Source organism: Tauraco erythrolophus, chromosome 12 (genome assembly GCF_009769465.1).
Source record: "Tauraco erythrolophus isolate bTauEry1 chromosome 12, bTauEry1.pri, whole genome shotgun sequence".
Lineage (NCBI taxonomy): Eukaryota > Metazoa > Chordata > Aves > Musophagiformes > Musophagidae > Tauraco > Tauraco erythrolophus.
Window position 1 is genome coordinate 9,194,669 of NC_141476.1, and position 1,106,718 is coordinate 10,301,386.

Below are 1,106,718 nucleotides of genomic sequence, written 5' to 3' on the forward strand. Positions count from 1 at the left end.
CTCTCCCCCTGCCCCAACTTAGGAATCACTAGAGCAGAGCCCTCAGGGCTCGGGTACCTACCACTGCTGCTCGCTGACTTTTCTGTAAAAGGCTGTGGCTTTGTGTCCATCCAGGTTTACTCCATGCAGCACAGAGTGCCAAATCAGTGGATTACGCTGCAGCCAAAGGGCCCCTAATTAGGAGTCATTGTGTTTTCATAGGCTTTCCTTTGACTTTCTCTCCACATTCTAGGTTGTGCCTGCCAAAAATTAAAGTTGGAAATTAAAAGTGCAGTCCTTACTAGGCAAAACTGTTTATCCCAATAGGGATTTAACCCATGCAAGGATTTAAGGACCTGATTACTTGTTCTCTGCCCTCGAGGGCACCACCCTTTGGGCTGTGGGAAGTGTGGAGAAGGAGCTTGTATAAGGATTTACCTATAACAAAGCAAAACAATGTATAGGCCTTGAAGAAAATTCTCATCCAACTTCCTCTTCATTAAATCATTTCCCAAAACAGGTGGGGTTTGTAGGTTGGTTTCAACTCTCATAAAAACAAATATAAAATTTTAAGAGCTAAATTTCCCTGAATATTTTGTTCCTATGAAAAGCAGATCCCCACCTGCCTTGACCTTTTGGATTCTGCAGTGACATCTGTGCTCAGTTATTTACTGGGCTGCTGCAGAAAAACCTGCAAAATATTCCCCTTTCAGCAATTGATTCTTGACTTTACTGATCTAATGCAGCAGGTAGGTAGGCAGGTTCTCCTCCAGTACTGAGACTTACCTCTTCAAATGATGGCTCCCTGGCATTGTAAGAGGCAATCTTAAAGTGAATTTCAACAGATCTCATTACATGAGAAAAGTTATTAAACACTACTGCAATCTCACAGAAGAAGAATAAAAGCAATGGATTTTTTTCAAAGAGCAGTTTGCATCAGAATTTTTTTCACTGATTCAAAATCCTTTGCAAAAGCTGTTAATTACACCATTTTATATTTAAAATACATTTTTACATTAGTTTAGGGTTTCCTATCCTGGAAAATGACAAATCTGAAACTGCCCCCATATCTTGGAATTGGAGGAATTCTACATTTTTCATCCTCAGAGCAAACATGCAAGTGAGATATAAAATACATAAGCAGAATATTGTCTCCTGAGGAGCACAGATGACTTCAGATCCCTACAAGCTGCTAAGGAAGATTTTAGAACGGCAGTGCTCCCATCAAAAAAAACAGAAGTCTTCAGGCTGGGTATTCACAGTAGTCCCCTCAGGTCTGAACTTCTGAAAACAAATCTGTAAAACCCCAATGTCGGCACGGATGGCTTGGTTCAGCATGCTGTGGTACAACGTGTACAATGACCCACTTTTCCTGGAGTGGCAAATCAATCATTGCATCGTCACACATCAGTTTAGGAGCTGGAGTGACGGAAGTGGCTTTGTTTCACATGAGCAATTTGGGTGCACAGAGAAACGGAAAGATGTATGATGGAGATCCAGAGAGGAAAATTAAACACAGTTAAATGAGAATCCATTTCCTGCAGTATCTCTTTGCCTGCGGCACACTGTCTATCAACAATACACAGGTACAAATTGGCCTGGAGATGTATCTTTAACTATCCAAACAGAGAAAACTGCATTAGCAGCATGCTGCTCTGCCAGGCTGGTGCCATGTGACTGGGGAGCGTGTACATTAGGTAGGACGGCTGATCCTTTCCCAATGACTGAAGTACCGTAGTGTGATTAAAATAACTGCTACTGGATGAAGAGATTGCAAAGGGACATTATAATACAGTGCAGTTTAACTAGATTGATGGGTGTTCTGCAAATCTTGCAATTTTTACCGTTAAACATGGTGGGCGCTGTCAAGGTGAAAGGAATAGGATCAGCATCTCTGGTCTGCATGGAACAGTGAATAAAATACGACTTTTATCTTTTTTTTTCCCTCCTGTTTGAACAGGTAATATTTGTATGCTGCCTTAGTTAACATATGGGCATCACTCCTGGGAAAGAAATGAAAGTCTGTTAATTTATTTGATCAGACATGAGAAATAATAGAAAACTGAAATGAAGACTCACATTTGTCATGTGTTTGAATTAGTGGAAAGCTGAAGAAAGCAGAAAAATATTGCAAGGAGTTCAAAGATGAGAGGGTTTATTGAATTCAAAAAATATTAATAGCATTAATCATTTCCAAACCAGGCTTCTTAACATCTATAATGACTATATAAAGGATTGGGGAAATAAAAGAAAAAAGTCAGATATAGAAAGTTATACATTTTTGTGTTTAGAAAGGGATGAGTTTTCCCTGATTTACATCCAGCCAGCCTCACTGGAGTGGTTAACCTGTGGGGAATATACCAGGTGAGGATCTAGTCCTGAAAGGATAAATCAATGCGAATTGCCTGAGAAGCAGCTACAGTTCAGATTCTAGGCAATGTGAGGTATAAACTTCCAGGTTAATTCAGCAGCCTTAGTTCATGTCTAGCTTTGCATAGAAAGGAAAGAAAAGGATGCTGAACTTGGAGTTTTATAAATTATATTATTGCAGAGTTACTTTCTCGTAGCCTCAGGACAGATGCATTCTTCTCAGAGTATGCTGTGAGGCTTTGAAAGTCTTAACAAGGCATCTGAGAACCTGCTGAGAAACAGAGGTGGAGGGCAAGCAAAGTAGCTGTGAGAAAAAAATAAAAAGAGGGCTTTATTTCAATATAATGTCAGCAATGAACTGTGGTGTTTGATTTATGAAGACATAAAAATAGATTAACCCAGAGAGGCAGGTAAAGCAATATGTATGAAAAAAGTTGATGGGTGGTGCAAACTCTAGGTAAAGACATACGCTGTAGGTCAGAGATTACTGCAAGTATTATCAGGTCACACATCTGTAGCACTACCAGCAAATGAGGGTGTCTAAGCGCTGAATTGAGTGATAGTCCAAGATGTCTTGGCTGGGCAGTGTCCTACAGGGTTTTGCACAAGATTCTTTTGGAAGACCAATGCATTTATTTTCTTGTGGTCTATAAAAGGAACCTCCACCTTAGGGCACCCTTAGGCTAAATCATTCAGAACAGACACTTGGTCACATGCTGTAATACCTACTTGAAAGCTTCATCTTAATCTTGAAGTCATACAGCTCTTTTGTCTCCTGAAATGGCCTCAAAATGACTGTGTTCTGTAAAAGTGAGTGTTGTAACGTGTGGGGTTGAGGGTCAGAATGATCAGCAATGAGTTTCTCTCTTTCAAAAGCAACTGTAGTTCAGAGTCCTGTGGTATGACCTTGCTAGGGCTGCAAGCGTGTGTTTAATTCACAAATCCTCTCTCCTTAAAAGAAAAGAGGAAAAAAAAATCTATTATCAGTGTAGCAGTGAGCAGAGCAAGCATGTTAATGACTGGAGCTGAGGGATGAGCATGGAAGACCCAGCTTACTGTCCTGCTTGTCTGTTACCATGTAAGTAGCTCACCAGGAATATACAGTCTTTGCAGAATTTAAGGTGGAAACTAATGAGACAACAGACTTATGAAGTTCCATTGTTAGTGAAAAAATTGTTTTTAGTTTTCAATAATGTTTGAGTTCAATCTAAGTCTTGGGAACATCAGTTGCAGCTGAGTCATGTGTGTGCAGGAATTTGGATGTGGTCTAGTCTTGTGAAGCCTACTGTGCACTCAAAAATGTGTCTTGAGAGCTCTGGAGCTCCAGAAGACAGGCATTGGAACCATCCACATGAAGTAAGTATTTCCCACGATGGATGGTTTTTACTGTTTGCTTAAAGAGCAGGGTGGCAGCTTAAAATCTATGGGCAGGGCATGGTGAGTTTTGTGACGAGATCATTAGGAAGGCCCTAAACTGCTCTCAGGAACATTTCATAAGAAGCTGAAAGCTTGGGGTGACTGAGTCCGGAAGATGTCGTCACCCTCTCGTGATCAAAGCACTTTCCAAAAGTGTTTGGCTGGGTCCTTGTTTCCTAAAATGGTCCAAATATGTTTACGCACTCAAGATAAAAATATCTTAGTAAATAATAATGGATGGATGAACTGTGCACTCTGTGAGGCCTCTAGTTTTCCTTGCTTGACCATTGACATCATGTAATATTGATGAGAGCCCAAGGAATATCCGTGAGAGTACCTGGAGGTCCCTCATGGAAAAGTTGACTCAAGGACAGGCAGGGTTTGCAGGCAGCAGGAGCTCAGGCTGAATATAAGCTGCTGTAAGGAACAGCACGGGTGCAGTGTGCTGGACCTACGTATTTTATAGACACGGTTAATGTGAGCAATCTTATTGTCTCTAACCACCTCAGCTTCCAGACCCTTTGTCTTCCAGAAGACTGCAGAAAGCAGTATCACAATGGGATATCTGCTTCTTCAAAGGCCTCATGCATTACAATCAAAACATCAGACTCCATCTTTTTCCCAAGTAAATCAGTGAAGATGAATAAATTTATTGAAGGTGGAATTTCTGCTTTTCTTTTCCCTCTCTTCCATTTCACTGCTTCTTTCTGTCAAAGGAGTTAGTGCAACATGTTCCTGCCTTCCTGCGTGGATGTCAAAAAGATGTGTCAGAACCTACTTGTGAAGGGTAAAGTCACAGACGTGCAATGATCCCAAGGGGGAGAGACAATAATGGCTCTGTAACAGGACACGACCTTCTAATATAAACCCATTGCAAATGGTGTCCAAAGCCATGCCTCTGAAATTGCTCCACAATTAAGACCAATCAAGTGAACTGCAAAAAATACTTCCCTAGCCAATCCCAGGAGAGCACTTTAAAGCAAAAAAAAAAAAAAAATAATCTCTGCAATAAACAGTAGAACCAGTCTCCAAATCTGTTTAAGGAAAGAAGAGAAAGTTAGAGACGAACATTTGCCAAACCCATGTTCTTTCGGAGATACACTCTTTTGAGCGTAGGTATAAGGTAATGTGCAAACCTGTATGTTTTGGCTGCCTTTTTTCGTTGGTAATATCTTAGCATGTACAGATGTGAATAATTACATTCCAGAAATGAATGCAGCCCCTGGTGGGTGTGGGGGGGGGAAGGCCTTGACAGAACAAGGGAAGAAATAACATTTATGTATTGCAGGGACAAGTAACTCTTACTGTATTTTGGGGCCCATGTGTTGCAATAGAGAATTGCAGATTGCAGCACAGTTCTGTCTTTGCAATTCCTCTCTGGTTTCATGGATCTGTGTTTGTTGGTTTTTTTTTCTTATAACATTATCAGTTACTCAAATATGGGCGTCTGTGAAGCACTCTGAATTTGAGTGTGGACAGGCAGTACATTAGCTAATATGAATCCATTAAAAAGGGATTCCGTAGCTAGTGCCCCAATTAAATGAAGAAGCGTCAATATTAATAAACCTTCCAAAGAAAGGGATAAAATCAGATGCCCGCAGTGACCCCACAGACATGAGTGCTGGTCAGATCAATACGTACCCATAAGCACTGGTGGAAATAGCTAAACAACAAAAACATATCTAGGCCACCGAGATTTGGCAGTACAGCACACCCATAAAACATCATTTGTTTCTCCAGTTTCGCATTCCATTCCCTTACTCTCCAGCCAAAGATCAGTGTCAGGAGCATGAGCTACCTGTCTGCAAACAGTTTCTTGCTGGAGTTCATCCTGTCTCCTCTTGATGCCTTATCTAAAAAGGGTTTCTTGGAAGTGTAAAGATGCTGTCCAAAATTTTGAATTAGTGCTAATCCAAGCCCCCGCCAGCTTACATCACTAATGCAAATGATTGATGAATGAAGTGATTTTCATTCAGCTTTTCAATTGTCATCAAATATAGATCCTCTGTAGCTGGGCACAACTCCACTGATGTAAATGACTGGGCATTCACTTTCTTGGAAGTATACCTACTTGGATCCAAGTCAAAGTTTTGCCAATGCAAGGAGGGATGTGACCACATACCATAAAAATGCAGTTGTTACTTTCTACAGTGTTTTGCTACTTTGGAAGTGTTGCATGACTGTGCCCTTATCTTTTCTACCCAGATTTCAAGTTCATGATGCATATCTTTGTGCCATCAAGGTCTGGTGGTTACAATGCACTGTGCTCACAGCTACTGTATAGGAGGCTTTAAAACATTTTAGAATTCCAGCATCTGTTTTATGTTGATTTCAGGAGGAGAATGAGAGAAGAGAATGCCAAGTTCCGGAGAACAATAAACACTTTGGGCCAAATTCTCCCTTCGTCTATGCTGGTGTAAATCTTACGTCTCTTCATCCATCTGACAGGTAGATTTGAGCCAGTATAATATAGGGCAGAGTCAAGCCCTTTAATTTGGAAGAACACAATTGCTTCCTCTGGCCCATGCCCAGGAAAATATATTTAAAATATACAATAGATTGTAGAAGAAATTTTAATTAACAATTTTTTATGAAGGTGTTGGGTAAAAGCATTCTATTCCGGACTGAAAATGAGGCTTTCAGAAATGAGCCAAAAAGGGGAATGTTTATCATAAATGCCCTGAAGAAGAGTACAATTAAAATGTGTTTAGAACCCTGAACTGTTCTGTTAATCAACATGAACTTACAATTCCAGGTTTTAAAATAACTAATGATGTCCAAATAGATTTTAGTATCTGTTAAAGATACCATCTTAAGACACATTGGTGGGGAAAAAGGAAACTAAGAATAAAGTTTTAAGGCTAATTCATGGTAAAAACATATGAGACCTCATAATTCTTCCCAAAGCTTCACAGTTAGCGAAATATTACACTTTTTTTTTTCTTTACTACAGGAGAAACACAACAGAACAACATTATTTTCTTGTAGTCAACATTAATTGCGAAGTGATGGCCGCCTCTGAACATGCCACGTTTAATTACGTTACGTGCCGAGGTGCCAGCCTGCCCAGCTCTGCAGCCCCGCGAGCTGAGCCGCTCGGTGGCATCGGCCGAAGCAGCCGTACCACACGGGGGAGTCTCTCTGCGTACAGAAAAGTTCATGTTTCATAAATCACTCCCTTTGAAACCTGGTTTCTCTGTTCTGCAGCTTCGTCAGTTTTTCTGAGAGATAACATAAGATCTGCGACACTTGGCAGGGCGAAAAACAAAGCCCAAACTACGATGTTTCTATAAATGAATTGCTTATAAGTAAGGTGAACAGGATTTTGCTGGCGGGGAAATCCCTGTCAAGCACAAATCTTTTTGTCAAACACTGTTTAAGGCACCAACTTGCCTCATATTTCCATATAGAACACCAAGAAACATTCGAGACATCTCAGCCGTCAGTTAATAAACTTCTACAGATTTTATGGAATCATTTAGGAGAGCAGAGGGTGTGGTAGGTTCATTGCATGGCATGGCCACACGTTAGCTCAGCACAGCGAAAATGGAACAACGATGCCGGAGCAGGATTCGGCCGTGTCAGTATCACCTTTTTCATTGCAATGGACAGCAGAGCCTTCTACCACACAGTTACAGAAAAAGTGGGCATGGTCCACGGTGTGGGCAGTCTCTGGGTACACCTGTCCTGGGATTTAATGAGCCTGGTATCTTGACAAAACACACCTTCCGTGAAGTACAGGCCATGGCAGTGGACATACAGCCCAAAAATCATGTAACATATCTTGAGGGATGAACTATCCTCCTTCCCTAAGTCTGTCTCAAGCCAGAGGATACATCTCTGATGAGGCTTCTGAACAATGCACATAGGGACGTGCTGACAAAGATCTCTGGAGGTGGCACAGGTTTTCTGGCACTGCGTCAGACCATCCCAACAAGCTTTCTCTTGGATTTTTGTATATCATTCTTATGACCTCACCATGCCACACAGGAGTCTTACTTTGCCAGCTCATTGTTACCTGCTACTAATACAGACTGCTGCTAGCACAATATACTGTTATCCAGCAAAACAACACGTACTGACAAACACTGTTTAGTGGGTATTGGCTACCACTCCGAGAAAGCCAGGGTCAGTGCTGAACAATACCAAAAGAGGTCTCACTAGCTGCTTCTCCCTCCTCCATTGAATGAGCTGTTAATAGACAAGCTGTTATAGAGAAAGAGAACTAAATAGTTTACAAGCTTACATGCGAGGGCCTGTGAATTGCATTAGCTGAGCCAGCTGAGTGAGAGCCAAGGCAATCTCCCCACGATTGTAGAAAATGTGGCATTGAGGCGTGTGGAGGCAAAGGAAGAATGACAGTGACCAGGTTTGCAATATGCAAAGCAGGAATAATTACTGCTTTCTGTGGCATGGAATTTTTAGCTGAACTACGATATGGAATAAGCATCTCCTTTAAATGCACAAGTGTGCGTGTGCGTTTCTCTTTTAAAACTTTCTCTCTTTTATGCAAATATTAATTTACAGCCTTAATATAAACTCTTTGAAGTTGGATTTTAATTTTTCCCCATTGGACCTTTCCCTCTCCTACCCCTCTTTCTCCACTGCACAGGCTACTCTCAGTATGAGCCATGACCATGGTTCTTTTCTATCACTCGCTATTTTCTTTGGGCCTAGCAGTTATGAATAGGAATGTGAACCACTTCCAATTCAATTACCTGGACAATTATTTGAGATCAGTGGAACTGGAATGTGCAGCCGAAAAGTTTTCGGGATTCTCCAGTTACCAGCCAAGAGACTGACACAGGAGTTCTTAAAATTTCTTTCAGTTCTTTAACTTTACCAGAGAGATAAAAGTTTTGAAAAGTGGCAGAATGAGAAAAATTAATAACAGAGAAACAGCAAAATTGAAAAGTAAAGAATGGAACCCTCAGATCATTCATTTGAAGACACTCAGTGGCAGAAAAGAATGAAGGAAAGGACAGTTAAAAAACATCCACCACTGAACAATGATCATTCAGAATTTCTAGCTTTGAGGAAAGCTCAGAAACTTTTAAGGGGTCAGATTTTCACACAAAAGAATTGCTTTGGATCAAATACAATTTTTACAAGTTTCATGTTAAAGATTTCAACCTGCTTACAAGTTTCCATCTTTATATCATCTTCCCAATTTTATACAGTCTTTGGTTAGAAACAAGCCAGGTGGTGTCTCTTAACCCTTTGTTGCAATGACAGCAGTCTGAAATACTGCAGTAAGAGCTGGGGTAGCTGGTTTAGCACAGCCCTTACAATCAACCTGAGGAGATCAGGCAATTGCTGAGAGGATATTCAGTAACGTATAGCGGTGGCTTTTGCCCTGACCTCCACTAACGGGTAGCTATCTTTGATAGCTCATTTACAGTCCTGTTAAACCATCGGCCTGACCGGAAACACATTTTTGGCTTTTTAAAAACAGATTTCTTGGTACACTATCATATAAATCGTTCACAGACTGGACCAACCTATGTCAGTGATCCAGATAACACCTCTTCTAGTCAGACTTGAGCTTTGCCCATTAAACTTTGTCTCAGACTCTGAGTATCTTTACCACAGAGAAATTTTTCAGTCATCCTTACAGTACTAGCCATATATTTCTTACGTCTGAAAGGAGAGCACTAGTCTATACTCAGAAATCCAACATCCTTCTACATGGGAGGAGAATTTCTGCTGTTATTTTAAGGCCAATGGCAAAACCCATGTTGACTTCAAAACGGACAGAGAGACTTGCTGACTTGTTATATGCCCTCTGTCTTCCAGCCCTGCAGTTAGCACTGTATGTGAACCAGCTTTTGGAATTATATTCACCTGAGATCAGACCAAGGGGAGATTATGCATTTTCAGGCCCTTGATGACAAAGCTTTTGCAAATGCAAAGCTCACTCTTTGAGGATATGGCTTACAGTTAATTAACTAGAACTTCTCTTCATCTTTTTGGAACTCCTGCTTTGGCATACTTCAGTACATCACTCCTTCTGTATTTTGGGGAGCTAAATCCTGAAGTCAAGTCCCATCTCAGTACTCATTGAGCAAAATTCCCTTTAAAGTTTTCAGATAAACCATCATGTCAAGGGCAATTTATTTCACTGCAAGCCTCAGGATTTATCTAATCAAATCTGGGAATTGTCTGCTTTTGTTTTGGTGGGTTGATTTTCCAGAGATGTTCAGTTTGCCCTTCTGTTAGATCCTTTCATTCAAGTTAGTAGTGTCGTCAGGTTGGCTGATCTTTATTTCTGCTTTTAATATTCTCTATTGATTTTATTGTAGTGCACTTACATGCTGTTCAACAGTCCCCTATTACTGTAAATAAAATAAGATAAATAACTTGGCTTTCTTTCCACATTTAAAATGTTAGGCAGCAGCCATCTCCACCCTTAACTGAGCATTTGACAGTGTTACTGTCAGTATCTGTGAGGGCAGCTCCTGAAGACCTGCATGCCCCTCGCATGTCACTAGTAACCATGCTAGTTGGATAAAGCTAGCTTGGAGTCTGCTGATATCACCGGCTGGCTTTATCTAGCAAGCAGAGGTACCAGTAGCATCTGTGCATCTGTTGGATGTGCAGATGGGGCAGCTGCCCTCTTAGACACTGGCAGTAATAGCAGCGTTAATACGTGCATCTGTGACCAAACAAGATACTGCTTATCTGCAGTATATGTGAAAGTCACTGAGGCTCCCGTTTTCAGATCAGGTAGGTGTTATTCCTATCTATCACTTACAGACTTTGGCTTAACTGGTCACTTAAAAGGAACAAGGATAAGATACAAAACACAGCTTCATCTTTCTTCCCCCTGGTGACTGTTCTTTGCAGGCATTCCTCTGCCCTGGCCTGTTTCCCTTTCCTCAGGGAAACCACCAGCACAGTCAGAGTACAGAAGGAGCATTCCCCTTGGCTAGCTAGAGTCCATAGAGCATTCCCAGCACCCACACGCCCTTCAGACTCCTTGGTGTTGGTGCTGTTATCAGCACAGCTGGAGGTCAAAGCAACTGCTGAAGGGCTGGGGCAGCTTCTCCAGCGGAGCCCGCAGCCTGCGCTGAGCTTCGCACCTTACGGTTTGCCGAGGCAGTGCTTGCAGTATGTGGCTGAGTGGGCTGCAGCACAGACCTGCCCCGAGACTCCTGTCCTGAAATGGGCCTGCCCTGTGAGCAGACACATTACCATAGCTTATTCTAGCTAGTCTGAGTATTGATAGCATGGCAGCTGACTTCGACAGCTTGAATGAATGCCAGGATCTGCTGGAGGCTCTGCAGTCTGCTTAAGCCAGCACGGGGCCATCTTCATTGTTATTTCACCCTGACCGAGACAGATTGGTCTGAGTGCTGCCTCCATGAGCTCCCAAGACTGACTGCACCAGGTCTGAGTAGCTCAGTATTGATGGACTCTGCCAAGGTTAGAGACTTAGCTTTTCTGCAGGTGATGGTTACTCGCCTTAAAGCCCTTTCTTTTACATGTGTTTTTTTTCCTGTTGTGTCTGTAAGCTAACACTGAAGATCAAACCTGGGCGGTGGGTTAGATCGACGATGCCAACAGACAGCTTTATCTGATCTCCAGAAATATACACCCTTTTGCAGATGTGTCTTCCTGCTGTCCTTTGCATGGCTGAAGCCAAGATAGCCTATAAAACAGACCTTCACATGGGGTGCGTTCACATCCAGACATGCTGAAACAGTGCCAACATCTTCTCCAACGTCCAGGATTTTAAAGGGTTCAGTGTGGAGTTACTGGCTTTGACTCACTTTTACTTAAATACATACCTGAGATCTAAAAAGACTGTGTTCTTTTAAATTTGTTCTTGCAAAAATAAATCTATTTCAGTTAGGTAATGCAAACTGTTTTGAAACTGTGGAATATCCTTGTAAATATATTGTGAAAACAAGTAAATAAAATAGTCAAAATAATGAGTAAAAATTGCATGACTTTAAGAAAGCACATAAAAAGTAATCAAGCAGAGTAAAACCAAATAAGATTAATTTAAGTTAGAGACTCACATATATGGTGTATTGTACTTTTTGAACTGAACAGAAACGCATGCTGTGAAAAGGTGTTCTGAACTCCATTAAAGAGTAATCTTTGTACACAACAGTAGTGCTGTGCAAATAAATGTTGTGAGGGAAAATAAATAAGTTTTGAGAAATGAATGACTTCAGCAGTAGTTTGCCAATTAATCAGAACAAAGAAGGAAGTCTAGCAGACAACACAAAGAGATAAATAAGGAAGAGTTCAAGTTGCCATAACAGCCTTTGCTGTTCTCTCACTCTACTTTTTGCTAATTCGTCCACTTGAAAGCTTTGTGGGATTTTCTTCGGAGGGGGAAGGGAGCCAAGAGGATACAGTAGCAACTTTGCTCACTCTTGAAATGCTATGTCTGGGTCTTACCTCAAAAAAGGTTAGTCGTAACTTGATCCCTACCACAATTTGTTCTAACAGAGTGATGGAGTGTGAACTAAAATGGAGAAAGAATTAGAGAAGGTTTAGCCAGGTTGCATACATTCTAGACAGCAAGATCTGTTCCCCTACAGCAGTTGAGGAATTAACCAGTATAATTTCATAATTATTAGTTATCATCTCTCAGAACCTGTGGAGAATAGGTCAAGTCCCAGAAAACTGGAAGAGGGCAAATATAGTACCTGCTTTCAAGAAAATTGAAAGAGGAACCCTCAAGAAACCATAGATTTCTCAGCCTAACTTTAAACAAGGTATAACAGGAAAGAATAAATTAGAGATTATAACATTTATGAATTACACCATTTTGGAATGAACTAGTGCTCTTGATAAACCAGGGAAATGATCCTAGTTCAACAAAATCACATTCACTCTAGTGAAATAAGAAGAACTACATATAGGCAGGAAAACCCAAGTCTCCACATACCATAAAGGCAGCAGAAGCCTGGAAGATCTGAAGGTGATAACATCCATAGTAAATGAGAAGTGAGATGTTCTTGTTCAAAAGCAAATCTTGTAAAATGTACTAACAGTAGCACTGCTTGTAACTTGCCAAACGTCGTTACTGTGCTGTGCTCAGAACTATTGGAGATTTACCAGTTTACACTGCATCTGGCTTAAGTACCATATTTTAAAATAAAAGGTTTGGTCCCACTGGACAGGAACAGGAATACATAGAAACCTATAAACACACAAGCTATGACAAAAGTTTGGAGACGCCAAGTTTGTTTCATTTACACAACAGAGGGGAGTATGATAACAGACTTCCAGTGTGTAAGAGGATACTAAAAGAAGGTAGCAATCCACTACTCACTGAAGTTAGGGCAGGAAAAATCGCTTTAATTTCCAGAAAAGGAGATTTAGGTTATCTTTCTAATTGCAGACCTAGGTAAGCACTGGAACAGGCTGGTAGAGTGTCTGTAGAATCTCCAATACTCGGGGTTTTAAAGAACAGATGAGACGAAACAGCTGTCAACCTTGTTGCGGATACTTGATCCGCATACCTCAGCAGAGGTGGACTTGCACCAAACATCCTTTAAGCTTCCTTCTAGCCTCACCTTCCTCAGCTCCTGAAATGCTGTAGTTGCATAGTTTTGTAGTTGCATATACGCCCTAATTTTAATTAAAAACAAACATAAAACCAAACAACAACAACAACAAAAAGAAACTTGAAAATATGGATCCCAGCATTTCAAAGATCAGAATTAAGTAAAACAAGTCAGTATCTTTTTGCTGACTCTGATAATTCCGTACTCAGCTCTGTTAAAAAGGTATAGGACTTAGACAAAGAAGTAGTAAAGATGCTGAAGGTGAGGAAGGCAGAACTGGGGAACAGCAATACCTATTCTGCTACCCACCCTCTAAGAGCCTTCCGTGTATCTTTATCTCTCGGGAAAGCTGGGAAGCTCTTATTCTGTCTTTTCTTGTCTCTGCTTTTGCATAGAGTCCAGGGAGAGCCCAGGAGGGGACCCTATGAGATGCATGAGCAAGGACTTGGGAGCTGAAAGGAGCACACAAAGGAATCTCTCTGAACATCATGGCCAGCATTTCCATGTTCTTCTCCACCACCACCCAGTCTACGGTTTGAGACAGAGGATGAGCAGAAAGGAGCTCAGAGGGTATTTAAAGGTAGTAACAGATGAAAGCAAGAGGATGTCTTATGCAGGTTCCTCCCCTGCTCTCAGAGAACCCATTCCCCATGCAGTGGTGTCCTAACACAGCGAAATTTGCAGGGACAAAAGTGGCAGATTCAGCAAACATTGGGGGGTAGTTTAATATTGCTTCAGCTGTCCTCAGGCACTATTTTTTCTGTATGTTCAGTTATGCTGTGGATTTATTGATAAATAAATCAAGTCTCTGTTTTCCATTTGCACACTGAGGGAAGCCACAGTCGAGTTGCAGAATTTCAGGAATACGTTCATCTAAGCATGCAAAATTCTCTTTGGTCTTTGAATCTTCTAGCTCTTACCATATTTATGGAGTAACAGCTTTTCAACACTTAGTTTATAATCCATAGTTCTCTGCCCTTTTGCAAATAACTTCTATTTTTCCCGGAAAGGCAGTCTGTCTCAGCTCACACAGCCTATGTGTTTGTGTCTGTCTGCATTATTTATATCTCCACGAAAAACATTCCACTTTCCCATGTTCTTATAATGGTGTCTATCATGCAATATTTGGACAGCTACTTGTTGTTGCTGATGAGAGTCTGTCCACTGCTCCCACCTTTATGGTACACGCATACGGTTTTGAATTGTTGTCTCTCCAGCAGAGTCCCAGCAGCATTACCTCATCTTCATGCAACACCAGCAGATCTCCATTTTGCAAGTGAGTTCTCAGAGGTATCTGGAAATGTTTGGAGTTTGATCTCAGCTTTTCTGAATGATGCTTTTTCATTTTGAAAACTCATGGTGTTGATGTTTACTTCTAAGCCACCACAGTTTTATAAGTCCCATCCAGCAAGACATCAAAGATAGAGCCAACACCATATTTTTCTTGCTCAGTTACACTGGGAGAGGTGTAGATTCTCTTTAGACAAGCTCTCAGCAGTGATTCTTACACATTAACTCTCTGTTTAAAAAGATCTGCATTCCACAGCTAAGGGATAAAGAGAACAATATTGCCCTCCTTTTCCTCCCTGATGTATCTTGACCTTAACTAAGAAAGATCCTTCCCAATCCTATCCATGCAGAGGCTCAGAGAAGGGCACTGTGACACCAGGCCAGCAATTGCTACCTATTTCGTGGCCACTGTCAGCCCTGTGACAATGACTTAGAGCTGATGGCCAAGTGTGCACTTAAGAACCACAAGCTGTCTTAGTGATTAGATTGGTAGGAGGCAATAGCTCCAGATCCTCCTAGAACCTGTTATGTTGTCATGCCCCACAGAGAGACTGTAACCGTATTTAGATTTCTAGCACAGCACCTTCTGGTGAGCTACTTACACATTGAAGTAATGCCCAATCCCTGTAGTAGGATACACCTGGGAAAAAGCCTGTTCTCAGGAGTTACAAGGGAAAGGCTCTTGGGTTTTCAATATAAATGCTTTAGCAAGCTATACAACTCCAGAGGAGGTGTTTGCTCCCCACTTCAATCTGTTGATACTTTTGTCTGAACTAACCAACTCTACTTTTCACTGTCATTTGTAATTACAGTCTATAAATATTTTATATTACTTTAAAATCAAGTTTTAAAATATTTAAATTAATTGAGGCTGGTGAATTAGATAGCCAGGAATTCGAAACTGAGCTTGTCTGATTCTCTGTGCTGCATTTTTCAGCTTTTAACTGTAGCCCTAACTCTCCCATTTTCTGCAGGACAAACTGATGGGAGATAATTCTGCTTGTAACATATGAATGGTTTGATTCATTTTGCAATGTTTTGTGTTTTCTTACGATTATTTCAGCTAAGTGAAACTGGACTAACTGGGTGCCCTCTGAGTATCCAGGCTGCCAAAGTATGAATTTGGATGGGTGGGCACCACAGAGGATCTGCCTGAGCCTTGTAAAATTTCGGAGTTACAACTGCGATTCATCTGTAAAATGAACTTCTTCTTGTGATATACCCTGTAGTCGTGCTGTGTGCTCTGCCCCATGCAGCACTCCCTGTATTCCTTAAACTTTGCTCCAGCAGCAAAAGGAAATACACACAAAGGAAACTTCCAGAGCTGAATGTGATTACTTACTAGTATGATGTTTCATTTTACCACGGGTTTGGGTAGTGTCCATGGAAGATTCTGGATGGACTGAAATGAGTCTGCAGGCTGTTCACCAGAACAACAGTTGAAATCTCTGAGAATTTTAGAAAGTGTAAGTAAATCTGTTGAAAGTGTAATTACTACAGAAGACAACTTAGAGGCCCTGGGTGTAAAAGGTGAACGAAACTAATATGCTTATCAGAGCTGGTTTTAGGAAGTTTTCTTTTCTTAAGATGCTCAAATAAGCTATTGTCTTTAATAACTAGCCACTAGCCTGTATTTCAAACCAGGTACTGTCAGTCTTATTCAAAAAAGCTGTCCTTTTGTCTACCAGCTTGTGCAGTGAGTGAATCTTTCAGAAGAGGAAGAGAAGAAAACAGTCATGGAGGAAGGTACATTCCTGCAAGCTCCATTGCCATTTATGGAGTTACTCACCCTTATTCTTTTTAATCATAAAGTACAAGGTAATAAGAAACATTTCTGGTATGAAACTCAAAGATACTGAATAGTAAAGCACAACTGATACTTTTCAATTCTCCTAGTAGAGCTTCAGCAGGTGTGAGGCCAGTGTCTCGTCTCACACACTTGGAACTCCTAGAAAAAGAGGAAGTTTTGGGCAAACATATTTAGGATATTTTCCTTAAATCCAGATCTGGCACTAGACTATTACCTTGTGTATTATCCATAGGCTGAAGCAAACTATGGTTTCCCCTAGCATCCCACTTCAACCCTAGAAATAGGGTTATTTCACACACAGTGACTAGATGGGAGCCGGGAACAGTATGATTGATTTTTGCTGTGACAAAAGCCACCTGGTTCTCCTGGAGAGCGGACAGGGAGGAGGAACCAGACTCCCTCTTAGCTGAGCTCTTCATCTGTTTCTGCTCTACTAAAGATTATTTAAGGCCGTTTTTTCCCCATTTTGACTGTGCGAGTCATGTTTCACATTCAAAGGAAATTTGTCCCAGGACTGTAATCATGGCATAAATAGACCTACGCAGGGCCTCCCTGAATCTGCATTCACTGAAAAATCCCATACCCAGCACATCTATGAGGAACCATTCAACCAGCTGACTAAGTGCATAAAGCATTTGAAAACACTAGCCTTATCTCCTCAAGAGTCGACAGCAAAATGTATGGCCACGTTGAAGCTTCTGGCAGCTCTAGAAATAGTGCCTGCTGAGCAAATAAGGTCAGAGTGGGTGGGTGAAAATAGATTGTTCTCAAAATTTGGCACATAAAACTTTAAAAGCGCTTTATGAACAGAAATCATTCTCTCAGGTCTTGATCCTGCAAAAACTCATGTGGGTAGAGTTCTCAAGATTATAAATTTAAGGATCTGTTTATGTTTTTGCAGGGTGGGGTTTTAGGCTAAATAAAAGAATGTGAAACATTAGCCATAGGAGGTTTCACCTTCAAAGGAAGATATCCCTGCCTTTCTGTTTATCAGTTTTCCTGTCAGCGAAATACTTGACTAACTCCTTTTTTTCATTTGCCCACCCTTTCAAAACTTAAGAAGCTGTTCCTCTAAGGCACTTGTTTTGATTTTTCCACTTAGGTATTCTAGGAACTTGCTTAAATCATTTGATGTTTGTGTTAATAACATAAAATCTTAGTGATCTGAAATCTTTATATAATTAAGCAAAATAATACAGCTCCCTACATGGAACTAGTAGTTCAGGGAAATTCTCAGTGGAAATAAGGATGACTCATTCCTCAAGCAGCACCGACAATTAAGTATACATAAACTATCAGTTCCCAATTGGAAAAAATGGGGACATTTATATAATAAAGGGCTTTCTTAATCTGCATAGAAAGATGATAAGGTATTTATACCAGCTGAGACTGCATTCAGGAATATGTTTACAAGTACTCAAGTTTATTCTCAAGAGCAGAATCCAATGAATGAGATCATACTGGTGGTAATTTTAAGCCTCACATATTTGTAAAATCATTATGCTGTCAGTCCTTTCTGATGCCAAAGTCTGCATGCTGTGCATTTAAGATTTTAGGATGAAGGACTGAAAGAAATTTCTACATTTAGGTATTTAGAACCAAACAAGAGTTGTGATTTGGACAAAATCCAAAGAAAGAAAACATTCTAAAGAAAAAGAAGCCTTAGGTGCTATAAAATCATTATCTTCTTGGTAGAGGTATATCATTTTGAAACTCTATATGCCATTCAGCTTCTTCCTTTGGCGTCAGCAAGCCCCTTTACTTCATTTGTCATGCCTTGAATCTGAGGTCTAACCATAATCATGTCATTGCATGCCTCGTGCTTGGTGTCGGACATTGTAAGCAGCCACACAAACCCTGGGATCCATTTGAATTACCCCTGCCGTTTGGGTTGTTGCCTATCCTGCTGACAGAGAAATCTCTGTGTGGAGAAACTCAACAATTCCTAACTTAAAGCGCCGCCAGAGGTCCATTCCAAATTGTGCATTGGCAAATGTCTCTGCTCCAGACCAAAGCTAATCAGCCAGTCACCATGCTGAAGGCTACGTGGTGTTCACAGGCAGGTGTGAGTGATATCAGCTAGCAGAACTGCTTGGTGCCCCAGAGCCTTGTTTCTCCCCCAACACAATTTGGAATCCCACATTATTTATCTCTTGTTATACCCTGTTTCCCACTGAAATCTCAAATTCTTCTCAACAGGTGGAGACTAAGGCTGAGAGGAGAGACAGCCAGGGTCAGAGAGAAGGCTGTGAGGGCTGGAACAGTCCCTTGGCTCCTGCCTACCAGAGCTCCCCTCTGCACAGTGGGGCAGCACCATTGCCCCACTGCAGGGCAGTGTGAGGGGATAAACTGCATCGTTGAGACTTTTAGATACGACAGGGATGGCACTGCACGATGCCCAGAGCCAGGCACCTTTTTGTAACCTCTCCACTGCAAGCGCTTGCATCTAAGAACCGCTCAGCTGGTAGCAACAACAGCTTTACTGAACCTATGATTTTACGAACACCAGCACATCATCTGTTCTTTCATCCTCTGCCTTTTTAGAGGCAGCTTGTCAGGAAGCCCAGTGTCTATTGAACACGCAGCTCGACAGGTATGGCTCTCCCGACAGCTGACTCATTACGCGTGTGTCTCTTTGCTTACACAACACACCCAGTTCCACTGCTTCTTTCCTAAGGAGCGAGATGGTTTTTTAAACCGAAGCAAGATTTGATCCACTGTGTTTATAGCACATATTGGATGAACCCTAATTTACAGGAAGTCTTTACAAGTGGAAAACCTTGCTAAAACACATATTATTGAATGGATATCTCACTGTGCTTGGATCAATGTGGCTCAGGCCTAATCTTAGGACAATTCGGCAATTGTATCCCATTTGTTAGGCTACTAGCAATGTTGCAGGACACATTTTGTATCTACTGATTAACTGTGTTCAGTTTGTGCATAAAATGAAAAACAAATCAATGAAAATACTTAGAAAAAATAAAATAGAGAAAAAGAGATGGACAAATCAAAAAGCAAAAAGAAGAAATAGCCTTGTAGATTCTGTAGTGAGATAGCAGGTTTCTCTGAATTAGTATCTTTTTCTTGATATCCTGGAATGATTCTTAGATCATCACATTGAAAATTCAGTTTTTAAACATTTAGTGCTTTAACTATTAAAATAGCAGCAGCTCTGGACATGTGGTAGCTTTATGTAGGACCACTGCAAAAGGTCTACTGGAAAGCCATCGGCCATCGGCCAGGACTGTGATGCTTGATAACACGGTCAAGCAACGCTTCAGACTGTTCTCCTGGGATCATGCAATTGCGGTGATGGGCACAGGGATGGAGGTCTCTAATTTCTACAGCTTTCATACACAGTAGTAGGCAGTGAGAGGAAAGAGGCGATCCTAATGCTTCTGGTAAGGGAAAAAAAACTTCACTCCCATCTCATGCTTTATTAGATATTGGGAACCACACAGAGGCAATCTGAGTGTAATCCACAGAAAAACAGGCAATGTTGGTACCGGCTGCTCAGTCAACCACTTGTTATGACTATGGACTTGAGAATTCAACTCTCCCTGTTTAAGTATTTTGGAAGTGATATTCACTGTTGGATTCATCTCCAAATGGGAAAAAAAATGTAGGCATAGTAACCTAGATTTTGATCTTGCAAAGCATTCCCAAGGTCTGTCACTTGGTTCTTGCTAAGTGGCTTCATGCAGCTGGGGATACATCTTGGCATGTGTACTTGATGCTTTTGAAAGGTGCTTAGCTGACAGCCTCAGAGGGTGATTCCTGGGCATATTCTGCCTCCAGATATGTGCAAGCTACTCCCCTCGGTACCAGTGAGAAGTGCCTTTGCTTATGAGAGGGGTAGGCATCTTACGTTTTACTCCTGTCTCTCCTCTGTTACTTTGACATACAGGCAATCCTGAACCTTCTCCTTTTTCACTATAATTTTTAAATCTTACATGATTTTTATATGATTGATCAAAGTGTGCCTACTGGAAGTCAGTGCTGGAACTGCAGCTGTATGAATGCAGCTTGCTTCATCATTTTATTCTTTTTCTTTAGACAAGCTTTAACAACCCTTGATGATTTCTATAATTCTCTCCCAGTTCTCCCCACTCTCTAACAAGTGCATTATTCTGTATTTGTCTATGTTTTCACACCTTCATCTGATGCAGAATTATCTCACATTGGATTTGTGTTCTGGTGTCTGGTTTTGTACTTGCCTATCTTCCACTGCTTTCCAAATGTGTCTGGCTTGCTAAGTTCCTGTTTGGGGACTATTGCTTCCCCTCTCAAAGATCTGAATTTGCTTTTGTTTCTTTGATCTTTGGTCATCTATTTTTGTCCATAGCTCAAGCTTTCCAGTTCCCTCTGTTTCATTCTGGTATCCAGTGGTGCCCATAGCACCATCCAGATTGAGCTTGGGCAAAAAAAAGCAGTCACCTAGAGTGACAGACAGTACTTGGTGTCAAAATTGCCAGGGCTTGGCTGTGGGCCATCACTCTATTTTGCTTACCCCAGAGCCGTACTGACAGGTCCTTCTGATGCCACAGGAGAGGACAGGGCAGGCAGGAAGCAGGGCGAGGAAGCAGCACCATCCTTCCTACTCCTCTCGGGAAAGCAGAAAATGCTACCTTACTATCCACAAATCTCTCCCTGCTCCTCAGTCCCAGGTATTTTCTTCAGAAGAGCAAAAATCAAATTTGTCTGCACTTCTGAGAAATCAGGAGCTTTTTTCTGATGCCGTCAGACTGAAGAATTGTCTGCTCCACACTTTTCTTAATATTCCCCCCCCTCCCCACCCCCTTCCATTCCCATTGCTTAGGGTTTTTCATGATTTGAATCATCTGCTCTCTGACAGTAATCAGATTAAAATATTAGGTTTCTACTTTTGAGATTTCCTTTCCTGACACTCATAGAAAAGAATTGCAAGATGAGGTGGTTCCTCAAAAACTGCTATCATAAAGTTCTATATTTACCCAAACTAAGTTGAAATTCACATTGTCTGTACTCTAAGCATCACTTCCACAGATTATTTCACCATTACCCTTAAAAGACAATGCCAATAAGCTCTTCTTATGCTGTACTGATTTTCTAATTTCTTTTCTGTTTTAATTTAAGGTAAAAGCTAACCACAGCCTTCCCATTGTTCAATCTATTGCTTCTCTGCCAGGAAATCATCTTTTGCAAGTGTTGTACTTGTAACCTATCAGCACACAAATCAAAAGGAACTTTTGGTTTCCAGAGTTGTGCCCAATGGTCAATAGCTGCAGTTTGTGCCAGGTACTTTTTCCTGGGATGTTACTATGAGTATGCAAGCAAATCCGGCTTTTCTGACTAGTGGAAAAAATCAGATAACCCCAAGTGGAAATCATACTAAATCTGCAAAGATGCTAATGTGCTAAGAAGCTGGTCAGGCCTTAGATGAGATGAAAAAAGGCCTCTAAGAAATAAAGATACAGGTGAAGAAGATGAATAAAATCCTATGGATAAAATGGAAATGAAAGATCTTTCTCTTGTTTCCAGTGAAGTGCTGCTAGAGGGTCTCCTAAGAGATTTCTGTTAGTCCATATATTTTAGGATCCTGGAGTTTGACTAGTTTCGGCACATAAATAGTGAAATAACATAAACTGATGTCACAGCATATCCTTTTGCCTTGGTATTGAAAACTTGAAGTCTTTAATTTTGAGCAAGGTACTACATCTCATTATTTGCAGTTTGGTTTAGTTTAGTTCACTTCTCATCACAGAGCTAACGGATCCATTCAGACTTGCAAGCCTGAGTCGAGCTGGATGGGTAAGGGCTGGCAGTCACCTCTGGCAGAGATCTGTGCCGCAGGTACAACACAGCAGCTTTCCTGTAGTTTGATACTGAATATTGTAAAAGTCCATTCTTTGATAACAGATTAGTCCATCTTACACTTGGTGTAATATTGTACAAACTCTGATTAATAATTACTTCTTTACCAGCAAATGTAGCTACATATACACAAAACTGTTTATACATTAAACAATGCTGACACGAACATGATTATGTAAATGTATGTGTCTTTCCTTTAGTGCATAAAGAGTAATTTTTGCTGTGTTTAACTGCAACAGCCACATTTTACTAATGTGTTATAAATTCCTTTAGTACAGGACTTCTCAATTATAATTAATTGTTCTTATCCTCAAACAAGCCCATTAGGCTCCAGAGCGCTGTCTCGTTACCAGTGTACATCTGCGCACGGACTGAAGCTGGGGAACGACTCAGCTGCACTCAGGTGACAGCTGCACTCAGCCTCGCCTTGTCCTCCATGGTGGTGCTTATAACCAAAAGGCCAGCGATCAAACGGGAAAAGGGCAACAGAATGTTTCCTCCAGGGTTGCATCCAAACCACATAGAATCATAGAATGCGATTCCCCCACATCAATGGGGGGGTCTTCCTCTTCAGTCTCCCAGGCAGCTGTCCTGTAGATCTTGATTCATGTATGACCACCGCATGTTGATGAGTTGTGCTAAGAGACAGACGGGCTGCAGCCCTTCTTCCTGCCCTACTGAGGAGTGTCCTGGGGCAAAAGGGAGAGGGTTTTTGCCCTTCCTTGTGGACAAATGAGTTGTTGGGTGCAGACTGGGAAATACTATTGCTCAGGCACCCTAATGCTTGTGAAGTCTACAGGTTTCTAACTGCTCTGCAGTGTGTCTAATTATTCCCAGCACAGGCCCATATAAGCTGCCTTCACCTATGCTATGTCATGGAGGTGCAGAAGATTTGGTCCCGTTTCCCTGTGCAATAGGTAGTAAGTGCTGAAGTGATGTTAAAGTTGTGGCCTTTTCACCCTGTCCAGGCAGTTTTCTGCCACTGAGCATGAAAGCTATGATCACCTGCTGTCCTGCTACGTACAACCTGCACTTCTATTTTTAATAAACTATGTAATAAAATAATAAATATGTAAAATATTATTACATAAATAAAATATGTCATAAAATATTTGTAATAAAACAATATATGGTGTCCCCACCATATTCATCCATCAGCTGTTGACATAGGTTGACATGAGTTCCTTCTCGTTTGTCATAGCTACTCTCTGGGTTTAGCAAAATCTTAGCTTTTAATCCCAAAAATGATAATTTTCAGAAAGTAATTGTTTCATAAGCAAGAAATACTCCTGAATTTTTGGAATTAAGTTTAAGTGATTTAATGTAATTCTCACCTTTCAACTACCACTTTCAACTATGCCTTTTATTCTTTTGAGTTGCTCCTTATCATGTTCCAGTTCAGAAAACATTAAAAGTAACCTTTTCCTAATGTTACAAGATACCAGGAGAGTTGTCTGCTTGAGTAATGGAAGTGTTTAATTTGAAGGGGGGGGAGTTATCAGCTGACTAGTACAAAGGAAAGGAATTATGTCCAGAGGCAAGGTCCTCGGACTGAGACTCGGTGAGTGTCTTCCCATCCCCACTGTGTGAATTTCTTTCTACTCTGTTTTCTCTTTTAAGCTTTATATATCTCATCTACTTAGGCTTTACATTCTTTAGGGTAGGGGCTCTACCATGCACCAGTGCAGTTCCTAAAACTATGGGGCCTTGAATTTTAATTCGAATGTCTGGATACTATTATAATTGAAAAAAAAAAAAAGAAATAATAATAATGACTGGTAGAAACTAGTTCTCCTGGATTTTGCTTCTAGCTCTAGTCAGTGGCTTAGTCTAGGAAATGTGCAAGCCACATAGCCTCTCTGATCCAGACTCACTCCTAAAGGCACTCTATTCACCATCTTAGACTTTACCACTGTCTGAAGTTGGTTCTTTATATGTTTACGCACCAGTAAAGTGTGTGCTGAAATTCTCATCTACCTCCTAGGGGTGTTATTAGGTTTAATACATTAATATTTATAAGTAATTTTATATGCTTGGATGAAAGTAGCTATAGATATACAGTAAAGCTCTGCATTAATGGCAAGGTTTAACATTAATAAAGTACTATGGAGAGGGAAAGCGGGGCTTGCATATAAGATACAGCCTCTGTGGGAGCAGCATGAGCCAAAGGGACATGCTAGTCCAAGGATCTTATGCTGAGCAGAGCATGTATTCCTGGAGTTGAATGAGACAGAAACATGCTGTTGAGCAAGGCTGACCATGCTGGAAAATGTGCTTGCCACTTAGAGCTAGAGGTACCGCACGTAACTGTCCTTCCAAATTGCAGAGCTGCAACCATACAGCTACCATGCTTCTGCAGCAAGAATTCTAAAGAGATTTAATTGCTCCAGTTTTAGAATTGGGTAATTATAGCTGGTCAAAGTGTTTTGGCACTGAAGAAATAATTAACCATATAGTGCACTGACAACCCTACAGTTGGTCTTTGCAAAGCTGATTTCCTCCTTCTCTATTAATATGCATTTGCAACAAAATCTATGCCACTGACCTTGTGTCTTAATGACCATTTGGGTCTAGGAAAAGATGCAAGTCAGAACCTCAGAGGTTAAATGCATCTAACTGCACAGCCGAAAAAAAACCATTCGGTCTGGGAACTAATTTCATTTCGCTTTGAAAAAGAAAAATCTTCATTACATGAGATGATTTTTAAATGCCAAGATTATCTATTTAGAAAACTTATTAAAAAGATTTTGTATCCACTTCATAAAAACTTCAGGTGAAAACTATATAATACAGACACTAAATATATTATACCAATTTATTTAAATTTCAGATTTCAAAAATTCTCCTTGAGAGCACTATGTAACTACAAGCACCTGTGAAGAATTTCATAGCATAAACCAAGATTCCAGTTCCTTGAAGACTGAAAGATGCGACAATAACGTCAAGTAGATGTGGAGCTATGATGATTTTGAGTAACACGTGCTTTGAGAGAACAGAAGGAAAGAGAGAAACAGAAGAAGGCAGAGTTAATGAAGCTGTCCGGCTGTTTGGGACAAATCCTGCAGACACATTTATAAGACGCTTTGTGGTTATACTGTGGTGGACCCATAGTTCAATTCAATTAGATTAAATACCCGGGATCATCAAAGCCTTTGTGCGGCAAGTAAGAAGCACTTGTTGGCTTTGTGCCTAGAGGAAGCATTTGGAAAGCACAGAAAGATAAAGTTGGGCACTTTTCTGCCAGTGAGATTCATCCACTCAACAGTGTTGCCTGTGTTTTATAAAAGAAAGAGACTGCTCTTTAGAATGTAACATATTAGAAAAGTCAGAATTTGAACCAATCATCTTAGGGGTTCATGTCATTCAAAGTATTATATTTTCATTTGTTTCATTGCAATTCATGTGAGTCTGCCTGCATAGGAAGAAATCCTCCACAAAAAAAGTTTTACAGCAGTTATATAGGTCTCCTGCATCACTTAGAATCCCTTCAACAACAGAACTGGGCCAGTCCCAACCTTTTTGTTGCATTTTGGGTCTCTAGAAGCTTGTAATGAAAAAGGACAATTGCTCTTATTTCAGCAAGTAATCCAAAACCACACTGAAACCCTCAGCCAGGGAAACACTAGGCCCTGCATCCAGAACTAACACTTTTGTTAGAGGGTAACCTGAGCCTGCTGAAAACAGTAGGCTGCTCTCCTGTAGCAGATCTCCCAGTTAAAGATGGCATTCACACGCTGTTATTGCCATTGACAGAGCTATAATATTAAAGAAAGTTTGTTTTGTACATGTAGTTGTTCATAGACTCAAAGCATTCTGAACTTCGACAATGAAATAAAAGCTACAGAGTAAAAATATTGTTGAAATGGCGATGTAATGCAAATATATTTACAGAGAATTTGCACAAGTTACATTCCAGTGTTGCACATTGCATTTCTGGTTGCAAAAAAATATTCACTTGGAAAAAGAGAACAGGAAATATCACTATATTCAGTGCATTCTTCTACTGAGGAAAAATAACCTATTTAATCAAAGTGAATTGACTGATTTGAAGGTATCTGGAAGCTATTTCTGGACAATTGTAAGGCAAAGGATAAAATACATAGTTTATAGGAAATATGGCAAATGACATCTTCTCTGATGATTGTCTATAAGTGTTTGATATGAAACATCTGTCTCTTAATGGAATTGTTCTCCAAAAATAATGATTACAAGGTGCTTCAGCAAATATTTAAGTCTAATTTAGCTTTATTACTAGTGTTCTAGGTTAATGAAAAGCATTCCCTATGCAGCTGCACACTGCCTGCTGTGTTTTTCTTACTATATATCTCACGGCATAAGCCATGAGAATATTAAAAAAAGACATGCTACAGGGGCATAATGCACTTACAAGCTGGTAGAACAGTGTTAGCATAGAACAATCCGGCTACCTGCTCCAGCACTCCTCTCTGGTGTCTGTGACATTAGCAGCAGAAGACAAGCACAACTATTTGTGAAGGATTATTTATGTTCTTCATTTAAGAAAGGGAAAAAAATAATAGTGAAACATCCCAGTTAAGGTGCTGAAGCACTGGAGAGACATTTATCACCATAACTCCTTCCCAATGGAGTTTTTTTTTCTTGAAATACTGCGTACTGCATTATGTCTCTGCACTTCTCAAAGCACACCACCAAAGGTATCTGTAATGCAAAGGAACAACCATTGATATGGTAATAAAATGTAAATGTCATAGTGGGTTACCTGAGATTATGTATTTTACAACACAATTACATTCCCATTAAATTAATACAGGAATCTTGCATTAGCAAGTCACATGTGGTAGCAAATACCTACTAAATGGTTGTCTGTTGCAGTGCAGAAAAATGCAAATTTTGACTGATGTTGAAATGCACTACTTTGTTTCACTAGACCAATGATAAAATTCTAGCTGATCTAATTCTCAGTGGTTTGTGGGTTTCTCTTCCCCTTACCTAATTTCTGGGTTTATAATCTGGGTACCTATTACACTGACCTGTATTTCAATATGTGATTGAAAAAAAACCCAACCCACAATCAAATCTAATCACTGGCAGAACGTGTAAGTTTTCATGACCAAAGGGGAAATGTTCCAAGGATTTATGTTTCCAATACTGTGCCCTCTTTATCTTCAGCAAACACCTCTAAATTCCAGACTTAAGTGGTTTCCTGACTTACGATTTTGTGTTGAAAATTTAAAAGTGGAACAACTTACTCTCCGGTTTACGGTCTGGAGTCTACCTCTTGGCATGCTACAAGGTTCCCCACATTAATGATTTGTTACTTCCAGTTGATAATATGGAGCTATGGGCACTTGGCAGTGAACATACCAACTGCACTGGATTACTTGACACAAAGGGCTGGAATCCCTTTTTACTTTTTTCTTGCTGCAGCAACGGAAATCTCTACTTCCAGCTTCCTGACTTGCCAGGAGAGATGGATAAAATCCTATATTCTGATGAGAACTCCAGGAGGAATTAGCATTCTAAAGATTTCCACCCAGAAGCTGTATCCTTTTCCCAGAACTGGGAGACATTCTCACTGATTGACCTTCAGAGCTTTCATAAGACATGCTGGATGTTTTCACCTTTCTCCAGTGACTGAAGAGAGACTACTGAAAGTCATGGAGGCCACTGCAAAATAAAAACAATGTGATGGAAAGTTGGGGCTGTTCCCTTGGCTGTGGTAGCTCAGAATGACTTTCAAAAAGTCAATACTGCTACACTTAATTACTCTGAGTAAAAAATAGTGGTCCATATTTTCATCAGCCTTCCCAAGCAACAGAATCTTTGTCGCCTACAACACAGCCTTCATGGTGGCATGCAACAGAATTAACTATGGCTGTGGAAACGGCACAGAGAGATTGATCACTGAAGTAAAAAGCCTCGTTACTTACGAAGCCAGACGTGCATAAAGTATGCACAAATCATAGGCTGAGTCAGAAGAGCCTTTCCTATAGCTATTGTCAAAGGCAATGAAACAAAGTGTTTGTGTAGATTCAGTTCTCATCACAGATATTAATGCATCCAAGATTTTTTGGATGCCTTTCGACAGCCACAAACCTTAGCTCAGTCCTTAATCTCATGATGTGGCCTCAAACTTAGAAAAAAAAGTTGGTCATGTAGCATTTGCAGCTGGCTGCAACATAATTGGTAGCAGAACATTCATTTCTGCTTGATTTATTGATTGTGCTCACTTAAATCTTCTGTACCACGATGGATTGCAGCTCAGTAAAAAGGGCCAAACCAAAATGGTGTTTGGATGAAGTATAAAGCTTTAGACCCTGACCTGAGCACAATCCTAAGACTCAATGACTTCATCATCCAGCCATTGCTAAATTAAAGATGAAGAGTGTAGGAAGCTATGCAGAGCACATGCAAATGTGTTTTATATAGAATATGCCAACTTTGGCTATTTTTTGGTATTGTTTGCACACCCAGGGAAAGTAAGATGAATTTATACAGATTCTGTATGGGTGTAAGAATTGCACACTCATCTAATAAAGGAAACTATATACATTAAAATTCAGTTTTCTTGTAATTTAACCAAATTAATCTCTGTGAAGTAGACAGTATTTTCAAATATGGATATAAAAATGATTTTTTCTTCCACATACAAAAAATAATCAATCCTCATCACAAGTCCATCTTAAGAGATCCATTATATGAGTCAAATAGTAGCAAAATGCATAAATTACATTGAAAACTCTGTGGTGATGTTCTTCTATGACAAAGACCGAAGGTATGTAAAGCCAAAGCTGAATATGTTTATCAAACAGAGAAAAGTTTTAATGTCTGCTCTGGAGCTGAAAGGAATTGGAAAAAATCTCCTGTATGCTGAGAAAGAGGTGAAACAGAAAGAAAATTTGAAACCTGCCTTATACAATAAGTAACATTATCTGTGATCTACTTTTAAGAGCATCTTCAGAAAGAACCAAGTCAAAACAAGGATTATCAATACAAAAGAATCATCAGCAAGGACAGAATTTTATGGGCCTCCTTCCATGCTTAGACAAAGAGAAATAAACTTGTAAGTAGGAGGCTGAGAGAAGATTATGACACAAAATGGAATAATTATGCTTTTATTTCCACATGTAATCAAATGGAGAAACAATCAAGTCAAACTCAAGACATCTTTGCTCCTTTTTCCCTTTGTCACTCTGATGAGGAAATTACAAATTTACAAGTGACGAAAAAATAATAATTCACAAGTTATTCCTTCATTCAGTGTCAGAACTGCTAAACTGTGTTTATTTATGTAGGTATTGTGAACATCTGGAGCAAGGATTGTGAGCAGGGTCTGGATTTGTGAAGAAAACAGAGGGCTCCCGCTTAAAGAAATGAGAACACATAAAGAATGATTGCCAAAAGGATAAAATACATGTACAAACGGTCATTCATGGAAAGCAACATCCAGTGATGACAACAGTATTGTAGTTACTGTGGCAGCAAACATTGCAGCTCTCACCTTTCTTCACAAACTGCTTTTAACCCAATCTCAGTTTCAAGTGCCATCACCCATAAAGCCCTGAACAAATGTTTCAAGGTGACACTGGAATGCTTTGGATATCTTTTCCACCTCTTTTTTGATACGTTTGTGTTAAATCATTCTTAGCTCTTGCTAACAAAGAGCTTGTATTTTTTCTGTTTCTGTATGAAAGCCTAGCTCTCCCTTTTATACAAGCACATACACTTTTACTTATTGTATTTGACCTAAACCCTTCTACTTTTATTCAACACTTTATTTGTATATAAGCATTTACTATATCAAGATATTATAAGTTAATAGAAGAAGCATTTACATTATAATGAGGATGCAGCTATTTCAACCTGATTGACCTTGTTACAGCTTGTCTTTCAATTTCTTAATTAAAAAGATGCAATTCCATTTCTATAAAGCACCTAAATTCTGAGCCAAAAATAACTTAAACCTCTTCTGGAATTTATTTATAAAGAAATCTCGTAGCATACTCCAATGTGAAAGGTCATTGATTTACTGCCTCTGACTAATTATAACTAATTTGGAAAACAGAATGTTTCTTACCCTTATTAATATTTTCTATTACTATAGGGATAGAGATAGAGGTCTGTGATTCAGACAAAACAAGAAAGATCATAAATGGAGAGCATCATTCCTTTTCTCTTTTGAGAATCTCCTGAAGCCCTCAGAGAGGCAAGGTATTTAAGAATATGCTTAGATGCCTCCTGTCAGTAAAGTACATCAGCACGTTCTTCTGTTTGCTTGGAGACTTAGGAATCTTTTTACTGTGCTTGGTTGAACGGAAGGATCTTTCTAAATTCAGAGATAGAGCACAATTTGTACTGTAGGAAGACAGGGAAATACAAACACAAATTTCAGCTTCCTTATAAAAAGGAATCTTAGCATCATTTGTCAACTCCATTTTGCAGGGATGAAAATGGACCAATTATACATATTTGCAAAATGCTTCTTTGAGAGTGGTGATTTGCAGTGAGGATTGCTCATTTATGTTTCCTTTTCAGAGTCTGACAACTATGAAGAGTCCACCTTTGTCTGATGGATTGTCCTCCAGTCACTCCATTCATATGAGAAACTCCATGTATTAAGAAGATGGTAAGTTTTGAAAAGCAGCTGCCAGGCTTCCTATCAAAATGGTAATGAGATCCGCATTTCAAGGAGCAAAGGATATGCTACAACTGGTTTATCTAATCCAGCCAAGCACAGCCGCATTCAGTAGGAGATGCCAAAAAGGTGTTAGAGATGTTGAGACCAGTTTAACTTTTAAGGTTCCATTTCTTTCTACACAATTTTCTTTCTAAACAATCAGCAGTTTACAAAAACCAATGCAAGACATAACTTCAAGCATTGTACTTGCAGTTTGAAAACACACTCAAGGCTGTAAGTGTTTATGTATGTCAATAACATCATCACCAACGCAAGCTGTGTAAGGTTACCTGGCATAGGACATTACAGATGTGAGTGAAAGCCCTTAGAAATCAACGGCAGTAAGAATGTCCGCTGACATCACTCAGCTTGCTGAACACCGAAACGAAGGTGCGTCACTCTGGAAGGTGTTTTTGTCTGTTTTCTCCTGGAAAACTGCATTGTGGTGTTTTTAATTTTTCCCCAAGAGTCAATTAAAAATGAACTCAGGAGAAAGGACTTTTTTCTGGAACCTCTACATACAGTGAAAAGTATCTTCTTGATCTTAGATCAATTATGATTATTCATTTCATTAGTTGACACTGCTCCACATGGCAGTACTTAAGAAAATATCAGTCACTGTTTAAAATTCAGCAAATAGTTAACAGACAAGATGGATGACAGAAGATGGAGAGGAAGACCATGTGGCAGGAAGTGCCACAGTTCTGTAGAGCCTGTTGTTTGCGATAGGAGTTTCCATGGCACAGCCCATTCCATAGGCTCTAAGCAACAGTGATTTTCCGTGGAGCAGAATGTCATAATCTTCATTCATGTCATAACCTTCTTTCAGCCACCTTTGTGGTGGTGCTGCAGGAAGCAAAGATGAGAGCTTTCGAACATCACGCGTTTGTTTCCAGCAAAGGGACATCTTGTCAGCCACGATCACCGAACGACACTGAATGACGTCTAATTCATCCTTGCCACTAGATGACAGCACAGCAACACACATCTATAAAGTAACCAGTATTTTGCTACGGGTTAAGAATTCCTGGAGAAACAGGTTTGAGGAATTTTAGGACTAGCCCCATGGCAAGAAGAGATGAACATGAAATTTCTATGTCTTTGGACTTTCTAAAGTCTTTGAACTTCATCATCCAACATGAGTGTTGAGAAGGAACTTGCATGACTTCTGTGCTGCTGAGCAGGACAAAAAGCCTGACATCCAACCGAACGCTCTGCAGCTGGATGCTCTCCTTATGTTGGCATGGATAAAGCAGAAAGTATGAGAATATGGTGCTAGCAACTCTCAACACCAAAACACAAATGTGACTACTAAATCTAAATGCCTAAGGAAAGTATTTGGTACAAGAAGAGATTATGTAGATACTTTTGAGATTAGATGACCTATGATGTTTTAATTTATTGAGTCTTTTCTCAATGCTGATCCAGTGACTCCAGTGATGCAGTAGACTTGTAGTCTCCATATTGAAAGACTAGAGGACTCTGGTACTGATGGATGCTTTTGGCTGGAAAACACCAATAATTCTGCCACTATTTCATGGACACTTCTTGGCACACTCAGCACTTTTGGTAAAATACTTAGCTTTCGTCAGCTGTTCTGAAGAGAAATAAAGATGATTAAGGGAAAAAATCCATGGGTTCAATTTCATGAATGTTACTTCTGGAGAATTTACCCAAACCAAGGTCTATCTTTCTTCTATTTTTCCCTACTCCAAGTTACAATATTCTTCCAAAGTAAGCAGCTATAGTTTCCAACAAGAGAAAGGAGAGAGCTACCACACAAACAGGTCCCTTCTCCAAACTGCTATAATCTAGTCCACCCGCTATGTACTCAGTGCAGGGAGGTGGACTACAGGATCTATCGAGGTCCTTTCCAATACCATTTTCCTTTGTTAAATCATTGTAGTCCTTGAGCTTGAATTTATATATTTAGCTATGTCAATCCTTCACTCCCAAAGGAGCAAACTTTAGGGATAAGTCAATATTCCCATGTCACAAGATAGGGCTCCACACTGTAACGAGAAGGGTCTTTCATGGCAGAACAATCTAGAATTAACTGTTCCTTCAAATGGAGTCTTGAAGTTGTCTCCCACATATGTGCAAGCACCCTCCCTTCAAGATATTCTGGGATCACTCCCAGTCTCTTTCCTCCTCTCCACCTTTTCCCAGAAATTTCTAAACCTAAGACATTTTTTCACCTGTCAGAAAATATGGTGCATTCCTGTGAAAACCTTTGGTTTTGACAAATCACTGGTTTTCCAAGCAGCACTGTTTGTTTCCAAATCTTTCCCAATCAACTGCTGGAGAGAAGGTTTATGGTTCCCTGTGTGGCAAAAAAACCCAATGCAACCCAAACCAAACCAAACAACAAAAAAAAACCTATGCATTTCATCTGAATGTAAGAATTTAAAACTTCAATAAAAATATAGATTTTTCCTCCTGATCTGTCCTTTCTTAAAGGCATACATGCGTAATACTCCATGAAAATAGTATTTTCTCCTGCTTACCCCCACTTCCAGTCAATGTCCCTGATAATCAGTGCTACTGCGTATGTGTACGTATTGACCCCATACAGGTTGTGACAAAACAGGACTGTAATATATTAGCTTTTTGTGATCAATCCTTTAACATGTTTACAATTTTCTTCATAATTCTGCTTTCTTCCAAAGGGCAAGGAGAAATTACAGCCCACTGAGAAAAGAAGGAGAGAATAGCTGTGTGTGGGCAGAGAATAAGTATATTCCAGGATTTTGTGGCTTTTTCTTTCGTCTATTTCTTTCTATTTGATAATACAGCTGGTGGATACCATACAGGGAGTACTTTATCATTCGCAAAAAATGTGCAGGAGAGAAGAAAAAACAAGCACGCCATTAATTGCTTATAAATACATGCTCTCAACCTCAGCAATCAGCCTTCAGGATTGCTAACCTCTAAGTTCTGTTCAATTCCTTCGTTTGAATAAAATTATCAACTTGTATCTTTTCTAGCATGATTAAACACATTGCTTGCAGCAGATTATGATTGAATAGGAAAGATTTGCATTTTTTTAAATACATAGTCTGTGTTTCTCTCTCTGTAGGTGTGTCTATGCATATACATGCACCCATCTAAACTTACACACATGTACATACACACATGCACGCGTGTGTATGTGTACATGCATGTGTGTGGTACATGCCTGCATGTAAGCTGGGGAAGTAGGGAGCAGGAAAAGACCGAGGGAAAGAAAAACCAAAGCTAAGTTAGATGGAGTCATCTAGATGTTCAGGCCAGATTTTTCAAGCTTCTGCACCCAGTTGCATCCACTGTGACATTCAGAAGAATTCAGTACTGGATTTCTCAGGAAAGTTTAACACCCGAGATGCTGAGCCTTTCTCACTCTTCCAACCACACAGCTTAAGGAGCTCAGCTGGAGGTTGTTATTTCTTACCTAGAAGACCTGTGTTTTAAAAGCAAGTAGGAAGAAAAAAGAAACTCAGCCTGCTGAAAGCTTTTTCTTTAGACAGTCATGCCTCGCATACAAATGGTTGCACCTGCAAACACTATAGGCACATTTGCGCAGGCCTGTTGAAAAGCTGGCCATAAAAGTAATTTTCCCCAAAGCCATGGCTATAAAAAAAATTTCCTTACCAAAATGTTACGTGCTTTTAAATCTGTTTTTATTTTCCTTACTTATTATTTACTGTCATTCCCTCTCCTGCCTACAGAGCACCAAGTAACCAGTACAGCTGTGCTTGCAGAGAGACATAAACATTCTCTCACGTTATGATCTGACACTGTAATGTGTTCTGATATTGCAATAATAAATGAGAAAATTAAGTGCCTATAATGCAACATATCAGTATACGATAGGAAAAAACACACGAGTGATGGCAGAAAGGGAAGTATCTCATGTCTGCTACATGGTAATTGGGGCTGAGGTGAGCACTTTTGCTGATCATATGCCTGTCTGTGGCAACTGAGTCTGAACTTCATTTTTCCGTCACTTGGATGGTTTAACACTGATACAACAGCGCTGTGGAATTATGGCCAACTGGCACTGGTAAAAGAGAGGGGAAAATTAAGCCTCCTCTGACTATATATCATCCGGTTGATCTTCTTTTCCTCAGAGACTCTAGCTTTTCTCCGGCTGTCACCAATTAAGTAGGAGGCTTCTTGTCCTTCTAGAGCAGGATGCTTAATATGAGGTTGCTGTTCATTTTGAAGCTACAGCTGTCAATCAGCTTCAAGAGCTACACTGTCAGTTATGGTCCCATAGGGCCAAAATGCAGCAAAATTCCATGTTATCATTTTCACTTGCAGCCTTCTATGATGAGAATCAGGAGTTTATCATGTTAATAAGATTATGGTAAGAAGAATATTATCAAGGCACGACAAATTCTAATGTCATGGGACCCATACTGTTAGACAGTACAGCTTTTCTCTTCGTTCATGGATTTGCATTACATCACTGCTGAGAGGCTCTCTCGTACATCTCAGTAGAGAAGGTGGCAATTAAATAGGCAGGACAGGACAGACAAAAGATAGGAAAAAGCAGAATCATCATTCCAGACAGATGGATCTTCTGGATCTCCATGAGATTAAATGATCTGCTCAAGGCTGCACAAATAGTCTGGGGCAGTGCCAATATTCTGTATTTCATACAGTCTTTTGTAAATCTCTGCGCTACACAGTCAACAAGTTTTCAAGTTGCCTTTTGACCTATCTGTCATACTGTGATCTTACACTTTGCAATAAGGCCATGACTACAATAGCAAACACAATTTAAAATAGCGTGCACAGCCATTTTAACTCTTCTGGCCTAATTCTTCATAGGACAAGTTCCTCTTTGATTTCTACCCGACATAGGAAAAATATTTTAAATGTTCTCTACAATGGGACTAGTTCTCAGAATTTCTTTAGTCTCAGTAAGGTTCGGTCTTTAAACAAGGAGCAGATGAATTTCCACAGCTTTCTTTTATACACACTCTACACTACAGTTTCCCCCTATTTTTTTACTAACCCAGAACTACTGCAGCTTTAACTGAAGAATGAACATTTTTAAAGTGAATTCGTCAGCTGAGGTGCATACCTTTATGTAAGTGTATTGGGTTTGCGTGACAAGGTTTTGGTAGCAGGGGGCCTCAGAGGTGGCGTCTGAGAGATGCTGCTGGAAGCTTCCCCTATGTCCGATAGAGCCAATGCCAGCCGGCTTCAAGACAGATCTGCTGCTGCAGTGACTTAGGAAGCCATTGAGCCGGCTGAAATCAATCGACTGCCTGCAAGGACAGAGGGGACATGGGGTAGCTTTGTAGAAAACATTGTAATGCAGTTCTGTTCTCCACAGCTGTTTTAAGTAGCATTTAACTAAAAAGTTTCATTTCTAGTTTTTTTTCAAGTAAATGTTGGCTTTTCTGAATTTAAAATCCTTCTGTCTGCTCCCAGGTGAAGGTCTAGGCACATTGAACACAGTGCTGTGGTTGACTCATTGTCCTGTCAACAGTCAAAATATAAAAAGTGTTAAACCAACCTAATTTAAAGCAAAAAGCTATTAAACATTTTCTAACTTCTTGGGAAAACAGAAAGCACTGGAATTCCTCTAGTGATAGTGTATCCTTAAATCATTCTTTTGGTCTTTAAACCTTTTATCAAAACCAAGAGATTGTATTTAGAAAAATACCTTCAGTAAGTACTATGCTCCAGTAAGACTCACGCTCTCCCAGTAGAAGTTGATTTTTGCCAGATGTTTTTAAGAAACATGTTTGGCTCAGTTGAATTTTGTCTTAGCACATAGTTCCATCTCCAGGTAAGTCTTAGGAGCAAATTGCTAAAATATTGTTTATTCTTCAGTTAACTTAACTGCTTCAGGTGCTTTTTGGCAACTGGAAAATAGAACTGTTTTATGGTTAAAAGATTTTGTTTTTTTTTTTTTTTTCAAGACATTCCCAGGAGAACTGCATCATTCAGCTGTTAGTTTCTGTTAGGTAAGCAGCACATTTTGGACCTTAGTGTAGAAGTCTCTCATTGCTGTCACTGCATATAGCATAATGCAAGCAATTTATACTTCCAATTTATGTTAATAGTGATTTATTAAAAATTCATCAGAACAACTGAATCTGGCAGAATCCCTCAGAATCACTAAATAATTAATAACTCTTGCACAAAGGTGACCTAGGCTCAGCGTGAAATACCTATTTTTTGGCTTGCCACTGGAGTTTCTTATTCCCTACTAGAGTAAATAACTAGTCTCCCCATGCCAGCGGCAGGGAAGAACTAGGTATCTTTCAAAGCTACATTGCTGAATAAGATGTTGCATAATGTAACTGATAGTAAACGCCAAGGATAGAAAAAGTTATTTCCTAATCTCCACTCTCTTCTGACATTTTCCCCCTCAGAACTTTACAGATGTGAATAGCTGGCACTTGATGCTCCAGATCCCTTTTCACAAAATACAGCCAGAAGAAATGGTGGAGTTGCCACTACTTTTTATCTAGGTGATCAAGGGTTAGAGTGTGAAGGATATCAAAAATGCAGTCTCAAATCTCTTTCTAGCTTCAGCAGATTTTAAGACACATCTTCATCCTTCCAGAAAAATCTGTTTTCCAGCAGTCTGGTTGATTTTGAGAATTGCTCTCTGTTTTGACTGTTATCATTTCCATTTGACATGACCTATCTGAAATAATACACTTCATTCAAAAATCTAAACAGTCATTGGAGAAAGAACCTAAGACTCCTCACTTCTGAAGTGAGGAGACAGATTTTAGTTGCACTCACTATTTTTGTCTCTTTATATGCACAAATATATTGAATTTTCAACTGATATTCAGTTTTTCCATGCAATGTGCTACAAGTTCAAGAGATGAATATTCTCTCTTAGAGTAATCAATAATTGGGTTTTGAGGACAATGGGATGGAATTTGCAGGGTCAAGTCCTCCTCAGAAAAAGAGAAAACTCAATATGGATCTGTCATGCCTTCAATCTTCTGTGCATTCAAACATTTCAGCAAATTTGAGAGAGATTCTGAACTGTTCAGCACTGTTAAAAGGCATTTCTGATCATGATCAACTACTACTTGGCTGTTTATGATTGTGATCAACTACTGCTGGACAAGTTTTACATTTATAGACTTCAGGTGGCAACTAAAGAGCAAATCTGAGGATGAAATGTGATATGAGTGTCTAAAGTCACAGTTTGGTATCTAAGTTCTCTGTAAGCACTTCAGAAGATATTGCTCTTACTGAATTGTTAATAGGTGAATAATTAGGGCTGTAAAAAGGTGTAATTCGGTGCTTTTCATACTCTCATCTATGAGTAACTTCAATAATTTCAATTGTACCAGTTGACAAAAGAGGGGCACCTTCATTTCAGTCCTATAGGACGGGAATTATAAATTATTTACCTTTTAAATATTTTACATTATGATTAGAATCATGATTAAAAAGATACAAAAATTTTAATGAACAATGAAGGTCTAGAGCCTGGTACAACTAACTATACAAAATAATACTTTCTTTTATAGCTGTGCAAGTGAAATAATTTGTGCAACTGAGATTCTGAGGTATTGATCAGCAAATCTAGTCCTCCAATGTTTTCCCTTTTTTGTTCCATAAAACATAAGTACCCATAGTCCTTCACAGTAATTTTAAAAAGGAACATTGAAATGTATTCCTCCTTCCAAGAGGTTTGAATTACTAATTCTGTTGGTTTGCCAGTACAATAACGGTGAACTAACTCAGTAAGTGCTGAATTTGAGCCTGTCATAACAACCAGTTTTTTTTGACTGTTGGACAAATCAGTCTTAACAGTGTATGTTCATTTCCACAGTCTCTGAAAGTGTGCAATACGTATTCTCTTACTCTCACCAACTTCATGACAATCACCTAACCCATGAAATTTGTCAGCATGCGACATGATTACACAAAAGAATCTGCTGGGCTGAGAGATGTTCTAAAGAGACAAAAAGAAGCCAACAGTGATCTTTTAACATTTAAAATAGAAGACTGCCCTATTAGAACCTATCAGGAAGAATCTGTTTGCTTAGCAGAGGAAAAGAACTTGTGTTTGTTCCTCAGATAACCTGCTTTTCACATGCCTCTGTGACATTTCCATTCACCAGCCTTACTCCTATTTAGAAATCACAATGAAAAAGATGATATAAACTATGGGACTTATATCCTAACAGTGTGCTGATCCTACAATGAAAATTACTTTGAGTTACTTTAATGCTCCTTAAGAACTCCTTTCATCAGTGGAGTGACAAATGGAGCTATGTCGTACAAAGAAGACCAAAAACTAATCTGGATCCCGAAAAGAGAGGGAGATCTCCTGTGGAAATTAGTAAGTGGCTCTCCTGAGTAAGTTTTTTCCCCCTTCAATCCTTCTTTTAGACTGTGATCTTTAGCTATGTGCTTCTCAGAGGTTTCTGGTTCTCTCTAGCTGAGTACAAAGGTAACTATAATACTTTTGTGTCACTTTGAATTCTATTGTACTAGAGTGTCCTTGAAATCTCCCAGAGAAAACAAGCCTGACTCCTCATAATTGCTTTGTATCAAAGACTCTCCTAAGCTGGAACCACCCTGACTTCCTGCACTGCACCATTCCAGGACTGATAGCATCCCATACATAATAAGGTAATAAAAGCTGACTGCAATACTACAGATGGAACTAGATTTCATACACTATGTCTTTTCATTAGTATTCTCTGTCTCTGCATTTTCCTCTTTCTATTGATGCATTTCAGCAAGTGTTGGGGTTTTTTTCCGATTCACTGGGATGATGACTTCAAGTACTTATTGACAATAGCCCTTACATATTCCTTTTTCTGGTCAGTGCTCTGCACAACTTTTCTATTTAATAAGTACTTCCTAACTCCTTACACAAGCCCAAATTACCTGTATTGTTGGAGACCCTGAATGTCAGTTGCTCCTAATTCAAATACCGTTTATATCCCTTGGTAAAAGCCACTGAATGCCCCTGTGGTTACCCAGCTAGGTAGCCTTCCATTATATGCCCACTAACTCGTAAGAATTGCACATCCTGATACCCCTGGTTGATGAGCAAGGAGATAAAGAGGAAATCATCTTCTTTTGTCAGACAATGTCTAAGTCTCAGTGTTATTATTACCGAGCCTGCACTCTTTCTCCCTTGCTGTGAGAGGCAATTTTTTCTTTAAAGAAACTAACATCTAAACAGACGTGATAAAAGATGGAGAAAGGAAGAATATATTACTCATTTTATAGATAAGTAACAAAGGTACAGGGGAAGTAAGATACACTCCCATGGTCACACAGGAGGTCTTTGGCACAGGCATGTTCCAAACAAAGCCTTCACTCTTTGGTGAGGAGTCTATGAACTGTGAGTTGCAAGGATGTTAAAGCTCTTTTGTTAAATCACATTTTCTCTTTCAAGCAACTTACAGCAGGGCTTTTTATAGGAATCTTCTATGACGTTCTAACTAATCATCTTCAGATGTATCATTGCAGATTCAGTAGCTGTATTTTCACAGAACTGACATTCTGTTTGGTTTTTTTTTTTGTTGTTGTTGTTTTGTGTATGATGAAATCGTATCTGAATTCCTCCAGGTGTTTTGTTTTGTTTCTATTAAACTTCACTGTCCCCCTTTTGCTGGCCAATGTCCTTGGTTACATTAACACTGTCTTTACTGTGTGTGCAGCAGGTATCTGAGCCAAGTAACTGGCTTGTGCACATAGTTCGCAGAGTGATGGCTTCTGGTGCAGACTGGCTGTATTGGCACCAAATCCGAGACAAAGTGAGAGTGTGAAGCTGCCTGAGCTACCATTGGAGCTCCGTATCGTGTGGAAGCAATAAAACTTCTCTGAGACTGCACTGTGTCTACACAGTGTAACACTGCCCTTTAATCTATATTAGGGTCTCTCTGTCCAGCAAATGAATTGGTTTTGTTCAGAATGGGGTTAGGCAAGAAACTGGTATGTATATGGTGAGGACAACTGGGAGATCTTGGCTTAGAGACAAACAAGTGAATCAACACAGCAGCGTAGCTAGCACTAATTTAATCTTTCCACTCATCAGGGGAATTACTTTTGGTTGATTCTAGCACGGCCTTTTCCCTGAGATATTCACAGATGTCTTGTCAGTAGAAAGGATTAGTATCAGACAAGCATGGAAATCCATCTGATGGCACCATTTCTCTTGTATTCTCATCTCGATTTGTCCCAACTTTAGAGCATGGCTTGAAAACTACCATTGGGCAGGATAAATAAATTCCCAAACATCTTAAATAATTTGCGTAGTTAGACACCATCTAAGTCTCCAGAGGTTTCTCTGTTCCAGAAGCCTTGGCCACCAGGATGGGTCAGGGGCCCAGATGGATGGTAACATGGACCTGATTGAGAATACAGTTTTATTTGGGAATGGTGAGAATCAGGGATAAGTGGCAACATGTGATATGAAAGACACAAAAATACTTACAACTGTGCTCTTCTCAGGGAACAGTTTTTATCTCGAAGGCATAGTTAAAAATAGGACTAAATCTGCATGTGTGTTTATAACCCCAAGCGAGGGTCAGGGCCTTTCTGTACTATGGAAGCAAAGAAAAGCAGCTACAAAGAACCTACATAAGAGACAGAAATTACCTTTCTGTTCCAGGATTAAGTGTATTCATCGCATCATAGCTAGAATTTTTGTGGCTTGGTTTCCTTTGTTTGGTTGCTTTGCATTAATATTAAAGGATGATTTGGGGGGGAGGAAGAATGTCTCCTGAGAAACAGAAATGCAAAGGAAGAAACCCTTTTGTTTGCAAGTGCATCAGACCTTATAAAAGTATATAATCCATGGATCATTGGCACGATCAACCGTAATGGCTCCAGAAGAGCCATTGTGTTAATGTAGCCGATGAGCATGAGTACTGCCTCTGCATACTAAAAATCCTCATGAAAATTTTAACAACATGCAGATAGTGGATAAGTGCAGCATGTAGTTGTTCTTAAAATTGAGAACACAGTACTGTAAGTTTCATCAAAATGCAGAAGAAAAACTAAAATATATCTACCAGCAAAATGTAACTTTAGTAACATCTGATGTTTTTTCTCAGATAAAGTAACAGATTTTTGACAAAGGAAATGAAGTAGGTCTCATTTATCTGGACTTCATAAAGGTTTTTGATATAATACCATTTGGGAAATTACTAGTTAAGCAAGAGAAGTTGGGGAATAGTACAAGAAATCTAAAGTAGGCAAGAAAATATCTAAAGAAGAGATAACAATTTAAAGGGAATGCATTGCAATGAGAAGAGCATGCTAATGGAGTTCTTCAAAGACTGATTTAATATTTTCATTAATGAACATGACACAGAAAGGAAAAATGTGGTAATGAAATTTCCTGAAAACAGAAAATTGGGAGATATTGTCAATACAGAAGAGGACCAGAATATCATGTGAGGCAACTTATATGATTTGATGATCTCAGAAATACAAATAGAATGGCATTTCATATTGCACACTGCAAAGTCATATGTTCAAAGATAAAACTGAGAATTTTTGCTTTTAGCTGGTTCAATTCCATAAAAGGAGATCTGTGTGTCTTAATCAGCTACAAGATAACTCTAATGACCAATGCAAAACAGTAGTGAGAAATGAAAACATCATCTTGGGATGTATGAGGAAGGTGTGAGAAAGTCTTGCATTTCGACAGTGGTGTAAGACTGGATCTTGACTATGGTAGAGAATCACAGGCTGAAAGAACAGGATTACTAATGTGATTAGAGAAAATGTAAATAATTTGACTCGTTTAGCCAGCAAGAAAAGAGGCTGAGAAAGGTTCTGATTAATGTCTGCAAATACTGCAGAGGGGTAAACACCAGACACAGAGGGCAGCTATTAAAAGTATTGCCAGTAACAGCTAGTTTCATACTGGCCGTGCGTGCTTTTTAGTTTGGAATTAGAAGGATGATTCTGGCATTGACGGAGTGACATACTGGAACAACTTCCAACAGGAATAAGTGTCAACCATCAAGTGGTTTCTAATACAGGATGTGAACAGTTTGTGAATGGGATGAACGGGAGGTAGTGGTGGCAAGTCCACAAGGTAGGAAACACCTTTGCATGCCGGAGTGTTTGTTGTTACACAACAACACAGTTTGAAAAGAACCTGACTAACCAACCTCTAAGTGAAAAGTGTGATCCTGACACACGAGTGTGCAATTCAAACAGGTACCAACTCAGACTTTGGTGTTATCTTGTACTGCTTTCCATGAGTCCCATTTACACTGGCACTGAACTTGTGCATTCAAGAACTTCTGTACCTTAAAACAAATGTGCAATTCTAAGTAATTTTAGTTGTAGCCCTCTCGATTGTTTCCTTTTATAATCTGTGCTCTTTAACTTTTCAGTTGTTACAAATTTGTACCTAAATATTCTGTTTTATTGTGTAAACAGTCTGTTTATTTCCAAATACTCTGGGATGAGGTTTTAAAACCCATTAGCTTTCAATTTATCCAGCAACAATTAAGACTGAATGAACTTAAACAAAAAGAGATGGACAGAGACACAGAATTTAGAGTCTCAAAGGAGTTTTCTGATGTTGCTGTGCATTAACTTGTGCATTATTAGTTACATATTTACCGCGGTATTTTCCATGGTTGGGAATAGTGGAAACTTGCTTGAAATTTTCCATTTTCACCTTTTTCTGCTTCTTAAGACTTATCCATCTTCAATCCTTTGGTACCTAACCTTTTTTCCATGAGGTCTCAAAGATGTCTGTCAGATCCTTCTCAGTCAATTCCTTAAGATCCTTTGGTTGAATATGATTTGGACCTTCTGAATCATAAATATTTAAAATATCTAAATATTCTTTTACCTGCTTTTTATTAATTCTGCTGCTAGATATTCCCAAAGCCTCATTAATATTTATCTCAGTGAGCTCCATGCTTCCCTCTTCTTTTTTATTAAACTCTGGGAAAAAATGTAGATATCGAGCAATTCTTTTTCTCTCTGGCCAGTATCAGTTGACCTTTCTTTTGATTTAGGCTGATCTTTGTTTTCTTTTATCCACAGTGTATTTATTTTCTTCATCTCTTCTCCCAGGTTACACCTTTAACTTGAATTCTATGCTGCCCTCTTCCTTTCCTATTATTTTTATTGTTCTGTATTACAGATGTACCTGCTTGTATTTTTAGCTCTTGTCTATTGTGTGTTCCTTTCCTCCTGTCATTTTGTAAATGGACTGCGTTGCCATATTTACAACTAAGGGATGTTTCTATGTAGAACGTATATTAACATGACCACCTCATAAAAATATTAAAGTACGTACTTTACATATTTTCATATGTACAGCTATATAAGAACAATGTCTGTTTAGTTTTGCTAATTTAAAATACTGGAATTTGAAATAGAAATTAAGGAAGGTTGCTAGATGCAGGTGTTTGAATACGAACAGTGTATGATGAAATGCTGGCATCATTGTAGCCCAGGGGAATTTTGCCATCAGCTTCAGCTGGGTTAAGAGTTTATTCTGATTCTGCACTTACACATAGATTTAACTTTAAACCTAGAACTAGACCCATGGACTTAAAGTTAAGTTGCAACGCAGTAACATTATTGCTGAACAGAGCTGGCTGAACAGAGGCAATATATTCCAGGTAAGAAACGTTTTTACACAGAGAATGAATTAATGTAAAATTAAGGTGTTCCTATTTTAGAGTTAGTGAACAACCTGAGTGAATCCTTCATGTGCACCTGCTCAAAAAGCAATATAAAAATAATTATGGACAATGTCTTCTTTTAGAATATCTGATATATACACATTCTCATTTGTATAAATGCTCTTTTGCACTGTTCCATCCACAAGCCTCTTCAAAGAACAAAGCAGAACAATTAAAACATTGTTTTATTAATTATCATTAAGTAATAAAAAAATCCTTAAATTGTGACATTAAGGAACTCTAATTCCAAACCAGAAAGACTTGAGTTTTTACTGTTGATCTTCCTTGATACATGTTGTTATTTTTGGAATTTTGGGGTAATATCAAACAAAAAACTCCTAAAAAATACTACTGATACGCTGTGACTACTATTACAGTATAGGTGTGTATTTATAGTGGGTTTTTCAAACAATGATTACTTCAGAGAAACAAAACTCACGTCGTGTAGATAGTTGGAGTGAGGCATTCTGCAGAAGGTCTTGCAATTGATGCTGACATGTGTTTGCTAGTGTGGCTGAAAGCTAAGGCGGGACTGTGTCACATCAGCTGTCTGCAGACTTGTCAGTTAAGGCTGGTTCAAGACTATGGCATCTTTTTCTCATCTGACTTTAATTGATTGGTAGGGAGTAGTTCTCTGAACCGCATTCTGAGTTTTTAAGGAGGTTGTTTTCTTCTGTTATATAATTAGAAGTCTCTCTCTAGATATGACAAAAAAGGACATCCTCTTTCAAGTTCTTTGTGATGTTTCTTAATGCCAACTCAAGAGATAGTGAAATTTTGAATTTCTTAAAAATTAAGGTTAACATGGAAATAACAGACACTATATTAACTGCACTGAAGCCAAAGTTTGTTGTAAATATCATGGGTCCGGCTGCAGATTTTTTATTGTAAAAGCTACCTTCTTAACTATTTCATTCAGAATCAATAATGATAAATAAAACAAGACCTTCAGACACTACATAAAAGGATCATATGTAGACTACATTTCAAAGACTCAGTCTACTTTCACAAGTTATTAATATGGACTCCAGTTACTGCACTTTCGTAATTCAGTTTCCATCTGGTTTTACCTTATGTTCTAGAAAATGCATGTTTGGATAGAGATCTTGAGTATCTGTCTTATTGGCTAAGCTGCTAGGAGCTGTGGTGCCAAAAGAATGAATGTGAAAACCGACATGCTATGAAGGCTGATAAATAGAGATGCAATAGCATGAAAATTATGGCTATGAATAAAAGATTTATCCTCAAAACCATGATTTTTTATATAGTTTATATCATCATAGTATACAATTTTCCACTGTCACTTCCTCCTCGCTTGTGAGATTCTTCAAGGAAGAGTAACTGACACTTTCAAGTCAGGAACACCAGCAATTGTTCCATAGCTGAAACAGACAGTTGTGTAAGAAACAGCCATAACAATGAGCTGGAGCTGCTCATCCGGGATCCTTTTGTTTATATTGATCTCTTGCCAGTGTTTGCATAGAATAAAATATCGTAGCCAGTTTGTAGCATGGAAATAAATATAAATGTCTGAGCATGGACTGTCTGTTTCCTTTCCCAAATGTTGGTGTGCCAGCAGGACACTTTCCAATTTGCTTGTCTTCTTTCTTAAGTACATAAAAGCCCTTTTCTACCAAGAATAATTAAAGTAATGATCAGATTATTGGGGCCCAACCAAATATAAGATGAAGGTTCCTAAATATTTACTAAAGGTTTGTTGCAAAATGCCAGCGATATTTAAGTAAATCAACAAGTATGGCCACCACCATTAACAAATGAACTGAATCATCGCTGCTTCTCCACTGTTGTGCAGCTCTGTCTCCACCAGTGTCTCCAGTTTGGCAACTCATCACTGTGACCTGCCAGGTGTAACACTCAAGTAAATGCAATGAAGGCCCAGAGTTTGCTGCTTTCTGCAAGACGTTTATATGGCACAGTCACCAAACATCATCCAGCATGTGAATGTGTCAGCTAAAGGTCACGTATTTCTCCTGCTATTGTATCATAAAAGGCTTGCTTTTCAGCTTTCGCTCAGTGGTTTTATTCTAGTGCAACTCCACAGAGTGACCAGTAACCTATGCTGGGTAGAAGGAGGTGAAATTCAAGCCCACCAGGTGCCTGAGTTCTTGCCAGCTACCTCTGTTCCTGTAAGAGGAGGGAGTGGAAACAGAACGATGCCTGTAATTACTGGGTGTTGCTCTGTCCCTATCACAGGTTCTTTGTTAGAGTATAACATTTAAAACCCCTGATCAAACACTGTACTCTACTTCTGGACTGTTTTTTCCTCACTGCACATCCCTCCACATCTCTGGAAAGCGGGATGGATCATTGTTATGCAAAGATGGGAGAACCTGATGCAGGTGAATTCTTACAAATAATCTCTTGCAGACCCATGTTGCATCTTACTAACATTAAATACCAAGCAGGTACAATTTATGTCGTGCAGCAAAAAAGCACCATGCACCATGTTTGTTGTATGTTTGTTTGTTGGCAAGTGGAATGTTTCACATTGAAACAGTTCTCTGGTATTTAATGCTATTCATGTTTGATTGCAGAAACAGAGTATTAACTTCAAAGTTAAAACCCCATTGCATTTGAGTTGTTATGTCCAGCTCACTACAAGAGGTACTGCATGGAACATGCTTCCCGCTGTGCAAGATTATGAAAATCTCCTTTCTGCATGGAACTGTTCAGGCTTTCCCAAGTCATGGGTGACCACATTGGCTATTGCAGAGAAAGGTAATTTTCTGAAGTGAGTTGTGATACACACTTTAAAAGTCCAAAACAAATCTAAAAAACCTAAACCTGAATTTAACCTGAAATATCAGGTTAAATTTATCACTCGGACTCTAATGATATCTTTTTCACTGGCTTGTTTTTCTGCAAATGAAGTACAAATAGTTGAACTTACTCTAAATCTTAAAGTTTTTCATCAGATTCTGTTTGACTTGGTAAAGGTGTCCTGTATTGCTTAAGTTGATGTCATTTTGCAGGGCTCAATTATGATCTTTCTATATATTTCATATTTTCTACAACCTTTGAATGTTCGCCCCAATTAATCTGACAACGATAGCTGCTCTGAGGTTAGTAACACACAATACGCAGCACTGTACAGCTTATGGTGCTGCTTTGGTAAACATGTCTGAGATAAGCATATTATTTGGAAAGGAGACAGTACTGGAACATAACTTGTATTTGTTCATTTAAAACTTCTTGAGGTAGATAGCTTGCCGATAACTAGTTTCCTTGTTGATTGATTTAAATCTGAGCCCTAATTAATGCCATTGTTTCCTGGGCATGACACCAGTCAAATGCCTTACTAAAACCAAACAAAACCAATTTTGATTGGTTCCAACTATTTAATGTTATTTATAAAACAACTGTCACAGCTACTGCCTAGGGATTCACACTGTAAAAACAAAAATCCAGAACAGCTAGTATTTTCTAACCTATCATTCTAATCTTGCTTTTGTGTACTTACACATGGGGAGGTGGTACACAGATAGCAGCTATATAAGAAATTTAAGTAAAGAATCCTGTCGTAAAAATCAGCAGTGATCATTCCAACTTCATTTTAAAACAGTCTAATTTTAAAATAGATATTTATGTATCTTAGTATTCTTAAGGTATAATCCTTCACAGCATTCAAGTGGAATGTCTGCAGGTTTAGTAATAGGGAAAGTAGTTGCACAGGGATAGGCCCTATATTTTACGTTAAATATATTAAAATTCAAATGACATCTTATGGAAAAGAGAATGAAACCAAGAGCCATTTATTAAACATCACATAAAAATTTTAGAGCAACCAGGACTAGATTCTGCTTCCCATAGAGACAGATCATAGTAAAGGGTAGAAGTGAGAAAGTAGATACTAGGAAAAAACAGGGGAATTTCTTTTTCAGCACAATAAGTTGGTTGTGATTTCTCCTTGGTGTCCAAGGATAGAGCTGCACTCATTTGAACACTGTAGCTTTGAGATGGACTAGTCTTTTACTGACTTTCTACATATCCTGTTATCCATATCCTATTCCCATGCTACCCAGTGGAATATGTTATGGTGTTACCAGATAAAACTGTATGCTGCTTCTCTTTCAAGCAGAGAGTAGCTACCTGTGCATTTTAGAGACTGAGGAATGAGTAAGGACTATGGAATCCTTCCCCATCTTACAGGAATCATAACATATATCAGCTGGGACAAGCCGTTTTGGCTACTCACTGCCTGAGTGGAATGTCAGTCTAGGTTAAAATTCTGCCTATAGCTTTTAGCCATTCTCCTCTGCTATATATAATATTCTCCTCTACCAAAATAAAAGAAACATTTTTTCTGCCACTTATTTAGGCAAGCATACTACACCGCATTTAAATGTTCCCGTGTGGCCTAATGTTTGCGAGACTGGAATTTATCTGAACGTTTTTGTTGCCATTCTGTTGGCAATCAGTCTAGGCTTGCTGTCTTGCCAACTAAGCGACCTTAATAGTACTATCTGTTTCTTGAGTAGCACCATTTTTCTCTGTAATGCTCTACTTGCTTCTCATGTTAATTTTGCTTTGCTTAGAAGCTTCTTGTGATAGCTTTGCCGTTTGTATTTTGCTTTGTACTCTAATCGTTTTGCGCAAAAAGTATGAAAGCAAAACAACATAAAGACCTGTGGATTTCTCCACTGACTCATTATGTTCTAGAAGACGAGTGACTTCATAATGGACCCAGTTGGGAGGCTTATAAGGGTCTGAATCTAAACCTCAAATATCTTGATCATCTTCTTGAATTTAGCAACACATCTTTTGATTAATATATGCAGCTGATGTTTTTATAAGGTTAGTCTCAGTTGGTTCAGCTCACTTGTGGACAATCGCTGGGGAGTACACAGAAGACCCAGCCACATAGAACTGACGAAGGCGAAGCAGAGTGGCAGTCTGGTTAATGACTGTAAATCATCAATAAAACCACACACCTTAAGACTGTCTCTTTCTCTTTCGCATCAGTGTCCTAGTTTTAGCTGGGACAGAGGTTTTTTTTTAACAGCTAGAAGAGCTCCGTGTTTTGGTTTTACTCAGAGGCTCACTCTGAGAAGAACGCTGATAACAAGCTCCCAAGGACTTTTCAGTGTGCCGGAGTGCAGAAGCACGGCGGGATAAGGGGGGAGCATAGTTGGGACAAGGGGGACATGATTCCCCTTGTGATTTGTGTGGAACTTAAGACTGAGGGCCAAACTGGCCAATTAGTATTCCATATCATGCAGCGTCATGCCCAGTAAAAAAGCGAGGGGCAGCCGGAGAGAAGGGCTTTTGCGCTTTGGCTCTTTTGCACTTTTGCTCTTTTGCACTTGCTGCGCTGTTGCTCTGCTGTTTTTCTTTTCTTCTCTCTCTCTCTCTCTCTCTCTCTCTGCCCCTCTCTATTTCGGGGCCTCGCGTTCGTCCGGGATTGCGGCTTCGGGACGAGACGGGCTTCGCATATGAGGGGGTGGTGAGCACCTACACTGTATTATAATCATCTGTATTAAATCATTCTTATCTCAACCCACGGGTTTCCCGTTTATCCCTTCATTCTCTCCCTCATTCCTGGGGGTGGGGGAGGGGGAGTAACCGGCTGTGTGTGGGGGAAGTTTTCAACTTAACCCACGACAATCAGAAATTTTAAATTTTATCTAAGTTCTGTAAATCCATACGAGCCATATTCCTCACACAGAGCTTGTACGTAAAAGAACGAAGATTGTAACAATGCTTACCTATGCTGCCTTAAGTGCTGTTAGTATCCTGCAACTTTTCCGCCTTCTGTTTCTTCCTTCCTAACAAAGCACAATATTTTATAAGTAATATACTTGGTAAATTTCTGAAAACATTTTCTAAATTCTTTCGACATGCCATGTCATGCCATGTGCCAAAACAAAAGTAATACTCCCTTAATTTTGCAAGAAGTACTTCGGTTTTGACAGCATCAGAATATGAATATTCTTTGCACTAATATTCCCATCCATTGTTTACCGACTTTTGAAGCTAACATATGTGCTGCCCAACCTTTTTGTCTGTATTTAATTATTGTAATATGCGTTCTAGTTGCTGTGGTTCCTCACAAAACTGCCTAGCAGATTTTGAAGGTTAAATGAGTTTTCTGTAGTACATGAGAGCTTCCTCGCTTTCTTTTTTTGTGACGAAGATCCAGTTCTTTTTATAATAAAAGCATCTTGCTTAAGGTTGTTGTTGCTCCTTTAGTTAAACAGGCACCATATACCATTTTTTTTTCAAGCATTGCAGAAAGAATTAAAATAAAACCTGAAACAAACAGAAAATCTTTATCTTTGTTTTCAAAAAGAGGTAATGAACTGTGACCAGAAGAGTAAGGTCTTTACGTGCAAACCTGTTTCTTTTTCTGCCTTTTGCACTGATATTCTATGCATCATCCTCTAGCAGCCTCTGAAGGTACTAATCACACAATATCTTGGGAGTAGGCCCTCTGTCCACTCAGGAAAACAGCACTCTGAGAAACCATCATGCCTGCAGTAGATATATCTCATATACCTGTGATTTAGCTCACTCAGGGTGTCCTTTCCCAGGAGTTCATGATTGCAACAGAGGCCGAGTTATACAGTTAGTGAGGTCAGGTCATTTAATAATACAAACAATTGCTAGGCTTTCCATTAAGCTACTGCATCAGTACCAGCCTTTTTTTCCCCCATTTTTATATCATTCTCAGAATTATGAACCAGTATCTTTCTGAGATCTGCTTTCTGCTCAAAACTGAAGGCTGATATGTGTCAGCTCTTCTTTTCGCATATCACATATTTTTACAGTATCAAATTCATGCAGTTCCAATCTTTTGAGGAAGGAATACATGACATAAACTGTGGGAAAACTAATCAAATCTTTTATGGCTGTAGGCCAGAGTTCTAAATAGAGAACTCTCATATTTTACAGAACAGGTCAGTTTTCCTGCTTGGTTACTTGCTTTACATGTAAGTTCCATAATAAACATATCGAGGGGGTAAAGAGAAGAGGCATAAAGCTTATGCAGCCAGCTTCTTCCTTCACTTATGTCCTTGGGGGTGATTTTAACCACATCATCAATTTGTGTTTTCAGGCTAGAGACATTGTGCAAAGTGATGAAACCTGGGGTTAGAAAGGTCCTAAATGTTCTCAAGGCTGTACAAAATGAATTTTTAGGAAGAAAATTCTATCTTCCTGAATCACATACGAGCTGCTTTACTTAGTGCAGAAGTTGGGGAGGGTGCAAATACTTCTCGTTTCTCAGATTTGACCTGGCTAAGGAATTCAGGCAAGAATTTGAGATTATTAAGCACAGAATGGAAGAAGTTGAAGAAAGTTGAAGAAAACCCGAGTCTGGATACAGCCCTTACAACAATTACAACACTGTGTGTCCCTTGTGTAAACTGAGTCTCTTCAGTTACCAGAAATATTACATAAAAAAATACATTAAGGAACTTCATTGCTCCTTAGTTTCAAACCACAAAATCAACATATGTGAAAGAGAAGTTTCCCAGTATGAAGAGAAAAAGATTGGTCTTTGCTCATTAAAAGTGCATTGTTAACCACCTGAAGAATTACCTAATTTATTTAGCCTGTACTGATTAACTCCGTTCTTGATGGAGATAGCTGCTACTGCATGTGATGACAAACAAGCCTCCCTGCTATGTTGTAAAGTTTTCTGACCCGATTGCTGGTTTCCTACTAGACTCAAGGGCCCCAGAGAGCAAGAAAAACAGGTGAAAGAAAGACCCCTAATGAGTTAGAAAAATACTAACAGCCCCCAAATTTTTTCCTTCATCTTTACCAGTTAGGGATTGTAATTTAGGGCTTACTTTGTGGTTTGTTTCTTTTTTACTGTTCCTAAAATTTGAATTCAAGTTATCAAGCTGCGTTGATTTGGAAATTGCTGTTTACATTTTGTTTACTGTATTGAATGCTATGACACATGTCTATGACCCTACATCAATTAACCAGTTTCTTTTTCGAGATATGAGTGTTGTTTCAATTATCCTTTTCAAATTTTATTTGTGGCATGCCGTAATTATACCTTGCACATGTATTTTGTAAAGTTTCCCACTGAACTGAGAAACTGTGCATTGTGTGCACACAAATCAGTTTGTGTGTTCGCTGTATTAAGCATGCTGTGAAAGCTTGTCCCTTGTGCTCAGAACATAAATTGGACATAGCTAATTGCATCTACTGCTGGTGATCATGTTTGGTGACTGCAGATTTCTGGAGGGAAATGTGCCTACGCCTCTCCTCATGCCTAGATGACTGCGAGTCCTCCTTCAGAGGCACTTTATTCTTGGCAGGGTGAGACTTCATTGCCAGAGCTTCTTACGAGAAACAAAAACATTTTGTACTCTACTTGTTGATAAACCTGGAAATGTTTTTCTGTGTTGGATGTAGAGTACTTGTCATTACTTTCTGTGCAAAACCCACTTCCCAAAATCTTAAGTGATGAAACTCTATTCTTAAAGGAAAAATAACATTATTCTCTTACGCTGTTTGTAGACTCCTTCAGTCAAAAGAGAGGTACAACACGTAACATAAAGAGAGGCTGCAGTTCTGTGGTCAGCAGCTGCAGCTGCAGAGGTAGTAGAGAGGAAAGTTCATAAAAGGATATGGTGCTTCTATTGAAAATACAGGATAATTTGTGGATGCCTTGTGGGTGCAGTCACGGGAAATGCACGGGGTGTAAACTCAGCAGACATCTGGTGATGACAAGCTACCAGAGAGGAATTAATGACTGGCTGCACAGAAGGGGCTGTTTTGGTTAGATGCAGTATCATTGTTACGCTGCCAAACACATGAATACTGTTCCCGGTTTTGAGGAAAAGAGAAATGACTAATAGTGAGTTAGAAGAAACAGCCAATTGGTCTTAAAGAAGTAGTTGTTGAGTTGACCAGTGGATAATACATTGTGGCTTGAAGAAAATATCAGTGAGAGCAAACCTGCATCACAGTAATGAAGTCACCATGAAAGTGAATCTGTATTAATGCCTAAGACCCAGCCTCCTTAAAAAAGTGGTAACCTAGCACAGCATATTCTCTGGATTCCATCTAAATAAAACCAACAAAAGACAGCTCTAGGACTGAATACTGAAAAAAGAAAATAATTAAAACTGTTTACAAAAGTCTTGTGCTGCTTTGTTGCTTTTCTGATGGCTACAAACTAAGGTCTCTTCACACAGATGTTTGAGAATTGTGAACAATGTCATTTCTTATATAAAGAAGAATTAGACACACACTTTAAATCTCAGCACCCAGCAGAAACAGACCATAAGAAGAACCATCTTGTTATATGAAGGATGACAAAACCGCAAGATTTTGATTTACTAACACCATTGTTACTTCTTCAGAACGACTGTGTTCCTGCTTCTTGGAAACACAACAAATATTAAGGCAAAAGGCAGAAGAAAGTTTGCTTGAAAATACATGCTATGTAACATCACAGCTCCAGGACTTGTAATTTGAGATAAAAGTAGTTTTATAGTGGAAACCGCAGAATTCACTGAAAAATAAACTACAATTCCCATGCATCACAGAGCCAGACAGACTCTCACGTATCACTTTGCAGGTGAAACAGCTTTTATAAGGACTTGACCTACTGAAACTGTGAGATTGGAAAAGACAAGATATTGAGGGTTTAGCTCCTGGTAAGGATTAGAGGGAGAAAAAAATTCTGTTTCTGCATAAGCATAAAGCAGCTCAGTATAAATGAACAAAGTGAACTGTCCCATCAAACAAGCAAGCAGTAGTGAGCTAAAAGAATGCTTTCCTGGGATCTCTACTTGGCTTTTCTTCAAGAGGAGATTTCATGCTCCGTTGAATGTTAGAAGCAGATTAGCTGGAAACATACTTCACTTTGGTTATGTATTGCATTTGTTTTTCTCTGTTAATAACAGAATATTATATCTGGTTTTTGGTAAGCAAAAGCTTCTACTGTAGCAGTAACCGACCTCTTCATGCGCTTTTTACATATTCTAGCAGTTGCAAGTATTTATGTAACACATAATCTCTGGTTACAGACAGAGACTGCAGTGTTGGAAATGGAGAATTATGACTGGAGCTATTCAAAGAGATTAGGATTTGCAGTTTGTTTTCAACTCTGTTGAATAACATTCAGAGGTTTTTTTCTTTTGTTGGTTTTAAAACTTTCTGACATATTTAAGCAGATTTTCTGATGTGCTGCTTTACTGAAGTCTCAAGTCTTTTCAGCATATACTTCTTCACAAAATCACCAACGTCTGCCTGGGACAACAAAACAGTAAAAGTTTTACCTTTTTCTGTTTGCAGACCTCAAAAGAGGGAATGTTTTTAATTACTGTTTTAAAATACTGAGTAGAAAACACAGAAAAGCACAAGTGAGCATATTTTCATCAGGGTGTGATGAGCACATCATCTCACACAGTACTCCTTGATTTGAACGGAGTTCCATCCGAAAACGGCAGTGGAACTCTCTATATAGACGTGAAGTCCCATGGCCTTTGCTTGTACTAGTGATATCATCTCCTTAACAATTAATGGCAGTAAAGCATGTCACGAAGGGAAAAGTAGGATCCTTATAGAATGGGATGAACAGAAAGGTCAAATAACTTAAAGGCAGCAAGGCGCTGCGGATTAGACTGTTGAAGTGAAGAGAGTCTTCACTATCTTCATGTTCCTTAATGACAAATTGAGTCAATTTGGGGAAACCGAGTTGCTGCTATTTGCCTGCTGTACTATTATATATTAACTGAGTTCAGTGAAATCAATAAGACATGAAGAAAACTACCAAACCAGTGCAAGGCAATAAAATCAATGCACAACTGCAATGTTATTAAAAACACTAGGACTTCATGCTAGGACTTCAGGAAAGTACAAAGCAATCTTTCGAGAGTCAAAACTTCCTAAGCAGAAATCAGCATTTGCAACGACCTGGTAATCTGGGGGAAAGGTCTGTCTGCCACCCAGGATGTAACTGCAGAATTTAACTGTTAAGAAACATACAAAAGCGAACCTGTGATGGCAAAATACTTCCCTTGTGCTAGATAAGGGAATTGTACACATTGTATTTGTTTTGTAAACAAAATGAGTGCTTTGTATGTTTCTCAGGATCAAGTGGACATCGGAAGAGCAGCCACTACTGGACAATCAATTGCATAATTCTAGAAGACAGGTGTATGCACCATAGAAGGGACATATCTGGGGTAGCTTTGCAGACAACCGACACAAGGGAGCTATGACTGTGCACTGTCACAAAGGGCTGGCAAAATGTCTAACAGCAGGTGAAATTAATGCTGTCACTGCAGGATGGAGTGATTTTTGGGATTAAGGCAGGGGACTTTGCTGTATGGAAGCACAGATACAGAGGCATTATCCACAGCAGTGGCATCAAAAGGCAATCTTGGCTCTCTGCTGGCATTAAGTAATAATGACACTCGATATCACATTCATTGCTCTGGTGACAACAATGTCTTCAATAGGAGCACACAGGATAAGCTATGATACTTGCAGTTTTGGTCATTATTCGTGGCAGTATTCATTAACACAGCAATAAGAAGAGCGCCTTGCACTAATTCTCAGCGGTACTGGCTCCAGCAAATACATCAAACTTGTCTTCCATTTGTTATACTCATTTCCTTTAGAACATAAAATAAAGTTCAAGGTTTGGGCTTGAGCCCAGCATATCTGATTGCCTGAAGCACTGGAATAACAGTAATGTTCAGCAACTTCATTCCTCTACTGCGGATACGCATAAAAGTATCTATGTAAGAGAGCTTAGACATAGACTGAAAATGAACCTTCCTACAAACTAAATGACCACTAGAAATTTGACTTTCTGCTAGAAGACCTTGCTTTCACTAAAACAGCTCAGTCCAACTGAACTAAAGCAAGCTACTAACCATGCTTTTTCCCTTGAGGAAAAGGATGGAGGAATAAACATGTAATGGCAGAAGCTTGCTTGGATGCACTGCTCTGGAAGGTGCCTGCTGCTGCAGAGGGCCTTGTACGATTCTGATACCGAAGTGAGGAGCACCAGGGAATTCGACCGGGGTATTACCACTGCCTGCACTACACAGAAACGAGAAATTAAAGCCACGTGAGAGGGAAGTAAAATTGATGGTAGTGTTGCAACTCTGTCTCCAGTGTGAGCCAAAAGTAGGTTCAGGCAACAGCACAAGGACAGGACACACGCCATTAACATTACTTTCCCTACTTGCAGTGCTGAGTCGAGAGGGGCATCCACATAACCTGCGGGACTTTTCCCTACCAACGCCCTTCGGGCACAGCCGGCCTCGGGCACAGCTCTCACCGCCCTCAGCAGAGCCCCGGGTGCGCTCCTCGACCCATCAGCGGGAGCCCTTGCGAGCGCCGCGACCCGGGGCCGGCCGCCGCAGGAAGCAGCCGCTCTCCTCACGCTGAGCGAACGGCCCTTCTCCGGCCGGGCGCCAGCAGCGCCCCGCCGCGCCCCGCTACGCCCGCACGGAGACAGCGACACCCCGGCCGCCATCGCTTCAGCAGCCAACCCTCCTCGCGCCCGCCCCTCGGCTGCTACAGGCCGAGCCGGCGCGCTGCGGCACACCCCTGTTCGCCGACCCAACGCATGCGTGTTAGGAGAGGGAGTGTAAGTCTCCATTTTGTTTTCCTTTTCTCCTCCCTCTCCCTGCTTGTGTGAGCGTTCCGGCCCGGAGTCGGGTGGGAAGCACCGTCCCGTCCCCCGTTCCCTCAGCTCAGCTCAGGGCCGGCCGCCGCGGTGGCGGGTGCCGCGCGCTCTCTGAGGGCGCTGCCCGCCGCGCCGCTCTCCGTCCCTCAGCGCCCGCTGCGCCGGGGCTGGCGCCGACTCACTGGCCCTTTCTTGCCCCCTTCCTCCCGGCTGGATGTTGGAAAACCCGTATGGAGCGTTTGGCAGTTTTGAGTGTTCTGTTTGCTGGGACTGCCCGGCCGCCTCCCCCCGCGCGGGGCCGCGTTTGGCGGCGCGCGTGTGATGGCGTGTCCCCGTCTCGTCCGCGCACCCGTGGCTGCGGCTGCCCGGTGATCAGCGGGACGGGCGGGAACCCGCTTTTCTGGGCAGAAATGCAGCGGGTTGAAGCAAATTGATTATTGTTCATGCCCCTCCGAAAACGAAGCAGTAACTGCAGCAACGTACCCGTGTTAAAATCACAGAGACTCTGGCCGGTCACTTGAATTTAAATTGCTGGAGAAGGTGGTGACGCTCCGAATCGTTTTAGGGGCTTTACACACTGCCCGAGCGATCGATCTGGTGCTCTTGTACCAGTTCATAAAGGATTTTAACCGAACCTGCATAGACTGGGTGACAACACAAAACATGTAGCAAAAGTAGTTGTGTTTTTTAAGGATGTCATGTGTCCGAGGAACAGATGAATTTTGCAGATTCTTAATGAGTCACTTCGGAAATGAGTAAAAGCAAGATGGAGAACTAAAAAAAAAAAAAAAAAATAGTCATCTTGTTCCTGGTTGTAGGCTAGAACTGAAAAAAAGGAGAGCTCAGGATGTTCAGGTGAAAGTTGCTTTTGAGACAAAAAGCCGTTTAGGCTTAAATTACTTTTGCAGGGTTTAATGTAATTAAAAATCTTAAATTATAACATTCTTAAAAAGAGGAAAATACAAAATTCAGTTCAAAGAATAATTGCACACAGTATGTCATCTGTAAGCAGTTTTCTGACTAATTAATTTTCAGATGTTAGATGTTGGTGATTCAAATAAGACATTCCAAAGCATTTGCTAAGATCTTGGCTACTTAATTTTAAATTGAATCACTGAAATGTCTAATGGAAAAATGGCATTAAATACTTTGCATTTTTCCTCAGGGCAAGATGCCTCATCTCCAATAAATAGTAAGCCCCTTGATTTTATAACCTGCTTTCATGTTTCCCCATAAATGCATTTTTAGATATTCTGAGTAGTTTTAAATCTCTGAATGACAGAATCTTTAAAAGTTACATTCTGTGGGCTGGAAAGAAATTCTGCACACACAGGCTGCTCTTTTCCTGTGAGTGTTGGGCATAGAATGCTGGTAAAAGCTGGATATAGTTCACTTGTCAATTCTGCTATTTACTATGAAACCTTTAGTTGTGTTTCTTTCAGCTTGTTTATTTTTTCCCTTGTAAGATATTTGGGCAGAAACGTTGCTAGTTTTGTTGAATGTGAGCTGTTATGTTTCCAAGTGTAGCACTTCTGAGGCAAGTTCTAATTAAATTTCTTCAAAACATGCTGTTTATTTAATTGGTATTATAGTCTCGAGAAAACTTAGAAAAATTAAGGTGGCAGTATGTGAAAACTGTGGAGCTTACCTGTTTTCTTTTACTTGTTTATTAAACAGGGTTTTTTAGTTGAGTCCATTTTTCAGATGTTTCTGTTAGCTTTTTATGACTTTGTTTCATCTATGTTATGGTTTATGTCTCAGAGTGCAATGAGAAGAGCGTGTTACACTAAGGCTGAGGTAATAGTCAAATATTTTAGTTTGACAGCCTTTGAGTTGTATGTTTGTTGTTTCCATTGACTTTACTAGTGACCAAGTTAATATTTTTACATGTTGGGAAAACTGGACGATATAGAGATGATATTGGAAACAATGGCTTGGGTCAACTCGTATAACTTAATGTTGAGCAGAGGATTATCCGCTTGTCGTGCATATTACAACTGTGTGCGTACTTTATAGGATTTGCCTTTTTATGGTTACAATGTGTAATCCCCATGCCTTTTGTCAGCTGTCACAAATCCTTTTGTGAATTTCCAGTAAATAGAATAATTCAGTTTTATACGTGTCAAAGTCATTCTTTCTTCTCCAGTGTCTGCAGCTTCATTTATGCCAATTACATTTGTTTATATAATTTTATGGATTCATAATTTTGTCTATTTCTGCTAAAGTTAAAGATATTGCCACTTTTTAACCTTGTCACCTGATTTGTGTGTAGAATGTCATTAATGTGTATTTTATAAACAGCTTCAGACGAGTTGTAATGTTTACTACAAAGGCCTAAATTTTGATCTGCTGGGTCTGTAAGAAAACTGTTGTTGACTTCTATAGCTCAAATTTTAATACTAGAATAATGCTGAAATGCAAGTTGATTATGCTGCTTTGTAGGCAATGTTTTGTTTTGTGCATTAAGATTAATTGTTTTTAAGTGGAACTTGGGTTTACCAGTATTATCCGTATTTTCTTCATTTTTTAATAATAGCTTAAATGTCTTGTTTGCATCACTATAGATTCTTGCACTTATATTTAAATTATTCTTACAGGGCTACATGTTTTTGTTGCTTTTTTATTTCCATAAGCTCTAGGGGAAGATGGACACTTTAAAGGAGGCCTTTATGTTCATTCTTCATGTCTTTCTCTACTACACTAGTAATTTATCAAATAAAATTCTCAGATACGTTTGGCACAACGTGATCCTTGTGCATCCTTGTAGTTTATAACTCATGTTTTCTGAGTGCAAGATTAAATGTGTATCTAATTAAGTGTTGGGTTTTTTTTAAAGAAAAAAACAAACCAACAAACACCAAGGCTTAGCCAAATCTGGATTTGATTTATTTGATGGTCAAATGCCTCCTAGGTTCCTTTGGGTGGTTGGGTCTACATGAGGGAAATACAGTTGTCCCTGAAGCTGCAGAGTAATTCTGAATATCCATCATAAATACTCCTTGTCACAATTTAAAGCCTTTCACTTGGGAGCGTGTCTAAGTTTTTCTAGTGAAGTAGTTACCTTTTTACAAAATAGCATGCACACTAAGGATAAAATGGGGTTGTACGAGAAGCAGGTTTCATTAGAAAACTTTACTATTAAAAATGCAACTTGCATTAATTGAACTTGATTCTCACGCTTTTATTTGGTTGTATCTGTCAGATGGATCTAGTCCTGTTTATGACTAACCCATCACACTTGTGTTGGTGCAGTCTTATTGGTGAGTATGCAATTACAATTTGCTTGTTCTCTCAAAAGCCAGTAAGTGACTCAGCTGCTGAAGGAGCTTCTGCAGAAGTTCTTAATTAAGACTAATTCCCCCCCTCCCCCTTAAATTTCAAGACAGTTGATATGTTAATTGTATTCCTACAAGGAACAGTTTGGAGAGTTGTTAAAAGAGCACTCATCTACAACTGCTTAGATTGTGAGAAGGAATCCTGAACTATAAATGGGTCCTAACAGGAGGTACAACAGAATGTAATCCTTCAGGGAGGTGTATCAGAGCAGGAGGGCTGAGGTTGCCTTCAGAGAGGAGAGCTGCACAGGTAGGTTCCTGCAGATGGTTCTGGTAACAGGGTGGAAGACAAGACTGATGCTGAGTGCATTGGACTTTGTTGTTTTGAAAAATACCACTCCACCCCCAAAAGTTGAAATCATTAACATAAGAAATCCTGTAGCTAGACAGCACAATGTATTGAAGGTCTATTTTCCATTTTACTTGCTTCCTCTGTCTTCAGGTGAAGAACCGGGGAAAATGTTGCATACTCCATGACGTTTTTATGTATATTCGGTTTTACTTATGTTGATCTTTTGCTGTTATTGTGATATTCTGCTAGAAGTGGATATAATTGTGCTGAATTTCAAGGACTGAGACAGTAATCAGATGATTCGTTAGCTACGTTTTAATAGAATTATTATCTCTACTCAGCTAGAGAATTTGCTTTGTTCAGCAAATGGAACATTAAGGAATCATCCTTGATTTTTGTCTGGTTCAACTTTAGCTTTAGGTGTTATTGAAGAGAGGAGCTTGATCAGCATAGCAATTATTCAAATACAGGAAAGCTAGCGTTCTGGAGGCACATCTTGCAGTGATCAGATTATTATAATTGTGGACAGTGTGTTACTGACATTTCTAAGGAAATGCTTTGTTGACCAGACTCCTTTTTACTGCAGTAATTAGAAATTTCTTCTTCCTCTTGTCTTATTTCTTATCTGTAGAGTGGTGTCATGGACCAAGTAGGGTTCAAAAAAGTTTTCATAATGAATAGGCAAAGCAGCTAACATTGTTTTTGAACTTATTTTTTCTTTGTTGACATTTTATCCTTGTTAAAGTCAGCTGCTGATACTGGACCTTTCCACTCCTGCTTGCTTTTTCCACATCTTACAAGATCACTTCAGTTTGCTTCTACCAGTAGTACTCTTTAGGTTACGGGCTTTCGGCTTCCTTGGAGCAGAAGACAGGCAAGACAGTGTTCCCATGTTCATTTCAAGAGAAATGTTCTACTTGCAAATATTCGTAACGCAGACCGAGGAGTACAGAATGTGTATTCAAAAATACTTAAAAAGTAAATTAGAGCTGTGACTCCTGTAAAAAAAGGAAGAAGAGCTTGGGCGTACAAGTAGCTGTATAAATATTGGCGTACACTTGTTAGCCCTGGTGCCGCTGTTTTGGCAGGAATCCCGAGATTGTAGTTTATTCTTGCTTCGTATGTACACAGCACAGAAATGGTGCTTGTGTTAGAGAGATTCAGAATGTGGATTTGTCTTCATATAGTGAAAGCTTTTGAACAGTGCTGCATTTGGTAGTATTGTCTTCTCCAAAAGAGCCACAGATTCCTTGGGTCTGAGAAAAACTGCACTGAAAAAAAAGACCACAAAACAAATGTGTAGGAATCACTTAAAATAATTTAACAGCATGGAACTGTAATAGAGAGAACTTTGAACGGTCAGGTGTATTTTAATGGCAACAGTGAGTAGATGGGCAAAATGTAGACTTTGGGCGGATCATGCCTAGTAAGGTGATGATTTCATGAATTCAAGTTAGGTTATTGATTGCTAATATCTGGTTTTCCTATGTTAAAACCAGGTATACTGTATTTCCTTTGAGGATAAAGGACTATATTCCTTTGTGCCCTGAGAAACTAGAATATCTGTGGATAGTAGAGAGGTTTGGGTAATGCCAAATCTGGTTCTTCAAAACCAAACCTTAATTCTCAAACATGTAAAGTTACAGTAGAAATTTTCAAAATGATATAGTGCTTCTAAAGGCCTGCTCTTTTTGGAAGTGGTGTGGTTATTCTAGTAGTAAACTTGAAAAATGATAAATAGGTTTTAGTAAAAGAGCCATTTTTAACCTGGTGGGCAACACTAAAGAAAAAGTTCTAATTGTGAGATGTAAATAAACCTTTTGATTTTAATCGGAATGTGTGCTTTTCCTCTCACCAGTTTTTGCTTCAATGCTGAATATTCCCAGTACAGCTCATCACATTTGCAATGTAAGGCAACTAACTGAGCAACTACATGTATCAGCTTCACAGTTCTAGATAAGCCAAAGCACAGATTTTCTGTATTGGCACTGCAGTGCTATGTGTTATTTGTCAAAATAATGCTGTGGTTTAGTGCATGAATAGTTACAAACATTTATATTAATTCTTCTGAACATATTTTTTTTTTTAGCATTTGCATTGATTTAGCAAGGTCTTAAGCTGCTGAAAATCTGATGTGTACAGTAGGTAATGACCTCAGAAGGTATTTTGTTGTTTAGAAGTCATCCCATACTGACTTACTGGAATAGTTTACACGTCATCAGCTTTCAAAATTGTTTCTGAAATGTCAAAGAATAAGGCTTTAAATGGGCATTGTGCTGACATTTGGCACTAAGTATGCATGTTATTTGTCCTGTTCAATGATGTTATGCAAATACTGAAAATGAAGGTCTAAACTGTTCTGCTGTATTCGTGTATAAGTTTTAACTGAGAACTGAGAGATGATGAAGGCATGTCAGAAAGCACTAGGTAACATACAAAGCTCAAAGCCTGTTGTACGCTGGGTGATCAAGGAGGCAACTACTGGCCACTCCTACAAAAAACAGTTTTCAAAATGTTTATGTAACTTTTCTTTTAGGTGTCAGCTCTTCAATTTAACTGACAGAAACTTGCCTAACTGGCAGGAAGGGCTTTTCTCTCTAGATCTGAATTGTGCAGCTTTAGCTGGATGCTGAGGGAATAGAATTTCTGAGGAATCTTTCCTGAGCCTGAGACTCTTTGGGCTGTTGGCTATTTCAAAAATATTTAAAGATACTTTTATTTTGGTAAAATGTTATCTTTTTTTTTTCTTTATCTAGTTTTGTCATCTTTGTGTTGTTGCATGGAAACTGAGACAGACTAACATTGTGCAAATCTGATTAAAATTATCTGTGCTGTTTCAAAGGTCAGGTGCACTCAGTGAGTTTGCTTTCAAATTATTTTGTTTATTCTGTGTACGTATGCATCCTGAGCTCTATAAAGGTCAGGAGAAGAGATTCATTTTGGAATTTAAACAAGTTAAGTTTTTTACGTCTAGTAACCCTTGTTAGCTTCATTCGAACTAATGAAAATTGTTTTCCTTTGTTGTTGCATTTTGCTGTTTTATTTCTCTAGTGAAGCTCATTTGTAACTATAAGGTCCATTTGAAAAGAAAAAAGTATTACTAATGCATTTTATTTTTTCATATTTTATGTGATCTTAAAAATTAAGTACTATTTGCACAAATTAAACAGGAGTCTTACTTGTTTTTTGATTTCTTGGCTTGTTTAATTCATGTGGCAGACTAACTTTTTCCTAGGTAGAATAATGTATTTAAAGGATACACAGTATTTGACTGTCTCTTGCCACAAATGGTTTAATAAAATAGGGGTGGTGGTGCAATCCCTTAAAATTTTTAACAGTCCTGCTAATTAATGTTCAGGTTGAATAACATAACCACAAAAGGATTCAGGTGTGTGTCAGTGAAGCATGACTAATTGCAGTCTTCAGTCACAGAACCAATGACAATTAGTAAGGAAGTGGGCTTCTGTTAAACACAAAAGAAACTGCATCTGTAAGGTGCCTGATTTTTGTCCTAAAAAGGCTTTTATATAAGTGCCCTTACACTTCAGTTCTTTCTGTAGAGTGGTAGAAATATTTTTGTTGACTTTTTAAATGATAACTGGTAGCAATGAAGAGATTTTCAATTCAGTAATAATGATTTTTTACTTAAACATGAGTACATTTTTCAAAGTTTACATTCACTTGGAAAGTCTTGAGCTATTTAACCAAATCAGATTTTTCTATCAAAAGTATTGTTTCTTTTCTGATCTTAGGAGATGAAATTTGAATGGGGCAGAACCTGCTGATTGAATGAACATAATACCAAACCTTAACAAAACTATATTTTAGTGCACATTTTGTGGAGAGGATGGACATATTTTGCAGTTACACGAAAGGCTAGAAAATTGTTCTGAGTCTCTTTTTGTGGGTAAAAGAATATAAATCTCATCTAGGGAGTTGCGACTCAGTAGTAATAGATGTCTTTCTAAGTAGAGCGCTAATCTTCCTTGCCAAAGATTGATGTAGTGTATTTCATCTGCAGTTGCTTCAGTTTATGTAGACATAACCAAGCTTGTATATTAGTAGCAACAGATTGGTCACGCAAATTTGTTTTTAGTTTAGAAAATGGCCAGGCTGGTTGCCTCTGATTTCATGTGGCAGACAGTGGACCACTGGGTACGTGTACTTTTAAAGACACAGAAGGATGGCGAGGCCAGGACTGGTAGTGCATTTGCTTGTGGGAGTTCTGCCAAGATGCTGCTACTGCTTTGGGACTCTTGTTTTTGTTGCCTGCTTCTTACTAATTAATATAATTTGTAAGTGTCCCTCCACTGATTCATGATTGTTAGTAGCAGGCTCTGTCTTTTCTCTTTAACTGTCTTCACTGAGAGAGATTTCTGTGTCAGCTTTTCCTCAGTTTTGCTGTTTGAATCCTAGTCCATTAAGTAGCTCTAGTGTTTTACACCTGTTGTGAGATGTATCGATGTATCCTTCCCAGTGCTGCAGCTGAAGCAGTAGCTGTTAGGCCTTGACAACATGATTTAACAAAACTAAAGAAGTTTTAAAATATTTCGGAACTTTAGGATGTTTGAATTACACCTTAGAATCTAAGGGTTTTATGACATAAACCATAAAAACTATTGTACATATTTGATTTACTTGTAACAATGTCTATTAAATAGAGTTTTATCTTGGTTTTCACTTTCCCAGGTATGAGGAAAAAAATTGCCTTCTAGTATTGACATTAACACTTTTCATGTCACGTTAATTCTGATGTGACTTCTTTTTAAAAGACTCGATTAGCTGGGATAAAATCTCAATGAGGCGTATGCTATAATGGCACATCTCCAAATGGTGAGTTGGAGTATCAGAACTCAAGACGAGTATCAGTATCTAAATGTAGATTTATGATAGTGCAGGAGAAAACGGGAATAGAAAAAAGAGAAAAGGTAGAGTGAGAAAATATTGTTCTTTGGAGGAAGATTAATAACACTTACCTTCTATGAGAGTGATGTATAAAGCCTGATGTTGCTCGTAATCAGAATTAGAAATGACATTGTCCACAGCATCTGGCTTATACAAATTCTTTGGATACTACTTAAGGCTTCTAAAATTACTTCCTTATTTTGTTCCAGAATTGTACTGTAATGTAGAATCAAATTTATATTAATACGCATAGCTTTACAGATAATCAAACATTGGTACCAGTGAAGATCTTTTAAACTTCGATATACAACTGTCTTGAAATGCTTGGGCTTGTTGGTGGATTCCAGGGCTATTAGGTACTGAGGGGTCCTGTAAGATACACTGGGAGTCCCTGAAAGAGGGTAGAGTTAGATTAGATGTTAGAAATTCTTCATTCTGAGGGTGGTGAGGCACTGGAACAGGTTGTGGATGCCCTGTTGCTGGAAGTGTTCAAGGCCAGGTTGGATGAGGCTTTGAGCAACCTGATGAAGTGGAAGGTGTCCCTGCCCATGGCAGGGGAATTGGAACTAGACACTGTTTCAGGTCCCTTCCAACCCAAACTATTTTATGATTCTGAGACTAAAGCGATGGCTTTTTCTGTGTGTGAATATTTGGTGTATGAAACCTATACCATAGGGAATGTTCTGGTCTCTGTATGCTCTAGCAGGCACTGTATAATTATGTACTTACCTGCTTTTGCACATTTATTGTATTGTTATTAGGAAGCTTATAATGGATAACTCTCTTTTGTGTTATTTCCTAGATAGAATGCTCTAATGGATGGTTTCAAATTGGTGTAGCTTTATCTCAAAATAACTTTTTTTTTAAAAAATAATATATTATATTTGATCTTTAAGTTGGAAACATCAGTGAAAGCCCAGAGTGTAAGAACTGTAACAGACACAGTAGTCAACTGGTCTAGTAATACCAGTGAGGATAAATCCAGATGCTAGTGAAGCAAATGTCAATGTGTGGCATTGACTTGGTAAGCATCGAGGTTTATGCCAAGTCATTTCTTTAGCCAAAATGATATTTCAGCAAAAGACCTTTGCAGTTGCTTAAGAAGTAAGAGTTACAAGAGCTGACTTCGTAGACGCTTGCTTCTGAAGTAGCAATATTTCTTTGAAAGTTATTGCATATTTTAATTATCTTTGCATACACATTAGATGTAGTAGGAAAGGACTTCTTGCTTAAGTTACTTCTAGTGTAAGTCGGCATTTTGAATGGGGAAAGAGCAAAACTCTTAACAGTGTAGAAGATTTAATGAGCAGTGGATGTTGAACCTGAAACTGTTTGTTGGCATGTTCTGACAGATGATCTCAGCCTGTGAGCTTACGTGGGTACCCCTGGGCGCTTCGAACTTGCGCAGTGCATGTGCTGCAGGTGTGTTGTGCAGCAGATGCTGGGACACTCTTACTTTTGACTTCTGGAGATGTACTGCAGTGCGTCGTGGTTTAACCCCAGCTGGCAGCTCAACACCACATACCATTCACTCACTCTTCCCCTGGTGGGATGGGGGAGAGAATCAGAAGAGTAAAAGTGAGAAGACTCGAGGGTTGAGATAAAGACAGTTTAATGGGTTAAATAAAAGCTGCATGCACAAGCAAAGCAAAACAAGGAATTCTTTCCCTCCTTGCCATTGGCAGGCAGGTGTTCAGCCATCTCCAGGAAAGCAGAGCTTCATCACATGTGACAGTTACCTGGGAAGACAAAATGCCATAGCTGAAATGTCCCCCGCTTCCTCCTTCTTCCTCCAGGTTTATATGCTGAGCATGACATCATATGGTGTAGAATATCCCTTTGGTGTACCAGGGTCAGCTGTCCCAGCTGTGTCCCTTCCCAGCTTCTTGTGCACCCCAGCCTGCTCACTGGTGGGGTGGTGTGAGAAGCAGAAAAGGCCTTGACTCAGTGTAAGCACTGCTCAGTAATAACGAAAATGTTCCTGTGTTATCAACGCTGTTTTCAGCACAAATCCAAAACACAGCCCCATACCAGCTACTGGGAAGAAAATTAACTCTACCCCAGCCAAAACCAGCACACTGTGGAAGCTAAATATGAAAACAGCTTAAATGCAAAGAATACAAGTGACTAGCTGGTTGTGCTTTTTGGTTGTGTGTGCACCTCTGATGTGAAATGTCAGTGGCTGCTATTGTCTTCTGGCAACAGGACTGCTGCTTTTGTGCTTGTAAATCTTGAAGCTGAAAAGTTGTGGCTGTATTCTTTCATTTTTGATTCAGAGGTATTCCATCATAACCATAAATGATGTATGTAAAACATGGAAGTAAATGATGCTGAGTATGAGCATTATTCATTCTGTCCATATGTATTATGTGTTTATGCCGTTATCCATTTAGGGTTCCGTGCTGATAATTGACTGAATTAGTTACGCATTTGTTGAGTTCCACTTTGTTTTGGAGTATGTAGACTATATCTTCAGGAAGTTTGAAGAAAAAGCTGGAGAATACGGAGAATAAAGTATTGTCAGTGTTAATGAAAAACATAAATCAGAAAAAATCTGATAACATTGTTTAAATAGCTTCTCATAAACGCATAAGATTCTCATTAGTCCAACATCAGAAGACTAATGAATATTAATGAATGAGATCAAAGACACTTAGAAATCAAAGTAAGTAAACAACAATTATTTTAAAGAATTATATAAGTTTTTAACTGCACAAAATTATGAATCTTCTTAACTGAACAGCTCCTTGAATAGTTTTGGTTGAAAATATTTTTTCTGAAAATTTTTATGTTGAACTAGAAAGGCAATTATGTAATGTAAACAAAACAAAAATATATACATTGAAACCTGAAATATATTAAATGTTTTGAATATGGTATATTGAAGTACCTATAAATTCAACTGTGGAATCTAATAGGCTGGGAATTTGAGCTTGGCGTAGACTGCCAACACAAATTGGTGAAATATTGATAAGGAAATTTTGAATGTCTCAGACTTCTGCTGTTTCCTTCTACGTTTCTAGTGCTTTTGTACAAAAGTAACGTGCTGAACCATATACATATTGTAATTCTGTTACAGAAAACAGTTTTGTATGTCATTTAACAAAGATTCTGATGATTGAATGTCCGAGTCAGATCAGAACTATCTTCATCTCAATCTCTGCTTTTCCAAATGTCACCTGGATCCCCCATGTAGCACAATCTGTGTACTACAGGCATTTAAACTTCGAACTGTGCATGCTAGTAGTATTGCCTGGGGTATTTCATCATCACAACAGAATGCAAGTGAATCTTCTAAGATTTAGAGAAATAATTGGAATAGATTATTCAATATTACTTTTCAGTTCTTTTAAAATGTCTGCTATCATTCAGTTAGTAATTTTTCTATTCCTCTAAAAAAATAAAAAAAAATAATTTATGAGATGGTGATTTAAACAAAATAATAGGTCTAGGCATGAGTTAAGTGTATCTTTTATTTTTATTTCTGCAATTTAAAAAAACAATCTGTATAATCTTTCTTCTTTAAAATTCTGTGAGGTTTTTAGTGCATTTAGTCCACAAATGTCGTAATGGAAATATTACTCCAAAGACACAGATCCCCTGGTGCGACACAAGAGAGTGTTCCGGTCATAAAGTCCTAAATCCCTATGGGCAATAGTGGCATTATTTGAGAGTTTGTGATTCCTACAGACTGTAATGGCAGAAGGTTCTTCAAATACTATCAAAGTAACCGTTTCATTTTGAACCTAGGTATAAAGCTAATGGGATCTAACAGCTTTTAGTGTCACTGAATCAAATTGCTCAAGTAGAAAGGAGGTTTGACATTCTGTTTTCAAGTGACCGTATGTTTGACCCAGTTTTGTGATCGCGGTGTCATCGCAATTGGATCTTGCTGCTGTGGACTCTTGGAGGCTGACAAGCGGAACAAGTTGCTTTAGCTCACATAGCTCATCTGTCACCCTGAACAGCTTGCAGATTTCTATTGTCGGAATGAAATGTGGAGAAAGTGCTTCTCCCTGCTCTCCGCCTCTCGGCATAGTCAGCAACCTGCTCACGCCCCTGGTAACAGTAGGAAATGAAATTCTAGAAAAATAGAGAATAAAAAAGATGTTTCCAGAGGTGCAAATGTAAGACACATTTAATAATAAAAAAGATTGTGGGCAAACAAACCAACCAACCAACCCCAAAACCAAAAAACCCAACAAACTAGATGGAGGGCTTTGGATTGCGTGGAAAGTTAATTGTGATTATCTTTTCTGAAAAGAGAGATGAAGAACTTTTAGTTGTGTGTTTAAGATGCAATGCTGAGAACAGTTTTATCGTTCAGTAGAGCAGTGACAGTCATCTCTGTTTTCGTTGTGAGCACTTTCTTCACATTTAAAATGTTGGAACTTTATGGAGATTTTGTTCCATTTCCCAAAATAGCGCAGCTAGGAATTTTGTACAGGAGGCCAAATCTTGCCATAATCTCAATGGATGTATTGCCAGTCTGTGCTGAGAGCAGTGTTAGGGCACTGAGTTGGTGCAGGTCGCTCTTGGAAGTTCACGTACGGTTGGCCTGATTCGTGCAATGGCTGATCTTTACTTGTCATTTGGAAGTATTAGCACAAGCAGCACAAAACATAATGCTTAGTAAATGCTGAGTAGAGGTTTTTCCCATGTCAAATAGAGGAAGATTTTTTCCTAGCCCTTTATATCTCTAGTTTTTAAAATGCTTATAAAAGAGTAAAATTTCAAAGTACAGAAACTGTCAAATTCTCTCATTCAACTTAGAAAGACCGAATAATCAGCAGTAACGCTCCATTTAGTGTGATTGAATTAGCCATTGTAGGAACCACAGAAAGTTCATAACACTTCAGTTTGTGTTCACTCAAATTTGGTTATTAAGCTTTGATGGAAATTCCTTTAACCAAATATTTCGATTTACAATAGTGCAATGTTTAACTCTTATCTGAGTAAAATTTGAAAAATAAATGTTTCATTGATCCTGCTTTTATCTGTTGTAGCTACTTAATATATTTCTAAAAATGTTTGTTCGTCCCAAATTAGAAAATTTTTAGTCTTTTCTTTAAGGAGTTGACTGATATTTTTGACTGTCCTTTTTTTCTTATATGAACACCAAAGGTAAATTATATATAACTTGTATATTTTAAAATTACTTTACAGCTCTCAAATATAATAATAGTAGTAACAACTGATGGAGTTAAATCTATAGGGGAAGTGATTATTGGTTGAATTTTAAAAAGCATTGAATTGAAGGGTAATAGTTAAGACTTGAAATACTTCAGATTTTTTTTTATCATTACAGATCTTACAGTAATGAGATGACTCACACATAGTCACAATATTTTTTATATAATAAGACTTTCTGCTCTGGTCTAGTCTTCTCCTGAATTAAGGCATCATTCTTCCTAATGCATACAAAAATATGTAGTTCCTCAGTAGCTCTAATTTTGGTAACTGCAACAAGAATGCACATTAGATAGTAAGCCGGCAAGATTGTGACTTCTTAAAGAAAAGGCATGTATCCTTAGAGTTTTTATAATTTTTTTTTTAAAAGCTGCTATGAATTACCTATTCAAATCCACTTCAATTTGCATCCAATTAGATGTGCACTTGACTGATATTTAAAAAGAATTTAACTGCAAAACTGAATACAAGTGTAATTTTAATACAGAAAAGTAATCTGGCTGTATTGGCAGGGATTTTTTTCTTTCATTGTTCAAAGAGAGTTTTCTTTTGAATCTGTCATCTCTGAAAACTTGCTATATGAAATACTGTGGCTACAGGATGTAATGTTTGCAGTCGCTGGATGTAATTTGTATTTAGTTATAATACCTGTGGAATTGTCTTATGACTTTTTCATTTAAAAGATTATGCTGATTACATGTTTTATCTATTGCTGCCATAAACACATAGCACCTTAAACATGTCTGTCTTGTGCATGTCTTAATGTCTGTGTGTGGATAAAACTTAGGCTTTCTCTGTCGTGTCAGTAACAGGCTACTTTGGAGGATTTACAGGGGTATTTAGAAACTAGACAAATGTTAAAACTGATGATCATTTGAGGATGATGGTGAGGCATCAGTGGAGAATATGCTGTTAAAAGGTAGGCAGATCAAATCTTTGCTTTAGCTGGTAACAACCACAAACTGGCTTCTGTTTTCAATAATAAGCATGATTGTGGCAGCTCGCAAGCCAAGTGATCTATACGTGGCACATGTCAGAAATAACCTGGTATTTAAGAATGTGATGGATTACACTGGAGGAGAAGCCTGTTAATAATGTTTTAATCAAAGTGATACTGTACAAAATTATTCAAAGGAAAACACCAGCTGATACTTTCATTGAAGAAACGATGTGCTGAACCACCATGAACTAATCAAAAAGAGGACTATGGAATGCATGGCATATATATGAATTAGGATGATATTTACATCTTTGGGCTTTACAGCTTCAGTGGAATAGAAAGGGTCATCCTGTGGTGACAGATGGATACGTGGTGAATTGCACAAGATCTGAAAAAATGAGGATTTATCATATCTAAAGGGAGTGTCAAAGCGTGTGTCGGCCTGTAACCCTTTCAGTGGTAAAATGATTACAATGTGCCTTTGGGAGATACCATCACTGACTGTTGCAAAGCTCAACAACAGCTGATGACAATTCAGCTGGTGAGTTCTGTGGATGGTTTAGAACTGTGAAAAAAAAAAAAAAAAAAAAGAAGAAAAAGATATTCCTTTTACCCAAGACCTGTGTGGAAAAAGTTTGAACTAAGTCTCATAAAAATGAAATGGGACATAGTGTTCTAGGTTTGAAAAGATAAAGATGTCCAGCTGAATCCCGTTCAGCTGGTCGTTATGGACAGCACCTGCACTCAGTGTCAGAGTTGAGAGTGTAACAGAGAACCAAAGTGACTTCTGGTGATCTTGAAGACTGAGAGTGTAATGAACGTCCCAGAGTGGAGTTTGTTAGTAAAACCATTAGTTGTTAGCCTCCTTTTTAAAGAAAAGATGATGATTCATTCAGAAAGCCCACTGGTTTGCTCTCAAGAAAGAAAACCTGTGACTTCTGACCAGAATGAATCAGTGACAATGTCACAGATGTAAAAAGAATATTCAAAATAGGCTCTGAAGTAAAATGGAAGAGAACAGGAGCATTTTAAAAAGTCAGCAGAAAGAAGGTTGCTTCTTCTTTAGTGAACTGTACAACATATAAAGACTAAAATGCATTTTCCTTGGGGTTTTGTTTTTGGTTTTGTGGTTTGGTTTTTTTTTTTTTGGTAAAAGCCTGTGAAACCTGAATCAGTCTGTGACTCGAACCCTTTTTGTTGGAGTGGATATCTCGCTCCTTATGTAGCCAGATCTTGCCAGTCTAATTAATTTGAAAAATCATTATCATTTAAGTGCAATTGTGAAGTTAAAAGAGAGAAGAGGGCAGAAACTTCTTTTTTCTTAGTGGAGCAATAATGAAATGAAGACAAGAAAACTCTCCCTCACCTAATTCTTTTATTCTTTCAGGAAAACTGAAGGAAAGACTCATAAGAATTTGGTTTGGGATAAATTTGTGTTTCTTATTGTTCTAAAACAAGATTAAAATAGTACATAATGTTACTAGGGTGATGTATAGGTTCATAGTAGTAAAGATCAGAAGAGATCATTGAAGTGTTTAGTTTGATTGCTGGTGTCAGTAAACTTCACTCACTGCCCTTGATGAAGGCACATAACTTGTGTTAGGCTAGAGTGTGTCTGCTGAGAAGCTTGTCTTTTGAAGAAACAGAGTAGGATGAGCATCTGCTTGCTTTGGTAATTAGTTCTACTCGTTTGTTAGTCATCTTCCAGATTAAACTTCGGTTTGTACAAATTGATCTTTTGGCTGTGTTGAGTTGTGTTGCTGACAAACACGCAGGGCAGTTCCCCTGTAACTTCAGAGGCAATCAGTACTGGCCAAAATCACTTTAGCCTTGGCTCCCCTCTCTGTGTACGTGAGTTCTGGATGACTTTAGTGTTAACTTCTGAACTAGGTGCCATTAAAGCAGTAGAGAGAAGCAACACCTTATTAGTACAGACATTTTTCATACGGTAGTAGCTGACTAAAGTACACACAGTTCTCTTACAGATAGGCAGGTCTTTACCTCCATATATGTATTTATTATCCCTTTTTATTATCACAGATTTAAGGGCATAGATTAAAGATAAAGCTGACAGGGTAAGTTCTTTAGCCACCTGGCTTCTCTGGCATACAGAAATGCTGAGTGATAGTTAGGTGGAAAATGTAAAGAAAGCTGATGTGCTGAGGGTTGCCAAATCTTAGAGAATGAATGCTGACTTATTCTGTGTTCACGATGGTTAAGTCTAGTGTAGTTATGTTTGCAAAGATTAATGCTAGTGTATTTAAAAATAAATGCACTGGTACTGCTTCTGGTCCCCAGCTGAATAATGTCAAGTTGGGGGGGGGGGGGGGGGAATTAAAAGTGGCTTTTTTTGTAGTGATTCTGAATTTGCATGAGGCTTGCTTATATAGTAGTATGCATCAATGTTTTTCATAGAAAGCAGGAAATTAAGATATGTAATACTGCATAGATGTGGATTTTTCACTGTGTAGTAAGTGAATAAATACCTAAAATTTAGGTATAAGATCATAGTAGTTGTCTGTGTATGAAGTATCCCAGTAACTTTAGTCTTTCCTTTTGAAGATAGTTCAGCATTCTCTACTTACTCATAAATGTCTAACTTAATTGTTCTTTGATTAATAGTTACAGTAGAAATAAATTTTTGCTAAAAGAGATTGGGTAATACTTCAGGTACCCTAACAGAGACCCATTTTCAAGAAGTTTTTTTTGTCAGATTCAAATATCCCATAATATCATGTTTGTGTTCTACGTTTTCTTTACATTTTGATATTTTCTCTTTTCAGTTTCAGAGAAGTTGAACTGTGGTAATTAAAACAGCCTACATAAAAGCAAGATTTAGAAATTCAAGATAGTCACATTATGCAGTGAAATTTAAATCGATGTGAATTTGTGGTGTCATAAATTGTAAATCACTATGATCAAATGTTTAAACACTTGTTACACAACAGATTTGTATAATATAGAAGAAACAAATGTATGCTATGCGGTGGTATCAGTTTGATTTTTTTTTCTGACCATGTTTGCATTTTATGACCTGTTTATATGCACAGTTAAGCTGTTTATAGGTAGATGAATAAAAAATAAAGATGCAAACAAATATTTGTGGTGAATAAAAGTATTTTCAAAGGAAAACTTTTAAAAGAAGCAAGAAAGTGTACTTATATATGTGGCAGCAGCAGTTTGTAGGTTTACAGCTGTTTGTACATGCTTAATCTTCTGTTTAACTATGGTTCTCATGGTACCTGTGCTGTTGCATGCCATAGGTGACCTGTGACCCATATATCCTTATTATATTTATCTTTAATTTAGATAATTTTGGCTTCTGTTTCTTAGGACCCTATCCCCTTTAGTTCTTTCTCTTGTTCTTTATTTGGGTACAGAGTGAAAATGTATGTTAGATTCCTTTCTGTCTCTGCATCCTTTAGGTGGCACATCTGCATAGCTGCTGTCAGATGCTATTACCTGCGTTAGTTGTCAGACTTGCTTTTCCTTCAAGAGATACTGGCAAGAGGAAAAATCTCCTGGAAGTAGGAGGTGATTAATTCTGCCCTAGTATGAGTAGATTTCATAGATGTTGTAGTCCATGCAGACAGAAGCTCTTCACACCTTCATAGTGAACTGGTAAATATGAGCTAGCTCCATCCTGAAGCTGCTGTCTCACCCCTTTAGCACTGAGCTGAGCTCAAGCTTCTATGATTTGCCCCTTAGCATAAGCTACTGATCTGGGTTTGATGTCAAACTAAGAGAATCCTGCAGCTTTTCGTTGGACTGAAAAGGCAGTGTAGCTACGCCTTTAGTATGTTAGCAGGATCTCAAGCAAACAGACTGCTTGAGCAGAAAACAGCAATGAAGAGTCTTGGTTGTAGAACCTTGTAGCTGGTGATAATGGAATGGTGTGTGTTGACCTCTGTGTCTCAGTGAGAGCCTGGTTGCTTTGCTTTGAGCCCTGAGCAGGTGAACTGGATCAATTTGTCTTTTTGTGAGAATTCTTGCGTGGTGTGAATTCTTGATTCTCTGAGCATGCTTGTGTTTGAACTGTGATTAGTCTGGCTCTGGATACAGAAGGAGAAGGAGAACAATACTATGTCAAAATGATGTTGGGTGTTTGAGGTAGTATTTAGGATTATTTGTTTCCAGATACTGACTTCCCAGTACTTGTACCAGGGAAAAGGACAAGAGACAACACTAGTCAGGGCTACAGGGCCCAAAATTGTATTCAAATATACTCAGAATGTATGAAAGGTGGGACTTGCTGTCATGTCACTGAGAATGAATTCTGTGTACTGCTAGTTTTAAAATAGTCTCAGATTTTCCAATAGTTAAAGGAAATAACCGGGAAAGGACAAAAAAGGATGGAGGAAGAGTGATTAAACTAGAAAAAAGAATAATAAAATCTTAATCTTAATCACTGGCACATCACTACCTGGAATAATGGTAATTCTTATTAGGTGGAAAGAAGGAATTGTGCAAGAAAAACAGTCAGTTTGTGAAGCAGCAGGCCATGTATTCATGTTGTTTTACTGCTTGCACTGCAGTAGATCTAAATTTGATCAGGTATCTTTGTTATTGAGAGGCAGTAAAAGTTTCCCCACTAATTGTTCCTAATGCATTTATTTTAATTTGTTGTGGACTTGAGAGTTGGAAATACTAATAGTTGCTCAAATTCCGCAAATGAATGGGAGCAATCCTACCTTGAAATAAAATAGTGGTGTCCAGTTCCTAGAGGAAGTGTGTTCTCTGAATGCATTTGTATTTTGGCAGATTAATTTAGAATTGGCTTTCCTAGTGATACCAGTGAAGATGTGTGTTCCAAACTACCCCTGTGATGTATCTGAAGTTTCTAAGGCTGTTTTCTATAGTTGTTTGCTTGTGAGATGGTTGATTTTAATATTTTTTTTGACAGTTGTTTATGGAAGGCCTCACTGGGTTTTATGTGTGTATATATACACACACACTCTTTGAAAATATAATTGCATTGAACAGCACAGATTTGATTTTTTAAAATAAATTATCCAAATTTGGAAGTAGCTGACTTGGGAAATCTGACTCTGTCCTGTTGAAAGCAGCAGGTAGAATTGGAATGTACGGTTAATATGTCCTTTTTAAGGAGAGAATATATATACATATAGAGTAATAGAATGCCAATTTATTAGTGACACACCAGAAGAACTGAAGGGTGATTGCTTGGATTAAGGTGACGTTGTGTGCGAGTGTGATCGAATTTAGGTTCCCTCTTACCAAACACAATCGGTAAGCCCTTAGAATCTCCACATAAATACTTGTGCTTTGAGGTCAGTCCAGACCTCACGGATTGCTTTTGCTTTCCCTGATAAAAGCAGATGCAAGCGTGCCAAATTGCTTTGCTCCAGCTTAACCCTAGCACTGTTCGAATTCATAATTGCTACAAAAGGAAAGCTTATAAACGCATGCGACAGTGAAGTGGAAAAATGTCATGCCTACCTAATCTATTTCCTGGGAAGGGGAGAAAAAGCTTTTTATTCTTTTACTGAGACTTGAGGAATAAAATATGAGGACTGGGTGTTATGCTTATAATAAAGAATTGTCTTTCATATTTAGAGTGGATACAAACGCAAGGTTTTCTGTTGTCTTTCTGATATATTGTCTCTGAAATGAGACAGTAAAGGAACGTTTTTACTGTATTGAATTAGAATAGTACACTATATCTAAATTATTTTTCATTTTTTGTACTTGTTTATATAATAGCTATTAAACAGCTGTTTTTCTGAAGCTCTTGGTTTAAGGATAAAGTGTTCAAGTGGCAGCACGCTGTTTAGTACATGAAACAGCAATGCTGCATAACGGCTTTATACAGTACCTAGTCTACAGCAGCATTAGAGGTGGCATCAATGGGAGCTTTGCTTTGAGTTGAGAACGAGTACATAGTATTGAATAACTTGGACAGGAAGAAAGTGCTCCTAAAGTAGAGCGCTTGAGGGAGAAGTAGGTTTTCACACTGTAAACAGGCTCCTTTGAAGGCTAGGAGAAAGGAAAAAAAAAAAAAAACGGGGGTAAAAAAAAAGGCAATTCATGCCATGTTTTCATCAAGTTTTTGTCATGGGTTTATGGCTCAAAACAAACTACATTTGCAACAGCCACTTGGTCAGAGCTCCACAGTACAGTAAGTTAAATCTTTACATCACTCTAAGAACACTTGTCCATTTGCAGTGGGTGATTTTTTCGGACATCAGCAAGATGAATTGTTGAGAAAGGAAGTGAAAGTGAAGTGGTAGTGAGTAAAGTTCAATGCATGTGTTGATACAGCATCTTTTTATATGCATAAGTTGAATAGCTGAATGGAGTATTTTTTCCCATTATTTCTGTAATGATTTCTTTTATCATGTTGTCTTAAATACTTAGATAAAGCCAGGGTGATATTGCAGTCACATGGTAACTTTTAATTCCTTGCTCACAGATGAGGACTCATGAGTTCTGAGTTGCTTCCTCAGTTTTAGGTAGTATGGAAAAATATTATTTATGCATCAGTCAAGCTGTGCCATACTTTTGTCAATGACTATAGTAATGTTATGCACGTTCTTCCTTTACTGAAGAGGAGGAGTTTTACCAAGAATGAAACATAGCTGTATGTAGTGTTTTCACAAATATTTCCTTTATATTTTGCCTATACTGTAGGGACTTTAAGTATGCAGCGTGAATCCAAAAAACCAGGTGTTTCCACAAGAGCCAGTGGTTTTGGTCCCCTTATATGGAGGAACTATTTCTTATTTCTGAATGTTGGTACAGAAACAACGCTTGGAAGAATTTTCTGGTTTCTCAACTAGTCATCTTTGCCAGTGTATTTACTGTATCAGCTTAGCTGGCATTGTCCTTCAAACTTCTAAGGATTAATGCATTTTACACTTTGAAATTTGGGATTACACCTTTCAGGCTGTATGCCACATTGATTTCTAACTTAAAGGATTTCAGCATACTAGTTGCCAAATTTATATGAAAAGGATGGATGAAGAATGAGATGATAGCAGTGGCAATCTGTTGTCCAGGTGACTGCATCACATGGTCTTAAAATTATGTAGACCATGATAGGAGTAAAATACAATGGCTGTGTACAACCTGAAGTGTGAATTTATAGTGAGATTCAGGTTGTGTAACACTTACTTTGATCTAGGAGATTCAGATGATACTGAAAAGGCAACTGTCTCAGGATTAGTTTTCCATTGTTATGCCAATATTTCTTGGCTAAAATGGAAATATTTATTGAAATCACTTACTAATGTGTTTTTTTTCCCTAAGTGAAACAAAGCAGTTAACCTTCTAAGCTCTAATTGTGGGAAATGTGTTAAGTTCACTTTCCTGAGGGTGGTTTAGTGGTGTTGTACATGCCTATCTGTAATCAAGTTAGTTAATCTGCGAACAGAATTTAAGTAATATTATGTTTGTCAAGTTTTAAGTGAGGAAAACAAATATCTTATGTCTTGTCAATGAGTCTTACTTTGTCTCATCATAAATGTAATAGAAAATGATTTAGTTGTAAAGTTGAAATTCTGCATCTAACAGGTGTTGAGTCCTTCTCTTTTGGAAGGTGCTGCTTAAACGTGAATGCCTCTCATTGTAGTTCCAAGCTTGAAATAGGGCAGGTAATTCTGAAGTTAAAATAGTTTTCCTAATGTTATAAATTCTTAAAAAACAAAACCAAAAGCATTTTAGTAGACAGTCTGTCAGCCCAATGAGGTATCGACAGGATTTTATAGGATGCAGATGGCAGAGGAAAATTTCACTGCTAGCATGTGTTTTTCATTTTCTTTCTGATGACAATCTGGTTATTAGGTTGCTAATTTTCTCACAAAACATAGCATGTGGCTACCTAATTAGATTGCTTTAAGCCCATTGGTAATGCTGATACATTTCTCATAATCCTTTTGCCCTGGGTCGCTTTTGTTAAAGGTTAACTTCTCAGTCTTGGAAGCAAGCTTATTCACTGGGCTAGATGTGGAAAAATGCATTATGCTTGATGTTATGCTTGATGTTCTTGGTAAAAGTATAATGTGCAACAGAATTCTCCCTCTACTCTGTCTCTTGAAGCCATAGCTTCTGGGCAGAAATGGCAAAAATGTTCACACTGCAGTTAAAGGGATTCCACTTAATCATAGTTGGGAAGAGATTAAACTTTAATCATTCAATTAAAGCTTGTGACCTAACTTTTTTAACATTAGAAGATAATAACAAAAAAACCTTGGTTTGAGTGCAAAATAGTATGCTCTTTGCACTAGCGTATTGAATAGTTTGTAAAGGAATGTTTTGTATTTAAAAAGGTTGTTGAAGAAATCACATAGTTTATTTTTTTATATGCCTTAAAATTGTCCATTGATGAAACCTGCACTGTGGAGACTGTGCAGTGGAAATTGCTATACACGTTGTACTGTTGAAAAGATAACTAACACATTGTGTGTGATAGCAGCAAGACTGAAGGATGTTATTATTTCTTAATAAATTTTATAAATAATTTTATAAATAAATTTATAAATAATTTCTTTATAAATCGCTTATTTAAAGGTCCTCAAACTTGCTTGCAGAGAATCGAAGTCACCAGGAAGGTTTAGCAAAGAGCTTTGAACACTTAGCAGAACTTGACACATTAAAGCCCCTCCAGGTTTCATGTACCCTCAGGGTAAAGACAAAGATAATGGTTGAAACAGTTTAGCTGTCTCTTGAGCAGGAGCAGACCCAAAGCTGGACTCAAAAGCCTAGGTATGGCAGGGCCATCATTTGTCATTAAGTATGGGAAAATAAACCTCTTTTTAGAGGGTCTTATTTCCTTCAACTGTGCTTTAAAAAATAATTAAGAAAAACAAAACCCAAACAAACCAACCAAAACAAACAAACAAATCCCACCCCACCCCTGGCTGTATAACCTCTGGCATGTATTTATTGTTTTATTACAAATATTCTGAAGGAAAAGCCACTGAAATACATCACCACTCTGGTAAGGAAATTTTGTTAGGAATAGGAACCAGGATCGTACATTTCACTGCATATGTTAGGCACCCTTTAAATTAACTCGGTTAGAAAGACTGTGCAAAGGTTAATGCAAATCAATTTTCAAAAAAGACATTCTTTGTCAAGCACTTCTGGAATTTCAGTTTTGAACTCTCAGTAGAAATTAAATAAAGATTCTGATTTTGTTTTTCATGCTGTGTACTGTCAACATAAGAAACTGGCTTAATTCAGTGAGTACCTATTTATTTCTAGAAGTTGCAATTTTCACTGTTGCAATGTAGCTTAGGCATTATTTCTGCTTCTCCAAACTAGATGTGTATAATGCCATTTTTGTATGATGATAAAGTTTAATATCTAAAGAATCATACTATTGCAAATACAGCACTGTATGTTACAGTATTTCAGATTTAGGAATGGAAATTAATAACAATTTAAATCAAAGTTGCAGTATTTTGTTATCAATAAATAGTTCAGTCACTAATCAATAGTTCTGCAGTAGTCCAACTCTCTAATAAATTGCTTTTCATCAAACAAATTTCATCTTTAAATCCACACCGCATTTTTGTGTCTCAAACTATTGCCCTCCCTCTTAATTCTCAAATAAAAAGAGTTTCTTGGAATATCTGCTGATCTTCTCAATGGAATGAGATGAGCAAAGAAGGCAGAAACTAAACTATTTGTTCCAGCTGCTCTCTTGCAAAACCCTGTCCGGTAGCTGTTCCTCCCTGCCCTGAGGATCTATCTCAGTCAGCTGAGCTGAGTGGTTTCAGTGGGGCTTGAGTGTTCAGAAGTGGCTTTATTGCAGAGAAACTGAAACTTATGTTCAGTGCTACAAGGTGAGGATGGCTTTTTACCATGTCCTCGTTATGAAATGTCGTAGTCTTTTTTTTTTGCCTCTCAAATGTTGTTACTAATGGTGAGAACTAAGAAGCTTTGGTAGCTGATTGATTACACAGAATCACAGAATGGTTTGGGTTGGAAGGGACCTCAAAGATCATCTAGTTCTGACACCTTCGACTAGACCAGGCTGCTCAGAGCCTCATCCAACCTGGCCTTGAACACTTCCAGGGATGGGGCATCTACAACTCCTCTGGGCAACCTATTCCAGTGCCTCACCACCCTCAATGTAAAAAATTTCTTCCTTAGATTTCATCTGAATCTCCCCTCTTTCACTTTAAAACCATTGCCCCTTGTTTTATCAGTATACACCCTTGTAAAAAGTCCCTCTCCAGCTTTCCTGTAGGCCCCCTTTAAGTACTGGAAGGCTGCTACAAGATAACCCCGAGCCTTCTCTTCTCCAGGCTGAACAGCCCCAACTCTCTCAGCCTGTCTTCATAGGAGAGGTGCTCCAGCCTTCCAGCCCTCGGATCATCTTTGTGGACCTCCTCTGGACTCGCTCCAGCAGCTCCATGTCCTTCTTGTGTTGGAGACTCCAGAGCTCAATTTTGGCTCTAGACCGGGTTCTAACTCTCTAGACCGGATCATGGTTCTAGATCGCTTGTCGGTTCTAGAGCGTGTTCTAGATCGCTTGTCGGTTCTAGAGCGTGTTCTAGATCGCTTGTCGGTTCTAGAGCGTGTTCTAGGTTGCTTGTTGGTTCTATATTGGGGTTTGGGTTTATCCCTGATTGTTATGCAACTAGTTTGGGATTCAATTTGCTTACTGGTTCCTGATTGTTTTGTACTCAATTTCATGTTCAGGAAGATGGTCTTGAACTTCTAGCTTACATGTTGGGCCAAGACAGTTGTTTTGTTTTGGATTGCAGTCTACCTTGTTGGTTCTAGAGCAGGTTCTAGACTGTGTTCTACCTCACTTGTTGGTTCTAGAGCAGGTTCCAGGGCAGCAGTTCATTCTAGAGGAGAGGGTAGGTTTTTCTTTTGTGTTGTTTTTTCTTTTTCACAATGTCAGTGTTCTGTACTCTGCATGAGGGAGCATAAATTCTTACCATAATTCACATGTACGATTTAAAATACAGGTAAACCTGTTAACTTGCAGGTAGGTAAACATGCTTATTTTGATTATCATAAAAATGAGGTGTTGAGTAAAATAGTGGTAATCTGAACCTATTAATATGTTTTATGCTCTTTAAGTCACTATTTTAGAAACATTTATTTTAGTATTTTCTCTATGCAATGCTGTAGTAATGTAAATGTCTGCTGCTGCCGTTTAAATAGTTTTACAAACTAGACTTCTTCCAGGAAAACCTTTGCTGACTTCCAAGCCTGGACAAGACTGAAAAGTCATGAGAAGGACTTGCCCTTTTCTTACATGTTTAAAGACTAATGACAAGAATAAAAGTTCAGTGGTGAATACGCTATTCTAAATTGATTGGAGAGTATTATAATGCATTTTTTTTGCCTTTCCTAACTTAGAAACTTTCAATTTTTTCATTTTCTCCTATCTGGCAAAAGCTCATTTAATTAAGCAAACCAGATTACATTTTGGAAGTGTATGGAAGTTTGGTGCTATTTAATATGAGTATTGCTCTCTGGATATATTGCAACTTCCTCTGATAGGAGTGATAGATGCTTAAATGGAAGAGGTTCTGCCTGTAGTAGGAGGCACTGGCAACCAATTCACTTGACCAGATTCTTAGTTCTGTCTGATGTTGTCACTTTCAGTGTTACAGAACAAATAACTTTGCAAAAGTTGAGAAGTGTGCCCCATCTGCCTTTACTGAAAGCTGTTTCTTCTGGTCCGTCATGTCTTGATATCTTGTTTGAACAGTGTTCTTGAATAATCTTATGTTCAAGCCAAACTTTCAAAGCAACTTTCCATTGTGGAGAGATCTTGTATGCAGTGATTGGCTGTGGATGGTATCAAAGGGTCTATCTACTGCTACTACATGTTAGATTAAGTTACAGGTGTGCAGGTATGGTGTTGGCAAGAGTGTAGTGGCATAAATCTCTGTGTTCAGTCACCAGATAACGAAACTAACAAACTTGATTTGTCCCATGTAAGTGAATTAAAGAAACAGATTTATTAATGGAGATCTTGCTGAAGAATTTCACTCATTTGGTTCTGTAGAAGTTCTGTCTTTCCTTAAAACTGTGAAGATTTAATTGAGTGTTGTTCAGAAGAGAGTATGTTGTTTAGATTTAAAAATAATGAATCCTTAGCCCCAGCGTTTTTTTGGAGGGAGAGGTTTACTCTAAACACTTGGTAGTACGCTCAGTTATATTGAAAGAGAAAGTGATTATCTGTAGCTTCTTTAAATTAATTAAATACTTCTTGGTTTTGTTACTATTCAGAAAATTTGCCAACAGTGTTGTCTGGTGAATCTGTTTATTGTACTCTTTCAGTATGTTTTAAATAAGCTGTATTGTAAATGATACAAGGACAAATCTTTTGTTAGAGGTCATGTCTCAGCTGCACTACTGACTCTTCCAGATGAAGTATCTCTGGCTGTTTTTTCTCATTATCAGTCTAATATAGTATTTCCCTCTTCTCACAAATACGTTTTGTACCTTAAAGTCATTTCAAAAAGGGAGGGAAGGAAAAAGATACTTTTGACCCTATGGGTCTAGGAGAGAAAGTGTTGGGAGAGGAAGTCCTCTCTTCAGAGGAGGACATCTGGAGTAGAAGTATTAGGAATTTCAAAGCGAACTTTTGGAACAAATGCATGTATAGGTAGCCCTCTTTGCTTGGGGAGCAGTCAGTGTGAGCGAAGACTGAAAAAAGGATAATGTGCTGTAGAAACTCTGTCCACTGGAGTGTTCGTACTGCAGAATACCATGTTATGGACTCAAGTTCTCGGAACAAGCTGCCATGCAGGTGTGAGGTGTTTATGTCTGTTAGAACTGAGTTCTAATACAAGCTTTTCCTAGGTTTTGTAGAATAAATAGGGTGTACTTTGGATGCGGAAATGAGATGCTGGTTAGCTTGATAGGGCAACAATTTCGAGCACCCTTGAAGAATTTTTTCATTACAATGATAATGTTATTTAGTGTTTTAGTAGGCACAGGTAGAAGGAGCAGAGGCAGATAAAGTTTTGATCCTCAGCATTGAGATGAACTAGAGTTAATAATGTATTACTGTACATCAAAACTTTTTTGAGAATGTTTTCAGAAGATATTTTGACAAGTTCAGGGAGGAGTTGGTGGTATCATTAAATAAGTTGGCAACTTCTGTAACCAGCTTTTTGGTATTATAGCTCAAGGGTAAGTCAATAAACTTTGATTCCCAGCATTAATGTAATTATTTTTTTTTTCTGGCTCCTTTTGCAGAAGGCTGCAGTAATATAATATCAGATGGCCAAAAGCAATTCAGAAAGTCAGTGTCCCATAGGATGACGTGCAAATGTAGGAAGACTGGGGGTGGAATAAATCATTTTCTCTGATCTTGTTAGGGCTGAAATTATTATAGAGAAACAAATGTAATTTGCTGAATATTTTAGGAGGAAGAGAAGTATGAAGCTCCTTTGATCACCAAAGGTACTCTTTTAAAAGTGTTTTTCTCTTCCTCTCACCTACAGTATTTTCCTTACACAGTATACAAAGGTGTTCTCATTGCCACTGTTTTGGTAGTTGTAGTGTACTACTTTAGGGCAGCTGCTACTCTTAGTTTTTGGTTAATTTGGGTTAATCAGACATTAGTCTGCATTTCCCCTGGCCTTGGCCTAGTGAGAAATTACTTTAAGTGTTTCAGTAAGAAAACTTATATTGTCTTTCTGATTATTTAAATATTCTCATATTAATATATTCCATTTCATGCTCCCATGAGAGAATACAGGACAGGAGAGATGAGTGAATCATAATAATATAAATGCCCTGTTGAATAGTACAGGCCAAGGAACTTGCAAATTGACCTTAAAACACAAAAGCTTGGTCAACTTCTTTTGAAAACACTCATTTCTCTGAACAAAAGAAAAGTAGAAGATGATGTACTGAATCTTTAAAGTGAAACCTTTCGATAGCTAAATGAAATGCTCTATCTGCAGAACTCTAGTGACACAAAAAAAAACCCCAAGCCTCAAAACAAAGAAAGGGTTTGTGTGCTGCCTCTAAACAGAGAATAACAGGTGATTTTTTTAGCATACATAAAGAGATTCTTGCCAGGTCTAAGCAGAAGATGCTGGAAGGTATTTCTCTTTCTGTACCTCCACCGTATGTTCTGATGTTGTGCCAGTCCCTCCTGGAGCGTGCAGCCTGTCCTGGGACGGGGCTTTCTTTAAGTAGCTGCTCTGGAGGTGGTGCTGGAGGAGGTTCCTTGCAGGGCAGTAGCAGTGACTGTTCCAGACCCAGCCAAAATTACCTGTCTGCTGTAAACAATCTTTGGCTGCTGCTATTCCTTCACCTGGGAGCTACACCACCTGTGGGAAGCTTTTCCTTTCACCAGGCAGGCAGGCTGTGACCCAGAAGTCTCTACTCTGCTCCCCAGCTCAACTTCTGCCAGCACAAGCTGTACATTATGGAAGCGCAGCAGAGGCTCTATTCCAGAAGCATTTTGTCTGAAGTGAGGTGTGCAGTCTCTAGAACATCCTGTTGGGACTGATTATTTTCACAGCTTCCTACCAAAGATTGCAGCTTAAAATCATCATCTGCATGGTTATTTAAGGTTGACCAACTACCTTCTGTTCAAAGTGTCATGTGCAGCAGTGAAGATGACCAGGTGTGATTTAGTAGCTGTGGTCATGTAGATGTGCTTTCAGTCACTTGAGCAGCTAGCAATTAGCAGCCATCACAGAATGTTAACTTCAGTGTTAATGCAAGTCTGCATTAGTCAAACACTAACAACTAGGCAAATAAAATTCCATGTAATTCTCTAACTTTCATAGTCTGGGATTGGATGTGCAGTGTTTTCTAGTTAAAGCCTGATGTTGGTTAGAGTTGTCAGTTATTGTTAGGGAGGAATAATGTTCCAAACAGTTAAATTCAAGGGTAAATTTTTTGGATATATTTAACTGACTGAAGCCGAAATTCCAGTTTTGAGAGAGGCTTGACTTTCAGTAAGGTTAACACTTTTTTACCTCATGAACTCAATTAACAATAAGAGAGACTGGATTTACTGCTTGGTAGTTACTCTGTGGTCATTCCCCAAGTGAACATTTGTAGATCACACTGACATAAGATGCTTTTGTTTGCACTATCTCCCATCCTACATGCTAAGAGCCATCCAGAGAATTAGAAGATTGTATCATGATCATTCACACCTTTGTTCATCAGGGTAACTTCTCCATGAAGAAAAACTTGGAGGCTCCTCAGTACACAGGAAGCAGTTCCACGAAGCAATTACAGGCTTGGATGATGCAGATAAACATGTCTTATAAATCCCACTGTCTGCATTATTAGATGTTTTGAGAGTTTGGTGACCTGCAGTAATTAGATTGTGTGATCTTTCAAAACAAGGAAAAGGCTTGGAGGTCGCTGAAGTGCTTTAGGAAAGGATACTTTGTGGTGTTTATCTTGTACAACTGATATTTTCTGGCATTAAATAGGGAAGATCTTTTACTACATATAAAACTGAACTTGAACAAGGTCGTGTAAATGTTCCTTCCTCGTGTTTTGTTCTTGTTCTTATCTCTCTTTTGGTAGAAAGTAGTAATCAAAATAGCGGAGCTCTGTCTGGTTAGAGCTGTGAGTAGAACTAAGCTTTAAAATGCTGACAGGCCTTGCATAAACCATGATCCGATTCTTCTTGCCTTCTGGCAGCAAGGCACGATCATGATCCTTGATTATTGAGGCAGGTTCTTGTGTAGTGTAACTAAAGCTTGAAAAATCTGTCATTTTTCTCAAATTTCGTGTCTAAGGATTTGATAGCGCCAAGCTGATTCCATCATTGTCTACTGCAGAGGCTTCAATGCCCTCACAAGTGTATTGAGCCAACATGACAGGAAAATACGTAATTTTTCATGACTAAAGAAGATGTGAAAGCTAAAACTACAGAGGCTGAGTGGAGGCAAAGGTAAAGAAATATAATTTACCTCACTTGTTTGTTTTACTTATTAAATAGTTATTATCCTGCTGAAGTTCTGCAGGTAATAAAACTTTGTGTTGAACTGTTTTTTTTCCTTTGTTTGTTTGGGTTTTGTTTGTTTTAAATGTTGCTGTGGTTTCTTTTTGTTGTCACCTTCTTAGAATGTTTGTGGTTTTTGTGTTTGTGGTGTGTGTGTTTGGTTTTTTTTCCCCTCTGAAGACGTAACATCACCTTTTCCAACCATGTATTTTACACTTTGAAGTGATCTATATCCTTTGGAAATATATTTTATTGGAGCATTAACAATACAGTTGAGTCATTGAAAAATGTGGGCATCATGGGCACATGGGGCTTGCCAGGTTCAGTTTTCTGTTAGTAGAGAGTAATAGGATTTTTTTTTTTAGTGGTCTTGAGTAGAGAGAACTGCCGATAGTGTTTACCTTGGCAAAACCAAGGTATTGCAAATAGAATAAGCCTAAAAGGTGGTATGTAGAGTAATATTCTGAATAAAAGTAATCATGAATGTGCTATTAGCAGATGCCACAGTTGCATGTGAAACAGATTGCTGTACTGAACTGTCCTGCACACTGTACTTCTGCAACAGCCCATGCTAGTTGATATGTAGGTAATTAATGGATTTAATGACTTTGTGCATGCTTTCTTGAAAAGCTACAAGGGAAGTCTGTAGTTGTAATTAATGGTTGCATCGTGGAGGATTATTTTGCATAGTGATGTGTGTTTTATTCCTAGGTATGTATATACAGATCATTAAATTCCTATTCATGGTGTAAATATTTGTGTAAGTTCAAAATCCTGAATGACCAAGCACATTTTGTAGTTTCAAGTAATCTTCCACAGGCAGTTGGCTGTATGACTAATAGAATTACGTACGCGTAAAATTGCTTTTACTGTAGAAGCCAAAACGCAGAATAATAGCTTGTCAAACTGTCATTTGCAAGTGAGATCATAGATTTCGTAGTCCAAATTAGGTTGTGTTCTTTTTCTTTTTGTCAGGTCACATTCTAATAACCATATTGTGCATTAAACCCTGTGATTATCTGAACACTTGACAGATGGTAGGCTGTTAATTTATATGTAAGAGACAGTGATTGCCTGTGCAGTAATGGTATTCAACAAAATATGAAATGTCAAAATCCACTTTTTTGTTATGTTTTTACTTGACTTATTTCAGCAAGGTAATTCTAGCAGTGTAATTTTTTTTCATAGCTAAACATATGCTTCATTTACTAGTCTTAACAGGTTTTGGAGTTTTAAATTTTACTTTTTATATTGAGAGCTGTTTACATGTTGGTCTAGAGCAAAAGAATATTGCAGAGTACAGTGAAAATGAAAAAGTTGTTAAATTTATTAGTCTGAAGTTTTTAATATGTATATTACTTAATTTTAAGGAAAAATGAGATGAGTTTTAGGATCAATTAAGAATTGGTATGATACTGATCAATTGGTTTTATGAGAAGACAACTGTCCTAACTTTGTACCAGAGTTCTGTTAAATTGTTATCAAAATGAGTAGTTAGTTCCTCTTAGTATCTTTAATTATCATCTTAACTCACATGTAAGATGTTGCAGAAAACAATCAGTTTGAGCCCAAAGGATTTTGCTTTTTGTTGGATTTGACAGACAATTGGAGTTCTAATGTAAAGCAATACAAAAAATTTTTTTTTCTTTCCTTTGCTTCAGAATTCATATATCCTCCATCATCCTCTGTTGCCACTCTTACCTCTTTTAAACTAGTGTGTGAGTTGCTTTGGAGCCTGTACACTGACCTTCAAATGAAAGGGCACATTTATTTACTTTATCTTATGCTTAAGAAATCAGTGATTTGTATCTAAAACTTTCTGAAAACTTGATTCATTCCGCCAAGAAAAATTTCTTTAATACTAGTAATGGAACTAGAGGGAGTCTTGCTGCCTTTTCTCCAGGGCGGGGGATCCTATTGTAACTTTCATTACAAAATTGTCTCTGAACAGGTGGTTGTTCAGAGTTAGTTTAGAGAAGTGCATGACAAAATGCCAGACATGCTTTCTTTAGAGAAACAGCAAATTCTAATATTGATAAAACTTTAAATATGTAAAGTACATGATTCCTGAAATAACTTTCTGAAGCGGAAATACAAACCCCAAAGAAACTAGCCAACATTACAGTTTCCCCTAACAATGCTATTTTCAGAAAATTCTTTCTACCTTTACCTCTTGTCGAGGAATTCCTTACTCCCTGCAGATTATTGAGCTCTCTCTGCTTGTGTGCAAGTTCAGAGGATTTGCTTATTTGTTACTGATTTATTATCTGCTGAACTTTCAACTAAATTTTAACACCTTTGAGTTGAAAAACTTTACTTTTTAGGAGACAAAGCCTCCAAAATACTTGGCTTTTGAACAAACAGGTGAAGTTTTGTAATTTTCTTATACTGGAGAAAAATCAAGGAAAAGAAAAATAGACGGCCAAGGATTTTATTCGCTTGAAACACTCTTCTAACTCAAGAGAGTTGAAGTAGAAACTCCCAACAGTCTTAATGATGTATTTTTGCATTTCAGTTGTCTTTGGCTGGCAGATGATTATTATGCATTTATAAGTGATCACTTGTATTTAGGTATTCAGCAACTCTTGATTTATGGAGGAATAAGATCCTTATTAATGTTTCTTAATCGCCAACAAAATTAGTTTTCTGTAAACTGTGTTTCAGTTGGCCGAGAAAGGAGTCATCAAGGCCTAAAGAATGATGGTTGCTTCACTTGTGTTTCTGTGCATCGCAGTATTGTGTTGCCATTTTCAGCCTGTGTTAGAAGTCTTTAAGGCTGTGAATTGGTACTTCAGGAATGGAAGCAGCCAAGACAATTTTTGTCAATTATATGAGTTGCAGGAATTTTCTGTTGGCTTCTAAGCTTGGAAAAAGTTTGTCATCAGCGTAGTTATATATGCATTATGTAAACACTATAAAAATATTAGCTCAGAAGCATGGTGTTCTTCAAGAAGAGGAATATGTACAAGAACGTCGTAAACAAAATAGGTTGCAGTTCTCTTACAAGATTGATGCTTTTATCTAAATGTTCTCACCTCTCAGATGTTGTGAAGCTGTGTTCAGTTGTGGATGCTTGTGTTACTTTGAAGGGACTGCACAACAGTGTAGTATATGATGATCTGTGGGTTATGCTATAATGATGTTTCATGTAACTTTTTCCAAATACATTGAAAAGCATTTTTCTATTTTGATAATGTTCCAAGTGTTTACTGCCAAAGAGAGAAATTTAAATCTAAGTAACAGCTTTGTTGCAACCATTCAGTTTTTCTGCAGTTTTGCCTGCCATGTCCTATAATGGTTCTGTGTACTTGAAATAGAAAACAGAATTGTGAAGAGGAGTTTTCACAGTACTAAATAGTAGACCAAAAACCTACTGGGCCTGTCTATCAAGCTAAGCTGCTTCGTAGTATTTCTTTTTAGAAAATATACTCCTTGACTTTGGAGTAAAGTAGTAACTGCTACTTTGGTAATTTATTTATTAATTTTCTATTGTGGTCTTAAGGATTGGGCTTGAAGCTGTTGGCATACAGTCAAACAGTTTGCATATCTGCCGTTTCTGCAGTTTGGGCATCAGCGAGTTGTTAGAAGAATTTGCTAATGGTTTTGTGGCCTCAGTTACTTGTTGTCAGGCCTTTTGTCATAGTGATTGAAGCACAAGCACAAAGATGGTTGCTGGAAGACATCAAAATGTTTGAAAGCGTTCCCTGAATTAGGATACTTGCATTCCATAGCTGGTTAAAATATGCTAAAGAAAACTTTCTGAAAAGCATTAGGAAAAAGAGGGCACACTGTAGGATAAAGGATAACTATTTTAAACACATTAGCCAGAGCCTCAAAGATGTGTTGTTACCAATGTTTATTTTAACGATCGTTGACAATGTTAATATTCCTGTTTGTGCTGTGTCCAGTTTGGAGTTTTTTGGTACCTGTTTTCTGCAAGATTGAATACATTCAGGAGCTTTATTTAAAGCATACCACAGTAGTTGTTATATGGTATTGTAATATTATTGCTTTTGATTTGATTAATAAATTTGTTTATATGCAAGTGACAGATTATTGCCATGAGCAATATTATTGTTGCTTGCCTTTGCTTTTGATAGATGGAATTATTATCAGATGATTAAAAGTTTTAACAGAGGCCAAAATGAGAAGTTCCCTTGGAGTCTCTTTTTGAGAAAATCTTGAACAAAACTTTTTTTCATTTAAATAATGAATCATTCTAAATGCATTCTTCTTTATATGAAACTGTCTTCTATTAAATTAGCTTTGATAAGAATGTCAAATGAAGTATTAAAAATGCACTGAATTGTGCATGTGCAATATTTGTGTTAGCCGCTGTTTAGGAGGAAGAAAAAATATTAGACATAGTGGATTATAAACGTTTTTCCAAACCTTAAGTATATTAGAGATTGTGAAGACTCAGTGAAACACTGATGTTGTTGAAATATAACCTGTTATGCAGCCGCAGCTCGTAGTTACATGATAAAAGAGATAAAAATTATTGTTCTTACTGGGAATTTAAAAGGAAAACAAGTGCAGGCATTAATGACTTTAGAAGCAGAAGAGCATGTTTTAATTAAAGAGAGCAAGCAGTCTGAAAAGAATGATGTACAGGTGTCCTGGGGGTGTGTGCAGAACTTGGAAATACTTTTCAATTTTATATTTTGCAGAATTTTTTGTGACATAAAACCCACTTCTCTTTGAGATAGCTGAGTGCTCAAAGTCCAAACACGCTGCCAAGAATTTGCGAACCATGATAGCTGGAAGAAAGACTGCTGGTCCTTACAGCACTTGCTGCATCTTCCCAAAATTGCCATTCTCCCCCAATACCGTTGATAACCTCTTGTGATGGCTGCCAGTTACCTTATCCGTTGAGGTTTTTTCTCTAACCTCGTAGTTCTTGGGATAAACTACTTCCTGTTGCACTCTTTTCTTGAAGGCAGAGAAGAATCAGGGGGCTACGTAATATGTAAAAGGAATACACAGTGAAATGTTTTAATATTTGTACTGGAGCCACACTAGAAATGAGCTTTACAGCTTTGCAGTCAGAACTGGATTCTGAATTAAGAGGAATTGTGGTGCACTGGCAGACCCTGAGGGCCTCTTCAAAGTTAACTGCAACGTGTGTGGTTGCAGCTGACGAGTATCTCATGAGTTCTATCAATGCAGAGTGAGAATTCTGCGTGTCGTTGAAGGAAAAGATGTGATACGAAGCCTTTTTGTGATTTTCCTTGTAATTTTTATATGGTGTTGCATATATGTTCAGTGTCACTGAAAAAGTCACTCAAATACTACCTCGAACTGACATTTTACTTGACAGTGTGAGGCGTGTGTTCAAATAGGAATTATGTTCCAAAGTGCTGTTTGAAATACTGAGCGTGTTTGTATTTCTGTAGTATATCCATCTAAGGATCTCACAGCATTTCATAAGCATTAATGAATTAAGCCTCACTGCAAGGTGGGTATTATCTCAATTTCGCAGATTGCAGGGAGGTTAATTAACTTGCCCAGAGTCACTCAGTGATCTGTGATGGAATTGGTTTCTATTTAAAAACGCCTGGATTTGCGGTCTCATGCTTTAACCATTAGGCTGTGCTTCCAAAATAATTTTTGTGGATGAAAATAATGTTTGGCTTATTGTCAAGTTATAATAAGCTTTGACTGTGCACAAAATAGAGGTGAAGTGACCAAAAAAGTTTTCACTTTATCTAGATACTTTGCAAGTTTTGATACACAACTGAATGGCATTGCATTTGATAAATAGAAAACAGAATTAATGCAAAGTGCGTGTCTGTGCAAGTTTGTGCTAGTTTACGTCAAAGAATAAATTGAAACTAGTGTTCTGTTTGGTCTCAGTTTTTAGTAGAAGCATTCTAATTTCACTTTAATGTAGTTTAACACAGATAAAACGTAAATTGAAAAGTGAAGGGAAAAGATATTTGTCAAATAATTTAAAAAGTCATTTGGTCACGCGTCCTGTTGATTCTAATTATTTAAGTTATATAACCACCACTTCTAATTAAAAAAAAATAAAAAATTGCTTCTTGTTAAATGTTTTTGCTCTCATTAATGAAAGATACAACTTAGTGGAAGAAACTTATTAGGAAAAATTTATTTCTGGGAGAATCCATCTCTAATTTTGCTGACTTGGTAGAAAAGAAAGTAATTTAGGAGAGAGGGCTTTTTTTTTTTGATTTATAACTCTGTTTTCTCTGCTCTTATACCCATATATGCAGATCTAGTAGCAAAAGTGATAATACTTGCGTCTTAAAAAACCTGCAAGTTCTTCAGACTCCTGCTCTTAGTTCTTTATGTACCTTTTGACAGGTCATTTAAACTGATTTTAATGTAGCTTCTGGATTTGCAAAATTGGCATAATACTTGTAAAACGCTTTGAAAGTTTTAAATCTATTGTGATCAAGAAATATTTTTATTATAAAAGTGTTAGAAGTTTTTAAAAATAGAATAACCTTTATTTCAGACTTTAGATTTAATCTAATAAATTCCAGTTAAATCCAGTTCTGTTTCATGAAAAAGGCTGGAATTCATCACTCCTCTCAATTAGCAGCACCTGACTTTATACACTGAAATGCTTGATTTGAAAACTTATTTCTTTGCAGTTTAATTTTTTTTTATTTTGTCCAAGTGATGAGAAAGCTTCTGAAATTATTCTGAAGCTAGTGGTCTACCTAGTGCTGACTGTAACAGATTAAAATCTTTCTCTTCACTTGTATGTAATTTGCATAATGACACTGTGGCCTGGAAGTGCAATATAATATAAATAATGCAACACGCTAACCAGGAAAAACAGTTTGATTTAATAAATGTTCCTCCGACACATAATTGCATATAATTACTCGTAGGCTTAGAATAGGCATGGCTGTAACGTGGCTGGTGTTACAGTTGAGATTTTTTTCAGTAATGTATTTCATAGGTTACTTTTTAAGGTTTCCTTCAAGTTCCCTTCTCTGTGTTGTGCAGAAAATGACTTCAATCAGAAGTGGATTGACTAGGAAATGTTTAGTCTTGCTGCCACTCAGGCTTCTGAGACAGTAGACTGGATGTTCACTTACACAGACGTAAAATTAAAAGCAAGTAAAAATTTCCCATGTTTGTCAGACTCTCTCTTTTGCACACAACGTGATGGCTGCTTGAGGCATAGAACCCCAAGGAGAAGTGGCTGTGCATATATACAGACTAACTTCCTGGTCAAACGGTGCAGAAATTTCAAGAGTCTGTTAAACACACACGAGTGCCAGCCAAAGGTATGCACCAAGATTTGTCTAATTATATTCATTCTGTACTAAATATAAAAAAACAGGAGTTGCACATTTCACTAGACTATTTAACCTTGTAGTATTGGTAGTCTTGGTCCTATACTGCGTTCTTGAAAACATAATTTTAGGTCACTTTTTGTATGTGTGGCTACTTTGGCAAAGGGACTTGCTGATTTCAGTTGGACTTGGGAAGTTGCATACAGCGGATGCTCTTCACTGTTGAAGAAACAGTGTCCTGTCAGGTGGAAAATAGTTCTCAGTATTTCCATATCCCTCTGGCATGCTGAGAACAATACTAGCTGGAAGTAGCACCCAGCTTTTCTGAAGAGTGAAAGTTCAGTCTCTTCAGTTGATTTATTTCTCAATAGAATTAGATTTTATGTGGTATTCTCAGAAGAATTAGATTCAACTGTCCAGGGAATATATATCAAGGTAATGCTGTGCTTCTATGGTTAGGAAATATTTATTAGTTGTGTATTATCTAATAGTAGGGACAGGATTGTCATAGTCAATTTGTTCTCTTAATATTGTCTTCAAATCTTTTCAAAGTTGAGGTGTTATTGTCTATGCCACAAAAATATGACTTCATATCCTGAATCATTTAGATGCTGTTCAGAATTTACTTTTCTTCAGGTTTGTGTAGAATGTGTGTGTGTGTCTCAAGGTTGTAAAGGAAGATTTTGAAGTTTTGTTTGATGGTGTTTCTTGGTTTTCGGTGAGCCTGGTTTTGTTTGATGGATAGGATTATCCTGGTATTCTTCCCTGAGTGTTTCGGAGCAGACTCAAGTATGGATCACAGGCGGCTTGGGCGTGACTGGGGACCTATTTGTCAAGCTGGAAACTGGGATGGCTAAGGGGAATTACAACAATGTAATTTCTTGGTAGTGTTGGCCACAAGTTCTGGCATGCCTGTGCTAGCCAAGCAATGCTGGAGCACTGTGAAACTTTTTTCATGTGACACCTGAATGGCTTTTGCAGAATCTGTCATTACACAACCATTATCTACCTTAATACCATCGTGCAAAATTAATGATGCTTGCATAGATTAGATTTTTTTTATATTATTTACTTCTTTCTTTGTGTTTACTGGTTAAATACCAGCAGTCCCGGTTTCCTGCGATTTATGGAGTTTCCTTCTTCCCCCGTGTTTGGCACAGCCCTTGAGGTTTTCAAAGGTATTTGAAACTTTCCATTTTTTTTCTTCATGCTGATGCCTTTTGATTGATAAATAAGATTTACTAAAAGCATTAATGTAGTTCATCTGAGCACTTGGGCTTGGGAAAACCAATACCTAGTACCAAGGGAGAGGGCATCAAAAGAGACTACGGATTAATGCTGACTCAGATTTTATCTCCAGTTAACCTTGTTTTTTAACACATGCCTGCAGAGTGTCAATAGCGTAAGAATTCTTCCCTTCAAAATTCTTACACATAATAAAGGGATTTGTTTTATTAATACTCAAATTTGGTGTGGTTCTGTCTAGTGACTTGGAAATGATTTTGTGACAGGAATTATAAAACAAAAAATTCTACTAAAAAGAGGTTTTGACAATTGAAAATTTTAGAGGAAAACTGACTTCCTTTTTTCTTTATAAAAGTAACTAGGGAAAATAGCCTAGTTCATACTATAACTTAAGGGCAAAAGCTTCTGAAGATAAGACTGTTCAAATGGCTGTTGAAGACAGTAATTTACGTACAGCAAAAATGTTTAGAAGCCTTTTTTTCACTGACTTGCTTTAAGCATAATGTGTTACAGAAATCTGTAATATAGGAGGCAGAACATGTTACTACTTGGCTTAAACATGGAAAAAAATAAAGTTGTAGCAACAAGTTTGGGGTTTTTTGTCCTTTTTTCTTCCCCATGTTCCTTGCTTTCTACTTTTTTGTTGTACGTTCCATCAGGTACTCCAATGAAGTGCTCTGAGATCTAAAGGTGAAAAAGCATGGATGTAGAACGAAATAATGAAAATCATGGCTGAGAAACATCTGACTCATATTTATGTTTATAGTTAGAATATAATAATCAAATTTATTAGTGATAGAAAACTTGAAAAATGAACAAAAAAGCTGCTATTCCTGTGGTTTGACAGCACATCTAACTTAATGTAGGAGTTTTGTGTTAATAAGAACGTGTTTCATGCCTAAAAGTGATGTTCAACACAAACGAAAACTGCTTCTGACTTACAACAACTGTGTGCTTCGAATTGCCTGGGCTTATACCAGCTGTTAGTGCCCCTGCGAACAGCCTTCGCAGGGCACTGCCTCACCTGTGTCAGTCTGAGTGTGCATAAATCCTTGCAAGACTGGAGCTGCAGAATTTCATTAAATGCAAAATGGTAAACTTTTATAGTTCTACACTTAATGTTTTTGTAAACCAGTCTATAATTTCATTATGGCAGAGGAAATTGTCTGAGTTTTATGATAAGCTGTCTAAACAATGGCATTTTGCAAGTCTTTTTGAAGAGAGGAGATAAAATAAATTGGACTTTTGCTAGCTCTGAAGTAAATCTGTTTTACTGTTTGTTTTTTTTTTTTTTAAGAGCTAGGTGTATCCCTGCACACCCTGTAATTTGAGAATGTTTGTTTAATGAGGATCTTGCCTTGCTTGCTACTTCTCTCTCCCTGTACTTCTGGCTCAAAAGAGAACGGAGTTAGAATAGGGAAAAACTTGTTTACTTAAAGGGTCTTGGTAAAAAACAGTAACTGTGTTTATCCTGTCATTGTTCTTACTTTGTCCTATGGCTGTTTTGGTACTTTTATCTGTCATGTCATGTCTTTTGATCAAGGCTCCAACATTTTCTCCTCTTTCTAGGCACATAACTTAGCCCAGTGAATTACTAATTGTCCTTGGCTCCCTTCCTACTCAGAAGGGAGGAAAAGCTGGTGCAGTGTGTGATGTAGAGCATCTCCAGAGGAGCTAAGCTGGTGTCTGCTGCCTTCAGATGGCACATAAGCGCCTATAAAAGGTGGCTATGCATGGCTGTCAGCAACCTACAGAGCTTTGCACCTTAAAGTCTCAAATTTGATTCTTGTTAGAAAGCAAGGAACATGAGATTTTTAAGATCAGGTTCAAACTCCTAGGGGTTTTTATAATGTTGATACTTGCTCTGTAAAATATTTTTGTCTAGTTAGAGAAGCTGCTTATAAACTTTGTTTGAGTTCACTGTACCTGGATTTGAGACATGTTTCAACTTAATGTATGTATTCCCATAGTAGGCATGGTATCAAGTTTTGCATACCTGAGAGGTCAGAAACTTATGGCTTGGACTTGAGTTCTGGCAGTTGAGAGAGGATTTGGTGTTTTGGTACTAAGTTATGATGCATATGAGGAGGTAAAGCTCATAGTGGTTTTCAGTGCAGTAGAATATGAAAAAAAAAATATAAAAAAAATCACTCCCCAGTGATGGTTGGACTTGTTCTGTTTTGATTTGTTTTTTTTCCCCCTCCTTGAATGATCCTGGAAACAGCCCAGCTCTTTTCTCTAGCAGGACTTTGTTTTTGGAAGTCATAACAGGGGCATGTGAACCGAAGCAATGTCAGTTATGTGCCTGAACAGCCGTGTTACTGGCGATGCGCAGAGACAGTGGTGTGTAGCTGCACGGCGTGCCTGGCTGTGCTGGAGCATGGGAGCCTTCCAAGAGACTCACTTCAAACTGGCGATGGGTTCTGTGGGTACCTGCAGATAGCAAAATGTCCCTGCTGGTGGGCTGCTTCTTGTGTCTCTGGGGTGGGGTCTTTTTTTGTCTCCCCCCAGCTCTTTTCAGTGATTGTTGAAGTTGTTGGTTTGAAGAGATGAAACTTCTCCAAACTTTAAATCAAGTAATTGATGTTGATGTTAATAGCCCTTCTTTTGATGGACAGGAAATACTTTCATCTGTCATAAATAAATTAAAAAATGTAAGTCTCAAAATGCAATTTTAAATTTTATAACTACTCTGTTCAAGGAATGGATTACTGATGATAGACTATACTAAGTATTTGTTTTTAGAAAATTAATTTTTTTGTTAAATTCTATTGGAAGTAAATTTTACTTGAATTTGCAATACATACGATTTTCTAAGACACATGTAAATGAACTCATTAGTACACAGTCATATTGAAATCTTACTTTGGCCCTGGGGTAGTTTGTCTTTTCAAAGCACAACGTGCCATTACTGATTCTTAAAAATATTTTTCTGTTTCTTTAAATGTGATATTATTTCTATTTCGTCTTTCCATCTTATACGTTTCTTCCTTCCAACATAAGGAAGATGTTTTCTTTTTCCTCCTTTATATTTTTAAATAGATGTTCAAACAGACTTCCAAGTTTATCTTGCAGTTAGGCCAGTGGAGAGAGAAGAGAAATCTATGGTGGCAGACAAACGGCTACAGGTGGAAAGTGTGCTCCCCGGAGGCTGGTAGTACAGAATTCATGGACTGATCCCAGGGGAACTGCTTAGGTGTCTAAGGATAAGCAAGCACATAAGGACTTGCAGGCTTGGCAGCTAAGTGGCAAATAGAAGATTTTATTTGATGCTGCATTCCATTTGATAAATTTGCTCAAAATAAATCTGATCTTCCTACCTTCATTTTAGATTTCGTTGTTGCCAAAATAAATCTGAGTGGGTTTGGAAATCTGCACTTGCTATATAATATGTAAAGTTCACGGCCTATGCTTGTGCTAATCCTTTTATAGATACGATTTTACAGAAATATACAGAAATAGCAGCATTTGCTTTTACTGCTAGTCTACTATAGTAGTGTGTGTGGGTTTTTTTGGTTTTTTTTTTTTTTTTTTAAGGAAAGGTTGGGGTGGAAAAGTATCTGAGTAGCTTAAGAAGCAAAACTGGATATAACTAGTATGTGTAAACTAAGCGTTTCCTAGGAACTTTTGATTCCTGCTGCTGCAACTGTATGGTATTGGATTTGCTTGTACAGTATTTGTTAATGTTCTAGAGCAGATCTGCAGTAACGAAATGAAAGTCTTTTAACAAAAGTGGGTTTTAATGTTTTAAGGTTTGAATATAAATGAGACTGCTTCTCTTACAGTTTTTTTCTGCTTTTTATTCAGTTTACCTGGATTGCTCCTCTTCAGAAGTATGTGTGAGATAATGTAATGTACGTAATCAGAGCTCACAAAAGGGTTGCTGTGTTCTACCTGGAATGTTAATGTGGAGAGATTTGAACCAAGCTTGACGCTGATTTGCATCTAACTTTTTTTGTTGACCTACCTCAAGCTAGTTTTGCTATTTTGTGCTTTCTTCTTTAGCACTTAACTACAGGGAAAAAAAACTATTAAAAAGCAACAAAAAAGAAACCCCCAAACAAAACCACAGTTGCGATTAGCTTTATCAAGTCATTCTAATCCAACATCAGAAGAGAGAAATATGCAAGTATGAAACAAATTCACGATTTGGCGTCACTGTAAATGATCTAAATTTGTAAACATGGAGGCTTTCTATCTGTTATTTACTCTATCATTATACAAACAAATGTATGTAGAATTACAATTTACACTTATGATAGGTATTTTGGCCACAGAGAACTTATATAGAGTCAGGACTATATATTTTTCTGAGACTTTACTTCACTAAATGCATTCTGTCTTCTAAAATGAATCCATTTTGCCATTGAATACACATACTGGAATAAGTTGGAAGTCTTGGACTTAATTCATCAACAAAACCTCTGTGGTGTACCAGTGATATCAGATGCAAGATTCTTACTGAACAGAAAAAGCAAAAATTAAATGCATTATATAGCTTATAGTTGTAAGAAATTATATTGACAGGTGTTAAAAATGTTCTTTGGAGTGTGCAACTTGTTTAATATGTTATGTTCATGTGTCTGACCTGTGGATAGCAGGTGTTTCTCATTTGTTACAAATATCCTGTGTCAAATCAAGAAAAAAGCAGCTGTTTTGTTTTAGTTCATGTTTACTCAATCGATTTAACCACTTTAACCCTACTTAAAGAAATGGTGAACACGTTGCCACAATGATGTTCATAATCTAAGAATTTCTGCCTTGTGTCCTTAAAACTTCTACTTAAGTCTCCCTTATTTGAATTGATCATTAAAGGTACACTATTAACTCGTAGCACAGCAAGTATGACACTAAGAGAGGGCCATACTGGATACGTAGTGTCTTCTTCAGGATATATAGGTTCAGATTTATTAAAGAAAAGGAAGAACCTTTGTGCCAAATGTACTGTATAATTTTAGGAAGTGAATAGAATCTGAAATGGCTTGAAATGCTCCATCTTTTTGAAAAAAAGGAATTAAGCTTTCTTCACAGGACAGAGTATTTTGATTTGCGGTATTGCAAATGGAATGTGATCCCATGTTCAAAATGTTTTAAGAACGGGATGAATAGAAAGGACTAGTTCATGGAACTAGTTCTGTCATCCTGACCTTACTACTAGTATTTTCTGTGAAATACAGTTACCTTTTTAAAGACAACTTAATTAAAAGTATCCACCCGAGAGTCCTGAGAGAGCTGGCGGATGTCATTGCCAAACCCCTGTCCATTATCTTTGGGCAGTCTTGGCTCACTGGGGAAGTTCCGCTGGACTGGAGGCTGGCGGATGTTACCCCCATTTACAAAAAAGGGCGGAAGGAGGATCCAGGGAACTACAGGCCTGTCAGTTTGACCTCGGTGACGGGCAAAGTCATGGAACAGGTTATCTTGAGTGCTATTAATGAGCACATACAGGTTAACCGGGTGATCAGGCCCAGTCAACATGGGTTTATGAAAGGCAGGTCTTGCCAATCAAACCTGATCACCTTCTATGACAGGGTGACCCGCCTGGTTGACGAGGGAAGGGCTGTGGATGTAGTTTTCCTAGACCTCAGTAAAGCCTTTGATACAGTTTCTCATAGTGTTCTGGTTGAGATACTGATAACTGCTGGCCTGGATAGGCACACCCTCCTTTGGGTTAAAAACTGGCTGGATGGCCGGGCCCAAAGAGTGGTGGTAAATGGGGCTAAATCCGGCTGGAGGCCGGTCACCAGTGGGGTTCCCCAGGGCTCAGTGCTGGGTCCAGTTCTGTTTAACATCTTTATCAATGACCTGGATGAGGGAATTGAATGTACCCTCAGTAAATTTGCGGACGACACCAAGCTGGGAGGCTGTGTCGATCTGCTCGAGGGTAGGGAGGCCCTTCAGAGGGATTTGAACAGACTGGATCATTGGGCTGAGGCCAATGGCATGAGCGTTAATAAGGCCAAGTGCAGAGTCCTTCACTTGGGGTATAAAAACCCCAAGCATCGCTATAGGCTCGGGGAAGAGTGGCTGGAGAGCTGCCTGGTGGAGAAGGACCTGGGGGTGTTGGTTGACTACCGGCTTGATATGAGCCAGCAGTGTGCCCAGGTGGCCAAAAAGGCCAATGGGATACTGGCGTGTATCAAGAATAGTGTGACCAGCAGAAACAGGGAAGTGATCCTGCCCCTGTACTCGGCACTGGTGAGGCCGCACCTGGAATATTGTGTCCAGTTTTGGGCCCCTCGCTTTAAGAGAGATATTGAGCTCCTGGAGCGAGTCCAAAGAAGGGCGACTAAACTGGTCAAGGGGCTGGAAAATAAAACTTATGAAGAGAGGCTGAGGGAGTTGGGGCTGTTTAGCCTGGAGAAGAGGAGGCTGAGGGGAGACCTGATTATGGCCTATAAATAGTTGAGAAAAGATGGTGGGGAGGTAGGGGAAGGGCTCTTTACATTAGTGACGGGTGATAGAACAAGAGGAAATGGGCATAAGCTTAGTCAGGGGAGATTCAGGTTGGATGTTAGGAAGTATTTCTTCTCTGAAAGGGTTGTCAGCCACTGGAATAAGCTGCCCAGGGAGGTGGTTGAGTCCCCATCCCTGGATGTGTTTAAGAATAGGGTGGATGATCTACTTGAGGATATGGTTTAATGGGGATTAGGGATGGTTGGACTCGATGATCTCTAAGGTCTTTTCCAACCTAGAAATCTATGAATCTATGAAAAAACCACTGGAACCAAAACTGAGAAACTGAACGCTGAATTCAGTTCCTGGTTGTGGTTTATGTTGCTTTGAACCTTGACATGGAGGTTGAATTCAGCTGTTTCAGTGTCTTTAATATGTGGTAATAGATGCTTTACGTTATTAATTTACTGAAGTATAAATTAAATGTGTAGTACGGAATGATTTTAGAAAAAAAATCTATAGCTAGAGTGAAGTGCTGGAAACGGAAGTGCTTTTTAAGATGAAATATTCACATAAATGTTTGAAACTTTCCTTTTGGCTTAATCCTTTATATTTTCTTACTTGCAATAGAAATAAAGATGATAATATTGTGTGTTTAAAAACTCACTTATACTGTATAGTTTACCTAGGAGTAAGTATTATCTGCCAAATATAATCAAGTGGCATCAGCTTTATAACTGAAACTAGAAATGATTTGAAACACTTTTCAAGATACCCATGGGGATATAGCAGGTTTTTTTTAAAAGTGTGTTCTTATTAGATTTCTGCATGCAGCTTAGAAACTTTAATAAAAAGGTAGATGAATTCTGAATTCTAGCAAGTGTTCTGTGCAGTTGGCTATATGGAGACAGCGTTGTGAGATGGATTCCATTCTGGGTTATAGCATTTTGCTGCCTTGCTTAGTGTGGAGGCCCCATAGCCATTTTATCACTTATCTGCCTTTTATCTTCAAGAAACCACTTGCTGCTTTTCAGAACCGAGGCTTCTCATACATAAGAATGTGGCATTTGTTATTTGATTAATACAACATTCATAGAATTTTCATAGAATTTCTAGGTTGGAAAAGTCCTTAGAGATCATCCAGTCCAACCGTCCCTAATCCCCCATTAAACCATATCCCTAAGCAGTTCATTCAATATTCTATCTTGCCTGTTTTTCCCAGAGTAATGGAAACTCATCATTTTTAATTTGATTTATTTCAGGAGTAAGCAAAACAACTGTGAAACTCAGATGTTACTTTCTCTCCCCTTTTTCTGCTCAGCATTCCTTCTAAGGCCTGACTCTATTTAGTCATATGGATGATATGTATTCATCTACAAGCTTGTCTTTGTTACTGTTTTAGTATACCAGGAGATTAGACCTAAATGGCATGATTGAGAATTTGTCTTGAAAAAGACCTAGAATGTTACTTAAAAGGAATAATACCTCCAGCATACAGTAGTGCATTTCTCTTAATACTGTTATTTTGAATTTTTTGTTGAACTATAATTTGTGAAATACTATAGGAATCTTTCACTAAGAGCTGTGGAACACAAAAATCTTGATTTTAGATGGGACCTTTTACATGAATGAATGAGATTATATAAATAGATGTTTATGAGACTGGACTCAGTTGACCAATCTAGGAGGTCCTCTGTGTTCCTGGGTTGTTTAAGTTGGTCCCCCTTGCCCTTTATTGTGTTAATGTATCTTTGGCATAGTTTCCTAAATCTCACACCTTATCATGCTGTGTTTCTGTCTGTCAGTCCTCTCTTCAAACTCATGGATCAATGTCAAACAAAAGTGGAAGAGGACCTCAGATAATTGAGGTCCTGTGAATTTCTGAGGTCACACACTAACCAGACATCATCTACTTAAGATCATAACCAGGTTTTTATCCCAACAACAGTGCAACCAACAGATGTCTGTGGCTGTTGGCAGTGATGACTCCGACCCATCCTTATCTGCCCTCTCAGGCAGCTTCACAGCAGTAAGCCTTGCAGCCCTTTGCGTTTGGGCAGGATAACCAGTTTGACAGAACAACCTTTTTAGTTCCATTTCATGCTTGTCGCTCTGGGTCTTGATTGCTTCTAGGTGTTTGAGTGCTTCTAGCTCTCTTCAAGGGGATTTGCCTGTAATCATGCAAAATTGGACAAAAAGAGTTGAGTGTTAATATATTGAGATAGCATATTGATAAATCAATGATGCCGTAGCAACCATTGTTTTTCAAGTGTTCTGTACTAAAAAAAGAAATAATTAAACCTCCAAGTAGCCCTTGGATGACTTAAAAGCATTGGTGGAAGAAAAGTAAGTTGAATGAATTAATGAGTTATTAAAAGTTACCTGAAAACTGTTCTCTGTAGAGTGCTCACTCAATATGACACCTCATTGTAGGACTCTGCTCGCCTTGGAACAAGGTGGGATGTTGTTTCTTCCCTTTCAGGTCATGCTCGCTGCCTTAAGAACATGTCTTTGTGTGATTAAGTATAAAAGGAGTAGGGTGTTATCTCGTGGGGCTTCCAAGAATATGTTTATTAACAGACTAGGGGAGGAGGAAACACTAGATTGAGTTAACCTTCACAATGTTTTTGGTTTAGAATTCTTCTGTGGATTTTAAAATGCTTTCCTGATTAACAGACATTTTACTTACCACTTAACGGAAGATAGATGTTGTACTTTGCATCGAGGAACAGTATTCTTTTAATGTAATGGGAATCAGTTTATAATAAAGCTTTTTTTTTCCCCTTGGGAAAGTTCTTAGCCTTCAATAAACTTGTACTTACATGCTGACTATTTCATAGTATGATTTAGGTTAAGCTCTTTTAAAATGAGGGTTGAAAGTAAGGATTTTATTTCTTAATACCAAAGCATCCAAGTCTGTCTTGTAGGAGAAAACTTCTCTCCAACTGAAATCCTGATGCAAGTAGCCTTGGTAAAGCCAGTCCAGTGAACTCAACAATTTCACAGCAGTCGAAAGTGTACCTAGGAGAGAAAAGATACATAGAAAGAGATATTCTAGAAGATGGTGGTAGACGAGGAGCAAGTGTTTCAGATGCTGAGGTTCAGGGTAGTTGGAATTCAAGGTGCTATAGATGATGTTTGTAGTATGTATAGGGTTATTTAATTCAGATCTACTGTGCTTTTGGATTTTGCGTTAATAGTTGTTCAACTTTCTGATGGTGTGTTTAAAAATATGATCATAACCCTCCTTTAATGTTAATGAGAATTGTGTGTTCAATTCTCATCACATCACTGATTTACTGCTAAGTTTTTTGCATTTTTGAAGTCTTTCAACTTTATGTCGGTAGCCTCTAAGAAAGGAGACCGACTAGTGTCTCTAGAAATCAAGCATTCAGGCTTAAATTAATTTCATATAGAATCATAGAATGGTTAGGGTTAGAAGGGACCTTGAAGATCATCTAGTTCCAACCCCCTTGCCATGGGCAGAGAAATCTTCCACTACATCAGGTTGCCCAAAGCCTCATCCAACCTGGCCTTGAACACTTCCAGGGATGGGGCATCCACAACTTCTCTGGGCAACCTGTTCCACTGCCTCACCACCCTCAATGTAAAAAATTTCTTCCTTATATCTAATGTACAAAGAACTGTTTCTATAGGCCCCTGGTCAAGTCATCTCAAAGTCAACAATGTCTTTACGTAGACTTCTACTGGCCTTAGATCAATTTCCTATAGAACCTGTTTATCTCAAAACATGAAGTGTTCTGTTGTTGGGGTTTTTTTCCCCCTCAGAAGTGGAGGAGCACCTTTGGGTATGTAGTTTATTGAAGAAGTGACAATAGATTAAAACATTTACCAGGGTATTTGGGAATGTAGAATTTCTAAAGCTGTATCACATCTAGAACAACTATGTTGCTCAGTGCTAAATTATTTGCATTTTAGATTCTCTTACATGACCATTATACTCTGTCCTAGAGTTACCCCCGTTTATTGATTTGGGACACACGCCAGTCTCTAATTGTTTCTTTCAAATGGCGTTTGTTCCGAGTGCTGACTCTGTTCTAGTAATTCTTACCCTTCAGACCGTACTGTCCTCTGCCATGTTCTGCCAATCTCCCTGAGCAGTTTGAGAGCCTGTGCACTTGATCAGTCCTAGACTTCGTCCTACCAAATTCCATCTTTCATACTTAAAGCACTACTTTTCTCTTGCTAGGAGGTGTATATTTTTTACATGTAGCTATATTGTGGACGTGACTTACGTGTTTTAAAACTTCTAATGTCTATGCCAGATGGAAGCATTCTGTGTGTCACTTTGCATATGAATCCTCTTGCGTACTGTTTTTTTTCTGCAGCCTGGCAATCTCTCACTCTTTTGGACAGATTTATGCAGCCCTTTTCCCTGGAGGAACTTTGTTATATTTTATGCTGGTTACTTATTTTCTCATCGCCCTACCCCTACCCTCAAACTAAACAAACTGCTTTTTCCTCCTCAGTCTCAGTTTTCTTTCATTGCAGCTCAGACTTTTCTGGTTTGATTCTTCTTTCATTCCATTATTTGCAAATAGTTACTTTAGATGTGTATTAACTAGGGAGGAGATAGTCTTATTTCATACAGATATATTTGCTATGTATGCACATATATATGCATAGAGTTTGCTAGAACAACACTTTTGGATAACTGCAATACTTACTTGTTATGCACACAGTTTGGGTGTGGGATTTTCTCCCCCATACTCAAAGCTGGCACTGTGTCTTGGTCAAATAGTTTTGGATTTTATGATTGGGTGTTTAGTGGATCAGGAACCAGATTTTTCAACCATTGCCTTGACAATAGGCACATAACTCTACAGTAGAAAGTTTGGACATGTTGATGCTAGACACTGTTGAAGTTGTACTTTCTGTTTACTACCACAGGTAAGACGTGAAACTAACTTACATTCCAAGTTTAAGTTGGTAACCTTTGTACTCTGTGTGAGAGGAGAATAAGTGAAAGTTCCTCAGGGAGGCTTGAACTGTACCACTGAAAGTTAAAAAAAAGTTTCTTTCATAGAATGGCGTGCCCTTTAGCACTACTGGTAATTGAAGATTTTTGATTTTGGGTTCCGTGGTGGTGGTCCTGCACATAACAGGACAAAATACATACCAGCAACAAGAACTCAACTTGCCTGGGTGCAAAAAGGGGGGGAAGAGTTTTGAAGTATTTGGTTGTCTTAAATGTCTTGCCAAAGAGCTGGCCAGAACTGGATTTCAGTCTGAGTTAATAACAGAACCGATAATAAGAGCTCTCAGCAAGGAGCAATAGTAATAACCCTGATTCCTTGGCATGGCAAGAATTCCGGGAAGTACTGTGTTTCCCTGAGACATAGTGACTCCTGCAGTCATATGGAAATGTGTTTGGTGCCTTCAGAAGACTGACAGGTTCAGATTAAATGATCTTGTGTGATGCATAAAAAGCTGGAGACGGAAGCAGCCAGTTGTGCGAACTGGAACAGTACGACTTTCCGCCGTGTGCCTAGCCAGCAGCCTACTTTATTTTTTAAGGCGAAATACTTATGTGCCCTGCTTGTTGACAACTACGGAATCACTGATTTATTTTTCAATGTAAGAGCTATTAAAATTAGATAAGAGAGGTAAGGTTTTTAATAATGGGTAAAGAAATGTAAAACATCAAGGCTTTTAGCAACAACAAGTAGAGGTCTTATTTATGATGATGCACAACAGCTTTATTTATGTTCATCTTACATTGGCTGTTTCTCAGGAAAGCTGTAGTTTAAGATGTGGCTGCTGTCTAGATTATGTGTGGAAAAATTAGAAATACTGCTGGATAATGCTAAAGCCTTTTGGTTGAAAACCTGTTAGAGGCTTTTAAAAACACGGAAAACTATCTCATGGGACCAGGTGATAAAATTACTGTAGTCACTTCAGGAATTGTATATTGGCAGAATTATTAGCAAACGTGCATTCAGTTAATCTTGTTTGAAGTTCTAAACCACTGTAGATGTCACCAAAAAAATGAAGGTTAGAAATGTTTTCTTTGTGGGGATGAAGAGCACGAAATTCTGCTGATGTACTGAGTGTGCAGATTCTCTCCCTTACCCCTTACCTGCTGTATGCAGTGGGCAGTTAAACCAGTTGCAGTGGCTGGGCTGCTTTGCCGCCTGATTTATTGCACATTTCATTTAATCACTCAAGGTGACTTTTTTGTGTTTCGCTACAGAGACACAAACTTTGCTGGCTCTGATTACCCAGACCCATGTTGGAACTTCACATGGGAAAAAGGACATGACAGTTGTACCCACATGCTGTTCTATGTTTTGAGTATTTATTTACCCAACTTGGCACTATTTTAATTTCATCATCAGAGTCTCTCACTTCTAGAGCTTGACTAAAAACTTTTCTCAACCGTGTCCTTACCCACTATGTGCAAACTACCTCAAATAACAGCTGCTTCAGCACAGTGCAAAAGCCTTTTGGACTGTTGGCTGGTGAGCACACGGGATGGTGAGTTGGTGTTGCACTACTGGTGTTTCTTTGGGTCTCTGGTCTACAGAGGAGTTACTTTGTGATGCACTCATAGCTTTCAATACATGATGTGAAACGTGTTCTTCCAGGAGGAGTAGAGAAATGATGACTGCAAGAGGCAGTTTCTTCGAGTGCGTTCTGTGGGTAAGTTTAGGAACGATCTGGCCCTCTGGATAGTTCCCGCAGTGCTGCATGTTAGTCCTTTCAGCAGAGGAGTGCAGACTGTAAGGCTGTATCTGTGCCTTTTGCTTTTTTTGGAGTTGGGGGGTGGTGGTGTTAGTAGCTGTTTTTTTTGCCAGTCAGGTAGCTTTTGGAAGACCTGGGAACTGTCCCCTTCAGAAGCTTTCCTGTGGAATGGAAATTAAATAATTGTTTGGACAAAGAGATAAGGCTTCCTTCTTTTTCTCTTTTGCCCATCTCATGCCTAAGGGTGTAAAGAGAGAGGAAAAAAAAAAAAGACAGACTGTCAAGCTTTTCACCTGGACAGATCATCTCCCGTCTAGCTCTAGGTTTTCTTTGTCCTTCCCAGAACTCAGAGGTCTTAAATTAGACTTACTGGAAAGTCTAAATCAGTAAAACTCTGCGTTACTTTTCCTCAGTACTAAATTTCAGAAGTAAATTAGGTAGTTACTGGGAAATACTGAATTATACTCTGCCTCTTTTTTTGTTTCTAAATAAGATGTCATAGAATAGCAGTGATTTTGTTCTGTGTTCAACTCTAATTTAGTGTTAGAATTAAATCTAACTGACATATTTCAATTTTCCAATAGAAGTTTGACTCTAATTTGATGTTTAGACACAGGTTGAATCTTGTGTCTTTGCATATTAATACGTATTCTAGGAAGGTATCTGATTTTCACAGAAATAAATTTTAATGACTTCTGTTTCTACAGCATTAGAAAACATCTGGTGGTACCAAAACTCATAGACCAAATGAACTTGCTGGAGAGAACACTGTCCTTTTCTGCTCAGTGACCGCAGATGTTTATTTTACCCTTCAATAAAAGCAAATTTGTGTGTGTGTGGTAACATTAAGACTCCTTCATTATTAGATCTTAGTATTACATAAAATTTGGGGAGCTTCTTTGTTTACACAATGATTTGGTAATGTGGATTTTTTTAGTTTGTTGTGAATGGACATCTCCGGATGAAAAAATGCAGTTAAAAGCTGCTTTCTTCTGACTTGTGGAGAACTCTGGTTTTATAGCTGTTATACTTAAGCATGTTCTGCAAAAAAATACCCAAGAAGTATAAGACTTAACTACATAAAAGTTTTTTGGAAAACACTGTCAATAAAATTTTGGAAAGTTGCTGTGCATGTTTACGCTATGGGTTATGAAGGGTTATGTGCACAGTGAAATGGTGTCAGTATTTGCAGCAAAGTAACCCATGTGGTCTTCAGTCAGCTCCTCATCTTCCTCCTGCTGGTTTCCTTTCCCTTCTCTAAATTGTCTAATTTCTCTCTTTCTCCCCTCAGAAGTTTCCGAGCAGCTGATAGAACTGTTCAGTTTTGTGTTCACGTATCATGTTGTGAAGCATGGGCAGCTTAGTTCATGTTATATATTTTCAAGTGAAGACTTTTAGAGCTTCTGAAACCTTTCACTCGGGTTGAATTACATTTATCTGAAAACAAGTCTGTGGACACAAGGCAAAAAGCAGGCATGAGAGCTGAATCTTTTTCAAAACAAGTCAGTTTTCCTATCTGGTTTAATTGAGAAAGAAGCATGTCAGACAAGCTGCTATCTCTGCTTCACTATTCCTTCGATTCTGAGATTTTGGTAGGCTATAGTAATGTCTTAAATAACGTGGCAGCTAACACCTCTTGGTATGTCCCTGCAGGGCTCCTGTTTCCAGATCCAATTAGTGCTGCGTACCAACGGATGTTTCTGTTCTCTTACAAACTCGTTTTTTGGCTGTTGGAGCAACAAGGACCAGATCTCAGACTTGTCCTCTTAGGAATGTTGCTGTTTGGCTTCCAGACGGACTGAGCTGGGTTAGGAGTCGTGGTGGTGTGAAGCTGGTGCACTGTCCGCTGGCTCGGTGGTTACCTAACCAGGTGGCCTGCAAGTATTGTGCTAGGAGAAAATAGTGCTGTGAGTCAGCCAGCTCTTTGGTTCTAGGCTCCTTCTAGTAAAACACGTGTGCTTCCTTCTCCAGCTGCCAGTGGAAGAGCTTCAGTAAGGAAATCCTTGCTTGCTATTCCAGACCTAGCTATCTATTCATAGATTCATAGATTTCTAGGTTGGAAAAGACCTTAGAGATCATCGAGTCCAACCATCCCTAATCCCCATTAAACCATATCCTCAAGTAGATCATCCACCCTATTCTTTAAGTCAGTCTTTTTTTTTTTCCCCTTACTTTCTTGGGATTAAACTCCTAATTGCTTTTTGGCCTTTGAAAGGTGTGGTTGTTGTTTTGATTTGGTTTGGGTTGGTTTGTTGGTTTTGTTTTTCTTTTTTGTTTCTCCTCTGACACCTCCACAAAGCGGAGGGGGTGGGGTGGGGTGTTAAATCAGTGAAATGCCCCAGGCTTTGCAAAACCACTTCTACTATTTAAAGTTTGATAATTTTTTAAGAGTAACTTCTAGCATAGGCCTTTATGAATGATCCAGTGACTTGTGAAGCAGTTTCTGCTGTTTCAGTCATGTGAATGTACTAAGGAGCTTAAATGCTTATACCATTTAGCCAGAGAAAGATGGTTTAGTAAATTAATATGAAAATAATCAAGTAAACATCAGCAACTTATGTGAGCTACTTTCAGAGCCTGGCTGGTAACTTTTTGTGCTATACTTCTGCAGAACAGAAGCAAAGCAGCTGCTGTCTTCAGAGAAGTTAACATGCTCAGGACTGTGTAGGCAATTGGTCTATTTTTGGAAAAAGCTTCAGTGCTTTTTACAAAGATATTTGGAGAAATAGAGGAAAAATGGTAATTTTCAGAAGATAATCCAAGTGGTAATTTTCGTAATTTCTGTATTTTAAAATTTATAATGAGAAGAAAGTATTCCATAGTACTTTTTTCTTTGCAAAAATGAAGATCTAAACTTTTATTATGGATACAACTTATGTTAAAAGCATTTCATTCAAGGAGGTCTTCATGGTTTTTATTGAGCACTTAGACTGACATACCTTGCCTATTGTTACTGCTAAATTAAATTTCATTTTGACAGCTGACCACTAAGTCACTCTTCCAGGGACTATTTTGTTCTTAGAGTGAATGTGACATGAGGAAAAATGGTTTATCTGTGAATATTACTGCTTGTAGATTTTTTTTTTTGTTCTTACAAATATACTTTAACAGGTTTCCAGATTCTCAGAAGAGTACTTTTTTCATTCTCTTGACATTTTTTTCAATATGAAAGTTGTGAAGTGTTGAAAGCATAGATTTTCCTTGATTAATGTAGCTTTTGAGATTCTCAGCTTCTTGTCGGCACGTCCCTAAAGATTCTTTTTTTTCTTCCCTCCCCTCCCCAAGATACAGAGGAGTAAACAGGTATATACTTCCCAGGCAAAAGAGATGCTTGAAAACAGCAAGGGAGACCAGTCTTATCCTTAGATTTAAAAATAAAGTTGTTTCTGTCCATCCGTCCTGTCTCCCCCATTTCCCTTCACTCACACTTTTTAAGGGACTGTTTCCTTGCTAATAGGAAAATGTGTTGTTTAAAATAAGGGTGATACATTGTCATAGGAGAAGTTTCTTGAAGCATGAAGAAAAGCTGAGATGTATTGATGCTAAAAAAGCTGAGTAAAAATAGTATATTTACTTCCTGTGGGGTGTTCTAATTTTACAGCTACAAGGCATACCAGATCTTTGAAGATGTTGTGACCTAGCAAACATTGTGACAGAAACTCGATTTAGCGTAGCAAGTTGAGTCTCTGTTTACATGCTCTTGATTCTGAATGGTGGTCTATAGACCCTTGCCTTTGGAATGGCTTTGAAAGATGAACCAAACTCTGCCGTTTCAAAACTGTGCTGTTTTGCTTTAAATCAGGAAACAAAACCCCGTGTCTACTCTTTTTGCATTCAGAATAACAACGATATCATACAGTAAAATAACGAAGACAGTGTGCGTGGTGTTTTTCTAACTCTAGTTCGTGAAAGACGCTTCAAGTTACAGCTTTCACTTTATGCCTTGACCGTAGGATTTTCTAGTGTTAAGTGAATACATTTGTATAAAAACACTTGCAAGTAGAATGTGCTGTGTTCGATCTGGTTGTTTAAAAATATGTAATAGTATTTACTCTGTGTGCAGTAGGTACAAAAACTTCCATGTTAAGTGATTTGTGTGTAATGCTGATGAGGAAATGCGAGCACTCAAAAAAGTATTTCTTCAGCCCTTCTTGTAAACTGCTAATAAAAATAATTCTTAGCTATTGTTGCAGGATAACTTCAGCTTGTTAGATGTCACTGCTATATCACGTATATCACTGCTATGCTGAAACCATCTGATGTGGTTTCTGTTGCACTGATAGTGATATGTTTAGTAAACGTGACTAAGAATTTAATTGTATAGGGCACTGAATTTAATTAGCCAATAAATTTGTCCTGATAGTGTCTTCCTTAAGTATAAGGATGCTATTTATATCTCTGATCTATGTCCTGAGTTTTCTCCCAAATTCCTTGTCCCTAAAAGGTAAATTGTTCTAACATCCTTTTGATGTGGAATTAATCTTGCTTCAAGGTGTCTTCGGTAGTTAGAGGTTAGCAGCAGAGTTTGAGCCTGGGCCTGGGTTTGGACCTTCCTTGTGGGGGCTGTTGCTGTGTACAGACTGCAGAGAGCATCAGACACGGTCAGTACCAACACGGATGTAATGTCTGTTTTGAGTCCATTTTCCAAGCAGTCTCATCTTTGCATGAAGAAAAAGTTTCAGAGTAAAGTTTTTGAATAAACTTGCCGTATTTGGATTAGGATCTCAGTTACTGAGAACCTGAGCTAGTTGCTGGGGGTGTCTGCTTGACTCCTTCAGACTGATGTAACCAGGTTGGAGGAAGATGGCATTTTTCTTCGGTGTTGTCCTGTTCACAAATGGACAGATGACGTGTGGCTGAGAAGCAGGTTGCCTCACAGAGAATCCTTCTCGGAAGATACTTCTCTGGCATTCACGGCTTCTTGGGCAAGAGAGGCACAACGCTAGGGCAGGGGGGATTTCTGGCTGACTGGTGGTGTGTGCAAAGCTCATTTCTGGTATATGGGGAGTGGTACGATGGCAGGGCTTTAGGCTGACTTTGCCCTTCTTCCTTATGGATTGCTGTGGTCTGCAACCACGTGGGCAGTGAGCCTGTCAGAGCGGGACCCTGTGCTGCCATCCCAGCAGGGCTCTTGTGGGTACCAACGCGGTCTTGCACAGCTCAGCAGCAGTGCAGGTTGCGGTCTTATTGTAGGGCTGAACTGAAAGGTGAAGTTTATAGAAGGAAGCTTTGGAATGCAATTATCACTGTTTTGATCTTTTGGATGATTTGGCTTTCTGCTTTTAAACCTTTTGTCAGTCAAGTAAATTCATGGTTGGTTTTGATTTGCCTCGTTACTGTCTGTGTGGACCAAAGGATGACCATTACTCTTGCTGTTAGAATCAGCAGTGCCACTGCAGAGGAAAGAGGCACAGCTATTGAGTAGACATTAAAGAAGTGTTTCCTGTTTGATGTTCAACTTGTCATGCCTTTTTTCTCATTGGGTCAAAATCTTTCTTTTATTCTTTTGAATATTTTGGGAATTAGGCTGCATAGAAATGACACTTGCTGCTGAGCGTGGAGGTACGTAACTGCAGCTGTCCCCAGAGTAGAACTCACCAATGACATGAATAAATGAGGCAGCTTTTCATATCTTTGAGAAGCTTAGAAAGCAGCTTTCGCTCTGTGACAATTGATGCTTAATTGGTTGATATTTAAAGAACCTTAAGACAACATTTATTTGTAGGTTTTTTTTCCCCCAGTTTTTCATACTTCTTACCTGCAAGCTTCCTAGCATTAATACACTGATGTTTTGAAATATAAATAGGTATATTTATATTGGTGGTGTCCCTGCCCACAGCAGGAGGGATGGAACTAGATGATCTTTAAGGTCCCTTTCAACTCAAACCATTCTGTGATATAAAAAATTGGTCTTCTTAATGAAGACCATTATTTATATATATATACCTACATAAGTGTGTGTGTGTGTATATATATTAAAAAAAAAAAAAGAGAACTAGGTTTGATTAAAAAATCTATATCATTTCAGATTTTAGTGGTGGGCAGTTTGGGGCTCGAGTCTAACTGAATTCTAGAATTCAGAGGCTATTATTTGTCATAGTTGCCAGTCTTTTAAAATAGAATTTTTTTTTTCTCCTTCAGAATATGTATGTCCATTTTTTTTATAGCTAGGATGATGTCATTGTGCTAGAGGATGCCTATTTTCAATGCCTTACTGGAGACTGAGATTTTTGTTGTTGTTGTTTACGGGTATCCTCAGGTGATTCCCTTTCCTCTCTACAGAGCCTTATGAGGCAAGACCCTCATTGGGCAAGGGTCAGTTTGCGTGGTCTGTGTGCACAAATCTGTAGTGAATTCACTTCAAAGTGTACAATAAAAGTTCCCCAACACTTTCCTCTGTTGGTGAGGTTCCATAATAGACAACTGTTTCTAAGTGTAAAAGGGGAAAAAGAATTGTACTCGGAGCTTCTGTACACTGGAAGATGAATATGAAAAGCAGTAGACTTCCGAGTAGGTGAAGTACGTTTTCCACTTGTATCTTAAGTTATTGCAACTATTGACAATCGATAAGTTTTTTACTGAACAATTCTAGGAAATCGGAAGGTGTTTTAAGAGCTGGTATGTAAAATATCAGCTCTGAAATAATGAAATCTGAATAACTATGGGTTTCACAAGCTGCATTTCTTAAGCTTTGTGGAAGATTGTTATGGCTGATGGATAGATTCTCTCTCAGCAGAGAATGTGATAAACCCTCCTCTCTTGGTCCCATTCCAGTGTTGGATAATAAGAACATAACTAATTCATCATTTCTCTACAGATTTCCAGTAATCTGTTAGTAATGCTTGTATTCAAGTAAGTATAACTAAAGCTGACAGATGTAAAAACTGTTGCATTCACATCCCAAAGATGCAATGAGGTGTAATAAAAATGGCTAGAAACTGTAAATATAGCCTTCTGCAAAACCTAATGGCAGTGTCTAACTCGGTGATGAAAACACGTTGTTATGAATGTCAATGCACAGAGAATTGTTTAGACAGACTGCAATAACGATTGCTAAAGAAATATCCAAAACAAGAAAACATAGAACAACAATCTTCCGTTGGTTTGGTTATAATTAAATATGTTATCACTTGTGTATTTTTATTTCATACAGCGAATCGCATTCGGTGTGACAGATGATTCTTTAAAAGGAAGTGATGGTAAAAAGGTTTGCTTTTGCTTTTAATATCTTAAAGACTTAATATGGATACTGGCATATATTTTGTCTCCAAAACCCAATATTATGGAAATTTGAAATGGAGGAAACTTAGTGGAATTGTTGTTGTTAGGTAGTGGAATTGTTGTTGTTAGGTAGTGGAATTGTTGTTGTTAGGTAGTGGAATTGTTGTTGTTAGGTAGTGGAATTGTTGTTGTTAGGTAGTGGAATTGTTGTTGTTAGGTAGTGGAATTGTTGTTGTTAGGTAGTGGAATTGTTGTTGTTAGGTAGTGGAATTGTTGTTGTTAGGTAGTGGAATTGTTGTTGTTAGGTAGTGGAATTGTTGTTGTTAGGTAGTGGAATTGTTGTTGTTAGGTAGTGGAATTGTTGTTGTTAGGTAGTGGAATTGTTGTTGTTAGGTAGTGGAATTGTTGTTGTTAGGTAGTGGAATTGTTGTTGTTAGGTAGTGGAATTGTTGTTGTTAGGTAGTGGAATTGTTGGATAACTATATGAATTAGTTAAACTATTCTCTTTTTTTGTGGGTGGAGTTTGAGGCTCCAGTTAACTTTATTAGTAATTAAAAGATCTACTTCTGAATAGAGTTGGTTTGGACAGTAATCATCCTTAGTGGAAACACTCTATTAAAGGGATTGTCTGATTGTGTCCTTTTTGCTTCTGCAAATCAAGCAGACCAAAGGAGGCTGCTTTCTGTTGATCACCAATTTAAAAGAAGTTTGTATTTTTGAACATTGGTTGTTTCTTCAGGTTTGTTTCTATGTTCCATTTAAGATATGTTAAAGTAATATTTATCTGATAAATTACAATACTTTGTGATATAATTAAATTTTTAGGAAGTAATGGGATGTACGTGAGTTAGTAAAACCCTTTGAGTTCCCTTGAATTTGAAAACAAATTGCAAATCTTTGATCTCATTCATCTAAATTATAACTTTACCCGCAAGCCTCAGTTAGAAGTGAGGAGGGGGGAGTCCCGCAAGCTGCGCTGCTCAAGGCTCACCCTACAGCAGGAGGCGTTGAGGCCGTCTCGTTTGCGTGTGCTCTGTCTAATCAGGGACTCTTCCCTGAGCCTGGAAGAGAAGGCCTTGCGGAACCACCTGCTGCAGTGGGCATTTAGAGACAAGACCTCAGGCTGCGTCCTGGGTGTGTTCAGTAATGTCGGTGGTTTTGGGGTAACCTTTAGTCCTCCATTATCTGCTGCTTTGGCAAGAGGCACTTGCCCTATTATTGGTGTCAGTGTCTCTCCTTGCTTAGTCAGTGACATTCTCACTCAAAGCAGAACTCCAGGATCAAACTGACTGCTCAGAATGAAACAAGTTTTTTTTTCGGAATATAGTTATACAAGAAATAAGCAGTATTTACTTACCCGTTTGTAAAACCTTGACAAGTTCTAGGAAGTCTTTCCTGTCTTAGCTCCACATGATATCCCTTGTACTTTCTGAATGTTAGATTATCATTAAAGTAAATGAAAATACTACATGATTAATTTGTTTGTTCTGCTGTAGAAAATGAAATACTTAAATAATAAGCAAAAAATACTGTAGAATACCAATTTTTACATTGAATGTCTTTGTTATTTTTTTAAAAAGTTGCTTTTAACACTTTCATTCAATTAGAGGTTTATGGTGGGTGGGATAGGAGGGAAACTAAAAAACTGAGCCAATAGAATTTCATTTTCTCTTAAGAGGTTAAATTAGTCTAACTGTTAATCATTTTTTTGGTGACACAGTGTTGATCAGAGTGGAGTTGATTTAAGCTTTCACTGCATTGCATCTGTGGAGAAACAGAGATGGCTGAAGAGAATATAAAGTATCTACTGTTTTATCAGTTCTTTCTCTTTTCAGTGGAAGTGCTAGTTAGGTCCCTTGGCTGCTTGAACACAGACGCGGAAAGCAAGAAGAGAGAACACAAGAAAAAGAATTTGTATATAGGATTTGATCTAGTGAAATATGGGAAAAACTCCCCTTCCCCACCCCTGCAGAACCAAAACCAAAATAATGAAAGCTAAATAACAATAAAATCTTAAAAATTCAGGTCTTAATTGAGTTTTTACATTGGTTATGTTGTGTGCTGCCACGTAACTAGGATGACTTTTTAAAACATTAAACTTTTATAACTGAGTCATGCACAGTACTTTGTTCTGTCATTTTGAATTTCTGTTTGTCACTTCAGTTCAGTGAGCCCTTTCTAGTGTTATCAAACATGACTCAGTATTGGGAAATACTTTGAGAATATTAAATTCGAGGTGGCTGGTTTTATTTTCAAGTTTCACTTATTGATAGGAAGCATCCCTCTTATATACAGAACTGTTGTTTTGTATTTACTTCTCTTATGTTAAATATAATTAATTAAACACTTCAAGTCCAGGCCATCTGAATGTTGCTGGTGAAGTCATCTTCTGTTCTCTCCCTCTTCTCCCTCCTTCCTTTCTCCACCTTGCTTTATCTGGATTTTTGTTCCGATCAGTTTTGCATTGCAACAAGGTCAAGCTTCTTATTCTTGCTTTTAAGACTGAACTGTACATGTTCATAGTTAGTCTCTGTTTACATTTATGACCCCTAGTTTTTCTCATGTCCTCCAAAGCCTACTTTTCCTGCAGAGGCTGGGAAAGTGTTCTAAAGTTAAGTCAAATACAAGTGTGAGAAGACTGGTCAGAAATAAATGTTTTAAAAAATACAAGTTCTGAATATTCAGGGTTTTCGTTTCTGTGTTTGTTGGTTTGGTTTGTTGTTGTTTTTTTGGTTTTGGGTTTTTTTTTTTTTTTTGTGTCTGTCTTTGTTCCAGAAGTATTTGTCTCTAAACCTATTATATGGACAAATTCAGCTAAACTACAGAATGCTACAGCATACTTTTCTATATTCCATTTTTTAATCATTCCAGAGAACAGCCCCATAGATCTTTAAATCTGTTTCTGGATTGCTAAAATGGTCCACAAGTATGTAGTATTTTTAAATTCTATGCTTGCATGGAAATTCAAATGTGAGAGAAATACTCACTTTCAGTTGTGTGTTGACCACAGGATTATATGCAGATGTTGTGCACTCAGATCTGGTTGTGATGATCTCTGACCCTTGTAACATCTGGCCTTCGCTTTTGTGAAGTTGTGCCTTTAGGTGTGGAGTGCTGCACAGTGCTGAGCACAGCAACCAGGTGTCTGAAAAGCAGAGATTATTAGGAACATGAAACCTCCATCAGCACTTCTCTGCTTCCTCTTTGAATAGTTTAATGACCGTGTCCTGTTTTTTAGGTTTTATGCATGAGTATGATCCTTAATATCTGAAGACTTTGTATTCAAAATTGTGAACTTTATTGACACCTTTTTCTGCTGGCTGTCAACTAGTAGCAGAAGGTTCATCATAAATACCAAGCAAAGAACCTTTCTCGTGCTCGTATTTTGTATTTGTATTAAACAAACCCCAAACAATCACAACAGCCTCTGTCTCCTGGTGATAAGGTCAGAAATTATTGCTGTCACAAAAAGGAAGAGCTTGAATACTGTTGCAGGGAGCTTGTATCATGAGAGAACAGTTTATGCTTTTAAAGGGGCAGTGAAGGAGACTTGCTACATTTTTCAGGGCATAAGAAAAGATTTTTAAAGATAGACATGGTGGAAGAGTAGTCAGCCAGGTGAAGGGAAGCTGTAAAAAATGAGAGAGAGATTACTGGAAACAAGAGATGTTAAGGAATGTGGAGGAAGTTCTAGAACTAAAGGTATCTATTGGAAGCTACAGCAGAAATGCATTTGATGTAGAAGACATGGTAAAACATGGAGTGCAGGGATGATTGCATACTGCTTCCAATAAGTATCTTGCACTTGGATTCATCATTCGACCTATAATCATCGAAAAATCAAAACTTTCTTTAAGGAAAAAAATTCAGAAATGGCCTTTTCCATAGTTAATTGCATGTCTGATCAGTGTGTTGCCAAATATAAGCTGAGTTTAGTATTCCCGCTGTGATTTCTTGTTCCATAATGGAAAGAGCAGGAATGGCTTTCATAAAAACTGTTTGTCATCTTTTAAAGCATGTGTTGTTTTTCTTACTGACAAACGTGGCCGTTGGCATTCACAACTCGTGCTTTTCATAAACGCGGTTCACTGTCAGAGTTAAATATTCCCATGTTTGCAAGAAGCAGGATTGTGTCGGGCAAACTGACTTGAAGGATTGCTTGAGTGCAGGATACTATAGACTTTCTGTGATGCAGGCAAAGTGTTTCCTAGACAAAAACAGCATAAGATGATTTTTTTACTTTTAATGGAAGTATTTCATTTTGGAAGCCCAAATTATATTTGATACGTTAACATTGTTTTGGGCTTTCTTCTACACGAACTTCCTCCTGACATAGTGATTAGAGTGTTAGTTCAAAGACAATTCATGATGAAGCCTGCTCAGCGGAACGGATGGGAAGCTGAAATGCAGCTCCTCGGCTCCAGTTCAGAAAAAAAGTTTGTTTGCTTTTAAGCTGCAGTTACTGGGTTTGCAAGAATTGTAAATACCTACAAAAGATGTAGGTATTTACAGATTATATCAGATTCATTATAAATAGATTATTATAAGTTTCTGAAAAAATATTGGATTAATACATGATATTGTCATAGATGATTTTGGAGGAATATATTATGTCTGGACTTTGTTCTGTAACGATCTCCAAGAAGTAGCAGCTATTGCTGTGGCTGTTGGTATCTGCTGCTGGCAGGTTAAGGCTCCGTTCTGTGTGGCTTCAAATCAAGGGTTGTTTATTTGTCATGCTTAAGAATCTGGATTTTTGAGGGTCTGCAAGCAAATTCTATCCTTAAAGTGAATATTGACAAAATAAGGTTTCCCATAGAATGTTAGATATCTGTCATTGTAAACTTGAGATGTGCATATTGAAAACGACGTTTTACATTTTTGGAGTCATGCAGAAAGGGCAGTGGGAAACTGGGAGTTCCTTACTGCATATTGTATTTGTAGAGGGTTTTGTTCTCTTCTGTGATCATGGGTGAGGGAAGCAGGAGATATCCATAGGGATGTTTCAGAGAGTTTATATTTAATTAAAAATGGATACGCTTCGTACTTGATTCAGTGTGTTTTTCTGAATCCTGTTAAATATTCTACATGAGATATAAAACATTACCTTGCAAATAAGCGTTCCGTAGTCCAGGGGGAGATGGTTGTCGCTGAGGAGCTGGCTGCATAAAATAGGGGGCTCTTAAGTCTTTTTGAGGTGGAACTTCAATTTTGCAGAGAACGTTGTTTTTGTCTAAGGATTAATCATAATTACAATAAAAATAATAATAAAAAAATGTTCTGTGCCTATGTTTTACCAGAGGAGAAGAATTAAACACTTTGTGTGTTAACTGTGACAGGACAGATGATGCTCAGGAGTTTGTATTTGATACCCCTGAGAATTATGGAAGAGAAGGCAGAGTCAGATCTATTCTAAGGAGGATTGCAAAACAAAGAAAAAGCATATGAGTGGTCAAACCCAGTTGGAGACTGGGAAAGACACAGCACAAGGAAGAGGAAAGAATGGAGGAAACACAAAGCAAGAGGCTGGGCAAGAGGAAATTAGAGGTGTGGAGTGGTGGAGGTGAACAGGACTGCTGCAGGGCAGGGGAAGTGCGCCTTGGTGTTAATGGTGAGCAGTTGTGTGACTGGTAGCAGAGCTTCCTCTTGGGCGTTTTATAAACTGCAGGGACACTCCATTTAGGAACAGCAGTGATGCAATTCTGTGGTCAAAATGGCTTCACAAGTTTTTAATCAAAGAGCTTTCCTGCTAATCGTAGTCTAGCAGTAACGTGTATCGCTTTCTGCAATGTGAAATAACTTAGCAACTAAGATACATTTTTTTATTATTCATTGTCTTGTTATGAAGTACGCAAAGCATACTCCGACTAAATGCTATGAGAGGGCATATAATTGGATTGATTTAGATGATCATCTGTAATATTAATTAAATTTTATATTGGAATACTGGTTTGGTTTTCACTGTAGGATTGCAATTTATCCATTTTATCTAATGGATAAATTTTTGGTGGTGGTCGATGTTGACCTGCAAGCCCTTGGCTAAAATTTGTGCTTGTTTGTTGCTTTGTGTTTTAGGGATCTTGCTGCCTCTAGTCCAGTTCTCGTTTCGTTGATCATAGTAGTGTCCTAGTTTTCATGAACTTGTACTGAATGAAACTGTGTGCCTGATGATAGCGCTACTTTAATTGAATCTGGAACTTCTGTTAAAAGGTGTGATTTTTGGTGTGTGTGGAACATGATTAATCATCTCAGTCGTTTGAGAATTTATTTACATTTGGTTAAGAGGATTTAATTCTAAGTGTAAACTTGCTTAAAAGATGGACTTGCAATGGGGATGAAACACAGTTTTCTGAAGAAAGCTTTGTAGAAGGCTTTAAATTTTTTGAAAGCTTTATATGAACAAGGGCTTTAGTTTTCCCCAGTTTCTAAAATCACAGACATTACAGCTTTAGGAAAACCAAAACCAAACTAAAATCTGCTGCTGTATTTTCATTTCTTTTAAAAGTATTTCTTTTGCTATGCAGAAATTGTTAAAGTGTCTCAAATTGAGGACATAATCGGAAGTATTAGCATGATTTGTGTTAGGACTGAAGTCTTTCTTTTGTCTTTGGAACAAACAAGGTAGGTGAAGGCAGGTCACATCTGTGTAACCTCACATACTCAGAACAGAGAGGTCTTTCTCACTGTGCGAGTTCCTCTGCGAGGGAATCTGCAGCAGTTGATAAAGCTGGGTGAGCACCGTGACCGGACTGGCCGGGAAGAGAGAAAAAATGAACATTAGGCTGCCAAGGGAGGGCTGAAGAAAAGCAGGCAAGAGATACTTACTTGTGGCCTGGAGGCAAGTAATGTGTCTGTCTCTAGCCACACTGTGCCAGTCTTTATGTAATGATACATAAAAGCTTAAGAGGGAAAAATGGGAGGCAAACTCTGGGATGGAGTTTCAGCAGCAGAGAGCTGTTTTGTAAGAAGGCATGCTGTTTTCCAAATACATGTTGTTGTGGCATGTATTGCAATAAAATGGAAAAGTCACATTCTCAGCTGCTAAAAACTAATTTAATTTCCATTATGCCTGTTATTCTCTCAAATTCATGGGGACACTTGGGTGTCATGCTCCTCTACCCTTATAATAAGTGAAGAACGGCAAATCATTAAATCTGTATTATCGCAATAATGTTATTGCGTTGCCTAATACATTTGTGAATCGAATTTCCTAATATTCTGTGTTTTCTTCTGGGCAGGTGATATAATTTGAGAAGAAAATAATACCCAAACTTTGTGAAAAAAATTTTCCTTTACTGAAGCAAAAATGTAATGAAGAGGTGTGGTATTGGTGTTCCGTAAAAGGCTTTTCCTCTCACGTGTTGTGTGCAGTTTGCACTTGTATTTATAAAAAAACCCCAACGTTATTGCACTTGGTGTTTATAATAATTGCTGGTTAGTCTTACATTGTTAAATCATACCTAGACATTTTATAGCTCTAAATGTGCAAAAAGCTGAGAATTCCAGAGAAAAACAAACAAAGAATTTCAGAGAAAACTAGAATTCCAGAGAACTGGAGTCTATGCTATTTCATTTACTTTTGAAGTCCTGTTTCTCCTGTGAAATAGTGAAGTTCCACAAAGGTTTTCTTTTTATAGGTTACATTTATACATAGCGGTACACAGATGAGTTACCATTGAAATATGTCATAGTTTCCTAATCTTTGGGAGAAGGAATGGAGAGGGAAGGGAGAGGAAGAGTTTTCAACCCTTTAAGAATCTTTCAGCTTAGAAATTGTTGTTTGAATTGGCTTAAAGCAGATGAGCGTGATTGTAACAGTTGCTCTGGAATGTAAAAAGTATTTGAATTTTTGCAAAGGTCTTTATTTTAAGTACTCTTCTACTCATGTTCTATTGACATAAACACAGACTGCTCAATGTTAAAAAGCTTTTAGGGGAAGAAAATGTCTGCAATGGCTTTAGCTCATGAATTAAATGTTCTTTAGCTGCCACTATTCGTTTTAGCCTTTGATTACTTTGTATATTGTGATTGTTATAAGGTACTGCATAATAATTTAATGTCACCTGCAAGAATTCATTTATAGAGGAGTTGTTTTGTGCTTATTTCATCACAGGGGAAGCTTGTTGTGAATAAGATAAAAATAAAAAAGCATTAACAAATACTCTAAAGTTTTCATATCTCTGGTAGTTAAGTAGGAATAAAATGGGTTACAAATCCATGTAAAAACACGGTTCGTTTTTTTTTTTCTTTCCATTCTCTTCCCTCAAAAAAAACCCCAAACCAATCCAAACTGCACCTGTACTGTTGCGTTAAGGTATTTTAAGTATCCACATTTATACGTTTTGGTGTTAGAATAGGAAGCATTGGATTTCAGTTTAGCAGAAAATAGCACTGACTGTCCTCTCTTGGCCTTCTCATAGATGTGATTCTTAACATTCGATGTGAAAGGAAATAATCTGAAAAATGAACAGTTACAAACAGCAGTAGGAATGAATATATTTGAAATTTCTGTAATGAAGTTGTTTAACTTACCATGTAACTTAAGTATAGTTGTCCAATTTCTTTTATTATACTTAAAAAAAATTAAAAAATCTTTGTGACTTCTCAAAATCTCCAATGCCTTATAAAAATCTCATTACAACACTTTTAAAATTGCATTCTTAAATCCCCAACTTTTATTGACACCAGTAAGACTTTAATGGCTATAGACTGCTGAAAGTGTATTTAAATTAAATATTAAATATTCTGTTTTAGAAGGACATTTATGGAGTGAAAAGAATACTCTGACTCCTTCCCTTCCTATTATTAATAATTTTGTCATGTGTCTTCTCTGTGCCTCTTCAGTAACCATGGCTCACCTTAATACCAGTGTTTGACATTAGAAGCCTCTCCAGAGAGGAAGAAAATCATTCAGAAATGAGCTGGATAAAGGTTATTAAACCAACACTTAAAATTCTAGTCCTGCACATTTTCCTTTACCCCTAATTAAATGCCAAGAACAGCAGTGTAGAATTTTGAGTATATACATATGCTGAATATACATTTATCAGAGGAAAAGTACCTAGAGGGAGATGAAACTTCACTCCCAGTAGTCACATCTTCTTCCTTATGTATTTGGAATGTTTTTTTTTGAAATGGGGAAAGAAATCTTGGGGATTGAGTGTTCTAAAACTACATGGTGAAGTATATACGTACTATGATTATTTTATTACCCTTTCTTGTATGAGTTGGGTTTCTAGCTTAAGTTGTCTTACTGACTTCAGTGGTACTCTTTGTCTAAGTAGAAGTAAACTGCGTGAGTAAAGTTTGTAACGTGGATCCATACTGTGTGTATACATCACTGCTCACAAACTTTTCCTTTGTCATGTCCCAGAAAGCTCCAGGACTAACTTGAACATCAATATGAACGACACATGGAACAGCATATGAATTTTCTAAATGACTGAGACCTTTGAATTGTGGGGGAAAAAACCAACTTTGCACCCCAACATTCAGTTTTACCTTAGTTTTTTCTGTTTCTAAAGCTTCTACAAACTGTGTAACCTAGGAAAAAAATTAATTTTTAGTCAACAGAATGTAACATGCTTAGTTACATTCCCTTTAAAGGTAGGAGCTACCGGCATCTGCAAAGCAGTGATGATTTGCAGTGTTACCATTCTGACCTGCAGTGTGTGACCCTGATGAGATCAGGTCTTTTCCCTTAGCAGGGCGATGGTGTCACATCCCCTGCTGGTATGCTGTGGTTGCCAGGCTCTACTGCTGGTTTGCAGGCTATTACATATGTTGGCTATTAAAGTCTAATTCCTTCAATAGAAATTTGAGACGAACTTCTTTTCCTAATTTATAGAGCTATCTAGGTCTTTTTCTAACCAGTTCTTTCCACCTTTTGCATGTCAAATTCATATTTCATGAAAGTGTAAAAGGGCTCAGGATATCTTGTGTTGGCTTTTTCAGTGAACTTTGTGTCATGCTTTATTAAATGATTTTACTCTCATGAGTGGTAAACAGGTAATTCAACTTAGCTGATTGCAGGTGCTATTTTTGATATTTAGTGCTTACTGGAAAATTTCCAAATAGTTATAGCATCTCTAAAAGCTTTAGAATCTTCAAAGTGCTATAAAACTGTTCTGGTACTTGTGCAGGATAACCACTGCTTTTCTCACCTTTCTTGAGAGAAAACTGGGCTGCCCTGTCACGACCAAGGACTGGTCAGTTGAGTGGGGATCGCTGTATGCTTCTGCTCTTGCAGTCCATTTCTGTCACTAGTACTGCGGTGAAGGGGGGAAAAAGAAATTCCTTACTGAATTCTAGTAAGTGGTGATGGTTCTAGAGGAAGTAGAACCGTGTTTGCCAATGAGTGATTTGTTCTGTGTCAACCACTTAAAATCTCGGAATGTATGTTTTTTTTTTAAAAATAGAAGTTTTCTGTAAAATCCCTAGTGGGATGCTTTCTTCTAATGACACTTTTTACATTAAAAACCAGCACAGCAATGCAGCAAGGCCATATAATCACAAAATAGGGAGTTACCTGGTTCCATGGAGGGGTTATCCCTATAGCAAGGGCTGTGGCTACTAAGGATTATTTATAGTCATGTTCCTGTTACGCTTTTTCTCTGTGATCTTTGTCATTTCACTCGAGTTTCTTGACTTCATTCCTCTACTGCTGTCCCTTCTTCACCTCTCCATGCCCTGAAGTTTGCTTGGTTGTCTCCTATGATTCCCATATCATTCTTGTCCACGTTTTTTTCTTTTCTTTTTGTCTGTGAGTCATTGTTGGTCTCTGACCATCAAGCCATTCTGACAGTCTGTTGTTAGTTCTTTGTTGCTCTTCAAGGAAAAAGAAGTCAGGAAGAAGGGTTCTGCTTTGAATGGTGGAAATTATCTGTGAGAAAGTGATGTGCTGTTTTGGAAAGGGATAAACCAGATAGAAATAAAAGAGCTGTTGCACTGAATCTACAGCTAAAGAACCATTACTACCATGAAGATATTATTGCTTCCAGTCTGAAAAGACGTGGAAGAAGAGAGCAAACTGACCAAAAAAAGATATTCCTGAATATCTCCACAGTGAATTTGTATGGGATTGAAGGGTTTAGTTGGCACTGCATGGAAAGAAGATGATTCACATTATATGCTGAGTTCTTCATCACTGTGTCTTTAGCAAATTATTTTAATCCATGAAGTCAGAGGAAGCTGGAAGGAAATTGTTAGTTTTTACACTTTTGTGACAGGTCAGAAGTTTCATGTTTGGTTTCACGTAGCTGAATCCTGTTCTGTGATGAACAAGTTTTTGATCCAGAACAAGTGATGTATGCATTTTAGGAGTAGAGTAAGATAATACTGTCCTAACAAGGTTTATAGTGCTACCAATGTGCTCATCTCCCATCAAGTAGAAGTGCTACAATAGTGCAGTCCTCTTCTCATAAATTAAGTGCAGATATTACCACTGCTTTTTTTTGAAAAGAGAGTATGACAGGAGAATGCACTGTGGATTGGGGAGTAAGGATAAGATACAGCAAGTAAAGGAGGAAATGGTTTCTCTGCTTGTACGTCCTCTGAACGACTCCCAATAATGAGTTTATTAATGATAAAATTCCTGTGTGTGTTTGAGAGCAATGACTGTCACAGATACTTAAAAGGCAAACTTTGGTTCCATTTTAAGTAAAGTTGTCTTTCTGTAAAGGTCCCTTGAGGTTCTGTTCTGCAGCCTTATCCTAGCGCTCTCGTGCCTGAAAACTGCATCATTTTTTTGGTTCTCTTATCTGCCCTAATATTACTTCCCATATCTAATTTCCTGTTGAAATGCTAATGCTGTCTCTGATGCCAGTTTCTATCCTGCACTTGCTTAAAGCTATTCCTTTAGCCTAACCAATTACCCAGTGCAGAAGTTATCAGAAGAAAAGGATGTTAGAATTATTAGGAGTAAATCTATTTACAAGGCTACAGAAATCTGTTTCCCTCAGTGCACTACAGATTGAACAGACAGCTTTGATCTCAGCTCCAAGCAACCCTCTGCAGTCACCTCCTCACCTGAAAACCTGATCAATTAACCACTCTCAGGAGGCTGCTTCCTGCACTTACTCTCCTGATGTGCTGGGATTTTGCCACACTTCATCAGTATGTGCTTTTGTTTCTTTGAAATGTAGAGCTGAACGTGGTTCCATAAGCAGTAAGTCTCCTCGGATCTATGACATCCCCAAGAAATCACCTGTGTGTTAGGGGTACAGGTTCTTCAAACTCCTGAGGCACAAGCGTGAGTTGTGAGCGGCGACTGGCATTGCTCTACACAAACAGATGCATAATTGCTCCTTCTCTGATCCTGTTTGTCAGCTCAGCTCTTATGTCCGCTAGTTTTAGTGAAAAATTATTATAGAAAATTTAATTTACTAGTAAGCACCTCTTAGGGCTTCTGTCATGCTGCCCTGTACGCTCAGGAGTGACTCCCTTTAGATGCGTTTGTAGCTGCCGAATTACCTGTACTGAAACTTGGCTGTGTCTCTGATACCTGACAGATCTTCACATCAGGTGGGCTTCAGGTGTGCTAACATGACTGCATGTCTGCAGCAGTGGTGTTATTTTATAGCGTTCACTAAACATCTCATCTGCCTTTTGCAGTCTCCTGACTGAGCTTCCTGCTTTGTTCCATGTTTACTGAGAATCCGACAGCAGGTTTATTCCCTGGTTAGGCTTATGGTACTAAAGATAATAATATGGCCCTCAAAAGGCAGATTTTAGCCAAAATGAGAATTCCCTAAAGTGACAAAACTTATTAGAAGATTGTTTTCAAGAAACACAAAAAGTAATGCTAGAAAAAAAAGTTGAGAATTATGAAAATCTGGAAATTCTGGGGGTTTGTTTGTTTTTTTTCCATAGGCATGATTTAGAAAATAACATTTATTTTAGCTTATTTCTCAGTTCTTGAAATTCAGATAGTATTTAACAATAACAAATTGAAACACCAACAATAAAATTACAATGTAATTTGATAAATCAGAACAAGAGAGAGATCTTGTAAAATTCTGCTATATATACACACATTTTTCTTTGCACATACACATACCCGGTGCTACTTCTGTCTCCTTCATGGTTCAGTTTTCAATTAAATACCTATTCAACAGGTAGATAAACTAGGCAGAAACAAATATCAGGGGTCATGTCTTCACTTTTTGGTTTCCCAGTTTAACATCTATGAATAAAAAAATTAAAATTTTGGTTTTTTAGCCAAGTATACAGATTTTTGGTTTTAAAGTTTAAACAGTTTTCTGTTTCTTCATTTTAAGAATACATATCCATGTTTGTTTTTTTATAAGCATATTGTAATCCTAATTTGTAAATCAAATAATCCTCTTTCTTTTGAAACACCCTACCCAAGGGTAGTTGTCATGTTCTGCCCCCTGTGTCGTTATTGTTGTTCAATGCAGCAGGAATGGTGCAGTGTTACTGCTGCTCTTTGTCTCTTAAAATTCTTGTCATTTGCTTAAAAATCAGCTTTCACAGTGCACAAGAAATGAGGGCATCTGTCCTAATAAAACGTCTTAATACTATTTTTGGATATCCTTCGTTTGAATATGTTTCTTTTCATATTGTTCTACTTTTGGTCAAATGATGAGAAAACAGCTATACTGCAGTGTCATCGCTGTTGGTGCCTTAGTTAACTGAGTATAAACACTCTCAAGATGCAAAATTCAGAAATAGCTTTTCATTAAAAATGTATTTCATTTAGCCAATGAAAATTTGAGAAAGGCTTTGATTCTGCAACTAATATTCCTATTAATGCACTAGTATCTGTGTTGTGTTCTGAATTTCTTTCTGATTTTGCCTTCGAAACGAGTAGCATGTCTCCTTATATTTCTCTGCTTCCTACTGAATGTTTGCTGGCTTCCCAGGTGTTTAATTGCAAACTAAGCCTATCTGGCATGCAATAAAGTAGATTTTTTTTTTTAATATATTTTATTTTATTAAATCTTACACTTTGATAATGTAGAAAACCTCTGAACTACTGTCACAATAAGACATCTATAAAGGAATCTTTTAATAACATGAGTGAGAGGTGAAATAATGAAGTGTGAGGTCATGGAACAGTTCTCAAAACCACTTTTAATTTCAGTAAATATATACAAGGAGGAGGACAAGGGCTGGCATTTAATGCAGAATAAATATGAGAGAATTTGTTAATAAATCTCTTAGAAAACATGGATGGTCAGGTGACTTATATGCTGAAAAATAAGGGAAAAAACCCATAGTGTTTCTCTTCTAAGCTTAACTAAGTGATTTTTAAGAAGTAAGATAAGAAGTCAAAGGGGAAAATGCTGAAATGAGCCTCAGGGAGGATGGAGGGGGGATAATGATACACCCCCCCCCCCACACACACACACCCCCATGCTGATTGATGTATGTGGTAGCTGTTAGTGGGGAGGGTGGGAACCGTGCCACTGAGGGCTTAATGAATAGTTGAAATTACTTCATAGCAAATAGTGGGGGGGTTCCCCATCCCCCTGCCTTTTGAGGCTCTATTCCACGTAGTTTTGTGCAACTCACTCGACCAGCAGCCCTTTCTTCAGCAGAGTTTTATAACCCGAAGGATTTTACTGGTATTGCACAGGGTTATGCAGTAAAAGTCAGCCTGTGTCCAAGGGTGTGTGTGGAGTTGCTGTGGAGTTACTTGTATTCAGTGGTAATGGTACCAGAATTTCTCCTGTGTTTCTTAAGTGCTCTTCATGTTACTGGTCATGTGAGTAATGCTACTAATTAGTGTGCAGTCTTGCACAAGTAGGCTGCCTAGCCTGGCAATAGTTTAGATTTCTCTGAGATGAAAGGTAGTAACAATACTTCTTCCCCGAAAATCTTACATGCACGTTTCTGCAGGATTCCCTGCCACTACAGCTGAATAGGCAGTGCGTGTTTTGGCTTGGTGGCAAAACCAAAGTGAATAAAGACAAAAAGTTGATTTATATCAAATGATTTTTTTTCCCCCTCCTCTGTTCTCCAAAGTCCTCTTCCCTCTGTGTTCCTAGACAGCAAAATGGAGGAAAGTGCCAAGTGTGGAATTTGATTAAAACTCACAAAAGTTGTTCTGAGTTTGGGAGTTAATCTTTTGTGACATTTTTACTTATATAGACCATTTGAGTACTTCTAAATCATTTAGATACTGTACATTTGCCTTTCAATATTGTCTTTTAAATTATCTGTGTAGTGCAACCCGAGTTCCTCACCGTTACTGATAGGGCTTTGTCTCTGGTTCACACATGCGCAGGAGCACGCACATGTGTGTGCACGCACATTTGTATTTTTATGCTTGGGAATGTTTGCACGTCTCTGACTCTTTCACACCTTTTTTGGAGGGTAATGTTGAGAACATGCAGTTATCAATATGTAGATGACAGTTTTTGTTAATTCAAGAATCCAGAATACTCCTGCTTTGTCAGAATGTGTTGACCTGTAGTGAAATTGATAGAGTAGATTTAATTAGGTGAGTTGGAAGGATTAATTGGGACAAAGAAACATTCCGATGCATGATTGATGCTAATGCAGGTGTTACCAGTGCAGCTTTTGCCCAGATGATTCCTGTCTTGACAAACCTGGTGGACGCTTTTTTGTTTGTGTGTTGAGGATAAGAACTGACAATCTGTAGGGTCACTGAACATCTGCAGCTGGCCAGGGGACTGCAGCCATTCGTTCCCTAATGCTGGTTTCATAAGCTTCTCTAACTATATGAAACACATATAGAAAAACTAGGAAAAGTCAGTGACAAATACTTATTTAGAAAAATACTTATTTAGAAATCTTGTAACTGTAGAGAATAACTACTTATGACTATGGTCAGGGCAAAAAAAAAATCCCTCCAGAAATAGAAACCTAAATTGTGGCTGTTGGTGTAACTGATTGTTACTGCAATAAAAGGAGTGGAGGGACTGCTTTTATTAGATGGGCAGTCCAGTAACTGAGAAAAGATGAACTTTCCTTAATTTTTTTCCGAGTACCATTTATGGAATATATTCAAATAAGATTATTCAATTATTCAATCAATTAAGATTGCGTTACTACTGCAATTTATTGAATTCTTTTAGTTTATAGTATTGCTTTATATTTTTCACATTCTTTATTGAGAAATATTCTGTAAAAATACAAATTAAAAATTACCATGTTTAATTCTGAGTAAAATTGTAGTAAATTAAAGACAAAAACATGGGAAATGTTAACTCTAGGAATATGTACAATCTATAAAATCACATAAATTGCATTTTATGCTCAATCTCTCCTCACTAATAGAGGATCTAAGTACCTAAGACAGGTTTGTAATCAGAGGTTATATTTTTGGGAGGCATATCCAGGGAAGCTTTGTAGCCTCCTGCCACGCAGCATTTTGAGGCAGAGAGCTCGGTGCTGAGAGGTGCTGGACAAACAAGTCTTACTGAAACCTGTGGGAATAGGAGCGATTTATCGTGTAGTGGTTCAGATCTTGAGATGAAGATATCTGAAAACTTCTTGGATCAAGATTTTTGAACAGCAGATCAGACAAAAACACAGTGCAAACACTTGGTTTTGAGTGCGTTGTAGCGTTAGGATTCAATAAGAACAATATAATTAGAACAAATATCAGATTATAGCTTTTTTTTTTAAAAAAAAGAATGTTAAAGCTTCATGTTTATATTGTATGGCTTGCGAAGAAGTACTGAATGTGGTGTTCCATGTTTTACAGATTAATTGTGCAAAAAACATCTCTTAAGAAGTCAAGCTCCAAGGAAAGAGTAGGTGGAAATGTAAAATTTTTGATGTTCGTTATTTACTTCCTTGTTTCTGAGCACTTAGTCTGGTTGGTGTCAGTTTCAGGTTTTACTCTGGAAGAAAGGAGATGAAAAGTAGCTTTTGTAAGAATGGAAATATTTTACAAAATTTCATTATTCAATATTCAAGAAAAATACCAAATACTGCATCCTGCTGTACAGTTGTGAGTACAATGCAAATCCCACAATGTTGTGTTTTCCGAAGTTCTAGAAAAGATAGTGCTAAAAATAGGCCAAACTGTTTTTTCCTTCATGTTTGTCTTTATCACTCAAATAAGTCACTCTGAAATATCTGTTGGTGTGCTGCCTCATGAGAGTTTAATGATGACTTTGATTCAGCATAAGCTGTCAGTAGGTCAGAGATGCCTTGTATCTTGGATGGAGTTATGAAATTTCCTGACTTTATTACCCTATTAAAATTCGTTTTAAATGTCAAAGTTGCTAATTTGTGCAAGGAAACTTAATTTAGGATCATCTTCAAAGTAACACACAATTTTCTCCTTGAGTATCAATTGAAGCATCAGATAAAAATAGGTAAGACCTTTGCAGCATATTATATTCAATTATTTGTGTGTGTTAACTTTAGACAGTTTGCAGAGATGGGTATCAGAAATAATAATTTTGTAGTTTTTGTGACTTTTATCTGATAAGCAATTTGGAGGAAAAGTCTATCTAATTTTAACAAAAACTACAGATTATTTTAAGAAAAAGTGCCAATATTCTCAGCAAAGCCCACCTGCCATTTGTTCCTTGGAAAATTCTGTGCTTTATTATCCTCTGAATGACTCGGTGTTTGCTTTGACCCAGCTTGTACTCCGTTCCATAACGTTAATTTAATTTTTCTGTCTTGTAAAGTTCTAGCCTGTCTGCAATAATCTTGGCCTCTGTGCTGGTGTCATGTGTGTTCATCTCCTCACTGTACTGGGGGTTTTCCTAGTCAGGTATCTCCAGCTTCAACTACTGAACAAGCGTTTTCCAGCAGTTAAAGTATTACAGGGCAAATAGATGGCAAGGCTAGATGGTAGTCCGAGTCTAAAATTGTCCAGATGAGCAGGGAGATTATCAGATAATAATCAAAGAAAATGTTTTTCAGAGCCATTTCAGTGTAGTTTTTTTTTTGAAGCTGGACTCACAACTGTCCTGTCTATCAGCTGTGTGTAAAACCTGAAGCTGAAACTTTGATAAATAGATTTTTCTTGTTAATAAAGAAACGTGTCATTAATGGTATCAGATAACATAGGTATTGGTTTGTTGCTCTCCAATTAATTCCTTGTATGAGAGTATGAGATTAACGCTGGAGGAGAAAAGACACAATAGTTTAGTGATAAGGATTGAGGGAAAGTAATCAGGAAGTAGTTTACTGGTTTGCGAAGCTTAAATGTTGCCTCCCTTACAAAAAATAATAGTTGTGGTGTTTATATCCAGTATCACTAGATACTCGTTGAGTTTTGAGGACAGCTAACATAAAGCTGAAGACGGTGTCTGTGAGACAAATCGCCTGTATCGTGTATCTCTCCAATACGCAGGTATCACTTGAGATCACACACTTTTTACTTCTGCAGGACATTCCAGCAGCAAAGGAAAAAAAAAAATGTAAGAGGTTTTTAAGTCACAATGAATTGTGTTTGAAACAAACCTCCTTGATACCTGCACCATAACTGAGTACGGAACGTTCAGCAGAGTCCCCTCATCACTGCAACTTTCTGTCAGTGCATGTTTACGTGTTCACGTGCTCACAGTCCGTGTTAGAGGTAGCACTCAGAGATGCAGGCCAGCATCTCTGAAACTGATCGTTGCTGCACTTGTGGGTCCTGAGTAGCTGTGCATAAGCTCATGGTTTATACTAGATGGTAGAAGTCTAGATTGTGTGCCAAAATCCTTGTTAAAACAGGCTTCAGTTGCTTATATAAAAAAGAGAATGTTGCTGGTAATACAAACTTAGATTTAATCATCAGATTTTCATGATGTGAACTTTGAATGCTTTGATTACATCATACGTTTATTTAGATTTGAAGTCACTGACTCAGCTCCTGAAATGTTAGCCTTCTCAGCTGAACGTGTTCCTCTGAGCAGCTGTTCAAAAAATACTAGTTTTGCTTGTTTCTTGTGACCTCACAGGAAGGAGACTCTTGTTTTTGTTCTGCAATGTGAACAAGAATGCAAATTATCTGAAATTCAGATATTGATGTAAGAGGAGTTAATATTGGGAAACTGAATGTCTTTCATGTGCTCCAAACACAGGTTTTAAGACAGTTAATTTCAGACTGGCATATCTCAGCAAATGTGTGGAATTTATAATAGGTTTCATCTTCACTATGAGCCGTAATATATAGTTATATAAAAATTGTGGAAATGTCAAGAAGAAGGGAGAAAGTCTCAATGCAAATCAATAACAGTTTAGCTGTGCTGCCAGATCAGTTGCATTCTGTGGTTTGTAATTTTTCAATAACCAGACAATAATGTTTTATATATGCATTGTCATTTGTTTTTGTATTGGTTCATCTTACTAGTTCCTTCTTGTTATTAGCGTTACTATTATTAGTTTGACAGTACCACCTAGCGAGTGTGGCTGTTGTTGTAAGCTGCAGCGTGAGTTTCTGCTCGCACGTAAGAGATACCTTGCCAGCAAGACCAAAACCTGGACAAAATACTATCACCCTTTTCCAGAAGGTATGCTTAATGTGAGCACTTACCTTAGCTTCTGGGCAGAACTGTGCAATTCGTGCTGGAAACTCTGCTGCCACAACTGTGTTGTCTTAGTACTTGTGGTAGTAAACGTGAAGCCATTAGGATTGTGTATGTGTAAGCTGCAAAAACATCTCACTTCCAGTTGTAGGGATACTCTGCTGCAGTGCACCTCACAGGGGTAACAGGCTCTGTCATCAGCCTTGTGTTGTTAAGAGGTAGGGACAAAAGAATTTTCCAAGCTGCGTTTTTTTCATCCTCCATTCAAAACAGCCCAGGTACTTGGACAGCTAGAGCCTTGTTTTAGCAGAAGGCTCGTATGTTCAGGATGTCCTGTGTTAAGCTCCAGAAAACAGTTGAGTGGAGAGACCAATAGTTACTGCAGAAGCCTGACTCCCTGTGGTTGGAGTAGCCCATACTTCCATCTTCTCATGCTTCATTCTGATGTTTCTTTGCCACCAAATTTGTATGGGAATCTAGTTGTTGCTCTGTTTATTCAGACCCAGAGGCCTCTGGTAGCAGGTGTAGAGTTTTCTGCCATAGGATCTCACTTATTTTTGGAATTGCACACCAGCATGCTTGAACACAGATCTAAAGATGGGAAAAGGAGTTGTACAGGTTGAAACATATCTGGATTGGAGATCCTTGTGGAGTTGCTGCTCTCTGTTACCTTTGTGTACTCTGCTGTGGGAAAACTCATAGCTAGCAACAGGGAAGTAAGCTGAGAATAGACAACATGTGGAGGATGATGAGTGCTCTATCTTCGTAAATCCATATCCTGAGTGTTTTATTCTTCTGCTTCTGATCCTAACCAACAGGAACAGAAACTGCTGGTATTGCCTTTTTCATTGCTCAGGGATGACCATGTTCTGGCAGTCTTCTCAAGGCAAACACCTTTTCTTCCTTGAGCCCACCCATGAGCAGCCTAGTGTTTGGCAGGTTCATTGCAGCTCAGTCTGCTCTGCTTCTGCTCTTATTGAAGTGGTGGTTGCCCCTGAGTGGCATAAAACTCGTTAAGATGTTTTTGAAGGCTGGATATGAAATATTGGCCTTTCTTATACCCATTCAGCAGGTTAAAGCTTGAGCTATTGACCCTCATTTAGGTCACAGATAAGCGTTTGTTAATGTATCTGAGCTCCTGTCGAAGGACAGTTTTTTGTTAATTTAAGAGCTCCTCTATTAATCAGAAAGAAAATTATGACTGGCTTTTTATTCATCAGCATCAAAAGTGTCGAATAGTTCTGAATGAGTAGAATGTGTGTATAGTTTGTATGCTTCGTTGTATATTGTTCAGTGTACTTAGTGCTAAGGATGACTTTTAGGTGTCTGTCTTTCTTTTTGAGTTGGATAACTATTTGCAGCTCTTGTTGCTTAATAGTTGTATTTGTGAGGTTGAGTATTGTGATAACCTCTTTCTGTCTGTCCCCAGCTCTGTTTGTCTTCACCTCTCTTCCTTCGTCTCTCAAGCACATGCAGGTTTTTGTCTCAGCCATGTTTTAAAGTAATTCACCAGTTTTCAAGTTGTTGCATTAAAAGCTATCATGATAAAGGTAGAATACGAAGAATGAACCTAAACTGGTCAAGGAAGCGTATTCATACTGCTCACTGTGTATTCACGCAGGTACAGACAGACTGTAGAGAATGTTCTGGTCCTCCTGACCACTGTTGAGATCCCCCACGTTTTATTGATGCAAATAATTGTATCTTGATATTGAAGGACGTGTCACATGCTAGCTCAAATGATAGGTTCTTTTGGTTTGTTCTATTTGTGTATTTTTAATATTGTTTAATAATAGGTACTGTTAAGTGAGCACATATACTCTTAGGGGTGACACAAATTAATTCCACTCTCATCGTGAAATCTCTCCATGGATTTAACACAAATTGCTGCAGCTGTGAGTCATTCCATACTCTCAAGAGAAGTATGAGATTAAATTCTGTCACTACTGTACTATTTTTAATTAATTTAACCTCCAAACTAATCATTTCCCAGTGCCAGTTTCTCTCTCTTTGGTCAGTAGATTAATTAGTTAATGTCAAATTAATTAGTTAATGCAGTTGATGTTTAAAAGCTTTATAAAAGTGATAAGAATGACTAGTGCAGATTCTATAAGCATCATGGAAGTAGGGGTTCATGTTATTAACAGAAAAAGAGAAGTTGCATTTTCACATTAGTCACTTGAGTAGTGCTGTTGGTTTGAATATGGAACATGCTGAGATACAACAGCTAAAACCACAGCACCAAAAGCTAGATCCTGAAGTGATATTTTTCTAATAATTTGGAGAATAACAAAGGAAATCAGGAATAACTCTGACAGAGCTGAGAAGAGGGGGACTGTGCTGCATGCTAAGGAAGGAGCATTCTATTTCTTTTGGAACAGGAATCAAAGTATCTCAAAAATAACCGTAAATCTTTGAGATTTTTGAAGTCCTTAACATTAACGTATTGCTGAGTTTAGTCTGTGTGTTCTTGTTAAATGACGCCTTTATGTGATGAATAATGGAGAAATGAGTGCAATAAACTGACAATTGTTGCACTTTCACTATTTTAATGAAGAATGCTCATGCATTTGGGTTTCCTGGCAGATTAGCCTTAGAAAGAAGGCTTAAATGGGGAGCTGGGCAGTGAGCCTTGAAAAGCACCGTTACCTGAGTTGGCAGTGTCTTCTCATCACCCTCAAGTCCTGACCTGCCAGCTTTGCCAACACTGAGAAGTTGGAGCTGATTGCAACGTGTGACACTGAGAAAGGCAGAGGGAAGTTATGGGGTACAGCCAGTTAGCACAGACCATATATAGTAGTATCTGTATTGTGAGGCAAGGTATTTGCAACTTGGTACTGGAAGAACATGGGGGATTAAGACAAAGTTGTGTCTACCCAGGAGTTTGAGGAAATCGCCAACCACAGATAAGACAGAATGAAGCACCTCGGGTTTTGGCAAGTTGAGTAGACTTTAAACAAATGGCTGCTTGTTTCCTCTCAAACAGGTGTATCTGGAGTCTTTCATATGTCAGTAAGGTTGGTTCTACCTACTGTAATGGTTGGAACCTAGAGTTTATAATACAGGCATGTTAGATTGAAAGATCCCTCCAAAGAAGCCAAGACTGAGTGCTGAAAAAAGGATAGAAGGAGCAAAAAGGAATGACTCAAAACTACGTTCTGAATGGAAAGAAACACTTAAAAGTGCTGTTTTGCTTTTGCACTGTCCAACTTATACCCAAATGATTCTTCTGCATACTTACAAAACTGTCAAATACACATGTAGACCTTGTGCCCGTACCTTTGCTTGAAACCAGTGCTGGAGTGTGATTTCTTGTAATTTCTGAGAAGATGTCAGACTTTAAATACCTGTCACAAGTAAAATTCGTCTATATGTCTAAGTGCTTAAATTAAGACTGCTAGGGATAATGGGATAGGTGTTCACTCTGGTAAATCTGCAGTACTCCAAGGCCCCTTGAGATTAATTTTGTGCAAAATGATTATCGCCACCGTCAGCGGTGCTCTGAACTGCCTGAGTGTTCTGCTTTAGCAAAACCCCGGCAATGAAACACAAAGCAGATGGATTGTAATCAAGGAAATAACATGTCTGGAAACGTTCAGAACATGTTAGTTCTGGGTTACGTGTTAGGTTATCCCACTTCTGTCGGTTTTCTTGTTAAGAGCTCTGTTTGCCATTCCCCACAGTCCCTTCTAGGGGAAAAATAAATAAATTTGAGAGTAGAGGGAAAGACAGAAAGGCAGAAAATATACTGCAGCAGTATATGTTAGTTACTTTTTACATATAGATCACCTCAAATTGAGAAGGATAATCTGTGCTAGGTGTTGCAGGACTTTGAGATTATCTCTGCAAATATGAATATACTTGTGACAATCCATTTGTGTATGAACCAGTTGCTTCTACGTTGCACTTGGAAGCTGGAAGCTGTGAGATCCTCTGTTCCTCTGATCATCTTAACAGTCTTTCTCTTAACTAACTCACTTTTCTTCAATTTTTCTGTCCAGTACAGAATGGAAAAATCCTGATACCATGTCTCCAGTGGGCCTAGTGTAATACTTAGTGTTGAGTTGGGGATTTTACTGCATTCTAAAGTTCAAAAATACTTTTCGTGAGTGTACCACAGTAGCTTGATGTTGTCCTATAATAAATCCTGGTCTGTCTTCTCTTCTGCTGTTTGCAGTTGATAAGCTCTGAAGTTATTTTGTTATGGGCTCCGAAACACACAACTTTAGATGTTTTACCAACATTTTTAGCCTGTTTGCTTTTTCCAGACCTCAGAATTGTCTTCTCCATTGACAGTGTTGACCAACTCTAATGTTAGGAAACTTCATCAGCACATACGCAATACTAATAAATAGTTTCAAAAATGTTATTAATTTCTCTTCAGCATGGTAAATCTCTTTTCAACAGTACTTGTTTACTTTGCTTGAGCCGTCTACTTACCTATACTGGAGTTTCTGCTGCCCCTTCTGTGTAAAGCTGTTAGCACTTAATCGCATGGGTAAAAATAAGTCAGTATATAAGTGATTATAAGAGGCTGGGATAGAAGGACTCTGTTCTACAGGAACATAAATAATAGAGTAAAGCAATATTTTTTTTCTTCCCTTGTCGTCTTACACCATCTAGTTTGATTCTTTAGCATCACAGAATATTTTGAGGAAGTTTTGCTAAAAAACTTTGAATATTAAGTCTGGGTTCATATGTTATGTGCTTGTGTACCCACTACGTTACATGAGTGTCTCTGTCTATAAAAATGGCAACCGAATGGGATTCATGAAACATTTGCCTACAATATTTTACACTAAATGAGGTAACGTAATATTTGGAAAAATTGCATGTTGCTATCCCAAAATTCATTTTAAATCTAATGAATTAGTTGATTTTATCTGTTTGACAATCGAATAAGGAACACTTTGCCCTCTATTTGGTGAATATTGTCAGGTACCATTTTAAGAACTTCAACACTTGGATTTTATTAAAGATTGTGATTTAAATTGGATTTACTGTCTTTAAGCGTGTTTTTAATAGTGTAGATACTGATTCAACAAGGAGGATGCAATGCATATTTTGCAATTTTAATGAACTGTTTCCAATGGTATTTTGTTAGTAGTTTCAAAAGTGGCATTCTTTTGTGTTCTTTCATGATTTTTTTCTAAGTCAGTATAAATGGGAAAACCAGCTGAAGTTATCCTGAAGATACTCAGATAGGAAACAGCAAAAACCATTTAAATGGTTAATACATAGCAAGTGGAATTGTTTAGAACGAGTGGCTGAATCCTTGCCAGTTAAATGGGTGTCAGAGCAGATAAAGGTTAACATGATTGGAAAAGAGGTAATTTCTTCAAAACACAGTGGCTCATATAAAACAATTACTTATACAGATAAAGTCAGTAACGGTTTTAGAAAACTGTCTCCTGTTATGCTGCATTTAATTGAACAGATTTAATGTTTGTCATTATTTAGAGATAGAGGAAGTTCAGAAATTGTAGAGCTTGGTGATTTAGTGTGATGTTGATGTTTTGCAGTGAAGACAATAAGATTCATTTTAGTGGAACCTTTAACACTTTTTTCATATTTTAAAAGAACACAAAATTGGTTAAAAAGAAAAAGGTTGTTCACCACACTTGCAGCACAGGCAACAGAAAAGTGAAAAGTGAGACGCGAGTTTTCTCTCAAACCATTTTTTTTTTCCAGTCTTTCAGAGTTTGAATGAAGTAAGTTCTAAACTCAATTGTTTGAGTAATGTTTATTTGAGTATTGAATATTTCTGGGTACTTCTAATTTTGTTTCTGTGCTAAAAGAAGTTCATTGAATTTCTTACTTACTTTGTGTGTGAAGTGACATGTATGTGTTTAGTAATGAGTGTTAAACTGATTTATCTAAAGAAGCCAAGGAGGCAGAAAGGATGAATCTTTTGTGCTCAGCATTTTTAATTGTTTTGCTCTCTTTAAAAGTCTTACAACCAGTTTGTCGAATTAATTCACTGTTTTGAATGATCTTTCTCATCTCTGGGCCTCAGCATTAACCCCTGCCTGCTGTACCTGAAACAGAAAAGAAAGGACATTTTATTAGTATTGCAGCATTGCCATTTTACTTGTATTAAAACTCTTACTTATTCTCTATGCTTGCAGCTGCTGGCTGAGCACTGCAGACAACATTATTAGATTACAATTATTGCTCTGTATCCTGGCATGATGACATGCTGTGTCAGAGGTTTTGATTACTGAGAACATTTTCTCTTCAGACACTGGCACCAATGCAACTCTGTTGAGATAATTGGCAAAGCAGTGGAGTTTATTGTAAGTATAAGTAATAGTTGTGTTGCTAGTAATCTCTGATTGCTTAAAGAATAACTTCTGAGGTAAAGAAGTGAAGTTCTGGGTCTCCTTTGATATAAATGATATGAAATTTTATTTTTCCAATTTCTAACTGCGTATACGAAGCAATCATAGCAATTTTAAGAGTTGCTGTGATCTTTTTCTATGTTGCTTATTAATGAGTGAAATAGCAAATTAATAGTTAAATATCATATTTAATGCTTTTATATTAGCATGCTGTATGGTAAAGAGGCTTTAGGGCATTGAAAAATCTTTTCTTTCTGAGCTCTGACACTGAGGAGCTGTGTAACTTCAGGCAGAAGGTTCACTCTTTATGCTAAATCTCGTCTCTCACATCAGAGCCGGGCATTGTAGACCTTGTGTAGCTAACAGGAAATGAATTGGAGTATCTGTAAGCATAGTCAGGAACAAACCAGATTCAGTGGCAGACTGAAGATTATAAACAATGAGCTTCACATTATACTTGGATCTTAGTCCAACTCCTGCTCAAGATAGAGCTGACTTTGACTTTAAATCAGATTCCTTAGAGCCTTGTCCATTGGATGCTAAAAATCTCCAGGACTTGGAGATTCCACAGCCTGACTGGGCAACCTGTTGCTTGGAAAGGACCTTCTATATGTCATCTTGTCCAAACATCTGCTTAAAGCATGATTACTGCTAACAATAGATCAAGTCAACCGTGGGTTTGTTTAATTTTTAAGGATGTGGATCTACTGCCATGCTTAATGCCCAGCTGAATTGCCCAAGACAGAATTTGTGGCCATTGCCTGTATTCTCAAAACCTTCAGTGATGGAATTCCCAAGCTGCTTGGGTAGTCTTTCAACATCTAAAAAATATGTTCTAGTTCTTGAATATCCTAATTTTTAGAAAAGACTTGGTGCTCTGGTTACCCGGGACATAGAGAAGGCTGAGGTACTCAATGAATTTTTTGCCTCAGTCTTCACTGGTAAAGCCTCTTGTCTTACCACCCAAGCTGTGGAAAGAACTAGCAGGGACTGTGAGGATGAACCACCGCCCACTGTACTTGAAGACCAGGTTCGAGAACATCTGAGGAACTTGAAGGTGCACAAGTCCATGGGACCTGATGAGATCCATCCGCGGGTCCTGAAGGAACTGGCGGATGAAGTTGCCAAGCCACTGGCTATTGTATTCGAGAAGTCGTGGCGGTCTGGCGAGGTCCCCGATGACTGGAAGAGAGGGAACATAACCCCCATTTTTAAAAAGGGGAACAAGGAGGACCCGGGCAACTACAGACCGGTCAGCCTCACCTCTGTGCCTGGCAAGGTCATGGAGCAGATTCTCCTGGGAACCATGCTAAGGCACATGGAGAGCAAGGAGGTGGTGGGTGACAGCCAACATGGCTTCACCAAAGGCAGATCGTGCCTGACCAACTTGGTGGCCTTTTACGATGGGGTGACAGCATCGGTGGACAAGGGTCGACCAACGGATGTCATCTACTTGGACATGTGCAAAGCTTTTGACACTGTCCCGCACGACATTCTTCTCTCTAAACTAGAGAGTCATGGGTTTGATGGATGGACCACTCGGTGGATAAGGAATTGGCTCAATGGCCGCACTCAGAGAGTAGTGGTCAACGGCTCAATGTCCAAGTGGAGACCGGTCACGAGTGGCGTCCCTCAGGGGTCCGTGTTGGGCCCGGCCCTCTTCAACATCTTTGTCGGTGACGTGGACAGTGGCATGGAGTGCACCCTCAGCAAGTTCGCCGATGACACCAAGCTGTGTGGTGCCGTCGACACGCTGGAAGGGAGGGATGCCATCCAGAGGGACCTCGACAGGCTGGAGAGGTGGGCCCGTACCAACCTCATGAAGTTTAACCAGGCCAAATGCAAGGTCCTACATCTGGGTCGTGGCAATCCCAGGCATAAATACAGACTGGGTGGTGAATGGATCGACAGCAGCCCTGAGGAGAAGGACTTGGGAGTACTGGTGGACGAGAAGCTCAATATGAGCCGGCAATGTGCTCTTGCGGCCCAGAAGGCCAACCGCGTCCTGGGCTGCATCAAGAGGAGCGTGGCCAGCAGGTCGAGGGAGGTGATTCTCCCCCTCTACTCTGCCCTCGTGAGACCTCACTTGGAGTACTGCGTCCAGTTCTGGAGTCCCCAACATAAGAAGGACATGGACCAGTTGGAGAGGGTCCAGAGGAGGGCCACGAAGATGATAAGAGGGCTGGAGCACCTTTCCTATGAGGACAGGCTGAAAGAGTTGGGGCTGTTCAGCCTGGAGAAGAGGAGGCTCCGGGGTGACCTTATAGCGGTCTTCCAGTACCTCAAGGGGGCCTACAGGAAAGATGGGGAGAGGCTGTTCAGGAGGGCCAGTTATGATAGGACAAGGGGTAACGGTTTTAAAATAGAGGGAGGTAGGTTCAGGTTGGATATTAGGAAAAAATTTTTTACCATGAGAGTGGTAGAACACTGGAACAGGTTGCCCAGAGAGGTGGTGGATGCTCCATCCCTGGAGACGTTCAAGGCCAGGTTGGACAAGGCCCTGAGCAACCTGATCTAGTTGGAGATGTCCCTGTTCCTTGCAGGGGGGTTGGACTAGATGACCTTTGAAGGTCCCTTCCAGCCCTAACCATTCTATGATTCTATGATTCTAGCTCCAGGAGAGGACAAGCTGGTGTAGAAGCTCATAATATTGTATTCTGTCTCAGCAGCTGGGAAAGTCTTATCTCAATGCTTCATTTCTGTGAGTGTTCTGCATGTTTTAGGAGACTTAATTGGAGATTTATGCTGCATTGGGTGTATATGAGGCTAATTCTACTCTGGTTTGTGTTTAATGCTTTATGGCATGTTGTTGGTGTCTGAGGTCACTTTCTGTAGTTCAAAGGCTTAAACACCTGATTTGATGCTTGTTAGTGTTGCTTCATATTCAGTTCTGTCAGCTAATAGAGATGTTCTTCCATTTATCTCAGTCTGTTTATTCTAAGTATTTACTAGTAGTAAACTGACTTTATTTCTGAACACAAAATTTTTGTACTCTATGAAAGTATTTTTATAGAATGATTTTTTTTTTAAGGTACCTTGTAAGTGCCAGTGCCCAGTGGAGAGGGCTGTATGCTTGCACTGTGCTCGCATGCATCTATTCTTTGAGACTTGCATTGGTTTTTTGTTTAGAATTTCTCCTCCTTCCCCCCCTCCATGCATTCCTGCCTACTCTTTAAGAAATAATGGAATTTCTCCAGTGATGACTCAGGTATAGTTTGAATTTTGTCGGTGTTTCCTGTATTTCATGCTTAATCTTTTCAAATGCTATTATCCATGTGATGTATTATAAGCTTCTGGGGAGAACAGAACATTATCATTTCTACATGAATAACTTGTAAGAAAATGACTAAGTGGACTTGTTTATAGACCTGGAGCGTTGAGTTTCAACTCTACAAAGAGTATGAGAACAATAGGCCCTGGTTAACATTCTGGGAATGTCGGCAGCTTTGATGTGTGTGTTTGCAGATGTCTGCAGAACACAGATCATCAGTGTTTGGGAGAGGTGTGCAAATTAAAGATCTACTTAACCAGTCATAATTACAGCATTGTACGGACAGAGGGGCACTGAGAAGTAATGAAATGGCCTTTAATCTCTTTCGCTGTCAATTATAATCTGCTGTGGTTAAGAGAAAATATTTTGGTGGCTTTAGTATACAGTTCATGCGACTGCTAGGTGGGGTTTTCTTACCTTATAGGCTTTAATCTGAGATAATAACCATATATTGCTTAGGAATTTCTTCAAAGAGGAAAAGCAGCTAAAAGTGTGCCTCATTTCTTGATTAAAAGTTCATCTGTCACTGGCATTTGGCTGGTACTCTGACTTCCTTTCTTTGGTATTGAAAGACAGTGGAGTTTTTTTGTTTTATGATGTTTTAGTTGCCTGCATTTTATTGAGTTACTACAACATCTTATTCAGCATTTTAACAATTAATGTGTCTGTCTTTTGCTTTAGAGAAAGTATCTCCATTTGGTGGTTGTGCCAGTTTTACCCAATTATTGTTTTTCAGGGGTTTTAGGAGCAGTAACTTTACTGCATTTCGTAACATTGCTTTTCTTTTATTTCTAATTTTTATATGCCCCCCATCTGAATTTCAATTAATTACACTGAATGGAAATACCAGTGTTTCTAGTAGTTAAGCCCTTTATTATATCAACAGAAAGCACAAAATGTCAGATGAAATGCTCAGAAGAAAGAAGAGCATACTGAATTGTTCTAGAAGGGAAAATAATGACCTTACAGAATTGGACAAAATCATGCTCGACACCATGAGACCTATGGGTAAACTTTTAAGTTGCTTCACCTTCCATTACAGAATGAAAGTGTTGGTGTTCAGAAACACTGTAAATTTCTCAGCCTTTTGCGAGGGAGTACCAAAAGGTAACATTAAGCAAGAACGTGTAAATTTTTCTCCGAATAAGAAAAGCAACCCCGGTATACCTTCAGGTGTAATAAAACAGGTACTTGATGTGTTGTATGAACTATGCAGTGCAATCAGAGATAATTTTCTTATACCAGAGGATTAAATTTACATGTTATTGCTAAATAGTGCTTCTCTGTGCTTTTTGTTTCCTAAGGAAAAGCAAAATTTATAAGTTACTGCTGAATGCCACCTAAAGTGCCAGTTTCTTCATAGTGAATTGCGAAATTTTCAAGTGGCTGTTTAACAGTGGCCACGGCACTGTTCTTTCCTGAAGGGGTAATAAAGCATGTACGGATCGGGAAAGGCTTTTATTGCCTTTGACAGCCCTACACTGCTGACTGTCATGTGGAGCATGTGTCACAAATGCACCGTGGGCAAGAGCCACGGTAGAAGCTGTGGACATGGGTGGCGCTGCTGGTGTTATTCTCAGGGGCTGTAGATAACTCTGGCTGCTGACGCATGTGCAGAAATGTTGTGCTGAGGAGGATACATATTCCACTTCTTGTACCAGTTGTTTCTCATGCTTTGAGTTGGGATCTAGACTTGTGAGACTGTTCTCAGGCCCTCTGAACTATGGTCATAGTTCAGGAGTGGGAGCCATAATTTCCACTGACTGAGTACAAGTGAAGCTAGGCCGAAAAGAAGCAAGTTCTGTCCAGAAGGATGCAAGAGTTAATTGCACACCACTGTGTTAACACATTTCAGTATTTTCAGTCTGCTGGGTGTTCTATTTACTATTACTATTTTTCTCTCTGATTATGAGAGTAAGTAATTCTTATGCTAACTGTTCTGTAAACACTGTGACAACAGTTTTGTCTTGAATGATATTTTCAGCAGTCACCTGCTTTTATAATAATTGTGGTAATATAGATTGCACCAAAATATGCTAAAGGAACTTCAGTATTTATGAAGAAGATAAAGTGCTTGAGGTCTTAATAGCTCCAGTTTAATTGCATTGATAGTAAATGAGGAATATTCTGAAAAGAATTCTGAATCAGAAACTTGGCAAGATTTGGAATCGCTGGTGGGTGTTTCCTTCTCTCACATGAAGAATGACTTTGCTTTTCCATCTAGTGTGCTTCGTTTCTACATAGGCCAAATACACTGAAAATTGGGGTATGGTGAGTAAAGTCTTGTTTTTAGGTTTGCGATTTAGGCCATGAGTTAAATATAAGCAATCTTTAAAACCTCATTTAGCTTTAGTAGCTTTCACAGTGATGTTAACGGAACTATTGTTAGCACCTTTGCTGTGGTATTTATAGTGCTGACACGAAGGAAGCCTGAGCTAGATCAAATATAGATTATTTTTTTCTTTTCAAAATGGCTGTTCTCTTGTTTCTATCATACTTTGATCACTATAGTCAAATAGTTCTAAGCATATTCTTTTCATCGACTGGCTTATTTTCCTTTCAGATATGGTTAGTTCAGATGCACCAGTGCTTTTCAGGAAGAGATGGATTGATAGTAACGCTTCTGTGTCTCTCTTGTGACCATGGCAAAGCACCTCAGACCTTCCCAATCTTGCGCTGTGTAATAAAAGCTTTAACCTCCTTTGCTGCTGCCGTGGTGCGGGTGCAGCTAACTGACCCCCTCCACATTATGTCATTACTCTTTGTTCCTTTGCTGATTTTCCTTTCTCCTTGTGTCTAACTCGAACTTTTCAGTTCTTCATATTAATTTCCATGTTGCTGTATTTACAACTGTGTTAGTCCTTACTGTTCTGCATCCTAAACATTTTGGGCTTTCTACTGTAGTTCAAGTTCTCTCCTTGTGTTTCTGAATGATTGTCTCTCTAGATATTCCTTTCTAACTGTTTCTTTTATGTTATTGCTTTACTTTTGTCAGTTTTCTTTGCTATCCAGATTTCTTTGCCTATTGAACTCTGGAGGACTCCAGACCTGGAGTACTGCATCCTGCTCTGGAGTCAGCACCGGAAGGACATTGACTTGTTGGAGTGAGTGCGGAGGGAGGGCCACAAAGATAATCTGAGAGCTGGAGCACCTCTCCTATGAAGACAGGCTGAGAGAGTTGGGGCTGTTCAGCCTGGAGAAGAAAAGGCACTGAGGAGACCTTGGAAAAGCCTTCCAGTACCTAAAAGGGCCTACAAGAAAGCTGGAGAGGGACTTGTTGCAAGGATGTGTAGCGATAGGACAAGGGTCAATGGCTTTAAACTGAAAGAGGGGAGATTTCACTTAGATCTAAGGAAGAAATTCTTCACTCGGAGGGTGGTGAGGCACTGGAACAGGTTGCCCAGAGAAGCTGTGGATGCCCCATCCCTGGAGGTGTTCAAGGCCAGGTTGGATGAGGCTTTGAGCAACGTGATCTAGTGGAAGGTGTCCCTGCCCATGGCAGGGGGGTTGGAAACTAGATGATCTTTGAGGTCCTTTCCAACCCAAACGATTCTGTGAACTCTTACTACAGTAACCATTTTAGTATAACTGTGACTGCCATAGTTATGATACATTGGCTCTCCAGAGGCTGTGGTGTTGTCAAGCAGAATCTGCTGTTATTTCTTGGAATCATAGGATAGTGGAAGTCTCTAGACCAACTGCCTGCTCAAAGCTAAAATTAAATCAGGTTGCTCGGGACTTTTTCTGGTCCAACTTGGAAAATCTCTAAAGATGGGAATTTCTACAGCTCCTCTGCTCTACCTGTTGCAGTACTTGATTGTTCTCTTTGTAAATAATTTTTTCTTCCATGATAGGGATTTTTCATGCTACAGGTTGTTGTGCTTATTGCCTTCTGTCCCTCTTGCTTCTTCAGATGGAATTCAGCGGGTTGCTTCTTGTCAATATTGTAACTACATAAAGGAACGTGTAATGAAGGACACCTGTTAATTTGCACAGATGAATCTGTTCCCATAAGTTTCACGATCTGAGCCAAATAGCAGGAAAGTGACTGAGTGCAACGTAGTTTGCTCATTGAATTATTATTTTTGCCTACTTTCACTGAAATGAGAATATTAGCAGATCTAATACTAATAGATTGCAGATACTAACAGGTTGCAGGGAGTTTTCTTTTGGCGTTCGCAGCGTTGGCTAACAACCATGGAAATGAGAAAGAAATTTGCAAAACCAGAAGTCTTTGCTATGAATTAATTCTCATTTCATTGCCTAACTTGAAAAATCTGCTAAAATTAATTTCCAGTGATATCTAGCAGGAGAGGGAGCACTGTTGCACAGCAGGTGCTTGCAAATAATTTAAAACAAATGTGCATCTGATTTCTTTTCTACTAAAGTAAACATGTTCTGGCTATAAACAGCTCAGTGGTGCAGCACGTACCTGCCCAATGTTGTCAGAAGAAACGTAACCTTTTTTTTCTTTATTTCTTTAGTCAACTTTGTGATCTTTTCTTCTAGCTGTATCCATTCAGTATCAAATACACTGTGAGTAAAGAACTTACCTTTTTTTGTGTGAGGAGAAAAAAAAAAAAAAAAGAAAAAAAATCACTTTATTCCCTACAGCTAGCAGTATCATTAAATATGCCAGCAATGGGCTATAATGAAAGTTACTTCCAATTAAAACCCCTCTCATAACTTGGTCTCCTTCAGCTTCTTACCTCAACTAGAGATTTCATTTCTGTATTACATGTTGATCCAGCAACTAAAAAGCTCGGCAGAGCTTTTTTTCTTGAAAAAGATTGGAGAAAAAAAGGCAGTTCAGGAAAACATCCCAAATACTGTGTGTCATCTTCAAATACAGAATGTAAACTATCTTTGTGCTGTTCAGAAAGCATGTGGTAGGCTTCAGCAGGTGAGGGAAAGGGAGACCTTCGAGTTGCTTAACTGGAAAGAATATCTTATGTTGCTGCAGTGGTTTGCACGGAATTGTAATGGGAAAGTTTAGATGATTTGGGGCTGTGGACCGATGACCTTTTCTAGAGCTGTCTGTACTGGTGGGAGAAGATGCTTACCTCTTTGCTGCTGCTGGTGATCACCATGTTTTCAGTCTTAATGGTTAGAGTTGCTGATGTCAGCACTTGGAATAAACATTGTGGTCAACGTGATGTCTTGGTAAGATTTTTAAGTGAACCTGGCTCAGGAAAAGAAGTATAAGGTGTACTCTTGTTCATGTTTCTTCTTAAACTTGCACTTGTACTTGAAATGCTACCATTTAACTTTTGAGCAAGTTCTCAGGATCTGACATTCAGGCTAGATTTGTTGTTCCGTTTATTTCAATGGGCTCTTACTCAAACCACTGTGGGTATCAACTTTTGCTGTGGTTGTACCTGTTGTTCGTGCGCTGCCCTCCCTCCCCTGCCTTCCTGCTATGATAGCAAGATCAGTTTGGAATATTTTGAGTGGCTTGTTTAAGGCATAAGCAGTCCTGATTAATGTGAGAGTATGATTTCTGTGATTCTTAGCACCTTTCTTGATCTGAAGAGTCTGGTAGTAATTAATATGGAATAGATGTTCTAATTGGTGATAAGGGTTTATTGGCCTCTAACTAGAAGTTTATGATATGAGGACAGATTAATTGTCAGCCATGCACACGCTCCGTCTGACAGCCTGGATACGTTTGTCGTTGTTGTGTGCTCATTCTCCATTCATTGAAGCCTATTGACACTCTGCCTTGCTGGAAGGTGTCACTCTAGCAGGGAAGCGTGATGGAAAACAACAAACAGCAAAGAAAACGCAGGTTTCCCTTAAGGCAATAACTTTTGCTTTTATGTAGCAGCCATTTTCTGACAGGACACAGAATATAGGACTAAGCTTTCAAGTTCGTTGTATTTTTTCTTCGTGTGACTTCCCATGTTCTACGCAAGGCATCCAGAGATGTTTATGTTTTTTTTCTACTTCATTGAAGCGCTTCCTTGGAGGAATAGTTCCTTTCCTTTGTGACTCTTTCTTTTTAGCTTGTTTTGTGTAGAATTACAAAAATGGGGGTTGTGGGTCAATACTACTACTTTTTTCAACAGGAACAAAACATGGTGTTTTCAAGACTCCTGTGTGTAAGCAGGCTTGAAGGCAGGAACAGAGAACGTAAGTAAATACAGCGCTTACAGCCATGTGCTTTATAGACAGTAAGTATTTATCAAGCAAGACAAAAGCCTTGACAAACTTTAACATACAAATACAAATAAACTCCTGAAATGCGATTGCTCACAAATGTGTACTGATCTGAAACATTCTTCAAAACTGTGGAAATTACTTATTCTTGACCTTTGTAGTGCTCTCTTAGAACATCTTCATCAGAATCTCTCTGAAAGAGATTTTCTTCGCTTTGACATAAAATTAACATGGGAAACAAGAATGTCACTAGCAGGAGCGATAGACCTATGGTGTTTTGAAGATAAATAAGAAGGTGTTGTTACTTAGACTAGTTTTATTTATATTATGTAAAGATTGACTTCCATATGTATTTGTTTTTAAAAATAGGCTCCCCTCAAGTGGCTGTCAGTAATGATTTGATGAGTTTTATCATTCAAAGGATGAAGGTGATGGTGTTTGAAAACAAGAATGGCAAAATGGACTTTCAAGAGAACTAAAGACATTAAAAATATTAGTAATAAACTTCAGATTTTGTATCAACAAACTATTCTAAACAAGGTTTTCTTCAGGCTTTTCTGAGATAGGTAACTTTGAATACTATTGAAAAATATTTTAGTCTGTACAACGTTTGTCTTTTGTCTTGTTCTACAATAGAATGAGCAGAAGTGATGAAAAGCTTTTTTTTTTCTTTAGACAGTCTCATGGTCTTCCAGAAGGAACATGGAGAATGCTTTTAGGCTAATGTTTCTGTGAAACTCTCGCTTTCGGTGTTTCAGATGTTACAGGTATCATTCCCGTGCATGAGAGATGGATCTAGGGCACTGCTGCTTTTCCTTGCAAACCAAGATTCCCCAAGACCAAAGAGGGGCATGAGGCACTGGTGTGTGATGGTTTTAGAACTGGTTTTCAATTCTAAATTTGCAGCATCAGCTTGAACAAGGTCACCATATAGAGATTTGAAAAACAGAGCAATATTTAAAGAAATTCAAACTGTTTCTGCTATCTGAAACAATGTGAAGAGTGTGCAGGAGAAAAGCTTTGGAAAGCTCAGAGATCAGTGGTATTCTAAAGGCCTGAGAGAGATGCGTCTTTGAATTTTAATGCAGTGGTTTTATGTATCACGTAAGATTGTTGGCTTGGAGGTTTGTTTTTTAATAATGGATGGAAATAACTTCTAGACTCAGCCTATGGCTGCAGATATGTTAAAATCCTGTTTGGTAAATCGATTTCAGTGCTTCAGGTGAAGGCGTGTAAGTGATTCCAAGTTAAGCGTTTTTGGCTGATTTCCATTGCCAGGCCCTGGGCTAAGAACTTTTATCATCCTTTAAAACAAAACAAACATATGAGTCCTTTTCCAAATAAACTGAACGGTAAGTCAATGTAGACGTAATTTGTTTTGCAAATAATTTATTTATCCTTGAATAAGAGAAGTGCTAATTGTTGGTGAAGAGACTGCCTGGGCGAGATGGCCATGTAGGGGATTCTTTTGTTTGTGGATTCAAATCCATAACACTGTTAGAAAAAGATAAAAAGTGGCAAGTGTACCAGGGAAATAATGGAATGTAGACATAATGGCAGATGTAATGAAAATTTACCGAGCAATAAAACAGATATTGACAACACAGATTTCTTTCAGAAAGACAAATGATACGTGACATAATGGAAACCCAAAGTGGGAGTGTTTTGTGTTACAAACAAACAACTCCCTTGAGAAGCGTGAAGCACCTTGTTAAATGGGGGCGTTACTTCCACTGTACTGAAATGCACATTTTTACTGCTTTTCTTTTGTGCCTCTTATAAAAGCGTATTTCCATTAAGAAAATGCTTTGTTTGCTGCTTCTGAATGCAGCTACACAACTGAAAGTTCTCACATTGGCATAATTATTCCTTGTCAGGAATTACTACCATGTAACACTGATATTGGAAAAAAATTCTTTATCTAGTATGTGGCTTTTATTGCTAGGATAAATTTAATAACTCATCACAAATTAATGTATTTCAACTTAGAAAACTCTTAAATTGTTTACCATTCTGTTGGTGGGTCTGGATAAAGGAAAGTTTGCTGTGGTAGCACCTTTAGGAGAGAAACTAAGAACTGTCCTGTTGCTGCTGCAGTTTATTCTGGCCGTCACTTGTAGAGTGTGCTGTTTGTGACAAGACAATTTTCCTCTTAAAAATTGTTGATGTAGTTGGGCCAGTGCAGACCTTGTCTTACATATATACAGATTACATGAATTGTGTGAACATTAACTTTGAATTCTGGCCAAAACTGAGGTTTAAATCAATTTATCCATGTTCTTTCTTAGGCTAGACTTGTAAGCCTAGTAACACTTGTATCATGTCTGTGTAACAAATAAAGAAAAACATTTAATGTGAAAGAGGGTAGCTGAGAGAAAAGAATTTGGCCAGAAAGGTTAATAAATATTTAGGAATACTCAGCATTAGTCTAATTTAATTATGAGAAGGCATCTAAAGCTTTCTCCTTCCATATACAACCTGTTGGCTTCAGAGAGCTAGACCAGGTAGAAGACTTAAAATAGCTACTACTTCTTACCTACCTTGTCTCCTGGTTCACTAGTTTTCGTACGTGAACCGTAGGATCTGCATTTCCCCTTTGTTCAATGTATCTTTAGCGTAGGATTAAGGGATTAAGGTGGTTCTTCAGCAGCGTTGCTGTTATTTATGATAATAGTAAGACTTCTATATTAAAAAAAAAAAAGGAAATTTGAACTGTTTGCAGTATCTTGTGTAGAATCCAGTTACTATAGAACAGCTTTTACTTTAGCCTGCAGCACTTCATTAACATTTTCTATGAAAAAAAATGAAGTGAACTAGTTTAATCCAGTTCCTCCTGCCTCCTCTTCCCCAGGATGGGCATCTTGTCCCATCTCATCTTTGCTTATCATATGATCTCTGCTTTTACTCATGTTTGGGATGACAAATGTGATGGATGTGCAAGGAGTTCAGAGTTATTGCCAGGCTTTAAGCTTTTTTTTTTGCTAAATATCATTATTTCAAACACTTATTTCTTTGTAAATTAATTTTTAAACTACAAATAACAGCAATAAAAAGGTTCATTAAATAGTTTGAAAATGCGTAATACCAGATCACGCTGACTTGCTACCCACAGGATGTCATTTTCATCTAAAACTTGCTAGGAGTCTTGAGTAAATTACAAATTTTTCTTCTGTAGTTTAATTAATATGAGCCATGTTTGGTGTGTCTCACCATAGCTTTGCCAGCAACTCGATTTCTTTTTGTTTTTAAATGACTCCTTTTATGCACTATTGGTGAAGGCGCTCAGTCCTTTGTAGCATGGCTGCCTGTTCTCGTTTTCATCCTCGTGCTCACAGGCAAGAGACTTCTCAAATGTTTCGGTAGTTTGTCGTGTGTTTGTAATGTAGGAAAGTTCTTGTTCCTCAGCTGGGGAGACAGGCCATACCACAAAGGGAGAAGTGTGTTACAAGTGAGACCCAGAGTGAGGACCTGATGAATAAACTGGCCAGTTCTGTGCTGCCCATGTGCAGAGATGGAGAGATGGATCTGCTCCCTGCTACGGCACTGGAATTGCTGGGGCTTGTGTGCTGTGGAAATAACCAGATGGAGACAGTGTAGCTTGGGAGGGTGACTGCCACTCTTACAGCCTCTCGTGAGGAAGAGTGGTGGCTTTAGCTGATGTGGTGGGAAAGGGTGTGAGGAGTTGCAACCCCTTCCAAGTGTTGAAAAACAAGCCAGGAACCTCCGGTCTGTGCAGAGGATGGATGTAGTAGTCAGTGGGGAACTATGATACTTCTGGGTTGAGGGGGGAAAAACATATTTGTGAAGGATCCTGAAAGCTAAATCCTGTTTTCAGTGGCTGTTAATGTACATCATTTATACCTATAAAAACTGTCAAGATCAGACCCGTTGCCTTGACCCTTAAGATAGATTTGGAAAATCTCCTCTTTTTTAGTGTTGTTTCTTTTAGTTTGGGTGTGGACAATTTGTCTCTGTAGGAGATATTTATTAAAAGGAAAATTGGTTCTCAAGCTTATCTTGTACATGGGGTAAATGGACCTGCTCTTCTCTCTGACTACATGTTTTCATATGGCAAAAACACAAGTAGACATGAACTTCTGCTCCAGGTGCTCAAAGTGCCAATCCAATGGTATCTTGCCACTGGACATTTCTGAATCTGTTTCCAAAACAGGTAACACAAATAGGTGGTGCTGATGTGGTTCAAGGAGCTGAGTAGAATAGCTTTTCTGTGTGCAAGCAGTGTCTTACTCAGTAGGTGATAACACTGCTTTTTGTTCACTGGCCCTTTTTGCTGCATGTGAACTCCCACCATTGTTGCTACAATGATTAAAAAACAAAAAGCAGCCTTCACATGAGTCCTTAACACATTGTGCTTGCAATGGATAGTAATTTTTTAAAAATGCATGATATAATCTCTGTAATACGAGACAATTTCTCAGTGTTGTTACTTGATCATTTAATGTACTTTTACAAATACAAGAAGCTTTTTACAATTTATACAACATTGATTCTCAGCAATGACCAGCTTAAACACGCATGCAGAAGTTGGATTCAGTTTAAATTCATGCTTCTGTTTTGTCCGTGACCTACACAACAAACACCAGCAAATCTTTTTCAGATAATCTATGCAACTGAGGGATCGAGTGCACCCTCAGCAAGTTTGCAGATGACACCAAGTTGTGTGGTGTTGTGGACACGCTGGAGGGAAGGAATGCCATCCAGAGGGACCTTGACAGGCTGGAGAGGTGGGCCTGTGAGAACCTCATGAAGTTCAACAAGGCCAAGTGCAAGGTCCTGCACGTGGGTCGGGGCAATCCCAAGCACAAGTACAGGCTGGGCAGAGAATGGATCGAGAGCAGCCCTGAGGAAAAGGACTTGGGAGTGCTGGTGGATGAGAAGCTCAACATGAGCTGGCAATGTGCGCTGGCAGCCCAGAAAGCCAACCGTATCCTGGGCTGCATCAAAAGGAGCGTGGCCAGCAGGTCGAGGGAGGGGATACTGCCCCTCTACTCTGCTCTCGTGAGACCCCACCTGGAATACTGTGTTCAGCTCTGGAGTCCCCAGCACAAGAAGGACATGGAGCTGCTGGAGCGGGTCCAGAGGAGGTCACGAAGATGATCCGAGGGCTGGAGCACCTCTGCTATGAAGACAGGCTGAGAGAGTTGGGGCTGTTCAGCCTGGAGAAGAGAAGGCTCCGGGGTGATCTTACAGCAGCTTTCCAGTACCTAAAGGGGGCCTACAGGAAAGCTGGAGAGGGACTTTTTACAAGGGCGTGTAGTGACAGGACAAGGGGTAATGGATTTAAACTGAAAGAGGGGAGATTTATGTTGGATCTAAGGAAGAAATTTTTGACTCAGAGAGTGGTGAGGTACTGGAACAGGTTGCCCAGAGAAGTTGTAGATGCCCCATCCCTGGAAGTGTTCAAGGCCAGGTTGGAGGAGGCTTTGGGCAACCTGGTGTAGTGGAGGGTGTCCCTGCCCGTGGCAGGGGGGTTGGAACTAGATGATCTTTGAGGTCCCTTCCAACTCTAACCATTCTATGATTACTTTCTTTTATTACTTTCTTTTCCTTCTAGAAAACTTATTTTAGATTACTGTAGTGAAATATTTAAATTCAGCTTTTGATGCATTGGAATAAAACTGTTGCCACTTTAGTAGTTGAAAAATTATTTGAATGTTTGAGTTTTTGCTTGTCTTTGATATTGCAAATAATAACACAGATAGGTATTTCTTAGATTGTTTATTTTTACATTGGTATTTGTGGAGGGAGGAGGTTATTTTAGGCTTTTTCATGTCCAAAGCCCTGTAAGTTCTCAGCTGTACATTCAAGCCTTATGTTTAAAAACCTACATAAATTTGTATTTTGTATGTTATAGCATTCTGAAAAATAGTATTGCTTATTTGGACTGCAATCATGTTCTGAGTTTGCAAGCTGCTGGAATGTCCTCAGGTGCTAGTGGACTGGGGACATCCCTGGGTTTTCCTTTTTTCCTTGTTTCCTGCGCTTGACATCTGAACGCTCCACAAACATCAATAAACTGGCCCTCATTAGAGCCACAGAAAGATCAAGTGATGTGTGAAAAACTAGTCTTGAAGTCTGTGACGGTGCAAAGTACTGAACTCAGGTAACACGAATCTCAGTCTGGTGTCTAGATAATAGAATTATGCTTGTTGAATGAGGTCTGGAAAGGAATTTCATGTGAAGTGTAAACAAAACGAAATAAAATTTCTGTTTTTTAATAATTCAGTTATTTCTAAGCAATTTCAAACCTCATAGTTATCTATAGCGTTGTTTGAACTTTGTTCTGTGAAAGGGGCAGTTTTGGAAGTAAACCTCTCCAGGGATGCTCCCAAAGAAAAGAATGAAGTTTTTTGTGGGTTTTTTTTTTTTCCCTTCCTGTTTTTGTAAAAACTGTGGTGTGTGGTTTTTTTGTTTGTTTTGTTTTTTATTAAATAAAGGAATTACTAAAAGAAAAAAAAAAAAACACAAAGGAAAAAAAAAAGAAAAAAGCACATTTTGGAGCAGTCACTGGGGAGACTATCATTTATACTTAAGATAATTGTGGAAAGTGGTAGTAGAGAGCTTCAAAAGGTTGGGTCCTACTGCCTGTTTTCTCAGACTTCCTGCTGACTGCTGGTGACAGCTGCTTCATTGAGATTATTGGTTGTAGCTTTTATTGTAAGAGTTTTAAAGCTATTTGTAAATAATGTATGAACAAACCGAATGGTAGAATATCTGTATCTGTGCTTTGTTAACAAACAGGCTTACAGGAATATACTGACTTTTTCTAACTTAAAATACTTAAACCCAATCCTTAATGAAAATCTATGCAACAAATTTCTCTCATACTTTTGTCTCCAAATTACAACTCCGTGCTCCTATGGGTGAGTTTTCAATGCAAAACTTTGCACGAAAACAGTGGGAAATAAGTGATGTGGCAAGAATCTCCAATTTCCCTGGGTAATTTTTTTAATAGGTTTCTTTGTCAAGTGAATTTCATCTCACTGCAACTTGTACTCAAACTAGAAATTTCTGGACTTTTTAGTTAGATAGTGGAGACAAGAAAAAAACATGGCCTGAAAAAAAATCATGGTATACTTGGCTCTGGCAGCAATGCTGTCTTTGTATGGGGACTATTAAGTTAGTTTTTTGTTTGGCTTATATATATCTTTGCTTCCTTTGTATATGTGTCTTCGTGATCTTATTTGTGCAATTCTACACCTTCAGTTCATGCATGTTCTTTGTGGTTCTGAATGACCATTGACTGGTGTAAGACTTCGATCTTTCCTATCATTGATCAACCATTGTAAATCCTTTTTTGCAGATGTAAATTCCTCTGTATAATAACGTTGTTTGCTTCATTTACAAATCTGTTGAATTCATAAAACGCGAACTCTTTGTCAGCTGTTAACCATGTTGGCTCACTGTAGGGTGCATTCCTGTTAGTAGGCTGGGAAGAGTCTGTTAGGATTAGATTTAGGGCTGTTTTCTAAATGGTAAGTAACTCTTTGCAGCTTATTTATATCTTTAATTCCATGTGTCTGTTAAATGCACAGGATGCAATTAGCTGTGATTTTTTTTTTTTTCCTTTGGTTACATTCCGAAACACACATAACTCCCCTTTCTCCTTTCCAGCCCTGTCCTCCTAGCCCCCTCAAAAAACAAAACCACCCCAAACAAATTCTAAACTCCTAAGAAGATAAAAGGGCTTTAGACTTGGGACAAAACTTAGAAAAACTTATTCTCGATATCTCCTTTACTGAAGCTATGTGCAATCACCTGTATTGTATCATCTCCTATTTGCCTACTGCTGCGCAGTTTCACTGATGTGGAAATGTCTGATGGAAAAGAAATTCAAGATTGTTGTCTTTTTACTGCATTGAAAAATACTTAGACTTTCAGAAAGCTTTCAGAAAATTCTTTGCAGTCCGTTTAGAGAAGGTGGCTGAGCTATCAATAGATAAGTCAGGTCTTTGCTTGTCTGAGGTATCCTTGAAAGTAAAAAATGTGAAAGGCTGAATTTCCTACTTGAATTTAACAGTTGCAGTTGTTCAAGAGTGAACACTGAAAAAACTACTGCATATTTTTATCCAGATTTTCTCTGCTGAAATGATAAGGAGGGCTGCTGAGGGCATTTATTTTTGATAATATAAAATGATAATTTTACTTTTAAGGTAACACACTGTTTTAGGGACCACTTTCTGATCTGAGCTTTCCTTAGTTATTCTACCACAAAAATAATAGTATTTTCAGCTTTTGAAACTTAAGGACAGGTTAGATCTTGCCTTTCTGCTTTTATGATTAGTAATCAGGTCCCATATTCCCTGTGGCCCTGGAGCGAGGGGAACATCTTGAACTCTGGGCTTTCAAGTTGTGTGGATCCAGTGGTTAACCTCACAGTGGAGAAGGATATGTGTGTTCATGTAGACCTGTATCTTAGATATTGTGCTTCCTTCCCTCTAGAAGGTCCGTTAACCAAACTTGGGAGCCTAGTGTTCTGCAAAAGGGAAGCTTGAGGTTTTTGTGCAGCATTCTTGCATACATGATTTCTTATTTCTAAATATGAAAGGGATAAATGCACAGCTGAGTGCCAGGTGACGCTTCCAAATGAATTCATATGTATCCTCGATAGATTGTATGTCCATGTCTTAAACTCTGGATTAACCCTGTGCTCTGTTGGGAAACCATAAAAGATTAAACCTTTGGCCCAGACTTTGGTTTTAGCGTAGCATGGCAAAGGCTGGTTTATCTTGGTGCTGTTTTCTTACTTCAAGCAGTTCTCCACATGCTTTCTGGATAAAAGATGAGTGTGATTTGAGTAGAGGTTGTGGAGTGGAAATTATTTGGTTTTTGAATTTCTGGTTTTATGTGAAAAAAAATTTGTTTAGCTTGAGATATGGTCTCTCCAAAATGAGGGCCAAGCAGCACAGGAGTGTATGGTATGAATTATGTATTTCCATAAAGTTTTTGTCTTAGGGTAGACAAGGGCTAAACGTACTTCAAGTTGCTCAAAGAGCTTTTGCCTTTGGACCACTTGATTATCTTAACTGGGAAAGTACCACTCTGTGATGACTGGTCTGAGATTTGTAAAACTCTGCAGAAGATCCTAGAAGAGATACATAAGAACAAAGAATGGGAATGAAGTATATAGACCCCAGATTTTGCTGGGGCAGGTGTCTGTTTAGATATTGTTAATCAGTGTAGATTTAACCCCATTAATCAAGGTACAAAATACTGCTTAGAGGAAATAACCTGAACTCTTTAATCTTCTGGAAAAAAATCCTTTCCTAAAAGTGATGATTTTAAAAACCTCACAAAACATTATCTAGTTTTCAAATGGTCTGCAGACTTTATCTTCAGTGAAGATGAAGCAGAAGTTTCAAGAGGGGTTGCAGAACTTTCTTGTGTCGTGTTATCTGCTGCCATAAATTCTAGATTCCTCTACAGAGATGTAATGAAATCAACCCAAGTTGAAGCTGGCTAAAATGCTTAGTGATGACTTTCATCTGCTCCCTTCTTTCTCCAATCTCTTCCCTGGCTTTATTTTTACTTTTAAATGTACATGGCTTACCTAAGTTCAGTAAGCTTTTTCCTCTTCTAAATTACATTTTTTATTCTTGTATTCCTCTAGTTTGCTTCAGTAGCTTTTTGGCTGCTAGTTTGCTTTTCCCTGGTCCAGTGTTATTTCCCATTCCTTATTTTACATGATCTGAATTTTATTAGATTATTGTGCCCTCATTAGACCCTAGGCTCTTCTCATGAGGAATTTCTCATCGGCTGTAATGGTGTTTACTGGGCTGATGGTTTTTTAAAGGCTCTAGATTTCAGTAACTTCCAGAGACTTCTTTGAGGCAGAGGTGCTACAAACTATTTTGCCTTTCCCTCCCTCTCTCCCAAAGCTAATAGTGAAGTGGCTGAAATGTGAAAGTGGGACTGTAAGGAACAAAAATATCCCTGAGGATTTTGCAGAATTCCAGGAAAAAAAAAAAAAAAAAGTAGGATCTTTATAGTGGAAAACTATTAAAGATTTGGAGTATTCCCTAATCGGAATCTCTTTGTGCGAATGGGATGACTTGACGGATGGAACGTAGCAGATGCATATTTCACGTGCCATCTGTTTCCCAAGTCCAATCCTGACAATGGCATGCTCGACCTGCTTTGCATCTGTGATGTTAAAGGAACCAGCCAACACTGGCACTGCAGTGTGCATACGTGTTCCGTGAGGGTAGGAGAAGGAAGGACCAGGAATACAATAGAAGCTGGTACTGCTCTGCCTTTTTGCTCTACGAGGTGTCCTTCAACTCTAGCGTTACTTCCATTAATGTGGAGAAATCCGGTCGTCTCTTTTTGTGCTCTGCTTTTGGACCTTTTAGTCGTGTGTGTTCTCATATTTTTGCTGGTTTTCATTCTTTGGTTTTGCATCCTCCCTCACTTTCCTTCCTGCTGTTTTTTCCTAGCTGTAAAATATTTAATGATCCTTAAAGTTCAGGACAACTTTGACATAGTTAATGCAGAATGCTAACGAAGTTCAGAGGAGTTTGGGAATGATAAAGAAAAGACTGTGGGTGAACACTTGTCTGTTACAGTTGATGGTATTCCCACTGAGAAAATAATTTAAAAGATAGGCTATTAATTCTTTTTAGATATTAGAAGTAATCAGGAGTTTTGGAACATTTCTGGTGTTGGAAGTATGGCGGAGGAGGGGTGTTCTGCACCAGCTGCTTCTTCCCTTTGTCTCTAAATGTAACGACAGCTTTCAACCTGTGTTTGTAGTCAATGGGAGAAGATAGAAATATGCCCTTCACTTAGAAGCCCTCAAAGTACTGTTATCATTCAGTGTTTTTGATGATAATTTCAGTGTCTATTCCCTCATGTGTGTGCTTTTTAAAGTATGAGTGAGAGTAACATGGACTTTGAGAAATAATGCTGATTGTTTAAAGAATCACTCATGATAAAATATCTCTTTCTGGGAATTTGTGTTCCAGTAGATTAGCATTATTGATCATTCTCTCCTCACGTACTCTACAGATGATTTTAGAAAACTGAAGCTATTATGTTTCTTGTCTGATGTAATTATCAGTACAAGGAATAATCTAATTAGAAGACAACAAGGATGCATTCTAATTGTTCTAATACGTTATGTTAATGCTTTATGCTTACAGTCAGGTTTAGTAAGAAATCATTTGACAAAGTGACAGCTTGTCTTATAGTGCTTGCAAACATAGCTTCAGTTTTCTCTGACTGAAGTTTCCTGGTAGTAGACTTGAAACAAGTAATGGGACAAAGTGCACTTGGATAGTCTGCAGATGTTTAATCTCTGCGTAGCTGTTTCTCATCCTTTCCATGGATTAGAACCATTCTAGTCTGCTCTGCAGGTCTATGGAGTTGAATCTCTGCAATAACCATGTGCATGCCTCTGATGCCTATGGAAAACTGTCAGTGCCCCCCCCACTGCCCGATGCTTGGGATGGCATTACTGAACATGAGTCTACATGAACCATGTGAGGATCACAAAGTGCCTATGGACCTGCCAGGCTGTAGGCAATTAACCCAAGAATGAGTTATTTGCTTAAAATTAATAAGATCATGCTTCTGACAACATAAGAATGACCAATATACATTAAAACCACGTGAAACAGAGCAATTGATAGTGGGGATGAGGCTGGGGAAAGATGATGTCAAACGGATTTTAAGTGTATTCTACTCAACTCCTCATATTAGAAATGTCTCTCCCCTGCATACCACCCTTTCGTCTGTCTGACAATGTTTTCAATTTATTTCTTTCTGCTGACAAAATATTTCTGGCCTCTTACATCTAATGTGTGATCTCTCTTTATCCAGAGATAAAGTGTTCAGTTCTCATTAAACTGGTCTCTGCATTCACCCTTAATTAGATGAAGTACTGAAGGTGGCACTACTTTTTTGTACTATTATTATGTCTCCAGGTCAGAGATGAGTACCTGCATGATCTATGATTAGTAGCATTAATGGGCTATTTTACTTTTAATTGTTGGCAACAAAGAGTTACAAGAACTTAGACTATTAATAAAGTGCTTTATGATATAATTTTTTAAAACCTTTTCCCTAGACTTGTTCTATTATTGTTTTTTAAAAAGCAACACACGGTACAGGTAGAATTATTTCAGCCATGCCTGAGCTACTTATACTTCGTAAAAACATAATAAATAGTTTAGAGTTAGGTGCTGCCAGCCTGAGGTCTGGATTGCCTTTACTGGCTTTGTATGACATTGAGGGAGACAGAGAAGGGATTGGTAAGGGTGATCAGGAGAGAGAACATGAGGAGACTATAAGACTGCTTAACTTCCCTCTAAACACTCTGTGTTCAAACTTTAGACTTTACAGTTAGAAGCCTTGCCCTGACTAATCAACGAAACCAATTTAAACAGACTTTTACAAGTTAGAATGATGGTAAGGTGGTGAAAGTTTAAATGGCAGTGAGTCAAAGTAGAAATTGTAGTTATCCAGTTAGTTCCATACATCAGCTATGAGATGTTGTTACATATAGGAGGGATGTAAAAGGGATGCAATTTAAATATTTAAGTAAAACTAGTATTGGTAAAAGACACATCTGTCCTGCTGATGGCTGGACTGCCCTGGGTTACTGTCTGTCTCTGTAGGCTGTGTGGCACCCTGCTATTCAGTAGTCTAACTTTATGAAGAAACACCTTGCCCTTCATTTGCTTGATCTAAAATTCAAATGCTCATTGCAACGTGCAACTGCATTAGAAGTACTTAGACAAATTAAATGATTCAGTATGATAGCTTTGAAGAATCTAATTTCCATATGGGGAATAATTTTTATCGTCTGGCAAAAAGACAAAACGTGAATTTTACGTTGGCTGCTTTTTTTGATAACATTTATGTTGCGTGGGGTTTGCTTTATGGTAGTAATAATATTATTATTAATCCAAACTCAGAGCATGGACCTGTTGTTTAGGTCATAAATGCTTAACTAATGTTACAGGCTTCTAACACGCATACAGATATTGGTCTGTCTGTTCTGAACTTCTTTGCGTGCAGGTTACTGTGAGCTCTGCTTGTATTGGTGCAGCTGTGAACCATGATTTTTATTTGTGATTTCTACCCAACTGCCTCTGCAGTGCCATTATGGTTTGTAACATAATTAGGCATGTATGGCATTTAGAAACATATACATGGTGGATATGATACCTGGAAGATACACGTGGTGTATTCAGTTTGTCAGTAATTTTTTTGTCATTGTTTTCTGTTGGTGTGAATATTACAAAAAAAAAAATTATCTCTTGAAAAGTTTTAGTCTATTTCCAGTAATGAAGCAACCCTTTTATAATCTTTACTAATATTTGTTCTGAAATACTGAAAATTCACAAACTTAAGAAGAAAATGCTGTCTAGGCTGCGTATTCACCTGTCAATAACTGGTGCTGACTAATCCAATTGGGTGAAGTTGCTTCTGGGATTGAAGGAAATTCTGCACGTGGCTCCCAGCCCGTCACCGCCTCGGGCTCCTTGGGTGGATGAACGTAGGTTGCAACAGTTCTGCAGGAAAGCTGCAGAGAGCTGCTGCTAGAAGAACTGCCCCCTTTGTTCGTAGTGTCTACGTAACCGTGAGAACCTCGGGTGTCGTGCTTTTATCGCGCTCCTCTTGGACAAATCCGGGCTGCTTGGAACTTAACAGCAGCTTTGCCACTGATTCTACATCTGCAATTCATTGCTGTGTGGTTTAGCTGATGGATTAAGATTGCAGAACACTAGGTTTTCTGCTTTTATTTTTGATTATTTCAATTATAAGGAGAATAAGGAGAAACAGTTTAACTCTGCATAAGGCAGCTACCAATCCGAAGCTTTTTGTGGGCATGCGGGGAGGTGATCGGTGCTATCACATGCTGCCAACAACCTATTGTAAATCCTTTATAGGCTCTTAGAAAGCTAGTGCATAATTAACCTTTGCTTGAAATTATTCTCTTAACCAGAGAACAAAACTCTCCAGATATGCATGAAAAATATAATGGACATTTCTAGGTGCTTCTTTCCTGAACATTTTATGGCTAATTCCCAAATAAAATTGAAACCCGTCAGGGCAGCAGCAGCCTGCTCTGGGAAGGAACTGGTTGATCGGTGTATTTGAGACCTTCAGGTTTCTGTGCAACCTTAGGTTTTACATACAGGTGAAAAGTGTGTTTGCTACTTTATATTATGTGGCAAAAGACATTCTGAACTCTCTGGTGTAGCCAAGGCACGCTCTTAGCTAAAGAATGGTGTAATAAGGAAAAAAAAAAATCATGAAAGTCAAAGTCCATTAGGTAGTTCAAGAAATGGCATTAGAGTGGTGGATGTGGGACCACATGCTGGCAGAAGCTGTGTGTCTGTGAGGTTATTGACTCAAGCTGTTAACTGGACGCTGCAGTTGTAGCCTTTGGGCAGATATTTGTTGAAACAGATAAAGGCTTTGTTGGGCTTAGCCGGGTTCCTTTTAGTTGATTCTAACCTCAGTTTCTCTTCCAGTGAATCAGATCATCAGCACTTTCAGATGTTTTTAGTATGTGGCTCTGAACTTACTGGAAACTATCCTAAGGACAGGAGAAAGTGACTTCTGGAAGTTTTTGCCTTATTTGACCAGGATTCTGAGCATTAGTCTTGTTTAAAATTCACATTTCTCTCTGCTAGCTGAGGTATAGCAGGTACTTCTTTATCTCACTGAGGCAGAGTCAGCAGGACTCCTGGCAGCTGTAGGTTCAAAGTTCAGCCTACAAAGTTATGGGTGGGCAGCTGTTTGCTGCATTGACTGCATGTGCTCACGGATGTATGGTGTGGGGTTGTTTTGGTGGTTTGGTGGTGGTGTTGTGTGGTTTGGGGTTTTTTTTGTGCTGGTACATTTTGGTTTTTTTGCTTGTTTATTTTTTCTAAGAAAGATGTATGAAGATGTTCAGAGAATAGCTAGATGTAGTGGTTTTAGGCTGATCCAGCAACTAAAACTCACACAGTCTCTCCTTCTCCAGTAAAGTAGAGAGGAGAGAAAAAAAAAAAAGGGACTGAGGGTTGAGACAAGAACAGAGGGAGCACCCACCAACCATGGTCCTGGGCAAAACAGGCAGAGCTTTTCTCAAAGCAAAACAGTTTATTAATGATTACTTAGAAGGACAAAGGGAAACAAAAACCGATTACTTGAGAGGACAGAAAGAAACAAAACCAGATCTTAAAACCGACACCTTCCCCTCCCCCTTCCTTTTCCTCCCGGCTCTACCTCCTCCCCCCAGCAGCACAGGGGGCAGGGACTGGGGGAGTGCAGGTCAGTTCATTCCGTGCTGTTACTGCAGCTTCTTTCTTAAAGGAGAAGGAGTCCTTACACCCTTTGCCCCTGCTCCAATGGATCCCCTACCCACGAGGAAAAATCCACAAACTTCTCCAGCGTGAGTCCAGCCCACTGGAAACAATCCTTCCCCACAGATTGCTCCGGCGTGGGCTTTACCACAGTCTCGGGTACTTAGGGAGCTGTAGCCACTCGCTCCGGCGTGGGTCGTCACACAGACTCCAGATGCCTCTCTGCCTCGTCGTGCACCCCAACACGACCATCCTCAGGCTCAGGCATCTTCTCCCCACGGGCTGCGAGTGGGTCTCTGCTCCACCGAGGCCGTCCTGGTTGCAGAGGGGCCGCCTGCCATCTCACCATCAGCCGCAGGGGAAACTCAGCTCCGGCACACCTCCTCCCGCTCCATCCTCACTGACCTGCTGTCGATGCGGCTGTTTCTCTCAGATCTCAGTCCTCTCCAGGTGAACTCAGCCCAGTGGGCACCCCGGGAGTGGGGTGCCCCCGAGTTCCCCAGCTGGTTCCGCCGCTGCCATTCTCTGTGGGTGGCGCCGGCCCGATGCAGGCAGCTGCCCGGCTGGGAGCCAGGGAGCGGGGGCAGTGCCCTCCTCCCTTCTCTGCTCGATCCTGGGCGAAGCACACCTTCCAGTCCCTTTGTCCTGACTTAAATAGGGCAATTCGCAGAGGCGCCCTATTGGCTCAATCCCGAGGGGGATGGCAGTCTGATCTGGTGGCCAGAACCAAACCTAACCCGGTTCCAAAACCGGGGAGGTCGCAGGGAGCAAAACCCCTCTCCTGCCACCAGAACCACCCCCCCCTCCACATCAAACCATGACACTAGAGGAAATATTTTAAAGAGGGTGAAAGGAATTCCAGGCCTTTCACATGGGAAGAAGGCATGCCTCCAAAATTGGGGGAATGTAAGAAAATGAGGCATGGATAATGTCTCGAGGTGTTGAATCTTTCATGTTTTTTATTTTTCTTTGGTTTACTATGTTCCCTGGCTATTGGGCTTGCAGCAAATCTGGTTATGTCTTAGTTAGTTATCTATCTACTTTTTGGAGAAAATGTTCTTCTCCAAGTACAGTTTCCTTGTAAATGCTGCAGTTTCATATCCTTCCTATTAGGAAAACAACGATCTGGGAAGTGTAAGCTAAGTCCTGCCTTACTATAACCAAGATTAAAGCTGATCGTTTTCCCAGGCCAAGCTCTACTTCGTTCTTACAAATGAACACAAAAAAGCTCACTGAATTTATAGTAGTGTTGGCTTTTCTTTCCAGAAACTTCTGAAATGCAAGAATTGTAGATGAAAATGTAAAATAGCTGTGCCATGATCAAGGCAAGACTCAGACCAGTTCACTGTCCTTCTAATTTGTGGTGATGTTTTTTGCAAATTTGCTATATTCTTGTTTAGTATTTATGCACTCTTCAGTACAAGCTGAGTACCTTAAACAATGCACTGCTGAATATTGCAACAGCTCCCAAATTTGTCCTCAACAATTTTCAAGAGATCTTTATTTTCCCATGAAAGATTTTTTTAAATAATGGGTGAAAAAAGGTAATACTGGGAAAACTGTTAAGGCAGAAAAGATTTTTTTGGCTTTGTCCTGCAGACCTCTCTAAGTCTTAGGTGTAAAGGTTCTGGACACAGACTGTCTTCCGAAACTTAAGTCCTGTCCTTTGATATCCTTTTGATACTCCCATTCCCTGAACACTCAGTTCCAAAAGTTTCTGTATTATCTTCAAGAATCAGAATTTTAAGATCGTTTCAGAGTGACCATAGTCTTTGTGTTAGAAAAAGACCTATCTTGAAGCACGACAATACACTATTATGAGGTTCTTTCAAACGGTTTTGAAATTTCTGTATCTCCCAGGTTTCCTAAATTTTACCCAGATGTCTGATAAACACAACATTTCAAGCAATGTACTAGACTTGGCAGACACTAAATTCAGCAGAATGTAAATTACATTCAATGTGTTTATATGTCCTCTTGGCATTTTTCTCCTTCCATAGACTCAGCACGCTTTGTTACCCCAGTGAGTCTCATTTACTGGTAGGCTGGAATTCAGCTGCTTGAGATTCTGTTTAAAAAATCTCAAGCAGCTTGCTAGAAACTTTTGATATTATAAAAATTACTTGCTGCTTTATTTCTTTATTATTTCTCACTTGATTGTGTATTGTACTTGGTTTTTAATGTCATTAAAATGTGGCAGTAGCTGTTAAATAAAGCATCCATCCTAAAGCCTGCTCTAGCAGAAGCTACTCTTAAATTACTTTTATTAGCAGCTGCCACTTTAAGGCTCGGGCATAAGGATTTAAAAAAATTAAGAATTTCAGTTTTCAAACAACTGTTCTGTGTTTTCAACTTGTTCTAAACTCATCTCAGTCCCACACAGTGGTAGATCTTTACAAGTGTTTGAATTTCTCAAATGTATTTTCATTTTTCACGTGCTGGATACCATGGGTTTAACACGCCATGTGCTCGGTGAGTTACTGTAGCATTGAATAATTAAGTGGCAAACCAGGACCCGCTCTGAGATCTGCCTTAGGGGAAAAAGTGCCCTGATCCTGAGAGCTTGAGGCCTCTTAAGTGCGAGGCTGGAAGCAGTAAGTATGAACAAGTAGGTGAGAGTATGGAAGCACGGCAGTCATGTGTTGGCTGCTCAGCATGCCGGGCAGTCTTCTGAAATGTCCGAACCCTTATTTGCTGCTAAGCTTTTTGTAGGTATAGCATATAGGCAAAGTGAACTGGGAAGAAACTGAGGATGATTTTTTTTCTTATTTTTAGAGGTATTAAGCAGCTCTCATCCCTGAATTGCACTGTATTGCTTGGATACTTTGCAGCTAATTCTCTCCTTTAATGACTTGTGGACATCACCTGAACAGAAATGAAGGTTAAATTCTGTCTGACTAGCTTAACTAATACAGACCCATTAGCTGTCACAGGTGTCTATGATTAGCCTTTGGTTTAGCAATTACAGAAAAATGTTAAATGCTCCCATTTGACTCTACAGAGTAAAAGCAATTTCAAGTGGTGTCTGCTTGCTAGTGCTTCATTAGAAAAATCTGGTTCTGCATATCTTCATAAAGAAAGCAAGCTCTGTGACTAACAGAACGCGTAAAGCATACAGTGAAACTGCCTCTGTAAGTCGTCTTTGGATTTCAATTTCCACAGAGCAAGCTACAATTGTCAGCCTTTTCTCAGGAATGAGACACTGACAGATCTCTGTGGCTAAATGTAAACCTTCTAGGTCACACGTTTGCTGTGCGTGTAGGTGATGGACTGAGTAAATGTCCTAGATGGGTTTGATAAGTTATGTTTGGTCTCTTCTCACAGTTAGGAATGTCTGACTGGCGTGGGGAGAAGGTTATGTTGTAGGTACTTGGCAGTATTCCGGTTGAGATTCCTTGTGCAAGGAGTACTATTAAATTAGTGATAAGTTCAAAAGACTGGAATTCATTAGGAAATACTTCATAAATCAGTAAAAAAAATAGATTTGTCTATGGCAGGTCGCATGACAGGGTTTCAAGTTAGCTTTTTAGCTTGAAAAATCCTGTCTCATATTTCTGTACATGGTTCTAAGTGTTATGGAGCTCTATTCGTTCTTGCTGCGACTTAATAAAATCGGATGCACCACTGCCAGTATTAATGAAAATCCTTCCACACTGAAATTCAGATATCCCAGGTATGGAATATATCTTACTATAAATCACTGGCGAGTATATAAATCTTAATGTTATGAATGTGTCCAAGGATGAAAATATAGATGTTAATTTTTAAAATCTACAATACTTTGAACAAACAAATCCTTCTCATTACTGTAGGGTTATTTTTAAATGATGGAATATGATTAGTCCCGTTATGTGGTCATGCTTATGTAACAGCTTATAAATACATATGAAGCCTTTCCTAGAGAAGATACAGTCTTTATTCCAGTGGTCTTAGTAACTTGCTGATATGACAAATTCAGGAAAAATACCCATACACCTGAATAAATGAATGTCTGCTTCTGTCTTCAATATTTCAAATGCCAAATCCATCTAAAATCTCCCTTATATATAAAAGTTGTACTTTCTGCATTAATTTTTCTGTACTTTTTCTTCAAGCTCTCTTCATCCTCAAAGAGACATGGTAATTAGAGATAATTAATAATTTATTGCTTTAAATTATAGTGAAAAAAACCACCAAAATAATAAAGTTTCTAGCTACTCTTTGTTTAAAAGACTGTCCTGGGTTCTCCCTGTAAACCCAAGCATGTACCTTTGGGTTTTAAATCCTGTGTTTTTCATTACAAAGAATCAAAATGGTGGGCCTTGAAGCCACAGAATAAAAAATTTGTGAAACTGGGAACCAATGGAGTTCTAATATAATGAGTTGAAATCCTGCCTGTAACCTTTCACATTTATTTTTAAGTATCTTTCACGCGTCTGTCTGCTTTAGTCTTAAATAACAATTCTGAGACCTACGCTGAGGAACGCATGTGCGTGATGTCAAGGAAGGACCAATAACTGAAATACTAGTATAGTTCCAAAACGTACCTGATATATGTTCCAGTATAAAGCTGCTTAATTGGTAGATGGCAAGGCTTTTTGTTAATGTTTGTCCCTGTCAGTCTCCTCAAAGGGTTGGCTTGAAAAGCAGTGTTTGTACACACTATATGTACCTATATGTACGTATATATCATATCTAAGTTGGCCTCTAAAGTTGCCTTTATGCTGTCAAATTGCTTAGCTGGAAAAATATGGGGATGCTTTTTTGCAGGATAAAGAATGGAAGGTTTTAATGGGATTAATATGGAAGACAAAATATTTTGGTGTTTCCTTTTATGTGATGAGAAGGATTTTTTTTTTTAAATAAGATTTCTTTTAACAGCTTGTATTCTATAATTGTGATAGCTTTTGAAAGAGCAGTGTTAAATCAGCTAGCCATGAATGGAAAGGGAAAGAAAAAAAAAAAGGCAAACTATTCATTCCTGGAACACCAGTGAAAGCAGCCATGGATGTTTCCTAGCTCAAGTGAAGTTGGTCTGAACGCTTATGGTAGTGCGTTTTATCCTTCCATCAGCTGAAGGCTTTAAGATTTGTAACAACGACAGGCTTTGCTGTCACTGAAAGCAGTAAACAATGTGCTCAGTGATCTCTCCAGAGACCTGGCACCCTGTAAAACCATCCCCCTCAGTTTGAATGGCTTTATTAGATGTTCATCTCTATTTGAGAAAAGAAAATGAGCATTTATCTTCCTTCCCTTGTTCGTGGCCATAGTGAATGCTAAAAGCAACGGGTGACTCGGCATTGGTCTCTCGTGTTGGGCCATGGAGACTCTTCAGGGCAGAGCGTATGAACTGTTCTGTGTTCATAGAGTGTTTGCCACAGGAGGATCTGTCCTTGCTTGATCTTTAGACACTAATACAGAAAACTGCCTAAATTACCAAAACGTGGAAGTAGGAATCAAAACCAAGCAAACGTTTCTAACTGTAGTGCTGTGAAAGGTAATGTTAAAGATGTGTTCCTGAAGAAACTTCTCAGTCTCAAGGAGTCTGTCTCAGTGTTTTGACCTTCCTTTGAGAATTGCTACTGGAATGATTGGTTATTGCTGCTTCTCTCCAGACTTGGTTTCCCAGAATTGTTAGTTATTGAAATTTGATTATCCATTAATTAGTTTATTCCAAACCCAAACCCTGGCTGTCAGTTCTGCCATCTGCCAGTTCTAATCCAGGTACTAGCACTAAAGTGAACATCTCACAGTGGTCATTAGCAGTCAAGTGTACTTTTAAGGAGTCCTTAAATTTTAAAATAGCATGTCCCTACCACCTAGAATTTGTACTTTCTTTGAGCCTTTTTTTCTTCTATTGTTAACATTTCATAACACCTAATGCTGTGCACATTGGTTTTAAGTTTTTGTTTACATTTGGGAAGGGTGTTTTGGAAGAATACAAAACAAAGTATCCATTTCTCCATTCTTCTGATTCAGCAGCAGTCAATCCCGAGCACTGGCATTACAATTCTGGAACACAATATTTCCTCTTTATAGATGCTTATGTTACTTAACCACAAGGATTTTGTCAGATGAGAGTAAATCATATTGATGGCAACAAAACGATAGACAAGTTCTTGATGAGGAAGTGATTGTCCCACAAATGTGCACCTGGATAGAGGGATTTAATAGAATCGATGAACTACTGCTTAGAGCACTTTCCAGTGTTGTTAAACCCTATGTAGACTGACAAAATGCTACATTGGGTTAATTCCATTCATGGTGGCTTTGTACTTACTATTAGGGAAATCTTCATGTCAGTAATTTACAGTAACTGTGCATTGTTGCATATACTTCTCTTCTAAACATTGGCATATTTTTTACTCTGGGATCTCGTTTCCTAATAACTCATTATCAAATCACATTTGGAAAAGGGACTGCAGGGTTACTCAGCTAGAATGCAGTCATAGGTTTGGCCTTAGTCATGACCTTCACCAAATAATAAGAGGCAGCTGCATACACCTTGTGCGTGGCAGGAATGTTTAATCTCCATTCTCCTGTCATGCACTGGTGTAATTGAGAGTGAAATGCATACGGTCATATTGTCCCTTCCTGCACACTACAAAATCACGCTGAGCATCCTTTGCACTGAGCTATGTGGTATGGATTTTTTCCTTATCTTTGGAGTTAAAATACTTGTGTAATTAAAATAGATCCTAACAAGGAGGTCCTAAGAGTGTAGAAAAACACCTTTGCTTTTCTTTTCTCTTCAGACAATGCATTGTTTTAGTGTATAGTAGTGGGAAGTTAATGTTGTTTCATGTAACCCTGTCAGAATATTGATTATCTGTAGCTGTGCTATCTGTAAGGATAGAGTTATGACTTGTTCTAAAGAGTAGATTAATGAAAACTCAGAATTTATAATCTTTGGGCTGAGGCTTAAAAGAAAATCTGAATGAAAAGATGTGATGTTGAAACTTTTCACCAGAGAAACATTAGGTTTGTCAAGGTTTTGCTTTACGGCAAAATATGTGTTCAGTGTTTATCCTAAAATACACAGTATTGGTGGTAATGCTTTTGAATGACGATACAATTTACTAAATAGACATTTTGGCAACTGGTACTTTAACAGGTAGCTGAAAACTGATGCTCTAAATTTTAAGGATTATTGAAATGTTTTGTTTTGGTTGTTTTGTGGCAGAAGTATGTACTGTAAAGCAATGTACGCTTTTGTAACTATATGCAAAAAAAAAAGTCAAATAGAAATTGAGTCCCACCCCCAACTGAACTGTTCTGTTATGAGGAGTTCAGTAAGATTCCCATGGAGAATGCACCTCTGCCCACACAATGAGCACTAATGGATGAATTACTCTATTGAATAATTTTGTGACACTCTCTACTAAAGACCTCTAAGTTGTGTTTTCTTCTTGCAGGTAAAGATTGAGAAATACATAGAAGAGGCCTCCTGCAACCTCCTAATGTAAGTGTCTATTTCTCATACGAACATACTGCTCTGTTCACTGAGACATGAGACCCATCAGTGATTTCTTCGATTGGTCCTGACAGCAAGGAACAAAGAAATGAATAACAAAATCCAGGTTGCTAATGTATTGTCACAGGGGGCAGATATGCAACACGTATCCATTTCAGAACCCATTTAAACAGTGTTTGGAAACACCTTGGGGAAAACTAACACACCAGAACAGGTAAAGCATGTAACAAGAACCTCTATGACTCTCTAAATCTACATGCCCCGTCTTTGAACTGGGAGCACAATCTCGTGCATCAGAACACGTTAGAAAGAGAAGGATTACAGTAGATCCAGTAATGCAAAACAGCTTTAGGTACTCGGGACACAGGCTCTTTGAATGAGAGCTTAGGCTGAAAGGTAAAGCCCCCAGTGGACAGAGCTGGGGTGAGGGTTATTTTGTGATCTGTGATAGAGCTTATTTCTCTGTATCTCCTGCAAAAATATTTTAATCCGATCACAACAGTGGATTTCATGAAGCCAAGAGGCTTAGCATTGGTGGACAGAATACGCAGCTGTACATGCTGACCTCTGAAGAGAGATTGACTTTCTGCTGGAATCTGTTGTGAGGTACTCTCAAATACAAACCTTCTCCTGCTCACTTCTGCTTCCCTGCCTGTAGCCTTCTGCATCTCCTAATTCTGCACCAAGCTAATATTATTTAAGGGGGAGCTGAATTGTGCAGCTGATGTGCCTATATTAACTCTAAAATTAAAGTTTAGTCAAGCCACAGTATCTCCAGACATTGCAGCCTTCAGTCTTTTCCATTCAAATGCATGTGGCAATAATGGGACCCCAAGTGGTCATGCTACAGAGCTGGTAAATTAATATTAATTCCCTGAAGAAATTATGTAGTGAAATAGACTTTTCAATACTGAACTTTTAGTTTTTCAGGGAGGAAAAACCTCACTGGTTTTAAAGCTAAAAGAAAAATTTTAATGTAAAACTGTCTTAACTTCTGATAGGAAACATCATGATACTTCTGATTTGGGATGGAAAGAAGGTTCTTACATTTGGGTTTCATTGGTCTTGCTATAGTGCTCCTCTTTGATAGGATTGCGGATTTGTTTTGGTGAATTGCAGTGGAGCACAATGGAAATGATCCAAGAAAGCATGAGATAAGAGTATGTGGCTGGTGGTACCAAAGTATTGAAGTATCAAAGCCTTGGGTATGTCACCAATTAATCATCTATGGCCTCAGCTACTGGAGATGGAGAGGAAGTTTGCTATGTTCCCACTCCGTATATAAATTTCTTGGCTAATATGGAACTGATCTAATTATAGAAGAGTCTCACATGGATTGTCATTTCTTGAGTACTTCTCAGGCTCCAAATTCCTAAGAAGTGAGGTAGCTTGGTAAAAGAAACCCCACAAAACCAAACCCCCACAAAACCAAACCCCCCCAAAACCTTGATGTCCTCAAAAACATAAATGACCATTGCAAAGAGGGGAAATACACTTTTTTTTTTTCCCCCTATGCCTAAACAGAACAGCTAAAACAGAACAAATTGAAATTTAAACAGAGTTTCGAGTTAAATAAGAAATACAGCAAGGCTAGTTAAGCATGCAAATGGATCAGAAACTCAATAATCTTCCCATTATGAATATGAATAGGTTAGGAGAAAACTTCTGTCAGGCTACCTTGCAGCTCTTAGGTTCTTTGATCATCTGGGATGAGTAAAATGGCTAATACAGAAATGACCTGGGTTTATCCTGCTGTAGGGTGAAAATACAAACTAGATAATATCCAGAGATACTTGCTTGCCCTTTGATTCACTGAGTGGCATAAAATGAATGAGGTGTTGAACTTCTTCCTCTTCCATTTCTATTTTTATGAAGACAAAGAACTATCATCACTCAGTTTAAGAATAAACCTGTTATTAAATGTGTAACATGAAAGGAAAAATGATTCATTTGAAAAGCAATGGATATATTTTGATTAATTGTTAAGCATTATGGAAAAATTGTTTTGAAATTGCTTCTTGTGCAGTAGTTTAGCTGTGGAATGAGCAACTCAAGCAATTGATGTATTGGCAGACACATACCTAGTAAATGAGTTCTAAATTTTTCACTCTGATAACCAGCAGCTATCACACATGCTGATATTTATCCCTTTTCCTTTGTCTAAAGCCGTGGGTGGTCTGTCTTTCCTGGAAGTAACTTGCTTTTTGGTGATAGGGAGAAGTTGCTTTTTCATTTTGTGCTTTGAGGAATTTCTACTTCCTTAACTGTGACCAAGAATTTTTTCTTTTTTAAACATGTCACTTGCAAAAGGGAATCAAAATTTGAAGTTATACCCCTTTCCTTTTTCATAAACCTTTTTTTTTTTCTTCTGTTTTTCCCCCATAAGATATGCTTTAGTCTAGAGAAATGAGGTCTTGTCCAGCAGAGGGATACTCAAAGCAGATGGAATAGCAGGAGACATTTTCATTTTAGTGACAGAGGGGACCACATAGAGATGTCTTCCTTGATCCTAGCTTTGCAATTAAAGTGAGAAAGAGGCAGACCCTGGAGACTGAGTCTGTTAGAGCCAGCTTGCTCCCCGAAGGAGGTAAAAAGTGATACTTGAATGCCAGGAATGATGTGTTTTTTCTGTGCTCCGATGGTGGGGTTTGTTGTTGGTTTTGGTTCTCCTCCCCACCCACCCCCCAACCCCTGCTCCTTTTCCCCTTCCTCTTCCCTTGGAACGAGGTCAGAAGGTGATAGAAGTACCACGTGCCCGTGTTTTCCCTAGCTGTGCAAGGCAATGCTGAGAACTGTTAGTTCTGCACTTACATTGAAGGTACTCAAGGGTCAGGTGCCTCTCTGTGAGATGAGAAGCAGCTGATTGTCAGGGAGCGTCAGTATTGTCTTGCCTAAAATGTGCAGCAAATTTCAGATAGCCACGTCTATTGGTTTTAGTCTGTTTTGGATGTATGGATGTGATTCTTCAAATGCAGTGGCCTAAAGGGATTAATCCGTTGAAATGATTCTCTTCAACTGTCTTGATCTTCAAAGTACTCTTGACAGCTAAGAATTGTGCTGTTCCTTAGCTTGTAATCAGATCACCTCTAGATCACATCTGGAATAGGTGTGTAATATAATAATTTTTCTCCACGTAAATAAATTTTAAAAATTTTTCTAAACTCCTGATTTTTTTTAAAGACTGAAAATAGTGATTGTATCATTTTGGATCATTGCATGACTGTACATAGTGTCTGCTTTTGATACAAAAGCTGCAAGTGAACATTAGCGATTCTGATACTTGGTGTATTTGGCATCAGTTAAGTGAATCGGATAAGAGATGCTTGTGACTATGCTTGCTGGGAATAAACCAGCTGGTATTTATTTGGGAAGTATTCAGAAAACACCCTCTTGTTAATGATCCATTGCATGATCTGACATCTGGTAAGCTAATATATTGTCATCTTTATGGTGAAAATCACCACAAATCATCATTAAAGATTTTTAGGAACTATTCAACTTCTTAGTGCTTTCTAAAATACTCTAATTATGGTAAAAATTGTTCTTATTAGCAACATTATTGAATGATAGTAACTGCAGACCAATCTCATAGTAAAATCTGTTGGCACAGACAATAACAATGTTAATTCCAGAAGTATTTTCCCTCTTAAGCAACCAGGTGGCTGTGGTTAGTAGAGTATTGCATATGGTAGGATACAGTAGAGTTAATTTTTAATGGAAACCTGTAATTTAAACTATTTTATTGATCCCTTCACTGAAGAACTGAACATCTGGAGCCATCTTGACTTGATTATATTTGTTTCAGTGAGACTTCTTATGGTGAGAGTTATTTTTTGCTTTTGAAGCCGAATATGCGTGCCCTTGAATGTGTAACAAAGATGATGTCAAGCTCCTTTGGAACCTTCCTGAGGATACATTTCCAAATGTAGCTTGGACGTCCTCAGAGGCTTGCCAGCATTATGGCAGTTTCCCTTTTCTATCCTGCAGTTGGTCTGAACTTGAAAAGTAGTATTCAACTATTCTTGATATTTCATAGAATTGGTAAAAATAATATATTTTTTTTCTGATTTGTGAAGATGTGGGATTCAGGGTGATGTCCAGATGGCACAAGATAAAAATTCTAATTTTTTTAATTTGCAACTTCAGTATGTCTGTGATGGGTAGCCACTTGAGATTATTTGGTTTAAAACACCTGAATTACTGCATCTAAACTTGTTAAAATGGAAGAATCATTGAAATAGAAGTGAAGGCTCTGAAGTAGATGGGACAAGATTTATTCCTTCACTGAAATGAGCAAGTTCAGGCAATAACATTTGGAGATGGAATCTCTAAGACCCATTTCAACTGTCAGGATCTTCTTGTTAGATCCTTCAGTTTAGTTTGGTGTCAATTTTCTCTTTTAGTGGACTTATGAGGCAGTAGATAGGGATGTAATGCTGGTGATTTAAAGACAGATGGTTGCAAAGCCTATTTTTGAAAAGGCCAGACATCTCTCCCTCTCCCTCTTTCTCTATTTGCACAATAACTGTCTTTCAAATGCTTGTCACCTTTTAAAGTTTATATCACTTGTTGCAAAGGTTGTCATAGTGGTTTATTTTCCATCGTAACTATTCTCTGTGTAAAGCATTTCTTCCAACATTCTCTTTGAAGATGACCTTTCCTTGCCTTAAGTTCATGCCCTTTGTTGATATATTTGACACAAGATCCTATAGTCTTATAGACCATACCTTCCGTTCATTTACAAAATTCTTGTGTAACTTGGCAAGGTCTGCTGTTAATTTCTTTTTCTGAAGGCTAGAACTCATTCCTCTAAGGTTTTTAAAATTATTATTGTTATTATTATTGTAAGTCTTCCAGTACCTGCAGGACTGAGTGATATCTTCATTTCTTTATTTTTGCATACTTCTCATAAAGCAGTGATTCGAAATGTGACCATTGTTTCACACATGCTCTGAGTCTCATGTATACGCAATAGATGATGTTCCTCTGACTTACAGCATGTTCGTACATGAAACCATTCAAATTGTATAAATAAGTAGTATTTGTTGCGTTTCAACCCGTGCTACTAGAGCATTAAATTTTTTGCATGATAACTTACTCAAAAGATGTTTCTGTGTAATTAGCAACTAAAGAAATGACCTCATTTACGGGCGTAAGCTGCACTAGAAAAAATCAGTTACATACCAAACCCAATCCAGCTTTTTTATCAACGGAATTGCTGTGCAAGTTTGTATACCTGTTTTAAAAGTATCTGCACAGAATGGTAATTTGTCCAGGTAAATCTGTGTGAATTTCCTCTCAACTTTGCAGTAATTGGTTTAAGCTATTTCTGGCTCTGTAGGAATGAATTTACTATAGCAAGAGAACAAAAAAAATCTTCAGATTCTTTCTTAGAACCGTTGCTGAATATCTTTTTATCTATCTTAAGTTGTTTTTATTTAAGGATCCAGTTAGCTCTTGTGATAAGGAGTCTTACCTATAATAATGCATTCATGGGAACTCGACGTGTGGTGTCCCTTGTTCCCTTCTGTAATATCAGAATTGTTTATCAAATTACAGGAAAGTACTTTTCTCTTTTGAATCTCTTGGGTATCTTTTAATAAAAATATTTTTTTTTCTAAAGCTAAGCTGCCCAGAGTCTTGAGAAGATTATGTTCTGTAGTATAAGCTAAAACTGATCTGTTTCCAATAAAGTAAATACTTCATGTAGGATGTAAGTCTCTGACACTCGCTGGTTACCCGAACACTTAACTAGGTGATCGTCTTAATAGAGCTGTTGCCACTTGCCCACAGTTTGTTAGTTGTGGCGTATCTTCTGTGCTTGCCTTTATTACTGCTTTTCTGTGCCGCAGAATTCGATTTGAATCTATACAACTGCGTTGTTTGTCTTCTGAAATCAACTCAAACTATAAAATTTTCTTGGTTTTGAGTGTGCCTGGCTGCAGGGTTCATTGCAAGCATCTGTTGATTTCTTTTGCCTTCCTGTAAGGGAAGGGACCAATTTAATAATTACCACGTAAAATTCAGTTTTGCACTGCACAGTACGATAGAAAACAGGCTTTCTAAGGAAACTATCCTAAAGGTTGATTAGATAATCATATTTTCTTTAGAATTCTGTAATTTTTAAAATTAACTGTATGAAAGGATTATGAACTTTATTATAAATGGTTTTGAAGCTTTTCATAGAACAGTATTGTTAATATCTGTGACACATGCTGGTTTTGTCTTTATTAAATACTGTAGGATATTATCAGAAGGATTATTCTTGTGGTGCAACATAAGTTATAATTCTTTGGTGCTTTTTAGCAAGCAATCCTTCTATTTTAAAATGTTATTTCTTCTTTTCGGTTATAGAGAAGTACTTTGACTATTTCTCATACCCCATCAAGCCAGTCGTGTGCATCAGCATTGCTATCTTACTTTCACTACTTTTTTGAGATTTTTGTTTAATGTTATTTAATCCTGATATAATAATCCTTCCCTCTTATTATCCCAAACCAAGTTGCAAAAAAAACATAAATCCACTGAATATGATCCATCTTGGTGTTGACAAAACATCAAGTCAATGGCATCCTTACTGTTAGAAGAACAGCTTTGGCATTGAACCATGTCGTTAGTTTGTATTTATGTGGTGCTGGATTTTACTCAGATGCTCGAGCAAGCACTGTCTGTCTAACTTTGGCCTTGAAGAAGGTACTTTACTTCAGTGTCCATTGTTTGACTGTATCTTTGTGTTTGAGTTCTGTGCCATCCATGAAGGGGAAGTTGAACATACTGTGTGATTACACAGATATATCCAAAAGGGAGGTAATAATGTGGTTTACTTTTTTTTTTTAATGCAACACTGGGTTCCGTATCACCGTCATTTTCTAATCCTGCAAAGTAAAGGGTTATCTTCAAGGTGTACTGTGGTGAAAAAGCAGCATCATGCAGGAGTTAGTAATGACTTTTTGATGGAAAGGGATAATAATATAAACAAATATCTAAGGAAGGAATATCGATGTTAAATAATACAGTAGATTTAAGGATTCTCTCTGAAGAAGAGGAAGAAAAATCCTGGCTCCAGAAGATTATTTACACATACACACATATGCACATAGACAAACTCCAAGGTCAATTCTTAGCTCTTGCCTTTGTCTGTGGCATGCATTTGGGCTGTTAGGCCCAGTCAAATCCAGGGCAGATTCTGCTGTATAGGGATGTATAAGACACTCTTGTTGCAAGGCTCTAAAGAGGGAGAAATCAAGCCATACTGGAACTTTGATTTGTATGAGGGAGAAAATAAAAAGTCACACGAAAAGTTTCCCTAAGATTCTGTTGTTTGTTTTCTGGTGTATAATAATCTTCACTGACTTTGACTAAAGCTGCTTAGTGTTGCCTTATGAAAACAAAAATGCTTTCAAACTATGTTAATATTAAGGAAATTTCACTTTCTAAGTCTTAGACCATACTTACCTCAAATCTGATATCCCTAGCATGGATCTTTTTCCTACATTTGCTCCCAAGTAGCTGGCAGTACCTTTCTGAGCAGAACAGGCTGTGAATACAAAATACTAATAAACCAGAAACATGTAGTTCCAAGACAAGCAGTTTTTAAAAATTGCATTATGTATACTTATGCCTAACTGACCTTTTCTGCTGTTTCTTAAATCTCTTAAAAATTCATCAAATTTCAAAGCCAGAGCATTAGTCCATTTATATGTAAATTGCCTTTAATTCATGCATTGATTTGAAAGACTAATCCAAAAGATCCTTTGCCACAGGTGACCTCTTTGACACTGTACTTCTGGGAAGACTGTAAAGTGGTTTCTTATGACCTCGCATCCACCTGTAGCATAACGTGTGCCTACTTCATTCTGTATAAATCAGTCATATGAGAGTGGTTTTCAACCAACATTGAATTATTAACACTATAACTGTCTCGGTTACAGTTGTAGTTAAAATAAGACCTGTTTAAACCAATGATTATTTTCTGTTGGCATTCTTGCTTGTTTTAGATGTTAAACAAAATTAAGATGTTCGCTGATTATGCCACTTGAATAATAAATAGTAGTGTAATCTAGCTCTTAAATGACAGTCTCCACAGATTGTGAATTTCAGAAAATATTCAGTATTTATTATTTCCCAGAATTTCATGTCACCACAAGAATTTCTAGAACAAATATGCTAAAGCTGACTTCTGCTGTTTCCTATGGTAAAGGTGAAATGGTTCCCTTTGCAGAAGAGAGTATACAAACTTGGGATTATTATGTATTAGGGATTATAAATTTATGCTTTCATCCATCCACGCTCCATAAAGTGACTCGATCTACATCTGCTGCAGTGTTCGTTTCACTGCAGAGCGTGAAGGCTCACCTGGCTTGATGGGCAGTCTATTGTTTACTGTTTTCTCACTCTGGCAGGTTATTAGTGGGTGGCTCCATAATAATTCTACTGAATTACTGCAGTTGTTTATTACTAATATATAGTGTTGAAGAAAATGAATGCTATTTTTGTTTCTGATTTCTCTTTTCAAATAAAGTTTATTTTTTTCCATCAATTAAACCTTCAGGAAAAAAAATGGCACAAAGATCTAACATTAAAGATTGTTGCCTACTTGCATAGTCATCAATAAGACAATATATGATCTGATGTTCTGAAAATGCATTTTACTTCAGTTTTGATGAGTTTTTTTGGACTAAGGAAAAACAAAATCTGCCTTTTAAAATCCGCTTAGGCAATGAAGTGTACCAGAGAGTGCATTTCTATATTATTGTTATACAATAAGTGAAGTTTGTTTTTATGCTGTGTGCTTTGCATGAGAAGACGTAAGATACTTTACATGAATTATAATAAAGGATCAATGCTTTGCCAAGTTACATCCATCATGGAAAAATGCAGTAACAGAAACAAACAACTGTGGAGAGCTCCAAATTAGCCTTTGTCTTATAATCACATACTTTTTCAGTCATATCAAGATAAATAAATATTATTGGTCTGTCTACTCTCTGTTAATTAAGGAGATCTTTTTTCAGAAGAATGAGAACAAGATGATATCAGAAGGTGCTGTTTTATCGTTTGCTATTAACACAAAAAATCCCAAACCAAAACTCACCTACTCACCATTATTGCTTGCAGGATAATATATATTGTTTTAAGAAGAAGATATGATAAAATCACATAACAGAAATGGGTGCTGGAACATTTCCTGACAGATATAATAATTAATAATCATAGCTTTTATTTATATAGATTATAATTAATAATTAAGCCATCTACTTACCTGCTGTTTTAGTCATAAGTTCTTAATGATATCCTCACTTGGCTTGTGGAGACTTCCTACCATTAATAAACTATACATTGCTACTTGGTATATTTATTTTTTTTTCCTTCTGAAATATTGATCAAGCATTTAGTTACTTTGAGTAGATAGTGTTATCTTGGCATATAAGGACCAAAAGGAGGGCTTTATTTAATATAAGTAAACATGCAGGAACACTGGCAGAACATACTTGCTGAAATAAAACCTGGCATTTTAATGATACTTGGAAAGTTTGGTAGAATTGAACAGATATAAATGGAAAATGTTAAACAAAACAAAACACCAAAAAACCCTAAAAGAACTACCCAAAACCCATGTAGATGGTGGAAGGTCATCTTAATGATCTCTCTCTTTATTGAAGCCCTGAATGACTGTAGCTGCGAAAGTCACATGCACAAGGGAACTAGACAAGGATATATGTTAGTATCCTTGTCTGATTTGCTTATGCATGTGATTACCCTTATTATTTGTGATGGTAATACAGTTGTCTGCTGGAAAAATGGAGATAATTAGGTAGTTAAAGGAATAGATGTAGGAAAGGCTGTGAAAATTAGCTTTTCATGCCAACAAATGTGGTGGTGTTAGTGGCTGAGCCAAGACCAAAAACTAAGATATTTAATGTGAGATTGGTAATTCTGGAAATTTTTCTGGATTTGAAGATACTCATGAAAAACTTGAAATGGTAGTATTAGATTTGATTGCCAAAGCCAGAAGATAGTGTCCATGTAGAGGTTACTTTGTTTTGCTGTTGTCATAGTGTTGTACAATAAGGAGTAGGACATTGTTTACTGTTAAAGAATTTGTCAGCTTTTGGGTGGGTTGAAAGGAAATAAATATTTCAATTTGTCTTACATTGGTGTAAACATAGGCATAAATATATGTATATATTTGTTTATGTATATGGGCTTATTACCCAGAGAACAAAATGAAGAATAGTAGTATTAACAGGTGAATAAGAGTGAGATGGGAGGAGGGGAAGTTTTGACTAGTGTTAGTATTCAAATATTATCTATTTCCTCTGGCTGGTTAACTGTGTGGTTAATAAGAGCTATTTTTCATCTTCTTCGGAGGTGTACATGAGAAGGATGGAGAAGAAGCGCAGAAAGATGCCTACTTGGGAGTGTTTTCTGAATTAGTGAAAAATGCATTGCACTGTGAAGAGTGGTAATACTCTTACAGCATTACTGCAGTTTGTTACAGCTATCAATCTGTCCCAGTGAGGACAGTGTTTCTTAAAGCTGTGTCCATTATCCTCCTCCCAGCTCTGGACTGGGATTCTGTTTAGCTGCTATGAAAAATGTTGGTTTTTGATATTGGGTAGCAGTACAGAGAAAAAAAGACTTGAATTTTCAGCTGGTTTAAATGGAAAGGATTCAGCTTCACATTTGCTTGCATGCAAAGATTTGTAAGGACTAACCGTTGTGCATGCAAATACTTGTCCTGTATTTACTGTGTGTTAAGTATATAAAATTAAGAACTTTATTTTTTTTCCTGTAACTATTTCATTGGTGTTCTATTGAAGTATAAAGAGGTGTTGCAGTATAAAGTTAGAAGTGGTGCTGCACTAAGTATTAAATAAAATACCACTTTAAATAGATGTGAAAAATGAGCTGAAGCTTCCAGTATCCATGATTTGAACTCCTTGCATTCCCACTTGACTGCTGCTGAATGGCTCTCTCCACCATAGAACACAACAAACATGTCTCTCAACAGGGCAACTCTGAAGTAAAGCCTGTGTTGCAGCAGGCAGCATTTAATGGGGTGGGACTTAACGACTTTATAGAAGTCAATTCCTGAGAGGTGAATTTATGTACAAACCTGGGAGGATCAGGGAGATTGATAATGATATATTCACAGGGTAACTGTCAGGAGGGACGGGACTGCAATACCAGGGATAAATGAAGATCTTGGCTCAGCAACAAAATACTTCACGGAGTGACAGCAAAAATAAGATGACAGAAAAGATTTATATTGATCAAAAGAAATACTAGCCTTGGGCTAAAGGAACAAAGGGATTAACAAAAAGCGATGCAACTGGCATTCAATGACTAAATTCTGACATGATTCAGTGGACATACCTTGGAAAATCTGTGAATTCATATGTCAAGGAGAGGGTTTGATGGCAGTATTAGTTCCGAAGTATTCTTCAACTGGATGTTAAACATAAAAGAAAAAAACAGTATGTAAAAGGGCATGTGAGATTATGTGCTGTGCTCCTTTCCAGTTTTTCTTAGGCTGTTGTGAAGACAACCCCCAGTGTGATGTCCCAGTTCAGCAAGTTTAATGTGCTGTGTTCGTGTGTGTGTGCGTAATGAGTTACATGTTACAAGGAGAATTGGGGCCCTTTCTGTAAAGACCGATAGATGGCCATTATCCCTACTGTAATTTCCATGGCTGGAGTTGCACCTTATGGCAATAGTGATACACTAATAAAGCAGGAAATATATTTTTCCTCTTGGAGGAAAGAAGCAATCGCATCCTGCTGCATCCACGTAGGTGTTCAGTGGAACGGTGTCTTGGCATACGTGTCAGCTGTTCAGTGCCAGGTTCCCTGCTCTCTCTGGTCATCTCGTAAATGAAGTAGCACTCTGTACTCCCTGTGAGCTTCTGAAATGAAGGGCTCAAACTCTGCAAAGCATTCTGTCTGACTTCTGCTATGTCTCAGAGGAGCAACAGCGATATAGTAAATAAGTGTATCAAAGGTTAAGGTTTAGTTAAGTTCAGACTGGTGAGCTGTAGATGAACAGCCCTGTCAGTGCTGTTGATAACAAAGCCTGAACTGGAACAGGGAGAAGCACATCAATATGGGGTAAGGAGAAGATGGACAAGTGTGTTGGAAGTAGTCTCATCTTGCTTAAAGGATACTCTGAAGTGGTGCTCAGGACGTAGAAATTGGCAAATCCATGTGAAGTGAGATTTGTCTCTAAGCTTCTACTGTACTGGTATTTCTGTCCTTTTTCAGTAGGTTTTTAGGATACTCTGGCTGCTGCAGAGAGCAGCTTAGATTTTTGCCTGGAATTTTCAAAGAAGAAAAGAAACTATCCCTGAAAGAATCTGGTGGCTTCTAGACACTGAATGTTTTCTACATCAGTTTCAATAGAAATAAGTGAATGAAACCATGTCAGTGTTGCCTGAGGAGACCTCTATCAGAGGGGAAGTCTCCCGTGATATTCACATCTCCAGCGTTAGTTTCGTTCGCGTGTCAGACAAATGGCAGTAAGAGATGGGAATGTGGAACGCAGCTGACCCGTAGCTTCTTGAGGGGTTGTCTTCTGTGAAAGTACCTTTTCTAGTCCTATACAAAGGAATATATTTCTGAGGTTAGAGTTGATCTAATGATTGTATTTAGATCTTAAGGCTTTCTGAACATAGTCCAAAACCAGAACAACAAGCTTTGACTATGAAAATGTTCAGAGAAACGTTTAATGCTTTGACTCCTTCCTTCTCCTCCACCCCAACTTTTGTTTCCTTTTAGAGTATTTAAGTTGAAAATATCCCTGCTTGGAATTTTCTTCTTCCTACAGCTTTGCAGCTTCCAGAGCCTTCAATATGGGCTTTGTTTTATTCAGTTCTTAATTTCTTCAACACGTTTGTCTTTCTATTCAAAAAGAATCATAGATCATAACTAGGAATTCTTAGTCCTTTACAGACCCTATGTTAGATGATGACTAATGTTCTGGTACTGCTGGTCCTTGCTGCACACAAATATTCAGCAGAGAGCCCATGAAATATTATCTTTCTACTTTACAAGAAATTATCTCAGACCCTTTATATCTTGCATTTCTTTTCCCATTTAAATTTTGATACTAAAGTAATTGGGTTGTTTTTTAATGAAGTTCAATTTGGAGCCTCTTTTATTGTTCTTCAGAAACTTTCTTTTCGTGACGAGGGGATCTGATTTTCAAGATGTTTATTTTTTTTGCTTCTTGATATAATAGATGTCATGGTTTGAAGCGGGGGGGGAGGTCCGGGTGGCAGAAGCTGCCCATCAGACCGGACTCCCATCCCCCTCGGGGCTTGAGCCAAGCGGCGCCTCTGCGAATTGCCCTATTTACGTCGGGACAAAGGAACCGGAAAGGTGTGAGCCTTTGCCCAGGAGCAAGGAGAAGGGGGGGGGGTGGCCCGGCACGGCCCCCGCTCCCCGGTGCCCGGCCGGGCCGGTGCCCGCCCCGTCGAGGATGGCCCCGACGGAGCCGCGTGGGGAACTCGGGGAGAGCCCCGCTCCCGGGACGCCCGCCGGGCCGAGTTCACCCAGAAAAGACTGAGACCTGAGAGAAGCAGCCTCTTTTGCCCGGGACCGTGGTTGGTGGGTGCTCCTCTGTTCCTGTCTTGACCCTCAGCTCTTTTATTACATTTTTCTCCTCTCCATTTTCCTCGAGTGGGAGAGCTGCGTGGGGTTTAGTTGCCGGATACACAATATCGGGAGAACGTTTTTAGCCTTTTGCAAATAGCACTTCCTTGTGTGAATTCTGCAAAGCAAATTGTTTTGCTTGTCCAATTTGTCTTGTGTAATATGTAGTTAAACTAAAGTTTAAGGGTCACTTGTTCTTTCCATCTGCTGCCTGTTTTACAGTTCAGATACAGTAGCTAGTTTTGGGCTAATTCTCAGTGTAGAGCTTTAACTATGAGACATATTCTTGTCTGATTCTTAAGTTCAGTTTGTTTTTTCTTTGTGGAAATGAAGCAAAATGGAATATTTACTTGTTTACATTTCTAATTATTTCCATCTTTCCTTGATTTGTGTTGTACCATCTTTTAATCATTCTTGTACGGTATGCTGGCATTGCTGCAGAAGACAACCTGTCAGACTGGTCTAATACAAATAACTTGATAGTATTGCAGTCTTATCCCGAAAATGTTTAATGTTACCAGGCTATTCTGCATTACGTATGATTAGGAGATTTGGAGTATGTTCCAGATCTTGAAGATGTGGTTATTGGCTCTGGCTTAGCAGCAGTTTAGTCTTGGATTTGGATTATAGGCAAAGTGGCTTTTGCTATCACTAAGTGCAATAAAGCTGCTTGGGATCAAGTCAAACTCCTGTGTTCCAGCCTCTTTTTTTTTTTTGAGATGAACAGCAATCTGGCCCTCAGAGTCTGAAGATGAATTTCTGTTCTGATTTTTGTGTTTTACTGTTGTTGATTTTTTTTTTTTTTTTGAGGGGGTGATACTCACATCTTTCGGTATCAGTTTGTTTTAATAGTATATGTCTAATGTCTCCACTACTTTGGTATTTTCTCCTCTCTCTTGATACGATGAAAAAGAAACATTCCAGTGTCTTTACTGCTTGCTCCATGTTCAGACAACTTCCTTCGAACTTAAAATCTGTTTTTCTTGGCTGCACTTTGTCGGGTGATATTTGAGTTTGTCCAGGTAGAGGGAGTTTGTGTGTAATAAAACTGTTTCCAGAGTTATTCTAATGTTCACTGATGATGGATGCAGACCATGAGTAGTTACAGAACCCAGCATTGCTTTAGATTTCTATTACGAATATGGGAAGTAAAAGAAACCAATGTCTGATCAATGGAAAAGGACCAAATTGGTAGAAAAATACAGTTTGAACAGAAGTATTTGAGATCATTGCAAGTATGGGAAAGTAAACCAAATAGATTGAAACTATAAAAGTGAAATTAAATGTCCTTTTTCTTTGAACTCTTTTTGTTTTTCCCCATGACAAATATTTATCTGTTTCTATGCCTTGATATGTTAAGGGGCTAACAGTAAGACAGCTAATTTTGCTCATATGTTTTTTAGGAAAGATTTATTTATTCAATATTTTTTCTTTTGAAAATATTTTTTTTCTGGACATGTTTGAAAATCTGTAAAAGGTGGACTAGTTAAAAGGAAAATGTTTTAAGTTTAGATCTAATCCTGTAGTTGTTCATGGCCAACTCAAATAATGAATCTTCCTTTGAGATCATGAACTTGGTAATTTGCTATGGAGAGTCTGTCCCATGTTGTTATGTTTCGGTACAATGATAGGTATGATCTTGTCTGTACATGTTAATTTTAATTTTTTAAAACCACATTGCTAATGAGATAACAGTAGTTGTAAAAATCCTTAAAAACAGATGCTTAATTTTGTTTCCTATTCTGTTTCCTGAATAGGAACTGCCATAACTGTCATTGCCTTGAAATTAAGGGGAAGTTTTGTGGGACAGCTGAGCAGTTCCAACAACTCCCAACCCGTGACAGGGGACCTGTTACTCGGCATGCCTTGAACCCATCCCTGAACTAATTCAGCCTGTAATGTGACACTGTGCATTATGCTGGGTTTTGAGTGAGCTTTCCAAATGGCATGCTGGGTGCCAGAGCTGGGCAGAGGGAGCGTTTCTGGAAGGCCTGGGGACATGGAATTTCAGGGGCAGAGAAGGATTCCCCTTCTAGAGACAAACTCTGAGCCTGTGCAGCCATCCTTTGTAGCTTCACTCTTTAGACATTAGTGTGGCGATGGAGCGCAGCCGTGTTTGTGCTAAAAGTACTAAAAGGCAAAGAACTTCTTATATTAAATGCTAATTTCTAGTTTTTTAAAACATGGAAATTCTATTGCTCAATTTTTCAAAGAGCTGATGTGATTGTACGTAAGTTGTGGGTCAATTTCATTTGATACTATCCCTTCAAGAAGAAAGCTCTCATTTTCTCTCTAAAATTAATTATTGTTTCCTGCTATGTAGGCTGTTGTTGAGCAGATTAAATCATGTAACTTGATTTTATTTTTTTTTTAATAAATAAATCTGTTTTTGCAATGAGGACAATCTAAGTGAACGAAGGGGAAAAGGCATGCTAGACTCCTATCAGTGTTGTCTTGTATTCATTTCATACTCCTCTCAATATCACAATGAAACTACTTTGTTGTGTAATTTCTATGCATCATCTTTTTTTTTTTTTTTTTTCCAATTCTAATACCTGCTTGCTATTGTATTACAAAAGATTCGAGGAACCAGTGTCATTGCATGAAGAATATTTTTAAATTCAAGGGTCATTAGTCACTTTTGCTGTTACACCTATAAAGCTCAGTTTCTGCATACAGGAAATGCTGTGGGTTAGAAATCCATTTTTGAAGTAACTCAGATTAGCCTTTTACTTTCTGTGACTTGCCAAATGCAAACTAAAAAGAATACTAAGTCAAAATAGTTCACAAATATTTGAATTTTCTGCATCTGTTATCCATAGCATTTGTTTTGAGAATTCACATTGTCGTAAACATTTCCCACAATTTTTATTCCTTCTATTTTTACAATCCTTTTTCCACAACAAAGCCACAGAGGTCAGTTTGTCAATGGCGTGAGCGGTTGTAGATTCTGATGGTTTTAGTAACATTAAAGCTAATTAAATACAACTTTTCTGTTCTTAAGAAAGGCACAGGGTGATCTTAAATGCATTAATTGTTGGCTGGAACCAAGTGCTGTGGATTCCTCCTACGTGCTGCTGACTTATTGTTCGGTTATTTATCTGCCTGGTTAACGGCTGGTGACTGTGGCTCATCAGCAAATGGATTGCAATTTCCATGTTAGCTGAAAAATGCTGATGGGACGTGATGTTCTGAGTGAGGAGGAAAGTTTCAGCACAGTGTTTGGTCATCACCTGGAAGCACTGCTCCTGTCATGGATTGCACCTTGCTGTTTGTCTCTGTGTTGGAACTCAGGGTGGGGATGTGCACTGAGGCTGTCTTCAGAGCCATTGACTCTTCTCCAAGTAGATACCATGTAATTTGCCTCTGTTCAGGACCAGAAAAAAGAGAGAAACTTGTTTTTAAATAAAAGTTTATGTATGTTAGATACATGTGTCTAGAATAAGAAATGGTTACATTTAAGTTTTTGTTTAACTTTAAAAATCCAACACAGAAAAAAAAAAAAAGGATGTTGAGAGTCTTCTGCCTAACTTAGCAAGCAGGAAATTTAATAAGTTGTTAGGAGTTAAATATCTGCTATAGTGTAAGCTATCCAATAGAAAGTAATGTATGGAGTGTTAATTGACCTTAATTGCTTGTGAAAAATCCCAATATACTCTTTTCAAGCTATGTTAACAATTGAGAGCTGACTACAAGTTTACTAAACATAAGAGGCAGGAGAGAAGTGATTTTACAGGTAAGCAATGACATTTTATTTTGACAATTTAAAGAGAAAAAAAAAAACAAACAAGAAGAAGATGTATATAATACTCTCCAGTGCTTCACTGTGGAGTGGATTAGCATCTTTGTGTAGCGGATAATCATTAATTTGTTTCGTAAAGATTACAACATTAGGCATTTTGCTTTATCTAGGGATGGTATTGCTGTTGTGCTTACTGGGTAGGTAAGTACGTCACAAAGGACCTGACACATTTAGCTGCCATTTTGTATTCTGTTGTAAATAAAGGCATGTTTTGCCTAATGTACTTTGTGTTATGAAGAATAACAAATAGTAGAGATCTATAAATGCACACTTTTTTTTTTGTGAAAGATGAAAAGTGCAAATGTTATTTTGTTTAAAATTGGTTAAAGTTATACAGAGATAATATGAAAGCATAGCTGTGATTTGTGGAATGTATATTTGAGAATCCAGTATCAGACTTCAACATTTGTATTACTCATTTGGGAGGAATAAGTGAGAAAGGGATAATATTGATAAGAATATGCTGTAAATAAATTGAGCTTTCATTGCATTTGCTTACTTTTTAATGGAAGAAACCCATATCTTGTAAAAATAGCAAAGCATTCCTTCAAGCTGTCGACCAGTATGCTTTATGGAGAAACAGCAACTTGATTATTCCAGTTTGCCAAAAAACCATTAAAAGCTGCTTTGCCATTTTGTGCATTTCTACTGCATGGGAGAAATTCTCACTTTAGAGTCACAAAGAATTAAATTAACAATTCCCATACATTTACAGCAATGTCTTTTTAAAATACCCATCTGTAGAGTTTCCTCTTGGAGGATTTCTTACTCTCCTTTAAAATGGCTTCTTTCAGATCCTATTCTGCAGAAAGGTCATCAGTATGAACTCCTGTGGATTGGTAGAGCCCGACATGGTGGTGATAAACCAGTTTAAATGTTTAGTATGTTAACTAATAAGAACTTATTCTGATATCATACTGTTTTTCTTGATGAAGAGAGAGCTTGACTGCATTGTGATTCTGTGGAGGTCGGAGCTTTGACTTAGAAGGATCAAAGAACTTGCTGTTCTCTTCAAATGTTGAACAAGAATAAACCCACTGGATCGTGCTAATACTTGACATTTTTCTTCCCCAGCTAGAGGACTCTTACCAGAAAACACATCTGCTTTCATACAGTCTGAAGCATAGGAAGACTCTCTTGATATCAATTATGTTTTTTTCTTCCTTGTTATTGATTGCAGAATTTGTTTCTTGAGGAAGAGAAAATCATAAAGTTTCCTCTTTATTTTCCTCCTGAACATCTAGACTTCTCAGAATTTCCTCTTCCACAGTATTCTTCAGAGCAGTTTTGGAAATCTGTAGCTCATCACTTGGGTAGTATTCTTGCAGTAAGTGTGTTGCAAATAATGGCACAGGTAGAGGTCATATTGACTTAAAAGTAACAACAACAAAAACAAAAAATTGAAAAGGAAAATTCAACATCATACTCACTTTGCAAATACTTTTTTTTTTCTTATTTATTTCAATGGCCTTCAGTTGATTTATTTTGAAGTCAGTGAACTTTGGATCAAACAAAAAATTGTTTCCCTTCCATCCCTTCATTCCTTTTGTCTAAAAAGTGTTTCTTTACCCAACACTGATGAACTTTATTTGAGTTTATATACATCCTACCCTATTTGAGCAAAGTATGGAGCGTCTCATAGTGCTGCCTAGGGAATTTTTATCAGGATAATATTAAGAGGAGGAATCAAGCAATTACTTACTTTCAAGGTAAGATCAGCATATCTGACTAGATATTATATTACTACGTGTAGCAAAATTTCAAAGTTAATTTAGGCTATGTGAAGTAAAGTCATCCTTTCTCAAATGCATGAGAAGAGATGATTAAATTCCAGATTCCAGTGTAAATTAGCTTCTAAACACAGAGGTTTGCAGCTTGAATCAAAGAGTGTTTCAGAGGTTCCGAGTGTTAACTATTTGCTGATGGCTTTGCTTGATTCATTTCTGAAAATGATATCTCACTGGGGTTGTCCAATTCACAGTATATAATGGATTAATGGTTTGGAACTTTATCTATAATTCTTTGGCTTTATGTTTAAACAGTTCATAAACTCTTTATATCCTTTTTTTTTTCCTCTTGAATTCATTAAGAAAATAACATTCAGGAAAGCTAGCCCTTTCTTTTCTTTGTATTTCATTATTTAGAAAAATGCATGGTTAAATCAGTATTCTAAACTGTAATGTAATAATTTAAGGATTTTGGGAAAGGGAGAAGACATGTCAGACTTTTGTTGAGTGCCTTCTATTGAGAAGAGCTAAAATGGACAAATGCATCAAACTTCCAGTGGATAGGGTGGTCCCTTTTTAAGGCTTAGAAAGCTGTTCTGCCTCCTTTGCAGCTCTTGCAAGCTGCAGTACTGTTACCATGGGCATGGCAGCTGCTTGAACGCAACACAGGGCAACCGTTGGTTTTCTTCTTTGACTTCTTTCATTAACTGGTCTGGCACCAACCGTAATTCTAGATGTGTTCTACAAAAACAGTGATTTCGGTATTTTGAGCTGGACACATCTTGATCTGCCTATGTTTCCTGCCATCAGCTATTGTCTTGAGATTTAAAAGCGTGTTTCTTTGTTGTCATGTTCAATGTTTCTGTTTCAATTCAGTTGGCTCAGATTAGGAAGCATCCTCCTTCATGAGAGCAGGGCACGTCAAGGACAGCAGTCTATCTGACAGCAGTGAGATGTTGTTTAGAAGAGCACCTGGTCCCTATCTGCAGTCCACCCTCCTTCACCTCCTAGCATCCGCAGTAGTCATCTTTGGTCTTTGCCTAGTTCTAGTCTTTGTTCTGGTTCTGGTCCTTAAAAAAATTACAGCAATTTATAATATTTTAAGTGATCTTTGCAAATTCTAACACATCTTCACTCTTTCCAGTTCTTCCTTTCATGCTATGCCTTCTCAATGGCAACATACAATTTTTCTGCTGATTAGTCCTCTGTGAACTTGGTTTTATTGGTCTGTGCTCTCTCCTTACTTTCAGGGTGATTCCTGCTCTTTCAGATAATAAATAATACAGTGGAATTAAAGTATGGCCACCAAACCTAAATCTAAATGAATGCTTTTTTGATGTGGATGAGTGAGAGGGAATGGGTGAATACTGAAACAGGAAAAAATGGCAGGAAGAAATGTTCAATTGAATTTTTACTTTCCCTTTAGGTCCACCAAGATAAAAACTTGTTAAGCATTGAATGCTTTATCCACTTTCCTATGGAAAGGTTTACTTTCTTGGTAGGTGATATTTACTAGCTCATGAGTCTTAGTAAACATTTTGAAACATTTTTGACACCTGCAATTTTCTGTGTTCCTTTCATTACTGTTTGACTTCTTTCTTTTTTTTTAAAAAAAAAAAAGAGAGGAAGGGAAGGGAAAAAGGCAAAGGGAGCAGGCTTGGTCCAATATACATGATGTTTCCAACATCAGTAAATTGGAGATAAGCCTCATGTCTGTGGAAGAAACTCTTCTTCAAATATTCAGCTGTTGGTGTGTAAGTACATCTGACTCAAGCCAAGGAGGCAAAAGGCCAACTGTGGTTTCTCAATGTTCCCAGAAGCATCAGCTCTTGCAAGGCAATAGTGTTTTGGCTTGGTAGTGCCAAGTATGAGCTATACAGTGGCTTCTCTGATCTTAATTTTCAATTCTGGAAATTATACTTTGGCAAAGAATCCATTTTATGAAGAAATCTAGAAAAAAACAAGCTGGATATGTTTTTCTTAGTTCCAAATTAATAGTAATATATTTATCCAAATTCTCTGTTCAGAGATATCTACATTTCACCAAATCATTTTTACTCTTTACTTAAAAGCAGTATAGCTTTTTATCGTGGATTTTTTTTTCTCCTCTTGAAATTCAAACTGCTGGGAAGCAATGTGAATAATTGATACCTTTTATTACTCATTGTTCATTGCTCTTGCATAAAGAAAAAACTTATCTTTCATAGTTTACTCTCCTGTGTACTAAACTGGCTTTAGGCATGCAAAAATTATCAGCTATAGACACTACCGTTTCTGAGGAGATTTTTCATTTTCTGACTAGCTTGATGGACCTGCATTTTTAATTAACGAGTCAACAAGCACTAGTGTGGTAGTAGTAGAGCTTAGGTGAAACATAATCAGACAAACCCATAATTTATGTAAAACCATTTTAATGAGTGAGATTACTCTAGAGATGAATCTGTCTTGGTGTAAAACGAAAGTGCTAGGAAAACAATTGCTATTCTACTTCCCTTGGAAGATACAGCTGTTCTCCTTCTGAGATGTTTTGGAAGCGGTTAGGATTTAGATGTTACAAAGTTCTACGCTGGGAGCTAGTCAACATTTGAGGTTTATATTCAGCACAGATTTGATGTCAGATGAAGTATAAAATAGAACATTGCAATTCCTCTTTTCAAATCTATTAACTCGAGTTCTGGTTCCAGATAAGTTCATCTAAAAAGAACACGGAATTAATTTCACAGGCCAGCTTGAGACATTCCCACTGGCATGTATTAGAAGCTGTTCAGTGAAGATTTTGCTGCTGTCACAGTATTTGTAATACTTTAACGTTCCTTTGGCACAAAGATACCCTAATGCTAGTAGGCTTTGTATTTTCATGTAAATAATAGGATAAACATGAAGCTGTGTAGCCTTGGAAGTAGGATAAGGAACAGGGTGTCATATGTAAATTCTGTCTCCGGCTTTGTCACTGTTAAGACTTTTGCCGTGTTATTTATCCGTTTGTGCCTTGTTCGGTAAAAAAGGAATAATGACGCCAGCTTAATATTGTAAAGTGTTTTCAAGATGAGAAAAACTTATAGCGTGGTGGCATCGTTTTTCTAAATGTGTTACTGGTGAGCTTCAGTTTGGAAAACAACTTGGATCTTTTGGGAAGGAACATTCTCAAATCTGTATCTTGCATGCAAGACTTGGGGGCACGGCTGTTCTTTGAGAGGTTTAATGAGAGCCCTGTTTAAAAAGTGCTGCCTACCGTTGGAAAACTTTGGATTAATTAATTATGCAGGATTTTAGTTTGATTAAGGAGAAAATAAAGGATTTTTAAATGTAGCTGTTGGTGGTTACTCCCTCGCTTGCTCTTGTCTCTGCCATTGTTTCCTTCTTATGCAGTGATATAAACTTTTGCTTTTAATGCCAAGTGGTATTTTCTGGAAATGGAAGTTGTCCTTTCATTTCATGGATGTTTTTATAGTTTAGAGAAATGCTTTACCCATGAAGTGAAGAGAATGGCTGGGTGGCACTTATCCACAACAACTGTTAGTTCCAATTTACCAGCAACATCTGAATAAATATGGTTAGATACTATGAAGAAAATATTGAAATGCTTGTTCAGTGCTTTTCTTGATCATGATATAGCTCAAGACTGTGTCAGTTGAGGACTGATTTGAGGTAAGGAAGCAAAATTCTGTGTGCATTTGAGGTCTTTGAGCTGTTCAAGTACTTTATTCAGTGATGTCTTTTCTCTCATACACATTGTTTAGTTAATATACTTTGATAGGAGAGTGAAATACAAGCATAAAATATAAAAACATTTAAAGCGTGTCGTTTGGCAAAGTGAATTCAGCCAGCAGTAGCATAAAATATTATCCCAAACTTTAACAGAAAAAAAAAAAAAACAAAAACATAACCACTGCAAAATGACATGTTAGGTTGTAGCAGGAAGGGAGTTTGACATAGTACTTCAGTGATTCCTGAAGTGATGGTAGAAATGGAATCCAAGTAAGTATATTGATGTCGTGATTAAAAAAAATAATTATTTTTGAGACAGCAAAATTCATGTACTGCTATTCTGTGCAGGGTATCCTTTGAGTAACCTTTTCTGTTATATACTTCATGCTTCCAGTCTCAGTATTGTAACTTGATTTTCAAACAAGGCGTTCTCAAATACCAGGTATATGGGGCCATGGACATCTCCAAAGCTGTCCTTCCTAATTTGTACTGTTGTTCTTTGTTGTGGAAATGAAATTGTGGCCAGCTACCAAGCTTCTCCAAGCTTGAGTGTTTTACAGTATTTGTACTTGTGTTCAGTGCCTGCAGGCAAACTTTATTAGAATCAATTAAAAGAATATAAAGGAAGAACTTAGGATTGAGTTGTTTTGCAGTACAGTTAGGGCTTGTTTTTCCCCACTTTATGACTTTGTAGAACAATTAAGTAAAACCCAACTACTCCACTATGATGCATTGTAAGTAAAAGGCACATGCACGGAAAGGAGAAATGAACAAAATATAGCATTAGCACAATGTTATCCTTGTCACACAATGAAATTTTTTATGTCCTAGAGTTTACTAGTTCATTCTTGCCATGGGAACACAATGCTGTTATCAACTCAGCATTCCCTGGCCTTCCTTCCAGAACATCTCAAATTCATTATTCTCTGTTAAGATATTTAGAGGCTGAACTGAGCAATGTCATTTCATTACAAAAAATAGTAATTGGAAAGAGGGCAAATGGTCGTATCCTGAGTCTTGTTTATCAGTTAATTCTTTATTAGAGTATAGCAAGCAATTGCGTATGCAAAGTGGAATCCTAATTACATTCTGCATTTCTGTGTAACAGTGTAGTAGTTTTATCAATGCTATTTAGCTGCATAATGCACACAGCCCAAACTATGGCACAGCAATAAAAATCATCTGTTTAATTTGCTATTAATGGATCTACAAAATAGAATGATATTTGTATTTTCAGAATGAGTGGTTAATTACAGACATCATTTGAATATTAGCCTATGTTGCTGCTGTATTTATTTGTTTACATTGGTTATAATTCTTTCGTGGATAACTTCTTAATAGTGGGACATGCCAGGAGACTGGTGTCACACTGTCTGGTTTTTGGCCTGGGTATCTCCCTTCTTCAGGATCCTGCAGTAGAGTGGTGAAAATGTTCTGGGGTTTTGAGTGGGTTTAGTTTTGGGGTTTTTTGGTGGTGGTTTGCTAAAAGCATTATTTCATCCACTTTATAGCTATAAAACAGATTATGTCTGAAATATGGTGACTTATCAAAGCTAATTTCTCTTGCATCTCTTCTAAAAAGAATTTTGCTGTCATAAAGGCACAGTGTTTCTGATGTGCAAGTGCAGCAATTCAGCAGTTTACTCATGTAGCTGATTTTTGTGTCTGCGTTTGTGGGAGGAGCAAAACGGAAACTGGCCCTGAAAACCCAAGCAGTCGGCAAGCGTAGCATGAGGCTTAATTGTCCAGTCCCTGTGTGTTTACTAGGAAAAGAAGGTAGGTGGTAGTTAAGTGTATCTGAAAGACTAGCAGCAGAAAGCTCTCTCCCCCAGTTCAATCATTGTCTTAGTACATAATGAACTATGATAGAGAGGTGAGAATTAGTCATTCATGGCCAAGGCTTTGTTCTGCTAAGGTAGCTGGAATCAGATAATCAATGTAATTGTTATTGCCAGATGCTATCTTGTTAGGGAAAAGTACCACTGATTATGTCTCCTTTGTGGATGAGGAAAAATTTATTGCTAACTATGGGAAAAAAAAAAGTTTTAAGACTGAAGTTCAGATGCCATGACTGTCTCTTGAAAATAAATGGTAAATCATCTCTTTGAGTATGTTTTTGTCTACCTTTGAGCAGATATTGCTTTCACTGTAACCTCAAAATTCCCATTGTTGTCTCGTTTTTATTAAACTCACTGGCATTCCCTGTTGATCATCACCTTTGATAAACTCCAGTAAGGCTGAGAGCGCAACAAGAAGGTTTCCTTTTCATCTTTTACCTTTAATTTGTTCAGTATCTTACTATTTTAAAACTACTTGTGGTGACAATAAGCTGCTAACCCAAATATCAGTTTTCTTAGAAGCAGCTGAGGAACTAAATTATCTAGCTGCTTGCATGTCTATCTCTTCATTGATAACTGAACACTAGATGCCTGAAGTTAGATGCTGTATGTCTGGGCTACCTAAATTTCTCTCACTCCTGTTGTCTCTGGATCGAACAGTCACAGCCTGTTAAACTTTCAGTCTCCACCTATCCTGGCTGTAGGGAAGTGTCACATCATTCTTGTGTTGTAGCTGCTTCTAGGGGTACGGGAATTTTAGTAGAAACTGTGATTGCTTAGTAGGCCTGATGGGGTATTGCTCACTGCAGTTCTCCTTTGATAGCTAGAAAAAAGAGTATAGGAAAACCAATGTAACCTGTTAGTGGAAATAAGAAGAGAACAAAATTTTAGATAACAAGTCAGCGTCCATCAACTTCAACTTAAGGGACAAGTCCATCTTAATTTGGCTGCTATTGGCTGTGCTTTAATTATTCTAAAATGCTATCACTTATTTTCTGATCTAAGACTTCTCCTTTTCTTTGTTTTATACCAAGCTATGTTTTTAGTTGGAGATCTCAAAGATAATCAAACAATTATATGAAATGTTAGGCCTTAAACTGCTGCAAGCTCTTAGTTCTATACTTGCATTCACCTTTTGCTTAGTCATTATATGTGTGTTGTCCGTGTCCATAACCCCTGACACCTTCTAGCAGGAAGGATGTGCAGCAGCATAGGTAAGGACCCACGGTCTTAATAGTCCTTCCCCAGCGTCAGTCATCAGTTTGCTCCTGGCATTACCTCCCTCTCAATGGAGTTAGCAAGCAATGACATCAGATATTTTTATTCTTTGACTGTCTTCTTGCCCCCTGATAATTTACTAATCGTTTTTCTCCTTGTTTGTCATCGCAGAGAAGAGTTGCAGTAGCCTGGGGATTTCAGTTTCTTCACATGAGAAGTGTATATTTGACGGGGAAGCGAACAAGATGCTGAAAGCTCTGCCCTTGCTTTGCTCTTGATTCTTACCAAATCTAACATGTAATTGTGCTGAAGTTGTACTTCACTTGACTCAGGATTTCGTTAACTTGACTGAAATTGCTTTGTTTTTCCACCCTGCTTTTTCTGCTTTAATAAACAGAAGGAAGATTGTCGCTGCTGAAACATGTGCACTCTCTCTTAGCCACATGAACCCACAAATCTTTTTGCTAAGATTTGAAAAGTCAGACATTGAGGGGAATCAGAGAAGGGGTGCTGGCTGGTAAGCAGAAAGCTTATCCAATTCAGTCTTATGGTTAGGCTTATTAGGCTTCATGTCTGCTTCTTTGGAAGCAGAAACTGCAATTTTTTTATCAGATGTGGCTGTAGACTCAGAGTATGTGCATTAACCAAGAAAACAGTCTGTCTGCAATTTACTAGTTTAATCTGAATTTTTTTAATGTTACCTTATGTGTCTTCATATCTTTCTCTTAGCAGAACTAGCATCTTGCCTTCTGTTGTCCATTGTGTATCTTCCACTTGATCCAAATACACATATGTGTGTATAAGTGTATATACATGCCTGCCAATCTATCTATAAAAATAATAATGAATTGCTCTGACCATTCAAAGAAGGAACCTGGTAGAGAGGAATCCTAATAGGTTTGCCAAGAGTCATAATTTTCTTTTGTTGACTTCAGGTAAGATTTCATTGTATTGTATGATTCCTTTGCCTTATTTACTCTAGCTTTTTTCCCTGGTCTGCCTATATTTTGTCTTAAAAATACTGGTAGTATTAGCATTTTTGCAGTGAAGGGTTTCTCTTGAAGAAGTTCCTGTCATGAGCAAGACGTGACAGACGTAATTAACCTGTAGTGGATCTGGATATTGGGTTTTATTTAAGAACAAACATGACTAGAGCTTTTACCCTCCTTACTTATCCCACTTTCCTGCTAGCATTGTGTTCACTTGGTCTTGACTTCCCTTCCCAGCTGGGATGTCACTGCTGCCCTGGGAAGTTTGGACAGATAGTTGTGTCAGTTTGTGTTGCACTGCTGCCTGCAGTTACTGGTCTTGGGCATTACTGGCCAAGGTCCTGGGCAGCCCCTGACATTCATGTCCATGCATCTGTCTGATCTCCAGGATCTTCCCTTGCCTCCAGAATCATTCATTCAGAGAGGATTTTCAGGTTCTTTTTTTCCTGGCCCATTTATTCTAAGACTACTGCTTCTTTTTGGGAACCCTTCTTTTCAGTTTCCTCTAGTTTCCAGAACTTCGAGCTGTCTGTTTTTCCCAATCCAAACAGTCTATGTGCAAAAGCACAACATGTCTTCAGCCTCCTAATTGGAGGTTCTGTCTCGTGACTCTCCTAATCAAAGGGTTTGGGACATGCCATTTCTGTTCTAGCCGAGGACTTAACAAAATTTCCAACCAGTTCATACTGGTTGCAAGTATGAGGCTTCTGCTTGACAGTTTAGAAGTTCACTTCGGACATTCGCTCCCCACAAACATGTACATTCAATTATCTGCTGCCTGTTAGCATTCACAGAGTAAACTATTTTTTCCACACGCATAAGTTCTGTATTTAAGTTCGTAAATCATAGCGTTCCCAAAGCAAGTTTGAATTTGCTGTTATTTTATTGAATGTTGTGTTTTGTTTGTTTGTTTTTTTCTGTTTCCATAAGTTCACATCTCCTTATGTTACATCATTTTCCTTATTTCCAAAAAGATTGTAGTGGAGGGCAAAATTTTCATCTGCGCTTTCTGGTGGCTTCCATGAATGCATGATAAAATATCTACACAGTCTCACTTTGTGAGTAGGGTTTGGGGTGAGGTGGGAAGTTTGTGTATTTTTAGCCCAAGGTCGCAACAATAGAAGTATTAACTGCTTAGACCTGGGGTGCTTGTACAATATTGATTTTTTTTTTTATTTTTTTTTACTTTTCAAAAATGTTTCTTGTGTTTATATTTAAGAAAAAAGACTTAGGAAGTTCTGCCTTAGAACAACAGGACCACAGCTGACGTAGATGAAAGATTAATATTCAGCAATGTCTGACTACTTGGTATTCTGTCTTAGCATTTCATTAACATTGTAAGGTTGTTTTGCACTTGGTTTCCTAGGGAATATGAAGCTTAATGTCGACCGACTCCTAGTCCGGCAGTTTTGTCCTCTGGAGAGCCTGGGAACGGCTTTTTCTGAGAACTGACTTCTTTCAGGGTCCCTGTTGCTGCTCCTGTGTTAATTATTCAAACAAAACTTGCTTTTCCTTCAGTAGACATCAAAGGCAATTTTGCCTAATTTATTTTTTGAGGATTTCGCCTGGAAATAGAGATGACCACTTGGAAAGTAAGAACTTTTTGAGTTTCATCAATGCTGTTCTGCATTAGGCCATCCTTAAGAAAGGAGTCTTTGAACTGGAAGTTTAAAATGGACACACCAGAAATTATTAATATTAAACACTTATTAACAGAAGTATTCAAATATGGAAATAGTCTGATATTTCTACTTGGACTGCTCAGTAAATCCATGAGATTTACCTTTAGTTTCAGAGAGTGGATTTGACATTATAATGTGGATGAAAGGAACCACTAAAGGTAAATGTTCTAGCATTCTTTGTGATCTTTTAACTTGCTCTTAATTTTCCTAAGCTTACTCTAAAAATTGAAATCTAGCATCCATGAAGTCCTTTGAAAATGCCAATAGAGAATTGTATTGCTGCTGTGGTGTTGTTTTTTTTTTTTTTTTAACTCTAAAAACATATGTAGAATTTGTGAAACAGAGGCAGGTGAATATTCTTGCTCTAACATTCCTGTTCGCTGATGTTGTTGATGTTTTTGCCCTTGTCCCCTACGCTTACCTGATAATTTATTGCTGTATTAATGTGACTTTTACATTTCACTGTGTGTGCAATGGCCAACACTTTTCTGGTGCTGAAGCCAGCTCACATTGGTAGGACTATTATATTTCTGAAAACAAGAAATTGGATGTTGCAGTAGCTGATCCAATTCTGTTACAGAGCTGAGCAGAATCATAAAATTAAATGTTAAATGTTAGAAGCAAAAACATTTAATCTGTTTTAATAAAGCATTTTCTGAAGTGCTGAGCATCTGTTCTCTCTGTTCAAGTTGTAAGTTCACAAAATTTAGTTCATGAGTTTCAGTAATGACCAAAAAACGAGGGAAATTGAAGAAATCCAGTTTATTTAAGGCAAAATTTGTGGCCCAAGTTACAAAAATGCTGATAATCTTCAACCTGAATAATTTGATTTTTAAAACAAAATGAAATTTGATCAAAATATTTCGGAAGTATTGCGAGGACTTCCTCCTAGTCTTTGATTTGGTACTTGATGTTGAACCAATTTTGAACACTCAGTGTATATCTTCTTTATCTCACTTTCATGTGTTTCTAAAGACAGGGTGATAATGATTTTTTTTTGTTATATTTTTTTTCTCCCCCAAACAGTAAGCTTATAATCAGGATAGATAGCCTCCTGGCTCAGGAGTTTAGAATAACAGAAATTCTTTGTCATGTAGGTAAACTGATTCTTTTAGAGAATCTCAACTCTGAGAATGAACTGCTGCTAAGGAGTCAATTCCCTCCCTTTCCTTGGAATCTAATTTAGCTGCCTCGGTGGAAACCATTTATCTCTGAGCAGCTTATTTTGGACTTCAGTCCACAGGAAGAGCATGGGCATGTGCTTTGTGGCAACCTTGAGTCAGCTTCTCTTTCCTTATTTCTAGCAGTTAATTTTCATTAAAAGACAGGCAAATTAAATCGAATAGCTTGCTAAAATTACTGTCCAATATGACCAGTTGCACTTGCAAGTTATTATATGCAAGAGACAGCTGTGTTTACTGTTTAAGTAATGGCAATTTTAAAATAAATTGAATATTCATGTTCCTGATTGTGGCTTCTTGCATTAGGCAACATCAAGCTATTCGTGTCTCAGGTGTTGTCTTATGAAATACGTACTTTCAGGGTATGTTCTACAACAGTCATCAGTTGACTGTGACCCCACAAGGTTATAGAATAAGAATCTTCCCGTTCTAAAAAAAGTAACTTTTTCAGCTCAGTAGGTTTGTCAATGTCTGAGCAGCTACATGCTTTAAAGCAGCTGTCCATGACTGAAGAATTCTAATCTGACTTGCTTTTTTCTAATCAGTGATACATGAAAACATGCAGCAAAGGAAGCAAACCAGAAGAACTGGAAGATTGGGCAGAATTGCAGGAGTTTGTTCTTGTTGGTAGAACAGAGATGTAGTGGGGCAGTCTCTTGGCTGGAGTGCTGAAATGTATGGATAGAGGATGAACAGACTGGGAAGGTGAGGGCAAGGGAAGTGCATCCCATGGAGAGGAGTGTCTGAATGCATGGAGCTCTGCTTTGAAATAGATGTTTAGCTAGTTGAGAGCTTTTTGGATAAAGATAATTCAGTAAAAATCTTTCTCCTTTACAGTGTTTTGATTTGACTACTAAGAACTGGAAATACTTGGTATCAGTAGTTGTTTTTAAAGAACCTTTTTTCTCAGCCCCTTTGAGACTAGAGAGCTTTAAAGGGAGAATATCAATATATTATGAAGTATTTACATATAATATTGAGCAACCTGCATACTAAGATTTAGAAGACTGATGTAAGGTATTCCTTCCCTTGCCTTGTTATTACGAAATAACAGGGGAGAAAAAAAAAGAGTAAAATCATAGAGATGGGAAAAAGCAAGTTTACTTCTAAGGAGAGATGGCAATAGGTAAATTAGAATAATTGTGCTTCTTAAAAACTATTTTTCATTCTATGTTAAAGGAGGCAAGTAAGGCTGTGGAGTGAAAATCCAAAGAGGAGTGGATGAATAAATAACTTCTAGAAGTCCAGATTCCTCTTGGGAATCCTGTTATCTTGACTGGAGAGGGGATACGCTGGGGGCTTACGTTTTAGATGCGCTTTACCCAGATTAGAAAGCTGCCCTGTAAGGCTAATATTCTTCTTAGAGACCCGGTGGATGGCACCTCAGAGATAACAGCTAAATATGTGTTTTGTCTAAAATTTAGCTGATATTTTTAACCTCAGGTTCAGAAAAGAACCAGTGTCATTCTGTCCCTTGGTAGAAAGGATGATTGACACCTGTGAGGTCGTGCGGCATGGAGTAACAGAATTAATTTGTGCTAATATGCAGAAAAGGGGGTTTCTACATCGCAGATATGTAGATTTGTAAAATGTGAATTATGTCAACCAACATGGCAGTATTTACCAATACAGAGTCAGAATGGGTGGGCAGGTGTGTGCAATGCAGGTCACAGATCTGGATTTCAGAAATGTCACTGTAACAGTGATATTGGAAAAGAGCACACTGGTTGATCGGCAAGAGAACAAACTACTATTATATCAGAGTAGGGGTCTAGATGATTCAAATCCTGAGACATAAGCTGCTAAAAGAAACCAAGGAGCTACATGAATATTTTTCTGGTTAGTATAGAAGATAATAAGAAGAAAATATTTTATTGTTTTTATTTTTTGTTCAAGTTTTTTGTTCTAAGATCAGTGGTCCGATAAGGAACAGAAAGTGGCAAAAGTGCAGCAACACTGGGAAGTCCTCTCTTCTTCTGTGAGCAAAGGATACTATTTCTGCAGGGAGATTCTTCCTTTTTTGAGGCATTTGGTGCCAATTAGGCACCAAAAATACATTTTGCCTGATTATAAAAAATCGCAGGTTTGAGAAGGTCTACTGCATCAGTTTTCTAGGCACTGGAATAAGATGATTTTCATTCTTTAATACTTTGATTCCGGGGCTAGTTGTTTTTGTGTGTGTGTGTGGTTTTTTGTGTGTGTTTTTTTTTGTTTTGTTTTAAATAATTGAAGATTAAACTCCTATGTGCTCATATGAGCCGAAAGTATTTTTCAGAAGTGTTCAGTATCCAATAATTCTAATTAATGTTCATGCAGATCTCTTTCAAGAAAACTGAGAAGATAACCTGTACTCTGGAATACAGCAAAGTGGAAACAAGATAGATTTTTGGCATGTTATTTAGTAATGAGAAATACTTGCTTTATCAAAACAAACAAAATAGAAGAATAGATTGAGGCATGGCTAGTGGTTAAAAGAAATCACAGGCCTGCCTGATAATAAAGAACTGTTGAAGAGCAGTTCATCCTTGGGAAACGATTACCTCTGTCATCCAGCCGAGGTCAGTGGCACATTCAGTTAGTAGCTACATCAAAGATAGAAGCATAAATTAAACGAATACCATAAGTCCCAGTCAGTTTGGGCAGAAAATGAAAAAAATGCAGTTTTTAGGGTCTCCGTTATGTTTTTCAGTTTTTGCATAAGATTTTGTGGTCTTTTTCATAGTAATTTTCATTGTTAATAATTATTTCCCAAATTGCTTCCAAAACAGCCCAGGAGACCCAGATCATGGTCATGTTTTGGTAATGCCAAGGTGCTGTGGCCAGTAGACAAAGGTGTGACTTTGTGCACACACTCGCTATGTCAGTGAGCCTGGACCTAATGGTACTGAAACAAATCTGCCTACTAACAGTTGTCAGTAAGTGACAGAGGAAACTCCCCTCGAAAGCAGAGCCCTGCCAGTGCTGGAGGCAGGCACGTATGCACGTGCCCTGGCAGTTGAATTCGCAACTGGTGCTGTCACAGCCAGTGTTTGTACGTACATGAAAGCAGTAATTTTATTGTGTTTTAAAGACAAACATTTTAAGAGTAAAGATATAAACTTAAAGGATTTAGATGATCCCTTCTCTGTTTGTGCCTCACTGCCCCAACAGTCAACCAGAAACCCCTACCACTGCTTTTCTTGCAGCTCAATTTATTGGTTATAAAAAATTCTTCTTGATAGCTTTTGCTTTGAAGTGTAACTTTTGAACTTTAATATACACTGCAATACGAGATTGTTACATTGACAAACAATTGGCTGAGACAGGGTAATATGATTTTAAAGCTGTTTGCTCTTGCCTACTTTAATAAAAAAAAAGAAAAATAGCAACAGAAAATGTGACTAAAATAGGCCTGAATGATCTTAAGGCAAGATGATACTGTTACCGCATGGGAAACTTTGTTTCGTGTCACATGGAACTATTGGGAATGCTCTTTTTGTCTGTAGCCTTTTAGGGAAAATAAACTATCACGTTGACTAATGTTTTGTGTTTCCTTCCACTTGTCTGTGTGTATTGCCCTTGTCTCTCTGTTGTATCTATTCAGATTGGAGACAGTCTGGCACAGAGATCGTGCTGCTTTTTCTGTCTGGGTGTAATGTGGTGGGTCCAAGCACCTCTTCAAGTACTTGATGTAATGATATTTAATCACATGATACAGACAGGGGCTTCTCTGTAGGTGTAGACCCTTCCATTCTATGTAGCATGACTTATGAGGAGTCAAGTTTTAGGTTTATTTTCTGTTTGCTTTGAATTTACAAACAGGTGGTTTTTAGAAGTTTCATGAACTTTATGAAGTAGAATGAGGTTTTATTTATTTTTAAAGTTACAATGTAATATAGGGATGAGAAGGAAATGTGGCTATGTTAATCAAAGCTGTCAGCTCTCCTTACCAAAACACTCTTTGTATCAATTTTTCAAATGTTTAATAAAACATAGGGACTCTTTCTTCTCTTTCTAGTCTGTAGTGATCTAACTGCACTCGAGTCAAGGAAGATACTTTTCACGTACACCACAGTAATGAGAAGAGAACGATAGATTCTCTTCTACTGAACGTTTCAGCGTGTGGTAAGCGGTTTCTTTTCCTCGGTCAAAAAAGAAATCATCACTGAGTAATGGCCTCTGTTGAAAACTCCTGGTGCACCATTGGCGGCTTTTCCTGGTTCTTTTTGTAGGACACTGCTTCAATACGAATTTTGGGTCAAATTCTAGGTAAATTTATTTCTGTAAATCAGATACAGCTCTAATTCAATTTGCTTGTTTAAGGACTGAGAGGATAATTTAGTCTCTTGGTTTTATTACATATTCTCATTTTGAAATTCCATACGTGTGTATTAAAAATAAGTGAGATGGGTTGATTTTGCATGAAGCTAGGAAATGCAGTGCCATCCTTTCAAACCTGTGACGTTTGTGTTGTGTACTAAACGTATAAGTAGTTCTGCTGGGTTTCCAAGATCCTTCCTGAGGTAGACTTTGACAGCTGCATAATTAAGACAGCCGGTGTGCAGCAGTTTAGCTTTGGAAACAAGCAAGAATATCGTGCTGAGTTGAAGTGGAAATTCTGAGGGTGTGCCTTAGCCAACTGAGCCTGACTACTGTAACTGTAACAGGGAAAGGAGCTCTGCATTTCTCATGGATGAAAAATAAAACTTGTTTCACTGTGCTTCTGTAAAAGATGTCGCGTGCAGGCATCTCTGTGAAAATTAGTGCTGACAAGTTTGCAAGAAGAAATAGAAAAGTGTTTACAAGAAACATTTTAAAACTAATTAGAATGGAAAGCAGTTTCTAGGTCTGACACAGAAAAGTGGTCTGCTGAACTTTTTTCCTTCTCCTTTTCCCATTTATCAAAGAGATTTTTCATCATATTGCACATCTGCTGCCTTCAGAACAAATTCTGGCAAGAGTACTCAGCATCACCATGAGAAAGAGCCTTAGATATTTCCCCAGGACAGAAAAAAGCCAACCCCTATCAATTCCCATTTCTCAGACAGAATGATGCCTTTAACACTCTGTAATGAAAGTTTTTATATGTGAGAAGGATCACCGACATCAACCCGTATTGTTCTTTCATGTGCCCCAAAAATATTACAGTGGAAGGTATTAAGAATAAATTGTGGGAACTGAGTAGCCCCACCAGCGTAGTTTGTCTCCTTGCCCTTAACCAGTTTGTGACGGGTGAATTCCCTCCTTCACCAGGCTTTTTGAGTTTCCCTAAGCTTTTCTGCATGGGTTTGGTTTGGTTTGGTTTGTTAGTTTCATATGTTAGTCTCATGTACGTTGGTGACTTCTTGTTTTGCATTCATTATCACTGTATCGTGATTTAAAGGGAAGAATTAAACCAGTAACAATCTTGTATCACACACATCCTCACAATGGAAGCAAATCTCAACCCTTTAGATGCAAAGAAATGGTTTGCATGGAGGTTGTGTTTGAGTGTCACTGAACTGGTAACCATGTGAAAACCACTACGTCTAAGTCTTTAGGTATCAGCTGTTGCCAGTCTCCAGAGAGCATTTGCTGTGACTTGTGGTTAGATGGGATGTAACAAATCCCAGAAATGCATGCATCTTGGTGCATGTCATTCCCCTACCCACAGAATTATATTAAGAAATAAAAAAATTTTAAAAAGTCATGTGTTTTGAGTGCTGCTGTAGTTGACCTGCGTTCCTCACATATTGGGATAAACATACAGAGCAATAATTTCCCTGATTTTTTTTTTTCAAACAAATCTTGAAATACAGAAAAGTCAATATGAATTATGTATATTTTTATAACTATTTCTTTTAGTATAGAATATTAATTTACACATGACTTAGAATAACACATAAGCATGAACTGGAAGACAAATATCTGCATAAATGATATGAACAGGGAATGGATACATTTGAGGATTAGCCTCAAATGCAGTTCTGGATCCAGAGCTCAGGTCTGATGTGCTTAAATTTAAAAATTTGAATAATTAGAAATTTACCCTGTCCTTTAGGGAACATTATACCTTTCTAATTTTCAGTAATGTGGAAATATCAATTAAACAGAGCTCACTATTCAGCTTTTCTTACCGTTTTATGTTCTTGCCTTGTGATAGATAAGATAAATATTTAAGCCTTGCCTAAAGGACTGCTAAACTGTTTGCTCTTGATGTCTATACCTGTTTCCAAGAAGCCAGAATACTGACTGTAAGGCTGATAGGTTTCTGGGCTGTTCTTTGCTTTTCAATCCCTGAAGAGTACAAGGGCCTCCTGCTAACACAGTTCCTTTTGTACTGCATCCTGTAGTAAAGAGTAAGCTGCGTTTTAACTTCTGTTTTTAAACAAACGAAGGCGTGCCCTGAGCAGAGATATTAATACAACAGTGTAATCATTATAATCCTTCTTCTTCAGGCAAAATGAGACATTTTCAACAAGGTTCTTTCCTATTGAAAGCTCCGGAATCATTGGAGTAGGAGTCTAATGAAGCTCAGTTTTAAATTCTGAAGGAGCGTGGGGTGTGTGTGTGTTAAGAGTCACTAGTCTTTGCTGTTTTGCCTGCCGCATGTGAGCAATTCATTCTTCTGGCTCTCAGGAGACCTGCCCCACTCTCACTTTTCACTGAAGTGGTGTTTGGCATTGGCCAAATCATCACTCTTGAGCCTCTCTTTATGAATCCATCTCTTCAGCGTGTTGATTTAGATGTCAGATTCTTTTTCTTTCCAGTGTTTATGCTGAAGCTGCTGGCATTCCTGATTTGGCTGGAATCTTAGTTTTTCTGTAATGCTGAGAAATGACTTTTTTATCTCCACATCGTAATGAAGGGAGCATAAAGAAAGCAGGATCCACATAGTATTCTGGCTGGAGATGGCTCGCTGGACCAGAGGGATGTTTAATTTTCCCTCAAAAGCTTAAGGCTGCATGTGAGCGAGTCAGTGACAATAGACATGTAGATAGTAAGAACAACTGCAGTCTGCTGAGCGCTGATTTCTTGCAAGAGACTTAGTAATGGTACTTCTGGTTCCCTTTTAAGGAGTTTAGAGCCCATAAACTTCTATGTTATTGTTAACCACTGCTAGCTGAAGATACTGACAGTTTTCTGAATTGGTGGTGTAACTGCCGTATCTTATCCCAAAAATGACTACATTTCCACAATCAAAGAAACTATTCCCATGTAAATAACCTGTAAATCGGGTTTCATAGTTTGTCGAGAAAGTTGGGTTGCCTTTTATATGTGAAAGGCAAGAAATATGCCTTTCTTCTTGCAAGAGTTTCTATCGGGTGAAAAGAAATGGGACTCTATATGTAGGCTAGTTTTCTTCTATGAAACTTTATTTTCCTTTTATGCTTTTTAGACTTTCCTTGGTAGGCATTGGCTTACACAGGTCTGTAAGAATTGTATCCACCTTTCATCCTAACTAGAGGTAGTATATGGTTAGTATGTGCTAGCATACCTTTGTAGCAAGGCTGTTTCCAGAGTAACTTTCTCTTGAGATTCCTGGAGATCTTCATTAGAGTTTTGATAGGCCTCACACCAGCCCTGTAGGATGTGGATATGCATTTCAGAAGTTGGCAGAAATATACTTTTATTGTTTTTCATTTTTTCCCCAGAACCATACAGCCATTCCAGTAATGGAACATAGAGGAGCATGCTTTGATCTACACTAAAAATGAAAAAAATGCTGCACTTTTCTGTTGGCTCTGACTTGGAATGTCCTTCCTTAAAATTTTCAAATTTTCAAAGATTTTCTGTTTAGAATAGTGATTATATTTTTAGATGGCATTGAAATTCATCAGAATTTCAACACGTTTGAGTGTCGTATGGAATAGGAATGGCCCTTTTTTTTTTAATTAGCAATTAATTTAAAAAAAAAAAAAAAGAAAAAAGGACATTTCTGAATCAATCTCCAGACTCCAGAAACATCACTTTCCGCTGCCTAGAGACACACTGTGACATATGGTGGTGGCTGTGGCACCTGAATCTTTGCAAAACTTTAGAACTATGTTGTATGAATTTAATTGGGAATCTAATCTTGAAAAAAACCACTGGAGATGAAAGGCCACATGTGCTGATTTATGTAACTCTCCCAGGATTAATTAATTTTTCTGGTACTGGTAAGGAGCAGTTGTACCTAGTGGTAATTTGGTAGCTGGTAAGTTAATGGAATTCCAGACAATACAGACATTTAACCATCTGCCTTGTTTGTTTTCACTTGAATAAGCTTTGCCCAGTTCAAACTAAATAATTTTGGAACAAGAGACTGAAGAGAGAAAAAGCCAAATGTTTGTTTTCTTATTTACAAAGCAAAATGTTGTAGTTAGTTTTAAGTATTGTTTACACTGTAATCAGCTTTTTCACTTTAGTTTTATACTTGATTGCAAATAAAGACGTGTATGATTAGAATGACCAGCTTTCCAACAGGCATCCTAAACTCTTTAAGTTATATTTTGAAAGTAAATGTAAATCGGTGGTTTTCTGCTTGTGGCAGGCTACTTTGGCACTGAGAAAAGAGGCCGCATACCAAGTTTTTAAAAAGGTGCAAAGATAATGTTGATTAATGTGGGTTATTATGTAAGTACGGGACTAGCATTCCGAACAGAATCAAGGGTGTAACAGAAATTAAACTTGCATTTAATTTCAATTATAAATTATCTCGTTTACTCAGTCCCCTAGCACACCTGTCTGCTCAGTAATCGTTATTGTGACACTGAAAGCACCAAAATATTGGTGAAGCTGTGACGTGTAGCAGAAAGATTGCTTAAAGAAACTATTTTCTGGTTTAGAGAGGCAGGCACCAGAGTGGTCACTTTCGTCTGGCTTCCACAGTCACTGGACAAAACCATATGACTTGTCCAAATTAATTGTTGAATTAGATCTTTCAGGAGAACATCTTATTTTTGTTTGTTTAAAATTACTCTTGATAGCAAATCACTGCTCTTGGTAATTTATTCAAATAATGAGTTATCCTTAAGAGAAAGACACCAAACAAAGTATGCATTTAATTTCTAATCTGATCTTTTTGAATGGTTACCATTTTCCATCAATAGAAGCTTTTATACCTTTGTGTTTCTGGATTGTGAAGATCTGTGTTAGGAAATGTATGTTTCTGGCTCGTAGCTGCTTTTGCACTAAAGACACTCCTCAAGCTTCCCTTGGATAAGTGAGATAGGTGGAGTTCTGTGCCCTAATTGTTTTGTTTGTCTCGCTTGAATATTCTCCAATATATCTACCTGATGAAAAAAATTGCAAATCCTTGAATGAGGCCCTCTTCCAGCTGTGGCTGTGCCAGTGCCAAATACACCAAGTAGTTTAACATCTGTTTGTGTGCGTGGGGTTTCCGTGTGTGTGTCCAGTGATGATGCTAAACCTTTGTTGCAAGGTCTGAGAGATTAATTCCCGTGACTCTAGGTCTCTCGAAACTGCTGATTCTCCATGTAGTTTCTTGACATGCAAATACGACAACATACTTTTTGTTAAGCTTGATGTTTAGCACAGCCTCTATGCTTCTTTGCTCTCCCAGTCAACCCCTTTTTTTGCTTAGCATTGGTGTCCTGCTGTGTTTTAGAGCCTTCTTCATTCTATTATGCACAAGCCTCACCTGTAATGATTTATATTTCCTTTAAAATACCAGTCAAGATGTTAGTATAGAGTTAAATGCTAAATTCTGCACTGTTCAGCTAAAATCCCATGATTCTTATTTAGTTATTTATTGATGTCTATTATTTTTTTCTTTAAATAAATTTTGTGTATTTCATGTTGAATTTATGTATTTCCAGTTTCTTAATGAAAATGTCATGGGCTGCTAAGTTGTTTTGTGGAAACGTGTATCAATTTGAAGATGCAGCCTTATTTATCATTCGAGCTTTCAAATGCATTAAAAAAAAAGCGAGATTCCAGATAGCTAACTTTATTACTTTATTTCCCATAAATCCACCTTGAATGGCATTAGTTCTACTTCATTTTAATTGCTTATTAGTAAAATTGTGTATTAACCATTCCAATATTTTGCCATCAGCTGATTTCAGGCTAACACGTATATAATTACCTGACTTGCCCAATTTGTGGATTTTGGTTTTGCTTGCTTGTTTTTTAAAGCTTAGCAATGTGATCTTTTTCTAACTCTCTTGATGCCACTTGGCTCGCTGTCTCAAAATTCTAGGATGCAAGTTATCCAGATCTATTTAATTTCAGCAACTGTTGATTAATTTTCTCTCCCTTACCCTGCAACTGCATTATCTAGCTTTTTCCTGAAGACTGATACTTGGTCAATACTTTTTTTTTTTCCCTGTGTTATTATTTCTATTGGTATTTCTACCACAAACCATGCACATATACAGCACACTGGTAAATTCTGCGTTCTTAATGTCCTAACCTCTGCTGACCATTCATTTTTCTACATTTTTTTTTTTTTTAATTTTTATTTTTTTTCCCATGGTCAGTTATGCAGTTTCTTAGTCCTGGCTCATATGTATTGCTGGGAGTGACTTTCCATTCTTCTATTCATTATATGTGTTTCACTACTCATCTAAACCAAGTTAGTTTGTTGTTTGTTTTGGTTTTTTTTGTTGTTGGTTTTTTTTTTTTTTTTAAATCAATCTAACCTAATTTCTGTTTCAGTTATGACTTTCTGTGAGCTTGCAACGTGTTCTTAAAGGGTGCCCAAACTTTTACACCCTAAATCACTTGTTGTCAACTGGCTTTTATAATGAGCAAATCACACTGTTTTATTATTTGGATTTCCATAATTGCTTAGTTTACTGAATGTTTACTTAGTTTACTTTTTTTTCTATACATGCATTGTGGGTTTTTTTTTTTTTTGTATCTTTTTGTGAATCTTAACTTTACTTATAATTCTGGGGAAGGACTAAGCAAAGCCAAGGTGGTGATGTTTTCTAAATTATCTTCCAAGAACTGTGCCTTTCTTTTCTTCAGTCTAGGATTGGTAGATCAATCTAGTTCTTTGACTACACCTTGTCATGTTTGCTTGTGTTTGTTAGTAACGTTTGGAACAGAAATGTGCACAAATATATGGAAATGACGAGTGCTGTTGAAAGTTAGTCTGCGTTTGCCAAGTGCTAGAAGATCATAGAATCTCATGGATCATCTCAGAGTGGAAACTGTATCTGTTCAGTGGAGCTGGTGCGGGTGTTGAAGGGCTCGCTTTCCCATTCATAGTTTAGAAACAATCATAAGAAAATTTCTATAACACTTGTCCTTGTGGACAGATCTTCCAGTGCTTAGAGAAAATTGTGTGTATATTCCATAGAAAAGAGCAGGTTTTATTGGCCAAGGAAATTAGTATGGTATAGTCTAGCTTGTTTCAGCTATAAAGTGTGCATTTGATTTCCATAGATGAATGAAGTTTGGTTTGGAGGTGTATAGTTTAAGGAAAATATTAATAATTTGTTCTAAATATTTTGAATACTATAAATAAATCTAGAAATTTATTTATAATGTGTGAGAAGACATGTCTGTTTAAAATACTCAAGTGTTCTGATCAGGAGTAGAGATTCTGAGGTAGAAGTTGGCAGACAGATTGAGTACTGAAACAATACTATCCATAGATTGTGAGTTTGAGTGTAAGCTTGGTAAGCACCATCGTCGTACAGTTCTTCTCACTTGAATAATGGCCTGAGAAGAAGCTGTTTCTGGATCATCTTGGTAAAAAGGGCATTTGAGGATACTAAGTTTTTGATTTAAAATATTTTTATTTTTGTCTTTTACACCTGATATGAAAGCAAAATTCTGCTTTGGTTTGGTCTTACTCTTCTTGTGTATGAGCATTGTCTGCTATAAACCTGTAATGTAAAACGTGCTAGCTGGAACAGTGAAAGAGTAAACATACTGCTGAACGTTAATCAGATGACACAGAAAATTAACTAGTATTATCTTAGGGTTACTTTTGGTTGCAGAAATCACTCTTTGCCATGAATAGGTAGTTCAAATAAATCGTGCAAATAGACAATGAGTTAATCGAATAAATTATAAGGATATTAGTAGTAGATGCTCTTATTCATCAGAGGAATGTCAGAGAGTTGTATATACCACTAAGAACTACATTTTCCAGTTTCTATGTTATTTCATACAGTTGTTTTGATATGCTGAAAGAATAGGATGAACTTTGAGTATGTGTTCTTGAATGGAAGAGATATATCCAGGTACATCCTCTTTTTATTCCTCTTAAAGTTTGAGGAACTTTACGTTATTAAAATCAGCTAAATCTGGGTCATGTAATAGTCTTATGTCTACGAGATCTATATCATTGACTGCAGAAATAGGCAAATATGCTATAAAGTCTTTCCAACAGTAAAATAAATTATGGACAATTTACCCAGTTTAACTTTATGTAAGTGAAGTGACACTAAACGGTAGCAGAGAAGGCTAGATCTACAATATTGATAAGTAGGATTTCTAAGAATATGTCTTAAGTCAATTCTAGTGTGATGGGAATTTTTCCTTCCTGTTGAAAAGGTTTTGGATTGTGTCTTTACTAAATTATACCAGAATAAATGAAGAAATTGATTTAAAACAGCATTGACTCAGAAATAATTAGGTATGGCCACATGATGCATCCAAGAGTTGTATGTAAATATGTATTGCGCTTAGGCTTACCTGGTTATTTACGTATTGTATGCACAGTTTTAATAGCTTTAAATGCCCTTAACTGCAAACTGCTGCTGAGATTTGATTGCTGCTTTGAGATAATACTTCACTTGTGTTTGGAAAATAAATTCCTCTGGGGAAATCAATATTTGTCATGTCAGATTCCATACCTTTGTTTGTTGGGAGACAGGCTTGCCTCTGGGGAAGAGCTGATCATTCATATGCTACTGTATTAGCAAGATCTATTTGTGGAATAAAGGATTGCTCAGTCCAGATTCATCTATCATCCTGCTCTCTTCTGGCTTTTCCCTGAACGCTTTGCACCAGGGTGGGTAAATTCTACATTCGGAACTTGGGAAAGTGATAGCTCTGACTCCTGGTGCCTTGGCTTGTTTTCTGTGTACCCGATAAATGTTTGACTGTGTGTGTTTGTGTTCAGTAGGGATGGGGAACACCAGTGTATGAAAAAGATAAAGGGGACTGTAACTAGCTGAAGAAACATGCTTTACTGAGGTTTTTCTCCAACACAGAAATAATGACAAAACGTGTGCAGTAGAACTGCCTTTTTCTCCCCGTGTTGTTGAGCAGGTATAGGCATATATACGTGTACACCAAATGTTAGTAAAATAAATGACATACTAATGGTAGACTCTGATTTGTCTTCAGAATTCTCCCATAAAGTATGATGCTCCAAATGATCCATCATACATATATTTCTTATTTAAGTAAAAAGCTATTTTGCAAATTTAGCCAGCTTTTCTCTATGGCCACATAGAAATTGGAGAAACAAATTTACTCTGCCTGGTAAATAACCTCACTAGCCCTCTCAGTAGGGTAGGCACAAGCGTGGTTCCCTCATTGTGCCTTTCAGAAGGTGCATCTCCCGCAAAAAGGGGTCATTGCGCTGTGTTTGCCTCTGTGCACAGACCTACAGTGTTCAATGGGGGAATGTGGCTGCTCCCCACACAGCTTTTGAGTTTGAAATCACACTTCAATAGATGCAATTGCTTCAGGGACGTCTTGAGAGATTATATGACTCTCTCATCCAAGATTACTCATCCCAAATTGCTAATTCTGCAGAGTAGCTTCTGTGTCAGTAATGGGAAGATTCCCAAAAGCATACTTGCCTGCTTTAGTAGTGCAAATGTCCAGGGCACAGGCGCAAACCGAGAAGCTGCATCTGAGCAAATCTAGACATGTAGCATCCTATGCCGTACGTTCTGATGAGATGCACATCAAAGTACTCTGTAAAAGTAACAATTTTGAGTAAAGTATTCTGCTGTAAGAATACAGATTAGCTATTGCTATAGCAACGTGTATACCTTCCTCAGTTAAAAGAATGAGTTACAAAATATCAGTCCTACATCTCAGAGTAAGGCCCAAAATTCCATTCTTTGAAGTTAACACATAGGTCAATCACAGCTTGGAACATATCTGCTGCATATAGTACTGGTATATTTTACTGCATGTCTCTACATAGCAGTTGAGTTTCATTTTCCATTTAGTTAAGTGCATTAAAACCCCCAACAAAAAACCTGCAAAAAAACCCAAAACAAAATAAAATCTCCAAGTGCTTTAATCTCTTGAAACGTATTCAAGAAACGTTCAGTTTTGTGGATGTGGGTTTCTGTGCTTTAGCGCTGCAGCAGTGTGATACTGGGAGGTGAACTCAGATGTTGTATCACCAGTTTAAGGGCTATGGAACAGGTCACAGAGGAGCACACAGAGAGCATGTTGGACTGCTGGAGGGTAGAAGCTTCGCTCAACTTGTTCAGCATGAAGTTAATGAGCATGTATTAAAATAAGGATCAATCATCAAGAGTAATACTAAATAACCTGGATTAGCTCAGGTTAGATTGTCAGTGCAATTATTTCAGAGAGCACACGAGTAAGAATTAGTTGTTAAAACTTACCGCCAAAGAAAATCTTCCCTTGGAAGCGATCACCTATTAAACTGCATTAATTTGTGAAGTTTTAAATTTTTGAAGATGTAACTGATACACGAGACAGAATTATGTATGTCTGGAAATTCATGTGTTGATACATATGTACACATGTCTATAAACATTTTATTTAATCAAATAGCAAAATATGAGCTAGTTTACCTATTTCTACTGCAGAGAAAGGTTTTTCCAATTTCGTTGTAAGAGACAAGCTGGGAGAATTTGATTGCAACAATATGAAAGGAGCTTTTTTCAGTGCACTTGCAAGTGCTTTCAGTGAAGGGGATGTGGATACTTTTGCTTGTGTTAATCATGCAAGGAAGCAGTGGAAAGAGATTGGAAGAGGGTGGGAAAAACACAGCCTTCCAATTTTCTGATGATTATTAGGAAGCCAGTCTGGCAAGATGCCACCTGACAGGTTGAGGGAGTAGTACTTATCTGTCATAAGAGCCTGCTGCTTGTGATGTTTTTGGAGGAAACCTGATGATTTTTTTCTTCATTGCTCATTCATAATCTACCTTTTTTTTTTTTTTTTCCCATATTAAAGAATACATTTCTGAGATTGTTGTGGAATGTCCGTCCTTGAAGATTCAGGTGGCCAAAGTCACAGTTGCCATGATCTACTGTTTGTGACAGTTACACTTTTGTCCCAAAGTTGGAGGCAACGCTTGCAGAGATCCCTTCCAGCCAACACTTCTAGATTGCACAGGCATTCTAATAAAAATAGTTACTGCTTCTCTCTGCACCTTTGACGTGCTGATCCTCTAATGCTGGTGGGAGAGGGAAATGCATCGTTTATCTCGTTACATTGCTGTCAGAAAAATAAAGTTATTAGCTAACTGAAGGTTGAAAGTAAAGGGGGTCTTTTGTTTGTTTTGACATGTTGTCATTTTGTTTTTTATGATTAATGATTAAATTCTTTGATTTTGTACCAGTTTGACTTTGCAAAAAGCAAATGTCCTGGCAGGTAACATCTGTGTGGGAACTTCTAAAGATTCTACAAATCATAACTTTGAAATATGTTAGGATCTCCGTAGTGCCTTTTTATGCAGTGTTTATGTTCTTGTGTATTTGTTGCTGTTTACTGAAATTTGGTTTCTTGACAATTAAGTACTACTTCAATAGAGAGGAAAAATGAGAAAGCTTGTTATGGATTCTTTTCCCTTTCCTTTTTTCCAAAAGCTCATAAAGTGAGAAGTGCATGTCCATTTTATTAATTCTTAGTTTAATTTGATTGCAGGTTAACGGTAACTAAACTGTAGGTTTAACTTTTTTGTTTTCCTTTTTTATTGTTTTTGGTAGAAAATGTTAAATCCTTTAAAAGACTTCTGGTTTCTGGATAAATTTTTATCATTTCAAGATGCTGGAGCTTAGGTTTCTCAGCTGTGTTTTCCCATTCTTCACATGACCTGATATTATGTGACCCTATACTTCAGTACATTGTAACAGATTTTAAATAAACCTTTTCTAAATCAGCGAAAGAAAATTAGAAAATTTCCAGGGAAATCCCTTGCTAGACAGCACATCTGTCAGTGCATTTCAAGCTGGAGTAATTTTCATCAGCTTCCATCAGTGGTTTTGTTCAAAACTCAAATAAAATGTTTGCTAAAGGCAAATACAATTATTTCAGGGTGTATTTCAAACTTTGATTGAGTACCAAATATTTTACTGTTGAAACTGTAATGTCCCAACTTATATCAACAATGAACTAGTTAAATAAAAAACTAAAAGAAGCATCTGAAATGATGCACAATAGTGTGAAAATCTCTGGAGACATTCTGTAAGCAAAGTGAAATAGAAATTACTCCCCTTTCAAGTACTGATAGTATGTGGAGATGTTTGTCTTCATCACTAGCTGAAAATGTGGCATATCACTATGTAAATTTGATTTTAGTCCTAATTAAATATTTAAAAGATGTTGGCTTTCTGTTGCCCTTTTGAGAAGACAGAATATTCTAGGTACAACACCTTCTGGATTCATACTGTTTTAAAAATTGCTATAAATATGTAAGATCTGTTGACAAAGTATAGTGAAATACTGTCTGTTTGAACAAAGAATGTCTTCGAAGTACTCTCTGAAAGCTGGCATTTTAGCTGGAATATAATAGATTTCACTTTTCCTGGTGATATTTAAGACCATTGATAATTTTACAGAGGAAAAAAAATATTTAAAAGAGAATATTTTATTCTTAAGGTTTTATACAATCAGTCTCTGGAAAATCTACTGTATTTTTTTCAAATTATTAAATATTTGAATCACTTTCAAATTATCTTAATATTTAAAATTTTCATTTTAACTTGACCACATTATGCTATTTTAGTACTTGAGTTCTAGGAAACTTCTTGAGCTGACACTTGCAGGATCTGGTTCTGATCTTCTATTGCAAGGTGTAATTTTTCTTGCTTTTAATGAGCAACTTCACGTGTCATCCTAATGAAATCAGGACTGGAAAGTGTCCAGCCTCCTGGAGTCTGCTGTCTGGGGTTGTTTGACAGGACTGGTTTAGGGCTCTCTCTGTACGAGCTGTGCTGTCAGAGGGCTGGTGCGATGGTGTTGGTTGCCTTGAGAGCATGTACATGCATTCTGGAGAAGCGGGTGGTTGTCACGGGAAAAGAACTTGCAAACAAACACTCACAGGATTGGCCATCACCTGCTCCTACGAGGTGCAGAGGGGCTTTTTTTGGAAGAGGAAGAAGGCACTGGAGAGCATGTTGGGAGATGTTATTTCTTCTTGATTCCCATGTGCACTTCTGGTTTAATTTCTGTCTGATTTATTTTCACAGGAACTAGCAAAGGGAACATGTCGGGTGCTGTTATTGTTGAGAATTAAAATCAAATACCTTTGATAAAAATGGAAAGGACAGTCCCCCAATGTATTTTCCCTTCCCAAGTTTCTTACGGTAATAAATAGTAAGTGTTAACAGAGGTATCACTTGGGCTGTTTTAAGCAGTTGAATAGAAAATTCAGGAGAAGCCCTGCTGAATTTACCAAGCCTAGGCAAGCTTGGTATTTTATTTTTCTAACCCAATTTTTTTAACCAAGCTTTGTTCATTACCACTTGAGCATGGAAATCAGAGGTTCACAATGAGACCATCATTCATTCTTTGTATATAAATGTTACACGTGAAAAACACACGGGAAGAATATTATTAAGAATGCAAAAGGAAACAGGCCTAAGAAGAGAGTGTTAACATTAAGGCTGGTATTGCAACCTAGATTCAGCTTCTCTTGGGCATATGCATTATGATGAAGTCTTTCAGAACACGTAACACTTTTCCAGAAGTCTTCCCCCTTACTCAGTAAACAAGATGGACAGTACTCAATTAATGAGCAGCTGTTCAAGATGTTGTTTTGTTGTCAGTGTTTGATATGTGGCCCTAAGCCTTATTTACAGTGCATTGTTCAGACTCTGCTCAGGAGTCAGAATTATAAATTTCTGCATGGACTTTTCTGTGCTGCTCATCACTACTATATCCAAGTGCTTCACAGGTTTTAAATTAAATTTATCTCCACAAAACCCCAGTGAGGGATGTGGTATTATCTCTGTTTTACAGATGGGAAACTGACAGAGATTAAGGTCAGAAAAATTCACCAAATTTGGATGCACATTTTAAGACTTAAGATTGGATTTTTAAAGCCCTTCAGATCAAATAGTATGTGCTGTGTTCAGAAGACAGCACTTGCTACTTCAGCTTCAGGTATGTTTTCCTTGTGTCTAGATATCTTCCTCAGCATCTCAAGTGCATGTACTGAAAATTTACATGGCAGTACTGGTCCCTAAGGAAAAGTTTGTATTCGGTACCTTGTAGTATCACGCAGGAACAGTGTTATGTATGTTGTAATTGCCTAGCTAGGTAAAGAAGCAGTTTCTTTAAACATCTTTTTAGCATTAGCCTGTGTTTAGCTTGTTGTTAGACTACATTGCTCCTGTTGTGCCAAGCGCACAGCTTATATGGAACTGGAAGGCAACAGTTGGGAGGTTTTGTCCTGACTATGGAGGGTACTTGTGTAAGCCAATAAATCTCTTAGAACAAGAAGAGAAAATGAATTTTTCAGTAGTTTCAGTCAAGGTCTCTTTTCTTTACAGTTGTAACCGTTTCCAGACAGCTTAGAACCAGTTATTTCCAGAGCTTTATGGTATTGCTGTGGCGTTACTTTCAGCACAACTTCTTGCTGTTGAGGAAAAAATGAAAGTGAGAACTTTGTGTGACTAAGTATAATTACCTACTGGTTAGCTTATGTAGTACACACGTATCATGTAAATGACCTTTTCAATACTACAGAGCAGGCAAATAACATCCCTTATTTAAGAGGTGCAGTGATAGTCCAAAGTTTTCAATAGAAATAACCAATTTATGCCCACCTTCTGTCAAATATTTGATACTGGTGCTCAAGCAGTCAGGGCTGTAAGTGGGGGCTGTGGAACTGAGCCAGCAGTCAGTTTTAAGACTTATATGTCCAGTGGAAACCAGTGAAGTCTGAGGAATTCACAAATAAATTAGAGCTTCAGCTTTAACAAATGGCAGCCAAATTCTTGAACCTACAGAGCGATCTCCAGTTGAGTTCTCTGCCGGTTTGCTGTGCTTCAGCCTAAACATTCTTCCTGCAAATTGTAGATTAAGATTTAATGATGTCTATATCTTATTAGAAAGCCTTGCTGGCAAGGAACTCCAATGCACTTTCAGTAGATTATACAGAAATTTGTTCCAGAATTAGCTGCAGAACAGTCATCTGGCACCCAATACTTGTTTAAAATGTTATCAGGTTTACTGACAAATGAGAACATAATGCTATCTCAGTTATTCCAATTCACCATGTGACCATAAATGTTTTTTTAATCTTGAAAAGTTAAAAGGAGTAACACTAAAATATTTTTTGGTTGATGCCTGAAGTGATGCAAAGTTGGAAAGGAAACCAGAAATACAGCAAAACCATACAATATTATTTGCTTGGATTATGACTTAATTATGTGACTCATGCAATTCTATAGGGTGAAAGTAGGTTTAAAAAAACAAAAAACCAAAAAAAACTACTACCTGAAAAGAAAAAAAAAAGAAAAGAACCTCAGAGTCATTTTAGATAGATTAAAATACGTATTTTTCAGGATATTTGGCAACTATAAAGTAAAAAGAAAGCTGGAGAATGGTGTGCATATATGGTTAAATGTTATAATTAGTACATGCTATGACATAGATATGACATAAGACCATTAAAATAATACTTGTAGAAATTATGTGCACTTAAAAATCTTCCTATGTTTAAAGAAACATTTTAAGCAACCCTTAACCTTTTACCAAAGAAGATGCAGGCCAGCATACTGAAAATGCAGGTTTAGGCTCTTACCACAATATCTTCCTCTTTGGTTTTGACTTCTCTGCATTTTTACTACAAGTATTACCCTGGAGAAAATAGATTATCACACCTGTATTTTTCAAATTTGACTTTGAGAATATTGACAAAATTATCTTTGACTTCTCTTGTTTGTGTAAAGTAATTAAAGGAGAATATGCTTGAGTTAAGTCCTAACTCTGAAAGTAACCTACTGAAGCTAGAAAACTATATGATATATTTTAGTGGTTCATTTGCTAAGAGCTCATATCTACAGTGGAAGAAAGGCTCTTAAAGAAAGCAATTGAAGGTGAACATCTTTAAATGTTGAATGTGCTTGGGAGATAGCCACCATTGTTGCATTTGTTTCAACAGGTAGTGTAGTATTCATGGTCCTACTCTAGATAAGGCTTACTGTAGCATTAAAACATTGCACGGATTATTATCCTCTGATATTCCAATTTAAGAGCCTCAGTTTCGCTACTGTTATGTCATGGCACCACACTGCAGCCTGTTCTTCAAGTCCAGACAGTTGAATACAAGGAGGTGGATTCACTCAGAGAGATCTCTCGCTGTAGCAAGGTTTTCTAGAAAATATGAAAAACAAATTCTCCCCAGCATGATTGTGTCCATGACCACATTCAAACAAAATTTTAGGCTGAAATGGACAAACACTCCATTGACCATTTTTTTTTTTAATAAACATCTGTCACCACCTGTGTTTTGAGGTCTGTGTCCAGTAAAGACTCTGACATACCTCACGTTGGCTTTAGACAAGGAAATATAGCTCTTTTGGTGGTGAAGAAGAGGGAAAATAGTCAGGTCTTATTGCTAAAATCTAAACTCAAACCTACTAGTGTTAGTATCTTACTCAACTATATCTGATACATGTGTCTATTAGATAACAGGAACTGCAAGCCACTTTTTATCAGCAGAAAATATCTTATGAAGAGCGGTCATACTCAGTAAATACATGTATTTTGATATAACCCTAGTAGGGTCGATTTTCTGGTACCAGGTATGCAACATCTTCTGAAAAATAATCACGTAAGACTGACCTATTTTTGCCTAAATCTAGTTAAGTCATCATGTTTAGAATTATCTAACCAACTACAATAAAACTAGAAGTAGGTTCTCATCATGCTTTAATGCTGATTTGACAGTGAGAAAGAGTTTGTTTCCCTTTCCAAAATCTGCTTATTCTTTCAGTTGACTTGCAGCCTGGTTGTTATTCAAAATTACCTTGTTGACCGAGTACCTCATAATGCGCTGTTCGAAAATGCAGAAAGCTGCGATCCCTGCTACACGGAGCTTTGATAAAGACCAGGAAGCGGCCAGAGAGTAGGAATGATATTTGCCATTTTCCGAACATGGTAAAATATACATAGAGCTTTTGTGGAAAATCAGAGAGAAAACATGCGGAGAGGGGAAGTTAAAGCTTGAAAAGCGTACAACCTCTTTCTCAGACAGATTCCTTTCCTCATGACCACTTTTCTTCATATAGCTCATTAAAGCATATGGTCTTTTTTTTGGGAAGATTTGCAAATCATTACAGCTATTTTCTCAATTTTCTTTCATCCGTTGTTTGCATGCAGTTTGCAGTCCTACTGGTTTAAATTAACCAGAAATAGTAAGAAGTAGTCATGCACGCTTGCGTTTTGCCTGTGACTATTGTATAGACATTAAAAAAAAATAAATCTAACAAAGTTCAGCATTAGAGCAGCACTTCTTTTAATTGTGTAGTATATCATTAAATACGTACCTGTACTGTGGTGGTTCTGTAATTAGACTGTACAGTCACAACAATCCATTTTGGGGCAGTGGCCTTGACCTGCTTATCTGATGGGAGTGTCTTTTTCTTCCCAAGTGTGGCCTCTGGGCTGGCAACTCATCACATGCAGAAGCCTCGATTGATCACAACACCGCTGTAACTCACCTGGCTGGGATACTCTGAGCGCTCTGAGGAAGGGCTCTCATTCTTGCTGGGGGAACAAAAAAGAGATGTGGGAAAGATGGGGACATAAATCCTTTGAAATGAGGCTCCATTAAATCCAGTGCCCATGGAACAACCAGATTTAAATGACTTTATTTTGGAGAGCACGTACATACATAAGGTGATAAAATGAAAGCTAATGGTGTGTCCTAAAGATTCCAACATCTAGCATTAGACATAAATGCACTGTACATAAATGTAAAAAACCCACTATCTAGTATTATTAGCTATATATAAATGTAAATCTGACAATAAATTTTTGTTAAATGACTCTTTTAATCTCTATGCCTAAGGAATTGTTAGGTAAAGTACAGTGTCTGCATTTTCCTCTAAACGTTTGTGTTACATTTATTAATTCAGCAAGATAAAATGCTTGTGGAGGCACTTGGGTATCACAGGAATTGCTCCAAATATAACAAATTCATAGCATTACAGAGGCAAAACCATGGTCTAGTATTAATACATTGCTTTCAGAATGAATATAAGTGTGATAACTAATCCCAGACTTTTTTTTCCTGTTTGTGTCTTATTTCTCTTTACATGGGCAGAAAGTATGGTCAGGAGTCCCTGCATATGTGCAGCTTTTTGCTTTTCTTTGTGAGTTTTCAGAAGTCTCAACTGCCTCAATCTTTCTGTTGATAGTTTTCTTTTTAGTAAGGCTGGATTTACTGTAACTGTGCAGTCCTTTAACTAAAGTAGTTTCATCTGAAGAAGGTGAAACTTTCTGCACCTTTCAATTTCTCTGGTGCTAAGTATCAGAAAGTTTAAAGGACAAATGAACAAAATACAGAAAATCAATCTTTAAAAGCAGATGCTGCATCAATAAGGGTTTTTTTTTGAGGTGATGTAACTGGTTTCTCAGTGACATAAGTTAAAGAACTCTGGACTTCTGAAATCCTGTGCTGGCCTCAAGTTCTGTGGATCATCCTTTTGCTATAACACATCCTTTTCTTTCTCTCTTTCTGATTGTGCTTTGGTTTATACCATCACAGAATTTGGGGAAGAGCGATTTGTCTCCTCTCCTCTTCTTATGGACTTTTTACTCCTTGAAGCTTTTCACTCAGCTCCCTGCAGCTTTTCTGCTGCAACTCTATTTGCCCCATCTCTTCTGTCCAATACTATAGATGTCCAAATTGCGTGCACTCAAAGGAAATAGTAAGCCACTCCAGGGGAAGGCTTAGTTTTGGTGTGTATTTCTAAAGCCTATAAAGTGGCTTTATGTAGTGCTATATAAGTAATAAATAAGAATGCTAAAACACGACAGCTTTTTCTTCTCTCTGCATTTTTAAAGCCACTTTTTTCCACTGGAAAAAAAAAAAAAAAAAAAAAGAGGCAAAAACCCAATCCTAGTCGTTTCATCATGTCAGCTCTCTTAGTTTGTGACCTCAAAAGAAATGAGCTTAAACTCAAGTGTTTCAGTGTGCAGTGTGCTGGTCTCTATAGCGACCTTCCATCTCTACCTTCATCAGAGTTTTCCTTACACTTACGTATCTCAAGAAATGTCACAATCTTTTATTGTTTCTCTAGCATGTAATGTAGCCCTTGGTAGCCGCCCTAGAAAAAAGGATTTTCACAGTATAGTTTCTGTCATTTACTGCATATTGTGTAGCATTTTCTTAAATTTTTTCCTTTTCTGCCTTTCACCTTTCTACTTGAAAAAATAGCATGATTGATATTAATATTTTTTTCCCTGATGAAAATGTATTTTCCCTTGATCTTAGTGTTGGTAATACATTATTCAGTGTTCCTTCTTAATAAAAGCCATTGTGGTTCCATTACTCACAATAGTTATTACAACACTAAAGGTCTCGTTCATCAGAATGACTTGCACAGGCAAAACTAAAACCCTGATTTCGCCATGCATCAGGATAATAGCTATGGTGGAAGCAAGTTATTAATCAACATTTAAAATATAGTGTGTGGGGGTTTTTGTGTGGGTTGTTTTGTTTTTTTTCTAGGCGATTAACACTAAGGAAAGATTTGTGAACACCATTTATTTTATTGCATATACATGCTTGTACGTATTTTGCTCCTTCAGTAGAAGTCAATGAGGAGGTGAACCTGATGATTGTATCCCATTTCCTAAAATATCTTCCTTAAAATCACTGATATAGTACATGGATTTTTAAAAAGTTCTTAGTTATCAGACTTTTGGATTCATGTCGTCTTCTTGGATGATAGTGGAATGAGGAATCATAATCTTGGATCATCTCTGCTACTGTGTGGGGACAGATGTCTAGCAGAGAAAATTGTGAAGCTCTAGATCAGGCCTTAGGTTGGGATTCAGTTTGAAAGATATCTTCTGTAATATCGCAGTGTGTTAAGTTCATGCTTATGCATTCTGGCATGAAAGGGACAGAAACCAACTCCTGTATAATGCAAGTCAGGAATTTTATTTCATGTTAGTAATCGTAAAAGTTTTTTGAAAAAGCTAGTTGCGAGTATAGTTAGGGTGTCAAAATAGCAAAAAAAAATCAATGTTATTCTTGGAAACAAGTCCTAGAATAAGGAAAAGTTGAGCTGTTATGTGAGCACAGAGGCAAGGAATAGGTTTCTGCTGCCAGAATTATTTTCTCAGTATGGTTAAATGCTGTATGAGTCATCTTCTAGTGAACACATGGACAGCTGAAGGAGGCAGTGCGTGGTTAGTGCTTTCATGGCTCTTCTAAGTCTTCATTTGTCTTTAAATTTAATAGATGGTACAGTTCTTTTGCCTCTACAAACCTTTTCATTTATTGTGTATGACTTCGCACTTTTTACCTGAATTATAAGAAACAAACAAGTTGGCCTAATTTGTATTCCAAAATGCTTGCTGTAGAAATGAATTTGACAACTACTTCTACATCATTTAAAAATATTTATGCCCTCTACATGTATTATGGATGGTATATCGCTTCCGATATCCAGCTTGATTCTGCATTTGTTGATTAACTTGTCAATGCTGGGATTGCTTTACAGTGTTGCTACGGAGCTGTTCGCTTCCTTTTAGGTGTCTGTATCCTTCTTAGTCAACAAAGTCTTGGCTGTCTGGAGGTTTGAATTGCTTCTTGGGGGGTTGTGGGGAGATTTTTAGGCACAGGGCAGGCTGGGGTTTTTGGTTTGATTGATTGATTTTGGCGTTTGATTCTGTTTTTTAAATGAAGACTGTAAAAGTCATGTCAATGATGGACCAGACAACCAGGAAAGAGGAAACTGAGGACACAGACTTATATGCATGTGTACCCACACGTTAGCTTATCAGGTGCAGTAGGCAAGGTGTTTAGTGCCTGAAGAGGAACAATTTTGAAAAAAAAAAAGAAAGTATCATTTATTTTAATAAATAAATACATATAAGGGAAAAAGAACCAAAATAGGTCAGAATCTAAAGGAGGCAGCAGGAAGATGTTCTAGTAGCATGTAAGGCTCCTCTTAAAATTTAACTTGTCTGTACTGGCATTTAGAATGGATCTGAGTTTTGCTGTATTCTGGGGACTGTAAGTTCAGATCCCAGTACGACTAGTGAATGCAAGTGTTGCATTTGACCTGTAGCTTTTAAATAGGCTAACAGTGTTTTATTCAAATTTTGTGTATCTTCTGTTTTAAATATATTGTGTTGAGGGCTAGGCTGGATGCACGAAGATTCTCGAGACAGGTTTAGAGGCATGCAGCTTTATTATCGGGAGCCACAGGTGAAGGCATACATCAGCTTGCTGGTGGTGGGCGGAGTGGGAAAAGGAGAAAGCCCTGTTCAGCAGTAGCCAAAACATTAGTGTGTTATCAGCACTGTTTTTGTCAAAAATCCAAAATGTAGTACCATACAGGCTACTGTGAAGAAAGTTAACCCCATCCCAGTCAGACCCAGTATAATGGGGAACTACATAGTTTTCATCAGCACCTGTTCATCAGGCCTCCCTCAGGTTCCTGCTCATGATGCTACTAATGTTAACTGGAGTGTGCTTTGCCCAGGGTTGGGTGCTGCCTAGTAAACTTTGTGTAGGCACGTTCTTGGGTCCACTGGTGTAACCCAAAAGCTACAAAGAAGCAGTAGGAGAAGGGGGTAGAGGAAGGTATGATTCTCATGGTGGTCATAGTCATACCATAGGAAAATCTGCTGTAACAGCAATACCAGGGCTTCCAGGTGCAATACTGTGAGAGCAGAATGGAAAAATACTGTCCCAGAGGGACTGGAAAACACTGTTACGGCTTGAGCTGCAAGGGTATGGGATTGCATAATGGATGGCCCTTAGCATCATACACATGAAGGCGCTTAGGTACTATGCAACAGACCGCCGTCTGTTTTAATTTTAGGTGTAGATAATTTAGGTTGATTGACCATGCTAAGAAAATGGCGATATATTTAAACAGTAATAATTTTGATGTTTGCTTCGCTGCTAGATTAAGCAGGGGAAGCCACGTGTAGTGGATTTGAGTCCATCATAATCTGTGTATGACATGAGGAATCGGTCCTTGTCAACACTGCTGGTATTGGTCGCATGCATCGCATTTAATGGGCTTTCTGTTCAGTAGCTTCTGTGGGTGGTGAAAATGGAAAATAATCCACACAAGCTTTTCCCTTCAACCCCACGTACAGCATTAAATACCGTCCCCATGGAGAGAATCTGGACTGTGGCTGTCAAAGACACTTGAGCACCTTTTCTAGTTCTGTAATTCTTCCTGGCCTTTCAGAACAGAAATAGCAGTAGCATGGTGTATTTTTCTTTCGCTGAGAGGGAGAGGGTTTTTTTAATTAGAAGCTGTTTTCTGAAACGGGAAGAACTCAAAATATGTAGTCAAATCTTGTATAAGAGTGGGAGTGGAGGATGCTGAAGAATAAAGCCACTCTAGGGACAAGGGGCTAGTGAAAAAATTGAGTGATTTTTAGATTAAAATTATTTCTTTTTGTTAGTACTTTTAAGTATTCTTTGATCAAAATGGCAAACACTGGCTGCTAGGAACAAGGAGGTTCATTGCTATGTGCTTCCGTTTAATAAGTAATATTCTGAATTGTGTGAATTTCATCCTCACGAAGTGGCAGCGAGGGGAAGGAATGAGTAAAAAATAATAAAGCATGAAGAGAGGGGAGATAGCATGCAGCGTGTTCTCCATTGTACGTCACTTCTTGAACATGGTGCAGATTTCAGATGTCTAAGTAGGAATATCACTTTCCACATAATGAAGCCTTTTAGAGGAAAAAATGCCAAATACGCATTGAAGGATATAGTTTTGTAGGGTAAAGGGCAGCTGAGAAAATGCGATGGAAAAATCTGAAGTTAGCCATAAACATCATTTACTGGAGCGTTACTTTGTTACCTTAACTACGGTGTGTGACACAAGTTGTCTTATCTTACTGAATTTTGTAAGACATCTAAAAAAAAGTGAAAATCAACTAAGTTGTTTTCATTTTGCCATATAAATTTGCAGTGTTTTTACAGTGAAATTGAGTAGCAGAATCAGGAGTGTCAACATTAATGAACAAGTGATATTAGTATGGTAAAATGACAAACTTTAAGATTCAAGAATACTCCTCAGATTGCTTCTAAAATATTCCTTTACATCAGCACAGAAAGGTAATGTTATTGTAACTGGTTTTCTTTAATACACGCACTTCTAGTTAGAGCCCATTTTGCATCATCTGGTGTTCTCTCGTCACAACCAGACTCATGGCTTTCCTACAACAGTGCTCACGTGATCGCCTAGCACAAGCTTTGAGCTGGGTTTCCAGCGTGTGGTGATCTCAACACCTTGTCATTAGGGACAAGGAATTCTATGAGCAAATAAAGGGGCATTTTGGACTGCCAGCATCATCGCAGTTAAACATCCAGTGGGGAGGTCTGCGGAGGCGGGAGGACAGACTTGAGGAATTAGTGCCATCACTCCTTAGAGCCAGTACAGAGAAAATAAGTTGCAACATTTTTCTGGGCTGTTGGTCTCCGACTCTAGAGATGACATGTGACAAGCAGACACCTATCTTGATGTCCTAGGGACCTGTCTACAGGTCAACCTTCGCTTCTATTCAGAGGTCTCTCTGTATATTTGACCAACAATTTTACAGCTTTTGCTACGTAAAAAATGAAGCACAAACCGAAAACCTTAGCCCCCAAAAGCAAATAAACTTGGAGAATTGAGACCTGTGTTTAGAATTCCTTTCAAAAATACATTAAATGTGTGAGTAGTGTTTATATAGACTGGGCAAATGCAATGTGCCTATTCTTGAAATTTTACAAAACATTTGAAAATATTTCAGTGTATCTCAACATTTTTCTCAATTTTAGCACTCTTATTTTTCAGGGTGTAATGTAGAATGACAGTGTATTTTTATTTTTTATTTTTTCCTAATATGAGTTATACAGATTTGAGCTCTGTTGTGACTGTAAAATTAGTCTACTTGCCATGTTAGCCTTTAATGCTATATTCCCACCTACAACTGTAGGAACGCAGCTTGAAGGAAATGTAATTAGGAAAATGAGGCAGATGAAATAGGCAATGTAATGTATACGTGCAATATGAAGAAGAGTAAATACGGTTTTCATTTGAATAGTCGGAATAGAAACTGTGTTAAACTGGGCTGAAATTTTCTTTTACCAGAAATGGATTTCTTTCTTTTTCTAACATTACTATGTAATTGTCCTCCTTATTACCGGGATTAGAAAGACTACTATCATTAAAGAAGAAACATCTTTCACCAATTATATTTAGTTTCTATTTTAGCTGGCAATGACCTCCTCATTATATGAAAAATGGAAATTCCCAGAGGAACAGACTTGGTGAGGTGATTCCAATCAGCTGGGAAAGCTTATGCACACACTATTTGCATCTCGTGACCTGCATGCTTACACCTGTACTCTTTATTTCTGCTTGTTTACAGGCCATTCAGGCAATAAACAGGTAGAACTCAGATGGCTGAAAACTTGCTCTGCTGGTAGCAGTTTCCTGCCTTGCTGCACTCTGGAACATTCCAGCCTTACTGCAGTGCGTTGCTGTGCAGCCATGGATTTTTCAGTTGTACCCATTACTCATTTCCCTGATGTATTTTTTAGCATTTGTATTGGTTCTGAGCACAGACGATCACGATATACAGAAAAACGCAGAGGATCACTAGGGCAGAAAACAGCTTAAGTGATATGTAATAGATGTGAGTAATTGTTTAAGAAAAAAATTCCCATAATCCCCTTTCAGAATTGAAGAGAACAGGACTGGGAAGTCTGCAGTATTACATACCGCAACCAGTACAACTGACACACTCGTTTGAAACACGTGCCGTATTTATTTAGTCTGAATCAAGAGACAGAAGTACATTATTCAGATATGTTATTGTAAAGTAAGCAAATAGAAAAGGTTTTAATACCTGCATTAATTCTATGCACGAGATGGAAAAATGTTATAATAATTCTGGGTCAACCCAGAATTGCTGTAATGTGATTCTTCAAACTATTGCTTAGGGAGGTGTGAGGCCAGTTCTTTTACTTTAGTGGTCCTTTCTGGACTTTTTTTAGCAAGATGGCAGTGAAATAAGTGAGGACGTATGTGGTAGGTGTATTACGAATACATGGTATTGTCAGCCTAAATTCTGTCATCCACAGAATCTATGTATGGATCCATTCAGCATTGTCTGGAAATGCATTTTAAATTGTTTTTAAAGCATTGAAAATGCCCATCAATACTAGAAAGTAATGGTGACCCAAGCTCTGTGGCTAATAATATAGAATATGTGTATTTTGGCAAATGTTGAGTGTGTTTATACGGGATGTCAATTCAACTGACAAGATCTTTTTTGAAAATATCTCTTAAGTATGAAAAAGGATGTATGTTACTGTACTGATAGGGCCATCAGATATGTATTTTTCCCAGTACAGTTTAGGATTAATTTTAATAAAAACATTCCAGTGATGAAATTATAGTCAGTAACTGATAGGGTCCAGATGATGGTGAATATCCTGAAGAGACCCTTCTCCTTTATGGTGTTACTGTGGATTGCAGACGTATGCTCTATAGGTTCATTGGAGGTTGCACAAACTGCCTATGATGATGTAGAGATTTGTAGTCATGGCCTTAGTTTCCAGTTGTGAAAGAGCTTCTCGGGCCCAGGGAATTCTGCCTCTTCTCTGCCTGCCACAGGTTATTTGCTGGAGCAATCTGCGGGCTACAGTGCTCTGTTCGACTTGGATTAAACCCAAATGTCAAGTTTTGGAATTTGGACTCTGTTCTGTTATTCCAGTATGTTCTACCAACTGCTTTATGGCACTAACTCCTCTCATTTTGAGATATTGAACACTCAGGATTTCCCATGAATTCAACATCTCTTGTATGTAGATGTTAAATGGAGGTCTTAAGGCCAAACAAGTAGTCTACTGTTAAATCTAAACAGGATTCCGAATCCTCAGAGTTAAAGGGGAAGAGAGAAATACTTTATTGTATGGATAGTAGGGTATTGGGTAGGATAGTGGAATATTTAGATATGTAGTAGAATATTTAGATATTTAAGCTAGAAGAGATGATCTTCGTATTGGATTTCTTGTTCAAATAAAAATGTTTCTTATTGCTTATCAACTCTCCAATATGGTCCTTGCCTGTCTCAAATCCACTACCTGCAGTAATGTTTTGACTTAGCAAAACTTTTACCTCACAGATGTCCTTGCCCTTAACGTGAAGCCCTTAACACAGATTTAACCTTGGTTCTTGTAATTATCCATATTTATTCCATTCTGCAACTTGAAAAATTTTGTAACCTACACTTCAGATTGGGATTTGATTATTTTTAACTGTGAGTTTCAGAATCACCATTACACTAGCAAGACCCACAAGAGCCCCTAGTAATTTTAGATAGATAATTAAAATAGAAAAGCAGCACGTCATCCATTTCCAGCTTCCCTGGAGTCTCAGTTGTTGAAGCACTGGATCAAGGCCTTATTTCCAATGTCATCAACCTTATCGTGCTTTGTTTCTTGGGTTTTTTTTTTTTGTTTATGGTAGTAAAACACCAGAGGATTTCTCCTGGTGATTATCAAAATTTCAGGTTCTCTGCCTTCTTAAATAGAATTTCAGAGCATCAGGTTTTAAAATCACGATCTGTTATTTTGAAGTCTTGTTTCTGTGTTTAAACCTACTCCATGTCTCTAGACAGTGCTTTTGATTTTCAGGTGCCTGGAAGACAGCATAAGAAATGATCGGAAGTACTTGTATTTCTGTCCAGAGTATTGCTGGATTGCTTCTTGGACACTCAATCTGTGGACTTTATGGGGAAAAAAAATAATTATAGAACCTTTTCAGATCTTTGAAACAGGGTTGATTAAAATCTTCACTCTTCCATGGTCTGCTCAAGCATTTATTTTAATCGGTGATTTTCAAAAATAAAACAAGACACAGTGCCTGCTTAGAGAATGTTTATTACTTGAACGTGTAGTCATCTGGTTGGTTACTGTATCTTATACTAAGTTTTATACAAGTTCTTCTGGTGTAAAGCCTGACTAGATGCATCTGCTATCCTTAATGTAATTTAGTCAAGTTCTTTTGTAGAATCAGATAGCTGAAAAAGCCAGAACTTCCAAAGAACAAGTGCTTCTCAAAGACGCTTTCAAAGTGTGTGCACTTAGAGGGGCGTTGTTACATGTGATTTTTGTCGGAGCATATACAAGGAGTGGGACCTTAAATCAGAATAAATCTTTTAGACTAAGAACTAAGTTTGGGTTTTACTAAACACAGTAAGCTTGCAAGAAAAGAACTGCAGCAAAAGACCCTACATGACTCTAACAGTATCTTTCCCCATCTGAAGCAGCTTACTAAACTGGATTTTCTGATTAGTCACTTGGTTCAAGCAAGGTAACGGTAGTGTAATGCTTTCGATGTGTCTGAAGTATTGTGTCACATGAAATTCTTCATTACTTCGTGCTTTACCCTGCAGCACCTTGGATATTTCTGATTGAATTAAATACTTTAAATACTCTAGGGCTTAAAGACCTAAAATAGACACTGTTAGGATTGTGCCTTAGTTATTCCAGAAGGGTTTTCATCCTCACCAGGAGGAGAGAAAATTTTAGTGAATGAAAGTGGAAATCTTTGGCTTTCTTTGCATAAGAGAAAATGTTGCACACAACTACTGATTGTCTTCATGTTCCACTTGTTCAAACTAGAAAGCATGGATGGAAAATGATTAATATGCTTTCCTTAATTTATCAGTATTTCTTCAATTGAGGTATTTAGTGGAGAGATTGATTTAGAAAATGTCATTTGTTTATCTTGTAAGTCTTGTGTGCATTGATTTGCATTGTGGCAAAGGGCATGTGAAATACCATTTGTGCTTGTCCAAGCACATATGACTCAAATGTATACAATGCAGAACAAATGAAAATGAGAGGGAGAAATTACATTCTCTGTCTAGAATTTTGTAGCCCTGCCAAGATGATGAGAAAAGGGTTGAAGAAATTATATGTAAAATTTTGCTTTGGAAATAAGCCCTTTCTACCATCCCTTCAAAGAAGGGATACTTTTAGGAAAGCCTTACCAACCTTTTCAAAACACCCAATGCCTTGGTGAGCCCAGGAAGCACTTACTTTCAGAAGCTGCCTGGACAGTTTGATTGTCTCACTTCTGTTGTTTGGAAAGGCAAAGTTAGTCCTTTAATTATCGTAACTGTTGTCTCTTTCAGACCCTTAAGATTAACATTTATCATGCTGAGATTTGGGCAGCACCTCATCAAGCCCTCCGCGGTCTTCCTGAAGACTGAACTTTCCTTCGCTCTCGTGAACCGGAGGCCGGTGGTCCCAGGGCGTATCCTTTCAAGCAGCACCTCGCCGGTGGGCACCCGCGCTCTCGGGAAAAGCAGGAGGAGCTCGGTGCACTTGGAAGGCCAGGTAGGATGCTACGCGGGTTTATTCTGCAACCAGGCAGTGGAACGTGATGCGCTTGATCAGTGTTGCAGAACTGCTCCAAACAGTTGCTTAGCAACTGTGACCTTAGAGGTGAATTTCTATTGACCTTTTCGCCACAGAAGATGTATAAACAACCAGGTGCTACTAAAAGCATTTTAAAGTGTATCTGAGGTGGTACTGCTTAAATTTCATATTATGCTAAGTAACATATCCTGCTTCCCTTTTAATAATGTCACTTACGTTTAGATGTGGTAACTTCTTTACGGAGGATTTTCAACTTCTCATAGCTAAATGTACACAATTTGTCGAGTGGCAACAGAATCCTGAATGAAAACTCTTGGTTTTTTTGGGACAGATTGCTTTTATTAATTTAGGTAGGAATGGATTAAATCCACCATCTGTAGAGCGCACACATCGCCTGAGGAAAAAATGAAGCCCCATGTTGTAAGTAAAATTCTCAGTTTAGAAACTGTGCAGGAACTTGACTCTGCAAGATGCTAAATGTACCTATTTCATGTGTTTTGTAGTGAGGCATATTATTTTCCAGTCAAAACCCTGCTGCTGTGTAACTTGTGCTGATTTCAGTAGCTGGAGGTGAAAATTCTGAGAAATACTCAAGACTGATAATTTCCATAGAGGTCTATGGTAAAATTTTAGTAGAGACTCGGGCAATGGCTGAATGTGTTTTATGAAAAGAAGAAAGTCATGTGGAGTTTACTGAAAGCTTTCTTGTTCTTCTGCACTTTTATGTTGTTTCTTTCATAAATTAATGTATGATATAAAATTTAGTCACCTCTAATGTATTTTTTTAAAACCCATAAATATGTTTCTTCTGAATTATGGAACCTTCCTCTCCTCCCATCACTTCTGGAGATTATAATTGTTCAATGTAGAAATTCTCTCCACACCTGCCTTGAATGGTGTCTGTCTACCGAAAATCAGACGATTTGGTTATAGGAGCATGGCGAAGTGCATAGACTTTGTAGAAACTTCAAAGGTGTTACTATCTCACCCATATATTTTAATGAATTAAATGAATAGATCTTCTTAACTTCACGTTTCAGAAGTATATGATGTAAATTTCTGTGATTTATAGATTTTTCATTAAAAAAAACCCCACAACATTTTCAAAGCTATCTAAAGACAGTATCACGTCAGTCACTGTGAGATGCAGAGCCTGTAAACACCTGAGCAGTATGTTGGTAAATGCATTATCCAGATCAGAGGGTAAATAAAATGCTATCTGTATTGTGTGTGGAAATTTTAAAAACAATAGTTAATGATTCTTTTCAATTAATCAGTGAAGTGAACAATTGAGTCTGCTCTTAAAAAATAGAGAAGAGCTGTTTCTCATGAAAGATACTTGGTTTAAAGCTTTGTGAGCACCTAGTAATGACAATTTAAGCAGCCTATAAAACTTAATTATTACAAGCTTCTTTCCTTCTTAAATAATTAAAGATTGTAAACTCTAGTTGTATAGTTATTGCTGACTGGTTGACAGATACATTTATTTGCTCAGGTTTAGCTTTGTTATCCCCTAATGAGTATTGCAGCATATTTTATAGTGTCACTTTGTTTTAATAGCTCACGTGTTGTAATATATAATGCAGTTTTTGTTTCTCCATTGAATAAATGTTCAGGTAATAAAAACTCAACTCTTTCCTTTTCTCATTACAATTAGAAAGGATCTTGATGCAAAGGCTAGAATACAATATGTAAAATAGAACAATTTGCAGTTGTAAGCTTTTAAAATGTCTGTATAATGCAGCATTCGTCTGGAGACCTGACAGTAACAAGTGTATTTTCTTTGTTTTATTGCAATAATTTTATCTGCCTTGTCTTTGGCACACTTGTGACATTACTCTTTTCTTTTTTTTTTTAAGTAGAAAATAAAATATTAATGTGTGTGAATTAGAGAGACAAAGGAATTCAGTTTGAAAGCCAGCTCACTCCAGGTGGTGGCTTTAATTAACTAGTAAGGTTGAAATTCCATCTTGAAACGGAACGTGGGATTGGAGTTGTGAATTTGCTGTAATAATTTCAAAATAAAGCTGTACTTGGGGAAAAAATTCCGTCAAGATGGTCTAGTGGAGTTCAGTGTTCATGATTTGAGCAATGCCAAAGCATGTTTGTTCAATTAACACATTGCAAAGTTGTGTTTTGTTTATTTCCAGCTGCCAATGCTGTGAGTTCAGTTTGACACTTGAAAGTCAAACTGTGCTAATAGTAACTAAAAGCAGGAATAGTAAGAGCTTAGTATTCATGGTAAGGAAAGAGTTCCTCTGTTCCTGGAGAAAGCTGCCTCAATTGTCCCAGCATCAGACTTCCTGTCTAATGGATGCGTGCTAGTTCATGCACTCAGGAACCTGTTCATTTAGAGGATGCCTTTGAGTGAAGATGTGATTATTGCAGGTTTTTGACTAGGAAATAGCTGGGATCTTACTATGGAATAAAGGATATCTGGCATTCAACTGGAATCTCTTACCGCGTAAGCTAAAATAAGTGCATGTGTTTGACAGTAGTGGCATAATTATTCGCCTCTGGCACAACCAAACGGGGAGGGAGAGCTACACACGGTCAGCGTGCAGGATTAGTGCGTGTTCCCCGCAGGACAGCCAGTCCCTTTGCTGTCACCTAATAGGAAGATGGTTAAGGCTTAGAGGTGTCTGACCACAGTCTCTCTGAAGACATTGTCACTCACTCCCATGACAAAATGAGGAGTGTGTGCCTCCTCTGTTCTTGCGTGTAGTTCAAAGGAAAGACGGTGCTTCCCGGCCTCTTCTACTCGTCTCTCGTATTTCAGAGCAACCAGGCGCATGGTATTGGAGACAGTCTTGATTAATGAGAGATTGTTTTTTGAGATGTATTTTTATGTTGATTTTATGTTTTGAACAGAAGTGGTATGGTTTTGTTTTGCTAAGTCTGTGAATTGTTATGGAGCCCAGAGTCTAGGTGAGAATACTGTATGCAGTGCACTTCTTAGCAGTTAGCTTGGGAGCGGGGAGGAGATGAGCTGGTTATTGTATAGGCTTGCTGGGATTTGTACACTTATACACAGGTACCAATACTATTTTCTATGAAAAGTAGAGTCCCTGTTTCTTTTAAGTTTTGTAAGCTTACTGCTCTGCAAAGAGTGATTGTGAAGGAAGTCGTTTGTGGCTCCCTTGAACAACTACGTAGTTGTTTTAGAGGAGGTAGCTATTCAATAGCTGGAATAGGGCAGGGATGTGCCTGGAGTCAGCAAATCCATTGTTTCTGTCTCACAAAAGGCACAAGACGAACTGAATCAGCTCATGCAACCAACATGAGCTAAGCTTCTACTTGTCATCCTAAACTCTTTCATTCATAGCGTTGCTGCATCCATAGTTCGGAGCAGAACTGTAGTGTCTTTTTAAAGAAAATCTATCTGTTCTTTGACAGGGACTTCTTGCTCTTTAATATGGTAAAAAGTACTGTGTGAATGACCTACGTTTTTATTCATGTTTTCTTAGCCATACGTCTTAGCTTTACATGGTTTTGCTCACATCGGCAATAAATATGAACTGTTATTTTTATCACTGCCTTTCTCATTGCATTGTGCAGAGTCCTTGCTTTCATCTGGTGTTAAACATGAAAAATGAATTTGAACATTAGTAGAATCCATTTGGGGACTAGGACTTTTTATTATAAATAAAATTATTCATTTGTTATGTCCATTTTTTTTTCAGTAGACAAGGTATTGATCTTTGTGTTCAGGATGCCATAAGAAGAACTAGCACAAAAGGAACACAGCAACATTTGTAAATTGATTGAATGCAATACGCAATGACAGAGACAAACATCAGATCTATGGCAATACTATATTATACAAAGCATTTTTCAGCAGTTTATTGAATTGGTTATTAAAAAGAACAGACTTTCCAGCTGGGAACAATGAGCTGAGGGTTATAAAGACCAAGCAATTTTATAGAAAGTTGTGGTGGACGGTGTGGCTTCTTCAGTAAGTGCACATGTATGTGTGCGTAATGAATTAGAATGAACACTTTACAGTAATTTTTCGTCTGGCATTGATTAAGAAAAGATTTTTCCATTTAAAAAGAAAAAGACAAAAAAAAGGAAGGTAGTTCTTAACTGTTGTATACTGTATTTTGCTGGATTATTTGGTCTTGCTATTTCCATAGAGGTCTGGTGTTCTCCACCAGAAATTATTCTGATTGTGGGGAACAGGCCATATATAAAACCCCAAAGCATGTGATATATTTTCTGGCAACTTCATCACTATATGAAGTTAATGGTCATTATTTGTTGCTCAGACAGTGTGCTGTACTGTGAGTTACTGCAGCTTGTTCCTTTTATTAATGAGCAGAGAAAACATGAGTTGAACCAGATGCTCCTTCAAAGACTTGGTAACACCCTAAGCTGCGTTGTAATTGTTCTGGGTCTGTTGTGGGTGGGATGGCATCAGGGTCATGCAATGTAAGGATAACATCTGCTTTGTCTGCTTGTTGAGCTTCACTGTCATATGCTGTCAGAATCACCCTGTTTCTTGAGACGGGCATATTCTGTATCGTCACAGATATTGTCATCATGATTTTCTTAAAAAGATTTGCAGTTAAAAAGAACTAATATTTTTGATTAGTATTGTTTGTTAATATATTTTAAAAGCAATTTTTAATTTAGTTACAGTCCTGACCGAATTTCCATTGAAGATAGCACACTGGCTGTGGAAAGAATAGTAGTATTCTCTCACAAGTTTAGTTGAAAACCGTGGTGTTTAGCATGTATATGAAATTTTTATTCTTCATAAAGTTACAGAGCTGCTGTTTACTGTGATTTAGTTAGCTTGTACATTGCACATTTATCACATCTGTATTTATACTACGTAATTATGAATTTTATGGTTTTTAGCCTAAACAAGTGTTAGTATTTACCGTAAAACTAAAATTCAGAAAATAAAATACAGTTATATTGCAGAATATATATATTTGCATTTACATATTGCAATAATGTATACTGCATTGTTACAACTACACATTATACATATCGAACCCTGTGGGAAAGTACTCTTTAGTGCTTGTTACAGAAGCTTCATATGCATTACTGTTATTATTAGTTTACTTTAGCACAGTGCTAAGGAGCAGTCATGCTTCTTTTGGCTCTTTAGCAAAGAACTAAAAATAAGGGGTTTAGGTAAGGACTTTGTAACACAAAGATGATGCTGGAGATAGCAAGGGAATCACATGGAGACAGAAAATATTGTTTGATACAATAAGGAGTGAAATACTTATAGGAATTTCTCAAAATGTTTAGTGATTCTAGAAGAAGAGAGTAGGAAGAGGATGAAGTACCTTTGCTGATGTAGAAAAGACCTCCTGAATGGGAAGAACACATATAAATGACGGATCTTGTGTGAAAATGTGGGACAACTATAGAATATATTTCTTCATCAGGAATGCAGAAGAGATTCAGACTTACTTTCTGTATTGTCAGTATTTGATAAATTCTTTTTGAGACACAGACTGAAGCTGTTGAGTATCAGGGAAAAGTCCCAAGTTGTTCTTTGTTTAGTTTTTTGTTTGTTTGTTTTGTGTTTTTTTTCTTCAGATCCCACATAAAGCTTTTCCATGACTCTTCTTTATATGAGCAGTCCTGATGCCTCAAATGGGACTTATTAATGCCATAATGTTTAATTGCACAAATGAGAGTAAGAAAAACAGTTCCTCTGCTTTATCATTTTTAGCTAAATTAAACTGTGTTGCGCAGAGGCTAAGGAGTGGGACTGCAAGCCAGTAGATCAGCTTCACTATATTCTCAAGCTACCTTCTGGGAAAAAGGTTCTCCTCAAACAGCCCGAAGAACGAGTGCTCCAGTCTGTGTATGCAAACCACTTGAATTTAGTGGTGATAGAGAGGCCAGTTAATTATCTCAGGGCTGGAGTCATTTTGTTTGCAGTCTACAAACAAAGAGATGGTGTTTGACTCGCATTAAGAAATGCTGCTTCTGAAGATAATAGATTCAGAGCTCTGTGCACAAAAGCTTGTCTGTCTGTCTTATTGGTAGGAATGGAGTTCAACTGTGTCATTTGGTCTGATAAAAATACTTTCTCTTCCTTCAAATCTTGTCTTGCTTGAAAGGTGCTCACTGTTGAAGGAGAATGTACTTCACCGTAAGAATTTGCCTATTCTGTTTGCATTGTTATCGTTGCATTAATGTAATGGTGTTGATGAAAATCCCATTCTAAGTGCTTTGTACCAGCATTTTAAATAGAAAGGGAAAAATGAAAATAGTGAAATCAGAAGTGTTTTATGCTGATTTGCAAATGCAGTAAGTTACCAACTAAGTTACTCATTTACATACATTCAGCAGATTAGTGATAAGAATTTCTCAGATTGTAGCACAACCTATGTTTGAAGAGGTATTAAAAAAGCTGTCTTAAGGCCACATCTGGGAAAGGCAGTAGCTCCTAGGTTGCAGCCTGGTGCATCTCACCAAATGCTATGGAGGGATGAGTCTCTTATCAGTGATGTGTTCAACTGATGTTCAAACTTAGCTGTATAGGGAATAATGAGATCTCTGAAAAATGGGTTTCTAAGCTATGTATTGTAATAGCTTGAATCTGTGCAATTAAATTTCTTGGCTACGTTGCCAATATATGCTGAAATCCAGCTAAAACATTCCAATTCCATTTTTGTCTAATTCCTTTTATTCACATGTTTGTCATCATCATAGTTTGGAACTTATAAATGACTTACAGAAAACTACAGTTTTGTAGTAACTGGCTTAAGTGAGTTTACTTTGAGGTTCCTGTCATTGGGGTGACAGAGGTATCTGTAAAGAAGAGTTTACCCATTTATATTTGAGCATAGCAAGAAACCTGGCTAAATGTTTAGTGACAAAAAGCCTCATCCTAAGGAGCTGGAAGAAGTCAAGTTTAAAAGACAGAGGAGCAAAGCTATGTAGAAAGAAGTAAAATTAAGAGGTAGCAAACTTTTGTATGAAAAGTGGCAGGGAAACTGAGGTGGGATTCAGAAAATGTACAATGAGTGTTTCCTTTGAGGATTAACACAATAATTGACATTCTTGTTTAAAAAATGGTGAAGTCCTGTTCATAAATAATGAATACTTTTAGTCCAGCAGTTATTTTCTAGTCTAGTAGAGAGAAAATTTGTAATTGGTGTGGTTATTGAACAAACCTGTAATTTTATCCTTTTTATCACATCAGTAAACGCAAGGAAACTCCACAGCCATAAACGGACAATAGATAACAAATACAAAGGAGGTGTCTGCTGCCGTTGCAATTTTGCCACTACAGAAAATCTGCATCAATAGCAGATAACCATGTGCTTTGCGTTCAGGTACCAATTACCATGAACTTTATAGAAGAAAGGAATAAAAAGAATTTTATTTTCTTCCTCAGCACATAAATGGATTTAAATTCAGCTTTTTTTATTCTTTTGTTTCAAGTAGTTTTTGGCTAATGAAGGAGGTGACAGTTAACAAGCCCTTCCCGTTACAGTTTGTGCATGTCTAGGACCTTTTGTCCTCCACTTAGCCGTCAGAACGCGATATGCAGCACACACATAGTTAAGTGAGTCTGGGCAAGGTATTGCATGGCTTGCTCTTACGGCAGAATATAATTAACAAAGATGATTGGAATACATGGTTATTCATAATAGATGTCACACAATTACCATAAGTAATGCAATACATGCAAAATCTCCATTTGTAATGAAAATAGATTTGCTGGAAAGTCAATTGGAAATTTCATTTATTGCTTATTGTTTCTAGCATATTGGAATATTTTGTGCTATTCAGTGTAATACATCTATGTGTTTTCTTCAAGTACATATTTTTTAAGGCATCTGACATGGATTTGCTGTTGCAACTCCTAAGAGAAGATCTAGCCATACAATGTTAAACTGTCATCTCTTCTGTTTGCTTTGAAGAGCCTAATATATAGTATTTTTATGTTGAAACACACAGTGATATTCCTTGGTGTACCAAGATTATAATCTAAATAAGATATTTCATAATTTCACAAGTAATCATCTTGTACTCCTAATATTTAAAGGACCTCTGTTGTGGTTTAACCCCGGTTGGCAGCTAAGCACCACCCAGCCAATCGCTCGCTCCCCTCAGTGGGATAAGAAAGAAAATTGGAAGGGTAAAAGTGAGGAAAAGTCATGGGTTGGAGATGAGACAATTTAACGAGTAAAGCAAAAGCTGCATGGACAAGCAAAGCAAAATGATGAATTTATTAACTACTTCCCATCGGCAGGCAGGTGTTTGACCATCTCCAGGAAAGCAGGGCTCCATCACAGGCAACGGTGACTTGGGAAGACAAATGCCATCCCTCTGAATGTCAACCCCCTTCTTTCTTCTTCCCCCAGCTTTCTATACTGAGCATGACGTCATATGGTGGGGAATATCCCTTTGGTTAGTTGGGGTCCCAGCTGTGTCCCCTCCCAGCTTCTTGTGCACCCCAGCCTGCTCACTGGTGGGGTGGTGTGAGAAGCAGAAAAGGCCTTGACTCTGTGTAAGCACTGCTCAGTAATAACGAAAACGTCCCTGTGTCATCAGCACTGTTTTCAGCACAAATCCAAAACACAGCCCCGTATCAACTACTGTCAAGAAAATTAACTCTACTCCATACGAAAGGAGTACAACTTCCAACATTGAAGAAGGAATAAAAGGACATGCCATGTATATGCAAAATAAGCAGGAATGCTCTCTAACCATACAGAAATGAAGGAATGGTGCACTGTGATGTGTCATCCTTCTCCGGGTACTCCTTCTCCAGGGTATAAAGGGTGATAAATATGCCATAGCCTAATCTCTTCAGGCTACCTGGTGTACATGTCAATCCTTTGAGGGTAAATCCAATTTACTGTGTTCCTCCAGTGAGTGCAGATGCAGAGGTCTGAATAGAGTCCAGTCACTGGCACAGATTTCTTCAGAAGCATCTTAAAACTGTTCACAAAAGGAATATTTCGAACACAATTGCTTTACTCTGAAGCAGTACTAGACTTCTGGATACTTGTGCAAAAGAACTTGAGTTTCGAGGTGCAAGGCCTCGACTCTGTTTGACGTCACCCATTCTGGCATCTGTTGTTTTTTTAGGTAGGACAAAGTCCTTCCCTCCCTCTTTTTCTCCTCTCCACCTCTGTAGCCCGGTTAACTCGTGCCCAGGAGTCTGCTTTCCTCCACTGCCTGCTCGGGAAGGTAGCACATATAGTATCTCCCACCTTGCTGTGTGCGCAAAGCTTCTCAGTTGTGCTCCTTCGTTTGCTTAGGAAATACTTTCTTCTGTGCATTTGAACTGGCAGGTGAGACTATCAAAGACAGTGATTCTAAACGGCCCTATAATTGCTTTGCAGAGCTTTAGCAGAGGGTCAAGCACCTTGTCTGAGCAAGGTAATTGGGTAAATTATGTTTTAATAAGTTGTCTTGTGTAAAGCTAGATACGAACATAGCAGACAATGGAGGCTTTGTTGTAAAATGAGGCTACAGTAGGAAATGGAGTGCGTATTTCAGTGATACAGATGTCTTTCACTTTATCACTTACACCGTGTCTGGATTTCTAAGGTGGCACAAGTGGGTGTAGTCTGCCATGCATTTGCTAATGTATTTTACTTTTTGGTGTTCCTTGTAACCTGCTGATTTCCACTGTTTCTGATCAAAACGTATAAACCTCTGCACCTCTCAGAGTGAGCTCTCTTGAACAGATGTTCGTGTTGTACAATAACACTCAAAAATTCCCTTACTGATATGCTGCAGTTTAACATCATACTGCGTTCAGACAAGTGACCTCTCCGCAGAAACTGCCTATGAGCAGTTAGTTTTAGTTCAGGATTTATTATCTTTATCAGTTAATAATTGGGAATATATTGAGATGACCTCATTGCTATTTGTTTCATAAAATTGGTAATTATGTGCAACGAGCATGAGTTTAAATAGGTGAATTTGGAAATTCTGCTTTTTGTGCAGCCTGGTCTGATGAACTTCATGTAGCTGAGTACAAGGTTTTGCTCTACTGTCTATGTGAAAATGTAGCTATTTCTGAGAGTATTTTACAAATGTGTCATTGAATGGTAGAATTTGCCTGGTTGCAGGGAAAGCATATATGCCACGTTATATATTTTGATTATGCCATAGAAATTAATATTGCCGAATTCAGGCGTTGCAGTTGAGTCGCTATAAGCACACATTTCAGGAACACTTTCTTAGGCCCAGTTTTGTTAACGATGATTCAGTTGGAATAGGACTTAGCTCATTTGGTATGTAGCTCACTTTACTACATTCATACTCCAAGGATAAATTGAGAAAAAAATATTGTAAGGTTGTAGTTCAGTAAATAAATGGCATTCTTGACCGAGAAGAAACCCAGAGCCCAATTGTGAAAACATTACATTTCTGTTGATACTATTGAATTCAAAATCATGTGTGATTTGGGGAGCCAGAGGAAGACAGGAGAAGTAGAGAAAGGAGAGAGGGGAAAAAGGTTTGTATTTGCCTTCTTACTTTTGACCTTTCAGGCCCATCTGGGTGGTGTTTATACAGTTATGCAGCTTCTTTTACAGTACACTTCTTATTTTTCTCTTTTTTTTTGAGGGGAAGGAGTGTGGGGAAAGTTCATTCAGTGTCTTGATTTCAGAAGCTTGAAGACCTCAAAATGTAGTGAGACTTGTGATATCACAAAGAGTATATGATATAGAATCTATGATATCACAAAGAGTATATGATATAGAATCTATGATTCTATAAAAGAACTTGCCAGAACGTAAGATTTGACTAGAGAAAGTTGAAAAATTACTTGATCATACCTATCTATATGGGAACAAAATTTCCAGGAATAAAAGTCTTACACTAACAAAGGCATCAATAAGAGCTGTAGCTGTAAATTTGAAGCTGGAGATACAAGATCTATTAGCAGTGAAGTTTTCTTGTGTTTTGGGGTTTTTTTTTTGTTTGTTTGTTTTTTTAAAATATTGAGAGTACCTTACTGTCTGAAACAATTTGCTGGAGTTGAGGAACATTTGTTATTATTTGGTACTTTGAAATCAACATTGGATTTCTCTTTAAGGTTAATAAGAGGCTATTATCTTCATGGAGGAATGATGATGGAGTTTGTAGGTTGACATGGAGGAAATCGGAATAGTTGATCTCTCTCACTGGCTGAATGATGTGGACTCTTGGTGGTACAACAATGAGGTGCAACATTTTGGGCCATTTTCAAGTCTTCAAAATGAAATCTCATCTTTAGAAGAAAGATTGATATAAGATGGAAGGAAAAGATGTAGATTAGGAAATGAAGTCAAGATAATTAGATAACCTTTCAAAGAAGAGGTGGGCCTTATTTTTGAAGGGGTATCATTTAACTTCGAAAATAATAATGGAGAATTACAAATAAAGCAACTTTATTGAGCTGCAATTTGATATTCCTTCCAGGAGCTTGAAAGGGAACATAAAGTTACTCTATTGCTAGCTAAACACTTAACATAACTTCTGTGAATTGCATTCAATGTATAACAAGATTGAATTAGTTTGAACTGCATCTGAAAGACTGATGTTTTGTGATATTAATTTTGCCTATTCATGAGGACATAGCAGGATACCTCTGCCAAGCATTACCTACTCATTGACTGTTTGGGTTCAAGGACCACCAGCAATGTCGAAAACGGTCTAACAGTTTGTTGTTAGAGCCAAGTGCCTTATGTCTCAGTGTTCTGTTGAAATTTGTGACAGAAAGTCCACCTATCAAATTTGCTCAATGGAATTACATGTTCATTTTCCCTCCCACCTCACAAATTATCCCCAGGTAGTGCAAACGAAAGACAAAATGAACGCAAACTTTTTGTATACGTCTTTTGCATAGCTGCATTGCGGCGGAGGGAGATTATAGTGGGAGCAAAAACTTTGTAAGCAGTTTGAAATAGGATCAATATATTTTTGAAATTACTCTTTAAAAAAAAAATTAATGAGAGACTTCAAACATGGCTGTTTACACTGAGTTACAGAGGAACTAGTAGAGTATTGCATGAAGGCGTTTCTTGTTGGGTGTTGTGTTTTTTTTCCTCCAGTCACTTTGAATGAATGTAAAACATGGAATTGCCTCCCTTCTTACGTAGTATGAAGACTTTTTTTTTTTAAAGTACTACCTAATTAGTATCCGGTTATGTGGAAGGATGCTAATGGCATCTCCGCTCAATTAATGTTTCCCTACTATGAAGCTATCAATATTAATAAAATAAGTTATACTTGCTTGTCTTTCATAAAAAATTCTGAATTTGACCTGGAGAAAGTTCATCACAAAAATATTGTGGAGTTGTATAATTCTATTTTTATCTTAATCTGAGACAGCAATAGAACACTGCTGACTTAGCGTAATATTTTGCTGAGGTTATTTTAGCTTAGCAAACTGCAAAAGTATCCCCTTTTCCTCTACAGTTCCTGAAAAAAAATAAAATGTAATGCATTTAATATCGATTATGACTTGCTTATAAATGTGGTATGGTGTTGAATCTTTTTTTAAATGTGGAGAAATGTGCTTCTTATGTGAAGGTTAGGTATTAACTAAAAAGATCCAATGCAAACAGATGTTTGCAGAAGCAAAAACCAAGAAATAGCTTAAAATAGCATTTGTGTATTCAGTTGAAAGAGAAAAATGGGAGAGAATTTTGAACTAAACTGCACTGCTTTCCTTAGTGCTTATAACACCTAGCTTGGTTTTTATCATGTAGATCAACTAGTCATCTATTGCTTAATTTTCTTGATTTTTACAGAGTTAAAAGTTGGGGGAAATGTTTTAGTTGAGTTGTAGTTATTAACAATAATGAAGTTGTCACAGATCTTATTGAGATTGGAGCACCATAGAGAGCACAAATCAGACTGTGTTTGTTAGAAAGTGGGCTCAGGTTGGCCTCTGAAGACATCTTGCATGGAAATAATGAGTTTTTTGTAATGAATGAGGGGCTGTAGCACTATGTGCAGATACGTATTTTTATGCTCTGCTCCTTCATCTACTTGTAAAGTTCTCTCTTGTGATAATTGTTTTTATAACATTTATTACATCTTTGTATACAAATCTTAAACTTATTTGACCCATTTTAAACTATGGGGACACGATGCCAAAATGAAATATGTTTTTTCTGTATATGTGAATGATATGCTTAAGTCAAACCACTAGTGAGGGTCCAGGTCAGACTTTATTCATCCTTAAACAAAAAAAAATCTGATCCATTTATATGGCAGTCACAGCAGCATTATTTGTTTTAGTCTAAGCCTGATATGAGGTGTGGATTCTTTGTTCTAGTTGATGACAGTATATTTTTTCAATATTCATTGTTCTCTTAGAAGCCCATGGGTTTATCTGCTCATTCGTATGTGTTACAGTGCTTGCAGAGTAGAGGACAGTCTGTAAAACTGACTGCTAAAGGCGGGGGGGGAGGGTGTGTGTACAAATCCAGTGGATGATATGTAGCTGCCTTAGTTCAGAACTGGGAGAATTATATGTGGAACGTATTTGGAAGTGTATTGGGGTTCGATCCTCCTAAATTAAATAACAGGATGCATAATAATGAGTGTTTTGATATCAAATGAATATGAAGAGTCTGAGTGCTGTTAAATGAAAAAAGAAAAAAAATTATATTTTAACCCGCCAGTAGAAATGCAAGGGCCCCTTCTGTCCAATAGTTGAATTGCTGTCGTGCCTACATATTCTGAAAAACTGCTGCTTTGGAGTTGTTCCTTTGTTTATCCTAACATGGAGTTGGGGGAGTCAGGGGAAAAGCAATGATGTGACGTCCAACTTTGGGTATTTTCTCAGATCCTCCTTGATCTTTAACCATCACATTGATGGTACCTGGATGAATTTAACTTTGTACCTCAGCTCAAGTGTTGTCCGTAGGGGATCATTTTAGATTGCCTACAAGATACCAGGGTAAAGACAATAATATGATTTGATGATTGTGTTTTGTCACGACTGAAAAGGCACAGAGAGATGCTCTGGTTGTCTTTTTAAATAATGAAAGTCGAATCAGGATTGTCATCTGATCTGTAAGAGGACTCAGCAGCTGTAACTATCTTCCATCTCATTACTTCCACTTCCCTTTTGAAACTTTTTAATCTTTGCAAGACAAATTGTCAACTGTTGTAGATCACAAGTGTTTTTTGTGCCCATTTACTGCACAACTTAAGGATACATACTTATTCTTAAAATCTCTTCGCTGAGTTGGTGATTTTGTGAGGAAATGATATTCTTCTCAATTGTCATAGAGACCTCCTATGTTCCTTATCCCTGCAAGTTTGAGGAGAAAAATAATGATTTACCTAATCTAGTTATGTTTTTAATTCCTGTGATTGTTTAAAATAGTGTTTAAGGTTTTTTTAAGCCATATATGTTTAGCGGTTTAGATTTTCAAAGCCATCGCTGAGGTGATGATGAGTGACACCTGTGATAATAGTTTCCACTTGTGGGCAGTGGGAGGGCAGTTTCATCTACTGCAAAAGGATCGGGATTTGCTCTTCTTTAAGCAGGATGTGTATTCTGTTTATTCTTTACATTGCACCAGTTGATCAGTAGTCACAGCTTGTTGTCCATTTCTATCCACAAAGAAGGGTAGAAGACAGCTTAAGAGTAAGATACTCTTAAACCTGAGGAATTTGAGAATATTTTCCAGTTAGAATCCAGATATTTGGGAACACATGACCTTTAAAACCATGTAGTTAAAAGTGCTTTGTTTAAAAGCTAAAAATACCAGTACAAATACTGGACAGAAGAGAAGCAATGTGGAGATGTTTTGTGTTTTTTCTCATAAGAGACAGTGGGCATTTGACTTTCCTGTCGTAGGGCTGAGGAGGTTCCCCGTGGGTTCCTTGTCCCATAGAACTGGAGTGCAATAAAAGCCATCAGACTCATATAAACCTGATGTTATTCCAAATCTTGAATCTTAATTTTTGGTCGTTGTCAGTTGAGCTGCTGCACTCTGAAGAGCCTGTGCTGTCAGAGCTGCAGAATTCTGAATAGCTGTTTAAGAAGGTCCTTTGTGACTTCCTAATTATATTTCATGACAGTCCTGCTTTGTTCAGTATAATAATGAAACGGAAAACTTTCAAAATTAGTTTTAATATATAATATATGCAACACACTGATAAACCTTGAAAAACTGTCATTCACACAGAGTAATTAAATATCATTACCTTTAGTTACTACTGGATTGCCTGTATTTTGTTGAAGTAAGGGGAAGCATAAGTGTGCTGCATATACTGAAAGCAATTCAATTTGCCCAATTAGCAAAGTTTAAGATTGATTTCAGGGGCATGTTTCATCTTGTGATATTAGTTGTTTTGTGCTTCTTGATGTAAAACTGTTAGCCTTAAATGTTTTTCCTTTTTATATTGTTGAGGCATAATTTAACTCTAAAACTTTCTATGCAGATTCAGTTGAAAATTAAGTTTAAAATATCCATCTCATAGAAAATGCAGTCATCATCTTTCTGTCACACTCTTTGGAATTAGGTGTGCTGAATACTGAGGAGGTAATGTTTTGTGCTGTTTTCTTTAAAGATATTTGTAAACTCTGGTGCCTTGAATCTGCTCTGTTAGAAATTGATGCCCAAGGCCTGGTCTTCATCAATGTGCAGATGCGATGGTGCATTTGGCACTGACAAAAGGAAGTAGAAAAGTAATTAATTGAGTTTGACTCTGCAGATGGCAGTGGAGCTCAGCTCACCTCAGAATATAAAAATACCCCAGATGATGGACATTTGGAAGTTATTTCCAATAACTTGAAAATGTATTTTACTGAAGCTGTAGACACAGTAAGGAATAACTCCAAAACTGGGAGGCTGTTATTGCTTATTTCCCAGTTCCCTCCAATACCTTTGGCAGCTATGAGAGATTTAGAACAGTGAAAAAACAGGTAATCTGAAGGAAAACAATATTTTTTTTCCCCAGTTCTTCAGAAAACATACATAGATAGCTTAGTGAAAGAAAAATAATTAAACTTAAATAAACTCTTTAGATTTTCTGGGTCTGTATGATTGGCAGTTATTAACCAATTAACATTTCTGAATTTATTCTCCATAACTATATCAGTTTGGTTGTTTCAACTATATTTCTGTAAATTAGAGGTGCCAACATACATACATCACCCTGTAAGAGAGGCTAAGCTAATATGGCGAAGGAAACTCCATTATTTACCCAGGTCATGTTCAACAGGATTCTTGAAATTTTGCTCAACTAATGATTTAAATGATTTTTTAATTTTTTTTTTTTTAAGAATAAGAAAGCATTAATTGCTTTTTTTCAAATGACTTTTCATATCTGATTTCCACCTATTAAGTCATCAAACTTAACTTGTGAATACACTGTGGCAAGTTCTGGGGAGAGGAAGGGATATATCGTTTTTTCGTGTAGTGTTTGGTTGCCTTTTCTCTAGTTTTATACATGACTGAGTTATTTTGCTTAAAATCACATTGCCCATCAGTGGTTCAAGCTAGATAAAGAACTGAAGGACACACCTAGCATCTGCTGTAATCTAATGAATGTGCTTCTTTTCCCATACATAAAATACTGTAATGAATTAAAGAGAAGCTGATAAAAAGGTTGGTTTGGTCTATTAATATTAGGCTCAAAGACTCGTTTAGGAAGCAGCCAATTTGTAGCTAAGAGGAATGTTGCATTTTAATAAGCCTTTTGTGAGCTGGTAAACTACATTAATCTAACAAAGGTCTTGTCCCTACTTGTACTTTTTGTGGATTTTAAACATATTTTTCCTCGTATTAATCTTTCCGTTTCTCTGCCTATTGTGTGTATCTCATTTAGAAGATTGTGGTTGAGTGGAGATGCTCATTACAATCACAAAGACTATGATTTCTTAAAAAGTCTACTTAAATCAATACATACCTTTGATGGCTACTTAATGATTGTCTTAGAACTCTTTTTCTTTTCTTGTCAAGGAAAATGGTTTTGATGGGAGGAAAAAAAAAGCTGTGTTCATGCAAAACAAGTCTTTTAGATTGCTTGCCATAGTAGTTTGTTAGTAAATATTTATGTTGATAACTTGGAGTGAGCTTAATGTTTTTGAATATTAGGTATTAATAAAATAGCACTCTTTTTATGCCACAGTTGAATATGCTTTCTTTTTTCTTGTGATGGTTTTGATCCGCTACAGCAGGTTTTGAGCTGTATTGAGATATACTTTAAATCATTGCTTTCAAGAAGAAAATATTGCTGACATCAAAATTTCTCTTCTTTTTTCCTACCTGTTTTTCTACATAAATACTATATTCTCATCCTGCGTGCAAATAGCTCTAGTCCGTAATCAGTTTCCTATATCAGTTGTGGCTCTGTATTTGAGCTCTTGTTAGGATCTCTAAGACATAACCCATAGTAACACAGTAGAAAACAGATAAACTTTCTTAAGCTGTGAAGAATGCTGTGCTTCGGTATACCAAGTAAACTCATCATTACATCAGGATTTGATAGAGCTGAAAAGCTATTGTTTGAAGTTTCAATATATTTCATTGTTACAAATGAATATTCAAAATCATGATCCTTCTTTTAAATGGAGATGCATCACATTGACTCTAAAATCTAAATGATATGTGCTAGTTTCATTTGGAAGTATAATTAAGGTGTATAATGTCATTTAACTGTTTAATGAACTCTGTATAATGTAATGGAATACAAATATTTGACCTTCCTGACAGTGACTGATGGATTGAAGTTGCAGAGCATGATATCATTAGAATGTCAAATAACATCATTATTCATGATTATCAGGAATTATTCAGGTGAAATGGCAAACATAATGGAAAGCTATTATTTGTGTGTGGGCCACAGATTGACTTTCTTTGTCAGTGTCAGTCTCTCAGTGGTACAGAGGAAAGATAGTCAGATTTATTGAGTTACAAAGAATTAATGTTATAGGTTAAATAAATGTCAATAATATCAGAAATGTATTTTCAGTCAGGTCATGTGTTAAGTGTCTAAGAGTAACTACTAGTGATAATATTTTAACTCTGTTCTACTTTTACTTCTGCTAAATATTGAAAACATTTTTAGATTACAGAGTTTTGAAGCATAAGAATATATAAATAATCACAGTTTTGTGGATGACGTTTTTGATCAGTAGAAGGAAAAAATACGATACAGACTGTTTGCAGTGGAACTGTGATTTCACCCTTTATTCTCAGAAGCCTAAATGCAGAGTTCAGACTTTTGTTCCAAGAGGTCATTGTTTAGAATTTAAATTGAAAGCACAACTAGGTATTTTTCCTTCATTTAAATCCACAGAAAGTTGATGGCCTGGGTCAGGAACTACCACACACTTTCAAACAGGCCATCCAGATGCCTAAAGCTGAGCACGCACTTAGGCAGTTTGTTGCATCATGGCCTACAGAAATAAATGAGGAATCTGTGTTGACTGGAAAAACTAAGATCTTACACCCGAGACATGAATAAGCTGTGAAAAAGAATTTTGCCTATCAGGACAAAAACTGTAATAATGCTTTCTGCTGGATCTGAGTCATGACAAAAGATAATTTTGAGGCTTTAACCTGCAAATACCAGCTGCATCGTTCTCATCGATGGGAGATGGCATGCTTAAAAAGTGGCTGAAGGATCAGCTGCTATGATCACAGTGAAGACAAGATGAAACTGCAAATTATTTGACTGACTGCACAGATTAGCCATTTTTTTCAGAATTCGTGGAGTTTCCATAGAATTTTGGGGGATCTGTAATGCGTATTTCCTATACAAATTGACTTTTGTTAGTAACAGGTGGTCTACAGGCAGGATAGCAGGTGTAGCATGATATGGCCAAGGGTAGATCTTTATTTGATCTTAAAGGTCTTTTGTCTTTTCCAACCTAAACAATTCTATGGTTTTATGATTCTAGAGCAATACACAGTGAACAGGAAAGCTGTGCAGCAGTAATTGCATACCATGCTGTAGGATCACACGCTTTTATGTCACCTTATGTTGAGATGGAGTTGGGCCTTGGCTTTGGGTTGTATGATAGGGGTTCATAGCTTTACGCAGGGATAGGTTTCCCTATTTGCTTCGTATCACAATTACTACTTCTGTGCTTTGAAGCTTTAAAAAAGCCATGATGGACCATGGTAGATGGCTAAGACTAACAACCTCCCTAATCCTGACAGACACTTAGGTAAATAGATGCCATGTGAAGATATCAAAACTATTGTCTTTGTGACGTACTCTTAGAGTTTAACCACATACATCATGGAGTTCAGGAAGACTGGCTTTTGTCTGTCGTCACTGTTGAATTTTGCAATTTCTGTTGAGCTCTATACAGCCTCAACTGAAGTGTCTCTTTTTTTTCTCCTTTTTTCTTCCTTACAGATATACTCATAATAATGTAGAGTGCTTCTTGATTTGTATATTAAACCCAAGTCACAATGCTAATGATCTAATTTACCTTTTGTTCATGATGTGTAAGTCCTAAAATTGGGCTGAAGTTGGCAGCTTGTGAATTTATGGAAATATATTTCTCTTAAGGCCCTGTATAATGTAAATGTGCTTGAATGGGCTAGCAGAAGGCTAGGTGATTTCCAGTGCTTATTTTCAGGGTGTTAAAAACTTCTCAATCTTCTTTTGCTCCCTGATGCTCTGGGCTTCTACCTTGGTCAACAGGTTTTCAATCTCACCAGAACTCCCACTTCACAAGTTGTCAAATGACTGCTCAAGCAGTAAATGGAAACATTAAACACGGGGCGGGGGTGTGTGATTTGAAGTGTCTGTTATTACCAGGGAGCTGAAAAGTAGCCTATCCTTGAATATGCAAAAGATGATGAGACATAATCCTTTACTGATTATGGAAGTCTGGCAATGGGAAAGAGAGATGTTACTGTTGCCATCATTTTTCTTTTTAAAGCACTGAAATACAGTTCCAAAACTTTTATGGAGTTTGTGAGTTTTTTCATCCTTCCAGCAGCTGGGTGGACAATCCCTTACATACCCAAGGAGTGTTGCTAATCTGACCTTTGTGTACTGCTATGAATAGCTGCTATTAATTCAAGATCTTCCTACTCATTCAAATGAGGTCACTTAATAAAACTTGCTTTGAGAAAGACTTTGTAGAAGCAGATGCTGTATTTGTATAGCAAGAATAACATTTTAAAGTTTTATGAAATTATAATAAAAAATCAAAGATGTTATTACATACAATGTTGTCTTTGTTACACATTTATAATTTAAATAAAAAGGAACGATGTATGTGTGGGATCAATGCGTTACTGTTTCAGAGATTCAACTGTCTTTCCGAAGTGAGATTGTCAGTTTGGACTAAATTTGCAAGTAAATAAATAGAAAGGATTTTGTATGTGAACAACAGTAAGAATTTATCATGTATGTATCATGATAACATTTAAACATTATCGTTTATCTTCGGACTGGAAGAGTTCCCTGCCTAATTTTAACGCAGTTTGGCAGAGGGGCAGCGGATTTGTCAAATGTAAGTAGGCAGCAGAGTGGAGGAGAGACACTAATGGTGACCCGAAGTGAAGATTTTACAGGGTCTTGCCTTTTATTAGGCAGTGGAGAAATCACACTAAATGGATTCCCTGAGGCATAAATCCACAGGAAAACAGTTTGAATTTGAGTTTTTTAAAAATTATTTTCACTACTCATTAAGCTCTTTGTGTATAGTATCATTAGTGATACAGAAATGAAGAAAGTGTGTTCCTATTTAAGAATATTTCTCTTGAAGTCTTTGAAATATTTTAATAATATGTATATAATATTGTTATCACACTATAGCTTAAAATATACCTGTATGAGAATGTAATTCATATATTCAGATACTCCAAGTATTGTTTATCAGGCAAATGTTTTATTTTTGAGAATCTGCAGCGCTAGTACAATATAATTTAATTTAGCTGATTCCATTCTCAAGTTAGTTTGTTGCTTTAGTCCAATAGCTTGTGCATACGTTATCTTTCTTGATGAGATGGGCAAAATTAAAATGGATTAGAATGAATTTTAATGAATTATAATTACCTGTATTCATAACATATTTTGGAATAGAAATAGCTTTGCGAACCATTAGAGTTATAAGAGCAGATCTAAATTCTATATGGGTGCAAAGATTTATATTTAACTCAAACTGAATAATAAGAGAAACTGAGTGATGATATGGAAAATAAGCATGAGACTTAGGTTTAGTTTTTTATCCTTTCAAGTGCAAGTGACTTGGGTTTGATTAGGAGTACACATTTGCTGTAGACTTCACTTGGAAGAAGACAGATCGTGCCCAAGTGTCCTGTATGGTGCACTTTATCTCTTTCTGCAAGTCTCCTAACTTCTTTTGCTTTGGCTATACATGCCAAACAAAAAGAATAACCTTAATTTTATGGTTACTTTCTTGCCTCAAAAAATAGTAGGATGAAAATGGCATCTCATCAATTTTTTGTAGATATTATTAGAGTCAGGCCGTGTGTTGAGCACGTACTTTTTTGTGCTTCAATTGTTAACAACTATGGAAACGAGTAAGTTTTTACGGTTACATATGATTATGAGTAGGTCATGATTTTTCCGCTAGAAAGTATGTTTTGCAGAAAAATCTGTTTATGGATGACCTGCTTTTTTTAAGATGAGTTATTGATTAGATTGAATAGAATGAGATTTGTCATGTATCACTTTTTTTTTTATTTCAGATTGGTATCCTGTTTCAAAAGAGCTCTTATCCCAGAAATGCAATACAGATGTGTATATTTAAAAGGGAGTGACAAGGCCAAATAGGTCTTGTTGTCACTTTCAGATGGAGGATTCAATGACTATGAACAAAACCTATGTCCTTAAAGCTGTTAGGTTTCAGCAGGTGGATTTTTTTGTTTGTTTGTTTGTAAAATCGTGTCTGCTATGTCCTGTCTTGAAGTTTGTCTTTTCTGCTGTCCTGTAGGGATTCTCAGGTCTTTTATAGTGAATTGCATTGAACGATAATTAGCTTTGATCTAAAAGATGCTGTTTTCCTGTATAATTGAGATGATCTTCCGTCTCCGAGGACTTACTTGCTCTATTTTGCCTTCCTGCCCTACCATGTATCCAAGTAGAACTTTCAGATACTTATTACAAGGCTATTTATATTCATGACTGTTTGTTTCTATACAGAAACAACAAAATGAACTTTTGAATAATACCTTCATTAAAATAAAATAAAAATAACCTTTAACAAGTCTTGATGTAAATACGGAATTGTTTTGATGTAAATATGGAATAAGGAGAACACTGCTTCATCTTAAAGGATACTGGTATTTGAATTCAACCTTTCTTTCTTTGTTTTAAAGAAACGTTGAATTCCCAGCAATGTAGGGCTGTTTATTGTAAACAGAGAAATATTAGAATGATTATGCGTGCAGTACTTCTCACACACACCTTTTTAGTCTAGTTTGAGCTTTGAAACAAGTGCTGTTGTAACGGCACACGTAGTTTTGTTCCTGATGTAGTAAATTTTAAGGAAATCAATAACAGCATAAAGACAGAATTAGTAGCTACCTCAGATGTGTCTATGTGAAGATAAAGGATGTCTTATCTGTAAGGAGCTGATGGCTATAAAATGAAATGCATTTAAATACATGGCTAAAGATTATTAAAATATCATACAGAACCAAAGCACTTCAGCTGTAGATATTCATTAAATTGACCATTAATAACTTGCGATATAAAGGAATATTACTGTATTCATAAATTTTGTATGCAGATTTTATTAAGCTGGCATGTTATATGAATTGATTCCCTGACATTTTCTGGCTGTGGCTGTATAGATAAGTGTCTTGTATGAGTTTTCTATAATCCGGGAATTCTGATTGACTGTTTCTAGCTAGAAATTACAGTTTTGTTCTGGATGGCGATTCTTTCAACCATTTGGCAATCAAAAACCATAATTATAGTGTCGTGTTGGGAATGGCCATAGTGTTATGTTGGCATTAGTGTCACAAACTCCTGTTTTCCAAGACTTATAACTTGGAGATAAAAACATGCTTAGACCTAATAATTACGGTTACAATGTTTTGAACCTGCTAATTAATCTTCCCTTTGCTCTTTTCTTTTTCTCATTGAAATGTGGGATTTCATTCTGTACATAATATTTATTAATTAAAAAGTTAACCCATCGGGCCCTTTATTAGGAAAACGTATCAATAAACCCCTAGCATTTTAGAGCTTTCTCCTGCGTGTTACTGTGTAGTAGTTGACATGTTTTAGGGAAACGCATGAGAAAACAAAATTTTACAGAGATTCATTACTTTGAGAAATTATTTAGACTAGCGACAGTGGACTATGCCTGTGGGTGCAAAACTTGAGAAATCTTATCTTCCTAATTGTCACTGGTGTAATTTGACTATGGGGAATCAAGGAAAGTAAAACAAATGGATGTAGTGGAAGTTCTGTGACTTTTATACAAATGCTCTGTGCTTCTTACTGTTGACAGGTATCCGTGTTATACGATTTTTAATGGTAAACCCTGGAAAGTCAACGTAGCTTGAAGGGCAAGAGGCAGAGAGTTATTAGTTGGCAATCCACAGTTTAGGGATCTTTGGTTTAAAGATAATGGAAGTACGAAAGCAAGTTCTCACTCTTAGATGCCGTTATGTATATACTTAAATGGTGTGTGGTTCAGTTTTCAGGTCCCTAATGAGTTATTTTTGAGAACTGTTTGATATTGTGTTATGTAGCATATGAGAAAACATTTGAGATGACCTTCTCTTATGGATCTGCGTTTTTTGTTTATTACTTGTTTGGAAAAGACTTGCAAGTTTTAGAGCTATGCAACTTTTCAAAATCATACTAGTCTAAACAGAACTCAGTATTTCCCATGAAAAAAAGCTGCTGCTTTTTTTTTTTTTTTAGGCTACCATGAGTATTCTAGAAACGTAGATGATGTTTTTGCAAATAAGAGTGCAAGAGGTTTACTTTCTAAAAATTAAGTCTTTATTGTCCCAAAAATATGCCTTAAAAAGGAATTACAATAAGGATATCTGCAATCATAACGGCTTGATTTTTACCAGTAAAAAGATAATTTCTGGCACTTCTCTGGTTTATATCTGGAGTAGAATTGTTTGTATAAAAAGTTAGACCTGTGAGTTTAACCGTGACTAAATATGTAACCAAGCAGGTGCTTCTGAGATAATAGTAAATGCATTTTTAACAAACTAATGATTCACATATTTCTTGCAAAAGTCTGCTTGTTTGAGAAGCTGAAGTGTAACAAAGAGTGGATAATAAAGCATCTGATAGTGTATATTCCATGCCAGTTTATTACTAATGTTATCATCAGATGTATTTTGCTTTTGGTGGGAGATCTTGTGTTTTTATATAACATAAACGAATTATTCAGAACCCATTAACAAGAAAACTTCTCTTAGGTTTTTCAAAGTGAATTATTTAGATTATTAACTAGAAGTACAATATTGAATGTAGTATAATAAAGAGAGATTTATCTGTGTTTATCCTGAAGGTGCAATTTAGTTTTTCTTTAATAATATCTGCAAAGCAGCTTCAATGTGGCGTTAGTAATTCTGACATTTTTAACTATGGTATCATTTGTATCAGTGGTTCTGAGATAATAGAATGAGTAAGTTTCAAGAAATTGAGGAGGAGACTTTTGGAGCACAGCATTCAATATGTTTTAGACTGGATGTAGTTAAAAGTAAGGATGTTTTCATATGTTGGAGCAAAAAGAAAGCTGAGAAAACACTAAGGACTTTGTTCATTAAAGAGTTGCATGCTGCTGCCCATGCTTGACCTTTTCACAAGAGAAATGTGAAATAAAAGCTGAAAACAGGAGTACCATACCCACTTTTTTTTTTCTGTCTATTGTTAAAACGCCTATCTCACCAGGCTACTTCCAACAAAACGAGCTTTTCTTTGGTTATTACAGCTGCTCAGAGAAGTCGGTAAGCTCCAGGCTTTAATTATTGACTCTCACTCTCCGAAATAGAGAAGCCATTTCTATTAGCCAGGACTTCATTGCCCTAGGTAGTATCAGGATTTCCTATGAATTTTGTAATTAGACTGGAAACATTATGTTCCAGAAAGCATAGATCTGAAAAGGACATGTTATACCACTTAGTGGGATCAGAAAGGCATTTGTTAAAATGCTATCTCAAGCAGGAGCACTAAGAAAGGAGCTGGAACTTTTGCGATGTGAACGGAGGAATGAAAAACACGAAAGAAAATTGTACCAGTTTCTTGGTCATGGCTGTGTGTTGTACCTGCTTCTAGCAGACATGCACAAATTTCATTTTTGATTCACCTTCTGTTCCTCCCTGGCTTTATTGGGTATTTTCAAAGCTGTGTAGTACACAAGATGTTTTTTTCAATAATGCTGTTGATTGAAGCATGTTCGCTCTGGCATGGGTTTCTTTGAAAACTATTTTGTAATACTGTAATATCTCAAAAGATTCTTCATTTGAAAGAAAGTATATGCAGATGCATGTGTGCACACTCAGAAATGAACACACTCTTAAAATTCAGAGAATTGGTAATATCTACCCAGGGTAGTCAGGCCTTCAGTTACATTTCTTGCTTACATGTGAATTAAGAGCAAATATCCTGAATTATAAAATAGGGAATATCTTTAGATTATGATAATATCAGTGTAGAATGCTGTTAACACGGTTTAGGGAGAGATCATGGTAGGAAGAAGCAACACTATCTTATAAAAAGTTCTCTTTATTTAGAAAAAAGAAAAATTGGTTGGAGATGAATCAGAACAAAAAGTCTGAATCTGAAATTTCCACAACACAAACTTATGTCAATTTCACTTGGAGTCTCAAAAATATAGTATTTGGGTCATATATATAAAAACATAATTTCTGTGGTATGAAAATATAATTTATCTAGCATGAAAATATCTTGTGCTGATGAATTTCATCTTTCATACAAGGCATGAATATTACTCAACTGAAATATGTTTTAGTTTTTAGAAGGACTAAAATAAAATGAACCAAAATGATAAAGTTGTAATGTTTTAAGCTTATCGTAAGGTGAGAATTTGTTTGAACGTTTCACCTGTAGCAACCTCTTTTTGCAAAATGTTTCCATTTTAATATAACTTCCCCTCCCCTCCAAATGAAAACAAGTCATTCAGGTTTACTTAGAAATTGCAGACTGTCAGAAAGCTAGTGAGGAAGCTCCATTCTTTCAGTGTGTCTGTGTGCAAATTTTCTACTTAGATGTGCTTCTAAAAGAAATATTCTGAGTTATTTAGAAGCAGAGACTTGTTGTAGAAGAGCTTGTAAGGTGCAAGGCAGTGCTTGCTTGCCTAGACTCATAGGTGATAGTTCAATGCATATTTCTAATCAGAACTATGACAATGAACAAGACCATTTCAGAGGGCAGAAACAAAAGCTACAGTAAAATAGTGCTGCAGTGAGAAACTTTCTACATGTGAGCTCTTTGAAAAGTAGTCATTTTTAATTGGTTTTCCATTTTAGACCTCTTACATCAGCACTAGAGACTGATTGCTGTTTAGTGATCACTGATCTGATCACTGTGTGACATCACTCTGTACGCATCAGAGGGTACTTAACAAACACAACCCAGCTAGAGGTTCAAGTCATCGTTGGATGCTCTGGTTGAATGAGGGTGATATGGTGCTTTTGGTTTTATACATCAATTATTCATAGTTATAAGATGCTTACAGAAATTAAAAAACATTGCTAGTGCCAACTTCCTTGCATAATTTGGCTGTGGGATGCAGGCTTCTTCTCTGAGCTTCTTTAGCCTAAAATAGACTAAACCTTCTTATCTGCTTGCTTTGCTTGATACAGAATTTCCTGACACCCAGATACACACAGAGGAACGCTCACAGACAAATTGCCATGGCAACACTGGAGTCACCTCTCAACTGACTTTATGCTGCTTTTCTATCCAGCTCTTTCACAGTAGCATCACCAATAGATAAACTGAGAATTAAAAGACAGTTTCTCTCAAAGCATATGTTTGACAGGTAATTTGTGTGTTGCACAGTGACTCTGTAAGAATCTGCTGGACTCTGAATTGTTTATCTAACTTCCAATTTTTAATTGTAAGTACATTAAAGTGAAGTTGTTTAGTGAGACTAAACTAAGAGAAACCAATGAGAAACTAATAGAGAGCATTTGAATTTACATTCCAGCAAACAAAATTTTTGTTGGCAATTAAGAGTGCTCAAAGTAAAAAATGAAAGCATAAACTCCAAAGACTCTTATTCTAATTCATAAAATCAAGTAAATCACAAATGATGGGGAACCTACACCACCCGATAGATGCTTCCATGTGTTTTTCATCTCTCTGACAGGTACTGCCTCACCTTGCTAAGGTTAAGATGTTTATTGTTGATTATATGTTCATTGCTAAAGCATGTGTTTCTTGTGTATTGGTGGAAAAAGTATGAGACTGCAGCTGTTTCATACTCTAGTCTGAGTAGCGTACAAGAATTCTGTGTTTTCCAGAGTATCTGGTCTGTATTTCTCCCATAGTCCTGGTAGGAAAGTGAATGAGCTTTGAAAATACAGGTGTTGGAACATTGGCGGTATAACAAGTGGGCTAAGCAACCAAAAATTGTCAAACTAGAATATCTAGAGAATCTAGAATCTACTGTAGTCAGTGACACAAATGAAAAAAGGACAGTATAAGTAACTTATCACAAAATTTTGGTTATATCTGAATATAAAAAAACTGCCTTCGCCTAATAAACCTTGGTGTGGTGTTACAGATTTTTTCCCTCAGCTGTGTTCTTTCTTTCATACCTTTTCCTCTTGCTTCTTTTTTCTGTAAAGAAACATCCACACACTTGACAAACAGTACACAAGTAAGTCCCACTGAATCCAACAAGGTTAGTCAGGGCTTGAGAAGAGCCCTGTATGCAATATTTGTATTTTTCCTGGGGTTGAGGTCGATGCCTGTTACCTAGCAGTTCCAGTTGTGATTATGCTACTTTGTAATTAATCAAAAATGCAGTTCTCAGAGCTGTTTTGGTTTGCTCTCTTCCTTTCTCTTCCTTTGTTTTAATGCCGAGAAAACTAGGAGCAGCAGCGTTGAAGGGTGTGTCTTGGAGTAGTGTGTGAGTAGTGCAGGGCAGCTTACCTAGAGCTGGTGTGACTGGGATGCTGAATCCCATGGACTCTCCTTTTTGCATTGCTGAATATTAAACAAGGTTTCCAAGTAGTGCATGAGATACACATGTAGCAAGAAGAGAAGTTGATAAATATTACAAAAGAAGACTGTAACTCTTTGGTGTGCCAGAATGCTTGCTGCCATACAAGTTATCTTCGATACATTGAACTGATATTAGAAAGTGTTATGTTATGTATGTGTTTTCATTATGTTGAACTTTGCAAGTAGAAACACTGAATTTTAGTTTAAATTAGCTCTTTATACACTTTTAAAGAAAAAACACAGCTAACTAGCTGAACAGAAATCACGTTTTTGCCAATCAAATTGATTCTTGCCTTTAAAAAAATTCTTTCTCATCAACAGACCATACTGGTGTCAGAAAGTGCAAATATGCAATTGTTTGATGACCTTTTTGTTCAATATATTTCATTGCCATTATGGAAACATAAGCATAAATATGTTTGGGAGCCTGTCACCTCTTGCTTGCTGTGTTTGCTAGTTCACCTAGCTCTTTGCTCTGTGTAGCCGTTTATGAAGCTAGAAGTAAAAATCCAAGAGATTTTGGATGTGAGAAGAGATCTAGTGAAATATCCAGACAGAGAAATCTACTGACTGAAATATTCAGGAACTAAGACAGTACTATCAAAAATCTTGGTCAAATCTTAGATAGTAATGTTGGATAGTGGTCTCAACAACAGTAATCATGCATTTGCTGCTTCAAAGAATTGACTAGAAACAAAATTTTCCTTCTGTTTTTTCTTGTTGAGAACAGAATGAAAAATTTCCAAACATTTTTGTTTCAGTTCAATCAAAAAGGTTTGTTCTGTTCTTGAACGTTAAAAGAATATTTAAAGTATCAAAACAAATATAATTTCAAATCTATAAAACAGTTATTAAAACATTTATTTCTGAAAATTCAGAAATATTTTGTTAATAAACACTATTTTAGTATATCTTTTTAAGGAATGCTTCAAGTTGACAGACTTGTCAAGCTAGTCATCTGCATTGAATTTCTATTCCTATAACCTTGTGCTCTTCCTTTTCAGCGTTCATGTCTATAAACACCTGTCTTATTGCTGTTGCATCTATCCTGTAAAAGCATTGTCCCATGTACTCCTGTAAATACCAGGGCAGAAGGGAAGAGAAAACCTATACATCGCTCCTTTTGGAGTCAGAGGAAAAGACGAGATTTGTTTTCCCACACAGTAGCCATATTCTCCCTTATCTTTCTTCAAGCCCATTAATGGAAGAGATGCATTTTCTAGATGTTGGAAGGGCAGTGCGTCTCCAGAATCCCAGGAATGAGAATCTCAAAGTTGCTTTCAGCCTTCCCAGACAATTCATAATGCTCAGAGTGTGTCTTTGAGCATTCCAGCTGGAGGAGCATGTTTGAGAATCATTAAGCTGAACTGTGCTAAATCTGTTGTTGCCTCCCGGCAGATAGCAAAAGGCTTTGCGGTAAATTTGTCCAACATTGCTGTGTATGCTTCCAGCAGGTTGTTACATGGCTTTGATGGATAGGATACAGGTAGGAAAAATCACCATAACATCTGGGAAAGCAAGAATACAGGCATAGATATTCTTCTGGAAGAAGGTGACCACCTAGAGGTAATGACAGATGGTGAATAAACAAACTTGTCATGTGATTTGATCAACTAATTATGGTTTTGGATGGCATAGTGCAGTGATATCAAGCCAAAAACAATCTATATTTGGTGCTGATTTGAGAACACTTGGCATATTGACTCAACTGAGTCTCCAGTGTGTACCTTCTTCCACCTCAGCAGTCGTGACGGACGAGAATGCTGTTCTGTTTCAGAAACTTGGTTGTCATCAATACTGTCATGATGAATGTCAACGTGAGTCCCCTATCAGAGAAGTCAATGAGGTAGTTTTTTGAGAAGAGGTATACCTTACAACGTAAGGCAATGATGGATTGCAATGGAATGTTCAAATACAAAAGAGAGTTTTATCAAGTCATAAAAAGCAATTGGTAGTAAACAGTAAGATGCAATGGGGAAGGAGAAAAAAAGTCAGCAGAAATCTTGACTATCAGAAAAGTTTCTGAGAGTAAGATGTACTATCAGTGTCTTCATAGTCTGTTATGCTTTGTATGTCTAAAATTTAAGGGTTAAAACCACGACTGCAACATAGTAGGGGAAGAGCTCTGTGCTTGTGGAGAAGTTCTATTAGATGATTTAATAAGCTTTTTAAAAATTCCCATCAGTCTTTGACATCTGGGAAATTAAGGCCTGAGGGACCTCATCCCTGAGCTCTTTAATTCTAAAAAGTATTTTACTTTTACGCAGCATTTTTTACTTGACTTATTGATGGCAACAAATTAGACTTAATAATCCTGATTTATCTACTTTTCTTGAAAAAGCAAGACTTGACTGGGTTTTTAAATAATATGCACATATAATTATTAATGACACTTGATCTACATAAAGTAACATGAAGAAAAAAAGAAAGCAGCCTTTTGTCTTGTATGTTTTAGCATTCGATGAGGCAGATGCTAGGTGCCACTTTTTTGGGGGAAGCAAATAATGTTTATTCAAGCCACTTGATTTTCCTGCAACTGATGGAATATGATAATTGCTGCAATTTTAAGATCAAAAAGCCATTCTTATTCATTGGAACACTAATGTCTTTTGGGGTTTTGGGACTTTCTATTAATCCAAAATGTACAAAGGCTTAGAAATTCTCAAGTTTTTGTAATACGTTTAAAGGAGTGCATGAAATATGATGGTTCTCTGTGTGAAATGAATATCGTGGAGAGTTTTGTCGGTTGGGGAGAATTAAGCACACTGGAAATCCATGAATTGCCAATATTGGAATAAAAAAATCCGTGTGCTGCACTTCAATATAATACATCTGAAATGGAGACGATGCATGTACATATATACAGATATGCAATTGAAGATTAAAAAAGCTATGATCGAGAAAAAACTATTATACTCCTATAAGAAAGTTTCTAATTCTAATGAATGAACTCTTTAACATGCTGGTACTGCTGCTTCATTGAAATTGAAAATAAGAGATGATACAAAAAGATTATTCCCAAAGTGGTACCCATGGACTAGAAATACATGCAATCAGCAGTAGCGCTGTACTTTGATCTGTGTGTTTTCAAGCATCTGCTTTTTAAAATGTCTCTTTGTTGTGGGTGTCATACAGACATCCCATTGCTATATCCTGTAAAGCAGGGAAGGCCTGATAGTTTCTCTCCAGCACTGGAGAAGTGTCTGCAGCCTTTTCCTGGGCAAGTTGCTGTGTCCTGTGAGGGCACATTGGAGCACAGGATGAGGCCATGCTGGTCAGACTCACAGTGTCTGGTTTGGTGGCAATAGTTTTGGAAAATGCTTTCTCCTCTAGCTGCTTCCGAAGTTTTATCAAGCTGTGACTTGTGCTCAGGACAGCTTACTTTTGCTAGCTTCTCAGTGCATCCTACTTCACATCCTTCCTAAAAAAATGGTTTTATGCTGTGATTGATCCAGCCTTCTCTTTGGTGTAGTTTGCTGTGAGATCTGTTGCCCACCCCTCAGCCTTGCTGTCAGCACAAGGCAGACTCTTTAGGGTGAGCGTCTTGATTGATATTGTGTGACTTCCCAGCACTTTCCAAAGAATTTGTAAAGCTACTGAGTGAAATGGAAGTTTGTGCAGCATGGCCAGTGACACGCTTGCCAAGGTGCTGTGGTTGGGACTGGCGTCCGTGCTCCAGGCTGTTGTGGGCCGTATATACTGAACTTTGTCATCAACATAGCCGTATGATAGGGCTTTAATATGTGTGGGTTTATGTATCTATTTTTATACAGTCTTTTTTTACTATCTAACAAAAATCACTGGGGTTAAGCAAAGAGTGTTTAATACAGTTAGTAATATTTCCACTAGGAAGTGTTTTCACTGTGGACTAGGTCCTTAGACTCTTATCCCAGATCCTATGCCTGTTAATGTTTGATCAGGATTAAATATCTTGAAGATAGAGCCCCTTAAAACAGCAGATAGACTACTAGTCTATCTAATCTAATTATAGATTACTATCTATAATCAGACTAGAGTGAAAGCATGTGCATCCAAGTCCCTGCACAGGGATGTTTCTCTAGATGATACTGCAGTAGTTCACAAACTGAGAAAGTTCAAACATGACAAATTAGCAACCTAAATTTATAACCCATTTGTTGATTGCCGTTAACTACAAATTTTCCAGAGTATTACCTCATTCCCATCTGCCTATTTGCCAGTATATTAAAATATCAATTGTGTGAAACTTTACTGTAATTTTCTGGTGTCCTTAAGCAGGGAGATTACAGAACTCAAATGTCATTCATGTTTTCTCTGAAAAGAAAGCTTTTAATTGGTGATAATAAAACCTGAAAAGGTCTTCTAGGTTGAAGAGCAGTAGAAAAATTAACCAGGGTTAATCTGGGACAGAAAACATCCCCAAAAATTGCCTCCCAGTCTACTGGTAGCATAGGACCCCAATAGCTTTATGAACTGGGTACCAGAATATTTTAATATATGTACTTTTACTTTTTGCAGATAACTGAGGCATCTTTTGATGCCATAAAATCAGAGGGAAAAACTCCTAGGAAAAAAGCCCTGGGAGGAAGGGAATCATATCTGCTAGGCTATCGGAGAGGTTTCCTACAGAGAAGTAACATCTGGTGGGTGTCATACTTTTGATAAATTTTCTAGGAAGCTATGTCACTGCAAAGCAATGGCAAATGGGCTTTCCTAGGTTTAAGAACTTCCTTTGCAGCCTGAGATTAAGCCTTACACTCCAAACTGAGGAAAGAAAGAATAGCTGGAAAGGTTTAAAACTTGATTAACATGCAAGCTCAAAGGAAGGCATGGGTTAACTTCCTACAGAATGCATCCAGGAGTTGTAGCTGGTGTGTAAAGCCATGTTCCTGGAGCACACACAGTGATTTCAATAACATAATTTTGTTTTCTCTATGTCATAGTTATTTCACGCATCTATGGTATTTATGTTTTATAAACAAAAGTTATTGATCCATGTTTCCTCAGTCACTCTGAGTCAAGAAGGTTACATATGGCTGACTTTTAGAGACAGTGAAGCATAAGAAAAAGTGAATCAACATGTTGGTTTGTAGTTGGTGTTGATTTTTGCTATAAAATCAACCATGAGTAGAGCCTAAAGGAAAGTCAAAGAAAATCTGGTTTTGATAATTGTCTTCTCCCCAAAGAACTGCACAGATCATGCAACTTGTAAACTGCTATAACCCAAGATGAGTATTCAAGGTCAGTGGTTTATTGAATTATATCAGTTTACTAAATGATTAACTTCTGTTTTATTACTAGTGCATGGCATAAAGATAGTCCACAAATTAAAAAACTAAAGATGTCGTAGAGTTGATATATTTCCTCATTTCTCTTTTGTGAACTCTATTGTTTACGTAGAGAATCAAGTAATTTTTCCTTTGCAGCTGTAGGTGGAGATTTTTGGGGAGAGTTAGAGAGTTCCACTTGAATGCAAAGATTTTTATTCTCTGGTAGGAGGCAGCTGTTCTCTAGAAAACCAACCCAGAAACTTTTCCCAGTAGATTTCTTGCTTTCTCTCTCCCTTTAGAATGTAGAGAAGTAGAAAAATTAAGTTTAGGAAATATTTTTGTTGCTACTGCCTTTTATATGAACTAATAACACCTTTCCTAAGATTCTTTAACAAATGTGTGATCAAGTAGAGGCCATGTGGCAGGGTGCAAAGAAATGAAGAAGTGATGATACCAGGAGGTAAGTCACAACCCAGATTTCTTGCTGCCTTGTGGTTTTCTTACATTCTCGTTCTCAGTGGATTCTTGCACAGATATTGAACTGAAAAACTGCAGGTATATGAACTGTAAAATACTTTGTGTGGTTTTTGACATTGGAAAACATTCAAGATCGTTTTATTATGTTCTGCTTTTTACTCTAGAACATGTTTCTGTGGTGCCATATAAGTATTTGAAAAATATCAAGTAGAAATGATGAACTACTGGCACTTGGCTTTGAGATTCATGTTTTCTAGATGTAGAAAGCAACTGATTTGTGTTATGAACTGAATTGTATTCCCACAAAATCTTATGTTCCCTACTATCCGTGTGGAAATAAGGGTGCGTGAGTTGTGACTGCGACTCAGTGTGAGAGTTAGTTCCTGAAGCTCAGCATTGGCTACTCGCAGCATTTATTTGGGGAGCCAAGATAATAAGAAACAGCCTGTGGTCTCAGATTGATTCTTGGTCTCAGGAAGCTGATGCATCCCATGCCCAGCTTTTTTTTCCAGGCCATTTCCTCAAGCAGTCTACTTTATTTTCTTTAAAATGAAAGATGCAAAGAAGAATTATCAAATTGCCATTGATATCTTCTCATTTTGATTTCCCCTAGTCTTTCCCATAGTTTTTATGGATTCCACTTGTCACACACATTCACAAAACAGTAGGAACGGTCTGGAAATCTTACATTTGGAGGCTTTGAAAGATATTTCAGAAGAGTTTTTACATTTGTGTGACTGTAAGGTAGATGTGTGACATTGGTCTCCAGTCTTAATGGAGTTCTCTAAACCTCCACACCCCCACAATCCCAAATTTTTTGAACAATAGAATACATTTGTGTCAGCAAAAATGGAATTTTTGAAGAATTAACTGTCCAAAGAAGACATGTTGTTTCTGGATACATTTTTTAATTTTTTTTAGAAGATAAGATATACCCTAAGGAAAATAACTTTCAAGCTATGAGGAAATGGCCTCATACATCTTTTTCAGTTGGGTAGGGGTTTTTTTTAGTTATGGCTCTAGCATAATTCCATGTGCTTTCAATTAAAAGAGGGGAAATGTCTAGAAATTGCAAGGCTGCAATTGGAGTGGAGGCATGAATACTTCTCCTATTTGCAAGTAGTCTTAAATCTGAAAATTTCAAGTCAAGTCACGTGCTTCAAAATTAAGTGTAGAAATCTTTCATCTCCTTAAGAGACATAGAATCATAGAATGGTTTGGGTTGGGAGGGACCTTAAAGATCATCTAGTTACAACCCCCCTGCCACAGGCAGATACCTTCAACTGGACAAGATTGCTCAAAGCCTCATCCAACCTGACCTTGAATATTTCCAGAGATGGGGCATCCACAGCTTCTCTGGTCAACCTGTTCCAGTGCCTCACCACCCTCAGAGCGAAGAAATAATAATTCCATACTGAGAGCAATGCCTTTTTGAGCAGAGTTGAAGGCATCAGCTTCACTCTAGCAGCACAAACAGTGACTGGGATTACAGGGTTATAATACAATGGCCTAAGAGACCTATTTTAATATCACTAAGAAAAAAGTAAATTGTAATTTCTTTTAAACTTTTCATAAGAGTTTTAATTAAACTCTTAATTAAAACTTAAAGGTTTTGTTTTTTGAGGCAATCTACTGGAAGTACAGTAGGAGCATAATAAGTTGGTGTGAAACTTGCATATTATGAAGTGCAAAATATTTTACATATTCAGAAAGTATAAATTGATGTGTTTTTCTCTTTAGTTGTTTTAACAAATTTGACTTTAATAATGAGCAATTATTGAGAACTTGGAAGATGTCAATGTACCATCTTTCTTAAAACTAAGTTACAAGTTATTAACTTTAGTGTTGAAATTAGAGCAGACACAGTTCAGTAGGTTGAGCATTTAATGTTCAGTGAGCCTGTGAATTGTACTGCATATGGAGTGAGTAGGTATGGAGAAAGGTGTTGATTTGGTTGATTTTATGAAATATAACAGATTTTCATCAAAACTCAGTTAGTTTACTGCAGTTTCCCTGCGGTACAAATATGAGGAGCTCACTGTGCATGGGTTTTTTCTTAGCTTCTGGTGTCATCTTGCTGTTTGTCGGCGAAGTTTTTAAAACTTTATTACCGTTCAAAGCACAACTGTTGTATTACTGCAAAGAAGCAAATCATCTGAGAAAGTGACCATCTCATTGTTAAGGCAGGTGATAAGGTCTTCGGAAGGCTGGATTCACTTCCCAGCTCTGCCCCTAACTTCAGTGTTCTTTTATCTTTGCCTCAGGAAATCGGGAATTGCAGTGCTGTTCCCGTAAGGCTGTGCAGACATTTTCTGATACCAGAATGTTTGTCATTTGACACCTGAAATAGCATAAGAACATTAGTGTTGGTAAGATGTTCTGAGAGGCTCAGTGCTACTTATGACACTGTCATCATAAGCATTCTTAATTACTGGAAAAAAGGATATTAACAGTTAAATATAGCAAGGCACAATTAAACAGGAAATACGAACATTCCTTGAATCCATTCTTTCAGCCAAAACAAAATCAGAAAGATGCAGATTGTGAACTACCTTGTGATTCATCCCCAAAGCCTAACATTAATAGCGCCCTATATTTTGTAGTTTGCTCAAACTTTGCTTTTAGAGAAGAGAAAACATATGTGTGCATGTTAGATATGTTCTGCTGCTCACTGGAAAAAGTGGAATATTCTGCTTTATGTTGGTATGGTTAGGTCATTTCTTGTTCTGAGATCCATATGATACTCTGAATATTAAAAATATTCCTGAAGAGTAACTTTTAAAGTAAACTTTCACAGATGGATTTTGGTAAGATGTCAACAAACATGACCTTTCAATCTCTAGTGCAAATGGCAATAAAAACCTAGCCTATCTAATCTGCCTGCAAATAGCTATAGCTTCACTGATCTAGTCTAATCAAAGGAACAAGCCCACAGGGGTTTAAAGGATTTCTTGCTGTTGCTGCAGCCATTAATTTAATTGCTAGAGTACAGTGAACTCTCAGAGTACAGTAAATGTTTGGATCTGCAGGGAGATAAACAGCTGAACCCTTGGAAAAAAAAGTCTAAAGCAAATAGGGTTTTCTCTGCAATTAGTGTTGTCCCAAAGTATGTTTTAAAAGCAGGCCCCAGTGGAGCTGACATGACTTATCATCTGCGTTTCCATGTGATGTACCACTAGTTATTCCAACATGTCCTGCAGTAACTCCAGTGAATGGGCTGAAACTACCAAGTGGAACGCTGGGACATAGCTTGTGCCAGTAGTGCACGTGGGGGTGGTAATGCTTATTCCATCATCTGCCTTGCTGCTGCCATCCTCCTCCTTTTAAAATTATAGTTTGAATTTTGAGATGCTTTTCCCTCCAAGGGTGTATTTTAAAGGTGCTGCTGCATTTTTAATTACATTTAAAACTAATTAATAGACAGAGCAGTGCTTAAATTATTAGTGGAATGTAAAGAACTGATGATATGGAGGAAAAAAGACTTCTTGTTGAGGAGAAAGTACTCTTAACTGTGCCGGTCTGAAGAAATTCCAGCTCGAGGAAGGTTTCTGAATTTTAATTTTTTGTGGTGCTTCTCAAAGCAATCAGAGTGGCCTTCCTTTCAGTCTCAAAGTTATGTTAGTTTTGATATTAATATTGATAGAAGCTTGGCTTAGCAGTGTGTGTATAGGGTGTCTTTTTGTTTTAATCAAGAACAGAGAATTAATGTTGTTTTCAAGAAAAATTGTTCCTCCGTAAAAGTTTGTGAGCAATTTGCTGGTCAGCAAGGTTGGGTGCTTTTCCTTTTGGCAATGCACATTCCCACTTATGGAATGATGAATCGATTTCATTTAATAATGAGAATTGGCCTGAGGCAAAGCCGAGCTTATAATAAAACAAAAAAGATTCTTATTGTGTTAGTGTTTAAATTGCCCTCTACCTGCTCTCCATCTCTACTCTAACACGTCTCTTTGTTTTGTTGTCCTCCTTTTGGCAGATGTAGGACTCGGGATAGCCATTGTCATGCCATAGAGGCGGGTTGTATGTGGTTGCAAATGTTCCTGTGTTTGGTGGGACAGTTCACCACCAAAAGGAGTAGATTATAAAGTAATTGGTAGGTGGAAGTGTGCAATCACCAGTACAGATATAGATTCTTAACATGTTTGTAAGAAATTTTCAGATGGTTAAATGAGCAATCATGGTTGTGAATTTTAATTAATTGATGAGTTATGCATACTGGAGTTTTAACTTAATTGTAGCTTGCAGTGCTGCAAAATATTTAGGAGAAACAAAACTTTTCATGACATGTTTTTAGTGCAGAGTGTGAGAGTACGAACGTACTAAAGCATGCATCTGTCTGGTTTTTTTTGATGGAAAATTGAAGACCTGTTTTTGGTTTCCCTTTCCCATCCACAAACCCCACTGGCTTTTCCTCATAATGAAGGACAAACACTTTGGTGCTCCCTCCCAGCTTCACAATGTCACACAGTTAATTCCTTGCTGTCTCATGTTCTTTAGGTGACTTTATGAAATGGGCTTGGCTAATCCAGTGGAAGCACTAATGAGAAGGCTTAAAAAAAAACTTAAAACTGTCAAGTTCATTTATAGGTCAAGTGTGACTACTGAAATGCAGGAAAATTCTAGGGAAAACTTATTGCCTTACTCAGTGTAATCCAAATTACAATCTTTTACAAATGTGCGCTTGACACAATCTCTATCTTGCCAGCAGAACCTCTGCACAGTGCTGTGCAAAGCCCTCCATTGAATCATGCGCTTTTTTCTTTAATGCAACAATGAGCAGCATTGCAGCAGCATGTCCTAAAATGGGGATGGGAAGCTGTCTTTGCAGTGCAGTCCTCAGAGGAACATGTTTTGTGTGTCAGATGTGTCACACTTTTTCTATAACACAATGTTTAAGAGCTAAGGATAGGCTTTAAGAGCTACTTAGATACTAAAGACGCAGCTGATTACCCAACAACTTCAAAATTACTTTGGTGCATGTTAATTTTTAATGAAGACCTTTCATAGCTCTGTCTGACCACAGGCAATATTTTCTAAGAAGGAAAAGAAGTGCTAAGTATCATTTAATGCCTTTTAGTGACTTCTTAACCCACTGGTGTGTACTTGCTTTTATTTGTGTTGTGCTGTCTCTGAAGGCAATTTCTATATGCTGACATTGTAATCTAGGACTACAGTATCGATATACTTAAAATCAGTCAGGTGTAGAAGTAAGAAAATTCCAACAGTGCCCTCAAATTTTTTAAAAAGGCTTGCTGAGGCATACAGTAATTAAACTGTTCATGACTGCATGTAATTACATCATTATGTACACAGTCCTGTTTCTGTAATTTGGATCATTGGAGGGCAAAGTGTCAAAATCTATGTAATGATGTTTATTTCCATTTTAAAATTTCCTAGAGGAATTTCTTTGAGTTTATTTTCAAACCTCAAAACTTAGAAAACCCTTTGTGTAAGTTACAACTACTTTTCTAAATTGGTTTGATAATGCAATCATTAGTTTGTTGTACCTTCTGATCTGTCTCTCTGATTCTAACAAACATGCGAGAGTTACAGTGACCCAGTTCTTTCAGATTTTCTCAGTACTTTTAGGAGCCTAAATATGAGATGAAGTTATTTTGTTTTCACATGAACGCATACTTTCACTCTTTTAGTTTGTAATCGCTATACAGAAATTTTATGTGTTGGTGTGACTTTGTGCTTTGAAATACAGGAACTGCTTTTTGAATCTTTATTGAAGTTTGTACAACAGTCTAATGTGGATTGTATCATCCATGCTGTGCTGTCATTTGTTCAGTTCAAAAAAAAGAGATTTTTTTTTAAAAAAAATAGGTGCCTTGAGAGCTATAAATATACGTGTGGGTTTCCTCCTCAGTTAAGACTTTTCACTTTGCAGAAATGTTTTACGAAGTAACTATATTTTTAGAATGATAATTCTGAATGCTTGTGATTAATTACTACTGTACTATCATTAAATCTGAAGATATTTAAAGGCACTCTTTCTTATAGTTGGATTCATCATATGAAATTAGTAACTGCGCGGTTTTGGTTTTTTAATAGAAGATTTCATCTTTGCTTACAAAAATCTGACCATTGAATAAGTAGACTTTGAATCAAGATGTAAAATAAGATTAAAAGCTGCACTGAATCTTACCAGACATAAGGTGAAGTCTCGGGTCTTCCAGTGACTGTCTTCGACCTTGAAAATATTTTTGCCTCTTCCTGCCTCATTTTCTCTGTTTTAGCAATAATGAAGCTATAATCACAGTCAGTAGAAGTTCCAAGAACTCAGATTTGACTTAGGTTCTGAAACGATGCAGTGAAAGAAGCACCAGTTTCTCCATGGATGATAGAGTGAGCCTAAAGCAGCAGGATTGCTAATTAGGTAGAATCTAAGCCTCTGTGTCTCAGTTTCTCCATGTACCAGGACAGAATAATTGTTTCACTTCCCTCCCATGTTTTTTAAAAATGTACTCATTAAATTGTAACCTTTTTGAGACAGATTCTCCCTCATTATGCATGAAGCATAATAAGGAGCTATTTTTAGTATAAATTAATGTATGAATCAATAAATACTTTGGGTTTAAAAGACTAATAAAAACTGTTAATTTCTTTAGCAGATACATGCTTACTCTGGAAGCCAGAGAGATGGTTTAAAATTTGTATACAAAGTTTTTGTATTTTAGAGTGCATAAAATACTGGTTGCGGTTGTCATCAAGAAGAAAGTTATCTAGTAAGTTAGAATGCCAGGTAGTTTTGATCCTTCAAGAATACTAGTAGCTAGCCATAGCTCTGTCGATAATTGATCTCTTGGGATGTCTGTTTTGTTGTTTGTGTAGTGGACAGGGCGAACATGATGCCAAATTGTTAACTAGCACAACAAGCTGACAGACTAATAACATTTTTTAAAAAGCTTGATCTTTCTCAGGCTTAATGATAGTGCATGTTCATTGTGCGTTAGCTCCTAGGGACCCAGCCTGGAAATCGGGAGTGCCATTATACTAATTACAACGTAGACACAGAACAAAAGATGTTCCTGCCCCAAAAAGATGAGAGTGCAAATTAGACGCAAATTGCGTATAGTTCCTTTAATAGTGGTGTGTATGAACAGTAAATGCCTGTTGTCCCCTGACCTTTCTATATACTGACCTTTGCACATAAAAAGAAAGGAATGGAAAGAAAATTACTTTACCCTACCAGATCTCAAAGCTAGAGAGAAACCAGTACTTATGGAAAGACAATTTATAATCTAAGTGCCATGAAGATGTCTTCGTTTACTAGAATGCAGCATCAAACTGGACATGAGATACTGCAGGAAGAACAAGTCTTTCCAGATTCCTTGTAAACATACTGTAAAATGTCTTCGTAACTTGTTAGATGAGAGAGGGCTGCAGGTTTCAAATGCCAAGAAGTCACTGAAATGCCTATTGGCTAAAAAGAAGGAAAATGAGATAGCATGGGCTTTTGAATCTTGGAAAGGTTTTGACTGCTAGGCTTAGAATAATCAAAGACTTTATTTCATAGTGAAAATACTAGTCATACAAGAAGGCAAGAAAGCTTGTAAAGACTTTATGAGGAATATTTAGCACAAAATGAGGAGTAGATGAGCCAAGTATCCCAGGATGAGAAGAATTAGAAGAACGCCAGCAGTCTAAAGACAGACAATTAGAAACTGGCATACATCCAGCTCCTATAAAGTCAGGTTATTCTAGAGCGAGAAATATACCACTGTATACTGAAATTACAGTCAGCTTATCTTAAGCAGCAGCTTGTATCCAGTCAGTGTGTGGTGTTCTGTTCTGAACAAACAGAAACCATATCTCACTGGCAGAAGAATCAAAGATAAATTCATATGCGAAGGTGCCACTCGTCAGGAATTACGCATTTCAACAGACAAATTCTTCAGAATGCTGATACTGTATTTATTGGGGGAGAGAGAGAATTTTGGGGTTAGGCGAACACCACAATCTTACACAGCTACTTCAAGAAAGCACAATTCTTGAATTCTCACACAGCAGTTCAGATTATTAATAAATCCACAGTATATGGTTTTCCTGTTTCCTCCACTCTCCTCCTTATCCCTTTGTTTCTGTTCTTCCAAGTAACACCAATGGCACCATTTTTTGCAAAAGGCCCAAAATAAAATTGCTCCAGTGGTGTATTCTCTCTCGCACTCTTTTCTCTTTTTCTCTAAAAAGTAGTTGCTCTTTGCAAAGCGTATCAAGAACGACAAGCTTGCTGTCGGATATCAACATTCCCTTGCTTTGTTAGTTTTGCAGCCATAGACAGCACATGTTGGAAAAGCACATGCCACATCACCAAAATGCCTTCCCTCAGGGCCAGCTGCAATCCACTTGAGCATGTCTGAGCTTGTTTCCAACTTGTTTTCCTTTCTTGCCATGATTATTTCTATTTCGCATGAAATATTTACAGGCGATACTTTAAAATATAACACGTAAATGCACTGTTCCCAGAAATCACTCCTGTATTTAAGAGTGTTTTATTTAAATATGACAATCCTATCACTTTTCCAAAATGACAACTGCTTAGAATTCCTCTTTTTCCCATGTCAACTTTGAAAACTTTAATTATAATCTCTGCAGCAATAGTCTTGTTCCAATACAGTCAATGCAAGCATATCTATCGTCCTGTAAATCACTTTAATAACAGTGGCTTTTTTTGTACAGAGTAAGTGAAGCTATTATTATTACCAGAAAAATAACACAGGTCTTATTTGCTGGATGCAGCTTGTCGTGCTGTGTGAAGTCCAACCACAGCTAATGAAGTCTGCAAGGGAGAGGGGTGTTATCCTTCCGAGATAACTCAATCTCATCTATATTTCTATAAATACAGAAATCTTAGAACATAACTGATATTTCAAAGCCAGTCAGGAGTTAGGAAATACCAGAATTAAGATAATCTGTACAGATTCTTTTTGTTGCTGTGTATATGTGCCATGTCTAATTACATGATCACGCTATCTCTTTCTTTAAGATCTTTGCATCGTTCAGTATGCAGAAAGAGTGGTGCTAGCTTCTGGAGCAGCTGTTGAGAGTTTTGCTTCCCTGCATGATTCAGTATATGGCCCCAGTTTTTATGCACTGTACTAGGACTATCTGCAGTATTATTTGCTTTATGGACTTTCCTGTGACACTTATCACAACAGTATGTATGAACTTCACAAATGTAATGAACTTCTGCTCACACTGTCTCTGCTGGGAAATGATGTCATGGTGTTTATCCTCATTTATGCAGGTTGAACTGAGGAACAGTGAGCATAAATATCAGCTAATTTGGGGAGCCCATTCTGAGCCATTATTTTTCAGAGCTCTGTTTTATGTAGCCTTATAGCATAAAAGGTTCATCTCTTCCTTTATTTGCAGCTATGAGAAAAAAAGGAGTAGTTTTGTGAATCAGGACTACAGCAAACTGAGCAAAAAGCTAAGTAACTTATTTTGCATCACACCCTCCAGGTCTAGTTTCTATTGCCCTTTTCTAGACAGTGCGCAATCCTCCTGTCCCATTCACTTTAGATAGTCTCTATCCTTTTCTGTCATGGCCAGTTGGCTACCTGACCAGATTTTTCCTCGCTCAATCCTTTTCAAAGTCTTCACACTTAACTCCACTGTTTCCCTTTCTCCACCGCTAATTCTCTTGGCCTCTGTGCTGTTAAAAGGACAAAGAAGCTTAGATGTCTTTATTTTTTGTATTGCAGTTCGTATCTCAAGGAACACTTTTACCAATTGGTTTAGTTCTATGATTCTCTTCCCTGGTTTGCGCCAGTTTTTAGTGGCAGTAGAAGTAGTACTTAGTTCCTTCACGCATGAGGACACGTGGTGAGGGTAGCATACACGCGGTTGTATCTCATGAGTGATGTGTGAGAAAGAGAAACCTTTGGGTTGTTTGTAAGAACAGAGTGGGCCCTTTCTGTGTTAGCACTAAGAGCTGTGGAAGCATCAAACCTCAACATATGGAGCCTGTATGATGATGGTAGTTTTTTTGGCCTGAGAATGTCCAAATGGCACTTTTTCAGCTGGCTTTGGTGCACATCCAAATGTAGAGAGGTTTTTGACAACGATGCCCAGTGAGCTGCTCTTTTCTGCTACTTATGCCTAGAGGGCAGGAGGGTAATTAAGGAAAATGTCACCAAACTTTCATAATAAGTAAAAAAAACTTATTCACCACAAAGCCTGTTCACCAAAACAGCTGAAAAGGTTGGTTGAATGCCAGCTGCTTAGAAATGATGGTGTTAGGCATTAAAGCAGAATTTAGCTTGATAACGATGTGCATGCAAAAGTGCAGCACCTTTTCATGGAAAAGCAAATGTTCAAAAGATTTTAAAGTTTTTTTTTTACAATGGAATTGGAGGGGAGGGACAATTCTTTTGAACTTGAGACTGGAAAGGTCTGTATCCATTAATTCGGGGACTTGTTGTATAAAGAATGCCTACACTTCCAGTGAGATATGAGAACTGTAAAGTTAAATATTTTATTATAGTGTAAAATCTAGAAATTGGTAGTTTAAGGAACATGACTGAGTCTTGAGCATTTTTCTGTAGGCTTAGTATTATAAGCATTAATTTGCTAAAAAGTGATAGACTTTTTGTAAGCACAGTTGTGCTGAATGTGTTGTGTAATACCATAATTGTACATGCTTCTTTAGAATTGGTATGTGAATCATATTTACCAGTAGAATAAAATAATTCGATTAGTGAATGTGTTGTATTAGTCATTTTCTAGCTCAAATGGAATCCATTGCTTAGCATGAGTAGCAAGAATTGCTGAAGCCTCAGGCCACAAGCTGTGAAGTTTCTCCTAGATACGCTTGCAGCTGGGATAGAGTTATTTTCTTCTTAGCAGCTGGTACGGTGCTGTGTTTTAGCATTAATGTGAGAATAGTGTTGATAACACGCTGATGTTTTGGTTGTTGCTAAGTAGTGTTTATCCTAAGTCCAGGGCTTTTCGCTTTCCTGTGTTCCGCCAGCGAGCAGGTGTGCAAGAAGTGCAAACCAGGAGGTTAGGAGGCTACAACTGTCAGCAGAAGCTGCAACTCTGCAAGAAAAGAGCAGTTAGCAGCCTGCCTGGTCAGAGGAAGAATCCAATAAGGTGTTAGAGGACCCCAGACCTGAAATCACTGTTGAACTAAAAAGGCACATGACAAGCATGAGGGGTGGGTGCATAGACTGTAAGGGTAAAATTGTCCAGGGATTTCTTTGTCCAGGGTCTCTCTCTGGAGATACCCAGCTTAAACTGGGTATTATTTTTTTAATCTGCTCTGCTATGGGAAGTCTAAGGTTGAGTCTGAAGGAAGAGGAAGTGGCTGAGAGTGAATGCGTGTGTGCGGGAGGAGACGAAAGCGGCACCCATCGCCTCGCTGGAGTCATCTCCGGCGAAGGGACTCCAGTCCCAGCAGTTAAAGTCTCGGGTGGTGTGTGTGCAACTCCTGGAATGGTGTGTGGATGCTTCGGCAGTGGCTTCTCCTGTGACAAATGTGTACAGATAGTCCCTTTCGCGAAACAGAGTATATGCAGCAATGAAACTCGGACTTAATCTCTTTAGAAACACATTCCGGTTTGTCTGTGCATGTTGGTCGGTAAATCAATCTTCAGCAGAGATCTGCTTAGGCTTTTTTACCCCAGTAAGGTCCTGCAGTCACTGTGATATTTAAACTCAGTGTGGGGAGAGCAGCCAGCCAGAGTAACCTGGTTTAGGTATCTGCTGACCTTCTCTGTAGCCCTTTGTGAGCTTCCCTGCAAGCTTATAGGCATCCGTGTGTGTGTGTGGGGGGGAAGGAGGGCAGAAGAGTGCGAGTGTGTGTACGTGTGCGCACGGTGAATTCTCAAAATGCCATGCAGCAAACTGGCAGTATGTATATTATATTTCATAGGAGAAAAGTTTCTGGAAAAATACCAGTATGGTACTTGGATTGTGCACTTTAGTGACTTTGGATTATTTTACTTAGGTTTTTAGTGCTTAGTTTTTTTCCATTTGTAAAACAGGAATAATTCTAGTACGCTTGTCCCTTATTTGCTTGCTTAAAAACCAGTGGGTTTACTTTCTGTAAGGTTTGTTCAGTGTGTTCATAAAGGTTCAAGTCCCTTGTTGCTCAACTCATTGCCATGTATGGAAGATCTGAACCTTGGATTTTATTTTCTGATTGCATAATTACTGCAGGAAACAGATTATATTGGGCATTTAAAAAGTAAGACACTACTTAAAATATATTTAAAGTAAAATCACTGATCTTGAGTGTCATAAAAATACCTGATCAAGTTGCAAGATGATATTGTGTAGGCAAGATGTAAAATTTATAGCTTTGGTAGCAATGGAAAGCAATTTACCAAAGTTCTGCATTTCCCTCTGTTCTTTTTCCGGTGGTGTTGCCTATTTTTAAAGCAACTGACCAGAGGGCTCATGTAGAGATCATTTCATTAGATGGTAGCTAGGATATTGTTGTCTGTGTTGTGTTTGTTTGGTACAAGTAATGGAACGTTAATCAAATATTTTTTGCAATTGACTGCTCTCCATGGTGAGAATATTGAAGGAAGAAAGAGCAGGGTTTGGGAGCAAATTGAGATGATAAATTAGTGGAATGCTCATATTGGGTCCCCTAGCAGATGTGATTCTGTGTGCTTTTTTATCTTTAAATGAGGTAGGATTGTTTTTACTGCTTCTGCAGATGTGATTGTCTTTGAGAAGAGCATCTGCATTTATTTCTTATGAATTGCTAGTCACAAACTTTATCTGCTGGTATAGTTTTGCATATAAACAACTTTTTTTTTTTTCCCCTATAAAAATACAATAATGTATGATACTACTTGTCAAGCCGTATTGTACAAAGAAATGTATCTTTGTGGGGTTCAAACAGGACAAGCTAAATAAAATGACTGTCATGAGGAATTTTAAGAGACAGTCTTAACTGTGTTTGCAAAAAAGCTTCAGAAGTATTTTTAAGTTCTAGTGTTTTAAGTGTCCAAAACTCTGAACTGTCACACATAAAGCATTACTTTTAAAAATAGTCCATTATTAAGTTTACCTTCATTTTAACAAATGAACAGATGCAAGTCTGTAAAAATAGTCTCCTAGTTCTAGAACTTCATTTAACATAAAAATAATGAAGTTGTTAAATGATGTCAATACCGTTAGAAGATACATCTTGTAACATTTTCCTTCCATGTGTTTTCTGAGTTAGAGCTTCTCAGTGTATATAAATATGTATATTTTTCTCATTACTTGTTTTTCTGTGTATGAATATACATATTTATAAGCTCTTGTAGCTTCTCAAATCCTTCAATAATGGCAGAAAAAACATTGCTACTAAATAAATCTATAGAAAGCGATGTTTTACTTTCTTTTGCTTTAATAAGATTGTGTACACTCTTTTTTAAAATCCCTATAGAATAAGTTTGGAGCGTTGTGCAGCTGCAAGCGCTTCAGACCGTTTCAGGGAATAGTTCTACAAGACCTGTGCGAGAAGGACCCAAGTCCCTTCTTTGGATTGAGTACGATAACGATTAAGCTGAAATTCTAGTTTGGTAAATACCGTAACTATTTGAGCATCTTTGGTTCCTTCTGGAAACGTTTTCTTTGGCTTGAAATACTGAAGTAATCGTTTAAGGAGAGAGAATAATTTCTTACTCTCTAGAGGATTCCTGGAGTATCAGACTTGCTTCAGTGAACACAGTAGAACAGCATTAACTGTTGAGACTGAGAATATTCCACCAGCAGAGTAGTCCATAATACATCTCCAGGGAGGCAAAGAGGAGGAAAGTGAACACAGATCTCTAGGCTCATGGAAGGACATTTTAAGTTCTGACTGTACCATTAAAAGGGAACTGGCTCTACCTTCAACTTTTTTGAAGCATACTCTTGCTTTCCCTTTGCTTTTCTTACAGATACCCACAATAAATATTTTATGTCAGGTTGAATTAACCATCTTGTGCTGAACTGAGAAAATCTTGTGCTATTTTGTTGCAGTCTGATGGGGAAAAACAAGATAAATAATGGAATAGTTTAATCAAAACTAGTTTGGGGTCTTTAGTGTGTTGTTTGCTTGGGGGTTTTTGGTTGGTTTTGGTTGTGGTGTTGTTTTTTTTTTTACTTCCCAGTTTCAATATTCATCCAGAAAAATCAATTATTCACACTATTCATTCCTCTTATTATCAGATCATGAACTGATTCATAACCCAGCTTACTTGCAAAGGATCTGCTCGTGGTGGTACACTGCACAGCAACCTCCCATGGATTGTTTGTGCCACAAGTAACAGTGTGAGAGAGAAAGCAGCCTGCACGTAGCTGTTGTATTTTATGTGGTGTTGGTGTGCTGTGTGATGGGAAACATGGAATCTTTTTTTTCCCCAAGCCGGCAAAATAGTAACTATACTCTGTACATTCCTATTCGGAACTGTAAGTTGCAATACTCAAATCCAAGATGGTATCAGAAGCAGTACCCAACTACTTTTTTCAACGCTATCTGCCAGACAATATCAAAAACATTTAAAAAAAAAAAAGGTAAAACTCATATGTTGACCATAATAAAGTCTGTTGCTATCAGGAAAAAGAAAGGAAAATGTAAATACCTCAATGTATAAGGATGTACAGTCACTCAATGCACTTCAAAAATGTTCTCTATGTCTTCATTTATCATCATTATAAAGCGTTTCCAAAAGAGTGAATTTACCTTTATCAAGTTGTGAAAGGCATTTGCCTTCATGCATCCTTACCCACATAAATTAAAATGCTTTACTTTGATATTGAGTTACACATGTGCATTATTCTTCATAAGAGTTTAAGTGACAAAATATAGGTGCAGTTTTTTTAACTAAAAATAAAATACCTTAAGCATAAATTAAAATTTGTATAAAAAGATTAGGCCAAAGGGAAAAATCAAATGTTGGACATGGTACATTAAATATAAAATAAGAGTTTGCTCTATGCATTAGAGTTCAACAGTAGAGAAGGATGCATATAGCTTTTATAGCTATATATATATGCTTTATATAGCATATATAGCTTTTAAATAATTTTCACAGTTTAAGAAGATATTTTTAGTAAAACCAGTATCCAGAGTCCCAGCGGGTATAAATAATTGTACTTTCGTTAACCTTGAGGTATTTATGTCCTCTTACGCTTTGGTTATGGAAGAAAAGGACTGGTCTCAAGTAGAAAGTTTTTCAAAGCAAGGCTGGATGTATTGGAGATGAACTCCAGAGCTATGCAGCATGTTATGTATGACTGCAGTTTTCCTGGAATTGTTTAACCTACCAGTTTACCCTAACATCCATCAAAATATAAGAAAAGGGTTTTCAATTCTTTTGGACACATTTTCATATTATGTATGTTAAGTTTGGTGTTAAGTAGCAGAAGGTGTTTGTGGTTTGCATGTCAATCTCTTGTGGGCCTGGCAAGAAGCCACATGCAAGCTGATGCATCCTGAACTTCAACAGAAGCGATAAACAATCAAAATAAACCAAAAATGCATCTGTCTGCACAAGTAGCTTCTTCACACAGAAGGCAAGTGCTACGTGGTGATATTTCTAATCATTATGTTTTTGCAGAAGTACCATTGATTAAAACCAGGCACAGAAGTTGCAATAAGTATAGAGTAAACGTCTTGTTTTCATGTGCAAAAGAGAGTATTTTTTATTTTTTATTTTTTATTTTTCAGCTTGATTACTTTTCTGCTGCTCGTGTAATATCAATTGCAACTGCAAAATGAGGATGCTATTAAAATGAGCAGGTACATCTTCAAAGAATTGCTAAAAGTTTAAAGTGAGCAGGCTGGGTTATATGGATTAGCTGATTACTTTGGTCCTCTTTTGAAGATAACTGCAATGGGGTAACCATATTTTGGTGGAGTTTTTTATGCTTTTGTTACTAGTTTCCCACGTTCTTTTATCTTCATATACAGCTTTGTCACCTTTGCTCTCTATTACTTTTCTAAATTTATGGTCCATTCAATAATGTTTCTATTTCCCCTAACAGATTTTAATGGCATTTAGAGTTTATTTAGCTTCTCTAGATAGGAAAAATACCCTTTGTGTTCTATAACACATGTGCATATAACGTATTAATATGTATGTTTATTTTATGTTGTCTTGTAGCATTTAGGTGCTCTTGTGATGTTAGAGGCACGCTGTGCCTCCTCTGCAGTACATTAGTTCTAACTGCTGCTTCTGCCTTCTGGAACAGTTTTATTTCATTAGCTGTTTTCAGTAGAGACAGGTTTTTTGGGGGTTTCTTTTGATAACTCCTTTACCAGGCTTACACCTTCCGTGTTGGAAGCATGATTTCTATGCCTGGGATTTACATGATTTTCATTGAGGTAAAAAAACCGTACTTGATTTTCCTTAGCATGAAATTCCTTTCCTGTTGGCCCTTCTGAAATCCACGCTTTGAAAGAACGATGTGAAGGACATGTAGTTCTGGTGGAGTCTGAGTCTTTGAGATTGGAAGTGATGCTAGGGAGCAGTAGGTCATCTTTCCCACTGTTCTTTTTTTTTAAAAGAAACTTCCATTTTATTTTTCCCCCCTCCTTCAGCATTGTTTGAAGCTCATTTTATTCTATTTTTCTATCACTTTTTCTTCTTTCTATTTCCTGTGAGGCTAAATCAGCCTTTCCAGTAGGTCGCACTAGAGCTTGAGAGTTCCCATTGCATTGCAAAGCTGAGATGTTAGAAGAGCTGTACTCTGACCATCCTTGTCAGTTTTTCCTGCTTTATGAATATATGTATTTACTAATGAATTGTTTTTTTCTTTCTACTAGTTCAGTCCTCCAACTAAATCAGCATGGTCCTTATTAGTCTTTACTTTTTTTTGAAAACAACATCTTTATTCTACTGTTTGCCATTTTCCCTTTGTTGTGTCACATTTACAAGTGCAGAAACTTGTCGTGCTCCCTAAACAAAAGCAAATTTTAAATCCTTTCATTCAGTGGAAAAGAGAAATTTCATCTTCTTTCTTTTTTTAAAATTCAAAATGTGTCCATCTCATGTAATGCAGAAAGGTAAACTGCAGGATTACAAGACAACTTTTCTGACATGACGAATTCTTGTTTGTTTCTGCTATGGATTCAAGTCGAATATTGCCCATAAAATTGCTGCCTCCTGTTTCTTTCACAGAGACATAATAATGATGAAAAAGAGTTTTCTCTATTTTACCTTTGCCACTATATACTATTTCACACCTCTGTGTATTTATAGAGATATATTTATGCTGTGCAACAATTAATATTTTTGTATAAATGAGGATAAAAATAAGAGTTTATCATGTTTCAGTCTCAAGGATAAGAAGTGAATACGTGTCAACTTTTTTAAAAAAGAAACAAATTAAGGAAAGAAAACAATGGATGTGATGATGTCTTTGTTGGGTTAGCTATGCATGCAACTTGATATGGATCTGGTGGTGGAGGTAAAATAAAAGATGACATTTAGATTGGTGATATGATAATTTCACTCCTGCCCCTAGAGCTTGAAATTGCATGTTTTCATGTATCTATGATCCATTCTTCCTGGAAGAAACACGTCTTGGGAGTATCATGCAGTGTCACGAAAATCTTGCTGTAGGTGTGAAATGAATGTGTGTAATGTCTGTATTTGGAGGAAATCTGTAAAATAATTCTTCCCTTTTCTAACTACAAGCTGGAAGCATAAGAAAAAGTGCTTAGTTTTTGAAGGGACAGCAAATGTTCCATAACTGAGATCGCTGATATTTGATATTATCAGGATCTGAAGTGTTAAATCGTAATTCTACATCTTGATGTGATACAAGAAAGGGAAAATTAGAAGTGTACTGGAGTGAAGATGTTGCTTATAAAGGAAGATAATAATAACAAGTACAGTGCTGATCTAGCTGAGGGACAGAATTGATTTAAGAGTTTGTTAGTAAATATATTTTTATATAAGGTCCTGTGAAAAGGGGAAAAAAAATAGAAATGTTAAGCTGAGAATGATAGTCTGAATAAAAAAGATTTTAATGACTTTAATACTGACTCTGTTAGGAAGTCTAGAAGAATGGCTTTCTGATAGTAGTGTGATTTATTTTGCTTCCTGTGTTACATCCTTTCATATGCAGTACTTCTAGGTAAAAAAAAAAAAAAAAAGAAAGGAAAGGGAAAAAAAAATCCAATACTAAAGAAGGAATGGTTTTTGAGTTTCTAGAAGAAATCCAGATTCTTTAACTATTCTCTATCTGATTAGCTGACATAAAAAAAACTATATAGTTTCAAAAATGTAGAAATTTGTTTTCTTTAATACAAGACAAAACAACTATAAATATAGCTACTTTATTTTTTTTACCCTTCCTTACAGCCCATTTTAACCAGTTATTTCATACCCTGAAAAATGCACACAAGGCACAAAGAAAGGAAGAAGAGAAGAGTCAGACTAGCTGGGTCGATTCCGATAGTATCAAGGGGATGGAATACATAAAAGGAGTAAGAACAGATAAAACTGAGTGGATATGGCATTTAGGATACTAAAGAAATGCTATAATAATCATAAGCAATATAATGGTTGTGAGAAGTAAGGTCTTTCATTAGATTAACTGGTGGTGTTGGGGAAAAAAAAACAAACATATTTTTAGACAAAAGCATGTTTTTGCCTCTTTGGTTTTGGTCCACTTACTGGATCTACTCAGTATGCTGTTCTCCCTTAATTTTTGCACAATGTCATTCATCTTTTAGTTTTGTTGGGAACTCTTCTTCAAGTTCAGTCTTAGGAAGTACATTGGCTGGTTGGAATAAATATCTAATTGCAAACTGAATTGGCTGCTTGGCACCAGGTTCTGTAGTTATTTTTTTTCCATAGATTTTGCATGTGTTGTCTTGAAAGTCACATGAACAGATTTAGAAATTTCTTCTCAGATGCAGAAATTTCTTCTATTGTTAGGATGAGTTAAGATGCTTTTTCTTTAGAGGTTTCATGGCCTATTAACCCTAAATAATACTAATAATGTAGTTTTAAACCTTTCCTTTCCATTTGAGGTACAGTTGTATAGCATGCCACTGGAACATCAATATTGTAATGTGTAGGTTTCTCTAAAAGGCAGTTAGGGGAATACTGGGACTTCTGAAAATTACTGTCTTTTTCACTTTTGTGAGCATGATCTAAAATTGTCATGTCTACTTTCATTTAGTGAATTTTAAACATGATAAAATGTCTAGAAAATAATATTTTCTTTGCTCATGGACTGAATAAAGAGGTTGCGCTAAAGCTGACGCTCCTCCTTCACGTTACTGCAAGGTTTAGTACAATTACAAAGGAAGAGCTGCAAAAGCAAGTCAGGATAATCTAGTCTGTATCTGAAGAGTGGTCTTAGGTTGCCCAAAGGAAAACCACGTTCACTGCTTTTAGCCAGTCTTATATTTAGGTTGTGTCTTCAGTGATTTCAGTGCATAGTGCCTCACTTTTTTTAAAAAAATACAACCAACCACAGTAGACTTGCATGTGAAATTAGGCACCTACATGTATAAGGCTGGTACCTAGATACTACTTTTGAATTTTGGGTCTAAGCAAAATCGCCTTGCAGTTTGGAAGAATCCAGACACAAGCATTTGTGCAGAATGCAAGGACATGCACGCGTTTGTGGTGCTCTCATTTAACATTTACATCATACAGGAGAAGAAAGTTTTGGATGTAGAGCTCTAGCAAATAACGTCAATGGATCTCAGTGTACGAGGCACCTGCACAGCTGAGGAGGTGCCCAGGGGTGGAGACGTGAAGAAGAGCAGTGGGTGTTGCTGATACATACTGATCTGTGCTCTGAGGACACTGATACCAGACAAAAGGTGTGACACAGCTTATGTAATGGCCAGTCACCTGGGGTGCTTAAGAGAAGGAGAAGGACAAGTGACAGCAGCCTAAAGGAACATCTTGGCGCTGTTCCCAAGGCAAAGGAAATTGGTCTTCCGACAGTAAGGAGATTCAGTGACGGCAACGAGGCTTGCTTGGAAAAGAAAGGAAACCACTGATCTGATCTACACAATTTTGTACTGTTTTGTGGAAGTGATATCTATTCAGTGAAAGAGAGGAGGATATAATTTATTGTATTACACATTGCTACACATCTGTGGAATGGAGTAAAATGACTACCACCGAGTGATTTGTTTCACCAAAACAATCTAACAAATGTTGGAAGGCAATCTGTGGTGTGTATCATGTGATCAGATATCCAGCCTACTTAGAGAGCCAAAATCATCATGTTTGTAGGTGTCCTACAAAGCATTGTAACCACCAAAACCAGAATCTCTCAATTCATGGAGTTATTGGTAAGCAGAGCCTAACATAAGATTATTTTTAGATCTAGAAAAGTACTAAAACTGGCGTGAAAACCGTATATATTATAGAGTGATGGTGTCAACTCTACCTTGCTAAGCAGCAGAATTTATAACGTGTCTCTATTGCATTCAGCACCTGGAAATATCACTTCTTTTGGATTATGTTAGGGAAATTGTGTTTGCCCAAGCACACAATTTAGAATTTGGAATTAGAACATTTTTTTTTGTTTGGCTGCCATGACATCTGTTTCAGCTACTACAGTGTACATGGCTGTAGTTTATTGCACATTGTTTGGAGACAGTTTTTAAATTGCAGGACAGGTGTGTATTTTGAGCATTTCAAGTTTTGTTGAAAAGCTTTCCCTGCAGGTATACCTCTGAAACTATAAAGTAGGTCATATGGGTGCCAATGGTTAAAGGGGTTTTATTGTTGTTTTCTGGAAGGCATTTTTTGGTGATGCTTAACTGAGACCTTGTGAGAGGAGATAAACATGTAAATGAAGTCAACTTCTCAGACCTCTGGGATCTGTTACAGCATGAGTTACTCTTAACAGATAATTAGCTGGGGCTGTTAATCAAGTTTAACAGGTGCTGAGTAATGAACCGAGACAGGGCATCTGCTGTGACCAGCTTCTCATTCTAATCTGTTTAGGGAACCTAATGCCAGTTGGAGTCCAGAATGCTTTTATAGTGAGATCCAACAGTGCATTTTCTTGATGCTTCCATCAGTCTTGTGATCATCGAAGAATGGTGACATTTGCAACAGGAATGCATAAGGAATCAGTCCAAAATTCCCAAAGTGGAAGCTGTTAATAAATTCATGTTCTTCATTTTCTTCTTAGATTGGAAAGTATTTCTTTGCCTAAATTGAAGGAGTGGTTGAACTGTTGTCTGTATTTATATCTATTTGCCTTCAAAAATGTAATGAAATATGTTTTAGAGTACTGCTTAACTAGGATCTTGTAGACCACTGTTGTCAAAGTGGTAAGTAAAGATAGTTTGAGTAAGTAATTTCCAAAACTTCTCTGCAACCAGAACTTTGCAACATCTTATTATGTTCTATGTAAAATGATTTTGTTTATTTTAGAGATCCAGGCTTTACAATTCATTGTCACCAAGTAGCAACCTCAACACTTTAACCATTTCATAAGCTTTTACCTTGACCATTAAGCTGCGTGGTTTTCCTGACAATCCGTCTGCAAAATGGATGGTGTCAGTTCTGAGCGTGATGCCAAGTTTGGAGCTGACTGGCAGGATTGCTTGTCAGAGCACCCTTTGGGCTCACTAGGTCAATCAAATGGTTTACATGGATGGGGAATCCACTGCTGCTGAGTGTGCTCTGGGAGAACATACGGTATGGATAGGTCCGAACATGCCATGTCAGACCAAGGTGCCTGTCTGAGTGTATATACGTGTGTGTGTATATATGACAGATGCTCTGTCATATCTGCCTCTGTCCTTGCAAGTGTCTCATGGCTGATGTGAGACAGACAGGAAGCTCCAGCACCCTTCCTGGAGAAGCACTGACAAGGGCTGTCGTATGAGTGAATGAAATGCATGTACTGTCTGAATAGGGAATGAGTTCCCATGTTTTCATGGTTTTGATATCACTTTGCTTGAATTTAGTTAGTGTAGCCTTTACATCTCTTTCCAACCTTTGCCCAAAAGGAGAAAGTAACCCAAAGTTTCATTTCGTTCTTCTTACTAGATTAATCAGAGATGCTTCAAGCAGGAGTTAAAAATGGCTTATTGTTGTGAACATTGCAATTCTGTCATTCTAACAAAGTCTGAGGCTTTTAAATCTTTTTTGTTGGCGTTAAATGTGGTTGTACTTGTGGCTATTTTCTCCAGCAGTCTTCTATAAGATACTTTACTTGTGCTGGTCATTGTGTACCTTGCTGATCCAAATTCACAGCAATGATTCCAGCTATTTAGTTGTTAGCACAACAGGGACTTGTGTATTCAATAATAATTAGCCTTATGCAAAGAATAAGTATGTTTATTACAACTGGATGATGCAAACTGTGTAGCCAATGTTTCTGGAAGGAGAAATAGCAATGCTTTTTATTGTTGGCAGTGTTTGGCACGTGTCTTTTGTTTGGTGTGAGAGATAATGGCACTGTCATTTATACAGGGCTTAAAGTCTGAGATTTTGATCATAGATCCCTGAAGCAATCATAGGGATTAGAAAACTCTCTGCAATGTTCCTTTAGGTGAAGAGTAAAATTCTGATCTAATGGTCTCAGCAGCCAGTTCCCACTGACCTCAGGAGATCTAGAGTATCACCTAGGAAGTCAGGAGAAACTCAGTAGAATTGATATAATATAAAGCAGTAAGTGAGGTCACAAACAAGCCCAGATATATGGGAATTCAGAACAAGGGAGATGAAGATACTGCACAGCTACAGAGAAAACTAGGAGGAAGATTGAATACAATCAGAAACCCTGTTAGGAAGAGAAAGAGGATCACATAAATCGCAAACTTTACGCTAGTGGAGTCTGGAGAACATCAGGAGAGGAGTATGGACCAGCTAGTAACCTGGGGATGGGGAGAAAACATCCCCAGGGGGTAGTGGAGGACCAGAATCAAAACCAAGAACCAAGAGAATCTGCGGCTTGCTGCTTTCTTTTCAGTAATAGGCTTGTATAATATCCAAAGTATAATTTTGTTTTCTAAAAGGTTGCCAGTTTGAGTGTTGCTTGGCTGTTTTATTAGAGAGGTACCTTCCTTTCTATATGTTTTTTATTAAGGAAATATAATTTTTCCTAATGGGAACTATTCTTGTCTATTATGTATATTAAAAGGTGCAGTAAAATTCCTTGTGAAAGCTCTTAACATACATGCAAAGTAGCCATAACTCAGACGTGGATATTTGAGATTTTTTTTTTCTTCTACCCTCAAAAGTATGAAAAGTGATTAGAGCTTATTATGGACTTAGCGCTTGCCAAATTTCATTTAAAAAATCCTGGTTTGTAGTGCTGTGATCTGCTACAAGATCCTCTGGGAAATTGCATGTAGTCTCATGACAGGTGTGATGTTAACCTATGCCATTATTGCAAGGAGCAATTTGTAGGGCTGCTGGATGTGTTTTATCCTTTCTCTAGTTCATCTCAAGACCTCGTTCATCTCTTATGCATTGCCCTATTTAACTTTAGGAGGGAGGATTATGGTTCTGCATAACTGTGTGCCATCTTAAGCCATCTGGATAACCATGCATTCCTTTAATTTTGCTAGTAAAACACCTTTAACTTTCAGAAAGCACAAAAATAAATGTTTGTGTTTTGTCTCTCTGGATAAGGAAAAATGGGAGTAGATGTCAAAACATGGAATCTCTCTTCTTTATGTTTTTTTTTACCTACATATATAATACAGCATCTGTAGATTCCTTTACTGCATTCAAAATTAACCTGTCTACCCCTCTGAGCCCTTAACCTTTCCTCCAATAGATAAATCACTTCCTGGAAATCTCTGAAAAATGTTTGAATGTGTTTTTTCCCCCCCCTCGGCAATGTCTTTTGTACAAAGGCTTTTGTTAAATAAAGTAGGTTTTAGTAATTCAGAGGTGTGTGATTCTTTAGCAAGTCTGGAACGATTAGTCACTGGTGCCATTTTCTTTCCCTTTTTCAGATTTTTTGCACTTCAAATTTTTATTGTTCTCAGCGTGCTTTAATAACAGACAGTCTTAGGTGATTTTTATCTTTCTGTGAATGCATAGTGAAATTGCTTTTGTAGGTAAAATCAGTGTGTATTTTCCATCTTATCTCTTACAAGACAACATGTGTTTCTTTAAAGTTGGATGGTGCTGTGTGCTACATCACTGGAAGCCACGTAGGCTCCAGAAAGTGTTGTATTTCCTTCAAATTCTGAGGTTTTAGAGGCAAAGACAAAGCTCTGCAAACTGCTGCAACTTTCTCCAGAAGGGCTTTGACTTCTCTTACGGCTTTTGTTTTACTTTTAAGTAAAAGTACTTTTAAGTACTTTTTATTTTACTTTTTTAAAGTATTTTACTTACGGCTATTTATTTGACTTTTATATCTTTCTGAGAAGTATGTAATGGACACGGTAAAAATGATATAAATGTGTGGTAGGTGGTTGTCATTCCCTGATCCCCAAAATGCACACTGCAGCATACAAAAGGATAATGCCTTGTTCTATCAAGGCTTTGAGAGCAAACGGAAGTTCTTTTGCGTTTCCCCTGGATTTCTGTAACATGTATTTTTGATTATGGCAGTTCTATCCAGGAGCCAGAACAATCGCAAGAAACTCTATGCCCAAAGTGCTTCCATATAAACTTCTAAACTTTTCAAGTATTATTGGAATAATCTGAGGAGTGTTCCACTCTTCCCGCTCTGTTTTGGAAGTGCAGAGCTGCCTGGTACCATTAAATGACTTAAAGGAGCAACAAAGTGTGTTACAGTAAGGGTGTTGTTTCAGTCAGCAATTGCGACATTGTATAACCACATGTAAGTTTGTGTGTACAAATTGCTGAGCTGACGTCTCTGTCTCTGTATAGCAGAGATCAACCAGCCAAAAATAATGAATTTTAGTTTCTAAAGTTGGTCTGGGTCGTCTGACTGTCAGTTGAAGATCCAGTTCTTGTTTGTGTGTTTGTTTTTTTTTTCTAAAGGTAACTGTTTCTGCAATACACGTTGTGTAAACCAACTCCCAGTGAGTCCAGCATTTATGGTAGGAGTGTGTGCTGATTTGTATGGTTCCATCTAAAACATCTGCATTGTCTTAATTATGTTGAACATCTGACAGACAACTGGAAGCAGTGAAAACCCCAGGCTTATTTAGCCACAAGTGTCTGGCAGTTGCTTCTCGTATAGAGGAGGAAAGTGCAATGGCTGTAGTGTGGTTGGAATGCTGCTCCTGAGACTCTGAGAAATAATATTTTTCAGTTTAACTGGGGCTGAGCAAAAGGCTCTTTTTTCTGTCTGTAAGTTGATGTGCTTTTGACAGGTGTTGGGTTCAAAGCCAAGATAGAGATATAAAAGCTTGTTTTGGAAAGTCTTTTGGGAGAGGAATTCTTGAAATAAATACTGGATGGGGAAAATAGTAGTCGTGGTGCTTCGGCCAGACTTGAGAATCTGTGAGAGCTTGATGGAGGAAAATTAGAGGTAGCTCAGACTGTTTTACTGAGCCTAATTTGAAGTAGTTGTAGTTGGTAGACAGTCACAGCAGTGCTGACTAGTATTGCAGGTATCAAGAAGATGCCTCCATTCTTTTACTATTTGCTATTTAACATGTTTATGTTACTAATGATCTTTTTCACTGCAGAATTTTTCAGATTGGTTTTCTGGACTGCCTTGAACTCAGCAGTCTCAGCAGAGGTCTGCACCCTCAGAAGCTGTCTACCTCTTTTCTACACAGTTGTATGGAACTGAGTGTAGCCCTTTTTGGTGGTTAGTATGACACCCACAGCAACATTCTACCCATACCATGTTCAGCTTATTTCTGCTCAAAAATGAGTTTACAGAATTCTTATTTCTTGCCCTCCCATTCCACTCTTACTCATCCATCAAATCCCTTTTACTTTGGAGCTAAGCAGAATCATAAATGTTTTAAAACAATGTTTTAGTTTTTTGAAACCTTTTTCAGGTTATGAGAAGACCAAGTGGAATTTGGAATGTAGGAACTACTGTTAATGACTGCAACAGTAGTGTAGGTTTGTTTGGCCTTTTTACATGGCAGATTTTGTTTGTTTTAGTGAAGCAAATCATATTATGTTTTCCAACAGGAAGGAAGTTTCCATGGATCTTGGTTTTTATAATTCCTATAATAGCATCAAACTGAACATTCTTACAGCAGACATCTGTTTTTCACAGTCGCCTTCTGTAGGAAGAGACTTTGTTTTGTTTTGAAATTCTTAGTTCATGTATTTTAGCAGATGATCATATTTAAGCCAGATTCTGATTGTCATCAGTACAAATTGGGAATTAACTCCGTTTATTTCACTTCATCTCTCCCAATTTATGTTAATGTAAAGGAAAACTGAATCTAATGAATTGGCTGTTCTATTTCTGTGTTTAATTGTGTTGACAAGCATTATTTTAAGAGAAATGAGACAATGCAATTGCATGTAGCTCAGAAAGCTCCAGTATTCTGACAGCTTATTGGTTTTTATTTTGCTACCTGAAAGAGGGATTAGACTTCATTTTGGGTTGACAAACAGCATGTGGTATTCCAGCCTTCTATGTGAAGCCTTAAGTATGTTGACACATTCTTCCAATCCAAAAAGATTTTTTTAAAAAAAAAATTATAAGATTTTATATTTGTTCTCTCTGATGGTCAATTCCTTATGGACTTTATAAAACACTCAGGTTTTGGTTTTAGGTGGAAAAAATCCACTTTCCAGCACATTGCAGCTACTACAGTATGTTTCCTAAAATGCGTGAATATCAGTTATGCTTCTAAGGTGACAGTATGAAGCAATGTGTGAGCTCTTACAAATTATGTTCTTAAAGCTGTGCAAGCAAATGTTTTGACTTTTGAACTTCTTCAAGGCAAATTTGAGAGTCATACTTGGCTTCAGTGTGTGGAAATGGAACTATATACCCAACTATATTGGGCTCAAATTGATCTATTTCTCTTTCTGGTTTTATTTAGCTTTTGGAATAGAAATAGATGTCCTTACTAAATCTTGAAGCTTTTATAGCTCTAGTTTTATCTCAGACAAATTATTGGAAAATGCACAATGCCATTGATCTGACTAGAACTAACAAGAGTTTTAAATAGCAAAGAAAATAAGCCCTTTTATGCTGGAAACCTCTTCCTCTCTTCTCCCTTCCCTTCCTTCCTTCCCCAAAACATCAGCAAAAGCAGCTAATAAATGCAATTGATTTATTTTGAAGTGCTGTCTGTCTTTTTCACTTTGCTTCTGAATAGCAGAGAGTTTGTGGCAGCCCTGGCTCCAGATGTCTGAGAGACAAGCTATAATATGTTTCAGAAAGTCCCTGTGTGATTGCATTTGTCTGGGGAAAAAAATAGAATAAGCTTTGTCTTTGCTACAATAATGCTTAGCTCCTTAGAACAACCTCACAAAGAAGAGGGGCATTTCTGAACTAGGATTAACAAATCTCTCTGTCTATGGTTGTTTCAGCATATTTGCAGAAAGCACAACCAGTGGTGGTGTTTTTCTGCAGCACGTGCTAATTAACATCACTTTAGTTGTTCTTTTTGCTGCAAATGCTGGGGCAATGTAGCAGAATGCAGTGAGCCACCCCGAAGTCTGTGCCTTGAAGAGCTGTATGTCCCAAACATGTTACATAAGAGCTGTGATGTTTTGCTCACATAGAGTAAATATTTTGAGTATGAAATATTTACTTGGTGGACTTGGACATGTCTAGGAATGCAGGCATTCCTGTGAACTTGGAAAATTGCAACCATCAACATGAGCCGGCAATGTGCGCGTGCCTCCCAGAAAGCCAACCGTATCCTGGGCTGCATCCCAAGAGTTATGGCCAGCAGGTCGAAGGAGGTGATTCTTCCCCTCTGCTCTGCTCTCATGAGACCCCACCTGGAGTCCTGCATTCAGCTCTGTGGCCCCCAACATGAGAAGGACATGGACCTATTGGGGTGGGTCTAGAGGAGGGCCACAAAGATGATCCGAGGGCTGGAGCACCTCTGCTATGAAGACAGGCTGAGAGAGTTGGGGCTGTTCAGCCTGGAGAAGAGAAGGCTCCGGGGAGACCTTCTAGCAGCCTTCCAGTACCTAAGAGGGGGGCTATGAGAAAGGTGGAGACTTTTTACAAGGGCGTGTAGTGATAGGACAAGGGATAATGGCTTTAAACTGAAATGGGAGATTTAAATTAGATCTAAGGAAGAAATTTTTGACTCTGAGGGTAGTGAGGCATTGAAACAGGTTGCCCAGAGAACTTGTGGATGCCCCATCCTGGAAGTGTTCAAGACCAGGTTGGATGAGGCTTTGAGCAACCTGGTCTAGTGGAGGGTTTCCCTGTCCATGGCAGAGGGGCTGGAACTAGACAATCTTTGAGGTCCCTTCCAACCCAACCCATTCTGTGATCTTTCTTGGAGTTATCCTCGAATATTTAATTATAGCAGAAAACACTTAAGGCCAAAAGTTAAGGTGCTCCCATTTTTTTATTTTTTTTTTTCATTTCAGTTTGTAAAACGCTTTTGCTGGAACCACTAAAGAGCATTTTCAGGATATTCTTTGCCAGCTACAGTGGTGCAGTTCAAATTATATATGCATATTTGAAACAGAATTTAAGAATCTAGTACCCGGTAGTGGTTACTGTTGGATAGACCACAAGAGATGAGTCAATACAGAGAGATGCTTTCACCTTAGTATATGTTCCAGCTTGAACCACCAGTGATTTAGAGACTTCATGAGTCTGTAAATTATTGTATCAATAGTAATCAGAGATTACTTGTTCTCCATCAATCTATGTAATTTCTCTTTGAATCCATTTATACTCTTGTCCTATGTGCTGTACTGTAGAGATGTGTTCCACAACTTAATTGCATGTTGTTTGAAAAATTTCCCACCAATATTGACATAACAGCTTTTTCATAGAGCATTGTCACTTTCTGTACATGTAGAGCTTTGGGAAGGATGTTTGAGCTAGAGTTCCTACTTGTGTGCAGGTCTGGACAATAGAGAATTAACCTTTCCTTCTTTGATTTTTCAATACTTTAGCTTTTGAATAAATGAATATTGATGTCATTAGGCTGCATTTCTATACTTGAAATGAATGACTCAGAGCAATAGCAGAGGGGGCATAGTAGTTGTATGTAAATAATTTTAAAACTCAGTCAGGTGAATGGTAATGAAGGGACAGTTCCACTGTCCACTGATCTAAAATATTGGTTTCAGGTGGAGGTTTGAACACTGCATTACTACTGACTCATTGTGCATTATGGGGGAGGATGTACCCTGTTGAGAAATTTCAAGGCGTATAATTTCCATGTTGAGAAATTTGGGTAGCATGACATGTGTGTGTGCTTTTCTTCTTGGCAACATCCTTCGAAGCACTTTGAAAAAAAACTTCAAGGTATTCCACTTGTAATCAATGTTTAAAGAAAAGATATTCACAGCAGAAATTGTCTAACCTCACCAGTCTTGACTTTGCAAGGGGATAATTTATTATAAATGTTTTTTAAGGTTAAACTTGTTCACGTGTGTCAGGTGTAATCTAACTAATTCTATGTTCTTGGCTTATGTACCACATTTAATTGCAGCAATTGGAGTGGGTTTCAGGAAACTCTATTCCCAGTGTCAAGTAGTTGTATTTTCTTGATTGTTAAAAAAGAAAAAACCCGAGAGTTGGATTTTGGCTTTAGGAGGATCAGCTGTATTTTTCCTACACTGTGAGTTTCTCCCAAGGTGGCTCATTTTATTTGTCCTTTATTCAATTTTCAGTAGAAACTTAGTCAAATGTAGCCAGAAAAATGAAGCCAAAGTTTCTAAGGAGATTTCATGGATATTTGATACAATATTGGAAGGTATGTGTGGATTTACTTTGGAGAAGAATAACTACTGGGTGCTAAGTCTCTAAACATGTTAGAAAAATAGAACACAAAATTGGATAGACTTGGTGTCCTAGAAGCACTTATCTTGAAGAGTTTGCTCACTAGTTTTTCTGAGGCAAGTACACGTTTAGATTGTCTGAAATGGAAGGACTGAGGAGAGGGCAGTATATAGAGGGGCAATGGCCGTATACCTCTGATTAGGGAAAGCATCGATGCTTAAATGGGATGACTCAAAGCCTGCGCAGGACCTGATTTGTGGTCCTGAGGAACAGGGAGAGATCAGAGAAGAAAGGTTTATTCTTCATGGTTGCTTTTTAAATGGAACATCCCAAGAATTAACCTTAAAGCCAGCTCATATAATCACAAATGTGTTTAGAATAACCGGATGCTAACAGTCACAGAGGCAGTACAGCTTCAGAGCAACACGCAGCCTGTCTTACCTCATTTCTGAACGTACGTGATTTTACTCAGGTTTTTTTGTGTCCTTGTACTAACTGAAAATATGCATAATCTTTGCTGCTGGAATGTCTAGATATTGATCAGACAATGGACAGAAATGTAATTGTGCTCTACTCCTGAGCTGTATAATAGGAATAGTACAAGAAAATTAACTCTTAGTTTTCTTACATGTTTGTTACAAGTTTTATTTACTATCTTATTTACTAACTGTTCTGAAATCTATTTAAATTTACTTTTCTGAATAATGGACTTTCTGGACTGGTTTATAACAGTTTTTGACCCATATTTAGATCTAGGTTTCAACCTGTGCCAAAATAAATCCAGTTTCCCAAATAAAAGTCTGTATGAATCTTGTAGTTAGTGTAAAAAATAAATATTCTTCTTTCTCTTGATACAAGGCTTGTTGATGAGTCTCGTTGGAGTAATTGCTCCTAATTGTCAGCTTTTCCTCTTTCAGAACATCTTTGGTTTATTGACACTGTCGTAATAACTTCTTACGTCCCTTCTTACCCAGATGTGAATGTGGTTTATAAGATACTATTGTGACTTATTCAGTGATGTGTGACTTGCACCGCTCTATACCTTATTTCTGCTTCCTCTGCTCAAAGGCCTCCCAAGGGACTTGTTAGAATTTTCCAGTTGAGTGGAATTAGTATATGATGTACAATTACCAGTCTGTTCTTAGTCTCTTCTTTACTGAAGGAGGTTTGCTGTCCCCCCTTCTGGATCCTGAGACCTTGAAGAACCCACTTGCCTGATATTTTTTCTTCTCACTAAATAATGGCTTGTATTACATGTAGGTGTAGAGGGGAAATAAAATCAGTATAAGAGGAAACTGGCCTGTTAGAGCCCCTGATCTGTACTGGAAGTGAAATACTGCAGAATAGACCAAATCAAAGCTTTGGGGAAGTGAGATATGGAGAGAATACCTTTCCTGGCTTGTAAAATATCAAGGGAAGTAAACAAATGCCTTCTATTTTCCTTGCTATTGAAAGCCAGAATGTCCTTTTTCCATTAAGAGTGTTTTGCTATTCTTTCGGAAATCTCTTTTAATTAAGGCTGTATAATATGTTTCCAAGGATATGAAAGAAATAATTCACCAAGGCTCCAGCAGCTACTGTTGCTTTCTGATGAAGAAAAGCAAATATTTCTCATCATTTGGAGATGCAGCAATGATTAGAAACAGGCTATAGTTAGGAATCAATTCATCTTTCTCTGGGCAGTTTCAAAATATTTTTGGCTATTTTGCTATTTTATTCAATGATGTGCTGGTACTGAACTAAGGTATCATGGTCCTCCCTCTGCTGGGACAGTTCTGGCAGTAACTCTCCAGCACGTAAACTGATAGAGGCTTGACAGAACCCTTTTAAAGGTTTCTGGGGTGCTACAGGCCTGTTTGCCATATCATCACAGCAGTCAGTGTAGTCTATTTGACACAGAGTAAGGGCATCCAAACAGGACCAGAATTACTGTTAACTCCCCAGCTGATGTAGCTGCCCACTGGCCTAGAAGTGGTGTCAGTGTGCTTTTATCAAGAATGAATAGAGTCCAGTTTCTGCAGTGTCAGATGGACAAAGAATATTTCAAGAGCTTCCTGTAGTAACACAGGACTTGCTCAGAGTATTTCTTGGCTAGTCCTTGTCCCAGAAAGAGCAAGAGGTGAAGTGAGAGCCTTGACCACTGCCCCACTGACCCTGGAACTGAAGAATCATCTCGTGTGTGCTTCTCAGAAGTACAGCAGGGTTTCAGCTCCTGCCTGTGCTGCTCCAGGACCTGTTAATGCCCGTACAGGCCTCTGCTTGAATCACAGTCGTCCCCTTACCTCACCTTCACAACCCGACCTGAATTCCTCTGTCTGCTTTTTGGTGATTATCTTGGTCTCCTTCACAATGTAGGTTCATCATAGGGAAAAATTGCCTGAGAAGAGAAGGTGAACAGCTAAGTATGACAGTGCTAGAAAGTCAAACAAAAAGAACCTTTTTGAATTGCAAAAGGTGACGTCCTTGTAAAAGGCTTCAGTCTGCTTTTTGTTAAACATTTCTTTGAAGAACTGTCCGTCTCATTCACTTCCTCACCACTTACAAAAGGGAGCAATGACAGCACTGGCTCCAGGTGTCTGTCAGGAGAGCAATAAAAGTTTCAGCCATACCCAGTGTGATTGTGTTTGATAGGTAAAAACAGACAGATGCTAATTTCAAAACTTGACTTTCAAGTAGACACTTCTCTATCTGTCAGGTTAAGGAAATGAGAAGTCTATGTGGTTTACAGGAAAAAAAAAGTGACTGAGTTTTTATGTGATTAAAAGTATTAAATTAATCTTTCACTTCATAGTGCTGATCAGAATTTCTACCAATAAGGCTTTATTTTCTGCTGGCACTGCAGAAAATATCCAGTATGATGATCTCTGTAACAGCCCTATGGTTAGTGGGGTTAAAGTCAGCATAATCCAGTCTACTCTGTCTTTACCTGTTTTCCTTCTCTTGCTCCTGCTATTCCTCCTTTTACATTTTATTTTTAACTTGCATTTTATATGTGTTCTGAGACTGCTTTTTTAAAGAATTATTGCTTTATTTATATAAAGGTTAGAGGTTTGGCAGAGGACTGAACACTAGTCCCTAGTTGTTGCTTTCCCTTCAGGGCTCTCTGAAAACATCTATCAGGAACTGATGAAGGACTGCTGGACCAAGTAGATTCAACGAGTGTTTGGTATGGCTATGGCAGCTAGTTTTACGTTTGAGATACCTCATTTGTAACGCAAGTAGTAAACATTTTAGGAGCATCCTCAAGTGACAGAATGAACTGACTTTCCAGTTCTCAGTGGACCACTGTTAATGGTGAAAAACAATACAGATAAAACGTCTGAACACTTAAGCAAGCAGCTTGCATGTAACTAGATGAAGAAGTTTTTTGTTTGCTTTTAAAGTTGTTAAGAATTAGATATGAGAGGGCAGTATTTTTTTTCTGGAATCTACGCTTATTTCCCTGCACTGGGTGAACTGAAATTATTCTCAATATGCTATTCTGTATCGTGTAATTGAATGAAAATTTGAAGTTGATAACTGGCAATTACATTGATTTCCTTTTTGTTCCTTGGATATTCTTCAAAATGACAGTGCCTCTAGCAAATGTCACTTTATCAACAACAGTCACACAGCACCTTATTTCCAGTTATAAAGTACCATGGAAGTGTTCAGAGAAACAGATAAAAGCTCTGAAGACTTGTTAGGATGGACAACTGCGACACGATCACCATCAAAATTACCCTTAATTCATTGCATAGTCTGGGTGTTTTAATTAGTTTGCTGGTGAAATAAATGGGGACATATGTTGTCACGGGAAAGTAGCAGGAGATGACAATCCGTTAAACCCTGACAGGTATTGTCGGCTTGAGAATGAATAATTAAAAAAGTGACAGTAATTAAAACATGTTTACTTAAGATGACAATTACTTGAAATATGGTTGCATAGTAAAGACCTCATTATGATCCACACTCTGTATGTAAAAATGATACTTATGTCAAGGGGTAATTAATTTGCTCTTGTCGGTGAGTGAGAGGTCACTTGTGGTTCTACCTCACCTTGTTTACTTTTGATGGTTCTAGTAGTGGAGATGGTATTGTACTTTGAACTCTTGCATGCTTTGAGGTTCAACATGATAGTTTTATTTCTGTTTTTATATGGAAATATCTTTATATATTCTAATTGAAGTCAAGTCTTGAAAAGTATATGGACTTTACTATATGGACATAGTAGCCATTCTATGATTCTATGACTTTCAACCAATATGTTCTCTTGCATAAAATAGATTTCCTATCTCTGAAATAGTTGCTGCAGCCTATTTGCATCTTCAGTCTTTCAATTATTATTTTGGCGATGTGGCACTACGAATTGTAATTGGACAAACTGTTTCAGGAGAGCAAAGGTTTGAGAGATGAGAAAAACATCCAGGAAAAGCAGTCAATATGTTTTATCTTCTCTTGATAGACAGTTCATACTATGCTGACATTCAGAGAGGAGACTGTATAAAGTCTAAATAATCTGAGCTTTTCCATGGCTCATGGAATCATAGAATCATACAATGGTTAGGGTTGGAAGGGACCTTCAAGGTCATCTAGTTCCAGCCCCTCTGCCATGGGCAGGGACACCCTCCACTACACCAGGTTGCCCAAAGCCTCATGCAACCTGGCCTTAAACACTTCCAGGGATGGGGCATCTACAACTTCTCTGGGCAACCTGTTCCAGTGCCTCACCACCCTCTGAGTCAAAAATTTCTTCTTTATGTCTAATCTAAATCTCCCGTCTTTCAGTTTAAATCCATTGCCCCTCGTCGTATCACTACACGCCCTTGTAAAAAGTCCCTCTCCAGCTTTCTTGTAGCCCCTTTAAGTACTGGAAGGCTGCGATAAGATAACCCTGAGCCTTCTGTTCTCCAGGCTGAACAGCCCCAACTCTCTCAGCCTGTCTTCATAGGAGAGGTTCTCCAGCCCTCTGATCATCTTTGTGGCCCTCTTCTGGACCCGCTCCAGCAGTTCCATGTCCTTCTTGTGTTGAGGACTCCAGAGAATCACTGGACACATCACATTTCACAATGTTCCAAGAGTTCCAAGTATGTTTTTTTTAAGAGTTCAAACATTAGATGTTGCTGAGGTGGCTGTCAGTCTTGAACATTTTCAGAACCTTGTCTAAGGAGGTGATGTAGATTTATATTTGTGAAGAACCTCAGAAGAAAAGCTGAAGATTTTAGCTGTTTTTACATTCACTTTTTTTGCTGGCATTTTGTTTTTTTTTTCTCTTATTAGTTGGGCTTAAAAAAGCATTGAAAAGCTAGATGGCCACTTCATTTTTCCTCTTTTCCCTTTCCCTACCTGCAATCTGATGTAATAATTTTCTACTGGAGCTCAGCTCTTCTTGACTCTAAAAGGTTGGTGATGTGAAAAAATTGAGTCTTGTTAGGAATTCATAAAGGATTTTTTTTTTCATCGCATTTCAAATACACTGTGTATAACACAATACAGTACAATAATAATAATATACATTACAAAGTGCAACACAGTACAATAATTGTATAATGCTCATGTGTTTAAAATTTTGGGGACTCTGCAAAGATTTAAGGCAGTTGATGTCACGTTGCAATATACTGACTTAGTTTGACAGATGTGCCCATGTGACCAGGAGTTGTGTCATCTCAGTGATAAATGCTGACAACAAAATTAATTCCTGTTGGGGAAATAATCTCAGTAAAACTTCTTTTTATAGCACTTAAATTTAAGCACGTTTTTAAAAAGAGTATCTGGTGCTGAACTAATATGTCCTCTGTTCCAAATGATTAATATCTTATTTCTCTTAGAAATGAAAGATAACGAGATGCCAAACTGGTACCAGAAACATCTCTCCTGTTCAGTGTGTAGTGTTGTCTCATTTCTCTTGTATGTATTAATTGTTAATCCGTCATGGTAGTGTGAAGTCTGATAAACAAATTGTGCTTTCACTGCTTCAGTGAAGAACTAACAGATCCTTTTAATATATCTTGGGAATATAAGAATTGCTTTACAGTATCATGTGAGTGGTCTATCTTGTCCATTATCTTGTTTCTCTAACAGTGCTGAAAATCAAATGCTGAAAGGAAAATGAAACAATTCACTTACTATAACATTATGGAATGACATGGTCCTTGGTAGAGATTGGGAAGAAAAATTCTAACATCGTGGCTGGCTTATAGCCCTTGGAATGTGTGCACATACAGTTCTCTCTCGTACTGTCCTTGCGCGTGTGCTTTAGAAATGCCTGATCTGGTTTTTATTTCCATTGAGCTGCTGTACCAAAATGTTGTGACCGTATCTTCTACAGGCTTTTTATGCCATGGGTGGGGGGAGAGGGAATGAGTGCCTGGGAAAATTCTAACAATTTAAAATACATTGTTCTTCTTTAATAAGAAGAATGCATTAGGAATATCTGTGCTACATTTTATGACCTCTAACTCTGGTCTTAATTAGTGTCATCTTAATTAATGTCTGTACTATTTTAGACAAATTTTGACCAAAGAGCATACTTTACTTCTCATTCCTCAGTACTTATTTTCCTTAATAGTCTTTTGTATGGGACTTTGAGGGGAAAAATGTGTTTTCAAGTAATTATTTCACACCATGTTTCTTCATGCTAGTATCCATCTTTCAAAGACATAGCATGTCAGTCGTACATTTCTACAAGCTTTTTCCTAACGTGGGAATAACTATAATTTGATAAACAGATGTAGTTGTCTCCATAGCATGACTTTCATAAATGCAGGTTTTAAGTTTTGCCTAGTTCTGTTCAGGCTTTTGTTTGCTGGTTTCCTGCTCTGCTTTTCAATTGTTGCAGAGAAGAACAGACTTTTCCTTCAAATTTTGTGCCATTTGAAGCAGCCTCGAACTCCTAAATTGAAAGGCAAGAATTGATCCAGGGATAAAAGATAACACCCTAGGTTTCCAGATCTCTGAAGTTGACTGTAGAAATAGGGGTGGAAGAATGTTGTCACCTTTTATCTCTTCTATGAGGTACACAGAATGCAGGGTAAGGATAGGGGCAAACCAAAACTGTTGGAAACAGAAGTCATACTTGTAGTTCCAGAATGCAGATTATGAATTTCAGTGTTTTGTAAATCTTTGATATAAGCTTTGATATAAGCTTTTCCAGTGTTAGATGATTTGACCTGACTGCTTACTAATATTTGTAACACTAGATCATTCTTTCTGCATATGTATTTTAAGGAAGAAAAGATAGCATATATATTGTTCCTATTCTGGAAATAATTTCAGCAGTTAATAGGATAGAGGTTACATTTTTGTATTTTGTCCTGTGATTTTGGAAAACAGATTTCTTACTAAATTATTATTTATTTGATAGAATTGTATACTTTCTACCCCAAAGTGTCAGATTTAGTATAGACAAAGCTCACTATACTAATATAGACAAAGGAACAGTATTTTGATCTTAATGTAATGACAGACTTTTCTGAGCAGTTTATTGCTGGTGTAGACCACATTGATCAAGCTCACAGTGAATTTTCTAATAACTTGTGTAATTTAAAACTAATATTTAGTAGAGCTAAGTTTTAGCTAAGAGTGAGCATACCATGGTCAGTACTTTGTTTCTGTATTCACTCCTATTGATTCAAGTAATTTAGTTCAGAGATTTTTAATTCCCAGAACTACTCCTTGACCTGCTGTTGAAGAATAGGGTGGATTTGTCTTGGCAACACAGCGTTGGAGTTCCTTAAATACCCATTAGCTTTAGGTTTATCCTTGTTTTACTTAGACACACATACACAGATGGAGTAATTAGTTCACTGTTGGCTTACATTTTCTGGATCACATCTACTTATAAAGACATCCTTACAGAAAGCAAATACTTATTACTATCTCAGTAATTCCCCACTAAGGTCTAATTGATTGGCTTGTAGTCCCCAAGTCTACATTGTAGAAGGTTTTATCCTATTAGAAATCATCCACTTTTCTAGACAGCAGTACTAGCTGGCAAATTGCTTAATTCCCATTGCATGAAAGGGAAAGCCATCCTTGATGAAAGTAAAATTATTGTATGACATGCAAAACTGACTTTAATAAGAGATTGAGCTGGTATGATTTTGTGATTATTTTTGGTTTGGGATGGATTTGTTGTGTTTGGGCTGGATTTTTTGTGGGTTTCCCCCCGCCTCCTTCCCCACTGGGGAGTAAAACAGTTCTTCATGTCAATTCTAAGAATTGATAAAATTTAGGGGGTTTGATCTGACATGAAAAAGAGCCAAATCTGTCACTGAACGTTTTTCTTAGTGTTAAATAAGCAAAATTCCACTGTAGGCAAAATCAAACGTTTGGCTCAAAATAAAATTTTGCTGTTTTCAGAGAGATTCTTCATCATTTTCACAGCCAGAGCATGGCTTCTGGGAGAGAGAAGGGAAAGCTGGAAGCATTAAGCCTGTGTTTTCATGAAATCAAAAAGAAAATTTGAAATAAAATTGGCACAAAACATGATTTTCATTTACCAGTTTTAAAGGCAGTAGGATTTGGTTTTGACTTTTTTTCCTATAGCTCTACCAGTCATTTAAATTTCTTATTTGAATGAAGACTCTCAGGGGCATATAGAGATCTGGGTCTGTTTGAGATTCCCACTGACAGCAGTGGGAGATCTGTGTGTGAGCCAACAGTGGTTTATGGCCCTTAGTTATTCTGTGCCTCAAAGGCACAATACACTTCTGCCACTTAACATTTAATTTACATATTCATAGTACATACAGTTATCCAATTCTTTCCCATAATAGTTCTTCAAAACGTTCAGGAAAGGAGAATAGCTGCTGTTGTGGTGCCCTATTGACCAAATCTACAGAGTGACTTGGACTTTCTGGTGCTGAGTTGTCGCAGTGCATAATTGGCCTTTGGACTTGATGCTAAGCTGGTGTTTGGGCTCCTGCAGTGTAAGTGTGGGAGAGTGGGATATAACAGCTGCTGTCTTTGTGACCTGAGCTTGTTCATACTGTACACTGAAAAAAAAGTGTTTAAATCCTGCTCCGGGAACTTCAACTTATTATCTCAGGTGTGGGGTAATGTACTTATTTCTGACAGGGAGTCACAGACCAAACCCCTTGAAGTGGGACACCCGTATCAACAAAACCTGAACCAGGAATGCCTGTTTCTTAGAAAGCAGACCTGAAGGGGAAATAGTGGTGGTGCCTCCTCCACACAGCGGATGAGGATGGGCTCCTTTGGGATGTCAGGCTTTGTCAAGCTCATCCATCCTCAGCTCTCGTGTCTCAGAAAAGTTCTTTGTCTACCAGGACAGCCTTTGTTCTGCCACGAAGGCATGCTTCACCCTTTCAGCTGAGTCTGTCCCTTTTGCAAGGGAAAAAAGTCTTGAGGATGTCTTTATACATTTATGAATATTTTCAAGCTTCAGTCAACCAGAGAGAGGGAATGGGGAGCCTGACACCGTAGCCTAGGGACTAAGGAACTTAGGGGAACTTTGTTATCGGCAGGAATTCCACTCCAAGGACTGCCTGTGCATTTTACATTAAATGAGCACTGCAGAAAATGAAACTTCAAGTGATATTGCCTGTAACAGTTAGCAGCATCTGCTTTTGCTGATTCACAGGGATTTGATTGATGTGTTTTAAAATTGCTTTGAGGTAGCAAAATCCACATGGAGTAGGAGCTCAATATTTATTAAACAGAAACTTGTGGCCAGCTTCACACGATAGACTCCTAGCTCTGCAAATATCATTCAAAGTGGTTCAAAAACTACAAATTGCCATTTTTATACATGGGACTGATGTAGAGATATCCAAAACATCCCATTCAAACATCTTGTTTTCATTTGCTTGTGACTTTTCCAGGTACTATCTTCAGGGCTGAACTCTTTCATGCATGATGCAGACACATTTTAGATCTTAGGCTGAAGGGTTTCACTGCATATTTGCCCTTTTTTCTTCATTAGATTGCAAAATTTAGGTGAGGTTATTAATCTATTTCCAAATAGAATATTAAGGAAAATATTGGTTGTGAAAATGTTCTAGAGGTCTTTCCTTTGGAAAATTTTTCTAGGTTCCTTGGAATTCTGACACTGATCTGTGTCAGCATCTCCTAAGGGACAGAGTGTTTGAGAAAAAGTCTTTACTTGAAGCATTCAGACCCCTCATTCTGATTGAAAATAAACATGCAAAAGGAGGGAGGGAAAGAGAGAACAGTGAAATTTAAGTGCAAGAGTATGAAATCCATACTTCACTCCAAACCTTTTTCCTGATAAATGAGAAGAGCTTTCCTCACTAATGGAAGAACTAGAGTAGCAAAAAACACATCAGAAAGCTGTTTTAATTTTCATGCAGTCCTGTTTTTTTCTTTTATATTTCTCTGCAATTTCAATGTGTTTTCAACCTCTCCTAATAAAATAACTTTCAGAATTGATGCTTCTATGTACAGTCGTTGAGGGGGGAAAAAGCTGGTTAATGGATTTGGCTGTGAAAGTCACAGAATTATGGAAAACAGAAATATTTATAGCCAGACCTGCCAGAGAGTTTGTTAAATAATAATGGGAAATTACAGACAGCAAGGTGATCTCATTATCTTTGGTACAGAATTAAATCAAGCATCCGGCAAAATTTGTTTAACCTTTCCATGAAATTGTACTGAATTGCTTCAGACAGCAGCAACAACTCTTCAGACTCTGGGTATTTTATTAACATAGTTCCAAAAGTTAATGGTAAAGTTTTGTGAAGACAGATACTGGAGATACCATTCTTTAAACAAATGACATGTTTAAAAAAACTGCTATAAGTTGTCTCCCTTTGTTTTAATTACATGAGCCCTACTGGTATGAAAAGTATGTCCTTAATACTGCAAATGAGCAGGAATTTCTTTTGCAGAGAAAAGTGAGAAGAGGGGTCTTTTTGATTTGAAATAATAAGTGAGGAATGGGGAAGAAAGCAAGCCCTACCAGTTAGTGATTGATTTCTTTTTGATGCAGCAAAACTTTTATAAGACAATTCCTAATTCATGGGGAAGTCATTATCTGTTAGTACATTTCCTACATCCTGGGGGAACCTGATTGGAGCTCAGCTTTACCACCTCCCTGGAAAAAGAAGGGGAGATGCAGACCTTAAGTTAGGAGCAACTCTGAGCAGAAAGCCATTCTGCCTGTTCTCTGGGAGAAGCACCAGGTGCTGAATTTCCTAGACTGCTGTTGCTTTTAAGCTGAAGCAGGAAGTGCTACAGGCCCTCTGGGAAGCCCTGGTGAGCTCTTGGGAGCTCTCAGATCTGTATCATTCTCTCTTTAAATCTCGTGTTCTGCACTTTGTCAGAAGGCCCACTTTGAAACAACTGTTTGATAAGAGCATCAGTGCTTGGGATCTGTCTCTGCAAGTCTTTGTATTACTCCTGCTCTTCCTGGTAATGCTTGCTTTACCTAATGATCATCTTCTGGGGCTTGGGAACAGTGGGTCCCGAGACTTTCAGATCAGTGATGAAGCCCAGACTCTGAGTAGAGAGCTCTAAGGGGAGCTCCACCGCAGGTTAAATATACAGTGTAAAGGTAAAAACCCCAAACTAAAAGCAGAATCAAAGGGTGGGAATCACAGAATGGTTTGAGTTGGGAAGGATCTTTAAAGACATCTAGTTTCATTCCTCCTGCTGTGGGCAGAGACATCTTTTACTAGATCAGGTTGCGCAAAGCCCCATCCAACCTTACCTTGAATATTTTCAGGGATGAGACATGCACAGCTTCTCTGGGCAACCTGTTCTAGTGTCTCATCACCCACAATGTAGAGGATATCTAATCTAAATCTGCCTATTTTGCTTTAAAACTGTTACCCCTTGTCCTATCACTGCATGCCCTTGTAAAAAGTCTCTTTCTGTCTTTCTTACAAGCACCCTTTAAATATTCAAAGAATGCGTTAAGGTCTCCCCTTCTCTTCTCCAGGCTAAAAAAACCCCAACTCTCTCAGCCTTTCTTCATCGGAGAGGTGTTCCAGCCCTCTGATCATTAAACTGTGACTGTATCTCTGATTGAGGCATTTCTCAAGCCTCGGGGGAACGGAGACTCTTGGGAAACAATGAGCTCTTAGTACACAGTAAGCCTTTGCTTCTCGTAAACATCCAGTCTAGCGCCAGGGATGTGATTTTTGACTGCTGCTTGGCTAGCGTTCAGCACATACTGTCGCATGTGGCAGCCTAAAGACGTGTCTATTCCGATAAACAGCATTTGTGTTTCTCTATGACTGTGACATATTCAGCCCCTGCCAGCCTGTAGATGAGAGAATGAGTCTTGTTTTAGCCTCCCACTATGGCCCAAAGTAAAGTGCGCTGTATCCGTGCCACTCAGTGTAGCCCAGATAAAATACAGGAGCAGTGAGCGCGTTTTGAAACAAATATGTTTACAGCCAGTATTATTTGAGGCAAAAAATCATTGACATAACATAAAGCTTGCCTCTGAGATGTCTTTTATCCAGTCCTTTCATCTTGTTAAATATAGTTCAGTGTTTTCTTTTTTCTGGTGAACAGATGATTGCATTAATTTAAAGAATAACAGTTGGCGCACCAGACATGCAAATGGAGCAAGACTATGGAGATAAAACAGGGAGTAATTGGTCCATTAAAAGAACTTGATTTTGTCCATTTACAAAACTAAATGCTATTCATTAAATATAAGCCTGTAGCCACAGGTGCTGTATCTTTCACTCAGTTCTGTAGGAGTGTGCTTAGAGGTGGCTTGGAGTTTAGCTTCGGTAATCAATGAGATGGTCTTCAGTGCTTTAAAAATAGGTATATTATTTAGAGAAGGTGGAAAGTTTTCAACTTTTATTCTCTGCAATCACTGCCTGAATGAGTTCAGTTCAATGAGAAACTGGTACTGTACTAGTCCAAATATATTTTTTAAAAAAACTGAAGTCATCCTGAGTTCAAGTCTGTTTTTTTTTGCTGTAGAAGACTGATGAAAGGCAATGACATCAGCCTTGCTAATAGCCCTTCCTTTAGCTTATTGTTAACGATCACCATCAAATCAAATGCAGACTTGGTGGAATTCCAATGACTTAAACAGACCTGTACCAGAGATAAATTTTGCCCTGTTCAGATACTAGGAATGCAAGCATTTAGACTCATGTCATGTCCAGTGAGCCACTGCGCTAACAGATGTTTATTCTTGGTAAGGCAATGAGAATTTAGTAATTCTCTTAGAAACAGTTGTACAAATTGATAGGTTTTACTAATTTCCCAGGGTAAAAGTAGTACATCTGTAACATGCCTTTGTTTAGCTCCTTTTCAATGTTTTGCCTATGCCAGAAGAAATCCATGTTTTATGAGTATCATCACCATGCTAAGTATATATTGTAGAAGGAACTTCCTGCTGGGGGCACATATGGTGGCTAAATAAGAAAGCAGAGATCCAATGATACCTGTTCTACTGCAGCACACCATAAACAAGTACACAATTAACACGGATAATTAGTTGCATTTTACTCATGATATTTTATCACAAAACATAAAACCCCCTAAAATTATGGAAAGCTCCGTAACAAGCTTACTAAGAGAGAATACTTGGAGCAAAGAACATTAATTTTACTGATTTCTCTTCCTCCTTTTCCTGTTCTATGAAGCGAGGAGAAAATACTTCCTTGGCCATCCAAAAGCATGGCTAGATTCACCAGTTGGAATTGGCTATTGTGGTGCTACTGCTTTAGTTCCATCAATTATTGTCACCTGAAGAGGACTGATTGCTGGTGGGGAACAGGAGTGGACTGGATATGGACACTGGAAGTGTGATACATTGCCCTCTGAACTGTTTAGAAAGAATATATTGAATGAAGGAGAGGTGGAGTGATGGGGTTCGTTCAGCCTGGAAGAGGGTAGGGTAAGAGAGGGATAGAATCATAGAATCATAGAATGGTTAGGGCTGGAAGGGACCTTCAAAGGTCATCTAGTCCAACCCCCCTGCAAGGAACAGGGATATCTCCAACTAGATCAGGTTGCTCAGGGCCTTGTCCAACCTGGCCTTGAACGTCTCCAGGGATGGAGCATCCACCACCTCTCTGGGCAACCTGTTCCAGTGTTCTACCACTCTCATGGTAAAAAATTTTTTCCTAATATCCAACCTGAACCTACCTCCCTCTATTTTAAAACCGTTACCCCTTGTCCTATCATAACTGGCCCTCCTGAACAGCCTCTCCCCATCTTTCCTGTAGGCCCCCTTGAGGTACTGGAAGACCGCTATAAGGTCACCCCGGAGCCTCCTCTTCTCCAGGCTGAACAGCCCCAACTCTTTCAGCCTGTCCTCATAGGAAAGGTGCTCCAGCCCTCTTATCATCTTCGTGGCCCTCCTCTGGACCCTCTCCAACTGGTCCATGTCCTTCTTATGTTGGGGACTCCAGAACTGGACGCAGTACTCCAAGTGAGGTCTCACGAGGGCAGAGTAGAGGGGGAGAATCACCTCCCTCGACCTGCTGGCCACGCTCCTCTTGATGCAGCCCAGGACGCGGTTGGCCTTCTGGGCCGCAAGAGCACATTGCCGGCTCATATTGAGCTTCTCGTCCACCAGTACTCCCAAGTCCTTCTCCTCAGGGCTGCTCTCGATCCATTCACCACCCAGTCTGTATTTATGCCTGGGATTGCCACGACCCAGATGTAGGACCTTGCATTTGGCCTGGTTAAACTTCATGAGGTTGGTACGGGCCCACCTCTCCAGCCTGTCGAGGTCCCTCTGGATGGCATCCCTCCCTTCCAGCGTGTCGACGGCACCACACAGCTTGGTGTCATCGGCGAACATGGAGGATCTGGCTGCTCTCCACCACCTGGACAGGACTGGAGAGAAGATAGAGCCAGACTCTTCTCAGAGAAGCAGCTTGAAATGACAGGGGACAACAGGCACAAGTTGCCACAAGGGAAATTTTGATTTGATGTCAGGGAAAACATCTTTCTCAGTAGAAGTGATTACAAACTGGAACTGAGGCTTACAGAGACTGTGGGGTACCCATACCTGGAGATATTCAAAGCTTGGGAAGGCTTCTGAGCTATGGCCCAATGATTATTTCCCTTTTAGCCAATATAATGTTTGTTAGAAACAGAAGATTAATCAGATTAACTCCATGAACAGCTTTTGTTTGCTGTTTGAAATCAGGAGGAATGTAGGTGTTCTGTGTGCGAGGAAGGTAATCCTGTAATTGAAGCCTGTATTGTAATGGGGGTATGGAAGGTGTAGAGTTAAGAGATCATGAACTGTGGAATTTCCTCATCTAAGAATGCTTCACTTTGTCTTATGCATGTTTTGAGGTAGATTTCTGCAAAATCTTAGAAGTTATGGGTGGGGGGAAGGGCTTTTCAGCTCATACTGCTGAAGTGAGGTTGAACTGTTACTGTTCTGATGGAGAATGTTATTTGCAATCTTCTGATCTCTTAGTTCATTTAGGTGCGAGTAATTTTGTTTGCTGTAGTGATCACCTCTCAAAGTCTTTGTGTCTGTTTGATGACAGTGCACTGATTAAACAAAAGAATCATAAAGATTAGAAAGATAAAGCAAAACTTTTTGTAAATTGAGGTGCTTACATAATTACACAACTCACAAGTAGTTTTCAAGCAGCAGACCTGAGTCACACCTGTGTATCGAATAATTATCTACATCACTTAGCAATTACTGCAACTATTTGCCACCAGTAAATAGATTCCTAATGGATCTTAATTGACAAACGTATTTGAAGTTCAATAACCTCCTTTCAGAAAAACCTCCTTTCAGTTGATTTCATGCTCTGCTTTGTAAGCTGTTTTGAGTTCACAACTTACGAATAATTTTGTTTCTGATCTGAGGTTTTTTTTTTAAACAAATGGCATAGATTTCATATTTGACAAAACAAATGTGTAGTTGTTGGAGTATTTTGGAGAACTAAATGTCATTATTATGCTTTTCCTTTTTTTTTGTATAACACCATCTGTTTAGTAAACATCAAAATGGATTGATATGAAACTTAAAAAGTTCTTAATGACAACAAAATAATGCATGACAGATTAGATAAGAACAAGTCATTAAAATGGCCTATAAAAGGACAACCATCTGTAGTACTAAAATAGTATTTCTATTGATGATAGTAATAACTTTCTAAGTCAGTGGCAATTTTGGATTTACAGCAAAAATTGTAATCATATGAACCAAATAATTGGAATGTGTTTTTTGTAATTAATGAATACTCTTCCTTTTTTTTCCTTATTACCCTTGTGAAGATACAGAATTTATAAAAAATATATGTATGTATGCTGAATAATGACTTGTGCTTTATCTCCTAAGCTCACAAAAAGCAATTGTAAGTTCATTAAAAATATTATATGTAACTCTAAGTCTGGGGAAAATAATTTTATGTTTACAGAAAACGTGTCTAATGTCCTTTGTCACTCTGAAAATCTTAACAGTCAGCAAGAAAAGTCTAAAATGCTGAGTGTGCAACTTCAGTTAAAGATTCAGATGCACATGGATCCCCTCTTGGAGAGGCCAGTGGGTGTTGTCTGAGCAGAAAACAGCCAGTAGATGACCCAAGAGAGAATATCTGTGCGTTATTTCAATTAAAAGGGTACCTGTTCATAATGATTTATTTGACCTCTTCAAGGGTGGGTTATAGGCAAGTGTCTGCTTTTAGTTGCACAGAACCTGTGTCTGGGAACCAGCACCAGCCCATCTTGCACCAGGATGCTGGGGTCACCTCCATTGATTTGCATCTTGCTGGAGTTCTCCATTCCCTAACAGATCGATCCTGTTGGGAGCTGATTTAATTCCTTGTACATGGAAATTTATGTTCTTAGACTTAAAGCAACCCTTGTAATTCACTTTTGATGCAAAAAGGAATTCACTGAATAGAAAGTATTGCCTTTGCTTCTTTTATTAGGCATATAGTTAAAGCTTTTCATCTCCAAAGTACTTTAAAAATGCTAATTAACCTTCACAAAACTTCCCTCCCCTTAATGATAGGTGGCACATGAATGACTCCCTGCAACATTATAATCCAGCCATTTTAGTAATTAGTTTTGAAGTATAGCACATGAACTAATTAGAAAATTGTGCAACTACTAGGCACCTGTTGGCTCCGAATGCCTGGGAACTATCCAAAAATGTCACATAGTTTCAAGAGATGTTGTAGTTGTGTACCTTGTGGAGTAATTAATTCTTTGTATGTCTTGAGATGGATCTCTGGGAGTCAGCAATGCTAAAAGTGCTCCTTGAAAGCTTTTCTCTTTTCCAACCCCCCACTTCACCACCCCCCTCTGCCCCCCCCTCCCGACTTTTTCTCCTTGTTGAAGAGCTTTGAGGCTGTGGAGCCGGAGGGCTGTGCCAAGGAGCAGTGCATTTTTTAAAATTGTGTGTATTGTACACAAGCAAAGCTGTGGCCAAAGGCCTTGCCTGGCTGCTGAAAGAATGAGCTAGAGTCAAAAGCAAGTGGTATATCTAAGCAAATCCTGCTTGTTTGTCTTAGGCCAGATCACATTCCTGCTTTTCAAGTAAAGACAGCCTAAAGCCACCAAAAAGCATGTAGACAAGTAAGCATGGACAAACACTTTGAAGGTTATCTATCTCTTGTGTTAGAGAGGCTTTACATTCATATTAAAGGACAGGCACGGTATGTTCACGTTGAGTGCTTTTGCCTATAAAGTTATTTTTCTTCTTCATTCTCAACTGTAAAGCTGAGATGAAACTTGCAACAACTACTGAATACTTAGGGTGTGTATACCTATGTGTGTATGTGTTTGCATATGGAAAAGTACTTACTTAATCCTGTCTATTCTTGCTACTGAGCGTACTCTTTACTTCTGAAACAAAGTTCCTTGGTATTTCTCAAAGACTGCATTGCTACCAAACCACAGAGCTCTAATTTATTCAGGTCAGAAGTCCATTTGAATTGACTAAGCAATACCCTTGTTTATGTGACATGAGTTTAATTAAAGAAAACTATCTCGGATCAAATAGGTCTAGCCCTAGAAGATACAGCAAGCAAACCTTGATTCATTTTGGGGTCAGAGTCTTCAAGGACAATAGTCTGTTTCTTTGTGCTTTTCATGTTTTCTGTTCAATGCACAAGCAAGCAAAGCAGCCTGAAACTGGAAATGGAATGTTTCACTTCTTCAGATTGGTTTGTGGCAGTGTTACAGTCCTCCTGTCTTATTGACACTTTTAGAGTCAGTGATGCTGTGATTTTTAATAGTTTCACTTTTATATATTGGACTTCTAATAGTATATAAGACAAACTGTTATACAGATAAGCACAGCTGAATTCCAGTTACTTCCCATGGTAGGGGTGATGAAATTGGTTGCCCTTATCCATGTTACGATGTTGTGTGCAGTCCCTGCCTCGGATAAATCCGTTTATAGAACTTACAAGTGTGTGGCTTGATGATCTACTTAGCGATATGGTTTAATGGGGATTAGGGATGGTTGGACTCGATGATCTCTAAGGTCTTTTCCAACCTAGAAATCTATGAAATCTATGAATCTATATGTGAGAATGGCATATCACTAGTTTTCATCTGAGTTTAAGAAGTTTCGTAAGTTTCTCTGATATTCTGTCCTTTGAAGATATAACTAATTTCCTCAATTTTAAATTTAAACAGCTTTGTATCATTATGTTTGTAATTACCGTGTCACTTTTGGATAAGTAAACGCAACTGTACGCAACATACAACTGTCACTTCCACTGTTTTGGTATTTCCCTTTTCTCCGCTGTCCGAACATCTCTTCAAAACTCCAGTGACAGAAAACAAACCCATAAACAACATTATTTCCCGCTAAAACCAAAACCATTGCCGTTCCATTGAAGACCGAGGACTAAGCTGCTTAGGATTTGTTTCCAGAAATTTTTGTGTCAACTTTCAACACATTTGTTCAATAATTTTCCAAGATAAAATAATTTGACTAATTTTATGTAGCGATGAATAACTGTGGGCTTTGCATCGTTTCAAGCATACACTGAATTTTTTATTCAATTTTCTAAATCTTTGAAAATTTTATTAATTTTTCTGGAGGGAGGGAAGAATCCCCATTCTTCTATGTTGACAGAATTATATTGGTGTCTTTAGAAGAGGTTCAGCTGAGTGACAGAAAATGAGTTGAACACTTCCCTGCCTGTTTGTGTAGAAAGATTTGGTTGTCCTGAAATTCTGTACTTCACATAGTGATCAGGCTGTTTCTCTACCTTCTAACATCTCTTCCTGTGCCAGAGCAGCAGCAGAAGTTTTGGGGTTTCAGGAGCTTCCAAACTGGTCAAATCATGCTGCCTGGAACAGTCTTTAGCCTGAGGGTAGAAGGGTTTGCTGCTGCTGTTTGTTTTTATTTTTTCAGTTACAATTTATTTTCTTAAGATCGTAATTCTTCTGCCTATGAAGACTGAGATTTTGTGTAGCTGTTACATAAACTTGAAAAATCAACTTTTTTAGTCTTAGTGCTTCTGTGCTTTTGGTTTCCACACCTTCAAAGGAGAGAGCAATTTTTTGGACAGAAGATCATAGAGACGCTCATCTGCCTTCCTTTTAAACATTCACTCTTAACTTTGCACCACAAAGTATCTAAACCTGTGCTCTTCCCCAAGAACTAGGGATCAAAATAATATTGAAGAAACAATTTTTTAAAACTTGAAACTGTATTTCCTTGCATAGAGCTGTACTTATCCACACATTAATTTTAAAAAAAAAAATGTTGAGTGTCTTCAAGTTTTTATTGACCTCAATGTTAGAGTTCTTGTTGGTCAGTACCTTGGAAAATATTATCTTTTGCTTAGGTAGGCATTAGATTTATGTATTAAGCTAACATATATTAAAATTATAACTGAGTAATTTTTTTGATTGTCAATACCAATAATCAGCTGTGGCATATATTAGAGATGTGCCACCAAAAAAAAAAATTTTTTTTCTTGTTTAATAACCATATTTTTTTAATTCGTACCTGCTATGGCTGCACTAATTTAATGTTGTTGAATTGTGGTTGATTGAAACTATAAACTTTAGCATAGAATTTAGTGCTTTAATATTATTAATGAATTCAGTATTGGATTTTTCTGAGCACTCACTGGATGACTGAAGCAATAAATTAAGAGCTGTTTAGTGTAGTTCTTCAGGACTGGCTTTGTGGAGGGTTCACTGGAGGTGATTTTTTAGAAAAGAATTTAGAGCAACTAAGGTGAATTCTCTTCTTTTTTCCCCTCTTTTCTTTAGACAAGCTGAATTATTTAGGGGGTTGGTCAACGAGGACAGGGTGATAGGACTAGCTGTTCCTTAGGAAAGTAAAAGAATTTGAGAAGCTGTAAAACCTACTGAAACTACTGTTAATTCAGGATATAAATTGTCATAGTTCCCTTACCATATATATGTCTTCATTTTGGATACCCAGCAAAAGTTGGCTGTTTTGGTTTTGTTTATTCATGCCTAAGTTACAGTAGTGGTTGCAATAGCAATGACTTTAAAATTTATTTTATAATGTTTTTAGGCTAGATCCACCTAGTATCAGATGTATATTTGTGTGTTTAATGACTTTTTCAAGATGACAACTGCATGTAAAAAATAGTGCATTTGATTTCTTGAGAATCTGCATCCTATCAAAGTGATATACAGCTTGTTTGATAAACTGGTCTGAATTCTAAATTCACATGATCCATGAATGAATTTATGTATTACTAATGTTTTTAATGACGCTTAGTAAAATCCTGCCCTAGATATTCATGACACTAAAAATAGAGGTAGGATTTGCTGATACCTGCAGACAGTACTCAGCATGTAATCTCAGGTCATACTCAGAAATCTCTAACACTGTGTGATGTATGATTTCCACCAGCTTATTCTAAATGTATGCTAGTTAACAGATTTGTAGGTGTTTTTAATATGGTAGGTCTTGAAAGTGCAAGAGCAAAATCAGCTGATTCTTGTGTGATGAGTAATCCTCTAGCATTTTTCTTCACAAGTAAAAGTTATAGGTAAGTATCTCTCTTACTAATTCACAGCGTGTAGTATATTTGCAATGTGAAGCTTATTAAATTATAATTTATTGTTTTGGTAAGAAGTAAATCAATGTAAAAATATGTATTTGTTCTCCTGCAATAAGCCTGTAGCTCTGATCAATCAATTTATGACTCTCCTCATCTGTTTTTCTACAAATTTTCATGGTACTCTGCAGTCTGAGAGCTCCCATTTTCAAATATGTGCTGTCCTTGCTCCAGCAGAGATGCTCACAGAGGTCACCGTGCCCCATGTTTCATACTGGCCTGGATTTGCTTACACTAGAAGCTGCCATTTGTGCAAATATGCAGGTGCTGACACTCCATACATTCTTGAGAACTTTATTTATTTTCTTTAATTATGTTGTTATTCAGAGAAAAAGATTAATCTGCATTAGCCTGAGGGTAGACTCAGTGAAAATGGCACGATCAAACTGGGTCACTTGCTCGGTTGCTAGCATTCTGTTTTTCTGGTTTTATTTATACTAAGACCTTTGGGCATTCTTGCACAGGTTGAGGTCCCAGTTGTACCCATGGATTGTCCTGAGACAAGGAACGTCAGGTGTGAAGCCTGACAGCGATTGCCTCGGGCAGCTGCATGCAAACCTGGATGTGCTGAGCAGGGCTTTCCCTGCCCCGGGCAGAACTGCCCTCACCTAGAGCATCTCCTACCCAAAGAGTTGCATCATGTGGCAACAATTTTTTTTGTTGGGTATGATTGATGTTTTCCTAAGACATGTGATTCATGGCTGAACTTATTTCTTACACTTTAATACTAAACAGACAAACAAACAAATCACTTGCTGATAGATACTAATTTATCTTTTGCCTACACTGTCCTTTAGCTTGACAGCTCTTACTTCCTTTTGTCTTTTTCTATCCCATCCCCAGCGCTTATGTTATAGGTATTGTAACAACTCACATCTCTTTTATTCTGGTACACTAAAGAAGTCTGAGTTTTCCAATAATAAGATATATTGCATAAATACTCAAGTATATGACAATAAATTATAAAAATTAGCATTGCTTTTCTCTAGTCCACAGTTCATGTGATCTTGTGTATATGTTAGTAAGTCACTAACTTGCTTAAATGCAACGTAAAACACTATAACCTCTTCTCTCACTGCCTGCTCCTCTTAGAAAAGAGACATAACATTTCTTATTTGATTAAGCAGATGTTTTGGTGTAAAATAAAAATGGAAACACAGCTTTCCAAGCTGTGGAAGTTTTTTTGAGTAAGATTCTACGCTAGTTTAGAAGCTGGTGATAGAAGATAACTTGAAGTCAACCTACTTCCCCCCCCCGCCCCTTGTTTTTGGTTGAGTTCTTAGAAAAATCGTGTCTTAGAAGAAAGAGAATTGATTAGAGAATTATCCTCTCAGAAGAAAGACTTTTATTTCAGGGTGACTGAGCACTGGAACAGACTGTCAGAGAGGCTATGGAGTCTCCATCCTTGGAGATACTGAAAAACCTCCTGGACATGGTCCCAAGCAACCTGCTGTAGGTGACCCTGCTTGAACAGGAGGGTTAAACAGGGGTAGATAAGATGATCTCCAGAGGTCCATTCCAACCTGAACCATTCTGTGATTCATTGATGGAGCATCAGATCTAGCTTTTACATGTGCATCAACATTGTCCACTGCAGTGCATGTCATACAATCTAATGGTGTGCTTGCATCTGACCTGAAAAGGTTGACTGATTTTAAATCAATGCAATATGTTGTTTCTGACCACAAAAAACTGTCTGTTCCATGACTGGTGTCAATATCAATACTTGATTTGCTGTACTTATATGGGTTCATAAAGAACTATTATATATGTTACGAAAATTTCAGAAATGGGTAAATTCCCGACTCTAAACGCAGGCTTCGTCCGTGTTCAGAACACATTCTAGTCGCTTGAACTCAACCAGAGACTTTTCCACTTTGGAGATCTCTTGTTAGATTTAAGAACATCAATTCTGTGAACTCTTGTGATATTTCTTGTTTTGGAATTTTAAGTGAATCCAAATTGTTCTGCTACTTGTAGAAAACCTCTCACTTAACCCCCTATAACAGTACACGGCTATGAGTTTCAGGAACACTTATGCTACCTCTCCAAGCAGATTTCTGTTCTCACTCTGTAGAAAGGTCTCTTTCACTTGTAAAAGTGTTTTTCTGGTTTGGGTGTTTTGGGTTTTTTTCTTTCTTCCTCCCACTTTTTTTGTTCTTTTTCTTTTTTATTTTCTTATTGCTTGAGTGAGTGCACACTCACGCATGCATAAAGTCTTACCAAAGTAAATGGCAAGACTCCCAGATACCTCAGATATGACCCAAGCTATCCACAGCAAGAATACATACACTTCCTGTTAATTGCTGATTCTTATCACAGTGTCTAATGAGTGCTCATCTGCTCGAGTACCGTATAAGGCTGCAAGATGTAAGAGTGTTGGAGAAAGGTTGGTTTTTTTTTTGAGAATGGGACTAAGAAATGTGATAGGCATTTTTGAAACGTGGCAATATTTTAACAGGATAGAACTGAAGCCTGTTTAAAGTTTCCCTTTTGCTTTCAGAGTAAATCTGACAATTTTTGAGCTGAGCACCTTTTCCAATCTAGTTCTGATTATAACACTACTAAAAGAGAGCTTTGTAATAGGAATTGATTGCAGCTTTAACTCAGGAGCTGTTACTTCCTTTCCCTAATGTTCTTTGCTCCCTCCTTCGGTACAGGCTTTGTCAAATCATTCTATCACACTCCTTGTTTGACGCGGGCACGGTTGTGTAACTGCTGGCCCATAACAAAACATTGGTGGCACAGGTGGTTTTGGGAGCGCAAGAGTTCCTATCAGACAGTCAGCTGCTCTATGTTTTGATGCCTGGAAGACAGCTTGCTTAATTTCATTAGATAGGAGGTAGTCCAGAAAATTAAAGGTGCTGACAATTCTAAGCAGCTGATTATAGGCTAGAGTTATTAGTCCTTGTAGTTTCATGACAGCATCAATTGTTTACCTTTTTTTAAAGATTAAAGATTCAGAAAAGCAATGAAATCAGCTAGTGCATTTAATATGTAATGAAATGAGGAAAGCTTTTGTGCTAATAATAGTCTTTATTCCTTTTCACTCTAGTTAAGCTAAATTTTATTTAAAAATCATCACCAAAAGCAATATTCACAGCCCTTTTTTGAGAGAAGAGAAATACATTAAAATGGAGTGGAACTATTACCACTATGCTTTGCAAATCTGATCCCACTCTGTGAAGGCAAGCAGGCACGAGAAAGCGGAAAGGACCAGTGGGTGTAAGGAGGACAGGTTTGGATGCTGATTGTTTCTTTTTGTCTCCCTGATGGAGAGGCATTGTTAGAATAATTGAGGCTTTACTTTTAGCAGCCCTTCTCATTCTGATATTTTAATAATACTGCAAAAGATCTTGGCTGCTTGAACCTGAGGCATGACAAAATACCTTGGAACAGGGAGGATGATGGTCAGGGATGCAGAAGAGAAGGGAAGTCACAACAGGAACTAATGTCTTGCACTGTGGATAGACCTGGAATTTATCTGAAACGAGTGGAAGTGCTTTGGCCAGGATACCTCTAACGACCAGGATGGTGAAGACCTAGTAGCCTGTGGTGCCATCCAAGGGGGAACAACTGGGACAACAGAGCATACTTTTTTTCAGTCTTCTGGTTCTCCACTGAGCCTCAGAAGTCTAGTTTTAAAGACCTTGAAAAGGTCCAGCTAAGGGGTAGAGAGTCCCATTTCCCGGTCACTTTTTCTAGGCCTGATTTGTAATAGATTATTTCCATCTCTGAATGTAAGAATGGCTAAGCTACATGAGACCTTGAGTCCGTTCAAGCCAGGAAACTGTCTTTGAAGTTGCCAAAGCAAATGTCTATGAACGGGTATAATAGGCTAAGCACCTGGTGGTACTTCACTCCAGTGCTCTCCTGACACCCAACCATTTGCAGTGGAGGCACTTTCTGAGCCAGAGTACATCTGTATGAGCTGGCAGTGAATTTCTCTTCTGTCTTCAGCCACTCCTATAAATCACGATAGCTTTTATAGTCTTCAGTATTGCAGGACAAGACAGCTCAACCAGGCACTGGATGAGAAGCTGTCTCCCTTGTGGAACTGCCACCTGATAGCTTAGCATTTCCCCATTCTTCTGCTGGAAGATACCAGGAACAGTTGAACTCACACTGTCCACACCACTTGCAAGTTCATAGGTGTCTACTGTATCTTCAACCAGATGTCTTTTTTTCAACTGAAAAGTCCTAATCTTGCTTAGTAATTTTTCATAAGAAAAAGGTTTTATATCTTCGTGCTTTGTCCTTCTCTAAACTTTTTCTAGTATAACTCTGTCCTGGTTGCATTTGTCCAGCATGATTTCAGTATTATCCTTTTACCTTTATACTTGGACAAATCCATTTTCCCCTACTTCTGTTTTCATCTTTTCTGTTAATTGCTATTTCAGTAAATAAGTATAGTGCTCAAGAACCATCACCTATGTTTCTATGACTGAAATTACCATAGAGGCAAACTTACAACTCTCCAGATGTCACACCAGCATGTTCCTACAATCTTTGCCGGGTCTGCTGGAAACGCTTCTATTTCACCATGGAAGCCTGTGAGCAGAAGGATGCTCCTTGCTCATGCAATAGTGTGGGAGGGTCTTTTTTAGTTTTTTGGGGGGTTTTGTTGTTTTGTTTTCTTTTTTTTTTTTTTTTAACATCGTAGAGGATGACAATGTCTATAGTTTTCTGGCTTTAGTCTAAGGGACCCTTATGACCTGTGCTGAGCTTTATGAACTTCTATATGCCATGTGTTCAAGCACATACTCTTTGGCACAGCATGCTGACCACAAGTCTGAGGACCCTTGTTTCAAAACCAGTTGCCGCTTTTGTTTTGTTTTGTTTTGTTTAATGAGTTGCATGAACAGCAGTCTCCAAGCTTCATGCCCTGCTTTCTTTATGGTGTAATATATTTGTAAACATGTTTCTTAACTTCAAAACATGTTTGTTCTGCCTCATTTATTTGCAGATAACTTACTGTCTCTTGGATCTTTAGCTTCTTGTTCTAATGATTGCTTTGAAATATTATTTTAATGAACCTATGAAACACATCATTGTATTCTTTTTTTGTGGTTGGACTGCTAATGATACTCATCCATTAAGTAAATGGTTTTGTAAGCAATACAAATGTAATAAATAAAGTTAGTCAGTTCTTTTTTACCACTTTTCTGCTGATGGGCATACCACATGCTGAGAAGGTAATGTTTCATGACCACAATAGTTCAGTTTGTAGGCGGACTGGAAATCTTTGTATTTAGATTCAAAGACCTTCAAAGAACATTGCAAACTACAATTTATATACACTAGATTTTAACATTTTTAATCTGGTTGCAATGTAAAGTATACATTTGATTTCAGCAGTGTATTCTGAAGCATTGTGGTTGGTTTAGGCCTTGCTTTGCCTACAACTGAATTCCTTGTTATATTGCATTTTTTGAAGCCATCTCTGAAAGTGGTATTTCAGCTGCTTAATCGAAGAACTCTGAAATTTGGGGAGGGTTTCACTGAGAAAAAGAAAAATAAGGGTCCTGTGGCTGGGACATGTAATACATGCAGTGAGAAACTGTTATATTTGCCACGTGCTGCAGCTGAGCAAGTCTCCTCCCATGTTTTCCAATAGGAAATAGTGAGGGGGCATTTTTGTTTCTTAAGGATGTTGGTGATTATTTCGTTAACGCTGTCATGTGGTGAATATGAAATTTACACCAAATAATGTCAAGGCAATTTACTTAGGAAGACTGTGTATTTAAGAGAATAACAAGTATACTCAGTGTTAGTTATAACCTAAGGAGGACTGGAGGTAGAAAAAGGCACTTATTTCAATGTTTGAACCTGATCTTGAACTGCTGAGAATTAGTCTGGGACTTTCAGTGAAGGATGCAAACTGTCTTATTTCAGCACACTGCAGTGATTCTTGCTTATCCCTATGAAACATCTGGTGGGGTCATCATTACAAATAACCCACTGGATAGATAGATTGGGGAAGAGAGCCAACCTGGCATATTCTCATCACATACCTTACAAATGGCTATAAATAACATTTCTGTTGACCTACAAGGGTTAGCATTACAGCTAGGTAGCTCTATTTAAAAAAATAAAAAGAAAGTAAAAAAATGTAGTATGCAGGTCACAAAAAGATTAAAATTATTCTAGCTTTCCATTGCTTTATTTTAATATTTCTAAGATGAGCACTTATAGGAATAACTCAAGGTGGATGGTAGAGATGGATATTTAGAATAGAGCCATAGCCCCTGCCATCCTAAATGGGGAGTTTTCTTAATGAAGAGAGACATTGTCTTTGAATTCTTGAGAGATCAATAGCAAATGTCACTGTGCAAAACTTCTAGGGATGCACCAACGGCATAAAAAAATCAAGCTGGTTATAAGTTATAAATGAGACATTTGCTTGAACTACTAGAGGTGATTGCCTAATGAGATTCACATCTCATGATTTATTTTTTAATATATTTTAGTTCTCTAAGGATATCAGAAATCTGTAATTTACAGCTCTGGAATGTAATCAGACTTAGTCATGAGAAGGCCAGGTTTAGCCATGCATATGGAAATGCCATAATATTTTACCAGATAATTATAAATGGATAATTTAGGTTGAAAAAATAGGTCAGAAGTCTACTTTGAAATGTTAGTGATTTACTGAAGAAATGAGAGTTACTATAAAAATTATTATTTTATCTCAGAGAAAATAGTGCCTTTGCACTTCTCTACATGGTTCATTAAGACTTAAGCCAGATAACACAAGCAAGAGTTCACTTCCCTCGAGATTTTGAAGGCATCTGCCACTAAGGATGAAAAATGAATTTGCTGGTGTTTTATAAGGTCTTCTACAATCGCTACTAATTTCGAAGCAGGTAAAGGCAAGCATTGCCAGCAAGCATGATTCTACTGCCCCAGCTTCTTTTTAGTAGCATTTTAAAATGATTGCCTCAGGCATTCATTCAGGGAAGGAAGTACAGAGGTGATGGAAAATGGAGATTTTCATATGACTTCCACACATTAAGATGATTTGGGAAAATTATCCCATTTTCTAAATGTCCCACTATCATCAAATGCACAAAAGATTAGGATTTGCTTTGATTGAATAGCATTTTTCTTAGGCTTTGACTGTGTTCTGGACTCTAATGTCTGCTTGACTGGGGATTGAAGTACAGCGCAGGCTGCAGTTACTGGGTTGGAGTTTTTGTCTTGTGGAGAATTTTTAAAAAAAAAATCTTTTAGCTTCTACAGTGCGGGTGGTGTGTATATTGGCTTAATAAAGCTAAATACAAATTTGAGGTGGCATTTTGATTGATTTTCTACAGATTGATGCAAATTAGATTGATATGTTATTCTAAAACTTCTGTATTTTGCTGAAGAGAGAAATTAGGGTGAAGTTAAGAAGTTAAAACAGATTTGATGATTTTCTTTTGTACCGCATGGAGATGTTAGGTCCTGGGCATATCCTAATAGGAGGAACAAATCATTCAGGATCTTATCTGTGGTACACAGATACAGCTCAAGCTTGCAATGCAGAAGTTTTGGACTGATTAGGAGATATTTGTTGCTCTCTAAAGTTACTTTTCCAAACTTCCGAATCATTAAGTTGTTCTGTTGCAATCCATGAAATTCAAATTTTTATTTGTTTATTTCTAAATACAGTACATCATACTGTTTCAAAGGGACTTCAACAGTTCATTTAGAAAAATGGTTACTATCCTAGGAGGTGCATTAATAGCAGAGAAGTGTCCTTGTCACTGGACACTGGATTCGAACATCTCTAGGAAAAAAAACCCAAACAATTGGAGAATATTAAGATACCTCTGAGCACTTTTTGCTTTGGGTTTTAGAATGAACGTATTTTTCTGATTCAGTTCTAAGCTACTACCTTAGAATTGCCATCAGTACAGGGACATGAGTGCAGAGAAGTTCGGTGTTTGCTGATAAACTGAAATGCATGAATAAAAGACAATAGATGCACTTCACTGAAGACCTTTGCTAAATGATGATTAATTACTCTTTTAAGGTTTTTTTTCCTAGAGATATACTGAACTACTCAACAGTAATTTGAAGTTGGCAGGCCACAGACACTTTCCCGTCTGCCCTTCTTCCGCTGGCCGGCTTTTGTTGGAACATCGCAGTTATCCCATTTGGAAGTGAAGTGGGAAATGTCGTCCTTTAAATTTTAGCTGTCGTGTCAAATTAGGTCAGACTTTACAGCATGTCATAACACAAAGTGATGCAGCATGTTATAAACAGAGTCTGCTAAAAGTGTGTGCGTTATATTGCCAGTTGTACATTATTTGAGAATGAAAGTGACTTTCTGCTTATAAATCTTCATTGGATTCATAGCTCTTCTGAAAAGATGAATAGTGGGAATTACTGGGTCCTGCAATGTTGCAAATCATTTGTGTTGTTTGACTGTTCTGTTGAAAAATCTACTGCAGTCGACAGAACCAGTTTTCTAAAGAGGGTTGAGGTCTGCACAGAGCACTGAATTGCTTCATAAAATAATTTCTTTACAGCAAAGTTAAGCATAACACAGTTTGAAACCCTAGAAGTATAGCAGGTGGTTGTACCAGTTTACTGAATTACAAAAATGATTGAATTCCTTTCAAAAAGGTGAAGAAAAGGTAGAATTTTTTTCTTGCTTGTAAGCAGAAGATCATGAAGGAGAACTCCACCTGTAACAAAAAATGAGGTATTGTATTACCAGTCTGTTAGACCAATCTGCTAGGCGTGCTGGCAGGAGAAACCCATAATATTGAAATTCTGAGTCTGCCAGCTCTGTTACAGGAAAAGTTATTCAGTGTGTCAAGCCTGAACAAAGAAATTTATGAGAAAATATTTTGAAAAATATATTAAAAAAAAAAAAAATCTGTCCTCTTTCATCTTCCCTTAAGCATTCATGAGAAAAATTGGTTGACGTTCATTATCTGGAACTGTTTTGACGAGGTTTCGTACAGAAGACTCTTGTATATTATACAGCTGATTTTTGAAAAGTATTGCTGCTTGTCTGCTAACCTGGATATGAATTGAAGTGTGAAATCCGTATCCAGAAAAAGGACTAAATGGCTTGTTGTATTTGAAGCACACTATCCTGATGTTGGTCTTCTGCTAGATGCAAAAAATCAGTCAGATATAATCATGCTTGCAGTATTAGCTGGGATTCTTCGTTATGCACAGTACAATCACAGGTATTTCCTGCCACCACAAACTGATCAGGAAATACACAACGTGAGAGGCCACAACTCAACACAAGCATGGAAAAAAGTACCGAGGCCAATGGGAGAGTATTGGTCAGCCTGATTGCTGGTCTCGGTGTAATCATAATCTGGAGTGTGTAACACCAGATTTCATAACAAATTTAATGAGTGAATGATTGTTCTTCACTGTTCCTGGCCTGCCTTGGGTGATGGCAGATGACCCAGCCACACGTGCTCTTCAGCTTGTGTCTGGCAATAAACAGTGCAATGCTCTGGATTAAGCTGCTCAAAGTGCAGCTGAAAACTGAGAGCCTGTCTGCTTGTTTGTCATGGTAGTTCAGATAAATTTGAAAGATAACGTGACAGGATTCAGAATCAGAGAAAGCAGTTCTGGCTAACAACCTCTCTATCACTTAATACTCCGATAAACCAGCAACACTGACTTTCACGGTTGTAGGTCAGGTTGCTGAGTGCATAATGGCTGCTGTGTTTACTTGGCAACAACAAACACTTTGCTCTACTTTAGCGGGCCACTTGCCGCTAAAGGCTGCAGCTCTCTCTTTCTGTAATACATCCGTGGCAATTCAGAACCTCAAAAAGGCTACTGTTACTGTTAAAGGGGATGGAAATGCGTGTGTACAGACCAGACAAGCCTGTGTGTGCACCCACACGCTTATACCAAGCGCTGTAGATGTTTGTCATTCCACACCGTGCACTAAGGAGCTGTATAATATACTGTATTTATTTTTCTCTGACTTGGACTATAGTTTCTCTACATCCCTCTTTAGCCCAGTTACAAAATGAAGAAGCTAGCCATGGAAATTCTTGTTATTATTTGTATCATGACAAAGTTTAATGGTCCAAACTACATATTTGAGTCTCATTGCATTAAAGTATCTGGAAAGAGATTATCACCTGCTCTGACAATCATACCTTCTAAAGAGGCAAAGTCCATGAAAGACTGCAAGAGGAAAAGATAGATCTAAGGGGTGAACAGATTTGGTCAAGGCTAAAAAGCAACGTCAAGACCTTCATGGCTTAAGTGAAAGGAAAGTTCTCCCAAATATAGTGAGTTTCTTTGGTTTACATGAAAATCAAAGGAATTAGAAGGAACATTTGGTTGTACTTGACTCATCTGTTTCAAAATGTACTTGGTTCCTGGTTTTTGTTTCCACTGAATTTTCAGCTGCTTCTACAGAGTGAACAGGCTTGTGGGCAGTCCTCAGAGCTGCACTCTGACAGGAAACTACTGACTACTGGGCTGTTCAGTGAAAGAAATCATGAGTTAGTCTTTTGGCAATTTTGTGATTTTAGCCTTGAAAATACTTTGTGCAGGTGATACTATTAGATATGTTTTATCTGTATGTGCAAAATGGGTGGCAGTGACTCGAACAACATTGCTCAGCGAACTCACCAAAACCAGTTCCCTCTAGCTCTACTGTTGACAAGACCGGACAGGTAGGTAGGATCAGCAGGTTGGAAAGATAACAGCAGGTCAGCTTAGTCTACTAGGGACTTCTCTTGGTTTATTTTCCTGGCCAAAGAGAAATGACTAAGGATCCCAGCATTTCTCCTGTTGACAGTTCCAAGTGGACTCACTCTGTTTTGTAGTTTTATATACCAATATGCTCCTTAATAGATTCACTGATGAACAAGTAAATAATTCAGTATTATGTTGGTTTTGTAGAACCATAACTGTTTGAGTGATATTTTTAAGTAAGTCCAGTGAGCCAAAACCAGAAAGATTTTGAAACAAGAGAAACCATGCTTGAACTGGAATTAAACTATTTGCATGAAAAATCATCCCAAGGAGTGTAACCCATCTGTTTAGATTATGCTTGCTGTAACTGATGGGCAATGCACTGCTTTGCCTCTTTTTTTTAATGAGGAAAAAGTCCACTGACCCCAGTGAAATCCCTGTCCTTAGTTGTTCCAAACAGTAACAATTTCCTAAAGTTAAGAGCAATAATGAATAATAAAGAGATGAGAAGATAGAACATCCTGACCTTGGGGAAGTCACCAGTGGATGGAAGCAAAGATCTAGATGCCTTTCTGGGCACATCTGTTTGGCAGCCCAGTGCAGATAATTTCTGCTGTTCATGTGAATTACAGCTGTTAAGAAAGAGACAATCATCTATTGCTGCATTGGGTTCAGGTAGTTGTTGGGTTTTTTTTTGTTTGTTTGTTTGGGTTTTGTTTGTTTGTTGTATTTCTTTCTGATAGGATTTTTTCCTCTTACTGTGAGCCAGAAAGACAGAAAAGAACATTGTAAGGAACTGTGGAGATATGGTGTGGGCTGTTAAGGGAGTTTAGTGTGCTGTGGTTCACGAGTGGAGTTGAATGTTGAAGGAGCCACATAGCTGTTGGAAACCAACCGCTTGCAAGACATACTGCCCTTGGAGAGAAGGGGCATAACTGCAGTGTGTGTGCTGAAGGAGTTTGGGAAGTTCAAGAATGCAGACAGAGCAGAAGACATAGCAGGGCTTGTAGTTTAGTGTCTTGAGTGCCTGATGGGCAGGTCACAAGTATTGTGTTCTCCCTCAGGAAAGGACAGGAACATTGGTACCTGGTGGGTTTAAACACACCTTGACTAAATTTTCTGATTAAATGCAATGACCCAGTAGAGCATTTGATTTAAAATTTTTTGCGATTTTATACTGACTTAGATTCTGTGATTTTTTTCGGTGAGGTGTCTTACAGTATGTGGACTATTTACTCTTCCGGTAAGTTTTTCCCCCTGCAGCTCTCTGATCTGGAAGTGGGGAAAAGAGGATTTAAGGGAACCATGATTTTTCTTTCCTTTATTGTTTCTTCTTTTCTGTTTTGTTCTGATACCATATTTGTGTGAAATACTAAGAGGAAGCAATGTATGTGGCAAGCTGCCAGCTCAGCCCAGCTGGGTTTAAAAAACATTTGCAAAAGATCTTGCTTTTCTCTTCCATAGTCACTAACGAGAGAAATGCAACGGAATCTGGCAGGTCTGGGAGAGAGCCAGCAGAAGCTCCAGGGAAGGGTTTTGCTCATCTTTCATTGCACAGTACAAGGTTGCTCTTGCTTTGCCTTGACATTAGTTTGCTTTTTTGGTTAATTCATGCTGGCCCTAAGCAACTGTTTATCACTCAGTGTGATCAGACCTTGTATGAGCCATATTACTCATAAGCCGGAGTTATATGCCCTGCATGTACACGCAGTACCAAGCCAAACCTGAGGTATGCTCTGTTCTCCATGTTCTAACACACAAACCTTTCTTCAGAGAGTATTTTATGCGTATTTTGAGTCCAGAATTGGTGTCATAATCTGAAGAGGATATTTTAACATAATTATTACATTATTAAGCTGTTTTGTTTATCATATTATGAGGTCATAGACCAGTTCAAATTGTCATCATTTCAAAAGGCTGTTACCCTGGAGAATTCCTAGCTCGCTGCATAAACAAATAGTGTATCCAGAAAAAGGACTGTGTTTCCTTTTCATCTCCTCAGGATCTGAGATGTAGTGATGACGTGTGATTCTGAGGCTGAAATGAACATAAAAGAGAATTAAAGATGTTTAATAAGCACATCTGAACTCTACTGAGCAGGACAGACAAAAGACAGGAGACTGTTTTTGCCTTGCAACATCTGGTGTAGGATGGCATTATGCAATTAGTTAGCTGTCAGGAAAGGCTATTCTTGAACATGCAGCTCATAGACAGAATCTTGTAATAACCAAGAATTACTAACGCCTCCTTTAAAAACTCTGGGTTTCATAAGGGGAATGATACCTTTTGCTATGCATTTGATTTGAACAATTTTAACCTAAAGTTGATGAGGAATCCAAGGCTTCCAGAAGAAAATAATGGGAAAAGTGAAATGAAAGATTCAATAACTCCTGGAGTTGCTCAAGTTATTTGGTTAGTGAAATCTCTTTTTTTATGTGTCATATTTCGATTGGAACTTAGATTAAAACTTAACTACTTCCCTATAACCATTGCACTACATACCCCATTCATAGCCTCTATCAATAAAGATGCCAAAGAGTTTCCAACTGGAAGACATTCCCAGTTTTTACCATGTTTTTAGTGCAGATACAAATGCACAGATTGCTGCTGATTTAAAGCATGTGGAAAAAGCCCATGGAGATTTATATTTCTTTCATGATTGAATGCTGGTACTTGGTGTTATGTGGAAAAGCAGTCACTTGGTTTAATAGTTGCACAGCTGGTGTTATCTGAAAAATAATCATTATGATAGAAAGCACACATTTTTCATGTTTTCTGTCAGGTCTGTCAGAATATGTTCTGCACAAAGTCTACACACTTCATCTGATGTTTCTTAAATTAATATATTAACATATAATACTTTTAAGAATGTCAACGTTATAAAATGTGACTGTAATTGAAAATATAGCAGAGTACAGCTGTGTAAAACAAAGCAATTTGCAGGACATAAAGTGAGAAAGTCACTATGATCCATGTTTAGAAACAACATGACATTGTGGTCGGGACAGCAAATGACAAATTGCAAAAATTAAAATTATGCATAACCAAGTCAGCTTGGTAATATGTGCTGATTTGAACATCTTTAAATTACAGTGAATATGAAAATATTAATTTGAAGTGCAAAACAGCTTGATTACAAAAGCTGGATTTCTCTTTGCTCCTCTCTACGTTTTGAGGCTTTGGAGCAAGCAAGGAGAGGCAGATCAATGAAGTCTTCAAATGAACACACAGTCTCACTTCTGAGGATCTGGATACTTGTTGGATGTCCATTATTTCTATCTGCAGTAACTGGACAGTTGATCTTTTTATCTTCTCACTGCTAGAGGCAGGGGTTCAGACTGGGAAAGAGAAGTTTATTTTCTGTCTTCTCTTTTTTTTCTATATTAGTGGGCAACCCACTAACACATAATTCTGTCCCCTGTGGACTTCGAGCAATGGGAGGAAGGATAAAGAGAGGGTAGAGTGTGAATGCAAAATGATCAGAGCAGTGCCTGATCGAGTTATAGGTAGTTTGTCCTCCTCTTGTTGCTTTGTCAAATGGCAGAGATTTAATCTCCCAAAAAAGGGGATTTTGTGAGATCCAGAAGGAAATGTTTCTATTTCCGAATTTGAACTATATCCTCCTAGTCTCATGAACTGGAATGTGAACGGCTCCCTGCTGAATTGAAACTCCTCACTGTTACAGACAATTCTATGTCAGGAGAGTAAGCTGGTGGGCTAAGTTCCATTACTGGGTCTGATGCCTTTTCCTTGGCCATTTCCCATGTGCAGTTCCTACAGGAAACTGAAGATTTTGTGGAAGGAGGGGTCCCATAATGTAGGCAGTAGCACTATAGAATTTACCTGAAGCATAACCCTTAATGTGTAAATGATTTTGAATGTAATCTGTTACTACCAGAAAATCCAAAGATTCGACTTATGAAAACTCATAATATTTATATTGCTTGCTTTTGCATTGCCATGACATTTTAAAGCTCTTCCCAGTATTTAAAAGCTTAACCCCATACTAAAGAGGTTTCATTTTTGCCATGAATATTTCATAGCAAAGAAGAGTACAGTAAGCTCAATTCAAATAGAAAAATTCAGGATTTACATGGACGTGCTCCAGCATATGTTATTGTACTAGTTTAGTTAGCTGCTTCAGTAAAAATCCTATAGAAAATTCACCTTTCCTGACATTAGTAGGACTTCTCGTTCACTCAGAGCTAGAGTTCATTCAATAAAGTAGCAATGACTACCCCTCTTAGTTTTTATACAGGCAGCAAAAAATAAGGATAATGGCAGAAAACAGAACTTGCAAGTCACAAGTTTGTCAGCTATCCTTACTTCCCCACAGGGCAGCTAGAAAAGAAAAAGTGCTTATGGTGCAAAATGGAAGAACTCTTGAATGTGTCCTTAATACTGAAGACAAACACATTCATTCAGAGAGGGCATTCAAGAAGTCCAGTTAACAGTGATTGCTCTTCTATTTTAGTGAGGGAGTGTTTCTTTGTAAAGATAAATAGCATTCTGCAGTACTAAAAAAAAATTTGGCTTTCTTTTGCCATGGTGGCTTTAATTTTGAAGTTGGGTAGTAAAAGGCTGGCTGTTTGCAAATGTAACTCTGTCTCCTCTCTCTGCCCTTGCTCCTCTACTTGGCAATTTTCAAAGTTAATCTGACTCTTGAGCTAATTGCTGATTTAGCGTTAGTTTTTTTTCACCATGTCTAGTTCACCCTCAGAGACGCTATGGACACAAATGGAAATGGTTTGAAAGAGAAGGAATGTTCATCAAAATGAAATCTGATCTGTTTAAGCAGTACTTGTCAGCAAGACTTACCTCTCTTGTGCTGTTTTTATTCACTCATTTGCCTTTTCGTGATGGTTTTTCAGTGCCCTTCACACCCATTTTCCTAAGAGTGTAGTCTTAATTGCTAGGCACCAAGTCACGACGAACCTGTGTACCTGCTCCAACAGAAAGAGCTGCTCTAGTCCAACAAGATAAATGCGGCAGTTGTGCTTATCACTTATTCTTATTTCCACCCATTGGCAATGGGGGTGAATTAGCATCTCCACTTACATGGTTTGCATTGTGGTAAGCCCTCCTATAGCATAGGATTATCGCTGTGAACTCCAAAAAGGAGCCTGAAGGAGATGATGCCAGGCAAAATGCAAGTGTGTTAAAATAGTGTTGAGTTTCACTAGACACACGAAGCTGACAGACTTCATGTTTAAATAAATGCTTGGTTTTGAACAGCTGCTTTGTTTCTGTATTTATTTTAGGGTTCATGTTTTTAAATTGTTTTATTTTCCTTGTGTTTTTGCAACACAGCAATATCCTACTATGCGTGGATCAATCCAAAATATTGTTATTAGCCAAGAGAAATGTAACTTGTTTATGAAAAGAAACTTGTAAACTTGAAGCGCTATTTTTCTATTCAATTATAAGTTTACTAAATACTCTCTGGTGATGCAATGAAGTGCGTGCAACCTATGCCATTCTATGATTCATAGTATTTCAGTAAAATATCAAGCAAGCATGTTTTGTTCCTTTATTTTCAGGACTCTGAGAATTCAAATATGTGAAAAATAAAAATCCAGTATTATAGTCTGATGTCATAAACGATAAGCATCAGGAAAAAAATCCTGGATAGAGAAATATTTTCTCATTTTAAAATGAATGTGTTCTGGCTGGGGTTTCATGTGCAAGACTTGTACAGAATTTTGCTGGTGTTTTAAGAATGAGCCAAAGCTTTCCACCTTCCCAGTTGTTCATAGATGTGTTCAGCTAGTGGGATCCAGGTAGCAAGTTGCTTTTGCTTGTATCTGCAAGAATTCAAGAGAAGACACTTCCCATGACATGATGCCTATTTACTTTGCAAGAGTATGTCCCCTTGTCCCTCCTTGTTGCCTGATTTGCAGCAGCAGTGGTAGGCTCCCTTCTCTCCCATCTCATCCAAGACCTCAGGCCTCCTTATGATCGTAGCCCTGGGGTTTGCACTAAAGCTTTTCATGCTTTTGAAGTGAAAGCTCATTTTTCCTGCTGTGGTTGAGGCCTTGCACACACTAGAGAAAGAGCAGAATTTTGCCCTTTTATGTGTATGTGATGGATTTTGTCTTTATAGATCCCAAATCACGACACAGTATTCATAAGCTAGAAGAGACCTTGAGAGTTTATCCAGTTTATCCCTCTGCCAAAGGGATGCTCAACTGATTCTAAATTATACCTGATTGATGCTTGTCCAACTTCAACTTCTGCAACATTTCTTGGCTTCTTATCACTGGGCAATTACAACTCTTTTCAAATCTGAGGGTTTTGTTTTTTTTTTTAATTTCTTTGAATTTTGGTGGAAGTCTTTAGTATAAGGATAACCTGTCTCGTCCTACCTGTACTGTTTAAGAAATGAAGCTCCAGATTAGACTGGAAGAGATATATTATTGTAAGTAGTTCTTTTTCAGTAAGTCAAGTTACACATATAATGTGTCTGTCAATCCAGAACTTGTGAACAGTTAAGGAAATCAAAAACTTGTGCACTTTGCTGGACAGGGCTTTAATATCCAATATTGCAATTATTTTCAATGCTTATTAAATTTTTAATTGTATATGATTAGCTGTATATTATTTTCAGAGCTCTGACATGGTCACTATATATATAACATTATTATATATTATTAAATAAGGTCACTGAATCTGTTTACACTAATCTGTCTTGAGTATTGTAAAAAGGTTTCAGATTGCTTTGGGGTTATCTGTTTTTTGTTTCACATGCAATGGTTTATTTCTTTTTCATAAAATATAGGGGATTGAAAACACAAATAGATTGATTTTCAGGCCCATATAGTTATGGCTATTGATCAGATCTGAGGTCTTTAAAGAAAAGTGTCAAGAAGTTTAGGATCAAGAAGCTTATGTAATGATGGTAATGGCTACGTGAGCCTTATTTCTCTTTATTAGGCTGCTGATATTAGTGTTGAAAACTGAGCACGAGCAGCTTGTAAAACCCCATTATTGAAATACAGCTTCTGATTTGGTTTATCCTGCTAAATGCTGCTTTGATTTATGCTTTAATGTTTGGAGTAAAGTCACAAGATTTTCAACTTAGAGCAGTTTTACATTAATAAAATATATTTTATCCACCTGCTATGTAGAAAGTTATTTTATATATTCCTGAATTTTCTGATAAGTTTGCAGTGCGAAGGAAATTTGGTTTAGAATGGAAGTGATGAGAATAACTTGCCTGTTTCCAGACAGACAAAAGATTGAGGCCTCTAAGGTGTGTGTGTGTGTGACTGTCAGTGTGTGACGGGAACTGATGGGTGCTAAACACGGCGCTCGGATGTGTGAGCAGTTTTAGGCTCATGGGAGTGCCAGCCATCCCGCAGGGAGGCCAGGCAGAAATGATGTTCCAGCTTTTCTGTGGGGAACATACCTGGAGAAAACAGATGGATCGGTCGAGCCGCTAGACCCTCGGTAATTGCGAAAGGTTTGGGGCTGCGTAGATTAACCGGGCTTCCTGGAGACTAGGTGCAAAGGCAGAGCCTGGCTTGTTTATTGGTTTGCACCAGTGCATCCCTGGATATGTTAGCACGGAAATTCCCCAGGAAGCCAAGAGAAAACTAGCAGATAGCAAGAGAAGTGGTGTTGTGAGTGAAAAGAGAGATACAGATCCTGTAAGGACCAGAACCAGCTGGAAAGGCAAGGTTGGAAACGGTATTATTTTTTTATTTTTTTCAGTAAGTTATTTAGGTTGTAGCAGAACACCACCTGATTTATATCACTGAGATTTTTTTTTGTCTTCACGGGAACATGACATCACTTATATTGGCTGACTCCTTTGCTGAGGGGGAAAAAAAATATTCCACTCTCAAGTTTACCCTCTACGTGCACAGCTAAATGAGTGAGGAGCTCATTCTGCATGCTACAGCAACCCAAGAAATAAATTATCGTGTGTTCAGCTTTACTCTAAAACATGATCTGAACATAAAACCCTAGCTGTTTATAGCAGTTCAGAGCTTTTGAGCTAGATTAAATTTGGGACTGGATGAGTGTGGAATTCTGTGGTTGTAGGATGGTGTAGGGAAAGGGAGCAAACCTTGCATGGAAGTTTTTATAAAGCCAGTCAAGCCTAATGTTAGATTATCACAATCCTTTTCTAGTGCATAAGTGGTTTTTGGTGGTTTTTTGTTTGGGGTTTTTTTTTTGCATACAAGCATAATTAGATATGAAAACAGTACAATAAAAACATTGTGTCCCAAGCTGCCAGGATTGTGTTAGGTTTTCATTTCAAGCTTGTAGTGTATTATAGCTGCCTTGGTTATACGCCAGGTTATCTGAACTGTTGCAAAAGCAAATGTTTTGAATTATTCTGCGCATTTCTGGATGTTTTGTGTGCTCAAAACTAAGGCCTTGAATCCTGACCTGGGTTTTTAATGAAAGATTTCCAACGCTCAGGTGTGCTCTGCCACACTCCCGGTTCCCATGCTCAGCAACTGGGTAGTCTGGCACCCTTTTCTTCTCAGTAGTAGTTGACTTGTCTTGAGGAGCTTAAGCCCAAATGCTAGTGCCTGGCTTCAGCACCCAGGTTTGAAAATCTGAGTCTACATTAAAAAGCAGTCATAGTATAAGGACCACCAGCAGAGTTTTGAGAGTGTCTTAAATTACCATCGCACCAGTTATGATTAATATATTTGTCTCTTTAGGGTTTTTGTGGCACTGATAATATTTGCTGTTCTCACTAAGACTCGATTAAATGAGTGCCTAAGACTGACGGGGAGTTTGTCTGTAATGACAAGTGCTTGACTGTAGCAGAAAATGATGAGCTGCCCCAGGGAGACATCACCACCCACTTGAGCGAGATCCATGAAGGGTTTATGACCCGTTTGAATCCTGATTGAGCATCACTGTCTTGACCCTCAGGGAGCCAATTGTCTGGAATACTTGCTCTGTCAGTCTGAGCGATGTGCTCAGAATCCCTCTGAAACCTGTACAGCTTGAATGTGTGTAATACACACAGTGAATTATCAAAATGGTAAAAAGATTGGGAAATATTTTATCACTGGGTATTGGAATGTCATGTTTAGAGAGTGTGCCGTTCTACTTGTCAAGTAAAATGTACTGTGAGCTTAACCCTTTCAGGAATAAATGGTTTTAGATCTGACATTTCACGTATGAAAGGTTTGCTTTGAGGCAGACATGTCTGATAGGTGATTACTGAATGCAATTAATCTCCTCGTGGGCAGAAAATCTGTGCTGGGAGCTCTAGGGAAGCCTGAGGCCAAGTTCACTTCTGAGGATAGTCAGTACCCCTCCATGGGAGCCCACAGCAAGAGATGGGCCCAGGCTGGTTGCAAGGTTTGGCCTGTTGAGCCAAAGCTGGTATGTCAAAGCCAGGCTGACGGGGATGGCCGCTGTTAGCACGGCCATGACCTTTGCAGTTTTCCTGATCAGAAGGCGGCTTTGGAAGTCCATGTCAAGAGTGGAGCTGGAATCCTGTCTCTGCAGTGAGGAATCTTGGGAAGAGACAGTTCAGGAGGGTGTTGAAGGCTGAGATAGCTGTTGTAATCTCCTTTTGAGTGATCATTGCAAGCAAATGCCAAGAATAGCATGTGCCAGCTCTGTGGTGACCTGAGTGTAGATGTTGTAGTGGAACCGTTTAGGTGCTTAAACTGGGAGCTCCTACATTCTTACTATGGAGCACAAGCAAATGGCAGGTGAAAATTTCTCATTAATAGCATTAACAGTAGCTGCTAGACAGGAAACTAAAAGCATGACGTTGGATGGTTGTTCAAGTCTTAGACTTTCCAGATAATTTTTTTAACTTCAAGAAAATTTGTCTTTGTGTTTAGTAAAATACCAAAGAGTTGATTGGTTTTTTGAGTTTGTTTTGGTTGAGTTTTTTTTCTTTAATTGTTTTTGTTTGTTTGTTTTTGGTGTGGTGGTTGTGTTTTGGTTTTTTTGTGTGTGTGTGTGTAGTTTTTTTTTTCTGAATCTGAATTGCTTTCCCTGCTGCCTCTCCTTAGCCTGTCTCTCTGCTGTGCCTGGGTAGAATGAGCTTAGCATCACAACTTCATTGTAACTTGCTTTTAAAAAGCCTAGGAAGCTCTTCAGGAGTTGTCTTTTGCTCCTATTTTTGTTGTTGGCCATTTATATCTAAAGTGCTCTTGTACCAAACTCAGGCTGGTCAAGTCTTAACCCTCTGTGCAATAGGAGGAGGGTCCTCCTATTAATGGATAAATCATCCCTCATCTGCTAAGCAGTCTTTAGATTACATGTATACGTTACAGGGAAGGAGACAGTTGTACTGTTACTGCAAGGTTTTTAGGAGGAAAAAAAAACACAGCAAAAACCAAGTAAAATCAAAACCCAAACAGCAACAAAACCTGAAAAAGAACCTTTCCTCCATTATACCCTTATCCTGCGAAAGCAGAAAACAACATCTCAGGACCAGAAATGAAAAAAATCCTCCTTCGTTTTATAGTTAGTATTTCACAGCCAGCTAATCTTTATTATTATGGCTATTGAAGCAATTAAACAGATTAAACAGGATTAAGTGTTGTTTTTCTACTAACATAAAAATGGCCTCTTAATTTCTAATGCTCTCTTTCCTATGTAAATTGTACTTTCATACCTAATTCCAAGAAAATTGTGGTGGGGTATGCATTTATGTCTATGCAGGTACTGATGCTGTTAGCAACATTTTTCAAAATGACCAACTAGCATATGTAACTAAAACCACGTTAAAAAACTCATTAAATGTTAAAAAAGGTTAGATAAATTAAAGGAAGTAGTAGCAGAACTCTTGTATAACTCAGTGCAAGAGAACATCAATATTGCTCATTGAACAGTCTATTCTTCTAATTTGAAAAGAACAACTATTTGTCATGGTTCCTGTCCTTGGGCTGGCAGTTATCTAATTAAATGCATATGAAATTCAAAAGCCTTTACTGAGGGACAGTAATTTTCCTTGGTTGTTTTTAAAGTCACCAAGATGAAAGAAGAATTACATTGAACAGATAATGGATGAATTTCTCCATTGTGCATTAAGGTCTTGGATTGACTAATCATCCCATGGTTATTAATCAGTGTGTTATCTTATAGTTTGAAATTAAAGGTTCTGTTCTCATTATTGCTGACTCTAGGTAATAATACTTCCAGTCCTTGATTACCATGACACTACAATGTACTGCCTCACAAAATACCACAAAACTAATAAAAAATAGATCAGATCTATAAAGAGCATTCCCAGTGCATTATATTTACGTGACTCTTCAGCAAAGTATTTTTCAATCTAGTCTTTTCAGAATGCCCTCTGTAACATTCCCGTACTGTTTTCCACATTTCTGTGTGCGTGCACCTTTTCCCTTACTCACCATCCAAACATAACACGCTGATTTGCATTTGATGATATTGAGAGATAGAGACACTGCACAAGATTTTTGCTTAAAGGAGACGATTCCTCTGATCATGCCAGAATAATTGCAAGTGGTGGATTGTGCCAAGTGCCCAGTAAGTGCTTATGCAATGTAGACAGTAAATAGCATTTTAGAGTTATGATTTCTGTACTAAATATAATGCAGTGGTCAGAGGGAGCTTGTAGACATGAATTAGCTATGACTGTACCTTGTGAAGGTAGCCTGGCAAATGGGAAAAGACAGCAGCATGTAAATGTATATATTTTAGTACAATTAGGCATATATTCTGGTATTTCTGAAGACCTGTTTTTAACCCCTGATTGTATGTAAAGATGAAAAGACATTACAGCAGCAGATGTGAGGATGGATTCACGGCAGAGTTTTGTTACTTCCACCCCCTTAGTGGTGGTGTGATTTAGCCCCAGCTGGCAGATAAGCACCACGCAGCTACTCACCCACCTTCCCTAGGTGGGATGGGGGAGAGAATCAGAAGAGTAAATGTGAGAAGACTTGTGGACTGAGATAAAGACAGTTTAGTAGCTTAAGCAAAAGCTGCGCACACAAGTAAAGCAAAACAAGGAATTCACTGCTTCCTGTGGGCCGGCAGGTGTTCAGCCATCTCCAGGAAAGCAGGACTCCATCACACGCAACGGTGACTTGGGAAATTGAAAGCCATCTCTCTGAACGTCCTCCCCTCCCTTCTTCTTCCCCCAGGTTTGTATGCTGAGCATGACGTCATATGGTGTGGAATATCCCTTTGGTCAAGTGGGGTCAGCTGTCCCAGCTGTGTCCCCTACCAGCTTCTTGTGCACCTCCAGCCTGCTCACTGGTGGGGTGGTGTGAGAAGCAGAAAAGGCCTTGACTCTGTGTAAGCACTGCTCAGCAATAATGAAAACATCCCTGTGTTATCAACACTGTTTTCAGCACAAACCCAAAACACAGCCCCATACCAGCTACTGTGAAGAAAATTAACTCTATCCCAGCCAAAACCAGCACAAGCAGGTTCCTACTGTCCTTACTGTCACTTGCCCTTACTTGTGCCCTAGGGGTGGAAATCCTATGTAACTCCATGCTTAGTGCACTTGAGGAACGTCTCTCTTGAAGACCTTCTCTTATATGGCTCAAACTGAAGTTATTTTAATTAGACAGCAAAATAGTCCCTGATTCTGTAATTGAAGCTTATATGGGCATCATACAGATGCAAAGATCTGACTATTCATGTGCAGCTGTGGAATTGGGATCTTAGAAAGTGGGATGTGGTTAATTGCATCTGAAAATAGCATCTGCAAAGGGCAATGGCAACAATAATAAAAACTGTATTGAATCATTATTTCTGACCTAAACCAATCAAGTTAAACAAGTCTTGATGTATAGCACAATTATAGTGAACAATTCAGAGGGTGACATTAGTTTCTTAGCAGATCTGTGAGATTCTTTGGTTTGAATTCAGCATTAAAAAATACAGTGTAAAATGTTTCTCATCAACTTCAAAGACAGTGCTCAGTTTAAGGATCAGAATGCTGCTTCTAGCCCAGATTATCATTTAGTGATCTGCCAATAATGATCTCTGCTCAGGAATGTTCTAATATTGAACCCTTTTCATGGCAGAATAATTCTGCTGTTAATAGACTCCTACTCCCATTTTTGGTTTTGTCTACATCAGCGTCATGTTCAAAAGCAGTTAAATAATTCTAATTTCTGGTCTTGTTGGTGCAAATACACACTTCTGTTCCTTATTTAAATACTGAGAAAGGTCATTAAAAAGTCTTTTCATGAATAGTGAATGTGCTTTAAAGCTAAATATTTTAGAATTCTGGCTTTCAACAGAAGTAAATGATGATAGACTTCTCGTTTAAAAAATAAAGTATTGTTGTATCAGAGGAAGAATAGAAAGAGCAAGTCATTGTGCACAAATGAAACAACCTTTCTGGGGTGTGTTGAGACTCATATAATCTACTTTAGTGCATAAGCTAAGACGTAGCAGAGATTCATCAGTTATTTGCTGTAATTAAATCACGAAAAGTGCTTCGTCAGCCTCCTGTTTTCAGTGGTCTTTCACTTGCTTGTATCCTAGCTATGCTTGAGCCAATGCAAACACAGAAAAGGCTGAACTCTTTGAAAGAAAATATCTCCCAACATGTCAGAGCGAAAAACTCCACAGTATTAAAATTATGCTCTGCTGGAGTCTATAATGTCCTAGAGAGATTTCATTATGTTCCGTACACTGAAGTTTGTACTGAACTCCAACGTACAGTTCACACATTTGATAAAATATTAAAGAAGGACAAATGTAGGTCTTGCCAAACCAAGCTGCTGTAAACTTGTCCGTGCATATTTGGCCTTTCATGACTTATTGTGCATCTTTATTTATTGTTTCTCAACAAAGTGTATTGTCATGAAAATGACATTGTACTTGGAAAAATCCTATCAGGCAAAGTCAACCCCTAAAATAAGTGTTATAATAAATATGCAGAAATGTCACTCTTTACATTAGCCCAAAGGTTTTGTATAGCTTAAGGATATGTGCAGTAAGCTAACTATAAAAATAGAAGCTTGACAGTGGGGATGAATGTGTGTGTCAAAATAATATTACTCTTTCTGGGAGGATGGCAGAAAAAATGACACTACATCCACCAGCATGATTTTTATAGATCTGCCTCTTTGCCAGATGTCACCTTTTATAAACTACTTTATAAAAACATGACAGCGTAGTGAAGTAGTGTGTTTATAGCTTGATAAACTTTCGTAATAAAGTTATGATTGGCTGAAAATTAAAGCCTTAGAGCCTACTCATTAAGCATTTGGGAAGCTTGCTCTGACTTAAAAAGAAAAATATTAAAGAAATATGCAGAATGAGTCACTAGCAGTAAGTGGCCTTTTTCAAGAGTGTATGGCTTCTGGTAGTGTTTACCAGTATGCCATGCAATAACCTATCCAGATATATTGCTGGGTTTTTAGAGAATAAAGTTTGCATTACTTTAAATGTAAACACACACAGACAAAATATACAGTGTGTATTAAATTATATGTTTCCGAAGAGTACTATGAGGACATACAGGATTGTGCCATAAATATCTCCCCAGCACACAATTGTTTTATTACATAATAAAGGTCTGTATATTACCCTCTGCTGCACCATGCGACACATAATTCAGATTTTTCGTGGCATGTCTAATTTATACAAGTCTCTGACTCTAGAAATCATATAGGAATAATATCTTATGCTTAAACTGTTACTAGCCTGAAAGACTTCAACATTGGAATTGCTCTCCCAGAAGGAACGCTGGTGTGCCGCGGCTGGGGTCGCCGCTCCCCGTGCCTCACTAACTGCAGTGCAGACCGGTCTGTAGGAAGGTTTGACAGACACCTTAAAGGCAGAGATGCAAAGACCTCCTGCGTACCCTCTTACCTCCTAGGGAATTCCTGTCATACCTCCTTCCTTGCTTCTCAACTTGGAGAAACTTTAAAAACTATTCCGCCAAACTTCAGTCCATACATATTAATAGACGGCGAGGAGAGGCCGTTGGCGGTACGTGCGGCTGTGGTTCGTGCATCTGCTGCCGGGATGTGGAGGCTCTCATGAAACAGGGTGAGGTGAAATCCTTTGTGTGCGCAGAGTTTGCTCATAACTGGAAGTACTGATGCACTGAGAAGTAGAAACGTGACCGCCTGAAAGAATCCGTGCTTATTTGCTCAGCTGCATTCTGTCGACAGATGCAACTTTACATAAAAAGTCGTCCTGTAACGTACAGGATCTTGTGTGGAGGATGAACCAAAAGCAAACTGCTATTTCACAAATTATTTCTATATCTGAGAGTTTTGCAGCAATGTGAAACATGTTCAAACCAGTGTTGAAAATATGACTATCCTCTTGGCTATGTTTGAAGTTCTTAACCTTTCCCCCTTCTACCCACTCAGAGATGAACTTTCTTTTATATCTTGAAACTAAACACTGTCTTTCTCTTGGGCTGTGTAGGTTTGCCTTTTGTGGGGAAAAACACACACAAATGCAATTAAGAATCATAGAAAAATAGGCTTGAAGGTCTCTCAAGAGATAGTTTAGTGTGCTCCGCTGTCCTAGGGCGGTATCAGCCCATGTTGGGTTATGCTGATGCTCTGCCTCTCAAATGTTTGTTTAACCTTTTTCCCCCCCCCAGATATTTGGTGATGAAGGCTCCAAAACATCTTCAGGAAAATCTGTTCATCTGGGGACATGTTGGGAGGAGCTTTTTTTTCCTGTTGTTTAACCCAGCTGTCTTGTCAAATTTCTGGAAGCTCTCTCTTTGGGATTGTTTGGAGTTTTGTTGATTTTTTGTTGGTTTTATTTTGTTGTGTTTTTCTTTTTAAATAAGCACAGTTGAAAGAGGGAAAATTGTACTATCGAATTTTACTATGCATGTTTTGTAGTCTTCATGTACCCTGAGAAAATGTGCAGTGCAGCACTAAAGCACAAGTTTGCTTAACGACTTTAAGCTAAAGTTTAGTCTAGTATTTAGTATTAAGAAAATTAATCTAAACCAACCTTTTGTTCTGTAATGAGCAGTCAACAAATTATTTCCCTAAAGCACATTTTACCTAAACATTTCTTAGTGTAGTAGTTGCTACAGAACAGCATTAATTGGATGTGGATTTGAAGCTGGTGGTTACTCTGATTTATTTGTACTTAGACTGACAAGTCATATAATTTGGTGCATGATCTGTGCTTGCTTGCAGTCTTCTGGCACTGAAACATGGTCAAGGATGATACCTGGCTTCTGGTAGAATAATATAGAACTGCTTTATTGGTGGTAATTTTTGTATTACCAATTCTTTCTGTGTAGTTCTGTCTCCATAGACTTTGAAGCTCTTCAGGTATTGAGATCTTCATTTGTTTAGCCCAAAGGCAGACTGCAGATGACTCCTTGAAGAGCAAACAGTGCAAGTCGGGTGCTGAAACACTGGACTAAGCCACACCTTTTTTTGAGTGTTGTTTTTTGATTTTTTTTTTTTTTTTTTTCAAATCTAGTAAATGCTTTCCCCCATTTAAAACACAGACATCACAAGTTTCTAGCATCCTAATGGGTGAAAGTTCTGCTTTGGATTGCATAATACGAAAAGTATCTTGCTTACATGATTAATGGTTTTTTGCAGGTGTAGTCATACAGAGGGTGCCTCTGTAAGTGTGAAAGGTCACACGACAATATGGAGGGAACAAGATATTGGGCTTTTCCTGCAAAATGTTCTTTACAGCTGAGCCCACGTGAGCATGGGCTCCTGGGAGGCATCCTCTGTTGTGCTATGTGCAAGGTGCAGAGGATCCCAAATGATACCAACCCCAAAATGCATGTGACCCATCAAGTAACAGAGTGGTAAAGAAGTCATGTTGTTTGCATTGCTAATACCCAAGATGCAGGGCTTGTTGGGAGGGGAAACATGGCAAAAGGATGAATTTAAGGAGACTCATAGTTTGAGACTTTGCTCAGAAAATAGCACAGAGACTTCCCTCTGCCCTTCCTCTCAGTCAGGGGCAATCACAAAGCAGGTGGTTCCAGGTCACATCCTTTCTGTACGGATCTTCCGGACCCCTGGTCTATTGATAGCTGATGTGTCTCTGAGCACTGCTGAATGTTTCTCATCTTAGGGAAAATGTAGGTTATATTAGAGAGAGATCTATTCCTTAAACTCTCTGCCCTATATAACTTGACTGCACAGATTTTGACAATGGTAATAGATTTTTGGGGAAGACATCTAGCTGTCCCTCATGTGTCTCTGTATATATCCTGTTATTTATGCAGCGCGTTAACTGCTCATGGTACTTATCAGACAGTTAAATAACACAGTCCCTGCCTTAGAGAGGCAAATGTCTGTGTTGATGGAGGGATATGAGGTGCTCTGGTAAATATCTAAGTAGTCATTAATGGCTGAAATTGAAATAGAGGAAAATTACGTTACAGCAATAGAATGGGTTAGATCTTAGGATATATTTCTAATGTGGTGAGGATTAGTTTTGTTCCTTTAAAATTTCATATAGCTTTAAACATGTAATCTTAGAAAACATTTCTTATAACCGCTGATCCTGATAAGCTACTGAGAAGTGTTCGAGGCTAGTTACTAGTTAGACCTTTTGGCTTTTACCGAGACTGACACCAGAATTATAAACAAGGCTAGGTCTTGTTCTTCTCTTGTTCCTGTGATCCAAGCAGAACAAAGTATGATGCATGTGGTGCTCTTCTGGAAGTGATGCACTCTGAGCAAGACTTTGATGTCCAGGTATTCCACCACCGCTGGGTGTTGCACTGAATGGAGACTGATGTCTTGTAGCAAATGGCTGGGTTGATGCTGGAGTTTACCTACCTGCATGGCAGGGAGCAGAGATGGGGAGTGCTTAATCAGCTGGGCTGCAGTGCTGCAGGTAACAGCTGTAAAGAATTATTGCTATAAATATAATCAGCACACTGGAAGCGTTGAAAGAATGTAACTTAAGAATGTCACCAGCGTGAGGCATTGGACAACCATACCTGACGTGGCTTTGACTGCTAGCCCTACGGACCTAGGCTTTGTTTTATCGAAGTGCCTATGGTAGCATGGAGCTCACTGTGGTCTAAGCAAACAAGTGTTCACTCAGTTCCCCATGCTGAGCTTGGTGCTATTGCAGCCAAATGCAACTATCCTGAAATAAGATAGTTCAAACTTCAGGTTTTTTGGCTTGACTGGTTTTCTGCTGATTTAGTAGATTGCATGGGCTCCCTGATGAGTTGTGTGAGCACTGAGGTTAAGTGCACTGTAGTTTCTCATGACAATTTAGTGACCGTGCAATTACATGCAGGATCCAATATCTGTGTAAATGTCTATATTCAGACATTGATATTTGTAAATTAAGGGATTTCCAGATGCATGTGTTCTACTGATGGAGGGAACTTCTTGTGCTTCAAATGAAGCACTTGAGCAGCACTGTCTATTTTCTTCTAGCATGCTTGCTTTTTTTTGATCTTTCTCCTGTCATGTTGCTTGTTCTTGGTTTTAGAGTCTTGGCTTAATAAAATCCTTTGTGGAAACTATTATGTTTCTATGTATGATTCCAAAGGGACAGAATTGCTTAAAATTTGCTCTTTGTTTTGTTTAGTTCTAAAAAAAAAAAATGAAAAAAGAAAAAGAGGAGGGTCAAAAACCCCCTGTGATATTTGTGAAAACTGATCAAACTTGCCGTAACAGCACCAAAATTACACTATGGGTTATGCAGCCATGTCCTGGGTTCTGTATGTGTATCTTCTTATGTATGTTAATTTGCTTGAAACCCAGACTGAGCGCATGTAGAAAGGCATAGGAGCTCCTATAAGCATGAGCGTGAACTCTGGTTCTGTATGTCTAGTGGACTCCCAACCATCTGTTCCCTTTCATTCCACCCAGCTCCCGCAGTTCATACCCCACCCAATGCAAGTCTTTCACGGAGCCTGCAAAACGCCCCAAGAGGGGGCTTGACCTGGTGGGTTTGTTTCCAAAGCTGGATTTGAAGCTCAGGGGAATTGAGCGGTGTTTGGTTTGGCTCATTTCTGTTCAAGATACTTGCTCCCTGTCAGCGCTGAATGTCAGCTGTAAAGATAAGGAGTGATTCTGCATCATGCACAATGCACTGGTTTTGTTTCATTCCATTTATTCAATACTTTGTCCTTTATGTTTTCACTCTCTGGTCCTTGACGGTTCCTGAGAAAACACAAAGTGAAATTTTGTAGCTGATTTGGGAAATAGAATTATGAAAAGTTCCATTAGTTATATGATACAATGATTTGATTTTTTAATACATCTGCTACTTCATTTCTCTAAGTTATTTTTTTTTTAAAAAAAGCTGCGATTTCTTCAAATTCTACTTACAAGTTATTTTTAAATTGCTTATGCCTAGAAATATGAAATCATTATAAGATGCAGTGCAATATAGTGAAAGGATCGTGTAGCTTTCCATTGTGAACCTAAACATTAGACATAAAAGATTCAAGCCAAAGAAAATATATGCATGGCCGTTTCCTTTTTCGTATGCTGATTTTTTAAAAACTTAATTTTATTGCACATCTCTTAAAGTTGTTTTTGAAAATAGTAGTTTTCCATGACTTGTAGCCAGTGAGAACTATGTTTCTGGGTCATTGTCAGATATGCAGGCTCCTCTGTTGGGTTTTCTTATGCTGAGTAAGTTCCTTCTGAAATTTAATGGGACAATCTACCTTTATATGTTACTTCTGGAATATGTCACAAAGATACATCGAATTCAATTCATCTTAACCCACAAGCCTCACTCCTTTCTCTCAGCAGAAGGGCTCACTCACTCTCTTCATCTGCTCTCAGTTCTGGAGATTTTACAGAGAGAAGTTGAAAATGAATGGATGGAATCAAGGCAACAATGAAGAAATGTAACTAAAGGTCACAACTGTTAGAGGAGGAAAGAAAGCTAGCAAAATTTAAGGTTTATTAAGATCCAAATATACTTTATATAGAAGAAAGGTGCTTGATTATTGCGCTTAGCGTTTGACCTAAAGTAGGTCAGCAGTGAGATACTGTATGGAAGAGTGATGAGATTGTGGAGAATTATCCCAAAAGCAGGATAATCTCTGAATTAGAAAAAGCGTATGGAGGAATGGATTAGGAAGGGGTGTAAGTAGAGTGTTTTTCAGAATATTAATAATAAAACTTTTTAGATTAATGTTTCTGATAAAACACACAATGTTCTTCTCAAAAGTGAATAGAATTTTTGGATGAGCATTTAGTGCTTTGTGGCAATAAGTCATTAGTTGAGAAAATCCTATCAGAAAAAGAAGGATGTGGTAGAAGGAAATCTTTTACAAGTGATTCATTCACTTTTTTGACTTCTACTTGTATAGTTATGAAACTGGTCCCAGGGATCCTGTTGTCTGTTGTTGTTTTACTAAAAATTTGAGTGAGGGGTACAGACATGAGTACAGGGCTATGCACATACCATTTATTATGTGTCATTTTTCTTACTAGTTTAGTAAATAATACTTAAATGTATGTATATATAGAATCATAGAATGGTTAGGGCTGGAAGGGACCTTCAAAGGTCATCTAGTCCAACCCCCCTGCAAGGAACAGGGATATCTCCAACTAGATCAGGTTGCTCAGGGCCTCGTCCAACCTGGCCTTGAATGTCTCCAGGGATGGAGCATCCACCACCTCCCTGGGCAACCTGTTCCAGTGTTCTACAACTCTCATGGTAAAAAATTTTTTCCTAATATCCAACCTGAATCTACCTCCCTCTATTTTAAAACCATTACCCCTTGTCCTATCACAACAGGCCCTCCTGAACAGCCTCTCCCCATCTTTCCTGTAGGCCCCCTTGAGGTACTGGAAGACCACTATAAGGTCACCCCGGAGCCTCCTCTTCTCCAGGCTGAACAGCCCCAACTCTTTCAGCCTGTCCTCATAGGAAAGGTGCTCCAGCCCTCTTATCATCTTCGTGGCCCTCCTCTGGACCCTCTCCAACTGGTCTGTGTCCTTCTTATGTTGGGGACTCCAGAACTGGACGCAATACTCCAGGTGAGGTCTCACGAGGGCAGAGTAGAGGGGGAGAATCACCTCCCTCGACCTGCTGGCCACACTCCTCTTGATGCAGCCCAGGATGCGGTTGGCCTTCTGGGCCGCAAGAGCACATTGCCGGCTCATATTGAGCTTCTCGTCCACCAGTACTCCCAAGTCCTTCTCCTCAGGGCTGCTCTCGATCCATTCTCCGCCCAGTCTGTATTTGTGCCTGGGATTGCCACGACCCAGATGTAGGACCTTATATACATATATAAATGAAAAATGCAGCCAGCAAAATGCCTCATCTTTGCATCATAACAGTAGCTGAAATAAATAAGCCTCATTTGTGCGTTACAAAGATTTAGACTCTTCTGGTTCTAGATCAGGCTTTGGGCAACCTGGTGTAGTGGAGGATTTCTCTGCCCATGACAGGGGGGTTGGAACTAGATGATCTTTGAGGTCCCTTCCAACCCTAACCATTCTATGATTCTATGGTTTTGCAGACTTTGGCAGCTGTAGAGTGGACTTTCTTTTGAAGAAAACTGCTTTAAAAACCATAATTGTCCGGCAAGTAAAAGAAGCCATGTAAATCATGGCCATTTACAATTTGAGAATCTGAGGATCATGGCAAATGACTCATTTTGACTTTCCAGTAGATTTTTGCTTGTATGTGTGGCTGGTTTTTTTTTACAAAGAAAATTCAATGCAAAAGGTCCAAGTACCAATTTTCATTTCTCTTGTTTTCCTGACTGCCCCCAAATGATGATTGGCATGTATATTTTAACAGCTTTAGCTGAAGTGTCCCGTTAACTGCATGTGGACACACCAGAACTGTTCACTGCTATTCCTCTGTGTTCCATGTTTTAAAATGGTCTCCATTTCTGCAGTGGGTAGCTATCTTCGATGTTTTATTCATCTTGACTACACAATATGAAGACCATAATTGTTTTTGATGAGGTAATAATTATTTTCTGTTAATGTTATTGAAATTGATGAAAAATATTTTACTCATGGAAATGTGCTTTTCCTAAGTAACAGTGACTGTATTCCTTTGGAAATACAGTATCTTAAAATTGTACAGTAGAAGTAGCAAGCTATTCCAGTATAGGTGGTGCCAATGTTTTGATAGGCTTTAAAAGAAAGCAACAAGGTACACTTTGTGGAGTTATTGTTGTAATTTCAGGAGTGTCACTTACTGAAATTAATTTTCAGATAAACCCAAAAGAAATATAAATAAAGGGAAACTTTTTGACTTATTAAAGTAAAGGAGTTTCTAGTTCATCCCAGTAATAGGAAACTAGACAGCCAGCTAATATGAACATTTAAGAAGGAATTCAAGTTCAGATTTTGATTAAGGGACTTCTGCTTGGTCTGTAATTCAAGTAATTGGTCTGTAATTCAAGAAAGTGTTCATGTAAGAGCCCTGGAAATCCATTACAAACAGGTTTGAAAGGGAAAGTTAAACCACCTCAACTTCAACCTCAGACAGAATGTATCTTCTTAATCGTTATGAACTCCTGCCATTAGTGCTGAGGTGGGTGATAAATAGCCTGTCAGAGGTCTCTATCCAGCTGTCTTCCGTTGTATCTTTGCTATTGCAACATGTTAAGTTTCCAATTCTTCCTGGTGAGCTGTGAGACCATAGATAATCTGTTCACTGAAGTGGAGTTCATACTAATTATATTGACAGCAAAATGAAGTATCTTAATTTTGCACTATCGATCAAGAGGATTCCTTGGAAGACTACAGGGCTGAGAGCGCTTTCTGTTGGACCTGGACTTCATGCTGAAGGTCTGTAAAGTGGCTAATATATATATAGCCTTTTGCTGTCCTCCATATACGCTCTGATTTCCCATTTGATAGATGTTTTGTGTACTGACCGATGCTGGTATATGACTTTGTGCATTTAAGGGGTCAGTTTATAAGGCACAAAATAAAAAATAACCCATTTATATCAACCATGAATGCTAGCCAAAATCTCTTGAGAGATCAGTGCAACTGAATGTGTTTGAAACACTGCAAAGGAAGCTCCAGAAAACATCACTGCCACATGAGTAGCAGGCTTCCTTTCCTGAAGGTAGGAAGCTTTGAAACTTCCCATCATTAGCAAAGCTAATTCTTGCTTTATTTGTAATTCATCATGTGCTGTTGCCTGACAGTACATAATAGAACTAGAAAACAATCACTTAGAACAGGAAACAACTGTCAATTAATACGCTAATGAATCAAGTTTACCAAAGGTGAAGCAACTTACACTCCCAGTGGAAAAGTATGAAATACATAGCTTCTTGCACCAAAAATTCATCCTTTTGCATTTCAGGTCTGTTTTGCTTTGTTTTCAAACATTCCTCATTATCCTTGCAGTTTTCGTGTTGGTACATTCTGATGCTGTACTTGCACATGTTTAAACCTTTAAAATGTGTTTAAATCTTTCCTCTGTGGCTCAGAAAACCTCTGTATTTATTTTACTGCAAACATGAGAAGGGTCTGAAACCAGGGCTCAGCTTGATTCAGCAATGTTTTAAATATTATTCAGATGAATAGTTGTCATCATTTTCAACAGGATGAGTCACATAATAAATGTGGTGCTGTGCCAGACATTACCTATTGTAAATATTGCTAATAGATGAATGCCAGACAGATTATTATTTTTTTTAATTTTATTTTTCGATTTTGCATTCTACTGGTACTTGCAAACAGAGTCCAAAATGTGCTTGTATGTTTCTGTTTGCAATTCAGCATACTCTGCCACAAGTGGGTAAAAAGAAAAGTCTGAAACACTTCGATTTAAGAAACAGTCCTTTGGCAATTTGGTATTCTGCCTCAAGGTTTTGGTAACCCATATTCCATATTGCATCGCAATGTACTCTGTGATGTTGTTTCACATTATACTTGCTTACTGTTCAAAAGAAATTGCAGTATTTTTGTGAGCCTGAAAGATGTCTTTGCAATAAGAGATGGCAAATCTCAGCTCTTCAATGGAATGTGCGCATGGAAACCTATCTTTTCAGAAGACATCCCGTTGAATTGGCATGAGATGCACTGTGAAAAGGATGTAAACTCCACATCTATGAAAGTTATCGACACTATATTATTACCCTGTGGGCTGAGATGTCCAGCAGTGCACAACTTTAATCCGTATAGATAGCATTTCATAGCCCTGCTCCTTCATGGACATGAATAATCTCGGACATTCAGTTCATAGTTAGTTTCAATTTGAAAGCTGTTGTAAATTTACCCCAGTGTTTCAAATTTAGGAGATTTGTATCTTCAAGCTGGATTTTTCTTGTTGATTTGGATTGGCAATTTTTTTTATGTATATACTTAACATTTGTGTGCAGTAGCAAGCAAGCCTTTTTGGAGTCAGGCTGGTGGGCTTAACAGTTAATTTTACCCACGGTAAACTTTCACAAGAGATCTCCATACCAAAATGCCAGTAGTGCTGCTGCCATTTCATACGTTTTTACTTCGTTAGCTGCATTAGCCTGCAAGTTTACCTGTGTTTCCTCTTTTACTGTTGTGTCATCTGACTGGGTGATACACTTTTAAATTCAGGATGGATCTCAAATAGGTTGCTTTTAAATGTAAGAGAAACAAAGTGCTGTATCTTCAGCCAGACAAGTAAATAAAATATGTCCTGAGGCAGCATTTGAAGTGCCAGTAGGAAGCGATATGAGAGGAAACCATGTGCATTTCCTAGGCAAATCATTTTGATATTTTCAGCATCCTGGAAGCTTAAGCTGGCATAAAGGAACGCCGCAGGAGTTACACTAATGGTGTTTGCTAGCTGTGGAGAGAGCGGCCAGCAATGAAACCCAGGGTGTGGTGTTCCATCAACTCATTCTAATTATGGTTTTGGGTTTGTTTCACTCATTTTAAATAATAGATGCATCTCTTGTTCTTGTGTTTTGGAGTTTTATTATTTTGATGCAAAATAACTGTCAATGACACGTAATTATGTTAGAGGTAAATATGACACCTGTTAAAATGGCCAGAGCCTTTTCAATTGGCTTGTGATGTCATCATAGGCAGTGCTGTCCTACGGCTTTACTTAGGAAAGTGCCACGTGGTTTAAGAGGTATGCTTCTTAGTAAACTGGCTTTTTTCAGATTGTTGTTGTGTGTATTTAAAACATTTGGAATTAGCCTTCAATATCTGTTAAAAATTCAAGTAAATTTTGAGCATATATTGTATATTTTTGAGCAGTATCTTTTAAATCTTATACTTTGTACCAGCTTTAAAAGCAGCAAAGGTGCAAAAAACTATTTTGTGTATTTACTGATGCAGATACTGCTACACAAGTTGACAACACAACATAAATAGTAAATAATGTTACTTTCACACTTTAAAATATGTATAAGTAGACTTGTAAGTGCTTCTCCTGCTTAAGACATTTGGCAGTTTATTTTTTATTTCCAGAATATCTCAAGATGTAATTTTTTTAATGTTCAAAAGAAGCAGGAGTGTAAAACACATTGTTTTGAAACTCCAAGATGAATGGACGATTGGAGACATTGTTCCTTTAAAGCACCAGCTGAGAGACTCCATTAAGCGTGTGGCAATGACACATGGACCCACACGGAGCACAACCGCGGCGGGGATAGCTGCAGCCTGAAATATCGTTATTGGCAGGTTTCTGAATAATTTCACAAAGGCACTTCAGGCCAGGAATCTTGTTAGTGGAACCTGGTCTCACTTCAGTCTTTATATCTCCAGCATGTAAAACTCAGTTGTATCCTCCTAAGACTTGGAGTATTATTTTTTTATTCAATTCACTAGCTGTGATTGACAAGGACCTCTTCATGAATATGTTAAGAAAGAACTGTTTCCTGGATATTATGTCCTTTCATATCTGTCATAACTAGAATATTCATGATGCTGTTTTTAACAGGCCTCCTATTGTAAAAGAAATATCACGGAAACATGTTCTAGTTTTTATAAAGTCCAGGGAAAAATGAATGCCTTAGGGGCTGATAGGTAAGGGGTTTTTTTTACAATTTAGAAATACAATGTGACAGCTAGCAGAATATATATCAGCAAGTAGAAAGCTCTTAAATATTGCAGTCATGGGCCTAGAATTGATAAACTGGTAGGAGTTTTATATTTATTTTTATGGTTTCTGATGGCTGTAGTTTCATAAGAAATTTATTGTACGTTTCTCCATTTAAAATGCAATTATGAAATCAGGCTTTCTTCATCATTTTTATTTCTGGATGCTGAGAGTCTTTTTTTCAGTCAAATCCTGCCAAAATTTAGACATACACAGGCATACGTCTTTGTTGTACAGGAACACTGGGCTGATGAATGCCAACTGCCCTTTGATGGTTCAGAGCTGGCATGTGTAACAGTGGGTTTATATGACAGAGGAGAGGGCAACAAAACTGAAAGACTGAGGAGCAGCCTCCTCTTCCATGGAGAAACAAGCATATGCAAAACCGCCGGATTTTTTAGAGCAGATTGAATTACTTGTGGGAGATACTTTCTAAGCAAAAATATGATTTTGTCAAAACAAATTTTCTATTTAATAGAAAATGTTTATTTGACAAAAGACTTCTTCCTATAATAAATAGAAAATAATATTTTGAACTAATTATTTTTGACTTACAAAGTACTTATTTCCAATTTTCGAGATTAAAAGACAATGTAACATCCTGTTTTATAGTCAGAGTTGCAATTTTGACTTACAGTGCCATGTGACTTTGACCTCAATCAAAAGTAAATACATTAGCTTTTCAGATGAGTTAACTAGTTTGCATGTACAAGTCTCTCGTATTTGTTTTCCCTGAAAAACATTAAAGCTCCTTCTAGAGAAAAAAAATATTTTTCTAGCTGAGTCCAATGATTTCTAGTTCAAGAGGCGTTATCTGTAACTGAACAGTTCAGCTGTGCTACGCAACTTGGTTAATTTTGGTCCTCTGGACTTGCAGTATATTTCCAAATTAGTAATGTAGACGCTTAGAAATACGTTATGTAGTTAAATGCAAACGAGGAGGTGACTTTTTCCACCACTGTAACTGAGGCTGGAATTGTTAGGGTCTTAACACAGCTCATTATTTCCTAGGGAAAACATTAGTCTAAATAATGCATACATACAAGTAACTCCTAACTACTGGATACCATTATTTTATTCAAAAGATATTGTTGGGTGCTTTTTAATAATAATTAAAAAAGAAATTTAATGTTTGTAAAAAGCCCTGAATTTGTGTTATTGAAGAACCACTCTAGTTACTGTGTGGCTAATCATAGGCATCATCAGCCTTCGGCTGGAGCGTGCCACGTGCTGCTGTGCTGTGGACACATTCTTCTGGGCTGCAAAGTGATTAATGCCCTGTGCGTATCTGGTGAAGCTGCGTCTATCACCACAATTTCATGCAACAAATGGGGCAGCCCTGGTGTTTTCTTTTTTAACGTCATAGGAATGAACCTGAGAACAGCGCTGTGTTCCACCCAGGTCTCTGTACAGCATGTATTGCCCTTCAGGCAGCAGGAGCTTGCTTATCCCAAGGGCTGAGCGCTCTTGTCCCTTGCCAAGTGCCCGGAGCAGCTCCTGGTGTCTGCGGGAGCTGAGGGCAGTCGCTGCGGAGCACACAGCATGTTGCAAGATCAAGCTTCATAAGCTGGGGTGAAATTGAAGACACTGACCTGCAGGTGAAAGGCTCTGTATCCTATTAGCAATCTAAGTATCAAACAATCCCCCAAAGTAAATCATTCCTGATCAAAAAGCATGAAAACAGCCCTTCTTAGAAGCAAGTGCAAACTGACTGTGTGGATCAGCGTGCTGAGGGAGGTCAGACCTGTCTGTCCTGGGTGGTGAGTATTGCTGGATATTTTCTCTGCCAGAAAGAAAAAATATGTCTTTTGCAAGGAAGAATGAGATGTATGGACTCCACCTTTTTGGGTTGTCTTCAGATGTTTTCTCAAAACTTTTGTTTTCATAGGAAGGGTTGTATGGCAGATGAGAGGTATTCCAGTTCGCTTTGAATGCACATTGATTCCTGGGCAGTGGGAATTGCTATAGGGGGCAAAAGGCACTGGATTTTGCTTTTGCCTCCAAAGAGGTTTCAGCTAGGATTGTTCTTGCACATACCTGTAAAATAAATACATCACAAGTTGCTGAGGCCTCACTTTGCTTGACTCAAGTGATCCAAACAACACAAGGGAAATTATAGGTGCTCATTTTTATTATGCTCATTGTGTGGACAGGTTTTCCACCCTCATGTTCAGCAGGATCTGTGCTGGTGTAAACTGGATGAGATTGACCCAGGGCCTGCAATGCACTGTGCATGTCTTAAGGATGATCGTATTAGAGGTATTAATATTTTATTTCTGATAGCTAATGGACTCTTAAAGACTTTATGAACATTTTACCCCTTTATGTCACTGTTTTTGCATCATAAGTCACTGGTGATTCATTGAGATCTCAGCACAGATTCAGAAGATTCTTCCGCAGGCATCATTGAACTAAATATTAAATTACCTTTTCCTTGCTCTTTGTAGCCTCTGGCTCTGGCTCTCGTGGCTAAAGGGACTATGGCAAAGCAGAGCCTGAATGAGTAAAATCTGGATGCTGACTGTCTAAAATATGATTAAGTAGAGAAAAAGGAAAGTAATCAAAGTGGTGTTTTAATGCCAAACGCAGCGAATAAAGAATGCTGCTGGTTTATGTCTTAATCCATAAAAATCCCACAGCTGGAATGTATATGGAATAATCCTATGTGAAAGAAACATAGGAAGAGAGAGGAGCCACATTGGTTTATAACAATCCATGGGTGTTAAACTATGCTCATCAGCACAATACAAAAATAAACCTCCACAAAACCAAACAAACAAAAAGCCCAACGTGAAACAGGTCGTCATTCTTATTACTTGCAGTACTGCATGTGTGGTTTTCTTTTTAGATGTACTGAAAGTACATTTCTAGTTCTTGATTGACAGAGCAAAATTTTGATAAATGGACAGAATTGTGAACTTGTGTACTATGGCTTCTGGTCACATTTGAGTTATAATTTTTCTCCTGCTTTGAATAATTAATATAAACTAGTATTAAATGAGTTGTGTAGTAATGAAAGAAATAAGAACTATAAGTTTTTGTGAAGAGAGTCTTCATTTCTATGGAGGTTTCATCATTTGGACATTGAGTGGTTATAGAGATGTAGGGATAAAACAGTCTGACCAGTTTCACCTTAGTTACAAAAGATAATTCATATCCCAGCTAATGCAGGCAAATGCCCTTTTATTGTGTCTGTAATTCACAACAATGTTTATATGGAATGTCAATACTCTAGGATTTGTATTTATTTCTTCTTAGACTCCTGGTGTTCAGAAGCTGCAGACACCCTGATGCACTATCTATATAAAGACATCTGAGCTAATTAGAAGTCTGTTTGACAAGTAGGTCTGTGTTTGAAAATATGGACAGCCTGGATAGTTGAGAAGTGCCGATGTGAAGGATGAAGGAGGAGTGAAGCTGGTAGCTGAAACGAGAACTGAGTGACCTCATTGAGATGGTGAAATGGTGGGGATGGGAAAATTGGGAGTTGGAAAGAAAGGAAATGGCATTGAGAGCTTTTGGGCAGAGGAAGATGAAAGGGAAAACATGCTCAAGTCATCTTGAAAGATAAAGCTTGAAAGGTGTCTTGGGGTCGGAGCTGGTTTACGACGTAGTAGCTCTTACTGCATCATGCAGACCTGCTTAGGTCCTGTCCTGCTGCCGCTCCCATGGTGACCCCTAACTGCGGTGTGGATGCTATTGCAGAGATGCTAGATGCATTTACAGCTGATGTTCCTTTCTATTGTGGAGCTGAAGGAGTGACCCAGAGTGATGGCAGAGTGTTCATGTGGGGTATAAACCAAATGTGTTTGAATGACAGTGCCTTACATCCAGGTCAGCTGGGCCTCGGTTCCCAGTAATATCTTGGTCTCCATCCTGAGCCTGACTCCAGGGAGTATTATAGTGCTGTATTTCTGAAAAGAGATGGAAACATTTATTTTATTTTTACATACTGCAGTGTTTTCCTAAAAATAACTATGCAAGATGAGTGGGGCAGAATGTGAGCAGTCAATTAGAGTTGAATGTAACATACGGTGCTATCTCCCCCGTTGTCTCTGAACAGAAAACAGGAAAACATCTCACCAAATAGTTTTTATATGGAGTGATGCAGCTCATCAACAATAACAGCCATTCCGTAAAATGTTCACTGAAAGTCTATGTTTTGCTAGCCACCATTTTAGAAGATGTTCAAGAAAGAACATTGTGTATCTTTTGTACAGCACCTCCAATTCTGAATAATTAGAGTAGAGAGACTTTCAAGTTGGCTTCGAGTTTTAGGTTGTTATATAAATAAGTTCACAGGAATCTCAAATGCTTTACATAAATCTGACAGCAACTATAAAAGGCTTTTGAACATTTTTGTTGCCAAAGTCCCAGGGATTGCTGGAATCTTAAATAGCCTGTTTTAAGCTTCAATTCAGGAGCTTTTTGTCATGTTTAATAATGTGGTGAATAATTCCTTTTCTGTTCATAGTTTCCACATTTATAATCCACAAGGATTTTTGAGGCATGGAATAGATGTTTTCCAGAGCTGTAAGTGTTAGGGGTCTTTCCTACCCCAAACTCACAACTTGCTTTTCAAGTTCTCTTCATGTTAGTCGTTGTCTATGTCTAGCTTCTTCTAAAGGACTGTCATTAGAAGATGCTAAAATGAAAAGGTTGTCAGTTGTCTGAGGGAACTATATTTGAAATATCAAAGTATCAGACTAACTATGATGATGAATATGTTGTAAAACCAGACATGCAACACACGTCTTTATTAGGGAAAAGTCTATAAACAGCAAAATGGTGAGATCCATGGCTCAGACTCAGTCCAGAGAGTTGAGCTCCGCTGAGGTGCACCAGTACATTTTTAGAGTGACTTGTATTGCAGTGCAACATGGTAATTAAAAGCCAAGTACGTCCTGGAAACACAAAGCACAGACCTTCTCAGAGGCTCAGAAATGCCAGTGACTGTCATCCGTAGATGACACGAGATGTTGTTCCTGCTGTCACTGTCAGACTGGTAGTTCTCAGAGCTGCAGGTTGAGAATTTCATTTCAGTTTAGTAAAAACGAATGGAGCTTTGCCTGGTTAGGTGTATTTTGTAATGACATTCTTAATATGAGTAGCACAGTTCCTGTGCCCCAGCCAGGTCAGATTTTAAAATTGGCCTCATGCTAACTATTGTAGTTCCTTTAATTCTTGTGCATGCTCTTAAATTGCAGCAACGTGTATTTGTGTCCTTCCTAAAACAGGTTGTTAGCTTTCATAGATAAACAGAGAGGTTCTCTATATAATTTTCCTCTTGAAATTTGATTTGCAAAGATAGAGTTGTTTGAATATGCTTAACTTTGTGCCTTGTGAATAAGTCTTGGGAATATTAGGATTTAAGAGAGTGTTTATGAAAATACATCTGTAGTTGAGCTAAACAGTTTTTCTTTGAAGTTCCATTTCTTCCTCTTCATCGCCACCATGAAGCAACATTAATTCTCAGTGCACTGTGAAGGAATCATTTGGTAGCAAAATCGTTTCGGAAAGTATCTTGCTATATAAATATGTGGAATGGTAAATGTTCTTAAAGGCGTATCTTTTTAGGGCTGTATGTACCAAATGGTTATTTATTTCTGATCGTTGAAGTCCACACTAAAGCTTTCTACAAACCTTAGAAATAATCATTCTAGCAGATATGAGCACTGAGTAGTGCTTTTAATCCAAAATCATGGAATTTGTCACAGCATTCATTTTGTAATCAAAAACTTCAAGAAATTTCAGATTAATGAAACATACATTTTTTTAATTGCTCTAAAATGAAACTTATTTAATTAGAGAACATGGTATAAATGGAATTTTCGTTTTGTGATTGAATAAAAAAGGTTTATATGCCTATTTTGATGCCTATTACTGATTCTGCCTCAGTGATATTAATGCCCCATATTGTTGAGCTTTCATCAAAAGACACAGTAAAATTGTTTTCTTTTCATGAATAGCTCTGCTGTTTTGCACTCAAACATCTCTCTGCCATTTGTCATTGTATTCGCCACTCTCCAGTGTCAGTCTTTAATAAGGTTCTTTTATTTGCTGTTGTACACTTTCTGGGAATAATTTTTCCATTTCAGGGAAAAGTTTTGGTTTATTGTAGTTTTTCTAATCTCCTCGTTTGATTTTACAGACTCATACAGTGAGGTCGTCTTTCTTTTCTCCCCATTTTATTGTATGGCCTTTGTATTACATGGTTCCTATTATTTTATGACACACTCTCCTACTTCACTTTGCAGTTATTTCCAACAGATTTAACATTTAGCTGTCCACATCCGCTTTATGGGTATGTGTAATGTATGGATGGCAGTACTGTCCCATTAATTTTTAATGAATTGGCTCTTTATCCAGTGCTATCTAATAAAGATAATCATCAGAGTGCATTGTCATACTGCAGTGCCCAAGAAACTTTTTAATACTCCTTATTGCATATGCATATTCCCAGATTCTCCCTTACTCTTGCTTAGCATACCATGGCTCAATCACATTTCCATTATTTAGCTGAAAATCAGCACGTTTCACTCCTAATACATTTCGGCTCAGGTTGAGCAGTAAATTGGCAGAGGGATATGAAGAAATTTTAAAAGTTCCAGTGAACATTGGCTACTCACTATTGTTTTATTTTCTGCTTTTTTCTGGAACTGAGAGTTACTAACTTAAACTGAAAATTAAACCAGATCAGTGCATCCGTGCTGATTCATTAAAGTCTTGGAGTTTCCAGTTGCTTGGCTTTCTTACTGGCGTTATTCTGATGTCTGCCAGGTAACTGTAAAATCTGACACTGGTGAGGCCGGACAGCGGAGGAGGCAAAGTTTCGTTTTGATGAGTTAATAGTAGTTCTGCAGATGTGCTGGCAGAGAAACCCTGAGTGCAGAGTAAATAAGTATTTACTCACAAAATTATTTTATTCTGGCTGGAAGCTCACTATGTCTGCCAGCTAATTTTTTTTCTTAGAAAAGTGATATTTTAAGTTCTTAAAGTACATAACCTCTTCTTTGTGCCACAAAGAATTCTGTTTCCCACTCACTGTACTTATCTATGCTGTGCCTGTGTAGGTGTGGATTTAGCACTTTTAGAAGGTGAGAATGAGCACTTTCAGAGGAGGAACGCTCAGTGCAGTCACAGAACCAGCCAGCACAGCTGCCAGCTCTCCACAAGCACACTTCATTCTCTTTCCAGAGCCAGTTTCTATGAATCTTGCTTAGCCATGAAACTGCCAAAATGGCTAGTGATTGCAACTGTGCTGTAGACAGTTGTCTATGAGAACATGGCGTAAAGCAGGGAGTTAATTTAACAGGGATTTTTTTATATATATATATAAATATGCCCCTAAGGAGTCACAACGTTCAGTCACTCCTGGATTTGAACCAACGACGGGAGTAGAAGCTTTTTACTACAAACGTTTGATTTCTGCCAATGCACAGGTGCATACAGTAAATGTAAATACTCCATTCAGGTTTCATGTTGAGAATAGGTTGCCTATTATAACTGAAATTGAAAATTTAGTATTAAAATGTAATGAACTGCTGTTCAAGTCCCTGAAGTCAGTCTTGCATCTTCTCTCTCCACTCTGATTTCAGTGAGGCTAGTAAATTACTTCAAATCTAAGCCATTAGTATATATAATTAAATGTTAACCAACCCGCTGCATCAGCTCTCAGGCTGTTCTTTTGCTGTGAACTCTCATGCACTGCATCATTTCTCACCCCTTCTTCCATGGCTGATCCAGAGGCAATCTCCTCTCACCCTCCCATGCTACCATGGACTGCGGAGCCCTGCCTGTCTCACCTCCTCTTTGCATGTTGCTGAGGCACCCTGTGCTTCTGGCTAGCAAAAGTAAGTGAGAGTGGCCTTGTGGCATGCCCAGAAGAGCCATCACCCCCCTTTTCATGTTGGTGGCATCACCTCAGCATGTCCCGTTTTGTGCTCTCTTTGCCCACAGTGGAGGCGCAAGGCCACAGGATGCGGGGCTGTGATTTGAAACCCTCCTTTGACTTGTAGTGAAATTGTTAAAGAAATAGATTATTACTCTAAGTTCTAGATGTAATCATGTTCTGATAGTCATGTGATTTGATAATTGATCTTCGGATACAGACAATTCTCTTGGGAATAGAGATATTAAAAATTACCGGTTGGGTTCTGAATGTTTCTGAAAGGTATTTTTCTTTCATAAGAACTAAAGTGCCATCTGTATGCCAGAGTATATATACAGTCCCTTCCTGTTAAGTAAGTAGCTTTTAAAACTCAGGAGATAACATTATTTAATTGCTGTCTTGAATAGATGCTGACTGCCATTATTATTAATGTTGACTGGATTTGTAGTGCTATTTGAATCATCAGAGACCAGGTTTTGTTGCTTAAACAAAGGCATTTCAGTTCTAATTTGCTAAAATGCTTTTTAATGCTAAGGTTTCTTTATGAAGAAAATAATGAGAAGAAGAAAATTACTGGTAGATTTTCTGTGATAAAAATATCCGTACCAGATCCAGCTAAAGTTGGAAACAAAGATAGTTATGTTCTTCATCACACGTGGTATGTGGGGAAGCCCTTTTGGTAGTTGCTCAGGCTATTAGAATTTGAATTGCTTTTGGTTTGCCCTTGTGTTCAGAAGATTTTGTGCTTTTTCAAGACACTGTAAGATAATATGAAATGTTGCTGCCTTTTTTTTGTATCTACTGTTAAAACAGATATTGTGGAATAACATTCAGGTCCAAAGAACAGCTTTGTAACTGAATCTTTACTGTAGGAATGAGACAATAGCAGCTGAAATAAGAATGACACAGAAGTAGTTGACAGTTTTCTGACTCAAGAGAAACACAGTCCCTCTGGATACATCTGTGTTGTAGTCACTTCTGCAGCTTTCATAAGACCCATATTAGCTGTAGACTAGTTAACGAGACCTGTCATTGTCGTGGCTCAGACGAGAACGTAATAAATCCTGGAAGCTGTGGTGGGCAGCCCATGCCGGGCACCCGGGCACTGCAGCCCCCACGAGAGCGCCCAGCGCGGGCAGGGCTGAAGGAGCTGCAGCTGCTGCTGGCGATTCGCAGCATCTCCCTTTACAATGGTACTTTCACGGCTCCTTAGCGTGTGGCTTATATGGCTTTACTGGCATGTGCTGTTTCTCATCCCGGTCTCTTTTCCTGCGTATAAATCATTCAGGGGGGCAGGCAACTCTTGCAGTGATGTTGAATTACAGCTGCTTCTAAATTCAGAGCTGGTCCAACAGCTGGAATTTAAGACCAAATCTAAAGTCTTCAATTTTATCTACGGTTTGTCTTAGTTATTTTAGAATGAAAAAGAACAACCACAGCAATTGAATATTGGCTGTTTCACAAAGATACAGATCTTTTCAACAAAGCAGATAAAAGAAAACTCCCCAAACTCACTGGAATATATTTTCCCCTCCTAAATAGCATTGTTATGCTGTCATTATGCTTCCTGTCTTTCCCATTTTGCCTAGTAAGGCATCCGCTGTTTCTATACGACTGAAAAATGATCAGATCTGTTATAGTAGTAAAAAATGTACTTGGTACACATGCTTGTACATTAGAGAGAATAAAGATCCTTTGAAGATAGTATTTGTTCTTTGAAATTTTGTTTCATTGGCCAAAGAGCTGTCAGTCATAAAGACTGAGATGATAGTGAAGCTATTGATTTCAGTGGGGCTAGGATTTCACTCCAAGAAAGAATAACTTGGCTATCATTCTCAAAATGGGGTGAACATGTGATATTCTTCTGCTGCTGAGTATGTAATATGTTCATTTTGTACAAATTTAACCATGTGTTTCCTGGCTTTATCTTAAAATAATTGATCTCAAGGTTTTATATTGCTGTATGTTATGTTATTATCTGAACATTTTCCATAGAAAATCCAAAGCAGCATGTCCTTAGATTTCGTGGAGTCTCTTCAACTTCTGTTTTCAGGCTAAAATCTGTTTTAGTGACTAGGGACTTGTTTAGCTTTTTGGTACTTTTGATAGAGGCTTATAGTGTTCCGGGAAATATGCGGCATTATTTCTGTTTCAGAGCTATCTGCTTGGTAAGTACCTGCTGTCTGGTTTCTGTCAAATTTCTGCTTGCTAAGGTTATCCCATTAGCTTAACTGTTATCCCATCAGAAGGAAAAGGACAGTTATTGTAAGAAGCTATGTGAATGCTTTATCTCCTTTAGGGAAAAAAAACAGTATTGAATGAATGAGAAAGGGAGGGAAATCCCTTAGAAAACATAACATACACTGTCCCCAGGGGCAGAAGCCTTTATCTAATTCAAGTTCTTTTAACTCTCTCCTGGATGCCACATTTAGCTTCCTTCAAAAAAAAAAAAAAAAAAAGGCATTTTATAATTGTGTTACAAGCTTGACAATTTTCTAAGTGAAGAGAGATGATTTCATAAGAGACATAAAAATCTCAGTTGTATGTGCTTATTTTTGTATGTCCTCCCTGTTTCCTGATCTCCAGCACCAGTGATGTTTTCCCAGGCAACATTAGTTTTGACATTTACAAGTTACAATAAGGAACAGCCTACTTTATTGTTTTCCTATACTTTCTTTTTAATATGCCCTATCATCTTAAGAACAGCTGTAAAAACAAGGGCAGGTTATACAAATACCTTTTAAAAAGAAGAAATAAAATAAGTTCCTTTTATATCAAGTCAAGTTTTCCAAACCTGCTTGTCAGCGTTTTTGTGTCTAATTTGCACTAAAAGCGTCTATTTTTGTATGAAAATGCATCATTTGCTCACACATGCAGTCAGTGGTGGCTACCACACTTTTAACTTCTATGTGTTCTTTTTGAAAAGAATGACAAATCTGTTAACTCTCATGAGAGAATGAGCTGGGCTGTGTTAAGGCTGAACCAAGTTTTTTCCCTGGCTCTGAAGGCCACCTGGCTTTGGGCAGGTCCTTGGGGTGGAAACTTTGTTCTGGGGTCCAGGATGGTTGTAAATGTCTGCCTGCATGCCTCAGGTTATGCTGCTTCAATCTAAATTAGACAGTTTTCAAATAAGCTGGCAGCATTATTTGATCAGAACAGATGTGATTTTTCTTTTTTCTTTCTTCTTTTTTTTTTTTTTGTCTGTCACAGATACAGACATTTATCTCTACTCTGGAACTTCTTCTTAGTTTGTAAATTCCCAGGAGGCAAGCAAACCCAGAAACTTCCAGAGCTAGGATGTGTTGAACCAGAAAAAACAGGACCTGCAGCTTTGAGAAACTGAATCTTTCTCTTGATAAGAGCTGAAGCCCTGGGGCATACATACATATAGCCAAAACCACAATAAATATCAAGGCACACAACGTGTCACCAGAAAAGGAACTGAGAATTCATTCTGAGAGCAAAGATCTGCAAATCAATAAAAAAGGGGGAAAAGAGAGATTTAACAAGAAAACTTACTGTGTTACAACACCACCACCCCCCGCCTCCCCCTCCCACCCCGATGACCAGGAGCTGTGTTTTACATTAAAAGCACTACAGAGATGAGTTGAGCTGTAACTTGCTCACACTATCTCCATTTTTCAAACTGTTTAAATCCTATGAAAATTAAATCATCCTAATGAAAGAAAATTATATTTGAGCCTGGATATACTACAAGTCAATAACTAGCACAGTGGCAGAAATAATGTTCTGTTTTTCTTACAGATAGGTATCTTCAGCACTATACTAGGTTTTAATTCAGTGGGGCTGCCTGTTGTAAAAATCACGGCAAGCACATCTGCTGCCATGATCTCCAATGGTATTACTTACCATTTACATGCAATTGAAGATTTGACAGGTGCTTTACACACAAGGATGTTGAGATGGTTGCAGCCACGTGTAGCTTATCACACAAAAAGCTGATAGTCTGAAGGGAGATGGAGAAGTTGGAGGAAAAAAGTAAGTGGTGGTATTTGCCTGTGGTTTCTTGTTCCCAAATTATTGGGGTTATTAGTTGAAAGAGGAAAGGGGTCTAACCGGATGCCTTTAAGTAGCAGAGCTTTGGTCAGGAAGTGTGGAAAAGCCTATGGAAATATGGGCAGTGTCTGTATATAGGAAAAAAAAAATGAGGCATGAGTGGGTGAAAGTAGAGACCTGCATGAGTATGGAACTGAATTATAGAGGATCAGGAGGACAGGGGTGAGAGAGGGAATGTGCGAAGGGAGGGAGGCGATATCTGAGGAAGCAGAGTGGCCCAGCGCACTGAGCAGATGAAACTATGCAAATGGAGGGAAGGCAAGTATGTATGTGGAAATCAACAGGTGTATTGCGGAGTTCCAAAATCAAAACATGCAATATTTCTTGCAGACTTGGTCTAAAATTAGGCATATATGTGAAATGGAGATAAAAGAGCTGGGGCCGATAAAGACAAAACGAAGGCATCTCGCTGTTAGTTGTCCTTGGAGAGGTATTGCAAGTGTCAGTAGCCTGGTCTTCTGCCCCTGTGGAATTTCCTTTCAGGTAACAGTGTCAGCAGGGGATTTGGGGTCACAAATGCACTGAAGGGGCTCTTTGGGGTGATGAGCTTGCAAATTATAAATGCTTCTGTAATGTCCTGGCTTTGTCAGTGGGAGAAGTGGCTGCTGTAGACGAGTGGGCTGGCAATCTTCTCCCTCTTTATCCCCTGTGGCTGTCTTTTAGGAAAGACAGCTTTTTATCTTTTTTTAAAAAAATTATTTTTTAATTTCTTTTTTTTTTTTTAAAAGCAAGTTCTGGATTTGCATTTTGTTTTACCTACGTGTTTTTTAAAATTGGATATGCCAAAACATTAAACAGATTATGAAGGACTCCTGTACTGGAATCACTTACCAGGTTGTCCTTTACTGACCACTGTCTATGTGACCAGAATTTGTATGCAGCCTGGGCACCTCCAAGGTGTGCCCACTTCTGCACGGACTATTTGTGTAACAACTGGTTTTACAAAGGAAACCAGGGTTCTGCCTTATTTAAGCACTTTCGTATGAGTAAAGTACTATCAAAGATCAAATATAACCTGATTCAGGATTTCTCTGGTCATGTAACCCAAGATTAAAGCTAATTACTTGATAGTATCAGTCAGTCAATCAAACAAGCCTTGTAAAAATCAATACAGCTCGTAACATGATAATATCCTTTGTCCAGGCTCTTTATACATCATCTGCCACCTTAATTGGTACTGATGTAGAGCCACACAATGGTTCAAATCTGGACTGATTTGTTTTAGCAGTGACACTTTACCCAGCTAATGCAGAATCATTAACATAATTTTTCCAGTTACTGACCTTGGAGCAGCTGTTGCTAGTTTGCTTATGAAAATTGTCAGTACTCTTTCCTTGTTTTTATTCTTCTGCTTCTTTCTGGATTACTCTTGACAAGAAGAGTCCAGAGCTAAGTCTTAACCGATTGGTGAGCTTATTTTTCTAGCTGAATCTGAATTATTTTGCAGCAATGAAGTTCTTAAGATAACTAAGCAAAATTAAATTTCTTGAGTGTATGACCTCCAAAATGATGATACTACACATCATAAGGCTTATGGATCAGCAGCAAGTGCCTGGAAGGAGACTGCTGCTTAACTTATTCACATCTTTGTCCCTATAATGCGTTTTAATACAGAATCTGACAGTAGTTGTGCGGTCATTCAAAAGCACGGAGGAGAAATTGTTTTAAAAAATTCTCACGAAGCCCTTTGGATTAATCGGTTTGCTGTCACCCAGTGTGCAAGGCGACTGTTCAGACTATAGCAATAGCATCCTCCAAATTTTTCTGTGCCTGAGAAATTTGTCAACACTGTCACATTTAACAAATTTCTCTTCCTGCAATATGAACATTACGCCAGGGATTTACAAACTTAGCAAAAGCTTTGCAAATAAATGGGATAAATTCCCTAGGCCAAATCCAAGTCTTGCTGAAGTCAAAGGAAATTGTGACAATGATTTTTAGAGACTAAAATGAGGGTTAGCATATAGCTGTACACTGGAAGCTGACGGCTACCGGAAGAGAGTAAATGAGATTACCAAGAAAAGAGAACATAGATCTAATTTATGTTGCTTCATGAAGATTATATGATATCTGCCATATGGACATAATGGTGACTGGCAATTGAAGTATGTACTGTGGAATATGACCTGAAATAAGATATTTCATGCTCAGTGAAGACTCTTTGCTACTTGTCACCTAATACAAGACACTATGTCAACAGATAAAGTGTCGTTAATTAAATATATTAGCTGGGCATGTTTGGTTCAGTTCTTCTAAATGATCCTCCAGACAGAGCCACCTATTATCATCGATACCTTTTGGTAACCTTTTGGTAGTATTTTATGTTTTAGTGGCTTTATTTTCTAAATAAATTAAGTGTATGTCATATTAAAATGACAGACAATGTCTTACAGAATCTGCTGAGGGTTTAAATACTCTGGTAGTTGCAAGTGAGGATGGGGTTTATGCAAGACATCTGAAACATTATTTAAATATAGATATACATGAAGGAGTTTTCCCTTTAGATGTTTTCAAATATCTGTGCTTGCCAGTTAAACAGTAATAATGACCGTACTGGAAATATATGACCCTCAGATCATTTCAGAAAAGAAGTGAAAGAAGAGTGCAGTGGACCACTTTGTCAGCAGTGCTTCCAGCGCCTCATTCCATGGCCTCAGGCAGAAGATCTCCCAACATATTCCCGTAAATTAATGTTGATTCTCCTTCAAAACTCTTCTTAAATATCTCATTTTCCATGATATACTCAGAAATGTAATAATTTAAGGTTATTGAGAGAGGTTGTTAATAACTAGAGACCACTACAGAGATGCTAGACAGCAGTTTTTTAGTCTGTGTTTCCATCTGTTCAGGTTCCTTTTCTTCTGCTGGGTTGCAAGATGGCTTTATATTGTGCTTGAACTGCACTTAGTCTGGGGGTTGTGGTCCATGACTTGCCTCCCAGGTACTATGTTAATGTAAACAATAATGGTGATGATAATCTTGGGTCTGTCACTTCAGTGCCTTGTGGAACTCAGCCTTTGAAAAGGATAGTGTGGGCATCACTAACCTCCTTGTGAGGATTAATAGCAGTGAATCCTGCAGGAATGGGGTGAGCTCTTCAGTGCTGCTCTCTGCATTAAGACCCTCCCTTTTTCCCCTCAGCCTCAGAGAGTCACAGTGAGGGGTTTTTGCTGCTTGCAGTGAAAAGTTTAAAAATTACTGTAGTGGTGAGGTGGCCATCCTCTGTCCTTTACACGCACTTGGTGGGAGAAACCAAGGAAATTTGTTTCTTTAGATATGCACAGCGTAGTCCCAAGATTTAATCATGAGACGTAACAGGGAAGAATTCCATTAGGTCTAAATCTGAGGGAATGCAGGTATCTTACTTCATCAGGGTCTATTAATTAGGTGCAATTTACAGGCTTTGAAAGAAAAGTAAATATAGCTGGTATTAGTTTAGCATTTAGCTGTCTTAAGTAAAGAAAAACAACCTCAAAATAACCTTCCTTTAAGTCTCCCCAGGCTTGTCTACCACATATCATTCTCATATTTACACAGGATGAAAAAAAAAAAAAAGCCTGAAACAGAATATTGCAGTGATTCAAAACCCTTTCATCTGAGTGTCTCTCAGCATGTTATTCACCGTATCACAACAGAAATGATCACACCCCTCAGATTTAATTGGCAAATCCCATTGTTATGAGGCCTCAGCATAGACTAAAGTGTCTCTATTTTGCAGTGAGCATGCAATGTGCTGTTCTCTGTTGAACACAATGAATATTTATATTCTTCCACTCTTCTCTGGGAGATTCAGAATTGTTTTGTGGTAGCTGCATCCTTCAGGACTCTTTCATTTTGTTTCCTGTTTTAAGCCTTAGTATTTGCAGTGATTGTGAAAGTGTATCTTGCCAGTTCCTTCTGTCACTGTCAGGTCTTGGCTCCTAGACTGATGCTTATCGTGTCTTTCTGGGAAAAAAAGCACTTTTTCTTTGATATTGTTGTTTAACATAATGAGAAGCTGGAAATAGTGGTGACAACAACAAAAGCCCTCTTAAAAACTAATAATTTCTATTATATAGCACAAAAATAAAAAATTCAGTACTATGCGAAGGATATTGCCACCTCCTCCTTCCAATGTTCCAATAGTAATTTTCACAGCTGCTCCCTATCATAAGGATAATTTCAAATCTTGCCATCCGTGTGCGATTTGTGAAGCCACTTTGGTAGAGTAAGTGCTAACAAAAGATACACATTTTACCTTAAACTAATCCCAAAAGTGTTTAGCTTTCCTTTGATAATGGGGAAAGAAAAAAAAAAGTGCCACATACATGTTGTCATACAGAAAATATTCACAATGGTCAGTTATACCTTCAAAGAATCTCTGTATTGTGATTGAGAATATAAAATTAACTCAGAAGTCATGTTAAATACTCTACAAGTGCTAGAATAATCCCAAAGCCACCTGCTACAGACAATTCCAATTTTATTTAAATTCCTGTTTTCACATAGATATCATCGTCCTTTCTGAGGGATACAAGGTTTTACTATTGATTTTACGGGTGGGGTTGTCAAGAGTATCTGTAAAGCTTGAATTGATTTCATGTCAAAGTCCAAATACCACATTACTCCTCTGGAAATCTAATTAATTGAAATGTGTGCCATTTTAACATATTTGTAGTGAATGCTGTTGACCAATACCTGTAACAAATATTTAGCTGCATTTCGCAGGGTAATAGAAGTTACATTGTCTTGACAGTGTGAAGAACACTTTCTTATTTGGCTCAGAATTTGCAATGAATATGAGTTTTATTCTTGTGACTACCTATACATGGAATTACGTCTGGATACTACATATTCACAGTGTCTCTTTTCACATGGATTGCACAGCATATCTTGCTAGGCTGTTTACAAAATAGTATTTGCATGTAGTAAAGATAATAATTTGTGAATATATTTGATAAAGTTAATTCTGGAGAAAAACTGTCAAAAGTGAATAAAAAATTAAATAAAGATAGCTGGCAGGGGTCAATTTCTCTGCAGTACTGTTGTGGAATCTTGTGATACAGGCGCTGGAACCTTGTTTGAAAGATAGCCAACTCATTACAGGTTATTGTGTAAATATAATATAGGCCATTGGTTTTTGAGACTTATTAGAGAAAAAAGATGACAGCAAGACTTTCTTTATGTCAGAATCCTTGTTTCAAAGTGAAAATTAGTGCCTCAGAATAATTGTTTAGCCTAATAATTTTTGTGATGGCAGTTGTCTATGGATGTTTGATGTGTAATAATAACATGGCTGGAAATCAAAATGGAAATTTTGAGATCCCTGTTCCTGGAACTCTTTTGCATTGTAGACTATGTGTCACTGTACTTTCTAAAGTATTGATGTTGATCTTTTAGATTATCTATTTTTAGTCTTTGAGATAATTTCTCTTTTTTGCCACAAAGTTAATCATGAGTAGATTTTTAATTACGCTGAAGAATGTAATTTGAAATACTTTGAGGCAGAATGTACCATGCTTAAAAAAATAATAAAACATTTAGATTTAGACATGTTTTTTCAGGCTGCTGCGTCTAAATGGCATGCCTAAATCCCACAGGCAATTAATGGTGGTGTCTGCCTACTTCTCATGGGATGCTTTGAAAAGGTACACCGCTGGCATAATGATGCAGAGATACAATAGCATGCTGTCATCATCAATAATATTTATTTTTCCTTCACAGTTGATCATACATACTGACAATTTAATGATTTTTCTTTGAGACTCCAGACTGGTGGAAACTATGTATGTATTGTTTGGTTACCTCATTTGGAAGGTGGCTGCATACATCAATATTCTTTACCCTGCATGCTGCAGACACTCAACATCAGCTTTGGTTGGAAAAAGTAGATAGTTCCCTTCTTGTGACCAACATGAATTACAACGGTTGGAGGGGGTGGCCAAGAGAGAAAAATACTGTTACAACATAGTAACTTTGAGATGAGCACCCAAACATGGCAGTACTTGGAAATATATTCCCCTATTTCCGCAGTTCTCGGGTGTAACTGGTACCAATTGCCTAAAAGCCTCCTGGTGAGAGTGGAGCTGCACTGCTGCGAGCATCATTGCTGCTGCGCTTGGCTAACAAGTCACTTGTGGCTTCAACAGGTGCCTTTTTGGCCAATGGGAACTTTGTGAACCAGCTTTTCTCTTTCTAGTAACAAATAATAAAGTAAAAACGGCTGAAGCAGATCTTTTTCTATTGGTGAAGTATAAGTGACTTTCTATTAATATGACCATGTGTGCCACATTCTTTTGTTTCTTTGTGGTTTTAATCTCTCTTTTTCTGAATAACATCATCAGGCCCATCAAGATCTTTTTATTTTCTCCGTATTGAAACAAGGTGGCTTTAAAATAGTGCATATGGAATTTCAAATGAAATGTAGATCTCATTTCCATATCACTGTTTTCTTTACTCTTTTTTTTTTTTTTTTATTCAGAAAACAGTCAAGGAGTCATTATATTTTCCAGCAAGCTGTCTTGTACACCCTGAAGGGAATATTTTAAGATTAAATGCAGAGTAGCATTCCTCTAGCAAGGTGAATGTTTCTCATTACAGAGATCCCTAGTTGATCTCCTAAATATAATTCCCTGTAATAATGTGAAACTTCTGAATTATTTATTGTTTCATATTAGATCAGGAGTATAATTTCTGAAAATAAATTTATTGTCATGAGCAAATCAGCTTATGAAGGTTATCTATAACCATGGAATGAAAGAGAACAGATGCTGTGTTTTGCAAGACTATCTATTGTAGCTACTTTTTGGCTTTAGGAGGAAGCTAAAAAGTGGATTTAAAAATTGATGAACCATGATTCTGTTAATGTGCGGGCTTGGAGTCATAACACTCTGTATCTTTACTATTTTATTCATTTGAATAAAAACATCTCTGAGTGAAGATCCACGATTATCTGTGACCCTCTCTGCCTGCCCACGTTACAAGGATCACCTGGGCACTTGGAGGTGTACATGACAGTGCAGAAAGTTAACTCTTAGCATGGTATTCCTAACGCACGAACCACAGATGACTTGATGATGCCACCAGTACTTTACAAACCAGTGAGGTGCTCATGAACTTTTCATGAAGTCATTTCAGAAATGACAGATGTCTTTGGTTCGCACAGTTTCCACTGCTCCACATGCAGAATGCAGTGGGTCAATGTGTCTGAAGTTTCCAGCTCCATCAGTTGTTTCCTTGCCTTGCCGATGTGCCTTCTGTCAAGGTCTTTGAAGTGGTCTTTCTCAGGTGGTTGTTCTTCACTGCAGTACCTGTTCAGTGCTGGATCTCTTTCAAGAGGGGAAAGTGGAGGGGCAAAAGGGGAAGGGGAAAGTACTTCCCAAAGGGGAAGTACTGCTAAGTGTCAGGGCATGTCCATGGAGGGCACAGGTCTGATGTAGATGGAGGTTCCCATTGCACTTCTCCAGGTTACAGCAACCAAGGTGTTTAGGGAAATCTGAGCATTGGAGGGAGCATCTTTATGATGGGTGCAAACTTCTCTCTTGTTTTTCCCTATGTCTGCTTTTTACAATACATTGTCCCTCTCTTTGCACTTTGGTGTACGTTTTCAGGCTCCCCATACTTGAGGAACGGATGAGTGAGCAAACTGTGTGACTCCCTTCCGTTTACCAGGAGAGGTGACAGACAAGGACAGAAGATTTGGGTTCTCTTGGCAGAAGTTGAGCCCTCTTTCTGTACAGCATCGCATCTTCTCAGGGCATTCCTTTGAAGTGGTTAATAGCTCCTTGTTAACAAGTCACAAGTATAACTGTGTTTCAGCTCATTAGCAAAGCAAACAGTGGTGTGCAAAATCAAACTGAATTTTGGGCTGGCACACAGCTCTGAGAAACCTATGAAAACTCTTCCACAGAATGACTCCTTCCGCAAACCCTCAACTGTTTTGCAGATCAGGCATTTACTGATCAGACAGAGGGAAAAACGTTAGCTGTGTTAGACTGAAGGACTCAGCAGGTAAAGCGCCTGTCTGCTGTCTGGGACAGAGGTTTAAGTCACAGTTGAAGTTTCAATTAACAGGACCTCATGGTTTCCTGCTGTGACTCTAATGGATAATGGTTCACATTAAAAAGAACTAAACATAATTTAGCACATTTTGGTGCAGATGGCTGTCTGTATTGAAGAGATGGCCACCTGGTGACTGTATTATTTTTCACCCCTGAAGAATGGTTGCTGAGGTCAAGTCTTCGATCATTGGCAGGAATGTGGAGAGGCACTTGTGCTGTGACTCTGCGTGCCACCTGGCCCCTCTAATTAAGGCCTGCCATTTTCTGCTTTGATAGCCCCTCTGCCTTGGTATAAACAAAATTCAGTATGATTACAAACATCCCAAACTAATGACTGCTTTCTGGATCTAAGGAGGCAAACGTGGTGATTTTTAGCTTTGTTCACTCTGTTTTGTAATTAAAAATACAGAAGTGAAGAAAAAATGTTTTATTCTGCTCCTGCCTTGAAGGATACTTCTGGGAATTGATATAAAGTTGAAATCATGCCTGAATCATTGCAGCTGGGCTAAAGCAAGCAACTGCAGAACTCCTATGTGCAGCAGTTTCCTTAGCTGACTTTTAGGTTGCGAAAGATACTTCCAGGTCATTCATGCAAGAGTTTGTTACAAAATGTTTTAATCATGAACAATTAATTAGTTAGCTAAAAGTCAAAAATGCTTTTTTTTTCTCCTGTTCTCATGCATCTAATTTCTCACTCTGCTAAAGCTTTGAGTACAAATTCCAGCAGAAGAGTTTACATAATGCATTTCTTTTTAATATTAAAATACAAAATTATAATTTCAGTATCAAGCTGGGAAATGATTCATTATTTGGATAATCAGAGAAACAAGGATGCACTGGCTCAGATACATTATGATCCCTTTTGTGGGATTCATTAAATGTAGCCCCTGACTTCTAGAATCCATATCACTGTTCTCTGTCTTAGGGGGATTAAGCTCTGTTATAGATTATATTTCATTCAACCATAGTGGATTAGTTGCAGTTTCTACCTTTTAATTAAACAGCTGCTGTAACTAAACACAAATTTGAATTATTTAAGAGTCCACAGTATTTTAGTCAACTCACAGTGCTTGGATTTTTTAATTATATGAAGCTATACATTTTTTATGATGAAGGCTTTAGTCAGATCAATTGACAGCCACTAATAACATATCCTTTCTAGAAGGCTAAAGTGTTTTCCCAGAGCATGAAAATATTTAAAATAAATTAAAAAACAAGGCTATCTAAGAAAATGTCTGTGTCACCTAAATTTGCTTTGTGGCTTTTGGCAAAATGTTTGGTGTGGTTTTGTTGGGTTTAAAAGTATTCTATTGCCCTAGTGTGTTGTCCAGTTTACAATATCTGTCTCATTATATCCAAACGTAAATACTGCAGTAATGTTTAAAAGTGGTAATTGTGCTAGATTAATGAGCATCATGCTCAGATCAAAATATCATGATATTGGGAATTTAAGTGTCAAAATGAATATACGTTTAGGAGTTTTGCTTTGTATGAATAACACAGTGAATGCACAGAATATTTCTTTATGACATAATTGAAGCAAATCAATCAGACAAGTATCTATTATCAACAAGACTGAATTTATACAACTGAAATAATTCCTTGTACATGGTTAAGGTTTATATCGAAACTATTGTGGTTTTTTTCCTTTCTTGCAATAAGAGTGGTTAAATAACTCAGAGTATACATGAACACTGTATATCCTAAAAAGATTCTTAAAGCAGTTACAGAAAAACTTGTTTATTTTGCCTTCCATTGTGTAAGATTATGCTACAGATTGTATATCTGTCTTTAATTTTTAAGACATTATTTGATGCAGAAGTGGTTCATGGCTGAATTTCTTGGGCCAAAAATATACGGTATGAACAGTAACTCACCACTTAAAAGGTTGGCATAGAAATTCCTATGTTTGTGCACATATATTAGCATTTCATGTTTGTGATCCCCACAAGCAGTGACCAGCACAATGAATAGAAGGGTACATATGCCAATGGAAGGTTGGTTGTAGATGTCTAAGAAGATTCTTCCATTGAAGGTGAAAATGTTTAACTTCTAGGTAGCAGTGATGCCAAGAGCATAAGTAAATCTCTTTGATCAATGTGAGGAAAATATAGTGAACCATGTAAAAACACTATTGACGAAATGTGATTAACACCATTAAAGCCAAATGGAACATGCCTTTGTTATGTACATTACCATCAATATTTGTGGTGTGTTCATCAGTCAAGACTGAGTGGAAGTGCCCATAAAGGAATTTGTTAAGCTATGGCACACTTTATTAAGCTCAGTGAGCTTTTAAGAATGCTTTTGTTGTCACAAAGGAAAATAGTAGTTAAACTTTGGTATTCTCCAGTTATAGTGCCTCATCTACAGGGCATGAGCAGAATTCAATGATGAGACTGCGGTCACTGAAGTTTAAGAGAATGTAACCTGCATTCAGGGAAGAAATCCTCAATAAGTGTTAAGCATTATACTTAGAGCAAGGGCCAGGATCGATATTTATTTGGGTGGGAACAGGAGTAACCAGAAAAGAAATAGGAGAAAGGTTGTTAGGATAAATATGAAAAAATCACAAGATAGCTCTTTTTACTGATAGGAATGAGATAGCGGATTAGTCTTAAAATGAAGAATGGCTGTACCAGTTAAAACTTTTCTTGATGGCTAATACATGAATTCCATTTAAATACAAACAAACAAACCAACAAAAAAACCCAACAAAACAAAATAGGTGAAAGTGTGTAAATCTTGAATGTACTGGAATTTTGGAGATGACACAAAACACTGAATTCAGTCTTACAGTAAACCTGAAAAATATGTGTGATCTGTAAAGATTAAAAACGAAGAGGACCTTGTATTTGATGTATCTAATAAGAGGAGTTTAAGCTGAACTTCTGATTTTTAGGATGTAAATTCAACAATGCTGGACTGACTGTGGATAGAGCAAACCATCAAATGTGGACTTAGGGAAAATCCAGGTGACTGAGAGTCATACATGAGGTAGAGGAAAAATTTGAAAACTCAATGCCGAAATTTTAGTCAGAAGTGCCCAGAAATAGTTGTCTGACAGATGTCTTGGAAATAAGACACACAGATAAGCAGCAGCAAGTTACAGGTGGTTGTCTATGAGCTTGTTCAAAAAGAAAGTGAATTCTCATCAGAACCATTTGTGTACATTTGAGAGAGAACAGGAAGAACTGTGCATAACAAGAATAGTCCCTGAACTTTGTGATAAGGAATCTGATCTCGCTTTGACTGGACACGAGCAAGTCCCTGTAGTAACCGAAAGCTTTATTAATGTCACTGGATGGGCAAATATTTATTCAAGGTCTACAGCTTCAGCAAGTAGAGCCTCTGTCAGTTATTGTTACTGAAAAGGACTTCTGCATCAATGCACAGTGAAAAGACAATGGAAATAGCCAACATTTGCCTCCATTATGTTTTTTAATATAATTTTTATTGTTTAATGAGCAGTTTCTGTCCTTTTACTTGTTCTGATTACCTAGTTAATGCAAACGCATTTATGTTCTAGTAAGATAAGAAGTAATTACTGAAATGTTTGCCATTATTACTTTAATATAATTTAATTTACAATTTTTAAAATATTTTTCGCCAACCCAGCAGACAGCTTTCATTTTTTTTTTCTCTAGCATTAAAAAGAAAACAAAGTAGCAGACGTGACTGGTATTATAAAGTACATTTTTACAAGTTTATTTTTAATACGTAAATTTCTCAGAAGAGCTCAAAATAGCAACTAAAAATCCTTACTTCTGGTTTGTTTTTTTTTTTACTGGCTGTATTTTTCTGAAATAGTGCCATTTTGTACAAAAGAAAGTCAATAGTTTGTTGTTTTAAAAAAATTTAAGTCTGTCAGGCTGAAATACTGCTTAGTGTTTTCTCTCAGAAAGAAAGTTCTCAGTCAGATTCTCAAGTATCTGCAAGGTGAACTTTATGATAAAATGATTGTGAAGCCTAATGACTGTAATCTCCAGTAACACTTACCCTCAGTATTCTTAATCAAGAAGCTCTGGAATTGGGTGCATCATGGAGGTCTTGGGGGATCCAGCCTGCAGTCTGCGTCACCATGGGATCGCTCTATCACAAATAGTATGTGTCCTGTTTCCTTAACTTCAAAGAATTATGAAGCTGTATTTTCCCCAGCACTTCAGAACACTAGTGACAGACCTTTGCTGACACCCCCCGTTCTGACCCTATTTTACTTTCTTTAGTGTACTGAACTTGAATGTTCTCTGAGGTTGCAGTGAAGTTTAATTATTTCATCAGTCAGGGATTCTCTTATCTTTAATTCTCCTTGCTCATAAAGTAGAATTGGTAAGAAGGCAAATTAGAGGATGCTTCAGGACACAAAGAAATAGGGAAGCTGTTTTGGGCTTCTGCCAGAGGGCAATGACTTTATGCATCAGGAGAGGAAAACTGATTGCTCCAGGCTCAGTTATCTGGTTCTTGACTGTTTAATGTATGATGTGTCTAAAAAGAAGTTAGAAACTTATATGGCCAGATTTGGAAAGCATGTGCAGTTTTTTGACTACAAAGTAATTTCCTTAAGAGAAAACCTTTGATTCGATATTCTCAAATGGTCCAAATGTTTTTCCATGTTAGTTTGTTGATAGATAAGAAAGTAAATGCAGAGCTTTCTTAAATCAACATAGAAAATAATTCTATTGAAATTATTTTAAATTAATTTCTGGCAAGAACAATAGAAATCAATAGATATTTGGAATATTAAAATAAAAATGATCATAATTTTCACTTGAGATTACGTTGTGGTTGTGAGGAGAAAGCCCGGAGTTTGAGTTAAGAGTTTGAGAGTTGTGCAGTTTATAGAATTTTCTGGCAGTTCCTTGTTAACTCAGAACTGTAGGCAAATGAAACCCAGGATTCTAAGTCTGAGTTCAGATGTATCAATTCACCCTAGCATGGGGTGAGTCTGCACGCTTGGAAGCTTCTAATTTCCAAGCTCGAGAACCTCAACATGTGGGTGGCCTGTTACAGAAAGGTGAAGTTCAGTGCTTGGATTTTAGTTTTTTCTCATGTTGAAAAATGAACACAGCTGGGAATGCAGAGTAGGATAGTCACTCTCACTTCCTTTTTATCTACCAAAAGGGTTTCCATTTTCATAGAACTAAAATGGAGGAGTTGGCTTTCCGCTTGAAATGTGTCTTCCTCTGTAACTCAGAAGGGTTGTTATGAAGGATAGCAATACGTGGATAAAAAAACCCAACTCGCTCTGTAGTGAGGATAACTACAAATTCAACCAACTTCTCTATGTCTTTTTTGGAAGCGCATTATCTTCTGACCTTCTGATGTAGAGGTTGCATAGAAGAAATGCATCAACTATGACCAAGCAAAATTAAAGTAATTTCTGCGATCTTCTCCTTGCAAGATTTCCCGCATTTCTTCTAATTGTACCTCATACCATGTATGTGTGCTTATATGAAAAGCTCTTTGCAGCGTGGGCAAACTAGCAGTTTAAGTCCTCAGGAGGTCACAGGATGCTATTTCACCCTGCTTTTGTCAGGGACGCGCTGCGCTGAGGTGCTTATGTCCTTGATGTAGATTTGTCCTGTCCTCTGGCCTAATCCTCATGGATTTAAATTTCTCAAACTGAGCATTCCCACAGCAAAAATGCGAGTGTTGCCGTGATGATTGTAAAAAGATGAATGATCTTAAAATTGTTACCTGTAGCTTGGACAGTGTGGCAGTGTTTTGATCTCGAACTTTTCCAGCTGGGTATGAACGCATCATGTTTACATTTATTGACTGCAGTTTTTGGCTAAATTCAGCTGATTTTCACTGCGATGTGGTTTCGCGGGTGTCAGTGAAGCTGTGTGCATGTGAACAGCTGCGTGGAGGTGAACAAGCCCCATCTCTTGTCCTTTAGCTTGGTAGCTCTATCAAAGAGAAGAGCACTTTGTTAATATGAACATTTGAAGTTTGTTTTTTCAATTTTTGCCTGAGAATATGTCTCAGTTACATTGCTGAGATCTCACTTGAGAATCTGTTGTTGTGCCATAAAAAGGATGTTTGAGGCAGCAGTGACCTTCAGAGATTAGGGTCTGCATATAACTTCAGGGAGTGTTTCGGTTGAGCAGGTTACTTAGCCTTTAGGAAGGTACAGTTTTTCTGATTGTAGTGTTTTTTTCCTAAATATAAAACCTTAGCATGAATGTTTGTGTCTGCACTTTCAGATAAAAGTCCCCATAGAGTACAATCAATGGACATTGTATGGAAATTTTATATTCTTATTTTTTTTAACATTTGTGTATTTTTGTTTAAAGCAGTAAGTGCTGAGGCCTTCTTCAGTGCTGTAAAGACTGCAGTGGCTGATACTGAAGCTGGCTGTTCAACAGTGCTGGTAGGGTTAACCTAGTGCATTACCACAACAAGCACATTTTAAAAGGAATGCAAGAAACAAAAACAAGAAAGAAAGATGACTAAATATTGTTGGCACTTGAATAAAACAAAAACCGTAGAGTAATAATTTCCTCAGTCCCTGCAGTTATTCTTGAATTTTTAATATTGCTCTGTTTATTGTACCTTTACATTGCAGTCATGTTGTTTACCAAATAATTTCAGGCCATTGTAGCTGGAGAATGATGGCTTCCCAGAGTCACATTTTCCCGATGTCAATATGTGGTAGGAGCTTCTGGCTGGGTTCTGTTCCTGGTTGATTCATGTGATTGTAGGCTGTCAAGTTTGGGGGATTTTTAAATAATTTTTTCAATTGTGAGGTTACAAATGAGTCATTCTGAAATGTTTCCCTTTTGATGTTTTTAATGTCTGGGAAAAGTAAATCTAAAAAGGTCTTTATATTTTTTCTTCACTCTTTTATTACCAGATCTTAGAAGTGAAAGCCCTTTTACAATTACTTTCAAGGTATCATTAAGACCCTGTAAATATATTTAATCATTTTTTTTTAGAAATTGTATAAAGTACAAGCTTTACAGACATTTCAAAGGCAATATCATATTATTAAGTTTGGGTTGTACTGCCTTATTTTGGCAGCAGGACCCAGAGAAGCTCATTTTAGGCTCTGTTCTGCCTAAAGGAGCATAAATGACCCAGTACAGCAATCACAGCTCCATCTGGCCTTGTTCCTGAAAGGGGCCAGCAGAACAGGGCAAGTAAATAGTCAGGTTTCCCCACGATACTTTCCAGTTTCCAGTATGGATCTTTCTTTAGTATAGTAGCTGAGTTATTTATGTTGTTGAAGGAGAGAACAATAAAGGCCATATACTGTACCTCTGGAAAAAAGGGAAAATTACATATATGTGTTCCCAGTAGGAGATGCCTAACCAAAGTCACTGATTGTACTTTTAATTTAACTCCTTTGTCTTGATGGGAGACATGATGTTTCCACTTGTCTCTATATATAACTTAGTTGCTTTTAACACTTTCTCCAATATTTCATACGTGTAGTGTGTGTAGGCTGTATTTTATGCTTCTGCTGCAATGTCTTTTGCCAAGAGAAACCCGAGCTCTGTGGAGATGGATAGCGAAACTGCGTAATCTCCCTGTAGCATACTGCATCCTGCTACTTGTGTACCAGGTCCTATGTTCCTTGCTCAATTTTCACAGTCTTTACAAAAGCAATTTTCCTTTGACCTATATAGGTGTTTGCTTGAGTGAAAAAGGAGTTCAGATGCCAGATTCTGCTCACTTGTGGCTGAGATGACAAATAGGCTGAGAATGCTATTACACTTGAGGTTATCATGTGGGGAAGGCAGATTCTAGTGTTGCTTACATATTTAATTTACATGCGCTCACATCTAATTTTTAGAGAAATAGGTATATGTTAACTGTAAGGAAAATGAGAGTTAATACTCTTTCTTTACTCAGAGTATACATAGGGCTGTGAAAATTATTCTACTCCAGTGAGTTTTCTGTTGAATTCATGGATCAGGAGAATTTGGGAATGTTTTTGATCGGCTAAGGCGAGAACCTCTGGACTGTTGGTTCTGAGCTGAGAATCCTCTTATAGTGATGACATTAGATGGCTATGCTTAGATCATAGTTGATTCTTAGATTTGCAAACAAGAAAAGACCTTTAAAACAAGGTAGTCTGCTCTTTTGTGTAACACCGGGAGTGGATGGATCAATGTGTTACCAGTGGCAGCCCCTTCAAACACAAATGGCTTGATCTGACTTTGTTTTCTAGGCTGGAGCATGGTACAAAACACCTCTTTAAAGAAAGCTTCAGGCAATTTGTATTTAAACTTTTGTGAAAAAAATTATGCATGCAAGTAGAAATCTGTACACTATGCCCATGTAATTGGAACAGTAACATAAAATTACGTTAAAGGAGGAAATTCATTATCATGCAATGTAATCAGGTATTGCAAGCTCCTGGTCATTAGTTTTAACATTTGAGAAGGGGAAATCGTAGTTCAGGAAGTTGCACAGGAAGAGCAATCTGAAAGAGCTTAAAAGTACCTGCAACTAATCTAGCACAAAGAATTAAGTATTTCTCTAAAGATATTTTATATAAAGAAGTGAGCATTGCAAAGGAGTGGTGGACAACAGCCAAGCATGAAAGTCCACCATGAATCCTCATGATAGCAGAGAATCATCCCCAAAAGAACCTTAAAGGTCATTGATAAAAATCTTAAAAATCAGTTTTCTGAGCATCATGGAATAACTGAAAGAAAATCAAAGTGTACTTAATATGCCGAGGTTGCTTAATGCTAGATAAGGCTGTTGCACCTGAATATAAAGTATGCTGAAGTCTGACAGAGGAATATTCCTTTAAACCTGCAAATACATACTTAATAATCAAGACATGGTGTTATACATTTGCTGTATGAACAAACAGCTGCCACATAATGTCCTCAGTACTGCTGAAGGGAGCCTATGACGACTTCTTCATCTTTCTGATTAGAGTGAAACCAGACATAGTCATTATAACTGTCTGCAAATGAATGCTTTTAAATATACCTGCTCCTTCTCTGGCTTAAAGCTCCTCTGGCTTATTTTAATCTTTATCCGTATCTTGGTCAGACAGAATAAGGATATTTCTTTTTTTTTTTTTTTTTTTTCTGTGATGGCTCACAGGTACTGGGGAACCTTTCAGCTTAAAGAGGAAGAACTGACCTAGTTTATAGGATGTTATTTATCTCTAAGGGATTTCTCCTTATTTGGTGTCTGCTATAGAATGAAGAATTTTGTCGTAGATGCTATGCTTTGATCAGAAGTCACAAAAGGAACATAAAAATTATCTTTAGGGGAGATATTAGAACTTTTGTTGTTGTGAATAATGTATGTAGTTAACAGTGCAGTAACAAATACTAAGTATAGCAAGAAACTTTTATACAGGCTGTACTGAACTACTGAAAGGAAGAATTGTCTTTCTCTTAAGCATCTCTAGGCATCTTTAAGCCTCAGTTCATCAATTCAAAATGCTTGAATATAGATAATTTCCAGGTAGAAGAGGGCCAGTCATTAAAAAAATATTAAGCATAAGCAACATTTTGCTTTTTCCGTTTTGAAATATTTTATGTGCTTTTCCTAGGGCAGTGTTTTCAGTAGCTACCTCATATAAAATCTCTGGTTTGGCCTCAAATGTAAACACTTTAAAAACTAAAAACGTGTTTTATAGATATATATATGAGCTGCCTTATCCTTATCCATGAATTCCAGCTGGAAATGCAAAGAGGAACAGATAGAATCAGACATTCTTCTCATGATTTTCTAACTTATTTTTCAGAACTTATTCCCCCATGTTTTATTTGAGCCAACTCTCAACATTTTACATAAGCCACTCCCTTTTTCCTAAACTATCAAAACCAAGAGCTTCAGGTCCAGCCAATACAGTTTCTTGCATCTGCTTCTGGGCATCCCCAGTTGTTTCAGAGGTGGTGTGATAAGTATTTGCCTTGATGTCATTCCAAATAGGCTCCTTTCACAATCCATGAGATTTTAAATGAGTCTGTACTTTTTTGTTACCACTTTTTGACTATCCCCTGCTAGCTATACAGCTAGTCCATGCCCTTTCTGACTGGTGGTTAAATTACTTTTTCGAATATACCTGCTGGAAGCATAGGCTGACTTTTCACAGTGAGGAGGCAGAGCAGTGCAGTTTCACTACGCCAGTGGCAGAGCTGTGCTGCACCGTGAAGTTGAGTCTCCTGCCTGGTGACGGGGAAGACAAGCCTCTGGAGAAACAGATGAGTTGATGTTGTGCCATGGACTTTGTTTCCTTCTAGTATACGTGTTGGGGAAAAGATGTGTCTAGGTAGGAAGCTTCTTTTTCGCTAAATGTGGCAGCTTGATATTTGAGCATAAATGGGGAGTTTGCTCCTGGGAGAATGTGTTACTTTTTGTTTGCCCAAGAGTCAAAGCTGTTGAGTGGTTAATGAAATGTAGTGTCAGTAGCACCTTTAGGAATGGGAAGTTTAGAAACAATAGTGACTCTACTGATGCATATTCTTCTCTCTTAAGCTGAAACATGCTTCAAGTGAATGATAGCTATGGGGGAATGAGGAAAATTTTTTTTTTACCGACTTTAATGCATTAAAGACTATGTCTGGTGGGGTCAAACACGTGGGAGCAATGGAGGTTGCCAGAAAATTCATAACCTCAGAAACACGATGTATGTCAGGAAACAATTAATATTAAAATGATTGATTCAGTCTTTGACGTTCCTTATACCATACAAACCCTCAAATAAGTGAGATATGGAAAGAATTAAAAGAAGGCAAAATAAAACACTGGTCCATTAGCACATGTAACAAAGGGGGAAAGTTCTGCTTTTATATTCACCTGTGTAACCCTATCAGAGAATGCCAGACAATAATTCATCTCTGGCTGCTACATAAAAATATTTTCAACAAATATAGTGTTAGCTTCCCAGAAAAAGACTAATCTTTAAGACAACAATAAAAAGGGCAAAGAGCACAGAAAGAATGGTTGATGTATGAGCAATGCACAATGTATTGTACATGGTGGATTTTAAAAACAGTTAGATCACAAAAGGCATATATGCCGAAGCCAAGATTTTAAGGAAGAGGAGCCTAAATCCTACTTGGATCTCAGTCTGGGCTACTGATTGCTTAGTGCTTCTGAAGATCAGGCAGGTACCTGGGTCTGTATTTAGGAACCTAAGTTTTAGTTTTTCTTATATTTTTAAAGTATCATGGTCTTCGTAACTCTGCACATATACAACTGTGTGTGTCTAGTTGACAGAGAGGGCTTATCAAGAATCAGGACTCATCCAGCACTTTGAATCACAAAAGGGATGGAAATGTCCAGTGAAGTGGCTATAAACATGTCTGCTTCAGACAGAATGATAATGAAAAGAACAAGAGAAAAAAGTCAGGTCTAGTATGGGATAATGTCAGGATAACTCTGTTCCAGGCTCAACTTAAGTCCAGGAAAGACCCTGCGCACATGTATATGCTTTCAGAAATTTAAGTGGTGTGAGCAGCTTAGCTAGAAAACATTGTGGGTGCTTGGAGTACAATTCTCTTTCTTTTGAGGTATCAGTGGTTTGAGCATGTGTTTAGCATGATGGAAGTTCAAGAGTGGGTACTGACTTCCAACTTCCATTAATGTATTGACAACTCCAGTGCTCATCTGTGCTTCTCTTCATTCCCCTGCCAGTCTGCTTTCCCTTCCCTCTGGTGCAGTCTGTTGCCAGTCCTCCTGCGTGGTTCAGCATATCATCCTATTTTCTATCTTCTCATCCCCTTCATTGATGATAAACTTCTTAGGTATGTATTTTTGACCCCTTTATTCAGTCAACTTGTTGCCTTCTGTGCATCAAAAACTATTGTCAAGAGTCTCAACAGTAAACAGGAGTTGTTGCCAAGATATTTTCTTGAAGAGGTTGACCTGATGCTACCAAAATGTATCACACTGGTATGGTATGCAGGCACACTTTTAATAATACATGCATAGGATGATGTCCTGTTTTTGGCAGGGATAGAGTTAACTTTCTTCTAGTAGCTGGTATAGTGCTGTGTTTTGAATCTCGGATGAGAATAATGTTGATAACACTCTGATATTTCAGTTGTTGCTGAGCAGTGCTTACACAGAGTCAGGGACTTCTCAGCTTCTCATACTGCCCTGCCAGCGAGGAGACTGGGAGGGGTTATAGCTGGGACAACTGACCCAAACTGGCCAAGGGGATATTCCCCACCATATGAAATCATGCTGAACTATAACACTGGAGAGGAATTGGCCAGGGGTTGGGGGCCGCTGCTCAGAGATGGGATGGGCATCGATCAGCAGGTGTTGAGTAATTGCATTGTGCATAATTTGGTTTGTATATTCTTTTATATTTATAATAATTATTCTTATTTTCTCTTTCTTTTCAGTCCTATTAAACTGTCTTTATCTCAGTCCATGAGCTTTACCTTTTTTCCCCATTCTCTCCCCATCCCACTGCGGGGGGGATGAAGCGAACGGCTTTGGTGTGGTGTTTAGCGAACTTTGAGCTAACGGCTCTGTGGTGTTTAGCTGCCTGCTGGTTTAAACCACAACAGATGAGTATTTACTTCTTAGATTTATTTGAGATATTTAGTTATCTAATTTTATTGAGTACAGTCATTTGCCTCCAACCATGTAAGTATAATGCAATCGAGTATACTTAGGTACTTCGAATGAAGCCCTTTGAAAATATCCAGTCAGCCAGCTGGATTTTTGAAAAGAAGTGAAGGTGTAATATTCTTAAAATTTTAACTACTTGAACAGAGACTAAAACTATTTTAGAACCAGCAGAGGTTACCACATCTTTGTAGTAGTGTACAAGGGCTACATCCATTGCGTCCAGGCACAGCGGATGGAAAGCACCTGGCAGAGGAGGTCGGGAAGGGTAACCAATACGTGTTTTACAGGTATTTTTGTGCTCTTTGTTCCCTTCAATTTTTCCCAGTTTAGTCAGTTCTTTGAGTTTCAGGGCTGCCAGAAAGGTAGCACCATGTTAATATGTAGCTTTAAAACAACCAACCAAAACAAAACCACATGTGCCTGTTTTACTTTATTTTTCTTTCTTTGCCTCTGAGGTGTCATCTTGCTCTGTCTTATGTCGCTGTCGTTTCTTGGCCTTTACTCCTGCAAAGCGAAATGCCTTAGTCTTCCAGGTGTTACTGACCAAACCAAATACTATGGGCACCCTGACATTTTTCTAGCAGCCAAAAACACCTCTGTGCTCTTTCTTGCCACATTCTGTGCTAATGACAGTGCCCGGCAAGCGGAGGGTGAAAGAAACTCTAACTCGTATTGCTCTGATTTGCACTATTTTCTTGCTGTGCCAAGAATGCCAAAATTTCTCACCTCCTGCTTCCCCGTGAGCATGGAAGAAGTGTTTAGAAGAGCAGAGGAAGAGAGGCCATGGTGCAGATGTTGCATTTATACTTTTACCTATCTAGACTCTTCTCTGGTTTCTCAACCTCATGTTTTTAGCACTGATAGTAAAAATGCTGCTGTTGCTGTGCCCAAGGTTTCACCCAGAGCACGCGATGTCTTTTTTGTTGCCTGGCATTATCACAAAGCAACCCTGTGCAGAGGCTATCGGAGAGCCTGGTTGCTCCCTGCTCCCTGCGACAAAAACCATCTGAGGTGTACACCAGAGCTGCCTCTTTAAACAGATTTTGCCAGAACAAATGCTCTGCTTTAAGGTTTTGAAAATGTGTTGACTTAAGGAGTTGTACATAACGTTGCTTTCTTCTTCACGAAGCATCTGTAGAAATACAGGAAATGAGAAATCTAACGATCTTATGGCAGGACTTGGGAAGATAATTGAGTTGTCTACCATAAACTAATGCCTCTTATTCACTCCTGTTGAAAGATCACAAATCTTTATTTGGCACGAGCTAGTTCTTATATAAATTGTAGTGAATAATATATATGAATATATAGGCCAGCTAATGTAGGTTTTGAAGAATTGTACACACTTCCCAATGCAAAGGCAGCAAGGAGGAAGGAGGAGCAGTTAGTATTTCATATCCATGCATTGCAGGAGATAAAAGTTACAGCTCTAGTAAAATTCGTATGCTAGACAACTGTAGAGCTGAAGAGACAGAGAATCCCAGAGGGTTAACTCCTCCTCACCTAAGCAAAGTAAATTATTTGACTTTTTGAAATGTCTTCTGAAATGTAATAAAATCTGAAGGGGGTAAGGATCTTCATCTCATTAATACAGGGTCCCAGCAAATGTCATTTTCTAAGCTGCTTTGGGAAATGGGATTCTTTTCAGATTTCAGCGAATAGTTCGCAGTCACAGTGCATTACTTTAGCAGCACATTTCTCTTCCTTACACATTACATGCAGCACAGTTTAAACAGTAGAGTGAGCTTATTTTGGCTTCATTCCTTTATATGAACAGAGAGAACTTTGATTTGCTATATATTTCACTGCTACTGTAGATTCCCTCTCCATCTTAAATGGTAGTTTATTAAGATTAAGTGCTTTCTTATGTAGATGTATTGAAAGGACCTTTGATTTGGTTTAAATTAAATTTGATTCAATTAAAATGTAAGATAGATTGAAGCACTTTCGTGAAAAGAAAATGAAAAAGGCCCCGTGAAAGAGAACCAAAGCTACAAAAGACATGGAACCAGGAGATTGCTATCAAGTAGGCAGATTTTGAAAATTGGATACCAGAAACATTACTTTCAATGAAGAGTCTAACCTTGTGTTATCTGGGTGGAGTACACAAAGAATGATTCACGTGGCTCGTACCCTAAGAAATTATCCGAAGTGGCTAACTGACTGGGTCAGGTCTCATTAGCTTTCAGTACCACTGCTTGGGCAAGAAACAAGAAAAGAAACGTGAAAGGAGAGATTAAAGAAGGGGAATGAGACAGGAAAAAAAGAAGGATTTCAGAAAGTGTTATGAACCCACTGCTTTTTTCTTGATACTGTCCTCGACCCCCATCAAATCCATATACCAGGCTGCTAGGATGTCCTCTGGACAGGGCAAAAGAGTATTGCGTGTAGCTCATCTGCGCTGAAATTACTGCTGGAGACCTCTGAAAAGTTTGCCTTGGTCCTGAACCTTTGAATGGTCTTTCACCCTCACGTGGAGGGGTTTACGAGCTGCCATTAGAGTTTAGAGCCACCACAAACTGTGGGTTTGGAGCCCAGGCATTTCACTAAAACAACTGTTCACTAGAACATTAGCGTCAAGCAGCCCAGACTGTGCCAAGGATGTGTTATAGCCTGGAGCAAGGAGCTGAGCTTCTCCCTGGGAGCTGGCCCTGGCTTCCAGCCCTGGGGAGCAAACTTTCCTAAGTGAGACTCCTTATCCACTACCACGAAGCCACCAATTTTTTCCACAGAAACCTTGTCATGTTTAAGCAGCTTTTGGTCATTTTCAATGCAGGCCAAGCTGAAATCAGCAGTCTTGAAATAGGAAGCATTTTATTTTATTGTGAACAAGCAGAGCTGCTTAGCCCTCTGCAAAAAGTTTAGAAAAGCTTTTTGTTTTAATCCCCTTTTTTTCTTTTTCTCGGCATATGTATGCTTCATTTCAAACCTGGAAATGCATAAAGGCTTTTGCATTCAGTGGCATTATATATATATGATATTTTACCATTAAGTCATTGTATGATCATAAATCACTATGATCAACTTAACAGTGACTTTGATTTAGTGATACAATACTAACACCCACCAAAGAAACAGTTTCTTTTGTGAGTTACGGATAAACTGTCTTCTTACTTACATAATTTAAATTCTTAGAAATTCTTGAATATTTTTTTAGACTGTCAAAGTTAAATATTTAAATTCTTGGCACTGGTTTAAAGATTTTATTTTCTTCTTTCTGAGGCAGATTCACAAATACCAAGTTTAATGTTAAAATATTGATTCTAGAAACAGTGATCTGTAAGAAAGCTGATTTCAACATTTTGTCTTGATTTAATGAATTGCATTTAGGTACTTTGTAGTGTGTTTATTGTGTGATATGACATATCAAGTGTAATCATCTGATCATGTTGGATTAGATTTGACATTTTTTGCGTTTATAAAGTTATTTGAACTTGCACAAGTTTTTTCTCTGTGCTGCTTGGTGGCAGTTAATAATAGTTTGTCCTTAATTTGGCATTAGGAACAAAACATCGATTTAATGCCATAATTTTAAATATGTGTATTTTAGAAGAAACACAGTGGAATTCTGACTCCATTTGCAAAAGGAAAGAAAACAGTAAAATTCAATTTTAAAAAGGAGTCACTAGATTCAGAGAGATATATATATCTCCACACTGTTCTTGGAGTCCAAGTGCAGAGATACATGCTTTTCTTGGGAAAACTCATAGTATGTTTTCTGAATGCACATTAGGAAGAGTAAATAGACTGGAAAAACGTATTTGGTACTATATAGGTCCATAATATATAACGTACATTTCTGTTAATTGATGTAGCCAATGTACAGTATAATAGCTGCAAAGAAACTGTTGTGGTGCATGCTGTGAAAGTATATTAAAACAATACACAATAGTAATTTAAATTCTAATAAGTCCTTTAACATACAGCAGTATTGGATCCAAGAGTATCTCTATGATTTTCCTGTCTCAAAGGGACACGTCGTACGTTTTTATTTCTGCAATATTAGTAGAAGAGAAATTATAAGCCCGAGTACTACTAGTGTAAGGGCTATACTATGTGTATGCATATTGCTTTGCTGTCAGATAACACAAGTTTATTTTAGGTTAAAGCAGTCTGAACAATTTTTGTGCTTTTAAAATGAGCATCCAAACAACACTTGCTGACAGTACAGTGCTGTTAACTACTTGGAAGAGTCTTTGCTGGTTTAAAAGCCGTTGTGTATGATTCTTTTAAACAACTGAATACCTACTTGCCCGTGTAATTCAGTGCACTTCAAGAATGTGAGTTGTCCACAGCTTTTGACCTCAGTAAATGCAGTAACGCTGGATAAAGAATTTTTCAATTACCGGAGACCAAAACTTGGTGGCTAGTGTAAAGTCAGATACAGTATCTGTGGCACAAAAGGAAAAATGGGCACTGAACAATGAGAAAGGTTAATAAACAAAGATAAACACAAAGGATGTTATTTCCCATGTATAATCCTCTGCACAATAGTGTATCTTAAAGAACATGATGCCCAGAAGCAGTGATCACAAATTAATCAAATATCACCTGAAAGTAGAACTAGGACTAGAACGACAGAGCTAATAAAGCAAAGGGTGAGATAAACGGAAAGATTGCATGGGAAATGTTGTTTGTTGATTGGAACACAGCAATAAAGATAAGGATGAGAAGTGTTTTTAAAATTGCAGTAAGTTCATATCTCACAAAGAAATACTGTGATATTTTTGTAGTTCATATATTAAAAAAAAATCATAAAATATCCCTTTAGGGATTTACACTGTAAAACTAAAGAACTAATCCTTTTACAGTAGCATCATAAAGGAAACCTCCCTAATCCTTGTCAATGACTGTGTATCCAGTTATTGAATCAGTTCTGAGTTTTTTGACAAACTCCCCTGCAGCCAGACTTGTCTTGGAACAAGATAGTCTTGGATGTCTTGAAACAGGCTGTAGGAATGCTGCTCTTTCAGTATGAAGCACTGTATAGACCCTTTGAAAGTTCATCTAATGAATTTCATTTTATACTAAGGAACTCTTGCTACTTAGCTGTCACCTCCCATTTGTCTCGATTGTACCACAGCAAGACTGGAAGTTCAAAGGTGTGTATCAGAATTTAGAACAGTGGCAATTCTTCGAGCTGAGTTTAAGGTAGACCTCCAGGCGAGACTTATAAACGCGTTTTCCTGGAGCTCACTTTTCACACTCCAAATCATTAATAATTAGATATGTTGTCTGGGAAAAGCTTAGCTTGAGAATAATTTGTGCAGCAGATGATCTTTCCTGCGTTTGACCCCGTTTTGCTTCAACTGAGTGGAAAGACTTCAGTTAGTTGGATCAGTTTTAAGAAGACAAAAGATAATTTGTCTGGAGCCTGAGTCCAATCCAAGGTGACAGTTTCAGAGTCCTACTCTGAAACTAAACCCTGTCTCCATATTTATTTCACAGGAAAAGTGGCCCACATCTGCTGGGACCGTGCCCTGGTAGTAGCAAAGCCTGGGCAAGAATTTTGCCTAGCTTGAACAAGCTAATTTCTGAGCTACGATACTCCCTTCAGTTTGAAAAGAATGGAAAGGTCTTTGCTGATCTCTAAGGAGGCCTGTCACTTTCCCTTGTGTGCCTTGTCTGTCCTGCTACAAATTCTTCCTAACTTTTGGTAGGAGCATATTGAAGATATTGACAGAAAAAATCTTCCACACACATTGAGCATTGAACGATCCTTTGTGTTGCCTTTTTGTTTCTGCACTGGGAACAATCCACAAAATGGGACTTTTTGCTCACATTTGAAAAAAAAAAAAAAAAACAAAAAAACCCTCTTTGCAAGCTGTAGCTATTTTCTTTGGTCTTTCTCTTATGGCCCAACAGAGTTTTTCTGCTTTATGCTGCCCTGCTGATATGCAAGCTGCCAAGCATTTCCACCTCTGTCTCTAAAAAAGAGCTGATATCACGTGTGAAGGGGAGCAGGCAAGTGCTTTCTACTCAGCAAACAGCTGAATGGAAAAGGGATCACCATGGCAGCAGTGTTATTAAGTGCAAAGCCTCTTTTCAATCATTTTTGGTTTATACCAACTCCCCAACAGTATTCTTTTCCCCTAAAGGTGGCAACTGTATTGCAAGCAGGCTGCAAGGCGCAGATGCCAGGTTCAGAAATGCATTACAGAGTTAGCTTTGAACCCAATAAAAACACGATCTTGTAAGATCTCTGCTACAGGCTCTAGGCTGGTGGAGTGAAGGATGTGGACGCAGTTTATGGGACTGGTGTCACTTTACATGCCTGCTGGGTTGCCTTCCCCATTCAGGTAACATGGGGTATTTTTATTGTCCAGTGACTCTCAGTGCCTCTTTTTTGCAGTGAGACACAGCGGGGAATAAGCTCATCAGTGAGACACCTTAGGAGCTAGCTACATGAAATGCACTTAGATTTCTCATAAAGTCCTGGAACTGCAATAGGTTTGAGATAATTACACCACTATTATGCTTGATTGCTTAAATGTACTTTAAGAATTCATAAACAAGCATAGACTCCTCATGAAATAATAATGAAATAAACATGGCAGATGCATATTTCCATTTCAAATTTAAATGAGGTGCCTCTGAGTTCAGTTCGTCATTAATTTTACCAAAATACAGTATATGTAATTTGGCTATTTAGATGCAACATGCTTCACTGTACATTCTGGCCTACTCTGTATACATTGCCTGAATGTTACTCTCACTCTACCCTCTTCTCTGTGCCTCATTGCGTATTTCAGGAAGACTCTGCTGTGTCTGTGCGTGTGGTTTGCTGCTGTTTCTTAGTTACTCTTGAGCTCAGCCTTACTTACTGTCTCAGACTTTTGCCTGAAGCAACTATGCAACCTGAAGGATATTACCACACCTACAGGAAAGCAATTGATCTCATTCTGTCCATATTTCCATACTGCCAAAGTCTATGCCAAAATGCAAAACAACGGACTGTTTGGCTCCATCCCTTAGTGTGGCTTTTACTCATTAATGAACTTTTTATTTTAGCTCAAATAATAAAAGAGTACTAGGAACTCAGCAGTTACTTGTGCTGTTTACCTCCTCAACAGGTTCTACTGAGAGACAGAAATCTGTCTCTACTTCTTGATTTCTCCTATGGTAGTGAGTGCAATGAACTACCGCTGGAATTTAATTTTGGCACCGAGCAAGAGGACTAAGTCTTTTGGGGACTATAAAAGGGAATATGAAATTCCCTTTCTGTTGTGCTAGGAATGCCATGTCTTCTATTGACTAGGGTGCATCTTTCACCTCATGTCCTTAAAGATGGCACCATCTTAAGCAAAAAAGGCAGTAAATTGCATAATAGCAGTACCACAAGGAAAATGAGCTCAACCCTGATCAAAGAAAACTTGAATTTGGTATTTCCACATGAGTCTCCTTAATACCTGAACTGAAGCAGATAGAAAGAGAAAATGTACTGTTGTTTCTATTTGAAAATGTCCAGCACTTTAACTATTCCTTTTTATTTCAAGGAAGAAATAATTGCAGTAACCTAGTGTTTGATAGCTCTTTGCAAAAGCTGTTTTCTTAAACCAGTGACTGGTATTGCCCAAGGAGAATAAAAAGGAGAAGTTTCTCAATGAACCAACTGAAACGTACCTGTTGCTCTGACAAGTTTTCTGTGTATTGGTGAGCAGAATAGAAGAACTCACTGGTTGAAATTTCCTATAAAAGACATGGCATTGGGATAAGCAGGTATCCATCACCAATGCGATATTTAAGTAGCTCAGAATGCTTTGCTTCTGTCAGAATCATGAGGTGTGGAGCTCACCTAGGGATTCTTTAGAACTACCAGTGCTTGAGAACAAAAATTACAGGTAATTTTCCTTTCATCTCTTCTTCCCCATTTATATTTCAAGGTCATCATCATCCCCTTAATATCAGGACCCATCCCTGTAGCAATATGCTAAGATGACTCTTATTTTCTTGGAGGTAATGCTATGAAATTACCTATGGTCTTTTGGTAATCTACGCAGTCATGTGGATGAAATCATATTTTTCCTAGATAGATTGCTATCCATCAGTAGACTGCTTTTTTGCCATGTTGCACAAGGTTTACTGAAAACTCTCTACAGAATTTTTTAATGTGCTATAAATTTAGGATTTGTTTTTAGCATATTTTCATGTCACCTTTATGTATAGTAAACAACTGTGTTTGGTTGTCAAGTATCAGGGATGACAAGTTATGGTCAGTTTAAAAAAGGGGGGGGGAAAGAAAACCAGTATATTTTTTAGTAAAATTAGCCAACTTTAATGTCACATTTTAATAGTACAATTACATCCAGTTTTCTACCCTCTCAGTCAAAACAGACAAGTTGGTGCCAGTATTCACCTGGCAAATATTCATATAACAATTACAAAATGCTACGGAAAGCGCTCCTCTTGTTATTGAAGAACAAGGAGTACTATTAGAATATGGAAAACATTATCTGCTGTACAGTACATTCTACATCTATTTACCTTCAGAATTTTTAATTGTGGTTTTTTGGTTTTGCCTTTTTTTTTTTTTCTTTTCCTTTTTCTTTTTATCCTTCCTAATTTCCAGCACTGATTTCAGGAAAAGTATGCATGACCTCGTGAAGAAATGAGTATTCGTGTTTAGCAGTGGTTATGAGGCTATGTATAGCACCAAACAGCATGAAATGCTTGTAACAGGAAAGGTTAATGAAGGCATAGAGAAATGAAGTCATTTGCTAATGTCAAACAGCTAACTTTATGACAGAAGAAAGAAGTTGAAGTAAGATTGCTTCATTTCCTGTCAAATATCTTAATCACAGGATTGTCTCTTTTCTTTTGGAATGTAACATAGAACATGTTGCATTAACATTTTTAGGTATTGACTTTTAGGTCATTAAACACAAAGCAGTCCATATTTTTGAAAGGGCAGAACTAAAAGCACTCAGGCAGTTCTTTTGAATCCTCAGCGAGACACAGCCTAATACCAATACTTGTAATTAGTACAGAACTTGTTTAGACATATAGAAACAAGCAAACTAAAGAGCTCTGATTTTATGCTCATCAGGAATTGTATGTCAGCCTCCATTCAAAAAATTGTCCAAAACTTTGCAAAGAGTCTACTTAATCACTTTTTATCTGGGGCTACAGGGCTGAGTGCTGCTGAGTGAAAGTCGATTGCACTTTGTTACTTTCTTATTTTAGTACTTATAATCTATTGCATGGATTGACATTGATAATTTCCGTTACCTGGTGTATATATACACATTCTCTCTCTCATTTGCACACACACACAGACACAATTGTTATCTCGCTCCCTATTCCTAGGCCTCTCACTTCTTGCAGGTAGCAAGGTGTGAATGGATTTTCTGATAGTCTAATTACCTCTGGGTTTGGTTCTCCAGTATTTTACCAACCTGCCTATTGCAAGAAATTGCTGTGAATGGAAATTGGTGTGATTCTGTGTAGAGACTCTGTCAGCCCAGGCAGAAGGAAGGCATGCTGGCTTCTTTTTAACATCCTGACCCTGCATATTTAGTGATGGAAGAGACTCAGAATAACTGAACCAGATGGGTGGGAGAGGAGAGGGAGTTAAACAAGGTGGTAGTAGCTTCCCATGCTGTTTTACAGGTTACTTGTTATGTTGGCCTTTCCCCAGTTCTAATGTAACTTGGAGGATGGGTGTCCAGGAGATAGTTTTACGGCAGGCTTTCACCGCGCTGTTTCTAAGGAAGTCCATTTTGACTAGAGAGTTTTAAGGCCCTATTTCGGTTTTCACAGCAGTTTGAAATGCCTGAAAAGGACCAACTGAGAAAGGTCTATAGTGGTTGAAACGGAAAGATGTTATCTAAGTGAAGATTGTAGTTGCTGTGCTCTCACTACTTTAGATAACTTCTTATTTAAATAGACATAGTGCATTTTAATAGGCTTTTGTGCTACCTTTTCAGATTTTGACTTTTACTCCAGGCTAATGTCTAATTTTTAAAAGTGAGTTTACAAATAAAGCTGGGTGATTCCAGGGCATCCTTGGCTCACGTCATGCTTGGCAAGCCGTCAAAAAAAATTGGTCGGGTTTCCAGCAATGGCATACATTTATATGACTGCCACTATAAAAATGTGATTAAAATGCTTAATAATGTTGAGGTTTTACCCAAAGCACTCTGTATTTCTTTGGCTTAGCATATCTTCACAGTGACATATTTGACTTTCTCATCATATCCTTTGTGCAGATTAAAGGTAAATACATCTTGAATGATTGATCAGATGGAATCTATTCTCTTTGAATGTATAATTTTAACAGCTGTAGTTCAGCAGCTGTGTATGTGTGTGTTGATATCAATGTAGGTATTTATAGATAGCACACATCTATGCTTTTCTGCATGTTGTGCTGCTGCACACATGGTAGATGGTATATATATCATGTCTAGCTGGATGCACTCCAACTTTCTGTCTGGTAACAGACTGGTTTGGGTTGGTCTTTAAAACATCTGCATGCCACAGGGATTTCATTGTTTCCCATCCAGGTGAGGGATTTCGCTGCTCAAAGATAATACTGAATCCCAAGTCAGGGACCAATTTAAGGTACAGTGTTTTCCAACACACCGAATCTTAGCTTGAGCTTTTCAGCACTGGTAGCTGAGATTTCTGATGGCCTTTCTGGACCTGGGAGGTGTGGAGAAAAGGTGCTTTAAATTTTGACATTTCCATGTCCTTCCTTGACAACCAGGCATGTTGAAGCGAGAATAGTCACAAAGAACGATTTTCCCAGAGGCTTCTGTTTCAGCATGAATGTCCCACAATGGCTCTGGATGAACAACATTCAACCATACCAAAATCAGCATAAGAAGATTTCTCAGCTGCACTACTTTTGTAAGATCGAGAGTGCAGAACAAAATAAAACAAATTTCTGAGTAGCTTTTGTGAGCTACTTATTTCAGGAGCTTCTGCCAAACTGTCTAGCCAGCAGAGCTTGCTGACTGGGAGGTGGGACATGGTGAAGACCCTTTTTCCCCTTATGAGGTTTTCAGCTGTCAGTACTTCTCCAAAAGAAGCTGGGTGCTGCATGGGGTTGCCAGGACCTGGCTATCTGGAGCCCACTTTGACAAGTGCTGTTGAACACTGTCAAAGGACCATGTATGGCATCAGGAAATACAGTGCTAGAAAAGTCTCCCAGATGTCACTGATGTAATGCTTTTATGTGTGCTTACCACATCATTGGGGTGTTTTAAATGAGAGGTCCAATCCTCCTTTGGACGCAATCACACCTACTTAAAACTTCAAATTTTTTGTTAGATAATGTTATTCTCCTTATGTGGAGAAACTTGATGTTTTAAAAACGTGTACTATAGAGATACAGTGTGTTCTCATTTAATCTCCTCTTGCTACCAATCAATGCACCGTCAGAACAGCCTGACTTTCTCGTGCTGAACAAGGCCTAATGGAGCAATGCAGCTGTTTCTAACTTTTGGTGATAAAGCATTCTCACTTCATCTTCCTTTACTTGCTTCCCGAATCCCTGTAATTTACAATGTATTTACAAAAGAACTGAGGTTACATGGCCATGGTGGAAGCTCTGGGAATTAATTATGATGAGCAGTCTCTAGATTTGTTTTTCTTTGGAGCCTCTAATATACTGTTCTGCTCAGGTCCTCTGAACACCTCTGCAGGCAACTTTTAAAACATGACTATTGCCCGTTCTCGCTAAAACACGTAATTGTGTAAAAGGGAAGCTGACAGAACAAATTTGGGCCTTTTCCCTAGAAGATATCAGCTGGCAATCTTTGTTTGAACAGTGTGAATGTTATTAATCTTGGTCTTTATTTCATTTTTAATCTTAAAATTAGACAGTCCAACTTTGATTGAAGCAATTCTCACAGAGAAGTGAAGATTAGTTCTGTGTCATGAGTAGTCAAATTGGTTTATAATCTGCTGTGTGGCTTTTAAAACAGTTCAAGTTCTGTGTGGATTTTTTCATCTGGGTCATGAATTAACAACTCTGAACATAAATATACATAATATATTCTCTGTATGTAATTTGTCCTTGGTAGATAAAGTTCAACCAATGCAGGTAACACTCGCACTGCTTTGTTCACCTTTCTAGCAATTTTAGGAGGAAATATTGTCAGCTGTTACAGACATATCCGTGCCTTTCACATAAGATTCATAGCTGCAGTGAGGTCCATGTTCTGACTTAGCACCTACAATGGAAATTGAGGATTGCAGAGGTCTCGCAGAGTCCTTTTACAGAGGCATGAATTTTCATCCTGTGTCTCGTTCATGTAATGGTGTAAGCAAAGATTAATTTGACATTTCAGAAGTGGAAAGGATAGCTACATTTAGGACTATAATCTTCTCTTATAACATATTAATGACAGTTTTATATCTCTGTCAAAAGGAAAATGTACCTCTTAATACTCTTAGTAGTGGAGTATATTTTATTTATTTTGTTAGTAAGACGAAGAACACAAGATGTGAGTTGGCATTTCAGCCAATTGTCTTAAAATTACATAGCATAAGGGTATAATTGTTACCTTCAAAAAGCTAGCTGGACTTCTTAATGATGCCTAAAGGTTGTGATGCCACTTGAAGCAATTACTATTGTGTCTTTCAGTGCTGCCCTTTAGCATTAATGTAGCAAGAGGCTTAACTGCAAAAGTCAGGAAAAAATATCAACACATTAAATACACTATTTCTTCAGTTGTAGCTACTGGGGATTTAACTACTGTCTTTATGAGACAATGGGACTCCAAGGCAGTCAGAATAACAACAGGCTTTCATTTCCTTGTTGAAAGTCCTTGTGTTTCTGTATTAGCTCGACTTATTACAATAGATGGTAAAGGCAGAATGCCGAGATAAAATCGCTTTTTAAAGAAATATTTACTTAACGCCTTAATGAATCAATCCATATTTGAATATTTTAGATCAAGGCTTTTGAGAAGATTTATCCTAAATTGCCTTCAAGGTTTTTGAGAAGATTGAAGGCAGTGTCACTTAATTTGAATGAAATCATGAAGAATGCTAATACAGCTGGCTGGAAGACACCAATTCCAAGGTGCACAAAAACATGATACTGTGAAATCAGCTTCATTTCACTAGAATGAAAAGGTATTTTGAAAGGTTTTACAAAATATAAGAGCAAGTAACCTGCTGCACTTCAAAGTTACTCAGCGCTTAGGGCGTTCATTTGGCATGAACCAGATTCAAGCCTCTGAAGAAAACAGCGTTGGGATTTGAAGTTGGGTTTTCTGCATCCCAAATGAGCATTCTTAGTTTTAAAAGGTATAATGGTCTGGTCTTTTTTTGTTTCTTCTTTTTTTTTTTTTTTCTTCTTTCTGTATGTTGTCTGCTTAATAAATTTGTTCTACATGCTCAGCATAGGCAGTTAAAGATGTAGTGGTTTCTCGTCATCATTTGATAACAGTCAAATAAGTTTTTCAAAGTGAAGCGTGTTCAGATGAATGATTTTGCCCATCCCTTGGGGGCTTTTCAAACGTACTTTGTTTAGAAGACTGTACATGCCACACTGCCATGTTATAGCCATGTGTGCAGTATTGTGGAACTCTGTAACAATATAATGGCTTTGTTGAGGAGATACTGATTCACTTTAGCTCCTTCAGCTTCCTCAGAAAGTCTCTCTGGGCTAAATTTTCTCCTGGTATGCCGAACTGCAAATCCACTAAAGTAGCTGGAGCACTGTCTCTTCACCCTTTTGACCTCGAACCTGTGTTTCCAAGCTGTTAAGGAAAAGAGGAATGGGATATTTCGGAAGCTGTCAGGAAGCAAAAAATGCCAATTAGGAATCATGTTCACTCTGTAGCTGGACTTGGTCTCTGTTAGGGCATCAGTGGCCTTCTGCACTGGATAGCGCTGGGAGCTGGGCAGCTCTCCAGTGTGAAGCCAGTAATATCAACTAAGCTGGAAAATAGTTATGTATTGAAAATGCTCGAGCTCTGTTGTAACTCAGAGGGTGGTGACACCCTTATGTTTTTGTTTTGTTTTTTCCACCTTTCTTTGTGTTACTGCCTTATGTGGTAGGAGATGGCTCCTGAAATATGTCCATTGTAAATGTATATTTAAAATCCTAGCTCTTGTTTGATCCCTTTCAAAAATAAATGGAAAAGAGCCAGTAAAACACTTGATCAATTTGTAGGCTTTCTGTTCTTAAAGCTTTCCCCAGGCTGCCTTATGATTTCTTAAGTGACATAGTTCAGTGGCTGATTATACTACCAGTTTTGCAGTACTGGAACTGCACTAAGTTACATACTGCACAAACACAAAGTAAGTGGTTTAGAAGAGGCTGGAAACTAAGTGCAGAGAAGGAAATATGGCAGGAGAATGGGGCCTGGAGACAAGATGTCATTTGAACAAGAGATATGGCACATGAGTGGCAGAGCTCAAATAGGCTCAGGCATCCTGACATCCACCCTTAACATCCTGTCCCTTTCACTGCATCACTTCTGAAGATATCCTGCCCTGGAAAATGGCAGTAGGTACATACTGAAGTAACGTGTGCCAAGCTAGATGTTTCATTTTATTTTCATTTATAATTCAGGAAACATGTTTTGCAGAAAAATGTCTCAATGGTAACACTCATTACGAGCAGTGCATGCTGTAGGATTCTCATTCTGGGCAGAGAAATACTGTGCTTGCACTCTGAATCTTTATTTCAGTAAACAATTAACTTAAGTCAAGCTCTGAATTGAATACTTGTGATTACAAATATGTTTACAACTGGAAGAGGCCAGGTAAATAGAAAAACTATTTCCTTTGTGCAGGACAGGTGTTACCAGTGCAGTCTAAATATTCAGCATTCTTGCTCTGTTATGTTCTTCTGACTACAGTGACACCTACTGAGATTATATTGGATTCTTGTTTTACAATAGCCTTTTTCTAGATGAGTTACCTGTCTGTTACCAGTCAATCATGGCTACTGTTTGTAAATAACATCTCCTGTACAACTCTGAACAAGTGAATTAGTGCCAATTAAATTCTGGTTATATTTTTTAAGAGATAGAATGATAGGTGAGGCAATAGCATCTCTTGATGTCTTTATGCCTAGTCTCTTGAGATACTTAATGTCCAAGGAAATAAAAAAGAAGCAGATAGGAGGAGAGCACTGTCATATGTTATCTGAAGAGTGGCGTCCTGTGGTTGTACACTTTTCCCAGGAACCAAAATTGTAGTACCGTGAGTCAAGAGGAAAGTTTAAAGCAATAATCTCATGGGGTGGAAAATGGGCATGACGTTACACAACATGTGAGGACTCCCCTTTGAGAAAATTGTTGTATTAATTGTCACATAATGATGTTGTCTCGTTACAGATGACCTTTTCTTTTTAAGCAGATGTTTTAGATATTTTGAATTTTCATGTATAAAAATAGATTATAAATTGATTACTTGCAGGGATTTTTATTCCTATCAGGACATATTGTAGCTTGCAGAATTTTCATTTGTTGCTGCTTCAAAAAAGAGATAGTTTTAAATGGGTCAATTGCTATCTAATAAGTCCAAAATGTGACCTGTCTGGACAGAGCTGGATGCTAGAAAAGCATCTGGACTGCTGCAAAGCCAGCCAACAAAGGAGGCTGTGAGAGAATGGCTCCACCTGGGACCTAACCAGGACAGCAAAAGCAGGAGAAGTGTTGAGCTGTGTTGTGTCAGGAGCACTGCTGCGAGGAGATGGAGCAGGCTTGGGATGGGGAGGAACATCAGTAAGAAGCAAAACCTTACTGCTGAGGATGCACCAATAATGGAAAGTGACAACGTGAGGTAATGAAAAGGAATATATATACATATGTGTATATATAATTGTAAAAAGCCTCGTTAAGGTGCTGGAATTTGTTGTCATGCTGCCGCTAAAAAGCTCACTTAGAATTCAAAACGGTCCTCTTGCCAGCAGAAATGAACTGTGCTCTGGAACAATTAGACTATGCTTTTGTGTTTAGTATTTACAAGGCTGAATTAAGCTGCAGAATCAATGATTTAGCCTTTTACCTTCTGGTAGGTAGGTCTAAAATCATTGCTAGGTTGTTGCTATTTTTTTTTCTAGCTGGGTGAAAACAAAGTGAGAGCTTTGCTTTGTAAATGCTGGTCTCCATATATTCATCATATATGGTCTCCATATATTCATCTCACATTCATACTATTGCCCATCAAGATGTCTAAGAATGGAAAAACACCAGCATCACCATCTGAGACTAGTGATGGGTCATGTAGGGTTGGTTCCTTTGGTGACATCTTCCTTTCCTGTCTTCAGAGAACACTGCATTTATCTCTTATCCTCATAAGCATTAAACACCCTTCTGATTCTATCTTGTGGAATGTTTTGCTTACAAAAGGTCCAGAAATATGATTATCTGAGTAGAAGCCATGTGTAGAAACGTACAAATCTGTGCAGAAAGGCAGATTTATTTCTTGTGACTCACTTAAGCCATGATACTACATGGATTCCTGTTTATTATTAGAGTCAAGAATAAAAGAGGGATGTGAGTTTTTCCCTGGGAAACAGGAGGAGGTGGAGGGAGAACTGATCCTCAGGAACAAACTGAGGATAAGGTTGATACTCTTTCTAGTTTTTATTTAAATTTAAAATAATACTTGGGAAACAGTTTGAATTGAGCCATTGTGTGACTGTTGCGTTAGAGACAGAGTTGTGTGGCATCTATTTTAGTCATAGATAATAAATTGTTCCTGTAATATTGTGAGTTTTATTTTAATACATATGTCCAAATAAAAAATATTTTCAAAAAATATTTTAGGCATGATTTGAATTATGCAGAGCTTTTTTTAATAGGTGCATGTATATTTGGGGGTGTATATTTTCCCAGAAAGGCCTATTTCCTAGTTTATTGACAAGGTATTCTTTTTCATCAGCCTTCGATATGCTGACACATATGTATCTCTTGCTTTATGCACCAGCTGAGTTGTTCTATCTAAATGTAAAGAGTTTTCCTGGCTGGAATACAGTGTACAGGATGAGCTAAAGTCTCTTGGGTCTTGCTCACAATCATAAGCTGACACTGATAGCATTTTGCAGATGGTGCTTGGATGGACAAAAGAAGCGAACATATACAGATCTAATGAACGTGCTGAATTGGTTTCTGTTCAGCATTTCTCACTGGACTACCAGAGGAAGGAAATTAAATCAACTCACGACAGCTATCTTGCACATCTCACCTGGGAAGGTATGCATGAGGTAGGACAAGCACTGCTTAACATTAATCAGTCTCCTGAAGTCATTACATTCATGAGGAAATGTAATTCACATGTGATTACTTTTTAATTTACTCTGTAATCACATTCCAAGTGAACAGGGCAAGCTTAAAATGAAATTTAAAAGTCAAATACTGCTTTGTATTAAGAATTCACAATTTTTATATGCACTTAGGTTAATAAAGATTTTACAATAACCATTTGTGACTGAACATATAATTTTTTGATAGAAGATGGTGCCATACTTTGGATAAAATGTATTTGATTTTTGTCCAAGCATTGTAGTGGACCCTAGGAGTTTCAGGATTATGTTTCATACTAAATTTTCATCTTGTTTAAACTTTCTTTTTTTAATAATAGAACAAAACAAAACGGCTGTATCCCAGATCTCAGTTTGCATGAATTAATGCATTTTTAATTTCTGCTTTGCCTCTGAGGCAAATCATACGTTTGTTATATCCATCATCAGGAAAGGCAGGCAAGATTTTGTAATAACAGACTGAATTTGTAGATGAGAAATGTGGATGTACAATCACTTTTCGGTTCCTCAAGAGTTCCTTAAACTTTTGTTTTGATCCTAATTTCAGTGAATCAATTATGAAATTCCTGTGTGTCATAAATGAAGCTGGGAGCTTTTCAGAATAACAAAACCCCTTGGAATTATCAGAACTTTTTAGCCATTCTCAGCTTTATTTTTATTGCTTTCATTTCTGCAGAATTATAGTTTAACATGAAGTGGTCAGGAGATAGTTTAGTGTTACTGAACCTGAGTATTGCAAGCTAGAAGGATGTATGGGGTAAATTAAAGCCAATTTGCCATGGTTTAATTTAAAAGGCAAAGTGAGTTCTTTCATGTAACACTGGATTTTTGTTTTGTTGGTGCAAATCTAGCCCTCTGCTCCGGGCAGCTCTGCCTGCGGTGTATGAGTGACCTTGTTATGCGTTCGTGGAGTGTGCGGAACATGACGGTGTGTCCCAGAGAGCCTTGATCTTCTAATTTCCTTTGCATGTGGTGGGGGCAGTGACAGCAACAGAGAGAGAACAGAAACCGTGAATTCATCTCTATACGCTCACCAAGCTGAAGACCAAGACCCAGAGCTCACACTGGCAGTCACTGTAAATTTGCTCCTTCGAGTTTTTGGTCCAGAAAGCTAAGAGGGGCACCTCCTTTGAGCTGGACTATCCAAGCTGTGGGCGAGGAGTCAGTTGGACGGGCGCTTAGTACAGGAAAAAGGTTGCAATTATTACAATTATTTTGTTCTGATTGTGTGCCCTAAAAGAATGAGAACAAAATTTCTTTTTTTTTCTGCGCAGTTGGCTCCATGAAAGTGGTGATTTGTTACATATGTTCTAACTGATCTCTTGGCAGTGAAACACTGTGCATTAAAAAAGGTAGCATCCACCTACATACGATTACATGTGGTATAGGATTTTGGTTCGTTTTCTTCTACTTACGGCAGAACACTCCCTGCAGTCTTCATTTCTGAGCAGAGGGAAAGGCAGATTATGAATTAAGCTTGGAGGAATTTCTGAAACACATGGTACTGTTGCCTCCACCCTTCATGAAGTTAGAAAGCATATTTTGCTACTAGAGCTTACAGATTTCTGAGTCTACCAAAGGTCTTGTGCCCTTTGGTTTGCTTAGCAGCATCTTCTAGAGTGAGAAAACTAACAGGTAAACCTTGTCCTGTGGACCCTCACAGGTTTGATGTAATCCTAGTCCTTGTCTTCAGAAGTTGCTGGCTCTCTCAGAGCGTCACTTGCTTCACTGGGCAGTTTGCACACCCTTTATCACTTTGACTATGACTTATATCCCTCTGCCTTCACATATATCACTCGTAAGGGAGGTATCAGAGTAACTGGGGATATTGCTTTTCGCTTAAAACTTCTAATGGGAGGGAGACTAGTCTGAATCTGAAGATCTCTGCTGTTCTGCTTGCTGCTTACTGCTGCTTTTGGGATTTCTGATCCCAGAGGCTGGAACACATCTGCGGAAAGGAGACCGTGCTGCAAACATGTAAATGTAAACACAGATTTTTATCTTGTGAAGTGTTTTGGTCTTTGCCAACGTCGATATAAAATAGATCTCTTGGTCGTATTTTTATAGTTGACTAACAAAAACCTAATTCTGCAGTTCGAAGGCCCATGATGTAATGTGGTCAACCAGGTAGCTAAGAACTGGTTTGAACTAAGATCTCCAGTCTGCCAAAATGCAAAATAAACTTTTACAAATCCTGTTTAAAAAAGAGAACTGCAGCCAGGGTTGCGTGACTCTTCTTGGACTCTAAGTCTTTGATTCCTTCATGTTTAACAACACAAAGTCACAATAGATGAGCTTTCAGGTCGACTTCTAGGCCTAACCTCCTTGGGAAGTTTTACTTTCAAAACAGAGGTTGTCAGTTAAATCAGACCCTTTGTTGTATGCAGGCGTTATCCCTCGCTGGCAGTTTGCATGAGTTATGCTATCGTGATGTGTTACAAGCTTCGGTACTGAAAAACTTCTGTAAAAGGACAAGTAGAGGCTTTATATATTTCTAAAGCAGATAACCTTCATAAATAAGAGCACTGAGCATGCTGTTGCTAAATTACTTCTAAAATATGGTGAGATAGTTGGAATTAGGTTTCCCATGTGCTTGATCTGTGCCCAGCTCTTCGTATGGGTTTATGGAGCATGAATAATGAAAGAGACTTTGTACACTAACATCTGGAAAGTCATAAAAGTATATTTATCACCACCCAAGATAGCTAAGCTAAAAAATGCTGTAGACCTTGTATGAGTAGCAGTAGTAACTGAGGAGGTGAGTTTAATTGATAAAGCTCTCCAGAGTATCTTCTGAGCTATGTCTCTTGTCAGATTATTAAAATTGCAATTATAATCAAGATAATTATTGTGGAGTCTTTTGTTCTAAAGGACTGTATGAAACACAGGTCATTTTCTGCTAGTCTTAGTCAGGACAGCCTCTCAACAGCTGAAGGTGAGGTGTGGGGCAGACCAGAGGTTTTGCAATATTTGCCTTGCTCATCCTTTCTAGGGAAAGAGATGGAAATATTTTAGCATTGCCCAGTAATATATGAGAGCTGGGAAAAAAACACCTTTTATGTACAAAATAGTCTTCAATGAGTTGTGATCAAAACGTAAGTGGAAATCACCTACAGTGCCAAGATCCCCATCCCTGTGATTATATGAATTTCCATAGGAATTAAGAACCTGAATTATTCAGGTTTCTTTTTTTTTTGTGCCAAATCTTGGTCCTCAGAATGAACCTGCAACACTCACTGTTCTTTGCAGTGAGATCCTACATCTGTGATATCTTGGGGGACATGGGGAAACAATCACCTACTGAATCACTAGGGCCGGGTCACGTTACCAGCGCTTGGTCAGCCCTGGTGCTACTGTGCTGGAAACCGGCCTTGGGATTTCTCCTATTCCTACACATTCATTTCACTCAAAGTGAAATGGGCTTTTTTTTTTTTTTTTTAATCATGTTGCTGGGAAATTGATATCTGGAATTGAAGAGTTTGAAAATATTAACAACCTGTTAATTGCAGGGGACTTAATGGCAGTTTGCATGACTGTAGCACTTTTTGTTTTGACGAATTACAAGCAGTGTTCTGCTAACCGTGGAGCTGATGAAATGATCATCTCTAGCGCCTTTCACTTTCTCACTCATCGCATCAGTGAGGCCAGTGCTGCAGTACCGTGCTGAGCTCTGGTGCTCACGGGATGATAAAAAATAGTGAGACTGCAGAAAAGAACAATAACAATGAGTCAAGAAATGGAGAAAATGCCTAAGAGTGGAGAAGCTGTTGTTCAATCAAAATGAAGGCTGAGAGATGCTGTGGCTACTGGGTGTAAGTGTTGTCATGAGGAGAAAATATTACGTGCTGATGGGCTTCTTAGTCTTACACAATAAGGCCAAAAACTTACAGGAATGGAAACTAGAGGACCAGCTTCACTGGTTGGAATTGTCCCACCAGGCCAGTGAGGTTGCTCATGTTTAAAGCTGAGCGTAGCAGAACCCAAAAGTTTGTCCCACGATTGGTTAAGAGACAAAAGCAACAAGAAAACAGTTTCTTGCCACGTTAAGCAAAGATATGCAGGCAACTGAATTTGTGTTTTCTTTCTTTCACACAAATAACTTATCTGCTGCTTAAAATAGTCAATGAAAAAAATGTTTCTGTGGTTGGTGTGCACAGCTGTAGGAAAATATTACATAGATTTGACATGTTAAAAATAAATCATTTGGATTTTTGTTCTAGAATAACATTTTCTTCTGAAATCAATCTGATTTAATTAAGCAAGTTCTGTCATCACACATGCAGCATCCCAACCTGGAAATCATTTAGTATATATTGAAGGGATGGTTCTGGTTAACCTGCAACAAAAACCTGGTGTCATGTCAGATGGATTGGCTGGTTTTTTTTTGGTTTTGTTTGAATTTAAGAAACCAAAACTTTTCTTACATTATGGCTTATCATGAAGTTTTAGATTCTCTGCTTGTGGTGTGTTTTTTTTTTTTTTTTCTTTTTCCCTGTTTAGCCAGTGATCTCAAGAAGCAGCTATTTAAGAGCTCTAGACCTCCCTTTCCTGTTTATTTTAGCAGGAAAATATAGTGAAAAAATAGCAGAGTAGCAGATGAATATGAATATCAGCATTTTCTTTTAAGACTTTTGCTGTCACTCATAAGCAAAATGTCAAAATATTACTTTCCTGTTTCCTTTGGCCTGCCTAGGCTGCACTAGGTGGATTGTACTCTTTCCAGTGAAATTAAGTAACTGCATTTCTTTTGGGGGCAGAACACAGTATTCTCTAATAAAACACATCTGGTATAGCTGAAGGATCATTCATAAGCTGACCTAAATGTGGGTTGGAAGTGCTCCTGAGGGGACACTTCTTTCTTGAGTCCTTTTGATCTTTTTTAAGTCCTTAGAAGTGGCAGCCCAGCTATATAAATATTTTCTACTCCTAATTAACAGCTCTGCCTTGCGGATGCAGGAGTATGTAGACTTTGCTAAGTAAGTCTTAAGTAAGACTGGTTTGTGCTTACCTATCTTTAGGTCAGTGTTTCTTCCCTTCCAAGAAACTCTTTTCTTGGAGGGAACAGTCACAGGTAAATGTCAGATAGTTTTTTAAGAAAACTCTCTTCATGCAGTTAAATTTAATTAACCCAAATCTGCTTCGAAAGAGTGTTTTCAGTGATTACTCCTTAGCTTGGCAAGCTGTCACCAGCAGTAGGTCTCTCCCAGTCGTGTGACATTGCCGAATCCTATCAGATTTATATGCAACCTAGTTATATCGGCACTGGAACAGGGAGAGGAGCAAGGTTGTGCTGCTCAGCAAAACTGTCTGGAACTAAGAAACAAAAGCTGAAGTGATTGATTGTGTGAAGATTTCCGCAAATGATACCAAAATTAAAACATTAAGCTAATGACTTTAAAGAAAATTGCATTGCCATGTGCAATTTTTTCAGTAGAGAGAAAGCAAATGCAGTTTTACTAATAACACAAAAAATACTGAAATAAAATTGAGCAAAGGAATCTTATACCTTTCCTTCGTTCTCTCTCTCCCTCGAGCTTCAAAACTGAGTGGCTGTCAGAATTTTTCATCTGTTTGCCCTGTCGCAGGAGAGGTCAGCACTGATCAGTGACTATACTTTTTAACAGACGGAGGGCTGTAATTGAGAATAATTCCTCTGCAATTTGGTAGGCAGGGGTTGTTTCAAACTGGCTTTCAAAGGCAGCGCCAGAATGGAAACGTTAGAAACTCTGTAAGTGAATCGATTTTATTTATGGGGCTGCAGATTTCTTTTAGGTTTTGTTTCTGTTTGTTGGGGGTTTTCTTTATCCCTAACGAAACAACTACAGAATGGAAGCACTCACGTTTTGAACAGTAGTGTTTCTTCCAGAAATGACTTGAAGTGTAATCAATTTTTACCATCTCCTGGGGTGCCCTGCAGCTAACATGAGAAGGAGCCCAGAAATGCAATATTTGCTCGGAGTGACAACGCACTGATCATGAGGGCTCAGATGCCCTGGGCTGGACATGTGGCACAGACAGCTGATGCGCAAATGCCCAAGCAGCTGCTCTACCGTGGGCTCACACTTGGCAAGAGGAGGCACAGCTGCCAAAGGAAGAATTTTAGGGCTTCTCTGAAGTAGTACTTGGAATAAACGAGTTTATCGGTTCAGCATTAAAGTCTTTGGTGAGATGCAGGGAGCCCAGCTAAAGCTAGTCCTGGTGCTTCTCAAATGTAAAAATGGCATAAGCACTGCAGCAGAGACAGTTGTGTTTATGAAGTGAAGGGAACTTTGTGGAAGATGATGCTTCTGTGCTGGCCTTTGTTCAAGGGTGAGTCAATGGGCACAGGTAGAAGTGCCCTATGCCAAGAATTATAAGAATTGCAAGTGAAATGCACAGATCAGTGTTGAGTACAGTGCCCAAACACAGGAGGTAGACAACAGCTGTGCCAGAGCTTCATAATGGCTGATAAGAAGCCCAGGTTTCTGCTCACTCAGACTTCTCTGCGCTCCATCTCCTTGGGAAGAGCAGCCCTTGGCCAGGCACATCCTGTAGCTGAGCCAGTCCTCTGTGTCCCACGGCCATCATCTTCAACTGAGGGTGCTCAGCTGTAGTGGCCTGTTTGAATATTGATGTGATTTTGGGGTGGCTTCTTAGATAATGAGGTTACAGTAACTTCAAGAGTTCTAAAGGACACATTCTGCTAAACATCAATCTATGGCTTTCTCACTTTCTGAAAAAAATAGTTTGTCCCATAGTTAGAAATCTACAAAACTTTGATAGGTATAAACATTCAAGTTGCTCAATATTGCAACATCTCTGAAGTCCTTTCCTATTTTTTCACTCAAAGTACTCTTGGGTTTGGGTTTTTCATTTGGAGCTTCCCCAGCAGCTTACTTCCTTGTGAGAAACCTGTTGAGAGTGGTCATAGATGCTGAGGTGTGTATTCATTAGGCATCATCTGATCAGACACAAAGGAATGTTAAAGAAATAGAAAGTAAAAAATGGAATGTTTGATGCTCTTTTGTCTTCCTTCCCACTCCACTTTATTCAGCAAAATAAATCCCTTTGTCATGTTGGCACTGTGGAGAAATTTTAAAAACCTCAGCTCATGTGAATACAACTAGTAGACTGCAAATTCTTAATAAGGAATATGTTTGTGCTGCAGTTACATACCTTTACTGTACTTAGAGTTGATTATGTAAATTAATACGTTCAACTTGATTATGTAAATTGAGTTGATTTAGATCACAGCCTAGGCTGAGTACAATGACTATTTGGGGTTATTTGGCACGATACAGTATTATTCCCTTAGTCTCCGCTGGATATGACTGCATACTCCCAACAGGCCAAAGCGCAATTAATTTAGAAACATGATCAAATTCTGCAATCATTACTGGATGTTGTCCACAGTCTCTAGAGACCACTGATAAGAACAACAATAGACTAAGACATGATAGTCCTCTCATCCAAAGTCTAATTACAAAGTTATACACTTCAGTTCTCAAAGGACAGCCTTTTAGCAGAACTTCAGCATCGTTGGGTTCTCTTTTTGCATTATATCTATAATTTTACCCATCTTCCTTTCTTTCTTTTAGAAAGTGTGAGAAACAGAGGCTAAATTATAATAGCTTGACTGTGGTGTGATGGTATTAAGGGCTTTACCATGGATGGACTGGCTGGTGTGATTTCTGTGAGTGTGTGAGCAACTGAGAAATCTTTTTTTATCATTTGTAAACAGGCACAGAGAGGACAGGGAAGTGGTTCAGAATTCTCACCACTTCATTCCTGGTGGTGCCCTCGGGAAAGAAAAACATTTCTTTGACCTTGTCTTGGATTTACTTGCTTCCAGCAGACTCTAATTATGATCACTTTCATTTTTTTATTGAATAATAATTAAAAAAAAAAAAGGCAGCCAGAGCTCTGGGGCAGATATAGACCTAACGATCACATAGCTTGAATAAGAGGAGAATTTTTATTCTTAGAATTTGAGAAATTAGCTGAAGTCACAATTTAAATATCTACCACCTCTGGAATAATAAGTTTCAGGCTACCTTCATTTATGTTAGCATTTTGTTAGTTTAAAGACATCTTATTGGTGTGTGATAAAATTCTATTTTCCTTAAATCTTAGTATTCTGAAAACAATATACCATTTTTAATCTTTGTTATCTTCAAATTGCCAAATATTAATTTATACCAAATTTCTTCCACATCTTCAGTGCCACTAGGTATGCTATCCTTCCTGCAGATGGAGTAATGGCTTGAAAAACAATAAGGATACACGTATTCCTGTTTTTTCAGATGTCTGCCATCTTGTGAAAAAAATTATACTGGTTCTTGTATTCAGAATTTACGTATTTTTTGGAAATTCAGAGGTCTAATATGGACTAGTCCAGTCGCTGCAGCAGAGGCATCTAACAAATATTTACAATTTCTGACTTAAGCTCCATCTGCCCTGGTTAGGGGATGGGACTCTGCTGCATACGTGCTTTTCCATAGGGTGACTACAGTAATCTGTTCCATAGGAATAGGACAGCCTTGGAAGTCTTGAGTTTCCAAGGAAGTACCTGAGTTAGCTTTCTGCGCATTGGCATGGTGAATATATTAAGATGTATGTAGAGGACAGAATTTAACAGATTTTGACTCATACTTCCAGCAGGTTTATCTGTGTATGAACAGTTAGGTTACTGTTCTTACATTCAAACTATGTTTCAAGCTTCAAAATAACACAGTTTGTAAAAAATTGATTAATGGCAGTGAATGTAAGGATGCGATTTTTCTTCTGACTGAGAAAGTGAAATTGATTCACTTTTTTCTCTTTTTTTCTTGCTGCTTTTTCTCAAGGTTTTTGGAAAGGATTAAGCAGAATTACTGTGCTGTATAATGACACATCCCAGCTAATTCTCTGTGCATTCATAGAGGAGAGTTCTGCTGGTCGTACAGTCTGTTGGCACACATTTTGATCGATGTAAATGTAGAAACAATTGGGCTACCTGAAATTCATAACAGATGGAATGAAGCAGAGCTTCATTTGGCATAAATGCCAATTAGTAAATTTTTCGATTTTGTCATTCTATGATTTAAAAGCAAAACAAAACAAATTTTGAAACATTTAGTTTTGTCTTCTGAAATAAAATACTTTCCCTTTTCAGAATAAGATTTCTTTAAAATAGTTTCCTTAGAAGTTACTCTTTTTTTTATGTTCCAGGCTGAAATGTAAACATTTTAATTTTGTCAGAGAAACCTTTTTTTTTCCTATTTATGATCTGTCAATAAATTTTAATCATTGTTTTCATTTTCAACTGCAACTAATTTTTGTACTATTTTTTTTTTCAATTTTATATGATCTAAATATCTGACTCTTTTCACTCTGATTTCTAATGTGTGAGAGTTTATTTTAGTACACATGGAAAGGATATTAATTCTAATTAAGTTTTTCTCAATAGCTTTATGAGAGAAAATTTTCCTTCTAGGGTATATGTAAACGCAAACCCTGTAGAAGGTGGTTCTGAGGTCCTGCTGTCATGACAAAAACATTTGTAAATATAAAACATACCATTTGGCCCATCAGTATCTCCAGAAGGTAGAGACACAAATGTGTGGGATGTCAAATCATCCTTGGGATTTTGCACTGCAACTTTAGCTAAAGCTCTGTTACTCGTTCTGATTATTTTTGTTGGTAAAGCTGTACACAGAAGTTTTATTTATAGTTTCGTCATCTTTATGCTGAAGTGCTAAGGGACACAGACAAAAAAGAATGTATGTTAATCTTCATAAAAATCTTAGCCTGTGTGTTTGTAACATTGATCTGGGTTTTGTGGAGGGGTTTGGTTTGATTATTCTGTTTTCCCTTCCCCAAAAAAGAGGCATTAGTAAGGAATGTTAGCTTCCTGTCCTAGGTGGTTATATCCTAAAAGGATTCCAGTGAGTATTCTGATAAAAATGGTTTTGTTTGTTTGTTTGTTTCTTTTGTGGGTTTTCGTACACATAAATTTTAGGGGAAAATTTGCTGAAGTCCCATTGCCACTCAACTGACTTCACAAGTTAAGCTGGAAAAGAACTCAAGATACCACTTGAGCCATAAATGCAGTCACTCCTGTGATGCTATTAAAAAAGTCTCCGCCTAAAGAAATCCACTGATGCACTATATTCTAATTTACAGTTCTGTGACTCACATTTGTAGCTATCAGCACCAGCTGCTGCCAAACAGTCAAATAAATTCCAGCAATTCAAGGTATACTGATTTATGATAAGATCCCTTAGAAGGATGCTCAGGAAAACAGATACTGAAAAATAAATGTTACTGTATATTGCAAAATGATCTTGTATTCATTCTGTTTTCCAAATAAAATTATCAAATAGGCACTAAAATTATGTCAAGATCATCTGCATTAAAATGGCTATTAAAAGTTAAAGGTGCCAAAGTACCTTCTGTAATTTTTCCCTGCTGTTTGTAATAGCACCCTGTGAGGCTTGAAATTGGAATTGGATTGTCGTCTGAAGCATTACTGTCTTCTTGTCATTGTGCTTATGAACGCTGTTGCTGAGAAATGTATTGAAAAAGACATATTGCATAAAAATCTGCTCCTTTACAATCCCGTTGTGAGGCAGAGGCAATGGTAGGTAGCTACGACGTCTCTTCCCGTTGAGATTCGTTACAAAGGTGTTTGTCAAGTGCATCTGTTGCTGATCTCTCTGCTGCATACACCAAGAAACGAATCTTTACAACCATCTCTTTTACAGCTGGATCACCAATTTTTAGGTTTTTTGAACACAGTCATTATAAAATAGTTTCCTACACATATGAGGAGAAAGCGGTGTCACAGGAAGGTGAGATGAGCAATGTGCTGAGGAGGAGCAGAGCCCCTTGTCCTGAGCAGGGAACAGGAGTTCGAGACACCTTGCATTGCACTTTAAAGACTTTCTTCCACTAAATCAGCCTTCCTTTCTTTTAACTGCAGCACTTGCAGTGGTGAGATATCCTGAAATATTGAAGGGTTTATACACATAAGAGTGGAGACCAAGTGAACCAGTGTCTTATAGTGTGGCCATTGGTCATGGTTGTCGGTGGCCAGCACAGTGTGCCTATGAGGAGGTACATATTCCAGATCTGTTCATTTGGGATGGATTGCAGTGGTAATATTGGTGAAGCCAAGGCTGGTTTTGTCCTATGCTTACCACTCCATACCCCAAACAACAACCTGTTCTTATGATGCTGTTGGAAGTAATTTAAAATATATTATTTTATACTTCAAAGGGACTATTCCATTTTTGCTCATTCTGATTTATCATTTCCAGTTTAAATCTGTTCTCTAATGGCTGATTTTCATGATATAGACTTGAACCATTCTGAAATCACAATTACTGAAAGAAAAGGTCTCTGTTGTGCGTTTAACGTGGGCAAGATTTGATCTTACCCCTTATTTCCTGCTGCAGAGTCCTTTCATAGATTTCCCCATGTCATATCCATCATATCGTACTGGGGGAGTTACTTGCCTTTTTCACATTTTATACTAAAAAAATGCTGTACTCATATATGAGATTAAAGGCTCTGTGTGTGGGGATCTGATTCTGACTGGGAGCTGTCTGCTGCTGTTGCCATCAGCAGTGAGTAATGGCTGTGTTACGGACCCATGTTCCTCGGTCTAAGTCTGCAGAACTTTGGATAAACGCTCAGGTGGTGTAAATGGTGGTAGTACCAGTGTTTGCCATGTTTGACTCGCTGGTCACTAGATTCATCCTGGTAAGTTATTTGAGACCCAAAGTGTATCAGAGAGGTTACTCGGGTGGGAGCATTTGCAAGATCAGATTTTCTGTTTGTGCTCTGAAGTAATAAATCTCCTAGGGAAGAGTGTCATTTTTACATGGTATTTTAGACATAAAATCTGTTTGATGTTTAGGGTAGAAAATTTGATTAAAAATCAGGAATTAAAAATTTTAGTACCTCATAATTTGATGGTACCTGTCAACTTCCAGCCCAGGCTGTGCATTTCAAATTCATGGGATGTTTACTTGAAAATAAATGACAAAATTATGTAGTGTGGGAGGGGTTTTTTTACTTCAGAATGTAGCTTTTATATCACTCGGTGCAATACTTTTACCAGCTCCTGATAACCATCAAAAGTGGATTTGTGTGTAATTGGTTTAACTGAAAAATAATATGCTAAGATGGAGATGTAAGTTGTGTCTTTCCATGGTAATATCTCAATTATATCGCTTTGGGTTATTCCTGCTATTTACAGAGTACTTCAAAACCACCTACCTGACTGATTTCTGAACTTACTTTTCCCTTTTATGCTGCGTGCATCAAAAGCATTTAAATTCCATGTAGTGCTTTGTAAGCTAACACTAATATTTTGTGTTTTGCAAAAGACAGCTTTAAATGGCTGCTTCTTTTTCTCTTTAGTCTTCTACAGTTTCTTTACCTTTATAGTCTTAGAATACTTCCTTTGTCTTCTCTACCACTGAAATGCTTCTGCTACCAATCTGACCATTTTAAACTCACGTAGGCTGTTTTCCCTCAGTTCCTTTGCCAAGAAAACGTTTATTTTCCACCGCACTTCATGGGGTATTGGTGAAATTACTGATCAGAAATAAAAATTGATAGATTTTAGTATATTTAATGACACTAGAACATCTCTGCCCTCCATCATTAGCCACACTGATCTTACTATCATACAACAAAATGGTATCATGACAGGGTCCAGGGGGAGTAATTTCAGCTGAGAAACTGCCTTGAGTTTGCCTGAAGACAAGCCAGTTGTCCTAATCTTCCTGCATTACAGCTGAGGAAGGATTATCATCCTTTTCCCAAAAAGTGAAATCATGTGAAAATGCATATTGAGGCACGTAACAGCCTCAGCAGGGAATTACTGCTCATCTCATAAAGGAAATCGTAAGCATGTCCGGGCTCTTCCCGTGCAAATCACAGCAAGGTGGCCTTAAATAATTGAAGATGATTTAGGTAGAAGTGTTTTCCTTTGCGCTGAGATATAAAACTCGTTGCTTCACATGCACACAGTCAGTGTGTCTCAGCTGAAGGGATGTATCTCACAGCTGGACAGTAACTTCCCAAACTCTACTGGAACAGGGTTATTACCCCAAGAAAGTGGCTGCTACAGTGACACAGGGAAAAGAGAAGCCTGTAGAGCAGAAAGGTTCACCAGCACTGGGCTAATGCTGAAGATGTAACTTACCAAATACCAGTTTTGTAAATGTTCCTCTATAAAGATAGTTTTAAGCAGCATAACTTGGTGCTTGCAATGACAATTTACCAAGTAGCAGAAGTTCTTACAAGCAAAATCAGTCACTGCTCTATTTTGCAGCACTTGCAATTCTTTCTCCTATGTTTTCTCAAGTCACACAATAGAGAGGAAATGAGGAATGGAGCAAAGATGTCCTTAACTCGGGCAACCCAAAAGCTCAGGTGGTATTTTGTGATGATTCCACTGCAGGTGCTAGGCAAAAGGTTGTATCTTTTTTATTTTTCACTTTATTAAAAACTGCTCCCCACACACACACTTTCTTGTATGCACTGTTTCCCTTCACTGTGCTTAAACTGGTGTAACAATATTCTCTATCTTTAATTAAAAATTAGAATTAATCTTTTTGAATTAAGCCTTTTAACTGATAACAGTGTAACACAACTGCAGTTAAGCTTCTCCTGCTGCTTCTAGCTGGTGCTTGTTTTAAAAAGGGTTTGTTACAGAGTGACTTAATTTATATGTATCTGAGTGCATGTTCTATCAAGAAAGGCCTGGTAATTTGATTCGGTCACTGCATTTCTGGTGTGACCCAATTTATCACCTCTGTAAATTCCCGTGAAAGGCTTTGCATTGGTCATATACTTATATTTATTGTGAATACATTATCCACTGTGGCATTACTCTCCAACCTGTCAGCTAAGAGCAATTAAATGGTACCTTGAAAACAAGCCAAATAATCTTAAACAATGTGAATATACCTCATCTCCCAAATCTGAGAGCAGTTGCTCTCCTACTGTCTTACATGTTTGCAGCATAATCTGAGTAATCTTTTTAGCTTTTCAGCCTATTTTTAGTGTGCTGTTTGTTTTGCATTTATCTACATAACAAGTGTGGGAGATTATATAGAAGAGAGGAATGGAGTGCCTTGACCTACATTAACTCGAAGCTGGGTAGCAGCAGCATTTCTGATTTGATCTGACAACACCTGGTTAAATTGATGCATTATCTGTCCTAGCTGTTACTTTTTGAGATGATGCTCTGTGATCTTGCCTACCTGTCTGTGCTCTTCCCAACCTCAGTTGCTCAAGGCATTTTTTTCTGTGGGAGATAGTGGATGACTGCTCAGGCCCATGACCCTTCCCCAAGCTATATAGAAACGGATTCTGGCTGATTGTAGGCAGAAATCATTTCCTTTCTCAAGTAGCAGTGCCACCTATTTGAAAATCTCTTTTGTTTTGTATGAACTGTTCCTAAGCTTAAGACAAAGAAGGCTGAGAAAGGCCGCATTGCTCTGCCTGCCATCCTTGTCATAGAATCATAGAATCATTTAGGTTGGAAGAGACCTTTAAGATCGTCCGTCCAACCATATACCAAACACGCAGAGGTCCCCCCGACTGTATAAGCAAGAGAATGGATGTGCATCTCCCTCCAGATTCTTCCTGGATCTTTAACCCTTTCTGATAAGGGTTGCTTGCTAGCCTTTTTTCAAATATTCAGATACTAAGCCTATATGCCTATATGTTCCCTACTATTCAGCAGCTATCCTTTAGCCAGCTTTATCTTTGGTCATGCTGGTCACCCATAACCTGCTTTGGAGGACTGCAGATGTCCATATTGGCTCTGTGAGAACCCTAATGGAGTGAAGCTTACCACCGATTTTACCGCCAGAAAAAAGAAAAATTAGCTTCACCGCTTGTGTGCTGAATGGGCTGTGTCCCAGCCAATGGTGAGGTATAGGCAGGCAGCTGAGAGTTACAGGGATGGATTGTATAAATGGCTGCTTTCAATAAGAGATAAACTACAGGTTTCCAATTCTGAGGAGTGACCACATTGTGAGCACTGCCCTTTGAGAATGAAGCTCAGCGTTTGTTCTGCAAGTGCTTAAATAGACAGTGTGTCAGTCTTAATCTTGGCCTAGTTTAGCTTTGTTTTCCTTAACCACATTTGATCTGTGTGAATGGGCTCTTTATTGCTCTTAGAAAAGGCAAGGGTAGAATTGGCCTTGTGATGGCAGATCTGTGTACTTTTGACTTTTAAGATGTTCGTAGTTTGTTTTATAAAGCATCTGTCTACGCTATTGGCACTTCTGTAAATGTAAACGCTACACAGTGCATCATACCAGATCAACTCCCTCCTACACAGTATAAAGTCCTACTCCATCTTAATGAACAACTCTCCTCATTTCACAGCCTTCACCTAAAACTACAGCAACAGATCAGCCATATAGCGTGTCTTAAAGGTCAATTGATGTGGACCAAGGGATTGGAGAGAGGAGTGGGTTTCAGCATTTGGTCCTTTACTGCAGACCTCCATGTATGCTCATGAACTTTCTTCACTCTCCAGAAAAAGTGTGCAAACATTTCTTCCTCTTCCAGCCCCTCTTCTCTCTCCATGTCTCTGCTATGTATCTCATCTCCTGCTCTTTTATTCCAGATGAATGCCGCCTCCTCAGCTCTTTGTGTGTTTCTCCTCTTTCTACTTGTGTGACAGCTTCTAGCTCCTTTGAACACCTGTCTTTGTAAATCTTCCTTTTCCCTACAAAACTCTTCCTCCATTGATATTCTGCTCCTATCTGTTGCCCATCGTTCCACATATTTATTTTTGTGCTTTACCCTTTTATGTGTATCTAATTTGTGCAGTGAAAAATCCAGAGCTTCTTTTCCTGTCAATAATTGTGATAAGGAGTGAAAGCTACAGAGGGATGGGATAACAAGTTTGGGGATCCACCTCACCACACATGATCTGCTGACCTTTTGCTGGTCACATGGACATCTCCTGGGTTGATAGCCTTGGCACTCACCTAGTTAAATCCATTTCCCATAGTAAACATTCTGTTTCCCTAGTATGAGCTATGTCATGGTGCACGTCTTCCAGATAGCTAAATTTCTGACTAGCGAAGACCTTCGTCTGAATATAAGTTACAGCATGTGTCTGTATTATATATACATGCATTCTCCCCACTGCACGTTCCCCATCTCTTGCCCACAAACGTACATTTTCCTATATGGCCTTGGGGAGCTCCCTCTGCCTTCCCAGATGTTCCTTCTTGTCTGAGATGCATTGAAAGCACGTACACGCTGCTGATCGTCAAGTGGCTGTCTGAGCCTTGGGACTTCAGTGTAAGTCAGCATTGTTTTCTGTTCAGCTATTGTGCTTTGGGCAATTTCTAGTGCTTTTGTTCCTTCTAGGTTGGTTTTGTCAAAGATCATCTTTGGGTTCTCTAATAATTTACATCACAAACTAGTCCTCATGTCTTCAAGACAGGCTGACAGGACTGCCAATGAATACAGTAAGCACTGTCCTGGCCAGGCATGGACAACAGTCTTTCAACTGTTGTGCAATTTCTAGCAGCTTAAGGCTATGCTAGTTTGTGTCTTGCTGCTGCATCTCCTTGAAAGATTTGTTACACAGAAGATCAACTGCTCTCAAACTTTTAATGAGACTATACAGTGTGGGTTTTTTCACCCTGCAAATTTCCAGCCCAATGTTCCTTACCACATTATCCTCAGTACAGCCTATGAAAGGTTTCTGTATATTAAATCCAGTCCCCCTGATCTGAGCTATGCTGTGTAATTTCACTAATGTTGCAGTCAGATTCTCTAATGTACACTTAAGGTGATTAGAAATAGTTTAGTGTTCTTCATCTGTCTCTTACCCTCTTTATTTTCTCTATCCCTGTTACCCGAAGGAATTAAGAGCAGGAACTGTATGGAAACACTTCCCTTGTTACATCATTGCTTCACATCCTCAAAGTCTCTCTATAACGTATTCAATACCCTGTAATTATTCCCACTGTAACAGTAGGAACATGCTTTTGGTAATTCCAATGCTCGCTTTCACCGCTAAAGTAACATTAGTTTTGTATTTAATATGACAGTATATCTAAGTTTAGTGTATCTCACAGTTTTACAACACTGGCATACAGTGTGCTGAGATTATCCATTTTCAACTGCTGCATATTAATGTTGGCTTCGTGTGTTTGAACTTTTGTTTTACGAACATGCTGCAATGCACTGTGCTGGAATTTGTAGATAGGCATAACATAGCGTTTTGGCTATGCAAGATAAAATTTGAGAGCGTAGTAATAGCACAGCTTTCTGACAAGCGTAAATGCTGCTTGGAGAGAGTGCAGCAGAAAAGCTGAGGAGACAACCGGGAAGGTTCCTCCCAACTGTTAGAGGAGGTTTGCAAGAGAAATCTTAATCCTTGTGTCACATGCTGGCGTTCTTCTTGCTAGTTAAAAGAATTGCTATGAGTGCATACATCTGCAAAGGCTCCTGTTCAGGCCGTGGTTTCAGAGTACTGTTTAATATTTAACCCGGATCCAATGGAACAACAATTATCCTGTGATATTGCTGTTCAGAGCAATGTTGTAAATCTTTCTCCTTCTCAGCAGCAGCCTTGTGAAGCTCAGTCTATGGGAGGGATGCATGGGTATCATTAGAGACAGCAGGATGTAAAAGGAATAAATGCGCCAGAGGTTTCGCTTTCAGCTCTGTACATCACTAGGTTTCTTCACCATTTGTTTTCTCAGAATGTGCCCTTCCAGTCTTTCACATGTGGCAACTGTTGCGGAATGCTGAGGAGTCAAAGCTTGTCCTGGACTTTCAGTCTGGTAAAGTAAACTAAGACCTCCTGGATTCCACTAATTCCTGAAAATTGCATTGCTCTTCTTGCTAAGCCTGCTGAACATTACATATTAAATCTGATACCCTGGCTAAATTACAAGTTTCAGGATTATGTTCTATCTATATTCCTCCTCCTGCACCATAATTACCATATTTTTCTTTGCTTCCTACTGAATCTACGCAGTGGTTTTTTGGTCCTTGTGCTGAACGTTTGTAGCCACCCTCAGAGAGGTTCTGTACTAGTCACTCGCTGACCCTAGAACTGGCTGCACTTTAGCTGAGGGTATCGTGATTCTTCCGTGCACGGTCTGCAGAGCACTTGCAATTAAAGGCATTATGGACACGTATAGTATCCATACTATATAGTATCCATGCAGTATATAGTAGTATATACTACTCTGAAATCTAAGCATGTCTATAAAATTAATACCGTTTTATTTTTCAATTCATTGATAGTGTATCGTTCTGGCTATCTTTACTCCACCTGTATTTCTCACTAATGGCCCTTTTGGGGCTCTACCGCTGGAAAAAGACAAGATAAAAAAGCAACGTCTATACCATCACGCACCTCATATTGACACTGTCTTGACTAGCAGCCTAATGGCACACACTAGGCATATTCCCTGCCTTTCTTGTACAGAAGTGGTCTTTGACATTTCTAAAGGTTTTCAACCACTTTTCCCACTCAGGTGAATTGCATTGCTTTGGGGTGAAAATAAACCATTGAAAAAATAAATTGTAAAATTTGATTGACAGAGCTTCCTTTCACAGTCCCCGTGTTTCCAACTCCTCCTCCACAGGAAGCAATTGTAAGGAGCAATCTCTGCCTGGCACTTAAAGACCTAGAAGCTGTGTTTTCACCCTGACTGCAATTTGCAGTCCAGGTTGCTTTGTGGGATCTTCAAATCACATTGTGAAGGCTTAGATCACGTTGGCTAACCTCAAGGATTTTCAGCTGCCACAACAGTTGATTTAACAATTTTTCAAACATTTCTTTGATGCTACCCTTCTACTAGAGAGAAAATGACATCTACTCCTTATTAGGCGTATGCATTCCCTTTCTTATCTCTTTCTCCTTGCTGTGTAATGTCTAACATCAGCATGGACAATGGATTGAGCTGGTTTTCATACAGGGCCACTAGGACCATTTCACTGTCTAGGTCACATGTACGCTTACACCTGGTGTTGCAGGACATCCTGGCACATAGTTCCAAGCACCACCTAGGGGCTTGATGTCTAATGAAGTTTGCTTGATGAATCCCAGCATGTCAAGATGGTCTTTCTAGTTTGATTTCTGCAGGGCCTGTTGACGGTCTTCCTTAAGAACTTTAAAACATCATTCACTTTTTCTTTTTCTTAAAGGAATGAGAGAACATAACTGTTCAAACTCAAGTGTCTCCTTAGAGAACATTATCAATTGTTAAAGAAGTACCGTCTGACCTTTAAGCTTCAAGTGACTTTGTGTCCAATTCTACTGACAAGCTAAAGAGTATAGATGTACAGAAGTTGAACACAAATACTTCTTTCAGTGGGGAACAGGATAATGTGTTCAATCACTTTATCTTCCCTCTTATTCCTGTGTGTTTTTTTAACTGAATAGTCAGTGATTACAACTACTACTAAAAGAATATCTTTTATTGGGAAAATAAGCTGGGCCTGCAAAACGTTCCAAGTGATATGACTAGCACAGTGATCGGCTGTAATTCCTAAAAAAACAGACAAGAGGATGCGCCTTTGTTTTGGATCTGGAGAAAGTATTGCTGGATTAATGACCGGCATTGGAAAAGATCTGGAGCAGAAAATACTTTGTATAATGCAGGTGGGTTTGGAAGCTGTATGCTTGGGAAATATTTTATGCTTGGAATTGTGTAAGAGTGAATCTACCTTGGACAGTGGCTGGAAGGTCTATCTCTGGATATTTGAGAAATGTCGGTTTCTCATCAGTTCTTATATGTTTTTTAAAGTGAAGAACATGGCTTGTGAAAAATTCTTGAAGTTTGGTGATATCCAGAGAGCTTGAAAAAGACGTTTTGAAACATGGAAACTCAAAGGTGAAAGAGTGATTTCCAATGCACATAAATAGCTGTAAACATTATTTTTTTAAGACTCTTGGCAATAAGGTCAAACGGTTTCTTATTCAGTGTTTTGATTGTCCTCTAAGTTGTCAGTTCTGACAAAGGAAAACGGCAGCTAGAAATGAGAGGAAACAAAAAGCGGATCTCATCTCAGCTCACAGACATTAAAATGAACAGTGTGCATCCTGCAAGGGAAAGCAGAGCTCTGCTATTGCCTCACAGCTGCTGAGGTAAGTTGGGAGCAAACATCACTAAAGAATGTTTATTCACTGCTGGCTTGCAGGTAGCTCTCTTGAGGACTTTCTGTACAAGGTGTAAAAATCCAAGCAATATGACCTTCCCTGAGACATCTTCACAGAGTACTCTTCAGTATAAGCCTCTAAAGGCAAAATAAATAAATTAAAGGAATCCTCTAACCATAAGCATTTCTATATCTGCTAAATCATCCACTAAGTCCCTCCAGGGCACAAGTGGTGGCATACATTATTGTGTTTATCAAGCAGGAGTACCTAAGGCCTTTGTATGGTTTCTTCTCAATTAAAGCTAGCTGAGTCTGCTGCCACATGTGTTTATAAACATCTTTTAAACATATTTGCAGGTGTATTGAACATTTAATGCTTGCAGTGGCAGATTAGCATCAAAAGGCTGCATGTTCAATTCTTTTCGCAGATCCTTTGTATTAAATGGACCCTTGTGGCACAGTCTAGTAGAAATCAAGAAATCCAGTATGGTAAATGTTTGTTAGCTTTGCATTTATTATTATTCAGAAAAGTTTAAAGATAAAGTAAATAGAATGCACTGCTCTGAACTTTCATATCTCCTTTCACCCACGCACGTACCTACGGTAACATTGGCACAGTGTTTCTCTGAAGGTGATCCCTGTTTTGAAGTTAACCGAGGAGCTTTGTGTTCATAAACTCACAAACTGTTATCTGCACTTGCTAATGTCTGATTTCTTTGCCTTATGGGACTGGATCAGGGTTGTAGGTGAACTGGTTTTGGGTCCTATGAAAATCCATGGAGGAGACTGCAAATATGAGCATCTTCACTTTGTGTCCCTTTATAGAGAGACCACTGTCCTTTGGAATTCATGCCAGATACCTGTGTTGTGCCTGAAGGCAGAGAGAAACAGTCAGTTGAGCCAGAGGCAGTTTCAGTAGGTCTACACAGGACATGCCTGCAGCTCTAGGCTCTCATGGGTCACAGGGAGCAAAAGAGGTCCTGCCCAGAGAAGCAGAACAAAACTTAACAAAAGCAGAAGTTCAAACATGTGTCGAGACTAAAAGTGTTTAAAATTGTTGTTTGGTTCCCCCCAAAAAAGGGGTCAGGTTTGAAATGTTACTCAGTTTGTGTAAGAAAAAATTTAAAAATGCATTATTTTTATTTGGAGTAGATGGAGTTGTGTATTATGGACAGCATTTCCACATGCACTCACACACACAGTGAGAGGAGCAGTGGCTGAGCATTCTTGAAAATCTGGCTCTTAGTCTTGCTTTCAAGTGTTTTCTAGAGCGTGGAAATAGCTGGATGAAGAGTGTTTGAGTCTCTTAAATCACAGAGCAGAGAAAGAAAAGGTATTAGATAATCTTCCACCCACTCTTCAGACAGTGCATGACAGAAGGAGCTAACCCAAGCTCTGAGAGGGCTGTACGACTTCCATCCTTTGTCACAAAAGCGACAATTAGATTTCTCCTCGTTAGAGGAATGATATCATCTCCATTTTAGTTTGTACTTCCCATTGACCGGTTTCATTCTTGTCTTTGTATGTAGATTGCAAACTCTAAAGCAGGAATTGTGTTCTTCTGTCATTTGGTGCCTGACATGACGTTTTCTGCCACTGTAGGAGCAGCACAGGGTTGGCAGGGGTAGAAGTAAAATGAGCAGGGCTTTAAACGTGGAATAGCAACAGGTTTTATTTGCTTCTGACCTGCACTAGACTGTATCTCAGCAGATGAAAAGCTAACAACTACTTATGTGTTTCCCAGAAGCATTGTCTCTCTTGCATTCATGTTTTTGACATTTTTAAGGGTTGAAGTCCATGTAGGAGAGCACAAGAAGTCATACAAACCATTAAATCTTCCTCCTTCCCTAACACATCTAACAAAGTCAGATAACTCCATTAAAATCAAACTGGGTTGAGAAAAAAAGAAAAAAAATTGAAAAGGACTTGTATTGTGACTGTGTGTACCAACTCCCAGCCTAGAACAATTTTGTATGGTTTAAATCCTTGCAAACTGGGACTTATGCTAGTGGCAATGGTACAGCCTTAGCTGTGGAACCGGAGCATGAACAGTGTCATTAACGTAAATAAGAGCAGTTGAACTAATGGAGCAAGGTCAAAGTAGACTCCTTTTACTGGGTCTTTACTTTTGATTACTGAAAACTGCCAAAGTACAGATGGGATACAATCTATGTGGCTGAAAGCACCTGTATCCTAAATAATTAATGTGACATTTACAAGACTGTTTGCTTACTCTTTTCCTCTTTTTTTTCTTTTCTTTTTTTGACCAATTACTTCCAATAATGATAGCAAGTAGGTTTCTACTCCTGAGTGAATTAGTGATTATAATGTCAAAGGGGCTTGTGTAATGTCTTGTGTGTCTTAATAAACCTGTCAGCTGAGGTTACGTTGCTTTCTCATTTCACCAGTGTAACATGCTGCTGCGCAGCTGGGGAGAAATGGCAAACTCATGAGCATGTAGCCCACTGTTGTGTGTATTTCATTATAGGATTGTTCCTGATCAAAACATACAAAATGGTTAAGTTTTAAGTCTACATTTTAATTCTACACTTTAAACATCAGTCTGCTGCTGTCTTTCTGTATGCTTAGTTTTGACTGTTTGATCTGTACTGTCAGCCTTTTGCATCTTTTTTCTTAGATTCCTTCATGATGCCTCATTTTAACGTGTGGAATATAAGTTCCACTTGCACCAGGGTGCAAACAATTAGTAATCAATAGTAATAGCAGCTAGGAAACCCTAATGAATCACTGTGGAATATGTGTATCTTGATTTGTCTCTGTGTGTGTGATGTTTTAGAGCAAGCTAAAGCAAGAAATTGTGGGAGGACAATCCCTAGCTCTGCAGATGGCTGGAAAGAAAAGCATCTCATTAGTTAGGTGGATGCAGTGGGAGCATCAGATTAATGGTTGCACTGTGTGAGTTCAGTCCCTTATATTTACTGTACATAATGATTTGCTAATATGTAAGTGAGGCCTTGCAAAGACGTCTGTAGAGACAGTGCATTCAGATAATTGTGGTTTCTACCAGGCAACTCTCCCTTTTACTGAAATTTCCAGGAGATCAGTAAGGACTGTTCAAAGGGAAATCCTAGCCTGTTTTCCAGGCTTCCAGTGCTGGTACAACACTTCCATTCCTCAAGTTTGTGCTTTAGAAGCATGTTCAAAGGGGAAAAGCCATTCTCAGGATTGCTTTACTCTTCTTGTTGAGAGTACAGCATGGCCCAGCTATGACAGCCTTCCTCCTCAGTTATGGGCTGCTGTGCACTAGGAAGACCTGGCCCCCTCTGGGTGCTTGTGAGTCCCATCTTCAAGGTTTCCTATGTCCTAGATCCATGGTAGCAAAACTTTGCTGAGAGCCCTTCTCGGATAGACTAAACCTGCTCAAAACTACTTCATAAGAGCAGAAGCCATCATTTTGTTTTGAACAGTGGGTAGCATAGTGCAGTCTTGGGCTGTCAGCAGGGTGCTGGGATGCTTCATAAGAGAAAGTGCTAGCAAGGGTAAAGTCACCCGTCCTGGACAGGGACCGCACAACAGATTCAGCCTGAAGCTACCAAGACCCAGCCATCTTCTTCAAACAACTGGTATGTGCATTTGATCTGCTTTTGCTACTGTAAATATAGTGGTACGTGCACATGGTATTATCAAATTGAATGACTGGAAAAGAATAATTCTCCTAAATGAAAAAGCAAACAACCATTGCATACTGTTTTCCCCACTGAAAAAGAAACACAAGATTTTTGGTGTGCTATCTAATGCACAATCAGCAATAACGTAAACACAGTGGCAAGAGAGTGCTGAGTCCAGGCTAGCAGCTGAGCAGACAGGTAAGCCACAAGTTCCCAGTTCAGTCAATACGCTCCTGCTCAGGACATCTGTCTAAATCTTGTATCCTTTTTTGCTATTTTCCTTCCATCATCAGGAATCACTGCCATTGTATCTTTCTTTCTTTCTTTCTTGTTTTAGTCTGTCTCCCTCTTTCCACAAGCACAATCTCTTCCCAGGAATGTTTCTCCCCCCAGCTCTTGCCAGTTATGGGTTTCCTGTTTCTTTGTCTCCCCAGGAGGGATCGCCTTGCCTGAGGGTGTCTCCTCTCTCCCAGGCACCAAGGTGAGAGGACCAGGTCCTCCCCATCCTCTGTAACATGCATCATTTCCAAGTTAGGATTTATCCAGCCACAGGAAAGAGCAATGGTACCTGTAGCAGGGAAAGTGCAGCTCTGAGTATATGACCCAGTCCAGCTGCATTCAGCCTGTAAAGGGGGTGGGTTCTGCACTTCAGTTATTTGTGACAAATGTGAGAAATTTTTTTCTTTTCTTCTCATTACATTTTCAAATTTGCATTGCGCAGCGCTAATCAATTATTGAAAGTGGCTCAAAATCCTCTCAAGACATATGGGGATTATTGGCATCTGTGTGTTTAAGTAAGCAGGTATTTTACAGCTTGAAAATAGCATATGCCTAAGGTTTTAATGTAACAATTTAGTTTTGAAGAGCTGCAGGAGCAACACAAGTGTCTGCAGCTCACCTACCATATGCTGTGGTGTGAGGGGACAGCAACAAACACTTATGTTACATATCCTGTTTCTTTGCTGGAGCTGGCTAAAAATGTGTATTGAAATGTGTTTGGGTTTTTTAAATGGAAAATAACATCTATTTAAAAATATTTTAATAAAAATCAGCATTTTAGTGGGCTGAGTTTAACACAGAAATGAAAATTGCCATGATGTGCACTGTAGAAGTTGAGTTTATGTTCAAAAGCATTGAATCCAGTAGATGCCACCAGACTTCTGTACCTCAGTCACTTAAGCACTACTGGCAATTCCATCTGGAAGCCTTTATTCCAGTTTCCATGTTTTTCAAGGTTTGTGAGTTTGCATACATCGATCATGATTTAAAGCATTTGTCCTTTATTTAGTTAACAAGAAGGCACAGCTGTTTGCTTGCTTCTCCCACCAATCTCTTTTGCAGCATAGCTGTCTCAGAGGGCTAAACTTACCTTGAGTCTCTCTACTCATGTAATTCACCGTATGTTTTGGGACGGCATTTTCCCAAACATTTCTGATACGCATCTTTCACCTAAGTAAAAACAAACAAACAAACAGGGTGTACCCCTTAAATAAGGTCTGCACCAACAGGCATGTAGGATTTCATTTTGTCTGGTCTTACCAGATCGATTGAGATGTTGAACGCAAATTTGTCCAGTTTTGGCTTGGAGCCTGACTTTAAAGTATAAACGATGCCATTTGTGTTTTGGTGATTTATTTTTCTACTTCTTTCTTTCCAAGGAATTTTTTAGAAAATGTGAAGGGCATTGGCCCAAATATGCAGCTTAGCTGTGACTGTAATCTTCCCCTTAGAAGAACTCTGGCTGACAAGGCTGCTAATGTGTCACCTTCTAATAATCTGATAATTACAAGTGATGGGAACACGAGCGTGGGATAGTTGAGCAGCAGCACACAACAGGCATGGCCTGCCTGACGATTACAGCACAAAAGGGCGGGGGGTTTTGTAAGCTGCAAGTCCTAAGGCCACCGTGCTTTAACCACCTGAGGCATGCTTTGATTGCCTTGAAAGGCACAGCCGGTCCTGTTCCATTGCTATTATGGGTATATCATGGGAATAAGGTGTTATTTATACATCAGAGAATTTCTTGTAGATTATATTTTGCCTCTTATGAGTTTAGAAAAGAGGTTGAGTTTTGTCAGTAAATCTGGCATTCTATTCTTTCAGGGGGAAAAAAAGTATAATTTGTACTTTAATTAACATTTTTTTTCTAGATTGCAGCCTGTTTTGCAACTAAGAGAGTGTTATTGGTTTGGAATTGATTTTGGTGTCATATGTTGTCATTTGACAAAAAACAGTTTTACTAAGCTGTTTGACATTAGAACAGCTGGTAATGTCACTTTTGTTAATGTCTTTAACCACATTTTTAACAAAACAGCAGATGCTCATCACAAAAGCCATTTTCCTCTTCCATCCAAATGTGTAAAATCAGCTAACTTACTGCTTCAATTAAAGCTGAGCCTTCTAAACAAGGGAGCTGACCTGAAAACAGGCAGCAGTTTTAGGAATGCCCTTTAGCTGTGTATGTGATTAACGTAAAGACCACCTTTACACCTATGAAATGTCTTTTTTAGGGAAATATGTTCTCCAGTACATATGGCTGCTGCAAAGGGATCCCAGATTTGTTATCACTGAATTTTGAAGGATCTGTTTCAATGCTGAAATACTCAGCAGCCACAAAAAGAACTTACCATGTATACAGATCTGTATGTTTTAGCATTATTGTGCCTTGTTTATTAATATCAATAGTATTTACAAGTGAATAGTTCAACACCTAAGAGGAACTGTAATCTGGGATTTATATACCTCAGATTGTAACATATGTAAAAATATTTGTGCTTATAAAAATGCGTCCGCCTTTTGTCTGGTCACATAAAAGAGGATTTCTAACCAGAGTTGCATGGAAGTGCATGCTAACAAGTAAGAACTTCCTCAGAATCTGCTCATTTCTTTTGCTGAGTGCAAATTTTATACATACTTGTTTTATGGTGAAAAGAAAGCGTAATATACATTTAGTAAATACAGCACACTTAGTCCATTTTTGATGTTGTTCTTTGAAGTTTCTCAGACATCTGAAGTTCTCTTACATTAGAGTTCAATTTGCCTTTTCCTGTCAAGGTGACAGACTCATCCTCTGTGTCGTGTTCTAGCAACACTTCATAAAATCTTAGCTTGGATGGTGAAATGGGAAATGGCTTAATGAGGGGATTATTTAACTCTTTCGGACATTTTAATAGGAAGAAGTTAAAATGAACCTTTAGAAATGGTAGAACAGTAATTTTGAAATAATTTTATATTTTTCATATAGCAATACTATCTTCCTCTCATTTTTGTTTTTAACTATTTTCTTTATTTTTAGCTGAAGGTCATTCCCAATACTGTAGCTGTTACTAGGCAACAATTAAAAATGCTATCTCTACAGCTTTTAAATTCTGTTTATTTCATAGAATATGTTAAGCTTACACATACTTACTGTAAAAAAGGAATTATTGACATCTTTTTGTATGCGTGGCGATAGCAAAAGAGACATATACCTCACGACCAAGAACCATGTAGTTCACATTCTGAAGTCTGCTTTTTAAAAAAACTCTGCATCTGTAACAATCCCTGATAATACAAATTTGTTAAACTTTGTTACAAATTGTTATTAGCGTAGTATAGTAAAACTATCAGTTTCACTTGAATGCTGAAAGCTTTTTTCTAATATGTCATTTTCACGGTAATCTTACAAATTCAACAGCACTGCCCTTGTACTAGAGCTGGTTTTATTGTGCTCCAAAATTTGTTCTGCTGTTTTCTTCCATTTGTAGCCAAGTTACATACCTGTTTGCATGTTAACTTTCTCTGTGATTATTTTAACAAATGTATGCTTGGCAGGCTAGCTGCAGGAAAAACAAATATTTACCAGCTAAGGCAGATTACTTAAGGAGAGGGAAATTTTTATTCCTAATGGTGACCATTCAAGCTTTCTGCTGGATTACAATATTACACTTTTCGGTTAAAGAAAGAAAATTTTCAGGTGATCTCCAGTTGAGTGACCAATTGCAATAAACTGAGCCCAGATTTCCAGTTCTGAACACTTACTATGAATTGCATCCAAACCATCTACTCTCTTACACTCTAATTCCCTGAAAAAATTATAGCTGTTCTATCTTTTGGAGATATCTCACTGACCAACTGGAACTATGAAGTTAAATGATAAATGGTTGATTTAATAAGATCACAGGCAAAATTCCAATTGATTTACTGTGTTTAGAGTTTGACCCATTTAGACAAATTAAAGGTAAAATGTTTTTTTTGCTGTATTCTTTGTTTATATATTTTTATCTTGTGAATTTTCATGAAGTATAAAATACTTGAGCAAAATTCCAACTGCAGGTATAGTGAGTTTGTGTTGACCAAGGACTGCATGTTTAGTACCTGTTCAGCCATTTAGACAAGTAAAATACCCCAGTCTGCAAAGTGAAAGGGTTTAATTTTGGGAAGTTGCTGTAAATTACACTTTTTTGACATTTTTCAGTGTCAAATTGCTACAGACTAGACGTGTAGCAATTCGCTCATCCTTTACTTTATTTGAAAATTGCCTACATGAAACTAAGATTTGGGTTCAGATTTTGTTCCAGTAGTGTTTTGGTACACTGTACTGCTACTCTCTCTTATTTTAAATGTTTTCTAAAAGTTTTATAAAGTACTGTAAAAATGTTCTATTTACTGCAGGTCATGTTACTTTATGTACATGTGAGTAGCCCTTAAGTGAAGGGCAGAGTGGAATAATTCATCTAATAAATTACAGATAGTAGCCTGTTTCAGTGGTTATGCAGTATAGCAGAGCAGGTGAAATTTGAAAATGTGCTGGAAGATTTTGTGTGACTGTATTCTGAGTTTATCAAAGGATAGTCCTTCTGGAAAGGGTCTTGGGCCCAGTGTTTTCACATTCCTCTGGAAAGTTTCTCCTCAGTGGTTCTCTTCCTTACTGGGTACACTTTATTCCACTTGTGTTCAAACTGTTATGGCTCAGTTTTTCATCTCTTCCTTCTTTGCCCCAAATACTAGCCCTGAATGCCAACTATTTTTTTCTGCTTAGTGGAGATCACAAGTTGTACATTCCTTTCCTATCTTTCTGGTTTTACACAGAATGATACTCCCCTAAAAAGAGCAGTTTAGTTGTTCAGTGGTCTTTGAGCTGGCTTTTCTAAGTAGGCTTTTCTAGTAGGTTTTAGGACCACAGAAACCATGCTTTTCTTGGTCTTGGAGCCATATCTGTGACTGTTTTCCTCTGCTGCTGTAATTAATTTGAAGTTTTGGGACAATCTCTGACTTTTCAGCCAATCTCCAAGAAACATTTCTTGTTCTTGCTATGAAATAGAATTTAACCAAAACTTCCTAGATGATGCCATGGTGTATGTGATAGTTCTCACTGCTTCCAGCTCCTTTTTGCCCAGATAAAGGACAGTCAGTTTGTTTGGGCAGAGAATTGATGCAAGGTACCCGTTAGTGTTTCCTCCAGCAATTTAAGGCTCCACACACTTAAAACAGGCAAAATATGTACCCATAGACCTAGAGAGAGAGAGCTAGATATGGGTGTTGATGCACCGTAGCCATTTTACTGTCCTTTTGTTAAAGAATCCATTTCACTCTCCAGAGAGCATAACCTAAAGGTTAATAACCATCCTTCCATTGACTTCAGCTTGTGTCAGATCAATTCCTGATCACTATCTGTATGCTATAGAATAATCCGATTGAGTTTACTGCTGGGTTTTAATTTCAATATCAATATTTTTCTTAAAACCAACAAATAAATGATATTTGAAAGTGTGAAATGAAATCCCTAAAATGCATCCTCCAAAAGAGTTGGTTATTAGTATCATCCATCTTTCAGTAATAATAGTAACTCAGAAGTCATGAGATACCCAAGATCAGTAGGCCCAAGAGAACCTTGAATAATGTGTTAGTTCTACTCAGGCTGGTTATCGAATGCAAGCTGACAAGAAGTCAAGGCGAAATTTGCCATGAATGTTTTCTTTTGTTTTCAGAAAGTGTAACTTTCTCTTGGAAGTTTAAATTAGTTAAAGCTGTTTCACTGAATTTTGATGAGAATTCCTTTTAAAAAAGTAGCTACTTGGAGACAATTTGGTTAAATAACTGAAGTGTCTAGAAAAAAGCAATCGATTTCTGTAAATGTTAATGTACATGCAGAGTGTTGGTAGTTGTCAGTAACCACTGTCCTTCTGAGCGATTGCCTGTGCCTGAGTATAGTTGAATTGTTCAACTATTAAAGCATGTCAAACATCAAAAGCATAAACTTGCTTTAAAAAAATTTAGATAATTTACACAGTGCACAAAATTATTCTAAAAGAACATACCAAAGTAGCAAAATGGAATTAGGAAATTCTGAAGTTCATATTGCCTGCACAATTGACTGGAAGAGGCTTTCTTTTCTTCGTTACTTGGATCCAAACACAAATCCAAATTCAGATTTGCACAACTGGAGAGGAGGCATTGTGCAGAGGGATGGTGTGGGGACACACAAGGGTTGTCAGCCACTGTTGCAGCCAGAACCTTCATATCATGAAACTGTAGGCGCAGGCAAGGGCTGTGCGGAGAAAATAGACAGCAAATTCAGGAAAGTCCATAGCTCCTGTGTAGGCATGAGGTGGAGTTTTATACAGAGTGTAGGATGGAAGGAAAGAAAATGATGGGACTGCATGTTCCCTGCGGAGATTGGGTGGTCTAACAGAGAATTAGACATGCTGATTTGGTCTTTCTTCATACCGTTTCCCTTGCAGGTAAAGTTTTCGGGTGCATTGTTGCAATGGTTGCTGTTGTGTACTGGGCTGTTGTGACTCCAGGTTTGCGGACTTGAAATGCTCTTGGGGCTCCCTTCTTTGGAACACTTGAGAAACGCTGTTTCCCCAGGACCTATATGCAAGCATGCCAGGGCTGTTTGCAAAGAATACATATATGTTGTTTTCCAAACTCTGGATTTTTTCAAACATTCATAGCCACATCAGTTACTGCTTTTAAGAAGTCATTCAATGCATCCTTTTCAAAGAGTTTCTATTGCAAAGGTCTCTATTAGAAGTGACAAACATTTTCACTTGGTAAAGGTGAGATAGAAACTGTTACGAGCAGGGCAAACTGAATTCTTGATTGTGGTAACATGAACTGTACTGGATGCTGCTGTGTATTTGTCATGACATTGTTGGGGTGTTGTGTTTGTCTCAGCCACAGCCAGACTTAGTGCTACACTGAGGAGTGCAAGGGAAGATGAATGCCTGTGTTGAAGGTGGTAGGCCAAAATATGTAATGGTTGCTGTTTGGAAAGAAAAAAGGAGAAAAATAAATTACTTTTCTGAACAAGTATGAATATTTGCGTTATTGTGCAAAAAAATGGCAGAGCTAAGATGAGATTTTACCAGTCACCTAAGACAAACTTTATTGTATTACAGCTAGAACCTACCAGACGCTCCAAGCAGAGTGCTGCTACATGGACGTGTCTTATCATCATTCCCTACACAGCAGGCCTAATTCATGTTTTCAATTCTGTATTTACAACCTTGGCTATATCAGAACTTGCTAATGTGGGTCTTTGGTGAATGACTCAACAAATAGCTTCTTTAGCAGCTTGCGTAGCCGGTTTGTATTTACTCTCTGAATCCTCTGTGTTTGATTCAAAGTATTTTGATAGATTTAAGTGATAAACGAGTCCCCACAAATGCTCTTCACTGACAAGATGGAGTCACTTTCACTGCTCAGTCAGCAGTACCAGCAGCAACCTGATACCCTTCTGTACTTCAGGAAAGTCAAATAAATTGCATACAGTTTTTTTGAGCTGAAGTTTTCTTTGTTCTGTGTGAATTTAGAGTTACTTTGTGAAATGACAGTTGAACCAGAAAATACTGGTTCGTTTAGCTGAGTGTGTTTCAGCTGAAACCTTCCTGGTTCAATGAACTTTTCTGCATATTCAGTGCACTGCAACTGTCTGATCTGGCAGAAAAAAAATGTTAACATAACTTTCCCAACCGCAGCTGCTCATGAGCCACAACTTTGCTTTTTTGCCAGCTCCAGTGCATATCAAATTCAGATAGAATCACAGAATAATTCAGGTTGAAGGGACTTCACATCTTCGATGGGATCTTCAATTCATCTAAGCTTCAATGAGAGCTCATCTCTTACTGGACTGCAAAGATCTGGGAGTTGAAGGAAAGGATGTTTTTCATTTGTCCTGCTATTCATGACATGAATTGAGGATTTGTCTTTTCTCTTTATCCAAGAATTGTAGTATAAACAGTGAAGGGAATAAAAGACATGTGACACCCCACAGGAGATAACAGGGATCCTGAAGGAGGAAGTACATGTGTACCCAGAGATGAGATGGAGTTAAGGACTGAGAGATCTTGGGATGGGCTGGAAGGTGGTGTGTGTTGAGGAATGAATGTTGTCTTTGGCACAGGAGAGAGAGTAAAAAACCCTTCCTGGTGGCAGAGAGAAATATGAAGGAGAGACAGAGTCCTTAGAAGAAGAAGAGGAAGACAACTGAAAAGGCAGAAGTAGTGTGAGAGTGTTAGGGACATGGTGAGCTGCCTCTGCCCTGGGAAGAACGACAGGAGGGACAAGCTCTTCCCCAGCCGTGGAGGATGAGTTGTGGACCTCAGGACATGCCCCTGGAGGCATGCAGAAGGAGGAGGTAACTAGCTAGGAGGTCAGCATGGAGCAAGGGATGGAAGTACAGAGGAAGCTCTGGACTTCTGCAGCAAGCCACGACCCACTGTAATCCCATATTTCTTACAATAACGTTACAAAAATGTCAACCCCCCTTGGTACTGTGAGGTGAACCCTAATATACTGCATTAATTATATTGAATTTAGATCTTTTAATCTGAGTGCATATGAGTGTGTTACTTGCTGCACCCAAAACTGGTGTCATACATTGCTTGAATAGCACATAAGACATTTTTACATAATGCAGCTTTCTTGTTCCAGCCTTTCAGCTAAACACTGCAAAATAATGACAACAAGAAAATAGTTTCTGCAAAGAAGCAGAACTATTTTATGACAAAAGCAGCATTTGGAGTAACATTCTAGAAGAGCGCAGACACTTTTTTTCCTCTTGTCACTCTCATTAAGGCTCCGAGAGACTTTTTTATACTGTGTCTCACTGTTGGAATACCTGTCTCCAAACAGCTTTCTGTAGTGGAAAATCCAATTTAATCTCAAACAGTTTTATCAGTTCTGCACTACTTTTTTCTCCTATTGGAAAATAAAATAAAAAGATCGTATGTCAACTTGACTACAAGGTGTAAAGCTTCTGAGCTTGCATTAATAGAATTATGCATCCATTATATGTTTGCACATTCATATATGTATAGCTGAAGGCAGCCTCTTTGTAGGCTAAGGTTTATTTATGCTGCATAGAATTTATTTTTCCAATTTCTGGCATTCTTGAAAGGCAGATTTTTCCAAGAGATTGTCCAGCTTTCAGGTCTTCATGAGATGAAACTTAATTTCTTTTTCAGGGATAAGGAACCTGAGAAATTAAATAAAATGTCTGTCTAGGAATGCTATATGCATTTATTTACTTTAATGCAAATGATAACTCATTTTTTCACTGTGTGCTCCTGCTGATGCAGAGAGGCTGCATGTACTCACTCGTGCTGTGCTTTTTACAAACTAGGGTGGTTTTGGAGAACCCGAAGGCAAAGGAAGAACTTATAGAAGCCTTTGGTTTTAGCTTTGCAATTCAGAATATATTGACACAGGAGGGGTTTGAAAATTGCTGCCTCCTGCTTCTTTCTGACTTGGAGACAGAGACACTCGTGTCAAGGCTCTTGCAGCCATCTCCAGGGCTCTGATTGTTCTTAATTGCCCTGACCAGCCTCACCTGGGACCTCCACCCACACACCCTCACCTTGTTGCTCTGAGGGCTCCATTTAAGCTCAGCCCTGAGCTGTGCTATGGATGTTCTTGTTCCCAGTCTTGGATGAATTCTGGCTCATTGCTTGCTGTTTCCAGGATGGCTGATGGACTCTTGAAGGGTCATCTGTTTTTGCTGCTGTGCCTAGGTGCTGTGGGGCTGCGAGAGAATAAAGACTCTGACAGGGACCCTGGATTCATCTTCCTTGTGGAGCAGCTGCTCCACACTGGCTATACTGGCCTTGCACCAGTGACTTGCCTGTGGCACCTCACTGCCTTCAAGCAACATCATGCCAGCTCTGAATTTCATGTCCCTGTCTGCTTCCCAGGTCAGGTATGTCCGTCACCTCCGCAGGTTTCCCTGCAGCTGTGCTCACTTCTGTGTGGTGCAGAAGGCTGGAGGGGCTGCCTAGAGGAAAACCCTTTGTGGCTGCTCGTGGCCTGGTTTGGGGACATCTCTGTCATTTCCAGGGCTGGGAAATCAATTTTCATCAATGTGAATTTAAGAAGGAAAGATAGACTGGAAACAGAAACCCTATTTCCTTTTGAAACAGCAGCTGTGTAGTTGTACCCATAGGAGAGAGTGCTTACCTTGGCTGGGAAATAATGCCCTCAGCTAAAAAGCTTCCGGCATTGTAAACGATCACACATTTCATTCCAAGGTGTTTTCCCTTTCCTTCGGGCAGCATTGTACAGCTATATTCCTCAAAACATGACGCTAGTTAATACTGCATCAAACACTTGAAAATAACACTAATGCAGCACTAAGAATGAAAAGTACCCCAAAGTCAGGGAATACCAAGGGCCTTGCTTCTCCTGGAGCCGCTCGCTTTGCTATCCTGTGTACTCTTGCATATTTTATGATGCGCTGAGGCAGCGTGCTGCTAGCACATTTGATAAGCCTGGGTTTAGGAAGGAAAGAGGAATAGAGAAAAGCGTGTGAGGCTTCACTTAAAATTTTGAAGCTGCTGGAATTTGCCCCAAGACAAGTTGTTTTCCCTTTAATCACCTGTTTGAAAGCGGATACAGAGCTTTCTGCGGAGCAACTGTGAAAATCTGTGTGTTTATTTCCTGCCTCTACTGTTTGTAAATTTAATTTATAATGATCTGCAGCTGGTTATTATCAAGTATAATGTGATCTACTGTAGAAGATAATTAGAATAATGTATTAGGGTTAGTTGTGAGTCGTCTTGATAATGTATATGTGGGCGTGCAGTTTGTCATTGGTTTTGATACAAAGGAAAAAGGGAGGTTAAAACAGTAATGTAGATGATATAGGCAGAAATTCTCAACAAGGCTTGGTTGAATCTTCACGTTATTTTTTTTTTAAACACTGCTGTGAAGCATGGTAGGTTTTAGAGCCGTACTATTACATATCGCTCTGGAATCCGTGCAGTGTCTGACCTTAGAAATTTTTATACAAGTCTAATCTGCAGAAAAGGCCATTTGAAATAAGTGCTGGTGATGGATAGACTTGCTGTAGTAACATCCTTGACTTTCAGAGCTTTAATGGTAAATCTACTTGGTTTATTGCTGTAAATACTATGTATGTTAAATGATCTGTGTTAGGGGACTTCCGATGTAAAAACACTTTGCAATTCCTTAAATGTGATCTGAGCCCATAAGGTTTTTTGAAAAAAGTGATTTAAGATGTTTTGTATGATTGAAGGGGACTAAGCAGAGAAGCATTCTGTATGGTCCCTGAATAATAGCATTATTCACATGCTAGTAATCTGCCTGATTGCTGGGTGTCACTGGAATACATTTATTCTCTTTTGACATAAAGAGCAGAAGTGAAAAGCAACCATTGATGTGGACGATATCAATGTGTTTAGCTGTCACATCTGACAAAGACCAGCTGAGTCAAATGAGGGGCCTTAATTCAACAAAATGCATCTGTGTGCATCTACTGTCAAATGTGTGTGTAAGTCAGCTTCTGTTGGCTCCTTTGGCCTTCACAGTCGCCTGCAAACATCGCCCATGGTCCTGCACCCTGCTCTGCATGGGTAGCTTATAGAGAGACAGATTTTACAGGAGCAGATCAGAAGTCACAGAGGGGACTTTCGGTGTAGCGCTGTTACGCAGAAGACCCTACTAGCCTCTTGCACCCTGTCTCCTGATAATAAATGTTTACTTGATTGACTGAAATTACACTTAAGTGAAACTTTCTGTAACCAGTGAAAAAAATCTCACAGGCAATTGGCATGTGTTTTGGGTTTTCTTGAACCCTTTTAAGTATCTAATGCGTGTATTTAAATAAAACCAGAGTTTTCTCTGCCCTTTCTCTGTCCAAAGGGTTGATATCTTTCTCTCTTTTAGCCTTATAAATACTTGGTGTGTTGGGAAATGTGTACACTTCAGCACTTAGGAACATCAAAAGAGATGTTGTGTTCGCGTCAGTGATCAGCACTGAGTATCAAGAAGTATTTGGGGAAAGAATCTGGCATATCCCTCAGTGACTTATCTGGGAAGTGTGAATGGCATTTAATAAAACAGATTTTCCAGCAAATGACAGGCCAGAGCCTTGAAGCAAAAAGTTCTTCTGCCCTGTGCCAATCATTCACTTTCTTCCAGCTCAGTGATTTATCCCATGTAAAATGCTCTTGTATTTAAAACTGATCCACACTGCATCAATGGTAAACTGTCAAATCCATCACTGAAGAAATATCATAAAATATGAAAACTTGAACACTAACGAGAGTTGGGTTACTCATCACTGCATGGCCTGCCTGCCTTCCTGCAATTATTGGCAGGCATTAAGACTGCTCTTGATGAGGTATTACTTTGCATCTTCCTTAGGGAAATAATGTTGGTTTTGTTTCTGGAGTTGGGGGAGGTTTATTGTAAAGATATATAAAGCAAAGTAGTTGTGCCCTGGAAGATGATGGTAAAGTTTGCTTTGACTTAAGCTGACCGGAATTTTGCCTGAAGACTTTTGCACGGGAAGGGTAACTCAATTTCTAGTTTGATCTCCTATATGGTGAAAGACACATCATTGGTGTGAAGGAATTGTACAGCCATGGAAATGTTCTCTTGGAAAAACGAACAAGCCATTACTGTAGTAAGACAGAAGGTTTGATAATTTCTCCTGTTACAGTTTGACCTACTTTTGGCATATCTTTCCTCTCTGGGATTCCTTTGAGTGAGGTTTTGTCTATTTAGCTGTATTCCCATGTAAATCTACAGCCGATCCAAAGACATCTTCATACCTTCCCTGCTCCCTTGTGCTTACCTTGTTTTTAGCCCTTGAGTTTTAATTTCATTCCACTTACCGCATTTTTCCTTATATTATTCCTAGTAACAATAGGCTTGTTGTCTAGTACACCATCCAAGCTTAAAATTGTAGTGTAGACAAGATGCTTTTGAATTTTAATATGCACTGTGTGCTCTAAGAAATCATTAGTATTCTGTGTACTGTTTGCTTCAGCTAATGAAATTATAATAAAACCATAGTTTGCCTCATCTAACCTAAATTTTAACACATTAGATATCTATTAACCCATGTGTTCCTTTCTCTTTTCCCCCAAAATTTTTATTCATGGGAGATACCATAAACTGCTATTTAGCTAAGTGGGAAACCATGCTTCCCATTTTAGCTTCCTTTTTGACATTTCCCTCAATGTAAACATTGTTCTAAACACCTTTTCAGAGTTTAAATCATACTGCTAGTTACATCAGCATGCTCCATCATAGCAAATAACACCTTATTTCTACATATTTTTTTTTACAGATCATATTCATCTTCCATGAAAAAGTAATGCATTGCAGAATATTGTGACATTAAGCAAGTTCAGTTGTGTTTTGCAGTTGTTAATTACCCTTACAAGGTGGATAAGAAGTCTGTGGGGAATTCCTTAAAAGAGAAGTGCTTTGCCCTTGGGATGTGTATTACCATATGGAAAGCAGGCTTATGTTCTTAGTTAATTATCTTTGTTGTTTCAGTTCATTTAAAGGAAATGTAATAATTTGTTGGTTGTTAGTACCTGTGTATTTTAAAATGGGAAATTGTTAGAATAATAAAGATCCCAAGGAGATACTTACAGTACTTCAAAAAGACACTTTCAATTATTTTTTCCCAAGGCATTAATTTTTCTAAGCGGAACTGACAAAAATATTAAACAAAGGTGATATATGGCATCTTTGGGAAGGGGTGTTTCGTTATTATTGCTGTTTTTTGCAGATGGTTCAAAACTTTTCTCCTAATCATAATTGCATTCCTATTTCTTCATTCTGCTGGACTGGAATCACGCTGAATTTGATAGCCTTGAGCAACAAAATATCAAAGCAATAATTGAAAGTGTGTAGGGTGATAGTACTTAGTCTTGTCTCATGGAAGTGTGCAGGCGAGGGAAAAGCTCAGTATTATATAAACAAATGGATATGGGTATGATCCTATTGAACAGGAGAGCATGGGATTATTCCGCCTAGCTGGTGACAGGATGCTGCTTCTGTCATGGTAAAATAGAGTTCTTTGCTTTATAAGATGTTAGGAAGCTGTTTGTTGTTTGGAGGGCAGTGCACATCCTGCAGAGCTGTGTGGGAAGCCAGTGGTTTGACTTTTAGAAAAGGCTCATGTCTGCGGTCAGGACTGAAGCCGCTCTTGTTTTGCTGCTCCTACTGTAATTATTGCTGCACGCTTCCATTAAATTTTGGCAATATTTGGAAAAGCTTTAATTTTTATTCTTTAAAGTTAGGATAATTTTTTCCTCTCAGTCAAACTAAAATTGGAGTTGATTATTATTTATAATTTGTAGCTTTTGCTAGTCAAGTATTTTTATATAAGCTTATGAAAACAAAGGGTCAAATTGAAGAGGTTATTTCCCCGATTTCAAGTAGTTTCTTTGGATTTACCTCCATGTGACTGAAAGCAAGAAGCATCATCTAAGTAAGAGAACAATTATTTCCAAAGCACTTAGAAATTAGTAGGTTTATTGCTTTTTGTTCTCTAGAAGAAAACAAAATCAGTTCTAAGCATTTCTTTCGTAAGTATTACCCTAGGGAATCATTATGACTCTCCAAAGCTGAAATCAAGGATGGTTGGGAACTTAGTACGTAGGTCTCCGTTTTGTATACCTACTCCACCTGACACCGGGTTGCAATAGAAAGGGTAGACCTCATTTAGAAGGAAAGGAATTGAACAGTTGGCATCTACTGCTTCCATGAACACTAGGAGTCTATGACTAAGATGTTCTGAGACAGAAACAAAGACTGAAGGGGAATTAAAGCACCCTGTTAAGTCACTGCACAGGGAGATCAGTGCTGTGCACTCTTTAGGGCATAGTCGACTCCCTTGTGCTGGGTACTGTGGAAACAAGTAGATCCTTCTTTCAGTATCTGCAGACGTGAGTAAATGTGTTCAAGTGTGTTCCCAGAGGGGTTTCTTAGACCTTCAAATGGACATCATCTAAAAATCCTTACTGAGATTCTTTTTTCAAATTGCATCAAGTTATTCCTCTGCTTGCTACAAATAGTGTGCTGCAGACATTGCTTTAAAGTTAGGGTAGATGAGAAAAATCACCTGAAAATGTCACCTTCTTTGCCAACAAACCAGTCTTGTGTATATCCTGGGCCACGTGCGCTGCCTGTGCCCCGTTTGTACTTGCTTTGTGTTGCAGTTAGGCTCACAGAGCCAGCATTGCACGAGCATAATTGAGGGCAAGATTTGGTCAGAAGAATCTCGCTGCTGCTGCCGCCTCTGCGGCGTGAACCAGAAAGAGCACAGCTTGACTTTCATGTGCCTGAGGTTGAGTTTGCAGAAAGCTGAGCAAACTTGCTCTGGAAATGCCAGTCACCCTCCAGAGGAGAACTATGATTTAATTTGGTGAAATGGCTGGTTCTGACAGCATTAACTAGCTCAGGTCAGGCAGTGTCTGAAGCCAGCATCTCCTTGCAGTAGATGCTGCCATTAGGAAGCTGTGCCCTCTGCTGAGGCCAGCAATGTTACTGTGCAATTCTAACTGACCTTTTTGTGGGGATGCTTCCTTTCAGCATTGGTAATTAGAGGCTGGGGTGGGGTGGGTACAGGTGTTTCGCTGTAGGTATGGATAGTAAGGCATCTTCAGCAAAACAAGTTTTATTTTGTGTTTTTTCCTTCTGATAATTTGTCACATCAGATTATTAATATCATTCAGAAGAAAAGAATGCAAATACTGTGGAATGGACATCATTCCTGCCGTCTTTGGGGAAATGCTTTGGATGTGTGTGGGAGTATAGATTGTATTTATGTATTTCACGTTCCCAAATCCATGACTGCCTTATCAGGCAGTGTGAACTATATATCTGAAAATAGATGCATCTGGTTCTGAACTGTGGTTTTCATCTAGTCTTTTAATTAACTGTCTTTACACACCAAGAAGCATCCTGGCTTACGTTGTGAAGCTGTTACCTGCATGATTATATTGCTGCTTGCTTTCTGTAAAATCTACTTTTAAAAAATCAATTGAATGTAAAATTATGCTGGTAATACAGACATATTATTCTCACTTGTCGTGAGCTCTGGTTTGAGATTGACAGGTGGTCATTTTACAGTGCTTTCCAGATAAGGTGGCAAAAGATAAATGTATCTTCTGAGCTGTTATTTTAGGCATCACAGCTACAAATGAAAGTGACAGTAGCTGGTAGTTTAGGTCACTTAGTACATCCTAGCTTATGCATGATAAAACAAGCACAGACTGAGGTTAAACACTGGCCTGCCTTTCTGACTTGGACAAAGCACCCTGTCTTGATGTTTAAAGATTAGAAGACTCCATCTTAACTTGTCGTATTGGGCTTGTGTGGTGAGATTTTGATAGCAGTGGGGCTACAGGGGTGGCTTGTGTGAGCAGCTGCTCGAGGCTTTCTCTATGTCCAATAGAGCCAATGCCAGCCAGCTCCAAGACGGACCCACTGCTGGCCAAGGCCAGGCCAATCACCAACAGTGGTAGCATAAGGATAACATATTTAAGAAGGGGAAAAAAAACAAACTGTGCAAGAGGGAATAGTGCAGTAGCAGAGAGGAGTGAGAAGATGTGAGAGGAACAACTCTGCAGACACCAAGATCAGTGAATAAAGAGGGGGAGAAGGTGCTTCAGGTGGTGGAGCAGAGATTCCCCTGCGGCCTGTGGAGGACACCACATCGGAGCAGGTGGATTCCCAAAGGAGGCTGTGACCCTATTGGAAGCCAATACTGGAGCAGGTTCCTGGGGGGACCTGTGGAGATAGAGGAGCCTACACTGGAGCAGGTTTGCTGGCAGGACTTGGGACTCCATGGGGGACCCACTCTGGAGCAGTCTGTTCCCAAATGACTGTGCCCCATGGAAGTGACCCATGCTGGAGCAGAGGAAGAGTGTGAAGAGTCCTCCCTATGAGGAGGAAGGAGCGACAGAAACAACATGTGATGAACCAACCACAACCCCCCTTCCTCATCCGCCCTGTGCTGCTAGGGAAAGGAGGTAGAGAATTTGAGAGTAAAATTAAGCCTGAGAAAGTAGAGGTCGGGGGAGGGTATTTTTAAGATTTGGTTTTATTTCTCATTAGCCTACTCTGATTTGATTGGTAATAAGTTAATTTAATTTTTTTCCCCAAGTCGAGTCTATTTTGCCTGTGACGGTAATTGGTGAATTATCTCTCCCTGTCATTATCTCAGCCCACGAGCTTTTCATTATATTTTCCTCTCCCCTGAGGAGGGGAGTGAGAGCGGCTTTGGTGGGCACCTGGCATCCAGCCAGGGGCAACATACCACACTTGTCTAAATAGATATTAGCCATTGGTTTGATCATTTTATATTCCTTTCTTCTCAACTGGGAGAGTATAAATTTATTTGCAGAAATTATTTGGCTTTTCATTTATAAGTTCCCTGTCAGGAGTTGTTTACTTTGATTAAGATGATCTCATTTGGTCTATAGTAATGTAACTATGGAGAAAGTAAGGAAGGAGAAAATGTAAACAGCATATTCATTTGAATGTTATTTCAACATAGTGAAATGGAAGATGGTTTGGATTTACAGTAAGGAGTAGTGAAATAGGGATTTTGTTTTCTGTACTATTTCATGTTTCTCTTAGGCAGTGTAAAGGGTTGGTACGTGCCTCTGCTCGGAAGCCAGTGATATGCCAAATGATGCCCAAGCAGCAGTTCTGTAGTATAACGCTTCTCCATAGCAGCCACCGCCTTCTCCCCAGCATGGCTGTTGCTGGTAGGTCTGTCCAGATCATCACTGTTAGAGGTCATCACAGCCTGTTAGAGGTCCAACCCTTGGAGGTCCAGCTGTGAGCAGCTCAGGCTGCTGGTTCAGAGTAAGGGGGATTAGTCTGGGGTGAAATGTAGTCCTGAGTAGGTACCTAGCAGATATTTGACTGAGAAGAAAGCTAGCAGCTCTGTGTGGACAATTTAAACATTTTAAATAGGCCAGAAATAGTAAATAAGCAGTGTATAAGCTTTGATCTAGCCCTCGTCACAGAGATGAGGTTTGGTTAAAGGTTAAATGAAGCCTAGTGTTGTTTGGACTGGCATCACCTGGACTCTTTGTCTGGTGTTGGAGGCAGCAGACAGAAAAGGAGGCAATACAGCCTTTGTCAGCTTTGCCCACAGTTGAGTTCAAAGAGCAAGACAGAGAAAATAACTGTCATTCAAAGACACCCGGCCATTCATCGGTGTGGACTGGGGCAGTGCGAGGGCGTCCTTGCTGCGTGCTCACCTGCCTCTGGCAGCCTGCAGGTTTGTTGCTTTAGAGCAAAAAGCACAGCGGTAGCTCCAGAAATTAACACTTGAGAAGTTGGTTCTCCCCACCCCCCTCCTATTTTCTTGACGGATTGTCTATAGGGAGAGGGAGGATTTAGGACAAAAGATTTATCTGAGATGTTAAGCTGTATCACTGGGAAATGGGCAGGAAAACACTTCAACAAGCTGTGTGAGGAACTTGAAGGCCGTTTAGCTGGAGAGAAGCTGCAGGGTGTTCTGAGCACAGAGCTCAGAGGAGCTGAAGAAATACAATGCATTAGACTTTAATGAGCATTACACAAGATCTTCCTGAAGTATTGATTAACTAGGCATCAGGGACTTTTGAACCTTAAATGCCTGCAAAAGCATGCAGGATTTAAAAGACTCATTACTACTCCACAGAATAAAATCAGGTTCTGGGTAAAATGAGTGAATACAGCAAAGTCTTTGGTAGAGCTATTTTGGGCTACAAAGAGCCTTTGAGCTCTCAACAATAGCATCGGTGTTGGAAGCCCAAGAATAAAAAAAGAACAGAAAAGCCATATATTCTGAAAATCATCTACATGGCATTTAAACTTGGCTAGGAGAGAATGAAAAGATCCAGATAAAACATGGTGCTGCACAAAAAAAAAAAGCTTTCTCTCATTTACATCCTCACGTCCTATTTGGAGAGACTTTTTAGAAGCTAACACCATGAGAAGGAAGAGGCATAATTAACAATATGTATGCCTTGCATTTTCTGACCTCAGTGCTTCATGTTCTTGGGGCTGTGATCATTAGGCTGGTAGAACTTTACCAGTGGTGCAAACGTGCTCAACTCTTCACCCAAGATGGTAGCCCTGAGTATGATCAGAAATGATAGCTCCTACAGCAGTGCTGTACGAATCGAGGGTGCTTATGTCTGCTGATGGCTGGGTATGTAAAGAGGTTAAGGTTGTCCCATTGAAGACACACTAGGGGAAAGCAGTTGTCAGGATTATAAACTCAGTATCCTTGGTATTTAATGTGTTCCAGACGCTAACCAGTTTTGGTTGTCTTCATTCTCAAAAACTCGTAAAAACAATGGAGGTATAATCAGGTAACTTAAAGTAAATTACGAAACTCGCAGTGTGTGTGTATATATATATATACACACACACACACGTGTGCCACTCTGGGCTGAATGCTAATTAAGGAGTCTGTGACAACTTGGCCAGAAACGATGAGCATGAAAGGTAGATCAACATTGTTTGAATTTTCAAACACTCTAACGAACCAGTCTTTTTTTCCTTTAACTATTCACATGACACATGTTCAATTTAGAAATGCTTAAGGAGATGGATTAAGACTGAAGTCAAAAGGATAAAGTTCTGGAATAAAATATCCCCATTATATGAAGAAAAGGAAGAAAGAAAAAAGAACCCCAAACTCTAAAAGAAAAAAAGATATTAAATCAACCATACTAAAGGCAACAATAAAACTCTGAAGAAAGTGAAGTAAAATCAGTAGAAGGTGAGCCCATATCTGACAGAGTGGCGTTCTCCAGTGAAGCACTTCAAGCTGTGCAGAATATGCTTTAACAGAGATGCTGGTACAGGGGTAGTGATCTGGGATGGGTCTAATACTGGAATGAATGATGCTGGGATAAAGCATGCTTGAAGCCACAGTTTGCATGATTAGTTTCTTGTTGATCTTTATACAAGCAACAAATTGTGATTTAGTGCAAATCTTGTGGTTATGTTTACTACTTCTATACGCTTAGGAAAATCTCATTACTGATTGAATCTGGTTGATCTGCTATTTCACCATTGATTAATTTGGCCCAAGATGTATGTGTCTGATTAAAATGTATGGTTTTTGCAAATACCTGCTATGTTATCATGAGAAGAGACATAATTTTGATTAATTACAAACTAAGCAAAAGCAATTAAAGATTTTTTTTTTTCTTAATTCTGTCTCCTCAGCACTTCGCTGAATATTCAGGACTTTACCTTTGGACAGTTTCTTCACCTGTGAGAAACTGCACAGAATGAGAATCCATGGATAGTCCAGCAAAACATTAGCAAGCCTCCAAGCGACTTGCAAATGTCCTTTTTCTGGTGTGATTTGCTAGGAAGGAGAGTGTAACAGGGACAATGTTGCTAATGCTGGGAGTGTATTTGCAATTAACAGCTTTCATAGCTAACCTATATCCTTATATTTCTGTGACATTTAATCACCTGAAGAAGGCACTTTTTCACCTGTATATTCTAACATGAATGTTATACTTTAATTGTAAACAAGCAGCAGTGAATTGCTAGCAGTAGAGAAACTCGCTGTAGCAAACAAAAAAGGGAATACATATTCAGAAGGTTTCGCTTAACAAGGCTTGTTCATCTTTGTACCATACCTCCTACGTTTCAGCCATGCTCGCTTTCTCCTGGGAGCTTTCGAATCCGCTGTCAGTCTGTAAAATTAGAAAGAAGAGTGAGTTAAAGCCTATGTAGATGCTAGAATTTTCCTGTTACAAATCATCTCTGCCTCAGTAGATTATCTGCATATCCATCCATTGCCAAACGTTATGAAACCTTTTCATCCTGTCACAATTTTCTTCTTGTACTTCTTTAGTGCGTTTAACAACTGGGAAGTTTGCCTGAATAGTGCTACATAAGAGAAAGTAAATTCTCTCAGAAGAGATGGAGAAAAGGTGAAGCCAGCAAAGAATGACAATGTCTCAGGGTTGTACGTAATGTTGATGGGCAGGTTCAGTTCCTACCTAAATAAACAAATGGCTCGATAGAGGTAGTGAATAGGACATTTTAACAGATGATTACGTTATTATAATATTTGAAGAATAAAGACTCTATTACTCCGTTACGCTTCTGCACATTCAAGTCTGTCACATTTCACTTAAAGGAGATGGTATTAGGGAAGATGTATGTATAGGAATCTGTCAGTTATTAAAGGCCAGATCCTGCAACAGGCTCCAGGATTAGGCCTGTAATTTGTTAGAACAAGGGAAAGGCTTTTCTTTAGAAATGTAAATTCTTTCGTAAGCAGGGGTAACAGAGCAGCTCAGCAATCCTTTTCCATTAAGTACAAGTCTGAATTAGTTATAGCGTATGACAGAGTGTGGAAACAAGTAAAACTCTGTAAAGGTGGGAAATTAAAACATCAGACCTTTACTGGAGTCTATTTATGAGGATGATTTCTAAGTAGGAACCTGGTAGGCCAGAACAGTAAACCTTCCAGTAAACCATACTGCTGGGACTTGTGCTGCCTATATTTTAACAAGGATTAGACTGTCACAATGGGGTGAATAAATAAATAAATATCCTGTTAATGCTGCATCTCGGGAGAGGAACAGAGAGATGGTGAGGTATTGATTCAATTATTTTCCTAATTAAATAAAAATTATCGCAAATATCTACAGGCAAGGAAAGAGGCAGCAGAATTGCCCTCTGTGGAAAATGGTGACACTTTGCACACAGTACAGGCATTGAACGTACCAAGGATGCTACATGGCATTCATTCAGTTTCATCTGTGATCTCTTCATGTGGGAGTGAAATTCTCCGGGACAGGGTAGAGGAGAAGCTGTTTTGTTTGCTTTTATTTCACAAGAAAATAATGATGGAGCTACAGAAGTATTTTTCACAAGTCTTTGTGGCCAGGACTGCTAAGCAGAAACATCACCATGGCGCAGAACTCGTTGTGAACACATAGTTAGTTCAAATAGCAGTTCTTTCAGATATACACTCAGAAAACGTCTGCCAGGACTTTATTCACTGAGAAATACAAGTCACTCTTTTAAGATGACTCATTTGTTAAATGTGTATTTTAATCTGCTAGGATATTTAAAGCAGTAGTGTTTCCTAGATGATCAGGCAATTAATAGTTCTTACAGTACATTTGATTTTGTATGAATAAATAGTGTTAATGGGGTAACAGAATTCATTTTCTGCTGCTCAGCGTCTGTATGGAGTTTCTAATATTTGAATTGTGCAGATGTTCTAACTTAGGACTGCATGTTTCTGTCTCAGAGGTGCTGCTCTGTACATACCAAGTGCTGAAACGTACCTCTTGAATGGGGTTAAAGTGTGTTTTGAGTGAACCTTGGTGCGTTTGCTACATCACTTGAGTGTAGTTTTTCTTGTGCAGAGATTTGATTCAAAGCCCACTGGTGTTAATAAAAAGTTATTCTGCCCAAGTGTGGGATGAGCTATGTGTATGTGGAGAAGTGATCCCTGTTTGCACGTCAAAGAGGTGCAAGCAGGTCATGTACCATGTGAATTAGGAAGTCTTGGCCCTGTTCACAATCAGATATGCTGATGCCATGGTCTTCTGCATGGGTAAAAGCAGTATCTGGCATACATGCACAGCGCAAATGGCAGGTGGTCTGTAAGCACGGGGGTTCCCTGCAAAAGGAGGGGACATTTTCTGCTGATTTCCAATTCTCGCTTACCACGGCATGCTCGAGGCATTGTTTCTACCTACAGGTGTGCGTACTGCTGGCATATAGCGTGGCAGCTCTGCCGCAATCCGTCTGATTTGTCTTAGGACACAGTAGTTATTTTCTTATCAAAAGATAATTCATGTGTATTATTAAGACAATGGATTTGACTTTTCAATGAGTTTATGTCTTTAAGAATAGTTTTCAGAGGATGAGTCAGCCATATGTTAAATCAAATTTAACATCCATTATGAAACACTGAATCATACTTTATATCTCTGTAATGATAATAAATGATCATCTCTCCCATGTTCCCCTCGTTTGTACTACTACTCATCAATCTTGCTAATATCACAAAGATTTATTAAATGAATAATCTTCAAACTATAGCTGTTTTAATATTAATAGCTCCATTTTATGTTGTTTCTCTTACAATAATTCCATTTGTGTTTAAGCATGCTGACTTTGAAAGTAATAATACTTTTTATAGTGGAATTTAATGAATAGAAAACCAGTAAATCAATAATAAAGTCGTCCTTGATGAGATTTTGTAATTATACCAATACATTACAAAATACAGTAAATTTCTGAATGCCCTTCATATGTAGGAAAATCACAGAAGTGACAAACTACAGAATGAAAGCTGAGATAGTACTTAAAGGCAAGAGATATTGAGATACCATTGTGAATACCTGCAGTTGAATAAATATGTTTAGTCGATGTTTAAAAGTATCCCAAGATTGTAGCGTGTGATGCTCAGTGAGTTATGGCTCAACTCACTTTAATGTAAAACCTCCACGTTCAAAGATACGCGCTGGATGTTTTAGCTCTCCAGATTCTTTTAACACAAAAGTCCTGGTTATATTGGGGTCACGTTTGGCCTGTCTTTTTTGCTCTCTAAGAGCATTTGGTATAACTTTGTATTTCCATTTAGACTGAAAGTAACCCTACGCTTTGTAACCACACTGCCAGGAGATGAGTGCCCCTGGAGCTGGTTTGCACAGCACCTGTAGCTCAAGCCCATCTGACCTGAGGCTCTCCTGTGAGCACTCACTCAGCTGCTCTGTTCAGTAGGAGAGGATAGCCACAGCCCTCTGCAGGTAGAACAAATTATCTGCTCTGTATTTTAACCTCACGACTGAGTGGTGTTTTAAGCTCTTGCGCGGTTAGCACAGCTTCTCACTTTACATACATAACTTGGGTTTACTGTGAAAATTGTACATAGTTTTTTCCAATAAACATTTCTGATTCCAAACTAGAGAGTTTAGGGTTCACCGAGGTGAATTGAGTGACATCCAGGAGAACTGATAAAGCCCAGGTGGTCTGGGACACTTTCCTTTTGACAAAGTAAATAGGTCTGAATAAATGAAGAGTAGGTCTGTTGGTAAAATTTGACAGGAGTATCCCTGGGCTCTGGAACAGTATGAAGGCAAATCAGCTTTCCCCATGGGTGCCTGATGTGCAGAGCACCACATAGTGCTCAACAAGTCCTGAATGTCTGTCTCTGTCATTACTAACCGAATAACATCCAGAGGGACCAAATCTATTTCTTGGGCTCTCTGCTAGTGCAGGTGTGGAGAACTATTATTAGAGGTGGGGCTGGGAGACCAGAAGTGCAGTTTTTCTGCCTTGCCTGAGCTTCTTGTTAAGCTCTCAGCATGGGTGCAGTGGACTGTGCTCACTGACAGCTTCTTATCCCTCCAGCTTCAATATTTTTGCTGTGTTGCAGTTTCTGAAGTGTCTGGTCTGGAAGGCCTGTGAACAATGTGTTCCGATAATCCAGCTGAGATGTAATGAAAGCATGAATGACAGCCTAGCACCCTCCTGAGACAGCCTTGGTTGTAGCCTTACTTACTATCCTCTGCAGATGTAAAGTTTTTGTCATGTAGCTAAACTGATAATCAAAAGATGGGCTGATATCAAAGATGACCTCCAGGCCATGAGCCTTCAAACCAGACACTCTAAAACTTCCTTTAAAAGGAGCTGCAAAGGATGAAGTGCAATTCAAAAGGTATCAGGCACCAGCCAAAATAAGCTCGACATTCTTTAAATCTAATTGCAGGGCATGTTTTTCTGATACCCACAGCTAAACGTCATTTAGGTGTCTCATCAAAAGGAAATTACTTCCCTTGGGTCACCCGTTATAGGAAAATAAGCTGTGGCCTTATCAGTGTAACAATAGTTTCAAATTATACCTCTCAGTCATAGTTCCTAATAAAACCCTAGGAGCACACAGCAGGCACCTGTGAATTTAGGTTTGAGAGTCTCCATAGCACATTTCTGGAGGAAAAAAATAAAAATAAAAATCTTATTCTGCCTATGTCAGTGGAAACACCAGGAAGGCAGTGTACAATAGGGTAGTGCTCTAGTGCATGGAGTTAGAAAGGAGTGGTGAGGGCGAGAAACTGTCAGAGGACTCGAGACCAAGGTTCAATTCCCTGACCCATTATAGACAATGTATGTCTTAAGCCTATGCCACTGCTTACTTTTGCTCCTCCTTTTCAGTTTAGCTTTTAATGAGCAGGTAACACTAAGGACAGAGTGGCTTTTATCGAGATTGAGGTCTTCCAGATGTACTATCATATAAATGATAAAAATAATTCCTTTCTGTGTTAGTCTTGTTGTTTTAGCTTTATGTACTTTCTAGATAAAAATGTCTTCATAAAGGTAGGCATTTTTCTCTTAAAAAGGTTTATATCCTACTTCTATTGTCATTATGTTATTTTACTCTGAGCTTTAACTGACAAACTGAATTCCTAAGAACTGGGACGATAAGATTATGGTATCATAGTAGTAAATGCTGTGATTTATTTTTTTTTAAAGCAAAATCTAATGGAGCATTTTGTGTATAGCTGACCTTACAGGAAACATAGTGAACAATGACTGCCCATTTCTAAAAGCTGAAAAGCTGCTTCCTTCTTACCAAAAGGAATTTAGCAGCATGTAAGTTCCCCTGAGCTGCTGCACTGTACACCCAAGCATTAAAGCTCTTTGCTTGGCCCTTCCACTAGTCTCCCAAGCTTCTCTAACTTCCTGGAATCAGACATTTTAGATGACTTTGGCCTCTAGAGCTCTCATGTTTTAAGAAATAATCTTCCCCTTCTGGACCTCAGAACTACCTACTGGAAATCTTATCATCCATTTAGTTCAGCATGTATTAAAATTTAGCAATTAATTATCTGCAGTTCTAATCCAGTGAGTCTGTGCAATTAACATCTGGGATTCAGCACATTCTTTTGCTGACTTTTTAATTTAAGGACTCGGAGACAGTAGATCCCCTCTAGGAGAGCTGAAATAAGTAAAATCTCACCTATACTTGCAATTCTTAATCCATTTACTGTCTTAGAACCTATCTATCCTGGTTTCGATGCCATCCTGTTATTCACTGGCTCTCTAGTACCTTGTAACTTCTGAGCAGCTGTGGCTGTTGCTTGTGACATTTAAATGTGTGGCAGCAACCTTGTGTGAGCTGAAGTGGTCTAATGGAGACAGAGAATGTGGAAATGGGAATTTTTAGGCTCTGTTCTCTGCTTCTTTTAATAGCCAGCAGGTGACATTGGCTTTTTTGTCCTTTTGTAAAATAATCTGTATGCTATTTGCGTAACTGGTGTGACAGATTAATTAATAAACACACTTATCCTGAAAACCTATTAAAGGATACTAAAAAGGTGAAAAAAACCCTCACTACTAAAGTTAGTAGAAGTCTTTCTTTAACCCTGCTTGTGGAGCTTAGTTACTTATTTGTTTAGCAATTGGACCATTTCCTGTTAAAAAGGGAGGAAAAAAAAAAAAAAAGATTCTACTCATGGGTAGTGTTTCATCCTGGGGAACAAGGCGACTTAATTTCTAGTGAACAATAGTGGAAAATACACCTGATTATTTGTTTCATAATAGAAGAGAAAATGATACAGGTAACTCCCCTCCTGAAAGGACTATTCTAGAAATCATTGTAAATTCCTGAGCAGTCAAGAGCTCAGCCGTACCTTATCCTGCTAACAGAGCATGATCCTGTCCCTTCACATCTTTTAAAGGCAAGAGCAGTGCTTCGGACACAGTCCTATTTTTTGCATTATCAAAAAACCACATTCTACCTTAAACACATTGAAGTGAAAATGGACGTTTGTCCTTCATTCATTGAGTGCCTAGATGCAAATTGCACCTGTGATACTTAAAATCCTGCTGACTCTCCCACAATGCCCGCAATACCTAAATCCCTTATTATTCAGCTGTGGTGAAATGCAGTGACAACAAAGTGTCATTCACAAAATGAGGCAGCTATGTCCTCTTAGAAGCGGTCACCAATGACGACTCAGGTTTCTCAGGGTAAGGTCTTTTAACAGTTTACTTAATTTATTTACTTAATTTACTTAATTTACTTATTTAGTGTAATATGTCTTTCTTTTGGGAAAGAAGTTGTTTAATTTCAGTCGTGTATTTGCAGAGAAGCACGAATTACTGCTTGGCATAAAGTACAGGTCATTTTTTTTCTCCTTGGCTACGTCACTCTTGCACTATTTCTTACACACTACATCTGTTTTTCTGCAGGATTTAGCATTTAGAATGGACTCGAGACAAACCATTTGCAAGAGTGAGAACTGGCAAGTTTCTGTGTTTCAGTACCGTTTCCTTCTTTTGCCTGAAATATTCCTGAGCACTGTGGGAAGACCTTGTCAGAATATGTAAAGACATAACTCAATCAGCCTTCACATCATATGTGTATATGCCACAGAATAGAGTATAAAAAAATCTAGAATGCAGCAACAACTTACAGACATTCAGTGATTTACAGGCATGTATCTAGAAGCTAGAATATTGTGTAGAAGGTATGGATTAAATATTTAAGAGTTAAGAGACAAACTCTCTGCTTGGCTGCAGGCATGTGAGTAATACAAGGGAAGATGAACTCCAGTGGTTTTATCTCTGAGGTTTTGTAGTGCAAGGTTTCCTGTGACTCATCTACACGGGCAAAAAGCCAGAGCTCTCTTAAGTCAGTGTAGAAAGGAGCTGGCTGGGTGACTGACTGAGCTGCAGTGGCCACCATACAGACCCCAGGCAGGGTCTAGACTCCACCGTGCTGAGTGCCATACACACAGCTATGGGCTGGGAAGGGACTGGGAATAGGTTTCCCACTGCTGCAGTGACCCTGTGTAAAAGAGACAGCGCAGACAGGCAGGTAATTGGTCTCTCATGGCACCTACCTACCTGTGCAGTCAATTCATAATTCTTAAGCAGAGCCCCAGAAATAACAGAGAAAGCATATGCAGTATAATAAAATTGTTTAGGCCTGTAGTTAACTGGAGAACTGCCCTTTCTTGGTCAGAGAAAGTCCTTAGCTCAGGGCATGATAATTTCTTTGCAAAAGAGGAGCTCCTTAAAGCTATTATTAAACTGGTCTAGTAGTGGGTGTGACTGCCTCCACGTTTTCAGGAAGCGTGAGATGGCCTCTGAAAATTATAAAAATAGTTTAAAAAATAAGAGGAGTAACCTTGGATGACTTGTTGTTTGTCTTTTGGTTTCTGAATGTTTTGGGTGCATTGAGATACATTTTCAGGCTTTTCTGATCCATCAGGAAGATTAAAAAGTTGCTTTGTGTTTTCAGTAAAAGCAGGAATGTTCCTGAAAGCTATTGATCCCAGCAACCAAGGGAAAAAAACAGCTGTTGCAACAGTCAGTAAAACTCCAGGAAGGTCAAGGACCATTCTAGTTTGTCTTCTGACCATAACATTCTTTGAGACATGCTATGTGAGTGGTCCAAAATGGATTTGACCCATGTAACATACATTTGAAAAGTAAGATTGGTGCCAATAAAAACAAAAGCCTTTAAAAGGGACAATAGAAATCTCTCTGTCAGAGATGAGTGCTTCTACCAAGCACATATGGAGAAGCAGCCACCTTGTAATGACCTGAAGAACACTGTCATCTGGCTCATTGCTTGTTCTGTTTATTTTGTCTTTCACCTTTGTGTTTTAATTAGCTCCTTTTCTCTTCTCTCCTTGTGATTTAGTTTACATGCCGCAGAACATGTATTTTATTTCAGTATTTGTAGCAGCATGGTATGCATGCAAATAACACTTTGGTAGATAGGATCTATTCAGCACTTATAGGTGTGTGACCCATTTTCTTATCTTAATCTGCTTGGAGCAAATGGATACATGTAAAATTATTAAGAAAACAGCAACAGAACCATTATCCAATTAGAAAGGCAGATATATTTCAAAACGAGAAGCTTGAACTAAAGGACCTAAGAAGTAGTGTCCCCTGCTCCTTTTGTTGGCCTATTCCCTTACATTTTTTAAAGTGTGCTTCATAAAAGAAAACCTGCCTCTTGAGAAAGGGTTCAGTGATTGAGTTGTACCACCTTCTGCTTTTGCATAGCTGCATGTTATCGAAGACTGAGGATGAGGTGCAGTTGTTAAAGGCAAGAAAGAAAAGGGTTGGCTGAACAGCATTTGCCTTGGGATTTAAGACTGAAGCCTCCAGATTTATAACATGCTAAATGCAGCATCTAACCTAGTCCCTTGCTTTAACTATTTACACAGTAGCAGTGTGATAATATAAGCAGTTTTTCCTCACTCTTTCCCCAGACATTAGTGTTTGTAAGCCACCTTTAGCATTTACCTCTTTGTTTGGACTAAATAAAGAAACACGGGGAGCTTGAACTGAGGTCAAGAGCAAAGCCCATCAGCATCCATTTTCATAATGGTACCAACATTGAAGGAAGGAAAGTTTAGCTTGTAAAAGAAAGTATTTAATGCAGCTTTGAGTGTCTGTAGAGAAAAGAAATGGTTTCTGTAGCATCACCAGAAACATCTGAATATGGAAGAGGATGTCTAACTCTAGACTTAGGGTTCATCTGGCTTGGCAGGGGGCACAGAGCTAAGGCATCTTAGTCCAGAATGCCTTCTCCATAGCCAGGGGGCAGAGGCACTTCCACAGGATGAAAGGATCTCTCAACAGACTATTGAGAGACCCCAGCGTGAGGAGGCTTGTCTTAGATGCCTGATTCTAGAGGTGGAAGGGAGTGGGCAGTTTTACAAGCATATGAAACAACTCAGACATGCATATAATGCTACAGTGTCTTTGACCCCTGCTCCTTCCACATGGCAACCTGGCTGTTGAACTCCTTTGCTTCATGGTTTTACTGAAAATGTGCCCATTCATTTCAGTTGAGCTGTGGTTTCACATTTAGTGGCAGCTTAATGGTTTCTGTCTTTGATGTTCCCCTGGCTCCTGCTCTCAACTCCATGCCACCCATTGTGCCACAGCAGCACAGCGTGGTGACCTGAACCAAGGGACTTCCCTAGTGGACTATAACCCATCATGTGGATCCCCAGCCTCACAAATACAGGCTCAAAATGCTCAGGAGAATTTAAAGCACTTTTCGAAAGCACAACCATGTGAGCAAAGAGGGGGAGATGTGGAAGCTCTCTGCAATGGGAGATGCAGGTGGAGAAATTGATTTCCAGGGTTAGCCGGCGGGCTGGTGGCACAGGTGACAGCAGAATCTTTCTTCTTCCAGTAACAGAAATGCACAACTTTGTATTTTTGTCATCTTTGACATTAGCAGTCTGCATGAATAGTTCTAGTTATTCTCTTCGCACTTCTGCTCGTGTTCTGCAGAACTTTGAGAATGGATTGGAATATCTTTTCAATTTAAAATGACTTGTTCTCTGTAAATCTCTGCTCAAAGGCATGTTGTGAATGCTAGTTAATCTAACATTTCCTCTGGCTAGCATGTTTTAATTATAAAATGCAGAGCACTGTAAGATGGTTTAGGATAACTGATTAAAGGATATTTCTGTGTGTTGGAGCTACCATTAGACGAGCAGCAGGGCACAGTTTTGGAGTGTTGTATCCATTTACATTTCATCTGAACTGGTTGCTAATGTAGACATAAAAGGTCACATAAGGTCTGACCTCTTGCAATTCTAAATGCAAGAACCAACACCCAAGTGCCTTTGTTCTGAACTTTTTGGTAGAAGATGGTTTTGTAAGTGAGCTACCGGTTAGCTCAGCGGTGCTGCATCATCCTGCAGCGAGCACGAGGCCAAAGCCAGTACTGTTGGGAGTATGAACTGCTGAGGAGCAGGAGGGCTTGAAGACACACAGAGCGCAGCATCAAGAGCAGTTACTTTAAGAAGTAAATGCTAACCTGGAAAACAGTGCTATAGATAGAAATAGAAATAACTTTTTGGAGATGCCACAAATCATTTCAGCTTAAGGTACTTTTTTTGCCCTTCTTTTTAATATTGCCTTCTTATGGTGTAAAATCATGCAGATTATTGCAGTATGCTGTGCAGAGGATGTGATGTTGACTAGACTACAGGTAAGTGGAAACTAACCAAAGTACAAGAGAAGACACTTGGCTTGCAAACCTTTAGCTAAGATTGGGTGTTTTTTTTGGTGTGTGTGTACACCCAGGGTAATAAGACTTTTTTTATTTTTTTTTAATGTTTAGAAATCACCAGGAAAAATATAGTAAATAATAATTTCTATTTTGTGACTGATCTCTCGAAGTCCTGCTAGTAGCAGAGGCATGAAGAGCCTCTGGGAAATGGCCACTGTTGATAACTTCGTGCCTTTCAAACTGCTTTTGGTAGGAGTCAAGCTTAAGGTCCAGAATCTTATCTTCTGGGCCACCTGAAGGAGTGGATGGTGCTGAGCCGAGCTGCTGGCCCTTCTAGCAAGGGAGAAGCTAGCAGGTTACTGAACCACCTAAAAGGGGAGGAAGGAAAAGGAAGGAACATGCTGTATATACATTGATACATGCAGATATGTGGTATGTATGCGTGTATACGTAGAAATAACAAATTGGTCTCTTGTTGGGTGTTGCTCTGTGGCCTTTCTTATAAAAGTAGTCATTTTGTATTTCCCTCTCTGTAGAGAATCTTGGACTTGTTTTACTAGTATGTATTTTTTTATCAAGTAAATATATAAATAACTGGAGCAGATATATTATTAATGCAGAACACTTATTGTGTAAGTCACTGAAAGTCACAGATGTGGCATAAAAATAGATGGCAATCAATAATCACAGGAAAATGTTATTTGTTTCTTGCAAAGCTGTGGCTATAAACTCCCCTTCCTGCCACCTGCCAGTAGGAGTGTTATTACCCAAGCCCTGCATAGGTAGTTCGGAACAGACAGTATCATTCACAGTTTTAAAGAAATCAGCTTCAAGAAGCAGACTTTCAAGCAAATACAACATTGTCCTATATTGCAGAATAGGGCCATTTAAAAACAAACCAGAAGCAGCTGAGCGGGCTCTGAAAGGAAAATCATCTTTGTCTGCACAGAAATGAATATTGCCTTTACATAATGCATGTACATCTTTTGGCCACTGTTTTTATTATTTTTCCTCATATAAATGTAGTAATGTAGGATGGAAGAGGGAATTTACTGGAGGTTCCTTATTGCTGTAGAACTAGAATTTGTTAAAGCAGGCTTGGAAGCCAAGAGGTGTGCATGGTATTCAAGCTATTCTGTGACTGCATCGTTTGATAACTTGAATAATATTCAGAAAGCCCATTTGCGTGAAAGTCACTTCACTTTAATTACAAAGAACAGACATTAAAATAATCCCCTGTAGCGAAACGGAGTCAGTGCTACAGCCCTGGACCTATTTCCTTCCTGTGCTCATAGACTCCTCTGCAGATTCGAAACTGTCTACCTTCTTGGGATTGTCCTGTTTTCCTCAGCCCCAATTCCCTAGTCCAGTTACTGTGTTGGTAGAACTCCTATAAATACATTAATGAATATGTTTTTGAGCATGTTGGCTTGACTCAGTTGATGGCTTTGATTTTTCTTAAATGATTTTATTGTTCTGGGTCAGTGTGTCTGATATTCACTGGGTTCTTTGTAAAGAAAATGGATTTGTGGTGTGTACTCCAACTCCTGGAAAACAGGTGTGCAGGAGACACCATGGTGGGGTGCCACAGCAGATGTGGGGTGCGGCCACATATGCATATGCTGCAGCCACCGCAGATATGGGGTGCTGAGTCAGGGTATTGATTTGGCCAGACTTCAGCAGTCTCTGCTGCCTCTGCCAGCCCCACCAGGCAAGGCAGAAACTTGCCACTTTCTGCTGTCCTGTGTAGGTTATTCCAATGTGTGGGTGTACACAGCCTTCTAGACCGTGGCTGGGCAGGACTTTAGGGTTTGACCCAGCCTAATTTTCTGCTGAACAAGAAGTGTTGGCATGTAGCTGCCACCATGTTTTCATAAGTATATGGTTTCTGTGACTTATGAATCATGATGTATGAAAATGAAAAAAAAAAACTGTTGTGATGTGCTTTTGGCATCTTCTTTCTTTTCACAGATTCCTTATTACATTTTGACAGGTGTCTGACACAAGAAGCTGTCAATACTATGCTTTAACCTTGGCGTGCCACCTCCAATTTCAGTGCCTAGGACTGTGAAACAATAGATCTGATCTAAGCTGTTGAAACTTCAATAACGTTGCGTTTAATTTTTTTTTTTAAGAGATGCTCTGTGTGTAGGAGAATTTTTTTCCTGGTGCTCAGGATAGAAGCCCAATTTGTTCAGATTTTCTTGATTTGTAGGTTATCTTTTATAAGAATTATTCTCAGAAAAGTCAGCTCAGATCAGCCTGTCATCTTGCAAAGAATTCAGTAAAAGAGATAGAGTTGTTTTGCTACTTCCTTATGTAAAGGCAGTTTAATTCATTATAAATATCTAAGCTGTTAATACCAAAACAATATTAGAGGATGTTATGTGGATAAATGTGAAGCAATCCAGGTACATTTTTAGACAATGTAATCCCTCAGAAACCTGCAGTGAGTCAATTCCAGTTTACTTGAGCCTTGCAATTATTTTTTTTTTTTTTTCGAATTTCCAGAATTTGTGACTAACAAGGTATATTCATCTTGGTCTGATTATCACACCCTGGGGTACATGGTTGTGCCCCCTCCTTGTCTGCCTTGAACTTAAGGTACTGTACAGAACTGTTGCTCTCCTGTGCAATACCAGGGAGATTATGTTTAGGAAGGGCTCCTTAGCCTATGTTGCAGGCAGAATCAAGAAGGGGACCACGCGTTTGAGCACAACAAAACTGAGGTCCTGAGACTTTTCTGTAGCAGAAGCCTGGCGGTATGAGACTTAGTCCAAACCCCGCAAGTGTCTGGCTCAGATTTCCAACCCAACTTCCAACATTATTTCCCACAAAGTGCAAGGCCCTCTGTGCTGACAGAGGAGCACCTAATACAAGTCATTAGTGTTCCTGGAAATGTGATACCTGCCAAACTGAAGCCTGGCACTTCAAATATATGTTGCCCTGTGTCAACTCTAAGGTATCAAAGATGATGTTGTTGTCACCCGACAGTGCTGGTAGGTGTTGTAGAAGGGGCTGTCATCTGGGCTTCATTGATCACACTAAGCAGCTTCTTTACTTTCAATTGCTCATGGATGTCAGGAGGAGAAAGAGAACACTAGAGAGGTATTATATGTAGTGGCACTTCAAAGGTGATTACTCTTTCTTCCTATCAGTCATGTTAAGGAAATTCTCCTAGTGCACTTGATAATCCTATTTTCCTTTGAAGAAAAGAAACAGTCTTGATTCCAAGTTAGACATAGAATTAGCAGTGTCATTACACATTTTTGAACTCATTACAGTGTACTTAGTATGCCTGAGATGAAATAGATTCGAAAAGCAATTTCTCCAATGATGATATGAAGTGGATAACAATTTTTTTCCAAAACAAATCGCAGATCAACTCATTGGTCTTTTTTTTCCTAGATTCTTATGTATAAATGTTTCACAATTGTGTAATTATGTGACCTGTGAGGGGTTAAAATTAATTTACAGACATAATATAAGGACACAATATAGCAAATAAATAACCCAGTGTATATTTTGATTGAATGCAAATTTTTCAAGATGATTTCCTAGCCTGTTGTGATGGTACAATTTTCTTTTGCTTAAATCATGGTACCTGCACACTTAGATTAAATTCAAGATCCACCTTACAACCAATCTATACAAAGAGTTTTGTTTACTTTCAAATCAATAGATTCAGTAAGTGTGGGGTGGTGCAAGATTTGAATCTTAATGAAGATAAGGGATTTATTGTCAGCCCTTTCTAATAGGATACGCCTGTTCTCCTGATGTTTTTCAGACAACCTGTTTATTGAGAAAAAGACACCCGAGTTGTCTGCAGCTAGAGCATTCAGGTGATCCATGCGGTGCAGATTTAAAAGCTTTGCAAAGGACTAGTGGTTTAGATCTGATGGCTCTTTTTTAAAAACAAATCTCAACAGAAGCTGCTGGGTTTGCTGCAAAAAGTGGGGTGCCTCCAGTAGACGTCCTCAATCATATGTTCCAACTTTTCTCCCCTCTTCATTTCCTTTATTTTACAACCCTTTCCCCATTATTTTACAAATCTGAGAAAGCATGGGTAAAGGAGCCCCTTTGTAGAGACCAATGATGACTGTGTAAGTGAGCCCATCCAATCCTCCCTTGTGCTTGGTTATGCACCAGACAGAGCAGAAGCTTCCCAAGGGGTCAAGAAGTCTGAGGGGAAAAAAACCTCAGACAAATCAGAGACCTTCAACAAATCCTACCCCCTTCCATTCCTTGGGCAAAGCATGTGAGTCAGGAGTGTTCAGAGGCTGAAAGGGACAGCTTGCTTTGATAGATTTCATTTGTTGTTAGTCCCTTCCTTCTGCAAGGTTTGGACACTACAGTCAGGATCTTTTACTAAGAATGTTTGCTGTACTGTCTGTGTGCAGCTGCTGGGAAATATTTTTTTCTTATTCTTGCCTCAAGGCATTAGTAAGCTGATGGAAAATACAGCTGACTGCTCTGCAATATGACCAGGTTCACTGAGATTGTTAGATTTCCTGGAATACCTACTCTGTCATAAACATCGATCTGATTTACATAATTAATTTATCTGTAGAGAAGTGCCACCCACCTGGTCCTTCATTTCCAAAGACTGTGATTGCTCACCTTTGTGAGCAGGGTATTAGTGTATCAGACTGACAATTAAGGCTGCTGAGATACAGATTAGATGGCTTTCCCAGTGTCAGAACAAGGAATTGAAAAGGCCGTGAATAGCGCTGAGTCTCCATCCCCTGCTCCAACTGCTAGATGTAAAGGCCAGTGTATGGAGAAAAATCATGTGAGCCGGCATTCTTGACAGGTTTTGGTTGCAACACGTTGAACTGTTATAACAAGAGCACATCACACCAGTTGGGCAGAAGTGTGAGTGTGAGATCTGCAGAAGGTTGCAAATGTTCTCAGTGTATCACAATTATAGCCATCGCCGTGCTGAACAGTGCTGTGAAAATGCAAGGTTGCGTAACCTGCAAGTTCTCACATCTTCCCTATGCTGGGGTAGATTTGGGGTAAAAATAGGACAGCGCGGGATAAAATGAAGGGATTTAAATCACTTCTCTCATGGACAAGCTTCTATTTTAGTGCTTTGGACAGCTAATGGCAGTCAGAAGTGATGCTCAAATCATTGCCTTTGACGAAATGGTGAAATGCCTTAACCGCTCACCAGTGTGTCCCTGAATATCTCAAATCCATTGTTTTTCAAACTGTTTTGACTGCCTACAGTTCCTGAGAGCAGCCTTTCCTCCAGGGCTGGGGATAAGAATCCTCACCCAGTAATTAGTGGCTGCAGTAGCAGATTCATTCTCTGTCCCTGTGAGCTGCTGCCGACAGACAGTGGCTAATGTAAATGCTTTGTGAGTCCTTTTGAATTCTTCTGCCTTTCTGTGTCTGGGGAAAAGCATAATTTTTCCATGGTCTGATAAACACTGAATAAATCTGTTGAGGCTCTGTTAACAAGTAGTTGGCATTGAAGGTGTGTAGGGTTTAGCAGAGAGCCTCTTCTGCCAGTCTGCAGTAGATCAATGCTCCCTGAGCTGCCTCTGCAGGAAGCAGAAGATGATGTTGAAGATCCTGGACTTGATTCATTTGTCCCATTGGCATACTCCATGTTAGCAGACCCCCCTCTTACTCAAGGTGTTCATTCTTGGTTTCATGAGTGTTAGGGAAGAGGAGGTCAGACTCTTGGCAGGATGCGTACATCAGGACCATTCAAACACCTAGACATTCAGGAATTTTTTGTTAGTTGCTTTCAAGTATGTTTAAAGCTTAAATCTTACATACAATCTTTAAACTTCTTTTAGAGAGATACGTGGATATTAGCCGTGAATACGTAACACCGAGGTAGGTCAAACTACCTACCTGAAGGAAATGTTATTCTAATAGGATAATAAACACTTCCATCTCACCCTTAGTGAGCCCATGAAGGGCTCATTTCTTCTGCAGCAGTTCTGAGATACCCTATGAGAAAGTATGAAGTAGTAAGCAAATACCTGTGTGAGCTGTCGTCACATCCTGCGTTGCGTTGGAGTCGTTGCCTAAATCATAGCATCATAAAGTGGTTTGAAGTGGAAGGGAACTTAAAGATCACCTAGTTCCAACCCCTCTGCCATGGGCAGGGACACCTTCCACTAGATCAGGTTGCTCATCCAGCCTGGCTTTGAAAACTGCCAGGGATGGGGCATCCACAACTTCTCTGGGCAACCTGTTCCAGTGCCTCACCACCCTCAGAGGGAAGCATTTCTTCCTTATATATAAGAAAATACCTGTGTCTTGATGCAGGTAGAATTTCAGAGATAATGATTACTTGCTGATTGCAGCCTAATAGACTAGGGGGAAAAAATGCCCTTTAAAGTATCAAGTGCCTGATACTGCTTAAAATGATGGGGAATACGTGTGATTAGAATGATGTATTTTGCTTTCACTTTGTTACGCTTTGATGTTCTCGTACTTTGAGAGAGGCATACGAGAGTATATCTATTTTCTCCTTCTGTGCCAGTGCTGAATACGCTGCTGACTGTTTGCCCTCTCTCAGCAAAAGATGAGACACCTTAAAAGAAAGCACTTAATCATGAGTCTTGCTATACAAAATACTGGTTTTATCTCTTCTTTGTTTTTTTTTTTTTTTTCTTCCCGCTACTGAAATATCAGAGATTGCAATTGGTTTGGGACAACTGTTTCCAGAATAATTATAGTTGCTACCTTTGCTAGTAAATGAATGCTTTCTCTGGAGCTGTGACTATAGTAGTTTCTGGTTTAAGGTTAATGAGAAATCACATTTAAAAATATCAGAGTAGCTTTTTCTCCCTAGATTTCACATTTGGGAATTAACCCAGATTGTATTATCAACATAATATATCATTAAAATAATGATGCTAAATGATAGTTTACAATGTTCAGTACACACTGAAGTGGAAAAATATAATTAGCACATCTCTGCTGCAACTCTTTATTAGTTGGTGTAACACCAGCGTACACTCTGGTAAGAAACCTTAATCACAGACTGCAGTCCTGCTGCCGGTAGATAGTTGCAGCCCTTAGATGAGAATTATCAAGTTTCTTGTGCCACTTGCTTTTCCCACCCTCATAATCAGGGGTTGTATTTTACTGTGACTCCTTGATGGCTAGAAAATGCTGCAGGATTCAAGGAAAGCTGTAGAAATGAGTTACAAACTGCAGTAGCAGCAATATTTGGCTCTTTTTCTGTGTCTTTCTCTTTTTTCTTTCTTGTCTTTTCACCCTTGAATTAGTGCTTATTTAAAAGAAGCAATAGCAAGGTGAGAGGGTGGGGGTCTGGGACAAGACAAAATTGACAGATGACAGCAGAGAAATAGATGAGGGACGGGAGTAAAGGAGAATGAATGGACAGAAAGGTTCTGGACAGATAGAAATGGCAGAAAGAAAAGGAATGGAAGCAGAAAGAAGGAGACAGGATGATGTCTTCAAAAATGAAATGAAATAAGGCCTTCTGCCCTCATCAGCCTCATGGTGCCCCTGAGCTGCCAGCCTTGTGTTGTTGTTTTACAGAGCTTATTTGTGTGACAGGATTCACAAGCGCAGGTCTGACCCTGATCCTACAGGAAGCAGCAGATTTGCCAATGGTTTGCCTGGTCCTGGTGGCTAAAGAAACTACATTTTAAAACACACCATCACCTTGCAGCTCGCCTTTATGCACAAAAGTGACATTTTGCACTTCTGGTATCAATAACAACTTGCTACCAAAACAGAAGGAAATTACTCGTAAAAATATATTTTTCTCCTTTATCTCGTGTGGTTGTTATCATGTAGTGGGATACTTAACCACAATGCCTAGGCTTAAAATTAGCTGTAGGCATAAATCAGTGCTGTTTTGAGAAGGTACTGCCGAGAAGGCAGCCAGCATTTGGAGTCTAGCAGACTGATTCCTTAGGGAGGAGAAACTGATGATGCAACCTGGTATTTCTTTGCTGCCATCAAGTTTATTCACAAAGAAAGCACTCTGTGACCTGTTTCCCCAGACGCATTAGGCAGTAGATAACAAGGCTACTTTTCTTTGTCTGTGAGACCAAGCCTCTTTCTTGGTTAGTGCTTTGCTCAAAGGCTTGGTTTCTAGTCTCGCAGGGCAACTTTTCCACTTCCGTTCTTATTGTATAACTTTTGTGTTCTTGTTATATAACTTTTGGGATGTTTCTCTCTGCCTAATGCTGAAAAGGTTTAATGTGTTTCTGTTCTCTTTCTGCTCTCTACATATATGCACCCCACATGACAGTAATATCTAGCAAAACACTCCTGGCCATATAAGGCAATTCCTAAAAAACCTTTCCTGAGGTTTGTGTTTGGGGGGATGAATCAGTATTGTTTCAATTATTCTACTTTCTAACTGCTTCCTACGTTTAGTCCAAATGAAACGGAGTTGCTGGACACCTCTGCTTCAAACAGATTTCACCCATAATAGTATCTTGTTGACTCAGTTCCTACATTTGTGTAGAGGCAAATGTTTTCTTTCTAGCAAAATATCAAACAAGAAGCAGGAAATCCATTAAAGCAAAAAGGAATACAAAAATGCTAATTTCAAAGTGTATTACTTAAAAAGAATCCTCCAAATGGCTCTGCTTTTGTAATGAATCCAGTGGGGGGGGGGGGGGGGGAAACACCAGGATGATACTCTGGTCAGTTGGACATTATTTCTGTCATTGAGAAGCCTGCCTGTGTCGTCTTAGGATGGAGTTTAGGACACAAGGCTGTGTTGGTTCAGATATTGCTTTACAATACTCTGCTTTTCCTTGATGCATGTGTGAACTGGTCCAAACCCCCAGTTTTGGCAGCACACATGCTGCCGCCTTTTACATGTTTTCAGACAATGCAGAAGGAGACAAGACAAAGCACAAAACCTGGCTGGTCCTGTAATTACACGTATGTGGCAGGCCTGGATCGTGCCTCTGCTGTTAAGCATTTTGCTACAGCAAATCCGTTCTGGTGTTCTCATATCCTCTTGCTGTTTTCCTGTATCTCCTAAGCTCCTGAGCTAGAAATTTGTTTCTTCCATGTTACTGGTGTCAAAACGATAGCATGGTTACAAGGCCTATTTCAGCCACGGTTGGGCATTTCTGATTTAGCTGAGGTTATTTTCATGGCTCATTAGGACAGCACAGGAAAAGAAGGATCCTAAACCCAAGCATAAACACTTATATTCAAATCAATACTGGCTCTTCAGGTTCACAGTAAATATGTCGTTCCTAATAAGATGACCCCAAACCTTCAGAAATGAGCTGGAATTGTACAGCCTCATTTTCTGTGTATAATAATGGACCAGAAACCCAAATATATTACTCAAGTCTCTTTCTGTAGCTTGATCACATCAGACGATCTTTCTTATTTTCCCTTTTGCATTGCAGAAAACTAATTTGAAATATAATTATGTTGCTGCTGGATATCGGCGTGGCTGTTCGGCTGCCTATGAGCACAGTGATCACCATTTGCTAGGTGACATTGTGCAATGTTATCTCCTCATCTATCACAGGCTCTTCCTCTCTCATACTTGCACGGTTCAAGCTAATATCCCAGCATCTGTGTGGCGAACCTACGTGGGTAACAATACTTGTGGGTTAATGCTTGTTTGGTTTTGTTTTGGTTTGTTTCTTTTCGGCAACAAAGATCGTCAGCAACGATTGCATGATGCTACCTAAATCCATGAAAAAACACAAAGGTTTATAATCAACCTGTGGTTTTATCAGCACAGAAATAGACTATTTTTAAACAATACTTTAATATTTTATAGAAAGAATTTTCTTAAAAGGTCACTTGAAAATGAAAGCTGATTTGGTTTTTTCCTTTTTTTTTAAAAAAAAGTAACGTTAGGATTGACAGAGAGGGAGTGTTTAATGAGAACAGTTCAGTGAGGGTGCTTGCTTCTCTACAGCGTATTGTCTGAGGATTTGATCCCATTTCAGTCTGTGAAAACATCGCTTACTTGGCATGCTAAAAAATAGACTTGTTTTGTTTTAAAAGAGTGTGACTTTGTGACACCTGTCTATGCCTTGCTGCTTTCTCTTCTTACTTCTTTACACGTAAGCCCTGGTATTTCAGGTTTTTTCTGAATACAGTGCCCCATGGCTTGCACGAGGAGCACGTGCAGTGCTGGCTCTGTGGTGCACAAAAAAGCAGCCGGATGGTGCTATGCGTGGTGTTGGTAGCAGGGAAGAGGGCTGTGAATATGAGGGGTTTCACTGCCTGGAATATATGAACATATGGAGCCTCCCCTCTTTGGTTTCCAGAGTTTCTTGAGAAAAACAGGAGACATTTTCACTTGAAATTCCACTTGTTGTGTGTCTGTGCTTCTGTTTGAAGAGATTCTTTGGGACCGATTCTTATAAGTAATTGGCACTGGGTTTAGGATTTTTAAATAAAGGCATCTCTTTCTTCTCCTCCTCAGGAGATGAAAGCCATGCTTGAAAGCTATATCTTTGAAAATGAGTTTCTGCAGTTGATGGGTCACTTGATGTGGTTACCCTAAAAAACAGCCAGGCCTGTTCTACAGACTGAAATTATACCTTTTTGAAGTTTGAAAAATATGTCAATATGTGTACTAAATTTTGCAGTTGAAAGAAAACAGCCTGCTACTTTAAGCCTTTCTGGGTCTCTGAGGAAAAAGAATAAAAGACCAAAATCTTAGATAAAATCATGAGAAAGTCTCAGGAGTGTGAGTCTGTAGTTTATCCTCTGCACTTGACAAAACAAAATTGGCTGTGTGGCAGCTCTGTGTGCACAATGTGCCCAATGGTGAGACTTCAGCTGGGCCTTGTTGCCACAACTGTCTGTTTTTATAGCCAGTTACTCCAAATCATAATAATTGTTCAATGAAAAATGGAGCATCTTTCCTTTGAGTTCTGCTTCTCCTTAGCATCTCCTGTTATCTAGAAGTCATCTACTCCCCAACTTGGTATAGGAGCCATTCACTATGGCTCTATCAAATATTAGAGCTTCCTGACCATAATGACTGCAACATATTCTTGTGTCAGAATTACTTAAAAACAGCTGAAAGAGACTTTCAGAGGTTGTCTAGTCTGTTCCCTGCCCGAGGGCAGAATCAGCTATGCCTTTGTCATCAGTGCGAGGTCCCACAGCCACTTCAGGCACATCTACCCCAGAGCCCTACTGGGCATCCCCCAGCAGAAAGATTTTCCTTTCTCCAGTGGCCCCTTTATGCTACAGTTTAGGCTCGTTATGTTTTCTGGCCATCAGACACAGGAAGAACAGTGTCTCCTCTTTGCAATAGACACATATATACCTCAACATTGTTATATTTTCTTCTTTAGGTTGCTGTAGCCCATTACCAGTGATGTCATTTAAGGTACTTATCTAAAGCCTTCGGCACCCTCTTTAGGCAGAAGATATTTTAAAGAGCTCCGTGGTCACTGGTGTGTGACTGCTCATCATAAATGAACATCATCAGTATAGATGCTGTACATGCTGACCAAAACCTGATAAAGGAAGAAAAATCTCTTTATTCTCAACTTTATTTATTATATCCTCCCCATTAAAGATTTAAATGCTCACGTCTTCTAGACCTTCTTTCATATAGCATGAAAGAAGTAGCTGCCCTCCTTGCGGTTTCTTTGCCAAATGAGATTAAAGGTGTGCAAGATGTCTTTAGTTTTGCAATAAAAATCTTTCCAAGCTTGTTATGTCCTTTTGTGGACAGTTAATATGTGTTGGCTGCTTCAACTGTGCCAGGCTGCTTTGCCTCTATTAGCAGACATGTGAATTAAGAGGGCTATTTCACTTTCACTAGTATGTGTCTTCCACTCCCCTGATTACAGAATATTACGCTTAGTTGCTGTAACGCCACTGAAAATCTTTCCCACCACAAAAAGCAGGAACAGCAGCCTACTGTACGCAACTCTCTGGAATTTTTGCTGCTTCAGTGACTGAGTAACTTAATATTTTAACTTGCACCACATCATCTGCTGTATTTTCTAGTACTAGCATCAATGTGTTTTTCTTTTCTTTTCTTTTTTTTTTTTTTCCCTAGGTGCCAGCAGAGGATAATGTGCTGTCCTTGCTGTTCTTGCCTACAGCAGAGTAATTTCAATATGCCATTCTTACTTTGGCAGAACAGGAACAGATGACACTCATAAAACAGATCTCTGCATTAGTTCTGAGCCCTTCTCTCGCATCCCTGGCACCAATAAGATTTATTGTTCTTCTAAATATCTCCTGGCAGGCTACTCAGAATGTTGGAAAAATTTAGGAAAGGATTTCAGTCTGAGCACAGACAGCATACTTCAATGCTCAAAAACAGTGGTGAACTATATTCTTCTGCCTGTTAGTGAGAAACACAAAGGAGATGTATCATAAAATGATGTATAAGCAAGATGTTGTGTGGACCCTAAGGGGTGACCAACAGTCCTGGCTGAAATGGCCAGCAAACCAGTTGCCTAAACTAGCATAGTATCTTTACACGCCCTATATATTACTGAGGGCCTTGTCACACCATGTCTGTGGAGTCAGAAACTACCCATAGAGCCCAAGGGAGACTGTATGTAGGACAAGTAGATGGTGTGATATGGTATCTAGTGCTCATCCCCAGTGTCTCTGCTCAGTGCTTTAACCAAGACACCTCTTTTTCCTCTGCCATTAGCACGCTGCTTTATGACTAAGGTTGTATTATTACGTGTTGACAAGTCATTATTTCTTTTATATTAAGAAAATAATAACCAATCCAGGAAGCATCAGGACTTTCTATATAAAACAAGCAATTAAAAATATTCTTGGAGACTCTGGAACTTCCAAATACCGAATCTGGAGCACCTGAAACAAAAGCTAAAGCTTTTATTGCCAGTTACTTCTCTAGATGCTGACATGATAATTCTGCCAGTAAATGCAGTGCTCCAGAGTTGCTGTATAAATGGAGCGTGTAAGTAAAGCAATTTTGTGGTGTCTTGAGCCAAACATTTTGTCAAATTTTAGGATCTCCAATGGTTATTTCTTTTAGAAGGTAGGATTGATGCTCGATCCAGTGGTTCTTTTTATCCATTGCAAATTCCTCAGAGGGGAAAAAAAAAAAACCAACCCTGCACTGAAGGAATCAGCTGGAAATAATTTTGCTGCTCGTGCCACCATGATCTCAAATTTTTTGTTTTGTTTCAGGATTGCCGAAGCTTGGTTGGGTTGTGCTTTTTTTTTTTTTTAAAATCTGTTTCTGACATTTCTCTCTCTCTCTCTGATGTGTGACCACAAACTTAGCTCAAATGATATTCAGAAAACTGGTTTTCATTTGGGTGGAGGCATAACTGTGTTCAAGGGTTGGAACCTGCTACATTTTTTTCCTCGTGAGTCTGTAAGTGAGCTCAGTGATCCCCTACAACTATCCCAAATGAAGGGCAGCTGTTATGGTCATCAGTCTCAGCAAGGTTCCCCACAAAGTGCCATAACATTAATAGGTTGTAGTCCTGGGTTATTTTCAGTACCACTGACACAACGCTGGGTTAATATATTAATTTTATGGGAGCCCAGAGGGAAATGAGATAGGGGATGAGAAAAGCCTCTGCAAATACGACAAGATGTTGATTCCCACTAGTAAACCTCTTTTGGGTAATAGTATTAGAGACTGTAATATCCTCCCTGCTGAAATAAAACAGTTTTGCTGTTTTCAGCTGATGTGGCTTGAACAGCTGATGTAGCTGGGAGAGCTCCTCTGACCAGCACCAGCTTGTAGGCCAGAGAGTGCCTGGTCTGCTCAGAGATATTTGTTCAAGATTGCTGCAAAATGTAGGCTGCTCTTTTTTGATGGTGTGAAGGGAGCTCAGAGATACAGTACTGTGTGAAATCCAGTAGTGATAAAATTAAGGTTTCAAGAGCCGTACAAATATTGTCACCTTTGTAAAGCAGCCTTCAAGACAAGCAAGTATCAGTGAATAAACAGCCAGATGTTTACTGCACACTGCGGGCTCCCTGGCAAATATGATTAATGGTTTCAGTTTTAGAAATTTCCTTCAGTCGTGTGTCATTTCAAGGGAAATCATAGCGGGAACGAGAGTGGTCCTTTCTTTTTCTGACACTCCTAATTAGAGAGTGACTGTAGCTTCTAGTGCTTGGGGGAAAATGCATCCCTGTCTCAGAAGAGGAGTATTGCAACATTTTGCCTACTCACACACCTCCTGTTTGCTCAGAAAATATGGATCTTGCTGTTCTCCACTGGTGTTGGAATTTTCTCTTTAGACCTTCAGACTTCCTAGGTTATTCGTGACCCTCCAGGCACTTGTGTTGGCTTCTCCCATAGCCAGAACTTGTGTGAGGGGACAGTTTGAGAAGGTCCTTCTCTGATCCACATTCGTATCTCCCCAACCTCTGCAGCCTGAACCCTAAATTGTATGCTTCTCAGAGCAGCTGTCTGTTCATGAATGGAATAATATATGGTGTACGCATCCTGTCACGTGTCTTCTGACATCCCAAATGAGCATGAGTCATGCAGCCAAGTGGCCCCAACAGCACTCCGAGGCTGCAGCCGCTGAATGTCTCCAGCCTTTTCTCTGTGTCGTGTTATCTCCAGCTCTTTCCTCTCCTCCTGCCTGCCAATTTCCTCGAAATATCTATGAATTTTTATGTCAAGACTGTTCCCAGCTACAGTTTATCAGACCCCGTTGCTTGAGGTCAAAACATTTGGGGATGGGAAAGGCAGGGAAGAGAGGCTGGTGCCTTGAGCAAGGGACAAGAGAGCAGGTTTATTGCCTGGGCTTCCTCCCCTTAGGAGATCAGGAGACTACTGCTGCTCCAGAGCAAGCACTCAGCAGTGAGATTGCATAAAAAATACAGGTAAGACGTACAGTCTAAGAGAAAGACCTTATTCTTTTCTGTTGGGCAAAAGAAATGGACCCAATACTTTGGGAAAAGGATGCAATTCTAGTGAGATGCAAGCTTTTATTCATGTTCCTCCTCTGAGGTGTGTAATACTGATAGGCAGTGTTCAAATCTTCCACAGAACTTTTTCAGGAAAAAAGTTTCAGTTATCAGTAAGCAGTGCATAATTTCTAGACTTCTGTTAAAGTTTTCCCACTTTAGCTTGTTCAAAGTGGGAAATGTCACACTGCCCAAGGTGGAGCAGAGGGTGAGGATTTTTCCTTTGGAAATCAATTCTTCCTTAAAACATATTTGCAGTATGTTAACAACATCTACTATTTAATCATATTTCTTTGTGTTGTGAGTAGTTTAAAGGGAATTCAGCTTTGTAATCATATAGAAAAGAATCTCGGATTCTGTTGTTCTGCACTTTAACAGCATTTAAGTTCAGTGCTCAGAAAGTAAACATTTCAATGGTCAGATAATTATAAAATGCCTTTGATCTGCCTTGAAATGCAGTGTATTTAATACTCTTTTGAATCTCAGAAATGCTTATTTAGTAAAACACACTTTCAATTGATTTCAGTGAAAATATAGAGCTAATGTACAAAATAGTCCTGAATTAGGAATTGCTTTCCAACTGTGTGGAAAAAAAAAAAAAGTGTTGTTAGCTAAAGGGCTATTCTTTCTGTACTAAAAGAAACCCAAATATTACTGTATTTTCTCTTCCTTTAGCTCATCCTTTATGAAGAAGACCCCATTTTGCATGATGACATATGATTTAATTTATAACTTTTTCCCAATATACCTACTGGCACCAGTATGGAGAAACCCCCACAATGAACCTGGCAGAAATAGCTTATGTAGTGTGATTTGCTGAACTTGCCTCCTGTAGTAAAGAAACATAGATCCCAGGGCTAATTCAGATATTGAAGAGGACCTTCTGTTAGAACACAGTGGTGCAAGTTTCCCAGTTTCTGCAGTTTCTCTTTGCCTAAGGATCCAGCCCTTCACCTCTCAAAAGAATTGACTCATAAATGTTGTATCTTTTATAATACATTAAAGATGCATTATGGAAAAAAAATGGAAAAGTAATAAAAAATAAAAATAGGTAAAGTTAGCAGCTTTTGCTGTCTGTCCCTGAGATGCGTCTGGTTTTGCTCCTCAGTGGAGTCAGTGGGAGTTACTTTCCTTAGACTGCAGTGCAACCTGTTTTCCTTGGTGAATATCTGCAGCTTGTTTACAACAGGGTTGAAATCAGCGGCACGACGATATAGAGCGTGTGTGGAAAAGCTCTCCTATGTACTTGTAAAATGCATGGTAGATATTACCGTTTAGGATGGAAGGAAATGACAGAATAGAGCAAAGTAACTATGGCACATTAGTCATAGTTACACTCCTTCATTACTGCTTCAAATTGAAAAATGCCACCCACTGCACAGCTCACTGAAGTAAGTTCAGAGAGAGCTGCACACATTCAAAGGTCAGGAAAAGGAAAATTATAAACCATGTTGTTTTACTGCCTCCACATAATGATTTATTTTTTCTTTGTCTTACTTTCGAAGCTGAAAAGATAGAGGGATTGTGCTAGGGAATGAAATTTTAGAAATTAAATTTACTTGCAATGCAACAGCTTTTTTATTTGAGTGGAAAGCTTGTCAAGCAGGGCTATATTTATAGGCATCCTTTGGGAACTGTGCCTCACAAGGTGAGATTTGAGAAGCTTTGGAGGCTGATTTCTGGATATAAGGCAGGATAATTTAGCAGGATAGTGGGAGTATTTGCGTCTCCTAACTGCCTAATTTAATTTACCATTTTTTAAAATTAGCTGTAAAGCACTTTCACTTTATGTTTTATATGATTTCTGTGTTGTGGAATGTCATTATTTTGCACATTTGGAGCCTTCCTAATTCTTTCTATTGTAACAAATAATGTGTTACAAAATTCCACTCTCCAAAAATTGTTCTGACTTTGGACTTTCTGAATGTTTTGTTGTGTGCACATTCTATTGTGTGACCACATGCTCTGGGACTGCGTCTACTGCGAAACCTGAAACCTAGATATGACTGTGTTAAGAATATTCATGAGCTAAACATTCATTTGTTGTTTTGTTTTGGTTTTTATACTAGGTTCTCCTGGTGCAAATGTTTTTGTTTGCATGAACTTCATAACTAATCAGTCTCAATGCAATTTTGTCTGAAATTTCTTATATATCAACATATGCTTGTGCATATGAAAACAGAAAAATATAAAATAGACATAAAATGTCTTCTCTATTTCTGGTTGAGGCTATTGAAGTACTTAGAACTGTGGCATGGTCTTGACTTCCAGTGTTCTGACTGATACCAAATGGAAGATGAAAACATGCTCACTCATTCACAATATCCCTGTGTCATTCTGACAGAGAATAAAAGAGCAATAATCATTATTTCAGGGAAAATGACATAGAGAACAAACGGTTTAGGCATTTTGAGAGGTTCCTGTTGGAAGCCAGTTGGGTATATCTTTATAAGGCAGTTGTTATTCCTGTAAGTGTGGTAGGTTTTTAGATGAATAGCTTTTATCATATTTTTCTCAAAGTGTAGCTAATTAATGACGCCTTCATTATTTGAAAGCTCTTACGTGGATTTAACTCAATCGTGCCCTGGCTTTTCCAGCCAGGGCCTTTCAGACCTGAATGTAAGGCTAGAACTTTCTTTGGCAATGAAAATCTGCACACTCCATGGAGATGCATCTTATTTATGTAGAACAGGGTTTGTTCAATGTTGTTGTCAGAAAAGACTTCTTGTTTACCCCATTTAATGTTTTTTGAAGGTAAGGTGCAAAACTGAGAGAGAAAACATATTCTAGCATGATACAATTTGTTAGGAATATGAATTGAGCTGCAATGTTCTTTTTATGTGATCCAGTTAGTCACTGATAAAATAAGAGATTGGAATGCACAAATACAATGTAGTCTGTTTACAGGGTTTTTAGCGGAACACACAGTCAAGCCAATTGTCTTTACAAAGTAGAAATATTTAGTGAAAACTTTCCGTAGAGTTTCTTTGACGAATTTTAATTTTAAAATATACTTCTGTGTTAGGAGAAGGTGTAGAAGACCAGTTAGCCTCAAAACCCCAGAAAGACCGAACTGAGATGACAAAGAAGTTAGCATGCATTTCATATTTCCAGTTAAGAGCATGAAGCCTATGAATTTTGTAACAACATACTCTCATTCTTGAGGTGACTTTAATTCCTTATGTAATTTATTCAGCACTGAATTTTAATCAGTACACAGTTTGTTGATTCTTATTGTGTGAATATGTAAAAATAACAAATAATTGTGTGCTACATAGTGAAAGGACGGTATTTTTCGTGGATCAATAATGAAGGATTCAGTGATCCTTAGTTAATCCCTAGATATTGATTCTGTGATCTAAATTCATTTTAAGTTGATTTTTCTGAGGTTGTACTGGCGTGCTGTCCTCTGAAATCTTGGTTGAACCCCTCATCTGTTATATTAGTATGTATTCTGCATTAAAGATATGTCAAATGAATCGAGCAATTTAAGTGTTGTTTGATTGCTAAGGTAGTTGTTTGCCTTAGGGTGGTTATTATTTCCTTCTAATCATAATAATGAATTTGCTGTGAAGCTTCATCTTTTTATGGCTCAAACAAGGTATAGAGCTTCCAAGAGTTATGTTGCAATTTCTTGTTGCCAGTGTCTGTCAACCATAAATAATTGTGACTGTCTTGATTTTTCTTTACACATCTAGATAGGTTGCCCAGTGGAGCAGAGAATACCAATTTAACACTATTTAGGACAGTATTGTGAAGTATGTCTTGAGCTATGAATTATCACTCAGGAGATGCCAGTGGGAAGCTAAGTTCAAAAAGGATGTTCATAAGAATGTGAACTTCTTAAATACAGTTTCTGTGAATCGATCAGTTGGGTATAAAATGAAAAGGTTGCATTTCTTTGTGGCCTTTTAACAAAGCAGAGGATTTCCATATGTAAGAGCCTGTTAGATCCTGAATTCCTTCTAAAGTCTGCCTGAAAGCAATTAAGTAAGAATTAAACAGTTTATAATAATGAAGTATAGGATCCCAAAATGTGAAATAATCAAACTGTTTTTTACAAAGGGAAAAATACTGTCTCAGATTAAAACCAAAACTAATTAAGTTTTGGGTAACCTGGAAGAAGAGAGGTTGCACATTGACTTCCAGAAAACTTGTCTGCAGCACTTTACAAAATGTAGGTCTCTGACATGTCTTGAAATGAGCCCTATAAGTTATACAAGTGCTTCTCAAAATTGCATTAATGGCCATAGCTTTGACTCATAATGCTGCTACAGTCAAGTATGCTGAAGCCAATAGCTTTAATTCATAACAGTGAGTTACCAGTTACCTTAGGTTAATGGTTAGTACAGTTGAATGAATTACTGCTTGTTTTAGGTCCTTAAAAGAGGCAATTAAAAAAAAAAAAAGAAAAAGATTTTACTTTACATGTCTTTAAGATATTATGTAGTTGGTTTCATTAGTTGGTAATGCCCTGCGGCATAGCAGGTACCTTGTGGAGCCAATAAGACAACTCAGTTCTTCATCCTTAATATCTGTACTTAATATCTGAGTTGATTACAATGTTGGAACAAGAATGGCAACATAGTTATGGGTGTGACAGTAAGGCTGGAGGTGGTAGTTGCAGCCATAATATGTACCTGATCCAGCACTGGCATTAAATGAATATTTATCTCACCAATTGAGTAGGTTTTGATAAAAAGGACATAGGGATTCTTGCCCTTCCATATTTAAGATCATTAGACTTTTCTTTATGAGCGGTGTCTGTGATAAGGATTTTGAGCAGCATCTGAAGACTAATTGACTGGTAAAGGGATACAAAATTCCTACTTCCAGAAACTTACCAATTTGAAGTTATTTAAAATTTGTCCTCTGTAGTATACAAGTTTTATATGTAAGTTTTATATAAGTATATATATGTATATATATTATATAATATATATATTTATATACTATATGTTATAGTATATAGAATATATAATATATATAGTATATGTTTATATACTATATATTTTATATATTTATATGTAAGTATATATAGGTTTTATTTTGCTTATCTAGTCAATTGAAACAGGCAGCCACCTGCACCCAAAATGGCTGGAATTTTTTCTTGGAAACATTACTTTTACAGTATTTATCAGTCTAGTTGATTTTGTTGTTATTACAGTTAGTGAAGTGTTAGGTACATATGAGAAAATAGGTTACTATACCTTTGAAATGTGAAATGTACTATGGAAAACTAGTTTCTCTCGTTTATATTTTACATGATATCCACAATTTCATTACTCGGATTGGACTGTCTTGCTTCAGGGAGATATTATGAGCAGATGAGCTGTTTTTAGTTATATGCACATTATTTATAATACCATCTTGTGTCACATTATCTGCTTGATCATGTTAAGTCACCAGATTTCAACAACTATTTAAGATACTCTGTCGCTTGCCCCTGAAATCAGTAGATATAATTGCCTAGAGTGAATCTATCACTGTCTGTTGTTTATCTGCTGCTTGGAGTCTGGAACTGTGCTATGCTTTAGCTGAAAAAGCTCCATAGGGCCTGACCTGAAACCCAGGCAATTGATTGAAAGCCTTTTCAGTGACTTTGGAGAACTCTCAGAAAATACTAAGCATGGTGGAAAAGACCCAAATTTGCAAAACAAAACAAACCTCAAAAACCAAACCCATAGTCGAGCACTGACTGGAAAGCTCGTTCTAGGATATCAGAATCCAGCAGCATTTGAGAGACCTGTACTTACGTATGTTGGGAATGAAAGTGTGGTAAGAGAAATCAAATGGTCTGGGGCAGTCAGGAAAGTCATGGCAGTCCAAGACATAGCTTCTCATTGACTGTTGACATCTGCTAAGCGTAGCTTGTTTAGCCTGATTAAAGAAAACCTCGGAATGATATTTGGCTAGGTATTTCCATATATGTGTAAATATAATGAAATGGTACAAAAAAAATTAATGGCTTTTTGGCCCGCTTCCCATTTTTGTGTAGTCGTTTCCCAGCTCTTTGAAGTCAGCCTCGAGACTCAGTACTGCTAGTAGGGAAGTATAGTAAGCTATAGATTATTATTGCTGAAAGAGAGCCACAAAGTAAAGCGAAATGAAATTTCATTGAGATTGGTTATAGAAATCAAGCATCTTAGGCTATAAGTTCAAATCTGTGTCATGTGTTACCAGTTCACATTCTGTTGGTTCAGTTAAGCTTTCATCAAATTTGTTTTTGAAGAGGGAATAAAGAAAAATGTTTAGATAATTGGTGTCTCATCTTGAGAAACCCACATCTGAGTTTGTGAGAGAAAATGTGATGTTTTGTGTTCTTCACTGGAAGAGCATCCTGTTTACTTTAGTTCTAGATCTGATGTCTTGGCATAAAAAACAAACAAACAAAAAAACAACAAAAAAACCCCAACAAAATCACTATCATGCCAAGGAGAACGGCAATGAAATGAGCCGCCTTTCAGATCACATCTGGATTTGAAGAGATGGAGATCACACACTTTTTTTAGATGTTGTGCAGACCTCTGATACTCTGGCAGTCTCACCAAGTAGAATTTTTTGTAAATTCTTTGAACCTACTCAAATCCATTACTAAAATATCTTGCTTTGGTTTCACACCTGAAGCCAAACATCCTTCAACACTTCATGAAGTTACAGATGATTGAGCCTGGAGTGTATTTTCTCAGTCACCAGAGGCAATTTTGTGCTGGCTTGAAGAGGAATGAGGAACAAGGCATGTTCAGGGACACCTGCCTGTCAGTCTGTATGTTATGGGAGGATATCTATCTGCTCTGCTCTGCTTATTGCAGACTCTAACAATGTTTGAATCTCAAATGTTCCTGGCAGGTGCTAACGTTGAACTGTTTGGGGATTTTTAATCCTGCTCTTTCACTGTGTAAAATCCTACATGTAATAGTTTCAACTTTTGCTTGTGGACTTTAATTTGGATTTTAGAGATTCTACCTTCTAGCTTGCAAGTGATGGTGCAGAGTGGTGAGATGAGATGTGACAGCTCTGAACCTCTGGAGAAGGAGGGATGCTGTTCCTACTCAGAGGCTGGATTTGTAGGTGGTGAAGCAATGAGGAACTCAGGGTCTGATCACTGGCATTTGCATGATGGGCAGAAGACAAGGCTGCTGATGGCTATTGCTGGTATCTACCCGGTTCTCCTGTGCACCTACAGAAGTGCCCTGTGTTGAGCATTTCTTAATGGGTCACTGACAGTTGTTGCTTCACTGGGGTAGCAGCACATTATTTAGTCGGCTCCACTCCTCATTCTGCTGCAAAGGAAGGTATTTAGGGTAGTCTGTTTTCCGTAGCAGTGGTCACTAAGACTCTTACTTCATTCTGGTGTCTGAAATGCAGCTCCCAGTTGAGCCTTTTAGTGGAAAGAGCTACTTTTACTGCCTGGCATGGCTGTGCACGTGCTGCATTTGGGTATAGTTCTTTAGTTTTCCTTTCTGGGTAGTGCAGGATTTTAAAAATGTAAGCAGCAGAACACCAAGCAAGCAATTCCACAAATCCCCCAGACTTACTGCATGACATGCACATCCCATGTCTGAAGCTGTCTGACTTTCTGAGACAATTTGCTGACCAATATTTGGAGCTGTATTGTTACTCTATCCACCTGCAACTCGCCATTCAGTGTGACAGCTCCTTGAATCCTAAGGTAGGATTTCCTAATGAAGTCCCAATTTATGTTTGTGAATTCCCCCCTTTTGAAGGCCACTTTTGTCTGGGCATCATTTACTACGCATGGAGGAACTGCAAGCAGAAGAGATGTACTCTGAGGACACATCAGCTATTTAGTGCAAAATGCACATGTATGAGAGGTAGGACAAATGTGCTGCCTGGCAACACGTTGTATTTATGTGCAACATGTGTTTATATGTACATATGTATAAGCACAACATAATGTATTTAGATTAGCATGCTCACCACCATGAAGGAGACAAAAGAATTTCTACTGGCCGGGCAAGAGAAAGGGGAGGTGTGACCTCCATTGTCTCTTGGAAAGGCTGATCCTCAGTCTTGCCGAGTTGCCACCTTCTGCTTTTTTGCTTTTTTTTTTTTCCTTATGATTTTATGTATTTTCATCTCAGTATTTTTTGCTTGCGTAGCTAATGATTATTGACTCAATAATTACACTATGCTCTTTTTACTCTTCTTATCTTGCAGGGCTTTAGCTCATGGTCTCTATCCTAGCTCAGCAACAGCTTTCTCAGTAAAGCTGGACCAAGGTCACCCAGTGGTGTTGCACCGAACTAGTCCTTGCGCCACAGGTACTTGAAACCCAGCCCTAGGTTACATCTTTGGCTGCAAGAAATATCTGGGTAGTTGGCTGGCTGGCTGGATGTGTCCTGTGCTCCTTCTCTGCTGGGCAGAGCAGCTTTCTGTCATATAGTTAAAATATTTCCGATTAACTAAGGTTTTTTTTCTCAAGTGTTTAATTCCTTATTCTGGAATAACCAAAGCTACCTGGAAATGAGACAGCCTGTAAGTGTGTTTCTGGAGAAGGCTGTATGGAGTCCAGGCAGCACAGGAGGGTGCACAAAGCTGGGTCAAGAGTGGAATTAGAAAGGCTTAAGCATAAACGGCAGCTTTGCCTGTGGTCAACCTGTCTGGCTTCTCAGTTTCTTTCTGTGTGAAATGGATTTAGTAATATATATTACAGAGTAGACAGTGAGGATTATGTGATTAATGTTTCACATGGCATTTTGTGAATGCAAAGTGCCATCTATCTTCTAGATGAAACTGTTAGGAGCAATATATAAACCTGAAGAGTAAAGATGCTGTTACAAATTTGGTATTAGCCTTGGTCTTAGCATTTTAATTCAAAAAAAAGTAAGCTTGACTGTATATAGATTTGTTTTCTGACCACATTATTTAAAAGGCACGGATCTTTTTACCGTGTCATGCTGCAAGTTGTTTATGTTTAAAAATGAGGTTCCAATCATTAACATCTGGCTTGATTACATTTTTCGGTCTTTTCATCAAGTTTGTATTTTTATTTTAAAATGTAAGAACTATCCTCCTCAAGGTCAAACTTTTGACATTTTATTTTAGGGGAGCTTTAATTTTTGTCTATTCAAGGTAAAAACAAGTGGTGAACTTCTAGAATTTTTCCTAAAAGAAAAATTTCATTTTGTAACTCTCTCCAGTACTTTAAAACATTTAAATAATTATGACACCAAAACTGTCCGGTCTCCCTGTGACTGACAGTTGTCTCTGTATGTGTAGGTAGAGCAAGTCCATAGGGATTACTTACCAAGAGGCAATGGACTGCTCTCAACGTTGCTCAGTGTGGAAGCAAGCCAACTGGTGCTGCAATCAGGTTCTTGTTTATGTGCTGGCCATAAGATATTTTAAAGCCTGAAGAACTGATTGGGTAACATAAGCCTTCATTGTACCAGAGTGAAGGATATTCAATAAACAAATAACTGCTTATTTTTGTACACTATGAATTAAGGAACTAGAAGCTTATTCCATGGTTATTGTGATGTATTTCCTGGGTGTTATGGACATCGCCAATGTGTAATTCTACTTTTGATTACTTTCACAAAGTTCTATTTGTTCACGAATATTCCAGTTGCTCCATAGGTAGATTTCTTTATACCTAAGCAGCTACTTTTAATATTTGTATGGAAGAAAAGAAACCTTCAGAGTAATACCACTGAGCTTGAAGATTCATAATCAATGTGGAGTATTATCACTGTGCATTACTAACCAGGTTTCTCATTGCCTTTTCAGGTTAGAGGATTTGGTTTTAAAATACTCCTTTCCATCTGGAGACTCAGGTGTCTAGAAGAGTGTTTGACAGGATCTTTTTTTTTTTTTAATGTTAAGGAAGGATAAAGTGACAAGGAGATGCGCACTAGAGATGTCAGTTCATAGCATCCTGAACCTGGAATTGCTAATAAAGTCTGTTCTGTGCCTCATAGATGATATGCCAGTGCATTTCAGCTTCAAGAGGATAGAAATACAAAGCAGTCAAGGGTACCTTCCTTATCTCGTAAGAAGAGAGGTTAAAAATACAAAAGAATGAGACTGTAATTCTGAATGGGAGTGTTCTATTATTCATAAAGTATTTTGTTTCTGTAGAGAATCATATTATAGTATGACATTCAGATCTTATTACTCTTTTTGTTACCATTGTGCTATGCAGCTGTTCCACATTAGGGGGCTTCTCCTCCATTTACTTCGCAGAACAATCTCTTTTTAGTATTTACTTATATTTTTGGGGTGTAGTAAAAGAAGCAAACTTGTGCTTTCTTAGATTTTTGGCCATTTTGAAAAACTACACATTATTGCTTGCTGAGTCACTAACAATGTGAATAGATATAAGAAATTATTACAATAATTGAAGTACAACAGTAGTAGTAAGAGATATGTAAAGAAAAAAAAATTCCTTCAAAATTCTGATGTGCTATGCATTTCTAGCACTCTTCATATGTTGTCATACCATTCTGCATTTTAATTGTGACACTTCAGGAGCAATATGAATGTTTTCCACAGCTCATTTGTATGCAGTGTAATAATTCTTACTATTTCTTCTTAACTGGTATCTCTTTGTGGGGCTTGTGTTCCAAGTGGGGCACAGAAATTGCCTCTGTGGTTGTATGATGGCAATTGTGGCTTCCAGTTGCTAAGGACAGGGTTTTTTCAGAAAACTTCATTTTCCATTTGGTCTTAATGATACTTGTTTCTTCTCAATCTGATACTGTGATTAGCCGCTGTATACCCAAGTAGAAATTTGGATAAATACTTCTGAGCTATAGTGCATTGCAAGTCAGTATGAAAAATAGATAATAGTTTATGGAGATGACTGATTTATATTCACCTTAAGGGGAAAAAACATACCTCAATTTTTTCTCTGTAGTGCCTATATCAGCCTTTGTAGCAGTGCTAACTGTTTCCAACAAACTTGCTATTTAATGCTAGGTAAAGAACAAGACCACATTGCAAGTCCATTAGTAGCATTGGTGAATGAAAAATAATTAGTCTTAGACATGATTTCCTTACCCGGAAAGGAGAACGTACCTCTCTCCACATTGCGTCAGCGTAACAAATTCACTGTGAAGGGTCAAAGGCTGCAATGTGTGTGATTGAGTAGAGACTGGCAGAGGAGGAAACTGGAGCTTCAGCTTCTTCATGCTGCGTAGTTTTTCTGCAGAGAAAGCTTCATTTATGGTCCCACCAGTAAGCTATTTGGATATAAGCAGGGCAAATCATGCATAAATGCATGATTGTGGGTACAAAGTTGTGTAGATGATAGAAATAGGAAGTAATAAAAAAGGCAGTCAAGATGCTGTAAAACACAGAGCTCCTGCAAGTCCTCTCTTACATATGCAAACACAGATTATCTGTCCCAAACCCAGAGATTTTGTCACATAAGCTAACAACTGTGATCTCTATGTGACATTAAATAGCCAATATGTACAATTTATCAGGCTACTGGAAGAGGATACATTCTTACACACAGGTTTCAAGCTTATAAAAGACACAGCCTGTGCAATTGGCAGGTTTCAAGAGAAAAAATTTCCACACAATAGTACAAAATTCTAATGTTTGAAATGAAAAAGTAACTGTGAGCAGGTGTGAAGTAAGGTAGGACATACAGCATGCATTTTGGCATGGACACTTGCACTTTTAAGCACTGCAAGTTTGGTTTTTGGTTTTGTTGTGTTTTTTTTTTTATTGTGCATGAATGTTTACAGGATCAAAGTCTAAAGTAGTACAGGAAGAGAAATATGCAATTTTCTGAGTCCTTGTGATCTCTATTAATAGCTCTCATCTCTGATGAGTGCAGAGATTTACATAACAGAGATGAATATACAAGAATCTCTGAATAAGAGCACAATATCCCCAGTCTCCAGCCTTCTGAGAACTCCATTCCAAAATAATAGACGCTAGACAAAACATTTTACTGCATGTAGTGGACCACAAGACCCTCGTCGTTTGTCACAATGTTTAATTTGTTTCTTTCTATCTCCTTAGCTGATAATTGGAATACTCAACCTATGACTTTTCATAAACTGCCAGACCCAAAATGAATAATAGACTGAAGTTCTGTAGATGCTTTGACTTCTTGTGTTTGGAATAAATAGTCTGCAATAGAAGATGTAGATCAAGACCTCAGAAATCAAATTAACTAATTTTAGAAAGAAATGAGAGCAACAGAGACTGTTATTTACAATTACTGTTTCTCTTTGCACGTTTTATCTCTGTTTCTTTTTGTTAGATAAATGCCTATGCAGACAGATATATTTATCAACCTGGACATGTATGTGGTTCCTACAAATATATCTGCCATTCTGCTTGCTTGCTCATGCTGTCTCTGTCTCTGTTAAGCTTTATATCCTAGTGATTCAAAATGTAGCTAGGACTCTATGGCAAATTTTTAAATTTAACATTTTGGGAGTTTTAAATTTAATTATTTTCAAAAATTAGAACTATGATCTGTGACAAAATAATTGGGGAAAAAAATAACAACCTGTTTCAAAGCTTCATGAAACTATAAATGATGCCCCAAGTTCTCAATACTTTGGCATAAATCAGAATCTAAGACTTTAGAAATGTGATATGGGAAGGATAGGGGCAGAAAAAAAGCCTGGTAGTGTTATTAGTCCACTTCTTCATGAAAATGATTGGACAGGAATTATAACTTAGGGTACCATAATGTTGCAAAATAATGCAACTAAAATGTATGCAAAATAACCAAGCCAGCCATGGTTTTTGTTTGTTTTCAATTATTACATTTAATATGTAGCTTACACTTTTGAACTTTCTAAGAGCTGACCATTAATGTTGACTGTTAATAAGACTCAGAAGGCTGTGTGATTTCTGGAAGACTAGAGCAAATCTAATGTTGTGCTGCTATTTAAAAATTGTAGGTTTGACTTTTATGACAAAATAACAGAGCAATTGATGTAAGATTTAATTAATAATGCTGAAGACATGAAAAGAAGGTAATGCTTATCACTGTAAGTTTGCAGCAAATGGCTCTTATGAGACTGGCTGAGTGGATTTCTTAAATTCGATTCAAAGTTGTGCTGGTAAAGCTGATAATACTGGTGTAAGATTTCCGTGTATCCTTCAACTTGGTATCACTGGTCACTTTTATGACAGTACTTTTATCAGTGGTCAGGATGAAAGTGCTGGACTGTTAATGTTCAGCTTTGCAGATGATACAGCCTAGAGTGAGGCAAGTGACAAAGAGGATGGCTTGCTAACACGAAGCAACCTGGACACAATACCTAATCTAAGTGTCAGAAATTAGGACCTACTCTCAGAATTGGTTCTGCCTCTGTAGCTCACACAGCCTACCTGGCTGCTGTGCTGATACACTAGACTATAATTCAGGACAAGTTCCTGACACTACCACCTTTTTGGCTTTCTGCTTTCCTCTGTTGCCCCACTACAGCTTGCAGAAGACAGGAATTGATGGCTTTGCCATTCATCTGGAGTCTGTCAGGTCTGGATCTGTGGGTCTTTAAAAGCCAGAGGCAGCCTTTCCTTCATTGATCAGAAAGCAGTCCTAGTGATAACACCAGGAACCAGGCAGAGTACCCTTATAATCATGCGTTTCCTGGGGTAAGCTGAAATCTTCTTTCTGTGCAGGAAAGCTGACTGTATCACCACCACACACACCTCGTAGTTACCCAGCCCTTTATTTCACATGGGTCAGCCCTGTTCTCTGACAGTCATCTAGGCTGAAAAGAAGCAGATAATTCCAGGAGGCAATTTATCCTGGTTACCTGAGACAGCTGCCATAGGACAGGAAAATTGCATTCTGGAGAAGTCTTTCTCTTTCCCCTGAGGACAGGTTTAAACTAGATTTAAACACATTTAAACTACCCTAATATTTAGATGGCTAAAGTTAGGTGAAGTGAACCCAAGGTATAGCAAGAAATGAGTAGGGGAGTTTATGACTCTCATGCTATCATATTTAAGGCTCAGGGAGAATTTTCCCTTGGCTTACCCCACAGCATCTCTTGGATTCAAGAAGAGAATAAATTTTTCTTTTTTAGTGTCTTGAGAAAATTTGTCTGCAGGAAGCTGCCTGGGCGGTTACTACATTTTTAAACAACTGTTCCTACTTCCTTCCCTGCCCTCGCTAATGGGAATAAGTTTGCTATTCCAAGTGCTACTAGGCAAGACTTGCAGTAGCTCTTGACCATCTCACTGGCTGTGAGAACAACATTATCTGAGGAGGACCTACAGTGCCTCAAACCTTAGATGCCCATAACAATTCCTAAAGAATATTACTCAACAGGGACATCTAAAGAAGACATAAAAGATAGTTTGCCTGCTCCTAAAGTTGTGGGTTGTTTTCAAGTAATATCTAAAATTCACTGACAGGTAACAGGTTTTAGGATTAACTATTGGGACCCTGAATATTTCACAAGGAAACCCATTTTTATTCTAATCATGGTTAGGCACCTGGCTACTTCAAATGCCTGCCCATGCACACATGGCTTTACTCCAGAGTAACTGGTAGTTGTGGTAAAGGCACTGCACACGTTTATGTGTTTGTGTCATTGAAAACTCAGTAAGTAGGATCCAAATAAAGAAGTAACTAAGAAGCCTTTGACGGGGAACTGAACTTGCAAGATATAATTTTCTCTTTGTTCTGATCCCCATGCAATTTATTCAAAGTCATTATGTAAAAAAACTGCAGGCTTTCTGTCAGAAAGGTGGCTGTGAGGAGCATTCATTAGGGTAGCAGAAAGAATAGTGACACCAAGGGTATTTGCCTGCCCTCCTCCTTTCCTCCCACGGAGAGCAGGAGCAAGTGTGCCTCTGGCTGGTTCCTACCTTAGGCCACTTCAAAGAAGATTCTTTGAAAGTCTGTCACACAAGTCTTCTGTAAAGAGCTAAATAGTCAGATAAAAGTTAACCGAGTGCACTGTGTAACACAGGATACTGGACTCTGTTAAGAGTTTGTTCTATAAACAGAAGCCCCTGGGAAGTAGCAACTAATGCAGGTGGAGCACTGGCAACCAAACCAGGAAAGCCCTGGGCACTCTTATAGGCAGTGTTGGGCAATGCTGGATGGATGCACAGCCTCTGGCGTGGCAGGCTTTGGGGAACTTTTGGCTGCTAGCCTTTTGTAACAAACTTCACCGCCTCTCTGAATAGGAGAGTCTTGCAAGAGAGACTTACAAGATGGGACTATGGAGTGATGTTTAAATTCCTTTTGTCCTCGGCTTTCTGCCGATCTCACATGAGCTGCATTTCTTGCATCAGTGGGGAGCTGCAAATATGAACTGCTGTTGTGGGATAGCAAGTGATCTCTGCTTCTGTGTGACAGGAAAAGAGCGAGGAGGAGGGAGTGGTTCATGGGTTTGCAAATCAAAGGCAAGTCCATGGAAAGACAGAGACTCAATGACCCCACATATGGAGGGAGAGGCATCCGCATGAGCATGTGGGGAGTTTCCAAACTTCATTGCTAAATATTGGTTTTCTTTATTTGAGCACAAGCTCAATATTCACTGAGGGCAGATAGTGTGTGCTCGTACAGCTACTGTGAATCATCTGGTGTGTGGTAACTTCTTACCCCCAGCAGTCATTCCAGCCATATGAGATTGTAATTACTTGCTGTTTGTATGTTATAGAAATTCAAATAATGAGTAAATATTGTATGGTCAGGGTATAAATGTTTTTTAAAAAACATGTTTAGTCAGCCCTCGGTGCTTGATAGTCAGACAATCTAAGTAGCAGTCAGGTAGAGAGGTGGCAAGTTATGCTGCCCTAGAGCCATGTAGACTTATGTGAAAATGTCCTACTTATGCAAATGGATCATAAAAAAGGACAGAGTCTGGCCTCCGGCACATTTAATAGCATTCTTAGACTTTGCCAGGCAAGTGTTGCTTCCTGCTTCATGCTCTTGATAGATGGAAAGTTGCTGCTAATGCATTTTTAACTCTGAGTCTCGTAGTGAAAATGTCACCGATTGTAATGCATTCTCTCTTCCACGCATGTTGGCTCCCTTAACATGTCAAATACCGCTAAGTAGATAAAAGGTGTGTCTGCAGTGAGATTAATCTACTCATATAATCCCACTTATGGACTCAGTTCTTTGAGTGTCCAGCATTTCTGATCCCAAGCGATCCACCGTGATGCAGATGCTCAGTTGTGCCAGAGCTCAGCTTGACTCTTTGAGGGCCAGAGGTGACAAAGGGTTGAAGCTTGAAAACTGTGTGACTCCAGGCTGCGGTGGTGCTTTGCCTCCCCAGGCTCCTCCAGGTTACACACAGCTGCAGAGAACCAGGCTGGACTTGGGGATGGCTGAGCCACAAGCACAGTGATGCATGTACCCAGCAGCAGCCTTTGGAGATAGACCTCCACTGCCTGGGTAGCGCTCAGGGCTTCCTGTGGCACTGCTCAGCGTGGTCATGGGACTGCTTAGCCACATCATTGCGGCATTGCACAGCTCATTTTGGGCAGGTGTCTAAGGCAAGCACCCTTCTCCGCTGCCGTGCCGGAGGTTCAGGTGGCCACGCAGGGCCCTGTGTGCTCAGGGAGCTGCACTGTGGTCTGTTTCCTCCCCATCAAGTTCATGCCGGGTGTGAGCGGGTGCCTGTGATCCGTGGCTGTGTGCTTTCCTCTGTGTTGTGTGTGCTCTGCTCGTTGTGCCTGACTTTACAAAAACGTAGGCCTTGTTATTCAAAGCAAACAAATGTGTTTCTAAATGCATTTCCTATTAAAGATCTCCATGGGGATTATTTAAGAACTTACCCATCAAAGCCCTGTTTATCTCCGTTCTTGGGCAAATGTTACAGTTGATTTTTCTGCATGCCTGTGATGTGGCATATTTTCTGCAATCTGCCCTTTTTCTGCTTAAATCCTTACTTGTGTATCACTTGTGAAATGTTTCATTTATAAAAATAACATCCCTGGTTTAGGGCAAACATTGTTCCGCAGACATTCCCGGATTCGCAGCACTACCTGCTCTTGATTTAGCCGGAGCAGAGCCTGTCTAATCTACTGGGTTGTGCTGTCATGCTGGGGCCTTGTGGGGAGCAGCTGTGGGGAAAGGCAGCTGATGTGTAAATACTCAAACTTAAGTATTCACTGCAGCGTTTTCTTGACTCAGAACCCTCAAATCTTGGAGTATGTGATCTGCGTGCTGAATCTGTGCCAACCAAACATTTACTATTACTCTGCTGCTTCTTGGAAAAATACAGAAAATTCACACATATTACAAAAAGTAACATTTTTTGGAACAGACATCACTGAAAGACGTGCTCTATTAGTAAAGTGGTGTGTTTTGCACTGTTAAAATTAGGATTCAGCTCAGAGAACATTTTCTCAGTAGCCTCATGTTGTTTGAATAATTCACTTATGAAGAATATTCTTAGCTAAACTCAGCTTTAATACCAGCCAACCTATGAACCTTTCATGAAAACATACTTCAAGATATCACTGGTTTAAAATTAAAATAATTTGGCTTGCTAGTTACTGATTTCAAATATCTTCATTCTGCAATTCTAGCATCCTTTGTTTAGACATATAACACAAATCGACATAAAATTTTTCTGGCATTATTTAGCAATGTAAATAGCTAAACTTTGGTAGCGATTTGCTTTCTTGCACTCTTAAAATGAGTCCACACGGATAGAGTTTACATTGCAAACACTACTGGGTTTTTCAGTCATCTGCAGCCGGTTTTGCTGAGTTAGATTATGACAGATTTTTAGCACGGTTTCTTTAGGAAATAACGTTTATATGCTTGTGCTGTATATCTCTGTTTTGAACATGTGTTTTATTTCTTCTCCTTCTGTGTTCCTGTCCCCTGTTTGCCCTGCATGGTTTTTGTGCCAGGACTATTTCTTCCTGCATCTGTGCAGGACCTAGCATCTTGCCTCTAGTTTTGCTTTTGGGGTCTGAAGGGATTGGTATTTTTATAGTGCAGATAAAAAATAACTGATGTTGATAATGAACCATCTTGTCCACCTTCAAACCAAGGGAAAAATTGGATTCAGCTCCAAGCATCCTCTGGAGCCTGCCCGTGCTTTGAACCCGTTAACCAACTTTGACAGGGAAGTGGTCTCAAGTGGTGAGAAGGGAAGGGGGATAATACGTTCTCAGAGATTCCCTGGAAACTGGATTGGGTGCAGGAGGCAGGCGCTACTGTCCTCCCTCACTTACCCTGTTCTCCCAAGGAGGGCTTGAAGCATGGGCTTACGGCAATAAACCACAGAGTCCTTATGAATGGGAACCAGCACAGGGGAGGCTGGGTCAGAGCTTGCAACCTCCTGCACAGGCAAGGCCAGCAGGCATTGAAACGCAATCCAGAGGAGCCAGCCTGCTCCTGTTCAAGCCTTCCTCAAATTTGCTAATCAACCACATTTGGGGGAATTCTTTCTCACTATGAGGAAAAGGTCATTTTAGTAATCTTTAAAGAAAGTCCTTGTTCCTTTGGCCTGTAATTCTACAATAATTGGTACTTTGGAGGGTCTAACCTTTAAGTGAAATTGAGCCTGTGGTAGTTTTTAGGAGCAGTGTATACCCACTGAATTGTGAAGTATACAGGGATTACTATATAGGTCTTAAACCTTAGGGAAATGCTTTGGAGTTGTATAGACAGCTTAATCTAATCTAAAGAGTGAGCGTGGTTCTAAATGTATTTTCTAGTGAGCTCTGTACTCATAGAAGCAGTAGAGAAAATTGCTTGACCAGCTAACGGGATTACCTGACCACATTCAGAGGGTTACAGTTCACTATGGAGTAGCTAATCGAGTAAGATGGATGTTTCTAATATTAATTTCTTTAATTTTTATGTTTTATTAAGTATGAAAGTCTCAGTAGCTGCTTTGAAGAGAGCTGGAAGGTCTTCTGAGGGAGGGATTGTTTAAGGTGTAATAAACCAGAAAGGACAGTAAAAACAGACAGAGAAGAAAATGTCTTGAGAGTTTCTACTGCACTAGGGATGTTTGTGCATGTACACATAGTACTCAGCTAGACAGTATTATTTTACTGCGATGGTGTCATTGAAGGAAGAGGCAACTGTGAATTAAGAAGCTAGAATAAAGATTTATGGAAATAATAGTTGCTATTAGAATTATCTCCAAATACAGCTGCTTTTTCCTATTTGCAATTGTTGTAGTGCTTGGGAGAAGACACAAAGTGGAAGGACTACAAACCGAATCTTCCTGCATATGATCTTCGCAATGTTAAGAGTAGCAGGCTGGTCCTCCCTGCCCCTTCTGGTCCTCCCTGCCCCTTCTGGTCCTCCCTGCCCCTTCTGGTCCTCCCTGCCATGTCTTCCCCATGACCTTGGTGTCTGCAAAAAAGGGAGGTGTAAGTCCATGTGTAGGTTCTATAGAGCCAGCTGAAAAATACTGACCCTGACTCAGGCAGACTGTATGACAGTCATTGATATCAGACTGATACCAAGTCCTGAGCTGTCAGACCTCCAGTCTGAATTATTTTGAGTCTTTTTACAGTTCAGTAAGCTATCAAGGTTAACAGCCATTTGGACAGGGCTAGCTGTGAGTGGAGAAAAGAAAACCCCATATACAAAATGGTTTTCTGTCTCGATAGCAGTACCTGGAAGGAAACCAGCCTTTCCCACGTGTGCAGTGGGGATGGCCAGAGCAGTGGGAAGTCATGGCAGACCTGTCAGACAAGAGGACTTCCTCACAATTAGCTGTCTCTGTGCCTTCCCAAAGCTTTTGGTTGGGATAACACCTGTGGTTGACTCTGAGCCAGAGGGCTGCGCATGCACTGAGGCACTTCTCACTCAGCACTGAACAAGGAAGGCTCCCAGTGTGGGAGAAGGCCGATAAAAATGTACATTTGGTAATGTCTCCAATGGAACATTATCCAAATAAGAATCGAAACAAGCACGCTGCAAAACTTAAGAGAAAAGAAAAAATATTTGAACAAAACCTGTAAGATACTGTTACCCATAAAGGCATAAGAAATCACCCTGATAGTGAACATACAGAAGTTTCCAAAAATAGTGGGGAAATTAACCCCATTAACCTGAAAGAGGGGAAAAAAGCATGTGTCAATAAATATTTACTCTCCTTCTGGTATTTGAAAGTGTTCTTATTTGCACAGCCAACTGAAAGCTTTTCTGTGGGGATTTTGTAGAAGTAATATTAATATTAACTTTGTGTCGTTGTTGCTTTATTTTATTTCTGTGAAACAAGTAGTAAATTTACCATTGCAAAATTGAGATTTTTTTTTTCAGTTGTAAAATTTATCTCAGCTCATTTGTCATGAAAATTTGCCCCTTAGGACTAGTTTGAACAGTATCCCAGGTGTTTAATGTTGTTCACCTAATGAAGGCACAACTCATGAAAACAACTATTGAACTGTGGTACACTTCATGAATACTGAGGAGGCATTCAAATTTAAAATGCATGTAGTAGTAACTGGGTCTATAAACTGCTGCTCCGGAAGCCTTGATGCTCTATGCATATTTCTCCATATGAACATTTTTCACTTGCATGTTTTTCTGTTTTCAAAGACAGTTTGCATGTCTCCATTTAGCTTCATCAAGCCAGAGAAAGTACAGTTATAATTAGTTTGGCCGTGGAGGGCTTGGCAGATTTTTGTGAAATACTCCAGTTCATAACATAACTTACTAGTCACATTTCTGTCCTCTTAAATAAGAGGAGGTGGATTGTAGTGGGTTGCAAATAATGTGGGAGAAGAGGGAAAGACCAAAGAAAGAAGGCTTTTATATCCAGGTGTTGGGGCATTGTTAAAAAAGCACATTGTATGGAGATGAGATATGAATGTGGGTGGATTAGGAGAAACCTGCTGAAATGTGCCACAAAGGAGATCTAAAAAAAAAAAAAAAAAAAAAAAAGCACCTGACCCAGTTGCACCCCTGAGAGGAGAAGGGAACCAAATCAAGGGATCTGCATAGACACTGAGCACCCCACTGTCAGCCCACCCCTGGTGAACAGCTTCTGCTGAGGCCAAAGAGCGGATGATCTTCTGCACAAATGTGCTGTTGAGATGCTCCAGCAAAGCTGGAGAGTCTGGGAAGAGAGTGTGCCTGGTGTGCATACCCAAAAGATGTCTTCGGGTAAAGCTGCTGTTGAAAGGAGATATCACCCTCTCTACAGGAGAGGTGCAGGTCTGTCAGTCATAGCCTAAAAAGTCAGTTTGTATTCTAGGTTACTGAAACGCAGTAGATGTGGTTGTCTGCCGCCCTGATGACAAACTCCCTTTTTTTTTTTCTTTTTTTAAAGCTTTATTTTGTAATGCCTGGGCCACAGATGGGGGAAGGGAGGGAGGGATTCTGCACTCTTTGCTGTGCTGATGTTGCTTAGCTCTGCTAAAAATGCATATCAGCGTTTGCCAGACACAAATCATTGTTCTTGAGAGATTATGCAACTTGGATTATAAAAACCCAACATTTTTCTGTTTTCTTTCTGTCTGAAATTTAAAACAGAAGTTTGCAACTTGCCAACAGAATGGGAAACATTAGTGTTCTCATTTAATTCTCAGAACTGTTAGAAGTAGGCATATTTGCAAATTTAGGCTGGCCAGAGTTCTGTTCTGGGAAAAAAAAATGGTTCATGTCCTGCGATTTTTTTGTTGCTGAAATGGCTGTTGAATTTCTCATTAAAAATCACTGTGAGCATGTAACCCAGCACAAAACAGTCAGGATACTCATAACAGGAGATGGATCTCTCTGCAGAACTACCATGCTACAAATGAATGCTCAAATCCCCGTATTGTTGCCAGCTCTGAGATCGCTTAGACTCTGATGTCTTTTTAATTTTATTTTTTTTTAAACCAGGAATTGTCTTGTAACCTTGAAAAACCTTTTTTTTTTGGTATAGCAGTATTTGCCTGTGAATAAACACTAACCACAGAAGAAAAAATAAAGAATGACAGATAGCTCTACTTTTCAACTTTTGCTATATCCCAAAATAGCTCCAGACCTCATTCTGTTCTGAGATCTGCAGTGCACATCTCTGCTCTCTCTGTATGTCCTGTGTTTTTAGTGAAATCAGTGGGAGTTCAGAGTGCGTGGGACTGCAGAATCCTCGATCTTCCTTGCTGACCAGAGACGAGGCTTTTTTCTTCCTGTGTTTGCGATAGACATGCTGCTGTGATATTAAAAATGACTGTGAAAAATTTCATTCTTGTTGCAGTCTGGTGGCCAGCGTTCTGCGTTTATCCCTTTGTATTTCCAATTGAAGAGCAAAGTTGAACTCCTGATTCTGGATTTTTTGTTGGTTTGTTTGTTTTTATATTGAGGCTACCATGTATGAACACTGTAGATGCAATACGCTGTGTCACCTCTGCCATGATCCCTGTGGCTGAGATACAAGTAAATTTTTATTTGAGGAGCCTGAACTACCGAATTTGAGGTGATCTGGGCAGCTATAAGGATTTTGCACCATATGTGTTGCAATGGTGAAATGCAAAATGCAGACTCTTACCTGCAGATCAAATTTCTTAGCTGTTGTGCTTGAAAGCCAGACACTTAACATCATTTTAATGCAGTTTTTGTGTCTGAATTAATATAATAAATGTCAATGTTGAATAGCATAAGGTCACATTTTACTACTTCGACCAGAAGTGTAATCTTCCAATATTCAGTTTTATTACTATTGTAACATTCATGCTGGATAAGGTCACCAATATTTCTTCCATTGTGAAGTAATATATGAAAGCACAGTTTATACCAACTTTATTCTCTGCAATGTGGATTTGTGCTACGAGATGTATTGACAAAGATCTACTTTGGATCTATTTGCATGTAACTCTGGAGCTGGTATAATAGTGTGTTGGTTGTGCTCATTAGGGTCTTAGTCATAGCAAAGAAATGAACCTTTGAGGTTTATACTCTCCTACTTGAGAAGAAAAAGGGCATTTTCTTCAGCAGTATAGATATTTAGTCTGAAAGGTGCAGCTGCACACTGCACAGCATGGTGAAAAAGATCTAGCTTTTGCATACATACACTTTGGTTGAACAACAGGAGTCACCAGCAGTGCTAGATTTCAAAGGTAAATACATCAAGCGTTTGTATCGAAACCGGTGTGCGCCCTGTCTGCTTGTGAAGAGAGAGACTGCTCCGATCTTTAAAGCTGAAGTAATTGGACACCTACCTACATATTTACATCACCTGGCACGGTGTTACAGCTGCTTTTTTGTGGCTTCCAAACTGCGTTGGTAAAAGAGGCAATAGACACCCTTGATTTTTTGGGTGAGGGGCTGTGCTCCAAGTGAGGCCGTCTCTGTTGTCCTTTGTTGAAACTCTAGCACTAGTGATTTTCTTCTGTTTGGAACTTCTCCTGGTTTGTTTTTTAAAGAATTCTTTATGAGTTTATGTTATGTGAGAGTGAACTGCTACTCAACTTATTAACTTGTGTACCTTACTTCCTCAGAGAAAAGTCACCAGTTTTTGTGGGAATTGAGTGTGAAAAAAATGCAGGGGTTAAAAGGTTTTGCAACATCCAGTGCTGTATTAAATTATGTAAGGCAAAAATATTAAATAATAATATATTCCTTATTGCACATGGCCCATTCGGGGATTATATGGGGCAGGATAGATGGATCCTAGGGTCTTTTCTTCTCTATTTTTAGGTTGGTTTTTTTTAAGCATTCTTTTACCTAGAAAAGTTGTTATCTTTCTTGGAAAACTTTTTTATCTTCTTTTTTTTTTTATCTCAAGGGTTAGAATTTCTGAATAGTAAAACTATTTGGTAAAACTGAAGTCCCAAAACTGTTTCTACTTTGTGTGGGTTTGTGTGCAAAACCAGTCAAGGTCTCCTCTAGCTGTTGCGGAAGGTTTGTGTGCCCCATGCCACAGAAACTGGGTTTCAAATCTTGTTTGACAGCTGTAGAGAGGCTTGTTCTGTGCATGCATCTATTTCTGTAGTTAAAGATACATAATGTCTTATGGTAGACTTTTAAGTTGCATTTTCCCAATGGCATGATTTGTGCTGGGAACACTTTGCCAAGGCGTAACATTAGAAGGAGAGGGCTGCTTGCCCTCCTTGCTGCATCCTCCTGCCTGCAGTGGAGCTGGTGTGTGCCGCTGACTGCCCATGCCTCCACTCCCCAGGCATGGCTTCCTACGTGTCAGCAGCACAACCAGCCTCACTTGGTGTTTTCCTTGCCATGTGCTCAGGTCAGGGTGAGTGATCCAGATGTGCTATCACTTGCACAGGTATGTTGTGGGAGAAGGGAGCTGCAAATGTCCCAACTGCTCAGCCCAGCCTCTTGTCCATCAGTTCTAAGCTATGTTTCGGAAAAACATTTTGAAATCCTTCTGCTTGAGGAAACTGAACCAAGGTAAAAACATTTTCTTGAGATCTGCTTCCACAATGTTTTACTTGCCATTATATGCAGATGTATTATTTTGCATTGTGCTTGCCTTTGTGGGAATGTTTTTTTCTCTATACATTCAAAATTATGTTTAATGACTTTAGTCTTCTCCTATTGGGTCTCTTCTGGAAAATCTTTACAGCATGCAAACAGAGGAAGCAGGTATGTATGTGCAGGCATGTAAGCTAAACTGCCAAGTGAGAGTTCTCTCGTTGTTGGTAAGTTTTAGGGGTTTTTTGATAGATCATTGACAGTCTCATAAATGTCATTCTCTAAAGTACATTTGTGTGGCTACATGAATTAAGGCAAGAAAGTAATTTAAGAAACTGATGTTTTAAGGAGATGTTTGCAACTCTATTAATCTCTCCTGCTTTGTTAAAAGTCATTTACTTTTGTCCTGTACATTGTCCTACAGCACTCTTGGGGAGATTGTAGATGTTTTGATACCAGAGTTCTGAACAAGGAAACACATTTTGAATTTCAGTGCACGTACACATCTATATATCTATAGCTTACACAAGTTTAAAGGAAATCTATTAGCAATTGACTATTGCAGAGCAATGGTGATAACATCTAGAAGTTTGGATAGTTTTCTAAGTCTGAGCAAGTCTCTTGAATTTTCCAGTACTTTTTGAGGTCAAAATTAGTGGGAGAGGAGGAAGCTCCTCCTTGCAGGATTTCATTATTTCTGTAAGTGCACATAAAAATGCAGAATGTATAATTAAAAAGAATGGAGGGGGTTACTGGATGTTTCCAAATGTAAGATCTGTAAGATGCAGTTGCTGACAAGGCATTCTGTAAGCGGCCCCCGTTGGACTCGATCTTAAGGGTCTTTTGCAACCTAAATGATTCTATGGCTTTGAGCTCTGTCTGCTCCTGTTGACCTTTAAAGTGTGCTGGAAGGCTCATCCCTTCTCTGGGGCTTGGGGAGGGAGGTATGGCTACTGGGTGCAATTTGTGGTACTTTTTTCCTGCTTGGTCCTTTCTGGCTAGAAGGGTCAGGTGAAACCATCCAAGATGCCCAAGGGCAAACTCACTCTTCTGAACAAACTGAAAGGAGGTTAAAACGTGTAAAACAACACAAGTTTGACCATTCTTACTCAGCAGCACTGTGTGCTTTTTATTTTGTTCAAACAGTGGCTTCCTATTCCTCTTCTCATTGGAAAACATTAAATTATTATAAGTAATACGTGAGCGTGTCATGCATTTTGTAATACTTCAGGTCATAGAGGTTGCCAGTAAGTCTAGTGTTTCACTTTTAAATGTAGTCCCCTTGATGTCTTAGCTGCTGCCACTGGAAGTTTAGGTGTCAAAGTTGTGCTGCTTGTATGGTGTCAGTTCTGCCTGTGAGTGCAGGCTAGAGCTCCATTTTCCGTTCTTTTAATTGGTATTAAAGGAGACAGCAGCAACCTCGCAGCTGGCATCTCATTTCATCAAAGCAGTGATAAACTTTATATTCAAAAAAAATTCTCTCACTTCAAAATCCTTTAGTTTTGGTGACAAATGTTGAGATATATTTGCATACAAATCACTTTCTTCCAGGAAAAGGCTAATTTTATTTTATTTTATTTTTTTTAATGCTTTCTAAACATAGTTTGTCTGAAAGTTTTATGAGCCAGTTCTTTGTTTTCATACTCAGTCTGATGAACTGCTTCTGGAACAGAAAAGACTGAAGCAAGATTAAATTGCCTTTTGGTTCCTCTTTTAGGACATCCTGAGCATGTTTTGCTACAGAACAATTTCCCTTCCCTCTTATAATTCTTTGGCTTCTTGTCTCCATTGATAACTTTGCTTATCTTGCACTTATAAATTAGGAGCACAAATATAATTGGATCTGACTCATGGCTGCAAGGGTTTTTTTAAATTGTTCACTATTGGTTTAAGATTCTTTTTTTTTTTAAGTTGGGTTTAAAAGGTCAGGGTTTTTATTCAGTAACTTTCCATTCTAATCAAATGTCTTAAGAAAGTGGTAGTCAAATGGAAATTTTATTTACTCTTTCTCTTTCTGATGGCAAATACGGCTTAAAAGAACTTAATTCTCTCCCACTGAAAATCTATCTATAGAAACACTTTTATCTCCTGGTGACTAGTTGCATGGCAAAAACATCTCAGCCTGACCTGTCCTATTCTTGAACACCATTTTATCTCCTCTGCAATCGACTTTGTAGTGGAACCAACATTCTTTTTATCACCCAAGGTCTGATCTTCAAGCTTTCACCTTCAAAAGCACAGCCATCCTTAGGCAGACTAGTAGCTCAGAATGATTTATAACTGAGGAAGACTTTGAAGTTCCTATAAACAACCGAAAAGCAGTGTTTTCTGCCTTTTTTAGTTATACTGCTGTTAGTTTATTTGCTTCCACTTAGGCATCTCTGGTGTCTTCCATTCTGTATTAGTGACATGCAGCTAGGAATGACTGTGCCACCAGTTTTTGACCGGCCTGATAAGAAGCCTAAGACGGTAATGCAAAGCCCAGAAAAAATGATTCACAAGTGTTTTTCACACCAGTGGTATCAGCATGGGGCTGCATGTGAAATGCAGACAGGCACATTCCAGAGGACTCTGTAGAGAACGTGTGTTTAATTTCCAAAGCAACAAGCATGCACGTCGCTTTTGCAAGACTGACTTTTATAACACTATCCACAGCCATCGCTGACATGTGGGGAGGTCGCTGGGTGATTCACATCCAGCAGCTTAACAAGAGGAAGCTGAACAAATGACAGTGGAGATGCTTTCATTTGGAGGAGTACCAAATGTTCCTGCTCTTTCAGCCCCTAGATATGGGATATCTACTTTGTGACCTTTGGAAAGAGAAAGACATCCACATTTCTCAGCAAGACGGCTTTGATAGTGATCATAAACCCCCAAGAAATGCTGTGTGCTTGTAATTTAAGGAAGAAACACAGAGATCTAGACATTTATTTGCAGGAACAAAGTTTGTGATACCAAATTCAACATCAATTTTCTCCCTCACATCGAGGATGTAGTTGGAGTACTGTCATCTTTCTTTGTTGTTTTTTGGTGGTTTTTTTTGCATAAATTTATTTGCCTTTTTTACGTTGATAACATGTCAGATTTAAACCATTTTTTTCTTCACTCCAGGGAACTGTCTGCTAGCAATAAGCACAGTGACATAATGTTGTTATCAGCTTGTATTATGGTAACCCTGAGAGGTCCAAACCAGAGATCACAGCCCAAATCTTCGGGGGTGTGTAGACATGCTGTGAAGTGCTAACAGTTACTCAGACCTTGCTCCAGTGAGACTTTTAGGCCTGTGATTAATTTGGATTGCAGAGCAGTCTTGCAGATTCCCACACTGGTTCCAAACTGACAAGGGAAATATCTATTAATGAGGGTGAGGCAGGATGTAAGAGTTGAAGGGCCACAAAATCAGATGCTTGCCTTGATGCACCTCAGCTTCAAGCATCTGATAACCTTGAACCCTATCCTTGCACTGTACAGTGCTCATAGGGAGCTTCATAGAGTGGTTTGGGTTGGAAGGAACCTTAAAGATCACCTAGTTCCAACCTTGCTGCCATAGGCAGAGAAACCTTCCACTAGACCAGGTTGCTCAAAGCCTCATCCCACCTGGCCTTGAACACTTCCAGGGATGAGGCATCCACAGCTTCTCTGGGCAACCTGTTCCAGTGCTTCACCACCCTCAAAGTGAAGAAATTCTACCCCCTCTTTAATCTAAATCTCCATTTTTTCAGTTTAAAGCCACGACCCCTCGACCTGTCACTAAATGCTCTTGTAAAAAGTCCCTCTCCAGCTTTCTTGTAGCCTCTTTTTAGTACTGGAAGGCTGCTAGAAGGTCTCCCCAAAGCCTTGTCTTCTCCAGGCTGAACAACCCCAGCTCTCTCAGCCTGTCCTCATAGGAGAGGTGCTCCAGCCCTGCATATCATGCAGGTATTGAGAATTCATATGGATGTTTCTATTTGGGCCTATGCAACTGGAGCTCAATAAATTGGAGGAGACAGTGGAAGGGAGGAGAGCAGGTTAAGGTCTCTACTGGGCAGATACCCACAGAGGGAGACACAAGTTTCATCTTTGCAACATGTTTCTTTACCCCTTCTTCACTTGATTTTTTTGTTGATCTCACAACTACAAGAAGTTGTGTAGCAGACCATTTGGGGACCCATATTTCCTCTTAGAGACTGCTGTATCTGTAGAGCATTGGTCTGATGGACTTGACTCCTCGAGAATGTGTGTATGTTCTGTGCCTCTCCACAAAGGCTCACCTCTGTGGAGAGCAGCAAAGGAAGATCTCTGCCCTGCTGGTGTTGTGAAGGTGATGAGCTGATGTAGAAACGCTCCTGCGGGCAGAAAGCCAGAACTGTGCCATGCAGCTCCCTGCTGCACTCAACACTGCAGGGATTTTGTCACACTGTGTGGGATGGGGTTTAGTGTTTATGGAGCATGAGAGGGCAAGCGAGACAGGGGACATGCCTTCTCCCCCTCTCCAACTTGAGCACCTGTTAAGAAGCTAAGCAGATGCTGGTTCTGGATTTGCAAATCATTATAATGACATACCGTGACAATAAAAAGAGCCATGAAAATAGATCATGTAAAGAAGTCCTGGATTAAGGAATCCCCTGGTACACTGGGACGTGATAAAACCCCACTAAGTCAATAATCTGTGCATAAAGAACTCCTCTGGTTATGTAAAGGAACTAAAACAGTCTGTTTTTCTCAGCGAGCCAGAGGAAGTGGCAGCTTGGGTATGTAATGGCATGATAAAGAGTGCTTGCTCTTCGGTAGCCCTTACAGTCTAACTTGATTTACAGATCAGATCTCTGTTGATGACAGCAGAAAGACTGTAATGATGCCAATGACCGTGTCTGAGAGAGTCTCAGTTGTGTCTTTATTCCAAGTCCACAGAAAGGAAATAATAAAAACAGATAATCACATTAAAGTAATGGCTTCAGATGACACTCACACGAAATAAGGTTATTCAGAGTTAAACTGCTAGTTTGTCTTCTTCATTCTCGTGTTCTTCAATATTGCAGGAATCCTGGATGAGAGTATGAATTTATGTACCGTGCATGCTGAAACGCCTGGCTATGATGTGCAGAGCTGGGAACAATGAGCATTAATGACAGTAATAGTATTAGAACAGCATCGGCAGAGGCAATCATGACACGGGGCCCTGTTGTCCTTATGCAAGACAACTTACTATGCAAGTGAAAACGGCGGAGACCTACTTTCTGATTCCCTCCTTCTTTATAGCTTTCATTGTCTCGGGTGCTTTATAAGCTAAGCTATGTTTTACCATCTCTGCCTGAGTTTTACTTTTTGTTGAAAAAGGGCTACATACAGATAGTTTCATGTTGAAGATGTACTCTACATCTGTTTTACATTTTCTGAGACCTTAAGTATGACTTGTCCAAAACTGACTCCTCTAGCAGGTGAGGGAAAATGCATCTTTGGGAGTGTTTTGCCCTGACACATGGACTTTCTGTGAACATTCTTGTTGATATCATGCTTTCTGTGTTAAAGCAGATATGAAATAAGTTGTCAAAATTAAGTAGCTAAAGAATAGTGGCTTAAAATAATTGCTTTTTGTGTTGGACTGCCTCTGAATCTCTGCTTAAAAGCTACACAGAGTCTTTGGTATTTCCACCTCACCGTTCCCTCTACTGCAGCTGAGTGAAGGCTGATTCCCTGCTTTGCTGCACTAGTTGTTTCAATCCCCAGATACGTAAACTGCAGAAGAGACTATTGCTATATTCCTTTTCATTTCTAAATACCTCTATCAGCCCTGGTTACATTTCCCTCGTTTACCATTTCAGCATCCTCATCCTCCAACTGCTAACGTTTCTAAGGGTCAGCCCCTGTCTCCTGTATGCATGGAGGGCCATGTGCATCCTCCTGGGCTTCACGGGTGAATAAAATAGAACTTCCTGGGATGATGACAGTACTGTTTTCAGTAAGTCCTGTTAAACAGCAAAGTAATAATATTTGCAAAAACAATAATAAATTGTTTTACTTACAGTGTTGTCTCTCTACTACATCCACTTCAATGTATATTAGCCAATGCAGTAAAGATGCTCATCTGGGTTCGTTATCATGGACTTTGCAATTTCAAGAATTCAAAGGAACTGATGAAAATACACTGGCAGATTTATTTTTAGGTGCAGCAGCAAAGATGAACTTGTGATCTTGCAGAGCAAAGGTACTATGATTTGCCTTTCTGCTGCGCAAGCATAATGAACAGCTCTTTCATAACGCAGATTGAAAGTTCTCTTGTTTTTCAGACTGTTTCTAAATGTGCTGATGTTCTTAGGGAGGGCTACACCATTCCTGCAAGGGGTGTAGAGAGCATTTCATTTTTGCAAGAGAGTTTCTCTCCTTTGTAATTTAGGCTCATTCTACTCTCATGGAATAGTTCCTTGGAACAGCATAGCCTGTCCTGTTGCTTTAGAAGCAATTTCAGTAACTAAGCATGCAAAATATGCTGTGAGAGCTTCCAGCTTAAGACAAACTCAACTCTCTGTTAACTTTAATTGGAGTGTTTTTCTGAATGCCCTGACAGAACTAGGTAGAAAACCGCTTTTGAGAAATTAATGGGAATCAGGTGGTTTATTCCATTTTAAAACTTTGAAAATCCCAGCATACATTACAATATTCTTTGAGGAATATACTTAGTGTAAGACAGATTGAATTATCCAAATTCAGTTTTCCAAAACTCCCTGTTATTCTTGTTCCTCATTAGCCATCAGTTACATTCAAAATTACCTTCTTTATCTGAAATCTTGATTATCCAAATGTATTCGTTGTCCCCTGTGATACTCTGATAATTGATCTGGTACTGCGTTCCTCCAGCTGATGCTTCACGGGTTATAAAATGAAGGCACTGTTTGGCATGTGCTACCACAAGCTTGTCTTTCTGTGTGCTGTTCAGCATAGACTTAGGGCAGAGTTATACAGAGTATGTGTAAAGCTCTTGATCATCTGCCATTGATAGGTAGCTGGAGAAAGTGGATCTGTTACCAGCTTCTCCAGCAGCAGGTCTAACAGAACCTTCCTTGACTAACTTAATTCTGGATAAAACAGAAGAGGATAGGAGGAGTGAAACTTCCTGAGCAGTAAGATACTTCAACACTGCCGTGAAGGACTGGCTTTTCACAGTTCCAAATCCAGTGATTTGCTCTGTCCATCAAACCTACTTACCTTTGAAATTAGGCAAAATAAATCCCAGGGAGATTCACCAAATACTCATCCATTTATTTTATTGCTGTCTCCCACCATAGATGTCCAGAACAGAAAAAAAGATTTTACTTTCGAGTACCATAGACAACAGTGTCAATAATGCTTACGGTTTGTACAGAACCTTAGTTCCCAATACATTCTGTGGTGTCTTTCTACCAGGTTAAACCTTATTTCCAATAAAACTTAATGCCTGGAATATGGCATCCAATAAATTGCAAGAAAGTAAATTTGTCATAACTAGTATTTAGTAATTAATTATTCCCTCATTATAGTTCCTGAATCATGAGCTAGAATATAACTTCATAATGATCGCATAATTTTTTGAATATGATACTGCCACAGCTTTAATTAAGACTCAATGCTGAAGCATTTTCTCACAAGTTGTTTCTTATTCTCAGGTGGAGAGGCTGGATCATGAGCTTACTTCCTCTGTTTGAAGCGAGCCTTCGCGATGATGCATTGCTATTCCAACAGGGTTTGGTTTGGTAAATTGAATTCAGTGCAGTTTTCTGGTGGTGCAGGTTGTTTGGACAAGACTTGTAGCTGCTGAGCTGCTTTGCATCAACATATTAGTTTCTGCGACAAATCTCGTCACTGCAATGTTTAATCCATAAAACCATTCTTTGAGTGTCGCATCCCAAGTGGTGTTGGTTTCTGCTGTCAGCGTCAGGCATGGCTGTTTATTTCAGTGGTCCCGTACATTTACAATTGGTATATGTGCATAGATAGCTTCATGTAACTATGAATAGTTTTGTCGTATATTTAGGAGTAGAGTATATCATCTGACTCAATATAGACATAGTCCTTAGCTGAAATAAGTTGTTGTGCAACCGTATGTCTTTAAAGGATCTTCTCAGAGTATCATAGCAGTTGTAGATGAAGTCCTTTCATGTCAGGGCTTCTACATTTCCGATTTGGCCATGGGTTATTGCTTTTGGCCTTCTAAGTTCAAAAGCTTAATGTAATTCTAGAATGTGATCATGATTCCGGGTACAAATGTAAGTTTAGGTCTGCAGTAAATTTCCACCAAATGAAACTTGGATCAGAAGCGTGTTTCTGAGCCACAAACTCTCCCACAGCTATTCTCACCGTGGTTCCACTTAGGCACCCGCTATTGCCCGAGGCTGCCCCTGAGGTCAGTAGTTGGCAGAAAAGGACGAATCCTACAGTAAAATACTACTCGCGATGAGGAACTGAGCTTTTTGTGACCTACTTGACATACCCTAAAGGCATTTAAAGGGAATATCAAATATACGAAAGGCTTGTTTAAAATGAAAAGTGAACAGTTCTGAATCTCACATTTCCCTGCTGCGGTCCTCTGTCTTGTGGAGTCACTGTACTTTGAGTAGCAGTACTTTGTACTTTGGTGTGCTAGCTAGCGTGATTTAGACTATAAGCCATATCTATATTTAAATTAGATGTATTGACATTTTTTTTCAACAGAAAAAGTAAAATACTATTTATCATTCATTTTTTTGGAACTATTGCTCCTTTCATTGACATGAAGAATTATTTTAAGTCGCTTTGATGAGGTGAGAAGATCAGGTAGAGGAAAAAACCAAACTGTTAAAAGCTACAGTGTGGTCTTAAAACAGTGCTCTTATCATAATGCAGAGAGATCCATGTCAAAGATTTACACTGATTACTTTTGGTTCCACTGGAACCACTAATTCTGTTTCATTGCATAAATCTAGTCTTCTCTATTAGTGTAAACATGTACTGAGCTGCCTTATCAAGATCAATTGTGTTTAGATAATTTGTCTTATCTTAATGACTTTTTTTATTAATGCTACGATATGGCATACTAAGATCAAAACCAAAAGCGTTGTGTGGGGTTTAAATAGTCTGAAGCCATTTTTATTGTAATTTTATTGCATTTTCATTGGTTCTTAATCATCTTTATCATTCAAAGCTAAGTTTTCTCCCAAACTAGCAAGTTTTATGATGTACGATTTCCTGTATTGTACCAAAGCAGCCTTCTAAAATATATTTAAATCCAGTTCTGCATGTAAAACCCACTAGAAAGAGTACTCCTCTACCTTTTCGTATTATCAGATTCTCACTCTTAATCCAAATACAGATTTCCTTCCCAAAGTGAGTCGCTACATCTTATTGAAAAAGATTTGTCCTGGAGGGGAGACATCTGTTCTTGCATTACCACAGGTGTATGTAAATCCTAATTCAGTGGTTTTAGTGGGGACTGAATGGGTGCCTTGATGTACTGTTGTTGTAATGAAGCAGAATGTGTATTTGATTGATTTTTAAAGGCTTTTTGATGCCTTGTGTGTGAATGTGCATGCACTATTTCAGTTGGTTTTGCTTCCTTCTTAACTGCTCCTATAAGCAGTATCTGTGGAACCGTTATTGTTTTCTTTGCATAGAGGAATTGCTCCTGTAGCCTTCGAAAAGTGAAGAATTGTTCAAGGGCAGAAAAAAAGAAATGACTGGCAGTTGTTTTTCAGTTATATTAATTTTATTAGTCATGCATTCTCCTGTGTTTTTCCTGAGCTATGGGACTTCTTTCTGTTAGCAATTAGAGCTTTTGAACAAAGAAAACTTTTGCTTAGGTGCAATGATGAATTCAATACCCCAGCCTACGCGCCGCAGTTGAATCTGGGGACAACAGTGTGGTGAGTTTTAATACCTGAAGCTTTGTCTGACTGATTCTCTGTGCTTGGGGCACTTGATGCAAATTGATGTAAAACAGAGTGTAACAAAAGAATAATCCCTCATCCAGCTCCCTACAGTGCATTATTTCTGCATTCCCATCAGCTGGCTTATGGATGTGTAGAAAGGTTCTTTCATACAGATGCATGAGATAGTTAAGAATAATCGTTTATTGCAGCCTTCTGCAACTGGTTCTTCTGGCCTCCGAGCTCCCAGCAGCCACACAAAGGTACTGTCTTCCCACCTTTTTGAGGGCTGAACTCGCCACTGAGCTGCCTCACACTCAAGCAACACCATATTTGCATGTTTCTCAAATGCTTCCTCATGTTAGAAAGAGATGGCAGCAGTATCCATGATGCTGCAGTTTGTATTAATTCTAAAATTAACCACGCCCTGATCCTCAAGGCAGGAGTTCTTGCTGCAAGTTGATGAGTAAATGATAGGGGTGTTTTCAGCCAGGGGGTAGAAGCAGAGGCTACTGTGCTTTAAGTTATTCACCTAAGCTTGTGAAATATGTGAAGTGATATTATGTCACCATAGATACCGTAGTTTGGGATGCTTTATTTTTTTTAATGAGAACCAGTTAGTCAAAGCCAAAATATTAATGGAAAAGTCAGTTTTGATGAGTTTCCCAAACTTAAATTATTAAGAGAAATTTTATTATTAACTAAGCTGCTTTTTGTGTAAAAATGTTAGAATGCTAAAATGTATTTCAAGAGTTTTAAAATTGGAAATTTTATTAACTACTACTTTTCATCTTTAAAATATGTTTTAAATTTTTTTTTTTAGTTTTTTGACTCTTATGCTGTTGTGAGAAGGAAGACTTTTTTAAAAATTTTTTAAAAGTCTCCTGAATAGAAAGCTTTTTCATTGCAATGTGAGCTATGGGTTCCTGACCATGTTACACACTGAAAATAAGTCATTTTCCTATGTTAAAACCTTTCGTAACAAATGGTTTAGAAAACTAATGATATTGGTCAAACCCAGGAGCTTCATAAAGAAGCAATTACCCTTTCACTTTTAGATATTCTGCCTTTTTCCCCTTGTATTTTGTTCTTTTAAAGCCTCACATATTAAGAAAGCCTGTCAATTTTAATGTTTTTAACTGGCTCCTCAAAAAGACAAAGGAAAAAAAAAAAAACTTCATTCCCATTGTTAGAATGTCAGTACCTGGAGAGCCTTTAATTTTTCCTTTGTAAAGCTTTGAATTTTGTTTGAAGTTCAAATTCAGGTATAAAACAAAAGTCAAAATGGAAAGTATGTTTTCTATATAGCAAACTAATGGACTTAACCAGGAAAAGCTGTGTTTAGTTCTAAAGCTTGTGACATAAAAGGAATTTTAACCTCTTTGGGGTTTCTTTTTTTAGTTTTCTTTCTTCTTTTGACCCCCTAAAGGCCATTTTTCCAACATTTCAGAACTACAGAATGTGTGTACCTTGATAGTTGTGTGTGAAAATTTATAATGGGCACTTTGTGGGGCTGATCAGAATTCCATTGAAGGGAACACGGAGCTTGGCTTAGACCTTAAATACAGAATTACAATAATTTAGACTTCAAAGTCAAAATTCAGATAAAGCAAATAAAAATTGCTACTGTGCCTTTGAATTTCAACCTCCACTCTGTGTATTAGTAGAGGGAAAATTTCAGTTCAGGTGGTCAGCATGCCGATGTTGGCCATGTATTTTGCTTCTCTTGTAGAATTCGAGCCCTCTCTGTATGATCAATTTAAAGTCATTATGCAGTTAACAAATGCTCACTTTTCAGTTGTGACCCATCATCTCCAGTGTGGGCATATCTTTAAATACTTAGATGTACATGGGAATTTGTACTTGTGCTTGGCACAGTTGAACATAGCTTTGACAGCGTCCAGGTGCCCATTGCAGAACTACTTTGTGGTAAATGCCTCTGAATGCCAGTCTCAAAGGGCTCCAGTTATTATAGTCTAAAAAGTCGATGAAAGCATGAAAGAGATTTACAGAAATGTGTGCAGCCTTGATTGCTAAGGGCTGAGAGCTGGCATGTGTTTCAGCACACTTGCTCTGCTGGTGTGTAGGAACTTGTTGAACCATGCTTGCTTGGCCCTAAGTCTGAGCTTTAGCAGGTTACAATCTTAATAGACCAACAGGCAGAGGGTGTTAATTTGACTTATGGAGGAGGTTCATGGGCTCTGGTGCATTAAACAACAGCCCAAGCTTGAGCTGGGAGTGTGCTGCTTTGCCCAATATATAAAGAGAAGTGATTTTGTTGAATCATAGGTCATCCCTAGGTTTTACCCTAGTTTGAGGGTAATGGGTCTGATCCACTGTTGTCTTACTGCTACTTTATGGTTATGAACTTCCACTAATATACCTGGAGGTTTTAGTCTACTATCTGCTGGTAGTCCTTGGAAAATACTGACATTCCTAATTGTTTAATAAATCTTTAATGGAGCTTTTAGTGTGTGTGAGGGTATACATATTGATTTGTGTATGCGTGTTTAGGTATTAGGAAAAAAATAAGGCTGTTGGGAGACTCCTGCAAGATCTAGAGAGGAACTATCACAGATTATAAGAGGATGTAAAGGTTTTCCAGTCCTTGAAATGGGAGAAGTTGACATATTAAATTGCACGTACTCTAACGATGTGGGCTGACTCAGAGAATTGGAAGGAAATAACAGCTGTGCACATCAAAGCTTAAAAATAGAAACTTCATCAGTCAGTAGCAGTTTAGAATGAATGAAGAAATCACAAAATTATTAATTATGGTGGTTAGAGAAAGGAAACATAAATTTCAAACTTTCCGAAGGCAGAATGCTGTCTTCCATCATGCAGCACGTCTGCTGGGTATCAGCCCCTTGTCCTGCTGAGCCACTCTGGAAAGGTGGGGGCTGTTGCCCAAACGTAGGCACCTCCTCCCATTTCAGATACTCTAAGAGGACTCAGGCTTCCCACCTGGCTGGCAGATATGACACAGGGCAGATGGGAGACTCCTGTACTTCTGGAGTGGCAGCTGGATGCCCTGAGGCATCTCAGATGGCAGAAGATGCTTCTGTCTACAGAGTAATTGCACGTAGACATAAGTACAGACTCACTTGCACTTGCATCTTTAATCCACAGTCACCTGAAGCACATCAGTAGTTCTTAGTAGTGTTTGCTGTGAGTAATTGCAGAAAGCAAGGAACAGTTTATCTAATTTTAAACTTAGGAAGAATTTTGAGGTGAATGGAGCATTTATCCAGATTAAAATCTGACCAGGATATAAAATCAAAAACTATCCTAGTGTTAAAAACTGTAGTTAAAAAATATGATTTAAAGCTGCAGTGCATGGTTGTTTTCTTAATGACCTCGAGTCCATGAATTCATTCTAACACTTGCCTTTTTATATATTCATAGTTAAATATAACTTGAATGTTGTCCTAATTACATTCTCATGTTAATTTAGCTCTGATTCAGAATTTCTGTCATTAATCTTTGTAGAATTATTTTGAAATGATGGAAAGTTCAGTAAAGATGCTCCAGTGTGTGATTGTGCCTTTGAATTATTTATCACATTCAAAGACAGAAATATGGTTAAAATCTAGTTTGAGTTGTAAATGAGTCTCAGCAGCGTAAGGAGGAAGTGAAAGTCCTTTTTGCAGAACAACGTGGTTTATGGGCGCATCGTTTGACATTGCGGGAGCGCTTCGCGGCCCCGCAAGAGCTGAGAGCCTCCCGGCTGAGTAAGAAAACATCCACTGCACCAACTGGCAAGTGCTATCTAAGCAGATGAGACAGAAAAAGCGTGGAAGAGGAGAGAGAGAGGTACAGAGACAACTTGCCCAGTTGACAGAGCAGATTAGTGACAGAATTAAGACTAGAAAACAGATGTCCTGCCTCTGTCACAGCCAGCGCTCGCACTTCGCTCTCTTCTTCCTCTGCTATGTGCTATGAAAACAAAAGCTCTCACGAGCAGCGTTTAGCCCGTGTTTTTCACAATGCATCACGGTGACAAGTAGTGCAGTGCTGCTAATATACAGTTGTAGAAGCCGTGATTAATGCAAAAATTCCTACCTGTGGCTGCGGCCCTGAGCTCGGTAAAGAACAAACAATCGCCGGTGAGGCGCGTGCGAGTCAGAGAGCGCGAGAAACTGCTGGGAAAAAATTCTAAAGGAGGAAAGGAAAGTTGTCTTAATGTAAGCAGCAGTTTTGCTAGAGGTAAGTGAGGGGAAATTCTTCATTTATAAATGGTTCATTGACCCATGATAATAAAGCAGTGCTGCAGAAGAAGGATAATTATCTACTTAAGTATCAGATGCCCTAAGGGTAAAAGCTTCCCTCCTCTCCTTTTGAAAAATGAACTCAGATGAAACGAATGTCCTTTTTCCTGTTTTACTGTTGACATGGATTTCCTTTTTATGAATAAAATTAATTAGTTTTTCTATTCCTTTATTCCTGGTATGGAAATCAGGTCTGCCAAGCAAGTTTCCAGCTCTTCCCTTGGGCCCTGAGTTCAGCCAATAGCATCCTTTATGGAGGTGCTTTGTACAGTGTGCTGGGAAGGCACAAATAAATTACAGGAGCTTTATTATGCCCAGTAGCTTTCCAAGAGGCACAGCATTTTAGAACTAAAAACCCACAAAACTAAGCTTTTTGTCTCTGTCCAGGATTGGTTGATTTCCAAGTACCTGCTTTCTAAATATATATTTTTCCTTTTGTAAATTTTAATACCATAAGTTATAACAAGAGAAAAAGAGAATAGTGGCAGCATAGCTGATGCTGTACTAAAAAACAAGGGACAGATTTTCAAAGCAGATTAACACCCACAGCTGGGGCCAGTCTTCTGTTCTGTTGGGAGCTGCTAGCTGTGGAGCTTGCTTGAAAAATCTGCTCCCACTTTAGCAAATATCTGTTACAATCCTATGTGTCATCTGGACTCTGAAAAATTATCAAAACCTGCCCCTACTTCTTTACTTAGAGAATATGTCTGGTTTTCCCTCCAGTAAGAATTATAAATGTGATTCCTATGATAAACTCAGTGAATGTAAACATGTTGTCTCTGAGTTTATGGAAATAAATTATCTTTTGCATGTATTAATCCTTCTTTATTTCAAACGCCTCATGCAGTTCTTGAAAATCAGGTTGATGTAACCTTTGTGTGAACCTGTTAGCTACAGAGCATCTCCTCGTTACATTTCCTGGAGTATAGAGAATATTTCTGAATACCTGCAGGCTTCAGGATGCAGTAAAAGTAAAAATGACTGTAACACAATGGCTGGGAACTTATTTTTTCAGTGTTAAAACAAGTGTTCAAAGGACTGTTTGAAGAAAATTAAGAAGTTTTTAATTTTCATAGCCTTTGGTCGTGAATGTTCAAGTGATGTTAAAGGTGATTTTAAGGTCTTTATTCTGCAAACACAATACTGTAAGTCAGAAAAAAAATCCTATCTGCAGGGAATTGAAATGAGAATCAAGTCCCAAGTGCTTGCTTGTTGGATTTACACAACGGAGGCTCTGCTAAGAATTCTGGACCATTAATCATGTTACAAAATTGACTTTCAAGTGAGGAATCATAGTAATTATTAGTTTCTGTGAACACAGCAGATCAGGTGACTGTGAGTAGCGTCTGTGTACTTCCACTGTTTACTTTGTAGCTTCATTTCACTGACTTACAAAGTGCAGTCACCAAGGTAGAATAAAATCAAAGTATATTTGCAGTGTCATGAGCATGGTGTTTAAAAAGGAATAGTCTTAATTATCTTTATGTATTTCTAAAAATATATAATACCTATAACAGACAAGCATTCCTTGTGGATGGTAATTAATGTGATGTAGAAATAAGTGATCTTCTATTATCAGCATAGTGCCAGCTCTTTTTCACATTTAGGTACCAAAAATTAAAGGTCTAAGATCAAGATTTAAAAAAATACATACCACGTATGTTGAAAAGCATTGTAAAACTGCTCTCAGATCACACACCCAAACCCATCTTAAATTCCTTTGGCTTTCCCTCATTTTTAATCACAAAAGGAAATGTGTCTGACTTTCAGAGGTGTTAAATATGAGCATTTCTATCAAAATGGTAACTTCAAGTCTGTAAAAACTTTGCTTTCCTTTAGATGTCTCAGTAGTAACTTATGGACCTTATTTTAGTCATTTTGCTCATATCCGAGAGGTTTGAGGAAACTTCTGAACAAAGCATCATATGATTCCCTGTATTTAGTCTTATGTTTTAGCTGCTTTTGCTGTGATCCTTGGAGAGGAGGAATTTAGGCAATTCAAAAGTGATCAGAAGCTGGTTATGGGCTAGGGATTTGAGTCACTTGTCCTTCTGGACCACTCAGACTTGCATTTGTGCCTTGACAATGCCACCTTCAGATGTCCTTGTTTGTCCTCTGCGGCCAGTGGAGCGTTTCCGTGATCTGCGTCCTGAAGAAGTGGCCGATCTATTTCATACGGCGCAAAAGGTTGGCAACGTGGTGGAGAAACATTTCTGCAGCACCTCACTCACCATTTCGATCCAGGTTTGTAAACCAATCAACTAAAAAAGGTTTAGTGGTTTATTTTATCAAGCTTTTAACCTTCTTCTCTAGTCCAATGGCAAAAGAACATTCAAACTTTAACAGAAAATAAATGCAAAATAAGAATATAAAAAAGAAGCACAATAACTGCATTGCAGTTTGCCAGATGTGCTATTGAAAAAAACCTAAGAGGTAAACCAGCGGAAAAGTGTGGATAATTCATAACTGCAAAACTTTGGAATAAGCCGATGAACACTCCAAAATGCAGTGTTTGCTTATGAGTATTTTAGAAAATACTCTTCCTTCAAAGAAGTGTTTGCAGAATTGACCTAGAGAAGGCAGCCACATCTCCCCATGCAGCAGGTAATGCACTGCTTGTGATGGAAACAGGTAATTCCTGCTCACAGCTATTTATATACAGGCAGAGAGATGTAAATATGTTATCAATTCTGACCTTTCAGTTATTTGTGCTTGGTGTTTTTATACCAAAAAAGAGCTCTGTTTAAAGCCAATCAGGAGACTAAGCCCCTTTCATTAGAATAAGTATTTAAGCAAGCATACTTTGATTAAATTCTTACGTGTGTGTCTGATTTTATATTCACAAGGATCAGAAATCTATTGCTAGCTTTTAAAAAAATATGATCTGAAAGAATGAAAAATAGAACTGTCGTTTTTGTGGTCTAAGATACACTTTCTCACTTTGTCATGTCCTGATATGGAAAGGCACCTTGTCCAAAAACTGTGTTGAATGGTCCCCAGGAAAATATGCTAAATTAACATACAGTGAAATTAGATGTAAATTATTATTGAGCAAGATTTCTGAATCCCCGTGTGATCCTTGTTAGTTCCTCTAACCTGAGACTTCTCCTTTGCTTACAGGATGGCCCTGAAGCTGGACAAACGGTGAAGGTGAGTGCTTATTATGTGGAATACAAATTAAGAGACAATTATAAGAACTAATAAAAGATCAAAGCTAGTCAGCTGCAGACCATTGCTGTGTCATTATTTTATCCTTGAGATAAAAAAAATCCCAAGTGTACAATAGCTGTAAATACTTTTTATTGAAATTGCGCAGTGATGTTTACAGGTTTTCTTTCTAGACAAAAAATTTCAATCATGAAAATATCTTTTCTAAGTTTCTGGGTGTATTTATGCAAGGAAAGCCTTAGAAAAGAGGCATCTGTTAAAGTTTTTTGTTTGTTTTATGGAGAAAATATTGCCCTTCCATTCATAATCTCTGTTTGTCTTTTTATTGCCTAATGAGTTGTAGCTAATTATAGGGACAGTTAAACTGAACCCCATGATGAAAATATACCTTTTGTCTATGCTTTCTCTCTACATATTCATATCACATTCTGGTTACTGAAGTTCAAACGTAATGGAGCCGGTGAAGCTTAAAAACGGATTTTAAGTGTACTTCTGAAAAAAAGGCAGGAGGGTGGAGGGGAAGAGAAAGATTTATGATTATACTCTTCACTTGAGTAATAACATAGATAACATCCAAGATGGCTCTCCAGCCATGTTTCACTGCCTCGTAATGCTAATGCGAATGCATGTGTAGTTAGATTATATGCCTGAACATTAGATAAAGGCTGTTTTTTACATTTGGAATCAAAGGGAAGTCAAATACGGCTATGGGTTAGCACTTTGTAAAATCAAATTAGATGTCTCAAAGAAGCTGCTCGGATTGATTGAGATAACTGTAACAACCAGATGATGACGTATAGAAACCTTTTACTTCTTTCCAATTTCCTGTATTGACCTTATTTTTCATACTCCTTTTTGTTGCCTACTCTGAATATTTAGCAGGGGTAATAGAGAGAGAGAAAAGAAATTAGAAAATCTCTAAGCTTTGGGAAGCTGAGGAGTAATGAAGGAATGTAATACAATTTACTTCAGTACTGCGACAAAGCAGATTCCTCGGCTTGTGACTTCGAGTGAATTGGGTGGATTTCACCAGGGATGCCTGTTGATAGATGAAAATGTCATTTCAAATACTTTCCAAAGTAAATTTTGTCATTAACACCAATATATCTTAACAAGCAGATCACAGGATTTCTTCTAATATGTTGGACAAATATGGGTGGTTTTCTGTGTAAATAAAAGGTTTATAGGAATGACTATATTAAAATATGAGAAAATTTTGTAGTATAAATAAGGAAAACTGGATGTAAACATTCCCATCTTCTGTGATTGTGAACAGGAACAGGCCTTACGTAGGCCTTAAAGAGGCAAGAAATTCTGTATCACTTTGTATTCATACAAAAAGCATTAAGTGTTAATCTATCCAATACATTCCAAAATGGTAACCACCCTTCGTGCTTCCTTCTCACACTTTTAATAAGCAATGAGATGAAAATGACCTGCTTTTACAGCTGTGAACCCCTAGACTCTGTAATAATGAGTGTGTATTCATAAATCAGAGGTTAGCAGTTTGCATTTCTCTATTTTTCTGCATCATTGGACAACACTGTAATTTATCATCATCACTTTGGGATGTTTATCATCCAAAAATGCCAACAACTATTTTCTTCAGAGAACTTAGAGCTTTCAAAACTTGAATTGGGGAAGAAATTACTATGATCAAGATCTTCGTCGAAATGAATAATAGTGTGGATACATATATAGCTGGTTCTGGTTCAAAATAGTTTAAGTGGAAAGTTTGAAAAAACACCTATGCGATTTACAAACAATTTATGAACCTTAAATTCAATGTGTCATGTGTTTCTGTATGTATTTTTCTTCATGTATAAGAATGCACAATAATCCAGTCTTCCTCGAAAGGAATTTTTAATTAAAATTTCTGGAACAAACTAAACATTAGAAAAACATTCTAATAATAAGAATACCAAAGCATCACAACAAATATCCAAGGGAGTTTGTGGAGTCTCTGTTTCAATAGTTTAGGCAAGCGTATGTCAGGAGCTAATTAGGTGTAGCTGATAGTGCTTTGAATGAGGTCACATACCAGATGGCTTCAAGAGTCCTTTCCATCCGTACTTCGTATAATTCTGTATACCTGCATAAATATAGGCTACTGTATATGCTACGCAGGAAAACAATTACAGGAAGCAGAGGGAGAGTACTGGCTGTTAAACTAGTCAGTGCAAAGCTTACAAAATGGGGAGAGCTGCCAGCCTAGCTGAAGACAAAAACTGACTGAGAAATTTTATCTGAAAAAGATTAGGAAATTCTTTTTCCTTGTCCACAGGAAGGAATGGTAATCCATGTCCAAGAAAAATCTTGGACCTCAGTTTGAGTATGAGTCTCAAATCTTTCTTTGCTATAGAGATGCTGAAAATTTTATGGGCAATGCATGCATTGGGTTTAAAGGGTGTTACCCTTTCAGTGTGATTTTTGAATGGAAATCAGTTATCGTCTGCTGATGTCACATGTACATTGTGCTGGTGTGAAACCTGCTGGTGTGTGCAGGTTTCAGTCAGATTCATAGATTCATAGATTCATAGATTTCTAGGTTGGAAAAGACCTTAGAGATCATCGAGTCCAACCATCCCTAATCCCCATTAAACCATATCCTCAAGTAGATCATCCACCCTATTCTTAAACACATCCAGGGATGGGGACTCAACCACCTCCCTGGGCAGCCTATTCCAGTGGCTGACAACCCTTTCAGAGAAGAAATACTTCCTAACATCCAACCTGAATCTCCCCTGACTAAGCTTATGCCCATTTCCTCTTGTTCTATCACCCGTCACTAATGTAAAGAGCCCTTCCCCCACCTCCCCACCATCTTTTCTCAAGTATTTATAGGCCGTAATCAGGTCTCCCCTCAGCCTCCTCTTCTCCAGGCTAAACAGCCCCAACTCCCTCAGCCTCTCTTCATAAGTTTTATTTTCCAGCCCCTTGACCAGTTTAGTCGCCCTTCTTTGGACTCGCTCCAGGAGCTCAATATCTCTCTTAAAGCGAGGGGCCCAAAACTGAACACAATATTCCAGGTGTGGCCTCACCAGTGCCGAGTACAGGGGCAGGATCACTTCCCTATTCCTGCTGGTCACACTATTCTTGATACACGCCAGTATCCCATTGGCCTTTTTGGCCACCTGGGCACACTGCTGGCTCATATCAAGCCGGTAGTCAACCAACACCCCCAGGTCCTTCTCCGCCAGGCAGCTCTCCAGCCACTCTTCCCCGAGCCTATAGCGATGCTTGGGGTTTTTATACCCCAAGTGAAGGACTCAGATGTACCATGGACTGCAATGTTGGGGTACTTTAGTGGTGCCTCTTGGCCTAAAACCTTCCTAGTTACCTAATGGGAAGTTTTTTTATAATCTAACATGTAGCTCCGTTATTGCGGTATCTTGTTCTTTGTGGATACTGTCCTTTGGATCTAAGGTAGCAGAACCTGCAGGACAGCAGTTTATGATCCTTTCAAATTCCCCCATTTTTGTAGTCTGTGTGTTTGCATTGGGTGGATCTTTGGAAGATATTATACTTACACCTGACCCACAGCTCACCAATACTTTGGAAGTATAGATGAGTCTCTTCTTACCCTTTAGCAGCTAGAAATATATATTTGCTAAGGAATTCTGAACCATGTCCTAGGTCTCAGATCATAAAATTATACAATATATTGGTCATAATCTTTTTCATAACTGTTCACAGATTATGCCTTTTCCAGCCCTGTTGTCTGTTTATGAGAAGGACAAATGTCTCTCTCCAAAGGTGCTCACAGACTTGCATAGTTTGTCTTTTATTGTAAGAGGTTCTTGTACCAACTCACAACAGAGAACCTGAGCATCTCTAAGCACTGTGTGAGCAAGCGTAACCAAATTTTCCAGCATTAAAGATACTTTGAATACTTATTTCTTATAACTTGAGAATGGAAGGAAATTATATTTAGGTCCTCTCTTTATCTCTGCAATTTTGAGCTCTGTTTTTCTTGGAGAACACAAAACCCATGGTGTCCTTGTGCCAGGAATGGAGGGTGAGTTTCATGTTGGTTCTGTTGGAGAATGCCTTAAATATCCAGGCAATTTCATGGATCAGGGAAATCAGCTCTGCATCTTAATGCAGGGCTCTTATTGCTATGTCAAGTGAGTGACGTTTCAAGATTTCCCTAGTATATTTTATAGCTGCCTTTTCAACATCAAGCCAGCAAATGCTCTAGCTGCCTTGGTGGATGTATAGCATAGTGTAGAATAAACTCTCAGGTTTACCTTTTATGTGAGATTCAATCACAAGAAACTTCATGTGCTCTGTACTCCATAAAGGCTAAACAAATCAAACTGGCAGGAGCACGATGCAACTAATTTATCTGTAGAGACAAGATAATATTGCACAGCAAGTGTCCATTGCACAAACAGATATGAACACATACTCTATTTTGCAGCAGCATTGAAGGCTTCAGCAGCTCAGCACCTCCACCGTTATCCATGAGTAAGTGCCTGTTTGCCAATTACAGGTTCACCTAAATAAATGAGAAAGCGAGGCTGATGGTGGCAGTGTGGGTATATGTGCAGAAATTTGTTTTATATGTCACACATTCCACTAATTATTTTACACTGAGATGATTGTCTCACCATTATTTTTTGATGTACATGTTTTTCTTTCCCAGGTGTCTTTTTAATGCTGTGTTAAATCAATCCGCCTGGCTTGCATCCTTTAGAAATCTTAACCTGAACTGTGGAGTCTAGGGTTTATTTAAGCACTCAGCAGACGGCTCTTTTATGCTATTTGTCTACTTATCTGTGGACCTGAAGTACTGGACTTCAGGTTTGAGTCTTTAAATTTAATCAGATCGCATTGCAGACTGATTGCATCAGAAGGATTAAATTCACTAACTCTGCAATACCTTTGATGCCTCAGCCTGCTTTCCCTGCAGACTGGTAGATGTGAGTCTTTGTTTAATGGAGTATTGGAAACCACCTTTTGCTCTCTAGAAAGAAGGAAGAAAGTTGGTGTTTGAGAAATGCAAATATTTTTCTTACCTTTAAACAAATATAAAAATCCAAGTAGAAAAAAAAACAGAAGAAACAAGTTTTTGAAAACCAGATCATGCTGAAACATGTGAACAAATGGTCTTGTTTGCTTTACACTTAAGAACCATGTTTCTCTTGTGAAAGCTTATTGGATGTCCAAAAATGATTTGATGAAGTACAGCAGTCTCTGAGAACCACACTAATAGTATTTGGTTGGAGAATATGTAATATTGCAGATAGGTAATTGGTACAGCAGATTCAGTAGTCTCAGGGCTGCTGTGTCTGTTTTGAGCTCATAATTTTCTTCCTATTTCAGTACTGTACTTAGATTGGGGTGGGTTTTGGATGGGATGTTAGTGGTGGTTCTTTTCAAAGCTGGGATTATACTGCCCCTTACAGAGATGGGGAAAAGCAGCAGGGGCATCTAGATAGTTTATCCCCCCCACCCCACCCCTTAAAACCTTGTGCTAGCTCTTTGTTTTCTGCTCACTCCAAATAATAATTCTTGCCCGTTCCTTCAAGGCCCTTTTCAAAATCTACCTTGTGTTGGTCTAATTCTCCTTTCAGTCCCTGGGCGAGACCTGTGTTTTCTATGATGCAATTAATGGATGTAGCCCTAGAGTCCCAATTTCCTCTTTGCTTTCTCAGGTACTTACTCCTGTTCATTACATGTAACATTTAGTTTTTGATTGAACTATAAGCTTTCCAGGAAAAGCAGCATATTGCTTTTTTGCTTGCCATGCTCATAGTCCAAAGAGGCATTGGTGGATCTGTAAACCTTCCTTTAATACAAATAGTAATAATAGAAATAGCGTTATTATTTATTGTTACTATTGGCTGAGAGAGTTGGGGCTGTTCAGCCTGGAGAACAGAAGGCTCCGGGGTGATCTTATAGCAGCTTTCCAGTACCTAAAGGGGGCCTACACGAAAGCTGGAGAGGGACTTTTTACAAGGGCATGTAGTGACAGGACAAGGGGCAATGGCTTTAAACTGAAAGAGGGGAGATTTAGATTAGATATAAGGAAGAAATTTTTTACATTGAGGGTGGTGAGATACTGGAACAGATTGCCCAGAGAAGTTGTGGATGCCCCATCCCTGGAAGTGTTCAAGGCCAGGTTGGATGAGGCTTTGGGCAACCTGGTGTAGTGGAGGATTTCTCTGCCCACGGCAGTAGGGTTGGAACTAGATGATCTTTAAGGTCCCTTCCAACCCTAACCATTCTATGATTCTATATGTAGGACCTAGAATGAAAACGGTTCTTAAGGCCCCCGTAATTTGTACAGATCAGTTCCTGGTAACAGTTGACAAAAGTAAGAGATATCTGTGGCCAGTGTACACCCATGTAAAATTATGGAGGTTTTTTGAAAACTGAAGTAGGTGAAAGAAAATGGGGAATGTAGAAACAGCCTTGTGATTGATGGACATGACACTGTCCTAGCTGAGAATAACAAAGGCTCCAAGGCACTGGTAAATTGAAATGATGACCTGGATGATGCAGTCTGATCCAGAAATACCAGGTTGTGAAGTTCCCTGAAGGGATCGGGACAGAAATTTTTGAAAGATTCTCTTTAGCAGTGAATTATGATGGTTCTGAATCTGGATTATTTTGAATTTCTGGTAGTGAACGTCATGTCGTGCTGTACCCCGGCCTGTAAAGTAATATCATTCTCTGTCCCTGGACAAACACAGAATGGTCTGCATGAACTAGAATGTAAAGCAAAACCAAAACAAAACAGAATTAAAAATGTGCAACTATAAGTGAGGAAAGTAAAAGAAATTTCAAAAGACATAAGTTGAAGAATTGTAATGAGAAGGAAGATTTTATTATTCTGTGCTAGCAATTCTGCCCTTCTTTCCTGCCATACGGATTTCTTAGTTGAATATTCTCTTTAGGTAGTTTAATTCCAAAAATACCCCCATAGCTAGTCAGAACTATTGACGCTGTCTAAATTAAACTGTAATACACAAGTAAGTGGGCTGAAACGCTTGCTTAAATTGTCTTAGTGTACAGATACTAAAAGTCCTGCGGCTCTGTTGACCACATCCAACATGTAGCTCTTCCCTTGCTGGGCATGATCCCCTTCAGCCGCAGACCTGCAGAGCACTGGCCACCAGCTTTTTCGTTCTCCCAAAGGTCAACGGGTGAGAACTAAACCGTGGGTAACGCGTGCAGACCTGCAAAGGTACTTGCATGTGCGTAACACGAAGGGGGCATGCACTTCAGGAATGGCCATGGAAGCATGGATGCACCTATCCCAGTCCCCAGCAGCCTCCTCACATGTCAGCAGAGGCCTGCAAGCCTGAAAGCTAGTGCAAGCGAAAAGCAAGCAGTCGCCCCGCAGAGCCCTGCTCCTGCTGGGACACTGCTTCCAGTCTCCCTGCAGAGCCCTGCTCCTGCTGGGACACTGCTTCCAGTCACCCCGCGGAGCCCTGCTCCTGCTGGGACACTGCTTCCAGTCACCCCGCGGAGCCCTGCTCCTGCTGGGACACTGCTTCCAGTCACCCCGCGGAGCCCTGCTCCTGCTGGGACACTGCTTCCAGTCACCCCGCGGAGCCCTGCTCCTGCTGGGACACTGCTTCCAGTCACCCCGCGGAGCCCTGCTCCTGCTGGGACACTGCTTCGTGCTGCCCACAGTGACCTGACTGGTTACTGCAGGGAAGGGTTAAACACTGCCAGGGCTCCCTACACTTTGCCCTTCTGTGCAGCTTCAGGAGAGCCTGCTCCTGCTTTAACAAAAGCAAAGCATTTTAAGTATACTTCTCTTTTTTTTGTTGTTCTGGTATATGTTCAGATATTTACAGTTTTCATGACAGAAGAATCTTGAAGAAATCAGTCATTCAGAAGGGTTTATTTGGGAGGTTGAAAGCTCTTCTTTTTTTTTTTTTTCTTAGAAACAGAGTTACATTTCAAATGAGAAAGTGTTTCTAGCAGAGAGGTGGAAAAATTTTCCTCTGAAAATATTACAGCAGGATATTTTGACAATAAAAACTTTCTCTTTATGAAAACAAAAGCTCTTTTGGAAATGCTTCCTGTTTTAGTGAATTGGCATTTTGTGACCAAAAAAACACAATATGAGGAGGGGTGTTGAGAAATCCATGAATTGCTCTACATGCTGCTCTTCATTTGCCCCACAATGACTGAGATTAGGATCAGAAATCCTATGGTTTAATTAGAAAGTATCTTTCACTTCTTTGTTCCCATGTTACAGCAATATGTTTTGCATTTAAATCATTCTCTGTCTCTGAGTATGTACAATCAATCAAATGCCACTCTTGAGTACAGGTCCTACAAATACCCTATTGTACTGTAAATGCAAACCCTCTAGAAATCGTAGACAATGCATGAGGTCTAAAATCATTAATAGCACAGTGAAGGATGTCTGATTAATTTTTGTGTGGTTAGTGTATGATTTTTTTTTCCAAGATCTATCTCATCCATAATACCTTTTCTCTTTGTCAAGCTCATATCTTATAAACCTCTTCATTTAACAGAGAATGCTTGCTTTTTTTTTTTGTTATAAAACATTGCTTTCAACTAGAATATAACTCACCAAGAAATGTGCAAAAGCTTTCTTATTTAATTCAGATGTGTAACTTCATGCTATTCTGTGTTTTGTAGTAGGTGAAAATTGTTTATTAAGCAAGTGTCACAAAGCTAGATTTCAGTTTAATAGGTTTCTGACTAACTCTTTCTAAAAATTAATATAATACTTTATAACAGAAAATGGTGTGCTAGTGCTCTGACCTCATGTGATTTTGCACATTTGTCTTTGCATTCTTACCTACCAGGTACTGCTTTTTGCTTCCTTCAAAGATCCACCATAAAATTTTTCCTATGCTGACCACAGATTAGAAGGGGCATCAAAGGGTCATGAGCAAAAGAGACTTCTTTTCTTCATGTGCCTTCTATCAGCAGGCATTTACCCACACTTAAACTGTTTTGTGGTTGAGTTTATTGGGTGTTCTTGCCCAAAGGCATTTTCAGTTGACTGCTCTGTGTTAAACTTTGATGCCTCAGCTGTCTGGCTGGATGCTGTGACATCCCCAGTCTCCCAGGAAAGGGCAGAATCACAGTGCTTTGCTCGTATTAATGACCCAGTTTCAGCCAGACAACGGGAACCCATTTAATAGTCCTGGCTGCCTTACCAATAGTGCAATAGTAAAGAAAATGTTCAGTTGGCTCCATATTTTTTTTCCTTCAAAGTCACCTCCCCTTCTGAAAATGAAAGAGTTGTCTACTTAAAGCTGTCCCTGCAGCTCCCCTGAGAGCCTGCACAGCTTGAATGAGTTTGTTGCTTTAAAATGTCAATCGGGAAAGAGAGTGTATGTAAGGTTTGCGCATGTGATAGCAAGGGAATGGAGGCCTTTCCTGGCCCTGTGTTCCTTTATTACAGGAAAGAGTAGGTGGTTACGCTGTCCTGTAACCTATTGAAATTCTAAGCACATCTGAAAATCAAGTATATCTGATCTAGTCCTTGGGTTTTAGGCTGTTCTGGCGGCACCATGTTAGCCCATGCAGGACTTCTCAGAGAAAGAAAAGCCTCTACTTGAAATGATTTAGAAATGGAAAACTAAGGTTAAAATAACAGAATAAAACTTGCTCAGCAAGCTCCAGACAGGATGACAGGGTGAAGAGTATGTAATATTTTTACTGTTTAAAAAAAAAAAAATAAGTCAATCATACTGGATACTGCAGTGTTTTTAGTATCATGCTCATTGCAAGCCAGGCTGGACAAGCCAAGAGCTTCCTGCAAAACAAAGCAGAACCCCTCTCTCAAGCCTCATTTTCCCCATCCCTCCTCAAAGCTGCTTGGATGCCCTCTGGCAAGACCACTCATACACAGGGTTACTGCTCATTCTGTAAAGCCAAGCTGTAGTTTGAAAGAATTCGAAATATGCCTTTAAAATATAGTCTCTGGGAGCTTGATCAAATGGTCCCTCCTCATTTGCCTAGCGGTAATGAAAGCCCACACTGGCTGGTGATGGAGATATTGCTGGAACAGCAGTTTCTGAGGTTGGATGAGAAGGGATGCCAGTGTACCCCTTGTGTGGTGCTCACCGTGTTGCATTTTCCTTCAACTTGCCTGTAGCGATGGGAGTAAAAACCTGCAGTTTTTACTGCAGTGCTGCCTGCGTGGTGACTCCACAAGGCAGGATCTTGGCTAGTTGTGTATTTCAGAGGTCTATGACTCCACACAGCTGCTTTCTGGTTTACTGTTTTGGTGACTGCTATTGAGCAAAGCTCTGCTGCTTGCACTGGTGAGGTGTAGCACTCCCTGAAGAGCTAGTGAAACACTCTAAACCTTCCCTTTTGCAGAAATCTGAATGCCAGGGGCTCCAGATGGATTGCACACACATATACGTACCAAATGTTGAGAGTTGTGTCTTCAAAAAGATAAAGGGGTAATCATGAAACAAAGCCTGATTATTACTCAAATGCAGGCAGTTACCTGGGAAAATCAGGTTGATAGGTTTGTCCCCTTCTCAGTTTTGGATCAGATGAAAGAAATCAGCATCTGTAGATGCAGTTCAGTATAACTGCCAGGCGTTTTCTGGAGAGAAATTCCCTGCTTGATTAGTAGGTAAGTTGTCAGTCAGGAATAAGATTTTTTAAAATAAACTATTCTGTGTCTGAATTAGCTGCTGCTGCTGTTTGTGATTTTTTTTTTTTCCATACCTAAACACTCCGCAGCCCCTTGATTTTGAAGGAAAAGATTAGAATTGTAGCTTCCAAATAGTGAATTCTATAAATCAAAGCATTTCTAGGTATTTATGAATTTCTTGTCATACATTAATATTTCAATTTTCTAGGAATGATGCCACAATTGAAACAAATTGGGGAAAACCAAATTAATCTTTTAACAATTACACTGTCCCCTTAGCTGAGATTAAAGACAGAAGATTAGAGAGGAGAAACTTAAATTCCCTGCTTTAACACAGTTATCTACTCTGGAGATAAACTGTTCGCTTTCAGAGAGGAAAATTCACCTGTAATAATTAGCCAGCTGAGCAAAATTCATCCTGAAGCTTGCTTTTTTACCATTAGGTCTCCACACACATTTTTCTTTTTGATCACAGACTGCCTTTTTCTGAAGCCTGAGATGCCTCAGTCCTTCTCAGGAGTTCCCAGTCCCTTGCTAGGTGCAGCAGACTGGTAATTCAATTTTACCCAGAAATTGTTGTTGCAAAAGTGATTTAAAGAAGGGCCAAGTCATTATTCTTGTTTTGTTGAGAAGATAAAGAGGCTGGGGTTGATAATAGCTCTGTCCTTCAGAGGCAGCACAGAGTCACGGGGCACTGCCCTGCTCTGGCCGCGCCAGGAGAGCTCACCTGTATCCGTGATGTTTTGTTGCTCCGAGTTTTACATTTGCACCATGTCTTGCTTCTGTCCAGAGCTTTTTCTGTCTCCCATCCCGTCTCCCATGACCTGAGGCTTGGCTTTGAGCAGGGTGCGGAGGGAATCCTTTGCTGTGGCTGTCTCAGGGAGAAGGGACAGCATGCCCAAGTGGAGAACCCTGAGAAATTAATTAGTTTTTCATCATGGGTGAGATCCATCAAGGTTATGTCTATGTGGACAGCTGCAAACAGTCTGGATTTGTTAGCACAGGCTCAAGTCTGAGCTAAGAGACTGTCTCTGTGTCTGGGCTGGGAATGACATGCAGTCAGAACGAATTTGGTTTTGCCTGTACCCTTATGCAAGGACCAGTGCTAAGTGTGATGTGTCCATGCGCATGTCTCCTCTAAATAAATCCTGCCCGGTAGCACTGCAGAGCAAGGCTCTGCAGCCAGGAGCAGGGAAAATCTATACCTTGTGGTAAAGACAGAAGATTGGAAAGACATCCTGTGTTTGCTAGATTGCTTGGGTGTTTTGAAGGAGAGAAATGATTTCTCCTTTGGTAATCTCCTAACTTACTATCTCTGAAAAATCAAACTATTTTCTCTTTCATTTATACTTTTTATGAGTTGCCTCCTTCATAGCTGCCATGAAAATCTCCATTACTTGTTGTCTGCATGGCATCACTGGTCCAGATTCTCTCTGTGAGAGGTTGGAAGAAAATAGAGCAGATGGAAAGTCCTCATGTGAATCATTGTTTTGATCTTGCTTGTACAGATGTTAAAATCTGGAATGCTGAATTACTCTATCTGATTTCTTGTTGAATTTCTCTGATTTCAAGTCTATTTTTTTCTATTCGAAGTAAAGATAATACCCAGAGGTAGCACTTACTTTATTTTTTTTTCTGATGGATTTGTGAATGAGCTTTATTAGCTCTTCATTGAGAAAGTGTAGAAAAGACAATAATGCTGTGATGTTTTCTTACCTTGCCTTTGAGCACACCTCAGCTGGAGCAGAGTTATCATTAGGGAATGGTTGGTCTGCCCAGACCGAGGAGTGGATCAATTCACACCGTATTTAATGGATGCTTTTTTCTGCAAATAAGTCATCTCTGAACTCAACAAAAGCCAGTCTTTCAATTATGGCCTTTTGGTGAGGCCACCTTGAGTTACACTTAGAATTATGATTTAGGAGAATATGAATCTGTAACCTGTCTTTCATTCTCTGAGTGCCACGTGAGTAGAACAATCTTGGTGTCTGGGGCTAGATTATTCTCTGGTAAAAATGGTTCAGTTTTCTTGTGAAAATATGTGGACTAAATCAATGGAGCTTTTGCCATTTCTATACAAACATTTTTGACCTTACTAGTGTAAGCAACTCTTTGATTTTGTATAGTTTGTCATTTAAACCTACAATTATTACTCATATGTGTAAATCTAGTAATTCCAAATGCAAAATAGCATTTTGAGAAAATAACCTATGAAGTATAACTTGATAAAGTGATGGGTTTTTTTCTTTAAATATTTTACACTTCACCTGAAGAAGTTCACTGTTATAGTAACTATCAAGTAAAAAAAAAAGTAACGAAAAAATCACAGAATTTATTAGGTTCTAATAAACTCCCCTCAGTGCACATACATTTAGTATCTTTCATTAACATTAATGAGAATTATGCATGCATCCTGAGGAGAACAGGCCCTGATGTTTTATTTCTATTCCTTGTTTTCAGTATTAAATCTTGTCCTGCAGTCAGTTCTATAGGGCATACATGCATTCCTGCTGCTCAATTATTTGTTCTACTTAATATATACACTTTTGGCACCTCCTTTTGTATAGTGAAGATAGAAAGTTCATAAATTTGAAAAAATGTAACAGAATTTGTGGACACATAAAAACAATGGATATGCAAATTAATGAATTAATAGATTGCTATTGATTACCAGTAAGGCCTAATTAAATAATAAATTTTCCCACACACAGTTACTTGTTTCATTTTATTAAATGATCAAATCCATAACCAGTTTGGAAGCTTAGGCTCTTAGAATTAAATGAGATGCTCAAGAGAGCAAAGTTGTGATTTGAAGCAACAGAGACAGAGGCAGGGCCCAGTTACATGGATTTATGATTTAATTTTCTGTGTAATCTAATTTAGTGTAACTATTGAGTTTCCAAAAAAAAGGACTTTGATTAGATTTTGTTGACAAAAATAAATACAAAATATAGGATAGTTTATTCGTTATCTGGAGCATATTGAGAGAAGTGACTCATGGGCATTCCTGTACCCGAAGGAGGCTTTTTTCCCCATTTCCTGTGCTTTTAGTTATATTCCACAGCAGTCTGTCATCCTCCAGGCCCCATCCAGGTGTAGTACATTACAAAGATCCAAAATCTGGAGGATACAAAACTCATTTCTGTGGGAAACATAATTCATTTCCTATAAATAACAGCTTCATCATTCCTCATTTCTCAGGTAGACATCAATATTTTATAGAGAGCGTTAAGTATGTGAAGGTCCTGGGAACAAGGTGCATTGGAGAAGGAAAGTAAGCAGTTTGATATACTTTCACTCAATTAGGAGTTTTAAAAGCCAATCGTGCGAGCAGGAAATGAGTCTTCCAGCCAATTCCCTTCTGCATGAAAAACGTTGCGTGCCAAAACACCGCCGTCCCGGGCAAGACGCTTTCCTGGGTGTAATTCCTTGGCACAGCACTGTGCCACAGCAACACCCTGACGGCATCTATGGCTCAGGTGTCGCCTGCCTGGCTGGCTCTGTAATTAACAGCCGATTACAGGACAAGCAATGGCATCCTGTTCATTAGTGGAGAGGGCTGTGTTGCTTGTGTTTGCTGGGCTTTCCTGGCAGCAGATTGAAGCCAGGAGACAGATTGCATGTTCTCTTGTAGAAAGTGCAGAGCCTACCTGCACAGGAGTCTGCACGTCTGTACGGACCTGGGCATCCCTTTAGTTGCTGTTGTGCCGGGGAACACGCTATTGCTGAGCTAGCTTGCTGCAGCTAGGCTAGCAGTAGGGTTTAGTCAAGCATATTGCCTGGGGCAGAACACTGTTCTGGGTTGGCTTTATTTGGTGGAGCATCTTTGTACGACGCCCTGAAGACTTATGCTTGCAGTTACACATCCTGGCCTTCACTTACTTGAAGCTGAGCCGCTGCTTTTGTGGTGCAGAGCCAGCCAAGCCCTCGCTGCGATGACTGCATGCCAGCGGGTGCCGTTCACTGGCAGCATGCGCAGTAACAGCCCTGGCAGAGAAGAGTAAGTGTTTAGAGATACACGGCTTCACTCAAAACTCTCTGAGCTCAGTGCAGGGATTCAGCACTCTGGGGACTTTGAACCAGACGTACAGTAGAAGAGACAAGGTTGTCCTTTCTTGAGAACTGGAAGGGTTTCCTTTGCTTGTTCCTTATATAAAATGCATGGACCTGGTTTTTTAAACCCCATTTCCAGTTCTTTCCATTTTCTGATAATCAATATGTTGAATTTTTGTATAATCTTTCTAAGTGTTTCTTGAACATCTGGATACATAAGCAAAAGAGTTGTTCTGTAATTGCCTGCCTGATTGCAGATTGCAATGAGTGACATCCTATTACTTCATGGTTAGGACTGTGTTTTTGCTTACATTGAGTTGACTTGATGTCAAAAGGTCTGGGCTGGCAAACAAATGTCAGCTCTGTTCAGCAGAATATCTTCTGGTCACTCCAGTAAAACAGGATGTGTGTGTACAGAAGAGAAAGGTGGAGTATTTGCAGTAACCGCTGAATGGAACATGCAAACAAATTTCAATAGGCAGGCAAAGACAGGTTGCAAACCCTATTGGGAAATGATAAATTGCTGTTAAATGTTATAATTATCCTATGACATTCAGGACAGAAACTTAACTAAGTTTTGCTGAAAACTTAAAAAATAATGGAGAGAGGTAATACGATGTAATAAATTAGCCACAGAGTAAGTGAAAAAATGAGAACACAACAGAAAATTAATATTTATCTTTTTACCAGTATATAACAGACTTTGTTAAAAAATGTCTGAAAGCGAAGAAGAGTTTGTTAGACAAATTATAATTTTAATTGCAGATGTAATTGATTATACTCAGCATGCTCATTAGGTTAAGGGAGAATATGAGTCAACTCTCAAGGTCATTACAGTAATAGATATTGTAGGCATGTAATTTGTGATAAGCTGGTTCGTGAACATCTAATTGCTCATTCATGGCAGTGTGTCTGGCACTTTTACTCTCCAAACACCTCTTTGTCCAATTTATTTAACACCCCTTAATATTCTGGGGTCAAATTTAGTACAGGAGGCAACAAGCAGTGAATTTTCAACCTCCAAATTATTACATTGCTTCACTATTTTTGTTCCTCAAAGACAGAGTCTGCGTTAATAAAAATTAGTGGTCTGGCACTAAGCAGGGTACATCATAAATAGAAATATCCACAGAGAAAAGTTAGGATTTCTCATGGAAAACAGCTGTTCCCTGCCCTCCCCAATGGCAGTCATACAGTGGAATAGGATGCCAAAAAAGATGTTCTCTTTAAAAAATGCACTAATTAATCAGAACTTTGTCTTCCTATTGTTCCTTGGAAGAACATACAATAATAGTGGTTTTTTAACTCTTTCCTTGTTGTTTCATTTCAGGACTTTGATGGGAAGTCATTAATATTAGCTATCTCTGCCTGAAAATTGACTGAACTGTGTCACTTAATCAGTTCTTATGACCAGGCAAGGTAGAAAGAAGCACTTACAAAGTATACCAACTATAAGTAACAACTGTACCTCACTTGGATAGAATACTTTATATTCTTGGGTCTTAGAGAATGAATCACTGTCCTAATTACTGAAATGCACATAGTTGAAGTCACTTGTCCAGGGTCAGAAAACAGCACAAGGGTGGCACTGGAAATTGAAGCCAGGCATCCTGAGCTGCAGGTCTGCTCATTTCTACCTCCTCTCTACAGTCATTCTGTCTTAACACAGGATCAAACTTCTGATTTATTAATCAGCACCATCATGATATGTAGCATTGAGGGGTGATGGCTGAGGTAAGACAACGAAAGTCATTCCCATTAGATTGAGAAGGTTGATTCAGTCTGCAGTGTAAGGGGAAAACGTAACTTTTCATTCGAATATCTTTGGCCGTATTCCAGGAATCAAGGATTTGGGGGTTTGTTTAGCATTTGCTTTTCTGTTTTTTAAACTTTGCTTTATAATAATTTTGTTATTTGCAAGATATTATTTTCACTTGACATGGTAGACTCTGTAATTATCTATTGCTTATTGCTGAAGAATGCAATAGATACAGCTATAGATATTTAATTATATATCAAATGAATTCCAGTATGATTTCATACCCATTATTTCTTAATGGTTTTGGAAGATTCGAAGGTTTGAAGTCCCTCTTTGAAAAACGATTGTATCTAGAAATGTCGTTTTCCATATACTGGCTCTACTCCAATCTTAGTCCTTGGTACTACAATTTTGCTCTTTAAAGAATTGTCCATAATGATATATTTTCACTAAACTTCTCCTTTGCAATCTAGAAATTACTGTGTTGCCTGACTGACTATCTGATGGATATCGCCTAAAAAAATCCCCATACTTACCAATATATCTCAATCCCTATAACCACCTTGTAGATTGACCTGCCGAAAAAATTGTTATGCAAACACACTGCCATCTGTTGTGTAGTTATTTTTCGGTAATAGAACATAAACTGAAGATACGTCAAAGTAATTTAGTAAGTCGACAAATGTAAAATGAGACTTGGTAAATATAGTGTGTTACACTGAGTTTTATTAATCATTGTCATCTGCAAGAATATAACAGGTATACCAGTCTTTTCAAAGTCCAGCCTGTTTAGTTTCATTCATCGAACGCTGATGTCAGAGCTAATTATGAGGAATATGATGTGAATTATAATAGTTATTTTTAAAATAAGGACTTAAAGAATTCTGTGATTGATGCAAAGCCCACTAAAATTTCTAGGAAGATTCAAGCAATTTATAAGAATATCAATAAGTCCTAAACATCTTAATTTAATGAGTTCAGAGGGTACATTCACATTTGTACTGCTGGTTTTGCTACCTTGTGTTCAAGAAATGATATGTGGAGTTATCACTCACTTCGGAAGTGGAGCTTATGTTATCCAAATAAAACAGGTACCTCCTAGAAGTAGGTGGTGTTTTTTAGGTAGAGTTTTAAAATAAACTCCACAGAAGAATGAAAAATATTATTAGTTGGATTCTTGTTCTGTAAGTGCAGTTCTCAAAATGATGTTTAGACATCCTGATAATTAATGAAGAGGTTTCAAATGAAGCATTTTCCAGTATCGTATCTCTTTGCTAATTTCCTTTTTTTTTATTAAGAAAAGACAAATTGTATCCAATTATTGAAAATTATGTAGGTCATTATCGTGAATGAAACTGCAATTAAACTCAGCTTTCACAAAGAAAGAAGAGGTTATCTTGTCATAGCGTAGGTGTTAGTGTGCCTTGCTTGGCTGGTACTCCTGCCTTCAGGCCAAGATTGTATTAGGGTCAAGCCCTACATCACACTGAAGAGCTGTATTTGACTAGGACTGTGCTAAGAGACTTTTAAGTGCCCTCAAGAACTGGAGTCTGAATCACATTGGTGGCAGTCCAAGTGTATGTTCACCGTCTCATAGCAGTTTTTATTTAAACAATCAGCAAAGGATAACCCATTTATCCTAAGCAGAGATTACCCTTTCCCATGGAGAACAAACACAATCCCTGGCAGCTGGCGGTGCATCGCTATGGAGCAGACATGGGGTGATCTGTTCCCCTACACCAGCAACTCCCCACAATGCTGTGGGATCCAGAGCCAGCCTCTTTTGTCTGAGACTGTGCAGGAAGACACAGATTTTGTCCCAAAGGACTGATAATTCCACTGCAAATGAGAGGTGACAGGGTGATGAGAGCACCCTACTTGACCCTACCCCTTCTGCTGCTGGAGTTTGTTCTGGGCATTTCTCCTTCCTGGGCCAGCAGCCTACCAGGGCAGTGGGCAGCAGGGTAGGAAGCTTCTGTGCTTGAAAGAAAAGTAGGAGAACCCTGCAGTGATTCGTGAGAGCTGGGAGATAGCATCCCTGAGGAGCAAAACTGAGAGAAAAGGACAGGGATGGACAATGAACCCAAAGAACAAGCTGAGCAAGGCTCTCCTGTACTTGCTAGGTCCTTAATGAGACTCCAAATAACCTTTTTCTTTTAAAACATATGAACGAACAAAACAAACCAAACAACAAAACCCCAAAACAGGCCAAACCCTCAGTGTCACCACAATGATACTGGCATGAAAACAGATCTGATACATCAAAAAAATGAGGAGCCTGAAGCGTGACCAGTGGCACCCAGCTCGTGCGGTCACACCTTGTGCTCACCAGCACCATGAGCTCGTGCTTTTGGCTCATGTTGGAGCTGTGTTGGCCCCACGGCTCACCAGCTCCAGAGGTGCTGGGGTTTCTGTGTGCGTCACAGAACAGGTGAATTTTATTGAGAGAATTAAGAAGGACTATGGGGACAACATTATTTAACTGCTTACATTATTCAAAACGCTGTACCTGAGGAAATGTAAAGAAACTAAATTTATTCCATTTTCTAGCCAAATTTAATAAACTGATCTAACCCTCTAACTTATATTAAACTCTATTATAAAGTTTTCATATTCGTTTCACCTTAGATTTCACTCCAGTTATTATAGGCTTGGCTACAATCACTGGCAATGACAGCTTCTCATCTTTTTCCAGAAATATATAACGTGAAGTGTTTTACACTTCACACTTTTTTCTATTTATTGTTCACATCCAGTTGGATGTACTAATAAGCATTAACATGCAAATAATTATCATCAAGATTTGATATCCGTAGAGAACAAATGCTAATACAGTTAATACATCAAATATGAAAGAGGCTTTTAATTCAAAAAAGAAGAAAAGATTTAAAATATTAGCTTTTTATATAAAAAGCATTTGCAATGATTATAAATTCTATTGAGCTTGCAGAAATCTTGAGCTTTGAGTTTACAATATCTCTCATTAATGTTTAGCCTCAAGAAAGAGTTTATAATAAAGGGACTTATGCAGACAACAGATAAATGGAAATGATACAGCCACGAGGGCTGAAGAGCCCTGGGTATGTTTGTTGTCATTCTACCATCCTGATTTCCATCACAGGTGCTGAACACGCTAAGAGTTGTACAGAAGATGAAGTGAAATGCAATATGCATTGATAAGAGCTAAGGCTAGAATGCCAGGAAATTATTTTCTTTTGATTTTCCTCTAAGTTTGTTTTTCTTGTTATTACTTCCTGTGGGATGGAGGAGGTTAGCCCTGATCCTGCAAAGTCAGCTGGTTGGCCTAAACCTGCAGATCTCAGTGGAATGGTAATTGGGAGAAATCTAATGTGCCGTAAAACAGAGGTCAGTGTGGGTAATCTGATGTCCCCTACTGCTTTTAAAAACTGTGGGTATCTCCTGTGGATTGGAAGAAAAATTTTTCTGTGTAGTCACTGTGTGCCTCATGGCTTTGCACTGGTATTCGGGTCCCTCTGTAGGTGACTCAGGCTTTAATGTGGAGGAGGGATAAAAGCAAATCATCTTTGTTTCAGCAGGCTGAGCTCAGTGGTTTGCTCTAAGGTGCTACAGACAAAAAAAAAGAAGACAGGACTTTCACACTTGCTGCAAGCAGAACAGTAATTTATACTGAGTGATGAACACTAGGTGAAGTCTGAGGAGGAGGCTTGAGACACAATGAAGAGGGGCACAGAGTTGAGGTTAGGTGGGAAAGGCTGGCATGCTCTTGTCTACAAGCTGGATTGAACGTGGCATGAGCTCAGCAGGGAACAGCGGAGATGGAGCTGTGATATTTGGGCAAGGTGCACCACCATTTTAAGCCAAATCCTTAAGTAGGCAGGCCTGGGATGATGGGACTTGGAAATGCTGGATGCATCTATGTTGAGTTGAACATTCGTCCCTAAATAAAATCTGCTAAAAGCAGTTCTCAAATGAAAGATGAAAATGCACCAAAAGTAAGAGCAATATCAGCACTTTGTTTTCACCATGTTTGCAATAAATGTTTTCAGTGTTCTGAGGCTGAACTAGGAGCAGAGTTTTTTTCTAAATAGATTTTTTTTTGGTATAGCTCTGACAATAAATGCTGGTAACCTTAATCTCTTTTCCTAAGCGCCATTATATTTTATGAATTTTTCATAGAAATTAATCACTGAAATATTTAATTCTTAATTAATTAATTACACCAGAAATTTACAGCCAATGCAGTGTGATGTCTGTTAGAAAAAATGACTTAATAGGCTTTCAGTCCTGCCATTGTTCTGGCTTGTCAATGAATTACTTAAGTGTCATTTGTTAAACGAGTTAGGTCAATAAAGTCCTTTAGTTGTTTTTCAGGGAGTGAGCATTATTTCCAGATAATGTATATCTAATTCTCTTTTCACTTTAGTCTATCTGCATTGGCTAGTGTGGGTTATTATTAATTAGCCCTTCATAGGAGATTAGGCAGGAAAGATCGTGACGCAGTAATAAGTAAAGGTTCACAGAGACAAAATTCTCTAATTAGGAAGTATGGCTTAGTGGTGAGCAGTGTCTTCAAATGGATTGCCATCTGTTAAATTAAAGCTGATTTCCTTCATTTGCTTATATAATGTTTCTAAAGAAAGTGGCTCTTTTTATTTATGGTAATTATATATTCCCTTTCATTATTTTCTCTTAATTGATTCTGCATTCCTGTAATTAGTAAGCAATGAAAAAATACAGTGCAGGAGAAGAGCCACAGTAATGGACAACATGACCCCGTGGTAATTGCCACATGAACTGTGGAGCATCATTCTGCTTTAAGATGTTCCTTTTGATGTGTTTAGATTAAATGAATGTAAATTCAAATTCCTGTTTCCAGGGGAATAAGCTGCATCGGTTTGTGTCCTTTTTTCATACTGGTTACAGCAAACTCTGGAGTAGGCTTAGATCTAGATAGCCTTTTGCCTTTTAGGCTAAAATACAAAGATTCTTGGTTTAGATCCTTTCAAAACTTACTGATTAGGTTTGTAAATTACTGAAAGAATTATTCCTGGGTTATATAAATAAGCACAGTGTATTGGGGGCCAACATAGGCAAGAAAACTCTAGTTAGAGAAATTGGTCTTTGTAAAATTTCCCTCGTACTCAAGGACATCCTAGAAATCTTGGAGTTTTCTTGACATCCTTGGAATCCATAGCTTTGCAAGTTTGTTCCTTTTACAGGAATTTTTCCTAGATAAGTTCTTTTTCATTAAAAAACTCTTTGAGCTGAAACTCTATATTTTCCATCTTTGTCTGGTTCTTCTTACAGAAGAAGCTATTTGGTACTGCAGTAAAGGACTGTAGAGGGAAGACAATTAACACTCAGCGTTTGATAGACTGCAATGATAGCTGTATAGACACGCCCCGTGTTCTCAGGGAAGGAAAACACTGATGTTATTGTCACTGTCTGCAGTAATGAACTCAGAAGTTTGTATCTAGTGTTTGGTAGCTCCTGTTTGAAGAATAACATCTGTGGAGGCACTAGACAAGTTACAAATTATAGTTAAATCAAAGATTATGTCTCCAAGTTCTGCACTTACCAATTGTCATGTGGAGATAAAAAGAAATAACTTTTCCTCCACTGGATAATACAGATAATTAGATGTACTGTTAAGAGATATTCAGCTTCTTCTGCGGCATCTGGCAGTTGCCAGTCCCACAGCAAGAGATTGTCCCTGATGGATTACTTCGCTGGCTTCAGCGGGTGGTGGTGCTTCTGGTACAGAGGGTGTCACAGGGTGATGCCTTTCACGGAGCCGTTGTTAAGATGGGATGTGCTGGATGCCTTTCAGAAAGTTGGGGGGAAAATGAACTTAGTTAAAGCTCACCTTGTGCTATAAATTCCCCAAAGCCTCTTCCACTGCCTGTTCTAGGGTTCCACATGGGCTTTCCAGTGCAACCTAGATATGGTAATTTCTGAATTATGTATTGAGAAATGAATCAATTCAAAACATAGAAACAGAATTAATCAGATGTTCACTTTATTTATGAGTGTATGTTCCATGTTATGTTTCTACCAGGATATCAATGAAACTAAGTCAGAAAAAGAGCAGTTCCTAACATGCTCCTTGTATGGGCTCCCCTCTCTGGTTTTTAGTTAGAAACAAAGTTGTTTTTAGTTTCTTTGAATTTCTTTATAATGTGATACCTAGTAAAGTTGTAAGAGGCAAGGTGGAATATGAATAGAGGAATACTACAGAAGACTGCAGAGCTCACAAATATTTCTTTCTATGAAAAGTTTGAAAGTATCAGAAGGAAAAGACTCAGGGAGTTTCATTTAAAAACTCAATACACAGTTCCTGAAGATACCCCCAAGAGGATAAAGGAATCATTGAGGAGAGCAAGTGCTAGATTGCAATATAAAAATGTTGCACTTTTAAGCCATCTCACCACAACAGGGTCTTAAAATTGGAACAGTGAAATTGTGCCTTTTTCAAACTATGGACAATGCATTAATTACAGCTTTTTTACTTTGTTGTGTTTTTTTTTCCTTCCTTTCTTTCTTCGTGTGTTAAGATTTGATGGGGGAAAAATGCAGAGACCTGATATGGAACAGTGGAAACATATGAAAAGGCAAATAAAAGGCCTTTCTACTGCCAGTAGAAAGAATGCATAAAAATATGAGAATAGATAATATCTTCTCTAACACTTTTTTCTCAATTCCGTACACCTTTTGCCTTTGAAATAGGCAAGTGGACCACAGAGAGAGAAATATACTGTAATTTTCTTCTAATAGCCCCAAACTCTTCCTGAAAATGCAACAGAAGCAACTCAGCAATTTTAGTGCCAGATGGATGAAAAAAACTGCAAATTAAGCTTTCTTTGTTCATTAAAAACTGAATACCAAGGCTTACGCTTAGAAATGTCTCCAAATACGTTTGTGTCTTGGGACAGGGTGCTGCTAATGCACTAAATATTGGCCTTGGATATTGTTTTGTTTGAATGTTAACAAGGTGGTGATCACTGATGTTATACAAGAGTGAAAAAAGGTGCAATGGAAGTAGGTAAAAAAGCATTTCAGCATGTGGCACAGGGACAGTCTGGAGGGGCAGGGATCCAGACAAGGTGGTCTAAGAGTTTTGTTCTACATCTAATACTCAAGCTTGCTATTTGAAGTCTATTGTGTTTATGTCAATTTAACGATGCTTCTGCTTAGCACCCCAAGTAAGAGGTACGCTGAAAGTGCTTACACATATTCACAGCAAAATTCAATTAGGCTACTGTCTACAGTCCACAGCCCAACACACACTGCAAGGCAAAATCTCTGTTGGATTTGCATGTGCTCATCTCTGTAAAAATGATTTAGGTCAGACATGGTGTGGGCTGCAGTGCTTAACTGATGCTCCTCATCTTTGTCCTGTAGACCTGGAAGTGTTCAAGGTGATGGAAGTCAGAGCTGCCTGTTTGCTATAGCTCAGATAAAAAGAGGAAGCTATTTGATCAAAAGGAGAATTCTTATCACAACACATTACTTGTTCTGTTTGTCTTGAAAATCCCTTACTGGCTTTTAATTTCAGGCATTCATTTTTTTCCTGTGCAACTACGAACAGTTTCATGTACTGAGATTTGCTGCTGTGCAGTCTCCTGCATAACGTAGCAGAGAGTGAGCTTGGCTGACAGGAGAGTATCAGGCTTTACTCCACCAAATTTAGTGATAAGTGTTAAAATGATATCTTATAAGTATGGCATCAGGTAGTACCAGTTCAGTGCTACCTTTTTTTTTTTTTTTTTCCTACACAACAGCTCAGTGGAAAGAGATGAGTGGTTTTGCTTTACATTGTGGCTGCTCCCAGGTGATGGCCCTGTTGCCACCCACCAAGTGTAACAGAGAACTGGCTGCAATGCATTGCCTGTTACCACACTCCTCAACTCGTAGAAAGCAGTGGATTACTGTATTTTTAGAACAAATGAAGATAAAAGCCACACTGTAATTTTAGAGGGCAAAACCCGGGGTTCAATTCTGCTGTTAAAGGAAATATGTTGTATTTCCCACTAAGTTATACTGAATAAAAAGAATGAAGAATGAACATTTGTCATATGTAAAGGGAAGTAATGCAGAGTTATCCTCTATGCCCAGAATAAGTATATTCCATAATATAAATTCAGTGGATGAAGACTGATGGTATTCCATCTTCTGCCTACCAGGGATTTCTATACGCCTAGCTCATATAATTTTGCCTGTTTGAAAATGTTGGCAAGAATTAATTTTTGATTAAAAAGCACACTACTTAAAAAGCAAACCAAAATTATTACCAGGCATTGCCTCTGTCATAACAGGAGTCTTATAATCATACTTTCAATTAAACAAATGTTGTCTTATCTTAAAATAAAGTATTTGACAGCAGAAGAGAATGTGATAGGGAATTGCAATCTATGATGGAGATAGTTCTCTCTCATGAAAGGAAAAACTTGAATGTTTGGTGAAATCAAGAAGAGACAGTGAGATATTGCAGGGATGCAGAGAGGTAGGATGGCCAAAATAACAGGACACGGGAAGAACCTTACAGAGCTTTGGGCGATGATGTGAGTGGAGGAGATTAAAATTTGTCATGGTCTTGGACAATGCCCCAGCCCAACAAGATGTGGTCTGGTGCAGAAATGTATATACACCTGTGCGCCCTCTGTGAAAGTGGGTAACAGCTAGTGTGCACGTGTAGGATTACCAGGGAAAGGGAAGGAGCCACGGTTTCAGCAGAGTCATGAAGAAAAAATAACAGGGAAAATGAAAGGTTTTCTAAAGATATGCTAAGAGAAAGATCAAAAAGTAGAAAGCGACTCAAGAGAAGGCTGACTTGTACTAGGAATAGAATGACAAGATTTCAAGGAGAGCCATGCAGACTGAGAAGGACATTTTATTGGGAAAAGATGGCTAGAAATACAAAGGTCATGCTTCCTTGTCCAAGAACTCTTCACATTATCATATTTATGTAACAATAAATTGTGTTTATGGCCAGAAGGGTTTGTTAGATATCCTGTTGCTCTGTAGGTTTGCTGAGATCTGATTTTTGCAGATAGCTATGCAGGAATGTGTCCCTGAATGTTGTATTTCTCCCATAGTGTCTTAAAGGCTTTTTGTAGAGAAACTGTCATGATGCATGTCAGAAAACCCACCACACCAGAATATTTTTAGCCTCACATAAGAAAATACGCTTTCTGTTTTGCTAAACATAAAAACAAGAAGCATAATCCTGTTAGTAAAAGAAGGAGCAAAAAAGAGCATGAATTATTTAAAAATAAAATCGTGGGGAAAAAAAACTTTGACAACAGAACTAACTTAATTTGCTTACATACTGAAATAATCCAGTCTTTCAATCTGCTTTCTCTGGATATTGCCTTACAAAGAGTTTTATATTTTGTTTTGTATTATTTTTTTTAACATTGCCCCTTTATTATAATATGTCAGAACTTTTCTCTACAGGTATTTTTATTTTCAGATTACCAATACTGAAGTTTAAAATTCCAGTAAAATTAATTATGTACTGTAGGTCGTTTAACAAAGAGTATTCCTTAATATTTTTTCCAGAATACTGATATTTCCAAGACAAATGTGAGAAGAGGGATTTGTCCCAGTAGTCAATTTATTGTTTCATCTTGTCACTAAAGAGATCAGCAGTGAGTATATCTCTGGTACGAAGTGCTGCCTATTCACAGAGGACTTCACGTCAACTGATTTTTAATGATAGAGTAATCAATAACTTTTTCTGGTTTTGCTGATCCTGCAGATAGTTCACACTGTTGAACAGATACCTACAATCCCTATGGGTTATTAATGCATGCCAAGATAAAGTGTTTTTTGACCTCAATAACAACATCTGTCTGCAAGGCCTTCATGGTGTTCTACTGGTTTTTTACTTTATAGATTTTTAAGTTAATGTCATCTACTTGTGTCCATTTTAACCACTCATTTCACACGTGCTTTATCCAAGTATATGGTTGCTGACTTCGTGGAAGTCTTTATGCTTCATTTCTATTCTAAGGTAGTTTAAAAAATTAAAATGCTAAAAATTTTCTGTTATTTTCTTTGTTCAGTAAAAAAATGCCAGACTTTGTCTACCTTTCCTGTGTTGTGAAGCTCTTTTGTCAGTGCTGTGGGAATGTCATGGTTTAATGCTGTGTATGTTTTATGTTGTCTTTGTGCAGAAGTGAAGAAAATTAAATAGCATCAGAAAACTGAAGCCCACATGAAAATGTCGGGCTTTATTCTATATGTATAAAGACTATCAGAGATGGGTAGTTCTGTCATGTTTATGCGTTGCACCCGAAGATCCTGGGGCAGAGTCATCTTTCTTTGCCATTTAAAGCTGATGGCACCCTTGGGAACTTACATTGTTAGCAGTAGCAAGGCTGAAATTATCATAGAAGCTGCAGAAGGTCACTCTTAATCCAGAAACTGGCTGGCATTTCTTGCTGCTTCTTCATCCCATGCACAGCATGCCCGGTGAGTGACAAAGGACAGAAACTGAGAAAAGATTGCTAAGAAATAACATAGGAGCAGTGTGGTAATATCTACAGCCAGGTTGGCTCCCACCAGTGGTTCTTTTTTTTCTTTTAGTCTATCAGTTTCTCACCAGTAATGGCTATTCTCACGTGTGTCAGGATGAAGCCCTATTGTAGGAAATAATACAATAACCAGCCCCCTGGATAGATTCCTTGCTGTTCTTTTCATGTTGATTTAATCCCTAGAGGGTAAGAAAGTTACCATGGTAGCTCTTTCCAAACAGTTTTTGTTTTGAGTTGTTTGGTTTGTTTGGTTTTTTGGTTTTGATTGTGGCTTTTTATTTTTATATTTACTGTTACAGCTCTTAATACTAAGGTTATAGAGAACCCTCAAGTTGGGATTTTGAAGAAGATTGTGAGATTTAGATGCATAAATCTCACTTGGAGATGTCGTTGAAAATCCCCGCTCTAATAGATAAGCAATAGTAAGGTCAGAGTTGAACCAGGACAGCCAAACAGCTTTGTATGGCTTGTTTTGTTTGTTTGGGGTTTGATTTTTTTTCCTGTTTAGCTTCTGAATTTTCCCCACGCACTGGCAATGTGGACAGGGTGTGATCAGCTAGTGTTGCACATGTTCATACACTGCTTAGTGGCATGTCTGAATTTTTCTTCTCTATCCCGTGCCTAATGTTTTGAGGTCCCATTACCTGATCCATCTGCCGCCTCATAGAACAGATTTTTCTGATATAGGTAATATTTTAGTTTAGGAATGCCCAACAGAGGTCTAGATGCTGAGCTGGTGCCAAGCAGCTGTGGGGCAGAACTACCACATTTGTTTCACCCTGCAGACGCTTACTGGGAGGAGTTAAACAGCCTGGAATCCCACAGGCGTTGCACTGTCTGCTGCGTCCTTGGGAAACAGAGAGAAACAGGTGATGCACAAGTGAACGTTATATTGCAGTGACGTAGCTGTGCTGTAAACCTCTTCATCTGTCCTGAGCTTTAATTATGCTGCAGAGCTCCCCAGTGAGGCAGGTAAAACAATATATAAAAATTATTCTATCTGCCAGAAAACAGAGCCACATCTTTGGAAAAATACTGTACTATCATTTCAAAGCAGCATATGAAAATGTGTTGAGAAAAATCAGTTGCAATCTACCCAGGAGATTGATGCCAGCGTGTCCACTTATACGAGCAGAGGCCTGGCATCTAATCTGGGATGACCAGGAGTCAGCACTTCAGTCTTACGGCTTTGTGGAGGGTTTCCTAAGTCTCTCTACCTTTTTAGCTGTGACTGTTAAGTTTTACATCATTTGCCTACTAGATGTTACTGTGCATATATATCCCTGGGTGGAGATTTGGGTAATAAGTGAGTCTTTCTGGTTCTGTAGAAAGCTGGATGTGACAGATGTTTCACCTCCAGCCACATTGTGATCCAAGGGCCTCTCCTACTCATTTTCAGGTTTTTCTGATCTCTTGTAGCTTATCTGTGCCATATGTAAACCCTGGGGACGTGTAGCAACCTTTCACCTCTCCTGCCATCTTTCTTAGGGTGAATTAACATTCTTCTGCATGAACAGATGAGCCTAATGAGCCTGAGTCTTTCAGAAGTGGTGAAGGTGATCGGGCTGTTCTCCATGCTGTGTTCTTTAATCACTGCAGACTTCCACACTCAATCCCCATAAGCAGTAATTGCTCCTTATGCCACTGAGACAGGCACAAATAAATAAATGTATTTTCGGCCCTGCCCGGAAAAACTTGCAGCATAGTAACTCTGTGAGAGATTCTAAGAAATTTGATGTGCATCACATAGTATGTATGAAAGCTGGAGGAACTGAACATCTCAGAGGGTGAACCTGTGCTGCTGATCCTCAACTATGGCATCATATACTCCATGCAATCCCTAAAACCTCAAGGTTTTAGTGCAAAAGCTTTTGAGATGTGATGGATTGTATGACTGCCATATAAGATCGTTCAGGGCAGTGTCTGTGGAAGGATAACTGTAGTCAAAGTGCTCTGTACTCTAGAGCCAGACTGGGGAGTTTGGTTCTTTGCAGCAATCCCATTGACCAGATTTCAATTCTTGGGCTTGACAGTGGCTTGCTACTTGTCCTCAATAAGTCAGTGTTTAGCAGCATGACTGCGGGCAAGTCATTTCACCTTGTTACTTCCTCTCCCACCCTTTGTCTGTCTTGTCTGTTTAGGCTGTAAGTATAATATTTCTTCAGGACAGCAACTTGTCTCTTAGGATGTATTTGTTCAGCAAGTACAAATAAGATCAAGGCCCCATGGCTGGGGTTTCTATGTGCTCCTGCAACATGAATAATAAATAATAGCAGAGGTAAACTGATTGCATTAGTACCATTTATGTGAGGAGGTATTATTGAATGAGACAACAAAGGAATACAATGAGAATGTTCTTGAGCATTGCAGTAGAAAATTATTATTTCAAAACAACTTTTTTTTGGATTTATGGAGCAGATATCTCTGTAATTGATGCAAAGATTGCTCTTCACAGTACATTTGCGTGGTAACAGCACTGTGCTTAATCTCATACATGGAAATTCTGTTTTTACTGTTTTAGCAAGAGTCGAAAAATAAAAAATGCTGCTTTTCTTGAGATAAACACAAAAGGACTTCTCACCATCCAGAAGGGTTTGACAGTAGTCGAGATTTAAAACTTTGAGTATCTTAAGTGCTATCTACTTCCACAGAAAGACTACCTCGTTTCCCTCTGGGAATTCTGATCCCAGCCACACGCTCTTTAAAACCATGCATGGCTGGATGTTAATGTTGCTATGTATAGGCTTTGAAGTGGTTGAACTCCCACCAGAACTTAGATTTTAATCATCACTTTGATCTGTGGCTGCGCTACAGAATCAGATACAAATGTGTCTCGAATCTGTAAACCTAAAATTGTGCAGGACTACTACGTCACCTATTTCAGAAACAGTGCAAATGGTGGTATTTGCGAATCAAAGTCAAATTCGAGAGGAAATGTATGGAAAGTTACTAGAGACTCTTAAATAGTCTCTAATCTATTTGTTCTGTACTGTTTCTTAAGCTAGAAATAAGAAAACCTTGAAGACATTGTAAACTTTCTACACGTTTACTTCCAAATTAAGAAAGAATAAGTTCCTCATAGGACAGCTGTCAAAGCGTTGATATTGCTGCATATATTTATTGTTTATAAAATCAGGATATTTTTTCCAAGTGTTTATCATCAGCTTATGTCCACTATGTTCTGCAATCAAACTTCTAGCAGTAACTGCACAAACAGAACTGGTTCAGTACTTATTTCTTTAAAAGCTGCCACAGAGTTTATTCTTGTATCCACAGAAATAACTGCCAAAGATCCACTTGATGACTTCAAGGAAGTCAGTATGTTACTCTTTTCCTCCTCCACTATTGCTGATGAGCCAAGTGAAAATTTCATATCTGATTAAGCACAGGAGTAAAGAGTGAAGGATTATGTGCTCAAGGTATTGCTATCTACACAAATAAAGCCAGGACAAATACATATTTTCACAAAAATTTTTCTTAGTTATAGTAAGCAAAGGGAATACTTAGAACTAAGCAGGAAAACATATTTGAAACAGACTATACAAATTAATTCTTTCCTTGGAAAATTAAATTATTTGTTGTTACTGAGCAGATTTGTGTTGCAAACAAAAAGATCATTATTGCACGAAGGAGCTTTCATGTCTATAGCTGAAACAAGGTGGAAAGACACGAAGGACATGTTCACCAATGTGGTAATGTTATTTGTGTTTTGGAGGTTCCTTGAGGCGTAGTCCAGAAACCATTCTGGCTGGTAGATAAGCATGCAGTCTACCATTTTAAAGACTTTAAAGACTACGAAGTTTGTAGTCAAAAGCCATCAGAAGGATAGAGATGTTAAATTTTAACTCTTCTGTAAACATTTTGATGCATCAGTGGAGTGAAACAAATAAATGAGGGAGGAGAGCAGAAATGGGAGACTGGATACACTTGTGTCTGCCTACCACACCTGACTCATGCTTTAGAGAAGCTGGCTGACTGCTGGGTAAAATCAATGGCAGAGTCCCAAATGGCTGTAAATGAGACACTGGTTTGCCACTTCTTTTCAAGGTGGGAATTCTGATGTGGCATCTGCATGGTCTTGTGCTGATTTGTCTGAATCAAGTTGTTTTTTGAAGGGGGGAAATCAGATTGTTGGGCAGTCAGAACATCCATGGTGTGAGCATAGACCTCTACTGCAAGAAGTTGTCCTCTCTGTCTTGTTTAAAACTAAACCCTGAAGCGCTCTGAAGAACGTTGGAGTAAATCCTGACTAATTCTGTCGCTTTAGTGGATTTTCACTGCTGTACCCAAGAGGTAAGACCACATTTGGGCCAGTTACTTAAAACTTCAGTTGAAATACTGGCCACAGCAAAAAGGATAGAATGAATATTTCAACTGGCATCAAATAAGCCTCCCTATTTTATAATACCTATTACAGTTCTTTTCATCTTAATAGATTTGGCATTCCTTTAGTTACAGTTTTCATGTTTTATTTTGCCGAATCCCGGTTTAAGGCTAGCCATATCATCCTTGTTGCCCAAGGGAAGAGAAGACAATTTAAAGCATATTCACTCATCTTATTTTGAAGAGAATGTAGCATTGCTGTTTTTTAGCTGAGTCTCTTTACTCCAAAAAAGAAAAGAAAAAGAAATAGGATATCGTGACATGACAGAATATTTAACTTTGGGAGATGCTTCCTCTCAGCTGTGACATTACCTGTCACTATATGCCTTACAGTGTTCATTTCTTTACTCAATATATTAATCACTGTTTTTTTTTTCAATCTTCATCACTAAGTGACTTCAAATGAATGTTTCACTCTCTGTTATAATACTAGAAAATGTAATAAGTAGAAACCTGATCATTATTAAAATTTCTGTTAGCATCTTCAAATACAACTTTATTATTAAATTATTAATATAATAGTATTAATATTGCAGCAGCATTTGAAATCACTGTATGTGCTGTACAGATACAGCCTCAATTCTTTTGAATGCTCTACTCCTATATCAGGATGTACTTTGATGAAATACATAATTGTACTTAGTGTTAGAATTGAGCTTAAACAGTCAAAGGAGGCATCGTTATCTTGCTTTATGGCGGGACACTGGGAGAGAAGTGACATGCTGAAATTTAAAGATGGAGCCTGAAGCAGAACTTGAGATAAATTCATACCTCGAAGTCCTGGTCCAGTGTTATACACTGCACATCTTGTCATCCATTCCAGATTCACCACCTTTTTCCCTTTGAAAAATTAATTAGAGAAGACTAAAACAAGTCACTAAGATCTGTCATGTGGACTTCTGTGGTATTGACCTCTCTTTAAGTGTCTTCTGGTGACTGTGAGAGTCTCCTAACTGAGGACACTGGATAACCATAGGAGTGGGAATAGCTCTTCATACTGATCCCTCCTCATCACGCCAGAAAGACTTATTGCCCTCAGTTAAACCCTGGTGCATCCGTGCAATTGCAACCAGAGGGAGGGGTTACCTGGGGAGGTGGTGCAGCTCCAAGCTGTGCTCACTTTTCATCTCTAGAAATTGGAATCCTGCAGCAGTCAGCACCACTGAGGGCGGAATTTTGTTTGTGCTGCAACTGTTATTGCAAACACAGTGGAGGAACTACCTTGGCTGTTGTCAGTACTCAACATCATTTTGCTCTTTTCAACAGACCCATAGGGCAGACTGTAGGGCTGATCCCTAGAAGGTGAAATGTTCCCTAGTCTCATTAGAGAGTAAAAAAGAAAAAGAGTACAACTTTGGCTACTTTCGTTCAATTGTTTTTCAAAAAAAAACATACCTCACAGGAAACCAGGAGTAGAAATAAGAACTCAGAGGGACTTTATCTTCCATAGTTTTAATTTTATTCTATTTGTAGACTTGAAAGTGGATTCTAGCTGTTGAGGATTGAAAGACGTTGCCCTAAACTTCAGATAGTGAGCCAAAAGAGCCTTTCAAAGAAAACAGACATGCATGCGCACAAAAAGCAATATAGTTTAAAGGTTAGGATTTCTTCTCAATTTCAAGATTTCTTTGTATCTTTACCCTAGCAGGATTGTGTTCCCCAGCTGACAGTTTTTAGTCCCCAAATATTCTACTCCTGTGAAAGTATCTGGCCTGCTCAAGTTGAGCTGGCCTTTCACAGATTTAGGTCTGATGGACTTGAGAAGTGAACCCTCTTGAACATAGAAGAGAGAATAGAGGCTCCTTAAAAAAAAAAAAAAAAACACAAAAACCAAACTCAAAACAGACTTTAATGTCCCAGTTGGTCCTTTGTTCCACTCAGCATTACAGCTGGCCCGGACAGTGTGCACGAAATTGCAGGATCTCTGCAAAAATGTGGAAAATAGCCAGTATCAAGAGGTTTCTTGGAAGGTTAAAAAAAAAGGCATATTGCTCATTTATACTGCGATTTGGTAAAATCTCTCCACCTTTGCCCTCAAACATAACCAGGCTCATTGGATAGCGTGCTGGACACTAAGAGATTGCTACCAAGTGTTCAGATGTAAGCTGATCCTTTAAAGTAAGAGTGCAGCTGTGCATGACAGACTGAATTTGTTCACTTGTCATAGAGGAGGTAGCAGTTGTGTTGCAATTTCCCATCCTATACTAATAATACCTAAACAACAGTTACTCGCATTTGTATTCAGTCAAATACAATCAATAGACATCTGTTTGTACATGAATGACTGTACACTGGTACCTGTTTACTGCTAATTAAGTTTCATTAGTGATTAGTTTGTCTTCAGAAGGGGAAAAAACCCTCCATAATTAAAGTCTAGCATATTATGTGGTCCCATATTTTCCCTTTTCAGAACTTGCATTCTAACAGGACCATTAGTCTGCAGTACATTTGTCTGCATTTAAGTGTAACTACATTTCCCTGAAAAGACCATCTGTTCATAAAGACCATCTTTTTCATGCTCCCTGCAGTAAACTTTAGAGAGTGGTAGAATTAGCAAAGGACTGTATTTAAATGAAAATATATGTGGATTGAGACTAGGTAAAGCTGTTCTGTACACATTAGAATGGTTCTGTGCTGGAAAGATTGTAATTATCTTCCTCCTTTACTTTTACAGAATTTTTTATCTGCACTGAATTCTGCCACCTTTGACTGAGTAATTTTGTTCTTTCTACTTTCACCTGAATGGAATGTACCAAGTGGCAAATTACTTGAGCAGTGATTGTGGTGAAGCTGTTTTTACTTTGTAGAAAATGAAGCACTTACATTTTCATTTTGCTTGGATTGATCATAAATAGTCTCATTACAAACCTGCAGTGTAAAGGTCTGGATTCCACCCTACCGCAGTAACACTGAGTGCTTCTTTATTCTACAAATTGTCCTATTGTAGAGTTAGGTACTATTCAGTTTGAGAATGGCCTGGATGAACAGCAGGTTGGTCTCCTTTAAATAAACAATTCTCTTCAATTTAATCCTATGCATAAACTGAAAGAGCAGACTGAACTGAAAGTCAATGAGACAGAACTCCACCACCATAAAGATATCCATGAAAGAATGTGAAATGCTCCCAGAGAGGTTTGCAATACAAAAAAAAATGCATATAAGTTCTGTAAATGTTGGTAATGTTTTCATATCACACAAAACAGATTAAGCATTCCCGCTACTTCAATGTAGATTGTGCAAGAGAAGCCCTTCATGACCTGCACAGACATAACCATGGCAATAGAGAGCAAATAAGATAGCATTCTTATCCAGAATTCAGACAAGAGGATAAATGTTAACTCCACACAAGACTTAAGATAAACATTTTTTGTTGCTGTTTAATGGTTTGTTTCTTATACCAACTAAAGCATGTATACTGGGCTTTCTTAGAAGCCTAAGTGAAATACAGAATAATTGCAACCAGAAATAATGAACTGAGCAATGCTGAAGTACTTGGAACGTGATTATTTGTTTTCCCCAAAGATGAAGGGAAGATTGCAAAGGAAAGTCTCGTCATTAGCTAATAGCTGCTTCTGAAGCAGTAAAATCAGCGTAACCAACAGCAAGAGAATCCTCTGGCCATTAGCTCTGTTGAATTGTCTCACAGAAGCAAATTACTGTATATCAGACATAAACAAGTCACTTGCATGGAGCGCCCAAGTGACAGCTCTGTTCTGTGGGAGTTATCAAACCTTCAGTACCAATATGACCTACTGTATACTCTTATCAGAAGCATGTGCAGCTCTTTTATGACAAGACACCCTGCACGTCAGAGAGACTGCCAAACAATTTTATTGTCTGTTCCACATGCTATTCTCTAGAGGAGCTTCACATAGTAGATGAGTTATGCATAAGTGCAAAAAGAGTTTACGTTTTATTAGGAATTATTTAATTCAACAAAATATGCAGGGTTAATAAAGGAAAAAACCCGGGATAACTTATTCACAAATAGTATATCTCATTAGATTTTAGGTGAATCATGTTTTTACAGGCACTTTGTATTCACTCTTTTTGAAATATTAATATGGATGTGATTTTTCATGCAAAACCAGAAGACATTAGTGTTATGGTGTCTGATCCACAGCTTTGGTACAATATCCAATGGTCTTTTGTAACATTTGAACAAGATCCACGCTTCAACGATGTCAACATACCAAAGCGCAATTGGTATAAAAGTTTGCTAGGGGCAAAAAAGACCTGTTTAATGCTTCTAAAGCAGGAAGCCACAGTAAGAGTGTGTAACGATTTGTCTGATTTTTACCTTAGCCATTTGTGAAAGGTGTGGTGACAGACAGACAGTGCTAAGTCACAATCACTGAAGATGACGTAAGGCCTTTGGTTACCTGTTCTTTAAGAAAATTGCAAGTGAGCTCTCCTTGAGGTGCAGCTCAGGGGCAGCACTGGTCCAAAAGCCCTGGGACCATGCTAGCATCATGGTGAATGCGAGCTAATAAACCCAGCAAGCTTTGTGCTTCGTACATTGTAAATGTGGTCATGGTGCTTGAAAATCCATGCTGGCCTGCATCCCACCTTCTGGGCATGTAAACAGGGAGATCCTGTCTGTCTTCAAAAGACTATGGACAGACCACAGCTGGAGGATGAGGGATTTTCCAGAGAGAAAGGTTCTGATTTGTCACTTTTATGGTTGGCGGGAGGTGTTTTCTCCCTTTTGAACTGGCAACAATTGTTAAGGCTTCTTTTCCTGTAAGGGGGTTGATAAGCTATAAAGTATGATAATTAAAGTGTGTGTTAATGAGGTGCTACGTTGCTACATATATTAGGCTAGAGAGAAAACTATAATCAACGCTCGAATTTCCTCCAATACCCTCTACCTGTCTGCCAGTAACGTGGCAGGAATGCAGGAATCCTAGCATTGAAGAAACAGTATTAAGTTCTTTGGATTTGCTCAGATTTTACATTTATGTTTTGAAGGTACATAAACAAAGGCCTGAAAGTTGAAAACTATTAGGGTCGTTTGTTTGTTTTGTTTCTTTTTAAGAATAGCATAGTTGGATCAAAAGTGGAGAGCACAGGTTAATGATCCTTAAGAAGTGCAGATGGATCTACTGAACTTTTGATCTACAAAAGTCTGTATCTGAGTATGCAATTCAAACACCATGGAAAATTCAAACACCCAGGAAATGCTGAAATGAAGAAGTGTTTCTTTTGGAAAATTCGATGAATTATGAAGTTGGTAGGCCCAACTGTGTATGCTGTTGTTCAGTCTATGCCTGCAAGGAGTATGTAAACAAGTGAGATTTAGTAAGAAGAAAAAGAAAGATGGGGAGAGGCTGTTCAGGAGGGCCTGTTGTGATAGGACAAGGGGTAATGGTTTTAAAATAGAGGGAGGTAGATTCAGATTGGATATTAGGAAAAAATTTTTTACCATGAGAGTTGTAGAACACTGGAACAGGTTGCCCAGAGAGGTGGTGGATGCTCCATCCCTGGAGACGTTCAAGGCCAGGTTGGACGAGGCCCTGAGCAACCTGATCTAGTTGGAGATATCCCTGTTCCTTGCAGGGGGGTTGGACTAGATGACCTTTGAAGGTCCCTTCCAGCCCTAACCATTCTATGATTCTATGATTAAGAACATGTTCTTGAGTTTGCTTTCAATTCCTCAACATTACTAAAAGCCACATCCTTTTTGTGACATGAATTGCAAAAACTAAGTTGGCATAAAACAAACTATATAGCTTTTATTTCAGTTACGGAACTATTTGTTTCTCTTTCTGATGCTGTTCTGCCCTCATTGTGCTGGTGATAATCTTGTGAGCGTTTTCAGTTGTGACATTTTTGCTGCTGTTTGATGCCTTCTTGGGTCTTCAGACTCGGAGATAGCGTTTGCTTAATGTTTCTGAAGCCCTCCGTCAAGCGGCTCTGCCTGCAACTACAAAAGTGATTCAGTCAAAGATTGCTTCACACTTGGCTTATTATGATTCTCTTTTCTAAAGACCTCCTGTTTTTCCTCTATCTTGCCCGAACGGGCTGCTCAACTTACACTGCTGATTTTTGTGCTGCTCACATGGTCTAATGTTATCCAGTTACACTGTCTGTCCATTTAACTCAAGTCTAATTTCAACAGTCTGCAGATGGCCTTTAATATCTACTGGATAATGGAAACACTCTCCTTCTGTGTTCTCATTTGTGAGCATTTCCAGGTATTTGTTCTATTTGTGTGACAGTTTTTTGCTGGTCTCTGCATCCTTTTTTTTTTGGTTATTCATGAAGGTTGGACAGCTGCAGAACCTTCTCAGACCAAACAGAAGCAAGAGCATGTCAGAGTCATTGAAACGGATGCTTGCAACTGTTTGCTGTGGGTGGAAGCTGTGGTGTTTAAGAGTCACTGTATACATTAATAATTTATGATAATTGTGAAGTAGATGGTGCTCAAAGGTGCCACAGCATTTCTCATAGAATAACATAGGAAATCTTCATAGTTAGCACTAATATTAGGTTTCTGTGGGTTTTTTTATACTTGTGGAAGTCAGGACCTGGTGCAAAGGAGAAATGTTTCTTTTCACCAGCTGCCCAGGTCTGTCTGCTCCATAATTTTGGAAGCCAGTCACCAAAAGAAAGACTCATCCAGGAAAAAAAATGTTTCTGTCCTCCAATGCCCATGTGAATGTTTCCAAGACATTTAATTCTGCAGCCTTCCTGATAGGGCTCCTGGGATATCTCAGTGGTGACATTTAGCCCTGTCTCTGAATGCCTTTTTAGGAATATGATGGTAGGCTCCCCATTCAGCTCTCTGTATCCTGCAGTGGTCTCTGGTGCTTGTTAAAGGACTTTCCCTCACCAACTTATTGCAGGTGTTTATTAGCACTATTTAACAGAGGTAAGAAACACAGAGATTGTTTTGTACAAATGTGCATCAACAGCCACCTTGTCTGTACTCTTGCTGTAACCATAGGACCCTCCATCCTATAGCAGGTGTGTGCGTAGGTGAGAATTCCAATCACGTGCCTCAGAAACATCTCTACAAAGTTAATCTTACAGTCTCTACATATAAGCTCTCTGTTGTATAAGCAGACCCCCTTTGCACCTAAACAAATCCTGCCTGCCTCTTGTGTTTTCTGTGGTCATGGTGTTGCTCAGAAAACATCACCTGTAACAGGAAAACAAATCAATGTGCTATCAATGCAATCGTTATTAGACTCAGCTTCTTAAAGCTAGCATGAAATTAGCTGAAACAAATCTGAAAGCGGAGAGTTTGATGTTGGTGTCCTAAATCAAATTAAAATTGAGCTAGAATCAAGCACGGCATAAAATCTTATTTATACAAGTTACGTATTCAGTTAAATCTTATCTCATTAGTTTAATCTTACTTGATAGCACCTCAAAATTTTTCATTTTTCAAAAAATTCCAATGTTCTTATTTAATTAATATAGCAATTAAATGTATTGCCATGTTATGATTCATGGGATCATTTCATTAAAATTTACTGTGCGAGTATGCTGGATGTAAATCATTCTTGCCGGAGATGAGTAAACTATTACTGATGTGCAAAAACTTCTATGTTTAAAGAAAGTTAGAGCTGTAAAATTAAACTCTGAAGGATTAGGAAAAGGCAGAATTAAAACTGCCTGTGTAGCTTTAATTTGGAACATGGATGTGATACAGTCTTAAAGACTTGATCACAAGCTGCTACTTTATTCTGTGCACAGGGTGGACAAGATCAAGTGTTTATTTTTATCTGCATCATTCAGTGTGCAGTTCCAGAGCTTAGATGCCATCCAAACTCTGCCCTGAATACAAGTTTATGAACATCCTTAGCTTTCATACAGAGCCTCTCAGCAGAGTATCTGAAATTCTCTGAAGCATTAATATATATACTTCATATTTTAGGTAATGCTTATTCTCTTTATACAACAATTTAGCTTTAAAGCTTGATTTCTTTTGCATACTTAGCAACTTAAATGACAGATTCAGCTCAAGGCTCTTAGATACTGCAGTTACACTTGTCATTGCTCAAGATTTCTGCACGCCAGGTCAGCATGTTTCATGTGGCCACCCAGAAAGTGACCAACTGTGACATGTTCCGGCTCAGGTGACTTTCCTAGCAGTAGAAAATTGTTGCAGGGAAAAGGACAGGCTCACTTCTGTAAAGTGGTGTTTGATTACCTTACTTATGGGTTTATCTTTAACTTTTTTGTTGTAACGGTCTTAGGCATAGTTTACTGTGCTTTCCGAAATGTCTCTACCAGAGAGACCAAGGACCGTATCGCAGAAAGCCTCGCTTAATCTCAATCTGCTGCTAGAACTCTCTCTTGAGCTTTGCACATTATCACTCCTTTCTTAAAACAATATTATCACTGTTCTTACTTTTGACTAAATGTTTTAACCAATAGTTAAGCATCTACATTGCTTATCATCATATAGACCAATGTAAGTTTAATTTTCTAAGGTAAAGCTGGTGCAAAGCCAGTGGGAATCCCGTTAGGCAGAGGCTCCTACAAATAGCGCCATTACAAAAAAAAGCAGTCTGCACTACAGCTGTTGAACTTCATGCTAAATCGCCTTCAAGGCTTTCTTGAAAACCTGCTCATCCCTTGTGTGAGCACCTTGAGGACCTAATACTCTGTAGGATCATCTGTACCAGTATCCTCTCCCTAGAGGTGTCTCCTTCTCCGCAAGGTGTCTCTAAGCCTGTCACAGCCCCTAGCAGTGCTCTTTTGCAGGCTGCTTTCAAGGGTTGATGGGCCTTGGATTGCTGTGAAAATGTCTCATGCTCTTCGGGGAGGCAGGATCCCTTTGGCTCGCTTTCCTACCTAGCTGTGATGCAAGGCTGTTGTTGGCTGATTTGATCTATTATGCAGCTGAGGGGGAACTAAACTGAGGGGCACGTTTTTTCTGTATTTCAAAGGGCAGGAGGAGTACAGTTAAGATTTTCTTATGCGCTCTCTAATAACTGAGGCAGGGAGAACTCCAGCATTGTATCTGAGAAGCCTTGGGATTAAATTACATCATTTAAGAACTCATTAGCCTGTCTTTCAAGTGTATGCACTTTGGGGAATAATCATCTTTCTTCTCGTGCTTTGCTTTTGAGTTGCTCATGTGTCATATCTCTCATGCCTAGGAATTGCAGCTTTATGGCACTTTGGATTGGATAAACCTCCTCAGCTTTGAAATGTTAAATCCTTCAATTAGTTTGAATTGAAGACTAAAGGCCAAACTTTTCAAATGTAGACACCTGAAGTTGACAGGAGCTGCAGGCATTCATCACCTCTGAAAATCAAACCAATCGTTTAGGTATCTGAATTTAGATGCAGGTACCTTCCTTTTGCCAGCGCAGTTTAATCACCGAGTCCTGTAGTATTACTTTGGATCACATGGTCTTTCCCTAGCCTTTTGCACTTCTTTTATGTTTTCCTTTTCGTTCCAAGGAAAGGCTGGAATTTATGTTTAGATGTTCATGTTATGATGTCCTCTTGACTCTCCCGGAAAGTTGCTCCCTGATAAACAGATCCCTCCCACTCATTGTACTGAAAGCATCTATTAATTTCAGCAGTTTAAAGCAAAAGTAGGTCCTAAAACATTGCTTAGAAAGGTCTACATTAATGTACCAAAGACAAATGCTAGTCTTCCATTGTCTAGGTGAACCTGTGATCTGTTTTACTGTCATTAGCCACTATCTCTCCAAGCCGTGCTTTGTGGCTATCACCAATACATGTCCCCTGGTTAGGATGGTCAAAAAAACTCTGCCTTTCAAAATCTGCCCCTTTAAATGTATTACCCTACTCATAAGTTTTGACTTACTGCATGCTTTTGAAGGAGACAAGGGATCAAGTGAGGGTTGTGTAGTTTGAACATCTGCTTTTAATTACCTATACACATGGAAGGAATTGATTTCTTTAATTTTCTGACTTAGCGAGATAGCAGAACAGGTATGGACAAATGAGCAAGTGACTTGTGCAGATTTAGGTGTCTACTGATACAACTACTGAAAGAAGTAAATCCATGAGCAAAGAGAATTTCTGGAGATTTTTATTCATAAGATGAAAAGCTTCCGAAAGAATGTAACAACTCTGGGACTAAACTGCATTTCCATTGCCATGATCTTCTGCTTCTCCTGATTGTGAATGCTGAAAGTCTGCTCTGCTTCCCCAGGGTCCTGATAGAAAATTCATTGTCAGAACTGGAAATTCAGAAAACTAGCAAAGACAAAACCCCAAACAAACAAAACTCCCAAACCCCCAAACAAGGAAAGGAGATCTCTTAATTATAGTTGCACCCTAAGCAGATGTTAACAAGTCTATTTAAACCTTTTTAGACTGTGATCTGCTGCTGACCTCCTGTCTTCATCTAACTTGGCGTCTCCCCGATCAGCTAATTCTGCCCTGATTAGCATTTCAGAAATGCACAGGTTTTGTCAAACACAGCTTCAGAAGCTGTTTCGAATTACCCCTTTGGGTGGTTTGCTTTTGCGAGCTACATATTACAAAGGATGATTTCATAGCCTACTCCGTTATATTTATTCTGGCTTTGATTCAACATGAGAAATGATTCGTGACATTGAAGTGCACCACGTGGATGGACTTCACACCGTTGCATTGCCACTAGTTGGATGGTCTCAGCCTTGCTCATTATCCTGATGCAGTACCAACATCAGCCCACTCTCAGTGTCCTCCTTCCTTGGCAGGACAGTACCTGTTTCTCTGAGTGAACCACCTCTCTAAAAAGGCAAAAAGGAAGTTTCTCTGTCTTGTATTGCTCCACCTCTTCTGTCTTGTGGAGAAGGCAGGAATCTGGTTCCTTGCTTGGAGAAGCAGGAAATGGAGTGTTTGCTTCCTCAAAGAAAAGGCAGAAGGGGAATAATTTCTTTAAGTTATTTTCAAGTTGTTGAGAAAATTTGGGAAAAACTCTCCCCTTAAAATGCCTGTTCAGCTGAGGATTTTGGTGTAACTGAATTCAGCGGAGTGTTTTTTCTTTGTGGAGAAAGAAGATCCTTTTTTCCCAGGCTATGTTTTGTGCATTGCTTCAGCAAAGAACAGGTGTCTTCTTTTCCTGGGCTTCTGAATATAGACTGAGAATATGGAATATTTCATCCCTTTCTTCTTCTGCTTATGCTCTCCTTGTGCCAGTATAAGAGTCTTTTATGGCCCTTATAGTATCATGCGGTGCTTCTCCCCACACCTCCTGCTAAGAGTCATCATTCCTTGTGGCAATTCTCCTTGGAGAATATATTCTTATCATCTGATAAGAACTTATTTTCCCAGAGATACCAAGGTTCTTTTAATATATATTGGTCTTTGCTCCTTCTCTCCAGCAGTAGCAAGAGAGTGTTTATTTACTTGACTGAGTTTGGTACAATATAGAGGTAAATGTTCCCAGCGGCTAAGTTACCAAAGTAGGAGTCTGCATAGTGCTATTTCTAAGCTTAAGTTTGGCTTCATTTTACTTGTCTAGGATGAATGTCATGTGATGATACAAGATTTTGTGATAAACACATAGTGTGATTGATCCCAGTTTCTTTACAATTTTGTATAGATTAAACTAGAAAATAATTCCCTGTGCAAAGGACCTTGACATGTCTCCAAAATAATCAAACTTAGGATAGGTTCTGAAGTGTGCCTAAACACCATTTGGAAAAGACATATAGGGAGAAGTCTTCATGAGAGCTTAACATAGATGAAACAGGATTTTCGGAACTGATTGGCAATAATGTAGGTGGCTAATTTCTCTGAAGTGTGCTGAACGTTGAAGTGCTTTGAAAATCTGACAAGAAGTGTGAATGTCATAGTTGCTGCTCGTTGCAGAATGACTTTAGAAATTTGGCTTTAAATTTGGGTGTTTGAAGATCTGGCCTAAGAGCAACAGTTATCAAAGAAGCAAATAAACTTATTTTGGCCTTCTTTTCAGATAAAGTGCCTGAAGGAAAGCTCTTAAGTGAGTGTTTCTATTGTATAAATTTATGATTTGATTTTCAGAATATCACCTTGCTCTCTAATTGTCACTTTGCGCACCCAAAGTTCTAAAGTACAGGCTCGTTTAGTTTGTGTTGTTTAGCAAATTCTAGTGTAGTAGGAATGTTAATAGCATCCACTCTCTGTAAGCATAGCTTTCACCTGATTCCTCTACCGATTCAATTTTTAAGCTGAAAATCAGGTTTATTTTCATGTTTACAATCTGAACTACAAGGTTTTGTATTTGTTGCATTCTTATTCTGCTGAGATGCCAAGAGACTGCTATGATATCATTCACACAACTGGGGTTCGGCTTTCTTGATTACGTCAAAATAATCGCAACAAAGATCAAGCTCATCCCTGATGCCCCTCCTGGAAGTGAGGACCATTCTGCTGAGGAGTGAATGTAGCTCATTGCTTGTATCCCTATGCAACTCCTGCTGCTTGTAGAAGAGTCAGAACTTCTGTATCCAAAGTTGCATCCCAGGAGTGTTGCTCTTCACCTTCTAGAAACCTGGCCTAAAGCAAAGATGCTGTGATGTGAAAACTGCTCAGCTCTGATCCAGTCTTGCAGGTGGTATTCTGGCATTTGCCTATAAGGAAGCACTGAGCTTCCGACGCTGAAGAGAGTAACAAGCAGTCAGCACCTCTTAAATTCAGGCCTCTGCTCCTGGTGGGCTGAAGGGAAACCAAAGACTGCAGACTGATCTGGGGAGCATTCAGACTCTTGGAGATAGCAGAAAGTTTAGGGGGAACTTTAGATTGAGTCCTGTCTTATCAACCTGATTTGCTTATTCCAAGGCAGCGCATGTCACCCTCTGAACATCCCTTGTTAGGGGAGCAGGATACATTTCTGGAGCGGCTGCTTCACTCTGAACAAACAGCACTTTTTTTTTTTATAAAATGTGTAACTGGCCTGAAAGTTGGAGTAGCTAACTCTGCTAATTATATGAAACTCTTTAATATGATGCTGGAGGTGTTAAACAATTGTACCTGCATTAAATATGCTGTGCTTACACAAACGTGGCACACAGACTGCAAGTTCTAAAATTTATCAGGCAGACTAATTATTTAAATGTGAGCTATAGGTTACATAAATAAATAGCTCTCCCTCAGTAAATGGCAAGGTGTCATGGTGTTAGCCACGTGGCTTGTAGCAGAGTGGAATTAATGTTAACACTTCTGTAGCTTTCTTTCTCTGATTAGTAATTCTTTCGATGTTGGTAGATGAGCTGAATTTATGAAGGTTTTGCCTGCCCTCTAGGTCTCTATTTTGTATTCCTTGTGCATTGCAGCCTGCTTTTGACTCTGGCAGCAATGTTGGATACTAAACCCATGAATAGCTCAGGCTCCCTGCTCAGCTTGTGGAGTGAGGCAGATCCACACCAAACCGGGAGCTGCCCCTAGGGCAAGATCTCCACTCCTCCAGCTCTCATGGCTTGGTCCTCCAGCTACAGAAGCAGCCCATTTGCAATTAGCAGCATGTGTATCATAGAGCAATGACATAGAATTGCATATACCAGAAAACAGGCGGATCACTGCGGTAATGAAGCCAAGGTGGGCTCCTTGCATTTTGCTGTTATACGTATGCTGGGGGAAAGATGCACATATGTTCACAGAGGCACAAAGTGATAATATGCTGCCTGCAACTTTTTAGGATGCTTTTTGAGTGCAGAGTTATGAAAGCTCAGAAAATCCTATATGAGAAAAGCTGTTCTAGCTAGTCAGAGAGAGTTTCATTAAAGTTTCTTGCAGTTATTAGTTTTAAATTCAGTTATGTCTGCTTCAGTTTCATTTCTGGAGGCATGTGCTCTGGTGGTTTTCTGGCAGCAACACTGCAGAGGGTGGAGAGTGTTAAGTGACAGGTTGCACATTCCTCCTCAGTCTCCTAGAAGTGGCTTTTTTTTTTTTCTCTCCAGTCATGCTAATTTACATGCAGCTTTCAAAGTGAAATTCGAGCAGGCATCCTCCCTCTCCTTCCTCATCTGTCCCAATCCCCACTCCTCCTTTCTGCTGCACCAGCCGCCAGCCTAATCGCCTGGTTTCACGGAAGTGAAAACCAAGTGAGTGTTTCACTTACTCTTCACTTAAGGAGAATCTGTGAGCCTGATCCTGCAACCTTCAATGTCTGTTCTGGCAAACAGCAGGGAAGGTGCTCAGCACTTTACGGGATGTGCTCAGCCATTTGCAGACTCGCAGCCCGGGCACTGCCGTGCTCCCCTGCAGCACTGCATGGCAGGAAGGCTCTTGCCCATCCATTTCATGGTGGATTTAGGAGGAGGAGCCCAGTTTCATGGCAGTCATTCAGCAGCAATGTCTGCGTTAGCCCCAGTGGAAGCAATTGGATCAACTCGTTTAGTGCAAGGGATTAAAAGAAGCCAGATGCTGTCTTAATGGACAAGCATAAGGCGAAGTTGCAAACTTGGCCTTTTGGGGAAATTGAAAGCAGTTTAGTTCAGGTTCAGCTTAGAGGGTTGAGAAAGAAATTGTCTATTAGTCTCAAGCCAGGCTGACAGTGCACCCACACCGAGCTTGCAGATGCTCTGTAGCCACCAGGCAGAGCCGCGCGTTAACCCGCCAGCGACGCGGGGGCACGCGCCGCCCCTCGCAGCCCTGCTCAGCCCTGGGGAGCTGCATGAGCAGCAACCTGGAGGGCACCGAGCCTCCTCCCCTGAGACCAGCTCTCAGACCGGCACGAACAGGGCATGTCAGTACAATGTGAGGTCTGCTCGGTCCAAACCAGGCTCTGCAGGGCTGCTGTTGGCTCCTCATCTCTCCAGCACTGGGCTGGAGGCGAGCAGGGGCAGGATCTGGTCACCTTAGCAACCCCTTAGCCGGCACTTCTGGAGAGCACATTGCACCAGGTTTAGACCAACTAAATCCTTTCCCCAGTTCCCAGAGGAAGGGAAAAGAGCAAGGCAGGTTGTGAGCCTGAGATATAAGCTGCTCTCAGCTTTGATCCCAGGACAGTGGATCAGCGTGTCAAGGCTGACGATGAAACTGTGCTGTAACCCTTCCCAGGTAACCTTCGTGTTCCAGTGAAAAACAAGGTTACTGCGCTGGTGTTTTCCTAGCCCAGAGAAAGGGAACGGACACTAATAGCAGCTGCAGCTCCTTCAGTTTTCATGTGCCATTTTTTTATGAACAGAGCTGCTGTTCAGGTCCAGTTTCAAGCCTTGCTGTCATGGTTTAATCCCAGCTGGGTTAAGCACCACACACCACTTGCTCAGTGCTCCCATGTGGGACGAGGGAGAGAATCAGAAGAGTAAAAGTGAGAAAACTCATGGGTTGAGATGAAGACAGTTTAACAGATAAAGCAATAGCTGCGTGTGCGAGCACAGCAAAACAAGGAATTCATTCCCTCCTTCCCGTTGGCAGGCAGGTGTTCAGCCATCTCCAGGAAAGCAGAGCTCAGCTTTACATGTAACAGTGACTTGGGAAGACAAGTGCCATCACTTTGAACATTTCCCCTTCCTTCTTCTTCCCCCGGGTTTATATGCTGATCATGACGTCATATGGTATGGAATATCCCTTTGGTCAACTGGGGTCAGCTGTCCCAGCTGTGTCACCTCCCAACTTCTTGTGCACCCTCAGCTTACTCACTGGTGGGGTGGTGTGAGGAGCAGAAAAGGCCTTGACTGTGTGCAGGCACTGCTCAGTAATAACGAAAATGTTTCTGTGTTATCAACGCTGTCTTCAAATCCAAAACACAGCCCCATACCAGCTGCTATGAAGAAAATTAACTCTATCCTAGCCAAAACCAACACACCTGCATAGAGTTACACTGTTTAAAATTATTTAAATTTCTTCACTACTAAATATTTCCTCGAAGCAGTTTGTTCGTTTGTTCTTTTGTTTTCTGAGCGCTTTTTATATTGCCAAGGTGTTTAGCTGCAAACACGGAAGGCCATGCAAATAAGACCAAGCCAGCTGCACAGATTTTGCACACTTTAATTAAGTTGTAGGGCTTCAAATGAATTTGGCTCCAGTTTCTGATGCTTCCATGCCCTGTATTCTGTTCCAATGTGGATGTTAAATCGTGCAGAAATGGAGCGTGACCTAACTTTCATGTCAGTTGATCTGGCAATAGCTGGTTTTGTGTAACTAATTTAAAAAGATTGATTGTTGGTTAATTACATTAATGAACTGAACCAACATGGGCACAGACCAGAGCTCAGCAGTCTCCTAAACAGTCATTAAGAATAGACATCTATCTTTTCACCTGCTTGTACAGCCTCCTGTTGGGTGGCAGAGTGTGTGGAATTGTAATTCTGAAGGTTAAACGACTTAGGGACGTAATCACAAAACTGTTCACCTCTGCTACCCTTCTGCCCATATGGCCCTGGTAGTTACAGTCAAAGTCCATTTGGACAAACTGTCTGTTGAAAGATCTCCAGGACAGCAAGTCTGGTGGTTTCAGCTGCGTTCCTGGCAAATGCCAGCATGTGTTACAAATCCACCAAACTTCCCTGGTTGAAAGGATTTTGTGGATTTAAACAATTTTGAAAGAGCTCCTTTCCCAATTAGGGTAATTCATGCTTATCAAGGTGAAAGTGTACTAAGCAGAACAGTTCACTCTTCTTTCTAGCCAGCTTATGAATATGAAGAAAGATTGATTCAATAATACATTTCTGTAATTAAATTGGTAAGTTAAAATGATAGAGTTCTTGTTTTAGCGAACAGTCAATGGAAGATGCATTTCTGTGTGTTTATCAGAGTTGGCCTTGTAGCCATTCACTACACTTAGGTGGGAGATGTGCAAACATTGCGTGCCAAGCAACTAAAGAAGTACTTTAGGAGGTTCAAAAAAAGTTTGAGACTTTTTCTAACCTGATTTCAAAATATTACCCAGTGAATAAAGGCAATGGAATGCATTTTATTTTATCTTGAAGTCTGGGGACATACCATTGTGTATCCTTTGCCTTTGCACATCTGCTTGCCAGATTTCTACAGGTCATGAAGGACTTCACCTGAAATTAATATGAGTGTTGCCACTGACTTGAGCGGAAAGGGACTAGCACAGGGCTGCATGTTATGACAGACGGCAAGAAAAATCCTAGTTACTTGGGAAATTAAGAATGAAAGTACTTTTGCACTGTTAGCCTGCAAGAAGTTATTAGCTTGTGTAGATTGTTGTGAAAATCTTCGAAGTGGCTCGTGTTGGTGCTGATATGGTGGTATTCTGCAAGGCCTGATCCAGTAGCTGCTGGGACTGAGGAGTTGTTACAGGGATTTCAGTCACCTTTGGGTGATGTCGTAGACGACCTATGAAGTTGATTTTCAAGGAGGCTGTTTACTTCCATAACACCGTTTTATACACCAAATTCAACAGTATGTGTGGGAAGTAAGTCAAAGAAAAATAGGATTTACCAGCAGTCATATAGTCCGTGTGAAAAATCTGCTTTCTGGATTCTCGGCTCCCTCACTGGGTATGCCATCAAAATGGTTTTAAGTGACAAAGGAGACTTACTCCTGTGGGTTGTTTGGAGGCTGGTCCTTCTTCCCCACCGTCCCAGAAACTTCAGTGGACTGTTGAGGGGTGAACAGTTGAGCAGCTGCATAAGGGATTTCAGGCTTTGGTTCATGACAGCTTAAAAAAACTTTAAATGCGAGGTGAAGAAGTTGTGGAATGACACATATGCAAATGCTGTTAAATTATGGTTTTATCTAAGATCTTCTGTTTCAAGCTAATTGAAAGACAGAGGCCACTGCTGCAGGAGGAAAATATGAAAAGAAAACTACACTGAAACATAAAAGTGTTTCTGATCAAGTAAAATTCTGTTTCTGTTGAATGTTTTATTTTGTTCCAGTCACATAAATTACCATCTTTGAAATGAACTCCCACAATCAGCTTTTTATAACAGAAAATAATTTACATTTAAAAGGTTTAACTGAAGCAGCTAAACCTCAGAGATGAATGTGCACATTCGGCAATAAAATAGGAAAACAGCCCGTGTTTTGGAACCCGTGAGCTGCTATATATAATTTTAATATTATAAATAACTAAATACAGGCTGGTGAGTGCTGTAGGTATGCACAGAGATATTTGCTACTTCTTGGGAAATGTATCCTTAAGGGTATAAAATGCCTCAGTACTGACGCAAAGCCTCGGAAATGTCCCTTAGCACTGATAGATGCTGCGACAGAAAGCGCCGTGGCTCGCATGCGTTTCATGCTCCGCAGAAGGTTATGAGGCTCGCTCACCTTACCGTCGTCGGAAACCTTTTCTTTCTCCTTGCAGTAGCACCTCTCTTCCGTCTTTAACTAATGAAAGAAGAGACAGGACAGTATTTCAGTTCTGCAGGAACCTTGTCATCATCCTAGAAGAAGTTGCAAAAGTTGTCTAAAAAGGCAATAACTGCAAAAATTAGAGATGATGATTTCCCTCTCAGAACAAGAGTAACTGGTATGTAAGGCTTGGCTTCCTCTGCCACATCCATTCCTGATTTATCTTCTCTTCTTCTTCCTTACCCCCTGCATTACAGGGGGTGTGGGCCATTGCTGCTGTAATGCTCTTATTCCCTGCTAGCAGAGTGAAGATATATTTCAATTTTATGCTCTCCTCAAATGTACTCAGACACATGGAAAAAATATCTTACAGGTGTTTGTATCATTGCAGATACTCCAGAGAATTGAAAGCTCTCTGTATTCCAACAATCATCTTTCCCTCGGCCTCAGTGTACTTTATATCTCAGCTGGGGTGCCGAGTCCTGCCGTTATTGGAGTCAGTGAGAAAATGGGTGGAGGTTTCAGCAAAATGGGGATGAGACCCTGAGTGTTAATCGTGGGGCTGTAGGGCCAACGTTGTGGGAGAAGCTGTGCGCAACTTCGTACATAACAGCACTCTGCCCCGCCGAGGGAGCTGGACCTTGACATCTACAAGATTTGCCTGGGGGGTTCAATCCTTGCTCTTACTAATATTAGAAAGTAAATTAGCATTATATTGCCCCTCGTATCAGACCTGTTAGGAGTCTTCCATCCTTTTCATTTAGACTGGCTCTCTGAGGGAAAAACCCAGTAGTAACACACTGGTGTGATAATTAGTAAGCACTAATTACTAGTAGTAACTAGTAGTTCTACATAATTACAATGTTAGCATCTCAGGGGGGAAATGAAAGCTTGTGCTGTCCCTTTAACAGGACAACTTGATAATCCTCTTAACATTTTCTCTTTTGGCTGATAATATTTCACAGAGTTTTACTTTGTAAAATATTCCTAAAGGGAGGCTTAAGCAATAATGCACAGATTATGGAAATGACTCTCATTAAGTATAGGGAGAGACTTCAGCAAAGCCATGAACTGCTTCGAAACATGTAACCCCCATTAGGAGCTTCATTTAAATGTTTATTCACAGAGCAGTAAATGTTTATTATAGAACATTTTATTGAAACATAAATTAAAGAACCCTAATTATACGTATCACAAGTGTTAAAACAATATGCATTTATCAAGACTTAACTAAAGATCAGAGGTGAGGGGAAATGCAATTGCACTTTCATTTGCATCTCGGAAACACTAAATTTACACAAAAACACCTGGGAAAAGCGACCCTGAGGGAAGGCAAAGGCACAGACCCTCAAGGCACGTGCTCTATTAGGCTATCCCTAAACCTGCACCACCTTCTGGAGCAGCTTCAGAGGCATCTTCCTTGGTTTGTGCATCAGCCTTACCATCTGTAAAATGGAAGTGATACTTTATGCAGGGCTTGCCAGAGTTTAGGGTTGTTTTTGCAGTTCTTTGGTATTCAAGGGGTAGAAGATGCTATACAGGTCTCACAGTGTTCCAATCAGAACAGAAAACACGGCATAGTGGTTTCCCCATTAGGGTCCTTGGTTGGACCAAGGTGTCGTTCTTCCTATTGATTCACACAGAGTAATGGTTGATGCTCCTGCAGGTCTGCGCATCCCGTCCACTGTGGGTGCTGAGGAGGGGATAGGCACTGAATAATGGCAGGTGAGAGGAGCTAGTGACGCCCTTGGCCTGACCTTCCTGCCACCATGTATCAGCCCTCATTCCTAGGGTTGTGCACCAGGTTAGAGGTCAGAAAATAGCAGTTTAGAAGCACCATCCCACCCTTATTTCTATTTACTTTATTCATTTGCTGTGTTTCAGAGGATCTCGTAGGAGATGTCCAAATTACATTTGGATCACCACTTCCGATAAACAGGCTAATTACCCTCATTGTGCCAGTTCTCTTGAGTTTGGGGCTGAGGGGGAGGGGTTGGCATTTCTCTTGTAAATGCTAAAGTTGCCTTCAGCTGTGGAAGTTATAGCTGCAGATCTCAAGTGGGTTTAAAAATCTTTCTGTGTGTGTTTTCATTAGATCTATATCCCTTTTTTAGCTTATCCACAGCTCATTTCTTTAAAACTTTATAGCAGTTGACAGATACATTATTTATTGAGGATGCTGAATCTGCACATTTCTCAATCTACATGTTTGACGATGTACTCTGCTGCAAATCCCCCACTTGGTTTAATTTCTGAGATATTTTCAAATTCTCTCCATCTTGTTGCTTTCCAAAGTACATGTCCTCTGTGCTGATCGAGTATCTGGATGCTCTTCCAGAGGCTAATCCATGACATAAACATTGGTAGGGATCATTGCAAGGCTTTCTTATATTCCTCCTAATGGTATGTGTAGGTAGTGCAGTGCTGTGCAGGTGTCCTGAAAGGGTCCTTACGCTCCAGCGTGGTAGCATGTGGACAGCCTGTGCAGCCTCTTCTCCCAAGACTTGTTCTGGCTGCTTCTGATTTTGCACCCTCTTTTTGGTCAACGTTTTTGATTCACAAAACTTCACCATCTCCATTCTATCAGTAGCTCCCACCTTTCCTGTTCTCCAGTGGCTCTTGTAGTCCATTCCTGCCTGTGTCTCTGGTTTCCTCTGCTGTTGCCCTGGGCTTTCTGAGGTGTGGATTTCCGTGTCCTTCCCTTTCAAAGTGTCCCTCTGTCTCCCTGCACATACTGCTCTCGAGTCTGGCAGTCCGTGCCACTCCTTTCTGTCTCTATCACATCCTTATGTTTCTCATGATGGTAGAAAAGCAAGCTTTGGGTTTGTGTTTTAACAAACCAGAGCCAAAGCAGAGGTGTTACAAGAGTGTGTTAGTCTGTGCAGCCTTCCTGGGTTTGGAGCAACCCCTGCCATCTGGGGAGGAGGCACCGAGTGTCTGCATTGATGCAGCCTCGTGCATGAGGTTTTAGTGAAGTGGGGTGGTTTTGTAGGAAAGGGATTGTTTCAAGTAGTTTCCTCTCATGTTTTAACATTTTATAAAAATCAAGTCTTTTAAAGTGGTCTTACTTTGTGTAATTTATAACTCCTGAAAATGTAAAAAAAAAAAAAAAAAAAGTTGGCAGCAATTTTGAAGGCTGTGAAAACTGGGTATTTTAATTTACCAAAACTCTTTCTTTTCCTAATACTAGATAGGACTTTTTTTTTTATTTTTTAATTTGGTTCTCCATCTCAACCCAATTGAGGACTAGGAAAAGCGTCAAGAACTCATAAATACTCACTGAACAGAAATCGCTTTCCCATGGAGATGTCTTTGCCAGGGCCTGCAAGTCAAGGGTCCTAAAAATTGCCTGGAAAGAGCGAGCGTAGGGAGCCTGCTCGCCTCTGGGTAATGCGATGTATTTTCGGGGACAGCAGAGGGAGCGCTTTCTGTGAATGAGCTGTGGATATACAAGCAGGGCTTTCCACGGAATAATTTTGTAACAGGGATAATTGAGCAGTTAATCAAGAATGGCAAACAAGGGCTCCATGGAAGCCCAGTTTACAGAGAGGACAAAATTGCCCTATTTTTCATGTGGCTATCTCAGTATTATGGTTGATTTTCTTTATCACCCGCTAACAGTCTTACTTGGAGAATGGTTATTAGTTTGGAATTTCTACAGTTAATCTGGGAGTTTAGAAGAAGCATTATCACAGGCTCCTGTGAGAAGCCCATGTCTCTGTAATGGACAGGGGACTTAGCAGCAAGCAAGGTCTTATCTGCAAACCACCATCCTTTTTCCTAGCGAACTGGCTAATGGAGGTCTCCTGGCCAGCAAGTCTTGCTGCCTGCAGCCACTAATGCCCTTCCTGCCCTTCTGCCTGAACACGACAGTGGCAGGGACATTGCGGTTTACTATTCCTGGCCCTGATGTCCCTCGGTGCCCCACATCATGGCCTTTCCTGATCTTGCTGCACCATGAAAGCCCATGGCTGCAAAGCTTTGTCTCTGTAGAAAGAATGAGAAGTAACAAGGGAAAGGATTAAGCTGCTGAAAGGCATTTGGTTTCACTGCATGAAGGCTCAGCTCAGCCATGTACTGTGATTGCAGGTGTGGGGGGAACAGACCCTTCCTCTGCCAACTTTTTGGCAGCCCCCCTGTCCTCCAGGTTGTGTGACCGTTGCCAGTTTTTAGTGTATTCATCCTACAGCAACATTTACTGCTAACAGACCCTGGGTGCATGCTGAGGAGCTCTCGTACAGGCTATTATCTCCCTTTCTGTTGGAAGCTCAGCTTTGTTGCTCGGCTAACCAGCACAGCAGCTGAGCAAACGCAACATAATGTTCATGAATTATTGCAGGCACCGTCCATGTTCTCCCCAGTGGTATGTGGCAGGGTCGTCTGCTCTTCACAATTCTGGTCTACCTGGGAAATCTCTTTCAGTGTCTATTTTTTGCCTAGTATTTTTGCTTTACATCCAGTGCAGTGGTGACACATTGGTTATTCGACCATAATTCAGTATATAAAACCAGCCATAACTAGGAACATTGCTTTCTGCATGGCCTTGAGTGCTGAAGCAAAACTCACCTGACTTGAATGGATGTTTTGCCAACAAAACAGGCTCCAGGTGTTTTGGCTGAGACTTTCGTGAGCGTTTTGCAGCTCGGATTCACTGGAAATCGAGTTTAGATGCATAATCCCACAAATGCCTGTGCTGCTGCCAGACGTCAGCAGTGGTGGGATGAGAGTGTTCTCCAGGGTGCCCACCAGCAGCCCCGTGCTCCAACAGTCGTGCTGGGACTGCCGTGGGGCTTGAGTGGAGGATCTTCTCGCTGCAGCGGGAGGTCAGAGCACACGCTGGCTCTGGCCACGATTTCCCTACACTACAGGTTTGTTCCTTGCACTACATTTTCTAATTCTCTTGCCATTTGGGTCTTGAAGGTTGTGAAAAAAAACTTCTCTTAAGAGTGATTTTGCATCACTTGATAATTCTCACTGTTAGGATTTTTTCAAGCTGAGATTGCATTTATAATGTGGTAGCCGCTGTGAAAACAGAGGAAGCTGCAGTCCTAGCCCTAGAAAACTGTCTGTCTAATAATTTTAATTTTGAAGTTCCTATAAAATTCAGCTTCTTCCAGCTGCTGCTACCCTGGACGTCCCTGGCAGGACACCTTGTCCCTGTTATCAGATGCAACTGGTGGGGCTCAGACATCTTTGACCCACACGGTGCCCCCCACCTGGGGGCATATTGCTGTGTCCTACCCAGCAATACGTGTTGTCATACCCAGCGTGACCATCTCCTGCGATCACACGCAGCTTTCTCCATCAGTGTCTGACAAGAAGAGGGAATGGTGGCTAACACTCTAAGCAATGTAAACTTGTCTGTGTTTTTTTCTACCCTGATGCTGTTGATATTGATTGGTCCATTAACGTAAATATCTCGGCTGTTGTATGTTGCTTTTCTTGCTTGTTAATCAAAATAATGCAAAATGAGGGGAAAGCAATTTTTTTGAAAAAAAATGAAATACATCCAACAGTGATTGAATGCAGCCTGCTGGAATGTGATGGGGCTGCCTGCCACCCACCAGATACGAGGATACCCACAATAACTGGGGAAAAAGTTGAAACACTTTATTTTGACATTTTATGTAACAATGTTTGGATTTTTTGTCTCCGAGCAGTGTTTTGAGGGAAGACTTGCCTAAATCTGTTTGTTTGGTTAAAAAAAGAATGCAGCCAAATGTTTTGTTTCTGTCTACTGACATGTTTCTGTCAACTGCAAATGTCTTTTTTGGAAGTGCAGGTTTCTGGTTTGCCTGGTAAACAAAATGGAAGGAAGCAACTGTAATTTGTGGGCACCTTGAAGTTATTTCTGCTGTCCCCATTTGAGGAGACCTGCTTGTAGCTAGCGGTGGACACAAAACACTGAGACATATACATAATATCCCATATGCAAATACTCCCACTGAACCAATTCAAAGGTTGAAAATTGAGCTGGTGCTTAAGTGCATTGGTGGATTGAGGCTTTAGCAATAACAAATAATATTAAGGAGCAAAAATGATCACTTAAAGAACTCATAATGAATCCAAATATCGGTGTTGCTGAGTTGGGGAGGCCAGAAGCTGAAAGGCAGATTACAGGAGGTGTGAAATCCCCTTGTTCAGTGTTTCTCACTCTCTAGTAGCCACTGCTCTGTGCTGCTTGTATTTACCTGTGGTTTTTTGGTAAAGCTGAAGAGAAGGAGATTACTTGAGACACTATTGACACTTCTGTTTGTTTCTATTGCACAAACAGTAGGGAAAATCCAGATTTTTATTTATGTTCCATGCATGGAATTAAAAAAAAAATAAAATTGGAATGTCTGGAAAAAATTACTCCCTTTAAAATTGATTGCAGTTACCTCAAACCTTGGAAATACTCATTTGTTTCCTGATACGGCTGACAGATTTTGCCTTGCAGCCTGGCATTGTGTAAGAACAGAGCACATGTAGTAAAGGTGACTAACCCCTGAGAATGTCCCCACTGATGCCAAGTGGCCCATATGCTGTCATAAACACTTTTTCTTCTTTTTTTCACACTGATCGCAAGAGCCCATTTTGGGTAGAAGATCACATTAGGCTCATTTATTACCTGCTGTGTTGTTCTGTGCATCCGCAGTGCAGCATCTCTGCACTGAGCTTTGGACTACATCCCTGCGTGCTTTCTGATATTCCAAACTGTCTGTCATGGATATACAGATCTTCTCCTGTGCCCATCCCAGAACATTCTACCACAGAGATTAAAATTACTCTTAAAGACTGCTGAACTTTTGGGGGATATGGTTGTTGACAGCTGATATTAGGCTGCATAAATATCATAAAGAGAAATTCCTGAAAATTGGTATTTGTAGTAAAACTATCACCCCTTGTAGCAGAAGAGAAAGAAACTTTCTGGCAGATTATTCTCTATTTTTATGAATAAATTTAAAATCTAACGAGAACCACGGGTGTGACACACTAGTGAAATTTTACAGTACCACTGCAAACTTTAATCTTCACTTTTATTTTTCTTAAAAGTTTGTCTTTGTCCAAAAGCAAAATTTCAGGCCTAGGGCTACTGAAGACCATCTTTAAACTTGCCTTGTGATTTTGAGCAATGCATCATGAGAGCAGTGATGTTCAGATGATACATTGCACTAATACATCACAAGAGCACTATCGCTCTCATGATATATTAGTATAATACACTATCAGAACACTATCACTGATGTATTACTCAGAAACACAGTTTTTAACCCTCAAGAATCATCCTCATCTCTAGACTGAATACACTGAAAGCTGTGGACAATGATAAGAATAAACAATCGCATATTTGGTTTCTCTCGGATAAGCTGAGGAAAAAAAGTGGTGTTTGGAATATTTCATTAACTGAAACAACCTTGTGATTTCATTTTATTCACTGAGCAAATGTTTTTATGGATTGAAGCTAACATGATATAGATGTGTTTGAATTTCCTTACAAATAGCCTAAGAAAATCTTTTTTGATTTTGGATTTCATTATAGACTTGAGCCATGCTTTGAGAATGTTTCAATGAGGTGCATGAATTTCAGCTGATTTCTACCTCACCAAATTGAGTCAGGTGCAAGCCATCTAAATTCAACGTAAAGCCTTTGGTGCTGTTTCTGATGCAGTCTGTTTTAAAAGAGGATTTAGCACCATCTAAAAAGATCTGGAGATGAATAAACGTGATCTGTCACTCAGATCATTTGCTGCATCTGCTCAATGAGGTGTTGGCTTTTTTCCTGAAGAATTATTCTCAGTTGTTTTTTTCTCAAACGAGAGTGAAAGAGAAAGGGGAAAGATGAAAGAGTGCTTTGCAGTGTTGTAGCTGAAGTCACTGCAGAAAAGCAGATAGATGATCGTTTGTTTGATTTCCTAGTAGAGTTTGAGTCTTGAGAATCTTGAATTACCTGTACTACATGATATGAAGAGACTGTCATAATCTCTTGAAAGAAAAAAAAATATAGTAATAATACAACATCAAGTTGGGAAGGTGGCAAGTAAAGTATTTGCTTTCTTGTCCATATTTTTGTTCTTTCTCCCCATATCTCATCAGCATTTGTGACCATTGTGCCCATAGCGGGCAGCCCAACGCTGCCGTGCAGCTTACAGTCCTGAGCTCTGCCACCCTGCGCGATGGCCCTGCCGTCAGGGCAGTGACACTTATGCTTCAGGCGCTGCACAACTGGGCTCGTAATTCTCGTGCCTCTCAGGTTTGGGACCACCCCACCACGCACCTCGCACCGCTGGGGCCTTCAGTCTGTTCTGTTGGGGCTGCAGCCTCCTGGGAGGAAGAGCAAAACATTAAAGTCTTTTTAACCTTGCAAAAGACGTTGTGTTAGCCGTTAGCCGTGCTGCGCAGCCCGGTGTCCTTTCCTGACAGCCTTGCCACCTGTGTGTTCTCCCCTGTGTACTGTGGGTTCCTCTGCCCCCGGGCTGCGCGGCGTGGTGCCCAGGGCTGCCCACGCCAGCCCTCTGCCCACTGCTGCAGCCACATCCTGGCACCAGCACCTCCTTATTCCTGTGGGTTTTGAAGTCACAGCACGCAGCTCCGAGGGACGTTGTCATTTCAAAGCTGCGGCTAAATACGTCTCTGACTGACAACTATGAATAATTCCGCAGAGCCCCTAAACTTCCAGGCATTTCACTCTGAAGCTCATAGAATACAGCAGAGCTGCTCTCTCATGTTTTTCATCTTTTATATTCTCCAAAGACTTGAGATCTAGTTATGGAACAGGTTAATGTATTTTCCTCTGAAAATAATGCTGTTGGAGCCTGTGCGTGGTTACTTGTATGTGTTGAGACTAATACTGACAATTCAGAAAAGACTCAGGAGCTTGATAATCACCATTATTTTATTTCACGTTTTCAGCATGTTCACATCCATGTGCTTCCAAGGAGAGCCGGAGACTTCAGCAGGAATGACGATGTCTACGAGGAGGTAAAGGCTGCACTCCATTTTTTGTTCGGAGTTGGTTTTGCTGCTAGAAAATCACCTTAATGATTCAGGCCCTGCCTTGAGTGGAGGTGGTTAATGGGATCTCTGCATCTTTATTGCTTGCAAAGACTCTGTGATAGCACCAAGACCTATACTGGGATTTTCTTGTGAGCTCTGGGTCAAGCTGTGGTCACACAGAGTCAGTCCCAAGGGAGGATGCAATCGACATCTTTGGTACTTCAATCTGTCACCACACACAAAGTGAGGTGACATATCTACAAATAGTTGTGTTGTCTTATTCTGAAGGCACGAGGATAAAGGGTGACCACATGATTAGCCTGGCATGCAGGGAGCAGGTCCTACCCTGGCTGCTAGCCTGGGGTGCCAAAGCTCCCCCTTCCAACCAGGGAAAATGCAGACGGCTCGTTACAACTCAATCACAAACTACCTTCTGCCCTGCTTTTTGTAGGGCTCTGCTCAGGCTCTGGACAAATCCCATCGTAGCCCCAAAGATGAAAATTGAAGAGCAGCTATGCATGTAGATGTAATATATGCATGTATGCAGATTGTACGGCAGAGCTGGGGACGTAAGCTGTTCCAGTGTGACTGAATTACTGGCTTTTGTTTAAATGAACAATTGTACTGGCATTAACAAAAAGTTTTCCCCAGCTTGACAGCTGTCACAATGAGTTAATGAAAAAAATCTCACTATTGTTAGATTTACGGATGGTTCTTCGTGGGTTTGGTAGGATCCTCTATCTCAAATATGACATCTCCTTCTCTTTCTGAAAGTAATTAATATAAACTTGTTCAGTGCTACTGCAATACCATCTGCTTGAAGGAGGATTCATGACATATTATGTCTTTGTATTTTTTCCTTTGTGATATAGAGATGATGACAACTCCTCACTTGCAAAAAGATTATAGTCTGTTTTAAAGTTTTCTAATGACTTAACCATGCAAAAGTGGTGAAAAAAAGTTTATTATTGACCATTTACATAAAGCATAGAGACTGAGAGCCCCACTAAAAAGCATAAAACCTTACAATGAGACTGCCGAGCAAGGAGATCAAATGTAAATATGTGATAGCCATCTTATATGCTGCTATAGTTTAAAGGAGTTAAGTGAGGCAACCTGAAAGTTAATATTTTTTTCCTTTTCAAATGTGTTAAGTCGTTTTAGATGCTGCACCAACCCACAGCTCTTTCTATTTTTGTTGTATTTACAATGACATTTTATTCTTTTTAACACATTTATTTCTCCCTTGCTATATGTAAATACAAACAGGCTAAACTCTGTTAATGAACTAGACTATACATTTAGTGCTGTTAAATGCGAAAAGGTGATAAACTGGTGAAAAATATTTTTATCTTGTCATTTTCAGTTATAGCAATTGGAGGTGTTGCTTGTAGCAGACATAGGAAGTAAAAATATTTAGACACAGATGTGATAATATATCTTTCAGCAGAAGGATGTATAGCCTCAGAGTCTAGCCAGCTATTCTTGAATACCACAGAGCTAACTTATGCTTTTTACAGATTGTAGCTGCACAAAGATTTCATTTTTTTAAAGGATGCCAGGGGAAAAACCTACATTTCATGTTACGAAAAGTTTCATGCAAAATTCTACCACTGGCTGGATTGGAGGATGGAGAGACTTAAGTAGTATGGTATCATAAGAGGGTAAATCTATTTTGAAAAATACAAAATGAGCAAATTATTGAAAATGCAGCTGATTTTGGAAATCGTTCGGAGCTTGTGTCAGTAAGGCAAAAATCTTACATACATATAGTGCATCTCAGTGTTGTACTAACAAGACATACCGCTTTGTCAAGAAGATCTTTTAAAAGATTTAGGAAGATATGTAGATCATGGTGGGGCAATAGACCTCAAATCTACAAGAGATAGAGTACTTCAGGTAAGATGTAGGGGCTGGAGAGAGCTTAGTCGGTAAAATTTGTACTTAGGTCAATCCAAAACCTATTTATAAACAATGCTTCATTTCCATATATTTGAGTGAGAGATGGAGTTGTAGTTTAGGCAGCAAAGACCACCTTCCAAAATGATCCCAACAGCCTTTTTCTTGTCGTATGCGACATGGAGGCTGATCAGCCTCCCTTAAACAGTTTGTGTAATTGTAAAGCTCACCCCGGCTAAATTTTGCATATTGTGGTGCCTGGTTTAGCTACCGCAGCTGTTGCTGCATAACAGGCTTTAGAGCTATTGCACGTAATTCTCGCAGATTCTGGATCTCAGCTCTGGTTCAGCACATCTATCGCAAACCCCGATCTATCTGTAAGTGCCTTTGAGCTCTCCAGGCTCTGCAGTTGTCATCTGTATATGCTCAGCGCATTGCTGACAAATCCCATTGCTCTGTGAGTGTTTGACAGTGAAAGGAATGCCCAGATGTTAAGACATCAGTCCTCTTAGGAGACTTCTGGAGTTGAGACAGATAGAAAGTACTTGCAGTCTCTTATCGTGTGCTTTTTTTTGTTTTTGTGGAAGTGGCCACTCATCTAATTGAAAAGACAGAAAAAAAGCATATTAGGCTGATCCCTGCTTAGTCTGTTTTCTGGGCTCTGGAATCTTCAGGCTTTTGGCTATGAAGCTCTGACATAGCTTCATCTAAAGCAGCTTTTAAGTGTAAAGAGTATACTTAAAGGTAAGGTGTATCTTTAGCACTTGGTTTTAATAAGGTTGCTGATGGACACTAATGTCTGCTGGTTTCTGGAAATATATTTAGAACTTCAATACTGGAACATTAGTTGTAGAAGGGATAAAAGAGGTGCTGACACCTATTCCACAGCACCTTCTCGAAGGCATTTCTTGATGGAATTTGTCACTTAATATTTTAGGTTTCTGTACCTCAGTGCATATGAAAGAAGTCACTGTGTGATTTTTCTAAGATACAGAGAGAATGATTAATAATGCAAAGAAATCTGCATTGAATGCTTTAGATGTATTTCCTCCGCATCTTTGCAGGGATTTTTCTTGGGAGGGTATTTCCCAGAGAGTGTTAGCTGTCCACCCTCTGGGCTCACGGTAGTGAAAAGCTAAAGGTATAGTTTTTCAGTTCTTACGTTTTCCTGCAATTATTTGAAGACTAATCCTGCAAGTGGTCACGTGTCGGAGACAAATTGGTCTGACAGGTTTTTTATAGGATCAGGCCCTTAATGTTTTACTATTGCTGCATTACTTTTCTCATCTACATCTGGAGTAGGTCTTATTCATTGATTCATTTTATTTCTTGGACAGCAAAACTATACCAGATATATTTTAGGAAAACTTTTAATTAGAATACCTCTCTATTCCTCTATGCTTTCAGTTCGGTTTGAAACAGAGTAATATTTTTACATTTAGTAATCAAGGAACTTAAAGGCCTTCCTATCAAGGCATTGCCTGCTTTGAAGTAAACATTTTTGCTGTTGGAAGGGCATGTCACAATAACTGATAAGAATTTAGTATTAATGAACATTTTTACTGTAGAACTGCACCCTGTCTTGTTGCAGTCAGCACAAATACTGCAGAGTTGTTGGAGGTCATCGTGTCCAAGGCATCCAAGAACATTATCCTGAAATGTCTCAGCAGTTTCATACACTTAGCCATCTGTGGGCAGTCCTTATTCGGTGTGTGTTTGAAAAGTCCATAGCACAGCCAGTCCCTGGTCTCCACTGAGTGGTTAGCCATTACTGCAATATAAATCACATTCATCATCCTTTAGGTTGGCAGGTAATAGCCATACTGGGCTAGAGAGTGCAGGGCTTTCTCAGAAAGGAAGACTGAATCAAAAGTCCCTAGTACAGCTGTTATGAGTACTGACCTCAATAAGTTAATTTTGAGGCTGACAAATTTGGATGGGTGAGCGCAGCCTGGCCTCAGCCAAACCCTGAGCATCCCTGGCACGCAGTGATGTGTTTTGTGGTGCAGACCCCTGTTCCTGCCCCTCCAAACTCTGTGTTTCACTTGGTGGCTGCAGCCTGCTGTAACGGATGCAGTTGCAATGGCAATGTGCATCCAGGGCTGTGCATGCAGGGCAAAGAGAGCCCAGCCCCTCACCAGCTTTGCTTTCCTGCTCACCTCATTTCCTCACCTGTCTTCAGTTCCCAGCCTAGGCTGGAGAGCACTGAAAATACTGTGAAACGGGAAAGTGTGAATGAAAGAGGTTAACCCAAACCCCTGTGTCTCCATCCCGCGGCTGCCCGCCAGACCTGCGTCACAGACCTCTTGTAATGAGCCTCAGTGAAGCTTCCTAACGTGAATTCTTCAGTAACTCAGAGATTTTGTAAAACGTAGAAGCCAGCAAAAGAAATTTGGTTCATGCTGTCCTCCTTTCCCTCAGGCATTCAGGCACGCAGCAAGAGAGTCACTTCGGGAAAGATATTTTGACTTAGTGATCTCATTCAGCACATTATGTTAAATCATTTCAGCAAGAACACCTATTAGTAATCATTTCCAATTCCAGGGAGGATGAAGGAGGCATTTTGGCATGTGACTCAAGAACCTGCTGGGCTGCTTCTTCAGGCTAGCAAAACAGGGGAACCATGATGAATTCAGAAGTTTAGTCAAACAAGCCTGAAGTTTTATTCTCCATGCGTGGCTTTGCCTGCGACATTCCTTCGCTCTGACCTGCAGACAGCGTCTCGCCTGCTGCTGGGCACAGGGCCTGATGGAGGGCTTGGACCCTGCACAGCTGCACTGAACTGTTGGGGCTGCTTCCTACTTAAAGATAAGGTATATAATGAAAAGATAAATAAGCGCTAATCCAAGTCCTGCTAGACAAAATGGAAAGATGCCCAACAGCTTCTGTGAGCATTGGATTGAACTATTCATGAAAATTAATGGCATGCAGAGCTAATAGGCTGTTCCTTGGCCTCAGAATTATATTGCACCTTCTGGGAACATATTGTAGCCTGCTGGAAGATCAGTCTGCTGCATCTCAACTCCCTTGGGGCCAGACTCTGCTTTCTTTGCACCCTGCGTGAATAAACCCATGGAAAGGGAAGGAAGCAGCACAGAATCTAAATTGGTATATTTTTTTAGAAAAAAGCTTTGTTTTCCCCAGGTACAAGTCTATTTCCCTATCTTCTTCTGATGCGGCAGCAAATAAATTCTTCCCAGTAAGCTGTGGATTTTATCCTGGTCTTGCCAATGCTGTTCTTTCTGACTGACAGATCATCAGAGGAGGTTTCTGCTAGCCAAGGAGCATAAGCCTTTCCCAGTTGCTTCTTGAGTCTTGTGATATTATAGCGACTCCAGCAGGGCAGGTCAGGTGAACCTGAATATATAGCATGCATATTTCTAACTGAGAGTGTTGCAGTAGAAGCTAGAACTGTCCAAATAATTATGGTTTGGATTTGGTAGCTGAACAGACAAAAAGTCATTTTGAGTTGACCTGAAACAATTTTTTTTTTTTCCGCCATTAAATGAGTTTCTGGTTTTTAGTCAAACAGAATGATTTGTTTTCTGGACCATGATATTTTATCTGGTTATGATTTGAAACCCTCTGGAGACTGCTGGCACCCCCTGCAGCTTCTTGCACGCGCCCAACTTACATAAGGCAAAAGTGACAAATTTGTCAGTAGGGTCTAGCAGGAATACTGGGGGACATCCTATCATCATGTGCATCTCTCTAGATGGAAACTCCACTGTTTGTGGTATTTTCTGCCCTTTCCAATCCTGTAAGGCATTTCTTAATTTGATACCTGAAATCTCTGAGACCTTCCTGTATGCTTAGTACAGTGCTATGTGTATTTTGAGATAGCAGGTTATCATAATCAGATCCGATTAAGAGCCATTTCGTTCTCTGATATGTTCCATCAGACTTAGAGAAGTGGAATCAGCACAACTACAGGAATGAATTAGAAGTGGTTAGAAGGGTTCCCATTAAGGCAGCCATCCCTCATGATCACACACATGCCCTTTACACCTAGACTTTGTCTGGAAGGTAATGTACGTTTGGCATTTTACATATCGTCGTGCAGTCTCATTGCCCTCTAGCCCAGCTGTCTCTCTGCATTCCATCACGGCTCTTGCTGCTTCTTACCCTTTCCTGCCTCAAGGTTTCTACAATCGTTTTCCTCATAGGTAAAAAATATCAGCTTCCAGAAGTGACTTACATTTAGTCTATAACACAGCAGAGACAAATTATTGTCACCATTACAAAAGATCTCTTGGCCCCTTCTGTAGGGTGTTGGCTGTGTTTAGCTCATGGAGTATTTGCTCTTTTGTGTCCTTGATGGTAGCTCATTGGCAAGCGACTTAGTGACAAAGAGCCACCAAACAAAGACAAGTTGCAGATAAGGCGATTAAAGCCACACGGTCTCTCTCAGGCCGGTTTACTCTGTCAGTGCTTGGTCTTGCTCGGCTGCTCAGGTGCTTCTTGTGTATTCCCAGTCCCAGAGGTAAAACTGTCTCCAGACCTCTGTTTGTCCTTTGATGCACAGTGTAAGCTGAATTCATGCTGTGGGGAGAACGTGCCCCATTAGTATCCCAGATACTCTGGTTTCTGGAATTGATGAGATGGAAAGTAAACAAACCTATCAGTGAGTTGACATTTTCCAAAGAGATTTTTCTCCTCTGAACTGAAATGTTGCCAGAAACTTAAAATTAAATACTCCCTTGCATTCTGCTTAAGGTTCAGGATATGGGAGCAGCTAGTTGGTAACCCACAAACCAAATCACACTGAAATCCAATGAACTGCACAACAGATGACTTCAGCAATTTGTTCAGAATTTGGAGAGTCCCTTCTCAATCCATAGGACTGTTTCTGTTATGGCCAGTAGCTCACAGTGATCCAAGCCTCTGACCCACATGCAGCTATGTAAAGGTGCTATGGTTTTAGCTTGTGATTCCATAGAAAGAGCTCTTTGTACCCATAATTTGGGGCAGTTCCTTTATCTGCTGTCTTGCAAATGCGGATCACAGTATTTTGAGGGATCAGCTTTGTCTAGTGGAGATTCAAGTACCAGGTACCTGGGAAGTGAGACACCATCTGAACTGGTTTTTGCTTGCAGTTTTGTTGGCTCACCCAGCACTGAATCAGCAGCTTCAGTGATTCAGATGCGACGTTATCTGTCACTTTCTAAAGATGACTTTTGTAAATGAAGGTGGAGGTATATTAACAGAGCCAAGTGTTCTTCCTGGCTGGGAAGTAAATAAAAGTCTGATGGGATGGGTTTACCAATAACTGCAAGGTCAAGTTAATTTATTTTTGAGTCAAAAAAGTGAAAAAATATATAGATATGAGAAATAAGTTTTCTAGATATGTGTTTGTGTTCTGGTTTTGTTTGTTTTGTGTGTGTGGGGAAGCACACTTTCTTTTTCGTTTATATATTTGCCCACTGTTTTCCTTCTTTTTTTTTTTTTTTTATTTTCTTCTAGGGAAATAAGTGTAGAAGGAAGCTGAACTGAAAAGGAGTTAGAAAAGACTCCTAATAATAATCCTAAAATGGAAAATAGAGAACTGAATGTGTGTGATTTCTAGAAACCAAAATGACATACTGACAGTGTAAATTGAAACAAAAATCACCAAACCTCTTATTTAGGCACTTTTCAATATGAAATTTGTTATTAAAATAAATGTTAAAAGTTTTAAAGTCTGAAGGAAAATACTTCTTTTTTAATAAACAGGTATTTATACATTGGCATATGTATATTTATGGGCATACACTTTATGGCATACACATATGGACAGAGTGGAGGGCTCAAAAGCACATGGGGTATTTATTTTGGCCCCCCTAAGATGAGGAATAATGCTGCATTTTCACATTTTCTATTGTAGCATGCTATAGATGTGTGTTTTATTTGTAAACTTCATGTTTGTGGGAACTTGTGGATCTTCTACTTTCCACAGAAAGGAATGGGATTTGAGCATCTACATCTCTGCGCAAGATCTGATTATGTCATGCCTTTGCTCAGTATTTCTGTGACAACGATCATCAGTGAAACAGTTAACAACACTTAAATATAAATTGCCATCCTTGAGGCTCCAGAGTTAACACCTTTCTGTTACCAGCTCGCTGTGGTTTCACAGTTAACACCTCATTTCTTTCTGTAGAAGACAACACTTTACGTTATAGCTTGTGGTCTGGCAAAAACGCGACAGAGTTTATCATAGGCAAGTCTCAGTTTCATGCATTTAAAACAGTAGCTAAAAAATTCATTGCCAAAGATAGATCAGGCCTCGTTCTATACCATCATTGCCATATGTTAAGAAGGAATTAATGTGCAGAAAAGGCAAAGGTACAAAATTATTTTAGGCTAAATACTGCAGGAATATGGCTTCTCTTTCTAGAGGCATTTGCTCAAAATTATTCTTCTAGAATCATAGACTGGTCTGAGTTGCCAGATCTTAAAGATCATCTAGTTCCAACACTCTGCCATGGGCAGGGACACCTTTTCCAATATCAGTTTGCTCAAAGCTTCATCCAACCTGCCCTTGAACACTTCCAGGGATGGGGCATCCACAACTTCTCTGGGCAACCTGTTCCAGTGCCTCACCACTCTCTTGAGTAAAGAATTTCTTCCTTATCTCTAATCTAGGTCTCCCCTCTTTCAGTTTAAAGCCATTGTCCCTTGTCCTATCTCTGCACATCCCTGTAAATAGTCCCTCTCCAGCTTTCTCGTAGTTCTCCTTTAGGTATTAGAAGGCTGCTAGAAGGTCTCCCTGGAGCCTTCTCTTCAGGCTGAACAGCCCCAACTTTCTCCACCTGTTTCTGTAGGAGAAGATGTTTTCTTTTCTTTTGGGCCCCAGTGACGCAAGTACACAGATCAGTGGCGGGGATGGCAAGGGCTCAGGTCTCCTGTGGGCACAGGATATCAGGAAGAAGGCTGATAGTAAAATGAGTAGAGAATGAGAGAGGACGTTAGCTTTTGTTGCAATGTTTTTGCCATTATAGTAGTTCAAAGAGACCACAGACCTGTTCCCATACTGGGAAACATTCTGTGATCCTGTGTGATTCTGTGAAAGAATGTTTATTTCAGTTTCGGAAAGGAGATTTTAAGAAATCATTGCAATGGAGTGAAAATTTGGTTTGAAAGAATGTCAGGATAATTATACACAATTTGACTTTGTTTAAATATGTTAAACACCATTGTTTCTTTTCCATGTTAAGGATTGACGAGTGCTAGGTTGCAGCAGTTTTCCTTAATTGCTTTAATCCTTGGCCTTAAGAAAATGAATACTTTAAATTTACACTTGTTAAGTACACTGCTAATGAAGAAAAGGCTTTAGCAACCTTTGGCAGAGGAAAACTATATGTAAAAAAAAGAAAAAAGAGAGAAGGAGAAGCTAATCACCAAACCGTTCTGTTAATGCTTATTTTAATCATCCTGCCTGCCCTTCCTGGCAGACAGAGCCATTAGGCTGCAGAGGCAGGAGGCAGCTATCACCGTCAAATGGCGCTGATGTTGAGAATTGGGCCCAGGAGTACAATTTGACTTGTCAGTTTATATAGACATAAAGCTTCATTGTTGTGCACAGACACAACTGGCTTTTTAAAAGTCTATTTCCCTCCTGATGATGTGAGAATCTGCTCCTGTCTCTCCTACTGTTCTCCAGCCCTCAGATTTATTAGATAGCGTTTATAACCCTGCCCAGGGTTTTACGTGGTGCTGCAGGGACGGGTGGGCTTCAGCAGGGCCATGAGCAGACCACAGCGACCACCCTTCCCAGCTCTGAATGACAAGGTACCTGTTGGGGTAGGGGGAGTGAAGAGCTTTAACTCCCACGCTGGGTGATGCCTCTGCAGGGAGCTTTAAAATGCCCGTGTCACTGCAAAGTTAATTCTCTTAGAATTAAGAATGTGTTTTAAAACAGACAGGATGCTCAAAAAAGAAGAGAGGAGCTAATGGTGTTTCCTGGGGGGGAGGCAAAAATGAAACGTCTCCAAAATTTAATTAATTACCAGAAACATATGAATGTATGATCTGTTTTCTAAAAGCAGCTCATGTTGCTCTTTTCCAGGTGTAGGAAACTTTTATCTTTCTGACAACTAATGTGTGTGCTAACTATTTCCTTTGCCTGAAAATGCCTCCCCGTGTTGCACGGAACCACTGAAAGGGTTTCAAGTAGTGCAATGCAACATTTTTCCCAAATTTCAGCTTTTGCATTCTGCAAAATGGGGAAAGTGTTTATTGGTGCCCACATTGAGCAGCGGCATTTACTGCTTCAAGAAAAAGCAAGCTTCAAAATCACGCTTGACTGAGTTGCAACCTAATTATAGCTATCCAAGCACAGTTGGATAAGTTATTCCAATAACCAGGGATAGAAGGGGAATAAGGCAGCCTTTGTCCCACATTGCCCAGACAGTTGCAGCACTGCATATGAGGCTGGCAAAGAACCCCTTCGTGCATTTAGTTGCAAAAACTGATCATGAGTTTACTCCAAACATAAGCAAATCCAAGTACACATTTGTATGTCCCTTTTGCCTACGTAAATTAACTCCTGTGTATTGGCAACTTGCTTCCAGGGATTGTAATCTCTGTAGAAGTGGCAAAGTACTGCAATAAATAGAATTTTTAATGGAAGGCCTCTTTTTAGATTTTTTTTTTTTTGAACGATGTTTTTTTTCTTCATTTCGTAAGGAACAAGTCTGTTCTCGTTCATTACATTAGTGTCTTTGAAGTGGCAGATGCACACAACTGCCAGATCACGTACAGCACGGGAGTTACACAGGGTTTTCTTCAGCTGAAGCGTGATTGTGAGCAGTAATTGAGATTAGCTCCCCAGGAGAATGGACTCTGCTCTCCTCCTGATTTTTTTTCTCAATAAAATAGTTGCACTTAATGCATTTACGAGTAGACTCTAAGTGCTAACATACTTTCTTCCCATACCCCTGCCATTTCTGTGGCAGTCTGAAGAAATAACAATACATAAAGCTGCATAAACGCTTAAGGTCTTAGGTGTCTGCTTCCACTGGCAGTTTTAAATTTCCTGTTTGAAGGTAATTTCATTTCACACTTTTACATCTGAAATGCATGGTTTTGGAGACCTCAGTGTATTTTTTTTTTACTCATGTTAATTAAGTTTCCTACCAGCTCTGTGAATGCATTAAGTAACAGTACTTGCAGGTGAGATGCAGAGAGGTGAAGGGACATTGTGAAGTTATGGAGTACGTCAGAGTAAAGCTGCTGAGTGCAGATATATCCATGAATCTCTGAACAAGCAAAAAGAAGGAGGTGCTACAGATCACCCATCTGTAGCTACATGGAGTAATCCAACGGATGAAGTTCATGCTTCTTTCTAGAAAACTGTGGCCACTGGTGTGGTGTCTCCTAGTAAATGCTAGGCGGGGGGGAAAATACAAGAACATACACGTGTATGGAGTGTCCTGGCATTTTTGGTCCAGAAAGACACCTCCAGGGAGTCCTTTGCCATAAATGGATTCTCAGGTGAAGATTTATAAAAAAAATGATAAGCCGAGCAGCCAGGGCCTTGCCTGCCATTGACTTTCAACAAGAGTCAGATATCTAAATGCCTGAAAGACTTTTGAGAAGCCAGCCCTTTATCCTTCTATGTTATGTTGTGGTGAGTGGTATTGACATGCAGTAGGATGTTATTGGCATGTGATTTTGTCCTCTCATCTCACACAAGGGCATGAGGTAGAATTGCCCTCTGCTGCATGTGAGCAGAGGAGCTTTGGATTGATGTATCAGCAGGTCATGTTTCTGGGTCGCTCTCATGAACACGTGCAGAAGGAAAATAACAGTAGAACAAGGACAGTTCTCAGGTTAGATAACGTGCTCCATTGATTCACATCCTTTATTCTTCTTTTAAGTGCAGTAAACATAATGAAGCTGAGAACAATCTGGTGTTTTTCCACTACTTTTAGCAACCTCTTGTCATTTTAAGCTACTGATGTTTCTTGTCTGGTACTACCTGGTGATCCTTTATACACATTTATTTCTGTTGCTTCTTCTCAAGAAATAAATTTGCTAAGAGTAAAGAAAGTTGCTCATTAGGGCAATGTAATTAAAGGAAAAGTAGACATCATGCCAAGTTCTGTTTTCTCTACAAAGTGCCACCTTGGAGATTGCCTGAAACTCAATTACTTGTTGCTATGCTTATTAGGGAGAACAATGTACTGAAATGATCCCTACTCCTAATAACCTTATTTTCTACATGTGAATCATGTTAATACTTTTTTCTTTAGTGCCTTAATCACCATGTATAAAATGGGTCTGTTTCTAGAGGGAGAATGGGGAAGGTGGGCCACGTGGTGGGTGTTCTCTGAATTGCCACTCTGCGTGGAGAGTTTGTTGTTTCCTGCTGGTCCACAGTAATTTTCGTTTGTTGTTGCTGTCTTTTAATTACATGGAACTGCATTTATTAGCAAATTACATCTTGATAACCAGTTTTCCTCTGGCGAAATGAAAATGTTCATCCTCTACCTTGCTCCCCTCCTTTGGGGGAAGGAGTGTGCAGTATTTTCCCTGTCTCAATCTCTTCTGCCTTACTCATGGTTTCACCAAAACAAATAACTTCTGCAACAGAAAGATGTCATTAACACTTGCTAAATAACCCTGTTCCAATAACTAGTCCAGTGCCTAATTCTTCTCCCCAGCATGCAACCCTGATATCTTCCCACTGTCCTCCTAATACAGTCTTCAGCTTCTATGAACTCCATAGGAACAGGCCTCAGAAAACCTGTGCACCCCAGCACTAAGCTGTCTTGCAGGAACCTGTGAATAACAGTCTTCTGGACTTTGGAAGAGACAAAGCCACGAAGGAAACACGATGTACTCCCATTCAGCCCACAACACACACACCTTCCTTAGCTCTGTGCTCAAGCCTGTCCCTCTAAATGCATAGACAACCCATTAACTGGATAATCAAGCAGAAGTGAAGGACAGAAGTCTTAAACATGGTAGTAAATAGGTCCAAAACTGTCATGGGAATGTGGGGAAATTGCCTGAGGTTCAAGTTCTGTGGCAGCCAAGCTCATCTGAGTATCAGTAAGTTCCCTTGAAAAAAAAGGTCAAAAATGCCACACACAATCATAAAATAATTGTGTGCAAACCTCACTTTTGATCAGAATTGTGGATGGAAATGGCTGAATGTTGAAAATATCTAAGGGAGAGGGAGGTCATTTGTTCATAAGCAAAATAGATGTGAGCTCAGTTGAGAAAGCTTTGCTCCTAGTGTGGAAAAGAATGGGAGAAATGTAAGGCTCTTCTCTCTTTGGTCCTTGTCTGTGCGTATGAAGAGCAGGCTAGTCCAGGGACCACCAGTGTCTTAAACATTGTGTAAACTACCAGTTATATGTTATATGAATACATTGTTCCTAAGAAATGCTCTGTGTTTTCATCTTAGCAAGAAATGCAGGGCTGTATAGTTAACCATTCCTTCTCTCTCTTTCATGTCAGAATATTTCAGTCCTTTTATGTAGAGCGCAAGGGGACATGATTGAAAAGGAAAGTCCTACCCTTTGATGTTTATTTGTTGAATTATCCACTTTTCATGGCTCTATTATTCTAGAATCCTCTTGAGCCATTCATCGCTGAGCGGAAATCTCCACTGCTGTCAGTAGGGAATTTCTGCCTCTAAATCACATAATTTGGCCCCTGTTACTTAACTTGGGGCCAGATTATCAAAAGTGTTGAGCACCAGCTTTCCAAAGGCTTAGCACCTCCAACTGAGGACAGATTTTCAAAACTGCTCAACACGGAGCAGCTCCTGTTGTCACCCTTTAAGGACAGATTTGCAAAAGAACTCAGCAGTTCCCTTTCACCAAGAAGCTAAGCCCTTTCCAAAATCTGTCCTGCTTTGTTTAGTGCCGAGCTGGAAGATGAGGACTTTTGAAAATATGGGTTTTGGCAAACTGTCTGATATGGAAAATGCTAAGTTACAAACATCGGGAAAGACTTGAAACAAGTGTTTGAGAAAAGACAAACTTCCATGTTTCAAGATGTGCCAATTTTTATTGACTGATAGAAGGACTGGGAGAAAATTTTGGATCTGAACAGGTTTTCCCATAATTGCCCACTTGGAGGTTTCCTAACATTCTCCTGAAGCAGCTGCCAGGCAGGATGCTGGAGCAGAGCACTGCTGTGCTGAGGCAGCATGGCAATTCCTGTGTTCCCAAAAATGCATTCACTTAGCAAAATGTGATTTCTAGCAAAGTAGCACAAAGCAGCCATTATTCTTCCACTATCCTTCCTGGGGGAAAATAATTAACTAACTAAATAAATAAATAAAAGAAAAAAGAAAAGAGAAATGAAAAAAGAAAAGAAAGAAAAGAAAAAGATTCATTTGCACCTTATAAAATCAGGTTGAATTTTTCTTTTAAAGTTTTAAACCCAAGATTTCCCTAGCATGCACTACACTGCCTTGTTCTCCAAAGAGGCTTCCCTGATGTGACTAGCAAGAAAAATCTGTGCAGAGCAGTCTGTGTAACCTGGGAAGTGTGTGGATTATTCGGTGAGTGTTAGTTCTTGACCTGAAAGTTATTGCAGGCAGATGGCAATGGAGAATGTGATGGGGAGAGGGTGTTTCGGTGTATAACAATGCAAGGCTTTGGACTTCAACCCTAGGCAGCACTTGAGCTCCTTGGAAAGTAGTTCTGGTAAACCTTTGTGTTTCAGTAAATTGAAACTGCACACCTTGTATTTGTCTGCTAGAAGGTGTGTGTTTCACTCCCATGTGGGAGCAGGCAGAGGAACACTAAAGCCTCAGCAGCCAGTTCAGGATGTGGCACAGTCCAATGCAAAAGAGCCATTTGGATTTGATCTCATGAGCTGCACAAAATACCTAGAGAGCCTTGGCATATAGAATGGTTAGGGTTGGAAAGGACCTTAAAGATCATCTAGTTTCAAACCCCCTTGCTGTGGGCAGGGACATGTTCCACTAGATCAGGTTGCTCAAAGCCTGTTCCAGTGCCTCACCACCCTGAGAGTAAAGAATTTCTTCCTTATCTCTAACCTAAATCTCCCCTCTTTCAGTTTAAAGCCATTGCCCCTTGTCCTATCGCTACACGCTCTTGCAAAAAGCCCCTCTCCAGCTTTCCTGTATGTCTCTTTCAGGTACTGGAAGGCTGCTAGAAGGTCTCCCCAGAGCCTTCTCTTCTCCAGGCCGAACAACCCCATCTGGCTTTCAGTCCTCTGAGATCCCCTCTGAACTTAGGATGGGCTTTTCCTTTGGTTACCCAGCCTCACTTGGATTTGTTTTCACTTTGACATAAGTACCTTTTAAAATACTGAAATCAATGAAAAAGAAATAAAGCAAAGGAGGAGGAGCAGACTTGGTAAAAGCTCTTATTGTTATAGGGCTTTGCAGCTTCTCTGATTATCCCTTGCCTTGTTCAGCAGTGTATAATTTAGTGATTGCATCCAGGGCGTGCTATTAACTTTATTTTCTACTTCTGCGACCCCAAAGCTCATTCGTTCTTTTTGCTATTCCCCACTTGATGCATGTGTATGTGTAGGGAGAGGGCAGTGGCTAAAGAAGTGTTATGGATTTCATACGTTTTCTTCATCTGCCACATTATAGCAAATGACAGTTGATTAGGTCTTTCTATAGATCATTACCAATTGTTTTCTACCTTGCAGATAAAGCTATTACGACAAATCTATCATATCCTACAGATCCTATGCAGCTTGTTATTTCTGCGTGATTTATTACACTCGCAGTAGAAATGTTGTTAGCGAACATTGGGGAAGCAGTGAATATATTGAGAAATATCAATGTATCCTCATGTTCTGGCTTGCAGTGACAGTCAGTGATCCATCTCACTGACACTTACCTTGTTAACATTTTGATCAGATGGCAAATTTGTCATTTTTCATGGTAACAAGTATAAGTTTGTACAAGAATTGCAGAAACATGGGGAAGATAAAGGGCCCCTCTCTTAGTTTTTCCCAGTGTGATGTAATCAGTAATCTTTCTGGAAAATGAAATAATTACTTTGTGAAAAAGCTTATCCACTGGAAAACGTGCCAGCGTTAGAAAGCTCAGATTTCTCTTCATTTGAGGATTGAATGAGTTCTCTTTGCATCCATTCCTGATACTTTGATTAACACACCAAAACAACATGAAATGATAATATGGAACAAAAAGGTTTACAGTCAGATTTCTTTTCCTTGATTGTAGTGGGGAACACAGAGATCTTGCAAGTAAAAGTGAAAGCATTATCTCTGGGAACGACAGAGTACAAAATACTGCAAACACGATGTTGCAATTTTCTTCACATCCTTGCAGTCAAAGCTCGCTCTCAGCTGGGCTGTGGGCTCTACAGCTCTCCTGTTCTGAAGCGTGGGCATAAAAACTGAGATGAAAGCACAAGTGGGCTACACAGGGGGAAATTACAGCCCCTAATGTAATAGAGTCGTCTCAAGGTGCCAGTGACTCATCTGTACAGCCCAGGAACATAGGGAAGGGGACAACAAAAAGAGTGGAATGTTGCCTCTTGGAGCAATACAGCTGTTCACCATCTCTGTGCACAGTGTTACTAAGGGCTTGTCCATACAAGGGATTGTGTAGGGCAGCACTGGACAGAGGATGTGTGCATGACTCCTCAAGGTTCAGATCGGGACCAAACCAGACTAAAACCAATAGAAATCACCCTTCTTCCAGGACTTGCATGAATTCAGTAGCTGGAAGTTGCTTTCATTCAATTATCTCTTCCAGTTTCATCTATCGTAACCTTCTTGACTGCACTATTTCAAATATCAGTGAGCCACAAATGGCAAGTGCCAAATGTAACCTCTCACTCAACATAACGGAAAAACCAGACAAACAGACAGTTCTTCATTTTAACCTGATAGCTCAAAATACACAGGCTGTGTGTGGAGGAGGAGTAGATCCTGAAAGCACATGGACTAGTGTTTTATTGAAATGATACAGCTTTTCATTCTCATTTTCACCTAAATGACCAGGGAGACCTGATCCTCAGCTGGGTTTGGTTTTATCTTGTTGCTGCTTTTCTAACTCTCTTTATAATGCATTGTCAGGATGTAAATGTTTTGAATGTATTATTGGAAAGGCTCAGATTGTATTCAGAGAATGCACACGGAAACCGAAAACTGCTTCAGTTGTGTCACTTTGGTCATAACAGTACAGCTTTGAATTGTTTAATTCTCCTAATGTTATGCATAGCAATGCAATAGTTCAGGCACCAGAGAACTCGAGCAGCGAGTCTTAATACTCTGCAGCAGTTTGAGAAAGCACAATGTCATCTACTAGAAGTTCTAATTGTTATGATTAATATTTAGCATAGGGAAGTCTATGTGGAAGGGCACAAGTTACATCTGCTTACTGGTTTGAATGAATTACTGATTTTTCATTTCCTTTTTATTTTTAGCATCCTGTTGAAAGCGGAAAATGTATGAGTACATATTTGCTATAGCAATACCTCTTGGACTAAAGGCTCTGCCTCTTAAAAAGCCACTCTTCAGATGCCTGGTCCAAGGGAGCAGGTGGGCGGCCACACATCTGCTGCTTGCTGAAGTGTGAGCTGAGGATCTCTAATGGGACGGACACTTAGGTGCACCAGAGTGCAGAGACCAGACAGATGCAAGAATTGGGCTGGTAAGGTGACAGGAGTGAGTTCTGGCAGGTGGCAAGGGGTGGCTTTCCTTGCTGAAACCAACTGCAGCAGGGCATCTCGCTGATGTATCGGGGACTGACGGCACATTAATATTGCTGCACCATAAATACAACTGCCCGATAATTCTGGTCATTTAAGAAGTGCTTTTTCTCACTGAAAACAAAGGGACTTAATTAAAGAGGAAGAAAAATACTTGATTTCAAGCAAGGATTGCTGAAGGAAGTCGGGCAAAATGTTTTCTGGGAGAAAAACTAATAGTGAAATAGGTGCGATGAGAATAGGCAGTGAAGTAAGTTTAAAAGAGCTGGTTGACAAGATATTGCTGCAATTTGTCTTTAAGATCACACAGAGAGCTGACAGATTTCTCTAGGTCTTGGTGACATTCATATAAAAAAAGTTTCCTAAATCAGAAACTGAAATTTCGGACAATGGTTTCTGATAAAGGGACATCGGAAAGCTTCACCTTCAGAAATTGGTGACTCATTTACCATTATCTCCGCTGAACAGCTGAGGTCTTCCTTTAAGAAGAGAGATGAAAAATTATCTTCTGAATGTACCATATTGCTTCTGATTCCAGAGAGGAGAAGGGAATTAATGTTGAGGATGGTGTTGCAGTAATTAGTTTCAGATGCAATGGGCTGAGAGTAAATCCCAACAAGCAGCAAGCAGGGGATTCACCAGCAGAGCAGCTGGAGGGTGGTACTTTTTTTTTTTAGAATATGCAATCAGGGTTGTTCATCAGTGTTTTGGTCCTTAATAATTAGAGCAAGATTAAAAAAAAAAAATAGCAGAGCAGATTATTGCTGGGAGCTCATTTATGGCTGTATCAGGAGTTAATGTTAAACTCTGAAGGTGGTTAACACTTTTGACTGCAATGGCATATGGGGATGGTTAGTGCCTGATCATGGGAATGCAGACCACCGGCTTCTGTTCAGTGCATTGGGAGCTGAGGACATCTGTGCTCACACAGGCTCCTTGGAGTCTAGTCCTGTTCCTATTTAAACCAGTATGAAGATATATTAAGCTTGATTGGTGTTAAACTGGGCTCTCGAATTAAAAATTCTCCAGTGACTACACATGACACAGCTGAACTGTCTTCCTTTTTATCTAAGTGATGGAACTTCTCCTCTTGGGCTGTCGACATCTCTCTTTTCTGTCGTTGATACAGAGAAATCTCCTGGGCCTGATTCTTGACCCTCTTGTACCCTGTTTCATCAGACCATGGGGTTTGCTAGCTCTTGGCAGAAGAGTGTATTATCAGGCTGTGTTATGTGCTGGCAAATTGCACCCTCTCTCTCTCTTAGGAGTTTTGTTCAGTCACTTCCTATTTCTAAAATATAATTTTTAACAGCCCAACTTATTTGTGTTGTAAGGAATGAACAAATATGTTTGTCCTCAAATTTCCATGAAGGAAAGCTTTCAGGTAATTGAAGGCTTAGATGACAAAATTTTGCTGCATTTGCATTTCATTTAGCTGCCATAAAACCCAAAACCAAACAAAACCTCAAACCACCACCACCTACCCACCGAGAACATCTAGTGAATGTCTTTGGCTTCTGATGGTTTTGGGTAACCGATTGCTAGTGGGCTGGAAAACCTGGCAACAGACTTGCAGTGAAGGCTTGATCCTGCAATGATCCAAAGCAGCAGTTATATTGACTAGCAGTTTCGATGTGCGGAAAGCTAAGCTGCAGTCCATTGCACCTTGGGAAGCAGAGACAAAAATCTCAGAGACTTTGAGAACAAGTAAGGAGGCTCCTTGCTAGGGCCTCTGGATTTGCAAAGAGTTTTCTCTAGACTGAACACAGCTCTTGAGAAATCTGGTTGAATGCCTGGCAGTTTCTCAGTTCGGACCCACGTCTGTAGTGCTGGTGTTTCTTCTCACCCTCCCACCTTGAGGGTGTGTACAAGACTAAAGGGAGGGCAAGCTGGGGGCTCAGCAGGGTGAGCCCACTGGCTTCGTTGAGGCAGCAAGGTCGGAAGATCAGCCAGGATGCGTTTCCTTGACTTCAGCTCTCAGGCAGAGTTTGCTGGAGTCCCTGGCTGGTAGAGCTTCTTCCCTGCTCTGGCTACTGAAGCATTTATTTCACAGTAAAGGCTGGTTTCATCTAATCCTCAGTTTGCTAGAAATGCTGTAGCCTCCTTTTTAATTTCATTGTTTTACTAAGAATTGCAAGATAAAGATTATTTCTGTACAAAACTGTAAGTTTTTCTTCACACATCCTCAGCTTTATAGATATCTGACCAGGAAGCAGCAGCAGCAAGTGTAAAAAAAGTACATCTTGCCAGCAGTAAGGTAAACCATCATCAAAACAATGGTTTTGTACGTGTGGGTTTTTTTTTTATTTTGGGCATCCAGTATCAGTAGGAATATGTTAATCTGAAGCAGAAGAAGCCTCAACAGGGCATCTGAAAGCCAGACTTTCACCCAGGTGAGTCAGAAGAACACTGAACCCAAATGAGGTTATAGACAAATGTTGAGTTTTACTCATTGCAAATTTGACAGCCCACTTAGAGCGGTTCGCTGGCCTTTGCTAATGGACATTGGGTAATGTCCTATATCTCTAATAGCCGTGAATTTATTTTTTAATGGATTTGAGGTTGCTGTGGCTGAGAAGTCCATACATTGACTTCTTGGTAATAGTGCTTCACATTTCTATGAAACTTAGCAGTGTTGCTTCATTTCTTTATCATGGGAATATTACAGCCATGGCACGGCTGAAATGAGGATGTAATGCATTACCCCCCTTCCCCCCCTCATTTTCTACTCCTAAGCAAACCTACTCATGGGAAAGGACTGACTTTTTTGTGGGCATGAGATATGTAACTTGGCCAGGATTCACAAAGAAACGAAAATGATTTTGCGGAACTACTGTAGGGTTTATGTTTGCTTTTTTGCTTTTGTGGTGGGCTGGCAGCTCTGTAGCATGAGCTGAGTGGTTGCCCGTGTCTGTGTGGTATTATTTGTCTGCAAATGCCAGATTGTCTTGTCAGGAGATCAAACCCACACAATATACATTCATTGCCAAGAATTATGTAAACTTCTTTTTACTTTGTTTTATTAATATTTTTTTTTTCAGAATAGGAGTTCCACTATCTTTACTTTGCCAGGATCTCTTGCTTCTGTTTCTGTTCTGGCAGGACCAATGTATTTTGCTTCTGCCAGGGATCTGACAGCACTTCTTTCTTGCAGAGTTGTTATCTGAGTTTTTTGACAACAGGCGAGGAATGTTGGTGAATCTCAGGTGCCCAGTGCATAGATTGCGTCTGCGGGTGACACAGAGGTCCTGCACCTTGCAGGTCTCTTCATATAAAACTTCAACTTGATTTGTACAGCAATTTAACCATAAGTTTGCTTAGTGTGGAAATACACAAATTTGTCCCGTAAGAAATTATTTATTTCGCTTGCTTGAGACTGTGTTTGTTCCACTAAGATTTTTATTAGGGATTTGGTGTTTTTCTTTGGTGTCTTTGCGCTTCAGAGTTAGCATTCTAGTGCACTACAAAGATAAGTAAATCTTCTGCCACCACTTTTCAAAATATTTACCACTAGAAGATAATACTTAATTTTAAAAAAAGGTGTTGACTTTGCGTATCAGAGCATGTTGAATTCAAAGATTATATAGTGTGTAATGGAAAATAAGAGGTTAAGGGAGAGATGGTCGCTTTTGCTGTAATTACCAGGAGGTCTGTCTGCATACCGGATGAATACCCTCAGTTGGAAAAATTTTAAATAGACTGGACTGGAGACATGGAGAAAAAAAAAGATGAACTTACGGGAATATTTTGTCATGATGATGGACTGAAAAATACAGCAGGTATTTTCTGTCTTTTAACATATAAGGCTGTGTAATGCAGCTTGGGCTCTCCCACCTGAGGGGCATGCGTGCCAGTTGGCACAAGGCTTCCCCCTTGCTTGGCATGGCTGCCTTTCTGGGCCAGCCCTACTGAAGGAATGTGATTTGCTATGAAAAATGTGTTGATCGGGCTTGACTTTGTGCCACCAGGCAGATTAGCAAATTGCTTCGTCTGCCTCCCGTTGCTTTATCCCAGCCAGCACCATCTAAACCTTGATGATTTTGCAGGTCTTCATTAAAAATAGCTGTTTCTATATCTGATTACTGAGCCCCATCTGGGGAGAAACGAGCCTTTCATCTGTGTATTATGAGGCAATATCTGAGCACTTTGATTCCATAACACAGTAAAACCAGACAAACTTTCTGTTCAATTGCTTTTCCAGCTCATCTCCAATTTCTCTATGAGTCTTGTCCCTGTCACCAGCACATAATGTCTGGGGTTAGGGCATTTTTTTTTGGTTTCAATTGCTCTTCTACTGCTAAATGCAATTTTTGTAATTGGTTACATAACTCCAGGGTTTTATTTTAAATTAATCTAACTTTGCAATCATTCCACATATGTTCCTCTTAACATTTGCCTATTATTTGGATTAATTTCACTAATTTATCACCACTGTTTAGATATGCATTGTTTTTACAACAGTTGCAACTGAGTTAAAGTACACTTGTTGGGCTAAAGGCGAAGTTTGCTTCACTAAATCAAGAAGCTTTCTTTTCCTTCTCTGTTACTATATATTTCCTCGGACTGTTTTTTTTTCCTGTGTGCTCTGCTGTAAAAGTGGCAAATATTCCAGTAAAAAATTCAAATTGTTTTGATTATAGAGTAAAAGTGATGGATAATGCCAGCATTTTCATTTTTTCATCAAATTCTAAATCATTCCTTAATATTTGAACACTTAATTAGCAGCCAACCTCTTTCACCTAAGGTTAGTGATAATATTTGGTGGTGGCAGTAGTGAAAGGAGTAGAACTGATGATTAACTTGTATTTCTAGTAGGTGCCTGGCCTATTCACTTCCCGAGTCTAAAGCCAAACAGTCGTGTAGGGATAACCCAAAAGCCAGTCCAGTCTGTCCTCCCGAGCAAGGGCTCCGACATCAGGTTCCTTCTTTAACACAGACAAATTGAAGGTATTCAGTGGTGACACTGATCTCTCTTCTTCCTGTTTTCCCACAAGTGCATCATATAGAGACCAAGCAAATATTATGGGCAAATTACTTTCTTAAAGGAAAATTTTCCTGTGAAAACAGGCTTCTGCTATAAACAGGCTGTACTTCCATGACTACAAATACAGAAAGAGAAACAGAAACATTGAAATATTTCACTGGATAGATATTAAAGCTGTCTTTGTAGATGTGGTAAGAAAACCTTCCTTCTGAATGTGCATGAAGAGAACAGCACACGATTTATTGTTCGACAGCCCTGGCCAAACTCTTAAACTTTTTAAATAAATACATGCATATATTTCTCGGATTTAGTATGTGAAAAACCCTTGTGAGTTATCTCTTTAGGTATGCTGTATTATTAATGTATAACAGGTATCGAGACCGACCTTTTCTCAGCTGAATAACTCTTCTGTTGATGGTCACACTGCAAACAACAGAAATTTGGTGTAAGGATTTCTCAGAGAGGCAGTAGAAAAGACAGCTCAGGTTTTCCATTGACTGTTAGTGGGGAAAGAGGATTTATATAGTTACAAAAGGATACAGGCTAGATTAATAAAGGACAACTCACATTCTGTCAAAGATGAGGAATGATCAGAGTTTTTCTCATAGCTGATCAATTCAATACATGTAAAATAATCATTTTAAAAAGAAATAAACTGATTCCCTTAGATTCTGGTCTTAATCGCATGTAATACACGGTGAATTTATTTTGCTGTAGTGTTAACAGAGATTGCATGTAGTTATTTTTCTTCTAACATGTGGTGCTTTGATGATTTCTCACAAATTACAATTTTTAATCTTAAATTGAAAATGTGTCCAGAAATTTAACTAGGCCCAGGCTTGCACTGTAGAAAATAAAGAAAAGGATTGCGGCTCTCATAAACCCTTATCCATGAGTAATTATCTTGTTATGTTAAAGTGGTTCTCCTGAATATTAAAATAATTAGGACCAACAATCTCAGCAATACTTCCCTCAGATGTTGTAATTGGCAGGGGGTGTTAACTAATTAAATGTATTTATATTGCTGGCTGGCTAAAGAAAAGGATGAAGCACTTGTAATTGCTGAAATTTAGCAAGAGCACACATTTACTACAGAGAATAAACATATAGATTACAGTGTTCGCCACGATCTAATAGCTGGAGACAGTAATCCAAACACTTCCGCGGGCATTTCTCATTGCTCGAGGAGAACTTGAATAAGGGGCTTTGGCAGAGGGGGTTTTGCCAGACCCAGGTAGGAGGGTGCTCTCCCCCGTGAGCGCAGCAGCTCAGCAGCAGCTGCTGCAGCTTCAGACGTTGCAGGATGAATCCCGAAGCCACTGGGGATTGCTGTGAGGTGGAGGGAAAAGGCACAAGGCTCTTTGCAAGTCTACAAGGGGTAAGCTTATGATGGGAATGGACTGGGAGCCGGTCAAGGCAGCCAGCTGGCCCCAAATCTGTGTTTGTGTACCAGCACTGGGCTAAAAACATGCCCTGTGTGCAGTATCCCTGGGATCTCACTCTTGCCCTGGGGCAACAGATGCCATGTCCAGTGTTGATCTGTTCTTCCTTTCCCTCCTCTGCAAAGAGCCTCTGCCAGTGTCTTGGAAAGCTCTGTGCTCATGGTTACTTGCTTTTATTTCAAAAGTGTATGTTTCTTTCTTTTTTTTTTTTTATTTGTAAGTTCATAGGAAAGACTTCAAAAAAAAAATCACTATAAAACTGGCTATTGTCTGACCTCAGAAGTAATCAATTTTGGATTCAGCCCCCTATAACAGTTTGACATTTCAGGGTCAGCAGAACAACTTTCTGGCAGATTGAAAAGCTGTGTTTCTGGGCCCAGAGTAGATTAGAGTAAAATCGGGCCAAATAAAATGAGGCTTCGAAGCATCTCACTTTTATTTCACTACTATTGGAAAAGATAGCAAGGGATGGTTTTAGGGAGCATGGAGGACATAAACTTTGCCTCTTCCTTTGCTTCCCCATCTCCCCTTCCTCATGTGTGCTTCTTCCTCTTCTTCTGGAGTAATCCCAAGCACGGCCGTCACTCTGGCTGGAGCAACCCAGTGCAGAGTGGATCAGTCACACCTCCTCTCTGAAGCCTCCCTGAAAATGCACAGAAGGGACAGTCCTCTTGGAGGGGCAGGAGATGAAAGCAGGGAAACGCATCCGCAGCCTCCTCTCCTCCTCCTCCTGAGTCTTCCTTCACTTCCTTTCCCTCTCCTTTCTCCTCCCTCTCCAGCTTCATTCTCCTCTGTTTTTTTCATTCTCCTGCCATTTCTTCTTGTTTTCACTGCCGTCCCTCAGTCCACGCTCTCATGACAGCACGAAACAGCAGCAGTCTTTTTCCCAGCTAGGGGCAAGCGAGAGCCCATTAGCTGCCTCGGACAAAATCCATCTCCCCTGCTTGCTCCTCGTTTTTAGCCTCCTCGTAAATGAAAATTCAGTTCACTAGAAGGGACATATGTTTACAATCCCACAGCTGGTAGGTACATGTGTACTGGGAGCGGGTGCCAAGGTTATATAGACACATGTCACTTTTATCCCAGAATCCCATTTGGTGCCTGGGAACATCTTCATGCTGTAATGCTGTGGAGGTCATTACTACACCCTGTAATCCTCCATGAAGGTTTTCCATTTTCATTTATACACAGTAATAAAATACACATCTCAGCATCAGGCATTAGGATTAGTACTGACAAGGCTTAAGCTGAGATGTTTTAAGGATGCATTTCCGATGTGAATAGACTAGCTAGCACACGATTATGCTGGCTTCATGGAGGGAAGGATTTATGCTTCAACACTGTTAATATCACAGTGACATCGACAGCATAAAAGGAATTTTATTAAAAAAAAAAAAAAAATTACATTTCCATTGTAATATTAATCTGGTATTATTAATTATTTTCAGTTTCTAATGTTGATAACCCACCAGAAGTGTGAAGAGAAATGTCCTTTCTAATTTCAGGGTCTCTTCTTTATTTCTTCAAGAAAGCTGAAATTCTAGGAAGTTGTGACATGGGATGGGCTGGCTGGGTTCACAGCAGGGAATGGTGTTTGATGGCTCTGGACAGAGCTGCCTGGGGCACAGTGGGTGCCTGGGTGAGACCCCCACCCTGAGCCAGCTTTTCTTTGCTGATGCAGCAAAGGTTTTAGCTATGTGCTCAAGTCTCCTCATTGCCTCCAACAGGGTTTCAGCCCATTCCTCAATGTGTGTGAGCACAAGCATGCACCTTGCTGACCTGGTCGCTGTGCGTTTAGAGCCTGGCTTTCCTTGCTCCAGGCAGGTCAGAGTATTAATCCCCAGCGAAGCGTGTAGCCCCTGAAGCACAGGCTGCACAGGCTGCACCGCTGATGTGCGCTGGGGAGGAGGGAAGGAGCACTACGTGCTGGAAGAGGTGACTTCCTTCCATTCTTCCTTCTCCCTAAATGTCACAGCCCTGTTATACCAGCTGTGATAGAGGTGTCCTCTCCCTGTCATCTTCTACTATCTGCTTCTCTTCTTCAGCTGGAGGAAGAATCCCCCAGAGCCTTCTCAGAGGATCTATGAGGATTGCATGAGATGGAAGAGAAGGAGAGATGCTTCTGGTAGCTGCTTCCAAGCAGCAGATGGGTGTGACAGCCCTCACCTTCCTGCTCCATAGCCAAAACCTGGGGTAAAAGCAAAGTCAACACAATAACATGCAGTGCATTGCCAGAGAGGGAGAACTACCTCACCAAAAGCCCCATTATGCATTCCCATCCTTAGCATCGGGATGCTCCAGACCTCTCCTTTCCTATCACTTCTTCATGGAGGAATGGGCAGCCTCACAACAAAGCATAAATTCACAAAATGAATGAAAAGGAGCGAACAGCTCCATTACAGGCAATGATCTTTTCCTAAAATTTTTCCGAGTGCACTAGTTACTTGGGGTGGGGGAGCCTGGCACAAGCATGGTCACTAGGTTCTATATTTGTTTCTAGTTTCTGACTGTTCTGCACTACAATAAGCACAACTGGAGCCCAGCAGGTTCAGACTGCTTTTACATTGCTAGATTTGCAGTTGCTGGCATACCGGAGATATGAAGAATTGAGAAGCAATTTCATATATTGCTGTTGCCACTGCTGGCAGTTTCCTGCCCTTCAAGATATTTGTTGTGATAGGAGGGAACCACCCTCTCTGAAAGAAATATTAAAAAACCCAAGCTGCTGGAGGAATGCCATAGCTCAGTGTGCTTGCCTAGGATTTTGTATATATGTCATTATTTTCTATTTGCTTTTCTAATTCTTATTTGTTTTTTAATTGCGGCCTTAACTCCTTCTGCATTTTAGCAGAAATAAATAATTCTACTCAGCCTGTTATAAGGAAAACAAATATGGCCTGAGGAAACCACATGGTCATTACATCCATCTATTCTTTCATGCAATTCTGGGGTGAAAAGACACAAATTGCTGCCTTACAGGAGAGGTGCTATTTTGACAGAAAGGAATTTGCCTTCTCTCCAAAAAAGAAATTAAAATGCTAAAACTTAAATACCTTAATTCAGCAGTTCTTTGTTCTGTGAGGCCAAGAACACTTAAATGTAATTTCCTTTGCTTAAGGGAAACTCAAGGAGTTAAGAGCTATGATTCCAGCTACCTTGGACATCCCTCGTGTCTACCTGCCCCACACAATGCAATGGTGCTGGGGGCTGTTAGCAGAAAATGCTTGAAAAATACTTTAACATATGGTGGGGAATGGCCATCAGACAGACAACCCTGGTGCACCTCTCTTCATGGCTTTTGTACTGAGCATGTCCCAGTGAGACCCAGCAGCTGAGTCGGACTGTACACAACTGGCCGTACTGTAATGGCAGTTGTATTCTGCAGCTGCATAATGCCTTTTACAAAACACCAGGCAGTAGTGTGATATTTTATAGGTGATGGGAATTCAGCCACTGAGAAGCCAAAGTAAATGTATTTCAGATGTGGTTGTCTGAGGTCGGACACGTAAATGGTGCAAAGACTTGTTGCGGTGGGTGGACTGGATCTCCAATTACAGTTATTTAGCTATTAAGGCTGGTTTCCAGTAGAGCATCAGTAGCGTTATTACACTGTAATGTTTAATATTACATATTGTATTATTGTTTATTTGTAGTAGGGCAGCCCCCAGATCCTGGAGAGGACAAGGGTGTTGGTGTCTGTATGAGGAGCAGGGAGGCAGGGGCAGCCTGGCTCCACAGGAGACGTTGGCAGTGTCCCATCACCTCTCTGCACGCAGTCCTCTGTGCTGCTGCTGTCCTGTGCATTTCTCTCATCTTCTTTTCCATTTTAGGGCTAAGCCGTGATGTCTCCCTGCATTAGATCAGAGCCATTTCTCTAGCTGAGAAAGCAGGGGACACACACACACATCCCCCAGCCCTGGACAGAGCGTCTGTGCTCACAGGTCTGATATCTCATAGGAGCTGCCAGCAACTGCTGGCATCCTGTGTCCTGCTGCTTCCTCGGACACAATTTCTGTGGATTTCAGGGGATCGCTCCTCAAGGACCAAGTACCCAGACCACAGGGCCTCTGCACTCTTGAGAGCTCCCCACGTAAACCTGAGCGCAGGAGCAGAGTGCTGTCGATCATGCATACTTCTGAAATTTAAGAATCAAAAAGCACATTATCATTGCAACTCATACCAGTGTCCTGCTTGTCAGCTTGTAGTACAAAGGCAATCTGTGAAAAATATTGTATAGCAGGTCCCTAGCAGAATGAATATTTTCCTGTTATACGAACTTTTCATGATGAAATGGTCTCATCTTAGTGGAAAATCATTGTGTTGCCCCAGCTGTTGTCAATAACTTTTATGCATTGACTGCTTTTTCCAGTAGACAATATTTACACTTCTCCACTCACCCCATTGATCTTCATTTTTGCAGAGAATTTTTTGGGGGTAAAATATAACCAGTTTTTTTTAAAAAGGTAAACATCCAAGAATTGCACTCGAGGGGAGATATACAGGGTAGACTTAGTGACAACTTAATAGCTCGTAGTATATCAGATGTCTTCTATGCTGCCATCTTCTTGGGGAAAGTATTTCTATACCATGTATAAAACTATACACACAGAAAGCTGTATCCTTTTTTTTTCCTTTCTCAGGTGTAAGCATTCTTGGCACTGGCAGGATGTGTGCAGTGCCGTACTGGAGCAGCACAGTTCCTCTGCTGCAGGAAGTGGAAGAAAATATTAATTCTGTTGCTCAAACATTCACAACAAGCCTGTAGATTAACTGTCCTTTCACTGAATACTGTTTACTCGTTTCATGGAAAATGCATTATTTTGTTGATTTAGCTTCTATTTGGTATGCTAAAGAAATCAAATTTCCATATAGAAAAGTATACACAAAGGATATGACCTTTTAAGTTTAGGAGAGAAAATAACTGAGTGCAATGTAATTAATATGCCATATAAATGCCAACAACAACATTAATGCACCATAAAACCAGCACAGTTAAAATGATATAGTCTGGAAATGAAAAAGTTAAGTTTCTGTTAGCTTCATTAATTTGCTTACATTGTATTTCTGTGAAAGAAGAACAATATCCTTATCTAAACGAGAATAGATAGGCAATAAGAATATGCATTTTTGTTAGGAGGAAGCTGGATCTTGCTTAAGGCTTGACCTGACTCCTAAGAGGTGTCAACACTCCTCGTGCTATCGTATAATTTTCCCAGTGTTTATATCTTTAAATTTTTCCTAAAGCCTCATGAATGTCTCAGATACAAAGCTTGTCCACACCTGTAGATAGGTCAGCAATAGCGTAGTAAAAGACTTTCATTGCTATAGTTATGCCATTATAATGTAGGTCTTCCTAGACTAAATATTTTTCCTGAAGTAGTTTTCTTGTGCAGAGAATTTCACTGTCATGGTTCTGGTGCAGTTTCCTTATGTATGTAAGATCTTTGCAGGGGATAAATGCTTTCTAAGGTTCAAATGGCAGCTTGTACCTAACTCGAACAAAGAGGTCTTCAGGGAAAAAAATCTGGGGAGGTTTTATTGTTCTGGGACAAAAAAAGTAACAACAAAATTAATGCCTAAACTTCCCAGCAAAGGTAGCTGCAAGTTGAGGGATCAGCCACACAAAATGTGATCCTCACAGCGAGCACATGAGGAGGTTACTCAAGAGCTGCAACTTCAGTGGAAGTTGCTCTGCCACCTTTGTATTGAAGGCTGGCAAATACTTCCCATCACAGAATTGGTGTATTGTGGGCTGTAATGTGACTAAGGCATTTGTCCATCTGTTCATCCCTTGTTCTAGTCATTAGAGGTAAAAGGAACAGAGTAGGGGGAAGAAGCAAAGCATTAGCTTAAGAAGGGATCTCTTCTTCCCTCTGCATGTGCCCAGCTCCTTAATAATAAAATGTTAATGACGGTTATGTGTTCACATCAAAGGCAGACCAGAGCCTTTCATCTCAGTTAAATCTTATTCAAATAATTAATAGAAGTAGTTGTCTAGGGGAAAAAAAAAAAAGATATTAAGAAATTCCTTTGCAGAGCATTGCTGCCTCTAGGGAGCAACTCCTAGAATCGAGGACGCCAACAAATTGCATTTAAGTGGGTCTGTCCCTGCTTTCCGCCAGCCTTGACTGCATTGCATCCTAAAAAACCTGTGAAACGTGTTATTGGCGTTGTAATAGATAATCCAACCAAAATCAAATCAAAAATCCCTGACAAGGCCTATGTTATGAAAATAATCATAAATCTTACGCTATGGTAGTTGTGTGCACGAGCATTAAGCATTCTGCTCAGGCCTGTGTCGACATTAAAAAAAAGGGGAAAAAAGGTTATTTGAAGTTCTCAAATCAACTCTGCAGCTGTTGTCTTCTGTGCACTGCCGCGGCAGGTCTTGCCAAACAGCGCTGCCAAGCTGGCCTCTCGCTTTGGTGCACGGACACCGTTCTGGAGCAACTCCCTTGGTTTCCACGAGGCAGAGAGGGATGAGCCCAGTCCACAGCTCTCATTAGCTGATATTAGAGTCAGGTCTCATTTCTGATGCCTTTTGGACTTCCTGTGATGGCCGAAGTGGCCCATTGAAGCCCCTGCTTCTGGGTAATGAAGTGGTTTCTGTTATGGGTTTGCTTTTGGTGGTCCTACACAAGAGGAAAGGAGGCGGAAAAGTGTAGCGTGGAGCAGCAGCCCAGCTGGGATGATGCTCCAAACTCTTGCACAATGGCTCCACAATGCTTATCCCTGATACATCAGTCTGGCGACTTGGGAAAAGCCGTCTTTGTGGGTGGCAGGACTCCAGGCCAGCCGAAAAGGGACTTGGAGGCTGTTCTTGCCAGAAAGAGCTGCCTGCTCCTAACAGCTCTGACTGACAGTACCTACACAATTTCAGCTTTTTCGGTTTTACTTTGGCTTGTGTGGTCCCCGCTCCAAGAGAAGCTCCTGAGGCTTAGCACAAATATTGATTTCAGGAAGAAAGTTTGTTCAGTGTTTTGGTGGACATCTGGAGCTTGTTGCTGCCACCCCTAGAGCACTGACCATGGGTCGCTGACGTGCGTGCAAAGCCAGAGCAGGCAGGGTTTCGCAGAGGCACAACTTACCAGGAAATGCTTCCTGCAAAATAGTTTTCAGTATAACTGTCCTTCATATGTGTTACACATCTGTGCTCTTGGGTAGAAGAAAGTGGTGGCAGGGAACGCTTTGCCATTTCCTACCACATTAATCATGAGGGACAAAACGTACAAAAGTGTAGTGTGGATCATGAGGGAACCGAATTCTGCTCCAGACTGTCATTGCATCAGCTGTCCTGGTCACTGCTTTGTGTTTCCTTTTCAGTATTCATTAGATATTAATGGGATAAGTACTCTGAAAATGATGCTGGTGTGGACAATGTTTCTGACAGAGTGTAGAGTCCAGGGAGGCAGCAGTGTGGTCCTTCGACATGAATTTATCCATGTCTTATGAGTCCCTGCCATTTACAGACCCTGGCTCCTTTAGATCTGTGACTTCCACCAAAAAGACCTTGGAAGTAGAGGACAGTAATATATTTTAGAACTTTAGAGATCAGAAAGTTTTTTTATACGTAGATGTGCACCATAGAAGTGCCTATAAATAGATATTAAAAGTTGCAATTTATGGCCTATCATTTCATGGCCTTTCAAGGCTAGAAATAAAGCCATATTCCACTGGGAAAATGAGATTTGTAGTTTTCCATGGCTTAAAGCTCCTGTTACTAACCCTGATGGGCTGCAAGATATTGGACAAGATATCTGTCACTGGTCTGGAATATATATAATATATATGAGTGTATATAAATTAGGGGAAAAATGATGAAGTTTCTACCAGTAAATGAACAAGTTAGGAGATTGTAAGATAACTTGGTGGTGCCTGGGGGAGATATTCCCAGTGAAAGTAATTTTTTTTCCTCAGTAATGATAACTTAACAAAGGCAATTAATCCACTCTCCCCAGCAAGTGAAGTCAATGGCATGGTAACCTCCTAATAGTGCTCCGAGGTAAAACGAGCTCCGTTAATGCACTTCTGAAATCATTCCGGAGCTGCAGTAAGTGCTGTGGCAGCACTGAAAGAGACCTGCCCGGGGGATCTGGCTGTGAGCTTTGCTGGCTCCAGTTTCACTGGAGCACGACGTGGGATGCGCTTGCCATCACGCCCAGCTCTCCTGCTTTCCATGGGAAGGAACAGCCAGCATGACCACAAAGCGAGAGGTTTATAACGATATGAGGGACAAATAAGCAAGGGACTCGGTTTCATTCTCATACTTGTTTCTCATTTATTTGTCTCTGAGTGTTTCGCAGGGCCGAGTGATGTGTTATGCTGATGTTAATGTGTGCAAATCTGTTCGAGGAGGGTAAGTGCCCTCCTCCATGGCAGGGACCTTGGCTTGTACGGATTGCAGGGGGAGGAGTACTGGGCCATGTCGCTTGTATTAGATGCCTAAAATCAGATCGTGCATCTCACTCGCTGTCCTCAGACCTCCTCCCCTCCCTGCCTCCAGTTTTTATGTGAAAGTCTCCAGGATCTTTAGACCCAGTTTCCCCTGTAAAAGACTGGGTTTTCAAAGCTTGTATGAGCAAGACATAGCACAGTTGCTAGAACTTTAAGTGAATAACTTAAATAATAGATAAAAAATAAAATGCCTAGCAAAAGTATCCCTCTTTCAATATTACATACTTATTAAAACAATTTGGAGGTGTAAATTATAATCAGTCATACAGGTATCTGTCTGCTGCGTAACCCTGAACTTGAATCTTTGAGCTGTTTCCATCTCTCTAAATTAGTTTTTAAAACGTATGATTTTCTCATCATCTAAGGCTAGTAAAAACTTTTAATCTGAAGTGGTTTAAAATATAGCTGCTTTGTCCCAAACCAGGATTGCAAATGAGATTCTGTCTTTAGCTAAAGTATAGTCTGAACATTTATTTTGGTGAGATGATAGCTGCACAAGTGTTACGTTGGCTGTAACTTTGTGAGACATAATAGTTTTTTATAAAATATTCTTGCTAATTAAAAAAGACCTGTGGAGAGATATGTGCATTTGAACTGGAGAATAAATGAGAATTACTATGTTGTGGTTGTGACACACAACAAAGATGTAAGATTGCAGAAGAAACCAGAAACATTTTTGAGACAATTAATGCCGAAACATAGCATCCATTATAATCTTCCTTCCCTTTTCTTCCCAGAACTCACAGCTTTCTATAAACAAAACCTCCTTTTGGGCATATTACATTTATTATATTTGAGTTCACTACAGAATTGAATTTTTTGGACATAAAGAAATTTCAGTGAAATCCATTTGACCGAACAGCTTCAGGAAAATCCACATGATTTCCCCAGGAAGGCAGACTAAACAGGTTAAGGCTCCCCAGTTGGAAAAGAGGCAAAGAAAGAAGGAGATACAGAGATCTCTCAACATCATAGGATAATGTGGAGAGATTAAGGAGATGGTTATCACAGAATCATAGAATAATAGAATGGCATAGGCTGGAAGGGACCCCAGAGATTGTCTAATCCAACCTCCCTGTCATGGACAGGGATGCCTCTGTTCTTCCAAAGAAAGGACTGGAGGGGACATTCCGTGAACCTCTGAGGCAATATATTTGAGACAAATGATAGAATTAGGTGATGCATAACTGAACTGTGGATGTTGGAAGCAGTTTTGGTACCACACTGGCTCTCCTGGCCTTTGGAAGTGGTGGTGGTGGAGCGCTGCCACTCGCGTGTTGAAGGCTCACGTTTCTCACCCCATGGAGCTGCTGCCCTGCGCTGAGCAGCTTCAGCAGCGTGCTGGGAGCGGCTGCGACGGGATCTCGCTGTCCTTCAGCTCTGGAGAGCGGGTCTGAATTACAGACTGATCCTCAAATTAGTGTCTACTGGTTTAGGATTGTTCTGTGGCAGAGACTTTGTGACTGGGCTTGAGAGGAAATGCCTGACCCTGGGATAAGGAGTGGGGTATGGTATGGGGAGGTATGGTATGGTATGACAAGGCATAAGGTATGGGGACAAAAGCAACAAAATGGACTTTTTGTTAATAATCTCCATTAGGCCTGGGAGAGCAGCAAGGCAATCTCGCAGAGCAACTTTTGGGTTGGACATTTGTCAACACTGGCAAGGACAGATTCGCTTGTTTTTCAAGAATGTGTCTGTAGTCAAATTTTTCCCAGATCCAGGTTTCCACGCTGCTCCTTGCCACAGCCCTGCCATCGCGGGCCAGGCCAGTGAGGCTGTGCCTTTTGCTCAGCAGCACTGCACGAGGGACCTGCTCATGTTCCACAGAGGTGCTGTGCTTACGTTCCCTGATTGGATCAAAGTGCCCTGATTTGCAAGGGATCTGTGAGAGAGGGGTTTTAATTGAAATATTAAATTAAAAACTTTGCAAATTATGGGCACATTTTCAGTTTCTGACCTCTTAGGTTACGGTGCTTGGTCTGGGACTGCCTCATTAACTGCAATAGCTCAGCCTCTAGGATCTCCTTACTGTTTGATGAGGCAGATATCACATCTTTCCTGTAATTTAGGAAGAGATATGTACATCATTTTTATCTGAGGGCTGAGGTTCTCTAGTGTTAGACTGCATCTGAGTTCCACCGTAATGCAGCAGCTCAGCCAACTCACAGGACTCTGCTCCCTGGGTTATTGGTATCACATGGCTTCAGAAAGCTTATTCATGAAGCGGGACATTATGAACAAAGGTGGACATCAATAAAGAAACGTATTTGTTGTTTGGAAACTTCCTGGCAAATTAAAACATTTGTCTGGATATGATGAAGGCTGACAGTTTTTTGGATGGCAATAGTTGCTCTTCTTCTTCATAGTTCACATGGAAAAGCTGACAGCTCTCTGTTAGCAGTTACTGTTACTTTTTTGTCCCTGAAGCTGGACTTGCTCTGTCAGGGAGAACTGAGTTTAGAAAACTTCATCTTCACACGCTATGAGTGAAGTTTCTTTCCTCACTTACAGATGTATTTCTGCGTGTACATATACATATTCTTCAGCAGAGGAACACAGTTATTGGAGTGAGGGGTTTTGTGTAATTCTCAGATTTTGGAAGGAAAATCAAGCACTAAAGAGATGAAATATACTTTTAAACTGGCAGAGCAGTATCTAGAAATCTTCCACAGTCGTGTCTTTTCAAAACTGCTGGGGAAAAAAAAAAAAGTACTGAAAGCAGAGGATGAAAAATAATCTCTGAAATTGCACCAGTAGCAGTAGCAAGTGAAGCAAGGCTGGAGACAAAGGCTCTTACAGTTGACTGAGAAGGACTTTGTACTGAAGAACACAACTCACAAGTCCAAGGAAATGTCTTAGATGTACAAAAGAAAAAATCTCCACATATATTTCTCAATGCTGTCAGAGAAGCTGCTTCCGAGGGGGGAAAACCTGCAGGACTGACTGCAAAGAGGAAAACAAAATGGACGTGAGTCTCCCAGAGCCACAGTCCGGCCTGGAGAGGGAGCGGGAAAGGACCTGGTCCACCTGAGCAAATACAAAAATGCAAAATGGGATCTGGGGCTGTGCCATGTCTGCAGGGACACGGGACCGGTCTCAAGTGCCTCATTTGGCTGAGCCATTGACATTAGAGAGTGTTCAATATCACCATTATCACAGTTTAGGGGGTGACCAGCAGCTGGTGATCTTACACAGGATGGCAGCACCAGTTGTGCCCATCCACCACACCATCAAGGTGCTTCATTATTTTCAGGTGTCTCCAGACCTCACTGGTCCTTTTGAATGACAAATCACCATTCTGCAGGGTGCATGCCTGGAGCTGCTAAGGATGGGGTACTGCATGTCAAGGTGCACACATGCCTACATACTTATATATACTAGACCTATGTTCAACTTTCTAGCCATAAGAAGAGCAGGCCTGCTATCAACTTTTCTTACAGAGCCATGCCTGTGTTTTTTTCAAAGCAAAATATTTGTGCATTTGCATTTAAATTAATGTCTTCTCCACCCCCAAATAAAACTCAAAGCTGAATAAGGACCAAACATGTGAGATGTAGATAAAAGAAGGTACACTGCAAGTAGCCCAGCAAGTGGCATCTCTTGTTGGTCAGGAAGCAAAGAAGGAGCATGTGACTGTTGGGTTCACTGTGTTTGTGAAGGCAAGGAAAGTAACTTTCAACACACCTCCCCAGTTTTCAGATCAGTGCCTTTTTTCCATCATCATTGTTCCTCCAGTGTTGTTGAACCTGGGGTCCTGCTTCTGATTCAACTGTGATAGACTGTTTTGCCCCAGAATGTTTCCTTGCACGTAGTTCCATGGCAGTAAATCTTTACTTCATTCACTCAGAGCATGTTTCAAAGTGAGAGTCCCAAGCATGTCCAAAACCTGTTACTAGTAAAATTCTGATTTTGTTTAAACATTTCTTTTTAGTTTTTCCTGTTTGTTGTCTACAGGAGAAAATTAAAAAAAAAAAAAAAATTGAGTATACACAGTGATTGGGATACCTGAACTCCCCAAACAAACAAAACCCAAATTTTCACTCTACTAAGAGCTGAAAAGACAAATAATAAATTTGCATGTTCTAATCAACCTATTTATATTTGTCGTGGTTTAGGCTGCTCCGGCAACTTATATAATACTTTACAAATGTTCTAAAAACTAATTAAGATCTGATGTTAGCTGAGCAACTTAATAACTTAAATTATTAACACTTCTGTCTAGATGCATAATTTATATATAAATGGAGGAAGTAATTTAGTAATCATAGAATAGTTTGAGTTGGAAGAGACCTTTTCAGGTCATCGCGTCCAACCTCTCTGCAGTGAGCAGGGACATCTACAACTAGATCAGAGCCTCATCCAAGCTGACCTTGAATGTTTCCAGGGATGGGGCATCTACCACCTCTCTGTGCAACCTGTTACAGTGTTTCACCACCCTCATCGTAAAAAATTTCTCCTTTGTATCTAGTCTAAATCTACCCTCTTTTAGTTTAAAACTGTTACCCCTTGTCCTATCGCAACAGGTCCTGCTAAAAAGTTTTTCACCAGCTTTCTTATAGGCCCCCTTTAAGTTCCAAAAGGCTGCAATAAGGTCTCTCCAGACCCTACTGTTCTCCAGGCTGAACAACCACAACTCTTTCAGCCTGTCTTCATAGGAGAGGTGTTTCATCCCCTTGATCATTTTTGTGGTTCTCCTCTGGACCCACTCCAACAGGTCTCTGTCTTTCCTGTGCTGAGGACTCCATAGTTGGACGCAGTACTCACAGGGGGGTACTCTAACCAAAGTGGAGTAGAGGGGCAGAATGACCTCCCTCGACCTTCTGGCTGCTCTTCTTTTGATGCAGCCCAGAATACAGTTAGTCTTCTGGACTGCAAATGTCAGCTCATGTCCAGCTTTTCATCCAGTACCTCTAAGTCCTTCTCTTCAGCGCTTCTCTCAATCCCTTCACCTCCTAGCCTGTATTGACACCAGGGATTGTCCCGACCCAGGTGCAGGACCTTGTACTTGGCCTAATGCAGTATAATTTTAAACTGCAGTGTGTATGTGTATATGCTTTGTTGCTATCCATTTTAAGAAGGAGCTTTGGTAACTATGATTAATTCATGGCCCTGTATTAAAGCTTTTTTCCTATCTCATGTTTTTGCAAACAGTTAATAAATGATATGAATCTCGAGAGAGCCAGAGAATCACACAAGGCGCAATATAACCTCACCATCCCAGAGAGACAGATTAGGATTTATAAACTCAAAAACTGCAAGGATAAGAGTGAAGAGAATGAATATTGAAGGTATGAGGGGCATGCCAAAATAGAGCTGAAGGTGTAAAGCCTGCAAGATATAAATCAAGTTCGTCTCTTGATGGATAAACCCCATTGCAAGAAACCCCAAAGTCTGGATGTTCCAACCATCTTTGCTGCGATATTCTATGTAAATAGGTGATGGGCAAAGTGATGGAAATGGTGTCAGACCAAGACGTGGCTTGAAAGTAGTAGTAGGAAAGGAAGGCTTTGAGAGAAAAAATAAATCACTGGTGGAATGAAAAGTACAGTGAAAGCACTGATAGCAGAATCTAGTGCTTGGAGCACATGCCATTTTGCAACTGAGCTCCTGAAATTTTCAAAGAGTTTCAGGGTCCTCAACAGCTGAGAACTAATTGTAAAATATGTATTGGCAATTTCATTGCCACGTGGCAGACCCCAGTACATAGCTGAAGTGTCTGATATAACAAGTCAACATCCCCTGCATGTAGACCCATGGCTGGAGTCTCCCATGGTAGGAATTGGCATTAAGTTAAATGAAGATGAGGTTAGGGCTAGTGAAAAACTTAAATTTGGGAGGAGTATGGGATCATGTAAGGGTGGAACTGGGATTACTTGGAGTTGCAGCAGTCTGCAGCAACTTCTCAAGGCAAGAGCAGAGGTGCACTGGCCCAGGGCTTTTGGCTCAAGCAGGCAGAGTTTAGCCAGCAGCTGGAGTCAAAGCTGCGTCTAATGCCATACTGAAGTTTGCAGAAACTGTGGCAGGTTCCTGTGCACATTTAGAGGAAAGAAGAAGAAGAGATTATAGGAACATTTGTTATGGAAGGAGGCAAGGTCTGAGAGGGAAGTGAATAGTGATAAATGAACCTAATATGAAGGGCAGTGGAGCAGCCTGCTTACAGATCTGCAGGAGGATGACTGCTGAACAGTGTGGATTTTTAAAGATAAGCCAAAAGAAAACGTAGTGAGAAACTCAGTTTTAAGAAGTGATGCTGCTGACTTAACAGCTGACACACTGCTTCCCATGCAGCAGGTACAGAAACACCAGAGTACAGGGAGAGAACAGAAAAATCTCAAGATGGAAGGAAACAACGGGCTTTGTATGCTGCGTGTAAACAGCATATAAACCCCAAATATCTTAATTTAACAAAGATTTCCTATAGGTCAGAAATGAGATTAAATAAATATTTAAAAAAAAAAATTATGGAGCTTGAAATGAGGTATGTATTTTGTTAAATGATGCTAATCTTGATGTAGAGATGAGAGAGTAGCTAAATATTCCCTAGTGCCTGAGATTTTGGGAAATACCAGTGTGCCACAGCAGAGCAGCTGAGAGCGTGGTCAGGGGCCGTGGGGTTCGTGGCTCGGGGACTCCCGGGAGGCGCTGACGCTGCGTTGCAGCAGGGACGGTGCCAGGGCTTTCGGTGCCTGCAGAAGTGCAGCAATGCGCTTCATCTTCATCCATGGCAAGTTTTGAAAGCTTACAGTAAAGTTTTGAGTGATCTCAGTTGTAAATCAGATTATACCCACAGAGCTATATCCTTAAGGAAACACTCTTGTTTCTGTGATGAACAGGCAAGGGAGATTATTCCTTCTGATGCAGCCTTGCTATTAGAAGAGCAGCTAAAGATGGTAATTTTTTAATCCTCTTTTTAAAAAACCTCAGAGAGCGCAGACCTTTTTTTTGTTTTGTGGTTTGGTTTTGTTACATCAAAGAGATTATCTTAGGCAACACAGACATACTTTGAATAGATTCTCTGCAACATTGCAAAGTTTGGGGATTCAGAAACTACCAGCTTCTGAAAATCGCATAGAAAATAGAGGATTTGTAGGATTGATTGTTAATTGGTCTTCTTCAAGGACTGGATGTTCTGCCTTGTAGGCTGAAAAAATCAGCAAAGCCACGTTATGATTACATCTAGAAAACCACACATGGAGATTTAAAATCTTTAATCATGTTTAACTTTGTCAATAAGGGCGTCCAAACCACACTGAGGAACAACTCTGATTTCAAGCTAAAGCATACTTGTAATAAAAATATTTTACTCTAATAGAAATAGCATATTTTATTGAAAGTAACCATTTTGAAAAGTAATCTCTTCAATAAATATCTTTTAAAATGGAAGCTGTTAGGTTTCCCATTGATAATTTGCATATTTTAATGTTCATTGAGCTCACACTCTCTAATATTTTTCCAATACACTTGAATAACCTGTTGCAACAAAACTAATACAGGTACTTGACTCGTTCTTTAATCTTGTTTTTAGGCATTTAAGTAAGGGACTGAAACTTAAAAAATGCCAATTACCCAGAACTTCTAGAGCCTTATAGAACTCGCACCAAGCGTACAAACAAATGTTTCCAGTAGAGAAAATGCCAAAAATATGCAGAGCACTTGTACAGAGGAATATCTAGAGATCAAAAATGACATCCTATGGTCCATTCTTTTTAGTGAGAAGTTAAAATCTGTAGACCATTTCCCTGTCCTGTCTTGCTCAAAAAAAAAGATAGCCACATGTTTATTTTTTTTCTTTTTAAACATTGGTTGTGTATAACCCTGTGTAATGGAAATCCAAGGCTAGGTGTACACAGCTAAAAATGCTCTGTTTGACCCCTGTAACATACTCAGGAAAGCAAATGGATAATGAAAAAATAAAATAAAGCATGGAAATAAAAATGGATGGATTGCACTTGGGATGAAATTAATAGTTTTAAAACAAAAATATTTTTCTTGTGCCTTGTCTACCCTCCTTCTGATCTGAAATATATGGGGGGGGTGGAATTTTTTTCTTTACAATATACTGACTAGACCGTTGGTGGTTACAAAATCATACACTGATAAAAATAGTGTTTGGAGTTGTGCTGTAGGAAACTTAATCTCCTTTATGTAGTCTTTTGGGTATTTACACCATAGTCTTCACTTTACAGTAGACATAGATACCAACTCCGTTAGTCGCTAATTGGGAGAAGGAAGGAGAGAATTTATTTCAAGGTTTTCCAGGGTGCTTGGGGATGTATTTTCAACCAAACTCAGTCAAGCTTCCATCTTGCACAATTCAGGGTTTTCTCTTAATTATTTCGCATCAGATAGCAGAACCTATCTGCTCTTTCTTTACAATTTTTTAGTAGGAACAATAAAAGACAAGATGAAGGCATTAGCTGCATTATTGTGTGAAATAAGGAAACCCATTTTCTCTCTCAGGTAGACACCACCCAAGCACACTGCATATGCTGTGGTTTAAATAAGCAAGCTGCCCATGTCAGTCCACCTCACTGAATCAGAAAATACATTTCAAGCAAATAAAATGTCACTCTAGTTTCTTGCAAGTCTTGAGAGCTACGATTTTATTTAGCTGTAAATTTACTGAAGAAAGATTCCTTTAATATTTTATGACTCTAGTGGATTAAACCTTGTATAAATCAACAAATTAGCAGTCACACTATATTTACGTTCTGAAGAGGGCTAGGGAAGGTGAAGGCAAGATTACTCCTTCCTGGCAGGCTGACCAAACTGAAAAGCTAAATTCAATGACTTCGGCATGCTTAGAGCAATGCAGAAGTGAGGTGGGGATGATAAATAATACACACTGACTGCAGTTTAGGCAGGTGCAAAGTAGGAGGATTTTTATTCTGCTTTGAAGTTTTCTTTTTCTCCCCCTTTGGTGTGGATCAAAGACTTTGCAGTTTTGGGGGGTTCTTTAGGAACTCAAATAAAATCCGTGAGACAGTGAAGTGACCTTCATGCAACTTTTTCTGCTCTGAAATATATACCTATAGTCAAATTTATAAAAGCGTTGCTTGCAGTAGCTGGCCAAAAAAGAAGAATCTACTATCTTTAAAATATTTGGAGGCACTATGCCTTCTCTTAGTGCCTCAAGTTTTCTTTTGTTTGCATCAATAATTTAAATCAGAAAAGAAGTGCAGATGATAGATGGAAACAGGTGCTCCAAGTGTGGAGCAGGCTTTGGAGACTGATTTGAAACAGAAGGTCCTTGGCACCTCGTGAATGGTTTTATTGTACTTTCCCCCCACCAATTTGGTTTTCTTCCTTCTAAGCAGCAAAGTAGTGTGATGGCAGAGGGGATGGCTCTGTGGCCAGACAGAGTGGAGCAAATACCCTCTGGTGAAACGCTGCTGCCATATTCCACCTTCCTGTTACAAACGTAGTATGAACCCGCACGTCTGAGCCTGTTGCAAATTTATTTTTTTGGGATCCAAAATCAGAACGGCACCTTTGGGAGAGAAAACCTGAGAAAGAGGTGTGCTTACAACACATGAAAACATTTGAAATATTTTTAAAAATTCAAGCCTTAAGGCAACTGGTTTTCTGAAAACAGAGTATCCTACAGTTGGTAGTTTAGAAAATGAATGCAAAAACACCATCTGCTAAACTTCAGATGTATGAATACTATTTGGTCTACAGAGAGTACAGACTGTACAGGAAACTATTGATCCCCCATCTGCTTCAAAATGATCTTTTAAGAATTTCTCTCACTGAATCAAGTACTACATTAGTAACATAACGTTATTTGGAGCACAGCGTCCCAGTTGCTCTTAGAGGTGCAGTAAGTAGAAATGTACTTCTATCATCCTTCAGCCACCATAACACAGAAAAATGCTCTTGGCTTTCTGCCTGTTTATTTCCTGTACAGCCAAGAAAACATAGTATAAATCTCAATTAAATGCCCTTGTCTCCAAATATCATGGTTTTAGATGTGTGCATTGTCAAATGTTCCTGCTGGTAGACCACACCTTACGGAGAGGTAGCTCCCTTCTTATCGTCTGTCTCCTAATTAATAATTAGATAATATCCAGATGGTGAACCATGAGGAAGTCTGTTTTCTGTTACTGTACTTCATGCAGTTCTTGTCCCTGAGTGCATTGGGGCCGGGATTTGTATTCTGAACCTTCAGCCGTAAGACAAATGCTCCAACTTCAACTTGTGCCAATGGGCTCGAGCACCAACTGAGGGAGGTCCCTCCCTGAGCACAGTGTGCCTTCTTTCACAATCCAGCCCTTCTTTGTGTGTAAACCCCACCATACTTCTAGACATTTTCGCTGACCCTCTCTTGGGTACCCGTCAAATATCTAGCATTGTGTTCTGAAAAGGAGAAAATATATCCTTTGTGCTTCATTGTAACAGACTGCATATGATCAGGCCTATTAAAGAACAGTCAGTGTAAAATAAGCAGAAAATAAATTACAGAGGTACTCCTGCCCCGAGAATGCTCTGTGTGTGTATTCACAAGATAAGTAGGCACTGAAGTTGTGTATCCTAAAGGAATACTATTTAATTGTTGTATCAAAATATACAGGGGTTTAAAAATGCTAGGTATTTGTGTTATTTTACTTCTCCTGGAATAAGAAGATCTGTGCAGAAGCAAAATTACCAGATTTTCACCAAAACTTCAGGTTAATTCTTATTTTGAATTTCCAAGATTTTACGCAGTGAATGTTGGCTCAGCATAACAGCAATGCCAGTATAAACCCAGAACTCCAGCTTTCCAGCCTTTTGAGCCAGCATCCACTTGTTAGTTCTCATAATTTCTTAGGGATAACATGCAGCCTTATTATGGAGCATTAAATTAAAAATACCCAAAGGGCTTTATGTCTCCATGGGCCAGATAAGGTTTCCAGCAAGGACTTCACAGGCTGTCAGTATCCTGTGAACCTTAGCTCAGGAAATGGTGATGCAGAATATCAGTCATTCTGTGTAAGATTCACAGCCCCTTTTGCAGATCAGATTGGCTACACTCCATATGGAATTCCATTTATAAATTAAAGGTTAATATATTAGTGTTAGCAGCGATGTATTTGTTCATTAGTGAGCCAATTGTTATAGAGCCCCATAGCTTCAAAAAACAATTATCACCATGACTGGCGATCATCTCTAAAGCTTTCTTTTGTTGCATTTGGGACCATGTCTAATGCATAATTCTCGTGTCTGTAGTATACATATAATAACTATTAATCACTTTTAGACTTTTATGAGTAACTGATAAAAGGAGCCTGGTTCAGGAAATCCAGAGTGGGAGAAGAGTTTGGGGAAAGTATCAACATATGCTCAAACTGTTCTTTTGTGCTTTCCTCAGAACCCACTACCACCCGCTGATGGAGATGGGCCCTGGGCTGGAGGGATTTGTAGTTCAACTTGTTCCCCTGTGGTTCGACCCAAGTTCAGTGCAGCCAGTGAGAAGTCGGTTCTCTCAGAGCATACACACATAAACTAAGCCATTTAATTTGAGTTCTTTGCTTCTCGTACCCTCCAACCCTCTGACAGAAACAAAAGGCAGTTTGTTACCCCAGCTATTGGCTAGCCAGCATCTGTTTTTAGTTAATCCCAAAAGAGAGCTGGTAGACATCTTTGTAATACTTCAGTAAGTTACATTTTGCAAAATTTTGTACATTGTATTCATGGTGTTTGGATCCCAGTTGTCACACTGGTGCATTTCTTCTCGCAGTCAGTCTAGCGTTGAGCCAGGTTTCCTAAAAGCAGATTACATCTTCTAGACATCTGGGTCTACGTGTCTTTGCGGCTAATCAGAGTGGCCCAAGGTCATCCCACCTAATTCCAAACACTCCAGCTGTCGTAGTCGGGGGTACAGTTGCCCATGCCCATGAAGACAATGGGACCCTCCGGCACCCACTCTCCCTCTGGAGGGAGCACAGGTGCTAATTTGAGCCATTCCGTGTCTTGCTGAATGTCAGGTGGATTATCCCAGACCTGTGTGATGTTGGGATAGGTGAAAATTAAGATCTACAGGTCCAGTTACAGCAAAAAGAGTGGAAAGAGCCCTGGATGAACTAATTTTACCTCCCAGGTATCTTTGTGCTGTCTGCTCCATACCAGAGGCATTTGTTTTTTCATTAATGAAACTCTTATCAGAACTTAAAGCCATCCATTTCAACAGGTGTAAATAGTAAATAAAAGGCCCAAAGCACTGCACCACACGAAAGTGTTAAAAGTGAATACGGTTGATGGTTCCACTTAATCAGAAACTGTGAGAAATTAAATGTTGTGAAATGCTTATAAGCCTAGGGACTGGGGTGCTCAAAGACAATTAGCAACTAAACATTTCATTAATGAAATAATGATTAATTATAATTACTAATTAAAATTCAGGATTATGGTGTTGGTTTTAAGCATTAACAGGAGTAATGACATTACCATTTTTAATGACATTCCAATAAAGAAAATTATAATACAATTTTAAAAAATAGGTACAGGCAACATCAACATTAGGAGTTATTGTTAAGCCCAGAGGCATAGAATTTTCCCAGCTGGTGAACTTAAGTTAAGTAAGTTTAATGCACTGTAATTTAATTACTAATCATAGTGTGTCTTCACAGTGGGAATTGATACTAGGTTTATATTTTACAAGAACAAAAGACAGAATTTGAATACCTGCTCTGTGATGGGTGATGACATTGTGCTACAGGCTACAAATAACACAATATTTTTCAGAGTTCTGCATAACATTTGGATTTAGATATATTAGAGTATGATTTAAATATTATTTAATTAATGATTACTGGATTAGAAATTAAGTAGCCTCCGCAGATTTTGCAATACAAGTATAATGCAGCCTTTGTGAAGAGCATACTCAATACAATTTCATATATATATTAAATATATCTTTGAATAATTCATACGGGGGCATATTAGTAAATGTCAAATTCTCACAAGAAGATGGAATTTGACCTACATTAATAAAGCTATTTAGGATTCATTAATTGTAGACAGATTTCTTAAACTATTTGCTATTACTCACCTTTTCATGCATAATGCAATATGTTGGCTTAAATACGATTCCTAATTTACATACTGTTGGCTGTGTTGCCCTTCTTGCTATTCACTATTTGACTTCTCTTAACCTGGCTGAGTTACGGGTCCTCTTAGTAATTTGCCGTCTTGTGAAGTTCTCAAATGTCAAGGTCAATTAGAAGTCATGTCATAGTTGGTTGTAACTGAGCAATGAATGAAATTTCAATTTTTCCTGAATTTTCTGGGACAATAAGGAAGGATTTAATGACACTATTCTAATGAGAGACCTGACTCATATTTCCCTTGATGGTGAGGGATTGTTATATTGACATTGCTGATGGAGGAAGGCAGATCCTGTGAAAGGAGATCTGGTTCAATTGAATGCCAATGTTGGGAATATAAACAAATCTGAAGAGTTTTACCAACACTCAGTAATACCTTTGTAATTCTTCAAGCTGAGATATGGAAGCCACATACATGCTAAATGTAAGTAGGTTCAAAGAAAATTTCCCTTGAAGGATAAAAGGCTTTTTATTGTTATTTATATTTATAATTAGTTCTTTGTGTTCCAAAGAGATACTACATCCAAGACAGTGAGCAAATCGGCACAGAACATGCCTGAGGATGTACAAGTAGATACACAGATGGCTCTGTAGGGTATGTGTGAATCCAATCCAGTGAAAGGGTCGATGTGGTGGCAGCTCAGGAATAATAAAATCTGATTATTAAACTAGTCATTAGCTCTCCAGGCAGTTTTGGGCATACTCAGGCAGCAGACAGACTTACAGATGAGCCGTTCTCTAAATGAAGTTTGATATGATGTTGCTGTGGGAGAGGCTATGTTGTGAGTTGCTGCCCTAAATGAATGGTGATGTGAAAGCCCCAGGTATACTCTGGAAGACAGGTTTTTGAGGAATGATGCTTCCTTCTTGTGTTTGGAAAGTAATCAAATCTTTCTGAGAGCAACGGGCTTTCAATCAAAGCCATGTGTGTTTGTGTTGGGCTGTTAGAGAGAGACCCTGCCCCAAGAGTTGACAACCGAGTGTCAACTTCACTATTACTGCTTTTCACTTTTTTAAAAACTTTTTGTCTTTTTACATTTGTATCCTAGGTAAAATTCAAATCAACAAACTAATTGTTGTTGTGATTTCATCAGGGAATTAATTTGAGATAAACTTAGCACATTGCCAGCTTTTCCTCCTGATGGTGCTGCAAATACTGTCAGTGTCCTGTTTTGCTGTTTCAAAGAGACCCAGAAACTGAGCCTGTCTGTTACCGTAAGAAAATATCTCCCATATTGTTAAGATACATAAAACAGCGCGCACAGGCAGCGAAGGAAGCCCAGTTTTGCAAACTAGGCTCCTAGGTTTTGTAATTAGTCTACAGCGAAGATGAAGCTTGACAGTCTTGCTCTTACATTGCTCTCTGGGGTACAAGTGCATGTGTAGCTTTCAGAGAAGAGCTGAAAATCAACCAATACCTGGAATACTAATCTGTTATCTGTACCCTTCTGAATGAGAAAAATATGCCTCCTGGCAGACTCAGAAACGCATTGGTTTCATGCCTCTCCTTTGCTTAGTGGCTATGTATAGCGGTCACCACAGAGTACCTGATACCTCAGTAGTTTCTCCTCACATTAGCATTTTTTCATTAAAAAAATTGCACAAAGACACAGAGTGCTACTAATATCTGTGGCATTAAATATCAGCTCGTTGGTATTCTTTTTTCTGTCCCAAGAGTTGTCAGGCTGCAGACACTGGGGGTAAACTTTCAGGTAGGAGATCTTCGCCTGAGAAAAATACCAAATAATGGTGTCCTCACTGAGCTGAAATAGTCCATTAACAATAGCAGTTAAGTGCATGCACACATGTTTGGCAGGGTAAATAAATACAAAAGGATCATACGAAAGGATCATACTAATTACAGTATGTGCTAATTGCAAAAACTTCAAATTAGATATAATTATAATCTTCAAAGCATATTGAACAGGGTGGTGTTTGATCGTGTTGTTGACCTTTTCAGTATATTTTCACGAGAAACCCGTAGAAATGAGGTGTAAAATTAATCAGAGAGCAATTAATTTGTGCAATTAGAGGAATATAAACTGAATTAATGCATATGTATGTATCAGAACATACATGGACTTTAATGTGACTGCACAGGCTTCAATTTGTAATGAGAATTCATTATATGGACAACTAAGAGAATGCATGAGTAGGACCTTCCTCATGCGAGACAGGCTCAGTGGTAGTCCAGGCATAAATGGAGAACCAGTACAAGTTGTCATTGACTGACTGAAACTTTTTATCTGATATGAAAAGGTAAAGCAATCTATTTTCTTAAGCCTGAGGTCTTGTCAAAAGACATACACCTTTAATATTTTTTAAAAAATATGCATTTTGTGTCTCATTTTACAATTTCCAGAGAGTAAGATGTACTGTTTTTCTTTGGCCTATGTGAATTGAGTCGGCTACAGTCACCACTTTAAACCAGGGTAAGAAAGAGCTAGCTAAGCCTACTGCTGCTGGTCCTGTGCCTTTGTCTCACGATATCATTAACCAGATAGCAAAGAGCACAGCAAAACTAGAACACTGCATCATTCATGTGACTCAGTTCACTTTAGAGACTCAAATCCAATCTACAGGCACCATCTCTCATTGCACTGTTGCTCTTAGGTATAAATTTTGCTTTTCAATTAAAGGACAGGAAGAAGGATATGAGATAAAAATTGCATAAAGCTATAAATAAGCAGTGGAGGCTCTCATGAATCTGTTTTTCTTTTCCATGGCTGCCTGGGAAAGTGTTTTCTATTACTGCTAACTGGATCAAAGACACAGATTGGATGTTTTTTTCTGACACACGTAGTCCAGAAGCACAATTTAAAATATATCTATTAGCTTTAATTCAAACTTGACGCTCCTAGATTTTTTAAAAATAATTAATCTTTAGTTATTAGATATTCCTTTCATATTGTATTTTTAGATAATCTTTTCAGCCCGCTACTCCACTTATTTTTAATTTTACTTTGTTAGCTGTCAGTTTCTGTAAAGTGTGATCATTCCCCAAGATTGGGTATAAATCTTTAATATGAGCCTAATGTGATTTCGAACTCATCAGCTGAAATCAGTGCACATTGGACTTCCCCTCCACGAGCATCTGACGCTCCTGTTTATCAGATTCTGTATTTTGTAAATTACTGAAGCAATGCTCCAATAAATAAGTCTACCTTAAAATCTGTGCCAGACAAAATATTTTTCACAGTTTTATGTGAAGGCATACATTGTTTTTATGCAGCTGTCTCTTTCTGAACTAATTTTATTGCCATACATCAAGCTTTAAAGACCATCTCATGTGAAACTTTGCCAATGCTTTAATGGGCTTAAAGTGCTAAGTATTCTTATTTATTTCTCTGTATTTACTTATAGATGCTGTAATGACAAGCAAATGTATGATCAGTGCTACAGAAAGCAGTATATTCAGGCTGAACATACTGCATTATGAGAATATCCATACTGAGTGTATGGAAAACCAAAGCCAGGGGTAGCCCCTAGCTGTTTCCTTCTCCCCCATTCTGCAGGTTGTCATCTCCTGCAGGGAGGAGAAGCTGATGGACCCACACACCTGCTCCCAATTCTCACTGTAAACTGAGAGCCCTGATGCACAGCTCTAAGCCCACAAAATCCCACAGAGTTGATTTCACCTGATAGTTAGGGGCAAAGTCTGTTCCTCTTCTAGGTGACTGATGAAACCCAAGAGCAATTCTGGCACAGGTGGGGAGCATCAGCCCTGGGATGCACCCACAGCTGGAGTGAATCAGAGAAGCTGCTTTACTGCCTCATAACAACAGGCCTGTGTACCAGAGGGTCATGTTTTCACCTAGGCTGGGTAATCAAGGCTGTGCTGGAGGCAGCTGAACCCAGCAGAATCACAGCTGGGTCCAGAGCCAGCTATTTAAGTCCTCCTTCAGCAGCCGCAACTTTTGCTGCTGCTCTTCTACTGCTTGGGGGTTGTTTTATTTGGTCATAGCTAGGTAAGTGGGTTTTTTTCTTTCTGTCTCTTTAGCAGCTGAAGGTCAGATCTGAAAGTCTCTGCTCCTTGTGGAGGAGGTTTCTGTGGCTTCTGCCTTGAGCCTCGCATCCAGAATTGATTTGGTATTTGAAGGAGTGTCTTGTTGTAAATGAGTGTTTCAAAAGAGAATAGCAAAGGCGTGAGTAAAAATAAGCTGTTGAGCCTTTTTAACTGGAAAAAAGGGAGGCTTGAGACTGACAGAGCTGCAAAAGAATATTTTGTGCATCTTGGAAACCACAAACTCCTGGTCATGCTACAGAGATGTACCTCGTAACTTGAATGGCCCCAGGGAATCGAGCTGAGATAGCCATGTGGTGGTATTCCTTCTGTGGATAAGGAGTCCCTGTCCCTCAAGGAAGGGTGTTGTACTGACCTGGAGGACAGCCTGATGGCTGTGGGCTGCCGCATACATAGGGTGTTGTTTAATATCTGGGCCAGGGAACTAAAATGTTTAGAGGGTCTGATAGGCAGAAAACATGGTCAGAACTACAGTTAAAGAGAAGCTAGTTTTATCTGTTAAATAGCAAAGCTTTGCTGCGAGTTGCCTAGAATGCATGTGCAGAAAGTGGACATGGGGACCTGCTGTATGGTGAGACTGGCTTGGGCTGACTTCACTTGTAACACTCCATGCTGAAGCCAAAGATATCTTCACTTCTTTCTGTTCTTTCTTGTCCCTTTACAATGTCTGTATCCCTTTTCTCCTCACCCTTAAACAACTTTCAACACTTTCATTGCGCGCCTAACTTGATGAGAAACTTTGGATGTGCCTGGAGCTGTATCCAAGGCTGTGCTCAGATGTTGAAATCACCGCCTGAAAATCGGCTTCCCAGGTAATAACCTAGAGCTCAGTGTATGAAGTGTAGCGTGTTGTAGATGTTCTCTCAGTGCAATTTCTTTGAAGAAATAAATTACCACTGTGTTTTGTATTGGGAGAAAGAGTGTTTTGTTGTTAAAAGTGACCCATAAAGATAACAGTTCTAGAATTTGGCACTTTATCTTTGCAGGTCTTTTTTAATAGCTTTTTAAAAAAATGATAAAGGTTCTCTTATCATCTGGATTACTTATCTAAATTATGAGTGAGGTGGATGTTATCCTTCAAAGGATAAGCTTTCTGCTTGCTGTGTTGTCAGACAAAGTATTTTCCAACAACGTGGTCTTCAGTGTTTGCCTGTTCTTGCACTATAATGAGATGTATGCCACTACAAAACTGCATTAAAAGACTTTTTAATGCAGTCGGGAGCCACGGCTAACAGGCCTTCTATCAGTGTAAGTGCCATAGCTCAAACTGATAAAGAGCTAAATTCCTAACAAGCTCTAAGTTACAGCATGGAAATAGAAAGTAGACTTTCTCCATGCATGTTTTAAGTACCTCATTAGTTCTCAATACATCTACATGAGGAGAAAGTAATTGATCTCATTACTATGTATATAAGCATGGCAAATTTCTTAAATTTTGCAACTTAGCTCTGTTCAATTAACTGGTTTGTTAAAATATATGTCTCTTCAATTAATTGCAGGGGTGAGAGTATGAAAGGGAATATACGCATATGTTAGGGTCTAGAGGACAGAGATGCTGAGTTATATCCAAATCTTGGCTACGGCATTTTAGGATTTTGAGACATCTGCTCTCCATGGAAAGCAGGACACAGTAAGGGCTATTTGCTGCCGGGGAGTCATGTCCTACATTTTCACGTAAAGAGGTAGACTTGTGATGATTTCAATAATGCTGAAGGTTGTTCTTTATATTGTTCGTAGCATTAATCACACTTTGTTTCTCTTCTGAAACTTGTCTGAAAGATATGCTTTGAGGACTGAGAGGCTCACAGAGCCTGTAGCTCTCTACAGCACTTGGCAAGTCTGAACTGATGTGCCTTAGCTTCCTTGCTTTGGTAGGTCTTTATAATGTACCTGTGGCCCAGGTGCACCAAGAGTGTTGCTGAGTTGCGATCTTTGGTGCATATGGGGTACATGTAACCAACAGGCCTTGTGTACACCCTCTGCTTAGAGAAGTTCCTTTTCTGTGTAGAAAAGTGCTGTATATTCAGTGCTATAGAATAGTAGATTTGCAGTCTCATCCTTGGATTTCACAGGCTTCTTAGACACAAGATGATTCTCCTCTAAATGCCTGCAAAATGGTCACAATGCCTTTGGTGCTCTGTTAAACAATTGCAATAAATTCCTCTTCATCCTTCTCATCACAGCAGTTTCTGCAGCCCCAGGGCTTAGATAGTTCCTACCTTTTCCAGGATGGCCCAGCAAAAGGTGCAAGTGGGCCTGAGGTATGTGATGGGATATGCCAGAGGTGGGGGTGCTTGTTTTCATGCACTCTTAGCCCTGAGCAGAGCTGCTGTTCTGCCTTGCAAATAGCAATGACTTCTGTGGAAGTCATACCATTCTGTGGGCTGTGAACACACATCTGGAAAGATTTTGGCATCTAGAAACAAGTCCAGCTCCACAGAAAAAATAAGGCTAAACCAAAGAAAAATGGTTTAAAGGAAAAATGTATAGTAGTGTAACTTCTGGGATACGGGAATAAACATGAAAAGGGTGGAAACCCCACAGTGGAGCCTGTTTAACAGAGTTTTGTAGAAGGAGATATCTAAGTAAAATGTAGCACTGACCAGGTAAAGAGATATCATGATAGCCTTTGTGGTTTCATTTGTTATGTGATTCTCATTGCTGGAAAAGGAGCCATAAGGATAGAATAACCACCACAGTGTTTCTACCTCTAGGAGAAGTTCTTGAGCTTACCTGGACATCACATAGTACTGGCTAAGACTGTCCTTGGGTAAAGCTCTCCTTGTCTACAGTAAAGTTTTGCCATGCTTTAAATTACAGGATTTAGTTTTGTGGTTGTTTGGTTACGCCAATGTTCCTGACACACTGTTTTCCCCTCTTTGGAACTTGTGACTTCTAAGAACTTTTTCAAACAAAGTGATCTCTTCAGTTAGTTATGCTACATAAAATGCACCTAGAAATATTTGCGGCATGCCCTGCTACTGTTTTTTCAGTAATAAAGCGTGTGCTTGTTCTATTAATTCTAGCTTTAGAGGGCAGGGGGTTATTTGTTTCATGAGTAGGTTCTGTGTGCGACTTTACCCATAAACCAGATGTTAACACAAGACTCCACGTTTGTGATCATTAGACAATATTAAAAGCTATCACTCAATCACCATTTGGGAACAAGAACATTGGGTGTTCTGCTACCTGCAAAGCAATAAAATTATTGTCTGACACATTTACAATCCTAGAACTAGCAATCTTCTTTTACACGGAATAAGGTGTGTTGTTACAGTACAGTGTCTTGCTGAGTTGTTCATATATAGCATTTGCATTAGATAATTTAATTTAAATACATAGAGAGAGCACAGTTGTAGGTCTTATAAATAAGAAACTGAGTTGAGATAATGTTCAGATAGGTACTTCTATAAATAATTGTGTCATTCTGAATTATTTTTTTACCTATTTGCTATTAACGTTTGCCATTTGTGCCAAAGAAACTAGAAAAGGCTGGCTATTTGCAAACTTGAGTAGTATATTTTTCTTTTATTTAACCATTCTTTTTAACATAGAAACAGTATCAGCATATTTTCCAGTTTCCAGAGGGTTTTGAAAAGAATGATAGGAAACCATAAAACTCCTGAAAGGACTTTACCTTGACTGAAGACTTTATATATAAAGAGATCAATTTTCTGATAAGATTCTCTGGAATGAAAGGACATTTTGTATTTTTAGCAAACATGAATACCAAAACTAGGGATGGCTGTTTGGGACCTGGAGCCTGATACAAACTCTATTATAGACTACAAAAAGTTTCCTGGAGCTTTTATGGCCTTTGGATCCGGTCCTTTAATGTCTCTGGTAAGGTAATGGCTGAAATAGTTTCCAGGGCTCTGGTCTGTTCTCTGAATGCCACAGTGCTGCCAGTTTCTGCAAAAGAGCTTTAACTCCTTGGCAAACCGTTTCAGGGGGTGGGGGGGAATAATCTTCCAGTGTTGGCAGCAGTTATGTTATACCTCTGCCAGTATCTATTCCAACCAAACTTTGATAACAAGAAGCAAAATCTGGTTATCGCTATTGATTACACAGTGATAAATAACTTTTGTATAATCTGCTGTTCTCACTGCAGTAAGTTAGTGTTCTGCTGGCATGACTTGAACAAGGGAGCTGTGGTTTTGGTAAAACCTTTTAATGAAGGTGCCCAGCCTGGGAGCTGTGTGGGGTCTCGTGGCAGGTTGTGTTTGCACAGACAGTGTTCTTACAGTGGCTTTCCCCTTATCCCCATGTGATGGGGAGAAGGAAGGTGTGGGCGTGATGTGAATTTTTGATCACTTTGGAAGGCACATACATGCATTAACCTGGTGTACAAAATGAGTACTGGTAACTTGTTTTATAATGAACTCTGATGTGTCGAGAAAATGTACTCTTCTAACCTAAGATTAGTGATAATGTTCATAGGGCAATAAAACTGCAAAAGCATTAATTTCAGTTGCCTGTGTACAATAATTGGATATTACATATACAGTGGCTTCACCAGAAATTCGTCAGCTTGTGCATTTAGGAACAGAATCAGAAGCCTACAGAGTTCAACAGGAAGGTAAACTTCCTTCAGTACCCTTCTGTCAGGTCAGGGCTTCCCTCTTCTCCATAAACCCCTGAGAAATGTCTTAGTGAGCTCAAAGCAAAACATGTCCGTGGTTGTGTGCGTTTTAGTTCCAGGCATGGGCTCCACAGCTGCTTTTGGCCAAAGTAGCTACATCACAATTTGCTTTCTGCCCACCAACAGGAGTCAAGGATTGTGACCAGATCAAGGTTGCCTCTGAGTCTGGTTTTCCTCCAGCTGTGCAAGGGGCACAGCGCTTCCAGCACCATCCCTTACTATCCTGTGAGCCTGAAGAGTTTGCCAAAAACTTGCCTCCAGTGCTGTGCTTGGTTTTGCAGGATGCGCCTTTTCCAGCACCTTGAATGCTGCCTGCATCTTAAACCATGACAATCTTCTAAGGCTCATGGTAAACTCATCTGCATTGCCCGGTGGATGTTTTAACCCTACAAGCAAGTAGTTGTTCCAATTGAAATATAAAGGTTTAATTCAGCTGCAAACGCTCGTAGACCATCAGCAAACAGTTAGCCACAAAAAAGGAATACAGGATAACCTGGGATAAACCAAGGGTGAAATGCCCAGGGAAACGTGGTATGAGCAGATATCTGACACAATACTTTTCTTAGTTATCTACCTCGTGGATTACCCAGATTTTTATTTTTTGTTACTTGGTTGCTGGGTGAGTTTAATGCTTTCCAACAAGGAGGGCTCTTGACAAGGAGGTGAATTGTATTGCAGGTCCGAGGTTTTGGATGGCTGCCATGCAAAGTGGTTTAGACAGAAAGGCTCCGAGTAAGTGCTACAGTAGTTGCAAATTGGCAGATCTTCTGTGTGTGGATGCCAGATAGCCAATTCCCACTTCAGAATGTTGAATAATGAGCATTGGTTTGAAATTTTTTTAAGAATAAACTCAATTAAGATGCTTGGAATGTAAATACTTCCTTTTAGAGAAAGTAATGATTTTAATTTGTTTTAATTCTATTATTAGGTCTGTTAATAAAAATGTCTATTTAAACGACTTAAGACATCCACTAAAATTCTACAATATTAATTTTATGGAGACCTTCCAAAAGAACTCTATTAGTTTTCTTCCATTAAGGTAACGTTATGGACTTTTAATAGAGCTCTCGGCTACAGCAATTTTTATTGACCTAGTTAGTAAATAAATTAATCTTAGTCCCAGCATCATCAAAATATGTTATATACTTTAAAAATTAAAATGGAAACATATAGTAATTTCTCCATTATAACAACTTTTACCATTCCTTGATCAGATGTATACATGCACTCTGTAAATTGTAGGTATGATTTAGTTTTGCTTGAGACTTACCAGACACCTTAGATAATGATTTTTAGTCTCTACATAACCTTATTTTTTAAGTAAGACAGAAAAATCAATTCTTACATGATCTCACCCACCAGTTGGTTCCATACAAATAAATCTCAGGATGGGATATGTTAATTCTTTTAATAATACTTTTTCTGCTCAATTGGATTGAATAAGTGCAGCTAGGCTACCTACAGTGGATTATTTGTGGCTGATGACTTCTTTTTTCCAAATTATGCATGCACCTAGCCATAATTGTTTGTATATTATTGTGGTTTTTCTGGAGCTTTGAACAGAGATAACTGAGTTTCATAAGGAACTGCATTACGTTCTTGCCTGTGACCCAGAAGAAGACCTAATCCTTTCCGAAGAGTTCAGATCTAGACTGCTCTGACAGCCCAAGCTCCTGCTCGGTCTGGGAATCTCAGCTGACATCTCAGCATGATGTTCCAAGCAAAGGATTGTGACTGACAGTATTCTAAATTCATTATGAAAACATACAATTCTTCTGGTCATGGGGTTATTCTGTATTTATATTGCACAGGCATTGGACATGCATGACACTTTTAAAGCACTGTGCCATTAAATAGTCAATCCAGTGGTCCACTACTGAGAATTTTGTTTGAAAAGCAAAACAAACTAATGGTATCTGAGTGTTAATAGTTAACTGAAGTTATTTAAATGCCAAGTTAGGTTATAGATGAATAATGTAACTTTTTTCCAAGGGCTATTTCATATAAACCAGAAGTAAAGAAACATTCATGAAACCTGAAGATCGATTATTTAGGTTTAATTTGTTGTTTTTCAGTGCATCCACTCATATTACGTTTCTTATTCTGGACTGTCATGTTGATACGAATATGACTCAGTAGCACATCATACAGCATTTGTGTAATTCAAGCTCTTTGTAATGACCCATCATCCTCATATATACTGAGTATAAAATAAGTATCTGACCTAAAATGTTTGAGATATTATTTGCTTATCTGAGTTCGCTACCTGTAGGTGATAATGCCAAGAATTCCAAAGCATCAGTTGTTAAATGTCCAAAAGCTAAGAGGAGATAGCCAGAAAAGTGAATCTATATTGCTACCAATTCTTTTCATGCTGTTTTGTTTGAGTGCACTGGATAGCTTACATTTACTGCCCTCCGTAGCTGACACCAGAGAGATGGATGTTTAGCCACCATAGTCCCACCACTAATTCAGTAAGTGACTTGGCCTTTTTCTATGCGCCCTCTTGAGGGCTTTTAAATTCCCTATAGGTTATTTACTGGGTTTCTGCATAAGAATTGAGCTCATTTCTGGCCACTAAATGCCCAGATGTGCCAGAGTGACTGATTCCATGTTGTAGGAGCTAGTGGTTTAGGTCTTGATCTTATAAACTCTTGCTACTTAATTTAGCTTTATTCCTAGGCACATAGTCTCTTCAATTTCTCTTCATTTACAGCTTTTATTGGATCTGTCCGGTGAACGTTAAGCACAGCGTTTATATGTTTGGGTCTTTTGAGGTGCACAAGGCCACGTGTACAAGCATTGCAGCTAAATCAGGATCTTTTTGGGAGGGGGCAGAGACTACAGATGATGGGCTGGGTACGGAAAGGAGATGAATGAGATTTAAATGTGTCACTGCTGCTGTTCTCAGCTTAAAAATGCCACTGTGGAAGCGATGTGTGAGCACTAGACCTTGCTAGTCTGTAAGCCTAAAGGTTGCACAGGGTTGTTAGTAGAGGCCGCAGAGGGATGTTTATTTTCAGCACTGTTCTCACGCTGACAACTTCGGAGTGAAATGGATCCACAAATATGTATGCCTGGTGACTTCAAGTAGCACTATCGTCACTTTTGCCATTTAGTTCAGAGCTGAGTAAATTCTGGCCAACACATCTATGCCAGTTTACCACTCATGTATCGTAGCTTCAGGCCCAAGAGCTAAATTTGAGGTTGTTTAATGTTTGTTTATTAATATTTTTAAAACACTGTAGCATAGCACAGTCATGTTTGACTTTTCAAAATATTAAACAATATGGTGATACTAGTGCATCATTTCAGTTGGTGCTAAAAACTATTCAGGTAGCAGAGTGTTTTAGAGAGCAACTTCTCTACATTGTACATATAATATGTGAGGCCCATAAGGAAGATTTAGCATATATATAGTAGCATATATCTAAACATGGGGACGTCAGGTCAACCGTACGTTTGGGCAAATGTTTTTGACGCAGTGTTTGTGATGTAGATAAGTAATTCCTTGTGCGCATGTGTGCTCATTGTGTGGGTTCATGCAGATGTCTGTCTGTCCCAGTTGTTAATCAGTGGTTCTCATACTACATGGTAATACATTCCCTTCTGATCCTTGTGTCTGCAAATCACACTGACAGGGCAACAGGGGCTCCTCAAGCAGCAGAGCTAAGGGACTCTTTCATGGCCATAGTCTCAGGTGCCTTTGTATGTACTTTAAGCAAAATGACCATGCTCAGAACAAGTTCTTCAGTCTTTTCAGAGTCTCTCCTTATTTCCAAAAACAGTGACTCATCTCAGCAATGCCTGCAGCCCCTCCTTGGTTTTTTGCTTGCTTTTTGCAGACTCTGCAACCACCCCGTGCTGTTTTGTACATAGTCTTGCCTCTCTAGTATAGAACCTTTGCTGTTGTTTCTACCATCTGGAGCAGCCTCCGTGTATCTTTCTGCCTCATCAACTTTCCATCTCTTCAACTTTTGTCTTTTTTTAAAGTAGATTTTCTCATCTGCATATGCCTCTGATTTTTTTTTCTCACACTTTTATTGGCCTTATGGCTCAGTGCCTTAATTTATTCATCATACAGTGTCTTTACACCACTGGTTTCTATAATTTATACTGTGTACTGCCTGCATCCACTGCTTCTTTGTATTTAATTCTGTTCAGTGTTTGGGAGTACAGTTGGTATGAAAGGCAGTATATGATATAAAGTTGTATTATATTGTACAGAGATATAGCAGCATCTGCTGCTATACATATAAATATTCTAACTTTGTAAAACTTCAATATAGCAAGTAATTTGGGATAGTTTTAAACAGAAAAAAATATTCTGTGATAAGATGTATAAAATCAATTTCAACACAGAACTTAGGACCTTTATGAATAGGGGTTGATCTCCAGCACAAGGTTTATTAACTCTTGTTTTTTATGTAAATACATTTTTGTGCATGTGTGTATATATACACACACACAAATAATACAGTGTTGTTAAAAATCTCCATTCTTAGAGCTATGTGATCAAAAGAAGCCAATGCTTTCTGTTTTCTTCCTTTGGTTCACGTTTTTGACAATTTTGAACATTTGAGCTCTCACCAGGGGAGCTTTGCATCTGGCTGTGCTGGCTTACAGGAGTGCAGGCTTCCTTTTACAAGAGCAGTTGTGTGCTGGCATCTTGCTGTGGGCACAACACCTGAGCTACTCTGAACCAAAGCTATTTGCCTCTTTCTTTGCAGGTAATCTGAAGTCCTCAAGTTAGAAGACAGGTTTGAGAAATGTATCTTGTAAAACAAATACCTGTGTCTTTGTTCAATTAAATTCACAATCTGATTTGCAGAATTCTGATCAGTCAAATAATACTGCTAATAATGACCTCCTGGTTGTACATTCCTGGGGCTGAAATTCTCCACCTTTTCAAAGCTCTGAAGGGCCGTGCAGACTTACTGGGACCAATCCAGGCCCCAAAGTTGAGGCAATCAGCGTTCAGCTGACAAAAGCAGTTGAGTGTGGCTTGTGCTCAGGACTAGCAGTAGGATTCTCTCCTAGCACTATCCCACAATTGCAATCCCAAAGGCTAGTGGATATGGCTAAACATGACTTCATTTTAATGATGTAACCAATATCTGTTGATTCTGTGTTTTTTTCACTTATTTAATTTGGCATTCTTTGTCCAAGCTGTTGTTGTCGGAACTTCCTTCATGAGCTGAACTAGAATAACAAGAGACAACTATTTACAGGAAATAATTTAAACATGAGAGTGTTGGTAATAAAAAGAGTTCATCTGTGTGACAATATTACATTTGCTATTGTATTTTCTTACTAATGAATACAGAGTATTCATCTTAGCAACAAGTAGAAAAGGGGAGGAAAAAAATTTTATATTAAATCAACTAAATGATGAAGTGAGTCAGCAGAGGCCGTTTTAGTGTTCAGAATGCAAAATGTGCAGCTCATAACCATGAAATTTACTGTAGCTTTTATAAACATATTTTGATTGTAAATGTGTGTGAGATAAAAATGCTTAGTTTTCAGGTCGAGACGGACAGCTAATTTTTAAAAAGCATGACATTAATGGCTGGAACTATAATACCCCTGTTATTCGATCTTGAAAAAGTTTGCTTACAGTTCACTTCTAATGGCTCTTTCGTATCATTATCAAATGACTGATAGTCATTGCAAGCATTTTAGCAGCTTTCAGATCTGTTATATTTTTAATTAAATTGGCTGTGAATTGCATAAGTAGCAAAGGTTGACAAACTACCACTCAGTGCAGCTTCACTGTTTCTTAGCATAGCTGTCACAGGACAATCCATGGTCTTGATTTCTTTAAACGCTTTGTAGGTCTTTTAATCTGTTTCAGATGTTGACTTGGAACAGTGAGTAAACAGCTCTGCAGAGCAGGATGGGATGTTGCTGAAAAACCTCTTGGTTTAGAGAGCATGGAGCGGTCTGACCTCCATGCTGCTGGGAGAGGCATGATGGCTGTAGGTTTGTGGGGAATGTCGTCTCTGTGCTTAAGGCTAAAGGAGCTGTGTGTGGTGTACATGTGCATGCTAAGACCATGCCCTACTTTCTAGCTGGAAGATGTCAGTAAGGTCTCTTGAGCTTACCATCAAACATGTTACTGGAACAACACCCACGGCCCCCCCCCCCAAGGAATTGCAGATGTCCTTTAACAACCTGTAGGCTGGTACTGTGGCAGCTGCTTGCTTGCAGAAAGGATGAAAAATTAGAGGCCTTGACCTGTATTCCTGTGCCATCATTTATTTTAAATTATGTTCCTGTGAGCGCTGCTTACTGTCATTGCTTTTTTTATGATTCTTTCTGCTAAGCCCCTCTTCCAGTTCCAAACCGGTTGAGCAACACTGCAAACATAGCAGAACATGGCTCTTGTTATGTTAGTTTTGAATGAGACATTGCAAACCAGCCTATCTTAGACCAAACTAGTTCAGCCTGCCCAAAACCATGGGCACCATCAATGGGAAATAATGCTGTGATTTTTAAGAGATTAGTAAATACTAAAGAAAATAATCTAGTATTTAGTATTTTGTATTCAAAGTGTAGGTGATCTAAGGATGAGAAACATATAGGCCAAATCTTGAAGGCTTTTTAGTCTGTCTTGACTTGGGCAAAACCGTATCAGAGGAAGAGGCCTGGGAAAAGAGATCCAGACTGGAGTCTGGCTTTTGCACAAGAGGTCACCTTTCTTTTCCCATATGCTGCTGTGTCCCTTTCTGTGCTGTACAATACACCTCACTTTCTAAGAATATTGTAACATATGCTTCTTGAAGAAACAAAAAGCTGCAATTCTTAGGACAAAGAACACAAAAATTAAGGTGCATTATTTGTGTTCTTACCTACTTTCACTGAGAATAGCAAAGTGCACCTTTGTGGGCTTCAGCGCAGGAGGAATCCATGTCACCCCTCCAGCTCTCCTACCATGTTGTGGTCTGAAAACCCTGAGGGCTGCTGGAGTTAATGCACAGTTAAGGGTAGATGATGTCAACTGCTGCTGGTTTGTCTTGTGGCAGAACATAAGTCCAGTTTCAGATTAATTATTTAGGCTGCTCTCAGTTCGTGCTGTTTTCCCCTCTTCCAATGTTCTTCTCTTGATCTCCCAGGCTTTCGGCTGTTACCATGCACACTATGTGCTCGTCCTGATGATGATCTTTTTAAATCAAAGTACTGTTGATGAAGCAAGAAGAAAACAAAGGATTCTGGAGTGGGTTCAACTTCACTGTGCATTCAGTGTTACAAACACTTAAAGCAACGCGCATGCTACTGTGTGTTAAAACCTATTTGTAAGAGAGAGCTTCACGCAGCCTCTCTGCAGGCTAGAGGCTTTGTTTAGAGTTGAACCGTCCGTGTTGTTGAACTACATCCACTGTGTATCTGAACACGTCCTCGTGTTCCTGGCAACCCTCTTCTCTTCCAGGGTGGACACGCACCCTTTTCTTCATTTCTGTCCACCTGAACACTTGCTTTTTGAGTCTGTTACTTGGCCCTTCTACCTGGTGTCAGTTGGCACCCACAATTTCCTTGGGGCTTTGATCAAAGAACTGTGATAGTTTCCCCACATGCTTAGCAGGCACCTGACCGACTTCTCTGCTTGCTCTGGGGTGGGTGGGTGGCAGAGAGCTCTCCAGTGGCTCAGCCAAGGAAAAATAGTGTGGGGGGAAAACTCTTCGAAGAGTTCCTGTCTTTCAGTCTTAAGCATTGCTTGTCAACCCCATGCCTGGCTCAGAACAGCAATGAAGCACTGGAAAATTCAGATATACGCAAACTTGTATATCTTTGAAGAATAGAGGCATGTGAATCTAAATTCAGCCTCTACAAAGGTTGGCTTCAGCCGATGGGGTCAGACTACTCTCTACTTCAGAAGGGTGGCAGTTTGTGATTAAATGGATTAGCAGCTATCCATATCCTCTTGTTAGTATTGCAATTACAAATTAGTATAGCATAAAAGCTTGGTATAATTGTAGTGGAAATGAAAAATATCTCTTTATGTTGCACATTTCACAGCCACATTAGACTTGCAGAGCATTGTGGCAATGATTACTTTTTGCTGAGGGGGAGAGAAAAAGATAAATGACTTCTAAATCACCACATGACTCAGCCTGCAAGCTCTGAGTTTATTTGTAAGACATTTATCTCCTTGTATACTCACCAGGAAAAAAAATTATCATTTAATTAATAAACTTAATAGCCTAAGGTATTCTGATCAATAAAAAATAGTATGAGAGAACAGGGCCTGATGCAATGAAATATTGAGTTGTCCGCAAACAAACCTATGATTTTCTTTAAAACTGATCATGCTCCTGCCTAGTTAGTTAGGGGAGGCTGTGTGGTAAGATGCATTGCTCTGCTGAAAATCAAACCGATAGGCTAGCCTGAACAAAAAAATTGAAGCAGCTCCTTGTGCCTTGGAACAATTCCCCCTTTATGTTTTCTCTGTATGACCTTTTGAGCACTTTTTTTTTCCCTGCTGGCACTGAGACGCTGAACTTGCTTCCACTGAAGCCAATGGGTGTTTTTCCACTGACTGCAGCAGATCCCGGCTGGGTCGAATTCTGCCGCTGGTGGGGCCTGACTCGCTGCCTGTGCCTGTTGTGACATTAGATCAAAGCCCCATTACAGTGCTGCAAATCCAGAGTTACCATGCTGGCTCCAGGGCTTATCCTGGATAACGCAGAATAACCGACAGCAAGATGTGCCCCGGTCCCCTGTTCCCAGCGGCTCAGGAGTGAACGGCAGTGGCTGCCCGGCAGAACGGGGTCTGTTTGCTTTATCTGCTGCTCCACCATGAACCCCGTTACGATTTCACTCTTTGCCGAGGCAGCCACGGGCAGATCTAATGCACAATTGGTTGCTGGGGGAAATATGGAAATGTGTTGAGGTTTTTTTTTCATTCAATCTGTACTAAAAATGTGTCCTTAAAGAAGACACCTATGGATATTGGGTACTTTCCTTGTAGGCGTGCAGAAACAGCAGGAACTTTCATCTCTGTTTGCACGGCAGCTTAGTGGCAGATAGAATTGGAAGCAGTACACCTCTTCTCACAAACAAATGCATCTCATTAGCTCTACATGTCATTTCTGGCATCAGTGTTAAATGGTGTGTGGGGTTTTAATTTGAATATACTTTTGAAACAGTCTGTGAGAAGAAACAGTGCTGTGGACACCATGACTTGATTGTGAATTGATTCTTCTCAATTTATGCTGCCTTCATTAGGAATCCGAGACCTCTTTCGTGGTTGTCCTCTCACTGTTGTTGATCTTAGGCATCTCCTTCAGTCTTGCTAGGTGCTGCATCTGGTTTGGTGTCAGATTAAGTGAAAAATGAGAGAAAAAGAAGAGCATAATGGAGGATGGAAAAACACAGAAAGGAAGGGAAGGTGTATCTTCTTCAGCAGCAGCAGCTTATGGTCCTGCTAAGCATGCTGGCCTCAGTATAGTTGTTACTGAAATTGAGAATCTAGAGCAAAAAGAAGCACTCTCCTCGCTTTTGCTGGAACCTGTTTCACCCCTTTTGTTCTCACGCTGCTGCCTCTTGAAGCTCCAAATTGAGGTGGAAATATTAGAGTAGATATTGTTCACCTTATTTTTCCACAAATTCAGTGTAATTGTGGGTGTGCCAATTATGATCTACTCCTAATTTGTTCTTTGTTAATGACAGTTCTGAGTTTACATACAAAGCCCTTTTGTTTGGGTGAATGCAGGCTCCTCCCTTTCTGTGCTTTTTTTATCAACAGCGATCATTACAGGTTTCCAGAGTATTGTGTGAAACCTCACGTTTTCCCATGCTGAGCTCACAATTATGGAAGACCTGCAGACCCCAATTATCACAGTGGGTCAAGGGACATGCTAGTGAATAAGAACAATGCTTATGAGTAAACACTGCAAGATGTGGTCCTCCCTTCCTGGGTCTCCTTTTACCCCTTAAGCGCTGTGCATATTTTCTATGTCGAGGCACAAGAATACTATAAATAATATTAAGTGTTCATTAGCCACAATTGAAACATGACAGTAGAAAAGTGCAATAACAGGAGAAACTTCTGAAGATGCAAGAGAAAAGATGCTAAGAATGAAGTGCTATTTTCCTATAATTTGTCAGAATGTTTGATTTTGAACAAGCAGATAACATTTTCTTGAAGGAATTTCAACTAATTTGTCATCACTTTTTCCTAGTTTTAATCCAGCTCTGCCTGTGATTTTCTGACTCACAGTATGACTTAATTTCTCGTTCTGTACTGTGCTCACTGCCATAATATGTGAGCTTTCAGATGTCTTCACTCAATCACTTTAATTAAAACAGGAGTCCTTACCCTCAAATGTGGACAATGAGTAACACACAGCCAGCTATGCTTGTTAGGCTCAGAAGGCTTTTTTAATTATATATGCGCCTCCTGGTTTTCAGGGCAATTCCATTTTAGCATTTAAGCAAGTGATCAGCTTAAGTGAGTTCAAACAGATCTTAAGCATATGCTCAGTATTAAGAGAGAATTTAAATGCAATGCTGAATGGGGACACAAATCATCTTCTGATTTACTGACAAAATTGTTATCTAGAGAAAATATCCTTCCTTCCTACGATCTTATTAGATGAGTTGGAGATAATAGCCTTTTCCTACTGGTGCCAAAATGTGCACAAGATCTGTCTTCACGTGGTAAGCAAAGGCTTAGTGCAGCAAGCTGGTACAAACTATTTTGTTTTCTTTAGCTTATTCTTAGCCTTTCCCTCTCCCTTTATTAAAGAATGATCATGAGATGCTTCACAGTGTTACTTTTCAGGAGGCTTTTTAGTTGCGAACTGGGACAATTATTTTTTTTCAGTAACAGATTTATTCAAATTTTTACTGATGCCCCAATACCTCAGAGATGAGTTGGAAGGATGGGAGCTCCTGACTTGATCTCTGTCAAAGAAATAATCCCTAACACAATATTTATAGCCTTCCTAATGTTCTCAAGGCCATCTGCTGAAATGTCTCCAGGTGCTTGGCACTGTCATCCAAAGCAAACTTTTAGAAAAATAAATAAAAAAAGAAATGCATCAGCTCAGATAGCTATGCCAGTGAGCTGTGATAGGAGGCAGTGAGCTGCTCCCCTGTGGGCTCAGTCTGGCTGTAAGGCAGCTGATGGAGTCCTACCACTACTTTCCCGGAAGCAGGATGTCCCTGGCTGGGCTCCTAAGTCAGGAGAAGGTGCAGAGAGAGGTCTGGAGGGTGCATTAGCTCAGGTGGAGCAGCACGCAAAGGTTTGGCCCTGAGCACTTGCCCAGGGATAAAAGTGCCTGCTTGATGTAAAGAATTTCTTCCTGACTTGGCCGAGTGAACCTGAGCTATTCCAGGATCCCAGTGACATCTGACAAAGAGCGTGAGTAAAATCAGACTTGAAACAGGTTTTGAAATAAGAACGGATTATAAATGCAGTGTGGTATTGGTTATAAATGGAAGCAGTGGAAATAGGATGATAGCAGGGAGTTTATTTTTAACTACTATTTATACTTTCCAAAGCGTAGTATACTATAAAAATCAAGGGCTGGTAAAAATTCAGGTAAGGGTAAAATGTTACAATATTCAGTGTTCTCTGAGAGTAGATAAAGTACTAGAGAGAAATGGTGTGATAGGAAAAAACTTATTCTGTCTAGAAATGTCAGTTTATAATGGTACTTAAATCAAGCATTTATTGATTATTAATATATGTTCTGGTCTTACTGGCTTATTTAATTATTTTTTTAAAGCTTTCAGAATTTGCTATGGGATGCCCTCAATTTGAGTGGCAATAGTGAAAGATTTATGCTTTGTAGCACGGCTGACTGTTCCGCCAGCAAAGTAAACAGCACTTTAGATAAGATTTGGGCTTACAGCTTTGCCTAATGAGAACATCATCTTTCAGGGCACGGATTTGCTCATGTAACCAAATAGGCCATGCACATCCCTATTTGTTATAAAAATTAATATACAAAACAAAGTCTATTTATGTAGCTATATGAGCAAGTTATATTATGTCTGTGTTCCTATCTGTGTAACTTCATTACATTACTCAGTAGCTCAGAGAAATGACAGTGAAGCTCCATGGCATCACATGGGTGCTTCAGTTGGAGAAAATCCAACAGTCCTGATATGAGAAGGTCTCATGTGCTGTATCTGCACATGCCTCTCTACTGGTAATGCTCTCCTCCGCAGTGAGCTCTAGATGATATGCACAGCACAAAATGCTTAGCCCTAAACTGAGGTTAAAATCAGTAAGGAACAGAACATAGGAATTTGTACTGTGTGGTATTTGATGATAAAATTAAATTGGATGCCTGTAAGAAGGAAAAACAGCTATGCCATATTGCTGCGTGGATGCTGTTATCTACATGTGTGTTCATTTTTCTTAATGCTAAAATAATACTGCAAACATGCAGTGAAAAGGAAAATAACGTCAGATTTATAATCTGTTCTAAAATGCTGCTCCTTTTACCACAACCATGGTGCAAAGCAAGAGCTTCCTCATCATGTTCCTCCATTAAAGCAGGAGCAATATTAAATGACACTCTTTTTCTACAATTCACAGGGAAAACCATAGGAAGCTGAAGGAGAGAGTCCAGAGGTCCAGCAGTTGCCTTGCTATGCGGATAGATTGAGACTGGTCAATGGCTTGCCTATCTTAGAGGCATTTGATAACTCTTTGAGATCACACAGTTAGATATCTGTCATTCTGCAAGGTGTATCATACAGAAGTGTTCTTTACACAAATAGTTATTGTAAAATAAACGTAGTTGCCTAGTGGCCAATAAGGCAGTGTTCTCCCTTCCTTCCACGTCTATTAATAAATTCATACTTTTTCCAAGTTTTTTAATTCAGATAGCTTAGAATTATACTGATTGAGTTTTTCTTTCCTAATACATAAAACATTCAAACAAAAACCATTCTTTAAAAATTCTACTGATGGAAAATGTAAAGCAAATTTTTAAATTTGCTAAAACCCCTCTGTCTTTGGAGTGCTGCATAGCAGATCATTTCCAAGTAATTATTCTGTGAAAAATGTAGGACCTTTCTGGTTCATACATTTATCGAAGAGATGCAAAGCCAATGTAAAAAGAATTTTAATTAGTTTGAGATAGTAGCAGGAAATTATTTTCCTTCATTTGTAGAATGAAAAAAAAAAAAAGGTGTATCAGCTATTAAATTTGGGAAAGGAGCGCTTATTTCAGTACTGCAGTTACTCATGTGTGAAATACAGAAAATGTTAATTGAGGTGGGCTTGTGAAGTGAAATTAGTTGCAAGTGATCTGTAGATGAGCAAAGGGATTCTTAGGATGTTGCACCTCAGCCATACTTTGAGGTTAATTCATTAAAGATAATTGGAATGTTAAACAATTTCTTATAAGGAATCACTACTACAGTGGTCTAACACTTTGATTGAATCAAGTGCTAATTACTAATATTCAGATTTACATTATGCTTATTTATGTACTGGCCACTCTGGTTACTTCTTTGACTGCTGGTAATCTTTTCTGTCAAGAGTGACAGCCCTTTAGTCACCTGATAAGGGTGACTTATTGAACGAGGGGAACTTCAGCAAGAGGACCTGCCTGTTCCTGTCCATGTCTCTATATCTGCAAAGTCCGTGTTAAAAATAGGAGCAATTGAGCAGTCTTCCAGTGTTTCATAGCTGATTAAATCCTCACCAACAACTCTAAACTAAATGCAGAGTCTTTGGTGTGGTTCTCTGAGCGGGCTTGACAACACCCATGTACCACCACACCCAAAATTCAAACAGCTGGGTTCTTGGCATGGATGTAACATCAGTGGATTCGCGGCCCAACTACCCAAACTGTAGTCTAGGTGCCCTTGGGACCTGAATGTGGCTTGTTGGACTCCCGCCAGCATGACAGATCCACGGCCCTTGGGACCACAGAGAGAGGAGGTCTGGCCCTCTTGTCTCTGGCCCATCTCCTGCTGGGCAGAGGCCGTTCTGTGTGGTTGAACACAATATCTCTGCCCTAATCCAGGAGAAAGGCAAACCAAACAATGCAGGATGCATTCTCCATGGTAAAAGCAGAATACCAAAGAGAGTTGGACAGAAGTAAAAAGAAATGTTGTTTCACATCAGAAAGCCAACTGAAAATCTATAGCCTGCCACAGATTTATTTTGCTTTCCTTTATTTATGACTGTGACATCAGTGTCCTCTGCATCTATTTACTCTTACTTGGGGTCTCAGGCTTGCGTATTTCATTTGCCCAGATGGCCTGCATCACTTTGTGAAGGATGATCTTTCTGTGCTGGAAAGGTGTGTGTGCCAGGTCCCATGCATGTTATCACTTATTTATTGCCTCCCTGGCGGCTTGCTGTCGCCAACAGGCATATAATTAGAATAGCTCAGGCTGGAGACCTGTGGAAAGTCTGAGTACTTTCATATTTGGCCAGTAAGTGCTGTAGGTTTGTATTTGAATCCTGTATGATTTCCACTATCGGAAGTTCAAGTTTCTTTCTTCAGTGACATGTTTATCTTTCATTCTTATAAAAAGAGGAAATCCTTGCGTTTTTGGATCTGTTCTCATTTATGTTGACTTACTTGATGACTTGTTGTTAGAAACAGCTAGCTTTTGCTCTTAGAGAAACTTCCAGTCATTTAAACAGAAAAGAAATGTCTCTCTTCTTGTGCTGCCACCCTGTACAAAAAGAGAAAAAGTGAAAGGAAAAAGTTAACATTTTTTTCCTGTTCTTTTATCAGAAACAGCTAAGCCAACAGCATAATCCACAAGTTCTCTGCATACTGTTATGATATCTGAAACATAATTATCAAGCTTAAGTTAATTAGACTAATGCTTAGAAAATCTGGCATGGCAGATTGTGGTAAGTAATTATATATACCGATTAAAAGATGTAATACACAGTGAGCAAAGGCAAAAAGAAAACTCCATTTGATACAGCCAGTGAACACAGACAATTAAGAAGTCAAGTAGATGAGCACTGACAAAGATACTGAACTTGGTGGAAGATGATGGGCAAGATGCCAATTTTCCAGTGGAGCAGATTTTGCATAGTATCAGTCAAACTTTTGTTTTATGAAAATCCACGCTACTGCTTCCTAACTGAAACGTATGAAGGGCCACTTGCTTTTTGCATTAGCATTAGCTGACATGAATACAAGGGTATGTGCTAACAAGAATGTGACATTAGAGTACTAGTTTACATATATATAGAAGTCGTGTAAATGGCTTTTCTTAAAAGCAATTCACAAGATGTCATATGAGAAATGAAACTGTGAAGACAAGTGTCTTCTGCAATTAAATGTAATGTAATAATGCTTACGGGTCAGAATGAATGAGGAGAGCTTCTGTGCCTTTGTACACACCTCGGTATGTGCACAGGAAAACTCTGGAAATGCAGACTGAGAACATGATATTTTTTGTGAATTTTGCTTGAAGGCTAATTCGAAAAAAACAGACCTAAAGAAAGGAGAGAAAAATATAGCAGTAAACCTTTTGTGGAAGAAGTTCTGCTTGCGAGGTACTCTGCTCTGACTTCGAATTGAATAAAATTATTTTGCAAGTCCTCCACAATGCGTGTGTCTGTACAACCTATTCCCCAGTCAACTCCTTCCTGAAGAATGAGTGGGGAAACCTGCAAATTCCTGGTAAATTGAGATGAAGCAAGCCCATGCGGGATCCATTCTTACAGCATTTAATCCAGAAGTATTTGACTGAGCTTCTGGAGTAATGTACAACCTTTGCTCAGCTGAACCACGTGTTTTATTCATATCTGCTGGAAATTGCATTTTTTTTCCTGTCGATCTCGTTGTTTCCTAAGGCATCAACAAACTGATTGAGCTGAAAGCAAACAAAATTACTTTTTGTCTCTGAAACGTGGGAATGTTTGGATTACTTCTTCCATCTTCACACCCTTCCTATCCTCCATCCCCCCATGTTAATGTGATCACCCCATCCATGCAGTGTAGAATTTTCTGTAGCATGCCCTCTGAATTAGGGGGAGAGAAGTGATGATCTGCTGCCAGGATATCATCACAGGAACAGAATTTGCAAAAATATTGCAAACCAAAAAATGTTCCTGTGACTTTTCCAGGTGAATTTTTCTAAAATGTCTGTTCTCAAAGGTTGAAATATTAATTCTATCCAAAAGCAATGATACTGAAGTCTACATAGCAAATAATAAGTGTTATGCAAATGCTATCAGTTCATAATTACTATATAGAAAGGTGGGGATGTTTGGGAAGATGTAGCATGGGCAATGGCAACAGTCTTTTCCTAGGAAGCTTAATAAGATTTTGCAATGTATTTTCATCAAAAACACCTTCCTACTAGTAGAAACTATCAGCCTTAATTAACTGCAATGTATATCCAGCTAAAATTAATTCTCCCAAATTCACAGTCCTCTCACTGAAATTAATTGCAGAATATTATATTTCCAGTCTGTTATGCTGTCCCTGTTCTTCAGTGTGGATATAATGTGGGTACAACTGTGGTCTTATTCCCCAGAAAAAGAATTTGAACAGAAGGCCAATGCTACAGCTTGGAAAAGGAACAAATAGATTCCTCCTCCTCACAGTGAAGGCAGCCTGTGCCCCTCCAGTCCCCTAAAAAGCCACTGTTATCCCAGTTTGAGTTTCACTAAATAAAGGCTCCTCTATAGGACTCCTTGTCTGTGACTTTGTGTTTTCATTTGATTTAGCTTATGAGTTGAGGTTCATCTGAGAGATGAAGGAGCCTGCCTGAACAATGCCAAGCTGTTCCTCACTTTCCCTCCATTTCCACTACTGTTGGGAAGGCAATGCAGGCACCTTTTGCACAGCTTATACCTCCTGTGTCCATCCATCCCAAACAGAATCTTGGACCATATTCTGCTATGTGTAGCATGTCTTTGTGAAGTTTGTACAGTGGAAAAAAAAACCTGGACAAAATCCCATCTGATGTCCCTTAAGAGAACTTCCCACATAACGTTTTATGGCAGTATTAACTAACTGGAAAAAGCGATTGACCTTCTGAAATCTCCACTTCTGCTCCCATCTCTGGGTCTGGTACCATGTACTGCCATCACAACATCAAGAAGTGTGAGCCTCTGCTGGGTTTTATAAGTATTCTAGACATTGAAGATATTTTTTTCCCTTTACTGCTACTTTAAGAGATGAGTTTGCAGACCCCGGGGCATTTGCCCTTGACAAAGCTTGTCTGGTTCTTATGCTACTAGGTCAGTGGAATATCAATAGATTCTTAATGCAGTCTGTCTTTTAGAATTTCTTTCATTTCTCAGAGCAAGAGTAAATGTCATTCATATTGGCAGGTTATAACGGGAACATTGAGATACTAATTTTTAAAAACATACATAGTTTCTTTTAAATAGTCTTGGTCTCCTTTTTGTGTCTTCAGTGTGTCTATAGCAATTACAAGGTTAGATATCCCTTAAGATGCTAGAAAAGGTCATTTCGTTGTCTTTTCTACCGCATGTCTCAGTGAAATATTCATGGTACGGCTCAGGTATTGGGATTGGGTTTAATGTTTCGTTGCATCGCCATCTGTTTTGGTGTTGCAGTTGTTGTTGGTTTTTCCTTTGGTGGAGAGTGAGGGAGCATGGAGGCAGCAGTGAGGGATGCTGGCATATGGGTCCAGACCTGATGTAAAAGATGAGCGTTGAGTCTGCAGGAACAGAGTAGCTCCTCTGATCTGAGCTATTTTCTTTTTAACATTAAAAGTCTTTCTGGCAAAAACCTGCCATTATGCATGTAGATCATCAGTGGTAGATAGTCTCTGTGTCTCCTTCAAGGCTAGGAAGCCACATTAAAGTAGGCTTTTATATTATATGTAAAGTTCATTCATATAACTTAGCACAGGCATTGAAATAAAGCTCCTCACTGGGACGAATGGCATTAACAAGTTCCAAGGACACATACAGTAGAGTTTTCCACAGTATTGTGGTGGCTCAGTGGCAAAGGGCAGTAGAGAAAGACTAAACCTGCAAGGGGATTCAGAGCACCAGGAGGGCTTTGCTGCTGGTGCCCGAGTCCCTTGGTCACAGCCAGCCCCACCTGCCCAGCTGCTGGTGCCATCACTCCTTGGCTACTGGATCTGGGGACAATGACAGAGACCTAACGTGGAGGACACCTCACAGGAGCGGCAGAGTGGGTTTCCCTACAGTGAGTTTCTCACAGTTTTAAATTCCTGTGTGACTCCGTTTTTACCATAACGAGGGAGTTTTGGCCCATAACATTTCACCAGGATTTTTCAAATCCTTTTTGATCATCTTGCTCTTTTTTCGGCTTTTCCCTCTTACTGCTGTTGATTTAAATGTCATGACATTTTAAACATGACTTATTATAACAAAACAGTATATAAAACAATATGCTGCATAATAAATGCAGCTGTATTTTTCAGAGTGAATGTTAAATGAGAGCAATTTATTCCTCAACCTATTTTAGTACCTACTTACTAGAGGGTATTGGCTGATTAAATCCCAGGGAGGCAGTCTCAGAGGTGAGGTAGCCTTGCGTGTGCGAGGCTGAAAGCTAAAGTATTTGAGGGATGCGCGGGTGAAAAGGCCATCCTGGGGATGTAGCTTCATCCAGGAGCGTTGTGATCCTGAGCGCTGTGGGGAAAGCCGTCAGGACCATCCTGGGAAGGCCTATTGGCGGGTGAGGGGTCCCTTGAGAAGCACACATAAAAGCAGGCATTGAAACCCCAGTGGTTTGCCTCAAGCGTGCGGTATGTGTCATTTTAGACATCTGAAGTCTCCTTAAAATCCTCCTACAGTCAGTGGAGACAGTGACTCAGAGTATGAGTTGCTCCAGGACACATTGAATGTTTTCTTCTTAATTTCAGAAAGCGTTGGTGGGGCTGGTGATTCGTCTAATAGGAATAAGCTAATTCTCTAGAGAAGAGGAAATCTCTCTGCTCTGATCATTGTGGGCTTTTCCTGCGGCTCCGAGATGCAGTGAGGAGGGTGAAGCTCCCCCCAGAAGATGGGGCCTCACTCATGTCCCCCTGTGTGCTGAACCAGCTCTGTGCCAATGCTGCGAGACCTGCAGCTGACGTCCTCTGTGCTGGCAGAGAAATATAAAGAAAACAAGTAAACCAAATCAGCCTCCCTAACACATATGTGTCTTCCTCGGCATGTCATGAAACTTACTGAGTGTGCTCAGGGTACAGCAAATATTTGTCTGAAGTTAAGAAGATTAGCAGGGGAAGTTCTGACTTTGAAACTCTCTGTGTTGGGAGCCAGAATACATCAGCCTGATACGAGTGCCTCGAGGTTATCTCTGCTTTTGGAGTGGGACATGCACATCGCTCTGCAGCTCTGACCTTTTGGGAAAAGGCTTTCAGTCAAGTAATACATGCACCTGCATGAAATTTTTGAATCACTGACTCTGTCCTTGATTAAAGTGCTTTTCCTTGATTAAAAATAGCCTTTTTCCAAATGAGTAATGTTGCATGGCAGGCTGTGCACACAGGGTAACGTTTCCTCCAACATTATCACATTGATGACATTGCTATTTCTTACCCAGGTCTCTATGCAACACGTTTCTCTTTGTAGGCAACCCTCTCTAGCAAATGCCATTAGGAAGCTCCCCACAATCATCTCCCTTTTCTTCCCAGGTGAGGAAGACTGCAGAGGTGTTTATAACATTATCTGCTAACTAGGAGGATAATGGGTATGGTGAAAATACATCCAAACACATTTATAGATTGTTGCCTGGATTCATATCAGATTGTAAATAGCAGTCCTCCAAGTCTTTGGCAAGACTTCTTACCCCGGTGGATATTCCTTCAAGTGTCTCCTTTGTAATGTGCTTGCTTTCCAAGAATTTGATCTCAGCCGGAGCCAAACTGGAAGTCTGTCAAGATTTGAGCTCTTCAGAGTGCAATCTACATATTCCACCAAATGGCAAATGTATTTTCTATACAACTGTCATTCTGCTTGTGGCCTTACTTGTCTTTTAGACTTTCAAAAGCAAATTTCTTAGAATGCCTTTTATATTTATTCTTTTTTTCCATCATTTTTGCATGCAGAATTGTTAGAAACTAGCATTTGCCGAGTTTATTTTAGCAAAGCACTTAAACACACATGCTTAAGGGTTTTGCTTGACCTTTATGTGTGTTTCCACAAAATTCTCTTCATCTAAGTGCTTTGCTAAAAAGGGTGCAGTTATTCATATGTCCATGTGAAGTGTGAGGTTCAAGTCTTTCCCCAAAGCACAATAAAACTGAAAAAATGAATCATATGATTCTATGAAAACTGAAAAAATATTTGCAGTTATTATGATAAAGAGTCGATAGGAAGAAAAAAACCCCACCACTTTCTAAAACACGGCTTTGATAAACTGAGATTTCCAATGGAATATATGCTTTGCAGCAATAATATCAGCAGCTGTGAAGTGGCAGTGTATTTCATGCGAAAGTGGTGAAATAATTGGAGAAGGATTTTCCAGTAGATAGTTAAAAAATTGTGTCTCATATAGAGTGCAGGCAACTTGGACTTCTTCTCCATCTCCTTAATTAACTTGGATTTAATGCAGCAAGTAAAAACCACCCCAAAATCAGGGACTTCTGGTTCACGCAAACACAGATATCAGTATGATATAGAATCTTAAACAAAGTCAGCAGATGAGAAAATTATAGGATGTGGGTTTTTTCTGCAGTGCTCACTGTAAATTAGAGCAATTAAATTACAGCAGTCTTGTAGCTGTAATTAAATATGGAGATGGGCCCAGAGATGTGGAAAGCGCTGAAGTTCCTGAGCTGCTCAGGCTGTGGAGGTCTTGTAGGTGGTCTCTTCGGTGGTCAAGGAGGAGCATGCCACGCTTGTTCCCTTCCTGTGTGTTTGCCTTTCCTGGGGCCCTGCCCAGAGCTGTGGCAGAGGAGATACCCAGCTGGGGCAAGCCCAAGGCTAGGAGCTCCTGCAGTGATTACCCCTAGGTAGCTAGAACAAGAATCCTTGTTCTTGTGAATGCAGCATCCTTGAGAAGCTGTGTTGTGAAACCGCTGTGTTTCAGCCATTGGTCTTTCATTTTATATTGCTAGTCAAGTCAAGACTCGAATCAAAACTGAAAGGAAATGGAATGGAGACAGGAGGCACAGACTGGCAGAGGAGACTGTCCACTGAAAAGCTCACAATTCCTTTGTCAAGACAGCAGAGGGTGAAGAAAGGATAGAGCGTAGCAGGAGGTACAGATAATAGCAGTAAATGTCACATTTAATTACATTGTGGGGAACGGTGGAAATGAAGTCTTAGTATGAGGATATAACCTAAATATAAAGAGAAGTGAAAGGAAAGAACAAACTGGGGGAAAAGAACAAGGACGACAAGACCAGGGAGAAAAGGGCAAAGGAGGAAATTCAGGAGTTAAGTTGATGTAAAAGCAGTACAAGTGGAGGCTCAGATGGCTGGAAGTCACCATCAGGACCGGGAGGTCCTTAGTATTACCAAGGAACTGAGGAGCCATAGTCAGCTCAACCCTTGAGTTTTTCTCCCCCATGGTGGGGTGCTTGGATGAAGCCCCACCACATCTGCTTGCTGCAGTGCGAGAATAGAAACAGGGATGTGCTGTGGGCATGTGTTCATTACACAGCTCTGGGTCTGCAAAGGAGTTGGAGGAAAAGGTACGTGCAGCAGCCCTGGAATCATTTTTATCTCCAGTCTCTGGAAAGGGTTGCTGCTGGAGAGAGGAGATGAGATTTTCAGCCTTCTCATGGCTCATGGGTTAATCTGATGCTAAAATATCACTCTGCAGATTTCACTCAAGTGTTGGAATTAAGAATAGAAAAGATGTGTGTGTATCCCAAGGTGTATTGGTAATAACAAATACCACCAGCTGGGTAATGCCTGATATCTGATCCAAACTGCTGGCAAAAATTCGTGGGTAATTTTGTTGTTGTTGTTAGCTGCTGGTTTTGATAATATTGTATCTTACAATCACTGAAGCAGTTGAGTTTTGTTGCTTTGCAGCAGTTTGGCATAATTACTCTCCCTTGCTATGATTTTACTTAAATGCATTGAGGTTGCAAGTTAGGAGGTTGCAGACTCCTAACTATCAACAGTAAATACTCATGGCGAGCAAGAGTAGTGCTAACTATCGTAAAAGCTTTTTTCCCAGTCCTTTTGTTTAGTGCTCTATATTAACACATGTTGCTTTTCTTCTGGTGTTATGGCATAAATAGAACAAACCATAATATAGATCTTACTTCAAACAATAGCCAGTCATAGTCTCAGGTCCTCTGTAGTCTGCTGCATTGAGAATTCCGGGCTCCTCTGCAAAGGGCAAGAAGGAGAGGTTCCCCAATGCCAATGTGTTATAAAACAATATTGTGTTTCCCTGAAGAATTGCAGTGATAAAAACGTAGACCATTCTGCAGTACTAACAACTTTAATAAAATAACATAAAGCACAACTGTCAGGTCTGCCAGCATCTCAGACTGGGAGACATGAGTGAGAAAATGAGTGCTTTTCACAAGCAGAAATATTCAAAGAGCTTCACTGTTTACAAGTAATCAGGACTGACAGTCATAGATTATTGGTGGAAGAGGATTTTCTGCTTGAGGTGAAAGAAGAGGATAATTTATCAGGAAGCCCAAGAAGTCAGACATCAGTAATGATCTGCTTGAAGAAGGGCATATCTTAGAAATAGTGCATTTATTTGTACTGCAAGGCAAGAAGATGTACTAAGTTATAAACAAGAGCCTTAGCGCTTGAAGAATGTTGAACAGGTACAGCGTGTAATTTGCTGGGCAACTGCGATTAAAGAATTGACTAATGTGTGTCTCGGTGCTTGTCCAGAATATTAAAAGAAAAAGTTAGTGTAATAGAGATTGTCTAAAAGAAATATTCATGCTCTCCCATCCTATCCTCTCTTTTTGGAGTTATCTGAGCTACACTAATCTGGTTGCCTACCTTTTTGTTAATGTTTGCAGTTCTGAGACACTCCTGTAATACAGCAATGGGTTTGCATTGGGCTTCGGAGAATCTGGGGCTTTGAGTTTTGCAGTAGAACATCTTATCTGTCTGATGTGCTGCTTTTGCATCCACTTTCTCTTATGAAAACAGGCAAAGTACCAGCAGCTTTACAATGGTAACTAGCTTGGAGCTCTATGGAAAAGGTTTTCTAGACTGCCACTTGCCCTGTCTGCATTGGTGTGTGCTCTGGCCTACAGCAATACAAGGCTCCCTGTAGCCAGACCCGGCTTGGAATTGCTTTCCAGATATCAAGAACTGCTGCTTCGCAGGGTGCAGCCTGAAAAGGAAGGATTTGGTTAGAGTGAGAAGATGAAGCTGTTAACCAGTATAAAATGCCACGGAGATCCATCCCTTGTATTTTGGTATTCATTGTCGCTGTTCCTGCCATGCTCACCCAAAGCTTATAGCTTTCCTTTTTTTAAAATCATTATAGCTTCCTAATTCTTTCTTTCACTTAGTGTAGGGGTTGTATACTTTAGTCTGTGTTTGATCAGCTTCGGCTAACATGACCATAACATTGCTGAGAACAGGCTTTACTTCCCCACTCTTCTGCTCTGCATCTATGGGGGACTTGGGCATCAGGGGAGACAACAAGTCTTCCATTACCCACCAAAGAGTGCTTGCCAAGAGAGCCCCGTGTGCCTGCAGAGCTCTGCACAAGCCACTGGTGGTGGCCCCGTCACCCCCTGGATGTCCTTGAAAGACCCTGAGCAAAAATCTGTCCCCTTTACTTCAGTGTTTTGCACAGAAGTGACTCCTGTAACCTCGCCATGTGCGATTTTCATCTCACTGGAAATAGCGGCTGCTTATCACATCTGGAAATGCACACGTTTGCTGGGGAAGGGATTCTGAAGGTAGGCATTTTCTTCTAGAAGCGTTCATTGCAAGAAGGGCAACAGCTGTTTTTTAGGAGTCTTTGGGTAATAGGGAAGCCCTGTCCCGTGAACTGTGGAGAAGGTACCTAAAGTGAGTTTGAGAGAATGTGAACCAGTCAGTCTCCAATGAGGAAATCTGGGCAAAGAGTCTCTCACAGAAAATCATGTCGGGCAGATGATGTGGGGCTCTGGATAAGTTTTGATATGGGTTGTGGTTTGTTTTTTTTTTTTCTTTTCAGAGCTTGCAGAAGTAGAATTGTTATACAGAAAGTATCATAGACTTCAAGCTAGTCTGTTTGAATATCTCTATCTGAGTAAAAATGTCAGCTCAAGTTCTCCAGCTTTTTTCTGACTGGGGAAAAAAACAAGAGGAAATCACTAGTTTTTACAGACAGATAGCTGGCAAATAGAGGTGTTTTTTCCCTTTGCTTTGAGCAGAACATTGGAGTGTTCTCCAGGTGCAGGAGAGCATTGCTTCTTCTGTGTAATCCAAACTTTCAATAGTATGTCAGATGTTTGTAAAGAGACACAGTTGGGACTTGCATGCACGTGTGAATGTGAACACACTCTAAGGCACAGAAGTCCCTTAGAAACAAGTATCGACTGTTACATTTTTTTCCCACCTGAATTCTAAATCAATTCAATTTAATACTGAAATATGTATGTCGTTCTTCCCTGAAAGTAGCTTTCCAGCTCAGCCAAAATACTATGGAGACTCTTAGCCGCTTTCAAAACAAAACAAAAAAAAGTTTAAATAAAGTAGTTCTTGCTTACTGTGACTCTCACCTTACATAAGAACACATGAAATAACTAGCTGAAACAAAACCCATGCATGATCCTAATATCTTGACACAATTGGAGACCACTAGCAGATGCTAAAAAAAGATTTGAAGAATCAGGCAGGTGCACAGATGTGCTTCTGCTGTGCTCTCCAGCTTCCATTAATTTCTGGTGTGCAAAATCTCTGAACATAGGGGTGGTATCAGCAGCCCTTAATTTATTTATCTTTCATTTATTGGTACTGTTGATCTTGAACCTGCATAATGTTTATCATCCAGAACATCCTCTAGCAAGGTTATCCGTAATTTAACTATTGTGCTTCAAAGTGACTAGCTATATCGTTTGGCTTGTATGGGAGCTGCAGGATGGAGATAGCAGAGAAGGGCAGGCATCCACCAGAGGCATTTTCTCAAATCTCTACAGTGGTGGCTAGAGAACATCAGAAAATAAGTGGCATTGGGGTGATAATTGTTTATTGCACTTCAGAAATTATGGACATGACGAGGTTTGAATGCAGAATAGTCCTGGGATCCTGTTGGGGCAGACATGGCAATTTTATACTGAAATAATATTCATCTATAAGTCATTTAAGCAAGGAATATGTTGGCAGTGGCAGTGATTTAACACTGCAGTCTGTTGTTCAACATACCTGACGTGTCCACAAAATGTGGATACATCTTTTCAGGATGAGTGACGCGTGAACGCCTGCCGCGGCAGAGCACAGTGCTGCGCGCTTTGTGCCAGGCTGGGGCTCGCCGTGCGGGGCTGTGGGCTGTGTACCAGGAGCCAGGGCTGCTGAGGTAGGCTGGGTTTCCAGGCAAGTTTCAGAATTCATTGCTGCTCCCCATATATCTGTTTTAACCTTAAGTCAAAGATTGATTATTTTTAAAGGTTAGCAGTTGTGTAGCAAAAGAAACCCTCTCTTTTGCCAGCTTTGAGAAGTCACCGTGGTCTACAACTTCACACAGTTTTAATTTTGACAACAACAGCCGTTTCAGGTTATGCCTCCTCATTATTGTTCTCTTCAGTTTCTTTGAGCAGGGGAAATAAAATCAAAAACTACAAGTCAAATCCTCATGTTACTAGTGTCCTCCTGGAGTCAGCTCTCACCTGGCTTGGGCAGAAACAGGACAGCAAGGGAGAACAGCAGCCAAATCGTGTCACTAAAAGCACTTCTTGCAGGTTAAGCAAGGAGACCTTGAGGAACAGGGGCTGTCCTCCCTTGCCTTCTAGCTATTGCCTGCTGTGTCTGCTGCTGATGCCAGGTCGAATGAGCAAGACATTGCTTTCAGAAAAACAGCTTACACCTCAGACAGACAATTGATTTACCACCGCTTGGCTCATTCTGGTGCATCCTCTTGTGAAGTGTAAGCGCTCGCAGTCCATGGAAAGTACAGGATGATGTACGCTGTTTCCTATAACTCTCTCTCATTGCCAGCTCAGCTGTGGTACCTATATGCCGTATAGGTGCGTAGAGTGAGAGAGAGCAGGCACATGGACACAAAGGATGTGTATACACTGTACCTGTTCCTGGCTTTTAAATCTTTCTCCATAACACTGTAGCATTATTACAAGATGGATTTATAACATACCTAGAGCTAATGCAGCAATGAAGATTAGTCCTCTACTAGTTGAACAGTAATACACTTTAATTTGCCTACAGCCACTGTATCGTATCGGCATGAAAGGAAATAGCTTTCTAATGCAGCTTCATCTGCTGAGCAGGAAGAAATCTGTGCTGCAGAATGTAAAACTACATAGGACTATAGCTGGCAGCAAAATTCAGAGTGGGAGAAACACAGCACAAATAAAAGTATTTGTGAGTTGGATGTATGCTAACAGTCCTAGTTTATTGCTAAACGTGCCATACACAGTACTGCGGTTTGCTGGGCAGGTTCAGTATTGCTTGATCTTTGTTTTCACTGCTTCATCTTCTGTACTGAAATTTGTCCAGGAATAAAAGGAATAAATTCATTAGTTTCCAACTTTGTGACATTAAGAAAAAGTTGATATCATAATGTTCCTTGGAAGCACGGATGCTGTTAATACAGTCCGTGCCGTACTCCGTACCTACAGACACACTGGAAATCTCAGTACTTCTATGGTTAACGCAAATCTTTCTGCTGTGTGTTGTAAATGTAGTCTTCCCTTGACGAGTGACAGGCATTCTTTAAGGGGATATGTGTACAAATAGTCACTCAAGTGCTGGCACATTATATTTACAATAAAATAAAACTCCCTTCTTCTGGAGAGCAGCAGAAACATCAGCTTCTCCTTTCTTCTGAAGAGGCAAAGGATGTGTTTGAAATTTTCATGTCTGGGATAATATCACTTAATACTAATTGCATATGGGCTAGAACTTATTTTTGTGGGCATATTATGCAAGCTAGATGCAAAATTAGCTATTTCACATACTTTTGATACTTTTCCCCACTAAATCACCAATGTAATATAGTTGTGCTTAAAAGAACAAGTTTTGTTTCTAGACTTGGGGATATGTCTCACTTTCAACAAGGGCAGGGAAGGACTAATAACTTGCATGCAGGGAGGGAATGTATCTCTTCTGAAAACTACTGGTATAAACTGCCAGTGGGAAACAGCTGTAACAGGGCCTTGTTATCACAATAGGCCTTTGATGGGAAAGGTGGCCCCATGGGCAGAGGAAAAGGCAGAGAGAAAATTTTACATGAATTACTGACAAGGTGGCCAGGCAGCTTCTGCCTAACTCGCTCCACGGATGTAATAGGTACTTCAAAATACTTGAGTGTGTTTGTTATCTTATTACCTACCAGCTTTGCATCAAAAACTCGCAAAGTATCTGACCATCAACTCACAAAGGTGAACTCTGTCACTGCCTATCGATCACCCTGGCACCTTGTGTTATCATCATAAATCCATCAGGGCCAGTTAACTATTGTCACCAGTCTAAACCAGTAACCTTCCCCCTGCATCTCTTCATCAGCAGGTCCCTCCATGCCATGGACACATGGAATAGTTAAATTAGTTGCATACAGGCATTCCTTGAATTTGACAATAAAACTTGAAAAAAATTAATAAACTTTTTTTTTGTTCTTCTTCCTCCCTCAAAAAAGTTGCAACGACATGACAAAGAGGATTCTTCTGACAAGTGGAGGACAGAAGAAGAAATGGCAGCTGAAGCAGCAATACTGAAGAAGTATTTTCAGGAAAATTAAAGGTAATGATTTACACATTAACTTACTCCTGCAACACCCAAAACTGTTTAATCCTCCATAGACTTCTTAAGGATAGAGGGAAAATATGTAGAATGGAACAGAAGAAATGAAAGCTCTTAGATTTGTGTTGTTTCTGAAAGGACCCAGCACTCCAACAGTGGCTGAAATAACATTCTCCTTCTTACACAAATCAGCACCATCCTAGAGCATTTAGTTTCCAGACAGCAAAAAATAACATATCTGGAAATCAGAATTATCAGCAGTTACTTAAGAGGAATGTCTAAACTAACATATTCTCCCTGTGTTTTCAGAACAGAAAATAGCCTCAGTACCTCTATGAGTTAAAAATTGCTGTACCTGAGTACACCCAGATACGTGTATGCACCTATATGTACAAAATGCCAGCAGAATTCAGACTATAGAGCGGATAAGTAAATACTAACTTCATCTGGCAAATCTTAAATCATCTGATCAGTTCAACTTGCAAAATTAAGCCTGCTGGAAAACTGCCTGTTCTGCTAAGTCTTCCACTGGCCCTAAAAGAAGATGATTTGCGGAGAGGAATAGAAAAAACACTTGGCAAACACTGACATTGGTGCTCTAGAAATGGCAAGTTTTTCATTTTGTATCTGGAGTCCCAGAAACCAGATTCTTCCAGCAGAAATGAACTGGCCCCCGGAGATCAATATGAGTTATGCTGGGATGTATGCTGCAGCAATGATGCCAAAAGCTCCCTCTCCCCTGTTCCCCATATGCTGTTTGCCATCATCCAGCTCTGTCATTTCTGACTGTTTCATATTTTTTCCTCCGTAGAACCGAAATCTCATAAATATCCCTCCTGTCTACCTGTGACTCACTGCTTGCAGCCCAGCTTGAGAAATCTTGAGCTGAACTACACAGTGGGCGCGTGGCACACTTACGTGGCAGCTCTCGTCTCCCTTGCCATTCTGTCATCTCTGTTTGGGCTGGTTCATCGGATTCTTTCCTTTTCATTTTTTCTTGCATGATGACCATGATGTTGTCTTCTCCAGTCAAATTAGCTGTGCCAACACTTCTGTGAACTGGCACGGAGTAAACTGCGTAGCACAATTCCCCTCTGTGAAGGAAACTTGTCCCTCAGCATCTGGGACCTACGGACCTCCAGGGTTTGGACTACACAGTCAAAGTTTCCACAATGGCTTTTGGATTTGTGATTAGACACTCACTTTTCACCTTCTCAGAAATATGCTTCTCAAAAATTAATTACTCAGCCAAAAAGAGCATATCCTTAGGTAATGCATATGTAAGCACTCTCCTCTACTAACAGAGGCATTATGTAGTGCTGCATCCATGGCACAGCAGCAAATGAACAGTACTTAGGATAAAATGGTGCATCCCTATTTCAGTGTGAAGTTGTTCCCCATTATATATTTAGCTTTTGGGGGTCTGGTCAGAAATTAATTTGAAATGCTTTTCTGCAGAAATTCTCAAAGAGGTTGGAATTAAATCCTTACATATCAATAAAATGTCCTTAGGCTCTTCTGATACTAAACACAAAGCTGGATAGATGGTATAAATTCATTCCTGCAAGCAAATTCATATGGCCGGACTTTTATTTCCATTTATTATGAAAATAAATCAGCATGTGTCTGCATGGATGACCTCTTGATAAGTTCCCCACGATATTAAGGTCATTACCTTTCCTAGAACAGTCTGGTAAATTAAATCTTACTGGCATCATTATCATGAGAGTATTTTATCTGGTACAGGCAGCCCTTCCAACCCTTGATTCCCAACACAAGGCTTCACTGTCAATCTCTTCTCCCTGACATTGTTTTGCTTCTGAGGTTTAAGGCTCTGAACCTGAGATAAAGGTAAATCTGAACACCTTCCGAGTTTCTCAACCTTTATCTACTCTCTTAACCTTGCTTCTAAAGTGATGAAGATTGAAAACTTTTGGCAAATTAACAAGGTTATATGCATCCTTCTTTGAAGCTATTTTTGGTTTTCACCTACAAAGGATTTATTTTGCCTTTTATAAGTTTAGCTAGATGCTGTTTGACTTGAGTTTTTTCACGCAGCACAGGGAAAGTCAGAAAGAGCTGAATGTGGGTGTTTTGGAGCCAATAAATGGCAATTTTTAAGGCCTCATGCATTATTTTTCTACTAAAGTGTTTTGTTCAAAGAAGCCCAGCTCAGCTAGGTTAGCCTGAACAGACTGAGCTGTGTTTCAGAGCTTTCCTAGCTACCCTTACATTCGTCACAAGTCCTTCACCAACTGTCACAACTCTTACAGGACTTGACTAGATACAGTGGCACCTTTTGCCTGTATTTATAGACTATCTGATCAAGAAGGGCTTGTAGGTGACTTCTTTTTTCCTGAGAAATACTTGAACAAGGCAAGAAGTTCTTGATTTTCTTCCTACTATGTTTGCTGATGCCGATCTCTCTTGGCTAGTTGGGTAGCTACAGCTGAGTGCTTCTACACCAGTCCCCAGATGATCAGAAATATCTAGCCTCTTGTTTAAAGAAATGAGCCCCATTTAGCCCTGCTACATTTACACTCTTAAGAAAATATTTCTCTTAAAAGAATTCATTTGTGTATAGTTGCCTAGAGTGGATGAAACTGAAATCAGTGAGTGAATTTGTGTTTTGCATATGGTTTTGGTCTTTCACTGCATGTCCCCATGCTACTGTATCCCATCTCATTAGAAGGACTTGTCACTTCTTGAACACCCTGATCATGTGCGGACTCTGCAGGACTGAAGTTCAGCAGAAATTCTTATGGCCTGGAGGAGGACAAGAAAAGGAAAAAAACCTTCTGTGGAAAGGATATTTAGTATAGAATTGCCTCAGTCACTCTCTTGCTTCGTAGCACTAACATTTTACCTCTTGAGGAGCCATTCCTCATCCAGTGTTGGCTGTCGTGGTCAGTTGTGTTTGATGACTGGTCACTCTTTGAGATGTATCCACAGGGAAAGTGTCCTTACTCAAAGAGCAAGATTTGGTGCAGCATCTTAATTTCAAAGCCTGTTTTCAGATGCATCTTTTAAATTTTCTAACTATCTATAGCTGGGTAAGTGTTTTGATACTGTGTTTTATGCATTTTAAATTACACATGCCAGCAAAAAGGCTAAAGATTAAAAGAGTTACTAACCTTCAGATGGTATATGAAGAATGTTTCTCTTCAAAGGCAGTTTCACTCTGTGGTGTTGTTTCTGAAGAAAGAGCCAGGCTGCACAAGTTTCAGTAGAAGTTTTCCTACTTTATGCATAACTACAGTAATACATTTATGCTATTAGAAAAGTAGTCAGTCTTAGGTATGATGTCAAAACATGCTTTTGCATAAAGGGATTGACAGTGATATTCTGTTGCCTTGTGCTTTTTGAGTTACAAATATTCAATAGCTTTAATTGCTTAACCATCTGATTGTTTGGTGTCATTCATCCTGCAAAATTAATTTAAAAATCTCTCCAAATAATGCAGGCTGTACAGTCGTGCAGGATTTCTGATGTCAAGTCTCCTCTTCATCCGCAGGCTGGCAATGTTTCTGGAGAATGTAGTCTTTTCAACTTTGTCAGAGAATACGAATTTTATTCTTTTTTTTTTTTGCCCCACTGTGAGAGAGAGAGGATCTCATTCTCTGAGAGCACTCATCCTGCCTCTTCTGCACCAAGATCTCAGCATGTGTGAAAAGATGCTGCTCTATTGACTTTAGCAGGGAAACTACCACCATTAGCAGTAGAAGCAGCTGACCAGAGGGAATTTAGTCTGGCAGTTTGGCTTGCGTCTGGTTTTGCTCTGGAACCTCTGACAATCTGTGCTGCATGGGTGAGGGTGAGCACCAGAGCAATCCCATCCCTTTACTTAAATTTAGGCAGGCATAACAAGATGGCTCTCCACACCTTTCTTTGGTTGCTTTACTGCAAGAAAAGCCCTGCCGTTATTTCTGGTGCTTTGGAGTGGATCCACAGAGTGGATCTGGCACACATGCTGTACAGTGAGAACACAGCAGGTCTGCCCCAGAAGATACTGTACCCAGGCAGTGTGAACCACAGAGCAGGTTGTTTCCTGGGTGGATGACACAGGAAAAACACAGACATGGCCGGAGATGTTTTCTACAATAGATGCTCCTTCACTGCAGGCAGCCTGTTGGCAAGCAGAATCACCGTGCAGTCTGAGAAAATACAGCGTGCTGTGGACTCTGGTATGGGGAATGGGAGCAGGGGAGACAGGTACAGCAGGCAGGGACCCCTCAGTTGTGGGAGCCTCACTTTGTAAACGAGGCATCTTTTTGAGTGCTTACACTGGAACAAGATTCAAGGTGGTGCCCAGTCCTGGCCCAGAGAGCTTTGTCGAGAGCTGTTCGTGGCTGCACTTAGGAGCTGTTTGCATATAATCCCTGAGTAAATACACATCCTAGTAATCAGCTATAGATTTTTCTGCACTCCAGACTTAAGTGCTATTAATTATATCCCCCACTCAGAAGCCTCCAAGAACCATTAATTAGAAAGCAGGAGCTGATGGTTTGCTTGTCTGTGTGAAACTGTTATGACCTGAGAGTGAAATATAAGCTTCAAAAGAAACATGTTTTATGAAGGTCACCTTGGAAATCATCATAACAATCTGTCAGGAGTGGAGAATGCAACACTCCAAGTGTGCATTTCAGTGCGATGTTATGCTTTAAATAGTTGGTACTAGCAAAGAGAAGATGGATCAGATTATAGGGTCTATGCTTTTTCACCCAAAATTCTCTTTTTTCAGCAGTAAGTACATATAAAGTAATCTTTTTGTCATTTCAATGGAATGCAAGGAAAGTTAATATCAACAGAAAACCAACAGACAAACATAATCTGGCCCTTGCTGGTATTTTTGAAATGTAAAACATCCAGACCCACCACCTCTGCAGCAGAGAGGTTTATGCACAGGAGTTAAATTGTCTCTTCAAGGGAAGAAGTAAACAGCCAGAAGAAGTGCAGCGACTGTGTACAGCAGTAATACCCACACTGGAAGGCTCAGAGCAAAAGACTTCCCCAAATAAATGTGGTGTGCTAATGCACAGCAACGTCAGCGTTGAGGCTGATTGTTTTTCTGATTGAAGCATATCATTATTTGTATGAAAACAAAGCTGTGATAGAGTTAGCCATGGTTGTAAGTGAAGTGTCTTCTTCTTGTAAGAGGCCAGCATAAAAATAATATCCCCTTACACCTATTTCAGGACTCTATTTTGAGGCTGTAAGTAGTACTGTGCTGAAAGTTATACACCTTGTTCTCTGGACTTCCATTTCCCTATAGGTGGCCATTTGATTCAGTTGTAAAGAGTACATGAATTCCATGCAGCATTACTTGGATCCTGTAATTATAGCTACAGTAGAAACATCACGGCCAGAGACACAGACAAGATTGTACCGCATAAAGGCAAAGCAGTAGATGCGTTACTGTTCGCAAGAAAGCTGACTGAGGACCAGATGTTCTCTTAACTTACACATCCAGCAGCTGGAGTGCTTACCTGGGCTGTCTGTCAAATACCAAGTATTTTCACTGTGATCCATTCTTAATTCATCGTTAAGCTTTGTGTGGTGCATTGTATGAGAGGAAAATGGGGGAAGCCAAGCATAACTGATGGACAGTGTGTCCCAGGACCTGGGATAAAAGAGTTGAGGTACAGGACAGCACTGCGCTTCAAATAAGGGTGATATCAACTGTGGTCAAGTACTTTTATACCCAAACCTGTGCTAAAATGGTGCTAATCTCTTGCCCCCAAAGCTGCAAAAGGATGTACTTACTAAGCAGCCAGACCCTCCTCCAAGCAGATTCACAAAACACGTGCCAAGTAATTTACAGGCTGCCATCAAACTGTCAGTCAAGAGTGGCGTACAATGGGAACTGTTGCTCAAAATGCCATCGAAAGGGAAAACATATGTTTCACTGAGAAAAGACAATCGAACAAAAGTGGGCGACTGGGGAGTTGCAGCCACAACAGCAAAGATCCAAACCTCGCACACAGCCCTGGGAAACAAGTTCGGGGGCCATGCCCTCGTCTTAACAGTTCGGTAACAGCTTTGTGTTTAATAAGCTGAAATAATTTCCGGGTACTGAAGCCAGCTCTAAACATGCTCTGAAGTGAAGGTACAAAACTGAAGATAGCAAGCAAAAAGCCCACTTCACGCTCAATTATTAGCAGAGGTTTGTATCCTGTTATCCTATTGCTGTAGCTGCTGCATAATAGAACTGCCCAGAGAGACACTCTAACCAGAAGCTCAAACGTGACCTCAAAGCTTAAAAGCTGCCTTTGTGTGAGTTTTGGTATCTAGGCTGCGTAGGTGGAAAGGCATTAATAACTTCTCCAGTAAGTAGTTATTTGAAAAAAGGAGGGGGATGATGGATATTGGAAATGTATCGGACTGAGAGTACTTGAGGCTCCGCTATTTGCCAGGATGTCAGTCCCTGGACAAAAGAACAGGTATGTGCATGGGTAAACCCAAATGCCCCGTGTGTGTCAACACCTGGGGCTGCTGCAAGCCTCCAGTTAACGCTGCGATAACAACTGCGTCATGAGTTTGTGCAGGGAGTTCGCACAGTTTTCACAGCTGCAGGCTGTCAGAACCTTAGCTTTTCTATTTCTCTACTTCAGAAACGCCTTCTGGGTCTTTCATGGCACCTATTACAGGTGTTTTACTAGGATGGACCACCAAGAGATGCATGAAATTGAAGCAGACATGGGAGGAAATGCCCCATTCATTCTCCAGTGTGTGAAACTGGGGGCCTTTTCAGGGTGGTGATTCCAAATCACTGGTGTGTAGTACCTTGGCATTAGGTAGAGTCCCACCACAGGGTCAGGATGGGTGAGGATATACAAGAGATAATGATTTTTGAAAGAGCATTTGCAGGAGCTTATATAAGAAATCATGCGCCCCAAAGACTCTTGCATGAGATGATTATAGCAGAATTGATTTGAAGAGTAAGAAGCTGGATTTGATGACACAAGATGCCCTTTCTAATCCTTTGTTCCTATGAGTAGCGGTCAACAGAGCTGGGGACTGTGCTGTCTTACTCAGGGACATCAGAGAGGTCACTTCGCTTCATGTTTGTTTTTTGTAAAATGATCCTGACCTCCTTTGGAGGGTGCTTTGTGAGTTAGGGATGAAAAGCACAATGTGAAAGAAAGGAGTTAGTATTATTTGGAAGTGAGCTTTGTTGAAAAAGTAGATATCGAATCAAACAAATGCTCCTCTTTCTTGCTCTGATATATAATTTTAAAGTAGTTGTGTGCAAGGATTTTCTCCTTTCTTTATAGCAGAGGCTATAATAGGAGCTGAAATGTGCCGTGTGTGGATTTAACACCAAACATTTCCTTTTGCCCATCACTGTCAGTGTTTCCTGCTGGAACACACTAATGAGCACCTAACTCATTAGCAATAAACAGCCTTACATTTTGTCTTACTAACACAGATCACAGATACTATTATATATAACTGTTATGTTTGATGTTTCTCAGGTAACAAAGCATTTGGAAAACATCCCATGACATAAGAAACTCCCTCAGAAAGAAAGACCTTATTCACCAATTCTCAGTGGCCCTGGAGCTGCAGCTGAACAATTTTATTATGTTCTACAAATATGGGATTCTTCCATGAAAAAATTTATTGGACCTTTGGTTATCATCAAGCTTGAATTTCAGCTAAGACAACTAACAGCACTGATTTCAAAATATTGTTCTGAGTAGTAACTCATATTTTTCTGAATTGTGTACTTGGGAACAAATCTTTTTAAATTGTCCCTTGGCCTAAATTGAAATAAAGTGCTAGCAAAATCAGGTAGCTACTGTGTTTTTAGGTACATTACAAAGCGTTTACTCCATGTTGTGCTTTTTCAGATTCAGTTATTGTATGCAGGCTATTATATCATAGAAAAATTAGATCTTTTAGCAGTATGACAATTCATAAAAAACAAGCCTTTGCTACAAACTAGCCAAGATAAACTTGGAGAGCTACCGTTTTGTCAGGTAAGATAGTATAACAAGGAATATAATGCTTTCTTAGATCTTTCCTTTCTCTTTTCCTTTTAATGTATTGTCACAATGCTTCTGGAGCGTAAGGTGATACAAAACACTTCTGCAAATAAATGAATATGTAAAGCTGCTAATGGGATAGTAATCATATTAAGGTTAGACTGACATGAATGTCCTGCTTGCAATGATAAATTACATGAGTTGGAGCCACCCATGTGGAACGCTCCCTTGACAAGAAATGCCATGTTCAGAGCCATGTGCAGGAAGAAACCCGCCGTGGGTTAGTTGTTTATTGCTAACATGTAATAAAGGAAAAGAAGTTGAAAAACAAATGGTAGAATGGAAATGCACTGGCAAGCTATGCACAAAAAGAGCACCTGTAATCTTGCTCTTGAATTGCAGGGAAGTGACAACCAGAGCTTTCTGTGTCCCCTGAACTCAGGATGGAAAACAAAATGCCCCAAGTTTTTCAGTAAGAGCCATGCTGAGTGAGGCTGTAGGGTGCAGAGTCTACCTGAAGGCTTGAGGAGGTCAAGGTTGGGTCCAGAACAGAGCCTGGCAGTTTTGCATGTCTGGCAGCACAGTGTGGTCACTGTCCAGAACAAATAAAAGTGCTCCAAAATAGTCTGTCCTAAAGGGTGCAGCCTGACCTGAGAAGTATGAAAATACACAATGGATGAACTCTCATAATTTTCCCTAAGTGTCTCTCTACCCTATACTGCAGAGGAATTCAGTCCATGGGTTTGAAGTCTCAGCGGGTCAAATATAAATAGAAACACTAGAGCAAAATCACTGATGTTTGATTCCAGATTTTACTGCGCTTTTGTTAAAGTATTGCTCCTTGAAAGCCAGTTTGATTCAAAGATTTACTGTGACCCAATGTGGCCACCAATATCTTCCATTAGCCCTTTTAAAAACTGTAGAGGTTGTAACACTATTTCTTTTTCCATGCAGAGTAAATGAAAAGTACGTTTTGATGGTGTCTGCACTTTTTAGACCCTGAACAAGGGCTGAATAAACAGGAAATGAAGGTCAGGGGGCAAGAAGTGACAGAGAAGAAAAGGTGAGTAGTCAGGATGGTCAAAGATGCTGGCAAATGGTCCAACACAAACGGTCATCCTTTTGCACTTCAGTGTTTAAAGTAGCTTTGATTTCACATAGGAGGAAGACAACGGTTGTGTTACCGTGAAAGCACTAAAAGGAAAACCTGAGCATCGGTTACATCTGCAAGGTATTTTCAGACCTGATGCTCGATGGCTTCCTATTAAGTGGAATATTCTGTATTAATTCTGTAGCCTGTGACGAGCGGGCACTGTGCCAACCATTTTGCATGGGGGCTGCCGAGCAGATGAGTGCTGAGCTGTATGGAGGATTTCATTTGTGTAAATGAGGAGGCTGTTATCACCGCACTAAAGGTCCTGTTTTTGAAAAAAGCCTCCTGTGGCATTATGCACAAAACAACCTATTTATGCAGCATGAAAATATTTATGTGCTTCACTCCAGCTTAAAAAGGGAATTTGCAATAGATGAGGGACATGAGAAAGGATTGGAGTGAGAGATAAGGGGAGATTAGAAAAGGCAGATCATGAAGTACATGACATCCTGCAGCAGTATGTGGAGTGAACCCCCCTTTTTTTAAGACCTGAGCCTTGAGGATGGTGTCTGGATCATTCATACGCTTCCTATAGACTTAATTTTCCACAGGCAAGGCACTGCATACAAAGATGCAGACACTGGAAACGTGAGGATACACTGTGCAGAGAGTATTGATGGTCTTTGTTATCAACTTTGTCCTTTCCAACCTCAGTTGCTTGCCCTCGCTGAGGTCATGCACAGGGCTTGCCTTTGCGCTGGGGGATGCTGCAGAGTGCTGAGCTCCTCCACCAAAAGTAGAAAACATGGGAAAAATCGCCCATACAAGGGCTTGGATGGACATGGTGCAAGTGGAGTGTTCCCAATGGGGTGGCTTCATAACAGAACAGAGCTAACTCTGCTCACTGTTACATGGCTTGGACCCTCGTTCCTTGGCCTTACACACAAGCAAATTTCTCAGGCTTTTTTGATTACTAAAAGCTTGTTTTGCTGAAGTAAGCTGTTTCTCCAAGGGGCTGCAGCGGCTGTGCCTGTATGCCTCTGTATTCTTTAGTAAAACAGATGTGGTTCAGCCACAGTGCTCTTCACTGACTTGTGTAGGACCAGACTGGGAGCAGGATGTGGCTCCCCATGCCCTCTTCTCCCTGCCTGCCTTGAAACAGAAATTGCAGAGGAGCTGTCTCGGGCATGGTGAGTTATTGGGAGCACACATCTGATGAGGACACCCTCAGCCCATGACCAGGTCCCTGCCATGCCAGGCAGCCCAGGTGCGCTGTCCCATTTGAAGGCCACCTGGCAGCCACCTGCTCGTGCATGGATGTTTTCAGGGCTGGGCAAAACCATTAGGAATGGGCTCTGAAGGCTTTGGTGCAGCAGCAGCATAGGCCCGCATTGTGCCGTGCAAGGTCCCAGACACCCAGCTTCTCCACATCCCTGCTTGGTTTTCCAGTTTCTTTATCTGGACCGCAATGGTATGTATTTGTGCAGAAAGGCAGCTTAGAGGGCTAATTGTCCTGCAGCAAATCTGCTTGCACTGAGGCAGGCAGGTATTCTACAGTGCTTTCAAGAAAGACTGTGAGTACAGCGTGAGGATATTTTTTAATTGCCTTTTAGCAATTCAGCATCATTCTTTCTCCAGATGCAGCCGCACCAGCCCCTAGTCCTCCAAGGGACAGCCAGTGCCGCCTGAGGTAGCTCAAAGGGGCTTGTGTGTTGATAGACCCATGGGCTGGGGACATGCCACGTCAGGTCTTTGGAGTCTTTGTGTAGTATTTCAGTAATCAACTCCGTGCTGCTTCTAGCCTCCCCCAGCACACATGGATGCCACCCCCCAGGTATCAGGCTCTCATTTGATCTTGTGCTCAAATAGCGCAGTGTTTTGTTTTTAATTAACGTTGCAGAGAGGGGAAAATGACCGTTTGGTCTCTGTGGGAGCCTGACTTGGCTGCAGACTCAGGACAAGTCTAAGACAGAGGCTCTTGGCTGCAATGGGGGGAGTCAAGGTTAGCTCTTGGCTTGTGACAGCACCCTGAAATGTGACTGGGGCTGAGGATCCCCTGAAATAAAAATACATGTGGGATCTGGGGGTGATCTCACACCCTAGCTATAAAGCAATAATAATCATAATGCCCCAGTACTTACAGAGCTAATGAAAAACTTTTAAGCCCAAATACATGCATAGTGACAGCCATGAAAGTACCTAAATCATGTCTATCTCAGCTTTGTGTCCTCCTATCCACTCCCCATCTTTCACTGTCACTGTGGTCGATGGCTGCTGAAACGCCTTGTCCGATTCCTGCATCTGGTTGCTAACGCGCAGGCCAGCAGCGCTGCGAAGGAGAAAACGCTGCTGCTCGTGTCAGCTGTCCTGCGCGTTGGCAAGGCTGTGGGTTTCAGAACAGAGTGATGTATTTCAGCTCTTGTGAAATTTCTGAATAATCAGCTCATCAAAAAATATCATGCAGAGTTCCCTTGTAGTCCTCTCCAACTTGCCACCTCTCCTGCCAATAGCTCTGTAGGGTGACCACAGCTTGGCATGGCCCATTAGCAGAGCTCTGCACAATTGCTCATGAATAGAGCTGGCTGGAAAATACAATTTTTCTCCTTGGGAAAAAAAAAGATTTGGTGGGACAGAGGGGATGTTTGGCTTGGCATTTCAGGATGAAGATTTTCTCCACTGCTCTCCCCTGCACTCCGCCCTTTTTCCTCTTGACCCCATTTTTTAGAAGGTGACTCAAAAAAAAAAAAAAAATTCCACTTAAGTGGCAAAGTCATTAGGTGCTATTTGATCAGCTGATGACCTTTGCCTGGCCCCCCAGGGCTGGGAGTCTCACTGCAGGATGAGTACCAACCCACTGGCACTTCTCTAGCTGGGACTCCTGGGCAAGTTGTCCTTGGACCTGCGTATTTTGCTGCCACTGCCCAGTTCTTTGGAGTTTCTTCCAAGATATTCCTCTCCTCAAGTGGCTCAAAAACCTGCTGTTTCAGCATCTGGGAGCTGGCAACTGTGTCTCTGTTTGTGGGGAGATGGTAGGTGCTGAAAGGACCTCGAGGTAAACTCAGCCAGCAGCTGAGACAAGGGGCTGGCTGAGCAGCAGGAATTGCTGGCCTGCCTTCAGCTGCTCCTCCTGGTCCTGGATTGCCTCAAGGCACGTCCCCCTGTGGCTTTCCCCTTCCTCTTGGACGTGTGTTTCTCAATCACGGGTGTTCATTGCTCTGGCTGGAAAGAACAGGCTTCCTCACTGTGTCCTCTAACGATGCTCGGAGTGCTTCAGCAGGGAGGAGGCCGGGCTGGTGGCAGACCCTGTCCTTGAGGCAGGCAGCAAGTAACGAGCACTGCTGAGGCGGAAGGTGCAAAAATCAATGGTCAGTGCATTAGGATTAAAGCTGTGGCGTAAAAGCCTTATACAGCCAGGACTACTATTTTTTTTAGGCCTACAATATCTGCATTGACCGTGGCGCTGGGTGTAACGTGGGCTCAGTGCTTGTATCACTTTGCAAACCCCTGCACGCACACGTGGGGCACAACCGCACCCGTCGGTGAGAGGTGGCTCTGGCGCTGTTTTTCGGGCACTGCCTGTCCCCTCCTTGGCTCTGCCAGACCCGGCCGCAACTGCTGAGCTCTTTACTTGTGTCTCCCCATCTCTTTCTGCTCAGGCTTTTGTCATTTCTTTTGTCACCATAGTGACAGGAAAAGAGTGATGATTGCTGGAGTAATTTCCCATATTAGCTTGCACTGGCCTTTCAGCCTAAATCAGTGCTTCATTTTCCCCGGGCTCCGGCTGAGCCCCAGTGGAGCGGCACTAAAAAGCGGTGGCGGAGGGACGTCAGCGCGTCCCACTGCTGCCAGTGCTCCTCCGGGACAGCCTGGGCAGGGACAGGGCCTTCAGAGCACTGCCTGTCCCACCTCTGCACACCGGGCACACACAGAGAAATGGGGAAGAAAAATCCACTTTACAAAAGTTTCTCCCTGAGCGTGTTTGCTGTGAGTCACGTGGTCTGTAAAACGAGGGATTTGGGCACGGCTGTCTGTTTTGGGGCACATGCACGTCTCTGCAGGGTGCATGGGGAGAGCTCCCCGGAGGTAACCACTTGCTCTGATCCATGCAGTGAATTGGCAAAGACCCGACATGTACCCCCAGCCTGCAGCCCCCCGCTCTGCACAGCCCCTGGCAGCCCCGGGCACCCCCAGGGTGTCCAAACCAGGGCTGGGACCAAACTCGGGCCCACACTGGGGCAAGGAGGCAGCTCAGTACGAAATACTGCTCTTTCCAAGGCTTTATCAGTCATTTAGTGCATCTCAGAGAGACGCACAGGATCCACACACACGCGCGCTTGAAAATCAAGATCATTAAGTACGCAAATACATTTAAATAAAAAACAAGCTAATGAAAAGCAGAGAGAGGTCATAAAACACGAAATGAAAGCTGCTCTCCTGTTCTCTGTGCCGGCAGTGCCGGTCCCTGCCACAGAGGAGGAGATATTAAGAAGAGTCAACCTTCATTTCAAGCATGCTGCCTTTTGTGCTCATATCACAACATTAACATTATCCCCACATAATTTTGTGTATTTAATTTTACAATAGACTGTGCCAGCGAGCACTGCCTGTAAATATTTGATCACCACCGTTCCTCTAGGATTATCTTATCAAGAGTAAAGATATTAAAATAGAAATCTTGTCATGTTACTGCCTTTATACTTCCAGCCTGAGCGTTGATTGACAGAAAATGAACTGCCTGAACTAGCTCTAAAGTGTCTTTTCACTGAGAGCTTTAATGCCAGAGGCTATAGAAAAAAATGTAGCTAGTCATTGGAAACTAATGCCTCGCTGTAGTTACTGAGCTTTTGTACTGAAGATTAAAAAATATGAATCTACTAGGGGTATTTTTACAAGTGTAAAATGGTGTTGGTCTTTTTGTATCTTTTTGCCATCTCTAATGAGCCTTAAAAAGAGCCTTCCCTTTTCTTCCTGCACTTGAATATTCAATGCAGCCTCACCGCAGCTCCCAGACACGGGCTGGAGTTTTGCAAGAGTAAGCTCTTGACTTATCTAACCTACAAAATTTCTTTTTGGTGATAAAATGGATTGTGAGCCAGGACCAAATGTTCCTGCCTAGCTCGGAATATCAAACCACTATAGACAAGTCAAAGTTTCTATTTACGGCCAGTTAAAGACACACCGGTAATGCCGGTTTAATGTTACAAAATCACCCTGAAATTGTCATGTGTCTGAAGAGCACCATGCTGCAAATATATAGCCAGTCCCCGAGGGCTTACTCAGCCTGTGCTCCAGCACAAATCAATGAGAGTTTTTGCTGGAGTAAGGACCCCCAAGCGCCAATTCAGGGAAGTACGTAAGTGCAAGTGAACTTTAATCACAAGCTCATGCTCCTTAGAAATCGATAAAGGCAGAAGCTGGCTGGGGCAAGGGGGTGGTGAGGGGTGTGGGTCCCACATCCCTGCAGCGCCTGCGCCCACGCAGGCACGGGACCGGCGGTTCCCAGCATCCCGGTATCTGGAATAAATCTGGCTTTGTCCTGTCACGATCCTGGAGGGCAGGAGAGGGTGGTTAGTTCACTCGTCTGTCCCATTGCGATGACAAACTGTAGCCACTGGCATTAAATCACCCAAGACCTTCAAGGCAGTAACAAAAGTGTTATTGCAGGATGACTAACGCTGGGGCGGCCGGAGGAGACGGTGCAACCTGGAGCACTCTGCTTTAGCCACATCGTTCCTCCCACTTTTTCCTCTCCAACATGAACAGTGACTGTATGAAATTAAAATAATTGGACCCTAAGCAACCTATTATTAAGCTGACATGAAAGGGATTTACATGGGTAGCTCCCATTAACAGCATAGGTGGTCCCCTCCACATTTTTCCTGGGCTCTGAATGCAGAAAAGCCTGTCCTAACATTTCACTTACTGGAAAGGTCAAGAGCTGTGGTTTTGTTCAGCGTGCTCAATATATTCAATTAAAATATACTGGCATGTTCATCAGCTATTAACTGTCTTTGCAATAGCTGTAATTAAACAGATACTTACCTGTGAAAGAAAATCTTTCAAGACAAACTCTGACATGGTGGCTGAGGAGAGCGGGAACTTCCCAGGACTCTGACGTGGGTTTGCTTTGCGTCTCCGCATGAATCCGTCAACTGCTGGGAGTTTTCCTTTCCCTGCTGCTGGAGCGAGGATGGCTTCATGTCCCCCCAACAGCCACAGATTTCCATGCAGGTAGGACAGGTCAGCAGAAGGCGAGGAGCTGGCCAGATCCAGCTACTCCATGCCCCTTCCACGGCCACACTGGGGCTGAGCTGAGCTCCAGCAGTTCTGGATGCTTGGCAGCCCTGGAGGAATAAAACCAGCTGGGCAATTTTCTCAACCAGGCAGTTCACTTGCAGAAATATCATTTACCAAGTTCCACTTAGAGCCTCAGGGATAAGAAACGGAGAACGAGAGAGAGTCGGCTGCTCAGGAGTTTATAGAGAACTCGGAGGTTTTAGAGGGTTTAGCAGCTGGTGGCCTCCAATTCAATGGGCGGTAGAGTTAAAAGCCACGCATCCTGCTTTGAAAACTTCCTCCAAAGAGCCTGAAATGAAGAAAAACCCCAACAAGGCAGAGGAGTAGTGCAAAGCGGAGTTAAGGAACTGAAGGAAGCAAAAAGTAATTACCTGAGCCAACCGCTCTAATTATATACACACAGCAGAGAAACGGTGATAGCAATTGTTGGTGCTTTTAAGACGGATAGCAGGGAAATGGAGATACAGTAGAAAATAACACATATTAAGGAATTAGTATTCATTATGCTAAAGAAGGGGGCGAGTATTTACATCAGTCAGAACTCAGGCTTGCAGAGAGACGGGAGACAGCAAGGAGAAGCGTAGCAAAGAAACCCCAAGCGCGGTGGTGACAGGTTCCTGGGTGGCTGTGATCACAGGGATGCTGAGCCAGGTGTGCCACAGTGTGACAAGCTGGGCATGCTCCCTCTTGCTGAGGGGCTTTTGGGGGACAACAGGGTGCTCCCTACCGTGCTGTCCTGGCTGATTTCCATCTCCTGTGCGCTCACCATCTTCCAGGTCCTTTCTCTGAAATATCTCAAAGCTCCTTGTGAGTTCATGCCATCCTCCTCACCAGGTACCATCAGCAGACGCCCGTGTTCTCTGCTGTCCTGATTTTGACTGGGAGAGAGTTAGTTCTTCGTTTTAGCAGCTAGAAGAGCTCTGTGTTTTGGTTTTAGTCTGAGACTTGTTCTGAGAAGAATGTTGACAGTGCACTGATGTTTATAATTGGCACTGAGGCCTCAAGGACCTTTCGTCTTCCCATGTTTTGCCAGTGTGCAGGAGCACAACAGGCTGGTGGGGAGCATGGCTGGGACAAAGGAGCCACAACTCCCCTTAGGATTTGAACTTACACTTCGGATTAAGGGACAAATTGGCCAATGGAGTATTCCATATCATGCAATGTCATGCCTAGTATTAAAATGAGAGTTGACCGGAAAGAAGGGTTTTTGCTCTTCCCAAGCTCTTACTCTCAGACTCTCAGAGTGCTATCTCGCTCTCTCACTCTATTTTTTCATCCAGGATTGTGGTGTCAGGGCTTACCTATTTCAGGATTGTTTACTGGGACAGGACAGGCTCTGGTCACCAGATAATGAGCAATTACACTATGCATTACTTGTTTGTATGTATTATTGTCATTATACATATATCTATATTCTATTATTATTATTACTATTACTATTATTACTATTATTATTTTGTTCTTCTCTCAACCCATGAGTCTTCTCCCCTTTTCCCTTTTAATTCTCTTCCCCATTCTCCAGGAGTGGGGGAGGGTGAGCGAGCAGCGTTTAGTTGCCAGCTGGTCTAAACCGTGACATCTGTTGAGGCCATTAATGAAGATAGATAGTGATCAAGGTAAGCTTCAGCCCAGTCCTTGAAAAACTTCTCCTTTCACTGTAACTGGGCCCTATTAGCCAGTTCCCCATCCATTTCTGAGGTATTCAACTAATCTCCATCTTCTCCAGCATGGCTTACAACGTTAGATATTCAGAGCACTAACGCAAGGGATTCACTGAAATCCCGGAGGAGGAGAACTGTTGGATTTCCTTTATCTCCAAGATCACTTAGGGATTTCAGCTTAATCGTGCTTGGTAAATCATGTTGCATTTTATCCCATTTGCCTTCATGTCCCTGTAAATGGTCTTTCTCTCAGAAAAATGTCACCAAGCTCTGAGTAGTGGACCTTGTTCACTTTAGCCAGCCCTTCTTAAATACTACGTTTGCCACACTCCATGTACACAGTCTCACCCCTGAGCTGATACACTTGTTAAGCACTCACCTGTGGGTCCATGGGCCCGATCCTTCAAAATAGCTGGACAGAGCCTGCCCACTTTCTGCTGTTGGGCACCCAAGGCCACGCCTCAGCTGCCAAACAAACCCAACAAAGTATGTAAATACCTAAAAAACAACCTGTTGCAAGTTCCCACTGGGCCATCGGAAGCCATAAAAACCTAACTCACCGTGGGCTGTTGGATTTGGGTTTTCACTTCTGCCCATCTTAACATCCAGTTTTGCGTTCAGTCCCTTTGCCGTGCTGCCTTCAGACCATGATCCAAATCTCCCTCCTCATCCAAAAGCCAGGCATTTCGCCTGCTTTGTGGGCAAGGACACATAACGTTATCCTTGACGATATACTCCTACCCTGTGCTACCAGCCAGCAGCCCTCCAGTCTTCTCGGTCTCTATCTTGCCCTCCGGTTGTACAAGTTGTGCATTTGAATGGTCTTTCCTAAGCGTGATTTTTGGCAATTCTCCCTTTACCCTTTCCCTTCCTGATCTGTTACACACAACTTGTTTTGTTGCCAGGTCTTCCTTCTTTGTGCCACTTACTTAGACTCTGCTAATTCTCCGTGTCCTCTCTAAGAAGACATTTTTCATCCAATTCTGCCTCCTAAAAGTTTTTTCCCCATAAAACTGAGAGGAACTTTCCAGATCTGAAGCAGGTGGCCTGTCCCCACCTGCTCGCCGTGTGACGGTGCAGATGGTGGAGTCGCACAGCTCCTGGGGTGATCAAGCGCTTTATAAATTTCAAGCCAGAGATATAAAAAAAAAGAGAAAAAAAGTCGTCTTTCCAGGGAGCACAAAATCAACACAACAACTTTAGCTGACTGCACGCAGGCAGAAACATCGCACTGCCTGAAGTCTGCACAGCTGCTTGTGCCCCAGCTAAATCGCATTTCCCAGGTACTGCCCACAGGCTCGTGAGCCCCCCTGAGCCCCGTAACCAGAAGGGAAGGGAACGCTGCATCCCAAACCTCTCCTGGCATAGACCAGGCTGCAGATCATAAGCAAACCATCAGTAAGTACCTGTGCTATAGACACTAGACAGAGGGTTTCTAGTCAAATCCAGCAGCCCAGAACAAAAGCATCCCTTTCCGTCCCTCGGTCTCCTCTCCAAAGCCCCAGCCATCACTGCTGGCCTGGAGCAGGGCCCTGGCTCGCCGCTGTCCTCAGCCGCTCTCTGCAGCGCCTGTTTGATTAGGGTGAGGCAACTGTCGTCAGTAAAACAAGAGAGGAGAATTAAGAGTTGCGAGGCAGCGAGCCCTGGGTGTGCGTGTGCACACCTGTGAGTCTCCTGTAAGACAGGCTTCAGCACCCATGTGTTTATCAGGTCTAAACATCCACAGAGGCTGGAAATGCTGGTGGGAGGGCAGGAAATGGAAATCCCAGCCTTTCTCTATGGAGCGGCATGAAGGGACAGAGAAGCAAACACAAACGCTCAGGCACAAGCTCAGACCAAGATGCTACGGGCACTTGGTCGCACTTTGCTGGACAGGAGGGTCAACAGCAGCAGGGCAGGTGATGTGGCCGCTACTGAGCACAGCTAAGCCATGCACCAGGGCCACAGCCCTCCCAGCAAGATATAGCTGTTAGAATCATAGAATGGCACAGGCTGGAAGGGACCTCAGAGATCATCTAATCCGACCTCCCTGTCATGGGCAGGGACGCCTCTCAACTAGACCAGGCTACTCAGATACAGATAGGTAGACAGATCTGGAAAGTTTTCAAGTATTTATATATAAAAGTCTTTATATAACTAAAAAGAAAATTTCTTTACAATGTTTAAAATATGTGTATGTTTTAATTTTAATATGCTGATTGTGTGTATATATATAAAGACCTTTTAAAAGACCTTTACATATATACACACACAAATATATATACATACTTAACACCTTTCTCTATATACTTATATATAATACATTTACATATGTATTACAGATCTCATATAAATATAAGTATATAAAGGTCTTTTACAAGGACTATATATATGGATGTGCATGCATATATGTGTATTTATATGAATATGTATATATGCATGTAATAAATAAAATTAATAAATATAGCTATATATACCTATACTATAAATAAATTTTATACATCTTATAATGTATTTTTATAATATACTAATTATTTAATTATAAATATTTTTTTATGTTATTCATTATGTACACGTATATTGTTATAATTTTATCTATTTTTTTAAATATATGTTTTTAAAGGTCTTTTAGAAGATCTTTATATATACATATAATCAGCATATATATATGCATATAAATACACATATATTCTTTATATATATCTGTTTATGCATACGAATGAATGAAAAAATAAGTAAGTAAAAACACAGAAACAAGTTTATTGTATTTCAGTTGCAGCCCCTGGGTAGGCCTGAGGTAAGGTGATAATTTGGCAGCCTTGTAATGACAACTCTGTTCTCCAGCTGCTTTCATTTAAGCAACCCTGGTTTAATAATACCTGCTTATTGCCTGGCAGATACAAATGTGAAAAGATGTAGATAATATCCTGTGATGATGCTAGACAGTGCTATACATATATGTATATATACACACACACATAAAGGTACGTGTGTGTATGTATTCACACACACGTATACATGCATATGTACACACAGGCATGTATTTCTCTCTGGTACCACCAGAAGGAAAAAGCTGCCCAGGTGGGGCTCTCTGAGGCTGGGCTGGCACAAATACTTCATGTAGAAAATCAGCAACCCGTCACCAAAGATTACCTAAATTGTAGAAGAAGAGGGATAATATTGCTCCCTGCAGCTCTGCAGAGTTTTCTACATGAAAAGCGTGTGTGTTTATTTGTAAATGAAGTCAGGTGTAACCAGATAAAACTCCTGCAATATGTATACAATACGCATGCCATTAACTTACGAGAAGCCCTGGTGGGAGCTGGGGAGGCAGCGCTGGGGGACGAGGGCTGCGGGGGCATCCCCTGCTCTGCCGGGGGACAGACCCGCGGCCCTTCTGCAGGGGAATCTCCTGTGCCGACACCCCCTTTGTGCATTTTACATTCAAATCTGCTGGCTGCTGCTTCTGGACCTGACAAGTGCCCTGACACCGTTCCTTCCCTTTCCTTTCCTTTCTCCCTCCCTTTCCTTTCCCCGCTCACCTGAGCAGTCCCAGCTGGGAAGGAGCCGTCACATGGTGGCATTTCTTCTCTTGTCCATCAAAGGGATCCTGCTAAAAGAAGTGAGGAAATAACATCAAAACCTCAGCCAGAGGCTGACAAGCAAAGTGACATTTAACAAAAAAAAATAAGCAAAACAGAAGAAGAATAGGTGAGGTGGGAAGAAAAGGCTGGGTGGGTAGGTGTGCGTTTGGCTACAGTTCAAATCTTTTGAGTGAGCCTTTCTGGCTCCCCAACATAAAAGGACTTCCAGACACATTGCTAAAACATCAGGAAAAGTATTTTCCCCTCTTTTCTCTCCCACCGACAGCCCTCTCAGAACTGCCCACACTCAGAAGAACGGTGTTGAGGCAAGCATTCCTCGAACTCCAGCAGCAGGAGGAGGAGGGCAGGCAAGGGTTAAGTGACAGCATATTTACCAGTGAAGAGGGTGTGCAAAAGCCTGGAAGATTTTCCAATTTTCCCTGGGTGACAGACACTTTAACAGGCAGTTCTGCTGTCCCTGGGAACGTCAGTGTGAAACGGAGAACTGGTGGCATTTACAGGCTGAAGTTTCTTTTTGTACTCAATGACAGAATAAAGGGGAAAAAGAAAAAAAAAAAGCCAAACCTACGTATGTTTTTAACCACCAGTGCCTCCAGCCTGGTTTTATGCCAGCTCTAACTCTGGCTGGTTAGACTCACTGTGCTGCTGCAGCGAGAGGCTGTTTGAGCTGCTGGTGGACAAGGCTGCGTTCTGCTCAAACTATTTCTCATGCGCTTAATTATATCCTGCACTTACAGTTTTACAGAGAACAGATGTGAAGGCTTACCTTGGGACAGATACATTATGTATACAGCATTAACTTCACACCCATACAGTCCCCATTTTAATTACACAGCCAGTGGGGGACCCAGGATAGTTTGCTGGCAGAGCAGTTAGTTTCATTAGCAATTCCCAAGGCCTGGGCTGTCTGCGAGCATCCTCATTCACGCAGGCTGAGCTGCGCTGGAGATCCACCCCACAGCAGCCAAGGGTGAGCCATGCACTGCCTCACCTCTGGGCTGCCATCATAAGCCCCCCAAAACCACCAAAAGACCAGCTGCTGGTGCACATCTACCGCCTTGTACAAGCTCCGGCCTGAGATTCACCTTAAACAGGTATTTCAGAGAAAAGCCTTAATGTGACACGAAACATTGAGGCAAAGGGATATTGAAAGATAACTTGGACTTAGAGCATGGTAGAAGTCCGTCTGATCTCTGACCCCTGTCAGGGAAACACGAGGATGACAGGTCCCCACAGGCTGCAGCTCTCTGCTAATAAAAGCTTTTTAACAAGACTCAGAGAAGGGGTTTGATCAGAGCCTCTTGCTGGGTTTAATAGGTGGTGAAGCAAAAGCTCACCTTTGGTTTTGTCACTCCGTTTGACACATCTCCTCTTTGCACTGACATAAGCAATGTCCTTTTGTTTGGTGAGCTTCACAGGCACTCTAAAAATTCCTCCAAATTTTAAAAGATCCAAAATCAGATTAAAATTTTGCTTGTGCTACCATAAAGCAGGGAAAAGTGCTCTAAAGGAGCAGATTTTCTCCATCACACCCATTGCATCAAAGCCAGGCAAGGAGATAGTTTCTGCATTTGTTCCTTCCCAAGGTGAAGAGAAAGAAGGGCAGTTTTTCCTGCTTCCCCCTTCACTTATTTTCCAGGTGGCCAACAGCTACGCTGAACCCATTCCCCACGGCCACCTCTCATTAGCCAGGCTGCCCTTCTCCCCGCCCGCGGTGCAGCCGCACAGTCCTCCGGTTCCAGGCCAGGAGAGAAATCATCAATATACATATGTCAGGTGAAATTAAAACTGTCCCTATGAGTTACTCTATGACACAAGCTAGCACCGGCTATATTAAAACCTATTAATTAATATTTAATTAATTCTTTTCCTTGCCTATAAACACAGAGTGCTACTGCAGAGCACAGAGGCAATTATTATCTGGGGTACTTCAAGGTATTATAACTTTCAGAGTTACAAAAGCTGCATATTTGTTAGAAACAGCATGACAAATCTGTCGCTGTTCCAGCTGCTCTACCAAGACTAGAAAAATCCTGAATAAACTGCAATAGGTCAACAATTTGCTAGAAATATCAGCTGAATCAGGAGCCTGAGGTTTCATCTCACTGGAACATTACTTATTATGTGCACAAAGAGCCCTACCTCAGCAGAACACTGTGCATTACTTACCGAAGGGCCAGCAAAGCATGGCTCATGTTTCGCTAACTTCCACTTGTTCAAGCTTAATTCTTTGCTTGGTTATGTCTCATCTGCTTTCTGAACTGGGAAGGAAGGGCACACGGTGGGACAGGCAAACTCTGCCTCTTGTAGCACAGAAGACCTTTGCAATGGCATCTGGTCATAGGATCATAGAATGGTTTGGGTTGGCAGAGACCTTAAAGATCATCTACTTCCAACTCCTCTGTCATGGGTGAGGACACCTTCCTCTAGATCAAGTTGCTCAAAGCCACATCCAGCCTGGCCTTGAACACTGCCAGGGATGGGGCAGCCACAACTTCTCTGGGCAACCTCTTCCAGTGCCTCACCACCCTCAGAGTGAAGAATTTCTTCATTATCTCTAATCTAAATCTACCCTCTTTTAGTTTAAAATTATTGACTCTTGTCCTATCACTACATGCCCTTGTAAAAAAGCCTCTCTCCAGCTTTCTTGTAGGCCCCCTTTAGGTACTGGAAGAGTGATGAATGATGGTGGTGGGCAAAACTCAGCGAAGCGGCTGACTTTCAGCAAACATGGTGCTCACTGGTCATTGCTCACTTGGAAGTGATGCAGAAAGTATGAGAGCGCTTTTCTATTTGTTTCTGCTTGTTGGGAAAATGCTCTTCCAGCCAGCAGCACTTTGGGCTGCACAGTGGTGATGCCCTTGCTGTGCACTACCCTCATGGTCAGCATAGACAAGGGGGATACAAGGGGCTGGGTGGTCCGAGGCAGTGAGTATCCAGCGCTGCCTTATTCCTGCAGGATCCAGCACCACTTGGTCCACACATGGTATAAATGGGTCAATCAGGCTGGTGAATAACATCTCACCAGCTACTCACCAGTTCACCATGTCTATGTCTCTTGAAGAGGCAGCGATGCTTTTGGTCTCCATCCCTACCAGGGTGACAGCTGATGACATTTATTCAGTGGTGATTTTCTCAGTGGCCTTAGAAGACCTGGGAGATAAAGTTCCCAAACAAATGCCTCGGTGGCCTGTGGAAAAATTTACTTCCTTGTTCCTTTGCTGAAAGTGGAAAAAGAAAAAAAATATTAAATACCCTTTACTGAAGTTGTTATGCAATGAGTCATTTGCTGCCTGATGGGAGATGGGCTGCCATCCCTCTCTGTGCCGCAGTGATTTGACTAATTACTTGTACCTGCTCCAGCAGAAGAGCAGCCTCCTCCAGCCTTTCTGCTGTCCAGGTTCCATCTGTCAGAAGCAGAGAAGTGGGTAGCGACGAGAACCAATGTCCTTCTGGTGGGGGTTGTGGCATTTCACCTGTCCCTTACTCCTGATGCGTGGCAGGTCCCAAAATGAAGAGCTCCCACTCAGTGAAAAGCTGAAGCCTGAAAAGCCAGGGCTGGGTAGACCGGACATATTGGGGCTGGTGTATGGGCATTCGTGTCTTCTCAGCATTGTCACGGTTGCCTGTTTTGCACGAGCCCATGTCTCTGTGTGCCTTATGGCTGCCCAGCTGTTGGGGTGGTGGGTCCTGGGAGGACAAGGAGGCTGCACGGTGCAGCCCGCCGCAGCGCTCGCAGCGATTAAAGCCTCCGTGGGAACTGAGCACCTTGCAGACGGCTGGTTAGACTCAGCCATCAGGCTTCAAGGGAAACAGGATTGAGTGTTAAGGTGGTATTTTCTTTCAGCTTGATGCTGATGAGTTCTCCTTGAGGATCTGGGGACTGAACTGCTGTAGATCTCACTCGAAAACGTCGCCCACAGCAGCCAGTCAGAGGGTGAGGACACCGTGAGGACCCACGGGAGAGTGTGGGGCTTCTTCCAGCGCTTGCAAATCGCTGCTGTCTCCTCTCAGCTGCTAAACAGGGCCCGAGACTTCCACAACTGCTAATTAGAGGTGAATGTTATTAAAGTAAATTAGAAGAAAAAGGCAGCTGCATATGCAAACTGATTATATTTTTACACTTGTTTAAAATCACAACTGTGATTTTTAATTATAGTGGATCAAAGGAAATAACCACATTAATCCAACGCAATCACGTGCGAGCTGATTTGATAACAACATTGTGTTTAATTGGCAGTAAGCTCAGGCAATGTTAAATACAAATGAAAAGCACTGACACATTCTGAAGACTAATTAATATGACAGACTGGTAGCAAATGCATTGTTTATTACTACTAATTTCCAGTAGCTGGTTCAACACCATTTTGCTACCATGATCCCCAGTGCTGCGTCCATCAATACATGGTATTTAAAACAAAAATTAAACATGGTTTATTTTAAGGAGGAACAAAGGAGTTCAAAGATAATTAAATTATGCATTTCAAATACCAAGCTGCAGATAAAGAGCTTTAAAATACAGGATTTTTCTCTTTCCAACTGTAAGTCCCTTTGATATGTGCACATAACTCATATACATTAACGTGCTACATCAGTGACGGAAGACACTTTTTTCCCTGCACATTTTAATGCAGTTAACAAATGGTGATTTTTTTAGGGCCTAACGCAACTCTCGGTGAAGTAAACAGCGAGATTACCCTCAGGACCCTGCCAAAGCCCAGCAAGCCCTTGGAAGAATCTCCTTCGGCTCCAGTGGGCTCTCCATCATATTCTAAGCTTTTCAGATCAGGGCCTGTTATCTTTTGTTTTATCTTTACAAAGTACCCAGCAGAAATGAAGAACATTTATTCAGGTACAGTCTTTTAACTACAGTGTCCTGAAAGTTTGCTAAAGCTTTCCAGAGAGTCGCACACATTAAAATGCTCCTACCTGACTGCGCTACCTTCCTCTGTTGGTTATGGACCGTAATGGCACAGATTTGTCACACCTTGTTACAGCCTTGGTCAATAGAATAATGGAATAATCAATCATCTATATTTTAGTGTGAGACATAATAAATACAGTGCATAATAGTCAATCAGGTCTTCACCAAGGAAAAGTTGAACAATTACAGTGGTTGTCAATGGTAAACTGCCTATGATAAGTATGCAAACATTGACCCCAAGTGTTACACTGAGAACATGGAAATTAAAATCATCTATCTTACTTGATTCAAAGCCTCCCAGATAACAAGGATGGTATTTAAGGAAAACCTTGGCTGGACTCAGATTGCTTCTTTCTGTTAGATTAAAAGTAAATTAAGTCAAAATTTAGAAAATACTAGTTTAATTAAAGATACTTCTCTAGCTCATAAATTATACATTCTCCATCCTGTTGCAAAGTGTAAGTTTGATATTAGGTGTCAGAGCTGCAGAGGATTCCTAAAGGTTAGTTCACATTTATGTGCCGTATAAAGCAGACTCCTGGAAACGAATAACTAATTATCAGAGTTCCCAAATTGCTACTCCAGTCTGCTTAGCAAATGCAGTCTCCCTGAACTCAGCAAAAGCAGCGTTTTCTTCAGCACCTTAGTCCAAATACGCAAAATAAGATGGCCAAAAGAGACCTCAGTGAAAAGCAGACACTGCCACGGAATCAAGAGTGAAAATATTAATAGATAATTATCCAGAAAGTAATTATGTAATGTAGAAAGTCCAGCTATCTTAGGCCACTGCAAGAAAGAGTGTTTCAACTTCAGCAGCACAGCAGCAGAAGGAAAAGCCTTGCAAAGTAGTTTTCTGACCTTCCTAACGTGCTTACCAATGTGCCTCTGTTAGCTAAAGCCACACTCATTAAAATTGAGAGAGAAAAAATATGTATTTAATAGTGAAGCTGATAAATCACTGCAACATACTGTAGATACAATTAAGAAAAAAAAAAATAGTAGTATGCTGTAGTCCAGTGCACGTTATTGGGATCATCTCTAGGAAAACAGGCCAAAATGAAATGGCCAGTGATATGAAGCAGACGAAGCTGGAAGACTTAGTGACTCCTTTTGAACTCAAAACTTCTTCTAAAAATGCACTTGGTCCAGACGAAACTAAATGTAGTGGATTTAAGCACATTCAGATTTAAGTGTGAGGTAAAAAGCCACCTCTGAATCCTCCACCCTTCCGTTGCTGCGGCAGCAATCGTGCCGAGCCCTCCTGCAGATGTCTCTGCACCAGCCGTGGGTTTGTCCCAGCACACGTGGCCATGGTGGTCATTCCCCTTCCCAATCACAAGGCCAGGCTACAGAAAGCAGCCTTACCCTGGGCGGGATTTAGGCATGCATTTAACGTAAAGTTTGTGCTCCTGTCAAGCTGGCTTTGCCCTCCCCACAGGCACAGCAGTGAGCAGAGGACAGCAGCCACAGCCACCATCAGCTGTCTGCTGAATCGGCTGCTGTGCTGTAAAAGCAGCCATTACAAACCAAAAAGAGCCCGACAAAGGCTCCCTTTGAGAGCGGAGCTGCGCTGGGTGACACAGATGCTCATCGTCAGCTCGCTACCAGGAACGGTAGGGGTTTCAATCAAGGTGCCTCCAAGACAGGCTTGCAAATGCTTGGCACTGAGACAGCGGGTAATAGATGCCCGTCAGTGCTGAGGAAGGCTGCTGAAGATGAAGACAAGGGAGAGGTAAACTCCCTGGCTCTGAGGAAGCTGGAGAACCACAGATGTTATTGATTTGCAGCATTGCCGAGAGGCTCCCTTGCTGCTAGGCAGCGCTGGCACTCGGCAAGATGCGATCCTGCCTTCAAAGAGCGTCTGTGATTGCCTGAACCAGTGCTAAAGACACACATCAGTGCGTCCTGAAACGGTTAGAAAAGCTCCTTATGTATTGACCCAGCCATTAGCAGGGTGCTGAGGGGCAGCGCGGGCAGCAGAGCCCTCTGGCACGGCTCTCAGCTGCGTCATACCGCATTTGGGAAAGCTTTGCAGAACCTCAAAAATCCCTCTGAGATGGTTTAGAAACCCCAGAGCTGATTATTCAGATAAGCCACGATGAGATAAGCTCTGATATCATCCGAAAGGGTGCGAGGCACTGTCACAGGAGGGAGAGAGATGGGAAGGATGTGAACTCTATTTCAGCGGTCCCGCGGTAAAACAGCTTGGAGCCAGCGCACAACTCACTGTCAGCTCCCTCCGAGCGGCTCCTTTGATTGCGCTGCTCCGTGAAGGAGCACTTGTCACTTTTTATCGAAGGCGAGGAGAGGAAAGCGAGGCAGCCTGTTGCCAGGAGAAAAGACGCCACTCACTTTACGTTAAGCTATAGACAGCGGTGATGGCCTGGCTGCCAGTGATCGAGGACGAGCAGAGCGTGAAGGCAGGATGGATGCAGGGCAAGAAAAGGAAAACAGCAAGGGAGCAAGGAGAGCGCAGGGTGGGGAGGGACGGGACCCTGACTCCTTGTTTGGAGCTGTGCAGGAGGAGAACTCGGCTGCGATGTCCCCTTCCAAAGCTGGCAGCTCCCTGTCAGGCAGTCGGGATGCTGCCTCCACGGCCCTTGGCCCCAAAGAGCCCCGGGACACCTGGGCTGGGATAAAAGGCAGACGCAGGGTGACCAGCACAGAGGAGAGTTCTAGGCCCTTTTAGAATAAAAGAGCAATTGGTTGTTTGGCGCTGCCTTACTGCAGGCTGGTTACTCTTTACAGCAAGTTGTCCTCAGCACACAGAGCTACCAACCAAAATGGAGAAAAGCTGTAGCACAGCCAGTCCCGCAGCCGCTGCCTTCCCACGGCATCCAGCTTGGAGTTGTGCAGCAGAATCCACCTCAGGGAGATGGAAATCCCTGGCGCCAAAGCAAGAGTATTAAAGCACCGTGATTGTATCTTGTAACCCAGGTAGCAGAGGAAAACAACAACCTGGGAGGGTACAAAAGCTCGAGTAACACCAGCATCCCTTTCCTCCCCTTCGTTTGTCAGCTTCTGCTTGTTCAAGATGACAATCGACGAGCAGAAAGCCCTGCTCAAACAGGCTCAGGCAGAGAAAGCCCATTTTCCCCTCAGCCTCTGGTGCTTCTGCTAGGAGTTGCTTTGGCATATTAAATGGCAACAGAGCTGACAGTAGTAACCGAAAAGTCGGCGGGAATGACTCTGCAGACATCGAAGAGACAAAAATGCAAGGCAGCATTACAGTATCCTGATTACTACCAGACAAAGCATTTCCCACTTGAGCTGGGAAAGCTGATATTTAACAGCTGGATCCTGCAGACTAACCCATTTGCTTCTATGGTTTTGTTGCTTATAGCAAAGCAGAAAATATTTATAGCTATTGGTTTCCTAAATTCAGCTTCATCCTTGCCCAATTTGTCTACAAAACCTGTGCAACTACTGGCAAGGCTCTTTGGCAGTGCTTCCCCACGCACTTTGCAAGGTATATTGCATTTCCCAGTCCCAGCACACTGCCTCCAACACCTTGTCCCAGCTACCAGATTTTGAGGATCATATCCCTCTGTGCACATCAGCTGTGAGGCGTTCAGAGCACAGTTTTATGAGGAGCAGCTGAGGCAACAGGGTTGTTTAGCCTGGAGAAAAGGCGGCTGAGGGGAGACCTTCTCACTCTCTGCAACTACCTAAAAGGAGGTTATAGTGAGATGAGTGTCAATCTCTTCTCCCAAGTAGAAAGAAGGAGTGGAAACGGCCTCAAGTTGCCCCAGAGGAGGCTTAGATTGGGTATTAGGAAAAATTTCTTCACCAAAAGGGCTGTCAAGCATTGGAACAGGCTACCCAGGGGAGTGGTTGAGTCAACATCCCTGGAGGTATCGATGTGGCACCTAGGGACATGGTTTAGTGATGGAGCTGGCAGTGTTAGGTTAATGGTTGGACTCGATGATATTAAAGGTCATTTCCAACCTAAATGATTCTATGATTCTAAGTGTAGGAATCACAAATGGTATATCTGTCCCAAACTGATGACGGATAAAGTCACTAAAATCACTTACCCACTCGCTTTGGCAGCATTAGTGCACGATTAACTTTGGGCTGTGCAGAGGGTGGGTAAGTGAAGGTCTGATTTTCCAGTTGGTTCTAGATGTCACTGGATTTCCTAATGTATATTGCATATGCTCATACTGTATTTTTCCTTTAATATGAGCACAGAGGCTCACTCACAGATTCCACAATTCTGCTGTGTGCCATGGCAGCACATAGCCATCCATCCTGGCAGAGGAGAGCAATCGCTAAGAAATTACACGTACATTTGGCAACGGGCAATACCAATGTCACCTTCTAAACAGGCAACCAAGGGATGAAGGAATAAACAGAAGAACAGCCTTTCCCCTGGAGCAGAGGGAGGCAGCAACTCCAAGTCCTGCAATATTGAGTTATCATCTGGACCTGGCTACGTTTCCCCGAGACTCACTTCTCTTCCTCTCAGCTTCTAGCGGATAGCTGACATATGGATGTCTTCGTGATCCTGGCCGTCTTGCCAGCGGTCACAGTCCTTATTTTTCCCCTCTGGCGAGTTGGGGGTGGTTCCTGGAAGCATCGTGGATTCTTCCCATCCTATCCGCCTTTTGAGCTCATTAGCTCTCCGCTGTGCACCGGCTTGGTGTAGAAGGACTTCAGGAGCAACCCTGCCAGCTTCAAAGCTGCAGGATATTTTCCTGCAGTAAAACCTTTGTTGTGCCCACGGGCACTGTCCCCCACCAGCGCAGAGCTGCCGGGATACGGTGCTCAGCACACAGTGCCGAGGAGTGCAGGGGACCCTCCCGCATCCCGGGAGCAAATGGATCAAGGCAACTGCAGACGGGGCAAAGACAGCGCGGGCAGCGGTGCCACGGTCTGCAGGGACAGGCCAGCACCCACCCCTGGGGACGTGCCACACAGAGCCCTGGGGACACCCGGGCAGAGCCAGTGCTGTCCCATGGCACAGTGCCAGGGAACACGGGGTACGCATCGCCTGTGGGGCAGAACTGAGCTGAGACAGCATCTCTACTGGGTGAGGGAATGAAAACGCTTCCTTGCTGTCTTTTGAGGTTTTTTTTCTTTTGTTTTTAAGAGAGAAGACTGCAGATCTCGTCTGTCCCAGGAAATATGTTATAAAACCGCAATTTGTCTGTCTTGGCTCTCTCACCCTAACATTGACCCTAAAGATGAACTCCCATGAATAAGTCTAATCCTGTTTTTCATGTTTCCCCAGGTTAATGAATATTTATGAATCGTTTCTCCAGAGCCAAAGCATGGCCCTTACAACTGGCCATGATAGTTCAATTTGTTTTCTTGCCAATTCTTCGAATTGTATTTTTTTGTTCTTTTTGAAACTTGGAGGGGGGGAAAAATCTCATTCCCAGTTGGTTCTTATCAAAGTGTGTGGGGTTTTTGTTAGGTTGTTGGGGTTTTTTTTAAACTCAGCTGGTGCTTGGAGACTTTCCAATCGGCTTGAATGATTAATGTGGTGCCACTGACTTGTGTTTGTATTAAAAAAAAAAAAAAGCACAATTCATGTTTTCCAAAGAGCCAGTTAGGTATCTCTGATTGACCATGCCATGTAAGTTTTAAATTGTTCTTTGTGTGCACAAAATGTATAGCAAAAAGGAAGCATTTCCACAGAGATGAATGGAACATTCAAGGTTAAAGACACAGGCAAAAGAGAAAAAATACCGCCTCTCAGCAAGCTGTGTATTAGGCTATAATCATTACAAAGCCAGGTCTTAATATCTTACATTTATTTAAGGGAGAAGATTTGTTCTTTTGTCTACTATTTATTTAGCTAGTCTAAATTCCGTTTGAATAGCAAAACAGCTTTCCCAGTTTAGCTGCATTACCAAGTCAAGGTCATTCCCCTCAGAGAAAGATCAAGATCCTCTACAAGAGAATAAATAAAAAAAAAAAAAGAAATTACTCTCTCCCCCTGATTGATCTACTGAACATCATTAACGAAGGGTAAGAGATATCTAAACATGATCTGTGGTCCATTGACTTGCACGGGTGCTTTTTGAGTGTGAAGCAGAAGGAAGTTTTGCAATTACCTTGAGGAAAAAATATTCCTTTAGTGGTATTTGGAAATAAAATGGAGTTGTGAAGGAGGGAGGATCCTGAAGGACTCTTACAAGCTGCAAGTTTGTGAGTCAAGAATTGCGGCTCTTGATTTGCATTATGTGCCGCTTCCCAGGTGAGTGTTCAGCCTTTTATAATGTTTTTTATCCAATGTTTTAATAATTTCTGTAGAAGTTTGATAGCACTTAATAGCACGTATTTATTTGGAAATAATAACTGTTTGTGCTTAAACTCGTTGGACTAAGACCTGCCATTGTAATCCTGTCACAGAGACTGCTTGGCAAAGCGTGCTGGAGCTACATCCAGTGAGTGTAACTTTCACACCAGCCAAAATATATTGCATTATAAAACGGCAAACAAGGAGAACTATTGCATTCATTTTTGTGATTTTTATCCTTATGTAAGAGGAAAAAAAAAAAAAAAGGTCACCCTAAAGCCTGAATGTGAAGGATAGCCTTTCCCAGATTTCTCTGCTGCAAGAAGAAGACCATGACCAGGGACCCAGAAATTGTTGAAAGTCTTAAAATTACTCACAGCATATTAAGGGGGGCTCCGCCACACACACAGCACTACCCGGGGCAGCAGACGGGCGGGCAGGCTCAGCTGCAGCAGCGTGGCCAGGGCACGATGCTCACGGTCCGCTGGCACCACAGCCTCTGCAGGGCAGGAGCCGCTTCCTCCGATTCATTTGAGCGAGGCAGGACACAGCTGAACCCCCGCGGAGGTCAGCAACCATGGACTTCGGTCAGGGCAGCGCTGCAAACAGGCACTGGGCAGGAGCTCCTGCGCCTGTCGAGGCTTTGACTGGAGTGCCCTGAGGAGGGGGCACTGCCGGGGTGATCCACCCACTCGGACCCCCAGCCTTGCCCAGGCACGAGCCCCGTGCCACCTGCCTCGATGAGCCTGGCTGGAAAGAGCTCAGAGTCTCCATGGCATCACTCCTGCCCATGCATGCACACACGTATCTATAGATATTGTGCAATATCTATATTGCAAACGCCCTACACGCCACTTTTAGCAAGGGCTTTAGTGATAGGACAAGGGACAATGGCTTTAAACTGAAAGAGGGGAGATTTAGGTTAGATATAAGGAAGAAATTCTTCACTCTGAGGGTGGTGAGGCAGTGGAAGAGGTTGTCCAGAGAAATTGTGGATGCCCCATCCCTGGAAGTGTTCAAGGCCAGGTTGGACGGGGTGTTGAGCAGCCTGATCTAGTGGAAGGTGTCCCTGTCCATGGCAAGGAGATTGGAACTAGATGATCGTTAAGGTCCCTTCCAACCCAAACCAGTCTATAATTCTATCATATAAAATATACTTACACACATCTATACATACGCACACCCTTCAGTCCCTGCCAGCTGAACAGCAAGACCCTGAAACTTTCCCTCGCAAGGATATCTGTCAATGGTCTGGGAGGGCTCAGTTTTACTTTTAAATTCTAGCTCCTTTTTTATCCACTGGAAGTTTAACCAATGATCTCAGTGAAAATAACTTTTTTATGCACAATAAGCTCAAGAATCCAGGTGACTCACCACCTTTGGAGGACTGAAGATGCTCCTGCTGTCTCCACCATGCTCATAGGTAAAGAGCTCATGGGATCCACTGGCCCCAGCAGGCGTTGGTGGGGCAGGGGATCACTCTCAGAGCTGCTCCAGGGTCTGAGGAAGGGCCAGCACAGCTCAAACCTGCACATTTGAGAGACTGCAGAGTCTGCTGCTGGTGTCCTGAAGAGACCATCCGGCAGGGGCAAAACAGGACTAAAACTGTCTCCTTTGTCTCCCTGCCTGGCTGCTGACCAGGCCAAGGAGAGACCAGCCCTACTATGGTCTGCAATTAAAGAAAAAATACAATAATTAATAATAAAAACCATGATAATAAGGATAATAAACCCTTTATTTTTCCTGTCTTCTTTGCCAGCTCACTGATACCCCATTTCAGAGGGTGCAACTCCCCACATTCTCCCCTGCAGTAAAGACGAGTCAGTGGGCTTGCACGGCTCCTGCCCACAGCTGGAGGAGATGCCCAAAGCAGGAGCAACGCTAATACTATCCAGAACCCAAACCTTAATGAACCATTAAGGGAAACCATCGCAGAGAGCCCCATGAGGTCCCTGCCTGCTCCTCTGGCACAGGCATCAGGCAGCGTTTGCTGGTTATCAGCGCTGTGAATCAAAGCAGAATTAGCATAACTGTTCAGGTCTGGGGTTTGTTTTTATTGAGGTCATAAACAAGCTGATGACACTGTGGGTTTTTTTTATACCACGTTGTAATTGTGCTGGCAGCCTAATTTTCAACACCCTGCTCACCTGTGCTCAGTCACAACAGTGTTAACAGCAACTTTCTTCGAAAGAAAACCAATTGTTCCAGGAACGCATCTGAATTCAGCAATATTTCTGTCAATCCAGTGGGCTGCCTTTACTCCTGCCTTCCTTAGGAGACAATCATTGCCTGCTGGGACTTTATGCATAGATTGCTAACTTGCTGTGCATATACTGATGCAAAGAATCAGCTTTGTAATTTAAATAACAGACTGGAATTGATGACAGATACAAACACAGTCACTCACCCAGCTGCAGAAAAAATGCAGCTGAGGCTCCAGCAGGAAGGTGGAGGAAACCTATTGCTTTTTCAAGGATCAGAAACAGACTGCAGCCGTGGCCATCGCACGTAGGACACCATAGTTATGTATGCAAAATAAAGCAGAATGCAGTGAACACCCCAAACCAGCTGAGTTTGAATGGGGTCCTGCTCTGAGCAGAGAGGCCTCTTCCATTTACTCACCTGACTGCATCTTCAGTTCAGCTCTGTTGCAAAGTGGAGATGTTCCTTCTTGCAAGGAGATTGGGGAAATAAAGTGGGATTTGGTAAAATCCTGGTGAAGGCTGTGTGGTCCCCGGGAAGGGCAGTTTGGGAAGACGCATCAGCTCTAGGACAGCAGCACCTCCCTGCTGGGCAGGATCATACTCACTGACACTGGCTGCATCAGCAAAGAAGAGGCAAGGAGCTCCTTCAGCATTCAAATTGGGCTTTTGGCCCTGAACAGACTGTGAGTCACTCCCAGGCACGGGCTCCCTAGCTGACGGTGGGTCCCACAGCCACCCCAGTGCCTGCACTGAGCATCCTGGGGACCCACGGTTGGACCAGTGCATTTTGAGCATACCTGAGAAACAGCCCTGTGCAGGAAGGTCATGCTGCAGGAGAAGCTCCGAGAGACCCCGTTGGCAGGCACAGAGCCAGAAGGGTCCTTCTGAGGATGGATGTGGCTCACAGGTAAAGGAGAAGAAGGTGTGGATGGACATGAGCGTGGTGCAGCACGACAGAGCTGGTCCCAGTGAGGAGTTATCTTGCAGAGCAGGACAAGGGCACTGCAGACAAAAATATGACAGCAAGAGTACGGAAAATGATTGTAAATACCTACCTGCTCAGGTAAAATAAGTCCCCTTAAGCTGATGTGTCTAATTTGCATAACAACAAAGGCTTTTTTTTTTCTTTTAAGGGTGATAAATACATTTTCTTTTTGAAAAGAAACAAAGACTCTGACAAGGCCTTTAATCATCAGATCAGTATAAACAACATTATAATACATTAGATTTGGAAATGATAAACTGTTATTATGCTATTATGCACCAACTAATTAAATTAGTACTGACAGCTTTCAAAGAGTAGGAGAAAAAGGCAAAATATATCCCTTGCTTTCAGGGATGATTTTTCCTAGAAGAAGTGAAGACAGACAAGCTGTAAGCACTTTTCCTCTGGGAATGAGGATTCACGCAGGAAACACACACACCTGACACACGACCTCTTCTTAACACTTACCAAGAAACCCATTTTACAAGTGGGAGCTGAGCCTGGTCAGCTGTGAGTAATAAGCAACAAGTTAAAGTCAAGTCCTCCTTAAAACAAAATCCAGGATTGCGCTGGAAAAGACTAATTACAGCCGCTGTGCCACTGAGTGAGAGCTACCAGTCTTCTGGCAGTAACTTGAATTTCATTGTTTGGGATGATGAAAGCCTTCGCTCGGCTGGGGAACGGCATAAAAACAATTCATAAACAGGAGTGAGGCAAACCCTGTTTATGCATGAGTAGCATTAATACCCCTTTGAGGGTTCTTTACAATAATTTAGGGTTGCTATGCAACACACAGGTCCAAATCTGATTCCAGTAGCAGCACCAAAGCAGATCATCTGCTGGCTTTGGTAGGACCTGGAGAGACTCTGCACAGAAACCGATGTCTGCACCCAGCACGGTGTCCCAGCTGCGTATTTCCAGGTGAACTGGGGCTAAATGCAGCATCAGCACCCAGACCACTCCCCTGCGCACGTTGCCTCCCAGGAAAAAACAGCAACTGTGGAAAAAGAAACACCTCCCAGCCCTAACTCTTGTCATATACAACACTTGTCAATTGTCAAGATGGTACTTTCTATAAATGAGCTTAACTCACCTGTTAATAATACCAAAAAACATAGTGAGGGAGAGAGGAGGCTGAGGAGAAAGTGAAGTGGGGAGGAGACAACTGAAACTTCCATTTGAAATCTTGTCAGAATTGGGAATTTTGAAATGTTTCAATAAGCTCAGTATAAAATCCATCCATTAACTTTTACTTGCATTTCATGCCAGGGCCCTCTAGTTACGCACCAGCTTTTCGTTATCTGGAGACCCTTGCAGGTGGCTGCATTTTGCTCACAACAAACCTTGACTGTTGTGGTTTTGCTTTTTCATCCCCAAAGTCCCACCTGTGCCTGCAAGAGCCAAACACCCCATAGAGCCAATGCCTCACCTTGCCAAAACCTGCCACACAGCGTGCAGCGAGCCAGCCCGCAGCCATGCCAGGACTCGCAGGGGACATGATCACTTCCCAACACAGAGGACGCGGCTGGTTGCCATCAGAAAGATGATGTCTAAACACAGTGAGGGGAAAGGACGCAAAAGTAGTAATGCTGCTCTCTCAGCTGTGGGAACTGGGGCCAAGGAAGCCTCGCTGCTGTCCCACTCAGGTCTGCAGGGCTGCAGAGGACCGGGCATCAGGAATGGAAAAGGAACTCTAGGCTAAACATCTCCAGCCCCACCAAGGGGTTTTCAGCCTCCATGGATGGAGCTGGGTTGCCCTTAGGCTGGTGGGGTCCTGTCAGTCCTCTGGTGACAGACAGCTCTTGCAGTGCGGAAGCCACATGCGGATGCGCTGACAGCTCCCAGTCTGAGTATTCCCATCTGCACCAAAACCACCACTTTCCTCCTCCTCACCTGCACTTACACCTCTGTGTAAGAGCACAGCGATGGGCTCTCAGCCGACCCAAACACCCTTTCCCTTTCCCAGCATGGATTCGGGATTTTCAGTACGTTCTTGTTTATCACCTTTTGCTTCCAGATGCTGAACTCTCCCTTCTTTGAAAACTTTGATTCAACAGTTGCGTGGAGGCACATTCCCATGATAGCTGGGCTTGGGCTGAATACGTGGAGAGAACTGGGTGGAATGAAGCCAGTCAGCTATGTGTGTTTATCTGGGAGGAAAGCCAGGGAAGGGAAGGAAAGGAAATCACACTGCTAATATCTATTCAGCATCAAAAACTGAAAAATGAAAAATCAGTTTGCTCTGCAAATGGCAGTGACCACCAAGCTCAGCCATCCCATGTTGTCACAGGTCCTGCTTTAGCTGCCCATCCATAGCACTGTGACATCAGTAAAGCTTGCAGGATCAGTCCAACAATTCAGCTTAGGAGACAGCAAAAACCAATATTTTCTGTATTTAATTTCTTCATAATCATAGCCTGTCATCAGTTCAGCATTTGTGTTTGCCACAGTGTTCCACTGTCAGGGCTAAATAAAATAAAAATTAAAGCTTTCTGCTCACTCTTTGTACTTGGCCACATCACATCCTTGCAAAGACGCCTAATCAATTCATTTGTGCATGAAAGGACAGACAGAATGTCCTTCCCGAAGGGCCCCTCCCAGCACAGTCAGCGTGGGAGCAGAGGTGACTGGGAAAGTGATAATTAAAAGAAAACTCTACCCAGGACTCTCAGGCTCTCTACAGTTGCACACATATAGGGGAGCGTGGGCAGAGGTCCCTCTCCCCCTGCCCTGGGCTCGCCATTGGCTATTTTCAGAAGCGATGCAGCCTCGGAAGGGGAGCTCTGGAGATGCCACTGTCCACAGAGACATGCTCTGGGGACACTTTTCCTTTCTGCAGTGCCCTGGCCCGGCTTGGGAGGGGACATGGACCCATCAGGTTTACTAGATACAAAGCACTCAACTTTAAGAGCCACCAAAGTCAACTTTCCGTCCTTCTAATATACATCAGATAAACCCATCGTAGAATAACAAAGAAATATAACCAGTGCCAGAAAAAGTCCTGCAGCCAGCAAGTCTCTCCTGCATATTTTATCTTATAATCCACTGTGCTAATACTTAACCACCACACCAAGCAGGTGGAAGTTTGAGGGCCATTGAGCACTGTGAATTTTCCCAATGCATCACAATTACCAAAACACCTGTGCTAAATAACTTTGCGCTGAGCCACTGTGAAAATTCACAGAGTGCTCAATAGCCCTTGAAATTTCTCATTTCTAAGGGGCGGCGGAGCGGCCGAGCGCTCACACATCACACCGCAGCACGGCGCGCGTGAGGACACTGGTTCAAGACCTCGTAGCGGCCCTTTTCTCCTCGGCTGGAAGTTATGCCATCCCTGCGATTTTCAGGCTGCTCCTACTTTGTCTCCACAATTACACTCACGTGGAGCTGGTGAACTTTTGTGCGAGCAGACTCCAAACCCAGCCGAGCTCCCCAGGTCCACTGTCCCTCCCTCCCAGCCCCGCACAGCTACCTGTCTCAGGACCTCCCTTTTCTTCTTTCCTAGTCAGGACAGATGCCAAAATAGAGGCACAAAACCCTGTTGGGCCATGACAGGCTGATCCTGAGCCTGGGATTGGCCTCTCCATGCTTCCCATCCCATTCTCCGAGACACTGGAGCAGGACTAAGGGCTCAGCCTGACCCTGGACACAGCAGCAGCCGAGGACAGATTTGGCCCTGAGATGTGCAGAGCAGGGCAAGGCTCAGTGGGTGGCCAGAAGCTCTTCAGCCATGGTAGAAGACGTGAAAGGTTGTACGAGCCCCTGCTGCATCCATCTGGGAAAGAGGATGAGAACAAATTGGAGGGGTTTCCACAGGCAGAAGCAAGAAGAATGGGAGGTTGATAAACCTCTCTTACAGCAGGGAACTAGAGACATTTAATTCGTTTAGTCTGCCCCTGGGAAGGTTAAGAGGTGACTTGAGAGTGGTCAGCAAGTGCCCACGCACAGAGAGGAGTAATAAGATGAGGCTCTTTAATCTGACAGATAAAGACATCTTGAGATCTAGTGGCTGGAAACGAAAGGCATTTCTACAGAGAAATAAAATTGTTCTTGGTGCAGAAGAGTTAAGGTAATTAATTAACCACTGGAACAATTTACCTGAGGATGCGACAGATTCTCCTTTATGTTGGACCCCTCTGTGAGACATTTGAACTCCACCAGAGCATCTGGGTTTGAAGACTGGTGAGGGAAAGCAGGGTCATGAAGGGAAAAAATCACTGATGTGTGATATTGGGGGCTCTTTCTGCATAGTCAGTGCAGAACTGGAGATCTTTGGAAGTCAGAGAGCGATAGCAGCCGGCTGCTGCTGTGTCGGATAACACAGAACTACTAGATAATACAGAACGATCTGGAAAATACAACGCATCTCATCAGATGTCCCCAAGCCTTACAGGGCAGCCCAGGGCTGTGCCCAGCCCCTGCTCTTTGCCACTTTGCTGCTCAGAAAATTGCAGAGCAGAAGAAAATCGTCTGCTCACAGATGGATGGAGGCTGAGCGTGGCCCCTCCGTGTCTCCGTCCTGCCATTCCCACCGACCCAAACACAGCCCGCTGTGCCAGGCTGTGGTTTCCATGCACCGGGTGCTCACCAGCCGCTTCCAGCTCATCCATGAGGCTGCAGAGGATCACTTTGGTGCTGCCTCCAAGGCCAAGTGCTCTCCTGAGGAACCATTCGATTTGGCAGCAAAGCAACATGCAGCAGCGTGGGACTGCCCTCAGCATAAGTCCTTTAGCCTTAAAAAGACAGACTGAAAGCAAGAGTTCAGGTTAGACAGGCACATTAAGAATTGCCCTGGTTTTCCACAGACAGACACAATGCATTTCAGACCATGACTACCCCCATTTTCAATTCTCTGCAGCATCTTAAGGCAACCCATAGCACAACCTCAGCTTCTCAGTACTGCTCCATCACTTAGTTGTAGCAAGTTGACATGATAATGAAGTTGAACCTCTATAGCCAGTCTGTTGATACAAGTACTATAAACCTGATTTTCAGGGTTGCTTAACTCACTCACTAAAAGGCTCGCTGCATCTCTACCAAACTCTTGCTGAAATCCAAATTATTTTTTAAGAGATGACATTTTAGAAGCCTTAGGCTTTTATATTACTTTTTTTGTAGTTTAGGAAAAGCATGGTTTGGAGCCCTTGACACAAATAAGAGGTGAATTTCAGTCGTCCAAATTTAAATGTATTTTAGTGTTAGTTATGTTTAAATACAATTATTTTTGGTACATTAGCATAGGAATATTAGCACAAAAGCCCAATTTTCTCATGTGATTTTCTAGTAATTAATACCCCAGACACTTCTGCTTATAAAATGATATAAATACATTAATGCAGCAACAAAAAGTAAAATAATTAAAAAAAAATAATAATCACGAACAAGCATCTCACATACCTGCAAAACAATCAGGAAGGATCAAAACCTGGCTGCGCAGGCACACCATCCCCACGCCTTTCCCTAAGTCACACACAGACCCATCAAACCAGAGGGCAAAAGAATCGAGAAAACCAAGTTCTGGAAAAGTAACTTTCTGCTTAAACCACAATTAAGGATGCTGCCTGCAGGATTCCCACCTCCACAAAAGCAAGTGGAAACCCCCAAGCCCCCCAGGCAGTACGTTCACATCCTGCCCGGGTGCCAACGGGGGGATGCCCTCTGTACCTATGTGGGGTCCAGTGGCATTGCTGGATGGAGCTTCTTCCAGCCATTCTCTCCCACGGCTGCAGGCGCCTTTCGAATTTGCTCTTGCTCCCTGCAGCTGCTCATCCTCAGGCAACAGGACTAAGTGACCCTGGTGATGCTTCGCAAGCTGTCAAACACCTACCCGAGCAGTAAAACAATTTAAGATTTCCACATATTTTGGTGTATTTGTTGTTTGCAAATAGCAAAAACATTGCTTTGCTCTGTCTAGGTAAAAGAATTATTTTATTGATTGCTCAGGCTTTATTTTTCTTTATTTTTTTTCTTAGCAACTCTAAATGGGTGGTGTTGCTATTAACCATCAAATAACCACAGCATTGCAGCTAAAGATGGTTGTAGACTGTCCAGAAGTCTCATGACTTTGCTATGATGTGCAGAGAAGGAATAATCAAAGTCCCATTATAATTATAACAAATCTAAATGACCTGAGTCATTAGGTCAATGTCAATAGAAGTGACTCTCAAATGTGTGAACTGGAAGGCTTCCACAAACGCCGTTGCCTCTCCAGGAGCGAGACATTGCTCCGAATGTCAGCGGAAGGTTGTTTTGTTTTTAATTGGCACCTGAGTTTTATTTGGCTGGTTTCTAAATGATATCCCCCTCCTTTCTGATTAGGAGGGCCTTCAGATTGTACCAGAGGGCTCTCAGGCTCTTTGTTCTCCAAGACTGCTTTTAAAAACAAAACAAAACAAAACAAAAACAACAAAAGCCCCAAACATAAAAAACTCACATCTGCAAACAGAAACGCAGGAAGACAGCCAAAAATCAGATCATGAGCATTAACATTTAACTATCACTGTATTTCACTGTGTGCCTGTACACGTCTTGTATAAAGGCAGACACCCTTATGCTCCGCATCCCCTGGAAGCAGGCAAGTACACGTGCTCCATCTATAATTAATGGCCCATCTTTTCCAAAAGCACTAACAACTGCATCTGCTTCTGTCTGTGGAGGATTTGACCCTCAAGGTTTGGCTTCACCAGACTGATGCTCTGCCTGCAAAATAGCCACCTAGGACACGCTGGAGCCAGCCTTCGTCACCTGGATCCCAGACGTATCCAAGCCAGCGGCAAAAACAACCACACTCGTCCTCTGGAACCGCCGCTGGCTTTGCCACCCGTTTCAAGGGCGGTGGCCTTGGCCTCCAAACACTCAGATTTCCAAGGCGCTCAGTGTTTAGGATTGGGACTAAGATCTCCTGAAGCCCCAAGCAAGCCGAGAGCCCTCAGCCCCACTGCCAAACTGGATTACTCCATTATCTGAATCCGTCACGCTGGCCAGAGGACAGGCAGGCACACACCAGCGTTAGTGCAGAGCTGCTCCTGCACCGCTGGGTCAGTGCTTCAGCTCTCAGCAGGGCAACAGAGATGCTCCTGGCAGGTAGGTTGCCACTAAAAGGCATCAAAAGCCACCTGGAGATGGGCTGATTAGTTTTATTTGCTTGTTAACCTGCCCGTAGAGTGAGATATGCCCTGAGTATATTTGTTTTGTTGAGGCAACCAGGATCTCTGCTGCCAGAGGACTGACTCCAGTGAGTTTTTGTTTTTTAAGAGGACACAAAACTGTTGGCTAGTGCAGACTCAACCCGAAAATAACTCTTCTTTGTCGGAGTGCAGATCCTTGAAGAGACTGCACGAAGAAAATCCTGTGTAAATAAGGACTGGAGCTCGAAAGTTAGGCCTCAGGGGCAGAATGCCCTTGAAGTTAAGGATAAGAAAACTATGCAGTATGATAAGGGAGTAGTGTTTGCTTAGAGCAGAGCTTCGCTAGGCGGGTGTCTGTTTGAAATAAGCTGTTAAATATGACAAGCATATGTATCATCCAATAATGGTGTAGAAAAGGTGTGGTCTTAGGATTATTGGCAAATACTGCCTATATAAGCAATAAGAACTGCGCAATAAACGAGACTTCCTGCAGCTAACTCATATTGAGTCGTCTCAGTACTTCTCCAAATCCCTTCTCCGCATTATGGCGCCCGAACAGGGACGGGAAAAAATGAGCTGGACTCATCGTTTCACTCGGGACATTTATTACTTGTTTTGAACGAGTGTTATTTTAGCGGAGAAGGGACGGCGACCTCAGGCGGCCCATCGGGGAAAGCCGGGCGGATCTACCCAGGCGGCCTATACAGGAAAGCCGACGATCCGCAGGATCCATTAAGGCGGCCCATCGGGGAAAGCCGTGCAGATCTACATACAGGCGGCCTATAGGGGAAAGCCGGAAGATCTGTAGGATCCACTGTCGCGGTAAGACGATGGAACGGGACGTTGCATTGTCGTTGTTGGGAAGCTTCTTCGAGAAGCGTGGATTAAAACTTGGAAAAAGATATTGGCCCCCCCTGATTGCAGGGGGGTATGCAAAAGATATTATCGTGAAACATGAAGAATTAGGAACCAAAGGAAAGAAGAAGTAAGCGACTGAAGAAAAAAAAAAAAAAAAAAAAGGAAAAAAAAAAAAAAAAAAAAAAAAAAAAAAAAAAAAAAAAAAAAAAAAAAAAACGCGACAACTGCCTCAACAGGAGGAGGTAAGCGACTGGGAACAATGGGAAGCATGGCTTTAACAGAACATAAGTCTGTAGTTAAAGTGCTGACAAAGTGCTAGAGAAACCAGCACTATTAACAGTTCTGACTTGATAAAACTCCCGGTACTCCTGGTTTGGGTATCAGCCCATGTACCGGAGGCAAGCTCTTCAAATATATACATGACAAGGACTTGGGACACTATAGACGTTAAACTTTGGTGTGCAGCCACCTGTGGGGATGCTGCTGGCCTGGAAAAGTCATCATCGAATCTTTTGATCCAGGGCCCCGAACGACAGACAGACTTATTTCTTTCCCCCTCTTCCAACGCAGTCGGTACACCGGCACCCCCGCGCCGCGCCGCCCACCGCGCCCGGCGGCGCCCCGGGAACGCCGCTGCTGCTGCCGGCCGGGGCCGCGGGCGGCGTTTGCCTCGGCGCTGCCGCCCGTGCGCGGAGCGAGCCGCGGCTGGACGGGACGGAGACGCGCGGCGGGCCCCGCTGCGCCGGTTCGTTCGCGGCTGATGGTCCCTCGGCGGGAGGGGGCGGCGGCGGTTACGGAGCGCGAGCGGCCGGAGCTGCGGCAACAACAACAACAGCAACAACAAGGGGGGGGCCGGCACAGGGCCGCTGGGTCGTCATCGCCACCCTGCCCCCCCGCCCGGCTGAGGCGAGGGAGGGCTGACCCGCCCCCCCCCCCCCCCCCGGCCGCTGCTGCCCCCCCACCCGCCGGCCGCGCCTGGAGAGCGGCCGCTTGGCCCCGCCCCCCCGCCCGCCTGAGGCCCGGGGCCCAGGTTTTACCGAGAGAGCACATCGTAACTTGGATCGTCCCGATCGGCATCGCGGGAAATAACTAATCCTCTTCTGTTCCAGCAATTTGAACAGTTAATATCAGTGTTGCAAAACCGTAAACGTGCATATTCCATTGTACATCTGCGAGCGCACACCACGCTGCCAGGGCCTATAGCAGAAGGGAACAGGCGAGCTGACCCTCTCACGAGTGCAGCTCTGGTACCAAACTCGCTCATGCAGGCAAAATCTTGCATGACTTCTACCATCAGAATGCTAACGCCATTAGGTGACAATTTGGTATAACAACAGAGCAAGCCCGCTCAATCGTACAATTGTGTAGTACCTGTCAAAATACGATCGTGCCACCAGTGAATGGTGTTAATCCTCGTGGTTTACGCTCGCAGGAACTTTGGCATACACTTCTTATCAGACATGTATTTTTGTCGTCATAAGGTATTGAGCATGTTACTGGTATTCTTTACAATCCTACTGGGCAACCGATCATAGAATACGCACATGGTACTTTGGAGAATATGCTTTTAAAACAGGAATGATCGGGAAATCTCCCAATGAAACAATAGCTGAAGTGTTATGGGTGTTAAATCTCTTAAATTGAGAGCTAAATATTTTGGGATGAATAAAATGTCACACATGTCAAAATCAGGCACAGGCAGGGTTACAGCAAGTGGCTTTCCAACAACTGACTGAATTGGCTAAGAGAGAATTAAGACGTGTCCCTGATTTTGGGGACAGGGGAGGCTTCCTTTGCTTCCATTCGGCAGGGAGCACAGGAACCTTATGAGCATTTTTTTTTTTTTTTCTTTTTCTTTGATCAGCTACAAATGGCAGTTCAGAGATAAACAGAAAATCCGGCTACTGCAGATGTGTTGGTATTCCAGTTAGCCATTGAAAATGCTAACACAGGCTGCCAACAAGCTCTTGATCTTATCGGAAATCGGGCAAAAACGATTGCAGATTTAGTAAAGGCGTGTCACAATGTGGGCTTGAAACACTATAAAGCAAAATTTTGGGAACCAGCTAAAATCATTGCAGCTTCAATATTTGCACCAGGAGTTGGAGTGGCACAGGCGTTAACTATACTGAGTAAGTTGGGTTGTTGGCTTACAAAACAAACTAATGCTACAGCTTTTGCTTTATCAATGTTCTTAATTGACAGGATGGTTAAAATCTCTAGTAAAGCAGACATTATATTGCTAGTAGTTCTTTTATGTATAGTAATAATCACCCCCTGCCTATTGTCACGCTCCCAGCGAACGGTACAGAGTACGGTTCATCAAGTAATGGTCACAGAAAAACAAAAAAGGGGAATTGTGGCATCATACACACAGCTACAGTTGAGGTTTCACCTTGATGATTTAAGCCTGTGCTCTTTTCTGAAGTTGGGAAACACCGATAACGAGGGTGAGAAAGAGAAGGGAGTGTGAACAGCTGGCACAGGGAGTGTGAGAAGTTGACATGGGGAGTTTGGGAAGTTGATATAGAGTGTGTGAGAAAATGATGTTTAGTTTAGCAAGTAAAAAATAGCTCCTTTTTAGGCATAGCCAATAGTAAAGTTAAAATAGGTGCGTGCACTATTGTTTGTACCCAATCACAGCTGGGTGAGGGCCGCGTGGACACATCGTGGCCAGAGTAATAATCTATAAAAGCTGCCTATATAACAATAAAGGTCACTCTGCTATCACAAAAGAATTTTGGACACAGACAGTCACAGCTGCACAGCCTCCTTTGACAGTAATCATTAATGGGAAGGCTTTTCTGGCCTAGTTGACACAGGAGCTGATGTATCTATAGTGAAAAATCCTGACTGGCCGCCCTCTCGGCCTCTGATACAAGCCCTGGCAGCTGTGATCAGAGTAGGTGGAACACAGATCCCACAGCAGAGTGCACAGACCTTGTTAGCAGTAGGCCCAGGTAACAAACAAGCTATTTTGAAACCATATGTTTTTGATGTCCCATATACATTATGAGGTTGGGCTTTGTTGAATCACTGGAATGTGAGGCTAACCTCAAATTTTTAGCACACGTCACTGATGTCCAGCCCTGACTCAAGCTGGTAAGCCGGTCTGGGTCGATCAGTGGCCATTAAAAAGCGAGCGGCTGGAGTGAGCTCAAAAATTAGTCGACGAACAGCTCAAATTAGGACATAAAATTCTCTCCACTAGCCCATAGAATACTCCAAAATTTGTTATCTCAAAGAAATCAGGAAAGTGGAGATTTATGTTAAAAGATTTAAGAGCTATTAATGCAATCATTTCACCAATGGGTGCTTTACAACCGGGTGTACCAAATCCTACTATGATTCCAGAATGTTAGCATTTGATGGTGATTGATTTAAAAGATTGGGTTATTTCACCTTTTTACTTTTTTATTTATTTGCACCCTAACGATTGTCCTAGATTTGCCTTTTCAGTTCCAGTGCTTAACAATGAACGACCCACGCAACAATATCATTGGATTGTACTGCTTCAAGGAATGATGAATAGTCCTACAGTTTGTCAGTTGGTGGTAGATGATGCTCTCTGTCAGGTCAGACAGCAGATCAAGCTCAGCAGATTGCAGGTGCCTGCCCTGACCGTCAACATATTGTGCCTTCAAATACTCCAGCAGGAGTAAATCTAACAGGTTTATGTGCCAATGAATTATGGCAATCTGATATTACTTATATTCCATCATTTAATCGATCTAAATATGTGCATGTAACTGTTGATATGTTTTCTGCCTTTGTTGTTGCTACTGCTCACACTGAAGAAAACCATGGGAGTACCAAAGAAAATCGGGACAGACAGTGATCCAGTATGGTGCCTTTTTACAGGATTGGGGAGTGACGCACACTACCAGTATCCCTCATTCACCTATGGGACAAGTGGTTATTGAATGAATTCATTTAACATCAAAACAAATACCTAAAAAAAAAAAAAAAAAAAAAAAAAAAAAAAAAAAAAAAAAAAAAAAAAAAAAAAGGGGCAGTCTTCCGTATATTTCCCCACAAGAGTTAAATTTATTAGGATCAAAATTTGTAGGTAGTGCCAGCAACAACCACGTTACACAAACATGTGTTGTTTTAATCTAAGTGACCATGGTGAGTCCATCCACAAACAATTGCAATGGTTTGGAGAGCATTCGGGGAGAATTGTGGTAGAGGATTGTATATTGATATGTAAACTGTTTTCATGTTTTCTTATTGTTTGGTATATTACGTGTGTGAAAGTTGCTTGTATATATGCTTTGTGTGTTTTTCCGATCGGAAGGTGTATGGATTCCACCCGTAGCTACTGGAAGGAAAACAATTAACTGGTACCAAATTAATGACAAAGAATTACTAACTGGACTTAGTTGTGAGCACGTAACTTTGAAAAGAGAAGCTAGGAGGATTGTTATTGAACAACATGTTGCGATTTGCAAAATCCGCTGTTGGCCAGCAGAGCACATACTGGGCAGCCTTGTTGCACGCACTGGCCACGCGTGCGGCAACGCCGTATCAGTACCTATTTCATAGACTCTGCTGAGGGTGTAAAAGGGATGGCTCAGAGCGGAGCGGAAAGAGGCTGCAGAGCACACTGTGTGGAAACAGGGGACGCCCTGAAGGTGCCGTGCCTGCCTCTCTTCTCTGCGATGACCCTGCCGACTGACACCCTCCTGCTCAGTGGAATCTTGGATATAGTGGAAATAGTAAAGCCCTCAGAAAGGGAAGTAGTATGCTAGAAACTGCTTTGCAAGGCTGTACCAAAACAACATGCTAGTAACTGGGGTGACAGTCTCATGCACAGGGTCTTCTTCGTGCAAGAAAAGAAAGGGGGATTTGTCGGAGTGCAGATCCTTGAAGAGACTGCACGAAGAAAATCCTGTGTAAATAAGGACTGGAGCTCGAAAGTTAGGCCTCAGGGGCAGAATGCCCTTGAAGTTAAGGATAAGAAAACTATGCAGTATGATAAGGGAGTAGTGTTTGCTTAGAGCAGAGCTTCGCTAGGCGGGTGTCTGTTTGAAATAAGCTGTTAAATATGACAAGCATATGTATCATCCAATAATGGTGTAGAAAAGGTGTGGTCTTAGGATTATTGGCAAATACTGCCTATATAAGCAATAAGAACTGCGCAATAAACGAGACTTCCTGCAGCTAACTCATATTGAGTCGTCTCAGTACTTCTCCAAATCCCTTCTCCGCACTTCTTTCTTTTTTTTGATGGCTTTTATTTGTGCTTCTCTCCACAAAGTAAGACAGAATCTCCCTTGTGTCTCCTTGGGAGGCTTCTCAACAAGGAAAATAAAAGCTTGGCTGCCCCAGAAGGCACTGGGGGCTCTGGATGTGCCCTAGGAGAGTCCTCTGCACCAGGGCCTTCTACAGCTGGTGGCTCAAAAGTTGGTGCAGACAGCTGCTGGCAGCTGCCCTCAAAGGCAGAGTCTCAACTCAGCCAAGGACATGGCTCACCACCATCCATCCCGCCCCATCTTCACCATTCATCCTCCCACGCACAACCCATTATAATTCTTCAAGATGGGAGGAAAAAAAAAAAAGTAATGTGTATCTTACATCCTCCTTAGACCACCTCCCTGCTCCCAACAGCTACCACCCCTGGGTGGAAGGCCATCAACAATCAACAACATCATCTAAAAGTCACGCTCTGTAGATCACAAACTGCCTCTATGGCAATTCTTTCTAAGAATCGCTCTTCATTACCAGAGGTACTGAAGGTCTAGGATAGATGCTAACAAAAAGGTCCTCCCTCAAAAACAAGTTGAAACGTGCCATGGGACTTGGCTATATTCATATATATATATGAAGTTTTCCCATAGTTATCCTGTAAGTTTTACTTTACTTTTCCACCCATCACGTGAAGTTGCCCTCAGCAGCAATAACTGCCCACAGTCATGCCAATCTTTACCTCTTCAGTTACAGCAAAGTATTTTGCACAGGGGAATCCCCTGGAAATAACACAACTGTACAAATTAAGCTGCTTTGTCAAGATGCCCCTAATGGGTCCAAAAGACCCATTGGTCAAAAGAAGAAAACACCTTGATATCCTTGTTCTGCTTTTACCTCTGTGTTGGCTGTCTGTCTCTCATTTTGTGTGGTGATTCTTTATTTTGGAGTGATCTGTGAAAATCCCTAAAGGGATGACTTGGAGGGAACAAAGCTGGGTAAAAACCTAGAGTAGTTGCTAAACCGAGAAAAAAAAACAAACAAATGAACAAAACAAAACCAGAAGAGAAAACATGAAGCTAAACCAAGTCAAATATCCACCTACTTTTGTATGCTTTGTTTCATTAAGTTTACTTTATGATTCATTTGTAACAAACTAGGGTGGATAATGAGTACTTGCATCACACTCCTCTGTGTGCTTAAGAAATCATTCACGCTCACTGAGGAAGAATTGGATAACAAAAACAGAGGCCTCTCATTTGCAAAAGTGTTTGGTGGTCTAAGCACGAGAGTAGAGATCTCTCAAGCAGCGCTGAACTGATAGCTCTAGCAACGAAACAGTCATGTCACTGCCAAAGCATTTGAGCCTTGTGGAGACAGCTCAGACCACCGCAGTCAAGTCCGCCAAGACGTCCTGAAAGCACATGCCTGAGCACGCGGTGGTTTGGGAGCAGCTGCCTCCCAGAAGGACGGCCCAGGGGACACACGCGAGAGTGGGCCAACAGGTCTCCCAGAGGACGCTGCCAACCCCGTCTTAAAAGTCACAGGATAGGAAACATCTGAGGCTGCAGAAGTCTAAACATCAAATTCATTGATCTTGTGATGGTCCTTCAGCTCAGGATCAGGTCTAGCTCCACCAAAGATTACTCAGCCCCCTTCCAACCACAGCCCAAGATCCCCAGGCTTTACCAACACAGGAAAAACATCCCCTGTTACAAGCTGGTCACATTTCAGACTGGATGTGTCAGGTGGACAAACACAAAGGGGAAGCAAGCAGAGGGTGGTATCACATTAGAACAAAACAGACTTTGCAGATGAGTTCGTTCCCATGCAATACCATCCTTATAGTGACAAATTCCAGCATCTTTCTGGTTTACTTAACTTGCTTAATATTTCACTTGTAAGTGGTTCTACAAGTAGTCAGATCATTATGAAGATATTAGACTTCCTAAAATTCCTCAAGACATCTCCATGCTAATCCCCAGCAGTGCCTGTCACCTGTCTCCTTCAGCCAGGACCACCAGATGCCCAAGGGGGACTCGGAGCAGTCACACCTCCCATCCTGCCCACCCCCCTGCTCATGGGAGTTGCTTCAGTAAGAATAACCGCTGTGCTGGAGGGGGCATCTCCCAAACAACAGGCAGCTAGAAATGAGCTGATTAAGCAGGAGAAAAGCACCCAGGGTTGAACTGCAGGCAAGCTGCAGGTGTTGCGATAATTATAAGAGTCTGGCAAACCACGGGAACAGCACATGTTCCTAAAATGACAGCACAGGCTTTTATACTTTCATTGCACATCTGTGCATCAGTGTCCCAGACCCCTCCCAGGCGTTTTGAAAGTAAACCAGAGCTACACAAAGCTCTTGGGTGAAGATCCAAAGACTCAGCAAAGCCATAAAGGGGACCGCACACCACCCATCTCTTTCGCACCAACCAGACCAGCTGTTAAGGACGGGAACGTGTTGCGCAGTGAGAGGTGACTCCATGGGGTGCTTCATGGCACTGCGGCCATCGCAGAGCTGGGGAACCCGTCCCTCTGGACACCTTCAGCTCTTTTGCTTGGTGAATCCTTCCCAGCTATGCAGGAGGTAGAGCACAGCATGCATGCCACACTTTTTGCAAGATAGCCCTGAGGGAATAAGTAGCCTACAGGAAGGTTTCCACTTCTGCCAACTCCGACTCCCTCCATCTCTTTTTTTTTCCTTTTTTAACTGTTTTCCCCCTGTATTTTCTAACAATTTCCAATTTTGCAAGACCTTCAGTGTAAGAATATAGATTTTTTTCCACTATAAGGCCCCAGTAATAAAGCAACGTTTATTGCAGCCTGTATTTCCCCATCTCTACTGAAGCAGAATTCTCCTGTGGAAGGGAAAGCCAGGCAAGTTTACCAGCTTTTACTTTTCTATGCATCCTGTTAACACACATTACAGTTTCCCACTCATTAATCCTGCAAAGGAGCATTTACAGTGTATTTAAAATGCTTTTCCTCCTTTACTAGCTCCCTGCGGTGCCGTCCAGTTTCTGATCTGAAGAGCAATCAATAAACAAGCTCCGCCGTCCGCCGGGGTTCCTGGCTGCCCAATTAGAACAGCAAACCTCAACATGCTGTTTTATTATACGGCGACAGCAGTCGGCTTTGGCGCGGCTCACAGTGCCTGACGCCGGTTTTAGATGTCGGTATTCCAGTAACAAAGCAGCGTCGGCCTGGGAAGTCAGCGGGGCTGTTCTCTGCCAAGCTACAGCCCAACCCACTCGCCGAGGACCGGCGTTTCCATCGCAGAGCGTTTTCGCCAACGGGTTGCGTGGGAGTTGATGGCCGTGTCATCATTTTAATTGCTCGAAACAGCGAATGGGCGGGTTTCTGGCTTGTCAAGGACATTGTAGGGAAAAGAGATGTTACTAGTCTCTCCAAAGTCTAGCTGGTGAGCAGGTCCTTCAAACAGCTGAACAGCGAGCAAAACGCACTAGGAAGCGGGCAGCCTGCCACAGTGAGGGACAGCATGGACCAGGGAGCAGAGGGAAGGTGCTGCTCACTGGTGAGCTCTTCTCAATCTGCTAAATAAATAACATTACAAAGCATGACGAGAGAGAGCATAAACAGAAGATGCTGTTCCATCGCACATAGTTTTCCAAAAGAAGGATATATTTTCCTGGGGCACCACCAACATACTTCGTGGACCCCCAAACTGGCAGCACCAGCAATCGCTTGTGCCAATGGCGTGTCACCATCTCTTCCCAGTACCTGGCCTGCAGGAGACAAGGGGCATCCACTGATGCCACCAGTGAAAACAGATGCTTGGCTGGCCTGGATCAGGTCTGAGGAGCCTGTGGAGAAAGCAAGGGCCACGTAAATGGGCTCTGCCTGCCTCTTCTACAGCCGCAAGGATCCGTGTTGACTGGCAGATCTGTGCTGACGACTACAGCAGTTGGTAGGAAAGAAGCAGGACATGACAGAAAGAGCCATTTTGCAGGTAGCTGAGAAGAGGAATCCCATCTCACCAGACTGAGGTTTTTAAATGTATTTGAAATTAAAACCGAGCTAACTCTCCAAAGGCGTTGACAGGAGGGGACTGTATGTCTTTGCAGGGAAGCACCACCCACTCAACCAGGATGTCTTCTTCTGTTACCTAGTTCCCCGGGCCATCGAGCTCCACAGAGAGCTTCACTCGCTGCAGAGAGCATGTTCATGGAACAGCAGTTCCTCATCACACTAAGGAAGGTACCAAGTTGGAAGAAACAGTTTGCCCAATAGATGCTGGTGGAAGAAGAGGCAGGAATCCCTGAGAGACAGCAGTGTCCTCATTTCCTAGTCCTGTCCCTGTGTCACCATTTCTCTTGCCTTTATCACACTCCTGCAAGGTCTAGTCTGCAGCCCAGGCAGTGAGCCTGAACCCAGCCTTGCCTCGCTGTGCTCCCGCTGCCAGACCGTAGCCTGCTCTACTGCTCCCCTCGCCCATCACAAAACCACCCAGTCAGCCACACCGCTGCCCTAAACCAGGATGATGTCCAGTCCCCAGCCAGCATGACACAGTGCCTCATAGGTGACGACCAGACTCTGCTTCCAGCAGGCAGCAAACCCAAACAGCTACCAAGTGCAGAGTCCCATCCCGCAGATCTTCTCAAACATTTAATTAAAATACATTGCTTTGTATTTGAAACACAGCCTTATAGGGCAGGCCTGCAGGTCTGAAGAGCCTGGGGTCTACCTTCCAGCACTGCTTGACCCATTGCAGGACAGGTCCTTGCCTGGTCATTCATTCTGCTGCTCAATCCCCTGAAGCCACCCTTCTTCAGTCTGCAACCACTACAAGTTCTTCAGGACAAGGGTTGGTTTTGATAGTTATGGATGCTGTGCATTGCCATTAGAGTGGCAACTAGTAATTTGATTTCAGACTTCAGAGTCGTTTGGGGGAGTTTTGGGTTTTTGTTGTTTTGTTGTTTGTGGGGGTTTTTTTTTTTTTCAAAAAAAGGAATATCATCAGAACTGGACGCACTGAATGCTCAGACATTGGGCAGAAGGGACAACATCCTAGTACAACCACACACAGGTATGGCCACTCCAGTGTGGGCCATGAACAGACATATCTGTGACACATTGTCATCAAATAAATGTGTTTAGATGTTTCAGCAGCGCAGAGCTCAGACCAGAACCCAGAAGGAAGCGCAACACAGAGGCCCTCCTGAACAGCACACTGCCTTTTGCTAACAGCCTTAAATCCTTCTGAACCACAGGAGTGCAAGAAGCAGATCTGTAAATAAAGGATGATGGTGGTGCTCAGCAGGGGACAGCATTATCCCAGGTGAGCCTCCTCCAGGAGTGCAGCAGAGATCATTAAAGAACTTGCTTGTCCTCATTTAAGCCTCCTCAACTCTACCAGGAGCCCAGTTGACCTGCTGTTACCTGGTGGGTAAGCACAGATACGAGAAACTCATTACCCTAAAGCTAAGGCATTGCAGGTCACTGTGCCTCCTAAGAAGCAAAAAAGACAAGAGAATCCCAATTTTCCTGCTTCCTGAGAGCAGCAGCCATTTTGCACATCCATAAAGCATGTCTCTTCAGAGTTATTTGGCCTATACAATAATTAGCCAGCATGAACCAGCTGCCAGCTTAACACCAGCAAAAATGTTATATCCCTTCTTCAGTCCTATTTTTAAGCACTGACTTTAGGAGGAGAGACACAAAGGACTTAAATCTGTGGGAAGTCTTTAAGAGAGAACACATTTCTTCCACCTGCATTTTGCAGATAACACCCTAAATTTCCAGCTTTTCTGGCCCACTCCCATTATTTTTCCTACTGTCCTACCACCCAATGAACAGGATTTTAGCAGACACCAGGCAGAGATGCAGATACCTCTCACAGGTAACTAGAGCATCCTTGAGTGACTGTCTCTCTGCATCCCTCTTTTAAGTAGCTGAGTGCTTCCTCCTGGTCTTGCTCCTGAGCACTCACCCCTCAGCTGATGCACATCACACTTGATCTGTCCCCATTAGCAACTTGGCTACTTCCAATAAATGTTTGATTTTTTTTTTTTTTCCCCGCCAAGTCACAAAGTATTCAGATTGGCAACTGCAGCCAAGAAACAGTCCCAGAAAGTTCAGTGGTAAATGGGCACTGAGGAGGTAATTAAACCAAAGGGAGTCCTAGTAGAGAAGAGACATGCAGGAGAACTGGGCAGCCCCATCAAAACTGCTGCTGTCGGCCAAAGCCCTGTCCAGAGAAGGAGAGAGGTGGCTCTAACTCTTTTACAGGAAAGCCACGTGCAGCTGTAAGAAAGAGTGTTTTCAACAGGGAAACCTTTTTAGACCTTTTCCTTACAGTCTCTGTGCTCTGCGACTGTATTTCACTGTATTTTCACTTGAGGCATGGCTGATGCTCCAGGCCAAACACCACTGCCAGGAAGCGACGCCTCTCTGGGGTATCGCCTGGCTCTTTGTCAGGGCCCTTTCACACCTCCCTGGGAAGCAGCTGGTGCTGCCCACGCCCTCAGACAGGCTCCCAGAGCCCATGAATCACTGCTTTGACTCAGCCTGGCAATTCCTACCAAGTTGGACCACGGCAGACACATGCTACAGATCCAGAAGGCGCATAGCAAAGCCTGGGCATGGAGTTTGGGTATGTTACACCCGAGGTTTGTGGGGTGCAGTGTCAGCTTGAGTCTTGCTATCCCAATTAGCGGTGGGGCATGCCAACAGGCACTTCACAAGACATATCTCCCAAATTAGCAAGATGGTTAGAGTCACTGGTGAAGTGGCCCCAGGTCCATCCTGGAGCATCCTGGTCCTTCTTGTTCACAAAGCCCAGGCTGCAATTCTCCTTCCTTCAGCATATTGCAGCAAAGCAAAAGCTGGAGAATAACTGAGCATCCCTGCAAGGAAGGGCTGCATCTGCCGAGTGCAGCTGCCACAAGGCTTGGGCTGGGCCCAGAGCCCCTCAGAAATCTGCATTTCCAAAAATCCCCTCCATGCTGCTGCAGCACCTGAAAGTCTGACGGTGGCTGAGGCTGGTGGCAGGACAGAGGGCTCCCTGCTAGCAGCGGGCTGGTCCTCATGCTGTGCAATGGGCTAAATAAATGCCTAAACGCTGGGCTGCGAAAGGTCTGAAGTACTGGTGGTTTCCTCTGTTGCTGAAACAGCCTCATCTCCCCAACTCGTATTAAGCCCAAGCCCCACAGATCTGAATCTTTGCTGAACGGAGCCCTAAATAAGTAAATCAATCATTCTCCAGCGTACGATCTGTCACTGCCCGCTGAGCTGCCATTCCCGCTTCCCCTGGCCTCTCCCTAATAGGCTCATATTGACATTTAACAGTGAAGGGTACAGATGGGAGCGGCTGCACGCGGGTGTCCCAGAGGGGTCTGCGAGCCCCGCAGGCAGCATCCCACCGTGCCGGCGCCAGCAGGAGCCTGCGGCCGTGGAGCTTCACACCGCGCTAATGACCACGACAAATCGCTGACGCCGCTCCGCTGGTTTGCACCAAGCTGCTCTGACGCTCCTGGTTGATACAAGCGGTGATGGGTCAGCGACAGGGAAACATTAGTCATCCCTAGTCCACAAATGCCAACCAAATCCCTCATCCCCCTGATCCCCTGCCTGTGGTGCAGCTGTGAAAGGGAAGATTACTCTGCGCTGCCGGGACCACCTACCTCTGCTGATCTGAGAGAGGGAAAAGAAAGAAGGTGGTGCTGGGACACAGCACCCTGCTCTCTCCACCAAAGAGGCATCTCTGTAGAGACCAAGCCACCTTGTAGAACTACTTCATCCATGACCCATGGGTTTCAGACAACAGGTTGCAGACAACAACTGTAAAGAGTTAAGCCACATGCATGGAAATGCCAGTATTCTTTCACATTTCCCATATAGGAATTTCAAACACTGTCTGTGGATAGAAGCAGAGACTTGTCTGCACTAATGAAACAGGAAGACATCGCAAGCAAATGCATGACACTGCCACATAGAAAGTTCATCCCACCCAGCCTAATCTTACTATCTGAGGTGGACCAGGCTTGCTGGGAGAGGAAAGGTCATGCTGAGGGCTAGCCCAGACTACAGGCTGGCAACCCTGCAACCGTGCAGTGGTCGTGCATTAACTTCCCCAGAAAATTAGTATCTAAGGGAAAGACTGATGACCAGCTTACAAGTTCTCCTAGCCCCTGATAACACCCTACATGTGCCTTGCTTGTTTGCCTTACTCCCTCACTCTACAAGCCCTGTGTCAGCTTTTATCATTGTGGCTACAATCACATTACGTCTGTGTAGTAATTAGTAAGTCATAAGTTTTCCTCCCCATGACCTTAGTGGAGTTCATTCGGGGCCTGTGAGTGTTCCCAAGGCAGAGAGGAAAACAAAGCACTCTGCAAGAGAGGAAATCCCCCCCCAAAAATGAGGGGAGGCTGCTGTAGGAGGGCTGGGGCCACTGTCACGCTGCAAAGGCAGACATCTCCCCTTATCCCTGCCCTGTAAAGGTTTCTGCCTGAGAGTGAATCTAGGTCATGAGCACAAGAGAAACAAACTGTGAGCACTCAAGAGGGAGAAAGGAACAGGACACCTGAGCTTTGATCTGAAATGGGAGATGGGGCACGAGGCATTCTTCAAGGAGGGATTTAAAAAAAGACAAACTGCAATTATCCAAGAGCAATGTAAGGTCCCCATCCCACACAGCTCAGCCCAAGAAGGCATCAACCGTTTCTAAAAATTCCTCGCAGAAGCAAACTAGAGAGGCACAAAGAAAACTGCTGATGAAAAAGGCATGACATACACAAGGGATGAAGGCACACGTGGACCCAAAGGCAGCTCTCATCTTCTCACCCCCACCTGCTCCCTCTGCAAAAATCTGCATCAAAGGACTGTGAAATGCAATGCTCTGTGTAAAGTTTTTGGAGTCAAAATCAGAACAGCTTTCATGGAGGAAAGCTGCTTTAAAAGTAAGAGATGACTCAAAAGGATGACACATCCTTAGTGCCTGCTGAGGAACTCCAAGGGGAACCCCAGCCGAGGAGCTCGCTGCATACTGAAGTGCGCTGAGCTGCTCTCGTGGCACTGCCTGTGCACAAACACGCTCCATATCACAGCATAACCTTAAGGGGAACAGCTTTGAAAATTCAGAATTAGATGTTGCTAGTAGACATTACAAGAGAAGAGACACTGGCTTTTAACGTTGCTTCCACCCTGAGACTGGTTTGCGCAGGTAGGAAGGAATGTCCTGTGTGTTTGCATTACTCACCAGCAGTGAGTAAGACATCCAGAGCATCCACTGATAGCTCGTTTCTGTCTTTCATGGGCATCAGCCTTTGCTGAACTCCACCAACAAAGCCATTGACAACATATATGCAGCCTCTGGCCGGTGCTACTGCATGTTTGTTTGCTAGACTGCAAGACCTTGATCGAGTTTGTTTTCAGAGGAAGACATTAAAAATCTGAATTCCAGTGCAAGACACAAGTTGTCACAGCAGAGAACAACCAACTCTACATCTCTACCTGTAAACTTCCTATCTGTACACCTCTGTCCCACGCACCATAACCTCTGCAGCTGCCACCCTAGTGCTAAAAGCAGAAAGCAGAGCGTCATACCAGGAGATAAATCCATGTTTGTTCCGTAAAGACAGGAAACGGTAGCAATTTTAAAGCCCAGCACTGGTTTCAAATGGGTGACCTGCTGGCAGATGACTCCACAGTCACTGGGCACTGTCCTTCTCCATAAATGTTGACGAAAGAAAGAAGGCTGAAACAAAGGTACTGATCAGCCCAAAATCAAAGTGTGCATACATCCATTCATTTGCATTGTACACTAGAGGCAAAAGTTGTGCCTTATTTGACAATGTCAGAAAAAGAAACTTAGACGGCAGAAAAGGGAAAAGACTTACTCCTATGCCAAATTATCAGACTGCCAAGGAATAAAAACCTTGCCATGTATCATTCATGCACTACATACAGGCTTCACACTTCTGCAGCCCATTCCTTCCTTCCTTCCTCGGATCTCAAAGCTGTTTGCAAACATAAATGAATAAAACCTCTCACCTCCCACGAAGCAGGTAATTTGTTTTTATTAATACAGAAATGATAGAGGAAATTAATTAAGGAATAGAAAGGGCAAGAGGCGCAAGATCACACAGCAAGAGCACTTTAATCACTACATTCTGGCCACTTAAGAGTAGCGCTTGCATGTTAATGCTTTCCTGCTCTCCAGCAAGCGTTTGCAATGGACCACGTTCCTTCGGACTAAGGACTCCTCCAGTCCTGGCTGGCTTTGCAACTCTGCAACATCAGGGACACAGAGTTTTTCTTCGCAATCACACCATCGCACCTCTGTCCCCTGCTTTAATTATTATTTATGCTGAATATAAATAGCAAAGGAGATGATCCTAAGATGAATAATGAAAAACCTGCTCCAGTCAGCTAGTATTCTACCTGCTTTATATTAAACATGTCTTAGCGCTGGATCTCTGCATGCCAGGGGAGGAAGGGTGAGTTTTAGGGCCATTGCGCAATATGAACTTCCCCAATGTTTCACCGTTAGAGAACCTCCTGTGCCAAATAACTTTGTGCTGATCCACAGTGCAAATTCACAGTGTTCAACAGCCCTTGAAATTTTTAATTTGCACGTTCCCATGGAGGAGCGGTGCAGCGGGTGCAGTTCTTGCTGCTGTACCGCGCGTTGGAGATGGGATCAGGCGCTCCATGGAGCCTGACCACGCTCCCTGAAATTTGTGGTTCTATTTTAATTATTAAGCAATGCGTATCTATCTGCTTCTCCATTTGCATCTAGAGCTTTAAACGACAAGAAAATACATCCTTTTTAAATGCTAACCTAGTAAGAGGTATTAGGAAAAGTGAAAGCTATTACATGTGCAAATTTCAGAGCAATTAGTCACAGAGGCAGAAGCATAGACACAAGATTAGTCCTCAAGTCCCCACTCCCCTCTGCTTCCCCACTGGAGCCAGCAGTTTTGCACAGACTCAGGTGGTGAAGGCTGTGCTCAGCACCACCTTCGCGTGTCAGACCGATTCCTCAGCACCCACCATGCCATGAGCCAATTCAACAGCCTTCAGCCAACATCTCCCACAGCTTTGCAAGGCTCCAAACTGGACCTGTCAGAGAGAGACTGACCAAAGGGTAGGACTCAGGTTTAGATATTAAGAAATGAGAGTTTTCTTTCTCCATTTATCTGCAGCCGACATGATCCCACTGAAGAAAATATCCTCTGTGGATAAAATACTAAGCACGTGTAGAAAGGGAACACAAATAGCTAAATTCTGCTCATGTGAAGATTTCTTCCCCTGACAGTGCTATTCTGGATGCATCACTGCATATTTGCAGTGGAAGATGGAAATACTTCTGGCATTAAAGATAGCGACATTCTTAATTTATCTCACGTGTGGGAAGGTGCGTGTGGGAGAAGTGTGAGTGACTCTTAGGAATACGTCCTATGTAGTTTAATAAAGAATAGCACACGTTTCCCCTAGGATTTTTTTTAATAAAGCTCAAAATTGTAATAGAAGACTCTTTGCAAGAGTTTAGAAAAAAATAACTAAGGGAAATAAGTCTCATACTGTGCTCCATCTTGTAGGACTTTTGAGTACTGTATATATGTATAAAGAGATTCAATTATTAAAAAATGGAATCCAAATTATTCTGCTTTTACAACACTCTTGAGCACTTACTCAAGTCTGCTCTCTGATCTGAATATCTTTAGATTTTGTATTGTTCTCAGTTTTGAACAAATTCTTTGGCTAGAGTTGTGTTGGCACTATGAAAACCTGCAACTGAACAGCCTCTGGACCGCCCCTCCACCCATTGGAGGGGACTGGAGCTGGGGAGGACCCACCATCCCAGAGTGTTCACACTCAGATCCCTACAAGAAGCCGGGTCTCCCACAAGGGCGAGGAACCCCATTTGATGTGAATTTCCCAGATGGCCTTTGCTGATTACTCTTTCCCTGGCTACACTAACCCATGCTCTGCAGCCACGCAGGCTGTACCTCCCCTGCACCAAAATGTGCGTCTCCTCTGTACCCGAGTGCTCTGGCTGGGACCTACCGCTCCAGTACCTGCTGCAATTAGCAGCGGTCACTTGGACTGTGTAAGGCAAACACCTGCACCACTGACCTGTTCCTAAGAAAAAGTTGTAGCTGATTTTCAGCATCTGAGGGGACTCTTGTCATCGTGAGTTAAAGTCTCTCTTGGCAGCCCTGGGGAGGTTTGTCCTGCCTGAGCTCTGGCTATCCAGCAGGAACAGCTGTCCCTGCCTGGGCACTGGGATGCCAACCCACAGCTTCACGAGCTACACCCTGAGCCCAGAGGGCAGCTCAGTTCACTCCTGCAGAGCAAAGGTGCTGCAGGAACAGACTGGAGGTCTAGATCCACCCCCCAGTACAAGAGCTACAAATAGCTTATTTTCCTCCGGCTGACAATACATTAGCAAACCTATTTTTGTTGTTCGTAGATTTTCACAGAAGACCCAAAGATAGTCTGTTATTGTCAACAGAAAATGCAATTCAATTCCCTAAAAATATCAGGAACACGGGCTATGAAGAGCTTGTTTTTCCCCGGTAACGCACTTTTTCATTATTGCCCTGCATTAAAATTAAATCGCTACCATAAGGACAAGCAGATGAATCCATGGTTATGATAGCATAGAAAAATGTCAATACAATGCTTGTACACTGTATGCTCCTTCAGTATTTAAAGATTCTTATCTCTAGAACAATATAAACTGAAAGGCATTGTGAGGATCTCACACTATTAAATGAAGCAATGCTGCTGTATTGCTTCACTTCGGGGTGCTGTCGTCGGACAGGCAGTACGTAACGTTTTGAAAGGAAGTTTCAAGACTGCTTTCTGGGTTTGCCTGCACAGGGAGCCAGCGTAGTCAGTGTTCAAAAAGCGAATAGGACTGTGCTCTTGTGTCTGCAAACCCAATTGTAACGTTCGCAAAATATTGATAAAAATGCCAAAATTGTGTACCAACCCTAATCAAAACAAGTCCATATCAAACCCTGGCTCACAGCGCCTTTGTAGCAGAGGAAATGTGCTTGTCAATTTTTGGTGATAGAAAAACAGCGACTCAAGTTCTGAAATGCTTAGTAACATAATAATGACTTAAGGGGTCAAAGCAATTGTATAATTTCCAATTCCATTTAAGAACATAAAAGTAATTGAGAAACAAACTGATGTTTTAGAAAAGGACACATTCATACGTTCTTCCAAGATGCTTTATAAAGACAACCTTTGCTCCGAAAATACCTTTCTCTTCCCAGGGTGGCAGCACACCGAGGTAGAGGTTGCAGCCAAATTCCACTAAATTGAATTGGATTGAATTTCATTGCTCCCCACACTCCCCCAGACCAAGAGATTGTTCTGACAGCTCCAGCTCTGTCCTGGAGAAGTTCCTTTACAGACCTTATTTCTGTCAGAGTCAGTATTCTCCTTGGTTTTCCTTTTTAGCTGGTGAAGAGTAATTTAATTTGCAAAATACATATTTTCGCACTTGTTTGAAAGAAGTTTCGTTACTAAGCCCTGTATAAATACACGGGAACGGTGACTGACAGAAGGAGGTTACCAACAACAATCACTTTGAACCCATTAATTGGGAAGCACTTTTGGTTGAAATGACACACATGCTGATAATTTCATTTTTTCTCAGCAACCATTTTCCCTGGGATTATGCCCAGGATTCTGTACAGATGCACTTTCCCCATGAGCCCACTGGCTGGTACGGACACTTGACAGTCCCCGAGAGAGAGCTACCATGAGAGCAGGATTAAAGCACGTGAAGCTGCATGAAATCTGGCTCTCAAGTCTCTGAACTCAGTGCAAACCCCATATTGCACACGCCGCAAACAGCCCTGCGAGCCCTTAGGCTCTCTCAGGAGATCAGAAAGGAAACCATGGCTTTGTTCTGGGAAAGGCATAAAGGGCTTCAGAAGTCATATTACCAAAGAGCTCTGCAGGCACGGGCCAGAGTGCAGCATTTTGTTATGTAGTCTCACCTTGTTGGAAACACGTTATTGGCTTCTAAGGAAAAAGAATAGGGATTGGGTTTATTTCTGTAAACTCAATTCTTTCTTTCTTTCTGGTCAACTGTTGAGGCTCGTACTTCTATATATCGCCACTTGGAAAATATTAATCTAAAATAATATGGACAAAAAATATCACTGGTTGTTGTTGGAGTCTCAGGGGAGCACAAAATGAAAAAATAATTCTGGACAATTTCTGCTCTTCCTGTAATGAAAAAAGTAAATGGAAGTATCAAAGTGACACCTCCATCAATTTAGAATTAAGGAATCGACTTTTCCTATCTTGAGTCAGAGCACTGCAAAAAATTTCTGACAACCCCAGTTTAGAAAAGTGCCATAGGAAAAGCGGCTAATTCATTCCTCAACGCAGCCTTTTAATGTGTAAGAAACAGTATATTATACAAAGTAATATACCTGCTGAATTATACTCTACATGATTCTTGTCTCACTTTTCACTTCTGTGCTTTCACTAATTGAGCTTCTGTCCTTCGTTATTTGTACAACAGTGTCTCAGGGGATCCTCTTGTTCTCTTTGTAAAAATGTAACCTAAGTGCTCCCATAAAATAACCATGTCTTTGTATTAAATTGTGTTAATGGGTATGCTTTAACTGCATAGCTGGATCATTTAAATGTACTGGAGAGGACATGCAGAGTATGTAGAAAGCCTGCATAGTGTTTACATAGTCTTCCCACGCATTTTGCCAAAACTGTATTGCTCCAACTCCTGTGATATGCTAAACAAAAACAAATTTGACCACCGACAAGGCCAAGCATCTAAAATAGAAACACAAAGTATGGAAATACAAGTGTTATTTACCATAAATCATATGGCTGAGATCTTTAAAAGAAGCCCCTTTCCTATAGGATCTTGATGTTACTGAAAGAAGTCACCCTTCAGGATATGATACTCCCTGCAGGAGAGCTGAACATTAACGCTCCACAATTATGCTTCGTGAGCCCTCACCATATGCCACATGCAAAACACACGTAGTTTAGAAATCAAGGCTCTGCTCTGCAAGCAGCGATGCAAAAGCTCAGCCGCATTCATGCAAGTCCTGACAAATAAAGGAAATGGTAAAATCAGTTACGTGAGGGTTAGAATGTATGGGCTTAGATGTTTACATACTGATTACAATTAACAATGCATCTATCCTCATTCTTATTCTTCATCTATGTGCTTGACATTTATATCATTCATACAAATTATACATTGGAGAAAAGTAACGGTAATTATGCTTGGCCAGGCAAAGTTCTCTTTGGGCTCAAACTGGAACAAGAGCTGCACAGACGGAAGCTGTCCCCCACGCATGTCTGCCATAACCCACAGTGTTCATGTAGGCTCCAGCACAGGAAACATGAGACCTCTGAGTACCCAGAGGTCTGGCCCTCAGCCCCGGCTCAGCCCAGATGGACATGCCAAGGTGGCAGCAGACTCGTGTTCCCACCACGTGAGGATGCCGATAGTTGAGAACAGGCTCATGCCGCAGAGCAAAGGTAACGTCAGGTGGCAGTGGGCTCCCAGGTAGACAAATGAACTTACCCATCCAAAATGAAACCTACCTCTTTGAGCGCAGGACACCTGGAGCAGCCCTCAGTGCTCTGTGCTACTGACAGCTCGAGGACATTTTGTGGGCAGAAATGACCTCCCGGCCGTGCTCTGCACCCGCTGGGTGCTGCAGAGAGGCACAGCCCATCTGCTTCTGCGCAGCACAGGGTTAAACAGGTGCCTAGCTCCTCATCAGCTGAGAGTGAAACCCTGCAGGGCTAGAAGATAAAACCCTGTGAAGATGAAGTCTGGGGGACACAAGATCCCATAGGAAAGCACACATTTTCAAAAATATCTCCAGCGGGCCACTTCCTCCCAAGTGCCACCAGAAGCCGTATGGTGTGTGCCATGCTCATTCCCGCTCTGATCTGACATGTTACTTGCAAATGAAGGCAAAAAGATGCAATTGCAGTGATGGACTATGGAGTTCCACCGTGCAAAGTACACTCTGTTTACAGCTGCTGCCGAATTTTAAATTAATAATCAAACACAGTCTCTTCTGAGGTAAATAGTAAGGAAATACCTTTACACTAACTCTCTGCCCCTCCATGGCAGATCTGCACGGAATTCTTCAATTTTCTGGTAGGGCTGCAGTGAGCAGGCTGTGCCGGTGCAGGTGGGCTGCAGACGACTTTGTGCTTTATGAGAGCTGGTCCTGGCGCGGCCATCCACAGCCCCACGCCTTCCACTTGAACATCCTTTCTGGGACACGTTTCTATGACGCGTTCCCTTGGGCTGCACTCACCTTTACATTGCAAATGAGCATTTTCTTTCAATTGTTACACATTTTGGCACCGGAACTACACATAGCACATCATGAAGCTGTACTATACATTACATTACCACTGTAAGGAAAGGTATATATATATATTATGCGTATACATACACACACACTGTGCTGCTTTTCCTAGAGTCTGTCAGATCACTACATTATAACAGAGAGGCTATTACAGACAGGTTTAGTTAGCTGTGCATCATTTCACACCTTCATTACAATCTTTACCCGGAAAATGGATTGCTTCTGAGCCTCTCTCCATTCTCATTAAACTTCCACTCTTGCGAGGTGTCAGAATTGTAAAATGCCTAATACGGCCAGTTAATTATAACACCGCTCACTGCTTTAGCTTTTTCAATTACCCGCATTTCCACCGGCTGAAGTAGCCAAGCTCCCACCTAGGGTTAGCCAGACCAAAACTAACAAGAGAGACCAAGGGGTGGCCAGCAAACAGAGGACAACACACTCAGCCGGTCAGTGTAGGACCTGGGACACCACTGGAAAGCTTTCCACCAAGCAGGAGATGGCATTTCCCCAAAGGTGGAATGGGAAGTCTGTGCTCACGCAGGGATGAAAGACAGAGGTGCAGCATGGTTTTCAACTTCCTTTGCCAATACTGGTACCTAGAAATCAGACACTATGAACACTACTAAAGAAGTCGTTCTTGGGGTTGCTCAGGGTAAAAGTACTCTTTGCCAGAACAAGAATTGGCAGAAATTAGCTTGGAATCACATAAACAACTTTGATATCTGCTTCAGGATACAGGATGCCAGACAGCTCAGAGTTACCTCTCTCCTTGAGCACTGCCACGTTCTGGCACACATGGTGAGACCTGCCAAAACACCAGCTGACAGCAGCTCCCGGGGATCGGACACTGGAAGTCTCCTCTTAGTCCGATGAGGCCACTTCCACTCCCTTCAGCAGATGAGAAGAGCGAAGGTTTTGGCAGAATCTCTGATGCTTATTCTCATGGTTTAGCCCAGCTGGTGACTAAACGGCATCCGGTCACTCGCTCAGCCTGCCCCACTCCCAGGGGATGGGGAAGGGAATTAAAGGGGAAAAAGGAAAGAGGCCTGTGGGTTGAGATAAGAACAATTTCATACTGCTACTATTAACATATGAATATATATAAGTATAATAATATATAAAACCAAGTGATGCACAGTGTAATTGCTCACCGCTCCGGTGATCAAGGCCCGTCCCATCCCGGACTAATGATCCTGAAACAGGTAAGTCCCAACACCGCAATCCCAGATAAATAAGAGGCCCAAAAAGAGAGTGAGAGCGAGACAGCGCTCCACGAGTCCGAGAGTGAGACCCCCCGGAAGAGCAAAGGCCTTTTTTTCCGGTCAACCCTCACCTATATATTGGCCATGATACTGCATGATATGGAATACTTCATTGGTCAATTTGGCCCTCAATCCTAAATCTAAGTTCAAATCCTAAGGGAAGTTGTGGACCTTCTGTCTCGGCTGTGCCCCCCCCCCAAGCCTGTTGTGCTCCTGCACACTGGCAAGAACATGGCAAGATGAAAGGTCCTTGATAACTCCTCATAATGAATCCCAGACTAAAATCAAAACACGGAGTTCTTCTAGCTACTAAAAAGAAAAACTAACTCTGTCCATGCTGAAACCAGGACACTTGTGCAGAGCAAACTGCTCCCATGTTCCTTGAGTTTCTGGTGATACAGTATTTTTGGGTGACATGAAGCCTTCTGAAGTTTCCTAACAGCACAGATACTGTGGTGATCGGGAAGCCTGACCTTTCTTCAACCATTGCTTCACAGCTGGATGAAACGCTTCTGACCACCCCATCTGAGTCCCCTAACACAGCCACCCTTCCAGCTCCCGCCAGAGCTGACACCAGCCTGCTCAAAGAAATCTTGATTTAATATTTCTCATAGATTTTCTGAGGATGAATTCTCTTCCTACATTGCCCACACAAAGGACACTACTCTTTTTAGCTCTTTCCTCTTATTACAAAAACAAAGCAACCAAGGATTGCCCAAGTCACACCTTGCTGTACAAATGAATATTTCATTTTTAACAGGGAATAATTTTCAATGCACTTATGAAGAAAGCATCCTCACTGCAAAGGAACGCCACGTTCTGGCAGAGACATCCCAAACACAACTGAGAAAGCCAGCTCCCTGACGAGGGATCAGAAGATCAAAGTTGTGTTTTATTAGTTGTATAAAAAGTATGTTTAGCCCTCAGTTGAAAAATTTGCATTTAAATAGAAAGATTAATAACTGTAATACACAGAGCCCACACCGAATAATTTTTCGTAACAGAAAATAATTCATATTGTTTTATATAAATTGTGCACCTTAAGTCAAGCTACAAAAAATGGTAATCGTAATATTTTATGGAACAATTTTAATATAATACAGCTTTGTTACATTATTATTCTCTGTTGTAAATAATGCATGTCTGGAGCTTTAGGAAAGGCTGGATTTAAGATACTTATCTGAAAATTCAATAGGGCGTGTGCTTTTTGGTGTGCTTACAGTATGAATCAGTTTTACTTACTAAAATAAATAAATAAATAAATCTATCAGAAGGATAGGAACTAACCATCCCTCCCACCGCAAGGACAGACCAGGAGGTGATGCCTATGGAGAGCTTATTGAATTTTTTTTTTGAAAGAAAGCTTTTTCTCTAGAACACACAGATTTGGATTCACTCAAGCATTTTGAAATACTATTGAACCATCCAGTTGTTTCGGTCAGGTCAAAAAACCTGATCTTTAAACCTAAAAAACTCCATTTTTGACATTCTTTTAGCATTGAGGGGCAGCTTTTATTTTGAAATTATTTTTTTACTTACAACTACATTTTTAAAGAACTGGCCACAGGAAAACAGCCTCTCTTTTCCATTTCATTCTAACCAAGCCTTTAAAAAAAATAAAATAATAAAATATTGATGTTTCAGAGAAAACTTTCAAAAAAATTCCTTAGGATCAACCTGAAGCATTTCCTTCTCCATCTGTGTGTGATTTGTTTTAGTGTGTTAGTGATTTGCCCAGCGCTGAGGTCAGCTGGGAGCACAGGGCTGTCTCCCCAGCTTCTACCCCCGGGATGGTCTCCTGTAGCTACCTGCAGGGTTCAAGGGCTGCAAGTTCTTCCCGCTCCATCCTTCTGGGCTGCCAGTTTCTCCCTGCTACCCACCCCGCTCATCTCCTGCCCGCCATGAGGGACGCACGGGGGAAGATGCCCGGTGGAAGCCCGAGCTGCTGCAGTTGGGCAGAAAAGCTGCGTTTTGCACCCTGCATAGCGGGAAAGAGGCCAGTGCAGCCCAGGGGCTGTGGCAACTGCTTTAAGCAGCTCTAATATCGCTTCTTGAGTGCTGGAAGAAGGCAATTCCTCTGCTTTCCTCTCCTGGACTAACGCCAGCAGAGCCCTACCACGCTCAGCGCGTTTATTGTGCCTTTGCTCAAGGGAGAGCTCCTGTGGCCCATGGGCAGGTCGCCAACGCTGGGCACTGTCACCAGTGTCCGGGTACAGCAAACGAGGCCGCCCTGCCTCTTTGCCCGCCGCTGCCAAAAGTGCCGCAGGCTCCTGCTTGCAATGGGAAAGGAGCAGTTTTCTTCGCTGGTCTCACTGCGAGACACAGAATCTATTTCCTGCTGCAGCATGAGCACCGAGCAGGGAACTCGCAGAGTTTAATTTATCACTTCTTCATATATTCCAGCCCTTACCCAGAAAAACCTTTTAATTAGAGAAGGATCAGGAGGGAGTTGCCCGGCCTTCCCCCAGTGCCACGCGGATAATAGAAGAAAGCAAAACCCCTTACTCTGCTCAGAGCCACTGGCACCGCTAATTACCCTCCCAAAATTCAGCTCAGGTTCCTCTTGCTGCTCGTTTAATCTCCGTCACTCTTGCTGCCTTCCGTTTCATCGCGCAAGCACCGAGCAACAGGCGCAGACATAATCAAGGAACTCTGGAAGAGCCATCACTGGCATACAGTGGAAAGCTCAGCTCTCCTCAAAGCACAGACCCAACAGCAAACAATCCGGAAAAGATGCAGAGATGCTCGAAAACATGGCGTTATTTCCCTTTGGGAGCATGGCTCTCCTTTAGGCTCCAATGCAGCTGGACTCCAGAGGCTGCAGGCTTCCCCGTTGCTGTGATACCTGCTACTTGCCAGCAGCAGTGCTGGGCATTTAGGTTGGATGCTGGTGCAGCAATTGAGATGTCTGTTGTCACCTTCCTGCTCTCACCCCCAGTGCCACCATGTGCCCAGGGCCCACAGCCTGGGTGCCAGCAGCAGGGGTGCACTGGCAAGGCTGGCAGCTCCTGGGAAATCCCCCTCCATCACCATAATTACAGAGCCAACACAAACAAAAAGCGTAAAGAGAACCACATAACTTGTGAAATGCTGTACAGACACAGATGCATCAAAAACTTAATTAACAAGTCCCTTTTAACAAAGTGAAGAGGGGAAGCCTTTGACAACTACTAGAGGAGAGCACATGGGCGCTAACGAGGATGAGCCCCAACATTAGTAGCAGCTCACCTGGACCACAGGCAAGATTTAGGTGACCAAAAAGCTCACCTGCCAGCAGTGGCTGGGCTCCTCCTGGCCCACCTGTGCCCTTCAGTTTGCGAGCTCAGTCACTCAGGGGACGCAAAAGGATGGCACAAGCTCAGAGGCAGCCCTTCCCCAGTGAGGGAGCTGGGTTTGAATTTGGTTAAGTAGGTGATTTGCCTCAGGAGATTTGTGCCAGGCTGATGAGGTGGAAGGCAGCAGATCGCAGAGGCAGGGAGGGCCGCCGGGCAGGCGTGCAGCAGCTGACCTGATGTGCAGACACAGCTGGAATTACAGCTTCCATTGCCTGCCTCAGGACCTAACAGTAGAAGCTAGTACAAACCAAAGCGTATATTCCTTTTTTCCTAAAAGACAAACCTCAAAATAAAAGTAGGAATTTATGTTACAAGTTTCCCATCATCAGAAAAGGCTTTTGGAGCATCTTCACTGCAGCAGGGCTAGTTTAGGGACTGCTGAGCCAGTGCTGGGGGCTGGGAGGCTGAGCTAAACCAAAAGACAAGTCACTCACACATAGGCAGGGCTTGGGCAGGTCCCTTCCATCCCAGCCACCACACCAAGTCCACAGCTTGCTCTTACCTCTGCTCCCAAGAGGTGATGCAGCTTTCAGAGTTCCATGGGAGTTCGTTAGGAGAGGCAGGGTGACAAGCTGTGGCAGGGAGCTGCCCAGGGGTGGGGCAATTTCTTCTCCGGGGACTATGCCTGCATGGAACTGGTGAGGATGAAGGGCAGCTGCTTTAAACCCCAGTTCTTACAGCAAGATGCCAACACGCTGCCATTTACACCTGGTTCTCCTGGAGCAGAGATGGGCTTCGAAAGTCCACGAGCATGTATTTACAGGTTTACCTCTTCCTCAGCTGCAGAGTGAGTCCCTGTGACGGCAGGACCAAGTTATCAGTAAGGATAGCTGAGACACTGCCCACCTCCAGCATTTTAATTATTTACTATTTACCCTCAGATTTAATACCAGATTTAATACCAGAAAGCTAAACCGTGCAGATGGAAGTGGTCAGGCCAGCTTATTTGGAGTCATAAATGGACTCAACAGTTTGGAATCTGTCATCTGAATTTTGTTTGGGGCAAAATATTTTCATTCCTTTTTCCTTCCTGATGTGAATGCAATTCAAAGCACTCCTCAGAAACAGCGAGGGAGAAACAGACAGTTTGGAGCAGAAGCCTGTGTATTTAGGACCAGCAAGACCACTTCCAGGCACAGGAGTTTCTGCTGGGCTCCTCAAAGGCTTTGGTCCTATGCCAGAGTCACCCAATGCTTTTTCCTCCACTCAAACTGACCTTGATCATTTAAAGATCATCCACTCAATTCAGCTGTGGGATACTTTTAGCATCAAGACCTTTGTTAGTAAAAAGAACAAGAAGGACTTGAGAAAGCCCTCAGACCTGGGCACTTCAGGCTTACTAAATCACGGACCTGCTCTATCCTCATGTCTTTGATGAGGCTTAGAAAGGGAGGGATGAGACAGTGGATGCTACAACTTCCAAAAGATAGATCTGAAAAATGTTCTGCTGCCCATGGCCACCCGACATCTCTGCAAGTACAAAAGAGCAACCTTTCCTTCAGCAACCATCATGCCTTCAGGTAGCTTTGTAGGAATTTGTGATCTAGACATTTCTTTTCCCCATATTGAGGGGGCAAAGATTGATCAAATCTTTTCTATTTAAAACAGCAATAAAAGCAAACAACCTTTTTTCGTAAAGGTTTTGTAAAGACTAATTTTCTTGCACACGAAATCAGTTAGCTTTACAATATTTTGTCATATATTCCTTAGCTACTCAACGTTACTTCTGGAGCTTCTGAATGCAAATATTTCCTGACAAGGGGAAGGATGAAACCACATTATTTTTTTATCTCAGTTACACATTTGCATATCACATATCCAAAGTTAACAAGTGACTCCCTTGTGTAAAGCGGTTTTCTACTTCCTGTACATTCGAAATAACAGCTATGAAAATCCTCGTCTACTGTATAGTAAGTCGGTTTACTGCCTTTATTTTTCTGACCACATGTATTGTACAAGCAGAGGACAGAGCCTTTTATGTTACCATCCTGCTGTCTGGAAATCTCATTCTGCAATCTCTACTTTTTCATTGCCATTTTCAGATGTTTAATGAAGCGACACATGGATATGAGATGCCTCTGTTATTTCTTTTGCCCAGTCTCTATCGTTTTCAATCTCAGAACTGTTGAATGAATGAAAATATAGTTACCAGCTCTTTTTCACACTTCCTGAGCAAAACTCCCATTGGAGGCGATGAGAAATGTGAGTAAGGTACACAATGCAGGTTTAAGTTTCTGTTTTTTTTCCACATTGCCTGTGTGGAAGGACATAAAAGGAACATATTCACTGTTCATAGGCCTTGTCTGCTTTTTAGCCAAATACTACCATTAGGAAAGGGCGTTTTCTAAATGAACGATCTGTGTTCATACCCTGCCACAGCCACTTCTTTACCTAGTTATCTTCCCCTTTGGGAACTCATGCTAGTACCAACAAAAGTCCAAGACATAAATACACCACATTCGTCTTCACACAGGTGGGGATCTGCCCAGGCAAGCTGTGCAGAAAGTTGATTTCTCACCATCTCCAGCTCAGAGGTGCACCACTGACCTTTTCTTCCCATATAGCCATCTCAAACGACAGGAACGATCAGACTTCAGCGCTGAAGGTCAGTCACATCAACCCTGTCCGTTTTCTACTTGCGTACAAGTTCCCATACATCCTTCCACTCCCCAGGATCACGCTCAGCCCACTGGTCTGCAAGAGCATACATTAGAAGGAATTTTAATGACTTGAACTCGTGCTGAACTTCCTGCTTTAGCTGCTGTTTTAGTGATTTGTTGACTCTCCAAGGCTCATTCAGTACTTTTTTTTTTTAGCCTTGACAGAGTAGATAGAGTAGACGCGGATTTTATGTGCCAACTCTTCTGTATTTTTGGCGCTCCGCTCGTCACATAGCAGGTCAGTGAAATACAAGTTCAAGCAACAGAGGATGCCTCCCACGTATATCCGTGGTGTCTCAAAGTAGCCTAAACTAATCTCTCCCTCTCTTCCCCATTAGCAGTGACGCTAAGCTGGAAGCAATGCCTGAGGATGCTTTAACAGTCACACAGAATCTTAATAAGATCTACTTACATTTACATTGTGCATTTCAGGCTGGCTGGCTCTGTTTCCTTAGCCGCTGCCTCACAAAAGGAGCTGAATACACTGGTTTATTTTTGTGGGCTTTTTAATTATTTTAGCATTGTCTCTGATTTTTGTATCAGCCATCTGCGAAGTGTGGCAGGATGTGTGTAATCTTCTATGGCACATGTTGTACTTTCTCCATTATTATCAGATGGGAGAGAAAACCAAAGTTAAGGCAGATTAAGGTCAGCGTACTCTCAACATCCAATCGCTGTATAATCCACTGCGTTATCGCTAGGGAAGATTATCAGCCTTGATAGGACCAATTCTTTGAGCCATTCAGCTCTGTTGAGGCCCACTTCTCTCGCAGAATGGTATTTCTCTTTGATCTGAACAGAGAGAAATCATACATAAATTTTCCACTACATCCCGCTAATGTGCAGTAAGTGAATGTCTTTGTGCAGGACCCAGGAACAGCATTTCACTGTACAGCACAGCTGTGCTCTGCGCTGGCCTGGGCCAGAGCAGAAAGGATGCTAATGCAGCCACACCGGCAAGTTGCAGACAGCCCCCCCAAAGCCTTCACCCCAGCAATGGGCAGCTGAGTTAATCACTAAAAACACCATGGGTATGGAGGCAGAGAGAACAAGCTGCACTCACTGAGGGGCACCCTCCTGGCCAGGACTATATTTCCAGGCAGGATCAGACTACCGGAGGCAGAATTCACACCGTTTTTTTTTTTTGCAAAGGGCCCACAGGCATGATTTTGTTGATGTTAAATGGTCCAAAGAGTCATTTGGGGAGGGTGAGGCACAAAGTGCAGCGTGCCCAGGACAAGAGTGACTCTATACACTGTCTCCCCTCTCCCAGTAGAGATGTGTGATATTCCAAAAATGCCCTGAAACCAAGATAATTAATACATTATCTCCTACTGCATCGTCTGTGTCTAGTACGAGTACAGCTCAACAGACACGCTTTGTCTACCAAAGTTGGGTAAGGCTGGGCCACACACTGCTGCTGAGCATCACCACATTTAACCAGCCAGTGGTCTCCGAGTGTCTCTGTGTGCCAAGTGGAAAGCAGGGACAGGACCAAGCAGATGTTTGGCTCTCCTGCTCTGTCCACAGGTTAAATGCACCCCAAGAGAGAGTGGGAGGACAGCAGTACTTACACACAACCGTAGCCCTACTGCAAAACATCCAAACAATCCATTAGAACAACCATGCTCCAAGAGTAACCAGAACACCTCAGATTTCAGGATAATTTCCCTCTGTTTGCAATTAATATATGAAGGTAGAAGTGTTTTCACATTACTTTAATTTGCAGTTCCTTATCCACCCCCAACAAGTTAATGAATGTTGCTCCTCCAGAAGTTGTATCTTAGCAACAAAAAGGCTCCTCAGCTTGGAGGACTCCCTTGATCGCCCAATGCTGGGAGTTTCTATCCAACGTCAAAGGAAGGCAAGATGGAAGAGCAGCCACTGACCTCAGGCAGGCAGCATTCAGCTCCAGGAAACTCGCCGTCAATTATCACATTGTGCACAAGTGAATGTGGAAAAATCTGCTCGGTGCGGGAAGGGACAGAGAAACAGGCATCGGCTCTTTCCCACAGGAAGATTCACTGTGCACCAGAAGCCAGCGCTTCTTTGCAAGCCTTGGCTTCAGAATCTGCTCCTCAAACTCCTCCAGGCCTACGACAAGCCACGGCTCCGGTTCAGGTGGCAGAAAAATGCGAGAGGATAACTTGCAATTCAGTCAGACATGCCAAACCAGCACCTCATTTTGTTCATGGGGCTTTTTCAATCACTTGCAAGTTACCCGTCTCGCACCTAACCCCTTAGTAGTCCAGATTCCACAACTGCTTTCCATGATTTTCCACTTATTTCTTGTTTTCAATGACTTGAGAGTGAAGTCCTCATCTTCTGTCCCTATTGGTCTGGATACACACGGGGCAGGAATGGGAACACCAAAACCAATGGATCTGGGGCTGAGTAAATGAGCAGCCAAAGCTGATACTGCAGAAGGCATCAAAACAGCACAGTTTCAAACTATGAGCAAATGTGAAAAAAAAAAAAAAGAGAAAATATTTCCAATGTGGGAAAACATGAGGCAAATAATCCAAACACACCAAAATGCTTCATTTTTCAAAAGTCAAAATATTTCATTTCAACATCTTCCAAATGAAGCTTGCAGCTTTTTCTCTTCAAAACATTTTTGGTATGTAATTCAGTTTTAAAAGGAAGAAAGTAAAGATTTTGGGGTTTGCTTGGGTTTTTCTCCAAAAGGTCAGATCACCCACAAAGTAGCTATGGCATCATTTTTGTTGATTCAAAAACGATTCAGAAGTTGCAACCACAGGATCCTCTTTGAGAAATGAGGATTACTGGGGAGGGACGAGATACACCTGATGAAATGGAGCAAGAAGTAGTCAATAGCCTACTGAGGAGGGGCCAGATACTGAAGCAGATAGGCAAGAGGGAAGACAGGGAGGGAAGGAAGCAGGCATGCACAGGGGAAGATGGAGACCCTGAAGAGGAACTGCTACGACTTGAGCTTCTATGTTAAATTAAAATCAATTAAAACCACACATAACCTTTTGCTACATTGCTTTCCTGGGCAATAAACGACTGTAACTGTCATGGGGAAGACAATGAGTAAGATGGGAGGGGAGGCAGGCAGTAAAGCAATGCAAAACAGAGGCTTTCTCCAGTAGCAGGAAAGGTCTGGAGAGCTGAGAGTCAAGTTCTCACCATGGTCCTAACAAAGCTTAGCTCTTTGCTCTAGGGTTTCCTGCAAGATAAGAGATCATCACTAGTCCCATAAAACATGGCACATCTCTACTCACAAAGCTGAAAAGCAGCAGCCAAGGCAGAGGAATGCTCAGATCCTACATGGGATCAGGATCCAGCTAAGCATTAGTATGGTCTCCAGGACAGGTTTCTCCTGAGACATTCCCTAGCAGAGAGGAACCAACCTGGATCCAAGCAAGCAGCATGTTTGCTCCAGCATGAGAAACCTTCCTGGAGCCTAATCAACTTTCCAGCTAGTGTAAGGTCTTCTTTCTGATACACTTTTAATTTTTTGCTTATAGCTTTAGTATTACTGTATCATATATAATGGTACTTTCATGCTTGGGTAGCAGCAGTAATAGATCAGCAAGATTTCTTGCACCTATCTCAGGAGGAAAAGTTTTATTAAATCATTAAATAAAATCATCGTGTAGTCTGCCTTTACAAAATAATAAAAAAAAGGTCAGCTTTAGAACTGAAACACAAGTGGGAAAGTAGGTGTTGCAAAAGCTACTCCAAAGTAGCTGAATTAGATGCCGTGTATCAAGGAGGAGATAGAGTACATGAATTTAAGACAAAAAGAGAGAATAAGAAAAGCAAAAAAAAATCCTTTTGAATTAAGCCTTTTCTCACCTCTAACAAGGCTCTAGAAACAGCACTAATCAATCCAAATGACACTTTAGTGTGGAGATCTATTATATTCCTCAACGATCATATGGCTTTATATGTTATAATTTGGTTCTGAATTATGGCCTACATCAATTATAATTGAACACGGCTTCCCACTATACAATCAGACTGTGATGAGAACAGAAAGGCAGTGGACATTAGAGGATTACTATCAGAACCACCTAATTTAATTAAGGAGGAGATTTATTAAAATGGTAACATTAACAGGTGTTTTACGAGACTAATAATTAATAAGGTTTCTGTAGAACATTTGTAAGAGAAATAGACAATATGCAGTGCCAGCAGAACTCCCTGTAATGGGATAACAATAAAGCATTACGAACTGCAGATCAGATATTATGATAATAATCTGATACTGTAAATTATGGTTCAAAGAGGATTAAATGCCATTACCGCAAATTAGTATTTATTTAAGCTCCAGCAGGCCTTTGCTCACCGTCTGGAGGAAAGGTGGGCTGCAGACAGGCTCTCCAGCACGGACACTTGCTGTCCTCCCGAATCCTGCCATGATGAGTGGAGAACCTTGCTATCTGCCAACACAGCGATAACGCTGACCACATCCATCTAGGAAACCGCAGCAGGGCTGCGGGAAAGTGCTTCATGCCGATGAAGTCCAGCGACTCATTTTTGACCTTTTTGAAGTTACCTTCAAGCAGCCGAAAGCTGGCAGCCCCATGCTGCCCCCCAAGCTGCAGCTCAGAGGTGTCCCCATGGGACAGGGGTTCACCATGTCTCCTGGCACACAGGATAGTGGAAGATGGGAATTGTGGTGGCTGTTCTCTGTTCCCGTTAGAAATCCTGCAGGCACAGCAAGAGGTGAATTTTCAGGAGCATGAAGAAAGAAAGGGGAAAGCGGGGTGGGAAACCAAGAGGGAGAAGCATGCTTTCACAGCAGGGAGCAATACCCCAGCTCCCTGAAGGAGAGAGAAAATAGCCTCAGGGTCTTTTCTGGAAATGAGGGTGCTGAGGGACTTTGCCAGAGTTATTTCGTGATTTACAGCTCATGTTAGCACCTGGTGCTCTCTTAGCTCTAGGCTTACAAAAGTTTTGTCCCAGCAGCCCCCAGGTGAGAGGAAGGAGGTGGCTGCAGGGCACAGAGCCCTTTCTCTAAACCAGCTCTGGTCCCTGACAGAGTGATGGAAGAGGATATTAGCAGCGGGAAATTTTTTTCAAGGCCACTATTTTAATGAGCTCCTAAATAACAACTTTATCTTAGGAGGTGCACTCAATATTCAGTCAGTATCACACCTGAACAATACCACTGCCTAACTTCACTCAACAGAAAACAAGTCCACAGCTGCAGCTCGGAAACCAAACCTCCACTTTGGGAAGCACTGATGGGATGGAGCACCTCGTCCCTCACTGGGCCCAGGATGGATGGCTTTCACGGTGTGACAGAGGGTGTCGTGGGCTGTGCTCCCCTCCATCCGCTGCTCCCAGCTGGAGCTTGCAGCAGTGTTAGCTCCCACCGCCCTGCGTCGAGGCAAAGATGCCTCGGCAGCTCAAGGGGCTGTTCATGTCACTCAGGCAAGGTCTGAGCCACCTTTTTTTCCCCACTCTTTTAATTAGTATCTGACATCAACAAGCACAGAGTTTGCAGAGCAAATGAAACAGCCACTTAGTGTCAAACCAGGTGTTGGTTCCCCTCTCAGCTGCAGAGATATTGGTTTTGGACCAGACCTTGGCTTCTTGTTTTTCCAAGGGTAGGTCTGATTTGCTTTTTAATGAGGCCGAGCCAAGGGGAAGGCCTTCAGCTCTGCTCCTAGCACCCAGCCTCTACGGAGGCTCTGCCACAAATTGCCGCTGAACGGCTTTGGGTTACTTCAGACATGCCTGTTAATCACAGTTTAGTTTCTGGTTTGCACATCACAACTGGGACAGTTTGATCAAACTTTGATCCAAGTTTTGGACCACAAATAACTTGGAGATTAATATCTACCCCAACACAAAATATTGTCTCTGCCAGACCTTGGGGGACCCCTGCACGAGACTATTTCCATTACCATTTCCCCAGTCCAGAAACGGACCCTGGGCCATGGCCTTTTTTATGGTTCTGGGACACTTATGAGAGCAGATTAACCTGTCTTGACAGAGACACCAGTTACCATCCAGCAGCCTTTGGAGCTCCTATATATCTGCTTTCAAGTTTTATTTCATTTTGGGCATTTTCCTTTATTTGTGCGTGCCCACAGGGAGCAGAAATGTATGCCAGAGTGCTATGAATACCCTGCTTCCCCAACCAAATGCCTCATGGGCAGCAGAGACTAAGAAATGTAAGGGTAACAGAACACTGGAACAGGCTGCCCAGAGAGGTTGCGGAGTCTCCTTCTCTGGAGATGTTCAAAACCCGCCTGGACCCATTCTTGTGTGATCTGATCTAGGTGGTCCTGCTCCGGCAGGGAGATTGGACTAGATCCTTTGAGGTCCCTTCCAATCTCTAACATTGTGATTCTGTGATATGCCTCTCATCAGTGCAGCATTGCAGAGTCCAGGGATTCTCAGCATGTAACAGAATCTCCATCCCATTTTCCATAGGCAGGCAAGGACTTCCAGGCACTTTGAGGGACTCCCATGCTCAGCTCCGACTTCACTGACTGACTCCATGAATTCAAACCTCATAAGGTCTTTGAAATTCCCACCTATACGCGGCACACGTTTTGACTCTTAATTAGCTGAATTCCTTCCACTTCACAAGAACTCTCTTTTAATTTGCTTTGTATCATGGATCATAAGAATAGTCTGAGATTTGCATTTGAACAAACATCAGTTCCCTACCCTACATAAATAACTGGTTCTCACGTACAACCCAAATATTCATATTTGCTTTTAAAGGCTGCAGGCTGCACCCAGAGGTGCCAACAAGAGGCACCCTGTTGGCTTTGCAGGCATAGCACGGGGCTCGAAGAAATACAGATGACGTATTTCAAAGGGGAAAAGGTGCACAATCTATTCTCTTCTGGCAAGGGAGCTCCTCTGGGCTGGTTTGAGCCAAATTTCTCCAAAAGCAAAGCCTGATTTCTTCCCTAGTACTGCTATTTAAATCACTTCTATGAGATGCCTCTGTCAGTCACTGAGTTTTAATATTACCACAGTAGCATTACAGGAGAATGAGTGCTGAATCGATAAAAAAATTAAGGAAATAGTTTTTATTACACAGTAATATTTGGAATTGATCCCTTAGGCTTTCCAGTCACCTTAGTTTTGTTTTATATGCCAGTGAATGGAATATCATGCAATGTAGTTTGAATGCGGGAACCAATCAGTTGTAATCTAATTTTAAATGGACCACAAGAAAACCGAGAAGATAAAGACAGGCAGGGGCATCGTGTTGACAGATGTGTCTATGGTATAGTGTATCTCTGCTCTGCCTAACTAGGAAAAATACTCTCTTGAATTGTTTTATCTATGTATAATGCCAATAACAAGAACGATAGGGGAGAAACTTAGTTTCTGCAGGGACACAAAGAAATTTATAGAAAAAAAAAGTGAAGAGAGAAAATAATATCATCTTGTCTTGGCCTCACTTGTAAAATGCTAAACTAACAGGCAATAAGCATATGAAAAGCTTAGAATAAGCAGAGTGGATGTTTAACTTGTTCAAGTTAACAAGAATTTCTCTCTGAGGCCAAAATTCAATTGTTCCTCTGACTCCTCAAGCAGAAGGGGCTATGATTTGCCTGGAGGAATTGCCGAGGAACAAAGAGTTTATGCTAATCAGCAGGTAGTGACATCCAGCACGGTGCACAGCCTCCTGCAACTTCACCTCACACTGCAGTCCTAATTAATTTCAACAGCTTCCACCTGCTATTTGCAATTATGATTTTCTCTTTCATTTCTACCACCACGAGCTCTTACAGTTGACCGATCCCTCCCCACTTAATCCAGCTTGCAATGCTCCATGAAGCAGGTCCTTAAATCAAGACCTCCTCGCTGCTCCCAATCCTGCAAGACAGCAGCACTGAACTGTCAGCTGTGCTCCCCACAGCCAAAATCTGACTCCCCCAAGTAGCAACATCCTTAGTCTCAACTTACTACGTTTCAGTACTTGAAGCTTCAGCCTCCGCTTTTTTCTCCAGGAGGGCTGACGGTCTCTATGAGACATCTTCCACCTGCCAGTCCCAAGGGTGATTTGCCCACATGTCAGTGCCTTAGTGTGCCTTTAGACCTGACCTCTGCCCAAGTCAGCAGCTTTCTTTGGTCCTTCACTGAATTTGCACTTTTTACATCCTTATGAAGTCACCCATCGCTGTAATTCCTGCTCTGTCCTGACTCAAACTGCTGTATTTGCTTCCTAAATACAAAGAAAACAGAATTAGAGGCTTGTCTATAAATTTAAGACCCAGTTTGTATAGAATGCTACCACAGTACATTAAGAGCCATCACTCTTAGACCCCTCCAGACCTGCTGAAATACAGCTGCCATAATATGTGGAAGAAGTTACATTACCACAGGGGCTCAACTTCAGGAAACCCTTTAGAAACTGATTTTCTTCTAACACAAAAAAATATGACAGTTACATTGAGGTGGTTCAACAGTCAATCTCCCTGGATGAAAACATAAAGACAACAAATCAGCAACCTAAATATTCATCGTGGCTTCACTACAAGTAATCAAGACCACGTTTCATTTTTCTCTGCAGATACTAGCTTGACCAGTAATGCTGACGGCTGGTACTCTGAAAAAACAGCAAATTAAAACAGAAACTGAAAGTGCTTTTGAGGCAAATAAAGTATGAGTGAAAAATATCCAGGAGGTAAGAAAAAAAAAAGAAAAAGAACAAAAACGCCACACAACACCAAAACCCAACCCTGTAACCATGAATGAAGATTTCTTTAGTTAAAAAGGAAAAATATCAAGTTACTGTGCAAGCTGTAAAAATAATTTAAAAATTCAATTGCAAATGGAAAAATGATAGCTATGATCTCAGGGAGCACAAATCAGCAACAAGAAAGAGCAGACAATTTGAAGAAGGGACCTAGAGGTATCAATGGAAATTCTACAACTTGTAGAATAATAAAAGTATGAAAATTTAACATAATAGCATGGCATTAAATCCTAGCAAGGTTGCAGATTTCATAATCGATGAGGATGGAAAAATTGTTCAACATTATGTAGAAAATGCAGAAATAAACAGCAAACATTTCTGTTCTGTATTTAAGCCAATGGAGAATTTGTTCATCTTTTATAGCAACATAGAATCACTTTCTATTCCAACACTAACAGATTTTAAACAGCCCTTAAATGTAAACATTTAAGTGTGAGATTGAAGAAGTTGCTCTCCAGACTATTAAAAGAATTGATGAAGATCTCTCTGAAACATCCGCATTCCTTTCAAATCATCTGCATTCCATGAGAAACCTCAAGAAATTCAGGATCACCCCAGCCCTGAGATGGTTTCACAGGGTGACCAAAGCCCATACCCCCCTGCACCCACAGGCTGGGATGTCCTCCCTAGATCAATGGGAACAGGCATTGCTATGTTATTTCTTGGCTTCGGAAACTCTGCTGTCAATTTGTTTGATTTCCCTGTTCTCTGGCCCACCTTGGAGGACGTTATTTGTTAAATGGATCCTACTTGAGTGTTTGTGAATACATTTTGATCGGATTTGATTATCACATATAAACTTCAGAGTACTTGGGCTGGCCAGGAACGTAAATACAATTAGTAGTAGTAACAAACATTAAGCAAAGCTGCACTGACTTACTGTAGAATGCTCTTCAAGCCCCAGCCAAACAAATGCTTTCACTTTGCTTTCCTGCCCACCGCTTGTGCGGCAGATGCTCTTCAGAGGAAAAGCTCTACCACCTTCACCCAGAGTCCAAGTCTGACTTTTCTATGCATTTGCCCTCTTGCTTAAGTTATGCCAGCCCGTCTGCAGGCATAGCTACTCCTCTCATTAGCTAGCAACTGGTAGCTCAGCTCTGCTCCGCTGTGCTTAGCATTATACAGATCAGCCAAGTATTGATGCGGCATCACTGAGGAGAATCTAGATTGTTTTTTTCCCCATGCCTCCTCCTTTTGAAACTTAAAATACATGCTGGAAATAATTTCAAGGGCTGCTGAGCATTGCCACTGGGGGAATGCAAGGGGCTTTCAACATTAAAACTGAAAGACAGTTGGAAATTTGCAAGTGGTTGCCTTTGAAATTAGATTTTGAGGCTAAATTCAAAGAAGTCCCTGTAGCTTGTCCCACTCCCTGCAAATACACGTGGCACTTCTGAAAGAGGCTAACAAAAGCTCTTCTCTCTCACTGTGTCCAGCCCACCATGTTTCATCCCAGAGCCTTGGTCCAACTGAAGGCGATGGGCTGCGTGGGGAGTTGGCATCAGTGCTGAACCTGCATCAGCGCTGAACCTGCATCAGCCAGGCCCAAACCAAGCACTGCAAACTCACAGCAGTGCCAGCAAAGGCACTTGGAGAGGAAGGCAAGGATCAGCTGTTGATTGTTCAATGTGCAGACTAAAGTCCAGTTTTCTTCAAAGCCAACTCACTAGTAGAGACGGGATGGGGAGAGTTCATCTATAGCGTCTCTGTCCCACCAGGTCCTGTATCACTGAGAGAACCACAAGCCACCAGATGCTGGTGGACATCTTGTGGTGTTATTTACCATCTCTGTTTCAGTAGAACACAGAGCTCTGCAACAGGAGCCAGACCTGCCTCTAGTATGCTCTTTTCATGATAAATCCTTCTACAAAGCATTGGCACTCAAACTAGCCAAAGACGACCGGAAGCATTATAAACCCAGTGGTAGAGTAGGAAAAAACAATGACGAGCTCACTAAAGTGCACAGAAGTCATCTGTGGCAGAAACAGAAACTAAAGCCGGGTATCCTCAGCCCCAGCTTCAACCTCAGACACTCCCTACAATCCATTCATCCAACTTCCCTCCTGTTCCTCAGCCCTCCGAGGTATGACAGTGTCACATCTTCTATTAAATAAAGGGAAACAGCATTGTATCAGAAGAAGAACTGGTAGGAACAGTCTTTGTACAACACGTTGTGTTTCACTCTTGCTACTAGTTTCCATTCACACAATATATTTTTAAATTACAAATTTCCACATTTTCTCTTCCTGCAACCTAAACGTAGTTTAGTGATGCTTACTTTCATGACATCACTACTTTCACACAACGAGTGAAGCAGGCATGCCAAGTCATCCTCATGGAGAGGTCACTTAATTTTGGTTTGTAAAGCCAAGTCTCCTGTGATCTCCATAATTACCAATCAATTTTACATAAATAGCAAAATTAAGCCCCATTATTCTCATTTACCACAAAATTAAAGGAATTAATTAAACATGGGAAAAGTGCTGATGTCTGCCAAATTGTTACTTCCAACAGATAAAAACAAATTAGGAATGATATGCAGACAGGAGAAGAAAATCAGTTTTCCATCCAGCAACTCAGTGAACTATTGCAAGGAAGACTGTAAACAACAATCAGTATGGGAGGCTTCTCTATCTGAACACTGGGACAAGAAAGACACATTCTTTGTTATGGAGGAAAAAACAACTCTGAAACAATCCCCTTGGTTTTGTTTTTGCAAAACAGAAAAGACCCTGGGGATGGGTAACAACAGGCTTCAACAAGAATGGTTCTTTCAAACTTTGATTTGTCAAAGGACTGCTGCTCTGTAATTATCATGAATGGTTTTAGCTAAACATCTCAAAGGAACAAAAGAGGGTGCAAACATTTGGAGACAAATTGAGACCACAGGAAATGTTTGCAGGTGGCTGAATAATGGAGGGGAGAGAGACTTTGCAAAGTGCCGGAGCCAGGGCTGGAAAAATAGGGAAAAAACTGAACTGAGCCTTGAAGAGCTTTGAAACTCTATCCTCTTCTCCTGTCCTAATGAAGATGCATCAACAGGCTGGTTCTGAAGTTACAGTCGTAAGACAAATGCATTACTGCAAGCAGTGTTTGAAAGACACTTGCAATTACAGCTGCTCTGGAACAATGAAATATATACTGTTCCTTAAATAAACTGAAAAAATGATAACCTCTTTTAACTGTCGTGGTGTAGTAGAGAGATCTTCATATCTTCCTTAATGAGATTTTTATTGCCAGTGTAAATTTGTCTTGAACTGAATTTTTGTCTTGGGAACTCTGAATTATGTTACACCGAGTTGTTCCTGGTAAGCATGCAGGCTTGCACACATTTTTTGCTGTGAAAATGGCTCCTTCTGGCAAACCGAAAGCAATTGAAGCTCAATTTAATTAGCTGCCTTCTGTAAATATGCCATTATTCTTCTAGCTCAGTGCTGGAGTTATATTTACAAAGGGAACAGATAGCAATAATTATTTTGGGCCGTAGTTAGTCAGTATTAGTTAATGCCTGAGCGTAATTGAGAGGAAATTAAGACAAGTGTAGTCTTTGGGGGGGAACAAAAGAATATATCAGTCTACGGCAGTATAGACACTGCACCTGTATGTTCCTCCTTGGGCTGGAATACATAGAAAGTTGTAGTTGAAAAAGCAAACGTTTACCCTGTGCTCTAAAACTCCTCTGGCACCAGAGAGGGTTAACCATAATCACCTTGCATTTTTGTTCACTAAAAACCTGTTGGATTTTTGAAATAACTCTTGCCAACCTTCTCTTCTGAGTTTCTATCTGCTTTCAAGTCACAGTCCCATGAACGAACAGCCATTGCCATATCACTGCTCACCAAGGAAAGGAGCACTGAGCCAAGCAGCTCGGAAAGCTGCAACCGAGGATCCACAGCTTGAGGAGCACAAGCTGCTTGGGAAGGTTTCACAGACAGTGTCTGAGAACCCCTGCCTGGCTCAGGACAGGAGGAACCTGCTCCGATGGCATTTTCATGGATCTCTGAAATGAGCTAATACTTTCCAGTGCCCATCTTGAGAGCAAACACGATTCTTCAAACTAAGGCGCTGCCCCATAGCCCTTTTCATGGGTTTGGATAGGTTATTCAAATTAACTCTCAGAACAGATTAGTTTAATTGCATCACTATGTAGATGCTTCTATTTAGAATTAAAAAGGCCTTAATTCAATTTACCTTAATCCACTTTCAAAGAAAATTAGAGCAAATGAAGACTTCACTAATTCTGAATGATTGTTCACACTTAGGTTAAATGCTGTTTAACTAATTCTCTTTAAATGTATGTTTCTACTTAATTTTCATTACTTTCCTTTTTATGTCACCACAACACATGTTCCCCTTCTTTGGGTGTGCAGGTATCAAACCATAAGTGAAATACTAAAAAAATAACAAGTCAGATAATGCATTCCTTGATGGAGCAAAAGCTCCTGAACAAAATTATGGGAATTTTTTTTGCACAAGGGCTAGCAACTTGGGCCCACTCTTTCCATGCTGGAAGCAGTTGTCAAAGCACAATGTAGGACAAGGATGGTTTTGAGATTAGTGCATTGCACTAAGCAACAGAAGACAGTGTTTTGAGATTCCCATTTCCAACAAAAGCTCTCTGCCATACTGGACAAGCCCCAGAGGGTGTGTGGTAGCTGAGGAAAGTGCTCAGGCCATCAGTAACAACCTCCTGGGATCTTGCACTAACAACTGCTGTGCCAAACAGCTTCTGGCTCCAGGGCTCAATCCTTTGCTGTGCTGCCTTGCGTGATGGAGAAACTCCCTCCAGTTCCCTGGTACTCAGCATCTCCCCTAAGACAGAGTCAGGAACCACTTATTTTCACCTGCTCATTGCCTGCCTGAGTCATTGGCTCAGGATCCTTCAGTGTGGTCACACACAACACAGAGAACAGCAACTGGCCCTGATACACACGCAGTGCCTCCCCGCACAAAACACAGGGCTTGCACAGGTCAGTCACACACCCTGACCTCCCCCCTGCCCCCAGGCAAGGGCAGGATGCACCAGGGCTCACAGCACCCTGCTCCCAAACACACCCATGTCCACAGCCTTCCTTTAAACTTGCCTTGAAATCATGGGTTTCTCACTGTGCTTAATGGTTGGTTAATCAGCATTGCTATAAGAAAATGCATGACACTACCTAATCTGCAGGTGGCAAGTTAATGGGGTTTGACACTGACGAGCCAGAAAGTACCCAAGCTCCATTGCTGCTACTAACTCCTATGCTATTTCCAAGCCTACAGAGCTCTACAGCAAATCAAAGGACCCCCAGGGTACCTATTCAACAAGGAACAAATTCTCACTTCAGCCATTATGTAAATGAAATGCTAAAAATGTTCTTTTGTTCCTCTGAGGTATTAGTACTACTAATGCAAAGTGCACAAACTTCATAATCAAGTAAAATATTATTTTGTGGTACTTGCAAAGTGCCAGAAGTTTACGGACTACATCTCTGGGACTCGCAATGCTCAGAGCTTTAGATGTCCCTTTGCCGAAGTTCAGATAAAAAGTGTTTTCATAATTTAAAATTCTGTTGTAAGGCAAGATGGGAAGTGGCATGCATCTGGCATGTAGCTACTTAGAAATGAAGAGTTAGTACAATAACAATAAAAAAAGATCTAGTGTATGTGAGCACACATGGTTTCTCCTTTGTGTAACTTATGATTTCAGAGCACCCTGCCAAAGCTGAGTTGAACTATGAATACCAACTATTTTAGTCTTCAAGAGTTATAGTGCAGGAAATTCACATCTCTGTATTCTTTCCCACAGCTGTCACTCAGGCTGCTCCTTGTGAAAGACCTGAATCCAAAAGCCAGCTTTGGACATTAATTTGACAGCAGATGGATCAGATAGATTGGACCCCCATTCCAGCAGTACAAAGCTGGAATACATTGCCGCGGTGTGCATGCTGAATTGCTGCAGTGCCTGACTTACAACATGACAGCCTCCGTTTGCCCTGGCTAGTGGCACCACTACTCCATGGGCTGGTGGGGATCTGTCCCAGGGTACTGGAGAACCATAGGCTCTCACAGACATGTCCATCCTGATGGACACCACAGCCGTGCTCTGCAGTGAGCCATGCACAGCACGAGAGTCATGGGAAATCAGTGAGAAGTGTCAACTTTCATTTAAGCACCAAACTCCAACCTAGCAGCAGATGACAGAGAACTGCCTCTGAACAAAGCCTCATCTGTTCTCGTGGTTTCCACCTGTTGACAAAGTTGATAAAACATCCAAGACAGATCCTCACAGAAACAATTGATACCCTAAATTGGATCATCTCTCCCAGAAAATACATCCATCATGCCCAGCATTCCACTATTTTTCCTTCTCTGCACTCAACTTTAACCAGATCACTTAATAATAAAACTGATTGCTACAGCTGTACTCACTAAGACACAAAATCAGCCATGAGCAAGTATCATCAACACTGACCCAAGCATCCACTGCCATGTCAATATATTACAGTCCACCAGCCACATTTGGAAATTTGGCTCTAGCCTCCAGAAAATCCTGAGAGCAGGTGCAAGATTTTCTAGAACTGAGAAAGGAGATGCAGAGACTGGGGCACAGAGCGCAGGAGGAAGGTAATCCTACTCATTCCAGGTGTCAGCATCTGCTTAGACTCCAGTGAGACTCTGAGGGAGGAGCAGATGGTGAAGAACGAAGCACTGGGTCCAAATGAGATATCTGAAAATAACAGATACAGATCATTGCTCCTTGAGAAGATGAACAGCAGTTGGGGTTGCAGAGGAAGCTAAGGGGCTTAGGGACTTTTCTTAGCTAAGGGGAAAGATGAAGGACATGGGGTAAGGTTTTCAGAGAGAAGCTAGCACAAAGTAGGGAGTAGCCTTCTAAGTCAGGACACAGACTTGATGGAAAGATGAAGCTCTTACCAAGCAATGCAACCACAAGAAACACTTCTTTCCATACCTTGGAGTAATTCCAACTAGAGCGTTAAATGGTTCTGACACAGGAATAAGTAGCAGTGGACTGAGAAGGGCTCCCTGGGCAGAGTCCAGGCTCCTGAAGGACTCACCCCTGTAATCCCTTTCATGGCCTGAGGATGCTCTGTTGAAAAGCCAGCTCTAGTGTTTTTTGCCTGACTGTTCCTACTGAGCCATTGTCCCCGAATTACCATGACCACACATGAGGAAGCTTCCAGCATCCTAAATTAATTCATGACAAATCTAGCCCCCTTTGTTCTCCTGCTAACATCCTCAGCTGAAACAGCTCTTCCCCATCTGCTTGGGTTTTTGCCCCTCGATGTTCTCATAGGAAGCCAACTAATCCCTTCCCAGCTTTTGTTTTGCTTGGCTAAGGAGGTCAAACTAAGTTTAAATCTATTTGTTAGCTAAGACTTTGTAGCAGTTCCCATTAGTTTTTAAATAGAGCTAAAATGATGTGATAGTGGCCACTGTTTTTTCTTGCTACAGGCACAAAACTAGAAATAGAAACACCTGGTGAATGAAATACATACAGGATGGTTAACACAGCAACCCAAAGCTCAACTGCTTACCTTGTGCAATCAGGTAGGATGGTTGAACTGAAGCCAAATTTAGCCCTCTTGAAATGGAGGGAAGCCTGCCAAACACACATGCCTTGCTGATGTCAAATACCTATATTCAGAGGAAGCTGTTTACATTCCTGTTAGGTCTCTTTTGCAGTTAAAAACTTCTAATGCTTTTGAAATGCAGTGTTATGGGTGAACTCCAGGTGTCTTGGACACAGAGACAAACAGCAGGATGCTGTAGCTGGAGGTCACAGCAGTGCGGTCTCAGAGGGGAAAATCTGAAGATGCCCAAAGGACCTACACTGGAGCAAGTAAGTTTGGGAAGTGAGGAGAGATGCACAGACACCAGTGAGGCACAATGTCCACAGATAGCTGGCAGATGATGCCGTTGCCCCATCAATGAAGTCAATAGAGAGATTAAAAAAACCTACAAAGGGCTAAATTTCCATTAGCCTGCAGGGGCCAAATGCTGACCTCTTATTCCAGACTTACCTAGGTGCAATAACTGTTCCAGATGTGCGGCAGGTAGTTAAGAGCAGGCGCAGCCATGAGGTATGTAACCTAGAGCAGGGCTGGGCTTGGCACAGCAGCAGAGCTGTCTCAGCTCCACCACTGTAACATAGATGAAAGTGCCATTAAACATGTTACTCCGCTCAGCACTGACATATATAAAAATGTTTTTCCGAGATACAATTCACTACAAAAAGAGTTGAGTACATTTCTCTGTCACAGCAAGAAAAAAATATATGGGTAGTTAGGTTTAAAGGAGAAGAAAGCATGTGCCCTGCTTTCTGACCCTGTTTTTTGTTTATTGTTTGGATCCCACACAATATTTTTCTCGTTTTCTCCTTCAATTATTTATTAAGGAAAAAAAAGATGGAGAAGGGTTCTCTGTTCTTGTTTGTGTCACCATTCATGGCTGCTGCTGTGAGAATACTGCTAACAGCAGCTACTAGTGTTTTATTAAAAATAATAAAGTATATCGTTACCATAAAATAGCGATGTGATCAAAAGGATTATTCTCTTATGCCCTTATCTGAGTCTTAACTATAAATTAGAGCTCAGATAAAAACAATCTACTGTAGAGCATATAAAGTTTTGAAAAGCTGATATATTTCTATATAAACTGTTCAGTTTATCTTATATATATATTACAGAACAATCCCCTCCCCGAAACTGTGAATCTCACATATATTTTTTTTTTATACTGAACCTTTTATTCTGTATTTGATAGATGCACAAGGGGCTGATCGGCTTAACTCTATTGACTTCCATAGTACTGCTCTGGATCCGGCCCCGCTCCCAACGCGAAGGAAAACCTCCCCCTCTGCTCGCAGCCCTCTTGAACAGGAACACTGCTCCATCTGCTGGGCTCCCACACAAGGGACAAGGAAAGGGTGAGGGCTGAAGTAATATTCAGTGCCAGCGATAAATTGGAGGCGTATTGACGCCTGGCACCAGGGCATTAAATCTGTCCAGTCCGCCAAAGTCAAACGCAGAAAGCGCACATTGCGCGTCTTCCCAAAACACACGCTGTCCTTCTGGCGAGCATTGGGATGCAAACGAATGGAAGCGACGGCACACACAACCCTTACACACGTTACTGTTCACAACTCCTACGCGATGCTCCGTGCAAGCGTGCGCTACCTATGCTGATGCTTCTGATGTACAATAACACATTACGGGTTCCCTCATTCGCTGAAAAAATCACAGCCCCTCTGTAACAACCCATTTTCTGACCATCCCCTTTGGTTAAAGCATTGCTGCTTGTTTGCAGATAATTCTTATTTTCAGCCCACAGCACCGATAGTTCTTAGCTATTACTAATCACTCTTTTCCACTACCTGCTCTCTTTCCTAGCCTCTCATATATATTAATATATGGTAGAGCACATAGTCAAAATGCACCTGAGGCACAGCCAAATATATATGGCTCTTTGAGTTCTTCATCTTTCCAATGCAGGCCAGTAGTATCTCTCCCTCCCCTACACACACCTCGTTAAAAACAAGTGAGAGTTAGATGACTAAAATGGTGTCTTTCTCCAGCAATGTAACACGGCTCCACATTGAAATAATCTGTTTAAAAATCTCTTTTTTTAAAAAAAAAAATAGAAAAAGTCATTTTCTTGATTATTATTCAAAGCATATTCAATGATGAAAGTAAAAAAAAACCAAACCATTTGCATTTAACTTCTCTTTTTATTATGCTTTATTCTCTTCCTGCATTTTTAAGAGCTCAGCCAGTGCAAAATGTAGGAATTGACTTTAGTTTTACTTTCTAGCACATCGTCACCTTATAGTCAATTCACTTCGGGGTCCTTTTTCATTAACGTAAAGCAGTAACATCTGGATTCCAAATGCTGCAGGGCAACGTTCATCTATGTAAAAAACGTTCCTACTGAAAATAAAGTAACAAAAGAAATTCATTTACAGAGGTGTTTTTATTAACCCAGCGGCTAGCAGAGGTTGAGAACAACTAAACAGAGGGACAGCATGACCTGGTGACCTATCTGTAACACTCACCGATGGTTTTAAACCCAGAAGTTTGGGATATGAATATTGCTAGAAAAATTGTTGGGGAGAACCTTTTATAGTCAGAAGCATTTGCATTTGCAGAAGCCTCTGGTGCTCACCTGCAGCCAGCTCAGGCTGCAGGCAAGCGGCGTGAGCGCTGCCCATCGCACCGCCGCAGAAATGGAGATTATGTGGGAGCTCACTGATCCACAGGAGGAGAATAACAGGTGGCAAGTGAAGGGAGCTCAGAGATGATGAAGTGAACTGGTTTTATGTATCCAGGATGCATACTAAAGCAGCAATCTTAATGCTTATCCCCTAGCATTAAGCATTATATTGATGGAGTGACTTTTTGGTCAGAAGCCATCTGCTGTTTCCATGGGTAAGCGTCTAAAAGAATTTGCAAAGCTGGCTATCAAAACAGGAAAAGTTTCATTTGGCTGTGGGTGTTTTCATGAGGCACCAGACCAGCAACAACATCATGATGCAAAACAAATCCGTTTCTGAAACAAATCAGAGTACACAAAGTATCTTGCTGCCGAGGCCCCGGGGAGTGACATTTGCTCACCTTGTCTGCCCTCTGAGATGCAGAAGGCAAAGTTCTGGTCTTTCTGGGACAACTGGGATAACTCCTGGTGTTTCTGTCTCTGAGATGGGCAGGGGTTGCGCTTGCTGGGTTTATGGATTTCAAATCTGGTAAGGAGAGGGAGGGAAAGGAGAGACAGCAAGTCAAGGACAGCTTAGAAGGGAAGCAAAGCTGGAGAAGGGCAAGAGAGAAGGGCAACAGGGAAGGCAGGGGACTGGGGTTAAGAGTCACTGCCAGCAACCACAGCAGGAGAAGCAAGAAGTCAACCAGTGGCTGCCATCCCATACTGCCATCTGAGGAAGGAGATGCTGAGGCCGAGGCACCCCAAGGACCCCTGGGCACAGCTGCGTCCTGCACCAATGTGGCACTGAGAGCACCTCTGGCAGAAGAGGGGCAGGATCTTATGCACGTCAACAACAGCCCCTGTACCTTCAGGATAGGACAGGGAGAGTAGAGTACAGAAAGGGAATGAAGTACTTTTCTCTGAAGAAGTTCAAAATGAACATACATCAGTCCACCAACTACCTCCACATGCCCCAGTCTGCTGCCTCTCAGTTTCGGAGTGGTAAAAACACCACGTGCCAGCGCCCTGTGCTCCTGGAGGCTGGAGCATTGTGGGCATCCCTAGTGCATCACATAGCCTGCTTCAAGTGCCACAAGAAACGCTCAGCCAAGGAAGGACATGCTCAGGACGCAGGCACGCACCAGGACGAGCACCTTCACCAGATGCCGAGGGCGTTTGTTCCTCCACACTCTCATCCCATCCGTGCAGTTGGCCCAAGCAGAACAAACAGCAGCATTGAAAGGGGAAACACAGTCTCGCAGAGCCAGTGTTACGTAGCCCAAGACAAGAGCTCAAGTCCCAGGTAGGAAGCCGGGCAGCCTTCCAAATTTTCAAGAAGGTCAAGGCAGGGGGCAGAGGAAGGGTGAAAGACAGGACAGCCTGGCAGGAGCAGCCAGGACCACTTCTCTGCTGTCACTCTCCTGGCACAAAGCAGCCAAATCCTTTCAGCTGTCAAACGTGCACTATGCTATTGTTAATGATGTTATTACTTACCATATGTTTAGCAGTATGGCTGGATTTATTCAGTTTATTCAAATGCGGGATGGAACATCTCGGTGTAGCACGCAGCCTCGGGCTCAGGGGCGTTTGAACTGTGGGAGAGAGGAAAAGCTATTGCGGAGGAGGAAAAATGTTAGTTACTTAACAAGGTCAATAGCATAAATTCTTATTTTGTTTACTTCAGAGAGCACAGAAGCCGGTGTTTACACCCTGTTTCTGTTAATTACTTTCAGAGTAGGCTGCAAAAATCACTTGCTCTCTTACCTAAAATTGTGCTTTATGCTGCTAAAAAGAGCTTCCAGTCATTTCACCCAGGAATGGCTACACTCTGTGGACAGATAAACTGACTCTTTTATATCATCTAGATGGGGTCAAGCTATAATATTCAGAGCCAGTGCTTGCAGGACCTGGAACACTGGTTCAGCCGCTTGAAAAAGTAAAGGTTATTTGTAAAAATTGAGATTCAGGTTCAGCTTTCAAACTTGTCCAAATGTTTGGGTTATCCAGCAAAAAGAGCTTGTTAAGAGCTGACTTGCTTTGGTTTATCTCTTAATCACAAGTGCTCAAAACCTGTAGCTCCCATCGATTTCATATAAACCTGTGTTCTGCATGTTCAAAAAGCAAGGCCTGGTAATTGCTGAAAGAAGCAAAACATTTCAGAAAAAAACCTCGTAAATAAAAACTTACTAAAAATCATTATTTGTTTGAAAGAGAAACAAAACCAAGAATTGTCTTGTTTTCCTTTGCCTTACTGCTGTGAAACAGATGCATTAATACTGCCTATCTAACGCAAATGATATCCTCATTGGAATCTTACCCAGTACAACCAGTTTAATTCCCAAGATGATCTTATGATCAGAACTTGCTCTGGTAACCAGGTACTCCCAGCTTAGAATACCCTGCAGATGTGGCTGCTTTTACAGAAGAATGCAGCACACCAACCTCTTTTACTCCTGCCAGTGTCATATTCTGGCTCTTCTTCATTGTATCCAAGCACAGCTCTAAATCCATCACCAGCCCAAACTCTTATTTTTATTTTGGCAGACCTGCTGACAATAGTTGACAGAAAGGAAACATTTTCCAAAATTATCTTAAAAATACCATTTTATTCAGAGTCCTTAGTAAAACCAGTAAAACTCAAAGCTTGTATAAAATGGAAGCGATGTTGCTTGCAGTTTGACTGGATCATGTAGTGAAGAGAAAAGCAAACAGAAAAATTGCAGAATGGCAACTGTAAGCATATTATCTTCCAAAGCAGCAAGAAACCTTGCAGGACCTCTCCAACTATTTAATATCAAATATCCTTCAAGATATTAACTCACCTCAGAATAAACTATACTATTTCAGTGCCCATGGACTACGCCTTTACTGCCCATGGTTTCCAAGAAATAGACACAGCAGTAATTAGCGGGGTATGAAAATCAATTCTGATGACTCAAAAGAATCTGTGATTGTGTTATTCCAGTGCCTGGAATAACAAGGAATACACTTCACATTCAGAACAAGACAAACTCTTCCTCTGACCACAACCACACTTATGTGATACCATCATTTCAAACCAAACAAGAAGTAGGTCCGAACCCAGCCATTACACAGAACTACCAGGTGAAAAGTCATTTCTGAAGAAAAAAAAAAAAAAAAAGCATGCTGAAATCAGTGCTGCAAGGCCAGCTCCTTGACTGGCTTTCATGAAGGTACCAGAGCTCTGCTTTCACACCTGTGACTGTCCCAATAGCACCTCTCTGGCCACATCTGATGTGGTACACATGGAGCACACTATCATTCTACACAAACAAGGAGGTGAAGATATGGCCATCAATCCCTCCAATCTTCTGTTTGCTTCTGCTAAAAAGGGTGTACTAGGTCCATACTTACCTACCAGTGCATTGACAATACAGGGAACTGAACACTCACCGCATGCAGAATATCAATCCAAACCAATTCCAGTTACAGGCCTGAGAACATGATGTCCCAACACACACTAGATGACAGGGAAGTACTTCATACCTCATTTTAGTGGATCTTTGAAACAGAAAGCCCATCAACTTCTTCAAGAGTAAAAGGTACTTTGACAGTGAAGAGTAGCCATCAAGCAAATTTGCAATAAGAAGTGTGAACAAACCCAGCAAGTTTCTTCTGCAAACAACATCACGTGCTCTCCAGAAATAGCACTGTAATTTACCCCAAGCATCACTAGCCTGGCTGAGAGGCTCCTATTCCACAAGAGCACACGGCACAGGCAACCCTGAGAGTCACCTAATCAATGGATAAAACATGGATGGACCTTGCAGTGCCAGGTCTTTGTTAAAACAGAAAATCTGTCTTTTTCAGAGCTGCTGGAATGACAAGGTGCTTGGTAGCATATACAAAATAGTAAGTAACTGGATGTCCTCACCACTATGAGCCAATACAGCAAATAACAGCTCATCAGTAGCTGCCTTCGTTACTGTTACCTTTGCACACAATGCTGCAGATGTGGGGCCACCAGCACCATGCCAAATAACAGAGAAGCAAATCCTCAATCCATTTGTAATTCTATTCATAACAGCAAAACATCCTCGAGGGACCATGCAGGGAGCTGGCAGCTTGTTTCCGTGCCCCAGCACTGCTGGCACACTGCTCCTCAGCCAGGCACGACCAGCCCCCATTGCGCAGACCAGCCTCTGACCCCTCGGCATCCCCACGCTGCTCCAAGCACAGCCCTGTTTCCATTACAGCTGGGGTGTAAAAGATTAATGGCAAAGAAATTTCAGCTATAAGAGTATCAGAGCAAGAAGAGAAGTAGAAAACTACCGGTTATATAGAACAGGAAGAGAATGACACTACATGTAAAAAGAAATTTCAATAAGACATTTCCTTTGGGTCAAGATCTAGGGCCTGCCTTGCTGAGGTAAAAGGCACAAGGAAAGAACAGTAACAGATGCAAAAGCATCTGGGACTGAAAACAAGACAAAAAAGAGAAAGAAAAGAAAAGAAAAAGAAACATTTCAGACCTTAAAGTAGAAACTTAATAGTAGCAGACTCTTCTTTAGCAAAAATACTGCTTTGATCTGTCATAGCTCTGCCTATGGGTGTGCTACCCCAAGCATTTCAAAGAAATCTCTTATCATTGTGTACCTGCCTCAGAGAAATCATATCACTGAAGGAACAAAAAGGTTGATTGTTATTTTAATTGAATTTGTTTTCAATTTATTTTCAAGCTGTCTGGGGGAAACCTTTTACACATGCATTGTTTGATTTGTTTTTAGCTTTGGTTCCGTTACCCTAATAATGAAGCTTTTAAGGCATTTTAAGAAGCCTGTTTGTCAAAGAAGTTACTCACATTGATCAGATCAATACCTATGAAAGCACCTGAAAGCAGGAAATAAATATGGATTAAAAAAGCCAGCATTATTTCACAGAACCTGGGTTTTGTTGTGACCCCAGATGCTCAGCGTGAGTCGCCGACTTGATCTCTGCCAACATACACATCCATGAGCTAATGTGCCAAGGGATTATTTTCCAGCATCCTTTAATGCAGGCAACCCGTGTGTGGTCTCTTTTTCAAAGGTGCTGAACACTTCCAGCTCATGCTGCTCCCTGCGTTAAGCTCCGGGACAAACCAGTATAGAAGGACTCCTTGAATGAGATTAAGAGTAAAGCCAGGATTTGTACTACAATAGGTTAATTAGTTTTCTAGGTAGTTAGCTAATAGTTCTTTTCAATTTTATAACAAACCAGATGTCCAGGAGCTGTGGAGCTGCAGGGAAGGGCATGCTGCACGCGGAAAGGGCTGTTGGGCAGCTACGCTCTTCTTCTGCGGACTCCCACCAACTCCAGTGGGCTTTGGGACGAGGCCCTGATCTGCAACAGCTCTTCTTCCCACATAAGCTCCTTATGCTGCCCTGAAAACATAAAAAGATCCTATAATCCCCTGCTCAGGCCAGAGGCATCCTCCCCCACACTGCCCTTCATGCCCAGACCTGTAGAGCCACACTCTGCCGTACTGGACTTTTTTGCAAACCTATTTCTTCTGCAAGCGTAGTGGGTGCAGTGGTGCAACGGGCAAAGCATTGGGGAGGCAGCGGGGCAGGACAGCTGCCAGGATGGCTGCGTGCCCTGGCATGGCACCACGCTCTGCCCAGGGGCAGCTGTCAGCCTGCAGAGCCTCGCAAGCTCCTTGCCTCCTGCTCCTCCACATCCACTTTTTACAGGTCCACGTGCAGCTTCCTCACTACCCGCCTCTCTCTCGCTCCTTGAATAGATCAAATGAGGCAAAACATCCTATCGAACAAGAAATTGAGATTTTTTTTTGTTTCTTTAAAAGCATGCTTTTGTGTTAAGGGAAAAAGGTTTTAAAGTTGATCTTTTCACTTCTGAGCTTTCTTCCAAGTGATACAGGCATCGTTTTTAAAAGATGTTTGGAGTCTTTTAACACCTGGAACTAGTTTTCATTAATAATAAAAGAGTCACAGCTAATCTTCTAATGATCACTTTCTTTAGTGCGGTTTTAGCTCAGTTAATAGCCGAGTTTGCCTGTGTTGCCTGATGCAACAGCAGTGGCTTATACCCAGATCTTACGTTCACTTTTTGCATTTATGAATGAAATTCATTATTTCTTTTCCATGGCAGTGAAACAGGTGGGTGGCATTAGACAGACAGGCCTCATTTTATGTTATTATTTCTGTGGAGATCTATTAATTTTTTCCGAACATGAAATGTCTTGAAGAGCAGAAATGAAAAGACCAAAATGACTTGTAATGAGTTGTTTCTGTCACTCCCTTCCCTTTCCTCCAGCCCCAGAAAGGAAACAAATTGTCAACACCATTAATTTTTAAAGTGCCATTTTGAAATTAAATATTGAGCTAGGTCTTTAAAAGACAGGACAGTTTTAAAAATTAAAGAACAGAGAACTAAGCTAAGTACTTTTTCAGAGTACAGAGTATTTCTTTTCGGCCACTAAACTATGATTGCTCCTTCCACCTAGCCAATTCTTCACTTTTACTACTGATCCAAAATATCCACGATTTACTCAACTCTATCTTCACCTAAGCGGCAAACCAGAAGTTTTAATAATCTGAAAAGGAATCTATCTAACATAAGCTCCTTAGGGAAGGACCTGCCATTACTCACATGTTTGTTCAGCATAAAGTTTAAATCTTAGTTCACTGACAGACCGTAATGCAATATATGTAACAAGAACACCTTACGGCCACGCGATTCATTGGACAGCCCGTACAGGCAGACATAAAGCAGAAATGCTCCTGTAGGTACCCTGCACCAAATTTAAACCCAGGGAATGACACTAAGAAAGCTCATTTGAGGACACGGGGAATCTCTCAAAGCTGCATCAGCGTTGTAAAGTCATGCCAGGAGTGACTGCAGATGATGTTCTGCATCCAGCGGGACAGGTGAAAGCTGCAGCTGCCTACCCATGCCCCAGGGCAGGTCTCACCACATGTCTGCCCCCAGGCATGGTACATGAAAAACAGCTCCAGCCTCTTTTGTTACAGGTTTTTCATATCTCCTCATGAAAACACTAAAGCTGAGGAGTGTTATTACTGTGTCCTTAGATTACACCACCCCTACCTGTATCAAGGAGCACTTGACTGTTCAGACAGTCCCGCTGAGACGGATGAAAGCCTCAAGAAGTATTAGATATGCAGGAGGGAGCAGCCTGGCCCAAAGTAAACGCCACTGTCACATGTGGGTCTTTTGAAAAGGGAACCACTATTGCTAGACCTGAAAGAGTAACTCCATCAGCTGGCACCAGCTTGGCCTGTATCAACCTGCTGCCAGCTCTGCCAGAGCGCATCGGTGCAGTTGGTGCCAGCACCAGAGGATGGAGCCCTGCCATGCTCACACAGGTCTGAGGGAGCAACAACATGCACTGCAGCTGCATGAGGACTAGGTGGTGCTCCTCAAGGCTTTGGTAGACCCCAGATAGAAGGCTTGGCCAGCCAACAAGACCCATGACATCAATGGCCATGGGCTCTGGCAGTTAGTCCACTGGCTGGTGTCCGTGCTTCTCTGGACAGAGAAGCACGTGCTTTCAGCTGGAAAACCTTCACAACTTGCCTCCTCAATCATTTTTAGCAGCCAACAAAGATGGCAGGACATGTGTCTTTGGCCTCCCTGGGTGGGCACTACCATCACCCTGGTCCCTCAGTATGTGCACAGGGCATGGCCACAGTCCCTGTCCCTCACCTGGGGCCAGGAGTGACACACCTGCATGCCAGCCTCCTCACTGTCCTCATGGACTGCTGATTTAGATGCCACCACCATCACCCTTCCGCTTCTGCTTTAATTTCTGTTCCCTGCCGTTCGCAGTAGTGAACAATGATGCATTACGGTTTTCAAGTGCCTAAGGCTCAGAGAGCTTTCCTAGATATAATCAGCAGAAAAGAAGGATTTTGCATTGAAAGCCAGTGCCAACATCCCTGCAGTGATAACCATCCCTGTATAATTAAAACGAACATTTCATAAAATGTCATCTCTGAGCAGCATATTTTAGATTAAAAAAAAAAAAAACACCAACATTTCCAAGATCAAAAGAAGAGAATTATAATTGGGAAAGGGTGGAGGTGGAGGACGACAGTGTGACAGCCCCAAGAAGTATTACTATTATTATGAGGCAAAGTTTGCTGAAATGCCAACTGCTCGCCCACAGTGAAAGGAAGCACCAGTTTACTTGTTAATCGCCTTAATTAATTAACTGGCATTGTCCTGGATTTCCTGAAGCTGGGTTTACTATGGGAATCAATTTTAAAGAGCTTCCAGAAAGAAAATTTAAATTTCTGCTTAAAGACTTTACAGATTAGTAAACAAGAGCCTGCTTCCAAATCATTTGGACAAAACCACGGCAGTGATTTATGGAGACACAATCTTTTTTCCCATAGAGTCTCTCGTGATCAGCTATATTGACCTACTGCACAGCACAAACTTCCCTGAATTAATCCCTCTTTGAACTACAGCAGCTCTGTTAGAAAAGCACCCCATCCTGATTATAAAATTGGCAACGAAGCAGAAGCCGTCATCGCCACGGAATGCTGTACCAGGGGCCGGCTCCCACTGAATCTCCTGTTTCTTTCCACCACCGATTTGTTCAGTTCTACACTCAACTCACCGCTGGCCTTCCCTTCTGCTAGGATAGAGGGCAATTTGGCAAGCCCTTGCTCCCTGTACAAGCACTTACAGATCGTGACTGAGTTTTCATTACCAGGGCTGTGATCTTCCAGACTTTCTCAATTAAATGGGTATGAAACAGACCCTGAGCTTTCTCATGGTCATCTGAGGCTGCTCCGGTTCTTAGCATGCTTCTCAAGCTCAGAACATCGTTGTACCCAGTGCCAGATATTAGGGCAGCATCATCTTCCGGACAGTCATGTTAAAATACACAATTATCTGCTCTAACTTCTGACCACAACATCACATTAGACTTTCTCCCATCCCACAGATTATCTCACCTGTGCTCCAAGTCTTACTTTAATCACTGTTTCCAGGATTAGCAATTCCCACTCTGTAAACCGACTAGTGATCTCTGTGTGGCTGTAGTAAAACAGATCTTAAAAAAGTTACCTCTTACACAAAACAGTAACTACGAAAGCGCACACACAAAAGTTTTCATATCTTGAACTTAAGCTCTCTTCCCACATTCATCAAGGCCCTTTCTTTCCTGGAGCTCTGCAGAAGAATTAGGTGTGGGATGGTACTCACCTTACTGCAGACGTGACCCATCAAGGCCTGGCAGCCAAAATGCACTTTGTGATCAATGGGGAGAAATAGAAGCTTTTCGGGTTCTTTTCATCTCACCTGTCTTACACATCTGGTTTTGGACAATGAATGACACCTGTAAAGAACTAGTTTCCTCGCACTGAGTGTACCAAAAGCTGCATGTGTCCAAACTAAGACGAACACATCCACACTAGGCTAGGTGAATCTCACCCTTTGAGTCTAAATAACACACTGCAGAAAAACATAGCATAATACGTATGACCTTATTAAAGCACTCCAGTAGTAAAACACCCCTCACATAAATATGGAAGTGCATACTTCTATAAATAATGGATTTTAAATGCTAATTTTGATGTCAGATTCTGCTCTTACATGCATGTAACAAGATAAGAGGGAGTAAGGAGATCTCCCAGCTTAGTCCTTGTAAAGGACAGCTGGGCAGGATCAGCCTCTTCCAAAAAGGGGCATGCAGAGACAGTTGTTCCCTTCTCCAACATGGTCAGCACCACAAAGTGGGGGTGGAGAATGTATCCCTCTCACCTGTATATTAACTTTGCAGTTGCTTTCTCCCTAGGGAGGCAGGAGAAGATCCCACCTAATATTTTTGTTCTCTTTCTATTTCATGGAATGACTTATTTGGCAATGGCAAAATTTTCCTTGAGAAAACTATATTACATGAAAGAAGGGCTCAACAAATCCTCAAAAAGTCTCAGAGAGAAAGCTGAATGGAAAGCATATATGGCCATTTTTCATCAGCTTTTTCTAATGTGCAAATACAACAGTTCCGTACTCCTCCTGGCAGGAGCAGAAGAGCGACTAATGAAGCAATGCTGATCTCCCAAAAACAGAGAACTTCCCAGAAAAATCAAATGGAAAAACTGCTGCGGCCTGCCTGCCATGCTTACAGCTCACACCACCCAACTGTTTTCTTACCCCGCCAGGCATACTAGAGAAGCTGCAAGGAAATTGGTAAGAGCTGCTGGAGAGAAGAGGGAGGTTTTGCAGAAATCCCAGCACATCTCAGCCCCTGAAGATGCACTTCCATGTAGGACTGAAAGTGAGATAGTGTCCCATGCACTGACACCAGGTTTGGTGTGAAATGGCTCCTCTGGCACTGAATAAGGGCATTTACATAAGGAAGGAAAATATTGGACAATACAACAGAAAGTCCATCAACTGCACAGAAATTCAGTGAGACCTGAGGAGGGACAAAAGACAGTGCAGAGGGAGTGAGGAACAGAAGGAGAGAAGGGAAGAACAATGTGGTCACTAGAGGGATGACTTATGATTTAAATCAGCTTGTCATTCTGCTGCTCCACTCACTTTAGAAAGGATTCCATTCTCAGTACAGCTCTTTTCTACTGGCCTGACTGTGAAATCCTCTCGAGGAACCTCTTTAAGCTGGAGTTGGTCTCAAGGCAGTGGAGAGAACCAGGAATATGGCAATACGGATGCAGGACAAGGGAGCTGTGTATTGCCAGGGGCTGTCCTGGCACTGGCAGTGGGACAAGGCTGTGCAACGCTGTAGGTTTGATGTCTTTGGCTCATCTGGAGCCACAGCAGTCCTGGCACAGCTGGACAGGCTTCAATTTGCACCCACTCACAGCACATGAGTCTGATCACACCGTAGCTTATTTGTGATGGTCACTTCTCTGAATGTCTAGCCGTTGGTTATTTCCAGAAGACCACCATTGCATTAACTTTTTACAAGATTTGCCTGAAGTGGTGCAGCGAATCCTGTGTTACAGAGGACATTCGGTAATCCCTAGCAGTAGCAATTGAGCCCTTGTCACTCAACCAGACCAGGAGACCTATGGGAAGTCAGGAGAGGAGCTTAAGAGGCAGAAGGGAAATTAGGATAACAGGGTCTTGCAAATATTAGATAAATACTGGGGTCCCAGGCAGAAACATCAAAGAAGTCCGCACTCGGAGCACACTTAAGAAGGACAAGTCTGCTTAGATCAAAACAGGAACATTCTTGGTGGGTTTTTTTTTTTTTTGATGTGTGAAATCAATTTGTAATGATGGGTATTGGGTAACCTGTCCCCATGGTCACGGTGTGACCACACACTGAGAGCAGCTACCAGCCTCTCTCCCCTCTGAGAACGGTCCATCTTTCATGGGGTCAGGAAAGGTGTTTGAAGTCTCTTTTAACCATTGAAAGCTCTTCAACTCATTACTGAGCTATGGAGCCAGATGATATCTGTATAACCCTGCACAAGAAGGGAAATTGCTGCTGGACAATTAGCAGAGCTCTCCAGTATTACGAGGCTTCACTTAACTTCATCTCCAACAACATGAAGTTTCACCTGACAGTTTGGTCTTTTCTCTGCAAAAATACTCTAGTACCAAAACAGAGGCACGGATAAGTCATGTGCTGGCCCATTGCCCAGCTTAGTGCTTGGTTTGGCTTCAGCAGTTCAGCTGACACACACATCTTTCTTCGATTTCCTTTCTCCAGTCTTCCATTTCCCTAGCGTCCCTTCTCCTCCTGCCCCACCGCTTTCCATCACCACTCAACCCACTGCACATGCTCTCCATTCCCAGGCAGGGCTGCATGGGATGCCCTACGCAGGTCACACAGACCCCTGCTCATGCTGCATTGTGCCTTATTGTACAAGTTATCACACCAAAAAAAAAAAAAAAAAAAAACAATAGGGCTGTTGAGTAGAATAAACTAGACCTGACTGGAAAGGGCAAAACAGCCCAGAGAAGAAAGTGGGAGATGATGTAGTCACGTCACATCCCGCTTTTTTTACATAGCCATGTACTGCCTCCTGTAGCAAGGACTCAGCCCGTTAGATGCACTCAGCTTTTCTTCCACCTTTTTAGCCACCAGTCATTGATAATCTGTGTCACTAAAGCTACAGCATATCCGCGCGCTGCAATACTGCACAACAGCTGAATGTACTGCATAAGGGCGAGAACCTTCTTAATGGACTTCTGCAGCGAGAGTGGTAAATGGGGGTGTTCCCAGATACATATATCCTAGTGAGAGGTAATGAACGGCACTCCCATAGCATTTTGCTAATAACCTCAAATAGAGTGAAGAGTTCAGCTGGGAGGGGTGATTTTTTTTTTTTTGGTAAAAGTTTGATGAGCTTTCAGAATCCAATATTTCAGAGCTTGCTCGTTGCTAATTAAGGGTTAGTATAGTAAATTAGCAGTAAATTAACATTCATTTCTCTGCTAGTACACTAGAGCTGCAGGAAATTACCCAAATTATTCAGGTAGTGACATTCATCACTGGGTGGAACGACTGTAGCTTAAACAAGATTTAGTGCTACTCTGTAGCTAATATTCACAGCTGCAGCAGCAGAGAGGCAGGCTCCCTCATTCACAGTAATTTTGACAGCATAGGTGCCAAGATAGGGTAAAATGTTCATCTGAGCTGTTGATTATTGAAGCAACAGGACACGACAGGCGATGCGTTGCTGAGAGATCATGGCATGCTTGGGGTGCAAACAGGCAGGCACCTGGCTGATGGCTGCGAGTGACCGAATGCTGCTGTAAAATGAAAATATCACCCCAAAAATATCTCTGTGCAGTTGCTGGGGATAATTGATGCTGGTGCAGTATTACTTCAAACCAGTCATAAAGCTCCATCTGTAGCTGCAGCTCTATAGACATTTCATAATTATGTTTAATATCGCAATCCCCTATTTCCAGGGAGGATTTGAGGATCTCTGCGCATTTGTCTAAGTGATGAGCATTTTATCTAGGGCTTAGGAGCTTACCTTTCTCCTTGGGGGAATAGAAGTTGCTGACTGCCTTCAGAGCCCTCCCCCACCTCCTTTTAGGTCAAACCCAACTCAGCCATAGCAGTCTGAAGAGCCTACCACCAGACAAGCTTTTGATGGTCTAGGAGAGAGATAGTGGGCACCTTACTGCAGCCACATGCCCACATCCCAGCAGAGACCTTTCCCGATCCATCCATCTTCAAGCAAAAGGGTACACTTGAAGTTCTGAAGCCTGGAGCTCGTTGTCTTCCCAGGCCAGGTGGTACTCAGTTGCTTTGGCATTGGGGAGGACTGTACCACCATTATCCACCCTGCCCTACTGCAAACAACGTCCTGCTTCTTCCACCAGCTACCCATCTGTAACACGTTCCTTGCAAGAACTTCAATCCAACACATAACCTTTATGAAGAACGTACAACTTGCATATTTGGGCTTTCCTCAGCAGTCCCTGCTTTTGAGCAGGCTGCAGACAAGGCGTGCAGGGAGGGGAGGTCCCTGCAGGCAGAACAAGGACTGTCCATGTCCTAGTGCAAATCAATGGCAAAGGAGCCAAAAAGAGGGAGGGAAGCAAAGAACCCAGGTGAAGAGCAAAGTGGCAAAGGGAGAGATGGAGACTCTGAGAACAAAGTGCTGCTGCTTTCTTATTCACTAAGGCTGTGCGTCAAGGACAAAAAGCCCTTAATATTTGAGAAACTCTTCAGGATACCATTTTACCCTGGACTATTAAGAACACAGTCGCTGTGTACAATGCATATGCCTGAATAGACACAGTTACATAGACAACAGGACACATTCCATTTAATCACAAAGCAGTCCATGTGCTGTCTGAAGCCTTATGTAGAATGGCAGCAGGGGTCTTTACACTCTCTTTTTGAATTTTCCAGCACTCAGACTGGAGGAATGAGCTGTTCCCTCCTGCAAATAAAGTCCCCATTTAAAGCAGGCATGTTTTTAAGCTCACGGATGGAGATTTCAGATGCCACCACTATTAATTTTCACTCTTCTGGCTCTGTTCCTTGTCTGCTGCTGGCAATCACAGTGGGATCAAGAATGAGTCTCAAAACAGGAGGAAAAGACAGTTGTCTAGTTGTGCTTTTTACATTCTCTCACAAGCAGCCCAAAGCAGGGATGATAATGCATATCTTAATTAACTAAGGCCCTCCACAAACTGCCTGGGGCAGGTTTTTATAGATACTGGCTTCTGGCTGGACAACTGGCAAGCAGACTTTTACTGCCTGGAAACAAAGGCATTGCAAAAAGCCAGTAAGTTAAATCAATGTTCTATTAATTCATTTTTAAAGTCTCATAGGAACACAGTACTCTTTGTCCAAAAATGTTCCAGAGCTTTAACAGCTGCACTGCTAGCACGGGAAGCAGAATAACAGGCTTCTCAGATGTCAATGTGTGCTGCGACATTGCTCTCTCCAGTTTAAAATCCACCAAGCTACATAGAAAGCTGGTTATCAGCCCACTTTTGTCACCCAGCTTGCCCTTAATATGAAGAATCACCAGATTGCTGTGCTGGGAGGAGCTACTGACATGAAAGAAGCAAATCCCTAGTTTGCGAGGTGGGGGGAAACCCACAAAAACCCCACAGTTTATGTCCCTCCCTTCCTTATCCTTCATAGTACATGATGTCATACGAGGGTGCCCTTCCCCACGTATGTACCTTGATGCTGAGCAGGAGCAGAAGGAACAAATCCCCTGTCACCACTTTGCAGTAGCTCCTGAGGAGTAACAAGAGAAGGTTCTATTTACTTGCTCCTTTGCAACCTGCAATGAAGAATGAATTTTGCTCAGTGCTCTCAGGAGGAACAGCTGCCCTCTCCCTCCACAAAGAGATGGTTTGCTCTCCCTTGGTTCCAGCCTTGCTCTGGCGGGCAACACAGAGAGGACAGCAAGGGAACTGAAGTCTCCTAGATCTTTTTTAGCGCTGTTTATGCTCAGGGAAGTGGAAGGGGCAGGACTGCTGCTCTCATTAGCCATGGCCTCATCTGAGCCCCTCAGTAACGGCTGTCTGACTTGCAAAGCCTTTCCTGCAGGACCTAGTTACTGAGAGCCTCGATGGGAAACCACTTCCAAATGTCAGTGACTGTTGAAGGGAACATGGAATAAAACCTGAGACTACAAGAAGAATGGACAAAGAAACCCAGACGTATTATTTGGTAGTGAAGCTGTGTCACAATGCCATGTGGGGCAGGAAAGCCAGCAGAACTGGGGGACTGTGCTGTGCAGTGACTGCACCCCGACCTGACGCTGTACCCAGCCACATCCTCGAGAGGAACAGTAACCATCTCACCCCCATTTAGTAATGCTGTTCCCCAGCAGCTCACAAAGCCTCTGTGTCAGACTGGAGGATCACAATCCCCATTTTGCAGAGGGCTGAGGTTGCTGCGGTGACTTCCCTAAGCTCCCCCAGGAGGTCTGAGCAGAGCCAAGAACAGACTGCAGGTTTCCTGCATGCCAAGTTACCAGCTCTCCATTAGGCTAAACTGTCCTACAAGCATAAAGCGCCTCAGAGCACAATTTTTGGGCACGGAGTAGGAACTGCACAGAGCAGAGCATCTGTGCCGGTGCTGTACCCCAGGCTCAGCCTGCTCTGACTTTGCCTGTCCATCTGTACTCTCCTCTTTTCCCAAAGGGGTCTCCCCAACCAAACACCACTGTACTTTTTGGAAGGATTTCCATCCCATGGATATTTCATACATGTTTTTAACTTTTCATGTTTTCAAAAAGAAAAAAAAGCAATGAATGTCTTGCAATGACAAATAACGTATGCTGTGACACTGGAAAACATGCAGCATCTTATTAACAAAAGCTGTAGAACTAGTCTGTTACAGGGACTAAGTCAAAGTGCCAATTTTTTAATGCTGTTTACCAAATCAAACAGGCATTCTGCAGTCCACCTGTTCCTAGTGCCGCCGACTTCACGATAGCCATTTTCTGAAGCCAGAGAAATAATTACTAGACCAGTTTATTGATGGCAGCTGGTTTGCAGTGAAAAAGTCCAAAATGTGCAATAATTAAAGACTGTAAAGGATGCAAGCTATTAAAAGGACAAAGAAAGTAAAGCAAACCAGTCCAGAATGGGCAAAGAGACACCTTCCATGGGAGGCAAAAATCTCTCCTCCTCCAAGCTGATGTATTCACAGACAACTCACAGGGAAGTCAACAAAGGTGGGGAAGGTGGGTAGGGAGGGGGCACACACACAACAATCCCAACTTCTACACTTATATTTTTTTTATCCAGGAACTATAGCCCAGCCCTCATCACTAGCACAGAATTCAAAGTGCTGGAGTCAAACAATGGCCCAGAGACCAACCTGCGCCAGCTGCTTCAAAAGGCACTGTAAAATCCCATAATGGAGGATGATGCACCAGTATGCCTGAGGGAGAAGTTGTGTTTAGCATATAGGCAAAAGTACAAAGGCTGAAGCTCCAGCCCGCCCAACTGCAGATGATATTGCTAATCATACAAACGACGCCAATCTGTCGGTCTCAATATCCTACCTTGTGGCAATGAGTCCCACAGGCTAATTAAAACTTAGGTTAAGAGTGCTTCCTATTAAAGCTGTGCAATGCATTGACTTCAAATTTAATTTGATGTTTCTTTTTCTTTTCCAAGAGAGGAAAAAGTCATGGCATTGTTGTTTATTTATATCCATCATAGCCTGTCTCTCAGTGGCACTTCCCATGTATTGTTCTCCCTAAAATAAACAGACCTAACCTTTGCAGTCTCTGCTTGCATGCAAATCTTCCTGCTAAAGTATTTTCCATGTTTCTGGTTAGGTTTGTTGCCCTTCAATGAACCTCTTCTATTTCCTGCTCTATCATTTTTTAATTAGGGTAACCAAATCAAACGTGCCTCTCAAGGTGAGGCCACATCACCATCTCTAGAACAACTCTGTCATATTTTCAGTGTTGTCCTCTATTCAGCAAATTAATGTCATGCCATTTCAGATTTATGCTTTCCTGATCACCGCTCAGACCTGAGCAGATGTTTTCCATTGAGCTCTTCAAGATCTTTTTCTGTTTTGAAGCTTACCCCATTGTAAGATCGACTGTTCCATCCAATTAATAGTAACTTCCTTTTACTCACATTGCATTTTTCTATCAGTATTTTGATTAATACAGCTTTGGTAAATTCAAAGGAAACTCTTAATCATGTTTAGATTTGATTACATTTTTGAGCATTAAATTTCATCAATTTGTTACTTACTGTCTTTTGCAGATTATCATAAAATACTGGGTACAGGCTCAAAGGCTGCCTACCGTACAAATGACTGTATATGTAATTACTGAAGCTCTCCACGGAGATATGATTTTTAAAGACTGCACATATTACAACATAAATAAAAGCCTAATTTATTTTTAAAGTGTTTTCAAATCTCAAACCTCATCTTTCTGCACCTGCACCACAAGCCTACACAGAGGGAAGATGCGAAGCAGCCTCTGTTGCTTCCCAGGGTCTGTTCACACATACAGCACCAAGCCAAACCAAACCACCTCCTCTACCTGCTGTAACACAATTTTCAAGAAAGGTGAACATGACAGTCTTCAAAGGAACTTTAAAAAAAAAAAAACAATATCAAAAAAGCTTCATCACCCTGTGTACCACACACTTCTACAGCCTGGGAAGTGAAATATCCCTCTCAGTGGAATTCAGACCACATGTGATTTCTGAATGCAGAATGTCTTTTTATAATGATATATTCATGCTCACTGCCACCCTTCAGAGACTTCCTATAGAGTGGATGCTTTTCCCTCAAAAAAAAAAGAAAGTGTTAAATTACATTAGTGGGAATAAAGTTTCTGAACATCCACAGGAGGACGAAGAGAGAGGAAGGGAATTTTCAGCAGTTCCACATCTAGATAGAAGCCCTTTTCCAAGGATTTAGATAGATATGCTCCTACTAGAGAAATATTCCCAAGTGCTTGGCAGCAGCCTCCTGGAGCCATGGACAGGAGGCATTTTGCCCTTCAGATTGCTGAAGAGCTCACCTCAAATCACCACTTAATGCTGCGGTTGTTGGCAATGGCTTCAGGGATGTTATTTATCATAGGAGTTGATTTTAATAAAGAAATATTTTCCCCAGCATACGATACACTAAGTTGTCACAAGTTACTTATTTCTAATGAGAGCTTCTGCATATTAGATAAGAGTCCAGAAGCATAGCTGGATGTTATTTGAAAAAGCTATGTTTCTGCTGTGAAAGAAAATCATCATATTTTCCAGAGATCAGTTTTCTAGAAAAGAAAAATGGCTACTTTCCTTTTAGAACAAAAACAATAGTTTCTACCTCAGCTAAAGAATCCCATCTGCTGCGGGCTCTGAGTCATCGGCTTATTAGCAAAATTGTCTGAGAGAAGCATAAATCTGATTTGCTCAGAAACCAAATCTGCAGTTAGACAAAAATCACAGTCTGCCACTTGCCCCTAAATCACGCTCCTTCCTTGTCTTCAGTTCATTACTACCGACGCTCGGCAGCACCTGCCAGCCCGCTGCCGGACAGACGCTCCCCCAAATCCCCTGCGGCATTTTCCCTTTCGCCACGGGGCTTTCAGCCAGCGCCAGCCCCAGCCCCGAAGGGTTGATGCTTCTCCTCCCTGACAGCCACTCCGTCCACAAGCCATAATTTCTGGCTGGTGGCATTTATGCTGCGATTCCCTTTTGGCGATACGTACAGAGCAACCTCATTTGTTTTGCTTTTTCCTCTCTCTGCCTCTCTTTATCTTCTGAATATAATACACTGTCAGCGTTGGTTTGTATCTTTAACGGTTGTCACCACTCTGCAGCTCACTCCATGCTTCTCCTGTAATGGCACATTTCTCCTCTGCTTTATGCTGAACCATTACCACTTGGATGACCAACACTACACACTTCTGGGGTCAGGTGTGAGATTGTAAGTTTGCTGGGGTTAATTTCTGAGTTGCTTTTTTGCTGGTACTTAGACACGCTCTCTTGGTAAATCATCAGAGCCAATGGGGGAGGGAGCCCGAGGAGGACGACAGAGGCATACTTTACAGGCTACATTTATAGCTGTTTTTCCTTTTCTCCATCGAAGCCTGTCGTCTGGGGAGGCAGCACATCCTGATATCTACCAATGCAAGATCAAAGCCTTCCAGGCTGTCAGAACTCTGAGCCTGTTGCTATCCCTATTTACATGTGTTTATTTTTAGTAGTATTATTAATATTAAATCATCTTGGCAGTTTGTGAGCAGACACATGGGTAAGGACCCTATCCCACTAAATGCTGTACAAACTCAAACCAAAACAACATCTCTCCAAAGAGCTTTCAGCCTCAGGAGAAGCTTGTAACAGAGATGATGTTTAAATGCTGGACTTCATTCAGGTTGATTCAGTGTAAACAGAGCCAGGCTGCACAGTGCAGGTCATCACAGGAGTTTTGGGCCCCACTTCTGTTATGGTCAGACAGAATTAGGCACCCAGATGTCTTTGAAGAATAGGCTCTCAGTCCCCAGGCACCTCATTTTCTGTAGTAGTCAACACACCCTTCCTGGAGCAGCAGCACCCCGACAATGCTAGTGTAGGACCCTGCGCAACGGTGCCTCACTTCAGGGCACAAAGACTGTTGGGTCCCTCACGACAACCTGCACCAGGATCTTGACAGCCCATTTCGTCATTGAGGTACCCAACTCCTCCGAAAGCAGCAAAATGCTCAAGTACATGAGCGATTCGGGAGCTAGTTTCATTTTGGCAGAGTAATTCCCAAGGTGTGCGATGCCACGAGCACAGAGCCATCACGCTCACAATTGCGGAGGTCTGCTCACAACCACTTCTGTGATAAACGGCACCAAAGGAGACGTGTGCCAAACACAGTTGGAGTTTTACGGTTGTTCCTTTAGCACCTCTTCGGATTTTGTTTAGTTCACTTCCGCAACAACAGCTGGGAGCAGTATTTCCTTCAAATTACAGAAAGATTTAGTGTTATCTTAATGTGATACAAGTGTAGCCTGAATTATATTTAGGAGGAAGCACAATATGTGTTAATGAATAATAAAGACTGTGTACGAGGGTATTAGCCTGTCTCTGACTGCTGCTGCTTGAGCCAGTTCTCACCTTCTTAATAGTATTAGTAACTCACAACAGCTCTGCCGCTCAAGAGCCTCCTCCCAAGGGAGCATAGTGGAAACATTCTCCATTTTGTACAGTTTCAGCTGGAAAGAGGTACCTACTTCCAGACAGAAGAGTTGAGCTGGAAGACAGCTAGATTTTTCCCCTCTGCTACAGATGGCTTTGCTGGATTGCAAAGCCAGCACCTATAAAACCAGGGGTGCCCACATCCACCACGTGAAAAAAATCGAGAGAGTTTGGGCAAAGGCTAGACCCAGCTTCAATCCAAAAACTGGCCGCAACTCCAAGATGCTGTCCTGATTTTGCCCTTCTCTGTTTGTCCATCTGCAATGCAAACTGGCATTTTGTAGAACATCAATGTCAGTATCACTGCTACGGATGTGTGGCTGGTAGAAAACAGAAGTTTTGTGTAGTCAACAGTAAACTGTCAGCTGCGATCAAGAATAGCACCAATATGGTTCACTGATTATCTGAATTACTTCAGGGTATCTTAGCAAATCCCTGCAATGTATCAGAGCCACCAAAGGAACACATGATTTTACACAAAGAACATTTTAAAAAGATGCTATCGAGAAAACACCGATAAAAATAGCTGAGAAAGTGAAGCACTAATGGATGTTCCTTCCTTTCCGCATTATTTATCTTTCATAAAATGCTACATAAACAAGCTTTCTCCTACAGAAAGAGTCAAAAGTAGTGTATTTGACTTATATGTTTAGGAAATAGTGACATGTGTCAACCAAATCGTTTCAACATGGGATTCTTCAGTTTCAGCAACTGTCAGAGGGCTTCTTTATTGAAAATAATCAATGCTTTTGACAGACAAAGACAGGTAATATAGTGACTTATTTTGATACAACTCGACAGTTTTTTTGACAGTAGTTTTCACTGTCAGTCTATTGGATTTGAATTTTAACTGGGGCCTCAGAAATATGCTTTGGGTCTTTAGCACCGAATTTCTGCAAATCAAAAGGGCAGTGGGAGTGCAGTACTTACCTGCTTTTTATTCACCATTATCTATCAATCTTCAATTTTAATTACTCATTTTTAATACCTTTCCCAATTTTTATCCTCTTGAGATGTCATAATAAGGCACATTTAAACTATTCTTTGCTGCTCCCTTGGCAGGAAGGGACATTTCACACAGCTAGACTTGGAAACAGAGCTATTTTCTAATGTCACTATGTTGGGATTGACAGTTCAGTTCCACCAAGAGCTCATCTGTTCTGCTCTTACGAGACTGCAGAAACTTAAAAGAAGTTACTAATATAGATCATGAAATATTCAAAACACTTGTCCATGCAGGAGCTTGTGGGGCTAAGGATCTCTCCATTAAAATTCTTTATACAAAACATATCCTTCTGGGGGGTGGGAGGAGAGAATCAACAAAGGATCCGGATCTGAATTCTCACAGAACAGGAACAAGGGATTTGAAAGAATTGCGTAAATTACAACTATGTACTACGTCCTTCTCTGCTGCAAAGCAGCACTGCCCCACCAAAGAGGTGAGGAGCTATAGGCTTGCTGTCAGCAGACACTGCCTTCAAAGAGGAGTCAGGGGCAATGTGAAGAGGAAAAAGGGAAATTCCTCCTTATTCTGTGTTTTGATAATAACCTCTTTCAATAATTATCATTTTGAACAACTTCTCCCACTGAGAGGTCAGGCAGAATCCACTTGCTCTGATCTAAATTGTCTGTTACAGGCTGCACTTTCCATGAACACTGTCATCATATCATTTATTTTGTCTTTGATACAAGTATGTGACCTTGTAGGGTTCGGTATCTAAATATTTATTTGTTTCTAAGCCTAAATTCACAACATGATGTGTGAAAATTCCCTTTGGTACCACAACGCTCAAAGAGACAAGGCTGCGAGATGACTGAAGGTATAAAGGTGCAGGAAATAAAAGGACTTGTATTCCCAACTCATCATTCCATATACTGCTCTAGACAAGAATCACATCCTGGCTTTTGATGTATTGTTGTTGTATATGCTGAGAGTTCGGTTATGTTTAAATGTAGTACTTCAGCTCCTTTGCTTAACAACACCTGATAACTTGCTTGACATCTCAAAGAGTTTCTTAAAATATTCTTAAACCTTTGGCATCCCTTCCTGCCCTGGGCTTCATGAATAAAACATTTATCCAGTCAGCAGCTTTAGCAAAGAGGAACAGCCAAGTTCCATCCATCAACGTCAGCAGCTGAATTACTGAGTGATTTCAGATCCTTTAATAACTCTGTTTCTTTATGACTATGTTGGTAAACAATCAAATAGTGCTGGCACTTGGCTTTCAGGGAACATTATTTTTTTTGCACTATCAAATACTACTAATACAGCTCGTTGCTATTATTGTTATTTCAAGAAAAAAATGTCCGCAGTGCTGTCCACCTTCATGAGAATGCACTGAGGTTTATTCTTGATTTGTTATGAAGGTCATCGAAAGCTACTCACATTAAACCTTCTGGGACTGGAAAAAAAAAAAAAGAAAAAAGAGAGCAAGGATAAATAGAGCCTTTACTTCACATATAATGTGCTTCATTTATCATTGGGATCACCAAGTAGTAATACACTGCCCTTTTTGTAAGATTGTTAATAGAAACTAAGCATTTTGGGGTGAAAAACCAATGGTATAAAGCTTCTGTTGTTGTAGAAGTCCAATGAAGCTTGGAGATCTAAGTACTATAAGGAAATTGCCTACAGAGATTCAAAATGAGGTTCCCGATTCAAGCCTCTGTGCTGGAGAGGGGGAGGAACGGGGAAGGGAGGAATGGGAAGAAGAAAAAATCAGAGCTTTCTGAATTGAAAACCTAGCCAGCACAAATGTCCAAGCACATTTGGTTTGAGTTAAATGGATATTCAAGCTAAAACTCTTTTCATAGCACTTTACACTGGCAGAACAGTAGGAAGAGCTTTTCCACACACTTGGATACAAGCACTGGTTTAGCCTTTAACCGAGGCGTGCAAATGGGAAGCCCCAATATTCAATCCTCTAACCTCTCATGCAAGAAAACTACTCTTAAGCATGCAAGAATAACACACTGAAGTCAAAAGGGTCATTAAATAAGGATGGCTGGCCAGGGTACGGCCTCTGGTCTGTCTCTATTCACCAGGGATTTGTGCCTGGAATACAAACAGCAAATACCCACAGACACACTAATATGAGGATAACTTGGAATATCTGATCCTGCATAAATGAACCTTCCCCAGCTCTGGGAGACAATTATCAGCATCGCATTTGCAGAGGGTGAAAACCAATGAGTGAGGTCCCAATAAACAACAGAAGAGCACGAGCCTTCCCAAGCCCAGCTAGGCTTTGGCTCCTAAGCCCTTTGGGTGCAGCTGGAGCGTGCTGCTGTGGGATCACCCCAGTGATGCTTCTAGAGGGTTACGATATTTCTCTCCCCTCCGAGGAGACCCTCTGCTCCCAGGGCCACATTGGCAATAGGTGGTGTCACCCTGCTCTGCTGAGCGCCCTGGGGCCAGGTGAAGGCAATACAGCATGTGCAGAGATACGGGAGGGTTGTCCTCACCCCCGATACACATTCCCAGCTACGGAGCAGTAGGAAGCCATAGGCTGATTGCACCAGAGAAAACATGGGGTTTTCCAGGTTTCTGCAGGTTTAAATGAGCTCTGTGCTACTGATGTCAGGGGGCACAGGTAGGGACCAGGAACATTTTCATTTAGTGGCATCTTAGAGCCTCTCCATAGGAAAATAAACAGACTCTTCAGTAAAATTACACCCAATTAAGCCACAGGTAAATAATTAAACCACAGGCTTCAGTGTTTAAGCATTTCCCAGTTGCTTGGATAAGTGAAGTGTCACTGTTATGGATTAAGATTCTATACTCTAAGTTTTCTCTGTTGCATCTTAAAAATAAAACCCAACACTTAGTTATATCTAACTGAAGATTGGCTCTGACTCCGTTGTTAAAACGAAGACAGGTACTGTTCCTAAGGAGCACACCCAACCCCAGGGCCAGCTCGTAATCCTTTACTGACTACTTTGGGAACCACTGCCACTGGCAAGGGACAGGGAGGAGAAGTTCCCATCAAGATCTTTTCCCACCTGCACAGAGCAGCCCCAAAAGAGCAGGAGAGCTGAGAGCCAGGTGAGCTTTCCAGCAAGATGCTGTAGGTCTGCTCTCACTGGCAGATGTTTGAAGGCAACTTCTCAGAAATCTGCCTCCCCCAGTTGAGCCAGAGACAAGGGGTCCCCCTCGACCTGCTCCAACACACACAGGGCTGGGGTTAGTCACAGCATTTTTTTTTCTACGTTTCCTTCAACATTTGCATTTCTTCCAAAGACCTGTTGAAGAAAAGCCATAGGACCCAATGGAGCTGTTTGCACTGGCTTTGAAGTGAGCCCCGTTAATTCCTAGTTTCAGCTTAAAAAAAAACACCAAAAAAAACCCTCATTATTTCCCTGCTTGCTCCCCAGGCTCTGAAGTTGTAAATACAAACTGCACTTCCCTCATTTGAAATCTACAGCCTCTCCATCATAAATCAATCTCCAGAGAAATTAATTACTACTTTTTCTGAGGGTGTATTTGTTTTGTTTATCTGTTTTAAGTATTGTGGATTACATAACCAGATACTTGCGTATTTCTTTTTCCTTTAAAAAGAAAAAAATAAGTAAATAGAAAACCAGCTTCATCTCCCCTGTACTGACAGCAGCAGTAGCTGGAATGCCCAAGGCCAAAAATACTTTGTCTTGAATTTTAAAAAAAAGGTCTATTTTTTCCCCCATATCCCCACTGAAACATGTTTCACACTTAGCTACTGGAAACATACCCTGCAGACATTTACATCACAGGCTTTGTTATTATAAGTTATAGTAAAAGACAAAAGGAACAAGGTTTTATAACCAGAGGGCAAACATTGCAACTGCTAATTTGTTAGGGGGTGACATTTCTGATAATGCCGCTTTACTCGAGCTACCATTCCATATTGTAATTTCATTACAGCATCCTATCACAGCACTTAATAGGAGAGAGACACATCAACAGATCTATTACCTAAAACAAACAAAGATATTAGGAAACTTCTTGGGACTGAGTTGTATATTGACTTCTGGTCAGCATTTCCAGAGAATTTCATTAAATTTATGTCATCAAAAAACATAACATATGGACCTTCTGAACAGGAACTCATACCAGCAGGAGTAACACAATTGTTTTTCCCCATTTTGTGATTTATCATCCATTCCATTACATGCTACATGGACTGTCATTTTTCTTTAAGTGTGTTTGATAAAAGAGTTCTTCTACTAGGTCAGGTATTATTCACCAACGTTACGTACCAACCAGCACAAATGCCAGCAGCAGCTGCAGAGCTGTCACTGAACATCAGAGTTAGCGCCGGGCTCTCCCCCTGCCGTACTCTGGTCCCATAAAACGTGGGAGCAGCTCCCCGTTCCCTCCCTGTGCCAAGCAGGACTCACACACTCACAAACCCTATCAGAGCAGGAGGCTGCGGAGAGCGGAAAACAGCCATGCCTTTCCACAGCACAGCCCACCTAAAAAATTTGGAGCCACATTTGCTCCCCGCCGCAGGCTGCCACTCGCGCGGGTCCGCGGCTGTAATCGCCGGTGGCTCCTGTGGGAGCGGCGTGGCGGGGCTCAGCAAAGGCTAGAGGCTCTCTTTGCACCTCTTGCCAGCTTTTAGATGTTCCCTCATCTGCTCTTAATTATCCAGGCTATTTTTACACTGTTTCTCTCCCCCATCTCCTAATTGCTCGAACTTATTTTCCTGATGGTTTTCTGCTGAAGATGAATTTCAGGAGCTCAGTATCTCAGGCAATTTCAAGACGTAATTAACACCACCACTCCCCTCATTAGCGAGTGGCCTACTTTCTCTCCAGCACTACCATTCCCCTAGATATTTGGAAAAAGTCCTTATTATCCCCCTGTAGCTCTTTGACTAAGATTAACCCCTTGTGCTTCACAGGGCTCTCCTCTCCCTGCCTACCTGCCAGAGCCCTCCCTTCATTTGCTGGCTTCCTTCTCAGGTTTCTGCACTGGCTGGTTTTAGCTCCCAATCATGGATGAAGAGCTGTGCTGCCTGTCCCAGCATGGAGTTAAGCCCTTTTTTGCCATCAAGGTAGACAGCTGACACTGTTCTAGGTGCTGCTCAGATACCTAAGCGTGACCCCGTCCCAGAGGGCTTGCAATCAATACAGACAAGACAAGGAAGGGTGGTCATCCTCATGGAAATTTTGGGTACTGAGGCACAAACACACAGAGGCTACAGCAAGCCTGGCTTTGCAGCTCAGTTGCAAACCACTTTTTTTTTTTCTAAGCCCAGGCATATCTCCTTCTCTCCATCGCAGCTGAGCTTCTTTTGACTTCAGTAGTTTTCTTTGAGTAAGAAGAGCTAATTCACGATAGCAGACTGGACTCTTCCAGCCTTCCTTTCCTAAACTCCAACACCCTGGTACTGATATGTCCTACAAACTCATCTCTTAGTAAGCAAAATCAAAGGCTTATTTTCAAAGCTAACCCATTGAAAGCTCACACCGGCATCTAAACTTAATTGTCTGTGGCTGTAACGATATCAGATAACCCCTGCAGAGATAAACAAGCAGACTTGAGAGATTAATATTTTCTTTGATATAAACTTTGTAGGATGCTCTGTTGTCAAAAAGTCCACAGAGATTACTTGTGTTGTAGTAGGTGGCACTTCATTTTCCAGAATCTATGACCCAGCAGAAATTACTGTCAGCTCCCTGACCAGCTGAGGGGTATTGATTCCCCCGTTACTACAGCAACCCATTAGTTATTAGATCGTGTCTTGTATGCAGTGACTAATCTGCCTCAGCGAGGTCTCGGATTTTGACACTTTTTCATTCTAATCCTTAATTAGTTTATTTGATGCGGCCTGCACGTTTTATTTTTATACTAAGTAGTTATTGAAAATACAGTCAAACTGAGCACAGATCAAAGGAGCTCAACCAGTACACTGTCAACTAAACTAGTTATGCAAAATAAGAAGAGAAAAAAAGTTGCACACCATATCAGATGTGTAAGCCAGCTTCACTCAACACTCCTAAAGTTGGGCAAAAAAATCAACCCAGGACACTTCCATCCCCAGACTTCACTTGAAACATGAGTGTCCCCGATACGTCACCTCCTTTGTATCGCCTCCGTTCCAATGACTACACCAGAAGACTAGGAAGCATTCACCAGCAACTTTATCAGCTTCCTTTGACACTTGGCTTCTCAAGGAGGAACAGACTGACAGGTATCCTGCCTTTACACCAAAATAACCAGAGACTGGGTACCCTTTTATGGCTTCCCCTCTCTTCTGTGTGAAGTGGTGAGTGAGGGTCCTATTAAAAACCAGAGCAGACATCCAGAGTCCAAGTGGTTCCTGTCTGCACAATAACACAAACCTGGGCAGAGGAGCAGTGTACTTGGCTGAGACTCACGCTCATTCTCACAAACCACTTGACACATAAAACTCCAGGTTTTGTCCACAAACTTAAGCAACTTGAACTTTATATCATGCTCATTAATAAGCCCCTGTGTCACCTGACAAAAAAAAATATCCCAGTACTGGAAACAGAAAAAAAAAACACCTTTGCATTAATTCAGAAAGTTACTCATATTCAGAAAAACACCAAAAATCGAGAAAATTCAGAACAAAAGTCATAATGAAAATAAAAATGAAGAATTTATGTTTAATCGAGGTGCCATAAAAACTTATCCTTAAGTCTCCTTCAGTCCTCTTAAGTTGTTATTAATTGAAAATAAAGTTCCAGTGGAGCCCATCCCTTCCAGCTTTCCTATTACAGGACACAAAATAGGAAAGCAACTTCATTCTCAGTCAACAAAATCCAGTTACATCCACTGACTGAACAGGAAAGGCAATTGCTATGTGTTTGCCACAGGAAAGTTTCATTACATTAACAGTCTGCATTCTGAAAATCTCTCTCGGTATCTGTCATGGAAACCATATGCCCTGTCCACATTTGGATAAAATAGAAGAAAACAAATCTATGTGCTAGGCCTGCTGCTCTACTGAGTATCAGTAGAACATTAGGCATAACATGTTCAGTTACTGAAGAGGTGACATTGAGGACTGCCACATTAATTGACTTTGGAATCACTGCCTTAACATAGAAAGGGCAAGCTCTAGCTAATGCCTTCCAGGTAATGCCTCCCTTTCTGTTCACCTACAAAGGTTTGGGTATAAAACACGCACCAGACTCTTGGGCACTTAAATGGATGAACATGTAAAACCCATGTCCCTCCATAGGTTTTGCTGCGTTCCATCTCTAGATGTCAGGGCTTCCACAGGCCTCAGCTGCATGTTTGAGCTCACACAAGCACGACACATTTGTACGGATTTAGGACTGGGATGGAAAATTTGCCAAGCTATGCAACAAGGAGAGGTTTTGCTTTAGCTTAATTTGATAGCAAACCACAGATTCATGCTGTGGCTCCTTCCCAACTCTGATTCATCAACTGGAGGAAAAGGATCCCAAAGTAGAAAGGCAAATATCCAGGCATCTGGCTGCATGCATTTCCATTGCTTGGTATTATCACCAGGCTGGAGGGCACCAAAGGCTGCAAATTCAGCCTGGGGACTCTGCTTCACCAGTATTCCCTGTCCCACAATTTAAATTTCACAAAATCAAAGGGATGGAAAGGGAACATTTAGACCTCTCACTCACCAGTCCCATTTCACTCACTATAGCACAGCCTCCAGTGCTTCATTCAGTTTCAGAAGTCTCAAATAGAGAAGAAACGCGAACAGGCTGAAGTAGAACAGAATTTGAAATTGCCTTGATCTACATGATGCAGCGTGGGAGTCTACGTACTAGTGTGCCAGCAGCTTTCTGAAACACACCCACTTTGATCCATTAGAAAATTGACCTAGAATGCTCAAGAACGTGTCTTGTATAAACCCAAGTAACACATTTGTGTTATCATCCATCTTGAACAATTCTCTGGATGTAATTCATGGAACTATGGACCAGCTATTAAATCAGAATGCTGTTCTCCAGAGAAATCTAACTCAGACTCTGAGTAAAAGCAAGAGCATCAAGTGCTCTTCCTCTAAGCAGCTGAGTCAGGCATACCCTATTACCTAAATGGAAACCCGTAGGCACAGTGAATTTGGTAGTAAACCACATGGTCTTTGATTATATTAAGATATATTTCACTGGAGGCAGACAGTGAAGCTAACAAAATGCAAAAGGAGGTTTCTCATCACTCTTGGTGAAGAGGTAGTAAAAGCTTAAGGTCAATCAAGATGCAGGTGCAATGATAAAACATCACTTAAAAATTCAAGGGCATTGGCAATTGGGCATTGGCAACTGGGGAATGTCACCAACCACCAGAAGCACCCAAGGAGCAAAGTTATTGTTCCTCATGCTCTTCATGAAGAATATGGGGAGTGAGAAGAGACCAGTAATAACACTAACAAAACTGCCCACTAGACCAACTTACACTTTCTGAAAAATTATTTTGCAATATCAAACATACCAATTTCACCATAGATAAGACATTCACCTTAGCCTTTCTTTTCCATAAAACTTATATTCTGGTTATGAGTAACCCAGTCTCACTTGTAAAAAGCAGATTTGAGGCCTTAATATGAAGCATAGAGCAAGAATCAAATCTGTCCCCCATATTCCCAGTCAGACACTTAATTCCTGCGCCCCTGGCTGGTTTGGGGAGTAAGAACTGGTGCTCCTGTCCTCTGAGATTTCCCTTCCAAGAGCCTCCATTTCATTCCTGTGCAGGCCAGGAGAAGCCCTCCTCCCAGCCCTCTCCTATACTTAATGCCCTTCTCGACTTCAGAAGGAGCCGATGGGAGCGCAGTACGTTCCACAAACCCCCTGGGAGATCATAGCTCCAAACCCCAAGGCCCAGCCTTGTTAACACTGTGCAGCTGAATGCAAGGCATGTCAGCCAGCCCCTTGAAGTCTATCTTACTTAATTACCACTGTCAGTCATCTAAAAGGTTGTTAGCTAAGAAAGAATTTTAGGAAGGTGAGATGGAGAAAAGAAGCAGTGCTAGGAGAGGAGGCTTACAAACAATGTCTCATACACTTGGGCTTGGGGGGATGAATGAGAAAGCAGAAGAGACACTGCAGCTAAGTACCAGCTCCTGACTCTGTGCAACGTTACATACCCAGCTACCCACAAACAAAGCACATTCTGTGCTCCTCTCCACATCATATTTCACTCTAGTGTATGAATAATCTGATATGCCCGTGAGCAGAGCTCAGATTCAAGAATATTAAGCAATAGCACAGATACAGTAATAATGAAACAAAATTCCTAAGCCAGAGAAAAACTAGCTGTGTGTAATTCATTATATCACAAGACTGTCATGTTGCTCAACAGAAAAGCATGCCTTTTGACTGGCTTAGATCAGACCCTTTTGCTGCTGGGAACCACACTAAGCCTATGGTAAAATATGAATTGTGCTTCAGGATATCACACGTTTGTCTTGCAAACATAACTTAACTTGAAACACTTCGGAGAGTAAAGCAACGTGCAATGCAAACATACATACACTGATCATGAATGGATGAAGTTGAAAATACTACAGCTGGACACCACAAAGCAGTGTACTGGAGCAGAGCACCTCTCTCCAGCACAAGTTCTGGCACTACCACCAGTAGACATGTCTGTGGGCCACATCCTAACACCGATACCGATTAGTGTAATTCCCTTTAGTGCAGGGCCGCTATACATAAAAGCACCAGATGAACACCTGGTTTAACAGCACCTGCTGCAAAGTAAGGTCAAGAACCAGTGGACAAGAAAAGGAACAAGTCTGTAGCAGCCAGTTTATTGTACTTGAACCAAGGACTTAGTTCTTTCATATGATGCCCTTTGCAGCTGCTGTGCCTTGGAGGCGTTTTCTTTGCTCAGGAAAAGCTGGGCATAGTGACTCTTGCACGTTCTCCTAATGGCAGCTGGCTGTGATCCGATCACTGCTGTATGTAGCATTAAGGTCAATATGCCTGTAACCATAAATACCGAAATACATTTTGGTAATGATCAACCATTGGCACTGAGCAAAGACAAATGTGTTCGCCGCAAACTCTGAGAGCACCATAGCGTTGCTTTTAGAAGAAGAAAATGCACTGAAGAACATGGACTTCTTGTCCCTGGAAATAAGCCATGTCTTCATGGCCTAGTAACCTCTATAAATACAATGAAGTATGGTAAATACCTCTGGGATTACATTAGACACTAAGCAATTTGGGAAGATTGGTCGACTGTGGAAATCCAAAATGATCTCACTAAAGCAGCTGAAGTGGTACTAGCTAAGCAGGTTTGGAGCCCACACTTCAATGCAGAACACCATTTTATATGAGAACTCACTTTGCAGAACTGTCTGGGCTCCATGTCCACTACTAGACTACTTGATGATTTATTGTGTCATAAGTTGAAACTTCTCCTAGTGCCCTTTGTGTTGATGAAGTCATTTGAAGATCACTTCTCTTTACAGTTGGTACATGCAGTAAGAAGATTTACAGTGTTCATATGTCTCCACCAATGGCTCTTATGCACAACCTTTAAGCTCTGAACACAGTGAACAAGTGGGATTCACCTCACCTAACCAACATCCCAAAGTCAGGTAGTCAGCCTGCTTTGCCATATAGGCTATTTTTCTATAGAAAAAAAAAAAAAAAGGAAAAGGCATCTCCAGATCATGAGTCTTCCCACCTACCTCAACCATCTACTTAATGAATTCAAGCCAAGATGATGTTACATACTTATCTGATGATGCTATATATGGTCAGTACCACAGGACAGACTTATCTGTGCTGTAGAGCAGTAAGACCTCACCTCTGCCCTTTAACCAACATAACTTGGGGGGGTGGGGTGTGTATTAATGGCATCATGTGTCCACCTTATGTGTATAACTTTCAGTCGACTTCATAGGATAGATTAATGAGATTTTCCCCTTCAAACTTCACTTATGCTGGAAACCCAGTGAAACAAAAGTAAGTGAAAATACCTGAACTCAAGGCATTTGCGAGGCTAAATCACATCACAGTTCTCAGGTTTCTGCAGATGTAAGCCTTGTAACAAGCAGAGAGAAGCAGTGGAGGTGGATTAATCCCAATCCTTCCCCAACTCCACACATGCACCACTCCCACCCCACTAAGCTTTGGGGCAGAAGTGCCTCAGAAAGGCTTTACCCATTTTCACGCAGCAGTAGAGAGTTCATCATAGGCATGATGAAAACCAAGCCACTGTGTCCTGCAACAGTCACCGAGCTCAGGTTCATCCAGCAGTGAACCACCTCTGCCTTCACAGCCCTGTGGTTTCGCAGCCCTGCCCAGCCTGGAAGTGCTCTCTGCTCAGCAGAGGCACGTCCGGCAGTGCCTGGCCAGGGACGGCACAGGGTGCTGTGCAGACACCACTGCCTTACATGATCCAAAATGATGCCCTGGCTGCACTTCTGGTGGGAAGGGGAAGGACACACAGTAGCATCTACAGCAAGTCTCAGATTGCAGTTTCTCCCTTGGAGGATTCAATAGAAATCTTTGCATTATTTGGAACTGAGAAACGCAGAAACCTGCACCACAGCAGCACCAAAGGCATCCCAAAAGTGTGCTCAAAAAGCCACTTCAAAGATACCAGAGGAACAGAGCTGTTGTGTCAGTGCAGAACACCAGGTAGCAAAAGAAGCGCCCGTACCTTCCCCGCACGGGCTGAGGCTGGTCTCATGGCAGGCAATGGGGTTGTTTCCTCTGCTGGCACCACCTGCCCAATACAGCCCCCTCAGGTGGTGTGTCAGCCTTCCTCTGCCTTTCAGGAACATTTACGTCTCCCATCTCATGGGAGGAACATGCAATGCAGGCAACGCAGCAAGTGGAGATAGCCACATTTCTGGGTGCTGGGGCATCTCTCTTCCCCAGTATCTTGTGGGACACCAGCAGGAACCAGTCAGCATCTCAGCCCTTGCAAGTACAAGTCCAGCCTCTGCATCCACAGCAGAGATTAAAATAACTGTACAATCATACCCACCTCTTTAAGATCCTGTTGCCAAATTAGTAAAACATGTAGCTACTGTATGTCATTTTCATTGTATATAAAAAGAACCCATTACGTTTATTTGGTACTTTTTGTTGCTGTCATGAATGCCTAAATAATCCTTCTGTGTTTAGAAACAAGCCACTGGGGACCAATGAGATACATTTATTGTAATTACATGATTCTTCTAATTAATTTTTGGCAGGAAATTTCAAAGTAAAAATCTCCAGCTAAATGTGCCCCCTCTTCCCTCCAGCCAATAGACACGTTTCTGAGCCTTGCTTAAAAATCTCATTTCCTTTTTGCCTAGTTGAAATAAAGTGGAATTGTTAGTGAGAGCGGGCAGAAAGGAAAGAACATTGTCATTAGACCACGTTGTTTAAATCAACCCCTAACAAGCACTTCATTTCGTTTGGGTCATTAACTACGTTTGAGTGAAAAATGTAGTTTGCCTGGCAAATTGGTTGGTGGCCAAATGCCTTCAACAGAAGACTCTTCTGCGTTGAGCCCAAAGACTGCAACGCAGACACGCAAATTTTACAGGTGGGAAACTTAACCATAAAGTAAACACGTTTCAAGCAAGAGTCCAAAAGAAGTGGATGCTTATCAAAGATATACACAAAATTTGCTATTTACTGATTTATGAGATTGTACAGCCTGAGGCAGTGTTCTCATAATTTATTCTACTCTCCCCTGTAACACAGATCACTGAATGTCATAAAGTAATCCAGATAAGATAGTCTGTAATTAGAGGCTAATGATATCAACTCTGCTGGATGCACAGCCACTTCTGACATATGACGCCCAAGCGATTTTACTAAAACATTATACCACATCCCTGGATATGCCTCAAAAAAAATCCATTTGAATGGTCAACCCCCCTTTTCAAAGCCACCCTGGGCTTTGAGGATAGTTCACTCACTTTCTCTCTTGCTGCAATCATTTGCAGAGTTAAAAACCTGCCACCTTGTCCCACTTCATTTCCCATTACCTCAAATTAAACGAGCCCATCCCCTCCAGCCTTTCCACACAGCAGCTGCCCACTAGCCCTGCAGGGGTCCCTGCAGCTCCCTTCGGATCCCTCCAGCTCCTCATCCTCCCCACAGCACCCCCCCCAAACCACATGCTCTGCCCACGCCCCCATCCCACCGATGTGGGCAAGCAAAAGGCGACTGCCCCTCTCCCATACAACACTCCAGGTTACCAGTTTGCAAGTGAAGACTGGTTTGGGGTTTTTTCCTGCAAGAACATGCCATGGTTCACCCATTCGGTTTCTGATCCCTGATAAGGCTTCACATCCTTTTCTGCCATGCTTAGTCCAACGCTGTCAGCTTGTGCCTTTGCTACTGAAAACTCAAATCTAGATGTAGTGTGTGCACATACATCTATTTTTTTAATTACTTTTTTAAACTGCTTTCTGATAACTTCTCAGTTTTTCCATAGTGACAGTGAATTCTAATGCTGATTTCCAAAGTGATGCCACATTTCTCAGGTTGGTGTCACCTCCAGGCCCTGCATATAGACTCTTAACTCCACCGCCCAAGTCACAGGTGCAATATTGAACAGTCCCAGACCCCTGACAGGCACTATAAGGTTCCCCACCAAAAGCCCTCCCCAGTTTGACAGCAAACCACTGATAACTCCTCCCTGAAGACAATTTGCCAATCATTCAGAACCTGTCTTCGAGACTCAATGTCCTTCAATTGCTTTGTAGATTGACATGAGAGATGGCATGAAAAACCTCACCGCAGTCAAACTGTCTGACACCCCTCCTTCCACCCTGTTGTGCTGTCAGAGAGGAACTAGGTGGGGTTGAGGTGATGTGTCCCTGACAGTTGTGCTGGCTGTTCTTTATCACCTGTGATGCTCCAAGTGAGCATAGGCAAATGACTGGATCAATTACCCCAGCAGTGAATTCCAACAGACCAGTCTAGACCTGCCCAGCTCTTCTTTTCTCTCTTTCAGAGACAGGTGTTACTCATGTATCTTCTTTTCCCCTGGAGCCTCTTCAGATCTCCTCATGCCCTTGAAGATAGCTGCTAATTGGCCCTGAAGTTGCTCCAGCTTCTTCTTAAAATGCTCCAAGAGTTAGGAATATCCAGTTGTCCTCAGTATCCTAATAGCTACAGAAATTATAGAGTCTGCTGGTGCACTCATCTCCAGAGAACAAAGAGGAGACGTTTTTCTCCGCAGGGCTCTGGCAAGCACAGGGGCTCAGCACTACTGGTCTCTCTTGCTGTCTCAGAGACCTTATGTGCCAATCCTAAAGCACATTGCCTTCAGTTTAAATTGTGAGCTTTCCTTTCACAACCATCATCTGCACTGCTCTTTGCCTTCCCCCACTCCACCATCTTCTTCCTATGGGTTCAGATCTGCTCCTGCCCAACCAATGCTCTGTGGACAAAAATTGTGAAGCTGCTAGGTATCATGATCTGCTGTGTTCTTCTTTCCAAATTCTACCCTGTGCTACCAGTGCTAATCTACCAGATGCTCAGCAGCAGCCTCATTGCCTCCATCTCTTCAGTGGTCCATAGCCAACTGTTTCCGACAGACTGACTGTTCTAATCAGCACCGGGAGCCTTGCAGCAGACATACCCCAACTTCACTCTAAGCATCAGCCTCTCTTCCATAGTCAAGTCCTCCCTTAACAAGCTGTACACTCTTCTGTCAGGACTCTAGCCACAGCCTCTACCAAGCCTCTTCTATGCCATTTAAATTATAACTTTGATTATACACAAGACCTGAAGTTACTCCTTTTAATTTCTTGTGCTGACATATCTAAAACATTTGACTGATGGACCCATTAATCTTCTTGTGACCATTACCCCTCAACCTCTCCCAGTTCTCGCTCCTCTCAGTGGTTTCCTGCACCGTCATCCTCTGCCAGTCCTTTTTTTAAGGCCATCCTCAGCAGCATCATCAAATCTCTCCTTACTGTCCGATTCCTGGACACATGGCTCCACTGGGACAACACGTAACACGGGGACAGTGTCTAGTGTTGTATTTGGTCCCTGCTACTCTCTACTCCGGTCCCCTGCTGCCTATCATCTTAATTGCAGTAATGCTTATTTAAAACAAACAACCACCCGAAGCTGTTCTCTCCTATCCTCCTGTTTATAGAAAAGCACTGATTAACCAGAGGTAATTTTTTTTAAAATCTAAAAGTAATTTATATTATATAAGAAAAAAAGGTCAGGTAGATACTCCATTTATCACTATTACAAAGGGCTGTAACACAGTGATGAAAAGAAAGAGAAATTAATTACAAGTCAGAGGCTGCAATAACTCTCTCTGTAATTGTGACGAAAAATTTAAATTAACATTTCTGTCACCAAGAGAAGTTTGATTAATTTTACAATAGTGGAGATGCTATCACCTTAATATTGGTGGGTAAGGAAATTTTACTATTTGCAATTTAGATGTAGATCATTTCTTTAAGACTCAAAAAGTGCCTGCGAGGCACCTTCACACTTTATTAACAGCTCAATCAGTGCCACGCTAGAAATAATTAGCCAAGAAACCACGTAGTAAATATATCTAGACTAGCAAACCTGCAGAATAAAAAGTACGTGATAAAATCCAGACCCCTCCAAGAGAAACAGCCTCTCTCCAGCACTCCAAAGCAACCGCCACTGCCCAGCTGCCTGCTGTGCCACTCTGCCTTCAGGGAAACAACACAAATACCAGATTTTTCTGACAGCTTTGTTTTGTTTTCTGTTTTTAAGCCTTCGCTCAGCTGCAAAGCCGGAGGGCAGAAGGGTTCGATCCAAGCAGTGGCCGCTGACATCGCACCCCGAGGCGACGGCAGCCCCGCGCGCTGGGTGCCGTATGAGGCGCTGGCTTCTCTTGGGGGATCCCGGGTGTAGGAGGTGGGATGGCAAAGGGCTGCTGAGGAAAGCTTGCTGCTGGCAAACAGTGAGTGAAATGTGATAGGAAAGAAACGGAGGCAGGTAGGGATTACTGTGCAGTAGGACCAGGGACTCACCCAGTCCGCAGCAGTCACACCTGAGCAGTGTTCAGCAGACAGACAGGCCTCCTGACAGCTCCCCAGCCCATGGACACTGGAGTTGCCTGGTTTGGTGTTTTTTTTTTTTTTGCTTTCCCCAGCTTTTAATCCTCACAAAACCCTCACCAGAGTCAGGGACTCAGACAGGACCTGGACATACACAAACACTTGTACCCTGGTGCATCTGCAGGCTTTGATATTGAACATCCCACAGACAGACCCTGATCAGCCCCTTATCTCTCCATACCTTTAAATTTAGTCTCCTGCCCTCCACAGACAGAACTGAGCCCCATGGGGGACAGGCCAGGACCTGGGCATCCTCTCCCTTCCAGCCAGGAGCAGCAGCCTTGAACTCCAGCCTCCCAGCTCCTTGCTTTGCAGAGCACAGGATCAGAGCAGGAAAGGGCAGCACTGCCCCGGGATCCCCTGTGTGAACAGTGTGGATATCCCTGTGCCTCCAGGATGCTCATCGTTAGCGTCTGCACTGTGTCTGTAAGGAGAGGGGATAATTCATGTGTTTTTGTCCTCTGAAGACCTTCCCCACCTCCAGCACACACAGGAGCGGACGGGGTGATGCAGTGTAGGAGCCCAGCAGCCAGGCTCTGCAAGGGACACCAGTCCCCAGCCTTTGCTACCAGAACAACCCCTGCAAAAGCCCAAGGATATAATGCAGGAAAGTAAAGATCTGACCAAAGCCCTGGGAAGATTTCCCAGTTCCTCTCTGCACTATTTAGCAAGGGCCATTAATTTCTTCCTTTCATAAACACTGTGAACGATGAAAATCTGGAAAATAAAATCAGCCTAATGAAAATGTATTGGTTCTAAAGCAATCAATGCCATTTGGCTTACGGAGAAAAGGAAACAGTTCCCCGTCTGTACTCTGCTCCCTGTAGTCAACAAGGCTGACTGTTTCCAGCATGGATCAATGAGCCATTCGTTAGGGGGAGTGAACCTGTACGAACAGCATTCGTCTCTCTCCTCCAAGATCAAACAGACCCACGTGGGAAGTTTCAAGACTGCTCTCGAAACTTCAGGTCTGGGGAAAGTTGGAGCACTTGAAAGTGGTTTGCACATAACAGTGTCCAGCAAATCCTCAGACTTGCTGCACCACGCAGGAAGAAGCTGAGACTGCACACATGGAGGTTGGATCATCTTCTCTGCAGAGCAGGGCAACCCAGCACCAGCGGTGCAGGGGCTTGTGAAAGGCATTGGGGTGAGCAGGGGGGAAGGAGCTTTCTAATGCTGTCAGCTTAGAAGTAATATTAAACAGTCAATGCAATTCTCTTTGAATTTCTCTAGCTATTGCAATGTTAAAGATGGGGCAGGGTGGGGGGGAAGACAGAATGGAAGGAAAGAAACAGTGATGTAATACAACCAAAGCAGTCTACTCATCATTCAAAGAACTTAGATGTGGGCTTGCCTGAAAAAGCTGAAGGCCCTTACAAGGAATGCTATTACGAAATTTTTGTTCCAGCAGCAAAGAGATCCCTCAAAGCAGGCAGGAGCTGGTGCTGCTGCAGACAGCTCTGTAGCTCCAAAGCATTCGTGCTGAGGGAAGAGATGGAGGTAACCATTTTGTCAAGCATAAGGCCCTTTCCTTAGACACATCACCATAATATCTGACAAATGGTACCTTCAGGACAGCTGTCAGAGGCTGTCATCGATAGTGTACAAGTAGCCAGTGTAATTCAGCATGACATTAACTGACATGAGGCAGCACGAGGTCCAAAAATCACACTCGTTTAAATAACTAGAAAGCCAAAGAAAGCACACGCTGGCCAAGGAGGTGAACTACAGCAGGCAAATGACAGCACATGGCTAAGAAAAGGCCATGTTCCTTCCTCCCACTGAACCCACACAAAAATTAATGAGAGATCTTTATAAGGACAGGCTATAGAAAGAGGCACTAAAGGCTGTTTCCAATGACTTTAAGGTATTTGGAAGTAGGCAACAATAAAGAGAGGAAATTATAAAATACAAATGCCAGACTGGCTGCAAAACTTCAAGGTAGAATTTCCTCATGTTCTAAATATTGTAATAAGCCATGGAGAAACATTTAGCTGCTTTCCGAAAAACAGCCAGAAAAGCAAGATACAGAGAGCAAAGTGAGCATAAGAGGATAATGCCATCACAGCAACATGCACTGCAGTCTGAGTACTGCTGACAAACAGGACGATCCCGGAGAGATGAGCACTGGGCACAACTATGGGCAAAGCACAGCACAGTCTCTGCTGACTCCAGCCACTGAAAGTATTCACCTGTACCATGGGGCCAGTATCATGAGGCAAATAAAAATACAGTTTTCCTCAAATTGCTCCAGTAGCTTTATGGCTGAGCTGCCTCTTGGGATCAGGCACTGCCAATAGCCTCCAAGGAGAAATAGCTCCCGAGTAGGCAGTGATAATCCTGCTGCCAAGACATTTTGGTAGGGCCTTTCATGTACACTAAAACCTGCAAATACTCTGCCTTAGTGCTTTGGTAACATGCAGTAGACAGAAGGGGACAGTCCCCTGGGGATACCATCTGCTCCTCACCCCACTGGTGCTGCCAGATGCTGCAACACCAGGCTAGCGCCGAGCCCAGGCTTTCCTCAGTGTTCAGCTGCCCCTCCTTTCGGCATAGCTGCTTCTCATGCCCCTTGCCTGCTCCCTTTCCAGGGCTGCTCTCACATCCTGTTTTTTTCTTTAAACACTTCCCCCTGCCCATTTCCATTACCACCATGTATGGATCCATCTCTGCACCAGTCGATGCCTTTTTCCAGTAGCCGGGTACTGCCAGAGTATAATGTACATACACATGAAGTAGTAGTTCTCCAATAAGTATTTGGCAGATTGAATGTTGCCTTGAGCTTTAGTTCTTCAGCAGAGTTATGAAAAATAACTTCCACTGGAATTTGCATTTCATGACACCCTGCCCGTTGAGGCTCTGCTTCAGAGTGTCTGGGCTCAGCAAGTCACCCCTCTCCACTCATCAGCTCCATCTCCTGTTCTCACGGTATCACAAACCAGGAGCTGAGATCTAGTGTTCCAGATGCTCTGCAGGGATGACCACCCCTGAGAATAGGGCTGGCTCCACAGGGATGCCAAGGACAGACAGTTTGTGTGGTACAGAGGCTGGTTTTGATGTTCTGGAATTAAACACTACAGCACAGCACAATTGGAGTTTGTCCTAGAGGCCTGGTGGAATCATCCCCAAAGACAGAATAGCAGAGGGCAAAGATGCTGTACATCCACCCACATACTAATTGAAAGGAAAAAGGGAAAGGTAACATTATGATTGTTGTTTTGAGAGCTAAAGACACAGTTAAGAACTTTATGAATCACCCAGAACAGTTACACACTTGTGTGACCTGGCAGGATACGAGGCTTTCCAAGCCACTTACTGTCTCTGAACAAACAGATACTACAAAGTACCCAGCTACTCTATTACACGCTTTCTTCTTCCTCATCCCCAAGAAGAAATAGATGCTCAGCTCAGGCAGCTGCCACAGAGAATTAATTGAACCTGTTTATTGGGAAAATACTTCCAAAGAAACAACTGATTCCTTATCAGGAAGGATGCACTCAGGAACTACGTACCATCTGTGAATTAGATCCAAAAGCTCTCTACAACTTCATGCCTCTGAATGGTAAATCTTTGAGGAGGGAAGTAAAAAAATAAAGAAAAAAAAAAAGAAAGAAGAAGAAATCCTGGTCTGATAACATTGCTAGTAGCAGTTTACCTTTGACTGTTGAAGGAAAAAAGAAAATCATTAAATGTATCTCTTACAGAATCCATTTTACAAGCTAATGTCACTTTGCTTTGCTTTCAATCAGAGATTAAGGTTAATCTCCAGAACTACTGGCACACATGCAGACACAGTGGAAAGATGTAAATAACTCCACAGAGTAGGCAAAAAGAAGAAAGCTTTTATTCTATTATTCTACATTAAAATGCATCAGCTGATTTACAATCCCTATTGGGTGCTAAAGTACAGCTGGGAACAGGCAGAAGCTCTGAGCTCAGAACGCATCATGAAAGCACGTTACAGATGACTGCATGTGTATCTGCGTCCATCTGGTTGGGGGGTGTGGGTGCATACTTGAAGTGCATGTCAAATACTGACCTAAACACTCATTTTCTGTCCATTATAAGAGCTCTGACAGGAGCCTGAATAAATACAGCAGGGTCCATTTGTGAAGATGCAACCCTCATGGTGTCCTGCAGCACAAGTTCTCAGTCACTTCCCAAGCCCTCAATACAGCAGTCTGACTCCCTGGGGATAAACAGGAACCCCCAGCAAGAGACTGAACGACGTCAACAAAGGCATTACATCCTGAGATCGCTATATGCTAGACATCACTCCCCTGCATGGAGGGCAAATGGTTATCTGCCCCCATGCTAGCATGAATAGCTGTGTCTTGCAGCAGAAAACCAGCATGAAGTCCAGGATTGTATGTTTCCCCATAAAGAGACTGGCAGCTTCACCCCAGGACTGGGCTTCACAGCAGCATCCTTGAGAAAGGCTACCCATGAGATGCTGTTAATGTCCTAGGCACCTTGTTTTATTGCAAGATACCACAGAATGCTGCAGAAGAGGAAAAAAAAGTAAAATTTTAATTATTCCAATGAAAAAGCTGTCTTGATGTCCTGTAACCCAGAGACTGGGTTATAGTCCTCTCAAATGAGAGAAGTGTAGGTCCTAAAAATGAATTGACTTGAAAGGAATGTGCCATAGGTCACATACATATGGTGAAGGAAACACTAGGGGGTGGCCACTTGCATCCTTTGATGCCGTGAATTTGCCACAATAGTTCAAAGCTTTGCTGCTGTCCAACCCTTTGAAAAGTTTTCAGAGGCCATCCTCAAAAACATCCTCCAATTGGTCTGGCTTTGGTTGTGCCCTAAACTGTCCCATCACTGGACTCTGCGGCTGCCACCACCCTTCTGAGTCTTTTTTTCCCTCCCTCATTTCTCTTCTTCCTCTGTTTTCTTTGCTGGGTTTTGTCTGCACTTGACCAAAGTTTGACTTTGCTGGCTACAACTGACCTGGCATTTCACTGACACGTTGGTCTGTTTGTGATTATACTGCTGACAAAACCAAGTATTACTTCTTTTACTTTCCTTTACACCTGAACTTGCCCCTCACAGACCCATTAGCACCTGCTGGGAAACTGGCAAATAATTGTTTTATACTGTAGAGTAATTCCCTATCCCAAATCTCCTTTCAAGCTAGCTGTACTTCTGCAGCACATCTGCCTGGGTAGAAGTGCATGCACAGTGCAGCAAATCCCCTCTGGGACCACATGAAAAAGACAATCTGGAAACATGTCAGCAAGGAAAGCCCAAGGACACTATTTTGTAAAATGTGTCTGAAAGCTGTGGAAGGTCTGTCTTGTAGTCAAGACCTCATCATTAAAATTCAATCAAAAAAGGCAGTAGAACCATCTAAGTTAAAACACTAAATAAAAGGAGATCAAGATAAATAGCAGATATCATCTGAGCCAGTCATAAGAACGAATGTGCATCAATCTCTAAAAAAGTCACTCAAGATTGATAACACCAAAAGACAACATCTTGATAATCAGTTTTACAGTGATGGATTGAGGGAAAGCTTAATGAGTCAACTACAGGATTGGAATTTCATTAGAGACTTCACCAGAGCTAGAAAAACCTGTAAAAACGTAGACAAAATCTGCCTTGTAAAACACAGGAGTGCATACATTTCTGCCCACATGGTGAATTATCACATACATTTGCGTCAAGAGGAGTTTGACTGGAATCCACTGCAGAAAAAACACACCACCAAACATCTCTGAGAAGTATATTATGCCTACCACTCTGTAATTTAGCAGTTGTGAGAGCTGATCTAACGTAACATAATTGTATTTCAATGTCTTCTACGAGACTAAGACTCATTAGTCATCTTCTAAAGAGGAACACAAGCTGAAGTCACATGTCATTATGCCAAGTTGTCAGGCATACGGTGCTCACAACTATCTTCGCGCTAACCTTTAAATCAGACTCTGCTGGAGAAGGAAATCTGATGGGAGCATCCTTCGGATGCAAAACTGTTTTTTTTGGTTTCAAACCAAAATAAAACCTGTTTCACCTTCCACATTAGCAGCGCCAGTGAAAAACAGTGGCCGTGCTTCTTGGGTCAAATCCTCATCTTATTTAAAGCAGCAAAGTTACTCTGGATTCAGTTGATCTCTATCAGATTTCACAGCCAAGAGCTAGATCTTGATGCTAAAATTGCAGCAGCAGAGAAACATTCATGTTCGTTAAAGTATACTTTCTCCTCTTTACATAACACACTGGTTGCACTCCTCTGAGGCTTTGCTCCTCCATTTGTTAATCCACTTGGCCCTTTGCCTTACTTACCTGTGTAGTATAACTCAAAATGTAACGTGGCATGCTGTTTCAGGAGCTAAAATGTTAACATGGAGCACAAAAATCCCAAGTAAAAGGATGCTGCAACGTAAGAAGGTCTCGACTTAGTTGTTTTTAACTAAAACTTTAGCTTTAACTTTTATTCTGAGAAAAGATAGTTTTTCCCTGTTGTTGATCCAAATGCCATAAGCAACATGAATGCTAATATCACAGACACACAGTGATTATCAAACTCTCTAGGTGTTAAATTAAGTATGTTGCCAACAGCATGTTTTTCTCTGGAAGGCAAACTCATTTTGCAAGGTATTTTTTTTCTTTTACAGCTGAAAGATTTTTCCTTATTACATTAAAAGTGTATAATAATGATCCAGTAACATAAGCATCACAAACAAGAGCACAATCCTTTACACATGCTATTCTGTGCAAATTATTAACACAGGCAGAAACACCAGGAGAAAAGTTCAACTATCAAAATAGTTATATAGCCCCTGAGACTACCTAGCAATGATAAAGTAGCATACTATCCCTTTTGTAGGATATCTATTTGTGAAAAATTCACATTTTTGTTCATTCTCTAAAAATTAAATATTAATAACAAGCACATCCTTGTCAATGATGTCCTGTCTGTGCAATCCATGTGGAGAAGCAATTTGGCAAGGTGCTTCAGGCTGGTGTGAGCACCGACAGCACTAGGGCAGCACTTGCATCTGAAGCCACAGGTGTGTTTCAAGTGCTTTACTGAAACGGGCATCCCAGACCTTGCAGTTTTTAATTCAAGCTCCTACCTCAGTGAGCGCTGGGCAAAGGCAGACAGGCAGCAGCTCCTCACCTCAGCAGACAGCAACAGGCAGGGAGAGACCAAGCCCTGACCTGGCCAAGGCAGATAACGCAACCAGGGCACTCCAGCAGATATCCAGAGGCTCCGCACTCCTGGGACAGAGATGTCTGGCTGGCACAAAGATCAGCCCCTTCCTCCAGGGTCATTGGCCCAACCACGATACTCGGTTTGCAAGGGGAGGGCTAACTCCATCCCTCAAACTGAATCTAGTCAGAACAAGATTGAGTGAATCTTGCAGAAAATGCAAGCAAACCTGCGCCGCCTTCTCCAGAAGCCATAGCAGTGATGGCTGGTTTGCCCTCTTTTCAGTTTCCATAAAGAAACATAATAATCTTGGCAGGAGGAGAGACTCCTGTGCCCCTTGCAGGGTTCCCACCAGACCTGCCCTGAAGGTGAGTATTGGTAAAGGCACATCAGAGCATCCGCGTGCAACTCTCCAGCGAGGACAGAGCAGGGCAACTTTTTAAAAACTGTGATAAAATGAACATATTTAACAGATGCTGACGTGAATACCTCTCTGGAAACCTAACTGGCAGACGTTTGGGTCTTCCTAAGTGGATAATTGATCACAAGGCTATGCCAGTGATGTTACGGTAACGAAACAAAGAGAGAACTGGGATTTAAGGATTTCAAATAAGCCTGTCAAAAACATGTAATAATACTGTCAGATCAATTTGCTGTCAAATACAGGTGTGATGTGATAAACCCTCAGAGTTTTTAGTAGATTATATTATTGAAGCAGTAATTTAAGAACACCTTCTAGGTAATAAATTACAATAAATCAAACTTTAAAACTTGAAAGCACGCACTAGAAGACATACAGAGTATGATATGAGAAAGACAAGTAAATTTAAACCATACTTCCAAGCTGGAATAAAGCAAATTCAATTGCTTTAGAAAGATAATGATCAAAGCCTAGTTTTGTATGAAATCAATAAATCTTGCAAAGTCACAAGGAAAAACCTGCTAAATGCTTCTGTCCTTCACCCTGCTGTGTTTCTAGTGCAAGCATAACCAAAGGTGAGAAAGGAGTGCAAAGGGAACGCCCTCACAAAACACAGTGGTCAGTCACAAGGACTGCACAAATACAATAGAGAAACAGTTTTCCATAAGAAAAATTCAAGTTCTGTGAGCAGCATCATTTCATCAAAAAAGGAAAATATCTTAGGAGGTGCCAAAACGCTATCTGCCCTCCTAGAAGAAAACACCTGATTTTCATTTCAAAAGTGTGGGTTTTTTTCTTGAAAAGGATTTTAATCATAGAATGGTTTGGGTTGGAAGGGACCTTAAAGACCATCTAGTTCCAATCCCCCTGCCATGGCCAGGGACACCTTCCCCTAGACCAGGTTGCTCAATGCCCCATCCAACCTGACCTTGACCTACACATCCAGGGATAGGACGTCCACAACTTCTCTGGGCAACCTGTTCCAGTGCCTCACCATCCTCAGAGTGAAGAATTTCTTCCTTAGATCTAATTGAAATCTCCCCTCTTTCAGTTTAAAGTCTTTACCCCTTGTCCTATCCCTGCATGCTCTTGTAAAAAGTCCCTCTCCAGCTTTCTTATAGCAGCCTCCCAGTACTCAAAGGGGGCCTATAAAGTCTCCCAGGAGCCTTCTCTTCTCCAGGCTGAACAACCCCAACTCTCTCAGCCTGTCTTCATAGCAGAGATGCTCCAACCCTCAGATCATCTTCGGGGCCCTCCTCTGGACCTGCGTCAACAGCTACATGTCCTCCATGTTGGAGGTCCCAGACCTGAACATCTTGTCTTCAAATTTACCCAAAAGTGAATATGTCTATGACTTATAGTCCATAATTCACCTGTTTCTGTCCTCTAGCACAGAAACAGGGATGGGAAGAGAAATCTGAAGTCACAGCTTGGACCAGATGGGGAAAATGCCATCAGTTGAGTTTACTGACGAGCACAAAACAATTAGGACAGGTACAACACATGGTACTTAAACTACTTAAATAGGATGCAACCAACCAGCACGACAATATCATGCCTGATATTGCCTTAGTGACAGAGAAAGGAAAACAATGATTGATTATTGGAATGGCAGCCAGCAGAGATCAGGGAAGAAAATAAGTAAAATCTCATTTAGATCCGTGGAAAGAAGTTTCAGGAGCCTTCAGCAAAGGCCTTTCAGCAAGAGATGTCTTCTAAAACCATATTACACTTTGGGCTCATAAGATACAATGTTATTGCTCATATGTTTTTGTGATCAATCCATTTTGCAATCGGTGTTAATTTTAAATTCCAAAAGAAAAAAAGAAAATACACGTATATAGCCTTTGCCACTGCTCAGTGCCTTCATAACCACCCAGGGTCTCTGCAACAGCCATGGCAGTCACTTAAGTGGAAAAAAAATAGGATGAATGTGAGTATTTCATGTATTTTTAATACCTTTTAACACAGTTCAGCACCTAGAGTCCAGGATCCAGCAGGACGTGGCTGCTGGCACTCTCCTTTGAAAAGGGATCATTTACCGCTTTTCTCAGGGGAATATTCTTCCAGCACAACAGGAGCACAGGAGCTGCAGTCAGGCAGCTAACGCTTCGCTGCCCAGGGACCAGAATCAGCAAAATGTTTCCTCTATTATATTTTACATACGTTTTCTTACAAAGAAAGAGACAGAGAATATTGTATTTCTCTGCCTTTGATGAACCTCTTTTCCCAGCAATCATTTGCCCCAGGTTTTCCCTTTAGAATTTGGGTCATAAGAAGCTTTGCTGACTTAACTTTCTGGTGCAGTATATTTTCCTGTGAAAAGCAGAGCCTGAGAGCCAGGTCAGTATTACAGCAGCACTCCTCTTCCTGCTCCGAGCTGGAACTGTTCCACAAAGATGTGTAGATACCCAACTTCTGTCAGGGCTTGCACTTAAAATGCACTGTCAGTCCTCATTTCTCACATTACCATCTCAAATGGGCAGAAAAGGACAAACCAAACTGGCAAGCAGCTTCCGAAAAGAGAAGGTCAAAACAGACTATCTCACACAAGGAGCTGTCGGCTGCCATGAGAAGGCCATAATAGCTGCAGCCAGCAGACCACTACGTTTAACGCGCTCACTACAAGAGCTCACAACTAGGCAGACTCGTCCCAGGGGTCTGAGCAAGAAAAACACGTCAATGAAGATGTTCCACCAGCAGCTCCAGCCCCAGCTTGGTTCTGCATTGCTGACTAAGCGATGCACAGAATCCCACAGGAATGCATCACCCACATGATGGATTTCAGTTGTTTTTTTCTTAAAAACTACACCACAGTGCAGAACAACTAACCGCCAATGCCTGTTTAGCAGGCACCAAGGCCAGCTTCTCTCAAACCTGGCTGCAGGACACTACCAAAAGCTGAAGTGCCACAGAGAACTGCACACAGCAGCACTGAACAGCATCGGACACCAGGCATGAACCACACCAGAGTACGGGGACACTCAAGACAGGTAACAGCTCCACCTCATCCACACACGACCCCCCTCCAGATATGACATTTCTCCCTCAGCCTGAAGCACGATCTCTGATAAATAAAACACCCCTGTATCAGAGGCTGAGCTTCAATTCAGCCGCTAAGTAAGAAATGCTGGTGTTCAGCAATTCAACAAGAGAAAAGATTAAATGGAAAATAACCCCATCCTTGTTCCTGGCTAGAAAGCATGATATCAAAACAGATCTCTGCTTCGTCTGTTTACTGAACACAGGATTAGCTGGTGCCCCATGTTGTACCAAACAGCACTTGGTCTAAATTTTCGTAAGCTTAGCGTTGTCACAAACTTCATCACGCATTAAAAACCGTTATCTGTATCCCTCTCCCCACCCAGAAGGTGAATTGATATTGAACTGATGCCTTCTGCTGCTGCAACAAAACAAACCCCTAAAAACCAGGAGTAAATGGAAAACATAGTGCTTTTTATTGATTGTGATGTTTTCAGTTAACTAGGTTTTGCCTGTGGCCGTCCCCCCGCAGCACATGCGCACCGGGGGAAGTGTTGCACTACTCCAACCAATAACTTTTAGGAAATGGAAAACTGCGTCTGTTTAATAGATGTTTCCAATTTCTTGCATCACCATCAGTATCTGTTTTAGTCACTTGGCAGGTTTTCTATAGCTTCTCAGGCCCAAGCTGATTTCAAACCCATTTGGTAATGTCAATGTGACTTCAAGGTTTAATGATTCATTATTTTTTAGACCTGAGAGCAAGAGAATGTGTTAATTTTTTTCCCTGCATGGGCTTAGTGGTTTCCTTCTGGTTTATTCCCTCTATGTATCACTAAAAAGAAGGGCTGATAAGGAAAAAAAAAGAACCTTCTCAGTGAAACATACATAAAAGAGACTTCTTTAGTTTAAAAAAACTACTATAAGTGCTCTACCTTTTTATAACCTGCGGAACTATTACAAGGATAATGGTTCTCCATGCAAAACACCCTCTCCAGGAATATTAGACTAGAGAAAACTCTCCGTTCTATTCTTAGATAAAATTCACATGCACACACATACATTTGACATATGCTACAAAGTTTTTGAGCCTTGTTCCTTCTCCTGCTTAATATTAAACAGTAAGAAAAAAACCAAATACACTACCTTCTGAGCTAATTAGTCAGCACTCCGTTTTGTTCTGGGTGAGCCCTGTAACAAGTTGCCTGAGAAACGCTTTTAGCCACAACTTAAGCAATGTCACGGATTGCTAACAGTGTCCCACATAACCAGAAAGCTCTTCCACAGCTTCTTCTAGATGTGCACATCTCATTGGAGTTTGTTTTATACCCAAAGGCCTTTTATATGGCATCAAAGACACAAGTGGAGTACCAGGGACCTTCTCGCATGTTTCTCCTTGCACTCCACAGGAGTGGCAAACACTGAGCCACCTCACTTACCAGGCACGCCAGGTCCAACGAGCGCGAGGACACGACGGATGTGTCATGCAGAGGAAAAAGTGCACAGAAGCAGGATCTCTGGATCTCTGCTGGAGGCAGCGTGGGCTGCCCTGCAGTCAGCCGGGCTCCCAGGGTCTGCCACCCCTGGGTCTGCCAGCCCGGGGAGCACGTTCTGCATGGACTGATCTTTTCAAGCATCAGCAGGAAAGAGCTGCTTTCTGAATACCCTCTGACAAATGTTGTTTTCAGATCCCCTGCCATAAATCATCCTTCACAAATAAAAGAAAGAAGAAAGAAAAAAAGATTTCTTTCTCCTTACAGTTTTCAGTGATGATTTGTTGCTGGCACATAATCCAAACACAGGGCCAGGCACCTGTTCTGGGATTTCACTATATACACTCTGCAATTTAACTCATATTTGTTGCTTATCCACAACTGCCAGAGCCTGGAGAGGCAAAGAGGGTTGGAAGAATTGACCCAGAGTTTTCTCTTCTCCCCCATCTTTGCTGTTACATATTGGAGAAGGAGAAGGTATTCACGTAGAAAAGAATTAGAGGACTGCAGCAGCTCTGGAAAGATGATGAATTTGGTTTTGAGTTGGCACTAGTCAATGCTCTCCTGCAAAGAGTTCAGGCCTCTCATTTCTCCAGCGCCAAGAAAGTGCCAGAAGTTGCAGAGAAAGAGTTCAGAGGGCTTTAGGTGAGCAGCCTGTCCCTGCGGGGATGCGGGTAAGCACTGGGCCACAGCCAGTGCTCCCCATTCAGTGCCACTCACAAGCAACCTGCTGCCTCCTACATGTGGAGAGAGCAGACATGGTGTGTGATGGCACAAACGCACAGGGTATAGGTCAAGCCAGAGAGATGTTGTTCTTCTAAAGAGATTATTTTCCAAACAACCGTTAGCATCTGCTCCTTCATGAGCAATGTCTTTGGCGTCTTGGCAGCAAAAATACACCCACCATTAAGATGTCTGCAGCTTCCTCCTTCAATATTTCAGCTTCTGCATGACTCAGGAACTGAGTGAGTTTTTTTTCCTGCCACGGGAATCAAGATTGGAAGCTGAACGCGGCAGGAGCAAAGTAAGATAAACACTGGCCTGGGACATACAGAAAGAGAAGAGGGAAAGCATTTCAACCTAATCTTTCCTAACTGGAAGGGAATGTCCTGGTTTCAGTGCAGGCAGAGAGGGACTTGGAGTCGAGGCTGGGCTGATGTTTCAAACCACAGTCATTCAGTGCTCGCAGGAACTGAAAAGACTGCAGGTGGGCAGCCCCAAAGGTGCCCACCTGGTCCAAACGACGGCTGTCACTATCAGGGCTGAGCATGTCGCTTGGCTCTGGCAGGGAAGGACCACTCTCACACGGAGACATTAACATGCTGAATACGCCACAGCTAAATGGCTTCACTCAGCCCAGAACGAAGAAGCAGTTTCACAGAATTTAATGACTGATTAATATTCATTTAATAATTCTTGCCTAAAAACTGCAGCAAATTATTTTAAATTACACCGTTTGGGAGACAGCAGACTCAATTCAACAGGATCACTGGGCTCAGACTGTCCAAGTCTCTCTCTGGCTTATTTGGTTTTTCCTTCCCTAGCCAGGTGACTGGCAGGTGTCTACCTTGCCTTTCTTTCTTTACTTATTTCTGCCTTTTTCTCTCTTTTTCTTTTCTTCTTTCTTTTTCCCAAGTTTGTTTTAAAAAAATGCATGCAGCTCTAACAGGCACTGGCCCTACTGTTCTCACGAACCTTTGGTGACAGCAGGCTGCTGCAAACCAAGAAGGACAAGCCATGCTTGATCTGCTGCCAGCAGACTCCAAAGGGAGCAATAAGGAGAGCATGGAGGGTAGAACACAGATCTGAGCTAGCAAGCAGCACAGCTTGGGTCTGCTCATGTTTTGTAGGAAGACTGGGATTTTAACAGCATCTTTTTAAAATGCAAAAACAGAACCCAAATTGGAGAAGTCTGGTGGGTTCCTAAGCACTCACCACTGAGCAGTCTCAGCACCAAAACCTGCACCCATCAGCCCATGAGAAAGTCAAGGGAAGAACAATCAAGGGGAAAAAATAAAGCAACAAATTCCATATTTTATTAGCTTCCAACCTGTCCTTGGGGAGACAGATCAGTGCATCGTGCAAGGCAGGAACGTCAGGCTCTTTCACAACAAACCCACAGATCAGCGACTCCCAGCACAACCTCCTTCATCCAGAGCACACACTAAGCCCCAGCACCCCACACGAAAGCTAGCACAGGCACAAAGGGGTGTCCTGCACAGTACCTCTGGAGGCTGGGGATCCACAACACTAAAACACAGCCTAGGCACAGCAACAGGAATATTTGCAGCCACAGAGGCCCCAAACCCAACACCTCACCCTCCCACCCGAGCAAAGCCCGGACAAGAGTCGGGGCACTGAGCAGTCTGCTCTGCTCCCACCTCTGCCCTCAAATGAGAGAAGGCTGTCGAGATTGCAAAAGCAATGGTGCAGCAGCCCCTCAAATCCCAGAGAACGTTATTCCCTCTCCTGTTCTCCCTACGACCCCCACCAGTGCGGACAGCATCACCTTTTCCTCGCTGTACCATACCCTGGCAACATGCTCCCCCTTATCCAGAGCCAACCTCCCTTCCCATTCCCAGAGCCTGGTGCTCAGCCAGCTGGTGCCTTCACCTGAAACTCCTTCCCCACACCTGCAACTCGGACAACTACGATTCTTCCCTTTTCAATTTCAATTTTTATTGATTTTTGAGGCACTCATTTCTGAGATATATGGTATCATTGGATTATACTGTTTAGCAATTTATTTGTGTCTCTCTTTATGCACCGGATTGATTCTTTTTTCCACCGAGTCTCAAAAAAAGATGCTGCCACTGTTGTTATTTGGCTATCATAACAGCTCACGTAGCCCTGAACTATTAGGCAGTGCTGCTCCAAGAAATTTTGTGCTGAGGTAATTTGGAGACTAAATCAAGTTTTATCACTGAATGAGGTTAGTGGATATTAATGGGAAGGCAGGAGTTTGCACTGAATCATTAATGTGGATAAATGGAGAGCGCCTGTTTAATACTTAATACAGCGAGTGCTAATAATGCCTGAAAATAGTGGGGAAATATTGCAAGTTGTATTTAAACACAGCAGAGAAAGAGGCCTAATTTGACCTGTTCTGGTACATTAGCTGTGACTATGCAGTAGGACCCTCCATAACCCTGAGCCATCTCTCCGTGCTGCCCTGCTGTATTTCAGTGTTTAAGTCCCCACTTTCCAGTATGTTTATGAGTTTCTCTCACTGAACTAAAGAAATACAGATGCAGCTGAGACAATATGTATTTGAAAGAAATTGCTGCAAACAAACATCTCCAGGAACTTGAAATCCAGAATCATTTTTAAAACAATGAAAATTAACTTAAAAAAAAAAAAAAAAAGAAATAACAATTAGAGCCGAGTGTGACTGCCAGAACCTGCTCATTAATTAAATGCAAAATGTTTTCCATGCAGGCTCATGTGTACATTGATCAGGTTGTCCAGAAGTGCTCACAGCTACTGTAACCTCTGTATGCCGAGCAAGAAGCAACTCTCTGAGATATACAGCCTGAAACCTGAACTGCCAGTCTGACAGCCAGCATTCTCAGAAGGCTCTCTGTGAATTAGCACATGGAAAGAGTGAAACTAGAGAGAGATGGACAAAGCCAGGGCACGCTTCTGCAGCCATTTTACCTGGCCACAACAATGCAACACACAGAGCACTCATACGTTTCACTCACAGGAAGAAATTCAGCAATAGTTGATTCATTTGCCTGCACTGGGGTGTGCGCTGCAGCTCTGACGCTGTCGGAGTTGACAGAAGAAGTCCTGCAGCAACAGGCACTTTTCCTGCCAAGCAACTGTCAGGCACATTATTCCAAGGTAACTCACACTGAGCAAGCAAAGCGAGGTACGTTATCAGAAGCAGACGCACAGGTCCGAGGTCACCTACTACAGTGAGGAACAGGCAGTCTCTGTGCACAGACGAGAGCTGCAAGATGATGGGATTACAGAGGAAAACTGAAGTGTGCTTACTGCTGGCAGAGGTAACACGGTATTCTCTGTTTCCCAAGCAAAAGCAACTGCTCAAAGCTTACATTAACACTGTTATAGTAAGAACAAAGCTCAACAATACTCACCAGCTGAAGAGACCAAGACCACAGTCAGTCATAAAACAGCACCTGCTAGGCAGCTCTCCCACATATAAACAGCAAGCCCTGGAAAAGCAAACTGGGAAAAAAGGCTCCAAGAAAAAGGAAGCCCTACAGCAGGAGAGTTACAAACAGACTAGCAAGTCACAGAAGTGCTGTTTAAATAGGGATGAACCATGCTGTTAGAAGAGCTTAGGTCCCCATTTAAACAGCTAAATAAAATGACCAGTACTCTGAAAAAAGCTCCCATGACCCAGCAGGAGCTGAGCATAGGACTGTTTACCACAATAAAATATTGGACACAGGTGAGCTGGGTGTGATCTGCCCATCCCTGAACACAGCTGATAAATAAGCAGCTGATAATTAGCTGATAAAATGACTCCCAGTACTGGCTCACTGGTCACAAAGCTGCTGGTCAGTGTAGAGGGCTTTGGGGAGCCCCAAGTACTCTACTGTTTTCATGTCCTTAGTGCTGTCTTTTCTGGGCTATGTTTGCAACAAAGTGCAGTGTCACTCATTGCCATGCTATGTTTTAGGGTTTGTAAAATTCTACTACTGCTTCTTGTGCCCTGCTAAGACATGGGAAGCCTCAGGTACCTCCTGATCTCACCTGGGTGCTGCTGGTGCTCTGTTCCTGCAGGCAAGGCAGGTGGGTGCTGTGCTCCGTTCCCAAAGTGCAGTTTTCAAACCGATCTGAACACAACGGGAATGCTCTGCAATATTTAGTATTCATTAGCCTAAGTGAGCATCAGTAAAGCAATTAGCATGAAGCTGATACAGCAGCGGTTTGTGGGCTGCTCTTGAGGACAGGGAGTTTGTCTGCCACAATTGCAACTGTAATTTCAGAAGAGTTTTCTGACCTGGCAAATCTACCAAAAAGGACATGTGGTGAGCAGGCTTTCACAGATACATAGACTGACATCTGATGCTGTTGTTCGATTTATCCTCTAGGAATTCAACTGTATATTAAGTAGCCCCCACACTTTGCATGAAGCTGCTTTGCAGGCTTCCCTCTCTGCAGTTCAAATAGGTTTGATTCTCTGTTATCGCTCTGCTTGTACTTAATGTACATCATGGATGTTAAGTCAGTAATAAGTGGACAGCTGCTAACCATCAGCATGATCAGCAAGAGACATGCTGAAAGCCTGTGACTACCTGTAGGGAAATGGTGATCCCAGCCACGCTAAGAACTGCACAGTTCCTGCAGTGAGTACCTCGCAGCTTCGGATCCCTTCCAGTTACCGAGGGCTTCTTCCCACTGCAAACTCCACTGTGATCAGAAAATTCAGTCAAATTGAGTTTCTTGGAAACTTTCTCAGGAATAATGGGTTTAGCCCAGCTGCAACCCACAGATCAAGTCATGCAGTTGAAAATCTACCACTTCATTGGCTTTTCCAAGTAATAAGCTTCAGATATTGTCATATTTTGCTGAATGCATTTCACAGAGTGAATTCTGAAATGCAAAATCAAAGCCCTGCTGCTGTCACCAGCCTTGTCTAAACTGACCCACATAATTCCCTCTGTAGTTCTGACAAAGTAGAGGCTTCGATCGGCTGAGACGAAAGGTACTATTTCAGGAAGAAGTGACCAAGTTAAACCAAGTCAGACTGTGCAGGTGAACTCAGTTGTTCTTTACAGCTCTAAGTGCAATTGCAATTCATTCAGTATTTAACAACGAATCTTTCTTGTTATTTGTCATTCTATTCTTTTTTATATATATATATATTTACTGGAAAGTACCAGCAAGCACAGAAAATGCAGAGCTACAACAGTACTAACAGCTAAATCAAAGAAAAACACAAGTAGTGAAACATCAGATAGCAATGAGAGAATTATGGTGAAGAAATGATTGCAGTGTAGAAAGGGCACAAAAGAGCAACATAAAAGACTGACTTATAAAAAGAATTTTATGTAAGGAGAAAACATACATAAATAGGGAAGATGCAGAGAGCTACAGAAAACACTTCCAAAATTCTGAAATCTTTGGGTTTAGCACAAAACTATAATATTTTACAATCATGAGGATATCATTTGAAGTTTTTAGAATCCTTCAGACTTCTGCAATCAAGGAAGCAGGTGTTTACAGATCTTATAGAGGTTTAAGGACAAAAAAGATACTTAATTTTTTTTTTTTTAGTCTGCTCTTTAACAGAACAATGACTGGAATTTCACTTTCTGAGTCTTTAGGAGACATCCCCCATTGATTTAAACACTCCACTAGTGGCAAATTTACCACTTCTTCCTTTAAGCTGTTTCAATTATTAATAACACACATAGTTATAAAACTGAATCTCATTTCCAGTGCAAACTTTGTTGACTTCTATTCTCTGCTGTGAAATCAGACTCAGTCTACTAACAGGGTAAGTGAATTTGTTAAGGCACAAATTATTTTTTAAAATTGCTCTCTGAACTTCTTTTAAAGCATAAGCATCACAACAATGGTCACAGTTTACATTAATTCAATACAGTTCTATACATGATGAGATTATATATATTTTTTACATCACATACTCTTCAGAAGACGTTGAAGGGCACTGTTCATTTGCACAGCTTTCCAAAGCTTCTGTAACTTCTCAACAGTTTTACACTTCCCTCAAGTCCTTCGAGATATGGTGAAGTATAGTCATTTGGCAAATTCTCACCACCAATCTCTACACCAATTCCTGCATCAGAGATAATAGTAAGGGTGATGCTTAACAAAGTATTTTCAAAGTGGTTTTCATCTTGCATTAAAAAGACCTTGCAGCTTGGTTATCTGATAAGACACCTTCTAGGAATCTGTTTTCTGGTTTCCTACCTCTCTCTTTAATTTTTTTCCCTCTTAGTGCCAAAAGAGAAGAATTTATGTTCAGAAAGGTGGGGAGCCGGTTGTGCCATTGCTGTTGGCAGATTTCCTGCACTCGGAGCCACAGTGCACCAGGGAAGCTTTGACTATGAAAGCTGTCTAGAGACAAGGATTAACCTCATGCTAGGACATCCACCTCAAATCCAAGTTTCAAAGGTTCGGCTGGATGGGCCCCAAAAGCTAAAAGCTTCCCTACAAAGATTGGTAGCGGATTAATGACAGTGGTACAATCGGCCATAACAGCTTGTGTAGACATAAATGAGATAGTATATAAGGTGCCGTGCTCCTTCTCTGTGGACGAGAGAAATTCCCCCAGAATGAGGGATTGAAAAGTCAAAATAATCTCTTTAGCCCTAACTGCAAATGAACCAATTTCCAAGGCAATATTCTTAGACCTGAAAAGTCTCTTTCTCTTTCACGGAAAATAAATTCAAGAAGGAATGCTAGAGGGGGGAAAAAATCCATCTCAAAGAAAATAATTATTTAGATGGCTTAAAATCTGGGAGGGAAACTTATTTTGAAAATATATGTTTCTTCCAAAGCAAACGTTACCCCTCCAGCAGCTTCCTCCACATCCTCCCCTGAGCGCTCAGGGTGACTGCACACAGTGGGGTTGAAGGGCACTAGAACGAGAAGTCGTAGGAGGTGTACTGAACCCTACAGTCCTGAGTTTAACAACTTGCATTTGTTTATCGTATCTCATTGAAGACGTGTTTTTTTCAAACCAGCACATCAGTCCATAGACAGATGGAAGTTCAGGGCTCACCCCCTTAAAAAACGCCATTCCTATCCTACAGCCATACAACTCGCAGAAGCAGTGTCCATAAAACATTCTCCTATTATAGTCCAGGACATCACAGCTACAAAAGAGCTGCTATTAAACTCAACCTTTTTTTTTTTTTTTTTTTTTTTTGCATCCCACAGGCAATTTTACCACCATCATCTTAACCAGAGGCATTTCCAGCTCGTTGGGGTAGCCAAGGGCTGCAGCAGGACCTGTGGTGCTTCTCAGGAATTGGGGGAATGGCAAGAAGGGCAGATCTCCTGCAGGAAACACAGAAACACAGGAGATGTTGTAGGTCTGGGAGCCTTATGAGGTCTCGTCTTGATGGAAACTGCCATATGAATAGCCTTCCCACAGAAAATCCAGTTCCTGCTTCACTATTTCCTATTCTCTGTCACCATAGTTGCACCACTAGAAATCATCCTCAAAGAGATGGTTCTGCTACAGAGGGAATGAAGTAAGGAGGCATTTGAGGCTGCAAGAGGGGAGATCAGCACTCACCAAGCAGGTACGAGGCAGGGACAGGCAGACAAACCAGGCTGAGCACAAAACTGCATGGCCATAGCCACCACTTAGTTTGCATTTTACTTCCAGGGCAGGTCCCAACCTTAGGCAACTGCCTGCTTAACCTGTGCCTGAAGCCCTAGTGATAGGGCCAATCTTGTGAACACTGGCCCTAAAAAAATCCTACAGGGTGGCTGTTTCCCTTGGCAAATCAGTTGGGGAGCATTTCCAGGAGCTGGAGACTGTGCTGAAATCAATCAAGTTAAATGGTGGTGTATGAGAATAGCAATGAATAAACCTCGAGGGATATCATTTGTCATTTACCATACTCGTTAAAAGTTACAAAACAGCAGTTCAGCAGAGGTTAGAGAAAGGACAATGCAAGAACACAAACTTTCAACCCATTTCCGAAACCGGTTACAGCTCCAGTATTTTCCAGGAAGATGAAAAATTCATAATGAGGAACATCATAAGGTTTAAAATGAAACTTATTTTATTTCTTTTAATGTCAAAGTAATAAGCTATTAAGACCTCTCAGTTGCCAGCAACCATTGCTTATAAGGTGAGAGATCGTGATCCATTCATCAAGAATTTCTGGACAATAAAATGTCCATGAACAAATACACGAAAACGATAATAAAGCAAACTGCACAGCCAGAGGTCAGACATACTTTATACCAGGAGCTGAACTCTGATAATTCAGAGTAGATTAAATTCAGCAGCAGTAGAGGCTTAGCAAGAAATTTGGATGTTAGGAAGATTTAAGCTGGGAATAGGCCTTATTCTTATTTTACCAAAGGCCAGACATAGACTCATACATGTTTATGAGGAAAAAGCAAAAGTGACTGAATTTCAAAGAATGAGTTGCGCAGAAAATAGTTTGGGCATAGCAGGGTCTATGGAAAATGCTGTCAAAAGTTAGAGAGCAATAACTGAAATTTTCATCAGCAACTTTCAACTTGACTTCCAAATGTCAAAAGCCAAAAACCATGGCTAAGAATACTAAGTACAGAATGGTTTTGGAGCACATACTTATCTTCCAATGTGAAACTGAGAATTTTGAAAGAAAGCAAATGTTTAGGGTCAGAATTTTTGTTACTCAACACCCAGCTTTTGACTTAAAAAAATGTTTTGAGGGATGTTTTTCTATTAATTATGATTTAAAGTCCAATTCTATTTCCTTTGGAAATAACACAACCTCTCTGATCACAGAAGGCGGCAGCAACCTTCAGAGCAGAGCAGGAGACTCAGTCGCTCAGGGCTGCACTATGCCACTTCTGGGTCAATTCTGCATGGTACAGCGAGCAAGGCATCAGGCTGGGGATCAAGCAGCAGTGTTCTCCTGGATTTGCTCCAAAGAAAGTGTGACCCAGGGCTCATCACTGCCTCCCTTCCTCTGCCTGCCCTCATCCATCTTACGTACTTAATGCTATATGCTCTTCATGGCATGAGACTGTAGCTTGCAGAGCTGCCACCATGGTCTGCTGGGTCCCACAGAAACTGTGAAAGTGCCCAGATTTAGTCACCAGGACACGGACTCGCAGAGAGGAGCCTGTGCTATTGAGGACTCAGGCATCCACACAACAGAGAACTTCTTTTTGCAACTTAAAACTGCACATGGAAAAGTCCATCTTGACATTTACTGAGAAATAAGGTAATACTTTGTGGGCCAAGAAGCCCCTTCCATGTGGCAGAGCCCCACAGCTGTTCCCGTGCCATCGCACGGACAGTTCAGGGATTCTGTGGGCGGTGTCTGTGCAGAGGAATTGCAGAAAATCGTCACGAAATCTCTCCGTGACAGGAGGGAAGGGAATTTTCAGGGCAGTGGGGCAAAACTGCCTGTCATAATTATTATTAACAGGTGACTACTACTATAGTCGTGTGCTGTCAGAGTTAAATTACAGCCTGCTGAGATCTTTAGCTATTCCTGTCCATAGTCTATTCTTGAGAGGCAGTTGCTGTTGAAGAGATGATATAATTTTGATACCTGCTTAATTTGTGTACCTATATCCTGCCTGACAGAATGATTTCTCTGGCTTTAAAAATGGATCCGTGTTCCTCTCAATTGGCATTCACTCCTCTTGCTGCAAGAGCATCCATCTGCCTGAAATCTTTAGAGAAATAGTTCATAGGGAGCAGTTAATTGTGATCTCTCAAAAAAAAAATTAGTCCCTGTTTTTCCGCTGACAAATTAAGACATTGTTCCAACAATATTTTCCTTCTCCGCTGACAGTGCTAAATATTTACATCCTGTGGCTCCTAGAAATGCTAGTCTCCTCATGAATAAACACCAGGCTAACAACCAGCAGCTTCCAAGAAGGACGCAGGGTGCAGCTGACCTATTCACACTCCTTCCCCATTTTAAATACCAGGTTCCCCATGACAGCCATTTAAAACCAACACTGATCCTGATACCTGACCTGAGTTGTTTGTGTTTGCCAGAAAAACATACTTAAATAGGCCCATCTTGGCAGTATATAACAAACAACCTTAAGCCTTGCATTGTAAAATGTTACAACCCAAGCCACATATCAAAAATGCAGAAATAAAATGAATGCATTGTTGGTAAGCCTTGATAAACACATCCCACTTCTGACAGCTCCTGTTTCATTGTGCAAGCAAGTATTGGAGCGGCGTTCCTCTGCGCTTTCCTGGTCTTTGCAGGTTGTCCTCTTCAGCGATGAGACTCTAATTAGAAGGGGAAGGTTTCCCTGTTAACCACGAGGGCTGGATCCAGCGGGCAGCCCACTGCTGTCAATGGAAAGGCCTCATGTTTGGTGAATGTGTGTTGAAAAGCCCCGCACTCTCAGCTTTCCAGGTATTTTTCCACCAAAGCACATGCTGGGCTGGGAGCTGCTCAGCTTCCCAGACGAGGCAAAGCTGCTGAGCAGCCCCGGCCACACACCTCCAGCAGCACCAGCCAGCAGCGAGCCTCCCTCCCCAAAGCAAAGCTTTTACTCTCTTCTTCATTTTTATTTCAAGTTTAAAAGAAGGAACGAAGGAAGAAAATAGAATTCTGACGGCTGCTGATGTTATTTTCACCATTTACCTTTTTTATTTTTCTGCAGTTTCAGATTGCTTCATGCACTGGGAAACAGATGCATCAGATCAGCTTCTGTCCAAGCCCTCTGTCTCCCCGGGACTTCACCTTCAGCAGGGCCATTTACAAAGATGTCAAAATAATCATACAATTACATTTATAAGATTCCTTTGTAACAAGGAGTATTAGAAAGGCAGCCAATTTACAGCAGGAGAAAAGCTTCATATTCTAATTACCGCAAAGTAGGACTCAAGCAATAATCAAACTAAATAGGTTTTTGTTTTCTGGGAGGTGAGTATATGAGCTGATGTGGAGATTTTTTGTTACATTAAGGCATCAGTTAGACAATTGGCTAAAACTACAGCACTGCTCCCAAAAGGGGCAGTCCCACACTCTACTCATATTGCTATTCAGTATTTTTCCACATTTTAGAATGATTTTCCTTTTTGCTTATGCAGCTGTAGTTCTTGTCATATTTACATCATCTCCTTTTTCTCCTTTCCTTCTCAAACCTCCAATTACTGTGTGCCCACCATTAAAAGGCTTCATGAAGTTCCCAGCTTCTGTATCTGCATTGCCCTCTTCTCCTTTGCAGGGCTTTTCAATCCTCAAAACCCAGTTCCCCCTGGAAGAACTGAGTAGCCTGCAGCAATCTTTCCTTCAGCTTTAGCCCTCTTATTATCACTCGCAACTCCCATTTGAAATTAGTCCATCAATATTTAACTTCCATCATTACATCTGGTATGGAAAATGCACACTCCCATCCCTTGTTTACTTGCTCCCACTGCACGCCTCTGGAAATCATTCCTATGATGTCGGGTAACAAGCAAGAGCCTAAGTAAGGTAAACAAAGTTCTACACAGCTTCTCCTAGAAAACAATCCAAAAATTTCCCATCTTTTCTCCACAAGCCATTACAATTTCTCTGTGTGACTCTAGAGAACCATGTTTCTGCTGCTAAAGAAATTTTTATGCTATTTCTTTTATAGATGAACTAGCCTATGTGTGAGCCAACCCCTCCTAAATATTTCCTTCCAAACTGCGTTGGCATAAGTTAAGTAACCCATTGAATGGCATGAAGAGGAGCACAATCCCCAAGTCCACAGAAGTCCACTCGCACCAAGCCCATGGCAGGAGATCAAATCTGTTATTTAAAAACACCAAAAATGTTCAGCTGTTCAGTTTCATTTCTCAGTACTTCCAGTACTGTTTTCCAGATGGAAAGGAAACTGAACGCTTCATGTTTAAACAATTGCTATATTTTGATCCCAAGAACACTTCCTGAAGTAAAAAAAAATAAAAATCTCTTTTCTGTGAGCAGAAAAAATTTATCAGAAATTACCTACTTTGCCAAGATCCCACCTGCACAACATTATTTGATTCTGTGTAAAGAGGGATCCAGAAGCATCATTCCTAACAGGGTTCAGATCTCAGCTAAATATGTTTACTTATTTATTTTCTTAAAGATTAGCTTTTAAATCCTCACAGTTGCCTGACTCTTCCCAACAGCCTAGTAGAACTTCTGTTTTATTTAAAGGTCTATCACCACCTGTCAGTGCAGCATCAAGAAAACGCTGGAATGTGCCATTAGTCCTCAGCTTGGATAGGACAGATGAGCTTTTTTAGTAGCCGTACTGTATTAATACCTTGTTAGGGTTTCTTATATGTCTCCTGCTAATAGGAATAACCTCTGGAGCAATAGCAATTTATCCATACATCTAGCTCACACTGCTTGTCACAGTTAATAACAGCTGATAACCCTCTTGGGCTGCTTTTCATCTTCGTAGAAGTGTTCTCATTCTAGAATACATTATTTTAACCTGTCAGAGTATAAACAGGACAATTACTTAGACCAATGTAGGCTGAAAGTGTTGATAACTAAAGTTAAATCCAGCATTGTCACTCTAATGTGTTCGTGTTAAACCAAGCACAATGAGGCAGCTTGCCTTCTCAAATGAAAACATTTGTCAAACTTGCTAATTCAAAATCGACCTAGCACAGATCTCTTGATTTGCACCGCTTGCCGACAAGCCTGGGAAAGCAGCAACGGAAACAGTGAACTGATTATTGGGGCAAAGAGAGAAAATTATCAGGCAGGAAGAATCAAGCTGGCTTGTGTTCGTGAAGGGAGAACTCACCAGGCTCCAGGAACGATGACAGCAACCACCCATTGCACTCAGGTTTTGCAAGACTTGCACAAAACCCAGGCCTGCTCCTGTGCTCCTGAACACTCAGGCACAATATCTGGTCACTGAGTATTTCTGAGTCCACAAAACCTGCTATAGCTGCCTCTGCACCCTTCTCTAACCTGTTTCCTGCCGGCACATGCAGCTGTACAAACAGCAGCATCGCTTTGCTGAACAGACCACCAGCAGCAAAACTCCAGCCCACGCACTGCGTGCAGCTCTTGCTGACCAATTTCTTCAAAGAGAACGGGCAAAAGATGTCAACACCATTTCCTTCCCCACATCCCGCCCTTCCTACAGAACCTCCGTCTCACTTATCCCACGGGCACAACTTTTCCCGCTAAGCAGAGTCAACGGCGATGCTGTTCTGTAACCTTTCAGCTTTATTCTTCGGGGACTGCCTCGGTGCTCTCTCTCAGGTTTGACCTTCTCTTTCTCCTCTGGCTCCTTCCTCTCCTTATTCAAACCTAACACAAACTCCCCTGAAATCATCCCCCATGAAGTCTCTGCTGACCAGATCTTGGGATCTGGGAATCCTCAGCTTCCTTAAGCATTCTGCTGCTTTGATGTTATTGCCTACAGTTGCCTTACACACAAATATTCTACTTCACCTATTTAGGTATTAATCCTTGATCCAGCTTATTTCAGACTGTGTTGAGACCTTGTCACTTCATCCTGCCTGACAGTTTATAACAGTATTTAGAGAAATGTAGATCTAAGTGCCACATCCCACCTGTACAAACAATCTCCTGGTTTGTGTGGTGCTGTTCCCTTAGCCACTAGCACTCCAGGGAGGAACAAACCAACATGTTGTTACTGAACCTAAAAGGAACATGAATATAGTTTGAGCAAAACCACGATGCCATGTATGTCTTTGTATCAAATCCTCATAAGACATTACATAATAGCGAAAAATTTTAAGCAAAAATTCAGAGGAAGCAAATGATTGACTTTCTTTGTCTCTCCAGGATGGACCACAGCAAAATGGCAGGATTGTTTCACAAACCAGACCTGGGACCAAGCTGAATTTTGCACTACCTTGTTATACTATGCCTAATCCCGTATTAAAATATCCTGAAATTCGGAAATGTAAACATCCCAGATGAAAACAAATGAGCATCATTGATTAGCTTCCTCCTTTACATGATTGCCATAAGCATTTTTTCCCATAATATTTAGCTCATTTTTCATTTCCCTGTGATGTAACCAAGACAAAGGTTTGTTTATAGTGATCTGGTAACTAATATGAAGACTTTGAATTGAAAAGTATCTGTAAACTTATTCCTGATTGTGTTCCTTAAAGTTTTTCAATGCCTACCAGTTCTGAATTTTTTTATGAAATTATGTACCTTTTATAATTTCCTTACGTTTATAGCCTTTGTAATTTTTTTTCCAATTGTTTATTTCCATTACACTAACCATACCCTTCAATCTAACATTCAGATGGCAACACATCCTTTTATAATAGTTTGAGCAAGTAATTGTAACAATGAACATATGTGCAGCTAATTGCTTGCACCTCTGGATAAAGCCTTTAACCCATGCTTTTCAGTAAGACTGTTTAACTGGAAAAACGAGTGAAAATTAATGACCGTACAAGTGCCATATGAAAATAACTGGAGACAGGAGATCACAAATAACCACCCATCAATGTAGAAGGACTGCTCAGATATTTTCAAGCACAAAAGGGAATGAAATACTGGTTTGGTCCCATTCAATGTTAATACTATCAGTACCCCTCCACTGATGAGGCTGACAGAAAAGATACGATTTAATAAGCCACAGTCCATATAAAGTCTCAGGTTTATTAGATGTAGAGACTAGCAACATAAATGTTTAAAATGCAATCAGAAAAGTTATAGACAGGTTCATTGAATATTTCTCCTGCAAAAGCCTGTGCCACAGAAAATGAGGAAATATGTAGGATTTTTACATATAGCACAGCCTCTTACTGCACAGTAAACCAAACTCTTGGCATACAGGTTAAGTCAATATATCCTTCCAGCTTCTCTTTGCACAGTTTTTCTCTCTTGCTAAGCTTATCTTTTGTGTAATTTCTCTTCCTTTTCTAATTTGTAAACACAGTTTCAAAGTCTTAATTTGTTGCAAAGCCTTCCTTCAACTCTCTGCTATGACTGGTTCTTTAAAAGGCCAAAGTCCTTATTCATCATCACTCTATTACTCTCTTAATAGCCACAGCTTTTTCTTTCCTACTATTTGCTTCCTTTTTTTACTAAGGACTAAACTCAAATGTATCAGTTTGACAAGGGAGAAAATGTATTTTCCACTGTTGCATTCTTCTCACTCCTCTGGGTACCTCTAAGGGTCTCTATGATATGTCTGAAATTACCGACAGCAGTTTAGCAAACCAGGGAACTAATCCCCATCCAACCTTTGCAACCCTGGTATCTTCCTGAACTGCAGGCTGTGGGCCCACTGAGAGAAATAAATAACCCATGCACCTGTCAAAAAACTCACCAACTTACCACCACTATCATTGTACTGGATAACTACAGCTAGAACATTTTCCTTTAAACTAGAAGAACTTAGTTATTTCCATTTAGTTCGTACTTAATGTCATTTTAGTGCAGAATAATTTTTAAATGTCATTTTCTTCTTCATTTTTCTTTATACTGTTGACAATAAAACCAGGTATTTATTTATTTAAAAATATTTCTGTCTAAGATCCAATAGAGGCCTGAGCACAATGCTATATTGAATATAGTGCTGAACTTGGGTGTATTACTTGCAGCGTAATGAAGAACACATGGCTGATAATTGCAATAAAACCTTGACCAAGCATCTTGTGGCATGATGGGGGAGTGAAAGTAGTAATAAACAGGGGAAAATGCCAATAAATACCAAACATAAAAGAGAGGAAGTTGGCAGCAATACACTGGAAGCCAGGAATGACACAAAATTGATAAGGGAAGCAAAAGGACAACTGAAGAAATCAATGGTCAATAAAGCCAAGGACAATAAAATGAAGTTTATAAACTGTGTTGTAACGAAGAGTATCTAACCAACAGCTACTGCTCTGTTACCACTATGTAAATGATAACATTGTCAATAATGATGCAAGAAAGACAACTATGTTCAATAAACACTTCTGTTCTGTGTTTCAGCTAATGCCAGTGATGTAACCTTACAACAAATCAATGCGGATTAAATGCTTCATTTTCCAGTAATAATTAATTGATAAGGATGTTAAACCCCACCTCTTGCAATCAGAATCTTTAAGCAGCAATCCGGACAATTTATATCCAGGATTTTAGAGGATCTGGCTGAAGACTTCTTGTGTCTTTTCAGTCAATCTTGAACATTTGCAAAATTCCAGGCTCCATTAAAGCTACTCTTGCCACAATATTTAAAAGATTTAAGCAAAATTAATGAATTGGTTACGAGCATCGAAGCAAGAAACCAAATTGTCAAAAAACAAACAAAAGAATAGATTATCTGGGATTTAACCGATAAAGAATAAGCGGAAAGTACTCCAAGCAAACTCTAAGCAGCAAACATTAATTCAAGGAAAACAGACACTTTTGCTTTGTGTTGTGTAAGATTATAAAGTTATTAGATAGGGATAATAGCCCTCACTAAACAAGAATTCTCCTACCCCATTTGGCATGGCCCCCCCATAGCATTTTGGCAAAGAAAACAGAACAATCAAAATCTATCCAAATAGACATTAAATGTGTGAAAGAGATGCAACCACCGACTGGAGAAACTCATCTTAGACCAGCCTAGCCAAGATGAACACTGTCCTTCCTGGACAGGTCACATCCTCCCATCTTCCTCTGCTCTCTCTTGCCATCTTCATACTCAGCCATGCTCCATACAGGCAGCAAAAGCTGTTGATCACTTTGAAGGAAATAATCTGAAATTCAGTGCAATGCAGTTAAAATACAGCAGGGCCAAGAAAACATTCTCTGAGCAACACTGAATTTATGGACAGGAGCATTGGCAAAGTAAGAAGAGAGGCTTTGCTGTAGGACTTTGTGGATCAATGTACAAATTGTTATTCTCATTGTTCAGTAGAACAATTACTAAATCCATTTGCCAGTAAATGTGCCTTGTCTTGTAAATCATTGGGTCATTAACCTTAACAATGTCAGTGTGTTGTCACTATCCAATTCAATTAAATTACTGACCAAGGTAATACCTAAAAGCACTTTTCAGGCAAAGGGATCTACTATTATATTATCTGTGACGACACTTGGCGATGTCTTAATTTTGTACCTGGAAATAGGAATATATCCTAAAACTCAGGTAATATATTCTAAAAGCCAGGTAAAGAGATACACAAACAGGCTGAACAGAAGAAATGGGAATGGAAGGGTTAGAAAAAGAGGAAGAGGGGCAAGGAGGAAGAGAATGGAAAATGGTACCAAGTAACCACCTCCAAGGGGTCGTGTGTGCATTGCTGTGTTCCATATTTCAGTGTTGCTTGAGGTCAGAAGACAGGGACGCAGGATTTTCTCTTGCCCATCAGTTATTAAATCTGGCAACCTGCCTTAGCCAACGTCCAGTGATGCTGTTTCTAACAAGGGGCGCTCTCTCCACCATGCCTCAGTGAGTAACACAGCAACGTACGGCATGGGTGAAGAAAGCCCCCGACGACCTTCACCAGCCAGCAGCAAAGCACAAGCCCGGCAGTCTGTCTAACTTGGAGGGAAAAGAGCAGATGCTGATTTCTAGTTTCAGTTGAAAAAACAACTGTATGTGCGATGCATGAGGGCTGGTAAGCTGCTCTCATCACACCAAGGAGTCTCATTTAGATGTCTTTCTGCTACATGCTTCCATGCATATATTCTCACATTTCAGGCAGATTCTCAGGCCACACTTCCTGGGTTTTTTGCTCCCTTTGTTTTCCTCCAGTTTCATCCTTACCCCTAAAAACCACAGGCTGTATGACACAAAGGCACAGGCAGGCAGGCTCAGTGAGGCAGCTTATGACTAGCATTTATATAACTCTTGCTTTTCCATCGCCTGAAACTTCACCACACTAGGTGCTGTAGAAAGCAGAAGAAGGGATGACCCCTGCCACCAGAGAGATGCCAGAGGGTTGTGGGCAGATGGCTGGAGAGTATGTGGACACCACAGGACCATGTTTGTCAGTACATCAGGCAATAAGCAGCCTAGTCACTGACAGGCTTTTTGTAAACCGGATGGCAAACAGTCTGCCGTACTCTGGGGTCTCTGGTCAAGGCATTGAATTGCGATGGAGAGCACAGTCCCGTTTATTAAACCCTAACAATCCTATAAAATGTCCTTGCTGGACACTTGTTGGGGTCGGTCTGCCAAGGTGGAATGTTTTACCTTGAATGTGTATTTTCTAGATATCCCAAATTATGGAGGGCTTCCTCCGGGATGGCCTTGCAACGCAATAACACAGTGCCACGTTAAACTCAACAAGCTCAGTCAAAAGCAGTGGCCACCAGCTATAGAAAAACTAGATTCTGAGGCACCTATGAAAACTGTGCTCCTGTCTTAGCAAGTTTTGAACTAGGCTATTGTTTGCCCTTGTTTTGGAAGGATAAACAATTTCAGGCTGAATCAAGAGCTTCATAAGCCCTGTATGCACAGGGAGCCCTTGGTGCTATACCGAAATGGCACATAATGGCACATAATGCCACGTGTGTTCTTCGTATTTTACTGAAAAAAGTATCTCAGCTCTCAAAGGTGGAGCGAGGAAAACAAAGCGAAAGAAAGTGAAAAAAAAATCAACTTCCCATTTTATATAACCGAAAATTTTGACCAAATAAATGCATTCTACTTTCAGTACAAGTTTTATCTTGAATGGCAAAATGAAAATGATTCTATCAAATATTTTCTATAAAGTTATTTGGGCTACAAACAAAGAAAATAGAACAGAACTGGAAATGGACTAAACTAAATCACCTGCAAAACTTCTATTTTCATGGGAGACACAATGACAGGAATGGGCTTTAAGCATAACAGCACACACAAAAGGTAGAGTGCTGCTTTTTTAATGGAATTGCACCATGGATCATGAGCTGAATGGATGCAATTTTATGTGAACTGCACACACAAAAAATTCCCTCAATAAACATATGGAACACGAGGCTTCTTTTCTCCATACTTTAACTAGGCAGCAGGGAAACATTACGACTGAAGAGTAGATATCAGTATTAAAAGACTTATAGGGTTGCTTAAATGGGAGTTCAAAATAAAATAGAAGGCAGACAAAGTAATTGTTTGAGCAACGTAAGTCATTATTGCTTTTCGTATAGGTTTTCTTTTTTTTCAAGAAGTACTAACCTGGGCACACCTATACATTTTTGAAATTATATTTTCCTTTTAACTGCAGAAGTGTCTTCTGGATGTATCAAAAGAGCAATATATCCTATAGAATGTCTACTACTACGAGAGCTAGAGGTCTTTGAGGAGGAAAATATATTTATAACAAAGGAGTGTAGTATCTGAATAAAGAGACACAAAGCAAGGCTTAAACAATGCTCTGTGCTTTTCAGTGATTTTTTTTTTAGGTAATAGATAATTAACTAGAAACCACTGACATTACCAATATTGGACTTGTATTACTTTCCTTGCTTTGGAAGCTGGATTTGGCAGCACGCTTAAGAGCTTTTCAGAAAGCTCCTGTTGATAAACTATTACAGTGAAATCCACATCCCATTTGCAGTTAACTGTCCTCATCAGATCACCTTTTAGTAGTCCCAGCCTGCAACTGTGCTGGCAGTGACTATTTGTTTCTAAGAGAGCATGTGTTTTTAAAACTCACCTGACACTAGGATGCTCATTATGTTGGAAATTATAGGAAACAAGGACAGCAGTTCTGGACCTAGAAAACATTGGCTGTCCTTGCTCTCCTGTTCCCCAGTGCCAGGTCTCACAGGTATGATTGCAGCGGTATCCTGAAAACGGTTGTCTTCATCCCCTGAGCCCTGCAAGGAAGGATTTCAACAACACCCTAAAGCTTGCTAAGAGACAGTAACTCATTCAAAGACAAGTGCAGCAGCTTCCAGAGACAGATTTTCTTCACAAAAGTTACATGGATACTCCAAGTGCTTTATTACTGTTTGAAAAAAAAAAAAAAAAAAAAAAAAAAAAATCCTCTCTCTCAACTGCTGCAGCTTCCAAACCCTACTTTTAGAATTCTCTAGAGAATCAGTATTTTACTGCAAAACTCTTTGCCCTTTCCTAGCTCTGAGGCACATTTTTGGATTATAGTATCTCAAAGGTCTGCCTGGAATGGCTTTGGGTTTGTTCCTTCTAGTGTGATGGCAAATTTGTTAAAATCTGCAAGACTTCTCAGTAGGGAATGTGAAGGGTGGTACAGATATGTAAAATACCAATGTCCACAACCTGACAACCTAGACAGGCAATTTAACGTAGCAACCACGTGGCCCTGAAAAGCAAATCTTGTAGTTCTATGATGCATGTTTTCAAAATCTTTTAATTATTTCAAAGGTGGCTATTCTGGCTCACTGAATGCTAAGGGGGCCAAACAATTGGAGGTTATTGATTATTGCTGAATTCTCCACGCTGTCAGTAGCACTGACATGCATGTACCACACAGCATGGCTGTGAATACCAACACCCGTAATCTGCCTTGCTTGTTCCTAGCGCATTAATTGCAACAGACCACACAGACCTCACATACTTCATCATCCTGAGAAGTTCTTATCACATGAATCATCTTATGGATTAGCTTTCAGTGCTTGTTCTGATCTTTGATTCCGACAGAGGCACAGCCACACTGCCACTCGCTCACCACCAGATTCCACGTCACCTTCCCCATCTTCCCCCTGTGCTTGCAGTTTCCACTAGCATGGGGTTTGCAGAATAATGATGCTGAAATTACTTCATTTACACCTGTTTTGCTGTGCCTTTGATACCAGAGACACAGTGCCCACACCCTCAGGAAAATGGCATTCTCCAAAAAGTCCAAAAATAGCAAGGCTTTCCGCTGTTCCATACTCTTGCTTCAGGAGCGCAAAGCAACTAGAAGGAATTTTTAGTCTACCTCAGCTTCTAAAAAACTTCAGGAAAAGTTCATACTTCACTAGCCTGCAGCTAGGCAAGTCTGCTACATTTTTAATCATGGATATCCAGAAAATTACTCTGAAAATTATACAGGAAATGCTAACAAAACCTTCAAACATCAACACTTGGATAAGTTTACTTGCTACCGTGAGGCAAGTCTTGAGTTTACTGAAATGGCATTATCTTAGCTGAACCGCAATTTCACTGTGTTTCTCCAGGGCTCCTCTTCCTAGAAAGACTGCTTTTGCTCAGCAACAGTTTTTTACTACAAAAAAGTGAGTAGTAAGTACCCCAAAATCCCATAAATTACAACATGATCTCTGTGTTCAATGGTTGCAAAATAAATCGGTTTTTCATAATTTTAATGAAAATTTATTTAAATTGAATGAAAGTACTGCACAAAATAGGTAATGCAAGCATATACAAGCAATTAGGAATGTTAGTCCATTTCATAAATATATTGCAATTAAAGTCAGCAGTTCAGTCTTATGCAAAGATGATCTGATGGTACTTGAGAATCTCAATTGCATAGTGCAAGGCAATTCTGGGACCTCGTTATTGTTTGCAGTATAGTTTTTTCCTTATGCATTTTAGTCTAACAACCTCTTAGCAAAATTGTACCCATCTTTAATAAACATCAGCTCTAACTAGGCGTGGATGTATCATTATGAAGCCTTGTTCTCCATCACAAGTGAACAAGGTAAGGTAATCTCGTTAACCACTTTCCAGACTTATAAACTCAGAAAAAACCCACATTTCTGTAGATATTGAAATCAAGGTTAAAACCTTCACTGTCAACTGGCTCCCAGGGCAGCTCTGTCCTTGGGGGAATAGCAGTCTTTGTTAAACTGCTTCAAATTCTTCAGCTCCTTGAAGCTGGCAGATCACAGGAACTATAGCGAAAAGCCACATTCCAGTCCTACCAGACATCAAGTGAGAAATGACCATGGTACTTTTCCACAACCTGACTCTCAGGTACACAGGAGCACAAGGCTCTGTGTGACTGTCAATGCAAGACTTCACACAGGTCCACCAGCAGAACAACTGAAGACCACAGTGAAATGCCATTCTCAGTGGGGCACCCAGCAACCAGGGAGATGTGTATGTATACAGCTGCCTAGGAAATCCAGACTCTGGAGAGTAGATGGGAAGAACAGGGGAAATCCAGAAAGCTGCACTCACATGCTGAGATCCGCAGGCAGGACCTTCTCCTCTTCCTCTCTCCTGTTCATGTTCAGACTCAGAAGTCCCCAACCATGACTGGAGACAGAAGGATGAGAAATAAGAGACTATCAGCTCCATTCCTGTGCTCACTGGTTGTTAATTACAGGGCAACACCTATATATGCCTGACAGAAAAGCCCACATCCAAAGCCAGGTGTTTCCTTTATATCACGGTATTTTGAAATCTTTAACAATAGTAAGACATCCAGCAGAAAAAAGGAGTTAGTATATAACAGCATCCATTTTTGTCCCAGGAACAAGAGAGTTAAATCATTCCAAGCACCCAGGAGCATTTTTTTCTGAGCAATGGCTCAATATAACCATTACCGAGTCTGGATACACAGGTAGCAACATAGCTCTGAGTGCTGCTGCATGGTGCCCATCATATTTGTCTCCTCCTGTGCTCAACTTTCTTGGGCTGATAAAAGAGCAGTTAGTAGCTCTTTGTTATATAAATGTCAGCAGAGGCAAAGAGAGTGGAAATTTGGTGGTCAGGTGTAGGTGGCCGAAAGCCACTGAAAAAGATTATGTAGCTGATAGGGAATGGTATTTACCAGCTGCATAAGGTGTCAGGTGTTGTGGAGGCATATTGTTCTCACAAAAATGGCTTGAAATAGGTTCCTTTTGTTTCCCCTAGGCTTTTCAGCTCGGCTGGAAAGGAACCCACTGATCTTCACAAGACAAAGATGATCCTTGAAATACTTTAAAGCTTGGCTGAACTTTCAGAACCTCTTCTGCGGCATTGCTGCACGGTGCCTTTGTGCTGAGATCGAAATCACAGAAATATGGCTTTCTTACAAGAAATGAAATCAGCCATCACTGGCTCAAGCATCCTACCACACTCCTCAGTTTCTCTGAAGGATATTTATCAAGTGCTTGTAATTATAAGTTGCCTGTGCTGCAAATTGCTCCAGAGGACAGTGGAGGTCACAGTCTGCTCTCAATGTCACAAGCCTCCAATGAATTGCAAGAAACATCAAGCACCTTTTGTGCAGGCCTTCAGGCAGGAAAAATTACAATTGTTCTCTCCAGTCAGTGGAACTACGCTGATTTACATCATGGGAAGATCTGCTCCCTTCTGTGGGACAAGTATAAAGGGGGGAAATAGATTGCATTTTGCTTGCTCATCTCTGTCTCAACTCTCCAGTTAAAAATATATTCCTTGATTATGTTAAGATGACTTCTGAGTTTGTTTGTGATTATTTGGTCATTCCCTGTCCTCTGGCATTGGTGTGGAGCGATGGCAGACCCAGATGCAGCACCACTGCAGTGTGGGAGAAGGTAAGAAGCTGCCGAGTGCTTTTATCTATTGTGGCTTTGCTAAGGACTTGTTTTTCAGTATAGCAGGACATGCCCTCTCCTGTCTGGGGTTCAGGCCTGCAGCCCAGTTCTTTGGAAGTAGTCAAGCAGTGCAATACACCCACCTTGGAAACGTTTTGCAGCACTCCAATGACAGGACCAGCACAAGAACTGCAGTAATTGTGTCTGCAGCCTATGTGTGTGCAGTAAAAAAACATCTGTAATTCTGCATACAGGTGCTTGAAAAGGTACATGTCAGTTCTTTTTTGAAAAAGCCACTCTGGGGATCTTCAGATCTAAGAGCATAAGGTGGCGTAGCTTCAACTTAACAACCAGGCTCTGTAGTTGAGAACATATCCAATTCACAGCCAGGATAAACTGGTGGAGCAGCACATCTGATCGATGGATCACATTTCTTCTTTACATGACATTTAATTCCTTACTATAGCTTGTGACTGCCTGAAATCCAATATAAAAAAAAAAAAAAACCACAAATATGAACGCTTGAATAGGTACCTCAATAACATCAGGCACCAAGTCCTCACCATGAGGATAGCTGGTAAGTAATTAAAAGCATGAATGAACAGACGAGCAAGGAACCATCCTCACACCATGTTGAACAGGCTCGCGCAGCAGCTATGTAAGGGAAGCTTTTGATCCCAAGCGCTCCAGTACTAGACAGAGACAGTTCATCTCTGGAGAAGGCAAGCATACAACACTCAGATCCAGTCCCTTGTCTTGCCCACAAGCTCATGACTCCTCTGATGACACCCTGGGGATGCAGAAGGGCCTTTCCCAGCCTGAAAATGGGAAATCTGGGGATGGGGTGTTACTGGAGTCAGCACTCCGCTCTGCTAAGTCATGCTCCAGAGCAGGTCTCCAGGCATAAGTGGCGGCAGGAGAAAGTCAAAGCACCTCTTTAGTTTTAAAAATTGCACCCCAGAGAAAAAAAAGAGTTCCTATTTGTCTGCAGAATGACAAGAAAACTCTGCCCGCGCTGCCACTGACAAAGCTGAAGGTCTGGCCCTACAACAAGCCCAACCCCATGATCAACATATTTTTGCTGCTTTTTTTCACTGTTTTTAGTTCAGTGTTTCTTAAAGACCACTGAAGTGTGACTCTTACATTCAAATGACTGGTTTGGCAGGCAGAGGACTCAGCACAGATTTTGGTGCGTGCCATATGAGCTTGTGCTTAGATACTGCATGGCAGAAACCTGACCTGGTGCAGCTTCATCACTTATTATAATTAGCAATCTGTGGCCTGCCTACACATGCCAAGAATCACACTTCACGGCACAATGCAAATCTAACCTATCTTAGAGTCCACATAGGGAGTTTGTACCAATTCTAATTAAATCAGTCTTCAGAACAATTCAACTATATTTCTTGTGTAGGCATGCCCCAGAAGCAAATGGATTATAAAATTGCTCACTCTCATTTATTATCGATTTCATGTTAACAATTGTTCTTTCTTAAGCCTTAACTTCTGGAATCATGTTACTGCCCAGGAAATTCAACTTCTATCTTTTAATCCTGTGTTTCAAAGAATGGCATGAAAAGATACCCTTGTGTCCCGTAACTACTCAAAAATTTGAATGCAAATTATCCAACATGCATTGTTCCTCCTCTGAAATAGTAATTATTTATATGCCAGTCACATGATGTGCAGGAGCTGTACTCAGGTTCTTTGAACCTGTGAGTAAACAGTAAGAAACTAGAATAAAAGGAAAGGGACTTCAGAGACATTTAACTGAGATGGCTACATTATTGGGCTGTTAGCTCTAGGATCTTTAAAATCCCTGCAGATTCAGGAACCCCAAGAAGTGGTCCTGATCTTGGCTGTACTGGATCATCCCTTGGTGGTACCTCTCTCTCCAGTGTCTACTTGGAAATCCCAGGAGTGCTCTGTTACAGGGTCACTATTAAGCAGGACAAATTCAGCCTCCGTACACGCACAGGGGTGACCCTGCACTGCTCCCCTCTGCCAAAGGGAGTAGCTGTACCGAGGCAGCGAGTGCAGTGCCCACACACCCAACTCAGCATCCCTCATAAGAAGGCTGAAGTCCATTCCTATTAAATATGATAAACAAAAATCATTCTCAGAATATTTGTGTTGCAATCACAGCTGCAAGTGCAGTTTCTCTCTGGCCATAGGGACACCAGAACTAAGCCTGTAAAAGAGCTCCTGCCTCCTGGCAGGGCTGCTACCGGCCCACATACTCTGGCAATTCCTTCTCCTGCCTACAAGTCAGGCTCTTGCTGCCATGACCCAAACTCTTGCACTGAACGAAGGGAAGAGCATCCTGCCAGCCAACTGTGAGCGATCTGCCATCCCACTCCGATACTGCCAGCACAAAGGAGTTAACAAAATCTGTTTGAGCTGAGAGTGTTTATGCTTCAGCAGTTCCATTAATAGGTATTAAATGACGCTCCTTTAAGCCACAATGCTACTGCATAGGGTTTCAGCCTCATCTTTATGGATGCCTTGTCATAATTCCTAGAATTATAGAACTTCCTGCCACGCACCTACATATATCTGCAAAGTTACAAAATAGTCAAAGATTATTTTTTCTGCCCAGAACTAGCAGAAATGACTTTTCATTAATCAGGATCAGACGAGATGAAATTAAGTCAGTTCTTCTCCCTGAAGTTTGAGATACACAAACAGGGAGAAACTGACTCTTCTCAAGCCTCAGCTCAGGAGCTGGAAAGTGAAACCCCAGCTCTGGGTACATTGTCTCTGGAAGAAATTGCCACAACAAGTAGATACCAGCTACTTACCACCTTTCTGCTACCTGTCCCAATCCACACACACACAAATGCTCTTTTATACAAACTAGCTTCCACATCTCCCGCTGGTTGGACACTTTCCAGCAAGAGAAACAGAATGTCCTTGGCAAATCCAAAACTACAAGATCCTGTAATCAAAATTCTCTAATCTTGTGCATTGGGTTTAGCTGGCAAGGTTTTGGCAGTGAGGGGACTGCAGGGGTGGTTTCGGTGAGAAGACATCAGGAGCCGCCCCCACGTTGAAGAGAGCCAGCTCCAGCTGGCTCCGAGATGGACTCACCCGAAGCCTCCCAAAGCTGAGCCTGCCAGTGATGTTGGTAGTGCCTCTATGATAACATATTTAAGAAAGAGTAAAAAATGCTGTGTAATAGCAGCTGAGAAAGGAATGAGACTGTGAGAGAGAAACGGCCCTGTAGACACCAAGGTCAGAAGAAGGAGGGGAGGAGGTGCTCCAGGCGCCAGAGTAAAGATTCTCCTGCAGCTCATGGAGAAGACCATGGTGAAGCAGGATGTACCTCTGCAGCCCATGAAGGACCACGGTCAAGCAGATGTGCAGCCCACGAGGGATCCACTCTGGAGCAGACTCCTGGGAGGAACTGCAACTCATAGAGAGGAACCTACGCAGGAGTCATTTTTCTGGCAGGACCTGTGGCCCACAAGGGACCCACTCTGGAGCAATCTGTTCCTGAAGGACTGTATCCCATGGAGAGGTCCTATGCTGGAGCAATTCTTGAAATGCAGCCTGTGGGAAGGACTCACATTGGAGAAGATCATGAAGGACTGTATCCCGCCAGAGGGACACCATGCTGGAGCAGGGGAAGAACATGAGAAGGAAGAAGCAGCAAAGACACCCACCACTATGAAAAGTACACGCTCTGTCCACCTCCATGTGCTTCATATGCATGGACTCATGTGTAACACACAAGAATTCATGAGACACATATGAGGGACTATACTGTTAGGTGATCCTCCCCTGTCCTCTATGTCATTCACTTACTCCCAAAAACTCAACCACAGTCTAGTCCATATGTTCTTTCTTCTACATCATACATCACGCAGTTTCATTAGGCATCATCTCCAAAAGGAGACACTGCATCCCACATTCCTTCAGGTAATTCCAAATTTACCCAAAGCAGGTGATGAGGAGACAATCTCCTACATGCGGCAAAAAATTTTGGAGAGTAACGAGAGGTACCAGGTATGGGAATGTAATTGTACCTGAGAAGAAGAGAAATAAATGGGCTTCACTGTAATAATGCCAAATTCAGATTGCATACTGACTTCAGGACTTCCACTGACCCAGAATCTGAGCTCAAGTCTCACATACATCACTGCTAGTGTTCGTATCTGTGAATGTATCCATAGCAGAGCAGGGGACTGGAGAAAACCCATGAGTCTTCTGCTGCTCATGCTGAAATCAATGCATGTTTTGGTTAAAACCTCTGAGAATCCCTGGGCGCAGTGAGATTCTGTTTGCGTTCCCACAGACAGCATGCTCCAGGACACAGCAAGCCTTGCTGAGCACCTGTCCTCGCCACCGTTTATCTCTACACGACATTGGAGGGAGGCTTTTAATACTGTCAGAGCCTATCCTGCCCAGCCCAAAAGCTTCCAATACAGTTCTCAGAGCCTTCCGCATGATAAACGGGAAACTTGAAAAAACACGAGGGAGGCACATCAGAGCCCAATAAAATGAGATGACATCCTCTGCTCTGCAGAGGCCAAGACAGATTTCTGACTGAACTGTAGCAGCAAACCAGCATGATAAAAGAGCTAAAGCAAGAGGTTATGATATGCTTGAATCACTCCAGAGAAAGCAAGTGCTGTGTGTAACTAGGGAGATAAATAATCAGGCAGACAGAGTAGCACTGCCCCCTCACTCGCTTAAATCAAAGCAGCTTCTTTTGCCACCGCTCCACCCACTTGGAACTGGCATCAGGGAAGTTTAAAAGTTGTCCTTGGGAGGGACAAATAGAGAAGTGCAATTCTGGAACCGAGATATAAACTCACAGGCCACAGTGATGCCCCTGCGGTCGTGCTAACAGGCTCCCCCAGACCAGGCGGCACGGCGGAGGCCAGTGGCCGTCGCAGCAGGTTGCTCACATGGCCACCCAATGCTTGAAAACATTCGCTGCCCTGACAAGGAGCTTGGTTTGGGGAATAAGCAGAGCTGGACTGCCATACCCTCAGGATACATCATGGCCAGCACATCCAAGCCAAAATAGAGCAGCAAACTACACTCCGGCGTGCTTGGCACAAGTCCTTTTTCCAAGATCCCCACAGCAGGATGTCTGATTAGTTGGCAGTATCTGGCCCCTGACTGACTGATGCTGCTATTCAGCAGCTTGGATTTGACCCTCAGCAGGATTTACATTCTGCCTGAAGAGCCATGCATTGAAATCAGAGGGCCATGTGAGTATGTCCAAGGTCAGGTTTTCCTGTAAGTAATACCCTCCATCTCAAAAGCAACTGCATGTTCCTGACAATTATTTGAGAAGGTAATTGAACTCAGCTGTTTCAAATGTGATTTCCATACAATGTGCGCTGTACTTTGATCCCGAGTTGAAAAAAGGAATAAATAATCCTGTTTTAACCTTGACTTGATGCGACACTTACTATGGAAACGCCCTGCCTGCAGATCGCACAGCCCAAGGAGGAGAACGTGACATTCTAGTATGGGGGAAGAGCTACTATTTGGTATTTCTACCCTTTAGCTCCTGGTGTCAAAAAGCCACCTAAAAGCTTTGGCATCCTATTTCATTCTTGAAAAGGGATACTGAAAACTGCACTTCTCACAAGGAACAGGCACTTAATGGTAGAAGAAGGATCTTCATTATCTTGGTGGTGGTGAAGCCAGTGTATTTGCTGCACCTCAGAATAAGAATTTCCTTCCTTACTGTAGATAAAAAGCAAGTTTCCAAAAAGCATCCTTCACATTACAAGCACGGCTCAGGAGGACCAGCTGTGAGACAGAACCGTGTTCTTCACAGGCTGCGGCAAGATCACAGCAAGAACATCGAGGAACAGGAAAGAAGTTTCCATGCAGAGAGGACTCCAGTGAGCAACCTGCCTGTAGGACTGTACTCACGTCGCTCTCCCCAACACAAGGTCACAAGCTTCAGTGAGTTTGTTATTACAGCACACCTATGAGTTAGAGAAGAGACCTTATTCTCCAGCTGGGCGCAAAAGCAGAGAGAGTCCCAAGAAGCTTGTAGTGAATCAAAGAGCTGAACCCAGCTCTAAGCTAGCTTAGCTATCTGAGCATCCTAGAGCAAGTCTGGTAAGAGTAGAAAGAGAGAGGAGAGCACACAGACAAAGATATGCATACACACCTATCCACCCACTTGGACCAAGGGATAATTTCACATATGAATTACAGTGCACAAGTACATACCTCTCTATGTGCAAAAAGTGAGGCCATGCCTAAGAAGATCTACCTTTGGGGATGCTGAGTGTAACTCTGAACTTCCCTTCCATGAAACATAAGGAGGTTCCAGAAAGTGCAAGATTTCAGAAGGAACATAGAAACAGGCAAAGAAATATAACTAAAAGGATGACAAAAAAGCAACATTACAATTCCAAAAGTGTCTTGAGAGGACCAGCAACAAACTGGGGGCACAGGTTCCCTAGCAATACCAAAGGAAAACATATATGCCATGATTGCAGAAAACGAGGAAAGGTACTAGTCAGGCTCAGCAGCATGGAAAGCACTGACAGAAGGCACAGAGGCAGTGATGGGACAGTAACTCAGATACTTGCATGATGTTGTATTTAAACATCCAGCTGGCTTTGATCTCTTACTCTTGCAAAGAAGACGTTCTTAGGAGTCTTTCTGATCTAATCCCTGTAAGCTGCTCTGTTTACCCTGCTGACATCTCTGAACAAAAATGCATCAAATACAGTCATGCACATTCAGGTGCAGGTGTGTCCATGCATGCACAAGCGTAAGCACAGGGTACATGAAATAAAAAATTGTACATGCTTTTCATCTTTGCAACCAGACCACTAATACACAGGACAGAAACTGTACGTGCTTTTCATCTGACACTGTACTTGTGTTTGACTTCAGCAGAACCATTCGAGAATTAAATACTGTTCATGGTGAGTGAGAAAGGCAAATTCCAGCTCTGGGTGTGTAACTTACTTCTCAGAATACACCAAGGGATTCACTGAGTCTCTGCATATGCTTCCTCTCAGCATGCAGGTGTAAGATTTAAAAATCCATATTTGTCTCAAATAAACTTAAAAACAGCTATAATACCAAGTACCAAAAGCACCATCTGCGCTTCGCATATAGTGATGATGTTTTTTTCAGAGTTGATGCTGTTTCTTGGTATAGCTTGATCCTATTTTGTCAACCGCATCATGAAAAGTGCAAAGAACCCCTGTGGATCCAAATGTCTCGAAAACAAGATGCTTTAACAAGTGCATATGACGTCTTTCTGGTTCTTTAAGGCACTATATTGTTGACTCACATACACAGTAACATTTAAAATTGTAGAAATGTTCAAGCTGGGCACCAAAGTGGCACACACCTTGGCAGTGACTGACCGGAGATCGCTGTGGCCAGCACAGAGCAAGGATTGCTTGCTGAAGAAAAGAAGCTGAAAAAGGCAAGTGCTTCCAAAGCTTTATTTTCCTTACTGTGCAGGCAACACCTCCTAGCTGACCCTCTCATCTTTACTACATATCCACCACTAACACATTCTTGAAGAAAGTCCATCCCAAGCATTGCTCTCTTCAGCCTCACCAGTGTCAAAGCTTCTCTGAGGACCTTGCTGTTCCAAAGTGTTTTGGATAGCCAGCAGTCAAAGGCCTCAGTGATGGACATGCATATCAAACTCAAAGAGAGACCTGGCAAGGTAAGTTTGACAGACTCTTATCTGGTGTTCTCCTCCCCCACTTCCTCTGCTGTGAACTGTACCTTAACCCTGGATCTGTTGCCTCTCCTCAGAGCTGTGCTAATCCATTAACCTGCTCTATTTAGGGCAATGCCAGCACCCACCATCCTTTCCAGAGGTACTGCAGGTATTTCTCACCATATTCAAATGCTGGCAGTGGAAGTATGGGTATCTATTTTAAATCAACATTTACCAAGTTGATGTTTGGTATTTGCTTTGACTCAGAAGCCATTGTATGGTCAGAAAACCACTCCGTAATACCATCTCCAAGGCAGACCCTACTTGACTGTGTACCTTGGTGTAGCGCCTGCACCGGCTCCTTTTCCATGCCCTTCCTTCTCTCACTTTCTTGAGTTCCTTCTTCTGTGTCTCATAATGTCTGTAGGCAGAAACAGTACCAAGTGCAGAAGGCTTTCAGTTGAAATGAAAAGATATTGTAAGAGAGAATCTGAGTCACAACGGGGTACAGAGATAGCATTTCACCAAAAAGCTCCCCAATAACGTATTCTTAGAAAGAAACGGCAACTTTGAGCAATTTTGTTCAGTCATGTCAACCTTTGGTTGATTTCCTTTTGCTTCCTCACTTCTATCTTTCTAGTGGAGCACAGCTTCATGTCTGCAACTTTCTCTTTAGCAGAAATGCTGTATCTCAGCAAGGCCAGTGCCCTGCCCTGTAGATACTGTCTACTCCTCCACCACCCGTAACATTTTAAATGAGGACAAACCAGATGGCTAGCATCACATAACCTATCATCATCGTACCATCAGACATCGAACCGAGGGAGCACTTTTTAGGAATGTATCCTGACTTGTCTTCTCTAGAGGTGCTTCTCACTATGACTTCTTACTTCAGTCAGCACGTTAAGTGAGCAAAAAAATCACAGCATTTCATCTACAATCTAATACCACACATGTCCTTTCAAAGTTCAGATCTATTTGTTTTGACCTAAACCCATTCATACAAGTTCCCTCCTGCAGGAGACACTCCTGATGCATTCTCCTCCAGGCAAGAAATGCTGTATGAAGCGAGGATGTAACAACAGACCTCAAACTGGGACAGTTATCAAACTGCATTCTCTGCTGGTGTTAATCAGCATAGTTCCACCCAAGTCATTCTAGTTTTGCCAGTTTATAACCACACAAAACACGTCCCTGTGTTTCTCTTCAGCCTGTCACTTGTTAATCAGATTGAATGACAGTCACCCTATTCATATTTGCTGGAGTTCATAGTCACTACTTAGCACTGTTGCTTGAATGCTGATTTTTTGGTACCGCTCTTAGTAATATATCTATTTCTTTCATAACTCTTTGCAAACATCAAAAAGAGAGAATAGAAATGATTTACTAGTGGAGCATATTAACATTTAAAACCAACGACCAATTAGAGATTTGAAAATGTCTGAATAGACCCACTATTCAAAATGCCATCTGGTCTCCTGATTATTCCTTCCATGTACTTCCGCATGACAATGACACAAAAGAAGATTAGGACAAAAAAAAAATCTTCAAAAGAAGATCACTTTTACTGTACTTAGCTCCTGTCAGTGTTGGGCAGGGTAAACAATCAGCTTTCAAACAAAAATGCCTAAAGTGAGGTTACTGAATCAGACTTTTCTTCCACTACTTTCTTTTTGCACAGTTTCTGACCAACATCTATTGACTTACAGTGCAAAGCAGCAAGCGTACCTAAAGCTGTACTCTAAATTCACCCCTATTATCTTTGTGTTGACACTTCATCCTAGAAGATATATGCTGAGCTCCAGGTAGATCATTTGTAACCCTTATAATGATGATGGCAACAAATATAGCACAGTGCCCTCCAAGTGACACGGAATGGATACTCAATGCTTCACTATTTTGCAATGAATAAATTGGTTGTCAACATATGCGCAGTAGCAGTTTTTCCCCCAATTTAATGATCATACAGCCATGGCACAGCAGATCTCTATGTATTATAATGATCAGGAAAGCTTGATTGAAAGATTTGGGGAATGAATTTCAAGCCAAAGTTGCAGTCGCCCTGAAAAGCAGCAATATGAATTGATTTCTAGGTTGGAGAGATGTGCACAGCAGTTTCACCTTGCATAGGGGTGACCTTCATTAAAATACAGTTGCTTTCTCAGAACAATAAAAGCTCTCTCTTATGAAGCATATTTTCACGGACAGCCAGATGTAATACCTATGTCTGTCCGTAAATTGGGCATTTGCCATGGGAGATGGGTGACCGAACATGTAACTGTGCAGACGGTCATTATACTGCAAGCAAAGGAGACACGCACTGAGGTACCCAAACAGCACGCTGCAGCAAATAGGTTTATGTAAAGACTACGAGCATTTCCATTCTATACAAGTTCTGTACAGGAAAACAATCTGTATAGGCTGAGAGAGTTGGGGCTGTTCAGTCTGGAGAACAGAAGGCTCCGGAGTGATCTTATAGCAGCTTTCCAGTACCTAAAGGGGGCCTGCAGGAAAGCTGGAAAGGGACTTTTACAAGTGTATATAGTGATAGGACAAGGGGCAATGGCTTTAAACTGTGAAAGAGGACAAATTTCAATTAGATATAAGGAAGAAATTTTTTACATTGAGGGAGGTGAGGCCCCGGAATAGGTTGCCCAAAGAAGTAGTGAATGCCCCATTCCTGGAAGTGTTCAAGGCCAGGTTGCATGAGACTTTGAGCAATCTGGTGTAGTGGAGGGTGTCCCTGCCTATGGCAGGGGGGGTTGGAACTAGATGATCTTTGAGGTCCCTTCCAACCCTAACCATTCTATGATTCTGTATAGGAAGACAGATACCTCCTGCTTTGTGAGCCTTTGAATCTCAGGAGTAGGGTGCTTTGAAAGGCACAGGAAAGCAGACAGTGTCTGTGGAAGGGTGGACATGACCTACATCCACATTCCCATGGGCGACTAGTACCAGGACAGCCCCCACTCCAACGCTGAGCTCCCTGCAATGGGCAATGTTGCCTGTCTCTGTTACCATTCAGTGGCACACTGCATTTCCAGCACAGTTCAACAAGAAGTTCAGTAGATATTTTTCAGGAAAAAAAGTAGGAGTTTTGACAGGTAAAATTCTCACTAATAGTTTCTGCTTCTTTAATGTTTTCTTTTTTATTTTTCTTGAGTATCCAACCACAACTCAGTTTTTCTTTCTTTTTTTTTTTTTTCCCCCCAACTAATGAGAGAACAAACAATCTTTTCAGGCAAAAAAATAATCCCTCCAGATTTCAGATGTCAATTTTCAGGTCTACTTTTTCAGCAAAATGTCAAATATCTGTTAAAAAAAAAAAAAAAGGAAAAACTAGACACCACTAATGAGTTCCATTTCCCAAAATGTACAGATTCATCTGGCACACAGCAGCAAATTGCTCATGACCCTCTGGCAATGCCTTCAACGTTTGGGAACTCTTTAATCCCAGTCCTCTCCTAACCAGAAATAGTAGAACAGAGAGGTAAGTGGCCCTTTATTGTCATTAACAATCTTCATTATGAATTTATATTATGACTACTTTAAAAATTCCCAGAAAGCATTGTATTTGGAACACTGAAGATAAAAAAAAAATCATATTGGGATGGATTGATAATTATAAATTATGCGTTAAATGTAAGATTGATTCCTGTGCAAAAGGCACGATTGTTTGAATTTAGGGATTTTTCCCCACAGAAATATTTGTGAAGAAAATCAGCAACTAAATTGTTATCCTGTCTCATTCATCTCAGCAGCTGTTATAGGAGAGAAAATGCTTTCAAACCTAAAGGGTTTTTCTTCATTTTGCTAAACTTTAGGCTTTTTTTTAATCTCTTCCTTCTCCCCAGCATATGCCTATATACACATGCACACACTTTTAGCACTGAAAAGCAGCACTTTCTCTTACTATTTTGTTTACCTCTTTCCGTGCTACTGGAAACAGGTTTATTCAAAGTGTGACTTTCACCTCCGAGCCTCTCATTGCTTTGCTCGTTCTTAATTCTTTCCAGTCAAGAAAAAGTCAAGCAAATGACAATAAGTCATTTTCACCTTCCTTTAATTTTACCAGTGGGAAAAAACCCAAGGACTCTAGATGTGCTCTGGAGTATATCAATTAGCATAGCAATTAATTATGGTATCCAGTACCGATTAAAATTTGGTTCAGTGCAAGTGCAACACCATGCGACATTGTCTCACTTTCTGAGTACATTTATTTCTTCTCAAATTACAAATGTAGGCCTAGAAATGTCTCACTTTTTTAATTAGTATCTCATACCAGATGGGATGACTAAGAGTGAGCGTTTAAAATTCATGTTCCAAACTTCTTCTTAGGAACCTACGATGGTATCTAACGACATGTGACCCTCTCCAGCCACGGGACAGCAGATCTGGGGATACAAGCGGTCGTTAGAGAAGCAATTGATGTGACCTCAAGGCAATGCTCAGGACCTTCCAGTGCAGGGGCTTCACTTGCATTCTGCATTCAACGTAACATTGCTCAGTTTGAACAGAAGGACTTCTGGTTTCAGTCCAGTTCCTTTGTACCTCCCCTTAAAGGTCAGCTCTTCAGGCCCAAGGCAATAGAGCTGATAAAGGTAGATGAAGACAAGGCAAGATCAACCATTATCTACCAAATCTCAGGCCAAGGCATGATTTGACAAGGGAAGTTCCAGTTGACCTCCTCTTCCTCCCTCGCCACAGTTTCAAGGGGCAGCTCAGCAGCTGCTCTGCAGATTTCCCTTCTGCCTTAGCTGTGGCAGCAAGTTTTTGAAAATGCTTGCAGCTGTTAATATATCCTGCACTTTTTCAAATTACACACTTTCTTTCAAATACAATATTTGCTTTAAATATTTGGAGAATGTAAATTTCTTTATTTACACATGCCTGAAAAAAACTCTGACTGTGCTGTGTTCCCTGGGTAGTTCAGTAATTCTCGCCAGCCTCCCTTCAGTTAATTACTCTGTAAGACTGTCTGGTGAAAAATGAATCCTGCCTGATTCCTCTCCTGAAAAACACGCAGCAAGCGGCAAGTCGGACTAATTCTTGCTGCAACAGAGCAGCGCATGGAACAAACACAGCATGTGAAACAAATCAATACTGTAATCACCAATGCAACCAATCAAATGAAACTCCAGGATCAATCAATACTGTATCTTCCCAGATGACAACTGTGGAACAGAAGCTTTTAATACCTTTCCAAGATACACCTCTTCCTCCACAACGTGAGACACAATTTGCCAGTAAGTTCTGTAGTTAGGGGAAGATTTTCCTAGAGTTTAGCCAGATTGCAGATTAAAGCAGCCAAACCTTTCTGCATTTGCAGGGATCTCCCTGACACCTGTCCATACATGGACCCTGTATGGACAGGGTATTCAACAGGTATTATTTTCAACAGTAACCCTTCCTGCTCTTGCATTACAAACCAAGCAACGCAAACTCTTCACTTTTGTCACTTCAGGAAAGCAGATCATTTCACGACTGAATTGTATCTGCCAAATTAAACACTTAATAGCCCAGAAACTCTTCTTCAGCACCATCCAACTGTGGTTTCAGGGACTAGATTATGTAAATCACAGCTACCAACGTGTTAATGTTAGCTTTAGATGATCATAGCCTATCTATATAGTTATTCTGGGAATGAAACCCATCTGTCTCAGCACTGTGCAATGATTAATAGGTTTTTATCCCATACTACCTCCGTGATGCAGTGGGCTATTAGAACCCTTGATGGAACCAAGACACGAGGAGATTAAGAGTGTGCCTACACAGAGAGGTGCAGCCAGGTGCACGCCCCTCTGCCTGTGCTGGCTGGATGTGGATCCGTTTGGGCCTGGAAGCCATGAACACAGCGCTGTGCTCCCAGGCAGGAGCCATCTCTTGCACAGGGAGCCAGGGTGCAGATGGGCACAGGTCTATCTGCAGCCAGCCGTGGAGACACATCTGCAGGGACATGCCCTGCGTGGCCTCAACTAGGGCATCCAGCAGGTTAGTGATGGAGGGGTGGACTAGACAGAAGCCTGAGTCACCAGTTCGCTAGATCATTGTTCCTATCCCTCGTCTGATAAGCTGCAAATTAGGCAAGGTGACTGCACACCAGTGCCTCAGGGAAGAGGAGGAAGAAGAGAGAACATTGAAACATGGCTCCTTCCATGCCAGGGTTGGGAACAAGGCCCAGGAAATCAAGGGGATCAGCCATGTAAGCACAGCAAATTATGGGCACGCTTGCAGCAGGGGATCTTCCATTTCACTGCTTTTTATTTTAGAAAAAAAGCCCTTCTGGCAGCTCCAGGAGCATATCATAGCTGTGAATGACTACTATTATTGCCCACTTTAAAAGCACAGAAAGAAAAAACAAACAAACAAAAGTAGTTGTCCCTATTTAGAATATCTCAGGTTGAGATTAACTGGGTATACATCTTTAAAATACACCTGCAAGCATCCAACCACGATTCTGGCACTTACCCACAAATCAAACCTCTTACCTCGCAGAGGTCTCTCTTTAGAGCAATGAGGGGCATGGGGAGAGCATCAGCATGAACTACATATTGGAAAAAAAGCCTGTTTATAGCAGCTCTCATCAAGGAAGGAGGAGGGAACTCCCTTGGAAAGAAGCAATTGAAAGATTAGTTCTTTGATTAATTGATTTTCAGGCCATTAAGGACGTTTCTGGTCCTCTCACTCACTCTCCTGTGTGAAAAGTCAAGGGATTTTCCCAGAGACTGCCAGGGCTCTGCTGGAGATGATGAGGTGTCCGTGGGGACAACCATCTGCCCAAACGCTGCCAGTCTCCAGATCAGAGCCTCAGTCTAGCAAGGGCCAAATTTCACAGCCTGCAGACATTTCATTTTCAGTTTGGCATCCTGCTGATTCCATCAGAAGTGCTGACTGAGAAAAGACTGCACGTGGACCCTGAACTAGGATCTGGAACAGGATTCTTTTTTAAAGCATTTCCCTCAGCCTTTTAAACAGCATGTCAAGTGCTGTGGTTCCCTCTGACCCTGAGACATTGTACCAAAGCTCCTTTTCCTTAGGAAGCCTTTCCAAGCCCCTGATGTGTACATTTTATGGAGAGAATCCTAAAATGAAGATGACAGTCCTGTGCACCACTCTCTTTCTTAGCATTTTTCTTCTCTTCTTTAACTTTCCACTCCAGCAAGCGAAGTTTAACAGAATCAATTTCTCTATATGCTCAGTAAAATCCTTAGCGGGAGCCACTGCTCCGTAGGCTTCTTTTAGTTATTTATTGCCTGTCTCCTGCATATTGCATACGTTAAAAGATATACTACCAGCTTAAAAAACAATTAATCCTATTATTGTTTGGAACATGGATGCTGCAGAAGCAGTAACAGTGCCAAGGTGAATCGTGCAGAAGGACTGAAAGGCTGATTCCAGGACATGGAAATACTTCACCACACATGGCAGAAAACATCCTTCTCTACATGCTCTTGCTACTTGTATCATCAAGATCCTGGAAGCAGTTCCCAGTCTCACCAGTAAAATCTGGAGACGTTTCACAGTTTATTAAGGTTATCAGCTTACTGCTGCAGATACTTTGATTTCCAAAAGTTTGAGTGTTTACCTGAAACATGACAGATTGGGGTTGCGTTCCCCTGCCAGAGCATCGGCTGCGAGCAGGAGCTCCGTGCACCCTCTTCCTGGCGAAACCCTCATGAACTGAGCACGCTCCTGCCACCCATTCTCATTCTAACACATCTGCAGTTGTCAACAGTATTTTTTTCTGAACTCAGTCATCTCTAATCCAAGCATTTCTCACTTCCACTGACCTGTTAACAGTAAAAGGTTGTTCTGTACATGGAGATGAAGTCAGGTCTCAGCGTGTCAACTCAGATGACACAGGTTTGCCTGAGATGGCTCTGACCAAGGATGTTGGTGCTGCCACAGCTACAGACTTTCAAAGGACATAAAACAAGATCCTGTGGCCAGGAGAGATCCCCAAACACCTTGCACTTCAGCAGCAACATCAGCAGTGCGCCCTGGCTGAGCTCCACGCTGCTGTCAGAAAGCTGGCCGCTCACCAGCCATGCAACACAGAGGGCACCTGCAACCCAAAAGACAGCTTGCTCTGAAAGCTAAAGCCTGTGTACAAAGTACAAGAGCTATCAAACTAGGAGGAGGGGAGGCTGTTGCACAGCAATATCCAGTACAAGCTGCCGCAGACTCAGGGCAGAGCTCTGAGAGACACCTGCATGTGTCATCAGCAGCGTTGGCGAGTGACATCCTTGCCCTAGAGAAAGACAAACATCTCAATGTGTTCGGCAAAGACCTGGTTCTTGCTTGTCTGGTATATTGTGCTATCAAGTTTGCAGAGATGATTGGACTGTGACCATTTTTAGCTCAGTCTCAGTAAATCAATTTATCTGCGGGTTAAATCGATTCATCTCTCTTTGTTTTCATTTCTTCATTTCTTCATCTATAAAATGGGGAGAGAGGCAGCAGCCTTTCTCTTTGGCAAAGTATTTTAGGATCATGACGAGCACAATACAAGAACTCAGGTTTATTATACAGGTACCATGTGCAGTTATGTTGTGCCACCACTCTAATTCCAAATGAAGGCAGTGGTGCTGTGAAAAGTTTCAAAATTTGCATTTTTCTACCAAATTAAGACAAAACCATATCAAAATGTTGGAATTCCCTTCCTCCTTTGGACTCCACAGCACAGACATTGCCTATGGACTCCCATAACACACAGCAGCAAATCCCGCAGGCAATCACGGGAGCGATAACCTAGCTAGGCAAAGGGACATCCATGGGGCCTTCAGCTACAACATCTATGGGACCCTGTGACAGCCCATGGTATGACCAACAGAAAAAATAGAATGTCAAATTTTCCCAACTCGAAATCAAATCAAACTGAACTTCCCCAGCAGCAAATCTGATATTTCCTATGACTGTTTCTACTGAGGAACGGATGTGTAGGATAGCTTTCACCTGCTTTGGTCCAGGGCTGTCACAACCCCTACACACTGATGGGCATCCAAATCTCATGTATTGTCTTACTTTAACCCTCTGCCTTCCCCTAACCTTCAAGTCCAGGACACCTCTTTTTCCCTCCCTGCTTGTTGTGGTGGCAATTACTCCTCCTGGAATTTTATGACATCAGGCAGATGGCCCTTCAGGTATGGTACTTATCAGGCTGACAGAGGTCTTATATCTGAGCATCCACCACTGATCTTTCTGCTTTTCCAGGTCAACTACCACTTGCGCTCACCTGTCAGATGCCGGTTCTGCACGGTGGGCAAGGCTGCGGGCTGTGGCTCTGGACATGGCTGGGCCAGCCAAGGTTGATGCACTGCTGTAAATACCTTTGCTCTCAGGTAACAAGTTTGCTACCACCAGCACTTCTATGCCAGGAATGAGAAAAACAGAAAACCCATCGGCACCCCAAATCCTTTCCTTTCCTTTTCGCAAGAGAAGTGAGTCATTCCTGCACAGACCAACACATCTCTGATGGAGACTTCTGGGCTGTATGTCCGTGGCTTAAGCACTGCTCCATCTTTTGAGTGTTGTTCTTGCATCTGAATTACTTAAAATTTCCTGGACAGACTAGTACCCCTCTACCAGATTTTACATCCATCCTGCTCAGGGCAGAACCCCACAAATATTCCCTCTGCCATTCTTCTCCCTGTCTCTTTCTCTCTCCATTCCCTCAACCTACCTCCTCTTATTTTTCCCATATTTGTAAACAACTTTTGCCATCAGCCCCAGCTCTCAGTCTCCTGGGGTCAGGGAACTGAGCAGACCTTCGGTTGTCTCAGACACCAGTGTCAAAGGCTCTGCCATTTGCTCACACAGCCCAAGAGACAGGCCAGCCTCGTGTAGCTGGGGGCATCCCCTCTCCTTGCCCCTGAATCAGGGGCATGCAGCTTCCCCTTCGCAGCTCAGGCTCCAGGGGAAATGTTTTCAATACTAAAGGCTGATGCTGTCTAAACATCAGAAGCCAGAAAGCAGTGAAACAGAAATTTAAAAATAATGAAACAGCTTGGTAACACAATTCTCCACCTTAAAGTCCTCCAAAACAGCAATTCAGTGCTTGAATTACGGACAGAAGTGATTGCTGAGCAAATCTGGCTATTGCTAGCAGAAAGGGAAGTGCAGCCTCTCTCTCTGGTTTTAGCTCCAGCCCCAGTCAGTCCCAGAAAACTCAGGTGAATGAGAGGAATAAGCAATTCATGAAGGCAAAGGAAAAGTCCCCTAGCTGGGAACGTCATTGCCCAAAGTCTGTTTTGGTTTTAAGCTTCAGTTCTGAGCTGTTGTGCCTTTATTTGACTCACTTAATAATGGCTAATATTTACAGTCTCCTGTAAATTCAGATTATTTACAAGCAAACTGTATACATCTCACTGAGGATCAGAGCTAAGACCGTTAAAGCCAACAGTTTTTCCATGGGCTTTTGACTCCATTCCCTTGTCACAAACAGAAACAATCTGTCTGAGCCAAGTTAAATAAAGCACTACCAGAAGGTTTACAGGACAGTTTTACCTGTGAATTCCTATTGCCTACATGTCTGCTGTGTTGCAGACGTGAAAGAAGAGTCTCCCTCAGTAAGGGATTGCTCTAGAAACACAATTAACATTTCACCACCACCCCAGCAGGAGCAGGACCAAACTCTCCAGCAAGACCCACAAGTCAGCAGCTAATACAAGCAGTCAGCACCATCAAAGCCAACAGACTTGCTCTCACTGCTTAGGAGGTCTGAATTTGACCAGATGTTATCACATTCACAAAACCGAGCGGGCTGCCAGCCCTGCTGCTCCCAGCAATGCTGATTCTCCACCCACAGTCATGTACGTCACATACTGAGGAATTTCTTCCATTTATAAACGAAGCTTTATTAGGTCTGTTACAGGGGTTTCTGCCACCCCGTGAAACATGCCTAAGCCTTGCACCAAACTCCCACTGATGATTTTCTGGGTGGGTTACCACAGTCAGAAAAATACTGCCAATACTCCGTGCAACTTTCAAAGCATTATTAAAGCAATATTTTTTATATTATTACCAAGGTCTAATACTGTTTTGAATTTGCAGTTATGGAGTTCATTTTAAAGCACTTGATTATACTTTGAGAAGAAATAGTCTTACAGTACAAGTCATTTTCTCAAGTACACTTGAAGAAAGGATAGTCTATGGCTCAGTAAATACAACAGTCTGAAAAGTTATGAGCTATCAGACTAAGCTGAATTGACTTACTGATATTACCTGCAATGAACGAGTTTTAGATAGCCTCTCATAAATAGAAGGCTACAGAGCCTACGATTTTATGGATGTCTTGTACTTATCAATATATATGAGAAATGATGCTGTCAGGCTTTCGAGGGGATACTATGTGAACCACACCACTGTCAATTTAATTTTTTATGATTAAATATTTGGTGCTGTTAAAGGTTATTTAACATTTAATATAGCTGCTCTTCTACATAGCTGATAACTGTCATCTTTACATAATACTGAAGCTGAAAATGGATGGGGAAGGCATATTTTTCAGAAGGTTCCTTTTTTTTTTTTCAATTTACTGTTAGATTTGTTCCAGTAATAGAATAATATTAGGTCAGTGTAAAAGACTTTCAATATTCAGATGTTCAAAAATTTAGTCTTAATGCCATCTGCAGCTGAACTCAACGTTTGCTGCTGAATTTTCCTCTGTGGTAGAAAAATCTCTCCCAAGTTGTACTGTGGGATGGCAGCTCATCCCACAGTGGGGAATCCTCAGGGCTTATATTCAATCTTATCAGTTTTTTATCTTTAAGAGAGATATCATCAACTTAAGAGTCACATTCCTGTTTGATTTTTTTTTTTTTTGTACCTGTTAAGGTTACTGTAGCTGAAAGATGAAAGATAAAATTATTTCTGTGTGTTTTGCAGAAAGTACACTCAGTGCAGTGACAGAATTCTGTCTAGGCAGGCACAGGGTCCCCCCACAACCATCCTGCAAACGTTTGCAGGTTTGAGAGAAAACACACAACTGACTCTACCCAGGCAGGTCTCAGCTCTCAATGAGACAACTCACATGTGTAAAGGTAGGCACATGGGCATGTGTTTCTAAAGCTCTTGCATACAACAGCATATGAAAAAAAAGTGCAGAAGAGAAAGATGTAAATTCTTAAAGCCAAAGAAATTATCAGCAAACTGCACAGACTTATATCACTCTCCACTATTTTTTTTTTTCATTTGACAACTGAGCATGTTAGCTGGGTTTCCTAAGCAGAGTCCAAAGCTATTCTTTGGTTTTTTTCTGCACATCAAAAAGATGGATTTTTTAAAAACACCTAGAGGCAGAAAATAAATGTTTCTATAATTAAAAACAAAACCAAAATGTATAAACAAAAACAATCACACAACTAGAGCATAGAATCAGGTCAGTTCAGGTCTTGATCCCAATTACATTTTCTGTCAAGTGGATCCCTTTGTGGAACTGAGACTTTGTATTTTCTTCAGCAGCACTTACCACGGTACATTTACGAAGAAATCTTTATTGCTTTTCAGTGATTGAATTATATTTTTCTGTAATAAAACTCTTTATGTGGACTTCCCTTAGTGAAGTACTAATGTAAAAATGCAAGCCTTCTTAATCTCCAAAAGCTATCATTCAATTTTGCTACCGTCTAGGGTCTTTGAATGTACTGCCCTGGGTCCTGTGGCTGAGGTCCCATCAGCTGGTTTCCAGGCTTCACCAGTGCATCCCAAAAGCAGACATAAATCATTGTTTTGCAGTCTGTCCTATCTTTCCTGTAACAAAGCTCATTAATTGCAATGACAGCTCCTGAACAACAGAGAAACAAGAGCAGAATTATCACTTATCAGTGACATTAAAAAAGTGCATGGGGCTGTTGCAGAAAAATACATGGACAGCAAAGCACCAAGGCACTGAGGGTCCAGCGCAGAGAGCCCTGGGCATCAGTTCCTGCTGCAGGAACAGGGACAGCACTGCCACTCTGCTGCCCCGGTGGACACCTCTTGCCTGGGTGCGATGCAGTGAGGGCGGATATGCTCAGACAGTGCTGCTATACAACCCTTCCTGCGCGGGCAAAGTCACCAAGTGGGAGCAGCTAGAGGTAGACAGTCATTGAGATGCACAGCTCGGAGGTCTTGTGGATGTTGATTAGGTTGGTTTCATTCACATCACACTTTCAAGCTGTACTCCACAGCTATGAGAATTTGCAATGCAAACTAAAATATAAAGCCAAGAAGATGATGCAAGCAAGTACGCATGAGCCTGGGCCCAAAAACACCAGCTTTGAATGGTGCCATCTCACAGATCTGGGAGAGCCCACATTTTTTTGTTACAATTGCTTACACCTCCTTCACTACAAAAGACTTCAGCGGAGATCAAATTTTAATCACTCTGAGCTGCAATGACCATATGTAACTGCTTCATATTTAACTTTAGAGTAAAACAGTCTCTGAATCTGTGGGTCATTGAATTACGGGGGGTTTGGGGAACATTTTTCAAATGAAACTTCTAATATGCCTACTGTTCCCTTTCAGTGCAGCTGAGCAAACTCAGACATTAAATGAAATAGGCACATTTTCAGAAATTCAAATCAAGTTTCTACACCCCCAAATAAAGTATATTTCATTATGTCAGGTCAAACCTGTGAAATAAATAGGGCAGAAATACAGATTTCCATATAAAAAAAAACCCTGAGAAATTTTTAGTGAAAATTCTCAAACACTTGAAAGGCCTCTTCTATCTCTTTGCAACAGAGGTAGGAAGGGCAGAAAATTATGACACAGTAATTATTATGATGGATGTTGAGCCAGTCCTTTATATTAGATACACTGCTTGTGCAGGAACCAGCACTACAGATTGCATACTTCACTAAGCAGGACACTCGAGATTATAATAGGCAATATAGATTAACAACATTAGGTTAAAGCAGGATAATTCTTCTTTCTCATTTCTATTCCTTTCCCATGGACCAGCTTCTGCTTTATGTTTCTGTGCTCCCTGCTTCCAAGCCTTAATCCGCACATCAGGCAGGCATTTTCCATTTGAACTGGTACAGAGCTGGAGTAACTTGATGGAAATTTATAAAATTGCACTGGTGTAAAACTCAACTACGGTTAAAGAATCAAACCTGTCTGTTGCAAATTAAAGGTGATGTTGTGTTTGCTTTTGCTGTCTCACACAAACAGCAGGAAAGATTCATCTTACTCTCAACCGGCATGAGAATTCAAGAGAAAGGCTTGTCTCTGCACAACGTAAATAATCAGCGTGCTGTTACAAAAGGGCCGATTTATAATTGTAGCAATTATTTCAGCGTCAGTGTGCTACTGAAGTGGCGTAACACTTTGCAAGTAGGCAGGGGCCAAATGCTGTCCTGTGCTCATCCGTCTCAGATTTGGGTTTGCTACCAAGAAAAAGCCAAACTGTGCTTCAGTAATTGTCTTCCCAAATGCAGCCTCGCTCCTGATGTTCAGGTGGAATCATCTAAACACCTTGTAGAGCTCTGACTCAGATCTTTGTCCCAGCATCACTGGCCTCTGCTCACCTCGAGCCCCTGAGCCTGCTTCCAGCCAGGCAGCCCCGCAGGGCTGCAGCGGTCCAGAGAAGAGCAGGGGCTGACTGCACAGCATTTACCCAGCTCCTTTTCTCCTTGGTTATCAAGCTCTTTGTCAGTACAGTTAGACTGTGAGTATTCTCCAAGTTAACAAGCTTAAAGACAAATTAGGCTGCAGGATCATGGTCACACCAGGGACAGCAAAGCAGATGTGACCTTTGCTTCTTTGGCCAAAATTCATTCCCTTCTCAGGTGACTCAGCATTCAGGTACTAAACTTTACCCAGGAAAGGTCTAGGTATCAGAGGTGCTGGGCAAGCACAGCTTCCATCCAGTTCCAGCTAGTCACACTGATCAGCATTTCCTCCTGTTTCCATAAGATAATACAGCACACACACTTTGCAGTGCTTTTAAGCCACAAGTTGCAGCTGCTGTGATGACCAGATGTATCTACATCACATAAAAAAAAAAAAAAAAAGATACAGACGTCCTCATCACATCTCCTATGAAAACAGGCTGAAGGAGTTGGGGTTGTTCAGCCTGGAGAAGAGAAGGTTCTGGGAGGACCTTAGAGCAGTCTTCCAGTACATAAAAGGGGCCTACAAGAAAGACAGAGAGGGAATTGTAGTGATAGGAACAGGGGCAATGGCTTTAAACTGAAAAGAGGGGAGATTTAGATTAGAAAGGAGGAAAAAATTCTTCACTCAGAGGGTGGTGAGGCACTGGAACAGGTTGCCCAGAGAAGCTGTGGATGCCCCATCCCTGGAAGTGTTCAAGCCCAGGTTGGATGAGGCTTTGAGCAACCTGATCTAGTGGAAGGTGTTCCTGCCTGTGGCAGGGGGTTGGAACTAGATGAACTTTGAGGTCCTTTCCAACCCAAACCATTCTATGATTATGAACTCATACCCAGTTAACTCAACAGACGAACACAAGCAAGACAGTTCACATGATGGTGGGGTGCTTGCAGGCCTGAGCAATGGAACATGCCCTTCTTCACAGCTCATGCCTGGCAGAGAGTATGTGGAAAGCCAGAACACAGTTTCTTGGGTCTGCAGACAGGGACGATGAATTGTCCCAGTCCTGGCAGCAGCGGGGCAGTCAGGTGCACTCCACACTGCCCCATTTTTTGTGGGGTCTCAACTGTCCCTATCGAGGCTCCCTTGCTCAAGCTGGCTGCAGTGCCTGGCAGGGCTGCCAGTCTTCTTGCATTCCCCTGTTTGCTCTACACTGATTCCTAAAGGAGCATTTTGGCACATGTCTGAGTGACCCCTTGCAGCACGCTACAGGACTGGATTCCAGAATGGCTCACGAGAAGGGCTCTTAAATGTTTAATGTTAGCTGCAGCGGAGAAATGCCGTAAACATTTCCTGTAATTGGTCTGCTTTAAAAATTGATTTCATGTGAAAAAGCAAAGGAAGCATCACACTGCACTTTGTGGCTCAGGGGTGCTAGCGAGGCCTGAGATTTCAAAATCAGAGGGAAGGTGTCACCCTTGCAGCAACTCTCTTCCAGTCTGGTCTGGAGGGCAGTCGTGCTTGTCCCCCAGCGGTGTAAGGCAGAGAAGCGGGGCTGGGGGCTGCACCAAACCTCAAGAGCAGCTTACAGGTCTTTCCTGTTTCTCCTATGCTCAGCTCAATGCCTCCACCAACGGAGAGAAACGCAGGAACAGTCAGCGAAAGTCTGCAGAAGAGGAAAAGCAAAGCACGAGCATAAAGAAGGGAACTCTGTGACTCAGGTGACAGAGACTGAAAGGGCTGGAGATTACTTGTGCTGTGCGTTATCAGTCCTTAGGACTGGAGATAACAGAGATGATAATACAAAAGCAAGCTTACTGTGAATTTATGAATTGGTAAGCCACGTTCTTGTAACAGCGCACAGTAAATCACTCTCTGTTCCTACGTTTCTGAGAGTCGTTATGCATTCCCTACCTGCTATCTGGCTTTATCTCAGTTTGCTTCTTATTTGTCAGACAAAGAATTCAAGATTTCTCCTAAATCAACTTAGCAAAACTGACATTTTCAGTCCTCGATTCTTAGAAGAGGGAGGGAAAAGTGGATTATTCTTTCAAGTCCTCATTCATCTAGTTGCAATTTCTGCAGAGTTTGGTTAGTCGTTTTCTTTCCTTGAAAACAGGTAGGTATCACTGGATCTCAGGGCTAGAAGAGGGGAATGGCTCAGTGGGCCCGGGCTTAACATACAGGAAGGCATTGCTCAGCTCCTCGTTCTGCTGTTCATTTTTTTGGTAAAGGCACACGGTCTGCCCTCTCAGACCAAAGCCACTGAGGTAGTTCTCTATGTTCAGCCACTCAGTATTTCAGCCAGTGTCCATCCAGGGAGAGTATTAGCTCTTTACAGTAAGACTTTCTACTACTGTGAATATATATACTGTGTCTTTGATCTTGTTCAACTTGGTGCCTCTGAGTGCCATAAACCACAGATTTTAATGTCCCTTTCTTTCCAGGATCTACCAGCCTAGAGCGGGTATTAACTGATTGTTCTGTTCATTTTGTTTTGCAGGATTTCCCCGTGGTATTATCACCATGATAGAGAACAGTTTTCTTGCTTATAGGGGCTTATGTTCTATCCCTTTTCTATCTTTTGAACATTGGCAGTATCACCTATGTTGCTGTAGAAAAAAAAAATCCACAAAAACTACTTATCGTTTTTGCTAGAGAGTTCGTTATTGTGCTCTGTTCCCCATCCATTCTCTATGAGTGCCTGTCACTTTCTCTTATTACTTATGCAAAAAAATAATTTGTCCTGTCAAAAGTTCTGTTGCTCTTTAATAAGGAATAATTAGGTATGGACATAAACAATCTCTCTATTTTCCTTCAGACACATAGATTGATTGGCTTATAATTTAGCTGTATGTACTAGACTGTTGTCTGCATGTGTGCAAATGAGCAGGTGTGTGTGCAAGAGAAAGAAGGAAATTACTGAAGGAAACACAGCTTAAAGAAGTCAGTTTGGCATTTAGATTGATTTCTGTCCTGAGGCCAGGTTAAAGTAACTTGATTGAGATCAAGGTTGCTAGAAGTGCCTCATAAGGTTGGGCACACAATCTGAGACAATCTCAAAAGCTTTACTTTTCACAACCACTACAAAAAATAAGCTATAAAAAAATACCACACTTTTGGCACTCCAAGCCTGATCTACCCAAAACACTCTGTTTGAAAGTCATCACTCAAACTTCTCGCTACCACAGTTCATGAAGTGCGTGAAGAGCAGCATCACAAACACCAGAACACGTATCTACACCTTGCAAACACAAAGCCTTTCCTTGAAAGGAAAGAACCAGTCATGTTGATCAGGCATGTCTGGACAGTCTTAGGGTTTTGCTTTTCCAAAATTACATCAGTTGTGATATCTCATAGAGAAATTCAAGAATTAAACTTTCCAAATTAGGATGAAAAGGATATTTTATAAGATGATATTATGTATGTCATATTATAATTTATTATTGACACATCACAAAAGAAATCAAAATTCCGACGCTCCTCCAATTTCTAAAATGATATTTTAACTTACACGTTCTAGAAAGTAACAGAAAGCATTTCTTTGTACCAAATAGGAAGGAAAACACACACTGAAATTAAAACATTTCCTGAAAAATAAATTCACAAGGTCAATTCATTCCTACTTCCTATATGGTAGTAGTTCAATAATAGCCATAGTCCAGTCTTGTCTAGTGTAGTATGTCAAAGAAAATGCTCTGGCTTTTAATGATCATTGTCTTCAAGCTATTTTTCCCCCTCAGAGGTTATTAAACCTTCAGGCACTATTAAGTCTCTTATAATGACCCTTTTGCTGTCGGATGATGAGGCATCCCATAAGGAACTGTAATACTGAGGATGAGTAGTCATACTCTTCTACTACAGGTCAAGAATATTCACAAGATTTTATAATTTAAGCTGCTGAAGAAAAGAATAATTAACTGGCCCGAGGATTCTTGTACTGCTGCAGGAAAAGGCCTTTTCTTGTTGGATTCTTGGTTTTCATCACCATTTGCTGCAGGGATTAGGGTAAGCTCTTTTCATTTACAAGTAGAGTTGCTCAGGAAAAGAGCTTGCTTTCCTTTTCTTAGATAAAAGACCTAGCACTGCGTGCTTTTGAACTTTCCATGCAAGAAGTCAGTACACCTTTGGCTCTCCTCTCCATGCCGTATTTCAAACATTCCCTGCTGTTTTGTAAAAGGTTAAGGGAAGAAGCACACTATGCATTACATATCCATAAGTAATAAACAGTAATAAATACATCGTAGAGTTGGCCATGGGAACATCACAGACTCTTGGAGAAAAGCTTGCAGTGATGGCCAGCTGGGGTATCAGCAAGACCAAGAGGGACAGGAGGGAAGACCGGGAGGCAAAACTAAACCTACAGGCAGACAGGATGCTAGAGACCCTAGAAAAGCTGCTTGTTCCATATGTGAGATTGGAGAGAGCAAAAGGCTAATATCTAGCTGAGAAAATACTTGCAATGAAAATATTTAATCTAAAGTAATGAAATGACAAACATGCATAGGAGGAACAGAAGCAATATTCTTGATAATGTAACTGAGACAGTGATGTGATAAGGAAGATTAGATCTACAATAATGCTCAGCTCTAAAAAAAGAGCTACCTAAAAATGATTATTACTGGAAAACTAAGAAATTGCAGATAAAAGGGCAAGACATTTATGGGTGGCATGGAGACTATTTAGAAAACCAAAGGAGATGTTCAGAAGAAACATTTGCCACTTACCCTTTCAAAAGGATCAAATAAAGGTTGATGTGGTCAAACAGAAGGAAAAAAAAAAAAGAAAAAAGAAAAAAAAAAGGGCTAATAAGACGTCCTCCTTTAAAAGCAGAGATCAGGTCCAAACAGGTAAAACAGAAGAGTTGAAACCCAGATATTTACATAGCAGGTTTAAGAAAGCAGGCCAAAAAAAAAAAAGAACCCCAAAAAAACCCACAACCAAAAAACCAAAAGAAAGTATTTTGAACAATTAACATGCCAAAGACACAAAAAGTAAATAGCAAAAACGTTTTCAATCCACAACTCAAAAAGGAATCCTACCAAAGTCTGCAGGGCTGATAAGAAATTGAGCTATTAAAGAAAGATTGAAGGAAGATAAAACCATCGCAAAAATCAAAAAAAAAAGCTTAAAAAAAACAAAACCAGGCCTAACTGCATTCTTTGCATCGGCTTTCTTGATGGAAGAGATTAAGGATGTTCAGATATTAGAGAGGTTTTTTCTGGTTTTGTGTTTTTTTTTCTTTTCTATACAGGAAATATGTCTGAGGAATTGTGTCAAACTGAAATGTCAGTAGGAGAAGTTTCAGAATAAATGAATAAAATTACTAGTAACAAGTTACCAGCACCAAGATAGTATTGGATATGAAATTGCCAAAGTACTTACTGTGGCATGTACCCTATCACTTATGTTCAGCTCAGTATTAAAGACAGGAAGAAACGAAAAAATGACAGCAATTTTTAAAAGGCTTTCGAGAAAACGGACAGAGCTAGGTCCATTAAATCTGCCTGGTTGGCTGAAACTACAATAAAGAAAAGAATTAGCAGACACTTAAATAAATACAATACTATGAGAACACGCCAGCATGGCTATTGTTGAAAGAAATCTTGCCTCACAAATATACCGGAGAAATGACTTGGGTGAAATACTGTACTTCCACTTCAGAAAAGCTTTGTGTCATATTCCTCATGAGAAGCCGTTAAAGAGCTTTAGGTGTCCTGGAATAAACCCAATGGTATTCCTGAGCCCACTAACAGGGTCAGACGCAGAAAACCCAGCATAGGAAAGAACGATCTGTCCCATGAGATCTGCCCACTGTATTCACAGGTAACAGGAAAACCGATGTGAATCCTCAGGTGACAAATTTCACTAAATATACAAAACTGTTCCAGATACTCAAACTGAAATTGGCTGTGAGGTATTTTGCATATAAAACAATGAGGTGATAGAATGACAGGTGAAAGTCAATGGCAAGAAATGGAAGTCATGAAGGAATGCATGCATATCTATAGACACATATTGATTATCTCCAAATTAACTATGATCACTTAGGAAAGACCTCAGTCACTGTCAACAGCTCTCTAGAAATACGCTCTTAATCTAAGTAGTGGTCAAAAAAGTAAATGCAACACTAGGGCCCAACAGGAACATAACAGTTAATTTAAAAATATAAGAGAAACAACCTTTTGTCACTACATAAGTCAACTTGTGCCACCTCTGTAGATAACACCAGTTCCATCTTTCAAATCTGACAGAGCAGAACTAGAATGAAAAACCCTACCAAATGTAATTTTTCTCTATTTCTCAAAATACAAGATGAAGGGGGTAAAAATTAAAATGCCAGAAATCGGCCTGAAACAAACACAACAAATGTCCTTTTCACAAAAGCTAGAATTTTCTTAAATCTCCTTACCACAAGATGTTGTGTGTACCAGCTTTTCATACATGTCTGAGGAAAAATCAGACAAGTTCATAAAAGAAAGATATTATGTGTGATTATGCGAACATAACATCAAACTTAAAAAATTCCCTAAGCCACAATTGCCAGAATCTCTGAAAATTCACACTTTAATTGCTCCCTTTTTCTGCTCTTTCATTGAATGTCTGCTATTGACCACTGCCAAAAACAGAATATGAGGCTGAAGAGACTTGGATTACACTAACTGTGGCTGTTACTCTGTTCCTACAAATACAGAAAATGTTCTGTATGGTTGTAAGATATGATTATATGGAACTGTGATTAACTGCACACAATAGCCATCTTTGACAATTTCTTTAAGACTTTGGTAAAATCTTTAAAGTTAATGGAACTTTAATATAAAATGTGTTTGTGTTGTATAGGTTTTAAAATAGGAATGCTTTAATTAGATATCTTCATAGCAAGTGGCCTTGATAATAAGTTAAATGCACTTTCCATTTTTACAGATACTGTTACCATTCTGAAATGTCTAATGTCTTGTATTTGCCATTTAGTTTGGGAAAAACGCCAGAGTGATAAAATTTAATTTGAGCATTTTAACAAGAAAATAAAATAAAATTTAAAAAAAAAATCATGATAAATCTTATTTATAGGGAAAGATAACTACAGCAGTGCTTCTCAGAAAAAAAAAAAACCACAACCTGTTCTGATATTTTTTTAAAAAATATACCATCCAGCCTCACTTCTAAATAGGTCACATACCCCAGATACCAGAGCAACGATGCCAAAGTGTAATTCAACTCGATGGGATTTTCGTTGGTATGTATGTTCATCACTCAGGTCACACACCAGCGGAAAACACAGAAAACAGCCTGTCAAGATGAAGGTACAAACTCTTCTGTGCAGTTTAAAGTGAACCAGATCCTACTATTGCTTAGTCCAAATTAAACTCCAAGCATCCACCAACACTGAACCACAATAAGCTTCTTCAGCTGGTTCTTACAGTATGCACCAGCTCTCTCTTTTCTCTGAAGAGCACAGCTGCCACTTAACAGCCTCTTTCAGTCTCAACCCAGGCTCTGTTTTGTACTGTTGTATCACCAGTCTTCTTTGAGACATGCTTAGGTTTGGGTAAACCCAAAATACTCAAGTCCTGAGATTCGTACCACAGCCTTTCCAACAGCATTGGAATTTAAGTGTTATTTTGGGTGCCCTAGCTCAATTCACTAAAAAGAACTACACCAGAGACAGCATTTCAAAAGGTCCTGTGCACGGCTGAGCTCCCTGCCATGGTCTGCAGACCATAGCAAAATGAAGATATATTACTTTAAAAATATCCCTTTGAATAATTCCACAGAAGTTAGGAAAGATGAGGAGCAGTCTAGGCAAACTATTTTCTTTTACTCTCTTCTAGATGAAAAAGCAGAAGCATAAACCTTTCTCATTTGCATTTTCATGGCTTTCAAGCTATGCAAGTTGTACTATTACCGATATTACACAAACTTACTGAAATGCTCCTAATTTGAGTGGCAAAAAATACTGAGTGTGTGCTGGAGTTTTCACTCACTGTGGATTAAATGTCTCTTCATTTTTTACTGCTAATAAAGAATGTTTATCATTTTAGCTCTATGTAAAATTGTTACAGGTATGTGCATCACGAACAGTCTGAAAAGCATATAAACACAAGGTCTGCGCAATGACGTTTGCCAAGACTATGGCATATTAATCTAATTTAATAATTTGCCTCACTCAATTCCATTTCAGAATGGAAAGAAACCTGTTATGGTTCTGAGATTTCAAAGATTTCCACCTTCCTCCTGTGCACAGGGCTTTGGTGAATTAGTCAACCAGGGACCCTGAGAAGCCCCTGTGCTGAAAGTCTCCGTGTCACCTCAAAGCCTCTGCTCTTCTCTCTGCCAGCTCTGCACAGCTCAGTTCCCAAGATCCTCACCCAGTTTCCTTTCTTTTTAAAGCCTAAGAGGCTACTTTCTACACACTTTTAATAATTCTTTGTCCTGGGTACAGGCCCTGAATTAACCCCTCCAGTAAATCCATTGCTGCCTCACCTCCTCTGCTCTCTTCAGCTCTCTCATTACCAGGCGTGAGCCAGAGTAGTTAGTGAAAAGCAAAATCTGCTCTTAAATAGCAGCTATAAAAATCAGCTCCTTTCAGTGAATGAGGCTAAGTTGTTTGTTTCCTTCCTTCATAGGACGGCAAGGTGCACCTCTTGATCCCAGTCCTGACTTTCAACCTATGCTGTCTGTATGGAAGTGATCAATGAAAAACATGTTAGGGAGATGGAAGGGACTTGTCTTGCTCAAACTGAAATTGGGGGATTTCTGCAAAATTCATTTGGATTGATCCAGAACATTTCATTTGACCCAAAAGAAAATAATCCTGGCTTCACTGTATGGATTATTTAACTTTTTGTTTGTTTGTTTCTTTAACCTTCAAATTCAGGTCACAGTTTTTCATGGAAAATGCTACTTCGAAACAAAAGTTTGCATTGAAACAAAAGGTTGCAAAGTTTTTCTTGATGCAATGTAGCTTTGCAACACTGGAGAAACCCCGAAGTAAAGCCCTGCATTTGAATAACATGGGGAATAAAAGCACATAGGGATGCTGCAGTGGGGTGATGCTGCTGCCACATCCCAGGTCTGAGCCCCTGTCTTGGGCTTGGCAGCGCCTGCAGCAGCGGAGAGGGCTTCAGCCACCTACAAAAAAGGGTTTCAACATATTCTAAATTTCTGTCTGTTTTAGTATGAGTTACTGCCAGAACTCAATCTAAATTTGTAGATAGTGTGCATCTCACCACCAAAATCACATTTTCTAACATACATGCTCTTCACCAAAATACCACCCAGTTCCTTCCAAACCTTCTGGCCACATGAACACAAGACAGACCAGAAATGAGTCTCAAACTCTGCAGTGTCACATTCCAATGAACAACCACTCCTTCCCAGCCACTCTGCTCACTGGCATTTTCCTGGGACACTTCCCTGCGAGACCTCAGAGTATGTTGCCAGAGGACTCAGGCAACCACAGACGTCATCAGCTCTCAGAGCTTACACGTGTATTTCCATCCACAGGATCTTTTGCAAGCTACAACGACCTGAAGTACTTCATAGACACAGTCCCAAAATTTTATATCCTTCACTGTGTATCCAGTCATAGCACCGCATCTACAAACCCCAGGAGACACAGCAGCAGTTCTCAGTGGCACACCAAATCACAGCCAATTCACATAGCGCATTTGTAAAATTAGAAAATTTAAGTACAGCAGGACAAACCGTCTCTTCCTCCAGCCAAAACACTCTGTCTTAATTCTTCCAGTATAAAGCCACATTCCATGGCAACGATTTGAGTTTAAATGTCTCCATTTCCACTCATTTATACCCAGGCAGTTGTGAATCAAGGAGTTAGAGCCCACTTATTTCCCCGTGTCTCCAAATATTTTTTAATGAGTAATTCCAGTCAAGAAAAGAATCTGGTTTTGTATGTTTATATTTTTGCTACTCTCAGCTCTGCCTCCTCTTTTCAACGTGATTTACAAGTGACAGCCCTGCACAAAGTGCTTTTAACACAATGTACTTATACATTATGAAAAAACAGGTTTACAATCTAATCTCTTCATGTGCAGTGATGTGTATTAAATAAATTCCGTTAGCATTTGAAACTACTGTAAATTTGGTGTATGCCTAGGAAACTATAGTCCATATTATCATCAGCAAAAAATGTGTGTTTTTTCCTCAGTTCTGCTACTTAGGTGAGCTAGGGACAGTCTTCTTGGAAAATATGATTTTCCTAGCGTGCTCTTCATTAGTTCAAAGCAGCAACAGTCCACTCAAAAAAAGTTAATGGTTCATTTTTCTGACTAGTGTGTACTCTTTAGTCATTAGCTAGGAAAATGTTTACCCCTATAAAAATATCTGTTTCTTAGGGATTATTAATCATAGTTTATTGAGAAGCAATCAGTTATACAGTTGAGTTTCCCACCCCTTTAGAAAATTAAAATGCTGAGATATTCATTTTTGCAATGAATATCTATCCAGTAATTACCATATTTACTTTTCATTTATGGGGGAATAATCTGTTTTAATTAAGCCTAACTGAAGAACTTTTATCAGATGCAATTATCCCTTTCGATAAATATGTCTCCGCTAATTACATTTAACCATGGGATTTATAGCTCTTAAGTCATTTGGTGGGAAACATAATAAATCTTTAGTAATACATGCTAAATTACTATAAATTAATTCAGATCATTAACATAATAAACAAATTAGGACAATTTCACTTAATTAGTTTGGGTGGTTAACTTAAAATCCCTTGTAAAGCTTCATGGTAATCAAAATTTTACCAGTATTTTTAGAGATCATTTTTTTTGTAACAAACCTGTTTGAATATCTACACAGAAAATTAGACCACTGCTGGAAAACAGTAAACATGTATTCCTATTAGATAATAGAGCCTTTTAGGAATTGATGCTGGGTATTAGATGCAATTAAATTATTGCATATTAATGCAATTAAATGTGCCTCCCAGGTTTTCAAGTTTATGCCATTGCATATTGAAGAACCTGCATGGCAGTATGGTAAATTTTTAGAAGTGAACTCCATCCTTGCTTCTCTTTCGCTTTTCTAGCTTTTGCTAAAAAGTCAGGCAAAGGTAACAGCAGAGCACTGGGTGATCAAGAATAACGGGATTCCGCAGGGAAAGTAAAGCATCTTGCCCTGGCAGAGGCAGGCGGCCAGCCCTGGACTGACCCCCACTGCCTGCTTCCCTTTTGTTTCAGGGGTGATGCACCGGGGGACACAATTGAACTGACAAGCTGTAAGGGCAACCACACAGCCTCTTCCAGAGGCTCACCCCAGCACCCACTCTCAAACCACCCAATGCAGGTACCTCCTCTCAAAGGACAGATTATGCCCCATCCCACACCAGGACAATGCATGAACAGTGGGTCAGGGAACTGACACCATGTGTGTAACCCTCTCAGTGGCTACCAGAAACCCCTTTGCCATGTGCTTCTTGAACTGAACTGTTGGTGTATCGGTCACAGATCTTCCTGCAGTGGATTCCATCACGCTAGCAGAGTTCTCCCACTTTGCATAGACTATGGAGACAAACCCTGCAGAACACCAACGTGCTGGCACACAAACAGTTCATAACTCCTGCTGACAAACATACCATCTCAGACAGTGTTTCCACCTCCTGCTAGTTGGAGATAAGTCTTAAGCTTAGTTCAGCCAAAGTTAAAACCCATCTATATATTTATACAGAAATCACTCATCAGATTACATGTTCGAGGTGAGGAATAAAGATGAAAGCAGATGAGCTTTTTAGTCATGAACTTCTGGAGCTTAATCTTCTTAGATGAACTCAGACAAGCAAAGAGCTTCCCTGCAGGCAAAATATCCCTCATAAATAGAGGAAAAATACCAATCAACAAGACTTATTATTAAAAGAACATTTTAAATCTTTTCCCCAATGCATTATTGAATCTTTCTGGTGGGAGCATCACCTTTATTCCATGCTGTCCTACTTCGCTGTGCTGATCTGCGAGAGGCAGGGGGTGTTTGGCTTAATGGGCCAGGATGGCTGCTTCTTTCTGTTCTTTAAGTTGCAGCTTGTGTAAGTGAGGGAAATAGGAGAGAGACTACTCTCCACGTCTCGGTGTCAGGTCTCAGACAATTCACTCCATATAAAGCAAAATAAGAAAGATAATTTTGAGGATCTTGGTTAGATTATATGCCAATTTTGTTCTTAGTATTTTCTCTACTCCCTCACCACCCAGCACCAGTCTCTTGGCTCTCTGTAAGGACCTTTCTTCTGTGCTCTGTAGGCAGTTCTGCCCATAGTGATCCAGTGTCTGTAGACCATCTTCCAGCCAGCATATGCCACCCTCTGCCTTTCCTTCCTCTAGCCCCAGGAGGCGGGCAGACAGAAGGTACAGTGACAGCACACCACCACAGCAGCTCTTAGGAGCTCAGAGCTGGCACAGCAGCAAAAAGAAAAAGAAAGAAAATGAAAGTCATTACTTTAAACAGGCTTTTGTTTCACTCAGGAGCCATGGCATGACTTGGTAGCATGTCTCCATGGCAATCTGAAGGCTGGAGAAACTGTTCATCCAATGCCCAATACTGTTTATACTGTCCCAACACAGAAGAGTCCACATCAGACCCACTGAGGGGAGGCAGGGCAGATCCTCCCTTCACTGAAAGCTTTGACTTCAGGGCTCAACTATTTGGGAAAAATTCACTCTTACGTACTACATAATAACTTGGACTAGGGCAATTCCAGGCTTCCATCAAGCATGGAGCTGAAGCAAAGGAATGGATTTCACCCTAAACTGAACCTATTAATAAGCCAGGAATTGCCCATCCTCACGCCTAATTTTCCAAAGATGGATGGTGCAGATGTTTTATTTGACTTAATGCTGGGAAACTCAAAATCCTATTTGTATTTCCAAACTGCCATGTTAACTTTCCTCCCATTTTACTTAACTCATTTTTTACCTTAGTCATATTAATGGTTATGTAATAATATTAGACAATGTTCACTAACCATTAACTCCAAAAATAATGGTTGTGCTAAATCAGAGTTAATTAGTGTGTCACAAACTCAGTCCTAGCACAGGGTGATGACTGAATGAAAAGAATGCAATGTCACTTCAGCAAGAATTACATATACAATTTTAAGAGGTATTTTAAATATTTTTCTTAATAGCTGTCAGCAGAAACGATGGGATGTGATTCTTTAGAGAGCATTGCTCTTTACTAAGTACAGGCAAGTGAGCTATCACCAGTCTTACACTGGCTGCAGAAAACAGATTTAACATTAATTTATGAATAGCTGAACTTTTTCTCTTTAATGTTTAATAGTGAATCATGCTCCAAACCCTTTATATTTCACTGCACATCAGCAAGGTTGTCAGGAGCAAAAGATCAGGATAACATAATTCTTATGGCTTGTTCTCATGCACCCCTCGTTTATTCCTGAAGCAGCCTGAATCATCCTGAAAGTAAGACGCATAGGGTGGCAAAATGTAAATGTGAAAGGAGTCGCTCTTTAAGGGCCATCAAGTTTTTAAAAGCATAACTTCCAGCTGAAACCGTGCGACTGGGATTCATTCTCTGACACAGACACTGAGTCATGCACATTCATTTCCAGAGCCCAAAAGCAAACGGGGGTCAGGCCCCTGGCTGTGCCTACCTACCTGCACCCCAGCACACATCATGCGTAGGAAGAAAATGCAGATGGAAAAAGCTCCCCAAGGCCCAAGATTTTCACCTTTCCAAACCTTCACTGTAATTCACTTAATGCCATGAAGAAACATATGCAGATACACCACTTCCTCAGTGCCTTGTGAGTCACGAAGCAGGCCTGCCAAAACAGTAACTTCTATGATTGTTATACGCAGATTACAGCATATTCTGGATTCCAGGTGTTTTTAACTCTCCAGTGTCTTTTCAACGTAGAGCAGATATATCAGATCTTCACACAGAGTGGAAAATTACATGACGGCTTTGATGATTCCCAGAAAGCACTGAGAAATCTTAGTCTTTAGCCCTTCAGTGCAAATGGTTGCAAAGAAACTCAAGGGTACCCAACCACAAAGTGCCCTTCTGCTATCTTTATCGTGCTGGGCACAAGCACAAAAGAAGTTTTCTGTGAGCCATTATTTTTTCTACATACTATGCAAACTAATACATCTAAATGCAAAAATTTATTATCATTTATTTAGATCTAAAATGGGCAGAGAGCTGTTAATTCCAGGATCCGGGAACTCTGGACATCATTTTAGTATTGCCAGTTAGCATGGAGAGCAGAGGATTCAAGGTCTAGGAATCCTTAGCTTTAGTTGCAATCAAAAAGCTAAGACCAAGGTGTAAAAATACCAGATACTTGGTACCATATTCAAAAACAGACGGGCTACTGTGGTACTACTGTCACTGCTGAGCTTTGACAGACGAACCGTGTTTCTCTATTATTTGAAAAACCTGAGATCCTTCAATAAGCCTCTACAAGGGTGACTGTCTAACAGCTGATGGAGGAGAAGGCTCCAGTTAAGGATCTGACCTCTGGTATTATGATGATTTTAAGATGATTTAGGAGGACACCAAGCCCTCCACAGGAATATCCACAGGACACTTAATAGAGGAAGAGTATTCCCTTACCAAGCAGACAATGGAAGAAAGAAGGTGAAAGCCTTTTGTACAAGATTTATTATTACCACTACTACCTGGGTGTTCTGTCTGCTCGAAATATCTTTATGATCTTTCAGGTGTGGCGAAACACTGACTAATGCTGGACATAAAATTGGTTAGCCTCAACGATCTGAGTAACTCGCAGCGTTTCCTGAGTAGTTGAAAACTGTCGACAGGCCACTGCTCCCTCCTCCCCAGGCTATTTTCTCAGTGACAGTAGACACATCCAACTCTACTACTGTATCACCCCTTCAAGTGCTGCTGGTACAAACCATCGATTATAATTTTATAAAGCCATAGAGGCTGGCTGTTACATTAGGTAATCATGAGACTGTTACAGAACTACACAAGGAAAGTGTGAAGCCTTGGGCTGTTACAGTAGCTAACAAACCTGTCATTAATTACTGAGGAAAAGCTTTCTGCCTTTTAAATAATTTATACAGCTGGATCTACAGTAGCAAAAGATTAAACATAATTAAAATGGAAGCTCTAAGTTCCAAGGGCCAAGCTGACTTCAGGACTCGGCCAGCACTGGCAGAGCACAGATAAGGACCACAGCTAATGATGATCCCACCCTCCGGCTGGCACATGGCACTTCCAATGCTCACCTTGGACTGAGGTTCCCTTTATGAAATAATTTCAGATAAAGTTAAAGACCTGCTAATCTCATAAACGTGCACATTGGATGCCTTGCTTAAGTACTTTATCCCTATGACCAGCATGTCTTTGGAAGAGCTTCTTTGTCTTAGTCTTTGAAGTTTAGCGAAGGGTAATGTAATCTTCCAACAGGGTTACTGTCCTCCAAGGTTTCAATTTAATTGGGCTGTGTAGTAGTTTGAATAGTATGTACATTCAAAAAAATCCTTGGGTGAATTCAATCCATATAAATAATATAGTCCCCAATATGCAAAGCAGTGTGCAAATGCACTCCAAACCCATTTGCATTCTTCTTTACAGGGAGCAGCTTTTATTATAGTGTATTTTAAAATGAAGTAAAACGTAGCAAAATATTAATCTCGTCACTACACTTCATTATAGTGGTCCTCACCATATGTCCTGTTATGTCTGAAAATAGATCAGTATCGCCCTAGTTTTCAGAACTCCAAAGCTTAATGAGATGACTTCATTATTTTTTTCAGTCCGGTGATTCAGGTACCAGGCATCAGCAAGTTCTCAGACCAAGTATTTTCAAAAGTCTTGGATATCTTGGCTTTCCAGAGAAATTCTGGAGTTCTAAAGATCTGTCCTTCTAGCAACATGTGGAAAATCTGCATGTATGTATATTTATATATATACACACACATACACAGTATGTCCAATTATTGTAACAGGATGTGACTATGCTAATCCGCAGCCTATGCAGTCCCATCAGGTGGGCATCCTGCTCAGTAGAAAACAAATTCCATCTATGGGGATTTTTTTTTCTTTTCTTTTTTTTTTTTTTAATGCTACTTCAAAGCACTCTGCTCTGTTATCTCTGGCTCAAAGGTAAGAGGTTTTTCCTTCAGTGCAGATTTAGGTCAATTTGGATACATCCCGTATCTTATTTACATATGGAAATTGTTTTATATTGCCTTATCTCTCTGCACAGAGGGATCACATCATGTGGTATACATTTTACAGTACAGCTACAGTGTTCTTCCTTAAACCTACCTACGAGTTATACTTCATTATTACTTTTCAGTGTTAAGGTTATCTGAAAAATGTTATTTGACATAAGTATCCCCCCATTATACTGAGTATTCCCCGAACACCACAATAGTTAACCTAGATTAACCTCTACATAGTTAAATTAGCCTTTCATGTCTAATTATGCCCTGTGATGGGATACATTAGTTCAAATCCTCACAGCCATAAGGGACCTGTAGTTTGAAGTGACCTCTATACATGGACAATAATCCAAATTAAAATAGACATGAAAGCAGGATCAAGATCCAGACACGTAGGATTTTGTAACAGTTTCCAAGGTCAATTTAAAGATTCGAAGATTCTGGACACTGTTCTAGTTGGGAGCTCATGGAAAATTAACCTGTTCGAAAATTGACAGCAGGGAAGTACTCAGCAAATAATCTGTCTGTGCACAAATTAAATTTCTGTCACATCTTTGTATCCCGACAGGTTCACGTGCTGTCCTCAGCTACCTGCGCTAGCAATACATTGTATTGGAGAATATACAGGAGCACTTTGGAACGAGCTAACAGTTTTACCTGAATGATAAACTGTTGCTATCTAATTGTTATACAACATTCAAGTTGGCTCTTGATGTTCTGTTAATTTATGATTATGCAAGTGATGATCTTCCCATCAATTTGCTGTTCTCAGTTATCTGGCCTAATTCTGCTGTAATTTGGTTGTTTAGTAATTTTGCTAAGGTGGTCAATTTGCATTTAAAACCCAGTCAATGTAAGTTAATAAAATTGAGACAACTAATCGCTAAGGAAATGTTAAATTGGTACAAAATAAACCTTACTCAAAGCAGATCTGAAAATAAAAGGGAACTGCTTTGCATACTGGACAAAGCTGTTGAGACTGAAAAGTCCATGGAACCAAGGAGAAGAGCTACATGAAATTGAGTCTTAAGTCATTGCTGTGCACATTTCTTCATCTGAAAATTTGAATATATTAAAACCACGTGGGTCTTAGCATTACTGCTTTTCTCACACAGCAACTGTCCCTCACTGCGTTCGTTCCTCCTAAGGCCACATTTCAGTTGTGCAACTAGGCATGAGCAGGATGAAACTGATGTGCTAAGAATACTTATCTAAAAATCAAGACATCTTGTGTTCTTAATGCTCAACATCACCAGCCCAAAACTGGCTGAACTTTGCACAGCACCTCGAGCACCTTGTCTCTAGCAAGCTGTACTCTCTAAGGGCATGTCAGGTGGAGGAAGAAAGTATCAGTGCCAGATGATCTTCAGCACAATAGCAGAAATTAACTCGTGGCTCCAGCAGAGAACGGATGCTTGCAGATCTTTTCTCTGGCTGTCATCTAGAGAGACATCTGGGAAAATGGGAGTTTTGCCACTAGCTTCACTAAGATAAGGACATTGCCCTTTAGACAGAAGTCATTCTGAACCTCCAGTGAACCCTGAAGAGAGCATTTGTTCAAGCAGGTCAGCAATTTCCCCCACTTCGCACATTGCTTATGCTGAACTGGCCCTGCGGTAGCTACCCTGCAGTGCTGCACGTCAGCTCAGCAACAAACGCGTCTAACAGTTGTCAGTATTTTACGCAATCTGTATCTCATCCAAGTATTTTTGGCCCTTGTAATATGTTTTGATACTGTTTAGCACGACGCGTTTTCTACATTCATCTCCTCACTCCCTTTTTACCTCCATGTTCAACTGTCATGTGCAGTAATAAGGCACTTGGTTACCAGTTCTCCCTGCTGAATAATGCACAGAGTGGCACTGCAGAATTGCTCTCAGAAGTCATCCCCTTTCGTAGCTGACGATCACTGCATTTACACATCCCACCATTCACTCAGTCCTCTCCAGTGCACTGTCTTCTCCCATGCTGCTGAGAGCCCCTTCCTCACTCTACAGTTAAATCAGAGTTCAAAACCTCTCTTGCATTGGATGGTCGCTTGGCTGAGAAAAGCAGGAGTGCCTGTGACAGTATGGAAGGCTGTTACCTGCCCTACAAGGGCACAGTCCAACAGAATGGTGAAGCCAGGACAGGAAGCAGAGTATGCCTGAGCAACCCCAGTCTGTCATGTTGACTCACATCAAGGGACACCTTCCCCCAGGCAGCTCACCGGGCTACTGCCTGCTAACTCCAGCTCAGGAGTGAAAACACGGAATGACAAACCTTTGCCCTGTGGTGTCTTCCCCAGAGGGTCAGCATTTCCCGTGCAGACTATCAGCTCTACCACAAACTTCATAGAAATGACAAAACCCACAAAGTTCAATCTTTTCTCCAGCTTCAGCTCAATGGCAAGTCTTATGTTCCAGGGGATTCTCAGTGGGTGCAAAGCAGCACAGTCCTGTAGGATGAGAAAGGTGTTGAAAATCCATGAAGTTGTACCAGTTTTCACCAGCGGAGGATCTAGACCACTCTACTTAATGAGAGTTGGCTAAGAATCAAAGCATTACTAATATTTAGTGTCTGTAAAGAGCTAAAACTAATAAAACATCCAAAACAGTCAGGGAAAAAATACCCAAAAGGAGAAAAGATATAATTATGTACTATAATTTCACAAAGTACTTTCAGTGCCCACATCTCAGTGTATGACTTTTATTATTAATGACTTAAATGCCTAAGTAACAAAGGACTGTGCTACCATTTGCAGTTCATAATTATGCCACATTTGTCTGCCACCACTGATTCACTAATACTAATTTTATTTAACATATACTGTGTGGAGAACTGTACAATAAATCTTGTGATATAAAGCAATAACATCTCCCAGCCTTATCTATGTGATTTCTCTCATCTTACCCAGAACACAGTTCATCTTTTTCATATTCTCTGTACACTGTTTTACAAATTAATAGCGATAAATGCATGTTTGTATTGCACAAAACGTGAATTATAGCGGAATTGTATTTGCTGAAAGGTCAGTACTGAGAGCATCTCACTGAACTTGGGATATCAACTGGGAATCAAAGGTCTAGAAAGTATAAAATGTATTACCAGTGGAGTCAGAACACAATCTAATTTGGCATTCTTTTCAAATATACACTGCCATGGAAATATTTTACTTGTCAGTGCCTTTCTCCATTTGACACAGATATCTTCTTTAATGTTATACTAGTATACTCTAAGATAAATTTTACCATTTGTTCTCTTAGCCCTATAATCAGATCCTTTACTGCTGTATATCTAAATAATTGAGCTAGATTTTAAATTAATTTTCACAATGATCTGCCATATTATTACATTACAGGTCTTTGTTGATGAAATCAATATTCAAAGGTTTTATATTTTATATTCTGCATGAAGTTTCTGTACTTCTGTAAATAGAGTGTACATAGTTTGTATTATTCAAAGCTCCTACAGCAACCCCATGAATATTACAGTATTATTCTAAAATTAACTTTTATGTGCATTTTACTGCAAAACAGTTGAGCAAAGAATAAAAATACAGTTTAGTCCAGACATAGTAACCTCCTCTGAACATGTTTTGGAGACAGTCAAAACTTTATACACCTTGTGGGGGGGAATGTTTTACAAAGTACTTTGCTTATAGAAAGCTTTAATAAATATTCTCAGTAGAGAATTGAAATCCAGTGCTTATTTATCATAAGAGATTGGTGTTTCTTATTGACTTTTCCTTAGTTTTTGCAAGAAGGACCAAAAATTATTGAGAATTTGTGAACCATAACATCCATTGCCATACAAATGCTATAGATATAGAAGTATTTGCTGCACTTCTACCCACTGCAATTCATTTTGATCTGACTAGGCTTATTACTTACTCATAGAAGACAAGATTGCTCTTGGCCAGTTCTGTGGCTTTGCCTATCAGTTTCCAAATGTCACCAAAATATCAAACATTCAACCCCAAAACATCATCCTGAGCTGATAGGCAAATTAGTTATAGGTAACTATATACCCCATAGGAATAGGGGTAACAAGCCTCTTCAGAATTTTGTTTTTTTCCTTTCTTACCATCCTACGAGTACAGTTGTATCTATAAAGCAGTACAGCATGGACAAGTAGGATGTAATGATCCACTTAAAACCCAGAAGCAGATGTTTGGCTGACAATTCGTCTACCGTTTATTTACTCCAGCTCAAATCCAGGAAAGCAATGTAGTAGCATTCAGGTCCAGCTTTGTTCACAGTAATATCATAAGCATGTGCTTAACTTTAATCATGTCATTGCTCCCATCTTGGACTTGTTGCCTGGCTGCAGATGTTTTCCAAAATAATGTCTTTATGTCAGTCGTTAAGATTTATATGCACAGATTTAATGGCCCAACTCCAGACTTCTTTCTCACTAATGTCAATGGAGGGAAACGGTCACCTGAGACATCTGCACACTAGCAGGACTGTTCCCATACTTCTGACAGCCACACAGCCTGACTTTACCAACTCTAATGACACTGACAAGTTCCTTCACATGCAAGCAGTCCCCTCCCACACAAGAGCAGAATAGGGAAAAATGACAGTTCTGCCCTGCAATCAGTGCTGGAAGAGGCAAACACACCCAAAAGTTTCATTGCACAATCCGAGATAAAGATCAAACAAGCTCGTATTACTCAGTCCAAGCAGTATCTATTCTTCTAAATGTATCTTTATCTATTGTTCTGAATATATTATCTTATTCCTTTTATGAAATAAGAAGCATACAACAAATGAGGGTTTATCTTGTACTTAAAAGTTCTGGGTGGCAATCAGCTTTTTGATCAAGATGTCTACCTTCTGTAGCCTTTCAGAAAAAGAGTGATAAAAGATAAAACCTGGTTATGTGAGCGATCTCTCTGATACCAAAAGTCCAGCCTTAAGCCATCTCCATCTGACTCTCAAGAAAGAGCAACAATTATCTGTCCTTACTCAAGATACAGTGTTTGATCTGTGTTGCAAAGAGGCACAATAGCATGTTTAGATTGTATCACACAGACGATACAGAACTCAACACGAAAAGTACTTTCCACAGAAATCTCTGCTGTCACTTTCACGAGGTACCAGAGATGTGTTCTGTGCTGTAGAAAACATAGAATATGGTTTAGTTTGTATATCAAGGTGTATAAACTCAAATCAAGAAAGCTGATAGCATCCTGCATTGATTTCCAGCCTCAGCAGGACAATGACTACGGTTTAACATGTTCTAGCTGGAGTCAAGCTAAACCAAATGCAAAGACTCGTACTGCTGGGTGCAATCACGTACAGAGCAGGAGGGTAAACTGAACAGCCCAGCATGTCTTGACATCTCCATTTCCATGAATTCCACAACAACGAAAAGAAGTGTTTCTTCTTAGCATCCTAAATAGCGAACAAAAAATAATCTGATAGGTCCCATAAGTTCTATCTCATTTCAGTACCATGTAGTTCAGATCTACTTACCCAAAATGACTCTTAGCTCTACCCTTTTCTAAAATTTAAAGTGATCAACTGTAGTCTCATACCAAAAGAGTAGGGATTAAGAATCATCCCTCGGTACAGTCCTGTGCAGGCTGAACTTTCAGCTCTTTTAATTTCCTGTAACACTTCCCCCATAGATCGGATGTTTCTTTACTATATAACTGATACATTAGAGATTTCTGTGGATCTAAAAAAAACCCAAAAGAATCTAAGTACAGTATCAGGAAATAAATTCCAGATCTATTGAATGCACACTCCTCTCTTCACAAAACTAATTAAAACATTCAAGCACTAAATTATTCAAAGCGCACAAAAAAATGTTTATAAATATTATATTCGTGGCATTAATTTTCTTAAAACTTCATCTTAATCTTCTTCCTTATATGCTCAGATTTTTTCAGCTACATAATTACACTCTTAATTCTTAGAAAAAAAAAAATTATTTGTGGTTATCCGTTAAATAATTTTCTGTTGCAAAATGGCAAATTAGGAAGAAAGATGAAAGCCTTGATCCTTTACAAAATCGGAAGGGTCTTGACTGCATACCTTGGTATTTGACTTTTGGCACAATACTAATGTAAGCATACTGCTCCAATTAATAAAACCCATGACACTGTATCAAGTTGAAGTAGCATGGTTATATAATTTAGCACCACGTGAATTGCAAATTTTCACAATAAAAATTCACAAATTTACACAAAAACTCACAAGATAAAAATCACAAATTTTCCCTGGCTATGAAGCAGAAAAGCTTTGAAACAGTTGACAAAAATCTTCATGAAGTACAGAAAGTCAGATTTATACTTTTGTATTTCACCATAAACTCTGAAGTCCAATCAAATACAAATTTATATCATTAAAATTTATACATTTTCCTTCCCTTAGAGAATGGGGAAAAGAAAATCTAGTTTCGACACATGGGAATTTCCAATTTCTTCAGTAAAAGACAACCTGGAAGAAACTAGACTCCACAGTGACACAGCTACTGTCAGATACACATCTGAACATAATTCAAAGATGAAAAAAAGGCGATTGGAGGATAATCCCTTCTTGGCAAGATAACCTGTTCTGCTGCTCTAGTTACTGGGCACATTTTTGTACATCAGTAAGCAGAGAGATGGTGGAGGAACTCCCCCTGACTCCTAAGTCACTGACACAAACCTGGCATGTGTAAGAGTCAGGACAAAGTCACTACTTGGGCAGCCATGGGGGAAGCAGAGAAAGCCTGCACTCTGCTCCAGCAAATGAGTTGTTGGAATCTAAAAACTATGGCCATGATGTGAGCCCTTTCCCTTCTAGTGACAAGCTCCAGAATTAAATAAATGCCTGCATCCAGTTTCTTGTTCAGCTGTCATACTTTTGGCCCTGGAGACCCTTAGTTCAGTTCCCCTGATACGTGTTCACTGCCCAGGAACAGGCAGCTGCACTGTGTTATATGTGGATTTCCTTTGCAAGACCTGTCAGCCTGGCACTGTTCACAAAATACCAGTGCTTTTCTATCCTGATGACTGCTTCATTGCTGTGACTCTGATGATGAATGAGCAGTAAACATGCCACAAAATTAATTCAACCCTATGGCAGATCATCGTCAGAAGCTGAAAGCTACAAAAATAGACTCATTACAGCTTTAAGACTGATAGGTAAATCTCATTCACAAAAGGAAACTATAATGACATGAACATAAATGTTAATGTGAGGTTCAAATGCAATTTTAAATATTTATCTTGCAGAGGTAAACAGCCACAGTGTATATCTGAAGAGTAAACACACATTAAATCAATTCAAGTGCTTGCAAACTAATCTATTCTCAAATACATTTACTTAAAGGCAGAGTCTACATTGCCAAGAACTCAACATACTTGAAAAGCGTCAACCTCTTGTGAGCAGCCATCTTCAACAGGTCAGCTCTCTGCCCAGAAATCAGGTTTCCCAGATTCTCTCTCACTAATTCTCTCTCTAAAGTTGAACTCGAACATTTTTCCCAAAAATGTACACAGCTGTCAAAAAAAAAAAAAGCTCCAAACATCTCCCTGCTGTCTTTGAGACAGAAGAGGGTTTAAAAAGCCAAAATATGGATCCACATTCGTACACCAAAATCCTGGACTAGAACCCAATTGCAGCAGCTGATCTAAAACGCAGGAAGCTCCCATGGGCTAAGCAAGCACTGTGTGGAAATGCTGACTTTTCAATGGTTTCGATTGAATTTATTTTGATGATTGATAGCCAAACATTTCACAACTTACAGCTATGGAAACATGCATATTTGCCTTAGCTTTTTCTGAACTATAGTTCTGAAATGCAGAGGAAATACAATAGAAAGTTGCCTCGAGTGTGGCGGTCTTCTCATTTAGCATGACAGGCACACGTAGGGACAGACCACCACTGAAGACAGTGTGACCTTCTGAAACCTCCGCTCCGCTTTTCTAAATGAACATGTGATGATATCCTTAGAATGTAAGACCAATTGCCAGGTACAGAGAAGTGGGTCATATGGGAAACTGATATCTCTTCATAAGGTCATGATTATATTTCCATATAGTAGAGTCACTGAGGTTAACACTATACCAAGAAAAAAAAAAAAAAGCGGTTAGGAGCTTTCAACTGTTCCCTCCACATTATCCATTACATGGTTTATGTATCACTACTTAAAACTAAAGAATAGAAAAGTGATGCCTTAATAGCTCTTTATTTGAAATGAGCACTTTGTTTGGACTTTTTAACACAGGCACCTTTTAAAATTTCAGTATCTCAGGACAGTAATTTCGCACATTGTCAGAGCTGGACATTACCTACAAAAGAATAATTATGATGTTCAATGAAGACCAGTTAGTCAGAGCTCTTTGTAGTTTGATAACAGTATAACAACGAAGAGTTGGAAACAAGGATATCTAATTTTTGTCTGCATAATGTAACTAATTATACAACAATTCATAGATTAAACAAGTCATGTATAAACATAACACACTCATTTGTAGCAATTCCCTCAGTTTAGCTAAGCAATTGCTTTTCTAATTCTTGAAGTATCATTAAAACCTTCCTCATTTGAACAGAAACAGATGTTTATCATAATACCATTGTCAAATGTAACCCTTGATACTTCAATACATAAATGAAGCAAAAATTGTATTTTTCTCATGTGCTAATTAATTACCTGGTATAAGTGGAAGTAACAATTGCTAATGACAAAATTCAGGGTTTCAAGCTGTAATTTTATTAGGCTTTGGCATACAGCAATGTTTGTCAAGGTGATTTCCCATTCACATGGGGCATAATGTATTTTTAAAGGAAAAGAATCTAAAACCCTGGTACATTATTTGAACTTGGTCACTTCCACAAAACAGCAGGAGATTCCTCAGCTATAATACTAAAAGATGCACAGATATGGAGACTATTGGCAGTTTGAACTGAAGATGAAGGCAGTTAATGGACCAACATCAGATGTTCTTAGATCATGAAGATGCTTATTTTACAGGATGTTATTATGCTAATAGATTGTAAAAGACCTTACAAGTACCTGGCTTTAATGTGTTTACCCCTGAAGACCATCCAAAACCTGCTTCGTAGGCACACTCATGAATTATTACAGACCTAAAAAACAATTACTGTGTTATCATCTGTTTCAGCTTTCAGGTTCATTACTGTAAATGTACATACAGTAAAAATAGTGAGCAATCTAGTAGAAAATAGATCACTTACAAACAGAGAATATGATAATGTAAGATTGATTAGATAAAATGAGGTAAAATTAAAGCCAGATAAATTAGATAAACAGACACTTCCACCCCCAAAAAATGAGGTCTTTTATAGTCTAGGAACTGTGGAGTATTTCATAAGCATTGGGTTGAACAATAGCCACTGAAGTTCATATCTAATTCAGCAAGTCACTTTTTCCATTCCTGCCAATGTCTCACAGCCAGCTGCTTGGTACCTCCAAGCCTCTAGCAATGCCACCTCCCCTTTTTCCTTCCCAGCTGTTTTTCTTGCATATGAGAAAAGGAAAACAGAGTAAGATAGACATATCAGCCCAGGTTGGCAGCTATCTCTGGAGAAACCAATACAAATCAAAGCCTCTTAGCATCTGTTTACCAGTTCCCGTGGGGCAATGAATCTCACTTAAAAATACCTGCCTGAGGACATGTAGTCTTCATGCTGTGACAAGAACCGGGTCTCCTTGGACGGACATATGCTTCCCGTTCTCCTGCCACATTACTCTTAAATTAAGAGGTACAGGTCTTGTCAGGCACTGAAACGTGGGACGTATCACAGTTAGCAGGTAGCCGCGCTACAGGTTTTTCAAAAACAAGTCCAAGGGTACCTTACAAGGAGCAGCCTGCTGCAGCAAGAACTGGGCTCGAAAGGCTGTGCTTGGCAGTAGATGCAGGTCTTGATATAGCATTGCTAGGCACAATTTATGGCTCTAATTTTAAAATTAAAGTAATACAAAGCACTGAACTGAAAAGAGCTCAATTAACATGCATGAAGCCAAACTTCCTGCTGATATAATTTCTCCGACTTCAATGGAACCGGAACAGAAGTGAATCTGGCTCATTATTTTCTATTCTTCTGAAGACATACAGATGATAGTATCTGTTATACTGTCATCACAGCATGGAATGAGCTCTGTTACAGTGACCACTAATGCCATATGCTGGGGAAAAGATAAATGCTATTTCTTGCTTCCAAACAATGAACAGGGAGATTGTATCTGGTCTCACATAAGCTAATGTTCAGTGTAAGCCCTTATTCTACACCATGATAACTGACATACTCTGGCTAAACATAAAGCAAGCCATGGACACAGTCTTCTGAATAAGCAAATTAAAGATTTTAAATATTGTTCTCAGGCAAAAGTATGGAAATGTAGGACCTAGTCCAAATCCTACTGATCATGTGGGGAAATCTCATTGCCAACAATGAGTTTTTCACCTCCAGAGTTCAGACTCAACTCAAGTATGTGGTGATGTCTCATACATAATTCTTTTTCTGTTGTTGCTTCTAATTTCAAAACTGTAGCCCATTTTGCCTATCATAGGGTTGATATTTAAGAAACTTTGTTCTTGGTTTGCTGATATTTGCTAAGCTGCATGCTGGGCTTTCAAAAAGAAGATGAACTTATTCCATTAGCTCTTTTTATGCACAGACTTCCAACTCTGCACATATGTTCCCTATGCCTTCCCTGCAAACTAAAAGTCACAATTAAAGAACCATTTCCTGTGGAATGGGACACCCAAAAAATCTGAAAGCATGTTACTCTGTGCTTTTATCTTCAATTTTTTTTTTTTTCAAATTATGCAAACATTGCCACACAGGGCTAACCTATGAACAAACATTGTATTTAGCTAGGCTTGATATCCTTCTAGCTCTTAATCCTTTTCATCAGGAGCAACCCGAGAGATTTCATTAGTCTCATTCTACTCTAGTCAAATATTCCCACTGAGGAATAGTAACTAATTAAGCACATGAAGATTAATGAAAAATATAAGAAGAAAAGATACCGCAGTTGTTAAATTTAAAATAGCTCCTGTGCCACTATTTAAAAAATTATATATCAAATTTCATTATAGCCTCATTTGAAGAAATGGTAAGAATTAATATTAACAGCAAATCTTCATTTCTTAGCTAGTCGCTAGCAGTTACAAGGCCAAATACCAGCAGTGCGATACCTTCATATATATCTACGGAAAATAAAACACAGTTGCAATGCTGGACTGGGAAGATAAAAGTATGTCTCAAGACATTCTCTGAGAAAACAGGCACAGTAAGAAGATCACTGTGGGTCAGATTTCGCAGGTAGGTCATGTTCTGCCATCTGCTAATAGCATCCCAGAGTATTATCAATTGAGACAGCATGCACAGTTGCCTGATGAGACACTAGACAGCTATATAGCTGCATTAGAAGAATTAGCCAGGATATGTCAATTTGGTAACCTTACTATAATGAAATGATAGATGACCAACTGGAGGGAAAGGCCACAGCTTCCTGCATCCATGCAGAATTACCTTCTGAATCAAAGCTGACACTAAGTGAGACAGGAACATCTCTCCTCAGGTGGAACAAGCCTTCAAGGAAGCCTAGGCTTTTGAAACTAAAGTATAAACATAAGCTCAGGAGAAACTGAGCTGCAAAGAAAAGTTTTGTGTTTAAGGAATCTCAGCCTGTCTTGAATTGGTTCTTCCTATAGCTTTTTGACAGCCAAAGCAACATCCTTTCCTTGCTAAAAGTGGCTTAGAAGACTAAAGGAGATTTGCTTATGATTAAATGCACCACTGCCCAACAAGTAATGGCATTTACATAAATAAGTTGCAATTACTGGTGCTCTCCTGCCTTGGAGGAAAGTCCAATGTATATTTCCAAGTGTATGCATGCACAGATTTAAAACATTTTTGCCATGCCAAGGTGCTACTTAAATGTTGCAATTCATTATTCATCTCATCCACTTCTTAATTCTCTCATGCTGCATTTTTGCTGGAAAATTGAAGGCCAGTCTGTTTAAAAATGATCTGTTAAATTCTGTCCTTCAGAATCTGACTTCCTCAAAGCCAAAGAAGTTTGGCAATTTGGGGATCAGGCCATAGTTTTGCCATGGGATGGATACATGATGCAGCTATGGATTCCATCACATTTCGCTCGAGCCTTTACCAGCATCTGGCTTCTAATGAAGCCACACGTGAGTAAAAATTCTATGCTACTCACTATCCCCACCAAATGCATTCATATCCCAATGAATTAAGCTGCAATTACTTTTCTCTCACCTTTGGAATATGCTACAACAATACATGAATGGCTTGCGTCCTTGCTTCATATCTCAGCCCCAATTTGTTCACATTAAAAACCTTATTTGCTCACCATTATCAAGGGGCAACGTCTGACCCTAATTCTCTTTGGGAGCAAACGGCTGCTTTGGCATACATAGCAAGATAGAAGCACCACAGACACTGCTGTCATGGAATAGTCAAGACTGCCGCTAAGATATTTTTGCAGCAAGCCCATAAAACCGCTTGTGATGTTTCTGGCTAAATGGGTAAGAAAAAAAGAATGCTTCCTGCATGAGCTGGAAATGAGAAGGGATAATTAAATCAACTCTTGATACTGAAACAACACAGTAATAGTTTCTCCCTCTCTCAAAGGCACAAAGTTCAGGCTGGTCTGCCCTGATTTCTGGAGCCCAGGATAACAAAAGAAATGACCCGGTGGAAGAAGAAATCAGTCTCTGTGCACTTGCTGGCATGTGGTTCTGAACAATGGGAAAAGGCTGATACCCTGAGCCTACAGTGTGTCTGTGTGGTAGGTGCCACGCACCATGAGCCACGTCCTGTTCAAGGCATTCGCGCTCCGAAGCCTGTTTGTTGCAAACAATTTTCTTTAGGAGCTGACTGGCTACTTGGTATGCTTAGAGTGGACCTGCATTCACGGCTGCTGGGACAACCACAAGAAACTGCTACTCAGAGTTGGCCTGGAAGAAGAAAATGGCCATACATATAGTCAAATGCAGATTATCTTTTTCTTTTTTTTTTTTTTTTTTTTTTAATAAATGGCAGGGAGAAAAGTCACACTCCTAAAGCCATTCATGCACACCCATGAGGAACACTGAGCTGCCTTAGTGTTCATTAAACAGTTCTCCATGCTTCAGTTCAGCTTTGCCTCTGCTCAGGAGAATGACAGTAAAAATAGCAGTCTTCCTATTTTGGAGCATATTTTACTCTGAGCTCACTGGGGTCAGCAACAAACCTGGCCCTTCAGGAAACTTATCTTGCTTCTTATCATGTCCTGCTTACACCATAAAGGATCTTGAATGGTTACTATTGGAGCAGCTGACACTCAGTTTCCTTCATAATAAACCAGCAGCAGAGGAGACTCACCTGGCATTACAAAACTTCAGTTGGCCTTGTTGTTCTTAGACTCTGTAGGACTAACAGTGTTTACACTTCTTGCCACCGAAGCCAGAACAGAGCAGGCACAAAACACAGAAACATATGTCAATCTTCAACAACTACTTTCCAGACTAAAAGTTTAATTATACAGCTGTTAAGTCTGTGGTGCATGTTAGCAGATAGAGTATATTATTTCAAGCAATGTCATTTGTTTAGGGAGATTTTTCTTTTCTTCTACCAGGAAGACCCAGAATATAACCGTGCGAATAATACACATGCAAAGGGACTTCGCCCCTTGTCCTGTGAAAGACATCAAAACACTAGCTACGGCAGCGTTGGTAGGTTCTGGAATACATTCATACTTTTCTTTTCTTAAACACTGTGTTTAAATGTTCAAAGTATTAGACTTGTCCCTTCAACTTGATTTCATATACACGAATGGCAAAAATATCTAAGAGAGATGCACAGAAAATTGCTTGAAGGAACTTCCTGGACAATGTTATGTGGAAGATCAAGTAAACTCTTCCAGCCTTGGAATCCAAGAAATACTAAGTTTCTTGCTCTACAGTAAGGGAGGAGAAACCAACACACATCAAAAACCCCCACCTTTCACTTTTTTTCAGTTACACAAGAATTAGGCTGTATTTTTTTATCTCTAGCTTCTTGAGGTTTAGCCTCTCTGCTCACATTCATACAAATGTGCTGCTTACTGATGCCGTTTGTATACGGTCTTACGTTACTGCCTTATGGAAGAGAAAAACTGCCATTACGGTACAGCAACAAATCTGTGACTGTGTATTGTGTGTGCTAGTTATCAAGGTATCTTTATTACAGCTTAGCAGTTAAATATTGACCATGAAGTTGAGCAAAGGCACAAATGCTTTATCTAAATTACCTTTGATCAACCAGTTCGAGGAGGTTGCTGAGGATAAAGTAGTCTACAGGGCTTACATGAAATCAGCCCACATACACACTCATCCACTGTGGAGCTATCAGCAAAACCCTTCCAAGACAGATTGCAGTCTTATGGCCCACGACTTAGGTACTTTGTAACTGGTCTATTGAAATATACGTCGCGATACAATAACAAGGAGTACGACCAATGTGCTGTTATTTACACAGGAAAAGGGCTGTATCCATCTCACCTCACTCACTTCTCTAAGACCACCAGAAAAGGCAAAGAGGACAGGAACGGACACGGGATCCTGAAGTAATGCCACACAGCAGAAATTCACGTCTGCTCTTTACATGGACAAATAAAGGGGAGTGCAGGGTCCTGCCAGTCCCAGTTAACTGTCTTAAGGACACCACATGAGCCCAGCAGGTATTCATACCAGGAAATTGCCAGGCACTAGATAAAACAGGAATGCATTGCAACATCACCATTCAGCAGGACAGTTAAAAACGAAATAAATTAATTTGATTACATCTTTCCTAATCTGACCTTTTCCTACCCACGTCCACATACCCTCTCTCACGTATACAGTACGGCCAGACCAGCCAAAGAGGAAGAGCAGGGGCAAAGAGCTCTGAGGAAGCTTCATCTACCCTTAATGTAGATGTCATGACTAGCTCTCAGTGTGCCATCACATCAGCAGTATGTGGAATCTGAACGTGCAGCCTGTCCCCAGCTGCCAGGAGACCTGCTGCTGAGCACCACGCAGCCAGGGACTGGACGAAGGGGGACATGGCTCAATGCTACATCATCACATAAGATGGTCAGAAGGACTCAGGGAGAAAACATCTACAAGCATCTCACTTCTAATCCGCTGCTGAAAGATCAGACCCCTGCCAGCACCGTCCCAAAGGAGATGGCCACTAGCCTAGACACACCACTGCGCTGCTCCAGCCCCGCAGCTCCCATGAAAATGACAGAAGGAAGCAGAGCACGCTCCAGCTGCCATTATATCCCTGAGAGCAGCCCTCCAAGTCTTACACTAATGATTTTGGAGTCTGATGTTTACATATTTAGTTTAAAAGTATAACGATTTAGGAGATGACAGGATTACACCAGAGTAAAAGAGAAGCATTTTGCCTCGAGGCTTTCTTTAGAAATGAGACGTATCACTTTTAAATATGCCCACTAGCATTTTAGTGTACCTTTGAGATGTTTCTGCTCTGGTATGGCATCTCAAAAGCACAGAAAGGGGAAAATGCAGGTCTTCAAAATCTAGACTTAGGAGGAGAGAGGGAGGCTGGTGTCCCCAAGGAAATGTTTTGGGGCTAATGCATGGAATCACTTTGTAATTCAGACTTTCTAATAAGACTCTCACAGTAAAGGCTCCTAAATCTCAGTGCCTTTTGATTGATAAAGTAGGAGTATCCCTGGGCAGAATGAGGACAACAGCAAACACGCTTTAAATTAAAGGGAAAGCAAGCTGAGCAAGATATGACCCAAATAGCTGAGTAGCAGTGTACAGGCAGCACTTCTTGTCCAAGCCTCAGGGAATTTGCTAGGCACTGTTCAAACATGCACTGCTGCTCCAGCACTATGCAGAGGCCTCGGAACAAGAGACACAGACAATGATCATGGTCACAACTTCATGCACTTTCTGTGCAGTACTTCTTACCGTACATGAGCCAGACAGACACAACTGGGACCAAGCAGAAGCAGCTAAAATTGCAGTTACAGCTGACGTTGCTTAAATGTCTAATTGTCACCATTATATGGCTTTAACTTATTTATAAAAAGTTTCCCATAATTATTTCAAGTTTTTGGCCTAATTCCAGTGCAGGCTTTAATGGGACTCATTCTGACAAGATATAGGATATTGTCCCAATAGAGTATCATTTGGATATGGGCCACCTGCAATTACCAGCAAGCAGAGCTGTGCAAGATTAAAAGCACAGGCAGTATAATTTCTACCTCGTGTCCCAGGCTCTGTGGATTTGTTACTCATCCAGCCTGTCCATCTGGGGAGCAAACAGCATGTACTCCTTGATGAGAAACTCTGGCCAACCGACCAGCTGTGAAAAAAATAGATTACTCTTGTCATTTTTTTCTCCTAGGTAATTTGCTGAGAGTAAAAATATAATTTCTTTGAAGGTTTGCAGTTAAAAGAAGATCCAAGGGATGGGTCTTATTTATATTTAAAGTCCACCATGCTTTTATTTGCTAAATCCAATTTTGAAGATATATCACTGATAGAACACTTTATCCTGTCATTTGGGACACTGGAAAAGCGAATTTCTATTATTCAGAGTACTGTCAAAAACACAATGGCTGTTAAAGGAAAAAGTTCCTTATAAATGCACTACTGCACTCAATGAGAGAAAGCAGACATTATTAAAAAGGTATTAAGAAAACAATGGAGGGGTGGTGGAGGAGGAATAAAAATCAGATGTTCCTGCTGCACCCAGGCAACTGAAGAGACGGATCTTTTCTTATTCAAGAGGGTTTTGTGCAAAATTCCATGGTGGTTCTGAAATTTTAAGTTAAGAACAGGTCAGTGACCTAGAACTGCTCTTAAAAGGCAGATTGCAAGTAAGAGACCAAATAGCATTATAATATGAAAATTATACTTTTTGGCTTATATTCAGTCGTAGTCGCAGGTCTATCAGATAGTAGCTCAGACATCATGCTTGCTAATAGATTTACTGCTATAATATCGTAAGAAATCTAGAGTTTTGCTATAGCTTTTAAGACTGTCTCTAGAAAACATAACAAGAGGCTGCCAGAAAATTCACGTTTCCTGCAACAGAGAGTGAGAATCCAAGCAGGTCCAGATAGTACCATGGGTTTTAAAGGTATACAAGAGATTTCTGCTCTGTGCTTTTTAGGCCTTGTATCCAATGAGACAAGACTAGTCAGATATGCATGTAAGGCTACTGATCTTAAAACTCCCTTTAACGCGTCATTCCAACTACCGAAAGATTTTAGGAAGTTATTGGTGATTAGCGCATCAACAGGTCTTACTACTCAGCAGCTGTCCTAAACCATACCAATTAGTTGTTACGTATAGATTTAGGTCTATCAGTACAAGAATCACCCTTTCAGGGACGCTGATTCTGTGCATGTAAATCATGTCATGCAGACTGGAGAGCAATGAATAAAGTACAACGCCAAACTACTTCATGAGAAGTAAAACGCTTTTATATCATTCTGTCATTCCCCACCACCTGCCACAGTTCTAAAATTAAAAAAAGTAAATTCTTTTTCTTTCATACCTAAAGGAATAAACAAAATTGCAGAAAAATATTCTGAAATAGAGAAAATACTGCTCTCCTTTACGACTCCTCCGTTATCTCTGCTCTGCATGGTATAAAATACCCTTCCTCTCCAAGTGCACTGTACTTTCTATACTAGGTAATGGAAAGAGATGGATCTCAGTAATTACGAAGAGAGAAGCCACAACAGGAGAATCTGCACTTGCTGTGTGTAATGCAGCAATTGCTAACCTGACCTGACTGGCAGAGGTCATGCAGAAGGTACGACTCCTGGTGCTGTCTGATGCCTCCAACTTTAAGCACCAAACTCCCCCAGATAACTGAGAGCTAGTCAGAACAGCGTCTTCAATGTTAAAAGGAGAGAGAAGAACAGATGTGTTCCCCCTGATTGAGAAAAATCTCTGATAACAGCTGAGTTGTCAAAAGGAGATGATGGCAGGGAACCTGCACTACAAGCAACTGTACAGACTACTTAGTCCTATGATGTCGAAGATGGAATATCTCAGGGGACAGCACTTGTCCAGCATATGCAGTACTAAAACATTGAGACGTGCTTCAGCAGAGATGACCTCAAGAAATAACACTGCTTCCTATTCTCATATTCAAAATTACCTTTGATCTAAGGAAATAAGAGAAACATGCCAAAAAGCACTTCTTATCTTGCCTTTATCGTTTGTATATTTCAATTTATCATAAAGAAAAACAGTAACAACACAATTCCTGATGGCTTATGATTACCGAGTGAAGTCAGATGGACCAGTTCACCTTGTAAGACTCATTCAGTCTTGATTCAAGTAACCTTTCAGTAGAGATACCAATGAAAAACACCTATCGATGACTTAGTAGAATTTTTACCACTAATTTCTACTATTTACAAACACTTTTCATCCCAAACAGTTACCCTATTCTTCTAGTTTTCCATGTATGTACAAAAGCAGCACAGATGAGCCCAAAGACATACGTTGCAGTAGTCAAATTCAACATTCACCCTTTCTTCAACAGAAAGGGAATCCTTTCACAGCATCCACAGGAATAGAGGAGTTCCACAAAACAGAGAACAAATCCTAAGGCTTCTTGCTTTATTTGCCTGAAACATTGTGGTCAGTCAGTTATAAACTCCTACACATGTTACCCACATCAAGTCATATATTTCCCATACATGATTTTAGGTATAGTGGACTGTTCCCAATACAGAGGCTGATACTTGTGTAAATCATTAAATCAGGCTGAAGTCAGTGAGCTATGCACTAACTATGCTGATATACTCCAGTAGAAACATTTACCCAAAGTCTTGTTTGCTGTTTTTACAAAAGGCTTGTTTCTGAAAGTTTTTTATATATTTTGGGTACAGTAAACACAACCTCTGCTTCAAAACACACCCATACCAGTCATCATCAGACCAGTCTTATGCTGGATTAAATTCAAAAATATCTACAGATGAAGAGTTATCTTCAACTTTAGACGCTCTAATAGTACGATTACAATTTTTTCCCAGAAAATGCTATCTTGAAGTCAATATAAGCAAAATGCATACTTTTTCAGTTGCATGTTAATAAGTAGTCACTCCAATGGAAGTCAGTCCAAATCAGGGTTTATGGCAATTTAAAAAACAAGAAAACGTATGTCAATTAAGATTATTTTTTTTGTATCCTGCAGCACCAAAATTGAGAGGTCTGACCATTTAATTATAGAGGAATACATACCACATTATACACAGAGAGGGACAAACATTTGAAAAATTGATATTCATATATGAAATATGTGTATTTCCTACCCAATATTTCAAATGTATTGTAATCAATGATTTATCACAACTAGAAGAGAGAGACTGTTTTCCATTCATGATATAGGCAGCTGTGGTGAACATTATAAAATGCTGATTCAATATACATTTGTTTTCATTTGTCTGCACTGAAGTCTATCTAGTAGTGAGTATCTCCACCACAAAGAGGGTCTGACACTAGATTAGAAGCCATTTAAGCCTGAAAAATTAGTCTTTATCAGGCCTGTGCACAGGAGTAAGTTTCACATAATGAAGGCAACACGATTCAACCGTGCAAGGCTGTGTTTTAAGTAAAATGGACAGAAGGCAACATGCCCAAAACCTACAGTGTTCTGCTGCTACATGAGATGGGAGATATTTAGCCAAATATTCTGCTGGCATATGTCCATGGACTTGGAATCAAAGCATAGTGGTGCAGAATCTGCTAACAATTAACCATATTCATACATACAGAAATACATTGACATGAATACACATACACGCACATACACACAAGATTATTTCTCACACAGTTTCCAGACTAGTTGTCTTGTGGGTACAAAAAGATACATGCTCATATTTTATACAGTACATTTGAAGTCTGAGCTACAAAAAGATTCCTGTATGTAAACGTATGGGTACATTTCCTCCGAGTGGAGAGGTATGTCAGGAGAATATGATTTCACAGCCAGATCTGTAGCAACCACCCCCGAGATAACCCCAGAGGCAGTTCCATGGCCAGCTGTTCAGAGTTCACAAAGAATTCAGGCAAAAAGCCAGAGCCAAGCCCAGATGCTGCTATTGGGAACTTTCCAAAGCTTTACATCTGGATCCTGCTTCTGCCAAATGCCCCATCTGCCTACGAGGTGATAAATTCCACCTCTCAGAGGACAAGTAGCAAGAGAACACAGCAGGGCAAGGGAGCACCAATGGCATCAAATCAATATGAGAGACAGTTAACACTTAGTTGGAGTTTAAGAAAGTATTTTCTCAGTATCGTCCTGCTCCATATTCCTATCGGTATTCCAATTTCCAAAGAAAGCCCAAAGTACTGCTTTTCCATGGCCTTCAGCTAGCAAGACACTAGATATCCAGGAGACCTAAAGCAACAAGGCATGTGTCAAGTGTGCAAGGACAATACAAATGGTTTGTGGGGTCCTCTCAAGATTAAAAAGAAGGCTCAGGTAAGTCTGAAGAGCGTAAGGAGATGAAAACTGTACCGCAACATGGAAGCATCTATATATGAGGCTGCCAAGCGACAGGACTGTCCTTGAGAAGGGCTATAGGTTTTAAAAAGATATGCTGTTCAGGAGAAAGAATTAGTACTGCTAGAGTAAAAATACATTCCTTTATGTTCATGAAGAGCAGGAAGAGAAAAGTGCACAGGAACAAAATAATGCATCTACTAATGTGGCAACACATCAGATTTTTGCAACCGAGGACAGTATCACAACAGTCAAAGAGGAAGAATTCAGTCTGTGAAAAGTTACAGAGGACATTCAGTATCTGGAACTGTACAGTGAGGAGGGATTAAAAAACTACTGAGGAAAGAGTTTTACATGCTTTAGGGTTTCCATTGCACCCCTTTTTGGCACCTTCTCCTTCAAAACTGGAAGTAGCTCAAATCCCTTTGAATTTCACAGAATCATCAGCTCTTCTCTCACACTGAATTGCAGAAAACTCAGCTTGGGGTGGGATCCTCAGTGAAAAGAGCTTCTCTGAAAAAAATCTATAGCATTATATAGCTCAAAGCCTTTGTAGCATCACTATTGTTAACAGCAATGGTTTGTACATCACCCTAGAAAACTGCAATTATTTTTCAATAGGGCTAAGCATTGGAGGAAAGCTTACATGGCATACACGCTTAAAAAGGAATTAAGGGCCAAACTAGAAAACTACAGAGATGTAGAACAGGCAAAGATCCTAAACTCTGTGATAAGGCAAGGAACAGAAGACTATTCGGACAGGCTGCACAGTGAACGGTCCAAGAGGATTTCTAAAGGAAAGGTCATGCTCAGCAAAGCTTTTGTGAGCACAACAATGAAAAGCTGTCGGGACTGAAGGCAGAAATACAAGGTAGTCCATGAACGCTTTTTATACAGTATTATATAACGCTGGTATATAAAGATGAATAAGTATGGCAATGATGGCACAATTCATAGACAGGAAAATGAGCTCAGTACTACATCTAAGGTCAGTGATTAGTAATAGATGGGTTCAATTTGGAAAGGAGAGAGAGAAGTGACTTGTGTTGCAGTCTGGCTTTGTGCAGGGTCCAATTAATAAATAGGGCACAACAGCACCATGGAGGAGGCAACTGAGTTTACTTCCTGCTTATACGTTCATAGTTGGCTGAAGTATTTATCAATCCTGGAAAAATAGACAAAAAAGCAGCTATATATATTTAAAAAAAAAAAAATACGTAACTGGAAAGCCAGTGACTCATACACAATGATAATTCAACATTAAATATCATAGAGAACATAATACTGCTTAGAGGCTAATCAAGTTAATAACTCTTTGTGCAAGGTACCATGTAAACAGAATAAATATCAAACCCTGCTCCAAAGACCTTACAACTCTGAGACAAAATAGAAAATACATGATGCAGTGGGATCGACATTTCAAGAAGATAAAAGCCTAATAGCAAGCATGCTAAAGATATCACAGTGAAAACAATCCAGAGAACAAAGGCAAACAAAAACTGAAAACCAAACAAGGGCCTGGCAGTTACAAGTTATGGAAGAAACCATCAAAATCCAACTGCACATGAGCAAGCCATGGAAATCTCCTCAGAAGGTCCTGCAGAAAGGGTAAAAAAGGCTCCAAAGACAGGAGCTAGAACAACAAAAGGAAATGTAGATTATAGCTTGATATAGATATGTGTACACATATGCATATGTACATAGACATATATAAACAGATAGAAAGGATTAGCCTTTCCTGAAGAGTGAAGCAGAGCTGCGAGCTCACAGGGGCTGTGCAGTAGGACAGTGAAGAGCAATTGTGTAGCTGATGCTTGCTGACTCCCGTGAAGCTGAACTCTCACAAACTGCCCCACAGGTTGCTACGTGGAACCACTCGCCTCAGCCTTGTTCTATGCAGGCACATGCTGAAAGCTGTAGCCTGTCCATAGCTGATGGCATCTCTCCCACCCTTCTGCCAGATCTCCCTCCCTTTCTCCACATACACACTATTTGTCTTTTCTGTCAGACACATTTGATCTAGTGGAAAGAGACAACTTGTCCAGTAGGCACCATGGAAGAAACACAAATGCAAAACATCTCAATTCAAAACCTGGTCATTTTCACAAAAAAAAAAAAAATATCAAATTTTATTCTATAAAAACAGTCCATAAAGCAATCTACAACTACACAGAATAAAACATGTCCATTTTAGTAAAACTGAAGCTCTAAAGAGCAATGTGAAGAATCTTACCTCTGTGGGATCAGTTCTGGGTTCTCCTCCAAAAAAGGATTTAGGAGTTTTGTTCTCTCATTGGAAGTTTATTTGGGTTTTGGTGGGTTTTTTTTGTTTTGTTTTGTGGGGTTTTTTTTTTATCAGTTGCAACGCCCCAAGGAGGGTGGATGCAGAGGGACTGACGGCACATCCAGTAGCACCAATTATGTCTTTATTCTGAATTACCATCGCAGCATGCTGCAATGCTACTTACCTTTGTCCAGTATTCATTAAGATCGCAAGGCACAGAGCATGACACCAGCCTTAATTCTGGCAAGGAGGGTTTGCCTTGAGTGCACTGAGCATTGATACACTTCTGCAGCTCAACCTTTCATACAAAACTGCCACCTCTTCCAAGAGAAGGATCAGAAAGATCCAATGAGCTACTCACAGAAACAAGATGGGCTTGAGGTTTGCAGTTGGATTCAGGGCACAAGGCATATGGCTGATGGCAGAAACGAGTTTCATCTCCCTTGACCCATGTTCACCTCATAGCTACAACAAGAATTAAATTTACTGAGACTGAAGGACTCCCTGGTGAAAATAAATGAGATGCAGTAAACAAGTTTTCGTGCAACTGTTGCTATTGTGATATTAGATGAATGTTCAAATTCCCAAATACACATCTTGTTATAATACCAGTGAAGTCATGGCACCTGTGACAAACCTGCCAGTATCACGTTAAAGCCAGAAGGAGTCACACTGGTCTTTCAGAATCACTTTCTGTAACACACAAGTCATGCAAATTATCTTCAATCTACTGGTATACTTCCACCTTCTCTCACACAATAGTTTTCTTACAAGTTAGGACTCGGAACTATATTTAGAAAGGGACCTAAATTCCCACACAAGCAACCACGGCTGAATCTTTCTGTTCCCTGGATTGGGAGAAGCATCTAAGAATGGGATCAGAGCTACCAGCCTGCTAGGCAGGAAGCTGTATAGAGCAGCCCATAAAGCAGCACTGACAGAACTCACATAACTTAATCGGGTACCTCCTGAGGGATTAGGCACCTCACTCTGGATTGCCAGAAGCATTTATAACACCTTAGTTTTCACAGCCATGAACCTGCACAAGAATTTTCATACCTAAATTGTCCCTCTCAGAAGGGAAAAAGGATCAGCCTTAAATCACTGTGGAGGTGGTTGCTACAGACGTCGTTTCCACTAAATACACAAACTGGGATGATTAGAGCAATAAGAGACTGATGTCCCAAGAACTTCCAACTCCGCAGCAAAGTCGTAGATCAGAATCCGCCACATCTTATGATGACTTGGCATTTCACCAATACTTTTGACTAATACTCTGACTAACTCAGCTTTACAATGAAGTAACCTAAGGGAGCAAGAACAGAACTGGACTTTCAGCACAGAATTGTAGCTTTTACTGTTGCTTCTTACTATTTAACACAGCTAGATTCTCTCAAGTCCTTTTGAATTAGAGGACTATTATAAGATATTTTTGGTCCTGATAGGTGCTAGAGTGACCTGCACTATTTTCCAGTGTTGAAAGCAAAGATTTATGTACGTTAGTAAAAAAAAAATCAAAATCTTTCACAAGAAGGCAACAACACAGCATGTTGCCAAGAAAGCAGAGCTGCTTACTGCCATGGCTGGAATGCATTTCTGCAAAGGACTGAGCACCACTTTGATTTAACAGAAGAGCAATGCTGCGTTTCTGTATACGAGCCAGTGTAAGATTAATGCCTTCTGATGCGAGACTACGGCACACCAGAGAGAACCGACTGACAGAAGCATTAACTAATGTTTGTAACATGATGGTTTTACAATCATATCTTCTTAACCAAGGGCTCCTATAAAGCAGTAGGCAACACCACATGCCACTTTAATAAGCCTCTAAAACCTGAATTCAAAATCTAGTTGTTTGTGCACACAGGTATACATCTGTGTGCATGCACACATACATGTACACTCCATTAAATGTTTTTTAAGAGAAGTGCTTAGGATTACTGGTACAGAATTGCACAAACTGAGAAGAATTATTGCTTTTTAATAGAAAATAGCAACATTGTGGAATTAGGGGTTTTCTAAATTTTAGTGAGATTTGTGGCTCTGAAGGTACTCCTCTGGGAATTCTGGTTTATATCATTTTCTAACAGGACATGTTAAGTTGGTACTAAATCCTACCTTATTGTCAACCAGTAGTCATGTCGATTTACAGCAAACTCAAATATGGCTTACAAGTGGGAGGACCAATTTCCAGCTCTGATTTTTCCTTTACTGTAAGACCAAAATTGAGCCATTTTTGGGTTAGAGATGAAAGAAAACAATGTGCTTTCAGACTCAGGCTCAATTCTAAGCAAAAGCAAAGTGAAGAACAACAAAATTAGTATTCTGAAGCCTGTGGTGAACTCTGCTGAGCTGGAGCCTTCTCATGTATCTGTTGCTGGCTTGCAATATTTAAAACATGTGCCCAGCTTCAGCAAGACTAAAATCAAAACTATTTCTACTTTTCCTCATCACCAATGCAGATTAATTCATTAAGAACTAAGCAAAGACCATCAATCTAGCTTCCAGGTAATCAATAATAAAGTCCTATAGGTTCAGACTGACCCATGGAGGAAAACAATTAGTGGGTTGAGAGTTATTAGAGTATATTGGACCAATTTCGATAGAGATGTAATGAATTGAATTAAACTGATTTAATTAACACCTGCATATTGAAAGACACACTGAACAGGCCTGGCCAGAAATCTACAAGAAATGTGATCCCAATCTGAATCTTCTCTTCCAGCTGCTCTCTGGAAAAAAAAAAAACACAACCCTGCTCTTGTGGCTCCAGCCCCTGTCCCATTATTTCGCTCTGCAGCTCGCCCTGATCAGGGCAGCTTGGGAGGCTTTGCAGAGGCCTGACCATGAAGAGGTGCCCCTCCGCTGCGCTTTGTAATTTCCAAGAGGACAGTTAGAGGAGGCAAAGAAGCGATACGGAAAGCCAGCCAGTCAGATCAGTCTCACATGACAGCCTGCAACCTTGATACAGTTTGGTCTACTGTCTGCTGTCCAGGCTCTGTGGAGTACAGTCAATGTTTGAGGAATTTTTATTATTACTTTTTTTTTTTAATCTTTCCTCCTCTTTATGGGTTCATAACAGAAACAAGTAGATATCACTAAATTCTGTTGTAGTCCTGTTTTGCATCTAACCTTATAGCAACCTGAACCCTGTAAGAGCTGCAGACTCCAAGGCAAGCCAAAGATTCTAATAGAACTTACAGCAGGAAGAAGAGATCTGGAGGCATCAAGCCCACATCCTTACTCATGTCACACTGCTTCAGTTTTATACATTTAAGGTGTCATCTCCCCACCTTTGTTCATATTTTTGCAGGTATGTCCTCCATGTTTTAGCCAGATCATTTTATTTTGGAGTTAATTTCAATCCAGTTTTCTTCTTTCGTTTGCACACTAATAACAAAGCAGAGTTAAAAAAAAATAAAGAAGGTTCATTTGACAGCAATGAATTAATTCTTTTTAAACTCAAAACACTGACACCGCTCAAGCAGCTACACGTATCTCCAGGTTCCAGCAGACTAGTGGAAGGACTGATAACCAGTCTGCAAATCATTTCTATGCCTGTGAACACATTAAATACAGGGTGTTTCTGTTCTGTGCAAAAGAATCTCTGTATTATCATCCTGTTTCTCCTTAAGACTTTTCTGCTGCTGCTTTTATGTTTCACTTAGGGTGGGGAGAAAAAATTTACAGATTTCTGTTCGTCTTTTTCTCTATAGCCACAGTTCAGAAGTGGCAATAGAGCAGATAATGTGTTTGACCTTGTGGGTGTGGTGGGGGCCTCAGGGCGCCATGCTCTTGTGCTCTCTTCCTTTCTTTGCTATCCTGCAAATGATGGACAGAGGATTATGAGGAGATGAAAAGATTCCTTTTAAGTTGCTGTTGAAATTAACTGATCAGACTCTGTCATCTGTAGGGTCTTGCTCTTCCTTTTCTTACACTCTCCCTGCTGTGGGAATCAAACTCTGCAAAGAGAACAAAAGTGCCACTCAATTCAACTAAAAGGAGTTCTCTGAAATGGCAAGCTGTTAATGTACATACTAAAGATCATCTCCCATTGTGCTTGCCAACCAGTTTGCCAATCATTTAAGCTAACATTATCTTTTTGCTTTATCTTAAAAGTCTGCGAGTTGCCATGACAGGTCTGGAAAAGAAATCTTAAATGCTTCTTCATCTGGAGGAAGGTAATTGATGACATGTTAAACTTGGGTCTATAACAGCTAAGTACCAATTCCTGTCCATCTCAAGTCAGCAAGGTATGGACACTTGGGAAAAGAGCTTTGCAGAATTCAGACAAAATCTGGCTCAGAACTTTGTGTCAGGAATACTCTCAGTGAGCAATGCCTGCACTGCTACTGCAGTAGAACCTAACAGCAACATTCTCAAATAACTCATTTTGATGGATAGGACGAAAAACAAACTTATGATGTATCCACTTCAAAAGGAGTTATGCGAGAGGGACAGACTAGTTCTCCAGTATGAAAGAAGCAGACAAATATCACAAATCAGGACTGTCAATGTTCTACGTGAGGGTTGTCAGCTTTAGGTGAAACTTCTAAAATAATGGAGTCTTGATCTTGCATTAGGGCATGCAGCCAAGAGCCAACACATCATCAGCCACAATAGTTAAGAAATGGCATTGGAAATCTTTTGATTAAGCCAGTAGTGACTCAAGGAGATGCTTAGGACAGAGAAGTAGTTTCAGGATGGAACAATAAGTGTTATTTTCTGCAGAAAAGGGGGAGAGGGAACCAAAGATGAGCTAGGTATCCTTGTGGAAAAGAAATTTATTGCTACAATTATTTTTTTAATCTCAAGATCACCATTAGAAATGCATGCTTCCCATGCAAAGGTGCAATCCAGTGTAAATTTGGTGAAGACTATGCTTATATCAATATTCATTTAGATTGTAAAAAGGTGTCATTGCCTAGAAAGCTCTAAAATTACAACTGCTGTCAATAGAGGAATGTCCATTTACAGACTCTTAGATTACACTATGTAGTACCTGATAGCAAAGATGTTTATAAAAGCAATCTATTGTGTTCGGGAACTTCTTCTATCTTTATAATTGATTTGGCAGATGAGCTACAATACTTGAACATGTACAGGCACATTGTTTGTGCAAAAGGCTTTCAAGCTCCGGGAATTTTAGGACACTGAAATTCTCTCTCTTTTCCTTCTTCATATGTGCATATACTACACTACCTTGAAATACACAGGCATCATAGATTTGAAAATGCTGGGACTCCTTTGTAGCTAAGGCAGTATTTTCTACTCAGAGTCACTAGCTCTTTAGAGAATACTTTCCTTTAAATTATCTCTTCTTCCTTTCATCAAGATCATTAATTGCATGCGTATTTGCAGTGCTATCTGTGACAGGTGTTGTCACATATCTTTGCCCAACTAATTTGATTAATTGCCTCCAAAGCATGCCTCTGGCTAGGGGGCATGCCACCTTTTACTACAATCCCTGCCAGTCACCAGCAATTTATTTGTCACGTGTACATACGCAGCCCTAGCTAAGAATGGCAAGGATCCATGTTACCGTGCCCATCTCATTCAATTAATTGCTTCAGTGGCAAGCCCCTGGCCAGGACAAATTGGGGTAACTGTAGTGTTAAATGACCCAGGCAAACATTTTCCACATATATACTAAATCCATTTACTGGATTTACCACTTACCCATTTTCTGTCACCATACACCCCAGTCGTTGCCACTCATTTGAAGGTTAAATATCACATATACAAGCTTGGCTTCAGCTGCTGATCTCAGACTCTGCCTGCTCTTTGCCCTCATGTTCTGGGGCTAGAATGTGCTAGGTGAGGTACTGTTCTTTCCATATCTGAATATATTTCATTAGGTGGAAAGTATCAGCATTAAGAAGCTAGATAGTATAAAATGTATATCATGTCAAATTTATATTCTCTGGAACTTACTACATCTCTTGTTGTTTCACAATGCCCAGACAGCTGCAGCTTGCGCTGGGTATACAATGACCAAGAACTTACCCTCGCATACCCTAAAGAAGATACAGAAATCAGGATGAGGAGCTCGGGAAGTCCCCAGCTCAGTAGACAGTATGTGTCATTCAGACCAATAAAAGTATTAGGTCAGAGTATACATGTCCAAGGACTCTGATAAAGATTGACACTATAACTACAGTTGTCACCAACGCCTATGCAATGTGAATCAGGCACCAATACAAGGATAAAGAGAGAACAGACTGCTGCAAGATCATAGATATAGAAAATACTGGATGGGATCCTTTCAGCAAAGCCCCAACTTCACAAAGTCAATGGGACATCTGCAACTGTCATTAACTACAGCAGGATTCCATCTTAGTCTGGCACTTAAACCAATTTTACAAAGTCAGAATTGCAACTGGTACACATCACTTCTAATTTCATGATAATAATGATTAATCACTAAACTCTCCCTCCCTTAAAAGTTACTCAGTAATGAAAAAGTGTCATAAGAACAGGATTAAAAATGTGTTTGATAAACAATTCAGCCTGACTGCCAGTGATTATGAGTTCATAACAATTTACTTAACTTCAATCTCTACATTAGAGTCAGTCAAAACCATCTTAAGTATTAGCGTAAGTAATTTACGGGGCACGATGTAATATTTCAGAAAAGAAACAATACTGGGAAAATCCTGGTGGTCTGCCATGGGTGAGTTGGTTCTGTAGCAGAGGGAGTTGCTGCATATGAGCCCCTCATAGATGACAGTTACTCGTGCTCTGCATCTGATCAGTCATGGAAGCACACGTGCTACCCTCAGTCCATATCAGGCAGAAGCTACACAGCAAGCAGTTATCCTCCAGGTTCACAAAACTGCACAAAAGCTCTAATATACCCTGGCCATTCTTCATTTAAGTCACTCACACAGCCATGTGTGCACTGCAGATTTATACACCAGTTAAGCAACTGCTGTTCATTCTGGATGCAGGACCATGCTCAGCCTAACTACTGCGGTATAACTGTATGCATTGGGAATGACAGTATGATTCTCTGGATATCAGCCACATTTATGGAGCCTTATTTATTGATCTACCAAAGGTTTCTGATACAGTTGACCACACATTTTTGTTACAGCAATTTAAGCATGACACAGATTTTACTGTAGCTTGGTTTAGCAGCAATATAATTGGTCACTGGGTATTATGGGGAAGCTGGCATTGCAACAGCTGTGCTGGATCCGTGCTGCAAAGAAAGGACATTCCATCACCCTAGATAGTTGGTCTAGTATCTTCTCCAAGTATGGCATATTCACTCACCACAACCTGCATTATTCCCCTGAAAAGTTTGCAGCAAACACTATCGCTTATATTCTTTGATAGAACATGTCCACAGCTTACAGCCTGGGCAGACAAAAGGACAATTATTTTAAGTATCCTCTCTGCTCCTCTGATTCTGAGCAACCTCAGGACACGGAGGCCCCAGCATAATCTCCCAGGCTTTCCCCAAATGCTGCAAGAGTGCCCAGTATTTAGTACTGCTGTCTCTCTAACCCTCATCTTCGCAGATATCTAATGCTGAAGCTTGCAGAGGGATGTGCAAAAATCCTGCACAAACTTCAGTAAGCGATCTCACTTTAGGTGACAGCAGTCTATGGTAATATGTGTGTTGTTTTAAAAAAGTACATATACAAAATGAAAGAGTTAATTCTGTCGAAAGAAGCACTTCCTGCTTTATTTACTGTGCTTCTCATCTACCTGCAAAAGCAAACTAATACACAAGAGAATCTCATTTACACAAAAACTGCATAGTATAACATGAGTTCCCAGGTAATATAGAAGTTCTTGTCTCAGAAGGCTAGCAGGCTGCATTCAGAGGAGAAAAGCTATGGCAGGACCAGTACAGCTCCAGCACCCAGGGAAGCAATGAAGTCACCATTGCTGGGCATGATAAAACACCAGAGGTCTCACTAAAGAACATGGCTTGAACCTACTACTCAGGCAGCAAATGCAAGGGAAGAGAAGGAGCAAATCTGTGAAGTGGATAAGGGGCCTGCCCACAACCAAAGGCACAACAAGCAAGAGCAGCCCTTTATTTTCCTGAGTACTCAGCTCAACTTTTGAAAAGTGATTGTTATCAGCTCTTTCATTTCAGGGGCTTATCTGATCACCTACCAGAGCTAACAAAGAATTTATTTTCTCCTAATTAAGCACATGTACTGGAGTTCTTAAGATTCCTCTACCTCCAACCCTGAAGCATCAGGGATCAGCTGTAATACCTAGGATGTGGTGAAGAGAATTTTCCTCCTCAGGCACCCATGTGTCCCTGGGTGCTGCAGGCACAGTGGGAAGCATATCCCCCCTTTCTCTGCCTGTGACACACAGCTGCTTTTTCCAAGGGCTAAACACTTTGATCTAACTAAAATCACTGGGCTGAAAGCACAGACACATCAGTGAAAGGTAATGATCTCTGTTAATACAGAATTTACTTAATATTTAAGATGATACAGTGCCCTCGTATGACCTTTAACTCTATGATGACAGTATTTAATATGTATGCATAGCAAATTAAATTTGAGGGTCAGCAAGAAATACCATGGCATCTCTAAACTGAGCAGCTAACTCGCTTTTTTCTGCAGAATATAAAATAAATTCGACTTTGAATGCTATGTAGCACTCAAAGATTATGGCTCAGATCACCTTCCCTCAAAATTCGTTAACAGAAGCAATGAATTGCCCGAAAAGCCCCTCACTGGAGTGAGGAGGGCAGAAAATGTTCCTCCACAAAGCCAAGAATATAGGGAAGGACCTCTCTTATCCCAACAGATCCTGGAATCCATAGCACGGTTCCTTGTGGAAACTTCAGACATGGCAATTTGTAAGTGTTACAACACTAACACATGTGGCCAGAAGCTCTTACAACCTTATGCAGTATTTTTCCCCCATGAAAACAGCTGCTTAAATTATTCCATACCCTCAAAGAAAGATGCTACGTTTTTCACTCTACAGTATGTTTTGGTTTTATTCCAGTTCGTCTAGGATAATATTTCCATACCTTATGTGAAACAGTGAAGCTGATCTCCCTGTTACATTCTGATTAAAGACACTAGAATGCATTCCCTGTACACTTACACACAAAATGGCTTAGGTCCCATTCCAAATTATATGTACTTACTGAAATGGGATCCAAAAATGGATAGAACTTGAGATCACACATTTATATTAATGTTCTCAAGATTAGTCAGAATTTTTTAAGCAAATCATTTACTTGGATCCCTGTTTCACATTAGAGAGGATGGTCGTACCAAGATTTTAAATCAATTTTGGAGTCTTTTTCTACTGAGAATTAAGCTTGATGATTAAAGGGACTTTATGTTAATTTCAATAAAATTTTTCTTCCTTTTTCATTTATTATTTTATCAATTCAGTAAGAGAATTTTGTAGAGTCTCAGAGCTCAGCTCTTGAGGTCTAACACAACAGTTTCTTGGAAGGCTGTTCTTCCTTCCTTTTATGCTGACTGTGATAAAGGACTTTAGCAATGGTCTCTCTCCCCTTTGACACTAATCTGCTGGAAGACACCTAATGTCCTCCTCCCACCCCACTGTTCTCACTAAATATATTTTGACGAAAGATCAGAAAGGTGAATGACCATCACATCCCCATGGCTACTGTGGGTTACCCTCATAGCTGGTAAACAGAACAAATACAAATCATGATCTATGAGCAAAAGCAAAGAATAACTCACGGCCAGCACTGCTGGTGCCTTTAGAAAGCTTTTCACACAATAATGAAAATCCTAGATATTGATAGACAACAAGAAGAGAACAACAAACCAACTGTAAACTTTAGCCCCAAGCTACAGTGACTGATCAGAGTCTACATTATGATAGCCCTGGAAGCCCCAACCTAAAAAAAAAAAAAAATCAATCACGTAAGAAAGGGCAGGAAAAGGCTTCAGGGTCATCAAACCCATTCACTACCCCACATTCACTACCCCAAGGCAGCAACAACAGACCGAGCCATTCTTCTGAAGCGTTTGTCTTGCCTGTTCAATAACTCTGCTCCCCTCACTTCAGGTCTGCACAGACAGAAAGGACCAGTCCCTGCACCACAACAGTTAATAGCCTGTAAAAGAACGAGAAGAAGAGGAAGGCAGAATTCATTCCTTATTACTGATGGGCAACAGAGGGGCCTACCCGAGGTTTGGCCCTAGATACTTGAGCTAAACATCTGTCCTAGCACAAAGGACAAATCTATGCTCCTTCCAGTTAGATGATAACATACTGTTGTATATTTCTTCCTAATCTTAACAGGAATCAGCTCTGTGACACAGGGTCAGCCACCTCCCCAGCCAGTGCCTTTCATTTCCCCAGCTCTTGCTGGCTTCATCAGGAGTTCCTTCATGAAGGAACAGTCTCTCAGTACACATGTTCCCAGTACTCCATCCTAGGGGATCACGGGCTCAGCTAGGACCTCTGTTTCATATCCTTATGCAATGAATCCAAACAAAATCAAGATGAGCAGTGATTGCTTTTGATAGAATAGAGGAATTTTCTCTACAGTGTGGTAACAGTAATTTTCCACTTATTTTCTTGGCAATTTGTATAAAGATTAGATTTTGCTAATTATAAGAGAAATATTCACAAACGTCCAAAGTTTCATTTAATTTTTCCCTCAGAAAAAAATCCTTTCAATGAAAACCGATGGATTTGCAAATAGTCTTTGTTATCTTAAGTTCCATTTTCACCAAGTACCCCTACCAAGTGCATAAAATCCTGTCCAGTTCCACATATGATACCACCTTTGCAGACAAAACTACCCAAGGCCAAGCCAGAGGTCAAACAGCTCAACAAACGATGAGGGTTGAAAACATACTCTTTAGCCTCATGATCCCCTCCATAATGTCTTGCTCCTGCACCACCTCTTCCCTCTTTGCTCAGTACCTGCATTAAGAAAAGGTGTATAACTGACACCACATACATCCTGTCCAGGGCTATTTTCAACACCTCAAATCTGTTGCAAGTCTCTTCCTCATCCCTTTTTAAAGTAAACCTATCAAAGAAATAAGTCCTTCTCTCTGTAGAACCTTGAAATTTTCCCCTCAGCAGACCAGGCAGATTTAAGATCCAACACCTAATGATTTAGCAAAGCCAGAAGAAGGAGCTGCTCAGTAGCAGAAAGGGAAAAATTTCAACTTTTTATTCTGAGAAGCATAGTATTTGCTACTTCCATGAGCGTTCCCAAGAAAAGCATGCCTAGAAAAGAGATTTGAAGTCATTTTTTAAAGGGTTTTACGCTCCTGCTGAGCCCCGTGCTTTTGGACTCACGCCAGCACTACTGAAGGATTGCAGTGGATTGCAGTCGTTCATTCTTCACCACGCACATTTCAAATTCATCAAACAGGAGTGGTTTGCTCTTCCTGCTTCCAATGAGATTGCCAAGCAACAGGAACGCGCAAAACGGTTTTTGCTTACAGGATGAGGACAGGTTTCGCCATTGTAAAATACTTTATTGAGCTCTACTACCTCAGGTCATGGAACTCTTAATAAACATCAGTGCTCACCTTTCTTCCCAGAGTGTGGTTTTATTGGTATCTCAGAAACAAGAGCACCTGGGCCTCAGCCTTTGGTTGACTGTTCCACATGCTCCAACCCCAGTCTTCTCAGCACTCATTTCTCCTGCCAAGGCAACTGCTCCCTCCATTCCTCATCCTCATTCACAGCAAATAGGCAGAAGCAGCTGCGGGTTAACAACAGGTCGGTGGTACTCACCTGCTCACCAGACAGGTTCTGGGAATCTCCTTAATGGGAAGATGCAGACAAAGTTGTTCTCTCTGCCTCCTCTCAGTTCTGCTTTCCCCAAGCCCTAACATCCTTGTAGTCAATCACATTCAGAACAGAGTCAGAGGACCCTTCCTTCTCTCTTACAGGATACCCTGCCTGTCTTGTTGTCCCAGGGAACTACCAGGCGATAAACCAACCAGGTATCTCACACAGCAGTACAACATCCTCCACATACTCAATGTATCCTTCTCCTTACAGTTAAATCTAAACGATGCTATGCTGATCTACTGCTCAGTCCTACTCTCCAGTTCTCACTCTCAGGCTGACTATTTTGCAATGAAAAAAAAGGTACAGAAACTGTGTTGCCCTAGTCTTTAGATATGCAATGAGCCTTGTATTGCTGTCAGCAGTTTGATTAACATGGTTACTGCTCAGTAGAGACTTCAGAGCTCGATTTGAGAGATGTGTAGGTGAAAGGTTTGTCTGAGGAACCCACTGGAATTGGTTTGGGTTTAAAAAAGTAGTTTAACATGCTAATGTGACTATTAAACGCACAGAGCTTATGGCTTCATTGCAGTTGTGAATGCAGAGATGCTAGGGACCATCTTTGTTGCAATAAAGATATGAAAATTCTTTGTGTTCATCTAGGGTTTTGAGCTGAGCCCAAGCTGAAGCCAATAGTATCTTTTTCATGGTACAGGGTTCTTAAGACACCTCTGAAGCTTTTATCAGATATTTCAGCACACAGCTATTGAGCGCAGGTGCCAGAATAAAAGAGTACTTCCATCTCCCTTTTTACTCCTCAATGGAAGAAAACAGGTTCTCTGTTCTGTGCCACTGCTGCCATCCAGAGCCGGTACGAATGGCTGTTTTTCAAAAATCTGACTCCAGCAGTAGGAGACCTGCTAGAATTTCATGCTGCAGCACTGCTAGATTTTATTTGCTGCATTTGCAAAGCCATCCTTTTTCTCTTTAAACAAATTGACCATTAGAGAACATCCTCTGTGAAAACAGCTCAGAGATCACTGGCATTTTGAATGTTATGCTGGAGGATGGGAAATTTGTGTCTTTTGATGGAACAAAGTCACTGGTTTTACTTTCCTGTCGCTTTTTGTTAAGCATGTGTCCAGCTTCATTTACATGCCTGTCAACATCCCTTTTCCCTTGCTTAGAAACAGAGGCCAATACCACAGAGCTCACACTGGAAATGGAAACACAAGAATGCATCTCTATATTCATACACTCACAGTGCTAATGTCAGTGCCAAGGGGCAGCCAGAAGAAAAATACCCCTGCATTTTAGCTATGACAAACACTTAAGGACCAGCTTTTCTGAATTTGGTGCCAAAAATACACATATTTAGTTTTCTAAATAAACAAAGCAGTCTGCCATGCACTGAGAGCTTTTTTTTTGTTCTTTAGAGGGGTATAGAGATATGGAAAAGGGGAAGTGTGCATCCTGCATTTTACTGATGGATCTACAACACGAGTTCTAATCACTTCATTCTGTTCTCTTCTACTTTCCTAATAAACACAGCTTCACAGCAAGCCCACTTTGGCATAGAATTTCCTGCCCACTAATGTCAGAAACATACAGTATGTTCCAGTTCTGCAGGTTGGATCTAGTTCCCAAAGATGTCGGAGCTACACTTGTGACCAGAGTAGACACTAGTCTCAGCATTTGCAAAACTGCATGAGTAGCAGAGGATGGTCACCTGAAGTCAAGCAAACCAGCCCCTTCATGATAACATTGCAGCAGGTAGAATATGGGTAAGGCAAGCACATGTATAAGATCTAAACACAACAAAAAGGTCTTTCCATATACAATATGATGCAGAAAACAGTCTGATAGCATGCAAAAGATGCAGGACTGCATATATGAGCAAGTGGTATCATTGAGGTTACTCAAACCACCGTCTGCTGGTTCACCAGCATCTGACATCACATAGGATGGTCCTTCAGTTCAGCTACAGACTCTCAACAGCACTGTTCTGCATCAGCATTCCATTAAAATGAACAAGATAATTTAAAGACACAAATAAATATTAATAAGGCAGGCAGAATTCAGCCCATAATGTCTTCAAAAAATGTCAAGTATATTTAGGCAGCATGGAGGTTGTTGTATCAAACTGCTGAATGCATTAAAGGCATTTACTCACTTCCACAAAATGACTGCCTCAGTCATTTCAGACTTATTTGACAGTGTTCTTGGTAGAATCAAATTTTTCTAAATTCAGAAATTCAGCAAGGAATCTTGCTTTGTTTGCAACTTTAGAACATCAGCACCTTCTAGACAAGTTACTCATTACTAGAAGTGCAATTCAAATTTATTTTTGTACATCTTGGTGTTATCAGTAGTGGAAAATGTATCAGGCCTATTTAACAGGAGACAAAATAATTTTTGGTATGATTTCCAAGGGCTGTATTTTGCATTTGCATGATGATACACTTAATCAAATCAATCTTATGCTCCAAAGATGAGTATTTAATTTGGTATTTTAAACCATGTTGTACCCTGTGTTCTACATGAGAAATAGCCAGAGTGTATGTCTATGCCTTAATCAAGACCAACTCCATACCATTAAGACTCACATTCCCTTTGAGAAGAAAGGTGTTAGGATGGGATTCAGCAGGTGGCACTGTTACACATAATTTAACACTTTTTTACAGGATAGGTGTACTTTTTGATTTGGACATGGGTTATGCCTTTGTTAGTTTTTCCAGTGAAGTTTCTTTCTGGAGAGGAGGAAAGAGAGAAGGACAGCTCTTCCAAAGTGTAGGAGGCTCTCTCTCCACTTTCATCTCTTTCACAGGAGTCAGCAGTTGAAGCAGAGGTTGAGGCATACATTGGAAACAATGGGAGACATGATACATTTAACTTTAAGACCATTTCTGTTTCAGGAACAAAGTGTACATTTAAATAAATTTCACATCACTTCGAATACAGCCAACAACTGTGTTACTTAGCTGCCAACAAGCGGTCAACTCACAGAAACTGCAGAGGGACAAAACCTTCACATCAATGATGCTCAGAATATTCAGTAGCAGTTATAAAAAAAAAAAAAAAAGGTACTTAATGCTGTTTCTTATGCTGATTGTTACTTTATTGTACTAAAATTGGCATGCTTCTTTATGTGAGCACCAACAGGTTTATTTGGGTTAACAACATAAGAAATTTGGGGATATTACTTGAACACTATCCTTTTCTCCTGCCCTCGTATTTTTTCTGGGTTAACTGCAGTGCAGGTCCAATAGATGTCAGAAAGGATTTCTTTCATTGTTGCAGCTCCTTGGTATCATAACTACTCCCACCACTAGATACTCCAAGAGGAGACGCACTGATTTGTAGTTCCTCACCAAGAGCTGAACATTAGGAGAAACCTCCTAACAGCAAGGAAGACAAATTATCTACTGTTTTGGTATATCCATCACTCTGTAGTCTACTCTTTAAGATCACCAAGCACCTCCCAGCAATGTGTCTTGAAGGCAGAAAGCTGGTCTCTAGGCTCCAGCCTTGTTTTCCTAGATCCCTCTTGCACATCTGCTCCCACTGTCAGTCTCAACAGAATTAGTTACCGGCCTGCTCCAACTCCACTTTCCACTTGTATGCTCTCTTCCCAGCATACCTGTGTCCACTACTGACTGTCCTTCAACTCTTCCCCATAATTTTTAAAATGTGACTTCAGTTTCAAAGCACAGATTCTTTATCACTGCTGCTAGCATTGTAAAGAATGAGATTTTGAATCCATGCAGTTCTGCTGCACAGCCAGTGTTGAATGCACAGCCAACACTTTTGAATCAGATCTAGCTTTTTTATTTTCTATCTGCTTGCACAGAATTCACCAAACATGCAATGAATTAGCTTTTTTAAAAAAAAAAAAAAAGTCATACTGTCCAAACTGAATAGCGCCAGCATCAAAAGCTTTGAAGTTCTATCTAGGAGGTTGAATCAAGCAAATAACAGATATTGCTGCCTAAGGTTTTGGGGAAAGGCAAGGACATGGAAGCATCAGGAAAGATTTATGACAAAGAACAGTTTTGTCTATTTTGAGGCAAACCTATACTGAGATTAAAATAGCTTCTAAAACAGATGTTTGAACCAGGAAACCACAGATGGGAAGAGTCAGATAACATCCTCCTATGAAGACTAAAGGAAATCAGGAGAGAAGATCTATAAAAGGCAGATTGGTATCCATTGCAGACACCAAAGCAAGGAGCCTCCTTGGCAGGTGCCATGTGGGAAGAATTTGGAGAAAGTTATTAAAGTTATTAAAAAAAAAAAAGGAATTATTGGATTCTTCTATTTTACTTGGGAGCATGCTTATTAATTTTCATGGAAGAAAAAATTAAACTGAGAGGAACTCAAGCCTCTGTGTATAAACTGTAGAGACAAGTTATCAACCTACAGTGGGAACAATTTAAATATAAGTTATTCCTGGATACTAGACAAGGAGACCGTACTTCCAAAGACATGCCTATTGCTTTGAGTTAGCATTTGCCTTCTGAACTCATGTCCATTTGTAAAGTTAAGTCTTTGGCACCAAGAAGAACATCAATGCTATACAGAAGCTGCCTATTTGGGAACAAATTCTCCATCACCAAGATTCCAGTGACCTTCACAGAACATGGCTGATTTCCATGCCTGTGAGTTATTCTGATAGGAAACTAATATCTGCAATTTGAAGGCAGTACGTAAGCTAAGGAAACCAGCAGAGAAAACTCAGAGACCAGTATCGGATGGGCTCACAGAGACATTTGGTATGGCAGGACATGCTGGGCTATTCTCTCTCTAAAACAATACCATCTGCCTTCTCCTTTTAAAAATTAAAATTCAAATGAAAGCATAATTCTGACTGTTTCAGCCTTTATCAAACTCAACTGTTCAGCACGGCATTAAATAGTACGAAATAAGGACTCTTGGAGGACTGTGCATACTGCATGAAAGCATTCATTAAGCCTAAGTTATGGTTACTTCTGCTGTCAAGTCAACAATGCACAATCAGTGGTGGCTAAAATTTTAGGCTGGTATGTTAGACTAACAAATAGCTTTTGAGCTTATATAAATTCTGTTTCCTGCTAATGAGGACAAATTATATGTCACCACGGGATTAATTTCTTTCTTTGCACTAAACAAAATAACAGGAAGAAACTTCTTGCAAATACAACTTTGTAAAAACTTGTCATGATTTTTGCTAGAGACAGCACTTCTGTTTTCAGCACTTTGGTTCAGCATAAGAGCATAAAAAGGCAGGGCAAAGGCAATGACTAGAAGATTTAAACTGAAACACATCCAAGCTTTGAAGAGGAAGAATACAAGAAATTGAAATTAACACCTATACATGATTCTGCAAGTGGCCCATGTTGTCACAAAGATATGGATTCACATGAAAATAAAGCATACTTGATGCTCAGGGTGCACTGAATCCAAACACAGATTTTGTGATCAGGACCATCCCTAGTTAGGAGAGTCATCCTACAGTATCACAGACCATCAACTTGAGCAATTACATTTTATTGAATACTCTTCCTAAAGTTCATAGGCTGCTCTTTCCTGGTTTGACAAATGCCAACTCAGAGTTATTCAAATCAGCGCTGCAAAACAATGTCCCCGTCTCATTTCTCTGCGACTGTATCACCATCACTTCCCATAATCCACTTTACATCAGGCACAAAACCTTGTCTCTCCCACTGGCCCTGCCACAGCCAACCCCCACAGCATCTCTAATAATGCTACTGATACTTGTCCAGCCCACACTACTGGCTTCCATCACTTCAGAGTAATTTTTTTATTTTCTACCTCAGTGTCCCATAAAGCTCAGAGCAGTTCCCAGTGAACAACTCACCTTCTCTTTGCTGCCATGCACACAAAGCACTTAACAAGCATGCTGCTCGTACAGTCTGACAGCTGCCTATCACACTACCCAGGACAGTCTCATTAACCTCAGGTGCTCCCCATCTGCCCACATCCAGCTGTTGCCTCCTCTCTTCCATTCTTATTACCTTTGGAATCAGTTCCTTCGCGCTTCAATACGTACCACAGCAGGACTCTGGCCCAATATAGAGTTATTTGGGTGTTACTACAGTGTAACAACATGCTGTTACATATATTATTTTCTAAGCTTGTCAGCCAAGCAACCCCACTAGCTTGCTGCCATTAATGCTAGTAGCAGGCAGAAGAAGCTACTTGGCAAAAGGACGGACTACAGAACTAGCCATGTATCTGAAAAAGAATTAACTAAATCAAAACAATATGGCAAATCAGTAATAAGAGATTCTAGATGCATAATAAATATATAGCACATATCCCAAGACTGCAGTGATGCAGTTTAGTATTATTCTAAGTTTATATTATCACTTTAATATCAGCTATGTTACTAGTATACCATATTTATATTGCACTCAGTGCCTTCCAGGCACGATTGCTAGCACTGAGAGCTGAATTTCCACATATTTTAAAAATGTATCTAGAAAGCGTTAGGTATATGGTATTTAGAGTAGGAGCTGGGAATACCACCACTGGCCACATAACCATGGATCACATGAAGAGCATATAATTTCTCATGGAGGACAAAACTAATGCCTCAGGGACAAACCAAGAATCACAGAAGTGTTTTGCGGTTAGCAAGCTTCCTCAGGATGACTAAAACAAAAATATCACATTTTGCAGTCCAGACTGTGCAGTTGAATCAAGACAAACTGGCCCACACCTCCGTAGAGCTGTACTCTTCCTGTAGGCAAAGAACCCCAGAAATCAGACTCCACGTGGGGGCTGCAAGGCGTACAAATTAACTTCTGTAGAAAAGAAGGGATGCTTTTCCATGTGAAAGATGGTAACGCTTGTTCTAGGTTGTTTGGAAGAAAACACAAATAAAAGGATAAACATACCTTAACCTTGCTTTGCACTAGAATGAAGGTGAAAACTTGCACAAAGCAGCCCAACAACAACAGCTTCAAATTTCACCCTGTAACACAAACACTCCTGCTCCTCCCCAGATTGCAAAACACCTGAACGCATCAGGCTGATGAAGGGAGTTTAACCTCTGACTTTCAGCCCGTGTGCTCCTGGGAAGTGTAGTTCAAGGTAGTTAAGTGACAAAGTCTGCGAATCAGCGTGAATTACAGAATGTGATTTCATAGGATTACTTATTTGTATGCAAGAAAAGTCATGAATTACTTGATAGCTTGTGTTACAGAAGACTAAATCAAGTGTTTTCAGGTGAAAAGACTTAAATCCTTGGGTTATCGCAAGAGGTTACAGTTCTCCAGCAATGTCAAATTAACCTTAGCTCAGGTAAGAGAGTTGAGATAGAGCTAGCTTAGCAAATGTCTCCATAAATTTTGACATGCTTATTGTTATTGGATAGGAAGTTCTAAGGACTGAGCTGTGTAGCCTCAAATATTTTATATTAAGTCTTTTAATATTTTTAACTAAAGGAGATATTTTTAACCATCTTTCCCATTTCTCCAAGAGTAAGGCTACAAGTCACAGTTGATTCCTAATTTCCCAGTGCCTCACAAGGATGTCATCCCTTTCATTTCAAACCAAATCCTTTCTAGCATTTCAGAAGACAGAAATAAAATAATCTACTCACAGTTTTAGCTATAATAGTTCTGAATAATTTATAGGTAGGAAGAGATGGAGAAGAGATGTACAGCATATGACTGATCATATTAGCATAGTACAGCCAGATAAAATGTTTTCCAGAAGAAAAGCAGTTTAGTTCATCTTTGTAAATTACACTCTGAAAACTGAACAAGCAATCACTTTCAAAATGTAAATATTCTAATGAAAGCACTGTGTATGAGAGTAGCTTCTCCTACCTTATTGCATAAAGCAAATACTGATTATTTTTCTCATAAAAGCAGAAAAGAATTATTTGACTGTTTATCAAAATTCCCATTAGCTTAGGGGAAGGTACACTGAGGTACAGGCCTGAGAAGCATGAATTCAGGACTCATCTCCCCAGCTCACTGATCTTTCAGAGGCAGTGATGGATGGGCCATCATGCTGAAAGTCAGAAAACGAGTTCTGTTCCCAATTTTGCCAAGTGATCCCAGCCAAGACACTTGCCCTGTTAAAATGCTCCAGTCTTCACAAGATAACAATAGACGTCTACAACTTTAAATTCTACAAGACAGGAAAAAACAGCAAAGTTTACTGAGATCACAAAATAAAAGGGACCTGGTACTTATTCTAGCATGAAAGAATTAGCAAATTGCCTAAATAATTACATATAATTACCCACTCCAGTTAACAAAACACACAAGCTCTCACAAACAAAACCACAACTCTCAGTTCAAATTTGTCTACCTCCATGTGCCTTTGTAGGCTGGCATCCCCATTAGTAACAGAAATTTCCCAATACATGCCTGCCATAGACCTCACTAGGAGGTGAGCAGGTCCCTGGGGATAGGAATAGTCCTTTGCTCTTCCAGAGCAGCCATTCAGATTTAAAGAAATGGGACATTTAGAGTTTAACAGGCTCAGCAGATGAGGCAAATTTCACCCCTTGTCTCCACAATATTCCCTGATTGTCTCATTAGCAGAATGCCTCCCACCAGGAGAGAAGGAAAAGTGGGTGTGAGTGAGAAAGACTGCACGTACTGTACACATACAGAAAATTACAAAGGAAGAAGTTGATGGGAAAAAAAATGAGTGAAATGACTGAAACAAGACAAACAGGAGTACACTATCATTCATATGTTACTGTGTGCCCCTCTGCTCCCTAATAGCATCAATCATGATGGCCACTGGAGCATACACAGTGGAAACAATAGCTTTAGATATCAAGAAAACCCTTTCTACTATTGGGTCAGACACCCGAGAGAGGAAATAGCACAAGAGCCATTTGACCGATTCCCTGGGAAGGGTAAAAGCATTGCCTCTAAAATTTAGTCCAAAGCGACTGCTCTTCCTTTTCTGTCTCTCTCTTCTGAAGTTGCTTACTGGGAAGTGACAGCTTCCTCACATCTTCACCAGTCTCTGCTTAGCACACGGGCTTAATGGAAAACAGTAAGAGAAACACTCTGCTTTCTCTTATGTCTCTGTAATAGCAAAAAAAAAAAACAAAAGTCAAACTTAGTAAGTCACCAGGAAAAGTGGATCCAAAATTGGTATTCAACTTTCTGGAGACTTTTTGCATCCAAGGAGGTCTCCTAATCACCTCTGATACATCTTATTTTCCAGACATCCTAGACACTGCCATGAGGAAATGGGTAATTGATTGGGGCCTCCAGATTTAATGTATTCACTGAACCTTGGTCTACTAACAGCTCATATTCATCTCAATAAGAATTGAATCAGCAGGTCGCACCATGACACCAGGATAATTACAGACAGAATGTATGAGATTTTTAAAATCCACTATTTTTTGTGTAGTTTGGGTTTACATCAAGCATGAATGACAAGGAAGGTCCAAAAGGTTATAGCAAATGCTTAGCACAGTAAATGGACAGCAGAACACTATGATATTCAGATCAAATCCTGCTATCTTCACTAAGCCAAAACACACTTGTTTTCAGTTGGAAGATTTTTTTTCAGGGTTTTTTTGTTTGCCCAAATAACAGCTGCAAGATTTGCCCCTATTCACATCTGAACCTAGAGGCACTTCATTACAATTTATAGTGAAACTCACAGAGCAAATACACTTTTTAAAGTATTTATAAAAGCAATCACTTCTACAGTCCACAATTTCCACACTTCAATTTGGATCTTATTTCTTCACATTTTGTTATTTACTCAGTAATTTCTGTTTATCCAAGAGTGCACTGCTCAGATGTAATATCTCGCTTTCAGCAACGCCCTGCTTCTTACCCAATTTTTCACAGCTAAGTTCACTGGAGTAGAAGGCGGCCAATAAGCAACTCTCTCAAGAGGCTTAATATATAATCCAATTATTTTATGCATTTTTTTTGCTGGACAGTGTTCAGGGTTGATAATATCAGAGTCAAATAGATAAACTGGAAGCAGATATCGGAGGCAAACTCTTCTGTCTCCCTGGTCTCTGGGTGCTGGCCATTAGCCAAATTATAGGACTCTTGTTCATCCACACCAAGAACAGTTCCTTTAGAAAGCATGCACACCCTCTAAGCCTAATGACTGTCTCTAACCTAATGACTTTACCAGATCCGTTCCATTGTCAGAGTTAGGTACCTACATGACCTTGCTGAATCCATGGCCAGGACCAACTTTTCAGAAGTTCTTGCGGAGCTGCTGGTAAGTGCCGCGTTTCCATTGTGCATACTGTTAGCTTACAGGCAGGAGAGATGATGCTGTCAGAGCATTATGAGCCAGACAGAGCCTCCTAATATTACCAGATACTCTCAGGTATTATGGAAAAAGAACTCAGCCCTGAAGAACGATGTTTAATATAACCTAGACTTTAATGTAGGCAGACAAAATTGTGTTTAACCACAGGCCAGCTGACCAGAGGTAAATCCTACAAGAATCAGAGCTCTACCAATAATCTTACTTCCCCAAAAGTCTCATCACACAAAGCCACACTTAATAAACTATTATTTAAAACTATTCCTCACAGTTGTGTTATAATATGGTCTAGGTGAAAGGTAAGTGATGAAGGAAGGAGAAGACTGTCAGTAAATCAGGAGAACAGAAAAATGGCATCTTGACAGGTCAACAGTAACTCATGTTGAGTTTTGTCCATTGCTACCAAGCAAAATCAAAATAATCCTGTAACCTTATTTCATCCAGAAAAATCTCTGCTTATCCCATGTTTGGTATTTCTGAAGGAAAGATAGTCTTTTGCACATAAAAACTGCAAGAAGTATAGTCAACACTGACATGTGTAAAGGCTAAGATCTAGGCAATTATTCTGATTCTTTGTACAGCTGAAGATTCAGATTCAAAAAATCCCATACTTCTTCTCTTTAACTTAAAGATTTTTCAAGGTCCTTCCAGCATGCAAGTATAGCACTTCTTTTGATTTATCCTGTCTGGTTAAAGTAGCAGAATGATGACCAGATTTAGAGGATTAAAGGTAAGACTTTGATGTTACCGTAATAAATTTAATGGAGCTGAGGGAATACTATGCAGAAGACCAGCTTGCTACCCTTTTACCTATAGCTGAATGGCCTTCTCTGCTGAAGTACAGAACAGAGTTTATTCTTCTTCAGGACTTTAAATAAAAGTATGGTAACTAAAATTCCAAGAGACCAAGTACCACACAACAGTACCTTTGAATATACATCTGAAAAACCTATGAATGCATTTCTTAGACCTCACTATTATGTGGTCACTCTGTTGATATTTCCAAAAGAATTTTTCCTTCCCACTCCACTGAATTTATTGCTGCCACACACATAGAATGTACCCATGAGATGGCAAACATTGTCAGTACTGGAGAGGTGTCAATGGTAGCCCTATGGCTGGGGAGGTTACATCTTGCTGGGCACACACACGGGAACACAGCCTTTTCTGCAGAAATGACATCTCAGTCCCTGTAAAGGAGCATCCTAAAAGTACATACTTCAAACTCAGGGGTATCACACAAGCATACTACAGTCCTTCTTAGTCTGGCTAAGGAATATTGGACTGGTGGTGATGTGGGAAGGCAAGTTTGGAAGGTGGGACAGTATGGGAGGGATATGGAGATAGACTCGGGAACTGAATTCTCTTGTTATTGTCTCAAATTAACTGACAGCAACGGAGAACTATGCACATCCCCATGCCATAAGAACAAGGGCTGTATAATCAGATGAAATCTATGGTGCTGTGATTGCCATAAAAAATAAAAAGAGGTCATGATGAAACACAGAAAAATAGATCAGGAAGGTTTATAACTGGGCACCCTGAAGTCTCTTGAGTGAATGAAGGAAATTAAGGAGGCCTGCAGTAATATGAAAAACCTACCTAATTTGACTACATCATAGAGATCAAGTGGAACTCCTAATCAGGACAGGCAAGCCTGGCCAGCTTTTCTCCTAAGTAGTGTTTCTGCATTACTATAGTCTGTCATTTGTTCACAGTTAAGCCAGAATAGCTGCATTTCCTTTGAATATTCCTTCTTCCCAAAAAATCCTACCAACATTGTGTCTAAGTCTTGGTTAGGGCTCAAAGCCATGTTTATTCTCCAGATGTGTGCAGAGATGCTGAGGATTCATTATAATTTCACATCATCCCTTAACTGTTTATTATTTACCTGTACTAAAAGTCCAGTTCTGTGATGTAAACTTGCGTGCAACATCACCACAACTGGTGGTAGGAATTCAACACTCCACTATGTTAGCTGAGTCTGGAGCCACATGAGTGAGAAAAAAATTCTCTTCCTTTTCTTCCTCTAAATGGATTGACTGTTATATAAGCCTCTTGCTATGCCTGGAAAAACAAAAAGCAATAAATTATGTTGAGCTTTCACTACAGGTTAATGTATAATTTAAGTGAGAAGTTCTCTACAGATAAAAACCAAACACACTATGCATTACCACTGTGTTGAATGCTTTATTCAAGTGTCTCCTGAGGCTATTAAGTAGTTGACAATGTCTGTTGAAAGTACAACATAGGGTAAAGTTCACCTTGCATGGAGATTTGGTAACCATGCATCCCTTATATACCTTGAAAGCTCATAAGATATGAAGTTCTCCTCCAGAAGATACTATATATAATCAAAAATAAGGTTTAAAAATAATTTATCTGAAACTCTTCACAGCTGTCATATAATAGCTGAAGAGGAACTTCCTTTGTTGCCCCAGTATCATAAAAGACTCCAATGAAAAAGACAATCAGCCAGATTCTCCACTGGTTTAACAATCAAAACAAGAATTTTGCTGTTCACATTTAATTAAACAATACATTAAATGCTGCGAAACGATTTTCAGATGGGGAAATTTCAGGTCATTATGTTGCAGCTTGCTGTTTGAAAGATACAGGATGCAAATATGGTTAACTCGGTATCAACCACCAACAACGTGGCACAGTTAATCACTGTCAAGGTAACTGTAATGTTATTAAAATTATCATCATAACACTTAGGAGTCACAGTCAGGCATTACAAGTCCCTGATATCAGACACTAGAAAGACAGAACAGAAAGACAGCACCCACTGTGGAAAGCTTACAGCCTAGTTTATTATATGAGACAACAGAAGAACAGATACAAACAAGCAGGAAAAAACACACACTGAAAATGTGTAAAGCTTATAGCAGAATACTCTGCAGAGATCCCCAAGTTTGTTGATAAGTTCACACAAGAAAATGAACCTGTCTCCTGGTCTAGGAAAGGAACTAAGACCCTTCCAGCTGGGTGCTCCCACATATGTCCACAGTACATGTGTACTGGATATCTCACATATGCGAAGGCAGCAACTTAATCACATGGATTCACTGCACATACTTTCTTTACACTTTCAAAGAGCACATGCTTTCACTGGGACAGTGTTTCCATATGACCAAAAATGTCAGGAAAACATCACACTTCCCAAAAGTTCATCCAAGGTCTTGGCAGCAAAAGATGATGCAGCTAAGAGCAAGCCATACAGTTTTGTTGACATAATAATGACCTCTAGTAAATAAACCCTAATGCTCAGACATATTAGCACAAAGGTAGCAAAATGTAAATAAGGTCACACTGCTTGAGAACCTGTATTAGTCTGAATGGCTGCATTTTGGTCAGTAGAAGCCAAGGCTTCAGCAGAAGCTAACAGTTCCCATTCCCTGCAAGAGGAGAGGAACTCACTCATGAGTTGAAACTCAGCGGGACTGCTGCCAGAAGTACAAAATCAGCCCACGTTCGATACGTACACTGCAATTGCTAGCACATGCCCTTGGCTGCCACCAGTGAGTTAGGTCATTATGATTTGTTGCTGTAATTTCTTTTTCTGAGATATTTTTAAACAGTTTTAGTCCTAAAACTTGTCGATTCCCTCCTTATATTGCAATTTTGGGGGTGCCTGCTCTAAAATTGTCATGTGGTAGAATACTACAGATGTCGGTGATTAAAGATAAACAAACTCCATGTGTGTGTGTCAAAAGTTGAGCCACAGTTTGAATGCTTTGGAGTAGAAAGTGATAAAAAAGCACAGAAAAAAAAAAGAGGGGAATATAAGATGAAAAACGGAGTTGAGAGGAGGAAAGAGAAAGTTGTAAATGAGCATAGAAACAATTTAATTACCATACACAGCACACTTGTCAGATGCTACAATTCCCTGCTTTGATGTCTGATCTACAGAGGAAAGCTGTTTGCTGTTCCTTCTGAGGCACTTTGGTTTTGCTTTAGTGATTCAGCAGATACAATTGGATCCTCTGCTTTGGACTTCTGCCAAACGTAGCCCAGAGAATTTCACCAGTTGATTCCTGCACAGAGCTCAATAACTTATTTTTAAACTGAGGCACGTCTTTTAGGAAGACATCTGTTCCTGACTGGATCCATAGGTGAGTTGTTTCAATTATTAATTTCCCTTGCTGTTAAAAAATTTGCACTTTATTTCCCATTTGAATTTGCCAACCTTTGTTCTAACAGTCACAGGTTTGTACCCCGATGACAGCTCATCTATCAGTTCAGCATTAAACAATTCATATGTGTCAACGCAGTTATTGGGAAGGGGACAATTCTGTCTTTGGAAAGACTTTCCTTTAGAGGGGGCAAGAAAAACAACCTTTAATAAAAAATCCTCAGCAAGAAAACCAGCCTTTAATAAAATCTCCTCTGTAGCTAAAGAGTGAATCACGAAGTACAGGGAGAAATGATACAGGGAGCAATCAGTAATAGCACTAGAAGCTAGAGTGACAAGCTTGAACGTGTGCAGCCTGAAAGGCAGCTGCTGATGCAAAACTAGAACACCCTCTCAATGATTTTTTAATGACTCAGCTGTCCTGTGTTGAGCTCTGCAAAGCATCCCTAAAACGGAAGGGATGAGATGCCCAAAAATTGTCTATCTTTATCATCCAGACAAAGTCACTGTAGCAAAAAGTTACCATAGTTACTCCTTAATGACAGCAAAAGCAAGTTTTAGATTTGATCACTGTTGCTACTTTTAACTCCTATCTAATGTTTGTTGCTACTTGCAAATATCCAAACTCCCCTATATCCAACACTACTGCCCATAACAAAGAGTAGTGCTAGGAGCAGGGAAGTGACTACCTATGGACTCACCCCGAGTGAAATTCAGCTGGCTGAGGAAAACAGGAAAACATCTGTGTGATCTTTGTGTAGGGTTAACCTACTAATGACAAAAGGCCTTGGCTGAGGAACACCATCTTGCTAAAGCTGGCTTTGCAGAACAAGGCACTTTGACCGAAATGGACAGCCTTCAGGGACACAGATGACTGTTTAATGCACGTGCACTTTTGAATACATGAGGACACAATGCAACTATGGGAAATACCAGTGCACCAATTCTGCCAAATGCTAAAGAGGGAAGAGAATAGAGAACTACCTAGGGAAAAAAAAATAATCATTTTTATAAGAAAAATTAAGTATGCAGGGGCACAGTAATACTAGCTAGAAGGAAATTTGTATCATGACAGCAGAATCTTGTCTATACCCTCTAGGATCTCACCATCTGATTTTCCCAGTTCTCTGTTAACATGCATGCTCTGTGCTTTCCTAAAACCCAACCTGAAATCCATGCATCCAACTATTTACTCACTAGCAAGCTCCACATAATCTTTCTTATTCTATTACTATATATACATACGTATGTACATACATACATATATACATATAGTATGCATGTATATATGTACTAGTTTAATTGCAATCAACACAGCACTTACTTTTCATCACGAAAGATAAGTGCTTGTGTTCTCAATGTTACACACACTCCTTTATCTGCTCTCCATTTGAATTTTATTTCAAGTCTACCTCCCTTTGCAGTTACCATTGTTTTATATTGCCTGGATGGAAATTTCTGAAGCAAACAGAAGGAATAATTTGTTGCTAGAATCATATAGCAAGCTGACCCAATGTCAACCAACACTTCTTATATATTCTCCAATTCTGACATTCTTAATCTAAGAGATGTAAATGCACATGTGAGATGGAACAACACTTTTTGACCTCGTATGGAGAGCAGACACAGAAGTGATTTTCAGCCAAAACAGTTCGCTTGTTACTCTGTGTATCAGGCATGAAATTAAAAATCACCAGAGCCATGTCTCAAGAACTAAGTTCAAGTTCCCTTGCATGCATCTACGATTTTGTCTATGAGAGACTGGCAGGTACCTCACTGAGCACTGGAAGGGCTTGAAGCAATATATGCTTCTGACTGACAGATGGTCAACCACATAGTATGAAACTACTCCACAAAGAGCCTCCTAGATGTTGTACCATAGCAACTAAGCAGCTATCCAGGTTAATGTGGAAAAACAAAATGGGTAGGCCAAACATGAAAAGCTGTGTGTGAGCCAATTACTGCTCTCTCTTCTGCAGAAACCCTCTCCAGAAGGCATGGTAGACCATACAGGACGTGTTGGACTGCAAGCAAACTGTTGCCTTTCTATGTGGGAAACACCAAAACAGGATGAATGGCTATCATAATGCAATTCAGCTTCTGCTCAGAGCACTTGTCAGACTGTGCTGGCTCACCGAGATTCAATTACGGACAAGCTGGCTTCCAGGAAGATTCACCATGAAGTCCAAATCAGTTATGTCAGATGAAGGGTCAGTGGTGAAAAGCCAAGGCTGATGAATGGCAGGCAAATGCTGACAAGCACCATATGTACTTGTTTTATGATGGGCTCAAGGGGGTTTATGGACCAAGACAGAACATGACAATGCTGATCATAACCAGGGAAAAAAAATGCACTGATCACAGATTGCCAAGGCATAAGGGCCCAACAATTTAGCATTTGTTTAGCAAAAGCACATCACCAGTAGAAACGTACTGTACTCACTTTTGAGGACGCTTGGTTGAGCTACCAATTATAGCCAAATTAGCAATACGATAGCATCAATGTGAGATGGTAAAACACATCATTTCCTGAAACATAGAGTGTGAATTACCAGGCTCTGCTTAAATGATTGCACCATCTTTCTTTTGTCAGATTTGGGATGCAAGTATCACTCCACAATATTTCAAAGACAGATACATCACCTAGAAACGGAAGAAGAGAAACCTCACTGTAACTACGGAGAGCAATCTCATCACTGGCTTCAGTAGCCAATATCTTTTTCAGATTCTCACCAATCATTTGTCCTTCCATCTGACAAAGAGGAAAGTTCTGGACTGCAGGGTAGCTCTAAAGAAACTACAAAACATTTTACACATAATTTTCAGCTAAGCAAATGAAGGAGAAGTGTTCAAGTTTTAATTAATCTAAAATGGGGAGCTCAGCTGCACTTCTGTGTGTAAGCAAGAAAGTTTCAATCAGTTTTAAGATAACTCTAGCAATAAAACGTACTGCAGGGCAGAAAATGTGTCTCACCTTCTTCCTGTGACAAGCAAAGGTAAACAAGGATATATTATTTAGGCCCTATTCTATGAGTATTATTTTATATGGCAGAACTGGACCAAAGTGATCTAAATCTTATCGTGAATATCAGGATTTGTTTTCGAACTGCCATAAGTTTGTTTAACCTATCGGGTTAGCACAATGCTCAGCTCATGGAGAACAGATGCCCAGTACTTGCTACATAGCAATCTTCTTTTCTACCATTCCCATATGCAGATATAAACATCTGCCTGCTTAACCGTTCACTTTTCTTGTGAGAGTTTTGAACAACTGTGCCAATTCTGAAAGTCTATTGCATCCAGATCAAGTTTTCCACTAGACTGAAGGTGTACTAAACTGTTTTGCCTACCACATTGTAAGTGGTGATGTTGTTTTAGAGCCAAATTTATCAGCTGGAGAAATTCTACTCCAGCTAAAGGAATATTCAGATACTTTTCTGAATACAGTAGTAAGACTAAGTGAGTGATGATTTCTTGCAACATGCTGATTCTATGCTCACAAAAGCGCTAATAATGAAGATATAACCGATGGTTCAGGCAGATGTGAATGCCTTACTAGCTCTTTTATACATCATTTTTAGCATGGAAAGAGGAAGCATGTTTGCCTAAGAAAGTGCAACAAACACATACAAAAGGAATGCTTGTGCAAGTGCCACTTACTGGCTAACCCTCTCAAGATCTTAACCACAAACAGGTAGCAATGGAGTGGCAATATGAAGAAAGGCACAGGATGCTTGAACAGCAAGGACGTATTCTTGGATAGAAAAAAGGTGTAAAATAAAAGACACACAGCATCAAAACCACAATGGCTTGAATAATAAACCTTGCTAACCAAATAAATGGTTTTTGAAAAAGCTTACAAATAGCCTCAATGTTGTCATAGATACCCTTTAGATTAGAACTTTAAGAGTATTGTATTATGTGTGGGTACAGTGCAAGAAATGGATTTAAAAAAACTCAGATGTTCTCTCCCCACTCAGCATGTCTGTAGTTGATAAGCTTCCACAACAATTCTGAAGTGCATCCTCATCAGCAATCTTTTATTTTTCCCAGACATACACTGAATTGTCATCCCAGACCACAGAAGAAAATTCTCAGATACACTATGTGCTGCTGTATATGTACATATTTTTTATGAATTGTAAACTTGATTTAGAGAAGAAAAACACTTGATTTGTGAAATCAAGATACAGGAATTAATGGAGGGATACATTCTCATTTTAGGAATCTATTCCTTTGTCTCAGCTGTCAGTTTTGTTAACCAACAGAAGCTGTGAACACACTTCTTCCTTTTCAGTTCTACACCACTGTCACATTGGGCTGCAGAGTCAGTTGCCGTTCTTCAAAAATGTAGAAAATATAAATCAAAATTTACTTAATAAGTAGCTTTATGTCTCTTAGAATCTGGTCTTTGTTTGGCTGTGCTTGTGTGAATCCTTTTACATTCAAATTTTAGACGATAGCAGTTTACAATCTAAATTAAGAAACACAGCTGGAATAAGGTAATCAAATATGATGTTATCAACTTTAAACATTGCACCTACAGCAGGTCTAGAATGGAAAACCTCTCAAATACTTTTGAATTCTCTGAGAGTAGAAATTTCATTATTAAAATCAATTGGCAAGTGTCCTATTTCCATAGATGCTTTTCATAGCATTGGTGATTACTTTGTGAGGGCCTATAGTTCCTTCTTGCTGACCAGTTCATCTGCCCTAGAACTCCACTCACCAATGGGAGAAACAAAGATTCTGACATTTATATCTAGCGCTACAGCAACATGGATTGCACATAGGCTACAGAGTCAAATGGATAATTATCTGTTAATTTAGACATCACCTGCCCTAATCAGTGTCATGGATCTAATATGACTGCATCCCCAGCAATGTGAGAAAAGACATTTGATGATGCTGAAAGTCTAGAAAACAAAGGTAGCAATTCTATGTGAAGAACAGGTAGCAGAAGATTCAACAACAGATAATTGAAATCAGCCCTTAAATGAAGGACCAATCCAAAATTCAAACTATACCTCTTACTGGCCAGTTTTGAATTTGGTGCCCTTTGTCAAATGTAGTTTTTAATTTTTAACATTGCTTGGCAATTCTTTAATTGTTCTCACTGGGGCTATAATGTTACCATAGAGCCATTGCCACTCTATATTCAAGAGTAGTCAAAGAAGGAAATCGTATGGAAAATTTTCATTTTACAGCATTCCTACAAAACAATTTGAAGATCACAGGCTCCAGGTGACTCTCAGATTGATTTTGTGCAGTCACATCCATGCATACCCACAGACTATAGCACACTGCATAAATGAATTCAAAAGGTACAAGGCAACAGCAGACAGTCAAGCTTATGTAGTTTACTAAATTTTTAGTTAAGTTTCCCAGTGTGTGTTATTATTACTATTATTACTGCTGCTGTTGTTAGTGTAATTATTGTTGTTATTATTATTATTGCCTATCACTACTAGATTCGGATGCCCTGGTAATATTTACAGGCTGCATTCAAACAGAGCTGTGCTGTGATAGCCTCCATACACATTTGTAAGCAGCTCACTCTGGCCCAAAGGACATTGAACCAGAATTCAGGATCTTTCAAGGTTTGTCCTTCTCCTGTATTCCCTTGGTTTCACATTTCACTTTGCATTGGCTCTTCCATCATTTTTCAAATCTTTCTGGTTATTCTACCTGCCAAGGAAATGTGCATTAGCCTTCAACAGGAAAAGGCTGTGTACCTGTAAGTGAAAAGCAATTAAGTTAATAATGAAAACAGTCAAGGTTTGTGTAGCTCTGTCAGAAAAATGAGAGATTTATTAATGGTACATTCATTGGGAAAGAGAAACATTAAGTCCTGTTTAGTTAACCTGTATACGCTTTGTACGCATTTTGCTTTTGTAGAACTGGGGAATTGAATCGTATTAATAGATGTCTATTAGGAGGGCAAGTTTGTGTTCACAAAACCTTTGACCCACCAATCAATATTCACTAGTCCCAACTACACACTGATATAAATGGAGTGCAAGGTTTTTCTGGTGCAGTGAGAGAGCACTTACACTCATGAGCTGTTGAGCTGTGAAGGTTTAAATAGGTTTACAGCAGGTGGAGGAGAGAATACGAACAAGTTCATCTATGAGAGGCAGAAGTAAGTATGATTGAATTTTGTGGATTTGTGTCAAATAGGTCACAAAATACTCCTGCTGTGGACAAACTGAGTATTTGATACTCGAAATTAGGATCCTGGGACTAACTTCTTAGGAACTGACTTGTCATTGCCATTCCCAGACTATTTTGCCCAGGATCCTGACTCCATAGAGATGTTATAGCACATTCTTGCTCCAGTTAGCTTAGGTATAGCTCTGTGCTAACAGTTACACATCTTTTAGCTCTGGGCGGTAGCCTGCATCTTCTACACAGTTGTGGTGACTCACAGACCTCTGAGATATGTTTTAATTGCAAGAAACTTCTTTTGGCTAGCAAAGGAAGTAACAGATCTATTGCCTGCCCTTTTCCTAGCTCCCTTTCAGGTTCTAGCACTGGATGATGGCTAAGGGCATGCTAAAGACAGGGAGGAAAAGACTGAGGTGCACATCTTGCTGCATTTTTTACCACTAGAAAATCTCATGGAAGTTACAGGAATCCTGAATGCAAACCAGAGTAGTCTTGAAATCTCTCTGACTCATTGCAAGTCTCATAAGTATCAAGCTTTCTTGGTAAAAAACAGTGCAAATATGGCCTAGAGCCACATCTCCCTTTCTGCACTTGATTTCCTTTCTGACCTCATTCTTGCGCTGGTGTAAAGAAACAGGGCCATGCTGCTGAAGTATTTATTACAATCCATGACCACTTGAAATTAGGACCGACTCGTAAATAAAGAGGCACAGGCAAATCTGGGGTAAGTGTATCTGATTTACAGACTACAGTGCTATGCACAGAAATAGCCTTGATTAGTAGCCATCTCAATTTAGTAGCTCAATTCATTAGCTGCTCTTGTTTAGTACAACATTTGCTCCTTTATCACACACACCTTTAAGCAAAGCTGCAGGGGAAAGCAATTAAATGCAATCGAAGCAGTGCCTTCTAAACAAAGATATACAGGATGTTCCCTCTGCTAACATAGCTGAAGGCCATGATTATAATTTATAACTAAACAAATGCCCATATGCATGACATTACAAGCTCTGAACCATGATGTGCAGGTAATGAAACCGTACAATCCTTATTTATGCTATGAAGCAAGCTGTTCCTTTTATTGCAACTAGATAAACCCTTCTTCTGTTGCTGTATGCAGGTGCAGCTCACAGTGAGTCAAGCAGGATTTGCAAATGCACCACGGTGGCAGGTAAGGGCTGCAGACTTCAGTACACACTTGGTTTTTAAGACCTCATACTCACAGGAGATATCAAATTGTCCTAAATGCTTATAATCAAGCAGGGCAAAGTGATTTGAAAACATTTTATTACCAAAATGTAGCCTTACAATACAGGTTTTTAACCTTCCTTTTCCCCACTTGGCCGACTAGTAAACTGTGAAATAACATGTTCAGTCTCCTTTGTAAAGCACTTTGAGTTCAAGGGATACCAGGTGCTAAGTACTGCAATATTAACAAGCAGTTGCATTGCTATAAATTCATTGTCTTTAATAAACACAAAAATTATTATTATTATGAAAAAAGCAGTACTAGAACTTCGAATTGGGGGCAGCCTATCCTGCTGCAATATCTCCTGATTACAGCTATCAAAAGGCATGAAAAGTTCCCTCAAAGGCCACCCCAGTTACTAAACTAGAGAAAACGTAGAAAGATTTTTGTCTCCGCATTGTAACCACAAAACATGTGACTAGAGAAAAATAGGAAAATTGTCAGTGTAGCAGGGGTTTCTTAGCTGCTTGGGAGTGCTAGCAGCTGTGTGTTGGAACAGCCCTGAGGTCTCTGGGTGGCAAGTGGTCTCCCTGCGCACTGGTATGGGCTCTGCGAGGAATAACTTTATGCTCTTTTTGTAAGCCTTCAGCCAGAACCATCTGCTTCCCCACAGCAGCTAAGAATGTCATCTTGTGTTACTATCCTTTAGTTTCAGCTCTGTACCCTCTTACTACACCCTCGCCCATCCCTATTTCTGTGGCTGGCACTTTAATAAGAAGTAAACCCTCTAATACTTTTCTGATGTTAACTTTAATTTCAGTTTCTATGGAACAGGTGTCACAAGGAATTAATACCATTGCATTTAGCAATTCAATTAATAAAAGCATATTAAAATTGCAGTAGTAATGAGTAAAAAACTATTTAAACCTTTAGCAGTGTCAGAACTCCCAGATTTCAGTAAATATATGCAACCCTAATGAATTAATATTAACCCTGGAGCCTGAGAACAAAATTTGAATTCTTTGCCATCCAATCACAACTCTGTTCTCAGCCTAACCAGTTATTAATAATTTCTCTGCTGGTGATGAGGGCTATTTTGTAATCTTATTTCACCAGTTTCTAGCAGAGCAAAGAGGATATGTAGTTTGGTTCCATTATTCATCTCTAAAGACATGGGTAAATTATCTGTGGATGCAGAATTTGAGCTTATGACATCTAAATAAATAATTTTCTCCTGTAGAAGTGACAGTAAACAAAAGTCAAACTCTTATTGATCTTCACCTCGCACTCGCCACACTGGATCACAGAATCGGCATCCATAATCTGAATGTAAAATATATTTTTTTTAGCATTATGATTGTAGAGCGAAGCTTGAATTTAGACAGCAACAAAGCATATGTCACAGTTACCTGTCAGCATATGTGGACAGTTTGAATAAAGCTCTAGAGATGTCAGCTGCTCTACTATTCTTCCCCATGACAGCCAGGTAGACCCCACAACTCTGCAGCTGTACCATGTGCCAATTATCCAACATGCAAAATACAATATTTTTGCTATGAGAATTGTCCTACTCCTAGCACACTGTGATATGAGGTCCTGCTAGACCTGCTTGTGCTCGGTTCAGCTGCCCATCATTCACGCAGAAAGGTTTGGAACAGCTTGAGGATCAGCTGGGAGGCAACAGAGCAGCCAGGAAGAGGGCTCATAAAGCAATCTACAAGTCATGACATATCTAAGAAAAAAGGAGATTCTATGTTGGATTGCTCAAAGAGCAGAATTTTAGAAGATAAATCATAAAGTTCTTTTGCAAACCATTGCAGATAACTCAATCTTCAAAAATATTGACTGACAGAAACAATCCTTTATACATTTTATGTCAACTACTATTCTCAAATATGGGACCATAGATGTGCATGCTTTGGTGACAGCAAGAAGGAGTGAGAACAGTGAACACATTTGCTAGGAGGACAATTTAAGACAATGAAACGTTCTGGAATTGCCAATATCTAAGGTAGGACTGAATGCTGCAGCATGGTATTCCATTTTGCCACAGAGTTTTCACTGAACTTAGTAGCTGCACATGAATGGTTTACAGGATCTGATTAACTTATGTATTCACTTTAAGATTTTTTAAAATTGTCCCAGTTTTAGCTGGGACAGAGTTTTTTTTTAACAGCCAGAAGAGCTCCCTGTTTTGGTTTCACTCAGAGGCTCACTCTGAGAAGAATGTTGATAGCAAGCTGATGTTTGTGGTTGGAAGTGAAACTCCAAGGACTTTTCAGTGTGCGGAGTACAGAAACACGGCAGGATAAGGGGGGAGCATAGCTGGGACAAGGGGGACACGATTCCCCTTGTCATTTGTGTGGAACTTAAGACTGAGGGCCAAACTGGCCAATTAGTATTCCATATCATGCAGCGTCATGCCCAGTATAAAAGCGAGGGTCAGCCGGGAAGAGGGGCTTTTGCGCTTTTGCTCTTTTTGCACTTTTGCTCTTTTGCGCTTGCTGCGCTGCTGCTCTGCTGTTTTTTTTTCTTTCTCCCTCTCTCTCTTTCTCTCCCTCTCTGCCCCTCTCTATTTCGGGGCCTCGCGTTCGTCCGGGATTTGCAGTTTTCGGGACGAGACGGGCTTCGCATACGAGGGGTGGTGAGCACCTACATTGTATTAAATCATCTGTATTAAATCACTCTTATCTCAACCCACGGGTTTCACGTTTATCCTTTAATTCTCTCCCTCATTCCTGGGGGTGGGGGAGGGGGAGTGACCGGCTGTGTGTGGGGCGGTTCAACATAACCCACGACAGTCTTAATGTAGATAAAAACACATTAAGTAAAAATGCCAAAATACAACCCATTACAAAGTCTTAGTAGTGGTAAATGCAGGTGGTGGAAAGTGTGTTTTTGAGTATTTCTCCACATCCTCACACTTCTTTGCACTGTGTGTGGCAAAAAATACCTATTTGGCACAAAATCAAATTAATAGAAAAAAATAGGATTTACAAAAATACTTCCCATAAAGCTCAACATTTCCAGAGTACAGGAAACGTTTCATACACAATCAACTAAATTCCTTTCAATAGGAAATTTCCCATTGATAGTCATGGAAGCGAGACAGGATCCTGAATTATACAGAACATTTGCATTCTTCATTTTAGTAATTGTGCAAAGTTCATCCGTTTGGCTAAGTGCCAACAGAGAGCCATGAGAATGTGGTGACCAAACAGAACTGATGCCAGGGAAGACTGATTAACATTACTATGACACACAGCCAGCAAAACTGCCTTCAGACTCCCTCCTCTTCCCCTCAACTTCTTAAATATTCAGGAAGGGAAAACAGGCTGGTAAGCAAAGCCACTTGAATAAAAGATCTCTGGAACCAGATTTTTAGCTACATAAAACAGCTGTCATGTATCAAAGTCATGATGTATTGAGGCGAGAACCACCCAAAGGGATAGCGTTTTAAGGACTGAAGAATGAAAGGTCCATAAACAACTTCATACGCGCTGTATGTAATAGCAGTTCTGAGCTGGGGGAACTGGATTCATGTACATGTAATTTGTCAATCTAAAATGTAAGCAATGCTTTGCCCTCCATCAGAAGCAAGGTACTTTCACAGGGTTTATCTTCTGTAAATTTCTTGGACATTCAGTGAGATTTCCAGGACACTATTTCCTTCAAAACTGTTCAGTACTTCAGCCATGCATCACCCAGGAATTAGTTTTCTTAAGCAGCTTTAAGATGACTGATGCCATGACCTGACTCCAATGAAATTAATTCTATAGCCCTTTTTAACTTAATCCAACAAAAATCTACTCATCCCAACACGGACTCATGGATCATATTAATATATACATTTATGCTAGTATAATTAGTATTATTAATATAAATTAAATTCTAACCCTACCATTTATTTTACATAGAATAGTGACAGAACAATTAAAGCCAGTCAGTGAGCATTAGAACTGTACAAAATATCTTTGAATATTAAATCTGACGTAGGTCATAGTTGTTTAAAAGTATGTGACCAGAGAGAATTTGTTGATGTAAAAAAACCTTCCTTTCTTTTTGTTTCATTTTACATAGGTAATTTATTTCCACATGATTAAATATATATGTAGAGAGAATGGTTTATAAAATACCACTTTGTTAAATCCATCAAGCGAAAATTAAAATCCTCTTAACAACAGATATAAGTTTCATTTCCTTAACCTACATACCTGTATGTCTCCACTCAGCCACTACCTTTTCTGATAGACACTAGTGTACATTTTTATGACAGAGACCTGCAGCAGATCACTGTATCTCTGTGTCACTAGAAACATCAAAGTGTGATAAGAAGTATCTGTTCTGTTCTGTGTTTAATACCTACTCAACTCACAGACTATTGAGTTCTTTTTCAGCTGTACCCATCTTCCCTGGAGAAGCTGTAAGCCTCTTTTCCAGTGCCTCCATATCACATGTATACAAAAGACAAACTATTTTTATCTGCATCTTTTTTCCTTATTTTTAAGGAACAACCATGCCTTCACCACCTGTCCTTCCTATTACCACTCATCATATAGGCCCTTCCTTCTCTAAAGATCAGCTGAGAGCCACCTCCTTTCAACTTCAGCAAGCACAAGGAGCAATGTAGAAAATGATCATTTATCCTAAATAAAAATTCAAATGTATCCAAGACGTAAGAATTCACTAACTTGATGAAGCTTGAGAAGTTCCAAGCGTTATTCCGTTCTGTATGGCAAAAAGTCTAAAACTGGGCAGTAAATTTTATTCAAAATCCATTTTAATTTCATGTTAATTTCTAAAATATTAATAGATCTATTTTAATGGTTTTTCAGATAAATTATCATACTCAAAGATTTACTGCATTTTCTCTATAAGGTAAAGGTTGAATTCTTCATTTAAACTCAAGTGCAGACCCTAACTATAAAATCACCACTAGTGCTTCCAGAAATCTCTATGGACAGATTTACTGGTGTGGAAAAACACATACTATTACACTAAAATTAACAGGGCCAAGAAAATTGTTGGGTACGTGAAATAGCTTTCTGCAGCATCTTTGTAAGAGGTGGAGATAGAACAGCCCTTTATCTTAAAAGTTTTTGCTGAGAGAAAAGAAGATTAAGAAGTATGGTTTCTTTAAACCAAGAGGCAAGTGCAAATATCTAATAAGAGATATACCACAAATACATGGTAAGAAAGACGGTTTCCTTGCCAACTGCTGTACAAAAGAATAGCTGTGTTTATATTAGGGACAGATACCTCTCAGAAAAAAAGGTAGCATTTGATTAACTGAGTAGAAAACATTCCTCTGACAGATCAATTATTTTTGAAGGAACAACAGCAATGAACTGATTAATACATAGAGCTGTCTATCTCTATGCTTCTGTAATGGTCACATTAAGTAAAATTCCATTTCCCTGAAAAGATTCAGACTTACTGAAAGGTCTTTATGTACTTATAAATGTGTCAACAAGAGACAGGGAGGTAAGGGTTTCTAAGAGGTATTACTGCAATGTATATTTGATAATGAAATTTGCTGGTTAAATTAGCCAAAGAAAAAGTATAAAGGTCTAAAGGGCTTAGTGTATCATTCAAAAAAGCACATTTCCAGTTGTAGCAAAGATATGATGGATGCTTTCTACAATGGAGTATCACAACTAGCAAGGACAGAGATGAATGTACCTGTTTGCAAGGGAGATATTTTTACAAATAATTTGGGCCATGAGAATGAACTCTTCTCTTTGACAAACCCATCCCAATTATCATATTCAACAGTTGTGAAAAAAATAAAATTCAATCTTTTGTCTGGATCATTGCAACATGGCCACTTCAGGAACACTGTACTGGATATTCACAGAAGGTCACTGATCACTTAAATCACAAGGTATTGCTACTGTTCTGGTCCCTAAGTGGATTATTGAAATTAGAAAATCATAAATAGCAAACAAACATGTCAATTCTGAACATCCGTTTACTTTCAATTTGTACTGAAATTAATTCTATTTTAAGATTTATGATTAAGGTGAGAATTCACAGACTTCTGGGAGCTGTTCAGAGTGCACACATTGGGAATTTTATGTCCTCAAAACTAATATAAATGAAACTCAAAGCTTCTACCTACCAAAATAACTTCAGATCAACCTTGTTAATAGTTGATTAGCCATACCAGCTAAACAGTTGCAACTCAGTGCTACTTATTACACTGGAGAGCAGAGCTGCCTAAAAGTGAAAATGAAAATCTCTAGGATTTAAAGATGCAGAACACTGGGGAAACCATTTGACCAGCACTCCTTTATACACCCAGATTATATGACTAGGGGCTTATAACGAATGATTCAAGTGCCACAAATGTGTCACGTGTTATCGTGGTATGCTACTTAATATGCATTTAACTTTTGTCACCTCAGAGTTCATTGGTTACAAAACGTAAAAAAAATTAGTGTGATGTAGTAAAATGGTAACGATATATTTATGCAAATGCATCATTTTCATCAAACTTCTCAGCAAACAAAATGAATTACAGTTCATTCTTAACTTGAGACAAATGATAAAATATCGGAATATTTTACAGTTACACAGTTACTTTCACCTGGAAGATCCCAATGTAAAGGGATGGTATGAAGTAGTGGAGGGCTTTGGGATAGGGTTTCTTTAAGAAAATACATCCCATATTTCTGTAGAGAATTACCTCACATTTCAGACCTTTATATTAATATAAAATCACGAAAAAATTGTAAAATTTACTGGTATGTTAATGGACTTCATCTTTCAAATAGGTGCCAGATTTATATTTCTTCTTATGAAATGCAACAAGTCCTTTCAGATTCCTGCTGAGGTGAAAAGAATTAATGTTCTTTTCTGGAAGTGTGAGAAATTACGCTTTATCTGTAAATATAATATCTTTACAGATTCTAGTGTGAAATTAATACATCACCACTACATAAAATGTATAATTCATGAACTGATACCCAGTCAGATGTAGCAGCCATGAAAACCGAGGCATCTGCAAATCATCAGCATACATCTGGAAAACAAGTGATGTCAACAATCCCATAAAAGTGGAATATGGGGTTTTTTAAAAGTAAAAATTTTTCACTGCATCTACCTGTTACCTTTGCAATGTAAGATTTAAAAATGGAGACAATACTTAGAAAATAAGATAGAAAATCTTTTTGAGAGCAGCCAACAAAATCATTATCATGTATGAACAGAAAACAAATGAGTTGTTACAGACTCTAGAAAGCAAACAGCTATATACCATGAATTCAATTATGGCACTATCTCTTGGACAATAGTAAGGGCATATATTGAAAAATTGATGTACCTTGCAGTGTTGCTGAGAGCAGAATTTGGGAAATCTACAGTGAGCACAATATAGGCAGACCCTCACAAATCCACATGCACTTTGAGTCCTCCTTTGTTGTGGACCAGAGTTCGGAGGGCGAAGGATCCTCCCCTCCACACTAAGGAGGTGGTGGATCACAGACAGGGTCACCAGGGCAGATTGCAGGGGTGGGAGAAGGGTGATCTGTTGGACAGATACAAAGCAGCGGCAGGAGCAGCAATATCAGCATTATACTCTTTTCTTCTCAAGTTTTTCAGACTTCACCTACATTAACAATTTCAAGGGTAGAGCAGGGGAAGCACTTCGTGTTTGCTGCCAACTTAGATCCTTAGCTTCTCTTCTAAAACTGATGAAATATGCTTTCTTTAGTGTCACATAGGATGAGGATTACTGTTGTTGTGGGCACTTGCCAGACGGAAATTTGAATAACATCGCTACTGCACACCAGACATATTTATTTGAAACAGCGTTGTGTGTTTATGACACATCATTGTAAGAATTTTCATCCAATTATCCATTATTTTAATTATTGTTCTGTACCAGAAATACTTACTTACACACAGTGAAGAATTATCAGTTTAAAAAAAGACATTTTAAACAGAAAAGAACCTTAATTATATATCCATAGGGCTGCTGATGCTAAGGAATGCTACTGTTCTAGACAGTGTCAGAAAAGAAAATCCTTGCTGAATTCCACTTTTTGGTTAAGACTACTCAGTATTAAAACCTTTTCTTCTTGGCTTTTACAGAACTTCATCCCAAATATTAAACTATTTCTTCTGGTAGAATATTCAACCCTCATATATTTAAGTCATTTTCCCCCATCTCCTTCAAGTTTTCCTAATGATGTATTTAGATTTGCATAACTCTCCTAATCCTCAAAGTACTTTTAAGGTCTCCTCAAGATCTTGTTATTCATAGCAAGTGCTTCCCTCTGACAATGAGACTGAATGATTGGCATCCAAAACTCCAGGATATGGGAAGCTGGAAGCAGAATTGGAGCTGGGCTTCGGGACCAACCCCAAACGAGAACGTCTTGTCCTGCAGGCCTTATCAGCTCCTCAGTGGCAACCTCACCAGGGCTGAATCTGGAAAAGGTGTATTCAGAAACAATCAGACCCAGAGTGGCACAGACACGCAATATTATATTTTAAAATGCAGTCTGAAAGACTGCTTTCTTCTGGGCAGATGTACAATCTTGATGTGAGGATGACTGAAGCCATGGAACATACAACATGCATCACAGAAACAAAAAATAAGTAGCATATAAATTTGTGGATTAGCTTGATTGTCAGTAATTTAAACAATGCAAAGCTAAAGATCCTGAACCTAATTTTATTTAAAAATAATAATAATATCCAAACAAGCCAGAATCTGTACAATGTATTTATTTGGAGAAGGAAGTGAGTGGATTTGAGAGAGAGTATGTAAAAGGTGCTCAGTGTCTGATGTAGTGACTATCACAGCCGCAGACTGAAAATGAGGGAACAGAAATGCCTTGCATCTGCCACGGCTAGAGCCCCAGTGTATAGCAATCATAACAGGAAAAGCAGAAAAAGCCAGCGCAAAATGCCTCTTGTTTTTCTTGCTCTTCATGGAGATCTCCTTCACATTTCAGCTCAGTGCCAACAGCCCCCACATAACTATTCAAAATATGGCCTGAAAGGCAATTGACTTTGTTGATTGACCCTCAAGAGTATTCCCCCAATGCATTCCTACTCATCCTTAGGGGAAAATGCTGACACGATTTGCAGCACCTTGCACAGAAGCCGCAGGAGACAGAGGCCTCACTCTCCTTGCCATCACTTACCGCTATATCCAGAAAAACCCTTCTGACGCCCATCGAGCCTGATCCTGCTTTGCACACCAGCTGCCAACTCACTACTCTCTTGGCTTCAAGCAGCCCTTGAACCCGTTAGCCAGGCACTGGCAAACAGCCTTCCTCACGAATTTTACATCACCCCAGGGAACGGGACGTTTCCAGTGCACCCTGAATGCACGGCGGTCCGAGCTGTCAGCACGGTCCCTATAGACACTGGCAGACAAACGACGGGAGGTGAGCTTCGCTAGGAACGGCAGCAGGAGTTGGATGGCTTCAGGGAACTTGTGGCATAAAAGACAGCCTTTCTGTCACCTTCACGTGCAGCCACAAATGAGGGTCTGGCTCTTTGCACGGGACTGGAACATTAAAAAGAGTGTTTTAAAAGGATATAAGAGCAAAGAAGCATTTTGTACTGGCTTGCCCTGCTCTCCCCGCTGTGATCTCTGCACATTGGCATGCTGGCCTTGACGGATGCAAAGCATTTTTTATTCCTTCACTCTCATTTTGCAGTGGTGGCACACACTCCAAGAAACACTGCGAATGTATTAATCGATTACTCTCAAACATCCAACTCCTCCTCAGAGCAAACAGATGTCCCACAAACTTGTCACTGCGTGTGGCAAGATGTCTTTGCAAATAAAGTCTATTTGGTTTTACTTATATTAAATTAAGAATTAGCAATAGAAGCTACCTGTAAGGTTTGAGGAACAGGTAGGACTCGGTACCTTTAGATAAAAATAATTTACCAGATTTAAATATGGTTTAATACTTTCCCATTTTTTCATATCTACCCGAGATTAGGTGCTGATCAGGTCTTCGGGTCTGAATCCCAAGAAATGAAGAGACAAATATGCAAAAAATTGAACTGATATACAACTTTACTTTTAAGAAAAAAGAAGACAGAACCTCTTGGAGTCTAGTCTGCTCCTCATTCAAGCCACCACGTCATAATAACCCCTTTACATAGCTTTGTCTTAAAAGGCATTAGAATTATTTTTGCCCCCACATCTTTCACAGGAAAGCTGTTCCAGAATTTTACTTCATTGAAAACTGAAAATGTCCTTCTAGTTTCCAAATTTAATTGTACTCATGATTGCTTTATACTCATTTGTCCTTTTGCCAACATTGCTCTTTAGCTTCAGCACTTCTTTTGCTTCCTCAGTCATTTCCCATACATGAGCTTGCAACTTATTAGTCTCCAAATGCATGACCTTGCACCGCATAGCAGTGAATTTCATTTGATTTCAATTGCTCCAGGCCCTAAGTTCATCCACTTCTTCCTATCTAACAGGCCGCTCCTATTCAGAGTTCTGTCATGTGTGTATTTTACGAGTGCATATCTCCTTTGGGGGATAATGATATTAGCAAAAATAACGAAAAAAAAAGCTTACTCAGAAGACCAGTCTTTAAAATTCTATTGCAACCTATTCCTTCAACTAAATTTTTTCAGTGTCCCCTGTTGTTCTCAGACCTTTCCATCATTTTTTACTCACTTTGCAACTTTCTTTCTGATGAGCATTATCTCTAATGTCCCTAAGAGATGCCAAATCACATACACGACTACAGTCCAGCTAGAGGAGTCCAACTGCATTTTGTTACACAGAAAATGAATTATCTTATCAGATGTCCCCATGGATTTATCCTCAATGTATTCCATCACATCAGTGCTGAGCAGTGGCCAAAAAGACAAGTTGCTGAAAGATTGTTTGCAGAAATGCCAGGTGCTATATTTTTTATCCAGCCCAGTCTAAACATCTATTAGTGGCAAATGTGACATTAGTGCCAATATTTGCCACTGCTGAGCTAAACCAAACTACATCATCACTTGGAACTGAGTAATCCTATTTATCTTAGCAGCTACACAGGAGCAGAGATTTTCCCCTTCTTCTCTGTTTTTAGATTCATACAGTATCAAGGTGCAGCATATTCTGTAGTAGTCAGAAAATTACAACTTCAGCAGTAAGATCCAAAAAGAACAAAAAGTTCAGTCAGAGAAGAGAAGAGAAAAGGTAAAAATTTATTTTCCCAGGTTCATAATGCTATTAATGAAGAATTGAGCCAATAAACAGAGTTCCACATCATCAGGATGTCCCTGGTGTGCAGGACTCCTGTGAACAGTTATCTCCTGAACTATGCCAGTTTGATTTGTCTTAGGTACAGTTGTGTCTATGGGATATATCTTCTTGGGAAGAATTTTGCAATATGGAGGACACAGGTGATAATGAAATGTTGTACTACTGTAAACAGTGATCAGCACCTCAAATTCTTCTACTCTGTGGCACAGCCCCCTCAGCTGAGAAGATGCACTATCTCTAAAATCACTCTGATCTGTATCCCAAGCTTTTACACAAGCCAGGGGTAACACAGAAGTTGAAGAGCCTGAAAAACTTTCCTGTTTTAGCGATTCCTATTTGTCTACAGTTACTATGCGTTTGGCTTTATTCACAACAGCTAATGATGAAAGCATACAAACAGTATTAGCAGAGTTCTGCTAAAACTCTGTGAAAGCTCAAATCATATGCTTTCTCCTTAGCAATGCATACTGGCAAGAAGTAAACAAATGCACCTACCCACAAACTATCCTCTATGAGAGTGGCTGCTCCTCCAGAGGTAACCTTGAATTTAAAATTCAACTTAGAGTAATTCATGTTATACTGCGTTTTTTTCAAGAGGAATCAGCTAAAGTCATACAGAATTCATGCTTTAGAAGGGAGCAATGTATTTATGTCACATTGCCTACTCTGAAATCTCTGCAAGTATGTAGACTTATAAAAGGCATGTCACATTCATTTTGGTAGGTTTGTTTTGTTTATGCTCTCCTCATGACAAAAGAATTTGTCAGCTCCCTCTTAAAAATATAAACAAACATTTGTTTTAACTTGTTTAAAACAAATCTAGTAAGAAATTATCTAAGACATGGCCCCTGTCCTTTCCACTCTGCTTACAACAGAAAATAGAGCTGATCGTATCTGAAAGAGGAACACAAACTTGAATCTTACACATGTTGGAGTTTTGGACAACCAACTACTCAGTCATAACATATGAAATACTGATTTTTATTTCAGGTCAAAGATATGAACAAAAGGCCATAGTCAGTCAAGATCCAGAATATACTGCATTACACAGAAATGTAAGACATTAGGTCAAGTACTCCCTGCAAGTACTTAAAATCTTCCTCTCAAAATTTGTGACTTTTTTTTGCCTTATTTCATATGGTATATCCTACGATATCAAATTCCTGCAAGTTTTATGGAAATCAACAGCAGGGTGGAGAACAGATGTTACTAATGCTGCCAATAGTGAAAGGTGGGAAGAATTAAGCCACAATTCATTTTCTTTGGCAGTGGCCAGGCTAATAGACACTTACTGGCTGTCCACTCAGCACATCTACTCCACTGGACAAACCACAGCACATACTTACTTTTCTGGCTGCTGAGCAGAAGAAGCACATGGAGGATTTAGGACATCTGGGAGCCTTGCACTGGGAGAAGAAGAGTTTTAGAAAAACAGAAACTGGCCAAGATACAGGACAAGTGACAAGAAATGTAGGAAAGTGAAAATATTATAGAAGAAAAAGGAAAGACAAGTGGGGTGGTTGTTTTAAGGAAATCACAAGAGACATAGGAAGATGAGGTTGTCAGACCAGAGGAACTTAGGGCACAAATCTGCATGAAATCTGTCTTTGAAGATTTTTGTTTACAGAACAATTTCATAAAGCCAAAATGGAGAACCTCATACGGAATCCGGGGCTTTAGTCCAAAAGAAATAATTGAAAACTGCAGATGCTCTTTGTTTCTTGAAATTTGTATTTGGGTTTGTAGGTTTATCTGTATTCCAAATGTGCAAAGAGTTTTATTTGGAAGTACTTCTGCAAAACTCAACATACATTTAAAAAGATTAATTTAAGAGATATCACAACAGAGGCATTTGTATGTGGTGCATACTATGGGAAACCTTAATCCCTAACAATGTGAACAATACACAAATGAAAAAACAGTACCAAAACACTAAACAAAAATCTGACAAGCTGGATGAGCAACGTCAAACTATATATTAACTTCTTTTTCTATCTTGTCAGTAAAAATAAAATTAAAAGTAGAAAGAAAGCAAAAAAAGCCCACCTAGCATTCAGAACAAATAAAGGCTCTGTTAATCCTATCTCAGCACAAAAGAACACAGGAAATGTCAGAATAGAAGAGATGGCTTTGACCCATCACAACCAATATCTTGCCTTCTAATACTTTGTGCTACTTCAGAGGAAATGCTCTATGGCATTCCCCTTCACTGTACAATCTGTGTAATGGAGAGATGAAGAAATTCCTCTGTAGTCCAGATAGCCATCCATTTTAACCCTGAATCATGAGGCTGCTTGTGAAACTGCAATTTTTCTTCTTTATGCAAGTCACTAAAACATTTTAGGCATGATAAACTACCTGCCTTAAAGAATGTCCCAATAATAGCAAATTAGTGGTTAAAAATTTTACTGTATACATATACATCACAATCGAAGCGATAAAGGCCATCGGTTCATTTCAGAGGTGAAATCTTCTGCAGCACTGAGACTACTGTGCAGACAGTTTCATTCTGAAAATAGCATGAAGATGGTTTCATTCCAGACTCAGAACACCATCGTCTGATTTACAATAGAAAATGTGCTGAGGCATAATATAGAAAACGTAAAACGATTTCCTAAGAAATCATTGGCAACATAATTGTATTATAAAAATCAATAGTTTATCATATAATGGCTTTACCGGACAGAGAAGAGTGGCTACACTATTTCAAGTTCCCACTGGTCATCCAGAGGCTGTTTTCCTTCAATCTTTTTCAAAAATTATCTGAATCAAAGAGGCATGAACAAACTAGAAAAGATACTAGACAAAATCTCCTTCTACACTGTAAAGCTGAAACAAAACACCAACAGATCAGTATAGTTTGCAGTGTTTGAAGACTATAGTTACTGCAAAGTACAACAGCAGGTGCAAAGGGAACTTTCTTCACTTTAATATAACGTGCCAAACTTAAGCACAGATTGCTTCAATAGTAAAGCAAACTATGGCAGGTTTTCAATTTTCCTGTACCCTTTCATTATTAGGTCACGTTAATGAACTACTCTGAAGGAATGAAGGTCATTAGCACACATACTGCATAAAGCTGACGAGTCTTTCTGTTAAAGAAATTCACTGTCTTTTTTTGGATGTTATCACATTTATTTTATCTGTAAACAGATACCAGTTACCCCATATTAAACCAAACAAAACCAAAAAGAGGAACAAATTAATACTCTTTTCAGCTCTGTGCTGGTTGTCTTTCTACATCCAAGAATACTGGCTAACTAATTAGGCATTCTCAATCAATATGTCTTCATAATTTTCAGGGTTTAAATGCCTGCTCTGAACTGAAATTTGGCCAACGGATCACATGGGTAGATTCCTATAAAGCCTGACAAGACATAAGTAGCCAATTTTTCCAGTTTCAAGGATTACTGTCTGAGCACTCAGTGCTTTCTGGAGTGGTGCAACGCATTTATTTCACAGAAAGAACATGATTTTTTGTGCCCTTCATGAACAGAATTAATCTGGTGATAGCAGGATACTAATGTCTTTGCTCTCAGCACTGTTTAGTGTGGTGTAAAGAAAAGACAGATGCAGAAGGAATGCCTCCACAGCTTTCCCATCCCTCCTGCAGCTGTATGCAGCCCCTTAACAGTCCCCTTAACCACGGCTCGCCCTGGAGTCCCCTTCCAAGCCTGAGCAACCAGACTGCACAGCAGTGAGAGGGAACTTGATGAAAGTTGGAATCTTGGAAATACACACCACAGAAATTGGCCTAAAATTTTTTTTCGTAACTATCCACAATCCTCAAATATGGATTCTACAGAACATCTGTTGATGAAGTATTTGTGGGGCTTAGGAAAAAAGGTTGTGAACCGATTCTCAATCTTAACATATTTACCCAAGAACTGTCTTGTCCAAATTGCTGTGTTTTCTCAATCAAAGGTGTTACTCCATCTTTCTGAAAGAAAAGCCTTAAACTAATGGAGAGATTATAAGATTATACATATGCATGTCTCAGAGACATTATTGTGTTCTAGAATCTCAAATAGAGACAGTCAGGATAGCTAACAAATTCCATTATTTTATTTATTTGAACAGTATTTGTATCAGAAGACCGATGTACAAATAAAAATCAGACAAAATTCAGAGTTCATGTACATGGCTGAAGGAGGAAGCGTTCTGCTGGAAAATTTTCAGAGATCCACAAATGGTAGTGGATACAATGACAACCACGCAGTTAAACTAGTGCATGATGCAATCTTGGCAAACAGGTTCCTAGGAAGGTCACTGGCTAACAAGGAATGCTCAAAGGAAATGAAGATCAGCCTGGCAGCAGGACAAACATGCCTCAGCTCCATGGAACCTGTTACCAAGTGAAGGCTGAGCAAGCAGCAAGCACACCACGCCTCCCTTTCCTGTAAGTCAAGAATGGAAAGAAAAATCTACAGAAAACATCATAGGATTCCTGTGTGTCTTCTTTCTTAGCTTAACTGGTATTTATAATTTATACAGCTCTCAAAACATAACATGGCATTTTATGAAATACAGTATGCACTAGAAAGACAAGATTTCCAGACTACAGGAACCGACAGTCTAAAAAGGTATAAACCAAGTCAATTCAGAACGACACAATACAGAACAGACTGGCAAATGGTCATTAGAGCTGAAATGGAGCTTTACACAGGAGACAGAAGGGAGGCCACTTGCCATATATCAACTGGCAGGCTGCTCCAAGTGTGAGCAATGGTATGCAATAAGGCAAAGTCAGGAACGGATGAAGGAAATTACAGTACTATTCCTATGGATATAAACCCAAGCTATGTCAGTGGGAGTCGGTTAAAAATGACTGGGGTTAGTATTACACATTAAATATCTAATGCACATTGAATATTCTCCTAAATTAAATTAAATCAGTTCTCACCATGACACTACTAACATCTTGGTATTTCAATTTAAGACAGGAAACCTACCCACACCTTGTGCTTAGGCCATTTACAAGAAGAAAGGATGTCCATATGTTCCAATTTCCTACTCCAAAATACAGTAAAAATCTCTTCACTGAAATATGTTGTACCATGTAAGTTCAGAAGTTAGAATGGTTGTATTAGAAGATAAACATATATGAGTTCTTACAGTTTTCCCCCAATTATTACCCAAGCACTTGCTGTACGCTCATCATACCTTTCCAGGGCTTTAGTAGATATACCCTGCGCAGCAGCCTAAAATGTTTTGCCAAAGAAAAATACATAACCTAGCAGCTCAGGTATGAGCAGCAGCTGATCTAGAGACACAACCTTAAAAGAAGTCAATATAACAAACATCTTGATTGTTTGATCATTACTTTTACAGTGTTTTCCACATTACCATAATTCCAAACCCTACTTCGGAAGTACGATGGGCTTAGGCCGTAGATGGGCCAAATTTACTGACACAAGGCTTCTTGCCCAATTTTCCATTACATGCAATTTTTGAGTCATAGCATCTACAACAAATGCTATGTTTTTTTCTGCAAAACTGAAACAAACAGAGGAAAACATTTTCCCCTCACAGTATGTTTAAAACCAGTTTTCTCTGGCAGCTGGCAAAAGGGACTTGTGCAGTCCAGTTTTGCCCTGAGCAGGCAGGTAGTTGCTTCTACATGTTACTCTCGCAGCTGGATACTTCATATACCTTTATAACTTTAGGCTCTAAATCTCCGTTTTTAACTGGAATTTCTTAACTCCTGAGGCCTTAGCATAACTCCTGTCACAAAGGACTCCAGCTTTTTAGATAGAGTTACGTGTAATGAATTTCAAAATGACTGCAGGTTAAACCATATATAATGAACTATGTAGTTCCTGTTGGCTACAGAACTCCCCAATAGCTTTTTAACCTTTCTTTTGCTATCATCATCTCTCTTTCGTCCTTGTTCTATTAACTGTTTTTATTTAATAACCTGTAGCTCAGTTTTAGTATTATTGTTTTCCTTATCTCCAGTACCCAAGAACTCTAATCAGTCTAATCCAGTGTATGATAAAACTACACTGGATGTGATTTCTTTGAAAATCCCAAGGTAAAACAAGAAAGCTAAATAAATCTTATAATTGATTTAACTCATTCCCTTCCTTAGCAAGACCAGGACAGTACCTTTCAGGAGCAAAAGCAAGGAAGGTGAACAGGGCAGTGGCGGGCCGAGACACGGACCCATCAATGGCCCAGTACTTTCCATTTGTGCGTTTCATCACGCTGCAATGGGTTACGAAGTTCTTAATAATGGTTCTTTGTAGAAACATTAAGACCGACTTCGAGGAAGGAAAAAGTATTCAACTATTTTATTGCGAAAAGGCTACAAAGTTTCATGAAGAAATGCTGCAACCAAAAAAGCTGTCATTTCAAGGAAAGATCTCCTTCGACTAATACCTCATTATAAAAACCGTATCAAATTGGTTCCCTGTGACCTTCTTCCCAGAGGTTTTGAAACTATCAGGAGGCGTTTGCTTATTCTTGATAGGCATGTTAAACGAATGGGGCCGTCCTTCTCATTTCCTTCTCCTAGAGACAAACACCAGATCTGCAAGTCCATCCTAATTCCTTAAAAACCATGGACTTTGATGTGGCTGCTCCAGCACATAGCTTCCTACATCCTTCTCAAAAAAAAAAAAAAATAAAAAAATCATTTGACACAATGAAGCCCTAAAGATTAAATGGCAAACGTGATTCAGGAGTTGAGTTCTTGGCAACGTGTGGATTTGAAACACCTCCACCGGCCCGGGGTGACACAGCACCATCTCCCACGGCCGCCCTCCACCTCGGGTGCCCGGAGGGACGCCCTGCGAGGGGCCCGCACCGCCCTCCGCGCCGGCTTCGCCACGTTTCTGCCACTTAGGGGCTCGCACACAGCCCCGCCACCGCCAGAAGAACCGCCGCCGCTGGGATCCGAATCGACGGACGGAGGGCTCAGCTACACCCGCGAACGGCCGCCCGCCGTGGCTGAGCGATCGTGCCACGCCCCGTGCGCCGCCATTTTAAACGGTTCCTCCTCCGCCCTCCGGCCGGTCCCGGCTCCGCCCCTCCGGAGGTGCGGCCCCGTCCGCGGCCGCCCTCGCCCAGGTGAGCCCTGGTGGGGGACTGAGCTCCCCGGGCGGAGCGGCCCCGGGCCTCCGCGGCCGGCGGTGGGGCCGTGGCGGAGCGGGAGGGCTGCGCCGGCTCACGGCCGGGCTCGCCCGGCGGCGGAGGGGCGGGGGCGGCAGCGCGGCGCTGCGGGACGCGGCCTTCCCGCTGGAGCGGCGCCGGGAGCCGCGTCTGCAGGGATGCTGGTGCCGGAATCGTCGGCCTTGTGTCGAAGCGTTTTACCATCGAGTTTTTATAGAAGTGAAAAGCTGAGTTTGAATTTTTTTTTTCCTTCTTAATTTTTGCGGGTTGTGTGTAAGAGTGTGCTTTTTTCACATAGGAAAAAAAAAAAAGACACATAAAGCTGTGCTGTTTTTCACATAGGAACACTGGTAGTTTTGGTATAGTTTATTAATGGTCCTTCTGCCCATTTATTATGTTAACTTGTATTTTGAGAAAATATATAGCCGTGTTACAAACTCAGCTTTAAATATTCAATATGTGGAATTCATTTGTCTGGAAGATACTAAAACCCTTCATCAGTGATGAACTGCTTTCCCTCGTGTGTCCCAGCCTGCCGTAAATCAGTGCTGGCTTTAGGCCGGAGATGGGGAGGTGTATGGATTAACAGTCTGGGGTCTAAGCCTATATTCCCTGCCAAAAAATAGTATATTTGTGTCATTTTTCAATACAAATTAGTAGTAGGTGCAAATTCACTCTATTTTACTTAATCCTTTTGATTTTAGAAAAGAAAATCTTAAACACAGCTTTTTTTCAACACTGGGATGTTGATCAGAAAAATGTAGTCATACACTTATGTAAATAGTCCATGTTAAGTTGAGAGGCTAGCCATGACTGCAGAGGGTTTTAGGACTGTGTGAATCTGTCCATCCCTGCCTCCCTTGGGGTTAGAACAGTGTATTAAGTAATTTAAAGAACATGAAGGTCTGTTTGTATTTACTGTTTGTGAAATGCTCCTTTTGCTCCTAACTTACTAGGGACCAATTGTTTGTATTGTGGGGCTACATAAACACAGAATGTTGTTGAAATACTTGAATGTGAAACATTCTGGTTTGAGGAAAGAAAAAGATACATAAGAAGATGTCATAGGATGGAAATATTTTTTCAGTCTTTTCAGTGGTTTATGTGAATGGAAGGATTAGGGGGCCCTTTGGACTGCCGCTACTTTAGTTTCGATGTAGGAAACGTGGTGAAACTAATGATCAAAGTCAGTGCACAAATCAAGACCTCACAAGGTAAATCCTGATAGGAGTCTATTCTTCCAAAGATAAGCATCTTTCATTGTCGCTTAGCTTTAGAAACGACATTCTTGATGGTTTGTCATTGACTGACACTTTAAGCCTGTATTTCCAGTTGGACAGATGTACTAAAGTACATGATTCAGGGCAATAAAAAAATAAGTTTGATCTGTGACTGAAAAATGAGAGATCTGCTGCTTTATGGTGTTCTATAAAGATGTCATAAAATATATATTTATTTGACAAATATGCAAAAAAAAATGAGGTCTTACATTTCAAGATGCTGTTGATTTTACTAAAATAGTCCCTCTGGATTTTAAGCACTTTTGATTTTTAGAATTTCTGGAGAGGCTAGGAGGAGGAAAGATGAAAAGGAGAAAAATATTTCAACTATCAATTTTCCAGACCATTCTCTCCTTTCTTTTTAAGCAGAGGTTACTGTAACTAAAGACAATGATACTTGATGCATAATGAAAGCACCTCTTAATATTATCTTGGTAATTACGTCATTCATTTAATGTTTTTAGAAGCTACCAATCTTAATAACAAAGGTAGTTTCTAGCCTTCATTTGTAGTAACTTAATGGCAATTGGGACGTTAAAAGTAAGCAATATGTGAGAAAGAATGTATTGGTGTCACTTGTCAGTTTGTTTTTCATAAAGGCAAAAAATACTGCATTTCACTGATGTGTTTACAGTAATCAGCTTTGTAGTATGAATGAGTTGTCCTAACGAAAATGAAATAATCACAAATTTTGGGTCTAGTTTACCTTTCACTAAAGTTAGGAAGAGCCCTCTTGTTATGAATTTGATAGTTACAAGGGTCGTCAGTTTCCTGAGTCTGCATTAAATATGTTCTGCAAATCAGTAAATTACCTAGCTTGCCCATATGTGTGTCAGTTTAAAACACAACTGCATTGGTGACAAATTTTAAGTCATATTGTAAGAGTGAACTTTATTTGACAATTTGAAATTTGAAGATTTCTAGTGGTGGTATAAGATTTCTAGTCCATCAATAAGTGCTCATCACACCACAGTTTTTGTATTTCTTTTTACTACCACTTACTTCCTACATGTTATCTCTTTATATATGCCTCTACCCTTTCTGTGATCCATTATGAAAGTCTTTAATTATTTGATTGTCTTTTCTAAGTATGTCATTTGAATGAGAAATTTTCCATTCAGACACGTGCTTCCTCCACTTTAATTTAAGAATTAATTAGTAGCAGAAGTTTTTTGTGTGATATAGGCGTGTGTCTTCGTGGTATTTTACCAGTGAACGTGTGTTCTTTCTGTGCTCAGAGCCAACTAAGAACCATTTCCATACAATGCAGTGTGGAGATAAATCAGTAATGTCAAGCCAAAGCTAATAAGCACTGCTGAGTGGCAAAGTGTATTACACAATATTGAACCCAAGTTAATATATCAACGTGGCTTTCACTCACCTTGCACTGTATGCAGAGCTGTTTGCGTCCTCCTTCAAAACTCTGTGTGATGTGCCATCAGTGGACTGGCTCTTAGGAAAGTTTTCTTATGAGAAAACAGTGAAGAAAACTAAGTATTTCTTTCTAGGTCTTATGTGTAATTCTGACTACGGCAATGGCTGCAAATACTGCAGCTGTCCCTCTTGCTAAGTAGCTTCAGCCTTGCCATCCTTGAAGATGGTATGGTGATGAAGATGAAACTTGGCCTCTGCATACTACACGCTAGACATTTGTTCCAAAATAGATAGTATGATTGTAGTCAGCAGGAGACTTCTGACCAGGATGTTAGTAGGAGTCTCTGAAAGTGATGAGTTATTCTTTTCAGTCTCAGAACTTCATACTTTTCATACAACGACTCTTATTTCAGGATCCTTCACATTTATTTAGTCTTAATGTTTTTCCCTGGGATGTAAAAAGGCATAACAGAACTGCAGAGTGTGTGAGGGTTGTGTTAGGTGCATAACACTTGACAGATCTGGAACTGATTTTTAAAGCAGAAGTAAGTGAAAGGGCTTTGCTCCAAGGAAAAAGCAATGTCTTCCTTCGTACCTCATTCACTTAAAAGTAATAATAAATAAAAACTGGGAGATGGTGAAATACTTAGTCCTAGAAGGACAAGTGCCTCACCATGTGAGTTACAATAATACACTCATTGTAAATATGTACCATAGGAGGGCATGACTTCTGTCTCTCTTTCACTGCCGATCCTTCACATTTAGCCCTGGCAAAGTAAATCAAAACAGTAGGTCACTCTGAGATTAGTTTCGTGGTGCCAGTGCTTTTCCCTAAGACATGAGTCATGCAATTTTGGGTAGTTCTGCTCTTTTAAAGGCTGTAGATAATAACAAAGATGGGACTGCAGACAAAAAAAAGTGAATGAACAATGATTTCCAAAATGATTGCCCCATAGTAAAGTGAGTATATACAGAAGGAAGAAATAATACACTTGCTTTAGAAGTGCTTTCTTTAAAAGGCACTTCTAAATTACAATAGTTCAGTGTAGCTATTAATGTAGTCATTCTTAAAAAAACCTCACAATTATGCCAACTGAATGAGTGGGAAATTTGTAGAGAAAATGGTCTAAAATGCAGAATAATGCAACTGGTGTGTTAGATGTGCAGTGGCAGTATTAAGGTAATATGATCAAAATACATATGGTTTTTGATAGGCTTGTTATGAATGTTATGGTTTCTAAATTTTGTTTTCCTCATAATTGAGAAGCTTAAAGTGAACTAATATTTTTGGCAGCAGCATGGGATAAAGTTCTAATATCTGACTTTTTTCCATTTTTATTTTCATTTACAGACAACTTGAAGACTTAAAATAATTGTTGCTGATTAAAATAATTGTGGTTGAACATCAACAGATTTCATCATGTTTTCCTAAAAGAATGATGATTTACTTTTTATAACAGAATTCTGCTCTAATCCTGTAAATGTATACATTGTTTATGAGCTCATGCATATTGTCACTGAATTTGTAGTTCATTTACAGTCATAGATCTTTTTATAAAATTTTTTAAACTTTTTGTCACTTTGTGATTGTGACAGCTAAACTGTTCTTTATAAGAAGCTATACTTATGTTCTCCTGGTCAGCATACTGTTTTTATCTGTTAAAAAAAAGGCTTCAGGATTAAAAAAAAAAAAATCCAGTAATTAAAAAAAAAATTAATTCTTTAAGTAGTCTGTGCCTGAACTGAAGCAATGAACATAAACCAAGTGTATCAAATAAATGAGAGACAGTCTTGTGAAAGGATTTTTCTGTGAGTTGACAAACACTTTCAGTTTCCGCTGTGAGGGTGCACGTTGTCTCTTGTGACTGGTTCTACCCGTCTTTGGAGATTGATGACTACCCTTTATGTTCAGGGTCCCTTCGCTTTCCGTTGACTTCAGGTGAAATTGCAGACGCTCAGCATGATCAAAGAGGGATGGGGGAGGCTTCCAGTAGCAGTCTCTTCACTTTCTGCTGTTCTGATTTTCTAACTGCAGGCATCTCTTAATTCACATTGACTTTAGCAGCCCTCAAATAACTTAAGTGCTTGGTTTAAGTCTTAGACTAATCATCCTCAAAGAAGAATGCTGAATGTGAAAGAAGATAATTTGTCTCAGAAGTCTCTGCCAAATCTCTCTAGATGTAGTGGTTTCTATCGCAGCTGTTCCATATGTTTCTCTTTTTCTATATTGAATGTTAAGCTCCTCTTTAATGGAGTCTAATGTTTTTCAGTGGGCACTCAATAACAAAGAATAATAAAAAATATGTATTAATGATGATTTTCAAGCATTTTAAAGCATGAGAAAGCCTTCATTATTAAAAATAAGGGCAGAAGACAAAATTACTAGTTTTACTTGGAATATAAGGCAAGGCAGCCCCGAGTACTTGATGCATGAAGGGAAAATTTTCCAAGACAGCATCAATATTAATATTTTTTTGATCTTAATTGCTTTGTGGTAGCACTCTGATGCAGTTGATATACATTTTGTTCTCATGAAAATTATTTCATAATAGTATTCATATCTTTTAAAATATGGTTGGGATTTCAATATAGGATTTTTTCACGTCAAATCCCGTATAAAGTTCTTTGTTTGTTTGTTTTTCAGCGTAGTCTGTAAGTGTCTTTACTGATTGAGAAGCTGAAATTGTTTTTTGCCTGTGAAAGCTGGAAAATGTTCAAAAACCAGTATCAGGTAAAAGAGAAATAGTTTTATTTTTTTGTACTGTTTCATTTCACCTCTGAGAACTCAATTAAAAATGGCTTGTTCTGGGGGGCAAAAAGTCCAGATACTGAAATGTTTTGGAATGTTTCATTATTCAGTATTTTCATAGAAATGTTGTGAAATAGTGAGTAGCTGTTAGTGCTGTCAGGTCTAGGATGGACACCAACATAGTGTTACCACTGGCTTTTTGTCTAGAGTGCCTTCCCTGGGAAAGCAGGCCTAACTCTTAAGGTATAGTCAGAAAAGGGGGTTGGTTTATTCTCTTGGTCCAGCACAGGGTTGTGACAACACTAATGTCATCATTCACAAACCTCATTATCCCTTTTACTGTTTTCTGGCCTTCATTTTCACCACACTTTGCCTCCCTTTCTCTGCAACAGTGCTCTCCCAAGGCAGCATCCAATCTGCAACAATTTTTTAATTTTTTGTAGCAGTCTGTTTTAAAACTCACTTCATTTGGTGAGTTATAGAAATAAACCATACCTAAATATAAATTACTAATCTCCTGCGTGTTTTTAGAATTTTTACAATAATTTTGTTTTTTAGAGAATATTATAAATAAAATAATTAAAATATTACATGGTATTCCTTCAGATTTATGTTCTGATCCTCTAGTACAGCCAAATATTGACTAAATAGATTGCTATGTTACAGTAGTCTAGAAGATGTTATTAATATTCTGCTGTCTGACTGATCAGGAATACTGACTGTGGTAACAGCTTCATGTGAGGAGGGGTTGTTCTTAGGCACTCATCTTGACCATTGACGACTCTGTACTGAACATTTGGTGGGATGATATATCCTTAAACCACTTTATCATAGGGTGGCCCATTTGTGGAAGTATTCAGTGCTCAAGGCAAGAACCCAGGAGCAAAATGGAAGATTTTTGGTAATCCATCAGCTATATGGAAAGTAAGTTTTTAAAGAAACTTGTAAAACCTAGAGTATAAAACAGAAAATTGTGAATGAAGCTTAAAATTAGAAGGTAATGAGGGTTTTGACCTGACAGTGACATTGTCACTTGCAGTTCTGTCATTATGACAGACTAAATGACTACTTAAATTAGTTCTTTATGCCTGCTTGCAGACTAGATTGGTCACAGCACAATTTTACAGTTTAAATATTTAGAAAGTAATTTTGCCATTCTGATAACTAATGGATTGAGTTGGGCCCATTGGATCGTGAGCCCTTTTTCTCAGTATTCTTTGTTCATTAAACGTAATAGTAAAGGACATATTTCTATGGATTGTATTATTAGCATCGTATTTGAACTACTGTAATACTTAGTGCCATCTACCATTTGTGATTTAAGGAAAAAAAAGTAGCTTAGTGTGTTAGTAGCATGGTTGGTTGTGAGAAGAAGAATTCTATCAAGATGCTTATGTTTGTTTATTGTTCCTTTTTATAGAAATATGATAAAGAAGTAAAAGGCTTTGTTTTTGTGCTTGAAGGAAACAGTCAAATCAACAAAATGCAGCTACCAAAGGCAACTAGACAAACTTGTAAGTATCAAAGAATTAAACATCTGTGATGTTGTTCTGATTATTAAATCAGTCTTATATTGGAATGTTAAACTTACATTATTCTCCCTTACTTTGGGCGTAATTCAGCGAAAGCAAAGTGCTTTTTCACTAACTTTTTAGCAGGTCAGTCACAAGTGAGCGAAAGGTCTAGAAATGCTGTATTAAAGTGCTGTAGGGAAGATCCTTGTCGATACGTGTTGTCTTAATGCTGCCAGGTTGCCTTCTGTACCAGATCCTGTTACAGACTGATGCCTGGCAAATAGCTTCTGACTCCATTCAGCACTTAAAGTCAACGTATTTTTACTTTTATGTATGAAATAAGCACTATGAGTACAAAGAAGCTGTACCCAAATTTCAGCTGCATTTATGTAATCAGTCTTTGACGGGTAGTGTGGAGTATTTCCCCAGGTTGTCTATTACTTGCACCAGAATAAGCCCGAATCAAAGCAGTCTACGTTTCTCAGGGCATACAGCAATCAGTGTAATTTATGCCTTAAACTCCACTGCAGGGTTTTGTACCTCATAAGGCTTGTAGTAATGAAGCGAGCTGGTTTAGAATTAACTACTCACTTTTGGAGAAAAATTGAGATGGTGATTTTAGTCAAATGAAACAGGACTTTTCCAGAGTACTTCCTGTGCAGGTTATATAATTACAAATTATTTTTTCCAAACAAACACAAAAAATAAATAAGAAAATCTATAGTCTGGTCATGCACTAAGGCCTTGAAAATTATTCTGATTTTTATAAGAGAAATTCACTATTATCTTCAGTATAATAATATTGGTCTAATATCTCTTTCTGAGAAATCCAACTTTTAACTTGTTTATTGCCAGTGTTGCAATAAACTATTACAGTCTAAAATGAGGATTGAGAATTAGTGTTGTGGATTATCACTGCGAAGAATAGTTTGGATTTAAATCTACTTTAGCTAGTGCTGCAGTACTACAGTCAAATTTCCATCTGTTACCATTCTGTCTCCCTCTGTGTACCTCAAGTATTTCATTTATGTCAAGTATACAATCTCCCAGTTCTACTGTAATCTTTGAATACTCTTCTAAAGTAAAAGATGTTATATGTACAAATATAATTTGAAATTTTAAAATATCATTTGACCCACAAAAGTAGGAAGTTCTGAATTAGCATTCTTTGGAAGAGGAGCTAATATCGCTGTTGAGTCTTGTTAAGTTAATGAAGAGCAGCCCCTACCCTCACAGATGGAATAACTAAGAAAACATACGGTTGAATTCAGACAACTTTGTACTGTTTTCCCTTGATAGGGAACTACCTGAATCCTGGAAGATTTCTTCTGTTTGTTTCCCCAGTTAAGCTCCTTTTCTGTTCCTAAAATCAGAAGCGTCCACTGAACATTGTTGTCATGATCTGGGTTGCGTTTTTACCCAAGGGTTTTTGAAGTTTTTTAATAAGGTGTACATTGTCACAAACGTGTGAGCAAGTTTCATATGACTGTAAGATTATCTTGATAGGGAAGTATTACTTTATTTTATAATTTCTGTGGGATAGTTGATGTCTACATGCTCTTACAACACAATGTAGAATTGTTAGTAAAAAAAAGTTTCCTTTTATTTTCATGAGAATTCCACCGAAGCCACAGATGGGACTTTTAAAACAACACTTTTATTGCAGTTTGAATTGGTTTTGTTCACTTTTTTCTCGTGTTCATATGCTGTGTGAAACTTGGGAAATAGTGTTGCAGGGGAATAGCTGTATGGTACAAAATTGCAATGCTTGATGGTGAGATGTGCATCTGCACACCCACAGCACATGTATTTAATGTTTTTTCCTGTTTCTAGTGGGACTGATCCAGCAGTTTCTGACACTTCAGATTTTTGTGCCATTGGGACAAGACTTCTCCACTGAGTTACTGTAAGATGCATAAAATTTCTCTGAATACTTAACATAAAGTGAATGCCTGATTGCAGCCACAATTATGGTGGCAGATTTTGCATTAAAGCATGGTGACTGATCAAGTCAGTAAGAAGTGATTAAGCTAATGAGATCATTGTTTCTTAGATGTTTTAAGTACTGACATTCCTTTGAAGACAGAACAAACTCTAAAAATCATGAACGAAGATGGTGAAAAATATGAATAAATGGGACATGAATTTATCAAACATATGAAAATACTGGCTCATGAGGATCTCCTGAAAGTTCATAAGAGATTTATAAATAAGTATTCCAGGGCCCTTTGTTTCAGGGCAAAAAGAAATACAGATTCTAACAATTGGGAGAGTAAAAAACAACCAAACAAATGGTAAAAAGCTAGAACAACAAATAGAGTGCTCAACTGGTATAATTATTTCCATACTATAAGAAGAGAGATACAGCTGAAACAGACTTTTTTCATTAGTTCAATGCGGGATGATTTGATACAGTTTTAAACTTGGGCAATTGTCAGTCTTTGGAGAACATTTTCCCCCTAGTGGCACCGGCTGTTTATAACCAGCACAACCCACTCAGCTTTGTAGCCAGTAGAACACCGAAGATTTGGATTAACAAAAATACTATGCCATTAGAAACTCTGCAAGAAAAGATGAGTTGAATAATAAGCAATTAAACTGAACAGAGTTAATAGGGAAATTTATTTTTGTTTGCCTTTCTGTAACTTGGCATTCATCTGTACCCATAATTGTCAGGGTTTTTTTGATTGTCTGAAGTCTCTTGTGCTTGGAGTAAGAGGAAACAACTCTTGTAGGTTTAAGTCAAAGAGGACAAAATGAGATGCTGAGAAAATATCATTCCAGTTATACTTTAGTAGAGATACAGTGCTCATTGTAATGTGAATAATCTATTTCATGAAATTAGGATGGTGTGCTATTTTATGATGCTAGGTTATTCTGTTATCTTCTGTGCCTTCATGTAAGTAGAGTCATCTTGGAATATTTTGTTATTTTAACAAAGAATACAGTAGTGTGAATTGAGTCATATTTATTAAAATTCCTCAGTGGATTTATAACAATCCTTGAAAGTATTTTAGTCTTGGTGGTTTGTAAATTAGTGGGCATTTATGATCTACACCATGTTGGTAACATTATGCATGGAATTAACATTCCATGTTGATTTCTAACATGATTTTGAAATCTGAGCATTGAGAAAATCTTCAAAGGATAAATTATATTATTTAGCACAGATGTTCACTAGAGAATATTTTTGCTTCTCCGTGGAGCATGGAAATTTAGGAGAGAACACTGCGCTCAAAGGACTTGTTTTAAAGACAGCTTTGACTCTATGCGTCAAGATCTTGATACAGAAAATACTAACAGTTTAGTGATTTAAAGTGAGAAACTGTTGGCAGAAAAGCTGGTAATTGTTGAATAGACCAGAACACTGCAGGTTTTCAAGCACCTTCCCTTTGTCTTTAATTTCTCTTCCTACCACAGCCTTTGTACATTTTCTGTTACGTTTTGCTTTCACGGTAGTACTCTTTATTTCTTACCTTAATATCTAAGCAAAAAATTATTCAAAATGAGGTATCTCTAACATAAGCACACATTACTTTAAAGCTACCTTTTTTTTCTCCTGCAATACAAAGAGCTGCTTTGTGTGTCAAATCACACTGACTTTTCTGCTCTTTGATTAATTTCCTTAGTGTAGTTCTGGTTACACTTTCTGCTCCTTTGGTTTTAATTGCTGCATTACTTCTAAAAGTGTGTAACAAACATGCAGTAAACAGAAACCAAGTACATCGATTTGCTTCTCTTAGGCATTCTGTAGACAGATGGCAGAAACTTAGTGACAGGTAGAGGAATTTAGATTTTCTATAGTTTCATATTGAGTTTGGTTCTTTTGAGCACTTGCCACTAATCTATACCTCTTAAGAACCTCTTCTTCACTTTTCATCTACACATTTTATTTTTTCATCACTTGCTTTTTTTTTTTTGATAACTGAGAGCTCTACTTTTCTACTGCCTCTCCTACCTTTCTTTGCCCCTTCTCTTTCCAACTCATATCTAAACTTCATGTTTTCTTCACCTTTTCTCACCACTTCCAGTTCCCACCATTACTGTGTTCCTCTTATAACATATATTTTTACTTCTATAATATTCTTATGTATTTCATAAAGACGTGTATTTTGTATTTGCTATATATAGTTTAAGTAAACATATACTATTTTACTGTATTTACTATATTTAAATAGTCATACCTGTTATTTTTCACTTTCTTTTTCTCTTTTCATCAACTTTATTGATTCTAAATCAATATTATCAGAGAGCTTGATACAAACCCTCATTCTCTCTCCTTCTCTTATGTGCAGTGGTTTCAGTGTTTATGTGGATTAAATAATCTCACTTTATACATTTCCATATACTTTTACCAAAATAATAAATGCTTAATTCAGTGTAACTGTTTCATTACTTAATTACTTATGTTATAATCAAATCATGCTTATTCTGATAATTACGTAAATTCATCAATGCATTCAAAGTACTCGGAGCTACTTAAAGGTGTATATGCTTAAAAAGTACAGTCTCATTAGTTCCCCACTTAGCACAACTGTATGCAGAAGTTAATGAAGCTTCTTTAAAAATAAGTTTAGTACTAAGTTTTGTATTAGAAAACAAGTGTAACTTATTGCTGTACCTATAAACTCCTTCAAGACCTGCAAAATAGTGTATTTTATCCTAGCAGACTCATAATAATCCAATAAATAATGAAGAGAAGTCCTTCTTGCTTCACGACTGCCATTCAGATCTTTTCATTTCAGACATTTTGAAAGGAATCTCTTGCTTGTTTGTGGACAGAATAGTGATTGTGCTATTGTTTCCTGGAGTTTAATGTTCAAAGATGGTTTCTTACATAATCTGACTGTTTACTACTGAATCTTTGAGTAGCTTCAAGTGAAAATTGATAGCATACCAAGCCATCAAATTTACTTTATGCAAAAAACACTTTGGCAAGTTTTGTAATAGCTGCACATGATGCTTTATGGTACATTTCTTCCTCTCTCATTCTGTATAGAGAAGGAAATATGAATTTAGTTTGACCCCCATCCTCTCTTTTGCATTCTGTTCAGTGATTGATCTGATCAGCAAACAAGAATTTCTTCAAGGCCATCCATCACTGCTGGCATCAGCTGAGCTAAACCTTCTAACTTACTGCTATCAACCAGTCATGCGAGATTCCTGTCATAAATACTGAATGTGCAAACAACTGTTTAAATTAACTGTTTTGCCTTTTCTTGGGAAGAAATTTAAGTGGAATTTTAGATACTTTATTAGGTAGCATGAATTAGATGAGTATCACCACATTAACAATCAATGTATTCATGTGCCTAAAAAATGTGTAAAATAGATTGTGGATGAAAAATTTGCTGAAGCATAATAAAATCACAACTAATGTAGAGAGCATGTAATTTATGAAGCCTTTTTGAAGCAAATAATAGCAAAGCTATTAGTAATGCTGAATATAGCCATCTGTTGTAAATATAGTAGCCAGTTATTAAATCTTCACTATTATGGATTTTGCTACCTTTCTGAAAAAGCAAAAGTAATTCAATGTTAGAAAAAATATTTGCGTAAAAGAAAACAGCATCTGGCTTGTGTTGGCATTCTTGGTTTAATTCCCAATACATGGTCGTGTGCAGGTGCTAGCACTTCTGCTTGGCATTTTGACAAGCACACAAACATTCGTTCTTCTCAAAATACTGTAATGCCAGTCATTGTCATACTTTATTTCTGATATGTTTATTTTCAATGTTAAGTATCCCATGAAATTAGTACATCATGTTATTATAAGTTTTACAGGAAGTGAGTAGAGCTGTTGATTTGAGAAAAATGCACCTTCAAATTGTACCATAGCATCCAAAAAAAGTGATAGAGTGGTCTGAGGTATGAACAAGGATCAGAAAGTCTGTTTCTGGTTATGTACTGAAATATTATGTGGTCTCGTATGAGTCCCTGTAGGTTGCTCAGCCTTTTTCCCTTTAGTCTTCCCATAAAAGTTATGGGAGTAATATGTATAAATTTATTTTGAAAATGTGTTATAAAGAGTTAACTAACTTATTTTTGTATGATACTTTTAAATATATTAAGTAAATATAGGAATTATGGTGAATTTTAAAATCTGGTGGTTGGTCAAGTACATTTTCATTGCTATGCAGGCTAGTGTGTGCTGATAGTATAGATTCAATATTTGATGTATTATCCTATCTCTGAATAGAGGCCAGTTTAAGGAGATAGCGTTTTTGATGCAAAAAATAAGTTTCCCAGTTCTACATTTAGGCATCCAGACAGGACAGAAGATAATAACTACAAAATGTGTTCAAACTAATACGTAAAGTGATCCAAAAATGTTAGTGGCAGAACCAGGTATGGTACTTACTGATCCATTGCTGCAGCTCTTAAGTCATCTTGTCTATCTCAATGATACTGTATTCTAAGACAAAACTTTTTGAAACCCGAATTTGATATTACTCTGTGCTTGTTACAAATATGAGCTTTGATAGAAATAGTTCGGGTGCAGAACTGTGTTATGATGGAAGGAAAGTGATCTTGTCCAGATAGTAATAAAAATATCCTGATTATAGATTAATTCCCATTATAGTACTACTTCATTCTGGTAGCAGCTTGGAAGAAGTAGAAGTGAAATTTGCCAGTGATACCAAAAAAAAGAAAACTGTCCAGCTGGTAAGCAGATGTACAAAATTATCCCACTTTGGCAAGAAAGATAAACTCACCTGAAAGTTTTTGATACTTATTTCTCTTCAGGAATATGCTGGTGCATGAGATTATTCCTCCCCATGTACAGGACTGAGTCTCTAGTTTAAATCTAGTTTGTTTTTTTTTTTTCTCACTTGTTGAAATTCAACAGATTTAAGGCAGATGCTTGCTCTTTGGTCACGTGTGGGTTTTGCTAGGGAGAAGAATTTCAGAAAGCTTGGAAATGATCACACACAGTTCGTAGGTACTAGCTTTTGAAAATCTGGCATTTTCTTAACTCTCTTTGAATGACATCTCAGAACTAGCATAGCCTGGAACCACAGTTGTAACTTATTTTCACTCTGTGAAGAGTGATGGCTTTGATCGTACATAGAAACTTAGTAGGTCTATAACTCAGAGATGCTCTTGATTTATTGAATGAAGGTGAACTCTGTGGAGTTTCAAGCTCTGGAACATACCTGATAAGGTTTAAGAAGTTTTCTGGCAAAGTTTAGCTAGTTATGTAGAGAGGAATCTGCAGGGGGAAAGGGCTTCAAGTGTCATAGAATCATAGAATGGTTTGGGTTGGAAGGGACCTCAAAGATCATCTAGTTCCAACTCCCCTTCCTTGGGCAGGGAAACCCTCCACTACACCAGGTTGCCCAAAGCCTTATCCAGCCTGGCCTTGAACACTTCTGGGGTTGGGGCATCAACAACTTCTCTGGGCAACCTGTTCCAGTGCCTCACCACCTTGAGAGTGAAGAATTTCTTCCTTATATCCAATCTAAATCTCCCCTCTTTCAGTTTAAAGCCGTTGCCCCTTGTCTTATCACTACATGCGCTTGTAAAAAGTCCCTCTCCAGCTTTCCTGTAGGCCCACTTTAGGTACTGGAAGGCTGCAATAAGATCACCCCGGAGCCTTCTCTTCTCCAGGCTGAACAGCCCCAACTCTCTCAGCCTGTCTTCATAGGATAGGTGCTTCAGCCCTCAGATCATCTTCGTGGCCTCCTCTGGACTCGCTCCAGCAGCTCCATGTCCTTTTTGTGTTGGGAACTCCAGAGCTGAATGCAGTATTCTAGGTGGGGTCTCATGAGAGCAGAGAGAGGGGCAGAATCACCTCCCTTGACCTGCTGGCCACGATCCTTTTGATGCAGCCCAGGATACAGCTGACTTTCTGGGCTGCAAGCGCACATATTCCTAAAGTCCGTATTCCTGAAGCAGTTGTACATGCTGATAAGAAATTTTATTGCAAGGCTTGTGACCAGCGCAGTAGAATATAGATTGTTGTACTGTATTTCCCTTTTTCAAACACTTGTTTCTGTAAATACAAGTTTATTACTTTCAGATTTTTAATAACCAAAACATACTACGTTTTACATGCATAGCTAACTTATTCACAGACACCATAATAGCTTGATTTTATGTGAATTACATGCTATTGTAATTAGTCATCATTTTAGCTTTGCTGACAGAGATATGATGAATTATTCATGTCAGTCTAAAAGACGCAGGTACTTTTTCCCCCTAGTCAGGATAAATCTGTTACTCTTATTCTGCAAATATTTCTAATTTCTAGCACTTGGTGACTTCCATTACTTCTACAGCTGTAAAACTGTTCAAAATCTTATAGCAATAAAATTATTGCTAGCTCAATTAATCAGTATAAAACATTAGGCATGGAGAAAGAATTTTTCCACTGTTGATCTTCTGCTCTAGAGCTTACACACATCCATGTTTACTTTCTGCTTGTTGAAAGAATCTTTTTTCCTTGGCCCTGAAACCTCCTTAGATATATATATATTTGCTCTTTTTCCTCCATGATGATCAAGATCTCTAACTACTACCTAAATTTTTTTTTTTCTCTGAGTGCCCCTTAACAGTTCAATTACCAGTTCATCCTTCTCAGTACGTCTTTAGAGCAACTGGATTTTCATGAAAGTGTTCTTTTCTCTGCCTTCTTGAGTCTATAGGTGTGAGTACCGTTTGAGGAGTAGTGGTGAGTCTTTCTTTTCCAGCAGTAGTTGAATGTGTTCCCTCTATGTGCACAGTGTGAATCAGTTCTGTTTCTGAAAGGTATCAGTCAAGGAATTTCTGATTTTTAGTGTTGGTTGAACAGATGTAGATGTGTACCAAATTTTTTTTTATCTGAGGAGTTGAATATGTGCTTCATGCAGAACTTCTTCAGATATTTAAACTCTTCCTTTGCAGAAGGCTCTTTTGTTGGATTATTTTTTTCCTCGGGTATTTTGTAGCTGTAAACAAGAATATTCTCAAGATGGTAATTGCTTGTTTCTTCAGTTATCGAAGGTCAGTTTCTCATATTTTTGTAAGGAAAAAGAAGCCTTCTGTTAAAAGCTATAGGTTCAAAATCTGTCAATGGACACGTTTACCAAGGTGAGAAAGAAAAATGACGATGGTGGGGCTGAATAAACATCCTGAATCACTGAGGAGATTGCTCACACCTGGAGATCCAGATGGCTAAAAAGCTAAATGTTGTCATCTTCAGTTATTTTGATGATAATCTCTTTTATAGTATTTTGTGAGAAAGTTTGGGTTAAAATAAAACCCATCATATCCTGCTAGAGTTAAAACAGAGAAGACTGGCATGATATCTAATTCTGCCCAATACATAAACTCTTATATTCTGAATAGCCTACAGAGATTGTGAGCTGCTTGAAGGAAAACAAGAGAAGTTTTGATTTCTCAACTGTGTAGGTAGAGAAGAGATCATACTTCTCTGAATGTTATTACGAGGCTTGTCTTTTCAAACTCCAGTGGCAAATCAAAGCTTGAGCTTTCTGCCAAGTTAATGCTTCAATAAGACATAGTAAAAAATAAGAAAGTATGTTAATTAGAATATCCTGTAGCTGTAATTACATTGAGGGCTTAAGGAGACTGTCAATGTGGTATGAAAATCTACTTGAATCAACCCTTTAGAGTATCCTTTTGATGGTTTGGAAGCCAGGATAGTTACTATTTGCTTTAATCTGACTGTTCAAAGATATCTAAATAGATCTCATATTGTCTCTTTAGAATAGATAAATTCATGGAAAGAAAAACAAAGTGGAAAGAATAACAGCCAATAAACTAAAGAAAAGAGCCAAGAGAATTAGTTGCAGGCATAAATAACTGCATTATAAGGGTAATTTGTTTAGATTTTTGAAAAGTAGGTACTAAACTTTCCACATATTAATACTCATTAGAGTACTTTGCTCTGAACAAGTTAAAAACTATTTTTTAGAATTACAGTTTTCTAAATGATTTGGTATAGTTAGCCATGCTTCAGAGGAACATACCACTATGCTTTAAAATAGAATTTACTAAATACTTGAAAATAAGAGGAAGATGAGCTCATTTCAAAATGAAGGATGTCAAAATACAGATAGAAGTTTCTAGAATATGTTATTAATATTGATGACCACTTCCAGAATGATTTTTGAAACGTGAAGTTCTAAAAGTAATGAAATACTCAACAAATTATTCTTGATCAGAGAAAATAGCAGGTCATTCTTTCAGTTGATCAATTGATTGAAAATATGTCGATATCTTCTAGGGAGAGGTCAGGAATCACCAATTCTTCATCATTGTTTATATTTGGAGAGTTTTTCTATTCTAGCAACCAGATTTGATGATTCTCTTTTTGTGCCTTCCATATGTATTACTGCCTTTTTATGGATACTGTTTAAAGGGACTTTGGTGTGATTTTTCCTTAATTCTTTCCAGAAAAACACTATCAACACAAAATTCCAGTATATAAAAATAAAAGCTGGTTCCTCACAACTTGTTCTCTAGATCTAGGTGGCACATCAATCTTCCTGATCTTTTATTTTGTAGAGATTTGATTGATTTTCAACTATAACTAAGTCTATTTTTATGAAGGCAGAATACAGTGCTCTGGATTTCAGATGATCAGGCAGCCAGTGCAATAACGTAGTATCTCCTATGAGACCAATTTACAAGTAGCACATAAAATAAAGTATATGTGAAGTACAGACTGCTCATGAATAAGGAGACTTAAAAATCTGTAAGCATGGCAAATCAGCTGACCATTGCTATTCCTTTGTTTTTCTCTCTTTAAAACAGAGATGATGATACTATCTAGTGTTCCTGAAGCACATTGTGTGCAGAGAATGGCACTACAATTGCTAAGTACTAGTATACTAATAGTTACGCTTTAACAGAGGATTCTATCTGCATTTTGACTAGGATACAGAGAGATTTCCATTAATAAATTGTATGGGAGTTGCTCTTTGCTTAGCAACATCAGTGAAATACCTGCTTTCATGTTTGGTAAACTTCCGGTTTAAGTCATTTATAAGGAGAAAAACACTTTCATTTTAAGAACAAGAGAGGTTGATAAATGAAGCATCCTGTCAACAGTCCAGCATCATTTTTTCTAAGTTCATTTTAAGCCTTGAATTGAACATTAACAAATGATTATAAATTATTATACATACAGAAGCAAAGTGAATAGGTAATCTGAGAAGATGAGTTTATCTGTACTCGTAGGTAGTTGCTACCATTTACTTGCAATCTCACTATAGTTACCATTGTGAGGAGAATAGTCAATCAAAGTTGAAGATATAAAATAAAATTGAAAATTGAATTGGAAGGTAATTTTACTTTCAAATGGTTTGCAAATGTAGATGTTAAGTGTGAAATGAATGCAGTTAATGACCATAGCTGAGAGAGTTATGCACCTGCTGATCACAGGAATATTATTATAAATGAGGTTGATTTTCCTGTTGACTACCTCATTTTTCTCAACATGGTCTCATTACTTTTCTATCACATGTCTGACCCTTAGATATAAATACTCAAGCACAGACATAATAAAAATACATTAACTCCTATATAGATTTTTTAATGCATCTTTGAAAATCAAGATGTGTGCTGCAGACATTTCTTGTGTTTGTAGGTTTAGTATAGGTTGTGCTTTTTGATAACAGAAAAGAAAAAAAAAAAATTTGAGTTTCACTACAAGTACTCTTGAGTCATTTTGCAAGTGAGAATTCTAATGTTCTAACTCCCATTGTCTGAATTATTTCAGAAGAGTTTCATCAGACCCTTGTTTTACAAGAAGCAATCTAACTGGAAAGTCTCAAAATTACACCTACTCTCATAATTATATTTCTTCTATTAGGAAATAAATTATTTTACAGAATTTTAAGACCATCTTCTTTCTCCAATTTTGCCTGTTCTTCAAATGTTTCACCTACTTTTGCCTGTAGAATATAAATATTTTATTGTTTTAAATTTATTTACTGAAATAAATTTTAAACTTCTTTAGATGTCATTTTAACTATATATCTAGGGTTTACTGCTTCTTTACAGCATACATTCCATCACAAAAACCATCTTATTTCAGACTTATATGCCAGTCTGATATAAATATGTGTATTTTTATCTAAATGAACATATTTATTATTGCACTTTGGAATGTAACTGAGCTGTACATTTACTAATGGCCTTTTTATTGCTAAGGTACCTAATATTTTTCAGGAGGAGGAAAGATAAAAGTGTTCATATGAAAATAAAAAAATGTAAACATATTGAACTAAAATTATAAAGTGAACTATAGTTCTTGATGCCAGTTGTTTGGAGATATGCATGAGTTAAGTCTAGTCTCCTACTGCTTTGTCATAGCATCATTTAAAGCAACATTCTCCATTGAGAATTACACCATTTGAGTTTCAGCAGAAATATATTTTTGTGTTTCAGCACTCAGGTTACTGCAACTGCCTGGCCCAGCTCTACATGTAATCAGGAGATCTAGAGGAGTTTCAAGCAACTACTACTCAATTCTTTTAAGTTCTTTGGTGCCTCAATTTCTTAGCACTTCTGAACGTTGAGATTTAGAACAGAGTGTAGAGTTCCTGAGGAGGAGGAAAAACAAACCCAAAAAAACCCAAACCCAAAACAACACCCCTACATCCATAGGTTTTTCATCAAAGGGTGTATGAGAAGCAAAGTGATGGATGGAACTAAGCCTCGAGCTGGGGCAGAGGCTTAGCTATGTGGCCAACTTGCTGATCATCTTAGGTGAATTATTTCACATCTTGCTCACATTTCTTCGAAAGTAAGATCAAGCCCAGAATGCTAGCATTGTAAGACCCTTTGAGGTCTTCTGATTAAATGACTTTTCAAGGACTTGATGGTATTATTCATCCATCCATAAATATGTGTGCAGCTAATTCTGAAATCTGCTATGTCAAACGGTAGCAGTTGTGAGGATATAATCTTCCTCTGGCACAGTAGTGAAGTTTCTGTCCTTGAAGTACATGTGATTTATGAGAGCAACTCTGAGTCTTTCAAAATGAAACAGCTGGTAGACTCTTCTACTTTGTTTTGATTTGCCCACCCATGTTAGGAGGGTGAAGAGATTAAAGATCAGATTGCCTGCAAGGGAGAGGAAAGAATCAATAAGTTCTGGAAAGCTGATGGACTTTGTTTGCTTTGCATGATGGTCTTAACTATGGGGAAACAAGAAGGTGCTTATGTGTTTCTGTCACCTGTACTAGCAGAATATTTTGACTTTTATGTACTTGCAGTATATTTTGTACTGTCCTTGGTCGAAGTCTCGAACTGCCAAAAATAGGTGAAGTATGTAACTTGCTCCAGAGTTAATGCCCTCCTAAGTTGACCTAAAGAAACCTAAGAACATTTCAAGGTGTTTATCTGCAAATTTTGGGTGACAACATTTTTAGTTAAGCTACAGATAGTCCTTACTAAAAAAAGTATTTGTGGTAACTAAAAAAAAAAATTCTACAGGGCAGTCTCACAATTTTAAAGTAAAACTCAGCATTTAAATATAATGATTGAGTAATTATTTTTAACAACACTAAGTAGTGACAAAGTTGTTTATTGTAATTATTTGTCATCTTCTCAGAGGGGCTGCTAATTACAGAGAAATACCCATCTGTTAGAAATAGGCTCGTTCAAAAATAATAGGTAAATTAATCATTATTTCCCCATACAGATTGCAGCCTTTAAAGTATTGTCTGTTCTCTGGTAATAAGGTAGGACTGCTGAGGGAGATCAAGGTTGTGCTGCTGTTGTGGTTTAACTCCAGTAGGCAGCTAAGCCACGCACAGCTGCTCTCTCATTCTCCTGCAGTGGGATGGGGGAGAAAATGACAAGGGTAAAAGTGCAAAAACTCCTGGTTGAGATAAAGACAGTTTAATAAAGCAAAAGCTGCACGTGCAACCAAAGCTAAATAAGGCATCTGCTACTTCCCAGCAGCAGGCAGGTGTTCAGCCATCTCCAGGAACACAGGGCTTCATCATGTGTAACGATTACTTGGGAAGACAAACACCATAACTCTGAAATTTCCTCCTTCCCCACGGTTTTTATCACTGAGCATGATGTTATATGGTGTGGTATGTCCCTCTGGTCAGTTGGAGTCAGCTGTCCCAGCTGTGTGCCCTCCCAACATCTAGCGCACCCTCAGCATACTTGCTGTTGGTGTGAGCAGAAAAAGCTTTGACTCTGTGTAAGCAGTGCCCAGCAATAACTAAAACACGCCTGTGTTATCAACACTGTTTTCATCACAAATCTAAAACATAGTGCTATACAAGCTCCTCTGAAGAAACTTAACTCTATCCCAGCCAAAACTAACACAACTGCTTACGAGACTTGAAGGAAACAGAACATAAAAATAATATCAGTTTAAAGGAAATCTAATCTTTGTGATCATGGCTGTGGTCTGAATCTATTAGAAATGTTCAAATTCAGTGTCCTTGGTGTCATTGTGAGACAACCTGAATAGTGAGCAATAAACTCCTGTATTATAATTCACATTTGAAGATGTGTGCTAAGGAAGTAAAAGAGACAGACAGTGTCTTATGTCTACCTTTAAGCTGACAAAAAGTCTATATAAAATGACAGTGGCATTTTTAGGAAAAGAAAGCAAATCATGTTTTTTCTAGTTAGCGGGTGACAGTGTGTCCCAAGGTACCAAAAGCTTAAGGGGCAGAAACGAGTGTGATTATTAAAGATTGTTGGGTTCTCAGTTCATACAAATTGAATTCTTTCATAGTCTGAAAGGCTATAGAAATCTAGCAGAGTGTGTAGACTGTTTAAATAAATTTAGCATGTAAAGTGATTTTTATATATGCAGGAATATAGCCACCAAGTTTGAATTTGAGTAAGAAATCTCATTGCTCATCTTGTAAAAATAGTAATTCTTAAATTCCATATTTGCTATCACTGACATAAAGCTTCTGCATAGGAATAGTTTTTTTGTGATTGCCCAAAGATATTGGATTATTAAATCGGCAAAAATCTGTTCTGTTCTCTCCTACTTTTTCTTTTATAGGATAACTGATTTAGAAAATATTAAAAGAAGATTGTATTTATCAACGGTCCACAAGGAGCTGTCTGTAACCCCTCTGCATGCAAAAATTCCTCTGTTTACGATAAAGCGCAAAATAGTAGGTACCTTGGGAATATTCTTTCAACTGTGGTTGAGCACACTTTTTTATCAGAAACATTTTATGTAAGTTTATAGATCTGCTGAAATTACTGTTTAGTTTAGAATTCAGTTCCTGCCAATTCAAGATAAAACATGTATGTCCCCTCTACTGAATGGTATCAGAACCACTTAGTGCTACTTAAGTTGCAGTAACTTTAACTTATGAAGTAATACTGAGTAACAATTTTTTTTCACCAGAAAACCTTCAATAAACGTACTTTCTCACAAGTTAGCTGCAAAATGTGTTGTGAATATGCTGGGTGATGGAGCTCACTCGAGCTGATAGTCACTGGATCATGTGTACTGATATGTTTGAATAAATAATTGTTGTAAGTGCAAATATAGCATTATCTTTTTTAGTATCAAAATGTTATGCATTGTGGATCACAGCCTGCAAGAATCTAATACTCCACAGGTGCTTCATGTAGAGAGAACTATACACTAATACTCTTCTGCAATGATGAGTGTTTGGGATTTATTAAAGAGTATTGTTTCTCTTTTCTAGTGGTGCAATATGTGTATTGACTTGGTAGCATTCACCAGTGAAATATTCAGAGGAGCTGTCTTCCAGTCTTTGGATGGAATTATTATTTCAGCTAACTGTAAACTGAGAAAGATCTTCACTTTAAAATCCAAGCCTCGAGATACAGCTGAGGAAGATGGTGTGTTATAATTACTATGTAGTCGTGATCATAACTGTTCATATTATAAAATAAACAGCTTCTTAGTCATCAGATTGGCAATTTGAAAGATTACATGATTTCATGAAAATTAAAGTGGTAGTACAGCATATTAAATCTGCTAGTCTTGAACTTTAGACAACTGATTACGTGTGTGCCCTCTGTTTTACACATTTACTTTCTTAGAAGTATTTTATTGAAGAAATTCTGGCAAAATTTATCAAGTAGAGAGCTGCTTGTAATGACTGCATCTTATGCTGACAGAAATCGAGTTTTGGCCAAGAAGAGAAAGGAAAGAGAAATACTTAAACTTAGCAGCATTTTCTGTTTTCTTAATTTCCGACATTAGCAGCTGATGAAAGATTTCTTCTTTAAATAATCCGAGATAAAACTATAACAAAACAATATTAAATGAAACAGAGCTATGAAACTATCAAAACCACCTCTCTGTGATCTTTAGTCCATTTATCCTAATGTGTCCTTGTTCATTGGGAAAGTAGTACTGGTGGTGGGCTTGAAAAATAAGAGATTATATTTGTAATAGAGCTGCATGTTGGTCAAAGGTTTACCAGTCTCCAAATAAGCATCATAATACCAAATCATTATTTTCCAAGGGAGAGAACTTCATTCCTCGCTGATATTTGCAGTAATAGAGGAGGAATTGAAAAAGCACAGCTGGCACTTCCTTATTTTAGAGGAAGCCTAGGTATAGTTCAGCTTCAGTTTCATTCCAATTTTCATTTTGTGGCTTTTAAAGAGTACAGCTGAAAAAAGGGTTCTGGTTAAGGAGGGATAGTTAGCAGTATTTTAAGTGTAACAAAATGTGTCTTCCATTGGAAAACCTAAACCAATAATAAGTCTGTGATTATTGTGATTATTCCTCTTTTTTTATTGATGAGGTTGGAAAAAAATATTAATTCAAAAAATTACAACAGAGAGAATCTGGTAAATTCTCAGCAGAAACTGCAGTTAGAGGCCTCACTGGCTTTACTTTAATTTAATTCAATTGGTGCATTGTTTTCTCTTTTCCATTCTAAACAGTTCTTAAAATGTGCTTAAGTGTTCTAAATTAGTTTCAAAACTGCAAAACATAGTTAACATAATGAATAGACAGTTTTAATAAACTTTATGCACGGTAAAATATTGCACTACTAATTACAGGATTATCAGTTCTATGATTATTACACAGCAGGTGGGCATTAGTATTTTCTGTATGCTCATGAATTTCCTTATCTAGGCAAGTCTTGAAATTATGTTACAGCTCAAGATTTGGCTGTATTAAAATAACTTTATACTTCATACTCAATTACTGAAAAACAATAGTAGTTTTTTGTTATTAGTAATTAACTTTCAGTTAACAATCATGATTTGATAAAATGGTTTTCCTCTCAGATGATCGGACCAGTTAGTTGGGCTCCACTGAATGCAATGACATTGCAACTTATAAGGAGGGTCTAGTTCTTTGCTTAAATCTCCTTGGTGGTGGAAGTAGTGATTTCAAGATGCAATGTGTGTGATGCTTTCTTAGTAGCTCGTATACAGTATGTTTTGCATTCTTAAAATGATAGCAAGCAGAAAGGAAAAACCACATATACTAAGAAATTATTTCTATATGAGATCACTTAGATAGAAGAGGAAAGAATTCATCTTCTCTGCCCCATGATATTGAGGCATACAAGCTTGATATATACTTAGTTTCTGGTTTCCATAGTAACCCTGAGGTTACATATGGGTTTTTTATCACTAAATATTGTCTTACAGTGGTAAATAATGTACCAGCTTGGTCAAAAAATGGTTGCTAGCATTTGTCTTAGTTAAATAAATATGTCCACTTCTGAAATATAGCATGGGACACTTGAATTTTTCTATTAGGATCTCAATACTTGATCCTCTTGATCTTCTTATGCTTGGTAAAGAGCCTAATATTCATTAGCTTACTATATTTGAGTCTTATAATATTTGGAAATAATTTGCATCAGAACATCAGAAATAGTTGACTCTGGATACCTTTCTTTGTAGAGAATAACTTTCATAACCTTGGTCTATATTGGTTATCAAAGGGAAAGCAGAGACAATCAGATCACATTCTACTAGTGCCTGGTGTCACAAGAATAGATTGACAGCTTTTTAGTTTATCATGAAAGTATAATGGCATCCAAAGTTTGGAGTTAAAGCTTGTTAAATTCTTTATTTGCATATATGGGACTTCTCTATTTGCTATGTCAGTCCAACTAATACCGATACCATTTTCAGATGCTCGTTTTGTCTGAAAATCAGTGTACCAGTATTAGAATAAAAGCTGAGTCATAAAAAAAATTAATGAAATGTGTTTTCTGATTCTGTTTTGCTTGTTCTATTGCCAAATCAAAGAAGCTGATTTACTATGGCTATTCCAACCATTGGTGCGTATTTCTTAGTTTAAATGTATTCACATTTTTCGGCCTAAAAAAATACACAATATCATTTTAAAATTTACATGCTTATTGTCTTAAAAGTGAACAATTGCAGCAAATTTTTCAAATGACCATAATCTATTTGTTATAACCATATGAACTTAAATATATGTAACTTAAGAAATAATGTAAGTTGAATTTAATTCTGTTGTGTTGAGTGAAGTAAAGCCCATGTTTTTTGATTCTAGATATGTGTGTTGTTCCATTTATGCCATATGAGCCCACAGATGTTATACCTCGAACCTGCCAGCTGAATACAGATGTGCCACAAGTTACACAGTTGCTGAGCCTGACTAAAATTCACAAGCCTGAAATAAAACACGGGAGAGATCCAGTAACAGTGCAAGAAACAGGTATTCTGTTGTATTAAAATACTGTTAATAAATTCTATACAGTATGTGTACAAATTATTGATTTTTTGGTGAAAGTGCATGTTAAGAGTTCCAGTGTCTTAAATTAAAACATGACAACACTTGCCTAGCTGACATATCATGAGCACATAGACACATGTCTATTCTGTAGATTCAGAGATCTGTGTGCCGCCTGAACGATTCTAATTCAAGCATGAGATTCAAAATAACAAGATTTGAGGTGTGTCTTCTGAATGGACATTGAAGTGTGGCTTGGAAGTTGTTACACTTTTTTTTAAAGTATGTTTACATTAATGAAACTCTTCTAACAATATGTCCATGCACAGTCTCCTCATCTTATGCTCTGCAAAAGGTAATCTTGTCTTATTGGTGTCTCAGAGTTATTTGAAAGTTTCTGTAAGCTAGAACATAATAAAACAGAGTATGATTAAAATACGGACTCCAGTGCTACAATAAGCTGGTGAAGTAAAGAAATTTGTATGATTCCAAAATCAGTTAGTCATTTAGATAGGTAAGAGGTAACGTCCATGTTGTTGTATTTAGCACCAACAAAAATGTGAAGGGAAGATTTAATCTTGTACTTCTAGGTTTTCCAACCTTCCTCTAAGAACTGCACTGAAAGCAAATTATTGCATAAATGCCTACTGAAATTATCTTGTGCCATTTCTGAAGCATTTGGGTTTGGCCATTGTTTGAAACTGGATGTTAGACAAATTATTGGCCTGTTCTAGAATAGCACTTCATATGTTTTTATATTGAAATTGGCATGTCTGTCTGCATGAGATTGTAAGCCAAGAATCAGTGGAAACCGAACTGTAGAAGCAAATGCCAAGATTTGAATGTGAAATTGCTTAAATAGCCTTGGGTCAGACAGTTGACTGCTTTTGACTAAAGCTGCTATTTTGCTTTAAAACTGTGTATTACTTCCTGCATGCAGTAAAGTCAATAGGAAAATTTCACTAAGGCAAATGTCTTTACAGTCTTTAATGTTTTGATTCAAAATAATGAATATCCCTTTAAAGCAATTTTGTAATGAGATAGTTATTAAATAACAGCAATAGGATAAGAGACATAGATTGTTTGTATTCATTAATGGAACTCTGTAGTTGTAAAATTATTCATAAACAGTAGTGGTCTTTAAAATATAACTTAAGGTAACTATATAGTAAAGAATGAAATAAAATTTTCAGCTATTGACAGGTTTTTTTGTGGTTGAACAAAATCTTTTTTTTTAAATCAGTTGTTGAGTTTTGAATACATCAGCTACATTTCCAATGAGGAGATAAATCAATGTAGAAAAAAACCCATATTTTTCACTACTTGTAAATTTCATTGATTAGAATTCTAAACATGTCAAAAATGTTATTTCCTCAGTCCCAGGATATTACTGTTTTTGTAAATCCAGTTGCACATAACTAATCTGTACTTTTTTAAAAAAAAAAAAAAAGAAGTTATTCTGTAGATCCGTTTGCAACAGTAAATACCGTGGAATATATGTGAGCACTTCTTAAAGAGGGTTATAATGGGTTTTAAAATGAGAGTATTTTGCATGCTCTGATTCATGTCCTTCGTGGAGAAGTGATAATTTCGCCCCTTCTAAAATGTTGAATTGATTGTTATTTTCAGTTTAAACTTGAGAAGTACATAAATTTCTCACTGTCAGAGCTTAGAAAAATACACAGGTGAAATCTCTCTCTATAGGCACCCACTTTCCTCTACTCTTTTGTTGTGTTGTTACTGGCTTCTGTAGAAGACACAAGGTGAAGCCTTTAATTTGGCCCATGTAATAATTGCAATGTCCTACTAAAGTTTTTCATTTTCCCTTTACTCTGTACCAGCTTTTATGAGTCATTGATTCATCACACTAAACAGGGTAGTAGAACATCTTTTGAGAAGGAAGCAGATCTGAAGTAGCTTAGAAGTAGGTCTGAACAAGCAAATTAGATAAAGAATCCATTTCCAATGCATCTTCATCAGTGTAGGCAATGTTAGAAGTGGTGCTGTAGGTAAGGAAGATACATTTTTTTCCACCTTTTTTAGTACTTTCTCAGTCTTGAGGATTCTCATCTTCAGTGTTTGAATTCAGTGAATAATCTTTTCCACCATTTCTGTTAAAATGCTCTGGTAATACATGTGCAAAGTATTGGCCAAAGGAATAAGGTAAATTACAGGGAATGATAACTACTGGTGAAGTTTAATCCTGTAAGAGGCAAGACTGTCACAGCCAAAGATAGCATTTAAGGTGTAGCATCTTATGAAACTCTAAAGAAAAATAAACTTTGAAAGAACTGTTTCTTTGATAACAACCTTGATAATATGAATTGTCTAAGAAAATACTTCTAAAACTACTCTTCTGCTTTTACCAGAATATGTAAAAAAAAACCTAATAAAGATTTTATCATCCGCACTAAGCTACCATGCTGATGCTTTTTCAAGTTCTTAACTTTTTCTCTCTCTTCATATACCTCATTAGTAATGAGGGTCTTTGTCCTACAGCAGCTGAAATGGATAGGAGGGGTTTAAATTTTTGCTTAGAGTAAGATTTTTTCATACATTTACTTGTTTAAGTTACATTCAGCTTTTTTTTTTACGTGCAAGTAACCATTTTTGTAATATTAAAGGAGAAATAATATTTTTAGAGTACTGTTGCCCTACAAGGAGTCAAGCCAAAGTTCTGTTGTGAAGTTTAAGTATAAATTTGCTTTTGAAATAGCAGGGAAAGCTCTGGAATACAGTTTCTTGATGACTGTGTTCAAAAATCAATACTTCTTGTCTGGGTTGTGAAAATACAAGAGACTGTAAAACTTAAATGAGTCAAATAGTGTGAATGGTATATCTAAACAGAAAAAATGAATATTCATTTAAAACAATACTCATATTTTACTGTTCAGACTACAAAGATATGTAACTCTTAGGTATATGTAGTAAAATAATTAATGATAACATCCCTGACCTGCATGGAAATGAAATGCCTTCAGTTTAAGGTTCAATCTTTATTTTTAATCTCATTTTATGAACATAGCATGTGTTCTTCCAGACATGCTTTTCAAATTTCAGAAGTTGGCCTTCGTGAAAATGGAAGCTTTGATATATTTAAGTATATTTTAATTAGAAAATGTTCTTCTTATCTGCTAAACTTTTTGTTTATTTGATAATCAAAAGCTCAAAATTATTTTTAGTCTCATCCACTTTTAATTATACATATTATTCCATTATGCTATCAACAAACTTATGTGTAGATGTAGGTAATTAATTGCAGTCAATTAATGTGTTCATAAACACAGATTTTCATGCAAATCAGCTTTTATAATTGGAGCTAACAACATCCCAAGGTAGTCAGCAAATTAAAGAAATAGATGTTAAACCAAGACAGGTCATCTAATCGTGTGAAATGGCAGCTGTTAGCAGCAACCAAATGTCACATCAGGAGAAAGGGAAGAAGATAATGGCAGAAGGAGACTTCTTTTGTGCTTAGTACAGTAAATTATGATATTTGGTGGGTAATGCGTGATCATTTTTTCAATTCCTTGATGCCACTGGAAATAAAGCTGATCTTGTATTATGATTAAATGATTCTATGAAAAATTCTTAGGAGAATCCACAAAATGTTTTGTTTCTACTTTATTGCTTTATGAAGGTGTCAGATCTCAGAAGTGAGATAGCAATTTAACACTGAAGTTGTAGCACGAAAAAAATCTTCAGACATTGTAAATTTTGACCATATGTTAATGTGAAGATACCCCTTTTTTATCAGCTCTGGTAAGGAGAATTCACTGACAATCTTGAGGAATTAAAAAAGAGGAAAATAGGTATGACATGGAGTTGTGCAATCCTGGTGATAAAGTCAACATGTAACTATTTTATTGTCCTTCCCTTTTAAATTTTTCTCAGAACGCTCACCTGCATTCCCTGTTTAATTTTGTTTGTCCTGCAGACTGGTTGACATTTTCTGTGCTTGAAAAGAATTATAAAAATATGTATATGTTTTAAACAGTAAAAAGAAATGATGAAAGAGGTAGAGCATTTTACAGGAATACAGTATGTCTGCAATATTAGGGCTCAGCCCTGGTAATACAGTAGATTCAGTAATTTCAAAAAGCAAGCTACATGTAAATAGTTCTCCTCTGAGCTGTGAATGATACCTTGACAGTCTTGCCTGAGTTTTCTTGTGTTATTATTTATTTATTCTGTTATTTATTAATTAGAGTTGTTTTTTCTTCCTGTCACAAGTTGGATTTTCATTGAAGTTCTAAAGAAATCATGCAAAACATTTTTTTTGTTGTTTATAAATAACCCATTTTTAAATAAATCTTTAAAGCTAGGAGATTAGAAATATGTCTGTATAACAGACCAGAAGTTTCTTGTTTGTGTGCTGACACACTTTTATAAAATGTGTATTTCCTATTCCTATATATTTCTAGGGATTGTGCTATAAAGGAACATAATTTTTATGTGTTTAGTATTCATAATTGTTTATATCAGTTGATTTGGAAAAATATTAAGGTTTATTCTTTGTAAGTACTGTAATTTTTTTTTAACTATTATTGTTCTTAACTTAGGTATCTTGGTTAATAGAGGACAAGGCAATATACACAGCAGTAAAACTCAGGATGTATCACATATTGCATTTGGATCAAAGATCCTTGGGCCACCTCCATCTTCAAACAGAAGAGTCAGTACAGCAGTATCTGGAGAGGTAAGAAGGCTTAAACTACAACCGAACTGCTATCACTTCTACAAAGGAAGAGGTTGACAAGCAGAAGGGTCACACCAAAGGTATTTTTCCAGAACTGATGTGAGACTGTGTCTGGAGTGTACAGTGTTTGGTCATGGGCTCCAGTACAAGAGAGACACTGTAACATCCCGTGGAGGGCAAGTAAACTGCCTGGGTGGCTACAGCCCCTGGCACAGGTTTCTTCAGCCCATGGAAGAGAAGGCTAAGGGAGAATCTAGTTGCTGTTTTCAACTGTCTAATGCAGGGCTGTAGAGAAGACAGTCCCAGATTCTTCTAAGAGGTGCACAGTGGAAGTACAAGCAGCAGCAGGCCCAGATTGCATCAGGGAACCTCTGACTGGGTGTGACGAAGGAAGTGGTTCTGTACTGGAACAGGGTGATAGGGAGATTGTGGAATTTCAAAACTTTGAAAAATAACAGAACTTGACTGGAGCAGACTTATCGAATTTCAGCATTAGGCCTACAGAAGTCTCCTACTGAAGTTGCTCTGTGATTTCTTATAATCCTTATTTTTCTGAATTTTTTGTTATAATCTGCTAATATTTTGTGTGTGTGTAAATATTTTTTCCTTATGATGACAGTTATGATGCAGAGCAGAAACTCTGCATTTCGGTGTGCTCTTTGTGGATGATAGTCAGCCATACAGTAGCTCATGTGACGCTGTGAATTACAATGCCAGGGAAAACAGCAGGTCTCACTCGGTCAGCAAACAATATGCAGGTTTTGGGAATCTGATCAGGACTACCATTCCTAGTTTAACACTGTGAATAAAGGATCCAGCCAAAGAAGTAGAGTTCTGTAGGAAGTCCATTGAAAGGACTTTCTTCTTTCTCCAAAGAAGAAGGGACTTCTTCTGAAGTCTAGAATAGCCAAAAGTCTTTTTATCCAGATAGTGAATTTTAATTTTTTTTTCCTTTTCTTTGCCTTGTTTTTGTTTCTTTCAGTAAAAAAACTTCCTGTTAGTAGACTGTAGACACTGAAGAAACCACACAGAACTGTAGCTACTGTAGCTTCCTAAAAAGATAGTATTGAAAAAAAATATATTTGGGAACATTTATTTGAAAAATAAGCCTAATTCAAAATGTATGTTTATCTTTCAGTATTTTTAAAGCTATTACATTTTTATGTTTCATTAATACAATAATATCTTTCAAGGTAACAAAGACCTGGGGTAGCAAAAGTAATAGATCATGCCGACTTCAAAGTTCAGGAAAGGGAACTGAGTCTGTACAAGACATTGAGAGTTTGGTGCGCTCGTTCTCACCGTGCAATGATCCTTTAGATCAAGGAGACAAAAGAAGTACTCACCAAACAACTGAAGATGTGTGTCAAAATGGTAAGAGCATAAAGCAAAAATATGTAAAGAGTTCACAAACTGCCAAAATTTTTGCATGATTCTGACTTCAGAATGTAGGACTTAATTTTCCATTTCTCTAATCCTTTATCTACCTTGATAAATTACTGAATATATTTGTATTGAATCATGGCTTATTCTCCTGTATGAGCTTGAATAAATGCTCATTCTCTCTGCAGGTATTCGTATTGTAAGTGTTTAAGCCAGGGATCACCACCTGCTGGCAGTAGCCACAGGTTATACACATATTCCACTTTCCTTCATGCTGTGTATATAACTGGGATACTGCAGTGATTCTTGATTGCGTTGCAGACTTTTGCAATCATGTTTTTTATAACTTCTATGGTTTGCCCTTCTTCCATACCTAGTGTTAACTTTTTACTTTCTTGTGACTGTCCTATTACTACTGCCCTACAAGATTCCCATGCTGTTTGGAAGATGTTTGTATCCCAGGACAATGCTCCATATGCTGTTTTTCCATGCCTCAAGTAAGAAAAGCACACAATATGAGTGTTCACAGGCATTTCATAAGCTTCTGGGTTGTATTTCAGACCCTGCAATTCAGACTCAGAAAACCGCTGAGAGTGGAAAAGCAGATTTTCAGCTCCCATCACCACAACAACCATCAGCAGACAAGAACAGCCGTAGAAGATTATCTCTAAAAAATGAAGCCAAAAACACATGGGAGATAACCAGTGGTATGATGCTATTCTGATGTTATTTTACATCTCAGTTATGTGTGGTGTGGGGGACTATCTGTTGTAAATTTCAAAGGACCCACAAGCAGTTCACATGAAATATAAGTGTCTGTGTTGTGAGGGATTATGGAAATCAAACACCCTGCAACAGAATTGCTTTTGAGCATTGATAAAGATTTGCAGGATTAAGCAGAGTGCCAGAGCAATGAATGAATAAAAAAAGGAATATTCCATACTCTTATGATTAAAGGGAAAGAACTAAAAATAATTTATTCTTTAAATCCCTATTAAATTTAACACTGAAGACTCCAAACATCAAATTTTTGAGAAATTTTACTTGTCCCAGGTAAGATTTTAGGATATTAATTATGGTACCCATGTAATATCAGGATTTTTCGTTTTGTTTTTAAAGTCACCTCAGCTTATGTTTTTTTTTCTCTTTCACACATATCTGCCAAAAGGTGTCAATATTTTTTGTCATACAATGTCAATCAACTTGCTTTGCACGTGTCTGGAAAGTACATCATTGGGGCAAAAATAGCCCTTGTCTCTATGAAAAAGCAATGTTACTTTCTGTTAAAAGGCATAGCCACCAACTTCTCAAATGTGTTCAAAATTGACCAAAGAAGTTATCCTTCATGTTGTGAGTTATTTCCATTTTGTTCAATCTCTGGGATGGTTAGAAGCGATTATGCATTATGGCAATGTCAGTAATGCATAACTGCTATTATGGGTCTTATAATTTGACTGAAACAGATACAAGACACTAAGGCAAGTAGAGCCTTTTGAAGAATTTTTAAATTACTTGCTATTTACCTAAGTTTTGAGGATTCTGAGGCAAGAATCACTGTCTTACCTGTTTGTCATCTAGAACACCAGGACCTCTATCTAGTGAATCAACACTTGTTATTTTATGTAAATATAAGCAGTAGACAGAGAGCAGTAGTCTGGCATATCTAAATGTCCTACTGTAAATTCAGAAGACAACTGAATAAGAAAGCTGTGTATGAACACTGGTCTTTTGCTGTTTCTGTTTGTGAGAATGAAAACTGTTTCTGCATAGTCTTAGTTGTGTGTACAGGCAGATAAAAGCATCATGTGAGTTTGCAAGTTACAATTCTCCAAACTTTTTTTCCATGTTTTGATTTTTTGGCACTGGTTGCTCAGTTTGCAGATTTCAGTTTCTTTTCAATATATGAAGATGTCTAACTGTATGTAGATAAGTTAATGGTTTCTTTCTCCTGTGTTCATCTGTGTTGAAGAGCTTCCTATAGGCAACCTCTTCATCAAGGAAAGTCGTCTTCTATGCTCTATTCTGAATTTCTTACAAAGTAGGATAAACTTGACCTCAGAGAATGATAGGCATTCTTTGAGGAAAAGTTCACAGAAAAGGTGGGAGGGGGACTCAAAACCAGAAACATCTAAGAAAAAAGGAGAAACCTAGTAATTTAAGATAGAAGTACACCATACAACATATAAATCTGCATAAAATACTGTACAAATCGTTTACAAAAGCCAGTGAAGTGTACACTGACATTACCAGACAAGAGAACGAAAATGCTTCTGCCTGTTTCTTACCAAATTGTTTCACATTTGCATTCACATTTTAAAAAGAAATACCTTTCTAATAAAAGCAAAAAAACCCCAATGATTTCTGTGATAACTTGTGTTGTGGCTGCAGTTCATGCACACTGTCAGGATAGTAACCCCATAAACCTCAGGACCAGTGTTCTAGTCAGGAAACTCGCAACAGCTGATCTCGCCCCTTAGTGATCAAGCACAAGCTTGGTTCAGTGGTGATGACTACACCAAAAGCATAGTCCTGACATTTCTGACAAAGTGTTACTGTACATACAGCTATGCTGGGTCATTGACAGAAAACCACATTCCCCAGGCAAGTGCAAGCTTGCGTGGTTTCTGGCTCCCCAGTAATACTGTGGTCAAAACAAGTTGTATCAACAAGAATCTATCATATGCTACTCTCATCACCAGGCATTTGAACAACAATATCCTATGGTGATCTTGGGACAGTACTGCACTTGTTATGCCATTAGCTTGAGTAAATACTAATTGAAATTTCAGGGGAGGAGGGGAGCTCTCGTGAGTGATTGTTCTTATTACCTTTGAGATTAGTCACTGCTATTTATAATAATATCTTCTAGATTTATTATAGACCTCAAATCATCAAGTCTTCTGTAGCAGATGTGCAGTACCTTTACCAAGGTAAATTGTTTTTAAGCGAGGGAAAAAATAAAATGAGTGAGCATTGTTTATAGTTTGCCAATCTTATTTATGCAATGCTGAAACCTTCATTAAAACGTTAGGCTGCAATTAGAAGCTTTAGAGTAAGTCTGGCTATGTAGAACTAATTAGATGTTTAGGTGATCATTCTTGCATTTATCTTGTTTGCTGCAGTGTTGTGATTACATAGTAATTTGCATATTTTGCTAAGAAGATACTCCAAATTGTTCATTACAATTGACATGGAAATACTGAGTTAAAAACAAATTCCAGTATAGTTTGTGGTGGAGAGATAATGGGATTTGGTTTGGTCCAAAACATTCCATATCTTTTACTTTATTATTTTTGACTATTTGACTTTGACTATTAACAAAATGCTACATTGACTACAGGTTACAGAAGTTGCTGAGCTCTGTAGCTAGCATAAAATATCATCTTAAAACCTTATAGACTTTTCTGTCTTCCCCCTGCATATTTTATTAAGTACAGTGGTATACAAACTCATATTTACATTTAACTTATTGTTAACCCAAGTATATTTCTTCAACGTCTCTGGAAACAAATGTTCTTTACAGAGAAGGTTAGACTAAAAAAGCAGACTATTCAGGCTAAATATTATACAGGCACAATAAAGTAGTTCTTTATATTTCTCAAGTACTTTTGATCTGGGTAAAGACACGGCATTACTCACAATGGTGAGTAAAGTAATGTGTAAGAAGTTTTTGCATGTCTGTGTCAGAGTCAGGAGTTCAAGCTTATAGCTGCCTTCTCTTCTCTAAGCACTTGACAAAAACTGTTATTTAAGATTTCTTTTTTATATTTTGATACTTAATTCAAAATTGATGTAAAATCACAGAACCCAAGTGGTTTAACACCTTTGGTTTTGCTTCAGAATTCATTATAGAATTTTATCTGTAGTGACCTCTGCAAATTAAGCAGCAACAACTGCATTAGACATCATTCTAGAACGAGAGTAGAACAGGTGAGACTGCAGTTAGGGAAGTTGGTTATTATTAAGTCAGTAGGCCATAATAAAAATTAAGCCACTCCTCTCTACTCATTCAGAGTTTTTTGCATAAAAATTAGCAGATGATCAGCAAGTAGGTTGTACACTAAGTGTATGACTGTACCATAGAGGGCTTGTTACAGTGGTCTGAGCTATTAGTGCATATTTGAAAACTGCAAAGACAGCATGATACATGTCAAATCTAATTTCATGACAGAGGAAAAGGCCTTCTGCATACTTCTGCATATGTTATACATCTTGATCTTAGTCAAGCCACTGCCATTGAAACCTGGTAAAACATGTCTAGATTAAACTTGTGGAAAGATGAGTGCCAGACTCGTCAGAAGACTGCAGAAAAATTGCAGGTAGGAAAAATTGCAAAAAATAATAATAAAAAAATCTTAGCTAGGTAAGTTTTGGAGATATTTTTTGTTTAGAAAAATGCAGCAAGTTGAAAATTTTAATATCATTGCCTTAGGAAAAGAGTTAAGAGCGTTTCAGACTTAGCATCTGGAATAGCTGGGGAAAAGATCTCTTTACATACAATGGAGTTGTCCAGCCGATTGAAGTTTGGGCATAATGTTTCTGCGTAGCACTTTCTGGAGTTGCAGATGTGGCAGCATCTTCAGGGCCAAAGACATTCAAAACAATTTCAGACTTGTTGGGACAGATTCCTATTGGACAAATGATTGAGTACTTTAAAATACTGATTTAGTGCAAGGTAGTTTTTAGTCATGTTAGGTAACAAAATCAGTTGGGGAAAAAAAGTTACTGAATCTTTGTTCTCGAGCATCCTAATACTGTGTTCAGGTTCATATGAGAAGTTAATGAGAAGATCCCTCTTGCATTTCATTTTTATGGGGGAAATGATTACTTTAAAAATGTAGCTTAGATAGATATTAAAATACAGTGACAGCATAAAAACTGTGAAATGTGAGTTCATTATTAGTACTATATTTTCTCTTATTATTTCAGTTGGTTTATTTGCATACAATTCACATGTAATTGTAATTGCCTAAGAAAAATATGTTGAGGAATGTGACACAATCTTGAGTGATCAAAGAGAATTCTACTCTAGTATCCTCCTTTGAAAAACTTGTAGTTATTGATCAGAACAAAAGATCAATGGGTTTATACAAATGAAGAGGGTTTCTTAAAAGTTTTGAATAGTCTCACTCATTTTTGAGGCTCTTGAAAAAACTAGTCCAAAATATTTGTAATAGAAAAGTCATTACTTACATGTTCATCTTTCAAGTTTTTTATTAATTAAAAGCAAGGTGAGATTTCTATATATTTTACAAATAGACTTTTTTATATACAATAGACGATGATCTACTAGACCGTTTTAAACCAGCATCATTATCTAATATAAAGAGAGTTTATCTGAAAAGCCTTGGGGCTTCTAACTATAGATGGTCTTCATGTAGAGACTGAACAATAGTCTCTTCTGGAACAAGTAGGTGCAAGCCATGAATGTAAGATCTGTTAAGTCCCTACTTTCCACTGGTTCCTAGTACAAACTACTGTTTAGGATATTAACTGGAGTTTGGTAGCTTTACTAGCCATCTTCAGTAAACTGGAAAAGTAACAGCAACCCAGTAAGACGACAACGATTTCTCCTGCCATTCTCATTCTGCTCTCTTTCGTCTTCATTTATGGTGGTTCAGACTTTTTTGCCTCCCCAAAGGTGCTAAATCTGCCTGAAGTGATAATTATCTCTAACAAAACTAAAAAGAGTAGAATACCATGGTAAACTTAACTGTCTTCTGTGACAGCAAGCATTTTATTATTGCAGTGTGACATTATTATTACTTTTTTAGTATTTTTTTATTGAGGCTTTTTTAATACGGTTGGTGGTAACTTTGTTTTATGGAGCCAGAAAGTTTCAAGATCTAGTGAATAATCCACACCACACTACCTTTAATGAAGATAAGGGAGTATTGCATACTTGAGCGATTCTCCTTTTCTCAGATGCTATTTGAGATTTGTTTTAATCAATCAAATTGACATTTTTTTCTATACCATCATTCCAAACAGTAAAATGTAAGTTAACAATAAGAGCATAAAAATGGCCTTTTCATGTTTATCTGGTGCACTCAGTCTTTAAATCCATTTCTATAGTTTATTGTTTGTTTTAAAATTGGCAGATTAGTAGTGCCTGTATTCAGGGAAACTTGGTGAAACATATCTTCATACATTTTTCATGTCACGGTATTTTTCATCAGAGCTATAGTTTGAAATTGAGATTTAAACCATAAGTTCTGGTCATAAAAGAAAATGTAGAATTTCAGCAATAAAGAAGCAGCAAATTGTAATATTATGAACTTTCCACGAACTATGTGTGGTTATTTTTTTAAAATGCCAGCCACAAAAAAATCCTACAGAAAAAGATCAATAGCCAAATTTAATAAAATTCTTTTTCCTAGAATGAAATTCAATTGGATAGTTTCAAGTCTTAACAGCTAAATAGTTTCAGATTTGCAAATTGCAGACTTGCATGTAATTTGTTGTAGCCTGCTTTCGAGCTATGGTCTGGAAACATTTTGATTAACCTTGCCTCTCTGAGAAAGCAGCCTGATCTTTTTCGTTCCATCCTCGTCACTCTTCCAACTGCATAAATCTGATAAGCAGAATGTTTCTGTATTAGAAAAAGTTATTTTGCTCTACAACTTGCAGAGAAAAAGAGAGTGATCAGGATAAAATACAATTTACATATTTGGCATTAAAATAAACATTGTATGTTTCAGATGAAAGGGCATTTCCAGAAAGTTTTACTGAGAGTATTCAGTTGGATAGGAGTGAGGAGTTCGTAACTACTGAAGATTCAGCCTGCCATGATTTAACCTCACCACAGAATGCCTCTGTTGAACATCACGGCAATGAAACAGGTGATCACCAAGTGAATAATAAAGAGATTTTCACATTTTCATCAAGACCTCGATCTGCTCCTCATGGGAAGTCTCCAAATACATCACCAGAATGTTGCATTTTCGCTTTGGATTTGAAGCAAGACAGTAACGAAGTACATACGAAAACCAAAATTGAAGATAACTTTCAAGGAACTGACAGCAGTGAAGAGGTAGGGCACTTTGTAATTCTTGATAAAGTAGTATTCATCCCAAAACTCCTAGGATGAAATTCTGTCTTCAGGCTAGACAGAGAGGATAAATCATCTTTTCCCCATATACCTACAAGTAGATTTGTCTTTGTCAGATTGCTGTGTCTAACTGGACACACGAGTGAAAATGCAGGTATACCCTTATGTAACGAGTGGACAAAAGAAACCTAACTTTCTGTCAGGCCCTATGCTAACAGAGAGATGTGAGTATAGTGTGTCATTACCACAAAAAAAGATTTTATGATAACCTACATTATAGATTTGAGTGAGATGTAAGTCCGTTGTGGTTGAGCAAGAGTGCAGTAAGTAAGGCTTCATTGTGCCTTTTAAAACTGTAAGCAGGGACTGTTCTGCTCACCAACATTATTGAAAGTGAATTAAGACATTTCAGCTTTTTAAAATCATTGATGATTGACATTTCTGCTTTATATCCTGTCTAAGCTGTGTCAGCATCACCAACTTTAATTGTTTATATAGAAATTCACCAAATTGTCAATGCACTGAATAGTTGCATTGTGTCATTACAGTAACTACTAAAAGTTTCTACCTTTATGAACATTCTAGGTTATTTCATTTTTAATTATAAAATCTCTTTCTTAGCATTCTAATCTGTTGCTCATAGCTAAGAATTAAAATGCAACCGAGTTACATAATGGCGAGATGGACTCAACAGAAAGACTGCTCTGTGTTCTGTATTTCTGAGAAACCAAATAGCTGATGCTAATTATAAGAAATAAAATTTTCTCAGTTTTTTTTTCTGTGGTTGCAGGAGTTTTCCCATTATCTGGGGTGATGTATTATTTTTTAACTTAAACCCATAAGACTTTGTTGTTTCAAACAAAGTTCCAGGATTTCAGAATTAAATCAGTTTTATTCAAGCTAGTAGTTCATGAGCAGTGCTATATGAGATACCATTCTGAAGACATAGAACTGTTTGGATTTCAAAGAATTTCTTGTCTGTTACACTCGTGAAAAGCTAGAGAGGTTACTGTAGAAGCTAGGTTAAGAAAATATTCTCATAAGGTAAGAATTGTGGAAGCTTTCCAGCACTGTCATTTATTCAGTTTCAGTAGTTTCCAATTTGATTGCAATTTTTTTTAGGGGGATGTTAAAATCTTTCTTCAAGATATGTCTCCAAAGCAGTGTAAAAGTGGCAAACAAAAATTTCTGAATAGGTATGAAACAGTAGAAGCTGTGCTATGATAAGTGAGTGGAAATATAGTGTCTTTGCACATGATGTACTTAACCGATCAACTATATAGAAAGACAAATGTATCTAAATTAATCAAAAAACCTAAATCATTAAACTTTGCTGGTGCTTAAGCTTTTGTTGAAGAAGATAGCTAACCTCCCATGCCATTGTCCTACCCCAGAGATCCAGTGCCAAGTGCACAAAGCAAGCTGTAGCCAAGTACTGTGGCTTTTACAGCCCAAACATTGGGATGCCACATTAATAGCCGTTCTAGAAAGTTGATGCAAGAGAGACTGATAGAAGATCTCTATCTTCTTTTAAAAGATTTAAGGTATTATATAAACTAAAAACTTTTCTTTGACTATGTGCCAGAGGTGTGCTAGAGAACAGCTTTTGTTTCCTCCATTATCTTTGGATGCAAACTGCATTGAATAGTGTCAGCACTGCAGCTGGAAATGCATTAGACTTACAAAGCTAGGAGATAATTACATTAAACAAATCTACAGCATGCTAACAAATTATCAACAGTTTTTTTCTAGTCTTAACTGCTACATTAGTAATTCATAGTTAAGTCTTTCTTTCATGTGAAAGAAGTCACTGAACCAACAAATTACTTAGCAGTCATATTTTGCCTATATTCATCCTCTTCCTTGTACAAATACGTTCTGTGTTGCTTCTTGAAGTCAGCTTTATACTGATAGTCTGGAGGCACATTTAATATTCAGATTGCTCTACTTTGCCTTACTGAAGTAAACTAGAAAACAGTTTTATTTCAAGGACTGAAAATACAGGAAAGAGGATCCTGGAAAGGCTGTGATAGCTGAACATATGACTGCTGACTTAGCATCTATTTAGCACAGTTGAAGGTATCTTTGCAGAATTACCACAATTCCTTAGCCTAACCATAACATGTTTCCCAGTTTGCTTCACCTATATGACAAAATATTTATTTGACTAAGTTGTACTGAATCTTGCAGTGCTTTTTAAAAATATATGTTAATATTACGTGCTGAAATAAGCTACACTGATACAGGCTTTCACACTATTTTTTGTTTCTCATTATTGTATTACAGCTTTCTTTGAAATTCAAATACATTATGTTTGTGTATAGTACACATGGATATGTACATGCTCTTGTACGTGCTCAAATAAGGTAGATATCTCAACTTACAATTTAAATAATTGCATGTGAGCATAAACTGCCATTCTCATTGAATATATAAGTAAAACTTAGTTTTATCAAAAAAAAACCACCAGATTTTGTGTATCTTTGTATTTTAAATTTTTCAGACTGGTAAAAAGTCCAAAAGTTCTAAAAGTTTTCCTTGGGTTTATGTCACAGCATCATGAATTAAAAAATTACAATTAAAGGGGCTAAATCCCAGTTTCATCCTAGTCTGCATTTGAAGTTAATGGAGCTGCAAAGGAGAATTATATCCTTTTTTATTAAATCTGGATAATCAGTATTCTCTACAAAAAATGTTCACTTAATTGTAAAACATAAGAGACAGGTTATGTATCAGGATAAATTTCAACTAAGTGAATATTGACTGTCTTTATGTTGCATATGCTGAGAGCCATAAAATATGCACAATAACTGTGCTAGAATTTTATGGTTTATGCAACTTTTGTCTTTTAGGGAAGAAATGTTTCAGCCTGCAAGCTGAAAACAGCAAATATTTATAAATTTCCTTTAGTAGTTAATAATTAGTCCCTGAAATAGTTCAATGCTGTTATTCAATTATCAGAGTCAAAGAACCAGTAAAGGATAAAAAATTGTTTCTTCTCTTGGAACCATTCACCATCGAGTGACTTATTTTGTCATTATATGAAGCCATGCTTTCAGCCCAAATTTCTACCAGAGACTTTGTGTAATTAAACTTGTCACGGCAGCATTTACAGATTCTGTCAAACCCAGAGCGAAACCAAGAACACTTGCTGATTGCAAGAATTGTGTGACTGTGACAGATGTGAACACACATCACATAGTGCTATCAAAAACGCTGGTGTAAGTGTAACAGGCAAGTTCATTGGTGAAGCCTTCAATGAAGAATTTGAGAATTTTTCTATCCTTATAGAATTCAAAGAGTAAAGGAATAAAATTAAATAAGATAATGTACCCTTACAAATAGTTTCACTCTGATACCTCAGTGTTAAAGCTCAGCATACAAAGGGATCTGGATCCCATCTGCTCCTAGTAGGTGACCCTCTAGAGTCATTAGAACAATCTTCTTAAAATTAAAACCCAGCAAGAGCAATCAATTTTATGTATCCAGAACTGCCCATCTGCATGTTCTTTCAAGGAATACATCAGTGGAAGTGTTCATTCCTCAGCAAAATCATCCTCATGTTCAGTTTACATATGCTGCACTACATTAATTGAGCAAACTTTACTGATGTTTCTGGCACCATTTCATGATTTAGTGTTTAACAAATTATTCTAGAACCTAAATATATATGGCTGAAGAGACATGGAAAATTGAGAGGGATTTAAGCTTCACATAAATCAAAGTTATCCAAAGTTATCTCAGATGTGTGGGAAAGCGTGTTTTCTTTAGTAGTCTTCCATCTTAAGTTAACCTACCTTAGTGTGGGTTTCTAGCACAGATTTTAAAATAACTTACGGCAAATAAAAATACATTAAAAAAAGGGAAATACAGATTTGTGTTTCAAGGAAATAACTTATAAAATAAAATGCTGGAATAAAACTATAAACTTCCAAAAGATGTATTATTAATAAAATTGAGGGAGGGCTTTCCCAAATGTACATTTCATTCTGTATAGTCCAGTCCTGGACTCACTGAAGTCAGTAACAAACTTGGATCACTTTCATTTGCAGTAGGACTGCACCATCTGAAAGATGGTACCTCAGTATCTTATTGAGTCTTGCAATGCATACTGCCTTATATCCAGTCTGGTAGCATATGGCAGAGAACCAGCATGATGAGATGAAGATGAGGACTCTCTCATCTTTTCTTCCTTGAGTATAAGAACATTGAGGCAAACACTAGATGTGCTTCCCCTTTTTCTTTCCATGTGTGCAGACTTGCTCTTTGTTGTTGAGACGGGATATGAGTGAAGATCATATATTTGAGTCATGCGGTATTTTGCATACACTCTGTTAGAAGCATGAACATGGTTCATGGAGGTTAACAAACTAATCTTCAAAATTTTGAAATGATACTCAAATGGTACTGAATATGATACTCAATATTACCAGAGGTGAGCCAAGTGATCTCAGCAGGAGTTATTTCTTCTATTTTTAATTTGAAAATGCGATGTGAAAATATGGAATATTAATAGACGTCATTGTCATGGACTTTTTGCTTACTTTTGATTGTACAGTTGTAATTAATTTTATTGAGATTATGATTATCATGTAATACATAGTTTTGGGAGGTTACCAGCATTCTAAATTTGGGCCAACATTTTGAAAATTGTAATCTTGTCTCCCTCTCCTCTACTTTCTACTTTTCACTACTTGAGATGTTAGAATATGTTTGTGGTGCACTCAGTGTATTTGCCAGGAAGCGCAGCTGGTTTTCAGAACCCTTGCGAATTTAGAATTAGGCAGCAGAAATTAAAGAGCCATTTTGAAATTTTAAGGTTATGTAAGACTGTATTGTGTTATGATGAGAGGGAATCGCTTTTGCTTTGTTTCCTATATTTAGGATGATGACAATGTATTCATCCAGGATTCTGAGAACCTTGAGATCAGCCACAGCAGGCAGGAAACATCTGATTCAGCAGTTCTTAAAGAGATTCCATTAAAGAGGATGTCATGGAAAAATGAATACTGGAAGAAAAAGGGACACAGCAAACATAACCTCGAAGAGACCATCTCATCAAAACCACAGAGTTCCACTGTGAGAAAGCCAGATTCTATTAGCTCTCAGAGAAGCATAAAGCCTACCCTTTCTCTTTCTCCAACTGGAAGCAAATCTGAATTCTCTAAAATAATTCCAAATGGATCTGAAAGATATGAAGGAGTTTCTAGTCAATTAAAAAGATCCATCAGTAAAAAGTCTCTCAAGAAAATCTCAAGAGAAAATTCATGTCTGACAACAGAGACTTGCGTAAGTGATTTTTACTTTGAAATTAAATTATTAGATTGTACAGAGAAGCTATGTCAGATATACCCATTTGAATGAAGTGTGAAATAATACGTCTTTCATCCAGATATATTCTGGCTTCATCAGAACAGTATTTACTGAGCTCAGTCTGTTGAAAGCTGATTTTGTGTTTTTTGTGGCACACACAAGAGTACTCCAAATAAAACAGAAATCACAGAGGTTTATAGATAAAAAGAGGTGTTATTGAGCAACTCACATTTTGGAAATATGTGAATTAGAAAGCAGTTTGGGGCTGAAAGATTACAAAGGAAAATTGACAGACTTTGAATTTATATATTAACGAGTCACCATAGAAAGAGCATTAATCTAAGTACTTCATAGTCTCTCTGCAGCAGCCCTGAAAAATAATAAATTATGTGATTGAGGGCCAGCAGTGAGCCTGTGTCATAGGCTGAATTGTCAGGATACTAAAGGAATCGTTACGTTCACCAAAATGATGTTTTATTCCTAGTTTTTTCTTCCTGAATTCTTCTTATGGAAATACAGTCTCTCTGACTGAGGGTTCTAGAAATCTCTTCCTGTGTTCTGCAGGTAGCTTATTGGATTGTATAAAGGCCTTGCACTTTTCCCGATAAAAATAGAACATCCTTTTCCATGAAGGGAGTGGAGACCGGTTTCCGTTGGGAAGGAAGCAGACTGAGGGGAAGCAAGGGGAATGAAATACAGTAACGCAGATGAAAATCAGAAGCAGTGCTGAGACCTTTTGGTGATGAAAAATATCAGTGGCTGGTGATCTTAAAGACAATAAAGACAAATTTTTAAAAAACAGAGAAAATCCTACCAATAGCAGCATATGTTCTATGTATTTGTTATCTGGAAAAGACATTAGAGTTGCCACTAGTGATGTAGAAAATCTGGAAGAATGTATCTGTCTGTAACTGTATAATAATTTTTTTTTTACATTTTACATTCCCTTTCCCTAGTTTTATCTATAGGAATTTACTTTTTCTAGTTTCCAGTAACTATTCATTTTTGTGATTAAATGCCTTCCTCGTTTCCTGATTCTTTTCAGTTTTTCAAAAATTGTTGCACTTGAAATTCAACTATGTTTATTACTAATCGTAACTGTAATCTATTTGTCCATAACAAATGAAATGATATGTTGATTACTTCCCTAAAAGATGTTATCAGTGTTTAATGCAATGATCAACTTTGTCCTGTAGAATGTAACTAAGCATAGATGACCTAGGTGGATTGCAATTAAGTTTCTAAAGTGTTAGATATATTTTACAACTTTTTTTGTGATAATTTTTAGAAAGATGAAGGAAAAAAGCTATCATTTTTCCCTCTGCTTATAAATAGTTGATTATTAAATTAGACTATTATCATATTGCACTTGTAGCTGAGAATGTATTGCACATGTAATTTGTTGCTTGTAAGTATTTTTTGCAAGGACAAAGCCTATTATCAATGTATAGAAACTCAGGAGTGACAGACTTTGTTTTATCGCTACTAAATATAAAATGAAAGTGTCTGGTAGATTTAGCTCTCATACTTGATTTGATCAAGTAATAAAATTTTCCCATCTAGAAGCCTTTCCTTAGAGTTCTTTAATACTTCTTTTCTACTAAGCCACGATCAAAATTTGAAGCCGAATTTGAGTGCCACTGACTGCCTTTTAAACAGTGATGGTTTATATTAGAAAGTGTGTTCACCTAGGACTTACCTTACCTTCACCTTAGAATAAAGTCAGATATATTTATTAATTTTTATTAAGAAGATTTCCAATAATTTTAAAATTATTATAATAACCTATTTGATTGTGGCCTGTTTCTGGCCACATACATATTTAAAGCTTTTTCTGTATCTACTGGGCCAGTTTGGCAGGAAGAAACTAGTATTCTAGGTCCTCAGAAGTTTCAAGAAAAGAAGTGCTGACATATAATATTGTTAACTACAGTGAGACAGCACTGGAGGTTTTTAGTTGGCTGTGGGCCTGTAATTACTTTATTTGCATTTTGAAACACTGTTCATTGTTTTAAGAATTATATAAGGAAGGATAGTTTTGTATAAAAGGGTATTAGAGTGAGAGTTTACAGGGAAGTAGTCTCTTCTAATCTGCTCATACAGAGGACTTGTAAAGAAAAAACGCTTAACCAATTCTTCCTGCAATCGATTTGCTAACTACTTAATACACTTTAAGGACCTGGTTGCTTGCAATGTTTTATTCATGTTTTAATAGAGTTCTCTATTATTAAGTTCAAATATTTTTAATTAAGAAAGAAGTACAGCCCTCTGGGTAATATTGCAAGCATGTAGATAGCTGGTAATTAAAGTTTTCTGCACGTATAACTACATTCAAACAATTCTGAATAAATCATTTGAACCTAGAAGAATGCAAATGTCATTATATATGAAAAAATCCTTTAAACAACAGGTTTTGTCAATCTAGCAAAAGTTTTAAGTGCTTAATAAAAATACTTTATCATAACAGGAGGATATGCAAAAAGACAAGATAAGCTTTTAATTACTATATGAAATATTAATTTTAGACAAATTTATGAGTATTGCAAAATTACTTCTTACATCAAAAGTTTCTCTTAAATTAGAAAGTTAACTTAATCTCAAATTCAATTTTCAAATTCTCTCTTTGAAAATTGACTAAGACAATATAAAATTTGTGAAGAGACTTTTTTTGTAGTATCATCTGAAGCTACATAATAAATAGTCCAAACTATTTCTACTTTATTACAAGGAGTTTATTGTACAGGATGTTAAAGACAGAAAATTGTTGTGAGATCTGTTCTCCTTTCTGAGTATGGTATTTCTAGAGTGAGACCATTACAAGAACAGAAAACAGAATGACAATTTGAAATAAGCTGGGAGGGGGGGATGGTGTTTTGAGTTGTATTGTCAAAATTCCAAAAATCTATATATCTGTCTTCATAGATGTTAAGGAAAAGACAAGCAGAGTTGGGCAATGTTTTGCCTTTCTCTTTTTGAGAATGAGAAAAATGTTCTTTCAATGCTTCGTGCTTTTATTCTGCATAGCACTAGTTCATGCTCATTTTAATGACTACATGCCAATTGCTTTGTATATGAGGTAAGAAAGATAAGCCGAAGCTTCTCTTATAATAAACAAATAAATGCAGATGGCTTCTAGATAGGAAAATTAACAGGAAATCAGCATCTTCAGTAAGATCAATAAAAGTTATAGCAGCTGTAGATCTCGTAGAATACTAATACATCAGAGCAAAGACTTTTCCAGATGCAGCATAGCAAGCTTTGTATGAAGTGAATAAATAACTAATAGTAACTGGGCTAGTAACTTACGTTCAGAAAGAGTCTAGAGAAAACATCATGTATTATTTTAGGATTAAAAATGGTAGTAATAATCACATTATTCAGCAACAAAGCTTGGACCTTAAAAGGCAGAGGAAAAAGAGGGGTGGCACCTGTGCTGACAGCTTCTGTCATCTTCTTATACCTTGTACAAAATGGCAGACTACATTTATCTGTGCCAAAAAGTAGCCTCTGAGTGCTTGAGGTGATTCCATAGAAAAAATCTTTGCAAAGACATTTAACCTAAGGATTTGAGATACATAGTAAAAAATCAAGAATATTTCCAATAGGTTTTAAATTGTCTTTTTCACAAAGATTTGCTTACTTGCACATGCAGCTGTTTCCATGTGAGTGCCCTTCAGTCATAAATCCTGTTTTATGTTACAGTTACCACTGATTGTCAGCTTGCAGGTGCACTTCCCATCAAAGGTGGTTTACTTTGTTATTTCAGTGCTAATTTTCTTTTTGACCCATTATTTGCAATAGATGGCTTTAAGTGAAATCTAGTATCATGGTAGTCAAGAATGAAACATCAAAAATATGTGATAGAGTTGCTACTGCCAAAACCTAATGTTGGGCAGCAATCTTTAATGAATAGTACTTAATTTCTTAGCTAGAATTAAAATAGGAAGTAGTATTTTACATACTATTGAGATAATAACTGTTGATTTATTTTATGGCAGCCATGAGGAAATAAAAATATGTTACATGTTTTTATTCTAAAACTATTTTTGCAAATATGTAGTAAAATATTCTAGAGCTTGAACTGAAATCAAGATTCTGTTCATTGCATGATGGCATTACATGTATTATTAAAAAGGAAAGGTGTCTCCATCTGTCCTTGATCCTAGTTCCCTTCCAATGTGCATTGTATTGCACATCCTATGCTTGGAGTTCAGCACTGTGAATGACTCTGTGAGTGTATCCCCAGTTAAACTTCTAAAGGGGAAATAAGTAATATGGCAGCCTTCATTGTCTGGCTTTGCTCTGATCCTAAGGACAAAAAAGGCTGGCAGGGAAGGGGCTCAAATGGACAATAATGCTTTTCTGATTCCCAGAAAATACAGTTTTATTAAGGTATATGGAACTCCCTAAACCAGAAAAAAGTACTGTGTCACTGAAAATAACGTTTTTTCAGCAGTGGTGTCATATAATCTTTCTAGTGAAAGTGAGCATTTTGCATGTGAACTACTTAGTGGTATACATGAAAATCTAGGATATATACATATCTTTTTGCATTATTTCCTTAAAATAAGGAAGTCAATGTCCAAGGTATAACATCTTTTGTGAGCTGTATACATCATACCTCTGTGGAGCTGAATAATTGAACCTGTATAATATTTTATTAATCATTTGCATATATTCATGAGTGTTTTTAAAACCGAATGTCATGTTTGTGTGATATGATAGCCTGAAAGTATTGAACCTTGCTGTACTATTTGTCTTACTAAGATAAAGCTGCAGTTGAAGATTTCCTGTGTCTCAGGTGTGACCAATTCATATTATAATCCACACTGAAGACACTTATATGTGTGTTGTATACAGAGGAAGAAGACAGGAGAGGTTGTAATAATAATTCCAATGTGTAATATTTCAGTGCTTCTTCTGGTGGTAGGATGACTTTTGTACCCCCAGAAGACACACTGAAACTTTACACACTGGATTTCATAGCAGGAGGAGCTAGCAATTTTCATGTCACTGGTGCCACTGGCTTGCTTGTGTTCTTGAGGTCTTCAGTTACCCCGTATCTCCCCACGGTAGAACAGACTGAGATTCCTCCTTCTGCCAGGAATGTGATGAAGCCCCCTTCTCTTCACTAAAATCAAAGCACTGTCTCTCTTTGGGATACTGTTACATAGTGTCTTGCAGCCCACTGGCCATATTCCAGTGATCTAAATCCTGGTCACTACTTGGATTCACTTTTCAAGCAGAGATGCTTTGTAATTCCATTCAGAACCAAAACTAGAGGCCTCAAATATTAGACCTGTTCTTTTGTGAAATAGCAATCTACGTGCACCCTTTAAAAAGGGAAAGTTTTTCTTTAAGGAGGAGTTCTTTAAACAAAGATGATGCCACAGCAGGTTAGGGGAACTCAGCCAATCTTATGAGGTTGTGTAAGGCGTAGGTACAAATTGCAAAATAATAGATGTTTTTAGCTTATGGATGAAGTTTGATACAAAAATTAGAGTTACATTAAGAATTCAACAATGAATATACAGAAAAATTAAAATATAGGGATGTGGTTTTTTTAAATGTGTAAGCTAGCAAGTTACCAAAATAACTTAGAATTTAGAGCTGATGTGTATACCTTTACAGAGAAATTTTATGCTGTGCTTTATGAATAACTAAATGTCATGTTGATGGTGTTTATGATACTATGATAACTGTGTGACTGGGTTTATTTCAGGATTTGCATTTAATGCTTAAGCAATTTTAGCTGCTGGATTTTTTAACTTTTGAAGGCTTAACTTTATCTTCTATTTTTAATTGCAGTGGAACAGCAACATCACCAAACACCCTGGATCCAAACTACAATCCGTAGCAGTGTTTGTGACATTCTTCTTTCCTGTAATTATGCGTAAATATGTTTGACCTTCATAGCTGAACAGAAATCTGTTAACTAATCTTTTCTAGTAAACATTTTGTTTCTTTTTTAGTGTTGTAGCTTCTTGAAGATTCCCCAAGAGGTTCTCCAGAGTGTCTGTTTCATCCATGTATTCTGCTCCATGATCCTGTGTATATCATTGACTTTTCCATTTTATTTCACAGGAGTATGAATGGAAAAACTACCAGTCAAATAAACTGAGTTCATCTGAACTACAGATGCTGGCTAGCATGAAGAGACAACAAAATGAAGAGTTAAGGGATACTGGGATCTCACACGGGCTGAGCGCATCCCAGATAGACAACTGCAACGTTAACATAAGTACAAGCAGTGATGATACAGCAACCTGGAACTCTTGTTTGCCACCAGTAAGTCTAAATCCCCAAAGTATTTTCTCTATATCATTTCTATCAATTCTGAGACTCAGGGGTCTTGAATTTTAAAATTCCTTTGAGTAGCTTTGAAATTTAAGGTATCTTTGCCAAACATTTTTTAGAACTCATGGAGTGAAACACGCAACCAAAACACGTGAACTTCCAGCAGGTTCTGTAGTACCAACATGGACAAAGAGCAAATCTATTTATATATATTCTTTCCTAGAATCCTGAATAATCACATAGGCTGTACAACTTGTCACAATAGTGGCTGACAACCTGCAGGTGTGTGATATAGTACTTTAAAATAGTTCCAGAATGAATGAAACCCAGATATACCAGTCAGCAGCTGCGTTACAGTGTGAGTAATGGAAAATAATTGCTTCTTACAATGATAAAGTTTCATTACTGAAAAGCTAATTGTTTAAAGGACTGAAGCGGAAGAACAGCAGCAAAAATCTGCAGTAGTTCTGAGCACTTAATATGTGATCCTTCTGTATTTTACACCTTGTATCATTATTTGTCCTGGTACAAAGTGGTACAAAATCACACACAGCTGCACTATGTGACAGAGTACTGTTAGAAGAAGCAGGGGAGTATTTGTCATGTATGAAATCACAGAATAACATTTCAGCAACTATATAAAGGTGCTTACAGGAGCTGCTGTAAAACTAGATAACCTCATACTGCATTTATATCTCAGCAACATAATTCTTATTTTATAGGTGAAACAATAATAAACAGTGAATATGGCTTAAGTAAAGCACAGAACACAACTCTCAGAGGCAGATCCCATGTTAGAAGAGTAAACACTGCTGTGTTGCCCCATTATAAACTATTGTAGGGTAAATGCTGTAATATGTTAGGTGCAAATTATCTCCAGGGATTTATAGGGCTCAAACAAAGGCCTGTAGTACCAATCTTCTGTAGTGAACGATCAACACAGCATTGAAACTTTTGTGGTACACTGGTGAATGAAGGTTTCTAATGAGAGGAGATATATCAATAAATGGGTAATTGTACAAGTAAGAACTTGGTTTACAGGGTAATATTTTGCAGGGTATCAGAGAAACATTAGTTGATTTTAACTATTTGAGTTACGTCAGCGTTACACATTCAGTTGATTTCATCATATTTCCGATGCATTTTTTCAGTACTCGCTAAATAGACTCAAACATGGTGTAAATCTGCAAGACTGGACAAATGGAAGTCGATTAAGTAGAGAGAATAGCAGTCTCATTAATTTTTGAGTAGTTGAATTATAAGGAAATTGATAAGAAGGTTTAGACACGTCAGGTTTGGTTAATACAAATTGCATGACTAAAACAAAGTGAACTTTTCAAGTGAAATGTACTGCTCCAGTATTCAGTGAAGCACAATGTGATTGCAAAGACAGTTCTTTGATCTTACTGCCTTGATCAGCTTCTGTAGCTTCAGACTAATAGCATCAATCTAAAAAAGTGTTTAGATATAATAAGTTAGTCATTTAAACTGTAGTCTAGTATAGCTGTAGTTTTACGTAACAGTCCTTTGTGGCTGTCTTTCTCTACATAAATCAAGCGTAAAAGGCAACATATTTGTCTTTGAAAGAGAACTTTTTCAAATTTCATTCAGTTGAATGAAGTGTTGGTGTGTCTTACACATACAGCCTTGTCACGTTTCTCCTCTGCTTTTTCCAATGTGGGCATTGAGGTTTTAAGATTTAATAGCAAGACCCTCATTTCCAGAAGAGGTAATTCAGAAAGCAAACCTAATCTTTCTCAGATAAGGACTAACCACTTGGTCCCTTGCTACAACAGAGACTGCTGGAATTCAACTTCCGTGATCTTCCCTACGCGTATACCTCTGCCTTTACGCAACGAGACTCTGTACCAGTACAGTGTCTGTTAGTCCACAGTATCTATGGGTTCACTTCATATTTTCCTTTCTGAGATAGCTGTCACAGCACCAGCTCTTCATAGATGTGGTACAAGATTTTGTAGTGTGGACTTGAGTTTTTAACACTGCTTGGTGTAATTCTGTTCCAGTATTTGGAAAAATGCAGAGTAGTCATGTGAGGGTGATAATTCATTTTCTAGACCTTTAGTATCTAATAAGGTTATAAACAACATTTATTAGGGAAGGTGGTCATTTAATTATCCCAAATTGATTAACACAGAAGCTTTTTAAAAGAGCAGTTGGGGGCATTTTTGATATGCTGGTGTTAAATTTTAGTATATTTTTATACGCTTACAACATTTCAGAAGACTTTGAGAGAAGCGATACTGTGCTGAAATAAAAAAGTTAATGTAGGCCAGTTAGTCTCATATCATTGTCAGAACGGTGAAAAATCTGGTGTGGGATTCAGTTAAGAGAGATGTAAAGGATGATAATATGCTTAATGATAGTCAACACCATTTTATAGAAAAGACATCCTGATCAAAAAATCTAATTTTATTGGTAAAGTTACAATTCATAACGGAATTGCTTAGATGTAACATGCTAAGACCGTTATAAATATTCATTTAAAAATGAGCAGCATATATATTGATAAAGCACACCTTGAATGAATTTAGAACCGGTCAACTGACAAATATTCAGAGGGACCCACTTCATGGTTCATTCAGTTCTCGATCTCATGTTGTTCAGTGTCTTTTATTAGTGGTCTGCGGTTTAATAGCCTGTGATATACGTCTGATCATGAGATGTAATTCTTCCCTCTGACTTTCAAATCTATAAATCTGTCAGATAATTTCATATAGCTGTTTTCCATGAATCCCCACACATAGTGTTCACATGTGCAGTAAACATGTTGCTGCACGCATAGAGAGTCTACGTAACTGAGAGATCAAAATGCAGCCTAGTTGGAGTGATTGGAACGCATTCAAAGGTTGCTCCTGCTGGATATCAGTCTTTTCTCATGCATGGTCTTGCTCTAAGACCTAAAATGAGTAAAGTCATCATTTCTTCAGCTTCTATTTTTTACCAAGAAGTGTTTCTTCTGTGTGTATTTATTCCTTATATATGTATTATGTAAAAAATATAAGTGTAAAATAAAAGCAAATATGTTTTTATGTCACTGATCTTTAGTACCACCGTCGTTTGAGTTGAGTCAAGAGAATTTGCAAATGATCAATCCTTCCAAAATCAGATGTACAAACTGCGGAAAAGTTTGTATCTATATCTGTAGCTGTCTTCCAGTTGCATAGGCAAATGATCTTAGCAATGCAGTATATCAAAAAGAAGTAGAAATAATCCTCATATTGTAGTTTGAGAAATTCAAGGACAGCTTGAAATTCTTGTCATGATTAAACTTTCATGCTTACATGTGTTTCCAGGTTGTATCTTTCTGATTATTTAAATCAGTAGTATGTATTGCTTTCTCTTATGTTCTTCAAAGATAAGTAAGGAGTATTTTTATTTCAAATTTTCTTTCCTCTTATACAACATTTTTGTCCCTTAGTGGAATCTATGGCAACAGCACCACCAGAAGGCAGCTTTTTGTGTATCTTTCCTTTTGAAACACCTAGGATGTTTTGCAAGGCAGGGCAGGATATAATCATGTTAGATAGTGAACTTATGTATCAAAGTAATATTTTATATATAGAACACATTTTTAGTGAGTTTATTTTTTCCGTCACTTGCCATTGTTAGTCTGATTTCCAGATTCATTGAAAATTCTCATGTTTGGCTAATGAATCTCAGAAACCCTTCTGAATGTAAAGGCACATAGATCAATCATATTGCTATGTTGCAGTTAAAACAGATGTCCTTAAACAACTATAAAACAGGTATACTAGAACTCTATTTTACATCCTATGATAGTTTACCAAGAACTGAATATATGCTGTCAGGAGAAATCGTTGAAATGTAAGTTGTTTAGCAGCCACTGTAAACTATGACAACCAAAAAGGAATAAAATAGCTTTTAATATTATACCTTGCCCACCATAGCTATCGGTTATAAACATGAAAAACTTCTGCTTTAAAAGGGATTTACTGTGAAGAAGAATTGTAAACCCTTGTAAAACGTGTGTGGGGCACCCTTCCAAATCAATAATATGTGTGTGTAGAACTAAATATTTTAAGACTTTGTTTGACTGTATCTTACCTGAATGTTTTCTTAGATCTTAAGGTCTGTGAAATTCCATGTTAGCTTTGCAACAATGTGAAAGACAGTTCTATATATTGCAAAGTATAATGTGAAGTTTGTACCCACACATATACACATTATCCAAAAAAATTGGCAAAGCTTACAAAGTATTTCTGCTTAAATGCCTTGCTTTGTTCTGGAGATCCGGTAAGACCTTCCTGCCCTGTCAGGGAATTGGGCCACTCAGCTTCTTGGATAGCTGTTTCCACTCTTTAGACACAACTTCAGATATAGCTCAAACGTTCCGGAGCAAGATCATATATAAGAGAATTCAGGATATGTTCTTGCATATGGTCACTGATTCTCAGTCAGAAATGCAAAGGAGAAGGAAGATTGTCCTAGATTACTCATTGATATGTCCGAGAAGCTTGTAGTGGTATAATGCTCCATTAGCAGACTCAAATTATGCTCACCACTAAGACCTGTCTTTCCAGTAAGGACTACTCTCAGAGAAGGAATGTTTCTTGTTCCCCAGGCAGCTTCCTAAATACAAATTCAGTCACCTAGGCCTTGATCTGCAAAATATCTGAAAGGGTACTTCCAGGTTCATACCTAATTTGTGGAAGATCTTCTGGCCTCCTTTGTGATGATTCATTAAAGAAAGCCACTCAACACAAAAATGGCCTGGCAGAACTGAAGTCTGACAGACAAGAGAAGTGATATTTAAACCCAGAATTATTCCAACAGAGAGCTCAGTTTGACAAGCCCTGGAGGGATCTGTTCACATCAAGTCAAATTGCAAAACTGAGGCAGACTATCCTTTACTATGAAATGAGACTGAAAATTATTTAGACAGATACTCTAGTTTGTAGACTGACTAATTCACTTTGTCTCATCCTCAGTCTTCCACTAGCCATCATTTGGGAATTGCACTATCCGCCACCAGGCAGTGACTCATATTTGGCAGTAATTAGGATGTCATTCATCCTGAATATATATTTTACATCTCTCTTCACTTCCTGAAACCATGAGAACATACTCATTTCTGTATTGATTTCTGTAAAAAAGCAATTGCTTTCATAATGCTTAGGATTTATTTTTAGGATTTCAGGAACTAAATTGTATGAGTATTGTTAATGTATGATTGTACTTTCACTTGTTTTGCATTTGCTTCAGTGATTTGTTTAGAACTTCTTTTGAGGTGTGTGATAATGGCGGGGGGATCCCTTCTGGAATCACTACGTATATACTGAGAGAAAATGTATTTCTGAATTTTAGAATTCTGGAATTTTTATATCATTTTATGAATATTGATCTTTCTTGCAAATAACTGGTTTTAATGCCAGAAGCCAAATACCGTTTAAAACTCTTGGGGCACATTCTTACAATGACTAGTTAAGCTTGAAGACTGTGGGAAATTATCGTATTTTGTATGAATATTTATACAGTCCACCGTTAGCTATTCATGATGAACAACTTAATCCAGATTTCAAATTGGCCATGCCAAAGAGAAGCATATGTGCTTCAGCAAACTTCACTTGAGACTGCTAAGATTACTGTTAGTGGTGCTTCTGAGGAGAGAGGAACCATGCCTGCCAGCCCTGTTAGCTCTGGCTCAGTGTTGTCTGATCTTAAGAATGGTTGGTTCTACACAGATGCAACTAAGAGTTTCTGCACCATGATGCCTATACACATACAGTCCAGGCTTTTCTGTCAGACAAGACTTTGTCACCATTCCCTGTTTCCTGACTCTGTCCCAACGCTCTCACAGGCAGTAGGGAAATCACCATGTGGTCAGCTCCGTAATTCATACATATTTCCACCCAGGCAAGAATCATCTATTAAGTTGTACTTTCGCACAGTTAGGATCTGAATATTCCTTTTAAATTTCACAGATAAGAAAAAAGACTGTAAAATTCTAATATCAGAAGCTGCAAATATATGTTCTCATAAAGGATCTCTCACATGTTTTTAAACATTCTGAAAGAATATTTGCAAAGCTATTTTCTCACTATTGTTTTTTGTTTTCCATAGCCCGTCAGTCAGGAGCATCACTATCAGAAAGAGATGAGCCCACTTTCTCATTCTAACCCACGGTAAGATTCCATTTACAGCCCAGGTAGTAAGGGTTCAGTTAGAGTGTTCTGAATATTAAATGTGACATTCTTTGATTTAATCTTAAATCTCTTTTCAATTGCAACCTCCTCTCAGAGGGTTTTACTATTGCTTGTTGTAGTCATTGTCTGCAGTATGTCTGTGTTGTCCTGAATGGCAGAACTGAATTCTGTATGTTTTGGATGTACCACTGTGTATTTAGAGTAACTGACATAGGCCTTGCTCCTACCCCTGCTTTGATGTGTGATTCAGCAAATGTTCCTCATCTGACATACATTCCTACTCACTTGCTTCTTTCTCCTTCTCTCCCTTTCTGCTTTGAAGGCTTAGAACTAGAATATTGTACCTGAGTGGAGATGTCAGGGAATCCATTTGTTACAAAAGATTTTAACGTTACTTATTTAGACAGGTTTTTTCAATAGATAGCCCAGTCAGGAGAGGTTGTTACAACACTGTGGGATAGTTCAAAGGGATTCTGTCTACAACATATTTTGGCTGTCAAGTTTTTAGCTTGATCTGCTTTGTTTGGAATCAGCAACAAAATCCTTGTGACTTTAATGTAACGTATGACAGGGATTTGAAGACAAGGGGAGAGAGTGGCTAGGGAGAAATAATCAAATTGAGGCAATCAAAATTAATTGTTCAGTTTCAGAACTGCCTTGTACCTGTGAACCCCCAACATCGCTTGGTCATTTTTTTTAACAGCCTGAATGAGAGGTGTACTTACTTTAAAAAGTAGTCCTGTTTCACTTTCACTTGGCAATATTAATGTGGATTTTGCCTGTTCAAATTTTAAATAGACAATGTATGTGTGTTGGGAGAGATAGGAGGAGAGGACATTTCAGATACAACTTCTTTATCAACACTCTGAAACGTTTTATGGTATCACACCACCAGTCAGTTGTGTAGGATAATATGCATTTCTCATCACACAGATGTTTTCAGTGACTTGTCTCACTTGCCATCCACATTTTTATAATCTTGTTAGATTTTATGAAGTGAACACCATGAAACTTACTGTGCAGGTTCATCGAGATGCGTCAGTTATTGCAACATGCAGCCATATGTTTCCTAGTGCACACAATATATTACTGGAGTTAAAGTATAATCCTGGATTCCTGTTCCCTTTCACATGTAAATCAAAGTGCTCGTGTTGGTGTAGAAAACCTCTCTGCTTTGGCTGCCAGTTATCAAAGGAACTATCTTTATCCTTATGAGTTGTTACAATGGCTGAAGTGGACAGAGACACTTGACTATAGTCCACAGAGTAAGATATCAGGTACCTTGTGACTGACACTTTGTTAAGGACTTTTTATCCCAGAATATATTTCATAATTTAGACAGCATTAGAATTGCCTGTATTTTGGTGTAAGCTACATTGTTTGTTTTCTTTTTGCCCCTACATTGGTTGAGTCAGGTTTTATTAAGTTATTTTTATGCATGTGCTAAAGCAATTTGGTACTTGGTACATTTTATATACTGAAAAACAGAATAAACACCACTATCTGTAAAAATAAAACGTTTCATCATATCAAGTTAATATGATCAACAATGAAAACTTGTATTCCATATAATAAAATTTAAAACAAAATAGTATAAATTATGACTTAGTTCTTATGCTATTTTAATCCAGTACACACAGTAGACTTAAATTTCTATAGAAATCATTTTCGAGAAATGCAGGCAAAGTATTCGTAAAATACCTGACTTGCAAGTGCCTCATAAATTCAGTAGCCCTTGTGAACTGCCAGAAAAGCATTATTGGGCTGTAAATACAGAAGATGACAAAATTATGAGGTCAGTTTGCATCATGATATAAAAACTGGAGATGATGTGACTTGAATACCATTATTCACATCGTTACCTTTCATTTATAATGGAAAACTCTGTAATGTTTTTCACAGAGGGTGTGTACCTAAACGAGAGGGAGATAAAATTAATGGTAATTCTATAACTTAGTTCCTAAACTGTTTTTAAAGCCAATATTAACAAGTAATGTATAAGCAACTGAAAAATGGCTACGTCTTTGTAAGCCTACTGTAGCTATGTAAGGGAACACACAGAATATTTGAAAAATCGATATATTGTATGTAGATGAGTGGGTATAAATGGCATGGTATGAAGACAGTCATGTGATGCAGTTACTGAAAAAACAAATAGCTTGTTGTAAAGGGTGATAAAGAATTTGACAGGTCTCAAGTAACTATAAAAAGTGTAGTAGTGATATTTTCTGGGAAATGAAAAGACAGCAATGTGGCAGCTATTGTCCAGTAAATGTAGCTTCTGTCCATAATAAGATAAAAGAACAAGCCAGGAAAGAAAGCACCTGTGAAGATAATGGAAATACAGTCAATAAAAAGAACCAGCTAGACTCATTTTCCATTGGTTCCACTGGGTAAAGGTCGTAAGTCTGCCAAGAACATTGCCACTGCAATACCAATCACCTCCACATCATGCTACTTTGCAAGGCATAGAGCCAGTTAATGAAAGGAGACAGGATAACTGCAGAGTCTACAAAGCCAGAAGAGCAAGATGATGTGAAGTGTTTCAAGACCTGGCTATGCACTTCCCACCGACTGCTGTGCTATATAGTCCTAACTGAACTTCAGAATTGCTTTCTTTTCTCCAAATAGCAAGCTGTAACTATCTGTTACTTCTTCCTCCAGTACAGGGACTGGAAATTGCTATGTACTCTGTATCTACTTAGTAAGCGTTTGTGCTCCAAAATATTTGTGTGTCATAGAAGGTTTTGGAAGTTTCATTGAAGGAAGAGCTGAAAGAAAGTAAATATTCTAGACCAATTTCAGCCTTACTGAACTTCAAAATGTAAATCTGCTCTCTGAAAAAGATCACTTGAGCCTAATTTTATGAAATAGATTTTCTGAACTTCTACAGATGCTCTCCAGAAAATTTATTTCTGATAAAAGCTGATTTTTCTGTCTTTGAGAGAAGGTTTTTTATAAGTTGAAACCTATTTTTATAAGCATTGCTTCACCAGATCCTCTGTTGGCATCTTACTCAGCTCTTCCCAAGCTACCAAATAAAATTTGTGCCTCTGAAGTTCAAACAGCTGCTCCCCAGAAATCACACAAAAGTAGGATACACATATTTCAGCATTTCATTGAGTATCCTTTCACTAGAAGTATATTTTCCTTCAGTGATTTTATATAAAATGTACACAGCCAAATTTTCAGTTAGGTTTTACTCAGACATATAATTCCGCATGTTAAAAATAAATAAAAATTATTCCCATAGTGAATTGTGGGCACAGAGATTTGATGATAGTAAATGTCTGCCTGATTTGGACTATAGCCAAGAATGCAAGATCTGCACATAAAACATAGGCATCGTTTTATGAGAAAGTCTATTGATCAGTCGTCTCAAACTAAAGAATGCATGATCAACCTGTTTTTCATTCACAAATGAAAGTAGTTGTTAAACTGAAGTTTAATTTGTTGTCCCTGTTAGTGACTGGTGGGTTTCATATGTTAACAGCTCTAAAATCAACAACCTCCCGAAATTACTCTATATATGTGGGGCTGATAGCTTTTCCAAGGGTGGCTGGGGACCTGCAGAAGTTAATTAGTATATCAATCAATGAAATGATCTTTTGAAGTATTGTCTGTGCCTCTACTGTGAGCTTGGTCAGGGTTACCTGTACAGAATTCCAGGAGTAAATAGATCTGTACTCCCTGGTTAGCTCCACCTGTATCTTCCCTGCGGTGCTGGAAGCTCACGCTTGCCAGGCTGGTATGTGAAAGGGTGTGTATGCGTCAGTATATAGTGTACCCTGCTCATTCCACCCTATGTTTTGGAGTTTGCCCCACCTGATGGATGATCATGACTCGATGTGGGGACAGGAGGGGAGTCTTAAGCCTCCTTACTGATACTGAGAGTCCATCTGTAGCTGTTGATGTAGATTGTCAGCCCCAAAATTCCAGTAAGAATCTGAAGAAGCAATGAGATGTCATTTTATCAGGTTCCCATCAGCCCTTTCGAGTGTCTTGTTCTTCTCTGTGACACTCTGACCTCCATCCATGGAGATTATTATATCCGTAGATTTTGCTGTGAAAAGTGGATGTTATAGTTGCTCTGAAGCAGTAGGATTCAGGACCATTCTCGAGCCAGTCCAGTAGCTAACTTTTAAAATAAGCTAGATTTGTCTGCTCCGTTTATGCAAGTCAGTTGCTTCTTCAGTGGGATTTTTTGTGTTTAAATTAGATTCCATCAGTGGTTTTGTTGTGAATTAAAAAGAAACCTCTTAAAACTAAGAAGCATACGAGGTTCCTAAAATTCTAAGGAAAACCAATGATGATATTAAGTGTTTACTAAAAATGCTAAATGGAAATATGATGCTATTCAGGCCAGCATTTTGTTTAGATTTATATTTTATCTGTAAGAAGTGTCACCGCTGTAGTGTGGCTTAAGTCCTTTGTAGCTTTGCCACTTGTGAATGTGATATAAAGTTCCTTGTATCTATAATTGGCAGATAAAGGCCTGCAGTCTTTGACAAATTATTAATAGTCACTGACCTCATTTCACATGGGCTTGGTACGGGCTGGCTGAAGCAAGCTGTCTTGTCATTGTAACCTACATGTGTTACATTAGACTGATCAGGATGTTATCATTCTTCTTTCCTCTACAATGAAAAAAAAAAACCCTACCAAAACCCTAATAACATTTTCTTCCCTTTTTTGGTAAAGGTATCTCTGCAGTTTTGGTAAATGTTATAGATTTGGGATTTATCATCACAATGAGGAGGACGGTAACTATAAACTTTTCAGAAAAAGTTGTGGTTTTACCTTGAGGGGAAAAAAAAAGCAGAACTCAAATCCTTAATTACTACTTTATCAAACAATGTGATTTTCTTAGTTTGTAACGATATGAATGCACAGTAGTTCAGATAATGAATCATGAAATGGATATTCTGCTATATTAGTTATGCATAGAAAGAGGTGTTCACTATATTTAACTCTGACCACTCAATTGATTTTAGGTAGTAAATTATTTCTTTCACTTTCTTTAAAAGTTTCTGCCAGAGGAGTCTTTTTTTTTTTTTTTTTAGAACCTAGTGTTGCCATAAATATTGCCATTATCATGGTACCTGAAAGTTGCATAATGTATCAATGATTCCAGCACAAAACCACATCCACTACAAACTCTCAAGTATTAAATGTGTGTTCAGCTTTGAGACTACCATTCAAGTACTCTCATCTGTCCCAGATGAAACAATAGCTGATGGATGTGTTATTATACCCTTGAGAGATTCAGTAAGATTAAACTCACCTACAACACGGTGCAGTAAAAGGAGGATTGTAGTTGTAACATTTGTTTGAACTGCACCAGAACTCATCCAACATGCACGCTGTGAAATTCAGGCACAGAAGGTCTTTGTCTCATGTATTTCTAATCAAAGGCTTAAAAAGCAGAATAACTTAAGAAGCAGTCTTAAATATTGAGTTTTGCAAACAAAGAAGCATATTTATTTTTATGATTCATTACAAGATCAAAGTCATACAATTCCACGACTTCTGCAAAACAGACAATATTACATTATGAAGTATTATAAAATTACACAACAGTTGTCAAAAGTGAGCAAGAACAGTGTATCACAAAATGTACTTTGGTTTTTCATTGTACTTGTTCAGTTACTTATCCGCAAAATAGAGTAATTTACAGTTGGTCTTCCAGTCGTTAATCTGAATTAGGGAAGTTCTGCTACGTTTGTCAGACTATAATATGCGTGAAAAAGAACATGACAAATGAAGCAAATCACACAGGAAACATCTAATTGAAAAGGTTAAAATTTTTAATCAGGATGGTAAAAAGCTTAGCTGCAGAAAGGTTGTTAAGAACCAAGTGGCTAACACATAAAAGCTTGTTAAAATAATCAAAAAATGTCTTTCCCTTGCATGGGAATCTGAGAACAGGAAAACGTGGCAGCATGTGTACTAAGCATTTGAATATAAAACATGGGAAATGCTTTTAAGCATGCGGTTGCATCAATTTTAATATAAGGTAGTTTATATCTTTTTTTTTTGTAGCTTCAGGACTGATTGAGAATATTTTTTCTTGGTTCCACCCTTTTTCTGAATATTCCAGGGCCATTCAGACAGAGTTGTCTGACCACACTTGTACGTAGAGATGGAGAATAGCCAGTAAAAGATACTGCATTCCTCTTAAAATCTCTGAGATTGAAAGGAAGAGGTAGGTGTTACCCTGTAACAACTCCAGATTCCCTCTTCACAGCAATCTCGCCTTCAGTACTCAGTTGAACTGTTGCTATGGCCCTTTCCCAGTGTGTCTTCTTCCAGGAGATCTCCAGTGTTTACACATGACAAGACACTTCAGTCCAGCCACAAGCCAGCATCTAAGGTCTGAGTGCAATTTCTGACAACTCTTGGAACCTTGGGATTTTAGGGTAGTTCGCAGGGCAGACAAGCTTCCAAATAGGTTTGTACCAGTTGTATTGTTCCCTTTTCTGGAGAGAAAAAGCTTACTATGACTAACCATCCCCCCTCCACCTATGGAAATATGTATTTATTCCTCCATCCTCCTTCTGAACTGAAAGCTTAAATACAGACAAGTCAGGCTCCTTGACGGCACCCCATATGCATACAATATTTTCTTACAGAGCAAAACTCTCTGAGTTTCCAAGGGCACAAATGCTCACACCTCCCTTCCTTACTATTCTGGTATTATTTGTGCAACAGTGGTGTTTTTAATTCCTTTATGTTATTTTACATTTGTTGTTGACAAAACTTGATGTTTTTAAAGAATTAAACTGAGATAGCGTAGTTCTCACTTTGTGGTGATGATTAAGTTTCCAACTTTATGCTGTACCGTTCATTGCATTAATATACTAAAAGGTCAGAATTTTCATCCATTAAAAGTTTAATGGGATGCAGTCTACGTCCAAGATGCATGGAACAGTAAGATGCTGTTGGTGACTGGCTGTGCAGTAAAGGAATTACTTTAATTGCAACAAAACTTGTTAGCTACCAGAGTCAAGTGTTTCCTGAACTGGTAGAATATTAAAATGTAATAATTGTTAATAATATGTAAAAAGGAAGCACACCCTACCTAACGGACACTTCATTAAATGTGGAAATCCATTTGATTCACTGATGAATTACTATCTGATATAGTTATTAGAATTTACTTGCTTAAGATTAGGTTAATATGAAGGAATTTTATCACGTCTTTGCAAATTCATTACTTCCACTGTATACAGCTGATCTTCTGATAAATGAATCAAAGCTAGCAAAGAAGAAAAAGCTAGTATTTTACTTAAATTAGATGATAAAACACTGGTTTTCTCTAGTAGTGTCGTTGATATTGCTAGTGAATACTGAGACTATAATCTAGCCAGCAAGACAACATGGTGATGAACTAGAGGTTTAGTCTTTAAGTAAATTCCATTGTTACTGTTTATCAGAAGTTATGATAGGAGTTTCATGTATTTAACTGCAAAACATTGACCAAATAGCACAATATATTAATTAATAAGCTGTTAAACCTCTAAATTCAGTTCATTCATATTTTTAGAGTTATGTAGATGTGTAAGTTTTTAATAACCTGCACAAATTTATCATTTGAACTTCAATAATGAAATAAAGATGGAATAGCATTAACAGGTCAAACTTTCAGCTACTGTTAGTCAGCATGATTGTACTGTACACACTTGTAATGGCACCTTACACAAGCTCAATATCTTGTTTACTAGGAATTTACATTTCCTTTGTTATCCTGGGTTCTAATCTAGCACCCATAAACTGGTTCATTTACAGATGTAAGACTTTAAGAGGAGCAGAGTCAAGTCTTCCATGCACAGTTACACTTGTACTTTCTATGATCTCTTTCTTAGTTACTAATTCATTGAAAATTAAATAATTTAGCTTTTAAGGAGATCCCTCTGCCTTCATTAGAAATATGGAATTTGGCAGGCCTGGACTTGCTGAAGAGGAATGGAGGAGGGAAAAAGTCATTCTGTAAATATGCTCGTGATTTTCTAAATCTTAGTGCTAGCAAAAAAAGAAAGTTGCAGTAAGGCATACAGTAAATGAAGATATTATGTATTAAGGATGGAATGAATCTGTCAGTTTGACGGATTGTGAGGCAAAGAACAGATTAACAGATTACTCATAGTCAGAATGCAGCTCGCTGTGAAAAATGTGCAGGAAATGATAAGTGTTGGTTTGTGCTGATTTAATGGTATTTTGAAACTACAATAACACTCCAGGAGAATAATACAGTGTAGCTCATGGCTTGCATTTTTTTAATCAACATATTGCCAGATTGCCCTTAAATACTTAAGATATTTCTTTTTAAAATAGAGCTTTCAATTCATGCAAAGTCATGTGGACATGTATATTTATGTTATTTCTCAAGATTTTTATCAAAATGTGCATTCAAAAATCCTTGATTTGTATGTATAAGTACATTCTTATATTCTTTTGGTAGTATGTCTTCTTCTTCTGTATATTCACGCAGTTTTCAGTTATAAAGATACTGTTTCTCCCACCTGAAGCTGAGTAGCACTGAACAGTTATTGATGTATAAATTAATATTGAATGTTTCTTGGGTTATGGCATATTTATGTAAAAATTTTAAGAATGTTCAAAAATTGAAATTATTTGAAGCATTTTAGATACAATAATGGACAATTTAAGGCTAAGATGACTTCACAATTGTTACAGACATATGTAGTGGCAGGATCTGACATTTGCTTTCAACATTTTTCCAAATATGATTGCATTTTGTACATAACACAAACACATCTCATTGTTAATAGCCGTCATAAGTCCTTTTTTCACTACTGGAACTATTATTGAAGGGTTTAGTTCTATGGAAATAATTCTATTTAAAAAACCCTCCCATTACGCATACATAACTAATATATTATAAAGCAGAACCCAAATATGTGTATGTTTAATCTGATTTAAGTTAATGAAGTGAAGTTCAGCAGATATGTAAATAATTGAAAATTCAGATCTGCTAATCTAGAAGAACCTAACAAGTAATACATGCTCCAAAAATATGTAGCAGGGAATAGGTGAGGGGTGTAAAAAAGCTAGGTGATCTATATTGGTAAATCTAAGAACTAGGTTAGTCTCCAACAACCTTTCTTAAATAGATAAAATTAAAAATCCAGACTAGTGAGAAAAATAGGTCTTTGTCTTAGCTGAATGGAATGTTTAGGCTATGCCGAAGCATACTCATGATATGAGCTGGCACTTTACATTCAGTGGATCATGGTAAGATGTGACATTCACTTTGAGCATTTGCAGCAAAATTTGCTTCATATGGTATTATTATTACTAATACAACAGAAGTATGTGCTAAAATTTTAGTTGATAGTTGCACAGGATGTCAAGAATTGGTCCTTTTTTCCTTAAAATATTTTTATATTCTTGATTCATACATTGGCATTCTCTGGCCCTCTACAGAGTTAGTCAAATTATCCACTGTAAAAGATAATTCAGCAAATGTGCTCCTCTTATTATCACTCACTGGCATGAGCCAGTTCTCCTCTAGCATTCCTAAAGATTTACTAAGTAGTTCCTGCAGTTAAATATCATCTTTTGTGTTCTTTATTGATTGTACTCATCAGATGCTTAATAGTCTGACAATTTGATATGTTCTTAATGATACAAACCTGATCTTGTTTTTTCATTCCCTGATTTGCTATAATGTAGCCCTTGCCTTACATTTTTTAAGTGTACTGCCAGGCTGACTGAATAATTTGAATATTCCTTTTAATTCCTGTATAGGTTATTGGACAAAGCTGTACTAAAACTTTGAAGCGTTTTGATTTTGTTAATAATGTGGATTAAATGATCCCATAAATTTAAGTAATATAAATAAATCTGATCCAAAGAAATGTGATAAAGTCTACTATCTCAATTCACAGCAATGTTAAAAATCTCTATACTAAGTGATTTGCTGTTGTCTCAGTCCAGCCAGTAGGATAGACTAAAAAGCAAAAATATCTGTAAAAATTCAAAGTATGAAAGGTGTTCATTAAGATTTAAATCAAAATCCTCTGATTCTTTGGATCTCTGTTGATGGTAATAATTTTGATACATTGTCATTGATAAGCGACTTCACTAATTTTCTCAACAGATTTTACTGATGGATGCCATTTTCTGCATATTTAAAATACTATCATAAAACTGAAAATTATGTTCATAAGCCCAAAAGACTCCTTGCTTTCCATCACAGTTCAGCTATCATGTGATATTTCAATATATGACAATTATTTTCTGAAAGCATTTTTTAAGAAAAGACCATAATGTAACAAGATTATATAACATTTTTAATTATATATTGGTATGGAGAATAGCTTTCAGAATAACGAAGAGTTTCAGTGCAAGCATTAAAGTTGCATGATGCTTTGAATGTTTGTGGAAGCTGTTCTGAGCCTTCATACAATGCAACTCACAATGTCAAAAGACAGTACTTAGCATTCCGCATTGTTATCGGGAAAGCTCTACATAGTTTATTGCATGTTGATTGTATTAATTACAGCTGGAGGCATTGATAGCATAAATAGAGTGCCTTTAATTAGTCAGAATTCATTATTAGCTTTTCTGTTTTAAGGAGATAAACTAGCTTCTTAAAGAAGTTCCCAAAAAATATATTATTCAGTCAAAATAAAAACACAATAAATGGGACAACAGGCCACAGTCTGCATTTCCCAGAATACTGCTGGTTGTCCTCATGCTGGGTTCTACTCTTAGGCAAGGTCTACAAATTTTTCAGGATTTTTTTTTGTGTGAATTAACTCATACAATCTCTCTCTCTCTCACACACACACACTTTAGTTGCTTCCTAAAAGCAACTGCACATTTCATTGTGGAAAAGTCTGTCTTAACTGCTAGACTACAGCATCTATCAGAATTACCACTGTGGTCCCACTTTTCAGAGGTTTACCAATCAACTGCCAACATTTGCTCTCTACTGCAATTTGACCAAGAAGATTTCAGCACCCATGAGACTTTTTTAAAATTTTTTTTCAAAATTTTAGGAAAAGTTGATTTAGACATTGCTAAGTAACGTGGAAGTAATGAACCAGTTTTTAATATATATTGCATAAAGTATTTCAACCTTAGAAATAATATTAAGTCAACAAGGAATCCCTAATATTGTAGCGTTTTGATTACTTGTCTTGCTGGGAGGGAGTTGAATAGCAGAACCATTAGTTTTTCTTGGACATTGAGAGAAAAAAACATGAACTGAATCTAAACTGTTTTAATAGAAAATATTAAACTTGACAACACATCTCTATTGCCTTTATCATAAATAAACACTCCTTTGCTTCCCTTTAGAACCATCAGAATCCCTAGATCTTACACCTGTACCTACTAGAGAAAATAATAATTCATCTGCTAAACCAGATGCATCAAAATAAATATAAAGATGAAACCGAACAACTCCTTTACACAAGAATTGTCTCCAATAAATGAAGGATAAAATCATCGAGCTACTCACAGATCATCCCATCTCTGCTTTCCCAGACTTGATCTTTCAAAAAGACCTTCCAGAGATGAGACTTGGAACTAAAATTCATAAATTTCCTGAGTAATAAGAACTATTAATTTAACAGGAATACTGGTTTAATGACACATTATTACCTGCCTCCCTCAGTGTTCTCTAAATGAATTGTCTCTTTCTTTTCCATTGGAGGTAATTGCTCCTTACTAACATCCTCTCTGCTTTCCAGGTACCAACTATTTTCTTTAGAAATTCTCTGATACATATTTTATATGAAAAACACATATCTTTAAACTTCTGTTTTGTACCAGACTTGTAGAACTGCAGATATACTCTAAAGCTTCCTTACTTTTCTTACTACATTTGTTGGTCTGACTGAGATAATTCTCTTTAGAAGCAAGCACTGTCCTTCCTCTGCCCTTGCACTGCTTTTGCTTCAGCAGTCTTCCTAGCAGAAATATTCTAGTTCTTCTCTGGATCTCAAACATCACCGTCTTTTGAAAAAGCTGTAGTGAATTTGGAAGAAAGGGTAGCTTGGGAAGCAGAAATATAGATTAGCACTAATATTTCTTCCTTACCTTCTCTAAAATTGCCACAGTTGCTCCAAGAGGTTGCCTTTGCTGACACTGTGTGCCAGTGCTATTGTAGGTGCAATTCAGGCAAGTGATAATGCTTTGTGCTCCCTGACCGCATCCTATGAGCATCGTCAGATTCTAGTGTTAGGCTTATGCAAGTGGCAGGAATAGAAAATATATTCTACCATGCGACTGGGTGTCATAACATGCATTTAACTGTTATTCCTAAAAACTTTTGAAGCTTTGGTGTAAACAAAGAGTCTTCGGCTGCTTTCAGGGAATGCAAATATGATGAGCAAAGACAGAGCAAGCTAATATTGAGATGTCTAGACCAGCATATTGCTGTATGGATTAGTTGTACCAGTTCTCACTGGCATTAGCTGAACAGCAGAAGAGAAGGATTGGTTGTGAAGTTGGCCGTATATGTGAAAATAATACGATGGTGTAAAAATATTTTTGAAGTATGTTTTTTACATATTGAAATGATGAAAAGTTCAATATCTCTCCCTTTAAATCTGCTATACTACTTGCTGGATTTCTACACCAGCAGTTCTGTTTCCTGAGGCAGAAAATTAGTTTTTTCCATTTTGACTGCAAACAGATAGGTAGTATTCCCCTGATTCACCCCAGATTATGTGTACATGCCAACAGGAGATGATGTGGAATCAATAACAAGTGTAGAAGTAGCAGAAAAAAACGAACCAAAAACAAAAGAAGCAATTGGCATATTTTAGCAATTACAACACATGACTGAGCCTTGCCAGATTTATCTGTCAGAAGCAAATCTTATATGAGATCATCAAGGCTCTTCAGAAAGTAGAAGTACATTACCTGTGTACTTGGTGTTGGACAATTGAGCAGAGACAATTACAGTCTGGCAATGTAAAGGAATCTGTCAAACTTTGGAAAATTTCATCCCTTCTAAAGGAAGCCATGGATGTTGAAGTTACCTCTACAGCTCTGGCTAATCTTCCTGGCCTCTAGCACAAGTCTGCATGCGTAACGTTTTTGTGCCAGCTGTTGGAACAGCCATGGCCAGACATAAGTTGAATCAACCCCAGACCAAGTTTAATTTACCCAGTAGAGCTGCACTGTTCCCACCAGCTTCTCCCTTCCATTCCCTTTGCCTTGCAATGAAATCGATTAGTCAAAAAGGATGGATCTGGTTCTATCAAAATCAGATTATTTACCGAGGTCCTTTGAATTCTGTGTTCAAGTGTCAGCTTGAAATTATTTTGTCTAGTTAATGGTTATATGGAAGCTTTAATGTATTACAGCTCTTTATGGTGGAAGAGGAGAGATGGGAACTTAAGGAGGCATCAGCTATGCAGAGTGTACAGGGATTAGTTTCGTATATGAAAAGAATTACAAGACGTGCCCAAGGAATGTTGGAAGTTTATGACTTAGATGTGTCCTTCCAGAGCTGTCTTCCTCTGATTATAAAATGAGTGACCTCTCATTCTTGTGTTTCCTACCCACTTTTTCAGTGAACAAGTCTGCAGTTCAGTTTGCAATAAAAAGCAGTAACAATAAAAATGACTGTTCTGCTTTCGTTTTTGAGCTGTAACAATCAAAGGCAGTGTATCATAAAGTGGCACATGTGAAATGAACATTGAACTTTGCATGAATGTATGTTAACGTGAAAATCATCTTTAAAAGCTATCACAAAGTAGTCTTCAGGAGAGGCATAAATTGCCCATTAAATTGAATAGGTGAAGAAGGTCCTTGCTCCCTCCTCTGTGATAAAGATCCCATTAAAAGTTTTTTTTCACAGCAGCAAAATAGATATGTGACAGCTGTGATGAGAAGATTCTTCTGTATAGCCTTGCCAGTAACTAAAATCATGTTACTCTCAATAACAAATTTTTTGTTTAAAACATACGACGTTTTATAGCAATAAAAAATTGTTACGAACAATAGTTTATAACGTATTTACTTAACAATGTTTTTTTTCAATGTCAGCAATAAGATCCTGACTCAATTCAATGTTTACTTCTTAAAAACACTAAAAAACTGTTAGTATGTGGTTCTTAGCTCTGATCACTAATTCCATCCCTTTATTGACAAATTTTGATGGTAAATTAAACTGGAAAGATTAAATCGTTTAATACAAATCAGCTGTCCCACAGTTCAGGAGCACTGAGGTGGTATCACACTGTTGGTGGCATCCATCTCATGTCTTGAGCTCATCTAACTCACCAACCATCCAGACTGAGAGAGGTACAGCACTTGCTATGTCCCCCTGTTGCAGGGGGCTCCAAGCGGTGCCAAGTCAGCGGTAAGCAAACACATCTCTTGTCATCGTCTTTAAGCCTTTTTCCTTAGAGAGGGTAAGGATTTTTAATCAAATTGACCCCCACGGTCTCTCATCAAACGCAGGTTATTCCTCCCAAGTATTTATTTGTCAGAAAAAGACTCTCATGAGTCCCGTAGGCTTTCAAAGTATAGCTCTGTGGATTATGGGTCACACCTCGTGTATACTTTTGCTGAGAGAGCAATACCAGCTAAAATCTGCAGAGCAAACCTCACTTAAAAGACAGATTTTTAGCGTGAACAGAACTGGTGAAAGGGCTAAAGAAGGAAGGAAGCCTTAACACTTAAGAATTGTATTAGCTGTAAAGTTTATTTTTGTAATAATAAAATCCAGCTTGATTTTATTTTATCACACTCGACAACCTGCTATTTCCTTTGATTTTTTTTTAATAATAAAAAGAATTAGAACAAATAGGAACATGAACTTTACTTTTATGAATGATATTTTGATTTGTATTTTTCAGGGACTGGTTGAACATGTTCAGTCCCCCAATCATTCCTGGAAGCCAACAGCTGGAAGAGCACACTAAATCTTCAGCAAATCAGAGTATTCCAGGTAGGAATTTATGAAGACAGTGAAAAGGACCTGGGTAGAAAGATATTTCTAAATGCTGTTTCTGTGGTGCTGGTGCTGCCTTTTCATAGTTTTCTATACTGCTACGTTTTGATTCTAAATTCTTTTATTTTTCTTAGCTCAAGCTAGCAGTTTTCCATGCAGCTTTATTTGCCTTTGATAGAAGACTAACTTAGGAAGTTGCCGTTTCCTAATGTTCTGGCTCAATAAGGGTTAACTCATATAAAAATATATCTTATTTGTTTAAAATAAGGTGTTTTTGCTAGTAGAGGTGGCAAATCTGTGAAAGAAAGAACACAAAGGCTAAACATTCTTATTCAGAAGCACAACTACACTTACATAAGTGATACTTCTCTTATGAAGAAAGATTTCAGATTTAGCCTCAAATGAAATGTCAGCGTTATTTCCTGAGTAAAGACTGTTGTCACCACCTAAAGTGTTAACACGTTTTTGTTTATTAATGGTGTTTGCTTAGAGAATGGCAAAGAACTTAGCTGAAACTGGAAAGTCAACAACAACAGAATAAAACAAATACCTTGTATTCTTCAAATGCCCTTTTTTCTTACTGGTTGTCTTAGGAAACAGGGTAGATATCTACATTTTTCTTCAAGTCTGGGGAATTCAATGTGAAATCTCATAAATCTGACCTGTGTGTTTTGGTTGCCCGAGGGATGAAGATGTCTCAGTGATTTACTGTCAAAAGAGATTATGCCCCTCAAATTGGGAATGTTTTCATAGATGTATATTCATAATTATTTATGACAGCAAAATAGAATTTTGCTGTCAGGAAGGGACCTTGCTTTGAAGAATCAAATAAATAATATGTTTTGTTAAGGGTCCTAAGTAAGCCAAAGAGAATTGGACAGTAATCCTTGAGTTAAAGGCATGTTGAATATAAACTTGTGATAGGTCTCTGTGAATTTTTTATGTTAGTATTATGAAATCCAAGGCTTGCTGCAGTAAAGTAAAAATTTCTGTTTAAAAATAGCATTATTATCTTTAAAAAGCTTTTAAAAAGAAGTGTAGTTGGGAATTTGTTGGATTTCTTCTGTTATTCACAGTAGAATTTCTAAACTGTTTTATGAATTGTTCCTAAACTCATTTTCCTTTATGCTGAAATATTTCACATCGTGCATTCATAATTGCACATTTGGAGAACAGAAAAACTCTATGTAGCATAGCTTTTTATTTTGACTTTTTATTTTTGTGCCTTTATTCAATCAAATTAAGTTCTGACTTGTGTATATGTATGATATTTATAATTTTGATAACTTCACACAGAAACTTTTCTATCTCCAAATACTTAAAAAAACCTGCCATAGTGCTGAAGTGATCAAGCTTCCTTTGGAGGAAGTAAGAAAGAACAACAAAGCTGTTCCATGACCTTCCCTCACTAAACAGGACAGTTTGGATTTTTCTGAACTACTAGACAATCTTACCTATTAAAGTAACAGAGAAGCAGCAGAGTAATCATAGCAGCTGTGGGTAGGGGAGGTCTGATTGGCAAACTAAGGAGTTACCTGTACAATATATAGCATCTTCAAGCAACTCTAAACCTCCCTTTCTGATTGTTTGCAGTCGTTGGAAAATAATGTCCTTCCATAATATTGAGAGAAGACTGACATGGTTTTGCTCACGTAAAAGATACACTTAAGTTAAAGACGGATCTCTGGACATAATATGGTGGTGTGTGAAAATGCAGTGCCATGCAATACGTGCCTATCAGATTAGATTGTACACATCAAAAGCATCTGTGTGGGTGTTTTTTTTTTAAATCTTGATGGACCATGGTAACTAGATGATCTGGATAATCAGCTTCGAAAGAGAGGCTAAATAGGTTGTGTCCTGTGATGTATCTCTAGCACTTCAGAAAAAACTTTTTCTTAATCACTTCACTTGAGTTTAGTTATTTGTGTGACAAAAGAACTGTTTTATTACCGACAGTTAAGTACCACATCTGATCAACAAACTGAATGCTCAGATTCATTCCAGAAAATTCTACTGTCCTGCTCGCTTATTTTTTTTTTTAAATATTACATAGAAAATGAGTTATTTCTTATATTGGGAAGTGACTTAGGTGTCACGAGATAATTTTGTTGTATGTGTGCAGTTTGCAAGTATTCCAAGCACCACAGGATAACAAAAGCATATTATCAATACTGAAAATCTGCAGTAAATCATACTGTATTCAAGATATTGATTTTATCTGAAAGTATCCTTAAGGAGAAATAGATAGTATAGGATTAGTATATTTATAAAGATTCTTTAATTCTTATATTTAGAAAATAAGCTTTAAGTTGAGGAATAACTGGGGAAAAAATGTGATTTATTTCTAAGAAAGTATTTTACTCTATAGTTCCTTTCTTAACGTTTGCACCATCCATAGTACATAGTTAAATAGGGAGATGTAATGAGAAGTCATCTTCTACTCAACAGGTTTCACAAGATAATAAAGAGGAAATTTTAAACTCATAAATATGATAAATTTCCATAGATTTTTCCCTTATTGGGCGTTGATATTTCTGATTTATAGACAATTTAATTTATCTTGACAAGTCATACAAGAAAGTTTCCACAGTAAGGGACAAAGGCAGAGTCATAAATTCTCTGGAACTTACTTTATTGTCTCTTGTTACTTGTCTTAAGATAGTGCTCTAGGAACTACAGCACTGAATAGCCTTCTTTCTTGGACTACAACTGTTGACAATAGCCATATGGTAACCCTGCAGTATATAATTACAGTGTAGATTTGAGCAGTGTAGTTCAATGTTCAAGGATCCTATTGGAGGAAATATTAGCAGTGTTCTTTTCAGCATCCCCTCTGCTGACAGCTGATCCAGTGCGGTTGACTTGTACGAGGGTCAGAATATGATTCATGTATCTTAAAGTAAGATTTGCTACAACCTATTTTCTAATAGAATACAGCGAAACATATTTCTGTGAAAAGGGAAAGTATTTAATTTAGTTCTTCAGACTGTAGTGACTATGTAAACATTTAGTGTTAATGTAATCCAAATAACAACGCAGTTATTTGTACATCTATTTCAGAGTTCAGAAAAAACTGCTACACGCCTCCTCCATTCTTTGTTATCTGGGTTTAGACATGTTGAGCAAAAGCCTTTCTCCATAAAAACAATAGCTCCCCTAATTTCAGTGGGGCAGCATTTAATTTAATATGACAGGTATTCAGAGGTACTATCTTCAATCTTGTTTCAGCTCAGAACTAAAAAGTACTCATCCTCCATCCAAAGGTATATCACAGACTGAAGTTTTCATTTAAAATCAAGTTATTTTCTAGCCTAAAATATTGTTTAATTTTCTAGTGATTTAAGAAAAAAAGCTTTGATTTTGCTTTCACCATGATATTCAAATTAAACTGCCAAGAAGTGTTTTCATATAATCTGGAGCAACTTCAACCCCAAAAGTGTGGATGGTGGCAGCATAAACTGCTATGGAAATTTTCTTTGAAAGCGACTTATTTGACTTAGTTAGTTTGGCCATGGAAGCTTCATTCCTACATATGGTCAGGTTGCACACAATATACCATTTGGAAGTGAAAAGATGCCTTCTAACACAACCATTATGCATTAGTTCAGTCTTGTAGAAGAATGTAACTTAATTTAATTAGTACTTCTTTTTAGGAAATAGAAGAACAGAAGTGAGATTTTCATATTTATTTTTTTTACTCTGTTTAAACTGAATACTCCATGCTGCCATTGTAAATCTGTTGCAACATCTAGAAATGCCTTAAAATGCATTTGGGGATATTGTGAGATGCTAAAAGAAAGAAGGCTAACTTTAAAAACAAGATACATCTAGAAAACTAAGTTTTCTTCTTGTTCACCTGAAGATACATGCAGGGAATTACTGCTATAAAGGTATAAATCCAGCTAGTCCTGGGTGCAATCTAATTCTGATTTGGTATGAATTGAAGGCATACAGGGAAAGAAGTATACCCCTGATGAGTCTGAAGAATTTCTTATTCCTAAATCAAACCAGGGAGTATATTGAGAGGCCAGTTCCGAGGGAGAGAGAGAAGGAAATTTAAGCTTAGAGAAGAAAAGAGAATTGTTTTGAAGAGAAGCATAGGCAGGGAAGAGTGAAGTAATAAACGGAAGAATTCAGTGGAAATAAGAACATGGTTTCAGGTGAAAATGTAAGGCTATGTGAGGGAATGAGGCATGAATGCCATTTGCTTGTTTGCTATGATCTGAAGTATAGAAAAAGACATTCAGTTCTGTGCCTTCTTTCTGCAGTGCGTAATTTTTCCCAAGAGCTATCCAAACAAAACGTCTCAGTTAACCTCATTTAGCCTACCAGGCCTGATAAAGTACCCACAGCAAGAAGGGCAACGATTTAGCTTTACCTTTTTACCTTTGGTTACAGTAAGAGACAGTTTCTTTTTGATGGCATGTGTTAATGCTTCTGAGGAAATAAAAATGAAATCTCTTCCCAAACGATGAAGTGCACGCTGCTTCTGTATGCATTAAATGCACCAACCTACTTTCTGGTCTCTAGATAATGTAACCTATATATCGTTGTATGATCCTGGCTGTAAATAGATTCTGAGCGTTGTGAAACTGCTGCTGTTAGCATAACAGGCCATTACTTATTATGAAATGTTAGGGCATACAAAGCATTCGGTTTGTATTAGCCGTCTGAGAACAAGATGAACATTTATGATGAAATTCGAGATACATATTGCGTTCAGCAGTGAATTATTTCCTATCAAAAAGCTATAGATCATGTAACTTAGATTTAGCTTATATGAAAGATAGACAGGTTTAGAAAGGAGCTACAATATCCAAAGCGTCTGTAATAGAAGTCTGTATGGCTTTATCAGTGTATTTTAGGCTAAGGATTCATTTCTGTTACCTGAAAACATTCTTGCATTTTATATAACTTCAGATAATCTAGATTTAAAATTTTTATTGTCTGAAAGAATCTTACTTCCTTTCTGGTACTGGAAGCTCTTTTGTACAGATTTACCTATGCTGGACATTTAGGTGACATGCTGGGCACTAGACATTCAAATTCTTTCATTCTCACAGGACTTAAGTACACACTGACTGTCTCTGTTCACACTAAACCATTACTGTTTAAGAACGCCGTTGAGAAAAATGTCACTTAAGAATGCTTTGATCTGCTGTCAGTAAAGGTGCTTCTGGTGAACTGCTCCATTGGACTTTGTAAAGTCCACTTGTTAATCAAACTCTGACTGACATCGTTTCACCTCAACTAAATGCAAGTTTTCAGAAATGTAATAATGATGTGAATTACTGTTATCTTGAAGGTAACAATTCAGAAGTCAAAAGATTATACGCTTTAAAGAAAAATTCTGTCACATCTGACAGAAAGGTATTTCTGTGTTATTGTCTAAGTGAATAAGAATGATTTATTCTTACTTTTCACACAACACAGGTGAAGATGACCTCAATGCTGAAGAAGATGAAGTTTTGACTCTTTTGTATGATCCGTGTCTGAACTGTTACTTTGATCCAAGTTCTGGGAAGTACTATGAATTGGCGTAGTCAGATCATGAGAGGATGTCGTCTTGCATTCAAAGTAGGTTTATCTTTTAACTGTTTGTAAAGTGTGACTGAGCTGTATAATTTATCATGTAACTTAAAACTTGAATTAACCAATAGTTTTTGCAAACAAATTAATGTATTTTGTAAATAGTGTCTTATTTTTATAGTTTTGTATTAAGTTGTAATGCAGTGGAAAATCACATAACATAAAAGTTCCTTGTGACTGAGACATTTATTCATTAGTCTAATTTATTTCCAATATTCAAAGGTTCTGTATGGAAACAAATGAAGTTGAATTAAGAAGTTTGTGGTGTTTATCTGTAAATTACATGTTTACTCAAATAAAAAAAAAACATTACTTGCGTACTGTGTATTTTTAGTTTGTTCTGAGCTATTTTATTCTTTGTACTCTAAGATATACGGTGTGTTACTCAATGGCCTCCATTTCATAAGCTCGCTCTCTCCCTTTAGTCATCAGAGAAAGTAGTATTTTACTCTTCTTCAAGAAGTTCTCTGCTGTTGCATATTACAGTAATGGGCTGATGTCAAAGCTGTGGGATGGTACAGTGTGTGCAATGCAGTACGCTTTAAGGTGTGTGCATGGGCGGTTTATAAATCTAGACCACAACAGAGTAAATGTGGCAGGTTCAGGGAGTACCAGCTACTGTTCACTGATGTAATTTGACATAGGACTGAAGAGCAGTAAGAGCAATTCCTTCAACACTCAAAAATTGGAGCCCTAGTTCATGTAAGGCAAGGAGGTATGTGTATGAGTCATACGGGAAGGTGCTCAGAGTGCAGGTCCAACATGTTTGTATTCGTTTTTCTGTTACACCTTGCAATAAAAGAATGTAATTTATTTAACCCATCTGTATTGGGTTTCAGTGCAGTTTTCAGTGAGAGTCCTAAAGTTCCAACTTAGAGATTTAAATTACCTGCATGCCTGCAATTTTTTTTTTTTCTGTGGTACATGCAACATCCCTGTTGACCATGGAGAAAGACTATAGACATAATCCAGACCATACATAGCTTTCAAAAATAAAATCAGCATATGCAATGAATAAAATACTGTGCATGGAGACACGTCAAGCTTTTGTCTGTTCTCAAAACCAGTTAACTTGGTCCTGGTGTTTCTGCGTTACCGTGGCTGCTACTTAGCTCTGAGCAGTGCCCAACATTTCCAGCCCCAGAGCAGAGGAGATTCTGCAACACTGAGCAGTGCTGCTCACCCCTAGTGGCCTCCCCCACCAACAGGACATTTGCTCAAGGGGTAAATAAATCATTAAAAAATCAGCTGCCTGGTATTGAAGGAAAGGCATGAGGCAGGGGTTGCCCATGAAACAAGAAGTCCAAGGAGTTGTGTTGTAATGGAGTTAGTGGAGCAGCTTTGGAGTCCACCACTTCAGTAGGTAACGGCTTTCTGGAGACAGTTAAAAAAAAGTCAAAATCACATGGCAAAAGTGCTCTATAGGCATTTCTGGTGATTCTTGTTCTAAGTTTCTACTTGATTATATCCAGTGCTATTCCACTGTAATTATTTGCAAGCTGATTACTCAGTGCATTTTTAAGAATGATGTATTTGAATGTCATAAAGTGAGCTTAGTAAGCTCACTGGCAAGTGATTTAGAATGATATGTCTGCAAATTAGATGTAATTATGGATCCCAGTTAATGAATATCCTAGAATCAATTGAAAATGCAGTTGTTAATAGTGGCTTGGCATAAGATCAGATTGTGTATTTGGCTTCTGTGGCAGGTACAAACATATCATCAAAAAATGATTCAAGTAAGTAGCACTGAAATCCACAGGAAGACAGATACTGTGTTGAGATAATTTACTTACCCTGCCTTAGCCTGTTTCTCCCAGAAAGATTTGTACCTGTTCTTGCTAATGCCATAATCGGTTTAAAAGTTCAATGAAATCATAATTTTGACCTTCAAAAATCAGATGCTAGCTTGTTCACACTTGTGCGTATCTAACCACTTTCTTTTTAGCATCGTTTAGTGATGAGGACCATGCTCCCTGCATCAGCGGCGAGGGCTATATAAAATGCCTTGTTAGTTTTCCTTTCATAGCCACATGTCTCACAGGAGTGGTTGGATGTCCTAGAGCACCACTGTGGATCCAGACTGGATCACTGATGCTACTGAAAGAATTGCTCACTTTGGAAAAAACAAAAACAAAAACAAAACACAACAACAACAACAAACTGGCTGCAAACTGGTGTGTGCTGTTTATGAGTCAGAAGTCTGCAGAGGTCCGATGGGTTGTCTGCCAATGCCCGTCTGGGTAGATGGGCTGCTTGTGGCTTCACAGCAGGCAATCACTGATGTGTAATGTATAAAAGGGCACCAGTGGACATCCAAAGCTTGGACAAAAGGCAGTCCTCGGAGACTCCACACTCTTACCCACACCTTTAATGGGATTAGGAGGCAGGCAGGTAGCAACATTAGGCTCAGGGTGAGTCTCCTGTTCCAGACAGGTGCATAGGCAAGTCCAGGTACGCTCTGTTTTCCTGCCATTAGCACAGTAGTATTTCACAGGTAAGTCCTGCTTTTCAAAATCAGCAGTTTGGGATCCTTGCCCTTGTGTCCTAGTTAGCAGCTTTATGTCTTCAACATCCGTGGGGATCAATTGCCATAATGCTGTGAACAACACCTGTGGGTTGAGCGGTACGCAAGGCTTGGCTACAAGGACTGTAAGTTTTGCTCATGATGTTTTTCTTAATCATCGTCCTGTGAACCTAGAACTAAGGCACTGCTGCCACGCAGCATGCCTTTTGTTTAGCCCATTTGTCAGAGCCAGCGTTTATGGCAAGTGATGAAGAACACAGATTTGCTCGTAGCAGCCCGTGTGCAATGTTTTAGCCCGTGAGGATCACATAGTTCTCACTAGGGTGTACTTTCCAACAGGTAAGAAGACTTGTGTCAGGGCATAAAGTTCCAGGTTAATGAAACTGTCTGCAGGGATTTATTTCCACAGACCCAGCATCAGTTATGATTTCTGAGAACATTTGGAAATGCAGTAAATTTTAGCAAGGCTTCATTATTGTTTCTTAGATGTGCATCGAAAATAGAGGAGTTGAAGACAGCTTGGTAGAGCTGCTGGAGTCAGAAGATCACAAGTGAATCAATTGGTCTCTTAGGCCTTTCTAAGTTCCTTACACATGTGAAGTGTGACAGACATCTCTGCTTTGTTTCCAGTTCCTAAGAAACATGATCAACCAGCTTTCAGATAGTTGAGGAGGAAGAAGAAATCTTTAAAATGCTTTTTATCCACAGCCCAGAGCAGTGTGTTTCTATGTCTCTGGAATGATTCTCCCCGTTTCTCTCATTCTTTTTGCCTTGGGTCCAGACTGGGGTTTTCTCCAAGGCCCAACCAAATAACCAAATTTCAGCCTTTGGATCTCTGTGGGCTGCAGCAGCATTGGGTTGCAGGTCACAGGCAACCTGGTACAGATGAGCACCACCATGGACTCCTCCAAGCGGCTGCTAGGACTTTGTAGTCTTTGATCTTGCAGTGTTGTCACTTGCACCCAAGGGCTGTGTGTACCTGTGAGCCTCGTTATGCCGAACACTCTCTGTCCTAAGGAGCTTACAGTAGGATATCAGTATTGATTTTTTTTTTCCCTCTGCTGCTGTGGTTACTAGGTAAGAAAACATGGAAAGTCTTGCTTTATTATTCACATACCCTTCAGCCATAAAGCATTCTATTTAGGGGCACAACCTCTAAACGTTGGGTCAAATGGCAAGGTTGCACAGGCTGAAATATCCTTCAAAATAATTTTGCATAATGCATTTCAGATTCAAGTTATTTTTCCATACTATTCCTTTATTTTAGAAAAGGGCATATTTTTTTAAGCAATGAGCTACATGTAAAATGAAAAGACAATCCAGTCTGTCTTTTCTATGTGGTATTACTGATAATCACCACTTTTCTCATGGTTACTATAGTAACTTGGCATCCTTATCTGCCACCTTTTTTGGCACCTTGAAAAAAAACTATTTAAATTCAGTTCCCTGATAAACTGAACGCTTGGCTTCACGATACCCATGGGAGTATATAAGTGTAACAACAATACTTGTCATTTTTTTTCTTATTTGGTGTTTAACTTGCTTGTTAGCAGCTGTACAGGCAGTTCTAGCTGTGATGTGTCGGGATCCTGCTGCAGGCGTTATAACCAGCGCAAACGCGAGCGCCCTGGATGAAACCCTGGAAACAGCTGTGAGCTCCCAAGGGGTCACATGCAGCAGCCCACGATATGAAGACCTGAGCGGGATTTTGCTCTTATCATGCCACTCGAAAAGCAGTTCTGTTTCCAAGCCTGACAGTTTTCAAGAGGAAAAATAATCTGTGGACATTAAACTACATGGTAAGAATTATTATGAAGGTTCCTGTGGTAAATCAGTGGTGAATCAACACCCTTGTGATACTTTAAACCCCTTTCCAAGTGTGTGCTATCCAGTCTGCATGGCAGATGAGAGTGGACTCGGGCTGGGGATGCTGGAGAGCCGAGAGACATCTTTGGAGGTGAGTTCAAGGCCAATGCAAACACCGGGTGCCCCAGCTGAGCACGACTCCCCAGAAGTTCCACCCCTTTTTTTGCTCTAAGGGCAGCAAAATGGTGCTTGTGATAACGGTTGTTTCTCTAGTTCTGTCAAAATATGGCCCAGATACATCCCTCTGCTCATGCAGCCCCTGTGCTGGTGTCCTTACACCTCTCTGCACAGAATGTATCCTCATCCCTGGAACAGAAAAGGAGATGTCAACACCTGAACAGCTGGTGTTTGCTCCTGGCCATTGGGCACAACGGTCCAGCACGGCTGCAGAGGGGCTGAATGCTTTGCTGAAGCCAGAGCATTTGGTGATCCATCCCTGCAGCTGTGGCCTCTTCAGCAGGTCTCAGGGTTTTTTCTTTGTTATCGTGTTCTTTTGCCAGAAGTTTTGAAGAGCAGACAGGTTTGAAGATATGTGGTTGCAAAACAACAGAGGAAAAATGCTATTGAGAGCCATTAAATAAAAAGCAATTTTACTTTTGTAGTGTGGCTGGACTGTTCCTGGGGACTGACAGTGTGTCCTTGTCCCACTCTTCACAGACATCCTCCCCTGGCCACTGCCAGAGAAGAGATACGGCGATGCCGATAGCAGGTCCTCTGCGCTGACCAGGTACAGTAAAACACTTTTCATAAAGAAAACCAGCTAGGCTCCTAGTACAACTGCTACTACACCAGTAGTGCTAGTATACTTCAAACGATGTTTACATTACACTGCTTAGGGTTTTTATCTATTAAAAAGTTTATTATTGGATGATTGTGCATTTTATCTGCGTGGGAGACCAAAAAACCTTAGGTCACAGAAATTACAAACGCCGTTTCGGAGCACTGCATATTTATTAGGCCATCTGCTACTGCAGCGCTCAAGGCAAAAATCTTCGTACAGGCAATCTATTCACAGCTACTGTTTTACCACCTGATGTGCAAAATCTCAAAGCTCTGGATGCATTTATTATGGTGCTGAGTCATTTTCCAATGAATTCATAAAGCTAGGGAACGTCTGATGCAAGAGTTTCCTTTACATTAGGCTGTTGTTTTCTCACCGGTGCTTGAGAGGGACCTCCGAGGAGGAATCTCACCGTGTCAGTAGGTTTGTTGTGCTGAATACGCAGCTGGGCGGCTCTGCGTTTTGTCATTCCAACCTCGGTAAGACAGATTCTGGCTGAAAGACCTGGCAGACACCTGTACGGCATTTCCCATGTATCCATGTGAAGCCCACATTAAAATAGTTGCTGTTTTCCCAAGAAAATAAAATAAAAAAGCAAGTAACTTTTCAGAAACGGCCAGTTCCAAAGTAGTGTTAATACCTGGGCAAGCTGAGTGACTTTCACGAGAATATCAGAAGATGATTCAGCTTTTGGAGTTTTCAGTTTTCTGCCCTGTCCTCGTACTTGCAACTGGAAATCCCCGGGAGCAGGGCATCGTGTCCTGAGCACCAATGTCATATATGATTCAGAGAGATGTATTTCTTAAGCGAGTCTCTTACAGAAACAGACCCTTCCCCTGCTCTGCGTGCACTTACAGCAAGGCTGGGACTCTTTACGCTCGACCCCGTGCAAAACATCGAGACTCCTCCGTCTCAGCTTTGTCCTGCCCATGGGCGTCTGCTGCAGCAGTGGAGCGGGAGGTGAGTGCCTGGCAGCTGTTGTGCTGTTGATACATTACTCTACAGTTCCCTGATCTCTTGCGGTGCATTACACCTTATTTAATATGATCTGTAAATCCTCACGTGCCGATAGAAGGAAATGTCTGATCAGTCTGTGAGGTGCTCGAAGGACACATCTTTTACTGATGTCTTCTGTTAACTTCCAGCTCATGAGCAAAGCCAACACGCGCCAGGTGCTGAGACACCCGAGAGAGGCATCTCATCTCGCATCGATCCATCACTCTGTCTCCTGCTGCGACTCCCCCTCCAGAGCCACCTGCAAGCCACAGACGCACAGACAGAAGGTATTTATACCTTCCTCCAAGTGAAACACGGGGCTTGATATTACTTTGTGCACTGAACAAGTTGAATGTAATTGTGGGAATGCTTTGCCACTGTTAGAGGTTAATGATGCATTGTTTAAATGGGAAAGAGACATTTATAGCCAAATTTATAGCTGGAGTTGTAACAGTGAACCCCGGGCACAGTCCTGGAGGTGCTGAGCCACGGCAATGTTGCTGTTGCTCGTGGCAGGGAAGCCACACTTAGCCCCAACAAGGCTGGCAGCCCAGGGGAGGTGCTGCCCCAGCCTTGCTTCCAGGGAGCTGCTCTGCTGGCCTGGACCCCATCCATGTGCACCCAGGACATGGGTGTTTGCAGGTTCCTGCACAAACAGCTTTAGGGCCCCCGGAGCAGCCCAGTGAAATAAGGATAGCGGTACTAACTTACGAATTGCTTTCCCTTGCCAGTGCTCTGATACCTCCAGCTCTGCAGTCCTCTCAGCTGTAAACTCAGTGCCATGAGATTAAAATGTACAACTATGTGACACCTTATAAACCACATAAATATGAACTGGCGAGGCCCCTTAACAAGGAAGGATTTTGCACAAAATCTTCAGGCATTAATTCAATCTCAGGGCTCTCTTTCCATTGCAGAGGGTATGCAGTGCCATTAGGAAACCTTGACTGAATTACAACCTTTTATTCTTCTAAGGCATCTTTTTTTCTATATCTGCAACAAAGTTTTGTTTTGTTCCAATCATGAACATAAAAAACGTAAGAGATACAAATGCACTGAGCAATAGATTTATTTTCTATGGACAAATGTGCGACATTGTGATGCTGGGAAAACAGCTATTAATTTGGAGGTTATTTCAAAGCTAATGGATAATTATTATTCTGTGGATTTTTTTTTTCCAAGGGAGAGTTTAGTTTGCTGAATGGGCCCTTTCCATGTGCAGCGCTGATGTTTCTCTTCCCCTGCATTAACATGTTATCATTCAGAATGAATAGCTGTGCTTTTGGCTTTGAATTTTTCTTCCACATTTTTGACAATTGTTTTTTATGTCTTGTATAAATCACTGCAACACATGATAAAGTCAAGCACTTCAATGCCTGTGAATAGTGAAGTTACTGTTTCTCCTTTGTGCAATAGCCCATGACCATATTTTAAAGCAGTTACAGCCTTTTATCAAGCACGTGTATTGGCATATTTTTGTAACTGGATTACTGTGCACACTCTTACAACTCTCAAGCAGCTCTCACGGACTATCATGTAAATCCTTCTTAATTCATGGTTTATTGACCACAGTGATTCTGGATGAGCATCCGAAGCCAATTCCCTCCTGTGGGCAGCATGCCACCTGCTACCACGTCACCATGGAAATTCCCAAAGTTCCCTTTGAAAAACCTATCTGTGTGCTGCAGACCATCACCGCTTCCGCAGAAAAACCAAGCCGGAGAGGTTGCGCCGTTTGCAGTGGGTTGATGAATGGAACATCATCACAGCCAAGCGGACAGAAGCCACCTAGTCCCACTGGCACCCCACAAGCTCATGGCAAAAGCCTTGATCTTGTGTGGGACAAGGGAGCAGGAGTTCCCCATCCTCACAAGCAGGAGGATCAGGTCCTGGGGAGATGGAGATGGGAGGTCACATCCAGCACTCAGGGACATTTGTGAGTGTAACCAGCCCGACAGCACCCATGTCTGCAAACCTCCTGGGTGTCCCACATTGGCATACAGCAACACCCCGGACACCATTTATTCAGTACAATCTGCAGTCAGCCTGGGTGGAAGGGGTTTATTTTGCTCATTTTATGGGCTGATTTATGGCTTTTTTACTTGGACGCCTCACCCACATTGCTAATGTTGTAATTAAACCTTGTTAAAGTGCTCAAGCCCCCCTCAGGCATGTGGTGTAACATTTTTTTGCCTCCAAATGATTATTATATAGGGGGGGAAAAAAATGCATGTTGAGGAAGGTTGTCAGGCAGGCTTGGATGTTACAAATACCTGTTTAGCAGGCAGAGGATGTTTAGTCCTAAATCAAATTGTATATTAAAAGTGGAAATTGCTGAGATTGGTGTTTACCTGTGAAACCAAAATTACTTCATGGAGAAAATAATTACAGATGCAAGCTTTCTAAAAAAAACAGTGGTGAGCCTTTATTAAATAGTTAAAATCAAGATGCTGCTGTGAAGCACAGCATCAGCACATCATGTGTGGGTCGGGTTGGAGGGATCCCTGTAGCAGAAGCACACCAATGGGCTGTGCGTACATATCCAGAGAGGTCTACCCCACATTTTTCCGATGCGTTGCAATGCCTTCCAAGTTTAAGGTCTTCTAGGAGATAGCAAACCCCATGAAGTAATATTAAATCAGGTGAAACAAGACACGAGGGAGAATAGGCTACCACTACCAGATAGAATAGACACTACCAGAACAGGCTGATGATTTCAGGGAATTAGTGGGGAAAAAATGAAAATTATATTAATAATAGTTGTTTATTACCTATAACAAGGCACCAAACACCCTAATGAGTGAGTACAGAGGCACTGCCCACCCATGGCCCTGGCACCTGTTTTGCAGAAGCCCTTTCCTTCATTTTAAAGCAGCTTCGGTTCATCTTAACTCTGTGCTGGCTTTGCTCAGGGACTTCTCTTCCAAAGCAGACCCAGCAGTTGCTGCCAGGAGAGAGTATCTCTAGATCAGTGTCTATATAGATACCTACACAGGTAGGTGTGGGTGAGTGCAGGGCAGGAGAGCCCTGGGACGCTCTGGGGGAGCTGCTTGGCCAAACGCGCAGCACGGGCAAGGAGGTGCTGGTGGCAGCGCTGACAGCCCCTCTGTGCCCACCCCTGCAGGCAGAAAGCCCCGCAATGCCATACAAAGGCGTATCGAAGGCTCTGGCAGGGCCAGGGAGCTGCTCGCTGTCTCCTAACCCCGCTGTCCTCCTGCAGACACAGAGCCAGGAACAGGGCAGCGTTGGTGGCCCTTTCCTGTAACTCTCTCCTCCAGCGCCGCGGTATGAGATGGCTCTTCCAGGAACGATCTCCTCAAGTTTGAGCTTTACAGCTGAGGCACACTGGAAGCTCACCAACAACTGCTTGGATGTGGGCTTTTTTTAGTCAAACCTGTCAAAAAGCAGAGTCTTTCTTGAAATAGTAGGCACTCCTCCTGGAAGAGTGGTTTAAAGCCAGATCCGGGAGAGTCACTTGAAGAACAAAGATGCTGATGAGCCTCGGGGGAACGTTTTGGTCTGAACCTGGTGTGCTGCGTGTCGATGCACCCATGCAGCTGCAGCTGGCAGCATCGGTGCAAACACCCATCATTAATGTGCTGGGACATCAGCACTTTGACAGTGTCTGAACAATTATGTTATTTGGGAAGGAATTGCTGAGGTGTTAAGAACAGCAGCTCACCACAGTGCACGCAGTGTAAGGGTGAGTGTCTCTAGTCCGGATTAGCACTTTCCCCTCCTGAGGATGACAAAGGTGTGGCGAGGGACGCCTGGCAGCCCGAGGGCCTTGACTCTCGCCTGGCAGGGACAGTTTGCGTCAGAAGCTGCCCTGCTTCTCCATGCAGCTCCTGGATGGACACTCAGTGACTGTCAGAGGTGGGAAGAAAGGGGTAAAAAAGGATAAAAAAAGCCAGATTTTTCTCATGGAGCAGCATGAAAAAATTTCTTTGTAGAGTTTTTCAGGCAATTGGCCAGCGGTACCAGATGGCACGTGGAATCATTCCTAAAAATGAACTGGTCATGGTGCTGCCCTACATAGAAGTTAATGGATATTACAGCCACGCAGTTTTCAAAGAAATTCAGACAGAAGCGCGGGCAGTTTGCAGCCTGCTTGGTGCAGCTATACATTGTGTGTGTGTGTGTTTGCTCGTTAAGGAGAGCCGTTAGCTTTGGCACCGGTTCTCTAGAGTCAAACACAGGAGACCAGCTGTAAGGAGAGCCCAGCGGTGAGCTTTTGGATGCTCTACAAGTGCCATTTATAGATGAGAGAGCATCATCTTGCACTGCCTCTGTCATGAGGGAAATTCTTTAATGTGTGTTACACAGGTGCCTCTCACGTTTGGCCAGTCTGGCCTGAAAACCTCTAGAGGAATTTGCACCTTTGCAAATTTTACCATTTCTTTCAGTAGCATCAGCCATTCCCTCCATGACCAAACTGGTGCTGTGATGGCTTTGAACTGCACCACTGATGAACATCCTTCCGCGTACGGCAAACCTATTGGGAAAACATAAACTATTGAAATACAGCAGGCAGAAGAAGGACTTTTCACCCTCTAAGACTGACGCTGGGGCTGGGGTTCCAGCACGGGGCTTCATGCTCTCACGGGCACCTCCTTTGGAAAGTGAGGAAAGCAGCTCCAGCCTCTTGCTCATTGAATCCCTCAGTGTACTTGTCTTAACCAAGAGTAAGGGCTAAATAAACACATGTAAACGACTGAAAAGCACATCAACATCCAACTTCAAAATAAAATGCAGTGAAGTGTGAAATTATACCTTTTATTCCATAAATCTCCAGCAACAGGCACAGTTCTATAACTTGTATCACGCTTTAATACTGGCAGAATTTAACACACCATGCAAATCCCATAAAGTAATTACATTTCATCTCAACAAAGAAACAAAATCCAAGCTCATTCAACCCCCTCCGACTGAGGAAGGATTACAGACAATTCAGTGCGTGTCGATATTTCCTGGTGATAAATCCAAAGCAGGTCACCAATGAAATGGTAATGTGGGTTCCCAAGGCAGCTGATTTACAGGGAAAAATAGAGATGTTATTTGGTGTCCTTCAAGGCAGTGTCACCCTGCTTTCTGAAACTGCCTGGGGTTTATCCTCTGCTTAAAAGAAGCTTAAAAATGTAAAACTTACCTTGAACAGATCATTTTGGCACTTGGCAACTGCCCCTGTGCAAGTCGTTCGTGTGCTTCGCACCAGATTCCTGTTCAGCTTTTAAAGAGTTATTTCATTTTGCAACAAATGAGGTTATATGAGTGATGATGATGATGATAGAAAGCCAGCAGAAAACACTTGCAGGTCCACATCTTGCCACACCGTCCACCAAGCCCCAGGGGTTTGGGGACCCCAAATCCACTGGTCAGGCTGGAAATATTTGTCTTCAGAGCATGTGTTGGCTGCCCTTCTGCCAAACCAAGGGTACGTCTGTACACAACAAACCACAATTCATTTAACTAATTTATCTATTAACTGCCCTCAAATAAAGCCTCCAAACTTTAATTAGACCATTGTGATTAAATGCAATTAAAACCGTTAAAGCAAGTCAACAAGGACTGCAGGCACTCTCATTTCCAACGCCCAGCTCGATGCTACGCATACTGGAACAGGTAACTGAGGGTGATGGCAGAAGATGTTTTTTCCCACCAGGCACAAAGCGACACAGCACCAAAGACCTTCTACTGTCCCTGATTCAGCCTCCGCCACAGGATAAGACCTTGGAAAGGAAACGGGACATAGTGGCCTCCTGAGGAATGGAGACGAGAGGCTTAAAAGTCCTAAAAGGGGAGAGGAACTCGGTTGCCTGCCATGGTCTGCGTTGGTGCATCAGCTCAGAACGCAATCACGCCCCTCAGCAGCACCAACAGCGGAGGGGCTTGGTCATGGGACAGACTCCAAGGAAACTTGGAAATACACAGGTTTTTTTCCTTTATTCTTTTCAAACCACTGGGCATCAGTTTGTTTCTCCTATTGTGTTTATTATTTGCATGTCAGGCCCAGCCTTGCTTCCTTGCTTCTGATCCAAGCAGACTGTGATAAATGTTCTGCAGTGATAGGAAACGTGGTGGGGAAAAGCCATCACAGTTTCACAGCATCTGGTGCTGTTGTATAAAACTGAAGGCAGACAATGCAGAAATTACCTGCACAAGTGTTTCCATGCTTTTTTCAGCTAATATGCATCATATATGTAGCTCAGTTCCCAGTTCATTCCAAGAAACTGAAGACTTGAAATGGTGCACACAGTTGTATTGCCATAGAGGAGTCTTGTGCATGAAGAGGTAGGAGGGAAACCATCATGATAGCCAAGACAGAGAGCACAACACTGGGCAGCAGCAGCAGAGAGGATTAAATTACGCTAAGCATCATCTGAACACAGACTGGGCTAGGTGGAAGACATAAAATTTGATGGGAAATTTTTGTGTCAAAAAGTTCACAACCTTTCTAGGAGACTATAAGCAGTGGAAGACCAAAATGAGGCAAAAAAAAACCTGCAAGGTGAGTGCTAGTCAAGTTGCACAGGGCAAAGAATTTGATAATAGTTTGATCAATTATGATGAAATAGGAAGACAGAATTAGAAAGGGCTCTGAGAGGCCAGGAAATGTCATTGGGGTGGAGGGGCAACAAGGAGGTGAGCAGCAAGCAAGCAAAAATCAGGTTTCTATATATAAACCCAAACCAGGTCCCTCGTTCCAGCTCTGGTAATTTCTTTTGCCCTTTAGACTTTTCAAAAAGCTGACACTATGGTCTAACTTTAACAACCCCAAATCACTCCTCCTAATGGCACCTGTATTCAGATTTATATTCCGTAGTGAGTTGGAGTAAAAGGAGAGTTGCAATAGGCACCCCGCGGCACACCGGCCACCACAGTTCAGCGTGTGTACGGCACCAAGAAAAACCCAGCAGGTGGAGAAGAGTTCCCCGAGTTATTTCCTATTCTCTGTCTCGCAATAAAGATACAGTTACACCGGGTGGTAACTCTTAGCAGATGGTGACTTTTTAAAGTTGATTGCTGTATAAATGATACTTTCTGAGTTTGTTCCTTTTAATTCAGATTCTCAGTAGTGTGTTCAAATGTCAGAGAACATCATATTTCTATCTTTTATTTCCTTTGTGAGCAGAAATCTTTAAGAAGTCTAGGAATTACAGCTTGGGAGAAAAGATAGGCTGTCTCAGTAAGAGTGATCTACTTTACAAATGTTACAGAATACAATAAAAACAGTAGATGCAAAAAGCCCCACTGCCTTTGTTCTCAGCAGAGAGTTTTAATTTCTATTGCACTTTTTAAAGAGACATTTTGTCTGCACTGTAATGGTTTACTGGATCGGCGAGGTCCATTAGCAGCACAAAGGCAGGATTTCCTCTGCTGCAAGCACAGGCAGGTTGGGGGAGTAGGGGTGGACCATATTTGATTACTCAGCTACCACTGTAGGCAATTAAAAATAACAGGACAGCTGAATGAGTACCTTATTTACCCCTCGCTGCCTTGCAGTCCCAAGCCAGGGTGACCATGGGCAGGATTTTTGGGACTGCACATGACCCGGACTGGCAGCCGCAGGTTTTAAGACTGCACTTTAGCATAAACCAGATTCAGAGAGACCAGAGTCAACACACTTTGGCTCCAGCTGCAAATCCGAAGCCTGTGCAACTACTCCCGAAGGCACGAGGGCTGTTACACTGCTCCAAGCCACCTATGGCTGGTGGGTTTACCCGCTTACCCACGCTTCTTTACTCATCTGAGCAAGGTGGTGATTCGCTGCAGTCCCAAAGAGTTATACCTGTGCCTGGAAGCTGCAACTAGAAGGCTTTTTGTGTTTTCTGCAAGATGTGTGTACATGTTGCCTTTTTAATAGTGTTGTAGCTGGAAACCCTATCCCCCGCCTCACCTTGGTGGCAAGGGAGGGTGTTCAAACCATGGGCTGCTCACACAACACTCACGAGGCAGCGCTTGCCCCCAGAGAGAAGCTCCTGAGAGGACAATCAGAAAAGCTACATCTGCAAACAACTACAATATATTTTACTGCAATTTGCTGCTGCTGCTGCCAGCACCAAGTGCCAGCAGCCCCCATACAGCCCCAGCACATACACCAGACCTGGCCTGCATGAGCTTTTCCTGGGAGAGGCATAAAGCAGCAAATGACCCCCCAAAGCCTCCTCTGACAGCTGGTCAGCGTGCTGGGGTCTCCACATCATGCCAGCAAGGTTTTCTGTGGAGCCAGGAGAGCGGCCAAGGGCCCAGACAGTGTCCAGGCCCCCCCCACAAGCCGCGTCCCCACCTGCGGGTTCACATTCGATGTCACCGTGTTCCCCACTGCTGTTCCCCACGTGGGGCAGCCAGTAATGACTCACTCTGCCTAATTACAGCAAAGAGCAGGCAGTTTTGGAGCATTCTGATGATGCATCCCCATAGTCCTGCTGTGCCGTAACCGATAAGCAATTCTGGCCAGCCCGGCGTGCAGGATTACCGTATGCTCCTTCGAATATGTCTTTTCAATGACACAGACATATCAGAACTGGCCGCAAATTAACTCATCCCACTGACCCAGCACCGAGAAACATCACCTCCTGCTAACCCATGAGTACTCTGGAAAAAATGAAGGCAAAAAATAGATGAAGCACCTGTGTGATTTGTACTACTGCAGACCCCTCTCCAGCACAGGACAGCCCCTCTGTCCCCACCTTGGGGAAGCAGTACCAAAATCGTACTGCAAAGGATTCAAAGGACTTTGGTGCCACCACTAATCTGCCCTCTGCACTTCACCTCCCTTCGGAGTCTGTGTCTTAGCCCATTTATTTATTGCACCTCATTGGTAAAAACGGAAAGACATCCCCTGGCCAGAGGGAAATGTCCCAATTAAAAAGCGAACGGTGCAGTAAAACAGCAGAGCATTCTTAAGAGCAGCGGTAAAAGCGGCCACCTCTTGTCCTCGATTTATGCTGCTCCCATCACCCTGGGCATTATATTTGTGCTGACAAGGATCAGTTTAACCCCTGCCTGCAATCTAATAAAAAGCTGGCGTGGTGGAAGCATGCATAATCCTTCTTCAGTGTCCTAGGAATGGGCACAATAAAAAACTTCTGCTGTTGCTGCTGCTCCGTGGCCACAGCCGCTGCCTGGAATAAATAACTCCCTGCCCGATGTCGGCAGCAGGAACTGCTTCGGACCAGAGGCTTCTCGGACCCTGGTCCCTTTCCACTGCCACAGCCCAGAGTGGGAAAATCATGTCAAAATAGATAAAAATGTTGTGTGGGTCAGACCAAAGTGTCTGCAATAACTCAGGAGCCTGTAGCCTGTGGCAGGGAGCCAGCGAGTCAGTCTGTACACTCCTCCTCCTCCTCCTCTCCCGCAGCCACAGGGAGCACAGCCTGACACCCCAGTACATCTGCGGGTGCAGCGCGTGGCCGGTGGTGGTCACTCACCATCCTTTGGTATTTACTAAGGATAACGTGAAAGGAAAAGTCCCAAAGGTTCTGCCGTCAGTACACAATGGGATCTTTCCTCCTCTTGTCATTAATTGACCGAATCAGTGTTGCAGAGCTGGCATTATGCTCCGCTACGCTTTGTAATGAAATCATTGCCTGTGCGTAAGAAACAAATTTAATGATATGATACTAATAGGGTTAGAAATTTCCCGTGCAAATATTAATAATTTATATCGACATTCATTTTTTTAATACTGCTTGTAGTCTGTAACAAGAAAATACTGCGGTCCACCAGCCCCTCTCACAGATCCTGTCTGAGCAGGGCACAGTCATTACAGAGGCCCCCAGCATGATTTCACTGGAGGCGCAAATCAGCGTTTGGAAATCATGTCTCAGCCTGCAACCGTGTTTCGAAAAAGAGACAATGCTTACAACACGAGCGCTGCTTGCGTGGCACTGACTGGCAGAAGATGGATGACGAGCTTTGGTGCTGCCCAGGCCCCTTCCTGTGAGCAGCCCTGCAGCACCCACACCCAGAGCCGGGGCTGCTAATTGCCTCTGCAACGAACCTGGGTGGAATGAGCTGCGGGCCAGGGGTTACAGTCTCACCGGGCACCCCTCTGCGTTTTGAGGCAGGTGGCCTCAAAAGGCGCAACCTTTGGACTGCAGAGCCAGAGGGATTTGGGGACTGGGGCGGGGGGGGGGGGCACTTATTGTAGAAGCAGGGAGGGATTTGTGTTAAATGTCCTCTTTTTCAGCAGTAAAAAAGTATCTTAAAGGAAGAGCAGCGACTGGGGACCTGAGGGGTTGAAAGAGAAGATGATCCACTTGGACGGGCATAATTGCTGCGATTCAGAATGCTAAAAAATGTGAAATTAGGAACAATCAATGGCTGTTTATGACGGGTGTCTGCACTGTGAATTCAGCTCATACAGAGTAATTACACCCTGCTAATTCCTGGCGTTTGTTGTCATTACTTTCCGGAGGAGTCCCGCAAAAGGAGACACACAGATTGGCTGCAGGCTGGGGGCTGAGCTCCGCACCAGCTAATTCCTCTTTTAACGCCAAAGCGGGTACCATTTCCACTAGTTCTTTCTCTCCCGGCCCCGCACGCCTGCCCAGCCCCAGGGGTGGGGAAGGGGATTAAAGGGGAAAAGGGAAAGAGACCCGTGGCTGAGAAAAGAACAATTTAATACTAATGGTATATGAAATATGTGTAATGATAATAATATATAAAACCAAGTGATGCACAGTGGAGTTGCTCGCCACCTGGTGACCAACGCCTGTCCCGTCCCAGACTAACTATCCTGAAACAAGTAAATCCCCGCACCGCAATCTGGGATGAATGAGAGGCCTGAAAAGAGAACAAGAGAGAGAGAGAGCTCTGAGAGGCCAAGAGTGAGAGGCCCCGGAAGAGCAAAAGCCCTTCTTTCTGGTCAACCCTCATCTACATACTGGGCATGACATTGCATACATTGCATGATATGGAATACTTCATTGGCCAATTTGGCCCTCAACCCTAAGTCTAAGTTCAAATCATAAGGGGAGTTGCAGGCCATTTGTCCCAGCCATGCTCCTCCCAGCCTGTTGTGCTCCTGCACACTGGGAAAACATGGGAAGCTGAAAAGTCCATCAGTGCACTGTCAGTATTATTCTCATAAAGAATCCCAGACTAAAACCAAAACACAGAGCTCTTCTAGCTGCTAGAAAGAACTAACTCTGTCCCACCTGAAACCAGGACATCCTCTTTGTCCAATGTCATGATATCATCCCTCTTACCAAACTCTGTCCTCACACATTTCTTCTTCTGTCCCATCTGGCACAAGTTAATCCCGCTGGCGTTTCACCTGGATGCTCGGACTGCGCTCAGTCTCCAGGACACTGGTGAAACCCATGGTATGGGTCATGGGTTTGCTGGCATGAGCCACTCTTTGGTCAATGAAATACCGCTGTTTATTAACCTGTGGGAGAGGACAGGTGAGTCTCGGAGTGGGATGGTTTATTGGTAAGTGAATAATCCCCCACAGTGGCGCAGGCCGGGAGGGGTGGACACGGGGACAACGCTCGCCCACATGCACATGGCGTGCGGGAAATACAGGTGGTGTTCAATGCAAGATAAACAGAGGAGTAGAAGACTGTTTCCTCCTAAAGCTGCTGCATTTAACATCTGCGGTACGTGGCTTAGCCCGGCACGAGCAATCTGAAACCGTACGGCTGCAGCACTCCTCGGGACAAAGTTTGCAAAGCAGCAGTGGCCGAGTCTTTCCTAAGAGCAGCAGCATTTGCGATAAATTTAGCCCAGCGAGCACCTCCCTGCAAAGCAGCATGTCCCTGCGGGCACCACCGAGCCCTGCTGACGAGGGATCTTTGGGGGGAGCCTCCTGGCGCTGAGCTCTCATAGGAAACAAACAGCTCCTCAGAGGGACAGGCCTGCAGCCACTGTGATTATTTTTGGCAGGAGCCACCAGAGCCCCAACACTCCCCACCACCCACCAAGGTCCTGCATGGGGCCCATGCAGCCAGTGCTGGCACAAGGAGGAGGAGGAAGAGGAGAAGTAGAAGGAGGAAGAGAGCAGATCCTTGCCCACCAGCTCCCTCCGGCCGATTCTACCATGGTGCTCATCGCAGCACAGTGACTTTGCACCACAGATTATTCATCCTCCAGCCTGGCAGCTTTTTGATAACATCACATCTAATATTTCTTTTCTTAATTTCTCTTTCTCCGTATCATGCAGAACTCTCCCGGGGGGAGCCTGCAGATGAGACTGATGTAATTCCATTGCACTGCACAAGTTAATTATCTGCTGAGTCGAGACCAAGCTGATGCCCTGTTCTCAGCACTTGATATATTCACTAATGTCATGTGTGATTTAAAAGCACCTTCCTGCCGTGTGCCATGGTGGATGGGCAAAACCTGGGCTGCCGCGGGACACAGGGACAGGACGCGAGGGCTCCCCACACCAGTGCCAGCACTTGGGCTGTGCCACAGCCATGTCCCAGGGGAAAAGCATACAACTCCTCATCCTCCTGTGTTTTCAGGGAAATATCTTGATGAGCAGCCAGTGAAACGTGCAGTTGCAGAGAGCAGAAACTGTTCACACAAGGTTTCTTTGTTAGGATTACAAGGCCCCCAGCCCCGCTGATGTTTTTTGCTTGTTTCCTCTGCAAGCGGCAGCAATGTCTCCATCTCCGTAGAGGAGCCAGGGGGATCTCAGGTCCCTTGAAGCAGGAGGAGAAATTCATCACGAAACACACCTCCCCCAGGATGCTACAAACCCCGCACCGTGGGCCAGCTCCTGTGCAGGCGGATGGAGCAGAGCCGCGTGCTATGGCACACTGGGGCTTGGGGCACTTCGTTATTGAGCCGAGGCAGTTATTGCCAGCAGCTAAACAAACTAATAGGAAGGATATTTCCCCAGAGAAGGAGGAGGTTTCTCATTTAGACTGCACCGTTTTAAGCCCAGACTCTCACCGTAGCTAAAATTTCCTTCCGAGGGCAATAATTATCCCAACGCAAAGCCCAGGCCTGTGTTTGCTTTTCTGCTGCCTGGCTGGAAGGTTTCGGTGTAGAGGCTGTGACTTCTTCTGGTGCACAGCCCAACACCCCCTGCACCCGGCACGCATCCTGCACCCATTGCCCAGCACTGGGGACCAGCACCAAGGGGAGGCAAAGAAAAGCTCAGTGGGTGGTTGTCAGCAGAGAGCACCCTCAGGTTTTAAACTAATTACCAGGGAGCAGCGTCAGTCCCACAGGGGCGCCGCTCCAGCCCTGCACGAGCCGCAGTCCCAAAGGCAGCATTGCCACTGCCGGCCCCGCGTCACCTCCACTGGCTCTTGGATGAAAATTGCTTTAAAAGTTCCGAGAGAAGCTGTTTGGTTCTTCTAAGTGATGGAAATGGAAAAGAAAAAGGAAAAAAAGAATGGGAACACTTTTGTTCTTGGCTTCTGGGTAAATGAGGCTTGGCTTTGGAAAATGTATAGGGCCTCTAGTGCTGACTGCAGAGCTGGAGTCTCCAAGGAGTGATTTCTTCCTTAAGAAACATAATAATAACAATAAATGATTAAAAAGGAAAAGGCCCAAATCTATCTCTACAGTTAACTCAGGACTCCTTCAGAGTTCAGGACTGCTGCTGGATAAATAAATGCTTATTTGAAAAGGGAATCTCCAGCCTCCTGCAGAGAGGCAGCGAAGCGGTGCTCAGGGCCAGCCCACACATGTACAGCGCAGCCAGGGGGAAAATCCACCAGATCAGGTTATTCTGGATTTATCCCATGCTGGGGGGACACTAGTCCTGGCTTCGTGCCCACCCGCTCCCATCATAGCACCCTTCGCCAGCCACACTGCCTGATGGGCTGCTCTAGTGCAAGGGCAGGGGCCAGACGTATCTCCCAGGTACCCACCCTGGGAGATATTTTCCTCTCCTGACACAGCACAACAAGTGAGTGCCAAAGTGGAGAAAACCTCCAAAGGAAACTCATGAGCTCCTAGCCACAGGAATGATTTTTTTTTTTTTTCTTCTTCCAGCAGGACAGCAGCTCCCAACCACTGCCGGCCACTGTGCCCCATGGGGCGGCACGCTGGGGCGCCCAGCCCTGTGCTGGGCAGTGAGATAAGGCTCGGGGAGGTGCCATGAGTCACAGAGAGTCAGGCTGAGCTGGGCAGCCACACCGCCAAGCACACGGTGCCCCAGCTCCCCGGGATGCCCTGGCAGCCACACAGCCTGCAGAGAGGGACAGCACGGCTGGGACGCTGAGTGGTACGTAGGCTTGTCCCATCCCTCACTGAGGAAATGGGGTTTCTAGAGCATGACTGAAATAATGCCTTTCTGCAGCACTTTCCTTTTGACTTGCTTTAGTTGTTTTTCTCAGTTGTTCCTCCTTCTTGTAGCATGGAGGAGAGGGGGAACCCCACGCGCTGGCATCCTTTCTGTGACGTGCGGCTGTGCTTGTTTCATAGACAGAATTAATGAACTACCTGTGTTAACGGCAAGGGTTAAATCCACATTTCCACCCATTACGGGATATGTGGTGGAATCAGCTGTGTGATGTGTGGTCCAGGTCAAAGCCCTTTATCTGTCATGGTTACAGACGAATTTGCAGGGCATTCCCTATGCAAAGTGTGCAGCTTGTGTGAGGCCGAGCTGCTGTTCAGGACATCGTCTGGTTTCTTTTGCACTGCTGAAAGAGTTTATGTATGGATCAGATCCTGCTGCCCACACAGCAGCAGGAGGGAGGGTGTTATTTTCTTTAAAAAGCTGATGGCATCAGCTAGAGACCCAAGAAACCAGACTAGATGGAAGTGTAGGAGGACACGAGGTACCAAATGCTTTCTGAACAAAGCAGCAAACACTGGTCAGATGAAAACCTGCCCTGATATGATAGCGAAAACATTCCCATCTCCCAAGCACAACCTCTTCACACTCAGAGCAGCCAGGGCTTGGGCTGCACATGAGGAAAGCCGATGAGAAACCGAGAGCTGAGCGATGCTCCAGCACACCGCCCCGACTGCCAGGACACCTCCCAGGCACTGACTGGGAACCCTCAGGGTGCTGGCACCCAGGGCTTTGCTAGCTGCCAAAAATGCATTCCAGGTCTTCTTGCATTAAACTACTAAAAACCAGAGCCCTTCACCGTGGCCAGGCGAGGGTCTGCCACATGGCCCATGCTTACCCTGAGCTTTCAGCCCTGAGAAGTGTCTCTTCCCAGCAGCCAGCCCACTGCCAGCCCTGAGCACCAACACTTGCGTCCCTCCTTTTGCCTTGGCGTTTTGGCACGTGCCGCTTCAGTACAACCTGCAATCCACAGCACAGGGATCCCCACCGAGCTGCCAGACACCGTTCCTGTGCCAGAGCAGATGTGGTTGTTCCATCTCTCATCGTTGCCGCAGCTCTTGATTCACTGCTTGGGGAAACCTCCCCGGAGAGGCGAGCTCATAATGGTTTAGCTTTGGGCTCAGTGACATGTACAGGGAACCAGACAAGTGGCCGCCAATGACAAATAGAAGAGCAAAAGTCAGAATCGGTGGTGGCCACGGCTGGGTGATGCTCCTCTCGCAGCCACAGGCAGCTGAGTGCAGGATGGGGCCATGCCTGCCCCGTGGCATGCAGCAGGTAGGGATGCACCCGTGGCAAGCACCGAAATCAGCCCGCGCCCTTTGCACTGGCCCCACGGCCCGGCTTCCTCAGCAGCACCCCAGGTGCCACATCCCACCTGTGCTGCTGTCCTGCTCCCAGATGGGGCACGGCCACGGCGGCCAGCCCCAGCCCTGCACCCCTTCCCACCACCGCAGGCATCCTGTTTGGCTTCCGTTTCAGGATCAGGGCCTTGCCCCGGTTAACTATTGACTGGTGCTGGGGGCAGTGTCGCCATGAGATGCCCTCTCCAGCCCTTTGGCAGACGCAGCAGCCAGCCAAGCATTTTTATGAGCTGGGGAATTTATAAGCCCTCTGGCAAACAGCACTCTGCTGTCGAGTAACACGGCAAAGCTCAGTCAGATTGACTCCTCTTGAGATTAAAATGGCATTGTAGCATCCTTCATTCTCCTGTGGTGGGACCAGTCCTGGATACTTGGTAGATGTGTACCCACCCCACCCCTCCTCCACACCTCTCGTCCAGTTTTGCAAGAAAACCTTGACTTTTGGAGGGGTGACTCACTGGGTGTGGGCAGGGCTGACGTCTGGCAGCCACCCTCTTTGGAGCCGCATCCCCATCCCACACCAAAATGATGGCTTGTTCATGATCAGGGACCTGCTGGGAGAGAGAGGAACTTGTGAGGCTCAAAAGCAGCAAAAAAAAAAACCCAACACCAAACCCAGGAAAGGCAGAAGTTTCTGGGGAAGAGAAACAAAGTTTTCCTGCAGCGTTGGGAGGAAACAGGAACATTCACCGGCCGCATCCTGGAAAACCTTCCTGCAAGGGCAGGGATCTGCCTGAGTTTCTTCTTGGCAGCAGTAACTCTGCGCTGCCAAGCAGCACTTCAATCCTGGGCAGCCTCAGGGTGCAACCTTTGCCTTGAAACACCTCCAAGCTCTTTAGCAATATTTGTCTGACAACCTTTTTGTTCCTGGAATGGTTTTTAAGCAAATAACTTCCAGGTTTATTAGACAAATAACTCTGTTTATCACCCACCATAGTTCCTTCCTTCTTGCCTCTCCTGCAAGTCGCTCTCTGGCAGATCCAGAGTATAGTCACCTTTTTTTCTGGCACTGCCTTCGCGAAAAAATAAAAAATAATAATAAAAAAAAATCTGAACTATTAAAAAACAATGTAATAGAAATCCCAGGACAGGGCTTCGCTCTTATAATGCAATTACGTTCCAGGCATCTCAGCACCTAGGGACTTCACCTAATAAATTTTACCTGGGATTAAGGTGAAGATAAATAGCCCAAATAAATACATGGCTTCCCTAAAGCAGTACTGTTTATCGGTTTATTTTTCCATTTCTCTCCCTCTGCAACAAAATCAATATGTGCATAGAAAAAACACGAATTTGGCAAAAGAGAGCACTGTGCAACAGGCTCCAACAAGGCTGGTGTCCCCTGCAGCAGCAGAGACCAAACAGGGACGTTTTGCAAACCCAGGGGAGTTTTGCTCCCCTTGCTGTGTCCAAACCATGGCCCAGGTCCGAATCCTCACCAGCTCCAGGCTCTGCTCATGGCATTTGGAGGGGAACTCAACAAGCTCCAAAAGCAAATCAGTTCCAATTTTGCAGACTGTGCGACTTGCCAAGGGGAATTTTAAGGACTGCCCCTATGACACCCACCACCAGATCAGGCACTGGGCTGGGGAGCCAGGCATGGGACAGGCTCCCAGCGTTTAAAAAGCAAAACTTTATGCTGGAAGGAGAAAAAGGCAAGAGCCCAGTGCTGTCCCATCAGATCCAGCCACAGGAAGCATTTGTCTTCCAAGATCTTTAAACTATTCATTTTCAGGTCTGTGGCTGGGCTGGCCCGGGACAAGGTGGTGCAGAGAAGGGCTGTGGGTGCTGCGGAGCCCCATGCCTTCTCCTGCAGGAATTCTCGCTCATGACCACCTTCCCCTGGGAGGAACAGCTGCAGAGAGAAGTGAGATGCTGCTGGGATGCCAGCATGCTTCGCTGATACACTATCAAAAACACACTGCTGTGATACACCAGGGCACACAAACACCTTCCAAGGGTTCCTTTAAAATGCAGATATGCCATGAGGCTGTTCTCCCATGGGAAGCTGCTAGCTCCTGCCAGAGCAGCTTCAGCAGCTCGTCCTTGCCACAGCCTCACGGCAGACACCGGTGCCATGGAAAGGCTCTGTGGGAAGCAGTACTGGGCTCCGGACAGCTGAAACCTCACTGCGGGGCTGCCACTCCAGCCGGGCACCAGCCACTCTGGCCCACTGCAATTTCCCTCCGTGCTCTCAGGCTGAGCAGGAAAGCAGCAGCTTTCCTCCTGCAATGCAGATGGGTTCCCCCTCAGTTTTCAGGCTGCCTAAAAGCCCCTTACAGTGATGCTGTGATCGACCCCAGGGTGCAGGGGAAGTCAAGGGGGAGCATCTCGCCAGGGTGCTGAGGGGGGATGCCGGGTCCATCCTGCCCAGGGTGCAGGGGAAGTCAAGGGGGAGCATCTCGCCAGGGTGCTGAGGGGGGATGCCGGGTCCATCCTGCCCAGGGTGCCCAAGGGAGGATGCTGCACCGTGGCCACAGTCAATCACATGGTCACAGGCACTTTCCCCGACCTCAGGCTCTGGGAGGGGACCCAGCACAGGGCTGGGCAGGAGGTAAAGTTCTTCTCTCCTTCCTCATGACGCAACAGCCTGAAATCAGCTTTCAGCCCAGCCCTGCTACAACCTGTTGCTCCTTATTTACCCTTCAAACAGGAAAAGCAACTCTCAGCACAGCTCTTTTACAAATTTTCTACGCCAAACCTCACTAAAGGGCTGCTTTAGTTAACACCAGGCTCTTTAACGCCAAGCACACCTCTCACAGGTGACAATTTGCCTTAGGACTCCAGGGTGGTTTCCAGGACGGAAGTTGACCAGGCTGCATCCCTGAATTTTGAAGGTAGGAGTGGGTCCCCAACCCCTGGGAGCCCAGCGCATGGGGTGGCAGGCACCCGACTCGTCGAGGAAGGCAGCAGCGGGAGGGAGGGGGGCGGACAGACTCGCTCGGGTAGGAAATAGCTTACACTCCAAATTATAACCACTCCCTGTTTGTGTGGGTGAGGATGCTGCAGGGTCTGGACGAGGGGAAACATTTCTGTTCTTAAGTCAGGCGTCTCCAAATCTGGCGCTTCTCAGCCCAACTCAGTGGCGCTGCCCTTCTTCCCTTCCCTTTCTGGATTTAAGGAGGACAAGCTTGTTCCTGCAGTTCCCCCTGGCCAGGCAAGGTCAAACCGCAGCTTGTCCTCAGACAGCATTTTCCAGCCCCTCATAGTTGAAGCCTACTTTGCATCATCCCAGAAGGAAGTGCAGCAAAACCGTGATTGAAAACGCTCTCCTTGAGCTCATCACCAACAGAATAGGGAAGCGTGCGCCGTTCCTGAAAACGGGACGTGAACCAGGAGCGCACAGGGCAGCAGACAGTCACAGGGAAGAGCCCAGAGCCTTTAAACAAAGCAAGCTCAATCCGTGTAGCCTGCTCCAACGTACAGGAGTCAGACTTCAATGCCAGGGTGGGACCGAGCACGCATGCCTGATAGGAATTTATGCATCTTCGGTGACCTCTTAGCTATTGAAAATATGCCTAAACATTGTAATTATTTTTTCGCCTAATATCTGCCTGGTTTGGGTCAGTTACAGATACGCTTCATTGTACTTCCTTCTTCTCCTCAGGGTGACCTGTGACCATTGGCCCCCGCCTCAGTTCTGCCTCTCCCTCTACCATGATGCGGGTGACAAGTAAGGAGGGAAACAGAGGTTTACTTTTCTCTGTCCTTTTTTCTACAGTTCTTCGTGCCTCTTTCTCATTTACATGACCCCTTCCAAGCCCTGCTACCCTGACCTTCCCCTGACAGGGCCATGGGAAAGCACCTTTGTATAAGCACCAGGTTTTTAAAAGATTTGTGTCGATTGCAGCCTGTTGTATTTTTCCCAGTGAAACCCTCTGCAGCTGGGAAGAGATGGCTATTGAGAGGTTCCTGGTTCCATAAGAGCCATTCAGCTGCAATATAAGTATATTTTTCTACTCTCTTTCCATGCAGGACTGGAACGTTTTGCTCCAATGAGCACTGCTTTAAAGTCAAATGCCAATCACATTTGTATTAGCAGCTGCTCAGCTGTAGCTAGTGACTAATTGGAGGATAGCAGCCTTCCCAGTGCTGGGAACGTAAGAAATATTTGGATTTACATAGCTTTCTGACTAATTATCAGATTTGCTTTAATGCAGAGAGAAGCATGAATAGTGCCTCCCAGTAGAAGCGTAATGCCTATCTGCGCATTGCCACACGCTCTAGAGATATTAATTAAGAGATCAGAGTCCTTTTAGAGGATGAAGGAAAGTGTGTTAGATGCCTTCTCACACCACACAAGCGCTGGCTGTCACCCTCTGCCTGGTAACCTTGGGACACACGAACGGAGTCCCCAGGAAACCAGATGGATGCTCCAGTCCCTGACCTGCACTACTGCTGCTGCCCTCACCTGGCTCCTCTCCCACCTCTTGCAGGTGTGATCCGGTACGCGGTGCTGCTCATCACGCTGCTGGGCACATGGTTCATCGTGCAGACATACTTTGATCATAGATGGAAAGTCGTCAGCCTGCGGAGCTGGCTCGGTAAGGCGCCGGTGGGGCTCCAGATGGGTCCAGAGGGAGATCGCGGGTGGCCCCGTTACAAGTCAGACCCCAGAGCTGCCTATAGCTGCCATGAACATCTGCACTTGCAGTCCCTGGCCAAGGCTATAGCCAACCTGATCAGCAGGGCAAGGAGGGGACAGCATGGTGGGAAGCTGCACCAGGTGGGTGGGTGCCTTCAGGGGTGTTCACAGCCACAGGGAGCAGTTTTGGAGAGCTGATGCCTGAATGGCTGCTCCTGGCTTAGGAAAGATCCCACAGCTCTCCGGGGTGTCTAACTCTCCTGTTTGGTACCCACAGGTGTCCCCAACAAGCTCAGAAGTGAGTACCGCTCTCAACTTCATCTCCATCACACAACACCGCTCCAGCGCCAAGGGTGATGCTGGAGGCGTGGTAGCTGCCCTGAAGAGCCCCTTTCCCAAGGCGAAATCCCACCCGCCCAAACAGAGGGGAATTTCATTATTGCACACAGCAGCAGCGTCTTTGGCACGCTCTGCAAGCACACAAACTTCGCACAATCCCCTGCCCCAGCAGAAACAGCCCTGGGCTGCCAGCTGCAGCAGGAAGCCGGTCACAGCCCCTTCCTCGAGGCTGCCCTTGAGGGAGTGCCAGCTCCCAGTGCTCCCAGCACACACCACTCTGCCATCCCCGCCATCAGCCATGCCGTCCCGCTGCTCATACCCAGAGTGGCACCCCAGCCAGCTCATCTCACACCACCCCTTGGCACCATAAACCTCGGACAAGAAGCTGGTCCCGGTCCCAGGACAAGCCTCCTTCGTGCAAGAAGCTGGTCCAGGCATTGCCCCTTAGTGGACCACTGTGGCCAGTGCCAGAGCTGCTCGGCACCTCGGGGACACGGCCAGTGTCCCCCCGTGGGTCCATGGCCACGGCTCGCAGCTCCGCTCCTCCCTCACAGGCGAGCAGCCACCCCGGCACAAGTGTGGGAACCAGAAGAGCTGCGCCCAGAACCATTTCGCCTTCAAGATCATCAGCGGTGCCGCAAATGTGGTGGGACCCTCCATCTGCTTCGATGACATGGTGTAAGCAGCGCATGGTGGGGAGGAGGCAGCCGTGGCTGGAATAGGGCGAGTTTGGCCTCTGCTGAGCCCATCGATGGCCATCACAGTGCATTTGTGGTTAAAAAATTTGGAAATACTTTTCTTTGCAATCGCTTCTGGGGATATTTTGCTGCCTGCAGCCACTTTGCCCTGTCACATTTTCACTGGCACAAGCATCTCCAGGGCATCCCTGCACTTACTGGTGCTCTCCCCTTTCCTTTCCAGCCACATGAGCAGCGTGAAAAACAATGTTGGCAGAGGTCTGAACATCGCTCTGGTGAACGGTGAGTTGGGTGGGCACTAACCCCCTCCCCACAGCCGAGGTCCCTTCCGCCCCTGGGAGGGAACAGGCCACCAAGGAGCTGGTCCCAGGCATGGTGGCTGAGCCAAAAGCACATCACGTCAGTTTTGCATCAAGTGCACAGCCACAATTACGGTTGCAAGCACTGCCAGAGAGAGGAGGACAAACCCACCTGGGGTGTGCACGATGGCTCCATGAACTCCGTCAAGCAACACATTTGCCATCACAGCAAATATGCCCCACTGAGGGAAAACTAAAGTGTTTTGCAGCAGGAAGCCCAAGCTGGTGGCCAGGCAAAGCCTAGAGCCACCCCAGTGCAAACTCACTGTGCTCTGTTTTGAATGTCAACCTTTCAGGAACGAATGGGCAGCTCCTGAAAGTGGACACATTCGACATGTACTCCGGAGGTAAGCGTGGTCACTTCGCTGCTTGGTAGCTCGCAGCCAGGGCTCACATGGGTGCTGCTGGCTGCCAGCTACAGCTACTTAGGCTGCTCCTCTGCCGTGTATTTCATGATAAAGTCTAATGGACTTTGACCAGGGTTGCCAGCTCAGGCAGTAAAAGCTCAGCATTCCCTGAGACTGTTGAGCCTGGAGTCCTCATAATGCACCTCATCCAAGATTGGCTTCTTGCTCCTTTTACGTGCATGTAATAGCCTGAAAAACATAATTCCACTAAACTGAATAAACCAGGGCACCTGAGACCTGAGAGAGGTTACTTTGAGATACGATAGTTACACTAATCCTGAGATTTTGAAACTTTCAAACTCAGTTCTGTGAATGTTGGCGGTGGCTCAGCAGCAGCTTGTTTCCCTGCCTTTTGCGGAAGAATAAATGAGGAGCACAGGGCATGGCAAGCAAGATGTGTTCCCCAGCCCCAGTGAGGCTGGGCACACAGAGGAGAAGAGTCTGACGGCAGCAAAGATCATGTCCTTGTGCCCGACGGCTTCAAACAATCTTCCTAACAGTAAGAAGATGCCCTGAGCCGGGGCAGCACCCGCTCACAGCCCAGCTGGCACTGACTTGCAGGATGCTGTAAATCCCATCATTGTTGCAAAGCTGTTACCAAACCTTTCCAGAGCTTTGGCAGGCAGGACTCCTCAAAATCACATGCTAAAACCACCCTATAGTGCTTTCGATTTTCACTTTGCTCTTTTCAGGGATCCATCACCCCTTCTGCTTTTGGTTTTGCAGCCTGTTCTTAGTAAGCCTGGAGTTTTAAGGAGAAACATCTATATCATGAGATTTCAGGCTGTTTGCGAGCGGGAGAGGCACCGGGAAGGAGATGGCAGTTGGCTCCTCTGCCACTAGATGGGGCGTTGGACTCGAGCATCCCACGGATGCGGGACGAGGAATAATTCCTGCCATAGAGCCGAAGGCAGCATGGCAGGGCGGACAGTTCTGCGGCCGGGTGGGTTCATTTCTTGTGTTAGGAAGCAAATTCAAGTAACTAGATTTCAGTTACGTGATTTCAGAGTTCGAGAGCAAACTTTAGACACAAATTCCCCCCTGCAGTTTTCATGTTGGCAGGAGGAAAGTGCCAGCCCCGGGCACTGCGGGAGGCCAGGTGGGAACAGGGGAATACGGCATCTGGGAGCCCATCCTTCCCGGGTCCGTGACCCCAAATCCTGGCTAGCACCAGCACAGCCAGGATACTTCCCACAGACTCAGAGCAGGTTCCTCCCCCAGCTGCCACCCAGCAGTCCCTGCCAAATCCCTTTGTCTTTTCCTAACGCTCTTCTCTTCCAGACATTAACAGACTGCAGACTTTCCTCGAAGAGATCAAGCATGGCACCATTGTGCTGGTGGCCAGCTACGATGACGCTGCCACAAAGTGAGTTTGGCCCCGGGAGCAATACCTGGCTCCCAAAAAACCCATAGCTGGGGGGAGCTGGAGGTGCTGATGCCAGCCACAGAGAGAGGACAGGAGGGGACACGCAGATAACACCTTCTTTCCCTCTTTCAGGATGAACGACAACGTACGGGCACTTTTTGTGGAGCTGGGCAGCAGCCACGTGAACAAGCTGAGCTTCCGGGACAACTGGGTCTTCTTGGGAGCAAAAGGGATGAGGAACAAGAGTCCCTTTGAAGAGGTACGTGGCCCTCCCCTGCCACCAGCTCCAGAGACTCCCACTCTCTTCATAGCACCTCCTGAGCCACATCTCACCTACCTCTCTGCAGAAGATGTGGGCCAGCGGTATTATCTCCCACGCAATTTTGCCACGCTGCAAACTTGCACTGTGTCACCAATCTCCTCATTCATTTTCTCTCTCTCTCTCTCTTTTCCTGCAGCACATCAAAAATGATAAGGTGATGAATAAATACGACGGCTGGCCTGAGATGCTGCAGATGGAAGGCTGTGCCCCCAGGAAGATGGATTAGCATCAAGCCCCAGCCGGCTACAGAGGCAAGATCAGTCTTACAGGGACCCTAGCCCCATCACGGGGACCCCAGCCCCATCACACCCCCCCCAGGCCCCCACTGCCTGGTCACAGAGCCCAGCAGCGGCTCCCAGGGACCGTTTCACAGCAGGGGCTGTGCAGGGCTTGGGGAAGCACCTGCAGAGCCTGGGCAAACGTCCGGCCAGGTTTCAGCTGAGCTGTCCTCATTTATGGGTCAATTTGGGATATTTTATTTTTCTGTCTTTAAACCAAAAACATTGAGAAAGGTTTTTCAGATTTCTTAAATAAGATGTATAATTATAAACCACTATCTTCTTGCTTCCATTTTCAAGCACAATCCACGCTTTTTCCTGCAGGCACAGCATGCCATGTCCTCTGCCACCAGTCAGGCATCTCCATCACCCACCTCACGGGTGCTCCCCCTCCTCACATGGCAAAGTTGTCTGTGGGGGTGCTCAGGCCTTGTTGGTTTCCCCCAGAGCTCCTGCCAACCCCTCTCTGTCTCCTACAGCCACAGTAAGGCCAGGTGGCCACAGGGATGGCTTGCAGCAACATAGGTTACTATTTGCCAACTGAAAAGTTTCTCCCACCCGGTTGCACTTTTTCTGGGTTAAATCCAAGCCGAATCCTCCATGGCACATCTCCAAAGGTCAGGATAACACCAGCAAGGTGCCAACTTGACTTTGCCCAGCAAAGAGGGAGGGATGAATGTGCAAGTTTCTCAGACAGCTGAAGTTGTGCAGCATAACCAATAGGTGGGAGCCTTTTACCGGGAGAGCCAGAGCCAGCATCAGGCTGGAGTCATTCAATACACCCGTGTGGGCACCCCGCTGCGGGCACCCCCGTACCCACTTTGCTCGGGGAGGTGTACCTTGAGCCGCAGCCGGCCAACACTGCCGGGAGAGAAGAGACCCCCTACCCAAACACAGGCTGGCAAACCCCGCAGACCTAATTCCAGGGGGGTTCCCATGCTGCTGCCCAATGTTGAGGAGGTCCTGGGGGAGCGCCTGCCCCCCACTCACGTCCGGGCACATTCACCCAAGCACTGTCTGTACCCAAAACCTGCCTGAGAGCAAGCACTGCTGAGATCAGACGAGGTGCGTGGGTGATGGCTCAGGCTTATCTGTCATCATAGACAGGGACAAATTTGCATCATACACAGACTTTAATTTCCTATGATTGTATCTGTTTTTTCCCCATTCTTTAAAGCAGACCAGCAGTTTTGAAGAACATGAGGGTGGATCATCTATGCTGGAGTTCTCAGAGATGTGCAGGGTAGCACGAGGCAATCCTGGACAGCCTCTTCTGCCTCTAACAGCAGGGTTTGGCCCAGCACAGCTTCTACAACCAGTTCACCTTGGTTATCTGGGCCCATAGGTCACCCCAGGGGAGCAGAAGAGAGGAGCCTTGGCAGGATAAGGCCACGAAGGGACACAGCCTGTTCTGTGCCAGCCACCTTAGGGATGAAACCATGGATCCAAAACCCTCCATCACCACCCAAAGCCAGCGAGGCAACCGGTTTTCCCTAAACAAGGAAAAATCCCGAAATAAATTATGTAACACCTATAAAAACTTCCAAAGGCAAAACTGAAATAAAACCCCCAAACAGCCGTCACAGAGGAATTTCCCCATTGCTGTAGCATTTTATCCCAGCTTATCCTCCCGTGCTCTGAACATGCACCTGACCGCACCGAGGGAAGCCTCTGCCATAAATCGATCCCTAAATCTGCTGCAACAGCAGTGGCTAATCCCAAGCGCTGAATCATCCCTACCCGTGGCAGCCACGAGAAATAACACAACACAACAGACACAACAGCCCTCACATCACACAGCCCTGCCGCCCTGCCAGCATAACTATGCCAACTATTTTAAGCCCCCTCAAAGGATCTGGATTCGCTCGTAAGCCAAACTGCAAACAGCCCAAGAGCTGTAAAGGCGGCTGCACGGAGCAAACCAGCGCATACAGCCCGGAAAACAGCCAGCCCCTTTCAGCCGCAGGAAACTCTTCCTAGCCCTGTGCAATGTACATTAGAAATCTGGTTTAAAGCCAAAATGAAGGAAATTTCTTTTTCAGCACGCTACAGATGGTTAAAACTAGCTCTGAGTCTATCGCTGAGCAGTTACTAATGTACAACACTATTTTCAATAAAAAGGGAGAACTGAAAGCACAACTCCTGTGCAGGGACCTTAATCATCAGCCAGCATTTTCAAGAGCCGTTCCTGCTAAAGTCACCACGTCCCAGTAAATAAATCTAAGCTTTTCAAAAGTCCAGAAACGGGGAGGCAGGGGTATAAATACAGCTTCAGGAGTCAAATTTAACTCGCTCATTTTTAAAAGAGATCTGAGAAGGGTGGTGAGCGCAGGGACAGTAATATCCAAATGAGGGTTTTTTAGTGTCTTGGCATTTTGAGAGTTGTATCGCTGCAGAGACAGGCAGCTACATGGCTGGTTTTCACCGTGCCACATCCCCCAGAGACTTTGGCAAACATAAGCCCTGACCCGCCCGGCCTCCCAGGAGGCAGCTCCGGGAAACCTGGGCTCTCCTGGGGCTCACAGTGGGCTCCAGCAGCAAACAGGCAGCCTGGGGCGTTCGCTGGAGCAAAGTTTGCAAAATCCAGTGCTGCAACAGGAGCCAAGAGCCAGGATGCAGGCAGGGAGCAGAGGGATAATCCTGTCTTATTTTGGGGGGTACGGATTTATTTCGGCAAAGCACCAAAGCAGCGGCTAGGAAGGATGCCACAGCCAAGGACTGAGGGGTGCCGGGGCCCCGCAGCCGGGCGAATCCGCGTCCTGTGACATCTTGCCCTGTCAAGTGCAATTACCGTAATCTTCCACAGCCTCTCAAATACGGATCCCAGCTTAGAAACCGGGCATCCGCAGCATGAAAGCTGCCTTTGTGCCCGGGCAGAGCCTGGGCGCGAGCCAGCCGTTAGGTGCGTGAAGAAAATGAGTTCTCCACGTGCTGGGAGAAGGGAGGAAAAGCAAGCTTTCCTGCCTGGCCCCACTGCAGACGGGCTGGATTTCACCCGTGTCTCCCCGCAGCGGCCGCCAAGGGGCCAGGAGCTGCACAGCTGGGGATCCCCCCAGGAGTAACGGGGCCGGTGACCACGGGGAACCGTCTAGTCCCACACCGTGGGTGAGCAGGGCACAGCCAACACGTCGGACCATGGGGGCAGCTCACGGGAAAAAGGTAATGGGGCAGTTTTGTTCGGGGCTGCTGAACTGGTGGCGGGAGGATGGAGAAGGCACCATCTGCTCACGTGTTGCTTGTTTTGCCCCACGCGTGCTAAGGCAGCTGATGGCAGCGAGGGATTAGAGGGAAGGGACCCACTCCCGGGTGCGGGTGGCACTTGTCAGGGCTGGATTAGGTAATTTCACCTGATGGGCTTGGCATTGGAGCCTGCCAGGGCTTTCAGGACAGTGATGAGGGGATCAGAGCATTGCATTAGGACAGGCAAAGTTTGGCTTTCTGGGGAGAAACATCAGGCTTGCTCCGAGCACATCCAGCAGCCTGGGGGCTGTCTCCCACCGATGTGGTGCAGCACGAGAACCAAGTTTTTCTTGGCCTGTTAATTGCTGCCAGCTCCCTCCTGGGACAGGGAGGAGCCGGGCAGGTCCAACAGCACCCACACACATCTCCCTCTCCTCCAAACGCCCTGGGAGAGCACCCAAACGGCTCTGAAAAGAAACAAGGTTTAAAGTCAGGGCCATGCAGAGGCAGCTAGAGAGGGTTGTGCTGAGGATGCTCTTAGATGTCATTTTGCTTTCATGCCTGATGACATCAGTGCCTAGAGATGCATCACCACTATTAAACTGTGATGCCCTGATCCGGTATTAGGCTTCTGGAACTTGTCTGCCAGCTCTCTAAGAGAAACGCGCTCGTGCATCACACTAGGTCGGGAACTTCTATAGGGGCACCTGTGACCCTCTGCCCCAGGAGGGACCCTGCACGCTCAGCTGAGCACAGTATCCATGGCCTGCAGAGGTGTGGGCACATCCAAACCAGGTGCCTTGCAGAAGTTTGCAAATCTGCTGGTCTTTCTTTCAAAACCAGAGCTGACACTGTTGCAGGGGAAATGTGCATAAAAGCAACACACTGGCCAGGGCTACCAACACCCAGAAGGAAAATTGAGGCTGATGTGGGATGAGCAAACATTTACTTACTTTTCTGCACCTCAGAGAGGTGCCGGGTACAGGAGATGCTGTCCCTAGCCAGCCCTCTGCTTCTCCGGCACCCACTCGAGGCACCGACGCCACGCTGGCCCCAGGCTGGTGGGGTGTCACCACTCCTGGGGCTCAGGGCTCCAAGGGCAATCCCGGGAAGAGCTGTGCTCTGCCCACAGCTAATCCCCCAGACCTTCGCTCACGTGGTCACGACCTTCAGGCCTCGGCACATTTGTACAGGCATTACTGAAAGCAAGGAAATAAGCTGGTTAGGTCAGGTTTGGCTCAGTGCCATCCCGTTCAGCCCCGCTGCATTCAAAACCATCTATGCCAGCCTCCCAACCCCAGACCGGATGGCTTTTGGACTGCTTTCCCCATTGCTCCCTCTTTCTGAAACACCACGATCCCACCCCAGCCCGGCACTGAATGGCCTGGCTTTGAAATGCTCCCAGGAGCTCAGACTGTCCCGTCACACCAGCTTGCTGGCAGCCCCAAAAAGCTCTGAGACAGATTTACTTTTGTGGGCAACAAAAGGTCAGAGATTTCACTCCCGTTTTAGCCTCCCAAACGTTGCCCGGGTTGACAAAAGCCCATGCCACCACTCGGCTGGCACGGAGCAGGGATGTCTGTGGTGGCTCCTGGGTCAGTGCTTTACCCATAGGATGAAGCTGATAGGGAATGGAAAAAGACAGCTCCTTCTGCTGTATTTCCAGGGTGAGCAGGATCCAGCCTGCCTCAAGGACCAGGCTGGGTCCAGGTGATGGGAAGGAAAGCTCTGCTTCCCCCAGCCCTCGTAGAACCAGCCTGGCTCAGGGCAGGTCAGGGGCTCTGCCAATCACAACCCCATCCACCAGCTACATCCCAGAAGGGACCCACATGGGACCACAGAGCAGGAGGAAGGCTGGGCACCCCTCGCCAGCACTGCCTACATTAGCAGTCTCAGCTGCACCCCTTTTCAGCTTAGACCAGAGCAGCACTCCAAGGGGATTACAGTAGTGGATTGTGGAGTGCAAGGCAATCCCCAGCTCGACAACAAAAGGGACCGGAAAGGCTGCCAGCGTGGCTCCAAGGACATTTCCACTTCCAAAGGCTGCAGTTGCTCCCAAAAAACCTGTTCTGGTATCACCACCATCCCCTGGGCACAGGCCGACAGCAGGGCTCCAGCAGGACACAGTCCCCTGCCAAGATATCCTTCGCTGCAAGGCAATGGCTTTGGCAGTGGCTGGTGCCGGCGTGCTGCTGTGCCAGGGCTGGTTCCCCGCGGATTCCTCCGCTCTGCAGAGCACCAGCCCCACTGGGCGCAGGAACACAGCCGACATCCCTCTAACTGCAGCAAACCACCTTCAAACATTGCTGCTCCCCAGCAGCAGCTCCCCAGGGTGCCCGGGCAGATGCTTCCAGATCCCTGGGCAGCGAAGGGGGTTATTTCCAGACACCTGCACCTCTCCGCTGCTTTTCTCCCTGTTTTCTCAAGGCAGGGTTTGCAGAGTGGCCGTTTCCCCAGGGAAAGTTTTCTGTCCCCAAATTCCCAAGAGTGTCAGTTTACACTAATGTCAGATGAGCTAGGATTAGCCTCGCTGCTGAGCAGGGAGCTTTGCTCTGCCGCTGGTTTAAAACAACAAGAGGCAGCATGCCAGCACCGGGGAGAGAGGCTCCGCTTGTTTGGGCACACTGCAGTACCTGGCTGCCCGTGCTGAAAACTGAGGCTTTGAGAGCAGACTTCAAAACCTGTCCGAGCACTGTGAGGGATGGGAGAAGAATTTCTGGGGGCTGCAGATGCAGGGACTGAACTGAGACGACCACACAGCAGTGTTGCTCCCTCCTGGCCCTGTGCTGTCATTCACCCTGCATGAAAATCCCATCAAAACCTAAAACACAGCCACATCTCCACAGCGCTGCCCTTGTGCATCCGTCACCAGCCACCGCTCTCCCCCTGCGTCACCCAGAGCTTTTGCCCCAACACCTGCTGGTGTTGCCCATCCTGCCACAGCTCACCACAAGGCATTTAATCCACCCAAAGGATTTTCCCACAAACACAACTAACCCCATCGGTGAGGCCATCCCCATGGCCCAGCCAGAGAAGCGAAGCTCTGTGCTGGCTGGTGCACAGACATGTGGTACACACTCTCTGGTCTTTCATCCATCCTTCTCTCCAGGGCACAAGGGAGGTAGCCTGGGACACATACCAAGTTCCCCAGCATGGCTGGCTCAGAGCAGAGCCCTATTTCAGGCCAACTTTGGCTTCTGCCAAGCTGCTCCACCAACACGTTTCACTGCACTTCATGGAGTCCTCACATTATTCACACAATAAGAGAGGTGAAGGTTACAAAAATCAACGCTTCATCTCCAGAATGAAAAGCAAATCCTAAAAAGATTCCTCTACAAGGGGTAGGAAGGGGAATAATTCTCTTGCTGTGCCCCTCATTAGCAGGAGGAGGCTCTCAAACAGGTAAATAAGTGCCACTGCCCTCCCAGCAGCTCTGCTGCGGGTAGTAGCAGGGTCACGTTCCTGCTAAGCATCAGTGTAGAAGTTGGTCATCTTGTGTGTCAGGAGAACATACACCCAGAAAAATAACAGCTTAGGCTCATGAGACAGCAAACATCTGTAAGATTTCTCATCTGTCTGACACAGCACTGCTCAGAGTGGGATAGCTGGGCCAAGGCTGGTCCCAAAACCTCCACAGAAGCCCTCTAAGGCTCTTTATCCTGCCTCTTCTTGCCTACTTTTTCTTCAACCCTTTAATGTCCCACAGGTGGTGACATGTGGGGACTCTAATTAAGCAGAGACACTGCTCCAGGCTTTTGTAACTTTCAAAGAAAGTGAAACAAAACGCTGTACCATCCCAGCCCTCAGAAGCCAAACTCATTACAGCAGGTTGCTCTAGCTCCTGGAAAGAGATGACAACTTTATTTCTTACCTCTTCATCCCAAGCACCCAGACAGCACAGGCAAACCAGCTCCACCACCTAATGTGATCCCCTCCAGAGAGGCTGTGGGTTTGGTCCTGAGAAGGCTTCTATGGGCCAAGTGCAGGCAGGGAACTGATTTGCAGGCAGCTGCCCCAGTTTAAGGCTCTGCCTCCCCCCAACCTGCACTGCTGCTTCTGCAGCTGTGATGGGTCAGCAGCCCCTGTGCTGCACCCTTCCTTCCTCACAGTGCAAAACCAGCTGCCGTGGCAGCCACACAGCTGGCTGTGCCCCGAAGCAGCTGGCGTGGGCACCGCAGGGGTGGGCACACAAGCACAGGATGTGCAGCCCCCCGTGCCAGCAAGACAACCTCAGCAGTCTGTGCATGAGAAGCTGTGAGACAAGGGTTTGATCTGTGGTTGGAGATGCTGGGCAGGACACAGAGGAGGGTGCTGCCAGTCCCTCCAGAGGAAGGGCAGAGGCTGCCCAGCACTGGCTAACGCTGCCTGCAGCAGCCAGGGTGACAAGGGATCCATGGAAGGGGCTCAGGCTGAAGGGAGGTGCCTGACATGCTTGTGGGGAGCCCAGGAGGATCGTTGCATGGGAAATGCAGCAGCTGCCAGGTCTGGGATGGCTCAGCAGTCCTAAAATAAAAATGGATTAAAGCAATTAAAGGCTTCGCTGCCTCACTCTGCTCCCGGGGAGCTTGTTCGAGTAGTGCCTGCTGTCTCCTCTGAACCTGGCGGTAACAGGGACGCTTCACCTCTTCCTCTATTGCCTCCTCCATTTGCAGCCCGTGGTGGTGGGCAGCATCTCATTCCAGATAACAGCCAAACCTCCTCCCTTTTGGCCCCTTCCCTTTGGGGTTCCCCCCCACAGGACCCAGCTGGCTGCTGCAGGCACATGCTGCCTGCAGGGAACAGACCACCCCACTCTGCCTTGTCAGCCAGCTACCAGCAGTGCCAGGGGCGTTTCTGCCCTTATTTTTAACAAACCCATTTTTCCAAGCTAAGGACCAATTCCAATGACCCTGCCCAGGTAAAGGGCACAACAAAGTGGTGTCAGAAGAGCAGATTTCTGATGGGAGCAATAACCTTGGCCCCTAACATATAGTCTCTCTCTGTGAAATGGAGTAACGATGCCACCACAGCCTGGTGGCTCCAGGACAGCATGGCACAGTGCCAGAAATTAATATTGTCCCTATTATTCATGTGGCATAAGCCTCCGTTTTTGCAAAACACCATTCTTCAAGGCACTTTCGAGCATCTTAATGGTCTCTCTGCAGCACGACAGCAATTCGCTCCAAAACTGTTGAAGCCCTTTTGTGCCAGTGACTGATGTTCTTCCTGTGCAGCCAGCAGCATCCCCAGAAATAGTGGAGCAGCCTTTCACATCATCAGTGGTATCGTATCTACAGCACAGGGCAAAAATAAGCTCCTGAGACAGGTAAAAAATGATTTATCCATAGCATTAGCCTAACTGCTGCTAATGACATTGAGGTGGGGGATGCAGGTATTGCAAACAGGTAGCAGGGTGAGAATTTGGCTTTGTGCTGGCATGCAGCAGCATTATGTGCTCTGCACGTTGCAAGGGACCAGATTAAAAAGCACTGAACTGCAGGTGGGGATTCCCTTAGGACCAAGGGAGGACGGCAGGATGGATGGATGCGCTGCTCTGGTTTGTGCTGGGCAGCTGCTGAGAGCCTCCCCATGCCCTTCGCAGCGGGATGTCGGGCTTTGCAGTCAGCTTGAACGCTGACAAATGAGCCTTGCACACCGGCTGCTGCAGGGCTGAGCCCAGTCACCGATTGCTCTCATTAATCTGCAGCAAATTTTTGGCTGAGGTCTAGTGCGTCACGCTCCATCCCCGCAGCCACAGGGCCTCGTGCAGCCGGGGAGCGGCATTTGCTCAGCTTCAGCGGGGAGTTCGGCAGGGTCCCGGCCCCGGGGCTGGCAGCTGCAGCAAGTTCCCCTTCCCATGCTGCTGCTTCTCTGCTTTAGCTTTTTTTGCAGTATTTTTTTCTGGGCAGTCTGTGAAATTGGACTGGATTTGCCAGCTTTCATGGCTACGGGAGGGCTGTGCTTGCCTTCTGGGGCCAGCCCCACCGTGGGGATTTGGGAGGGGAGTGGGCAAAGACCGGTAGAAGTCAGTGCTGCACTCTTCTGTGTCAAATTGTGTTTTCTTTATGAATAAAATAACACAAAGCGCTATTTGAAGCATTTGCAATTTTCCACTCAACTAAGCAGCAAAGTGGCCACCTGGCTGGTGCTCCCCGAAAGCCGCACAGGAGCTGCAGTAATGTGAGCCTGACCCCGCATCCACACCCAGAGCCCAATCTCCTCCTGCCAGCCTGAATTTACAAACTGCTGTCGTCAAAAAAGTCACCCTCGTGAGAGTGGCTGTAAACACCCACCCTCAGCGCTTGCTTTAGCCCAAAAAAGGCTGCAGATTTGCAGAGGTCAAAAGACCAGCAATGAAATGTTACACCAATAACGTGATATTTCGTAAAGCCCTTTGCAATACGATAGTGAAATCAGCTACGGTGGTGGCTGGGGACCAGGAGTAACACAAAGCTTCACTGGAGAAGCCTGCTCCCCCCAGGCAGGCATGTACGGAAGGCTGAAGAAGGGCAGCAGCGCAGTGGACAGCTGGGAAGGGGAGCGATGGGGCTGGGTGCTGGGGCTGGTGGGGGGGTTCAGGCAGGTGCCACCCGCTGCTCTGCCCCTGCTGAAACCCCTTTCCATGGCAAAGGCAGCGTCGCAACAGCAGACTTCATAGCTGCTGGCTCAGGGGCACCGGGATGTGCCTGGACACCGACTCCTGGGTGCTTGCCAGTCCTGACTGCAAAACCTGCCAAAATCACAGTGTCCCATCATGAGCTGGGAGCAGAGGAATGTGCACGGTCAAGCTCCTCGCCAGCTCCCTAACCCAGCATCTCTCTGCCTCTTCAAGAGAGAGAAACCCACAGTTTCTCACAACAGCCGTGACAGCAGCTACGTGGTGACCAGCGCCAGGAAGGCAGAGCCCAGTCCGGCAGCTTCAGAGGAGGATGTTGTCATACCGCCTTTCCTACCCTCCAGAAATTTTGGAAATTCATCCAAACTGCAGCACTTCCTCTGGCCAAGGCCAGCGGGGAATTAGCAATGATATCAGGCATGGGGGCACGCTGCTGGTTTTCTCTGTGTTTCTCCTTGAGAAGGAAACGGTGTCATCTCAGCAAACATGTGCACCAACTCGCTGAACCAAATAAGCCTCAACACCTCACATGACAAGACTTTGCAGCAAAACAATCCAGCCAACAGATTTTTGCACGTTGACATCACAGATAGGAAAAAGTCTTACTGATCCTCAAAAGTTTCTTCCAGTGGATGATTTCACTGACGTCTCTGGATCAGTCCCAGATGCTGCAAATGAGCACAGACAGGCCAGAACTCAGCAAGAGCACAGGAGATCTGGGCAACAGCTTAGATGGTACCTCAGCATCCAGGAGCATGTAAGAGATGTTTTCATGTAAGAGATGTTTTCATGCAGAGCACTGGGAGCAGCAAGAGGGCATTTGGAGCTCATTGGAAACAATAGTAGAGTACGATTTGGCTGACCTCTAAATCACATGTTTCATGGCTTCGTCACACATAGAAGCGCTGGGTTTGGTCTGCCAACCCTCAGTGCCTTCTTCCAGATCATGACAACTTCTTTCAAAGCTTCTGGGTTAAGCTATAAGACTATTTTAATCAATGGATGTGTTCATTCACTGAACACTGATGTCAGCAACTGCTACAGCACCCTATGGACAAAGCACCTTTCTCTGAGCCCACCTACTCCCAAATAGGTTGGGCAACTTCCAACCCTGCTAATGGTGCCTCCCTCCCCAAACCACGTCTGCAGGAGATTCACAGCCGTTCTCAGCCCAGCTGGCATTTTGCCCACTTTAATACCTCTTTATCACCGTGATCTGATTGCAGCAATCTCTTGCCTAATTTATTAGCTCAGGCTTTGGCTGTGGTGCAATATAGAGGCTGCAATACTGCACCTTAATGGCACCTGTACTGATCTGAACCTGCCTGAAGCCATCCTCCTCACCCTTTCCGTGGCTCACACTCTGACCAAGCTGACGGCTCATTTCCCCGACCGCTTTCATCAAAGCACAAACAGGTCCCAAACAAACAGCTATCGATTTTGTTGCAAGTAAATATTAGAGTACACACGTGCAGGACAAGCAGCGCTGATTAATGGTTTATACAGGGAGGGTGGCTTTAAGCTGTGGTAGGAGCATTGCACTTCCCGAGCAGTGAGCCATGGAGGAGGACACTCGCTCAGAGCTGGTGGTTCAAAGCAGCCTACACCAGACAAACTGCCTCCAGATATTTGCTGCAGGAGCTCTTTGATCAGAGTCGGGGCCAGGAATGGTCCTGCTGGAATATAATGATGCCCAGGATGCTTGGGAGTAACATAGAATGGTAAAAGTACAATGTGAGAGTGCTTACCTCACTTAACAGCCAGGCTAACTACAGCTCAAGTGGCAGGTATCCCCATGGACATGGTGGAAGCAGGCTGGGTATCCCAGGCAGAAGCTAGCCTGCGGGTTGGAAATGGTACCTGCTCCCATCAGCAGTGTTTCCCAGATCCTCCTTCTCCTGCTGGAGACATTCCCTGGCCAGGGCTGCTGTGGGCTGGGTGATGCTGCCACCAATGGAAGCACGAGCCAGGCTTGGGGCAGCTGCTCCTTCCTCTGCCTGTCCCACCTGCATCTGTCCTGCTCACCTGCTGAGGGGGAAAATTTTACTGTCCGATAACAGATTTTATTGCTACTCCTTACTTCTGGCAAGATGCAGTCATGCTGCACGAAGAACTGATTTTCACATGGAAATGGGAGGTTTTGGGATATAGCAGGCATTTTCCACCCATTTACTGCGATACACCCTCCCTGTCTGCATCCTCACTGTGACAAACAAAGCCCTCTGACTCCTGGAGCACTCGCCCTCATGCCCAGCAGGGCTGGGGACAGAGTCCCATCTCCTGCTTTGTCCCATGAGGAGCAGGCAAAAGTCGCTATCATCTGGGCAATCATTAACTGCCCCCGTGAGCCAGGGAGGTGCGAGAAGCCGTCCTGCTCTACAAACACACTCACGGCTCGAGTGGAGATTAGCAGGAGCGTGTTTCCAGCCACCTCATGTCACAGAGGTGATGGGATATCAGGGACCAGGCAGAGCTCTGACCAGCCTACACGTCCCCTGCCCTTGCCTTTGCCACCACCAAGGTCACCGCCATGGTGCAATCAGCATGACTTCTGAGTTTGTGGTGGGATTGCGTGAAGTTTGTGCTGGAGGTCCAGCACTCAGAGCGGGAGGGAGGGCCAGGCTGCCCGACCGGTCCTTGCTGTTGCGGGCAGCACCTCAGCCAACATCTAACATTAACTCAGCGGAGGAAATGTTTAACCAGCCTACAAGACCTCCCTGCAGCAGGAGGTGAAACACTGTCTGCCTTCACGTCCCAGCCCTGGGTGACTTCAGTGGGGCCAGAATTTTGTCTGCAGATCAGGAGCCCGGGCACGACCAGCAGCGATCTGCACTCTCAGCCCCGTGCTGAGAGTGGAGATTTAATAAAGATACAGGCAGGCAGGGCCGGGCAGAGCTGTCTGCTCTGTAATTCACAGCTTCCATCGAGGCTCCTCGGCGCTGCGGCGGGCAGACAGCGAGCCCGTCTCAGCGGCGGCGTTATCTCACTGCCACTGCATTCGTGTCGGGCCGGCTGTGTTACATAACCACAGCAAAGCCACTATTTGTGTTGGGTACTCGCTTGACATGTCTCAAGGTTTTTAATACACAGGAGACATGTCCACACAAGAAAGCTACTCACTAGCAGAGTAACTCAGCAGTAACTCAGTAAAAGTGGACCTAATATACAGACCCAGTAATGAGGACCCAGCTGTGGGCTCCACCGGAGCCATCGTCCTCTTCCCAGTGTCCATTAATTCACCGTACAGCCACCCATCAGTGACACTCTGGGTGCACCTTGACCACAGTGTTATTTTCTTTTTACGTGCACATTGAATGAAAAAACACGTCACTTCCTCAGCAGGGCACAGTCCACGTCCCAAGAAATGAGCCCTCTGTGGCCACATGTGCCAGAGAGCTGTGCTAGAGCCATGCCAGAGCCGTGCCAGAGCCGTGCCAGAGCCATGCTAGAGCCAACCGGCTCTTCTGCCAGCTCCTGGCACGGAGACTCCCCTGGGCTCAATCTTGTGGAGTGACACCTCCAAACAAGATCCCCACATGCAAAACCCCTGCAGCATTCACCGCAACATGGGGCCATGCGGGGCAATGAGCGGTGCTGGGGTGAGCTCCCCATGTCACCTTCTCCTGGGACATAAAGCCACTTCCTAAGAAACACGGGGCAGTTGGTGAATGACGCAACTCCTTGTCTGCAGGAGCCACTCCAGCTAAATATCACCCAGCAATGAACCTCCTTCATGGAAGGGAGCTAAAGGGGGAATATAAAGGCTTTTTGTTAATCTCAAAGACTCAGGAGCACAGGGTGAGATTATTTACTAATTTAGATAGCAAAGAGAATTGTTGTGCAAAGAGCTCCTAGAAAAACAGCTTTGCCATGAAAAGTCCTTTGGTTCAGGATGAGAGGTCCTATGTACCCCACAAACCCCACAAACCCACTCGCCTGCAGAGAGGAGCCCAGATGTGCAGCCGGTCAAGCACCAGTGCGCATGAGACAGAAATATGTCCAGAAAACTTAGCTTGCCTTTTTCCAATTTGTTTTACTCAGTCGAAAGCAGATGTTGATGGATCACAGCCCTTTTCCACTTGCACATCTACCAGCCATAATCACACTCAATTGGAAACTCAAAGTGGGTTTAAATTGATGCTCTTTTCCCCTTTGACACATCTCCATTGAACTCACAGACTCAAAGCTCAGCCCCAGGTGTTGAGCTTTAGTCTGTTCAAAGGTGACCCAAGAGGAACGGTACAGATGTGCCTCCAGCTCTTTTTCAGTTCGAAATTGAGTCAAATGTTTTTTTAGAGTACGCAATCAGCAGCCAGGCTATGGGACAATGGGAGAGAAATCTGCAAGGCCATGAAAAGCTCATGGGATACATGTGGGCTGTGAGGCAGGTTGCAGTTTGAGCAGACAAACTGCACAACCTCCCCAGTTAAAGCCCTCTCTTCCACCACAACCTTGGTCTAGGGGGAAAAGCTGTGGGGGATCTTCAAAATCCTGCCTGTGTCTAACCCACGGCTGGTCAGGAGGGGCTGACTGCGCTCACAGCAAGCACACGTATGCACACACCACACAGGGGAATGTGGACCAGCCTGCCTCTCATCCCTGGCATCTGATCACAGAATCATAGAATGGTTTGGGCTGGAAGGGACTTTCAAGATCATCTAGTTCTAAACCCCCTGCCATGGGCAGGGACACCTTCCACTAGATCAGGTTGCTCAAAGCCTCATCCAACCTGCCCTTGAACAGGTCCAGGGATGAGACATCCACAACTTCTCCGGGCAACTTGTTCCAGTACCTCACCACCCTCAAAGTGAAGAATTTGATGGTTCATGTCAAAACAAATTAACAGCTCCTGATCAGGAGGTTCAAAAAAAAAAAAAATTTTAAGTCTTTAGTAGTAAATGAACAGCAACTTCTATGTTTCATCTCCCATAACAGAGCAACACCTGTACAGTCCTTTCCCATTTCTCTTTTGTCTTTTCTTCCAGAAAGAATATTCCTTTCAGCCCAAGAGTCCGAATGGAAGCAGGAAGCCTGGGAGCGGTGGCTCGGGTGAGTGCCAACAGCCTCTGCTGCCCCTCGGAGAGCTTTGCCAGGCGAGCTGGGAGAGGCTGGGGCTTCTCTTCACCCCTGGCACTGCTGAGCCTTTGGCTGGAAAACACGTCTGGGATGGGGGAAAATGCTAGGACATGGAGAGGAGCAAAATCTAGAGAGGTGAAAATAAGTGAATAAGCATCCTGTGCCTGTGGCAGCCTGGCCTCTTTCTCCAGTCCTTCACAGGGCTGGGAGCGTCAGGCCAGGACGTGGCCGTGACGGTGCATGCACCCATGGGTGCCACAGCGTGTGAACATGGCCTGGCACCACGGCGGTGCCCCCCAGCTCCCCTTATCCCCTTGCTCTGGGTGGAAATGGTCTCACCCCATCCCTGCCCACCTCCTGGGACTGAAACACTGGGCACCTGCAGGCTGGCACAGGGCGACTGGACAGAGCTGGACCACAGCACCCATCTAAGAGCCAAAAGGAGCTGCTGAGACGATTTACCTCCTTCTCCACGCCCAGCTTTGCAGCCTCTGGTTTCCCAAGCCGTGGCAACTCAGGGACAGCCAACATGGCACCTTCAGCCACAGCGAGGATGGGGACAAGAGGTCCAACCCAGGCAGGGGCTGCATCTCAGTAGGATGAGACCTGGGGCAGTGACAGTGTGGGGCAGTGGGCACAGCGGCATTGCCCAGCCTGGGTGCTGCCAGGATGCCCGTGGCCTCACGCAGGGGCTGCCTCTCCCTCCCGCAGCCCTCTCCCGCGGGGTGCAGCAGCTGCTCCCCCCGGACCCTGCAGCAGTCGGCAGATAATGGGGTGTTGCAACGCGCCAGGGAGCGATCACGATATCTGAAGCGGTTGCCCTGGTGCCGGGCTTGGCTGTTGCGGTGGTTGCTAAAGAGAGTGGGCGTGCGGCTTCCTCTGGGGCGATCTGATTTCTCTGGGAGCGTGGTTTAGGCACGCTTAGGAGGAATTGTCCTCCGTGGAGCAGGGACACGACCTCTCTGCCGGCAGCAGCGGCCGCGCCAAGCAGGCTGCTCGGGCGCCTGGGCGTGCACAGAGCTGTTTGCTCTGGGGGGAAAAAACGATTACCTTGTACCTCCGTCCTGGGAAAACATCGTCTGGCAACACAGAGCAAAGGCAGCAAGTTTCCGGAGTGGCAGAGAGCCCTTGGGACCAGCACTGAGGATCAGGCAAGGCCGCTGGCTGCTGCCGGCCGAGTTCCAGCCCTCGGTGGGATCCTCGTGGGGTGGCGAGAGCGGCAGGGAGGGAGCATCGGTGCAGTGGCTGCCTCCACGTGACCCTCCATCCCCGCGCCCGCTGCAGAGACCTGGTAGGAACCAGGCAGCTTCATCGGACCCAGCCAAAAAGTCCTGCAGGTGCGAGCACAGCCAGGCAGAAGCGGCAGCCACAGCTCCCCCAGCCCCATGTCGTGGGGCGCGGGGCAGCACCTGCCTCCTGGGCTCCCCAGGGCCACGCTGAGGAAATCAGGTAAGTCCAGGGCCCTTTGAGATGCCCCGGGCGGTCTCCATGTCTCTGCCCGCTCTCCTCTGCAGGGATGGGCTGCTGAGCCCCTGTGGGATTAGTCTGCATTGCCTACGTATTTATGCACCGGTGACTTTGGACCCTGTTTTAAATTGTATTTGAGATATCATGTTACTTTGGTACTTCAGTAGCTGGATGAGAAGCTGTCCTTCTGCTTCTGTCTTTCAAAATGGACCCGTATCCCACAAGAGATTCCCCAAGCAAACCCATACTGCAACTCAAACCTTCTTGGAGAGGCACTGGGCTGGTCAGGGGGCACTTGCTAATACAATCCCTCCAAATCAATGTGGGAGGATTTTCCCTGTATTCAAGCAAATACCTTCGAGCTGCCTTAAAACGTTCATTAATGATTGATGTGTGCCTCTACCACAGGCAGGCAAACGCACAGCGCAAACATTTGATGAGATATTAAAAGTAAGTTTGCGATTATCGAGAAAAGCTGCTAAGCACCTGTCACTGCTTAACAAAACTAAACAAGCCGCTCCACATATCGCTTGCAAAAGGCACCGGGCTGACGTCCCTTGGTGATTGCTAACAGAGTGGGATCCCAGCCTTGTTATCTTTCCTTATCACAGACCAAGGTAATTAAATGAAATGATTAACCAGCACAGACCAATCCTGCCTGCAGCAGAGGGGAGCGTGCTGCTGCCTGCCTGTATAACCATTTCCATCATCAGCCAACACAAAACAGGGTAATTGCAACTTCTACGCAACAGGCAGCTCCACCAGCCCCAAACCTGCCGGGATTCCTCCCTCCCAAATACTTGTGCATGAGTGCAAAGCTCAGTGGGTGACTGTGTTGACATTTGGCGTCCTTTGCATTTGGGGTGATTGCAGCTGGTGGTGTGTGAGCAGCCTGGGTTGAGCCAGTGCCCACTCTGTGCCCCTTTACATGGGTGCAGAGCCGGTGTAAATGGGGGACCCCGGCCCCGTGGGCTGCAGTGCTGGCACTGCACTCGGCAAGGTGGGCAGGACTGGGGGCACTGGCTGTACTGATGGGGAGCTCAGGCTGTACTGTTGGGGAACCCCAACCCCAGCATGTGCTCAGCAGAGAGGAACAGTGGTGACATGTGGCAGCAGTGCTGGGAGCTGCAGAGCCATGTCCCCCTGCTCCGTTTTACATTTCCATTAGGGTTTTCTTTCCCTTTCCGACCTCATGGGGTTTATTCCTGAAGGTCAGGGCTGAGCAGAGGTGAGAGGACTCAGGGTGCACGCACCCGCTGCCCCGAGGCAGCCACCCGATAGCTGGGAACTGCTTCCCATGGCGGCCACATCGAGTTACATTCACCCTATTGCATTATAAATACCAGAATTAGCCTTGCTTAATTATTTAAAACTATAAATTAACAGCAGACAAAGACTCTTCGCCTCCTTTCCGGAGAACGCGTATCATTTATCGGTGATACGGTCGCTTGGTGACAAGCGAGGGGGAGCGTGCCAGGTCCATCGGTATGAGATGCTCCTGAGCTACTGGCATGGCAGGAACCAGAGGAGATGAAAATCACAGTGAGGATGACAGCTGGTACTATCTCACCCAGGGAGGGTAACCATTAGCATCTACCAATCTTTGGACTCGCCATATTATTATTATTATCATCATCATCATTATTATTATTATTAACACCATCATCATCATCCATCAACAGGGCAGTAAGCCACAGCACTCATTAAGCTAATGTGAAGGAATGACAGGTATTTTGTTCTGGGCTCAGCTGCATAACAGCGACACACGGATTATTTGGGGCGTTAAGGCACGTTTTACGGGCTCAGCTGCGGGGACTCACCTGCCAAAGGGCTTGCAGGCACAGCAAGCCTCACCATCAGGCAGCACCCGCATCTGACCCACCAAAGCTGGCACCTGGGTGCCTCACTCTGCTCTGAACCTCCCAATCGTGTAGAAAGTGGCTTCCAAAAGCAAGTGCCCAGCTTTGAGGTCAAACCACTTGTCCTCCCAGCAGTTGCACACCCAAAAGCTGCTCTCACTACACAAAACTTTGGGGCTCACGGAGACTGACACACAACTGCTTCCCTGCCCCATGATGCCAACCCCAGCTATTCTATGTTTCTAAAATACAATTAATTCACGTTAGGAAAAATCCTGCAAATCAGCGAATGCCATCAATTCAAGAAGCCAAAACAAAACACTTTCAGTTTCTTTCTTTGTAGGACTTAACGTATAGCGTGACCTCTTCAATCATTACACTCTCATGGGAAAACCCATAGGGCCCAACTCCAATTCCACTTCGGATGTACTGACTGAAAGTTCATGCTCTGAAACCAAAAACGTTAACTTCTGGTTAATGAGTAGAAGTGTGTGTGTACTGGTGCCTAAAAAGAACTGAGGCTAGTTTAACAATCCCATGCACCTGCATGGAGCTAATTCTGACGTGCAAACCCTTGCAGGGGGTTGAGGACAGGCCTACTCCTCTAAGCCTTCCCAAGGGATGATATCCTCATCCTGGGGAAAGGAGGGCTCCCCAGGGAGCAGATGCCATCGGGGGCCCAGAAAAAGGAAGCTTCCCCACAATTGCAGTTAAACGTGTCAGAAACTCACATTATTTCCCAGGCTCAGGTTACTTGTGTAAATAGCTTTAAACCAGCTCTGCTACCCTGATTGAGTGTGTCGGTTTTGCGGTTTCCTTACTTGCGGGATGTGTCTGACCAGCTCCTTTCAGCAGCCCTTCGTTAGTCTGTTGGTTCTGCAAAAAAGATGAGCTCATGAGTAAACCTCAGGCATCCAGAAAACCAGAGGTTCTTCTCTGTAGCCACAGTTTTAAATGATCATTTCTGCACAGGAAACAGTCCCTCAGGTCAGTGGTTTTACAAACCCAGATCCTGGGTGTCCTGAGGTTTTTGCCTGGTTCCATCCCTTCTACCAAGTAACCAGGTTTCACAGAATTACAAACAGTAACGTCGTCTGAGCCTGGAACCCCCTCCCACAATAATGCCTTCTGCCTGTTTTTACGTGGACAGCTTTTCACAGGGGCCCATTCTCTGCTCAGATAGCAATTCCCATACCATATTTTTAATGAGAGCAGTTTGGTCATCATCTCCTGTTGACAAACCTCCCCTGAGATGCTCTAGTTGGAAAATCAGTTCTCAAATGACACAGAGCAGAAATAAAAGACCGCGAACTATGTTTACTTTACAGATTTCAGCTGAAGCTGAACGCTGCCCTGTGCTGCAGAAGACAGCATTGACAGCTTTGTGAGTTCAGGGTGCTGAGACCCAGCAGGGCATTGTTGCAGGGATGTGGCGGAGCGAGGCTGCCTGCCGCGCCAAAGAAAGAGAAATTTGGTTTGCAGGCAGCATAGAAAAGGGCCGAGGAATGCACAGGGGAAGGGCGAGAGGGTCACAGAGGGGCAGGACGTCGAGGAGAGCTTGGCAAAACAAAAGTCAAGGGGTAGGAGGCATTTCACAGGAAAACTGGCAAAAAGCAGCCAAAGGCTGGTGTCCTGCTGCACCCTCCGTTCTCGGAGTCGTAAGTCGAGAGGTGCTGGGTAGGAGCCCAGGCCCTCACCCCTACAGCTTTCTAAACCTGACAGCTATGGATTAATTTCCTTTTCCATCACTTTTGGTTTTCCCCTTATGAAGAATGGCAGGAGCCGTGCAGGCAGCCGTAAGCAGAGCTGCACCCCTCAGGCTACCTGCCCTCTCCAGGGCCGTTAATCCCCTTAACATTCCTGGGGATTATTTCCATCCCGACAGGACGGTGAAGCAGGGAGCAGCACACGGCACACGGTCCCAACACAGAGGGGCTCACAGGGCAACCCACCACAGAGAGACAGGTTGCTTAATCCTAAATAAATGCTCTGTGAAGGGCATCTCCTCCGAGAGGGAGAACCAAAAAGCAGCAGCAGCAAAGGGAAGCGCAGCGCAGCTCCAGCCCGTGTCCGATGCCTGTCCCTGGGCATAAGCCAGTCCTCCTTCTCCTCCTCCTCCTCCTCTCCGGAAGCAAGCTAAAACCTTTCTCCTTGCCTTGGGCTGCACAAAAGCCACTCAGGACCCCAAGCAACACACCGCGTTTTACGCTCCGAGTAGGGTATATTTAATGTATTATTTGCAACATTCAGGTTTTCAAAGACATACAATGTTGCACCAAAACTGCCTGATATCCTGTTCCCCAAAAAAATGGGAAAGAGTGTAACCAGAAGTGGAAACAATTTGCCCCAGGATTTCAGACTGATGATTTTATTTCAAGTCTCCCAGGGTCTGGGGGAATTTATTAGCATTTCCAGGCAGTCTGAGCAGGAATTTGGGCTTCACCTCAGGTCAGAACAGACCAAGATAGTAAAATATCATTTTTCTCCTCCAGCCAGTCCCACACCCTGCAGCAGGAGGGTAGTTGGTCTCTGGGCCATCTCAGAGATCCCGAATATTCCCTGTGGGGTCTCCTAGAAAACAGATCAAGACTGGGAGGTCATTTCACAGCTATGGTAAGGAAAGGAGATAATGTCACGCATGAAGTCTAAGTATCTGCCAGTGGCCCTCGCCTCCTCATCCAGGCAGTCTTGCTTTTTACTCATGGAAAAGTCGCTTGGAAATGTACATTTCCTAGAAAGCCTCAGGCTTCTAGAAATGAGGAAAGGGAAAATATTTCAAAGCAAGCAAAAGACTGAGTATGTCAAAGCAAATACAGCTACTTTTTACAAGCAACACTCCAAAGCATATCTATTTAAAAGGTCACCCTGTCTTTCTGAGTACAGAAGAGAGTATTAAAATGCACATGTATTTTTTTGTTTATATCTTGCCAAGAACAATATAAAAATGTCTAACACCTTTTGCTGATTTATGATGGTGGCCAAGGAGGTGCCAGAGCAGAGCCTTGTTCATTGATCTACGGCCGAATCATGCGAAAACAGATATCCTGCTGTAAATCCACTGCAGAGACCTGGCTTGATTTATATCTTTAGCACTATAAATAATGACAAAAAGCAGCCTGATAGCAGTCTGTCTCCCCTTACACAGACATGAATTACATCAGGTCTTGAAGACGACAGATCTACTCCACCAGAAACATTTTGCACTGGGTCCCTGTCTGCCAACCCGCAGCAAAAAGGATGCCCCGTCCTTACTCCCAGCATAACCCCAAGCTGTGTTTCAGGTGCATCAATATCTTTATATTCTCATTTTTCTTTTTCTGCTTAATGCAAATTAAGACATTCCTTGAATTGTTCCAGATGAAGGTCTTCTGAAGGTTTAAAGTGCTATTTTTCTGGTGAGGTTCAAGGCTCCTTCCAATCCCGGTCAGGGACAAGGTCAAGGCTTTGACTTTGTCCTTGTGGGAGCAGTACGAACACCCACTGGAAGCCAAACCCTCGAGGTTGGTGTCTGCACACCCCAGGCACATCTAGCGCAGTGAAAACCAAGCTCAGAGCTACCTGCTGTGTCCTGGCCCCTGCAGAATTGTTCAGGCAAACTGCACTCATTGTGAGGACTTCTGCACGCTGATTTCACAGCCGCCTGGCCAGAAATGCTTCCAGGCAGTTTCAGTTCCTCCCACTCCTTCTTTCCCAGTGTTTTCATCATTTCTAGTTTCAGGGAAAAGTTCCCCATCTGTCTTCAGTAAATAGACTGATAAATAGCTGCTTCTTTGCAAGCCTCAGCCATGCAACGTTAGATCGCTGCAGTCTGGAAAAAAACCACATCAGCCAATTCAAAACCCCCAGGCTCACCACAGTGCTCCCTCAAAAAGCTGCATAAGCAAAGGGTCCCCCCAGGTGGTGGTGGGGGCCTGCCTGATCATCCAGGGTGTCTGCAGGGTGGAAACACCACAAGACCAAACTGAAGGGCTGGATGACACCGTGCAATAACGTTGTACGCTGCTGGGCGTTAGCCTGATGTGGATGTGGGGACAGCCTGCCCCAGATGAATTTCCCAGGAGCTGGGTCTTGGAGGTAGGGAAGAAGGGATTCCCCCTCCTGATTTGCAAAAGGAAACCCATACATCACAGAGGCAGGGGGAAAACAATACTTTATAAGTAACAGTGCTGCATCAGTGCCCCAAGAACTAGTACAGCTCAACGACAGGGCCCTGAGAGCTACTCGGTGTAGAAAAAAACACCAAAGTCACTAGAGTTACAGCCATTTACACCATCCAGGTTGGTCCTTCAGGCTTGGTTGGCCGCATAATCCTTCCATGCTCACTGCATTATCCCCTAGCAGAGCATGACAGGTGGATTTAAGATGGACAAATCCAAGATTGATACGCCCCAGCCCTTCTCCTGCCATGTGGTAGGATTCAGAACCCAGCACACAAGTGAGTGTGGGCATCTCTGTCACTGGAGGCAGCTCTGGTCAAAACAATGACACAGGAACAGTTGGAAAAGGGAGACAGGTCGACACAGTAACACTGAGGCTAGTCCGTTAGCATAGCTGTTCAAAAACAGTGTTTCCATTAAAAACACCTGGCATTTTATTTAAGTTACTCCATGGAGAGACTTTTTTGTTTAAAGAATGAAGACATTGCTTTGCTATTTGAAATGGGAGCTCATCCATTTCATTCATGCCAAAACAAACCTTTGCTTTTGTCCCTTCCTTCCTTGTCTTTTGTCTGCCTCTTCTCCTGCGAAAACAGATCAAAAAAGGGAAGAAGTAGAAGAAGAAAAAAAAAAAGTGCAATTTTACCCCAGTGAAAACTTGACATGTTTTCTCATTGTTCAAAATCTGCTCTCATCTAACAAAAACTGGCCATGAAATTGTGCTGCTTTAACCCTTGGCTGTTCCTCAGTCCCTGCATCTCTCGGTAAGGTGATGTTGAGCACCAGTTTCAGGCTGCCCAGTCCAGCACCACAGGGGTTTGAGTCAGCCTGGCACTTGCCATCAAACATCAAACCACGCCACCTTCCCTTCTGCCAGCAGTGATGTATGATCCTAGAGGAAAATAATTTGATACAAGAAATCACTGGTTCCAGCTTCCAAGCACCCTTTAAATATGTACCGAACTATTCACCCCAATTACACTCATGTAATGGGCTCTGATTTGTTTTTCTTTGTTCCCAAAGCAGTAGGGCACTGGCCACATTAACATTCAATGAGAAGTTAGCTGATATTGAGTCATTTCTTCAGCAGTATTATTCCTTACACAATTCTGTTTGATTGCAAACCACTTTACATTTAAGAAGTACTTACTGACTATGAAAAAATGACCTAGCTTGCTTTCTCTTGCCTTTTTTTTATTGATTTCGCTTTTGAAAGGGCTTTGTTCCTTTTATACATGAGATTGCAATATGAGAGAGAGGTAACATTACTGAACAACTGTTTTCCTTGCTGCTCCACCAACCCATATAACTTCACACTGGGCCCCCAAAAATACTGTAATAACGAGACACTTACAGACGGAGCTGCCTACACCCTTTTCCTGGGACTTTTTGTTCTTACTGGTAAACTTCCAAATTGTTCAAGTGAATAGTCAGGAATAAATTGCTCTTTCTGAGCCCCTGATTAGACCGTTCACTGAATAATTGTAGACAGCCCCACTGTGCTCTGCATTTAAAGACACAGCCCACCGCATGCAGTTTGTTTTATACCTTGTGCTTTGCACTCACTTTGTTTAGGGCTTTTTGTAAAGCAGAAATGTAGAGCACTTGGAAAATACCAACAGTGAACATACCCTGTGGTTTGCCTGAAATCCAAGCTGCCATCACTTCCAAAACAGTGGGCTCTTGTGCTGACATCCAGAACATACAAATTATTACAGCACGATCGCATACTGGGAATTATGCTTTTCTTGGCATTGGGCTCAATCCTGATTATTAGGCCAGCAGGATATCAGCAAAATCTTTCTTTGACAAGAGGTTTCAGATACAGCAGCACTTTCTCAGGCCCGTGTTTCGGAAGCCCCTCGAATCCCACAGTATCCCCTTGTGATAAGGGACCAACGGCCTCGGTGAGGACAACCAAAGCAGCAGCTCAGCGCAATCCACATCCACGGCTTTTTCCAGTTTTAGTTAGACCTATCTTGCATTAATTAATCCTTGGCACTAAACACTGCAGCCACTGAAGCGAGCGGCTGGCAAGTAATTTAAGTGATCTAATTAATATGTGTCTCGTCAACAATGCAGAGGGAATATTTTTTAAAATCTCTAAAAAAACAGCACCATTACATGGCGACACGTGTATGCAGACAGTGACACAGTGTCGAGCAGCCGGGGCAGGCACCATCTCTTCTCCTCTGTCTTGCCCAAGAGCCCAGAGCTCCAGCGGGTTCCCACATCGCAGCAGGGTGAAGCTTCTCATGCAAACACCTCTCTTTTCTTCCAGCATCGATGTATACTGAAATACAGCGGGAGCGACCAGACAGTGGGAATATCCTGACTCACCCAGACTACATAGATGGAAACCCAGACCTCATCAAACCTAAAAAGCTCCTAAATCCTGTAAAAGCTTCAAAGAGTCACCAGGAGCTGCACAGAGAGCTGCTGATGAACCACAAAAGGTAAGAGGAGGTCGCAGCTGGCTGCTGGAGTGGTCTGAGAGGTGCTGAGCTGCCGGAGCTCAGCAGTCGAGGCGCAAGTGCCAGCGACAGCCTGCGAGTTGGGAGGGCACGGCAAATCCTTTTGCTTGCAAACCAACACCATGTAAAAATTGCTGGAGTCCTTTCCCCTTTCCTCTGATGCAACAGTTTCTTTTAAAATAAAAGCAGAACGAAAAGCTCCCTGCTCTGCCATCCCAAAGCATCAGGTGGCACTTTTTGGAGCCACTCGCTATTCCCACCCACCTCAAGCCACAAGGGCCGGAAGACGCAAGGCAGCCCTGCAGCCCCCTTCTTCATGTCCCACACATGTTTTCTCCCTGGTCCTCATTTTTCTATCTCCATCACTGACTTGCCAAGTCCCCAGCAACACGCTGGGACTTTAAGGTCAATCCAGAGGCCGTAAGGGCTGCAGGCTGGATGGAGCCATTGAGAGCTGGGATAGCACCAGTGTGAGATCTTCTGTATAAGGAAATGGCTAATCACTGTCTCCCTAAAAATCAAATGAGAAAAGATAGGCTAGAATTCACATTCCTGATTTCCCACCCCATCACCCCGATTTAACTCTTTGGGGGTACAGATACCATATCAGGATAATGACATCAGGGGCTGAGAACCACATCGTTCTTTTGCGGCAACTGTCTGAACATCAGGGCAATAAAAGCATATTCAGTTCAGAGCCTTTTTAGCACAGCAAGAAATCTGCTGGCTTTGTATTGACATTTTCTGAATACCCTGAAATAGTCTTGACACAATAGCACTTTGACCATCTAATTAAAAGGAGCACAGCCTCTGTTCAAAAGGACTACAGTCATTATGAGAACCAGACACATATATTAATTGGGCAAGCAATCAAGCTTGTCAGCGGGGTGCACTAATCAATACTGGCACTGGCTGGGCTTCCGTTTGATTTGATTTTCACAGAATCAGACGAATTACAGGTACCATGCCCAGGCCATTCTCCAGCTTCAAGGCAGAGGTAACTATATCAGCCAGATATTTTTAAAACTCTCTGGTTTGAGAGTGACCATACCCTGCCTAGTGACACTGCTCAGTTGTTGTGGTTTTAGTCAGCAGGCAACTAAACACCACAGAGCTGTTCGCTCGCTCTTCCCCCCCGCAGTGGGATGGGGGAGAGAATCAGAGGAAAAAAAAGTTAAATTCATGGCTTGACATTAAGAGAGTTTAATAGGATAGAAAACAAATGTTGTTATTATTATTATTATTATAGAATATACAAAAGAACATACAAAACAAGTGATGCACAATGCAATTGCTCACCACCTGCTGACCGATGCTCAGCCACTTCCCAAGCAGCAGCCCCTCGCTTAACTTTCCCCCTGTTTATATACTGAGCATGACGTCACATGGTATGGAACACCCCTTTGGCCAGTTTGGGTCATCTGTCCTGGTCATGCTCCTTCCCAGCTTCTCATGCACCTCATCACCGGCAGAGGTGAAAAAGTCCTTGATTTAGTATAAGCACTACTTAGCAACAATTGAAACATCAGTGTGTTATCAACATTATTCTCATAATAAACCCAAAACACAGCACTGCACCAGCTACTAGGAAGAAAATTAACTCTATCGCAGCCGAAACCAGGACATCAGGATAAAGGCTCACCCATCAGCATTGGCTTTGGTCTTGCAGAATGTTATTCCAGTCTAACCATGATGGACCAAAGCATCAAGAAATTCCGGCAACAAAGGTAGCAGAGACGAACGGTGGCAGACAAGGTACAGATCCCACAGCACCAGGCTGAGCTGAACTGCAAACTGGCAAATACAAAGAAGTGCATCATCACTTTGCACTCAAGTCCTGTGCCTGCCACCATGATATATCCACGTGTGCCATCAGATGCTGGCAGGAGGCAGACCCATCGTAGCCACCCTGCATCTCCTGACTCCTCTCATTTTAGTCCTCTACATCTCCGGCATCAATTTAAACCTGCTTCAGCTCTGGCCTCCCAAATATTTTTCAGCAAATACATGAAACAAACCCTACTGCAAACAATAATCCATCGTTGCTGGTTTCTTGTTGCTCTTGAATCCACTAGTTTTGCCTCCTGTTATATGTTACTACAGGGTAAGAAAGGAGAAAGCAAGAAAGAAGGATCTACAATTTGCTCCTGTTCCTGGTTTGCTGTTGGTTTTTCCCCTTAAGCAGCAGGCAGAAGCAACTCAAATCAGCAGCTTGTGCAACAAAACCCTCATCTTAGTCCTAACACCTCTGGGTACTAACAACACAGGCTGATTAAATCAAAGAGTAGTAACAAATCCACAGGCAACATTGCAAGCTGTGTCTCCAGCAAGTCAAGGCAGGTTTTCTTTCTCTCAAGCCTTGGGAAAAGCATCTCTGCAACATCTGAGTTCTTCCTGCCTTGAAAAATCATCATGAAAGCTCTGGTGCCAATGCTATGGCTACCTTCACTGGTGCTGCCATGAACATTGTCCCGCTGTAAAGCAAATAGAAAAAATGACAACAGGAGGCATCGTTAAACACGGCACTAGAAGGATGCAAGCACTGGTCCCCAGCCTTGTTGTGATAACACAGAGGTTTGCTGCATCTGGAGAGTGTTTCCTTCCTCTGCCTGCCAGTCCGATTTCTCATGATGTGAGATGCCACTTCAGTGTCCGCCAGCCTGCCAAGGAAGCTCGGTAGTCCCCAGGGTTTGATGCCTCTGCTTTCAAATGACCTTAGCAGAAACCAACCAGCCTTCGGTCACAGAAACCTCCCAGTGCTGAGGAGGAGCTTTGCAATAATAGCACACACTGACCTGCCATGCCCTGGGGAAGCCCTTAGCACAGACATGGGGAGGTCCCCTTCTCACCTCAAAACAGACCTTCACCCATCGGAACACCAAACACCCCACATTTTACAATGGGACTTGTAAATACTATCAGCCCATTGACTTAAATGTGTTAAACCCAGCCCATGAAAGTGGTGAGGCCCCACTCTTTCCCCGTGTGTGACAGCTACGAGGTCTTCAGCTCCTCCTTCTCAAAAATACAACTTCAGTCAACATCTTCTAGCTCTGTATTTTCTTGCAAGATTACTCACATTCCAGCTGCTACTGCAGAAGACGGCCTGCATAAACGCGGCCTCAACCACTTCTTAACAACCTGTTCTTCAGTGACAAGAAACTCTCTGCAGTTGCAATAAAGTCTCCTGAAATTCAGCAACTGTTCAACTTCCCAGCAGTTCCAGGTTTTTGCCTCTCTCTGACAAGAACTCAGCAGAGTAGAGAATCACTGCTTTTAGTGATCTGAGCCAGGAAGCTGATGGATTTTACGACAGATTCCTTTTGGCATGGTTGGTCAAACCACTATCCTGGAAGGGTAGGAACCATCCCATGACCATGCAGAAGCACATCTGAACTTGTTCCATGTCAACCCACAGCCCTACATGTCCATCACTACTCCCATGCTTCTACTGGGGCAGAAGCTGATGGGAAGGTGGCCAGAGTCAGCTGCAGGAGGTAAATCCTAGTGTCTAAATCCAAGCACGGCAATATTCAAAGCATTAGATTTCTGAAATTTGTTCAGAGAACTTCTTTCTTCTCTTTTACCACGTATTTATGGCTTGCCTGCACATCCTTGCCGTGTCTCTTTCCCTGTGATCCCAGCCCTCACAGAAGAGGGCTTGGAGCAGCCCTGCTTTATCAGAGATGCTTCGGGCAGCTGAAGGGAAGCCAGGCACTGGGCCATCCAGGAGAAAAGGACGTTTCATTTTGGCCTCTTGACCCAAACTCTCAACGTCAACAAGGGCATGGCCAGCCCTCAGCTCCCAAGCGAAGCAGGGATGCAATGGGGAGGAAAGGAACTGCCAGGACAATTATAGCGGATCAATGACTACCCCTGCTGGTAGAAAAAAAATCGACATTATTCACAATGCCCTCAATGCTGCTGCTGAAGTCCTCACTGACATCATTAAAACTAGTAAAAGCAGGAGCCAATGGAAGGTCTCATTTCCATACGTGACCCAGAAATCTGTAGCACCCCACTGTAATGGCATTAGCAAAATCACCAGTGCCCCAAGCCCCGGACATGCACAGTCGACACCGTGCCCACCCGAGGCAGGCAGCTCAAGGCACTGTCCCAGCACTAACATGCCCCCAATAACACCCTCAACGCCTTGTGGATCAGGACTGGTTTGTGGACCAGGTCTCCCACGTTTCCATTTAGGATCAAGAAGAGTTTTGGGGTTGCCGAGCCAGCAGTGGTTACACCCCAGCGTGTAGGCACTCTGGCCCTGATTTACCTGCTTTTTATCCACAGAGGTTTGGGTGTGGAGAGCAAGCCAGAGCTACAGCGAGTACTTGAGCACCGACGGCGAAACCAGCTCATCAGACAGAAGAAGGAAGAGGAAGAGGCAAAGAAATTGCAATCTCCTTTTGAAAAAGAGCTCTTAAAGAGGCACCAGAGGCTGGATCAGGTAGAACTGAGTTTTCAGTCATCCCCAGGTTACCCTGACCACCCCGCACCAGGCACAGACCACAGGGGAGATGGGTGGGCTGAGGCTCAACCCAAGGAATAGCGCTGCTACCCCTCCGTAAACCAGGAGCCACAGCACATCCTTCGCTGCTGCCCCCTGCAGCTGTAGCACCCTCACTGTGAGATCCACCTCATCCAGGACGCCCCCCACACACACAACTAGCCCACGGTCTCCTCCAGGTCCCACATGGTGTCCTTGGGGCATTCTTTCCAGTTCAAAGTACCCCAAATAGCATGGAGGTTGTTGCAGCACCCACCACGGGGGTGCTCAGGACCCTGGGGTGGGGAGTGAGAGGCTGTAGAAGTGCTGGAACGTGCAAACTCTGCTGCAATCACACCCAAGCTGGTTTTGGGAGCAGTTCCTGGCATGTGCTCTGGCCAAAAATATGCCTTGGGAGAGCAATATTGAGTGCAGGTGCTTGCCAGCAGCACCACCATGCCCTGGGTGCTCTCTGCCTCTGCCCTCTTACCCAAACCAGTGCAAGCAGCAATTCAGCTTGTTGCTGCTGAAAAGAAAGTCATTCCCTATCCTACTTGCCAGTATTTGCACTGCAAATGGATAAAACCAGTTTGTTTAATTAATGGCACAACAGCTCCCTTGCAATAATATCAGCTGAGCCAAGATCACTTGAAAATCAAAGCCCAGCGCTCTCAGAGAAGAACCAGGAATATGAAACAAGCTGGTTTAGGGACATATCCATAAAGATCTCACATATAAAAATGAGGCAGTGCAATTACTTACCCCCACTTAGGTGATGACCTAATGCTGACAGCTTTTCCCAGGCTCACAAGTGTCCTTTGCTGGGAAGGATTCAAAACTCCTCCTCCCTCCTCCACGCCAGGTCTGAAGTGAAGCACCCCCCTGCTTTTGTGCTAGAGATATTCCTCCCTGGAAGAAAAAAATGAATGTTTCAGTTGGTCAGAAAAAGAGACTCAGGGTGAACATGTGTCTGGTGTAATGGTTTGGAAAAAGAGAGCACCAACACGTTCAGCTTTGGGCAATAACAAGTGGACACCCAGCAATAATGAAGCCCACCATTTTAATGTAGCTGATGCACTATTGTCCTTTAGCATGCATAGATAACTGTGACTCTTCTTTCTCGCAGCTGGAGAAAGAGCAGGAGAAGCAAGAAGACCGTGCACCAGAATTCATTAAAGTCAAGGAAAACCTGAGAAGAACGTCAACCGTGACTGGGGATGAGAAAGCAGCATAGCTTCTGCCAAAACTCAACGGGGATCCTACCAAGGCTGGCGTTAACACATACACACCGACATCTCTGTACATGGTGGACATTCACAGCCGCATCGTTGGGGCTACTTACCATTATTAACGCTTGCTCCAGTAGAAGGCACAAAAAAGGTCTTCCCAGCCCAGGAAGGCATCACTGTGGAAAAGATGCAGTATTCACTGAAGAAGCACTCACATGAGGAGATGCAGAGAGAAATGATGTCCTTTTCCCCCAGATTGTGGGTGCATGCTAACCTGCAGCTAACTCTTGGTTAACCCTTGAGACACAGCGACTGCTTAAGCCAGCGAAGTCTGTGGAGGGACCGTTTGGGGGACCCCTGCTCCTTCCCGGAGGCAGGCTCGCCAGGCACAGGGTGACAGGAGGGTGGCTGCAGCTCTGGAGAACCTCCTGGAAACCTGGCGTGGTAACTAAAAGGGACAATCTGCGTGTTACTCAAAACAGCCCGGGTGACCGTAAATGGCTTTCCCAAGTGTCACTGGTATGGCACCAGTGACCAAGTCAAACCTGGCTGAGGCTGCGTGGCCCAGCAGCACACCCGTACAATTAGAACAATCGACCTTTGTGTGCCCATACCAATGCAGCACAGACAGGAGCAACTGTTCTTCACGTGCACCTTCAAACTGCACATCAAAACTGTTTGAAAATAGCTATTTAGGCAGTTCCATGCTGAGGCAGAAAATACATTGGACTATACCATGGGAGGTAAGTGCTCCGTGCGGAAAGCAAAGGCTGGATGTTTTCAGCATGGGTGTTCATGGAAGTGTGCAGTGACCTGGCAGCAGATCCCTGTGGATGTAGCAGACAGACAAACTGCTTCTTGCCCCTAGACTACTGAGCTTCAGTCCCTCACCCGGCAGCTGGACATGTGCTACTATAGGGACTCACAAAAAAAAGTTCTGTGATAGAGAGGTGGTAATATGGTAACGTCATACTGGTGTCAGGCTGCTGTCCTGTTCACCGTGCACACATCTGACATCTGTAGGCACCGGGGGCTACGGGGCACATAGGTACTGATTCAAAACTATTTGTCAGCACTTCTCATCCCCTTTTCCAGAAGTCAGAGCTGCCTCATTTCATTTGCCACTTTGCAAAGCTAAAAATCTTGCTGCTGGTATAGCAAAGCTGAGACAGATGGTGCATTTACACCAGGTATGGACAGAGCCTACCACATTTATGGGCCCCCATGCCCTGAGGTGTCCACATCTAGAGCTAAAATTGCACCTTCAGGAAGATCTCAGCCTTCTTGCTTCTCACATCAGCCCTGATACAAAGTCTGAACAGCAGAACTCACCGACAGCCTTTGAACACCGGATGTTGAATGGCAAACCTCAATGGACCTAGTCAGCTGGGAAGGTAATATCTGGTTAAACAATATCTACTATCCACATCTTCAGTGGATCCATACGTAAATTAGGGGAAACTGGGTGTTTATCACACGTTTAGTAAAAAGTTACTAATCCATTCCCTAGTCTTCCTGGTCCAGTGGGGTGTTTCATTTCAGAGGGCTGTTGCTCGACCTGGCAGCTTGAGTAAAACATCTGAGCCACATCACATGTCACGAGCAGCGATACACGTATGGGGCTTCCACGGCAGATTGGACTATAAAAGCCCTTAACTGAGTTTCAGTCCTTGAGAGCCCCATCTCACAGCACTGTCTCTGCAGCAGTTTTTAAGACCTTTGCTCATCCTGCTTATTCTAAACAAGTTTTTATTTCAGAAATCCACGTGCACGTGCTCACTATGGGTCAAACAAGATCTGAAAGGATCTATTATGTCCTTTTGAACTGTGAAGCTTTTCACATAGGTTATGATTAAAACCACCAGAAGCTGCATTGACTGTTTTTTCTGGGGGGAAAAAAGCCAAATTTCACCAAGAAAAAAAAAGGTATTGCTAAGGATGCTTGTACACAGCTCTAAAGAATGCTGTACGATACTCCACAGATAACGTCGATTTAAGTAACAAGCCAGAATTACTGTGCTGGGGTTCTGTGAGAGGTTATGGCACAGATTAAGTAACCTTGATCAAAGAGCTCAAAAAAATTCAGCAAATTAATTTGTAATTTCACCACAGATGGAAATGCACTCCAGGAGAGGCAATCTGTCGCTCCATATGCACCGGTGAAATCAGTGTTATCAGCTCGCTCGGGCTGGGTCGGGGGCATTTATGCAAGTCCTTGGGTGGGAGCCATCCGGTAAGGTCTGGGTAAGCTGAGTGCTCAGATCAGCAATGAAAAGGCTGAAAATATTTTGCTGTGGTCTTCTTGATTATGCAAATATTATCGCGGGGGGGGGGTGGGGGTGGGGGAAGTGTCTCCCTTTGATGTGGGAGTGAGCACAGCGGGGCTGCACACCAAGGCAGTCCCTGACTGCTAAGGGGTGTCTGGGCCACTTTCAGCGGGTGACCAGAAGGGAAAGGGAGGGCCAGGTCACACTGTCCTAACTCAGGCTGAGCTAATAGAGCCAGAAGAAACCCTTCCAGCGGTGGAGACAGCAGAAAGCCCTGACCCGGCTGCTGTGAGCCGGGTCCCAGCCGCGCACCCACCCACCAAACCAGGCGCAAGCCGCTGGCGCTGGGAGCTCCCGTGCAGCCAGGCTGTGGCAACCCCACGGCACACCACGGGGAACATGGCACTTCATCCCCAGCAAGAGCTGCAGGGCCCAGCCCTCCGTGATGACACGTGGGAAACGATGCTTTTACTGTTCAAGCGTCGGCTTAAAAACCTCAGCGTTTTCCAGCGCAGCTCTTCTCACCCCTGCGAACTGATAACCACCTCTCTGGCTGGGCTCACACCCAGGGCCTGTACAACCTTCACCAATGCTCTTGCACTTTGTGGCACGGCAGCATGGAGGTGGCACCCGGAGAAACATCAGTGTAGGCATCACCAGGAAGATTTTGGGGTATCTTTGTGTCTCTTTTTCTTTTAAATGAATTCCTCCCTATGCCCCTAAAACACATTCCTGTACAAAGGTGGTGTATCCAGAAGATACAGATTATCAGAGTATTGATGAGAGACAATTTTTTGCACTGTGTATGTTGCCTGTGTGGTATATAGTCTATATTCTGTGTTGGTGTTTATACATTTATATAAAAATATATGTCATGCAACTCTACTTAATTAACTGACACTTTAATGTGGACACTTCTGAAAAAATAAACTAAACAATGATTGTACATTTTGCTCTTTTCCACAAGGAACTGAAAAAGCTCCGAGGATGAAAGCAGACAACAGCCAAATAAACTGAATGAACATAAAAATCAGTGAAGTCTGACAGCTACTCTTTTTAAGAGTTAACTTACTCATTAATGAGCTGTTTTATCATCCACACCCAGTGCTGCATCCATCACTTATCCCTAGACTTCCTCTCAATTTCCTGAAAGTTTAAAGCCACAAAAATTGTGGAATCAGGCTTTGTGCACTGAAACTTCCCCTATGTTTGATTTCTAACTGGCCACGGATGCCCACCTGCCTGGCAGGGTCAGACCCACAAAGCCAAGGAAATACATTGCCCTCGGATTTAATTTAAAAACTCGGTTTTGAACTGAAAGGTAATCCTCACACTAGTGAGATTACTTCATTATTTTTAAACATTTTTAAAGTCTTTTAGCAGCAATCAAAGACCACAAATTAAAGACATAAGAAAAAGCAAGGACGCTTCACACGTGCAGGTCACGCATCTTGTTCCCTGAGAGCCAGGACTAAAACTGAATGCAGCAAAGCAAACAAAAGGGATTTCTCCATCTCATTAGCGATATCCTTAATGGCAGAGACACCAACTTCCCACTCAGAACAAGCCAGAGATGGTGCTTGGATGCACTTCTCTGACACCAGGTATCTGCTGGGGTTGCCACACTGGGAGGTACACGGCGTTCCTGACCCGCTGCGTACTGCGGCACTGGTGTGGGCGGTCAGCTCATCATTAGGGATGAGGGCTCATTGACTAAACCTGTTCTTCAGGTCAGGTTTCCAAAACATCTTCCCACCTCGCTGCCACTTATAATAACAGCTCATTTCTTATCCTACCACAGCAGGTTGTGTACTTACTTTTCTGGCACACACCACACAAAGGGAAACCTCTTCGCTGGAGAGCACGGCCTTTGGGGAGACATGAGATCAGGGGACTCAGGCAGGACTTTGTAAATGCTCTATCACTCTTCCACAGCCCCAGCCAGCGAGGTTTCAATGGGCTGTGCCCCAAGCCTGCTTAAATAACCACGCACCTCCTTTCACACGCAGATGCCAAAGGCAGTCGTTCGTATTGTGACAGTTCCTCTTCTACAAAAGAGAGTAAGAAACAACAATTTCTGTTCTTTAAATATCTGCTGCCTTTTAGCTATGCACAAACTGCCCCATTGCCTGGATTTTTCCTGCTGCCAGAGTTTTCAATACCAGCTTTGCGATTTATCCATGTTCTGCTGGGATCTCTTTTCCTATGCACTCACTCCTGAAGCGCTCCTAGATAGTTTGCTGCAGTGGAATTTACTGCCATATGTTTTACCGCCCAATTTACTTCTTGTTACTGGCTCAGAAATTGCAAATTTTGGTTTTCTTGCTCAAGCTGGCAGTATCCTCAGACTGGCCCTGGCTTAACATCCCTTCTCAGGAAGCCTCCGACGCACAAATAGCCTGAAGTGAGATCAGAAAAATGGCATTTTCTTACATGCAGAGGCTCCGGCCCTGGGGGAGCTGCGGGACCGGGAACCCAGCAGCGCCCCGGCCGCGGCCTGCAGGGGTCAGCGCCGGCCCCGCGCTGCCGCCGCGCACACGCGGAAACACCCGCGGGCCGGGGAGCGGCTGGCTGCGGCGGGGACGGCGGGGCCGCGGGCCGGCCCAGCAGCCTGGCGGCTCCGCGAAGGACGAGGTAGGTGGGGGTTTGCGTTCGCACGTAGCGGACGGACGGACCGACCGACCGATTTTTCTTAGGCAGCCTGGCGGAGGAGGGAGCCGGCGGCGGAGCCGTCCCGGTGCTCCAGCGCCGAGCCCGCAGCTTCCTGCACGGGCTCCAGGGCAGGTCGGGGTTACTCCAGTCTCGTGTGCGCAGCCGGCTGCTTTGAGCCTTTTCTCCCTCCTAGGACAATAAGACGCCTTGAATTAAAGGTCTGACTGCCAGAAAAGCAGGAATTAAGGACGTATTTGCAAGTTTCCAGAGTTTAAATTTCTGATAGCATTAAAAGTAGTTCAGGAAAGCAGCTTCTTCAAGGGAGAAATCTGCTTTATTTTCCACACACCATACTTTAGTTTGGTTTGGGGTTTTGATTTTTCATTATCCCGCAATAAATGCTGCTAACACGGCAATTACGAGCTGAGGAGTGAGTGTGAAGCCGAGCCCCGCGGGCAGCAGGACGGAGGCAGCCCGGGCAGAGCTGCCCGCGCCTGCGGGACAGGTCCCGGGGCGCCCGAGCGGGCACCCGGGGCCGGGCGGCAGCACCCATCGCGGGGAGGAACGGGCCAGGGCCGGAAACTGCCTGAAACAGATACACCTAGTTGTGAGATATTCCAGCAGTAACTTCTCATAAAATATTTAGGACAGACTGGTGAAAGAAAAAGATTTTGTGTGTAAAAAAAAAAAATCATAAAACCTGAATTTTGAGCTCTTAAAGTGCCCTGAATTTTCGTTGTCCGTATCATTGCAATGCGGACAAGACAGTGCCTAAATATTGGTGCAAGCCCTGTTTGTGTGGTTTTGTTAAACTAGCATGGAAATGTACCTATTTATGTGCAAAGTACAGCCCTACCCCTGGTTTGCTGAGCGCAGTGCCCTGCTGTGCCCACCTGTTGTGGTTTAGCCCAATGGGCAACTAAAGGCCACCCAGCCACTTGCTCACCTTTCTCCAGCCCTGAGGAATGGGGAAGAGAATTAAAGGGGAAATGGGAAGGGGACTATTGGGTTGAGATACGTACGATTAACAATAACAATAATATAAATTTAAAGTAATAATGATAAAGTAATAAAATATGAAAATATATTATTGATAATAATGTATACAAACAAGTGATGCACAGTATAATTGCTCACCACCCAGTGACCAACACCTGTCCTGGTAAACGTTTCTGAAACAGGTAAGTCCTGACACCACAATCCCAGGTAAACGAGAAGCCCAAAAAGAGAACAAGAAAGAGAGAGAGCACTCCGAGAGTCCAAAATAGAGCCCTCAGAAGAGTCCTCAAAAGAGCAAGAGCTTCTTCTCAGCCAACTCTCATCTATATACTGGGCATGACACTGCTTGATATGGAATACTTCATTGGCCAGTTTGGCCCTCAATCCTACTTCTAAGTTCAAATCCTAAGCGGAGTTGTGGACCCTCTGTCCTGGCCATGCTCCCCCCCAGCCTGTTGTGCTCCTGCACACTGGCAAAACACGGGAAGCTGAAAGGTCCTTGATGTCTTAGTGCCAACTATAAACATTAGTGCCCTGTCAACATTCTTCTCATAACGAATCCCAGACTAAAACCAAACCACAGAGCTCTTCTAGCTGCTAAAAAGAAAAACTAACTCTGTCCCAGTTAAAACCAGGACACCACCGCGCCAGGAGCCATGCCCCAGGCTGCCTGTGCAGGTACAACATCTTGGCCAACCTACTGAAACCACTCCTCGCTGCACCCAACGCCTTCCTCAACCACATGCTGAAGGGGTGCCAGCACCTAACAAGCCCCACCCCTTCCCAGAGCAGCTTGGGCTCCAGGATGGCTCTGCTGGAGACTGGAAAGCACTCCGTCCTTGGCAGCGTGAATCCTGACCTTGCCATCGAGAGGCAAACAGCCTCCTTCAGTGTGGAGAAGCTCACGGCATGGCTAGACGGCGGCGCAGAGCACACTCGGATGCGGAGGGCAGTGGGTGAGTGAGCCTTACGAGGTCCCTGGCCGCGGGTTGGCACAGAGCATGCCTCCATCCTGCTGATTCTGCTCCTTCTTTGCAGCACGGCGGGTTTTGTGCTCCCGGGTATTTGCTTATCGCTTGTCTCTTAAAAAAGTAGGAGCATGGAGATGGAGTCCCCTGTTAGTGTAAATCAACATGACCCCTCTGCACCCACTCCAACTGTCTGAAGCTTCTCCCCTTCCCTGCTCCCATCACTGGTGAGACTGGTTAAACCGAAACACACGGACTGAGTGTCACACAGGCGAGCATCTCTGTGGGAGGGAGATGCGTGTGGAGGCTAGTGCTGCTGCACAGCAACACACACCATGCATGCACCGCAGCTGGATGACCCTACTTGGCAGTGGGGCTCATCCGGGTAGGGAACTCCTTGCATGGATTGGCTTGGCCTGGCTGAGCTGCTCTCACTCATGGTGGGTGTTCCAAAAAATGACTGTGCACTCAGAAGGAATAGAGGGGGAAAAAAAAAAAAAGCAAGCTTTTTTGTCCCTATAACTATCCCATATAATGCCCTTATCAAATGAAAATGGCACAGGCCACTGAGATTGCACACTTTACAGTGCAACAGGAGTTCCGTAAAACCCTAGATGTGAGTGGACTCAAAGGTTTCAAGGCACAAAGGGAGCAGCGGGAATGCTCAGGCTGACACAGAAAGAGCAAACCCAGGAGTCGCTTCGCAATGCTGCGGAGGGCTGGTGAAGTCCCGAGTCAAAGCACGGGTGCCGAGTGGGACACCCAGCAGCTCCGGCCATTTCCCACTCTCTGGGCAAAACCCAGCTACCCACAGCTCGTGCTGCTGTCACAGCATGGGAACAGCAACTGGGGCCAGAGGGATCCATAGCATTTTCTGCCTGAGGCACACGGTCACCTCCAACACCCTGACCAGGGATGGTGCCTTACCCTGCAGGGTCACTATTTACACTCTACAGACCCCTCTCTCAGCCCCACTCGGTTCCCCTCCCCTCCTGGTTCCCCAGACCACCGCTTTTCAGAGTTAGGCGTGAGAGCCATCCGAGCCAGCAAAGTCAGACCTGCCTGCGGTCACCCTAAAAAGTCACAGCACCGGTATCCACGACCCGTGCCCTGCCCGCTCCTCCCGAGCAGGGCTCCAGGTGCTGCCCGCACCTCTCCAGCCCCAGGAGAACCAACTCTTCTGTGTTGCTTTGCAGTTGATGCTATCGAATGCGACCCTGTATTTAGCAGAGAAAATCAGTATTTCGAGAGCCAAAATGAGAGGTACGAAGCAGCGGTCAGAAAAGCTGTTCACCTCCAGAAAAAAATGCAGGAGATGGGATGGACTGTGAACGGACCTGAATATAAGTACATTTACAGGTGATTTTTATTTATTTTTTTAAATGTACAACTAATTTTTTGTTAGAAGTGTTCTATGCCAACGAGAATCAGCTTTAGCAAAGGATGGGAGAGGCCAACAGTTGACAGAAAAGGTTTTGATACAAACGTGCTGCAGGTTTTTACTTTAGCAGCACACTCGGGAAAAGGGAAAATGATACATGGCAGGGAACTTCTCAAAGAGCAGCACACGGGTACAGCGTGATAGATCACAGCACTTCACACCCCAACGGGGTGTTTCCACTTCAGCAAGCTCCTTACCTATGCTACAGCTCTCATACCACCCCCCAGACTTTTTTAAATGTATACCCAGAATTGGAAGTCGTGCTGTTTCAGTTATGTTACTGACTTCCAGATAAATTAAAAACTACATTTTCTCTATCTAGAAAACCCATATTGTATTAAAAAATAATAATAATAATAAAAAAAAAAGTTTGTAGTAAACACTTACCTTAGTTTGTAGTAACCACTTACCTTAGTTTGTAGGTAACAGAATAAAATATTTTCACAATCCTTTCCTTAAAAAAATGTTCTTAACACTTTGCATGGGGTTGAGCTCCACATTTTAATTTTAATTGCTTGCCCCTCCTTTCCCCCTTTACTAAGTAAAAATACCATTTTGCTGCAGCCCGGTGCACATTGTTAGTTTGTTGGAGTTACATTCCCAATAAGAAGGTGCAAGTTCAAAAGCATCATTCAAAAGGGCAATGCCTGCACCTTACAAATCACTGCTGACACTCAAAGTCACTTCTAATATTTCATCATATGAAAGATTATAATTCTTTATGCTAAGCTCTTCACCGCCTACAGTGAGTGGGACTGATAAAAGAGGAAATCTTCCATCAGCAGCTCTTGGACCTGATCATTATATTCCCAACAAAAAGCAGCTCTCTACTTCTCCCTCAGAAGGAAAAAAAAAAAGCAGCAGTTTTTAAAAACCTGACAAAACCACACCGCCTCTCCCACCGAGGTTTGCTTTTATCAGGTCCCTGATGCCAAGGGCTTCGGCAGGGCCAGCTGTGCACTGGATGAAGAGCATGGCCACCTCGCAGGACAGCTCTTGTCTGGTGAAACACCAGGTGAGCACCAAGCTCTCACTGCCAAAGTCCTGGTGCCAGACGCGGTGAATCACTTGCACACATTTGAAAGGCAGCTTTTTCAAATCGCAGTTAAGGTAACGTTATTTCTGGATGGGCTGCCAAGGGTTCATGAAGTCTTTTTTCTGTTAATCAGAGCAATTTCCCTTTAACTTCTTTGTTCATATTTTTCCCTCTACTTTTTCAGCGTGACTGATTCTCTCTCAGGGCTGCTATAGAAGAAAGGTCGCAGTCATTTGTTAACAATAAAAGGCATCTCTCTAGACTGAGATGCTCACTAGAGCACTGCAGTAAAGCGACGTGCTAACAGCCATACAAGCTACTGACAACAGCAGAGCCGCGTATTTTTAGGTGTGAGAGCACATGTACTTATATCTGTGAGGTGATTCAATCATATTCTGAGGAATCTCAGGAAGAGGGACTATAATTCCTTGTATTTTCTTAGGATTTCTCACACGCACACAAAAAGCTTAAAAAAAAAAAAAAAAAAGAGTTCCTGATTTGCACCATGGAAATTACTGTACCCAAGTCCATTGTGTGCAGCTTCGGCAATAGTGCTTTTTAGGATATATGCAGCCCTATCAGTTGGCGATGGCAAAGGACCTCACCAGACAATAAACCAGGTGATGCAAGGATGTATTTTAATTTTTCCACAAGAAAAAAACATCTCAAGTCAAGCCAAGTCTCCATGAACCCCATCATTATTCACTAACAGCAAACACCCAGGGAACAATACAGCAACAAACCCAACGTACCGAGGTATTTCCCCAGAACGGGCACGGGAGGGTTCAGGAAATCCAGGTCTCAGATGCCTACATGTGTAATTCAGTCTCATGTGCCCCACAGTGAATTGCCAGGGCTTGGGGGTTTTAAGGTAGAGTGGCGGGGGGGTTTTAGCTCAGCCTTAAAACATGACTTAAATAATCAGGAAAAAAACTCGTAAAATAAAAACCTCATAAAAATAAAACTTCGTAAAATAAAGATACGAAGGGCTTACAAGCTATCAGAGCCACAGGAGCTTTGGAGCTGGGCTGTTTTTTAGGAGCTCAGCATCTGCTACTTAGAACAGATAATTCCTCCAAGAGCAAGTGAAATAATGAGCTATCAACACTTTAGCAAAGTATGTTATGAAAGAAGGAACAAAAGCAGCTTGGAAGAGCACTTTTCCTGCAGTACTGTGTTGATGCTGGATGTTGGGTAAGGTATGACAACGCAGAAATCAAAAGGCTGCAGATGGAACTGCCGCAGTGTCACTGCCTCCTTCATCACAGCCCCGGAACTTCATCCATGTAAAAACACCCCTTGTGCCTTCCCTGCAGGGCAGTGTCAGGAGACATCGCATTTCTCCTTCACCGCATCTTCATGAGAAGTATTTCGGTGCTGGGCTCCGACAAACAGGTTGCCAAATGGATTCCTCTTGCCACCCAGTATCAGCTCATCGGAAGCTACGCCCAGACTGAACTGGGGCACGGTAAGGCTGCGAAGAAAACGCAGCATTTCCATAGGACAAAAGGCTCTGGCCCCGATTCTCAGAGGAATTTGAGTTCAGGCTGTCCGTGATTCACTGGTGCAGGGGTGGCTGCCGGGGGAAATGCCACCTGCGCATTAGAGGTTGATGTCCTCAGTGTTCCTGTGCAAGCTGGAGATGCACTGGCTTTGGTTTTGTTAATGTGGCAAAAACAACAAAAGCGAGGGTGAAAGCTCGTGGTTAGATAGCAGGCAGTCACCATCGGTGCAGGGGATCAGCCAGGCAGCTGCCTTGAGGTGATGGCTGTCACCACGAACCAGGCAGCTTGCCTGAGTACCATGCAGCTCAAGAGATCTTTGCAGGAGATGGTTTGGGGTTGCTGGGAGCATCATTCTTGTCAGGAGGCTAAACCACAAAACCTTGGTAATACCCACACTAGCTTCCAGGGATCCTCCTCTCTCTCTCCATCCTTGTGATACACCAGGAGAAAAAGATTTTTTTTTTTTTTTTTTTTTTTTAAAGGAACTTATCTTCAGGGTTTGGAAACAACAGCAGTCTTTGATATCACTACGCAGGAGTTTATACTGAACACACCGAAGATCTCTGCCATGAAGTGGTGGCCTGGAGACAGTAAGTACCACACAAAATATTTTGGTTTTCCTCATTTGCATCCTTCAGTTACTCTGCCCTGCTCAAGCTCTGCGTTTGAGGTCCCAGGTGCTAGCAGAGGACTTCAGTAACAGATGCACACATCAAGAGGCAAGTAAGAGACCAAAGGGTTTTGTACAAGTTTGAAGGCCAGAAGGGAGCCACCATCATCTATCAAAAACCCTTGGGTGGCCAGGCTGGAGAACTTGGCTCACAGAAACTCCTGCCTCTGCAGGAATCAATCTTCTCTTCTTTGTAAATAATACTCAGACAAGCAAAAACTGCAGGGAGGTCATCAGCATAAAGGATCGGCATAAAGGATTCAAGTCATCAGCCAGTCTCAGCATAAAGGATTCAAGTGTGAAATTCATGGCTCCCTTCAGGAAGGTATTTCACAGAAAATAACTGGAGTTACTCTAACAGCCACAGCACTTCCCACTCTCTCAGCACTGCCTGAACTTTAACTACTTTTTTTTTCTCATCTGCTGATGCAAACTGTTCATCCAAGCCTCACAGGCAGTGACGGAGGCAGAAGGGCAATGCAACTTCTGAGAGCCAAGAGCAGGCTCAGAACGCGGATTTAGGTAACCTCCAGCTTCCAGCGTTTGTGGATCACACCTGCTCTGACCCACGTGTTCGCAAGACCTAACACCCAATTAGCACTGACTGCTGTTAACTGTGGAAGTTTGTACTGTACCTTGTCTCAGGGGAACGGGGCTGTTTTTCTTCTCACAGTGGGAAGGTCGGCAACCCACTCATTGGTCTTTGGTCAGCTGTACATCCACGGGAAGTGCTATGGCGTGCATCCCTTCATCGTGCAGATACGCAGCCTTCAGGACCATTCCCTCTGCCCAGGTAAATGACCCGAGACATCGCAGCACTCATGCAGGTGCTCTGCCTCTTTTGCCCTTAAACATTTTCTAAAACATTGAGCCCAGGGAGAGTTATAATTGCCAAATCAAACCAAGACAGATACCCAAGGCATAGTTATCATTAACCCCAACCTTTTTATCTAAAGGAAGATTTAATATATCCTCAGTCATATCCAGACCAAGCCTTCTTACCTAGAAGGCTGGGCTGCTCTGACCACCTCTGCACCTCAGTTTTGACCCCAGCCAACACGGGTAACAGGTGGAGCATGGAAACAAACTACCACAAGGCATTCGAATGCCTGTTTCATCCCTCAGGCAAGATCACCTATGCTGGAGAAGAAGCAGAGCTGAACGTGCCTTTCCTTTGAGATCCCCAGCCTGACACAAAATGGGGAGAAAAAAGTTCAAGTGGAAGTAAGCACGCTACGTTTTCTCCCGTTGCAGGCATAATTGCAGGAGACATCGGTCCCAAAATGAATTTTGAGCACACTGACAACGGCTACCTCATGCTGCAGAATGTGCGCATCCCCAGGGAGAACATGCTGAACAAGTTTTGTGAGGTATGTACAGACTCGCATCACAGACTTGCCCATCAGACTCTCATTGCACAGCCAGAGAGATGACAGGGACCTGCCTAAATTTAGGACAAAAATCTTCCTTTGAGATGTCTGTAAGTCTCTGTGGTTTTATCAAGGGCAGGAGTTACCTGAATCCTAAACAAAACTCGATGTCAGGAATTCCACGTTCAGAGGCTGGGGATCACAGGGCTGGCAGAACCTATCTGAGCCAGAAGCAGTACGGGTTTATCTCTTCAATTGCATATGTTTCATCCATCATACATAAAAATATTTAAGTTTTGCATTCAGTGGAGGAGATCCATGTCCATTTTATTCTTTGTATAGAGATTACACAACCATCCTAGTACTGAACTATTGAAAAAGGTGGCACCTAACATCCTCTCTCTCTACTCTAGGTTCAACCAGATGGCACCTATGTGAGACAGGGGTCGCAGCAGATTAACTATTTCACAATGACTACAGTGCGCGTTTCCATCATCGCGGACGAGGTTATAATACCCCTGATGAAAGCCTGCACCATCGCCATCCGATACTCCGTGGTTCGCCGGCAGTCCAAATTAAAGCCTGGGTAATGCCACGCAGGTCTGCAGCAGTGGGAAGGGGACCATACACCACGTTCCTGTGCACCAGTCTGTATTTTTACTTTTCATCTCACCTTTCACCACACCACTGGCTTAATTCCTGGCCCGGATAGTGATTACAAACATGCTTCCCCATTGTTTACATTAATGAGCTTTAGTCAAAGTATAGGAGAATGTTTACAGTTCTTTCCAGGATAAGTTTCATAGCTCAGTTTGAATAGCTCAGTGGTTCACACAGGCAACTTATTTTTCTTGCAACTGGCCTTCCCGTGTAGTCCTGTAACTCAGCAGAATCCAGACCAAGCAGACAAGTTGCTGAATTCTTATTCCATAGCATCCTACTGGTGCGCTCGACATTAAAATAACTTCCAACATTCACAAATCCAATATCCACACTTTACAAGACTGAATTTTATTAGTCTGGTAAGAATCCCTGTGATTTTTAAATAGGTATTTTCATTTGAATGGGTTTCAAAAATTTCCACTGAATCTCCTTTCAAAAGCAAGAAGATCCTAATGAGAACACGGTTTGGTTCAAACGCAAACCAAACACAAGAGCACAGCATGCTGAACTACTGTAATAACCAATTCCATCATTTGGAGCCCTAAGTGTACTAACCACAGCAAAAGTGGTAAAGAACATCAAAAAAAAAAGCTCAGGAAGCTTGAAGTAATTTTGACTCAAATATTTTCAGAGAAACCTATCTACACCGAGCCACAGGATCCAGTTGGAAAAGCAAAAGCTTTCCAGGGTGCAGTGCCACCACCTCCCCTGTAACACCTGAAAACTTGCTGTCCTCAAAGGCTTCACCCTCATCGCTGATCCCCTTCTGTACCAACCGACGGCACGTTGCCGCCTTTTCTGCTCTGTTGGGCTGGTTTCTCTAACAGCTTAGCAAGCTGGACAGATTTGCTGCCACGAGATTGGCTCAGCCTGTTCACATGTTGCTTCTTGGTAATGAAAAATGCCATTTTTCATTATGCAGTAGGTAAACTAACAGTAGCTATGACTGTGTTCGTGCTTTCCTTACTTCAGCTGTCTTCCAACAGGGAACAAGAAGCAAAAATCCTTGACTACCAGACTCAGCAAGAGAAATTGCTGCCCCAGTTGGCAGCAGCCTATGCCTTTCATTTCATCTACAACTACCTGCAGGAGCTATTTGACAAGGGGTACAGAGAGATCCAGACCAAGAACTTCAGCACACTGCCGGAGGTGAGCTGCAGCAGGATTCGCTCATACAGATGGTTTGCACTTAGGCTGCACTTCTCTTCTCTGAATTTCGCAGTATTTTAGCAAACTGGACAAGCATTCCTCTCACTGCTAGATAACTGGAGAAAGAGAAAGCACTAAGAGATCAAACGGCTTGTCCTAGGTCCACCACCAGTCAGCAACAGCATTCACTTTACCTCCCTGGATTTTTGGCTTCGGGAACTATTGCAGAGTGCAAAGCCCTTGAAAAGCAAGTCCATTTGATAAAAACCTTGATCCATGTAGCTGGTGGCGCAAAGCGTTATTTCACAACTTCATGTACAAATGCACATGCAAATACTTCGAGCCAAAACCAAAAGCATGACTTTCTAGGCAGAACATAAGATTTTGCAACTGGAAGCCTGAAATTAAAACATGCTCTGAACAACAGCAGCAAAAGCTACTGCTGGTTGAGAGAAACCCAAACACGCATAAACTGACCATAGCATGCGCAGCGCGAGCGTGCACAGCGTTCCAGGCAGAAACCGAAGGCCAGGTTCAGGGAGCTGGGTGCTACGCCAGCATGCAAAGGAGGATCTCATGCCCAGAAATTGCACAGAATTAAAAAAGGAAACTTATTCTGAAGATTGCTTTAGAACACTTTCGCCATTAGCACTCCGCCTTTTTTTTTTTTTTTTTTTTTTTAACAGCTCCATGCATTTTCTTCAGGCTTCAAAGCCATGATTACTCAGAACTGCACTTCAGCAGTGGAGATCTGCCTCCGGGCATGCGGGGGACATGGTTACTCCTCGCTGAGTGGACTCCCCTCCTTGTATACTAAAATACTTGGCTCTTGTATTTATGAAGGGGAAAACACCATTTTGCTCCTGCAAACTGCCAGGTAACAATTCAAATCTGTTCATCTAAAAGCCTGCCACTTCTTCTCCAAAACCAGTAAAACCAGCTACTCCTTTCTCACAGTACCTACTAAAAATACAGCTCAGGACATAAACTATTCATGCCTTCTGTCTAAAAGGCATGGAGGTGTGTGGGAATTGGATTCTCTCTTCTATTTTAGGTTTGGGGACGTACGCAGGTGCTGTTCTGCATAACCTCATTTTCCTCTTTGTCTAGTAGCACAGCAAAAGCATTGCTATACAAGTTTTGTGGTTTATTTTTTAAGCAACCAATGTAATGCAGTATTAGTAAAACGAGGTTGATTCAGAGAAGGCAAAGTTGTTGGATACTGAAAGCAGATGAGTCATGCTCCAAGAACACCACTTTTCCTCTAAACACGCAGACTGGTGATTATCCAGAGTAGATGAAATACAGGAGAGAGAAGCCACAGCTGCTTGAACTTTTAATAATGTGTGTTTTTACTAGAAGGAGTACACTTCCCAGGGACAGAGGTGCTACTGTGTAGCTCTGTGCTTGCATGCAGACACTTCTGCACTCATGACTGCCTCTTCTTGCAAGATCCATAGCAAGGTCAAGAGAGAAACGCTGTAACGGTTTACTTCCAGATCTGGTCAGTCTAGGTCATAGCCAAGGTGCCAAAAAAAAAAAAAAATGAGAGGGGGGAATGCTCCTTGGACACATTTAGCTCCAAGAATGGGTCTCATTTGCTAACATAATGTGACCACGTGTTGGGGATCACAGAGGGTAAGACCAAACCACCATTAAGACTCCCAGAGCATTAAGACTCAGGCTGCAAAGTTGATAACGTATAATCACCGTGCTGCTGAGGCTGCTGGTAGCCATGGCAAGTTTCTTCCTAAAAATTCATCACTATAGATTGCTGTAGCATTAAATGTGGTAGACAGGCTACCCCTGAGACCCATCACAGATCAGGTTATTGCAAATAACATGGAAAACAAAAGGTATTACTTGTTCAAAGCCATTCTGGACCACTGGTGGGACAGGTCACACCTTGCTGCTCCTCACCCGAGCCCATTTTACTTTTTGCATGACCATTTGCTGTGTGGGGATCACAACCATACTCTGCTCTGACTGTTACCCTCTTCCCAGGTTCCTGATTAAGTGCTTTATGGCAACAAGTGCTGGCCAGCCTGTTCCACCATCTGTCACTTACCTGGCTGCAGTGAAATCCAGGAAGTGTCCAGCCAAGAACAAGTTGGATTTTCTCAGTCCAGATATTTACACTGAGGCCTATCAACACGTGGCAGTCAGGTCAGTTTGGAGGATTGGGTTTCTCTCTGACATCAGAAATGTGTTAAAAGCTCAGCTTCTTCCTTGCTTTAAAGAGAGGCAAAATAACCTAAGTTACACAAGAATTGACACCATCTGCTCCTGAAAGAGAAAAGAAAGACTCATACAGGATAAACAGCCATGCCAAATGTTCAATACAAAGCTTTCGCATTCAGAACATCAGAAGTTTTTAAGCCACATGCTACCTAACAACTATATTCCTAGAGCTGATTCTGTATCAAGCTGATGGCACTATTTAAGTTAATTCCAGACTACATCACTCAGCTGCCATCCAGTAAAACCTTTAGGCAACTGGACCCTGTGCAATTCTATACAGAAAAAATTTCACATACCTGTGAAACTTTTTTGTTTTCAGTTACCAGCACAGCACCTCTCATTCTGTCTGTAGCCTTTCAACTATACATTCAACTACTCAACACAAATAAAAACAGTATCATGAGTGGTCTCATCAGTACTGTGTGCATGTCATATAGGTATCATCTCTGAAAACCAGGTAAACAGATAGACAACCCTGCTGTCATTCAGCTTGGTGTAAAAACAGAGCCATTCTTCTGAAAGCTTCTGTGTCAGCAGGAGCAAGATTTGGATCCCTGTGTAGAAAAGTAGAAACAAAACGTAACACCATTCAAATATTATCATCCTTTATTTTGTTTTGCAAACTCTCCTTAAATACACACAATCCAAGGAAAACTCTGCAGACCCTCTGGTAAACTACCCTGGAAGCTGAGAAGGCAGAAATCCTTCAGTACCAGGTGGTCTGGGTGCTTCTCACAGTTTGGACTTAGATTTTGCATAATCTAAGTTCGTTCATTCTGAGTGTAGATAAATTCAGATGTCAGAATTGCCATTTTGCCATACAATCAGACAGGAGTCTGAGTACGAAATGAGTGCATGTGGGCTGCTATATTCATACACAATATGCTTTTTCAATTTTCCAGACTCATAAGCAGCACAGCAGCTAAACTACAGGACTTGATTCAGTCAGGAGTCAAAAAGCACGACGCGTGGAACCAGTGCACAGTGCAGCTGGCACAGGCTGCGAAGGTTAGAAAAAATTATCTGCTTTTTGATGTTTGTCTTTATTCTACAGTATGCAACAGAAACGGCATGATTAACTTAAAGTCTCAGCACTGTTTATTCTTTTCTGTTAACATCTAAGGGACACCACAAAGACCAGGGCACCACTGTGGTCTGCATGGTGGAAAAAGCACAGTAAGAAGCAATTCCTGATGTCATGAATTTGCGTCTGAATAGGCTGGGTAGAAAAAGACTAAAGGGAGTAGAAATGAAAGCGAGAAAAAAAACCAAACCACATGGTTATGCTGCCACTACTAGTAGAATCAGACCTCCCATATCTTGCAACAAGAACCCACCATCTCCAGCTAACGCTCGTCTTTTTATAAGAATCCAGCGTTTCTGGCTCCCAGAGGAAAGCCTCCCCAAAGCCACCCTACTGAAGGCTGCTAGACTCACAGCCAAGGTGAAACATGCCTGGTATTCCTTACATCTGCCACTCTCACAAGGAAAGAAAACTGCAGAGAAAAGCAGTGGTGAGAGCAATGTTCATTACTACTGAAAGAAAAATCAAATCGGCAAAGTCAAATTAACAACAGACACAAAACCAAGTCCCATTTCTTATGGATTAGACAATCAGCATGCCTTCAGCTGAAATAGGATCAGGACAGCAGCATCCATTCCCCAGAACACGGGTTAATTGGTACAAAACCAAGCAGAAAAGAAAGCAAGAGGGGAGGAAAGCCCTAAACTGAAATGAAAACCAAACCCACTGATACTTCACTATCTCCAAAAAACAAAATCCTTTTTTTAATGTGCAATTTAAGTGCAATTCCTCTACAATTAGGGTGAATGTCTTCCCTCCTTCCTATACTGAGGAAAGGAAGATTTTGAAACAGATCTGTGGCTTATTGTAACTTTATTCAATTTTTAATGGAAAACATCTTGCTGTAATCTACTGTTCAGCCAGAGCCAACCCAAATGGAAATGGACTTAGCAAGAAGCCCCTGACAGGGAAAAAGGAACCCCACACATACATAAGTGGTGATACCATCTCAGTGATCTCATAGTAGAGAACAGCCCCCTTGTAGTCAGTCAATTAGATGGAGTCCTTAATGAGTCAAACTTTCTCAGCAACAGCCCAGATCCTTTCAGAACCATCGGAAGGGTTGATCTGCTCATACCTGTAAGTACGGTTATAATCCTTCAAAACAAGAACTCACTGAGTAAGGCAGCAAAGACTCACGCTCAGCAGCAGCATTTTTTGTGGTCTGCCATGTGTCACCCCTATTTTCAATTACAGTCAGTGAAAGCAGCCAGTATTCAGTGCTGTAAGCTTGAAAAAGAGCAGAAAAACTGTGTTAATTGCCTCAAAAAATAAAGCAGAGCTCCTACAAAGTGGCTTTTAAAAATTACTTTCCCAATAATTGTTTAAATCTAAATATATTTTTAGTGGAATGAAACTGAAGCAAAATTTTCCTATTTGAGATTACGTCTAGAAAAGGCTCTGACCAGTGCTCCCCACCCACAAACCTGAATAAGCCATTCCCTCCTGCACCCACTCAAATGGGTGGCAGAGGTCTCTGGACTGAAGAGCAGGAGAGACCATGTCTCAGAGGAGGAGCTGGAATCGCGCCGTTAGAGAAGCAAGGAGGAGAACCTAGACACGGGACTAGTCAGAATATTTCTGAAGAGCCTAACGTATGCAAAGGGCTGACTGTGGTTAGTCAGTGGTGATTGTGCTGCTAGACTCCTCAGAAAATGGGATACGGGCCTCCAAAGTTCCATAGGTATTTCAGGGAGAGGAAGAGTCACCCAAAACCCTTGAGTTTCCCCCATACTTTAAAACCTGGGTAGCCAGCCTGCTGCCTTCCTGGGGCAATTCTGTATTTACTTCTTATTCCACACCTTCCCTGGAGACTCACCCACACAACTGGCACGGCAGCTATATGAAGTGATGCCTGCCAGCTCTGAGACGGGTACAGCTTTGCTGCAGACTCCATACAGGTTAATTGCTTGAGTAGACACCCAGCTTCTCAGGCAGGTTCTGCAGTCCCCGCTGGCCTCCATGCTGCTTGACCGTGCTAGCAGGAAGAGCTGCATTGCAGGTGTGCCATGCTTACACCCACAGCCCGGAGAGCTGTGCAACAGGCGAGTGAACCATGCAGATACCAACACCACCAACCACCCGCAGTAATGTCAGCGTAACAAGAGTCACCCCCAAACGTGCAGCCACAGCCTGCTTCACTTCCTCTAGAGCTCAGCTAGTATCTCTGTAATTTGGCAGTTCGACACTCTGCTGGTGTCTGACCCAGAAATTATCACTTTACTTAAAACCACAGAAGCAAGAGAGGTAAGTTTGGTTGTTCTTCTGTGACAACAGACTTTTTCAGAGCTGAAGCCGTATAGAGACTGAGCCTGATATACCATTAGCCCAAGGTCTTCGACAAGTTTTCTCCTGTTCATGTATAACCAAGATTCACTTGCTAGGGGTCAACACAAGCACATTCCAGCGTGCTTCCATCACACAAACTCTTTGGGGTATTCATCAGAAATATTTAGAATAAGTACTACCATGAATCCTGAAGCGGTTTTCTACAGTTTACAAATAACAGTGTTGACTGTTTACACCAATTCTCTCCCCTACTGTCGCTGTAAGACATGAATGCAAAAGGCCTGGTCAACCAGCAAACAAAGAATACAGACTGGAGGAGTGCCAGGGAAATGAAAAGGTTTTATATTCTCTGCAAGAATGTTTGAGTCACTTGGCCTACTAAAAGCGTTTTGAGGTGCATTCACTGTTGATTGCATTTGTTTTCCAGGCTCACTGCCACTACATCACTGTGAAGAACTTTGCAGAAACTGTGGAAAAACTCGAGACCAAGGCTGGCATCCAGAAGATTATGAAACATCTTTGTGACCTCTTTGCATTACATGGGATCTTCTCAAATGCAGGAGCCTTCTTGCATGATGGATATATATCTGGAGCTCAAATGGACATGGTCACAGCATCATACCTGGACCTCCTGCCTGTCATTCGGTGAGCTGCTTTAGCATGAAAGGAGATACACTTATTCTTTTTGTCCCTGTGATAGATATAAAATGGTGCTGCTGTACCTATGGCAACATCTCCAAAGTCAATTCACCTCACTCAGTTTTTATTTTCATTGCCTGGCAGCACTAGAAATGGATTGAAACATCTACACAGAGCTCATTTTCTCAGCAAAACAGACCTAAGTGTCCAGCTCCTCTGCAATCCCTAAACCGAAGCTCTGTAACATGAAATCTGAAATTATAAATAAGAATACCCATTTGCAGTAGAGTGAAAGCAGGAAAATATGTAGTTAGAGCAGCACTGGCAGGAGGCAGCCTCAGCAACTGATCATACACTGCAAAATCTGCTTAAGCCACAGCTAATACTGCCTACTCTGTTGCCATGGCTGAGTTGCAACTGGTACCCAAACAAGCCTGCCTACAGCTCACCAGATGCATCTGCTGGACACCATTTATTAGTAACTATGTGAATTCTGAGACATGCCAAGGTTTTAACTTACCACAACCCTCACAAAGGCTTTTTCACAAAGTGTTCAACTTTCAGTACTCAGTGCTGTTTGTTAAGAACAGATTAATCCAAGGTGCAGAGAAGCAAGTTGCTACCGTATGTAAAATTCTACTTAAGCCACCTGGAGAGAAACCAGAATACACCATAACCAAAAGCTGAACAGGACCGACCCAAAGAACAAACACTTTCAGAACTGATCGCAGAATTCAAGTTAAGCAATAAGCTTAACGATGTTTTCAAAAGCCTAACACATTGTCATCTCTGGAATTCACTGCAACTCCTCCGTGTTAGTCCATGCGTTGTTAACAGGATTCAACAACACAGAGGGTATTTACCTGGGTAATTAGAGTCAGTTATTTACAATTAGTAGAAAGGGTACAAACACTTCCTGGTCTGTAGCAAAAACCCAGCCTTTTCCAAAAGGAACTGGTAGATGCAAATGCCAACATTTGAGCAAACCACTTTGCATCCCTGTACCTCAGGTGTGGGGTACAGCCAGCATGACTTCCTACACTCAGGATGATGGGAAGACAGGAAAAAGTAAACCATCTCCTGCTTAAGAAAAGATCCTGTCATTACATGCTTGTCCTTATGCCCTAGCTGTCTGTTGCTGATTGCTGCGAGATTGGCCTCTGGGCTAGATGGGCCCTTGGTGCAGTTCGGGGCTGCTTTGTTCTTACAGACACACAAAGAGTAGAAGACCTTGACACCCCATGATGAGGTAATAGAAATACTTAAGAGTCGATGAAGGTTGGAGATCAGCAAAGCACATCGATCTACTAGAAACTTATTCCATTTTGTAAGCATACAGCATAAGAAAACGAGAACAAACTACAAAAACCAAAAGCAGGATCTGGCAGAGTCTGCTGAGAAAACATCTGACATGAGACTGAGTCCTAAATTAGGGACGGACCCCAGGTGATTACAGGACCCTGCAGATACTCATTCAACAGTACAGACAGCTCAGGGCATTAATAGAACGTGCCTCTGAGGAGTCAAAACAAGCAGGACTTTCCCTACAGTGTAGGCAAGGGAAAAAACTGGCACAAGCTTTTTAGGCTGAGGAACCTGGACAACTGACTTTCAATTTTATCTTTGATGTGTTTTCCTCCCTTACAAAGCAATAGCTGCTTCAATAACGTGAATGTCGTTCATCTACTCCTCAGGAAGGATGCTGTCCCACTAGTGGATGCTTTTGACTTCACAGATAAGAGCCTGAATTCTGCACTTGGCAGTTACGATGGACAGGTTTACCAACGGCTTTACGAGTGGGCTCAGAAGTCACCAACCAACAAGCAGGTATGGAGGCTGGGCTACAGCCAGGCAACCCCCACATTAGCCAGAGCAGAAATTGCTTGCTTTTCTTTTAATAAAAGCAGTACAGATAAAAGTGGATTAAGAGCCTTTAACTCTTAGTATCTCACTCTGAACAATGACCTGCAACACTCCAATTATGCCACCTATAGTCTTAGCTGAGACATTTAACCCAACAAGGAATTACAGCACCGAGAGTACTAGAGTTTGTACCAGGGAGCTGGACTGTCATGTGCCACCAATGTGGTTTTGGTTTTTAAACTTATATCACTAATAACATCATACAAAATAAGCTAAAACAAAAGTGTGTTTACATAGTTTACGTATTGTGGAACACGAGATGGCTGCAAGAGCCACTAATTGCAGGGTATTTTCCATTCACTGGTACTTTTACTAGTGCAATACTTAATTTTTTAATAATATGTTTAACCAGAAAGAGTATAAATGTTAAACAAGGCAATTTCATCCTTCATGGTCTTAAGCACTTTACTTTCACTTCTTAATTCATTCATATTGTGGAGTAATGTAGAATTCTGCATGATGTAAATAGCTATTGCTCTGTTTGAAAACGCATTTTGCCTTAAGTGAGATTTTTACTGTGGTAATCAGCAACCCTTTGAAATTCTACAGCTGAACACAAAATTTGCCTTTAGCAAACATTCAAGTTCAAGCATATTTTTTGAAGTTAAGTAGTATGCTGTTCCATTTGGAATGAGTATTGTGTACTGGTTATGAAGGACTGCACATACTACTGAGAAAGAGATCCTGCACATAGCTGAAGTAGCTGTTTGGTTTTTACATATTCTAGCTTTCTGTATTTCAGAGATCATTCGTAAGAAAAAAAAAATTACAGCCTTTTCCTTCTTAATTACATTAATTCCCTTCTGCATTCTCTTTCTGAACAGATGAGCCCAGCCTATGAGAAGTATTTGAAGCCACTTCTTCACAACATGCTATCAAAATTATGAGGACCATGATTTAAGTGAAGGCCACACATTTCCTCCTGTTCTTTGTGCAGAAGTACATTTATGAAGCATCAGTAATGACTAATCAGAATTAATAATCAGCTGCTTACCTGCAGTTGCAACAAGTATGAAACAAGATTCTTAGCCAGCCATTTGCATTTAATCAGACCGAAGCCAAACAATGCTGAGTGGTACCCACTCCTGTAAGGCAATCTAGTAAGAAATAGTCTAGGGTTTGCTAGTTTCTAACCTGAAGTGTCCTGACAGCATCAAAACTATGCCATTTGGCTTTCTTATTCTAAATCCACTATATTATGATTAAGGTGAAAAAAAGAAAATTTAAAAAAATCACATTATGAGCTCTCCCTCAGTGTGTTATAACTGCACAGTGCCTTCGGAAAAAAAAAAAGCACCAAAGAAAAACCCTCCACTGAAACACCCGAGGAAGGTAAAATTATGGTCTTTGGTTTCTAGGAACAACTTGTTCTCTTGATCAAGCAGTATATTAGAAACTACATCTGTTTGGACAATTAAAGTAGCTCTTAACTTGCTCAGCAGTGGCATATTCCTGGCTAATGAAGATTCAGTCAAAGCTGATGCCAACTCCAGTCTGCAGAATTTACTTTGCCATTAATAGAGCTGTTCATACTGTCTTCCTGTAAATCTTGGGCTCCAATAAAGTGTATTATTTGGAATACTGCTTCTCTAATTATTATAGTTCATAATTATGAAAAGGGCAGGCTGATCCAGGCCAGTCATTAATTTGCTAGTAAGTGAAGTGTTGCAAAGAACATCTTGTGATTATAATTCAATGCCAGTTAACACCGATATTTTTTACCACGTGTTGCAGGAAGGAAACAATCACTTTTCCCGAGCCTCATCAGTTCAGCTTTTCTTTTCCCCCTAACAGGAAGAATAAAGCTCTTCCTGCCTCTTATTACAAAAGTCAGAACCTATACAATGTAAGAGGGGGGACACAAAATACAACAAATACACACCTGAGACAGGCCTTCCGAGTGAGAGATGGGAGGGCAAGCTCCCGCCTTCAAGAACCAGCAGCTACCACAGAAATCCAGACCCCCTCTTACATCCCCAAAGAGCTGCGGGCCACAGAGCCCACGGAGCAAAGCAGTTGTGGTAAGGAACACTTGTGACAAGAACTTCATGGGAGAATGTGATCCATTCATCAAAACTCTCTCACTCCCAACAGCATTCAAGTTAGAGCATAACCAGAAATTCTATTAGTAACTGTCACAAAGTACCCAACGTAAGCAGAAATGGCCAATCAAAACTGAGTAAAACCATGGAATTTGAGTGCCTGGACTTGAACATCATCAGAAACAGTGCTCTACAGTTAAAATTTATATATATAAAGTCACTAGATAAATTGCTGACAAGCCAGACAATGCTACTTAGCAGCTACAAGTATTCAGGGTCTGTGTTCCCTCCATCCCTATCCTGTTAGCCGGTACAAATACTTGCCATCCTTTTGTTAGCTATAATAGAGTTTTCAAAACACAAGGTTTTTCTATAATGAGGACAGTTGAATCAACAGATTAAGACAAAAAGGAACAAAGTACATCAGTAATGGAGGATAATGGAGCCCTACCAGAGCATCTGAACTACTCTGCAGAATGGAAGAACAGGTTTTAGGTGGGTTTTTTTGTCTGGTTGGTTTTGCTTTTTTAAGTATTACTGTTCTAGATGACAAAAAAAAAATACAAAATAGTATTTCGTATTTCACATTTTTATTAGCTTTTTGCTGGCAGGCATTACACTTGGGAATAATATTGCACCAGGCATTAAAAATATGAATTCTACCACAGGGACATTTTGCATTTAGAATCCAATATAAATATTTCTAATCATATTTCCATGGCTACAGATAATATTTGGTTGCTTGATTTATATGCATAGAAAGAAACAGTTGTCATAACTGTAAGAAACTGTACTTATCAAGTATTTTTGAAGGGTGGGATTTGTTTTCCTAGAATATTACAATACTGTTTATTGATTTAGAAACTAAATTAGTCTACGTGATAGCAGCTTTTCCCCAACTGCATCTTAAATTCTGTTTGTTTCTTGCTCCCAGTATCATAGCATTAGACGGATTAGAATCCATTTAAACAGAGGTAATTTTAGCACTTTAAGTTGTGTCAAAGAACTGTGTTAATGACACAAAATACCCTATTGTACTCATTCTTCGGACTCCCTCTTCCAAACAAAAAGGTGTCTTGACTGAACAGGCACATGCATGTTTTTTTTCTGAACAGGACAAATGGACAGAGCTGCTAGAGAACGAAACTCCTCCAGTCCTTACTGATAAACAATAAATAGTCGTATAAAAAAAAAAGCCCACATTGTTGCTTTAGTCAAAATCTAGACTCCCGGGTTTACTGTCCAGTTAAGTTGCTAATCACTGAAGTGGCTCCTGTGGAGTCAGAATCAGTCATCTGTTTTCCGTGCCAGTCTACAGAAAGTCCAGTTATGCTCCACTGTGTTCTCATTGGCACGCTCGCTCATATGATGAACTCTGGTATTCCTGATCGTGAAGCCTTGCTTTGTGATGTACTCCATCAGATGGACTCTGAGCGACACTTCCTGGTGGTAATCGCATGGCCCAAACGTGAAGGAAACCTGGCAGTCCCTGGTGTCCATCATGTGCTTATTCCACTTCGTGAAGTGGTTTGAAATGCCTTCCAGTAACGAGTGGACTTTCGTTGTGATAGTGAGCTGCGTGATGATGACAGCCACCGGGTTGGAGTACTTGGAAAGCTTCCGGGTGCTGGACAGCTCCACCACTTCCTCAAAGGTATCCACGGGATACAACGGCTTGGGGTCATTAAGACACTGAATTAGCGGTTCAATCTGATAGAAGTCCGCTTCCTTCCGAAGTAGGTCGAACTCCTTGAAGTCCAGTGGCAAAGTGAGCTCTGAGGTCCTTAAAAAGTTAAGAACATAACGGAAAAGTGGTCCATCTCTGTCAATAAAGTAATTGCCCTGAGAGTCCCTGGCAGTGGGGAAGTCTCCCCTGAACATGGCCCCAAGCATTGAGTCGGGATATCTCGTTAGAGTTGTAAGGGATGTCGTATACATGTGTCCACCCACATTTAGCGTGACTGGATCAGTCATCTAGAAAGAGAGAAATTGCAGAGTTTATCAAGCCACCACAAGAAGATTCGATCACCTCACTGACACACACGGCAAACACTGTTTGAAAACTGCAGGCTCTGGACAGAATCACACCTCTCCCATCCGAAGCCTTGAAGCGGTGTTTAAACCCCAGCAAATCCAAGCCACCTAGCAACAAGGCACAACTGGCAACTAGACAGGATGATACTTAACATTCAGAACGCGCATTTCCAGAAGGCTTTAGAGATCTTAACAACTGAGCTACTGTCGCAGAAGTGAGTTCTGCATTTGGGCAACAAGTTTTTTTCCTATTCTACAAATGGGGAAATGAGAACAGAGAGATTTTGTGAAGAACAAGTTAGTCTGAATGAGGCCCATCAGTGCTCCTGACTTTCACAATATGTTTCTCATTCTAGAACAACAACAACAAAAAAGAAAATTCAGCTGCACAAATCTTAAGCCTCTCTCTCAAAAGAGGACAACAGTGCAAGTTTAGACACAGGACCAAGAGCTCATAATCAAAATAATCCATGCATTGGTTAAGAGGCATCATTAAAACAAGTAAACAGAAAAGAACTTTCAGCTTTTAACTCTAAAAAGAAATATTTATTCGCAAATTAGCATCCTGCATAGAAGAAGGGGGCAGAACACAAACCAGTCTGCATCAGTTTCCAGATAGCACATGAGGAAGCAAGAGAGAAAGGAACATAAATCCCATCTGGCCACCAACTCTAAAAACCAGGACTGAGGCCAGCCAGAGAAAAGAGACATATGCATGGAAGCAGAATGTTTAGAGAAAGAGAAGAGGAGAAAAATAAGATGCACTTGTGATGCACATAAAAATAAGATGCACTAGTTTGAAACAGGGTTTACAAGGAACAATCTTTTTCTTTATAAATAAAATGACAAAGTCCTTAAAATTACATGCAGGAAGCACAAACCACTTCCAGCCTTTGCGTGTTAGTAAAATGGTAACAGTGAGCTTCAGGCGTCAGTTAAGTACGCACTGACTGTACCTGGGAAACACAAATCTGAGCTCTCCCCACAACTAGCATGAGAGGCCGAGCGCTCCAGAGAACTGTCGAAACACACAGTTTTTCTTCTCACATGACTGACGCTCTGGACCTACACAGACAGATCTGGAAGGATTCTTACCACAGGATCTGGAAAGCCCAGTTGTACCGCACAGCACACACTTACACAGACTCACTTACCATATATCCCCAGTCTCCATTATCCATCTGTTCAATTGCTTGAACTGTGGTATTCCAAGTCTAACAGAAGGCTGCTGAATGGATATGCAATTCACTTCTTATGATCTCCCTGCAGGAAAAAGCACACACAAAAACACAAAACAAAGAACAAAACATGGCAGACCATCAGTACCTACAAGAACAACCGAGGGGAATGCTTCCTGATCAAAGGCAGGCTCTCTGCCTGGAGAGCATTCAGCTACAAACCCACATTAGCAGGAGAATCTACAAATGAGCTTTTCCCTCCTTCTCCCTTCATGCTACCCACAGGACTGCCTCCGGTGCACACAGGCAATCAATCACTCCACCAGCTGTTTGACCACCCCATTTTGTTAAATAACAAGTAATGTGCCTCTGAGGATAATGTATGTTCACAAACGGATTACCTTTCACCCGGAAAACTGTGAGTACTTTGAAAGATGGATGTCCTTTTCCCAATTAAAAAAGTTTATTTGGCCACCACTGAGGTCATACATGTGATTCATTAATATTAGTCAAAATTCCCATGCTCCAGTTTCAAAGAGCACAGAAGAATAAATGAAGCATGGAAGTCAATGAACAATAGGAAAACAAAATCTCACTGCAGAATTAATAATTCAGTAGTGGAAAACTGCAATTGATAGCAAGAACATTAGTCTATAAAGACTACGAATGGACTTCATAGACCCATAAGACACTCTTGAAAGGTATCTCTCTAGAGACAAGCCAGAGGACATGAAACATGTTTTCAACAATGCTCCAACAAACATAATTTGAGAAGTAGTTCATGCCGTAACTTCCCAGAAGATGCTGAACTGCTGACTTGCATAACAAGGGGACTCTCTCCACATGAGCGCACAAGGGAAATCCACAGCCTGGCCTGTGCAACTCCAGGAGGGGGAAGTGAATGACCCCAGACACCAGTGGAGATTTTCCAAAGATGGCCTGTCAACCACGTCAAGCGATGCATGGACAGGGAAGCCAGCCATCAGTAAGCCTTTTTCCCTACCCAGAGCCTGCCTCTCTGCTAGAATTGCTGAGCATTTAGGTCAGTCTGTTTTAAGTAGGGTACTGCTTCTCAGCTTTATTTATTTTTACATCTTAAAGACCACACAGTCACCAAGACTTCTGCTCCCATCCTCTTTACTAGCAAACTTCAACGCAGTCACCCAGCCAAAAGCAGCACAAAGATTTCACTGAGCCAGAGCCCTACATTCCAAAACAACTGAAGGTTCACAGTTAATTCCCAACCAAAAACATTACTTGCCCTTCTCGTTCCTAGCAAACAAGGTCAGTCTCGTTCACCACAGAACAAGGCAGCACCTCTCTGGGCTCCGCTACCCTGTCCAAACCCACAGCCTGGGCACAACAGTGTCCAGCAGGTCAGGCCTTCAGAGGCCAGCAGCACGAGCACAGCCTCAGCTGCATCTCAGATGTATTAAAGGGTAGAAAAAACAAAATCAGTGTATGAAAATTGTGAGGTCAGACAACTGAAGATTAAGGAATACTAAGGTACAGAACTAGTCATACCAGGATCCTATTTTTACAAATTAGAGACAGAGTATGCCTCAAGAAAGTACATTAAAGCACACACACCCCCAACAGCAGATAAACCTGGAATGCCAGCTCTTTTGCCAACCTTTGTAAATTTTATTTTCTATCTGCTCATAAATCAAGAAGCAAATTCCTTCAACTTTTCTTTATTTGGAATTATCATTCAAGTACAGCTCACTAACTTTTATCAATAGTCCAGATCTTTTAAATTCCAGCACGTACAGGTGTTAGTTTGGTCAAGTACAACACCAGTATAACACGCAGATGCATTAAGACCATAGGAGAGACTGGTACAGGTTTCTGATATTCAAGGAAAATATTCACTTCAAAGTGGTAATCGCGATAGAAGAGATCTGCAGTCTTAATAAAATTAACTGGAATTATACATTCCAAATATTTCAAAGACAGGCAGATGTCCCTCGAGTTATTTAAATTGGTGGACAGATACTATCTTATTTTGGTCAGCATCTAAATTCACACTACAGATTAATCAAGACTTACTTTATCAGAGAAAAAAACAGACAACACCGCCTGTCTGTGCAAGGGCATAAACTAATCTTTGATCACAGCACTGCTATGTAACATGGGAGTGAATAATTTACAAGAGCAATTAGCTGCAACGAACGCAGCCCTCAACACATACGTTGCACCAAGAAGTCTCACTGACCTTCATCTATGTAGGGACCCAGAATCACTAGGCAGGCACAAACCTCCCTGGCAAAGCCAACACTGGAGTGAGATGCACAATGCAAAGGAATAATACCAGAAGGCCATCCTAAAATGCCTGAGCAGGATCACAACTACCCGCTGCTTCCCTCATCAGCCTGGGAGCTCCGAATTTCTCGACAACTTCACAGGGAAAATCAGCTCTGTTCAGGTACCACCTGAGATAGGACTACCAAACCACCTCACGAGGGTGGGGTATATGTACACCCTTCATAATGTATGCCCTTTCAACGATGCTTTAAATTCTTCCTGAATGAAACACAGTGATGCATCAGTGGGGGTGGGCAGACACTTGCTCCGAGAGATGGGCAGCCTCAAGCCAGCTCTTGTCCCTGTGTCACACCACAACACACCACATCCAAGGACAGCCTCGCTAACATGGCTGCTCGCATCCGGACAGCGGAGAACAGATGACATGCAGCCATATCCCAAGACAGTCTCTCTTTAACAACCATACGAAACTCTCATTTAAGATGAGGTTCAGCCAGACAAACTGCTGATATCGTTTAAACCAAACAGGACATCGTTCTGTGGTGAACCAAGTGTGTCAAACTACAGTCCTGCTTCTGCGAGCAGGGAGAAGATACACGGCATGAACATGGTCATGACAGCTGCTGCTGCAGCCCAGCACCAAGCACATCCACACCAGACAGGTACAATGAGAGGCAAGGACCTTTGAAGAAAAGCACTCACGCCATCACTTCATACTGAACACACCAAATTGGATACCTGCATTTGTAAAACGCTCACTCTTATTTCATGTATTATGACTCAGAGGATTACAAGGCTATTTACCAGCAACACTACTGCAACAGGTAATCCCATTAACTTCAGCAGGGCTTCTCCCAGAACAGAGCTGCTAACGTGCAACCATTTTGCAAGCTGAAATTCAGAGAAAGCAAATGAGAGTCAGCTGAACACGTGCATCTATGAGCACACACGGGCTCAGGACGGGACAGGGGATGCCAGCAGCACTGCCAAGCGTTTGCACTGCTGGGACCACATACACTGCATTTGGTCAAGGCCACAGCCTACACACTGCACCTGGGGAAAAGCACAGTGTTTGTGTCATAAGCAGTTACTTAAAGGAGCAGCAAAAATAAACCTAACAGTTAAAAGTCAAGAGGCACACACCACCTAATTTGCTCTGAATGTTTTCCATTTAGTTTTTCCAACAAAGAATTAATGGATTTACTTGTAGCACCAGTCTTTACTGGACAGTTCGGTATCGATATTACAGTACAAGCTGTTTAACCTCCACACACAGCGTCGACAGGAATTCTACAAATGGCAACTTGAAAATTAAAAAGAGCCAAGCTAGGACTCTACTTATACAGACAAATATACTTGCTATGTCAAGCTACTCACCCACTTAGTGAGTTCCCTGCCTCACACATTTAGATCTCCAAAGATGAGAAAAAGGAACTCCTGCCCTCGGCACAGCTACGCTGTACATGGACAGCCTCTCCATTCCCCAGCCACCCCTAACATTTGAAAGGCAAGTTTTTATTG

The 1,106,718-nt window shown here is 40.3% G+C and overlaps 6 protein-coding genes across 10 annotated transcripts; 5 read left to right on the top strand and 1 right to left on the bottom strand.

Moving 5' to 3' along the window:
* The first annotated feature begins 174,607 nt into the window (after positions 1-174,607).
* FHIT (fragile histidine triad diadenosine triphosphatase) lies at positions 174,608-660,178 on the top strand. Its single transcript, XM_086619148.1, has 6 exons — positions 174,608-174,619; positions 236,922-237,043; positions 518,643-518,788; positions 519,665-519,694; positions 578,106-578,174; positions 660,077-660,178. Exons 2-6 carry the CDS (start codon positions 236,944-236,946, stop codon positions 660,176-660,178), a joined length of 447 nt encoding a protein of 148 aa, XP_086475274.1. The 5' UTR covers positions 174,608-174,619; positions 236,922-236,943.
* Positions 660,179-942,433: 282,255 nt separating this feature from the next.
* On the top strand, positions 942,434-1,014,053 carry CFAP20DC (CFAP20 domain containing). 3 transcript variants are annotated; one of them, XM_086618990.1, is made up of 16 exons: positions 942,434-942,454; positions 943,307-943,396; positions 943,893-943,986; positions 945,820-945,892; positions 958,982-959,096; positions 959,643-959,799; positions 962,459-962,623; positions 967,201-967,337; positions 968,513-968,711; positions 969,281-969,427; positions 975,422-975,753; positions 980,656-981,060; positions 987,169-987,372; positions 993,484-993,545; positions 1,008,413-1,008,504; positions 1,013,944-1,014,053. In XM_086618990.1, exons 1-16 carry the CDS (start codon positions 942,434-942,436, stop codon positions 1,014,051-1,014,053), a joined length of 2,403 nt encoding a protein of 800 aa, XP_086475116.1. The 3 variants fall into 3 exon arrangements, with proteins under 3 accessions (XP_086475116.1, XP_009984649.2, XP_086475117.1); XM_009986347.2 differs by having other exon boundaries at positions 968,531-968,711; XM_086618991.1 differs by having other exon boundaries at positions 968,531-968,675.
* Positions 1,014,054-1,039,559: 25,506 nt separating this feature from the next.
* FAM3D (FAM3 metabolism regulating signaling molecule D) lies at positions 1,039,560-1,044,201 on the top strand. 2 transcript variants are annotated; one of them, XM_086619042.1, is made up of 9 exons: positions 1,039,560-1,039,572; positions 1,040,336-1,040,443; positions 1,040,762-1,040,782; positions 1,041,378-1,041,501; positions 1,041,745-1,041,803; positions 1,042,177-1,042,227; positions 1,043,569-1,043,653; positions 1,043,786-1,043,912; positions 1,044,112-1,044,201. In XM_086619042.1, exons 1-9 carry the CDS (start codon positions 1,039,560-1,039,562, stop codon positions 1,044,199-1,044,201), a joined length of 678 nt encoding a protein of 225 aa, XP_086475168.1. The 2 variants fall into 2 exon arrangements, with proteins under 2 accessions (XP_086475168.1, XP_009984648.2); XM_009986346.2 differs by lacking the exon at positions 1,040,762-1,040,782 and having other exon boundaries at positions 1,040,336-1,040,454; positions 1,041,359-1,041,501.
* Positions 1,044,202-1,059,016: 14,815 nt separating this feature from the next.
* Positions 1,059,017-1,074,787, top strand: FAM107A (family with sequence similarity 107 member A). 2 transcript variants are annotated; one of them, XM_086619097.1, is made up of 4 exons: positions 1,059,017-1,059,077; positions 1,068,869-1,069,043; positions 1,073,358-1,073,514; positions 1,074,680-1,074,787. In XM_086619097.1, exons 2-4 carry the CDS (start codon positions 1,068,874-1,068,876, stop codon positions 1,074,785-1,074,787), a joined length of 435 nt encoding a protein of 144 aa, XP_086475223.1. In that variant the 5' UTR covers positions 1,059,017-1,059,077; positions 1,068,869-1,068,873. The 2 variants fall into 2 exon arrangements, with proteins under 2 accessions (XP_086475223.1, XP_009984647.1); XM_009986345.2 differs by lacking the exon at positions 1,059,017-1,059,077 and adding an exon at positions 1,060,490-1,060,553.
* A 6,703-nt stretch (positions 1,074,788-1,081,490) lies between these two features.
* ACOX2 (acyl-CoA oxidase 2) lies at positions 1,081,491-1,098,565 on the top strand. The gene is made up of 14 exons (XM_086619006.1): positions 1,081,491-1,081,656; positions 1,082,865-1,083,027; positions 1,085,462-1,085,613; positions 1,086,133-1,086,240; positions 1,086,994-1,087,113; positions 1,087,575-1,087,690; positions 1,088,104-1,088,276; positions 1,089,340-1,089,502; positions 1,090,189-1,090,379; positions 1,091,507-1,091,668; positions 1,092,646-1,092,751; positions 1,095,544-1,095,761; positions 1,097,450-1,097,582; positions 1,098,503-1,098,565. The coding sequence occupies exons 1-14, from the start codon at positions 1,081,506-1,081,508 to the stop codon at positions 1,098,563-1,098,565; spliced, it is 2,019 nt and encodes a 672-aa protein (XP_086475132.1). The 5' UTR covers positions 1,081,491-1,081,505.
* A 1,763-nt stretch (positions 1,098,566-1,100,328) lies between these two features.
* KCTD6 (potassium channel tetramerization domain containing 6) lies at positions 1,100,329-1,103,037 on the bottom strand. Its single transcript, XM_009986158.2, has 2 exons — positions 1,102,909-1,103,037; positions 1,100,329-1,101,694 (listed from the first exon to the last, which is right to left on the bottom strand). The coding sequence occupies exons 1-2, from the start codon at positions 1,102,933-1,102,935 to the stop codon at positions 1,101,008-1,101,010; spliced, it is 714 nt and encodes a 237-aa protein (XP_009984460.1). The 5' UTR covers positions 1,102,936-1,103,037; the 3' UTR covers positions 1,100,329-1,101,007.
* Positions 1,103,038-1,106,718: the final 3,681 nt, after the last annotated feature.

Excerpts from the sequence above, each read along its gene's own strand:
- ACOX2 (XM_086619006.1), top strand. The coding sequence starts at position 1,081,506 with ATGGCTCTGCTGGAGACTGGAAAGCACTCCGTCCTTGGCAGCGTGAAT. Across the intron at positions 1,095,762-1,097,449 it reads GACCTCCTGCCTGTCATTCG|GAAGGATGCTGTCCCACTAG; the intron begins GTGAGCTGCTTT and ends TCTACTCCTCAG. Across the intron at positions 1,097,583-1,098,502 it reads AGTCACCAACCAACAAGCAG|ATGAGCCCAGCCTATGAGAA; the intron begins GTATGGAGGCTG and ends CTTTCTGAACAG.
- CFAP20DC (XM_086618990.1), top strand. The coding sequence starts at position 942,434 with ATGTTCAAAAACCAGTATCAG. Across the intron at positions 943,397-943,892 it reads ATCCATCAGCTATATGGAAA|AAATATGATAAAGAAGTAAA; the intron begins GTAAGTTTTTAA and ends TCCTTTTTATAG. Across the intron at positions 962,624-967,200 it reads AGTAACAGTGCAAGAAACAG|GTATCTTGGTTAATAGAGGA; the intron begins GTATTCTGTTGT and ends TTCTTAACTTAG.
- KCTD6 (XM_009986158.2), bottom strand. The coding sequence starts at position 1,102,935 with ATGGATAATGGAGACTGGGGATATATG. Across the intron at positions 1,101,695-1,102,908 it reads ATGGAGACTGGGGATATATG|ATGACTGATCCAGTCACGCT; the intron begins GTAAGTGAGTCT and ends CTCTCTTTCTAG.
- FHIT (XM_086619148.1), top strand. The coding sequence starts at position 236,944 with ATGCTGAGATTTGGGCAGCACCTCATCAAGCCCTCCGCGGTCTTCCTG. Across the intron at positions 518,789-519,664 it reads CACTCACCATTTCGATCCAG|GATGGCCCTGAAGCTGGACA; the intron begins GTTTGTAAACCA and ends CTTTGCTTACAG. Across the intron at positions 519,695-578,105 it reads AAGCTGGACAAACGGTGAAG|CATGTTCACATCCATGTGCT; the intron begins GTGAGTGCTTAT and ends TCACGTTTTCAG.
- FAM107A (XM_009986345.2), top strand. The coding sequence starts at position 1,060,490 with ATGTCGTGGGGCGCGGGGCAGCACCTGCCTCCTGGGCTCCCCAGGGCC. Across the intron at positions 1,060,554-1,068,868 it reads GGCCACGCTGAGGAAATCAG|CATCGATGTATACTGAAATA; the intron begins GTAAGTCCAGGG and ends CTTTTCTTCCAG. Across the intron at positions 1,073,515-1,074,679 it reads GGCACCAGAGGCTGGATCAG|CTGGAGAAAGAGCAGGAGAA; the intron begins GTAGAACTGAGT and ends TCTTTCTCGCAG.
- FAM3D (XM_009986346.2), top strand. Across the intron at positions 1,041,502-1,041,744 it reads ATCTGCTTCGATGACATGGT|CCACATGAGCAGCGTGAAAA; the intron begins GTAAGCAGCGCA and ends TTTCCTTTCCAG. Across the intron at positions 1,043,913-1,044,111 it reads ACAAGAGTCCCTTTGAAGAG|CACATCAAAAATGATAAGGT; the intron begins GTACGTGGCCCT and ends CTTTTCCTGCAG.